Source organism: Lissotriton helveticus, chromosome 5_1 (assembly GCF_964261635.1).
Source record: "Lissotriton helveticus chromosome 5_1, aLisHel1.1, whole genome shotgun sequence".
NCBI lineage: Eukaryota > Metazoa > Chordata > Amphibia > Caudata > Salamandridae > Lissotriton > Lissotriton helveticus.
Window position 1 is genome coordinate 68,905,438 of NC_136065.1, and position 1,153,433 is coordinate 70,058,870.

The 1,153,433-nt window shown below is 45.6% G+C and overlaps 4 protein-coding genes and 1 long non-coding RNA gene across 7 annotated transcripts; all 5 read right to left on the reverse strand.

Annotated features, from left to right (window-relative positions):
• Positions 1 to 97,629: 97,629 nt before the first annotated feature.
• On the reverse strand, positions 97,630 to 684,389 carry LOC144754139 (uncharacterized). 3 transcript variants are annotated; one of them, XM_078641717.1, is made up of 7 exons: positions 683,946 to 684,389; positions 380,084 to 380,122; positions 361,541 to 361,579; positions 173,936 to 173,974; positions 155,843 to 155,884; positions 103,774 to 103,895; positions 97,630 to 98,917 (listed from the first exon to the last, which is right to left on the reverse strand). In XM_078641717.1, exons 1-7 carry the CDS (start codon positions 684,022 to 684,024, stop codon positions 98,618 to 98,620), a joined length of 660 nt encoding a protein of 219 aa, XP_078497843.1. In that variant the 5' UTR covers positions 684,025 to 684,389; the 3' UTR covers positions 97,630 to 98,617. The 3 variants fall into 3 exon arrangements, with proteins under 3 accessions (XP_078497843.1, XP_078497844.1, XP_078497842.1); XM_078641718.1 differs by lacking the exons at positions 361,541 to 361,579; positions 683,946 to 684,389 and adding an exon at positions 442,795 to 442,888; XM_078641716.1 differs by lacking the exons at positions 155,843 to 155,884; positions 173,936 to 173,974; positions 361,541 to 361,579; positions 380,084 to 380,122; positions 683,946 to 684,389 and adding an exon at positions 108,115 to 108,439.
• Positions 108,923 to 123,577, reverse strand: LOC144756281 (uncharacterized; the record flags this gene model as incomplete). Its single annotated transcript, XM_078645941.1, has 10 exons — positions 123,526 to 123,577; positions 122,507 to 122,661; positions 120,395 to 120,463; positions 119,201 to 119,248; positions 118,367 to 118,405; positions 117,914 to 118,006; positions 113,681 to 114,007; positions 111,272 to 111,655; positions 109,271 to 109,399; positions 108,923 to 109,090 (listed from the first exon to the last, which is right to left on the reverse strand). Coding segments are annotated over exons 1-10 (1,464 nt in total), but the record flags the coding sequence as incomplete, so codon positions are not given.
• Positions 684,390 to 751,231: 66,842 nt separating the features above from the next.
• On the reverse strand, positions 751,232 to 823,027 carry LOC144754140 (uncharacterized). Its single transcript, XR_013594670.1, has 3 exons — positions 822,807 to 823,027; positions 776,803 to 776,986; positions 751,232 to 751,863 (listed from the first exon to the last, which is right to left on the reverse strand). It is a non-coding gene; the product is annotated as an uncharacterized LOC144754140 (long non-coding RNA).
• Positions 823,028 to 927,262: 104,235 nt separating this feature from the next.
• LOC144752386 (uncharacterized) lies at positions 927,263 to 969,531 on the reverse strand. The gene is made up of 20 exons (XM_078640320.1): positions 969,339 to 969,531; positions 968,554 to 968,693; positions 967,726 to 968,043; positions 966,949 to 967,052; positions 965,758 to 965,876; positions 965,220 to 965,405; positions 959,923 to 960,194; positions 959,065 to 959,262; positions 958,660 to 958,827; positions 956,881 to 957,384; positions 956,310 to 956,766; positions 955,930 to 956,120; positions 955,291 to 955,425; positions 954,516 to 954,597; positions 953,773 to 954,377; positions 951,184 to 953,370; positions 950,560 to 951,111; positions 948,786 to 950,490; positions 938,623 to 938,744; positions 927,263 to 928,394 (listed from the first exon to the last, which is right to left on the reverse strand). The coding sequence occupies exons 1-20, from the start codon at positions 969,529 to 969,531 to the stop codon at positions 928,110 to 928,112; spliced, it is 8,523 nt and encodes a 2,840-aa protein (XP_078496446.1). The 3' UTR covers positions 927,263 to 928,109.
• Positions 969,532 to 1,104,946: 135,415 nt separating this feature from the next.
• On the reverse strand, positions 1,104,947 to 1,114,954 carry LOC144752387 (uncharacterized). Its single transcript, XM_078640322.1, has 4 exons — positions 1,114,903 to 1,114,954; positions 1,113,970 to 1,114,464; positions 1,113,101 to 1,113,222; positions 1,104,947 to 1,106,004 (listed from the first exon to the last, which is right to left on the reverse strand). The coding sequence occupies exons 1-4, from the start codon at positions 1,114,952 to 1,114,954 to the stop codon at positions 1,105,720 to 1,105,722; spliced, it is 954 nt and encodes a 317-aa protein (XP_078496448.1). The 3' UTR covers positions 1,104,947 to 1,105,719.
• Between the last annotated feature and the right edge of the window lie 38,479 nt (positions 1,114,955 to 1,153,433).

A 1,153,433-nucleotide genomic window follows, 5' to 3' on the forward strand; every position in this document is an offset into this window, starting at 1 on the left:
TGCTCGCTTTGTGAGGCATGTTGTAATCGAGTATGGGGTGGAAGCTCCATGGAAGCTCTGCCCACTCCTTGCACATGTTTTTAAATTGGCTCCTGTCATTGTTTTTCATAAATGCTGCCTTCTGATTGATTAGGAGGCTTGTTAGTCCCTCCTTAATGTGGCCATGTTGCATTTGTACTCTCCCATGGCTACTGGCCTTTTTACTTCGAGTGTATATTTGCATTTCTCAGGCAGTACCTGACGGCACTATATCCATGCTGCTTTTAGGGCGGTATACACATGCAGTATTTGAGCTCAGAATACCCTCACAGCTCTAGGGCGGTATACCCCCACAGCTCGAAGGTCAGTATCCCAGGGCAGTGTACCCACCCAGCTCTCAGGACAGCTCCTCGTAGCAGTTCAGCTCTCAGTGGACACTGCCCCAGAAATTACGTTGTCGAACAGGAAAGTTTGGTTTCACACCAGGCAGACATGTGAAGTGTAAAAATGATGTAAATACGTTTCAATTCGTTTCAGTCACTAGGACCATAAAAAATTAACACAAGCACAGAATAACGTACATTATTAAGAAATTCATACCATAATTATAAACACTCCATGGGATAATACAAAGTCTAATTTTAAGTCGCATCCAGAAGTTATACCAGACAGCTAGGGAGGGAGGAGGTGAGGCAGAGGATTGGAACAGCGGGGAGGGGTTGTAACAATGAATAACATTGTATAATTGTTTACCCTTTTCAATAAAAGCCCATCTCCTTCGCCACTTTGTATTTAAGTAATGAGAAACAGCAATCACAATGGGTTTAGATGTATCATATTTTAAAACCCGGAAAGCCTCCCTACAATGCTCAAAACCCTGGTTCCGACAGAGCTGTACAAGCCAGTGGTGCCTCGCTTTTTGGTAGTCAGGACAGAAGAATAAGATGTGCATTTGTGTTTCCTCTTGTGTAATGCATACAGGGCATCCCTCATCTTTCTGCCCTGCCCATTTATTAGTAACAGCACGTACAGGTAGAGTGCTGTGTCTGAACTGGACATACAATTTTCTTGCAACCTGGGGAAGGATATCATCCAGAAGAGTTTTGAGTTCGTTGTGATCCTTCACTGCAAGAAACTGTGTTGTAAGGGAGTCCAGTTTGGGGTTTTTGTGCATGGCTTCGAGCTTTAGGGTGAAATAGGTCTTCGGTAATAGAGGTCGGGGAACTAAGGGGCTAGTAATGCCTGGAGTGCTCAACAAGGATGGTTTGCCAAGCTTTTCGCACTCATGCTTCACATGGGCAAACCAAGGAACCCTTTTCAACAATAAAAAAAATAGGATAAAAGCTCATTTGTTTCTGCCTGGTATGGTGCTAGTTCAGGAGTTGCCCAGAGTCTTCGCCAAAAGACTAGAGGTTTTAGGGCGATCTCGTCTTTAATCGGCGAAATACCCAAATCTAGTTGTAGGGGAATTAGCGGAGTACCCACTGGGAGGTCCGTTATTTGTCTTAAAAATCACCACCAGACCACCACCCCCACCAATACCACCACCACCAATACCACCACCACCACCAATACCACCACCACCACAAATACCTCCACCACCAATACCACCACCAATACCACCACCACCACCAATACCACCACCACCACCACCAATACCACCACCAATACTACCAATACCACCACCAATACCGCCACCTATACCACAACCAATACCACCACCAATACCATCAATACCACCACCATCAACATCACCAATAACATTACCACCACAAATACCACCATCACCACCAACACCACCACAACCAATACAACCACCAATACCACCACCATAAATACCACCACCTCCACCATGAGTGATACCACCACAAATACCACCAACACCACCACCAATAGCATAACCACCAATACCACCACCACCAAGACCACCACCAATACCACCACCAATACCACCACCACCAATACCACCAATTTCAATACCACCGCCAATACCACTGCCAATACCACCACTACCATCAATACCACCACCACCACCAATACCACCACTTCCAATACCACCACCAATACCACTGCCAATACCACCACCACCACCAATACCACCACCACCACTAATACCACCACCACCAATACCACCACCACTACCACCCACACTACCTATACCACAAATACCACATCCATCACCAATACCACCAACACCACCAGCAGTAGGAGGTGAAGCCAGGGCCCTACTACAGCTTGAGTGTTTTTTTAGGCCAAAGATAGCAATGACATTACACAATGCCACACTGCACACTCACATCACAGGGAGGGCAGAAAATAGCCCCCCCTTCCACTCTCCCTCCTGAGCCGCAACAGTGTAATCACAGAGCGAAAGGTGTTGGAGTCGTTTGTTAGTGTTTATAGCTTGTATTATAGGAAACTCTCACTTCACACTTTGGGGTCCATTACGATGTCGGGCGGATTTCCTCCGCCAGCCTGGCGGAGGAAATCCGCCCGACATCTATTGCCCAATTCCCCCCACCATATTAGGATGGCGGAGGGGACCGTGGCGGTGTGAAACACCGCCTGCCTGTTTTTCGGCCCCGCCTGTTTTTCGCCCGGGTCGCCTTGCGGCCGGGGCGGAAAATGATTAATATGGAGGCGTGTCTGTTAGACACCGCCCGCCATATTACAATGGGCTTTTGCTGATGCTTTTCCGTGGCGGCAATGCCGCCACGGAAAGGCATGCAGAGACTCTCTGCGGGGGCCCCTTGTGGGCCCCCTGGGAGTCCGTGGCTTGGGGGGTGCACATGGGGGGTACCTATGGTACCCCCCGCCTTTCTAAGTGCAACATGGCAAGCACCATGCGGTGCCTGTCATTTTGCGCTTAGAAAAGCACAACTTACACTTTTACCATTGCGTCGGGCGGAGATTTCTGCTCCGCCCGCCGCAATGGTAAATATACAGGACGCGCCCGCCTGTGTGGCAGGTACATCCTAATGCCCTGATCGGAACCCCCGCCCTTATGGCGGGTAGTCCCGGTATAATGGCGGGCGGACTATGTCCGCCCGTCATCATAATGTCCCCCTTTGTGTCTGTGTAATTTACAACAGTTACACATCTTCATTTCACTATTCATCACTACTTTGAAGACGACACAGTCCGGTCTCTTCCTCTGATATTTACAATATAACAAGCAGTCGAGAAGGCCCTCGCATTTGTGAGAGTTTAAGCTATTAGTATTGTAAATGACAATGCCTTTTAAAGGCATTATCATTTACAATGCCAATAGCTCAAAGTGACGTGAATGTGAGACCCATTGCATTGCAAATGCTTGTGTAAATAGGCATTTTCCTCCCATGCTGCTCCTCTCCTAAGTCATGGTAATAGCTGCTTTTTTGTTTGCTAATGTCAGAGGCTTTTAAAATAGCCAACACTTTCTATACTTTTCGACATGGCTATCAGTTGCGCCCTGCAACGTACGCTTTTGTTACACCTCGTCATAGAGCACAGCATCCATCTATCAATGACGTTTTGTTATGCTCACAGAGTAACTGGCCACTGGAGTGACTTTAATAAAAATTAAGTGCGAGAGTGGGTTCTCAGTTTGGGTTTTGAGTTCTGGGCATTTCCTATATAAAAAATGGTTAGACACTTACGGGCATATGCATCAACGAAAATACCTCCCGGTAAAACAGCGAATCGGAAAAACAGGCCGATACCGAACGCAAAACCATAAATTGCAATGCATCAAACAAAAAATCGGAAAAAAATAAAGAACCGCTAAATTCCCCCGCGGTAAATTACCGATTCTTTAAACAGACATTCGGAAATACCGAACCCCAAAGCATACTTCGGAAATACCGATTAGGCAATAACGAATCGAAATGGTATGCATGAACAGTCGCTAATACCGGAAATCCCCAAAATCGCTATTTAGCATGAGCAAAATAAGGGGAATCACAATCAGGAGGTAAAGTTAACAGAAGGTCAGAAAAAAAAAAAACACCATCAGCAGGTGCTGACAATCAGTTACCCTTCATAAATGCCCTGGGAAACCCCACATGTACACCAAAATGGCTGCCCTCTACGTGCTTGCTAGGAGGTGGAGGATCAACGCCCAGGCCCAGCGCAGGAGGATGATACAGGACAGGATCTTCAGGGTGCGCATCACTTTGCTGGGGCAGACCGAGGAACAGGTGTACGCCAAGTACAGACTGAACCGTGCCATGATAATGGACCTAATAGCAGACCTGACACCATTACTGCAGCACGAGACCCGTCGGATACACATAGAGGTGGAGGGAGAGGAAGAACTGCGTGCCCAGCAACCCCCCCCACAACACCAACAGGCACATGTGCCCAACACAGCTGAAGGGCAAAGGAGACGGGCATACATCACATGGAATCATTTCTGAGACAGGTAAGAGAGTGACTTGACAACAGGAACAGTTTTGCAAGGGTTTAATGGGCATGGACACCTGACTGGTGCAGAAAAACGTAACACAAACAAGCTGCTGCCGCAGCGAAATAAAAACTAGCAATGTCCCTTCTCAGAACAGGTGGCGCGTGAGGCACTTTGGTCTGTCCATGGTTACCTCACCAAGGACAGTGTGACTTTGCCACATGTTCACTTCCGTTTGCCGCGTACCCCCAGTCTCTTGTCCTGTGACTCCTCGGGTTCTACACGATGGGAGTCAGTGGCAGTTGCACTGCGGCCACTGCGCCTCCTCACGCTGGTGTCCGGCAGGGAGACGCTGCTGACACTGGAGGCTGCCTCACTCCCCTCTTCCGCCCCCAGACTGCTGACACTGGCTGACCCTGGCTGCAGTTGCTCCACTGCAGTGGTCACCCTCTCAAGGGCCTTTGCCACATCCCCACAAAAATGACCTAGATCCACTTGCAGGGACACGGACCTGCGTGACAGCACAGCCGTGCTGTTGCACAGCTTATTGATGGCCTTGTTTGTAGTATTCACTGCCAGCATGACCTGCCTGTGACGCCGGCGCTCACTCTGTTGGCCTGCGACTATGGCACGTGTCAGTTCTTGCAGGCACAGCTTGATGTCTTTGTTGCCAGCAGATACGGCAGTGGTGTGCTCCCGCACTGCGTCAGTCATGTTGCCAAGTTTGTTGCAAAGTTTTGTCATGGTGAGTTTCATGGCACCCATGTGTCTCCCCTGCAGGCGCTGGACACGCAGCATCCGGGTCTCCACTACTCCGTACCCTCCGGACAGATCGACCGGTCTTGCAGCAGCCCGACCCGGGGACACAACCCTCTGCCTGATGCGCTGTTGGCCTGCAGTGTGGCTGGTTGGAGTGACGACAGCCTGGCGTGGAACATTTGGGTGTGATGAACATTGATCTGACTCCATCACGGACAGGGCGGCAACATCTGCTCTGTGGCTCTGCGGAGTGGGCCGCACTGGTGGTGGTGGTGTCTTGGTCCGCGAGGATGGTGGTGGTGGTGGTGGTGGTGGTGGTGTCTTGGACTGCGAGGATGGTGGTGGTGGTGGTGGTGGTTGCTTGGTCCGCGAGGATGGTGGTGGTGCTGCCTTGGACCGCGAGGACGGTGGAGGTGTTGTCCGGCGTGGTGGTGAAGGGGAGGACATGACTTCAGCTCCCTGTGAGCACTCCGCTTCTGACAACACTGGCGTCTCCGAGATGACAAGGCGGCCACTGTCGTCTGAATCGATGGGGGATGCATCTGTGTGTGAAACAGTGCATAGTTATTATCATGGTATGGTATGTGACAATAGCTGTGGCATCTCACAATACATTACTTTTGGTGACTGACATTTGACCCTTAGCAGCTGTATTCATCTCTGGGCTCAGGCATGCACCCATTCATGTATTGACTACATCTCCCATGGTGCAACACAGTGGTGAGGTGTGTGTGTAGGGCAACGCTACATGTGCACTGGGTCTGGCATGGGGGAGTGGGCAGGGACTTAGTACACGCTGCATCGTTACGCTGGCATGCCTCTTACCTTGTCCTCCTTTCGCAGCACCTGAGGTGTCCAGACTTGTGACCCCCACAACAGCTTCCCGTTCTATGGTGGCCTCCATTAGATCCTCCAGGTCAGTGTTAGGCGTCACATTGGATGGGCCCCCTCCTGTGCAAGCAGCATCCCTGACCCTCTGCACAATCTTCTCCTTGGCCCTCTTACGCAGGTCGTACCAGCGTTTTTTTTAGGTCGTCGATGCTGCGGTGGGTGACTCCGCAGGCATTCACCTTGTCCTTGATGCGCAGCCACATCTTCCTTTTTTCTGCCTCTGGCACCTTAAGCGACAACTTTCCAAATAGTCGATCATGGTTGCTGCTCACACTCTCTATTAGGATTTCCAGCTCCTTATCTGAAAACGTCCGTTTTCGCTTTCGGGGTGTGTCCTTTCCATGCCGGGGGGCCTCCTTCTCCATCTTGTCCTGCTACCTTTTTCCTGGTTGCTTCTGGTTCAGTGTGGGACCTCAGCTCCTGAGCTCTGCCTCCTCCTCTGTGCAACTCCGGACACTGTATGCAGCGTGGGTGTCCTACTTCCTGGTTGTGATGTCATTGGCCTGCTTCCGAAGCGTCGCGTAATTTTCCCGTTTTCGGTATTATCGAATCCGCAAATACCGGATCCGGTAATACTGACTCGGTATTTCCGAATTCGGTTTTTGTTACTCTCGCTGGCGTATAATCGTTATTTAATAGCGATTATTACCGACTCGGTAATTTTTACCGATTACTTTGATGCATCGCGGTTTGCATGTTCATAATAGCGGTTCGTTATTTTTCGGTATTACCGACTGGTATTTACGAACGTTGATGCATATGCCCGTTAGATGTTCTGTAGGTACCTACAGATGTTAATGTATAGGATTATTGTATTCCCTTTAAATATTAGGTTGGAACAAAGTGTGCAGTTCAATAAAATTTAAAAGACTGCCATCAGATATTTATTCTGCTTAACAGGGTGTAAGCCTGTTTATGAAGTGGGAAAATCTTCTAAGGGCAGCAGTGTAGAAGAAGGACCTTCACAGATGTGGAGAAACAAGTTAATAAGGTGCTTTTGGACACGTTAGTAGCACGTGTACATGCATGCCAGAGTCAGGAAAGCATGGATTGGGAAAGACAAGCAGGTTAACTCAGCTATTTTTGGAAACTGGCAATTACTTGCAACATATGAAGTTTGTCATTGAATATTTCATATCCAGTATGAATAAACATGCGTCATACATTCTGTGCTTCCTTATATATGACTTTATATGATGGTCCATCGTACAGCTAGTATACATATGCATATGTAACACAAATTCTCGTTTAAAATGTATTCTCAAATACATTGCTTGCTATTCTGCACACTAGACAAGCTGTACGCAGCAAAGAATAACGGAATTAGCCAGGACACAAGATATTTATTTAACATGTAATTGGCACAGTTTCCTGAGTTATAAGCAACATAAAGCATGGTTTTAATTGACAGTTTATGACATGACATCTTCCCTGGAATTTCTTTCAAATGTGATTCTTCAGACCCGGTACGGTGAAACTCATGAAAAATGTTCTATGTATTAGGCCTGGGCGGTAAATTCCGTTCCACTTGCGGAATTTGCGGTATTTGAGTAATTTTGTGTTCCGCAGAGAACACGTAATTGCCAAAAATTCCACGGCTTCGCAGACATTTTTCCTTGCTCGCGCTTTCAAAATGCATGCTCATGAAATATTTCTCCCAGAGCACTCAAACAGCGTTCGCGAACAGGAAAAAAGCATAGCGAACGGGCAGAACAAGCAATTCCGCATGTTCGCAGAACGTTTGCGTGCTCGCGGAGATTTTTTACCATTTTTCGGAGCTTTGCATAGCGCGGCTACGCAAATTCCGCCCACCCCTACTATTTATGCTGCACTGATAAGCTCTGCTGCTGGGGCCATTCTGGAATGAATACATTCCCTGAGCGAATGTCACTTCACCGTGTTGTTTACCTCATTACAAGCTTTCCCATGATTGCAGGGGCATGCACCGTACCCCTGCGATCATGGGCGTACGAGCCGTACCCCCATTGTACGATCGGTGTACGAACCGTACCCCATGTACGATCGGTGTACGAGCCGTACCCCCATTGTATGATCGGTGTACGAGCCGTACCCCATGTATCATCGGTGTACGAGCCGTACCCCCATTGTACGATCGGTGTACGAGCCGTATCCCATGTACGATGGGGGTACGGCTCATACACCGATCGTACATGGGGTACGGCTCGTACACCGATCGTACAATGGGGGTACGGCTCGTACACCCATGTTCGCGGTGGTACATGTGTACCCCTGCGATCATGGGGTGTAAGGACCGTACGGTGTGTATGTGTTTGTGTGCTTTTCCGTATGACTCGCCCTTACCTGACGTGGACCGTACGAAACGCGTCCTCATACCCCGGTCCGGATCGTACTCGTCGGGTCGTACGGCATGTGTACGAGTTGTACGGTATGTGTACGAGTCGTACGGTTCATGGTTTCAGCCTTGCAATACGTACGGATCGCGACGATTCAGACGGATTCACGGAATACGGATCGTACTTCGCGATTCGGACGAACGGGTACAATTCGTACGGAGAGGGCTCGGATACAAATCGTACGGACGTTTTTTTTCCCGAATCGGAATCGACCCCATAGTGTTGCACGAAAGGTTTGTGCACAGCAGCAAGAGCAACCACCTGCAGCACACCAGCACACCCAAACTCTAAATCTCCAGAAATTATTTTAACAACTTCGAGTTGCTTTTTTTGCCGCTGACACAATTGAACTGAGTCTGGTTTTGTTTTTTGGGTGGATTTTGTGTCTTTTTTTAGACTGTGAATTCCAGTGCTTGTCGGTACCTTAAGTATTTTATTTGGTGCTACTCATGATTATTAAGCAAGACGAACAGTGACGGATGGAATGCTTGAAGTAAGCTAAATCACTAGAAATTGCTATAATTACATCAGTAATTTATTTATTTTCAACTGTAAATTATCAGAGTGTAACCACCCCTCAAGCCCCAAATTACAGCCAGTCGCACTGCTTACTCTGCTCTAGAACATAGCTTGCACGCATTGGCAAAACCAGTAGCTCTGGCTTGCATTTGCAAAAGTTTGACTTATTGGCATTGTAAATGACAATGCCTTTTATTTATGTGTTAAGAAAACCTGCAAGTGGTGCATAAACAGGCAGTTTGTACTTAAAGTCCTTACTTACGCTTGCAGGTTATCAAAACACACAAGCATACAAGGCATTGTCATTTGCAATGCCAACAGCTCACACTCTCTCAAACGTGAGACCTATTGCATTGCAAATGCTTATTATTCCTTTTGGTCTTTCTTTTTGAAAATTAAGCCAATAATTCCTCATGAGACATTTTTTATTTTTGTAGGTTTAGAGAGTCTTGTTGGATCAGAGCTTTACAGTTTTCACAACAATGCAACTAGGTACTTGCAAGCCAATAAAACCCGACTCCAGGAGTACTATAAAAGAATGCATCAAAAATATATTTCTTTTGAATAATACCTAATTTAAGCAAATATTCACTTCTTAGCATCTTTAACTCCAATTCTACAAATACTTGAATGGTAACAGTCAAGCACTGCAGAGAAATGTCTTGGACCCTGAAGTAACTATAACCTGTGCCCTTGCCATGCACCTCTAGTTGGTCCCGTAAAAATCACTTATGAGATGTTCTATGACATCATTGATAACATCACTACAACAAATGACATCATTGATGATAACACTGTGGCTGTTGGGGTGGGCAAGTTATAGTTTCCCTAGGGCACAAGTCACAGGTACTTTAGGGCACAAGTTATAGTTACTTTAGGGCTCAAGTTATAGTTACTTTAGGGCACTAGTTATAGTTACCTTAGGGCACAAATTATAGTTACTTTAGGGCACAAGTTATAGTTACTTTAGGGCACAAGTTAGAGTTACTTTAGGGCACAAGCTATAGTTTGTTGAGATAACTATAACAAGTGAATTTCAGTGGTTTTATTTGTTTAAAATGGTATGTTTTAACTGATATTTTCACCTAACGATAATGTCTGTTTAACTTTTGTTTTTTTCATTGAATATATGTTTGAAAGTGTACGTGCATATAAACATATACATACACACACAAATATATTACACAGTGGTGGACGCCACGGTGTTGTTATAGTTAGGACCGTGTTACCACAGGAAATTATTTTTTTGTTTTGCTAATAACTTTTTTGCCATTTGACGAATCATCTTAAAACTTTTCACAAAAATTGTCCTTTCACGTCTGGTCCTCTCTGGAATGTTTCAGGGTTACCTGTCAAGCAGGGGATGAGAAAAAGGGGAGAGTCTAAAAATGCTAATTCCTCATTGAATTTCCATGGTGATTTTTTAACAGTGCTGAACGGAATTACACCAAATTTGGCTGCAAGCTGTATCTTTACCCATAAAGTGTTCATTTTGTGATTTGGTGTAAATCTGTTGAGTAGTTTTTGAGAAATGAAGGTTCGAATTGTATAGATATTTTGATAGTTGTTAAGCGTCAGTCCAGCTGGTACGCAACTTAAAATAATAGCCAATGGAGTGTTTTACCCATTGGCTGCTTTACGCACACAATCCTGGAGGACCGCGCTCTCTGATTGGCCAGCCCCAATTTGAAAGGAAATGTTGTGTCTACCATTACAGGACCAGTCCTGAAAGTTCCTGAAAATGTCCCGAAAATTAAACACATAAATCAGGTATTAGTCCAGGGTAGGAGTACATACCTGGGTCAATTTACTGCTTAAAAAATATTTTGTATGTGTTGCAGTGATCCTGTGGCACTTGTGTGGTAGCTAGTGTATCCCGCCATACTCTCTTAAGAGTCTTTCGGGCTCAAAAAACAATAACCAAAACAAGTAGAGTGGTTGTTCCTTAGTGCACGGCCATCCCCATGCTGGATTATGCACAGCGGAGGGTTGAGCACCCAATGAGGGTTTGAGGGTTGGCTGTATGCCAGGCCCTGCTTCCGACCTCATGCTGCGCATGGCCAAAGGGTTGGTTGCCTGCTCACCAGCGGGAGGTTCGACACAGGTCCTGTGGCTAACACCAAGCAGCGCACAAAACAAAAACCAACAAAGTTTAATGTGACTTGATAGTTAGGTATAGTAGAAATACTTTACATAAGAAAAGCCTTAGAAATTCTCTGAAAAAAAGAAAGCCTTAAGTGGTGTTATAGTTAGGTAAAAACGTAGGTTAAAATATTGCATTTTAATCTAAAAACAGCACTGAAAATTGTCAATTTAAGTTGAATGAAGTAACTATTTCTTGCACCCTCGCCATGGGCAGCTTATAATTACACATATGACTCACATATTGCATTACTCATGACATGATCTCCTTCCGAATATTACTTTAAGGGAATCATGCAGGAGTCCCAATCTTCACAAAAGCTGCAGGATTATGTTTTGTTTTGAACACATATCTTTCAGGTTAAACTTTGTGTATGTCTATAATGCAGAACCAGTTTATCCTTTTGTATATGCATTATTTAGCTCACTTAGGTATGGGTAGTTATTTATAGGTAGGTATTCTTTACAGTTATAGAGTGTTGCATGGGGGGATGTGTAGGGTTCTTTTGCATTGTATGCCTTGCTATTTGGGATTGGAATGTGAGAAGTGTGGGTCATGTGTACACTTGAATTGTAGAACAGTCGAAGATTCCTGCCTGTGCTGCTGGTCATGCCAGTAATTAGGAAATAAGTTAATAGTGCATCAGGTGACATTATTCTTCTCTTGAATATTTTGAGGGTGTTTAACTCTGACCTGTGCATTATAGTTTTGTGGGTACTAACTGAATCAATGTTACTGTCATAGAACTCTTCTGGAAGAGCATCGAGTCTTGATGATCTCTGACGCGGTCACCCTTCTGCTCAAATCGTCACATCCTGCCCAATGCAGGGAAGGAAGGGGAAAGATGTTGAGGTATCACAAAATTCCTATATCAGCCATTGTAGAGTCACTAGGACAAAGTAATGAGTAATACCGTACAAAGGTAGACAGAGTATCAAAAGGGGATCTTTAACCATCTCTTTGTCATCCTTCTCAGTAAGGACCGCAGCCCTCAGGCTCAGTCCTTTGACTAGAATAACCAGAGTTCGCTTTTCTTTCTCCACCAATTCAGTCTATGAAAGCTGCCAGAAAGACTTTGCATTACACTATGTTGTAAACAGTCGGCCTTGATTAATGCAAACTAATGCAAGCTATTTGAGGTGGTGAGTGCTGAACACCTGCGCGGGTGATTGATCATCATGGCATGCCTCACATCTATCTAATACAACTCATGCCTGAGAGAATGATTCACTGCCTCTCAAGCTGCAATCATACTGGCTGAGGATCAATCGGGGGCACCGCCCTTAAGGTTTCAAACATTAAGGGTGAATGAAATAAGGCAAGGAGCTTCCTAATTGTTGGATACAGACCACGTCCAGAAGCAGGAAACTGTCAAATGACCAATAATCAGCCGGGATCCCAAGGCTGCCCAGGGAAATCTCAAATAATCCCAGGGAGTGATTGAATATGATAAATTGGTACAGGGCAGAAGGAGGATTCAATTATAGACTTAAAAATCAGTTTAAGTGTATCCTGGAAAACTGGTAATGTGATGGATAGCCACCTTCTCTTATATAAGACACTGCATGCCTGATGTTTTTTCTAGTGGAGTGATGGCGCTCTAAGGCAGTACTCATATTTTATAGGGTGAACTTAGGTATAAGTGTGGTGCAAAAGGGTAGGGAGACCCACCCCTCTCTCTGGTTTGTGGTAAAGCACAAACAAAGAACTCCAAGGTCCCCTGCACACGCTAGTGGTACATAGAATTATGTTAGTACAGTAATGAGTATAGGAAAGAAAAACACTCTTCATCCACTGCTCTGTGTGGTTCCAGGATTTATTGTCCTTGAGGTGCGTTCCTTGGTACAGAGTCTTAGCCTAGCCAACACGTGTTTTATCACTACCATGAAGTACACACAACTTCTTCAGGGCTAAGAAATATATAAGATACACAAATGTTTCAAAGTGGGTATAAGACAATTAACGCCATTGGCAGACACCCATATTGACATGTAAAGTAAGAGAAAAGCAGCACGGTACACATGAATTTCATAACATGTGGAAAACCAAGTTGTTATAAACATAATGTCTAACATATTAAAGCTTTTTTTATATAAAAAGATTCTTTATCAAATGAGGAACACAACTGTGTTTGGAAAGCGCTTGTGAAATTGTGTGACTTATCATTGTGACAGCATTAATGTAGTTTTATGGTATTGTGACAAACAAAACAGTCATTAATGCCCTGTGGCTTGGTAAGTTTCACTACTAAAAATGGTGAATTTGTGGTCCTATCCCCCCTTAATGTCACCAATCCAAAGTCAATGCAAGTATTGAAAGAAAAAGGGATAGAGTTACCTAAATTCCTATGATTACGGTCCAGAGTGACAATGAAACACAGACTCAGAAAGGCCGCAACCCGATCGAGTAATAGCAACTTGACACGCACAGATGGAAAATAGCTTTCTCTACTGAGAGATACAGTAGGCTACTGTAGGTGCCTTAATAGAATGCACAAAACTTAATAATCACCCACCACTAATGACTACAAATAGTTCAGTTAATGGGCAATCGTGTCTAGGTCTGTTTGGACAAACATAGGCCAGGTGGGCAGTCCAAGATGGCCGACGTGTGGCCTTCACTACAGCCTCCAATTAACAGAGCACAAATGTCATCATTTGTCCTCTCTCAATTTTGCCTACTTTTCCTACTTATGGAGAGGAGATCATTCAGGTGGTGAACGCTGTCCCTCTCACATTCTGGCGATGTCACCGGTAAGAGATTCCTTTGAGGACCTGAACACTCATGGCCACAACCTCCTTTTCGGTTGGGTGGTTCAAGGCGCTCATTGCTATGGAGTACTCCCTACATAGGAGTTTCTCCTCAGTAACTCAACCTATTTGTTCTCGATTCCACTCTAGGATGGGGTGACCAGCGGCAACACAATCAAAGCTGGCTGACAACCATAACCCTACGAATAGGGTCTCACAATAATTAGTAGCTGCTTATTCTGAATACCCATCAGCATCATAGAATATAGGTATGTGCAACTAACATTACTATGTTAAAAAAAAATTGAAGCCTAGTTTCCTACTACAATACCAACCTTTGATTATTACTTTGTGCCTTATCCCTGTAGAGTCTGCTTCATGAAGAAACTTTAATTAAATGGAATTCTTGTCTCTGTTACCCTTGGGACCATCTACTACTATTTACCTTCGGGACAAAGGCACAACCGACAATAAAGTTGGTTTTATTACTATCCATCCACACATGTTTGTTTTCATGTCATGGTTGTATTCTGGAGTACTAATCTCTCTGATACAACCCTTTTCCCTGCTTTCCTATAGAACCGTAATCATAGGAATTTAGGTAACTCTATCAGTCTTTCAGGTTGATCCTAGCATTGCAGCGGATGTGCTGTGCGCTCTGCGAGGCTTGCAGTAGTCCAGTATGGGGACACTAGCTGCCCTACTCTCTGCCCATATTTTTTATTGGCTTATGTGTTTGTTCTTCTTAAATTCTGTCTTCTGATTGATAGTGAGGCTTGTTAATCCCGCCTTATTATGCCATGTCATCCTTCCGTGGCTACTGGTCCCTTTACTTCGAGTGTTACACTGTACCCCACGAAGCACTATTTTTCCCGCTCCCCCGCCCTCTCTCCATTGTCCTTGCCTTCTCACACCCCCTCCACCCTCCCGCTGTCCGTGCCTTCTCGCCCACCTACCCCCACTCGCACACCTGTTTGCAATGCAATAAGTCTTGTGTAAATGCGAGTCCTATTGCATTGCAAATGTTTGTTTTTGTGTAGCGTTTGTGATAATAAGAGAATGCGTTCCTCTCCAGGCCTGTTTACATGCTGCAGCCATAGCAACATGTATGGCTACGCATGTGATGTTTGTGTCACAGTTCCTGCTTCTTTTGGATACTTTGAATTAATAGTATATTTATATCCAGTAACGAAAGTAACTTTTGGAACTGAATCATGTTGTCTGCTTGGCTGGGGGAGAGCAGTTTCTATCATCACCAGTTGAGGTCTCACAGCCCGTCGCCACCCATGCAGATAATGCAGCAGCTGGACAGTTACAGCCTGTCCTGGATGTTATCAATGTTACTGTCCATGCGAGGCCAAGTGATATTCATGAGTCCTGAATCTGCTGTCATCAATGAGGAATATTAAAGACCGCACCACGTAGCTAAATAGAGCACACTCATTAGTTGCGTGACGTTGGACTGATGGTAGGATATTCAAGACAGTTACTGAAAAGGGTATACCTAGGGTTTGTCCCACTAGTTGGCATGAAAGACTCATAGCGAATGGCTTCAGGTGAACCTATTTCACGTGCTCTGAGATGGGTCAAAACTATCACTGACAAACAAGCACCCTGGCTTGTTAAAATGTTTCTGTCGCTCGTCAGTGCTTATTCTGCTTTAATTATTCTGGATGGACAATGAAAAGTCCTCTCCTTGCCGTACATATAATTTTGCCTCTCTCTAGGGGCAGACATGTTTCGACCAGCTCTACACAAGAGAGAAAAGTCTTAATTGTTGTTGCAATGTAGCTACAGTAACACTAGACATGAAAAGGGACATCATCTGGAGCGCTCAAAACTTTTTAAAAAGTGAGCACTATCCACCACGTGCTGCCCTGCTCAACGCAAGTGCCTATTAAATGTATGACGAGGGCGATTAGACATGAATAATGGAATTAAAGGGTGTCATCCCTTGACTTGTATAAACATAAAACCTGAAGGAATTGTGTTTCGTTGTGATGAAAATAAACCTGTGACACATGGCAAATGCAAGATAAAATGGAACAACCAAGGGTGTCTCAACGTAGAAAATACACCAATATAATTAAAAAGAAATATAATGAGGAATAAAATAAGCATGTTTCATATTGATTGTGTCTGTCCTTTTTCCTAAACACGTGTTTTGTAATTTACTGATCGCTTTAAGCAGGTGTGCTGTTATCATTTATCACCATGTTGCGTACTCAATATGGAACATGCCCTTGTCCTAAATATATTATTTAAAATATTATGATTGTATGTATAGTGCGAAGAAAATGGTGTCCTGTCAAAAATTTGAAAGTATTGTCATTACTCAATCACAGCTGGATGTGTAATACTAAGGACATACACATTTTTCAAACACAACTCTATTGTTGTTCATGCTTTAGCGTCTGAAGAACGAACGACTAAATGTTTCCCAGCAAGGTGTGCATATGTAAATCAGGTGCCAATGCCACAAGGCCCTACAGCAGTGAAGGTATTCTTCTTTTATTTTCAGTCGTGTTACTCGATATGCACAAAACAGAATCAGCCAACGCGTTTCGCCCACAGGATGGGCTTCTTCAGGGCTGTGAAAGGATTCAATATTTTGTTTGCGTAGCAGTATTTTGGATAAAAGTACATACCGGAATACCACATATAGGTTGCTCTGATAGATTAAGAGAGGACAGGAGAGGGAGAGAGGAGAAAGGGAAAGAGAGGGTAGTGCTAGTGTATGGAGTGAAGATGGTGAAGGCATTATTGTAGGTGACCTAGCCAAGGAGTAGTGCAACTATTCTGGAGCGTGAAAGGGTTCCAGAGATGTCCCAGCAAATGCTGAACACTCTTAGTGATTTTTATACCTGTTTTTTATATATTGTGAGAGTGAACGTGATGGCAAAAAGAACTTGATTGGGTATGCAAGAGTGTCACTCAGAGTATCGCACTCCAAAATGGCCCATTTAGGAGCCGAGCAAATAGCCCATGTCGCATGCAGAGAGTGTACGCTTAGACTAGCTTACCAAGGTTGTAGATGGTGTGCAATTCATCAAGGATTGGTCATTAACATCGGGATGAGTATAAAATCTGAAAAAGTGTATGTGAACACCAATCAGAATTCGTACTGTTGTGTATACTGAGACAAAACTTTTCTTTCTTAAGTATGAAAGACATATCTTTGTAGAAGTGCGCAAGCTCCCGTGTTGGAGAGTTATCTGCATTGGAAGAAGGGACCTGGAATAGAACAAGTCAATGATCAGGGGGTGTCCGGACTTTTGTGCGCGAAAGCCTCGCATGAACGTATGCTAGCCGTACAAAGATTGTGATCAGTGCATCACAAATAGTGTCATTCCGAAGGCTCTGCAAAATGGCAGTGACAGGCGGTATGGAAAGTGACCCATGTACGACTAGCATACGTTCATGTGATGCTTAAGCGCACAAAAGCCTGGACACCCCCGATCATTGACTTGTTCTATTCCAGGTCCCTCCAGGGGTGGGGGGTGCACATGGGGGGTAACCCCCCTGCATTTCAATGTACAACGTGGCAAGCACTGCGAAGTGCCTGTCACGGTGTGCATTGAAATGCATGATGTGCATTTTTAGCATTGCGGCGGACGGTGCTCTCAGCACCGCCTGCCTCAATGTTAAATATGCGGGATGCACCCGCCAGTGTGGAAGGCGCATCCTAATGTCACCCACTGGACACCCGCCCTTATGGCGGGTAGTCCCTTTTTGCGACAGGATGGTGGGCATACAAAGTCTGCCCGCCATCCTAATCTGCCCCTAAGACTTCAATAGAAGACAGTCCTCATACCAGTGCTTTATATAGGCCGGTACTGTCCGGTACCAGTACTTTTGTATTTTGAGAGGGAGAGTACCAATACTTATCAAGAGAAACATAATACTTTTAATTGGAGAGTACCAGCACTTCTCAGAAACAAGCAGGTACTCTGGTACATGGTACCTGCACTTCAATTTTTCCATTTCAAGCACTGTCTCACGCCAGGGGCAGGTTTAGAAGCGGACAAGCAAATTAACCTGTTCTGGCTCCTAGTCTAAAGTGGATGCCACATAATTCCATGCCACAAATCCACTCCACAAACATAATTCCACACCACACAATTACACAACTAACTAATCCAATCCAACCCACATCATTCCACTACACACCACATACATACATTCTGTAATACATAGGTAAATAACATTGGCATTTACAATGCCAATAGCTCTAACTCAAACAAATGCGATATCGATTGCATTTCCAATGCTTGTACTTTCAATACTTGCATGTACTTTGTACTGGCGATATTAAGGGGGGGAGGGGTAGGCCCACAAATTCACACTTGCACCATGCACAAGTCACCATTTTAAGTAATGAAATGTACCATGCCGCAGGGCTTTCATGAATGTTTCAGTTGTCACAATACCAAACAACCAAATTAATGCAGTCACAATGAGAAGTCACACAATTTCACTAGTGCTTTCCAAACACAGTTTTGTTCCTTATTTGATAAAGAATATTTTATATAAAAAAGTTTTGATGCGTTAGACATTTTGTTTATAACAACTTGGGTTTCCACGTGTGTTAAAAAATCATGTGTACCGTGTTGCTTTTCTCTTATTTTATATGTCACAATGGGTGTCTGCCAAAGGGGTTATTTGTCTTATACCCACTTTGATAGAATTGTGTATCTTATACATTTCTTAGACCTGAAGAAGTTGCTGTGTACTTACTTCATGGTAGCAACAAAACACATGTTAGCTAGGCTAAGACTCTGTACCAAGGAACGCACAACAAGGACAATAAATCCTGGAACCACACAGAGCAGTGGATGAACAGTGTTTTTCTTTCCTATACTCATTACTGTACTACCTTCTCTTATACACCATGCCCCAGAATGCAGTAATCACCAAGAAAGCGTATCCCTGATGGAAAACCTGTGTTATGTGTCGACAGATGTGGATTGTGCCTGAACGGTTAGATTTGTCCAATCTGTAACATAGCTAATAGTTAATCTGTCCCATGAAAAAGGTGGGCTTACAGGCGTCACCGATTTCATTACTGTGGTCTCTGTTTCAATTTATATTGAGGTGACTTCACATTACATAAGTCAGTGAAGCAGAGAAAGTTGCACTTAGGCAACATCTGTCTCACTAGTACTTGTATCCTGCACCCACTTAAAACTGTATTTTATCTATAAATCCATTACAGAGAATTATGTTTTATTGTTGAAAATGGTGCCTGGATCAGTGTTTTATTGTTGAACACTGGTGCCTGGAATGGTGCTTTATTGTTGAACAGAGGTGCTTGGAAAGGTGTTTTATAATTGAACATTGGTGCCTGAAGTTGAGTTTTATAGTTGAACATTGGTGCCTGGAGTGGAGTTTTATTATTGAACACTGGTGCCTGGATTGGAGTTTTATTGTTGAACACTGCTGCCTGGAATGATGTTTTATTGTTGAACATTGGTGCCTGGAGTGGAGTTTTATGTTGAACATTGGTGCCTGGAATTGAGTTTTATAGTTGAACAATGGGGTCAGGAATGATGCTTTATTGTTGAACTAAGGTGCTGTGAACTGTATTTTATTGTTGAAAATTGGTGCGTGCCTGGAATGGTGTTTTATTGTTGAACAGAGGTGCTTGAAATTATGTTTTATTGTTGAACATTGGTGCCAGGAATGATGTTTTTTTGTTGAACAATACTGACTGGAGTGGAGGTTTATTGTTGAAGATTGGTGCCTGGAATGATGTTTCATTGCTGAACAGTGGTGCCTGGAATGGTGTTTTATTGTTGAACAGTGGTGCCAGGAATGGTGTTTCATTGCTGAACAGTGGTGCCTGGAATGATTTTCATTGTTGAACAGTGGTGCCTGGAATGATAATTTATTGATGAAAAGTGGTGCCTGGAATGGTGATTTATTGTTGAACATTAGGGGCCAGAAAGTTGTAAGGGCATCAATTGTTTCTTAACCCTTAAAAATGTATCAGCATTTGTAGAAACAATTAGTATTCCTCAGCTCTAGTATTGTCTCGATGTTTCATCATCCCGTTCAATCGCAGATCACCTACTTGATGCCCCTACAACTTTAGCCTAAAAGGAATAAAGACAACAATCACTCATTGATTTATTGAACGAGTGGCTATATAAGAAGCTTGAAATAAAGGATTGAAGAATTAAGAGTGAAGAACTCATGGTTACTTATTGTTCCTGGTGATCACAATACACTGGAAGGGATTCATCATCCAAACAACTGGGGGAGACACCCATATGGTGTGTAGAACATATTAGAAAATGAACAACATTATGTATTTTTAAAATAAGCGTGTCCTGAAGAAGGTGGAGCCCATCAAAACAAATCCACTGAAACACAGCATCAAAAAATTGTTCATCATTGTATTGTTTTGTTAACGGTTTTAATGATTTGTTATTCACAGCTAAAGTAATTATTGGAATATTGTTGCCTATGAAAAACAATTGTATTAGGAACACAGTAATATGAAAAGATTTGCATTAGGAACGAAGTAACCAGGATTTCTGCTTTCAATGCACATCTAAATGTTAGTAGACCAAAAATCAATTGAAGACAAAGGATTATTGTGTATAGGCATTAATGACTTAGAATATTACAATAATTTTGCTGTGACCTCTTTTTAAAAGTGATTATGTCATGATGAACTTTAAATAGATTTTATTGTTGTATTTGTAAAATTGTTGTAATAAAGGAGGAGAGACATTTAAAAAACAGTACTTGGAGTTTGGAATGATTATATCTGAATGCATGTGAAACTATAGTGGGTAAAATTAAGTAAGAGATTAATAGGGGACATATTATTTTGGTTGGTTTCTGAAAACCCAGTTCCCTTTGGATTGAAGGGTTGCTCTCATATTTTATTTTGGAGTTTTTAAACCTCAACATCACCATTGTATTAGGGTTTAAAAAGCAAGGGATTCAATACCAAACATGTAGGAAATTGACTATTCCATAACAGATCAGGACAACTCAAGTTGTCCAGTGTCCAGCTCATGTTACCCTACAGAGGGTTGGTCACTTGCTGTAGAATTATGTTTAGAATGATACTACAGGGCAATATATGCTTGTGCATATGTTTCCACACATGTAACATAGTGCACCCTTTCTCTTGGTCTATAGGAGGCCTGCTTTAGTTTTGACTGACACATATTAAATACAGTGAGTGACCCTGTCCCACATGGGTTGTGACATGGTAGAACTTGAGCAGGCAAGCTGCTCGTACAAGACTGACTTGGCAGACCTGAAGCTTTTGGTTTCACTTGGATCACTCAGGGTGGCACAATAAGTTCTGCAGCCCTGGTGCCCCTTTAACATAACCGCCCTTAGTACCACTGGTAGCATATACTAAGGCCTTACAGGGGTGTAAAAGTACTTGCCAATTGGGTGTACCAGGTCACATTTACAGTTTAATGGTAAAAGCACTGATTCCGGGGCCTAGTTAGCTGGACACAGCAGACATTCAGATCAATCAACACATCATCTAGCAGCGAAAAATAAGGGGGGGTCCAAAGTCGACAATTTACAACATGTCTGGAATTGTGTTTTGCTGATGAATAGTGGTGCCTGGAATTGTGTTTATTGTTAAACATTAGAACCTAGATTCATGTTTTATTGTTGATCTGTGCAGCCTGGGACGATGTTTTATTGTTCAATAATGGTGCCTGGAATTATGTTTTATTGTTGAACAGTGGTGTCTTGAATTGTGTTTTATTGTTGAACATTGGGGCCCGGAATGTTATTTTATTGTTGAACAGTGATGCCTGGAATGATGTTTTATTGTTGATCACGGGTGCCTGGAATGGTGTTTTAATGTTGAACAGTGGTGCTTGAATGGTGTTTCGGTGATGAACAGTGGTGCCTGGAATGGTGTTTTAATGTTGAACATTTGTGCCTAGAACGGTGTTTTTTTGTTGAACATTGTTGCCTGGCATGGTGTTTTATTGTTGAACAGTGGTGCCTGGAATGATGTTTTATTGTTATAGATTTGTGCCTGGAGTACTGCTTTATTGCTGTACATTTGTGCCTGGAGTACATTTTTATTCTTGGACATTGGTGCCTGAAATGGTGTTTTATTGTTAAATATTGGTGCCTGGAATGATGTTTTATTGTTGAACACCGGTACCTGGAATTCTGTTTTATTGTAGTACATTGGTGCCTGATATGGCGTTTTATTGTTTTACATTGGTGCCTGGAATGATGTTTAATTGTTGGACTATGGTGCCTTGAAATGAATGATGTTTTATTGTTGAACTCCGGTGTTTTATTTTTTAACACTGGTGCATTGAATGGTGATTTATTGTTGAACATTGGGGCCATGAATGGTGTTTTATTGTTGAAGAGTGGTGCGTTGATTAGTGCTTTATTGTTGAATAGTGGTGCATGTAATGGTGATTTATTGTTTAACATTGGGGCCCTGAATGGTGTTTTCTTGTTGAACAGTGGTGCCTTGAAAGGTGTTTTAATGTTAAACACTGGTGCCAAGAATTATATGTTTATTGTTGAACATTGATGCCTGGAATGGTTTTTCATTGTTGAACAGTGCTGCCTGGAATGATGTTTTATTGTTTAACAGTGGTGCCTGGAATTATGTATTATTGTTGTGCACTGCTGCCTGAAATGATGTGTTATTGTTGTACATTGGTGCCCGGAATTATGTATTATTGTTTAACAGTGGTGCTTGGAATTATGTATTATTGTTGTGCACTGCTGCCTGAAATGATGTTTTATTGTTGTACATTGGTGCCTGGAATGATGTTTTCTCATTGTACATTAGTGCCTGAAATGATGTTTTATTGTTGTACATTAGTGCCTGGAATGATGTTTTCTTGTTGTACATTGGTGCCTCGAATTATGTTTTATTCTTGTACATTGGTGCCTGGAATGATGTTTTATTGTTGTACTTTGGTGCCTGGAATGATGTTTTATTGTTGTACATTGGTGCCTGGAATGATGTTTTATTGTTGTACTTTGGTGCCTGGAATGATGTTTTATTGTTGTACATTAGTGCCTCGAATGATGTTTTATTGTTGTACATTGGTGCCTCGAATGATGTTTTATTGTTGTACATTGGTGCCTGGAATGATGTTTTATTGTTGTACATTGGTGCCTCGAATGATGTTTTATTGTTGTACATTGGTGCCTGGAATGATGTTTTATTGTTGTACTTTGGTGCCTGGAATGATGTTTTATTGTTGTACATTGGTGCCTCGAATGATGTTTTATTGTTGTACATTGGTGCCTGGAATGATGTTTTATTGTTGTACTTTGGTGCCTGGAATGATGTTTTATTGTTGTACATTGGTGCCTCGAATGATGTTTTATTCTTTTACATTGGTGCCTGGAATGATGTTTTATTGTTGTACATTGGTGCCTGGAATGATGTTTTATTGTTGTACATTGGTGCCTGGAATGATGTTTTATTGTTGTACTTTGGTGCCTGGAATGATGTTTTATTGTTGTACATTAGTGCCTCGAATGATGTTTTATTGTTGTACATTGGTGCCTCGAATGATGTTTTATTGTTGTACATTGGTGCCTGGAATGATGTTTTATTGTTGTACTTTGGTGCCTGGAATGATGTTTTAATGTTGTACATTGGTGCCTGGAATGATGTTTTATTGTTGTACTTTGGTGCCTGGAATGATGTTTTAATGTTGTACATTGGTGCCTGGAATGATGTTTTATTGTTGTACTTTGGTGCCTGGAATGATGTTTTATTGTTGTACATTGGTGCCTGAAATGGTGCTTTAATTTGGAACAGTGGTGCCTAGAATGGTGTTTTATGATGTGTTGTTCCTGAAGATGAGGCCTTCCATCTTGTCTGTGTTGAGTTTGAGACAGTCGTCCATCATTTAGTCTATGATGTTTCTCATGCATCTGTGAAAGCTGGCTTTGGGGGTGCAGGTATTTTCGGACAGTAAGAGGAAGAGCGGGCTGTCATCAGCGTAGGCGATGATATTTGAGCCTGTGCGATTTGACTGTATCAGCCAGGAGACAATCATGGAGTCATGGACTCTACTGTTCACACTCTTTAGGTGGTAACCCTTCCTAAAACACACAGTAAGGGCACCTCTGGGACCCTTATGATCATCCATTGGTCTCTTCTGATGGCATTGAGCCCTAACCTCCAGATACTAGTCTCCCATCACAACCCTTCTATCTCAGCAGTCATCCACTGACTTGAGGACTTTGTCTGTAGTCACACAATAGATAATCAGGTGTTTGGCTCTCACTGGTGTGGGACTGACTGCTCTACAATAGAGATACTCTTGTATGTCTGAAGGTTCTACCCTAAACAGTGCATTCTCTAAAGATCTTTAGAGTTTCTTTCTTTCTTTGTTCTGCAGCAACTACTAAACCCTTACCCTACATCAATTCTTCTTTGGAAAGGGAAGAACTATAAATTGTAGGCCCATCTGCAGTATTCTCCTCAGGACTTAGGATGCACCAATCAACGTTGATATCTGCAGAACCCAAACTGATTTGATCAATCCTTGGTATCGAGTGTATAGAAAAATCTCTATGTAGCCCCACCTTCATCATTTATACAGTTTTCCTGGCCTGTGGTTCTTCCTTCCTTCTACTAGGAGTTCTGATATATTTCTCACTAGTCTTGCTATACTGGTTGTTTATCATCACCATCATGGCTCCGTTATACAGGAGACAACTCAAACAGTGACCTTCTTCAGAGGTCAGCTGTTGGATGCTCAGCAGCACTTTGTACAGTACTCCTCCAGGGTCTGTCTTCTTCACCTTCCAGAACTTTAAGGCAAGCTTAAAGCTCTGGTAGTCGCCAACAGCTGGTGGCATCCATAGGACAAGGAATATCTATTTCATAGAATTAAACCCAGGAGAGTTCAAGTTTCTATAGTGTTGATGACCCCACTTCAAGTAGCCATGGTGGCCTATCTTGGACTTGAGCCCACATTATATGTCTATACCCAGTGAAATGTCCCAAACCTCTAGATCTTATCACCATTTCTGAAAATTCGGAAACTTTCATCGCTGCTCTAAAAATGCTTTTTACTTTTTCATAAGGAAATAGTCCTCTAAATAAGTTAACTTTGTAGACCCTAATCTGTTTTGACCTAATCTGTTCGCCTACCACTTATCAGCATTTGCAAAGAAATACCTCAGGAAATAATTCGCGAGTCTATAAGATGCAACCACTGCTCAACCGTCTGTCGAAGGTGCTCCAGCAACAACAACTGATCTTTTGTTCCTTCTAATATGCTAGTTTTCCCCTCTTCACATATTGTTATTTTTTCCTTGCCTCAAGATCTGTTTATCTCGTGAGACTTTGCTGTGAGACCTAGAAGTACTGAAAAGGGATAAGACCAAACTTCCTAATCAATAAATCCCCAAATCCACCATAAATCCTGTTTATTTTCGTGAACTCTCATTTTTATGATTGCTTTGTTGCCCTGAAGGGATACTCTACTACTACTACTACTACTACTACTTGTATAACTACAGATAATGCTACTTTTACAACTACTGCTAAAATTACTACTACCTGTATTACTGCTACTAGTGATACTACTACTATAACTCCTGCTATTACTACTACTTGTAATACTACTACTGGCACTACTACTACTACAACTACTGCTACTTCGACTTCAAATACTAGTACTACCAATGCTGCTACCACCCAACCAGCTTCTGCAAATTGCACACGCTCACTTCAGCAAATTCAGAACCTCACCTAGCCCCTTCCTCAATGCTCTTTCAAACATTGACCAAAATTAGAAACAAGGAAACCCTTAGGGTCGAAAAGGGTCCACGGGTAGTAGTAATTATAAGACACAGCAGTATCTTTAGGTTTGATAATCTGAACAATTGTAGCCAAATTATCACAATAGTGTTTGGCTCCATTTATGTCTTAATTGACGATATCAAGATATTTATTCACATATAATGAAACACACATCAAAATCTACAAAGCGAGTGAGATGGACGTGACAGGGTAATGGGAAATCAGCTGATTTCCTTAACACAGGCAGGTGACTTTCAAAGTGACTTTTATGAAGACAAAATGTGAATATGCAAAAGTTACAATGAGAAATGCATCTTGTACTCCACATAAATAATGAAGTAAAGTATAGAGTTAAGATGCAAATGTCGACAACGTTTCGATCCCAAGAGAATTTATGGGATCATCATTAGGACTGAAATAAGGAACAAATGCCTGGGAAGTAGCCTGGGTATGTGAGGGGAGGGGAAGGAGGGAAATAGGGAAAATAAAGGAAGGAGTTTAAAATTAAAATAGAGGTATGGTCACAAACAACAATTAGAAAACTTAAATTAGAACACTGTAAGATACATATAACCCAACATCCACGTGCTTGCACCAAGGTATGAGAATACAGTAGAATGGAAAAAGTTAAGAGGAAAAGAAAATGCGAAAGAACATTCCAAGGGTGAAGGTCGAATAGTTGTGTGGTGCTATTAGCTACAGGTCAAAGGTACTATGCGCATATAAGAGCCAGGAAGGCAAGTAGCTCCAATTGTGATTGAAGGTTATATTACGGGAGCGATAAAATGGAGGGTGCGAGTTTGAGGAGAGGGAAAGATATACAGAACCTAATTAGAGAGTAATAGAGGGGGCACTGAGGTTGAAGGCTTACCCACGGTAGGTAGAAACATGCTTGCTGGGGTCAATCTCAGGATGAGGGAAACAGGCAGCCTAAGAGAAAGTGAGGTAGGTAAGTGAATGGGGATCGGCGGTAGCTGGATGTAAAAGCAAGAGGTAAATTGGCAGCACTTGCCGGCGACTATGTAGCCATGAATCAGAATTAACTGATGGTCAATGACACGGGAATCCAACCGGGGAGAGGATCCGGCGTGAAACTGTGTCCGTGTATCACGTCCCTCAATGGGCGTGATCGGTGTGATGAAAGATGACAAACGGGAGTCTGGTGTGGTGGGGAAGCCTGCGGTTGCGGAGGAAAAGTGGGAATGAGAAGGAGCGGTGAGCAGGTAAAGTCAGCGTGTGTGCCAGTGCAGAATTCAAGACTTACCGAGATAAGGCTGATGACATGCAACAACTCAGTGCAGGCGACCAGATGTCCTCAAATTGTGCCACTGTGCGAAGCGCTCGGTGTCTGAAAATCAGAAAGTATGGGAAAGCGCTTGGCTCATAAGGGGGCAAGTGCAGGAACTGACGTTGAGCTCCCAAGGCATTAGCAATATTGAGCAGATAGGAGCAAGGATCAGACGGGGCGGGTGCAGGAACTAGCATGTAGTACGCGTTAAGGACTACAACGCTCAAGGATGAGTGTGCAAGCGGAATTGGAACTAATGCTGGTCAAAAGATGTGCGCTGATTAGAAATGAGAAGTGATCATAAGCGATCCACCAAAATTGGCAAACTGCAGCAATACGACTCAGTGATGCACATACTAAACCCCAATTGTGTCACTGTAAAAGTGAATAGGGGAAAGTGAGGGGTAGAGGAGGACTGGATATAAGTAATATGTAATTGAGGAAAGAATTGAGGTTCCTTGGTACGTAGAAGGTTAAAACATTACGCCTGGAGGATGAAAAGGGGTACAATAGAGTTCCTCCAAGTCGTCTAGACAGGTGAGCCAAAAGAAACACAGAGCAGGAAAAAGGTAGCCTATAATAGTGAGTCGCTGACATAATATCGAAAGACAGATTATAGAGGTACAATTATATCGATACATAATTATCAATAAAATTAATATCGACATGACATACTTATTTAAAAACTTACCAAAATACATAACAAATATCGCCAACTTTCTTATCGAAGTTTAAAAAAATCAACCTTCATTAAAATACATTCACTAGGTAAAAAATGTTGTTCACAATTATATCAACAACACTAATATCATATTTTTTAATATATCAACTATATAAAAGTATACAAAATATCAAATTAAAACGACATAAATATAAATAAATGACTAAAAACACATTACAAAATTAATGATTACAAATAACAGTTTTACTACAATAAAAAATCTATTAACACAACACGAAAATACAAAAACATTATTAATAACATGACTAAATAAACATTAATAATATTAAATATTACTATTATAATTTAATTCTATAATATAACATATAACAAAAGCAATTTAAATATATACAAATTTATACACAACTTACTACTAATTAGCGTTTTCCTTATTTGGAAACTAACTACCCATACATTTAAAAAAGATACAAATTAACCAATAGAAACACTCGAAATTCAAACTAACCAATAAATTCGAGATTCCAACATCCAAAACACTATATAAACAATAAACTTCATGCCTATTCCACACACAAAAAAAAGAAAACTAAAGAAGGAGAAACTCTGCAGAAATTCAACTACAGACATAAGAAGATCCACATAGTCAAAATAATAAACTCTATCAAAAGTAAATAAACTAAATACAACTCAATAATACTAAATGTCAAAAACTTTAAACAATAATATACATAATCTAAAAGTTAATCAATGTCTTCTTTCTATGTTATAGTTCCACTACAGAAAACTCTAAAGAAAACTAACAAACTACAGAAAACACCAACAAAAGATACAACTAACAAAGTAAGTATTTTCCAAACTATCTTAAATAAATAGATTAAAAACCCACCCAAACTCAAAACCAATCAAAAACCCGCTACCCACCCACTATAAAAGATATAGAAACAAAAACTAAAATGAATGTACTTTTATTTTTCAGACAAAGAAAATACAGAAAGAACATTCCACAACTAAAGAGTAAACGTCATGTTAATGTTAATGTTAATGTTAATGTTAATGTTAATGTTAATGTTAATGTTATGTTATGTGGATTTATATAGCGCACGGCTGCCCCAGCCAAGGGGCGTCCCGGCGCTGCGAGCAGACAAAATGCAGAGTGAAGGTAACAGAAATGGAAGACAGATTATTGGAAAAGATGGGTTTTGACGGCCTTTCTAAAGGCTAAAAGGTCTTGAATCCCCCGTATGGTTTCAGGCAAACTGTTCCATAGCTTGGCAGCAAGGAAACTGAAGGAACGGCCACCGACTCTGGCCAGTCTAGTGCGAGGGATGGTCACCAGATGTTGTCCTTCTGAGCGGAGCGATCTTCTAGGGATGTACTCAGACAGGAGGGGACTCAGCAATGGAGGAGAGGCGGTTTTAAGAATTTTGAAGGCTAAACATAGAGCCTTGAACTGGATCCTTTTACCCACTGGAAGCCAATGCAGTTTTTTTAAGGTTCCAGAGACGGAAGAATGGCGAGGGAGGCCAACCAGAGCCCTGGCTGCCGCATTCTGGACTCTCTGCAATCTGGTGGTTTCGGCCAGGTTCGCTCCCAATAGGAGAGAACTGGCATAGTCCAGTCTAGAAAGGATCGTCGCCTGAACAATGAGCTGGCGGGTGCGGCAGTCAAAGAACTTCAGAATGGGCCTGATGTTGCGTAGAATGCCAAAGCACGTGGCAGCCACTTTCTTAGTGTGGATGGTAAACTTTAAAGCCGAATCGACCCAAACACCTAGATTTTTAACGCAGTCTTTTGGCTTGGGGGGAGGGCCTAGGATGTCAGGCCACCAGTTATCTCCCCAGGATGCGGTGTTTTTTCCTAGGAGCAGAATCTCGGTTTTTCCGGCGTTTAATTGAAGAAAATTTGCCGTCATCCAGTTGGTGATGTCAGTGAGTGTCTGTTTAAAGTGATGGGCTTCCAGACCACTGTTGTTATTCAGAGCCACCACCAACTGGGTATCGTCTGCATAGGATACCAGTGCCATTCCATTCCTTCTAGCCACCTCCGCTAAAGGGCGAACATAGACATTGAACAGGGTAGGGCTAAGGGACGAGCCCTGCGGTACTCCCTGTCCAATGCTATGCTCCTTCGAGATGTAAGGAGGGGTGGAGACTCTAAAGGACCTGTTAGACAGGAAGTCTGTGAACCATCCCAAGGCTGCCTCTGTAACTCCAATTTCCTCCAATCTCGTCAAGAGGACCTCATGTGACACCGTATCGAAGGCAGCACTAAGGTCCAATAGGACCAGTGCTGCAGTGCCGCCGGCGTCAAGAATGGAACGGAGGTCTTCAGAAACACTGAGCAAGGCTGTCTCGGTGCTGTGACCAGCTCTAAACCCGTGTTGGGAGTCATCCAGAATGTTGTTGGTGAGGAGGAAATTGGACAGGATATTGTTGACGTGTGCCTCGACAACTTTGGCAGGCCAAGGGAGCAAGGAGATCGGCCTGAAGTTCTCCGGAAGTGAGGGGTCTAAGGTGGGTTTTTTTAAAATGGGGGACACCCAGGCCTGCTTCCATTTGGAAGGAACACTGGCGGTGGAAAGTGACAGATTGATAATGTCACGGATGTGTTCTGTGATGAGTTCGTGGGCTTCACAGAAAATGTCCGGTTTTAAGGGGTCTGCCGGAGATCCGGATTTAATCTTTCTGCAGATTTTTAAGAAATTCTCTCGGTCAAGTGTAGGAAGGGAGGTGAGAGAAGGCCTGGTAGAATCAATGGTAACCGGTGACTGCGGGCATTTGGGGAAGGTGTCATATATCTTCTTGATTTTATCTGTGAAGAAATTGGCCATGTTGTTGCAAAGGTTGGGCGAGGTGGTAGTAGTGTTAACAGATTTTTTTGCAGTTAGATCTTTCAGAATTTTAAATACCGATTTTGAGGTGTTGGAGCTATTGTTGATTTCACTGGCGTAATATGCCGCTCTTGTTTTGCAGACCTTACGGTGATAGATTTTTTGGAGCAGGACATAATCTTGTTTAAGGTTGGCATCATAGTTTTTCCTCCAGCACCTCTCTGCCTTCTTACATTCCTTTTTCAAGGCAGCTAGTTCCAAGTTATACCAAGGACTGGCAGTGTGGGTGCGGGCCTTGGTCCATCTGGCAGGAACTAGGATGTCGAGTGCCTGGGTGATCCATAGGCAGAACTGATCATATCCTACATCCAGATCCTCACTTGGGAGTAGGGGCTTTAATACCAAGAGATCATGTAGGTCTTCAAGGCGAAGTTTTCTCCATGGCCGTTTCTGAACAAGGGGAGTAGGTGCTACTACCGGGCTCGAGTTACAGGGAATAGATAGAATCACTAAGTGGTGATCTGTCCAAGTCATGGGAATAGGTATGTCTGAGGAACCATCGGTGATGTTGGAAAAAATGGGATCAAGGAGATGTCCTGCTCTATGGGTAGGGCCTCTGACAAGTTGATTGAGTTCGAAAGCCGCAAGATCCGCTAAAAAAGTTGCCACTTTGGACTCAGTGTTCCTGTCGAGATGTAAATTGAGATCGCCTATAATCGTAAAGTTGGCTGAGTTAATGACATGAGAGTTCAGGTATTGTAGAAGAGAATTAGTGAAGGGGACGTCTGCACCAGGGGGTCTATAAACCAGAAGGCCAGTTGCACAGAACTGTGGATTAATTTTAATCGAAAAGCGAGCGCTTTCGCTGCCTCTAATGTCTACTTTGCTGAGTTGACAATCAAAGTGAGATTTTATTATGAGCGCTAACCCGCCCCCTCTCGTGCCCCTGTTCATGGTGTGGATAGAATAGCCTGTAGGTGTAACCAGGTTGCAGACCGAGTCCATCTCGTCAAGGAGCCACGTCTCAGTCATGAACAGGGCATCAAGAGAGTGGTCAGTTAAGAGATCATGAATTTCAGAATGATGTTTGGACATAGATCTTACGTTAAGGTGACCTAGCCTGAAGGTATGGGCAAGGGGGGCTTTGGATTTACTTTTAGTAGTAGAGCACAATTGGGAGGGATTGGCAAGGGGGTGGCGTATATGAGCCGGATTGCGTCTAACGCAGGAGCATGAAGAATGCTGAAGGCTCAACAGCTCAGATTTGGAGTAGCACATCTTACCGCCTTGAAACCAGAGTAGAGAGCAGAGTGCCTGGCGCCTAGCGCTACCTTAGCGCGGACGGGCGCAGACGGGCAGCTCTTTGGCGGGTCTTCGGCGAGGCTGCGCGCGACCGCTGTGCGCTCAAGATGTTGTGAGGGCTAAATAGCCACAGGAAGTTGGACACTAGAGCGCTAACCGCTCTGTATACTGGCCGACCGGAAGTGTCCCAACGAACAGATGCAGGGAAACGGATCCTACAATCAGTATTATGGCGTGTGGTGCAGGGGAAGTGAATTTTAATAAAAGCGCTACTCAGTAAGTACACAATTCAGAATACAACAATTTTAAAAGGACGTTTTTTAAAATCAGCGCGCTAGCTTACACTGCCCAGGTCAGGTCGCAAAGCGGGTCGGGGACACTGCCACTGTCTCCTTCCCGCGAAGCGCCGCAGCCCCTGTTCCGCCTAAATAGCCACAGGAAGTTGGACACTAGAGCGCTAACCGCTCTGTATACTGGCCGACCGGAAGTGTCCCAACGAACAGATGCAGGGAAACGGATCCTACAATCAGTATTATGGCGTGTGGTGCAGGGGAAGTGAATTTTAATAAAAGCGCTACTCAGTAAGTACACAATTCAGAATACAACAATTTTAAAAGGACGTTTTTTTAAATCAGCGCGCTGGCTTACACTGCCCAGGTCAGGTCGCAAAGCGGGTCGGGGACACTGCCACTGTCTCCTTCCCGCGAAGCGCCGCAGCCCCTGTTCCGCCTAAATAGCCACAGGAAGTTGGACACTAGAGCGCTAACCGCTCTGTATACTGGCCGACCGGAAGTGTCCCAACGAACAGATGCAGGGAAACGGATCCTACAATCAGTATTATGGCGTGTGGTGCAGGGGAAGTGAATTTTAATAAAAGCGCTACTCAGTAAGTACACAATTCAGAATACAACAATTTTAAAAGGACGTTTTTTAAAATCAGCGCGCTAGCTTACACTGCCCAGGTCAGGTCGCAAAGCGGGTCGGGGACACTGCCACTGTCTCCTTCCCGTCATCAGACTCAAATACATAAAGACCAACTTTGTAAGTATATTGTAAAATATTTTTTGTTTGTTTAAATTCAAATGCAAAGAGCAACATATTTAATAACTATAATATACATTTATCATATATTTACCTGCATTAAAACGACTGAAGGAGCAGAGTTTATTACAAGCCAGAAAGACATTGCTTTATTGTGCTATATGGTAGAAATTCTTTATTTAGATATAACACAGATATCTTTAAAAGAGGATTACATAGTTCACGTTGTATACAACTTATTAAAAATAAAAACAACAAGACAGTCAATTAGCCAGGCATGATAAAAATAGGGGTCTTCCGCATCCTCAGCCTCCTAGGTCCATAAAAAAAAAAAATTATTTTTATAAAGGATAAAAACCAGAAGAAAAAAAAAAAAAAAAAAAAAAATAGTACAAAAGTTAAAATCTAATATACTGGGAACTTCACCCCATTTTCTTTACTCTCACTGAGTTGGATATCAAACAACTAAAAAACGACCCAATTCTCCTAGGGGTACTACTCATATTCTTTTCGTTTCATCCCCCTAGAAATTTGGGATGTATCGTAAGGGTCATTAAGTAATAAAAAAGAAAAAGGAAATAAGAGGGAGGATTTAGCAGGACCTCTTTAAGTTAAAATTACGATAAGCTTGCTGGATGAACTTTGTGAGTCTGATATTCAAGTCAGTGTTTTCAGGGTTCAGAGCCACAATGATGGCTTGCCTGCAGGTTCGGGCGCCCAACCTATTCCATTCGGGTTTTAGTTTGCACCTGCGTTGGAGGTTAAAGGCTGGGCAAAGGCAAACCACGTGTAGCAATGTTTCGGCTGTTTTACCGCACCCTCTGCAGGTTAGATCTTCCACTGTCCGTCTCCAAGGAGGTAAATCTTGCAGAAAACGCCAATCACCCATTCTAATGGCTATAAGGGTTCGTTTTAGATACAGTGGATATGTGCAGGAAAAGTAAGCGGCGGGGAGTAGCCGACTGTAAGAGTTTACAAGGGCCCAAGAATGGCTGCGTTTTGAGAAGAGTGCTTTGTCTGTGATGAGTGATCTCATTCTTACACATTTTTTGATGGCGATTTTAAACGCTGTCTGACTGGGGTTAAGAGCCCATAGGTCACCTGCTGACATTTGTTGAATGTAGTCCTTAAAAAGGCGACCAAACGTTCCACCTGGATTTTTCTGGGAGATTTCCAGCCAGACTAGAGATTCTAGTGAGCCTGGGTTGGCCTGCCTCAGCTTGTGACACAGGTTTAGATATGCACCAATATTGAAAACCTCATAGTTTGGTAGCCCCATCTCCAGTCTTATCTGTGCAGCAGATGCAGAAGTTGGCAACTGGAGGACCTTTTTATAGATTTTGGTGGTATGTTGATTTAGGGCCGTATTCAATTTACCCTTGAATGACTCTATCCCGTATGATAGGGTGGGGCCGATTTTCGCTCTCAGGACTTCCAGGAGGGGCGAAAGGGTTGGACCTGAGAGGTTTTTCGAAAGCTTGGTTAAAGATACTGCAAGGGTCGTGGCTTTAACTGCAATCTCGTGACGCTGTTTTAAAAGGTTGCCCCTTGAATCCAGGTGGACACCAAGATATTTATACGATTGACCAATCGCGAGGCTTATGTTGTTGAAAGTCCACCCACCGCAGACATGTCGTTTCTTCCCAAAGGGGACTACTTGGGTTTTCTTTAGATTGACTTCTAATTGATTCGCTATTGTGTAGCGAAGCAGTGTGTCAAGGAGCCTTTGCAGCCCGACCTTGGTGAGGCTGAAAAGAACTAGGTCATCGGCATATAACAGATTGCTGAGTGCCGTGCCGCCCACCTTTGGAGGATGACTATTAGTTTCATCCAGGGTCTGTGACAGATCTGCTATAAACAGATTAAAGAGAAGGGGGGCCAGCACGCATCCCTGTTTTACACCTCTCGTTGTCATAATTTTCCGGGAGAGATGCGTGCCGGACCCTAACTTTACTCGTACCCAGGTACGAGAGTGAAGTTGAATCATGGCCTCCAGTAGTTTGTCAGGGATTCCCCACTTCCTTAGCTTTTCCCATAGGGCCGCCCTAGGAACCCTATCAAATGCTGCTTTGAAATCGACAAAGCAGCATAGCACTGTCCTGGATGTTAAGAGTGCTTTGTCGACGATGGTTGACACTGCTAGGAGATTGGTCATAGTCCCTGAGTTGGCAACAAACCCCGTTTGATTCATCGGGATCCGGTTGTGTTCCGTTGCCCAATGCTTCAGGTCCTCCAAGAGGAGGCCTGCATAGTGCTTAGCCTCAATGTCCAAAAGAGCTATGAGTCTGTAGTTGTTAGGGGCAGCGCGAGATCCTGATTTATAAATTGGATGTATTATTGCACCCCGCCATGAGTCTGGGATGGTTGCGGTTCTCAGGGCGTAGTTGAAAAGGTTTGTTAGAGTTCCTGACCAAAAAGCTACATCAGATTTGAAAAGGTTCTGTGGCAGGCCATTTGGGCCCGGTGCTCCATCTGATCTTGCTTTAGTCACAACCGTCGCTACTCTGTCTTGGGACACCTGAAGATCCATATTGAGTGAGCTTGATGGCTCATTGGGTGTGTTCCGCTGGGTGCTGGCCCCGATCGCGGTCTCTCTCAACGGTCCACATCCTATGGGTCCTAGATGTTCTGGGGAACTGAAATGGTCTGTGAGGAATGATGCCCATTCAGACTCTTGGATATTTGCTGATCCGAAGCTGGTGGTGCTCGAATTGGTGTGGTTTATTAGGGCCCAGAACTTTCTTGGGTTTTTGCTCTTACTCTCCCACACCAGCTTGCACCAAAATTGATTTTCGTGGTTCTGTTTGTCTTTGAAGGTCGCCAACCTAAATGACTTTTGGGCAGTTTGATAGAGATTTAAACATTCGCTGTTCCCAGGATTTTTTGCAAGTGACCGCAGGGCCTTATTCCTGGCTTTCTTAAGTACCTTTGACTGTAATGAAAGTTTGAAATTGTGAGGCTGAGTTGTCCTTCGGGCCTGCTGTATTACTGGAAAACAGTTGGTCAGATGGGAGCACAGCGTTGTCCATATTACGATAGGGGAGATATCTTGATCGTTTCCACCTTTTATACGTTCCATGCATACCTGTAGGATAGTTGGGCTGATATCATCGCTCCACTTAAGGCGCTTAAGATTTTCCGTATATGTTCCCAGACACGCCGAGGGTGCGGGTTTGTGCTTCACTGTGTTTGTGTTAAGGGATATGACCTGGGGTCTGTGGTCACTTTCAGAACGTGGAAGGATACAGAAGCTGGTCAAACAATGAAGCAGGTCCGCGTTACAGATGGTGTAATCCAGATAAGAGTGTTTGCTACCGTTAGACCAGGACCAATTCGGGGGGGTAACCCCCGAAGACCTGCCATTCATTACCAGGTAGCCGGCGCTGTATAGTTTCATCACACAGATCTCACCCAGACCACAATAGGCTTGATTGGTTGGTTTGATTTGTGTCAGGGCCTCAGTAATGGGGAATAAGAAGGGCCCGTCGGTGTCTGCTAAGTCCCCCTGGAATAAGTTGGTGTTAAAATCCCCCGTGACAATGCAGTCTGAGTCGGGGTGTTCCGCAGCTATGTCGCTCATTATTTCCGTTAGGCGTGCCAAGTGATCTTTTTTTGTACGTGTATTGGGGTTGATATATACATTAAAAAGAAGAAGTGGGCGCTGTTTTCGCCACGAGTTAATTTTAACCCCGAGTAGCCAGTCTTCCTTGGTACTTAGTCGTGAGATTGGGCCTTTTAGGTTATTTGATATGTATATTGAAAGGCCACCTTTGGCGTGGCCATAGCGGCTGTCCCTGAGTGCGGGTTTCCATAATTCAATATAGCCAATGACAGGAAATCCTTCTGTAGCCCAGGTTTCCTGTAGGGCTATTACGGCATGTTCGCATAGGAAAGAAAAAGTGTCAGGGTGCATAATTTTCTGGTGGAGGCCGCTGATGTTCCAAGAACATATAAGAAAAATTGGATCAGCTTCTGGAATTGGAGCGGTTGTAGATGGAACTACTGGTGGAATTGGCATTGCTTGGGGTTTGTAGTTGTCGGCAGAAAGCTCTACTTCGGAGGGTCAATCTGAGCTTTTGGTTGACAGGATTGCTGGAAGCCATTCCCAGCCTAGTCTTGTGTCGACGTTGGAGACCACCGTTGGGGGAATATTATATAGTTCCTCGGATCCTGCCGCGTTTTTTAAGATCGAATACGGTCTGAGATAGGACGCTGGTCTGGTGGTACCAGCATTTCGAGTAGGTGTCGGCTGGATTAGTAGGGAGGTGGGGTAACCTGGAGTGGAATATGGATACACTCTGATGCCCCAGTCCCGAAAGGTGGTCTTATGGTTCAAAAAGACTCCTGCCCAGCTGGCCGACTTGAGTGACACTAGCGTTACCTCGGACGGTTGGGTGCCTCTTGGTGGGAGAAATTCGATAGATTCTATGTCCTCCGATGCCAGGCCTGCGAACCCTGGGATGCCTTCCACGAGTTTTATTATGTTAGATCTGTTGAGGATATCCTGTCGACCCCTTGATTTATATTCTGGTGCCAGTAGGATATGAAAGAGTGAGGAATCATTTTTATTCTCTTCTTTGGGTATGCTTGGGGCCGACTTGTTGGTTTTATTAGTAGACTGTCCTGCATCTGTTTTCTGCACCTGTTGCATTGGACAATTAGGAACCTTCAATGAAGGATGACTGGTTTTGTGCACAGTTGTTTTTTGGATGTAAATTGTTTTTGTGAGATTCATTCCTGTTTTTACAGTGTCCAAGCGTGGAGGGGATGTGACCGACATTGGGTTAGATTTTATTAAAGTAACTGTGGGCCCTATTGGGCTTGGCTCAACAGTTTTGGTCATTAAATTTTCCACAGCTATGCTTGATTCTTCAGTTGCTGCTCCCCTAGCTGGTTCGATAAGATCTTGGATACCCCCCAAGGATGGCTGGGTGGCGCTTGCTGGTGAATCCCCTTTTAATTTGGGGGCACTGGGACTAGTTAAAGTTGGTGGGACATCCGTCTCACTTATGGCTTTCTTATCAATTGCCTTCGCAAAGAGGGGAAAGAAGTCCTGGTATGCGGCATTTGCTTTGGCTCTTGTTTTGTTTCTATGTTTGCGCTGTCGTTTGCGCTCTCTCTTGCTGCATGGTGGCGGGGGGGCTGACAACGCTTCTGATTTGGAGGGTGCCAAGGCCGCTGGGCTGGCCATTGACCTGGTCACAGGGTTATCCATGCAGGTTGTGTATCCGGTGGACGCCCCGGCGTTTTCACTCGTCACTTCAGTTCGGTCAGAACCCGTTGTTGCTGGTTGGAGGTGTCCGCTTTTTGGCTGATCGTTTAGCTGGTTTGTGCTTGGTTCTGTGCCACCACTTGGCTTTAAGCCTTTATTAGTAATGGACCATGGGTTAGTAGAGGCTTGGTCCGTTACCGATGGTCTTTGCTGTTGCATACCAGAATTTGTGGGTGAGTTACCCCCCTTCAGCGACTTAACTTCCTTTATGACACTGGATAGAAAGTCTGGAAGCGAAGAAAGTGAGTCAATGATTGGGGAGCAACAGCAGACAGACTGTACGAGCTTGGTCGAGGCTTGTGCTCCTAATATTAAGTTGTTCAATTTGTCGAGTTTGTTATCTATCCCTGCCGTGAACAGGGCTAGAGTATTCAAAAGGTCGACCTGCACGTCCAGTTTGTCCGAATGATAATTTAGTGCATTAACTGTTTGTTGAAACGTTAGGAGGAGTTGTGGCCAGACTCCGGTTACTGTTAGGTCTTCTTTGTTAGAGTTAATATTTGGCGTATAATTGGGGGAGTTTTGAGTGTTTTTAAAAAAGAATGACAGATCCGCTAAGAGCTGGTTGTTCGGATCGGTTTTCTTGGCTGTTTCTCGAGGGGATGATATTTTTGCTGCTGGTGGTGAGAATACAGAGTGCTGAGGACTTGACACGACGTTGTCTATGCGCTGGGGACTTAGCGTGACCGGGAGCTGATTTAATGTGTTTATGACTTGGGGTGAATAGGACGTTTGGAGAGTGATATTGCGCACATGGGAATTTTGCACATGAATTTGTGCAAGAGTTGATTGGCAGTGGGGGACCATTGAAGGTTCATTTGACGGGGCGCGCTCTTGTTGAGAGGTAAGTGCAGGGGACTCTGATCTCGGTTTGTAATCTGAAAAGGAACTTGGGTTAGGTTGCAACTGTGGTTGAAAAATGACTGCGGGGTTTTGTTTAGGGCTTACGTCCCCTGGCCTAGCCGAGATAGAATCGTTGAAAGTTGATCCAAAGATATACACTCCCGGGGGTTGGACAGACTTTTTGGATTTCATTGACCACTGTAATGGGGATAACAGTTGTGGAGGGGGCACGCTTATTTCGGCCAGTTGGTCCGGAACATCAAGCCTTGCTGCGTCCTGGGGCTGGGACTGTGGATGCGTATCCAACGTGGGTGGTGTTTTCTTAAAGTAGGACAACAGGTTTATGTGCTTCATGGTTTTTGGCATGTCCGAACTCTTGCCTTTCTGACTTGAGTGGCAGCAGCTGGTTGGAGAAGCTTTTACCGCTGTCACTATTTCCTCGGGACCCAGGAGGGTTGAATGGCTACCCGGATGGGGTTTCTCTTTGGGTGCCGGTTGTTTTGTAGTCCTCCGTTTGGGTGCCGCTGTGGTCCTTCTTACCTTCCCCGATCTCATTGCCTCAATTAAATGGAGGTAGGGTAAGCTACCAAGGCTGATAAGAGCCTAAAAATAGTCCAAAATAGTCAAAAAAAGGGGGTTGCTATAGCCTTAAGTCTCCGATAGCTATGCAATGGCTCTGCTGTTGAGGAGTTGGAAGGGATTTAATAGCCTTGGAGCTCTGGCGGGTGTGGTCAATGTGTTCAGTCTGAGGGTACTGCCAGTTCAACCGGTACAGATCTCTCCGTCTGGGTCCGCTATGCTTGGTAGTGCAGTATTCCTTTCCTTTCTGCTCCCTTCCTTTTTGTTCCTTTATGTTCTCCGCATCTGTTCTCCACTATCTTCCGTTTTGATTGATCTGATCTTCGGTGGCTGCCCAGCTAGATGATGGGTAGCTAGGTAGCTATTTAAGTGGCACTGTGGCCCTTCACTGGGCGCGCTCAGGTGCTTTGTCTGCGCTTGAGGTACCTTTGGATGTGGCACCCCCACGCCCTTTGCTCACTAACCAACCCCTTCCGCCTAACCCACGGCCGCCCGCCAAGCCGCACACCTCAAGACTGGGCTCAAGACTGAGCTCGGAGTCTGAACACAGATGGGAAGTTGGTGTGTGTCAGGCCGACTCAGCTTGTTAGTGTCCTGAGCTTGCTGGGCTCGCAGCTTGTCTGGCTGTCACTGGGCAGGCTGGGGGGGGGGGAAGGACGGCGTGGGGAGCAGCCCCAGAGCTGAAAAGGGCGGCCAGATACTCACACGGCCGACAGCCAGGCCAGTAGGTGAGGTTGCGCGGGAAAACCGACACAGGGCGCCGCAGGGGAGCTTGCTCGCCGGGCGGCCTTCTGGAGTAAATCAGGAGTAAATCAGGAGCAACACAAGAGAGACCTGGGAGATACCAGGGTGACTGTACAGGATGTACAGGATGTACAGGGTTGGGGATCTCTCAGCAGCAGGCAGCAGTGGCTCTATGCGACGTGCGTGCGGTTCAGGGCAGGGGGCTTGTATCGCGTTTGTTAGCAGCCCCTACTGCCGGTTATCCAGCCCAGCCCAGCCCAGCCCAGCCCTACCACAGCAGTGGCGGGGCGCCTCTCCACACCCTTACTCCCTCCCACACGCAATTAGCCGACTTACCGGCACACCGCCGCTCTGCTGGAGCCCCCAAACCGGACCTCAATCGGCTCCCGGCTCCCGGCTCCCGACTCCCTGCTCCCTGACCACACAGCTCGCAGCAGCCCAGCTGCATGGCCTCAGCCAGTCTCCGCCCACCTCACACTCACCACACCTGCCCGTCGGCACGTTCGGGTAGCAGCCTGCACCTCTCGTCAATAGGGCGCGGCCTCGGTACAAAACGCTGAATGGAAATTAGTCAAGGAGAACTGTGTGAATAGCAACAAACTCTATGGGATACACTTACACGCAGGAAAAACAATTTGGATTAAAAGTTAACTGGAAATGCTGTAAACAATATTCTAATAAATGTTACGGGCGTGCTATAACAAGGGAAGCAACAGCACTGTACACTAGAGAACACAACCACCCACCAAACATTACAGAAATAGGAGTCAGAGAAGCATTGGAAACAATAAAGGAAGCTAGCACAAAATCCCAAAAACCAACAAGTGTAATTTTAAAAGAGCAGCTGTCCAGAATTCCTAAAACAGCTACTTCACAAATGCCATTTGTATCTTCATTGAAGAGTAATATAGCACGTACTAAAAAGGCCACTACTACTTCCACCCAAATTCCTAGAACATTTAACAAAGTTATAATTCACCCTGAACAATCTATTGCTTTAAATAAAGAACCATTTGTCATTTTTGATAATCAAATCAGTGAAAAAAGATTAATAATATTCAGAACTGCAAATAATCTATTACAACTGCAACAATCTCAATACTGGATGATGGATGGATTTTTACGACATGTCCCAAGCCACTGTACACAATACATGGGCTACATCAAAATTGCAATATTCCACTCATTTACGCATTATTACCAAACAAACACAACTCAACATACATGGAACTATTAAATACATTAAAACAACAAACTAATGATTTTGATCCACAAAAAATCATTATAGATTTTTAACAGTCAATTATTAATGCTATATTAAAAACACCCCCCCTTACTTGCATTCAAGACTGTTTCTATCATTTTAATCAGTGCTTATGGAGGCACTGGAAAAAATCAGCACTAAGCATTGAATATGCAACTAATTCTTCTTTTGCATTTCAAATACAAAAACTACCAGCACTAGCTTATGTGCCTGACACAGATGTCACAGAACATTACAATATTTTAGTAGACAGCACCTTCTACAAACAACATGAAGCAAAACTAAGTCCAATATTGGACTATTTTGAGGACACATGGGTCGGCAGATTACATAGATCTGGCCACAGGAGAAACCCTAAATTTCTAATTCCCTTGTGGAACATATACAGAAGCACATTAAATGGGGAAGCCGAAACTAATAACGCTGTAGAAGGATGGCATAATGCCTTCCTTCAATAAACAACAGAGTCAAACCAACACTAGAAAAATGTATATCATGTCTACAAAAAGAACAAAGTTATCAAGAGTTCCGAATGGAACAATCTGTAACTCAACTAAGGCCAAAAACACCAAAACAAACTAAACAAATGCACAAATATCTAGAACAACAAGTAAAATTCGACCCTAGTACAAAAGACCTTGAGTACCTAAACATGATAGCCAAAAGTCTTCCTTAAAGGATTAACACAAATAAAATACAAAAGACTGATCTTTTAAACATAACATACAACTTAAATTAATTTATTTTATCACAAATATAATTACTGTGTGTAAAATATTTGTAATTTTGTAATAAAATATATGAACACACATTAATGATATTTGTAATAAAATAAAATTCAACAATAATAAATACATTTCCCAACCACAATAAAAAATAAGAAATGAACTTACCAAGTTTCTTCCAATTGCTGTAAAATCCATTTTCTTCTGATACAATCCAATTAAATAAAAAGAAAATAATCCACAAAAGATTCCACCCCAAAAATGGAAACATACAACTGTAGCAAAAAATAAATACTCATTGTAGAAAACGTCGATAGGAAAACCATAAAAAAAAAACGAAAATTTATAAAATGATAAAAACGCTCCAGGAATGCTGAAAAATATAAAGAAGTGTAAGAAATATATTACTCACTAAAACTAAAATACACTTCTTTAAAAAAAACTCCTTCCGACACGAGTAACTTCTGAAAATAGAAAGTTTCAAAACAAAAGCACATACACTCTCACCCACATAAAACAACACATAAACACTTACTAACATTACTACTAACTTTAATTTTGATAAAAGTATACATTAAACACTGTATTTCTAACTCTCTGAACAGGCCTACATAATGTTATAAATACGTAAAAACACAACACGTAACTATAACAAATTACAGTTCCGATTATAACTAATAAGGGGCTGATTCCGATTTCGGTCGGAAGAACTCCAAACGATGGTCCGAGCCCATTCGACTGATCCAGAATGTGTCGCCCGGATTCCTTTCCGACTGAGCCATTCTGATGGGCTCTGTCGGAAAGGAATCAGACTCAGATTTCTGGATTGCGGACGACAGGCTCAGAGAGCCCGTCCACCCTCCCGAAATCCCTCAGTACTCCCCCTGCTGCCTCTTTGTGACTGAGGGAGTACGATGTCAGTTTTTCACTGCCTTTTAGTGCCGGTTTCTCCGGCACAAAAAGGCAGTCAGAAACTGTCTTTGGGGGCCACCAGTAGGGCCCCATGGGTGCGAGGCTGCCAAATTGTGGCCTGGGGGTACCTATGGTGCCCCTCTGTGGATCCCTGCACCCTGTGGCAGGTGCCGGCCCCAGGGTTCAGGGATGGACTGCACCCCTACTTTTCACAATGCAAGCCTGCATTCCGCTCGGAATGCATGCTTACATTGTGAAGTATACAAGCTTGACCGAACCCTGTTTGGTTGCATTGTACTAGCCAGGCCGTACTGACGACAGCAGGTCAGTCGGTTATGGCTCCTGACTGATGTCGGTCGGACCTGAGCCCGTCGACATCGGAACTGGCTCCAAAATGTCTAAACACACTAAACACTATCTAACTAGGTTGAAAATAGATTCAAAACTTATTTAAAACAAAGAAAATAAACCTTACCTTTAGCGACGTGAAGTGTCTCCGAACCGCGAGCTTCTCTTCAACCAAAATGACACAAAACGACATTAACCGATTACAAAATACAAGGCCCAAAAACAAATACAATGTTTTACCACACAAAATGTAAAACATTTAATGCAGTAAAATTGTATTTAACATATAAAAATTATACAACTATTTAACTATTATACTAGAAATATCATTTATTTTAATAATAAATTGTTACAAACAAACATAAATATTATAATATATATCATATTTATATTATAATTATAGAAAGTAATAAATATGATAAAACAATCTATAGGAAATTGTTATACATGTTGTTCATGCATTATAAAAATAAATATGTGTTTAAAAATTGTATTAGGTTTAACAAAATGTAATAATGATTAATATTAATATGTTTAATATTAATATGAATTAAACATTCTAATATGTATATAACAAAAATATACAAATGTTAAACATTTATATTATATAAAAACTGTTTACACTTTCTTTCTATAAATATATCCAATACCTATTACTGTATAAAATATAATTTGTAACCCAATATTATGTTTTGTTAATATTTAATATGTATTACAAAATGTACAAAATAATTATTGTAAATGTACATAACATGTTTTCTGAAACATATGCACAAATATGTTTGTATTGAATTATAATGTTATAACATATTTTACTGCATTATCCTATTCAAATTAACAATTAATAAAAAATTATAACTTCTACAATAAAGATGTTTTTCCAATTATTTTTCTTATATTATTTATATTTTACATTTAGAAAGTACAAGTTATTGCTCACAAATATTATAATAAATACATATTTTCAATTTATAAGCTAGTATTATACCATTTTTAAAATCCAAAACTTTCTAATATATGTTTTTAATAAAATGTACTATATTAATAAACATATTATAATTAAAACTTACATTTCATTTATATCCTACACTATACTTAATTCATAAACTATTACAACTCCATTATATAATAATTAAATACAGGTGCTGTACACTAGACACAATTAGTTTACTATTCCCACTCCAATCTAAATTAATTATGGCAGATGCTGGACACTAAACATAATGAATTTACTATTCCCACTCCAATATAAAATAAATTAGGGTAGGTGATGGACACTAAACATAATTAATGTTTTTTTCCCACTCCAGTCTATAATAAATTAGGGTAGGTGCTGGACACTAAACATAATTAATTTACTATTCCCATTGCAGTCTAAATTAATTAGGGTAGGTGCTGGAAACTAAACATGATTAATTTACTATTCCCACTCCAGTCTAGATCAATTAAGGTAGGTGCTGGACACAAAACAATAATTAATTTACTATTCCACTCCAGTCTAAATTAATTAGTGGAGATGCTGGAACTAAACATAATTAATTTACTATTCCCACTCCAGTCTAAATTAATTAGAGGAGATGCTGAACACTAAACATAATTAATTTACTATTCCCACTTCAATATAAAGTAAACTAAGGCAGGTGCTGGACACAAAACATAATTAATTTACTATTCCCAATCCAGTCCAAATTAATTAGGGTAGGTGCTGGACACTAACATAATTAATTTACTATTCCCACTCCAGTCTATGATAAATTAGAGTAGGTGCTGGACACTAAACATTATTAATTTACTATTTCCCATTCCAATGTAAAATAAATGAAGGCAGGTGCTGGACAATGCACATAATTAATTTACTATTCCCACTCCAGTGTAAAATAAATTAGGCTATGTACTGGACACTAAACATTAACAATTTCCTCACCCAAAATATTTTTTTTTATTTTCAAACTGTATCTTCTAAATAAATTATATAAATGTTACACTATATCAAAAAATATATACACTATTTAAGAAAACACTAACATCCTTATACAATATATACAAAAGATTACACTCATAAATATTAAAATAGTAAATCCATTTTTTTTAAAACAGCATCATACATTATAAACACATCATCACACTTATAAAGAATATTTTAAACAGATATTTGAAACATATTTAAAATTTTAGAAGTTCTAAAATATTTACATATTGGCAAAATAAAACCCACACTTATCTCATAAATTACAACACATCCTCATCTATTGTAGTCAAAAACTTTACATTTGTAATTTTTATTTAATTAAAAATGTTAAATGTATTATATTTCAAAATGTATTTTTTAAAACACTCTTCGCCCTTATCCCCTATAAACCCAACATCCCCCTCCTAAAATCAAATATCTAAATTTCAATGTTTTAATTATAAAAAAGCTCTACATTTAAAAAAGAAATTGAAATAATATTTAATGTAATATATATATATGTTTAAAACATTCCCCACCCTTATCCCCTACAAACCCAACATCCCACACCTAAAATTAAATATCAAATTTAAATTATTTAATTATAAAAAATTCTACATTGAATTTTTTTTAAATAATATTTAATTTAAAATATATATTTTTAAAACACTCCCCACTCTTATCCCCTATAAACCGAACATCCCGCTCCTAAAATTAAATATCAAATTTAAAAATATGTATTCGTAATTTAATATATAAAATATAACTGACCCCAGCAAGCACCCTTCTTCCTACCGTGGGTAACCCTTCTACCTCTGTGTTCCCTCTATTCAGACCTCCAGGATATTGTGGCATGGATTGGGAAATTTAGCGGCACAAATAAGGAAATTTAGCAGCACAACCATGGAAATTTAGCAGCATTTTTGCGGCACTTTATTTTACTCATAATCATTCATTTTCAGCCTGTTATCAGTGGAAACAGTTTTAGCAGGCTATTCCACTTTGAAATAGGCATGCTTAAAGTGTCTGCAGCTCTACAGAAGCACAGTTCCTGTCTTAACCTCGTTCCACAAATCTGTGCAAGATCCTTACTGGGTGGGATGGGGCACTTGTTCAACTCTACTCTTCTGTGGTCCCAGCCCCACCAGCCTTTAACAGGTGATTATCTGATAAGAAATTCTACTAACTTCCTTACTGGCTAGTCAATACTTCTTCCCTTCCCTGCACTCCGCCAACCCTTTACGTGACAAGTGAGTTATTATGTAATATGATCTTGCTGCCTGGCAGCTGGTAATGTTAACCTGCTCTGAGTCAGTCCATGGGCAGTGACCCCATCACTAAGGGCTCATTAGAGCCCATGATTAACTCCTCCCAGAAGCTGTAGGTAGCCTGGCCAGTGTAGTAATGCCAGTGTGATGTGCTGTCAGGATTATGCAGTAATGCTGTGAGGTGATGATTCAACGATGCATGCATCTGTTTCTGCAACACGTGCAGATGTTGCTAAAGACCTGTTAAGAGTTACCAAATGCATGAATAGTCTCTCCTAAAGCACAGGTGAAGTCTGGACTCTAGATAAGTCAGTTTTTCGTGTAAGGTTAGGATTGGTAAACTGCCAGGCAGTAGCGAAATGCAATCATAGCCAGGTGACTATATAGAATATATAGGTTTGCAGATAAGCAGGACTCAACCATTGGGAAAGTTTCCTTTGATCTGTTCCTTGTGAAATCATGGGCAACAAGCGCAAGGCTTGTGTTGTGTGTGTACACAACTGCATTGTCAGGCTTGGGGAAGCAGCAGTCACACCCTAATGCCAGCTATTAGCAGTGACTGAGCTCTTTCAAAGCGCACATGATCTGGCACATATTAGCCGAAATGTATTCTGTGAGGCATATCCGGCACATCCTTGGCAGCATTTCATCACAGAGTGGTACCAGTGTGGAGCTTGCAGAGCCACTGAAACAACAATGCAATGATAAAAATAAGGAACATTTCCAAACCGAGGGGTCATGCAATTATGGTTGGCATCCTGTCTGAGGACGGGACCGTCCGCCACAGGGGCGGAGGTCCCGTCCGTGGAATTAGGATGCACCCGCCACAGCCTGCATGGCGGTGGCAATCCGTCCGCCATCCTAATTGACCCTCAAGTTGGTTATAAGAATGAGAAATGAATAAGCTGTCTGTCACAAACATTTAAAGTATGATAGGGCTCAAACGCTATAGCAAACAAATGAATTACAATGTCTGATGATGAAAGCCAGACTTCAAAAAGGAGGAAATGAAAAAATGAATTGGAGATGGCCCTCAAAACTGAAACAAGCTGGCAAGAGAGCATTTCTTTTTGGAACTGAAAGAATGATTCTAGCAGCTTCCACTTACACGTGTCATCGAATGTTCTTAAAACTCTTGATGACTAATGTGGCAATCTTCATGACTTGTTAGTACTTGTTGAGTCCTTATTTTGCAGCTACAGGGGGTCCCCACAACTCCCTTTCAGGCCCACAGTGAAACATGCAGTTCATCTAGTCCTAGGCCTTGGTGAGCAACAACACCATCCCTCTCCAGCCCTCAATTCTGCAAAAAGGTGTTTTTCCAGCAAACAGAGAAGTCGTATTTTCATTGATGAATCCAGGCAGCTCACGTCCTATAAAAAAAAATATGTCACGTTTTCCAAATTTCGCGGCAGTTTTCTAAAAATCGCTGCATTTTTACAAAACTGCCGATTTAGCAATTTTTTTGCGAATCGCAAAATCCTGGAAGGTCTGTCTATTACATGCTCTAATTAGGTTCTGTATATCATTCCCTCTCCTCACACGCACACCCTCCGTTTGATCGCACCTGTCATATTACCTTCAATCACAATTGGAGCTGCTTGCCTTCCTGGCTCTCATATGCACATAGTACCTCTGACCTGTAGCTGACAGCACCACACAATGAATTTCACCTTCACCCTTGGAATGTTCTTCCGCATTTTTCTTTTTCCTCTTAACTTTTCCCATTCTACTGCACTCTCATACCTTGGTGCAAGTGCGTGGATGTAGGGTTATATGTATGTTACAGTGTGCTAATTTTACAGTGAACATACCTCTATTTTAATTTTAAACTCCTTTCTTTATTTGCCCTATTTCCTCCTTCCCCTTCCCTCACCTACCCAGGCTACTTCCCAGACTTTTGCTCCTTATTTCAGTCCTGATGATGATATCAGAATTTCTCTTGGGATCGAAATGTCGTCGACACCTGCATCTTAACTCTATACTTTAATTCATTGTTTATGTGGAGTACAAGATGCATTTTTCATTGTGGCCTTTGCATATTCACATTTTTTCTTCATAAAAGTCACTTTGAAAGTCACCTGCCTGTGTTAAGGAAATCAGCGGCTTTCCCATTACCCTGTCACGTGTAGCTCACTCACTTTGTAGATTTTGCTGTGTGTTTCATTATATGTGAATAAATATCTTGATACCCTCAATTTAGACATAAACTGAGCCAATCTCTATTGTGATGATTTGGCTACAATGGTTCTGATTATCGAAACTAAAGGGACCGCTGTCTCTTATAATTCCGTCAAACATTGAGGCAAGGAGTGGGATGTTAGTGGGGGGTTGAACTACAGTGGGCCTCTGGTGCCTTAACCATCTGCAGCTATATCTCTTCTATTTACCGAGCTCTGTAACTCTATAAATCTTTTCTACTCTCTCATCTTACGTCTTATGTCACCCTGATCTTCCTCTCAATGTCTTGCCTTGTTTTAGCCTAGACTTCTCTAGAAGGACATCCTACCACTGCTGGATATCACCCCTGAAAGCCCCCTCTTCACCACCACCATTGTTTGCACAAATTCTCCTTTGCACAAAACCTTATCTTCTGAAGAACTCCCGATCCGCACAATATAAATCACAATCAGACACATACAGACATGCACCAATAGGGCCTGATTAGGACCTTAGGTTAATGGTACAGCCACCAAGGAACATCAACTGTCCCATCAGCCTCTGCATTCATTGACATGGGGCTAGATGTAGGTAATTCTATTTTACCGACTCATAAATACCGAATTTTACCAAGGGTAAATTCGGTAATTGAATTACCGAATCTGTAAAAATCGGTATTTACCGAATCGGTAAATACCGATTCGGTATTGCCCATTGATTCCTATGGGCCTTGAAGCCCATAGGAATCAATGGGCAATACCGAATCGGTATTTACCGAATCGGTAAATACCAATTTCAGCAAGGGTGCAGGGGGTGTCACTTTGACACCCTCTAGCACCCCAAATACAGGCATGTGTGCCATGTGACAGACAGACATGCCCTTAGGGCATAGGTGTGCATGCACACATGTGCACGCACACCTGGATTCTGTATTTTACCACCCAATTGGATTGGGTGGTAAAATACCGAATCTGTAAGGCCTTTGGGACTCAGAAGAGTCCCACCTACATCTAGAATTTTCTGAATCGGTAAAAATACCAATTCTGTATTTTACAGATTCAGTAAAGTTACCGAATCGGTAAAATTGGCCCCCTACATCACAAAAACCCATTTACCGGTCGGTAACGGCCGAAATCGGCCGTTACCGGCCGGTAAATGGCCACCTACATCTGGCCCATGGACTTATAGATGGGCATTGCTGCTGCTGGCTCTGGCCATTTTTCTAAAACAACAATGGTCCCATGCAAGGATAAAATACAGTATCAATAAACATAGACGCGAATCCAATCTATATTTTAGAGTGACATGTCCAGCCGGACAGAGGTCATTCAAGTTTACTTAATAAACGAATATCCAAAATACAACAAGAATACCTTCCACAATGCCCCTGTGAGGTACACAAGCCTGTGCCCAACACTTACGGGGTGAGTACAGTTGGAGAAAGGATAGGAAAGGTTTAAAAGGCAAAGCAACGTTTTTCTGTTTACACATTCATTGTACAGAAAATATCAAATAGCACCATTACATCAAATTAACCAATCAAATATGTTTGTATAAGGTGCATGAGCAAGTCGACGGCGTTTCGGTTCCCCTAAAGGATAATTGGAACCATCATCAGGACAAAAATAAATAATTGCCTTATAACACTAAACCTCAAATTGCCGAGGCAGTGCGTAACAGACCAAGGACGAGTCGATGCTCAGTGTGGCCCGGTCCAGCAAGCCTCGAATAAAAGGCTGCCGGGGTCCGTGTTACAGAGTCGCAACCGGACGGCGCCAGGGTAAGCCCGAATCGGCGATCATAGAGGTAATCCCTGCCTGCACTGCCTCGGCAATTTGATTATTGATACTGTATTTTATCCTTGCATGGGACCATTGTTGTTTTAGAAAATTGCTCCCCGAGGTCCCTAGCAGACTGATTTGGGGTCCCTTGTTGTTACAAAAAGCTGGCTCTGGCCATGGCATCAAGCAGAAAGGACACCAGATGGGTGCTGCCTTTATGAAGGACACCTATGTCAACTATGCAAAAATAACTATTGATGGACAGAATGCAGAACAATGTCATACATTCACTCCAGTACATTGATCTGGGCCTAAATCCTTTATTTTTTCTGCTCACCATGCCATTCCAGTTTGGATTCAGCCATATGCAAATCAGTCTTTACCGTGTACCCAATGGGAATAGTCAGCCCGAACTTCCAAGCCAGGTCCTCCCTGAACTTGAAACAAGCATCCTAGGACCGGTTTTGGGGTTTCACCCCTCTTCTGCCAGGCTAGCTTGATTTCTAGTGGCATGGAGTGTACGGGACTCACGTCTGAGCATACCTGTCCCACTCGGGGTGACAAATGCAAAAAGAACAATTGATGGGCAGAATTCAGAACAATGTCATACATTTTCCAGTACAGAGATCTGGGCCTAAATGCATAGTTTCTTTGCTCAACATGCCATTACAGTTTGGACACAGCCATATGCAAATCAGTCTTGATCATGCGCCCAATGGGAACAGTCCATCCCGAACTGCCAGCCCAGGTCCTCCCTGGACTGGAAACAAGCATCCTAGACTGGTTTCGGGCTTTCAACCATCATCAGCCAGGATAGCTTGACTCTAGTGGCATGGAGAGCATGTGACCCATGTCTGGGCATACACCTCCCACTCAGGGTGACACATTCAAAAAGAACAATTGATGGGCAGAATACAGAACAATGTCATAAATTCACCCCAGTAAAGAGATCTGGGCCTAAATCCATTGTTTCTTTGCTCAACGTGCCATTCCAGTTTGGACACAGCCATATGCAAATCAGTCTTGACCCTTCACCCAATGGGAACAGTCCATCCCAAACTGCCAGGCCAGGTCCTCCTTGGACTGGAAACAAGTATCCTAGGACCGGTTTCGGCCTTTCAGCATTTATCACCCCGAGTAGGACGAATATATGGGCGGTATTTTTGCAAACATGCCACATCAGTGACTAAAGCATGGACGTGATGCTTAAAATTCTATTTCAGAATAGGTATTTAACAGGCACATCTCATTAAGATAAATAATGACCAAACACTCTTTTGAATGTTGTTCATGGTTTAATAAATTGATGATTGCTTTACAGTCTACAGTGCTTTTTATGCACCTGGACACCAGTAAAAAGAGCATAATTTCAAATAAATGTGTGTGCTTTCACAGATTTGGTTTATGTCCGCCATGCTGCAAAATGTCATGCTCAATGCTCATAAGCACCTCAGAGGGGATAGAAAACGTGGTCCTGGTGTAGGTCGCTGATACCTTTCAGTATGAAAAGCATAGAGCAAACGGTCCCATTCATTTGAGATGTCATCAGCTACGTGATTTAACATGTCATTTGTTCTGGGGTCTCTCTCTGTCTCTCTCTTTCTATCTCTGTCTCTCTCTCTCTCTCTCTCTCTCTCTCTGTCTCCCTCTCTCTCTCTCTCTGTCTCTCTCTCTCTCTCTTTCTATCTCTGTCTCTCTCTCTCTCTCTCTCTCTCTCTCTCTCTCTCTCCCTCCCTCTCTCTCTCTCTCTCTGTCTCTCTCTCTCTCTCTCTCTCTCTGTCTCTCTCTCTCTCTCTTTCTATCTCTGTCTCTCTCTCTCTCTCTCTCTCCCTCTCTTTCTCTCCCCTCTCTCTCTCTCTCTCTCTGTCTCTCTCTCTCTCTCTCTGTCTCTCTCTCTCTCTCTTTCTATCTCTGTCTCTCTCTGTCTCTCTCTCTCTCTGCTCTCTCTCTCTCTCTCTCTCTCTCTCTCTGCTCTCTCTCTCTCTCTTTCTATCTCTGTCTCTCGCTGTCTGTCTCTGTCTCCCTCTGTCTCTCTCTGTTTGTCTCTTTCTCTTTCTCTTTCTCTCTCTCTCTCTCTCTATATGATCAAGGGAGCTTGACTCCCAAAAAAGCGTTGATGATTGTAATTTAAATAAATAAAAAGGCTAAGTTCATGATACCCGCGTACGAGTGCCGGATGATTTCCTTGACAAACAAAAATGGATTTCTTATCTTGAATATATATATATATATATATATATATATATATATATATATATATATATATATATATATATATATATATAAATATATATATATTTTTTGTTGTTTTTTTTTGTTTTAATTTTTTTTTTCAATGAAAAAAGCCAAAGGATATGGAAACGTTATAGTTACTTTAAGTTATCAGTGACAACATTCACATAAAAATACCTCATAAATTCACCAGTTACAGTTAGTAGTGCTAACTATAACTTGTGCCCCACCATGCACAGCTTATGATGTCAGATATTACAGCACTCATGGCATGCTCAAGTGATATCATTCATGACATCACTGATGGCATTGCAAATGACATCAGTAAGTAGAGGATGCAAGCATTCCAACCATACAGAGATGGTGACAGAGCTGCCTGGCCCAGGGAATGCCACACGAGCCGCTTCCCTACACTGTGAGGAAAACAAGCACATGCAAGGCAATGGGTGCTGCAAGCCGGTGCCAGACGCTCAGATGCAGCCATGAGGCATGCCGGGTGAGGCGAAGGCGTGGCTGATCAGAAGCGCCCCACCCTCTGTAAATGTGTCAGGCCACAGCAATCAGTGTGGAAATGAGCACACTAATGTTGAAAGCAGAGCTATAAATTCTAGCCAGGCTGACAGCCCTCCAAGCACACTGAAGAGAGGTTCAGTATCTCATTATCAGATCCAGTTCTTCTCTGATCTCTCTTCAGACACCGCCAGGACAGAGGCAACACTGCAAAGGGTGCATAAACACGCTGCCAGACTGGGGCGTGCCACAGAGGCAGCTAGCGCCTAGACACCTCCGGGTATTAGAGCACTTTATAGATCTTATTTTCCTTTCATTCCAAATACCTGTAGGCTGAGAAGAAATGAAAACTTTTTTGTTGGGTTAAGAAACCACTGACCAGTACCTTCCATGTACCAAGTTCAAAATGCCCTCCCTCGTAGCTGCCAAGTATTCAGATTACTAACCTGTGACATTTCCATTGCTTCAGTGCACTTATGAGTGACCTTCAACAGCAACATATGTGACACTTTGAATGACATCTTATAAAGTGTGAAAATAATGAGTTGCATATAGTCACTGTGCTTTCCTTAGAAGACTGGGATTCGAAGCGCTATGAATACACAAGTCGGTAACCAGCTGACCCCCTGCCAACCGGGATTCTGCATACGAAAAGCATACGAGGTGAGTACAGCTGAATTTCGTTCAGATATGCAGGGTCAATTGTTTATTGCATTGCAAAAGCCTTTTAAGCCAGGTACTCCAGCTACCTTAGTATGATGGGTACGTTGGCTCATGAATGAAGCAGGCATTGATGTCTCTAAGTTTGGCGCTTATTCTGCTCGAGGCGCAATGGCGTCTAAGTATTTCTCACTGGGAGTAAATCTTACTGACATCATGAACACGGCCGATTGGTCAACGGAATCTACTTTTTAAATCTTTTTATTACAAACCTACTGTGGATGTTGCATTAGTGGTGGTGGCTCAGCTTTGAACAAGCATAATCGGAGCCTCCGGTCCTGACATAGAATTAAAAATTTGTGAACATTCATGGCAAGAATTTTCAATTCCTATTAGGGACAACAGAGGCAAAGATTATCCCACCCAGTATTTATGTATTTAGCTACTTGATTCATAAATGTGAATGTACGATTACTGACTCTATAGCATTCCAATTGCATTATGTTGGATGTCTTTTCCCCCCTGTTATGAGATCTTGCTGATTGCGCATAGTGGTCGATTAGGATGGCGGACGTCCGTCCGCCACCCCCGAGGTGGAGGGACCGACCGCAGGAGCAGCGGCGGTCCCTCCGTAGCAATTAGGATGTGACCGCCACCTTGGCGGTCATCCCGTATATTTTACAATGCGGCGGGTGCTGCTTTGAGCATCCAATCCCCTTCTTGCAGTAGGTCGTGTAGCAAATGAACGCCCTCCATTTTGAAGTGGCGGTAAACTATCCATCCATTGAACTCCTTGAGATTCAGGACCAACCTGGACCCGCCCCCTTTTTACTGGACCAGGAACACATTGCTGAGAAAACCCTGAGGGTGACATTGAGTGGCCACTATTGCCCCTTTCTTCAGAAGGGATCTTATTTCTTCTGAGATAAAAGTCTGATCTTGTTGGGAAAAATGTATGGGATGGGGTTGGAAGATCTGGGAGGGTTTCTCGTACATCTCCAACTTGTACCCTTGCACCGTCTCCAAGACCCAAGGATCCCGCGAGAGAGTGCGGAAAATTTGTTGAAATAACTGAAAGCGTCCCCCCAAGATCACCTCTGAACATAGGATTAGTCTCACCTGTAGTTCCGGCGTCCTGGTGGTTTCCTTGGTTGCCACCAAACATTCCCCTGCAGAACCAGTTTCTCTCTCTCCGGGAGGGGTAGAAGTTAGGATTGCCGGAGGAGTTGTCCTGGTAACCTCCTCTGTGATGTTGTTGGCCATGTTGGGTGCCTTGATTGTTTCCTCAGCCGCACGACTGCTCTCGATTTCGTCCGGCCCTGGTAAAAACCGGTTTGAATGTGGGCCGAAGTGACTCCTGTGCCTTGTCCAGGCCACTGAAGGTGGCTATGAACTTGGTCAATTCTTTTAGGAACCGTTGACCGAAGAGGAGGCCCTGCGCCACGGGACCTGCCTCTGACGAGGACAATTCTGCTAATTTAGGATCCAGTTTGAGGAGGATAGACCTCCACCTCTCGCTCGACATGGCGCAGTTGGCGTTGCCTAACTGGCACACCACTCGATGCGCCCTTCCAATGAGGGCGTCGGGATGTATCGGGGATCCGGACTCTTTGGTATGGAATTCCATCTCAAGAATTTTTATTAAGGGGCCCAAAAGGTCAAGTTGTTTATCCTGTCATGACCGCCAGGCGCCATCTATGCCTTTCTTGGGATCCTTGCCATACTTTTTTAGGTAGGTCATCAAGGCCAGTGTGCTGGACCGCACTGCAGACAGTGCTGGGCTTGCAAGCCCAGGGCCTACCAGGCAAGGCTGCTCTTTGACCTCCTTGGTCACTGTCTCTCGCTGTTACTATATGTGCTTCTAAGCACGACCTGTAGCATGACAACACCGGGCACACTGTGAGGGTCGAGCACCAGCGCCAGACTGGGAACCCTAAGCAGTCCTGGCAGTTTTCTGGGGTCAGCCCCTGGGGGAAGCACTACCCGGACCTGGGCGGGTGGAATCACTTGCTTGCTGCTTTTGCTACTGGGAGCCAACAATGCAGCACTGCTGCAAAACCGACCACTAGTAAAAAAAACAGTCCCCAACCCTACAAAACCGCCCCCACCCTTCCAGCCTCCCGGGGAAATGCCAGAGGCCCAGTGTGGCCAGTTCGGCCCTGTTGGACAATGCAGCTTGTGTGGATGAACACAGTAACATGAGTACAAATCAAAATACAGTCACCAACTGGGACAATGATTGCAGGCTTTATGGTTCTGGATCAGAAAGTGCCGGGTCCCGCCTCGTGTTTATGTTCTGCTGTGACGCCAGTAGCCACTGGAGAATACATGCCAATAGACCCAATTCAGGCGGGAGACTTCCAATTTCTGAAGCCAAACTGGCTTAATTTTCATTGTTTCCTGTCAGTGAGATTCTAGAACTGATCCCGGAGCATTTCAGAAAAGCAGTGATTCAAGACCTGATAGTTCGGCATGGTCACCCTGTCCAGTACTCTCACCAGTGCGGGGAAGCATTCGGGTAGCCGTGCACATTACAAACCCTAAACATAAACCATAAACATATTTGATGGCTGTAGTAGTAGTTGTTGATGCTGCAGGTACTACTATGGTGGGAGTTGTTTTTCGTCCTTTAGCTAATGATGTTGGTGCTATGGAAGCAGCTTGTGTCGTGGCTGCTGTAGTTGATGATGTAGTTACTGATGTGCTCATTGTAGTGATGGAAGCAGGTGCTGCACTTATTGCATATGCTGCAACTGTCGGTGTTGTCACAGCTTTCTGGCTGGTTGGCCATTGCCGAGGTAAAATCAGTGGTAATTGCATATGGCCGGGATGCCCGCCACCCCCTCCCAACACATATCCCCAAGGATGGGAAGTCGGACAATAGTTGAACTTTTGGAAGACGGGAGGGAGTCACCCTCCCGGACGTATTTATTAAAATATGAAACAAATTTAAAACATTAAATAAAAGTTTCATCATTATGCATTATGTACAATTTGTCATTTTATTACATTTCGATGCAGTCATGTACTTTTGGCTAACATCCTGAAAATGCATATACTCCAATTCAAATTGTACATCCTAGCATTAAGGGCCAACGGCAAGGTCTTAACCGGTGTCAGATCCCTACTACCAAACTCCCGCCCTCACTGTGTGAGCGGCGCATGCGCAGAGGGCTCTACCCTCATTGCCAACTGTAACTTCCCTTGTCGTGGTGGGGGCCCCCTTTCTACTCGACGCCATCTTAAGGGTCGTCCGAGTTCCCGTATGAGGTCTCTGTAGGAAGGACAGCGTGGACTCTCCCCCCCAACCCCACACTCTCTATCCGCCGTCGCGGATATCCGGCCCCCGGGAAATTAGTAAGGAGGGGCATATAACCGCCTCCCCCCTGGGAGGGGCCCATGGCCATCTCCCCCTAGGCGCCCCATCGTTAGTGGGTGCCGCCTCCCCGTGGAAGGGGCCAATGGCCGTCTTCCCCCGGGCGCTCCCATCCATTGTGGGTGGCGCCCCACTCTAGGGACCTTGAAATTACTGCTCACCGATCATGACCTTACCGCCCGACAAATAAATACGACAGTTGTTTTACCTACGAAAAGAATTTTTTTTACATCATCTTACTGTTATCACTGATCTTTCCTGCAAGAAGACATTTCTCTAATGCAAACCAAATCTTTATTCTCAAAGTTCCTTCATTCACTGTACCAAGGAAGAAAGGCCTAAACTTTCATCACTCAGAAAAACTTTATTTTCCTCCAAACATTTGCTATCAGGGGCTGGTGGGTGGGTCAAAATTGCTGCTTGTTCCGTCGAGGGCTCACGAGCAACGAGTGGGTGCAGCCTTCCGATCCGAGGAACAAGAGGACGATCTTCTGGATTCCCGCTCCTTTATCCTTCTGCGGGAGGGCGTGTACCCGTCCCCGATACGCCTACTGGGCGTGGTCTTCCATCGAGGTGTCTAGGACAACCCCTCTTGGGCGGGGGAAGGCGCGCCCCGGCTACGCCGCTTTGGGCATACCAGCCGGGCTACGCCCACCTCGCCAAAACTGGTTTCCCGGGGGGTTCGGGGCACCCATCCATACGTTCGGGGGGACCGAGCGGTCGCCCCTTTCCATATGGCCGGGATGCCCGCCACCCCCTCCCAACACATATCCCCAAGGATGGGAAGTCGGACAATAGTTGAACTTTTGGAAGACAGGAGGGAGTCACCCTCCCGGCCGTATTTATTAAAATATGAAACAAATTTAAAACATTAAATAAAAGTTTCATCATTATGCATTATGTACAATTTGTCATTTTATTACATTTCGATGCAGTCATGTACTTTTGGCTAACATCCTGAAAATGCATATACTCCAATTCAAATTGTACATCCTAGCATTTAGGGCCAACGGCAAGGTCTTAACCGGTGTCAGATCCCTACTACCAAACTCCCGCCCTCACTGTGTGAGCGGCGCATGCGCCGAGGGCTCTACCCTCATTACCAACTGTAACTTCCCTTGTCGTGGTGGGGGCCCCCTTTCTACTCGACGCCATCTTAAGGGTCGTCCGAGTTCCCGTATGAGGTCTCTGTAGGAAGGACAGCGTGGACTCTCTCCCCCAACCCCATACTCTCTATCCGCCGTCGCGGATATCCAGCCCCCGGGAAATTAGTAAGGAGGGGCATATAACCGCCTCCCCCACTGGGAGGGGCCCATGGCCATCTCCCCCTAGGCGCCCATCCTTAGTGGGTGCCGCCTCCCCGTGGAAGGGGCCAATGGCCGTCTTCCCCCGGGCGCTCCCATCCATTGTGGGTGGCGCCCCACTCTAGGGACCTTGAAATTACTGCTCACCGATCATGACCTTACCGCCACAGACCGGATAGTTGACCGACGATCCGGTCCTCCCCAACTCCTCCTATAGGTCATGCTTCCTCAAACCTCTTAGCCATGCAACAAAGTCTCCTATGAGTAAATCATTCCCCTCCCTGGACAGGTGAACCCCATCGTTCAGATACATATGGTCACCCCGGATACACCCATGAGGAATGACATGCAACTGTGCGGAACGGAACAATCTACCAATCTTATTATTGACCCGTTTAACCGAATGGTTCAGAGCTGACACCGAAAGGCCCCCCTGCCACCTCCTTCTAGGAATCATGTGGGACCAGGCAATCGTGCACCCCGGGACTCTTTTAGCCACCCAGCTAACAGCCGACAAGACTCGTTCAAGTAACACTCGTCTACCCAGTGTCACCAAGTCGTTGCCTCCCAGGTGTACTATGACTACAGATGGCGCTGACCTATGCCGCCCTAAAAGTCCCTCGAAAAATGACTCAAATTTGTCAAAAACGAGCCCACCTTTCCCATGGAAGGCCACTCTGAACCCGTATTCCCCAGGTGCGTGAATCGCGTCACCTTCCTTGAATACGTCACCGGCGCGCCTCAGGTATGAGTGGCCCACGACCTATACCATCCTCTCTCCAGTCGGTGACCTCTGACCGCTGGTCTCTTGATGCAGGGTCGACCTCCAATTCCGCCCTGCGTGGCAGGCTCGCGAAACTGCAAAGTAAACAAAAGACAGAAAACGTGAGTGCATGTCAATTGATCACTTACAACATGTGCAAGCGCACATACCTCTTGAAGCAATTCGAGGACCAACGGCCCAATTGTTTCACTTCCTCAGCACTCTGACCCCTGGCTGTAGCCTCAGTAGCAGCCCCTATCCTAAAGGAGTGGGTCCCAAAATCGCACGGGTCCATGCCCGCGTCAGCGATTGCCAGTGCTAGCACCCTCTGAAACTGAAATCTCGTCAGTGGGGTGCCATCCTTGTGTCGGAGCAAACTCCCCCCCCATGCGGCCGCTCTCAGCGCCAAATAGTCTTCCACACCCATCAACGGGCAAACGGGGGACCCACGTCTGCGCTGCACGACAACACTATCTCCCATAACCCCTTGGTCAGTCTTGGACCTGGCTATCGTGATTACCATTGAATCACCCCTTATTTGGACGTGATCCCTGCACAAGCCTCCCTCCATATCTCTCTTGTTCCTTGCGACAAGTTCGCTCACCCTCATGGCCCCATGGAATGCCAATGTGAACGCTGCCCGGAACAGAACTGCTTCGTAATGGGAGGAACACGTCTCATCCAGCTTTGCTAAAAGCAGAGACAGTCTGTCTAAGCCAATCGGGTGCCTCGTATCTTTCTTGCAACCCTCAAGGCGCTGCCAGCCGCGAAGGGCTTTCTTCACCAAAAAAGAACCTGTAGGGTCTTTTATGCCGTGTACCTGGGCCATGAAGGAAATGGCCGCCCTATGCCTACCGGCCGTTGCCACTGATCGGCCCTCCCTGTGTAGTGCAACCAGGTACCCCAGGAAGGATTCCTCCTGACCCCAATTCTGACTCCCCGTGGGACCTAAATATGTGCAATAGGAATGAAACGCTCCTTCGTATGCTTTCCTTGTCCTGGGGGCTAGACTCGCTGCCACGAGGTCTTGTAATCCAAGGCACCGATTAGCCACATTGCTTCTGGGAATGGTGCTGCCTCTAGGTCTGCTGTGGGCAGATAACCCCTGAATGCCTGTATATGTGAACGAGAGAGTGCATCAGCCGCATGATTCAGTACACCTGGCACATGTTTCGCCCTGAACAGTACATTCAATCTCATGCAAAGCAGCACAATCTCTTTCAACAATCTCAAGATCATTTTGCAGCGTGCTGCCTGTTGGTTAATGCAATCAACAACAGTCATATTGTCGGACCAAAAAACCACTGAGCGGCCCCTGAAGTCGTCAGCCAATGTCATCAGAGCAACCCAGATGGGGAATAATTCGAGGAACCCAATGTTACCTGTGAGACCGTTGGAGTGCCACCATGTTGGCCATGTTTGTGCCGACCATCGATCACCTAAGATGGCGCCAAAACCCACGCTCCCTGCCGAGTCGGTCCATAGACCTAATTCCTCCAAAGACTCTGGCGGGGAGCTCCAGACGACTCGATCGTTGAAGTCCGCCAGAAATGCCAACCAAAAACGCATATCCTGGCGAACCTCTCCAGACAGTCTCGTACGGTGGTGAGCCTCTTTGAGACCACCCATAGCTTGCGCGATAGAGCGCGAAAACGGGCGGGCCATAGGAATCACCCTCAAGGCAAAATTAAGCTGACCCACTGTTTGTTGTAACTGGTGCAGGGTCACTTTCTCCCCACCCAGGCATTGCATCAAGGAAGCCTGGAACTTGATCACTTTGCCTACTGGTAGTCGGAAACACCCCTCCACAGAATCGAGCTCAATTCCCAGAAACTCCAGTGAAGTAGATGGTCCAACCGTCTTACCTGGTGCCAATGGGACACCAAATTCATTCATGAGGATGCAGAAATCATACAGCGCCTGTGCGCAGTTCGTATCACCGGCTGCCCCCAAAAACAGAAAGTCATCCAGATAATGCATAACATGTCTATGCCCTGTAGCCTCGGAAAATGCCCATTCCAAAAAACAGCTAAACATCTCAAAATATGCACATGAAATGGAGCAACCCATGGGCATGCATTTATCCATGTAATAACTTCCCTGAAATGCAAAACCTAGCAGGCGCTGATCCTGCGGGTGCACCGGAAGCAACCGGAATGCTGATTCGATATCACATTTCGCCATCAGCGCCCCAGGGCCTAGGTGGTTCAATATGGCCACGGCATCGTCGAACGATGCGTATCGTACCGAACAAACGTCTGGGTCAATGGCATCATTCACCGAGGAACCCCTAGGGGCAGAAAGGTTATGTATGAGTCTAAACTCCCCCGGATCTTTCTTCGGGACAACCCCTAACGGGGAACAGATGAACTCGGCCACCGGCGGGCAGGAAAAGGGGCCAGCCACTCGTCCTAAACTGACCTCTTTTGCTATTCTCTTTTCTGCCACGCCTGGGTTGTGCCGTACCGATAACTGGTTTCTACAAAAGGAGTTCCCCCGAACTTCCCCCGCCGGGATGTGGAAGCCATGTAAAAATCCCTTCCTCAACACCCCAGCGGATACATGATCAGGGTATTTGTTTAACCACAGAATCATAACCATGAGATCAACGGGTGTAGGCAATCGGTTACAAAGGTCTACCTCACTCCTGCTTAGGTCCACCTTTTCCTCCCGTCCCGCCATTTTTCGATCTACATGCACTTTCCGGATGTGAGGAATTCCCACAGCCGGCACACACATGCTTAAACTTGCATGTCCCCGGCGGTCTGTTACAATTGCCTCGATTGAAGCCCCAACAGACCCCTCCTTTTCCGCCATTCCCGCCAACTCTAGGCTGATAGCCCCCACCTGTGCCTGCTCGAAAGGGCACCCCGGGCTTTTGGTGGACCACTCCGGACCCGCTCCCGCCTGGCGAGGACGTACCTGTCGCCCCTGGCAGGAGTTGCTTGTGCCATGACACCGAGTCCAAACAATCCCAAGACAAAGAAGCATCATATTCTTTTGCTTTACGGAACTTCATGTCATAGCCTTTCCATTCTTCCCCCTCATACATTGAATAAAAATCCATAATGCGATTCTGATAGCAAACCAACTCAGTCATAACCTCAGGTTTACGTTCCCCCATAACTGCGGTAAATATAGAGAAGGCCTTAACCCAGTTCGTCACTGTCTCTTCCACCCTGAATTCGGCCATCTTTGCGCGCCAGACACTAGGGTGCCACAAATCTTTCTGCGTTTTAGCATACTCCATCTCACGATGGTCCGTTAACAATGAAAACATGTTGACATACTTGTCTCCCCATATTAACTCTTTCGTGGCCAAGGGAATGTGCTGTGCAACCTTTTCCCGCCTTGAGGGTATCGAGCCCTCCCCCACCATCGGCAATGCGAGCTTACCCGGATCGGCTGTTGTTGCCGCCGTCTTTTCTTGACCAGCTGCTGGTACTCCCGGCGCCACCTGTGGGGGAACAAGAGGAACACTCGCCTTCGCGACATCTCTCGATTGCCGCAACTGCTTTATTAACACTCTGGCTTCTTCGGCCGGATCTCCCGGGGTCGCTGTGCCCCCCACCTTTGTTTTGAGCCATGCCGTCAACTGTGCGGCCAAATCTGGGGGTATTTCATCGTCCTCGACAGAGGTGATCACCACCGGGATAGGCTGGCCTACATCTGGGTTCTGAACCGGGTTATCGACCGGTACGAGGGGGGCGATGAGAGGTACCTCTGGAACTGGGACCCCCCCCGAAACCGCCCTTTCCTTGACCCGCTTCCCTCTTTCCCCGGGGACTATTCCCGGCAAAGCCGGGCCTATAACCTTTTTCGGCTGACCTGGGTCGTTCAATGCGGCCAATTGCTTCTTTACCTCCGCTAAACCTCTCCCGAGCGATTGGACTTGTCCGAGCTTTCGGTCCATACCAGCCATCCGATTCGACAACAAGCGTAACATCCTCTCTGTCTCGGAACCCTTTCCTGCTTTCTTGCTAGGCATGGTTTCGAGTCTTCCGCCCTTGGTCGATCCACGAGGTCCTGAAGTCTGTGGGCCCTCGAAACTGAAAGAGAAAAAACAAGATTACCACATTCAAAATTGCTGCTTGTTCCGTCGAGGGCTCACGAGCAACGAGTGGGTGCAGCCTTCCGATCCGAGGAACAAGAGGACGATCTTCTGGATTCCCGCTCCTTTATCCTTCTGCGGGAGGGCGTGTACCCGTCCCCGATACGCCTACTGGGCGTGGTCTTCCATCGAGGTGTCTAGGACAACCCCTCTTGGGCGGGGGAAGGCGCGCCCCGGCTACGCCGCTTTGGGCATACCAGCCGGGCTACGCCCACCCCGCCAAAACTGGTTTCCCGGGGGGTTCGGGGCACCCATCCATACGTTCGGGGGGACCGAGCGGTCGCCCCTTTCCAGTTGTCACTGCTGTAGTAGTGGTTGATGTGGCAGCTGTAGTGGCTGCTGTGGTGACAACTTTTGTCATTGCGTGAGTTAAAACTGTTGCTGCCGCTTTACCAGCTGTAGTAGTTGTGGATGCTGTAGGTAGTGCTATGGCCCCCACTGTGGTGGCAGTTGTTGTACCTCCTGTTTTTGAATCTGTTGGTGATATGTAAGCAGCTGTTGTAGCTGCTGTAGTGGCAGCTGTAGTCACTACTTTATGGCAGCAGTGATTACTGCAGTGGTAGCAACTGGGGATGCTGCAGTTGTTAAAGCTGTTGTTCCTGATGCGGGTGCTGCAGTTTTACCTACTGTTGCCGCTGCTGTTGTGTCAGCTATGGTAGCTCATGTCGGTGCTGCCTTTGATACAACTGTTGCTGCTGTGCTTACTTTTGTTTTTGCATCTGTGGTGGCTGCCGTTGTTGCTGCTGTGGTAGCAGCTATTGTTTCTGCTGTGGGTACTGCTGTCCCTGTTATTGCTGCTGATGTTGTTGCTATGTGAGAAGCTCCTGTAGCTGCTGTTGTGGCATCTCTAGCCATGTCTGTGGATGTTACTGTTGATGCTTTGGTTGCTACTGTTGTTTCTGCTGTGATGGCAGATCTTCTTGCTGCCATAGTTACTTCTGTAGTCCCTGTCATAGAGGCAGTTGTTTTTACTGCTTTGGTGGTAACAGTTGTGCTGGTTGTTTTGTCAGTTGTTGTTGCATCTGTGGTAGCTGAACTAGTGGCTGCTACAGAGGCAGCTCTGGTCACTAATTTTGGTGTTGTGGATATAACAGTCGCTGCTCTAATGGCAGATGAAGTAGAATCCGTGGTCACTAAATTGGTTTCAACTGTGGTCTCTGGTGTGGTGGCAGCTCTATTTGCTGTTGTTGTTGCTTTTCTGGTGGCTGAAGTTATCACTACTGTTGTGAGTGCGGTTGTGGCAGGAGTGGTGGTTACTGCCGTGGATGTAACTGTTGTTTCTGCTGTGGTCACTGCTGTTTTTGCTGCTGTGGTGGCTGCAGTTGTGGTAACAGCCACTGATTCTGTGGTAGCAGTGGTGAGTGCAACTGTTGTTGCTGTTGTTGCACCTGTTGTTCCAGTGGTTGTTGCTGCTGTATTGCCTTCAGCTGTGGATACTGTTCTGGCTAGTGTAGCAGCTGTGCTATCCCCTGTGATTGCTGCTATTGAAGCAGCTGTTGTTGCTGTTGTGGTTTATTTATATTATTTTATTTATACATTTTTATATAGTGCGAACATGATCCCGGAGGATATCAGAGCGCTTTACAATTGGAGGGAAGAAAGGTAATAAATGCAGTATCAGCATCAAATAAGAACACCAAACAGAAGTTACAAAACGACAGGGGTCAATAGAGAATAATAAAAGAACTGATGCATAGCGAGTTAGGAGGGGAGCAACTGATAAGTTTGCCTCTGTTGTTGAAGCTGTGGTGACTAAAGATGTGGTTTCAACTGTTGTTCCTGCTATGGTTACTCCTGGCACTGGACGTGTTGTTGCTGCTATTTTGGCAGCTCTGGTTGCTTCTGTTGTGGCATCCATTTTAGCAGTTGTTGCTGTTTTTGCAACTGAGGTGCCAGCTCATGAACCAAATAATGCACTTTTAGGGAGCTTACTCCACCAAATATTAAATTAAAAAAGACATCTAAGGAGGGGGATCTCCAGCACACAGGCAACCTCAACGAATCCATACTGAAGGTGTTACCAAACTAGAAAAGAGCACAGCCAGCAGGAAGGATGATGGAGCATGACGATGAGAAATGTGCAGCCTCTGAGGGGTGAAGTAAAAAGGGGGAGCTAGTGTAATGCAGTGAAGGCACTGCAGCCAGCTGCAGAGAACATAGGCACCGGATGGGGTCAGCCCCTTCAGCAGTAAACAAAGAAGCAGCAGAGAGCACAGTCATCCAACTGGAGCAGTCAACTGAAGGGAGCACCACCAGCACCCAGCTAACAGCAAAGAGCATAGGAACCCAAATAGAGCAGCTCAGACAGGATGGGAGGAACATCTAGCACGAGGGAGCATGGATAACATAAAGGAGCACACACAAAATGAGGTTCACGTGGAGCAAAGGTGATTAACGCCATTAACATGGAGCACAGCCAGGAAAAGAGATCAGAACCACAGCTATCTGAAAGGAGCACAGGAGAAAAGAGCAGAAGAGAGGGTGGGCAGCAGAAGGGAGCACAGGAATCCATGAGGAGCATTGGTACCAGCCTGGACCACTGTCATATGACTGGAGCACAGCAGACTAGAGCACATCAGAGAGGGCGGACAGCAGGAGGGAGCACAGGCAGCCATGGAGACCATTGGTACTAGACTGGACCACTGCCATCTGACTGAGCACAGCAGAATAGAGCAAGGCCCCTAAAATACGCCTGTCCCGGATAGGAGGTAGATCTTTTCAGGCAGTGGCTTCATGACTTTGGAATGACCTACCCCTCTACCTAAGGCAGGTCCAGGATCTCCTCACTTTCAAGAGTCAACTAAAAACCTGGCTTTTTAGACTGTAGCTCGCTTGGTCATGTATTCTGCTCTGTGATGTTGGGGTTTTTGCTAAGCGCTGGGACACTCCATGGAGTAGCGGTGTGCTTTATAAATATAGAAGAAGCTAGCGGTCACAGTGGTCGGCAGGTCCAGTCATGGCCATTTAGAGATGAAGCTAGCGGTGACACGGGTCAGGTGGGTCCGGTCCTGGCCACTTAGAGAAGAAGCTAGCGGTAACAGAGGTCAAGCGGGTCTGGTCTTGGACATTAGAAAAGATGCTTGTGGTACCAGGGATAGGCGGTTTGGTCTTGGTCATTGGAGAAGAAGCTGGAGATGCCAGGGGTCAGGTGGGTCCGGCTCGGTCATTAGGGAAGAGGCTAGTGGTGACAGGGGTCAGATGGGTCAGTACTGGTCCTAAGAGAAGATGGCAGTGACAGGGGTCAGGCGGGTCAACTCCTGGTCATTAAAGAAGAAGCTAGCAGTGACAGGGGTCAGGCGGGTCCAGTCCTGGTCATTAGAGAAGAAGCTAGCAGTGACTGGGGTCAGGCGGGTCCATTCCTGGTCATTAAAGAAGAAGCTAGCAGTGACTGGGGTCAGGCGGTTCCAGTCCTGGAAATTAGAGAAGAAGCTAGCAGTGACTGGGGTCAGGCGGGTCCAGTCCTGGCCATTAGAGAAGAAGCTAGTGGTGACAGGGGTCAGGCGGGTCCAGTCCTGGTCATTAGAGAAGAAGCTAGCAGTGACTGGGGTCAGGCGGGTCCAGTCCTGGCCATTAGAGAAGAAGCTAGTGGTGACAGGGGTCAGGCGGGTCCAGTCCTGGTCATTAGAGAAGAAGCTAGCAGTGACAGGTGTCAGGCGGGTCCAGTCCTGGTCATTAGAGAAGAAGCTAGCGGTGACACAGGTCAGGCGGGTCCAGTCCTGGTCATTAGAGAAGAAGCTAGCGGTGACACAGGTCAGGCGGGTCCAGTCCTGGTCATTAGATAAGAGGCTAGCGGTGACACGGGTCAGGTTGGTTCAGTCCTGGAGGTTAGAAAAGAAACTAGCCATGACACGGGTCAGGCAGGTCCAGTCCTGGTCATTAGAGAAGAAGCTAGCGGTGACACGGGTCAGGTGGGTCCGGTCCTGGCCACTTAGAGAAGAAGCTAGCGGTAACAGAGGTCAAGCGGGTCTGGTCTTGGACATTAGAAAAGATGCTCGTGGTACCAGGGATAGGCGGTTTGGTCTTGGTCATTGGAGAAGAAGCTGGAGATGCCAGGGGTCAGGTGGGTCCGGCTCGGTCATTAGGGAAGAGGCTAGTGGTGACAGGGGTCAGATGGGTCAGTACTGGTCCTAAGAGAAGATGGCAGTGACAGGGGTCAGGCGGGTCAACTCCTGGTCATTAAAGAAGAAGCTAGCAGTGACAGGGGTCAGGCGGGTCCAGTCCTGGTCATTAGAGAAGAAACTAGCAGTGACTGGGGTCAGGCGGGTCCATTCCTGGTCATTAAAGAAGAAGCTAGCAGTGACTGGGGTCAGGCGGTTCCAGTCCTGGAAATTAGAGAAGAAGCTAGCAGTGACTGGGGTCAGGCGGGTCCAGTCCTGGCCATTAGAGAAGAAGCTAGTGGTGACAGGGGTCAGGCGGGTCCAGTCCTGGTCATTAGAGAAGAAGCTAGCAGTGACTGGGGTCAGGCGGGTCCAGTCCTGGCCATTAGAGAAGAAGCTAGTGGTGACAGGGGTCAGGCGGGTCCAGTCCTGGTCATTAGAGAAGAAGCTAGCAGTGACAGGTGTCAGGCGGGTCCAGTCCTGGTCATTAGAGAAGAAGCTAGCGGTGACACAGGTCAGGCGGGTCCAGTCCTGGTCATTAGATAAGAGGCTAGCGGTGACACGGGTCAGGTTGGTTCAGTCCTGGAGGTTAGAAAAGAAACTAGCCATGACACGGGTCAGGCAGGTCCAGTCCTGGTCATTAGAGAAGAAGCTAGCGGTGACAGGGGTCAGATGTGCCAGTACTGGTCCTAAGAGAAGCTGGCAATGACAGGGGTCATGAGGGTCAAGTCCTGGTCACTGGAGAGGAAAAGTGGTGCAGAGCTCAGGCCAATAGGGTCAGACTGGTCCAGGTCTCAATTTAAATGGGCAGGTTAGTCCTGGTCATTGGAGAGCGATTAGTCCGGAGCCAGAGGTTACTGGAGTTCTGTCCTGAGCATTGTAGAGGGAGGGGGTAAAGAGCAGAAGGTCACTAGTGGCGGTCGGGCATGGTCATTAGGGAGGGGCGCATAGCATTAGGTTGCAGGGATGAGGTGAGTATTGTCCTGGTCATTGTAGAGGGAGAGGCTAAAAAGCTGAAGGCCTGGTCATAGGGGAGGGGTGCAGAGCCAGGGGTTACAGGGCTGAGGTGAGCCCTGTCCTGATGTCAGGCTGTTCCACTCCTGGTCATTAGAGAGGGACGGGGTGTGAGCTCAGGTCACTAGGGTGAGGGGCACCCTGTCGAGGGAGGGGGTGTGAGCTCAATTTACTAGCATCAGGCCACCCCATCCTTGTATTTGGGGTCGGGGCAAAGCCACCAGTCTCCCTTCCATTCCACTCCTTTTGGTGGTGTGTACAGTCTCTGAAGGATATTTATTGATTATAATAAATATTTAGCAGCATTTGGAATAATATAAAAGTTATTTTAAGGCAGTGTTTGCAGGGTGCTGCTTGGCCTAGTGCAGTTCATAAATATCAGACCAAGGGGGTGGGTGATGGAGAAGCAGGAAGGTACAAGGGTCTGGAATCTGAGCACTGAGATAGGAGATACCTGGTTTGTTTCAAGGCGCTAGAAAAAAGGAAGGAAGGTGTTCTGTGAACCAGCGCCTAGGTGCGTTTGTGAAGACTTCAAGAAATGTGTCTAAAAGAAGTACAAATGTTAAGAAATGAAAGGTATGAGAGGCTTGACTCGCCCGCCTGACCCCTGTCACCACTATCTTCTACTCGCAATGTTTTCGCCATCGATAAGTGTGTATTTATTTCTTAAGTATAGGGTCACAATACTTGTACTTTCATTATTTTTTTGTGATATTAGTGTATGTCAATTTAGTTTTTTTCTATAAAGTGTCACACAATCCAATTTATATTTGTTAGCATGATATATTACATTTAGAATAGGGCAGATGCGGCCCTTGCAGGTAAGAGCGGTGGGCCAGGTGGGGGTGACTCCCACGGACGATGACGAGGGGAAATCCCCCCGATCCAGCCCCCAGCCCCACCACTGTTACCTGCATGGGCCGCGGTTGGAATAAGGGCCTCTTTTTTTCACATTTTACTCTTTTGTTGTAAGTGCTGCCAAGTGTGCTGTCTCTCCCCATCTCTTCACACTCTACACATGTCCAACCACAGTACCTGGGCTGAGGTACAGCAGGGCACACATACGTACACGAGCCATTATTTAATGCATTCTTCGGATGCTTAAGTCACAATTCAGATGTCTTCTTGACCATAGATGGGGGTGCTGGGGTACTCCATTGAAGTTATGTGCAAGATTGTTGTACACCAAAAAGGGGACACTGTTCCTAATGCAAGGTGCAAAAATTCACCCGTTTAAAAATAGGGGAAGAAAAGAGAAAGAACAGGAATCCTAGGTAACAGTCCCCACTAGTGATAGGAAAACCATGTTGTGTCCTCTGCTGCCCTCACACACCCCGAAAGGTGTCATGCTTCATCATTGGGCAGTTGCTCCTCGTAGGGCCGGTGCTGCAATTCCCAACGAGCCCCTGCCGGTTGATGCATGTGGGTGTGTGGGGTGTGCGGAATGGGTTTGTTCATGTTCAATTGAGGGTAATGAATTGACGTGCAAGCGTGATATAAAAGTAGGGTCACCATGCAGCGAAGATAAATTGGTGTACCCAGAGTAGCCTCAACTGCTAATTAAAATCTAGCCCCAATGGCATACTATGCCCGGGTATAGAACGACATAGGTCAACATGTTTCGCGCCTATATTGCCATAAGGATCGTTGGCGCTTCTTCAGGACCAGAGCTATAGTGTGTAAGGTACACGTGAAAGAAAACTAAAAAATACCCTCACATAAATCAGGGCAGCGCAGTAACCTGTATGCCCAGCTTCTGGCTACAACTGCATGGTGGACCCGCTCCTGATCAGTACCTAGAAAAGAAAAACAGTACAGGGTACGTCACATATATTAGCATCAGGAACACCTTGACGCTACATAGTGTGCCACCATTGTGTGCACATCCAATACATTAAAACAAAAAGAACAACAGATACAAGAGAACCACATACAGCTGCCTACCAACCAGTATCCGTGCCCCGACATAGCATAGTTAAGTGCAAGAGTATAGGCCCCCTAGAAAATGAGAGTAACTCCTTTAATGTCAAGGAGCAGAGTCACCCAAGGACATGCTTGCGCCTCTGCTTGCTCTGTAATCAGGCCTAAAAAGCGTTCATGAACTTGAAACACAAATGGTTCCAGCAAAGGTGGGTGCCCTTAAGGTATAATCTCATGATGCGCGCTTACCTTGTCATGTCAAGGAAACCAATGCTGGCACAAGCATTGTACACCACCAATATGCCAGGCTGTAAAAATAACAAAAGTCAGCGGGAATTTAGCTGTGGGGACCGGGACAAGTCTTGTAAAGCTTTCAGTGCGGGCGTATTGCCTGTTTCCGTTTGGTGAAAGCTACTCACGTATTCCCCGCATGTTGATGCCTCCGCACCTACCCCTACAATGCGTCTGCCGAGAGTGTGAGATGTAAAGTCACGACAAATAGTTAAAAAGTGATCACTGAGGTCAGGTGTGCTGGGCGTTACCCCTTTCCGGAGTTCCCGTCTGAACATAAATATAACCGCGCATGCTCAGGAGAACAGACTTGCTAATCATGCGCAATGTTAGAGATGGTGCTCCCCAACGCATGCGCATTAGATGCGCTTGTAATACAAGTGTGTTAAAGTCAAGAGCGCTGTCGAACCATAATTATGGTAGGTCTGGAATACTCAAAGGTGTATGGTGTACTGTTTATCAATCTGGTTAGAACAGAGGGATCACATTTAGTGAGGCCTATGCATGAAGATATTGGAAATAACAGGTTGTTCATCCAGTTTACGGTGGTAGGATATAGAAGGGCTAGGGCATGCTGCATTTTTACAGAATATTAAGTCGATGTCATCTCAGAACTTAAACTGTAGCGGAGTTGAAGCAATCTCCACTCACAAAAGAATCTAGTCCCATGTGTCTGTAAGGAAAGTAGAAAAGGGGGAGAGGCAGTACGGTCCCACGGCTGGTTCGCCGTGCTTAAATTGCTTCAACAAAAGAGGGGGGGACCAAGGAGCTTTTTAAGGTCCAGTGTCCATGCTCCTAAAATATATATGTAAACCAAAAAGGGGACACTGTTCCTAATGCAAGGTGCACAAGTCACCCGTGCAAAAGGGTGCAAAAAGTCACCCGTTTAAAAACAGGGGAAGAAAATTGAAAGAACAGGAATCCTAGGTAACAGTCCCCACTAGTGATAGGAAAACCATGTTGTTGTCCTCTGTTGCCCTCACACACCCCGAAAGGTGTCATGCTTCATCATTGGGCAGTTGCTCCTCGTAGGGCCGGCGCTGCAATTCCCTACGGGTCCCCCGAAGGGTCTCCTTATCGAAGATCTTTTTATAGGACTGCCGGTTGGTGCATGTGGGTGTGTGGGGTGTGGGGAATGGGTTTGTTCATGTTCAATTGAGGGTAATGAATTGACGTGCAAGTGTGATATAAAAGTAGTGCAGTTATAAAAGCAGTGAAGATAAATTGGTGTACCCAGAGTAGTCTCAACTGCTAATTAAAATCTAGCCCCAATGGCATACTATGCCCGGGTATAGAACGACATAGGTCAACATGTTTCGCGCCTATATTGCCATAAGGATCGTTGGCGCTTCTTCAGGACCAGAGCTATAGTGTGTAAGGTGCACGTGAAAGAAAACTAAAAAATACCCTCACATAAATCAGGGCGGCGCAGTAACCTGTATGCCCAGCTTCTGGCTACAACTGCATGCACTGAGGTACAGCAGGGCACACATACGTACACGAGCCATTATTTAATGCATTCTTCGGATGCTTAGGTCACAATTTAGATGTCTTCTTGACCATAGATGGGGGTGCTGGGGTACTCCATAGAAGTTGTGTGCAAGATTGTTGTAGCCTGTTGTGTGCTGCGCAGCATCCTCACGGGACAGGGATATGATATATAACTTAACCCTGATCTACTCTCACGTACCTGTACCCAAGGTGGGGTTCACAATACAGGGCAGGGTATTCAGGGGAAGGATCAGAAAATTTACTCATTTTTCATTTAGTGTAGAGTTAGTCAAGACCTTTTGATTTTACTAAAATTACATGCATTATTTACTCACTTAAAAGGACTTTCGGACAGTTCTCTTCTTCCATTGCCCTACTGTGGTGCGTTCAAATTTTTTTCAGAGCACTACAGCATACAGCGTGGGGCAATCCAGTCTAGCCATTGGCCACATTGAGTTTGAATGCCAGCATTCTGTCCTTTCAATAGGAAGAATACCCTCACACAATGCAGTACCGTTCAGGCTTAAGAACTTTTCTATTGTTATTTTTTTTCATTTGTAGAGCTCAGCATGTATCCTCTAGGGGATATCACAGCGCTAGGTAGATGCCCAACCCGTCCACTGAGCGAGTTTCATTGAACCAAGACAGGATTATGCCATCCATTAACAAGGAACCAGGCAAGTTTTTAATTCTTTCCTAAACCCAGTATGATTATCAATAACACATATTTCAAAGGGTAAAGAGTTCCATTGAACCGCAGCCAAATAAGAGAAGGAACGGCCTCCTGATCTGATCTTCCTTGCCCATTTAGTTTTGGCTTCAGCCAAACTGCGGGATCTCAGCAAAGCTTTGAGGGCGAAGCATACACATTTAAGATGGCCACCTTGTGCATAGGCAGTCAATGCAGAGAAGTTAAGCCGGCTGAAGCAGAGCCAACTCTATCCATATTGCAGATAGGCCTGGATGCTGCATTTTGAATTACCTGCAATTTAGAGAAGAGATGCTTTTGGTAACAAAAGCCAAGTGAACTTCAATTGCTTATTTTATTTCTACCAGAAATGTTTTAAACTTTTTGAAACTCACATACCTTTTTTTTCTCTGCAACATTAAGCATGCTGTTGAGTGCATCTAAGTGCAGCAGACCATGTGAAAGTGTGAATGTTTTATATATGGTTGTCCTCTCCACAGTCCTTATGTCATAAGCAGATCTCCTGTTGAGAAAGAAGTAACCAAGCAAAAAACATATCACCTGCTCCCGAACTCTCCCAAAATGTTTAACTTCCTTAACTAATCCTGCTACTGAGTATAAAAAAGGACGCCCACACACTCTACCTGCTGTATTAGCAATCTGTTCTACTTAACTTAAGTTATAACCAAATGAACAGGTAGGGGTGGGAAGCTTTACTTTGGAGAGGACATCTTAAGGGCCGCTTACAATGTAATTCGGAAAGGCTCCGAATGGGACACGGAATCTCAGAATCCGATTCGACACCTATGTTTCCGACCGAATCGTACACATTTCCAACCGACCGATTACAATGCATGGAAACCGTTCGGGCTGTCCAATTCAGTTCCGAGAGCCATTCGGACATATTGAGTCTTTCGGAGCAAATTCGTACAGCTCTATGGACACGGTTTTCCAGTGAGCAATTACGATGACCGATTCGGACCGCCATTCCAATTCGGTCTACCTGACATGAAATAGCTATCGGAATGTGACTTTGGCAGCCCGTAGCAGACCCCCTTCACCCTGAGGTCTCCGGTTGGGGAAGGTAGGGGGTACCCAAGGAACCCCCCTGTTAAACCATATACAGTAGGGCAGAAACCATGGTGTGCCGCCACAGGGTGGCCGCTTTTCCCCAACCACCCCTTTTTCCAATCGGAGCCTCTGTTCTTGTTCGAAACAGAAGCTCCCATCGAAGTCAATGCGAGTCTGACCAATTGATGTTGGGATGCATCATAATCGGTCGGTTCGACTCGCAGACCCTGATTTGGTTGCAAACGATTCCAAAACCGATTTGGTCGGAAGAGTTTCAAAATGACATCGTAATCAGCCCCTTAGAATTTAAGTAATGAAGAATGCTGGTAAGTAACCTGCCCTCGTCTGTCTTCGCAGTCCTAAACTCATGAGCTCATATGCAAGTATTAAGTCAAATTCATAAATGACACCTTCACTTAAATCATGTTATTATTTTTCTAAACAATATGTGGGACAGAAACAAGAATCATTATGTAAATGAACAGCTATGTTTTAATAATAAAACATAATACTATAGAACCTAAAGTACATAACGTATTTCCTCCAAGCTGCGGTCTATAGTGTTTCATCAATGTGTGAGGTGTGGACCAGGTAAATACGATACAAATGTCCAACATGTTAATCACTGTTTGTTATATGTCCATTCATATCCATACTAATATTAGAACGAGCGAGCCCAAACCTTTGAGGCGGGTAATCTCAGGAACCACAGCACCAATCAAAACACCCAAAACAGCGTTGGAAAGGGCAGTTGCAGCAGAAGGACATAGGCTATGCAGACGCCCACCATATACATTTAAAAGGTAAAAGAACCGTGCCAGCAAAGTAGTCCCTTGTGGGCGTGTCTGCGTTGTGCTGTGGGCGTGTGCTGGGGGTGTGACAAACGCTGGGGGCGTGTGGTACATTCCGGCCTTCATGCCATGTCTCATATCGTGTGCTGTGGGCGTGTGTTGGGGGCGTCGGCGTGTGCGGGAGGAGGGATTACGGGGGGAAAAAAGCGAACGTTGTGCCCAATATTGTATTGTTTTTTCTTCCCAGGTTCTGTACATTCCAGCTCCGGGTGTCCACCCTGCTCCCTTTAAATACCCCTGCACCCCATAATCATAACCCACCCTTACTCCTTAAAATACCCCAACACCCTTAAACACTAACCCATCTTAACCCTATAAATATACCCTGTACCCCAAAACTCAAACCTATCCCTAAACCCTAAAAATACCCCTGTACCCCAAAACCCAAACCTAGCCCTGACCCCTATAAATACCCCTGTACCTCAAAACCTAAACCTACCCCTGAACCCTAAATATACCCCTGTAGCCCAAAACCCAAACCCAGCACTGAACCCTAAAAATACCCCTGTACCCCAAAACCCAAACCTTCCCCTGAACGCTAAAATACCCCTGTACCCCAAAACCCAAACCTTGCCCTGAACCCTTAAAATACCCCTGTACCCCAAAACCCATACCTACCCCTGAATCCTAAAAATACCCCTGTACCCCAAAACCCAAACCTAGCCCTGAGCCATAAAATTAACCCTGTGCCCCAAAACCCAAACCTAGCCCTGAACCCTAAAATACCCCAGTAACCCAAAACCAACAACTAGCCCTGAACCCTAAAAATACCCCTGTACCCCAAAACCCAAACCTAGCCCTAAACCCTTAAAATACCCCTGTACCCCAAAACCCAAACCTACCCCTGAACCCTAAAAATACCCCTATACCCCAAAACCCAAACCTAGCCCTGAGCCCTAAAAATACCCCTGTACCCCAAAACCCGATACCTATCCCTAAACCCTAAATCTACCCCTGTACCTCATAACCAAAACTATATCTGAACCCTTAAAATATCCAAACACCCCAAATCATATACCTCTATACCCATACTTACCTTATCCAAACATTAAAAAAACATGCTTTTACCATTCATGCAATTACAACGAATTTCGTTGTAAATGTATGTGTGGTAAAAGCATATAAAATGTAATGCCATGCGTTATAATGGCATTGCGGAGTCATTGTACTTTCGTAATGAAAGTATGCAGAGTGATGGTATGCGGAAAGAAATTTGCAGAATAATGGGTGTTTATCCTCCCCCGGTAAGTACATTGGTGGCACGGAGGCCCGCATCTCCAGCAACATACTCATTTTTTTTCACCACCGATTTGAAAAATGCACAGGCCTCTCCCATTGATGGCCAGCACCGACATACACTTTTAGACACACCTCCCACCACAAGTTCTAGAATTGCGAACTTTAGAGCTGGGGAGCTACGTTCGAATCTCGGCATCAGCTCAACATCCTGTGATTCCAGGCAAATCGCTTTGTCTGCCCGTGCCTACCACAAATGAATGTGTTCTTCTGTAATGTAAATTGTGCTCATGCCATGTTGTTGAGTTTGCGCTATATAATATTGCAAGGAAAAATAAAGTAGGGAAACTCGAGTTCACACACTACTGAACGCGCACTCTTAAGTGCATCAGCAGTGCACTGTGAATCGGAGCGTTTCACAGGCCTGTCACAGACAAGAAATGCTATCAAAACGAAATTCTACAAAACAATATACTACTGGACGGCAGCAATTTATACACAGACAACGTCGGGACGGGCTGCTAGTATTTAATAAAACAATTTGGTTAAAAAAATACTCTCACATATTTTCCTGTAAATTTCAAATTAATTACAGGATTTCTTAAAAATGCATTCACAAAACATAGCCCGCACGCTTCCTCAAAAGCAGTAATTTGCCCTTACACTCTCTTCAAAAGATTTGACTTGTAGGTGTGGAACAATTAATAAAACACTGACTTGTTTTTAAATATGGGTTAGCATGTTAGTGCCCATAAAACTGAGGCTTATAAACTGAATTATTATACTATAGTCACTCTCAAGCAATATTTAAATGAATATAAACTTCATAACTCTTTTAATTTGACATATTTTCCATGTTACTAATACACATACTTTCAACATAATCTATCAACCCATAAAATGGGTTCCATTCTAACAACCCCTCATAACACACAAATCTAATTTGGTGAAAGCAATCTGTTAGTTAGAAAAATAGGTACATACCTGCTCAGAAGAAGCAAACAACAGAGGAAGGTGTTATAGGCCAGAAGATTCTATTTCATTGCGGGTTCCTTCAGTTTTCAGATTTTTGCATCTTTAAAGTGTTTTCTGCTCAGAAGTGTAAATAAAAGTTATTGCATACTGCTAGCCCCCTATCTTGTTATAAAATAAAGTATATTCTGCTGACATAGCGCGTGACTGCATACAGGGACATCTTTGTGTCAGTCGTGCTGGTCACATTCAATCTAGGAAGCAGTCATTTATAATGTTCCTGCTCCTGTGTGCTGAAGACCCTTCAGTTTGTCCCAGCTTAAAAAAGAATGTCCTCTGACTCTTGCAGTGCTTAATTTGCACAAGTGTTTCTGTTGCTCGGCACTGGCACTTAATTGTCAAGGTGTGCGTACGCCTGTCTGCCACATGATGGCGGTGTTCAGCAAATTAGAATATGAGCAAAACAGCAATTTAAATATAAAATAAGATATGGGAAACAGTTGCTGCCCAAGCCATTACCATAGCATTGGGGGCCTGGAAAAGCCTGCGTTGTCACACTTGTAGAAGTGTGAGGGTTAGTAGTTGTGTTGGTGGAATCATTGGCAATACTGGCAGGGGCATTGTGTGGCGCAAGCTAAAGTGGCCTTCTGATGAGGGCCATGGCACTTATTTCTTTACAAATTAAGCACTGGACTTGTAAAATGAAGTACACCCGAAGGCTCATTCTATATGTGGTTACTGATCTCGCCGATAACCTATGCCTGAATATCGCTAAGATGTTTTTAAATATGGCAACAACATTTTGAAATGTATACTTAGTTATTTTAACATTAAATCATTTGGCCCTAATCTTGAAGTCTTTCTGCTCAATGGCACTTCTGTCATATTTTCATTTATTTATTTTTACGTGACAATGATGCGTTTGTTGTGGAAATCTCAATTTAATTTCTCATAGTTGCACCCAAGGCCGGCTTTTGACGTAGGTGAGCTGGGATCAGCCCCCCCAATTTTCAGATGTTTCGCGGATCTCCCTGTGAAAAGTCCTGTGCTCAGCAACGACCCCCAACCTTGGATTCAGCCATTCAGTTTCAGGATGTTCCAATCATTTTTTACATCTCAGTCGCATTAACAACCTCTGTCTCCCCGTGTCTACATGGAAAACTCTCACTCATGCATTGGTACTAAGCCACCTAGACTACTATGACGCTCTCCTGGTCTCGGCCAATGAGTCCTCGCTGAGCAGACTGCAGGTAGTCCAAAACACAGTGGCGCACCTTGTCTCGAATGCCCCACCCAGAACAGCCTCACTTCCCCTTCTTCAACCGCTTCCCTCGCTCCCGGTACGCAAGCAAGTTAAGTTTAAAATCTGTTGCATCGTCCACAAGGCCATGTATGGCAAGGGCCCCACTTACCTTGCAAGGAAACTCAACCACTATATTCCTACAAGGCCTCTTCACTCAGGAACTAGATCTCTTCTCCTTGTTCCTCGATTTAAAAAAGCTACCTTTCACACCTTGCTGCCACACATCAACAACCCTCCCCCCACCCACCCAACAAGCAACTTGGCATCTGGCAGATGGAGCTAAACTGTGGGTGATTCACTAGGTCTGGGGGAGGAACAGAGATGTTTGCGTAAAAAGGAAAGACACTGCGTTGATGTAGTCAGCCAGCGCCTGACCTGTGAAGAGGACCGCCCCCTCTGCCTCATTTTATTTACCAAAAGACACACAATTGATGGAAGCAATGCAGAACAAATCAAAACATTCACCCCCAGTCAAGAGATCTGGGTTAAAACCATCAATCTTTTGCTCACCATGCCCCCCAGTATAGACGTGGCCATATGCAAATCCGTCTTGACCCTGTGCCTCATTGGAACAGTCCAGCCTGAACTGCCAAGCCAGGTCGTCCCTGGGCTAGAAACAAGCATCCTAGGACCGGTTTCACCCTCTCCAGCCAAGGTAGCTTGACTCCAGTGGCATGGAGAGCACGGTACTCACGTCTGAGCATACCTGGCACACTTAGGGCGAGAAAGCAAAAGATACACAATTGATGGACGGAATGCAGAACAAATCAAAGCATTCACCCCCAGTCAAGAGATCTGGGTTAAATCCATCATTCTTTACCAGCAGCAGTGAGGGTAGAAGATTTCTTCCCACCCAGGACACTCCCAGAGTAGGAGCCGTCTCTTAATGCAACAGATTATTTATTTATTCGTGAGATTTATAGAGCGCGAACAATTGCCCGAAGGCGTCTCGGCGCTATGGACGGAGCAGAATGAAAAGATGAGGGAAATGGAAAATTATTGGTTGAACAGCCAAGTCTTTATTTTTCTCCTAAAAATGGTCAGAGTAGCAGATGACCTAATGTCAGGATCGAGGGAATTCCAGAGCTTGGCTGTTGACACAGTGAATCTGTAGATGGCATGTAGAGACAGCTGTGCATAAGTCTGTTTCCACATGAAATTCTGATTTGTACTAAAGGTGTTGATGAGGAGTGAGCATTTAAAAGTAAGGAAAGGAGTTAAATGGAAACATATGCCTGATGTTTCAATTCTTTATTGAATTTTCTCATTACATTAACAAGAATGACACACTAAACATACACAAACCGACCGGCATGGAGGGCGAGGATATCAACAAAGTAAAATACAGTCCCACAATCTGTCCATAAACCCGATCCCCGTTAGAGCAATTTATGAGAAATAATGCAAACAAGGGGGACAGAAGAACAGAACACAATCATTGAAGAGGTGGAGGGAGAAGGTAAAGGGAGCACACACCTGTTATTAAGGGGGAGGGTGGCATGATAGAACACCCAGGCAAAAAACAAATCCTATTCCAAACACCCTGTAATGTGGGTCCGTACTGTATTGGGTTGAAGTCCTATGCATGAGCCAGCCTGGGGTCCATACCGGGACCTTCAGATGCGCAGCCAGGCAAAATACCTAAGGGCAGATTTACAAGCCCCTTGCACCACTTTTGCGTCACTTTTCCCATGTTAAAAATGACGCAAAAGTGGCGCATGGGCCTTGTAAATCTGCCCCCTATTTCTTAAGAAGCTTACGTCTAAAAAGATGTGAATGGGGGGAGTGCAGGTTGTCAAAGCTTGGGGTTCTGTGGGCGCTATAGGCTCAGTGAGCTTTAGGGGAGGCTCAGTCGGGTGCAACTCAGTGGGGAAGGTGCTTCTTGGCCTGCAGATGCCAGCTTAGAACCAGGCACAAATACATTTTCTTTACATTGAAAACAATGTAATCATATTTTTGACATTATAGTATTTTATTATACTTAACTTTCTTTTGTAACTTAACTCTATGATATCATTATTTTGAGTAAAGCTGATAATATGGTATGCTTTTTCTCAATTTTCTTACATCTGGTGTCATTCAAGAACTTTTAATTTTATTACAATTCTATGTATAATGTGCTTACATATGATGGTGTCAGCCAGTTCTCTTCTTCCATTGGTCTGTTGTTGTGTCATTCACATTTTTAGGTCTAGTTTTGTTAATGTTAATTGTTATAAACAGGGCCGGACTGGCCCTAGATGGCACCGGGCAATCCCCTGGTGGGCCGCACGGCTGAGGGTCGGTTTTGGGCCCCTGGGGGCCGTTTTTGTTACAGGGCCGTTTTTGCAGCATAATCGTCCCTGTAACAAAATCGGCTGAAAATCAGCCCTGCATCGAGCTTGGCGGCACCCCCAACCCCCCCCCCCCAGGGGGTGGGGGTGCGGATGGCGGAATACTTTGCCAGGGCCGGTTTTGGTTCCCAGTCTGGTCCTGGTTATAAAGCCCTCAAATGGCCAAGGGCATCTTGGTACTGATATCCGGCTAGACATACAACCGTATAGACTTTAAATGAAAATGTGGCACAAAAACCCAGGTTTTAAGCCGCTTTCTAAAATAAGCATGATTGGAACCCGCTCTGAGTACAGAGACCTTCTGTTCCAAAGTTCACATCTTGAGAAAACAAATCTTCTGCCACCCCAAGAAGCCCTAATTATTTTAGGTGTCTCAACTGTTCTTGAGGCGACTGATCGAAGGGATCTCCTGGGTGTGCACCATTTAAATTTCTTCCTAAGGTACCTTTGATCTACATCATGGAGGGTGAACTACGCGGATGACACCCAGATGATCCTCTCCTTTGAAGGAGAAGACTCAATTTCAATCGAGGTCTTTCATGATTGCTTGCAGGATGCGCCCCGATGGCTTCGGACCAATTCCTTACAATTCAATGCCGGCAAAACTGAGGTGGTGGTGTGCGCTGCAAATAATATCTCCCGTCCTCTCCCTCTCCCGGACAATTTTTGGCCCTCTGGCTTCTCTAATGCTGTGAAGCCGATTGAAAGTGCTCGTAACTTGGGCATTATGTTCGACTGCAGGCTCTCTTTGGAAGCTCAGGTTATAAAAACTACAGCCACCTGTTTTGCTATTATTAGGTCCCTTCATAAGATTTTTACCCTTTTACCTTATCAGGCGCGTGCTACAGTAGCAAGGTGCACAATTCTAAGTAGGCTTGACAACTGAATGCCCTCCTTTTAGATGCTCCTAATTTTCTCTTGGACAGGCTACTAAGGATCCAATCAGCGGCCGCCAAGCTGGTGTTTGGCTTATCAAGAAGGTGTTCTGCATCTGCTGCCCTTGCCAAGCTCCACTGGCTTCCTGTGAGACAGAGAGTGTATTTTAAATCACTCTGCCTGGTTTTTAAAGCCCTTCATGGGAGTGGACCAATGGCTCTGCGGAAACAGTTTGATTGGTATACTCCAGCGAGACTGCTTCGCTCGTCCTCAGCTAGACTGGTGAAGGTGCCCAACTTCAGGAGAGCCAGGTCAGGAGGCAGGTCCTTTGAAGTAGCTGCTGCTAGATTGTGGAATAAACTTCCCTGTGAAATTAGACAAATCAGAGAACTTCTCCCGTTCAGGAGACAGGTGAAAACGTGGCTGTTTCCGAAGATCTAAATGACCTGCCCGGTGGGACCCTTTCCACCCCTACCCCCCCTATTTTTTGGCTGCTCAGCGCCAGGATACCTGCCAGGTGATAGTGTGCTTAATAAGTTGAATAAATAAAAATAAATAAAATAAATAAATAAATAAATATGCAATTTATTCATTGATTGTTGATGGAAGCCCATACAAAGAGCACTGTTTTAATCCAACATGGAAAGCATCAGGGCAAGGATTACCTATTTCTGTAACTTAAATGCTATAAAGGGGAGAATCTTACTCAAGGATTTCAACAAAAATGTTCTCCCATCTAGCTAACTACTTTGGTCATGCAGTTATTAAAACATTCGGCGGTGTCCTCCACATCCATTGAAATTGACACCACGATTTGTGTGTCACCTGCATATGAGATTGTGGAAAAACTGAAGGAGCAAATCTACCTGGCAAAGAGAACAACATAAATATTAACCCGTAGCGTGCTCATGACAAGCTCAGCTCATCATGAGGCACGGTTGAGCTTCACTCACGACAAGCTGAGCTCGTCATGACCGTTGGAACGTTCACACGCGGGGATAATTTCCCCGCTGTGCTGAACGTTCCGAAACGAGTGTGGTCGTGACGAGCTCATCATGAGTGAAGCTCCACTGTGCCTCATGACGAGCTGAGCTCGTCACAAGCACGGCGGCGCCGTGTGCGCCCCCCCCCCCCCCCCCCCGCCTCCCCCCCACACAGCAGGTGAAAACGCCCCGCAGCCAAGGGTTTAAAAAGGGTGGGATTCGAGGAAGAACTCTGAGGATCACCGCACAGCAGTGTGAGAGGATTCGAGGAAAACCTAACATCTAGAGAGCAGAACCTCTGATGCCCATGGCCTCGAGTTGATCTACTAACACTGTGTTAGTAACTGTGTCAAAAGCTGCGGATAGATTCAACTGGATCACCACAGCCTTCCCTCCATTGTCTACAATTGATCTGACATCCTCAGTGGCGACTATGTGTGCGGACTCAGTACAATGGTTTCTCCTGAATCCAGGCCTACCATTTGCACCATCCTGCTTCCTCCCCATTTTTCTGAGTGCTTTCTCATGCTTTTGAATTGCTTTTTTACTTCTTTCTCCTTCCTTTTACCCCTGTTTTCTGAGTGCTTTTCCTGTTTTTGCCTAGTTTTGTATTTTGTTCTCTGTCCTTTCACCCTTTTTCTTAGTTCTTTTCCTGCCAGTGCCTCATCTTTTAGTGTTTTCTCATTCCTTTCCTCCATTTTTCAGATTGGTTTTCCTATTTTTGCCTAGTTTTTTACTGCTTTCCCTCCCCCCCAATTTTCTGAGTGCTTTCTCCTGCTTTTGCCTTGTATTACTGATTTCTCATTCCTCTCCCCCTTTTTCTGAGTACTATCTCCTGCATTTGCCTAATTTTTTACTTCTTCTAACTTCATCTCCACCTTTTTTATGAGTGCTTTCTCCTACTTTTGCTATAATTTTTCTCTGTTTTCTCTGTGAAGCAGCTAGCAACTCCAGCGCCTTGAGACCCTCACAGGTATTTTGCCGCGTTTTAAAAATCCTTATTGATTGATTGATATTGTGCTCCGTCCAATACATGGTTTGTGTTTTAACCCCTTGCATGCTCATGATGGAACCATTCCGTCACAAGCCACGGTGGCGTCTTGCTGGTGATGTAATGGTTCCGTCACTGCCCAGCCGCCGCGCCTGCGCTGCAGTGATTTTGCGCCTGTGCGGTGCGTTCTATTGAGCGGGCAGGCCGTGACGGAACCATTCTGTCACAAGCACAGCGCCACTGTGGCTCGTGATGGAGTGGTTCCGTCACGAGCATGGCGGCGCGGCTCGCCCCCCCCCCCCCAGCGCCGCGGCGGAATTACCACAGCGGCCAAGGGGTTAAAAAAGGACAATTTCGAATTAAGATGACTTTCCAGAATTTTAGCGAGCAGTGGAAGACGTGAGATGGGACAATAGCTTTTGACCTCTTTGGGGTCAAGAGAGGGATTTTTTTTTTTTTAGCGGTTGATAGATGTTTTTATCCAAGCCTTAGGAAACTGTCCTCCCAGAGTGATACCATTCAATAAATTGGTAAGGAGGCCTACTATTGTAACTGCTATCTCATGGAGGATTTTGTTTTGTGGGGCAGGGGTCAGAAGATGGACCAGCCTTGGTTATTTCAAGTAATTTCATCACTTCCTCTTCCACTAAAAGAGGGAACTTGCTAAGCAGATTGTTCCTAGTACCTAGGAATTCACATTGACACAGCAGAATGGATATTTTGGCAATCATTGAATTCTGAGGATATTTCCTCTATCTGGTTTACAAACATTTCGTCAAATTGTCACAAAGAGAGCACTGGGAGACATAGATTTGGTAAAGTTAGCATTGGAAATACTTTTAACTGTCTTCAATAGTTCATTAGTAGACATTTCTGCCGAGGTGATATTCACAGTCAAATATTTTATTTTATCTAGGATAATCACATTTTTATATTCTTGCATAACTTGCTTATATAGGTTTCTCTCCACACGATAATAATTTGGCCTCCACTTTCTCTCCTGCCTTTCGCATTTTTGCTTTCATAATCTTAACTTAGACGAGAACCATAGGACAGTGGGTTTGGTTCCATAGTTTTTAAAAGTTTTTAAAAGTTTTAACAGAGGCTAACTCTGTAGATGCTGAGTTGATACGGTCAAAATAAATGTCCGAATCTAGGTTAAGTTCAGCTTCAAAACAGGGCTGGTTTTGATGCTTCCATGGAAGCTATGAGTTCAGTTTTATTCAGTCTATTCCAAGTGTGAGTTTTAATAACCGGTGTGATTGAGGGTGAATGATCATGTGAGGTAGAAAGATTAAGGGAGAACCCAACGGCATTATGGTCAGATCAAGTAAGCTGGAGCACAGCATTCAAATTATCTTCCAAATTACTATCCACTAGCCAAGTTCTTTTGATTTTATTATTTGCTCTGGCATTAACAAAGACCATTTGATTTTGCTAAGATTAGGTCTATATTATACTTACTAATAACAACTTTGAGACAGTATTGTTCAACTGGCCTGTTGTGTCATTCACATTTTTTCCACCAACTACGACAGTAGTTGTCTTATCCTAGGGGATCTCCATTGAAGTCATAAGCATTAAATAGTTACGCCCACATGCGGGAATCCTGGGGCATTTTTCCATAGTATATCTTCTTAAGTATAGATGTTTTCCTTTCTTCAGGAACGCCTGTAGAAACACTTAGGAGAACATATTATGCACCCTATAAGAACAGGCTACAGTGGCCAAATTCTTCTGATTCTTGAAATTGGCCAATACACCCATATGTATATATATGTATAATTTAAACCCATATACCCTGTACAGTTTATATCTCTTTCAAAAACCCTATTTGCAAAGGTGAAGAGACGAAGGATAGCAGGACAGTTTAGCCCCATAGGCTGTCAATGTGTGAGTATTAAAACGCGTCAGTGCATTTAAGGACCCAGAGACCACCAGGATTCCATCATGCCCAGCAGTTGTCAGTTGCTTAAATTATTTTATCCCGCTCCTGGTGACAAGATCTTGGAGCACTGAGCTCAGCCTTTTTGTTTTTTCCTCGTCAAAATTCACTGGTGGAATTTTCTGACAGCACTCGATGCTTTTGATCTCTCCCTTACATTTTCTGTTTTTTTCTGACAGAATGTGTGGGATTTCATCGAATAAAATGCCATCTTTGTTTGACAAGTGTACTGCCTGTGGGAGAATGAAGACAAAATCAAACCCTCACAATGTCTGCATGATCTGCCTTCCAGCAACCATGTTCCTGACAAATGTCAACATCAGGAAGTGTCAAGGCAAACCCTGAGGGAAATGGATAATATTCACCTCCATGGCACTGAAGAAAGACACAGACAGGAGGCGCAGTCTGAAGGTAGGACTTCAGAGCAAGCAGAGGATCTGTCCTCTACCAGGGCTCTGTCATCTACCTCTGAGGGATGTGGAAGGTCCAAAAAAAGGGTTTCAGCCCAAAAAGGATTTCCAGATTGACGTCGAGAGGACCAACACTGAGATAAGTTACGGCACCTACTTGTTGGGCGTGGAGGGCAAGGTCAACATTGAACGCAAAGGTCAACGTCAAGACTGGGTAGGTCGACATCAAAGACACCTACGCAGATGAATCGTAGAATAAGATCAACATTGAGGATTGTGTCAATGTCGATACAGAGAGATTTATCAAAGTTGAGGAGTGTGCCATGGTCGAGACGTAGGAGAAGGTTGACGTTGAGAAGCATCTGCACGTCGAGGACATCACAACATGACAAAGGAAGAAAATGGAGACAAATTTCTACTTACCTAGACTCCAAATACTCTAGAGTATAATCCCCTTTTTCCCCAATATTGTTACCAGACACTCCTACTTCCCCACCACAGTCTCCTCCTCTGCCTCCACCACCACCACCAACTTCAGTGCCTCTTTCACCGGTGCCAATTCATCTTCCTGTGGAAAGCCTGGAACACGTTTAAGAATATGCCATAGTTTGTGCCGTTACAGATTCTTCTCATCCCAGCATTCTTCATCTCTTCCATCTTCAAGGCACTCTCACCATTGTGGTCATGCCTCTCGATCAAGATCACACACAAGATGAAGACATTACTCCCATTATACTTCTTCCACTGGAAGATACTTGCCAATGCTATCAGATTCACCACTACCATGTATCTTTTCAGTGGATGACATCACTGCTTTCCAGGAGACCCTGGTAAGAGGCACTGCAAAACTCAATATACCGTTGTGGGTTCCCACGCCTTGTTCACGGTTATATCTGAGATGGTCAGCATCACGACCGCTCCTTTCTTTAGTGTGAGGCCTGTTAGAACCAGTGATGGAATTGTTTTTGATGCCAGCCTCAGCTACATCTGCTTCATTGATGCTACAGAAAAAATATAGACCTCCCAAGAAGGATCCTTTTTTTCTCCACTCCGACCCATCTCCAGACTCTGTGGTCATATTAGCATCCAAAAGTAATCATGCTACTACTCCTTTGTATTTTGTACCACCTGACAAAGAGAGCAAGAAGCTGGACTCTGTCAGCCGCAACGTATGCAGTACAACGGCAACCACTATGAAGGTAGTGAGCGTATCTTCTCCTCTAGGCAGATATGATTGTGCATTATTGGACTCAATCCAGAAGTTTGCCGATGACCTTCCCACAGAAAAATGTGAAGACTTTCTGGAGATTGTCAATAAGGTGTTGATGGTCTCCAATCAGAACATCAGTGCTGCAGCTGAGTCCTCTTTGCTGGTGGTACACGAGTATTGTCACATTGTGACATTACACAGACATTCTTGGTTCTGTCTCACGACTCTCAAGCATGAGTCACAACAAAGGATTCTCAATCTGCCTTTCTCAGGATCCACACTCTTTGGCAGCCACACTGACAATGAGATGGCTCGGATGAAATCCGAAATGGAAACCCTCAAGACAGCTGGCCTAGTAAGTGAATAAAGGAATAAAAAAAGACCTTTCAAGCCTTTCTGGGCTTTTTTTACCCCCAGAAGGTTCAACCTCACTGGTATCAAGGTTGCCAGCAATACCTACAGCAATGTCCTTGTAAGGATTGCAGGCTGGTTCCACAGGAGCGTCAGGAATCCGAAGAGTAATCCGCAGCCTTCCCCTACGGTCTTCCGACTCTATCAAGCACTAGAGTACGAGAGACACGCCAGGGGAAAACAGGGAAACAAAACAAGGAAAGATGGGGGAAGACAATGATGATTGATGGTACTCTCCAGTAGTGAATGCGATGGTGCTTCAATGAAAGGAACCGGAACAAACAGGTAGGCTGTAATGACAAGAGGAAGTCAACAACTCTAGTTCTAATCCAATAGCTAGAATATACCAATGTGCAAATACAACCATATCACATACCCCAGGTTCTTATTATGCAGCGGAGTTAACATGTGAAGGTGAAGACAATGGCACAGCGTCTGGAGCTATAATAGGGATGACACAATAGGCTGTTGAGCACCTGCAGATGAGATGGTGTAAGGTACAAATACGGCCTATATAACTCCCTTCTTACTTCAACTATAATGGACCAGCCTTCGAAGACACTTTCACTACTGTGTGGCATATAATGAACTTTCCGCCCAACACTTCTGGAGGTGTCTTACACAGTGTATCACCATCTAGGAGAATCAAAGCCGAACATATATAATCCATACACATGTATCTATAGTACTGAAAAAAGATTGGTAGCGCATGTGCGCTCTTACCGCGATTCTTTGTAGTGTGGAATGTGCACCCACCCTGATCCACGCAAGAGTGCCACCAAATACCAAGGAAAGAGGGTTCCAGTAATCTCAGCGTTAATGGCGAGTGTTCTGGAAACAGGGGAATAAGATGGGCAAGGTGGAAACAGGATAGGGACAGGGAAAAAGGTGAGGGAGCAATCTAACTAACTAACTAAAGAAATAATAACTGGAGAATGTACTGACACCGGACAGCGGAGCCAAGCCCGGCCGCCGGGTGCAGTACACAAGTAATAGAAAATCAATAGGGAAAACTATCCCACCGGATGGCGGAGCTAAGCCCGGCCACCGGGTGGAGTATGCAGCCTGCGGACAAGTAAAGCGGAACCCTCTGAAGTGAGTCCCACCGGATGGCGGAGCAAAGCCCGGCCGCCGGGTGGAAAACACGACCAGTGAAAGTCAAGGAAATATACTCCGGCGTTGTGAACAGGCTCTCGCACAACACAGGAAAATGCTGTGCCCGGCCGGATGGCGGAGCTAAGCCCGGCCGCCGGGCGAGGCACACGGAAAGGGGGAGAGGAGGATAGGCGTTTACGAGGTACGCCTGAGGCAGCGGAACACTGCCGACAAAAACTGCGTAAGCGTCTCCCGAGATAGGAGGATGCAGGGGACGCATACGCTCTACCAGCAACGGAACAGGAAAAGCGAAACAGGAACTGCTAGGTCAGGCAACAGGGAATAGGACGGAACAGGAAACAAGGGAAGCTCGACGCTAGAACGTGAAGCGTCGTTCCCTGTTTCCTGGTTCCTTAAATATCCTGTGTCTTAAAGGGACAGCGTAGGGGAGACCCGAGGCATGACAGTCCTTACCACAGAAGGAGGCTAGAGGAAGAACCACCAAATTGCCTGCTCAAGGGGGGAAACCTACAACAGGCTCTAAGCCATGAATCTTTCCTTCCCCCTCTTCGGCTACCCACTTTGGTAGGGGGTAACATTTTGCATTTTCTGACAGGGTGGCAAAATATCACAAAAGACTCACACAGCAGGACACACACTCGACCCCCTTTATTCGCAGAAGGAAACAGCAGTGACTGCAGCCACACCACCGAACTCCTCTGGAAAGATCACCACTGCATCCACTTCTCCTTTAAATAACCCTCCAGACACAAGCATGCCTACCGCCTCACCTGTAGAAGATAGAACAAAATCACCTAAGATCCGCGCACCTCCACCCTCATCAGCAACCCACCAACGATGATGATGGATGCCAACACCGCAGCATGCGACCTCCACCGCTGGATCACAAACTGCACTGACACACTCGCCCTCCCTCAAGAAAGCCACAGGGAGACACATCAAGAAAGCAGGCTGATTCTCCCCTGCACTCCAAGAATTGAAACGCACCCACCGACAGTTTGAAAAGACATGGAGGAACAACAAAACCCCGGAAACATGCGTCGCCTACAGAGTAGCCACCACCGCACAGCACCACCTCATCAAATCCTTTCAAGACAGAATCTTCACCAACACTTACAATACCAAAGTAATCTTCTCCATCATCAAGGAATTAACCAAACCCTGCAACGAAACAACAGACATCCTACCCTCCCAAAACCTCTGCAGCAAACTCAACACCTCCTTCCACCTTAACATTAAGATGATCTACAACAACTTTGAAAACCAAGACCTCCGCACCACTCCTGCACTACCTCCAAACGACGCCAGCCAGCAGATCCTTCTCAAATAAACCCCTCTAATGACAGAAGACACTCCCAAAACCAGGAAAAGCATACACTCTGGAGCACCATCAGACCCCTGACCACCCCACTTTTTCCACAGAGTCACTTCGGCCATCGGGCCCAAACTTTGCAGGACAATCCTTCAAAACCACCACCTTCACGCAACTACTGGAAACATGGTGAAGTTAACCACCTCCTTAAGAAACCCTATGCAGACCAGACGGACCTCAAAAACTTCAGGCCCATCTCTGTGCTTCCTTTCGCAGCCAAAGTAATTGAAAAAACTGTCAACACCCACCTAGCAAACTTCATAAAAGCCAGCAACAGCCTAGACATCTCCCAATCTGGATTCTGCAGCAACCAGAGCACCAAAGTACTCGCTGCCACCAACGACATCCGTTCCCTCATTGCCCAAGGTGAAACGGCAGCGCTCATCCTTTTGGACCTCTCGGCTCTCTTCGACGCTATCTCTCACCGCACCTTAGCCACCAAACTCTATGATGCCGGCATCCACGGTAAGGCCCTCAATTGGATTTGCTCATTCCTCACTGGCAGAGCTCAGCGAGTCAGACTTCTGCCCCAAATCTCAGAACCAACAGAGACCCACTGTGGAGTGCCCCAGGCCTCCTCCCTCAGCCCCACCCTCTTCAACATCTAGATGGTCCCCCTCGCAACTATCATCAGGAACCACAGGCACAACATTGTTTCTTATGCCGATGACACCCACTTCATCCTCTCCCTCAGCAGCGAACCCAACATCACCAAACACAACTTCCAAGAAGGGATAAAAGCTGTTGCTACCTGGATGCAGAACAGCTGCCTAAAGTTCAACTCTGAGAAAAGGGAAGTTGTCATCCTTGGCTCCAGCCCTTCTGCATGGGACAACTCCTGGTGGCCCCCCATCCTCGGGAAATCTCCCCACCCCATCGGACCACGCACAAAACCTTGGAATCATACTAGACTCATTGCTCACAATAAACCGCCAGATTAACGCTGTGTCATCAACCTGCTTCAACACCCTCCGCATGCTTTGAAAAATGTTCAGATGGATCCCACCCAAATCCTGAAAAACTGTGAAGCACACTCTCATCAGACGAAAAGAAATTAATAAGGACCAGGCTATATGGACACTTATTAACCCAATACCTTCAGGCAAATATTATTCCCACTGGATTGCAAATTAAAATCGAACCTGCAATCTTTGTGGATGTACCTAAATTGCGGGAAGGATTTCGTTTCGTGGCCAATAAACGCTCCCGGTACTGGATGGTGCTGGGAGTAGAGATGGCGGCGGAGCAAATCAAAATCCTGCAAGAAGAGATCACAACTCTGACGGCTGAAATTGAAAGTGATCCCACCCTCACAAACGCAAAGAAAGCACTGAAAAAATTGGATGCAACACTCAAAGACCGCGATATCACCACACAAACTAGGAAATTAAACAAACTAGCAAGGGACATTCGACTTTATGATAAGAAGAAGACTTATCCTTATCTGCAAGAGAATTTCTACAGACAAGACACCCAAGGTCGTTTCATGAACAAAGGACGAGGGGGATATAGAGGCAGACGCAATTACACCACCTTCTCGGATTCCTCTTATAGTTCGGAAGGGGATACAGAACAGGCTGGTCCTAGTGGTAATTATCAGTATCAGGACTACCATTACCAAGCACAGCAGTCTTTTTTAGACCAAGGATCATGGAGACCGCCACGAGGGCGGGCCGCCCTTTTCCGAGAGGGACCAACAGAGGACAACAGAACAACAGTGGCGACTGGGAAGGCAATCGAGGCCGTGGCCAGAAACAGGTCAGATTCAACCTAGAAGAACACGGAGAGAGGTCGACCCGCCGCAAAAATTACAAGTGGTGAAGGAAAGTCCTGCGGTGAATCTATCAAACCACACTCTGACTGAGAGTGAAGAAAAATTGCTCAGTAGAGGCTTATCTTATGTCCCCACAGCAGTTCCTAATGCAGTTAATATCAGAACTGAGCTGTTCAAATTCTTTCGTAAAGTAAGATTAAGATATCATTTTCGGAAGTCTCCATCCACTAGTCCTCAAACACATACAGGACTAAGAATTCCTTCGAGTTATGTTCCACCAGCACATATGATGACCAAAAGAATTCTCGCATATGAATCCGTGGTAATGAGAGACGTTGAAAATATACTTTCTAAGAAAAAATATACCCAATTCAACATCAGCAGAAATGAAAAACTTGCTTTGCAGAGCCTGAGAGACAATAAAAATGTCGTCATAAAACCGGCCGACAAAGGCGGAGCTATTGTGATTCAAGACATCTGTAAATATAAAGCCGAAGTGATGAAACAACTAAATGATGGTGTAATCTACAAGAAACTCCCAGGCGATCCCACTCAAGATATGGCATCTGAAATAATGCGTGTGACCAGAGAAGGATTGGACCAAGGCTTTCTATCAGAACAAGAATTCCAATATCTTAATCAAAAGAATCCCCGGACCCCTACCATTTACACATTACCCAAAATTCACAAAGACATGAACAGCCCCCCAGGACGTCCCATAGTCTCTGGGTGTGGGTCCATATTAGAACCTTTGTGTCGATATATTGATTTCTTTTTAAAACCCATCGCGGAAACAACTGCAACATACCTACGAGACACTACACATACCATTACTATTGTTGATGGCTTACCGTTTGATCCAACCAGTCAACTATTGGTCACCAGTGACATCGTTTCACTCTATACAAGCATTCCCCAAGAAGAAGCTATTGAAGTGATTACTATGGTACTTGACCAAAGAGCAGCCCCTGTCTATGTACTCACCAAATTCATCACTTTATTGCTAAAGATCGCTATGATGCGTAATTTTTTTGTCTTCCAAAATTACTTTTACGTCCAGACAAAAGGAGTCGCAATGGGGGCGGCATTTGCCCCAAATTTAGCGATTATCTTCATGGCCACATATGAGCAACATTTTGTATTGAACAACGTTAACCCATACAGATCTATGATAATGACGTGGATGCGTTACATAGACGATATCATCATGGTTTGGGAAGGAGATAAGTCACAATTAACTGAATTCCACACATGGCTCAACGCTAGGTCTCCTGACATCCAGTTTACCATGGAGTCTAGTTCTTCTACCATACATTTCCTGGATTTAACCATCTATATACAAGAAGACAAGCTATGTACTACACTCTATAGAAAACCGGCTGAAAGAAACTCCCTTTTGCAGTATTTCAGCCACCATCCGAGGGCGTTACGTGATAACTTGCCATTTGGGCAATTTTTGCGTATAAGGCGAAACTGTTCATTGAAAAATAATTATATGGCTGAGTCTGAAGAACTAATCCAACGCTTGATAGACCGAGGATATCCCAAGCGGTTGGTCAAACGAGCAAGAAAAAGAGCATGGTTCAGCCCCGGGAATCCCTCCTGCAATGGAGTACACAAGATGAACCTGAACTAGACCGCTTAATTTGTGTGACGACCTTCTCTACAAAGAGCAATGAGATCAAAAAAGCTGTAAACAAATATTGGAATTTGATCAGTGACGATGTGGGAATAAGAAACCCGCCCATGCATTTGTTTAAAAAAGCTAAAAATATTCAAGAGCATGTGGTTTGTTCCTTCCTTGAGACACCTACACCACCATCACTCACATCGATGTGGAACCTGCAACCCATTGTTGGACACCACAGATGCGGTAACTGTAAAGCCTGTGATTACACCTTACAAATTAAGGAGTTTGTTCATAAACATCACAAAATTGCTCTAAAACACTACACAAACTGCAATACCATGGATGTCATCTACTGCATTGTGTGCCCCTGTCAGATGATATATATAGGGCAAACACAGCAAAAAGTGAAATCAAGAATTTTACAACATTGCAGTCGTATTAGATGTGAAACGGTGGGCGCCCCCCTGGTTGACCATTTCAAGACGCTAAGACATGCACCTGAAGACCTTAAATGGACCGTCCTAGAGAAAGTCAATCTCGGACCAAGAGGTGGCAACATCTGCTCCTTACTGAATTTGCGAGAAATGAAATGGATAACTCACTTCAATTCTATCAATGAAGGACTGAATGAATTAGACAGCAGTTTCATACAGATGACAACAATCTAATGTATAGGGTTCACCTTCCGTAAGGTCATTTCCTGAGTCTCCCCATTATAGACTTGAGTCCCAAGTCCTCCATAGAAGAGTGCATAACAATCTGGATCACCGTATGGACCGCTATAACACCTTGTGAGGCAGTTACGTGGTTTTTGATAAGAAGTAATACGATATAAAGATTTTACTCTAGATCATTATAGGGACCACTCTAACACCCTGTGAGGCAGTTACGTGGTCTTGGACAAAAAGCAATATACGTTTTGATCTTCATTGTTACATCATACATTGTTTAATTATTGAAAAATGCTTTTGATCGAATTAAATAGAGATGTATATATATGGAAATGCTGCCCATTCCACTCTAGACCACTTTAATACCCTGTGATGGCAATTACGTGGTCGGCAAAAATATCATATGCTGTTCCCTCTGTTTAATGATCTACGTATTCTGGGGCGCTTGTTAAGAATAATATAGACATGCTATTCCAATGTGTTTTCCATATAGACCACTTTAATACCCTGTGACGGTAATTACGTGGTCCACCTAAGGATACTTTAGAGACCCTGGCTGATATACCGATAACAGTAATGTTTATCCGCAAGTATATAACATACGGCTAACAATTAAACCTATTTTCCTTCACACTCTAAGAGACAACTAACCGTACCCCAGATAACAATTTCAAAACCTGGTGAACAACATGAACACCTGATTACTCTTCCTATTCTACCTGACTGGTCTTGTAAATACGGGCAGTTCCGTTGCAACACATCCATCTTAAATTAATTACGGGAAGGTTGTTGCACTCAATGTATTAAAATTAATAATAAACCCTATGTTTGATTTTACTAGATCGCCCTATCGCGCGTCTTAGTAACCACGGTAACAAGCTTAGGCTTTCTTTCATTGCCCTCGCGGTCACGTAGTGCGGAAGTGTTTTATTTCACTTTGCAGCGAATGCGAGCGCCACACTCCCGAGTAAATGCTGGAGGTGAATGATGCCGGGGGCGAAGAGTTCTGACTTGTTTCCTTAGGTAAGAGCGATCTAGGCCTTCCCTTCCTCATTAATTTTACGATTAGGCTGCGTGTTGCATCGAGCCTGATTGCAATTCGGTTTTTTCATTTACAGCGACCGAGTCAGAAATGGACTAGGACCCGTGCCTAGATCGGTACGCTACTATACAGGTACAAGCAGGGGTACTCATTTGTTTTCTTCCAACCTTAATTAGAATTTAAAATGCGAGAGCCGTATTCAACCACTGGCTTTATCTTATTTATTTTAATTTATTTTCCTTTAGATTGCCATTTACCTAAGGACTCTCTGCCTCAAACAAGGTACCATTCAGAGAGCCGGTATTTATGCTTTACCGGTCTTAACCGTACATGAGTGGAATTTGGAATTTAGAATTTAAAATCCTGCATTTATTTATATCCTTAGGAATGCTATTGTCAATAAAGTAAAACGTGCAACTCCAGAGCGTCCCAGCAATCCGTATATAAGGTAACCCCTAATAACCTACAATTTTTCCTACATAACCGCTGCTGTGGGTTAGATCAAGCACCCTAAATGTACACTTGAAAGATGTATTTCTGTGTCAATATAATTGAGTCAAAACCCATCTCCTTGTAATAATGCCGAGACCAGAAACCCAATTGACCTAATAGGTAAGGTATTCCCGTTTAGTGTCTTAGATCATCTTGACACTTTTCAGATATATGTTGGAACTACCTTCCGAACAGAACTAAACTGCTAATAACGTCTGCTCCAGGAGCCACCACAGACAGAAACTAGCCTGGTACTCTGCCCTATGTCCCTTTGGACTTAAGTTTAGGGTATACTAAAGTATGGTGCTAATTAATGTACCCCTGTGTAAATAGCCTTCATTAAGTGACTTTTTAGTAATCTCTTTTAAATACCTTTCCCCTATAGGAACTGCCCACCCCCCTCTCACTGTCCTGAAGAAGACCCGCCATGTAAGGGGCAGCATCCCTACAACGAGGGTCGAAACGTCGACTACCAACTAGTACACATAATCAGAGTGCGATTTGGTACACTTGTTACAATATGATGTTACAATAATGTTAACTTGATTTTGGATTAATTCCGGCAAGGCTCCTCTGAGAAGCCATCTTCAATTGTTGAAAGTAATTTACAATTGATTTGTCATTTCACCCACCCACACCTTCCTGAACACTGCACAATCCTTTCCCTTCCCTGTACAGTGGGCACTGCTAAGATGTTATTTATATGAGTATATAAACTATGAAATGAAAAATACAATGAAATACGTTTTGACACTATGTGAATAAACAATAGTGTGCTACAAATAATTCTGTCAACGAATGTTTGTTATTAAACTTAAAGTTACTCTTTGCTGCCCTATGGCCGCGCTGAAGAGGGGGGCTGCTGGCAATGCTTTCTGGGTTTGCTGCCCCGCGGCAAACTAATGTAAGACCGGGGTGAAACACTGCCGCCCCTAAAAGTTGTGCTGCCCCCCTCGCTACGCGACTTAAATGACTGGAGCCAGTTTTGCAGGGAACTCTGTCTTGTGCAGTCAACCATCCTGCCATACATGCATGCCCCTTTTCAGGGATGGCCGGCTATCATTGAAAGGAATATTGTCACATGAGGGTTGTAGAGTTGCCGTCCCTCTTCTTACCCAATTACTCAAGCACATAGGAGAGGAACAGATAGCAGTTAGATGACCTGATGACCTTGTGAATACTTAAGCAAGACTAACTCATGAGGCCTGGCACAAATAACTAACTGAACAGTGTCAAAATGATGACCCACACTCCTTGTATGTCAGACTATTGTTTACAAAAATATTTTTCCATTGGGTGTAGATTTTCTCTTATTATGTAGTTTTTTCAAACAATATTTATAGTTACCAATTTGTAAAAAAAACAAGTAATGTGGCTCAATGTTCTGCTCAGAAGCGCATAGCTGATATTATGAATATCAGGAGTGCTGAATACCAAGGCTGTGTAGCCTTATTTCCATCTCAACCACCATTATAAACTCTTGGCCTTTTTTACTCCACTCTCGCGGTTCTTTTTCAATCCTGCTTTCTCCCTTTGTCACTGTTTCCCATCTCTCTCTTCCCTCTTTTGTCTTTTTTGTTCTTACTCTTACTGGAAATCTGATGGGAAGTAATTAGTGCATTCCCTAAAAATAAGCACTGTTGGGCTCCACTTGCAACTACCGGCTCCAATGAAGCACTGTCTGTCAGACAATATTTTGGTTTTGACATTCTCGTACACACCCCAACTCTCAGCGTGCAGTGCCCCAGGGCTGAGACTAACGTCATTCGCACAAATTAACACAGACACCAGATTTTTCAAGTGAATTCATTTTAATGGTGGTACACGGGTAGGGGTACTAGACGGTCTTCACAGACAGCACCTCATTTTCCATGGTGTGAATTTATAGTAATCATTCTTTAAAAAAAAAAGATGGCAGACAGAATGCTGAACGTTGTCAAACATGCACCCTGGCTGATGAGGGGTGATAACCTGAAACCGGTCCCAGGATGCTTGTTTACAGTCGAGGCAGGACCTAGACAGACAGTTTGGACTGGACTGTTCCCATGGGGAGCAGGGTCAAGACTGATTTGCATTTGGTTTGGTCTAACTAGACTGGCATGGAGAACAAAAAAACTATGGCTTCAACTCATATCTGTGACTGTAGGTGAATGTTTGATTAATTCAGCACTCTGTCCATCATATGTTCTTTATTTTTTTCATTTCAGCCAATGAGACCATCTATCTTATCTTAATTCACGTTCACTGTCTGAATGCATCACAGATGTACAGAGAGTATTACATTCTCTGCATTATAAATATCAATAATAAATATGTAGCACTGTAAGTCAGAACACAAGATGCCTTCAGTGATAAGCAGGGGCCACTGAGCTGTAGTTCTACTCATGGTCCCAGAGATCATCTGAGTGTGAGTGGAGACTCTCACTGTAGTCTCCTACTGCTGCACAAGTGTGTGAATAGGTGCACACTTTGACTCTCTTGTTAGGTGGAGGTCTCTGCACCCTCTGCATCACCAGGAAGTGTTAGGAGTTGATCACTGGTCCAGAAAGAGATTTGTACCAGTGGAGTAGCATCCAAACCAAGGCGCTAGTAGAAAGTTACATTTACTTTAGTGAACTGGGAACAAGTGAAATTGTGACCAATTGGCGGAAGGAAGGGCGCTTAGGCTAATGTTCTTGTGTGCTGTAGGCCTCTGCTCATGGAAGCTCATGGTTGGATCACTAAAGCTCAGGAGGTACTCATAAGAGGGAGTCTAAAAGCAAATGCTTCTTTGACCACCAATACAAAGTTTCCACACTGAGAACCATCTATTGCTGCAGCCACAGTGAGAAACATGTCCACTCGGATCCAGACAGGTATTTCTTGGTACGATCCTCCTGGGTGTTTTTACTCATGGGTAATACCGTAGATTTCTGCTACTATATTCCAAATTCCCATCACGACTGTCTTGGCCGTGATGATTATGGCTATCGCCTTGTGCCCCGTGTTCATGGTGGTGCTCCAAGGTGTGGTGGAGGGGTGGTTCCCGTTGCCATTGATGGTGTTCACCCTGCTGAAGTTGAGGGCCAGATTGTTGAAAGTGGGTGTAGTATCTGGGGGCATACAACATGGCTTTTGCCATGGCAGCTGCTGGGGAATAGGAGCCCGCAGAGAATCCTCCAAGCAGCGAAGATAATCCGCTTGAGGCAAGCTGAAAGAGAAGGAAGAAGGAATGTGTAAATAACACCAACCATCAGAGGTTTAGTCAAGACAGACGGACATTCTTCAAAGAGTGATAACATCCATTGGAAGAGATTGTCTAAGACCAAAGATGGATGACACCAAAAGAGCACAACTTCCACAGAGGGGGGGGGCTTTAGCTATCCAGGATGTTCCTATCAATGAAGTGTGCTCTCATTAAACATTACCTTTCCACATAAGGACAAGCTCAAGCTGTGGAAAGATGTTTCTTTAGGAAATTCTGATATTATAGGACTTGTCTTAGAATTGTGGAAAAATATTTGTATCTGAGACATGGCTTATCATCATCATTGACTCCCTTAAAGAAGAACATCCTTAGAGCTGTGGAGAGATGTTTCTATCATGGACATGTCTTATAATAGGGAATGTTCCTGCTTACAGAAGGATATCCTGGAGCCAGGAAGAATTGTTACTATCAGGGGCAGGGCTTATCTTTAAAACAGTGCCCCTTTACAGTAGAACCAGCTGTAGCTGTGGAGAGTTGTTTCTTTATGAAATTCTGATGTTATATGAATTATTTTTTAACACCCTGGAGCTGTGAAAAGATATTTATTTTAAGGAGATATCAGATAAAGGACATATTATGCACTAATTGATGTATCCAACATTTAATTGAAACATCCCTCAATAATCCAGGGTGTGTACCCATCACAGAAGGCATAGTGATTCGTGTCAGGATGAAATGCAGCCCCTCATCCTTCCAATGACCCATAAGATCAACATGTGAAGTCTCAGTGCCTGCAAACCTTGGGCCACACTGCAGCAAATGTTGTATATTTTCTACTTTTCACCCAGCTAGCTATTGATCAAGAAATATGATGTTCAATGAATTGCACCAGCATATAACCAACATAGCTGAAACATTACACTGTATAAAGGCATATATATATAACAGTAGTCACGGTTGTCGACGGGGGCATTCATGACTATGGGATTTTAGATTTTCTATCAGCGTATCCCATATTTCTGCTACAAATCAGTTACTCAAGCCTGCACAATGGTCTCTGTGTAAGTGTACACTCTCCGTCTTGAGCCATGTAACTCAAAACTCATATATCAAAACCATCTGTAGAATTCCCCCATTTTTCGCATTATCGTTTTGATTTGAGACCTGCAAGGTTCCAGCACAACACTGTAAGGTTCTTGTAGTTTAATAGTGGTGGTTCGCTCAAATCTAGGGATTGCCCCCTCTCAGTCCTGATCTAGCAGAGGGTAGTTGGTAGATTAGCAATTTTAGATTTTTCAACGTGGACATTCACTTTAACCAACCTGTTCTACCTGGCTTGGGGTGGCATCCCTTCTCCCATCATGCCGTATAATGATCATTGCACAGAGGACTGGGTTTGTGCGGTTTGGTGTTATGCTGTCGTGTTTCCACTAGATTAGGCTTGGGCCCAGGACCCCAGACGGTCTGTGCTGATCTTATCTGAAGTAAATTGAACTCGAAATGGATCATCGACCCATTAGGGTAAGTGGGTTGGTCCAGGTTTACTAGACCTGCCCCCGAGAATCATTGATTTAGTCAAATGCTTCACTATAGTAATGCCCGTTGGCAGCTAGGATGTCAGATCTAATTATGGACCAACAGTTTCTTCTCTGTCTGATCCAATGGATCACCTTATTGATTAGCGTCTCTTTATCCTCCCATGTTTCTGGCAAAATGGGTGGAGCATTTATTATATGAATTCTCCAACTATTTCTTCCCCTTGGGGTCAAAAGGCCAGGATAAATAATTTCAGACCTATGTCCAATGTTCGTTCTGTGGGATAATTGGTCCCCCAGGGGTTAAATCTTACTCTCCCACCTCTTACCGAGTTCAGTGATACAGTCTGTAAGAGCAGAGTATTGCAATAGTCCTTACAGAGTTCAGTCACACAGTCTGTAAGAGTAGAGTATTGACAGGTTAATGAGGATTGAGGGGTTCGATAGCCTCTTTGGATTAACTTTCTGTTGGGAACCTACTATCAATCTTTGAAGGAAATGCTGAAAACTGATTCATGTGGTTCTACTGCACATCTAATACTCTGGTGTGAACTCCCCAGCTCAAGCACATTCTTTATAGTGGGCATCACCAAGCCTTTGCTATCCCTGTTGCACTACATGTGTATAAATAAAGTTGTCACCTGTTAATATTGTCCACACAAACATCATGATAAGTTACCCTTCGTGGCTCAGTAAACATCTCTTCAGTAATAACTCAGAACGAAGATTCTGAAATTGGGATGCCCAATATTGGTTCCGCCCTCATATTCAGCATGGCCATGGACTATGTAAATGATGTCTCTTAGAATGAATGTATATAGATGTATCTCACATGGTTATCCTAAAATCTACTATGGATCCAGGGGTCACAGACATGCGATGGGCACTCATCCAAAGCAAACAACACTCAGTTGATAAATTGAAATCAATGACTTCATAGCCGATGACTCACAATTTTTAACATCCTGCTTATTGATTCTTTATCAAAGTCCCTGAATTATTACAAAATGAAGACGCCTAGAAATCCGAATATCTCCTATAAAAAAATTCTCATTAGTTGACATTCAATCTGGGACTCCAAATTAATAAGCCTTCTGCCCCCAAATAATGGCTGGCAATTGATGATTACTATTGCTACCCAATCAATAATGACCAGTGAGAACTTCAAACAGAGGACTTGCACTCAACAGCCCTCAAACTTTCAACTTTTGACTTAAATTGTTGTCTCTAAACCAATGACTCTGTACAATAAATCCAACCAAGGCCTCAATTAATGGCTCTTGATCGATAACTTCTAATTGACCAATCTCGATCGACAGCTCCAAATCAGTGGATGGCAATAAAATACTTTCAATGACTCTCAACTGACTACGAATCTTTGACTTCCATTTATTTTCTCCAAATAAATGACTCCAGTTGACTTCTTATTATGAATTATCCCCATTTAATGAGTGCCATTCAAATGCTACTGATCTTCAACTCATCAGATTCATTATCAATTACTTCTAATTGATGACTTCAATTATATGAGACTCAGTGATGACATTCACTGATAGCTATCCAATGATACCTTATCAGGTTGCTCCAAAGCAGCAACTCCAAGTAAACAGCTCTGAGTCCATGAACACAATTTGATAAGTCCTAACTAATGATCTCTGATTGATACTTCTAATTGGAAGCCCAGTTGAAACACTTCAATCAATCATTGCAAATTATTGGTTCACAAACCCGAGGACCCGTCTAAGAGCCTGTAGATTAGAGAAAAGCTCCTAAAAAAACTCTCGACACAGACCTACTGTATGCTTATCTGACCCATGCTCCATTGCAGTCGGCCTAAAACTTGGACTTTGTCCCAGTTTAGTGTGACTAGATAGCGACGAGTGGCGCTTTGAGCTTTTAGGTGCTAGAATGCAATTGTTTTTTATTAATCTTTGAAAATCCCTATCTCTGGTTCCCTACATTGGATGTTTGTCGTTTGGGCTTGTTTTGGAGATAGAAATACTCTCTCTTTTTATAAATTGGCATTGGATTTTTGTTACGTTGTATTTTTTACCTATTTACTATTGGTGGTATTACATGCATTACACATACCTATCTCCTAAATTAAGCTGACTGCTCTTTTGCTGAGCTCCAAAGGAATGAGGAAAGATTAATTTACTGTGACTTGACTGGACCTATTAGTGATTGTGCTATTATTACTAGTAGAGGATGAATACCCCACCTAATAATAAACAACTTTCCTACAATCATGATTAGCAATTACTCCTAATTGATGACTGCCAGTATGTGACACATAATGATGACAGTCAAGGACAGCTATCCAGTGATACCTTATCAGGTACCACAGTTGATAGCTCCACAGCAGCAACTCTGAGTCAGCGACTCCAAGTCAATGAGAGCAGTTTGAGGACTCCTAACCAATGATCTCTAATTGATATTCCTGATTGTAAACCCAATTCAATCACTCCAATCAATCACTCCAAATTAGTGACCTATGATTAATGATGACTTACTCCTAAACTCTGGCTTCTACTAGAGCACTTATGATTAATGACTCTCAAACAATAATCCTGATTCCTGATCAATAATTTCATATAGCTGGCTCCCACTCTATGGCTGAAGGTCTCTGATTCCGAAACAAGGTTATGAAGTTTAAGACCAGATCAAACGCCTGCAGTCATAGGTTTCCAGTTGATGACTCTGATTAATAAAACCTAAAGGATCACTCCCAAATGCTACCAACCCACACCTTGCACTCAGTAGTTACCACTCAAAGAGCACCATTAACAGACTCCTGATTCAGGATCTAATTTAGGGAACTGTCTGCACTAACTCCTAGTCAGTGACATCTGGTTAGTGGCCACTAATTTATCAAAATAATCAGACTCCTAACGATCCCTGTCAATGCTATGTCTTAAACAACTCTCAATTACTGACTCTCAGTCCGTAACCTCCCTTTATGTACTCCCTTCCATGACTCACTTTCATGAACTGTAATTCAGAGACTTCCATTTAGATACTCTTATTCAGTTACATATAGTCAGCGAGTCACTCTCAGTGACTATCATTCACTGACTCCCATTCAGTGGCTTAGTTTCAGTGACTCCAATTAAGTGATTCCCATCGTTGAATATCACTAATCTCATTCTGAGGCTCTCATTCAGTGGCTGCTGCTTCAGTGGCTTGTGTTAAATAGTTTTCATTCAGTGAGTATAACTGAGTGACTACATTCAGGACAATCGTCCCCACATACTGAGCATGTCCTACTTCCACAACCCTGCCATGGCTTATTGCTGAGGACGCGGCAGCCATGTTTGTTCTTACCATGAAACAGAGGCCGAGCAGCGTGGCCAGGAGCGCGAGAGCCCCCAGGCTGATGAGGATGATCTGCCAGTCACTCAGGTCTTCGACATTTATAAAGCCTCCTCCGCTGAGTGTGGTTGTTCCTGTGGGAGATGTAAGGAAAAGGTTTAGGGGTGTTAGGTGCAACACTCAGTCTTTGGCAGTCCATACACAACTTCTATAGTACATTTCAACAGTGTTCTAGATGTGGATGCGGATGATTACATACAACCTCCAAGGGCTCCCTCAAGGCAGACCCCCGGGTGCCATGAAGCCCTTAGGCAGGCTTCAGGTATCCAGAACTGAAGTCAGTGCTATGCTGAGTCTGGCCAGTAGAGATCAGAGTACCTAAAGGCAGTCACTGCTATTAAGACTATGTGAAGACTGCAGGTGCCAGGGTTGTAACAGACACCCCTGACAGGTAAACTATCATTTTGAGCATTTGGTCTCTTATATAACTTTGCAATCTTCATTGTTTTGAGCACTGTGGGATTGGCAACCCGGGATCTGCTGTAGCACCTCATGAGCAGGGCAGGTGCATTGTCACCAAACACACTTGTCTGTTCCCTGATTGTACAAAGGCAAAACACCTAGGGGCAAATTTATGAGATTCTCATGCAGCTCCGCTTAGCATGTCACCTTGCTGCACCCCGCTGCTCCAGAGGCAGGACTGCGCCACATTTAAATGATTTGGTGCATTCCAGTCCTTTCCCCTTGCATCGGTCCCTTTTCAGCATCTGAGCGCTAACGAAGCCCTCCTTGCACCATTGTACAAAGTTTCCTGTGTTGTAGGCAGGATTGTTTATTTGCAGGAAGGGGCACCTTCATGCACAAAAACAATCCATAGAGGTGTTTTCCTCTATCTATATGCAGCACTCATAGAAAGGGGAACTAAAGATATTTCTCCTTATTATGCCCCACCTGGGCTTATTCCCATATTTACAAGTTCTTGTAATTTTGGGGGAGCATAAAAAACCACAGGATTTGCTTTGCAACACCCACCGTAACGCCCATGAACCGCTGCCTTTATTTTTTGGGGGAGTTTTTTATAGCACAAGCTAGACCCTAAGGTGTCAGAGAACTTGGCACGAGTGCCAGTTACATTACAGATGGACACATGCATTTTTTGGAAGGCACGGGAGGTTGCATGATTTCTACAGAATCGCAGGATGTTGTGTGACCCAGCCTAAGATCGAACCCAGTTCCCGTGCTACAGGTCGACCACGATACCTCTTAGGCCACATACTCTCCCGTGCACAGAGTAAGGCAACGCACTGATTTGCACTACATTGCTTTGCTCCAGCTTTATGAAGTCATTCAAAGCCACGCAATGTGGCTTTGGGTGACTTCATGAATCTGACTTGAACGCCTCCGTCAGACATGTAACAATATGAGTGGTGCAAACATGACGCAAGCCTCTCATAAATATCACCCTAAAGTAGAAGCAAAAGTGTGAAACAGAGAGGGCTGTGGCATGCTTGGCGGCTGTAACCTCTGGCCAGTTGTGTTCAAGCAGGTGCAGACTTATTCAGTATTGTCCATGCTGCTGATCACTCTGTTTTTCTAGCATGCCACATGGTTCCCTGTGGCCTGTTGTATCCATGTATCCCTGCCCATGAGTGTTATGCTTTTCTTGCATGCCATGTGTGGCCCGGAGGCCTGTTGTACCCATTCACCCATGCTTCTGAGCATTTCCCTTTTCTTGCATGATGCCAATGCCATGAACCTGTAAGACTGTTTTACTAGGAGCCTGGCCAGGCAGGGTACATGGTGCAGCTGGCCACAAAACAGTGTGTGTATGTGTGTTGTGATGTGTGTGTGTGTCTCTCTCTGAAAAAAAAAAAAACCTATATTGTGACAGTCTAGTCAGTGCCATCACAGGCAATGACAACTTTATGCAACTGCCTCTTTTAAACTACTGGCTGAACAAGGATAGTCAAGAAATAGAGGCTGAAGTGTGTAGAACCTTCCTAGACTTTTGCTTAATTCTAACAAAACTGTTCCAATATATTTGTGAAAACAGCTGGCTTAGGCTGAAAGAGAAGGGTGTATCGCCTGTACTGTGAAGGGAGGGAATGGAAACCAGGAGGATGCTACCTGCAAACATGTAAATGTGTGCAATTTGTTAATAAGCACATCTAAAGGCAGCTTAAAATCCAATATTAGCTGTAATTGATGGAGATTTAATTTATTTGAGGCTTTATGTGATTTTTACTAGTTTTTGTAAATATGTTTTTTTGTTCTTTAATTAATCCTATTACTAAAAAGCTGTAAACATATCCTTGCACTAAGTAGAGTCTTTTGGCTATTACTAAATATATACATTTTTAAAACATGACTCTTTTTGCTCACTTAACATTAGCTTATTTTACAATATGTGCAGTAATGTTGCCACCTTTCTCACACAAATATGTCCATTTGTTTACTTTTTGCTACAGTGGAAGGGTTAAGAGCTGGGAGTTGAAAAAGAAAAGCAATTATCCCTCTGTATGTTTTAAGAATCATTTAAAAAATATTTACATAACTCTCAGACACTTCGAAGTGATTTCTACACTTGTTTCCTAATTTACGTTTAGATATCAAATGGTAAAATATACTAAATGTACAAATTTTTCCAGTTTATTTACTGTTAGGCCCCTAAATATACTGGTCCAAAACCCTGTGCCTTTCCTATGTCAGGTGTAATAGATTTGTATGTCTCACCTGGACAGAGCATGCACTGTCTTTTCAAAACATTTTGTTTATAGTTAGTTTGCTTGGAGGCTACCCATAACATACCACTGGCTGTCTTCAAACCCACTCTAAATCACATGCTTCCTGATGGTTGGCACTGTGGTCGCCACTTCCCTCTTCTTGCATGTGGCCCTGCCCAGGAGCACAGCCCAAGTACTTGTGTTCTAACACTCCTTTGTGCCTTTTGTAGCTATTTATTTCTTTTTGTTGAGACACTCTACAGAGGGCCCATTTTGTAGCTGACTCTAATATCAGCTCCCTCCCAATACCCCCATTATCCGTGTTTGCTTGTTCCGTCCTACCCATTTTGCATGTCGCCCTTCCTCCCATTGCTGTGTTGATCCCATCCCAGCATAACTAAGGGTACTTAGTCAAATATTTCTGTGACTTAACTTCGGAGAAGAATTGGTGGCTCGCTTGAATGTTTTCAGTTAAAGTGTATGTTCTGTGGAGAGATGAATCCCACAGTGTAATTAAATCATTAAATGTTCCTTTCCACAGAATTATGGACAGCAAACTTTCAAATGAAAGTATTTCATTTTGGAAATGTTTTTGTAGCATCCTTTTATGCCTCTAAAGAAGATGTTCTCCAGCCCTTGTCTTCCTGGCCTGTCCCGCCTGCTTCTTCTCCAACCCATCACCCTGTCTCTGTTTTCCCTCTCCTTCCGCTCATGTGTCTTCTCCCACTCCCCTCCCATCCCTTTCCCCTTTTTTATTCACACCGCCCGAGCAGACAGAAAGAAAACAAGTGTTCTGAAGTGGCCAGCATTGGCTGCTTCATAATACTTTTTTTGCCAGTCCTGTTATCCACCCCCATACCAAGGCTTCTTTAAACTGCAGTGTAATTCTTTTTTAGTGTATTGACTCCCATAGTCACAGTGTTTTCTGTCATACAGAGAGATGCAATGGTACTGTAAATATACATGTCAATATTTCCCATTGCACCATCCAGAATTCAAATCAGTAATCCTCCTGTTTGATACACAAACATATGGAGTGATTGCATCAACCACCTGAGCATTTATAGAAGAACAAATAGTCTTTCACGGATTGGTTTTAAATGCAGTTACTTTTCATTTAAGTTGTGTGCATCATGTCTAGGTGAAAATCCAACAGACGAGCAACAAAAATGTTGTTCTTTTAAGCCATGTCCCTGATCCCACACTCAGTGATCACGCCCCCGTTGTATGACTTTGACTGTTGTCAAGAACCCTGAAGAGAGGCCTCCCTTACCACAATTGATGACTTTATTGAACTTGTGGCTCATGGAGGAACCTACTCAAACCCTCCTCTTAGCTCAGCCACCACCTCATGTTTCTTTCAATTTCTGTTTCACCGCTGCCAGGATGAATGATGCTAGGTTGCATGTGCAATCTTCTCTACTAGGTCCTGCTTGACCTGAAATATGAGGAACCTCTTCCCACAAGGCTCTGACTGACAAGACCTTTATCCAGCTCAAGCATTGAAACAGTGGATTGATTGGTGAAGCCCTGATAGGTTCCCTGTTGCTTAAGCTCTGCTGTTATGATGACCACCTAGCCAATGGTTCATGCGAAGCTTTGAACAAAGGAGGAATACAAAATGACTTGCCACTTAAACTTGTAGCTGTTGTGGCAACTGTTGTTTCTGATGTAGTGGCAGCTGTTGTGGAAACTGTTGTTTTTGATGTAGTGACAGCTGTTGTGGCAACTGTTGTTACTCCTGTAGTAGCGGCAGTGGTAATGGCTGTTGTTGTTGCTATTGTAGCAGCTTTTGTTGCTGCTGTAGTGGCAGCTGAGGTGGCTATTGTTGTTATTGCTGTTGTGGCTGCAGTGGTAGCTACTGTTGTTGGTTCTGTAGTGGCAGCTGTAGTGAGGGCTGTTGTTGCTGCAGTTGTACCAGCCATTGTAGCTGCAGTAATGGTAGTAGTTTTTGCTGTTGTAGCAGCCGTTGTTGCTGCTGTTGTAGCAGCCGTTGTTGCTACTGTAGTGGCAGCTGTAGTTTCACCTGTTGTTGGGGCTGTTGTTGTATCTGTTGTTGCTGCTGTTGTGGCTGCAGTTGTGGCTATTGTTGTTATTGCTGTTGTGGCTGCAGTGGTAGCTACTGTTGTTGGTTCTGTAGTGGCAGCTGTAGTGATGGCTGTTGTTGCTGCAGTTGTACCAGCTGTTGTAGCTGCTGTTGTGACAGCGGTTGTTGCTGTTGTATCAGCCGATATTGCTGCTGTTGTAGCAGCCGTTGTTGCTGCTGTTGTAGCAGCCGTTGTTGCTGCTGTAGTGGCAGCTGTAGTTTCACCTGTTGTTGGGGCTGTTGTTGTGTCTGTTGTTGCTGCTATTGTGGCTGCAGTTGTGGCTATTGTTGTTATTGCTGTTGTGGCTGCAGTGGTAGCTGCTGTTGTTGGTTCTGTAGTGGCAGCTGTAGTGATGGCTGTTGTTGCTGCAGTTGTACCAGCTGTTGTAGCTGCTGTAGTGACAGCAGTTGTTGCTGTTGTAGTAGCCGTTGTTGCTGCTGTTGTTCCAGTGGTTGTTTCTGCTGTTGTAGCAGCTGTTATTGCTGCTGTTGTGGCAGCTGTAGTTTCACCAGTTGTTGGGGCTGTTGTTGTATCTGTTGTTGCTGCTGTTGTGGCTGCAGTTGTTGCTATTGTTGTTATTGCTGTTGTGGTTGCAGTGGTAGCTGCTGTTGTTGGTTCTGTAGTGGCAGCTGTAGTGATGGCCGTTGTTGCTGCAGTTGTACCAGCTGTTGTAGCTGCTGTAGTGACAGCAGTTGTTGCTGTTGTATTAGCCGTTGTTGCTGCTGTTGTTCCAGTGGTTGTTTCTGCTGTTGTAGCAGCTGTTGTTGCTGCTGTTGTGGCAGCTGTAGTTTCACCAGTTGTTGAGGCTGTTGTTGTATCTGTTGTTGCTGCTGTTGTGGCTGCAGTTGTTGCTATTGTTGTTATTGCTGTTGTGGCTGCAGTGGTAGCTACTGTTGTTGGTTCTCTAGTGGCAGCTGTAGTGATGGCTGTTATTGCTACAGTTGTACCAGCTGTTGTAGCTGCTGTAGTGACAGCAGTTGTTGCTGTTGTATCAGCCGTTGTTGCTGCTTTTGTAGCAGCCGTTGTTTCTGCTGTTGTAGCAGCCGTTGTTGCTGCTGTAGTGGCAGCTGTAGTTTCACCTGTTGTCGGCGCTGTTGTTGTATCTGTTGTTGCTGCTGTTGTGGCTGCAGTTGTGGCTATTGTTGTTATTGCTGTTGTGGCTGCAGTGGTAGCTACTGTTGTTGGTTCTGTAGTGGCAGCTGTACTGATGGCTCTTGTTGCTGCAGTTGTACCAGCCATTGTAGTTGCTGTAATGGCAGCGGTTTTTGCTGTTGTAGCAGCCATTGTTGCTGCTGTTGTAGCAGCCGTTGTTGCTGCTGTAGTGGCAGCTGTAGTTTCACCTGTTGTTGGGGCTGTTGTTGTATCTGTTGTTGCTGCTGTTGTGGCTGCAGTTGTGGCTATTGTTGTTATTGCTGTTGTGGCTGCAGTGGTAGCAACTGTTGTTGGTTCTGTAGTGGCAGCTGTAGTGATGGCTGTTGTTGCTGGAGTTGTACCAGCTGTTGTAGCTGCTGTAGTGACAGCAGTTGTTGCTGTTGTAGCAGCCGTTGTTGCTGCTGTTGTAGCAGCCGTTGTTGCTGCTGTAGTGGCAGCTGTAGTTTCACCTGTTGTTGGGGCTGTTGTTGTATCTGTTGTTGCTGCTGTTGTGGCTGCAGTTGTGGCTATTGTTGTTATTGCTGTTGTGGCTGCAGTGGTAGCTACTGTTGTTGGTTCTGTAGTGGCAGCTGTAGTGATGGCTGTTGTTGCTGCAGTTGTACCAGCCATTGTAGCTGCTGTAATGGTAGTAGTTTTTACTGTTGTAGCAGCCATTGTTGCTGCTGTTGTAGCAGTCGTTGTTGCTGCTGTAGTGGCAGCTGTAGTTTCACCTGTGGTCGGGGCTGTTGTTGTATCTGTTGTTGCTGCTGTTGTGGCTGCAGTTGTGGCTATTGTTGTTATTGCTGTTGTGGCTGCAGTGGTAGCTACTGTTGTTGGTTCTGTAGTGGCAGCTGTAGTGATGGCTGTTGTTGCTGGAGTTGTACCAGCTGTTGTAGCTGCTGTAGTGACAGCAGTTGTTGCTGTTGTATCAGCAGTTGTTGCTGCTGTTGTAGCAGCCGTTGTTGCTGCTGTTGTAGCAGCCGTTGTTGCTGCTGTAGTGGCAGCTGTAGTTTCACCTGTTGTTGGGGCTGTTGTTGTATCTGTTGTTGCTGCTGTTGTGGCTGCAGTTGTGGCTATTGTTGTTATTGCTGTTGTGGCTGCAGTGGTAGCTACTGTTGTTGGTTCTGTAGTGGCAGCTGTAGTGATGGCTGTTGTTGCTGCAGTTGTACCAGCCTTTGTAGCTGCTGTGATGGTAGTAGTTTTTACTGTTGTAGCAGCCATTGTTGCTGCTGTTGTAGCAGCCGTTGTTGCTGCTGTAGTGGCAGCTGTAGTTTCACCTGTGGTCGGGGCTGTTGTTGTATCTGTTGTTGCTGCTGTTGTGGCTGCAGTTGTGGCTATTGTTGTTATTGCTGTTGTGGTTGCAGTGGTAGCTACTGTTGTTGGTTCTGTAGTGGCAGCTGTAGTGATGGCTGTTGTTGCTGCAGTTGTACCAGCTGTTGTAGCTGCTGTAGTGACAGCGGTTGTTGCTGTTGTATCAGCCGATGTTGCTGCTGTTGTAGCAGCCGTTGTTGCTGCTGTTGTAGCAGCCATTGTTGCTGCTGTAGTGGCAGCTGTAGTTTCACCTGTTGTTGGGGCTGTTGTTGATGCTGTTGTGGCTGCAGTTGTGGCTATTGTTGTTATTGTTGTTGTGGCTGCAGTGGTAGCTGCTGTTGTTGGTTCTGTAGTGGCAGCTGTAGTAATGGCTGTTGTTGCTGCAGTTGTACCGGCTGTTGTAGCTGCTGTAGTGACAGCAGTTGTTGCTGTTGTAGTAGCCGTTGTTGCTGCTGTTGTACCAGTGGTTGTTTCTGCTGTTGTAGCAGCTGTTGTTGCTGCTTTTGTGGCAGCTGTAGTTTCACCTGTTGTTGTATCTGTTGTTGCTGCTGTTGTGGCTGCAGTTGTTGCTATTGTTGTTATAGCTGTTGTGGCTGCAGTGGTAGCTACTGTTGTTGGTTCTGTAGTGGCAGCTGTACTGATGGCTGTTGTTGCTGCAGTTGTACCAGCCATTGTAGTTGCTGTAATGGCAGCGGTTTTTGCTGTTGTAGCAGCCATCGTTGCTGCTGTTGTAGCAGCCGTTGTTGCTGCTGTAGTGGCAGCTGTAGTTTCACCTGTGGTTGGGGCTGTTGTTGTATCTGTTGTTGCTGCTGTTGTGGCTGCAGTTGTGGCTATTGTTGTTATTGCTGTTGTGGCTGCAGTGGTATCTACTGTTTTTGGTTCTGTAGTGGCAGCTGTAGTGATGGCTGTTGTTGCTGCAGTTGTACCAGCTGTTGTAGCTGCTGTAGTGACAGCAGTTGTTGCTGTTGTATCAGCCGTTGTTGCTGCTGTTGTAGCAGCCGTTGTTGCTGCTGTAGTGGCAGCTGTAGTTTCACCTGTTGTTGGGGCTGTTATTGTATCTGTTGTTGCTGCTGTTGTGGCTGCAGTTGTGGCTATTTTTGTTATTGCTGTTGTGGCTGCAGTGGTAGCTACTGTTGTTGGTTCTCTAGTGGCAGCTGTAGTGATGGCTGTTATTGCTACAGTTGTACCAGCTGTTGTAGCTGCTGTAGTGACAGCAGTTGTTGCTGTTGTATCAGCCGTTGTTGCTGCTGTTGTAGCAGCCGTTGTTTCTGCTGTTGTAGCAGCCATTGTTGCTGCTGTAGTGGCAGCTGTAGTTTCACCTGTTGTCGGCGCTGTTGTTGTATCTGTTGTTGCTGCTGTTGTGGCTGCAGTTGTGGCTATTGTTGTTATTGCTGTTGTGGCTGCAGTGGTAGCTACTGTTGTTGGTTCTGTAGTGGCAGCTGTACTGATGGCTCTTGTTGCTGCAGTTGTACCAGCCATTGTAGTTGCTGTAATGGCAGCGGTTTTTGCTGTTGTAGCAGCCATTGTTGCTGCTGTTGTAGCAGCCGTTGTTGCTGCTGTAGTGGCAGCTGTAGTTTCACCTGTTGTTGGGGCTGTTGTTGTATCTGTTGTTGCTGCTGTTGTGGCTGCAGTTGTGGCTATTGTTGTTATTGCTGTTGTGGCTGCAGTGGTAGCAACTGTTGTTGGTTCTGTAGTGGCAGCTGTAGTGATGGCTGTTGTTGCTGGAGTTGTACCAGCTGTTGTAGCTGCTGTAGTGACAGCAGTTGTTGCTGTTGTATCAGCAGTTGTTGCTGCTGTTGTAGCAGCCGTTGTTGCTGCTGTTGTAGCAGCCGTTGTTGCTGCTGTAGTGGCAGCTGTAGTTTCACCTGTTGTTGGGGCTGTTGTTGTATCTGTTGTTGCTGCTGTTGTGGCTGCAATTGTGGCTATTGTTGTTATTGCTGTTGTGGCTGCAGTGGTAGCTACTGTTGTTGGTTCTGTAGTGGCAGCTGTAGTGATGGCTGTTGTTGCTGCAGTTGTACCAGCCATTGTAGCTGCTGTAATGGTAGTAGTTTTTACTGTTGTAGCAGCCATTGTTGCTGCTGTTGTAGCAGCCGTTGTTGCTGCTGTAGTGGCAGCTGTAGTTTCACCTGTGGTCGGGGCTGTTGTTGTATCTGTTGTTGCTGCTGTTGTGGCTGCAGTTGTGGCTATTGTTGTTATTGCTGTTGCGGCTGCAGTGGTAGCTACTGTTGTTGGTTCTGTAGTGGCAGCTGTAGTGATGGCTGTTGTTGCTGGAGTTGTACCAGCTGTTATAGCTGCTGTAGTGACAGCAGTTGTTGCTGTTGTATCAGCAGTTGTTGCTGCTGTTGTAGCAGCCGTTGTTGCTGCTGTTGTAGCAGCCGTTGTTGCTGCTGTAGTGGCAGCTGTAGTTTCACCTGTTGTTGGGGCTGTTGTTGTATCTGTTGTTGCTGCTGTTGTGGCTGCAGTTGTGGCTATTGTTGTTATTGCTGTTGTGGCTGCAGTGGTAGCTACTGTTGTTGGTTGTGTAGTGGCAGCTGTAGTGATGGCTGTTGTTGCTGCAGTTGTACCAGCCTTTGTAGCTGCTGTGATGGTAGTAGTTTTTACTGTTGTAGCAGCCATTGTTGCTGCTGTTGTAGCAGCCGTTGTTGCTGCTGTAGTGGCAGCTGTAGTTTCACCTGTGGTCGGGGCTGTTGTTGTATCTGTTGTTGCTGCTGTTGTGGCTGCAGTTGTGGCTATTGTTGTTATTGCTGTTGTGGTTGCAGTGGTAGCTACTGTTGTTGGTTCTGTAGTGGCAGCTTTAGTGATGGCTGTTGTTGCTGCAGTTGTACCAGCTGTTGTAGCTGCTGTAGTGACAGCGGTTGTTGCTGTTGTATCAGCCGATGTTGCTGCTGTTGTAGCAGTCGTTGTTGCTGCTGTTGTAGCAGCCGTTGTTGCTGCTGTAGTGGCAGCTGTAGTTTCACCTGTTGTTGAGGCTGTTGTTGTATCTGTTGTTGATGCTGTTGTGGCTGCAGTTGTGGCTATTGTTGTTATTGCTGTTGTGGCTGCAGTGGTAGCTGCTGTTGTTGGTTCTGTAGTGGCAGCTGTAGTAATGGCTGTTGTTGCTGCAGTTGTACCGGCTGTTGTAGCTGCTGTAGTGACAGCAGTTGTTGCTGTTGTAGTAGCCGTTGTTGCTGCTGTTGTACCAGTGGTTGTTTCTGCTGTTGTAGCAGCTGTTGTTGCTGCTTTTGTGGCAGCTGTAGTTTCACCTGTTGTTGGGGCTGTTGTTGTATCTGTTGTTGCTGCTGTTGTGGCTGCAGTTGTTGCTATTGTTGTTATTGCTGTTGTGGCTGCAGTGGTAGCTACTGTTGTTGGTTCTGTAGTGGCAGCTGTACTGATGGCTGTTGTTGCTGCAGTTGTACCAGCCATTGTAGTTGCTGTAATGGCAGCGGTTTTTGCTGTTGTAGCAGCCATCGTTGCTGCTGTTGTAGCAGCCGTTGTTGCTGCTGTAGTGGCAGCTGTAGTTTCACCTGTGGTTGGGGCTGTTGTTGTATCTGTTGTTGCTGCTGTTGTGGCTGCAGTTGTGGCTATTGTTGTTATTGTTATTGTGGCTGCAGTGGTAGCTACTGTTGTTGGTTCTGTAGTGGCAGCTGTAGTGATGGCTGTTGTTGCTGCAGTTGTACCAGCCATTGTAGCTGCTGTAATGGTAGTAGTTTTTACTGTTGTAGCAGCCATTGTTGCTGCTGTTGTAGCAGCCGTTGTTGCTGCTGTAGTGGCAGCTGTAGTTTCACCTGTGGTCGGGGCTGTTGTTGTATCTGTTGTTGCTGCTGTTGTGGCTGCAGTTGTGGCTATTGTTGTTATTGCTGTTGCGGCTGCAGTGGTAGCTACTGTTGTTGGTTCTGTAGTGGCAGCTGTACTGATGGCTGTTGTTGCTGCAGTTGTACCAGCCATTGTAGTTGCTGTAATGGCAGCGGTTTTTGCTGTTGTAGCAGCCATCGTTGCTGCTGTTGTAGCAGCCGTTGTTGCTGCTGTAGTGGCAGCTGTAGTTTCACCTGTTGTTGGGGCTGTTGTTGTATCTGTTGTTGCTGCTGTTGTGGCTGCAGTTGTGGCTATTGTTGTTATTGCTGTTGTGGCTGCAGTGGTAGCTACTGTTGTTGGTTCTGTAGTGGCAGCTGTAGTGATGGCTGTTGTTGCTGCAGTTGTACCAGCCATTGTAGCTGCTGTAATGGTAGTAGTTTTTACTGTTGTAGCAGCCATTGTTGCTGCTGTTGTAGCAGCCGTTGTTGCTGCTGTAGTGGCAGCTGTAGTTTCACCTGTGGTCGGGGCTGTTGTTGTATCTGTTGTTGCTGCTGTTGTGGCTGCAGTTGTGGCTATTGTTGTTATTGCTGTTGCGGCTGCAGTGGTAGCTACTGTTGTTGGTTCTGTAGTGGCAGCTGTAGTGATGGCTGTTGTTGCTGGAGTTGTAGCAGCTGTTGTAGCTGCTGTAGTGACAGCAGTTGTTGCTGTTGTATCAGCAGTTGTTGCTGCTGTTGTAGCAGCCGTTGTTGCTGCTGTTGTAGCAGCCGTTGTTGCTGCTGTAGTGGCAGCTGTAGTTTCACCTGTTGTTGGGGCTGTTGTTGTATCTGTTGTTGCTGCTGTTGTGGCTGCAGTTGTGGCTATTGTTGTTATTGCTGTTGTGGCTGCAGTGGTAGCTACTGTTGTTGGTTGTGTAGTGGCAGCTGTAGTGATGGCTGTTGTTGCTGCAGTTGTACCAGCCTTTGTAGCTGCTGTGATGGTAGTAGTTTTTACTGTTGTAGCAGCCATTGTTGCTGCTGTTGTAGCAGCCGTTGTTGCTGCTGTAGTGGCAGCTGTAGTTTCACCTGTGGTCGGGGCTGTTGTTGTATCTGTTGTTGCTGCTGTTGTGGCTGCAGTTGTGGCTATTGTTGTTATTGCTGTTGTGGTTGCAGTGGTAGCTACGGTTGTTGGTTCTGTAGTGGCAGCTGTAGTGATGGCTGTTGTTGCTGCAGTTGTACCAGCTGTTGTAGCTGCTTTAGTGACAGCGGTTGTTGCTGTTGTATCAGCCGATGTTGCTGCTGTTGTAGCAGCCATTGTTGCTGCTGTTGTAGCAGCCGTTGTTGCTGCTGTAGTGGCAGCTGTAGTTTCACCTGTTGTTGGGGCTGTTGTTGTATCTGTTGTTGATGCTGTTGTGGCTGCAGTTGTGGCTATTGTTGTTATTGCTGTTGTGGCTGCAGTGGTAGCTGCTGTTGTTGGTTCTGTAGTGGCAGCTGTAGTAATGGCTGTTGTTGCTGCAGTTGTACCGGCTGTTGTAGCTGCTGTAGTGACAGCAGTTGTTGCTGTTGTAGTAGCCGTTGTTGCTGCTGTTGTACCAGTGGTTGTTTCTGCTGTTGTAGCAGCTGTTGTTGCTGCTTTTGTGGCAGCTGTAGTTTCACCTGTTGTTGGGGCTGTTGTTGTATCTGTTGTTGCTGCTGTTGTGGCTGCAGTTGTTGCTATTGTTGTTATTGCTGTTGTGGCTGCAGTGGTAGCTACTGTTGTTGGTTCTGTAGTGGCAGCTGTACTGATGGCTGTTGTTGCTGCAGTTGTACCAGCCATTGTAGTTGCTGTAATGGCAGCGGTTTTTGCTGTTGTAGCAGCCATCGTTGCTGCTGTTGTAGCAGCCGTTGTTGCTGCTGTAGTGGCAGCTGTAGTTTCACCTGTGGTTGGGGCTGTTGTTGTATCTGTTGTTGCTGCTGTTGTGGCTGCAGTTGTGGCTATTGTTGTTATTGCTGTTGTGGCTGCAGTGGTATCTACTGTTTTTGGTTCTGTAGTGGCAGCTGTAGTGATGGCTGTTGTTGCTGCAGTTGTACCAGCTGTTGTAGCTGCTGTAGTGACAGCAGTTGTTGCTGTCGTATCAGCCGTTGTTGCTGCTGTTGTAGCAGCCATTGTTGCTGCTGTAGTGGCAGCTGTAGTTTCACCTGTTGTTGGGGCTGTTATTGTATCTGTTGTTGCTGCTGTTGTGGCTGCAGTTGTGGCTATTTTTGTTATTGCTGTTGTGGCTGTAGTGGTAGCTACTGTTGTTGGTTCTGTAGTGGCAGCTGTAGTGATGGCTGTTGTTGCTGCAGTTGTACCAGCCATTGTAGCTGCTGTAATGGCAGCAGTTTGTACTGTTGTAGCAGCCATTGTTGCTGCTGTTGTAGCAGCCGTTGTTTCTGCTGTAGTGGCAGCTGTAGTTTCACCTGTTGTTGGGGCTGTTGTTGTTTCTGTTGTTGCTGCTGTTGTGGCTGCAGTGGTAGCTACTGTTGTTGGTTCTGTAGTGGCAGCTGTAGTGATGGCTGTTGTTGCTGCAGTTGTACCAGCTGTTGTAGCTGCTGTAGTGACAGCAGTTGTTGCTGTTGTATCAGCCGTCTTTGCTGCTGTTGTACCAGCGGTTGTTGCTGCTGTAGTGGCAGCTGTACTGATGGCTGTTGTTGCTGCAGTTGTACCAGCCATTGTAGTTGCTGTAATGGCTGCAGTTTTTGCTGTTGTAGCAGCCATTGTTGCTGCTGTTGTAGCAGCCGTTGTTGCTGCTGTAGTGGCAGCTGTAGTTTCACCTGTGGTTGGGGCTGCTGTTGTATCTGTTGTTGCTGCTGTTGTGGCTATTGTTGTTATTGCTGTTGTGGCTGCAGTGGTAGCTACTGTTTTTGCTTCTGTAGTGGCAGCTGTAGTGATGGCTGTTGTTGCTGCAGTTGTACCAGCTGTTGTAGCTGCTGTAGTGACAGCAGTTGTTGCTGTTGTATCAGCCGTTGTTGCTGCTGTTGTAGCAGCCGTTGTTGCTGCTGTTGTAGCAGCCGTTGTTGCTGCTGTAGTGGCAGCTGTAGTTTCACCTGTTGTTGGGGTTGTTGTTGTATCTGTTGTTGCTGCTGTTCTGGCTGCTGTTGTGGCTGCAGTGGTAGCTACTGCTGTTGGTTCTGTAGTGGCAGCTGTAGTGATGGCTGTTGTTGCTGCAGTTGTACCAGCTGTTGTAGCTGCTGTAGTGACAGCAGTTGTTGTTGTTGTATCAGCCGTTGTTGCTGCTGTTGTACCAGCGGTTGTTGCTGCTGTTGTAGCAGCCGTTGTTGCTGCTGTTTTGGCAGCTGTAGTTTCACCTGTTGTTTGGGCTGTTGTGGTATCTGTTGTTGCTGCTGTTGTGGCTGCAGTTGTGGCTATTGTTGTCATTGCTGTTGTGGCTGCAGTGGTAGCTACTGTTGTTGGTTCTGTAGTGGCAGCTGTAGTGATGGCTGTTGTTGCTGCAGTTGTACCAGCTGTTGTAGCTGCTGTAGTGACAGCGGTTGTTGCTGTTGTATCAGCCGATGTTGCTGCTGTTGTAGCAGCCGTTGTTGCTGCTGTTGTAGCAGCCGTTGTTGCTGCTGTAGTGACAGCTGTAGTTTCACCTGTTGTTGGGGCTGTTGTTGTGTCTGTTGTTGCTGCTGTTGTGGCTGCAGTTGTGGCTATTGTTGTTATTGCTGTTGTGGCTGCAGTGGTAGCTGCTGTTGTTGGTTCTGTAGTGGCAGCTGTAGTGATGGCTGTTGTTGCTGCATTTGTACCAGCTGTTGTAGCTGCTGTAGTGACAGCAGTTGTTGCTGTTGTAGTAGCCGTTGTTGCTGCTGTTGTTCCAGTGGTTGTTTCTGCTGTTGTAGCAGCTGTTGTTGCTGCTGTTGTGGCAGCTGTAGTTTCACCAGTTGTTGGGGCTGTTGTTGTATCTGTTGTTGCTGCTGTTGTGGCTGCAGTTGTTGCTATTGTTGTTATTGCTGTTGTGGCTGCAGTGGTAGCTACTGTTGTTGGTTCTCTAATGGCAGCTGTAGTGATGGCTGTTGTTGCTGTAGTTGTACCAGGTGTTGTAGCTGCTGTAGTGACAGCGGTTGTTGCTGTTGTATCAGCCGATGTTGCTGCTGTTGTAGCAGCCGTTGTTGCTGCTGTTGTAGCAGCCGTTGTTGCTGCTGTAGTGGCAGCTGTAGTTTCACCTGTTGTTGGGGCTGTTGTTGTGTCTGTTGTTGCTGCTGTTGTGGCTGCAGTTGTGGCTATTGTTGTTATTGCTGTTGTGGCTGCAGTGGTAGCTGCTGTTGTTGGTTCTGTAGTGGCAGCTGTAGTGATGGCTGTTGTTGCTGCAGTTGTACCAGCTGTTGTAGCTGCTGTAGTGACAGCAGTTGTTGCTGTTGTAGTAGCCATTGTTGCTGCTGTTGTTCCAGTGGTTGTTTCTGCTGTTGTAGCAGCTGTTGTTGCTGCTGTAGTGGCAGCTGTAGTTTCACCTGTTGTCGGCGCTGTTGTTGTATCTGTTGTTGCTGCTGTTGTGGCTGCAGTTGTGGCTATTGTTGTTATTGCTGTTGTGGCTGCAGTGGTAGCTACTGTTGTTGGTTCTGTAGTGGCAGCTGTACTGATGACTCTTGTTGCTGCAGTTGTACCAGCCTTTGTAGTTGCTGTAATGGCAGCAGTTTTTGCTGTTGTAGCAGCCATTGTTGCTGCTGTTGTAGCAGCCGTTGTTGCTGCTGTAGTGGCAGCTGTAGTTTCACCTGTTGTTGGGGCTGTTGTTGTATCTGTTGTTGCTGCTGTTGTGGCTGCAGTTGTGGCTATTGTTGTTATTGATGTTGTGGCTGCAGTGGTAGCTAGTGTTGTTGGTTCTGTAGTGGCAGCTGTAGTGATGGCTGTTGTTGCTGCAGTTGTACCAGCTGTTGTAGCTGCTGTAGTGACAGCAGTTGTTGCTGTTGTATCAGCAGTTGTTGCTGCTGTTGTAGCAGCTGTTGTTGCTGCTGTTGTAGCAGCCGTTGTTGCTGCTGTAGTGGCAGCTGTAGTTTCACCTGTTGTTGGGGCTGTTGTTGTATCTGTTGTTGCTGCTGTTGTGGCTGCAGTTGTGGGTATTGTTGTTATTGCTGTTGTGGCTGCAGTGGTAGCTACTGTTGTTGGTTCTGTAGTGGCAGCTGTAGTGATGGCTGTTGTTGCTGCAGTTGTACCAGCCATTGTAGCTGCTGTAATGGTAGTAGTTTTTACTGTTGTAGCAGCCATTGTTGCTGCTGTTGTAGCAGCCGTTGTTGCTGCTGTAGTGGCAGCTGTAGTTTCACCTGTGATCGGGGCTGTTGTTGTATCCGTTGTTGCTGCTGTTGTGGCTGCAGTTGTGGCTATTGTTGTTATTGCTGTTGTGGCTGCAGTGGTAGCTACTGTTGTTGGTTCTGAAGTGGCAGCTGTAGTGATGGCTGTTGTTGCTGCAGTTGTACCAGCCATTGTAGCTGCAGTAATGGCAGCAGTTTTTGCTGTTGTAGCAGCCATTGTTGCTGCTGTTGTAGCAGCCGTTTTTGCTGCTGTTGTAGCAGCCGTTGTTGCTACTGTAGTGGCAGCTGTAGTTTCACCTGTTGTTGGGGCTGTTGTTGTATCTGTTGTTGCTGCTGTTGTGGCTGCAGTTGTGGCTATAGTTGTTATTGCTGTTGTGGTTGCAGTGGTAGCTACTGTTGTTGGTTCTGTAGTGGCAGCTGTAGTGATGGCTGTTGTTGCTGCAGTTGTACCAGCTGTTGTAGCTGCTGTAGTGACAGCGGTTGTTGCTGTTGTATCAGCCGATGTTGCTGCTGTTGTAGCAGCCGTTGTTGCTGCTGTAGTGGCAGCTGTAGTTTCACCTGTGGTTGGGGCTGTTGTTGTATCTGTTGTTGCTGCTGTTGTGGCTGCAGTTGTGGTTATTGTTGTTATTGATGTTGTGGCTGCAGTGGTAGCTACTGTTTTTGGTTCTGTAGTGGCAGCTGTAGTGATGGCTGTTGTTGCTGCAGTTGTACCAGCTGTTGTAGCTGCTGTAGTGACAGCAGTTGTTGCTGTTGTATCAGCCATTGCTGATGCTGTTGTAGCAGTCATTGTTGCTGCTGTTGTAGCAGCCGTTGTTGCTGCTGTAGTGGCAGCTGTAGTTTCACCTGTTGTTGGGGCTGTTGTTGTATCTGTTGTTGCTGCTTTTGTGGCTGCAGTTGTGGCTATTGTTGTTATTGCTGTTATGGCTGCAGTAGTAGCTACTGTTGTTGGTTCTGTAGTGGAAGCTGTAGTGATGGCTGTTGTTGCTGCAGTTGTACCAGCTGTTGTAGCTGCTGTAGTGACAGCAGTTGTTGCTGTTGTATCAGCCGTTGTTGCTGCTGTTGTACCAGTGGTTGTTGCTGCTGTTGTAGCAGCCGTTGTTGCTGCTGTTGTAGCAGCCGTTGTTTCTGCTGTAGTGGCAGCTGTAGTTTCACCTGTTGTTGGGGCTGTTGTTGTATCTGTTGTTGCTGCTGTTGTGGCTGCAGGGGTAGCTACTGTTGTTGGTTCTGTAGTGGCAGCTGTAGTGATGGCTGTTGTTGCTGCAGTTGTACCAGCTGTTGTAGCTGCTGTAGTGACAGCAGTTGTTGCTGTTGTATCAGCCATTGCTGATGCTGTTGTAGCAGTCATTGTTGCTGCTGTTGTAGCAGCCGTTGTTGCTGCTGTAGTGGCAGCTGTAGTTTCACCTGTTGTTGGGGCTGTTGTTGTATCTGTTGTTGCTGCTTTTGTGGCTGCAGTTGTGGCTATTGTTGTTATTGCTGTTATGGCTGCAGTGGTAGCTACTGTTGTTGGTTCTGTAGTGGAAGCTGTAGTGATGGCTGTTGTTGCTGCAGTTGTACCAGCTGTTGTAGCTGCTGTAGTGACTACAGTTGTTGCTGTTGTATCAGCCGTTGTTGCTGCTGTTGTACCAGTGGTTGTTGCTGCTGTTGTAGCAGCTGTTGTTGCTGCTGTTGTGGCAGCTGTAGTTTCACCTGTTGTTGGGACTGTTGTTGTATCTGTTGTTGCTGCTGTTGTGGCTGCAGTTGTGGCTATTGTTGGTATTGCTGTTGTGGCTGCAGTGGTAGCTACTGTTGTTGGTTCTGTAGTGGCAGCTGTAGTGATGGCTGTTGTTGCTGCAGTTGTACCAGCTGTTGTAGCTGCTGTAGTGACAGCGGTTGTTGCTGTTGTATCAGCCGATGTTGCTGCTGTTGTAGCAGCCGTTGTTGCTGCTGTTGTAGCAGCCGTTGTTGCTGCTGTAGTGGCAGCTGTAGTTTCACCTGTTGTTAGGGCTGTTGTAGTATCTGTTGTTGTTGCTGCTGTTGTGGCTGCAGTTGTGGCTATAGTTGTTATTGCTGTTGTGGTTGCAGTGGTAGCTACTGTTGTTGGTTCTGTAGTGGCAGCTGTAGTGATGGCTGTTGTTGCTGCAGTTGTACCAGCTGTTGTAGCTGCTGTAGTGACAGCGGTTGTTGCTGTTGTATCAGCCGATGTTGCTGCTGTTGTAGCAGCCGTTGTTGCTGCTGTAGTGGCAGCTGTAGTTTCACCTGTGGTTGGGGCTGTTGTTGTATCTGTTGTTGCTGCTGTTGTGGCTGCAGTTGTGGTTATTGTTGTTATTGATGTTGTGGCTGCAGTGGTAGCTACTGTTTTTGGTTCTGTAGTGGCAGCTGTAGTGATGGCTGTTGTTGCTGCAGTTGTACCAGCTGTTGTAGCTGCTGTAGTGACAGCAGTTGTTGCTGTTGTATCAGCCATTGCTGATGCTGTTGTAGCAGTCATTGTTGCTGCTGTTGTAGCAGCCGTTGTTGCTGCTGTAGTGGCAGCTGTAGTTTCACCTGTTGTTGGGGCTGTTGTTGTATCTGTTGTTGCTGCTTTTGTGGCTGCAGTTGTGGCTATTGTTGTTATTGCTGTTATGGCTGCAGTGGTAGCTACTGTTGTTGGTTCTGTAGTGGCAGCTGTAGTGATGGCTGTTGTTGCTGCAGTTGTACCAGCTGTTGTAGCTGCTGTAGTGACAGCAGTTGTTGCTGTTGTAGTAGCCGGTGTTGCTGCTGTTGTTCCAGTGGTTGTTTCTGCTGTTGTAGCAGCTGTTGTTGCTGCTGTTGTGGCAGCTGTAGTTTCACCAGTTGTTGGGGCTGTTGTTGTATCTGTTGTTGCTGCTGTTGTGGCTGCAGTTGTGGCTATGGTTGTTATTGATGTTGTGGCTGCAGTGGTAGCTACTGTTGTTGGTTCTGTAGTGGCAGCTGTAGTGATGGCTGTTGTTGCTGCAGTTGTACCAGCTGTTGTAGCTGCTGTAGTGACAGCAGTTGTTGCTGTTGTATCAGCAGTTGTTGCTGCTGTTGTAGCAGCCGTTGTTGCTGCTGTTGTAGCAGCCGTTGTTGCTGCTGTAGTGGCAGCTGTAGTTTCACCTGTTGTGGGGGCTGTTGTTGTATCTGTTGTTGCTGCTGTTGTGGCTGCAGTTGTGGCTATTGTTGTTATTGCTGTTGTGGCTGCAGTGGTAGCTACTGTTGTTGGTTCTGTAGTGGCAGCTGTAGTGATGGCTGTTGTTGCTGCAGTTGTACCAGCCATTGTAGCTGCTGTAATGGTAGTAGTTTTTACTGTTGTAGCAGCCATTGTTGCTGCTGTTGTAGCAGCCGTTGTTGCTGCTGTAGTGGCAGCTGTAGTTTCACCTGTGATCGGGGCTGTTGTTGTATCCGTTGTTGCTGCTGTTGTGGCTGCAGTTGTGGCTATTGTTGTTATTGCTGTTGTGGCTGCAGTGGTAGCTACTGTTGTTGGTTCTGTAGTGGCAGCTGTAGTGATGGCTGTTGTTGCTGCAGTTGTACCAGCCATTGTAGCTGCAGTAATGGCAGCAGTCTTTGCTGTTGTAGCAGCCATTGTTGCTGCTGTTGTAGCAGCCGTTGTTGCTGCTGTTGTAGCAGCCGTTGTTGCTACTGTAGTGGCAGCTGTAGTTTCACCTGTTGTTGGGGCTGTTGTTGTATCTGTTGTTGCTGCTGTTGTGGCTGCAGTTGTGGCTATAGTTGTTATTGCTGTTGTGGTTGCAGTGGTAGCTACTGTTGTTGGTTCTGTAGTGGCAGCTGTAGTGATGGCTGTTGTTGCTGCAGTTGTACCAGCTGTTGTAGCTGCTGTAGTGACAGCAGTTGTTGCTGTTGTATCAGCCATTGCTGATGCTGTTGTAGCAGTCATTGTTGCTGCTGTTGTAGCAGCCGTTGTTGCTGCTGTAGTGGCAGCTGTAGTTTCACCTGTTGTTGGGGCTGTTGTTGTATCTGTTGTTGCTGCTTTTGTGGCTGCAGTTGTGGCTATTGTTGTTATTGCTGTTATGGCTGCAGTGGTAGCTACTGTTGTTGGTTCTGTAGTGGAAGCTGTAGTGATGGCTGTTGTACCAGCTGTTGTAGCTGCTGTAGTGACAGCAGTTGTTGCTTTTGTATCAGCCGTTGTTGCTGCTGTTGTACCAGTGGTTGTTGCTGCTGTTGTAGCAGCTGTTGTGGCAGCTGTAGTTTCACCTGTTGTTGGGACTGTTGTTGTATCTGTTGTTGCTGCTGTTGTGGCTGCAGTTGTGGCTATTGTTGGTATTGCTGTTGTGGCTGCAGTGGTAGCTACTGTTGTTGGTTCTGTAGTGGCAGCTGTAGTGATGGCTGTTGTTGCTGCAGTTGTACCAGCTGTTGTAGCTGCTGTAGTGACAGCGGTTGTTGCTGTTGTATCAGCCGATGTTGCTGCTGTTGTAGCAGCCGTTGTTGCTGCTGTTGTAGCAGCTGTTGTTGCTGCTGTTGTGGCAGCTGTAGTTTCACCAGTTGTTGGGGCTGTTGTTGTATCTGTTGTTGCTGCTGTTGTGGCTGCAGTTGTGGCTATTGTTGTTATTGATGTTGTGGCTGCAGTGGTAGCTACTGTTGTTGGTTCTGTAGTGGCAGCTGTAGTGATGGCTGTTGTTGCTGCAGTTGTACCAGCTGTTGTAGCTGCTGTAGTGACAGCAGTTGTTGTATCAGCAGTTGTTGCTGCTGTTGTAGCAGCCGTTGTTGCTGCTGTTGTAGCAGCCGTTGTTGCTGCTGTAGTGGCGGCTGTAGTTTCACCTGTTGTGGGGGCTGTTGTTGTATCTGTTGTTGCTGCTGTTGTGGCTGCAGTTGTGGCTATTGTTGTTATTGCTGTTCTGGCTGCAGTGGTAGCTACTGTTGTTGGTTCTGTAGTGGCAGCTGTAGTGATGGCTGTTGTTGCTGCAGTTGTACCATCCATTGTAGCTGCTGTAATGGTAGTAGTTTTTACTGTTGTAGCAGCCATTGTTGCTGCTGTTGTAGCAGCCGTTGTTGCTGCTGTAGTGGCAGCTGTAGTGTCACCTGTGATCGGGGCTGTTGTTGTATCCGTTGTTGCTGCTGTTGTGGCTGCAGTTGTGGCTATTGTTGTTATTGCTGTTGTGGCTGCAGTGGTAGCTACTGTTGTTGGTTCTGTAGTGGCAGCTGTAGTGATGGCTGTTGTTGCTGCAGTTGTACCAGCCATTGTAGCTGCAGTAATGGCAGCAGTCTTTGCTGTTGTAGCAGCCATTGTTGCTGTTGTTGTAGCAGCCGTTGTTGCTACTGTAGTGGCAGCTGTAGTTTCACCTGTTGTTGGGGCTGTTGTTGTATCTGTTGTTGCTGCTGTTGTGGCTGCAGTTGTGGCTATAGTTGTTATTGCTGTTGTGGTTGCAGTGGTAGCTACTGTTGTTGGTTCTGTAGTGGCAGCTGTAGTGATGGCTGTTGTTGCTGCAGTTGTACCAGCTGTTGTAGCTGCTGTAGTGACAGCGGTTGTTGCTGTTGTATCAGCCGATGTTGCTGCTGTTGTAGCAGCCGTTGTTGCTGCTGTAGTGGCAGCTGTAGTTTCACCTGTGGTTGGGGCCGTTGTTGTATCTGTTGTTGCTGCTGTTGTGGCTGCAGTTGTGGTTATTGTTGTTATTGCTGTTGTGGCTGCAGTGGTAGCTACTGTTTTTGGTTCTGTAGTGGCAGCTGTAGTGATGGCTGTTGTTGCTGCAGTTGTACCAGCTGTTGTAGCTGCTGTAGTGACAGCAGTTGTTGCTGTTGTATCAGCCGTTGTTGCTGCTGTTGTAGCAGCCGTTGTTGCTGCTGTTGTAGCAGCCGTTGTTGCTGCTGTAGTGGCAGCTGTAGTTTCACCTGTTGTTGGGGCTGTTGTTGTATCTGTTGTTGCTGCTGTTGTGGCTGCAGTGGTAGCTACTGTTGTTGGTTCTGTAGTGGCAGCTGTAGTGATGGCTGTTGTTGCTGCAGTTGTACCAGCTGTTGTAGCTGCTGTAGTGACAGCAGTTGTTGCTGTTGTATCAGCCATTGCTGATGCTGTTTTAGCAGTCATTGTTGCTGCTGTTGTAGCAGCCGTTGTTGCTGCTGTAGTGGCAGCGGTAGTTTCACCTGTTGTTGGGGCTGTTGTTGTATCTGTTGTTGCTGCTTTTGTGGCTGCAGTTGTGGCTATTGTTGTTATTGCTGTTATGGCTGCAGTGGTAGCTACTGTTGTTGGTTCTGTAGTGGAAGCTGTAGTGATGGCTGTTGTTGCTGCAGTTGTACCAGCTGTTGTAGCTGCTGTAGTGACAGCAGTTGTTGCTGTTGTATCAGCCGTTGTTGCTGCTGTTGTACCAGTGGTTGTTGCTGCTGTTGTAGCAGCTGTTGTTGCTGCTGTTGTGGCAGCTGTAGTTTCACCTGTTGTTGGGACTGTTGTTGTATCTGTTGTTGCTGCTGTTGTGGCTGCAGTTGTGGCTATTGTTGGTATTGCTGTTGTGGCTGCAGTGGTAGCTACTGTTGTTGGTTCTGTAGTGGCAGCTGTAGTGATGGCTGTTGTTGCTGCAGTTGTACCAGCTGTTGTAGCTGCTGTAGTGACAGCGGTTGTTGCTGTTGTATCAGCCGATGTTGCTGCTGTTGTACCAGTGGTTGTTGCTGCTGTTGTAGCAGCTGTTGTTGCTGCTGTTGTGGCAGCTGTAGTTTCACCTGTTGTTGGGACTGTTGTTGTATCTGTTGTTGCTGCTGTTGTGGCTGCAGTTGTGGCTATTGTTGTTATTGCTGTTGTGGCTGCAGTGGTAGCTACTGTTGTTGGTTCTGTAGTGGCAGCTGTAGTGATGGCTGTTGTTGCTGCAGTTGTACCAGCCATTGTAGCTGCTGTAATGGTAGTAGTTTTTACTGTTGTAGCAGCCATTGTTGCTGCTGTTGTAGCAGCCGTTGTTGCTGCTGTAGTGGCAGCTGTAGTGTCACCTGTGATCGGGGCTGTTGTTGTATCCGTTGTTGCTGCTGTTGTGGCTGCAGTTGTGGCTATTGTTGTTATTGCTGTTGTGGCTGCTGTGGTAGCTACTGTTGTTGGTTCTGTAGTGGCAGCTGTAGTGATGGCTGTTGTTGCTGCAGTTGTACCAGCCATTGTAGCTGCAGTAATGGCAGCAGTCTTTGCTGTTGTAGCAGCCATTGTTGCTGTTGTTGTAGCAGCCGTTGTTGCTGCTGTTGTAGCAGCCGTTGTTGCTACTGTAGTGGCAGCTGTAGTTTCACCTGTTGTTGGGGCTGTTGTTGTATCTGTTGTTGCTGCTGTTGTGGCTGCAGTTGTGGCTATAGTTGTTATTGCTGTTGTGGTTGCAGTGGTAGCTACTGTTGTTGGTTCTGTAGTGGCAGCTGTAGTGATGGCTGTTGTTGCTGCAGTTGTACCAGCTGTTGTAGCTGCTGTAGTGACAGCGGTTGTTGCTGTTGTATCAGCCGATGTTGCTGCTGTTGTAGCAGCCGTTGTTGCTGCTGTAGTGGCAGCTGTAGTTTCACCTGTGGTTGGGGCCGTTGTTGTATCTGTTGTTGCTGCTGTTGTGGCTGCAGTTGTGGTTATTGTTGTTATTGCTGTTGTGGCTGCAGTGGTAGCTACTGTTTTTGGTTCTGTAGTGGCAGCTGTAGTGATGGCTGTTGTTGCTGCAGTTGTACCAGCTGTTGTAGCTGCTGTAGTGACAGCAGTTGTTGCTGTTGTATCAGCCGTTGTTGCTGCTGTTGTAGCAGCCGTTGTTGCTGCTGTTGTAGCAGCCGTTGTTGCTGCTGTAGTGGCAGCTGTAGTTTCACCTGTTGTTGGGGCTGTTGTTGTATCTGTTGTTGCTGCTGTTGTGGCTGCAGTGGTAGCTACTGTTGTTGGTTCTGTAGTGGCAGCTGTAGTGATGGCTGTTGTTGCTGCAGTTGTACCAGCTGTTGTAGCTGCTGTAGTGACAGCAGTTGTTGCTGTTGTATCAGCCATTGCTGATGCTGTTTTAGCAGTCATTGTTGCTGCTGTTGTAGCAGCCGTTGTTGCTGCTGTAGTGGCAGCGGTAGTTTCACCTGTTGTTGGGGCTGTTGTTGTATCTGTTGTTGCTGCTTTTGTGGCTGCAGTTGTGGCTATTGTTGTTATTGCTGTTATGGCTGCAGTGGTAGCTACTGTTGTTGGTTCTGTAGTGGAAGCTGTAGTGATGGCTGTTGTTGCTGCAGTTGTACCAGCTGTTGTAGCTGCTGTAGTGACAGCAGTTGTTGCTGTTGTATCAGCCGTTGCTGCTGCTGTTGTACCAGTGGTTGTTGCTGCTGTTGTAGCAGCTGTTGTTGCTGCTGTTGTGGCAGCTGTAGTTTCACCTGTTGTTGGGACTGTTGTTGTATCTGTTGTTGCTGCTGTTGTGGCTGCAGTTGTGGCTATTGTTGGTATTGCTGTTGTGGCTGCAGTGGTAGCTACTGTTGTTGGTTCTGTAGTGGCAGCTGTAGTGATGGCTGTTGTTGCTGCAGTTGTACCAGCTGTTGTAGCTGCTGTAGTGACAGCGGTTGTTGCTGTTGTATCAGCCGATGTTGCTGCTGTTGTAGCAGCCGTTGTTGCTGCTGTTGTAGCAGCCGTTGTTGCTGCTGTAGTGGCAGCTGTAGTTTCACCTGTTGTTAGGGCTGTTGTTGATGCTGTTGTGGCTGCAGTTGTGGCTATTGTTGTTATTGCTGTTGTGGCTGCAGTGGTAGCTGCTGTTGTTGGTTCTGTAGTGGCAGCTGTAGTGATGGCTGTTGTTGCTGCAGTTGTACCAGCTGTTGTAGCTGCTGTAGTGACAGCAGTTGTTGCTGTTGTAGTAGCCGGTGTTGCTGCTGTTTTTCCAGTGGTTGTTTCTGCTGTTGTAGCAGCTGTTGTTGCTGCTGTTGTGGCAGCTGTAGTTTCACCAGTTGTTGGGGCTGTTGTTGTATCTGTTGTTGCTGCTGTTGTGGCTGCAGTTGTGGCTATTGTTGTTATTGATGTTGTGGCTGCAGTGGTAGCTACTGTTGTTGGTTCTGTAGTGGCAGCTGTAGTGATGGCTGTTGTTGCTGCAGTTGTACCAGCTGTTGTAGCTGCTGTAGTGACAGCAGTTGTTGCTGTTGTATCAGCAGTTGTTGCTGCTGTTGTAGCAGCCGTTGTTGCTGCTGTTGTAGCAGCCGTTGTTGCTGCTGTAGTGGCAGCTGTAGTTTCACCTGTTGTGGGGGCTGTTGTTGTATCTGTTGTTGCTGCTGTTGTGGCTGCAGTTGTGGCTATTGTTGTTATTGCTGTTGTGGCTGCAGTGGTAGCTACTGTTGTTGGTTCTGTAGTGGCAGCTGTAGTGATGGCTGTTGTTGCTGCAGTTGTACCAGCTGTTGTAGCTGCTGTAGTGACAGCAGTTGTTGCTGTTGTATCAGCAGTTGTTGCTGCTGTTGTAGCAGCCGTTGTTGCTGCTGTTGTAGCAGCCGTTGTTGCTGCTGTAGTGGCAGCTGTAGTTTCACCTGTGATCGGGGCTGTTGTTGTATCCGTTGTTACTGCTATTGTGGCTGCAGTTGTGGCTATTGTTGTTATTGCTGTTGTGGCTGCAGTGGTAGCTACTGTTGTTGGTTCTGTAGTGGCAGCTGTAGTGATGGCTGTTGTTGCTGCAGTTGTACCAGCCATTGTAGCTGCAGTAATGGCAGCAGTCTTTGCTGTTGTAGCAGCCATTGTTGCTGCTGTTGTAGCAGCCGTTGTTGCTGCTGTTGTAGCAGCCGTTGTTGCTACTGTAGTGGCAGCTGTAGTTTCACCTGTTGTTGGGGCTGTTGTTGTATCTGTTGTTGCTGCTGTTGTGGCTGCAGTTGTGGCTATTGTTGTTATTGCTGTTGTGGCTGCAGTGGTAGCTGCTGTTGTTGGTTCTGTAGTGGCAGCTGTAGTGATGGCTGTTGTTGCTGCAGTTGTACCAGCTGTTGTAGCTGCTGTAGTGACAGCAGTTGTTGCTGTTGTAGTTGCCGGTGTTGCTGCTGTTTTTCCAGTGGTTGTTTCTGCTGTTGTAGCAGCTGTTGTTGCTGCTGTTGTGGCAGCTGTAGTTTCACCAGTTGTTGGGGCTGTTGTTGTATCTGTTGTGGCTGCAGTTGTGGCTATTGTTGTTATTGATGTTGTGGCTGCAGTGGTAGCTACTGTTGTTGGTTCTGTAGTGGCAGCTGTAGTGATGGCTGTTGTTGCTGCAGTTGTACCAGCTGTTGTAGCTGCTGTAGTTACAGCAGTTGTTGCTGTTGTATCAGCAGTTGTTGCTGCTGTTGTAGCAGCCGTTGTTGCTGCTGTTGTAGCAGCCGTTGTCGCTGCTGTAGTGGCAGCTGTAGTTTCACCTGTTGTTGGGGCTGTTGTTGTATCTGTTGTTGCTGCTGTTGTGGCTGCAGTTGTGGCTATTGTTGTTATTGCTGTTGTGGCTGCAGAGGTAGCTACTGTTGTTGGTTCTGTAGTGGCAGCTGTAGTGATGGCTGTTGTTGCTGCAGTTGTACCAGCCATTGTAGCTGCTGTAATGGTAGTAGTTTTTACTGTTGTAGCAGCCGTTGTTGCTGCTGTAGTGGCAGCTGTAGTTTCACCTGTGATCGGGGCTGTTGTCGTATCCGTTGTTGCTGCTGTTGTGGCTGCAGTTGTGGCTATTGTTGTTATTGCTGTTGTGGCTGCAGTGGTAGATACTGTTGTTGGTTCTGTAGTGGCAGCTGTAGTGATGGCTGTTGTTGCTGCAGTTGTACCAGCCATTGTAGCTGCAGTAATGGCAGCAGTTTTTGCTGTTGTAGCAGCCATTGTTGCTGCTGTTGTAGCAGCCGTTGTTGCTGCTGTTGTAGCAGCCGTTGTTGCTACTGTAGTGGCAGCTGTAGTTTCACCTGTTGTTGGGGCTGTTGTTGTATCTGTTGTTGCTGCTGTTGTGGCTGCAGTTGTGGCTATAGTTGTTATTGCTGTTGTGGTTGCAGTGGTAGCTACTGTTGTTGGTTCTGTAGTGGCAGCTGTAGTGATGGCTGTTGTTGCTGCAGTTGTACCAGCTGTTGTAGCTGCTGTAGTGACAGCGGTTGTTGCTGTTGTATCAGCCGATGTTGCTGCTGTTGTAGCAGCCGTTGTTGCTGCTGTAGTGGCAGCTGTAGTTTCACCTGTGGTTGGGGCTGTTGTTGTATCTGTTGTTGCTGCTGTTGTGGCTGCAGTTGTGGTTATTGTTGTTATTGCTGTTGTGGCTGCAGTGGTAGCTACTGTTTTTGGTTCTGCAGTGGCAGCTGTAGTGATGGCTGTTGTTGCTGCAGTTGTACCAGCTGTTGTAGCTGCTGTAGTGACAGCAGTTGTTGCTGTTGTATCAGCCGTTGTTGCTGCTGTTGTAGCAGCCGTTGTTGCTGCTGTGGTGGCAGCTGTAGTTTCACCTGTTGTTGGGGCTGTTGTTGTATCTGTTGTTGCTGCTGTTGTGGCTGCTGTTGTGGCTGCAGTGGTAGCTACTGTTGTTGGTTCTGTAGTGGCAGCTGTAGTGATGGCAGTTGTTGCTGCAGTTGTACCAGCTGTTGTAGCTGCTGTAGTGACAGCAGTTGTTGCTGTTGTATCAGCCATTGCTGATGCTATTGTAGCAGTCATTGTTGCTGCTGTTGTAGCAGCCGTTGTTGCTGCTGTAGTGGCAGCTGTAGTTTCACCTGTTGTTGGGGCTGTTGTTGTATCTGTTGCTGCTGCTGTTGTGGCTGCAGTTGTGGCTATTGTTGTTATTGCTGTTGTGGCTGCAGTGGTAGCTACTGTTGTTGGTTCTGTAGTGGCAGCTGTAGTGATGGCTGTTGTTGCTGCAGTTGTACCAGCTGCTGTAGTGACAGCAGTTGTTGCTGTTGTATCAGCTGTTGTTGCTGCTGTTGTACCAGTGGTTCTTACTGCTGTTGTAGCAGCTGTTGTTGCTGCTGTTGTGGCAGCTGTAGTTTCACCTGTTGTTGGGGCTGTTGTTGTATCTGTTGTTGCTGCTGTTGTGGCTGCAGTTGTGGCTATTGTTGGTATTGCTGTTGTGGCTGCAGTGGTAGCTACTGTTGTTGGTTCTGTAGTGGCAGCTGTAGTGATGGCTGTTGTTGCTGCAGTTGTACCAGCTGTTGTAGCTGCTGTAGTGACTGCAGTTGTTGATGTTGTATCAGCAGTTGTTGCTGCTGTTGTAGCAGCCGTTGTTGCTGCTGTTGTAGCAGCCGTTGTTGCTGCTGTAGTGGCAGCTGTAGTTTCACCTGTTGTGGGGGCTGTTGTTGCTGCTGTTGTGGCTGCAGTTGTGGCTATTGTTGTTATTGCTGTTGTGGCTGCAGTGGTAGCTACTGTTGTTGGTTCTGTAGTGGCAGCTGTAGTGATGGCTGTTGTTGCTGCAGTTGTACCAGCTGTTGTAGCTGCTGTAGTGACAGCAGTTGTTGCTGTTGTATCAGCAGTTGTTGCTGCTGTTGTAGCAGCCGTTGTTGCTGCTGTTGTAGCAGCCGTTGTTGCTGCTGTAGTGGCAGCTGTAGTTTCACCTGTGATCGGGGCTGTTGTTGTATCCGTTGTTGCTGCTGTTGTGGCTGCAGTTGTGGCTATTGTTGTTATTGCTGTTGTGGCTGCAGTGGTAGCTACTGTTGTTGGTTCTGTAGTGGCAGCTGTAGTGATGGCTGTTGTTGCTGCAGTTGTACCAGCCATTGTAGCTGCAGTAATGGCAGCAGTCTTTGCTGTTGTAGCAGCCATTGTTGCTGCTGTTGTAGCAGCCGTTGTTGCTGCTGTTGTAGCAGCCGTTGTTGCTACTGTAGTGGCAGCTGTAGTTTCACCTGTTGTTGGGGCTGTTGTTGTATCTGTTGTTGCTGCTGTTGTGGCTGCAGTTGTGGCTATTGTTGTTATTGCTGTTGTGGCTGCAGTGGTAGCTGCTGTTGTTGGTTCTGTAGTGGCAGCTGTAGTGATGGCTGTTGTTGCTGCAGTTGTACCAGCTGTTGTAGCTGCTGTAGTGACAGCAGTTGTTGCTGTTGTAGTAGCCGGTGTTGCTGCTGTTTTTCCAGTGGTTGTTTCTGCTGTTGTAGCAGCTGTTGTTGCTGCTGTTGTGGCAGCTGTAGTTTCACCAGTTGTTGGGGCTGTTGTTGTATCTGTTGTGGCTGCAGTTGTGGCTATTGTTGTTATTGATGTTGTGGCTGCAGTGGTAGCTACTGTTGTTGGTTCTGTAGTGGCAGCTGTAGTGATGGCTGTTGTTGCTGCAGTTGTACCAGCTGTTGTAGCTGCTGTAGTTACAGCAGTTGTTGCTGTTGTATCAGCAGTTGTTGCTGCTGTTGTAGCAGCCGTTGTTGCTGCTGTTGTAGCAGCCGTTGTCGCTGCTGTAGTGGCAGCTGTAGTTTCACCTGTTGTTGGGGCTGTTGTTGTATCTGTTGTTGCTGCTGTTGTGGCTGCAGTTGTGGCTATTGTTGTTATTGCTGTTGTGGCTGCAGTGGTAGCTACTGTTGTTGGTTCTGTAGTGGCAGCTGTAGTGATGGCTGTTGTTGCTGCAGTTGTACCAGCCATTGTAGCTGCTGTAATGGTAGTAGTTTTTACTGTTGTAGCAGCCGTTGTTGTTGCTGTAGTGGCAGCTGTAGTTTCACCTGTGATCGGGGCTGTTGTTGTATCCGTTGTTGCTGCTGTTGTGGCTGCAGTTGTGGCTATTGTTGTTATTGCTGTTGTGGCTGCAGTGGTAGATACTGTTGTTGGTTCTGTAGTGGCAGCTGTAGTGATGGCTGTTGTTGCTGCAGTTGTACCAGCCATTGTAGCTGCAGTAATGGCAGCAGTTTTTGCTGTTGTAGCAGCCATTGTTGCTGCTGTTGTAGCAGCCGTTGTTGCTGCTGTTGTAGCAGCCGTTGTTGCTACTGTAGTGGCAGCTGTAGTTTCACCTGTTGTTGGGGCTGTTGTTGTATCTGTTGTTGCTGCTGTTGTGGCTGCAGTTGTGGCTATAGTTGTTATTGCTGTTGTGGTTGCAGTGGTAGCTACTGTTGTTGGTTCTGTAGTGGCAGCTGTAGTGATGGCTGTTGTTGCTGCAGTTGTACCAGCTGTTGTAGCTGCTGTAGTGACAGCGGTTGTTGCTGTTGTATCAGCCGATGTTGCTGCTGTTGTAGCAGCCGTTGTTGCTGCTGTAGTGGCAGCTGTAGTTTCACCTGTGGTTGGGGCTGTTGTTGTATCTGTTGTTGCTGCTGTTGTGGCTGCAGTTGTGGTTATTGTTGTTATTGCTGTTGTGGCTGCAGTGGTAGCTACTGTTTTTGGTTCTGCAGTGGCAGCTGTAGTGATGGCTGTTGTTGCTGCAGTTGTACCAGCTGTTGTAGCTGCTGTAGTGACAGCAGTTGTTGCTGTTGTATCAGCCGTTGTTGCTGCTGTTGTAGCAGCCGTTGTTGCTGCTGTAGTGGCAGCTGTAGTTTCACCTGTTGTTGGGGCTGTTGTTGTATCTGTTGTTGCTGCTGTTGTGGCTGCTGTTGTGGCTGCAGTGGTAGCTACTGTTGTTGGTTCTGTAGTGGCAGCTGTAGTGATGGCAGTTGTTGCTGCAGTTGTACCAGCTGTTGTAGCTGCTGTAGTGACAGCAGTTGTTGCTGTTGTATCAGCCATTGCTGATGCTATTGTAGCAGTCATTGTTGCTGCTGTTGTAGCAGCCGTTGTTGCTGCTGTAGTGGCAGCTGTAGTTTTACCTGTTGTTGGGGCTGTTGTTGTATCTGTTGTTGCTGCTGTTGTGGCTGAAGTTGTGGCTATTGTTGTTATTGCTGTTGTGGCTGCATTGGTAGCTACTGTTGTTGGTTCTGTAGTGGAAGCTGTAGTGATGGCTGTTGTTGCTGCAGTTGTACCAGCTGCTGTAGTGACAGCAGTTGTTGCTGTTGTATCAGCTGTTGTTGCTGCTGTTGTACCAGTGGTTGTTGCTGCTGTTGTAGCAGCTGTTGTTGCTGCTGTTGTGGCAGCTGTAGTTTCACCTGTTGTTGGGGCTGTTGTTGTATCTGTTGTTGCTGCTGTTGTGGCTGCAGTTGTGGCTATTGTTGGTATTGCTGTTGTGACTGCAGTGGTAGCTACTGTTGTTGGTTCTGTAGTGGCAGCTGTAGTGATGGCTGTTGTTGCTGCAGTTGTACCAGCTGTTGTAGCTGCTGTAGTGACAGCGGTTGTTGCTGTTGTATCAGCCGATGTTGCTGCTGTTGTAGCAGCCGTTGTTGCTGCTGTTGTAGCAGCCGTTGTTGCTGCTGTAGTGGCAGCTGTAGTTTCACCTGTTGTTAGGGCTGTTGTTGTATCTGGTGTTGCTGCTGTTGTGGCGGCTGCAGTTGTGGCTATTGTTGTTATTGCTGTTGTGGCTGCAGTGGTAGCTGCTGTTGTTGGTTCTGTAGTGGCAGCTGTAGTGATGGCTGTTGTTGCTGCAGTTGTACCAGCTGTTGTAGCTGCTGTAGTGACAGCAGTTGTTGCTGTTGTAGTAGCCGGTGTTGCTGCTGTTGTTCCAGTGGTTGTTTCTGCTGTTGTAGCAGCTGTTGTTGCTGCTGTTGTGGCAGTTGTAGTTTCACCAGTTGTTGGGGCTGTTGTTGTATCTATTGTTGCTGCTGTTGTGGCTGCAGTTGTGGCTATTGTTGTTATTGATGTTGTGGCTGCAGTTGTAGCTACTGTTGTTGGTTCTGTAGTGGCAGCTGTAGTGATGGCTGTTGTTGCTGCAGTTGTACCAGCTGTTGTAGCTGCTGTAGTGACAGCAGTTGTTGCTGTTGTATCAGCAGTTGTTGCTGCTGTTGTAGCAGCCGTTGTTGAAGCTGTTGTAGCAGCCGTTGTTGCTGCTGTAGTGGCAGCTGTAGTTTCACCTGTTGTTGGGGCTGTTGTTGTATCTGTTGTTTCTGCTGTTGTGGCTGCAGTTGTGGCTATTGTTGTTATTGCTGTTGTGGCTGCAGTGGTAGCTACTGTTGTTGGTTCTGTAGTGGCAGCTGTAGTGATGGCTGTTGTTGCTGCAGTTGTACCAGCCATTGTAGCTGCTGTAATGGTAGTAGTTTTTACTGTTGTAGCAGCCATTGTTGCTGCTGTTGTAGCAGCCGTTGTTGCTGCTGTAGTGGCAGCTGTAGTTTCACCTGTGATCGGGGCTGTTGTTGTATCCGTTGTTGCTGCTGTTGTGGCTGCAGTTGTGGCTATTGTTGTTATTGCTGTTGTGGCTGCAGTGGTAGCTACTGTTGTTGGTTCTGTAGTGGCAGCTGTAGTGATGGCTGTTGTTGCTGCAGTTGTACCAGCCATTGTAGCTGCAGTAATGGCAGCAGTTTTTGCTGTTGTAGCAGCCATTGTTGCTGCTGTTGTAGCAGCCGTTGTTGCTGCTGTTGTAGCAGCCGTTGTTGCTACTGTAGTGGCAGCTGTAGTTTCACCTGTTGTTGGGGCTGTTGTTGTATCTGTTGTTGCTGCTGTTGTGGCTGCAGTTGTGGCTATAGTTGTTATTGCTATTGTGGTTGCAGCGGTAGCTACTTTTGTTGGTTCTGTAGTGGCAGCTGTAGTGATGGCTGTTGTTGCTGCAGTTGTACCAGCTGGTGTAGCTGCTGTAGTGACAGCAGTTGTTGCTGTTGTAGTAGCCGTTGTTGCTGCTGTTGTACCAGTGGTTGTTTCTGCTGTTGTAGCAGCTGTTGTTGCTGCTGTTGTGGCAGCTGTAGTTTCACCTGTTGTTGGGGCTGTTGTTGTATCTGTTGTTGCTGCTGTTGTGGCTGCAGTTGTGGCTATTGTTGTTATTGCTGTTGTGGCTGCAGTGGTAGCTACTGTTGTTGGTTCTGTAGTGACAGCTGTACTGATGGCTGTTGTTGCTGCAGTTGTACCAGCCATTGTAGTTGCTGTAATGGCAGCAGTTTTTGCTGTTGTAGCAGCCATTGTTGTTGCTGTTGTAGCAGCCGTTGTTGCTTCTGTAGTGGCAGCTGTAGTTTCACCTGTGGTTGGGGCTGTTGTTGTATCTGTTGTTGCTGCTGTTGTGGCTGCAGTTGTGGTTATTGTTGTTATTGCTGTTGTGGCTGCAGTGGTAGCTACTGTTTTTGGTTCTGTAGTGGCAGCTGTAGTGATGGCTGTTGTTGCTGCAGTTGTACCAGCTGTTGTAGCTGCTGTAGTGACAGCAGTTGTTGCTGTTGTATCAGCAGTTGTTGCTGCTGTTGTAGCAGACGTTGTTGCTGCTGTAGTGGCAGCTGTAGTTTCACCTGTTGTTGGGGCTGTTGTTGTATCTGTTGTTGCTGCTGTTGTGGCTGCTGTTGTGGCTGCAGTGGTAGCTACTGTTGTTGGTTCTGTAGTGGCAGCTGTAGTGATGACTGTTGTTGCTGCAGTTGTACCAGCTGTTGTAGCTGCTGTAGTGACAGCAGTTGTTGCTGTTGTATCAGCCGTTGTTGCTGCTGTTGTACCAGTGGTTGTTGCTTCTGTTGTAGCAGCTGTTGTTGCTGCTGTTGTGGCAGCTGTAGTTTCACCTGTTGTTGGGGCTGTTGTTGCATCTGTTGTTGCTGCTGTTGTGGCTGCAGTTGTGGCTATTGTTGTTATTGCTGTTGTGGCTGCAGTGGTAGCTACTGTTGTTGGTTCTGTAGTGGCAGCTGTAGTGATGGCTGTTGTTGCTGCAGTTGTACCAGCTGTTATAGCTGCTGTAGTGACAGCGGTTGTTGCTGTTGTATCAGCCGATGTTGCTGCTGTTGTAGCAGCCGTTGTTGCTGCTGTTGTAGCAGCCATTGTTGCTGCTGTAGTGGCAGCTGTAGTTTCACCTGTTGTTAGGGCTGTTGTTGTATCTGTTGTTGCTGCTGTTGTGGCTGCAGTTGTGGCTATTGTTGTTATTGCTGTTGTGGCTGCAGTGGTAGCTGCTGTTGTTGGTTCTGTAGTGGCAGCTGTAGTGATGGCTGTTGTTGCTGCAGTTGTACCAGCTGTTGTAGCTGCTGTAGTGACAGCAGTTGTTGCTGTTGTAGTAGCCGTTGTTGCTGCTGTTGTTCCAGTGGTTGTTTCTGCTGTTGTAGCAGCTGTTGTTGCTGCTGTTGCGGCAGCTGTAGTTTCACCAGTTGTTGGGGCTGTTGTTGTATCTGTTGTTGCTGCTGTTGTGGCTGCAGTTGTTGCTATTGTTGTTATTGCTGTTGTGGCTGCAGTGGTAGCTGCTGTTGTTGGTTCTGCAGTGGCAGCTGTAGTGATGGCTGTTGTTGCTGCAGTTGTACCAGCTGTTGTAGCTGCTGTAGTGACAGCAGTTGTTGCTGTTGTAGTAGCCGTTGTTGCTGATTTTGTTCCAGTGGTTGTTTCTGCTGTTGTAGCAGCTGTTGTTGCTGCTGTTGTGGCAGCTGTAGTTTCACCAGTTGTTGGGGCTGTTGTTGTATCTGTTGTTGTTATTGCTGTTGTGGCTGTAGTGGTAGCTACTGTTGTTGGTTCTCTAGTGGCAGCTGTAGTGATGGCTGTTATTGCTACAGTTGTACCAGCTGTTGTAGCTGCTGTAGTGACAGCAGTTGTTGCTGTTGTATCAGCCGTTGTTGCTGCTGTTGTAGCAGCCATTGTTGCTGCTTTTGTAGCAGCCGTTGTTGCTGCTGTAGTGGCAGCTGTAGTTTCACCTGTTGTTATATCTGTTGTTGCTGCTGTTGTGGCTGCAGTTGTGGCTATTGTTGTTATTGCTGTTGTGGCTGCAGTGGTAGCTACTGTTGTTGGTACTGTAGTGGCAGCTGTACTGATGGCTCTTGTTGCTGCAGTTGTACCAGCCATTGTAGTTGCTGTAATGGCAGCAGTTTTTGCTGTTGTAGCAGCCATTGTTGCTGCTGTTGTAGCAGCCGTTGTTCCTGCTGTAGTGGCAGCTGTAGTTTCACCTGTTGTTGGGGCTGTTGTTGTATCTGTTGTTGCTGCTGTTGTGGCTGCAGTTGTGGCTATTGTTGTTATTGCTGTTGTGGCTGCAGTGGTAGCTACTGTTGTTGGTTCTGTAGTGGCAGCTGTAGTGATGGCTGTTGTTGCTGCAGTTGTACCAGCTGTTGTAGCTGCTGTAGTGACAGCAGTTGTTGCTGTTGTATCAGCAGTTGTTGCTGCTGTTGTAGCAGCCGTTGTTGTTGCTGTTGTAGCAGCCGTTGTTGCTGCTGTAGTGGCAGCTGTAGTTTCACCTGTTGTTGGGGCTGTTGTTGTATCTGTTGTTGCTGCTGTTGTGGCTGCAGTTGTGGCTATTGTTGTTATTGCTGTTGTGGCTGCAGTGGTAGCTACCGTTGTTGGTTCTGTAGTGGCAGCTGTAGTGATGGCTGTTGTTGCTGCAGTTGTACCAGCTGTTGCAGCTGCTGTAGTGACAGCGGTTGTTGCTGTTGTATCAGCCGATGTTGCTGCTGTTGTAGCAGCCGTTGTTGCTGCTGTAGTGGCAGCTGTAGTTTCACCTGTGGTTGGGGCTGTTGTTGTATCTGTTGTTGCTGCTGTTGTGGCCGCAGTTATGGTTATTGTTGTTATTGCTGTTGTGGCTGCAGTGGTAGCTACTGTTTTTGGTTCTGTAGTGGAAGCTGTAGTGATGGCTGTTGTTGCTGCAGTTGTACCAGCTGTTGTAGCTGCTGTAGTGACAGCAGTTGTTGCTGTTGCATCAGCCGTTGTTGCTGCTGTTGTAGCAGCCGTTGTTGCTGCTGTTGTAGCAGCCGTTGTTGCTGCTGTAGTGGCAGCTGTAGTTTCACCTGTTGTTGGGGCTGTTGTTGTATCTGTTGTTGCTGCTGTTGTGGCTGCTGTTGTGGCTGCAGTGGTAGCTACTGTTGTTGGTTCTGTAGTGGCAGCTGTAGTGATGGCTGTTGTTGCTGCAGTTGTACCAGCTGTTGTAGCTGCTGTAGTGACAGCAGTTGTTGCTGTTGTATCAGCCATTGCTGATGCTGTTGTAGCAGTCATTGTTGCTGCTGTTCTAGCAGCCGTTGTTGCTGCTGTAGTGGCAGCTGTAGTTTCACCTGTTGTTGGGGCTGTTGTTGTATCTGTTGTTGCTGCTATTGTGGCTGCAGTTGTGGCTATTGTTGTTATTGCTGTTGTGGCTGCAGTGGTAGCTACTGTTGTTGGTTTTGTAGTGGAAGCTGTAGTGATGGCTGTTGTTGCTGCAGTTGTACCAGCTGTTGTAGCTGCTGTAGTGACCGCAGTTGTTGCTGTTGTATCAGCCGTTGTTGCTGCTGTTGTACCAGTGGTTGTTGCTGCTGTTGTAGCAGCTGTTGTTGCTGCTGTTGTGGCAGCTGTAGTTTCACCTGTTGTTGGGGCTGTTGTTGTATCTGTTGTTGCTGCTGTTGTGGCTGCAGTTGTGGCTATTGTTGGTATTGCTGTTGTGGCTGCAGTGGTAGCTACTGTTGTTGGTTCTGCAGTGGCAGCTGTAGTGATGGCTGTTGTTGCTGCAGTTGTACCAGCTGTAGTGACAGCTGTTGTTGCTGTTGTATCAGCCGATGTTGCTGCTGTTGTAGCAGCCGTTGTTGCTGCTGTTGTAGCAGCCGTTGTTGCTGCTGTAGTGGCAGCTGTAGTTTCACCTGTTGTAAGGGCTGTTGTTGTATCTGTTGTTGCTGCTGTTGTGGCTGCAGTTGTGGCTATTGTTGTTATTGCTGTTGTGGCTGCAGTGGTAGCTGCTGTTGTTGGTTCTGTAGTGGCAGCTGTAGTGATGGCTGTTGTTGCTGCAGTTGTACCAGCTGTTGTAGCTGCTGTAGTGACAGCAGTTGTTGCTGTTGTAGTAGCCGGTGTTGCTGCTGTTGTTCCAGTGGTTGTTCCAGTGGTTGTTTCTGCTGTTGTTGCTGCTGTTGTGGCAGCTGTAGTTTCACCAGTTGTTGGGGCTGTTGTTGTATCTGTTGTTGCTGCTGTTGTGGCTGCAGTTGTGGCTATTGTTGTTATTGATGTTGTGGCTGCAGTGGTAGCTACTGTTGTTGGTTCTGTAGTGGCAGCTGTAGTGATGGCTGTTGTTGCTGCAGTTGTAGCTACTGTAGTGACAGCAGTTGTTGCTGTTGTATCAGCAGTTGTTGCTGCTGTTGTAGCAGCCGTTGTTGCTGCTGTTGTAGCAGCCGTTGTTGCTGCTGTAGTGGCAGCTGTAGTTTCACCTGTTGTTGGGGCTGTTGTTGTATCTGTTGTTGCTGCTGTTGTGGCTGCAGTTGTGGCCATTGTTGTTATTGCTGTTGTGGCTGCAGTGGTAGCTACTGTTGTTGGTTCTGTAGTGGCAGCTGTAGTGATGGCTGTTGTTGCTGCAGTTGTACCAGCCATTGTAGCTGCTGTAATGGTAGTAGTTTTTACTGTTGTAGCAGCCATTGTTGCTGCTGTTGTAGCAGCCGTTGTTGCTGCTGTAGTGGCAGCTGTAGTTTCACCATTGATCGGGGCTGTTGTTGTATCCGTTGTTGCTGCTGTTGTGGCTGCAGTTGTGGCTATTGTTGTTATTGCTGTTGTGGCTGCAGTGGTAGCTACTGTTGTTGGTTCTGTAGTGGCAGCTGTAGTGATGGCTGTTGTTGCTGCAGTTGTACCAGCCATTGTAGCTGCAGTAATGGCAGCAGTTTTTGCTGTTGTAGCAGCCATTGTTGCTGCTGTTGTAGCAGCCGTTGTTGCTGCTGTTGTAGCAGCCGTTGTTGCTACTGTAGTGGCAGCTGTAGTTTCAACTGTTGTTGGGGCTGTTGTTGTATCTGTTTTTGCTGCTGTTTTGGCTGCAGTTCTGGCTATAGTTGTTATTGCTGTTGTGGTTGCAGTGGTAGCTGCTGTTGTTGGTTCTGTAGTGGCAGCTGTAGTGATGGCTGTTGTTGCTGCAGTTGTACCAGCTGTTGTAGCTGCTGTAGTGACAGCAGTTGTTGCTGTTGTAGTAGCCATTGTTGCTGCTGTTGTACCAGTGGTTGTTTCTGCTGTTGCAGCAGCTGTTGTTGCTGCTGTTGTGGCAGCTGTAGTTTTACCTGTTGTTGGGGCTGTTGTTGTATCTGTTGTTGCTGCTGTTGTGGCTGCAGTTGTTGCTATTGTTGTTATTGCTGTTGTGGCTGCAGTGGTAGCTACTGTTGTTGGTTCTGTAGTGGCAGCTGTACTGATGGCTGTTGTTGCTGCAGTTGTACCAGCCATTGTAGTTGCTGTAATGGCAGCAGTTTTTGCTGTTGTAGCAGCCATTGTTGCTGCTGTTGTAGCAGCCGTTGTTGCTGCTGTAGTGGCAGCTGTAGTTTCACCTGTGGTTGGGGCTGTTGTTGTATCTGTTGTTGCTGCTGTTGTGGCTGCAGTTGTGGTTATTGTTGTTATTGCTGTTGTGGCTGCAGTGGTAGCTACTGTTTTTGGTTCTGTAGTGGCAGCTGTAGTGATGGCTGTTGTTGCTGCAGTTGTACCAGCTGTTGTAGCTGCTGTAGTGACAGCAGTTGTTGCTGTTGTAGCAGCCGTTGTTGCTGCTGTTGTAGCAGCCGTTGTTGCTGCTGTAGTGGCAGCTGTAGTTTTACCTGTTGTTGGGGCTGTTTTTGTATCTGTTGTTGCTGCTGTTGTGGCTGCTGTTGTGGCTGCAGTGGTAGCTACTGTTGTTGGTTCTGTAGTGGCAGCTGTAGTGATGGCTGTTGTTGCTGCAGTTGTACCAGCTGTTGTAGCTGCTGTAGTGACAGCAGTTGTTGCTGTTGTATCAGCCATTTCTGATGCTGTTGTAGCAGTCATTGTTGCTGATGTTGTAGCAGCCGTTGTTACTGCTGTAGTGGCAGCTGTAGTTTCACCTGTTGTTGGGGCTGTTGTTGTATCTGTTGTTGCTGCTGTTGTGGCTGCAGTTGTGGCTATTGTTGTTATTGCTGTTGTGGCTGCAGTGGTAGCTACTGTTGTTGGTTCTGTAGTGGCAGCTGTAGTGATGACTGTTGTTGCTGCAGTTATACCAGCTGTTGTAGCTGCTGTAGTGACAGCAGTTGTTGCTGTTGTATCAGCCGTTGTTGCTGCTGTTGTACCAGTGGTTGTTGCTGCTGTTGTAGCAGCTGTTGTTGCTGCTGTTGTGGCAGCTGTAGTTTCACCTGTTGTTGGGGCTGTTGTTGTATCTGTTGTTGCTGCTGTTGTGGCTGCAGTTGTGGCTATTGTTGTTATTGCTGTTGTGGCTGCAGTGGTAGCTACTGTTGTTGGTTCTATAGTGGCAGCTGTAGTGATGGCTGTTGTTGCTGCAGTTGTACCAGCTGTTGTAGCTGCTGTAGTGACAGCGGTTGTTGCTGTTGTATCAGCCGATGTTGCTGCTGTTGTAGCAGCCGTTGTTGCTGCTGTTGTAGCAGTCGTTGTTGCTGCTGTAGTGGCAGCTGTAGTTTCACCTGTTGTTAGGGCTGTTGTTGTATCTGTTGTTGCTGCTGTTGTGGCTGCAGTTGTGGCTATTGTTGTTATTGCTGTTGTGGCTGCAGTGGTAGCTGCTGTTGTTGGTTCTGTAGTGGCAGCTGTAGTGATGGCTGTTGTTGCTGCAGTTGTACCCGCTGTTGTAGCTGCAGTGACAGCAGTTGTTGCTGTTGTAGTAGCCGTTGTTGCTGCTGTTGTTCCAGTGGTTGTTTCTGCTGTTGTAGCAGCTGTTGTTGCTGCTGTTGTGGCAGCTGTAGTTTCACCAGTTGTTGGGGCTGTTGTTGTATCTGTTGTTGCTGCTGTTGTGGCTGCAGTTGTTGCTATTGTTGTTATTGCTGTTGTGACTGCAGTGGTAGCTGCTGTTGTTGGTTCTGCAGTGCCAGCTGTAGTGATGGCTGTTGTTGCTGCAGTTGTACCAGCTGTTGTAGCTGCTGTAGTGACAGCAGTTGTTGCTGTTGTAGTAGCCGTTGTTGCTGCTGTTGTTCCAGTGGTTGATTCTGCTGTTGTAGCAGGCGTTGTTGCTGCTGTAGTGTCAGCTGTAGTTTCACCTGTTGTTGGGGCTGTTGTTGTATCTGTTGTTGCTGCTGTTGTGGCTGCAGTTGTGGCTATTGTTGTTATTGCTGTTGTGGCTGCAGTGGTAGCTGCTGTTGTTGGTTCTGTAGTGGCAGCTGTAGTGATGGCTGTTGTTGCTGCAGTTGTACCAGCTGTTGTAGCTGCTGTAGTGACAGCAGTTGTTGCTGTTGTAGTAGCCGTTGTTGCTGCTGTTGTACCAGTGGTTGTTTCTGCTGTTGTAGCAGCTGTTGTTGCTGCTGTTGTGGCAAATGTAGTTTCACCTGTTGTTGGGGCTGTTGTTGTATATGTTGTTGCTGCTGTTGTGGCTGCAGTTGTTGCTATTGTTGTTATTGCTGTTGTGGCTGCAGTGGTAGCTACTGTTGTTGGTTCTCTAGTGGCAGCTGTAGTGATGGCTGTTATTGCTACAGTTGTACCAGCTGTTGTAGCTGCTGTAGTGACAGCAGTTGTTGCTGTTGTATCAGACGTTGTTGCTGCTGTTGTAGCAGCAGTTGTTGCTGCTGTTGTAGCAGCCGTTGTTGCTGCTGTAGTGTCAGCTGTAGTTTCACCTGTTGTCGGCGCTGTTGTTGCTGCTGTTGTGGCTGCAGTTGTGGCTATTGTTGTTATTGCTGTTGTGGCTGCAGTAGTAGCTACTGTTGTTGCTTCTGTAGCGGCAGCTGTACTGATGGCTGTTGTTGCTGCAGTTGTACCAGCCATTGTAGTTGCTGTAATGGCAGCAGTTTTTGCTGTTGTAGCAGCCATTGTTGCTGCTGTTGTAGCAGCCGTTGTTGCTGCTGTAGTGGCAGCTGTAGTTTCACCTGTTGTTGGGGCTGTTGTTGTATCTGTTGTTGCTGCTGTTGTGGCTGCAGTTGTGGCTATTGTTGTTATTGCTGTTGTGGCTGCAGTGGTAGCTACTGTTGTCGGTTCTGTAGTGGCAGCTGTAGTGATGGCTGTTGTTGCTGCAGTTGTACCAGCTGTTGTAGCTGCTGTAGTGACAGCAGTTGTTGCTGTTGTATCAGCCGTTGTTGCTGCTGTTGTAGCAGCCGTTGTTGCTGCTGTTGTAGCAGCTGTTGTTGCTGCTGTAGTGGCAGCTGTAGTTTCACCTGTTGTTATATCTGTTGATGCTGCAGTTGTGGCTATTGTTGTTATTGCTGTTGTGGCTGCAGTGGTAGCTACTGTTGTTGGTTCTATAGTGGCAGCTGTAGTGATGGCTGTTGTTGCTGCAGTTGTACCAGCTGTTGTAGCTGCTGTAGTGACAGCGGTTGTTGCTGTTGTATCAGCCGATGTTGCTGCTGTTGTAGCAGCCGTTGTTGCTGCTGTTGTAGCAGCCGTTGTTGCTGCTGTAGTGGCAGCTGTAGTTTCACCTGTTGTTAGGGCTGTTGTTGTATCTGTTGTTGCTGCTGCTGTGGCTGCAGTTGTGGCTATTGTTGTTATTGCTGTTGTGGCTGCAGTGGTAGCTACTGTTGTTGCTTCTGTAGTGGCAGCTGTACTGATGGCTGTTGTGGCTGCAGTTGTACCAGCCATTGTAGTTGCTGTAATGGCAGCAGTTTTTGCTGTTGTAGCAGCCATTGTTGCTGCTGTTGTAGCAGCCGTTGTTGCTGCTGTAGTGGCAGCTGTAGTTTCACCTGTGGTTGGGGCTGTTGTTGTATCTGTTGTTGCTGCTGTTGTGGCTGCAGTTGTTGCTATTGTTGTTATTGCTGTTGTGGCTGCAGTGGTAGCTACTGTTGTTGGTTCTGTAGTGGCAGCTGTACTGATGGCTGTTGTTGCTGCAGTTGTACCAGCCATTGTAGTTGCTGTAATGGCAGCAGTTTTTGCTGTTGTAGCAGCCATTGTTGCTGCTGTTGTAGCAGCCGTTGTTGCTGCTGTAGTGGCAGCTGTAGTTTCACCTGTGGTTGGGGCTGTTGTTGTATCTGTTGTTGCTGCTGTTGTGGCTGCAGTTGTGGTTATTGTTGTTATTGCTGTTGTGGCTGCAGTGGTAGCTACTGTTTTTGGTTCTGTAGTGGCAGCTGTAGTGATGGCTGTTGTTGCTGCAGTTGTACCAGCTGTTGTAGCTGCTGTAGTGACAGCAGTTGTTGCTGTTGTAGCAGCCGTTGTTGCTGCTGTTGTAGCAGCCGTTGTTGCTGCTGTAGTGGCAGCTGTAGTTTCACCTGTTGTTGGGGCTGTTGTTGTATCTGTTGTTGCTGCTGTTGTGGCTGCTGTTGTGGCTGCAGTGGTAGCTACTGTTGTTGGTTCTGTAGTGGCAGCTGTAGTGATGGCTGTTGTTGCTGCAGTTGTACCAGCTGTTGTAGCTGCTGTAGTGACAGCAGTTGTTGCTGTTGTATCAGCCATTTCTGATGCTGTTGTAGCAGTCATTGTTGCTGATGTTGTAGCAGCCGTTGTTACTGCTGTAGTGGCAGCTGTAGTTTCACCTGTTGTTGGGGCTGTTGTTGTATCTGTTGTTGCTGCTGTTGTGGCTGCAGTTGTGGCTATTGTTGTTATTGCTGTTGTGGCTGCAGTGGTAGCTACTGTTGTTGGTTCTGTAGTGGCAGCTGTAGTGATGACTGTTGTTGCTGCAGTTATACCAGCTGTTGTAGCTGCTGTAGTGACAGCAGTTGTTGCTGTTGTATCAGCCGTTGTTGCTGCTGTTGTACCAGTGGTTGTTGCTGCTGTTGTAGCAGCTGTTGTTGCTGCTGTTGTGGCAGCTGTAGTTTCACCTGTTGTTGGGGCTGTTGTTGTATCTGTTGTTGCTGCTGTTGTGGCTGCAGTTGTGGCTATTGTTGTTATTGCTGTTGTGGCTGCAGTGGTAGCTACTGTTGATGGTTCTATAGTGGCAGCTGTAGTGATGGCTGTTGTTGCTGCAGTTGTACCAGCTGTTGTAGCTGCTGTAGTGACAGCGGTTGTTGCTGTTGTATCAGCCGATGTTGCTGCTGTTGTAGCAGCCGTTGTTGCTGCTGTTGTAGCAGTCGTTGTTGCTGCTGTAGTGGCAGCTGTAGTTTCACCTGTTGTTAGGGCTGTTGTTGTATCTGTTGTTGCTGCTGTTGTGGCTGCAGTTGTGGCTATTGTTGTTATTGCTGTTGTGGCTGCAGTGGTAGCTGCTGTTGTTGGTTCTGTAGTGGCAGCTGTAGTGATGGCTGTTGTTGCTGCAGTTGTACCCGCTGTTGTAGCTGCAGTGACAGCAGTTGTTGCTGTTGTAGTAGCCGTTGTTGCTGCTGTTGTTCCAGTGGTTGTTTCTGCTGTTGTAGCAGCTGTTGTTGCTGCTGTTGTGGCAGCTGTAGTTTCACCAGTTGTTGGGGCTGTTGTTGTATCTGTTGTTGCTGCTGTTGTGGCTGCAGTTGTTGCTATTGTTGTTATTGCTGTTGTGACTGCAGTGGTAGCTGCTGTTGTTGGTTCTGCAGTGCCAGCTGTAGTGATGGCTGTTGTTGCTGCAGTTGTACCAGCTGTTGTAGCTGCTGTAGTGACAGCAGTTGTTGCTGTTGTAGTAGCCGTTGTTGCTGCTGTTGTTCCAGTGGTTGATTCTGCTGTTGTAGCAGGCGTTGTTGCTGCTGTAGTGTCAGCTGTAGTTTCACCTGTTGTTGGGGCTGTTGTTGTATCTGTTGTTGCTGCTGTTGTGGCTGCAGTTGTGGCTATTGTTGTTATTGCTGTTGTGGCTGCAGTGGTAGCTGCTGTTGTTGGTTCTGTAGTGGCAGCTGTAGTGATGGCTGTTGTTGCTGCAGTTGTACCAGCTGTTGTAGCTGCTGTAGTGACAGCAGTTGTTGCTGTTGTAGTAGCCGTTGTTGCTGCTGTTGTACCAGTGGTTGTTTCTGCTGTTGTAGCAGCTGTTGTTGCTGCTGTTGTGGCAACTGTAGTTTCACCTGTTGTTGGGGCTGTTGTTGTATATGTTGTTGCTGCTGTTGTGGCTGCAGTTGTTGCTATTGTTGTTATTGCTGTTGTGGCTGCAGTGGTAGCTACTGTTGTTGGTTCTCTAGTGGCAGCTGTAGTGATGGCTGTTATTGCTACAGTTGTACCAGCTGTTGTAGCTGCTGTAGTTACAGCAGTTGTTGCTGTTGTATCAGCAGTTGTTGCTGCTGTTGTAGCAGCCGTTGTTGCTGCTGTTGTAGCAGCCGTTGTCGCTGCTGTAGTGGCAGCTGTAGTTTCACCTGTGGTTGGGGCTGTTGTTGTATCTGTTGTTGCTGCTGTTGTGGCTGCAGTTGTGGTTATTGTTGTTATTGCTGTTGTGGCTGCAGTGGTAGCTACTGTTTTTGGTTCTGTAGTGGCAGCTGTAGTGATGGCTGTTGTTGCTACAGTTGTACCAGCTGTTGTAGCTGCTGTAGTGACAGCAGTTGTTGCTGTTGTATCAGACGTTGTTGCTGCTGTTGTAGCAGCAGTTGTTGCTGCTGTTGTAGCAGCCGTTGTTGCTGCTGTAGTGTCAGCTGTAGTTTCACCTGTTGTCGGCGCTGTTGTTGCTGCTGTTGTGGCTGCAGTTGTGGCTATTGTTGTTATTGCTGTTGTGGCTGCAGTGGTAGCTACTGTTGTTGGTTCTGTAGCGGCAGCTGTACTGATGGCTGTTGTTGCTGCAGTTGTACCAGCCATTGAAGTTGCTGTAATGGCAGCAGTTTTTGCTGTTGTAGCAGCCATTGTTGCTGCTGTTGTAGCAGCCGTTGTTGCTGCTGTAGTGGCAGCTGTAGTTTCACCTGTGGTTGGGGCTGTTGTTGTATCTGTTGTTGCTGCTGTTGTGGCTGCAGTTGTGGTTATTGTTGTTATTGCTGTTGTGGCTGCAGTGGTAGCTACTGTTTTTGGTTCTGTAGTGGCAGCTGTAGTGATGGCTGTTGTTGCTGCAGTTGTACCAGCTGTTGTAGCTGCTGTAGTGACAGCAGTTGTTGCTGTTGTAGCAGCCGTTGTTGCTGCTGTTGTAGCAGCCGTTGTTGCTGCTGTAGTGGCAGCTGTAGTTTCACCTGTTGTTGGGGCTGTTGTTGTATCTGTTGTTGCTGCTGTTGTGGCTGCTGTTGTGGCTGCAGTGGTAGCTACTGTTGTTGGTTCTGTAGTGGCAGCTGTAGTGATGGCTGTTGTTGCTGCAGTTGTACCAGCTGTTGTAGCTGCTGTAGTGACAGCAGTTGTTGCTGTTGTATCAGCCATTTCTGATGCTGTTGTAGCAGTCATTGTTGCTGATGTTGTAGCAGCCGTTGTTACTGCTGTAGTGGCAGCTGTAGTTTCACCTGTTGTTGGGGCTGTTGTTGTATCTGTTGTTGCTGCTGTTGTGGCTGCAGTTGTGGCTATTGTTGTTATTGCTGTTGTGGCTGCAGTGGTAGCTACTGTTGTTGGTTCTGTAGTGGCAGCTGTAGTGATGACTGTTGTTGCTGCAGTTATACCAGCTGTTGTAGCTGCTGTAGTGACAGCAGTTGTTGCTGTTGTATCAGCCGTTGTTGCTGCTGTTGTACCAGTGGTTGTTGCTGCTGTTGTAGCAGCTGTTGTTGCTGCTGTTGTGGCAGCTGTAGTTTCACCTGTTGTTGGGGCTGTTGTTGTATCTGTTGTTGCTGCTGTTGTGGCTGCAGTTGTGGCTATTGTTGTTATTGCTGTTGTGGCTGCAGTGGTAGCTACTGTTGTTGGTTCTATAGTGGCAGCTGTAGTGATGGCTGTTGTTGCTGCAGTTGTACCAGCTGTTGTAGCTGCTGTAGTGACAGCGGTTGTTGCTGTTGTATCAGCCGATGTTGCTGCTGTTGTAGCAGCCGTTGTTGCTGCTGTTGTAGCAGCCGTTGTTGCTGCTGTAGTGGCAGCTGTAGTTTCACCTGTTGTTGGGGCAGTTGTTGTATCTGTTGTTGCTGCTGTTGTGGCTGCAGTTGTGGCTATTGTTGTTATTGCTGTTGTGGCTGCAGTGGTAGCTACTGTTGTTGGTTCTGTAGTGGCAGCTGTAGTGATGGCTGTTGTTGCTGCAGTTGTACCAGCTGTTGTAGCTGCTGTAGTGACAGCAGTTGTTGCTGTTGTATCAGCCGTTGTTGCTGCTGTTGTAGCAGCCGTTGTTGCTGCTGTTGTACCAGCCGTTGTTGCTGCTGTTGTAGCAGCCGTTGTTGCTGCAGTAGTGGCAGCTGTAGTTTCACCTGTTGTTGGGGCAGTTGTTGTATCTGTTGTTGCTGCTGTTGTGGCTGCAGTTGTGGCTATTGTTGTTATTGCTGTTGTGGCTGCAGTGGTAGCTACTGTTGTTGGTTCTGTAGTGGCAGCTGTAGTGATGGCTGTTGTTGCTGCAGTTGTACCAGCTGTTGTAGCTGCTGTAGTGACAGCAGTTGTTGCTGTTGTATCAGCCGTTGTTGCTGCTGTTGTAGCAGCCGTTGTTGCTGCTGTTGTACCAGCCGTTGTTGCTGCTGTTGTAGCAGCCGTTGTTGCTGCTGTAGTGGCAGCTGTAGTTTCACCTGTTGTTGGGGCTGTCGTTGTATCTGTTGTTGCTGCCGTTGTGGCTGCAGTTGTGGCTATTGTTGTTATTGCTGTTGTGGCTGCAGTGGTAGCTACTGTTGTTGGTTCTGTAGTTGCAGCTGTAGTGATGGCTGTTGTTGCTGCAGTTGTACCAGCTGTTGTAGCTGCTGTAGTGTCAGCTGTAGTGGTGGCTGTTGTTGCTTCGGTTGTTACTGCTGTTGTGGCAGCTGGTGTTGGTGTTGCTAATGCACAAAAATAAGACCATTTTTGGAGGTTATTTCCATCAAGTATTAAAGTTAATTCCGTTTTTAAAGGGCAAACCACCAGCATGCATAAACACAGCCCGAGTGGCAACAGGCTGGATGTGAGCTGAAATGGGCAAAGCACCAAGCAGAACGAGAGGACATGATGATGTAAGATGGACAGCATACAAATGAAATTATAAGAGACAGCTAGCTGCATGGTCTGAGGGGACAGCAGCCAGCCGAGAGAGCATAGGCAGCAGGTAGGAGCTGCTCAGCAGCAGTGAGTAAAGATGACAGAGGGAGCACAACCTGCCTGCTGAAGCAGTGACATCTAAAGGGAACCCTAACGTCTTTAAATAACCCAGTTACCAGAAGGGAGCATAGTTGCTTAAAGGGACTGGAGCCAGCTGACGGAAGCACAACCAGCAGAATGTCACTGAGGTAACATCAGTGAGCAGAGATGTCAAGATGGAACAGAGCCTCTTGCAAGGCACAGAATAAGCAGGTGGATCATCTAGCATCTGGGAGCATAGCCAGTGTGATGGAGCAGACACAAAGTTAGGCTCATGAATAGCAAGTTTGATCAAAGCCACTAACATGTTGTACAGCCAGGAAAAGAGAGCACAACCACAGCAGAATATAGCATGAGAGGGTGTACAGCAGAAGGGAGCACAGCCAAGAAACAAGAACAGAACCACAGCCATCTGACTAGAGCACAACAAATAGAGCACAATAGGTTAGGCAGCAGAAGGGAGCGCAGCCAAGGAGATAGAACTGAACCACAGCCTTCTGACTGTGGCACAGATGGCTAGAGAACAAGCAGCCAGAGTGGGTGGGCAGCAGAAGAGAGCATAGGCAACCAATGTGACCACAGGTACCAAACTGGACCACTACCATCTGGCAGGAGCAAATCTAAGAGGAGGGAGCACCACCAGAAATATGACCCTTGCAGCAGGAGAGAGCATAGGTGTCAAGCTAGACAAGAGCCAACTCAAGGGAGCATTTCTCAGCAGCTAGCATTACACAGTATATCAAGCAGAGACAGCAGTAAGATGTCTGTACACTAAACTGACTTGCATAGAGAGATACCTTTGCACTGACTCAAGTGTCTATTTCAGGTCTAGTTTGCTGAAGATAGGCTGCTCTGTCCAAGTATAAAGCTACGGGTGACACAGCCCCCCCTACAATCACCACTAAGGGCTGGTGAGTCCAGTCCTGGACATTAGATATAGAGAGAGGATGTCACAAAGGTCTAGCTTCTGGTGTTTACATGGCTCCTCGTCACCAGGCAGTGCCCTGGTCATTAGTCGATATGGAGATGCTGAGATATATATATCACTAGGGTCAAGCTGGTCCAGTGCTGGCCCTTAGACTGAGAGGGAGCCAATAGCTCCTGGCCACTGGTTGCAGGAGATTGTATTATTCCTGATCCTTAAAAGTAGGGTTATATAGCCCCAGGTTTCTAGGATTTGCATGGTCTTTATTGGTTGCTAGAAATGGAGGGATTACAGGGCTCCAGGCTAGAGACAGGTGGGGCCTTTCCTGTCCTTTAAAGAGATAGCGCAGTGCAGAGGTTGAAACGCTGGTGTCAGGTACATCCTTTACTGGTCAAAGAGAGAGGGGGTACAGAGCTTGTGCCACTAGGGACTGGTGTGTCCTTTACTGGTCAAAGAGAGAGGGTGGTGCAGAGAGTGTGCCCCTAGGGACAGATGCGTCCTTTACTGGTCAAAGAGAGAGGGTGGTGCAGAGGTCGTGCCACTAGGGTCAGGTGTGTCCTTTACTGGTCAAAGAGAGATGGTGGTGCAGAGGTCGTGCCACTAGGGACGGGTGCGTCCTTTACTGGTCAAAGAGAGAGGGTGGTGCAGAGGTCGTGCCACTAGGGACAGGTGTGTCCTTTTATGGTCAAAGAGAGAGGGTGGTGGAGAGCTCATGTCACTAGGAACAGGCGGGTCTGTTTCTTGTCATTAAAGGGAGAGGGTGGTGCAGAGTTCGTGCCACAAGGGAAAGTTGTATTTACAACAAGGGGTGGTGAGGGACAGAGTCTCTGAATTAAGCAGAATACTCTCACCCAGTCAAGAGATCAGGGCTAGATCCAACACCGTTTTTTAGCTCATTGCACCATCCCAGTTTCAGAACCTGGCTGTATGCAAATTAGTCTGTCCCTGGCCCAGTGCATCATGGGAACAGGGCAAACCAGACTACAAAAGCCAATTCTTACACTGGGAAGGAAACAAGCTTCCGGGGACCGGTTTCTGGCATTACAGCCGTCTTCGGCCCGGCTTGCCTGAATCCTGATGGTGCAATGAGCAAGGGACTCATGTCTGAGTATACACTTCCACGCTTAGGGTGGACAAAAATATTTACAACAAGGGGTGGTGAGGGACAGAGTCTCTGAATTAAGCAGAATACTCTCACCCAGTCAAGAGATCAGGGCTAGATCCAACACCGTTTTTTAGCTCATTGCACCATCCCAGTTTCAGAACCTGGCTGTATGCAAATTAGTCTGTCCCTGGCCCAGTGCATCATGGGAACAGGGCAAACCAGACTACAAAAGCCAATTCTTACACTGGGAAGGAAACAAGCTTCCGGGGACCGGTTTCTAGCATTACAGCCGTCTTCGGCCCGGCTTGCCTGAATCCTGATGGTGCAATGAGCAAGGGACTCATGTCTGAGTATACCCTTCCACGCTTAGGGTGGACAAAAATATTTACAACAAGGGGTGGTGAGGAACAGAGTCTCTGAATTAAGCAGAATACTCTCACCCAGTCAAGAGATCAGGGCTAGATCCAACACCGTTTTTTAGCTCATTGCACCATCCCAGTTTCAGAACCTGGCTGTATGCAAATTAGTCTGTCCCTGGCCCAGTGCATCATGGGAACAGGGCAAACCAGACTACAAAAGCCAATTCTTACACTGGGAAGGAAACAAGCTTCCGGGGACCGGTTTCTGGCATTACAGCCGTCTTCGGCCCGGCTTGCCTGAATCCTGATGGTGCAATGAGCAAGGGACTCATGTCTGAGTATACCCTTCCACGCTTAGGGTGGACAAAAATATTTACAACAAGGGGTGGTGAGGGACAGAGTCTCTGAATTAAGCAGAATACTCTCACCCAGTCAAGAGATCAGGGCTAGATCCAACACCGTTTTTTAGCTCATTGCACCATCCCAGTTTCAGAACCTGGCTGTATGCACAGGCGGGTCTGTTTCTTGTCATTAAAGGGAGAGGGTGGTGCAGAGTTCGTGCCACAAGGGAAAGTTGGTCCTTTCCTGGTCATTAAATACAGAGGGCAGTCCAGAGCTCAGGTTAGGAACAGGTGGGTCTTTTCCTGGTCTTTAAAGAAAGATGGCCATGCAAAGCACGTACCACTAGACATAGGCGAGTCAGTTCCTGGTCATTAAAGAGAGAGGGTGGTCTAGTGTTCTTCAACCCTGTTTTTCTTTCTCCCCCAAATATATTTATGCAGGAGTCGATTAAAGCATGCCCCATCATGTCACCGTGACAAGAATGCTTTGAGCTTCCGCCGGTCACTCTCCGGTCTGGAAGTCTGGTTTTATTGTCAGTTTTGTCGTATTGGCTTCCAGACCACCTGGTGACCATTTACTGCAAACTGACCTGTCCACAAGATGGCTTCCTCTGATTATTTTGGCCTACTCTCTTATAGGTAATTCAAAATCTGACTAGTCTGCAAGACCTTTAATGGAATTCTTTTTATGTTTTAAGGCTTTTCTTTTTGAGAGAATTGATGTAAAGTAATGTTACTATTCCCAACAGGTGTGCCTCACCACTGGCACATCTGCCTTATAATAATAAATTAGGACCCAGATCCTGTCTGTAATCATTGCAACCCTTATCCAACATTTCTCTACAGGGTCACAAATGATTTTTACCCTATATCACCATTCTTGTATCTCATTTAGCCCTGATACAGGTAAAAACAATAGACAATTGCGTATCTCCCAAAGCAGTGCCAATTTAGGGGCTTCTCTCACATACAATACTTGGACCTTCCTTCTCTTGTCTTCCCATCACCTCTATCTTTAGAAGTTTCATTGTCTCCCATATTCTTGAAAATAAAACAACATTCTAACTATATCCCCAAAGTAATATTGGCTATAGGTCTAACTAGACAACTTTCTGTGACATATCCCTAACCCCAAAACTCAACCCTCCTCCAAATCTTGCCAAACCTAGTTGGGGACCTCCAACCCCTTTATCCAAGCACCACTCACGGTTTTCCACACCCTGCCACTTACCCCAATGAATTTGATTCAAACCTGTTTTTGTATAATACTTTGTACAATATCCTGTTTTGTATAATAATTTGTGTAATAACCGCAATTACAGTCGTCCATAAACACTCCGCTATTGTTTCTGACCACTCCAATCTGAGTGTATACTTCATTTACGCACTGCCCTCATTTTAGCAGTAGATCCCCTCCAGTACTATGAGAGGGATTACTATAGAGAAACTCATTCTGGGTTCAGTACTCTGGGGGAACTCAGTTCTAGTAGAAAACTTTACTCAAGAATCTACTGCATTTTTCCTTTAGAATTTCCTTGCTCTCCATTTCTAATTATGATCAGTAAGTTTTTTTCACATTAAAATTATTTTTTTCAGCTCCAAAAATAGCTTATCTCATGCTTTATGCACTATCTCATTAATAAGACAATTATATAAGTTGATTAGCACAATTCCAGTGGCACTAGTGTGACCACTGTTTATCTTATATATGTGTTAATTATTGCTGTAACCCTGAGGAAGCCCCAAGTCTGTGTGCATTAGAAGGGCGAAACACGTGTTGGCTGTGTAGTGCACCTTTTGCCTCACCTCCAGTGGAAGTCAAGAGGAGCATTTGTTCAGACTAAGTACCATTCTACTTTTCTACCGATGAGCGTTTATGTTACTGAAGCAGGGACAATGGATACATTCATGATAGCTTAAGGTGCATAGCTTACATAATATACTATATATAACATGGACTAGCTGTTTACTTTGCCTGTTGCTTTGCACCAATGAGAGGAACAATACATAGGAGACATTATGCTAGTTTTTAATTAGTGTCAGCAGCATCCCTTCATTCCTTTGATCTAGTCATTTTTGGGCTTGAGGGCACAACCCAGGCACAAGTGGGTGCAGCAAAGAAAACAGAATACTAAACAAAAAGAATGGGCTACTACTAGGCAGACTTGGAGTAGAGACATCTTCTCTATTCCATTAAAGGGGGGAGGGGCTGCAGGTCACCAGACGTAGGCTAACTCCATTTTGGTGTTAAAGGTCAGGGGCACAGACCTGCATTCAATGGTGTGTCTTTCTTTAGATGGTGCAACCTCGGATGGATGATTCTTAAACATAATAAATATTTAGTGGCATTTGGATTAGGATAAGTGTGTTTGGAGGGTGCTGATTAGTCTAGTGGAGTACATAAATATGACAGCAAGGGGGTGGGTGATGGAGAAGCAGGAAGGTAAAAGGGTCTAAAAGCTGAGCCCTGAGAAAGGAGATGCCTGATTTGTTTCAAGGCGCTAGAAATGGAGTGAAGGTGTTCAATGAACCAGCGCCTAGGTGTGTTTGTAAAGACTTCAAGAAATAAAATAGAAATGTAAAGAAATTTAAGGCATAAGAGGCTTAACTTACTGGCAGCTGCAGCAGTTGCGGTATCTGGTGAGGTTTGTCCAACTGTGAAGACAAAAAGTTATGATTAGAACATTCAGGGGAGCTGGAACAATTTTCCTGGTGGGGTTGCCATCAGTGTTACATCACTGAAGTTCCAGGGATAATGGCAACCCCCAGCATATCAGAAAGAACAATGATAGATAAATGAGCCACTCCTACTCAGCAGCAAAGTGGTAATGGTGTGGTATATAGCTGGCAGTGCATTGTCGGGGCGGGCTGTGGGGGGACACTGACTGAAAATATATTATTAACGCATTCACCTGTTGTTGGGGCTGTTGTTGTATCTGTTGTTGCTGCTGTTGTGGCTGCAGTTGTGGCTATTGTTGTTATTGTTGTTGTAACTGCAGTGGTAGCTACTGTTGTTGGTTCTGTAGTGGCAGCTGTAGGGATGACTGGTGTTGCTGCAGTTGTACCAGCTGTTGTAGCTGCTGTAGTGACAGCAGTTGTTGCTGTTGTATCAGCCGTTGTTGCTGCTGTTGTAGCAGCTGTTGTTGCTGCTGTAGTGGCAGCTGTAGTTTCACCTGTTGTTTGGGTTATTGTTGTATCTGTTGTTGCTGCTGTTGTGGCTGCAGTTGTGGCTATTGTTGATATTGCTGTTGTGGCTGCAGTGGTAGCTACTGTTGTTGGTTCTGTAGTGGCAGCTGTAGTGATGGCTGTTGTTGCTGCAGTTGTACCAGCTGTTGTAGCTGCTGTAGTGACAGCAGTTGTTGCTGTTGTATCAGCCATTGTAGCTGCTGTTGTACCAGCGGTTGTTGCTGCTGTTGTAGCAGCCGTTGTTGCTGCTGTTGTGGCAGCTGTAGTTTCACCTGTTGTTGGGGCTGTTGTTGTATCTGTTGTTGCTGCTGTTGTGGCTGCAGTTGTGGCTATTGTTGTTATTGCTGTTGTGGCTGCAGTGGTAGCTACTGTTGTTGGTTCTGTAGTGGTAGCTATAATGATGGCTGTTGTTGCTGCAGTTGTACCAGCCATTGAAGCTGCTGTAACAGCAGCAGTTTTTGCTGTTGTAGCAGCCATTGTTGCTGCTGTTGTAGCAGCCGTTGTTGCTGCTGTTGTAGCAGCCGTTGTTGCTGCTGTTGTGGCAGCTGTAGTTTCACCTGTTGTTGGGGCTGTTGTTGTATCTGTTGTTGCTACTGTTGTGGCTGCAGTTGTGGCTATTGTTGTTCTTGATGTTGTGGCTGCAGTGGTAGCTACTGTTGTTGGTTCTGTAGTGGCAGCTGTAGTGAGGGTGGATGTTGCTGCAATTAGACCAGCTGTTGTAGCTGATGTAGTGACAGCAGTTGTTGCTGTTATATCAGCTGTTGTTGCTGCTGTTGTACCAGCAGTTGTTGCTGCTGTTGTAGCAGCCGTTGTTGCTGCTGTTGTGGCAGCCGTAGTTTCACCTGTTGTTGGGGCTGTTGTTATATCTGTTGTTGCTGCTGTTGTGGCTGCAGTTGTTGCTATTGTTGTTATTGCTGTTGTGGCGGCAGTGGTAGCTACTGTTGTTGGTTCTGTAGTGGCAGCTGTAGTGATGGCTGTTGTTGCTGCAGTTGTACCAGCCATTGTAGCTGCAGTAATGGCAGCAGTTTTTGCTGTTGTAGCAGCCATTGTTGCTGCTGTTGTAGCAGCCGTTGTTGCTGCTGTTGTAGCAGCCGTTGTTGCTACTGTAGTGGCAGCTGTAGTTTCACCTGTTGTTGGGGCTGTTGTTGTATCTGTTGTTGCTGCTGTTGTGGCTGCAGTTGTGGCTATTGTTGTTATTGCTGTTGTGGCTGCAGTGGTAGCTACTGTTGTTGGTTCTGTTTTGGCAGCTGTAGTGATCGCTGTTGTTGCTGCAGTTGTACCAGCTGTTGTAGCTGCTGCAGTGACAGCGGTTGTTGCTGTTGTATCAGCCGATGTTGCTGCTGTTGTAGCAGCCGTTGTTGCTGCTGTTGTAGCAGACGTTGTTGCTGCTGTAGTGGCAGCTGTAGTTTCACCTGTTTTTGGGGCTGTTGTTGTATCTGTTGTTGCTGCTGTTGTGGCTGCAGTTGTGGCTATCGTTGTTATTGCTGTTGTGGCTGCAGTGGTAGCTGCTGTTGTTGGTTCTCTAGTGGCAGCTGTAGTGATGGCTGTTGTTGCTGCAGTTGTACCAGCTGTTGTAGCTGCTGTAGTGACAGCAGTTGTTGCTGTTGTATCAGCCGTTGTTGCTGCTGTTGTAGCAGCCGTTGTTGCTGCTGTTGTAGCAGCCGTTGTTGCTGCTGTAGTGGCAGCTGTAGTTTCACCTGTTGTCGGCGCTGTTGTTGTATCTGTTGTTGCTGCAGTTGTGGCTATTGTTGTTATTGCTGTTGTGGCTGCAGTGGTAGCTACTGTTGTTGGTTCTGTAGTGGCAGCTGTACTGATGGCTGTTGTTTCTGCAGTTGTACCAGCCATTGTAGTTGCTGTAATGGCAGCAGTTTTTGCTGTTGTAGCAGCCATTGTTGCTGCTGTTGTAGCAGCCGTTGTTGCTGCTGTAGTGGCAGCTGTAGTTTCACCTGTTGTTGGGGCTGTTGTTGTATCTGTTGTTGCTGCTGTTGTGGCTGCAGTTGTGGCTATTGTTGTTATTGCTGTTGTGGCTGCAGTGGTAGCTAGTGTTGTTTGTTCTGTAGTGGCAGCTGTAGTGATGGCTGTTGTTGCTGCAGTTGTACCAGCTGTTGTAGCTGCTGTAGTGACAGCAGTTGTTGCTGTTGTATCAGCCGTTGTTGCTGCTGTTGTAGCAGCCGTTGTTGCTGCTGTTGTAGCAGCCGTTGTTGCTGCTGTAGTGGCAGCTGTAGTTTCACCTGTTGTTGGGGCTGTTGTTGTATCTGTTGTTGCTGCTGTTGTGGCTGCAGTTGTGGCTATTGTTGTTATTGCTGTTGTGGCTGCAGTGGTAGCTACTGTTGTTGGTTCTGTAGTGGCAGCTGTAGTGATGGCTGTTGTTGCTACAGTTGTACCAGCCATTGTAGCTGCTGTAATGGCAGCAGTTTTTGCTGTTGTAGCAGCCATTGTTGCTGCTGTTGTAGCAGCCGTTGTTGCTGTTGTAGTGGCAGCTGTAGTTTCACCTGTTGTTGTGGCTGTTGTTGTATCTGTTGTTGCTGCTGTTGTGGCTATTGTTGTTATTAGTGTTGTGGCTGCAGTGGTAGCTACTGTTGTTGGTTTTGTAGTGGCAGCTGTAGTGATGGCTGTTGTTGCTGCAGTTGTACCAGCTGTTGTAGCTGCTGTAGTGACAGCAGTTGTTGCTGTTGTATCAGCCATTGTAGCTGCTGTTGTACCAGTGGTTGTTGCTGCTGTTGTAGCAGCCGTTGTTGCTGCTGTTGTGGCAGCTGTAGTTTCACTTGTTGTTGGGGCTGTTGTTGTATCTGTTGTTGCTGCTGTTGTGGCTGCAGTTGTGGCTATTGTTGTTATTGCTGTTGTGGCTGCAGTGGTAGCTGCTGTTGTTGGTTCTCTAGTGGCAGCTGTAGTGATGGCTGTTATTGCTACAGTTGTACCAGCTGTTGTAGCTGCTGTAGTGAGAGCAGTTGTTGCTGTTGTATCAGCCGTTGTTGCTGCTGTTGTAGCAGCCGTTGTTGCTGCTGTTGTAGCAGCCGTTGTTGCTGCTGTAGTGGCAGCTGTAGTTTCACCTGTTGTCGGCGCTGTTGTTGTATCTGTTGTTGCTGCAGTTGTGGCTATTGTTGTTATTGCTGTTGTGGCTGCAGTGATAGCTACTGTTGTTGGTTCTGTAGTGGCAGCTGTACTGATGGCTGTTGTTTCTGCAGTTGTACCAGACATTGTAGTTGCTGTAATGGCAGCAGTTTTTGCTGTTGTAGCAGCCATTGTTGCTGCTGTTGTAGCAGCCGTTGTTGCTGCTGTAATGGCAGCTGTAGTTTCACCTGTTGTTGGGGCTGTTGTTGTATCTGTTGTTGCTGCTGTTGTGGCTGCAGTTGTGGCTATTGTTGTTATTGCTGTTGTGGCTGCAGTGGTAGCTACTGCTGTTGGTTCTGTAGTGGCAGCTGTAGTGATGGCTGTTGTTGCTGCAGTTGTACCAGCTGTTGTAGCTGCTGTAGTGACAGCAGTTGTTGCTGTTGTATCAGCCGTTGTTGCTGCTGTTGTAGCAGCCGTTGTTGCTGCTGTTGTAGCAGCCGTTGTTGCTGCTGTAGTGGCAGCTGTAGTTTCACCTGTTGTTGGGGCTGTTGTTGTATCTGTTGTTGCTGCTGTTGTGGCTGCAGTTGTGGCTATTGTTGTTATTGCTGTTGTGGCTGCAGTGGTAGCTACTGTTGTTGGTACTGTAGTGGCAGCTGTAGTGATGGCTGTTGTTGCTGCAGTTGTACCAGCCATTGTAGTTGCTGTAATGGCAGCAGTTTTTGCTGTTGTAGCAGCCATTGTTGCTGTTGTTGTAGCAGCCGTTGTTGCTGTTGTAGTGGCAGCTGTAGTTTCACCTGTTGTTGGGGCTGTTGTTGTATCTGTTGTTGCTGCTGTTGTGGCTGCAGTGGTTGCTATTGTTGTTATTGCTGTTGTGGCGGCAGTGGTAGCTACTGTTGTTGGTTCTGTAGTGGCAGCTGTAGTGATGGCTGCTGTTGCTGCAGTTGTACCAGCTGTTGTAGCTGCTGTAGTGACAGCAGTTGTTGCTGTTGTATCAGCCGTTGTTGCTGCTGTTGTAGCAGCCTTTGTTGCTGCTGTTGTAGCAGCCGTTGTTGCTGCTGTAGTGGCAGCTGTAGTTTCACCTGTTTTTGGGGCTGTTGTTGTATCTGTTGTTGCTGCTGTTGTGGCTGCTGTTGTGGCTGCAGTGGTAGCTACTGTTGTTGGTTCTGTAGTGGCAGCTGTAGTGATGGCTGCTGTTGCTGCAGTTGTACCAGCTGTTGTAGCTGCTGTAGTGACAGCAGTTGTTGCTGTTGTATCAGCCGTTGTTGCTGCTGTTGTAGCAGCCGTTGTTGCTGCTGTTGTAGCAGCCGTTGTTGCTGCTGTAGTGGCAGCTGTAGTTTCACCTGTTGTTGGGGCTGTTGTTGTATCTGTTGTTGCTGCTGTTGTGGCTGCAGTTGTGGCTATTGTTGTTATTGCTGTTGTGGCTGCAGTGGTAGCTACTGTTGTTGGTTCTGTAGTGGCAGATGTAGTGATGGCTGTTGTTGCTGCAGTTGTACCAGCCATTGTAGCTGCTGTAATGGCAGCAGTTTTTGCTGTTGTAGCAGCCATTGTTGCTGCTGTTGTAGCAGCCGTTGTTGCTGTTGTAGTGGCAGCTGTAGTTTCACCTGTTGTTGGGGCTGTTGTTGTATCTGTTGTTGCTGCTGTTGTGGCCGCAGTTGTGGCTATTGTTGTTATTGCTGTTGTGGCTGCAGTGGTAACTACTGTTGTTGGTTCTGTAGTGGCAGCTGTAGCTATGGCTGTTGTTGCTGCAGTTGTACCAGCTGTTGTAGCTGCTGTAATGGCAGCAGTTTTTGCTGTTGTAGCAGCCATTGTTGCTGCTGTTGTAGCAGCAGTTGTTGCTGTTGTAGTTGCAGGTGTAGTTTCACCTGTTGTTGGGGCTGTTGTTGTATCTGTTGTTGCTGCTGTTGTGGCTGCAGTTGTGGCTATTGTTGATATTGCTGTTGTGGCTGCAGTGGTACCTGCTGTTGTTGGTTCTCTAGTGGCAGCTGTAGTGATGGCTGTTATTGCTACAGTTGTACCAGCTGTTGTAGCTGCTGTAGTGACAGCAGTTGTGGCTGTTGTATCAGCCGTTGTTGCTGCTGTTGTAGCAGCCGTTGTTGCTGCTGTTGTAGCAGCCGTTGTTGCTGCTGTAGTGGCAGCTGTAGTTTCACCTGTTTTTGGGGCTGTTTTTGTATCTGTTGTTGCTGCTGTTGTGGCTGCTGTTGTGGCTGCAGTGGTAGCTACTGTTGTTGGTTCTGTAGTGGCAGCTGTAGTGATGGCTGTTGTTGCTGCAGTTGTACCAGCTGTTGTAGCTGCTGTAGTGACAGCAGTTGTTGCTGTTGTATCAGCCGTTGCTGCTGCTGTTGTAGCAGTCGTTGTTGTTACTGTTGTAGCAGCCGTTGTTGCTGCCGTAGTGGCAGCTGTAGTTTCACCTGTTGTTGGGGCTGTTGTTGTATCTGTTGTTGCTGCTGTTGTGGCTGCAGTTGTGGCTATTGTTGCTATTGCTGTTGTGGCTGCAGTGGTAGCTACTGTTGTTAGTTCTGTAGTGGCAGCTGTAGTGGTGGCTGTTGTTGCTGCAGTTGTACCAGCTGTTGTAGCTGCTGTAGTGACAGCAGTTGTTGCTGTTGTATCAGCCGTTGTTGCTGCTGTTGTACCAGTGGTTGTTGCTGCTGTTGTAGCAGCTGTTGCTGCTGTTGTGGCAGCTGTAGTTTCACCTGTTGTTGGGGCTGTTGTTGTATCTGTTGTTGCTGCTGTTGTGGCTGCAGTTGAGGCTATTGTTGTTATTGCTGTTGTGGCTGCAGTGGTAGCTACTGTTGTTGGTTCTGTAGTGGCAGCTGTAGCTATGGCTGTTGTTGCTGCAGTTGTACCAGCTGTTGTAGCTGCTGTAATGGCAGCAGTTTTTGCTGTTGTAGCAGCCATTGTTGCTGCTGTTGTAGCAGCTGTTGCTGCTGTTGTAGTGGCAGGTGTAGTTTCACCTGTTGTTGGGGCTGTTGTTGTATCTGTTGTTGCTGCTGTTGTGGCTGCAGTTGTAGCTAATGTTGATATTGCTGTTGTGGCTGCAGTGGTAGCTACTGTTGTTGGTTCTGAAGTGGCAGCTGTAGTGATGGCTGTTGTTGCTGCAGTTGTACCAGCTGTTGTAGCACCTGTAGTGACAGCAGTTGTTGCTGTTGTTTCAGCCATTGTAGCTGCTGTTGTACCAGCGGTTGTTGCTGCTGTTGTAGCAGCCGTTGTTGCTGCTGTTGTGGCAGCTGTAGTTTCACCTGTTGTTGGGGCTGTTGTTGTATCTGATGTTGCTGCTGTTGTGGCAGCAGTTGTGGCTATTGTTGTTATTGCTGTTGTGGCTGCAGTAGTAGCTACTGTTGTTGGTTCTGTAGTGGTAGCTATAGTGATGGCTGTTGTTGCTGCAGTTGTACCAGCCATTGAAGCTGCTGTAACTGCAGCAGTTTTTGCTGTTGTAGCAGCCATTGTTGCTGATGTTGTAGCAGCCGTTGTTGCTGCTGTTGTAGCAGCCGTTGTTGCTGCTGTTGTGGCAGCTGTAGTTTCACCTGTTGTTGGGGCTGTTGTTGTATCTGTTGTTGCTACTATTTTGGCTGCAGTTGTGGCTATTGTTGTTCTTGATGTTGTGGCTGCAGTGGTAGCTACTGTTGTTGGTTCTGTAGTGGCAGCTGTAGTGATGGCTGTTGTTGCTGCAGTTGTACCAGCTGTTGTAGCTGCTGTAGTGACAGCAGTTGTTGCTGTTGTATCAGCTGTTGTAGCTGCTGTTGTACCAGCGGGTGTTGCTGCTGTTGTAGCAGCCATTGTTGCTGCTGCTGTGGCAGCTGTAGTTTCACCTGTTGTTGGGGCTGTTGCTGAATCTGTTGTTGCTGCTGTTGTGGCAGCAGTTATGGCTATTGCTGCTATTGCTGTTGTGGCTGCAGTGGTAGCTACTGTTGTTGGTTCTGTAGTGGCAGCTGTAGTGATGGCTGTTGTTGCTGCAGTTGTACCAGCTGTTGTAGCTGCTGTAGTGACAGCAGTTGTTGCTGTTGTATCAGCCATTGTAGCTGCTGTTGTACCAGCGGTTGTTGCTGCTGTTGTAGCAGCCGTTATTGCTGCTGTTTTGGCAGCTGTAGTTTCACCTGTTGTTGGGGCTGTTGTTATATCTGTTGTTGCTGCTGTTGTGGCTGCAGTTGTGGCTATTGTTGTTATTGCTGTTGTGGCTGCAGTGGTAGCTACTGTTGTTGGTTCTGTAGTGGCAGCTGTAGTGATGGCTGTTGTTGCTGCAGTTGTACCAGCTGTTGTAGCTGCTGTAGTGACAGCGGTTGTTGCTGTTGTATCAGCCAATGTTGCTGCTGTTGTAGCAGCCGTTGCTGCTGCTGTTATAGCAGCCGTTGTTGCTGCTGTAGTGGCAGCTGTAGTTTCACCTGTTGTTGGGGCTGTTGTGGTATCTGTTGTTGCTGCTGTTGGGGCTGTTGTATCTGTTGTTGCTGCTGTTGTGGCTGCAGTTGTGGCTATTGTTGTTATTGCTGTTGTGGCTGCAGTGGTAGCTGCTGTTGTTGGTTCTGTAGTGGCAGCTGTAGTGATGGCTGGTGTTGCTGCAGTAGTACCAGCTGTTGTAGCTGCTGTAGTGACAGCAGTTGTTGCTGTTGTAGTAGCCGTTGCTACTGTTGTACCAGTGGTTGTTTCTGCTGTTGTAGCAGCTGTTGTTGCTGCTGTTGTGGCAACTGTAGTTTCACCTGTTGTTGGGGCTGTTGTTGTATCTGTTGTTGCTGCTGTTGTGGCTGCAGTTGTTGCTATTGTTGTTATTTCTGTTGTGGCTGCAGTGGTAGCTACTGTTGTTGGTTCTCTAGTGGCAGCTGTAGTAATGGCTGTTATTGCTACAGTTGTACCAGCTGTTGTAGCTGCTGTAGTGACAGCAGTTGTTGCTGTTGTATCAGCCGTTGTTGCTGCGGTTGTAGCAGCCATTTTTGCTGCTGTTGTAGCAACCGTAGTTGCTGCTGTAGTGGCAGCTGTAGTTTCACCTTTTGTCGGAACTGTTGTTGTATCTGTTGTTGCTGCTGTTGTGGCTGCAGTGGTAGCTACTGTTGTTGGTTCTGTAGTGGCAGCTGTAGTGATGGCTGTTGTTGCTGCAGTTGTACCAGCTGTTGTAGCTGCTGTAGTGACAGCAGTTGTTGCTGTTGTATCAGCCGTTGTTGCTGCTGTTGTACCAGCGGTTGTTGCTGCTGCTGTTGTAGCAGCCGTTGTTGCTGCTGTTGTGGCAGCTGTAGTTTCACCTTTTGTTGGGGCTGTTGTTATATCTGTTGTTGCTGCTGTTGTGGCTGCAGTTGTTGCTATTGTTGTTATTGCTGTTGTGGCTGCAGTGGTAGCTACTGTTGTTGGTTCTGTAGTGGCAGCTGTAGTGATGGCTGTTGTTGCTGCAGTTGTACCAGCCATTGTAGCTGCAGTAATGGCAGCAGTTTTTGCTGTTGTAGCAGCCATTGTTGCTGCTCTTGTAGCAGCCGTTGTTGCTGCTGTTGTAGCAGCCATTGTTGCTACTGTAGTGGCAGCTGTAGTTTCACCTGTTGTTGGGGCTGTTGTTGTATCTGTTGTTGCTGCTGTTGTGGCTGCAGTTGTGGCTATTGTTGTTATTGCTGTTGTGGTTGCAGTGGTAGCTACTGTTGTTGGTTCTGTAGTGGCAGCTGTAGTGATGGCTGTTGTTGCTGCAGTTGTACCAGCTGTTGTAGCTGCTGTAGTGACAGCAGTTGTTGCTGTTGTATCAGCTGTTGTTGCTGCTGTTGTACCAGCGGTTGTTGCTGCTGTTGTAGCTGCCGTTGTTGCTGCTGTTTTGGCAGCTGTAGTTTCACCTGTTGTTGGGGCTGTTGTTGTATCTGTTGTTGCTGCAGTTGTGGCTATTGTTGTTATTGCTGTTGTGGCTGCAGTGGTAGCTACCGTTGTTGGTTCTGTAGTGGCAACTGTAGTGATGGCTGTTTTTGCTGCAGTTGTACCAGCTGTTGTAGCTGCTGTAGTGACAGCGGTTGTTGCTGTTGTATCAGCCGATGTGGTTGCTGTTGTAGCAGCCGTTGTTGCTGCTGTTGTAGCAGCAGTTGGTGCTGCTGTAGTGGCAGCTGTAGTTTCACCTGTTGTCGGGGCTGTTGTTGTATCTGTTGTTGCTGCTGTTGTGGCTGCAGTTGTTGCTATTGTTGTTATTGCTGTTGTGGCTGCAGTGGTAGCTACTGTTGTTGGTTCTCTAGTGGCAGCTGTAGTAATGGCTGTTATTGCTACAGTTGTACCAGCTGTTGTAGCTGCTGTAGTGACAGCAGTTGTTGCTGTTGTATCAGCCGTTGTTGCTGCTGTTGTAGCAGCCATTTTTGCTGCTGTTGTAGCAAACGTAGTTGCTGCTGTAGTGGCAGCTGTAGTTTCACCTGTTGTCGGCGCTGTTGTTGTATCTGTTGTTGCTGCTGTTGTGGCTGCAGTGGTAGCTACTGTTGTTGGTTCTGTAGTGGCAGCTGTAGTGATGGCTGTTGTTGCTGCAGTTGTACCAGCTGTTGTAGCTGCTGTAGTGACAGCAGTTGTTGCTGTTGTATCAGCCGTTGTTGCTGCTGTTGTACCAGCGGTTGTTGCTGCTGTTGTAGGAGCCGTTGTTGCTGCTGTTGTGGCAGCTGTAGTTTCACCTTTTGTTGGGGCTGTTGTTATATCTGTTGTTGCTGCTGTTGTGGCTGCAGTTGTTGCTATTGTTGTTATTGCTGTTGTGGCTGCAGTGGTAGCTACTGTTGTTGGTTCTGTAGTGGCAGCTGTAGTGATGGCTGTTGTTGCTGCAGTTGTACCAGCCATTGTACCTGCAGTAATGGCAGCAGTTTTTGCTGTTGTAGCAGCCATTGTTGCTGCTCTTGTAGCAGCCGTTGTTGCTGCTGTTGTAGCAGCCATTGTTGCTACTGTAGTGGCAGCTGTAGTTTCACCTGTTGTTGGGGCTGTTGTTGTATCTGTTGTTGCTGCTGTTGTGGCTGCAGTTGTGGCTATTGTTGTTATTGCTGTTGTGGTTGCAGTGGTAGCTACTGTTGTTGGTTCTATAGTGGCAGCTGTAGTGATGGCTGGTGTTGCTGCAGTTGTACCAGCTGTTGTAGCTGCTGTAGTGACAGCAGTTGTTGCAGTTGTATCAGCTGTTGTTGCTGCTGTTGTACCAGCGGTTGTTGCTGCTGTTGTAGCTGCCGTTGTTGCTGCTGTTTTGGCAGCTGTAGTTTCACCTGTTGTTGGGGCTGTTGTTGTATCTGTTGTTGCTGCAGTTGTGGCTATTGTTGTTATTGCTGTTGTGGCTGCAGTGGTAGCTACCGTTGTTGGTTCTGTAGTGGCAACTGTAGTGATGGCTGTTTTTGCTGCAGTTGTACCAGCTGTTGTAGCTGCTGTAGTGACAGTGGTTGTTGCTGTTGTATCAGCCGATGTGGTTGCTGTTGTAGCAGCCGTTGTTGCTGCTGTTGTAGCAGCCGTTGGTGCTGCTGTAGTGGCAGCTGTAGTTTCACCTGTTGGGGCTGTTGTTGTATCTGTTGTTGCTGCAGTTGTGGCTATTGTTGTTATTGCTGTTATGGCTGCAGTGGTAGCTGCTGTTGTTGGTTCTGTAGTGGCAGCTGTAGTGATGGCTGTTGTTGCTGCAGTTGTACCAGCTGTTGTAGCTGCTGTAGTGACAGCAGTTGTTGCTGTTGTAGTAGCCGTTGTTGCTGCTGTTATACCATTGGTTGTTTCTGCTGTTGTAGCAGCTGTTGTTGCTGCTGTTGTGGCAGCTGTAGTTTCACCTGTTGTTGGGGCTGTTGTTGTATCTGTTGTTGCTGCTGTTGTGGCTGCAGTTGTTGCTATTGTTGTTATTGCTGTTGTGGCTGCAGTGGTAGCTACTGTTGTTGGTTCTCTAGTGGCAGCTGTAGTGATGGCTGTTATTGCTACAGTTGTACCAGCTGTTGTAGCTGCTGTAGTGACAGCAGTTGTTGCTGTTGTATCAGCCGTTGTTGCTGCTGTTGTAGCAGCCGTTGTTGCTGCTGTTGTAACAGCCGTTGTTGCTGCTGTAGTGGAAGCTGTAGTTTCACCTGTTGTCGGCGCTGTTGTTGTATCTGTTGTTGCTGCTGTTGTGGCTGCAGTTGTGGCTATTGTTATTATTGCTGTTGTGGCTGCAGTGGTAGCTACCGTTGTTGGTTCTGTAGTGGCAGCTGTACTGATGGCTGTTGTTGCTGCAGTTGTACCAGCCATTGTAGTTGCTGTAACGGCAGCAGGTTTTGCTGTTGTAGCAGCCATTATTGCTGCTGTTGTAGCAGCCGTTGTTGCTGCTGTAGTGGCAACTGTAGTTTCACCTGTTGTTGGGGCTGTTGTTGTATCTGTTGTTGCTGCTGTTGTGGCTATTGTTGTTATTGCTGTTGTGGCTGCAGTGGTAGCTACTGTTGTTGGTTCTGTAGTGGCAGGTGTAGTGATGGCTGTTGTTGCTGCAGTTGTACCAGCTGTTGTAGCTGCTGTAGTGACAGAAGTTGTTGCTGTTGTATCAGCCGTTGTTGCTGCTGTTGTAGCAGCCGTTGTTGCTGCTGTTGTAGCAGCAGTAGTTGCTGCTGTAGTAGCAGCTGTAGTTTCACCTGTTGTTGGGGCTGTTGTTGTATTTGTTGTTGCTGCTGTTGTGGCTGCAGTTGTGGCTATTGTTGTTATTGCTGTTGTGGCTGCAGTGGTAGCTACTGTTGTTGGTTCTGTAGTGGCAGGTGTAGTGATGGCTGTTGTTGCTGCAGTTGTACCAGCTGTTGTAGCTGCTGTAGTGACAGCAGTTGTTGCTGTTGTATCAGCCGTTGTTGCTGCTGTTGTAGCAGCCGTTGTTGCTTCTGTTGTAGCAGCAGTTGTTGCTGCTGTAGTAGCAGCTGTAGTTTCACCTGTTGTTGGGGCTGTTGTTGTATCTGTTGTTGCTGCTGTTGTGGCTGCAGTTGTGGCTATTGTTGTTATTGCTGTTGTGGCTGCAGTGGTAGCTACTGTTGTTGGTTCTGTAGTGGCAGCTGTAGTGATGGCTGTTGTTGCTGCAGTTGTACCAGCTGTTGTAGCTGCTGTAGTGACAGCAGTTGTTGCTGTTGTATCAGCCGTTGTTGCTGCTGTTGTACCAGAGGTTGTTGCTGCTGTTATAGCAGCCGTTGTTGCTGCTGTTGTGGCAGCTGTAGTTTCACCTGTTGTTGGGGTTGTTGTTATATCTGTTGTTGCTGCTGTTCTGGCTGCAGTTGTTGCTATTGTTGTCATTGCTGTTGTGGCTGCAGTGGTAGCTACTGTTGTTGGTTCTGTAGTGGCAGCTGTAGTGATGGCTGTTGTTGCTGCAGTTGTACCAGCCATTGTAGCTGCAGTAATGGCAGCAGTTTTTGCTGTTGTAGCAGCCATTGTTGCTGCTGTTGTAGCAGGCGTTGTTGCTGCTGTTGTAGCAGCCGTTGTTGCTACTGTAGTGGCAGCTGTAGTTTCACCTGTTGTTGGGGCTGTTGTTGTATCTGTTGTTTCTGCTGTTGTGGCTGCAGTTGTGGCTATTGTTGTTATTTCTGTTGTGGTTGCAGTGGTAGCTACTGTTGTTGGTTCTGTAGTGGCAGCTGTAGTGATGGCTGTTGTTACTGCTGTTGTACCAGCGGTTGTTGCTGCTGTTGTAGCAGCCGTTGTTGCTGCTGTTTTGGCAGCTGTAGTTTCACCTGTTGTTGGGGCTGTTGTTGTATCTGTTGTTGCTGCTGTTGTGGCTGCAGTTGTGGCTATTGTTGTTATTGCTGTTGTGGCTGCAGTGGTAGCTACTGTTGTTGGTTCTGTAGTGGCAGCTCTAGTGATGGCTGTTGTTGCTGCAGTTGTACCAGCTGTTGTAGCTGCTGTAGTGACAGCAGTTGTTGCTGTTGTATCAGCTGTCTTTGCTGCTGTTGTACCAGCGGCTGTTGCTGCTGTAGTGGCAGCTGATGTGGCGACTGTTGTTGGGGCTGTAGTGGCAGCTGTTGTTGCTGCAGTTGTACCAACCATTGTAGCTGCTAAAGTGGCAGCTGTTGTAGCGACTGTAGTTTTTGCTGTTGTTGTAGCCGTTGTTACTGCTTTTGTAGCTGCCGTTGTTGCTGCTGTTGTTGCAGCCATTGTTGATGCTGTTGTGGCTTCTGTAGTAGCTACTGTTGTTGGTGCTGTAGTGGCAGCTGTTGTGGCGAATGTTGTTGCTGCTGTAGTGGCAGCTGTTGTGGCAGCTGTTGTTGCTGCTGTAGTGTCAGCTGTAGTGGTGGCTGTTGTTGCTGCGGTTGTTACTGCTGTTGTGGCAGCTGGTGTTGGTGTTGCTAATGCACAAGAATTAGACAGTTTTTGGAGGTTATTTCCATCAAGTATTAAATGTAATTTCATTTTTAAAGGAAAAACCACCAGCATGCATAAACACAGCCCGAGTGGCAACAGGCTGGATGTGAGCTGAAATGGGCAAAGCACCAAGCAGAACGAGGGGACATGATGATGTAAGATGTACAGCATTCAAGTGGAATTATAAGAGACAGCTAGCTGCATGGTCTGAGGGGACAGCAGCCAGCCGAGAGAGCATAGGCAGCAGGTAGGAGCTGCTCAGCAGCAGTAAGTAAAGATGACAGAGGGAGCACAACCTGCCTGCTGAAGCAGTGACATCTAAAGGGAACCCCAATGTCTTCAAATAACCCAGTTACCAGAAGGGAGCATAGTTGCTTAAAGGGACTGGAGCCAGCGGATGGAAGCACAACCAGCAGAATGTCACTGAGGAAACAGCAGTGAGCAGAGATGCCCAGATGGAACAGAGCCTCTTGCAAGGCACAGAATAAGCAGGCAGAGAATCTAGCATCTGGGAGCATAGCCAGTATGATGGAGCAGACACAAATTTAGGCTCATGAATAGCAATTTTGATCAAAGAAACTAACATGTTGTACAGCCAGGGAAAGAGAGCACAACCACAGCAGAATATAGCATGAGAGGGTGTACAGCAGCAGGGAGCACAGCAAAGAAACAAGAACAGAACCACAGCCATCTGACTACAGCACAACAAATAGAGCACAATAGGTTAGGCAGCAGAAGGGAGCGCAGCCAAGCACATAGAACTGAACCACAGCCTTCTGACTGGGGCACAGAAGGCTAGAGAACAAGCAGCCAGAGGGGGTGGGCAGCAGTAGAGAGCATAGCCAACCAAGGTGACCACAGGTACCAGACTGGACCACTACCATCTGGCAGGAGCAAATCTAAGAGAAGGGAGCACCACCAGAAATATGACCCTTGCAGTAGGAGAGAGCACAGTGGTCAAGCTAGAAAAGAGCCAACTAAAGGGAGCATTTCTCAGCAGCTAGCAGTACACAGTATATCAAGCAGAGACAGCAGTAAGATGTCTGTACACTAAACTGACTTGCATAGAGAGATTCCTTTGCACTGACTCAAGTGTCTATTTCAGGTCTAGTTTGCTGAAGATAGGCTGCTCTGTCCAAGTATAAAGCTACGGGTGACACAGCCCCCCTACAATCACCACTAAGGGCTGGTGAGTCCAGTCCTGTACATTAGATATAGAGAGAGGGTGTCAGAAAGGTCTAGCTTCTGGTGTTTACATGGCTCCTTGTCACAAGGCAGTGCCCTGGTCATTAGTCGATAAGGAGATGCTGAGATATATATATCACTAGGGTCAAGCTGGTCCAGTGCTGGCCCTTAGACTGAGAGAGAGTCAATAGCTCCTGGCCACTGGTTGCAGGAGATTTTATTATTCCTGATCCTTAAAAGTAGGGTTATATAGCCCCAGGTTTCTAGGATTTGCATGGTCTTTACATGGTTGCTAGAAATGGAGGGATTATAGGGCTCCAGGCTAGAGACAGGTGGGGCCTTTCCTGTCCTTTTTTAAGAGATAGCGCAGTGCAGAGGTTGTGCCGCTGGTGTTAGGTACATCCTTTACTGGTCAAAGAGAGAGGGGGGTACAGAGCTCGTGCCCCTAGGGACTGGTGTGTCCTTTACTGGTCAAAGAGAGAGGGTGGTGCAGAGGTCGTGCCACTAGGGACAGGTGTGTCCTTTACTGGTCAAAGAGAGAGGGTGGTGCAGAGGTTGTGCCACTAGGGACAGGTGTGTCCTTTACTGGTCAAAGAGAGAGGGTGGTGCAGAGGTCGTGCCACTAGGGACAGGTGTGTCCTTTTATGGTCAAAGAGAGAGGGTGGTGTAGAGTTCGTGCCACAAGGGAAAGTCGGTCCTTTCCTGGTCATTAAATACAGAGGGCAGTCCAGAGCTCAGGTTAGGAACAGGTGGGTTTTTTCCTGGTCGTACCACTAGACACAGGCGAGTCAGTTCCTGGTCATTAAAGAGAGAGAGTGGTCTAGTGTTCTTCAACCCTGTTTTTCTTTCTCCCCCCAATATATTTATGCAGGAGTCGATTAAAGCATGCCCCATCATGTCACCGTGACGAGAATGCTTTGCGCTTCCGCCGGTCAATCTCCTGTCTGGAAGTATGGTTTTATTGTCAGTTTCGTCGTATTGGCTTCCAGACCACCTGGTGACCATTTACTGCAAACTGACCTGTCCACGAGATGGCTTCCTCTGATTATTTTGGCCTACTCTCTTATAGGTAATTCAAAATCTGACTAGTCTGCAAGACCTTTAATGGAATTCTTTTTATGTTTTAAGGCTTTTCTATTTGAGAGAATTAAGGTAAAGTAATTGTACTATTCCCAACAGGTGTGCCTCACCACTGGCACATCTGCCTTATAATAATAAATTAGGACCCAGATCCTGTCTGTGATCACTGCAACCCTTATCCAACATTTCTCTACAGGGGCACAAATAATTTTTACCCTATATCACCATTCTTGTATCTCATTTAGCCCTGATACAGGTAAAAATAATAGACGATTGCTTATCTCCCAAAGCAGTGCCAATTTAGGGGCTTCTCTCACAGACAATACTTGGACCTTCCTTCTCTTGTCTTCCCATCACCTCTATCTTTAGAAGTTTCATTGTCTCCCATATTCTTGAAAATAAAACAACATTCCAACTATACCCCAAAAGTAATATTGGCTATAGGTCTAACTAGACAACTTTCTGTGATATATCCCTAACCCCAAAACTCAACCCTCCTCCAAATCTTGCCAAACCTAGTTGGGGACCTCCAACCTCTTTATCCAAGCACCACTCACGGTTTTCCACGCTCTGCCACTTACCCTAATGAATTTGATTCAAACCTGTTTTTGTATAATACTTTGTACAATATCCTGTTTTGTATAATAATTTGTGTAATACCCGCAATTACAGTTGTCCATAAACACTTCGCTATTGTTACTGCCCACTCAAATCTGAGTTTATACTTCATTTACGCACTGCCCTCATTTTAGCAGTAGATCCCCTCCAGTACTATGAGAGGGATTACTATAGAGAAACTCCTTCTGGGTTTAGTACTCTGGAAGAACTCAGTTCTAGTAGAAAACTTTACTCAAGAATCTACTGCATTTTTCCTTTAGAATTCCTTGCTCTCCATTTCTAATTATGATCAGTATGTTTTTTTCACTTTAAAATTATTTTTTCAGCTCTAAAAATAGCTTATCTCATGCTTTGTGCACTATCTCATTAATGAGACAATTATATAAGTTGATTAGCACAATTCCAGTGACACTAGTGTGACCACTGTTTACCTTATATATGTGTTGATTATTGCCGTAACCCTAAGGAAGCCCCAAGTCTGTGTGCATTAGAAGGGCGAAACACGTGTTGGCTGTGTAGTGCACCTTTTGCCTCACCTCCAGGGGAAGTCAAGAGGAGCATTTGCTCAGACTAAGTACCATTCTACTTTTCTACCGATAAGCGTTTATGTTACTTAAGCAGGGACAATGTATACATTCATGATAGCTTAAGGTGCATAACTTACATAATATACAATATATAACTGGACTAGGTGTTTACTTTGCCTGTTGCTTTGCACCAATGAGAGGAACAATATATAGAAGACATTATGCTAGTTTTTAATTAGTGTCAGCAGCATCCCTTCATTCCTTTGATCTAGTCATTTCTGGGCTTGAGGGCACAACCCAGGCACAAGTGGGTGCAGCAAAGACCACAGAATACTAAACATAAAGAATGGGCTACTACTAGGCAGACTTGGAGTAGAGACATCTTCTCTTTTCCATTAAAGGGGGGAGGGGCTGCAGGTCACCAGACTTAGGCTAACTCCATCTTGGTGTTAAAGGTCAGGGGCACAGACCTGCATTCCATGGTGTGTCTTTCTTTAGATGGTGCAACCTCGGATGGATGATTCTTAAACATAAAAAATATTTAGTGGCATTTGGATTAGGATAAAGTCTGTTTGGAGGGTGCTGATTGGTCTAGTGGAGTACATAAATATGACAGCAAGGGGGTGGGTGATGGAGAAGCAGGAAGGTAAAAGGGTCTAAAAGCTGAGCCCTGAGAAAGGAGATGCCTGATTTGTTTCAAGGCGCTAGAAATGAAGGGAAGGTGTTCAATGAACCAGCGCCTAGGTGTGTTTGTAAAGACTTCAAGAAATGTGTCTAAAAGAAGTAGAAATGTAGAGAAATGAAAGGCATAAGAGGCTTAACTTACTGGCAGCTGCAGTTGTGGTATCTGGTGAGGTTTGTCCAACTGTGGAGACAAAAAGTTATGATTAGAACATTCAGGGGAGCTGGAACAATGTTCCTGGTGGGGGTTGCCATCAGTGTTACATCACTGAAGTACTAGGGATAATGGCAAACCCCAGCATATCAGAAAGAACAATGATAGATAAATGAGCCACTCCTACTCAGCAGCAAAGTGGTAATGGTGTGGTATGTAGCTGGCAGTGCATTGTGGGGGGGGCTGTGGGGGGACACTGATTGAAAATATATTATTTACGCATTGTGTTGCAGCACACTGGTGTTTACAGAGAGCACATTTTCCATTTAAATAATAACTAAAATTCCACAGGCATTCAGTTGCTGATAAATCTATAGGGTGTACCCATAAAAATGTATGGAAATTGGGTCTCTGCAAATATTTATCATGTGCCTATGACTATGAGCAAGGAAAGTCTGTTAATTTGTTTTAATCCTATTACAACATTTGTTTCCGTTATATATCAGAAGTACAAAAACTGTGCTTCATTCGTCCTTTCCTAAATGCTGATATATTTGGAAATATTAGTACAGTTAATTTACAGAGATTTAACTTGTGTTGTTTTAAAAGATGACATACTACAACCTTTCTTTTCACAGTCTCTGTACCCCAGCAATGCTGTCACTTGCTTGACTTTACAATATTCTCTCAGTTTGCAGTCAGAGAACGAGAAGTATCAACAATCTCCATTTTGAAAGAATAGGCACCGTTTTGTGAGAAGGCAGAGCCTGACCTTTGCCCTCTAGCTTTAAATGCACAGTAAATGTAACAAGATTCAAACAATATCTAAAGGCATGTTTAGTGTCACTCATCTTCTGAAATCCCACATTGTGTATTTTGAGGATGCTGCGACACCCCCCCTGTACCCCTACTTCCAGCACCTATGAGAGCAATACATCTTTATAGGTGGGCTCGAACCTGTGACCAGAGGGAGCAGATGTGCAGGCACAAACCTAATCCAACAAAACTCCTAATGTGAACAAAATTGAGGCCAAAGGGCTATGGTAAGTTGAGTAGTTTGAAGAAATTATGAAACAAAAATATCCTTTAATAGAGGAATCTGACTCACTGGTATTGTGCTTCACTTTTTTGTGCTTACAATGTCCCTCACAAACAACGTTTCACAAAATATCATCAGGAGACTGGTTCAAGCAGGAAATATCTCTCAGCATGACGTGCTACGCCATCCCATCTCCAGCTGGTGTCTCAAAAGTGTTTTGCACTTTATCCATGCATACCTAAGAAAGTGACCTAAAATCACAGAGCTTTGGGAATTCCATGAGTTTTGCCCTGGCTTCTTATGTCCTTCTGCTGCTCGGCTGTGTAAGAGCCTTCCTCCTTCCGTTACGGAGGTGATCACGTTGTATCTGTAGGGCTCCCTCTAGAGGGCAGTACCTGGCTGAGCAGCATTTCTTTCTGCTTTCTCTGCCCACAAGCCCTGCACAAAAGTTATTTTAAAAAAACTCCATTTGTGCAGTGCAGGGTGGTCCGGAGCTCTAGGGGCCCCCATCCAGCACAGTGCATGGGCGGGCCTGAGAACTCCTGACTGGGTCCCGAACTTTGGGGGAGGGCTCAATGTAATTTATAGGGGGTCCCTCTCATGTTTGTAACACCACTGTGTCTTGCCACCAGAGGGCAGAGACTGCAGTGGTTGCTTCTGTCCACTGGGGACAGGGCGGTTGTAGAACAACAGTGTTTTCTCTTTCCAATACATTACAGATAATGAAATAGCTGTGGGTCTCCGTCTAGAGTTCAGCGTGTGCCCAAGTTGCAGTTCTCCCTCCTTCCAATAGGTGACAGAGCAGTACTTGAGTGCAGTTATTTCTTCCTCTCATTAGAATGAAGAGAAGACTAGGGCTACACTTCTCCAGCCTACCTCTAGAGGGAAGAGCAAATTATTAGTGCCCTGCCTCTGGTACATCACAGCTGTAGGTACCTCTAGAAGACAGAGTGGTGTACAGTTGCAGTTCTAAGTCCTTCATAACTGCACCAGAGTGAGGCGTTTCTACTCAATATATGGAATCCTCTGACATTTTTAGTGTGTGCCAGATTTACAAGACTAGTGTGCACAGAGAAGTTGCGCGAAGAACAACTATATATTTCTGGGCTATTTGCTGCCACTGCACTGTGAATCAGATCATGGCGGAAAGTCAGAGATCTCAGCCTGCGCATGCGCAGTCTGTTTCTGGTGACCTCTTGGGCTGAGACTGGACTCCCGGTGATTCATGGACAGCAGACTACGCCCATGGACACTGGAATTACGCGGTTTTACAGCAGTGGCGTTTGCCACATAATCCATCAACTGCTGCATATTGTGCAGGTTAATACACAATAATTTGTTTCTAGCTTAAACGTATTAAACAATTTGTAGTGTCCACATTCGTACTGAAGGCAGGACACAGTGAGTTAACACAGTTGTATGTGTTTATTGTAGGTTCATCGAGCCTCCGCTGCTCTCACACCAACCGAAAGCCACCAACTGTCAAACATACAATCCCGCACGCACGAGAGCACCACAGCAGTGCATGGGGGTTCTACCAAGTACACATAACAAGCATTGCTAAGCACAACATATTACCTCTTTTTATTTTAAAAGCAAAACACAAAAAGAGAGAGCCTAAAAGAAGAAAGCAAAACCCTGAACCCCCAGAAAGAAGAACTCTAAAAGGTAAACAAGAAGTACAAAGAAGACTTACAATTGCATTGAAAGTACAAAAAAACATTGTAAACACATTAGTAGTGTAGGAAAATCATCTTATTTTCCAAGGTGCCCGTCTCTCAGAACACAACCTCCTTGGTACCACACTAGAACCATGTTCACCTGAAGAGGGAGGAAATACCTCAACCTCACACCTGGCACGGTTTGAGGGTTCAGTGACCTGATTGGTTGTTCTAGAAACCTTCACCACTTTGCTAACATTCCACCAATGCGGCCACGTACCATAACAGCACCACCATACACTTTCTCAACACACACAGGATCACCAAATGCTGCACCTCCTTTTTTAACAGAATTGGGATTTCTGATGGGAACCATTTCACCAGGGAAAAATGCAACAGGTTTTAAAGAATTTTTATGATCATAACTAATACACATTTTTTCTTTTTCTGCTTCAACCGTAAATTCCAACACAACTTGGTCCACCCAGCATGACACTTTATCATGAACAGTTCTTAAAAGACAAGCCGGGTGTAAGGCGGACGTGGGCAGAGACACAAAAGGTGCGATTTTAGTAAGGGAGTGGGGTGTAGTGCGGTAAAACAACAACATGGATCTGACAGCAGCCTCCACATTGTATCCATGTTGTTTTGTCCACTTAATGCACTCCACAACAACCCTGTTCATCCTTTCGACCAATCCATTCATTTGAGGATGTCCAACAAAGCTTCTCAAATGCTTAACACCAGATTCAAGTAGAAACACTCCCATACCTTGATTAACAAACTGCACTACATTGTCTGAGGCAAGCACTTCCAGAAATCCCTCTCTTATAAAAATCTCTTTTAAGAACATAATGGCACTATTCGCAGTAGGGGAAGCTCAAAAGAGACTTCCAACCACTTGCTGTGAAAATCCATCAGACAAACGCTAAGCGTAAGTGATGAGGAAGAACATTACATTAAATCAATACCCACCTTAAGCCAAGGCTTTTCTAAAAATGGAATAGTCTGTAAAGGTGGTGTGGCAACTTTGTATCCCTTCTCAGCTCCAGAACAGACGACACACTCTTTGACTTTGGACTCAATGTCTCTATCCATTGAAGGCCACTAATAGTGCAATATTGACACGTCTCTTCGTCATTGTGGCCCCTAAATGTCCATCATGAACACCGTCAACTAGTTTGACATGGACATTAAATCGATGTTGGACTTGGCCCTTCTGGCAGGTTCACCCCTAAACTTTTTGCTTTTAATGGTGACCAGGTGATGGTGATTTTTGGTTTCTGCGTACTTTCACTGTGTCCCAGCTTGAGAGCGCTGTATTTTACTTATAGCGCTGGGAGCGCTTTTATTTTCTGCTAGCGCTTGGGAGCGCTTTATTGTTCACAGCCGGTGCCCACCCGGCATTGCCCCACTGGATTGCTGCCTCGAGGGTGCCCACCCCTCATTAGGTCAAAGCGCCACCTGTGTGTGCTGGGGGAAGGCCGCTGCGCTGCCCGCGGCGACCCGGAAGGACTGCTGTGCAAAAGCGGAAGTCCCGCCTCACCGCTTCGCCGCCTGACAGAGGAGAAGTGCCAGAGGAAGGAGTACGGTCGGCAGCGAGGCTCCCGTCTGGAAGGGAGAGCCCCGCCCGCCGCACAGAGCCCCGCAGCAGGAGAGCCGTCCAGCGAGGTCCCGAGACGAAAGGAGCCCCTGCGCCAGATCCAGTGAGTGGGGCCGGTGCGGTGTAGAGGAGAGTTGGGCGTCGGTGCACATTGCCGGTGCCCGCCCTCCCCTCCAGTGCGAGGGCCATTCTGTTTGAGGCCCGTGTGGCCTCACTTTGAATTCGAGCCCCCCCCCCCCGAGCGGGGCTCCTCTGTTGTGGGCAGCATTGTTCTTTGGAGCTCTGAGAGGCTCCTAGGGGGCATATTGGGTAAGAGTCCCCCGAGAGGGACTCCAACGGAAAAGGCCACAGTTATCTTTGAGAGCCCACGAGAGGCTCAGGGGGCACAGTTGTGTTATCCCAAGCCCAAGAGGCTCACAGCCCACATTGCGTTTCGAGCCTGAAAGGCTCAGGGGGCATTAGTAGTTCGAGCCCAGAGAGAGGCTCCAGGGCCCCACAGTTGTTTTAGAGCCCACGAGAGGCTCAGGGGGACACGAGTGCTTTTTCCAGAGCCTGTGAGGCTCCAACGTTGTCCCCACCAGTGTTGCTACAGCTGCCCAGCACCTAGTGGGCAGCTTCTACGTGTAGGCCCACCCTGACTTTGGGATACAGGGCGTCCTAGCCCCAACAAGGCCAGTTGGCCTGGGTACAGTCACAGGTGTTGACTTATGTGAGTGCTGCGCAATTGTTCTTACACCTCTGAATGTTTTCAGGCATCATGTGTTTTCCTTCCTTGCACCTCTGAATGTGTTTTTATGTGTCATGTGCCTTGTTTTTACACCACTGAATGTGTTGTTTATGCATCATGTGTTTTCCTTCCGTACACCTCTGAATGCATCATGTGTAATTTCTAACAGTATTTCTTGTTCTAAAAGTGCTGATTCCTGACAGTGGTCCAGGTGGCCCTGTCTTGTACATATCCCCTGTAAATTCTGCCCGTGCCTGTTGGCACATTGTAATGTGTGTGTTTTTATCTAATGTGTTTTGGTGTAATACAAAGGCTATTTTTATACATAACCTTGTGTGGAGTTTCCTTTGTGGTGGCCCTTGGGTGTTGTTGCTGGGTGCGCGCGCAAACACTTAACTCACATTGCCTCCAAGTTTAGCCTTACTGCTCGTGCTACGTTACCAAAGGGGTTAGCAGGGGTTATCTTGGTGTGTAACTCCCTTGCCCTGACGTGGAAGTGGTGGTCTCTGACTGACTTTGGCGCAAGCCCTGGCCAGCCAGGGATCCCATTTCTAACAATGGAGGAATACACCTTCCATCTCTCATAATGATGCCATCTTCAATGGACAGCTCATCAGCAAGTGTGCAGAATGGTTGAAGATCAGGAGACACACATCTCTCGCTGGGCCAGCCATTCACAATAAATTCTTTAACTTTTCCCAGAGAAGGGTCCTCAGACATTGCCTTTTTCCACTCACTATCACTACAAGCTTTATTTTCCAGAGCAACTACGGAAGCGATAAAACAATCCTCCTTGTCTTCTTCCACAACAAGTACATCATCATCTTTAATGGGAAGTCTGGACAACCAATCAGCTTGGACATTTTCCTTACCCGGAATGTGTTTCCCCACCAAATCATACTGCAGAAATTTAGTGGTGAGAAGTGCAATGCGTGGCGTAGCATACGTAAATTGCTTACCCCCAGGATATATATAAGGGGCTTATGGTCTGTTGGAATGACAAATTTCCTGCCCAAACATAAGTCCTGAACTTTTCACATTCCCAATAGCAAACCAATAGCTCCTTTTCAATCACTGAGTAGTTCAATTTAGGATCATGCAGCATTCTGGAAGCATAACTGAGAGTGACTTCACTCCCTCTCAAGTGTTGAGTCAAAACTGCACCCAACCGATAGTTGCTAGCATCAACAGTTTTGGTGCAAGGTACACCCGGGTCATACGCGCTGAGGGTTTTAGCATTAATCATCTCAAACTTGATCATGTTGAACGTCTCTTGACAAGTTATATTCAACTGAAAAGTAACATTAGCCCTTAACATATTGGTGAGAACCGTCATTTTACTGGCATAGTCTGGAATAAAACATGAGTAAACCTCACACAACTCCAAAAAGGAGCGTAATTCATCCTCGTTCTTTGGACATGGATACTCGACAACTGCCTTCACCAGACCAGACCTAGGAATGACACCTTTAACAGCGACCAAATGCCCCAAAAATGCAATTTCTTACTTCCAAAATTCACACTTATTCTTTTTTTACAACAATCTCCTTTTCCACAAAAATGTGGAGCACAGTCTTCAACGTATTTTCATGTTCTTCCAAATGTTTTGAGAAAATAAGAACATCATCCTGAAAGATGTCAACACCCTTTACAATCGTCTGCATTATTCGTTGAAAAACTGAGGCTGACGAAGCAAGCCCGAAAGGCATTCTACAGTACTGAAATGAACTAAAAGAGGAATTAAAAGCTGTGTAGTGGTGAGACTCATCAGAACTCGGTGGTACGCTGAGGCAAGATTGATCTTAACCCCTTCGCTGCTAGGTGTCCCCCTGTGCTTAGCCTTTTTTTGGCTATTTGGGATTGTTTGCGCTTAGGCCTCTGTAACTTTTTGACCACATGAGGTATCCACGCCAAATTTGCGTCCTTCTTTCCCGACATCTTGGGGACTGTAAAGGTACCTAGGGTTTGTGGATTCCCCTCGAGGGGATCCATGAATTAGCCACAATACAGCTAAATGATTGTTTTTTTGGGACACATGGGAAAACAGGGCTACAGATGAAAGCATCTGTTTTTTCCCTGCAAATGGTATCAAACAAAGGGTTGTGGTGCTGAAATCACCATCTTCCCAGCTTTCAGGGACAAGTTACTTTTGTGAGAAAACCACATTTGTTTACACAGTTTGGGCATTTTGCTGGGACATAGCCTATTTTTTGCTATTTTCCGTACTTTCAACTTACTTCCATTTCAACTTACTTCCAGTTAATGGTAGAAATGGGTATGAAAGCAATAATGGATCCTGAAAAGCTAAACATTTTAGAAAAGTAGACACAATTATGAATTGAGCAAGGGGTCATTTGTGTAGATCCCTTCAAAGTTTCTTCATAGAAACTAACAGTTAAATATAGGCAAAATTGAAAATTAGTTGAAAAAAACTGCCATTTGTGTCAACGTTTTCACCTGTCACTTCTTCTAATTATGACAGCTGTTTGAAAGCAATACACCTTTACATTAGCTGAACCTTTCTGGCTTTGGGGATATATAGGACTTGTAGGTTCACCAAGAACCTGATGAACCCAGAGCCAATAACTGAGCAGCGTCTTGCAATGGTTTTTTTATTATGTACTGAGTAAATAGAAATTATTTTAGGAAAATGTATACATAGAAAAATCAGTATGAAAGACACCTATGTATTTCTGAAATGGGAACAAAATATGGAGTTTATAAACAGTAGATATGTGCACATTTCCGAAATTGAGAGTACCCATACTAGCATGAGAATTACAGGTCATTTTTCAAAATGACTTATTTTTTACACATTGTCTTTTATTTGGAAGGCAGAAATGCATCGAAAATCAATAGGTAATACAATTGCTCTACAATACTGTATATCCCTAAGTCTCCTAATAAAAATGGTACCCCACTTGTGTAGGTAGGCCTTATGCCCATGACAGGAAACGGCTCAAAACGCAACGTGGACACACCACATTTTCACAATAAAAAATTATCCTATTTTTGCAAAGTGCCTAGCTGTAGTTTTTGAACCCTAGCTCTGCCTGCACCTAGAGAAACCTAGCAAACCTATACATTTGTGAAAACTAGACACCCCGGGAAATCCAGAATGGGGTGACTTGACTGGCTCTCATCAGGTTCTGTTACCCAGAATCCCTTGCAACCTAAAAAAATGTCAAACAAAAACTCATGTTCCTCACATTTCTGTGGTGGAAAGTTCTGGAATCTGTGTGGATCCACAAAATTCCACCCACCCTGCGTCTTCCAAAGTCTTCCGAGAACAATGGTACCTCACTTGTGTGGGTAGGCCTAGTTTCTGCAACAGGAAATGGGCCAAAGCGCAACAGGGACACGCCACATTTTCACAGTGAAAATTGCGCTTGTTTTGCAAAGTGCTTAGCTGTAGTTTTTGAACCCTAGCTCTGCCAACACCTAAGGAAATCTAGCAAACCTATACAGGGGAATCCCAGATGGGGTGACTTGACTGGCTCTCACCAGGTTCTGTTACCCAGAATCCGTTGCAAACCTGACAAATGTGTCCAGAAAAACCAAATTTTCCTCACATTTCTGTGGTGGAAAGTTCTGGAATCTGCATGGATCCAAAAAATTCTACACACCCCGCGTTCCCCAAAGGCTTCTGAGAAAAATGGCACCTCACTTGTGTGGTTAGGTCTAGCGCCCGTGACAGGAAACGGTCAAAAACGCAAGGTGGACACACCACATGTTCTCATTGAAAAATGACCCTTTTTTGGCAAAGTGCCTAGCTGTAGTTTTTGAACACTAGATCTGCCGCCACCTAGGAAAACCTAGCAAACTTAACCATTTTTCAAACCTAGACACGCAGGGGAATCCAGGATGGGGTGGCTTGACTGGCTCTCACCAGGTTCTATTACCCAGAATCCCTTGCAAACCTGAAAAATTGTCAAAAAAACGAATTTTCCTCACATTTCTGTGGTGTAAATATCTGGAATCTGTGTGGATCCACAGAATTGTACCCACTCTGCGTTCCCCAAAGTCTTCAGAGAAAAATGGTACCTCACTTGATGGTTAGACCTAGTGCCCGTGCCAGGGAACGGCCCAACACGCAAGTTGGACACACCACATTTTCACAGTGAAAAATGACCCTTTTTTTGCAGAGTGCCTAGCTGTCGTTTGTGAACCCTAGCTCTGCCGGCACCTAAGGAAATCTGGAAAACCTATACATTTCTGAAAATTAGACACCGAGGGGAATCCAGGACGGGGTGACAGGACGGGGTGACTTGACTGATTCACACCAGGTTCTGTTACCCAGAATCCCTTACAAACCTGAAAAATTGTCAAAAAACCCACAATTTCCTCCCATTTCTGTGGTGGAAAGTTCTGGAATCAGCGTGGATCCACAAAATTACACCCACTCGGTGATCCCCAAAGTCTTTCGAGAAAAATTGTGCCTCACTTCTGTGGGTAGGCATAGTGCCCGCGACAGGAAACAGACCAAATCGTAAGGTGGACACTTCACGTTTTCACATGGAAAAATGACTCTTTTTTACTAACTGCCTAGCTGTAGTTTTTTAATCCTATCTCTGACGGCACCTCGGGAAACCTAGCAAACATTTTTGAAAACTAGACATACTGGGGATGCCAGGGAAGTATGGCTTGCATGGATCCCCCAATGTTTTCTTACCCAGAATCCCCTACAAACCTCAAATGTAATTGAAAAAATAACTCTTTTCAGACATTTCGGTGTGGGAAAGTTGTGGCATCACCGGGCTGACACAAATTTCCTACCACCCAGCATTTCCCCGGGTCTTCCAATAAAAATGGTGCCTCACTCGTGTGGGGGGCCCTAGTACCCACGACAGGCAAGGGTCCAAAACGTATTGAGGCGAAATCAAACCTGCCTATCACAAAACAACCTGGTTTTGCAAGGGGGGTCAACTGCATTTTTGGCCCCGTGTTCGTTAGACACCCAGGGAAACTTACCAAACCCACACTGTTATAAAAACTAGACATCCGGGGAATTCCAGTGAGGTATGGCTTCCATGGATCCACCAATGTTTTCTTATTGAGAATCCCCTGTAAATCTCAAATTTAGCTGGTAAAAACACTTTTTCCACAAATTTTTGTGTGGGAAAGTTGTGGCATCACTGGGCTGACACAAATTTCCTACCACCCAGTGTTCCTCTAGGTCTACCGATAAACATGGTGCCTCACTCGCGTGGAAGGCACAAGTATCCGTGACAGGCAAGGGCCGAAAACGAATTGAGGTGACATCAAAATTGCCTATCACAAAACGAGCTGGTTTTGCAAGACGGGGTCACCTGGGTATTTGGCCCCGTGCTCAGTGGTCAGCTAGGGAAAACTACCAAACCCACACTTTTCTGAAAACTAGACACTCGGGGTATTTCAGGGAGGTATAGCTTGCATTGATCCCCCAATGTTTTCTTACCAGAATCCCCCGCAAACGTCAAATTTAGCTGAAAAAAAATCACTTTTTCCACACATTTTTGTGTGGGAAAGTTGTGGTATCACCGGGCTGACATAACAGAACCTGGTGAGAGGCACACAAGTCACCCCATCCTGGATTCCCCTTGGTGTCTAGTTTTCAGAATTGCACAGGTTTTATAGGTTTCCCTATGTGCCGGCTGCACTAGGGCCCAAAATCCACAGGTAGGCACATCCTGAAGAAAATGTAGTGTTTAGTGGTCTTTCTGCCGCCCTGGGGCGGGGGATATAGAATGCTATTGCCCCAATGAAAGACTGTGGCTATTCTTTTGGGGGGGGGGACATTGGGATGCCCGTTCTGGGAAGCCCCCACCCCTACTAAGAGAAAAGCCAACATAATCGCTGACACCTAGTGGACTGTCTGCTGCCCTGGGAGGCAGAATAGGGGCTACTGCCCCCATATGCATCCTGGGGGGGGCATAAAGGCTGTGGCATCTTTTTTTTTGGGAGGAGGCATTGGCATGCCCATTCTTGGCCACCCCAAAATTTGGGGGGAAAAAATCCCTGGTGGGTAGTGGGCTTTCAGTCCCACCCCCAGGGAGGCAGATAGGGGGCTATTGCCCTATCTGCCTCCGAGGGGGTGGCAGAAAGACTATAATATTTTGGGGGGCAACCCCTACCTATATATAAAAAAAGAATCCCTGGTGCTTAGTGGGCTTATTGCCCTATCTTCCTCCTGGCGGGGCAGCAAGTCTTTAGTTTTCTCTGGGGGTAGGGTGGGGGCATTTGCATGCCCATTCTTGGCAGACCCTACCACGGGCCTATACAAAAAAATATAATTCCTGGTGTCTAGGGTGCTTTCTGCCCGCACGGGGTCAGAAAGACTGGAATTTTGTGGGGGGAGGGGTGGGGCCATGGCATGCCCATCTTTGGCAGCGCCCACCCCTAAATTAACTGTTAAAAATCCCTGGGGTATAGTGGGCTTTCTGCTCCCCCAGGGGGGCAGATTGGGGTCTACCGCCCCATCTGTACCCAGGGGGGTGCAGAAAGACTGATATTGTGCTGGGGTGTTGGGGCCTTTGTTGTGCCCATAATGGGCGGCCCACCCTAATTTACAAATAAAAACACATTCCTGGTTTCTAGTTGGCTTTCTGACCCCCCAGAGGGCAGAAAGTCTGGAATGTTGTGGGGGGAGGGGTGGGGGCTTTAGCATGCCCATATTGAGCAGCCCCCAACCCTAATTATGAATTTTCAAAAATATCCCTGGTATCTAGTGTGCTTTCCGCCCCTGTGGGGAGGGGGGATATAGAGGGCTAGTACCCCAACAAACCTCCAAGGGGGACAGAAAGACTGTACATTATTTTGGAGGCGTGGGAGCATAGAGAGGCCCATTCTGGGAAGCCCCAATCCCTACTAATAGAAAAGCCAGCATAATCGCTGGCCCTAAAGGAATTTCTGCCCCCCCCCGGGGGCAGAATAGGGGCTACTACCCCCATATGCCTCCTGGGAGGACATAAAGGCTGTGGCATCTTTTTTTTGGGGGTGGAGGCATTGGCATGCCCATTCTGGGCACCCCCACACCGAAATGTGGGGAAAGAAATCCCTGGTGGCTAGTGGGCTTTCTGTCCCACTCCGGGGGGAGCAGATAGAGGGCTTATTGCCCCCATCTTCTGCCTGGTGGGGCAGCAAGACTTTAGTTTTCCTTGGGGGGTAGGGTGGGGGCATTTGCATGCCCATTCTGGGAAGCCCTCACTCAAGGCCCATAAAAAAAATAATCCCTGGTGTCTAGGGTGCTTTCTGCCCCCTCAGGGGCGGGGGTGGGGTCATTGGCATGCCCATCTTTGCAGCGCCCACCCCTAAATTGATTGTAAAAAACAACCTGGGGTCTAGTGGGCTTTGTGCACCTCAGGGGGGCAGAGTCGGGGCTACCGCCTCATCTGCACCTGGGGGGCAGAAAGACTGTTATTGTGCCTGGGGGGGTTGGGGGCATTTGCATGCCCATATTGGGCAGCCCTCACCCCTAATTATAATTTTCAAAAAATCCATGGTATCTAGTGTGCTTTCTGCCCCTCTGGGGGGGAGATTGGGGGCTACTGCCCCCAATGCTCAGGGGGGTGAGCTCAGGGTGGTGAGATAGCCCCCTGAGCATGTAGAAAGTGAAACTAAAATGAGCCTCTTGGCTCATTTCAGTTTCATTTTCATTGCAATGACGCCAGCGCGCGATCGGCATTGCAATGAAAATGTAAATTGGCCTCAGGAGGCCAATAAAAAAAAGGGGAACCCCTATGCTGTCTGCAGCAGAGGGATTCGTGCCCCTGTTCTCATGACCGAATGGCACAGTCATGAGCACCGTAGCACTGGTGCTCATGACGGAACCATTCCGTCATGAGCACCGAAAGGGTTAAAGAACCACTCGCTCAATTCCTCCAAAAAATCACCAATATTTAAAAGAGGGTGTGAATCAATCCAAATTTCTTTATTCAAACTTCCAAGGTCAATGCACAAACGTATTTGGCCATTCCCTTTGTGGGCAACCACCAAAGGACTCAACGACTGACTAGATTGAATGGGTTCAATGACCCCACAACTGTGTAATCTGTCAAATTCCTTCTTAAGATCCAACCTGAGGCTAAGCGGCACAGACCTATCCTTGTGCTTCACAGGGTAGCATCTTTCTTCACTTTAATTTTGAGCTTGAAACCAACTATCTTACCAAATTGTTGGAAAACACTTTGGGAAACTCTTGTTCTAAACAAGCGGAATCAGGATTGTCCTTGATGACCAGAACTTGTTTGCTCGTACCAGGTCTTAACACCATGCTAAAAAGTCCATGGTGGTACCATCCAAGAATATTTAAACCACGAACAGCCACATACATTTTTCCCTGAATTCTTGGCTCCCTAAAATTAAGCACATCTTCAATGAAGTCCTCCAAATCAATTCTGCATCCCCCGTAAGGAACTGTTGCCCTGTCAGGTGGAAAAAGGGGCCTGTCTCCCAAGATTTCTTGAAAATATCATAGGTAATCATAGCACCAGCAACCACCAGAATCCACAAGCAGCTTCAGGCACACACCGCCTACCAGCACATCAACATAAGAGTCCACATAATCAGCCGGATCACGAGTAACAATACCATCATCTGTGACAACCACAATCATATCTTGTATATTTTGGACGAGTTTGCGTTCACACGTGGATTCCTCCTCCAATATGCAATTAACCTTGTTAGGTTTACTTATATTTGACTGACACACTTTTGCAAAGTGTCCCACTTTGCCACATTTATGACACTTAACATTCCTGAATCAACAAAAAACAAATGCCTATACTGATATTGTTTAACAAAGATTTTGCCACCAGAGCAAAGAATGTTTATCCAAGCTGGGAAGTGCTTATAAGTAGCCTTTTATTAAATTGTCTTGATCCAAAAAACACAGGGGTATATTTGTATTAGTCATATACATTTGAGAACAAAAGCAACACTTTTACATACACTAAATACAATACGGACAAAAAAGGGGGTGAATAGATTCTTTAAAAACAATTCAACAAACATACCAAAGTCAGTCGTATCACAATCATACCTTACCATTCATACATGGAAAACATACAAAAACAAATACATACACGATTAAGTAAACAGATAAACAATCATGTAATGTATTAGGTCTGCTGCAATCTATACAATTTATATACACAATAATATTTACAAGTATAATTCCAAATTACTCAAAGAAATCAAGTATCAGCTTGAGATGTAAACAGCAATTTTTTATACGCCAGTAATGTGACACTGTATTCACACTAAAGGACAGAAACCTATCGAAGGAAAGCAGACACTGAGCATGGAACGGCCTACGCGTTTCAAATCCCAGGGTTTTTAGCCGGGATTTTCGTCAGGGCCAGGTCATTCTAAAAGAAGAAGAAGAGAAAAAAGAGAATTCTATCGTGTGGATCTATAAAACTATTATAGTAGAATATCAAGAGCGCTCTTCAGCATAACCACCCAAGGAGCTTTCTGCTTACCACTATGGAAAATATCCAGGGAAGGAGTAAAACCTGTGTGATGAAAAGAACAACATGTAGAGGACTATATGAGTGAGTTGAAAAACACGCAACGAAAATGAGGTTTGCCATGTGTCAAAACAAAGTTTACCTTAGCGGTATCTTGTGTTGTTGCAAGTTCAAGTAGGGGGCCTGTAACAGAGCAACATTCGTTTTAGTGTGGCATGATCGAAGACAGGGCTCATGAACCAAACCAAAAAAGGGGGTTGTAGAGTGCTTACCAGCCAGTTATGGTCAAATGCGTCCTTGAACGAGGACAATGCGGGTACAGATTTGAATCAATTTCTTCCAAAAAAGCGGCCTCTATTTGAAAGGGAAAAACGAAGGGCTCGTTTATTCCATGTACCAGATTACTGTGGGCATATTTGACAAACAACCTAGTCCTGTTCGGGCTTACCGGCATGAAGCTCCGTTGTTCTCAATCAATCGGCGTCCCCTGTAGCACTGCTCTCTCGCGCATGCGTGGAGAGTAGAGAAACTTTGCAAGGCTACTCAATATATGTAACGCAAATGCGCATGCGTGGGACAAAGACAGGCCGAGAGGGCATTTCCTCGCGCATGCGTGGAGAGTAGGGAAACATTGCAGGTCTAATCAATATATAGCGCTAATGCGCGGAACAAAGGCAGGCCGGGGGGGCATTTCCTGGTGTAGTATAGATTGCGCATGTATAGCGTCCCATAGATTCATTGTGTGGTGTTATAACTCCTAAGTTATAGCTTATATATCTCTGAAATCTCATTAAGTCCTTTGACTGCTGTGTCAAACTTTACAATTAAGTGGGCTTCCCTTTTGGATAATTTCAGCTCCATGTCTCCTCCTCGTGCATCTTTTTCAACACGTGAGATCACAGTCCATTTAAGGTCACTGAACAGATGTTTACAACGTTTCCAATGGTTAACTAACGGGGCAGTGTCGATCCCATTTTTTATTCTGGATTTATGTTGTGTGATTCGTGTCCGAATTTCCTGATTAGTTTTTCCGATGTAAAGTAACCCACATGGACAGGTAATGCCATATATGACATATTTAGTTCTACAGTTGCTGAAACTGTCATGTTTCCATGATATCCCACGATGTTGGAAGAGGGATCCCTCGACGGTCAGTTCGCAGCACAGGCAAGTGCCACATTTGTGGTGGCCTGTGATCGGTGGTAATCCCATCATCTGTCTTAGCGATGGCTGTTTGTCTTTTTTGGTTCCTGCTCTAATCACATGATTGGCCACGCTACTCTCCTTTTTAAATGCAAATAAAGGAGGGGCTTCCATACTACTGTCCAAGTATTTTACAAGGTGCCAATTTTGCAGGATGATTCTTTTAAGATTATTGGCGTTTGGACAATAAGTAGTTACACAAACTTGCCTGTTGGAAGCAGATTTGTTTTTCCTTTCGAGGAGACTTTCCCTCGGGGTCCATCTGGCCCTTTTCATGGAGTTGCGGACAAGTTTTTTAGGGTATCCCCTGTCACACAATTTGGATACAAGGTTTTCAGCATGATGTTTATAGTCCTCCTGTAATGAGCAGTTTCTGCGAATTCGCAGAAATTGCCCATAGGGCAGATTTTCCTTTAGGCTTCGCGGATGATTACTTGAAAATAGTAATGCTTTATTCCTGTCGGTGGGTTTAGTGAAGAGGGACGTGGCTAACGTACCTCCTAACGGAAACACTTCGACATCCAGAAAAGAAATTTTTTTGTCTGAGTATGATATACTGAACTGTATGTCCGTTGTTCTATTGTTGAGCCAGTTGAAAAACGATGTTAAACTTTCTTCTCCCCCAGTCCAAATCATAAAGACATCGTCTATAAAACGCCACCATGTGGTGATGTGTTCTTTAAACGGATTGTTGTTGTGGATGTACTTTTCTTCATAGAGTGACATAAAAAGTACTGCCAACTCCGGCGCAAAGGGACACCCCATCGCCACCCCCTTTATTTGGAGGTAGAAATCATTACCGAAGCTGAAGTAGTTCTTTTTTAAGGCAAAGGATGCCAATTCAACAAGGAATTTTGTGGGTACCTGGACAGGTCTAGGTCGCAGGTCCAGGAAGTATTCCAAAACTGCCACAGCCTCATCTTGAGGTATTTGTGTATAGAGCTGGGTCACATCTAGTGTTACAAGTAAATCCTTTTCTTTCTCAAATTTGATGCCATCCAACTTGGTGATGAAATCTGTTGTGTCTTTTAAGTAAGAGACAACTAAGTCCATAAACTGTTTTAAAAAACAGTCGACATATTTGGCCACCGGTTCCAAAAGGGAGTCACACCCTGCCACAATTGGTCTCCCTGGTGGCTTTGTTTGATGTTTGTGGACCTTTGGGAGGACATAAAAAAGGGGTACTTTCGGGTGTTTATTTCGTAAATATTCCAGCTCTTTAGGCCCTAAGAAGCCCGCCTCAAATCCTTCTTGTAAAATGGGAAACAGGAGGTTTTGAAATTCTAGCGTGGGGTCTTTACTAATCTTCCGGTAGCACATTTGGTCGTTTAGCTGCCTCAATACTTCAGTATTGTAATCATTGGTGTCCCAAATGACAATCGAACCGCCCTTATCGGCTTGTTTTATGGTGATTGTATTATCGTTCTTTAACATTGAAAGTGCATTTGTTTCATCCTTTGAAATGTTAAATTTTACGAACTTTTTTTGTTTCTCCATGTCCGCAATGGCCGAGAGGACCGTTTTTTCGAAGATGACTACTTCTTTTGGTACTTTGTGACCAGGAGGACAGAATGTGGATTTTTTCCGTAATCCGGTAACTTCTGAAGATGTAGAGAAAGGGTTCTCTGCAAAAAATGTGGTGAGGCGCAATTTCCGACAAAATTCGATGAACTCGGTCTTCATCTTGACAAAATCTGTTTTTTTTGTGGGCACGAAAGATAATCCTTTGGATAAAATACTTTCTTCAGCTGTTGTTAATATCCTATTTGAGAGGTTGAAAATCGGAGAGACCGCTAGTTTTTGTATTGTTTTTGGCGGGTTGTCATCTCCCAAGGCTGATTGTAGCGTTGTCTCCCTCTGGAGCTCGTTTGGCCTCGTCCTAAAAAAGAGGAATTTGATGACTGTCCTTGGGGTTGTTGCATTTGGTTCCATTTGCGATTTTTATTATTAGATCTACTATTGTTTATATCGCTATCGTCCCCCGAGGAAGAGGTGTCCGAGAATGTAATGAATTGTTTGCGGGATCTCCCACGGTTGTCAGATAAGTATCTCCTAGAATCTCCCTTGGTGTAAAAATCCGGTTGCAAGAATGGATATACGTTTTCAATCCTGAAATTCTTTTTATCCTTCTCAAATTGGTTTGATTTTTGGATTATGCTGAAATTATCCAAAAGGGAAGCCCACTTAATTGTAAAGTTTGACACAGCAGTCAAAGGACTTAATGAGATTTCAGAGATATATAAGCTATAACTTAGGAGTTATAACACCACACAATGAATCTATGGGACGCTATACATGCGCAATCTATACTACACCAGGAAATGCCCCCCCGGCCTGCCTTTGTTCCGCGCATTAGCGCTATATATTGATTAGACCTGCAATGTTTCCCTACTCTCCACGCATGCGCGAGGAAATGCCCTCTCGGCCTGTCTTTGTCCCACGCATGCGCATTTGCGTTACATATATTGAGTAGCCTTGCAAAGTTTCTCTACTCTCCACGCATGCGCGAGAGAGCAGTGCTACAGGGGACGCCGATTGATTGAGAACAACGGAGCTTCATGCCGGTAAGCCCGAACAGGACTAGGTTGTTTGTCAAATATGCCCACAGTAATCTGGTACATGGAATAAACGAGCCCTTCGTTTTTCCCTTTCAAATAGAGGCCGCTTTTTTGGAAGAAATTGATTCAAATCTGTACCCGCATTGTCCTCGTTCAAGGACGCATTTGACCATAACTGGCTGGTAAGCACTCTACAACCCCCTTTTTTGGTTTGGTTCATGAGCCCTGTCTTCGATCATGCCACACTAAAACGAACGTTGCTCTGTTACAGGCCCCCTACTTGAACTTGCAACAACACAAGATACCGCTAAGGTAAACTTTGTTTTGACACATGGCAAACCTCATTTTCGTTGCGTGTTTTTCAACTCACTCATATAGTCCTCTACATGTTGTTCTTTTCATCACACAGGTTTTACTCCTTCCCTGGATATTTTCCATAGTGGTAAGCAGAAAGCTCCTTGGGTGGTTATGCTGAAGAGCGCTCTTGATATTCTACTATAATAGTTTTATAGATCCACACGATAGAATTCTCTTTTTTCTCTTCTTCTTCTTTTAGAATGACCTGGCCCTGACGAAAATCCCGGCTAAAAACCCTGGGATTTGAAACGCGTAGGCCGTTCCATGCTCAGTGTCTGCTTTCCTTCGATAGGTTTCTGTCCTTTAGTGTGAATACAGTGTCACATTACTGGCGTATAAAAAATTGCTGTTTACATCTCAAGCTGATACTTGATTTCTTTGAGTAATTTGGAATTATACTTGTAAATATTATTGTGTATATAAATTGTATAGATTGCAGCAGACCTAATACATTACATGATTGTTTATCTGTTTACTTAATCGTGTATGTATTTGTTTTTGTATGTTTTCCATGTATGAATGGTAAGGTATGATTGTGATACGACTGACTTTGGTATGTTTGTTGAATTGTTTTTAAAGAATCTATTCACCCCCTTTTTTGTCCGTATTGTATTTAGTGTATGTAAAAGTGTTGCTTTTGTTCTCAAATGTATATGACTAATACAAATATACCCCTGTGTTTTTTGGATCAAGACAATTTAATAAAAGGCTACTTATAAGCACTTCCCAGCTTGGATAAACATTCTTTGCTCTGGTGGCAAAATCTTTGTTAAACAATATCAGTATAGGCATTTGTTTTTTGTTGATTCATAATTTTGGCTCAGCCTTGCTGATTAAGAGCCCACCCAAAGTGTTCTTAACTTAACATTCCTGGCAGGACATATCCTGTTGTCCTTCCCATGTGGTGCGTAACCACACCTCAAACAAATATTAGTTCTTTAAAAAACAAAACGTTCTCATTCATCTTATTGTCTTTATGTGAAGTGTTGCTAGAGGCATTAGAGGAAGCAATACAATTTACAGACTACTTTTGGGTGTAATTTACATTTAGCTCTTCAATAGACAGTTGTGCCAATTCAACACATTTTGCCACCTTTATAACCTCTTCAAGACCTGGATTACCCATAGTAAGCAATTATTGTTGAATTTGATTGTCCCAACAATGTGCAATAAACTGGTCCCTGACCAACTGATCATGGAATTCTCCAAAATGGCATTCAGCACAGAGTTTTCGTAAAGCACTTATGTATGATTCAACATTCTCATCTTGTGATTGTGCATGCTTAAAAAGTGTATGTCTTAATACAACTAAGCTAGGTTGCACAGCAAATTTGATAACAAGTTTCTTAACAGCTTCATGATATTCGTCAACAACTTTACCCTTGGCCAACTCCAAATCAGGAGGATGTTTGTAGAGTTCTCGACCTTCAAAACCTAAGGTATGAAGTAGCAGACACTTCTTCCATTCTGCCCTGAAACATGAAGCTCCAATAGCCCCTAAATACGTTTCGAAAGCATCAAACCATTGTCTCCATTGTATATGAGGATTTTCTGGGCTTTCCAAAAATGGTGGTGGAGGATTACCTGACTGCATATTACCAGAAAAGTGAGACTACTTTATGACCATCCTCCGGTAAATACCTCAAAGTTCCTCAGATAGCAAAATCCCAAGAAGGCTTCAGATCCCATGCCTTTCACGTGCCACAAAGTGGAACTCTCTGCATTTTCTTTAACAAAGAAAGACCAAGCTCACAGCTTTTCGAAAGCACCTTAAAACGTGGCTGTTCTCTCAGTAGGTTGTGACACATGCTAGTTATTTGAACAATCAGAAACCCCTGCCATGCAAAAAAAGAAATCATTAAAGCAATCCTTCTCAAGAAGTGCTTCAAGTGTGTGGTAATCCACAGTATCTGATATCAGAAAATGCCATACAATAATTGATTAAACAACTGCTAAAAGCCTGCTGTTCCAGCACCATTTCAAGATATTACTGGTGCAGGTGCCTGGAATCAGAGGACTGCAGTTATCCTATAGACTTCTAAAAGAACTGCTCTGGCAGAGACATGAACAGCTCCCCAGTGATGTAATATTAGCCCCCGCAGCCTCTGTGGTGTGGGAGCCCCCTGAGCTCCATGGTCCTCTTCCAGCACTATTCATGCGCGGAGGGCCCCTGGCTTGAGATCTCCTGACTGGTTCAGTTTTGCTTCCATGCACTTTGTAGGGGGTGCCCTCTCAAGTTTTGTTACCTGATTCAAACTCCCCTAGTCCAGTCCAAAGATTGAACATTTGTTCATTGTGCTTTCTAGTCTTTACTACAGTACAATGACGCCCAACCATACGGAACCTTCCTCTGTTTTATAAGAACTTGTGTCTGAACATACTGCTACCAGATGACCTTCCTTCTTCACCATTGACTACTAATCTCAGTCAATCAATCAGGGGCTTATATATCATGGCTACTCTCCCTTGATGGTCTCAAGGAGTTGGGGTGCTGCTGGTAGCACTCGGTGGAGGATCATTCAAAGAGCCAGGTCTTGAGATCCTTCTTGAATTGGGTCAGCGACGCGGATTGCCTGAGATGGAGGGTTCCAGGTCTTGGTGGCGAGGTAGAAGAACAAACTTCTCCCGGTTCTGGTATTGTGGATTCTGGGGATACAGGCTAGGGCTTGTTGGGTGAAATTGAGTTGTCTGGCGGTTGCGTGGAATGCAAGGCAGTGGTAAAGGTATGCTGGTCCTTCGTCACTTAGAGCTTTGTAGACGTTTACTTTGTGATAGCATTTCACAGATGCTCCACACATATAAGTGTAAAGATTCCAAAAGTAAATCTATTTTACGTCTTTCACTATGTCTCAAAATTGTATTTTTAGGAGTGAAAATTCTATGGCAGAAGTACATGAACAATGCAAATTAACAGAATGTTAGCAGCTGTTGTTTACAGCCTGTTTTTTTTTACACTATTTTTTTGTATAAAATGCTCCATTGCTTCCAAAACGGTCATGAAGATGACTTCAGCACTTCCGTTTAGAGCATAATGACAGATTGAAATGTATTTGTATTTTTTTCAATTGGTGTTAATTTTGTATTACAACACAAAATGACATTAAGTGAATTTCGCACACACCTGCATTGTGAGCCCTACTGGGACCTCAGATGCAGCCAGTATTTGATCATTTTTTCAGATATTTAAATAAAGATATGATAACTGGACTCTTAGATTGTTAAGTTTGATTGTTAGAATTTACAGTTGTTGTTGGCAAGTAATGTACTACTCTATTTGTAAGGCGCATTAACCAGTTCCCCGTTCTTACCTACCACGTGAAGATATAGAACCTGCAACAGTACAATGATGCCTGCCAAGGGAATGTCTGATCTATGCCCTCCCAATGCCATGACTCCTGAAACCCTCGATGGTTGCCTAAAAAAATCCAAACTCTACAAATTGCTTGACCAGCAACTTCAGAAATGTATCCATAAGTAAGTTTGATGTTTTGTGCTACCTTTATATATGCCGGTATACACACCAGGCTATCATCCCTGACACACCCCATTGTCTCTAAGTTCATGGGAGTGGCTCCTATTGCCAGCACAGACTCCAGTCACTCATTGTCTGAAAAGTCAATTATTGAAATTGATGGCACCAAAATAGAAGATTTGGGATGTGATGAATGAGTGTAAAATGTTGTTTGAAACTGGAATGTAAGTTAGTATGTAAGTATGACCCAAAGTCAAATGAAACATGAGATTCATCTGATGCACAGATATCCAAGATCAGAACATTAAAAATGACTTAAATCTTGTGGAGTTAAAACATAATTTAATAACTCACATATATCACTATAAATTGGTATTCTAGATGCAAATTTACTTTCCCACAATTTTACAAACAATTACTTAATAATGACCACTCCCTCAGAGAAAAATATCAACAGTAAGACATATTCTACATTCAAACAAATTCTAACACAACCTCTATATAAACCCATTCCAGAATAAAAATCATGTCTACACTTCAGTAAAAAAAAACCACTCCTGATAAGTATGACAAATGAAAAGAAATATTCCATACATAAACAATTAATATCAAAACATGAGTCAAGTTGAACTTGTTTAATCATGATACAACTACATTCTAAAAGCGTACATTAGCATTCAAGCAGTTTTCTAGATAAAAACAATTACCAACAAAGCATCGTTCTAGATTTAATGTTAGAGAATAAAATGCAAGTTCAATTGCAAGCAGTCAACTGTAGATCATTTCTCTATATCACTGTCCAGCTTTAATACCATACGAGAAGCACGCAAGGACAATAGAATGTATTCTTCATAATCTGATAGCCAATAAAACAACAATCATGATACAATTGTTCAACCATAAACATATTATTACATAAACTATTGGTCAAAATCGCCCTTCATAATCAGATAACCAATAAAACAACATTCCAGATACAATTGTTCAACCATAAAAATATCATTACAGAAAATATTTGTCAAAATCGCCATTTTAAAAAAACAATAACAAATTACAGTTCATTCAATGGATGATATATGTCCATACCAATTGTAATCAGTGTGGCATTAGAGAACTAAACTAAACTATATACAACTAATCAACAATAAATACCATTCCCGACACCAATGATGAACAGTAATACATAATTCCATGAAATTGTTTTAGTGATAACATAATGTCAAATATTAAAGTCAATAATAAACATATTTCCTGACACAAGTCCTGAACAATTAAATACCATCACAGGAACAATTAACAATGAGGAAAATTCTGCAAAGAACCATTAAACAATGCAACATTCTTCTAGATAAAATGTTGGACAATAAAAGAGAATTGGGGACAGTCAAGAATGTACAAATAATTATAGAAATATATAGTTCACAACACAAAATGTTTTGGATAAATCGAACCACTAAAACCTATTATATATACATCTTCTCATCAATAAAATGTGTTAGTGGATACAGCTCTTAACCAATAAAATATCGATCAAGTTCATCAATACACACTGCTTCATGTCCAACCAGTCATATGAAGCATTACTCTGAACACACCTCTACAACTTTAAATCACTGTTCCAAACTGAACTGTTCAGTATCAAAACAACAGTCAATGTTCTGTTGTTCCAAAATAAAACACCATTGCAGACTCAACTGTTATACAGCCAAATGCCAATCTATTTAATAAATTAAAACAAACAGCAACTCAGCCATTGTTTAACTATGAAGTATGGTTAAAGACACAGATGTTCAATCATAAAAACCATTCCAGATAAGAACATTACAGCACTATCCTAGATTAAAGAAAAGAAATGAGCAATCACTCTAGATATTCTATCCAATTGTAAACAACATCCCAAATATTCTGTTAAATATTGAAATAGCTCCAAGACACCCCCGGGTATTCGCACGCTCAATAAATCTAATTAACCTAGCTTAACAAATACCATTCAATGTGAAGATCTTTTGCAATAAACCACTTTCCAGAAGCAACTGTTCACCAATAAAGTATTGTTCTAGCGTCAAATGTTCAGTAGTAAGACACAGTTCCACAAGCAACCATTCAAAATCAAAAAGTGGTTTAGAAATTGCTGTATAACAATATTGTAACATTCTCAATATAAACTTACAATAGTAAAATATAATTCTGAATTTAACAGTTCATCATTTTAGACACAATTGTACAACAATCAAAGACAGATACAACTATTCATAACAAAACACCATTCCTCATACACCTATTCATCAACAAAGCTTAATGTAACATGAAAATCTAAAAAAATAAAATACAGTTCCAAGTACAACCATTTAGCTGTATAACAATAATTCACATACTGCTTTGTATCGCATGCTAAATGTATGGAGCAGCTTCTCCTATACATTATGTGACGTTATTTCTTCTTTCCACTCAAACGAGTTCCAAACTTTCTGTCTCTGACAATAATCTCACTGAAATAGCAGATGTTCTGAGATATTACTTAGACCTTTTCCCTCTTGCCATGTGCACTGTTCCATAAACATAACTTTCAGCCTTGTCCCACCAGAATTAGTTTGTGTCTCTCCAGTGAAGAAATACATCTTCCCCTTGATTGCAATGACTTCTGTTAACCCTCCTGCAACTTTGATTGCCCCAATCACAACCTTGCATTACACTTTCCTATTTTCCTTCAACATAGATCTGAAAAAACAACGGAGAGAGCTAGGACTGGAGGTGGGCCGTCCTTGTCCCTGGTAAGGTATTATAAAAAAAAAAATTGGATGGACCTGTCTAGCACAATGTCCGACATTGCAGTGTCTGGCACTACAGGGTGTTGTTAGAAGAACCCTCACAAACCAACCTAGTTGGTGTCATGCTTCATCATCGGGTTCACAGCTGAGTAGCCAAATGCTACTCAGCTGTGCTGTGACACCTGATTATAGTGGAGCTGGTTTTTGTGATAGTGTGACGAAGTGGTGTTTCAAAAATATCTCTGGAACTGACTAGAAGCATTTTATTCCTAGTGGCCCGGGATACGTTAAAAAAAGGTGGAAAGACTGTTTGGTTGAGTCTTAGTTATCTGTTAGGTCGGCATGTTTCAGACCGTATAAAAATGAGTAGGGCTTTTTTCAGGACCGTGTTCAAAGTTCAGTAATTCTTCCTATTCACAAAACAGGGGATCGTTTGATACCGGGTAATAATAGGCCCATAAGCCTGATTGATTGCATCTAAAAAGTTTCTGCTAGGGTGGTGCTATGTAAAATTCAGGCATGGATGGAGGACTGTCATATCCAATCTGATTTGCAAGCAGGAATTTGCAATGCATTAGCGCAGTGGACCAGGTTTTAAAGTTTATTCTCATATATTGGCATACTGTAACAATGGAGAGAGGCACTATCTACGCTGCCTTTGTAGACCTAAAGTCAGCATTTGACTTTGTGCACCGACCTAAGTTGTGGCACATCCGCGGCACATCCTGCTAAAACTGGGCTTGCCGCTTGAACTCTTGGCTCTTGTGGTCAAGTTACATACACTCTAATAAAAGAGAGAGGGACCCCACACCAAAGGGATGGAGTACAACAATAGACTTTCGTCAAGTAAAAATTTCCCTTTGGGACACCTTACTAGTAGGCCATACGATCTCAAGCATACAAATATAATGACTGGAGTGTGCGGGACGCCGGTGATTTTATGCATTAAGGTGATATTTGCCCTTTACTTCTTTTTTAAAAAAGAGACAAGGTACTTGAAGCAATTGCCGTTTCGATACTGGGCGATACTACTACACATTATTGTGGTACCCGGCTTGGCAGAATTTGATATAGGAAGAAACCGCAAATACGCTGCCGTGGTACTAAACCTGTTAATGTTTATGACTATTTAGAAGCCCATTAGGAGTCTCTTTTTTAATCTACCGCGTGTCCAGGAGACATTTCATGTTGAAAACACTGAACTATTGAATTTTTATTAGCCGATTGCTACCTAGCCAGAGATATTGATCCTGGATATTAATCACTATTGCAATATCAAGCATTGCATGAGATTGCCGGTCTACAGTAGTCTACTCTCGCAGGACGAGAGGACTGGAAAAGGACATCGGAGGTATCTACCCCATGCTGGCAGTTAAGCTTGAAATAGTTCTTTATAAATTGTTGGGAAGACATTATATGTATTCCTGATGAAGGACGCTTTACTAGAAGGTCCGCCGAAACGCATTGTTGCAAAATGAAAGGAGGATTATGTTCTATGCTAATTGAAGACAATTCTGACGCTCTGCTGAATTAAATCTCTGGCTGTGACCTCCTTTTTACCAATAGGAACATATTTGTTCCCTTTTTTAATTGTCTGTCCCTGTTTTAAATTATTTTATGATGTACTGTTATATGAATAAACTGTTTAATATTTACTCATAATTTGTTTGTTTGTACATTGTGCCTCGCTAGCATAGTATCACATTAAGGTGGTTGTTTTCATTTGTGTATGCTTGAGATCGTATGGCCTACTAGTAAGTTGTCCCAAAGGGAAATTTTTACTTGACGAAAGTCAAGTTACATACAGACAACTTCGCTCAGGTCAGATGGGACACGGCAGGCGGTACTACTGAAAAATTCCCAGTTGAGAAGGGGGTAAGACAAGCGTGCGTCCTAGCACCCACCCTCTTCTCTATGTACATCAACAGGGTAGTGAATTATTTAGAAAATTTTACCACAGATGCTCCGTTTCTAGCTGGGGTCAAGACCCCGTTACTAATGTTCATCAACGACACTCTCATTCTTTCAAAGACGATACATGGACTTCAATGTGCCCTCTCAAGATTCGAAGAGTTTTGTGCAGACCACGATCTTATCGTAAATGTTGACAGAACTAAGTACGTGGTCTTGCACAATTCTAAAAAAAGTCATCGGCAACGTTAGAATTAAGCAAGGGTCTTTGGAGCAAACGGAGACCTTTTCCTATTTGGAGGTTTTAATTGACAGAAAACAGAACTGGAAGCCACAATTAGACTGCCTTTCTCTAAAACACGCCCAACCTTCTGGCGCTCTGCTCAAGGAGCACAGACGCTCACATAGTAAACCCATAGCTCCCGTGCTACAGATTTACAATGCAAAAATTGGCGCCTCAATCCTATATGGGGTGGAGTTGTGGGGATATGCCAATTTGGATACCTTAGTGGTGGGCCAGAATAAATGCCTAAGGTCCCTAATTGGCCTCCCCCAATCTACTCCATTAGTACCTCTTCTTTTGGATTTGGGATGCCATTCAATACGGGATGTGGCACATTATAGGCTCCTAGCATATTGGAGGCGGCTTTGGGTGACCCCTGAGCTTGCACATTATGCCCAGGTCCTCTTAGAAGTGAGGAATTTAGACGTTAACTGGAAAATAGTGTGGTTTAGTTGTGTTAAAAATTTATTATGTGAGCTGGGGATGAGCCGTTTGTGGACCGCCACAGCCGGAAGTGTATTTCCAAATAAACTTGAGCTAAAGGCAGCCTATTGGAACTTTATTAACACGAAACGTTTTACATCTTGTTCCAGCCGTACTCTCTCCAAAGCATTTCTCGAGATAAAACACGAGCCCTAATATGAGGGGTGTGAGACTTGGCCCTTTCCCCAAAATTTTTCGCTTTTTATCCCCTGTTAATTTAGAATGCCCTATTGAAACAACAGTGTGTAGGCCTTGTGTGGTGGAGAAGGGCCTGTGTAGTGTAAAACTAGTGTTAAAGTACAGGTACTTCCTACCCCTAACATGGCCGCCACAGACCACTGCTGCAGCAGCGTGGTTTAGTGGGCGCATTCTAGTAGCCAGAGGCTGGCTGGAACCCTCAGGCAATGTATCCATCTTAACCTGCCAGCCTGTCCACAGGTAGAATGGTGGAACCTCCTGGAAGCCTCTGGAACCTTCTGGGAGAGGTGAGGTGACACCAACTGACACCAACTGACACCAACTGACACTACCAACTGTCAACTGGCAGTATAAAAGGAAAGGGAGGGAACTTTCCTGAGAAGAGAAGCTGAAGGGAGACCTGGGGAAGAACCTACGCAGGAGTTTAGGCAGAGGGGCCTAGTCAGGGACTATGATACTGGAAGTGACAGGGCTTGGAGTGCTGCCTTACAAGTATTGAGGACTCCTGTAAATCCCCCCTGACCTAGCCCAGCGGAAGGGAACCCCCAGGGACCACTTGAAGGGATTGGCTGAGAAGAATTTGGAACACCAGCCACCAATTTACCCTCCCCTTCAAGAAATAAGAAACCAAAGGAAACAAGAAACCAACTGCTATTTACAAGGGCGCAAGAAACAGCTGCGCCAAGAAGTAACCAAGAAACTTACAAAGGCGCAAGGAACATAAAACGCCAAGAAGAGACAGAATCACCACAGGACATTTGAAGAACCACCCAGGTATTGGCGCTGTGTTGCTCCTTGTGCCCCCTGACGCCATCTGGGATCTCTCTTTCTGATTTGCCACGGACGTGTGGTCTGTCCTGCGGGTTCTACTGAACTATATGTTCTGCCTGAGCTGTGTTTAGCTATCCCTGACTAAACTACCTGTACTGCCAGGCTCTGAACTGAATTATTATTGGGACTGCTGTCCTGCTGCATTCCTAGCCAGAACCCTTATGAAGCGCTAAAGACTGCCTGTGCCTATAGAGCACTGTGACCTGTGCCTGGACGACTGTGATCGGCCTCCTTGAGAAGCGCTGTGGTGAATGTCTGCTGTGAACAGTGCTGGGAAAGCGCTTCGAAGTAAACTGGGAAAGCGCTAAAATCACTGAGTGCTGCTCTGCTTTGTACCCTGGCGTGGAGGACTGGAAGCGCTATTAAAGAAGTTGCCTTACAAGCGCTATAACTGCCCAGGCACTGGTGACACGAGCTGCTGTGTCCTGTACTGTTTGACGTCCTCCCCCACCCCTGAAGCGCTGTGTCAGCAAGCGCGCAATTTCCTCTCCAGCGCTCACCTGTGGTGTTGTGTGAAAAGCGCTGGTAATTGCTTCCCTGCTGGGCCCCCTTTGGAGCACTGTGAAGGGCTGACGAGCACGCCCTGTCAACTGGCCTGTGGAGCGGAACCGATCGCGTGCAGTGGCTGCAGCGGCCCCCGGAGTCTTGGGGAGTCCGCTCCGATTGCCTGGGGGCCTCCTGCCCTGTTTTGTGTCCTGTTGCGGCGGCCCCCGGTGTGAGAAGAGGGCCGCCGGAATTTCTCTTGGGCCGCGCTAGGCCTGACAGGCCCCGAAGCTCTTGCCTGCATCACGTGACAGGGGCGTCGCGTCTCTAGCCGCGCCCCCGTCTTCCTAATTCCGGATTTGTCCGCCGAGCCTCCCAGTTCCCGGCCCGAGTCCCGGGGAGAGACGCCCGGGCCCAGCACTCGTCGCGGAGGGGGTCGTGAAGCCTGAGAGCCCCCTCCGATTTGCCCTGCAACGCTCGGAACTGCCTCGCGACCGGCGCTGGAGTTCTGTAGCTGCTCCCTGCACCGCGCCCGGTCGTGTGAGGCTCCAGAACCTATGCAAGGGCCCGAGAAGGGCCGAAGAAGGCAGGTAAACCCCCGGGGAGGAGGGCGGAAGGTCGCATGAGACCTCGAGTTCGCCCCTCCCCTGGGGAAGATTGTTGTTGGGCCCCGTTGGCCCAGATTAACGGAGAGTCCCCTGACCTGGGCCAGGACCCCTAAACACCGTGAGGGTATCACTTGGTGGAGGGGAGGGGAAAGAAAGTGCTTACAGGCCTACTGGGCCTTTGAACTGTGCCAGGAATCTATTTTTAGCCCTGCTGAATTGCCTATGGAGACCCTTTATATTAGAAAGGCCATGGGGGGGGGCCATACCTAGTGAATTGGGGTCCAGGTTCTAATGGGATGTTTACCCAGTGAAGTGTTTACCTAAAAGGATGCCCGTACTTGCTATATAAAATGCCTATGCTTGATGTCTAGGGTAATGTTGATTCCTGATTAGGGAAGGGTTGTTCCTATTTCCCTGAAGTGTTTACTCCTGATTAAGGAGAGGTTTACCTTGGTTAACTAACTGTTCCACATAAGGAAATGTTTAGCCTTGCATATTAGGATGGAAAGCTCTATAGGAATAATTGGCACTAGGTAGTTAAATGTCTAACTCTGCCTAGTACGATGCCTTTCAGTTATCTAAGAAAACGTTATTCCTACAGGAGTGTGTTTTACAAGTAAAAGTTGATTACTTACCCCCAAGGGGGTAAACCAGAAGACCATACCTGATTCCTTATTGAGCAGCTGGTTGTCACTCATGTAAGGTGGAAGGGCCTAACTTCTAACAAAGAGTGTCACATAGAGAAATGCTCTGCCTTTAAGGGAACGTTTTATGTATACTATGTTGAAATGCCTAAATGAAATGCTGGGTTTCCCCAGGGAGGTGTTTTATTCCTAAATAAGGAGATGGTTTAACCTACACAAGAGGTCATTTATTTATAATGAAATGTTCTGCCTCTTGAGTGTTATATTTGTTGAAGCCTAAAGTTAGTTATGATACATCCTTTATGCCTTCATAAGTTTTACCCCTGATAGGGGAGGAGGAGTCTAATGCTGAGGCTAATAGGATGTTACACCTTTAGTGAAATGCTTCCTCATTACTTAACGCAGTGTTGTATTCATGACCTTATGATGTATTTCTTACAGGTGATGATGAGAAACCAGGCCAAGGACAGGCCTGTGGTTATTTAATATTTAATATTTATTAGTTATCCATCCAGAATTTAGTGCCAAGTGTTCTCACACATGTATTTTAATGGAAAGCTAATAAGCTAATTTTATGATGAATTCCTAATACCCTGATCCTGCTCTATCTTAATAAAGTTGACTTGAGTTTTTATACAAGCTCACTGGAGTGGTGTCAATAATTGCGTGCCCATGTTTCTGATTCAGTGGTTGCGTGTGCTGCATGGTCGCTTAACACAAATGCTTTCTGATGCCTACCCGCTCGTGCCATGCTACCCTAGGGGACTGGTGACCCCAGTTCCAACATATTGGTGTCGAGCGGTGGGATACAGGACCTGTGACCATGCAGCACCCTCCATTGGGACAGGGTGCACAGCAATTGGGCTGCACAATTATTGTGTGTGCAAGCCTTAGGAATTGACCCCTCCACTGTCTAGCCTGTGAGTGTATCAGGGCCTGTTGGACCTCATTCTGTCGCCACATCCTAGAACCTTTTTCCTGAATTATCTGAGTCCTCACCTGGCACTGGAGTGTTGTGTCAGGGGATGGGGGTGCCTGTTGGGCGGAGGGAAGAAGGAACTCCGTACCACTTTGGGGCACGGGTAGGAGCCCACCCAGAGGGGAGAGGGGATGGGGACAGGAGGGGCAGGTCACACCCAGGGAGGCCGTCACACCAGAGAACCTTGGAAGGGGGTGTGTGTCGTCAAAGAGGTTAGAGCAGAAAAGGGAGAGTGTGAGCCTTGCAATGAAGGAAGGGAAGCTGGTGCACAGGCTTCAGCTAACAGAGACAGAGCTGAAGACCTTAAAGACATGTGTGCCAGGTACTTCCATGGTGGCAGCGTACCCGAGGTTCGGGGTTTGGACCAGTCACGGGGTGTAGAACCTGGACTGGGGTTTCAGGTGCAGGGATTGCCTGACCTGGAGGGTGGGGTACCAGTAACTATGGACCCTACCAATGTGACTTCCAGGGGTACCTATCCGGGGAGGAGGGTGCGGAACCCTGGAAGGGGGTGCAGAGGGAGGAAGGACTCTCCTCTGGCACCGGGCCAGCCACAGGGCGCAGATCCTGGGTTGGGTGGCCAGGTTCAGGGGTTGCCTGACCTGGCGGGAGGAACCTCTGTATTCAGAGTCCCCCCAGTTGTTGTGACTTCCAGGGGTACCTATCCAGGTGGGAGGGTGCGGAACCCTGGAAGGGGGTGCAGAGGGAGGAAGGACTCTGGCACCGGTCCAGCCACGGGGTTAAAGATCCTGGGTTGGGTGGCCAGGTTCAGGGGTTGCCTGACCTGGCGGGAGGAATCTCTGTATTCAGAGTTCCCCCGGTTGTGACTCTCAGGGGTACTACTCCAGGTGGGAGGGTGCGGAACCCTGGGAGGGGGTGCAGGGAGAGGTAGGTCTCGCCCCTGTCACCAATTCAACTTAAGGGTTTAGACCCTAGGTTGAGGAGGAGAGTGGAAAAAGGTACCACGGGCCTGGGGCGACTGCCCCCCACTCTGAGAGAGAGTAAGGGCCAGAGACATCTGGATTGGAGGTCTGTCCTGGCCGCATCCCACTAGGAACACCAGTGGGGTGGTTGGATTAGCGAGGATGTCATGGTGGTATTGGGCCTGCGTCCACCTTTTTCCGCCCCAAGCAGGGAAGCCCGTCAAGGGAATGATCGGTCTACCCTGGCTTTTGGCTGGGGGGGAGATGTGTGAGACTTGGCCCTTTCCCCAAAATTTTTCGCTTTTTATCCCCTGTTAATTTAGAATGCCCTATTGAAACAACAGTGTGTAGGCCTTGTGTGGTGGAGAAGGGCCTGTGTAGTGTAAAACTAGTGTTAAAGTACAGGTACTTCCTACCCCTAACATGGCCGCCACAGACCACTGCTGCAGCAGCGTGGTTTAGTGGGCGCATTCTAGTAGCCAGAGGCTGGCTGGAACCCTCAGGCAATGTATCCATCTTAACCTGCCAGCCTGTCCACAGGTAGAATGGTGGAACCTCCTGGAAGCCTCTGGAACCTTCTGGGAGAGGTGAGGTGACACCAACTGACACCAACTGACACCAACTGACACCAACTGACACTACCAACTGTCAACTGGCAGTATAAAAGGAAAGGGAGGGAACTTTCCTGAGAAGAGAAGCTGAAGGGAGACCTGGGGAAGAACCTACGCAGGAGTTTAGGCAGAGGGGCCTAGTCAGGGACTATGATACTGGAAGTGACAAGGCTTGGAGTGCTGCCTTACAAGTATTGAGGACTCCTGTAAATCCCCCCTGACCTAGCCCAGCGGAAGGGAACCCCCAGGGACCACTTGAAGGGATTGGCTGAGAAGAATTTGGAACACCAGCCACCAATTTACCCTCCCCTTCAAGAAATAAGAAACCAAAGGAAACAAGAAACCAACTGCTATTTACAAGGGCGCAAGAAACAGCTGCGCCAAGAAGTAACCAAGAAACTTACAAAGGCGCAAGGAACATAAAACGCCAAGAAGAGACAGAATCACCACAGGACATTTGAAGAACCACCCAGGTATTGGCGCTGTGTTGCTCCTTGTGCCCCCTGACGCCATCTGGGATCTCTCTTTCTGATTTGCCACGGACGTGTGGTCTGTCCTGCGGGTTCTACTGAACTATATGTTCTGCCTGAGCTGTGTTTAGCTATCCCTGACTAAACTACCTGTACTGCCAGGCTCTGAACTGAATTATTATTGGGACTGCTGTCCTGCTGCATTCCTAGCCAGAACCCTTATGAAGCGCTAAAGACTGCCTGTGCCTATAGAGCACTGTGACCTGTGCCTGGACGACTGTGATCGGCCTCCTTGAGAAGCGCTGTGGTGAATGTCTGCTGTGAACAGTGCTGGGAAAGCGCTTCGAAGTAAACTGGGAAAGCGCTAAAATCACTGAGTGCTGCTCTGCTTTGTACCCTGGCGTGGAGGACTGGAAGCGCTATTAAAGAAGTTGCCTTACAAGCGCTATAACTGCCCAGGCACTGGTGACACGAGCTGCTGTGTCCTGTACTGTTTGACGTCCTCCCCCACCCCTGAAGCGCTGTGTCAGCAAGCGCGCAATTTCCTCTCCAGCGCTCACCTGTGGTGTTGTGTGAAAAGCGCTGGTAATTGCTTCCCTGCTGGGCCCCCTTTGGAGCACTGTGAAGGGCTGACGAGCACGCCCTGTCAACTGGCCTGTGGAGCGGAACCGATCGCGTGCAGTGGCTGCAGCGGCCCCCGGAGTCTTGGGGAGTCCGCTCCGATTGCCTGGGGGCCTCCTGCCCTGTTTTGTGTCCTGTTGCGGCGGCCCCCGGTGTGAGAAGAGGGCCGCCGGAATTTCTCTTGGGCCGCGCTAGGCCTGACAGGCCCCGAAGCTCTTGCCTGCATCACGTGACAGGGGCGCCGCGTCTCTAGCCGCGCCCCCGTCTTCCTAATTCCGGATTTGTCCGCCGAGCCTCCCAGTTCCCGGCCCGAGTCCCGGGGAGAGACGCCCGGGCCCAGCACTCGTCGCGGAGGGGGTCGTGAAGCCTGAGAGCCCCCTCCGATTTGCCCTGCAACGCTCGGAACTGCCTCGCGACCGGCGCTGGAGTTCTGTAGCTGCTCCCTGCACCGCGCCCGGTCGTGTGAGGCTCCAGAACCTATGCAAGGGCCCGAGAAGGGCCGAAGAAGGCAGGTAAACCCCCGGGGAGGAGGGCGGAAGGTCGCATGAGACCTCGAGTTCGCCCCTCCCCTGGGGAAGATTGTTGTTGGGCCCCGTTGGCCCAGATTAACGGAGAGTCCCCTGACCTGGGCCAGGACCCCTAAACACCGTGAGGGTATCACTTGGTGGAGGGGAGGGGAAAGAAAGTGCTTACAGGCCTACTGGGCCTTTGAACTGTGCCAGGAATCTATTTTTAACCCTGCTGAATTGCCTATGGAGACCCTTTATATTAGAAAGGCCATGGGGGGGGCCATACCTAGTGAATTGGGGTCCAGGTTCTAATGGGATGTTTACCCAGTGAAGTGTTTACCTAAAAGGATGCCCGTACTTGCTATATAAAATGCCTATGCTTGATGTCTAGGGTAATGTTGATTCCTGATTAGGGAAGGGTTGTTCCTATTTCCCTGAAGTGTTTACTCCTGATTAAGGAGAGGTTTACCTTGGTTAACTAACTGTTCCACATAAGGAAATGTTTAGCCTTGCATATTAGGATGGAAAGCCCTATAGGAATAATTGGCACTCGGTAGTTAAATGTCTAACTCTGCCTAGTACGATGCCTTTCAGTTATCTAAGAAAACGTTATTCCTACAGGAGTGTGTTTTACAAGTAAAAGTTGATTACTTACCCCCAAGGGGGTAAACCAGAAGACCATACCTGATTCCTTATTGAGCAGCTGGTTGTCACTCATGTAAGGTGGAAGGGCCTAACTTCTAACAAAGAGTGTCACATAGAGAAATGCTCTGCCTTTAAGGGAACGTTTTATGTATACTATGTTGAAATGCCTAAATGAAATGCTGGGTTTCCCCAGGGAGGTGTTTTATTCCTAAATAAGGAGATGGTTTAACCTACACAAGAGGTCATTTATTTATAATGAAATGTTCTGCCTCTTGAGTGTTATATTTGTTGAAGCCTAAAGTTAGTTATGATACATCCTTTATGCCTTCATAAGTTTTACCCCTGATAGGGGAGGAGGAGTCTAATGCTGAGGCTAATAGGATGTTACACCTTTAGTGAAATGCTTCCTCATTACTTAACGCAGTGTTGTATTCATGACCTTATGATGTATTTCTTACAGGTGATGATGAGAAACCAGGCCAAGGACAGGCCTGTGGTTATTTAATATTTAATATTTATTAGTTATCCATCCAGAATTTAGTGCCAAGTGTTCTCACACATGTATTTTAATGGAAAGCTAATAAGCTAATTTTATGATGAATTCCTAATACCCTGATCCTGCTCTATCTTAATAAAGTTGACTTGAGTTTTTATACAAGCTCACTGGAGTGGTGTCAATAATTGCGTGCCCATGTTTCTGATTCAGTGGTTGCGTGTGCTGCATGGTCGCTTAACACAAATGCTTTCTGATGCCTACCCGCTCGTGCCATGCTACCCTAGGGGACTGGTGACCCCAGTTCCAACAAGGGGTATTGGGACTTAATCGCTTCAACACGAGATAGGACATTTTTCCACCAGTTTAGGGTGGGATCCTTGCCCACACATACTTTTACCTCTAAATGAAGTAATGCAAACACCAGCATTTGTCCTTTCTGTACAGATACAATTGAAAAGTTGGCTCATATCCTTTTTGTATGTCAAGCCTACACCAAACCCAGAAGCACCTGGTTGAAACCCGTATGTTCTAATCTAGGCACTAGGTCCAATAGTGAGGCTTTCCGAATTTTAGAAATTTCAGTGGAAAGCCTGATTGTGGTTGCTACAGCAAAGTTCCTGGGCTGGCTGTGGGTGATTAGATGGAATAAAATGAGAAATTTGTAACTGTCCACGTTGTTTCATACCCCCGTATCTCTATTATAGCACTTTGCACTCTCTTGTACTGTGGTTCCACTCCCCTATACAAATAAATTTAAATATCAATGTCAATTTTTTTAATTAGGTTCCCAAATTATAGGTTTGTTTTAAACTCTTTTTAATGTATTTATTGTTTTATGTCGGACTTCCGGGGTGTATGTTTTACACTTATTCAATTAATAAGTCTCCTGTTTTAGAATTATGTTGTATCATTCATTTGGCCTCCATGTTTATGTTGTTCCAACTTGTGTGATTTTCTTAACAAATCGAAATAAAGTTTATAAACTGAAACTGATATTAAAATATGGTGAATAAGTGAAAGTGAGAGGCAAAAAATTGGTTGAGTCTTAGTTATCTGTTAGGTCGGCATGTTTCAGACCGTATAAAAATGAGTAGGGCTTTCTTCAGGACCGTGTTCAAAGTTCAGTAATTCTTCCTATTCACAAAACAGGGGATCGTTTGATACCGGGTAATAATAGGCCCATAAGCCTGATTGATTGCATCCAAAAAGTTTCTGCTAGGGTGGTGCTATGTAAAATTCAGGCATGGATGGAGGACTGTCATATCCAATCTGATTTGCAAGCAGGGTTTTGCAATGCATTAGCGCAGTGGACCAGGTTTTAAAGTTTATTCTCATATATTGGCATACTGTAACAATGGAGAGAGGCACTATCTACGCTGCCTTTGTAGACCTAAAGTCAGCATTTGACTTGGTGCACCGACCTAAGTTGTGGCACATCCGCGGCACATCCTGCTAAAACTGGGCTTGCCGCTTGAACTCTTGGCTCTTGTGGTCAAGTTACATACACTCTAATAAAAGAGAGAGGGACCCCACACCAAAGGGATGGAGTACAACAATAGACTTTCGTCAAGTAAAAATTACCCTTTGGGACACCTTACTAGTAGGCCATACGATCTCAAGCATACAAATATAATGACTGGAGTGTGCTGACACGCGGGACGCCGGTGATTTTATGCATTAAGGTGATATTTGCCCTTTACTTCTTTTTTAAAAAAGAGACAAGGTACTTGAAGCAATTGCCGTTTCGATACTGGGCGATACTACTACACATTATTGTGGTACCCGGCTTGGCAGAATTTGATATAGGAAGAAACCGCAAATACGCTGCCGTGGGACTAAACCTGTTAATGTTTATGACTATTTAGAAGCCCATTAGGAGTCTCTTTTTTAATCTACCGCGTGTCCAGGAGACATTTCATGTTGAAAACACTGAACTATTGAATTTTTATTAGCCGATTGCTACCTAGCCAGAGATATTGATCCTGGATATTAATCACTATTGCAATATCAAGCATTGCATGAGATTGCCGGTCTACAGTAGTCTACTCTCGCAGGACGAGAGGACTGGAAAAGGACATCGGAGGTATCTACCCCATGCTGGCAGTTAAGCTTGAAATAGTTCTTTATAAATTGTTGGGAAGACATTATATGTATTCCTGATGAAGGACGCTTTACTAGAATGTCCGCCGAAACGCGTTGTTGCAAAATGAAAGGAGGATCATGTTCTATACTAATTGAAGATAATTCTGACGCTCTGCTGAATTAAATCTCTGGCTGTGACCTCCTTTTTACCAATAGGAACATATTTGTTCCCTTTTTTAATTGTCTGTCCCTGTTTTAAATTATTTTATGATGTACTGTTATATGAATAAACTGTTTAATATTTTCTCATAATTTGTTTGTTTGTACATTGTGCCTCGCTAGCATAGTACCACATTAAGGTGGTTGTTTTCATTTGTGTATGCTTGAGATCGTATGGCCTACTAGTAAGTTGTCCCAAAGGGAAATTTTTACTTGACGAAAGTCAAGTTACATACAGACAACTTCGCTCAGGTCAGATGGGACACGGCAGGCGGTACTACTGAAAAATTCCCAGTTGAGAAGGGGGTAAGACAAGCGTGCGTCCTAGCACCCACCCTCTTCTCTATGTACATCAACAGGGTAGTGAATTATTTAGAAGATTTTACCACAGATGCTCCGTTTCTAGCTGGGGTCAAGACCCCGTTACTAATGTTCATCAACGACACTCTCATTCTTTCAAAGACGATACATGGACTTCAATGTGCCCTCTCAAGATTCGAAGAGTTTTGTGCAGACCACGATCTTATCGTAAATGTTGACAGAACTAAGTACATGGTCTTGCACAATTCTAAAAAAAGTCATCGGCAACGTTAGAATTAAGCAAGGGTCTTTGGAGCAAACGGAGACCTTTTCCTATTTGGAGGTATTAATTGACAGAAAACAGAACTGGAAGCCACAATTAGACTGCCTTTCTCTAAAACACGCCCAACCTTCTGGCGCTCTGCTCAAGGAGCACAGACGCTCACATAGTAAACCCTTAGCTCCCGTGCTACAGATTTACAATGCAAAAATTGGCGCCTCAATCCTATATGGGGTGGAGTTGTGGGGATATGAAAATTTGGATACCTTAGTGGTGGGCCAGAATAAATGCCTAAGGTCCCTAATTGGCCTCCCCCAATCTACTCCATTAGTACCTCTTCTTTTGGATTTGGGATGCCATTCAATACGGGATGTGGCACATTATAGGCTCCTAGCATATTGGAGGCGGCTTTGGGTGACCCCTGAGCTTGCACATTATGCCCAGGTCCTCTTAGAAGTGAGGAATTTAGACGTTAACTGGAAAATAGTGAGGTTTAGTTGTGTTAAAAATTTATTATGTGAGCTGGGGATGAGCCGTTTGTGGACCGCCACAGCCGGAAGTGTATTTCCAAATAAACTTGAGCTAAAGGCAGCCTATTGGAACTTTATTAACACGAAACGTTTTACATCTTGTTCCAGCCGTACTCTCTCCAAAGCATTTCTCGAGATAAAACACGAGCCCTAATATGAGGGGTATTGGGACTTAATCGCTTCAACACGAGATAGGACATTTTTCCACCAGTTTAGGGTGGGATCCTTGCCCACACATACTTTTACCTCTAAATGAAGTAATGCAAACACCAGCATTTGTCCTTTCTGTACAGATACAATTGAAAAGTTGGCTCATATCCTTTTTGTATGTCAAGCCTACACCAAACCCAGAAGCACCTGGTTGAAACCCGTATGTTCTAATCTAGGCACTAGGTCCAGTAGTGAGGCTTTCCGAATTTTAAAAATTTCAGTGGAAAGCCCGATTGTGGTTGCTACAGCAAAGTTCCTGGGCTGGCTGTGGGTGATTAGATGGAATAAAATGAGCAATTTGTAACTGTCCACGTTGTTTCATACCCCCGTATCTCTATTATAGCACTTTGCACTCTCTTGTACTGTGGTTCCACTCCCCTATACAAATAAATTTAAATATCAATGTCAATTTTTTTAATTAGGTTCCCAAATTATAGGTTTGTTTTAAACTCTTTTTAATGTATTTATTGTTTTATGTCGGACTTCCGGGGTGTATGTTTTACACTTATTCAATTAATAAGTCTCCTGTTTTAGAATTATGTTGTATCATTCATTTGGCCTCCATGTTTATGTTGTTCCAACTTGTGTGATTTTCTTAACAAATCGAAATAAAGTTTATAAACTGAAACTGATATTAAAATATGGTGAATAAGTGAAAGTGAGAGGCAAAAAATTGTTACTCCATGTGTATTTGCATTTTAAGTAGCACACGCACTAAGGTGTGCTAGCTTATGCTGTGGGGACTAACCGTATTTCGTGTCCACCTGCTGTAATTTACCTGTAAAGGAAAATAACAAGACGAACACAGTACAACATTTAACATATAAATTCCAAAACAGTCATTCATACGGAATGTGTGCTAATCTGTATAGTCATTCATATGCGGTGTGTTACTAAATTGGAAGAACACTTTGTGTCTTTTATACGTGTACAACACTTGTGCACATAGCATGCATGTTACAAAGGAGCTTTCTGGTGGTAAAACACATGCTCCTGACAGGGCTAGACATAGCGCCTCCATCGTGCTTCTAGGGGAGTACTAAATGCATGATGGCCGCAGTAAATCAGGTCAAGATAACTGCATTCATACTCAATGGTGTAGTATCGGATGGAGCGCTATATGTGAAATAGCTGTAATTTCTGTGTACAATGTGGGCCAAAAGTTTGGTCCATATCACTTTAGTAAAGTTAAAGTTAAATTATATTTACGTTGGTTACGAAAATACAATGCAAATCAGAACCCGTAGGCGGGGGACCCTTAGTCTCACTACCTATTTGGGAATGGAAAAAAAGGTTGAGCCATCTTGCTGCCTGTTACAAAAACAGAAGGAGGAAAAGTGATGCTGACAGCACGAGTCCTGCGCATTTCGATCGCTATGGCACTTACTTGTGAATGAGGGCTCACCCGGCTGCAAACCTGCTTGTGGATCTCACGGGACCTGTCTGGTGTTTGAACCGGGCCCTGCTCAGCAATTAAGTAACAGGAAAGCGCAGGGAACGAGCCGGGCCGCTGGGCGTTTCCAATGTTTGCGGGATTAGCACACAACCACTAGACTGGTAGAGTCTCTGACATGGTTGGCTACCTGCCTGTAGGAATACGGAATGACGTATTCCGTTCTTTGAGATATTGGCGCGCATGCGCTGGTAGTTCCCAATATAGCAGACAGAACATTCGAAAAGGGAATATTTGCACGCTAGATCACTGTGTATGCCCGCTGAAGTGGTGATTCTGAGGACTAAGGCTCATGGGCTAATGCGCGGTGAAATGTTTTCATTGGTGCTCATGTTAAAAGTTCATAATTACATTTACATTATGTGCACACATATTGCTGGTTATATGACGCTAAAGTGCGGTATTGAAGAATTTTTCTGCACTGTATAAAAAGGTAGTAAATAGTCTATCAATAATCCAGCAATTATTTCAATTTATGTGTATGCATGATAAGCTTTATTGAGTTTATAAGTCCACCTTATGTTTTGCACACACATTGTAACCTGCATGCTGTGTGCGCAAGTGGTGTACACATATGAAAGACACAAAGTGTTCTTACAATTTAGTAACACACCGCATATGAATGCCTATACAGATTAGCACACATTGTGTATGAATGACTCTGTTGGAATTTATATGTTAAATGTTGTACTGTGTTTGACTTGTTATTTTCCTTTACAGGTAAATTACCGCAGGTGGACACGAAATACGGTTAGTTTCCACAGCATAAGCAAGCACACCTTAGCGCGTGTGCCACTTAAAATGCGAATACACGTGGCGTAACATTTTTTTGCCACTCACTTTCACTTTTTCACCATATTTTAATAATACTTTAAACACGGTCCTGAAGAAAGCCCTACTCATTTTTATACAGGCTGAATTTTCAAGAACCAAATGATATCTTGCAAGTGTTCAAAAACTTGTATCAAGTATTAGATAAGGAAGAGCTGGTTACGGGTATAACTACAGGAGAATGTGTGGATGAAGGTCCCGAGCTGGACCATCTGGAAAGGGAGATTTTAGATAGGGATATGTCAATCAGTGAAATTTGTAAGGCAATACAGGAATTAGCAGCCAGCAAAGCCGCAGGGCCGGATAGTATCCCGTTGGAAGTTTATAAGAGCATTTTGAGCGAAATAGCCCCAATACTTCTGGATTTATTTAGTGGGGTAATATGCACTGGTTTGATTCCAGAGTCTTGGGAGGAAATAAATATTGTTGTGTTCCACAAAAAAAGGGAAACCAAAAGAAAATCCTGGATCATATAGGCCAATATCCCTCATAAATGCGGACACCAAGATCTACGCAAAGGTTCTTGCCAAATTGAATTTTATATGGCAGTATGGTAAGATCAGGTGCTCAATTCAATTCATGTCCCTTCCACAGGAAAAAGGGGGGTTAGGAATCCCTAATGTCAGGTTTTATCAGTGGGTAGGTTTACTAACCCAAATGGCAATATTATTTGATCCAGCCACTAACATGGCCGATACACCTCGGGATAATCAGAACCTCCCCTCTATCTACGAGTTGTTATTGGGCAGAGAGGCTGTGGGATTGTTATTAAGGAGGACGGACTGGCTGTACTGTAAGAAAATGTGCTACAAGGCCATAGGTAGTGTTAGGGGGTTCTGGAAACTTGTACAAAAGGTATTGGCAATTCCGAAAATTAACTGTCATATACCATTATTGAAATCCAGTATTTTTCCACAGCTTAGTAATGATGTAATGTGGAAGTGCTGGGAGCAACAAGGAATAAAATCAGTAGGAGATGTCATGAAGGGGAATACCGTGTTGAGATTTGGTATCATCCAACAGAGATATGGCATTTCTGCTAATCAAGGGTTTAAATTCGCTCAGATCTTCCAAACATTATTGGCCATGAGACCCCGGATCTCCCTAGAAGATAGAAGTAATCTGCTGGACTACTTATTAAGTGGCAGTAGCAACATTGTGACCAGAATTTGGTATTAAGGCTCGAAAGGCATTCCATCCACCAGATGATTACCTGCAAGGTGTCACGAAGGTAGGATACAGTAATTTCTGCCAGAGGTTTAAGAAAAAAGTCCACATATTTGCAGAGTGGTTTGAGGACTGAACCGCAACCAGACACAAGGGGTCGACCAGGGGTTTGCTCCATGCTCTTGTGCACTTAGGGTAGGGTGTACACAGTAGGTAGACATGGTGGCTTTTTATTAAGGTATAGAAAGTCCAAGTCAGATAGGAAGCCCATCTCCTTTCCCTTCACAGTAGTTTTCAGGATAATAGTGTTGATCTTCTTCGTGGGGTTGCTCCCCAATTTTGCATAGCTCACCCCGTCATCCAATTGGGAGTAGATTACTCTTTTATAATCATCCACAATTGCCCCACCCTTATCGGCGGGTTTGATCACTATGGAATGGTTATTCTTCAATCCATCTAGTGCCAGTCATTCTGCATATGTCACGTTATGTTTCACATACTTCCTGGATGAACTGCTCTTAATAGCCTCACGCAGGACCATACTCTCATAGGTTAGGATTCAACGAGTTACTGTCTGGGAGGTAGGGGTAAAGGTTGATGCAACACGTAGTCCTGTGTGTGATGGTTAAGCATGGGCGGCAAGTTCCTGTAGTGTTACCTCAAGCGAATCTTCCTGAAGAAGCGATGTAGTTCTGTTTGGACAGTGAACTTGTTGGAAGATATTGTCGGTACGAATGACAGACCTTTATGGAGGATCCATGTCTCATCCTTGGTGAGTTCATGCGAGGATATATTGATAATCTGATCTCTTTGGTGGATTATCATCTGTACACTCGTCGTCTCATTTGGATTTCGCCGTGTTGTTACTCTGGGAGTCTGACCTGTTTCTGTGCCTGGTTCCATCCCCATTGTCTCTCTCCATCTCAGCTTTTAGAGAGCAGCTTAATAGTTGGTTATTCACTCAGTAGTCTGTATAAACATTTGCTGGTATCCTGCCACCTCCATGGCATCTCTTGAGTATTTGCACATTTAGAAATTGTATAAATAAAGAAACCCCAGATGACATAAAAACAAATCCTTAAAGCAATCCTTCTCTGGAAGTGCTCCCAGAGTGAGGTAATCCAAAGTACCTAAAATTCAAAAACTCTATCCTATGAATCATTTAAAATGAATGTACACCCTGCTATTACAGCAGCTTTTCCAATCCTGATATTACTGGTGCAGGTGTCTGGAAGCAGAGGACTTCACTAATACTATAGACAGCTATAAGAATTGATCTTGCTATGTTAGGAGCATATCCCCTAGTCAAGCCGAAATGTTGAACATTGGTTCATTGTGCTTTCTAGTCTTTAAAACAGTTCAAGGGTGTGCGATCATACAGAACCATACTGTGTTTTATATGAACTCATCTGTACATACTGCTTACAGATTACCTTCCTTCTTACCCATTGTCGACAGATCTTTGGTTTCAGAGCTATGCCACACATAAACGTATAATGATTGGCAAAATCAATCTATGTTATTCCTTCAAGCCAAGTCATATCATTGTATAAAAAGCCACATCTCATAATTATATAAAAAGAACACCTCTTGTTAATGACACTTTTTTGCACAATTTGTTTTGAAAAATAGCTGTGAAGATGCATTTAGCAGTAACATTTGGAGCAAAATGACATATTGTCATTTTTTTTTCTTTTTGGGTAATTTTGTAGTACTGCTAAAAATGAAATCACATGCATTTTGCACACCCTTACAATCTGGACCCTACTGAGACCTCAGACACATCCTTACAGTGTTCCATCATTTCAACAGTTATTTCAATAAATATATTAATAACTGGACTCTTTGATTGTGCTGATATCAAACTCCCAAAGCATTGAAATTTCAGTGTCAGCTGTACCCAGCTCAATTGCACCTGATGTATCCACCTTGAAAGGATGATACGATAAGTTTAATTGTCATGATTTAAAATCTTTGCTGCCTAGTAATGTGTTAGTCTAGTTGTAAAGGGATATTAACCAGTTAAGCATTTTTACCTGTGGTGTGAAAATGTAGAACAAGCAGCAGGATGATGCCTGCCAAAGGGACTTCCGTTGCCTGCCCTCCCCGGGCCATGACACCCTTTGAAATTCCGTCCTTGGCTGCCTAAAAATCCACACTCCACAAATAGCTTGACCAGCAACTACAGAAATGCATCCACAAGTGAGTGTGGTGTTTGGTGCCACCTCTATTTATGCTGATATGTTTGTACACACTCCTGGTGATCATCCCTGACACACCCGCATTGTCTCTAAGTCCATGGGAGTGTCTCTCAGTGCTGGCACAGACTCCAGTCACTCATTTTCTGAAAAGTCAATTATCGAAATTGACGGCACCAAAATAGAAGATTTGGGATGTGATGAATGAGTGTAAAAATGTTGTTTGAAACTGGAATGCTGAGTAAGAAAGACCTGATGTCTGATCTAAGACGAGAATTGCTTGACGCACAAGTATCCAAAAACAGACTTTATAGTACGTGAGCTAAGGCATGGTTTATTAACTTGCATAAGTCACCATAAAAGGGTATTCCAGATACAGATCCATTAACACAATTTCACAAAAACTTGTTTAATAATAAATCACAGTTTCCAAGCAAAACATCAACAGTCAGACTCCTTATTCAACCTCTGAACTAAACAACACAATTGGAGAGACAAACAGTATTAACACAACTTCTAGCTACAGCCAATCCATCATAAACATCAGGTCTACATTAGGTGGAAAAAAGTATTCCAGAAAACTATAAACAATAATAAGAAATATTCCAGATACAGATTTTCATTAACACAATTTCACAAACACTTGTTTAATAATGAATGACTGTTGCAAAGAAAAACATCAACAGTAAGACAGATCCCAGATTCAACGTAAGAACTATAAAACGCCATTACAGAGACAAACATATAGATATAGTCAATATAGAATAAAAATGAGGTCTACACATGATTCCATTTGAAATTGATCAATCATAAAACAACATTCCAAGGGCAGGCAATTAGTAATTAAGCAGTGTTCCAGGTAAAAGCAATTACCAGCAATGCAACATTTCATGTTCAATGTTAGACAATACAGTCCTATTCCAGATGCAAACAGTCAACTTTAAATAGATCCTATATACCACTCTCCAACTATGAACTCATTCCAGAAACACGCGGTGACAATAAAATACATTCAAACACAAGGAGATGATAAGCGGTGCGCTGAAAATTTTCAGACACACCCCCAGTTACAGATCTGGGTTGAATCCATCCTCGTTCTTTAGCTCAATTCGCCAACCCAGCTCAGACCGATCTATTTGCAAGTCATTCTTGGCCCTGTGCCTCATTGGAACAGTCCAGCCCAAACTGTCAAGCCAGGTCTTCACTCGACCAGAAACAAGCATCCTGGGAATGGTTGTGAGGTAAAATATCTGCCAGGCTAGCTTAAATCCAGAGGAAAAGTGAGCAAAGTCTGGGCATACCATGCCAACTTAGGGCAAACAAAGCAAACAAAAAGAGATGATGTTCGGAGCACTGAAACTTTTCAGACACTCATCCCCAGTCACAGATCTGGGTTGAATCCATCATCATTCTTTAGCTCACTTCGCCACCCCAGTTTGGACCCAGCCTTATACAAATCAGTCTGACCCTGTGCCTCATGGGAACAGTCCAGCACAAACGGGCAGACTAGATCCACCCTGGACTGGAAACAAGCATCGTGGGACCGGTTTTGTTCATCATTAAGACACAGTTCCACAAGCAACCGTTGAAAATGAAATAGTGGTTTAGAAATTACTGTATAACAATATTGTAACATTCTCAATATAACCTTACAATAGTCAAATATAATTCTGAATTTAACAGTTCATCATTTTGGACACATTTGTACAAAAATCAAAGACAGATACAACTATTCATAACAAAACACCATTCCTCATACACCTATTCATCAACAAAGCTTAATGTTACATGCAAATCTAAAAAAAAATACAGTTCCAAGTACAACCATTCAGCTGTAAAACATGAATTCACATACTGCTTTGTATTGCATGCTAAATGTATGGAGCAGCTTCTCCTATACATTATGTGACGTTAATTCTTTCGACTCAAACGCGTTCCAAACTTTCTGTCTCTGACAACAATCTCACTGAAATAGCAGATGTTCTGAGATATTACTTGGACCTTTTCCCTCTTGCCATGTGCACTATTCTAAAAACATAACTTTCAGCCTTGTCCCACCAGAATTAGTTTGTGTCTCTCCAGTGAACTAATACATGATCTCCTTGATTGCAATGACTTCTGTAAACCCTCCTCCAACTTTGATTGCCCCAATCACGACCTTGCATTACAATTTCCTATTGTCCTTCAACATAGATTTGAAGAAACAACGGAGAGAACTAGGACTGGAGGTGGGCCATTCTTGTCCCTGGTAAGGTATTATCAAAAACAAAATTGGATGGACCTGTCTAGCACAATGTCCGACATTGCAGTGTCTGGCACCGCAGGGGTTTGTTAGAAGAACCCTCACACACCAACCTAGTTGGTATCATGCTACATCATTGGGTTCCAAGCTGTGTAGCCGAATGCTACTCAGCTGTGATGTGACACCTGATTATAGTGGAGCTGGTTTTTGTGATAGTGTGACGAAGTGGTGTATTAAAAATATCTCTGGTACTCTGACTGACTAGACGTATTTTATTCCCAGTGGCCCAGGATATGTTAAAAAAAAGGTGGATAACTCAAAAAAAACTGTTTAGTTGAGTGTTAGTTATCTGTTAGGTCAACATGTTTCAGACCGTATGAAAATGAGTAGGGCTTTCTTCAGGACCGTGTTCAAAGTGATATTAAAATATGGTGAAAAAGTGAAAGTGAGTGACAAACAATTTGGGACATGGGACATGGGACGTGTTGGCATAACCAGTCGAGAGGTCAAAACCAGAATATGTGAACATAGAAGCAATATTCAGTATAAAAGGAATACTACCAGAATGACAAATCACTTCCTTGAACTGGGCCACACCCCAAATGACATGGAATGGACCATCATTGAACACCCAGTTAACTCCCCCTCTCAACAACAACTGTTAGAAAAAGAACAAAGATGGATATATCGGCTATCCACTCCTCTACATGGATTAAACCAGAGCTTTCCAAACTCTGTGTCGCGACACAGTACTGTGTCGCCTGCCATGTGTGGGTGTGTCGCATGAGATGAATAGACCCGCTCTAATAATTGATTTTGCAGGACGGTACTTTGCATGGCAGTGACGCAATACAACTAAGCAGCAGCTCCTCTGACGAGTCTGGAAGCCGAGGCTGTGCTCTCTGAGGGGGGGGAATAAAATGGCCTGCCTTCCTCCTGTTATTTCCTGCTGGGAGGAGTGCGCAGGTGGGGGTGGGGTAGGGTCATGGTGACTGACAATGGGTTTTGCATTGTTTGCTGGGTTGCAAGAGAAGGTCAGAGATAGTCGTATTCAGATTCCAGTCTTGAGAGCGTGCACAGTTCAGCTACTGCCAGGCACCGGACACGACCACTGTCAGACTCCGGGCAGGCGAGAGCCACTGTTAGATATGATGGGAAAGGGGTTGCAACCTCATGGGACTCTAACCCTGAGAGTGCCAGAGCCACGGCAAGTATGAATGAGATGAGCGTGGGGCACAGACACTGGGCACGAGAGCGAGCAGAGCTCAGCAGCTGGCAGACACCGGTAAGAGACAGCGTGGGCACATCACCTAACAGACAGCGGATGTGAGAACCCAGGGGCTCGATCACTGTCAGATACCACGCACCAGAGCATGGGACTCAGTTATGCAAGAACACAAGAAAACGCAAGACTTGGAGACTGTGAGACACCAGCAGAAGACTACAAGATACACCCTCTGTCAGACATTGAGCAGGACATAGCACGGTGCAAAGCCACGGTCAGACACTGGGCACGTCTCACAAGTTAGGACTGTGCACGCCCACCATCAGGCACTCTGCACGGTCAGAAATGACACTCAATCAGGGTCAAACACCAGGCACACAAACCCTGTCACTCGCCAAGCGTCTGAGAGAACTAGGGACAGCTCTATGAGACACCGTTCACAAGGAAACAGGGACACAAGCTCTATCGGACATGAATGTGCAATTTCAAAATGACACCACACCGCACCGTGTACGATCAGAGTCCACTTTTATGTAATTAATTGTCCCTCCACAGACCCAGGTGTCAGCAAAGGCTGGTGCACTTTTAATGGGACTGTGACAGAACTTCTCACCAGGACTACATACTTTTAATGGTGCATGCAGCACATTCGAAGCGGGCAGGATATTTTAATTTTAAAGCGCCTGTACAGTCACTTCTTCGCAGGCGGTTCACTTTAATGTAAGAGTGACAGAACATCTGCATTGAGCACTATATGTTGGTGAGACATTCTCAAGAGATCGCAGCAGGGATTCTGTACTTTCAATAGCAGAGTACTGCACTTTTCAATCGAGTGGGTGTGCTTTTATTGTGCCACCACAGTCATTTCCCATCAAGGCTAGTTCACATTTAAGGGAGGGTGCTAGAGCTTCTAAGATGGGTGTGTATACTCTTTAACCCCTTCCATGCGCATGACGAGCTGAGCTCGTCATGAGTTGTGCCGCTCGCATGCTCATGACGAGCTCAGCTCCTCATGTAACGCGGCTTTTTGTAAATAGCCGAACAGCGCAAAAATCGCGGCCGCACGCATGCGGTTAATGGAACATTCCCAGAAGCTAGCAGCAGTTTAGCAATGTATATGTGTTATATTAAAAATCAGATTTTTCAGTGAAAGGATTTCGTGAGATATGTTGTGTCCCCATACATTTTGTTATTTACAATTTCTATGCCATATGTATTTGTCCTTATATCTTATATAAATTTATTTAACCTCCAGTTTGCTAGTAAAACTGAATTACCTTGTAGTGAAAAGATGCACGTTTAAAAATGCAGTAAATTTAACCTCTGGTTTGCTAGTAAAACTGCATTACCGTGTCGCGAAATGATGCATGTCTTAAAAAGTGTGTCACCAACAGGAAAAGTTTGGAAAGCTCTGGATTAAACAATAACATTCCATGGAACAGTTTGAATATGTAATCCAAAAATCACAATTAGTCCAAGACACTTGAATTAGTGGCATGACTCTAGCATTTCCAATCACTATTGCAAAATAAACAAAGCAATAGAATACAACTTAAATTTCCCCTGACACCTTTAGTTAATAACATCACCCACACAATTTTACATATTGTCATACAAGCGGCAATATGTGTGCAAAACATAAGGTTGATTTATAAACTCTATAAAGCTTATCATGCATACACATAACTTGAAATAATTCCTGGACTATTGTTAGACTATTTACTACCTTTTTATACAGTGCAGAAAAACTCTCCAATACCGCACTTTAGCATCATGTAACCAGCAATATGTGTGCATATAATGTAAATATAATTATGAACTTTTAACATGAGCACCAATGAAAACATTTCACCACGCATTAGCCCATGCGCCTCAGTCCTCGGAATCACTATTTCATGGGACATACAGGGTGATCTAGCACAAGCGCAGGCGCGCTAATATCCCGTTTCCGAATGTTCTGTCAGCTAGAATAATATGTGTGCAAATATAATGTTAATGTAATCATGAACTTTTAAAATGAGCACCAATGAAAACATCCCACCGCGCATTAACACATGCGCCTCAGTCCTCACAATCACCACTCCAGCGGGCATACACGGTGATCTAGAGCAAGCGCATGCGCGCTAATACCCCCTTTCCGAATGTTCTGTCAGCTAGAGCGGGAACTACCAGCGCATGTGTGCCAATATCTCAAAGAGCGGAATACGTCATTCTGTATTCCTACGGACAGGTAGCCCACCACGCCAGAGACTCTAGTAGTCTAGTGGTTGTGTGCTACTCCCGCAAACATTGGAAACACCCAGCGGCCCGGCTCGTTCTCCACGCTTCCCTGTTACTTAATTGCTGAGCAGGGCCCGGTTCAAACACCAGCCAGGTCCTGTGAGATCCACAAGCAGGTATGCAGCCGGGTGAGCCCTCATTCACAAGTAAGTGCCATAGCAATCAAAAGGCGCAGGACACACGCTGTCAGCATCACTTTTCCTCCTTCCGTTTTTGTAAGGGCTCAACCTTTTTCTCCATTCCCAAATAGGTAGTGAGACTAAGGGTCCCCCGCCCACGGGTTCTGATTTGCGTTGTATTATCGTAACCAACGTAAATATAATTTAACTTTAACTTTGCTAAAGTGATATGGACCAAACTTTTGGCCCACCCTGTACACAAAAATTACAGCTATTTTCATGTATAACGCTCCATCCAATACTACACCATGGAGTATAAATGCAGTTATCTTGACCGGACTTACTGCAGCCATCATGCATTTATTACTCTACTAGAAGCACGATTGAGGCGCTGTGTCTAGCCCTGTCACAAGCATGTGTTTTACCACCAGAAAGCTCCTTTGTAACCTGCATGCTGTGTGCGCAAGTGTTGTACATGTATGAAAGACACAAAGCGTGTTTACAATTTAGTAACACACAGCATATGAATGACTATACAGATTAGCAAACATTGCGTATGGATGACTCTGTTGGAATGTTATATGTTAAATGTTGTACTGTGTTTGACTTGTTATTTTCATTTACAGGTAAATTACCGCAGGTGGACACGAAATACCGTTAGTCCCCGCAGCATAAGCTAGCACACCTTAGCACGTGTGCTACTTAAAATGCGAATACATGTGGCGTAACAAATTTTTTGCCACTCACTTTCCCTTTTTCACCATATTTTAATATCACTTTGAATACGGTCCTGAAGAAAGCCCTACTCATTTTTATATGGGCTGAAACATGTCGACCTAACAGATAACTAAGACTCAGCTAAACCGTCTTTCTAAGTTATCGACCTGTTTTTAACGTATCCTGGGCCACTGGGAATAAAATATTTCTAGTTAGTCAGAGTACCAGAGATATATTTAATACACCACTTCATCACACTGTCACAAAAAAACAGGTCCACTGTAATAGTGTGTCGCAGCACAGCTGAGTAGCATTCGGCTACTTAGCTGGGAACCCGATGATGAAGCATGACACCAACTAGGTTGGTGTGTGAGGATTCTTCTAACAAACCCCTGTGGTGCCAAACACTTCAATGTCGCACATTGTGCTAGACAGGTCCGTCCAATTTTGTTTTTGATGATAACTTCAACATAGATCACCATGCACCATACACTCTTTAAGAAAAGTAAACCATTAAACCTTCTTTCGCATGCCACTGTAGCCTATAATTCATTACACCATTTCCCAGAGCAGCCTTTTACTCTCCCTAGTCTCCTCTCCACATCTTTGGAGCAGCAGCAAAACTCTGATCTAAAGTGGCCAAATCTGTTGCCAATCTCAACCATGAAATCTCTGGGGCAGATTTCCAAGCCCCATATGCCACATTTGCACCGCCGTTGCATCCCTTTAGTGACGCAGTGGCGGCGCAAAGCCAGCGCCATGCTGCGGGGTATTTACAATGTGACGCATCTAGGGAGATGCGTCACGTTGTAAAGCCCTGCGCCACATGTGGGCGATCCGACACAGGGGCGCGGGGGGGGGCGTTTTGGCACAGGAGCGCCTCGCAAAAGTGGCTGAGTGAAATCTACAAGATTTCACTCACTCACTTTTACGGCCATGCTGCATCGAAACCCTGCGCCTGCTTGAAGCAGGTGTAAGTATTGACGCAGCATGTTAGGCATAGGGGCACCCGAGCCTTGCTGGAGCTGCATCACACTTGCGACGCGACTCCAGCAATGCACCACCTTTCTGCCGGGGGATGCGACGCGCATCTGCTCATTTGTGCGCCAAGGTGCGCCGCATTGTAAATGCGGCGCATCAGTGCTGGCGCACGGGTGGTATGGCGTGTCGCAACTTCTCTTGTACATCCCTGCTGCCCCTTAGTCTTGAGCTCGAGTTGGAGTAACGTCCTCTTCACAAAACAGTATGGAAATGGTTCTTCTTGTGTAGTTGACTATTTCATGTGACTGTGATGGTAGGTCTGATGGAGGGTTTGCAGTTTTGGACTGGCACGTCCGGCATGTTAGCACTCTGGCAGTGCTTCAATGCCCAACAGACCAGTACTACATTGAGGGCTTGCACTTGCTTTAAAATCTTGCTTCATTGGAAACAGCTTCCTGTTGACCCCCACTCCTCTTTCGAATGATACGATCTGGATATCAAATCTTTCGATTCTCCCCATCAGATTTAACTGTGATCTACCACTTCCTTCAGCAATGATGGAACACAACTACTAATCTTTTCTTATTGCGTTGTTTTCCAATTTGATTTGAGTCTTTTCTGGGGTTATTCGAAAAGCACATCATCCAACAAAGCCACCTTTATTTTACTATGCAACTAACTTGTCCAAATTGATTTGTATGATCATTTTCATACACTTTTCGCCAGAGATTTACACAAGGTAAAACATTTGATCAAACTGAAAAATATTAAGGGCCAGATGTAGGTAGCCAAATACCGGTCGGTAACGGCCGATTTCGGCCGTTACCGACCGGTATTTGGCTTTTGAGATGTAGGGAGCATCTGATTTACAGAATCGGTAAAATACAGAATCGGTAAATTTACAGATTCTGTAAATCCATATCTAGGTGGCACTTCACAGAATGCCACAGGCCCTTTAGGAGTCGGTATTTACCACCCAATCCTAATGGGTGGTAAAATACCGATTTCAGTTGTACATGCACATCTGTGCATGTACACCTAGGCCATGTGACACACAGACATGCCCTTAGGGCATGTATGTGTGCCACATGACACACAAGCCTGCACTTTGGGTGCTACAGGGTGTCAAAGTGACACCCCGTTCCCCCTGCCAGGATTCAGTATTTACCGATTTGGTAAATACCGAATTGGTATTTCCCTTTGATTCCTATGGGCTTCAAAGCCCATAGGAATCAATGGGAAATACCGATTCGGTATTTACCGAATTGGTAAATACCGAATCATACAGATTCGGTAATTGTGTTTTAAAAATTACCTACATCTGCCTCCTTCTAATTTACCGATTCATAAATACTGAATCGGTAAAATTCGGTATTTATGAGTCGGTAAATTAGATTTACCTACATCTGGGCCATAATATTGACATCACCACCTTGGCAATAACACCCTTTAGGAATGTACGCCATATGTTGTGTAAGTACGTTTGTAAGTGAGAGTAAGAACCAACAAGTGTAAGTATGTTTGTAAGTGAGAGTAAGAACCGATAAGTGTGAGTACGTGTCTGTGTGAATAAGTGAGTGGGAATGAGCATGAGTAAGAATGAATAAGTGTGAGAGAGTGTGTTAAAGTAAGTACGGGGGAAGAGAGTGAATGAGAGAGTAAGTAAGTGTAAGTGAGGCAGTGATAGTGTGAGTGAAGCAAAGTGTGTTTGTTTACATGTTTTATCATTGTGTGCCTGCCACTGGCCATGGCATATTAAATATAATTATTTTTATGGAGGTACCGTAGAACATGCTGCCACTCAGCAATAAATATAATTCTGGGTATAAGGAAGGTCACCCATGGCAAAATGCAGATCCTGACATACTATAAGTTATTCTTGTCATGGAACATGGAAAATGCTCGAATTTTTATGCTAAAGGATATTTGTGGCATGGGCCACCCATGCCAAAATGCTAGCACTGGGATACTGGAGGTATTTCATGGCAAACTGGAGAGCTCCCAGGGCAAAATGTAGACCCAGAAATACTGGGAGTTATTCCTGACCTAAGAGGACAGCTATGGCACAAAACTGGTGCCAGCATGCAGGAGGTAATTCTTTTTCTCAGAAGGGGGCAGCCAGGAATATTGGGGCTGAGAGGGCAAACAATGATAAAATGCTGGCTCTGGAATATTGGAGGTAATTTTTGACATATGTGTCACCGGGGTATTTGAGGTGTATCAATGGAAACTTCTGGTACTGGAATATTGTGCATAATTCTTGGCTTAAGGGGAGATCCCTAAGGAAATGTTGATGTTGGCACCTGAAGGTATTTCTTAAGATATAGGGAACTCTCAAGGCAAATTGTATTTTAAAAAAAGGGATGAACTCCTGTTAGTGCTATAGCCCATAGCTATCAAAGATCAGCACCCGCAGGTGCATATAGAACTAATCTAGCTATCTCTTGTACCACGTATATTTCTGGAGTGACTTAAAATGCTGCAGGTTTCAATCACTTTCCTTTGGTCTCTGGAATTTCCTTCCTAAAGTCATTGAACGGGGTGTAGACTCACAAAATAATCATGTTTGTCACAACAACACATTTCATGACTTTTAATCCTGCTTTAGAACAGGGTGCATCACCAAGACCTCTTTGTTTCAAGATGGGCTATGTATTCTTGACAGTGTTGATGCGCTCAGGTGCCATGGTTTATCAGTAACGTCTTCCTATTTTTGTCACTTAAAATTAAGAGAAAAGTTTGGCTTTCCTCCCAGCTTTGTCCCTTTTCCCCATCAATTGAGCACTGGTGTATTCGCAGTTGAATTACGTCAATGTTTTTTTATGTGGGTCTACACTACTGTCAACTTCAAAGGCTTCAGAAGGTGCAGAACTGTGCTGCTTGTTTGTTGTCATCCACACCATGTCCATATTTCTAATCATCTGCATTAGGTCCACTGGTTTGTACTGGAGAAATATTTTCCATTCTAATGCGTTTACACAATTCAGGACCTGCATTTATCAAACAAATGTTCACTCCATGCTACTCATGGAGAACTTTACGGCAATACTCTGCTCAATTCTTCACTGTTCCCAAGATTACCAAATCACAACAATGTGGTAGAGCCTTTGCCCTACAAGTGCCACAAAGTGGAACACTTTTTTTTTTCATTTATGAAGCCAGACCAAGCAGACAGCTTTTAGAGAGATATAACAATGGGGCGACCCAAAAGCCACTGGGCCTGGGAAGATTATGCTCCGGTGGAAATCAAAATGAAACAAAAAATAGGTAAAGCATATTAATCAATTGCATCTAATCAAAGTCAAACACCACCATTTATTCCTTCCAACAATTGGTCTGCTTTAATTGAATCATAATATTTTAATAAATCAATACATACAATGGGAAACAAATCCTAAATGGATATATTCCTTAAAAACAGGTGCACAGAGGAGTGAGGTGATAGGTGTATAGGAAGGATTGTGAAAAAGGACAGTGGTGCATACATATGTACATCAATAAGATAATTCTAAACTATCCTGACAGTGTTACTGTCCAATCATTAAATGTCAAGTCATAACATATTTACAAATAAACATTGTCTGTCACATATGTCTGACATAAAAATACAGAAGTGTTGAGGTTTCGACCCCTAAATGGAACAGCCAATTTCATGCATTGGGGGCGGGGTCTTCATCGGGACAAAGGTGAGGGTGGAGAGGGGTTTTGGCATCTACGGACAATGACATGAGGTTATTTGGGTGGTGAGTGCATAAAAGTGAAAGGATTTTGATATACGAATGTCATGATGTTTTACCAGTAGAGACAGCTCTATTGCTTCGGGCTGTATTTGATAAAAGCTGAGGTCGTGGGCTCCTGAGAAAAGAGAGAGGAGAAAGGATTCTAGGACCCAGGGCTTTAAGTGTGGGGGGGGCTGTGTGGGGCTGAGCCCCCCGGTTTTTTGGGGGGGCCTCGAAAGGGGGCTCGAGGGGGCTCTATTTTCGGACCTCAATGGTCAAAGGTAGGGTAAGCAGACATCCCGGTTTTTGTTTGGTGTTACTAGTGTGGGTAACATGTCTTGATAGTGAAATACTGCCAAATTCGTTTTTCACTATTGAAAGGCTATCTTGCCCATAGGATAACATGGGGAATACTGTGTGACATGTTTATCTACAGTTGCTGTGATTGCTGAGGAAGGGACTGTCTGCTGTGAAGAGGAGCTGTGTTGTGTGCTTTGCCCCTCTGAAGCTTGCCTGTCTCCAAGGACCTAAGAAGAGCTGGGAACTCAGGGATACAAAAGTTCCAGATTCTGTGTGGGTCTCAGCGCTGTGCCTTTGTGAAGCTGCCCCCCTGTGAAATCTGCCTCGGTGTGCTCATTGGCACACAGCTGGGGCGTAAGCTCATGAGACCTGCTCTGCCTCAAACATGATCTTCCCCAGGATCGAGTCCCTCGCGCTCTTTGGGTGCGGATTAACGCACCGTTGAGGAACTTTGCTTTGCCCCCGAGCACTGTGTGCGCATTGACTCCACCGCCGCCCCTCGAGCTGTGTTGTGTGCCCGAGGTCGGGTTCGCCGCTCTGAGAAGGAGCCTTGAAAACACCCTGCCAGTATTCACCACCACCGGCCCGGGATCGTCATTTCCAAGCCGCGCTCGGATTGGTCACAGCAACGAGGATTTACCCCAGCAACGCGGAGGTTTGTCAGGCGGAGCTACGTTGCGTCTGGAGAGGCACGAGGCGTCCCCTAGCAACCGGGGTTCGCTCGCGCTCGTCATTGAGGAAAGGAGCTGCCTGAACCTGAGGCTGAGGCGCGTCCCACCGGTGAAAACAGCTTCACCGGACCGCTGAGCCCCTTCACATCCTAAGGTAACCGGTAACCGGAGTTTGCACGGCGGGGGGGTTATGATCACACACGCTACCGGCGGGCCTGCCTTCTCCTTACAGGTCGCCCTGTTGCTACTTACATGTGGCGTATTGAAACTTGAGGGGGCCCCCGTGCAAAGTACCTGGAGGGGGCCCCTTCTGACCACACTCAGGAGCCTGGGGAGCCCCACATCGTGGGGGCCGTGGGGGGCCATTGTTACACCACTGGGGGGAGATTCATATTCAAGACTTATGGACTTTAGCCCAATAGCTGCCTTCACTTTCCAGTTTATAATTCAGTTCACATCTGATTGGCAGCCCTCCCCGTTGCTCGTTGTCGTCCTCTCTATTTCTTGGGTCACCGTTAGCACCTCTCCTGCCATGCCCCTTTGTAGTGCTGCTTCTTGCCTACTTTGTTTGGTGGGTCTTACAAGTGTGTTTGCAGCAGTGCGCCGGGTCCTTCTTTCAGATTCCTGGCACGCCCTCGAGTCACTGTTGTACCACTCACTGCTGAAACCAGTACGGCTTGTTTCATAAGAAATCTATTCCTTGTTATATGCCCAGTATTATCTGTACAGCACATGCCCTCAGTCCTACAGCCTGTCAGCTTTCCTCCCCTTGTAACATCAAGACAGGGGATGCTGTCTCTTGAAACAGAGCTGTGCAAAGGAAGTGGGCTCCAGTTCACCATTGCTCTTCTGCTCCCATTCCCTGGTTCTCTAAAGACAGAGGGATTCTCTTTCTCACCTGATTTCTGGGCCTGTTGGCACTTTCCATCCTGTGCACCTGTTGGCACTGTCCATCCTGTGCCATAGTGCAGAGATTGAGGGATGGCACGGGCTTTCAGTGGATTCATGAGTCCGAAACTTGACAGCAATTCATGTTAGAATTATTCCCATCACCTTGTTGGTTGTTGCGGCTGACTCCCTAAATGCAGCGGCTACGCCCAGTTGTGGGTACCACACTCAATTGTCATAGGAACCAAGCTATACCTCTCTGATGAGACCTAAGTACGTTCTGCTGACCCCATCTCTAGTTACACAGTAGTTGCTCCAACTAATCCATTGTAGTGTAATAAGAAGGTATTTTACAGTTGTGATATATGGGAAAACGCTACTTTGGGTGATTCTGTGACTGGATGCGACTTCATGATTTTCTTAAGCAAACAATGCTAGTTATCTTGATTTAGACCACGCCCCTACTCGGATAGGCCACACACCTTTAAGAAACTTGCCATGCCCCTTTTAGAGCACCCCCAGTTTGTTATCCCACTTCAAGCTCTGCTAGGACCTCTGTTCCTAGAGCTACTGAGGGGAAACAAATATAGAATATATCAAGATTCCAAAACAACGAACATACTCAGACTTCTTAAAGGTGATCGAGGTATTTAAAAGTAAGAGCCTAAGTTGATGAGTAACCGGTGGCTGAAAAAGGTAATACCATTGTCACAAAATAGCCCTCTAAAATGGGTCGAGTTTAAGAACGACATATTATATGCCAGAGCAAGGTGGCACATTTATAAAAACAGTACCAGTGATTTGTGTCATAGCGTATAATAACTTCCTTGCCAACAAATATTATGTAAGGTGATTTTAAGCACTGTTATCAGTTTAAGGAAAACTAAACTGTCAGCTTAAGAAGACAAACCCCGGGGATCTTTATGAGACTCCGAAGGAGTCGATGGTGTGAAAGGGAAAGCACCAATTGCTTCCGAATACATGAACACATGGATGAGTATGGGTTAATCTTCAGAAGGCATATCGCACCTGACGGGGGCGGTATGACTCCTGCTCGGGTTAAATAACCTTGTGACGTTTGAGCATAAATAAAGATAACTGCGTGTGAAAGATGAGAACAATGAAAAATTAAAGCACTCGTTAAATGCAATTCACTTAAAAATATGTGCAATGTATCTCCACTCAGTTATGAGTAAGGACCCACCAAAGCGCGTTGTGTTATGTGCCCCAATTAAACTGATTCATTTGATAACTTTATTTCGGTCCGGAGGACCATAAAAGTGCAGATAAAATACATACAAAGCACAGACAATTAAAAAAAAATATATATTAGTATTTAGAATACAAATCAATTAAACACACAGTTATCAAGGACCAGGGAATGTTCAATACATGAATTAAAACACAGAGGTTATACAAAACTTTTCCTTCTGCGCCACATACCAAATAGGAAACGGGATACAGCAAACACTATTGGGGGAGAGGTGTCATACATTAAAACCCTACAGGCCTGATTACAGCTTCGAAACTAGAATAGTTTGAAGTGTTCCAAATAAACTACGCGGTGTAAGCAAAATGAAAAAAGCACTTCACTCGTGCTTCAGTGAAAGCCATTATTTATGTAAAATTAACAATGAAAAAAGGTCACAAAGCGCTCTGTGTTACGCGCCCTAATTTGACTAGAAAACTTTTCAATTAACGCAGTATGAAGCGGGTCTCGGTAATGACGCTAAAACATCCTGTGATTCTGGGCAAATCCCTTAATCTCCCGTGCCTAACAAAAATGAACGTGTGTCCTCATGTAACATAACTGGTGCTATGTAAAGCGCTCTGATACCCGATTCGGGTCAAGCTTGCACTATATAAAACTCTGCAAAAAAGAAGAGACTAAGGGGCATATTATCAAGCCCCTTATCGCCGCGTCATCGGCACGTTTCTGTCGATAATGCGGCGATATTTGCATCGCCCTATTATCAAGGCAGCGTTAAGTCAATTAAAGTGGCTTAAAGCCACTTTAATTGACTCAACGCTGCCTGGGTAATAGGGCCCCTTTCACGATAAACTCATCGTGTAAGGGGGCGTGCAGTGGGTGTTGCGGTGGGCGTTCCACCGCAACACCCATTCACTTCAATGCTGCCACCTATTATCAAGAGAGGCGATAATAGGTGGCAGCGCCAAATTTAAGAACAGGAAAGACCTGTTCTTAAGGTGGTGAAACGAAGAGAAATGCTTAATTTCTTCTCGTTTGTGCTTTTTCCATGTGTGCTGCCTTGTGCTATGAGTGATTACTCACCTCCCAGCTGCTGGCAAGAACGGTGATCAGCTAACACCGTGAACTTGTCAGCTGTGAGATTCAAGAACAAGCCGGAGACGTGCACGATCTGCATGTTGAAACATGACTTGTTATTTTACGATCCAGATGCTTGGGGGCACACATTACGATAAAAAAAGAAAGGGAATAAATAATTCCTACATGTCAAAACCAGCACTTATTTATGAAAGGATTATTGGATGTTATTTAGAAATCTATTAAACATTTCCGATATTAGTTCTCTTAGAGAGAAAACGTACCGACATAAGGGAAAAAAAAGAATTATATATACCTCTTAGTGGCAGAGGGTCGAAAGTCTGCGTTATGCAATGCCATTGAAATAGAAGTTTCAATACTGGAGCCCATCATGGGGGGTGATAACTTGGGAACAATTACTAGCTGTAATATAATGCTAGCAGCACATTAATCAGCTTCTCGTATCTGACATGTTTGACAAAAAGAGCGCTACCATTAAACCATCGCATTGTCAAGTATGTTTCTGTCTGCATGTCGAAGCGCACATTATAGGTAGAGCATCAATGGATAATCCTAACATATCAATTAATTATGAGCAAAACGGATCATAGTAGAGCAACGTAATACATGATTGGGGTTACAAATCTTAGTGTGCTAAACACTTACATTTTCGTATGATGGCAAGGATGCTAAGCCTTTATATGTTAAATGTATAGCATGTATGGGATAAAGAGCTTCATGGATGTGGAGTGAGCAAAGTTAAAGTGTACGATTTCCAAAATAAAGATCGCAGGGAGAGTACCCAAGTCTTACAAATGATATATTCATGATCATGTGTGTTCAAAATGGGGACACAATTGCATACATATTGTATTGGTGATTCCAAATATGCTACTATAGTGTTGAATGTGGTTAAACACCTAATGTGCCCTTGTATAGTATTACTCAAGGATTAAGAATAACATGTACCCACTAGGGGGTTGCAGGCCCTAGTCGTTCTTTAGAGTAGACCGTTGGGCATGGGTTGCATCCATTTTGTTCAAGCCATCATGAACTGCATTAAAACGGTCCATCCATTTGCATTCACGGATGTTCAGAATGAAACTCAAGTCGCCACCTCTTATTACTAGTTTGATTTCTTCAATAACCACCCACTTCAGGGATTCAGGACGGTGTTCAAAGGTTAGCAAATCTTCAACAAGTAGAGCCCCTGGTGTCCTATATCGTATCCTGCTGCAATGTTGCAGTATTCAGGCCTTGACCTTCTGCGTAGTTTGACCTATATAGATCTTGTCGCAGGGGCAGGGTATCGTGTAAATCACATTAAGCGTGTTGCAATTGCTATGTGTTTTGAGAGTGATAGAGCAGTCCTTATATTTGAATTGTTACGTTTCAGTAGTTAGACAGCAGGCTTTAAAACTCCCACATTTGTAGTGGCCAACTATCGAGGGTAGTTGCCACAAAGATTGAATTGTGGGTGGAGAGGGAGGTTCCAGGAATGACCAAACTACCTGATCCTTGACATTTTTACCATTTTTGAAGGAATGCATTGGGGGCGTAGTCGTTTGCAGATCATCTGCCACCAGAGGCTAATGTTTGTTAACGATGTCCCTGATTTGTGTATTAAAAATTGTTATGCAGATCAATCTATCCACCAGTTCATTTGATCTTTCGGTGTTAGGAGAGACTCCCTAGGATTGTGCCACACTCTTTTTCTGGCATGTTTCACCATCCGTTTAGGGTACCCACATTCCACCATACATTCTATGAGGTCGTCTGATTCCAAGAAGAAGTTATCCTTTAGTGTGCAATTCCTCCTGAACCTGAGGAATTGCCCAAAGGGCAATTTGTCACGTAGACCCCCTTGAGTGGTGGCTGCCGTAGCGTAGCAATGTGTTCCTTTCTGCTGGTTTTCTGTATAGTGTAGTATATAGACAGTTATTTGTTGTTTTCATCAATATGTCCAGGAAGTCAATCATTTCTCTGTCCATGTGGATGGTGGACTTGATGTCAGCAGATCGTTTGTTAAACCAACCAAAGAACAACTGGAGGTCCGACTCTTCTCCGGTCCATATCAGGAAAAAGTTGTCTATATATCCCTTCCAGTAGGTAACCTCATGTTTGTAAGGGTTACAATCATTATAAATGAACTGGTCATTGTACTTATCCATGTATAAAATTGCCAAGTCTGGGGCAAAACTTGCCCCCATTGCGACTCCCCGGGTCTGTACAAAATGATCCCCTTGGAAATAGAAGAAATTCTGTGTCATTGCTATCTCCAATAGTAGCAGGATGATGTTAGTAGGCACAAATGCTGGTTCAGGTATTCTATCCAAGGCTCTTTCCATAACCTCAAGTGCATGTTGTTGGGCAAGGCTCATATACAGAGATACGATGTACATTGTGACCAGAATTTGGTATTAAGGCTCGAAAGGCATTCCATCCACCAAATTGATTACCTGCATGGTGACACGAAGGTAGGATACAGTAATTTCTGCCAGAGGTTTCACAAAAAAGTTCACATATTTGCAGAGTGGTTCAAGGACCGAACCAGAACCAGACACAATAGGTCGGCCAGGGGTTTGCTCCATGTTCTTGTGCACTTTGGGTAGGGTGTACACAGTAGGTAGACGTGGTTTCTTTTTATTAAGGTATAGAAACTCCAAATCAGACAGGAATCCCATCTCCTTTCCCTTCTCAGTAGTTTTCAGGATAATAGTGTTGATCTTCTTCGTGGGGTTACTCCCCAGTTTTGCATAGCTCACCCCGTCATCCAATTGGGAGTAGATTACTCTTTTATAATCATCCAAATTTTGGACCACAATTGCCCCACTCTTATCAGCAGGTTTGATCACTATGGAATGGTTATTCTTCAATCCATCTAGTGCCAGTCGTTCTGCAGATTTCACTTTATGTTTCACATACTTCCTGGACTGATCTTCATAGCCTCATGTAGGACCATACTCTCATAGGTTAGTATTAAATGATTTACTATCTGGGAGGTAGGGGTAAAGGTCGATGCAGCACGTAGTCCTGTGTGTGATGATTAAGCATGGGATGCAAGTTCCTGAAGTGGTACCTCAAGCGAATCTTCCTGAAGAAGCGATGTAGTTCTAATTGGACAGTGAACTTGTTGGAAAACATTGTCGGTACGAATGACAGACCTTTATGTAGGATCCGTGTCTCATCCTTGGTGAGTTCACTTGAGGATAGATTGATAATTGGGTGGATTATCATCTGTACACTCGTCATCTCATTTGGATTTCGCAATGTTGTTCCTCTGGGAATCTGACCTGTTTCTGTGCCTGGTTCTGTCCCCATTGTCTCCCACCATCTCAGCTTTTAGAGAGCAGCTTCATAGTTGGTTATTCACTCAGTAGTCTGTATAACTATTTGCTGGTATCCTGCTACTGCCAAAGCATCTCTTGAATATTTGCACATTTAGAAATTCTATAATAAAGAAAAACCAGCTGACATAAAAACAAACCCTTAAAGCAATCCTTCCCTGGAAGTGCTCCCAGAGTGAGGTAATCAAAGTACCTAAAATTCAAAAACTCTATCCTATGAACCATTAAAAATGAATGTACAACCTGCTATTACGGCAGCATTTCCAGTCCACATATTACTGGTGCAGGTGCCTGGAAGCAGAGGACTTCATTAATACTATAGACAGCTATAAGAATTGATCTTGCTATGTTAGGAGCAGCTCCCCTAGTCTAACGAAATGTTGAACATTGGTTCATTTTGCTTTCTAGTCTTTACAACAGTTCAAGGGTGTGTGATCATACAGAACCCCTACTGTGTTTTATATGAACTCATCTGTACATGCTGCTTACAGATTACCTTCCGTCTCATCTATTGTCTACAGATCTTTAGTTTCACAGATATGCCACACATATACGTATAATGATTGGCAAAATCAATCTATGCTATGCCTTTACGCCATGTTATATAATTGTATAAAAAGCCACATCACATAATTGTGTCAAAATAACCTCTCTTGTTAATGACACTTTTTTGCATACTTTGTTTTGAAAAATAGCTGTGAAGATGCAATTATCAGTAACATTTGGAGCAAAATGACATATTGTTATTTATTTTCTATTTTTTTGTAATTTTGTGGTACTGCTAAAAATGAAATCACACGCATTTTGAACACCCTTACAATCTGGACCCTACTGGGAACCTCAGACACATCCTTACAGTGTTCCATCATTTCAAGAGTTATTTCAGTAATATATTAGTAACTGTACTCTTTAATTGTGCTGATATCAAACTCCCAAAGCATTGAAATTTCAGTGTCAGCTGTACCCAGCTCAATTGCACCTGATGTATCCACCTTGAAAGGATGATAGGATAAGTTTAATTGTCATGATTTAAAATCTTTGCTGCCTAGTAATGTGTTAGTCTAGTTGTAAAGGATATTAACCAGTTAAGCATTTTTACCTGTGGTATGAAAATGTAGAACAAGCAGCAGGATGATGCCTGCCAAAGGGACTTCCGTTGCCTGCCCTCCCCGGGCCATGACACCCTTTGAAATTCCGTCCTTGGCTGCCTAAAAATCCGCACTCCACAAATAGCTTGACCAGCAACTTCAGAAATGTATCCACAAGTGAGTGTGGTGTTTGGTGCCACCACTATATATTCTGATATGTTTGTAAACACTCCAGACAATCATCCCTGACACACCCGCATTGTCTCGAAGTCCATGGGAGTGGCTCTCAGTGCTGGCACAGACTCCAGTCACTCATTTTCTGAAAAGTCAATTATTGAAATTGACGGCACCAAAATAGAAGATTTGGGATGTGATGAATGAGTGTAAAAATGTTGTTTGAAACTGGAATGCTGAGTAAGAAGGACCCAATGTCTGATCTAAGGCGAGAATTGCTTGATGCATAAGTATCCAAAAACAGACTTTAGAGTATGTGAGCTAAAGCATGGTTTATTAACTTGCATAAGTCACCATAAAAGGGTATTACAGATAGTGATCCATTAACACAATTTCACAAATACTTGTTTAATGATAAATCACAGTTTTCAAGCAAAACATCAACAGTCAGACTCCTTATTCAACCTCTGAACTAAACAACACAATTGGAGACACAAACAGTATTAACACAACTTCTAGCTACAGCCAAACCATCATAAACATCAGGTCTACATTAGGTGGAAAAAAGTATTTCAGAAAACTACCAACAATAATAAGAAATATTACAGATACAGATTTTCATTAACACAATTTCACAAACACTTGTTTAATAATGAATGACTGTTACAAATAAAAACATCAACAGTAAGACAGATCCCAGATTCAACGTATGAACTATAAAACACCATTACAGAGACTAATGTATAGATATAGTCAATATAGAATAAAAATGAGGTCTATACATGATTCTAGTTGAAATTGATCAATCATAAAACAACATTCCAAGGGCAGGCAATTAGTAATTAGGCAGTGTTCCAGCAGTGTTCCAGGTAAAAGCAATTACCAGCAATGCATCATTTCATGTTCAATGTTAGATAATACAGTCCTATTCCAGATGCACAGTCAACTTTAAATAGATCCTATATACCACTCTCCAACTATGAACTCATTCCAGAAACACGCGGTGACAATAAAATACATTCAAACACAAGGAGATGATAAGCGGTGCGCTGAAAATTTTCAGACACTCCCCCAGTTACAGATCTGGGTTGAATCCATCCTCGTTCTTTAGCTCAATTCGCCAACCCAGTTCAGACCGAGCTATTTGCAAGTCATTCTTGGCCCTGTGCCTCATTGGAACAGTCCAGCCCAAACTGTCAAGCCAGGTCTTCACTCGACCTGAAACAAGCATCCTGGGAATGGCTGTGAGGTAAAATATCTGCCAGGCTAGCTTAAATCCAGAGGAAAAGTGAGCATAGACCCACGTCTGGGCATGCCATGCCAACTTAGGGCGAACAAAGCAAACACAAAGAGATGATGCTCGGAGCACTGAAACTTTTCAGACACTCATCCCCAGTCACAGATCTGGGTTGAATCCATCATCATTCTTTAGCTCACTTCGCCACCCCAGTTTGGACCTAGCCTTATGCAAATCAGTCTGACCCTGTGCCTCATGGGAACAGTCCAGCACGAACTGCCAGACTAGATCCACCCTGGACCAGAAACAAGCATCCTGGGACCGGTTTTGTTCATCATTAAGACACAGTTCCACAAGCAACCATTGAAAATGAAATAGTGGTTTAGAAATTACTGTATAACAATATTGTAACATTCTCAATATAACCTTACAATAGTAAAATATAATTCTGAATTTAACAGTTCATCATTTTAGACACATTTGTACAACAATCAAAGACAGATACAACTATTCATAACAAAACACCATTCCTCATACACCTATTCATCAACAAAGCTTAATGTTACATGCAAATCTAAAAAAAATACAGTTCCAAGTACAACCATTTATCTGTAAAACATGAATTCACATACTGCTTTGTATCGCATGCTAAATGTATGGAGCAGCTTCTCCTATACATTATGTGACGTTAATTCTTTCCACTCAAACGAGTTCCAAACTTTCTGTCTCTGACAATAATCTCACTGAAATAGCAGATGTTCTGAGATATTACTTGGACCTTTTCCCTCTTGCCATGTGACCTATTCCAAAAACATAACTTTCAGCCTTGTCCCACCAGAATTATTTTGTGTATCTCCAGTGAAGTAATACATGATCTCCTTGATTGCAATGACTTCTGTAAACCCTCCTCCAACTTTGATTGCCCCAATCACGACCTTGCATTACAATTCCCTATTGTCCTTCAACATAGATCTGAAAAAACAACGGAGAGAGCTAGGACTGGAGGTGGGCCGTCCTTGTCCCTGGTAAGGTATTATCAAAAACAAAATTGGATGGACCTGTCTAGCACAATGTCCGACATTGCAGTGTCTGGCACCGCAGGGGTTTGTTAGAAGAACCCTCACACACCAACCTAGTTGGTGTCATACTACATCATTGGGTTCCAAGCTGTGTAGCCGAATGCTACTCAGCTGTGATGTGACACCTGATTATAGTGGAGCTGGTTTTTGTGATTGTGTGACGAAGTGGTGTATTAAAAATATCTCTGGTACTCTGACTAACTAGACGTATTTTATTCCCAGTGGCCCAGGATATCTTAAAAAAAGGTGGATAACTGTTTAGTTGAGTGTTAGTTATCTGTTAGGTCGACATTTTTCAGACGTATAAAAATGAGTAGGGCTTTCTTCAGGACCGTGTTCAAAGTGATATTAAAATATGGTGAAAAAGTGAAAGTGAGTGGCAAACAATTTGGGACAAGGGACATGGGACGTGTTGGCATAACCAGTCGAGAGGTCAAAACCAGAATATGTGAACATAGAAGCAATATTCAGTATAAAAGGAATACTACCAGAATGACAAATCACTTCCTTGAACTGGGCCACACCCCAAATGACATGGAATGGACCATCATTGAACACCCAGTTAACTCCCCCTCTCAACAACAGCTGTTATAAAAAGAACAAAGATGGATATATCGGCTATCCACTCATCTACATGGATTAAACCAGAGCTTTCCAAACTCTGTGTCGCGACACAGTACTGTGTCGCCAGTCATGTGTGGGTGTGTCGCATGAGATGAATAGACCCGCTCTAATAATTGATTTTGCAGGACGGTACTTTGCATGTCAGTGACGCAATACAACTAAGCAGCAGCTCCTCTGACGAGTCTGGAAGACGAGGCTGTGCTCTCTGAGGTGGGGTAATAAAATGGCCTGCCTTCCTCCTGTTGTTTCCTGCTGGGAGGAGTGCGCAGGTGGGGGTGGGGAAGGGTCATGGTGACTGACAATGGGTTTTGCATTGTTTGCTGCGTTGCAAGAGAAGGTCAGAGATAGTCGCATTCAGATTCTAGTCTTGGGAGCGTGCACAGTTCAGCTACTGCCAGGCACCGAACACGACCACTGTCAGACTCCGGGCAGGCGGGAGCCACTGTTGGATATGATGGGAAGGGGGGGGGTTGCAACCTCATGGGACTTTAACCCTGAGAGTGCCAGAGCCACAGCAAGTATGAATGAGATGAGCGTGGGGCACAGGCACTGGGCACGAGAGCGCGCAGAGCTCAAGAGCTGGCAGACACCGGTAAGAGACAGCGTGGGCACATCACCTTACAGACAGCAGGTGTGAGAACCCAGGGGCACGATCACAGTCAGATACCACGCACCAGAGCATGGGACTCAGTTATGCAAGAACACAAGAAAACGCAAGACTTGGAGACTGTCAGACACCAGCAGAAGACTACAAGATACACCCTCTGTTAGACATTGAGCAGGACATAGCACGGTGCAAAGCCACGGTCAGACACTGGGCACGTCTCACAAGTTAGGACTGTGCACGCCCACCATCAGGCACTCTGCACGGTTAGAAATGACACTCAATCAGGGTCAAACACCAGGCACACAAACCCTGTCACTCGCCAAGCGTCTGAGAGAACTAGGGACAGCTCTATGAGACACCGTTCACAAGGAAACAGGGACACTGGCTCTACTGGACATTAATATGCAATTCCAAAATGACACCACACCACACCACGTACGATCAGAGTCCACTTTTATGTAATTAATTGTCCCTCCACAGACCCAGGTGTCAGCAAAGGCTGGTGCACTTTTAATGGGACTGTGACAGAACTTCTCACCAGGACTACATACTTTTAATGGTGCATGCAACACATTCGACGCGGGCAGGATATTTTAATTTTAAAGCGCCTGTACAGTCACTTCTTAGCAGGTGGTTCACTTTAATGTGAGAGTGACAGAACATCTGCATTGAGCACTATATGTTGGTGAGACATTCTCAAGAGATCGCAGCAGGGATTCTGTACTTTCAATAGCAGAGTACTGCACTTTTCAATCGAGTGGGTGTGCTTTTATTGTGCCACCACAGTCATTTCCAATCAAGGCTAGTTCACATTTAAGGGAGGTTGGTAGAACTTCTAAGATGGGTGTGTATACTCTTTAATGGAACATTCCCAGAAGCTAGCAGCAGTTTGGCAATGTATATGTGTTATATTAAAAATCATATTTTTCAATGAAAGGCTTTCGTGAGATATGTTGTGTCCCCATACATTTTGTTATTTTCAATTTCTATGCCATATGTATTTGTCCTTATATCTTATATAAAGTTAATTTAACCTCTGGTTTGCTAGTCAAACTGCATTACCGTGTCGCAAAATGATGCATGTCTTAAAAAGTGTGTCACCAACAGAAAAAGTTTGGAAAGCTCTGGATTAAACAATAACATTCCATGGAACAGTTTGAATATGTAATCCAAAAATCACAATTAGTCCAAGACACCTGAATTAGTGCTTGACTCTAGCATTTCCAATCACTATTGCATAATAAACAGAGCAATAGAATACAACTTAAATTTCCCCTGACTCCTTTAGTTAATAACATCACCCACACAATTTTACATATTGTCATACAAGCGGCAATATGTGTGGCAAAACATAAGGTTGACTTATAAACTCTATAAAGCTTATCATGCATACACATAACTTGAAATAATTGCTGGACTATTGTTAGACTATTTACTACCTTTTTATACAGTGCAGAAAAACTCTCCAATAACGCACTTTAGCATCATGTAACCAGCAATATGTGTGCATATAATGTAAATATAATTATGAACTTTTAACATGAGCACCAATGAAAACATTTCACCACGCATTAGCCCATGCACCTCTGTCCTCAGAATCACTATTTCATGGGACATACAGGGTGATCTAGCACAAGCGCATGCGCGCTAATATCCTGTTTCCGAATGTTCTGTCAGCTAGAATAATATGTGTGTAAATATAATGTTAACGTAATTATGAACTTTTAAAATGAGCACCAATGAAAACATCCCACCGCGCATTAACAAATGCGCCACAGTCCTCAGAATCACCACTCCAGCGGGCATACACGGTGATCTAGCGCATGCGCGCTAATACCCCCTTTCCGAATGTTCTGTCAGCTAGAGCGGGAACTACCAGCGCATGTGTGCCAATATCGCCAAGAGCAGAATACGTCATTCCGTATTCCTACAGACAGGTAGCCCACCACGCCAGAGACTCTAGCAGTGTAGTAGTTGTGTGAAACTCCCGCAAACATTGGAAACACCCAGCGGCCCGGCTCGTTCCCCACACTTCCCTGTTACTTAAATGCTGAGCGGGCCTGGTTCAAACACCAGCCAGGTCCCGTGAGATCCACAAGCAGGTTTGCAGCCGGGTGAGCCCTTATTCACATGCCATAGCGATCGAAATGCACAGGACACACACTGTCAGCATCACTTGTCCTCCTTCAATTTTTGTAACAGGCAGCAAGATGGCTCAACCTTTTTCTCCATTCCCAAATAGGTAGTGATACTAAGGGTCCCTCTAGGGAGATGCGTCACGTTATAAAGCCCTGCGCCACATGTGGGCGATCCGACATGGGGGGGGGGGGCGTTTCGGCACACGAGCGCCTCGGAAAAGAGGCTGAGTGAAATCTACAAGAATTCACTCACTCACTTTTACTGCCATAATGCGTCGAAACCCTGCGCCTGCTTGAAGCAGGTGTAAGTATTGACGCAGCATATTAGGCATAGGGGCACCCGAGCCTTGCTGGAGTTGCGTCACACTTGAGATGCGACTCCAGCAATGCGCCACCTCTCTGCCGGGGGATGCGACGCGCATCTGCTCATCCGTGCGCCAAGGTGCACTGCATTGTAAATGCGGCGCATCAGTGGTGGCGCACGGGTGGTTTGGCGTGTCGCAACTTCTCTGGTGCATCCCTGCTGCCCCTTAGTCTTGAGCTCGAGTTGGAGTAATGTCCTCTTCATAAAACAGTATGGAAATGGTTCTTCTGGTGTAGTTGACTATTTAATGTGACTGTGATGGTAGGTCTGATGGAGGGTTTGCAGTTTTGGACTGGCACGTCCGGCATGTTAGCACTGCTGATGGCAGTGCTTCAATTCCCAACAGACCAGTACTACATTGAGGGCTTGCACTTGCTGCAAAATCTTGCTTCATTGGAAATAGCTTCCTATTGACCCCCACTCCTCTTTCGAATGATACGATCTGGAAATGAAATATTTCGATTCTCCCCATCAGATTTAACTGTGATCTACCACTTCCTTCAGCAATGATGGAACACAACTACTAATCTTTTCTTATTGCGTTTTTTTCCAATTTGATTTGAATCTTTTCTGGGGTTATTCGAAAAGCACATCAGCCAACAAAGCCACCTTTATCTTACTATGCAACTAACTTGTCCAAATTGATTTGTATGATCATTTTCATACACTTTTCCCCTGGGATTTACACAAGGTAAAACATTTGATCAAGCTGAAAAAGATATAATATTGACATCATCACCTTGGCAATAACACCCTTCAAGAATGTACGCCATATCTTGTGTTAGTACGTTTGTAAGTGAGAGTGAGAACCGATAAGGGTGAGTACGTTTCTGTGTCAGTGAGTGAGTGAGAATAAGCATGAGTAAGAATGAGTGAGTGAGAGAGAGTGCATTAAAGTAAGTATGGGAGAAGAGATTGAATGAGAGAGTAAGTAAGTGTAAGTGAGACAGTGATAGTATGAGTGAAGCAAAGTTTGTTTGTTTACATGTTTTATCATTGTGTGCCTGCCACTGGCCATGGCATACTAAATATAATAATTTTTATGGAGGGACCGTAGAACATGCTGCCACTCAGCAATAAATATAATTCTGGGTATAAGGAAGGTGACCCATGGCAAAATGCAGATCCTGATATACTATAAGTTATTCTTGTCATGGAACATGCAAAATGCTCACATTTTTATGCTAAAGGATATTTGAGGCATGGGGCACCCATGCCAAAATGCTAGCACTGGGATACTGGAGGTATTTCATGGCAAACTGGAGAGCTCCCAAGGCAAAATGTAGACCCAGAAATACTGGGAGTTATACCTGACCTAAGAGGACAGCTATGGCAAAATACTGGTGCCAGCATGCTGGAGGTAATTTTTTTTCTCAGAAGTGGGCAGCCAGGAATATTGGGGCTGAGAGGGCAAACAATGATAACATGCTGGCTCTGGAATACTGGAGGTAATTTTTGACATATGTGTCACCGGGGTATTTGAGGTGTATCAATGGAAAATTCTGATACTGGAATATTGTGCATAATTCTTGGCTTAAGGGGAGATCCCTAAGGAAATGTTGATGTTGGCACCTGAAGGTATTTCTTAAGATATAGGGAACTCTCAAGGCAAATTGTATTTGAAAAAAAGGGATGAACTCCTGTTAGTGCTATAGCCCATAGCTTTCAAAGATCAGCACCCGCAGGTGCATATAGAACTAATCTAGCTATCTCTTGTACCACGTATATTTCTGGAGTGACTTAAAATTATCCAAGTCTCACTGCTACTGAAGAAACACTCTGAGGATGCTGCAGGTTTCAATAACGTTCCTTTGGTCTTTGGAATTTCCTTCCTAAAGTCATTGAACGGGGTGTAGACTAACAAAATAAGCATGTTTGTCACAGCAACACCTTTCATGACTTTTAGTCCTGCTTTAGAACAGGGTGCATCACCAAGACCTCTTTGTTTCAAGATGGGCTATGTATTCTTGACAGTGTTGATGCCCTCAGGTGCCTTGGTTTATCAGTAACGTCTTCCTACTTTTGTCACCTGAAATTAAGAGAAAAGTTTGGCTTTCCTTCCAGCTTTGTCCCTTTTCCCCATCATTTGAGCACTGGTGTATTCGCAGTTGAATTACGTCAATGTTTTTTTATGTGGGTCTACACTACTATCAATTCCAAGGCTTCAGAAGGTGCAGAACTGTGCTGCTTGTTTGCTGTCATCCACACCATGCCCATATTTCCAATCATCTGCATTTGGTCCACTGGTTTGCGCTGGAGAAATATTTTCCATTCTAATGCGTTTACACAATTCAGGACCTGCATTTATCAAACAAATGTTCACTCCACGCTACTCATGGAGAACTTTACGGCAATACTCTGCTCAATTCTTCACTGTTACCAAGATTACCAAATCACAACAATGTGGTAGATCCCTTCCCCTTCAAGTGCCACAGAGTGGAACACTCTTCTTTTTCATTTATGAAGCCAGACCAAGCAGACAGCTTTTAGAGAGATATAACAATGGGGCGACCCAAAAGCCACTGGGCCTGGGAAGATTGTGTTCCGGTGGAAATCAAAATGAAACAAAAAATAGGTAAAGCATATTAATCAATAGCATCTAATCAAAGTCAAACACCACCATTTATTCCTTCCAACAATTGGTCTGCTTTAATTGAATCATAATATTTGAATAAATCAATACATACAATGGAAAACAAATCCTAAATGGATATATTCTTTAAAACCAGGTGCACAGAGGAGTGAGGTGATAGGTGTATGGGAAGGATTGTGAAAAAGGACAGTGGTGCATACATATGTACATCAATAAGATAATTCTAAACTATCCCGACAGTGTTACTGTCCAATCATTAAATGTCAAGTCATAACATATTTACAAATAAACATTCTCTGTCACATATGTCAGACATAAAAATACAGAAGGGTCGACGTTTCGACCCCTAAATGGAACAGCCAATTTCATGCATTGGGGGCGGGGTCTTCATCAGGACAGAGGTGAGGGTGGACAGGGGTTTTGGCATCTACGGAAAATGACATGAGGTTATTTGGGTGGTGAGTGCATAAAATTGAAAGGATTTTGATATACAAATGTCATGATGATTTACCAGTAGAGACAGCTCTATTGCTTCGGGCTGTATTTGAGAAAAGCTGGGTTCGTGGGCTTCTGTGAAAAGAGAGAAGAGACAGGATACTAGGACCCAGGGCTTTATGTGGGGGGGCTGTGGGGGGCTGAGACCCCCCAGTTTTTCTGAGGGGACTCGAAAGGGGGCTCTAGGGGGCTCTATTTTCGGGCCTCAAAGGTCAAAGGTAGGGTAAGCAGACATCCCGGTTTTTGTTTGGTGTTACTAGTGTGGGTAACATGTCTTGATAGTGAAATACTACCAATTTCGTTTTTCACTATTGAAAGGCTATCTTGCCCATAGGATAACATGGGGAATGCTGTGTGACATGTTTACCTACAGTTGCTGTGATTGCTGAGGAAGGGACTGTCTGCTGTGTGCTGTGTCCCCCTAACTTGAAGAGGAGCTGTGCTCTGTGCTTTGCCCCTCTGAAGCCTGCCTGTCTCCAAGGGCCTAAGAAGAGCTGGGAACTCAGGGATACAAAAGTTCACCAGCACCCACCCTTCCAGCTGCTGTGCGGGTCTCAGCGTTGTGCCTTTGTGAAGCTGTCCCCCTGTGAAATCTGCCTCGGTGTGCTCATTGGCACACAGCTGGGGCGTAAGCTCATGGGGCCTGCTCTGCCTCAAACGTGATCTGCCCCAGGATCGAGTCCCTCGCGCTCTGTGGGTGCGGATTAACGTGCCGCTGAAGATCTTTGGAGCACCTACTTTGCCCCCGAGCGCTGTGTGCACATTGACTCCACCGCCGCCCCTCGAGCTGTGTTGTGTGCCCAAGGCTGGGTTCGCCGCTCTAAGAAGGAGCCTTGAAAACACCCTGCCAGTATTCACCACCACCGGCCCGGGATCGTCATTTCCAAGCCGTGCTCGGATTGGTCACAGCAACAAGGATTTCCCCCAGCAACGCGGAGGTTTGTCATGCGGATCTACGTTGTGTCTGGAGAGGCACAAGGCATCTCCTAGCAACCGGGGTTCACTCACGCTCGTCATTGAGGAAAGGAGCTGCCTGAACCCGAGGCCAAGGCGCGTCCCACCGGCGAAATCGGCTTCACCGGAGATCAGCGCAGACCGCTGAGCCCCCTTCACATCCTAAGGTAACCGGTAACCGGAGTTTGCACAGTGGGGAGGGGGTTATGATCACACACGCTACCGGCGGGCCTGCCTTCTGTTTACAGGTCGCCCTGTTGCTACTTACGTGTGGCGTAATGAAACTTGAGGGGGCCCCCGTGCAAAGTACCTGGTGGGGCCCCTTCTGACCACACTCAGGAGCTTGGGGAGCCCCACATCGTGGGGGCTGCGGGCGGCCATTGTTACACCACTGGGGGGACATTCATAATTAAGTGTTATGGACTTTAGGCCAATAGCTGCCTTCGCCTTCCAGTTTATAATTCAGTTCACATCTGGTTGGCAGCCCTCGCTGTTGCTCATTGTCGTCCTCTCTATTTCTTGGGTCACCGTTAGCACCTCTCCTGCCATGCCCCTTTGTAGTGCTGCTTCTTGCCTACTTTGTTTGGTGGGTCTTACAAGTGTGTTTGCAGCAGTGCGCCGGGTCCTTCATTCAGATTCTTGGCATGCCCCCGGGTCACTGTTGTACCACTCACTGCTGAAACCAGTACGGCTTGTTTCATAAGAAATCTATTCCTTGTTATATGCCCAGTATTATATGTATAGCACATGCCCTCAGTCCTACAGCCTGTCAGCTTTCCTCCCCTTGTAACACCAAGACAGGGGATTCTGTCTCTTGAAACAGAGCTGTGCAAAGGAGGTGGGCTCCAGTTCACCATTGCTCTTCTGCTCCCATTCCCTGGTTCTCTAAAGAAGGGAATCTCTTTCTCACCTGATTTCTGGGCCTGTTGGCACTTTCCATCCTGTGCACCTGTTGGCACTGTCCATCCTGTGCCGTAGTGCAGAGATTGAGGGATGGCACGGCTTTCAGTCGATTCGTGAGTCCGAAACTTGACAGCAATTCATGTTAGAATTATTCCCATCACCTTATTGGTTGTTGCGGCTGACTCCCTAAATGCAGCGGCTATGCCCAGTTGTGGGTACCACACTCAATTGTCATAGGAACCAAGCTATACCTCTCTGATGAGACCTAAGTAGGTTCTGCTGACCCCATCTCTAGTTACACATTAGTTGCCCCAACTAATCCATTGTAGTGTAATAAGAAGGTATTTTACAGTTGTGATACATGGGAAAACGCTACTTTGGGTGATTCTGTGACTGGATGCGACTTCATGATTTTCTTAAGCACACAATGCTAGTTGTTTTAGACCACACCCCTACTCGGATAGTCCACACCCCTTTAAGAAATTCGCCGCCCCTTTTAGAGCACCCCCAGTTTGTTACTTCAAGCTCTGCTAGGACCTCTGTTCCTAGAGCTACTGAGGGGTAACAAATATAGAATATATAAAGATTCCAAAACAACAAACATATTCAGACTTCTTAAAGGTGATCGAGGTATTTAAAAAGTAAGGACCTAGGTTGATGAGTAACCTGTGGCTGAAAAAGGTAATACCATTGCCACAAAATAGCCCTCTAAAATGGGTCGAGTTTAAGAGCGACATATTATATGCCAGAGCAAGGTGGCACATTTATAAAAACAGTACCAGTGATATGTGTCATAGCGTATAATAACTTCCTTGCCAACAAATATTATGCAAGGTACTTTTAAGCACTGTTATCAGTTTAAGGAAAAACTAAACTGTCAGCTTAAGAAGACAATCCCCGGGGATCTGTATGTGACTCCGACGGAGTCGGTGGTGTGAAAGGGAAAGCACCAATTGCTTCCGAATACATGAACACATGGATGAGTACGAGTTAATCTTCAGAAGGCATATCGCACCTGATGGTCGGGTTAAATAACCTCGTGACGCTTGAGTATAAATAAAGATAACTGCGTGCGAAAGATGAGAACAATGAAAAATCAAAGCACTCGTTAAATGCAGTTAACTGAAAAATATGTGCAATGTATCTCCACTCATTTATGAGTAAGGACCCACCAAATGTCAGGAAGCGCGTTGTGTTATGTGCCCCAATTAAACTACAACAGTTTAAAGTGTTCCAAATAAACTTAGCGGTGAGGACAAAATGAAAAAAGCACTTCACTCGTGCTTCATTGAAAGCCATTATTTATGTCAAATTAACAATGAAAAAAGGTCGCAAAGCGCTCTGTGTTACGCGCCCTAATTTGACTAGAAAAGTTGTTAATTAACGCGTTATGAAGCAGGTCTTGGTAATGACGCTAAAACATCCTGTGATTCTGGGCAAATCCCTTAATCTCCCCATGCCTAACAAAAATGAACGTGTGTCCTCATGTAACGTAACTGGTGCTATGTAAAGCGCTCTGACACCTGATTCGGGTCAAGTTTGCACTATATAAAACTCTGCAAAAAAGAAGAGACTAAGGGGCATATTATCAAGCCCCTTATCGCCGCGTCATCTGGATTTTTCTGCCGATAATGCGGCGATATTTGCATCGCCCTATTAATAAGACAGCTTTAAGTCAATTAAAGTGGCTTAAAACCTCAAAGCTGCCTTGGTAATAGGGCCCCTTTCACGATAAACCTATCGTGAAAGGGGGCATGCAGTGGGTGTTGCGGTGGGCGTTCCACCGTAACACCCATTCACTTCGACGCTGCTGCCACCTATTATCAAGAGAGGCGATAATAGGTGGCAGCACCGAATTAACGAACAGGAAAGACCTGTTCTTAAGGTGGCAAAACGAGGAGAAATGCTTCATTTCTCCTCCTTATTGCTTTTTCTATGTGTGCTGCACAGGGCAGCACACATGGAAAAAGCAAAATGCCAAGGTTTGTTTATGTACAGGAAGGTGTCCCTTCCTGTACATAAAGAAACCTCTTTTTAAAAATGCCAATTTGTAACTTACATGTGTGCTGCAAGAAGCAGCACACATATAAGTTACAAAATGGCATTTAAGCTTTGTTTAAGTCCAGGAAGGAGCACCTTCCTGTACATAAACAAACCTTCCCTAGCTGCGCTGGAGTTAAGTTGTAAAACGTATCGCCATCGCAGGGGGAAACGGTAGGCTGCACCTTATCCTTGGTACTATGGTGCAGCCTAGCATTTCCGAAGTGGCGAAGAGAGGCGTTAAGCCAAGACGGCATTCACGACTTTGAGTGATTATGAGTGATTACATACCTCCCAGCTGCTGGCAAGAACGGTGATCAGCTAACACCGTGAACTTGTCAGCTGTGAGATTTAGGAACAAGCCGGAGACGTGCACGATCTGCATGTTAAAACATGACTTGTTATTTTACGATCCAGATGCTTGGGGGCACACATTACGTTAAAAAAGAAAGGGAAAAAAGAACAAGTTACTTACCTTCGGTAACGCTTTTTCTGGGAGATACAATATCTGCCTGTGGATTCCTCACCCTGCAAATATCCCCTTGCGTCAGCAACATTCGGAAATTATTTTTGTAGCTTCGCGCCGACGTGGACTTGGACGTCATAGAGGCACGGCACCGCTCGCGACTCCGCTGACGTCACCGACACCTATAATAGGCCCACGCCGGCGTGATGACATCAGTTCCGCCCTTTTTTCCGTGCCTTCGAGGCACACGGACGGACCAATGACAGTAGATATATACACAGTATACGCAGTACAAATATCAAGGTAACACACACACAGTGTGAAGCAAATGCAACAAAACATTTGAAATAAACCAATATATAATAGAAACTCTGGCATAGAAGAGTGGACAACGGGGAGGCGGGTGGGTCAGTGAGGAATCCACAGGCAGATATTGTATCTACCAGAAAAAGCGTTACCGAAGGTAAGTAACTTGTTCTTCTGATAGATACATCTGCTGTGTGGATTCCTCACCTTGTGAATAGAGTCCCATAGCAGTCCCCACTCCCGGAGGAGGGTGTCCACTCTTCTAGACCAGGAAATCCTGGAGGACAGAGCGTGCAAAGTGACCGTCCCTCCTCACCTCGGAATCCAAGCAGTAATGCTTCGCAAAAGTGTGGAGGGAAGACCAAGTTGCCGCTCTACAAATATCTTCTACAGGCACACCTCTAGCCAATGCTGAGGTTGAAGACTTAGCTCTAGTCGAATGAGCCCTTATACCCTCTGGTGGTTCCATACCGGCCAAAGAGTAGCAGATCCTAATACAAAGGACGATCTATCTTGACAAAGTCCTCTTATGGACCGCTCTTCCTCTCTTGCAGCCAGCAAAGCCAATGAAGAGCTGGTCATCCACTCGACAGTCTTTAGTCCTGTCCAGGTAAAAAGACACCGCCCTCTTGGGGTCAAGACGGTGTAATCTCTCCTCCTCCTTGGAAGGGTGTGGGGGAGGATAAAAGGTAGGAAGGGTAATGGATTGACCAAGGTGGAAAGGAGTCACCACCTTTGGCAGAAAAGCAGCCCTGGTCCTAAGAACCATTCGATCAGCATGAATGGTCAAGAAAGGGGGCTTGTGACTAAGAGCTTGAAGCTCACTTACCCTCCTTGCCGAGGTTATTGCAACAAGGAAAACAATTTTGAAAGTCAGAAGCCTCATAGGACATTTGTGAAGAGGCTCAAAAGGAGCACCCATCAAAAATGTTGAAACAAGATTTAAGTCCCACTGAGGCACAATAAAGGGAGTAGGAGGGAACTTATTTGTGAGGCCCTTCAAAAACCTTAAAACTACAGGAGATTTAAAAAGAGAGGGCTGGTCAGGCAAATAGATAAAAGCCGACAGCGCAGAAAGATAACCCTTCACCGTGGCAACAGCAAGACCCTGCTGTGCCAGAGACAGGGCAAACTGGAGAACATCAGATAAATGGGCCCTCAAAGGGTCTAAAGACTTCTCCCTGCACCAAGTAACAAATTTCGACCACCTATAAGAATAGATGGACTTAGTGGAGTCACGCCTGGCTGACAAGATGACATCCACTACATCAGGCGGGAGAGAAAAAGAACTCAGGTTGCCCCGTTCAATCTCCAGGCATGAAGGTGCAAGGTCTGGAGGTGGGGGTGTAGAACCTGCCCCTCCATCTGGGAGAGGAGATCTGCCCTGTGAGGGAGACGGAGCGGCGGGTGAGAGGAGAGGTGGAAAAGGTCTGAGTACCACACCCTTCTTGGCCAATCCGGGGCGATCAATATAACTTGAGCCCGGTCTTGGCGAATCTTCCTCAGAACCCGAGGAATCAAAGGTATGGGAGGAAACGCGTAAAGGAGTTGCGAGTTCCAACTCAACTGAAACGCGTCCCCCAAGGCTCCTTGCATCGGATACTGGAGACTGCAGAATGACAGGCAGTGAGCAATCTCGTGAGTGGCGAACAGGTCCACCCGAGGAGTCCCCCACATCTGAAAGATGTCGTGAACTACCTCTGGATGGAGCCTCCACTCGTGGTCGGCAGAGAACTGCCGACTGAGAATATCTGCACGAACGTTCTGAACTCCGGCCAGATGATTTGCCATCAGACAAATCTGATGGTCCTGAACCCAGGACCAGAGAAGCAGAGCCTCTCTGCAGAGACACTGCGACCCCACACCTCCCTGCTTGTTGATGTACCACATCGCGGTCGTGTTGTCCGTCAGGACCCGAACCGACTGACCGCGAAGGGAAGGGAGGAAGGCCTTGAGCGCCAGACGTATCGCCCGCAATTCTAGAAGGTTGATGTGAAGCAACCTTTCCTCTGGAGACCAAAGACCCTTGACCTCCAGGTCCCCCAGATGAGCACCCCACCCGAGAGAGGACGCATTCATTATCACTGTGGCCACCGATGGAGGAAGCTGAAAAGGCTTTCCTTGTGACAGATTGCCTTCCACGCTCCACCAAGACAGATCCGCTGCAGCTACTCTGGAGATCTTCACCGACTCCCTGAGATCTCCGTTGTGCTGATACCACTGCCTGCGGAGGCACCACTGGAGTGCCCTCATGTGCCAGCGTGCATGGTTGACCAACAGAATACAAGAAGCCATCAGACCGAGCAGGCAAAGAACCTTCAGGACTGGAACGACCACTCCATTGTAGAACAGAGGAATCATTTCCTGTATGTTGCGAATCCTTTGAGGAGGAGGGAATGCACGACACACAGTAGTGTCCAGTACCGGATCTATGAACAGGTTGCGCTGTGAGGGCACCAGGTGAGACTTGGGTACATTTATCGAAAAACCCAACCTGTGCAACAACTGAGTTGTCTCTTGCAGATGATGGAGCACCTTCTCCGGCGACTCCGCTTTTATCAGCCAGTTGTCTAGATACGGAAACACATGTATCCCCGTTCTCCTGAGATGAGCTGCCACCACTGCCATCACCTTGGTGAAAACTCGAGGTGCAGTAGTAAGACCAAACGGAAGGACCACAAACTGGTAGTGTTGTGACCCAACCGTAAAACGGAGATACTTTCTGTGCGACTTCAAGATGGGAATATGAAAATACGCATCCTGCAAGTCGATCGACACCATCCAGTCTTCTTCCAGCAGCGCTTGAAGAACCTGTGCAAGAGTGAGCATCTTGAACTTTTCCTGTTTCAGGTAAAGGTTCAAAATCCTGAGGTCCAGGATTGGCCGAAGCCTGCCATCCTTCTTGGGGATCAGGAAATACCGGGAGTAGCACCCTTGACCCCTTTCCTGCTCTGGAACCACCTCTATCGCACCTTTTCGGCACAGTGCCAGGACTTCTTCCTGCAAGAGAAGCAGGTGGTCCTCCGAACAATAACCCTGACAAGGAGGGTAATTGGGAGGGAACTCCTGGAAAGGAAGTGCATACCCATTCTCTACAAGATTGAGAACCCAAAGATCCGATGTTATTAATTCCCAATCTTGTAGAAAATGTGTAAGCCGACCCCCCACTGGGACCACATGATCCGGAATGGCGGATCTAGGGCTGCTTTGCTGCGTTGGCAGGGTCTGGGAAGGGGAGGAGGAAGAGGAGGAGGAAGCTTGACGACCTCTAGGGCGGGATTTTTGCCTGCCTCTGTACGATTTGTACAGCGTATTTTGCTGTTGTTGTGGCTGTTGCTGAGATGGTCTGTAAGAACGAAAGGAAGATCTGCCAAACCCTCTGAAGCGTCTTCCAGTTGTACCCCTGGACTCAAGACCCAAAGATTTCGCAGTGGCTCTACTGTCTTTAAAAAGTTCCAAGGCAGTATCAGCCTTCTTGTCAAACAATCCTGAGCCATCAAAAGGCAAGTCCATCAAAACAGACTGAACGTCTGCAGAGAACTCCGATGTTTTAAGCCAGGCAGCCCTCCTAGTGGCCACGGAAGAGCCCATGACCCTCGCCACCGAATCAGCAGTATCCAGACCACTCTGAATCACCTGCCTCGCAGCCGCCTGAGTGTCCGATATCACCTCCTGAAAATCTTTTCTCTCCTCCTCAGGGATTTTCGGAACTAACTGCTTGACAGAATCCATCAAGGCATGAATATACCTCCCCATCAGACAAGTTGCGTTGGTTGACTTAAGCGCCATACTGGCTGAGGAGAAGACCTTCTTGGCAGTTTGATCCTGCTTCCTGGATTCTTTATCCCCAGGAACCTGCGGAAAAGCCCCAGCAGACCTCTTCGAGCAGGCAGCCTGCACAACTAAACTCTCAGGCAGGGGGTGTGTTGACAAAAATTCAGGGTCACCTGGAGCAACTCTGTACCTCCTCGCCACTGTCCTAGAAACTGCAGGAGCAGACAAAGGCTTCTTCCAGACCTCATAGATGGGCTCAGCTAATGCATCATTGAAGGGTAACATAGGTTCAATAATAGAGGAGGGTGAATGAAGAACCTCAGTTAAAATATTTGGCTTATAATCAGCAGTGGACAGAGTAATGTTCAATAAACTCGCTGCTTTTCTAATAACAGTGTGATAAGGAACCACATCTTTCGAAGGTACATTTGACAATGAAGCCAAATCCCACTCAGGGGACAGTTCAAGCCCACTGGCCTCACCCAGGTCCTCAAAAGGATCTTCAGACTCCTGTAACTCTCCTTCCTCAATATCTGCATACTGATACTGTTCTTCCTCCAGAAGTCTCTGGGTTTCTCTCCATGACCTTTCCTTCACGATAGAAGTCGAAGGATCCGGAATCGACTCCGACGGGGTCGGGGCCGGCGTCGAACCCGAAGTCGGATGAGGTCGTTTCACCCAAGGCCGAGTAGTGTCCTGCTTCGTAGTCGTAGGCACCGGCGTCGATGGAATCGGCGTCGACGGAGTCGGCGTCGTACCTTTCGGCGTCGACGGCACAGGAGGTGCTGGAAAATGCCAATGCGGTGGTATAGCCGGCATAAAAGGCATGAAGGGCGCAGGGGCATAAGCCAGGGGAACACCCAAGTTAAAAGCCATAGGACCCGTGGGACCAACAGGTGCACCAGATGGGAACATTGCCCTGGAATAAACTCCAAACATGGCGTTCAGGAACTGAGATGGATCCTGACCTGGAGCCGGAAAATCTGGATATGGTCCTCTGGGTTGTTCCCGAGGAGGCGGAGTCGACACAACGTCGACCTCTTCATCGAGTCCAGGAACCGGGGTCGACGAACCCGCAGGCAACGGAACCTCGACCTCATCAGCCCCCCGCTCCTCACCTTCATCCTCCTGACCAGAAGGATTGAATGGAACTGGAGAATGGACCTGCTTCGGAGACTCGGGCGAATTCGGATGTGAAGCCTCACCAGCAGAGTCATGATCCTCCGACTCCGAAATCTCCACTTCCTTACTAAGAAGCTTGACCTGGGACTTCGGCCTCGAGCTAGAGTCCTTTCCTGAGTGATGACGTGACTCATGGCTCCTCTTCTTGTGTTTTTTCCTCGAAGACTTTGAAGCATGAGCCGAAGACGACTCCGAGCGCGACCTTGATCGAGACCTCGACCTCGAACGTCGAGATCGAGACTTCAAAGCCTTTTTAACTTTCTTATTTTTCAGTTTTGCTACGAGGAGTTTCGTCTCCCTCTCTCGTAAGGCCTTCGGGGTCATCTTCTTACAGCAAGGGCAATCCTCGACGTCATGGTCGGAACTCAGGCACCAGACACAGCATTCATGTGGGTCGGTAATAGAAATTGTCTTGCCACATTCACCGCAAGCCTTAAAACCAGTCTTCTTCGTCGACATCTCGAAGAAAATAGAGATAGACACAGTAATAATAGAATAATAGTAACAAAGTTACTGTGAAGCTACAGTACGATCCCAGAAAACCGTTAGCGTCGACGACGCGGAAAAAAGGGAACTGATGTCATCACGCCGGCGTGGGCCTATTATAGGCGTCGCTGACGTCAGCGGAGTCGCGAGCGGTGCCGTGCCTCTATGACGTCCAAGTCCACGTCGCCGCGAAGCTACAAAAAGAATTTCCGAATGTTGCTGACGCAAGGGGATATTCACAAGGTGAGGAATCCACACGGCAGATGTATCTATCAGAATAATTCCTACACACCAAAACCAACACTTATTTATGAAAGGATTATTGGATGTTATTTAGAAATCTATTAAACATTTCCGATAATAGTTCTCCAAGAGAGAAAACGTACCGACATTAGGGGAAAAAAAGATTTATATATACCTCTTAGTGGCAGAGGGTCGAAAGTCTGCGTAGTGCAATGCCATTGAAATAGAAGTTTCAATACTGCAGCCCATCATGGGGGGTGATAACTTGGGAACAATTACTAGCTGTAATATAATGCTAGCAGCACATTAATCAGCTTCTCGCATCTGACATGTTTGACAAAAAGAGCGCTACCATTAAACCATCGCATTGTCAAGGATTTTTCTGTCTGCATGTCGAAGCGCACATTATAGGTAGAGCATCAATGGATAATCCTAACATATAAATTAATTATGAGCAAAACGGATCATAGTGGAGCAACGTAATACATGATTGGGGTTCCAAATCTTAGTGTGCTAAACACCCACATTTTCGTATGATGGCAAGGATGCTTAGCCTTTTTATGTTAAATGTATAGCATGTATGGGATAAAGAGCTTCATGGATGTGGAGTGAGCAAAGTTAAAGTGTACAATTTCCAAAATAAAGATCGCAGGGAGAGTACCCAAGTCTTACAAATGATATATTCATGATCATGTGTGTTCAAAATGGGGACACAATTGCATACATATTGTATTGGTGATTCCAAATATGCTACTATAGTGTTGAATGTGTTCAAAGACCTAATGTGCCCTCCTATGGTATTACTCAAGGATTACGAATAACATGTACCCACTGGGGGGTTGCAGGCTCTATTCGTTTTTCAGAGTAGACAGTTGGGCATAGGTTGCATACATCTTGTTCAAGCCATCAGGAACTACATTAAAACGGTCCATCCATTTGCATTCACGGATGTTCAGAATGGAACTCAAGTCGCCACCTCTTATTCCTAGTTTGATTTCCTCAATAACCACCCACTTCAGGGATTCAGGACGGTGTTCAAAGGTTAGAAAATGTTCAACAAGTGGAGCCCCTGGTGTTCAGGCCTTGACCTTCTGCGTAGTTTGACCTCAGCGCCAAGATGCTCCTTCCGGAGCGATAGGCTGCGCTTAATAAATACTCACAAATACAAATACCTATATAGATCTTGTTGCAGGGGCAGGGTATCGTGTAAATCACATTAGGCGTGTTGCAATTGGTATGTGTTTTGAGAGTGATAGAACAGTCCTTATATTTGAACTGTTTCGTTTCGATAGTTAGACAGCAGGCTTTATAACTCCCACATTTGTAGTGGCCAACTATCGAGGGTAGTTGCCACAAAGATTGAATGGTGGGTAGAGAGGGAGGTTCCAGGAATGACCCAACTACCTGATCCTTGACATTTTTACCATTTTTGAAGGAATGCATTGGGGGCGTAGTCATTTGCAGATCATCTGCCACCAGAGGCCAATGTTTGTTAACGATGTCCCTGATTTCATTGCTTGGTGTATTAAAAATTGTTATGCAGATCAATCTATCCACCAGTTAATTTGATCGATCTTTCGGTGTTAGGAGTGACTCCCTAGGATTGCGCAATGCTCTTTTTCTGGCACGTTTGCACCATCTGTTTAGGGTACCCACATTCCACCATACATTCTATGAGGTCGTCTGATTCCATGAAGAAGTCATCCTTTAGTGTCCAATTCCTCCTGAACCTGAGGAATTGCCCAAAGGGCAAATTGTCACGTAGACCCCCTTGGGTGGTGCCTGCCGTAGTGTAGCAATGTCTTCCTTTCTGCTGGTTTTCTGTATAGTGTAGTATATAGACAGTTATTTGTTGTTTTCATCAATATGTCCAGGAAGTCAATCATTTCTCTGTCCATGTAGATGGTAAACTTGATGTGAGCAGACCGTTCGTTAAACCAACCAAAGAACAACTGGAGAACCGACTCTTCTCCGGTCCATATCAGGAAAACGTTGTCTATATATCGCTTCCAGTAGGTAACCTGATGTTTGTAAGGGTTACAATCATTATAAATGAACTTGTCCTTCTACTCATCCACGTACAAAATTGCCAAGTCTGATCTAAACTTGCCCCCATTGCGACTCCCTGGGTCTGTACATAATGATCTCCTTGGAAATAGAAGAAATTCTGTGTCATTGCTATCTCCAATAGTTGCAGGATGAAGTTAGTGGGCACAAAGGCTGGTTGAGGTCTTCTATCCAAGGCTCTTTCCAAAACCTCAAGGGCATGTTGTTGGGGAATGCTCATAACAGAGATACAATGTCCATTGTTTCCAGAATTTGGTATTAAGGCTCGAAAGGCATTCCATCCACCAAATTGATTACCTGCATTGTGTCACGAAGGTAGGATACAGTAATTTCTGCCAGAGGTTTCAGAAAAAAGTCCACATATTTGGAGAGTGGTTCGAGGACCGAACCGCAACCAGACACATTAGGTCAGCCAGGGGTTTGCTCCATGTTCTTGTGCACTTTGGGTAGGGTGTACACAGTAGGTAGACGTGGTTGCTTTTTATTAAGGTATAGAAACTCTAAATCAGACAGGAATCCCATCTCCTTTCCCTTCACAGTAGTTTTCAGGCTTATAGTGTTGATCTTCTTCGTGGGGTTGCTTCTCAGTTTTGCATACCTCACCCCTTCATCCAATTGGGAGTAGATTACTCTTTTATCATCATCCAAATTTTGGACCACAATTGCCCCACCCTTATCAGCAGGTTTAATCACTATGGAATGGTGTTTCTTCAATCCATCTAGTGCCAGTTGTTCTGCAGATGTCACGTTATGTTTCACATACTTCCTGGATGAACTGATCTACATAGCCTCACGTAGGACCATATAATCATAGGTTAGTATTAAATGAGTTACTATCTGGGAGGTAGGGGTAAAGGTCAACGCAGCACGTAGTCCTGTGTGTGATGGTTAAGCATGTGCGGTAAGTTCCTGAAGTGGTACCTCAGGCGAATGTTCCTGAAGAAGCGATGTAGTTCTGTTTGGACAGTGAACTTGTTGGATAACCTTGTCGGTATGAATGACAGACCTTTATGGAGGATCCGTGTCTCATACTGCGTAAGTTCACGCAAGGATAGATTGATAATTTGGTGGATTATCATCTGTACTCTCGTCGTCTAATTTGGATTTCGCAGTGTTGTTCCTCTGGGAACCTGACCTGTTTCTGTGCCTGGTTCTGACCCCATTGTCTCCCTCCATCTCAGCTTTTAGAGAGCAGCTTAATAGTTGGTTATATGACCCCTTGTGACCCTTGGAGACGCTGCGGGTGACTGCTTGCTGCTTTACCCCCTCCCTTGCTTGCTTACTTTGACTGCTCGCCGCTCCCGCTCCGCGGGAGCCGCTTCGTGGGAGGACCCACCACCGCGTTGTGCTGCCTGGCTGCCGAGCCTTCTGTGTGTCATCTGCGGGGTGAGAGAGGCTGCAGGGGAGTAGCGCGGCAGGGACTCACTATCCCAGGAGTCCCTGCTTGACCATGCCACATCCGGTCAGCGCCCCCCTGCGTGCCCCGCCCACCACCACCCTACACATTACGGAGCTAGCCTCACCGAGCGGGACGCGAGCGGGACGCCCGGGGCGAAGCCCGGGCAAAGGGCGGGCCGTCTGTGGCCGTCCGGGGCAGGAGGAGGCAGGGCTGGGCCACCCCCCGTACACCCACTGCAACGGGTCCAAGTTCTTGGAGCTTCTCTGTGGGCCCTGATTCCAGCATGTCAACTCGCTCTGGTAAGGCCTTGAGGGGCGGCGGAGAAAGTGCCCCAGGGGGTGCAATGTTTGGCTCCATGGACAAATTCCTCACCAGGGTGGCGGCTGTTATCGACAAGGAGATTGCTATATCGGAACGGCGCCTCTCACTAGACTTCCCCCCTTCCAAATGTTCCTCTTCGGCACATGCGACGTCCTCATTGATCTCCATCTCCCCTGCACCCTTGCTTGGGGATCTACCTGGGGAGTCGCACATTGCTTCATTAGAGGTTGGAACAGATGGGGTAGAAAGTTTGTTAATTGCTCCCCATCCAGCCAGTCCTTGTATTGTGGTTGTAGAGTCCTGCCCTACCCTCCCACAGTCAGCTCCCCTGGCATTCTGTCCCAATCCAGCCCCAATGTTCCCGCACCTGATACACAACTACTGTCCCAGACTCGATCTATCCGGGTGCCAAGGAAAAGGAAAAGGGCGACCAGCATTCGGAAGGGTTGTCCCTCCACGCTCAATAAGCACCCCAGGTATCAGCCCCAAAGGGGCCGCGCACTTCCAGGTGCCGGAGGACCTGTACTACCTGGGAACCCCAACGCCCCTCAAATTGTAGCTGATACAGTGCCATCCCCCCCGCTGGTCCCAGCAGCACTTGACCTAGCTCACGAGGGCTTCTCCCTGGAGCCTATCGAGAAATTGGTTAAGTCTCTTCTGGTACCACTCATCAATCAAGTTAAAAGTCTGGGGGACAGGCTTGACCGATTTGAACAGGTCACCAGGGACAATTTCTTTTCCCTGAAAACCCTGTTTAAACTGCAGCCGAAGCCTAGCGAGGATAAGATGGATAGGAACGCTGGAAAAGAGGCTTTAGTGAGCCATCCTCCAGGAGAGCAGTCGACACTGCCGCCCAAGCCACCAGCCCCTGGGAATGCTTCTTCGGTCGCCTCCCAGGCTGGTGCGAGGCAGGCAAGGCCGAATGTCTCCACTCATGCTGCCCAAGTGCATGCCATTCCCCCCCCAGTTGCAACAACTCTTGTGCCCAATCCAGGGCATAAGAAACACCAGAAGGGAGGGACGGGACCTAACTCACAATCTGGGGCCGCTCCACACGCCAAAATTGGCGGTACAGCGATAACTCTTAAGGCTAAACCCACCACCCTTCCGCCCAAAAACCCCTCTCCAGTGGCTATTCCGCAGAAACCAACACGTAAGTGTCCCCCAGTTAACCTTCCCCCTGAGTGCCACCCGTTTGTTGTTGTCCTTATTAAAGTCCCACCTATTAAGGATACCCAGCAGGAAAATCATCAGGCGCTAAAGAATAAGGTCATCCACTGGCTGAAAATCAACAGGCCCCTCCCTCCGGGAGTGGATGGCCTAATTCTTGGCGTACGCAGGGTGGGTTGGATTGGACACGGGAAAAAATCTTTTGAAGGGGACTGTGTGGTGGTTAATTTCCAAGACGCAAGAGTTGCCCACTTGATATGCTCTCAAGGGCGACCCGCGGCTGAAACGGGTGTTGACGCAGTCGACTTAACATTCTTCTACCCACGGACTGTCCCGACCACTCCTTCCACCCATTTTGGACAACTCCCCCATAATAGCACTATTCAGGGTCAATTCTCCATAGGTAATACTGTAACGCAGGCGTGCACACGCCCCATCCCACCGTTTTGGGGCGCGGGGGTTGTTGACTTGGTGACGCTGCCCACGAGTTTTTTGCGAATAGGAGGGCCGGAGTCGCTCCCCCTGTTTCTGCTAAAATTCATAGCCCCTTGTCAGTATTAGGAGACCAGGTTGATGACGAAACTTTAGGGGAATCTGGGGAGGTGAGGGTGCCACCCGACCTCTTAGTCGGGTTATCACTCGCGGGTGCCATAGGATCACCAGCTCCTGTCGAGACCTGCGGCATTGCGGCTGTGACGGACCCACTTATCAGGGTTCTCAGTTGGAACGTAGCAGGCCTTGAGAGAAAGTTGGCACTGCCCCACTGGGACTCGCTTGTGGAGCAACACTCCATATGCCTGTTCCAGGAAACATGGAGCAAGGAGCCTCTACACAAGGCAGGATATTCTACCCATTACTCACCAGCTGTCCTCTCGGCATCTGGTAGGGGGCGCCCCTCTGGCGGGCTCCTCATCTGGGTGTCCTCTGAACTTAATTGCAGGGTGCTGGTGCGGGACACCAAATGCCCGGACTTGCTTAATATTTCCCTGAAAAACCCTCAGGGTCGAGTCATTTTAAATATTTTCAATATCTATGCCCGAGGTACAAAGGGGGGTAGAGAATCCCCAGTTATAGCTTGCCTGAAAGCCCTGCTGCGTTCGTCCCCTTATAAGCATTGCGCCCTGGTGGCAGGCGATTTTAACTGTACGTTTGAGCCCCTAGGCCTCGAAATTTCGCAAGACCAAGAGGCATATGACAATAGGTGGGGGATACCGCCCTTAGAACTCAGCCCCATTAAAAAGTGGACAGAGGTGGCCCTTCAGCTAAACTCCATAACCATGGAGTTTGGACTAAGGGCCGCTAATGGCAGGACAGGATCAGATAAAGCAGGAGCCCATACATACAACAGGCCTGGACACTCGTCTAGAATTGATTACTTCCTTCTTGACGTTAATCTGTGGAGCATGGTTAAAGACATGGTGATTTCACCTTCCGTAGAGAGTGATCACAATCTCCTCTCACTCACATTGTCTGATAGATGGCTACCTGGCACTGAGAGTAGAACTCCCTGTAATTCCATCCCGGACTCGACAGCAGTTTCCAATTGCGGTCGACGACTTAAATGGGCAAAACTGTCCCTCTCAGAGGAGAAGACTAATGCCATAAGGCAACTTCTCACCACAGCTTTAGACAACCCTGCCCCTTGCGAGGCCGGTTGTTTGTCGAATGTGACTACTAGGTTCTGTGCCCTAACGCAGGCTATCAGTGACCTCTTTATAGTCCCGGTTAATACCAATAGGAGGAATCCCCGTTTAAGGGCTAGACAGGGCTGGTTCAACGATAAGTGTAGGGAGGCGAAGTCGCTTCTTATCGAAGCAGTCAAATCCAAAAAGCCCATCAGGACCAGGGCGGCCAGAAGACACTATTCCCTCTGTCAAAAAAATGCTAAGAAGGAGTGGGAGGACAATTACTGGCAGGACCTTTTGGCAGCCAGTAAAAGGAGAGACGCCAAAGGCTTCTGGGACTCGGTGGGAAACAGGAGTCGTCCTGATGATACACTGAGGACCTGTAGCATTAATCCCCAGACCTGGCTCACCCACTTCCAAGCACTCTATTCAGCCATCGAAGGCCAGCTCAATGATCCCTTCATTCTCCCGCCATACACCCTAGACAGAGACCTGGTCTTGTTCTCTGCACGGGACGTTACAAACCAGATTAAAACCCTGGTGCCACAAAAAGCTGCTGGCCCGGACGGCCTCCCAGGAGATATCCTTCGAGCCTATGCAGATGAATGGGGGGCACTGATTTCGGACCTTCTCAATGCAATTATTATGGGAGGTGCTGTCCCAGACTCCTGGAAAGGGGCCGTGGTAGTACCAATTTTTAAAAAGGGGTGCAGGGACCTTCCTGGGAACTATAGGCCCATAAGCCTAATAGATTCGAGTCAGAAACTGGCGGGGAAAGCTATCTTGGGGAGAATTTTAGAATGGGTGGATGACAACCACATCTTGTCCGACATGCAAGCCGGTTTTCGGTCAGGTACCGGAACTATAGAACAAGTGTTTAGGCTTATGGTATTGTATTGGAAGGTGGTGGAGCTAGGCAAAGGCAGTCTTTACCTGGCCTTTATAGACCTAAAGACTGCCTTTGACCTGGTTCCGAGGGAGGAACTCTGGAGGGTGTTGCACGGCTTAGGGATGCCCCCGTACATACTTAACCTGCTCATCAAATTGCATAATGCCACCTTTGCCCAGGTTAGATGGGGCCTACATGGGGAAATGACCGATAAGATCAGGGTAGAGAGGGGAGTGCGGCAGGGCTGTGTGTTGGCTCCCACCCTATTTTCCCTTTACATTAATGGGGTGGTTGAACACCTGCTAGGCGAACCGGCAGACGCCCCCACTCTGGGAGGCGTAAAAATTCCAACACTACTGTTCGCGGACGACACCCTCCTCATCTCAAAGACGCCCCAAGGTCTTCAGAAACTCTTGGATCGCTTCCAGCACTTTTGCACCACCAGAGGCCTTGTCATCAATGTCGACAAGACTAAGTATTTAGTCATGCACCCCCCCCGCAAACTGGGCCGTCCCCCTGTTTTGAACTCAACCCCCCTCGAAAGAGTGGCTGAATTTGACTACCTGGGATTCCGTCTAAGTGATTCAATGAACTGGACCGCTCACATCAACAAAATGATAATTGGCCACAAAAGGGTTGGAGGGGCCCTCCTCAAGGAGTACAGCAGCTCTACCAAACATTGTGTTGCCCCACTGATCGACATCTATAAAGCACGAGCTGTCTACGCGTCACTCTACGGAGCTGAACTGTGGGGTCAAGGTAAACTGGACTCCTTGTGCAAGGCCGAGAACAAATTTATCAAGGATCTCCTTGCTATCCCGTCGAGCACTCCAACAGTTCCGGTGCTAATGGATGTAGGCTGCAAAGCAATTGGGGATCAGGCACGACTTCGTCCTCTCCTGCTTTGGGCCCGCCTGTGGAGGGTTCCGGATCTAAAACCCTACGCTGACGGGTTAGCAGAGGTGATGCGCTCCACTGGTTGGCGGAAGATCAAATGGCTCAGGGTTACCAACCAACTTTTAAGGGACCTAGGCTTGGAATCCTATTGGCTTACCCGCTCAGCCCCCCCAAAGGACTCTCTAAAAAAACTGTATTGGGAATGGGTCTCCGCGAAGCGCACTAGTAACCAGCAGCACTGCAAAGCCACTGCAGCCTTTCTGCTTATAAAAGATGTTGCTGCGCTCGAGCCCTACATGGACCTAATCACCATCGCCATGGACCGGTCCTTGTACATTAAATTCCGATTAGGAACTCTACCCCTTGCCGACCTTTGCTCCAGGGGGAACAAGTCAGAGCCTGCATCACGTTACTGTGCCCTATGCCCTGACAAACCAGAGACTGTGCCACATCTTCTATTTGAATGTCCGGACTATGGGCGCCCTAGATCACGATGGCTCAAACCAATTTGCAGAGAATTGGGCACCCGCCAGTACACAGTCGCCCTTCGGATACTTTTAACTAATACAGCCCCCAACATTGTTTGTGCTGTCTCTAAATTTTTTTAATGGGCTTGGTTGATTCGACTTAAAAGACTGGCCGTATCAATTTAATGCTGTTTTCGATCATTTATTCTACTTAACTGTGATCTTATTCTTTTTTAAATCTAAATGTACAGTCTCCTTTTTCGACATGCTGTTTTATCTTTTGTAATGCTTTTATGATATATGCATATCGAAATAAAGCAATCAACCAACAACCAACCAACCAAGTTGGTTATTCACTCAGTAGTCTGTATAACTATTTGCTGGTATCCTGCCACCGCCAAAGCATCTCTTCAATATTTGCACATTAAGAAATTGTATAAATAAAGAAACCCTAGCCGACATAAAAATAAATCCTTAAAGCAATCCTTCTCTTGAAGTGCTCCCAGAGTGAGGTAATCCAAAGTACCTAACATTCAAAAACTCTATCCTATGAATCATTAAAAATGAATGTAAAACCTGCTATTATAGCAGCATTTCCAGTCCAGATATTACTGGTGCAGGTGCCTGGAAGCAGAGGACTTCAGTAATACTATAGACAGCTATAAGAATTGATCTTGCTATGTTAGGAGCAGCTCCCCTGGTCTAACCGAAATGTTGAACATTAGTTCATTGTGCTTTCTAGTCTTTACAACAGTTCAAGGGTGTGTGATCATACAGAAACCCTACTGTGTTTTATATGAACTCATCTGTACATACTGCTTACAGATTACCTTCCGTCTCACCCATTGTCTACAGATCTTTAGTTTCACAGCTATGCCACACATATACGTATAATGATTGGCAAAATCAATCTATGCTATGCCTTTGCGCCATGCCATATAATTGTATAAAAAGCCACATCACATTATTATGTCAAAATAACCTGTCTTGTTAATGACACTTTTTTGCACAATTTGTTTTGAAAAATTGCTGTGAAGGTGCAATTATCAGTAACATTTGGAGCAAAATGACATATTGTCACTTATTTTTTATTTTTTGGTAATTTTGTAGTACTGCTAAAAATGAAAGAACATGCATTTCGCACACCCTTACAATCTGGACCCTATTGGGACCTCAGACACATGCTTACAGTGTTTCATCATTTCAACAGTTATTTCAGTAAATATATTAGTAACTGGACTCTTTAATTGTGCTGATATCAAACTCCCAAAGCATTAAATCTCAGTGTCAGCTGTACCCAGCTCAATTGCACCTGATGTATCCACCTTGAAAGGATGATAGGCTAAGTTTAATTGTCATGATTTAAAATCTTTGATGGCTAGTAATGCACTACTCTAGTTGTAAAGGGATATTAACCAGTTAAGCATTCTTACCTGTGGTGTGAAAACGTAGAACAAGCAGCAGGATGATGCCTGCCAAAGGGACTTCCGTTGCCTGCCCTCCCCGGGCCATGACACCCTTTGAAATTCCTTCCTTGGCTGCCTAAAAATCCGCACTCCACAAATATCTTCACCAGCAACTACAAAAATGTATCCACAAGTGAGTGTGGTGTTTGGTGCCACCTCTATTTATGCTGATATGTTTGTACACACTCCTGGTGATCATCCCTGACACACCCGCATTGTCTCGAAGTCCATGGGAGTGGCTCTCAGTGCTCGCACAGACTCCCGTCACTCATTTTCTGAAAAGTCAATTATTGAAATTGATGGCACCAAAATAGAAGATTTGGGATGTGATGAATGAGTGTAAAAATGTTGTTTGAAACTGGAATACTTGTTTAATAATAAATCACAGTTTCCAAGCAAAACAGTCAGACTCCTTATTCAACCTCTGAACTAAACAACACAATTGGAGAGACAAACAGTATTAACACAACTTCCAGCTACAGCCAATCCATCATAAACATCAGGTCTACATTAGGTGGAAAAAAGTATTTGAGAAAACTATCAACAATAACAAGAAATGTTCCAGATACAGATTTTCATTAACACAATTTCACAAACACTTGTTTAATAATGAATGACTGTTACAAAGAAAATCATCAACAGTAAGACAGATCCCAGATTCAACGTATGAACTATAAAATCCCATTACAGAGATAAATGTATAGATATAGTCAATATAGAATAAAAATGAGGTCTACACATGATTCCATTTGAAATTGATCAATCATAAAACAACATTCCAAGAGCAGCCGATTAGCAACTAAGCAGTGTTCCAGGTAAAAGCAATTACCAGCAATGCATCATTTCATGTTCAATGTTAGACAATACAGTGCTATTCCAGATGCAAACAGTCAACTTTAAATAGATCCTATACACCACTCTCCAACTATGAACTCATTCCAGAAACATGCTGTGACAAAAAAATACATTCAAACACAAGAGATGAAAAGCGGTGCGCTGAAACTTTTCAGACACTCCCTGTTACAGATCTGGGTTGAATCCATCATCGTTCGTTAGCTCAATTCCCCAACCCAGTTCAGACCGAGCTATATGCAAGTTATTCTTGGACCTGTGCCTCATTGGAACAGTCCAGCCCAAACTGCCAAGTCATGTCTTCACTGGACCAGAAACAAGCATCCTGGGAATGGTTGCGAGGTAACACCACTCATCTGCCAGGCTAGCTTGAATCCAGAGGGAAAGTGAGCAAGGGACCCACGTCTGGGTATACCATGCTAACTTAGGGCGAACAAAGCAAACACAAAGAGATGATGTTCGGAGCACTGAAACTTTTTAGACACTCATCCCCAGTCACAGATCTGGGTTGAATCCATCATCATTCTTTAGCTCACTCCGCCACCCCAGTTTGGACCTAGTCTTATGCAAATCAGTCTGACCCTGTGCTTCATGGGAACAGTCCAGCACAAACTGCCATACTAGATCAACCCTAGACCAGAAACAAGCATCCTGGGATCGGTTTTGTTAACCAGTAAGACACAGTTCCACAAGAAATCATTGAAAATGAAATAGTGGTTTAGAAATTGCTGTATAACAATGTTGTAACATTCTCAATATAACCTTACAATAGTAAAATATAATTCTGAATCTAACAGTTCATCATTTTAGACACAATTGTACAACAATCAAAGACAGATACAACTATTCATAACAAAACACCATTCCTCATTCACCTATTCATCAGCAAAGTTTAATGTTACATGCAAATCTAAAAAAAAATACAGTTCCAAGTACAACCATTCAGCTGTAAAACATGAATTCACATTCTGCCTTGTATGGCATGCTAAATGTATGGAGCAGCTTCTCCTATATATTAAGTTACGTTCATTCTTCTTTCCACTCAAACGAGTTCCAAACTTTCTGTCTCTGACAGCAATCTCACTGAATAGCAGATGTTCTGAGATATTACTTGGAACTTTTCCCTCTTGCCATGTGCACTGTTCCAAAAACATAACTTTCAGCCTTTTCCCACCAGAATGAGTTTGTGTCTCTCCAGTGAAGAAATACTTGATTGCAATGACTTCTGTAAACCCTCCTCCAACTTTGATTGCCCCAATCACGACCTTGCATTACACTTTCCGATTGTCCTTCAACATAGATCTGAAAAAACAACGGAGAGAGCTAGGACTGGATGTGGCCGTCCTTGTCCCTGATAAGGTATTATCAAAAACAAAATTGGATGGACCTGTCTAGCACAATGTCCGACATTGCAGTGTCTGGCACCGCAGGGGTTTGTTAGAAGAACCCTCACACACCAACCTAGTTGGTGTCATGCTACATCATCGGGTTCCCAGCTGAGTAGCCGAATGCTACTCAGCTGTGGTGTGACACCTGATTATAGTGGAGCTGGTTTTTGTGATAGTGTGACGAAGTGGCGTATTAAAAATATCTCTGGTACTCTGACTGACTAGATGTATTTTACTCCCAGAGGCCCAGGATATGTTAAACAAAGGTGGATAACTCAGAAAGACAGTTTAGCTGAGTCTTAGTTATCTGTTAGGTTGACATGTTTCAGACCATATAAAAATGAGTAGGGCTTTCTTCAGGACCGTGTTCAAAGTGATATTAAAATATGGTGAAAAAGTGAAAGTGAGTGGCAAACAATTTGGGACATGGGACATGTTGGCATCACCAGTCGAAAGGTCAAAACCAGAATATGTGAACATAGAAGCAATATTCAGTGTAAAAGGAATACTCCCAGAATGACAAATCACTTCCTTGAACTAGGCCACACCCCAAATGACATGGAATAGACTATCATTGAACACCCAGTTAACTCACCCTCTCAACAACAACTGTTAGAAAAAGAACAAAGATGGATATATCGGCTATCCACTCATCTACATGGATTAAATGATAACAGTTTGAATAAGTAATCCAAAAATCACAATTAGTCCAAGACACTTGGATTAGTGGTTTGACTCTACCATTTCCAATCACTATTGCATAATAAACAAAGCAATAGAATACAACTTAAATTTCCTCTGACACCTTTAGTTAATAACATCACCCACACAATTTTACATATTGTCATACAAGCGGCAATATGTGTGCAAAACATAAGTTGACTTATAAACTGTATAAAGCTTATCATGCATACACATAACTTGAAATAATTGCTGGGCTATTGATAGACTATTTACTACATTTTTTTACAGTGCAGGAAAACTCTCCAATACCGCACTTTAGCGTCATATAACCAGCAATATGTATGCATATAATGTAAATATAATTATGAACTTTTAACATGAGCACCAATGAAAAATTTCACAGCGCATTAGCCCATGCGCCTCAGTCCTCAGAATCACTATTTCATGGGACATACAGGGTGATCTAGCACAAGCGCATGCACTCTAATAACCCGTTTCCGAATGTTCTGTCAGCTAGAATAATATGTGTGCAAATATAATGTTAATGTAATTATGAACTTTTAAAATGAGCACCAATGAAAACATCCCACCGCGCATTAACACATGCGCCTCAGTCCTCACAATCACCACTCCAGAGGGCATACACGGTGATCTAGTGCAAGCGCATGCGCGCTAATACCCCCTTTCCGAATGTTCTGTCAGCTAGAGCGGGAACTACCAGCGCATGTGTGCCAATATCTCCAAGAGCGGAATACGTCATTCAGTATTCCTACAGACAGGTAGCCCACCACGCCAGAGACTCTAGCAGTCTAGTAGTTGTGTGCTACTTCCGCAAACATTGGAAACACCCAGTGGCCCGGCTCGTTCCCCACGCTTCCCTGTTACTGAATTGCTGAGCGGGGCAAGGTTCAAACACCAGCCAGGTCCCTTGAGATCCACAAGCAGATTTGCCGCCGGGTGAGCCCTCATTCACAAGTAAGTGCCATAGCGATCGAAATGCGCAGGACACACGCTGTTAGCATCACTTTTTCTCCTTCCGTTTTTGTAACAGGCAGCGGGGCGTCTCAACGTTTTTCTCCATTCCCAAATAGGTAGTGAGACTAAGGGTCCCCCGCCCACGGGTTCTAATTTGCGTTGTATTATCTTAACCAACGTAAATATAATTTAACTTTAACTTTGCTAAAGTGATATGGACCAAACTTTTGGCCCAGATGGTACACAAAAATTACAGCTATTTTTGCGTATAGCGCTCCATCCAATACTACACCATGGAGTATAAATGCAGTTATCTTGACCTGACTTACTGCAGCCATCATGCCTTTATTACTCCACAAGAAGCACGATGGAGGGCCTATATCTAGCCCTGTCACAAGCATGTGTTTTACCACCAGAACGCTCCTTTGTAACCTACATGCTGTGTGCGCAAGTGTTGTATATGTATGAAAGACAGAAAATGTTCTTACAATTTAGTAACACATGGCATATGAATGACTATACAGATTAGCACACATTCCGTATGAATGACTCTGTTGGAATTTATATGTTAAATGTTGTTCTGTGTTTGACTTGTTATGTTCCTTTACAGGTAAATTACTGCAGGTGGACACGAAATACGGTTAGTCCCCACAGCATAAGCAGCACACATTAGCGCGTGTGCCACTTAAAATGCGAATACATGTGGCGTAACAATTTTTTGCCACTCACGTTCACTTTTCAACCATATTTTAATAATACTTTGAACACGGTCCTGAAAAAAGCCCTACTCATTTTTATACGGGTTGAACTATGTCGATTTAACAGATATTTGAGACTCAACTAAACAGTCTACGGTCTACAGGAGTAAGCTTTATGAAATGGGAGAGCAGGCGGGTAGAGCATTGACACTACGGATTAGGCAATGAATTACAAAGAATGTAATTGTAAATATACAGGAAGATGGCCAGAATTTTATAGAACCAAATGATATCTTGCAAGTGTTCAAAAACTTTTATCAGGTATTATAGAAAGGAAGAGCTGGTTACGGGTATAACTACAGGAGAATGTGTGGATGAAGGTCCCCAGCTGGACGGTCTGGAAAGGCAGATTTTAGATAAGGATATGTCAATCAGTGAAATATGTAAGGCGATACAGGAATTAGCAGCCGGCAAAAGCCGCAGGGCAGGATAGTATCCCGTTGGAAGTTTATAAGAGCATTTTGAGCAAAATAGCCCCAATACTTCTGGATTTATTTAGTGGGGTAATATGCACCGGTTTGTTTCCAGAGTCTTGGAAGGAAACAAATATTATTGTGTTCCAGAAAAAAGGGAAACCAAAAGAAAATCCTGGATCATATAGGCCAATATCCCTCATAAATGCGGACACCAAGATCTACGCCAAGGTTCTTGCCAAAAGGGTGGGGAGGGTCACTGGTGGTCTGGTCTCCCCCTGGCAGCATGGATTCACCCCAGGTCATGGGACAATGACCATATTAGGCGTGCAATTGGTATATATCACAAGGGGGACACGACAGGGGTGACCCTATTCACCCATAATTTTTGCATTTTATTTTGATCCAAGGGTGCGGATGATCCAGTGATGTGTGGATATTAAGCCTGTAGCTCTTAATGGGTTTAAGACCAAACTGTTGGCGTATGCCGACGACCTGGTTGTAATTACTCCAGAAGCAGGTAGGGCTATGTTAACACTTGCCAGGATAACAAAGGCATTTGGCCGGTCATTCAGGGTACTGTTTAAATGAGGGTAAGACTCAGATAATATGCACCAATAACATCATTAAAGCCGATTAGAGATATGTGGAATAGGCAATTTATTTGGGAGTCAGGATTAATGCAACAACAGATCTAATAATCAAGGAAAATTTCATACCGCTTTTAAAAACAATAATGGCAGAACTGAAAAGAATCGATGCACTACATAGGAAGGGCCAATGTTCTGAAAATGACCATGTTTCCCAAAGTTTTATATCTTTTCCGTGCCATACCATTTATAATAGAGGAGGGTTTGTTAAAATCTATAGAAGCAATCTTCATTAATTTTATATGGCAGTATGGTAAGATCAGGCGCTCAATTAAATTCATGTCCCTTCCACAGGAAAAAGGGGGGTTAGGAATCCCTAATGTCAGGTTTTATCAGTGGGTAAGTACTAACCCAGATGGCAATATTATTTGATCCAGCCACTAACATGGCCGATACACCTTGGGGTAACCATACCCTCCCCTCTATCTACGAGTTGTTATTGGGCAGAGAGGCTGTGGGATTGTTATTAAGGTGAACGGACCTGCTGTACTATAAGAAAATGCACTACAAGGCCGTAGGTAGTGCTTGGGGGTTCTGGAAACTTATACAAAAGTTATTGGCAATTCCGAAAATTAACTGTCATATACCATTATGGAAAGCCAGTATTTTTCCAGAGCTTAGTAATGATGTAATGTGGAAGTGCTGGGAGCAACAAAGAATAAAATCAGTAGGACATGTCATGAAGGGAAATACTGTGTTGAGATTTGGGCTCATCCAACAGAGATATGGCATTTCTGCTAATCAAGGGTTTAAATTCGCTCAGATCTTCCAAACATTAATGGCCATGAGACCCCAGATCTCCCTAGAAGATAGAAGTAATCTTCTGGACTACTTATTAAGTGGCGGTAGCAACATTATGACCAGAATTCGGTACTAAGGCTCGAAAGGCATTCCATCCCCAGATTGATTACCTGCATGGTGTCACGAAGGTAGGATACAGTAATTTCTGCCAGAGGTTTAAGAAAAAAGTCCACATATTTGCAGAGTGGTTCGAGGACTGAACCGCAACCAGACACAAGGGGTCGGCCAAGGGTTTGCTCCATGTTCTTGTGCACTTAGGTAGGGTGTACCCAGTAGGTAGACATGGTTGCTTTTTATTAAGGTATAGAAACTCCAAGTCAGATAGGAATCCCATCTCCTTTCCCTTCTCAGTAGTTTTCAGGATAATAGTGTTGATCTTCTTCGTGGGGTAGCTCCCCAGTTTTGAATAGCTCACCCCGTCATCCAATTGGGAGTAGATTACTCTTTTATAACCATCCACATTTTGGACCACAATTGCCCCACCCTTATCGGTGGGTTTCATCACTATGGAATAGTTATTCTTCAATCCATCTAGTGCCAGTTGTTCTGCAGATGTCACGTTATGTTTCACATACTTCCTGGATGAACTGATCTTCATAGCCTCACGTAGGACCATACTCTCATATGTAAGGATTCAATGAGTTACTATCTGGGAGGTAGGGGTAAAGGTCGATGCAACACGTAGTCCTGTGTGTGATGGTTAAGCATGGACGGCAAGTTCCTGAAGTGGTACCTCAAGCGAATCTTCCTGAAGAAGCAATGTAGTTCTGTTTGGACAATGAACTTGTTGGAAAATATTGTCGGTACGAATGACAGACCTTTATGGAGGATCCGTGTCTCTTCCTGGGTGAGTTCATGCGAGGATAGATTGATAATCGGATCTCTTTGGTGGATTATCATCTGTACACTCGTCGTCTCATTTGGATTTCGCCGTGTTGTTCCTCTGGGAACCTGACCTGTTTCTGTGCCTGGTTCTGTCCCCAATGTCTCCCTCCATCCCAGGTTTTAGAGAGCAGCTTAATAGTTGTTTATTCACTCAGTAGTCTGTATAACTATTTACTGGTATCCTCTCACCGCCATGGCATCTCTTGAGTATTTGCACATTTAGAAATTGTATAAATAAAGAAACCAAAGCCAACATAAAAACAAATCCTTAAAGCAATCCTTCTATGGAAGTCCTCCCAGAGTGAGGTAATCCAAAGTACCTAAAATTCAAAAACTCTATCCTATGAATCATTAAAAATGAATGTAAAACCTGCTATTACAGCAGCATTTCCAGTCCAGATAATATTCGCGCTGGTGCCTGGAAGCAGAGGACTTCACTAATACTATAGACAGCTATAAGAACTGATCTTGCTATGTTAGGAGCAGCTCCCCTAGTCTAACGAAATGTTGAACATTGGTTCATTGTGCTTTCTAGTCTTTACAACAGTTCAAGGGTGTGTGATCATACAGAACCCCTACTGTGTTTTATATGAACTCATCTGTACATACTGCTTACAGATTACCTTTCTTCTCACCCATTGTCTACATATCTTTAGTTTCACTGATATGCCACACATATACGTATAATGATTGGCAAAATCAATCTATGCTATGCCTTTACGCCATGTCATATAATTGTCTAAAAAGCCATATCACATAATTATGTCAAAATAACCTGTCTTGTTAATGAAACTTTTTTGCACAATTTGTTTTGAAAAATAGCTGTGAAGATGCATTTAGCAGTAACATTTGGAGCAAAATGACATATTGTCATTTCTTTTTTCTTTTTTTGGTAATTTTGTAGTACTGCTAAAAATGAAATCACATGCATTTTGCACACACTTACAATCTGGACCCTTCTGGGACCTCAGACACATCCTTACAGTGTTCCATCATTTCAACAGTTATTTCAGTAAATATATTAGTAACTGTACTCTTTAATTCTGCTGATATCAAACTCCCAAAGCATTGAAATTTCAGTGTCAGCTGTACCCAGCTCAATTGCACCTGATGTATCCAGCTTGAAAGGATGATAAGGCTACATTTAATTGTCATGATTTAAAATCTTCGGTTGCTAGTAATGCATTACTCTAGTTGTAAAGGGATATTAACCAGTTAAGCATTTTTATCTGTGGTGTGAAAACGTAGAACCAGCAGCAGGATGATGCCTGCCAAAGGGACTTCCGTTGCCTGCCCTCCCCGGGCCATGACACCCTTTGAAATTCCTTCCTTGGCTGCCTAAAAATCCACACTCCACAAATAGCTTGACCAGCAACTACAGAAATGTATCCACAAGTGAGTGCGGTGTTTGGTGTCACCTCTATATATGCCTATATGTTTGTACACACTCCAGACAATCATCCCTGACACACCCGCATTGTCTCGAAGTCCATGGGAGTGGCTCTCAGTGCTGGCACAGACTCCAGTCACTCATTTACTGAAAAGTCAATTATTGAAATTGACGGCACCAAAATAGAAGATTTGGGATGTGATGAATGAGTGTAAAAATGTTGTTTGAAACTGGAATGCTGAGTAAGAAGGACCCGATGTCTGATCAATGGGGACAATTGCTTGACGCACAAGTATTCAAAAACAGACTTTAGAGTACGTGAGCTAAAGCATGGTTTATTAACTTGCATAAGTCACCATAAAAGGGTATTCCAGATACAGATCCATTAACACAATTTCACAAATACTTGTTTAATAATAAATCGCAGTTTCCAAGCATAACGTCAACAGTCAGACTCCTTATTCAACCTCTGAACTAAACAACACAATTGAAGAGACAAACAGTATTAACACAACTTCTAGCTACAGCCAAACCATCATAAACATCAGGTCTACATTAGGTGGAAAAAAGTATTTCAGAAAACTATAAACAATAAAAAGAAATATTCCAGGTACAGATTTTCATTACCACAATTTCACAAACACTTGTTTAATAATGAATGACTGTTACAAACAAAACATGATTCCAGTTTAAATTGATCAATCATAAAACAACATTCCAAGGGCAGGCAATCAGTAATTAAGCAGTGTTCCAGGTAAAAGCAATTACCAGCAATGCATCATTTCATGTTCAATGTTAGAAAATACAGTGCTATTCCAGATACAAACAGTCAACTTTAAATATATCCCATACTCCACTCTCCAACTATGAACTCATTCCAGAAACACGCGGTGACAATAAAATACATTCAAACACAAGGAGATGATAAGCGGTGCGCTGAAACTTTTCAGACACTCACCCCCAGTCACAGATCTGGGTTGAATCCATCATCGTTCTTTAGCTCAATTCGCCGATCCAGTTCAGACCGAGCTATATGCAAGTCAGTCTTGGCCCTGTGCCTCATTGGAACAGTCAAGCCCAAACTGCCAAGCCAGGTCTTCACTGGACCAGAAACAAGCATCCTGGGAATCGTTGCGAGGTAACACCCCTCATCTGCGAGGCTAGCTTGAATCCAGAGGAAAAGTGAGCAAGGGACCCACGTCTCGGTATACCATGCCAACTTAGGGCAAACAAAGCAAACACAGAGATGATATTCGGAGCACTGAAGCTTTTCAGACGCTCATCCCCAGTCACAGATCTGGGGTGAATCCATCATCGTTCTTTAGCTCACTCCGCCACCCCAGTTTGGACCTAGTCTTATGCAAATCAGTCTGACCCTGTGCCTCATGGGAACAGTCCAGCACGAACTGCCAGACTAGATCCACCCTGGACCGAAAACAAGCATCCTGGGATCGGTTTTGTTCAGCAGTAAAACACAGTTCCACAAGAAACCAATGAAAAAGAAATAGTGGTTTAGAAATTGCTCTATAACAATATTGTAACATTCTCAATATAACCTTACAATAGTAAAATATAATTCTGAATTTAACAGTTCATCATTTTAGACACAATTGTACAACAATCAAAGACAGAGACAACTATTCATAACAAAACACCATTCCTCATTCACCTATTCATCAGCAAAGTTTAATGGTACATGCAAATCTAAAAAAATAAATACTGTTGCAAGTACAACCATTCAGCTGTAAAATATGAATTCACATACTGCTTTGTATTGCAAGCTAAATGTATGGAGCAGCTTCTCCTATACATTAAGTGACGTTCATCCTTCTTTCCACTCAAACAAGTTCCAAACTTTCTGTCTCTGACAACAATCTCACTGAATAGCAGATGTTCTGAGATATTACTTGGACCTTTTCCCTCTTGCCACGTGCACTGTTCCAAAAACATAACTTTCAGCCTTGTCCCACCAGAATTAGTTTATGTCTCTCCAGTGAAGAAATACTTGATCTCCTTGATTGCAATGACTTCTGTAAACCCTCCTCCAACTTTGATTGCCCCAATCACGACCTTGTATTACACTTTCTTATTGTCCTTCAACATAGATCTGAAAAAACAACGGAGAGAGCTAGGACTGGAGGTGGGCCGTTCTTGTCCCTGGTAAGGTATTATCAAAAACAAAATTGGATGGACCTGTCTAGCACAATGTCCGACATTGCAGTGCCTGGCACCGCAGGGGTTTGTTAGAAGAACCCTCACACACCAACCTAGTTGGTGTCATGCTACATCATCGGGTTCCCAGCTGAGTAGCCGAATGCTACTCAGCTGTGATGTGACACCTGATTATAGTGGAGATGGTTTTTGTGATAGTGTGACGAAGTGGTGTATTAAAAATATCTCTGGTACTCTGACTGACTAGACGTATTTTATTCCCAGTGGCCCAGGATATGTTAAACAACGGTGGATAACTCAGAAAGACAGTTTAGCTGAGTCTTAGTTATCTGTTAGGTCGACATGTTTCAGACCGTATAAAAATGAGTAGGGCTTTCTTCAGGACCGTGTTCAAAGTGATATTAAAATATGGTGAAAAAGTGAAAGAGAGTGGCAAACAATTTGGGACATGGGACATGGGACATGTTGGCATGGCCAGTCGAAAGGTCAAAACCAGAATATATGAACATAGAAGCAATATTCAGTGTAAAAGGAATACTACCAGAATGACAAATCACTTCCTTAAACTAGGCCACTCCCCAAATGACATGGAATAGACTATCATTGAACATCCAGTTAACTCACCCTCTCAACAACAACTGTTAGAAAAAGAACAAAGATGGATATATCGGCTATCCACTCATCTACATGGATTAAACAATAACAGTGTGAATAAGTAATCCAAAAATCACAATTAGTCCAAGACACTTGAATTAGTGGCTTGGCTCTAGCATTTCCAATCACTATTGCATAATAAACAAAGCAATAGAATACAATTTAAATTTCCCCTGACAGATTTAGTTAATAACATCACCCACACAATTTTACATATTGTCATACAAGCGGCAATATGTGTTCAAAACATAAGGTTGACTTATAAACTCTATAAAGCTTATCATGCATACACATAACTTGAAATAATTGCTGGACTATTGATAGACTATTTACTACATTTTTTTACAGTGCAGAAAAACTCTCCAATACCGCACTTTAGCGTCATATAACCAGCAATATGTGTGCATATAATGTCAATATAATTATGAACTTTTAACATGAGCACCAATGAAAACATTTCACCGTGCATTAGCCCATGCGCCTCAGTCCTCAGAATCACTATTTCATGGAGACATACTGGGGGATCTAGCACAAGCGCATGCGCTCTAATATCCCGTTTCCGAATGTTCTGTCAGCTAGAATAATATGTGTGCAAATATAATGTTAATGTAATCATGAACTGTTAAAATGAGCACCAATGAAAACATCCCACGGCGCATTAACACATGCGCCTCAGTCCTCACAATCACCACTCCAGAGGGCATACACGGTGATCTAGCACAAGCGCATGCGCGCTAATACCCCCTTTCCCAATGTGCTGTCAGCTAGAGCGGGAACTACCAGCGCATGTGTGCCAATATCGCCAAGAGCGGAATACGTCATTCTGTATTCCTACGGACAGGCAGCCCACCACACCAGAGACTCTAGCAGTCTAGTAGTTGTGTGCTAATCCCGCAAACATTGGAAACACCCAGTGGCCCGACTCGTTCACCACGCTTCCCTGTTACTTAATTGCTGAGCGGGGCCCAGTTCAAACACCAGCCAGGTCCCGTAAGATCCACAAGCAGGTTTGCCGCCGGGTGAGACGTCATTCACAAGTAAGTTCCATAGCGATCGAAATGCGCAGGACACACGCTGTCAGCATCACTTTTCCTCCTTCCGTTTTTGTAACAGGCAGCAAGGCGGCTCAACCTTTTTCTCCATTCCCAAATAGGTAGTGAGACTAAGGGTCCCCCGCCCACGGGTTCTGATTTGCGTTGTATTATCGTAACCAACGTAAATATAATTTAACTTTAACTTTGCTAAAGTCATATGGACCAAACTTTTGGCCCACCTTGTAAACAAAAATTACAGCTATTTTTGCGTATAGCGCTCCATCCAATACTACACCATGGAGTAGAAATGCAGTTATCTTGACCTGACTTACTGCAGCCATCATGCCTTTATTCCTCCACTAGAAGCACGATGGAGGGCCTATATCTAGCCCTGTCACAAGCATGTGTTTTACCTCCAGAACGCTCCTTTGTAACATGCATGCTGTGGGTGCAAGTGTTGTACAGATATGAAAGACACAAAATGTTCTTACAATTTAGTAACACACGGCATATGAATGACTATACAGATTAGCACACATTCCGTATGAATGACTCTATTGGAATTTATACGTTAAATGTTGTACTGTGTTTGACTTGTTATTTTCCTTTACAGGTAAATTACCATAGGTGGACACGAAATACGGTTAGTCCCCACAGCATAAGCAGCACACCTTAGAGCTTGTGCCACTTAAAATGCGAATACATGTGGCGTAACAATTTTTTGCCACTCACTTTCACTTTTTCAACATATTTTAATAATACTTTGAACACGGTCCTGAAAAAAGCCCTATTCATTTCTATACGGGCTGAACTATGTCGACCTAACCGATAACTAAGATTCAACTAAACAGTCTTTCTGAGTTATCCACCTGTTTTTAATGTATCCTGGGCCACTGGGAATAAAATATTTCTAGTCTGTCAGAGTACCAGAGATGTTTTTAATACACCACTTCATCACACTATCACAAAAAACAGCTCCACTGTAATCTGGTGTCGCAGCACAACTGAGTAGCATTCGGCTACTCAGCTGGGAACCCGATGATGAAGCATGACACCAACTAGGTTGGTGTGTGAGGATTCTTCTAACAAACCCCTACGGTGCCAGAGACAGCAATGTCGCACATTGTGCTCGACAGGTCCATCCAATTTTGTTTTTGATGATAACTTCAACATAGATCACCATGCACCATTCTCTCTTTAAGAAAAGTAAATCATTAAACCTTCTTTCACATGCCACTGTAGCCTATAATTCATGACACCATTTCCCAGAGCAGCCTTTTAGTCTCCTTAGTCTCCTCTCCACATCTTTGGAGCAGCAGCAAAACCCTGATCTAAAGTGGCCAAATCTGTTGACAATCTCAACCATGAAATTTCTGGGGCAAGCAGTGCAGTGAGGCAAATATGGTGGCCGCCTAGGAGGCCAATGGCAGCACTAGTGAGCCATGCTGGGTCGATGGCAATCTAAAAATCGCTGCAAGATAGTTTACCAATGAACTAGTGAAAAGCGGTTACCTGCAGATGTATCCTCGCCCCCCACCCTTCATGCGGGTGCAAAGGACACATTACAGCAATATTAGCGTGGTTTGGTCAAAGCCCGGCACCCGACTAATCAGGCGTGCCATGTGAGAGTACCTGACCTACCTGTCAACTCGGAACCTGCGGAGCACTCGAGGCAGCACGGAGATGGCCCCGAAGACCGCAAACTCTGCCGGATCAGCCACGGCCGCCCGTAAACTTCGCAGAGATACTGTCGGGTCAAACGCCGGGGACCAGATGACTGGGAGCCCATAGACGGCACTCACGCCGGATCCTCCAAGGAGGGGGAAAGGCGGTACTTCAATGAAGAGCCGAGCGCCCGGCCCCTCAGTCGCTGACATGCTGATGCGGGGGAAAGAATCGCAGCCGGACAACAACCCCAGCCACAGCAACACTGAACGCCGAGAAGGTGCAAGAAGAAAGAAAAACTAAGAGGTGAGCCCTGTTGAGACCTCGGATTTATTGCCAGATGTCCCAGGTTTTATGGGCTTAAATGACATAAGTAATATCGATGGGCTGAGACCAGAGGTCCTGGTGGAAGGGGAGGTGGGTGACTCCCCCCTCCCCACGCCAGCACCTCGATTCTGGTGAGCAGGTGGGGGTCACCACAATAGCACCCGATGGAGAGGGCAGCAGAAGGGATACACCGACAGCCCTGGTCCCCCTAGTGATAATCCAAAGTGTCACCTCCCTAGATAAACGGTCCGAAATTAACCCAGATTAGAATCTTATGAATGAAGGATTCACGCACGGAGAGGGAGGGGGGTTCTGGGTCCCGGCTCCCAGCCTCTGAACCTGTACCCGAATCAATAAAAAATAGCAACACTACTCTGCCAACAGAGATCTCACTGGTGACGAAGACAGAATTGATATTGAAAAGGACCCCAGTGACTGCTTCTTTTCAATTTTGGAGGCAGCAGAGTGGTCAAATGAGGATCGGAGCTCATCACCATGGACCAGTAATCTAGACTCTGACCCTGAGAGTGAGCTAGACCTCCCCATTACTGCTAAAAAATCTGACTTGAACGCAGGTTGGCAAGGGCGGGGAAGAAAGGACCTTAAATGGGATTACTCATCTGCCACCCCTCTAATGGGTCATATAACAGGTAAATCCCTGGCTGAAACCAGCACTACCCCATCCCACATTGGAGGCGATACATCAGGCTATACTCTCTCATAGGGAGGAAGCGTGCCAAGACACTCGAAAGGCAAAGGCTGCAATGAGAAAACTGCAAGGAACCATCAGGAACATTTCTAAGGCATGCGTAAATGTGGGAGAGAGGGTGACAAATCTTGAGGAGAGAAAAGTTTTGGCGGAGGCGGAAGCGGCAAATGCATCAGCCCAGGTGGAGGCTCATGACTCACAAATCAAGGACATCCAGTGGAAGCTGGAGGAGTTCGAGAATAGGCAGAGGAGGAATAACCTCAGGATTTTACGAGTTCCTGAGGGGACAGAAGGGTCAGATATGAGGGCATTTGTAATCGACCTCTTCAAGTCCGCCTTCCCAGAGCTATCTGAATGTAATTGGGCTGTCGAAGTCCAGAGGGCTCACCGTACACCATTCAAACCCCGAGTCCAAGCAAAAGAGCGGGATAAACTTCAGGCAATTTTAGTGTTTTTAGGTGATTTTCTTTTGAGACAGGGAATTGCAGAGAAAACCAGACCGGAAGCAAGGAGATCAAATGGTAAAATCTCATTTTTTGTCCACCCGGACTTCTGTCATTTAACCCCTTGCGCGCTAGCGGTTTTCCCGCTGTGCGCTGACTTTTGCGGAAACCCGCGTTACATGACGAGCTCAGCTCGTCATGAGCTACGATAGGCGTAACTCATGACGAGCTGAGCTCCTCATGAGCGTAGAAGAGGTTAACAGTCGAGAGACGCTGGAGACTGAGACAGTTAATAAAACCTTTTCAAGACAAGAACATCCAGGTTTACATTATAAACCCGGCACAACTCAAGGCAATTCATGAAATACATACCTGGTATTGTTCATCAGAAATAAAAGCTTGAGAGTATCTGGACACTATTAACAAATAGACTGGTTTAGCTGTTTTAAAAAAAGGGTGAAAATGGAAGAGAACTGGAAGAAATTGTAGGTTTAAGGGTGCACGGGTAATGTGGGAGGATATTTTGAGGACATTTACAACTTTTTGTGAAATTGGTATGGTTCACGGGTGATGATATGATATGATCTGATTTACTAGGAGAATAGGGGTAGTTTGAAGCTATGGTGATGGACCCAGTCCACTAAAGCTGCATACATCCCTGCACAGACAAAGGTCTGAGCGCCTCACGAGGGTAGGGGGTGGGGAGGGCTGTCTCGAGGGTGGGGGGCTGCAGAAGGGGTAAGGGGTGGGAAGGAAGGGGAAGGGGAAAATCTAAAAAAGGAGAATTTCTGGTACTATTTTGTTTTTGTTCTGTGTGGTGCAGAATTTTCTATACATGCATGTCTATTTTAGCTGGTACAAGGGGGAGGTGAGAACCTTAAATCGAATTATGGGGAGACTTAATGTGTGTTCTATTAACATCGGGGGTCTGAATGACTGCAAGAAGAGACAAAGGCTAGCCCATTTTGTGAGTTTAAATTATATAGACGTGATATGTCTACAGGAGAAACATCTGCCCTGGGAAAAGAAACATTTGTTAAACCTCAGAGGTTTTGATTTGCTGGCCTGCTCCTCCCAGACCTATACAGTTAGAGGTGTGGCAATCTTAGGTAAATCTTTGCTGGGAGGCGCAAAGCGCCATAAAGCTGACACATTAGGTAGATGGGCATTAGCCGAGTTGGTTGTGGGCTTTACAATCTGTGGGATATATGGTTCTAATCAAGATTATCCGGTGGCGTTTGATTCTTTGGAAAGTGAATTAACTTACTGCCCAACGCCTATTGTAGTATGTGGAGACCAAAATATTTTTGATGATTTTACTAACAGGTCGGAAATTTAGGGTATTTCGGGCGTTGAGCTCTTTAATTAAGTTGCATGGACTAGTTGATGTATGGGGGAATAAGGAATTGAATAACCAAGATTTTACTTACTTCTCTTGCCCTTTTTAGAAATACACAAAATTGGATTACTTTTTAATTTCCTCAACAGAATTGAAAAATGTCAATATTAGGAAACTGCCAAAAATAATCTCCGATCACAGTCCGTTAATGTTGTATTATGATTTAGATATGTTTAATAGAAAGCAGGCAAGATGGACTTTTGATAGGAAGGTATTGGCAGTCACCGGATATGTAGAACATTTAAGGAAATTGACCCAAGAATATTTCGATTCTAATCGATTTAGTACATCCATAAATAACGTCTGGGATGCATTTAAAGCTTCACTGAGAGGCGAGACAATCAGTCTCGCCGCTCGGCTCAGTAAAAGAGGCACGGCTAGAAAATGAGAGATTGGTAGGGCAATTAGTGGCAGCAGAAGAGCAACACGGGAATAATATTTTGCAGGGGAAGGAAGGGGAACAGAGCCAGCAAAGGTTCTACATTATTAAAGCAGAGCTCCATAAGCAGATGGCGAAGAAAGCAGCCAGTGAATATCAGGTCTACAGGAGTAAGCTTTATGAAACGGGAGAGCAGGCGGGTAGAGCATTGGCACTACGGATTAGGCAAGGAATTACAAAGAATGTAATAGTAAATGTACAGGAAGATGGCTAGAATTTTACAGAACCAAATGATATCTTGCAAGTGTTCAAAAACTTTTATCAAGTATTATATAAGGAAGAGCTGGTTACGGGTATAACTACAGGAGAATGTGTGGATGAAGGTCCCCAGGGGGACGATCTGGAAAGGGAGATTTTAGATAAGGATATGTCAATCAGTGAAATATGTAAGGCATTACAGGAATTAGCAGCCGGCAAAGCCGCAGGGCCGGATAGTATCCCGTTGGAAGTTTATAAGAGCATTTGGAGCGAAATAGCTCCCATACTTCTGGATTTATTTAGTGGGGTAATATGCACCGGTTTGATTCCAGAGTCTTGGAAGGAAACAAATATTGTTGTGTTCCACAAAAAAGGCAAACCAAAAGAAAATCCTGGATCATATAGGCCAATATCCCTCATAAATGCGGACACCAAGATCTACGCCAAGGTTCTTGCCAAACGGTTTGGGAGGGTCATCGGTTGTCTGGTCTCCCCCCGGCACCATGGATTCATCCCAGGTCATGGGACAACCGACCATATTAAGCGTGCTATTGCCCTTTTTGATGTCAAGACTGCCATGGGGGGACGGATGGCCATGATCCTCCTCGACGCAGAAAAGGCCTTTGACCGCGTGAAGTGGAAGTATTTATAAGGGGTATTGGAACGCAGGGGCTCTGGCCCTAAAATCCAGAATGCACTCAAGGCCATGTATCGGGATGCAGTAGCCAGAGTCCAGTTAATGGGAAAAAGCTCAGAGAAAATATATATCACAAGGGGGACACGACATGGGCGACCCTGTTCACCCATAATTTTTGCATTTTATTTTGATCCAAGGGTACGGATGATCCAGTGATGTGTGGATATTAAGCCTGTAGCTCTTAATGAGTTTGAGACCAAACTGTTGGCGTATGCCGACGACCTGGTTGTAATAACTCCAGAACCAGGTAGGGCTATGTTAACACTTGCCAGGATAACAAAGGAATTTGGGCGTCATTCAGGGTACTGTTTAAATGAGGGTAAGACTCAGATAATATGCACCAATAACATCATTAAAGCCGATTAGAGATATGTGGAATAGGCAATTTATTTGGTAGTCAGGATTAATGCAACAACAGATGTAATAATCAAGGAAAATTTCATACCGCTTTTAAAAACAATAATGGCAGACCTGAAAAGAATCGATGCACTACATTTGTCTTGAATAGGAAGGGCCAATGTTCTGAAAATGACCATGTTTCCCAAAGTTTTATATCTTTTCCGTGCCATACCATTTATAATAGAGGAGGGTTTGTTAAAATCTATAGAAGCAATCTTCATGAATTTTAAATGGCAGTATGGTAAGATCAGGCGCTCAATTAAATTCATGTCCCTTCCACTGGAAAAAGGGGGGTTAGGAATCCCTAATGTCAGGTTTTATCAGTGGGTAAGTACTAACCCAGATGGCAATATTATTTGATCCAGCCACTAACATGGCCGATACACCTTGGGGTAACCAGAACCTCCCCTCTATCTACGAGTTGTTATTGGGCAGAGAGGCTGTGGGATTGTTATTAAGGAGAACGGACCGGCTGTACTATAAGAAAATGCGCTACAAGGTCGTAGGTAGTGCTTGGGGGTTCTGGAAACTTGTACAAAAGTTATTGGCAATTCCGAAAATTAACTGTCATATACCATTATGGAAAGCCAGTATTTTTCCAGAGCTTAGTAATGATGTAATGTGGAAGTGCTGGGAGCAACAAGGAATAAAATCAGTAGGAGATGTCATGAAGGGGAATACTGTGTTGAGATTTGGGATCATCCAACAGAGATATGGCATTTCTGCTAATCAAGGGTTTAAATTCGCTCAGATCTTCCAAACATTAATGGCGATGAGACCCCGGATCTCCCTAGAGGATAGAAGTAATCTGCTGGACTACTTATTAGGTCTTAGTAGCAACATTGTGACCAGCATTTGGTATTAAGGCTCGAAAGGCATTCCCTCCACCAGACTGATTACCTGCATGGTGTCACGAAGGTAGGATACAGTAATTTCTGCCTGGGGTTTAAGAAAAAAGTCCACATATTTGCAGAGTGGTTCGAGGAAAGAACCGCAACCAGACACAAGCGGTCGGCCAAGGTTTTGCTCCATGTTCTTGTGCACATAGGGTAGGGTGTACACAGTAGGTAGACATGGTTGCTTTTTATTAAGGTATGGAAAGTCCAAGTCAGATAGGAATCCCATCTCCTTTCCCTTCACAGTAGTTTTCAGGATAATAGTGTTGATCTTCTTCGTGGGGTTGCTCCCCAATTTTGCATAGCTCATCCCGTCATCCAATTGGGAGTAGATTACTCTTTCTATAATCATCCACATTTTGGACCACAATTGACCCACCCTTATCGGCGGGTTTCATCACTATGGAATGGTTATTCTTTAATCCATCTAGTGCCAATCGTTCTGCAGATGTCACGTTATGTTTCACATACTTCCTGGATGAACTGATCTTAATAGCCTCACGTAGGACCATACTCTCATAGGTTAGGATTCGATGAGTTACTATCTGGGAGGTAGGGGTAAAGGTCGATGCAACACGTAGTCCTGTGTGTGATGATTAAGCATGGGGGGCAAGTTCCTGAAGTGTTACCTCAAGCGAATCTTCCTGAAGAAGCGATGTAGTTCTGTTTGGACAGTGAACTTGCTGGAAGATATTGTCGGTACGAATGACAGACCTTTATGGAGGATCCGTGTCTCATCCTTGGTGAGTTCATGCGAGGATAGATTGATAATCGGATCTCTTTGGTGGATTATCATCTGTACACTCGTCGTCTCATTAGGATTTCGATGTGTTGTTCCTCTGGGAACCTTACCTGTTTCTGTGCCTGGTTCTGTCTCCATTGTCTCCCTCCGTCTCAGCTTTTAGAGAGCAGCTTAATAGTTGGGTATTCACTCAGTAGTCTGTATAACTATTTGCTGGTATCCTCTCTCCGCCATGGCATCTCTTGAGTATTTGCACATTTAGAAATTGTATAAATAAATAAAACCAAAGCAGACATAAAAACAAATCCTTAAAGCAATCCTTCTCTGGTAGTGCTCCCAGAGTGAGGTAATCCAAAGTACCTAAAATTAAAAAACTCTATCCTATGAATCATAAAAATGAATGTATAACCTGCTATTACAGCAGCATTTCCAGTCCAGATATTACTGGTGCAGGTGCCTGGAAGCAGAGGACTTCAGTAATACTATAGACAGCTATAAGAATTGATCTTGCTATGTTAGGAGCAGCTCCTCTAGTCAAGCCGAAATGTTGAACATTGGTTCATTGTGCTTTCTAGTCTTTACAACAGTTCAAGGGTGTGTGATCATACAGAACCCCTACTGTGTTTTATACTCATCTGTACATACTGCTTACAGATTACCTACCTTCTCATCTATTGTCTACAGATCTTTAGTTTCACAGATATGCCACACATATACGTATAATGATTGGCAAAATCAATCTATGCTATGTCTTTACGCCATGCCATATAATTGTATAAAAAGCCACATCACATAATTGTATCAAAATAACCCCTCTTGTTAATGACACTTTTTTGCACAATATGTTTTGAAAAATAGCTGTGAAGATGCATTTAGCAGTAACATTTGGACCAAAATGACATATTGTATTTCTTTTATGGTAATTTTGTAGTACTGCTAAAAATGAAATCACATGCATTTTGCACACCCTTACAATCTGGACCCTACTGGGACCTCAGACACATCCTTACAGTGTTCCATCATTTCAACAGTTATTTCAGTAAATATATTAGTAACTGGACTCTTTAATTGTGCTGATATCAAACTCCCAAAGCATTGAAATTACAGTGTCAGCTGTACCCAGCTCAATTGCACCTGATTTATCCACCTTGAAAGGATGAAAGGCTACATTTAATTGTCATGATTTAAAATCTTTGGTTGCTAGTAATGCATTACTCTAGTTGTAAAGGGATATTAACCAGTTAAGCATTTTTACCTGTGGTGTGAAAACATAGAACCAGCAGCAGGATGATGCCAGCCAAATGGACTTCCTTTGCCTGCCCTCCCCGGGCCATGACACCCTTTGAAATTCCTTCCTTGGCTGCCTAAAAATCCACACTCCACAAATAGCTTGACCAGCAACTACAGAAATGTATCCACAAGTGAGTGTGGTGTTTGGTGCCACCTATATTTATGCTGATATGTTTGTAAACACTCCAGGGGAACATCCCTGACACACCCGCATTGTCTCGAAGTCCATGGGAGTGGCTCTCAGTGCTCGCACAGACTCCAGTCACTCATTTACTGAAAAGTCAATTATTGAAATTGACGGCACCAAAATAGAAGATTTGGTATGTGATGAATGAGTGTAAAAATGTTGTTTGAAACTGGAATGCTGAGTAAGAAGGACCCGATGTCTGATCAATGGGGACAATTGCTTGACGCACAAGTATTCAAAAACAGACTTTAGAGTACGTGAGCTAAAGCATGGTTTATTAACTTGCATAAGTCACCATAAAAGGGTATTCCAGATGCAGATCCATTAACACAATTTCACAAATACTTGTTTAATTATAAATCGCAGTTTCCAAGCAAAACGTCAATAGTCAGACTCCTTATTCAACCTCTGAACTTAACAACACAATTGGAGAGACAAACAGTATTAACACAACTTCTAGCTACAGCCAATCCATCATAAACATCAGGTCTACATTAGGTGGAAAAAAGTATTTCAGAAAACTATCAACAATAACAAGAAATATTCCAGATACAGATTTTCATTAACACAATTTCACAAACACTTGTTTAATAATGAATGACTGTTACAAAGAAAACATGATTCCAGTTTAAATTGATCAATCATAAAACAACATTCCAAGGGCAGGCAATCAGTAATTAAGCAGTGTTCCAGGTAAAAGCAATTACCAGCAATGCATCATTTCATGTTCAATGTTAGAAAATACAGTGCTATTCCAGATACAAACAGTCAACTTTAAATATATCCCATACTCCACTCTCCAACTATGAACTCATTCCAGAAACACGCTGTGACAAAAAAATATATTCAAACACAAGGAGATGATAAGCGCTGCGCTGAAACTTTTCAGACACTCACCCCCACTCACAGATCTGGGTTGAATCCATCATCGTTCTTTAGCTCAATTCGCCAACCCAGTTCAGACCGAGCTATATGCAAGTCATTCTTGGCCCTGTGCCTCATTGGAACAGTCCAGCCCAAACTGCCAAGCCAGGTCTTCACTGGACCAGAAACAAGCATCCTGGGAATGGTTGTGAGGTAAAATATCTGCCAGGCTAGCTTATATCCAGAGGAAAAGTGAGCAAGGGACCCACGTCTGGGCATACCATGCCAACTTAGGGCGAACAAAACAAACACAAAGAGATGATGGTCAGAGCACTGATACTTTTCAGACACTCATCCCCAGTCACAGATCTGGGTTGAATCCATCATCATTCTTTAGCTCACTTCGCCACCCCGTCCATAAACACTCCGCCATTGTTACTGCCCACTCAAATCTGAGTTTATACTTCATTTACGCACTGCCCTCATTTTAGCAGTAGATCCCCTCCAGTACTATGAGAGGGATTACTATAGAGAAACTCCTTCTGGGTTCAGTACTCTGGGGGAACTCAGTTCAAGTAGAAAACTTTACTCAATAATCTACTGCATTTTTCCTTTAGAAATTCCTTGCTCTCCATTTCTAATTATGATCAGTACGTTTTTTTCACTTTAAAATTATTTTTTTCAGCTCCAAAAATAGCTTATCTCATGCTTTAAGCACTATCTCATAAATGAGACAATTATATAAGTTAATTAGCACAATTCCAGTGACACTAGTGTGACCACTGTTTATCTTATATATGTGTTGATTATTGCTGTAACCCTGAGGAAGCCCCAAGTCTGTGTGCATTAGAAGGGCGAAACACGTGTTGGCTGTGTAGTGCACCTTTTGCCTCACCTCCAGTGGAAGTCAAGAGGAGCATTTGTTCAGACTAAGTACCATTCTACTTTCTACCGATGATCATTTATGTTACTTAAGCAGGGACAATGTACACATTCATGATAGCTTTAGGTGCATAACTTACATAATATACAATATATAACTGGACTAGGTGTTTACTTTGCCTGTTGCTTTGCACCAATGAGAGGAACAATATATAGAAGACATTATGCTAGTTTTTAATTAGTGTCAACAGCATCCCTTTATTCCTGTGATCTAGTCATTTCTGGGCTTGAGGGCACAACCCAGGCACAAGTGGGTGCAGCAAAGACCACAGAATACTAAACATAAAGAATGGGCTACTACTAGGCAGACTTGGAGTAGAGACATCTTCTCTTTTCCATTAAAGGGGGAGGGGCTGCAGGTCACCAGACGTAGGCTAACTCCATCTTGGTGTTAAAGGTCAGGGGCACAGACCTGCATTCAATGGTGTGTCTTTCTTTAGATGATGCAACCTCGGATGGATGATTCTTAAACATAATAAATATTTAGTGGCATTTGGATTAAGATAAAGTGTGTTTGGAGGGTGCTGATTGGTCTAGTGGAGTACATAAATATGACAGCAAGGGGGTGGGTGATGGAGAAGCAGGAAGGTAAAAAGGTCTAAAAGCTGAGTCCTGAGAAAGGAGATGCCTGATTTGTTTCAAGGCGCTAGAAATGGAGGGAAGGTGTTCAATGAACCAGCGCCTAGGTGTGTTTGTAAAGACTTCAAGAAATGTGTCTAAAAGAAGTAGAAATGTAAAGAAATTAAAGGCATAAGAGGCTTAACTTACTGGCAGCTGCAGTTGTGGTATCTGGTGAGGTTTGTCCAACTGTGGAGATAAAAAGTTATGATTAGAACATTCAGGGGAGCTGGAACAATTTTCCTGGTGGGGGTTGCCATCAGTGTTACATCACTGTAGTTCTAGGGATAATGGCAAACCCCAGCATATCAGAAAGAACAATGATAGATAAATGTGCCACGCCTACTCAGCAGCAAAGTGGTAATGGTGTGGTATGTAGCTGGCAGTGCATTGTGGGGGCGGGCTGTGGGGGACACTGACTGAAAATATATTATTAACGCATTCACCTGTTGTTGGGGCTGTTGTTGTATCTGTTGTTGCTGCTGTTGTGGCTGCAGTTGTGGCTATTGTTGTTATTGCTGTTGTGGCTGCAGTGGTAGCTACTGTTGTTGGCTCTGTAGTGGCAGCTGTAGTGATGGCTGTTGTTGCTACGGTTGTGCCAGCCATTGTAGCTGCTGTAATGGCAGCAGTTTTTGCTGTTGTAGCAGCCATTGTTGCTGCTGTTCGAGCAATCGTTGTTGCTGCTGTAGTGGCAGCTGTAGTTTCATCTGTTGTTGGGGCGGTTGTTGTATCTGTTGTTGCTGCTGTTGTGGCTGCAGTTGTGGCTATTGTTGTTATTGCTGTTGTGGCTGCAGTGGTAGCTACTGTTGTTGGTTCTGTAGTGGCAGCTGTAGTGATGGCTGTTGTTGCTGCAGTTGTACCAGCTGTTGTAGCTGCTGTAGTGACAGCAGTTGTTGCTGTTGTATCAGCCGTTGTAGCTGCTGTTGTACCAGCGGTTGTTGCTGCTGTTGTAGCAGCCGCTGTTGCTGCTGTAGTGGTAGCTGTAGTTTCACCTGTTGTTGGGGCTGTTGTTGTATCTGTTGTTGCTGCTGTTGTGGCTGCAGTTGTGGCTATTGTTGTTATTGCTGTTGTGGCTGCAGTGGTAGCTACTGTTGTTGGTTCTGAAGTGGCAGCTGTAGTGATGGCTATTTTTGCTGCAGTTGTACCATCTGTTGTAGCTGCTGTAGTGACAGCAGTTGTTGTTGTTGTATCAGCCATTGTTGCTGCTGTTGTAGCAGCCGTTGTTGCTGCTGTTGGAGCAGCCGTTGTTGCTGCTGTAGTGGCAGCTGTAGTTTCACCTGTTGTTGGGGCTGTTGTTGTATCTGTTGTTGCTGCTGTTGTGGCTGCAGTTGTGGCTATTGTTGTTATTGCTGTTGTGGCTGCAGTGGTAGCTACTGTTGTTGGTTCTGAAGTTGCAGCTGTAGTGATGGCTGTTGTTGCTGCAGTTGTACCAGCTGTTGTAGCTGCTGTAGTGTAACCTGTAGTGGTGGCTGTTGTTGCTGCGGTTGTTACTGCTGTTGTGGCAGCTGGTGTTGGTATTGCTAATGCACAAAAATAAGACAATTTTTTGAGGTTATTTCCATCAAGTATTAAAGTTAATTCCGTTTTAAAGGAAAAACCACCAGCATGCATAAACACAGCCCGAGTGGCAACAGGCTGGATGTGAGCTGAAATGGGCAAAGCACCAAGCAGAACGAGGGGACATGATGATGTAAGATGGACAGCATACAAATAATATTATAAGAGACAGCTAGCTGCATGGTCTGAGGGGACAGCAGCCAGCCGAGAGAGCATAGGCAGCAGGTAGGAGCTGCTCAGCAGCAGTAAGTAAAGATGACAGAGGGAGCACAACATGCCTGCTGAAGCAGTGACATCTAAAGGGAACCCCAATGTCTTTAAATAACCCAGTTACCAGAAGGGAGCATAGTTGCTTAAAGGGACAGGAGCCAGCTGACGGAAGCACAACCAGCAGAATGTCACTGAGGTAACAGCAATGAGCAGAGATGCCCAGATGGAACAGAGCCTGCTGCAAGGCACAGCATAAGCAGGTGGAGCATCTAGCATCTGGGAGCATAGCCAGTGTGATGGAGCAGACACAAATTTAGGCTCATGAATAGCAAGTTTGATCAAAGCCACTAACATGTTGTACAGCCAGTAAAAGAGAGCACAACCACAGCAGAATATAGCATGAGAGGGTGTACAGCAGCAGGGAGCACAGCAAAGAAACAAGAACAGAACCACAGCCATCTGACTACAGCACAACAAATAGAGCTCAATAGGTTAGGCAGCAGAAGGGAGCGCAGCCAAGGAGATAGAACTGAACCACAGCCTTCTGACTGGGGGACAGAAGGCTAGAGAACAAGCAGCCAGAGGGGGTGGGCAGCAGAAGAGAGCATAGCCAACCAAGGTGACCACAGGTACCAGACTGGATCACTACCATCTGGCAGGAGCAAATCTAAGAGAAGGGAGCACCACCAGAAATATGACCCTTGCAGCAGGAGAGAGCATAGGTGTCAAGCTAAACAAGAGCCAACTAAAGGGAGCATTTCTCAGCAGCTAGCTTTACACAGTATATCAAGCAGAGACAGCAGTAAGATGTATGTACAGTAAACTGACTTGCATAGAGAGATACCTTTGCACTGACTCAAGTGTCTATTTCAGGTCTAGTTTGCTGAAGATAGGCTGCTCTGTCCAAGTATAAAGCTACGGGTGACACAGCCCCCCCTACAATCACCACTAAGGGCTGGTGAGTCCAGTCCTGGACATTAGATATAGAGAGAGGGTGTCAGAAAGGTCTAGCTTCTGGTGTTTACATGGCTCCTTGTCACCAGGCAGTGCCCTGGTCATTAGTCGATAAGGAGATGCTGAGATATATATGTCACTAGGGTCAAGCTGGTCCAGTGCTGGCCCTTAGACTGAGAGAGAGTCAATAGCTCCTGGCCACTGGTTGCAGGAGATTTTATTATTCCTGATCCTTAAAAGTAGGGTTATATAGCCCCTGGTTTCTAGGATTTGCATGGTCTTTACCTGGTTGCTAGAAATGGAGGGATTACAGGGCTCCAGGCTAGAGACAGGTGGGGCCCTTCCTGTCCTTTAAAGAGATAGCGCAGTGCAAAGGTTGTGCAGCAGGTGTCAGGTACATCCTTTACTGTTCAGCAAGAGAGGGGGTACAGAGCTCGTGCCCCTAGGGACAGATGCGTCCTTTACTGGTCAAAGAGAGAGGGGGTACAGAGCTCATGCCCCTAAGGACTGGGGTTTCCTTTACTGGTCAAAGAGAGAGGGTGGTGCAGAGGTCGTGCCACTAGGGACAGGTGTGTCCTTTACTGGTCAAAGAGAGAGGGTGGTGCAGAGGTCGTGCCACTAGGGACAGGTGTGTCCTTTTATGGTCAAAGAGAGAGGGTGGTGGAGAGCTCATGTCACTAGGAACAGGCGGGTCTGTTTCTTGTCATTAAAGGGAGAGGGTGATGCAGAGTTCGTGCCACAAGGGAAAGTCGGTCCTATCCTGGTCATTAAATACAGAGGGCAGTCCAGAGCTCAGGTTAGGAACAGGTGGGTCTTTTCCTGGTCTTTAAAGAAAGATGGCCATGCAAAGCACGTACCACTAGATACAGGCGAGTCAGTTCCTGGTCATTAAAGAGAGAGGGTGGTCTAGTGTTCTTCAACCCTGTTTTTCTCTCTCCCCCCAATATATTTATGCAGGAGTCGATTAAAACATGCCCCATCATGTCACCGTGACAAGAATGCTTTGCGCTTCCGCCGGTCAATCTCCTGTCTGAAAGTCTGGTTTTATTGTCAGTTTCGTCGTATTGGCTTCCAGACCACCTGGTGACCATTTACTGCAAACTGACCTGTCCACGAGATGGCTTCCTCTGATTTTTTTGGCCTACTCTCTTATAGGTAATTCAAAATCTGAGTAGTCTGCAAGACCTTTACTGGAATTCTTTTTATGTTTTAAGGCTTTTCTTTTTGAGAGAATTGATGTAAAGTAATTTTACTATTCCCAACAGGTGTGCCTCACCACTGGCACATCTGCCTTATAATAATAAATTAGGACCCAGATCCTGTCTGTAATCATTGCAACCCGTATCCAACATTTCTCTACAGGGTCACAAATGATTTTTACCCTATATCACCATTCTTGTATCTCATTTAGCCCTGATACAGGTAAAAACAATAGACGATTGCTTATCTCCCAAAGAAGTGCCAATTTAGGGGCTTCTCTCACAGACAATACTTGGACCTTCCTTCTCTTGTCTTCCCATCACCTCTATCTTTAGAAGTTTCATTGTATCCCATATTCTTGAAAATAAAACAACATTCTAACTATACCCCCAAAGTAATATTGGCTATTGGTCTAACTAGACAACTTTCTGTGATATATCCCTAACCCCAAAACTCAACCCTCCTCCAAATCTTGCCAAACCTAGTTGGGGACCTCCAACCCCTTTATCCAAGCACCACTCATGGTATTCCATGCTCTGCCACTTACCCCAATGAATTTGTTTCAAACCTGTTTTGGTATAATACTTTGTACCATATCCTGTTTTGTATAATAATTTGTGTAATACCCACAATTACATTCGTCCATAAACACTCCGCTATTGCTACTACACACTCAAATCTGAGTTTATACTTGATTTACGCACTGCCCTCATTTTAGCAGTAGATCCCCTCCAGTACTATGAGAGGGATTACTATAGAGAAACTCCTTCTGGGTTCAGTACTCTGGGGGAACTCAGTTCTAGTAGAAAACTTTACTCAAGAATCTACTGCATTTTTCCTTTAGAAATTCCTTGCTCTCCATTTCTAATCATGATCAGTAAGTTTTTTTCACTTTACAATTATTTTTTTCAGCTCCAAAAATAGCTTATCTCATGCTTTATCCACTATCTCATAAATGAGACAATTATATAAGTTGATTAGCACAATTCCAGTGACACTAGTGTGACCACTGTTTATCTTTTATATGTGTTGATTATTGCTGTAACCCTGAGGAAGCCCCAAGTCTGTGTGCATTAGAAGGGCGAAACACGTGTTGGCTGTGTAGTGCACCTTTTGCCTCACCTCCAGTGGAAGTCAAGAGGAGCATTTGTTCAGACTAAGTACCATTCTACTTTTCTACCGATAAGCGTTTATGTTACTTAAGCAGGGACAATGTACACATTCATGATAGCTTTAGGTGCATAACTTACATAATATACAATATATAACTTGACTAGGTGTTTACTTTGCCTGTTGCTTTGCCCCAATGAGAGGAACAATATATAGAAGACATTATGCTAGTTTTTAATTAGTGTCAGCAGCATCCCTTCATTCCTTTGATCTAGTCATTTCTGGGCTTGAGGGCACAACCCAGGCACAAGTGGGTGCAGCAAAGACCATAGAATACTAAACATAAAGAATGGGCTACTACTAGGCAGACTTGGAGTAGAGACATCTTCTCTTTTCCATTAAAGGGGGGAGGGGCTGCAGGTCACCAGACTTAGGCTAACTCCATCTTGGTGTTAAAGGTCAGGGGCACAGACCTGCATTCCATGGTGTGTCTTTCTTTGAATGGTGCAACCTCGGATGGATGATTCTTGAACATAATAAATATTTAGTGGCATTTGGATTAGGATAAAGTGTGTTTGGAGGGTGCTGATTGGTCTAGTGGAGTACATAAATATGACAGCAAGGGGGTGGGTGATGGAGAAGCAGGAAGGTAAAAGGGTCTAAAAGCTGAGCCCTGAGAAAGGAAATGCCTGATTTGTTTCAAGGAGCTAGAAATGGAGGGAAGGTGTTCAATGAACCAGCGCCTTGGTGTGTTTGTAAAGACTTCAAGAAATGTGTCTAAAAGAAGTAGAAATGTAAAGAAATGAAAGGCATAAGAGGCTTAACTTACTGGCAGCTGCAGTTGTGGTATCTGGTGAGGCTTGTCCAACTGTGGAGACAAAAAGTTATGATTAGAACATTCAGGGGAGCTGGAACAATTTTCCTGGTGAGGGTTGCCATCAGTGTTACATCACTGAAGTTCTAGGGATAATGGCAAACCCCAGCATATCAGAAAGAACAATGATAGATAAATGTGCCACGCCTACTCAGAAGCAAAGTGGTAATGGTGTGGTATGTAGCTGGCAGTGCATTGTGGGGGCGGGCTGTGGGGAGACACTGACTGAAAATATATTATTAACACATTCACCTGTTGTTGGGGCTGTTGTGGCTGCAGTTGTGGCTATTGTTGTTATTGTTGTTGTAACTGCAGTGGTAGCTACTGTTGTTGGTACTGTAGTGGCAGCTGTAGGGATGACTGTTGTTGCTGCAGTTGTACCAGCTGTTGTAGCTGCCGTAGTGACAGCAGTTGTTGCTGTTGTATCAGCCGTTGTTGCTGCTGTTGTAGCAGCCGTTGTTGCTGCTGTAGTGGCAGCTGTAGTTTCACCTGTTGTTGGGGCTGTTGTTGTATCTGTTGTTGCTGCTGTTGTGGCTGCAGTTGTGGCTATTGTTGTTATTGCTGTTGTGGCTGCAGTGGTAGCTACTGTTGTTGGTTCTGTAGTGGCAGCTGTAGTGATGGCTGTTGTTGCTGCAGTTGTACCAGCTGTTGTAGCTGCTGTAGTGACAGCAGTTGTTGCTGTTGTATCAGCTGTTGTTGCTGCTGTTGTACCAGTGGTTGTTGCTGCTGTTGTAGCAGCTGGTGTTGCTGCTGTTGTAGCAGCTGTTGTTGCTGCTGTTGTGGCAGCTGTAGTTTCACCTGTTGTTGGGGCTGTTGTTGAATCTGTTGTTGCTGCTGTTGTGGCTGCAGTTGTGGCTATTGTTGTTATTGCTGTTGTGGCTGCAGTGGTAGCTACTGTTGTTGGTTCTGTAGTAGCAGCTGTAGTGATGGCTGTTGTTGCTGCAGTTGTACCAGCCATTGTAGCTGTTGTAATGGCAGCAGTTTTTGCTGTTGTAGCAGCCATTGTTGCTGTTGTTGTAGCAGCCGTTGTTGCTGTTGTAGTGGCAGCTGTAGTTTCACCTGTTGTTGGGGCTGTTGTTATATCTGTTGTTGCTGCTGTTGTGGCTGCAGTTGTGGCTATTGTTGTTATTGCTGTTGTGGCTGCAGTGGAAGCTACTGTTGTTGGTTCTGTAGTGGCAGCTGTAGTGATGGCTGTTGTTGCTGCAGTTGTACCAGCTGTTGTAGCTGCTGTAGTGACAGCAGTTGTTGCTGTTGTATCAGCCATTGTAGCTGCTGTTGTACCAGCGGTTGTTGCTGCTGTTGTAGCAGCCGTTGTTGCTGCTGTTGTGGCAGCTGTAGTTTCACCTGTTGTTGGGGCTGTTATTGTATCTGTTGTTGCTGCAGTTGTGGCTATTGTTGATATTGCTGTTGTGGCTGCAGTGGTAGCTACTGTTGTTGGTTTTGTAGTGGTAGCTCTAGTGATGGCTGTTGTTGCTGCAGTTGTACCAGCCATTGAAGCTGCTGTAACTGCAGCAGTTGTTGCTGTTGTAGCAGCCATTGTTGCTGCTGTTGTAGCAGCCGTTGTTGCTGCTGTTGTAGCAGCCGTTGTTGCTGCTGTAGTGGCAGCTGTAGTTTCACCTGTTGTTGGGGCTGTTGTAGTAGCTGTTGTGGCTGCAGTTGTGGCTATTGTTGTTCTTGATGTTGTGGCTGCAGTGGTAGCTACTGTTGTTGGTTCTGTAGTGGCAGCTGTAGTGATGGCTGTTGTTGCTGCAGTTGTACCAACTGTTGTAGCTGCTGTAGTGACAGCAGTTGTTGCTGTTGTATCAGCTGTTGTAGCTGCTGTTGTACCAGCGGGTGTTGCTGCTGTTGTAGCAGCCATTGTTGCTGCTGTTGTGGCAGCTGAAGTTTCACCTGTTGTTGGGGCTGTTGTTGTATCTGTTGTTGCTGCTGCTGTGGCTGCAATTGTGGCTATTTTTGTTATTTGTGTTGTGGCTGCAGTGGTAGCTACTGTTGTTGGTTCTGTAGTGGTAGCTATAGTGATGGCTGTTGTTGCTGCAGTTGTACCAGCTGTTGTAGCTCCTGTAGTGACAGCGGTTGTTGCTGTTGTATCAGCCGATGTGGCTGCTATTGTAGCAGCCGTTGTTGCTGCTCTTGTAGCAGCCATTGTTGCTGCTGTTGTGGCAGCTGTAGTTTCACCTGTTGTTGGGGCTGTTGTTGTATCTGTTGTTGCTGCTGTTGTGGCTGCAGTTGTGGCTATTGTTGTTATTGCTGTTGTGGCTGCAGTGGTAGCTACTGTTGTTGGTTCTGTAGTGGTAGCTATAGTGATGGCTGTTGTTGCTGCAGTTGTACCCGCCATTGAAGCTGCTGTAACAGCAGCAGTTTTTGCTGTTGTAGCAGCCATTGTTGCTGCTGTTGTAGCAGCCGTTGTTGCTGCTGTTGTAGCAGCCGTTGTTGCTGCTGTTGTGGCAGCTGTAGTTTCACCTGTTGTTGGGGCTGTTGTTGTATCTGTTGTTGCTACTGTTGTGGCTGCAGTTGTGGCTATTGTTGTTCTTGATGTTGTGGCTGCAGTGGTAGCTACTGTTGTTGGTTCTGTGGTGGCAGCTGTAGTGATGGCTGTTGTTGCTGCAGTTGTACCAGCTGTTGTAGCTGCTGTAGTGACAGCAGTTGTTGCTGTTGTATCAGCTGTTGTAGCTGCTGTTGTACCAGCGGGTGTTGCTGCTGTTGTAGCAGCCATTGTTGCTGCTGTAGTGGCAGCTGTAGTTTCACCTGTTGTTGGGGCTGTTGTTGTATCTGTTGTTGCTGCTGTTGTGGCTGCAATTGTGGCTATTGTTGTTATTTGTGTTGTGGCTGCAGTGGTAGCTACTGTTGTTGGTTCTGTAGTGGTAGCTATAGTGATGGCTGTTGTTGCTGCAGTTGTACCAGCCATTGAAGCTGCTGTAACTGCAGCAGTTTTTGCTGTTGTAGCAGCCATTGTTGCTGCTGTCGTAGCAGCCGTAGTTGCTGCTGTTGTAGCAGCCGTTGTTGCTGCTGTAGTGGCAGCTGTAGTTTCACCTGTTGTTGGGGCCGTTGTTGTATCTGTTGTTGCTGCTGTTGTGGCTGCAGTTGTGGCTATTGTTGTTTTTGCTGTTGTGGCTGCAGTGGTAGCCACTGTTGTTGGTTCTGTAGTGGCAGATCTAATGATGGCTGTTGTTGCTGCAGTTGTACCAGCTGTTGTAGCTGCTGTAGTGACAGCAGTTTTTGCTGTTGTATCAGCCGTTGTTGCTGCTGTTGTAGCAGCCGTTTTTGCTGCTGTTGTAGCAGCCGTTGTTGCTGCTGTAGTGGCAGCTGTAGATGCAGCTGTAGATTCACCTGTTGTTGGGGCTGTTGTTGTATCTGTTGTTGGTGCTGTTGTGGCTGCAGTTGTGGCTATTGTTGTTATTGCTGTTGTGGCTGCAGTGGTAGCTACTGTTGTTGGTTCTGTAGTGGCAACTGTAGTGATGGCTGTTGTTGCTGCAGTTGTACCAGCTGTTGTAGCTGCTGTAGTGACAGCAGTTGTTGCTGTTGTATCAGCCATAGTAGCTGCTGTTGTACCAGCGGTTGTTGCTGGGGTTGTAGCAGCCATTGTTGCTGCTGTTGTGGCAGCTGTAGTTTTACCTGTTGTTGGGGCTGTTGTTGTATCTGTTGTTGCTGCTGTTGTGGCTGCAGTTGTGGCTATTGTTGTTATTGCTGTTGTGGCTGCAGTGGTAGCTACTGTTGTTGGTTCTGTAGTGGTAGCTATAGTGATGGCTGTTGTTGCTGCAGTTGTACCAGCCATTGAAGCTGCTGTAACAGCAGCAGTTTTTGCTGTTGTAGCAGCCATTGTTGCTGCTGTTGTAGCAGCCGTTGTTGCTGCTGTTGTAGCAGCCGTTGTTGCTGCTGTTGTTGCAGCTGTAGTTTCACCTGTTGCTGGGGCTGTTGTTGTATCTGTTGTTGCTACTGTTGTGGCTGCAGTTGTGGCTATTGTTGTTCTTGATGTTGTGGCTGCAGTGGTAGCTACTGTTGTTGGTTCTGTAGTGGCAGCTGTAGTGATGGCTGTTGTTGCTGCAGTTGTACCAGCTGTTGTAGCTGCTGTAGTGACAGCAGTTGTTGCTGTTGTATCAGCTGTTGTAGCTGCTGTTGTACCAGCGGGTGTTGCTGCTGTTGTAGCAGCCATTGTTGCTGCTGTTGTGGCAGCTGTAGTTTCACCTGTTGTTGTATCTGTTGTTGCTGCTGTTGTGGCTGCAACTGTGGCTATTGTTGTTATTTGTGTTGTGGCTGCAGTGGTAGCTACTGTTGTTGGTTCTGTAGTGGTAGCTATAGTGATGGCTGTTGTTGCTGCAGTTGTACCAGCCATTGAAGCTGCTGTAACTACAGCAGTTTTTGCTGTTGTAGCAGCCATTGTTGCTGCTGTTGTAGCAGCCGTTGTTGCTGCTGTAGTGGCAGCTGTAGTTTCACCTGTTGTTGGGGCTGTTGTTGTATCTGTTGTTTCTGCTGTTGTGGCTGCAGTTGTGGCTATTGTTGTTTTTGCTGTTGTGGCTGCAGTGGTAGCTACTGTTGTTGGTTCTGTAGTGGCAGCTCTAGTGTTGGCTGTTGTTGCTGCAGTTGTACCAGCTGTTGTAGCTGCTGTAGTGACAGCAGTTGTTGCTGTTGTATCAGCAGTTGTTGCTGCTGTTGTAGCAGCCGTTTTTGCTGCTGTTGTAGCAGCCGTTGTTGCTGCTGTAGTGGCAGCTGTAGATTCACCTGTTGTTGGGGCTGTTGTTGTATCTGTTGTTGGTGCTGTTGTGGCTGCAGTTGTGGCTATTGTTGTTATTGCTGTTGTGGCTGCAGTGGTAGCTACTGTTGTTGGTTCTGTAGTGGCAACTGTAGTGATGGCTGTTGTTCCTGCAGTTGTACCAGCTGTTGTAGCTGCTGTAGTGACAGCAGTTGTTGCTGTTGTATCAGCCATAGTAGCTGCTGTTGTTCCAGCGGTTGTTGCTGGGGTTGTAGCAGCCATTGTTGCTGCTGTTGTGGCAGCTGTAGTTTCACCTGTTGTTGGGGCTGTTGTTGTATCTGTTGTTGCTGCTGTTGTGGCTGCAGTTGTGGCTATTGTTGTTATTGCTGTTGTGGCTGCAGTGGTAGCTACTGTTGTTGGTTCTGTAGTGGTAGCTATAGTAATGGCTGCTGTTGCTGCAGTTGTACCAGCCATTGAAGCTGCTGTAACAGCAGCAGTTTTTGCTGTTGTAGCAGCCATTGTTGCTACTGTTGTAGCAGCCGTTGTTGCTGTTGTAGTGGCAGCTGTAGTTTCACCTGTTGTTGGGGCTGTTGTTATATCTGTTGTTGCTGCTGTTGTGGCTGCAGTTGTGGCTATTGTTGTTATTGCTGTTGTGGCTGCAGTGGAAGCTACTGTTGTTGGTTCTGTAGTGGCAGCTGTAGTGATGGCTGTTGTTGCTGCAGTTGTACCAGCTGTTGTAGCTGCTGTAGTGACAGCAGTTGTTGCTGTTGTATCAGCCATTGTAGCTGCTGTTGTACCAGCGGTTGTTGCTGCTGTTGTAGCAGCCGTTGTTGCTGCTGTTGTGGCAGCTGTAGTTTCACCTGTTGTTGGGGCTGTTATTGTATCTGTTGTTGCTGCAGTTGTGGCTATTGTTGATATTGCTGTTGTGGCTGCAGTGGTAGCTACTGTTGTTGGTTTTGTAGTGGTAGCTCTAGTGATGGCTGTTGTTGCTGCAGTTGTACCAGCCATTGAAGCTGCTGTAACTGCAGCAGTTGTTGCTGTTGTAGCAGCCATTGTTGCTGCTGTTGTAGCAGCCGTTGTTGCTGCTGTTGTAGCAGCCGTTGTTGCTGCTGTAGTGGCAGCTGTAGTTTCACCTGTTGTTGGGGCTGTTGTAGTAGCTGTTGTGGCTGCAGTTGTGGCTATTGTTGTTCTTGATGTTGTGGCTGCAGTGGTAGCTACTGTTGTTGGTTCTGTAGTGGCAGCTGTAGTGATGGCTGTTGTTGCTGCAGTTGTACCAACTGTTGTAGCTGCTGTAGTGACAGCAGTTGTTGCTGTTGTATCAGCTGTTGTAGCTGCTGTTGTACCAGCGGGTGTTGCTGCTGTTGTAGCAGCCATTGTTGCTGCTGTTGTGGCAGCTGAAGTTTCACCTGTTGTTGGGGCTGTTGTTGTATCTGTTGTTGCTGCTGCTGTGGCTGCAATTGTGGCTATTTTTGTTATTTGTGTTGTGGCTGCAGTGGTAGCTACTGTTGTTGGTTCTGTAGTGGTAGCTATAGTGATGGCTGTTGTTGCTGCAGTTGTACCAGCTGTTGTAGCTCCTGTAGTGACAGCGGTTGTTGCTGTTGTATCAGCCGATGTGGCTGCTATTGTAGCAGCCGTTGTTGCTGCTGTTGTAGCAGCCATTGTTGCTGCTGTTGTGGCAGCTGTAGTTTCACCTGTTGTTGGGGCTGTTGTTGTATCTGTTGTTGCTGCTGTTGTGGCTGCAGTTGTGGCTATTGTTGTTATTGCTGTTGTGGCTGCAGTGGTAGCTACTGTTGTTGGTTCTGTAGTGGTAGCTATAGTGATGGCTGTTGTTGCTGCAGTTGTACCCGCCATTGAAGCTGCTGTAACAGCAGCAGTTTTTGCTGTTGTAGCAGCCATTGTTGCTGCTGTTGTAGCAGCCGTTGTTGCTGCTGTTGTAGCAGCCGTTGTTGCTGCTGTTGTGGCAGCTGTAGTTTCACCTGTTGTTGGGGCTGTTGTTGTATCTGTTGTTGCTACTGTTGTGGCTGCAGTTGTGGCTATTGTTGTTCTTGATGTTGTGGCTGCAGTGGTAGCTACTGTTGTTGGTTCTGTGGTGGCAGCTGTAGTGATGGCTGTTGTTGCTGCAGTTGTACCAGCTGTTGTAGCTGCTGTAGTGACAGCAGTTGTTGCTGTTGTATCAGGTGTTGTAGCTGCTGTTGTACCAGCGGGTATTGCTGCTGTTGTAGCAGCCATTGTTGCTGCTGTAGTGGCAGCTGTAGTTTCACCTGTTGTTGGGGCTGTTGTTGTATCTGTTGTTGCTGCTGTTGTGGCTGCAATTGTGGCTATTGTTGTTATTTGTGTTGTGGCTGCAGTGGTAGCTACTGTTGTTGGTTCTGTAGTGGTAGCTATAGTGATGGCTGTTGTTGCTGCAGTTGTACCAGCCATTGAAGCTGCTGTAACTGCAGCAGTTTTTGCTGTTGTAGCAGCCATTGTTGCTGCTGTCGTAGCAGCCGTAGTTGCTGCTGTTGTAGCAGCCGTTGTTGCTGCTGTAGTGGCAGCTGTAGTTTCACCTGTTGTTGGGGCCGTTGTTGTATCTGTTGTTGCTGCTGTTGTGGCTGCAGTTGTGGCTATTGTTGTTTTTGCTGTTGTGGCTGCAGTGGTAGCCACTGTTGTTGGTTCTGTAGTGGCAGCTCTAATGATGGCTGTTGTTGCTGCAGTTGTACCAGCTGTTGTAGCTGCTGTAGTGACAGCAGTTTTTGCTGTTGTATCAGCCGTTGTTGCTGCTGTTGTAGCAGCCGTTTTTGCTGCTGTTGTAGCAGCCGTTGTTGCTGCTGTAGTGGCAGCTGTAGATGCAGCTGTAGATTCACCTGTTGTTGGGGCTGTTGTTGTATCTGTTGTTGGTGCTGTTGTGGCTGCAGTTGTGGCTATTGTTGTTATTGCTGTTGTGGCTGCAGTGGTAGCTACTGTTGTTGGTTCTGTAGTGGCAACTGTAGTGATGGCTGTTGTTGCTGCAGTTGTACCAGCTGTTGTAGCTGCTGTAGTGACAGCAGTTGTTGCTGTTGTATCAGCCATAGTAGCTGCTGTTGTACCAGCGGTTGTTGCTGGGGTTGTAGCAGCCATTGTTGCTGCTGTTGTGGCAGCTGTAGTTTTACCTGTTGTTGGGGCTGTTGTTGTATCTGTTGTTGCTGCTGTTGTGGCTGCAGTTGTGGCTATTGTTGTTATTGCTGTTGTGGCTGCAGTGGTAGCTACTGTTGTTGGTTCTGTAGTGGTAGCTATAGTGATGGCTGTTGTTGCTGCAGTTGTACCAGCCATTGAAGCTGCTGTAACAGCAGCAGTTTTTGCTGTTGTAGCAGCCATTGTTGCTGCTGTTGTAGCAGCCGTTGTTGCTGCTGTTGTAGCAGCCGTTGTTGCAGCTGTTGTTGCAGCTGTAGTTTCACCTGTTGCTGGGGCTGTTGTTGTATCTGTTGTTGCTACTGTTGTGGCTGCAGTTGTGGCTATTGTTGTTCTTGATGTTGTGGCTGCAGTGGTAGCTACTGTTGTTGGTTCTGTAGTGGCAGCTGTAGTGATGGCTGTTGTTGCTGCAGTTGTACCAGCTGTTGTAGCTGCTGTAGTGACAGCAGTTGTTGCTGTTGTATCAGCTGTTGTAGCTGCTGTTGTACCAGCGGGTGTTGCTGCTGTTGTAGCAGCCATTGTTGCTGCTGTTGTGGCAGCTGTAGTTTCACCTGTTGTTGTATCTGTTGTTGCTGCTGTTGTGGCTGCAACTGTGGCTATTGTTGTTATTTGTGTTGTGGCTGCAGTGGTAGCTACTGTTGTTGGTTCTGTAGTGGTAGCTATAGTGATGGCTGTTGTTGCTGCAGTTGTACCAGCCATTGAAGCTGCTGTAACTACAGCAGTTTTTGCTGTTGTAGCAGCCATTGTTGCTGCTGTTGTAGCAGCCGTTGTTGCTGCTGTAGTGGCAGCTGTAGTTTCACCTGTTGTTGGGGCTGTTGTTGTATCTGTTGTTTCTGCTGTTGTGGCTGCAGTTGTGGCTATTGTTGTTTTTGCTGTTGTGGCTGCAGTGGTAGCTACTGTTGTTGGTTCTGTAGTGGCAGCTCTAGTGTTGGCTGTTGTTGCTGCAGTTGTACCAGCTGTTGTAGCTGCTGTAGTGACAGCAGTTGTTGCTGTTGTATCAGCAGTTGTTGCTGCTGTTGTAGCAGCCGTTTTTGCTGCTGTTGTAGCAGCCGTTGTTGCTGCTGTAGTGGCAGCTGTAGATTCACCTGTTGTTGGGGCTGTTGTTGTATCTGTTGTTGGTGCTGTTGTGGCTGCAGTTGTGGCTATTGTTGTTATTGCTGTTGTGGCTGCAGTGGTAGCTACTGTTGTTGGTTCTGTAGTGGCAACTGTAGTGATGGCTGTTGTTCCTGCAGTTGTACCAGCTGTTGTAGCTGCTGTAGTGACAGCAGTTGTTGCTGTTGTATCAGCCATAGTAGCTGCTGTTGTTCCAGCGGTTGTTGCTGGGGTTGTAGCAGCCATTGTTGCTGCTGTTGTGGCAGCTGTAGTTTCACCTGTTGTTGGGGCTGTTGTTGTATCTGTTGTTGCTGCTGTTGTGGCTGCAGTTGTGGCTATTGTTGTTATTGCTGTTGTGGCTGCAGTGGTAGCTACTGTTGTTGGTTCTGTAGTGGTAGCTATAGTAATGGCTGCTGTTGCTGCAGTTGTACCAGCCATTGAAGCTGCTGTAACAGCAGCAGTTTTTGCTGTTGTAGCAGCCATTGTTGCTGCTGTTGTAGCAGCCGTTGTTGCTGCTGTTGTAGCAGCCGTTGTTGCTGCTGTTGTGGCAGCTGTAGTTTCACCTGTTGTTGGGGCTGTTGTTGTATCTGTTGTTGCTACTGTTGTGGCTGCAGTTGTGGCTATTGTTGTTCTTGATGTTGTGGCTGCAGTGGTAGCTACTGTTGTTGGTTCTGTAGTGGCAGCTGTAGTGATGGCTGTTGTTGCTGCAGTTGTACCACCTGTTGTAGCAGCTGTAGTGACAGCAGTTGTTGCTGTTGTATCAGCTGTTGTAGCTGCTGTTGTACCAGCGAGTATTGCTGCTGTTGTAGCAGCCATTGTTGCTGCTGTTGTGGCAGCTGTAGTTTCACCTGTTGTTGGGGTTGTTGTTGTATCTGTTGTTGCTGCTGTTGTGGCTGCAATTGTGGCTATTGTTGTTAGTTGTGTTGTGGCTGCAGTGGTAGCTACTGTTGTTGGTTCTGTAGTGGTAGCTATAGTGATGGCTGTTGTTGCTGCAGTTGTACCAGCCATTGAAGCTGCTGTAACTGCAGCAGTTTTTGCTTTTGTAGCAGCCATTGTTGCTGCTGTTGTAGCTGCCGTTGTTGCTGCTGTTGTAGCAGCCGTTGTTGCTGCTGTTGTGGCAGCTGTAGTTTCACCTGTTGCTGGGGCTGTTGTTGTATCTGTTTTTGCTGCTGTTGTGGCTGCAGTTGTGGCTATTGTTGTTTTTGCTGTTGTGGCTGCAGTGGTAGCTACTGTTGTTGGTTCTGTAGTGGCAGCTCTAGTGATGGCTGTTGTTGCTGCAGTTGTACCAGCTGTTGTAGCTGCTGTAGTGACAGCAGTTGTTGCTGTTGTAGCAGCCGTTGTTGCTGCTGTTGTAGCAGCCGTTGTTGCTGCTGTTGTAGCAGCCGTTGTTGCTGCTGTAGTGGCAGCTGTAGATTCACCTGTTGTTGGGGCTGTTGTTGTATCTGTTGTGGCTGCAGTTGTGGCTATTGTTGTTATTGCTGTTGTGGCTGCAGTGGTAGCTACTGTTGTTGCCTCTGTAGTGGCAGCTGTACTGATGGCTGTTGTTGCTGCAGTTGTGCCAGCCATTGTTGCTGCTGTAATGGCAGCAGTTTTTGCTGTCGTAGCAGCCATTGTTGCTGCTGTTGTAGCAGCCGTTGTTGCTGCTGTTGTAGCAGCCGTTGTTGCTGCTGTTGTGGCAGCTGTAGTTTCACCTGTTGTTGGGGCTGTTGTTGTATCTGTTGTTGCTACTGTTGTGGCTGCAGTTGTGGCTATTGTTGTTATTGCTGTTGTGGCTGCAGTGGTAGCTACTGTTGTTGGTTCTGTAGTGGCAGCTGTAGTGATGGCTGTTGTTGCTGCAGTTGTACCAGCTGTTGTAGCTGCTGTAGTGACAGCAGTTGTTGCTGTTGTATCAGCCGTTGTTGCTGCTATTGTACCAGCGGTTGTTCCTACTGTTGTAGCAGCCGTTGTTGCTGCTGTTGTGGCAGCTGTAGTTTCACCTGTTGTTGGGGCTGTTGTTATATCTGTTGTTGCTGCTGTTGTGGCTGCAGTTGTTGCTATTGTTGTTATTGCTGTTGTGGCTGCAGTGGTAGCTACTGTTGTTGGTTCTGTAGTGGCAGCTGTAGTGATGGCTGTTGTTGCTGCAGTTGTACCAGCAATTGTAGCTGCAGTAATGGCAGCAGTTTTTGCTGTTGTAGCAGCCATTGTTGCTGCTGTTGTAGCAGATGTTGTTGCTGCTGTTGTAGCAGCCGTTGTTGCTATTGTAGTGGCAGCTGTAGTTTCACCTGTTGTTGGGGCTGTTGTTGTATCTGTTGTTGCTGCTGTTGTGGCTGCAGTTGTGGCTATTGTTGTTATTGCTGTTGTGGTTGCAGTGGTAGCTACTGTTGTTGGTTCTGTAGTGGCAGCTGTAGTGATGGCTGTTGTTGCTGCAGTTGTACCAGCTGTTGTAGCTGCTGTAGTGACAGCAGTTGTTGCTGTTGTATCAGCCGTTGTTGCTGCTGTTGTACCAGCGGTTGTTGCTGCTGTTGTAGCAGCCGTTGTTGCTGCTGTTTTGGCAGCTGTAGTTTCACCTGTTGTTGGGGCTGTTGTTATATCTGTTGTTGCTGCTGTTGTGGCTGCAGTTGTTGCTATTGTTGTTATTGCTGTTGTGGCTGCAGTGGTAGCTACTGTTGTTGGTTCTGTAGTGGCAGCTGTAGTGATGGCTGTTGTTGCTGCAGTTGTACCAGCAATTGTAGCTGCAGTAATGGCAGCAGTTTTTGCTGTTGTAGCAGCCATTGTTGCTGCTGTTGTAGCAGATGTTGTTGCTGCTGTTGTAGCAGCCGTTGTTGCTATTGTAGTGGCAGCTGTAGTTTCACCTGTTGTTGGGGCTGTTGTTGTATCTGTTGTTGCTGCTGTTGTGGCTGCAGTTGTGGCTATTGTTGTTATTGCTGTTGTGGTTGCAGTGGTAGCTACTGTTGTTGGTTCTGTAGTGGCAGCTGTAGTGATGGCTGTTGTTGCTGCAGTTGTACCAGCTGTTGTAGCTGCTGTAGTGACAGCAGTTGTTGCTGTTGTATCAGCCGTTGTTGCTGCTGTTGTACCAGCGGTTGTTGCTGCTGTTGTAGCAGCCGTTGTTGCTGCTGTTTTGGCAGCTGTAGTTTCACCTGTTGTTGGGGCTGTTGTTGTATCTGTTGTTGCTGCTGTTGTGGCTGCAGTTGTGGCTATTGTTGTTATTGCTGTTGTGGCTGCAGTGGTAGCTGCTGTTGTTGGTTCTGTAGTGGCAGCTGTAGTGATGGCTGTTGTTGCTGCAGTTGTACCAGCTGTTGTAGCTGCTGTAGTGACAGCACTAGTTTTTGTTGTAGTAGCCGTTGTTGCTGCTGTTGTACCAGTGGTTGTTTCTGCTGTTGTAGCAGCTGTTGTGGCAGCTGTAGTTTCACCTGTTGTTCGGGCTGTTGTTGTATCTGTTGTTGCTGCTGTTGTGGCTGCAGTTGTTGCTATTGTTGTTATTGCTGTTGTGGCTGCAGTGGTAGCTACTGTTGTTGGTTCTCTAGTGGCAGCTGTAGTGATGGCTGTTATTGCTACAGTTGTACCAGCTGTTGTAGCTGCTGTAGTGACAGCAGTTGTTGCTGTTGTATCAGCCGTTGTTGCTGCTGTTGTAGCAGCCGTTGTTGCTGCTGTTGTAGCAGCCGTTGTTGCTGCTGTAGTGGTAGCTGTAGTTTCACCTGTTGTCGGCGCTGTTGTTGTATCTGTTGTTGCTGCTGTTGTGGCTGCAGTTGTGGCTATTGTTGTTATTGCTGTAGTGGCTGCAGTGGTAGATACTGTTGTTGCTTCTGTAGTGGCAGCTGTACTGATGGCTGTTGTTGCTGCAGTTGTACCAGCTGTTGTAGCTGCTGTAGTGACAGCAGTTGTTGCTGTTGTAGTAGCCGTTGTTGCTGCTGTTGTACCAGTGGTTGTTTCTGCTGTTGTAGCAGCTGTTGTTGCTGCTGTTGTGGCAGCTGTAGTTTCACCTGTTGTTGGGGCTGTTGTTGTATCTGTTGTTGCTACTGTTGTGGCTGCAGTTGTTGCTATTGTTGTTATTGCTGTTGTGGCTGCAGTGGTAGCTACTGTTGTTGGTTCTCTAGTGGCAGCTGAAGTGATGGCTGTTATTGCTACAGTTGTACCAGCTGTTGTAGCTGCTGTAGGGACAGCAGTTGTTGCTGTTGTATCAGCCGTTGTTGCTGCTGTTGTAGCAGCAGTAGTTGCTGATATAGTGGCAGCTGTAGTTTCACCTGTTGTTGGCGCTGTTGTTGTATCTGTTGTTGCTGCTGTTGTGGCTGCAGTTGTGGCTATTGTTGTTATTGCTGTTGTGGCTGCAGTGGTAGCTACTGTTGTTGCTTCTGTAGTGGCAGCTGTACTGATGGCTGTTGTTGCTGCAGTTGTACCAGCCATTGTAGCTGCTGTAATGGCAGCAGTTTTTGCTGTTGTAGCAGCCATTGTTGCTGCTGTTGTAGCAGCCGTTGTTGCTGCTGTTGTGGCAGATGTAGTTTCACCTGTTGTTGGGGCTGTTGTTGTATCTGTTGTTGCTACTGTTGTTGCTGCAGTTGTGGCTATTGTTGTTCTTGCTGTTGTGGCTGCAGTGGTAGCTACTGTTGTTGGTTCTGTAGTGGCAGCTGTAGTGATGGCTGTTGTTGCTGCAGTTGTACCAGCTGTTGTAGCTGCTGTAGTGACAGCAGTTGTTGCTGTTGTATCAGCGGTTGCTGCTGCTGTTGTAGCAGCCGTTGTTGCTGCTGTTGTAGCAGCCGTTGTTGCTGCTGTAGTGGCAGCTGTAGTTTCACCTGTTGTTGGGGCTGTTGTTGTATCTGTTGTTGCTGTTGTTGTGGCTGCAGTTGTGGCTATTGGTGTTATTGCTGTTGTGGCTGCATTGGTAGCTACTGTTGTTGGTTCTGTAGAGGCAGCTGTAGTGATGGCTGTTGTTGCTGCAGTTGTACCAGCTGTTGTAGCTGCTGTAGTGACAGCAGTTGTTGCTGTTGTATCAGCGGTTGCTACTGCTGTTGTAGCAGCCGTTGTTGCTGCTGTTGTAGCAGCCATTGTTGCTGCTGTTGTGACAGCCTCACCTGTGGTTGGGGCTGTTGTTGTATCTGTTGTTGCTGCTGTTGTGGCTGCAGTTGTGGCTATTGTTGTTTTTGCTTTTGTGGCTGCAGTGGTAGCTACTGTTGTTGGTTCTGTAGTGGCAGCTCTAGTGATGGCTGTTGTTGCTACAGTTGTACCAGCATTTGTAGCTGCTGTAGTGACAGCAGTTGTTGCTGTTGTATCAGCCGTTGTTGCTGCTGTTGTACCAGCGGTTGTTGCTGCTGTTGTAGCAGCCGTTGTTGCTGCTGTTGTGGCAGCTGTAGTTTCACCTGTTGTTGCGGCTGTTGTTGTATCTGTTGTTGCTGCTGTTGTGGCTGCAGTTGTGGCTATTGTTGTTATTGCTGTTGTGGTTGCAGTGGTAGCTACTGTTGTTGGTTCTGTAGTGGCAGCTGTAGTGATGGCTGTTGTTGCTGCAGTTGTACCAGCTGTTGTAGCTGCTGTAGTGACAGCAGTTGTTGCTGTTGTATCAGCCGTTGTACCAGCGGTTGTTGCTGCTGTTGTAGCAGCCGTTGTTGCTGCTGTTTTGGCAGCTGTAGTTTCACCTGTTGTTGGGGCTGTTGTTGTGTCTGTTGTTGCTGCAGTTGTGGCTATTGTTGTTATTGCTGTTGTGGCTGCAGTGGTAGCTGCTGTTGTTGGTTCTGTAGTGGCAGCTGTAGTGATGGCTGTTGTTGCTGCAGTTGTACCAGCTGTTGTAGCTGCTGTAGTGACAGCAGGTGTTGTTGTTGTAGTAGCCGTTGTTGCTGCTGTTGTACCAGTGGTTGTTTCTGCTGTTGTAGCAGCTGTTGTTGCTGCTGTTGTGGCAGCTGTAGTTTCACCTGTTGTTGGGGCTGTTGTTGTATCTGTTGTTGCTACTGTTGTGGCTGCAGTTGTTGCTATTGTTGTTATTGCTGTTGTGGCTGCAGTGGTAGCTACTGTTGTTGGTTCTCTAGTGGCAGCTGTAGTGATGGCTGTTATTGCTACAGTTGTACCAGCTGTTGTAGCTGCTGTAGTGACAGCAGTTGTTGCTGTTGTATCAGCCGTTGTTGCTGCTGTTGTAGCAGCCGTTGTTGCTGCTGTAGTGGCAGCTGTAGTTTCACCTGTTGTTGGCGCTGTTGTTGTATCTGTTGTTGCTGCTGTTGTGGCTGCAGTTGTTGCTATTGTTGTTATTGCTGTTGTGGCTGCAGTGGTAGCTACTGTTGTTGGTTCTGTAGTGGCAGCTGTAGTGATGGCTGTTGTTGCTGCAGTTGTACCAGCTGTTGTAGCTGCTGTAGTGACAGCAGTTGTTGCTGTTGTATCAGCGGTTGCTGCTGCTGTTGTAGCAGCCGTTGTTGCTGCTGTTGTAGCAGCCGTTGTTGCTGCTGTAGTGGCAGCTGTAGTTTCACCTGTTGTTGGGGCTGTTGTTGTATCTGTTGTTGCTGTTGTTGTGGCTGCAGTTGTAGCTATTGGTGTTATTGCTGTTGTGGCTGCATTGGTAGCTACTGTTGTTGGTTCTGTAGAGGCAGCTGTAGTGATGGCTGTTGTTGCTGCAGTTGTACCAGCTGTTGTAGCTGCTGTAGTGACAGCAGTTGTTGCTGTTGTATCAGCGGTTGCTGCTGCTGTTGTAGCAGCCGTTGTTGATGCTGTTGTAGCAGCCGTTGTTGCTGCTGTTGTGACAGCCTCACCTGTTGTTGGGGCTGTTGTTGTATCTGTTGTTGCTGCTGTTGTGGCTGCAGTTGTGGCTATTGTTGTTTTTGCTGTTGTGGCTGCAGTGGTAGCTACTGTTGTTGGTTCTGTAGTGGCAGCTCTAGTGATGGCTGTTGTTGCTACAGTTGTACCAGCATTTGTAGCTGCTGTAGTGACAGCAGTTGTTGCTGTTGTATCAGCCGTTGTTGCTGCTGTTGTACCAGAGGTTGTTGCTGCTGTTGTAGCAGCCGTTGTTGCTGCTGTTGTGGCAGCTGTAGTTTCACCTGTTGTTGCGGCTGTTGTTGTATCTGTTGTTGCTGCTGTTGTGGCTGCAGTTGTGGCTATTGTTGTTATTGCTGTTGTGGTTGCAGTGGTAGCTACTGTTGTTGGTTCTGTAGTGGCAGCTGTAGTGATGGCTGTTGTTGCTGCAGTTGTACCAGCTGTTGTAGCTGCTGTAGTGACAGCAGTTGTTGCTGTTGTATCAGCCGTTGTTGCTGCTGTTGTACCAGCGGTTGTTGCTGCTGTTGTAGCAGCCGTTGTTGCTGCTGTTTTGGCAGCTGTACTTTCACCTGTTGTTGGGGCTGTTGTTGTATCTGTTGTTGCTGCTGTTGTGGATGCAGTTGTGGCTAGTGTTGTTATTGCTGTTGTGGCTGCAGTGGTAGCTGCTGTTGTTGGTTCTGTAGTGGCAGCTGTAGTGATGGCTGTTGTTGCTGCAGTTGTACCAGCTGTTGTAGCTGCTGTAGTGACAGCACTTGCTGTTGTTGTAGTAGCCGTTGTTGCTGCTGTTGTACCAGTGGTTGTTTCTGCTGTTGTAGCAGCTGTTGTTGCTGCTGTTGTGGCAGCTGTAGTTTCACCTGTTGTTCGGGCTGTTGTTGTATCTGTTGTTGCTGCTGTTGTGGCTGCAGTTGTTGCTATTGTTGTTATTGCTGCTGTTGTTGGTTCTGTAGTGGCAGCTGTAGTGATGGCTGTTGTTGCTGCAGTTGTACCAGCTGTTGTAGCTGCTGTTGTGGCAGCTGTAGTTTCACCTGTTGTTCGGGCTGTTGTTGTATCTGTTGTTGCTGCTGTTGTGGCTGCAGTTGTTGCTATTGTTGTTATTGCTGTTGTGGCTGCAGTGGTAGCTACTGTTGTTGGTTCTCTAGTGGCAGCTGTAGTGATGGCTGTTATTGCTACAGTTGTACCAGCTGTTGTAGCTGCTGTAGTGACAGCAGTTGTTGCTGTTGTATCAGCCGTTGTTGCTGCTGTTGTAGCAGCCGTTGTTGCTGCTGTTGTAGCAGCCGTTGTTGCTGCTGTAGTGGCAGCTGTAGTTTCACCTGTTGTCGGCGCTGTCGTTGTATCTGTTGTTGCTGCTGTTGTGGCTGCAGTTGTGGCTATTGTTGTTATTGCTGTAGTGGCTGCAGTGGTAGATACTGTTGTTGCTTCTGTAGTGGCAGCTGTACTGATGGCTGTTGTTACTGCGGTTGTACCAGCTGTTGTTGCTGCTGTTGTGGCAGCTGTAGTTTCACCTGTTGTTGCGGCTGTTGTTGTATCTGTTGTTGCTGCTGTTGTGGCTGCAGTTGTGGCTATTGTTGTTATTGCTGTTGTGGTTGCAGTGGTAGCTACTGTTGTTGGTTCTGTAGTGGCAGCTGTAGTGATGGCTGTTGTTGCTGCAGTTGTACCAGCTGTTGTAGCTGCTGTAGTGACAGCAGTTGTTGCTGTTGTATCAGCCGTTGTACCAGCGGTTGTTGCTGCTGTTGTAGCAGCCGTTGTTGCTGCTGTTTTGGCAGCTGTAGTTTCACCTGTTGTTGGGGCTGTTGTTGTATCTGTTGTTGCTGCTGTTGTAGCTGCAGTTGTGGCTATTGTTGTTATTGCTGTTGTGGCTGCAGTGGTAGCTGCTGTTGTTGGTTCTGTAGTGGCAGCTGTAGTGATGGCTGTTGTTGCTGCAGTTGTACCAGCTGTTGTAGCTGCTGTAGTGACAGCAGGTGTTGTTGATGTAGTAGCCGTTGTTGCTGCTGTTGTACCAGTGGTTGTTTCTGCTGTTGTAGCAGCTGTTGTGGCAGCTGTAGTTTCACCTGTTGTTGGGGCTGTTGTTGTATCTGTTGTTGCTACTGTTGTGGCTGCAGTTGTTGCTATTGTTGTTATTGCTGTTGTGGCTGCAGTGGTAGCTACTGTTGTTGGTTCTCTAGTGGCAGCTGTAGTGATGGCTGTTATTGCTACAGTTGTACCAGCTGTTGTAGCTGCTGTAGTGACAGCAGTTGTTGCTGTTGTATCAGCCGTTGTTGCTGCTGTTGTAGCAGCCGTTGTTGCTGCTGTAGTGGCAGCTGTAGTTTCACCTGTTGTTGGCGCTGTTGTTGTATCTGTTGTTGCTGCTGTTGTGGCTACAGTTGTTGCTATTGTTGTTATTGCTGTTGTGGCTGCAGTGGTAGCTACTGTTGTTGGTTCTGTAGTGGCAGCTGTAGTGATGGCTGTTGTTGCTGCAGTTGTACCAGCAATTGTAGCTGCAGTAATGGCAGCAGTTTTTGCTGTTGTAGCAGCCATTGTTGCTGCTGTTGTAGCAGCCGTTGTTGCTGCTGTTGTAGCAGCCGTTGTTGCTATTGTAGTGGCAGCTGTAGTTTCACCTGTTGTTGGGGCTGTTGTTGTATCTGTTGTTGCTGCTGTTGTGGCTGCAGTTGTGGCTATTGTTGTTATTGCTGTTGTGGTTGCAGTGGTAGCTACTGTTGTTGGTTCTGTAGTGGCAGCTGTAGTGATGGCTGTTGTTGCTGCAGTTGTACCAGCTGTTGTAGCTGCTGTAGTGACAGCAGTTGTTGCTGTTGTATCAGCCGTTGTTGCTGCTGTTGTACCAGCGGTTGTTGCTGCTGTTGTAGCAGCCGTTGTTGCTGCTGTTTTGGCAGCTGTAGTTTCACCTGTTGTTGGGGCTGTTGTTGTATCTGTTGTTGCTGCTGTTGTGGCTAGTGTTGTTATTGCTGTTGTGGCTGCAGTGGTAGCTGCTGTTGTTGGTTCTGTAGTGGCAGCTGTAGTGATGGCTGTTGTTGCTGCAGTTGTACCAGCTGTTGTAGCTGCTGTAGTGACAGCACTTGTTGTTGTTGTAGTAGCCGTTGTTGCTGCTGTTGTACCAGTGGTTGTTTCTGCTGTTGTAGCAGCTGTTGTTGCTGCTGTTGTGGCAGCTGTAGTTTCACCTGTTGTTCGTGCTGTTGTTGTATCTGTTGTTGCTGCTGTTGTGGCTGCAGTTGTTGCTATTGTTGTTATTGCTGTTGTGGCTGCAGTGGTAGCTACTGTTGTTGGTTCTCTAGTGGCAGCTGTAGTGATGGCTGTTATTGCTACAGTTGTACCAGCTGTTGTAGCTGCTGTAGTGACAGCAGTTGTTGCTGTTGTATCAGCCGTTGTTGCTGCTGTTGTAGCAGCCGTTGTTGCTGCTGTTGTAGCAGCCGTTGTTGCTGCTGTAGTGGCAGCTGTAGTTTCACCTGTTGTCGGCGCTGTCGTTGTATCTGTTGTTGCTGCTGTTGTGGCTGCAGTTGTGGCTATTGTTGTTATTGCTGTAGTGGCTGCAGTGGTAGATACTGTTGTTGCTTCTGTAGTGGCAGCTGTACTGATGGCTGTTGTTGCTGCGGTTGTACCAGCTGTTGTAGCTGCTGTAGTGACAGCAGTTGTTGCTGTTGTAGTAGCCGTTGTTGCTGCTGTTGTACCAGTAGTTGTTTCTGCTGTTGTAGCAGCTGTTGTTGCTGCTGTTGTGGCAGCTGTAGTTTCACCTGTTGTTGGGGCTGTTGTTGTATCTGTTGTTGCTACTGTTGTGGCTGCAGTTGTTGCTATTGTTGTTATTGCTGTTGTGGCCGCAGTGGTAGCTACTGTTGTTGGTTCTCTAGTGGCAGCTGTAGTGATGGCTGTTATTGCTACAGTTGTACCAGCTGTTGTAGCTGCTGTAGGGACAGCAGTTGTTGCTGTTGTATCAGCCGTTGTTGCTGCTGTTGTAGCAGCCGTAGTTGCTGCTACAGTGGCAGCTGTAGTTTCACCTGTTGTTGGCGCTGTTGTTGTATCTGTTGTTGCTGCTGTTGTGGCTGCAGTTGTGGCTATTGTTGTTATTGCTGTTGTGGCTGCAGTGGTAGCTACTGTTGTTGCTTCTGTAGTGGCAGCTGTACTGATGGCTGTTGTTGCTGCAGTTGTACCAGCCATTGTAGCTGCTGTAATGGCAGCAGTTTTTGCTGTTGTAGCAGCCATTGTTGCTGCTGTTGTAGCAGCCGTTTTTGCTGCTGTTGTAGCAGCCGTTGTTGCTGCTGTAGTGGCAGCTGTAGATGCAGCTGTAGATTCACCTGTTGTTGGGGCTGTTGTTGTATCTGTTGTTGGTGCTGTTGTGGCTGAAGTTGTGGCTATTGTTGTTATTGCTGTTGTGGCTGCAGTGGTAGCTACTGTTGTTGGTTCTGTAGTGGCAACTGTAGTGATGGCTGTTGTTGCTGCAGTTGTACCAGCTGTTGCAGCTGCTGTAGTGACAGCAGTTGTTGCTGTTGTATCAGCCATAGTAGCTGCTGTTGTACCAGCGGTTGTTGCTGGGGTTGTAGCAGCCATTGTTGCTGCTGTTTTGGCAGCTGTAGTTTCACCTGTTGTTGGGGCTGTTGTTGTATCTGTTGTTGCTGCTGTTGTGGCTGCAGTTGTGGCTATTGATGTTATTGCTGTTGTGGTTGCAGTGGTAGCTACTGTTGTTGGTTCTGTAGTGGCAGCTGTAGTGATGGCTGTTGTTGCTGCAGTTGTACCAGCTGTTGTAGCTGCTGTAGTGACAGCAGTTGTTGCTGTTGTATCAGCCGTTGTTGCTGCTGTTGTACCAGCGGTTGTTGCTGCTGTTGTAGCAGCCGTTGTTGCTGCTGTTTTGGCAGCTGTAGTTTCACCTGTTGTTGGGGCAGTTGTTGTATCTGTTGTTGCTGCTGTTGTGGCTGCAGTTGTGGCTATTGTTGTTATTGCTGTTGTGGCTGCAGTGGTAGCCGCTGTTGTTGGTTCTGTAGTGGCAGCTGTAGTGATGGCTGTTGTTGCTGCAGTTGTACCAGCTGTTGTAGCTGCTGTAGTGACAGCACTTGTTGTTGTTGTAGTAGCCGTTGTTGCTGCTGTTCTACCAGTGGTTGTTTCTGCTGTTGTAGCAGCTGTTGTTGCTGCTGTTGTGGCAGCTGTAGTTTCACCTGTTGTTCGGGCTGTTGTTGTATCTGTTGTTGCTGCTGTTGTGGCTGCAGTTGTTGCTATTGTTGTTATTGCTGTTGTGGCTGTAGTGGTAGCTACTGTTGTTGGTTCTCTAGTGGCAGCTGTAGTGATGGCTGTTATTGCTACAGTTGTACCAGCTGTTGTAGCTGCTGTAGTGACAGCAGTTGTTGCTGTTGTATCAGCCGTTGTTGCTGCTGTTGTAGCAGCCGTTGTTGCTGCTGTTGAAGCAGCCGTTGTTGCTGCTGTAGTGGCTGCAGTTGTGGCTATTGTTGTTATTGCTGTAGTGGCTGCAGTGGTAGATACTGTTGTTGCTTCTGTAGTGGCAGCTGTACTGATGGCTGTTGTTGCTGCAGTTGTACCAGCTGTTGTAGCTGCTGTAGTGACAGCAGTTGTTGCTGTTGTAGTAGCCGTTGTTGCTGCTGTTGTACCAGTCGTTGTTTCTGCTGTTGTAGCAGCTGTTGTTGCTGCTGTTGTGGCAGCTGTAGTTTCACCTGTTGTTGGGGCTGTTGTTGTATCTGTTGTTGCTACTGTTGTGGCTGCAGTTGTTGCTATTGTTGTTATTGCTGTTGTGGCTGCAGTGGTAGCTACTGTTGTTGGTTCTCTAGTGGCAGCTGTAGTGATGGCTGTTATTGCTACAGTTGTACCAGCTGTTGTAGCTGCTGTAGGGACAGCAGTTGTTGCTGTTGTATCAGCTGTTGTTGCTGCTGTTGTAGCAGCCGTAGTTGCTGCTACAGTGGCAGCTGTAGTTTCACCTGTTGTTGGCGCTGTTGTTGTATTTGTTGTTGCTGCTGTTGTGGCTGCAGTTGTGGCTATTGTTGTTATTGCTGTTGTGGCTGCAGTGGTAGCTACTGTTGTTGCTTCTGTAGTGGCAGCTGTACTGATGGCTGTTGTTGCTGCAGTTGTACCAGCCATTGTAGCTGCTGTAATGGCAGCAGTTTTTGCTGTTATAGCAGCCATTGTTGCTGCTGTTGTAGCAGCCGTTGTTGCTGCTGTTGTAGCAGCCGTTGTTACTGCTGTTGTGGCTGCTGTAGTTTCACCTGTTGTTGGGGCTGTTGTTGTATCTGTTGTTGCTACTGTTGTTGCTGCAGTTGTGGCTATTGTTGTTCTTGCTGTTGTGGCTGCAGTGGTAGCTACTGTTGTTGGTTCTGTAGTGGCAGCTGTAGTGATGGCTGTTGTTGCTGCAGTTGTACCAGCTGTTGTAGCTGCTGTAGTGACAGCAGTTGTTGCTGTTGTATCAGCGGTTGCTGCTGCTGTTGTAGCAGCCGTTGTTGCTGCTGTTGTAGCAGCCGTTGTTGCTGCTGTAGTGGCAGCTGTAGTTTCACCTGTTGTTGGGGCTGTTGTTGTATCTGTTGTTGCTGTTGTTGTGGCTGCAGTTGTGGCTATTGTTGTTATTGCTGTTGTGGCTGCATTGGTAGCTACTGTTGTTGGTTCTGTAGAGGCAGCTGTAGTGATGGTTGTTGTTGCTACAGTTGTACCAGCCATTGAAGCTGCTGTAACAGCAGCACTTTTTGCTGTTGTAGCAGCCATTGTTGCTGCTGTTGTAGCAGCCGTTGTTGCTGCTGTTGTAGCAGCCATTGTTGCTACTGTAGTGGCAGCTGTAGTTTCACCTGTTGTTGGGGCTGTTGTTGTATCTGTTGTTGCTACTGTTGTGGCTGCAGTTGTGGCTATTGTTGTTCTTGATGTTGTGGCTGCAGTGGTAGCTACTGTTGTTGGTTCCGTAGTGGCAGCTGTAGTGATGGCTGTTGTTGCTGCAGTTGTACCTGCTGTTGTAGCTGCTGTAGTGACAGCAGTTGTTGCTGTTGTATCAGCTGTTGCATCTGCTGTTGTACCAACGTGTGTTGCTGCTGTTGTAGCAGCCATTGTTGCTGCTGTTGTGGCAGCTGTAGTTTCACCTGTTGTTGGGGCTATTGTTGTATCTGTTGTTGCTGCTGCTGTGGCTGCAAGTGTGGCTATTGTTAGTTGTGTTGTGGCTGCAGTGGTAGCTACTGTTGTTGGTTCTGTAGTGGTAGCTATAGTGATGGCTGTTGTTGCTGCAGTTGCACCAGCCATTGAAGCTGCTGTAACTGCAGCAGTTTTTGCTGTTGTAGCAGCCATTGTTGCTGCTGTTGTAGCAGCCGTTGTTGCTGCTGTTGTAGCAGTCGTTGTTGCTGCTGTAGTGGCAGCTGTAGTTTCACCTGTTGTTGTATCTGTTGTTGCTGCTGTTGTGGCTGCAGTTGTGGCTATTGTTGTTTTTGCTGTTGTCGCTGCAGTGGTAGCTACTGTTGTTGGTTCTGTAGTGGCAGCTCTAGTGATGGCTGTTGTTGCTGCAGTTGTACCAGCTGTTGTAGCTGCTGTAGTGACAGCAGTTGTTGCTGTTGTATCACCCGTTGTTGCTGCTGTTGTAGCAGCTGTTGTTGCTGCTGTTGTAGCAGCCGTTGTTGCTGCTGAAGTGGCAGCTGTAGATTCACCTGTTGTTGGGGCTGTTGTTGTATCTGTTGTTGGTGCTGTTGTGGCTGCAGTTGTGGCTATTGTTGTTATTGCTGTTGTGGCTGCAGTGGTAGCTACTGTTGTTGGTTCTGTAGTGGCAGCTGTAGTGATGGCTGTTGTTGCTGCAGTTGTACCAGCTGTTGTAGCTGCTGTAGTGACAGCAGTTGTTGCTGTTGTATCAGCCGTTGTTGCTGCTGTTGTACCAGCGGTTGTTGCTGCTGTTGTAGCAGCCGTTGTTGCTGCTGTTGTGGCAACTGTAGTTTCACCTGTTGTTGGGGCTGTTGTTATATCTGTTGTTGCTGCTGTTGTGGCTGCAGTTGTTGCTATTGTTGTTATTGCTGTTGTGGCTGCTGTGGTAGCTACTGTTGTTGGTTCTGTAGTGGCAGCTGTAGTGATGGCTGTTGTTGCTGCAGTTGTACCAGCAATTGTAGCTGCAGTAATGGCAGCTGTTTTTGCTTTTGTAACAGCCATTGTTGCTGCTTTTGTAGCAGCCATTGTTGCTGCTGTTGTAGCAGCCGTTGTTGCTACTGTAGTGGCAGCTGTAGTTTCACCTGCCGTTGCGGCTGTTGTTGTATCTGTTGTTGCTGCTGTTGTGGCTGCAGTTGTGGCTATTGTTGTTATTGCTGTTGTGGCTGCAGTGGTAGCTGCTGTTGTTGGTTCTGTAGTGGCAGCTGTAGTGATGGCTGTTGTTGCTGCAGTTGTACCAGCTGTTGTAGCTGCTGTAGTGACAGAAGGTGTTGTTGTTGTAGTAGCCGTTGTTGCTGCTGTTGTACCAGTGGTTGTTTCTGCTGTTGTAGCAGCTGTTGTTGCCGCTGTTGTGGCAGCTGTAGTTTCACCTGTTGTTGGGGCTGTTGTTGTATCTGTTGTTGCTACTGTTGTGGCTGCAGTTGTTGCTATTGTTGTTATTGCTGTTGTGGCTGGAGTGGTAGCTACTGTTGTTGGTTCTCTAGTGGCAGCTGTAGTGATGGCTGTTATTGCTACAGTTGTACCATCTGTTGTAGCTGCTGTAGTGACAGCAGTTGTTGCTGTTGTATCAGCCGCTGTTGCTGCTGTTGTAGCAGCCATTGTTGCTGCTGTAGTGGCAGCTGTAGTTTCACCTGTTGTTGGCGCTGCTGTTGTATCTGTTGTTGCTGCTGTTGTGGCTGCAGTTGTGGCTATTGTTGTTATTGCTGTTGTGGCTGCAGTGGTAGCTACTGTTGTTGCTTCTGTAGTGGCAGCTGTACTGATGGCTGTTGTTGCTGCAGTTGTACCAGCCATTGTAGTTGCTGTAATGGCGGCAGTTTTTGCTGTTGTAGCAGCCATTGTTGCTGCTGTTGTAGCAGCCGTTGTTGTTGCTGTAGTGGCAGCTGAAGTTTCACCTGTTGTTGGGGCTGTTGTTGTATCTGTTGTTGCTGCTGTTGTGGCTGCAGTTGTGGCTATTGTTGTTATTGGTATTGTGGCTGCAGTGGTAGCTACTGTTGTTGGTTCTGTAGTGGCAGGTGTAGTGATGGCTGTTGTTGCTGCAGTTGTACCAGCTTTTGTAGCTGCTGTAGTGACAGCAGTTGTTGCTGTTGTATCAGCGGTTGTTGCTGCTGTTGTAGCAGCTGTTGTTGCTTCTGTTGTAGCAGCCGTTGTTGCTGCTGTAGTGGCAGCTGTAGTTTCACCTGTTGTTGGGGCTGTTGTTGTATCTGTTGTTGCTGTTGTTGTGGCTGCAGTTGTGGCTATTGTTGTTATTGCTGTTGTGGCTGCAGTGGTAGCTACTGTTGTTGGTTCTGTAGTGGCAGCTGTAGTGATGGCTGTTGTTGCTGCAGTTGTACCAGCTGTTGTAGCTGCTGTAGTGACAGCAGTTGTTGCTGTTCTATCAGCCGTTGTAGCTGCTGTTGTATCAGCCGTTGTTGCTGCTGTTGTAGCAGCCGTTGTTGCTGCTGTAGTGGCAGCTGTAGTTTCACCTGTTGTTGGGGCTGTTGTTGTATCTGTTGTTGCTGCTGTTGTGGCTGCAGTTGTGGCTATTGTTGTTATTGCTGTTGTGGCTGCAGTGGTAGCTACTGTTGTTGGTTCTGTAGTGGCAGCTGTAGTGATGGATGTTGTTGCTGCAGTTGCACCAGCCATTGTAGCTGCTGTAATGGCAGCAGTTTTTACTGTTGTAGCAGCCATTGTTGCTGCTGTTGTAGCAGCCGTTGTTGCTGCTGTAGTGGCAGCTGTAGTTTCACCTGTTGTTGGGGCTGTTGTTGTATCTGTTGTTGCTGCTGTTGTGGCTGCAGTGGTAGCTACTGTTGTTGGTTCTGTAGTGGCAGCTGTAGTGATGGCTGTTGTTGCTGCAGTTGTACCAGCTGTTGTAGCTGCTGTAGTGACAGCAGTTGTTGCTGTTGTATCAGCCGTCTTTGCTGCTGTTGTACCAGCGGTTGTTGCTGCTGTAGTGGCAGCTGATGTGGCGACTGTTGTTGGGGCTGTAGTGGTAGCTGTAGTGGCAGCTGTTGTTGCTGCAGTTGTACCAACCATTGTAGCAGCTAAAGTGGCAGCTGTTGTAGCGACTGTAGTTTTTGCTGTTGTTGTAGCCGTTGTTACTGCTTTTGTAGCTGCCGTTGTTGCTGCTGTTGTTGCAGCCATTGTTGATGCTGTTGTGGCTGCTGTAGTAGCTACTGTTGTTGGTGCTGTAGTGGCAGCTGTTGTGGCAAATGTTGTTGCTGCTGTAGTGGCAGCTGTTGTGGCAGCTGTTGTTGCTGCTGTAGTGTCAGCTGTAGTGGTGGCTGTTGTTGCTGCGGTTTTTACTGCTGGTGTGGCAGCTGGTGTTGGTGTTGCTAATGCACAAAAATAAGACAATTTTTGGAGGTTATTTCCATCAAGTATTAAATGTAATTCCGTTTTTAAAGGAAAAAACACCAGCATGCATAAACACAGCCCGAGTGGCAACAGGCTGGATGTGAGCTGAAATGGGCAAAGCACCAAGCAGAACGAGGGGACATGATGATGTAAGATGTACAGCATACAAGTGGAATTATAAGAGACAGCTAGCCGCATGGTCTGAGGGGACAGCAGCCAGCCGAGAGAGCATAGGCAGCAGGTAGGAGCTGCTCAGCAGCAGTAAGTAAAGATGACAGAGGGAGCACAACATGCCTGCTGAAGCAGTGACATCTAAAGGGAACCCCAATGTCTTTAAATAACCCAGTTACCAGAAGGGAGCATAGTTGCTTAAAGGGACTGGAGCCAGCTGACGGAAGCACAACCAGCAGAATGTCACTGAGGTAACAGCAGTGAGCAGAGATGCCCAGATGGAACAGAGCCTCTTGCAAGGCACAGAATAAGCAGGCGGAGCATCTAGCATCTGGGAGCATAGCCAGAATGATAGAGCAGACACAAATTTAGGCTCATGAATAGCAATTTTGATCAAAGCCACTCTCATGTTGTACTATGTATTAGCAACAGTGGTCCCATGCATACAAGGTAAGTGAAAAATAAATATAGACAGAGTCAATCTATATTGCGAGTGACATGTCCAGCCGGACAGAGGTCTTCAAGTTTTACTCAATATACAGGTTAAAAACACAAAGGATACCTTCCACAATTCAACCAGTCTGGTACACAAGCCTGTGCCCAGTACTGACAGAACGGGTACCGAGGTGAACAGGGATAGCAAAGAAGGGCTTTTTAAGGCAAAAGAACGTTTTCTGTCAAAATACAAATTGTACAGATTTTGTAACTATAGCACCATTACATCACATAGTAATCACGTTTAGTATAAGGTGCTAATTAAGTCGACGGCGTTTCGGACCCCCTAGAAAATCATGGGGTCCATCATCAGGACATTGCAATGAAAGCCTTAACATAAATTAGCCTCTAAATGCCTAGAAAGGGAGAAAAGGAAAATTATATATTTAGGTACATAACCTACAGGAAAAATAAACAGATGACTGGTGGTGACAAGTGAAACACAGGACTAAAGGACTGTCGGGGTCCAGAATGATTGCCGTGAGTTTGTGGTTTTGAACATGCCGAAAAATTGAGAAAGTCAGCCGGTAAGTAAAACATTAGCTATCATGCACAAACGGTATCTATGGTAAATATGCATCAATATATTTACGAATTGGATAAGTAAAACATTAGCTACCATGCACAAACGGTATCTTAAGGTGAAAATGCATCAATATATTCACGAATTAGTCCCCTTTGGGCATGCTAGTACCAATTGCTCGAGTCTGGTGAGGACGTGTGGGGGCAACAGCCATGTTGTACAGCCAGGAAAAGAGAGCCCAACCACATCAGAATATAGCATGAGAGGGTGTACAGCAGCAGGGAGCACAGCCAAGAAACAAGAACAGAACCACAGCCATCTGACTACAGCACAACAAATAGAGCACAATAGGTTAGGCAGCAGAAGGGAGCACAGCCAAGGAGATAGAACTGAACCACAGCCTTCTGACTGGGGCACAGAAGGCTAGAGAACAAGCAGCCAGAGTGGGTGGGCAGCAGAAGAGAGCATAGTCAACCAAGGTGACCACAGGTACCAGACTGGACCACTACGATCTGGCAGGAGCAAATCTAAGAGAAGGGAGCACCACCAGAAATATGAACCTTGCAGCAGGAGTGAGCATAGGTGTCAAGCTAGACAAGAGCCAACTAAAGGGAGCATTTCTCAGCAGCTAGCATTACACAGTATATCAAGCAGAGACAGCAGTAAGATGTCGGTACACTAAACTGACTTGCATAGAGAGATACCTTTGCACTGACTCAAGTGTCTATTTCAGATCTAGTTTGCTGAAGATAGGCTGCTCTGTCCAAGTATAAAGCTACGGGTGACACAGCCCCCCTACAATCACCACTAAGGGCTGGTGAGTCCAGTCCTGGACATTAGATATAGAGAGAGGATGTCAGAAAGGTCTAGCTTCTGGTGTTTACATGGCTCCTTGTCACCAGGCAGTGCCCTGGTCATTAGTCGATAAGGAGATGCTGAGATATATATATCACTAGGGTCAAGCTGGTCCAGTGCTGGCCCTTAGACTGAAAGAGAGAGTCAATAGCTCCAGGCCACTGGTTGCAGGAGATTTTATTATTCCTGATCCTTAAAAGTAGAGTTATATAGCCCCAGGTTTCTAGGATTTGCATGGTCTTTACATGGTTGCTAGAAATTGAGGGATTACAGGGCTCCAGCGTGGAGACAGGTGGGGCCTTTCCTGTCCTTTAAAGAGATAGCGCTGTGCAGAGGTTGTGCCGCTGGTGTTAGGTACATCCTTTACTGGTCAAAGAGAGAGGGTGGTGCAGAGAGTGTGCCCCTACGGACAGATGCGTCCTTTACTGGTCAAAGAAAGAGGGTGGTGCAGAGGTCGTGCCACTAGGGACAGGTGTGTCCTTTACTGGTCAAAGAGAGAGGGTGGTGCAGAGGTTGTTCCACTAGAGACAGGTGCGTCCTTTACTGGTCAAAGAGAGAGGGTGGTGCAGAGGTCGTGCCACTAGGGACAGGTGTGTCCTATTATGGTCAAAGAGAGAGGGTGGTGGAGAGCTCATGTCACTAGGAACAGGCGGGTCTGTTTCTTGTCATTAAAGGGAGAGGGTGGTGCAGAGTTCGTGCCACAAGGGAAAGTCAGTCCTTTCCTGGTCATTAAATACAGAGGGCAGTCCAGAGCTCAGGTTAGGAACAGGTGGGTCTTTTCCTGGTCTTTAAAGAAAGATGGCCATGCAAAGCCCGTACCACTAGACACAGGAGAGTCAGTTCCTGCTCATTAAAGAGAGAGGGTGGTCTAGTGTTCTTCAACCCTGTTTTTCTTTCTCCCCCAATATATTTATGCAGGAGTCGATTAAAGCATGCCCCATCATGTCACCGTGACGAGAATGCTTTGCGCTTCCGCCGGTCAATCTCCTGTGTGGAAGTCTGGTTTTATTGTCAGTTTCGTCGTATTGGCTTCCAGACCACCTGGTGACCATTTACTGCAAACTGACCTGTCCACAAGATGGCTTCCTCTGATTATTTTGGCCTACTCTCTCATAGGTAATTCAAAATCTGATCTGAGTAGTCTGCAAGACCTTTAATGGAATTCTTTTTATGTTTTAAGGCTTTTCTATTTGAGAGAAATGAGGTAAAGTAATTGTACTATTCCCAACAGGTGTGCCTCACCACTGGCACATCTGCCTTATAATAATAAATTAGGACCCAGATCCTGTCTGTAATCACTGCAACCCTTATCCAACATTTCTCTACAGGGGCACAAATAATTTTTACCCTATATCACCATTCTTGTATCTCATTTAGCCCTGATACAGGTAAAAACAATAGACGATTGCTTATCTCCCAAAGAAGTGCCAATTTAGGGGCTTCTCTCACAGACAATACTTGGACCTTCCTTCTCTTGTCTTCCCATCACCTCTATCTTTAGAAGTTTCATTGTATCCCATATTCTTGAAAATAAAACAACTTTCTAACTATACCCCCAAAGTAATATTGGCTATTGGTCTAACTAGACAACTTTCTGTGATATATCCCTAACCCCAAAACTCAACCCTCCTCCAAATCTTGCCAAACCTAGTTGGGGACCTCCAACCCCTTTATCCAAGCACCACTCACGGTTTTCCACGCTCTGCCACTTACCCCAATGAATTTGATTCAAACCTGTGTTTGTTTAATACTTTGTACACTATCCTGTTTTGTATAATAATTTGTGTAATACCCGCAATTACAGTTGTCCATAAACACTCCGCTATTGCTACTACACACTCAAATCTGAGTTTATACTTCATTTACGCACTGCCCTCATTTTAGCAGTAGATCCCCTCCAGTACTATGAGAGGGATTACTATAGAGAAACTCCTTCTGCGTTCAGTACTCTTGGGGGAACTCAGTTCTAGTAGAAAACTTTACTCAAGAATCTACTGCATTTTTCCTTTAGAAATTCCTTGCTCTCCATTTCTAATTATGATCAGTACGTTTTTTTCACTTTAAAATGATTTTTTTCAGCTCTAAAAATAGCTTATCTCATGCTTTATGCACTATCTCATAAATGAGACAATTATATAAGTTGATTGGCACAATTCCAGTGACACTAGTGTGACCACTGTTTATCTTATATATGTGTTGATTATTGCCGTAACCCTGAGGAAGCCCCAAGTCTGGGTGCATTAGAAGGGCGAAACACGTGTTGGCTGTGTAGTGCACCTTTTGCCTCACCTCCAGTGGAAGTCAAGAGGAGCATTTGTTCAGACTAAGTACCATTCTACTTTTCTACCGATAAGCGTTTATGTCACGTAAGCAGGGACAATGTATACATTCATGATAGCTTAAGGTGCATAACTTACATAATATACAATATATAACTTGACTAGGGGCCAGATGTAGGTGGCCAATTACCGGCCGGTAACGGCCGAATTCGGCCGTTACCGACCGGTAATTGGAATTTGAGATGTAGGGGGCAAAAAGCAGGCATTTTCGGTAATTTTACCGAATCGGTAAATATACCGGTCGGTAAAGTTACCGAAAATGCATTTTCGGTATGTAGGTGCCAAGTTGCACATTGACACAGGGCTTTGAAAATCGGTATTTTACCATGCAATACAATTGCATGGTAAAATACCGATGCAGGTGTACATGCACATCTGTGCATGTACACCTGTGCCATGTGGCACACATACATGCACAAGCCTAAAACAGGGGTGCCAGAGGGTGTCAAAGTGACACCCCCTGCACCCTTGCTAAAATCGGTATTTACCGATTCTGTAATTACAGAATCAGTATTGCCCATTGATTCCTATGGGCTTCACAGCCCATAGGAATCAATAGGAAATACCGATTCGGTATTTCCAGATTCGGTATATACCGAATCTTAACGATTCGGTATTTGCACATCTGGAAATACCTACATCTCCCCCCTTCATATTTACCACTTCTTAAATACCGAATCGGTAAAATTCGGTATTTAAGAAGTGGTAAATTTGAATTACCTACATCTGGCCCTAGGTGTTTACTTTGCCTGTTGCTTTGCCCCAATGAGAGGAACAATATATAGAAGACATTATGCTAGTTTTTAATTAGTGTCAGCAGCATCCCTTCATTCCTTTGATCTAGTCATTTCTGGGCTTGAGGGCACAACCCAGGCACAAGTGGGTGCAGCAAAGACCACAGAATACTAAACATAAAGAATGGGCTACTACTAGGCAGACTTGGAGTAGAGACATCTTCTCTTTTCCATTAAAGGGGGAGGGGCTGCAGGTCACCAGACTTAGGCTAACTCCATCTTGGTGTTAAAGGTCAGGGGCACAGACCTGCATTCAATGGTGTGTCTTTCTTTAGATGGTGCAACCTCGGATGGATGATTCTTAAACATAATAAATATTTAGTTGCATTTGGATTAGGATAAAGTCTGTTTGGAGGGTGCTGATTGGTCTAGTGGAGTACATAAATATGACAGCAAGGGGGTGGGTGATGGAGAAGCAGGAAGGTAAAAGGGTCTAAAAGCTGAGCCCTGAGAAAGGAGATGCCTGATTTGTTTCAAGGAGCTAGAAATGGAGGGAAGGTGTTCAATGAACCAGCGCCTAGGTGTGTTTGTAAAGACTTCAAGAAATGTGTCTAAAAGAAGTAGAAATGTAAAGAAATGAAAGGCATAAGAGGCTTAACTTACTGGCAGCTGCAGTTGTGGTATCTGGTGAGGTTTGCCCAACTGTGGAGACAAAAAGTTATGATTAGAACATTCAGGGGAGCTGGAACAATTTTCCTGGTGGGGGTTGCCATCAGTGTTACATCACTGTAGTTCTAGGGATAATGGCAAACCCCAGCATATCAGAAAGAACAATGATAGATAAATGTGCCACGCCTACTCAGCAGCAAAGTGGTAATGGTGTGGTATGTAGCTGGCAGTGCATTGTGGGGGCGGGCTGTGGGGGACACTGACTGAAAATATATTATTAACGCATTCACCTGTTGTTGGGGCTGTTGTTGTATCTGTTGTTGCTGCTGTTGTGGCTGCAGTTGTGGCTATTGTTGTTGTTGCTGTTTTAGCTGCAGTGGTAGCTACTGTTGTTGGTTCTGTAGTGGCAGCTGTAGTGATGGCTGTTGTTGCTGCAGTTGTACCAGCTGTTGTAGCTGTTGTAGTGACAGCAGTTGTTGCTGTCTTATCAGCCGTTGTTGCTGCTGTTGTACCAGCGGTTGTTGCTGCTGTAGTGTCAGCTGTAGTGGTGGCTGTTGTTGCTGCGGTTGTTGCTGCAGTTGTACCAGCCATTGTAGCTGCTGTAATGGCATCAGTTTTTGCTGTTGTAGCAGCCATTGTTGCTGCTGTTGTAGCAGCCGTTGTTGCTGCTGTAGTGGCAGCTGTAGTTTCACCTGTTGTTGGGGCTGTTGTTGTATCTGTTGTTGCTGCTGTTGTGGCTGCTGTTGAAGCTATTGTTGTAATTGCTGTTGTGGCTGCAGTTGTAGCTACTGTTGTTGGTTCTGTAGTGGCAGCTGTAGTGATGGCTGTTGTTGCTGCAGTTGTACCAGCTGTTGTAGCTGTTGTAGTGACAGCAGTTGTTGCTGTCTTATCAGCCGTTGTTGCTGCTGTTGTACCAGCGGTTGTTGCTGCTGTAGTGTCAGCTGTAGTGGTGGCTGTTGTTGCTGCGGTTGTTACTGCTGTTGTGGCAGCTGGTTTTGGTGTTGCTAATGCACAAAAATAAGAAAATTTTTGGAGGTTATTTCCATCAAGTATTAAAGTTAATTCCGTTTTTAAAGGAAAAACCACCAGCATGCATAAACACAGCCCGAGTGGCAACAGGCTGGGTGTGAGCTGAATTGGGCAAAGCAACAAGCAGAACGAGGGGACATGATGATGTAAGATGGACAGCATACAAATAAAATTATAAGAGACAGCTAGCTGCATGGTCTGAGGGGACAGCAGCCAGCCGAGAGAGCATAGGCAGCAGGTAGGAGCTGCTCATCAGCAGTAAGTAAAGATGACAGAGGGAGCACAACCTGCCTGCTGAAGCAGTGACATCTAAAGGGAACCCCAATGTCTTTAAGTAACCCAGTTACCAGAAGGGAGCATAGTTGCTTAAAGGGACTGGAGCCAGCTGAAGGAAGCACAACCAGCAGAATGTCACTGAGGTAACAGCAGTGAGCAGAGATGCCCAGATGGAACAGAACCTCTTGCAAGGCACAGAATAAGCAGGCAGAGCATCTAGCATCTGGGAGCATAGCCAGTATGATGGAGCAGACACACATTTAGGCTCATGAATAGCAAGTTTGATCAAAGCCACTAACATGTTGTACAGCCAGTAAAAGAGAGCACAACCACAGCAGAATATAGCATGAGAGGGTGTACAGCAGCAGGGAGCACAGCCAAGAAACAAGAACAGAACCACAGCCATCTGACTGGAGCACAACAAATAGAGCACAATAGGTTAGGCAGCAGAAGGGAGCGCAGTCAAGCAGATAGAACTGAACCACAGCCTTCTGACTGGGGCACAGATGGCTAGAGAACAAGCAGCCAGAGGGGGTGGGCAGCAGAAGAGAGCATAGCCAACCAAGGTGACCACAGGTACCAGACTGGACCACTACCATCTGGCAGGAGCAAATCTAAGAGAAGGGAGCACCACCAGAAATATGACCCTTGCAGCAGGAGAGAGCATAGGTGTCAAGGTAGACAAGAGCCAACTAAAGGGAGCATTTCTCAGCAGCTAGCATTACACAGTATATCAAGCAGAGACAGCAGTAAGATGTCTGTACACTAAACTGACTTGCATAGAGAGATACCTTTGCACTGACTCAAGTGTCTATTTCAGGTCTAGTTTGCTGAAGATAGGCAGCTCTGTCCAAGTATAAAGCTACGGGTGACACAGCCCCCCCTACAATCACCACTAAGGGCTGGTGAGTCCAGTCCTGTACATTAGATATAGAGAGAGGGTGTCAGAAAGGTCTAGCTTCTGGTGTTTACATGGCCCCTTGTCAACAGGCAGTGCCCTGGTCATTAGTCGATAAGGAGATGCTGAGATATATATGTCACTAGGGTCAAGCTGGTCCAGTGCTGGCCCTTAGACTGAGAGAGAGTCAATAGCTCCTGACCACTGGTTGCAGGAGATTTTATTATTCCTGATCCTTAAAAGTAGGGTTATATAGCCCCAGGTTTCTAGGATTTGCATGGTCTTTACCTGATTGCTAGAAATGGAGGGATTACAGGGCTCCAGGCTACAGACAGGTGGGGCCCTTCCTGTCCTTTAAAGAGATAGCGCAGTGCAGAGGTTGTGCCGCTGGTGTCAGGTACATCCTTTGCTGGTCAAAGAGAGAGGGGGGTACAGAGCTCGTGCCCCTAGGGATGGGTGTGTCCTTTACTGGTCAAAGAGAGAGGGTGGTGCAGAGGTCGTGCCCCTAGGGACAGATAAGTCCTTTACTGGTCAAAGAGAGAGGGTGGTGCAGAGGTTGTGCCACTAGGGACAGGTGCGTCCTTTACTGGTCAAAGAGAGAGGGTGGTGCAGAGGTCGTGCCACTAGGGACAGGTGTGTCCTTTTATGGTCAAAGAGAGAGGGTGGTGGAGAGCTCATGTCACTAGGAACAGGCAGGTCTGTTTCTTGTCATTAAAGGGAGAGGGTGGTGCAGAGTTCGTGCCACAAGGGAAAGTCGGTTGTTTCCTGGTCATTAAATACAGAGGGCAGTCCAGAGCTCAGGTTAGGAACAGGTGGGTCTTTTCCTGGTCTTTAAAGAAAGATGGCCATGCAAAGCACGAACCACTAGACATAGGCGAGTCAGTTCCTGGTCATTAAAGAGAGAGGGTGGTCTAGTGTTCTTCAACCCTGTTTTTCTTTCTCCCCCAAACATATTTATGCAGGAGTTGATTAAAGCATGCCCCATCATGTCACCGTGACAAGAATGCTTTGTGCTTCCGCCGGTCAATCTCCTGTCTGGAAGTCTGGTTTTATTGTCAGTTTCGTCGTATTGGCTTCCAGACCACCTGGTGACCATTTACTGCAAACTGACCTGTCCACAAGATGGCTTCCTCTGATTATTTTGGCCTACTCTCTTATAGGTAATTCAAAATCTGACTAGTCTGCAAGACCTTTAATGGAATTCTTTTTATGTTTTAAGGCTTTTCTTTTTGAGAGAATTGAAGTAAAGTAAGGAGTAGTTTCTGTCCTGTAACTCCAGTTCTGTAGTAGGGGTATCTCTGTTATAGTCATAATCTAGTGAATAGTCCCGCCCATGTGCGTGGACCCCGGAGCAATCAAAAATAATCTCTTACAGTGTCAAAAAATGCAGAAATGCATAGACACTTAAGAGAGAATTTAAAGACAGATAATGCAGCCAAAAAGGCTACACTGTCCAGTACTTCAACTAGAAATTCCACCATAAAATCCACAAAACAGCAAAGCCTGTACAGATTTCCCTTGCTTAACAGCAAAAATCCCTCAGGAATGATAGAGAGAAGAACCTGGACAGACAAGCCCCATAGGCTGCCATTATGTGGCTTAAATAGGATACTGTGCCTTTAGGGAACCTTCCAGAACCTTCTCCCAGTATCCCAGAATGCATAGCAGGTCCAACTTAGATTCAGTTCTTTTTGAAGGCGTAACAAACGCCAGACCTGTAGCATTATGAACATGAATAACTCTCCACCGGGGAGGCGGGAGGGCGCTTATGACTATAACAGAGATACCCCTACTACAGAACTGGAGTTACAGGACAGAAACTACTCCTTCTGTAGTAGGGGATCTCTGTGTATAGTCATAATCTAGTGAATAGAATGGCAAGCCCATCCCCACACCAAGCGGCGGTGGAGAATAAAAAATTACGCCACTATTGTGCGAACAGATTCCGCAGCGAAGCCTGCCCAACCTGAGCGTCTGCCCTGGCATCAGTGTCCAGGCAGTAATGCTTAGCAAAGGTATGGACCGACTTCCAAGTGGCCGCCTTGCAGATCTCTGCAATGGGAACATTACGAAGCATAGCTGTCGTAGCAGCTTTGCCCCTGGTGGAATGAGCCTTAGGTTTGCCCCCTAAGGTCTTATTAGCTTTGTAGTAACACAACTGTATGCAGGACACAATCCACCTCGAGATGGACTGTTTAGAGGTAGCAAGACCAGTCCTGACTGAGCCATAATTGATGAACAATTGGTCTGACCTACGAATATCTTTAGTCTTATCAAGATAAAACTTCAGCACCCTCCTCACATCCAGGGAATGTAAAGACCTTTCCGCTGGAGATGAAGGATTCTGAAAGAACGTAGGCAAAGTGATAGTCTGGTTGATATGAAAATCAGAAACAACCTTGGGAAGAAACTTAGGGTGAGTACGCATAACAACCTTAGCATTATGAAAAACAGTATAAGGTTCTTGGCAACACAATGCCTGAATCTCACTCACCCTGCGGGCCGATGTAATGGCCACGAGGAACGCCGCCTTCCAGGACAGGTGCTGCAGCGAAGCCTTATGAATGGGTTCAAAAGGCTCCTTCATCAATCTGGACAGCACCACATTCAGGTCCCATGAAGGCGAAGGAAGCCTGACAGGAGGGAATACTTTCTTCAAGCCTTCCAAAAAATCTTTGATCACAGGGATCTGGAAAAAGGAAGTCTGTGAAGGGCCCTTCCTGTAGGCAGTCAAAGCAGCCAGATGAACCTTAATGGAATGGACATTAAGGCCCGACTGCGCCAGATGTAGCAGATATGGAAGGATGACATCTTCCTTGCATGTCGTAGGGTCATAGTTCTTAGACTTGCACCAGATGCAAAACCTTTTCCACTTGTAAGCATAAGAAGTCCTAGTGGAAGGTCGCTTAGCCTCCTTCAGTATGTCCATACAATCCTCTGGGAGATTCAGATGGCCATATTGCACTATTTCAGGAGCCATGCCGCCAAACTCAAAGACGAGAGGTTGGGGTGCACCATCCGCCCCCGAACTTCGTGAGAAGGTCCGGCCTGCACGGCAGCTTCATGTGAGGAAGGAGAGATCGGTGAAGTAGTTCCGTGAACCACCACTGTCTGGGCCATTCCGGGGCAATCAGAATCATTCTCGCCCTGGATTGGGACAGCTTGATGAGAACCGCCGGAATCAGGGGAATTGGTGGAAAAGCGTACAGAAAGCTGTTCGACCAGTTGATCCATAACGCGTTCCCCAGCGTCCCCGGCTGGTAGTACCTGGAGGCGAAGCCTCGGCATTTGCTGTTTTCGGCGGTGGCGAACAGGTCTACGTCTGGAGTTCCCCACCTTGCGAAGACTTCTCCTAGTACTTCGTCGTTTATGACCCATTCGTGGTTTTCCTGAATGAGTCTGCTCAGTTCGTCTGCCTGAACATTCTGCACACCTGGCAGATGGGTGGCCGTTATCGACAGTCCTCAAGCCAGAAGCCAGTGCCAGATCGCTTGCGCCTCCTGCGACAGAGTGCGCGATCTCGAGCCCCCCTGCTTGTTGAGGTAATACATCGTTGTCGTGTTGTCTGTCTGAACAAGCAGAGAGTTGGTCTGAAAGGACGGGTGAAAAGCCTTCAGTGCCAAGTGCACAGCCCTGAGTTCCAGGAAATTGATGTGGTACGTGGACTCCGTCTGGGACCACGACCCTTGAATTTGTAGGTCTCCGGAGTGCGCTCCCCAGCCCTGGAGAGAAGCATCCGTCACGACAGTCTGTGTGGGAATGTCCTTGTGGAAGGGAACCCCTCTGAGGAGATTCTCCTTCGAGCACCACCACTTCAGAGACTGAAGAGCATGCAGAGACAGTCGTATCTTGTCGTCCCAAGATCCTCTCCTCTGGTCCCATTGATCCTCCAAGCCCTCCTGCAGCGGTCTCATGTGCAGCCGCGCATGTGGCGTCAGGAAGATACACGAGGCCATCGATCCCAGCAGAGAAGACACCGTCCTCACTGTCGTGGACGGAGTAGACATGAGAGCCTGAGCCTTCCGAAGGAGTGATAAACGTCGCTCTTCCGAAGGAGACACGCTTGCTGACAGTGTATTGATGGAGGCTCCCAAGTACTGGATGCACTGGACCGGAATCGGGACCGACTTGGACATGTTGATGTGCAACCCCAGCTTGTTCAACAGAACGCACGTCTTCTGGAAGTGTGCTTGAGCTTCCGAGAAGGAGGAGGCCTTGATCAACCAATCGTCCAGGTACGGGTAGACAAACACCTTGTTCTTCCGCAGGTGTGCTGCTACCACTGCCATATATTTCGAGAATGTCCTGGGTGCAGACTTCAGCCCGAAGGGCAGCACCGTGTATTGATAGTAATTGGTGCCGACTTGAAAGCGCAGAAACTTCCTGTGTTTGCATGCAATGGGCACGTGGAAGTATGCGTCCTGTAGATCTATGGTACACATCCAATCTCCTCGTTGCAGCTGAGGGTAGATCTGATGCAACGACAGCATGCGAAACTTTTCTCTGCGAATCCACTTGTTTGCCTGTCGCAAATCCAGAATGGGCCTGAACTCGTTTTTGTCCTTCTTGCGGACAAGAAAGAACAGAGAGTAAAGACCTCTTCCTCTTTGAGACAGAGGTACGTCTTCTATCGCCCTTTTCCTTAGCAGAATGTCCGCCTCCGCCTGAAGCTCGCGCAGTTGATACTGCGAGCTGACGGGAGGAATCGATGGAGGAGGGCTGGTGAAACGCAGACTGTATCCATTGCAAACAATATTCAGCACCCACTTGTCCTGAGTAATTTTTCTCCACTCTGCCAGAAAAAATTGAACGCTTCCCCCCACCGGAGCGGGTAACGGACGAGGGGGAAGTAACAGCTCAGGGTCGAGACCCGGCCGGGCCCTTGGAAGCGGTAGAGGACTGCTGTCTACCTCTACCCCCCTGGCGTTTCTGGAAGGGCCTTCTGTACTGCTGCTGCTGTTGCTGCTGCTGATGTTGTCCGGCAGACTGCCCCCTTCCACGACCCTGCGACCCGAACCGCCGTTGGAACTGGCGGAAGGGTTTCTTCTCCTTGGGCTTCTCCAAGCCCACCGCCGTCAGGGTCTTCGCCTCGGCCTTCATCCTGGCCATCTCGTCATCCGCGTGTTTTCCGAAGAGGGTATCTCCGGAAAACGGGAGATTCGCCACGCGTTGTTGCGCCTCCGGTTTAAGCGACGTCAACCTGAGCCAAGCATGGCGTCTCTGGTTAATCCCGTGGCAGTATCCGTGCGCAGACAGCAAGGAGATATCCGCCGCGGCGCTGATGGCCTGGTTAGAGACCAGCATCCCCTCCTGGACGATCTCCATGAAGTCCTCTTTGCGGTCTCGAGGAACGAGGTCTACAAACTGCTCCATTGAGTCCCACAGTGCATGGTCGTAACGTCCCAACAACGCCGAGTCACTGGCAGCTTTCATCGACGAGGAGGACGTACCACACGCCTTCCGACCAGCAGAGTCGATCCAGCGGCTCTCATTGTCTGGAGGCACCGTGGATGCAGGGGAGGTGGCATGAAGCTTGCGGGCCGCCGTGACAATTACCGAATCCGGCACCGGGTCTTTTCTCAAGAAGGCTGGGTCCGAGTCCGGAGCTCTGTACTTTTTGAGGAGCCTGGAAGGCGCAGACTTCACCACTGCTGGTGTCAGGAAGAGCTGTTCAGCCGGCTCGAGGAGCCCCGGCACCAGAGGCAGCAGGGGGCGAGACATGTGTTTTTTGTGTAATGTCTCAAAGATCACCGAAGTCGAAGGTGTAGGCGCTTCAACCTTGATCCCCAACTTCGCCGCTCCACGTCTACGTCTGGAGTTCCCCACCTTGCGAAGACTTCTCCTAGTACTTCGTCGTTTATGACCCATTCGTGGTTTTCCTGAATGAGTCTGCTCAGTTCGTCTGCCTGAACATTCTGCACACCTGGCAGATGGGTGGCCGTTATCGACAGTCCTCAAGCCAGAAGCCAGTGCCAGATCGCTTGCGCCTCCTGCGACAGAGTGCGCGATCTCGAGCCCCCCTGCTTGTTGAGGTAATACATCGTTGTCGTGTTGTCTGTCTGAACAAGCAGAGAGTTGGTCTGAAAGGACGGGTGAAAAGCCTTCAGTGCCAAGTGCACAGCCCTGAGTTCCAGGAAATTGATGTGGTACGTGGACTCCGTCTGGGACCACGACCCTTGAATTTGTAGGTCTCCGGAGTGCGCTCCCCAGCCCTGGAGAGAAGCATCCGTCACGACAGTCTGTGTGGGAATGTCCTTGTGGAAGGGAACCCCTCTGAGGAGATTCTCCTTCGAGCACCACCACTTCAGAGACTGAAGAGCATGCAGAGACAGTCGTATCTTGTCGTCCCAAGATCCTCTCCTCTGGTCCCATTGATCCTCCAAGCCCTCCTGCAGCGGTCTCATGTGCAGCCGCGCATGTGGCGTCAGGAAGATACACGAGGCCATCGATCCCAGCAGAGAAGACACCGTCCTCACTGTCGTGGACGGAGTAGACATGAGAGCCTGAGCCTTCCGAAGGAGTGATAAACGTCGCTCTTCCGAAGGAGACACGCTTGCTGACAGTGTATTGATGGAGGCTCCCAAGTACTGGATGCACTGGACCGGAATCGGGACCGACTTGGACATGTTGATGTGCAACCCCAGCTTGTTCAACAGAACGCACGTCTTCTGGAAGTGTGCTTGAGCTTCCGAGAAGGAGGAGGCCTTGATCAACCAATCGTCCAGGTACGGGTAGACAAACACCTTGTTCTTCCGCAGGTGTGCTGCTACCACTGCCATATATTTCGAGAATGTCCTGGGTGCAGACTTCAGCCCGAAGGGCAGCACCGTGTATTGATAGTAATTGGTGCCGACTTGAAAGCGCAGAAACTTCCTGTGTTTGCATGCAATGGGCACGTGGAAGTATGCGTCCTGTAGATCTATGGCACACATCCAATCTCCTCGTTGCAGCTGAGGGTAGATCTGATGCAACGACAGCATGCGAAACTTTTCTCTGCGAATCCACTTGTTTGCCTGTCGCAAATCCAGAATGGGCCTGAACTCGTTTTTGTCCTTCTTGCGGACAAGAAAGAACAGAGAGTAAAGACCTCTTCCTCTTTGAGACAGAGGTACGTCTTCTATCGCCCTTTTCCTTAGCAGAATGTCCGCCTCCGCCTGAAGCTCGCGCAGTTGATACTGCGAGCTGACGGGAGGAATCGATGGAGGAGGGCTGGTGAAACGCAGACTGTATCCATTGCAAACAATATTCAGCACCCACTTGTCCTGAGTAATTTTTCTCCACTCTGCCAGAAAAAATTGAACGCTTCCCCCCACCGGAGCGGGTAACAGACGAGGGGGAAGTAACAGCTCAGGGTCGAGACCCGGCCGGGCCCTTGGAAGCGGTAGAGGACTGCTGTCTACCTCTACCCCCCTGGCGTTTCTGGAAGGGCCTTCTGTACTGCTGCTGCTGTTGCTGCTGCTGATGTTGTCCGGCAGACTGCCCCCTTCCACGACCCTGCGACCCGAACCGCCCTTGGAACTGGCGGAAGGGTTTCTTCTCCTTGGGCTTCTCCAAGCCCACCGCCGTCAGGGTCTTCGCCTCGGCCTTCATCCTGGCCATCTCGTCATCCGCGTGTTTTCCGAAGAGGGTATCTCCGGAAAACGGGAGATTCGCCACGCGTTGTTGCGCCTCCGGTTTAAGCGACGTCAACCTGAGCCAAGCATGGCGTCTCTGGTTAATCCCGTGGCAGTATCCGTGCGCAGACAGCAAGGAGATATCCGCCGCGGCGCTGATGGCCTGGTTAGAGACCAGCATCCCCTCCTGGACGATCTCCATGAAGTCCTCTTTGCGGTCTCGAGGAACGAGGTCTACAAACTGCTCCATTGAGTCCCACAGTGCATGGTCGTAACGTCCCAACAACGCCGAGTCACTGGCAGCTTTCATCGACGAGGAGGACGTACCACACGCCTTCCGACCAGCAGAGTCGATCCAGCGGCTCTCATTGTCTGGAGGCACCGTGGATGCAGGGGAGGTGGCATGAAGCTTGCGGGCCGCCGTGACAATTACCGAATCCGGCACCGGGTCTTTTCTCAAGAAGGCTGGGTCCGAGTCCGGAGCTCTGTACTTTTTGAGGAGCCTGGAAGGCGCAGACTTCACCACTGCTGGTGTCAGGAAGAGCTGTTCAGCCGGCTCGAGGAGCCCCGGCACCAGAGGCAGCAGGGGGCGAGACATGTGTTTTTTGTGTAATGTCTCAAAGATCACCGAAGTCGAAGGTGTAGGCGCTTCAACCTTGATCCCCAACTTCGCCGCTCCACGCAGGAGAACCTCCTGGAATGTGCCTATATCGTCTATCGGGGACACTCTGGTCTCCGGCGAATCAGACAGCGTGGGAGAGTAAGAACGGGTCCCAGATGCAGAACGTGACCTGGACCTACGCCTCCTATGGCGATGCCTGGATCTCGATGAAGACCCACGTCCACTCCTAGATCTGTCCCTTCTCCCTGAGCGAGACCTCGATCTCTTGGGTCGCGGACGTCCTGCTGGCCTCGCTGGTTCAGAAGCCTTAGGCTTCCTAGGAGTCTTCTTCGGTGGCGTCGGAAACTTGGGCATCGACACCGCCCTCGGCGGAACCGGGGGCGGGGGAGTAACCGGACGCGGGGCCTGCGGGGCCTGCGGAGCCGGCAGAGGAGGCACTGGCGGAGGGGTCGGAGCCTTCGGAGGCAGACCCTTCGGTAAAGGAGGCAGCGAAGGAGGTGCAGAAGGCTTCTTCGGGGTATAAACCTCGGAATACGCCGTTCCCGGCGAGTCATCATCCTGATCGGACTGTGGGGAGCCCCCCACCGTCCTGGGCCTGTCCTTACGACCTCCAGACGCTGAAGATCGGTGCCCAGACGACGACCGTGGATCCTTCGACATCGAGCGGCCCTTCGGCGTCGACCGTTTCTCACTCTTCGACGTCGAACGGTGTCTACGCCTCGACGGCGACCCCGACCAGATTGACGAACCACCAAACCCCGACGACGGGCGATGGTGCCTCGACGGCGACCTCGACCTCCTCGTACGTCTCAACGTCGACCTCTTGGATCGTCTCGACGTCGACCTCTTGGATCGTCTCGACGTCGATCTCTTGGACCGTCTCGACGTCGATCTATGCTTCGACGTCGACATCTTCGGCGCCGGAGACTTCTTACGTCTCGACGGCGGCCTCGACGACGAGGATCCCCTCGACGACGATGTCCTCGACGGCGAACGGCGGTGTCGCCTCGACGGCGAGCGCCGACGCCGGGCCCTCCGATGTCGACCACTCGACGCCGACAGCGACCACGAGGAGATCGACACCGGCTTCGACGGCGGTCGGAACACGTCCCTCGACGTCGACGGGCGACGTTTTCTCAACCCAGAGCCCTGGGGAGACCGGGAACTGGCCGTGGACCTTCCTCTCGACGTCGTGGTCATCGCAACTGACCCAGACGGAGATCTTGGGCGCGGGCTGGACTTCCTGCCCCTGGGGAGCCCCCCAGAGGCCTCAGCATGGGCAGAAGGAGCCCCTCCTGACCCACCTCGTGCCTTCAATCTTCTTTCTTCAAGTCCCTGAAGTCTGATTTTTCTTCTTTCCTTCAGGGTCCTTCCAGAGAAGCCTCCACAGATCACACAGTCCTCAGGGATGTGGGAAGAGGGAAGGCAGAGAATACAGACCTCATGGGGGTCTGACTTGGCCTTCTTCCTGGAGCACTCCGGGCATTTGTCAAATAATGCTGGCATTATGGACAATAAAAGAGTGCAGAAACTCAAGAAGAAAGTCACCAAAGTACTTTAAAAGCACCAAAAATCGAATTTAGTGTAAAACACCAACAAAACCCTTGAAAAGGGAGAGCTCAATGCTCCAGGGTCCTGCTTGCAGGAGCGAGAAAAAAGAACTGAATCTAAGTTGGACCTGCTATGCATTCTGGGATACTGGGAGAAGGTTCTGGAAGGTTCCTTAAAGGCACAGTATCCTATTTAAGCCACATAATGGCAGCCTATGGGGCTTGTCTGTCCAGGTTCTTCTCTCTATCATTCCTGAGGGATTTTTGCTGTTAAGCAAGGGAAATCTGTACAGGCTTTGCTGTTTTGTGGATTAATGGTGGAATTTCTAGTTGAAGTACTGGACAGTGTAGCCTTTTTGGCTGCATTATCTGTCTTTAAATTCTCTTTTAAGTGTCTATGCATTTCTGCATTTTTTGACACTGTAAGAGATTATTTTTGATTGCTCCGGGGTCCACGCACATGGGCGGGACTATTCACTAGATTATGACTATACACAGAGATCCGGAGTTAATCAAAAAATGAGGAATGGACACTAGTATCTACTGAACCATTAGTTCAAAAATTGACAACCCTCATAGGCAGCCTGATATTGCGATGCGGTATATCTTTTTTCCGCCCCATCAGGTGTCATGGCATATTCATAGGGTAGTCAAAAGAGTGTAGTATGCCTGCCTCACCCGAGGCTACCTCTGGTCCAGGTAGAAGTGTCCAGAAATAATAGGGAGGGTGAAATGATTATAAAAGCAGTGTATCTCCAAAAGTATTTTAATGAAAACGGGGATAACACTGTCAGTTAAAAATAAGTCGATATAGATGTAATCGAGTAACTAGATTACCATATATCTATGTATATATGGGTGCGTCAACATGTTTCAGCTCTCTGGGCCCAGCCGGGTCTATAGAGCTTTCGTCAGGACAATAAAACAAACAGAAAACATACAATCGGTACTCACACCATTAGTGTAGGTTCCATTCGCTATTTATAGCGTTTCTTATTTTGCCACCTGAAATATAGGAGCACAAACATATACAATCCCAAACGTTGTGGTCTTGTGGTTACGGTGATTAGGCATAGTGATTCTAAGAAACACACACACATACTAGAATTGCTAGTGAATTTATGCACTTCATTTTTAGTTACATAAACTTTTTTTGCGAGGAAAAGGTAATGGAGAACAGATATAAATTGTTTACAAGGAGCATGTAATACAAGCGCGTTTTTGATACTGCACATATAGTTGGAACAGCGTGCATTAGCTTCATCATAATTAGTTGCATAGTATGAGAAACATGCGAGCGCTGATTAAAAAGCGATACTGTCTTTGGCTACTTGAAAACTTTTTTCTACAGCAGTATGCGAATCATTTATGAAGGGAAATATTTACATTATGTACAGGCGAAAGCTGTAGATGCATGTTAGTAGTGCCCTGCCTCTAACTGGGATAGCGCGTTCTGTGATGGAGAACAGATATAAATTGTTTACAAGGAGCATGCAGTTCATGCGTGTTTTTGATACTGCACATCTAGTTGGAACAGCGTGCATTAGCTTCATCATAATTAGTTGCATAGTATGGGAAAAATGGGAGCGCTGATGAAAAAGCGATACTATCTTTGGCTTCTTGAAAACTTATTTCTACAGCAGTATGCGAATCATTTATGAAGGGAAATATTTACATTATGTACAGGCGAATGCTGTAGATGCATGTTAGTAGTGCCCCGCCTCTAATTGGGATAGCGCGTTCTGTTATAAAAATAGCGCATGCTGTTATAAAAGCGCAATCGCTAATACCTTAGTAGATTCTTTTCAAGGCTTCAGCAAGGATGCAAAAGTCGCTTAACGTGGTCTCTTCTGAAGAAATAGTATCAAAGGTTAGGGGGGTCACAGTAATCGATCTTACCCGTGTCTCTCCGCCTTGTGCACTCAATCTTACCCTCGTGGACCGCGTTCTGGGCCCTGTGCTGACTCTGCCCTTGGTTACAGGCGGGGCACAGTTTCTGGGCTTTTTTCATTAGGTTCATAGACACAAAAGTAGGACTACAAACTCTTCTCAAGATGGACACCAGTATTAAATGTACAATTCAGAGTACGAAATTATCACCAGTAGTTATCAATGTTTTAGGTTATTGCAGATACAGAAAGAGATTAATTCTCAGATAAATCCCATTGTTAGGTCTCATGTATATATATATTGAATTGCATTATTGTCCAGGAGGGGGATTATTTTATTCAATTTTGCAACTCTGTGTTATGCATGTTGGTAATGTTAATTGAACTGGCTCCATGGGATATTGTCGTTCATTCCGGAAATATGGGTGCCAAGACGGTCCACCCACCTTTGCTCTTTTTCAAAGAGAACTCGTTCTGCATTATTGTTTTTATCTTGCAAAGTCTCAAGGACTGTCCAAATTAAGTCATCGCAAGTATGACCCGCCTCCACAAAGTGTGTACACAGTTTTGTGTTGTTTTTCTTCAGTCTCACGTTACTCCTATGTTCCCCGATTCGTAACTTCACTTTCCTACATGTCATGCCTATGTATTGGCGTTTGCAAGGACATGTAATCATGTAGATAAGATGTGATGAGTTACAATTCGTATGATGTTTTTGGGTCCATTTGATGGTGTTAGTGAGTTGTAGAGTTTTAGTTGGTCTAGTAAACTTACAAACCCCACAGGTGCCACATGGGTAGTGTCCAGAGACAGGTTGCATTCTGGCATCTCTTGTGACTGTCGATGCTGGTTTTATTTTAGGTCGCGTGTGGACCAGGACGTACTTTATGTTCTTTGTTCTCCTATTTGCAAAGCGTGGTTTTGGCCAGTCCAGTTGTCCAGAATTGATTATCTGCCAGTTTTTTCTGATTAATTTTTGTACCCCATAAGTGGCGGGACAAAAAGTAGTGACACAAGTTACCAGGTCTTTTATTGGTTCCTTCACATTTGTTTGCAGGAGGCATTCACGTGGCTGATGTTTCGCTCTTTTCATAAATTTTTTAATCACCGTTGGTGTGTAATCCCTTTGTTGCAATTTTCGACTCAGTTCCATCGCTTGTTTTTGGTAATCACTGTCCTTACTACAGTTCCTTTTGTGGCGAAGGTACTGACTAAAGGGGAGATTATCCCGCAGTGGCCGTGGATGGTAGCTGTAGTACGACAGCAGACTATTTTTTGCTGTGGGCTTCGAAAAAATCTTAGTTTCAAGTTTCCCATTCTCATGAAAGATTGTTAAATCCAAGAAAGCTATGCTTTGGTTACTCGCAGTAAAAGTGAAATTCAGCCATCGATCTCTCGCATTCAGCCATATTTCCGGAATGAACGACAATATCCCATGGAGCCAGTTCAATTAACATTACCAACATGCATAACACAGAGTTGCAAAATTGAATAAAATAATCCCCCTCCTGGACAATAATGCAATTCAATTACCTACTGGCGGTCGCCAGTAGGTATATATAGTTAGGATTTTTTCTCTATGGGATTTTTGAAAATTCTATGTCTAATAACTTTGGCGTTTGTGGACGGAATTGGCTGAAATTTTCAGGAAAATGGCACATTTTGTTTCTGAGCAGCCCTTGAAAATTTGGGGGGGGTTCGTCAAGGGGGGGGCCGAGAAAAAAGGGGGGTCCCAAAACGTGTTTTTAACATTGAGTTTTCCATAGGGCGGTTGGCCTCACTTTTAGCCCGAACGGCTGAATGGATTTGCACGAAACTTGGCAAAATTGTAGGGACTGGTAGCCCGATGTGCCTTTTGTAGGTCTCAATATATGTGCTCCAGTGGATTTTGAGAAATTAACGTTTAAAAAAAGATATATATCTGTAACAGCGGACCGGGCAGCGCTCCAGTACGCGTACTTTTCGCGCAACGGAGCTTTGCGAAGCGAAGCTGATTGGCTCTCCGGTGTCTGTAAACATTCCAAACAGTCCGTAGCGGCCGCCATCTTGTCTCTCGGTAGGATAGAGAGACAAGAGGAGGCCAAAGCGAAGGGGCAAATGACCATAAGGGGGCATAGTAGATCCTCGCTGACCCCCTAGGTTTGATGTGGAGGTTTTAAAAGGGCCCCGCGGGGCAAAAAAAATAAATAATAATAATAATCGAACGGCTGAATGGATTTGCACGAAACTTGGTAAAATATTAGGGACTGGTAGCCCGATGTGCCTTTGCTAAGTCTCAATATATGTGCTTCAGTGCATTTTGAGAAATTAACGTTCAAAAACAAGATATATATCTGTAACAGCGCTCCGCTTCGCGGAGATAAAATTATATCTGTATTACCTAGCTGTTGCTAACACCAGTTAGCGACGGCTAGTAGGAGATAGCGACCATCTTGGGCCCCACTTTGCATGTGAGTGATATTTATCACTAATGACATGCAAAGTGGGCATGCCAAGATGTTAGCGACTGGAAACAGTCGCTAACATCGCTATCTCCTATTATCAACTTTTGGAAATATTCGAGATAAGCGCGAATATCTCCAAAAAGTAACAGCTGCCCTGAGCAGTTCTTAGCCATGTTATCCAATGGGAGGTGGATAACATGGCTAAGAGCATTAGCTCGGTAATGCATGAATATCGCTGAGTTTTCAGCGATATTAATGCATTGCGGTCGTTTTTTATCGTATTTGCGATAAACCTTGATAATAGCAAGGTTTATCTGCGATAATTTCTGACGGTAAAAAAATCTTTGCAATGCATCGTTAGGGATAAATATCGCTTAACTTTGGTAATATGCCCCAACGTCTGTTAACGTTCGATTCGAAGGAAATCAGGAAGTGTTGAAAAACATTGTCTGCGCCATCTTGTCTTTTTTCAAATGCCACACTTTTGTCGTGCACGGCAGCCATTTTAGATGCCTTGACCAGACCCACTCTGTGCACGCTGTCGATCCTTAGCATGGCTCCCCACCCTCGCAAGCATCTCCCCCAGGCAGTGGTCACCCCCGCTCTCTGTCTTATGCATGGGTAATAAACCTCCCCCCATCTGCGCTGCTCTTCCCTGAGAATCACACCCTGTGCCTGCCCGACACCTCCCTTTCGCCCTATTCACTACCGCACCCTCTGACACTCCTTTTCCTCTGTGTCCGATTGTCCAGGCTGGTCCTAGGGTATCAGCTAGCCCTGCAGATGTAGTTTATGGCCACAGCTGTAAAGAATCACCCCTCTTCAAAGGAGTTATAGTAGATCAAGGCCCACACTCGATGAGATCCGTCACAGCAGAAGCGTTGCTATTATCTGAAAACCATCCTGTATTGTGATTGGGGAGGGGACCGAGCCTGAAGCGGAAGATTCCAGGGATGACTCTTTGTACATCAAAGTTTTTACAATTATGTGTCACATTAAAAATATATAGCACTCCGACAAAGTAGTAAGATTATAAAACTTTAATAATTTATAAATATATACAAGAAAACAAAAATAGTAATAACATATAAACATTTTTAGGGAAAAACAACGAAGTAGCGGTCGGCTGTGCGAATAGTCCCAACGCAGCACAACGTCCAGATTTCCGGCGTGGGGCGTCGCGGGGGGTGGGTCATCAGTAGCAAACTGTTGTGCGAATAGTTCCAAGGCAGCAGAACGCGCTGAAATCTAGATGACACGAAAGTGATGTCTAGTAAGTTGCCACCCAGCAAATAACGGCGTGGGGCGTCGCGGGGGGTGGGTCATCAGTAGCAAACTGTTGTGCGAATAGTTCCAAGGCAGCAGAACGATGGCACCAAGGTGATGTCCAGTAAGTTGCCGCACTGGTTTTGGTATCCTACAATGCTGCTCCGAATAACGGCGTGGGGCGCCCCGGGGGAGGCGGCGTGAACGGGCCTCTCCAGGTGGAGTGTCATCTGTTGTAGTGGGGCGCCCCTTTACCGTTTCAGTTGCCATTCCGTCCGTTTTTGGTCCACTGTGTCAAAAGCCGCAATTCAGCTGAGTTGCGCCCACTCTTGCGGTGCAGCGATAGGCGGCTGTCACAGGACTCTCAAAATGGCGGCAGGCTCTTTCCTTTTTGGGCCTGGTCCACTGAAATGGCCCTGGGACACCTTGGAAATCGGACGCTTGTCTGCTAGGTCTTGGACCCCATTCTCGAAAGCGTCCCCTCCGCCTTGAGAATTCATCAAAAGTTTTGGGGGCCCCGACTCCTGCAGGCTTCTGGTGGGGAGCGGCTGCCATGATTGCTCGCGGAATGACCAAGACGGAGCTACGAGATGGTGGTGCTCTCATGCTGACGCCAGCTTCAGTCTGAAACATCCAGAAACAAGGTGGGGCTTTCATCGTTTGGAAAAAAAAAAAAGTTTTCATCCAATGAAAAGTGTTGTTTTTAGGTCATATGATCAAGCCTTCCATCATTAGGAAACCAAAAGTAAAATGAACCAATGAAAAGTTTTATAAACAAGTCACATGACCTGTTATGCGGCATAGGGTATAAAATGCGGAGAAAATACGTTGGCACGTGAGGCGGCGTCAGTAGCGGACCGATGTGCGAATAGGCCGAAGGCAACACAACGCGCCAAGATCCGGATGGCACCGAGGTGGTGTCCAGCAAGTTGCAGCACTGGTGTGGCCATCCTACAATGCTGAAAGTCGGCGTGGGGCGCCCCGTTGGCCTGTGAGTTTGCGTCAGTAGCGGACCGATGTGCGAATAGGCCAAAGGCAGCACAACGCGCCAAGATCCGGATGGCACCGAGGTGGTGTCTAGTAAGTTGCCGCACTGGTGTGGCCATCCTACAATGCTGAAAGTCGGCGTGGGGCGCCCCGTTGGCCTGTGAGATGGCGTCAGTAGCGGACCGATGTGTGAATGGGGCCGAAGGCAGCGCAACAATATTTTCGGAATAGAAGACACCACTAGGCGCTGAGATGTCAAGATCCGGATGGCACCGAGGTGGTGTGTAGCAAGTTGCCGCACTGGTGTGGCCATCCTACAATGCTGAAAGTCGGCGTGGGGCGCCCCGTTGGCCTGTGAGTTTGCGTCAGTAGCGGACCGATGTGCGAATAGGCCGAAGGCAGCACAACGCGCCAAGATCCGGATGGCACCGAGGTGGTGTCTAGTAAGTTGTCGCACTTCTGTGGCCATCCTACAATGTTGAAAGTCGGCGTAGGGCGCCCCGTTGGCCTGTGAGATGGCGTCAGTAGCGGACCGATGTGCGAATGGGGCCAAAGGCAGCGCAACAATATTTTCTGATTTGAAGACACCACAAGGCGCTGAGATGCCAAGATCCGGATGGCACCGAGGTGGTGTCTAGCAAGTTGTGGCACTGGTGTGGCTATCGTACAATGGTAAAAGTCAGCGTGGGGCGCCCTGTTGGCCTGTGAGATGGTGTCAGTAGCGGACTGATGTGCGAATGGGGCCAAAGGCAGCGCAACAATATTTTCTGACTGACACCACAAGGCGCTGAGATGCCAAGATCCGGATGGCACCGAGGTGATGTCTAAGTTGCGGACTGATGTGCGAATGGGGCAGCGTAACAATATTTTCTGTATGGAAGATACCACTAGGCGTTGAGATGCCAAGATTCGGATGGCACCGAGGTGATGTCTAGCAAGTTGCTGTACTGGTGTGGTCATCCTACAATGCTGAAACTCGGCGTGGGTCGCCCCATTAGCCTGTGAGATGGCGTCAGTAGCGGACCGATGTGCGAATAGGCCGAAGGCAGCACAACGCGCCAAGATCCGGATGTCACCGTGGTGGTTTCATAGTTGAGAGGCACTTTATCTGCAGTGGGGCGCCGAGATCCGGATGGCACCGAGGTGATGTCTAGCAAGTTGCTGTACTGGTGTGGTCATCCTACAATGCTGAAAGTCGGCGTGGGCGCCCCATTAGCCTGTGAGATGGCGTCAGTAGCGGACTGATGTGCGAATGGGGCCAAAGGCAGCGCAACAATATTTTCTGAAGAGAAGACACCAAAAGGCGCTGACATTCCAAGATCCGGATGGCACCGAGGTGGTGTCTAGCAAGCTATGCAGTTGAGTTGTGTGCGCACTTGCGGCGAATAGGTCGAAGGCAGCATAACAATGTTTTCTGAATAGAAGACACCACAAGGCGTTGAGATTCGGTTACCACCGAGGTGATGTCTAGCAAGTTGCCGCACTGGTGTGGCCATCCTACAATACTGCTCCGAATAACGGCGTGGGGTGCCCGAAGGGGGGGGGGGCGGCGTGAATGGGCCTTCCTAGGTGGAGGCTCGTCTGCTGTAGTGGGGCGCCCCTTTACCGTTTCAGTTGCCATTCAGCTGAGTTTCGGCTGCTCTTGATGCTACAGCGACAGGCGGCTGCAAGAGGACTCTCAAAATGGCGGCCTGTTCTTTGGATATGGGCCTGGTCCACTAAAATGGCCCTGGGACACCTTAGAACTCGGACGCTCGATTTTTTTTTCCTTTCCTGTACATGCAAAAAAAGGTAAATGCCCGGTACGTTACACGCTTCATCTGCCACGATGAACTCTCCAGAGGAACCGAAAAAAAATATAGTTGTGGTAACTATACCATGCATCGTCATATGGAGAGGTGGCACCAATTAATTATAGTACTGCATAAAAGAGAGATTTGGAGGAGAACCCCTGACCTGCTAGTACATTCATCAAAGAAGTGGCACTGAGAGCTTCAGAGGCAAGGGAAACGGTCCCAAATATTTAGAAGAACTTTGGAAAGATTAAAATGACATGTTTAGATTGTGGCAAATTAATTTCATGTGGACAGATGAGTGTTACTCTAATAAATACTGCATATGAACATCATCATAGTCGATGGTTGGTAGAGACATTTTGACTATATCCTTGTTGGACCTGGCCTTCTTGGCAGGGTCATCCCTGAACTTTTTGCCTTCCTCCAATACTCTCTCTGACCTGTTTTTGTTGGTTTAATGACTCTGGGCACTTTACCACTGCTGACCAGTGCTAAAGTGCATATGCTCTCCCTGTATAAAGTGTAACTGTGATTGGTATACCTGATTGGTTCATTGGATTTACTGTTAGTCCCTAGTAAAGTGCACCAGGAGTGCCAGGGCTTGTGAATGCCAATACTGCTAGTGGGCCTGCAGCGCTGATTGCGCCACCCACAGAAGCAGCCTTAAAATGTGTCTAGGGTCTGCCATTGCAGAACCTGCGTGCAGTCTGGTACTGTCATGCTGGCTGGGCAAGTGCACACACTTGCCAGCCCCTAAACCTTCCCTTAACTTCATATTAGTCACCCCTATGGTAGGCCTAAGGGCAGGGTGCATTGTAAGTGTAAGGTAGAACATGCCCTGATGTGTGTGGCATGTTCTAATAGTGAATTACTGCCAAATTCGTTTTTCACTATTGTAAGGCTACCAGTTCCCTTCTAGGCCAGATGGGCTGCTGGAATTATTACACTCTATAATCCCAGCAGGCTCAGGGAACATGGTAGAAATTAATGTTTAGTATGCCTGAACTCAGAATAATAAAATACTTCTTTTAGTAAAGTTTATTTTAATATCCTGTGTTTGCAAATGCTACTTTTAGAAAGCTAGCATTTGCTTGTCTAACTATTTCAGCCCGCCTCTGCTTTTGTGTGTATCTGACTGTCTGAGTTGTGTGAGTGACAGGGCTGGGAGTTGACAGGTTGTGAATAGCAGGATGACCCCTTAGTGGGTGGTGGGAGTTTCCCCTGAATGATGCATCAGGCTGTGCTCTGCCACCACAATGCTGGCTCCGCCCTCCTGGGGAGCGACTGATGACTCAGCCTGCACCTGGCCCAGGAAGGACCGAAGCTTGTCAACAGAGTGCTCAGGCTGCCCCTGTCTTCACAATGCCGGCTCCGCCCCCCTGGGGAGCGGCTGATGTGCCTGCCCTCACACTGAATGCAGAAGCAGAAGTACCCACCACAAGTGCTCAGGAGCTGAGAGCAGTTATGCAGAGGCCCCCCTGGCCAGTGAGAACAAAAGAAACTGTGTATAAAAGTAGGAGCCCTGCTCCTTGTAAATTAGAATCCTGTTTTACCACGAAGGACCTCTGCCCGCCTAGAAGGAGAAGAGACGCTGGGAGAACTGGCCTGCTGCTTGCCTTGCTGAGAAAGGAGAGGAAAAGACTTGATAAGAAAAGACTTTGCTGCTTTGTGCTTAAACATTCTCCAAGGGCTTGACTGAGCTTGCCCCCTGACCTGAGCCACAGGACCATCTGGCTCAACCTGCCTCTGCTCGTCTGCCGGTAATTAACCGGGATATCTACTACTGCCGGAGCTGTGACCTTGGTGCCCCCCAGCCCCTCCCTGAGGCCGTGACCGACTGTGTCTCCTCGTCCCCGCCGAGGAAGAGCTCCGCTCCGTTGAGCCGCTCTCCCCCCGCTGAGGAGATCGCTGTGTTGACCGCCTGGAAGGCTCGCTGCTGTGGTGCCCCCCAGCCCTCCCCTCAGGCCGTGACCGACTGTGTCCTCTCGTCCCCGCCGAGGAAGAGCTCCGCTCCGTTGAGCCGCTCTTCCCCCGCTGAGGGGATCGCTGTGTCGACCGCCTAAGAGGGCTCGCTGCGGTGCCTCACCCTCCCGCCAGAAATCCTGTGCCGGACTACAACAGACCCAGGGGACAGACCTCCGCTGGACGGACGCCTCGGGTGCCAGCCTCGCTCTGCCTGAGCCGCTGGGCACCTCGCCTCTGTCACCGGAGAAAAGCCGCCACTGAGACTGCCATCGGGCTCGTGGCCCGCAACGTTCCTTGACCCCCTTTGTTGTCTACCCTGTTCCCAAGTGCCCCCCCGGCCTGAAGATCCGCTGCGGTGCGAGCCGCCCTTTCCCGCTGACTCGCACCGCTCTCTCTGCCTGCCTTCAGCGCGGAGCTGAAGGCAGGCAGAGAGAGCGGTGCGAGTCAGCGGGAAAGGGCGGCTCGCACCGCTCTCTCTGCCTGCCTTCAGCTCCGCGCTGCGAGAGCGCTCCAGTCCCTCCCGCTGGAATCCTTTAGCTGTCGGGTCCCGCAGGCTGCAATCTAAGCCCCGGCCCGAGTGACTGGGGCTGCACTGGGTTCCTGGGCCTTCCCTCCCCCTGGATAGCCCTGAGGTCGGTGTCTCCCCCCCGTGTGGGTCTCGTAGACCAGGGGGGCCATCAGCTGTCAGAGACCCGGCCGGGCCGATCGCGCCTCACGCGGGAAGCGTGAGACTTGGCAGGGCGTCGGGATTTCACCCGTCTGAGGCGCCGCGAAGCGCGGCAGAGTGCATAACCGAACCCCATAGGACCTAGAGGGGAGGAAAAGTGCACAATCTGGGCAGAAACGAACAAAGACTCACGGGAACACTGTGGAATACAACTTGAGATAAGAACAGTGCATTTTTGAACTACAACTAAAAGAGAGCTTGCCTATTTACAACCTGTGGGCATCCAGAACCGTTATTTGATCTTGTGATAAGTCTGTTCTAAAGAGTATATTTAATTTTTACATAAAGAAGCGTATTTTTATATACTCACAGCCTGGTGTCCATTTGTGGGGGGATTGGTATATTTTACTGTGTGTGTGTCTACAAATGCTTAACTGACTAACGCCTGGAGAATCGCCTTGGCTGCTCACGCCACGCACCTAGAGGGTGAGCAAGGGTAATTCTGAAGGGTCATCCTTTGCCCTGACTTAGAGGAGAGGGTCCCTGCTTGTCACAAGTACCTACTTGCGCCAACCAGAGACCCCCAATTCTAACAATCCTGGACCTGCCCGTCCTCGCCCAAAATGGCGCCGGAATAAATGGGACTCGTAACTCCTTGTTGTGTACTGGTTGCAGAACCTTGAAATCACGAGATACGTATGCAGTTTTGAAGCACATGGCGGGCGGGGACGAGAATTGATTGAATATTTCGACATCCCTATTGATATTAAGTTCTGATGTGTTATTGATTACTGTACTGTTGAAAGTTCGAATTAACGTCACCCATGGTACTTGCCCGCAAATGTATATCTAGATAATTTTATTGTAACTGGCCCTTTCGTATTTTAATTATAAAATGTACGTCCACCGATTCCGTAACTGTTAGACACCTTAGTTCTTGCAACCTAATGGCCCGCCCGTTACGTTCCTCTACAGTGTAAATGTCTATTCATCATATACGATTACAGTTTGCTCCGTGGCAGGCCCACGTGGTTATAGGCTCGTATTTGTATAATGAAATTTTCACAATAAAGGTTTTTAAAAGAAAACATGGTAGTAGTATATACATTGGTAAAGTTTTTAATAATAGTCACTGTTTTAGAATCATTAAAAGGCAAGTGAAATAAAGCAGACCAATTACATGAAGGGTAAAAGGTATAATACGAAGGAACGCAGTAAAGATAAATGGTCAAGGGCTGTTGTGTTTTCTATTCCTGCAACATAAAGTGATCGATAAGAATCTCATATTCAGGCGTATCGGCGACTAAGACAGCAGGTCGACCCTCTTTTGCTCAACGGCTCCGTCATGGGACGAAGAAACGCTCTTTTTCTCGAAAAAAGAATATATTTTACTTGCAGGACAGTTGTAAAATTTCCGGGAAAGTACATTAGCCTGGAACATTATAACATATATTTAAGAAAAAATAATGTTCGGAAGTAATGAAAAGCGTAATTTTTAGGTCATATGACCAAGCCTTTCATCATTACAATAAGAAAAGTAAAATGAACCAATGAAAAGTTTTATTAACAAGTCACATGACTTGTTATGCTTACGTTACGCGCTGCGTGCCCCGGATGACTTCCGGATGCGCTAACGCGGCGCGTCATATGACGCATTACGCGACAACGCAGGTCCAGAATATAGTCAAAATGTCTCCACCAACCAGCGGTCGGAACACAACCCCTTTCAGCAGGCTAAATAGTTCTGTTAAATGACAACAGAAGGGACAGGCAACAAGAACCATCAGTCAAAGAGGGGAGGGCTAGTTCTTCTCTACCGGGTTACATTGGGGCGCTACCGGAACTGATCGAATTGGTAGTCTACAGTGTTTCTGGATGTTTCAGACTGAAGCTGGGGTTAGCATGAGAGCAGCATCATTTCGTAGCTCCGTCGTGGCCATTCCGCAACCAATCATGGCAGCCGCTCTTTATCGTTATTTTGGGCGGGGTGGGTGGCGGAGCCGAGCTGTTTTGCAGCCATCATTGTGTGGAGTTCAGTTCATCTCACTAGTTTTGTATTTGTCATGAGGGGTTGTTCCTAATGTTTCTATTTTAGCGAGGTCAAAAAGAGATCCCATTAGTGGCCTACTGATTTTGCTCGATTCCTTTTCTTTTTTTTTACACGATTTTTCGTTATCTGCAAAGACTAAACAGAGTATTGCGACTCTGTGTTTGTTTGTAAATAGAGAATGAACCAAAGAGAACTAATTCTAAAACAGTAAATACTTGGATAACAATCAATCAAATGGAGAGAGAAGCAGGCACGACGGATTACAACGGGGGCAAAGGCCTGCGTTAACTACCTTTCACTATCTGCAAAGAGAGAGTACTCCTAATAGAAATGAGGGGGGGGGCACCATTCAAAGCAGATCAGTGTGCATAAACACGAAAATGTTTTCACTTATCACGTACTTGACATTCGACAGCTTATGATATTTGCTATTAAAAAACCATTGAAATTCACTGAAAAAACCATAGGTTATAGACCATATATAGTTAGGAATTAGCATTTACAAAACCTTGAAAATTCACAGAAAAAACCATAGGTTATAGACCATATATAGTTAGGAATTAGCATTTAAAAAACCTTATTTTACTCACACAAAACCATTGAAATTCCATATATAGTTAGTTGCACTAACTATATATCGCGCACCCGCAATCCACTGCTGATCATGTCACATATTACATCATTCATGACATGGTCAGTGACATCACTGATGACATCACTGATGACATCTCAAATGACATCACTGATGACATCACTGATGACATCTCAAATGACATCACTGATGACATCACTGATGACATCTCAAATGACATCACTGATGACATCACTGATGACATCTCATTTGACATTACTGATCACATCACTGATGACATCATTCATGTGATAATACGATGAACCTCTTCAGACTCTAATATAACCTTAGATACACTCAGTGTAAACAGACACTCATAGACTGTCACTCATCCATGGAGTTACTCAGACACTTAGTCAGTCATGCAAAGAATCAATCACACCTCCATTTCCTCAACTATACAGTTATACACACCTTACTTATTCAAACATATACTAAAACATATTTACTCACTTATACAATCCTGGATACAAGTTCACAATGATCCATACCGCCACTCACACATTCACTGGCTCTTATGCACAGTTATTTATATATGTCAACTCTCACATGTACTGTGTTTTACATATGTACTTACTTTGACATGTAGCACTGAGATATCCATTCACTCACCAATACACTCATGCACACAGTCAACCGCCCATACAGCTGTTTCCACATGCACTTTTGAACCCATACATCTAGTCAATCAACTGCTCACACATCTATGCAGAGAGTCATACACCTCCCAGCCACCCACACACACACTCAGTCTCCCATACAAATGCTTGGGCAACCAATCAATAACCCATACAGTTAATCATATAGCTAATGATCAACACATGCAGCAGTTTACAGAACAACAGACATAATGATGCACAAATTAAGACAGTTTAGTCCCTAACCCATGCACTCAATGAGACACATTTAATCAGTCACTCATACAGTCAGCCATGCCCCTACTAAATCCTTCATCAAGACACTTATACATCCACTCATTCTTCAATATGTAAGACATATTTTAACTTTACAGAATTATACAGTCACTGGATGTAGTCATCAGTGATGTCATTTGAGATGTCATCAGTGATGTCATCAGTGATGTCATTTGAGATGTCATCAGTGATGTCATCAGTGATGTCATTTGAGATGTCATCAGTGATGTCATCAGTGATGTCACTGACCATGTCATGAATGATGTAATATGTGACATGATCAGCAGTGGATTGCGGGTGCGCGATATATAGTTAGTGCAACTAACTATATATGGAATTTCAATGGTTTTGTGTGAGTAAAATAAGGTTTTTTAAATGCTAATTCCTAACTATATATGGTCTATAACCTATGGTTTTTTCAGTGAATTTTCAAGGTTTTGTAAATGCTAATTCCTAACTATATATGGTCTATAACCTATGGTTTTTTCAGTGAATATATATATACATGAGACCTAACAATGGGATTTATCTGAAAATTAATCTCTTTCTGTATCTGCAATAACCTAAAACATTGATAACTACTGGTGATGATTGCGTACTCTGAATTGTACATTTAATACTGGTGTCCATCTTGAGAAGAGTTTGTAGTCCTACTTTTGTGTCTATGAACCTAATGAAAAAAGCCCAGAAACTGTGCCCCGCCTGTAACCAAGGGCAGAGTCAGCACAGGGCCCAGAACGCGGTCCACGAGGGTAAGATTGAGTGCACAAGGCGGAGAGACACGGGTAAGATCGATTACTGTGACCCCCCTAACCTTTGATACTATTTCTTCAGAAGAGACCACGTTAAGCGACTTTTGCATCCTTGCTGAAGCCTTGAAAAGAATCTACTAAGGTATTAGCGATTGCGCTTTTATAACAGCATGCGCTATTTTTATAACAGAACGCGCTATCCCAATTAGAGGCGGGGCACTACTAACATGCATCTACAGCATTCGCCTGTACATAATGTAAATATTTCCCTTTATAAATGATTCGCATACTGCTGTAGAAATAAGTTTTCAAGAAGCCAAAGATAGTATCGCTTTTTCATCAGCGCTCCCATTTTTCCCATACTATGCAACTAATTATGATGAAGCTAATGCACGCTGTTCCAACTAGATGTGCAGTATCAAAAACACGCATGAACTGCATGCTCCTTGTAAACAATTTATATCTGTTCTCCATCACAGAACGCGCTATCCCAGTTAGAGGCGGGGCACTACTAACATGCATCTACAGCTTTCGCCTGTACATAATGTAAATATTTCCCTTCATAAATGATTCGCATACTGCTGTAGAAAAAAGTTTTCAAGTAGCCAAAGACAGTATCGCTTTTTAATCAGCGCTCGCATGTTTCTCATACTATGCAACTAATTATGATGAAGCTAATGCACGCTGTTCCAACTATATGTGCAGTATCAAAAACGCGCTTGTATTACATGCTCCTTGTAAACAATTTATATCTGTTCTCCATTACCTTTTCCTCGCAAAAAAAGTTTATGTAACTAAAAATGAAGTGCATAAATTCACTAGCAATTCTAGTATGTGTGTGTGTTTCTTAGAATCACTATGGCTAATCACCGTAACCACAAGACCACAACGTTTGGGATTGTATATGTTTGTGCTCCTATATTTCAGGTGGCAAAATAAGAAACGCTATAAATAGCGAATGGAACCTACACTAATGGTGTGAGTACCGATTGTATGTTTTCTGTTTGTTTTATTGTCCTGACGAAAGCTCTATAGACCCGGCTGGGCCCAGAGAGCTGAAACATGTTGACGCACCCATATATACATAGATATATGGTAATCTAGTTACTCGATTACATCTATATCGACTTATTTTTAACTGACAGTGTTATCCCCGTTTTCATTAAAATACTTTTGGAGATACACTGCTTTTATAATCATTTCACCCTCCCTATTATTTCTGGACACTTCTACCTGGACCAGAGGTAGCCTCGGGTGAGGCAGGCATACTACACTCTTTTGACTACCCTATGAATATGCCATGACACCTGATGGGGCGGAAAAAAGATATACCGCATCGCAATATCAGGCTGCCTATGAGGGTTGTCAATTTTTGAACTAATGGTTCAGTAGATACTAGTGTCCATTCCTCATTTTTTGATTAACTCCGGATCTTATCAGGGGAACTGAATGGACCGCAAATCCTCTTCCCTCCTTTTCTGATAGAAGTATACACAGAGATCCCCTACTACAGAATTTTACTATTCCCAACAGGTGTGCCTCACCACAGGCACATCTGCCTTATAATAATAAATTAGGACCCAGATCCTGTCTGTAATCATTGCAACCCTTATCCAACATTTCTCTACAGGGTCACACATTATTTTTACCCTATATCACCATTCTTGTATCTCATTTAGCCCTGATACAGGTAAAAACAATAGACGATTGCTTATCTCCCAAAGCAGTGCCAATTTAGGGGCTTCTCTCACAGACAATACTTGGACCTTCCTTCTCTTATCTTCCCATCGCCTCTATCTTTAGAAGTTTCATTGTCTCCCATATTCTTGAAAATAAAACAACATTCTAACTATACCCCCAAAGTAATATTGGCTATAGGTCTAACTAGACAACTTTCTGTGATATATCCCTAACCCCAAAACTCAACCCTCCTCCAAATCTTGCCAAACCTAGTTGGGGACCTCCAACCCCTTTATCCAAGCACCACTCACGGTTTTCCACGCTCTGCCAATTACCCCAATGACATTGATTCAAACCTGTTTTTGTATAATACTTTGTACAATATCCTGTTTTGTATAATAATTTGTGTAATACCCGCAATTACAGTCGTCCATAAACACTCCGCTATTGTTACTGCCCACTCAAATCTGAGTTTATACTTCATTTACGCACTGCCCTCATTTTAGCAGTAGATCCCCTCCAGTACTATGAGAGGGATTACTATAGAGAAACTCCTTCTGGGTTCAGTACTCTGGGGGAACTCAGTTCTAGTAGAAAACTTTACTCAAGAATCTACTGCATTTTTCCTTTAGAAATTCCTTGCTCTCCATTTCTAATTATAATCAGTAATTTATTTTCTTTTTAAAATACTTTTTTCAGCTCCAAAAATAGCTTATCTCATGCTTTATGCACTATCTCATAAATGAGACAATTATATGAGTTGAATAGCACAATTCCAGTGACACTAGTGTGACCACTGTTTATCTTATATATGTGTTGAATATTGCTGTAACCCTGAGGAAGCCCCAAGTCTGTGTGCATTAGAAGGGCGAAACACGTGTTGGCTGTGTAGTGCACCTTTTGCCTCACCTCCAGGGGAAGTCAAGAGGAGCATTTGTTCAGACTAAGTACCATTCTACATTTCTACCGATGAGCGTTTATGTTACTTAAGCAGGGACAATGTATACATTCATGATAGCTTAAGGTGCATAACTTACATATTATACAATATATAACTGGACTAGGTGTTTACTTTGCCTGTTGCTTTGCACCAATGAGAGGAACAATATATAGAAGACATTATGCTAGTTTTTATTTAGTGTCAGCAGCATCCCTTCATTCCTTTGATCTAGTCATTTCTGGGCTTGAGGGCACAACCCAGGCACAAGTGGGTGCAGCAAAGACCACAGAATACTAAACATAAAGAATGAGCTACTACTAGGTAGACTTGGAGTAGAGACATCTTCTCTTTTCCATTAAAGGGGAGAGGGGATGCAGGTCACCAGACTTAGGCTAACTCCATCTTGGTGTTAAAGGTCAGGGGCACAGACCTGCATTCAATGGTGTGTCTTTCTTTAGATGGCGCAACCTTGGATGGATGATTCTTAAACATAATAAATATTTAGTGGCATTTGGATTAGGATAAAGTGTGTTTGGAGGGTGCTGATTGGTCTAGTGGAGGAAATAAATATGACAGCAAGTGGGTGGGTGATGGAGAAGCTGGAAGGTAAAAGGGTCTAAAAGCTGCGCCCTGAGAAAGGAGATGCCTGATTTGTTTCAAGGCGCTAGAAATGGAGGGAAGGTGTTCAATGAACCAGCGCCTAGGTGTGTTCGTAAAGACTTCAAGAAATGTGTCTAAAAGAAGTAGAAATGTAGAGAAATGAAAGGCATAAGAGGCTTAACTTACTGGCAGCTGCAGTTGTGGTATTTGGTGAGGTTTGTCCAACTGTGGAGACAAAAAGTTATGATTAGAACATTCAGGGGAGCTGGAACAATTTTCCTGGTGGGGGTTGCCATCAGTGTTACATCACTGAAGTACTAGGGATAATGGCAAACCCCAGCATATCAGAAAGAACAATGATAGATAAATGAGCCACGCCTACTCAGCAGCAAAGTGGTAATGGTGTGGTATGTAGCTGGCAGTGCATTGTGGGGGCGGGCTGTGGGGGGACACTGACTGAAAATATATTATTAACGCATTCACCTGTTGTTGGGGCTGTTGTTGTATCTGTTGTTGCTGCTGTTGTGGCTGCAGTTGTGGTTATTGTTGTTGGTTCTGTAGTGGCAGCTGTAGTGATGGCTGTTGTTGCTGCAGTTGTACCAGTGGTTGTTTCTGCTGTTGTAGCAGCTGTTGTTGCTGCTGTTGTGGCAGCTGAAGTTTCATCTGTTGTTGGGGCTGTTGTTGTATCTGTTGTTGCTGCTGTTGTGGCTGCAGTTGTGGCTATTGTTGTTATTGCTCTTGTGGCTGCAGTGGTAGCTACTGTTGTTGGTTCTGTAGTGGCAGCTGTAGTGATGGCTGTTGTTGCTGCAGTTGTACCAGCCATTGTAGCTGCTGTAATGGCAGCAGTTTTTGCTGTTGTAGCAGCCATTGTTGCTGCTGTTGTAGCAGCCGTTGTTGCTGCTGTAGTGGCAGCTGTAGTTTCACCTGTTGTTGGGGCTGTTGTTGTATCTGTTGTTGCTGCTGTTGTGGCTGCTGTTGTGGCTGCTGTTGTGGCTGCAGTGGTAGCTACTGTTGTTGGTTCTGTAGTGGCAGCTGTAGTGATGGCTGTTGTTGCTGCAGTTGTACCAGCTGTTGTAGCTGCTGTAGTGAAAGCAGTTGTTGCTGTTGTATCAGCCGTTGTTGCTGCTGTTGTAGCAGCCATTGTTGCTGCTGTTGTAGCAGCCATTGTTGCTGCTGTAGTGGCAGCTGTAGTTTCACCTGTGGTTGGGGCTGTTGTTGTACCTGTTGCTGCTGCTGTTGTTGCTGCAGTTGTGGCTATTGTTGTTATTGCTGTTGTGGCTGCAGTGGTAGCTACTGTTGTTGGTTCTGTAGTGGCAGCTGTAGTGATGGCTGTTGTTGCTGCAGTTGTACCAGCTGTTGTAGCTGATGTAGTGACAGCAGTTGTTGCTGTTGTATCAGCCGTTGTTGCTGCTGTTGTAGCAGCCGTTGTTGCTGCTGTTGTAGCAGCCGTTGTTGCTGCTGTAGTGGCAGCTGTAGTTTCATCTGTTGTTGTATCTGTTGTATCTGTTGTTGCTGCTGTTGTGGCTGCAGTTGTGGCTATTGTTGTTATTGCTGTTGTGGCTGCAGTGGTAGCTACTGTTGTTGGTTCTGTAGTGGCAGCTGTAGTGATGGCTGTTGTTGCTGCAGGTGTACCAGCTGTTGTAGCTGCTGTAGTGACAGCAGTTGGTGCTGTTGTATCAGCCGTTGTTGCTGCTGTTGTAGCAGCCATTGCTGCTGCTGTTGTAGCAGCCGTTGTTGCTGCCGTAGTGGCAGCTGTAGTTTCACCTGTGGTTGGGGCTGTTGTTGTATCTGTTGCTGCTGCTGTTGTTGCTGCAGTTGTGGCTATTGTTGTTATTGCTGTTGTGGCTGCAGTGGTAGCTACTGTTGTTGGTTCTGTAGTGGCAGCTGTAGTGATGGCTGTTGTTGCTGCAGTTGTACCAGCCATTGTAGCTGCTGTAATGGCAGCAGTTTTTGCTGTTGTAGCAGCCATTGTTGCTGCTGTTGTAGCAGCCGTTGTTGCTGCTGTAGTGGCAGCTGTAGTTTCACCTGTTGTTGGGGCTGTTGTTGTATCTGTTGTTGCTGCTGTTGTGGCTGCTGTTGTGGCTGCAGTGGTAGCTACTGTTGTTGGTTCTGTAGTGGCAGCTGTAGTAATGGCTGTTGTTGCTGCAGTTGTACCAGCTGTTGTAGCTGCTGTAGTGACAGCAGTTGTTGCTGTTGTATCAGCCGTTGTTGCTGCTGTTGTAGCAGTCGTTGTTGCTGCTGTTGTAGCAGCCGTTGTTGCTGACGTAGTGGCAGTTGTAGTTTCACCTGTTGTTGGGGCTGTTGTTGTATCTGTTGTTGCTGCTGTTGTGGCTGCAGTTGTGGCTATTGTTGTTATTGCTGTTGTGGCTTCAGTGGTAGCTACTGTTGTTGGTTCTGTAGTGGCAGCTGTAGTGATGGCTGTTGTTGCTGCAGTTGTACCAGCTGTTGTAGCTGCTGTAATGGCAGCAGTTTTTGCTGTTGTAGCAGCCATTGTTGCTGCTGTTGTAGCAGCCGTTGTTGCTGCTGTTGTGGCAGCTGTAGTTTCACCTGTTGTTGGGGCTGTTGTTGTATCTGTTGTTGGTACTATTGTGGCTGCAGTTGTGGCTATTGTTGTTCTTGATGTTGTGGCTGCAGTGGTAGCTACTGTTGTTGGTTCTGTAGTGGCAGCTGTAGTGATGGCTGTTGTTGCTGCAGTTGTACCAGCTGTTGTAGCTGCTGTAGTGACAGCAGTTGTTGCTGTTGTATCAGCGGTTGCTGCTGCTGTTGTAGCAGCCGTTGTTGCTGCTGTTGTAGCAGCCGTTGTTGCTGCTGTAGTGGCAGCTGTAGTTTCACCTGTTGTTGGGGCTGTTGTTGTATCTGTTGTTGCTGCTGTTGTGGCTGCAGTTGTGGCTATTGTTGTTATTGCTGTTGTGGCTGCAGTGGTAGCTGCTGTTGTTGGTTCTGTAGTGGCAGCTGTAGTGATGGCTGTTGTTGCTGCAGTTGCACCAGCTGTTGTAGCTGCTGTAGTGACAGCAGTTGTTGCTGTTGTAGTAGCCGTTGTTGCTGCTGTTGTACCATTGGTTGTTTCTGCTGTTGTAGCAGCTGTTGTTGTGGCAGCTGTAGTTTCACCTGTTGTTGGGGCTGTTTTTGTATCTGTTGTTGCTGCTGTTGTGGCTGCAGTTGTTGCTATTGTTGTTATTGCTGTTGTGGCTGCAGTGGTAGCTACTGTTGTTGGTTCTCTAGTGGCAGCTGTAGTGATGGCTGTTATTGCTACAGTTGTACCAGCTGTTGTAGCTGCTGTAGTGACAGCAGTTGTTGCTGTTGTATCAGCCGTTGTTGCTGCTGTTGTAGCAGCCGTTGTTGCTGCTGTTGTAGCAGCCATTGTTGCTGCTGTAGTGGCAGCTGTAGTTTCACCTGTTGTCGGCGCTGTTGTTGTATCTGTTGTTGCTGCTGTTGTGGCTGCAGTTGTGGCTATTGTTGTTATTGCTGTTGTGGCTGCAGTGGTAGCTACTGTTGTTGGTTCTGTAGTGGCAGCTGTACTGATGGCTGTTGTTGCTGCAGTTGTACCAGCCATTGTAGTTGCTGTAATGGCAGCAGTTTTTGCTGTTGTAGCAGCCATTGTTGCTGCTGTTGTAGCAGCCGTTGTTGCTGCTGTAGTGGCAGCTGTAGTTTCACCTGTTGTTGGGGCTGTTGTTGTATCTGTTGTTGCTGCTGTTGTGGCTGCTGTTGTGGCTGCAGTGGTAGCTACTGTTGTTGGTTCTGTAGTGGCAGCTGTAGTAATGGCTGTTGTTGCTGCAGTTGTACCAGCTGTTGTAGCTGCTGTAGTGACAGCAGTTGTTGCTGTTGTATCAGCCGTTGTTGCTGCTGTTGTAGCAGTCGTTGTTGCTGCTGTTGTAGCAGCCGTTGTTGCTGACGTAGTGGCAGTTGTAGTTTCACCTGTTGTTGGGGCTGTTGTTGTATCTGTTGTTGCTGCTGTTGTGGCTGCAGTTGTGGCTATTGTTGTTATTGCTGTTGTGGCTTCAGTGGTAGCTACTGTTGTTGGTTCTGTAGTGGCAGCTGTAGTGATGGCTGTTGTTGCTGCAGTTGTACCAGCTGTTGTAGCTGCTGTAATGGCAGCAGTTTTTGCTGTTGTAGCAGCCATTGCTGCTGCTGTTGTAGCAGCCGTTGTTGCTGCTGTTGTGGCAGCTGTAGTTTCACCTGTTGTTGGGGCTGTTGTTGTATCTGTTGTTGGTACTATTGTGGCTGCAGTTGTGGCTATTGTTGTTCTTGATGTTGTGGCTGCAGTGGTAGCTACTGTTGTTGGTTCTGTAGTGGCAGCTGTAGTGATGGCTGTTGTTGCTGCAGTTGTACCAGCTGTTGTAGCTGCTGTAGTGACAGCAGTTGTTGCTGTTGTATCAGCGGTTGCTGCTGCTGTTGTAGCAGCCGTTGTTGCTGCTGTTGCAGCAGCCGTTGTTGCTGCTGTAGTGGCAGCTGTAGTTTCACCTGTTGTTGGGGCTGTTGTTGTATCTGTTGTTGCTGCTGTTGTGGCTGCAGTTGTGGCTATTGTTGTTATTGCTGTTGTGGCTGCAGTGGTAGCTGCTGTTGTTGGTTCTGTAGTGGCAGCTGTAGTGATGGCTGTTGTTGCTGCAGTTGCACCAGCTGTTGTAGCTGCTGTAGTGACAGCAGTTGTTGCTGTTGTAGTAGCCGTTGTTGCTGCTGTTGTACCATTGGTTGTTTCTGCTGTTGTAGCAGCTGTTGTTGTGGCAGCTGTAGTTTCACCTGTTGTTGGGGCTGTTTTTGTATCTGTTGTTGCTGCTGTTGTGGCTGCAGTTGTTGCTATTGTTGTTATTGCTGTTGTGGCTGCAGTGGTAGCTACTGTTGTTGGTTCTCTAGTGGCAGCTGTAGTGATGGCTGTTATTGCTACAGTTGTACCAGCTGTTGTAGCTGCTGTAGTGACAGCAGTTGTTGCTGTTGTATCAGCCGTTGTTGCTGCTGTTGTAGCAGCCGTTGTTGCTGCTGTTGTAGCAGCCATTGTTGCTGCTGTAGTGGCAGCTGTAGTTTCACCTGTTGTCGGCGCTGTTGTTGTATCTGTTGTTGCTGCTGTTGTGGCTGCAGTTGTGGCTATTGTTGTTATTGCTGTTGTGGCTGCAGTGGTAGCTACTGTTGTTGGTTCTGTAGTGGCAGCTGTACTGATGGCTGTTGTTGCTGCAGTTGTACCAGCCATTGTAGTTGCTGTAATGGCAGCAGTTTTTGCTGTTGTAGCAGCCATTGTTGCTGCTGTTGTAGCAGCCGTTGTTGCTGCTGTAGTGGCAGCTGTAGTTTCACCTGTTGTTGGGGCTGTTGTTGTATCTGTTGTTGCTGCTGTTGTGGCTGCAGTTGTGGCTATTGTTGTTATTGCTGTTGTGGCTTCAGTGGTAGCTACTGTTGTTGGTTCTGTAGTGGCAGCTGTAGTGATGGCTGTTGTTGCTGCAGTTGTACCAGCTGTTGTAGCTGCTGTAATGGCAGCAGTTTTTGCTGTTGTAGCAGCCATTGTTGCTGCTGTTGTAGCAGCCATTGTTGCTGCTGTTGTGGCAGCTGTAGTTTCACCTGTTGTTGGGGCTGTTGTTGTATCTGTTGTTACTACTATTGTGGCTGCAGTTGTGGCTATTGTTGTTCTTGATGTTGTGGCTGCAGTGGTAGCTACTGTTGTTGGTTCTGTAGTGGCAGCTGTAGTGATGGCTGTTGTTGCTGCAGTTGTACCAGCTGTTGTAGCTGCTGTAGTGACAACAGTTGTTGCTGTTGTATCAGCGGTTGCTGCTGCTGTTGTAGCAGCCGTTGTTGCTGCTGTTGTAGCAGCCGTTGTTGCTGCTGTAGTGGCAGCTGTAGTTTCACCTGTTGTTGGGGCTGTTGTTGTATCTGTTGTTGCTGCTGTTGTGGCTGCAGTTGTGGCTATTGTTGTTATTGCTGTTGTGGCTGCAGTGGTAGCTGCTGTTGTTGGTTCTGTAGTGGCAGCTGTAGTGATGGCTGTTGTTGCTGCAGTTGCACCAGCTGTTGTAGCTGCTGTAGTGACAGCAGTTGTTGCTGTTGTAGTAGCCGTTGTTGCTGCTGTTGTACCATTGGTTGTTTCTGCTGTTGTAGCAGCTGTTGTTGTGGCATCTGTAGTTTCACCTGTTGTTGGGGCTGTTTTTGTATCTGTTGTTGCTGCTGTTGTGGCTGCAGTTGTTGCTATTGTTGTTATTGCTGTTGTGGCTGCAGTGGTAGCTACTGTTGTTGGTTCTCTAGTGGCAGCTGTAGTGATGGCTGTTATTGCTACAGTTGTACCAGCTGTTGTAGCTGCTGTAGTGACAGCAGTTGTTGCTGTTGTATCAGCCGTTGTTGCTGCTGTTGTAGCAGCCGTTGTTGCTGCTATTGTAGCAGCCATTGTTGCTGCTGTAGTGGCAGCTGTAGTTTCACCTGTTGTCGGCGCTGTTGTTGTATCTGTTGTTGCTGCTGTTGTGGCTGCAGTTGTGGCTATTGTTGTTATTGCTGTTGTGGCTGCAGTGGTAGCTACTGTTGTTGGTTCTGTAGTGGCAGCTGTACTGATGGCTGTTGTTGCTGCAGTTGTACCAGCCATTGTAGTTGCTGTAATGGCAGCAGTTTTTGCTGTTGTAGCAGCCATTGTTGCTGCTGATGTAGCAGCCGTTGTTGCTGCTGTAGTGGCAGCTGTAGTTTCACCTGTTGTTGGGGCTGTTGTTTTATCTGTTGTTGCTGCTGTTGTGGCTGCAGTTGTGGCTATTGTTGTTATTGCTGTTGTGGCTGCAGTGGTAGCTACTGTTGTTGGTTCTGTAGTGGCAGGTGTAGTGATGGCTGTTGTTGCTGCAGTTGTACCAGCTGTTGTAGCTGCTGTAGTGACAGTAGTTGTTGCTGTTGTATCAGCCGTTGTTGCTGCTGTTGTAGCAGCCGTTGTTGCTGCTGTTGTAGCAGCCGTTGTTGCTGCTGTAGTGGCAGCTGTAGTTTCACCTGTTGTTGGGGCTGTTGTTGTATCTGTTGTTGCTGCTGTTGTGGATGCAGTTGTGGCTATTGTTGTTATTGCTGTTGTGGCTGCAGTGGTAGCTACTGGTGTTGGTTCTGTAGTGGCAGCTGTAGTGATGGCTGTTGTTGCTGCAGTTGTACCAGCCATTGTAGCTGCTGTAATGGCAGCAGTTTGTACTGTTGTAGCAGCCATTGTTGCTGCTGTTGTAGCAGCCATTGTTGCTGCTGTAGTGGAAGCTGTAGTTTCACCTGTTGTTGGGGCTGTTGTTGTATCTGTTGTTGCTGCTGTTGTGGCTGCAGTTGTGGCTATTGTTGTTATTGCTGTTGTGGCTGCAGTGGTAGCTACTGTTGTTGGTTCTGTAGTGGCAGCTGTAGTGATGGCTGTTGTTGCTGCAGTTGTACCAGCTGTTGTAGCTGCTGTAGTGACAGCAGGTGTTGCTGTTGTATCAGACGTTGTTGCTGCTGTTGTAGCAGCCGTTGTTGCTGCTGTAGTGGCAGCTGTAGTTTCACCTGTTGTTGGGGCTGTTGTTGTATCTGTTGTTGCTGCTGTTGTGGCTGCAGTTGTGGCTATTGTTGTTATTGCTGTTGTGGCTGCAGTGGTAGCTACTGTTGTTGGTTCGGTAGTGGCAGCTGTAGTGATGGCTGTTGTTGCTGCAGTTGTACCAGCCATCGTAGCTGCTGTTGTAGCAGCCATTGTTGCTGCTGTTGTAGCAGCCGTTGTTGCTGCTGTAGTGGCATCTGTAGTTTCACCTGTTGTTGGGGCTGTTGTTGTATCTGTTGTTGCCTCTGTTGTGGCTGCTGTTGTGGCTGCAGTGGTAGCTACTGTTGTTGGTTCTGTAGTGGCAGCTGTAGTGATGGCTGTTGTTGCTACAGTTGTACCAGCTGTTGTAGCTGCTGTAGTGACAGCAGTTGTTGCTGTCGTATCAGCCGTTGCTGCTGCTGTTGTAGCAGCCATTGTTGCTGCTGTTGTAGCAGCCGTTGTTGCTGGTGTAGTGGCAGCTGTACTTTCATCTGTTGTTGGGGCTGTTGTTGTATCTGTTGTTGCTGCTGTTGTGGCTGCAGTTGTGGGTATTGTTGTTATTGCTGTTGTGGCTGCAGTGGTAGCTACTGTTGTTGGTTCTGTAGTGGCAGCTGTAGTGATGGCTGTTGTTGCTGCAGTTGTACCAGCTGTTGTAGCTGCTGTAGTGACAGCAGTTGTTGCTGTTGTATCAGCCGTTGTTGCTGCTGTTGTACCAGCGGTTGTTGCTGCTGTTGTAGCAGCCGTTGTTGCTGCTGTTTTGGCAGCTGTAGTTTCACCTGTTGTTGGGGCTGTTGTTGTATCTGTTGTTGCTGCTGTTGTGGCTGCAGTTGTGGCTATTGTTGTTATTGCTGTTGTGGCTGCAGTGGTAGCTACTGTTGTTTGTTCTGTAGAGCCAGCTGTAGTGATGGCTGTTGTTGCTGCAGTTGTACCAGCTGTTGTAGCTGCTGTAGTGACAGCAGTTGTTGCTGTTGTATCAGCCGTTGTTGCTGCTGTTGTAGCAGCAGTTGTTGCTGCTGTTGTAGCAGCCGTTGTTGCTGCTGTAGTGGCAGCTGTAGTTTCACCTGTTGTCGGCGCTGTTGTTGTATCTATTGTTGCTGCTGTTGTGGCTGCAGTTGTCGCTATTGTTGTTATTGCTGTTGTGGCTGCAGTGGTAGCTACTGTTGTTGCATCTGTAGTGGCAGCGTTACTGATGGCTGTTGTTGCTGCAGTTGTACCAGCCATTGTAGTTGCTGTAATGGCAGCAGTTTTTGCTGTTGTAGCAGCCATTGTTGCTGTTGTTGTATCTGCCGTTGTTGCTGCTGTAGTAGCAGCTGTAGTTTCACCTGTTGTTGGGGCTGTTGTTGTATCTGTGTCTGCTGTTGTGGCTGCAGTTGTGGCTATTGTTGTTATTGCTGTTGTGGTTGCAGTGGTAGCTACTGTTGTTGGTTCTGTAGTGGCAGCTGTAGTGATGGCTGTTGTTGCTGCAGTTGTACCAGCTGTTGTAGCTGCTGTAGTGACAGCAGTTGTTGCTATTGTATCAGCCGTTGTTGCTGCTGTTGTACCAGCGGTTGTTGCTGCTGTTGTAGCAGCCGTTGTTGCTGCTGTTTTGGCAGCTGTAGTTTCACCTGTTGTTGGGGCTGTTGTTGTATCTGTTGTTGCTGCTGTTGTGGCTGCAGTTGTGGCTATTGTTGTTATTGCTGTTGTGGCTGCAGTGGTAGCCCCTGTTGTTGGTTCTGTAGTGGCAGCTGTAGTGATGGCTGTTGTTGCTGCAGTTGTACCAGCTGTTGTAGCTGCTGTAGTGACAGCGGTTGTTGCTGTTGTATCAGCCGATGTTGCTGCTGTTGTAGCAGCCGTTGCTGCTGCTTTTGTAGCAACCGTTGTTGCTGCTGTAGTGGCAGCTGTAGTTTCACCTGTTGTTGGGGCTGTTGTTGTATCTGTTGTTGCTTCTGTTGTGGCTGCAGTTGTGGCTATTGTTGTTATTGCTGTTGTGGCTGCAGTGGTAGCTGCTGTTGTTGGTTCTGTAGTAGCAGCTGTAGTGATGGCTGTTGTTGCTGCAGTTGTACCAGCTGTTGTAGCTACTGTAGTGACAGCAGTTGTTGCTGTTGTAGTAGCCATTGTTGCTGCTGTTGTACCAGTGGTTGTTTCTGCTGTTGTAGCAGCTGTTGTTGCTGCTGTTGTGGCAACTGTAGTTTCACCTGTTGTTGGGGATGTTATTGTATCTGTTGTTGCTGCTGTTGTGGCTGCAGTTGTTGCTATTGTTGTTATTGCTGTTGTGGCTGCAGTGGTAGCTACTGTTGTTGGTTCTCTAGTGGCAGCTGTAGTGATGGCTGCTATTGCTACAGTTGTACCAGCTGTTGTAGTGACAGCAGTTGTTGCTGTTGTATCAGCCGTTGTTGCTGCTGTTGTAGCAGCCATTGTTGCTGCTGTTGTAGCAGCCGTTGTTGCTGCTGTAGTGGCAGCTGTAGTTTCACCTGTTGTCGGCGCTGTTGTTGTATCTGTTGTTGCTGCTGTTGTGGCTGCAGTTGTGACTATTGTTGTTATTGCTGTTGTGGCTGCAGTGGTAGCTACTGTTGTTGGTTCTGTAGTGGCAGCTGTAGTGATGGCTGTTGTTGCTGCAGTTGTACCAGCTGTTGTAGCTGCTGTAGTGACAGCAGTTGTTGCTGTTGTATCAGATGTTGTTGCTGCTGTTGTACCAGCGGTTGTTGCTGCTGTTGTAGCAGCCATTGTTTCTGCTGTTGTGGCAGCTGTAGTTTCACCTTTTGTTGGGGCTGTTGTTATATCTGTTGTTGCTGCTGTTGTGGCTGCAGTTGTTGCTATTTTTGTTATTGCTGTTGTGGCTGCAGTGGTAGCTACTGTTGTTGGTTCTGTAGTGGCAGCTGTAGTGATGGCTGTTGTTGCTGCAGTTGTACCAGCCATTGTAGCTGCAGTAATGGCAGCTGTTTTTGCTGTTGTAGCAGCCATTGTTGCTGCTGTTGTAGCAGCCGTTGTTGCTGCTGTTGTAGCAGCCATTGTTGCTACTGTAGTGGCAGCTGTAGTTTCACCTGTTGTTGGGGCTGTTGTTGTATCTGTTGTTGCTGCTGTTGTGGCTGCAGTTGTGGCTATTGTTGTTATTGCTGTTGTGGTTGCAGTGGTAGCTACTGTTGTTGGTTCTGTAGTGGCAGCTGTAGTGATGGCTGTTGTTGCTGCAGTTGTACCAGCTGTTGTAGCTGCTGTAGTGACAGCAGTTGTTGCTGTTGTATCAGCTGTTGTTGCTTCTGTTGTACCAGCGGTTGTTGCTGCTGTTGTAGCTGCCGTTGTTGCTGCTGTTTTGGCAGCTGTAGTTTCACCTGTTGTTGTATCTGTTGTTGCTGCTGTTGTGGCTGCAGTTGTGGCTATTGTTGTTATTGCTGTTGTGGCTGCAGTGGTAGCTACTGTTGTTGGTTCTGTAGTGGCAGCTGTAGTGATGGCTGTTGTTGCTGCAGTTGTACCAGCTGTTGTAGCTGCTGTAGTGACAGCGGTTGTTGCGGTTGTATCAGCCAATGTGGCTGCTGTTGTAGCAGCCGTTGTTGCTGCTGTTGTAGCAGCCGTTGTTGCTGCTGTAGTGACAGCTGTAGTTTCACCTGTTGTTGGGGCTGTTGTTGGGGCTGTTGTTGTATCTGTTGTTGCTGCTGTTGTGGCTGCAGTTGTGGCTATTGTTGTTATTGCTGTTGTGGCTGCAGTGGTAGCTGCTGTTGTTGGTTCTGTAGTGGCAGCTGTAGTGATGGCTGTTGTTGCTGCAGTTGCACCAGCTGTTGTAGCTGCTGTAGTGACAGCAGTTGTTGCTGTTGTAGTAGCCGTTGTTGCTGCTATTGTACCATTGGTTGTTTCTGCTGTTGTAGCAGCTGTTGTTGTGGCAGCTGTAGTTTTACCTGTTGTTGGGGCTGTTGTTGTATCTGTTGTTGCTGCTGTTGTTGCTGCTGTTGTGGCTGCAGTTGTTGCTATTGTTGTTATTGCTGTTGTGGCTGCAGTGGTAGCTACTGTTGTTGGTTCTCTAGTGGCAGCTGTAGTGATGGCTGTTGTTGCTGCAGTTGTACCAGCCATTGTAGTTGCTGTAATGGCAGCAGTTTTTGCTGTTGTAGCAGCCATTGTTGCTGCTGTTGTAGCAGCCGTTGTTGCTGCTGTAGTGGCAGCTGTAGTTTCACCTGTTGTTGGGGCTGTTGTTGTATCTGTTGTTGCTGCTGTTGTGGCTGCAGTTGTGGCTATTGTTGTTATTGCTGTTGTGGCTGCAGTGGTAGCTACTGTTGTTGGTTCTGTAGTGGCAGGTGTAGTGATGGCTGTTGTTGCTGCAGTTGTACCAGCTGTTGTAGCAGCTGTAGTGACAGTAGTTGCTGCTGTTGTATCAGCCGTTGTTGCTGCTGTTGTAGCAGCCGTTGTTGCTGCTGTTGTAGCAGCCGTTGTTGCTGCTGTAGTGGCAGCTGTAGTTTCACCTGTTGTTGGGGCTGTTGTTGTATCTGTTGTTGCTGCTGTTGTGGCTGCAGTTGTGGCTATTGTTGTTATTGCTGTTGTGGCTGCAGTGGTAGCTACTGGTGTTGGTTCTGTAGTGGCAGCTGTAGTGATGGCTGTTGTTGCTGCAGTTGTACCAGCCATTGTAGCTGCTGTAATGGCAGCAGTTTTTACTGTTGTAGCAGCCATTGTTGCTGCTGTTGTAGCAGCCATTGTTGCTGCTGTAGTGGCAGCTGTAGTTTCACCTGTTGTTGGGGCTGTTGTTGTATCTGTTGTTGCTGCTGTTGTGGCTGCAGTTGTGGCTATTATTGTTATTGCTGTTGTGGCTGCAGTGGTAGCTACTGTTGTTGGTTCTGTAGTGGCAGCTGTAGTGATGGCTGTTGTTGCTGCAGTTGTACCAGCTGTTGTAGCTGCTGTAGTGACAGCAGGTGTTGCTGTTGTATCAGACGTTGTTGCTGCTGTTGTAGCAGCCGTTGTTGCTGCTGTAGGGGCAGCTGTAGTTTCACCTGTTGTTGGGGCTGTTGTTGTATCTGTTGTTGCTGCTGTTGTGGCTGCAGTTGTGGCTATTGTTGTTATTGCTGTTGTGGCTGCAGTGGTAGCTACTGTTGTTGGTTCGGTAGTGGCAGCTGTAGTGATGGCTGTTGTTGCTGCAGTTGTACCAGCCATCGTAGCTGCTGTAATGGCAGCAGTTTTTGCTGTTGTAGCAGCCATTGTTGCTGCTGTTGTAGCAGCCGTTGTTGCTGCTGTAGTGGCAGCTGTAGTTTCACCTGTTGTTGGGGCTGTTGTTGTATCTGTTGTTGCCTCTGTTGTGGCTGCTGTTGTGGCTGCAGTGGTAGCTACTGTTGTTGGTTCTGTAGTGGCAGCTGTAGTGATGGCTGTTGTTGCTGCAGTTGTACCAGCTGTTGTAGCTGCTGTAGTGACATCAGTTGTTGCTGTTGTATCAGCCGTTGCTGCTGCTGTTGTAGCAGCCATTGTTGCTGCTGTTGTAGCAGCTGTTGTTGCTGGTGTAGTGGCAGCTGTACTTTCATCTGTTGTTGCTGCTGTTGTGGCTGCAGTTGTGGGTATTGTTGTTATTGCTGTTGTGGCTGCAGTGGTAGCTACTGTTGTTGGTTCTGTAGTGGCAGCTGTAGTGATGGCTGTTGTTGCTGCAGTTGTACCAGCTGTTGTAGCTGCTGTAGTGACAGCAGTTGTTGCTGTTGTATCAGCCGTTGTTGCTGCTGTTGTACCAGCGGTTGTTGCTGCTGTTGTAGCAGCCGTTGTTGCTGCTGTTTTGGCAGCTGTAGTTTCACCTGTTGTTGGGGCTGTTGTTGTATCTGTTGTTGCTGCTGTTGTGGCTGCAGTTGTGGCTATTGTTGTTATTGCTGTTGTGGCTGCAGTGGTAGCTACTGTTGTTTGTTCTGTAGAGCCAGCTGTAGTGATGGCTGTTGTTGCTGCAGTTGTACCAGTTGTTGTAGCTGCTGTAGTGACAGCAGTTGTTGCTGTCGTATCAGCCGTTGCTGCTGCTGTTGTAGCAGCCATTGTTGCTGCTGTTGTAGCAGCCGTTGTTGCTGGTGTAGTGGCAGCTGTACTTTCATCTGTTGTTGGGGCTGTTGTTGTATCTGTTGTTGCTGCTGTTGTGGCTGCAGTTGTGGGTATTGTTGTTATTGCTGTTGTGGCTGCAGTGGTAGCTACTGTTGTTGGTTCTGTAGTGGCAGCTGTAGTGATGGCTGTTGTTGCTGCAGTTGTACCAGCCATTGTAGCTGCTGTAATGGCAGCAGTTTTTACTGTTGTAGCAGCCATTGTTGCTGCTGTTGTAGCAGCCGTTGATGCTGCTGTAGTGGCAGCTGTAGTTTCACCTGTTGTTGGGGCTGTTGTTGTATCTGTTGTTGCTGCTGTTGTGGCTGCAGTGGTAGCTACTGTTGTTGGTTCTGTAGTGGCAGCTGTAGTGATGGCTGTTTTTGCTCCAGTTGTACCAGCTGTTGTAGCTGCTGTAGTGACAGCAGTTGTTGCTGTTGTATCAGCTGTCTTTGCTGCTGTTGTACCAGCGGTTGTTGCTGCTGTAGTGGCAGCTGATGTGGCGACGTTTGTTGGGGCTGTAGTGGCAGCTGTAGTGGCAGCTGTTGCTGCTGCAGTTGTACCAACCATTGTAACTGCTAAAGTGGCAGCAGTTGTAGCGACTGTAGTTTTTGCTGTTGTTGTAGCCGTTGTTACTGCTTTTGTAGCTGCCGTTGTTGCTGCTGTTGTTGCAGCCATTGTTGATGCTGTTGTGGCTGCTGTAGTAGCTATTGTTGTTGGTGCTGTAGTGGCAGCTGTTGTGGCGAATGTTGTTGCTGCTGTAGTGGCAGCTGTTGTGGCAGCTGTTGTTGCTGCTGTAGTGTCAGCTGTAGTGGTGGCTGTTGTTGCTGCGGTTGTTACTGCTGTTGTGGCAGCTGCTGTTGGTGTTGCTAATACACAAAAATTAGACAGTTTTTGGAGGTTATTTCCATCAAGTATTAAATGTAATTCCGTTTTTAAAGGGAAAACCACCAGCATGCATAAACACAGCCAGAGTGGCAACAGGCTGTATGTGAGCTGAAATGGGCAAAGCACCAAGCAGAACGAGGGGACATGATGATGTAAGATGTACAGCATTCAAGTGGAATTATAAGAGACAGCTAGCTGCATGGTCTGAGGGGACAGCAGCCAGCCGAGAGAGCATAGGCAGCAGGTAGGAGCTGCTCAGCAGCAGTAAGTAAAGATGACAGAGGGAGCACAGCCTGCCTGCTGAAGCAGTGACATCTAAAGGGAACCCCAATGTCTTTAAATAACCCAGTTACCAGAAGGGAGCATAGTTGCTTAAAGGGACTGGAGCCAGCGGACGGAAGCACAATCAGCAGAAGGTCACTGAGGAAACAGCAGTGAGCGGAGATGCCCAGATGGAACAGAGCCTCTTGCAAGGCACAGAATAAGCAGGCAGAGCATCTAGCATCTGGGAGCATAGCCAGTATGATGGAGCAGTCACAAATTTAGGCTCATGAATAGCAATTTTGATAAAAGAAACTAACATGTTGTACAGCCAGGAAAAGAGAGCACAACCACAGCAGAATAGAGCATGAGAGGGTGTACAGCAGCAGGGAGCACAGCCAAGAAACAAGAACAGAACCACAGCCATCTGACTAGAGCACAACAAATAGAGCACAATAGGTTAGGCAGCAGAAGGGAGCACAGCCAAGGAGATAGAACTGAACCACAGCCTTCTGACTGGGGCACAGAAGGCTAGAGAACAAGCAGCCAGAGGGGGTGGGCAGCAGAAGAGAGCATAGCCAACCAAGGTGACCACAGTTACCAGACTGGACCACTACCATCTGGCAGGAGCAAATCTAAGAGAAGGGAGCACCACCAGAAATATGACCCTTGCAGCAGGAGAGAGCATAGGTGTCAAGCTAGACAAGAGCCAACTAAAGGGAGCATTTCTCAGCAGCTAGCATTACACAGTATATCAAGCAGAGACAGCAGTAAGATGTCTGTACACTAAACTGACTTGCATAGAGAGATTCCTTTGCACTGACTCAAGTGTCTATTTCAGGTCTAGTTTGCTGAAGATAGGCTGCTCTGTCCAATTTTAAAGCTACGGGTGACACAGACCCCCCTACAATCAACACTAAGGGCTGGTGAGTCCAGTCCTGTACATTAGATATAGAGAAAGGGTGTAAGAAAGGTCTAGCTTCTGGTGTTTACATGGCTCCTTGTCACAAGGCAGTGCCCTGGTCATTAGTCGATAAGGAGATGCTGAGATATATATATCACTAGGGTAAAGCTGGTCCAGTGCTGGCCCTTAGACTGAGAGAGAGTCAATAGCTCCTGGCCACTGGTTGCAGGAGAATTTATTACTCCTGATCCTTAAAAGTAGGGTTATATAGCCCCAGGTTTCTAGGATTTGCATGGTCTTTACATGGTTGCTAGAAATGGAGGGATTACAGGGCTCCAGGCTAGAGACAGGTGGGGCCTTTCCTGTCCTTTAAAGAGATAGCGCAGTGCAGAGGTTGTGCCGCTGGTGTTAGGTACATCCTTTACTGGTCAAAGAGAGAGGGGGGTGCATAGCTCGTGCCCCTAGGGACTGGTGTGTCCTTTACTGGTCAAAGAGAGAGGGTGGTGCAGAGAGTGTGCCCCTATGGACAGATGCGTCCTTTACTGGTCAAAGAAAGAGGGTGGTGCAGAGGTCGTGCCACTAGGGACAGGTGTGTCCTTTACTGGTCAAAGAGAGAGGGTGGTGCAGAGGTTGTGCCACTAGGGACAGGTGCGTCCTTTACTGGTCAAAGAGAGAGGGTGGTGCAGAGGTCGTGCCACTAGGGACAGGTGTGTCCTTTTATGGTCAAGGAGAGAGGGTGGTGGAGAGCTCATGTCACTAGGAACAGGCGGGTCTGTTTTGTTTCATTAAAGGGAGAGGGTGGTGCAGAGTTCGTGCCACAAGGGAAAGTCGGTCCTTTCCTGGTCATTAAATGCAGAGGGCAGTCCAGAGCTCAGGTTAGGAACAGGTGGGTTTTTTCCTGGTCTTTAAAGAAAGATGGCCATGCAAAGCACGTACCACTAGACACAGGCGAGTCAGTTCCTGGTCATTAAAGAGAGAGGGTGGTCTAGTGTTCTTCAACCCTGTTTTTCTTTCTCCCCCAATATATTTATGCAGGAGTCGATTAAAGCATGCCCCATCATGTCACCGTGACGAGAATGCGTTGCGCTTCCGCCGGTCAATCTCCAGTCTGGAAGTCTGGTTTTATTGTCAGTTTCGTCGTATTGGCTTCCAGACCACCTGGTGACCATTTACTGCAAACTGACCTGTCCACGAGATGGCTTCCTCTGATTATTTTGGCCTACTCTCTTATAGGTAATTCAAAATCTGACTAGTCTGCAAGACCTTTAATGGAATTCTTTTTATGTTTTAAGGCTTTTCTATTTGAGAGAATTGAGGTAAAGTAATTGTACTATTCCCAACAGGTGTGCCTCACCACTGGCACATCTGCCTTATAATAATTAGGACCCAGATCCTGTCTGTGATCACTGCAACCCTTATCCAACATTTCTCTACAGGGTCACAAATAATTTTTACCCTATATCACCATTCTTGTATCTCATTTAGCCCTGATACAGGTAAAAAAAATAGACGATTGCTTATCTCCCAAAGCAGTGCCAATTTAGGGGCTTCTCTCACAGACAATACTTGGACCTTCCTTCTCTTGTCTTCCCATCACCTCTATCTTTAGAAGTTTCATTGTCTGCCATATTCTTGAAAATAAAACAACATTCTAACTATACCCCCAAAGTAATATTGGCTATAGGTCTAACTAGACAACTTTCTGTGATATATCCCTAACCCCAAAACTCAACCCTCCTCCAAATCTTGCCAAACCTAGTTGGGAACCTCCAACCCCTTTATCCAAGCACCACTCAAGGTATTCCATGCTCTGCCACTTACCCCAATGAATTTGATTCAAACCTGTTTTTGTATAATACTTTGTACAATATCCTGTTTTGTATAATAATTTGTGTAATACCCGCAATTACAGTCGTCCATAAACACTCCGCTATTGTTACTGCCCACTCAAATCTGAGTTTATACTTCATTTACGCACTGCCCTCATTTTAGCAGTAGATCCCCTCCAGTACTATGAGAGAGATTACTATAGAGAGACTCCTTCTGGGTTCAGTACTCTGGGGGAACTCAGTTCTAGTAGAAAACTTTACTCAAGAATCTACTGCATTTTTCCTTTAGAAATTCCTTGCTCTCCATTTCTAATTATGATCAGTACGTTTTTTTCACTTTAAAATTATTTTTTTCAGCTCTAAAAATAGCTTATCTCATGCTTTATGCACTATCTCATAAATGAGACAATTATATAAGTTGATTGGCACAATTCCAGTGACACTAGTGTGACCACTGTTTATCTTATATATGTGTTGATTATTGCCGTAACCCTGAGGAAGCCCCAAGTCTGTGTGCATTAGAAGGGCGAAACACGTGTTGGCTGTGTAGTGCACCTTTTGCCTCACCTCCAGTGGAAGTCAAGAGGAGCATTTGTTCAGACTAAGTACCATTCTACTTTTCTACCGATGAGCGTTTATGTTACTTAAGCAGGGACAATGGATACATTCATGATAGCTTAAGGTGCATAACTTACATAATATACTATATATAACATGGACTAGCTGTTTACTTTGCCTGTTGCTTTGCACCAATGAGAGGAACAATATATAGAAGACATTATGCTAGTTTTTATTTAGTGTCAGCAGCATCCCTTCATTCCTTTGATCTAGTCATTTCTGGGCTTGTGGGCACAACCAAGGCACAAGTGGGTGCAGCAAAGACCACAGAATACTAAACATAAAGAATGGGCTACTACTAGGCAGACTTGGAGTAGAGACATCTTCTCTTTTCCATTAAAGGGGGGAGGGGCTGCAGGTCACCAGACTTAGGCTAACTCCATCTTGGTGTTAAAGGTCAGGGGCACAGACCTGCATTCCATGGTGTGTCTTTCTTTAGATGGTGCAACCTCGGATGGATGATTCTTAAACATAATAAATATTTAGTGGCATTTGGATTAGGATAAAGTCTGTTTGGAGGGTGCTGATTGGTCTAGTGGAGTACATAAATATGACAGCAAGGGGGTGGGTGATGGAGAAGCAGGAAGGTAAAAGGGTCTAAAAGCTGAGCCCTGAGAAAGGAGAAGCCTGATTTGTTTCAAGGCGCTAGAAATGATGGGAAGGTGTTCAATGAACCAGCGCCTAGGTGTGTTTGTAAAGACTTCAAGAAATGTGTCTAAAAGAAGTAGAAATGTAGAGAAATGAAAGGCATAAGAGGCTTAACTTACTGGCAGCTGCAGTTGTGGTATCTGGTGAGGTTTGTCCAACTGTGGAGACAAAAAGTTATGATTAGAACATTCAGGGGAGCTGGAACAATGTTCCTGGTGGGGGTTGCCATCAGTGTTACATCACTGAAGTACTAGGGATAATGGCAAACCCCAGCATATCAGAAAGAACAATGATAGATAAATGAGCCACGCCTACTCAGCAGCAAAGTGGTAATGGTGTGGTATGTAGCTGGCAGTGCATTGTGGGGGGGGGCTGTGGGGGGACACTGATTGAAAATATATTATTTACGCATTGTGTTGCAGCACACTGGTGTTTACAGAGAGCACATTTTCCATTTAAATAATAACTAAAATTCCACAGGCATTCAGTTGCTGATAAATCTATAGGGTGTACCCATAAAAATGTATGGAAATTGGGTCTCTGCAAATATTTATCATGTGCCTATGACTATGAGCAAGGAAAGTCTGTTAATTTGTTTTAATCCTATTACAACATTTGTTTCCGTTATATATCAGAAGTACAAAAACTGTGCTTCATTCGTCCTTTCCTAAATGCTGATATATTTGGAAATATTAATACAGTTAATTTACAGAGATTTAACTTGTGTTGTTTTAAAAGATGACATACTACAACCTTTCTTTTCACAGTCCCTGTACCCCAGCAATGCTGTCACTTGCTTGACTTTACAATATTCTCTCAGTTTGCAGTCAGAGAACGGGAAGTATAAACAATCTCCATTTTGAAAGAATAGGCACCGTTTTGTTAGAAGGCAGGGCCTGACCTTTGCCCTCTAGCTTTAAATGCACAGTAAATGTAACAAGATTCAAACAATATCTAAAGGCATGTTTAGTGTCACTCATCTTCTGAAATCCCACATTGTGTATTTTGAGGATGCTGCGACACCCCCCCTGTACCCCTACTTCCAGCACCTATGAGAGCAATACATCTTTATAGGTGGGCTCGAACCTGTGACCAGAGGGAGCAGATGTGCAGGCACAAACCTAATCCAACAAAACTCCTAATGTGAACAAAATTGAGTCCGGCCATTTTTGTTCTTACAATGTCCCTCACAAAAAACGTTTCACAAAATACCATCAGGAGGCTGGTCTAGCATGAAATATCTCTCAGCGAGACATGTGCTACGCCAACCCATCTCCAGCTGGTATTGCACATTATCCATGCATGCCTAAAAAAGTGACCTGAAATCACAGAGTTTGTGGAATTCCATGAGTTTTGCCCTGGCTTCTTATGTCCTTCTGCTCGGCTCTTTGCACAAGAGAGGCTGAGAGCATTGGAGGTGGAGGAAGCCTCAGAGGCAGTCTGTAAAGAGGACTCCACATGAATCTGTATTACCAGTCCCTATTTATTGTAAGTTCATGCTCCATCACACTGCGAGAGGGTGACAAGGCCCCCCTTGAGTCAACCCCCTCGTGTGTCAGTCCCAGCGAATGACCTGTCAACATCCCAGAACGCACAGCTGATGACAATAACAGATGGAAGTCCTTCATAACTGCACCAGAGTGAGGCGTTTCTACTCAATATATGGAATCCTCTGACATTTTTAGTGTGTGCCAGATTTACAAGACTAGTGTGCACAGAGAAGTTGCGCGAAGAACAACTATATATTTCTGGGCTATTTGCTGCCACTGCACTGTGAATCATTTCATTTCATTTCATGAAGCTTTATTCGGTTCATATAGATGACCATAAAAGCACAGGCAAAATACAATATTATAAAACAGTTATGACACATCACATCATATCACAACAAAAGTAACATTAAAACAAACATGCATACATACCTGTCCTGATCAATAAATGTTACAGTTAAAAAATCATACTTTTCCTAGCGTTGATGCACTGATTTAGGAACGTTGCAGTATAAAAACAAATGTCTGCCGTCTCCATGTTAAAAATTAAGTTCATAGCATGTGTAACTGTACATACACCATATTTAACAAATAAAGGTTTCAGAAAAGCAATACGGAAATGTTTGTACAGCTTACATAGCAACAGAAAGTGCACAGTGCTCTGGGTGGATACATCATCACATCTACAGGGCCCAAACGGGTGTTGTTTAATGTTAGGATGGGCAACTAGATGATGAACCATTCCAAACCGGAGCCTAGTTAATACAAATTTGTGCGAGTTCCTTGTTACCAGGGTTAAATATGAAGGGAAACCTTCCACTCTAATGTATCTATTATAAAAAATGACCGTGGACAAAGATCCGGCTGCAATTGCCCGCTTTCTCCCCATGTAGATCAAAAAGTGTTTTTCATTTCGAGTTTGGTGATCATAGACGCAGCACCAGGGTTATTTAAAAGGTTAAGGTTGAATATGTCTGAAAAACATGTAACAACATATCTCAACCAGGGGATATTTTGGAATTTGTCCAGGCGTAGACAGTCCCCGATGATAGATCTATTAAACTGCTTGTCTTCCTCTAGCCAAATAGACCGCCAGGTCATTAATGGCCTGAGACATAATAGATCAGCCAGATGGTTGACTGCTAGCTCTCGATGAATTAACTCATTCGAGGCTGACATAGGTAAAAAAAAAAGGAGTCTTTTTAGGAATAGATTTTCCTCCAGCTGTAGTTCAGAAACCCAGCTGTAGCCCCAGACTCCTGCCCCATATAGAGCTATAGTAGCACATCTAGCCTGGTAAATCTTCAACATATCCCTTGATCGACGATCCCCTACCTTGGCAGCAAATCTATAAATACCATGGGCATTTTTAGTCATTTTATTCCGTATGTTAATAAATTCATTTTTCCACTTCCTATTGTTTGAAAAAGTTATACCTAAGTAACAGAATTTCGCTACCTGTTGCACCTTCTCACTATCTATAAAAAAGGAATTTAAAACTCTAGCTTTGGCTCCACAGGTCATGGTGTAAGTTTTCCCTTTGTTAATTAACAGCTTTCTGTCTTTGATAAAAGAGGAAAAACTATCCATTAACCGCTGTAAACCCACCGGGGTCCTAGAAAGTAAAACAGCGTCATCGGCGTATAACAACACCGGCACTGGTACACCATTAATCTGAGGGGCATCGGCATTGACCTTTTTTAAAATGGCATCGATTGCATTAATGAATAAAATAAATAACAGGGGAGCCAAAACACACCCCTGTCTGATTCCTCTTCTAACATTAAATTTAGGGGTACATTCTCCTCTAGTTCCAAAGCGCACACTAGTTTTCAATTTCTCATATAATCTGGCGAGGAAAAAGATTATACCTTCTGGTGCGCCTTGATTCAGCAGCGTCTGCCACAAGAGTGCGTGGTCAACCATATCAAAGGCACTACTCAGGTCTGCAAAACAGAGGTACATAGAGCCAAGTTTGGCCTCTGTGTACTTCCCAATCAATAAGTCAAGATTAACGCATTGATCAAGTGTACCTCGACCTTTTCTAAAGCCAAACTGACTATCAGCCAAAATACCGTTCTGCTCAGCCCAGTCCTGTAATCTCACAAGCATAACTCGGCTCATCACCTTTACTGATGAGTCAAGAAGAGAAATCGGGCGGTAATTTTTTGCATCTGACTTGCTACCCTTTTTATAAATAGGTACTATGATTGACTCGCACCAAGTTGTTGGGGGTTCAGTGCATACAGCTGCATTAAAAACAGTCTTAAGGAGCGGTCCCCATACCTCTGGGGCTACCCTATAGACATCTATAGGTACCCCATCAGGGCCCTGGGCCTTCCCTCCCTTGCTATTACGTATACCGCTTTTAACCTCCTCAACAGAGATATCAAGCGGCAAGACAGCCCATTGATTTGGACAAGTATCTAAAACTTTTTTCGTATCAAAAATATTAGAGAAGTGGGCAATCCACCCTTCACTAGATACGTTAGATGTGAACACTGGGGTATTTTCGTCTCTTAGGAAGGGGGAATTAACTGTGGCCCAGAATAGGGTGCAATTTGAAAGTTCTGCAGCTTGGTTAAGGGAATCCCAAGCTAATTGTTGCAGTTCGCACTTCCTCTGTTTTAGCACACGCTTATACTCCACCCTCAAGTTAATTATTAAACTTTTGTCCCTGGGCTTAACTACCAATGCCTGTTTAAGTTTGTTTAGGGTGGCAGTGCAGTGGTGGTTAAACCAACCAGGTCCACTCCTGCGCTGCCCATTATTACGTCCTGTAAATTTGGCATCAACCGCTTTATTAATTACATTAAAAAGAAATAAAACTTTCCCAAAATCAAATTTGTTTTCTAATATAAAAACTATGTCCAACAAGCTCTCCTTGATTATAGAAGTGGATAGTTCATTTGCCTTTTCTCCTGTCCATCTAAGCCTGATGCCGTTGGTCCTATGGGGTTCCACATTTGCAATTATGTTACCTACATCAGTTAAACAACCTGCCCAAAGGTTGGTATCCAAAATGATTTGATTATGATCACTTATTGAAGTAACTTCGATTCTAGGGGGGACACAGTAGGGGATGATGTTTGACGAAACTATCACATGGTCAATGATAGAAGTGGCGTGATGGTTTTTAAAAGTAGGAATGGGCAATCCATCAACACCTTTGCCACACTCCAAAATTTCCAAATTATAACAACACATTAGCTTGTGCAGTGCTTTGCCGTACCCATTGTGACCGAAATGCAAAATGTCACACACCTCATTATTAGTAACCCCACATACCTTCTGTTCTGACATTTCGCACAGTCCAATGTTAAAATCCCCCACCCATAAAAAGTCAAAAACAACATTCGCCTCCTGGCACAAATTGTCAATTGCAATGGACAAATCAATAACTAATTTAGCCCTGCTCCCGTCGAAAATGTTGTTATAATAATTAATCAATAAAATATTGTGCTTTTTACCCTCTACTAACCAGAGGATCTGGACAAGGTCACCTACTGATATATACCTATTAACCACAATAGGGCGTGAAATGGTTACAAGTGTAAGAAGACTCCCTTTGGGTCTGCCTAGACCCCCGCCGGTCGCTAGTAAATTATAGGAAACAAAACCATCATAGTTAGCTTCCTTCAGACTCCAAGTTTCCTGAAAACATAATATGTCATAAGTATTAATAAACCTCATCCAGCCCGGGTCTGTCTCCTTTGATTTTAATCCTGCCACATTCTAGCAGACGATTATTGCCCCTTTGTCCCTAACAATAACACCATCGGACACCAATTTATTGTTACTTCCCCCATTCTCATTCTGATTCGTTTTGTCTGTGTCCTCACATACAAGCAGGGCATTTTCACACAACCCATGATCTATATTTGTGCTCATACCAGTATCAGGGGACACATCAATGCCCTCGTCAACGGCCACTAAAGAATTTATAGGCTCCTGGATTCGAGGATTCCCTGTCGAGTCGAGTCAATCATTAGTATCCAAGGAATTTAACCCCTTCCATGCTCATGACGAGCTCAGCTAGTCATGCAGTACACTGCTCGTGTGCTCATGACGAGCTGAGCTTGTCATGCACAATGGGGATCTGCAGAGTTCAGCACAAGGGGGGAATTGCTGTAGCATTGAAGGTGTTAAGATCTGGTATCGATTTTGTATCACAAGATCAGGTTGTGGCCTCTGGCTGACCAAACCAAGGTTACCCCTCCTACCAGTACATGTGGAAATACTAGGAGGACTATAGAAAAAACCTAACGAGCGAGCACATACATTTCCATCAGTGATTGATAGAGATGCAGCTCTCAGTAATACAGTAGCTGCGTGTTGTGGGTACTTAAAATTAATTATAACACAGTTCCCCCTGAAACATTTCCTGGAGCTCCCAATCCAATTCACCCTTCTGGTAGTCAAAACCTGATCTGAGAAAGCAGTAGGGAAACCACAATATCTAGTCAACCAGGACACCGTTTTGTTTTTTAAAATCTGATGGGTTTCCTGGTATTTGCCATTCTCAGCTGGGGGAACATTAGTTAATACTACCACATACGGAGCACAATCTGGGGGGAGATTGGTGGTAGCTCGCCTAGGTCTTACTTCAGTCCAGTCTTCACTCCTGTCAACCCTTGCTACGGTCTGCTTATTACAGACAGGAGGAGGCAGGGGGACTGGTAGATTATTAGTAAAAATTTCACTAGCACCCACATCTCTCTGCAGAGTAGCATCCTGATTATCTCGGTCACTTGATGGTGTTATCGTAGTGCTGCCCTCTGTTTCCATTGATTTTTTAAGTAGTCCACCCAGCCTATTCACTTCAGCAGTTAGCTGGTCAATTTTGGTCATAAGGGGTTTTACAATGGCCTTGATCTTGGAGTCAATAATACCCACTAAGTTCTTAAGTAAGTCCACATCCATCGTGACAGTATCACCTTTATCCTGGCTGTTATCCTCCTTATCGGGGATATTAGGGGGGCTAGCAGCTCTTTTCCCTGCAGGGCGAGATCCTCCCCGCTTAGCTTGTACTTTACGACATGCCCTCACCACTCTAGGAACTGGGGTACGTGGGTGCTGGACTGTGGTATTAATTGAATCATCCAGATCAACTAAAGTAGGGATATCCCGCCCAGATGTATCTTTAACAGAGGTATCATGAGTATTAGTACTACTGCTTACATCCAGTGCAGGGACGTCCGGCACTATTTCTAATATAGGTGGCGGAGGAGGACTAGCTAAACCCAGCGACTGGCGCCTTTCATTATTAATCTTACTGACAACCTTCACTAGATAGTTGTCCAGTGTATTCGGTGTCTGGGTAACCTTTAACTTAGACATTGTTCACGCTTCAATGAACCGTTAAGTAGCTTCAGAATCGTAAAACTGAAATGAAACCAATAAAGGAACACACCGATGGTGTGTCCCCAATTAAAAATAGAGTTAAAATATACAAAAACTCAGCATATACAATAGATGCCGGTAATCAACAGACAAAGGTTATGGCCCAGTCCAGTCTCTTACTGTCTCGGACTGTCTTAGACTGTCCGCCCTTTGTCCGGGCTTCGTCCCGCGCTGCGTCCCGCGCTGCGTGACTCTCGGTCTGATTGAAATAGCCGGTGATTGGGGGCGGAGCTCGTCACAGGTGTGCTCGTGCACGGGCTCCTGGTCCACAGAGTCTGTGCGCCATCCTCAGCAGGCCCCCACAAACACGATGTCACTCGGGACACCCAGCAAGCCAGCAAGTCTCCCCGCTGTGCAGACTAACAGGAGCGCTGTCTCCCCACACCACAGCGAAGCGGGACCCGCGCAAGCGGGTCCGGCAAGAGGTATTAAAGGCCGGTGATTGGGGGCGGAGCTCGTCACAGGTGTGCTCGCGCACGGGCTCCTGGTCCACAGAGTCCGTGCGCCGTCCTCAGCAGGCCCCCACAAACACGATGTCACTCGGGACACCCAGCAAGCCAGCAAGTCTCCCCGCTGTGCAGACTAACAGGAGGGCTGTCTCCCCACACCACAGCGAAGCGGGACCCGCGCCAGCGGGTCCGGCAAGAGGTATTAAAGGCCGGTGATTGGGGGCGGAGCTCGTCACAGGTGTGCTCGCGCACGGGCTCCTGGTCCACAGAGTCCGTGCGCCGTCCTCAGCCGGCCCCCACAAACACGATGTCACTCGGGACACCCAGCAAGCCAGCAAGTCTCCCCGCTGTGCAGACTAACAGGAGCGATGTCTCCCCACACCACAGCGAAGCGGGACCTGCGCCAGCGGGTCTGGCAAGAGGTATTAAAGGCCGGTGATTGGGGGCGGAGCTCGTCACAGGTGTGCTCGCGCACGGGCTCCTGGTCCACAGAGTCCGTGCGCCGTCCTCAGCAGGCCCCCACAAACACGATGTCACTCGGGACACCCAGCAAGCCAGCAAGTCTCCCCGCTGTGCAGACTGACAGGAGCTCTGTCTACCCACACCACTGTGAATCAGATCATGGTGGAAAGTCAGAGATCTCTGCCTGCGCATGCGCAGTCTGTTTCTGGTGAGCTCTTGGGCTCAGATTGGACTCCTGGTGATTCCTGGACAGCAGACTACGCCCATGGACACTGGAATCAAGCGGTTTTAGAGCAGTGGCGTTTGCCACATAATCCATCAACTGCTGCATATTGTGCAGGTTAATACACAATAATTTGTTTCTAGCTTAAACGTATTAAACAATTTGTAGTGTCCACATTCGTACTGAAGGCAGGACACAGTGAGTTAACACAGTTGTATGTGTTTATTGTAGGTTCATCGAGCCACCGCTGCTCTCACACCAACCGAAAGCCACCAACTGTCAAACATAGAATCCCGCACGCACGAGAGCACCACAGCAGTGCATGGGGGTTCTAACAAGTACACATAACAAGCATTGCTAAGCACAACATGTTACCTCTTTTTATTTTAAAAGCAAAACACAAAAAGAGAGAGCCTAAAAGAAGAAAGCAAAACCCTGAACCCCCAGAAAGAAGAACTCTAAAAGGTAAACAAGAAGTACAAAGAAGACTTACAATTACATTGAAAGTACAAAAAAACATTTTAAACACATTAGGAGTACAATATTGTAGTGTAGGAAAATCATCTTATTTTCCAAGGTGCCCGTCTCACAGAACACGACCTCCTTGGTACCACACTAGAAGAACCATGTTCACCTGAAGAGGGAGGAAATACCTCAACCTCACACCTGGCACGGTTTGAGGGTTCAGTGACCTGATTGGATGCTCTAGAAACCTTCACCACTTTGCTAACATTCCACCAATGCCGTCCACGTACCATAACAGCACCACCATACACTTTCTCAACACACACAGGATCACCAAATGCTGCACTTCCTTCTTTAACAAAATTGGGATTTCTGATGCGAACCATTTCACCAGGGAAAAATGCAACAGGTTTTAAAGAATTTTTGTGATCATAACTAATACACATTTTTTCTTGTTCTGCTTCAACCGTGAATTCCAACACAACTTGGTCCACCCAGCATGACACTTTATCATGAACAGTTCTTAAAAGACAAGCCGGGTGTAAGGCGGACGTGGGCAGAGACACAAAAGGTGCGATTTTAGTAAGGGAGTGGGTTGTAGTGCGGTAAAACGACAACATGGATCTGACAGCAGCCTCCACATTGTATCCATTTTGTTTTGTCCACTTAATGCACTCCACAACAACGCTGTTCATCCTTTCCACCAATCCATTCATTTGAGGATGTACAACAAAGCTTCTCAAATGCTTAACTCCAGATTCAAGTAGAAACACTCCCATATCTTGATTAACAAACTGCACTCCATTGTCTGAGGCAAGCCCTTCCAGAAATCCCTCTCTTATAAAAATCTCTTTTAAGAACATAATGGCACTATTCGCAGTAGGGGAAGCACAAAAGAGACTTCCGGCCACTTGCTGTGAAAATCCATCAGACAAACGCTAAGCATAAGTGATGAGGAAGAACATTAAATTAAATCAATACTGTTAGACCTGTCTGGATTTTTTGCGCAGTCCCTCCTCATTATTCTTTATTTTGTCCCCTTTTTGCCCCTCATACCCTTACTATTTTTTGTGTCTACTATTTTTATAGGTGTTGGTCAAGGGGATAGGTGTTCTTTCTTCCCCCCATAGTCTTTTACCTCAGGCCCAGAGGCCTGTTCTGACAGAAAAGTTGGCACCACCTAAAATGGTGGCCACCAACTGCCCCAACTGTCGCACCCAGAACTTGGCGATAGCTTAACATAGGGCATTCCAGAACCTTCTGGTCCATGCTGGACCATTGAAGGGCAGCCTATAAAAGGCGGAATGCGGGGCAGCCATTTTGTCTACCTGTGGAAGTCAGCTGGAGGACAGGTGGTAGCTGAGGGTGGGAAGAGGATAGACTTAGGGTTGACCTCCTGGACTGGGAAGCTGCCTTATTGGTCTAACCCACTATTCCCCTGTTGGTTACTTGTCTTGGCCCCGCTGTGGGAAGTTACTGGAGACCCTGGGCGCCTAGCTTGCCCCTTTTCTAAAGAATAGATGGGAAGTCTATAGGAGAAGGAGACTGCAGCGCTGCGGAGCGCAGTCCTCTGCCCAGTTGGAGGGACTTGTGAAAAGTGTGCTTATCTTCAGCCTCTGTCCAGAGACTGGTAATTGTGCTAGACTGTCCCCCCTTGTCCCTGATTCCCTGGAGCGTCACCTCTCACCTGCTGTGGTGGAGCGCCACTGAGGAGAGCAGAAGCCAGGAGAAAACGGGCTGTTCCGCCTTCCACAACCCCAATCTGGTACTGGTCGAGCGACGCCGTTCTGAAGGTGTAATTGAGTGCCCTGAGGTGAGGAGCGGACCAGGGGAAGCCCCTAACAATTGCCGAGTGGGAGAGCAGCGTCGGATAAACAGCGCGGTCTCAGGCGGTGAGACACTGATCCCTCGCGCATGCCCAGTGGCGCTGTCAGGCTCCGTGAGGCGGAGCTGGATCATTGAAGGCGGGAGCGGCAGCTAAGGAGCGAGGAGCGCTTCGCGCATGTCCCTAGGATCAGCGCGACCCTGCCAGAGTGAGAAGGAGCCCTTGCGCATGACCGGAGGATCAGCGCGACCCCTGGCAGTGTGAGGAGAGGCGGCGGGAGTCCCTCGGCGGTAGCCGTGCAGAAGAGCTTCTCTCCCCCCTGCTCAAGCGCCCTATGGAGAGGTGAGCGCGAGCGGGAAGGGAGAGCTAAGGAGCCCAAAAGCGGCTGAGGAGTTCTGAGGCGTTCTGCCTCTTTAGTGCTGGTGTAACCCGGAGGAGAGCTGAGGGGCCCCAGAGGCTAATGTAACTCGCCAGCACGAGTCTCTCTCTGGTCTTAACCACTGTCCCTCCCTCATCCTCTGGTACAACAGGAACATCACCGCCTGATAAACAAGTAAGGAGGTATTTTTGGAAGGGGAGAGAAACACTAGAACTTAACCAGGAAATAACTCAGCCAATGAGCATTATTCCACAGTGGTACAGCCTTTAGTGCAGAGGAACTTTAGGAAACCCTCAATAACTGTGTGCTGGAAGGAGGAGGTTAAAGGCACTGTGGGAAATAAGTATAGTGCGCTAGATGTTAGCCCCTGCAACTACTTCTGGGGCTTATTTAGATGCTGAGATAAGTGGGTTTACCCCCATTTCATTCAAGTAAACAGTAGAAGATCTGTAATGTTTCCCTGCAAATGTAAGTGTTGCTTTGATCTGATTATGAGCTGTTAATGCCAAATCTTAAAGTAATACTGTGCTCAAAGGTAATATAAAGTAAGTTGAATACAGTAATTGCATAATTGAGTTGTAGAAGAGTAAGGGTTATCTACCAAATGTCTAAGTGAATTAGCTATTTTACAAATGTTGGTTGTTTTTATGTCCTAGAATTGAAAAGTATTCTTGCTATATTCCACACAACCTGAATGGTAATTTAACTGTGTATTCTAAAAGTGAAAAGAGCCAAGATAAATATATATATTATTTTTATAAAGCAGTGCTTATTTTCATAAATTTTTTGTGTAGCGTTTTCTTTTGTGTGCTATTGCGTGGTCTTACTTCTGGGTGGTCTGCAACCTTAACACTGTGCCTCTGAAGTATATGTCTTGCCCTAGGCCAGGCTACCCCAGGTTCTAACATTTGGTGCCTAGCGGTGGGATTACTGACTTGGTTGCAGCTACTCACTAGTAATTCAACGCAATACACTAACCTGCACCAGGAGTTTTCTCCCTGCGGCCCTCCTAATTTAAATTTTGTTTTTTCTAAATTTATTTCTGGTGGTGGGTGGAGGTTGACCCCAGGACACTTTTGGTTACCTCCTGTGTGAAAAGTTTATACTCTAGTAAAAATGGAGATAAATGTGGAAGAGCTGGATAACTATACTGTGACCCAACTAAAGGACTGGTGTCAGCAGCAAAATGTGTTTTTTAAAAAGGGTGCCAGGAAAGGCGAGCTGCTGACAAGCATACGGGCATGGGTGGAGGCTCATTCCGGGGAGGTACCAGAATCAGAAGGGAGTGACAGGGACACTGTCATTGAGACTGCCATGCTGTACCAAGCGGGAGGGGGGAATCTACCGACAGGTACCAGGTCACCTCGCAGGGTGGGCAGCAGCGTCTCGGAGAAGGGTTTAACTGAAGCCGAGCTAGAAGATAGGAGGGAGGAGAGGAGAATGAAGCTGGAATTAGCTAGGATGGATATGGAAAGGGAGGAAAGGAGGTTAGCTCATGAGCGAACCATCAAGGAGATGGACTTACAAGCTCTCAACCATAGGTCTCCCAATCCAGACAATGGTGGCAGCGAAAAGAAAGTGGACACCAGGGAATCCAGACCCTATTTACCTAAAGATGTCATCGCTAGTTACACCCCAGGTGATGACATTGCCAAATGGTTGGCCGCCTACGAAGTTTCTTTAAGGGCTCACGGGATCCTAGAAACTCACTGGGGAGGTGGGCTGTACAAATACATGCCACCTGCTGGCAGAGACACTTTGTTGGCTCTGGAGCAGGATGAGCAAACCCACTACCCTGCCATGAAGGTGGCACTGGTGAAAAAGTTTGGACTTACCCCTGAAAGGTACAGACAAAAATTCAGGGGAAGTCACAAAATGAGTACCCAGAATAGGGTAGACTTTCTAGACTACGCCAAGAAAGCTTTGGAGGGCTGGGTCAAGGGCAGCGAGGTAAAAGACTATGAGGGGCTGTACAATCTATTTTTGAAAGAACACCTCCTCGAGAAATGTTTTCCCGAGTTGCGCCAACACCTGGTGGACAGCAAGCTGACCGATCCCCGGAAGCTTGCAGAGGAGGCGGACACGTGGGCAAGTACCCGGGTGTCCTCCAAGGGGACTGGAGGGGATTCACAAAAAGCCGGACAGGGCGCCCCCCTGAAGAAAGAGGGAGGAGATAAAAAGAAGGAGTTCTCCAAAGGTCCCCAAAATAATTTCCAAGGTAAGGGAGCAGGTTTCACCCCTAGGGCAAACCCGCCCAGAAACCCTAATCCTGGCCAAAGCCAGCAGCCAAGGGTTCTCCACTGTTTTGAATGCGGTGGTGTTGGACATTATAAGGGAGATGTCAGATGCCCAAAGAGACCACCCCTTCCCACCGGAGGAAAGTCACCGGGAGTAGCTAGTGTAGCGCTCGGGGAGGAGTTGCCCTTAGATAAGGGGGGTGAGTGGGCGGGTGTCACCTTAGTGTCCCTGGGAGAGCGGGAGATGGTGCCAAAGATCCAGGTGCCCCCAAATACTACAAAGTATGGGCAATGGGTTACCATCAATGGCCAAAGAGGGGAGGCTCTGAGAGATACAGGAGCCAGTATGACTATGGTGAGAAGTCAACTGGTGTCTCCAGAGCAGGTTGTTCCTAATGTACTCCACCCCGCCGCGATGGCTGACGGCAGAATGGGCCACTATCCAGTGGCTGAGGTTCCCTTTGAGTGGGAAGGGGTTGCAGGTTCACTTCGAGTTGCCGTAAGCCCTGCCGTGCCAGTTGATTGTCTGTTGGGGAATGACATGGAGCACAACACTTGGAGAGAGGTGGAATACCGGACGCATTCTGCGATGCTGGGTACACCTGACTGGGCCTGTGTAAGCACACGGTCTGCGACTGCCCGGAGAGGGAGTTCGCCTGGGTTGGAGCCTGGAACAATGGCCCAACCCGCTGCCAAAAAGGGACAGAAACAGAGACAGGGACAGCCTGCTCCGGCTTCCACGCCCCATGTGACAGATCGGCCACCTGCGGTGGTAGGCCAGGAGTCCGTGGAGGGGGGAGTAGACTCTCTGGAGGATTTACCCTCCCTGCTGAATGGCACGTGGAGGGAGGTCCTACCAGAGAAGAATTCTGTAAGGGGCAGAGGGAGTGCCCTACCCTTGAGGGACTGAGGCGTCAGGCTGAAGCCCAGGCAGCAGGTGATGCTACGGGACACCACCATATTTACTGGGAGGATGGCCTCCTCTACAGTGAACCCAAGGTACCTCTACCTGGCTCATCAAGGGCATTGGTGGTCCCGCAGCAATACCGAGCCTTTCTGCTGGAATTGGCTCATGCGATACCACTGGCAGGACACTTAGGCCAGGACAAGACCTTTGCACGGCTTGTTCTCCACTTTTACTGGCCTCAGATGAAAGCGGCGTCCAACACATACTGTAGGACATGTGTATCCTGCCAGGCCAGTGGGAAGACAGGGGTGAAGCTAAAGGCTCCCCTGGAACCACTTCCTGTCGTTAGCACCCCCTTTGAAAGGGTGGGCATCGACATTGTAGGGCCATTGGATCCACCAACAACAGCTGGTCACAGGTTTATCCTGGTTCTGGTGGATCATGCCACACGGTACCCAGAGGCCATTCCTCTGAGGACTGTTACTGCACCTGTGGTGGCTAGGGCCCTGATGGGAATCTTTACTAGGGTAGGATTTCCGAAGGAGGTTGTGTCTGACAGGGGGACTAACTTCCTGTCCGCTTACATGCGGACCATGTGGAAGGAGTGTGGGGTGACCTACCGGTTCACCACTCCTTATCACCCCCAGTCCAATGGACTGGTTGAGAGATTTAATAAGACCCTGAAGGGCATGATAAGAAGTCTGCCAGAGAGCTTACGGAGGAAGTGGGACGTCCTCCTACCTTGCTTGCTGTTCTCCTACCGAGAGGTGCCGCAGAAAGGAGTGGGCTTCAGCCCTTTCGAATTGTTATATGGGCACCCTGTGCGTGGGCCTCTCAGCCTGGTGAAGGAAGGATGGGAGAAGTCTCCCAGAAAACCTCCCCAGGATGTGGTGAGCTACATGTTGGCCTTCAGAAGCCAGATGGCCAAGTTGTGGAAGCAGGCTGCTGACAACTTGGAGGCCAGTCAGGCAGTCATGAAGGAATGGTACGACCAAAATGCTCACCCGGTGGAGTTGGAGCCTGGCCAGAAAGTTTGGGTGATGGAACCTGGAGAGCTAAGTGCCCTTCAGGATCGTTGGACAGGTCCATTTGAGGTGTTGGAGAAAAAGGGTAAGGCCACTTACTTGGTGGATCTTAAGACCCCGCGGCAGCCCCTACGGGTGCTGCATGCCAATCGCCTCAAACCCCACCATGAGAGGCCAGAGGTCATCCTGATGATGGTGACTGATGGTGCTGAGGAAGCAGAAAGCGAGCCTCTCCCAGACCTCTTTTCATGTCAAGAGAAGGATGGGTCGGTGGAGGGAGTGATTCTCTCCCCGTCTCTCACTCCTGAGCAACGAGAGGACTGCCGACAGGTATTGGGGCAGTACTCTTCACTGTTTTCCCTTGTCCCAGGAAGAACCCACCTGTGTACCCATGATGTGGACACAGGAGACAGCCCCCCAGTGAAATCCAAGACCTATAGGCTGTCGGACAAGGTGAAGGCTAGCATCCATGGCGAAGTTGCCAAGATGTTGGAGCTAGGAGTGATAGAACCGTCCAGCAGCCCTTGGTCCAGTCCGGTGGTGCTAGTCCCAAAAGCCGCCCCACCGGGCACCACACCCGAACTGAGGTTCTGTGTGGATTACCGAGGACTGAACTCAGTTACCAAAACTGATGCTCATCCCATCCCCAGGGCGGATGAGTTAATTGACCGGCTAGGAGCTGCCCAATACCTCAGTACCTTTGACCTCACTTCAGGGTACTGGCAGATCTCCTTGACAGATGGAGCAAGGGAAAGGTCAGCCTTTTCCACGCCCGAGGGACACTTCCAGTTCTGTGTGATGCCCTTTGGTCTCAAGAACGCTCCTGCCACATTTCAGCGACTGGTGAACCAGGTCCTCTCTGGAATGGAGGGTTTCTCGGCTGCTTACCTGGATGACATTGCTGTCTTCAGTAGCAGTTGGGAGGACCACTTGCAACATTTGCAAGCAGTTCTCCAGGCGCTGAAACAAGCTGGATTGACCATCAAAGCCAGCAAATGCCAGATTGGGCAGGGGTCGGTTGTGTACCTTGGACACTTGGTGGGTAGGGGGTCAGTGCAGCCCCTGCAGGCAAAAATTGAGGCAATCATGGCCTGGGAACCCCCCAAGACACAAACTGAGGTCCGAGCTTTTCTGGGCCTCACAGGTTACTACCGTCGCTTTGTGAAGGGGTATGGCACTATTGTAGCGCCCCTCACAGAGCTCACCTCTAGGAAACAACCTCGACGGGTAGTTTGGACAAAGGCTTGTCAGCAAGCCTTTGAAAAGTTGAAGCAGGCAATGTGTGAAGCACCGGTCCTGAAGGCTCCCGATTTCTCCAAGGAGTTCATTGTTCAAACAGATGCATCCGAACATGGCATTGGGGCAGTGTTATCGCAACTAAATGAAGAGGGCCTGGATCAGCCTGTAGTCTTCTTATCCAGGAGACTGCTTCCCCGGGAACAGAAGTGGAGTGCAATTGAGAGGGAAGCTTTTGCGGTGGTGTGGGCTCTGAAGAAGCTGCGGCCATACCTCTTTGGCTCGCACTTCCTGGTTCAGACTGACCACCGCCCCCTTCGTTGGCTGATGCAAATGAAGGGGGAAAATCCCAAGCTGTTGAGGTGGTCCATTTCCCTACAGGGAATGGACTTCCGGGTGGAACATCGGCCTGGAGTGGACCACGCCAATGCAGACGGTCTCTCCAGGTATTTCCGCCTTAGTGAAGAGGACTCCCAAGGGGTTGGGTAGTTCTCCCCACTTTCAGCTGGGGGGGACGCGTGTTAGACCTGTCTGGATTTTTTGCGCAGTCCCTCCTCATTATTCTTTATTTTGTCCCCTTTTTGCCCCTCATAACCTTACTATTTTTTGTGTCTACTATTTTTATAGGTGTTGGTCAAGGGGATAGGTGTTCTTTCTTCCCCCCATAGTCTTTTACCTCAGGCCCAGGGGCCTGTTCTGACAGAAAAGTTGGCACCACCTAAAATGGTGGCCACCAACTGCCCCAACTGTCGCACCCAGAACTTGGCCATAGCTTAACATAGGGCATTCCAGAACCTTCTGGTCCATGCTGGACCATTGAAGGGCAGCCTATAAAAGGCGGAATGCGGGGCAGCCATTTTGTCTACCTGTGGAAGTCAGCTGGAGGACAGGTGGTAGCTGAGGGTGGGAAGAGGATAGACTTAGGGTTGACCTCCTGTACTGGGAAGCTGCCTTATTGGTCTAACCCACTATTCCCCTGTTGGTTACTTGTCTTGGCCCCGCTGTGGGAAGTTACTGGAGACCCTGGGCGCCTAGCTTGCCCCTTTTCTAAAGAATAGAGGGGAAGTCTATAGGAGAAGGAGACTGCAGCGCTGCGGAGCGCAGTCCTCTGCCCAGTTGGAGGGACTTGTGAAAAGTGTGCTTATCTTCAGCCTCTGTCCAGAGACTGGTAATTGTGCTAGACTGTCCCCCCTTGTCCCTGATTCCCTGGAGCGTCACCTCTCACCTGCTGTGGTGGAGCGCCACTGAGGAGAGCAGAAGCCAGGAGAAAACGGGCTGTTCCGCCTTCCACAACCCCAATCTGGTACTGGGCGAGCGACGCCGTTCTGAAGGTGTAATTGAGTGCCCTGAGGTGAGGAGCGGACCAGGGGAAGCCCCTAACAATTGCCGAGTGGGAGAATAGCGTCAGATAAACAGCGCGGTCTCAGGCGGTGAGACACTGATCCCTCGCGCATGCCCAGTGGCGCTGTCAGGCTCCGTGAGGCGGAGCTGGATCATTGAAGGCGGGAGCGGCAGCTAAGGAGCGAGGAGCGCTTCGCGCATGTCCCTAGGATCAGCGCGACCCTGCCAGAGTGAGAAGGAGCCCTTGCGCATGACCGGAGGATCAGCGCGACCCCTGGCAGTGTGAGGAGAGGTGCCGGGAGTCCCTCGGCGGTAGCCGTGCAGAAGAGCTTCTCTCCCCCCTGCTCAAGCGCCCTATGGTGAGGTGAGCGCGAGCGGGAAGGGAGAGCTAAGGAGCCCAAAAGCGGCTGAGGAGTTCTGAGGCGTTCTGCCTCTTTAGTGCTGGTGTAACCCGGAGGAGAGCTGAGGGGCCCCAGAGGCTAATGTAACTCGCCAGCACGAGTCTCTCTCTGGTCTTAACCACTGTCCCTCCCTCATCCTCTGGTACAACAGGAACATCACCGCCTGATAAACAAGTAAGGAGGTATTTTTTGAAGGGGAGAGAAACACTAGAACTTAACCAGGAAATAACTCAGCCAATGAGCATTATTCCACAGTGGTACAGCCTTTAGTGCAGAGGAACTTTAGGAAACCCTCAATAACTGTGTGCTGGAAGGAGGAGGTTAAAGGCACTGTGGGAAATAAGTATAGTGCGCTAGATGTTAGCCCCTGCAACTACTTCTGGGGCTTATTTAGATGCTGAGATAAGTGGTTTACCCCCATTTCATTCAAGTAAACAGTAGAAGATCTGTAATGTTTCCCTGCAAATGTAAGTGTTGCTTTGATCTGATTAAGAGCTGTTAATGCCAAATCTTAAAGTAATACTGTGCTCAAAGGTAATATAAAGTAAGTTGAATACAGTAATTGCATAATTGAGTTGTAGAAGAGTAAGGGTTATCTACCAAATGTCTAAGTGAATTATCTATTTTACAAATGTTGGTTGTTTTTATGTCCTAGAATTGAAAAGTATTCTTGCTATATTCCACACAACCTGAATGGTAATTTAACTGTGTATTCTAAAAGTGAAAAGAGCCAAGATAAATATATATATTATTTTTATAAAGCAGTGCTTATTTTCATACATTTTTGGTGTAGCGTTTTCTTTTGTGTGCTATTGCGTGGTCTTACTTCTGGGTGGTCTGCAACCTTAACACTGTGCCTCTGAAGTATATGTCTTGCCCTAGGCCAGGCTACCCCAGGTTCTAACAAATACCCACCTTAAGCCAAGGCTTTTCTAAAAATGGAATAGTCTGTAAAGGTGGTGTGGCAACTTTGTATCCCTTCTCAGCTCCAGAACAGACGACACACTCTTTGACTTTGGACTCAATGTCTCTATCCATTGAAGGCCACTAATAGTGCAATATTGACACGTCTCTTCGTCATTGTGGCCCCTTAATGTCCATCATGAACACAGTCAACCAGTTTGACATGGACATTAAATGGATGTTGGACTTGGCCCTTCTGGCAGGTTCTCCCCTAAACTTTTTGCTTTTAATGGTGACCTGGTGATGGTGGTTTTTGGTTTCTGCGTACTTTCACTGTGTCCCAGTGGAAAGTGCGTTCGCACTCTGAGTGCATGTGGTGAGATAGGCCTGCCCTCCCATAGGAATGCATGGGGAATGTATGTGTCCCTGGTAGTTCCTGATGCGTGGGGTATGCAGGCTCAAGTCTGGTATGTGCGGACTCGTGTGATTAAATGCTGCGCAATGATGCGTGCAGCATGTTTGTGTCTAATATGGAAGTGCCACTTCTAGAAGGGTGCCTATCTGTACAGTGAATGTGCTAGCGTGTGATTGTCTGGAGCTGGCTGGGGTGCCAGGCCCCATGAGTCATGATGGGTCTGCCCGGTGGTGAGTGTTGAGATTAGCATGTGTGAAGTGAGGGAGTTGTGCACCTGGGTCCTGAATAGGGCTTTCCCCACACAATGCTGGCTCCGTCCACCAGTGAATAGAGTGAGGGGCTGAGCACATCAAAAGTGCTCACAAACCAGCTGCGACTAGTTTTTCCCCTCACCCTGAGCAAAGACAAAGGAATACTGGGTATAAAATGGGGCTGTGTCCCCTTACAAACTGTTCTCTTCCAGGATCCTTTTGCTGGGGGGGGGCTGTTGCTGCTGGGCACCAGGAGGACTGCCACTTGGACTGCCTCCCTGCCTGGAGGCCCAGTGAGCTGGCTCTGGGCCCAGTCTTGCCCCCTTGCCTGCCTAGAAGAACTTTGCTAAAGCTCTACTTGCTTATAGCGCCTGGGAGCGCTTTATTTTGTCCTTCAGCACTGTGGAGCGCTGTGATCCCCTGCCTAGCGCTGAGAGCGCTTTATTTCCCTTATAGCACTTGAGAGCGCTGTATTTTACTTATAGCGCTGGGAGCGCTTTTATTTTCTGCTAGCGCTTGGGAGCGCTTTATTGTTCACAGCCGGTGCCCACCCGGCATTGCCCCGCTGGATTGCTGCCTTGAGGGTGCCCACCCCTTATTAGGTTGAAGCGCCACCTGTGTGTCCTGGGGGAAGGCCGCCGCGCTGCCCGTGGCGACCCGGAAGGACTGCTGTGCAAAAGCGGAAGTCCCGCCCCGCCGCCTGACAGAGGAGAAGTGCCAGAGGAAGGAGTATGGTCGGCAGCGAGGCTCCCGTCTGGAAGGGAGAACCCCGCCCGCCGCACAGAGCCCCGCAGCAGGAGAGCCGCCCAGCGAGGTCCCGAGACAAAAGGAGCCCCCGTGCCAGATCCGGTGAGTGGGGCCGGTGCGGTGTAGAGGAGAGTTGGGCGTCGGCGCACATTGCCGGTGCCCGCCCCTCCCCTCCAGTGCGAGGGCCATTGTGTTTGAGGCCCGTGGGGCCTCACTTTGAATTCGAGCCCCGCCCCCGAGCGGGGCTCCTCCGTTGTGGGCAGCATTGTTCTTTGGAGCTCTGAGAGGCTCCTAGGGGGCATATTGGCTAAGAGTCCCCCGAGAGGGACTCCAACGGAAAAGGCCACAGTTATCTTTGAGAGCCCACGAGAGGCTCAGGGGGCACAGTTGCGTTATCCCGAGCCCAAGAGGCTCACAGCCCACATTGCGTTTCGAGCCTGAAAGGCTCAGGGGGCATTAGTAGTTCGAGCCCAGTGAGAGGCTCCAGGGCCCCACAGTTGTTTTAGAGCCCAAGAGAGGCTCAGGGGGACACAAGTGCTTTCGCCAGAGCCTGTGAGGCTCCAACGTTGTCCCCACCAGTGTTGCTACAGGTGCCCAGCACCTAGTGGGCAGCTTCTACGTGTAGGCCCCCCTGACTTTGGGACACAGGGCGTCCTAGCCCCAACAAGGCCAGTTGGCCTGGGTACAGTCACAGGTGGTGACTTATGTGAGTGCTGCGCAATTGTTCTTACACCTCTGAATGTTTTCAGGCATCATGTGTTTTCCTTCCTTGCACCTCTGAATGTGTTTTTATGCGTCATGTGCCTTGTTTTTACACCTCTGAATGTGTTGTTTATGCATCATGTGTTTTCCTTCCCTACACCTCTGAATGTTGATGCATCATGTATAATGTTCCTATGCTTATACCCCTAAATGTATGGTGATACTTAGGTGGTTGTTCTTGCTAGTACAGGTGTTGCTAGTGAGGTCCTGGTTCCCTGCGCAATATGCTCCTAAGGTGGGGAGGGGTGCGTAGGTGGTACTTACCTGGTACCAGTAGTTACTGGTTGTGTGCTAAAGTGATTATTATTCTATGATCTACAACGTGCTATTTCTAACAGTATTTCTAGTTCTAAAAGTGCTGATTCCTGACAGTGGTCCAGGTGGCCCTGTCTTGTACATATCCCCTGTAAATTCTGCCCGTGCCCTTTGGCACATTGTAAAGTGTGTGTTTTTATCTAATGTGTTTTGGTGTAATACAAAGGCTATTTTTATACATAACCTTGTGTGGAGTTTCCTTTGTGGTGGGCCTTGGGTGTTGTAGCTGGGTGCGCGCGCAAACACTTAACTCACATTGCCTCCAAGTTTAGCCTTACTGCTCGTGCTACGTTACCAAAGGGGTTAGCAGGGGTTATCTTGGCGTGTAACTCCCTTGCCCTGACGTGGAAGTGGTGGTCTCTGACTGACTTTGGCGCAAGCCATGGCCAGTGTCGTGATTGAAAGCAGTGCAAGAACACGCACGCGCCACTAACCTGACTCCGATGCCCAGCAGAGACGAGAAGATGATAGTCCTCACAACCTCCCTCCGTACAATACCCAACAATGGGACTACCACCACTATTGGAGTAAGCACAGCCAGAGGCCGCGAGGTGAAATGGCGAAGGGATGCGGTGTACGTCAGGTATCTTCAAGTCAAGGTATACCCCCAACGGATCACTGGTAAGACCTCCCTGTAGACGGATGAAAAGATAGAGAGAGTAATATAGATCCGTACTGTCAAAGATATTCTCCCTTCCCCTATGTTCCTAGACTCACCACTTCCTCTACTCTGGACTCCGTGAATGAATCCGAATACTGTACTTGGTGAGGGGAGAGTCTTGCCCACTAGTCAAAAAGTTACTTCCACTTCTCGAACACTGACCGCCAAGAGAATCAGTTAAGTGGGTTTTTACGCGATAAGCGTTAGGTAAGATAACGTTTCTAGAAAGACCCACAATACTCCTTGTGAGTACAAATAGCCATATATACCAGCAAGCTTCTGATATAAGGAGAAGGTTATGTTCGAATCCCAAGGTTCAACAAACAAGGAAAGGTGCAATCTGCACAATGTACTTAACGTTTCTCAAAACTAATAAAGATAACGTGAAAAGGAAGAGAGCGAGCCCGCTCTCTTCAAGGATTCCTACCCGACAATATTCAGCTTCACTCACTGCAACAGAAACTGACCGCGCTGGCTCTTCGTCGTCGCGGTGAGGCACTGAGGTAACTGACCACGCAGGCTCTTCGTCGTCGTGGCGGATCACAGGTAAACTGACCACGCAGGCTCTTCGTCGTCGTTGGCAAGTCACGGACGCTCCATGGAAGAAACTCCAAACAAACATGAGGAAAACCAGGAACGAGATTGACAAGCCCAGTTTCATTCCAGGGGCGGAGTTTATATAAGATCCTCCCATTGTGCCAAACTCCAGTGCCGTCTGGCCTTCTGGGACTGGTAGTTTTTCCGTAGGGGGTGTGTAACACGATGTCTGTTGCATCCGGCTGCCCTACCATGGGCGATCGCTACAGAACCCCCTCTCGAGGACAGCCGTCCCGGCGGTCGTCCCGGCTTACCGGGGTTCAGTTCATGGAAACGTTCAACCAAATCGGGGCAATGAAGATGGTCTACAGGTTCCCATGTGCGGTCTTCGGGGCCGTAACCCTTCCAATCGACTAAATACTGGACTCTGCCACGCACCATACGAGAATCCAGTATAGACCCTACTTCATATTCTTCATGACCCTCCACTTCCTCAGGGCCAGGGCGCATTGGTAACCGGACACTCGGTAGACAAGGCCGCAGAAGCGACACATGAAACACGGGATGTATAGACCATGTCGCGGGCAAGGAGAGTTTTATGGCCACCGCGTTTATCACCTCACAGATACCATAAGGACCAACATACTTAGGTTTCAATCTGTTCATCCCCTTCAGGTGCAGATGTCGTGTGGAAAGCCAGACTTTATCGCCCACCTTATACTCGGGTTCCTGGGACCTTCTTTTGTCAGCGTAAAGTTTTTGGGCGTCTTGAGCCTTTTTTAGACTGTTCCGAGCCTCAATCAGGATGGCCCGAAGATGAGCGTGGTGTTCATGAATGGCAGGAACTGGGGATTCAGCAGGCCACTCAAAGGGAAGCATATTGGGGTGGAATCCGTATAGGCAGAAGAAGGGAGAACATCCCAGAGTGGTATGTACCGCGTTATTGTAGGCAAATTCCGCCAACCACAAAAGGGTGGGCCATTCAGTGGTGTTTTGCAAAGTGAAACAGCGAAGATATTGTTCTAGGGTTTGGTTCAACCGTTCCGTTTTACCATCCGTTTGCGGATGGTAGCTGGATGATAGACGAGCGTCGATCTGTAAGATGGTACATAGAGCCTTCCAAAACCTAGAAGTGAATTGCGTTCCACGGTCTGTTATCACCACACTCGGTAAACCATGGGGACGCACAATGTTTTGAAGGAATATTTTCGCGAATTCCCCAGAGGTAGGCAAGCCTGGTAAAGATATAAAATGTCCCATCTTGGTGAGATGGTCTACCACAACTAGAATAACTGTCTGTTTCTCGCAGGATGGCATTTCAACAATAAAATCCATGGACAGGGTATGCCAAGGCTTAGGTGGAATCGGTAAAGGGTGCAACAATCCCGCGGGTTTAGCATGACAAGACTTCCCTTGAGCACAAACCGCACAGTTCTTGACGTACTCTTTGACATCGGTTCGGACACTAGGCCACCAAAATGACCGCTCCACATTAGCGGTGGTCTTGTAAATACCCATGTGTCCTCCCAGTACAGAATCATGAGCCCATTCCAACACTTTGTTTTGCAGCTCAGTTCGGGGAATGTACAAAGCATTGTAATGATATGCTAGCTGATCCTTTACACAGCGATGAGTGGGTTCTTCGCTGACCCATGACGGTATATCAAGATCAGTGAGGGCGATTTTGACGTCCTCTAGGAAGTCGTCTGAGGTGATCAAGGCAATAGATGCCTCTGAGTTCTCAATTCCCTGAAGTATAGAAGGGGGATCGACGGGCCTTAATGTTTCTTCCTCCCCCAACCGGGAGAGAGCATCTGCTTTACCATTCCGTGAACCAGGTCTATACTTGATTACAAAGTCATAGTCAGAAAAGAAAAGAGTCCACCTCAATTGACGAGGCGTCAAAGCCTTAGCTGTTTTAAAAAAAAGCAGGTTACGATGATCCGTAATGATTTCCACAGTATGCACTGCCCCTAGGAGGTAATGTCTCCACTCCTCACATGCTCTTTTAATCGCCAGGAGTTCCTTGTCCGTGATAGTGTAGTAGACTTCACAGGGTGTGAGCTTTTTTGAATAAAACGCCACTGGATGGAGTTGCCCTGTGGAAGGATGACGCTGTGACAGAACCCCACCAAGAGCGTATTGGGAGGCATCTGTTTCAAGAATAAAAGGTAGCTGTGGGTCAGGGTGCCGAAGGATAGGTGCTTGGGTGAACCTCTCCTTGAGGAGTTGGAATGCTTTGTCTGCTTCTTCTCCCCATCTGAACAAAACGTTTTTTCTCAAGAGGGACGTGATAGGATGTATAATCCTGGAAAAATCCTGAATAAAGCGCCAATAGTAATTGGCAAAGCCAAGAAAGCTCTGAACGGATTTGACGTTCTGTGGTGTTTTCCAGGTAAGTATGGCCTCGACCTTCCTCATGTCCATCCTAAACCCTTGTGCATCGATCACATATCCCAGAAAAGCCACCTGTTGGACATGGAAAAGGCATTTCTCGAGCTTGGCATACAGGGAGTTTCGTTGTAGCCTCTCCAACACTCTTTACATGTGTGATGTGTTCTGGGAGCGTGGCCGAATAAATGTAGAATATCGTCGATGTAGACGATGCAAAAGGATTCCAAACACCCCCGCAACACCTCATACATAAAATACTGGAAGGCGGCAGGGGCGTTGCAAAGGCCAAAAGGCATCACTCGGTATTCGTAGAGGCCGAATTTGGTTCTAAAAGCGGTCTTCCACTCATCCCCGGTTTTTACTCGTACAAGATGGTATGCCCCGCGGAGGTCGAGTTTGGTGAAATAACGTGCCCCCTTTAGTTGATCCATTAAAACGGGAATCAAGGGCAGAGGATAACGATTCTTGATCGTCACTCTGTTAATGGCTCTGTAGTCTATACATGGTTGCAACTCATCGCAATCCTTCTTTGGTATGAAGAACATAGGTGATGAGACAGGGGAAGTGGAGTGTCTTATAAACCCGGTAGCCAAATTGTCGTCTATGTAGGTTTTAAGATACTGTGTTTCTTTTTCAGTCAAGGCATACACTCTACTGCAAGGGAGATCCGCACCCGGGACAAGGTCCACACGGCAATCGTATGCCCGATGTGGAGGCAGATGGGTGGCCTTTTTCTTATCGAACAAGGAAGTAAATTCATGGTACTCAACCGGTAATGCCGTGGCACAGCAACCCCTGTCAACATCACAGGACCCAGCCAAGTAAGTGGCGGGTGAGGGTTCAGGAGAAATGTTGAGAATTGCCTTGTTTTGACAATGTTCTTTGCAATAATTTGATGTCATACTGACCGTGCGTGTTGACCAGCATACTGAAGGATCATGCAAAGTGAGCCAAGGCATACCTAGGATAAGACGGAATTGAGGGGCATCTATGAGATCAAACTGGATGTATTCATAGTGATTCACTCCGTATTCCATTAACAACGCGAGGGTGTGATGTACCACAGGCCCTGACGAAAGGACTGTGCCATCCACTGCTTTGACGGTTTCGGGCGTCTGTTTCTTTTCACAGGGGATACCCATTCTGAATGCATATGATTGATCGATATAGTTCCCTGTAGCCCCCGAGTCCAATAGGGCGTCGACTCGAAATGGTTCCTGATTCATCGCTTGTAGAGACACGCTGATATTCATGTGTGCAACTGCTGGGTGAAGGGTGTTTGCTACAAAAGGGGAGACCGAAGTATGCGGGAGTCTTGAATCGGAGGTCTCATTCTGATCCAAGACCTTCAGTTTTCCGACGGCTCCTCCATCTTCATGGTGGCCTGTGCTCTGGAAAAAGTGTTCTTTCCAGGAGCAGAATTCCGAGCTCTACATTCATTAATAAAATGTCCGCCTTTGCCACAATACAGGCATAGTTTGAGTCTCCGTCTCCGGTCCCTTTCTTCCCTGGTGAGAGGACCCCGGATTCCTCCAATTTGCATGGGTTCAGGCCCTTCTTGGGCTTTGGTTTTCTCTTCACCCCCTTGCCGGGGTCTGACCAGGGGATAGGAGAATCTAGTGTCCCCTCTGTTTCTATCCCCTTTCCATTCCAACAACCTGTGATCCAGTTGTACTGTCAAATCGATGAGTTCTTCACAAGTAGAAGGCAATTGCACCACCTGTGCTAACACATCCTTCAATTCTCCCCGGAGGCCCTGATAGAACAACGAAATCCGTTTCTGAGCAGGCCAGTCCGTTTCAACTATAAGCCGATTAAATGTTGTAATGTATGACAATAGATCCTGTGATCCTTGGCGTAAAGTCATCAACTCACGGTCTAAGGACATCATGTGGGACTTTCTATCGAATAGTTTTCGTAATTCAAGACAAAAGACGGAAAAATCGTGTAATGCTGGATCATTCCGTTCTAACAAAGGAATGGTCCAACTGGACGCATTACCTCCCATATAGGACATTACGAAGGCTGTCTTGGATGATTCATCCTGGAAGACTTAAGGCTTGCATAGGAAGTGAAGACGACATTGGTTCAGGAATGTCTCAAACTTTTTGGGGTCTCCGTAAAATCTTTCGGGAGGGGCTAGAGGTATGCCATGGGTTTGAAGTATGTGTACCGTTGGAGCTGTGTCAGACGAAGTGGAAGGAGCTGCAAACGAACCTCCAGGTTGGAAAGAAGGAGGCGGGGGCAAGGTAGCAGGCCTAATCAAAGGTTTGACACTCGGCTCCTTGTTGGCAAGATCGGACATCTCTCTGCGCAAGTCAGACACCTCCTTGTATAAGGCTTGATTCTCTGCACGAGATGTCTGGACTTCGTTTTGTAATTCAGAGAAACTCTCCAATAAGGAGGTAAGTATGGTATTGGTATCCATCGTCTGGGCTGGGTGTTGTTCTTGGGCTTGTCAATCTGTCGTGATTGAAAGCAGCGCAAGAACACGCACGCGCCACTAACCTGACTCCGATGCCCAGCAGAGACGAGGAGATGATAGTCCTCACAACCTCCCTCAGTACAATACCCAACAATGGGACTACCACCACTATTGGAGTAAGCACAGCCGCGAGGTGAAATGGCGAAGGGATGCGGTGTACGTCAGGTATCTTCAAGTCAAGGTATACCCCCAACGGATCACTGGTAAGACCTCCCTGTAGACGGATGAAAAGATAGAGAGAGTAATATAGATCCGTACTGTCAAAGATATTCTCCCTTCCCCTATGTTCCTAGACTCACCACTTCCTCTACTCTGGACTCCGTGAATGAATCCGAATACTGTACTTGGTGAGGGGAGAGTCTTTCCCACTAGTCGAAAAGTTACTTCCACTTCTCGAACACTGACCGCCAAGAGAATCAGTTAAGTGGGTTTTTACGCGATAAGCGTTAGGTAAGATAACGTTTCTAGAAAGACCCACAATACTCCTTGTGAGTACAAATAGCCATATATACCAGCAAGCTTCTGATATAAGGAGAAGGTTATGTTCGAATCCCAAACAAGGAAAGGTGCAATCTGCACAATGTACTTAACGTTTCTCAAAACTAATAAAGATAACGTGAAAAGGAAGAGAGCGAGCCCGCTCTCTTCAAGGATTCCTACCCGACAATATTCAGCTTCACTCACTGCAACAGAAACTGACCGTGCTGGCTCTTCGTCGTCGCGGTGAGGCACTGAGGTAACTGACCACGCAGGCTCTTCGTCGTCGTGGCGGATCACAGGTAAACTGACCACGCAGGCTCTTCGTCGTCGTTGGCAAGTCACGGACGATCCATGGAAGAAACTCCAAACAAACATGAGGAAAACCAGGAACGAGATTGACAAGCCCCGTTTCATTCCAGGGGCGGAGTTTATATAAGATCCTCCCATTGTGCCAAACTCCAGTGCCGTCTGGCCTTCTGGGACTGGTAGTTTTTCCGTAGGGGGTGTGTAACACTATGTCTGTTGCATCCGGCTGCCCTACCATGGGCGATCGCTACAGCCAGCCAGGAATCCCATTTCTAACAATGGAGGAATACACCTTCCATCTCTCAGAATGATGCCATCTTCAATGGACAACTCATCAGCAAGTGTGCAGAACGGTTGAAGATCAGGAGGCACACATCTCTCGCTGGGCCAGCCATTCACAATAAATTCTTTAACTTTTCCCAGAGCAGAGCAGGGTCCTCAGACATTGCCTTTTTCCACTCACTATCACCACAAGCTTTTTTTCTAGAGCATCTACGGAAGCGATAAAACAATCCTCCTTGTCTTCTTCCACATCAAGTACATCATCATCTTTAATGGGAAGTCTGGACAACCAATCAGCTCGGACATTTTCCTTACCCGGAATGTGTTTCCCCACCAAATCATACTGCAGCAATTTAGTGGTGAGAAGTGCAATGCGTGGCGTAGCATACGTAAATTGCTTACCCCCAGGCTGTATATAAGGGGCTCATGGTCCGTTGGAATGACAAATTTCCTGCCCAAACATAAGTCCTGAACTTTTCACATGCCCAATAGCACACCAATAGCTCCTTTTCAATCACTGAGTAGTTCAATTTAGGATCATGCAGCATTCTGGAAGCATAACTGAGAGTGACTTCACTCCCTCTCAAATGTTGAGTCAAAACTGCACCCAACCAATAGTTACTAGCATCAACAGTTTTGGTGCAAGGTACACCCGGGTCATATGCGCTGAGGGTTTTAGCATTAATCATCTCAAACTTGATCATGTTGAACGTCTCTTTACAAGTTATATTCCACTGAAAAGTAACATTAGCCCTTAACATATTGGTGAGAACCGTCATTTTACTGGCCTAGTCTGGAATAAAACGTGAGTAAACCTCACACAACTCCAAAAAGGAGCGTAATTCATCCTTGTTCTTTGGACATGGACACTCAACAACTTCCTTCACCAGACCAGACCTAGGAATGACACCTTTAACAGCGACTAAATGCCCCAAAAATGCAATTTCTTTCTTCCAAAATTCACACTTATTCTTTTTTTACAACAATCCCCTTTTCCTCAAAAATGTGGAGCACAGTCTTCAACGTATTTTCATGTTCTTCCAAATGTTTTGAGAAAATAAGAACATCATCCTGAAAGATGCCAACACCCTTTACAATCGTCTGCATTATTCGTTGAAAAACCGAGGCTGACGAAGCAAGCCTGAAAGGCATTCTTCAGTACTGAAATGAACTAAAAGATGAATTAAAAGCTGTGTAGTGGTGACACTCATCAGAACTTGGTGGTACGCTGAGGCAAGATTGATCTTAACCCCTTTGCTGCTAGGCGTCCCCATGTGCTTAGCCTTTTTTTGGCTATTTGGGATAGTTTGCGCTTAGGCCTCTGTAACTTTTTGACCACACGAGGTATCCACTCCAAATTTGTGTCCTTCTTTCCCGACATTTTGGGGACTGTAAAGGTACCTAGGGTTTGTGGATTCCCCTCGAGGGGATCCATGAATTAGCCACAATACAGCTAAATGTTGTTTTTTTGGGACACATGGGAAAAAAGGGCTACAGATGAAAGCATCTGTTTTTTCCCTGCAAATGGTATCAAACAAAGGGTTGTGGTGCTGAAATCACCATCTTCCCAGCTTTCAGGGACAAGCTACTTTTGTCAGAAAAGCAAATTTTTTTACACAGTTTTGGAATTTTGCTGGGACATAGCCTATTTTTCGCTATTTTCCGTACTTTCAACTTACTTCCAGTTAATGGTAGAAATGGGTATGAAAGGAATAATGGATCCTGAAAAGCTAAACATTTTAGAAAAGTAGACACAATTATAAATTCAGCAAGGGGTCATTTGTGTAGATCCCTTCAAGGTTTCTTCATAGAAACTAACAGTTAAATATAGGAAAAATTGAAAATTAGTTGAAAAAAACTGCCATTTGTGTCAACGTTTTAACCTGTCACTTCTTCTAATTATGACAGCTGTTTGAAAGCAATACACCTTTACATTAGCTGGACCTTTCTGGCTTTGGGGATATATAGGACTTGTAGGTTCACCAAGAACCTGATGAACCCAGAGCCAATAACTGAGCAGCGTCTTGCAATGTTTTTTTTATTATGTACTGAGTAAATAGAAATTATTTTAGGAAAATGTATACATAGAAAAATCGGTATGAAAGACACCTATGTATTTCTGAAATGGGAACAAAATATAGAGTTTATAAACAGTAGATATTTGCACATTTCCGAAATTGAGAGTACCCATACTAGCATGAGAATTACAGGTCATTTTTTAAAATGACTTATTTTTTACACATTGTCTTTTATTTGGAAGGCAGAAATGCATCGAAAATCAAAAGGTAATACAATTGCTCCACAATACTGTATTACCCTAAGTCTCCTAATAAAAATGGTACCTCACTAGTGTAGGTAGGCCTTATACCCATGACAGGAAACGGCTCAAAACGCAACGTGGACACACCACATTTTCACAATGAAAAATTATCCTATTTTTGCAAAGTGCCTAGCTGTAGTTTTTTAACCCTAGCTCTGCCTGCACCTAGAGAAACCTAGCAAACCTATACATTTGTGAAAACTAGACACCCCGGGAAATCCAGAATGGGGTGACTTGACTGGCTCTCATCAGGTTCTGTTACCCAGAATCCCTTGCAAACCTAAAGAAATGTTAAACAAAAACTCATGCTCCTCACATTTCTGTGGTGGAAAGTTCTGGAATCTGTTTGGATCCACAAAATTCCACCCACCCCGGGTTTTCCAAAGTCTTCCGAGAACAATGGTACCTCACTTGTGTGGGTAGGCCTAGTTCCTGCAACAGGAAATGGGCCAAAACGCAACAGGGACACGCCACATTTTCACAGTGAAAATTGCGCTTTTTTTGCAAAGTGCTTAGCTGTAGTTTTTGAACCCTAGCTCTACCAACACCTAAGGAAATCTAGCAAACCTATACAGGGGAATCCCGGATGGGGTGATTTGACTGGCTCTCACCAGGTTCTGTTACCCAGAATCCCGTGCAAACCTGAAAAATGTGTCCAGAAAAAACACATTTTCCTCACATTTCTGTGGTGGAAAGTTCTGGAATCTGCATGGATCCAAAAAAATCTACACATCCCGCGTTCCCCAAAGGCTTTTGAGAAAAATGGCACCTCACTTGTGTGGTTAGGCCTAGCGCCCGTGACAGGAAACGGTCAAAAACGCAAGGTGGACACACCACATTTTCTCAGTGAAAAATGACACTTTTTTGGCAAAGTGCCTAGCTGTAGTTTTTGAACACTAGCTCTGCCGCCACCTAGGAAAACCTAGTAAACTTACACATTTTTAAAAACTAGACACGCAGGGGAATCCAGGATGGGGTGACTTGACTGGCTCTCACCAGGTTCTATTACCCAGAATCCCTTGCAAACCTGAAAAATTGTCAAAAAAATAAATTTTCCTCACATTTCTGTGGTGTAAATATCTGGAATCTGTGTGGATCCACAGAATTGTACCCACTCTGCGTTCCCCAAAGTCTTCAGAGAAAAATGGTACCTCACTTGATGGTTAGACCTAGTGCCCGTGCCAGGAAACGGCCCAACACGCAAGTTGGACACACCACATTTTCACAGTGAAAAATGACCCTTTTTTTGCAGAGTGCCTAGCTGTCGTTTGTGAACCCTAGCTCTGCCGGCACCTAAGGAAATCTTGAAAACCTATACATTTCTGAAAATTAGACACCCAGGGGAATCCAGGACAGGGTGACTTGACTGATTCACACCAGGTTTTGTTACCCAGAATCCCTTGCAAACCTGAAAACCCACAATTTCCTCCCATTTCTGTGGTGGAAAGTTCTGGAATCAGCGTGGAGACACAAAATTACACCCACTCGGTGATCCCCAAAGTCTTTCGAGAAAAATTGTGCCTCACTTCTGTGGGTAGGCATAGTGCCCGCGAGAGGAAACAGACCAAATCGTAAGGTGGACACTTCACGTTTTCACATGGAAAAATGACTCTTTTTTTACAAACTGCCTAGCTGTAGTTTTTTAATCCTATCTCTGACGGCACCTCGGGAAACCTAGCAAACATTTTTGAAAACTAGACATACTGGGGATGCCAGGGAAGTATGGCTTGCATGGATCCCCCAATGTTTTCTTACCCAGAATCCCCTGCAAACCTCAAATGTAGCTGAAAAAATCCCTCTTTTCAGACATTTCGGTGTGGGAAAGTTGTGGCATCACTGGGCTGACACTAATTTCCTACCACCCAGCATTCCCCCGGGTCTTCCAATAGAAAAATGGTGCCTCACTCGTTTGGGAGGCCCAAGTACCCACGACAGGCAAGGGTCCTAAACGTATTTATATTAAATTTCCTACCACCCATGGAGGAACATGGCGGCTGCAGGCTAACGGCTGCTGCGGGGCGCCTCGCCTGGACACCACAATTTGTCTCACGATGGATTTTCCCCAGTTCAGAGGCTGATTTTTAGAGCTGTAAACGGTGAGGTCAGATAACATTTTGTTTGTTTTTTTCATCCCGCAAACACTGAGTTTGTTCTCCTTCGATCTTGTGTCTCCCGGCAAAAAGAAAAAAAAAACGCTCCAGGGCACTAGGACCCGGACCGGGACCTTGAGGGATGCGGCTACGGCATCAAGTTCTGCGCTACGCTCGGCTGGAGACAGGAGAGCAGAGTCGCGCTGGAAGCAGCTGCTGTTCGTTGAATGCTGTTGTGTGTCCATCATCTGACGATTCCAAAAGCACACAAGGAGGGATATTTTATAGCAGGGATCACTGGCAGCGTTCGAGAGGAGCACTCATCTTTCGAGTGAAAGGTCCTGTCTGTTGGGGCCATTATTCATTTTTGAAAACACAGAAGAGTGAAGCTGCCAGTAAGGAGGTTTCAGGAGGGGGTGCCTGCATGGAGGCAGATGCTCTGAAAGAAGCTGAAAGTCGATCCTGCCGAACTGGTGCTAGCTTGGTAGCTTCTGTTGCAGAGAACACACAGGGGGGTCCTACTGTTGGGTCAAAACAGCCCGAGGGGCCAGCATCCGGTGTTAGAGCGGTGGGCACTAGAAATCGGTATCAGTTAAGGTCAAAACAGGACCTTAGGAGGCAGGGGGTCTGGGACTCAGGGGAGACAGCTGTAAGAGAGGGGCCAATGCCGTTATCCCCTTATAAACAAAAGAAGAAGGGGGGAGCTAAGAGAGGGGGACTGTTAAGAGCAATAAGCAGCTTCTAGCTCAGAGAAGCACCCCCTCGCTCAAAAGTTTCTTCAAGATTATGGAGCAGGCAGTCAACTCGAAGGAAGGCCCTTGTGAAAAATCAGGTGGAGGGGCAGGAGTAATAGCGTTAGATACCAACATAGAGCCAGCTGAAGAAGAGGGTGAAGTTTTAGATGGGGTGGTGGAGGTAGGAGTGGGGTCTAACCAATTGGACATGGTGTATGTCCCCCCCACCCTGGCTATTTTACCTTTGAAAAATAGGTATGCAGTATTGGAGCTGACTACAAATATGGAAGGATTAAAATCTACTTTATCCACTGCCCCAGAACGTGATCCTGTATCGAACATTGTTTCGTTGGGCAGGCAAGGGTCTCCCATCCCAAACACAACATTAGTCTCAGCAAATTTGGCCCCTGTTCCGCCTACAGTATTATCCATAGTTCAGACTTTATCGGATTCAGGGAGCCGTACTACCTCTCAAACCCCTCATTCAGCCCCACCTGATCCTCTATCTTACCCCCTTCTTTCCTCTATTAGTACTACTAGTACTAATAGTATTGCACATGACTCCATCCTAAACACCAGAGGTAGTCTCGAGGAAGCTGTAGGTGGGGAGGAGAGGGACCGACTCGGTTGCTTATTTCAATCTCTCAGGGAGGACTTGATGGATAAGTTTGCAACCTCTGAGAGTAACCAGAGAGGGCTGTACGATAGATTTGATAATCTAGAGGCCAAATGGAGGGGATAGCAGCTCGAACCAGTGTGTTAGAAAGTAAAGTTACCTCGCTTTCAGAAACATCGCTGGAAAATTCTAAGGACATTGATGTTTTAAAGGCGCAGAACCGTAAACTCACAATGGACATAGAGAGATTGGAAATGCAGTCGGCGAAACAATTTAAGAATACTCAAGATCCCAGAAGGGGCAGAAGTGGAGGATATTAAGGGGTTTGTGTGCAGGTTACTACGGGAGGACATATTAAAGGACCGTCCAGATATAGACTTAGAAGCAGAGATCCCAGAGACCCTTTTAGGTTACATCCGGACCGTTAAGCCCCCCGAAAGATTTTGGTTTATTTCCAGACATATACGGTTAAAGAACTAATCCTTAGTAGGTGTCTCGCACAATCTTCTCTTCATTACCGTTCCAATCCCTATCAAATTAGATCTGACATAGGGGGGAAAACGGCTCAGAGGCAATGGGAGTTGGGCTCCAGGATGCCTGAACTTCGTTCCCTGGGAGCTCAAGTTCAAATGAAATTTCCTGCCCTATTAAAAATAATGTGGAACAATAAGATGCATAACTGTAACTACCCTGAGGAAGTAGATGAATTATTAGATAAAATGAGAAAATAGTTAAGAGGTATTAACTTGGGCACACAGTTATCAGCTGTATATAATTAGTAAAACAGGGTTGGTACACTTTCTTTCTTTTTTTTTTATACATGGTAAAGCACGAAACTAGAGGGAGTAAAGAAAAAGAGGGGGAAGGGAAAAAGAAGGGGAAAAAAAAAATTAAAAAAAAGGAAAAAAAAAAAATAATAATATAAATAAATAAACAAATAAGTAAAAGGAAAAAAAGGAACTGAAGGGGAAAAGAGGGGGAAGAAAAGAAGGAGAAGAAGAAGGGAGAAAAAATGGAGGAAAAAAAATGAAGCTGCATACGGGTGGTTGGGGGATCTAAATAATTAAGGTTAAATATATAGAGCACGGGAAAGTAAACGTTTTCAGTTAGGTGTGGTGTTTCAAAGGCGGGGGGGCTCTTTAGGGCGTGGACACGCCGAATAAGAACAAGGAGGGAGGGTTCCTCGGGGGTGGGGTGGGAGGGGTTTTAGGGGGGAGGGGGTAAAACATTTAAAAATGTCCTCAGATGCCAGAAGTTTTTATTTTGATAGGTTAGAAAGCCAACGCAGGCCACAACGAGCTATAGCTACACTAGATAACAGGTTTCGCTATGGCAGCTAGTAATATAATATTATCCTGGAATTTAAATGGGATAGGGAATCGGAAGAAACAGCAAAGAGTTTGCGAATTCTTAAAAAACACTGATGCGCATATATATCTCTTACAAGAAACCCACCTTGAAGCAGAAGCGTGTGGTCAAGTTTTCTCTAAACTTAGGTGGGTTCAGGAAATTCTGTGTTCTAAGCAGAAGGGTTCTACGAGAGGAGTAGCCATTATTGTGCGGGCAAATAAGGGTATCAGGGTGCAAAGCTGGGGAACTGATCAGTCTGGGCGATGGCTGGTGGCAGTCCTCTCTATTGGCAGTTTCACCTTCCTAAGTGCTGTTTACTATGGTCCCAATGAAGACAACCCCGTGTTTCTTCAAAAACTAGAAGAGTATATGATCCAGTACACAGCTCCAGTTATTTTGGGAGGCGACTTTAACCTCATATTAGATCTCCTTCTGGACCGTACTTCCAAGGCAAAATACAATTCCCCTAACAAATCCCTGTTAGCCCTGAAGAATATTATGAAAAACTTTAACCTACAGGATGTTTGGAGAGTTAAGCAAGGGAATCTCAGAGAATACTCGTTCTACAGTAAGAAATATAAACAATACTCTAGAATTGATTTCTTTCTTTTAGATCAAGCCTTTCTGTCAGATATTGTTTCAGTATCCTACATTCCTGTAGGTCTGTCTGATCATTCGGTCGTGGAGCTAAAAATCAATCTTAAAGTCATATCCTCATCATATAGATGGACTTTGGATAGAATGGTCCTTTTAGATGACGAAATCAAAAGTAAAATTAAGGGAAACCTGCTGGAATTCTTCTTATTCAACGCGAGTACAGCTCCAGAACCAATAGTCTGGGATTCGCTTAAGGCCTTTTTAAGGGGCATTCTTGGGTCGAACATGGCTCTAAAGAGAAAACTTATGAAAGAAAAAGATAGATTTGACCTTGAATTGATTAAAACAAAAGAACAACAACTACAGTTAGCTGTATTGGAAGATAGATGTAGGATCCCACAACTCGAAAAAGAGCTGTTTGAGTTACAGATAGGCTTTAGGGCACGTGCTGATAAAATAACCAAGGATAGGTGGGAAGTGAGTAAACTCCGAAATTTTGAATATGGAGAGAAGTGCGGCTCTCTTCTCGCCTGGAAAGTTAGAACGGAGCGGAGTAGGAATAATATTAGTACACTAATTCAGCGGGGTTCAGGTTTGCCCTCAATAGAAGATGCTGAGATCAGGAGAGAGGCCAGAGGGTTTATGGAAGAATTATACCAGGAGCAGAATAGTCTGGGGGCGGATGAGCTAGAACATTGGTGGGCCATGAGAGAGTTACTCCAGTTGAGTGAATCGGATAAAGAATATTTAGTTACAGAGATTACTGAGGGAGAGGTACGGGCCCAATTGAAAAAGATGGCTAGGAATAAGGACCCGGGCCCGGATGGATTGCCAACGGAGCTGTATAAGGACAACGTGGAAGAAATCCTAGCTCCATTATTGTCACTACTTAATAAAATGTTTATACAGGGGGAGGGCACCCCGGCTTCTTGGTCAGAAGCAACTATCACTCTGATAGCAGAGCCCAATAAAGACCCCAAAAATATAGAATCGTACAGGCCCATTTCACTTCTTAATTCGGATTTAAAAATCTATTCAGGTATCCTAACGTCTAGACTGGCAAAAATAATTAAGTCTATCATTCACCCTGATCAGCGGGGGTTTATACCAGGGCGTCAACTAAACGAAGTTACTTTTCAAGTTGTAGGAGCAATGGATATGGCAGCGGAGAGGGGACTGCCGCTGGCCATTGTTGCGATTGATGCTGCAAAAACATTCGATCAGGTTAATCGGCTCTTTTTATGGAAAACCATGGCAAAGTTTGGATTTCCAGATATATTTATTAGAGGGATTGAGACGTTGTATAGGGGCAGCCGAGCCAAGGTATTAGTCAATGGTAGCCTGACTGAATGGTTGGATATTTCAAGGGGAACGAGGCAGGGATGTCCCCTGTCCCCTCTCCTTTTCGATATTCATATCGAGCCCTTTGTTTGCTCCCTGAGATCCGACCCAGTGATCTTACCTTTCAAAATCGGAGAATTGGTTCTTAAGACAGCACTTTATGCTGACTACCTACTTCTCTACACATCTAATCCTGAGCGGGCTATCCCTAGGTTATTTGAATTGGCTGAGGACTTTGGCACGGTCTCGGGATATAGGATCAGTAAGGATAAGACAGATATAATGAGCTGGAATAACCTGGCCCCGATACCGGAAGCCAAATTAAATATCAGATACCTGGGAATTCAGCTTACTCATAATCTAGATGACGTCACTAAAACCAGTTGGCAGACGGTGGTTAAGGATATAAGGAAGCTCTTGACTAGATGGAATACTTTACCTCTTAACATCTATGGTAGAGTTAACCTAGTCAAGATGATAATTTTGCCAAAAGTTACCTTTTTATTTAACTCTATTCCCTTACACTTTAATAAAAAAGATATTTCTAAACTTCAAGGAATGATTGGTTCTTTTATTTGGGCGACCAAGTCCCCTAGAATTGCCTGGCGGAAATTAAGAAAGGGGCTGAAACTGGGCGGATTGGCTCTTCCTGATTTACTTTTTTATTGTTATGCTTTTCAATTTAAGAATTTTAGACTCCTGGCAAACAAACTAGATTCTTCCTCACATGGAAGACTTTTCCAGGCCATGTTATCAGACTTGCCACAAGGTTTCGAGTTTTTTCTTTACAAATTTGGGGACCAGAAGTTTTTTAAGAAGGTTCGCCTGAAGCTTCTTAAGACAGCACTTATCATCTGGAAGGCAATTCGTAGAATTTTGGACATACCCTATTATCATTGCAAGTCCCCATATGGGACTCTCCAGGTACACCAGACTGCTTATTAGATCGGCTGGCTCTTCCCTTGAGAGGGGGGGGACCTGTGTAATAATTCCAAACTATTAAGTTGGGAATCTCTTTTAAATTTAACAGGGGGTTCAATTTCCAGGTTCAAATTCTACCAGTTGTCTTCCTGGTGGGGTAGCCAGTGTTGGGCTAACGAGGACGAGATCCCGATTTTGGAATTTATCAATAGGGGACAGGAAGGAAAGGAGAGGTGTCACTTTGGTACAATATATTGGTGGGGGCGAAAGAGGAACTAGGCGTTGAAACCATCAAGCTTTGGGATAACCTCGTAACTCAAGACTCCGAAGAGATGCTGGAGGTTTGGACAGATTCATTCACAATCTCCCAAAAAATCATAAAACCATCTAACCTTAGAAGGAACCATTTATTCACAGCATATAGGGTTTACTGGACTCCTGCGAAATTGTCAAGGATCTCGGCAGAAGAATATGTTTGCTCAAGATGCAGGTCTCCAGGTGCAGATGATAGACATATGTTTGTTGACTGCCCTGAAATCATCAGTTACTGGGACCAGGTCTGTGGGTTCCTAAAAGAGGTTCTATCAATACCAATCACTTGTTCCCCCAGATTGATATTTTTTTGTCTCCTCCTGGACTATGATGTTAGTAACAGCATATCGCAGTTTATCTTCTATGTTATTGTTATAGCCAGAAGGGAGATCTGCAGGGAGTGGAAATCTGTAAGTCCTCCTCGATTTGCAAACTGTCTTAAGAATATTATGGCTGTTAGTCATTTAGACCTACTGTGTGGAGGGGAAAGTGCTGTTAAGATCTGGTCCCAATTAACTGCATGGTCTGAGAGATAACGGACAAGGTACACAAAATGTCCAATGATTATGCCAGCGGTTTAGTGGTCCTGTCCTCCCAAAAGGTTCGATACATCATGAATGGGAGTGGGATAAGGAAACGACCTACCTCTGGGTGGTCTCTGTTGGCTATCCACTGGATCCAGGGCGGGAACATTTAGCCCGTGTTAGTGGCCAGGAGAAAAGCCCATCTAGAGTTGACAATTTCTGGTGGCATTTATGAGGACAAAAAAAAATAAAAACATTCCTACCACCCAGCATTTCCCCGGGTCTTCCAATAAAAATGGTGCCTCACTCGTGTGGGAGGCCCAAGTACCGACAACAGGCAAGGGTCCAAACGTATTGAGGCGACATCAAACCTGCCTATCACAAAACGACCTGGTTTTGCAAGGGGGGTCACCTGCATTTTTGGCCCCGTGCTCAGTGGCCACCCAGGGAAACTTACCAAACCCACACTGTTATAAAAACTAGACATCCGGGGAATTCCAGGGAGGTATGGCTTCCATGGATCCACCAATGTTTTCTTATCGAGAATCCCCTGTATATTTCAAATTTAGCTGGTAAAAAAACTTTTTCCACAAATTTTTGTGTGGGAAAGTTGTGGCATCACTGGGCTGACACAAATTTCCTACCACCCAGTGTTCCTCTAGGTCTACCGATAAACATGGTGCCTCACTCGCGTGGAAGGCACAAGTACCCGTGACAGGCAAGGGCCGAAAACGAATTGAGGTGACATCAAAATTGCCTATCACAAAATGAGCTGGTTTTGCAAGACGGGGTCACCTGGGTATTTGGCCCCGTGCTCAGTGGTCAGCTAGGGAAAACTACCAAACCCCCATTTTTCTGAAAACCAGACACTCGGGGTATTCCAGGGAGGTATGGCTTGCATGGATCCCCCAATGTTTTCTTACCCAGAATCCCCCGCAAACTTCAAATTTAGCTGAAAAAAATCACTTTTTCCACATATTTTTGTGTGGGAAAGTTGTGGTATCACTGGGCTGACATAACAGAACCTGGTGAGAGGCACACAAGTCACCCCATCCTGGATTCCCCTTGGTGTCTAGTTTTCAGAATTTTACAGGTTTGCTAGGTTTCTCTATGTGCCGGCTGCACTAGGGCCCAAAATCCACAGGTAGGCACATCCTGAAGAAAATTCAGTGTCTAGTGGTCTTTCTGCCGCCCTGAGGCGGGGGATATAGAATGCTATTGCCCCAATATGCCCCAAGGGGGGCAGAAAGACTGTGGCTATTCTTTTTTTTGGGGGGGACATTGGGATGCCCGTTCTGGGAAGCCCTCATCCCTACTAAGAGAAAAGCCAACATAATCGCTGACGCCTAGTGGACTGTCTGCTGCCCCGGGAGGCAGAATAGGGGCTACTGCCCCCATATGCCTCCTGGGGGGGCATAAAGGCTGTGGCATCTTTTTTTTTGGGGGGGGGGGGCATTGGCATGCCCATTCTGGGCCACCCCAAACTTTTTGGGGGAAAAATCCCTGGTGGGTAGTGGGCTTTCAGTCCCACCCCAGGGAGGCAGATAGTGGGCTATTGCTCCATCTGCCTCCGAGGGGGTGGCAGAAAGACTATAATTTTTTGGGGGTTGGAGGCCTTGACATGCCCATTCTGGGCAACCCCCACCCCTACCTATATATAAAAAAAGATTCCCTGGTGCTTAGTGGGCTCATTGCCCTATCTTCCTCCTGGCGGGGCAGCAAGTCTTTAGTTTTCTCTGTGGGGGTAGGGTGGGGGCATTTGCATGCCCATTCTGGGCAGACCCTACCACGGGCCTATAAAGAAAATATAATTCCTGGTGTCTAGGGTGCTTTCTGCCCGCATGGGGGAAGAAAGACTGGAATTTAGTGGGGGGAGGGGAGGGGTGGGGCAATGGCATGCCCATCTTTGGCAGAGCCCACCCCTAAATTAACCGTTAAAAATCCCTGGGGTATAGTGGGCTTTCTGCTCCCGCGGGGGGCAGATTGGGGACTACCGCCCCATCTGTACCCAGGGGGGTGCAGAAAGACTGTTATTGTGCTGGGGTGTTGGGGGCTTTGTTGTGCCCATAATGGGCAGCCCACCCTAATTTACAAATAAAAAAAATTCTTGATTTCTAGTTGGCTTTCTGACCCCCCAAGAGGGCAGAAAGTCTGGAATGTTGTGGGTGAGGGGTGGGGGCTTTAGCATGCCCAGATTGAGCAGCCCCCAACCCTAATTATGAATTTTCAAAAAGGTCCCTGGTATCTAGTGTGCTTTCCGCCCCTGTGGGGAGGGGGGATATAGAGGGCTAGTGCCCCAACAAGCCCCCAAGGGGGACAGAAAGACTGTGTATTGTTTTGGAGGCGTGGGAGCATAGAGAGGCCCATTCTGGGAAGCCCCCATCCCTACTAATAGAAAAGCCAGCATAATCGCTGGCCCTAAAGGACTTTCTGACCCCCGGGGGCAGAATAGGGGCTACTACCCCCATATGCCTCCTGGGAGGACATAAAGGCATCTTTTTTGGGGGGTGGAGGCATTGGCATGCCAATTCTGGGCACCCCGAAATTTGGGGAAAGAAATCCCTGGTGGCTAGTGGGCTTTCTGTCCCACTCCGGGGGGAGCAGATAGAGGGCCTATTGCCCCCATCTTCCGCCTGGTGGGGCAGCAAGACTTTAGTTTTCCTTGGGGGGTAGGGTGGGGGCATTTGCATGCCAATTCTTGGCAGCCCTCACTCAAGGCCTATAAAAAAAAGAATCCCTGGTGTCTAGGGTGCTTTCTGCCCCCACAGGGGTGGGGGTGGGGTCATTGGCATGCCCATCTTTGCAGCGCCCACCCCTAAATTGATCGTAAAAAAAACCCTGGAGTCTAGTGGTCTTTGTGCCCCTCAGGGGGGCAGATTGGGGGCTACCGCCCCATCTGCACCTGGGGGCAGAAAGACTGTTATTGTGCCTGGGGGGGTTGGGGGCATTTGCATGCCCATATTGGGCAGCCCTCACCCCTAATTATAATTTTCAAAAAAATCCATGGTATCTAGTGTGCTTTCTGCCCCTCTGGGGGGAGATTGGGGGCTACTGCCCCCAATGCTCAGGGGGCTGAGCTCAGGGTGGTGAGATAGCCCCCTGAGCATGCAGAAAGTGAAACTAAAATTAGCCTCTTGGCTCATTTCAGTTTCATTTTCATTGCAATGACGCCAGCGCGCGATCAGCATTGCAATGAAAATGTAAATTGGCCTCAGGAGGTTGGGGAAGCTCTTCCCCTACCTCCCGAGGCCAATAAAAAAAGGGAAACCCCTCTTTTGTCTGCAGCAGAGGGATTAGTGCCCCTGTTCTCATGACAGAATGGTGCAGTCATGAGCACCGGAGCACTGGTGCTCATGACGGAACCATTCCGTCATGAGCACCAAAAGGGTTAAAGAACCACTCTGCATCGCTCAATTCCTCAAAAAAATCATCAATATTTAAAAGAGGGTGTGAATCAACCCAAATTTCTTTATTCAAACTTCCAAGGTCAATGCACAAACGTATTTGGCCATTCCCTTTGTGGGCAACCACCAAAGGACTCAACGACTAACGACTAACTAGATTGAATGGGTTCAATGACCCCAAAACTGTGTAATCTATCAAATTCCTTCTTAAGATCCAACCTGAGGCTAAGCGGCACAGACCTATCCTTGTGCTTCACAGGGTAGCATCTTTCTTCACTTTAATTTTGAGCTTGAAACCAACTATCTTACCAAGATTGTTGGAAAACACTTTGGGAAACTCTTGTTCTAAACAAACGGAATCAGGATTGTCCTTGCTGACCAGAACTTGTTTGCTGGTACCAGGTCTTAACACCATGCTAAAAAGTCCATGGTGGTGCCATCCAAGAATATTTAAACCACGAACAGCCACATACATTTTTCCCTGAATTCTTGGCCCCCTAAAATTAAGCACATCTTCAATGAAGTCCTCCAAATCAATTCTGCATCCCCCGTAAGGAACTGGTGCCCTGTCAGGTGGAAAAAGGGGCCTGTCTCCCCAAGATTTCTTGAAAATATCATAGGTAATCATAGCACCAGCAACCACCAGAATCCACAAGCAGCTTCAGGCACACACCACCTACCAGCACATCAACATAAGAGTCCACATAATCAGCCGGCTCACGAGTAACAATACCATCATCTGTGACGACCACAATCATATCTTGTATATTTTGGACAAGTTTGCGCTCACACGTGGATTCCTCCTCCAATATGCAATTAACCTTGTTAGGTTTATTTATATTTGACTGACACACTTTTGCAAAGTGTCCCACTTTGCCACATTTATGACACTTAACATTCCCGGCAGGACATATCCTGTTGTCCTTCCCATGTGGTGCGTAACCACACCTCAAACAAATATTAGTTCTTTAAAAAACAAAACGTTCTCATTCATCTTATTGTCTTTATGTGAAGTGTTGCTAGAGGCATTAGAGGAAGCAATAGAATTTACAGACTCCTTTTGGGTGCAATTTACATTAAGCTCTTCAATAGACAGTTGTGCCAATTCAACACTTTTTGCCACCTTTATAACCTCTTCAAGACCTGGATTACCCATAGTAAGCAATTATTGTTGAATTTGATTGTCCCAACAATGTGCAATAAACTGGTCCCTGACCAACAGATCATGGAATTCTCCAAAATGGCATTCAGCACAGAGTTTTCGTAAAGCACTTATGTATGATTCAACATTCTCATCTTGTGATTGTGCATGCTTAAAAAGTGTATGTCTTAATACAACTAAGCTAGGTTGCACATCAAATTTGATAACAAGTTTCTTAACAGCTTCATGATATTCGTCAACAACTTTACCCTCGGCCAACACCAAATCAGGAGGATGTTTGTAGAGTTCTCGACCTTCAAAACCTAAGGTATGAAGTAGCAGACACTTCTTCCATTCTGCCCTGAAACATGAAGCTCCAATAACCCCTAAATACGTTTTGAAAGCATCAAACCATTGTCTCCTTTGTATATGAGGATTTTCTGGGCTTTCCAAAAATGGTGGTGGAGGATTAACTGACTGCATATTACCAGAAAAGTGAGACTACTTTATGGCCATCCTCCGGTAAATACCTCAAAGTTCCTGAGATAGCAAAATCCCAAGAAGGCTTCAGATCCCATGCCTTTCACGTGCCACAAAGTGGAACTCTCTGCATTTTCTTTAACAAAGAAAGAACAAGCTCACAGCTTTTCGAAAGCACCTTAAAACGTGGCTGTTCTCTCAGTAGGTTGTGACACATGCTAGTTATTTGAACAATCAGAAACCCCTGCTATGCAAAAAAAGAAATCATTAAAGCAATCCTTCTCAAGAAGTGCTTCCAGTGTGTGGTAATCCACAGTATCTGATATCAGCAAATGCCATACAATAATTGATTAAACAACTGCTAAAAGCCTGCTGTTCCAGCACCATTTCAAGATATTACTGGTGCAGGTGCCTGGAATCAGAGTACTGCAGTTATCCTATAGACTTCTAAAAGAACTGCTCTGGCAGAGACATGAACAGCTCGCCAGTGGTGTAATATTAGCCCCCGCAGCCTCTGTGGTGTGGGAGCCCCCTGAGCTCCATGGTCCTCTTCCAGCACTATTCATGCGCGGAGTGCCCCTGGCTTGAGATCTCCTGACTGGTTCAGTTTTGCTTCCATGCACTTTGTAGGGGGTGCCCTCTCAAGTGTTGTTACCTGATTCAAACTCCCCTAGTCCAGTCCAAAGATTGAACATTTGTTCATTGTGCTTTCTAGTCTTTACTACAGTACAATGACGCCCAACCATACGGAACCTTCCTCTGTTTTATAAGAACTTGTGTCTGAACATACTGCTACCAGATGACCTTCCTTCTTCACCATTGACTACTAATCTCAGTCAATCAATCAGGGGCTTATATATCATGGCTACTCTCCCTTGATGGTCTCAAGGAGTTGGGGTGCTGCTGGTAGCACTCGGTGGAGGATCATTCAAAGAGCCAGGTCTTGAGATACTTCTTGAATTGGGTCAGCGACGCGGATTGCCTGAGATGGAGGGTTCCAGGTCTTGGTGGCGAGGTAGAAGAACAAACTTCTCCCGGTTCTGGTATTGTGGATTCTGGGGATAGAGGCTAGGGCTTGTTGGGTGAAATGGAGTTGTCTGGCGGTTACGTGGAATGCAAGGCAATGGTAAAGGTATGCTGGTCCTTCGTCATGTAGAGCTTTGTAGGCGTTTACTTTGTGATAGCATTTCACAGATGCTCCACACATATAAGTGTAAAGATTCCAAAAGTAAATCTATTTTACGTCTTTCACTATGTCTCATAATTGTATTTTTAGGAGTGAAAATTCTATGGCAGAAGTACATGAACAATGCAAATTAACAGAATGTTAGCAGCTGTTGTTTACAGCCTGTTTTTTGACACTATTTTTTTGTATAAAATGCTCCATTGCTTCCAAAACTGTCATGAAGATGACTTCAGCACTTCCGTTTAGAGCATAATGACAGATTGAAATGTATTTGTATTTTTTTCAATTGGTATTAATTTTGTATTACAACACAAAATGATATTAAGTGAATTTCGCACACGCCTGCATTGTGAGCCCTACTGGGACCTCAGATGCAGCCAGTATTTGATCATTTTTTCAGATATTTAAATAAAGATATGATAACTGGACTCTTTCATTGTTAAGTGTAATTGTTAGAATTTACAGTTGTTGTTGGCAAGTAATGTACTACTCTATTTGTAAGGCACATTAACCAGTTAACCGTTCTTACCTACCACGTGACGATATAGAACCTGGGACAGTACAATGATGCCTGCCAAGGGAATGTCTGATCAATGCCCTCCCAATGCCATGACTCCTGAAACCCTTGCTGGCTGCCTAAAAAAATCCAAACTCTACAAATTGCTTGACCAGCAACTTCAGAAATGTATCCATAAGTAAGTTTGATGTTTTGTGCTACCTTTATATATGCCTGTATACACACCAGGCCATCATCCCTGACACACCCCATTGTCTCTAAGTTCATGGGAGTGGCTCTTATTGCCGGCACAGACTCCAGTCACTCATTGCCTGAAAAGTCAATTATTGAAATTGATGGCACCAAAATAGAAGATATGGGATGTGATGAATGAGTGTAAAATGTTGTTTGAAACTGGAATGTAAGTTAGTATTTAAGTATGACCCAAAGTCAAATGAAACATGAGATTCAACTGATGCACAGATATCCAAGATCAGAACATTAAAAATGACTTAAATCTTGTGGAGTTAAAACATAATTTAATAACTCACATATATCACTATAAATTGGTATTCTAGATACAAATTTACTTTCACACAATTTTACAAACAATTACTTAATAATGACTACTTCCTCAGAGAAAAATATCAACAGTAAGACATATTCTACATACAAACAAATTCTAACACAACCTCTATATAAACCCATTCCAGAATAAAAATCAGGTCTACACTTCAGTAAAAAAAAACACTCCAGATAAGTATGACAAATGAAAAGAAATATTCCATACATAAACAATGAATATCAAAACATGATTCAAGTTGAACTTGTTTAATCATGATACAACTACATTCTAAAATCATACATTAGCATTGAAGCAGTTTTCTAGATAAAAACAATTACCAACAAAGCATCGTTCTAGATTTAATGTTAGACAATAAAATGCAAGTTCAGGTGCAAGCAGTCAACTGTAGATCATTTCTCTATACCACTGTCCAGCTTAAATACCATTTGAGAAGCACGCAAGGACAATAGAATGTATTCTTCATAATCTGATAGCCAATAAAACAACAATCCTGATACAATTGTTCAACCATAAACATATTATTACATAAACTATTGGTCAAAATCGCCATTCATAATCAGATAACCAATAAAACAACATTCCAAATACAATTGTTCAACCATAAAAATATCATTACAGAAAATATTTGTCAAAATCGCCATTTTAAAAAAAACAATGACAAATTACAGTTCATTCAATGAATAATATAAGTCCATACCAGTTGTAATCAGTGTGGCATTAGAGAACTAAACTAAACTATATACAACTAATCAACAATAAATACCATTCCAGACACCAATGATGAACAGTAATACATAATTACATGAAATTGTTTTAGTGATAACATAATGTCAAATATTAAAGTCAATAATAAACATATTTCCTGACACAACTCCTGAACAATTAAATACCATCACAGGAACAATTAACAATGAGGAAAATTCTGCAAAGAACCATTAAACAATGCAACATTCTTCTAGATAAAATGTTGGACAATCAAAGAGAATTGGGACAGTCAAGAATGTGCAAATAATTATAGAAATATATAGTTCACAACACAAAATGTTTTGGATAAATCGAACCACTAAAACCTATTATATATACACCTTCTCATCAATAAAATGTGTTAGTGGATACAGCTTTTAAACAATAAAATATCGATCAAGTTCATCAATAGACACTGCTTCATGTCCAACCAGTCATATGAAGCATTACTCTGAACACACCTCTACAACTCTAAATCCCTGTTCCAAACTGAACTGTTCAGTATCAAAACAACAGTCAATGTTCTGTTGTTCCAAAATAAAACACCATTGCAGACTCAACTGTTCAACAGCCAAATGCCAATCTATTTAATAAATTAAAACAAACAGCAACTCAGCCATTGTTTAACTATGAAGTATGCTTAAAGACACAGATGTTCAATCATAAAAACCATTCCAGATAAGAACATTACAGCACTATCCTAGATTAAAGAAAAGAAATGAGCAATCACTCTAGATATTCTATCCAATTGTAAACAACATCCCAAATATTCTGTTAAATATTGAAATAGCTCCAAGACACCCCCGGGTATTCGCACGCTCAATAAATCTAATTAACCTAACATAACAAATACCATTCAATGTGAAGATCTTTTGCAAAAAAAACCCTTTCCAGAAGCAACTGTTCACCAATAAAGTATTGTTCTAGCATCAAATGTTCAGTAGTAAGACACAGTTCCACATGCAACCATTCAAAATCAAATAGTGGTTTAGAAATTGCTGTATAACAATATTGTAACATTCTCAATATAAATTTACAATAGTAAAATATAATTCTGAATTTAACAGTTCATCATTTTAGACACAATTGTACAACAATCAAAGACAGATACAACTATTCATAACAAAACACCATTGCTCATACACCTATTCATCAACAAAGCTTAATGTAACATGCAAATCTAAAAAAATTAAATACAGTTCCAAGTACAACCATTTAGCTGTAAAACAATAATTCACATACTGCTTTGTATCGCATGCTAAATGTATGGAGCAGCTTCTCCTATACATTATGTGATGTTATTTCTTCTTTCCACTCAAACGAGTTCCAAACTTTCTGTCTCTGACAATAATCTCACTGAAATAGCAGATGTTCTGAGATATTACTTGGACCTTTTCCCTCTTGCCATGTGCATTGTTCCAATAACATAACGTTCAGCCTTGTCCCACCAGAATTAGTTTGTGTCTCTCCAGTGAAGAAATACATGATCTCCTTGATTGCAATGACTTCTGTAAACCCTCCTCCAACTTTGATTGCCCCAATCACGACCTAGCATTATACTTTCCTATTTTCCTTCAACATAGATCTGAAAAAACAACGGAGAGAGCTAGGACTGGATGTGGGCCGTCCTTGTCCCTGGTAAGGTATTATGAAAAAAAAATTGGATGGACCTGTCTAGCACAATGTCCGACATTGCAGTGTCTGGCACCACAGGGTGTTGTTAGAAGAACCCTCACACATCAACCTAGGTCATGCTTCATCATCGGGTTCCCAGTTGAGTAGCCGAATGCTACTTAGCTGTGCTGTGACACCTGATTATAGTGGAGCTGGTTTTTGTGATAGTGTGACAAAGTGGTGTTTCAAAAATATCTCTGGAACTGACTAGAAGCATTTTATTCCTAGTTGCCCAGGATACGTTAAAAAAAGGTGGATAACTCAGAAAGACTGTTTGGTTGAGTCTTAGTTATCTGTTAGGTCGACATGTTTCAGACCGTATAAAAATGAGTAGGGCTTTCTTCAGGACCGTGTTCAAAGTTCAGTAATTCTCCCTATTCACAAAAAAGGGGATCATTTGATACCGGGTAATTATAGGCCCATAAGCCTGATTGATTGCATCCAAAAAAATTCTGCTAGGGGGGTGCTATGTAAAATTCAGGCATGGATGGAGGACTGTCATATCCTATCTGATTTGCAAGCAGGGTTTCGCAATGCATTAGCGCAGTGGACCAGGTTTGAAAGTTTATTTTCATATATTGGCATACTGTAACAATGGAGAGAGGCACTATCGACGCTGCCTTTGTAGACCTAAAGTCAGTATTTGACTTGGTGCCCCGACCTAAGTTGTGGCACATCCGCGGCACATCTTGCTAAAACTGGGCATGCCGCTTGAACTCTTGGCTCTTGTGGTCAAGTTACATACACTCTAATAAAAGAGAGAGGGACCCCACACCAAAGGGATGGAGTACCACAATAGACTTTCGTCAAGTAAAAATGTCCCTTTGGGACACCTTACTAGTAGGCCATACGATCTCAAGCATACAAGTATAATGACTGGAGTGTGCTGACACGCGGGACGCCGGTGATTTTATGCATTAAGGTGATATTTGCCCTTTACTTCTATTTAAAAAAAGAGACAAGGTACTTGAAGCGATTGCCGTTTCGATACTGGGCGATACTACTACACATTATTGTGGTACCCGGCTTGGCAGAATTTGATATACGAAGAAATCGCAAATACGCTGCGTGGGACTAAACCAGTTAATGTTTATGACTATTTAGAAGCCCATTAGGAGTCTCTTTTTTAATCTACCGCGTGTCCAGGAGACATTTCATGTTGAAAAGACTGAACTATTGAATTTTTATTAGCCGATTGCTACCTAGCCAGAGATATTGATCCTGGATATTAATCACTATTGCAATATCAAGCATCGCATGAGATTGCCGGTCTACAGTAGTCTACTCTCGCAGGACGAGAGGACTGGAAAAGGACATCAGAGGCATCTACCCATGCTGGCAGTTGAGCTTGAAATAGTTCTTTAGAAATTATTGGGAAGACATTATATGTATTCCTGATGAAGGTGGCTTTACTAGAAGGTCCGCCGAAACGCGTCGATGCAAAATGAAAGGAAGATTATGTTCTATACTAATTGAAGATAATTCTGACGCTCTGCTGAATTAAATCTCTGGCTGTGACCTACTTTTTACCAATAGGAACATATTTGTTCCCTTTTTTAATTGTCTGTCCCTGTTTTAAATTATTTTATGATGTACTGTTATATGAATAAACTGTTTAGTATTTTCTCATAATTTGTTTGTTTGTACATTGTGCCTTGCTAGCATAGTATCACATTAAGGTTGTTGTTTTCATTTGTGTATGCTTGAGATCGTATGGCATACTAGTAAGGTGTCCCAAAGGGAAATTTTTACTTGATGAAAGTCAAGTTACATACAGACAATTTCGCTCAGGTCAGATGGGACACGGCAGGCGGTACTACTGAAAAATTCCCGGTTGAGAAGGGGGTAAGACAGGCGTGCATCCTAGCACCCACCCTCTTCTCTATGTACATCAACGGGGTAGTGAATTATTTTGAAGATTTTACCACAGATGCTCCGTTTCTAGCTGGGGTCAAGACCCCATTACTAATGTACGTCAATGACACTCTCATTCTTTCAAAGACGAGACAGGGACTTCAATGTGCCCTCTCAAGATTCGAAGAGTTTTGTGCAGACCACGATCTTATCGTAAACGTTGACCGAACTAAGTACATGGTCTTGCACAATTCTAAAAAAAGTCATCGGCAACATTAGAATTAAGCAAGGGTCTTTGGAGCAAACAGAGACCTTTTCCTATTTGGAGGTATTAATTGACAGAAAACAGAACTGGAAGCCACAATTAGACTGCCTTTCTCTAAAACACGCCCAACCTTCTGGTGCTCTGCTCAAGGAGCACAGACGCTCACATAGTAAACCCATAGCTCCCGTGCTACAGATTTACAATGCAAAAATTGGCGCCTCAATCCTATATGGGGTGGAGTTGTGGGGACATGCCAATTTGGATACCTTAGTGGTGGGCCAGAATAAATTCCTAAGGTCCCTAATTGGCCTCCCCCAATCTACTCCCTTAGTACCTCTTCTTTTGGATTTGGGATGCCATTCAATACGGGATGTGGCACAATATAGGCTCCTAGCTTATTGGAGGCGGCTTTGGGTGACCCCTGAGCTTGCACATTATGCCCAGGTCCTCTTAGAAGTGAGGAATTTAGACGTTAACTGGAAAATAGTGTGGTTTAGTTGTGTTAAAAACGTATTATGTGAGCTGGGGATGAGCCGTTTGTGGACCGCCACAGCCGGAAGTGTATTTCCAAATAAACTTGAGCTAAGGCAGCCTATTGGAACTTTATTAACTCGAAACGTTTTACATCTTGTTCCAGCCGTACTCTGTCCAAAGCATTTCTTGAGATAAAACACGAGCCCAAATATGAGGGGTATTGGGACTTCATCCCTTCAACGTGAGATAGGAAATTTTTCCACCAGTTTAGGGTGGGATCCTTGCCCACACATACTTTTACCTCTAAATGGAGTAATGCAAACACCAGCATTTGTCCTTTCTGTACAGATACAATTGAAAAGTTGGCTCATATCCTTTTTGTATGTCAAGCCTACACCAAACCCAGAAGCACCTGGTTGAAACCCGTATGTTCTAATCTAGGCACTAGGTCCAGTAGTGAGGCTTTCCGAATTTTAAAAAGTTCAGTGGAAGGCCCGATTGTGGTTGCTACAGCAAAGTTCCTGGGCTGGCTGTGGGTGATTAGATGGAATAAAATGAGAAATTTGTAACTGTCCACGTTGTTTCATACCCCCGTATCTCTATTATAGCACTTTGCACTCTCTTGTACTGTGGTTCCACTCCCCTATACATATAAATTTAAATATCAATGTCAATTTTTTTAACACACAGGATTCGTGCTGTCAGCATCACTTTTCCTCCTTCTGTTTTTGTAACAGGCAGCAAGATGGCTCAACCTTTTTCTCCATTCCCAAATAGGTAGTGAGACTAAGGGTCCCACGCCCACAGGTTCTGATTTGCGTTGTATTTTCGTAACCAAAGTAAATATAATTTAACTTTAACTTTGCTAAAGTGATATGGACCAAACTTTTGGCCCACATTGTACATAGAAATTACAGCTATTTCACATACAGCGCTCCATCCGATACTACACCATGGAGTATGAATGCAGTTATCTTGACCTGATTTACTGCGGCCATCATGCATTTAGTACTCCCCTAGAAGCACGATGGAGGCGCTATGTCTAGCCCTGTCAGGAGCATGTGTTTTACCACCAGAAAGCTCCTTTGTATGACTCTTTTGGAATTTATATGTTAAATGTTGTACTGTGTTTGTCTTGTTATTTTCCTTTACAGGTAAATTACAGCAGGTGGACACGAAATACGGTTAGTCCCCACAGCATAAGCTAGCATACTTTAGCGCGTGTGCCACTTAAAATGCGAATACACGTGGCGTAACAATTTTCTGCCACCCACTATCACTTTTTCACCATATTTTAATAATACTTTGACCATGGTCCTGAAGAAAGCCCTACTCATTTTTATACGGGTTGAAACATGTTGACCTAACAGAGAACTAAGACTCAACTAAACAGTGTTTCTGAGTTATCCACCTGTTTTTATGTATCCTGGGCCACTGGGAATAAAATATTTCTAGTCAGTCAGAGTACCAGAGATATTTTTATTACACCACCTCATCACACTATCACAAAAAACAGCTCCACTCTAATCAGGTGTCGCAGCACAGCTGAGTAGATTTCGCCTACTCAGCTGGGAACCCGATGATGAAGCATGACACCAACTAGGTTGGTGTGTGAGGATTCTTCTAACAAACCCCTGCGGTGCCAGACACTTCAATGTCGCACATTGTGCTAGACAGGTCCGTCCAATTTTGTTTTTGATGATAACTTCAACATAGATCACCATGTACCATTCTCTTTTTAAGAAAAGTAAATCATTAAACCTTCTTTCACATGCCACTGTAGCCTATAATTCATGACGCCATTTCCCAGAGCAGCCTTTTAGTCTCCTTAGTCTCCTCTCCACATCTTTGAAGCAGCAGCAAAACCCTGATCTAAAGTGGCCAAATCTGTTGCCAATCTCAATCTCTGGGGCAAGCAGTGCAGTGAGAAAAAGATGGTGGCCGCCTCGGAGGCCGATTGCAGCACTAGCGAGCCGTGCTGGGTCGATGGCAATCTAAAAATCGCTGCAAGATAGTTTACCCATGAACTAGTGAAAAGAGGTTACCTGCAGATGTATCCTCGCCCCCCACCCTTCATGCGGGTGCAACAGACACATTACAGCAATATTAGCGTGGTTTGGTCAAAGCTCGGCACCCAACTAATCAGGCATGCCATGTGGGAGTACCTGACCTACCTGTCAACTCGGAGACTGCTGAGCATTCGAGGGAGCACGGAGATGGCTCGAAGACCGCCAACTATGCCAGATCAAAGGGGGCAGCCACGGCCGCCCGTAAACTTCGCGAGATACTGTTGGGTCAAAAGCCGCAGACCAGATGACTTATGCCGGATCCGCCAAGAAGGGAGAAAGGTGGGACTTCAATGAAGAGCCGAGCACCCAGCCCCTCAGTCGCTGGCATGCTGATGCGTGGGAAAGTATAGCAGCCAGAGAACAACCCCAGCCACAGTAACACTGAACGCCGAGAAGGGGCAAGAAGAAAGAAAAACGAAGAGGTGAGCCCTGTTGAGACCTCAGATTTATTGCCATATGTCCCAGGTTTTATGGGCTTAAAAACATAAGTAATATCGATGGGCTGAGACCGGAGGTCGAGGTGGAGGGGGAGGTGGGTGACTCCCCACCACGCCAGCACCTCGATATAGGTGAGCAGGTGGGGGTCACCACAATAGCACCCGATGGATAGGGCAGCAGAAGGGGTACACCGACAGCCCTGGTCCCCCTAGTGATACTCCAAAGTGTCACCACCCTAGATAAACGGTTTGAAATTAACCCAGGTAAGAATCTTATAAATGAAGGATTCACGCACGGAGAGGGAGGGGAGTTCTGGGTCTCAGCCTCTGAACCTGTACCCGAATCAATAAAAAATAGCAACACTACTCTGCCAACAGAGACACTCACTGGTGAGAAAGACAGAATTGATATTGAAAAGGACCCCAGTGACTGCTTCTTTTCAGTTTCGGAGGGTGCAGAGTGGTCAAATGTGGATAGGAGCTCATCACCAGGGACCAGTAATCTAGACTCTGGTCCTGATCCTGAGAGCGAGCTAGACCTCCCCATTACGGCTAAAAAATCTGACTTGAAGGCAGGTCGGCAAGGGCGGGGAAGAAAGGACCTTAAATGGGATTACTCATCTGCCACCCCTCTAACGGGTCATATAACAGGTAAATCGGAATCCCCGGCTGAAACCAGCACTACCCCGCCCCACATTGGAGACAATACATCAGGTTATTATCTCTCACACGGTGGAAGTGCAACAAGATTGTCGAAAGGCACAGACTGCAATGAGAACAAGCATTGGAAATGCAATAGGTCTCGCAATAGAATAGTTAGACATTTTTCTTTTTGCAAATGGAAGAGTGGAGTTGCGTGGATGAGTAGCGTTGCGTGGATGAGTGGCGTTGCGTGGATGAGTGGCGTGTGTGAGTGGCGTTGCGTGTGTGAGTGGCGTTGCGTGTGTGAGTGGCGTTGCGTATGTGAGTGGCGTAGCGTGTGTGAGTGGCGTTGCGTGTGTGAGTGGCGTTGCGTGTGTGAGTGGCGTTGCGTGTGTGAGTGGCGTTGCGTGGATGAGTGGTGTTGGAATGCAATAAGTATCGCATTAGAAAAGTTGTAGTTATTGGTCTTGTAAATGACATAAATTTTTTTTTTTTGCGATGTTAAAATTGCTATATTGATGGCTTTGTCATTTACAATGCCAATAGTTATAACTTTTGCAAATGTGACACCTATAGCATTTGGAATGCAACATGTTTAGTATTTACGTGACTTATATGGCAGCTCTGGTCATTATGCTACATCTCTAGATAGTTTTATCTTCCGCAAATGTGACACCTATTGTAACACAATATGTGTTGTGAGGGTGAGTGAGGGTGAGGGGATGAGGGTGAGGTGTTGAGGGTGAGGGGTTGAGGGTGAGTGAGGGTGAGGGTGAGTGAGGGTGAGGTGTTGAGGGTGAGGCGTTGAGGGTGAGTGAGGGTGAGGCTGAGGTGTTGAGGGTGAGTGAGGGTGAGGAGTTGAGGGTGAGTGAGGGTGAGTGAGTGTGAGGGGTTGTGGGTGAGTGAGGGTGAGGATGAGTGAGGGTGAGGGATTGAGGGTGAGTGAGGGTGAGGGTGAGGGTGAGTGAGGGTGAGGCTGAGGGGTTGAGGGTAAGTGAGGGTGAGTGAAGGTGAGGCTGAGGGGTTGAGGGTAAGTGAGGGTGAGTGAGAGTGAGGGTGAGTGAGGGGTTGAGGGTGAACGGTTGAGGGTGAGTGAGGGTGAGGGTGAGGTGTTGAGGGTGAGTGAGGGTGAGGGGTTGAGAGTGAGTGAGGGTGAGGCGTTGAGGGTGAGTGAGGGTGAGGGTGAGTGTGGGTGAGGGTGAGTGAGGGTGAGTGAGGGTGAGTGAGGGTGAGTGAGGGTGAGGCTGAGTGAGGGTGAGTGAGGGTGAGGGGTTGAGGGTGAGTGAGGGTGAGGGGTTGAGGGTGAGTGAGGATGAGGGGTTGAGGGTGAGTGAGGGTGAGGGGTTGAGGCTGAGTGAGGGTGAGGGTGATTGAGGGTAAGGGGTTGAGGCTGATTGAGGGTGAGGGTGAGGGGTTGAGGGTGAGTGAGGGTGAGGTGTTGAGGGTGAGTGAGGGTGAGTGTGGGTGAGGGTGAGTGAGGGTGAGGGTGAGTGAGGGTGAGTGAGTGTGAGTGAGGGTGGGGGTGAGTGAGGGTGAGTGAGTGTGAGTGAGGGTGAGGGTGGGTGAGGGTGAGTGAGGGTGAGGTGTTGAGGGTGAGTGAGGGTGAGGAGTTGAGGGTGAGTGAGGGTGAGGGTGAGTGAGTGTGAGGGGTTGAGGGTGAGTGAGGGTGAGGGTGAGTGAGGGTGAGGGGTTGAGGGTGAGTGAGGGTGAGGGTGAGTGAGGGTGAGGCTGAGGGGTTGAGGGTAAGTGAGGGTGAGTGAGGGTGAGGCAGAGGGGTTGAGGGTAAGTGAGGGTGAGTGAGAGTGAGGGTGAGTGAGGGGTTGAGGGTGAACGGTTGAGGGTGAGTGAGGGTGAGGGTGAGGTGTTGAGGGTGAGTGAGGGTGAGGGGTTGAGAGTGAGTGAGGGTGAGGCGTTGAGGGTGAGTGAGGGTGAGGGTGAGTGTGGGTGAGGGTGAGTGAGGGTGAGTGAGGGTGAGTGAGGGTGGGTGAGGGTGAGTGATTGCGAGTAGCAAAAAAATCGTATGGAGCCTGGGGCGTAGCGCAGGCTCCTGCAGGGGGAGGCTGGGACAGGCTGGGGTACCCCTTGAACTCAATTTCTACGACTATCCCTGAGTTGTGAGAAACTGGTGAGGGGGGGGATTCGGAAGGACGGGGTGACATCATGTAGATTTACACCATGGCATCGTGCTCCACAGCAAGCGAACGTCTCCCACAAACGGCAACATAGCGCGGCACAAAAACTCGGACTTTTTCCCCTGAGGGAAACACGCACAGGCCTGCAGAACGGCTTATTTCCACCCTGTCAGAAATGGCACCTCAGCATGTGCCTTCCCTCGTCACTGAACAGGGCATATTGAACAGGGTCGAGGGCTGGAGGGCTGGCAGCTCGTCCTGTTCTCTTCCGTGAATGTCTAGCTGATTTGTCTTGCCAATAAAATATTATTTAACCGGGAGATGGAAACGTGCAGAGAAATGGATAGAGAGTGAGCGGAGACAAATGGAGGCGGGGGCTGGGGAGAGCGAGGGTAGGGAAACAGACAATAGGAAAAAGTAGAAACAGGAAACATGCAGCAATGGAGAGAACACATCAGAAGAGCAGCTGTAAAATGGGATTGCGAGAGGGAAAATGAAAGGACATGTGGGACAGAGGAGAAGAGCACGAGGTGACCCAACAGGAGTAGATGGGTACTGGGGAGACATGACAGAAGTTAGAGATTAAATAGGTGCGACGGGGGTAAGAGGGCTGAGATATAGGGGTGCTTAGAGCGACGGAGATGCAGGGAAGGAGAGTGACGGTCACAGAAGGGGAGAGGTGTATAGAGATGGCGGGAGGCGGAACTATCCCTGAGTTGTGAGAAACTGGTGAGGGGGGGGGATTCGGAAGGACGGGTGACATCATGTAGATTTACACCATGGCATCGTGCTCCACAGCAAGCGAACGTCTCCCACAAACGGCAACATAGCGCGGCACAAAAACTCGGACTCTTTCCCCTGAGGGAAACGCGCACAGGCCTGCAGAACGGCTTATTTCCACCCTGTCAGAAATGGCACCTCAGCATGTGCCTTCCCTCGTCACTGAACAGGGCATATTGAACAGGGTCGAGGGCTGGAGGGCTGGCAGCTCGTCCTGTTCTCTTCCGTGAATGTCTAGCTGATTTGTCTTGCCAATAAAATATTATTTAACCGGGAGATGGAAACGTGCAGAGAAATGGATAGAGAGTGAGCGGAGACAAATGGAGGCGGGGCTGGGGAGAGCGAGGTTAGGAAAACAGACAATAGGAAAAAGTAGAAAGAGGAAACATGCAGCAATGGAGAGAACACATCAGAAGAGCAGCTGTAAAATGGGATTGCGAGAGGGAAAATGAAAGGACATGTGGGACAGAGGAGAAGAGCACGAGGTGACCCAACAGGAGTAGATGGGTACTGGGGAGACATGACAGAAGTTAGAGATTAAATAGGTGCGACGGGGGTAAGAGGGCTGAGATATAGGGGTGCTTAGAGCGACGGAGATGCAGGGAAGGAGAGTGACGGTCACAGAAGGGGAGAGGTGTATAGAGATGGCGGGAGGTGGACGAGGAAAATGGTTAGAGAAGGAAAGATGAAGGAAGCACGAGGGAGAAAAGGAAGACGTAAGAGGGTGAAAATGCGTTGAAAACAGAAAAGATTAATAGGTGGGGGAGAGGGCTAGCGAGGGGAGAGCAACAGAATAGACAATCGTGATTAGAGGGTGAAAGGAAGAGAGATGAGAGATCGTGGGACGGAGGTGAAGAGAGAGATATTCGTATAACGTGTAAGAGGAGATAGCTGGAGTGATAGATGAGTTGAGATGAGGATGAGGGACATCGAGAGGTAGGCGATTAAATGGAAACGTATTGAAAGGAGATGGTCAGTTGGAGGAAATTAACAAACAAGACGGAGGGCATTGCTGTGGGGAGGGGGTGGAGGAGAAATGCACACGGCGGGCAGGGGAGGGGGCGGAGCGGGGAGAGCGGCATGTGGGTGTGAAGAAGCCGGGGCCTTTGAAGTGAAGCTAAGCTTCACTTCAAAAGGTGTCGGGAGGAATGTGGCTGAGGGAACAGACGGTGATTGCGGCTGAGGGAACTGATGTGCACGCGCTTTTAAGCTCAATGCACATGCGCATTGAGCTTAAAAGTCACGGGCACTGCAAGGAATCGCCACGATTCCTTGCTTCTTAGTTAAAGGTTGTTTAAGCCGCAATAGGCTCGCAAGCTCGATGCGCATGCGCATCGACAGGCGAGACCTAAAAATGCAAGGAACCATAAGGAAATTTCGAAGGCATGCGTAAATGTGGGAGAGAGGGTGACAAATCTTGAGGAGAGAATAGTTTTGACGGAGGCGGAAGCGGCAAATGCATCCGCCCAGGTGGAGGCTCATGACTCACAAATCAAGGACATCCAGTGGAAGCTGGAGGAGTTCGAGAATAGGCAGAGGAGGAATAACCTCAGGATTTTGGGAGTTCCTGAGGGGACTGAAGGTCAAAAGGGCATTTGTAATCGATCTCTTCAAGTCCGCCTTCCCAGAGCTATCTGAATGGAATTGGGCTGTCGAAGTCCAGAGGGCTCACCGTACACCATTCATACCCCGAGTTCAAGCAAAAGAGGGGGATAATCTTCGGGCAATTTTAGTGTTTTTAGGTAATTTTCTTTTGAGACAGGTAATTGCAGAGAAAACCAGACCAGAAGCAAGGAGATCAAATGGTAAAATCTAATTTTTTGTCCGCCCGGACTACTGTCATTTAACAGTCGAGAGATGCTGGAGACTGATACAGTTAATAAAACCTTTTCAAGACAAGAACATCCAGGTTTACTCCAGAACCAGGTAGGGCTTTGTTAACACTTGCCAGGATAACAAAGGAATTTGGCCGTCATTCAGGGTACTGTTTAAATGAGGGTAAGACTCAGATAATATGCACCAATAACATCATTAAAGCCGATTAGAGATATGTGGAATCGGCAATTTATTTGGGAGTCAGGATTAATGCAACATCAGATCAAATAATCTAGGAAAATTTCATACCGCTTTTAAAAACAATAATGGCAGACCTGAAAAGAATCGATGCACTACATTTGTCTTTAATAGGAAGGGCCAATGTTCTGAAAATGACCATGTTTCCCAAAGTTTTAGATCTTTTCCGTGCCACACCGTTTATAATTGAGGAGGGTTTGTTAAAATCTATAGAAGCAATCTTCATGAATTTTTTATGGCAGTATGGTAAGATCAGGTGCTCAATTAAATTCATGTCCCTTCCACAGGAAAAAGGGGGGTTAGGAATCCTAATGTCAGGTTTTATCAGTAGGTATGTTTACTAAACCAGATGGCAATATTATTTGATCGAGCCACTAACATGGCCGATACACCTTGGGGTAACCAGAACCTCCCCTCTATCTATGAGTTGTTATTGGGCAGAGAGGCTGAGGGATTGGTATTAAGGAGAACGGACCGGCTGTACTATAAGAAAATGCGCTACAAGGTCGTAGGTAGTGTTAGGGGGTTCTGGAAACTTGTACAAAAGTTATTGGCAATTCCGAAAATGTACTGTCATATACCATTATGGAAATCCAGTATTTTTCCACAGCTTAGTAATGATGTAATGTGGAAGTGCTGGGCGCAACAAGGAATACAGCAGGAGATGTCATGAAGGGGAATACTGTGTTGAAATTTGGGATCGTCCAACAGAGATATGGCATTTCTGCTAATCAAGGGTTTAAATTCGCTCAGATCTTCCAAAAATTAATGGCCATGAGACCCCGGATCTCCCTGGAAGATAGAAGTAATCTGCTGGACTACCCATTAAGTGGCGGTAGCAACATTGTGACCAGAATTTGGTATTAAGGCTCGAAAGGCATTCCATCCCCAGATTGATTACCTGCATGGTGTCACGAAGGTAGGATACAGTAATTTCTGCCAGAGGTTTAAGAAAAAAGTCCACATATTTGCAGAGTGGTTCGAGGACCGAACCGCAACCAGACACAAGGAGTCGGCCAGGGGTTTGCTCCATGTTCTTGTGCACTTAGGGTAGGGTGTACACAGTAGGTAGACATGGTTGCTTTTTATTAAGGTATAGAAACTCCAAGTCAGATAGGAATCCAGCCGCGGGCCGTGGAGGGAGTTACGGTGGGGCAGGGAGGCGGGGAGGGGCGGGGTGGAGGGTGATAAAAAACCAGCATAGGGATAATTGCAGGTAAGTAAACAATTTAATTAATAAAACGAATTTCGTAGCGCGCACTGCATCGCATTTTGCGATGCAAGGCGCACAACCAAATTCGTTTTATTAATTAAATTGTTTACTTACCTGCAATTATCCATATGCCGGTTTTTAGCACCCTCCACCCTGCCCCTCCCCCTCCCAGCCTCCCTGCCCCACCGTAACTCCCTCCACGGCCCGCGGCTGTAGGAATCCCATCTCCTTTCCCTTCTCAGTAGTTTTCAGGATAATAGTGTGGATCTTCTTCGTGGGGTTGCTCCCCAGTTTTGAATAGCTCACCCCATCATCCAATTGGGAGTATATTACTCTTTTATAATCATCCACATTTTGGACCACAATTGCCCCACCCTTATCAGCAGGTTTGATCACCATGGAATGGTTATTCTTCAATCCATCTAATGCCAGTTGTTCTGCAGATGTCATATTATGTTTCACATACTTCCTGGATGAACTGATCTTCATAGCCTCACGTAGGACCATACTCTCAAAGGTTAGTATTCAATGAGTTACTATCTGGGAGGTAGGGGTAAAGGTCGACGCAGCTCGTAGTCCTGTGTGTGATGGTTAAGCATGGGCGGCAAGTTCCTGAAGTGGTACCTCAAGCGAATCTTCCTGAAGAAGTGATGTAGTTCTGTTTGGACAGTGAATTTGTTGGAAAACATTGTCGGTACGAATGACAAACCTTTGTGGAGGATCCGTGTCTCATCCTGGGTGAGCTCACGCGAGGATAGATTAATAATTTGGTGGATTATCATCTGTACACTCATCGTCTAATTTGGATTTTGCCGTGTTGTTCCTCTGGGAACCTGACCTGTTTCTGTGCCTGGTTCTGTCCCCATTGTCTCCCTCCATCTCAGCTTTTAGGGAGCAGCTTAATAGTTGGTTATTCACTCAGGAGTCTGTATAACTAGTTGCTGGTATTCTGCTACCGCCAAGGCATCTCTTGAATATTTGCACATTTAGAAATTCTATAAATAAAGAAACACCAGCTGATATAAAAACAAACCCTTACAGCAATCCTTCTCTGGAAGTGCTTCCAGAGTGAGGTAATCCAAAGTACCTAAAATTCAAAAACTCTATCCTATGAATCATTAAAAATGAATGTAAAACCTGCTATTACAGCTGCATTTCCAGTCCAGATAATATTCGCGAAGGTGCCTGGAAGCAGAGGACTTCAGTAATACTATAGACAGCTATAAGAATTGATCTTGCTATGTTAGGAGCAGCTCCCCTGGTCTAAACGAAATGTTGAACATTAGTTCATTGTGCTTTCTAGTCTTTACAACAGTTCAAGGGTGTGTGATCATACAGAACCCCTACTGTGTTTTATATGAACTCATCTGTACATACTGCTTACAGATTACCTTCCTTCTCATCTATTGTCTACAGATCTTTAGTTTCACAGATATGCCACACATATACGTATAATGATTGGCAAAATCAATCTATGCTATGACTTTACGCCATGCCATATAATTGTATAAAAAGCCACATCACATAATTGTATCAAAATAACCCCTCTTGTTAATGACACTTTTTTGCACAATTTGTTTTGAAAAATAGCTGTGAAGATGAATTTAGCAGTAACATTTGGACCAAAATGACATATTGTCATTTTTTTTTCTTTTTTGGTAATTTTGTAGTACTGCTAAAAATGAAATCACATGTATTGTGCACACCCTTACAATCTGGACCCTACTGGGACCTCAGACACATCCTTACAGTGTTCCATCATTTCAACAGTTATTTCAGTAAATATTTTAGTAACTGGACTCTTTAATTCTGCTGATATCAAACTCCCAAAGCATTGAAATTTCAGTGTCAGCTGTACCCAGCTCAATTACACATGATGTATCCACCTTGAAAGGATGATAGGATAAGTTTAATTGTCATGATTTAAAATCTTTGCTGGCTAGTAATGTGTTAGTCTAGTTGTAAAGGGATATTAACCAGTTAAGCATTTTTACCTGTGGTGTGAAAACGCAGAACGAGCAGCAGGATGATGCCTGCCAAAGGGACTTCCGTTGCTCGCCCTCCCCGGGCCATGACACCCTTTGAAATTCCTTCCTTGGCTGCCTAAAAATCCACACTCCACAAATAGCTTGATCAGCATCTACAGAAATGTATCCACAAGTGAGTGTGGTGTTTGGTGTCACCTATATTTATGCTGATATGTTTGTAAACACTCCAGGCGAACATCCCTGACACACCCGCATTGTCTCCAGGTCCATGGGAGTGGCTCTCAGTGCTGGCACAGACTCAAGTCACTCATTTTCTGAAAAGTCAATTATCGAAATTGACGGCACCAAAATAGAAGATTTGGGATGTGATGAATGAGTGTAAAAATGTTGTTTGAAACTGGAATGCTGAGTAAGAAGGACCCGATGTCTGATCTAAGGCGAGAATTGCTTGAGGCACAAGTATCCAAAAACAGACTTTAGAGTACGTGAGCTAAAGCATGGTTTAATAACTTGCATAAGTCACCATAAAAGGGTATTACAGATGCAGATCCATTAACACAATTTCACAAAAACTTGTTTAATAATAAATCACAGTTTCCAAGCAAAACATCAACAGTCAGACTCCTTAATCAACCTCTGAACTAAACAACACAATTGGAGAGACAAACAGTATTAACACAACTTCTAGCTACAGCCAAACCATCATAAACATCAGGTCTACATTAGGTGGAAAAAAGTATTTCAGAATACTATAAACAATAACAAGAAATATTCCAGATACAGATTTTCATTAACACAATTTCACAAACACTTGTTTAATAATGAATGACTGTTACAAAGAAATTCATCAACAGTAAGACGGATCCCAATTTCAACGTATGAACTATAAAACACCATTACAGAGACAAATGTATAGATATAGTCAATATGGAATAAAAATGAGGTCTATACAGGATTCCAGTTGAAATTGATCAATCATAAAACAACATTCCAAGGGCAGGCAATTAGTAATTAAGCAGTGTTCCAGCAGTGTTCCAGGTAAAAGCAATTACCAGCAATGCAACATTTCATGTTCAATGTTAGACAATACAGTCCTGTTCCAGATGCAAACAGTCAACTTTAAATAGATCCTATATACCACTCTCCAACTATGAACTCATTCCAGAAACACGCGGTGACAATAAAATACATTCAAACACAAGGAGATGATAAGCGGTGCGCTGAAAATTTTCAGACACACCCCCAGTTACAGATCTGGGTTGATTCCATCCTCGTTCTTTAGCTCAATTCGCCAACCCAGTTCAGACCGAGCTATTTGCAAGTCAGTCTTGGCCCTGTGCCTCATTGGAACAGTCCAGCCCAAACTGTCAAGCCAGGTCTTCACTCGACCAGAAACAAGCATCCTGGGAATGGTTGTGAGGTAAAATATCTGCCAGGCTAGCTTAAATCCAGAGGAAAAGTGAGCAAGGGACCCACGTCTGGGCATACCATGCCAACTTAGGGCGAACAAAGCAAACACAAAGAGATGATGTTCGGAGCACTGAAACTTTTCATACACTCATCCCCAGTCACAGATCTGGGTTAAATCCATCATCATTCTTTAGCTCACTTCGCCACCCCAGTTCGGACCTAGCCTTATGCAAATCAGTCTGACCCTGTGCCTCATGGGAACAGTCCAGCACGTACTGCCAGACTAGATCCACCCTGGACGGGAAACAAGCATCCTGGGACCGGTTTTGTTCATCATTAAGACACAGTTCCACAAGCAACCGTTGAAAATGAAATAGTGGTTTAGAAATTACTGTATAACAATATTGTAACATTCTCAATATAACCTTACAATAGTAAAATATAATTCTGAATTTAACAGTTCATCATTTTAGACACATTTGTACAACAATCAAAGACAGATACAACTATTCATAACAAAACACCATTCCTCATACACCTATTCATCAACAAAGCTTAATGTTACATGCGAATCTAAAAAAAGAATACAGTTCCAAGTACAACCATTTATCTGTAAAACATGAACTCACATACTGCTTTGTATCGCATGCTAAATGTATGGAGCAGCTTCTCCTATACATTATGTGACGTTAATTCTTTCCACTCAAACGAGTTCCAAACTTTCTGTCTTTGACAACAATCTCACTGAAATAGCTTATGTTCTGAGATATTACTTGGACCTATTCCCTCTTGCCATGTGCACTATTCCAAAAACATAACTTTCAGCCTTGTCCCACCAGAATTAGTTTGTGTCTCTCCAGTAAAGTAATACATGATCCCCTTGATTGCAATGACTTCTGTAAACCCTCCTCCAACTTTGATTGCCCCAATCACGACCTTGCATTACAATTTCCTATTGTCCTTCAACATAGATCTGAAAAAACAACGGAGAGAGCTAGGACTGGAGGTGCGCCGTCCTTGTTCCTGGTAAGGTATTATCAAAAACAAAATTGGATGGACCTGTCTAGCACAATGTCCGACATTGCAGTGTCTGGCACCGCAGGGGTTTGTTAGAAGAACCCTCACACACCAACCTAGTTGGTGTCATGCTACATCTTTGGGTTCCCAGCTGTTTAGCCGAAATACTCAGCTGTGATATGACACCTGATTATAGTGGAGCTGGTTTTTGTGTTAGTGTGTTGTAGTGGTGTATTAAAAATATCTCTGGTACTCTGATTGACCCAGTGGCCCAGGATAAGTTAAAAAAAGGTGGATAACTCAGAAAAACTGTTTAGTTGAGTGTTAGTTATCTGTTAGGTCGACATGTTTCAGACCGTATAAAAATGAGTAGGGCTTTCTTCAGGACCGTGTTCAAAGTGATATTAAAATATGGTGAAAAAGTGAAAGTGAGTGGCAAACAATTTGGGACATGGGACTTGTTGGCATAACCAGTTGAGAGGTCAAAACCAGAATATGTGATCATAGAAGCAATATTCAGTAGAAAAGGAATACTACCAGAATGACAAATCACTTCCTTGAACTGGGCCACACCGCAAATGACATGGAATGGAACATCATTGAACACCCAGTTAACTCCCCCTCTCAACAACAACTGTTAGAAAAAGAACAAAGATGGATATATCGGCTATCCACTCATCTACATGGATTAAACCAGAGCTTTCCAAAATCTGTGTCGCGACACAGTACTGTGTCGCCTGCCATGTGTGGGTGTGTCGCATGAGATTAATAGACCCGCTCTAATAATTGATTTTGCAGGACGGTACTTCTCATATCAGTGACGCAATACAACTAAGCAGCAGCTCCTCTGATGAGTCTGGAAGCCGAGGCTATGCTCTCTGAGGTGGGGTAATAAAATGGCCTGCCTTCCTCCTGTTGTTTCCTGCTGGGAGGAGTGTGCATGTGGAGGTGGGGAAGGGTCATGGTGACTGACAATGGGTTTTGCATTATTTGCTGCATTGCAAGAGGAGGTCAGAGATAGTCGCATTCAGATTCCAGTCTTGAGAGCGTGCACGGTTCAGCTACTGCCAGGTACCGGACACGACCACTGTCAGACTCCGGACAGGCGAGAGCCACTGTTAGATATGATGGGAAAGGGGGGGGGGGTTACAACCTCATGGGACTCTAACCCTGAGAGTGCGAGAGCCACGGCAAGTATGAATGAGATGAGCGTGTGGCACAGACAATGGGCACGAGAGCGCGCAGAGCTCAAGAGCTGGCAGACACCGGTAAGAGACAGCGTGGGCACATCACCTAACAGACAGCAGGTGTGAGAACCCAGGGGCACGATCACTATCAGATACCACGCACCAGAGCATGGGACTCAGTTATGCAAGAACACAAGAAAACGCAAGACTTGGAGACTGTCAGACACCAGCAGTAGACTACAAGATACACCCTCTGTTAGACATTGAGCAGGACATAGCACGGTGCAAAGCCACGGTCAGACACTGGGCACGTCTCACAAGTTAGGACTGTGCAAGCCCACCATCAGGCACTCTGCACGGTTAGAAATGACACTCAATCAGGGTCAAACACAGGCACACAAACCCTGTCACTCGCCAAGCGTCTGAGAGAACTAGGGACAGCTCTATGACACACCGTTCACAAGGAAACAGGCTATATCGGACATGAATGTGCAATTGCAAAATGACACCACACCGCACCGCGTACGATCACAGTCCACTTTTATGTAATTAATTGTCCCTCCACAGACCCAGGTGTCAGCAAAGGTTGGTGCACTTTTAATGGGACTGTGACAGAACGTCTCACCAGGACTACATACTTTTAATGGTGCATGCAGCACATTCGAAGCGGGCAGGATATTTTAATTTTAAAGCGCCTGTACAGTCACTTCTTAGCAGGCGGTTCACTTTAATGTGAGAGTGACAGAACATCTGCATTGAGCACTATATGTTGGTGAGACATTCTCAAGAGATCGCAGCAGGGATTCTGTACTTTCAATAGCAGAGTACTGCACTTTTCAATCGAGTGGGTGTGCATTTAATGTGCCACCACAGTCATTTCCCATCAAGGCTAGTTCACTTTTAAGGGAGGGTGGTAGAACTTCTAAGATGGGTGTGTATACTCTTTAATGGAACATTCCCAGAAGCTAGCAGCAGTTTGGCAATGTATATGTGTTATATTAAAAATCATATTTTTCAATGAAAGGCTTTCGTGAGATATGTTGTGTCCCCATACAGTTTGTTATTTACAATTTCTATGCCATATGTATTTGTCCTTATATCTTATATAAAGTTCATTTAACCTCCGGTTTGCTAGTAAAACTGAATTACCTTGTAGTGAAAAGATGCACGTCTAAAAATGCAGTTAATTTAACCTCTGGTTTGCTAGTAAAACTGCATTACCGTGTCGCGAAATGATGCATGTCTTAAAAAGTGTGTCACCAACAGGAAAAGTTTGGAAAGCTCTGGATTAAACAATAACATTCCATGGAACAGTTTGAATATATAATCCAAAAATCACAATTAGTCCAAAACACCTGAATTAGTGGCTTGACTCTAGCATTTCCAATCACTATTGCATAATAAACAAAGCAATAGAATACAACTTAAATTTCCCCTGACACCTTTAGTTAATAACATCACCCACACAATTTTACATATTGTCATACAAGCGGCAATATGTGTGGCAAAACATAAGGTTGACTTATAAACTCTATAAAGCTTATCATGCATACACATAACTTGAAATAATTGCTGGACTATTGTTAGACTATTTACTACCTTTTTATACAGTGCAGAAAAACTCTCCAATACCGCACTTTAGCATCATGTAACCAGCAATATGTGTGCATATAATGTAAATATAATTATGAACTTTTAACATGAGCACCAATGAAAAAATTTCACTGCGCATTAGCCCATGCACTTCAGTCCTCAGAATCACTATTTCATGGGACATACAGGGTGATCTAGCACAAGCGCATGCACGCTAATATCCCGTTTCCGAATGTTCTGTCAGCTAGAATAATATGTGTGTGTTAGACCTGTCTGGTTTTTTTGTGTAGTCCCTCCGATTTATTATTTATTTTGTCCCCTTTTTGCCCCTCATACCCTTAATCATTTTTGTGTCCACTAGTTTTTAAAGTTGTTGGCCAAGGGGTATAGGTGTTCTTTTGTCCCTCATAGTCTTTCACCTCAGGCCCAGAGGCCTGTTCTGATAGGAAAAGTTGGAACCACACAAAATGGTGGTTACCAACTGCCTTAACTGCCAAACCCAGAACTTGCCCATAGACCAGTATAGGGCATTCCAGAACCTTCTGGTCCATTCTGGACCACTGAGGGGCAGCCTATATAAGGCGGAATGCGGGGCAGCCATTTTGTCTACCTGTGAGAGTCAGCTGGAGGACAGGCTATCTTGGAAGGTGGGGGGAGGCTAGTGAGAGGGTTGATCACCTGGATTGGGAAGCAGCCTAATAATTCACTTCTCTACTCCTCCTCTGGGATCCTTGTCTTGTCCCCGCTGTGGTTGTTTAGGGGAGACCCTGGGCGCCTGACTGACCCCCAGCTTCAAAATAGTGGGGTGTAAACAGGAGAAGGAGACTGTGGCGCTGCGGAGCGCAGTCCTCTGCCCAGTGAAAGGAATTCTGCTGTGATTCCCTCTAGCAGTGGAGGGTTAATTCTTGTGGCCCCCACCCTTTTATTTAGCCCTCAATACCATCCTGCCCTGGTTTCAGCGACTGTCCTCTTGTCCAATCTCCCCAAAGTGAGTCATCTCTCACCTGCTGTGAAGTGGAGCTAGCGCCTGGTGAGCTGTCCTAGCTCAGTGTTTGAGCGCCATCTGGGAGGGGCAGTGGGCGCTGAGGGAGCAGTGGCCAGGAGAAATCGGCGCTGGATTGTGACTGAGGAGGCACTTGGAAGGTGAAGGGTGCCGGTTCCCTGAAGCGGCGCTGATCTCGCCGTCTGCAGGGCCCCCGGGAGCACTGGTTGTGGCATTGTACAGAGACCCAAGGTTTCAAGTCCGTAAGCGCTACCGCGCATGCCCCCGGCGTTCCCACTCCCTTGGTGCAGGAGGGGCCTAGGACCGAGCAGGCCCGGAAGGAGTAGCGTCTCGCCAGCGGAGCCAGCGCGGAGGTAGGCGGGAGGTAGGCGGGTCTGGAAGCGAGGCGGTAGCGTGAACACCTCGCGCATGCCCAGAAGTGTGCGCGCGTAAGCCCCGAGTGAGGAGAAGCGTCTAAATTCCCTCGGCGGTTGAACGCGTGTGTGGAGACACCTCGTCTCTGCTCCAGCGCCCCTGAGAGAGCTGGCTTGAGTAGGAAGGGGGAAGCTGAGGGGCCCTGGAGATCGGTGGGCCTCCTCAGCGTTCAGCTCCTTTGCCCTGCCTCTGGTGATGCAAGATCTCAACTAAAGGAGGTATTACAAGTAAGGAGGATTAAGCAGGGGAAGTTAGAGGCTGAGAAGTGTCCCTCATAAGAGCAGAGACTGCCGATTGACTGGACTAGGACCAGGCTGGTGCTAGGGAGCGACCCTCTGGTCCTGATAAGTTACAGTGAAATTTATAACATTGAAGGTGGAGTGTTCATTCAAATGTAAACTAACATTCTGATTCAAATGTCTCTAATGTCAGCCCTAGTGCATAGTTCAACTGCAAGAAGTTAGAGCAGAGGGAGGCTAATTCATCCTTCCGTGATCTAAGGTGTGGAGAGGGTTAAGGTTTAGGTGTGTCAGGGAAGACCACATCTTCAAAGTGATGAGTTTAATGTAAAACACTGTTAATGCTGAGTATTGATTTGATTTAACAACTTCAACAGTATTTTGATTTATGACCTGACATACTGCAGTGTATTTAATTGTGAATTCTGAAGGCAAAAAGAGCAAAGATATTATTTTTATAAACCAGTACATATTTTCCTAACAAATTGGTGTAGTGTCCTTTTTAAGTGTTATTGCGTGGATTTACTGCTGGGTGGTTTGCAACCTTCACACTTGTGCCTCTAGAATTGCATGTCTTACCCCTAGGCCAGGCTACCCTAGGTGACCTGACATCCCAGGTTCTAACATTTGGTGCCTAGCGGTGGGATTCTGACTTGGTTGCAGCTACTCATTAGTAATTCAACGCAATACACTGACCTACACCAGGAGTTTTCTCCTTGCGGCCCTCCTAATTTGAATTTTGTTTTTCCAAATTTATTTCTGGTGGTGGGTGGAGGTTAACCTCAGGTCACTTCTTGGTTTTCTCCTGTGTGTTAATTTTATTCCATAAGTGAAAGATGGAGTTGAATTTTAAAGAGCTAGAATCCAATACTGTGGCCCAACTCAGAGAATGGTGTCAGCAACAAGGGGTATTCTTTAACAAAGGTGCCAAGAAAGGCGAGTTGCTGACAAGCATAAGGGCATGGGTGGAAGCTCATTTAAGGGAAGAACCAGATACCGAAGAGAGTGACGAGGACACTGTCCTTGAGATTGCAATGTTGAACCAAGCTGGAAGGGGGAATCTGCTGACAGGTCCCAGGACACCTTCGAGGGAGGGCAGCAGCGTCTCAGACAGGGGTTTAACTGACGCCGAGCTAGAAGATAGGAGGGAGGAGAGGAGAATGAAGTTGGAATTAGCTAGGATGGAGATGGAAAGGGAGGACAGGAGGTTAGCCCATGAGCGAACCATCAAAGAGATGGACCTACAAGCCTTAATACAAAGGCCTCCCAATCCAGATAATGGTGGCAGCGAAACTAAGGTGAACACCAGGGAACCCAGACCCTATCTACCCAAAGATGTCATCGCTAGTTACACCCCAGGCGATTACATTGCCAAATGGCTGGCCGCCTACGAAGTTTCTCTAAGGGCTCACGGGATCTTAGAAACTCACTGGGGAGGTGGGCTGTATAAATACATGCCCCCTGCTGGCAGAGACACCTTGTTGGCTCTGGAGCAGGATGAGCAAACCCACTACCCTACAATGAAGGTGGCACTGGTGAAAAAGTTTGGACTTACCCCTGAAAGGTACAGACAGAAATTCAGGGGAAGTCACAAACTGAGTACCCAGAATTGGGTAGACTTTTTAGACTACGCCAAGAAAGCTTTGGAGGGTTGGGTCAAGGGCAGCGAGGTCAAAGATTATGAGGAGCTGTACAATCTATTTTTGAAAGAACACCTCCTCAAGAAATGTTTTCCCGAGTTGCGCCAACACCTGGTGGATAGCAAGCTGACCAATCCCCGGAAGCTTGCAGAGGAGGCGGACACTTGGGCAAGTACCCGGGTGTCCTCAAAGGGGACAGGAGGGGATTCTCAAAAAGCCGGACAGGGCGCCCCCCAGAAGAAGGAGGGGGGAGATAAAAAGAAGGAGTTCTCCAAAGGTCCCCAAAATAATTTCCAAGGTAAGGGAGCAGGTTTCACCCCTAGGGCAAACCCGCCCAGAAACCCTAATCCTGGCCAAAGCCAGCAGCCAAGGGTTCTCCACTGTTTTGAATGCGGTGGTGTTGGACATTATAAGGGAGATGTCAGATGCCCAAAGAGACCACCCCCTCCCACCGGAGGAAAGTCACCGGGAGTAGCTAGTGTAGCGCTCGGGGAGGAGTTGCCCTTAGATAAGGGGGGTGAGTGGGCGGGTGTCACCTTAGTGTCCCTGGGAGAACGGGAGATGGTTCCAAAGATCCAGGTGCCCCCAAATACTACAAAGTATGGGCAATGGGTTACCATCAATGGCCAAAGAGGGGAGGCTCTGAGAGATACAGGAGCCAGTATGACTATGGTGAGAAGTCAACTGGTGTCTCCAGAGCAGGTTGTTCCTAATGTACTCCACCCCGCCGCGATGGCTGACGGCAGAATGGGCCACTATCCAGTGGCTGAGGTTCCCTTTGAGTGGGAAGGGGTTGCAGGTTCACTTCGAGTTGCCGTAAGCCCTGCCGTGCCAGTTGATTGTCTGTTGGGGAATGACATGGAGCACAACACTTGGAGAGAGGTGGAATACCGGACGCATTCTGCGATGCTGGGTACACCTGACTAGGCCTGTGTAAGCACACGGTCTGCGACTGCCCGGAGAGGGAGTTCGCCTGGGTTGGAGCCTGGAACAATGGCCCAACCCGCTGCTAAAAAGGGACAGACCCGGAGACAGGGAGAGCCTGCTCCGGCTTCCACACCCCATGAGACAGATCGGCCACCTGCGGTGGTGGACCAGGAGTCCGTGGAGGGGGAAGTAGACTCTCTGGAGGATTTACCCATCCCTGCCGAGTGGCATGTGGAGGGAGGTCCTACCAGAGAGGAATTCTGTAAGGGGCAGAGGGAGTGCCCCACCCTTGAGGGACTGAGGCGACAGGCTGAAGCCCAGGCAGCAGGTGATGCTACGGGACACCACCATATTTACTGGGAGGATGGACTCCTCTACAGTGAACCCAAGGTACCCCTACCTGGCTCATCAAGGGCCTTGGTGGTCCCGCAGCAATACCGAGCCTTTCTGCTGGAATTGGCTCATGCAATACCCTTGGCAGGACACTTAGGCCAGGACAAGACCTTTGCTCGGCTTGTCCTCCACTTTTACTGGCCTCAGATGAAAGTGGCGTCCAACACTTACTGTCGGACCTGTGTATCCTGCCAGGCCAGTGGGAAAACAGGAGTGAAGCTGAAAGCTCCCCTGGAACCACTTCCAGTCGTTAGCACCCCCTTCGAAAGGGTGGGCATTGACATTGTAGGGCCATTAGATCCACCAACAACAGCTGGTCACAGGTTTATCCTGGTTCTAGTGGATCATGCCACACGGTACCCAGAGGCCATCCCTCTGAGGACTGTTACTGCACCTGTGGTGGCTAGGGCCCTGATGGGAATCTTTACCCGTGTAGGATTCCCCAAGGAAGTTGTGTCCGACAGGGGGACCAACTTCCTGTCAGCTTACATGCGGACAATGTGGAAGGAGTGTGGAGTGACCTACCGGTTCACCACTCCTTATCACCCCCAGTCAAATGGACTGGTTGAGAGGTTTAATAAGACCCTGAAGGGCATGATAAGAAGTCTGCCGGAGAGCTTACGGAGGAAATGGGACGTCCTCCTGCCTTGCTTGCTGATCTCTTACAGAGAAGTGCCGCAGATGGGAGTGGGCTTCAGCCCTTTTGAATTGTTGTATGGGCGCCCTGTGCGTGGACCTCTCAGCCTGGTGAAGGATGGATGGGAAAAGTCTCCCAGGAAACCTCCTCAGGATGTGGTGAGCTACATGCTGGCCTTTAGGAGCCAGATGGCCAAGTTGTGGAAGCAGGCTTCTGATAATTTGGAGGCCAGTCAGGCAGTAATGAAGGAATGGTACGACCAAAATGCTCACCCGGTGGAGTTGGAGCCTGGCCAAAAAGTATGGGTGATGGAACCTGGAGAGCTAAGTGCCCTTCAAGATCGTTGGACAGGCCCATTTGAGGTGTTGGAGAAGAAGGGTAAGGCCACTTACTTGGTGGATCTTAAGACCCCGCGACAGCCCCTACGGGTGCTGCATGCCAATCGCCTCAAACCCCACCATGAGAGGCCAGAGGTCATCCTGATGTTGGTGACTGATGGTGCCGAGGAAGCAGAAAGCGAGCCTCTCCCGGATCTCTTTTCATCCCAAGAGAAGGATGGGTCGGTGGAGGGAGTGATTCTCTCCCCATCCCTAACTCCTGAGCAACGAGAGGATTGCCGCCAGGTATTGGAGCAGTACTCTTCGCTGTTCTCCCTTGTCCCGGGAAGAACCCACCTGTGTACCCATGATGTGGACACAGGAGACAGCCCCCCAGTGAAGTCAAAGACCTACAGGCTGTCAGACAAGGTGAAGGCTAGCATCCATGGAGAGGTTGCCAAGATGCTAGAGCTAGGAGTGATAGAACCTTCCAACAGCCCTTGGTCCAGTCCGGTGGTGCTAGTGCCAAAAGCCGCCCCACCAGGCACCACACCAGAACTGAGGTTCTGTGTGGATTACCGAGGACTGAACTCAGTTACAAAGACTGATGCTCATCCGATCCCTAGGGCGGATGAGTTAATTGACCGGCTAGGAGCTGCCCAATACCTAAGTACCTTTGACCTCACTTCAGGGTACTGGCAGATCTCCTTGACAGATGGAGCAAAGGAAAGGTCAGCCTTCTCCACGCCTGAGGGACACTTCCAGTTTTGTGTGATGCACTTTGGGCTCAAGAACGCCCCTGCCACATTTCAGCGGCTGGTGAACCAGGTCCTCTCTGGAATGGAGAGTTTCTCTGCTGCCTACCTGGATGACATTGCTGTCTTCAGTAGCAGTTGGGAGGACCATTTGCAACATTTGCAAGCAGTTCTCCAGGCCCTGAAAAAGGCTGGATTGACAATCAAGGCCAGCAAATGCCAGATTGGACAGGGGTCGGTTGTGTACCTTGGACACTTGGTGGGTAGGGGGTCAGTGCAGCCCCTGCAGGCAAAGATTGAGGCAATCATGGCCTGGGAACCCCCCAAGACACAGACTGAGGTCCGAGCTTTCCTGGGCCTCACAGGCTACTACCGTCGCTTTGTGAAGGGGTATGGCACTATAGTAGCGCCCCTCACGGAGCTCACCTCCAAGAAACAACCTCGACGGGTAGTTTGGACAAAGGCTTGTCAGCAAGCCTTTGAAAAGTTGAAGCAGGCAATGTGTGTAGCACCGGTCCTGAGGGCCCCAGACTTCTCCAAGGAGTTCATTGTCCAAACAGATGCATCAGAACATGGCATTGGGGCAGTGTTATCGCAACTAAATGAAGAGGGCCTGGATCAACCTGTGGTCTTTTTATCCAGGAGACTGCTTCCCCGGGAACAAAAGTGGAGTGCAATTGAGCGGGAAGCTTTTGCGGTGGTGTGGGCTCTGAAGAAGCTGCGGCCATACCTCTTTGGCTCGCACTTCCTGGTTCATACTGACCACCGACCCCTTCGTTGGCTGATGCAAATGAAGGGGGAAAATCCCAAGCTGTTGAGGTGGTCCATCTCCCTACAGGGAATGGACTTCCGGGAGGAACATCGGCCTGGAGTGGACCACGCCAATGCAGACGGTCTCTCCAGGTATTTCCGCCTTAGTGATGAGGACTCCCAAGGGGTTGGGTAGTTCTCCCCACTTTCAGCTGGGGGGGACGCGTGTTAGACCTGTCTGTTTTTTTTGCGTAGTCCCTCCAATTTATTATTTATTTTGTCCCCTTTTTGCCCCTCATACCCTTAATAATTTTTGTGTCCACTAGTTTTTAAAGGTGTTGGCCAAGGGGATAGGTGTTCTTTTGTCCCTCATAGTCTTTCACCTCAGGCCCAGAGGCCTGTTCTGATAGGAAAAGTTGGAACCACACAAAATGGTGGTTACCAACTGCCTTAACTGCCAAACCCAGAACTTGCCCATAGACCAGTATAGGGCATTCCAGAACCTTCTGGTCCATTCTGGACCACTGAGGGGCAGCCTATATAAGGCGGAATGCGGGGCAGCCATTTTGTCTACCTGTGAGAGTCAGCTGGAGGACAGGCTATCTTGGAAGGTGGGGGGAGGCTAGTGAGAGGGTTGATCACCTGGATTGGGAAGCAGCCTAATAATTCACTTCTCTACTCCTCCTCTGGGATCCTTGTCTTGTCCCCGCTGTGGTTGTTTAGGGGAGACCCTGGGCGTCTGACTGACCCCCAGCTTCAAAATAGTGGGGTGTAAACAGGAGAAGGAGACTGTGGCGCTGCGGAGCGCAGTCCTCTGCCCAGTGAAAGGAATTCTGCTGTGATTCCCTCTAGCAGTGGAGGGTTAATTCTTGTGGCCCCCACCCTTTTATTTAGCCCTCAATACCATCCTGCCCTGGTTTCAGCGACTGTCCTCTTGTCCAATCTCCCCAAAGTGAGTCATCTCTCACCTGCTGTGAAGTGGAGCTAGCGCCTGGTGAGCTGTCCTAGCTCAGTGTTTGAGCGCCATCTGGGAGGGGCAGTGGGCGCTGAGGGAGCAGTGGCCAGGAGAAATCGGCGCTGGATTGTGACTGAGGAGGCACTTGGAAGGTGAAGGGTGCCGGTTCCCTGAAGCGGCGCTGATCTCGCCGTCTGCAGGGCCCCCGGGAGCACTGGTTGTGGCATTGTACAGAGACCCAAGGTTTCAAGTCCGTAAGCGCTAGCGCGCATGCCCCCGGCGTTCCCACTCCCTTGGTGCAGGAGGGGCCTAGGACCGAGCAGGCCCGGAAGGAGTAGCGTCTCGCCAGCGGAGCCAGCGCGGAGGTAGGCGGGAGCGGAGGCGGGTCTGGAAGCGAGGCGGTAGCGTGAACACCTCTCGCATGCCCAGAAGTGTGCGCGCGTAAGCCCCGAGTGAGGAGAAGCGTCTGAATTCCCTCGGCGGTTGACCGCGTGTGTGGAGACACCTCGTCTCTGCTCCAGCGCCCCTGAGAGAGCTGGCTTGAGTAGGAAGGGGGAAGCTGAGGGGCCCTGGAGATCGGTGGGCCTCCTCAGCGTTCAGCTCCTTTGCCCTGCCTCTGGTGATGCAAGATCTCAACTAAAGGAGGTATTACAAGTAAGGAGGATTAAGCAGGGGAAGTTAGAGGCTGAGAAGTGTCCCTCATAAGAGCAGAGACTGCCGATTGACTGGACTAGGACCAGGCTGGTGCTAGGGAGCGACCCTCTGGTCCTGATAAGTTACAGTGAAATTTATAACATTGAAGGTGGAGTGTTCATTCAAATGTAAACTAACATTCTGATTCAAATGTCTCTAATGTCAGCCCTAGTGCATAGTTCAACTGCAAGAAGTTAGAGCAGAGGGAGGCTAATTCATCCTTCCGTGATCTAAGGTGTGGAGAGGGTTAAGGTTTAGGTGTGTCAGAGAAGACCACATCTTCAAAGTGATGAGTTTAATGTAAAACACTGTTAATGCTGAGTATTGATTTGATTTAACAACTTCAACAGTATTGTGATTTATGACCTGACATACTGCAGTGTATTTAATTGTGAATTCTGAAGGCAAAAAGAGCAAAGATATTAATTTTATAAACCAGTACATATTTTCCTAACAAATTGGTGTAGTGTCCTTTTTAAGTGTTATTGCGTAGATTTACTGCTGGGTGGTTTGCAACCTTCACACTTGTGCCTCTAGAATTGCATGTCTTACCCCTAGGCCAGGCTACCCTAGGTGACCTGACATCCCAGGTTCTAACAGTGTGCAAATATAATGTTAATGTAATCATGAACTTTTAAAATGAGCACCAATGAAAACATCCCACCGCGCATTAACACATGCGCCTCAGTCCTCAGAATCACCACTCCAGCGGGCATACACGGTGATCTAGCGCAAGCGCCTGCACGCTAATACCCCCTTTCCGAATGTTCTGTCAGCTAGAGCGGGAACTACCAGCGCATGTGTGCCAATATCTCCAAGAGCGGAATACGTCATTCCGTATTCCTACAGACAGGTAGCCACCACGCCAGAGACTCTAGCAGTCTAGTAGTTGTGTGCTACTCCCGCAAACATTGGAAACACCCAGCGGCCCGGCTCGTTCCCCACGCTTCCCTGTTACTTAAATGCTGAGCGGGGCCTGGTTCAAACACCAGCCAGGTCCCGTGAGATCCACAAGTAGTTTTGCAGCCGGGTGAGCCCTTATTCACAAGTAAGTGCCATAGCGATCGAAATGCACAGGACACACACTGTCAGCATCACTTGTCCTCCTTCCGTTTTTGTAACAGGCAGCAAGACGGCTCAACCTTTTTCTCCATTCCCAAATAGGTAGTGAGACCAAGGGTCCCCCGCCCACGGGTTCTGATTTGCGTTGTATCATGGTAACCAACGTAAATATAATTTAACTTTAACTTTGCTAAAGTGATATGGACCAAACGTTTGGCCCACCCTATACACAAAAATTACAGCTATGTTCACGTATAGCGCTCCATCCAATACTACGCCATGGAGTATGAATGCAGTTATCTTGACCTGACTTACTGCAGCCATCATGCATTCATTACTCCACTAGAAGCACGATGGAGGCGCTGTGTCTAGCCCTGTCACAAGCATTTGTTTTACCACCAGAAAGCTCCTTTGTAACCTGCATGCTGTGTGCGCAAGTGTTGTACATGTATGAAAGACACAAAGTGTGTTTACAATTTAGTAACACACCGCATATGAATGACTATACAGATTAGCACCAGAGCCGGTCCTAGGCCTTCTGAGGCCCCGGGCGAAAGGGAAGATGTGAGGCCCCTCTAAGTGCCTTACTGTCTGCGCGAGTGCGCGCAGCGCTTTTCCTGCATTTCATATCGGCCCCCCTGCTCTGTGGTCTACTCTGCGGGGCCAGCGGCGGGGCCCCCTGAGCGCGAGGCCCTGGGCAGCTGCCCATACCGCCCATGCCTAGGACCGGCCCTGATTAGCACACAATGCGTATGAATGACTCTGTTGGAATGTTATATGTTAAATGTTGTACTGTGTTTGACTTGTTATTTTCATTTACAGGTAAATTACCGCAGGTGGACAAGAAATACGGTTAATCCCCGCAGCATAAGCTAGCACACCTTAACACGTGTGCTACTTAAAATGCGAATAAACGTGGCGTAACAATTTTTTGCCACTCACTTTCCCTTTTTCACCATATTTTAATATCACTTTGAACACGGTCCTGAAGAAAGCTCTACTCATTTTTATACGGGCTGAAACATGTCGACCTAACAGATAACTAAGACTCAACTAAACAGTCTTTCTAAGTTATCCACCTGTTTTTAACGTATCCTGGGCCACTGGGAATAAATATTTCTAGTCAGTCAGAGTACCAGAGATAATTTAATACACCACTTCATCACACTATCACAAAAAACAGCTTCACTGTAATAGTGTGTCGCAGCACAGCTGAGTAGCATTCGGCTACTTAGCTGGAAACCCGATGATGAAGCATGACACCAACTAGGTTGGTGTTTGAGGTTTCTTCTAACAAACCCATGCGGTGCCAAACACTTCAATGTCACACATTGTGCTAGACAGGTCCGTCCAATTTTGTTTTTGATGATAACTTCAACATAGATCACCATGCACCATACTCTCTTTAAGAAAAATAAATCATTAAACCTTCTTTCACATGCCACTGTAGCCTATAATTCATTACACCATTTCCCAGAGCAGCCTTTTACTCTCCCTAGTCTCCTCTCCACATCTTTGGAGCAGCAGCAAAACTCTGATCTAAAGTGGCAAAATCTGTTGCCAATCACGACCATGAAATCTCTGGGGCAGATTTCCAAGCCCCATATGCCACATTTGCACCGCCGTTGCATCCCTTTAGTGACGCAGCGGCGGCGCAAAGCCAGCGCCATGCTGTGGGGTATTTACAACGTGACGATGTAAAGCCCTGCGCCACATGTGGGCGATCCGACACAGGGTGGGGGGGCGTTTCGGGACACGAGCGCCTCGGAAAAGTGGCTGAGTGAAATCTACAAGATTTCACTCACTCACTTTTACTGCCATAATGCGTCGAAACCCTGCGCCTGCTTGAAGCAGGTGTAAGTATTGACGCAGCATGTTAGGCATAGGGGCACCCGAGCCTTGCTGGAGCTGCGTCACACTTGCGACGCGACTCCAGCAATGCGCCATTGTAAATGCGGCGCATCAGTGGTGGCGCACGGGTGGTTTGGCGTGTCGCAACTTCTTTGGCGCATCTCTGCTGCCCCTTAGTCTTGAGCTCGAGTTGGAGTAATGTCCTCTTCACAAAACAATATGGTAATAGTTCTTCTTGTGTAGTTGACTATTTCATGTGAATGTGATGGTAGGTCTTATGGAGGGTTTGCAGTGTTGGACTGGCACGTCCAGCATATTAGCACACTGGCAGTGCTTCAATGCCCAACAGACCAGTACTACATTGAGGGCTTGCACTTGCTTTAAAATCTTGCTTCATTGGAAATAGCTTCCTGTTGACCCGCACTCCTCTTTCGAATGATACGATCTGGAAATCATATCTTTCGATAATCCCCATCAGTGATCTACTACCTCCTTCAGCAATGATGGAACACAACTACTAATCTTTTCTTATTGCTTTGTTTTCCAATTTGATTTGAATCTTTTCTGGGGTTATTCAAAAAGCACGTCAGCCAACAAAGCCACCTTTATCTTACTATGCAACTAACTTGTCCAAATTGATTTGTATGATCATTTTCATACACTTTTCCCCTGAGATTTACACAAGGTAAAACATATGATCAAGCTGAAAAAGATATAAAATGGACATCATCACCTTGGCAATAACACCCTTCAAGAATGTACGCCATATCTTGTGTAAGTACGTTTGTAAGTGAGAGTAAGAACCGATAAGTGTGAGTACTTTTCTGTGTCAGTATGTGAGTGAGAATGAGCATGACTAAGAATGAGTGAGTGAGAGAGAGTGCATTAAAGTAAGTATGGGAGAAGAGATTGAATGAGAGAGTAAGTAAGTGTAAGTGAGACAGTGATAGTGTAAGTGAAGCAAAGTGTGTCTGTTTACATGTTTTATCATTGTGTGCCTGCCACTTTCCATGGCATACTAAATATATTTATTTTTATGGAGCTACTGTAGCACATGCTGCCACTCAGCAATAAAGATAATTCTGGGTATAAGGAAGGTCACCCATGGAAAAATGCAGATCCTGATATACTATAAGTTATTCTTGTCATGGAACATGGAAAATGCTCAAATTTTTATGCTAAAGGATATTTGTGGCATGGGGCACCCATGCCAAAATGCTAGCACTGGGATACTGGAGGTATTTCATGGCAAACTGGAGAGCTCCCAAGGCAAAATGTAGACCCAGAAATACTGGGAGTTATACCTGACCTAAGAGGACAGCTATGGCAAAATACTGGTGCCAGCATGCCGGAGGTAATTTTTTTTCTCAGATGCGGGCAGCCCGTAATATTGGGGCTGAGAGGGCAAACAATGATAAAATGCTGGCTCTGGAATACTGGAGGTAATTTTTGACATATGTGTCACCGGGGTATTTGAGGTGTATCAATGGAAACTTCTGATACTGGAATATTGTGCATAATTCTTGGCTTAAGGGGAGATCCCTAAGGAAATGTAGATGTTGGCACTTGAAGGTATTTCTTAAGATATAGGGAACTCTCAAGGCGAATTGTATTCTAAAAAAAAGGGATGAACTCCTGTTAGTGCTATACCCTATAGCTTTCAAAGATCCGCACCCGCAGGTGCATATAGAACTAATCTAGCTATCTCTTGTACCTCGTATATTTCTGGAGTGACTTAAAATTATCCAAGTCTCACCGCTACTGAAGAAACACTCTGAGGATGCTGCAGGTTTCAATAACTTTCCTTTGGTCTCTGGAATTTCCTTCCTAAAGTCATTGAACGGGGTGTAGACTCACAAAATAATCATGTTTGTAACAACAACACCTTTCATGACTTTTAGTCCTGCTTTAGAACAGGGTGCATCACCAAGACCTCTTTGTTTCAAGATGGGCTATGTATTCTTGACAGTGTTGATGCCCTCAGGTGCCTTGGTTTATCAGTAACGTCTTCCTACTTTTGTCACTTAAAATTAAGAGAAAAGTTTGGCTTTCCTTCCAGCTTTGTCCCTTTTCCCCATCATTTGAGCACTGGTGTATTCGCAGTTGAATTACGTCAATGTTTTTTTATGTGGGTCTACACTACTATCAACTTCCAAGGCTTCAGAAGGTGCAGAACTGTGCTGCTTGTTTGCTGTCATCCACACCATGCCCATATTTCCAATCATCTGCATTTGGTCCACTGGTTTGCGCTGGAGAAATATTTTCCATTCTAATGCGTTTACACAATTCAGGACCTGCATTTATCAAACAAATGTTCACTCCACGCTACTCATGGAGAACTTTACGGCAATACTCTGCTCAATTCTTCACTGTTCCCAAGATTACCAAATCACAACAATGTGGTAGATCCCTTGCCCTTCAAGTGCCACAGAGTGGAACACTCTTCTTTTTCATTTATGAAGCCAGACCAAGCAGACAGCTTTTAGAGAGATATAACAATGGGGCGACCCAAAAGCCACTGGGCCTGGGAAGATTGTGTTCCGGTGGAAATCAAAATGAAACAAAAAATAGGTAAAGCATATTAATCAATAGCATCTAATCAAAGTCAAACACCACCATTTATTCCTTCCAACAATTGGTCTGCTTTAATTGAATCATATCATAATATTTGAATAAATCAATACATACAATTGAAAACAAATCCTAAATGGATATATTCATTAAAAACAGGTGCACAGAGGAGTGAGGTGATAGGTGTATAGAAAGGATTGTGAAAAAGGACAGTGGTGCATACATATGTACATCAATAAGATAATTCTAAACTATCCAGACAGTGTTACTGTCCAATCATTAAATGTCAAGTCATAACATATTTACAAATAAACATTCTCTGTCACATATGTCTGACATAAAAACACAGAAGTGTTGACGTTTCGACCCCTAAATGGAACAGCCAATTTCATACATTGGGGCGGGGTCTTCATCAGGACAAAGGTGAGGGTGGAGAGGGGTTTTGGCATCTACCGACAAATGCATGAGGTTATTTGGGTGGTGAGTGCATAAAAGAGAAAGGATTTTGATATACAAATGTAATGATGATTTACCAATAGAGACAGCTCTATTGCTTCGGGCTGTATTTGAGAAAAGCTGGGCTCGAAGGCTCCTGTGAAAAGAGAGAGGAGACAGGATTCTAGGACCCAGGGCTTTGAGTGGGGGGGCTGTGGGGGGATGAGCCCTCCCAGTTTTATTGGGGGTGCCTCTAAAGAGGGCTCTAGAGGGCTCTATTTTCGGGCCTCAAAGGTCAAAGGTAGGGTGAGCAGATGTCCTGGTTTTTGTTTGGTGTTACTAGTTTGGGTAACATTTCTTGATAGTGAAATACTGCCAATTCCGTTTTTCACTATTGAAAGGCTATCTTGCCCATAGGATAACATGGGGAATGCTGTGTGACATGTTTACCTACAGTTGCTGTGATTGCTGAGGAAGGGACTGTCTGCTTTGTGCTGTGTTCCCTAACTTGAAGAGGAGCTGTGCTGTGTGCTTTGCCCCTCTGAAGCCTGCCTGTCTCCAAGGGCCTAAGAAGAGCTGGGAACTCAGGGATACAAAAGTTCTCCAGCACCCACCCTTACAGTTCCTGTGTGGGTCTCAGCGCTGTGCCTTTGTGAAGCTGCCCCCCTGTGAAATCTGCCTCGGTGTGCTCATTGGCACACAGCTCGGGCGTAAGCTCATGAGTTCTCCTCTGCCTCAAACGTGATCTGCCCCAGGATAGAGTCCCTCGCGCTCTGTGGGTGTGGATTAACGCACCGCTGAGGAACTTTGGAGTACCTGCTTTGCCCCCTAGCGATGTGTGCGCATTGACTCCACCGCCGTCCCTCGAGCTGTGTTGTGTGCCCGAGGTCGGGTTCGCCACTCTGAGAAGGAGCCTTGAAAACACCCTGCCAGTATTCAACACCACCCGCCCTGGATCGTCATTTCCAGGCCGCGCTCGGATTGGTCACAGCAACGAGGATTTCCCCCAGCAATGCGGACGTTTGTCAGGCAAAGCTACGTTGCGCCTGGAGAGGCGCAAGGCGTCCCTTAGCAACCGGGGTTCACTCGCGCTCGTCATTGAGGAAAGGAGCTGCCTGAACCTTAGGCGCGTCCCACCGGCGAAAGCCGCTTCACCGGAGCTCAGCGTGGACCGCTGAGCCCCCTTCACATCCTAAGGTAACCGGTAACCGGAATTTGCACGGTGGTGGGCGTTATGATCTCACACGCTACCGGCGGGCCTGCCTTCTCTTTACAGGTCACCCTGTAGCTACTTACGTGTGGCGTAATGAAACTTGAGGGGGCCCCCCGTGCAAAGTACCTGGAGGGGGCCCCTTCTGACCACACTCAGGAGCTTAGGGAGCCCCGCATCGTGGTGGCACCGGGGGGCCATTGTTACACCACTGGGGAGAGATTCATATTCAAGACTTATGGACTTTAGCCCAATAGCTGCCTTCGCTTTCCAGTTTATAATTCAGTTCACATCTGGTTGGCAGCCCTCGCCGTTGCTCATTGTCGTCCTCTCTATTTCTTGGATCACTTTAGCACCTCTCCTGCCATGCCCCTTTGTTGTGCTGCTTCTTGCCTACTTTGTTTGGTGGGTCTTACAAGTGTGTTTGCAGCAGTGCGCCGGGACCTTCATTCAGATTCTTGGCACGCCCCCGGGTCACTGTTGTACCACTCACTGCTAAAACCAGTACGGCTTGTTTCATAAGAAATCTATTCCTTGTTATATGCCCAGTATTACCTGTACAGCACATGCCCTCAGTACTACAGCCAGTCAGCTTTCCTTCCCTTGTTATGTTATGTTATGTTATGTTATATATTGTTTTGTATAGCGCACGGCTACTCAAAAAGAGTGTCCCGGCGCTTTTATTGAGAACCTGTGGCAGAGTAACACAACACTATGATATAAAAAACAGATAAAAAGAAACAGATAAAAGGGAAAAATAACCTAAAGGGCAAACAGCCAGGTTTTAAGGCCCTTTCTAAAAGTCAGCAAATTAGTGGCCCCACGCAACGCCAACGGCAGAGTGTTCCACAACTGTGGCGCCAACAACCCAAAGGAGCGGCCTTCAATGCGGGCCCTTTTTACTCGCGGGACCACCGCAAGAAACAAAGATTCAGATCTTAAAGATCGAGCCGGGTGGTAGAAAGCAAGTCTCCTTTGGAGATACTGTGCTCCCACAGCATGAAAAGCTTTGTAGGCCAAAGTCAAGGCCTTGAAGGCAATCCGCTTCCGGATAGGCAGCCAGTGGAGCGACTGCAAGAGGCCAGCGGCACTGGCTCGCCTATTTAGGCCATAAATGGCCCTCGCGGCCGCGTTCTGGACCACCTGCAGCCGCTGCAGTAGATATTCCGGCAGGCCCAGATAGAGGACGTTGGACTAATCCAATCTCGAGCCAATCAAGGCCTGCACTGTCATCTTCCTATGCTCCTCCGAGAGTAGAGGCAGAAACTTCCGGAGCATCTTGAGAAGACCAAAACATGTTCCCGTTAAACCAAGGATCTGAGATCTCAACGTCAGACCCTTGTCCATCTTGACTCCCAAGTTCTTAGCCAGCTGGGACGAACAGGACGGAGGGAACATATTAACAGGCCACCCACCTGCCAATCCGGATCCGATGGACAACCGAAGAAGAGTACCTCAGATTTATCTGAGTTGCACTTGAGGCTGTTCAGCTGGAACCATTTAAAAACAGCCCCAAGGCATTCCCGGATACTCTCTCCATCAAAATCTCCTCCTTTCTTACACGAAAAGAGGAGCTGGGTGTCATCGGCATAAGATACGATCTGGGCCCCAAAAGACTCCGCCAATGCCGCCAAAGGGGTCATAAAGATGTTAAAAAGAGTCGGGCTCAACACAGAACCCTGCGGAACTCCGACTCCCAGATGCGGCATCACGGCCGAGTTAGGAGAGGCCCAGACCGTTTGTCGACAACCAGCCAGAAATGATCTAAACCAGCTGAGCACAGTCCCCCTCAGACCGATCTCATAGAGTCTGGCGAGAAGGCCCTCGTGGGGGACGGTGTCAAAGGCCGCCGACAGGTCCAACATGACAAGCATGGCTTTGCCCCCGGAGTCAAGTACCTCTTTTATGGCTTCAGACACCTCCAAGAGCGCCGTCTCGGTGCTTAGGTTGGGGCGGAAGCCAGATTGAGTAGCGTGCAGTATATTATGGGATTCTAAAAAATTAGAAAGCACCATATGCACATGCTTTTCCAAAATTTTCGTAAGCGCAGGGAGGAGAGAAATAGGCCTGTAGTTGGCCAGAACTTCCGGATCAAGACCAGGCTTCTTAAGCAAAGGAATGACCATTGCCTGCTTCCAGGCCTGCGGGACCACTCCCTGCCTCAGAGAGAGGTTCAAGAGTGGGTTCGCCAGCGGATTTATAACTTCTGCCATTTTTGCCAAGAATTTGGCCGGGCATGGGTCAAGAGGCGACCCAGATTTAAGATTGCTCATAAGTGCCAATGAAGCAGGGGCTGAGATCGATGGAAAACCGGCCATAGCTGGACCCAAAGGGGCCATTAAAGCTGATCCGTCTTCAGGGCTGGCCGGAACTGCAGTCGTCACCAGAGGGAAGGAGTCCTGGATCAATTTTATCTTGTTGGTAAAGAAATTTGCAAGATCAGAAGCCCAGGACTCCGAAGGAACAGCCTGAGTCGCGTTAGATCGGAGGGCCGTGAATTCCCTGAAGATTGTGAAGATCTCCTTACAGGAGTTAGAAGCGGCCTCTATCCTCCTTGCGAAATAGCCTTTTTTCTCCAGGAGGATATCCCGATGATAGGCCTTAACCACAGTCCTATAGGCATGCCTTGCCACAGGGTCATACCTTGAGCGCCAGGCTCTTTCAGCAACCTTACACTGCCGTCGAGAAGCCGACAGCGCTTCCGTAAACCAGGGGGCAGAAACCCGCTTAGGTGTTAGTCCGGGGGCCATCACAGGTGCTAGATCATTTAGCCTGTCCAATAGCCACACTTGCAGGGAATCCAAGTCCCTCTCCAGGTCTCCCGTAAGGGGGCAAGGGTGATCCAGAGCAGCCTGAGCCAGCATGTCTGGGGTCACTCGATGATACGCCCTAGGAGCACGGCCCTGCTGCTTAGGAGCGGTGCTAAAAGGTTTCATCACGCCCTGAATATAGAATTTGGCCAGTCTATGGTCTGACCAAAGCACTGGTACAAGAGCCGTCACCTCCAAGGGGGACGTAGAGAAGACCTGATCTAGGGTATGGCCCTTATCGTGCGTTGGTCCAAGGAGATAAGGGATCAGTCCAAAAGGGAACGTGACCTCCAGCAATTTGATTGTATCAGGATCTGATCGCTCATCCATGTGGAAATTAAAATCCCCGGCCAAAATACAATGCTCAGCTTTCAAGGCCAATACCGAGATTGCAGACTGGAGCTCATCAAAAAAAGTTCCAGGCGGTCCAGGTGGCCTATAAACTAGAAGGCCTTTAAAGGACTGATGAGGTGCCAATGTAATTGAAAAGGCAAGGGATTCAGATCCTAGGATGCCATCCATGGGCACAATGGAGCAAGTGGCGCATTTGTTCACCACCATTGCCACTCCACCGCCCCTCCCCTTCAATCTGTGCTGCCTGAAAATGTTATAATCAGGAGGAATAGCTATAGCTATATCAGGATTAGAAAATTCCCCCAGCCAAGTCCCAGTCAGCATCAAACAAAGTGGCTTTTCCGTAACCAAAAGGTCATAAATGTCCTGCGCATGCCTGCATGCTGATCTGGTGTTTAAAAGCAGGCAAAGATACTTCACACAATCTGTCTCTCTGATTAGGCGAGAGGGCGAGGCAGAGCTGGGACGCCATCCACAGCTAGGACATCGCGTCTTACCCCTATAGTAACCGGGAAAAACAGTATAGCAGCCGCAGGCAGACTTTTGCAAAGATCTTAGCTCAAGCGATGTGTAATATAACAAAATAGGCGCAGAGGCAGACGTACGCCAAGACAGGGGATGCTGTCTCTTAAAACAGAGCTGTGCAAAGGAGGTGGGTTCCAGTTCACCATTGCTCTTCTGCTCCCATTCCCTGGTTCTCTAAAGACAGAGGGATTTTCTTTCTCCCCTGATTTCTGGGCCTGTTGGCACTTTTCATCCTGTGCACCTGTAGGCACTGTCCATCCTGTGCCATAGTGCAGAGATTGAGGAATGGCACGGGCTTTCAGTGGATTCATGAGTCCGAAACTTGACAGCAATTCATGTTAGAATTATTCCCATCACCTTGTTGGTTGTTCCGGCTGACTCCCTAAATGCAGTGGCTACGCCCAGTTGTGGGTACCACACTCAATTGTCATAGGAACCAAGCTATACCTCTCTGATGAGACCTAAGTACGTTCTGCTGACCACATCTCTAGTTACACAGTAGTTGCTCCAACTAATCCATTGTAGTGTAATAAGAAGGTATTTTACAGTTGTGATATATGGGAAAACGCTACTTTGGGTGATTCTGTGACTGGATGCGACTTCATGATTTTCTTAAGCACACAATGCTAGTTATCTTGATTTACACCACACCCCTACTCGGATAGGCCACATCCCTGTAAGAAATTTGCCACGCCCCTTTTAGAGCACCCCCAGTTTTTTATTCCACTTAAAGCTCTGATAGGACCTCTGTTCCTAGAGCTACTGAGGGGTAACAAATATAGAATATATCAAGATTCCAAAACAACGAACATACTCAGACTTCTTAAAGGTGATCGAGGTATTTAAAAAGTAAGGACCTAGGTTGATGAGTAACCTGTGGCTGAAAAAGGTAATACCTCAGAGATCTAGTCTCGCTCCCTCGATCGACCCCATTAGTCCCGCTCCGTTATGATCTTGGGAGACACCCAATAAATGAGGTGGCAATGCTGCGCCCCCAACTGTTTTGGACACGCCTCAGAAAGACCCCGGAACTAAGTCATTATGCCTCTGCACTGAACGAGCTGATCCAACTAGATGCAGGACATAAGATAGCCTGGCTATCCAAGCTGAAGCAGTTAGTGGGGGACATTGGATTGGGAGAGGTCTGGGCGAGTCAGAACCCACCGTCCAAGCAGGTTGTAAAGAAGGCCTACTGGGACTGGGTTTCTGCAGCTGCTTCACGAAACCAGAATTATGGCACTTTGACGCAAACTTTCTTGGACGTGAAGCCTGCACCTAAACTAGAACCCTACCTGGATCTCATCGAGTCCCCGAAAGATAGGGCACTTTATGTAAAGTTTAGGTTTGGTACCCTCCCACTGAATGATTTTAGAGCTGGCTGGAGGAGGTCGAGGGAGGGGGACGCAGGGTGCCCGGGCTGTGCCTCCCCTACGGAATCTGTCGCCCACTTTCTCTTCGCCTGCCCAGCATATGGCCGGGCGAGGAGAAAGTGGCTGAAACCCGTTTGTTCCAACCTGGGTTGCCAAAACCATAGGGAGGCTCTGCGCATCCTAACATCTGAGACCTCGATCCCTAGCGTGATATGTGGGACAGCTAAGTACTTGGGCTGTGCCTGGTTGACAAGAATGAAGCTTTCTAGGGTGACACAGGGCCAGGCGGTGGTCCTGTAGACTGTTATTTCCCATTGGGCTGTACTCTGTTTTATATAATATGACACTTTTTAAATCCATGTTTCATTTTTTTTATCAGTACATATCAAATATTGAGGATTGTTACTCTCAATCAATCATGCCATTTGTATAGCGCACTACTCACCCGGGAGGGTCTCAAGGCACTTGGGGGGAGGGGTATGCTACTGCTCGAACAGCCAGGTCTTGAGTTGTTTCCTGAAGGCGAGATGGTCCTGGGTCAGCCGAAGGTGGATGGGGAGGGAGTTCCAAGTCTTGGCAGCCAGGTAAGAGAAGGATCTTCCTCCGGCGGTGGCTCTTCGGATGCGTGGTACGGCTGCGAGGGCGAGGCTGGTGGACCGTAGCTGGCAGGTGGTCGTGTAGAAGGTCAGGCGGTCGTTGAGGTACTTGGGGCCCAGGTCGTGGAGAGACTTGTGTGCGTGGGTGAGGAGCTGGAATGTGATCCTCTTGTCGCTGGGGAGCCAGTGCAGGTTCCTCAGGTGGCTGGAGATGTGGCTGCGTCGGGGGACATCCAGGATGAGTCGGGCGGAGGTGTTCTGGATGCGCTGGAGTCTTTTCTGTAGCTTGGCTGTGGTTCCGGCGTAGAGGGCGTTTCCGTAGTCCAGTCGGCTGGTGACGAGTGCCTGGGTGACAGTCTTCCTGGTCTCGGTCGGGATCCAGCGGAAGATCTTGCGAAGCATACGCAGGGTGTTGAAGCACAATGAGGAGACGGCGTTGACTTGTCTGGTCATCGAGAGGGAGGGGTCCAGGATGAAGCCCAGGTTGCGTGCGTGGTCGGTTGGCTTAGGTGCAGTGCCCAGGGCTGGGGGCCACCAGGAGTCGTCCCAGGCGGAGGGCGAAGATCCCAGGATGAGGACTTCCGTCTTGTCTGAGTTCAGTTTCAGGCGGCTGTCCTTCATCCACTCGGCGACGTCTTTCATCCCTTCGTGTAGGCAGGTTCTGGCGGTGTCCAGGTCTCTGGTGAGGGAGAGGATCAGCTGGGTGTCGTCGGCGTAAGAGATGATGTTGAGGTTGTGCTGGCGTGCGATGGCTGCGAGAGGTTTCATGTAGATGTTGAAGAGGGTGGGGCTGAGTGAAGATCCTTGCGGGACGCCGCAGATGACTTCGGTGGCCTCGGAGCGAAACAGGGGGAGCGGGACTCTTTGTGTTCTTCCGGCGAGGCTCTATATATCTTTTGTACATATTGTGTGAATGTAACATTAAGGGCAGTTTCTCTACTCCATCCCTTTTTTTTTAACTGGTTTATTAATTGCTTTTATACTTTTATGATATTGTATATCGAATAAAGTTATACATACATACGGTAATACCTATGTCACAAAATAGCCCTCTAAAATGGGTCGAGTTTAAGAGTGACATATTATATGCCAGAGCAAGGTGGCACATTTATAAAAACAGTACCAGCGATATGTGTCATAGCGTATAATAACTTCCTTGCCAACAAATATTATGCAAGGTGATTTTAAGCACTGTTATCAGTTTAAGGAAAAATTAAACTGTCAGCTTAAGAAGACAAACCCCGGGGATCTATATGTGACTCCGACTGAGTCAATTGTGTGAAAGGGAAAGCACCAATTGCTTCCGAATACATGAACACATGGATGAGTACGAGTTAATCTTCAGAAGGCATATCGCACCTGACGGGGGCCGTATGACTCCTGCTCGGGTTAAATACCCTTGTGACGCTTGAGCATAAATAAAGATAACTGCGTGCGAAAGATGAGAACAATGAAAAATCAAAGCACTCGTTAAATGCAGTTAACTTAAAAATATGTGCAATGTATCTCCACTCAGGGGCATATTACCAAGGGGGGCGATAGACAATTATCGCCGATTTAGCGGCCGCTATGCGGCGATAATTCAATCGCCCCAATAGCAAGCTGTCGCTAACTGATGTTAGCGACAGCATTTAGGCGATAGCGAGTGGTTTGGGGCCCGCTTTGCATGTCAGCGATGTTTATCGCTAATGACATGCAAAGTGGGCGTACCCAACCTGTTAGCGACTGAAAGCAGTCGATAACGTCGCTATCGCCTATTAGCAAGGCCGGCGTAGCGATGGAAATATTCCCGCTATCGCCAAAAAATAACGCCTGCTCAGACCAGTTCTTAGCCATGTTATCCAATGGGAGGTGGATAACATGGCTAAGAGCATTTTGTCACTAATGCGTGAATATCGCTGTATTCTCAGCGATATTCACGCTATCGCTTGAAAAATTATCGCTTTGGAGATAAACGTTGCTAATAGCAAGTTATCTCAGCGATAATTTCCGGCGATGCTTAGCGATAAAAAAATCGTTCCAAAGCCTAGTTAGCGATAAATATCGCTACTCGTTGGTAATATGCCCCTCAGTTATGAGTAGGGACGCACCAAATGTCAGGAAGCGTGTTGTGTTATGTACCCCAATTAAACTAGAACAGTTTAAAGTGTTCCAAATATACTTCGAGGTGTGAGCAAAATGAAAAAAGCACTTCACTCGTGCTTCATTGAAAGCCATTATTTATGTCAAATTAACAATGAAAAAAGGTCACAAAGCGCTCTGTGTTACGCACCCTAATTTGACTAGAAAAGTTATTAATTAACGCAGTATGAAGCGGGTCTCGGTAATGACGCTAAAACATCCTGTGATTCTGGGCAAATCACTTAATCTCCCCGTGCCTAACAAAAATTAACGTGTGTCCTCATGTAACGTAACTGGTGTTATGTAAAGCGCTCTGATACCCGATTCGGGTCAAGTTTGCACTATATAAACTCTGCAAAAAAGAAGAGACTAAGGAGCATATTATCAAGCCCCTTATCGCCGCGTCATCGGCACTTTTCTGCCGATAATGTGGATATATTTGCATCGCCCTATCATCAAGGCAGCGTTAAGTCAATTAACGTAGCTTAAAGCCACTTTAATAGACTCAACGCTGCCTTGGTAATAGGGCCCCTTTCACGATAAATTCATCATGTAAGGGGACGCGCAGTGGGTGGTGCAGTGGGCGTTCCACCACAACACTCATTCACTTTGACGTTGCCACCTATTATCAAGAGAGGCGATAATAGGTGGCAGCACAGAATTTAAGAACAGGTCAGACCTGTTCTTAAGGTGGCGAAACGAGGAAAAATGCTTCATTTCTTCTCGTTTTTGTTTTTTTTCATGTGTGTTGCCTTCTGCAGCACACATGGAAAAAGCAAAATGCCAAGGTTTGTTTATGTACAGGAAGGTGTCCCTTCATGTACATAAAGAAACCTCTTTTTAAAAATGCCAATTTGTAACTTACATGTGTGCTGCATGAAGCAGCACACATATAAGTTACAAAATGGCATTTAAGCTTTGTTTAAGTCCAGGAAGGAGCACCTTCCTGTACATAAACAAACCTTCCCTAGCTGCACTGGAGTTAAGTTGCAAAACCTATCGCCATCGCAGGGGGAAACGGTAGGCTGCACCTTATCCTTGGTACTATGGTGCAGCCTAGCATTTCCGAAGTGGCGAAGAGAGGCGTTAAGCCAAGGCGGCATTCAAGACTTTGAGTGACTATAAGTGATTACTCACCTCCCAGCTGCTGGCAAGAACGGTGATCAGCTAACACCGTGAACTTGTCAGCTGTGAGATTCAAGAACAAGCCGGAGACGTGCACGATCTGCATGTTAAAACATGAATGTTATTTTACGATCCAGATGCTTGGGGGTACACATTACGTTAAAAAAGAAAGGGAAAAAATAATTCCTACACATCAAAACCAACACTCATTTATGAAAGGATTCTTGGATGTTATTTAGAAATCTATTAAACATTTCCGATATTAGTTCTCCTAGAGAGAAAACGTACCGACATTAGGGGAAAAAAGAATTATATATACCTCTTAGTGGCAGAGGGTCGAAAGTCTGCGTAGTGCAATGCCATTGAAATAGAAGTTTCAATACTGGAGCCCATCATGGGGGGTGATAACTTGGGAACAATTACTAGCTGTAATATAATGCTAGCAGCACATTAATCAGCTTCTCGCATCTGACATGTTTGACAAAAAGAGCGCTACCATTAAACCATCGCATTGTCAAGTATGTTTCTGTCTGCATGTCGAAGCGCACATTATAGGTAGAGCATCAATGGATAATCCTAACATATCAATTAATTATGAGCAAAACGGATCATAGTGGAGCAACGTAATACATGATTGGGGTTTCAAATCTTAGTGTGCTAAACACCCACATTTTCGTATGATGGCAAGGATGCTTAGCCTTCTTATGTTAAATGTATAGCATGTATGGGATAAAGAGCTGCATGGATGTGGAGTGAGCAAAGTTAAAGTGTACGATTTCCAAAATAAAGATCGCAGGGAGAGTACCCAAGTCTTACAAATGATATATTCATGATCATGTGTGTTCAAAATGGGGACACAATTGCATACATATTGTATTGGTGATTCCAAATATGCTACTATAGTGTTGAATGTACCCACTAGGGGGTTGCAGGCTCTATTCGTTCTTTAGAGTAGACCGTTGGGCATGGGTTGCATCCATTTTGTTCAAGCCATCATGAACTGCATTAAAATGGTCCATTCATTTGCATTCACAGATGTTCAGAATGGAACTCAAGTCGCCACCTCTTATTCCTAGTTTGATCTCCTCAATAACCACCCACTTCAGGGATTCAGGACGGTGTTCAAAGGTTAGTAAATGTTCAACAAGTGAAGCCCCTGGTGTCCCATATCGCATCCTGCTGCAATGTTGCAGAATTCGGGCCTTGACCTTCTGCGTAGTTTGACCTATATAGATCTTGTCGCAGGGGCAGGGTATCGTGTAAATCACATTAAGCGTGTTGCAATTGGTATGTATTTTGAGAGTGATAGAGCAGTCCTTATATTTGAATTGTTACGTTTCAGTAGTTATACAGCAGGCTTTAAAACTCCCACATTTGTAGTGGCCAACTATCGAGGGTAGTTGCCACAAAGATTGAATTGTGGGTGGAGAGGGAGGTTCCAGGAATGACCAAACTACCTGATCTTTGACATTTTTACCATTTTTGAAGGAATGCATTGGGGGCGTAGTCGTTTGCAGATCATCTGCCACCAGAGGCTAATGTTTGTTAACGATGTCCCTGATTTCATTGCTTGGTGTATTAAAAATTGTTCTGCTGATCAATCTATCCACCAGTTCCTTTGATCGATCTTTCGGTGTTAGGAGAATCTCCCTAGGATTGTGCCACCCTCTTTTTCTGGCATGTTTCACCATCCGTTTAGGGTACCCTTATCCCACCATACATTCTATGAGGTCGTCTGATTCCATGAAGAAGTTCAAGTTCAAGTTCAAGTTCAGAAATTTGTATAGCGCACTACTCACCCAGAGGGTCTCAAGGCGCTTGAGGGAGGGAGGTGAATTTACGTATCGAATATCCATGTTTTTAGTTGCTTTATGAAAGAGAGGTGGTTCTAAGTGAGGCGGAGGTGGGTGTGGAGAGAATTCCAGGTTTTAGCCGCTAAGTAGGAGAAGGATCTTCCCCCCATGGTGGATCTGTGGATGCGCGGGATTGCTGCGAGGGCTTGATTGGACGATCATAGTTGGCGGGAGGGGGTGTAGAAGGATAGACGCGTGTTGAGGCATTCGGGTCCTAGGTCGTAGAGGGCTTTGTGTGCGTGGGTGAGGAGACGGAACGTTATTCTCTTGTTGACAGGGAGCCAATGGAGGTCTTTCAGGTGGTCGGAAATGTGAGCTTGCCGAGGGATGTCCAAAATGAGCCTGGCTGAGGCGTTTTGGATGCGTTGGAGTTTTTTCTGTAGTTTGGCTGTGGTTCCTGCGTAAAGGGTAATTCCGTAATCCAATCGGCTTGTGACCAGTGCGTGGGTGACTGTCTTTCTTGTTTCGGTGGGGATCCAACTGAAGATTTTTTTGAGCATTCGTAGGATGTTGAAGCAAGATGATGAGACGGCGTTGACTTGTCTGGTCATCGAGAGGGAGGAGTCTAAGATGAAGCCCAGGTTACGTGCGTGGTCCGTAGGTATGGGTGCGGTTCCGAGGGCCGGTGGCCACCATGAGTTGTCCCAGGCAGAGGGGGATGGTCCTAAGATGAGGACTTCTGTTTTGTCCGAGTTTAGTTTTAAACGGCTGTTCTTCATCCATTCGGCTACTTCTTTCATTCCTTCGTGTAGGTTGGTTTTGGCGGTGTTTGGGTCTTTTGTGAGGGAGAGGATCAACTGGGTGTCGTCTGCGTAGGAGATGATGTTGAGGTTGTGTTGGCGCGCGATGGATGCGAGGGGACTCATGTATACGTTGAAGAGGGTGGGGCTGAGTGACGATCCTTGTGGTACGCCGCAGATGACTTCGGTGGCCTCTGATTTGAAAGGGGGGAGGCGGACTCTCTGGGTTCTTCCAGTGAGGAACGATATTATTTAGTCCAATGCCTTTCCTTGTACTCCGATGTTGCTGAGGCGTTGTATTAGGGTGCTATGACAGACTGTGTCGAAGGCTGCGGAGAGGTCAAGTAAGATGAGAGCAACTGTTTCTCCGTTGTCCAGTAGTGTTCGGATGTCATCTGTTGCTGCAATGAGGGCGGTTTCGGTGCTGTGTTTGGCTCGGAAGCCTGATTGAGAGGAGTCGAGGGATTTGTTGGATTCTAGGAAGGCGGCGAGCTGACGGTTGACGGTTTTTATCGATGACTTTGGCGGGGAATGGGAGGAGCGATATGGGGCTGTAGTTCTTAAGTTCGGTTGGGTCAGCCGTGGGTTTCTTCAGAAGGGCGCTGAGTTCGGCATGTTTCCAGTTTTCTGGGAAGGTGGCGGAGTTGAGGGAGCAGTGGATTACGTCTCGGAGATGGGGTGCGATGATGGAGTCTGCTTTGTTGAAGATATGGTGGGGACAAGGGGTCGGTTGGGGTCGGTTGGCGATCCTGAGTGGATGGAATTCATCAGGAGGATGGTGTCTTCAGTGGTGATTGGGTTCCAGGCGCAAAGGTTGTTAGAGGGGGGTTTTGGATCGGAGGTGGGTGGAGTGGGCCGGTCTTCGGACTGGTTTTGAAAGCTGTTGTGTATTTCGGCGATTTTGTTGTGGAAGAATGATGATAGAGAGTCGCAGAGGTTTTGGGAGGGGGTCATGTCGTTAGTGCCTGCGATGGGGTTAGTGAATTCTTTGACGATGTTGAATAGTTCCTTGCTGTTTTGGGCATTGTTGTCAAGTCGATCCTTAAATGCTGATTTCTTGGTGGATCCATCTCTCTTCTGGGAGTTGATACGCTTATCTTTAGCCTAAATACAGATAGCGGTGCCTTAACTTTCCTTCTTCTTTACCGCCCCCCCCAACCGATGCCCTCTTTCGCGAGCACCCTTTCTGATCAGCTGATTAACCTCCTCACCTCTCATCCTAGATTCGCCCTTTTCGGCGACCTAAACTACTGGTTTAATGACATCAATGCCGGGCCCCACGCCTCGGAGGTCTTTGAGGCCCTCACCAGTCTCAACCTGTCCCAACTACCAAACCCCACATTTCGTACAGTGAAAAAATGTGAGGAGCGAGAGAGAGAACCTCACGGAAGAACCGCCACAAGGGGTTTCTGGCTGATGATTTACCAGTCTACCCACTTATCATCATCGGTAACTCTCTCTCACTCGTGAAATGAAGAAGAAAGGAAAGAAACAAAACATGTACTCTACATGCCAATTTACTCCACAGGAACAAAAATTATAATTCCCATATGTGCACACATCCACACACACACCCCTCGTGAGAAAACAAAACACAAAGTGATTCTCACAAATAAAATTGGGAAGTTCACTGAGCCACTATGACTTTATTCTGGGCTGTGAGCTTCTCAAATTAAAATTGGTTTATATTTTAACCAACCTACTAACTGATTGCCAACATGTTTCGTTGCTGTTAGATAGCGCAACTTCATCAGGGCAGTTGAGGTCTCCCAGTAGAATGTAGTTCTCGGATGGGATGGCGTGTGGACTGATGAAGTCAGCGATGTCTTCACTGAATTGTGAGCGGGGTCCTGGGGGTCTGTAGATAAGGGTGCCTCTGAGTGTGGTTTTTGGGTCGGTGTGAATCTGGAAGTGAAGGTGTTCGGCGGTAGCGAGGTTATCGTCGTAGCTGGTCGTGATGCAGATGGTGTTCTTATGGACGATGGCGATGCCTCCTCCTGTTTGGTTGATGCGGTCCTTTCGGATGATCTTTTGGTGTCCGGGATGGCTATGGCGATGTCGGGGGCTGATGAGGTGTTCATCCAAGTTTCTGTAAGGAAGGCGACGTCCGGTGATGTAGTGTCGAGTAGGTTCGACGGAGTGTCTGTGGACTGAGCGGGTGTTGAGCAGTAAGCACTTTAGGTGGGTAGTGTCGGAGCTCTGTTTGGAGTTTCTGGATTTTGTGTGGGTCCTGATGCAGTCGAACTTGCAGCAGTGGCAGGTGAAGGGTCCATGGGTGTGTCCTGGAGCGGCGTGGTAGCAGTTAGGGAGTGGGCCGGGGTTAAGTGCTGAGAGGGTTGTGGCGTCGTATGTTATGCGGGTGGAATGGGATTTGCGTGGACTAGGGGGGCTGGCGCTGGGCGCGGTCCAGGCGCGGATGGGCATAGACGGGCTTACCTTTGGCGCACCTTCGGCGCGCATAGGGCGCCACCGCTGCGCGTTAACGCTGCGCGCGTAGGCATCTGTCATATGTGGATAGTGGAAGGGGAGGGGCGAGGGAGGATCAGCTGGGAGGCGGGAGCGGGGTGGAGATCAGGGCAGGGAGGCACAACACAACAACAAAAAACAAAATGGCAGCAAGCCAATATCGCAACAGGATTGGGGCACAATTGTAAATAGCGCGATGCAAAGAAGTCATCTTTTAGTGTGCAATTCCTCCTGAACCTGAGGAATTGCCCAAAGGGCAAATTGTCACGTAGACCCCCTTGGGTGGTGGCTGCCGTAGCGTAGCAATGTGTTCCTTTCTGCTGGTTTTCTGTATAGTGTAGTATATAGACAGTTATTTGATGTTTTTATCAATATGTCCAGGAAGTCAATACTTTCTCTGTCCATGTGGATGGTAAACTTGATGTCAGCAGACCGTTCGTTAAACCAACCAAAGAACAACTGGAGGTCCGACTCTTCTCCGGTCCCTATCAGGAAAAAGTTGTCTATATATCGCTTCCAGTAGGTAACCTAATGTTTGTAAGGGTTACAATAATTATAAATCAACTGGTCCTTCTACTCATCCATGTATAAAATTGACAAGTCTGGGGCAAAACTTGCCCCCATTGCGACTCCCCGGGTTTGTACATAATGATCCCCTTGGAAATAGAAGAAATTCTGTGTCATTGCTATCTCCAATAGTTGCAGGATGAAGTTAGTGGGCACAAAGGCTGGTTGAGGTCTTCTATCCAAGGCTCTTTCCATAACCTCAAGTGCATGCTGTTGGGGAATGCTCAAATACAGAGATACAATGTTCATTGTGACCAGAATTTGGTATTAAGGCTCGAAAGGCATTCCATCCACCAAATTGATTACCTGCATGGTGACACGAAGGTAGGATACAGTAATTTCTGCCAGAGTTTTAAGAAAAAAGTCCACATATTTGCAGAGTGGTTCGAGGACCGAACCGTAAGGTCAGCCAGGGGTTTGCTCCATGTTCTTGTGCACTTTGGGTAGGGTGTACACAGTAGATAGATGTGGTTGCTTTTTATTGAGGTATAGAAACTCCAAATCAGACAGGAATCCTATCTCCTTTCCCTTCTCAGTAGTTTTCAGGCTAATAGTGTTGATCTTCTTCGTGGGGTTGCTCCTCAGTTTTGCATAGCTCACCCCGTCATCCAATTGGGAGTAGATTACTCTTTTATAATCATCCACGTTTTGGACCACAATTGCCCCACCATTATCAGCAGGTTTGATCACTATGGAATGGTTATTCTTCAATCCGTCTAATGCCAGTTGTTCTGCAGATGTCATATTATGTTTCACATACTTCCTGGATGAACTGATCTTCATAGCCTCACGTAGGACCATACTCTCAAAGGTTAGTATTCAATGAGTTACTATCTGGAAGGTAGGGGTAAAGGTCGATGCAGCTCGTAGTCCTGTGTGTGATGGTTAAGCATGGGCGGCACGTTCCTGAAGTGGTATCTCAAGCGAATCTTCCTGAAGAAGCGATGTAGTTCTAATTGGACAGTGAATTTGTTGGAAAACATTGTCGGTACGAATGACACACCTTTATGGAGGATCCGTGTCTCATCCTGGGTGAGTTCACGCGAGGATAGATTGATAATTTGGTGGATTATCATCTGTACACTCATCGTCTCATTTGGATTTTGCCGTGTTGTTCCTCTGGGAACCTGACCTGTTTCTGTGCCTGGTTCTGTCCGCATTGTCTCCCTCCATCTCAGCTTTTAGAGAGCAGCTTAATAGTTGGTTATTCACTCAGGAGTCTGTATAACTAGTTGCTGGTATTCTGCTACCGCCAAGGCATCTCTTGAATATTTGCACATTTAGAAATTCTAGAAATAAAGAAACACCAGCTGATATAAAAACAAACCCTTACAGCAATCCTTCCCTGGAAGTGCTCCCAGAGTGAGGTAATCCAAAGTACCTAAAATTCAAAAACTCTATCCTATGAATCATTAAAAATGAATGTAAAACCTGCTATTACAGCAGCATTTCCAGTCCAGATAATGTTCGCGCTGGTGCCTGGAAGCAGAGGACTTCAGTAATACTATAGACATCTATAAGAATTGATCTTGCTATGTTAGGAGCAGCTCCCCTGGTCTAAACGAAATGTTGAACATTAGTTCATTGTGCTTTCTAGTCTTTAGAACAGTTCAAGGGTGTGTGATCATACAGAAACCCTACTGTGTTTTATATGAACTCATCTGTACATACTGCTTACAGATTACCTTACTTCTCATCTATTGTCTACAGATCTTTAGCTTCACAGATATGCCACACATATACGTATAATGATTGGCAAAATCAATCTATGCTATGTCTTTACGCCATGCCATATAATTGTATAAAAAGCCACATCTCATAATTGTATAGAAAGAACCCCTCTTGTTAATGACACTTTTTTGCACAATTTGTTTTGAAAAATAGCTGTGAAGATGCAATCAGCAGTAACATTTGGAGCAAAATGACATATTGTCATTTTTTTTTCTTTTTTGGTAATTTTGTAGTATTGCTAAAAATGAAATCACATGCATTTTGCACACACTTACAATCTGGACCGTACTGGGACCTCAGACACTTCCTTACAGTGTTCCATCATTTCAACAGTTATTTCAGTAAATATATTAGTAACTGGACTCTTTAACTTGGATGCTAATGACAAGGGTAACTCGTCATGGAGTGCCCATTCATTTCAATGGAAATTACATTGAAGAGCAGCAACAAGCTTAGCATCCAAGTGGTTAATTCTGCTGATATCAAACTCCCAAAGCATTGAAATTTCAGTGTCAGCTGTACCCAGCTCAATTGCACCTGATGTATCCACCTTGAAAGGATGATAGGCTAAGTTTAATTGTCATGATTTAAAATCTTTTCTGCCTAGTAATGTATTACTCTAGTTGTAAAGGGATATTAACCGGTTAAGCATTTTTACCTGTGGTGTGAAAACGCAGAACGAGCAGCAGGATGATGCCTGCCAAAGGGACTTCCGTTGCTCGCCCTCCCCGGGCCATGACACCCTTTGAAATTCCTTCCTTGGCTGCCTAAAAATCCACACTCCACAAATATCTTGATCAGCATCTACAGAAATGTATCCACAAGTGAGTGTGGTGTTTGGTGCCACCTATATTTATGCTGATATGTTTGTAAACACTCCAGGCGAACATCCCTGACACACCCGCATTGTCTCCAGGTCCATGGGAGTGGCTCTCAGGGCTGCACAGACTCAAGTCACTCATTTTCTGAAAAGTCAATTATCGAAATTGACGGCACCAAAATAGAAGATTTGGGATGTGATGAATGAGTGTAAAAATGTTGTTTGAAACTGGAATGCTGAGTAAGAAGGACCCGATGTCTGATCTAAGGCGAGAATTGCTTGAGGCACAAGTATCCAAAAACAGACTTTAGAGTACGTGAGCTAAACCATGGTTTAATAACTTGCATAAGTCACCATAAAAGGGTATTACAGATACAGATCCATTAACACAATTTCACAAAAACTTGTTTAATAATAAATCACAGTTTCCAAGCAAAACATCAACAGTCAGACTCCTTATTCAACCTCTGAACTAAACAACACAATTGGAGACAAAAACAGTATTAACGGGGAGGAGCCAAGATGGCGACCAGGACGGACGCGTAGGCTCCCGGCTCCGTGACCCTCCGAGCCCCGCACAACTATCCTGCATATCATCCTGTTATCGCGCTATATTCTGTATTGGGGAAGGAGCGCTGAAGTTGATGGCGCGATTCCCGGCTCCCTGCCGGCCCCGAAATCGGAGAAATCCGCAGCGGTAGTTAGCGGCCCTAAAGTCTCTTGAGCCGGGACGTAGGTTGCAGAGCATGGCTGGGCGAAGAAGCAACAACAGCGGCCATCTGTACAGGGGCGGAGTCGGTCTACTGGTGCGTAGTGGCCATCGGTCAGGTTGTTGCCGCGGACGCCTTAATTGACCGGCAACGTGGCGATGTAGCACCCCCCGAAGCGCTGGCCTGTTGGATACATTCCATGTCTGCGGAGCACATACTGTGACGACCCCGACGCTGTTTAGGATTCGGCCCGGTTTTCGCGGGCCGCTCCCGAATTCTCGGCTGGCGCCGCTCGGGGCGAGGACGATCGCTGCTCCCACGGGCGCACGACCGGCTCTGCAGATCCTGCCGGAGATGAGACTGTTTCTGGGATACTGAGGTGCCCCCATTGCTGGCGCTACGTGGTTGGATCCGAAACTGAGCTGTGTGTTCCTTACACGGGCAGGATTGACTTGGCAGTGTGGAGAGAGACATTCCTCCGATATGTGACTTGCCCTGTCTTTTGTGTGGTCCATTGGTCTCCGGGAGTATTTACCTGCAGGCTGGGAACTAATGCTTGGAACGCCCAACGACCCCCCCATCCCCAAGATGGCGGTTACGATGCAAGACATCATGGTGGCCATAGCTGATGTCCGAGTCTCTCTGGATAAGCAGTTCGCAAAGCTGAACACTGCTCTGGATACAGGATTCATTGCGCTCCACCCAACAAGAGCTGTTCCCGCCGGGGCCGACGAGGGGGAAGAGCCCCAGCTAGTAATGCCCTGTGGGCTTGTTGATGACGAGGTTCAGACGCAACTGGACATGTTCCCCCCTACATCTTCCCACGGTCTTGTTCACCATGAGCACAGTAATTGTGTAAGCAGGGCTTGGCGATCTGAGGAGTGTCTCTTGGGGGTCCCCCAGGGATCACAGGGGCCGATGTCAGACTTATTGTCTTTGAACTTTGTGCAGATGCTTTGGACATCTTGTCGAACAATCTCCGTTGGATGTTGTGAACTGCTGTTGCTTACGGCTGGCTTGGGGGGACAGCCCACCGATCTGTCCTGGTTGCCCTTGTTGCCCACGTCGACTAACGCGGCGGCTGGCCGGTTGATCTCTGCTGACGTTTTGGATCGAACGGGACAGGGTTGAGGTCATGTCCTGGATTGTTAGCCATTGTGTCTTCTCCAGCGTCTGTAGGATTAACCCTTTGCCTCTTTTTGTGAGTGATCAAAACCGCTTTGCAGATTTGTCGATGGTGGGCGGTGGACCTGCTTTGACTTTTAGACTCTGTGTACGTCTATCCTGTTTTCCCTTCTTTCGAATTGACTTTGACACTCTACTGTTTTCGGTTATTTTTGTGATGCTGGCGGTTCGGATGGATAGAACCCGTGTGAAAAATCGCAACAATTCATTTGTACTGGACGGGGTCTTCGTGATGGAACTTGAGGGTTTGGGCTGAACTGGACTGGACTTTGATGCAATGTTTCTTTTGTCTTTGCTGGGTTATATCTGTGGGAGCGAGGGCCAGACGTGGTTCTGGGTGTTTGATATTTATGTGTCTGATGTGTTCGGGACGGGATTTGCTGCCTCTATGGTGCCGGGGATCGGGCGGGATGGTCCTTTTTCTGCTTGCGACTCCCCTACGAAATGTCTCTTGCTTTGCTATAACTTGCTTAACATTACGGTACGGGGTGTCTGCTCTTGGCGGGGGGATGGGAGTCCGGGAGCTCGTATTGATTTGTTATATTCTCCTCCTCCAACTTTTTCCCTTCCTTGGGGTGTAGTTTAGGGGGCGCCAGGCACGCTGCTAGTGGGGTTAGGTCCTAGCCATCTGCAGGGGTGTAGGGTGGGGGGTTGTGGGGGGGGGGTTATTTTTCCTTTGTTATTTTCTATGACCATTCTATTTCCCCTTTCCTTTCTTCACAAGAGCTGTGGCGTATTCTCCTGATTCTTGCCTAACGTATCCGGGTGTCACATGTTTGCTCCGTACATCCTGTACTCCTGGTGGGCGGGTGCTGTTGATGGGTGCCTGCGGTCATTGCTATCCAATTGTTTTGCTCCTGGTTCACGCTGCATTTGATTTTTCTGCTGCTTATGACTGTACATTATTTCGTCACTTCATTTGCCCGTCCACAGCTGTGCTGTATTTCGTTTAATGACACCCGATATGTATATTTTTCCTCTTGTGTTATAATAATAAAAAGATTTAAAAAAAAAAAAAACAGTATTAACACAACTTCTAGCTACAGCCAAACCATCATAAACATCAGGTCTACATTAGGTGGAAAAAAGTATTTCAGAAAACTATAAACAATAACAAGAAATATTCCAGATACAGATTTTCATTAACACAATTTCACAAACACTTGTTTAATAATGAATGACTGTTACAAAGAAAATCATCAACAGAAACCATGGATCCCAATTTCAACGTATGAACTATAAAACACCATTACAGAGACAAATGTATAGATATAGTCAATATAGAATAAAAATGAGGTCTATACAGGATTCCAGTTGAAATTGATCAATCATAAAACAACATTCCAAGGGCAGGCAATTAGTAATTAGGCAGTGTTCCAGCAGTGTTCCAGGTAAAAGCAATTACCAGCAATGCAACATTTCATGTTCACTGTTAGATAATACAGTCCTATTCCAGATGCAAACAGTCAACTTTAAATAGATCCTATATACCACTCTCCAACTATGAACTCATTCCAGAAACACGCGGTGACAATAAAATACATTCAAACACAAGGAGATGATAAGCGGTGCGCTGGAAATTTTCAGACACACCCCCAGTTACAGATCTGGGTTGAATCCATCCTCGTTCTTTAGCTCAATTCGCCAACCCAGTTCAGACCGAGCTATTTGCAAGTCAGTCTTGGCCCTGTGCCTCATTGGAACAGTCCAGCCCAAACTGTCAAGCCAGGTCTTCACTCGACCAGAAACAAGCATCCTGGGAATGGTTGTGAGGTAAAATATCTGCCAGGCTAGCTTAAATCCAGTGGAAAAGTGAGCAAGGGACCCACGTCTGGGCATACCATGCCAACTTAGGGCGAACAAAGCAAACACAAAGAGATGATATTCGGAGCACTGAAACTTTTCAGACACTCATCCCCAGTCACAGATCTGGGTTAAATCCATCATCATTCTTTAGCTCACTTCGCCACCCCAGTTCGGACCTAGCCTTATGCAAATCTGTCTGACCCTGTGCCTCATGGGAACAGTCCAGCACGTACTGCCAGACTAGATCCACCCTGGACCGGAAACAAGCATCCTGGGACCGGTTTTGTTCATCATTAAGACACAGTTCCACATGCAACCGTTGAAAATGAAATAGTGGTTTAAAAATTGCTGTATAACAATATTGTAACATTCTCAATATAACCTTACAATAGTAAAATATAATTCTGAATTTAACAGTTCATCATTTTAGACACATTTGTACAACAATCAAAGACAGATACAACTATTCATAACAAAACACCATTCCTCATACACCTATTCATCAACAAAGCTTAATGTTACATGCAAATCTAAAAAAAAATACAGTTCCAAGTACAACCATTTATCTGTAAAACATTAACTCACATACTGCTTTGTATCTCATTCTAAATGTATGGAGCAGCTTCTCCTATACATTATGTGACGTTAATTCTTTCCACTCAAACGAGTTCCAAACTTTCTGTCTCTGACAACAATCTCACTGAAATAGCAGATGTTCTGAGATATTACTTGGACCTTTTCCCTCTTGCCATGTGCACTATTCCAAAAACATAACTTTCAGCCTTGTCCCACCAGAATTAGTTTGTGTCTCTCCAGTAAAGTAATACATGATCCCCTTGATTGCAATGACTTCTGTAAACCCTCCTCCAACTTTGATTGCCCCAATCACGACCTTGCATTACACTTTCCTATTGTCCTTCAACATAGATCTGAAAAAACAACGGAGAGAGCTAGGACTGGATGTGACCGTCCATGTTCCTGGTAAGGTATTATCAAAAACAAAATTGGATGGACCTGTCTAGCACAATGTCCGACATTGCAGTGTCTGGCACCGCAGGGGTTTGTTAGAAGAACCCTCACACACCAACCTAGTTGGTGTCATCCTACATCATCGGGTTCCCAGCTGTGTAGCCGAATGCTACTCAGCTGTGATGTGACACCTGATTATAGTGGAGCTGGTTTTTGTGTTAGTGTGTTGTAGTGGTGTATTAAAAATATCTCTGGTACTCTGATTGACCCAGTGGCCCAGGATATGTTAAAAAAAAGGTGGATAACTCAGAAAAACTGTTTAGTTGAGTGTTAGTTATCTGTTAGGTCGACATGTTTCAGACCGTATAAAAATGAGTAGGTCTTTCTTCAGGACCGTGTTCAAAGTGATATTAAAATATGGTGAAAAAGTGAAAGTGAGTGGCAAACAATTTTGGACATGGGACATGGGACGTGTTGGCATAACCAGTTGAGAGGTCAAAACCAGAATATGTGATCATAGAAGCAATATTCAGTATAAAAGGAATACTACCAGAACGACAAATCACTTCCTTGAACTGGGCCACACCTCAAATGACATGGAATGGAACATCATTGAACACCCAGTTAACTCCACCTCTCAACAACAACTGTTAGAAAAAGAACAAAGATGGATATATCGGCTATCCACTCATCTACATAGATTAAACCACAGCTTTCCAAACTCTGTGTCGCGACACAGTACTGTGTCCCCTGCCATGTGTGGGTGTGTCGCATGAGATGAATAGACCCGCTCTAATAATTGATTTTGCAGGACGGTACTTTGCATGTCAGTGACGCAATACAACTAAGCAGCAGCTCCTCTGACGAGTCTGGAAGCTGAGGCTATGCTCTCTGAGGTGGGGTAATAAAATGGCCTGCCTTCCTCCTGTTGTTTCCTGCTGAGAGGAGTGCGCAGGTGGGGGTGGGGAAGGGTCATGGTGACTGACAATGGGTTTTGCATTGTTTGCTGCGTTGCAAGAGAAGGTCAGAGATAGTCGCATTCAGATTCGAGTCTTGAGAGCATGCACAGTTCAGCTACTGCCAGGCACCGGACACGACCACTGTCAGACTCCGGGCAGGCGAGAGCCACTGTTAGATATGATGGAAAAGGGGGGGTTGCAACCTCATGGAACTCTAACCCTGAGAGTGCGAGAGCCACGGCAAGTATGAATGAGATGAGCGTGGGGCACAGACACTGGGCACGAGAGCGCGCAGAGCTCAAGAGCTGGCAGACACCAGTAAGAGACAGCGTGGGCACATCACCTAACAGACAGCAGGTGTGAGACCCCAGGGGCACGATCACTATCAGATACCACGCACCAGAGCATGGGACTCAGTTATGCAAGAACACAAGAAAACGCAAGACTTGGAGACTGTCAGACACCAGCAGAAGACTACAAGATACACCCTCTGTCAGACATTGAGCAGGACATAGCACGGTGCAAAGCCACGGTCAGACACTGGGCACGTCTCACAAGTTAGGACTGTGCACGCCCACCATCAGGCACTCTGCACGGTTAGAAATGACACTCAATCAGGGTCAAACACCAGGCACACAAACCCTGTCACTCGCCAAGCGTCTGAGAGAACTAGGGACAGCTCTATGAGACACCGTTCACAAGGAAACAGGGACACAGGCTCTATCGGACATGAATGTGCAATTCCAAAATGACACCACACCGCACCGCGTATGATCAGAGTCCACTTTTATGTAATTAATTGTCCCTCCACAGACCCAGGGGTCAGCAAAGGTTGGTGCACTTTTAATGGGACTGTGACAGAACGTCTCACCAGGACTACATAATTTTAATGGTGCATGCAGCACATTCGAAGCGGGCAGGATATTTTAATTTTAAAGCGCCTGTACAGTCACTTCAAAGCAGGCGGTTCACTTTAATGTGAGAGTGACAGAACATCTGCATTGAGCACTATATGTTGGTGACACATTCTCAAGAGATCGCAGCAGGGATTCTGTACTTTCAATAGCAGAGTACTGCACTTTTCAATCGAGTGGGTGTGTATTTAATGTGCCATCACAGTCATTTCCCATCAAGGCTAGTTCACTTTTAAGGGAGGGTGGTAGAACTTCTAAGATGGGTGTGTATACTCTTTAATGGAACATTCCCAGAAGCTAGCAGCAGTTTGGCAATGTATATGTGTTATATTAAAAATCATATTTTTCAATGAAAGGCTTTCGTGAGATATGTTGTGTCCCCATACAGTTTGTTATTTACAATTTCTATGCCATATGTATTTGTCCTTATATCTTATATGAAGGAAATTTAACCTCCAGTTTGCTAGTAAAACTGAATTACCTTGTAGTGAAAAGATGCACGTCTAAAAATGCAGTTAATTTAACCTCTGGTTTGCTAGTAAAACTGCATTGCCGTGTCGCGAAATGATGCATGTCTTAAAAAGTGTGTCACCAACAGGAAAAGTTTGGAAAGCACTGGATTAAACAATAACATTCCTTGGAACAGTTTGAATATGTAATCCAAAAATCACAATTAGTCCAAAACACCTGAATTAGTGGCTTGACTCTAGCATTTCCAATCACTATTGCATAATAAACAAAGCAATAGAATACAACTTAAATTTCCCCTGACACCTTTAGTTAATAACATCACCCACACAATTTTACATATTGTCATACAAGCGGCAATATGTGCGGCAAAACATAAGGTTGACTTATAAACTCAATAAAGCTTATCATGCATACACATAACTTGAAATAATTGCTGGACTATTGATAGACTATTTACTACCTTTTTATACAGTACAGAAAAACTCTCCAATAACGCACTTTAGCGTCATATAACCAGCAATACGTGTGCATATAATGTAAATATAATTATGAACTTTTAACATGAGCACCAATGAAAGCATTTCACCACGCATTAGCCCATGCACCTCAGTCCTCAGAATCACAATTTCATGGGACATACAGGGTGATCTAGCACAAGCGCAGGCGCGCTAATATCCCGTTTCCGAATGTTCTGTCAGCTAGAATAATATGTGTGCAAATATAATGTTAATGTAATCATGAACTTTTAAAATGAGCACCAATGAAAACATCCCACCGCGCATTAACACATGCGCCTCAGTCCTCAGAATCACCACTCCAGCGGGCATACACGGTGATCTAGCGCAAGCGCCTGCATGCTAATACCCCCTTTCCGAATGTTCTGTCAGCTAGAGCGGGAACTACCAGCGCATGTGTGCCAATATCTCCAAGAGCGGAATACGTCATTCCGTATTCCTACAGACAGGTAGCCACCACGCCAGAGACTCTAGCAGTCTAGTAGTTGGGTGCTACTCCCGCAAACATTGGAAACACCCAGCGGCCCGGCTCGTTCCCCACGCTTCCCTGTTACTTAAATGCTGAGCGGGGCCTGGTTCAAACACCAGCCAGGTCCCGTGAGATCCACAAGCAGGTATGCAGCCGGGTGAGCCCTTATTCACAAGTAAGTGCCATAGCGATCGAAATGCACAGGACACACACTGTCAGCATCACTTGTCCTCCTTCCGTTTTTGTAACAGGCAGCAAGACGGCTCAACCTTTTTCTCCATTCCCAAATAGGTAGTGAGACTAAGGGTCCCCCGCCCACGGGTTCTGATTTGCGTTGTATCATGGTAACCAACGTAAATATAATTTAACTTTAACTTTGCTAAAGTGATATGGACCAAACTTTTGGCCCACCCTATACACAAAAATTACAGCTATGTTCACGTATAGCGCTCCATCCAATACTACACCATGGAGTATGAATGCAGTTATCTTGACCTGACTTACTGCAGCCATCATGCATTTATTACTCCACTAGAAGCACGATGGAGGCGCTGTGTCTAGCCCTGTCACAAGCATGTGTTTTACCACCAGAAAGCTCCTTTGTAACCTGCATGCTGTGTGCGCAAGTGTTGTACATGTATGAAAGACACAAAGTGTGTTTACAATTTAGTAACACACCGCATATGAATGACTATACAGATTAGCACACAATGCGTATGAATGACTCTGTTGGAATGTTATATGTTAAATGTTGTACTGTTTTGACTTGTTATTTTCATTTACAGGTAAATTACCGCAGGTGGACAAGAAATACGGTTAGTCCCCGCAGCATAAGCTAGCACACCTTAACACGTGTGCTACTTAAAATGCGAATAAACGTGGCGTAACAATTTTTTGCCACTCACTTTCCCTTTTTCACCATATTTTAATATCACTTTGAACACGGTCCTGAAGAAAGCCCTACTCATTTTTATACGGGCTGAAACATGTCGACCTAACAGATAACTAAGACTCAACTAAACAGTCTTTCTAAGTTATCCACCTGTTTTTAACGTATCCTGGGCCACTGGGAATAAAATATTTCTAGTCAGTCAGAGTACCAGAGATATTTTAATACACCACTTCATCACACTATCACAAAAAACAGCTCCACTGTAATAGTGTGTCGCAGCACAGCTGAGTAGCATTCGGCTACTTAGCTGGGAACCCGATGATGAAGCATGACACCAACTAGGTTGGTGTGTGAGGTTTCTTCTAACAAACCCATGCGGTGCCAAACACTACAATTGTCACACATTGTGCTAGACAGGTCCGTCCAATTTTGTTTTTGATGATAACTTCAACATAGATCACCATGCACCATACTCTCTTTAAGAAAAATAAATCATTAAACCTTCTTTCACATGCCACTGTAGCCTATAATTCATTACACCATTTCCCAGAGCAGCCTTTTACTCTCCCTAGTCTCCTCTCCACATCTTTGGAGCAGCAGCAAAACTCTGATCTAAAGTGGCCAAATCTGTTGCCAATCTCAACCATGAAATCTCTGGGGCAGATTTCCAAGCCCCATATGCCACATTTGCACCACCGTTGCATCCCTTTAGTGACGCAGTGGCGGCGCAAAGCCAGCGCCATGCTGTGGGGTATTTACAACGTCAAGTTGTAAAGCCCTGCGCCACATGTGGGCGATCCGACACAGGGTGGGGGGGCGTTTCGGCACACGAGCGCCTCGGAAAAGTGGCTGAGTGAAATCTACAAGATTTCACTCACTCACTTTTACGGCCATGGTGCGTCGAAACCCTGCGCCTGCTTGAAGCAGGTGTAAGTATTGACGCAGCATGTTAGGCATAGGGGCACCCGAGCCTTGCTGGAGCTGCGTCACACTTGCGACGCGACTCCAGCAATGCGCCACCTTTCTGCCGGGGGATGCGACGCGCATCTGCTCATCCGTGCGCCAAGGTGCACCGCATTGTAAATGCGGCGCATCAGTGGTGGTTTGGCGTGTTGCAACTTCTTTGGCGCATCTCTGCTGCCCCTTAGTCTTGAGCTCGAGTTGGAGTAATGTCCTCTTCACAAAACAGAATGGTAATGGTTCTTCTTGTGTAGTTGACTATTTCATGTGAATGTGATGGTAGGTCTTATGGAGGGTTTGCAGTGTTGGACTGGCACGTCCAGCATATTAGCACACTGGCAGTGATTCAATGCCCAACAGACCAGTACTACATTGAGGGCTTGCACTTGCTTTAAAATCTTGCTTCATTGGAAATAGCTTCCTGTTGACCCCCACTCCTCTTTCGAATGATACGATCTGGAAATCATATCTTTCGATAATCCCCATCAGTGATCTACTACCTCCTTCAGCAATGATGGAACACAACTACTAATCTTTTCTTATTGCGTTGTTTTCCAATTTGATTTGAGACTTTTCTGGGGTTATTCGAAAAGCACATCAGCCAACAAAGCCACCTTTATCTCACTATGCAACTAACTTGTCCAAATTGATTTGTATGATCATTTTCATACACTTTTCCCCTGAGATTTACACAAGGTAAAACATTTGATCAAGCTGAAAAAGATATAAAATGGACATCATCACCTTGGCAATAACACCCTTCAAGAATGTACGCCATATCTTGTGTAAGTACGTTTGTAAGTGAGAGTAAGAACCGATAAGTGTGAGTACGTTTCTGTGTCAGTATGTGAGTGAGAATAAGCATGAGTAAGAATGAGTGAGTGAGAGAGAGTGCATTCAAGTAAGTATGGGGAAAGAGATTCAATGAGAGAGTAAGTAAGTGTAAGTGAGACAGTGATAGTGTAAGTGAAGCAAAGTGTGTCTGTTTACATGTTTTATCATTGTGTGCCTGCCACTGGCCATGGCATACTAAATATAATTATTTTTATGGAGCTACTGTAGCACATGCTGCCCCTCAGCAATAAAGATAATTCTGGGTATAAGGAAGGTGACCCATGGAAAAATGCAGATCCTGATATACTATAAGTTATTCTTGTCATGGAACATGGAAAATGCTCAGATTTTTATGCTAAAGGATATTTGTGGCATGGGGCAAAATGCTAGCACTGGGATTCTGGAGGTATGTCATGGCAAACTGGAGAGCTCCCAAGGCAAAATGTAGACCCAGAAATACTGGGAGTTAAACCTGACCTAAGAGGACAGCTATGGCAAAATACTGGTGCCAGCATGCCGGAGGTAATTTTTTTTCTCAGAAGCGGGCAGCCCGTAATATTGGGGCTGAGAGGGCAAACAATGATAAAATGCTGGCTCTGGAATACTGGAGGTAATTTTTGACATATGTGTCACCGGGGTATTTGAGGTGTATCAATGGAAAATTCTGATACTGGAATATTGTGCATAATTCTTGGCTTAAGGGGATGGTGATGTTGGCACTTGAAGGTATTTCTTAAGATATAGGGAACTCTCAAGGCGAATTGTATTCTAAAAAAAAGGGATGAACTCCTGTTAGTGCTATACCCTATAGCTTTCAAAGATCCGCACCCGCAGGTGCATATATAACTAATCTAGCTATCTCTTGTACCACGTATATTTCTTGAGTGACTTAAAATTATCCAAGTCTCACCGCTACTGAAGAAACACTCTGAGGATGCTGCAGGTTTCAATAACTTTCCTTTGGTCTCTGGAATTTCCTTCCTAAAGTCATTGAACGGGGTGTAGACTCACAAAATAAGCATGTTTGTCACAGCAACACCTTTCATGACTTTTAGTCCTGCTTTAGAACAGGGTGCATCACCAAGACCTCTTTGTTTCAAGATGGGCTATGTATTCTTGACAGTGTTGATGCCCTCAGGTGCCATGGTTTATCAGTAACGTCTTCCTACTTTTGTCACTTAAAATTAAGAGAAAAGTTTGGCTTTCCTTCCAGCTTTGTCCCTTTTCCCCATCATTTGAGCACTGGTGTATTCGCAGTTGAATTACGTCAATGTTTTTTTTATGTGAGTCTACACTACTATCAATTCCAAGGCTTCAGAAGGTGCAGACCTGTGCTGCTTGTTTGCTGTCATCCACACCATGCCCATATTTCCAATCATCTGCATTTGGTCCACTGGTTTGCGCTGGAGAAATATTTTCCATTCTAATGCGTTTACACAATTCAGGACCTGCATTTATCAAACAAATGTTCACTCCACGCTACTCATGGAGAACTTTACGGCAATACTCTGCTCAATTCTTCACTGTTACCAAGATTACCAAATCACAACAATGTGGTAGATCCCTTGCCCTTCAAGTGCCACAGAGTGGAACACTCTTCTTTTTCATTTATGAAGCCAGACCAAGCAGACAGCTTTTAGAGAGATATAACAATGGGGCGACCCAAAAGCCACTGGGCCTGGGAAGATTGTGTTCCGGTGGAAATCAAAATGAAACAAAAAATAGGTAAAGCATATTAATCAATAGCATCTAATCAAAGTCAAACACCACCATTTATTCCTTCCAACAATTGGTCTGCTTTAATTGAATCATAATATTTGAATAAATCAATACATACAATTGAAAACAAATCCTAAATGGATATATTCATTAAAAACAGGTGCACAGAGGAGTGAGGTGATAGGTGTATAGGAAGGATTGTGAAAAAGGAAAGTGGTGCATACAGACATACATCAATAAGATAATTCTAAAATATCCCGACAGTGTTACTGTCCAATCATTAAATGTCAAGTCATAACATATTTACAAATAAACATTCTCTGTCACATATGTCTGCCATAAAAAATACAGAAGTGTCGACGTTTCGACCCCTAAATGGAACAGCCAATTTCATGCATTGGGGCGGGGTCTTCATCAGGACAAAGGTGAGGGTGGAGAGGGGATTTGGCATCTACCGACAATGGCATGAGGTTATTTGGGTGGTGAGTGCATAAAAGAGAAAGGATTTTGATATACAAATGTAATGATGATTTACCAATAGAGACAGCTCTATTGCTTCGGGCTGTATTTGAGAAAAGCTGGGCTCGAAGGCTCCTGTGAAAAGAGAGAGGAGACAGGATTCTAGGACCCAGGGCGTTAAGTGGGGGGGGCTGTAGGGGGCTGAGCCCTCCAAGTTTTATTGGGGGGGCCTCGAAAGGGGGCTCTAGAGGGCTCTATTTTCGGGCCTCAAAGGTCAAAGGTAGGGTGAGCAGACGTCCTGGTTTTTGTTTGGTGTTACTAGTTTGGGTAACATTTCTTGATAGTGAAATACTGCCAATTCCGTTTTTCACTATTGAAAGGCTATCTTGCCCATAGGATAACATGGGGAATGCTGTGTGACATGTTTACCTACAGTTGCAGTGATTGCTGAGGAAGGGACTGTCTGCTTTGTGCTGTGTTCCCTAACTTGAAGAGGAGCTGTGCTGTGTGCTTTGCCCCTCTGAAGCCTGCCTGTCTCCAAGGGCCTAAGAAGAGCTGGGAACTCAGGGATACAAAAGTTCTCCAGCACCCACCCTTCCAGTTCCTGTGTGGGTCTCAGTGCTGTGCCTTTGTGAAGCTACCCCCCTGTGAAATCTGCCTCGGTGTGCTCATTGGCACACAGCTCGGGCGTAAGCTCATGAGTTCTCCTCTGCCTCAAACGTGATCTGCCCCAGAATAGAGTCCCTCGCGCTCTGTGGGTGTGGATTAACGCACCGCTGAGGAACTTTGGAGTACCTGCTTTGCCCCCTAGTGATGTGTGCGCATTGACTCCACCGCCGTCCCTCGAGCTGTGTTGTGTGCCCGAGGCCGGGTTCGCCACTCTGAGAAGGAGCCTTGAAAACACCCTGCCGTATTCACCACCACCCGCCCTGGATCGTCGTTTCCAGGCCGCGCTCGGATTGGTCACAGCAACGAGGATTTCCCCCAGCAATGCGGACGTTTGTCAGGCAGAGCTACGTTGCGCCTGGAGAGGCGCAAGGCGTCCCCTAGCAACCGGGGTTCACTCGCGCTCGTCATTGAGGAAAGGAGCTGCCTGAACCTTAGGCGCGTCCCACCGGCGAAAGCCGCTTCACCGGAGCTCAGCGTGGACCGCTGAGCCCCTTCACATCCTAAGGTAACCGGTAACCGGAATTTGCACGGTGGTGGGCGTTATGATCACACACGCTACCGGCGGGCCTGCCTTCTCTTTACAGGTCACCCTGTAGCTACTTACGTGTGGCGTAATGAAACTTGAGGGGCCCCCCGTGCAAAGTACCTGGAGGGGGCCCCTTCTGACCACACTCAGGAGCTTAGGGAGCCCCGCATCGTGGTGGCACCGGGGGGCCATTGTTACACCACTGGGGAGAGATTCATATTCAAGACTTATGGACTTTAGCCCAATAGCTGCCTTCGCTTTCCAGTTTATAATTCAGTTCACATCTGGTTGGCAGCCCTCGCCGTTGCTCATTGTCGTCCTCTCTATTTCTTGGATCACCGTTAGCACCTCTCCTGCCATGCCCCTTTGTTGTGCTGCTTCTTGCCTACTTTGTTTGGTGGGTCTTACAGGTGTGTTTGCAGCAGTGCGCCGGGACCTTCATTCAGATTCTTGGCACGCCCCCGGGTCACTGTTGTACCACTCACTGCTGAAACCAGTACGGCTTGTTTCATAAGAAATCTATTCCTTGTTCTATGCCCAGTATTATCTGTACAGCACATGCCCTCAGTCCTACAGCCAGTCAGCTTTCCTCCCCTTGTAACACCAAGACAGGGGATGCTGTCTCTTGAAACAGAGCTGTGCAAAGGAGGTGGGTTCCAGTTCACCATTGCTCTTCTGCTCCCATTCCCTGGTTCTCTAAAGACAGAGGGATTCTCTTTCTGACCTGATTTCTGGGCCTGTTGGCACTTTCCATCCTGTGCACCTGTTGGCACTGTCCATCCTGTGCCATAGTGCAGAGATTGAGGAATGGCACGGGCTTTCAGTGGATTCATGAGTCCGAAACTTGACAGCAATTCATGTTAGAATTATTCCCATCACCTTGTTGGTTGTTGCGGCTGACTCCCTAAATGCAGCGGCTATGCCCAGTTGTGGGTACCACACTCAATTGTCATAGGAACCAAGCTATACCTCTATGATGAGACCTAAGTACGTTCTGCTGACCCCATCTCTAGTTACACAGTAGTTGCTCCAACTAATCCATTGTAGTGTAATAAGAAGGTATTTTACAGTTGTGATATATGGGAAAACGCTACTTTGGGTGATTCTGTGACTGGATGCGACTTCATGATTTTCTTAAGCACACAATGCTAGTTATCTTGATTTAGACCACACCCCTACTTAGATAGGCCACATCCCTTTAAGAAATTTGCCACGCCCCTTTTAGAGCACCCCCAGTTTTTTATCCCACTTAAAGCTCTGATAGGACCTCTGTTCCTAGAGCTACTGAGTGGTAACAAATATAGAATATATCAAGATTCCAAAACAACGAACATACTCAGACTTCTTAAAGGTGATCGAGGTATTTAAAAAGTAAGGACCTAGGTTGATGAGTAACCTGTGGCTGAAAAAGGTAATACCTCAGAGATCTGGTCTCGCTCCCTCCATCGACCCCATTAGTCCCGCTCCGTTATGATCTCGGGAGACACCCAATAAATGAGGTGGCATTGCTGCGCCCCCAATTGTTTTGGACACGCCTCAGAAAGACCCCGGAACTAAGTCATTATGCCTCTGCACTGACCGAGCTGATCCAACTAGATGCAGGACATAAGATAGCCTGGCTATCCAAGCTGAAACAGTTAGTGGGGGACATTGGATTGGGAGAGGCCAGGGCGAGTCAGAACCCACCGTCCAAGCAGGTTGTAAAGAGGGCCTACTGGGACTGGGTTTCTGCAGCTGCTTCACGAAACCAGAATTATGGCACTTTGACGGAAACTTTCTTGGATGTGAAGCCTGCACCTAATCTAGAACCCTACCTGGATCTCATCGAGACCCCGAAAGATAGGGCACTTCATGTAAAGTTTAGGTTTGGTACCCTCCCACTGAATGATTTTAGAGCTGGCTGGAGGAGGTCGAGGGAGGGGGACGCAGGGTGCCCGGGCTGTGCCTCCCCTACGGAATCTGTCACCCACTTTCTCTTCGCCTGCCCAGCGTATGGACAGGCGAGGAGAAAGTGGCTGAAACCCGTTTGTTCCAACCTGGGTTGCCAAAACCATAGGGAGGCTCTGCGCATCCTAACATCTGAGACCTCGATCCCTAGCGTGATATGTGGGACAGCTAAGTACTTGGGCTGTGCCTGGTTGACAAGAATGAAGCTTTCTAGGGTGACACAGGGCCAGGCGGTGGTCCTGTAGACTGTTATTTCCCATTGGGCTGTACTCTGTTTTATATAATATGACACTTTTTAAATCCATGTTTCATATTTTTTTATCAGTACATATCAAATATTGAGGATTGTTACTCTATATATCTTTTGTACATATTGTGTGAATGTAACATTAAGGGCAGTTTCTCTCCTCCATCCCTTTTTTTTTAACTGGTTTATTAATTGCTTTTATACTTTTATGATATTGTATATCGAATAAAGTTATACATACATACGGTAATACCTATGTCACAAAATAGCCCTCTAAAATGGGTCGAGTTTAAGAGTGACATATTATATGCCAGAGCAAGGTGGCACATTTATAAAAACAGTACAAGTGATATGTGTCATAGCGTATAATAACTTCCTTGCCAACAAATATTATGCAAGGTGATTTTAAGCACTGTTATCAGTTTAAGGAAAAATTTAACTGTCAGCTTAAGAAAACAAACCCCGGGGATCTATATGTGACTCCGACTGAGTCAATTGTGTGAAAGGGAAAGCACCAATTGCTTCCGAATACATGAACACATGGATGAGTACGAGTTAATCTTCAGAAGGCATATCGCACCTGACGGGGGCGGTATGACTCCTGCTCGGGTTAAATATCCTTGTGACGCTCGAGCATAAATAAAGATAACTGCGTGCGAAAGATGAGAACAATGAAAAATCAGAGCACTCGTTAAATGCAGTTAACTTAAAAATATGTGCAATGTATCTCCACTCAGGGGCATATTACCAAGGGGGGCGATAGACAATTATCGCCGATTTAGCGGCCGCTATGCGGCGATAATTCAATCGCCCCAATAGCAAGCTGTCGCTAACTGATGTTAGCGACAGCATTTAGGCGATAGCGAGCGGTTTGGGGCCCGCTTTGCATGTCAGCGATGTTTATCGCTAATGACATGCAAAGTGGGCGTACCCAACCTGTTAGCGACTGAAAGCAGTTGATAACGTCGCTATCGCCTATTAGCAAGGCGGGCGTAGCGATGGAAATATTCCCGCTATCGCCAAAAACTAACGCCTGTTCAGACCAGTTCTTAGCCATGTTATCCAATGGGAGGTGGATAACATGGCTAAGAGCATTTTGTCACTAATGCGTGAATATCGCTGTATTCTCAGCGATATTCATGCTATCGCTGGAAAAATTATCGCTTTGGAGATAAACGTTGCTAATAGCAAGTTATCTCAGCGATAATTTCCGGCGATGCTTAGCGATAAAAAAATCGTTGCAAAGCCTAGTTAGCGATAAATATCGCTACTCGTTGGTAATATGCCCCTCAGTTATGAGAAGGGACGCACCAAATGTCAGGAAGCGTGTTGTGTTATGTGCCCCAATTAAACTAGAACAGTTTAAAGTGTTCCAAATATACTTCGAGGTGTGAGCAAAATGAAAAAAGCACTTCACTCGTGCTTCATTGAAAGCCATTATTTATGTCAAATTAACAATGAAAAAAGGTCACAAAGCGCTCTGTGTTACGCACCCTAATTTGACTAGAAAAGTTATTAATTAACGCAGTACGAAGCGGGTCTCGGTAATGACGCTAAAACATCCTGTGATTCTGGGCAAATCACTTAATCTCCCCGTGCCTAACAAAAATGAACATGTGTCCTCATGTAACGTAACTGGTGTTATGTAAAGCGCTCTGATACCCGATTCGGGTCAAGTTTGCACTATATAAACTCTGCAAAAAAGAAGAGACTAAGGAGCATATTATCAAGCCCCTTATCGCCGCGTCATCGGCACATTTCTGCCGATAATGCGGATATATTTGCATCGCCCTATCATCAAGGCAGCGTTAAGTCAATTAACGTAGCTTAAAGCCACTTTAATAGACTCAACGCTGCCTTGGTAATAGGGCCCCTTTCACGATAAATTCATCATGTAAAGGACGCGCAGTGGGTGGTGCAGTGGGCGTTCCACCACAACACTCATTCACTTTGACGTTGCCACCTATTATCAAGAGAGGCGATAATAGGTGGCAGCACAGAATTTAAGAACAGGTCAGACCTGTTCTTAAGGTGGCGAAACGAGGAGAAATGCTTCATTTCTTCTCGTTTTTGCTTTTTCCATGTGTGTTGCCTTCTGCAGCACACATGGAAAAAGCAAAATGCCAAGGTTTGTTTATGTACAGGAAGGTGTCCCTTCATGTACATAAAGAAACCTCTTTTAAAAAATGCCAATTTGTAACTTACATGTGTGCTGCAAGAAGCAGCACACATGTAAGTCACAAAATGGCATTTAAGCTTTGTTTATGTGCAGGAAGGAGCACCTTCCTGTACATAAACAAACCTTCCCTGCCTGCGCTGGAGATCGCCATCGCAGGGGGAAACGGTAGGCTGCACCTTATCCTTGGTACTATGGTGCAGCCTAGCATTTCCGAAGTGGCGAAGAGAGGCGTTAAGCCAAGGCGGCATTCAAGACTTTGAGTGACTATAAGTGATTACTCACCTCCCAGCTGCTGGCAAGAACGGTGATCAGCTAACACCGTGAACTTGTCAGCTGTGAGATTCAAGAACAAGCCGGAGACGTGCACGATCTGCATGTTAAAACATGAATGTTATTTTACGATCCAGATGCTTGGGGGCACACATTACGTTAAAAAAGAAAGGGAAAAAATAATTCCTACACGTCAAAACCAACACTCATTCATGAAAGGATTCTTGGATGTTATTTAGAAATCTATTAAACATTTCCGATATTAGTTCTCCTAGAGAGAAAACGTACCGACATTAGGGGAAAAAAGAATTATATATACCTCTTAGTGGCAGAGGGTCGAAAGTCTGCGTAGTGCAATGCCATTGAAATAGAAGTTTCAATACTGGAGCCCATCATGGGGGGTGATAACTTGGGAACAATTACTAGCTGTAATATAATGCTAGCAGCACATTAATCAGCTTCTCGCATCTGACATGTTTGACAAAAAGAGCGCTACCATTAAACCATCGCATTGTCAAGTATGTTTCTGTCTGCATGTCGAAGCGCACATTATAGGTAGAGCATCAATGGATAATCCTAACATATAAATTAATTATGAGCAAAACGGATCATAGTGGAGCAACGTAATACATGATTGGGGTTACAAATCTTAGTGTGCTAAACACCCACATTTTCGTATGATGGCAAGGATGCTTAGCCTTTTTATGTTAAATGTATAGCATGTGTGGGATAAAGAGCTGCATGGATGTGGAGTGGGCAAAGTTAAAGTGTACGATTTCCAAAATAAAGATCGCAGGGAGAGTACCCAAGTCTTACAAATGATATATTCATGATCATGTGTGTTCAAAATGGGGACACAATTGCATACATATTGTATTGGTGATTCCAAATATGCTACTATAGTGTTGAATGTACCCACTAGGGGGTTGCAGGCTCTATTCGTTCTTTAGAGTAGACCGTTGGGCATGGGTTGCATCCATCTTGTTCAAGCCATCATGAACTGCATTAAAATGGTCCATTCATTTGCATTCACGGATGTTCAGAATGGAACTCAAGTCGCCACCTCTTATTCCTAGTTTGATCTCCTCAATAACCACCCACTTCAGGGATTCAGGACGGTGTTCAAAGGTTAGCAAATGTTCAACAAGTGGAGCCCCTGGTGTCCCATATCGCATCCTGCTGCAATGTTGCAGTATTCGGGCCTTGACCTTCTGCGTAGTTTGACCTATATAGATCTTGTCGCAGGGGCAGGGTATCGTGTAAATCACATTAAGCGTGTTGCAATTGCTATGTGTTTTGAGAGTGATAGAGCAGTCCTTATATTTGAATTGTTACGTTTCAGTAGTTATACAGCAGGCTTTAAAACTCCCACATTTGTAGTGGCCAACTATCGAGGGTAGTTGCCACAAAGATTGAATTGTGGGTGGAGAGGGAGGTTCCAGGAATGACCAAACTACCTGATCTTTGACATTTTTACCATTTTTGAAGGAATGCATTGGGGGCGTAGTCGTTTGCAGATCATCTGCCACCAGAGGCTAATGTTTGTTAACGATGTCCCTGATTTCATTGCTTGGTGTATTAAAAATTGTTCTGCAGATCAATCTATCCACCAGTTCCTTTGATCGATCTTTCGGTGTTAGGGGAGACTCCCTAGGATTGTGCCACCCTCTTTTTCTGGCATGTTTCACCATCCGTTTAGGGTACCCACATTCCACCATACATTCTATGAGGTCGTCTGATTCCATGAAGAAGTTCAAGTTCAAGTTCAAGTTCAGAAATTTGTATAGCGCACTACTCACCCAGAGGGTCTCAAGGCGCTTGAGGGAGGGAGATGAATTTACTTATCGAATATCCAGGTTTTTATTTGCTTTCTGAAAGAGAGGTGGTTCTAAGTGAGGCGGAGGTGGGTGTGGAGAGAATTCCAGGTTTTAGCCGCTAAGTAGGAGAAGGATCTTCCCCCCATGGTGGATCTGTGGATGCGCGGGATTGCTGCGAGGGCTTGATTGGACGATCGTAGTTGGCGGGAGGGGGTGTAGAAGGATAGACGCGTGTTGAGGCATTCGGGTCCTAGGTCGTAGAGGGTTTTGTGTGCGTGGGTGAGGAGACGGAACGTTATTCTCTTGTTGACAGGGAGCCAATGGAGGTCTTTCAGGTGGTCGGAAATGTGAGCTTGCCGAGGGATGTCCAAAATGAGCCTGGCTGAGGCGTTTTGGATGCGTTGGAGATTTTCTGTAGTTTGGCTGTGGTTCCGGAGTAAAGGGTGTTTCCGTAATCCAATCGGCTTGTGACCAGTGCGTGGGTGACTGTCTTTCTTGTTTCGGTGGGGATCCAACGGAAGATTTTTTTGAGCATTCGTAGGATGTTGAAGCAAGATGATGAGACGGCGTTGACTTGTCTGGTCATCGAGAGGGAGGAGTCTAAGATGAAGCCCAGGTTACGTGCGTGTTCCGTAGGTATGGGTGCGGTTCCGAGGGCCGGTGGCAACCATGAGTTGTCCCAGGCAGAGGGGGATGGTCCTAAGATGAGGACTTCTGTTTTGTCCGAGTTTAGTTTTAAACGGCTTTTCTTCATCCATTCGGCTACTTCTTTCATTCCTACGTGTAGGTTGGTTTTGGCGGTGTTTGAGTCTTTTGTGAGGGAGAGGATCAACTGGGTGTCGTCTGCGTAGGAGATGATGTTGAGGTTGTGTTGGCGCGCGATGGATGCGAGGGGACTCATGTATACGTTGAAGAGGGTGGGGCTGAGTGACGATCCTTGTGGTACGCCGCAGATGATTTCGGTGGCCTCTGATTTGAAAGGGGGGAGGCGGACTCTCTGGGTTCTTCCGGTGAGGAACGATATTATCCAGTCCAATGCCTTTCCTTGTACTCCGATGTTGCTGAGGCGTTGTATGAGGGTGCTATGACAGACTGTGTCGAAGGCTGCGGAGAGGTCAAGTAAGATGAGAGCAACTGTTTCTCGGTTGTCCAGTAGTGTTCGGATGTCATCTGTTGCTGCGATGAGGGCGGTTTCGGTGCTGTGTTTGGCTCGGAAGCCTGATTGAGAGGAGTCGAGGGATTTGTTGGATTCTAGGAAGGCGGCGAGCTGACTGTTGACGGTTTTCTCGATGACTTTGGCGGGGAATGGGAGGAGCGAGATGGGGCGGTAGTTCTTAAGTTCGGTTGGGTCAGCCGTGGGTTTCTTTAGAAGGGCGCTGAGTTCGGCATGTTTCCAGTTTTCTGGGAAGGTGGCGGAGTTGAGGGAGCAGTTGATTACGTCTCGGAGATGGGGTGCGATAATGGAGTCTGCTTTGTTGAAGATATGGTGGGGACAAGGGGTCGGTTGGCGATCCTGAGTGGATGGAATTCATCAGGCGGATGGTGTCTTCAGTGGTGATTGGGTTCCAGGCGCAAAGGTTGTTAGAGGGGGGTTTTGGTTCGGAGGTGGGTGGAGTGGGCCGGTCTTCGGACTGGTTTTGAAAGCTGTTGTGTGTTTCGGCGATTTTGTTGTGGAAGAATGATGATAGAGAGTCGCAGAGGTCTTGGGAGGGGGTGATGTCGTTAGTGCCTGCGGAGGGGTTAGTGAATTCTTTGACGATGTTGAATAGTTCCTTGCTGTTTTGGGCATTGTTGTCAAGTCGATCCTTAAATGCTGATTTCTTGGTGGATCCATCTCTCTTCTGGGAGTTGATACGCTTATCTTTAGCCTAAATACAGATAGCGGTGCCTTAACTTTCCTTCTTCTTTACCGCCCCCCCCAACCGATGCCCTCTTTCGCGAGCACCCTTTCTGATCAGCTGATTAACCTCCTCACCTCTCATCCTAGATTCGCCCTTTTCGGCGACCTAAACTACTGGTTTAATGACATCAATGCCGGGCCCCACGCCTCGGAGGTCTTTGAGGCCCTCACCAGTCTCAACCTGTCCCAACAAATCACTCTGCCCACACATATCAAGGGTCACATTTTAGACCAAATATGGCCCCAAAACCTTATTCTCTCCCCCCCCCCCTCTGTTTCACCCTGTACTTGGTCAGACCACCATTTACTAGACACCACTCTTACGATCAGTGGGAACACCCCAACCCCATTGATGGCCGGGGGACTATCCCGCAAATGGAACGCCTACGACTCTGAAGGATTTCTCGCGAACCTTTCAGACACCCGCCCTGCTCTCGTCCCGGGCACCAACGTTGATAAATTAGAAAACAACAACTGCCTCTGGCTGCAGTCAGCCAGTGATCAATTTGCTCCCCTTATCAAATTTCCCCCGACTAGACATCATAACTCCCACAGATGGTTCTCGGATGACCTCAAGAAACTTAAACTGAAGGTACGTCAATTAGAAAGGGCATGGAGACGCAACTACTCCGATTCAGCCAGATCACAATACATCTCAGCACGCAGAGACTATAAAACTGCCATAGTTTTAGCCAAATCCACTCATTTCTCTGACAGAATCTCTCTCTCGGACAACAAATCCAAATAAATCTTCAAGATCATGAATGAGTTAACATCTGACGACAGAACTCTCCCAGGTCCGACCCCCACCCAAGAAACCTGTGACACCCTTAACCTTTTCTTCGTTGAAAAAATTAATAAAATTAAGGCATCGATCTCCACCGTCCCTCAGATTACAACCGCGGAAACTCCGTTTAATAACCCTCCTGCTCTTACCGAATTTCCCCCCCATCAATCCTATCTCCCTAGCACAGCTTGCGTCCCGGATAAAATCAGGTTCCCAGAACGACGGCTGTCCACCGTTAGTCCTGCAAAGTGTATGTCATTCCTTACCCGAATGCATCTTACCTCTCTTGAACAGGTCACTTAGTTCAGGCACTGTCCCGAGACCCTTCAAAGAAGCCATCCTTGTCCCGCTACTAAAAAAACCTGGCGCGGACTCAGCGGAACTTTCCAACTATCGCCCCATATCGCTTCTGCCTTATTTTTCAAAACTCCTCGAAGCACATGTTACCAGCTGCCTCTCCAATTTTATTGAGTCCTCCTGCTACTTGGAGCCTAATCAGGCCGGCTTGAGGCCTTCATTCTCTACTGAAGCCGTCATCCTAGCTGTCCTCGACACGCTGAGGAGAAATGCCGACTCAGGGACTCCCCAGGCCCTCGTCCTCCTGGACCTCTCGGCCGCGTTTGACACGGTTGACCACAACATCTTGCTCAACCGTGTCGAACAGGCTGGCATCCAGGACCTTGCACTTAGCTGGATTCGGTCCTTCTTGTCTGACAGAACCCAAGCCGTTCGGCTGGGCCCGTACACTGCACCCAAAACCCCCACAACCTGCGGAGTCCCCCAGGGCTCCTCCCTGTCACCCTTACTGTTCAATCTGTACCTCCGGCCCCTACTCCATTCACTCCGTAACTGGGACATCACAGTTTATAACTACGCCGACGATCTGCAGATCATTTTCCCACTCAACTCCCCTAACGCAATAGACAACTTTCATTCGGCCATGCTTCACATCCAAGATTGGATGAATTCCAACCAATTGAAGCTGAACCCCGGGAAAACCGAGCTCCTTCTCCCGGGCTCCAGCCTCTGCTCCTGGGGAACTCAGTTCTGGCCTCCCGAACTGGGCCTCCCGCCAACCCCCTCCACCTCTGTAAAAAGTCTCGGCATAATTATCGACGCCGAACTTTCCCTCCATCCCCATATTAGCTCCGTGATCTCATCCTGCTCCTTCCAACTCAGAAAGATCCGGAAGGTCAGCCACCTGCTTTCTCCATCTGCCCTGATTCAAGTTATCATGTCTCTTGTGCTCTCCCGTTTGGATTTCTCCAACGGTATTTATCACGGACTTCCCAAAACCCTCCTCCACCACCTTCAGGTGGTTCAAAACCAGGCAGCTTGGATAATTTTTAAATCTCCTAAATGGCAATCTGCCAGACCCCTGATGCACAAACTTCATTGGCTAACAATTGAACAAAGGGTGGCCTTCAAGCTGGGCTGCCTCACGTTCAAAGCCCTCAATTGCCCCAGCCCTGCCTTCCTGACTTCCCTCATCACTCTCTACTGTCCAAACCGCAATCTTCGCTCCGCTCATCTTAAATCACTCATCACACCCAAAATTAGAACCAACAAATTCGGCGGACGAAGGTTTGCCTTTTTGGCTCCCAAGCTCTGGAACTCCCTTCCCCTGACCATCAAATCCAGCAGCTCCCTCCTTCACTTTAGGAAGCTGCTCAAAACTTTTCTCTTTCCCCCACCCTGCTAACCTGCACTAAACCTCAGTCTGTGAATCTCTGTCTTATAGCGTGGGGAAACTCATGGTGTCAGCGCGCTTTACAAATTCCATTTAATAATAAATAATAATGAGTTGGTGGTGTTTGCGGGTGGCGTTTTTGAAGGAGGTCAGGTTGTCAGTGGTAGGGTTTTTTCTCCAGGTTTTCTCGAGAGTCCGACAGAGCTTCTTGGATTTCTTAAGGTCATCGTTGAACCAGGGGGCTTTTTTGTTCCCTTGCTTGATTAGATGGTTTTTCAAGGGTGCTAGTTTGTCTGCGCTGTGGGTGATCCATTGTGTGAGGTTGGTGGCTGCTTGGTTTGGGTCCGATGAATTGGCAGGAGTGTTTTGTTGAAGCGACGAGAAGAGCTGGACGGTGGTGATTTTGTTCCAGTTTCTTCGGGGAATAGGTTGTGGGGGGTTATGGGACGTGGATTTTTTGTAGTGGAAGTGAATGCAGCTGTGGTCCGTCCAGTGGAGAGCTGTGGTGTGATCGAAGGAGATGTGCTTGCTGGAGGTGAAGATAGGGTCGAGCGTGTGTCCGGCGGAGTGGGTGGGGGTGTCAACGAGTTGTTTGAGTCTGAGATTGGCCATGTTGTCCAGAAGGGTGGTGGTGTTGTTGTCGTTTTTCTTGTCCAGGTGGAAGTTGAGGTCTCCCAGTAGAATGTAGTTCTCGGATGGGATGGCGTGTGGGCTGATGAAGTCAGCGATGTCTTCACTGAATTGTGAGCGGGGTCCTGGGGTCTGTAGATAAGGGTGCCTCTGAGTGTGGTTTTGGTGTCGGTGTGAATCTGGAAGTGAAGGTGTTCGGCGGTAGCGAGGTTATCGTCGGAGCTGGTCGTGATGCGGATGGTGTTCTTATGGACGATGGAGATGCCTCCTCCTGTTTGGTTGATGCGGTCCTTTTGGATGATCTTGTAGGTGTCCGGGATGGCTATGGCGATGTCGGGGGCTGATGAGGCATTCATCCAAGTTTCTGTAAGGAAGGCGACGTCCGGCGATGTAGTGTCGAGTAGGTTCCAGAGTTCGATGGAGTGTCTGTGGACTGAGCGGGTGTTGAGCAGTAAGCACTTTAGGTGGGTAGTGTCGGAGCTCTGTTTGGAGTTTGTGGATTTGGTGTGGGTCCTGATGCAGTCGAACTTGCAGGAGTGGCAGGTGAAGGGTCCATGGGTGTGTCCTGGAGCGGCGTGGTAGCAGTTAAGTGCTGAGAGGGTTGCGGCGTCGTATGTTATGCTGGTGGAATGGGATTTGCGTGGACCAGGGGGGCTGGCGCTGGGCGCGGTCCAGATGCGGACGGGCGTAGACGGGCTTACCTTTGGCGCGCCTTCGGCGCGCATAGGGCGCGACCGCTGCGCGTTAACGCTGCACGCGTAGGCATCTGTCATATGTGGATAGTGGAAGGGGAGGGGCGAGGGAGGATCAGCTGGGAGGCGGGAGCGGGGTGGAGATCAGGGCAGGGAGGCACAACACACCAACAAAAAACAAAATGGCAGCAAGCCAATATCGCAACAGGATTAGGGCACCATTGTAATCAGCGCGATGCAAAGAAGTCATCCTTTAGTGTGCAATTCCTCCTGAACCTGAGGAATTGCCCAAAGGGCAAATTGTCACGTAGACCCCCTTGGGCGGTGGCTGCCGTAGCATAGCAATGTGTTCCTTTCTGCTGGTTTTCTGTATAGTGTAGTATATAGACAGTTATTTGTTGTTTTTATCAATATGTCCAGGAAGTCAATACTTTCTCTGTCCATGTGGATGGTAAACTTTATGTCAGCAGACCGTTCGTTAAACCAACCAAAGAACAACAGGAGGTCCTACTCTTCTCCGGTCCCTATCAGGAAAAAGTTGTCAATATATCGCTTCCAGTAGGTAACCTAATGTTTGTAAGGGTTACAATATTTATAAATCAACTGGTCCTTGTACTCATCCATGTATAAAATTGACAAGTCTGGGGCAAAACTTGCCCCCATTGCGACTCCCCCGGGTTTGTACATAATGATCCCCTTGGAAATAGAAGAAATTCTGTGTCATTGCTATCTCCAATAGTTGCAGGATGAAATTAGTGGGCACAAAGGCTGGTTGAGGTCTTCTATCCAAGGCTCTTTCCATAACCTCAAGTGCATGCTGTTGGGGAATGCTCAAATACAGAGATACAATGTTCATTGTGACCAGAATTTGGTATTAAGGCTTGAAAGGCATTCCATCCACCAAATTGATTACCTGCATGGTGACACGAAGGTAGGATACAGTAATTTCTGCCAGAGTTTTAAGAAAAAAGTCCACATATTTGCAGAGTGGTTCGAGGACCGAACCGCAACCAGAAACAACAGGTCAGCCAGGGGTTTGCTCCATGTTCTTGTGCACTTTGGGTAGGGTGTACACAGTAGATAGATGTGGTTGCTTTTTATTAAGGTATAGAAACTCCAAATCAGACAGGAATCCTATCTCCTTTCCCTACTCAGTAGTTTTCAGGCTAATAGTGTTGATCTTCTTCGTGGGGTTGCTCCTCAGTTTTGCATAGCTCACCCCGTCATCCAATTGGGAGTAGATTACTCTTTTATAATCATCCACATTTTGGACCACAATTGCCCCACCCTTATCAGCAGGTTTGATCACTATGGAATGGTTATTCTTCAATCCGTCTAATGCCAGTTGTTCTGCAGATGTCATATTATGTTTCACATACTTCCTGGATGAACTGATCTTCATAGCCTCACGTAGGACCATACTCTCAATGGTTAGTATTCAATGAGTTACTATCTGGGAGGTAGGGGTAAAGGTCGATGCAGCTCGTAGTCCAGTGTGTGATGGTTAAGCATGGGCGGCAAGTTCCTGAAGTGGTACCTCAAGCAAATCTTCCTGAAGAAGCGATGTAGTTCTAATTGGACAGTGAATTTGTTGGAAAACATTGTCGGTACGAATGACAAACCTTTATGGAGGATCCGTGTCTCATCCTGGGTGAGTTCACGCGAGGATAGATTGATAATTTGGTGGATTATCATCTGTACACTCATCGTCTCATTTGGATTTTGCTGTGTTGTTCCTCTGGGAACCTGACCTGTTTCTGTGCCTGGTTCTGTCCCCATTGTCTCCCTCCATCTCAGCTTTTAGAGAGCAGCTTAATAGTTGGTTATTCAGTCAAGAGTCTGTATAACTAGTTGCTGGTATTCTGCTACCGCCAAGGCATCTCTTGAATATTTGCACATTTGAAATTCTATAAATAAAGAAACACCAGCTGATATAAAAACAAACCCTTACAGCAATCCTTCTTTGGAAGTGCTCCCAGAGTGAGGTAATCCAAAGTACCTAAAATTTAAAAACTCTATCCTATGAATCATCAAAAATGAATGTAAAACCTGCTATTACAGCAGCATTTCCTGTTCAGATAATATTTGCGCTGGTGCCTGGAAGCAGAGGACTTCAGTAATACTATAGACAGCTATAAGAATTGATCTTGCTATGTTAGGAGCAGCTCCCCTGGTCTAAACGAAATGTTGAACATTAGTTCATTGTGCTTTCTAGTCTTTACAACAGTTCAAGGGTGTGTGATCATACAGAACCGTACTTTGTTTTATATGAACTCATCTGTACATACTGCTTACAGATTACCTTCCTTCTCACCCATTGTCTACAGATCTTTAGTTTCACAGCTATGCCACACATATACGTGTAATGATTGGCAAAATCAATATATGCTATGTCTTTACGCCATGCCATATAATTGTATAAAAAGCCACATCACATAATTGTATCAAAATAACCCCTCTTGTTAATGACACTTTTTTGCACAATTTGTTTTGAAAAATAGCTGTGAAGATGCATTTAGCAGTAACATTTGGACCAAAATGACATATTGCAATTTTTTTTTCTTTTATGGTAATTTTGTAGTACTGCTAAAAATGAAATCACATGCATTTTGCACACCCTTACAATCTGGACCCTACTGGGACCTCAGACACATCCTTACAGTGTTCCATCATCTCAACAGTTATTTCAGTAAATATATTAATAACTGGACTCTTTGATTGTGCTGATATCAAACTCCCAAAGCATTGAAATTACAGTGTCAGCTGTACCCAGCTCAATTGCACCTGATGTATCCACCTTGAAAGGATGATAGGCAAGTTTAATTGTCATGATTTAAAATCTTTTCTGCCTAGTAATGTATTACTCTAGTTGTAAAGGGATATTAACCGGTTAAGCATTTTTACCTGTGGTGTGAAAACGTAGAACCAGCAGCAGGATGATGCCTGCCAAAGGGACTTCCGTTGCCTGCCCTACCGGGGCCATGACACCCTTTGAAATTCCTTCCTTGGCTGCCTAAAAATCCACACTCCACAAATATCTTGATCAGCAACTACAGAAATGTATCCACAAGTGAGTGTGGTGTTTGGTGCCACCTCTATTTATGCTGATATGTTTGTAAACACTCCAGGCGAACATCCCTGACACACCCGCATTGTCTCCAGGTCCATGGGAGTGGCTCTCAGTGCTGGCACAGACTCAAGTCACTCATTTACTGAAAAGTCAATTATCGAAATTGACGGCACCATAATAGAAGATTTGGGATGTGATGAATGAGTGTAAAAATGTTGTTTGAAACTGGAATGCTGAGTAAGAAGGACCCGATGGCTGATCTAAGGCGAGAATTGCTTGAGGCACAAGTATCCAAAAACAGACTTTAGAGTACGTGAGCTAAAGCATGGTTTAATAACTTGCATAAGTCACCATAAAAGGGTATTACAGATACAGATCCATTAACACAATTTCACAAAAACGTGTTTAATATTAAATCACAGTTTCCAAGCAAAACATCAACAATCAGACTCCTTATTCAACCTCTGAACTAAACAACACAATTGGAGAGACAAACAGTATTAACACAACTTCCAGCTACAGCCAATCCATCATAAACATCAGGTCTACATTAGGTGGAAAAAAGTATTTCAGAAAACTATCAACAATAACAAGAAATGTTCCAGATACAGATTTTCATTAACACAATTTCACAAACACTTGTTTAATAATGAATGACTGTTACAAAGAAAATCATCAACAGTAAGACGGATCCCAATTTCAACGTATGAACTATAAAACACCATTACAGAGACAAATGTATAGATATAGTCAATATGGAATACAAATGAGGTCTACACAGGATTCCAGTTGAAATTGATCAATCATAAAACAACATTCCAAGGGCAGGCAATTAGTAACTAAGCAGTGTTCCAGCAGTGTTCCAGGTAAAAGCAATTACCAGCAATGCAACATTTCATGTTCAATGTTAGACAATACAGTCCTATTCCAGATGCAAACAGTCAACTTTAAATAGATCCTATATACCACTCTCCAACTATGAACTCATTCCAGAAACACGTGGTGACAATAAAATACATTCAAACACAAGGAGATGATAAGCGGTGCGCTGAAAATTTTCAGACACACCCCCAGTTACAGATCTGGGTTGAATCCATCCTCGTTCTTTAGCTCAATTCGCCAACCCAGTTCAGACCGAGCTATTTGCAAGTCATTCTTGGCCCTGTGCATCATTGGAACAGTACAGCCCAAACTGTCAAGCCAGGTCTTCACTCGACCAGAAACAAGCATCCTGGGAATGGTTGTCAGTTAAAATATCTGCCAGGCTAGCTTAAATCCAGAGGAAAAGTGAGCAAGGGACCCACGTCTGGGCATACCATGCCAACTTAGGGCGAACAAAGCAAACACAAAGAGATGATGTTCGGAGCACTGAAACTTTTCAGACACTCATCCCCAGTCACAGATCTGGTTTAAATCCATCATCATTCTTTAGCTCACTTCGCCACCCCAGTTCGGACCTAGCCTTATGCAAATCAGTCTGACCCTGTGCCTCATGGGAACAGTCCAGCACGTACTGCCAGACTAGATCCACCCTGGACCGGAAACAAGCATCCTGGGACCGGTTTTGTTCATCATTAAGACACAGTTCCAAAAGCAACCGTTGAAAATGAAATAGTGGTTTAGAAATTACTGTGTAACAATTTTGTAACATTCTCAATATAACCTTACACTAGTAAAATATAATTCTGAATTTAACAGTTCATCATTTTAGACACATTTGTACAACAATCAAAGACAGATACAACTATTCATAACAAAACACCATTCCTCATACACCTATTCATCAACAAAGCTTAATGTTACATGCAAATCTAAAAAAAAATACAGTTCCAAGTACAACCATTTATCTGTAAAACATGAACTCACATACTGCTTTGTATCGCATGCTAAATGTATGGAGCAGCTTCTCCTATACATTATGTGACGTTAATTCTTTCCACTCAAACGAGTTCCAAACTTTCTGTCTCTGACAACAATCTCACTGAAATAGCAGATGTTCTGAGATATTACTTGGACCTTTTCCCTCTTGCCATGTGCACTGTTCCAAAAACATAACTTTCAGCCTTGTCCCACCAGAATTAGTTTGTGTCTCTCCAGTAAAGTAATACATGATCCCCTTGATTGCAATGACTTCTGTAAACCCTCCTCCAACTTTGATTGCCCCAATCACGACCTTGCATTACACTTTCCTATTGTCCTTCAACATAGATCTGAAAAAACAACGGAGAGAGCTAGGACTGGAGGTGGGCCGTCCTTGTTCCTGGTAAGGTATTATCAAAAACAAAATTGGATGGACCTGTCTAGCACAATGTCCGACATTGCAGTGTCTGGCACCGCAGGGGTTTGTTAGAAGAACCCTCACACACCAACCTAGTTGGTGTCATGCTACATCATCGGGTTCCCAGCTGAGTAGCCGAATGCTACTCAGCTGTGATGTGACACCTGATTATAGTGGAGATGGTTTTTGTGATAGTGTGACGAAGTGGTGTATTAAAAATATCTCTGGTACTCTGATTGACTAGACGTATTTTATTCCCAGTGGCCCAGGATATGTTAAAAAAAGGTGGATAACTCAGAAAAACTGTTTAGTTGAGTGTTAGTTATCTGTTAGGTCGACATGTTTCAGACCGTATAAAAATGAGTAGGGCTTTCTTCAGGACCGTGTTCAAAGTGATATTAAAATATGGTGAAAAAGTGAAAGTGAGTGGCAAACAATTTGGGACATGGGACATGGGACGTGTTGGCATAACCAGTCGAGAGGTCAAAAACAGAATATGTGATCATAGAAGCAATATTCAGTATAAAAGGAATACTACCAGAATGACAAATCACTTCCTTGAACTGGGCCACACCCCAAATGACATGGAATGGACCATCATTGAACACCCAGTTAACTCCCCCTCTCAACAACAACTGTTAGAAAAAGAACAAAGATGGATATATCGGCTATCCACTCATCTACATGGATTAAACCAGAGCTTTCCAAACTCTGTGTCGCGACACAGTACGTTGTCGCCTGCCATGTGTGGGTGTGTCGCATGAGATGAATAGACCCGGTCTAATAATTGATTTTGCAGGACAGTACTTCGCATGTCAGTGACGCAATACAACTAATTGTTCCAAACAATAGTTCAGGAGAAAGAATACATATTTCAACACATTGACAGAAAGAATTCAATTCAAACCGAAATTGTGTTATTTTGAAACAGAAAGAAGGGAAAAAGATAGAGAAAAAGAGAAAAGGGGTAAGAAAAGTGAAAAAAACAGGGACCAAATAATATTTTTCAAATTGACACAACAAGAAAAATTAGAAATCAACAGGTAATTTAGAAAGATATCAAAACACTTTTTTAGTATTTCTTATTAATCAAAATAATACGCTCATGAGTGAAATGTTGGTTATTAAAAATACAATACATCAAGATAAAAACCAAACATGTGGCGAACACAATTTCTGTTCAAAATAGAAGGGTATCCAAATACACATCAAATTATGAACCCTCTATCATTTTGGTGCCACCAATATGTCGACGGCGTTTCAACCGCAGTGAAAACTTGCGGTCATCATCAGGACAAGAAGAACGTAGGAGCGTGAGTAGTTCTAATAAAGTTGCCTAGAAATACGGTAAAGTAACCACATCCGATGTTGGTATTTTCATCCGTTTTAGAAGGAGAATTAATCGCTTTTATGTAACAAGTGTATACCCGAGTGTGTCCTGCTAGTGGAAGTCAGGCGTTAAGGAGCTGCAATATGGGACAGCCAACCTTGGCATATAAACGTATTCTATTCGTCCGGAAAAAATCTCGATTCAGTATCGTGTCCGGTGGAAAATTAGGAATCAGCAAGACCAACCTTTCCGCAATACAACTAAGCAGCAGCTCCTCTGACGAATCTGGAAGCCGAGGCTATGTTCTCTGAGGTGGGGGAATAAAATGGCCTGCCTTGCTCCTGTTGTTTCCTGCAGGGAGGAGTGCGCAGGTGGGGGTGGGGAAGGGTCATGGTGACTGACATTGGGTTTTGCATTGTTTGCTGCGTTGCGTGAGAAGGTCAGAGATAGTCGCATTCAGATTCCAGTCTTGAGAGCGTGCACAGTTCAGCTACTGCCAGGCACCGGACACGACCTCTGTCAGACTCCGGGCAGGCGAGAGCCACTGTTAGATATGATGGGAAAGGGGGGGGGGGTGGTTGCAACCTCATGGGACTCTAACCCTGAGAGTGCGAGAGCCATGGCAAGTATGAATGAGATGAGCGTGGGGCACAGACACTGGGCACGAGAGCGCGCAGAGCTCAAGAGCTGGCAGACACCGGTAAGAGACAGCGTGGGCACATCACCTAACAGACAACGGGTGTGAGAACCCAGGGGCACGATCACTGTCAGATACCACACACCAAAGCATGGGACTCAGTTATGCAAGAACACAAGAAAATGCAAGACTTGGAGACTGTCAGACACCAGCAGAAGACTACAAGATACACCCTCTGTCAGACATTGAGCAGGACATAGCACGGTGCAAAGCCACGGTCAGACACTGGGCACATCTCACAAGTTAGGACTGTACACGCCCACAATCAGGCACTCTGCACGGTTAGAAATGACACTCAATCAGGGTCAAACACCAGGCACACAAACCCTGTCACTCGCCAAGCGTCTGAGAGAACTAGGGACAGCTCTATGAGACACCGTTCACAAGGAAACAGGGACACTGGCTCTACCGGACATTAATATGCAATTCCAAAATGACACCACACCGCACCGCGTACGATCAGAGTCCACTTTTATGTAATTAATTGTCCCTCCACAGACCCAGGTGTCAGCAAAGGTTGGTGCACTTTTAATAGGACTGTGACAGAACGTCTCACCAGGACTACATACTTTTAATGGTGCATGCAGTACATTCGAAGCGGGCAGGATATTTTAATTTTAAAGCGCCTGTACAGTCACTTCTTGGCAGGCGGTTCACTTTAATGTGAGAGTGACAGAACATCTGCATTGAGCACTATATGTTGGTGAGACATTCTCAAGAGATCGCAGCAGGGATTCTGTACTTTCAATAGCAGAGTACTGCACTTTTCAATCGAGTGGGTGTGCATTTAATGTGCCACCACAGTCATTTCCCATCAAGGCTAGTTCACTTTTAAGGGAGGGTGGTAGAACTTCTAAGATGGGTGTGTATACTCTTTAATGGAACATTCCCAGAAGCTAGCAGCAGTTTGGCAATGTATATGAGTTATATTAAAAATCATATTTTTCAGTGAAAGGCTTTCGTGAGATATGTTGTGTCCCCATACATTTTGTTATTTACAATTTCTTTGCCATATGTATTTGTCCTTATATCTTATATAAAGTTAATTTAACCTCCGGTTTGCTAGTAAAACTGAATTACCTTGTAGTGAAAAGATGCACGTCTAAAAAGGCAGTTAATTTAACCTCTGGTTTGCTGGTAAAACTACATTACTGTGTCGCGAAATGATGCATGTCTTAAAAAGTGTGTCACCAACAGGAAAAGTTTGGAAAGCTCTGGATTAAACAATAACATTCCTTGGAACAGTTTGAATATGTAATCCAAAAATCACAATTTGTCCAAGACACCTGAACTAGTGGCTTGACTCTAGCATTTCCAATCACTATTGCATAATAAACAAAGCAATAGAATAAAACTTAAATTTCCCCTGACACCTTTAGTTAATACCATCACCCACACAATTTTACATATTGTCATACAAGCGGCAATATGTGTGCAAAACATAAGTTGACTTATTAACTGTATAAAGCTCATCATGCATACACATCGGAAGAGGTGTGGCGCCGCGGCCAGGGCGACTGACTCTGGAATCTGGGGATCACGGTTCGATCCCCAGCACCGGCGGCAGATTAGCCCAGCACCATGTGACTCCGGGCAATAGCTTGCTTAATCTTCCCGACGGCCCCCAGCGCCTAGAGACCCTTACGGGTGATTGTGCGCTTTACAAATGTGGATTTACTTTACTTACTTTACATAATTTGAAATAATTGCTGGACTATTGATAGACTATTTACTACCTTTATATACAGTGCAGAAAAACTCTCCAATAACGCACTTTAGCATCATGTAACCAGCAATATGTGTGCATATAATGTAAATATAATTATGAACTTCTAACATGAGCACCAATGAAAACATTTCACCGTGCATTAGCCCATGCACCTCTGTCCTCAGAATCACTATTTCATGGGACATACAGGGTGATCTAGCACAAGCGCATGCGCGCTAATATCCCGTTTCCGAATGTTCTGTCAGCTAGAATATTATGTGTGTAAATATAATGTTAATGTAATTATGAACTTTTAAAATGAGCACCAATGAAAACATCCCACCGCGCATTAACAAATGCGCCACAGTCCTCAGAATCACCACTCCAGCGGGCATACACAGTGATCTAGCGCAAGCGTATGCGCGCTAATATCCCCTTTCCGAAAGTTCTGTCAGCTAGAGCGGGAACTACCAGCACATGTGCGCCAATATCTCCAAGAGCGGAATACGTCATTCCGTATTCCTACAGACAGGTAGCCCACCACGCCAGAGACTCTAGCAGTCTAGTGGTTGTGTGCTACTCCCGCAAACATTGGAAACACCCAGTAGCCCGGCTCGTTCCCCACGCTTCCCTGTTACTTAATTGCTGAGCAGGGCCCGGTTCAAACACCAGCCAGGTCCCGTAAGATCCACAAGCAGGTTTGCAGCCCGGTGAGCCCTCATTCACAAGTAAGTGCCATAGCAATCAAAAGGCGCAGGACACACGCTGTCAGCATCACTTTTCCTCCTTCCATTTTTGTAAAGGCTCAACCTTTTTCTCCATTCCCAAATAGGCAGTGAGACTAAGGGTCCCCCGCCTACGGGTTCTGATTTGCGTTGTTTTATCGTAACCAACGTAAATATAATTTAACTTTAACTTTGCTAAAGTGATATGGACCAAACTTTTGGCCCACATTGTACACAAAAATGACAGCTATTTTCGCGTATAGCGCTCCATCCAATACTACACCATGGAGTATGAATGCAGTTATCTTGTCCGGACTTACTGCAGCCATCATGCATTTATTACTCCATTAGAAGCACGATGGAGGCGTTGTGTCTAGACCTGTCACAAGCATGTGTTTTACCACCAGAAAGCTCCTTTGTAACCTGCATGCTGTGTGCGCAAGTGTTGTACATGTATGAAAGACACAAAGTGTGTTTAAAATTTAGTAACACACTGCATATGAATGACTATACAGACTAGCGCACATTACGTATGAATGACTCTGTTGGAATGTTATATGTTAAATGTTGTACTGTGTTTGACTTGTTATTTTCATTTACAGGTAAATTACCGCAGGTGGACACGAAATACCGTTAGTCCCCGCAGCATAAGCTAGCACACCTTAGCACGTGTGCTACTTAAAATGTGAATACAAGTGGCGTAACAATTGTTTGCCACTCACTTTCCATTTTTCACCATATTTTAATATCACTTTGAACACGGTCCTGAAGAAAGCCCTACTCATTTTTATACGGGCTGAAACATCTCGACCTAACAGATAACTAAGACTCAACTAAACAGTCTTTCTAAGTTATCGACCTGTTTTTAACATATCCTGGGCCACTGGGAATAAAATATTTCTAGTTAGTCAGAGTACCAGAGATATATTTAATACACCACTTAATCACACAATCACAAAAAACAGCTCCACTGTAATAGTGTGTCGCAGCACAGCTGAGTAGCATTCGGCTACTTAGCTGGGAACCCGATAATGAAGCATGACACCAACTAGGTTGGTGTGTGAGGATTCTTCTACAAAAACCCATGCGGTGCCAAACACTTCAATGTCACACATTGTGCTAGACAGGTCCGTCCAATTTTGTTTTTGATGATAACTTCAACATAGATCACCATGCACCATACTCTATTTAAGAAAAGTAAATCATTAAACCTTCTTTCACATGCCACTGTAGCCTATAATTCATTACACCATTTCCCAGAGCAGCCTTTAACTCTCCCTAGTCTCCTCTCCACATCTTTTGAGCAGCAGCAAAACTCTGATCTAAAGTGGCCAAATCTGTTGCCAATCTCAACCATGAAATCTCTGGGGCAGATTTCCAAGCCCCATATGCCACATTTGCACCGCCGTTGCATCCCTTTAGTGACGCAGCGGCGGCGCAAAGCCAGCGCCATGCTGTGGGGTATTTACAACGTGACGTTGTAAAGCCCTGCGCCACATGTGGGCGATCCGACACAGGGTGGGGGGGCGTTTCGGGACACGAGCGCCTCGGAAAAGTGGCTGAGTGAAATCTACAAGATTTCAGTCACTCACTTTTACTGCCATAATGCGTCGAAACCCTGCGCCTGCTTGAAGCAGGTGTAAGTATTGACGCAGCATGTTAGGCATAGGGGCACCCGAGCCTTGCTGGAGCTGCGTCACACTTGCGACGCGACTCCAGCAATGCACCACCTTTCTGCCGGGGGATGCGACGCGCATCTGCTCATCCGTGCGCCAAGGTGCGCCGCATTGTAAATGCGGCACATCAGTGGTGGCGCACGGGTGGTTTGGCGTGTCGCAACTTCTTTGGCGCATCTCTGCTGCCCCTTAGTCTTGAGCTCGAGTTGGAGTAACGTCCTCCTCACAAAACAATATGGAAATGGTTCTTCTTGTGTAGTTGACTATTTCATGTGAATGTGATGGTAGGTCTTATGGAGGGTTTGCAGTTTTGGACTGGCACGTCCAGCATATTAGCACACTGGCATTGCTTCAATGCCCAACAGACCAGTACTACATTGAGGACTTGCACTTGCTTTAAAATCTTGCTTCATTGGAAATAGCTTCCTGTTGACCCCCACTCCTCTTTCGAATGATACGATCTGGAAATCATATCTTTCGATAATCCCCATCAGTGATCTACTACCTCCTTCAGCAATGATGGAACACAGCTACTAATCTTTTCTTATTGCTTTGTTTTCCAATTTGATTTGAATCTTTTCTGGGGTTATTCAAAAAGCACGTCAGCCAACAAAGCCACCTTTATCTTACTATGCAACTAACTTGTCCAAATTGATTTGTATGATCATTTTCATACACTTTTCCCCTGAGATTTACACAAGGTAAAACATTTGATCAAGCTGAAAAAGATATAAAATGGACATCATCACCTTGGCAATAACACCCTTCAAGAATGTACGCCATATCTTGTGTAAGTACGTTTGTAAGTGAGAGTAAGAACCGATAAGTGTGAGTACGTTTCTGTGTCAGTATGTGAGTGAGAATGAGCATGACTAAGAATGAGTGAGTGAGAGAGAGTGCATTAAAGTAAGTATGGGAGAAGAGATTGAATGAGAGAGTAAGTAAGTGTAAGTGAGACAGTGATAGTGTAAGTGAAGCAAAGTGTGTCTGTTTACATGTTTTATCATTGTGTGCCTGCCACTGTCCATGGCATACTAAATATAATTATTTTTATGGAGCTACTGTAGCACATGCTGCCACTCAGCAATAAAGATAATTCTGGGTATAAGGAAGGTGACGCATGGAAAAATGCAGATCCTGATATACTATAAGTTATTCTTGTCAAGGAACATGGAAAATGCTCAAATTTCTATGCTAAAGGATATTTGTGGCATGGGGCACCCATGCCAAAATGCTAGCACTGGGATACTGGAGGTTTTTCATGGCAAACTGGAGAGCTCCCAAGGCAAAATGTAGACCCAGAAATACTGGGAGTTAAACATGACCTAAGAGGACAGCTATGGCAAAATACTGGTGCCAGCATGCCGGAGGTAAATTTTTTTCTCAGATGCGGGCAGCCCGTAATATTGGGGCTGAGAGGGCAAACAATGATAAAATGCTGGCTCTGGAATACTGGAGGTAATTTTTAACATATGTGTCACCGGGGTACTTGAGGTGTATCAATGGAAACTTCTGGTACTGGAATATTGTGCATAATTCTTGGCTTAAGGGGAGATCCCTAAGGAAATGTTGATGTTGGCACCTGAAGGTATTTCTTAAGATATAGTGAACTCTCAAGGCGAATTGTATTCTAAAAAAAAGGGATAAACTCCTGTTAGTGCTATACCCTATAGCTTTCAAAGATCCGCACCCGCAGGTGCATATAGAACTAATCTAGCTATCTCTTGTACCTCGTATATTTCTGGAGTGACTTAAAACTATCCAAGTCTCACCGCTACTGAAGAAACACTCTGAGGATGCTGCAGGTTTCAATAACTTTCCTTTAGTCTCTGGAATTTCCTCCTAAAGTCATTGAACGGGGTGTAGACTCACAAAATAAGCATGTTTGTCACAGCAACACCTTTCATGAATTTTAATCCTGCTTTAGAACAGGGTGCATCACCAAGACCTCTTTGTTTCAAGATGGGCTATGTATTCTTGACAGTGTTGATGCCCCCAGGTGCCTTGGTTTATCAGTAACGTCTTCCTACTTTTGTCACTTAAAATTAAGAGAAAAGTTTGGCTTTCCTCCCAGCTTTGTCCCTTTTCCCCATCATTTGAGCACTGGTGTATTCGCAGTTGAATTACGTCAATGTTTTTTTATGTGGGTCTACACTACTATGAATTCCAAGGCTTCAGAAGGTGCAGACCTGTGCTGCTTGTTTGCTGTCATCCACACCATGCCCATATTTCCAATCATCTGCATTTGGTCCACTGGTTTGCGCTGGAGAAATATTTTCCATTCTAATGCGTTTACACAATTCAGGACCTGCATTTATCAAACAAATGTTCACTCCATGCTACTCATGGAGAACTTTACGGCAATACTCTGCTCAATTATTCACTGTTCCCAAGGTTACCAAATCACAACAATGTGGTAGATCCTTTGCCCTTCAAGTGCCACAGAGTGGAACACTCTTCTTTTTCATTTATGAAGCCAGACCAAGCTGACAGCTTTTAGAGAGTTATAACAATGGGGCGACCCAAAAGCCACTGGGCCTGGGAAGATTATGTTCCGGTGGAAATCAAAATGAAAAAAAAATAGGTAAAGCATATTAATCAATAGCATCTAATCAAAGTCAAACACCACCATTTATTCCTTCCAACAATTGGTCTGCTTTAATTGAATCATAATATTTGAATAAATCAATACATACAATTGAAAACAAATGCTAAATGGATATATTCATTAAAAACAGGTGCACAGAGGAGTGAGGTGATAGGTGTATAGGAAGGATTGTGAAAAAGGACAGTGGTGCATACATACGTACATCAATAAGATAATTCTAAACTATCCCGACAGTGTTACTGTCCAATCATTAAATGTCAAGTCATAATATATTTACAAATAAACATTCTCTGTCACATATGTCTGACATAAAAACACAGAAGTGTTGACGTTTCGACCCCTAAATGGAACAGCCAATTTCATACATCGGGGCGGGGTCTTCATCAGGACAAAGGTGAGGGTGGAGAGGGGTTTTGGAATCTACCGACAATGGCATGAGGTTATTTGGGTGGTGAGTGCATAAATGAGAAAGGATTTTGATATACAAATGTAATGATGATTTACCAGTAGAGACAGCTCTATTGCTGCGGGCTGTATTTGAGAAAAGCTGGGTTCGAAGGCTCCTGTGAAAAGAGAGAGGAGACAGGATTCTAGGACCCAGGGCTTTGAGTGGGGGGGCTGTGGGGGGCTGAGCCCTCCCAGTTTTATTGGGGGTGCCTCTAAAGAGGGCTCTAGAGGGCTCTATTTTCGGGCCTCAAATGTCAAAGGTAGGGTGAGCAGACGTCCTGGTTTTTGTTTGGTGTTACTAGTTTGGGTAACATTTCTTGATAGTGAAATACTGCCAATTCCGTTTTTCACTATTGAAAGGCTATCTTGCCCATAGGATAACATGGGGAATGCTGTGTGACATGTTTACCTACAGTTGCAGTGATTGCTGAGGAAGGGACTGTCTGCTTTGTGCTGTGTTCACTAACTTGAAGAGGAGCTGTGCTGTGTGCTTTGCCCCTCTGAAGCCTGCCTGTCTCCAAGGGCCTAAGAAGAGCTGGGAACTCAGGGATACAAAAGTTCTCCAGCACCCACCCTTCCAGTTCCTGTGTGGGTCTCAGTGCTGTGCCTTTGTGAAGCTGCCCCCCTGTGAAATCTGCCTCGGTGTGCTCATTGGCACACAGCTCGGGCGTAAGCTCATGAGTTCTCCTCTGCCTCAAACGTGATCTGCCCCAGGATAGAGTCCCTCGCGCTCTGTGGGTGCGGATTAACGCACCGCTGAGGAACTTTGGAGTACCTGCTTTGCCCCCTAGCGATGTGTGCGCATTGACTCCACCGCCGTCCCTCGAGCTGTGTTGTGTGCCCGAGGCCGGGTTTGCCACTCTGAGAAGGAGCCTTGAAAACACCCTGCCAGTATTCACCACCACCCGCCCTGGATCGTCATTTCCAGGCCGCGCTCGGATTGGTCACAGCAACAAGGATTTCCCCCAGCAATGCGGACGTTTGTCAGGCAGAGCTACGTTGCGCCTGGAGAGGCGCAAGGCGTCCCCTAGAAACCGGGGTTCACTCGCGCTCGTCATTGAGGAAAGGAGCTGCCTGAACCTTAGGCGCATCCTACCGGCGAAAGCCGCTTCACCGGAGCTCAGAGTGGACCGCTGAGCCCCCTTCACATCCTAAGGTAACCGGTAACCAGGATTTGCACGGTGGTGGGCGTTATGATCACACACGCTACCGGCGGGCCTGCCTTCTCTTTACAGGTCACCCTGTAGCTACTTACGTGTGGCGTAATAAAACTTGAGGGGGCCCCCGTGCAAAGTACCTGGAGGGGGCCCCTTCTGACCACACTCAGGAGCTTAGGGAGCCCCGCATCGTGGTGGAACCGGGGGGCCATTGTTACACCACTGGGGAGAGATTCATATTCAAGACTTATGGACTTTAGCCCAATAGCTGCCTTCGCTTTCCAGTTTATAATTCAGTTCACATCTGGTTGGCAGCCCTTGCCGTTGCTCATTGTCGTCCTCTCTATTTCTTGGATCACCGTTAGCACCTCTCCTGCCATGCCCCTTTGTTGTGCTGCTTCTTGCCTACTTTGTTTGGTGGGTCTTACAAGTGTGTTTGCAGCAGTGCGCCGGGACCTTCATTCAGATTCTTGGCACGCCCCCGGGTCACTGTTGTACCACTCACTGCTGAAACCAGTACGGATTGTTTCATAAGAAATCTATTCCTTGTTATATGCCCAGTATTATCGGTACAGCACATGCCCTCAGTACTACAGCCAGTCAGCTTTCCTCCCCTTGTTATGTTATGTTATATTATATATTGTTTTGTATAGCGCACGGCTACTCAAAAAGAGTGTCCCGGCGCTTTTATTGAGAACCTGTGGCAGAGTAACACAACACTATGATATAAAAAACAGATAAAAAGAAACAGATAAAAGGGAAAAATACCCTAAAGGGCAAACAGCCAGGTTTTAAGGCCCTTTCTAAAAGTCAGCAAATTAGTGGCCCCACGCAACGCCAACGGCAGAGTGTTCCACAACTGTGGCGCCAACAACCCAAAGGAGCGGCCTCCAATGCGGGCCCTTTTTACTCGCGGGACCACCGCAAAAAACAAAGATTCAGATCTTAAAGATCGAGCCGGGTGGTAGAAAGCAAGTCTCCTTTGGAGATACTGTGCTCCCACAGCATGAAAAGCTTTGTAGGCCAAAGTCAAGGCCCTGAAGGCAATCCGCTTCCGGATAGGCAGCCAGTGGAGCGACTGCAACAGGCCAGCGGCACTGGCTCGCCCATTTAGGCCATAAATGGCCCTCGCGGCCGCGTTCTGGACCACCTGCAGCCGCTGCAGTAGATATTCCGGCAGGCCCAGATAGAGGACGTTGGAATAATCCAATCTCGAGCCAATCAAGGCTTGCACTGTCATCTTCCTGTGCTCCTCCGAGAGTAGAGGCAGAAACTTCCGGAGCATTTTGAGAAGACCAAAACATGTTCCCGTTAAACCAAGGATCTGAGATCTCAACGTCAGACCCTTGTCCATCTTGACTCCCAAGTTCTTAGCCAGCTGGGACGAACAGGACGGAGGGAACATATTAACAGGCCACCATACCTGCCAATCCGGATTCGATGGACAACCGAAGAAGAGTACCTCAGATTTATCTGAGTTGCACTTGAGGCTGTTCAGCTGGAACCATTTAAAAACAGCCCCAATGCATTCCCGGATACTATCTCCATCAAAATCTCCTCCTTTCTTACACGAAAAGAGGAGCTGGGTGTCATCGGCATAAGATACGATCTGGGCCCCAAAAGACTCCGCCAATGCCGCCAAAGGGGTCATAAAGATGTTAAAAAGAGTCGGGCTCAGCACAGAACCCTGCGGAACTCCGACTCCCAGATGCGGCATCACGGCCGAGTTAGGAGAGGCCCAGACCGTTTGTCGACAACCAGCCAGAAATGATCTAAACCAGCTGAGCACCGTCCCCCTCAGACCGATCTCATAGAGTCTGGCGAGAAGGCCCTCGTGGGGGACGGTGTCAAAGGCCGCCGACAGGTCCAACATGACAAGCATGGCTTTGCCCCCGGAGTCAAGTACCTCTTTTATGGCTTTAGACACCTCCAAGAGCGCCGTCTCGGTGCTTAGGTTGGGGCGGAAGCCAGATTGAGTAGCGTGCAGTATATTATGGGATTCTAAAAAATTAGAAAGCACCATATGCACATGCTTCTCCAAAATTTTCGTAAGCGCAGGGAGGAGAGAAATAGGCCTGTAGTTGGCCAGAACTTCCGGATCAAGACCAGGCTTCTTAAGCAAAGGAATGACCATTGCCTGCTTCCAGGCCTGCGGGACCACTCCCTGACTCAGAGAGAGGTTCAAGAGTGGGTTCGCCAGCGGATTTATAACTTCCGCCATTTTTGCCAAGAATTTGGCCGGGCATGGGTCAAGAGGCGACCCAGATTTAAGATTGCCCATAAGTGCCAATGAAGCAGGGGCTGAGATTGAGGGAAAAACGGCCATAGCTGGACCCAAAGGGACCATTAAAGCTGATCCGTCTTCGGGGCTGGCCGAAACTGCAGTCGCCACCAGAGGGAAGGAGTCCTGGATCAATTTTATCTTGTTGGTAAAGAAATTTGCAAGATCAGAAGCCCAGGACTCCGAAGGAACAGCCTGAGTCGCGTTAGATCGGAGGGCCGTGAATTCCCTGACGATTGTGAAGATCTCCTTACAGGACTTAGAAGCGGCCTCCGTCCTCCTTGCGAAATAGCCTTTTTTCTCCAGGAGGATATCCCGATGATAGGCCGTAACCACAGTCCTATAGGCATGCCTTGCCACAGGGTCATACCTTGAGCGCCAGGCTCTTTCAGCAACCTTACACTGCCGTCGAGAAGCCGACAGCGCTTCCGTAATCCAGGGGGCAGAAACCCGCTTAGGTGTTAGTCGGGGGCCATCACAGGTGCTAGATCATTTAGCCTGTCCAATAGCCACACTTGCAGGGAATCCAAGTCCCTCTCCATATCTCCCATAAGGGGGCAAGGGTGATCCAGAGCAGCCTGAGCCAGCATGTCTGGGGTCACTCGATGATACGCCCTAGGAGCACGGCCCTGCTGCTTAGGAGCGGTGCTAAAAGGTTTCATCACGCCCTGAATATAGAATTTGGCCAGTCTATGGTCTGACCAAAGCACTGGTACAAGAGCCGTCACCTCCAAGGGGGACGTAGAGAAGACCTGATCTAGGGTATGGCCCTTATCGTGCGTTGGTCCAAGGAGATAAGGGATCAGGCCAAAAGGGAACGTGACCTCAAGCAATTTGATTGTATCAGGATCTGATCGCTCATCCATGTGGAAATTAAAATCCCCGGCCAAAATACAATGCTCAGCTTTCAAGGCCAATACCGAGATTGCAGACTGGAGCTCATCAAAAAAAGTTCCAGGCGGTCCAGGTGGCCTATAAACTAGAAGGCCTTTAAAGGACTGATGAGGCGCCAATGTAATTAAAAAGGCAAGGGATTCAGATCCTAGGATGCCATCCATGGGCACAATGGAGCAAGTGGCGCATTTGTTCACCGCCATTGCCACTTCACCGCCCCTCCCCTTCAATCTTTCCTGCCTGAAAATGTTATAATCAGGAGGAATAGCTATAGCTATATCAGGATTAGAAAATTCCCCCAGCCAAGTCTCAGTCAGCATCAAACAAAGTGGCTTTTCCGTAACCAAAAGGTCATAAATGTCCTGCGCATGCCTGCATGCTGATCTGGTGTTTAAAAGCAGGCAAAGATACTTCACACAATCTGTCTCTCTGATTAGGCGAGAGGGCGAGGCAGAGCTGGGACGCCATCCACAGCTAGGACATCGCCTCTTACCCCTATAGTAACCGGGAAAAACAGTATAGCAGCCGCAGGCAGACTTTTGCAAAGATCGTAGCTCAAGGGATGTGTAACATAACAAAATAGGCGCAGAGGCAGACGTACGCCAAGACAGGGGATGCTGTCTCTTAAAACAGAGCTGTGCAAAGGAGGTGGGTTCCAGTTCACCATTGCTCTTCTGCTCCCATTCTCTGGTTCTCTAAAGACAGAGGGATTTTCTTTCTCCCCTGATTTCTGGGCCTGTTGGCACTTTTCATCCTGTGCACCTGTAGGCACTGTCCATCCTGTGAGTATATACAGCAACAAAACTTAAGCTCCTATTACAGGAAATAGCAATAAAAAGTGGCTACCAGCGCCTACCAGTGCTACATGCGAATAAATCTGCTGTGTCAAGCAAAGGAGAAATGAAGTGCAACCCAGATGAAAAGAAAAACCCTCAGGCACCCTCTGAAGATGGGTAGCCGTTTGTCTTCATTGGGTTTTCAAGTTAGTTCATGTGGAAAACATCATGCCAAAGAAAGGTGCAAATTAAAATGAGTATAGACCACTCCCTCAACCAACATTTTTAATAGAGGGGTGATTCAAACTCAATTAAAAACAATGTGCAAAAACGGACATTGAGAGTTAAGCAAGTTTGAGCTCCCTGTCCTAAAATACGGTCGACATGTTTCAGCTATCTGGTCATTTACGACCCAGCATTCCTCAGGACCAGAAATGTAAACTCACCCGACCGGGCAGTACACGCCCTAAAGTGCCTACTCACGGTGGGTGGATATTCACAAAAGACGCATTGATACCCACTTTGTGGTATATAAATAAATAATACCGGATCTATTTTTGAATGAATGAATGAATAACAGATAGCTCAATAAAATAAGAGTCAAGATTCGAGGTAGTGGGAGTTTTGCAGGTTTATTACAGCATAAAGGACAGGGACAGGACAACCTGCATAGGAACAGAATGGCAAGGACTAGCATGGCCCGGCAGCTGCCGGGAACCGGATCTGGAATGGCTAGCTCTAACATTTAATAACATTACATGAGCATATATACATAACGCAAACACATAGCATTACATTGCAATGGGCGTAGCAGTGGGTGGAGCAGTAGGTGTGACGTGTAGCAGTCGCGAAAGATAACGGTACAAAGGAGGTGTAACAGGGCGTATACATAGACATGTGATGCAAACGTAATAGAATATGTCATGAAATGGGCGGAAACATTGGAGGGGGCTACCTAAGGAGCCGGGACCTCTAACCTAATGGTGCGCGCAAACTGACAATGACGTGTTACTAGGAGAAGCTGGGGGCTATGAACTCTGTGCTAGGAGCAGAGACTAAAGTCTGGAGGGTCGGAGCGACATGTACCTAAACCCTATCTAGTATCTGATGTTTAGGGAACATGTTGATATAAACTAGAAGTCATGAGGGGAGAAGCTAACTGACTCTAAGACTGGAGCATGCATTTATTCTACATGTAGTACGTGATGAAGAATATTAAATGACCATTAAATCCAGTATTTCTCTTACATGGAGCCGCATAGGCTAGACAATGACGGAAACTATTGATGCAGTTCAGTAGCTTAGGAATGCAGAGAAGGAGGACTAAACTGATAGCTGGAATCATAACATAGTCTTGGCAGACTCGGAGGCAGAGCCAAGCTGCACCGGGCACTGCGAGGCAGGAAGTAAGTGAAGGGTCGAGGATACAGGTGGGGGCTGGATCGCTCCTCAGCGAGGCTTCAGGAGACAGGGGCTGAATCTGATGTCCGGGCCCTGTTGAGGCCTGGAAACGGGGACTTTATAATAGAATAACGTGCACACTGAGAAACGTGGCAACATTACTTTACATAGGCCTGACACTCATATTACTCATGAGGACTGGAAACTGGCATACTAGAGGTGGACACAACTGTAATTGCGTCATTAATCAGACATGGGGAGTACATATGCATATTTAATCATGCACACATAACATATGATGGATGACACGTAGGGACACAGAACATGGCAAAATTTACTTTTCCACATTCCCTCCTTGTCACTACGTTTCCATCAGGAAACATCAATATTCATGATACCATCTATCATTTCATACAGTACCATTTGTTCATCTCGAATTGTCTTGGAACGGGATTTAGAACGGGGCTTGGGACTAGGAATACAAGAGGTAGCACACATGCCGCAAATCGCAGGGCCACATTGTATACAGAGGCAGCAGCTGAATATGATCGCTACTGCGATACTTAGAAAGGACAGGACTTTCCATCCCCAGGCGGAAATTATATTCCAGAACCAACCGGACCATGTCCAGGTGCCTGGATCTTGGTGTAATAGATGGGCAATTTTATGAAGTCTGGTTATAGCTGAATAAACAGACGGCGCGTTATTTGGAATGAAAATGCAGCAACTAGATCCGAGGACTCTACAGGCCCCGCCCCTATCGGCCAGTATGACGTCAAGGACGAGACGATTCTGGAGCACAACAATTCTCATAAAGGATTGCTCTTCGGTTAAGTTACCTAGAGCGGAGGCAGTCTCATCTACTACAGCTTCAAGGGTTCTTGTTAACCTACGGATTAGCTTACTGTTTACGACTGTACCTAAATAAGGGAACACACCTTTATCAATATCAATGAATTGCTCTGCAGCAGTTTCAGTATAATCGACAATCGGGAGGTTTCTCTTGTGTCTAGTATGTACTAGGAAGGAATTCCTATGGTAGTCAGGTGGGGCTAGGAAAACAGGTGGCAGTAGGAAGGCAATGTAACAGGTTCCCTCCCAATCGAGGGGCAGACGAACATATGCAGTTTGACCACAAACAAAATAAGAATGACGTGAAGCTTTAAAAATAGATTTCCCACTGTCACTATACTGGATAATAGTAGTACAATCACTATGTCCTACGTGTACAGAACCATAATTACGGATACATAATTCGCCTTTGACTGGTAGTACTGAAATTGCAGGTGAGTCTGGAGTAGTATCAGACTGAACATTCAGGATCATGAAATTCGAAGAATAATTACCTAAATTGTACACTTCATTTTCTAGATCTAAACCTGTTCTGTGGGGGAAACCTTGCTTGTCTGGGAAACATGTGCTGTTAAGAAAAGACATATCTGTTAAGGATGACGTTAACGTGGACCATGCTCCACATGAACCATTATGTGAAAAAGGATAAGGAAAAAGTGGCAGAACTCCCTTCGGTGTCTGGAAAGGGGGGAGTCGACCACACACCCAACAATTAGTGGCATTGCTGGTCTGGTGTGAGTAATGTAACATGCGGATAAATGTATTGTTACGCATAGCGAGGCGGTATGAATATTCGTGAGGAGGCAGATCGCTAAACGTGTGCTCTACTGTAACATTAGAATGCTTATTTACATGAGGAACTGGAAAACACAGGAAAAATGCGTAACTAGTGCAGGAAATCATTATGCTGATGAATAATATGAAACTTAGAAAAACGATACATCGGTTTGAGTTTTGACTAACTCTCTCACTATGGGGGTCTATTTTATACATGTCAGAAACAGTCTAACCGTTTCACCTAGGGGAGGACTTATACAATCAAACTGACTGACTTATTTTACTAGACCGGAGTTTCTGTTTATACTCCTGTTGCGGAGTTTTCTCTAACAGGGGAGGGGTTGTATCAATGTCATTTGCGGGACAGTCCTTAGGAACAATGTTTTGACAAGTCTTGATATCCTGGGAAATGTCTTTAGAGACCGGCTTTAATCCGTAGAATTTCTTGACGTGCGAAAGATGCACCCAGCCGCGGCGTCCTTCCAATTTCACGGCTGTACGGGTGGTGAGGAGGACCTGACGGGGCTCCTTCCAACGTGGCTCCAGCGGACTTGATCTGTCGAAGTTCCGGACGAGTACCATCGAACCTGGAACGATCTCATGCGGTGCCACCTCGGTATTGTCTGGAAATGCGGCGGCAACCTGTGAACGACATGAGTTGAGGGCAGACATCAAGGAAGCTAGGTAATCTGTCAGCATATTACATGAAACATCGGTAATACTTCGGGGTCTAGGAGTACCCCACATGTTAGGGGGGCGGCCGAATACGACCTCATACGGGGACAGACCTGATCTGGAATGTGCGACCATGCGCATATAAAACAAAGCAACTGGCAGAGCTACTAGCCAGTCCACACCCTTGTCTTTACATATTTTAGCAATTCGGATTTTCAGAGTCTGATTATGTCTCTCAACGAGACCGGCTGCTTCAGGATGGCGTACACAATGGAACTTCCACTGGTACCCTAACAACAGGGAAACGTGTTTCATCAACTCAGATGAGAATGGCTGACCGTTATCAGAATATACGACTCTAGGGAGTCCATATCGAGGGAAAAACTCACGAACCAACTGCTTGGCAGTGGTCGCGGCTGTGTAATCTGGGACTGGATATGCTTCTGTCCATCTGGACAAAGCGCATACAACTACAAGGACATACTTGAAACCTCGACATCGCTCCATCTGAATATAATCCATCTGGAGGACCTCAAAAGGGTGGTCAGGGGGCTGGAATCCACCTTGTTCCACCGGGACACTTTTACCTGGATTAAACTGACAACATATCATACAGGTACGGACTTTCTGCTTGGCTGCAGCTCGTAAATGCTTGTTGAACCAAATGTTCTGGATACTGTCTAACATTGCTTTTTCTCCTAAGTGTGCTGGACTATGTGCGGTATTAATAATGACTTGAACCATAGAGTCGGGGAGAAACCATGTGGTTCTTCCCTTCGTCACCCATCCTTGATCTGTCTGGACCCCTCCTTGTTCAGACCATTTCTTGATTTCATCGGGAGTAGCATGTAACTGGATATCTATGACATCCTGAGTAGGGTCCTTAACTGTCATACATGTAGTCAGATCTGGAGTGTGTGTCATGTTAACTGGAATGTCTGGAGTCTGTGCTGTAAGCTTGGCTGTGCGATCTGCTAGATCATTACCCTGGGAAATAATGTCAGTAACTTTCGTATGTGCTTTGCATTTCATGATAGCAATGGATGTCGGTAAATGTATGGCATCTAACAGAGCTTGAATAAGGAGACCATGCTGAATCTTGGTCCCATGAGAAGTCATGAAACCTCTCTCCTGCCAGAGCACTCCAAAGTCGTGTACAACTCCAAATGCGTAGCGTGAATCTGTGTAAACATTAACTTTCAGGTTCTTGGCGTGTATGCAGGCTTGTGTCAGAGCAACTAGCTCTGCTGCTTGAGCGGACAGAGTGTCAATGCGGTGTGTCTCAATAACTTCAGTGTCAGTAGTCACTGCATACGCGGCTACTAGTTCTCCTGTACTAGTTCTCATACATGAACCATCCACATAAAGTGTCAGGTCAGGATCTGGTAACGGAATGTCTGTCAGGTCTTGTCTTGGCTTTGTCGTAATGTTGACTACTTCCACACAATCATGTGTGGCTGGATTTGAATTAACTGATGGTAACAGTGTAGCAGGATTCAGGACGTTGCAGCGTCTGATTTCTATGTGTGGCTGAAACAGTGTCAATTCATAACCTGTTAGACGTGCAATTGTCAAGTGCTGTGTTTGTGTTCTATTTAAAAGAACTTCCACGGAGTGTGGAACTTGTACTGTCAGGGAGTGTCCTAAAACTATGGAATCACTTTGTCTGATAGCTAGTGCTGTGGCTGCAACTGACTTGAGGCACGCAGGCAGAGCCTGGGCGACTGGATCTAGTGTGCTAGAAAAATAAGCACAGGGCTTGTATTGTCCTGCTTGATCTTGTGTGAGAACAGATAATGCTGTACCTTCACGTTCAGTAACGAAAAGTGTAAAAGGCTTACTGTAGTTCGGTGTAGCTAGAACTGGAGCTTGGCATAAAGCTTTCTTTAACTCGTTGAAACTAAGTGTATGTTCAGATGTCCAAGGGAGGACAGTCGATACGGCTGCCTCCTGTGTCGTTAACTGTATCAGTGGCTTGGCTAGAAATGCATACTGAGGAATCCATTGTCTGCAATAAGAAGTAAGGCCGATAAAGGCACGTACCTCCTTCTGGGTCCTGGGCTGTGGAAGATGTGCTATTAACTGGATACGGTCTGGTGTCAACTGCCTACCCCTCTTGGACAGTAAGTGTCCTAAGTAGACCACTTGCTGGACACAGAATTGAAGCTTCGAAGGGGACACCTTGTGCCCCATCTCGGCCAGGAAATACAGAACCGTTAGTGACGCTCGCTCGCAAGCACGTTCAGAACGGGCTGTGATCAATAGATCATCGACATACTGGAGCAGGGCAGTGTCAGTTGGCATATGAATATTATCTAGTTGTCTCTTAAGTGCTTGACTGTAAATACTAGGGCTTTCTGTGAAACCTTGAGGAGCTCGTGTAAACATATAGCTCCTTCCATTTAAACAAAATCCGAAAAGAAACTGGCTGTCTGGATGAATTGGAACACTAAAAAATGCGTTCTTAAGGTCGATTACTGTAAAGAACGTGGCTTCGGAATCAATGGCTGTCAATAGGGAAGAGATATCTGGGACAACTGGGTACTGAGGAATAATACATTTGTTAAGTTCTCGTAAATCAATCACTAATCGATATACTGGGGGTGCATTTGGATCAGTACGTTTCATGACTGGAATGATCGGAGAATTGCATACATTGGAGTCAGTTTCTACAACTACTCCTTGAGCCATGAGCTCGTCTATAATTTTGGATAAGGCTGCTACAGCCTCAGGTGGCAATCTATACTGCCTGATTCGTGGTAACACTACACCTGGTTTGAGAGTCACACGATGGGGTGTGATTTGCATATAACCTACATCAGTTGGACCTTGCGCCCATAAATGCTGCGGAACATTAGACAGTCTTGAATCAAAATCTCGTAATACATAGTGACCCTTAAAGTCACGTAGGAACAATCGTATTCCCTCTGGGGAACAACATATAACTGCACCTAACTCTTTCAGTGTTTTAATGCCTAATAGATTTTCTGGACATGACTTAGTAAGTAACAGATCAGTAGTACGGGACAATGGACCTACTTCTAGAGTGACTGGCTTTGAAATCTCATTAACGATAGGCTTTCCTGAAAATCCAAGGGAAACATTTCTTGAGCCTGAGAGCGGAGCCCCTGGAACTTCAGCATGACTAATTGTGGTCCTACTTGCCCCTGTATCGATCAAAAACTTTCTGTCTTTCCCTAATACTTGACTGTGAACATAGGGACCTTCTTGATCTACAGGTATCTCGATGAGAGGCAAGCCTACCTCCCTCTCTAGGCTGTTTCATGAATATGGCTGGTACTCTGGATACTCAGACTGTGCATACTGGTACATCTGCGATGTGACATGTTGTGTTGCAGCAATAGGCTGCGGTACTGTAACTGTCTGTGGTGCATTCTGTGGCTGAGGAATCTGTGAAACTTGTTCTTGTCTAGGCGGACGTGGTCTTTCTTTAGTCTTACCAGTAGCTATGTTGTGTTTCAGAACTGCACACTCATTTATAAAATGACCTGGCTGTTTACAATAATTGCAGTTCCCTTTAACGGGAGCTGCAGGATGACTGGCTTGATTCGGACCCCTCTTCTGACTGTCTTGAGGAACAGATTGTGCAACTAGTACTTTCATTTTCGTGTCTTTCATACGTTTTCTCTTGTGTTCTTGCTCTTCCCTGATTCTATTCTGGTGGTACTGGAGCATCTGGAGCATCTGGGACGGAGTATTTGCTTGCCAGGTGCTTTCGACTTTCAGAACTCGGTTTTTAACTGGTGGACTTGAATTCTCGACTAATTTGGTAACGAAAAGGTGAGGGTATGACTCACTACTTGTCTTGAGACCACTGTTGATACTAAAGCACTTTTCAAACCTCGAATAAAAATCACTAATATCTTCATCTTGTTTCTGTTTACAGGCTGAGATTGCATCCCAGTCTTCTTTTCTCGTTGTTAATAATCTGGGTAAAACTTGAATTAATAATTCTGGTAATTCTTTACATTTCTCTCCAAGACCAGTACCTGGTACACGTATCTTATCTTCTGCTTCTAGGACTGCCCAATCTATCTTTTTCTCTCCCACCTCCCATTCTTTCTCTTTGAGCTTTTCATACACCCCTGCGGGCAACAGAACCTTTAACATTTTAATGATATCCGGGTACGTGTATTCTCCCATACGGAGCATGTCTTTTAATTCTCTATGGAACCCTGCTGGATCTTTATCATGACAGGGAATTAATTTCTTCATCTCTAGAAGTTCCATCTTTGTGATCGGAGTGTATACAAACACTCGCTGCATTTCGCCACCCGCTCCTCTGACTGGGTGGACTTCTCGTAACGGATTCTGTCTGTCTATGTAGAATGATTTACTTTCTGGGGGTGAGACATGAACAAAATGCGGGTTCAAAAATGTTCTATATTTGTGGCGCTGTTCTAGAATGACACTAATTAAATCGGTACCTAGACCTCTCCATCTGTACTGGAGTAACTCGTTCAGGATATCATGTAACGGGCCTGGATCAGAATGTTGACCCTCATACAGAGTAATGAGGTGCTGAATCATATACATACCCACCAGTCGCTGCTCGGCTGGGGGCATTTTCAGAAACATTTGTGCCACTATTTCGTCTGGAAAAGTGGTAGAATCAATAATCCATCTGACTGCTGATCGGGCTATTTCTTGTTCATGCATGGTACTTAACTCACTATAACCGATTCGTGATTTCAGAATGTGATCGGTAGCTTGAAATACTTGTTCTAGGGAACCTTGTTCTGGTGCTGAATGATGGAAAATTGGCTTGTGTTCTAGGCGCAAATGGCGATCTGGAAATCTAGATTTTCCTACATACGCTATTCTGGCAGTATTCTCGTCGTCTTCCTCTTCAGGATCAGAGATACTTTCTTTCTCGCTTACTTGTGCTGCTTTACGCTGTTCGTGTATCTTTATTATCTCTCTACGGATTTTCTTGTACATACTCTCCATGGCACCAATGGTATTGTGCTTTCCTTCGGCTATATTATCACTCCACTTTGTTAGAGTTTTCATTTCTTCCGGGTCTTTAGACGGGTAATCTTGTTCTCTTATTAGACAGTTAATTAAGAACTTTAATATCATACGCTGAATCTCGGCTTTCCTTTGAGACATGGCATCACTAATACTTTGTGGGTCATCCCCTGTTCGGATGAAACGATATATCCGATCTAGATCTTCTTTCATATTCGGCAGGGTGACTAGATACTCGGTCACTCTCCTTACGCGTACGGAATATAAAACCATATTAAACTCGCCTGGGACTGGGTCATAGACACATTCGCCAAGGGTTTGCCTGATCTCTGCAACAGACTTATTACTCTTGGGAGTACGCTGTGATGCTTGAGCATGTAATTCGAGTGCTGATAAACGCTTGTATGGCGGCGGAGTTTGAGGAAGACCTCCTCCTGCGGCCCCTAAACTGGAATCATCAACTGATGCTTTTCGTCCTGGCAGGGTGGGTAATTGTAACGTGGGCTGGACTTGTATGGCGGGCTGACCCAGGGGAGCTGTTAAGGGCACCCCGGTGTCTGGAGGAGCAGGAATTACCTGATTTACAGGGACTGGCGGAGCGCGAACAGGATTTGCATATTCGGGGACTGTATCGTCCAGATAGGACGAAATAAAAATATCAGCTGCGGTCGGTTTGTGACGTAGCTTGGTCGGAACTAATGGTGGCGGGAAATTACTGGATGCCTCTGGGGTTGCTTTTGGCAAGCCCTCAGCAAGAAGAGGATACATACCCTTAATGAGGGCATTCCTCTGTCTGTCTAATTGCTCAGTTCTAACTCGTTCACCTATCTCGATTAATTCTCTTTCTTGGGCTCGTTCTTGGGATTCTCTACTTAGTTCTGACTTTCTGATTTCTTTTTCGGTTCTCTTATGAGCTTCTTTGCGCCATAACTCGATGGCATCTTTCTGCGACTGTCTGGCTTTCTTTTTCCATAATGCCTCCTCTACTCGCATGATGCATTCAGCATCCCATGTACCCGATACGGGCCATCTATACTTTTCTTCTAACTGTTTGGTATACTCTACCCATAAATCTAGATACAATATGGCACTTATGCCATGTTTCTGATACATAAAGTGACCTGGACTGTCCCTGGGCGGGACGGGAACTGCTGCTTCCAGCAGACCCTTTCTAGTTTTTAACTGACGTAACTTGGAAAATATGGGCATGACTGAACTGTAATCTAGACACAATACAATACACAATAAACACGATACTTATTTCCCATTCATACCACGACATTAGAATACATGAAAAACATTTAAAATAACAGTTCGGACAGAATACTACCTGGAAATACTGAGAACAGAACACATGAATTTTCTCGAGAACAGAAACTGACTAGAACAGAAACTAGATGCACTGCTGAAACAGTACGAAACTTACCGGTCTCTTAAAGAGACACGTCAGGACCCGTATCCACCGAAGTGAACACTTCGTTTGTGGGACTGTGTACCACCAACCCACAGACCAGAGTCAATGAAATTGACCCTGTCTAGATACCACCCCAGTAACGGTACTCACCGGGCAGCAAGAACGGAAGGCCTCGGACTGGACTGGACTGCTACGACGACGAACTTCGGACTTCAGTTACGGGTGGACCTCCGGATACCTCGGACCTTGGACTCTTGGCTTGGGCTCTGGTCGGGACTCGCCGCGTTCCTCCACCGTCTCGTCTGGATGCTGGACCGCCTCCTCCGTCTCCTCCGTGGGCCTGAGGGATACTTGAGCAGAAATATCTGCCACTGCGCAGAAGAGTTCCGTCACGACTGCAGAGGGTCAGGGGGTCGGCGTGGCTTCACCGACGCGTGGGGAAAGGGCAAGTCCCTATTCGGGCGCCATTATGTGGTATATAAATAAATAATACCGGATCTATTTTTGAATGAATGAATGAATAACAGATAGCTCAATAAAATAAGAGTCAAGATTCGAGGTAGTGGGAGTTTTGCAGGTTTATTACAGCATAAAGGACAGGGACAGGACAACCTGCATAGGAACAGAATGGCAAGGACTAGCATGGCCCGGCAGCTGCCGGGAACCGGATCTGGAATGGCTAGCTCTAACATTTAATAACATTACATGAGCATATATACATAACGCAAACACATAGCATTACATTGCAATGGGCGTAGCAGTGGGTGGAGCAGTAGGTGTGACGTGTAGCAGTCGCGAAAGATAACGGTACAAAGGAGGTGTAACAGGGCGTATACATAGACATGTGATGCAAACGTAATAGAATATGTCATGAAATGGGCGGAAACATTGGAGGGGGCTACCTAAGGAGCCGGGACCTCTAACCTAATGGTGCGCGCAAACTGACAATGACGTGTTACTAGGAGAAGCTGGGGGCTATGAACTCTGTGCTAGGAGCAGAGACTAAAGTCTGGAGGGTCGGAGCGACATGTACCTAAACCCTATCTAGTATCTGATGTTTAGGGAACATGTTGATATAAACTAGAAGTCATGAGGGGAGAAGCTAACTGACTCTAAGACTGGAGCATGCATTTATTCTACATGTAGTACGTGATGAAGAATATTAAATGACCATTAAATCCAGTATTTCTCTTACATGGAGCCGCATAGGCTAGACAATGACGGAAACTATTGATGCAGTTCAGTAGCTTAGGAATGCAGAGAAGGAGGACTAAACTGATAGCTGGAATCATAACATAGTCTTGGCAGACTCGGAGGCAGAGCCAAGCTGCACCGGGCACTGCGAGGCAGGAAGTAAGTGAAGGGTCGAGGATACAGGTGGGGGCTGGATCGCTCCTCAGCGAGGCTTCAGGAGACAGGGGCTGAATCTGATGTCCGGGCCCTGTTGAGGCCTGGAAACGGGGACTTTATAATAGAATAACGTGCACACTGAGAAACGTGGCAACATTACTTTACATAGGCCTGACACTCATATTACTCATGAGGACTGGAAACTGGCATACTAGAGGTGGACACAACTGTAATTGCGTCATTAATCAGACATGGGGAGTACATATGCATATTTAATCATGCACACATAACATATGATGGATGACACGTAGGGACACAGAACATGGCAAAATTTACTTTTCCACAACTTGAGGATCTATGTCTTGTGCAAACCTCAATTCAACGAGGTGTACGGAATTTGGTTATAACCCCATATTGGTCTTACGTGTAATAAGGTCTGAAACTTTTCTTTATGGGTTCAAATCTCCCCAAATAAAGACTCCATAAGACCGTGGTGATGGATATCTTCACGGCAGCACTATTAGGCTGACGACTCCCCGTATTTCCACCTAGGTTCGGCTCATCCACGTATCAATGCGTCTTTTGTGAATATCCACCCACCGGAGGGTGCCTGAGGGTTCTTCTTTTCATCTGGGTTGCACTTCATTTCTCCTTTGCTTGACACAGCAGATTTATTCACATGTAGCACTGGTAGGCGCCGGTAGCCACTTTTTATTGCTATTTCCTGTAATAGGAGCTTAATTTTTGTTGCTGTATATACTCTCTTGTTGTTTATTTCTGTTCTACCCCGGGGGCGGGAGAGTATTTGTACTAGCCCTCTCTCTCTAGTTGTTGATACATAACTGTCCATCCTGTGCCATAGTGCAGAGATTGAGGAATGGCACGGGCTTTCAGTGGATTCATGAGTCCGAAACTTGACAGCAATTCATGTTAGAATTATTCCCATCACCTTGTTGGTTGTTGCGGCTGACTCCCTAAATGCAGCGGCTATGCCCAGTTGTGGGTACCACACTCAATTGTCATAGGAACCAAGCTATACCTCTCTGATGAGACCTAAGTACGTTCTGCTGACCCCATCTCTAGTTACACAGTAGTTGCTCCAACTAATCCATTGTAGTGTAATAAGAAGGTATTTTACAGTTGTGATATATGGGAAAACGTTACTTTGGGTGATTCTGTGACTGGATGCGACTTCATGATTTTCTTAAGCACACAATGCTAGTTATCTTGATTTAGACCACACCCCTACTCGGATAGGCCACATCCCTTTAAGAAATTTGCCACGCCCCTTTTAGAGCACCCCCAGTTTTTTATCCCACTTAAAGCTCTGATAGGACCTCTGTTCCTAGAGCTACTGAGGGGTAACAAATATAGAATATATCAAGATTCCAAAACAACGAACATACTCAGACTTCTTAAAGGTGATCGAGGTATTTAAAAAGTAAGGACCTAGGTTGATGAGTAACCTGTGGCTGAAAAAAGTAATACCTCAGAGATCTGGTCTCGCTCCCTCCATCGACCCCATTAGTCCCGCTCCGTTATGATCTTGGGAGACACCCAATAAATGAGGTGGCAATGCTGCGCCCCCAACTGTTTTGGACACGCCTCAGAAAGACCCCGGAAGTAAGTCATTATGCCTCTGCACTGACCGAGCTGATCCAACTAGATGCAGGACATAAGATAGCCTGGCTATCCAAGCTGAAACAGTTAGTGGGGGACATTGGATTGGGAGAGGCCTGGGCGAGTCAGAACCCACCGTCCAAGCAGGTTGTAAAGAAGGCCTACTGGGACTGGGTTTCTGCAGCTGCTGAACGAAACCAGAATTATGGCACTTTGACGGAAACTTTCTTGGACGTGAAGCCTGCACCTAAACTAGAACCCTACCTGGATCTCATCGAGTCCCCGAAAGATAGGGCACTTTATGTAAAGTTTAGGTTTGGTACCCTCCCACTGAATGATTTTAGAGCTGGCTGGAGGAGGTCGAGGGAGGGGGACGCAGGGTGCCCGGGCTGTGCCTCCCCTACGGAATCTGTCGCCCACTTTCTCTTCGCCTGCCCAGCGTATGGCCAGGCGAGGAGAAAGTGGCTGAAACCCGTTTGTTCCAACCTGGGTTGCCAAAACCAGAGGGAGGCTCTGCGCATCCTAACATCTGAGACCTCGATCCCCAGCGTGATATGTGGGACAGCTAAGTACTTGGGCTGTGCCTGGTTGACAAGAATGAAGCTTTCTAGGGTGACACAGGGCCAGGCGGTGGTCCTGTGGACTGTTATTTTCCATTGGGATGTACTCTGTTTTATATAATATGACACTTTTTAAATCCATGTTTCATATTTTTTTTATCAGTACATATCAAATATTGAGGATTGTTACTCTATATATCTTTTGTACATATTGTGTGAATGTAACATTAAGGGCAGTTTCTTTCCTCCATCCCTTTTTTTTTTAACTGGTTTATTAATTGCTTTTATACTTTTATGATATTGTATATCGAATGAAGTTATACATACATACTGTAATACCTATGTCACAAAATAGCCCTCTGAAATGGGTCGAGTTTAAGAGTGACATATTATATGCCAGAGCAAGGTGGCACATTTATAAAAACAGTACCAGCGATATGTGTCATAGCGTTTAATACCTTCCTTGCCAACAAATATTATGCAAGGTGATTTTAAGCACTGTTATCAGATTAAGGAAAAATTAAACTGTCAGCTTAAGAAGACAAACCCCGGGGATCTATATGTGACTCCGACTGAGTCAATTGTGTGAAAGGGAAAGCACCAATTGCTTCCGAATACATGAACACATGGATGAGTACGAGTTAATCTTCAGAAGGTATATCGCACCTGACGGGGGCCGTATGACTCCTGCTCGGGTTAAATACCCTTGTGTCGCTTGAGCATAAATAAAGATAACTGCGTGCGAAAGATGAGAACAATGAAAAATCAAAGCACTCGTTAAATGCAGTTAACTCAAAAATATGTGCAATGTATCTCCACTCAGGGGCATATTACCAAGGGGGGCGATAGACAATTATCGCCGATTTAGCGGCCGCTATGCGGCGATAATTCAATCGCCCCAATAGCAAGCTGTCGCTAACTGATGTTAGCGACAGCATTTAGGCGATAGCGAGCGGTTTGGGACCCGCTTTGCATGTCAGCGATGTTTATCGCTAATGACATGCAAAGTGGGCATACCCAACCTGTTAGCGACTGAAAGCAGTCGATAACGTCGCTATCGCCTATTAGCAAGGCGGGCGTAGCGATGGAAATATTCCCGCTATCGCCAAAAACTAACGCCTGCTCAGACCAGTTCTTAGCCATGTTATCCAATGGGAGGTGGATAACATGGCTAAGAGCATTTTGTCACTAATGCGTGAATATCGCTGTATTCTCAGCGATATTCACGCTATCGCTGGAAAAATTATCGCTTTGGAGATAAACGTTGCTAATAGCAAGTTATCTCAGCGATAATTTCCGGCCATGCTTAGCGATAAAAAAATCGTTGCAAAGCCTAGTTAGCGATAAATATCGCTACTCGTTGGTAATATGCCCCTCAGTTATGAGTAGGGACGCACCAAATGTCAGGAAGCGTGTTGTGTTATGTGCCCCAATTAAACTAGAACAGTTTAAAGTGTTCCAAATATACTTCGAGGTGTGAGCAAAATGAAACAAGCATTTACAATGCAACGGTTTCGCCCTTGGAAAAGTTTGAGCTATTGGCATTGTGAATGACAAACTTTTTATTTATGTGTTGGTTTTGAAAACAGATAAATAAATGGCATTGTCATTTACAATGGCAATAGCTTAATCTCTCGCAAATGCGATTTCAACGTTCCAAGCACATCAGCCAGCGTAGTGAGGCCAAGCTGTGATAGAAGACTGTCCCGGGAAATATGGACCCCTCAGGACTAAAGGCCTGCAATATTAACTGGACTCTTCCCAGGAGCGACTCGGAAAATAGTTGTTCTTGTTGAAAGAGATAACAACTACAGCACTAATACTCTGAAAAGTGGTCACCATGGAGAGAAAGCAGACAGAAAAAGTGGTAAACAGAGATTAAGCACCGCACCGAGTCTTGTCCAAAGACACCGCTTGTTTTTTTCCTTTCATTTTAAAAAAAAAAAGTGAATTTATTATCCATGCTTTCTTTTACAAAGTAGAAAAAAGAGCGATGCAAGAAGGGTCTGGAGAAATTTGGAGCAAATATACTGGCATCTGACCAATAATATATTGTATACATAAAACTGTCAGCTAGCCAGAGATATTTCCTCAAGCCTTATGAAGCATACTCGACTTTCTTTGGAAATCAAGGACCTGCCTGCAAATGAACAACTGGTCTGGCAACACTGATCAACCAAACCAGACCACCTTCCAAGTAGATAAACGCTTTTGGGTGAGGCACAGAGAACAGAAAATGGGAAACTGCTTGAGGACATAAGGCTGGTCCAGACCCTATACTCTTAAATGAGCTGTGTGACAGAGATGCTGCGGATTCCTTCTAAGGCGCAAAAAATCCAGATGATTGTTATAGATGTGAATATTAGCTCCTGAAAGGCTACGTAGACGATGATGTAAACTCATAAACCATTAAATGAAAATGCTGTCAGGCTCTCTAACCCCTTCTTCATGCTGATATGAGATATTAACAGAATATACATATTTAGTTCAGTAATATTTCTCTATTGCAAGTAAAAGTGAGCAGTAGAAATAGAAAGCTTGTGGAAAGGTTAATATAGAAAAAAGGGATATGGGGATATGAAAAACAGTAAATAGGACAAAGTGATATAAATGTGACTTTAGAAATAGATGAAAGAGAGAGGGCGAAAGAAAGGGGTAGTGTGCTGGGGAGCATACATTTAGGAGTAGCAAAAGATAATGAGTTTGAGGAAATTAGAGACAAGAAATAGATGTAATAGTGATATAAAGAACAGAGGGAGTGTTGCAAAGGATTAATAGGAAAAGTGATGGAAGATAAACAGACGAGAGGGTGCAGGGAAAAGTGCAAAGGAGTGAGTGGCAGAAAGAGGGATCTAACAAGAAAGACAGGAAGAGGATTTGTGAAGAGGCTGATAGCCGGAGTGGGATGTCTGGAGGACTGCGCTACGCCTTTGCCCTTGATGAATGAAGCTTACTTACTTGAGTTTTACATTTAAAATATACATTTATTTTCTCTTATTGATTTTGAATAAATTCTCCTGACGGAGACAAGGAAGTGGATCTATTATTCTGCAAGTAGATGGTATAAATAAGACATAGATCAAGGGCAAGTTCTAATCTCCAAGCGCTACTCAGGTCCACCAACAGCAGGCAACAGAAACTGCAAATGTCACACAATTAACATCACGTTGACTCGTGGCAACACTGTCAAACACACACATGAAGCTACACACCCATTCGTCGCACATGCAACCATACACACACATTGCTGCATGTTAACTCTCACACATACACATACAGCAAACACCAGCAATCTCATGCCCACCTGTCATTAAACTATCAATCACACACACATGGTCACACGTCCATTCATTAGACACCTGTCCCTCACACACAGTCACATATTCACTCTCAGACATACAGATTTCCATATAGGGTGACCTAAAGTCGTCTATGGAGGCATGGTACTTTCAGATGGATACATTTTAGGGAAATGAGTGTAACTCGATTCGTATGTTAGTTATTCCTGTCACTTTTTCTGAAGGAATCCATACTTTTTTGCACACTGTAAACCATTTATTTTAACATACCGAACTTGTCTTTCCTTAATGTACGAGGCCCATAATTTCCCACCCATACACTTTGTATTAGTCAGCGACTGCCAGGCAGGGTGTCCCCTCGTGCGATGCGCTCGCCGCAGGCCTTGCAGACGGAGATCCAAAAGCCTTTAAAGTCTGGGTAATAAAAAAAGGTCAACACTTAAAGGAAAACCATAAAAGCACGCATGTCAGAGCATAAAAATAGAAATTTGGGAAACGAGAGCAGGTCATGGGATGAACAGGAGCGAAATGCAGCTGGAGGAGAGCAAGGGAAGGAGGGACGAAAGGAGGAGGAGAGGGTGAAAGGAGAAGGAGGAGAGGGTGAAAGGAGGAGGGGAAGAGAGGGTGAAAGGAGGAGTGGAAGAGAGGGTGAAAGGAAGAAGGAAGGTGGGACGAAAGGAAGAGGGGAGGAGAGGACGAAAGGAAGAGGGGAGGGACGAAATGAGGAGAGGGCCAAAGGAAGAGAGAAGGAGCGGGCAAAAGGAGGAGGGAAAGTGGGCGAAAGGAGGGGAGGAGAGGGCGCAAGAAAGAGGGTGAAAGGAGGAGGGGAAGAGGGCGAAAGGAAGAGGGGCGGGGAGGGACGAAAGGAGGAGGAGAGGGCAAAAGGAAGAGGGAAAATGAGGACGAAAGGAAGAGGGAAAGAGGGCGAAAGGAGGAGGGTGAAAAGAGGAGGGGAGGAGAGGGCAAAAGGAGGAGGGTAGGAGAGGAAGAGGGAAGGAGAGGAAAAGAGAAGAGGGCGAAAGGAGGGGGGAGGGTGAGAGGAAGCGAGAGGAGAGGAGAAGAAGGGACACAGCGTCCAGCAGCGGGGTGTGTTTAGTCCGAGCAGAGAAGACCCTGGATTGTCCCGAAGCTTATTCTCCGCTTCCACAACCAGCCTGAGGAGTTTGCTGGGTACAGTTGGCGGTTTGATGTGGCACCGTCAGGGAGAAGCTGGCACTGGCGGGCAGTGTGGAAAGAGTGGGGCTGGCAGGCAGAGGCACTCTGAGGAAGGAGAGCCGCTGAGGGCAGAGGGAGAAGCCCGCAGCGCTTCGTTTGTGAAATAACAAGTGCTGGGGACTAAAGCGCTGCTCAGACACCTGTGTTTGGCGCTATAAAATGTCAGCCTGTCGAATACCAAGGGTGCGGAGCCTTAAATCCACCGCTGCCCTCTTTAATTCGCTGCCAGTCACTCCCTGCTCCCTTATCTCAGTTTTACAGGTTCCTGCTTTCTCCGTTTATGGCGGGGTTTCCGTCTTTCTCTTCCCCCGTCTTTCTGTTTTGTGTTCGTTTCCTTCTCTTGCTCTCGGAAAAAGTCAAATGAGGAGAATTAATTGTTGGTGCCCACACAGGCTCAAATTAAGCACTAGAAGCATGTACCAGTGATCAGTGCTTTAAGTGGCACCAGCGGACAGTGTAAGAAGCATCTACTAGTGAACAAGCGCATAACTGGGGGGGGGAAGGCTTCCTCCGTTGGCAGTGGGGGGGGGGGCAGCGGGAGGGGGGTCAGGAAGGCTTCCTCCGTTGGCGGTGGAGGGGGGGGGGGGGCGGGAGCGGGATGTAAACAAAAGCAGACAGAAAAAATACATGAAGAGCGAAAACGTGCGGGAGCGGGATGTAAATTCCTCCGTTACCTTCTTCATGTTCTGTGCCATGTCATCGTATCTCTCGGCCTGTTCTGCCAGTTTGGCTTTCTGCACCAGCTCGTTTTTAGCCATGACTGCACTAGCTAAGTAAGACAAGCACTCACCTGGGCTCGTGGTCGGCATGAAATGACACAAAAACAACCCCCCTCCACAGAGGAAAACATTAGATTTTGCTGGCGCATGCGTACTTCGTACGCATTGCCGAGGCAAAACCTAACAAGTCAGGTCCCGGGCCGCGCTGTGATTGGCTGACGTCACGGGGGTGTCCCGGCCGGCAGCCAATCACAGCGCGGCCCGGGAATGACGTCACGGGGGTGTCCCGGACCGGCAGCCAATCGCAGAACGGCCCAGGACAAAGGGGCGGGGCTTAAAAAAAGCACCAGAAACGCCCCCGAATCGCGTTTTCAAGAGAAAGCGCGATTGACAGCCTCTGTCTCCCAATGGCTAGTCTCCATTTATGGAGCTAGCCAATTGGAAACAGAGGCGGTCCGAACATCCCTACTGTAGACAATAGTTTTCGATCTGGGAGGGGCTTTGCCCCTCGCCAGGTCGAAACCTAAAAAGCACTTCACTCGTGCTTCATTGAAAGCCATTATTTATGTCAAATTAACAATGAAAAAAGGTCACAAAGCGCTCTGTGTTATACACCCTAATTTGACTAGAAAAGTTATTAATTAACGCAGTATGAAGCGGGTCTCGGTAATGACGCTAAAACATCCTGTGATTCTGGGCAAATCACTTAATCTCCCCGTGCCTAACAAAAATGAACGTGTGTCCTCATGTAACGTAACTGGTGTTATGTAAAGCGCTCTGATACCCGATTCGGGTCAAGTTTGCACTATATAAACTCTGCAAAAAAGAAGAGACTAAGGAGCATATTATCAAGCCCCTTATCGCCGCGTCATCGGCACTTTTCTGCCGATAATGTGGATATATTTGCATCGCCCTATCATCAAGGCAGTGTTAAGTCAATTAACGTAGCTTAAAGCCACTTTAATAGACTCAACGCTGCCTTGGTAATAGGGCCCCTTTCACGATAAATTCATCATGTAAGGGGACGCGCAGTGGGTGGTGCAGTGGGCGTTCCACCACAACACTCATTCACTTTGACGTTGCCACCTATTATCAAGAGAGGCGATAATAGGTGGCAGCACAGAATTTAAGAACAGGTCAGACCTGTTCTTAAGGTGGCGAAACGAGGAAAAATGCTTCATTTCTTCTCGTTTTTGGTTTTTTTCATGTGTGTTGCCTTCTGCAGCACACATGGAAAAAGCAAAATGCCAAGGTTTGTTTATGTACAGGAAGGTGTCCCTTCATGTACATAAAGAAACCTCTTTTTAAAAATGCCAATTTGCAACTTACATGTGTGCTGCAAGAAGCAGCACACATGTAAGTCACAAAATGGCATTTAAGCTTTGTTTATGTGCAGGAAGGAACACCTTCCTGTACATAAACAAACCTTCCCTGCCTGCGCTGGAGTTAAGTTGTAAAACTTATCGCCATCGCAGGGGGAAACGGTAGGCTGCACCTTATCCTTGGTACTATGGTGCAGCCTAGCATTTCCGAAGTGGCGAAGAGAGGCGTTAAGCCAAGGCGGCATTCAAGACTTTGAGTGACTATAAGTGATTACTCACCTCCCAGCTGCTGGCAAGAACGGTGATCAGCTAACACCGTGAACTTGTCAGCTGTGAGATTCAAGAACAAGCCGGAGACGTGCACGATCTGCATGTTAAAACATGAATGTTATTTTACGATCCAGATGCTTGGGGGCACACATTAAGTTAAAAAAGAAAGGGAAAAAATAATTCCTACACATCAAAACCAACACTCATTTATGAAAGGATTCTTGGATGTTATTTAGAAATCTATTAAACATTTCCGATAATAGTTCTCCAAGAGAGAAAACGTACCGACATTAGGGGAAAAAAGAATTATATATACCTCTTAGTGGCAGAGGGTCGAAAGTCTGCGGAGTGCAATGCCATTGAAATAGAAGTTTCAATACTGGAGCCCATCATGGGGGGTGATAACTTGGGAACAATTACTAGCTGTAATATAATGCTAGCAGCACATTAATCAGCTTCTCGCATCTGCCATGTTTGACAAAAAGAGCGCTACCATTAAACCATCGCATTGTCAAGTATGTTTCTGTCTGCATGTCGAAGCGCACATTATAGGTAGAGCATCAATGGATAATCCTAACATATCAATTAATTATGAGCAAAACGGATCATAGTGGAGCAACGTAATACATGATTGGGGTTACAAATCTTAGTGTGCTAAACACCCACATTTTCGTATGATGGCAAGGATGCTTAGCCTTTTTATGTTAAATGTATAGCATGTATGGGATAAAGAGCTTGATGGATGTGGAGTGAGCAAAGTTAAAGTGTACGATTTCCAAAATAAAGATCGCAGGGAGAGTACCCAAGTCTTACAAATGATATATTCATGGTCATGTGTGTTCAAAATGGGGACACAATTGCATACATATTGTATTGGTGATTCCAAATATGCTACTATAGTGTTTAATGTGTTCAAAGACCTAATGTGCCCTCGTATGGTATTACTCAAGGATTACGAATAACATGTACCCACTGGGGGGTTGCAGGCTCTATTCGTTTTTCAGAGTAGACCGTTGGGCATAGGTTGCATACATCTTGTTCAAGCCATCATGAACTGCATTAAAATGGTCCATCCATTTGCATTCACGGATGTTCAGAATGGAACTCAAGTCGCCACCTCTTATTCCTAGTTTGATTTCCTCAATAACCACCCACTTCAGGGATTCAGGACGGTGTTCAAAGGTTAGAAAATGTTCAACAAGTGGAGCCCCTGGTGTTCAGGCCTTGACCTTCTGCGTAGTTTGACCTCAGCGCCAAGATGCTCCTTCCGGAGCGATAGGCTGCGCTTAATAAATACTCACAAATACAAATACCTATATAGATCTTGTTGCAGGGGCAGGGTATCGTGTAAATCACATTAAGCGTGTTGCAATTGCTATGTGTTTTGAGAGTGATAGAGCAGTCCTTATATTTGAATTGTTACGTTTCAGTAGTTAGACAGCAGGCTTTAAAACTCCCACATTTGTAGTGGCCAACTATCGAGGGTAGTTGCCACAAAGATTGAATTGTGGGTGGAGAGGGAGGTTCCAGGAATGACCAAACTACCTGATCTTTGACATTTTTACCATTTTTGAAGGAATGCATTGGGGGCGTAGTCGTTTGCAGATCATCTGCCACCAGAGGCTAATGTTTGTTAACGATGTCCCTGATTTCATTGCTTGGTGTATTAAAAATTGTTCTGCTGATCAATCTATCCACCAGTTCCTTTGATCGATCTTTCGGTGTTAGGAGAGACTCCCTAGGATTGTGCCACACTCTTTTTCTGGCATGTTTCACCATCCGTTTAGGGTACCCTTATCCCACCATACATTCTATGAGGTCGTCTGATTCCATGAAGAAGTTCAAGTTCAAGTTCAAGTTCAAGTTCAGAAATTTGTATAGCGCACTACTCACCCAGAGGGTCTCAAGGCGCTTGAGGGAGGGAGGTGAATTTACGTATCGAATATCCATGTTTTTAGTTGCTTTCTGAAAGAGAGGTGGTTCTAAGTGAGGCGGAGGTGGGTGTGGAGAGAATTCCAGGTTTTAGCCGCTAAGTAGGAGAAGGATCTTCCCCCCATGGTGGATCTGTGGATGCGCGGGATTGCTGCGAGGGCTTGATTGGACGATCATAGTTGGCGGGAGGGGGTGTAGAAGGATAGACGCGTGTTGAGGCATTCGGGTCCTAGGTCGTAGAGGGCTTTGTGTGCGTGGGTGAGGAGACGGAACGTTATTCTCTTGTTGACAGGGAGCCAATGGAGGTCTTTCAGGTGGTCGGAAATGTGAGCTTGCCGAGGGATGTCCAAAATGAGCCTGGCTGAGGCGTTTTGGATGCGTTGGAGTTTTTTCTGTAGTTTGGCTGTGGTTCCTGCGTAAAGGGTAATTCCGTAATCCAATCGGCTTGTGACCAGTGCGTGGGTGACTGTCTTTCTTGTTTCGGTGGGGATCCAACTGAAGATTTTTTTGAGCATTCGTAGGATGTTGAAGCAAGATGATGAGACGGCGTTGACTTGTCTGGTCATCGAGAGGGAGGAGTCTAAGATGAAGCCCAGGTTACGTGCGTGGTCCGTAGGTATGGGTGCGGTTCCGAGGGCCGGTGGCCACCATGAGTTGTCCCAGGCAGAGGGGGATGGTCCTAAGATGAGGACTTCTGTTTTGTCCGAGTTTAGTTTTAAACGGCTGTTCTTCATCCATTCGGCTACTTCTTTCATTCCTTCGTGTAGGTTGGTTTTGGCGGTGTTTGGGTCTTTTGTGAGGGAGAGGATCAACTGGGTGTCGTCTGCGTAGGAGATGATGTTGAGGTTGTGTTGGCGCGCGATGGATGCGAGGGGACTCATGTATACGTTGAAGAGGGTGGGGCTGAGTGACGATCCTTGTGGTACGCCGCAGATGACTTCGGTGGCCTCTGATTTGAAAGGGGGGAGGCGGACTCTCTGGGTTCTTCCAGTGAGGAACGATATTATTTAGTCCAATGCCTTTCCTTGTACTCCGATGTTGCTGAGGCGTTGTATGAGGGTGCTATGACAGACTGTGTCGAAGGCTGCGGAGAGGTCAAGTAAGATGAGAGCAACTGTTTCTCCGTTGTCCAGTAGTGTTCGGATGTCATCTGTTGCTGCAATGAGGGCGGTTTCGGTGCTGTGTTTGGCTCGGAAGCCTGATTGAGAGGAGTCGAGGGATTTGTTGGATTCTAGGAAGGCGGCGAGCTGACGGTTGACGGTTTTTATCGATGACTTTGGCGGGGAATGGGAGGAGCGATATGGGGCTGTAGTTCTTAAGTTCGGTTGGGTCAGCCGTGGGTTTCTTCAGAAGGGCGCTGAGTTCGGCATGTTTCCAGTTTTCTGGGAAGGTGGCGGAGTTGAGGGAGCAGTGGATTACGTCTCGGAGATGGGGTGCGATGATGGAGTCTGCTTTGTTGAAGATATGGTGGGGACAAGGGGTCGGTTGGCGATCCTGAGTGGATGGAATTCATCAGGAGGATGGTGTCTTCAGTGGTGATTGGGTTCCAGGCGCAAAGGTTGTTAGAGGGGGGTTTTGGATCGGAGGTGGGTGGAGTGGGCCGGTCTTCGGACTGGTTTTGAAAGCTGTTGTGTATTTCGGCGATTTTGTTGTGGAAGAATGATGATAGAGAGTCGCAGAGGTTTTGGGAGGGGGTCATGTCGTTAGTGCCTGCGATGGGGTTAGTGAATTCTTTGACGATGTTGAATATTTCCTTGCTGTTTAGGGCATTGTTGTCAAGTCGATCCTTAAATGCTGATTTCTTGGTGGATCGGATGAGTTGGTGGTGTTTGCGGGTGGCGTTTTTGAAGGAGGCCAGGTTGTCAGTGGTAGGGTTTTTTCTCCAGGTTTTCTCGAGAGTCCGACAGAGCTTCTTGGATTTCTTAAAGTCATCATTGAACCAGGGGGCTTTTTTGTTCCCTTGCTTGATTAGATGGTTTTTCAAGGGTGCTAGTTCGTCTGCGCTGTGGGTGATCCATTGTGTGAGGTTGGTGGCTGCTTGGTTTGGGTCCGATGAATTGGCAGGAGTGTTTTGTTGAAGCGACGAGAAGAGCTGGACGGTGGTGATTTTGTTCCAGTTTCTTCGGGGAATAGGTTGTGGGGGTTATGGGACGTGGATTTTTTGTAGTGGAAGTGAACGCAGCTGTGGTCCGTCCAGTGGAGAGCTGTGGTGTGATCGAAGGAGATGTGCTTGCTGGAGGTGAAGATAGCGTCTTGCGTGTGTCCGGCGGAGTGGGTGGGGGTGTCAACGAGTTGTTTGAGTCCGAGATTGGCCATGTTGTCCAGAAGGGTGGTGGTGTTGTTGTCGTTTTTCTTGTCCAGGTGGAAGTTGAGGTCTCACTTAACTAGGAGCACAGGGGGGAAAAAACGGAAGGAGACTGCCCCCCACTCAAAGCCTATTTCAACCACAAGAGGCTCCTTCCACTGGGCTTACCACCTATGTAAGTAACTTTCAGGGAACAGCAATTCTCCTTGTTTCCCTTTTCTAAGGACTTAATTTATCCCAAGAGTGTCACTGTGGCTATTTTATAAAAACTCACACATTGTCTGTCAATCACAACTACCAAACCCCACATTTCGTACAGTGAAAAAATGTGAGGAGCGAGAGAGAGAACCTCACGGAAGAACCGCCACAAGGGGTTTCTGGCTGATGATTTACCAGTCTACCCACTTATCATCATCGGTAACTCTCTCTCACTCGTGAAATGAAGAAGAAAGGAAAGAAACAAAATATGTACTCTACATGCCAATTTACTCCACAGGAACAAAAATTATAATTCCCATATGTGCACACATCCACACACACACCCCTCGTGAGAAAACAAAACAAAAAGTGATTCTCACAAATAAAATTGGGAAGTTCACTGAGCCACTATGACTTTATTCTGGGCTGTGAGCTTCTCAAATTAAAATTGGTTTATATTTTAACCAACCTACTAACTGATTGCCAACATGTTTCGTTGCTGTTAGATAGCGCAACTTCATCAGGGCAGTTGAGGTCTCCCAGTAGAATGTAGTTCTCGGATGGGATGGCGTGTGGACTGATGAAGTCAGCGATGTCTTCACTGAATTGTGAGCGGGGTCCTGGGGGTCTGTAGATAAGGGTGCCTCTGAGTGTGGTTTTTGGGTCGGTGTGAATCTGGAAGTGAAGGTGTTCGGCGGTAGCGAGGTTATCGTCGTAGCTGGTCGTGATGCAGATGGTGTTCTTATGGACGATGGCGATGCCTCCTCCTGTTTGGTTGATGCGATCCTTTCGGATGATCTTTTGGTGTCTGGGATGGCTATGGCGATGTCGGGGGCTGATGAGGTGTTCATCCAAGTTTCTGTAAGGAAGGCGACGTCCGGTGATGTAGTGTCGAGTAGGTTCGACGGAGTGTCTGTGGACTGAGCGGGTGTTGAGCAGTAAGCACTTTAGGTGGGTAGTGTCGGAGCTCTGTTTGGAGTTTCTGGATTTTGTGTGGGTCCTGATGCAGTCGAACTTGCAGCAGTGGCAGGTGAAGGGTCCATGGGTGTGTCCTGGAGCGGCGTGGTAGCAGTTAGGGAGTGGGCCGGGGTTAAGTGCTGAGAGGGTTGTGGCGTCGTATGTTATGCGGGTGGAATGGGATTTGCGTGGACTAGGGGGGCTGGCGCTGGGCGCGGTCCAGGCGCGGATGGGCATAGACGGGCTTACCTTTGGCGCACCTTCGGCGCGCATAGGGCGCCACCGCTGCGCGTTAACGCTGCGCGCGTAGGCATCTGTCATATGTGGATAGTGGAAGGGGAGGGGCGAGGGAGGATCAGCTGGGAGGCGGGAGCGGGGTGGAGATCAGGGCAGGGAGGCACAACACAACAACAAAAAACAAAATGGCAGCAAGCCAATATCGCAACAGGATTGGGGCACAATTGTAAATAGCGCGATGCAAAGAAGTCATCTTTTAGTGTGCAATTCCTCCTGAACCTGAGGAATTGCCCAAAGGGCAAATTGTCACGTAGACCCCCTTGGGTGGTGGCTGCCGTAGCGTAGCAATGTGTTCCTTTCTGCTGGTTTTCTGTATAGTGTAGTATATAGACAGTTATTTGATGTTTTTATCAATATGTCCAGGAAGTCAATACTTTCTCTGTCCATGTGGATGGTAAACTTGATGTCAGCAGACCGTTCGTTAAACCAACCAAAGAACAACTGGAGGTCCGACTCTTCTCTGGTCCCTATCAGGAAAAAGTTGTCTATATATCGCTTCCAGTAGGTAACCTAATGTTTGTAAGGGTTACAATAATTATAAATCAACTGGTCCTTCTACTCATCCATGTATAAAATTGACAAGTCTGGGGCAAAACTTGCCCCCATTGCGACTCCCCGGGTTTGTACATAATGATCCCCTTGGAAATAGAAGAAATTCTGTGTCATTGCTATCTCCAATAGTTGCAGGATGAAGTTAGTGGGCACAAAGGCTGGTTGAGGTCTTCTATCCAAGGCTCTTTCCATAACCTCAAGTGCATGCTGTTGGGGAATGCTCAAATACAGAGATACAATGTTCATTGTGACCAGAATTTGGTATTAAGGCTCGAAAGGCATTCCATCCACCAAATTGATTACCTGCATGGTGACACGAAGGTAGGATACAGTAATTTCTGCCAGAGTTTTAAGAAAAAAGTCCACATATTTGCAGAGTGGTTCGAGGACCGAACCGCAACCAGAAACAATAGGTCAGCCAGGGGTTTGCTCCATGTTCTTGTGCACTTTGGGTAGGGTGTACACAGTAGATAGATGTGGTTGCTTTTTATTGAGGTATAGAAACTCCAAATCAGACAGGAATCCTATCTCCTTTCCCTTCTCAGTAGTTTTCAGGCTAATAGTGTTGATCTTCTTCGTGGGGTTGCTCCTCAGTTTTGCATAGCTCACCCCGTCATCCAATTGGGAGTAGATTACTCTTTTATAATCATCCACGTTTTGGACCACAATTGCCCCACCCTTATCAGCAGGTTTGATCACTATGGAATGGTTATTCTTCAATCCGTCTAATGCCAGTTGTTCTGCAGATGTCATATTATGTTTCACATACTTCCTGGATGAACTGATCTTCATAGCCTCACGTAGGACCATACTCTCAAAGGTTAGTATTCAATGAGTTGCTATCTGGAAGGTAGGGGTAAAGGTCGATGCAGCTCGTAGTCCTGTGTGTGATGGTTAAGCATGGGCGGCACGTTCCTGAAGTGGTATCTCAAGCGAATCTTCCTGAAGAAGCGATGTAGTTCTAATTGGACAGTGAATTTGTTGGAAAACATTGTCGGTACGAATGACACACCTTTATGGAGGATCCGTGTCTCATCCTGGGTGAGTTCACGCGAGGATAGATTGATAATTTGGTGGATTATCATCTGTACACTCATCGTCTCATTTGGATTTTGCCGTGTTGTTCCTCTGGGAACCTGACCTGTTTCTGTGCCTGGTTCTGTCCGCATTGTCTCCCTCCATCTCAGCTTTTAGAGAGCAGCTTAATAGTTGGTTATTCACTCAGGAGTCTGTATAACTAGTTGCTGGTATTCTGCTACCGCCAAGGCATCTCTTGAATATTTGCACAATTTAGAAATTCTAGAAATAAAGAAACACCAGCTGATATAAAAATAAACCCTTACAGCAATCCTTCCCTGGAAGTGCTCCCAGAGTGAGGTAATCCAAAGTACCTAAAATTCAAAAACTCTATCCTATGAATCATTAAAAATGAATGTAAAACCTGCTATTACAGCAGCATTTCCAGTCCAGATAATGTTCGCGCTGGTGCCTGGAAGCAGAGGACTTCAGTAATACTATAGACATCTATAAGAATTGATCTTGCTATGTTAGGAGCAGCTCCCCTGGTCTAAACGAAATGTTGAACATTAGTTCATTGTGCTTTCTAGTCTTTAGAACAGTTCAAGGGTGTGTGATCATACAGAAACCCTACTGTGTTTTATATGAACTCATCTGTACATACTGCTTACAGATTACCTTACTTCTCATCTATTGTCTACAGATCTTTAGCTTCACAGATATGCCACACATATACGTATAATGATTGGCAAAATCAATCTATGCTATGTCTTTACGCCATGCCATATAATTGTATAAAAAGCCACATCTCATAATTGTATAGAAAGAACCCCTCTTGTTAATGACACTTTTTTGCACAATTTGTTTTGAAAAATAGCTGTGAAGATGCAATCAGCAGTAACATTTGGAGCAAAATGACATATTGTCATTTTTTTTCTTTTTTGGTAATTTTGTAGTATTGCTAAAAATGAAATCACATGCATTTTGCACACCCTTACAATCTGGACCCTACTGGGACCTCAGACACTTCCTTACAGTGTTCCATCATTTCAACAGTTATTTCAGTAAATATATTAGTAACTGGACTCTTTAACTTGGATGCTAATGACAAGGGTAACTCGTCATGGAGTGCCCATTCATTTCAATGGAAATTACATTGAAGAGCAGCAACAAGCTTAGCATCCAAGTGGTTAATTCTGCTGATATCAAACTCCCAAAGCATTGAAATTTCAGTGTCAGCTGTACCCAGCTCAATTGCACCTGATGTATCCACCTTGAAAGGATGATAGGCTAAGTTTAATTGTCATGATTTAAAATCTTTTCTGCCTAGTAATGTATTACTCTAGTTGTAAAGGGATATTAACCGGTTAAGCATTTTTACCTGTGGTGTGAAAACGCAGAACGAGCAGCAGGATGATGCCTGCCAAAGGGACTTCCGTTGCTCGCCCTCCCCGGGCCATGACACCCTTTGAAATTCCTTCCTTGGCTGCCTAAAAATCCACACTCCACAAATATCTTGATCAGCATCTACAGAAATGTATCCACAAGTGAGTGTGGTGTTTGGTGCCACCTATATTTATGCTGATATGTTTGTAAACACTCCAGGCGAACATCCCTGACACACCCGCATTGTCTCCAGGTCCATGGGAGTGGCTCTCAGGGCTGCACAGACTCAAGTCACTCATTTTCTGAAAAGTCAATTATCGAAATTGACGGCACCAAAATAGAAGATTTGGGATGTGCTGAATGAGACTAAAAATGTTGTTTGAAACTGGAATGCTGAGTAAGAAGGACCCGATGTCTGATCTAAGGCGAGAATTGCTTGAGGCACAAGTATCCAAAAACAGACTTTAGAGTACGTGAGCTAAAGCATGGTTTAATAACTTGCATAAGTCACCATAAAAGGGTATTACAGATACAGATCCATTAACACAATTTCACAAAAACTTGTTTAATAATAAATCACAGTTTCCAAGCAAAACATCAACAGTCAGACTCCTTATTCAACCTCTGAACTAAACAACACAATTGGAGACAAAAACAGTATTAACGGGGAGGAGCCAAGATGGCGACCAGGACGGACGCGTAGGCTCCCGGCTCCGTGACCCTCCGAGCCCCGCACAACTATCCTGCATATCATCCTGTTATCGCGCTATATTCTGTATTGGGGAAGGAGCGCTGAAGTTGATGGCGCGATTCCCGGCTCCCTGCCGGCCCCGAAATCGGAGAAATCCGCAGCGGTAGTTAGCGGCCCTAAAGTCTCTTGAGCCGGGACGTAGGTTGCAGAGCATGGCTGGGCGAAGAAGCAACAACAGCGGCCATCTGTACAGGGGCGGAGTCGGTCTACTGGTGCGTAGTGGCCATCGGTCAGGTTGTTGCCGCGGACGCCTTAATTGACCGGCAACGTGGCGATGTAGCACCCCCCGAAGCGCTGGCCTGTTGGATACATTCCATGTCTGCGGAGCACATACTGTGACGACCCCGACGCTGTTTAGGATTCGGCCCGGTTTTCGCGGGCCGCTCCCGAATTCTCGGCTGGCGCCGCTCGGGGCGAGGACGATCGCTGCTCCCACGGGCGCACGACCGGCTCTGCAGATCCTGCCGGAGATGAGACTGTTTCTGGGATACTGAGGTGCCCCCATTGCTGGCGCTACGTGGTTGGATCCGAAACTGAGCTGTGTGTTCCTTACACGGGCAGGATTGACTTGGCAGTGTGGAGAGAGACATTCCTCCGATATGTGACTTGCCCTGTCTTTTGTGTGGTCCATTGGTCTCCGGGAGTATTTACCTGCAGGCTGGGAACTAATGCTTGGAACGCCCAACGACCCCCCCAACCCCAAGATGGCGGTTACGATGCAAGACATCATGGTGGCCATAGCTGATGTCCGAGTCTCTCTGGATAAGCAGTTCGCAAAGCTGAACACTGCTCTGGATACAGGATTCATTGCGCTCCACCCGACAAGAGCTGTTCCCGCCGGGGCCGACGAGGGGGAAGAGCCCCAGCTAGTAATGCCCTGTGGGCTTGTTGATGACGAGGTTCAGACGCAACTGGACATGTTCCCCCCTACATCTTCCCACGGTCTTGCTCACCATGAGCACAGTAATTGTGTAAGCAGGGCTTGGCGATCTGAGGAGTGTCTCTTGGGGGTCCCCCAGGGATCACAGGGGCCGATGTCAGACTTATTGTCTTTGAACTTTGTGCAGATGCTTTGGACATCTTGTCGAACAATCTCCGTTGGATGTTGTGAACTGCTGTTGCTTATGGCTGGCTTGGGGGGACAGCCCACCGATCTGTCCTGGTTGCCCTTGTTGCCCACGTCGACTAACGCGGCGGCTGGCCGGTTGATCTCTGCTGACGTTTTGGATCGAACGGGACAGGGTTGAGGTCATGTCCTGGATTGTTAGCCATTGTGTCTTCTCCAGCGTCTGTAGGATTAACCCTTTGCCTCTTTTTGTGAGTGATCAAAACCGCTTTGCAGATTTGTCGATGGTGGGCGGTGGACCTGCTTTGACTTTTAGACTCTGTGTACGTCTATCCTGTTTTCCCTTCTTTCGAATTGACTTTGACACTCTACTGTTTTCGGTTATTTTTGTGATGCTGGCGGTTCGGATGGATAGAACCCGTGTGAAAAATCGCAACAATTCATTTGTACTGGACGGGGTCTTTGTGATGGAACTTGAGGGTTTGGGCTGAACTGGACTGGACTTTGATGCAATGTTTCTTTTGTCTTTGCTGGGTTATATCTGTGGGAGCGAGGGCCAGACGTGGTTCTGAGTGTTTGATATTTATGTGTCTGATGTGTTCGGGACGGGATTTGCTGCCTCTATGGTGCCGGGGATCGGCGGGATGGTCCTTTTTCTGCTTGCGACTCCCCTACGAAATGTCTCTTGCTTTGCTATAACTTGCTTAACATTACGGTACGGGGTGTCTGCTCTTGGCGGGGGGATGGGAGTCCGGGAGCTCGTATTGATTTGTTATATTCTCCTCCTCCAACTTTTTCCCTTCCTTGGGGTGTAGTTTAGGGGGCGACAGGCACGCTGCTAGTGGGGTTAGGTCCTAGCCATCTGCAGGGGTGTAGGGTGGGGGGTTGTGGGGGGGGGGGTTATTTTTCCTTTGTTATTTTCTATGACCATTCTATTTCCCCTTTCCTTTCTTCACAAGAGCTGTGGCGTATTCTCCTGATTCTTGCCTAACGTATCCGGGTGTCACATGTTTGCTCCGTACATCCTGTACTCCTGGTGGGCGGGTGCTGTTGATGGGTGCCTGCGGTCATTGCTATCCAATTGTTTTGCTTCTGGTTCACGCTGCATTTGATTTTTCTGCTGCTTATGACTGTACATTATTTCGTCACTTCATTTGCCCGTCCACAGCTGTGCTGTATTTCGTTTAATGACACCCGATATGTATATTTTTCCTCTTGTGTTATAATAATAAAAAGATTTAAAAAAAAAAAAAACAGTATTAACACAACTTCTAGCTACAGCCAAACCATCATAAACATCAGGTCTACATTAGGTGGAAAAAAGTATTTCAGAAAACTATAAACAATAACAAGAAATATTCCAGATACAGATTTTCATTAACACAATTTCACAAACACTTGTTTAATAATGAATGACTGTTACAAAGAAAATCATCAACAGAAACCATGGATCCCAATTTCAACGTATGAACTATAAAACACCATTACAGAGACAAATGTATAGATATAGTCAATATAGAATAAAAATGAGGTCTATACAGGATTCCAGTTGAAATTGATCAATCATAAAACAACATTCCAAGGGCAGGCAATTAGTAATTAGGCAGTGTTCCAGCAGTGTTCCAGGTAAAAGCAATTACCAGCAATGCAACATTTCATGTTCACTGTTAGATAATACAGTCCTATTCCAGATGCAAACAGTCAACTTTAAATAGATCCTATATACCACTCTCCAACTATGAACTCATTCCAGAAACACGCGGTGACAATAAAATACATTCACACACAAGGAGATGATAAGCGGTGCGCTGGAAATTTTCAGACACACCCCCAGTTACAGATCTGGGTTGAATCCATCCTCGTTCTTTAGCTCAATTCGCCAACCCAGTTCAGACCGAGCTATTTGCAAGTCAGTCTTGGCCCTGTGCCTCATTGGAACAGTCCAGCCCAAACTGTCAAGCCAGGTCTTCACTCGACCAGAAACAAGCATCCTGGGAATGGTTGTGAGGTAAAATATCTGCCAGGCTAGCTTAAATCCAGTGGAAAAGTGAGCAAGGGACCCACGTCTGGGCATACCATGCCAACTTAGGGCGAACAAAGCAAACACAAAGAGATGATATTCGGAGCACTGAAACTTTTCAGACACTCATCCCCAGTCACAGATCTGGGTTAAATCCATCATCATTCTTTAGCTCACTTCGCCACCCCAGTTCGGACCTAGCCGTATGCAAATCTGTCTGACCCTGTGCCTCATGGGAACAGTCCAGCACGTACTGCCAGACTAGATCCACCCTGGACCGGAAACAAGCATCCTGGGACCGGTTTTGTTCATCATTAAGACACAGTTCCACATGCAACCGTTGAAAATGAAATAGTGGTTTAAAAATTGCTGTATAACAATATTGTAACATTCTCAATATAACCTTACAATAGTAAAATATAATTCTGAATTTAACAGTTCATCATTTTAGACACATTTGTACAACAATCAAAGACAGATACAACTATTCATAACAAAACACCATTCCTCATACACCTATTCATCAACAAAGCTTAATGTTACATGCAAATCTAAAAAAAAATACAGTTCCAAGTACAACCATTTATCTGTAAAACATTAACTCACATACTGCTTTGTATCTCATGCTAAATGTATGGAGCAGCTTCTCCTATACATTATGTGACGTTAATTCTTTCCACTCAAACGAGTTCCAAACTTTCTGTCTCTGACAACAATCTCACTGAAATAGCAGATGTTCTGAGATATTACTTGGACCTTTTCCCTCTTGCCATGTGCACTATTCCAAAAACATAACTTTCAGCCTTGTCCCACCAGAATTAGTTTGTGTCTCTCCAGTAAAGTAATACATGATCCCCTTGATTGCAATGACTTCTGTAAACCCTCCTCCAACTTTGATTGCCCCAATCACGACCTTGCATTACACTTTCCTATTGTCCTTCAACATAGATCTGAAAAAACAACGGAGAGAGCTAGGACTGGATGTGACCGTCCATGTTCCTGGTAAGGTATTATCAAAAACAAAATTGGATGGACCTGTCTAGCACAATGTCCGACATTGCAGTGTCTGGCACCGCAGGGGTTTGTTAGAAGAACCCTCACACACCAACCTAGTTGGTGTCATGCTACATCATCGGGTTCCCAGCTGTGTAGCCGAATGCTACTCAGCTGTGATGTGACACCTGATTATAGTGGAGCTGGTTTTTGTGTTAGTGTGTTGTAGTGGTGTATTAAAAATATCTCTGGTACTCTGATTGACCCAGTGGCCCAGGATATGTTAAAAAAAAGGTGGATAACTCAGAAAAACTGTTTAGTTGAGTGTTAGTTATCTGTTAGGTCGACATGTTTCAGACCGTATATAAATGAGTAGGTCTTTCTTCAGGACCGTGTTCAAAGTGATATTAAAATATGGTGAAAAAGTGAAAGTGAGTGGCAAACAATTTTGGACATGGGACATGGGACGTGTTGGCATAACCAGTTGAGAGGTCAAAACCAGAATATGTGATCATAGAAGCAATATTCAGTATAAAAGGAATACTACCAGAACGACAAATCACTTCCTTGAACTGGGCCACACCTCAAATGACATGGAATGGAACATCATTGAACACCCAGTTAACTCCACCTCTCAACAACAACTGTTAGAAAAAGAACAAAGATGGATATATCGGCTATCCACTCATCTACATAGATTAAACCACAGCTTTCCAAACTCTGTGTCGCGACACAGTACTGTGTCCCTTGCCATGTGTGGGTGTGTCGCATGAGATGAATAGACCCGCTCTAATAATTGATTTTGCAGGACGGTACTTCTCATATCAGTGACGCAATACAACTAAGCAGCAGCTCCTCTGACGAGTCTGGAAGCCGAGGCTATGCTCTCTGAGGTGGGGGAATAAAATGGCCTGCCTTCCTCCTGTTGTTTCCTGCTGGGAGGAGTGCGCAGGTGGGGGTGGGGAAGGGTCATGGTGACTGACAATGGGTTTTGCATTATTTGCTGCATTGCAAGAGGAGGTCAGAGATAGTCGCATTCAGATTCCAGTCTTGAGAGCGTGCACGGTTCAGCTACTGCCAGGCACCGGACACGACCACTGTCAGACTCCGGGCAGGCGAGAGCCACTGTTAGATATGATGGAAAAGGGGGGGTTGCAACCTCATGGAACTCTAACCCTGAGAGTGCGAGAGCCACGGCAAGTATGAATGAGATGAGCGTGGGGCACAGGCACTGGGCACGAGAGCGCGCAGAGCTCAAGAGCTGGCAGACACCGGTAAGAGACAGCGTGGGCACATCACCTAACAGACAGCAGGTGTGAGACCCCAGGGGCACGATCACTATCAGATACCACGCACCAGAGCATGGGACTCAGTTATGCAAGAACACAAGAAAACGCAAGACTTGGAGACTGTCAGACACCAGCAGAAGACTACAAGATACACCCTCTGTCAGACATTGAGCAGGACATAGCACGGTGCAAAGCCACGGTCAGACACTGGGCACGTCTCACAAGTTAGGACTGTGCACGCCCACCATCAGACACTCTGCACGGTTAGAAATGACACTCAATCAGGGTCAAACACCAGGCACACAAACCCTGTCACTCGCCAAGCGTCTGAGAGAACTAGGGACAGCTCTATGAGACACCGTTCACAAGGAAACAGGGACACAGGCTCTATCGGACATGAATGTGCAATTCCAAAATGACACCACACCGCACCGCGTATGATCAGAGTCCACTTTTATGTAATTAATTGTCCCTCCACAGACCCAGGGGTCAGCAAAGGTTGGTGCACTTTTAATGGGACTGTGACAGAACGTCTCACCAGGACTACATAATTTTAATGGTGCATGCAGCACATTCGAAGCGGGCAGGATATTTTAATTTTAAAGCGCCTGTACAGTCACTTTAAAGCAGGCGGTTCACTTTAATGTGAGAGTGACAGAACATCTGCATTGAGCACTATATGTTGGTGACACATTCTCAAGAGATCGCAGCAGGGATTCTGTACTTTCAATAGCAGAGTACTGCACTTTTCAATCGAGTGGGTGTGCATTTAATGTGCCACCACAGTCATTTCCCATCAAGGCTAGTTCACTTTTAAGGGAGGGTGGTAGAACTTCTAAGATGGGTGTGTATACTCTTTAATGGAACATTCCCAGAAGCTAGCAGCAGTTTGGCAATGTATATGTGTTATATTAAAAATCATATTTTTCAATGAAAGGCTTTCGTGAGATATGTTGTGTCCCCATACAGTTTGTTATTTACAATTTCTATGCCATATGTATTTGTCCTTATATCTTATATGAAGGAAATTTAACCTCCAGTTTGCTAGTAAAACTGAATTACCTTGTAGTGAAAAGATGCACGTCTAAAAATGCAGTTAATTTAACCTCTGCTTTGCTAGTAAAACTGCATTGCCGTGTCGCGAAATGATGCATGTCTTAAAAAGTGTGTCACCAACAGGAAAAGTTTGGAAAGCACTGGATTAAACAATAACATTCCTTGGAACAGTTTGAATATGTAATCCAAAAATCACAATTAGTCCAAAACACCTGAATTAGTGGCTTGACTCTAGCATTTCCAATCACTATTGCATAATAAACAAAGCAATAGAATACAACTTAAATTTCCCCTGACACCTTTAGTTAATAACATCACCCACACAATTTTACATATTGTCATACAAGCGGCAATATGTGCGGCAAAACATAAGGTTGACTTATAAACTCAATAAAGCTTATCATGCATACACATAACTTGAAATAATTGCTGGACTATTGATAGACTATTTACTACCTTTTTATACAGTACAGAAAAACTCTCCAATAACGCACTTTAGCGTCATATAACCAGCAATACGTGTGCATATAATGTAAATATAATTATGAACTTTTAACATGAGCACCAATGAAAGCATTTCACCACGCATTAGCCCATGCACCTCAGTCCTCAGAATCACAATTTCATGGGACATACAGGGTGATCTAGCACAAGCGCAGGCGCGCTAATATCCCGTTTCCGAATGTTCTGTCAGCTAGAATAATATGTGTGCAAATATAATGTTAATGTAATCATGAACTTTTAAAATGAGCACCAATGAAAACATCCCACCGCGCATTAACACATGTGCCTCAGTCCTCAGAATCACCACTCCAGCGGGCATACACGGTGATCTAGCGCAAGCGCCTGCATGCTAATACCCCCTTTCCGAATGTTCTGTCAGCTAGAGCGGGAACTACCAGCGCATGTGTGCCAATATCTCCAAGAGCGGAATACGTCATTCCGTATTCCTACAGACAGGTAGCCACCACGCCAGAGACTCTAGCAGTCTAGTAGTTGGGTGCTACTCCCGCAAACATTGGAAACACCCAGCGGCCCGGCTCGTTCCCCACGCTTCCCTGTTACTTAAATGCTGAGCGGGGCCTGGTTCAAACACCAGCCAGGTCCCGTGAGATCCACAAGCAGGTATGCAGCCGGGTGAGCCCTTATTCACAAGTAAGTGCCATAGCGATCGAAATGCACAGGACACACACTGTCAGCATCACTTGTCCTCCTTCCGTTTTTGTAACAGGCAGCAAGACGGCTCAACCTTTTTCTCCATTCTCAAATAGGTAGTGAGACTAAGGGTCCCCCGCCCACGGGTTCTGATTTGCGTTGTATCATGGTAACCAACGTAAATATAATTTAACTTTAACTTTGCTAAAGTGATATGGACCAAACTTTTGGCCCACCCTATACACAAAAATTACAGCTATGTTCACGTATAGCGCTCCATCCAATACTACACCATGGAGTATGAATGCAGTTATCTTGACCTGACTTACTGCAGCCATCATGCATTTATTACTCCACTAGAAGCACGATGGAGGCGCTGTGTCTAGCCCTGTCACAAGCATGTGTTTTACCACCAGAAAGCTCCTTTGTAACCTGCATGCTGTGTGCGCAAGTGTTGTACATGTATGAAAGACACAAAGTGTGTTTACAATTTAGTAACACACCGCATATGAATGACTATACAGATTAGCACACAATGCGTATGAATGACTCTGTTGGAATGTTATATGTTAAATGTTGTACTGTTTTGACTTGTTATTTTCATTTACAGGTAAATTACCGCAGGTGGACAAGAAATACGGTTAGTCCCCGCAGCATAAGCTAGCACACCTTAACACGTGTGCTACTTAAAATGCGAATAAACGTGGCGTAACAATTTTTTGCCACTCACTTTCCCTTTTTCACCATATTTTAATATCACTTTGAACACGGTCCTGAAGAAAGCCCTACTCATTTTTATACGGGCTGAAACATGTCGACCTAACAGATAACTAAGACTCAACTAAACAGTCTTTCTAAGTTATCCACCTGTTTTTAACGTATCCTGGGCCACTGGGAATAAAATATTTCTAGTCAGTCAGAGTACCAGAGATATTTTAATACACCACTTCATCACACTATCACAAAAAACAGCTCCACTGTAATAGTGTGTCGCAGCACAGCTGAGTAGCATTCGGCTACTTAGCTGGGAACCCGATGATGAAGCATGACACCAACTAGGTTGGTGTGTGAGGTTTCTTCTAACAAACCCATGCGGTGCCAAACACTACAATTGTCACACATTGTGCTAGACAGGTCCGTCCAATTTTGTTTTTGATGATAACTTCAACATAGATCACCATGCACCATACTCTCTTTAAGAAAAATAAATCATTAAACCTTCTTTCACATGCCACTGTAGCCTATAATTCATTACACCATTTCCCAGAGCAGCCTTTTACTCTCCCTAGTCTCCTTTCCACATCTTTGGAGCAGCAGCAAAACTCTGATCTAAAGTGGCCAAATCTGTTGCCAATCTCAACCATGAAATCTCTGGGGCAGATTTCCAAGCCCCATATGCCACATTTGCACCACCGTTGCATCCCTTTAGTGACGCAGTGGCGGCGCAAAGCCAGCGCCATGCTGTGGGGTATTTACAACGTCAAGTTGTAAAGCCCTGCGCCACATGTGGGCGATCCGACACAGGGTGGGGGGGCGTTTCGGCACACGAGCGCCTCGGAAAAGTGGCTGAGTGAAATCTACAAGATTTCACTCACTCACTTTTACGGCCATGGTGCGTCGAAACCCTGCGCCTGCTTGAAGCAGGTGTAAGTATTGACGCAGCATGTTAGGCATAGGGGCACCCGAGCCTTGCTGGAGCTGCGTCACACTTGCGACGCGACTCCAGCAATGCGCCACCTTTCTGCCGGGGGATGCGACGCGCATCTGCTCATCCGTGCGCCAAGGTGCACCGCATTGTAAATGCGGCGCATCAGTGGTGGTTTGGCGTGTTGCAACTTCTTTGGCGCATCTCTGCTGCCCCTTAGTCTTGAGCTCGAGTTGGAGTAATGTCCTCTTCACAAAACAGAATGGTAATGGTTCTTCTTGTGTAGTTGACTATTTCATGTGAATGTGATGGTAGGTCTTATGGAGGGTTTGCAGTGTTGGACTGGCACGTCCAGCATATTAGCACACTGGCAGTGCTTCAATGCCCAACAGACCAGTACTACATTGAGGGCTTGCACTTGCTTTAAAATCTTGCTTCATTGGAAATAGCTTCCTGTTGACCCCCACTCCTCTTTCGAATGATACGATCTGGAAATCATATCTTTCGATAATCCCCATCAGTGATCTACTACCTCCTTTAGCAATGATGGAACACAACTACTAATCTTTCTTATTGCGTTGTTTTCCAATTTGATTTGAGACTTTTCTGGGGTTATTCGAAAAGCACATCAGCCAACAAAGCCACCTTTATCTCACTATGCAACTAACTTGTCCAAATTGATTTGTATGATCATTTTCATACACTTTTCCCCTGAGATTTACACAAGGTAAAACATTTGATCAAGCTTAAAAAGATATAAAATGGACATCATCACCTTGGCAATAACACCCTTCAAGAATGTACGCCATATCTTGTGTAAGTACGTTTGTAAGTGAGAGTGAGAACCGATAAGTGTGAGTACGTTTCTGTGTCAGTAAGTGATTGAGAATAAGCATGACTAAGAATGAGTGAGGGAGAGAGAGTGCATTCAAGTAAGTATGGGGAAAGAGATTCAATGAGAGAGTAAGTAAGTGTAAGTGAGACAGTGATAGTGTAAGTGAAGCAAAGTGTGTCTGTTTACATGTTTTATCATTGTGTGCCTGCCACTGGCCATGGCATACTAAATATAATTATTTTTATGGAGCTACTGTAGCACATGCTGCCCCTCAGCAATAAAGATAATTCTGGGTATAAGGAAGGTGACCCATGGAAAAATGCAGATCCTGATATACTATAAGTTATTCTTGTCATGGAACATGGAAAATGCTCAGATTTTTATGCTAAAGGATATTTGTGGCATGGGGCAAAATGCTAGCACTGGGATTCTGGAGGTATGTCATGGCAAACTGGAGAGCTCCCAAGGCAAAATGTAGACCCAGAAATACTGGGAGTTAAACCTGACCTAAGAGGACAGCTATGGCAAAATACTGGTGCCAGCATGCCGGAGGTAATTTTTTTTCTCAGAAGCGGGCAGCCCGTAATATTGGGGCTGAGAGGGCAAACAATGATAAAATGCTGGCTCTGGAATACTGGAGGTAATTTTTGACATATGTGTCACCGGGGTATTTGAGGTGTATCAATGGAAAATTCTGATACTGGAATATTGTGCATAATTCTTGGCTTAAGGGGATGGTGATGTTGGCACTTGAAGGTATTTCTTAAGATATAGGGAACTCTCAAGGCGAATTGTATTCTAAAAAAAAGGGATAAACTCCTGTTAGTGCTATACCCTATAGCTTTCAAAGATCCGCACCCGCAGGTGCATATAGAACTAATCTAGCTATCTCTTGTACCTCGTATATTTCTGGAGTGACTTAAAATTATCCAAGTCTCACCGCTACTGAAGAAACACTCTGAGGATGCTGCAGGTTTCAATAACTTTCCTTTGGTCTCTGGAATTTCCTTCCTAAAGTCATTGAACGGGGTGTAGACTCACAAAATAAGCATGTTTGTCACAGCAACACCTTTCATGAATTTTAATCCTGCTTTAGAACAGGGTGCGTCACCAAGACCTCTTTGTTTCAAGATGGGCTATGTATTCTTGACAGTGTTGATGCCCTCAGGTGCCATGGTTTATCAGTAACGTCTTCCTACTTTTGTCCCTTAAAATTAAGAGAAAAGTTTGGCTTTCCTTCCAGCTTTGTCCCTTTTCCCCATCATTTGAGCACTGGTGTATTCGCAGTTGAATTACGTCAATGTTTTTTTATGTGGGTCTACACTACTATCAACTTCCAAGGCTTCAGAAGGTGCAGACCTGTGCTGCTTGTTTGCTGTCATGCACACCATGCCCATATTTCCAATCATCTGCATTTGGTCCACTGGTTTGTGCTGGAGAAATATTTTCCATTCTAATGCGTTTACACAATTCAGGACCTGCATTTATCAAACAAATGTTCACTCCATGCTACTCATGGAGAACTTTACGGCAATACTCTGCTCAATTATTCACTGTTCCCAAGGTTACCAAATCACAACAATGTGGTAGATCCTTTGCCCTTCAAGTGCCACAAAGTAGAACACTCTTCTTTTTCATTTATGAAGCCAGACCAAGCAGACAGCTTTTAGAGAGATATAACAATGGGGCGACCCAAAAGCCACTGGGCCTGGGAAGATTATGTTCCGGTGGAAATCAAAATGAAACAAAAAATAGGTAAAGCATATTAATCAATAGCATCTAATCAAAGTCAAACACCACCATTTATTCCTTCCAACAATTGGTCTGCTTTAATTGAATCATAATATTTGAATTAATCAATACATACAATTGAAAACAAATCCTAAATGGATATATTCATTAAAAACAGGTGCACAGAGGAGTGAGGTGATAGGTGTATAGGAAGGATTGTGAAAAAGGACAGTGGTGCATACAGACATACATCAATAAGATAATTCTAAAATATCCCGACAGTGTTACTGTCCAATCATTAAATGTCAAGTCATAACATATTTACAAATAAACATTCTCTGTCACATATGTCTGCCATAAAAAATACAGAAGTGTCGACGTTTCGACCCCTAAATGGAACAGCCAATTTCATGCATTGGGGCGGGGTCTTCATCAGGACAAAGGTGAGGGTGGAGAGGGGATTTGGCATCTACCGACAATGGCATGAGGTTATTTGGGTGGTGAGTGCATAAAAGAGAAAGGATTTTGATATACAAATGTAATGATGATTTACCAATAGAGACAGCTCTATTGCTTCGGGCTGTATTTGAGAAAAGCTGGGCTCGAAGGCTCCTGTGAAAAGAGAGAGGAGACAGGATTCTAGGACCCAGGGCGTTAAGTGGGGGGGGCTGTAGGGGGCTGAGCCCTCCAAGTTTTATTGGGGGGGCCTCGAAAGGGGGCTCTAGAGGGCTCTATTTTCGGGCCTCAAAGGTCAAAGGTAGGGTGAGCAGACGTCCTGGTTTTTGTTTGGTGTTACTAGTTTGGGTAACATTTCTTGATAGTGAAATACTGCCAATTCCGTTTTTCACTATTGAAAGGCTATCTTGCCCATAGGATAACATGGGGAATGCTGTGTGACATGTTTACCTACAGTTGCAGTGATTGCTGAGGAAGGGACTGTCTGCTTTGTGCTGTGTTCCCTAACTTGAAGAGGAGCTGTGCTGTGTGCTTTGCCCCTCTGAAGCCTGCCTGTCTCCAAGGGCCTAAGAAGAGCTGGGAACTCAGGGATACAAAAGTTCTCCAGCACCCACCCTTCCAGTTCCTGTGTGGGTCTCAGTGCTGTGCCTTTGTGAAGCTGCCCCCCTGTGAAATCTGCCTCGGTGTGCTCATTGGCACACAGCTCGGGCGTAAGCTCATGAGTTCTCCTCTGCCTCAAACGTGATCTGCCCCAGAATAGAGTCCCTCGCGCTCCGTGGGTATGGATTAACGCACCGCTGAGGAACTTTGGAGTACCTGCTTTGCCCCCTAGCGATGTGTGCGCATTGACTCCACCGCCGTCCCTCGAGCTGTGTTGTGTGCCCGAGGCCGGGTTCGCCACTCTGAGAAGGAGCCTTGAAAACACCCTGCCGTATTCACCACCACCCGCCCTGGATCGTCGTTTCCAGGCCGCGCTCGGATTGGTCACAGCAACGAGGATTTCCCCCAGCAATGCGGACGTTTGTCAGGCAGAGCTACGTTGCGCCTGAAGAGGCGCAAGGCGTCCCCTAGCAACCGGGGTTCACTCGCGCTCGTCATTGAGGAAAGGAGCTGCCTGAACCTTAGGCGCGTCCCACCGGCGAAAGCCGCTTCACCGGAGCTCAGCGTGGACCGCTGAGCCCCTTCACATCCTAAGGTAACCGGTAACCGGAATTTGCACGGTGGTGGGCGTTATGATCACACACGCTACCGGCGGGCCTGCCTTCTCTTTACAGGTCACCCTGTAGCTACTTACGTGTGGCGTAATGAAACTTGAGGGGCCCCCCGTGCAAAGTACCTGGAGGGGGCCCCTTCTGACCACACTCAGGAGCTTAGGGAGCCCCGCATCGTGGTGGCACCGGGGGGCCATTGTTACACCACTGGGGAGAGATTCATATTCAAGACTTATGGACTTTAGCCCAATAGCTGCCTTCGCTTTCCAGTTTATAATTCAGTTCACATCTGGTTGGCAGCCCTCGCCGTTGCTCATTGTCGTCCTCTCTATTTCTTGGATCACCGTTAGCACCTCTCCTGCCATGCCCCTTTGTTGTGCTGCTTCTTGCCTACTTTGTTTGGTGGGTCTTACAGGTGTGTTTGCAGCAGTGCGCCGGGACCTTCATTCAGATTCTTGGCACGCCCCCGGGTCACTGTTGTACCACTCACTGCTGAAACCAGTACGGCTTGTTTCATAAGGAATCTATTCCTTGTTCTATGCCCAGTATTATCTGTACAGCACATGCCCTCAGTCCTACAGCCAGTCAGCTTTCCTCCCCTTGTAACACCAAGACAGGGGATGCTGTCTCTTGAAACAGAGCTGTGCAAAGGAGGTGGGTTCCAGTTCACCATTGCTCTTCTGCTCCCATTCCCTGGTTCTCTAAAGACAGAGGGATTCTCTTTCTGACCTGATTTCTGGGCCTGTTGGCACTTTCCATCCTGTGCACCTGTTGGCACTGTCCATCCTGTGCCATAGTGCAGAGATTGAGGAATGGCACGGGCTTTCAGTGGATTCATGAGTCCGAAACTTGACAGCAATTCATGTTAGAATTATTCCCATCACCTTGTTGGTTGTTGCGGCTGACTCCCTAAATGCAGCGGCTATGCCCAGTTGTGGGTACCACACTCAATTGTCATAGGAACCAAGCTATACCTCTATGATGAGACCTAAGTACGTTCTGCTGACCCCATCTCTAGTTACACAGTAGTTGCTCCAACTAATCCATTGTAGTGTAATAAGAAGGTATTTTACAGTTGTGATATATGGGAAAACGCTACTTTGGGTGATTCTGTGACTGGATGCGACTTCATGATTTTCTTAAGCACACAATGCTAGTTATCTTGATTTAGACCACACCCCTACTTAGATAGGCCACATCCCTTTAAGAAATTTGCCACGCCCCTTTTAGAGCACCCCCAGTTTTTTATCCCACTTAAAGCTCTGATAGGACCTCTGTTCCTAGAGCTACTGAGTGGTAACAAATATAGAATATATCAAGATTCCAAAACAACGAACATACTCAGACTTCTTAAAGGTGATCGAGGTATTTAAAAAGTAAGGACCTAGGTTGATGAGTAACCTGTGGCTGAAAAAGGTAATACCTCAGAGATCTGGTCTCGCTCCCTCCATCGACCCCATTAGTCCCGCTCCGTTATGATCTCGGGAGACACCCAATAAATGAGGTGGCATTGCTGCGCCCCCAATTGTTTTGGACACGCCTCAGAAAGACCCCGGAACTAAGTCATTATGCCTCTGCACTGACCGAGCTGATCCAACTAGATGCAGGACATAAGATAGCCTGGCTATCCAAGCTGAAACAGTTAGTGGGGGACATTGGATTGGGAGAGGCCAGGGCGAGTCAGAACCCACCGTCCAAGCAGGTTGTAAAGAGGGCCTACTGGGACTGGGTTTCTGCAGCTGCTTCACGAAACCAGAATTATGGCACTTTGACGGAAACTTTCTTGGATGTGAAGCCTGCACCTAATCTAGAACCCTACCTGGATCTCATCGAGACCCCGAAAGATAGGGCACTTCATGTAAAGTTTAGGTTTGGTACCCTCCCACTGAATGATTTTAGAGCTGGCTGGAGGAGGTCGAGGGAGGGGGACGCAGGGTGCCCGGGCTGTGCCTCCCCTACGGAATCTGTCACCCACTTTCTCTTCGCCTGCCCAGCGTATGGACAGGCGAGGAGAAAGTGGCTGAAACCCGTTTGTTCCAACCTGGGTTGCCAAAACCATAGGGAGGCTCTGCGCATCCTAACATCTGAGACCTCGATCCCTAGCGTGATATGTGGGACAGCTAAGTACGTGGGCTGTGCCTGGTTGACAAGAATGAAGCTTTCTAGGGTGACACAGGGCCAGGCGGTGGTCCTGTAGACTGTTATTTCCCATTGGGCTGTACTCTGTTTTATATAATATGACACTTTTTAAATCCATGTTTCATATTTTTTTATCAGTACATATCAAATATTGAGGATTGTTACTCTATATATCTTTTGTACATATTGTGTGAATGTAACATTAAGGGCAGTTTCTCTCCTCCATCCCTTTTTTTTTAACTGGTTTATTAATTGCTTTTATACTTTTATGATATTGTATATCGAATAAAGTTATACATACATACGGTAATACCTATGTCACAAAATAGCCCTCTAAAATGGGTCGAGTTTAAGAGTGACATATTATATGCCAGAGCAAGGTGGCACATTTATAAAAACAGTACAAGTGATATGTGTCATAGCGTATAATAACTTCCTTGCCAACAAATATTATGCAAGGTGATTTTAAGCACTGTTATCAGTTTAAGGAAAAATGTAACTGTCAGCTTAAGAAAACAAACCCCGGGGATCTATATGTGACTCCGACTGAGTCAATTGTGTGAAAGGGAAAGCACCAATTGCTTCCGAATACATGAACACATGGATGAGTACGAGTTAATCTTCAGAAGGCATATCGCACCTGACGGGGGCGGTATGACTCCTGCTCGGGTTAAATATCCTTGTGACGCTCGAGCATAAATAAAGATAACTGCGTGCGAAAGATGAGAACAATGAAAAATCAGAGCACTCGTTAAATGCAGTTAACTTAAAAATATGTGCAATGTATCTCCACTCAGGGGCATATTACCAAGGGGGGCGATAGACAATTATCGCCGATTTAGCGGCCGCTATGCGGCGATAATTCAATCGCCCCAATAGCAAGCTGTCGCTAACTGATGTTAGCGACAGCATTTAGGCGATAGCGAGCGGTTTGGGGCCCGCTTTGCATGTCAGCGATGTTTATCGCTAATGACATGCAAAGTGGGCGTACCCAACCTGTTAGCGACTGAAAGCAGTCGATAACGTCGCTATCGCCTATTAGCAAGGCGGGCGTAGCGATGGAAATATTCCCGCTATCGCCAAAAAATAACGCCTGCTCAGACCAGTTCTTAGCCATGTTATCCAATGGGAGGTGGATAACATGGCTAAGAGCATCTTGTCACTAATGCGTGAATATCGCTGTATTCTCAGCGATATTCACGCTATCGCTGGAAAAATTATCGCTTTGGAGATAAACGTTGCTAATAGCAAGTTATCTCAGCGATAATTTCCGGCGATGCTTAGCGATAAAAAAATCGTTCCAAAGCCTAGTTAGCGATAAATATCGCTACTCGTTGGTAATATGCCCCTCAGTTATGAGTAGGGACGCACCAAATGTCAGGAAGCGTGTTGTGTTATGTACCCCAATTAAACTAGAACATTTTAAAGTGTTCCAAATATACTTCGAGGTGTGAGCAAAATGAAAAAAGCACTTCACTCGTGCTTCATTGAAAGCCATTATTTATGTCAAATTAACAATGAAAAAAGGTCACAAAGCGCTCTGTGTTACGCACCCTAATTTGACTAGAAAAGTTATTAATTAACGCAGTATGAAGCGGGTCTCGGTAATGACGCTAAAACATCCTGTGATTCTGGGCAAATCACTTAATCTCCCCGTGCCTAACAAAAATTAACGTGTGTCCTCATGTAACGTAACTGGTGTTATGTAAAGCGCTCTGATACCCGATTCGGGTCAAGTTTGCACTATATAAACTCTGCAAAAAAGAAGAGACTAAGGAGCATATTATCAAGCGCCTTATCGCCGCGTCATTGGCACTTTTCTGCCGATAATGTGGATATATTTGCATCGCCCTATCATCAAGGCAGCGTTAAGTCAATTAACGTAGCTTAAAGCCACTTTAATAGACTCAACGCTGCCTTGGTAATAGGGCCCCTTTCACGATAAATTCATCATGTAAGGGGACGCGCAGTGGGTGGTGCAGTGGGCGTTCCACCACAACACTCATTCACTTTGACGTTGCCACCTATTATCAAGAGAGGCGATAATAGGTGGCAGCACAGAATTTAAGAACAGGTCAGACCTGTTCTTAAGGTGGCGAAACGAGGAAAAATGCTTCATTTCTTCTCGTTTTTGGTTTTTTTCATGTGTGTTGCCTTCTGCAGCACACATGGAAAAAGCAAAATGCCAAGGTTTGTTTATGTACAGGAAGGTGTCCCTTCATGTACATAAAGAAACCTCTTTTTAAAAATGCCAATTTGTAACTTACATGTGTGCTGCATGAAGCAGCACACATGTAAGTCACAAAATGGCATTTAAGCTTTGTTTATGTGCAGGAAGGAACACCTTCCTGTACATAAACAAACCTTCCCTGCCTGCGCTGGAGTTAAGTTGCAAAACCTATCGCCATCGCAGGGGGAAACGGTAGGCTGCACCTTATCCTTGGTACTATGGTGCAGCCTAGCATTTCCGAAGTGGAGAAGAGAGGTGTTAAGCCAAGGCGGCATTCAAGACTTTGAGTGACTATAAGTGATTACTCACCTCCCAGCTGCTGGCAAGAACGGTGATCAGCTAACACCGTGAACTTGTCAGCTGTGAGATTCAAGAACAAGCCGGAGACGTGCACGATCTGCATGTTAAAACATGAATGTTATTTTACGATCCAGATGCTTGGGGGCACACATTACGTTAAAAAAGAAAGGGAAAAAATAATTCCTACACATCAAAACCAACACTCATTTATGAAAGGATTCTTGGATGTTATTTAGAAATCTATTAAACATTTCCGATAATAGTTCTCCAAGAGAGAAAACGTACCGACATTAGGGGAAAAAAGAATTATATATACCTCTTAGTGGCAGAGGGTCGAAAGTCTGCGGAGTGCAATGCCATTGAAATAGAAGTTTCAATACTGGAGCCCATCATGGGGGGTGATAACTTGGGAACAATTACTAGCTGTAATATAATGCTAGCAGCACATTAATCAGCTTCTCGCATCTGACATGTTTGACAAAAAGAGCGCTACCATTAAACCATCGCATTGTCAAGTATGTTTCTGTCTGCATGTCGAAGCGCACATTATAGGTAGAGCATCAATGGATAATCCTAACATATCAATTAATTATGAGCAAAACGGATCATAGTAGAGCAACGTAATACATGATTGGGGTTTCAAATCTTAGTGTGCTAAACACCCACATTTTCGTATGATGGCAAGGATGCTTAGCCTTTTTATGTTAAATGTATAGCATGTATGGGATAAAGAGCTGCATGGATGTGGAGTGGGCAAAGTTAAAGTGTACGATTTCCAAAATAAAGATCGCAGGGAGAGTACCCAAGTCTTACAAATGATATATTCATGGTCATGTGTGTTCAAAATGGGGACACAATTGCATACATATTGTATTGGTGATTCCAAATATGCTACTATAGTGTCGAATGTACCCACTAGGGGGTTGCAGGCTCTATTCGTTTTTCAGAGTAGACCGTTGGGCATGGGTTGCATCCATCTTGTTCAAGCCATCATGAACTGCATTAAAATGGTCCATTCATTTGCATTCACGGATGTTCAGAATGGAACTCAAGTCGCCACCTCTTATTCCTAGTTTGATTTCCTCAATAACCACCCACTTCAGGGATTCAGGACGGTGTACAAAGGTTAGCAAATGTTCAACAAGTGGAGCCCCTGGTGTTCAGGCCTTGACCTTCTGCGTAGTTTGACCTCAGCGCCAAGATGCTCCTTCCGGAGCGATAGGCTGCGCTTAATAAATACTCACAAATACAAATACCTATATAGATCTTGTTGCAGGGGCAGGGTATCGCGTAAATCACATTAAGCGTGTTGCAATTGCTATGTGTTTTGAGAGTGATAGAGCAGTCCTTATATTTGAATTGTTACGTTTCAGTAGTTATACAGCAGGCTTTAAAACTCCCACATTTGTAGTGGCCAACTATCGAGGGTAGTTGCCACAAAGATTGAATTGTGGGTGGAGAGGGAGGTTCCAGGAATGACCAAACTACCTGATCTTTGACATTTTTACCATTTTTGAAGGAATGCATTGGGGGCGTAGTCGTTTGCAGATCATCTGCCACCAGAGGCTAATGTTTGTTAACGATGTCCCTGATTTCATTGCTTGGTGTATTAAAAATTGTTATGCAGATCAATCTATCCACCAGTTCCTTTGATCGATCTTTCGGTGTTAGGGGAGACTCCCTAGGATTGTGCCACCCTCTTTTTCTGGCATGTTTCACCATCCGTTTAGGGTACCCACATTCCACCATACATTCTATGAGGTCGACTGATTCCATGAAGAAGTTCAAGTTCAAGTTCAAGTTCAGAAATTTGTATAGCGCACTACTCACCCAGAGGGTCTCAAGGCGCTTGAGGGAGGGAGGTGAATTTACTTATCGAATATCCAGGTTTTTATTTGCTTTCTGAAAGAGAGGTGGTTCTAAGTGAGGCGGAGGTGGGTGTGGAGAGAATTCCAGGTTTTAGCCGCTAAGTAGGAGAAGGATCTTCCCCCCATGGTGGATCTGTGGATGCGCGGGATCGCTGCGAGGGCTTGATTGGACGATCGTAGTTGGCGGGAGGGGGTGTAGAAGGATAGACGCGTGTTGAGGCATTCGGGTCCTAGGTCGTAGAGGGTTTTGTGTGCGTGGGTGAGGAGACGGAACGTTATTTTCTTGTTGACAGGGAGCCAATGGAGGTCTTTCAGGTGGTCGGAAATGTGAGCTTGCCGAGGGATGTCCAAAATGAGCCTGGCTGAGGCGTTTTGGATGCGTTGGAGATTTTCTGTAGTTTGGCTGTGGTTCCGGAGTAAAGGGTGTTTCCGTAATCCAATCGGCTTGTGACCAGTGCGTGGGTGACTGTCTTTCTGGTTTCGGTGGGGATCCAACGGAAGATTTTTTTGAGCATTCGTAGGATGTTGAAGCAAGATGATGAGACGGCGTTGACTTGTCTGGTCATCGAGAGGGAGGAGTCTAAGATGAAGCCCAGGTTACGTGCGTGTTCCGTAGGTATGGGTGCGGTTCCGAGGGCCGGTGGCAACCATGAGTTGTCCCAGGCAGAGGGGGATGGTCCTAAGATGAGGACTTCTGTTTTGTCCGAGTTTAGTTTTAAACGGCTGTTCTTCATCCATTCGGCTACTTCTTTCATTCCGACGTGTAGGTTGGTTTTGGCGGTGTTTGAGTCTTTTGTGAGGGAGAGGATCAACTGGGTGTCGTCTGCGTAGGAGATGATGTTGAGGTTGTGTTGGCGCGCGATGGATGCGAGGGGACTCATGTATACGTTGAAGAGGGTGGGGCTGAGTGACGATCCTTGTGGTACGCCGCAGATGATTTCGGTGGCCTCTGATTTGAAAGGGGGGAGGCGGACTCTCTGGGTTCTTCCGGTGAGGAACGATATTATCCAGTCCAATGCCTTTCCTTGTACTCCGATGTTGCTGAGGCGTTGTATGAGGGTGCTATGACAGACTGTGTCGAAGGCTGCGGAGAGGTCAAGTAAGATGAGAGCAACTGTTTCTCGGTTGTCCAGTAGTGTTCGGATGTCATCTGTTGCTGCGATGAGGGCGGTTTCGGTGCTGTGTTTGGCTCGGAAGCCTGATTGAGAGGAGTCGAGGGATTTGTTGGATTCTAGGAAGGCGGCGAGCTGACTGTTGACGGTTTTCTCGATGACTTTGGCGGGGAATGGGAGGAGCGAGATGGGGCGGTAGTTCTTAAGTTCGGTTGGGTCAGCCGTGGGTTTCTTTAGAAGGGCGCTGAGTTCGGCATGTTTCCAGTTTTCTGGGAAGGTGGCGGAGTTGAGGGAGCAGTTGATTACGTCTCGGAGATGGGGTGCGATGATGGAGTCTGCTTTGTTGAAGATATGGTGGGGACAAGGGGTCGGTTGGCGATCCTGAGTGGATGGAATTCATCAGGCGGATGGTGTCTTCAGTGGTGATTGGGTTCCAGGCGCAAAGGTTGTTAGAGGGGGGTTTTGGTTCGGAGGTGGGTGGAGTGGGCCGGTCTTCGGACTGGTTTTGAAAGCTGTTGTGTGTTTCGGCGATTTTGTTGTGGAAGAATGATGATAGAGAGTCGCAGAGGTCTTGGGAGGGGGTGATGTCGTTAGTGCCTGCGGAGGGGTTAGTGAATTCTTTGACGATGTTGAATAGTTCCTTGCTGTTTTGGGCATTGTTGTCAAGTCGATCCTTAAATGCTGATTTCTTGGTGGATCCATCTCTCTTCTGGGAGTTGATACGCTTATCTTTAGCCTAAATACAGATAGCGGTGCCTTAACTTTCCTTCTTCTTTACCGCCCCCCCAACCGATGCCCTCTTTCGCGAGCACCCTTTCTGATCAGCTGATTAACCTCCTCACCTCTCATCCTAGATTCGCCCTTTTCGGCGACCTAAACTACTGGTTTAATGACATCAATGCCGGGCCCCACGCCTCGGAGGTCTTTGAGGCCCTCACCAGTCTCAACCTGTCCCAACAAATCACTCTGCCCACACATATCAAGGGTCACATTTTAGACCAAATATGGCCCCAAAACCTTATTCTCTCCCCCCCCTCTGTTTCACCCTGTACTTGGTCAGACCACCATTTACTAGACACCACTCTTACGATCAGTGGGAACACCCCAACCCCATTGATGGCCGGGGGACTATCCCACAAATGGAACGCCTACGACTCTGAAGGATTTCTCGCGAACCTTTCAGACACCCGCCCTGCTCTCGTCCCGGGCACCAACGTTGATAAATTAGAAAACAACAACTGCCTCTGGCTGCAGTCAGCCAGTGATCAATTTGCTCCCCTTATCAAATTTCCCCCGACTAGACATCATAACTCCCACAGATGGTTCTCGGATGACCTCAAGAAACTTAAACTGAAGGTACGTCAATTAGAAAGGGCATGGAGACGCAACTACTCCGATTCAGCCAGATCACAATACATCTCAGCACGCAGAGACTATAAAACTGCCATAGTTTTAGCCAAATCCACTCATTTCTCTGACAGAATCTCTCTCTCAGACAACAAATCCAAATAAATCTTCAAGATCATGAATGAATTAACATCTGACGACAGAACTCTCCCAGGTCCGACCCCCACCCAAGAAACCTGTGACACCCTTAACCTTTTCTTCGTTGAAAAAATTAATAAAATTAAGGCATCGATCTCCACCGTCCCTCAGATTACCACCGCGGAAACTCCGTTTAATAACCCTCCTGCTCTTACCGAATTTCCCCCCCATCAATCCTATCTCCCTAGCACAGCTTGCGTCCCGGATAAAATCAGGTTCCCCGAACGACGGCTGTCCACCGTTAGTCCTGCAAAGTGTATGTCATTCCTTACCCGAATGCATCTTACCTCTCTTGAACAGGTCACTTAGTTCAGGCACTGTCCCGAGACCCTTCAAAGAAGCCATCCTTGTCCCGCTACTAAAAAAACCTGGCGCGGACTCAGCGGAACTTTTCAACTATCGCCCCATATCGCTTCTGCCTTATTTTTCAAAACTCCTCGAAGCACATGTTACCAGCTGCCTCTCCAATTTTATCGAGTCCTCCTGCTACTTGGAGCCTAATCAGGCCGGCTTGAGGCCTTCATTCTCTACTGAAGCCGTCATCCTAGCTGTCCTCGACACGCTGAGGAGAAATGCCGACTCAGGGACTCCCCAGGCCCTCGTCCTCCTGGACCTCTCGGCCGCGTTTGACACGGTTGACCACAACATCTTGCTCAACCGTGTCGAACAGGCTGGCATCCAGGACCTTGCACTTAGCTGGATTCGGTCCTTCTTGTCTGACAGAACCCAAGCCGTTCGGCTGGGCCCGTACACTGCACCCAAAACCCCCACAACCTGCGGAGTCCCCCAGGGCTCCTCCCTGTCACCCTTACTGTTCAATCTGTACCTCCGGCCCCTACTCCATTCACTCCGTAACTGGGACATCACAGTTTATAACTACGCCGACGATCTGCAGATCATTTTCCCACTCAACTCCCCTAACGCAATAGACAACTTTCATTCGGCCATGCTTCACATCCAAGATTGGATGAATTCCAACCAATTGAAGCTGAACCCCGGGAAAACCGAGCTCCTTCTCCCGGGCTCCAGCCTCTGCTCCTGGGGAACTCAGTTCTGGCCTCCCGAACTGGGCCTCCCGCCAACCCCCTCCACCTCTGTAAAAAGTCTCGGCATAATTATCGACGCCGAACTTTCCCTCCATCCCCATATTAGCTCCGTGATCTCATCCTGCTCCTTCCAACTCAGAAAGATCCGGAAGGTCAGCCACCTGCTTTCTCCATCTGCCCTGATTCAAGTTATCATGTCTCTTGTGCTCTCCCGTTTGGATTTCTCCAACGGTATTTATCACGGACTTCCCAAAACCCTCCTCCACCACCTTCAGGTGGTTCAAAACCAGGCAGCTTGGATAATTTTTAAATCTTCTAAATGGCAATCTGCCAGACCCCTGATGCACAAACTTCATTGGCTAACAATTGAACAAAGGGTGGCCTTCAAGCTGGGCTGCCTCACGTTCAAAGCCCTCAATTGCCCCAGCCCTGCCTTCCTGACTTCCCTCATCACTCTCTACTGTCCAAACCGCAATCTTCGCTCCGCTCATCTTAAATCACTCATCACACCCAAAATTAGAACCAACAAATTCGGCGGACGAAGGTTTGCCTTTTTGGCTCCCAAGCTCTGGAACTCCCTTCCCCTGACCATCAAATCCAGCAGCTCCCTCCTTCACTTTAGGAAGCTGCTCAAAACTTTTCTCTTTCCCCCACCCTGCTAACCTGCACTAAACCTCAGTCTGTGAATCTCTGTCTTATAGCGTGGGGAAACTCATGGTGTCAGCGCGCTTTACAAATTCCATTTAATAATAAATAATAATGAGTTGGTGGTGTTTGCGGGTGGCGTTTTTGAAGGAGGTCAGGTTGTCAGTGGTAGGGTTTTTTCTCCAGGTTTTCTCGAGAGTCCGACAGAGCTTCTTGGATTTCTTAAGGTCATCGTTGAACCAGGGGGCTTTTTTGTTCCCTTGCTTGATTAGATGGTTTTTCAAGGGTGCTAGTTCGTCTGCGCTGTGGGTGATCCATTGTGTGAGGTTGGTGGCTGCTTGGTTTGGGTCCGATGAATTGGCAGGAGTGTTTTGTTGAAGCGACGAGAAGAGCTGGACGGTGGTGATTTTGTTCCAGTTTCTTCGGGGAATAGGTTGTGGGGGGTTATGGGACGTGGATTTTTTGTAGTGGAAGTGAACGCAGCTGTGGTCCGTCCAGTGGAGAGCTGTGGTGTGATCGAAGGAGATGTGCTTGCTGGAGGTGAAGATAGGGTCGAGCGTGTGTCCGGCGGAGTGGGTGGGGGTGTCAACGAGTTGTTTGAGTCTGAGATTGGCCATGTTGTCCAGAAGGGTGGTGGTGTTGTTGTCGTTTTTCTTGTCCAGGTGGAAGTTGAGGTCTCCCAGTAGAATGTAGTTCTCGGATGGGATGGCGTGTGGGCTGATGAAGTCAGCGATGTCTTCACTGAATTGTGAGCGGGGTCCTGGGGTCTGTAGATAAGGGTGCCTCTGAGTGTGGTTTTGGTGTCGGTGTGAATCTGGAAGTGAAGGTGTTCGGCGGTAGCGAGGTTATCGTCGGAGCTGGTCGTGATGCGGATGGTGTTCTTATGGACGATGGAGATGCCTCCTCCTGTTTGGTTGATGCGGTCCTTTTGGATGATCTTGTAGGTGTCCGGGATGGCTATGGCGATGTCGGGGGCTGATGAGGCATTCATCCAAGTTTCTGTTACGAAGGTGACGTCCGGCGATGTAGTGTCGAGTAGGTTCCAGAGTTCGATGGAGTGTCTGTGGACTGAGCGGGTGTTGAGCAGTAAGCACTTTAGGTGGGTAGTGTCGGAGCTCTGTTTGGAGTTTGTGGATTTGGTGTGGGTCCTGATGCAGTCGAACTTGCAGGAGTGGCAGGTGAAGGGTCCATGGGTGTGTCCTGGAGCGGCGTGGTAGCAGTTAAGTGCTGAGAGGGTTGCGGCGTCGTATGTTATGCTGGTGGAATGGGATTTGCGTGGACCAGGGGGGCTGGCGCTGGGCGCGGTCCAGATGCGGACGGGCGTAGACGGGCTTACCTTTGGCGCGCCTTCGGCAAGCATAGGGCGCGACCGCTGCGCGTTAACGCTGCGCGCGTAGGCATCTGTCATATGTGGATAGTGGAAGGGGAGGGGCGAGGGAGGATCAGCTGGGAGGCGGGAGCGGGGTGGAGATCAGGGCAGGGAGGCACAACACACCAACAAAAAACAAAATGGCAGCAAGCCAATATCGCAACAGGATTAGGGCACCATTGTAATCAGCGCGATGCAAAGAAGTCATCCTTTAGTGTGCAATTCCTCCTGAACCTGAGGAATTGCCCAAAGGGCAAATTGTCACGTAGACCCCCGTGGGCGGTGGCTGCCGTAGCATAGCAATGTGTTCCTTTCTGCTGGTTTTCTGTATAGTGTAGTATATAGACAGTTATTTGTTGTTTTTATCAATATGTCCAGGAAGTCAATACTTTCTCTGTCCATGTGGATGGTAAACTTTATGTCAGCAGACCGTTCGTTAAACCAACCAAAGAACAACAGGAGGTCCTACTCTTCTCCGGTCCCTATCAGGAAAAAGTTGTCAATATATCGCTTCCAGTAGGTAACCTAATGTTTGTAAGGGTTACAATATTTATAAATCAACTGGTCCTTGTACTCATCCATGTATAAAATTGACACGTCTGGGGCAAAACTTGCCCCCATTGCGAGTCCCCCGGGTTTGTACATAATGATCCCCTTGGAAATAGAAGAAATTCTGTGTCATTGCTATCTCCAATAGTTGCAGGATGAAGTTAGTGGGCACAAAGGCTGGTTGAGGTCTTCTATCCAAGGCTCTTTCCATAACCTCAAGTGCATGCTGTTGGGGAATGCTCAAATACAGAGATACAATGTTCATTGTGACCAGAATTTGGTATTAAGGCTCGAAAGGCATTCCATCCACCAAATTGATTACCTGCATGGTGACACGAAGGTAGGATACAGTAATTTCTGCCAGAGTTTTAAGAAAAAAGTCCACATATTTGCAGAGTGGTTCGAGGACCGAACCGCAACCAGAAACAACAGGTCAGCCAGGGGTTTGCTCCATGTTCTTGTGCACTTTGGGTAGGGTGTACACAGTAGATAGATGTGGTTGCTTTTTATTAAGGTATAGAAGCTCCAAATCAGACAGGAATCCTATCTCCTTTCCCTACTCAGTAGTTTTCAGGCTAATAGTGTTGATCTTCTTCGTGGGGTTGCTCCTCAGTTTTGCATAGCTCACCCCGTCATCCAATTGGGAGTAGATTACTCTTTTATAATCATCCACATTTTGGACCACAATTGCCCCACCCTTATCAGCAGGTTTGATCACTATGGAATGGTTATTCTTCAATCCGTCTAATGCCAGTTGTTCTGCAGATGTCATATTATGTTTCACATACTTCCTGGATGAACTGATCTTCATAGCCTCACGTAGGACCATACTCTCAATGGTTAGTATTCAATGAGTTACTATCTGGGAGGTAGGGGTAAAGGTCGATGCAGCTCGTAGTCCTGTGTGTGATGGTTAAGCATGGGCGGCAAGTTCCTGAAGTGGTACCTCAAGCAAATCTTCCTGAAGAAGCGATGTAGTTCTAATTGGACAGTGAATTTGTTGGAAAACATTGTCGGTACGAATGACAAACCTTTATGGAGGATCCGTGTCTCATCCTGGGTGAGTTCACGCGAGGATAGATTGATAATTTGGTGGATTATCATCTGTACACTCATCGTCTCATTTGGATTTTGCTGTGTTGTTCCTCTGGGAACCTGACCTGTTTCTGTGCCTGGTTCTGTCCCCATTGTCTCCCTCCATCTCAGCTTTTAGAGAGCAGCTTAATAGTTGGTTATTCAGTCAAGAGTCTGTATAACTAGTTGCTGGTATTCTGCTACCGCCAAGGCATCTCTTGAATATTTGCACATTTGAAATTCTATAAATAAAGAAACACCAGCTGATATAAAAACAAACCCTTACAGCAATCCTTCTCTGGAAGTGCTCCCAGAGTGAGGTAATCCAAAGTACCTAAAATTTAAAAACTCTATCCTATGAATCATCAAAAATGAATGTAAAACCTGCTATTACAGCAGCATTTCCTGTTCAGATAATATTTGCGCTGGTGCCTGGAAGCAGAGGACTTCAGTAATACTATAGACAGCTATAAGAATTGATCTTGCTATGTTAGGAGCAGCTCCCCTGGTCTAAACGAAATGTTGAACATTAGTTCATTGTGCTTTCTAGTCTTTACAACAGTTCAAGGGTGTGTGATCATACAGAACCGTACTTTGTTTTATATGAACTCATCTGTACATACTGCTTACAGATTACCTTCCTTCTCACCCATTGTCTACAGATCTTTAGTTTCACAGCTATGCCACACATATACGTGTAATGATTGGCAAAATCAATATATGCTATGTCTTTACGCCATGCCATATAATTGTATAAAAAGCCACATCACATAATTGTATCAAAATAACCCCTCTTGTTAATGACACTTTTTTGCACAATTTGTTTTGAAAAATAGCTGTGAAGATGCAATTAGCAGTAACATTTGGACCAAAATGACATATTGCAATTTTTTTTTCTTTTATGGTAATTTTGTAGTACTGCTAAAAATGAAATCACATGCATTTTGCACACCCTTACAATCTGGACCCTACTGGGACCTCAGACACATCCTTACAGTGTTCCATCATCTCAACAGTTATTTCAGTAAATATATTAGTAACTGGACTCTTTAATTCTGCTGATATCAAACTCCCAAAGCATTGAAATTTCAGTGTCAGCTGTACCCAGCTCAATTGCACCTGATGTATCCACCTTGAAAGGATGATAGGCTAAGTTTAATTGTCATGATTTAAAATCTTTGCTGCCTAGTAATGTATTACTCTAGTTGTAAAGGGATATTAACCAGTTAAGCATTTTTACCTGTGGTGTGAAAACGCAGAACGAGCAGCAGGATGATGCCTGCCAAAGGGACTTCCGTTGCTCGCCCTCCCCGGGCCATGACACCCTTTTGAAATTCCTTCCTTGGCTGCCTAAAAATCCACACTCCACAAATGTCTTGATCAGCATCTACAGAAATGTATCCACAAGTGAGTGTGGTGTTTGGTGCCACCTATATTTATGCTGATATGTTTGTACACACTCCAGACAATCATCCCTGACACACCCGCATTGTCTCCAGGTCCATGAGAGTGGCTCTCAGGGCTGGCACAGACTCAAGTCACTCATTTACTGAAAAGTCAATTATCGAAATTGACGGCACCATTATAGAAGATTTGGGATGTGATGAATGAGTGTAAAAATGTTGTTTGAAACTGGAATGCTGAGTAAGAAGGACCCGATGGCTGATCTAAGGCGAGAATTGCTTGAGGCACAAGTATCCAAAAACAGACTTTAGAGTACGTGAGCTAAAGCATGGTTTAATAACTTGCATAAGTCACCATAAAAGGGTATTACAGATACAGATCCATTAACACAATTTCACAAAAACTTGTTTAATATTAAATCACAGTTTCCAAGCAAAACATCAACAGTCAGACTCCTTATTCAACCTCTGAACTAAACAACACAATTGGAGAGACAAACAGTATTAACACAACTTCCAGCTACAGCCAATCCATCATAAACATCAGGTCTACATTAGGTGGAAAAAAGTATTTCAGAAAACTATCAACAATAACAAGAAATGTTCCAGATACAGATTTTCATTAACATAATTTCACAAACACTTGTTTAATAATGAATGACTGTTACAAAGAAAATCATCAACAGTAAGACGGATCCCAATTTCAACGTATGAACTATAAAGCACCATTACAGAGACAAATGTATAGATATAGTCAATATGGAATACAAATGAGGTCTACACAGGATTCCAGTTGAAATTGATCAATCATAAAACAACATTCCAAGGGCAGGCAATTAGTAACTAAGCAGTGTTCCAGCAGTGTTCCAGGTAAAAGCAATTACCAGCAATGCAACATTTCATGTTCAATGTTAGACACTACAGTCCTATTCCAGATGCAAACAGTCAACTTTAAATAGATCCTATATACCACTCTCCAACTATGAACTCATTCCAGAAACACGTGGTGACAATAAAATACATTCAAACACAAGGAGATGATAAGCGGTGCGCTGAAAATTTTCAGACACACCCCCAGTTACAGATCTGGGTTGAATCCATCCTCGTTCTTTAGCTCAATTCGCCAACCCAGTTCAGACCGAGCTATTTGCAAGTCAGTCTTGGCCCTGTGCATCATTGGAACAGTACAGCCCAAACTGTCAAGCCAGGTCTTCACTCGACCAGAAACAAGCATCCTGGGAATGGTTGTCAGTTAAAATATCTGCCAGGCTAGCTTAAATCCAGAGGAAAAGTGAGCAAGGGACCCACGTCTGGGCATACCATGCCAACTTAGGGCGAACAAAGCAAACACAAAGAGATGATGTTCGGAGCACTGAAACTTTTCAGACACTCATCCCCAGTCACAGATCTGGTTTAAATCCATCATCATTCTTTAGCTCACTTCGCCACCCCAGTTCGGACCTAGCCTTATGCAAATCAGTCTGACCCTGTGCCTCATGGGAACAGTCCAGCACGTACTGCCAGACTAGATCCACCCTGGACCGGAAACAAGCATCCTGGGACCGGTTTTGTTCATCATTAAGACACAGTTCCAAAAGCAACCGTTGAAAATGAAATAGTGGTTTAGAAATTACTGTATAACAATTTTGTAACATTCTCAATATAACCTTACACTAGTAAAATATAATTCTGAATTTAACAGTTCATCATTTTAGACACATTTGTACAACAATCAAAGACAGATACAACTATTCATAACAAAACACCATTCCTCATACACCTATTCATCAACAAAGCTTAATGTTACATGCAAATCTAAAAAAAAATACAGTTCCAAGTACAACCATTTATCTGTAAAACATGAACTCACATACTGCTTTGTATCGCATGCTAAATGTATGGAGCAGCTTCTCCTATACATTATGTGACGTTAATTCTTTCCACTCAAACGAGTTCCAAACTTTCTGTCTCTGACAACAATCTCACTGAAATAGCAGATGTTCTGAGATATTACTTGGACCTTTTCCCTCTTGCCATGTGCACTGTTCCAAAAACATAACTTTCAGCCTTGTCCCACCAGAATTAGTTTGTGTCTCTCCAGTAAAGTAATACATGATCCCCTTGATTGCAATGACTTCTGTGGATCACTGACAGAATATCGACTGAAAGAATATCGACTACCCAAAATATCGTTGAGAAAATATCGACAGTCAAAATATCGAGTTCCAATCTACAAACAGGTAAGTACAAAAATATCGAGTACAAAATATCGTTTACAAAAATATCGTTGTAAAAAATATCGACTTTACTAAAAACAATGTTTAATTACATTAATATAAAAAATTAATTACTAAAATATAATTAACAATACTTAAAATAACTTTTAATAATTAAATAATTAATGAAAGTAAAAAAATAAAAAAAATTCATCATATTTCTTAAAACATATATATATAGTAACAAAATTTAATTAAATAATAGGCAATATTGTATATGTACCCCAAAAACCCAAAACTGACCCTGAACCCTAAAAATACCCCTTTACCCAAAAACTGAAAACTGACCCTGAACCCTAAAAATACCCCTTTACCCAAAAACTGAAAACTGACCCTGAACCCTAAAAATACCCCTTTACCCAAAAACTGAAAACTGACCCTGAACCCTAAAAATACCCCTTTGCCCAAAAACTGAAAACTGACCCTGAACCCTAAAAATACCCCTTTACCCAAAAACTGAAAACTGACCCTGAACCCTAAAAATACCCCTTTGCCCAAAAACTGAAAACTGACCCTGAACCCTAAAAATACCCCTTTGCCCAAAAACTGAAAACTGACCCTGAACCCTAAAAATACCCCTTTGCCCAAAAACTGAAAACTGACCCTGAACCCTAAAAATACCCCTTTACCCAAAAACTGAAAACTGACCCTGAACCCTAAAAATACCCCTTTACCCAAAAACTGAAAACTGACCCTGAACCCTAAAAATACCCCTTTGCCCAAAAACTGAAAACTGACCCTGAACCCTAAAAATACCCCTTTAATTTAACATAATTAGCAATTAATCAATTAAATTAAAGTGATTACCAATTACATTTTAATTAATTAAAAAATATTTTTTAATTTACAATTATTTAAATATTACTACCAATTATTAAATTTACATATTTAATTAATTATAATTAAATTACTTCCCACCCTATTCCCCTATAAACCCACAACCCGCTACAGAAAATACATTATTTTAATTTACATAATTAGCAATTAATCAATTAAATTAAATTAATTACCAATTTAATTGTAAATAATTAACATATATTATTTAATTACCAATTAATTAATTATTACTACCAATTAATAAATTTACATATTTAATTTATTATAATTAAATTACTTCCCACCCTATTCCCCTATAAACCCACAACCCGCTACAGAATAAAATTACACAATAATTTAAAAAAATTATTAATTAAAAATAATAATTAAAAAAAATGACACTTTTCACATATAATATAACATAAAACACTATAAATAATTAAATATTATTTAAAAAACTATATTTTTTACTATCTAGATTATATACTTGGATATTTTCACTGTCTATATTATTTACAGTCGATATTACTTCACTTACCTTAAAAACGATATTTTGACTGTCGATATTCTGTCTAGTCGATATTTTCTCCAAACGATATTTACAACTCGATATTCTTTCCAGTCGATATTTTGGAGTCGTTATTATGTCTGTGCACCGACTTCTGTAAACCCTCCTCCAACTTTGATTGCCCCAATCATGACCTTGCATTACACTTTCCTATTGTCCTTCAACATAGATCTGAAAAAACAACGGAGAGAGCTAGGACTGGAGGTGGGCCATCCTTGTTCCTGGTAAGGTATTATCAAAAACAAAATTGGATGGACCTGTCTAGCACAATGTCCGTCATTGCAGTGTCTGGCACCGCAGGGGTTTGTTACAAGAACCCTCACACACCAACCTAGTTGGTGTCATGCTACATCATCGGGTTCCCAGCTGTGTAGCCGAATGCTACTCAGCTGTGATGTGACACCTGATTATAGTGGAGCTGGTTTTTGTGTTCGTGTGTTGTAGTGGTGTATTAAAAATATCTCTGGTACTCTGATTGACTAGACGTATTTTATTCCCAGTGGCCCAGGATATGTTAAAAAAAGGTGGATAACTCAGAAAAACTGTTTAGTTGAGTGTTAGTTATCTGTTAGGTCGACATGTTTCAGACCGTATAAAAATGAGTAGGGCTTTCTTCAGGACCGTGTTCAAAGTGATATTAAAATATGGTGAAAAAGTGAAAGTGAGTGGCAAACAATTTGGGACATGGGACATGGGACGTGTTGGCATAACCAGTCGAGAGGTCAAAAACAGAATATGTGATCATAGAAGCAATATTCAGAATAAAAGGAATACTACCAGAATGACAAATCACTTCCTTGAACTGGGCCACACCCCAAATGACATGGAATGGACCATCATTGAACACCCAGTTAACTCCCCCTCTCAACAACAACTGTTAGAAAAAGAACAAAGATGGATATATCGGCTATCCACTCATCTACATGGATTAAACCAGAGCTTTCCAAACTCTGTGTCGCGACACAGTACGTTGTCGCCTGCCATGTGTGGGTGTGTCGCATGAGATGAATAGAGCCGGTCTAATAATTGATTTTGCAGGACAGTACTTCGCATGTCAGTGACGCAATACAACTAATTGTTCCAAACAATAGTTCAGGAGAAAGAATACATATTTCAACACATTGACAGAAAGAATTCAATTCAAACCGAAATGGTGTTATTTTGAAACAGAAAGAAGGGAAAAAGATAGAGAAAAAGAGAAAAGGGGTAAGAAAAAGTGAAAAAAACAGGGACCAAATAATATTTTTCAAATTGACACAACAAGAAAAATTAGAAATCAACAGGTAATTTAGAAAGATATCAAAAAACTTTTTTAGTATTTCTTATTAATCAAAATAATACGCTCATGAGTGAAATGTTGGTTATTAAAAATACAATACATCAAGATAAAAACCAAACATGTGGCGAACACAATTTCTGTTCAAAATAGAAGGGTATCCAAATACACATGAACCCTCTATCATTTTGGTGCCACCAATATGTCGACGGCGTTTCAACCGCAGTGAAAACTTGCAGTCATCATCAGGACAAGAAGAACGTAGGAGCGTGAGTAGTTCTAATAAAGTTGCCTAGAAATACGGTAAAGTAACCACATCCGATGTTGGTATTTTCATCCGTTTTAGAAGGAGAATTAATCGCTTTTATGTAACAAGTGTATACCCGAGTGTGTCCTGCTAGTGGAAGTCAGGCGTTAAGGAGCTGCAATATGGGACAGCCAACCTTGGCATATAAACGTATTCTATTCGTCCGGAAAAAATCTCGATTCAGTATCGTGTCCGGTGGAAAATTAGGAATCAGCAAGACCAACCTTTCCGCAATACAACTAAGCAGCAGCTCCTCTGACGAATCTGGAAGCCGAGGCTATGCTCTCTGAGGTGGGGGAATAAAATGGCCTGCCTTGCTCCTGTTGTTTCCTGCAGGGAGGAGTGCGCAGGTGGGGGTGGGGAAGGGTCATGGTGACTGACATTGGGTTTTGGATTGTTTGCTGCGTTGCGTGAGAAGGTCAGAGATAGTCGCATTCAGATTCCAGTCTTGAGAGCGTGCACAGTTCAGCTACTGCCAGGCACCGGACACGACCTCTGTCAGACTCCGGGCAGGCGAGAGCCACTGTTAGATATGATGGGAAAGGGGGGGGGGTGGTTGCAACCTCATGGGACTCTAACCCTGAGAGTGCGAGAGCCACGGCAAGTATGAATGAGATGAGCGTGGGGCACAGACACTGGGCACGAGAGCGCGCAGAGCTCAAGAGCTGGCAGACACCGGTAAGAGACAGCGTGGGCACATCACCTAACAGACAACGGGTGTGTGAACCCAGGGGCACGATCACTGTCAGATACCACACACCAAAGCATGGGACTCAGTTATGCAAGAACACAAGAAAATGCAAGACTTGGAGACTGTCAGACACCAGCAGAAGACTACAAGATACACCCTCTGTCAGACATTGAGCAGGACATAGCACGGTGCAAAGCCAGGTCAGACACTGGGCACATCTCACAAGTTAGGACTGTACACGCCCACAATCAGGCACTCTGCACGGTTAGAAATGACACTCAATCAGGGTCAAACACCAGGCACACAAACCCTGTCACTCGCCAAGCGTCTGAGAGAACTAGGGACAGCTCTATGAGACACCGTTCACAAGGAAACAGGGACACTGGCTCTACCGGACATTAATATGCAATTCCAAAATGACACCACACCACACCGCGTACGATCAGAGTCCACTTTTATGTAATTAATTGTCCCTCCACAGACCCAGGTGTCAGCAAAGGTTGGTGCACTTTTAATAGGACTGTGACAGAACGTCTCACCAGGACTACATACTTTTAATGGTGCATGCAGTACATTCGAAGCGGGCAGGATATTTTAATTTTAAAGCGCCTGTACAGTCACTTCTTGGCAGGCGGTTCACTTTAATGTGAGAGTGACAGAACATCTGCATTGAGCACTATATGTTGGTGAGACAGTCTCAAGAGATCGCAGCAGGGATTCTGTACTTTCAATAGCAGAGTACTGCACTTTTCAATCGAGTGGGTGTGCATTTAATGTGCCACCACAGTCATTTCCCATCAAGGCTAGTTCACTTTTAAGGGAGGGTGGTAGAACTTCTAAGATGGGTGTGTATACTCTTTAATGGAACATTCCCAGAAGCTAGCAGCAGTTTGGCAATGTATATGTGTTATATTAAAAATCATATTTTTCAGTGAAAGGCTTTCGTGAGATATGTTGTGTCCCCATACAGTTTGTTATTTACAATTTCTATGCCATATGTATTTGTCCTTATATCTTATATAAAGTTAATTTAACCTCCGGTTTGCTAGTAAAACTGAATTACCTTGTAGTGAAAAGATGCACGTCTAAAAAGGCAGTTAATTTAACCTCTGGTTTGCTAGTAAAACTACATTACTGTGTCGCGAAATGATGCATGTCTTAAAAAGTGTGTCACCAACAGGAAAAGTTTGGAAAGCTCTGGATTAAACAATAACATTCCTTGGAACAGTTTGAATATGTAATCCAAAAATCACAATTTGTCCAAGACACCTGAACTAGTGGCTTGACTCTAGCATTTCCAATCACTATTGCATAATAAACAAAGCAATAGAATAAAACTTAAATTTCCCCTGACACCTTTAGTTAATAACATCACCCACACAATTTTACATATTGTCATACAAGCGGCAATATGTGCGGCAAAACATAAGGTTGACTTATAAACTCAATAAAGCTTATCATGCATACACATAACTTGAAATAATTGCTGGACTATTGATAGACTATTTACTACCTTTATATACAGTGCAGAAAAACTCTCCAATAACGCACTTTAGCATCATGTAACCAGCAATATGTGTGCATATAATGTAAATATAATTATGAACTTCTAACATGAGCACCAATGAAAACATTTCACCGTGCATTAGCCCATGCACCTCTGTCCTCAGAATCACTATTTCATGGGACATACAGGGTGATCTAGCACAAGCGCATGCGCGCTAATATCCCGTTTCCGAATGTTCTGTCAGCTAGAATATTATGTGTGTAAATATAATGTTAATGTAATTATGAACTTTTAAAATGAGCACCAATGAAAACATCCCACCGCGCATTAACAAATGCGCCACAGTCCTCAGAATCACCACTCCAGCGGGCATACACAGTGATCTAGCGCAAGCGTATGCGCGCTAATATCCCCTTTCCGAAAGTTCTGTCAGCTAGAGCGGGAACTACCAGCGCATGTGCGCCAATATCTCCAAGAGCGGAATACGTCATTCCGTATTCCTACAGACAGGTAGCCCACCACGCCAGAGACTCTAGCAGTCTAGTGGTTGTGTGCTACTCCCGCAAACATTGGAAACACCCAGTAGCCCAGCTCGTTCCCCACGCTTCCCTGTTACTTAATTGCTGAGCGGGGCCCGGTTCAAACACCAGCCAGGTCCCGTAAGATCCACAAGCAGGTTTGCAGCCCGGTGAGCCCTCATTCACAAGTAAGTGCCATAGCAATCAAAAGGCGCAGGACACACGCTGTCAGCATCACTTTTCCTCCTTCCATTTTTGTAAAGGCTCAACCTTTTTCTCCATTCCCAAATAGGCAGTGAGACTAAGGGTCCCCCGCCTACGGGTTCTGATTTGCGTTGTTTTATCGTAACCAACGTAAATATAATTTAACTTTAACTTTGCTAAAGTGATATGGACCAAACTTTTGGCCCACATTGTACACAAAAATGACAGCTATTTTCGTGTATAGCGCTCCATCCAATACTACACCATGGAGTATGAATGCAGTTATCTTGTCCGGACTTACTGCAGCCATCATGCATTTATTACTCCACTAGAAGCACGATGGAGGCGTTGTGTCTAGACCTGTCACAAGCATGTGTTTTACCACCAGAAAGCTCCTTTGTAACCTGCATGCTGTGTGCGCAAGTGTTGTACATGTATGAAAGACACAAAGTGTGTTTACAATTTAGTAACACACTGCATATGAATGACTATACAGACTAGCGCACATTACGTATGAATGACTCTGTTGGAATGTTATATGTTAAATGTTGTACTGTGTTTGACTTGTTATTTTCATTTACAGGTAAATTACCGCAGGTGCACACGAAATACCGTTAGTCCCCGCAGCATAAGCTAGCACACCTTAGCACGTGTGCTACTTAAAATGTGAATACAAGTGGCGTAACAATTGTTTGCCACTCACTTTCCATTTTTCACCATATTTTAATATCACTTTGAACACGGTCCTGAAGAAAGCCCTACTCATTTTTATACGGGCTGAAACATCTCGACCTAACAGATAACTAAGACTCAACTAAACAGTCTTTCTAAGTTATCGACCTGTTTTTAACATATCCTGGGCCACTGGGAATAAAATATTTCTAGTTAGTCAGAGTACCAGAGATATATTTAATACACCACTTAATCACACAATCACAAAAAACAGCTCCACTGTAATAGTGTGTCGCAGCACAGCTGAGTAGCATTCGGCTACTTAGCTGGGAACCCGATGATGAAGCATGACACCAACTAGGTTGGTGTGTGAGGTTTCTTCTAACAAACCCATGCGGTGCCAAACACTACAATTGTCACACATTGTGCTAGACAGGTCCGTCCAATTTTGTTTTTGATGATAACTTCAACATAGATCACCATGCACCATACTCTCTTTAAGAAAAATAAATCATTAAACCTTCTTTCACATGCCACTGTAGCCTATAATTCATTACACCATTTCCCAGAGCAGCCTTTAACTCTCCCTAGTCTCCTCTCCACATCTTTTGAGCAGCAGCAAAACTCTGATCTAAAGTGGCCAAATCTGTTGCCAATCTCAACCATGAAATCTCTGGGGCAGATTTCCAAGCCCCATATGCCACATTTGCACCGCCGTTGCATCCCTTTAGTGACGCAGCGGCGGCGCAAAGCCAGCGCCATGCTGTGGGGTATTTACAACGTGACGTTGTAAAGCCCTGCGCCACATGTGGGCGATCCGACACAGGGTGGGGGGGCGTTTCGGGACACGAGCGCCTCGGAAAAGTGGCTGAGTGAAATCTACAAGATTTCACTCACTCACTTTTACTGCCATAATGCGTCGAAACCCTGCGCCTGCTTGAAGCAGGTGTAAGTATTGACGCAGCATGTTAGGCATAGGGGCACCCGAGCCTTGCTGGAGCTGCGTCACACTTGCGACGCGACTCCAGCAATGCACCACCTTTCTGCCGGGGGATGCGACGCGCATCTGCTCATCCGTGCGCCAAGGTGCGCCGCATTGTAAATGCGGCACATCAGTGGTGGCGCACGGGTGGTTTGGCGTGTCGCAACTTCTTTGGCGCATCTCTGCTGCCCCTTAGTCTTGAGCTCGAGTTGGAGTAACGTCCTCCTCACAAAACAATATGGAAATGGTTCTTCTTGTGTAGTTGACTATTTCATGTGAATGTGATGGTAGGTCTTATGGAGGGTTTGCAGTTTTGGACTGGCACGTCCAGCATATTAGCACACTGGCATTGCTTCAATGCCCAACAGACCACTACTACATTGAGGACTTGCACTTGCTTTAAAATCTTGCTTCATTGGAAATAGCTTCCTGTTGACCCCCACTCCTCTTTCGAATGATACGATCTGGAAATCATATCTTTCGATAATCCCCATCAGTGATCTACTACCTCCTTCAGCAATGATGGAACACAGCTACTAATCTTTTCTTATTGCTTTGTTTTCCAATTTGATTTGAATCTTTTCTGGGGTTATTCAAAAAGCACGTCAGCCAACAAAGCCACCTTTATCTTACTATGCAACTAACTTGTCCAAATTGATTTGTATGATCATTTTCATACACTTTTCCCCTGAGATTTACACAAGGTAAAACATTTGATCAAGCTGAAAAAGATATAAAATGGACATCATCACCTTGGCAATAACACCCTTCAAGAATGTACGCCATATCTTGTGTAAGTACGTTTGTAAGTGAGAGTAAGAACCGATAAGTGTGAGTACGTTTCTGTGTCAGTATGTGAGTGAGAATGAGCATGACTAAGAATGAGTGAGTGAGAGAGAGTGCATTAAAGTAAGTATGGGAGAAGAGATTGAATGAGAGAGTAAGTAAGTGTAAGTGAGACAGTGATAGTGTAAGTGAAGCAAAGTGTGTCTGTTTACATGTTTTATCATTGTGTGCCTGCCACTGTCCATGGCATACTAAATATAATTATTTTTATGGAGCTACTGTAGCACATGCTGCCACTCAGCAATAAAGATAATTCTGGGTATAAGGAAGGTGACGCATGGAAAAATGCAGATCCTGATATACTATAAGTTATTCTTGTCATGGAACATGGAAAATGCTCAAATTTTTATGCTAAAGGATATTTGTGGCATGGGGCACCCATGCCAAAATGCTAGCACTGGGATACTGGAGGTTTTTCATGGCAAACTGGAGAGCTCCCAAGGCAAAATGTAGACCCAGAAATACTGGGAGTTAAACATGACCTAAGAGGACAGCTATGGCAACATACTGTGAAATTTTTTTCTCAGATGCGGGCAGCCCGTAATATTGGGGCTGAGAGGGCAAACAATGATAAAATGCTGGCTCTGGAATACTGGAGGTAATTTTTGACATATGTGTCACCGGGGTACTTGAGGTGTATCAATGGAAACTTCTGGTACTGGAATATTGTGCATAATTCTTGGCTTAAGGGGAGATCCCTAAGGAAATGTTGATGTTGGCACCTGAAGGTATTTCTTAAGATATAGTGAACTCTCAAGGCGAATTGTATTCTAAAAAAAAGGGATAAACTCCTGTTAGTGCTATACCCTATAGCTTTCAAAGATCCGCACCCGCAGGTGCATATAGAACTAATCTAGCTATCTCTTGTACCTCGTATATTTCTGGAGTGACTTAAAATTATCCAAGTCTCACCGCTACTGAAGAAACACTCTGAGGATGCTGCAGGTTTCAATAACTTTCCTTTGGTCTCTGGAATTTCCTCCTAAAGTCATTGAACGGGGTGTAGACTCACAAAATAAGCATGTTTGTAACAACAACACATTTCATGAATTTTAAACCTGCTTTAGAACAGGGTGCATCACCAAGACCTCTTTGTTTCAAGATGGGCTATGTATTCTTGACAGTGTTGATGCCCTCAGGTGCCATGGTTTATCAGTAACGTCTTCCTACTTTTGTCACTTAAAATTAAGAGAAAAGTTTGGCTTTCCTTCCAGCTTTGTCCCTTTTCCCCATCATTTGAGCACTGGTGTATTCGCAGTTGAATTACGTCAATGTTTTTTTTAATGTGAGTCTACACTACTATCAACTTCCAAGGCTTCAGAAGGTGCAGACCTGTGCTGCTTGTTTGCTGTCATCCACACCATGCCCATATTTCCAATCATCTGCATTTGGTCCACTGGTTTGCGCTGGAGAAATATTTTCCATTCTAATGCGTTTACACAATTCAGGACCTGCATTTATCAAACAAATGTTCACTCCACGCTACTCATGGAGAACTTTACGGCAATACTCTGCTCAATTCTTCACTGTTCCCAAGATTACCAAATCACAACAATGTGGTAGATCCCTTGCCCTTCAAGTGCCACAAAGTGGAACACTCTTCTTTTTCATTTATGAAGCCAGACCAAGCAGACAGCTTTTAGAGAGATATAACAATGGGGCGACCCAAAAGCCACTGGGCCTGGGAAGATTATGTTCCGGTGGAAATCAAAATGAAACAAAAAATAGGTAAAGCATATTAATCAATAGCATCTAATCAAAGTCAAACACCACCATTTATTCCTTCCAACAATTGGTCTGCTTTAATTGAATCATAATATTTGAATAAATCAATAAATACAATTGAAAACAAATGCTAAATGGATATATTCATTAAAAACAGGTGCACAGAGGAGTGAGGTGATAGGTGTATCGGAAGGATTGTGAAAAAGGACAGTGGTGCATACATACGTACATCAATAAGATAATTCTAAACTATCCCGACAGTGTTACTGTCCAATCATTAAATGTCAAGTCATAATATATTTACAAATAAACATTCTCTGTCACATATGTCTGACATAAAAACACAGAAGTGTTGACGTTTCGACCCCTAAATGGAACAGCCAATTTCATACATTGGGGCGGGGTCTTCATCAGGACAAAGGTGAGGGTGGAGAGGGGTTTTGGAATCTACCGACAATGGCATGAGGTTATTTGGGTGGTGAGTGCATAAAAGAGAAAGGATTTTGATATACAAATGTAATGATGATTTACCAATAGAGACAGCTCTATTGCTGCGGGCTGTATTTGAGAAAAGCTGGGTTCGAAGGCTCCTGTGAAAAGAGAGAGGAGACAGGATTCTAGGACCCAGGGCTTTGAGTGGGGGGGCTGTGGGGGGCTGAGCCCTCCCAGTTTTATTGGGGGTGCCTCTAAAGAGGGCTCTAGAGGGCTCTATTTTCGGGCCTCAAATGTCAAAGGTAGGGTGAGCAGACGTCCTGGGTTTTTTTGGTGTTACTAGTTTGGGTAACATTTCTTGATAGTGAAATACTGCCAATTCCGTTTTTCACTATTGAAAGGCGATCTTGCCCATAGGATAACATGGGGAATGCTGTGTGACATGTTTACCTACAGTTGCAGTGATTGCTGAGGAAGGGACTGTCTGCTTTGTGCTGTGTTCACTAACTTGAAGAGGAGCTGTGCTGTGTGCTTTGCCCCTCTGAAGCCTGCCTGTCTCCAAGGGCCTAAGAAGAGCTGGGAACTCAGGGATACAAAAGTTCTCCAGCACCCACCCTTCCAGTTCCTGTGTGGGTCTCAGTGCTGTGCCTTTGTGAAGCTGCCCCCCTGTGAAATCTGCCTCGGTGTGCTCATTGGCACACAGCTCGGGCGTAAGCTCATGAGTTCTCCTCTGCCTCAAACGTGATCTGCCCCAGGATAGAGTCCCTCGCGCTCTGTGGGTGCGGATTAACGCACCGCTGAGGAACTTTGGAGTACCTGCTTTGCCCCCTAGCGATGTGTGCGCATTGACTCCACCGCCGTCCCTCGAGCTGTGTTGTGTGCACGAGGCCGGGTTTGCCACTCTGAGAAGGAGCCTTGAAAACACCCTGCCAGTATTCACCACCACCCGCCCTGGATCGTCATTTCCAGGCCGCGCTCGGATTGGTCACAGCAACAAGGATTTCCCCCAGCAATGCGGACGTTTGTCAGGCAGAGCTACGTTGCGCCTGGAGAGGCGCAAGGCATCCCCTAGCAACCGGGGTTCACTCGCGCTCGTCATTGAGGAAAGGAGCTGCCTGAACCTTAGGCGCATCCTACCGGCGAAAGCCGCTTCACCGGAGCTCAGAGTGGACCGCTGAGCCCCCTTCACATCCTAAGGTAACCGGTAACCAGGATTTGCACGGTGGTGGGCGTTATGATCACACACGCTACCGGCGGGCCTGCCTTCTCTTTACAGGTCACCCTGTAGCTACTTACGTGTGGCGTAATAAAACTTGAGGGGGCCCCCGTGCAAAGTACCTGGAGGGGGCCCCTTCTGACCACACTCAGGAGCTTAGGGAGCCCCGCATCGTGGTGGAACCGGGGGGCCATTGTTACACCACTGGGGAGAGATTCATATTCAAGACTTATGGACTTTAGCCCAATAGCTGCCTTCGCTTTCCAGTTTATAATTCAGTTCACATCTGGTTGGCAGCCCTTGCCGTTGCTCATTGTCGTCCTCTCTATTTCTTGGATCACCGTTAGCACCTCTCCTGCCATGCCCCTTTGTTGTGCTGCTTCTTGCCTACTTTGTTTGGTGGGTCTTACAAGTGTGTTTGCAGCAGTGCGCCGGGACCTTCATTCAGATTCTTGGCACGCCCCCGGGTCACTGTTGTACCACTCACTGCTGAAACCAGTACGGCTTGTTTCATAAGAAATCTATTCCTTGTTATATGCCCAGTATTATCGGTACAGCACATGCCCTCAGTACTACAGCCAGTCAGCTTTCCTCCCCTTGTTATGTTATGTTATATTATATATTGTTTTGTATAGCGCACGGCTACTCAAAAAGAGTGTCCCGGCGCTTTTATTGAGAACCTGTGGCAGAGTAACACAACACTATGATATAAAAAACAGATAAAAAGAAACAGATAAAAGGGAAAAATACCCTAAAGGGCAAACAGCCAGGTTTTAAGGCCCTTTCTAAAAGTCAGCAAATTAGTGGCCCCACGCAACGCCAACGGCAGAGTGTTCCACAACTGTGGCGCCAACAACCCAAAGGAGCGGCCTCCAATGCGGGCCCTTTTTACTCGCGGGACCACTGCAAGAAACAAAGATTCCGATCTTAAAGATCGAGCCGGGTGGTAGAAAGCAAGTCTCCTTTGGAGATACTGTGCTCCCACAGCATGAAAAGCTTTGTAGGCCAAAGTCAAGGCCCTGAAGGCAATCCGCTTCCGGATAGGCAGCCAGTGGAGCGACTGCAACAGGCCAGCGGCACTGGCTCGCCTATTTAGGCCATAAATGGCCCTCGCGGCCGCGTTCTGGACCACCTGCAGCCGCTGCAGTAGATATTCCGGCAGGCCCAGATAGAGGACGTTGGAATAATCCAATCTCGAGCCAATCAAGGCCTGCACTGTCATCTTCCTATGCTCCTCCGAGAGTAGAGGCAGAAACTTCCGGAGCATCTTGAGAAGACCAAAACATGTTCCCGTTAAACCAAGGATCTGAGATCTCAACATCAGACCCTTGTCCATCTTGACTCCCAAGTTCTTAGCCAGCTGGGACGAACAGGACGGAGGGAACATATTAACAGGCCACCCACCTGCCAATCCGGATCCGATGGACAACCGAAGAAGAGTACCTCAGATTTATCTGAGTTGCACTTGAGGCTGTTCAGCTGGAACCATTTAAAAACAGCCCCAAGGCATTCCCGGATACTCTCTCCATCAAAATCTCCTCCTTTCTTACACGAAAAGAGGAGCTGGGTGTCATCGGCATAAGATACGATCTGGGCCCCAAAAGACTCCGCCAATGCCGCCAAATGGGTCATAAAGATGTTAAAAAGAGTCGGGCTCAACACAGAACCCTGCGGAACTCCGACTCCCAGATGCGGCATCACGGCCGAGTTAGGAGAGGCCCAGACCGTTTGTCGACAACCAGCCAGAAATGATCTAAACCAGCTGAGCACCGTCCCCCTCAGACCGATCTCATAGAGTCTGGCGAGAAGGCCCTCGTGACAGGTCCAACATGACAAGCATGGCTTTGCCCCCGGAGTCAAGTACCTCTTTTATGGCTTTAGACACCTCCAAGAGCGCCGTCTCGGTGCTTAGGTTGGGGCGGAAGCCAGATTGAGTAGCGTGCAGTATATTATGGGATTCTAAAAAATTAGAAAGCACCATATGCACATGCTTCTCCAAAATTTTCGTAAGCGCAGGGAGGAGAGAAATAGGCCTGTAGTTGGCCAGAACTTCCGGATCAAGACCAGGCTTCTTAAGCAAAGGAATGACCATTGCCTGCTTCCAGGCCTGCGGGACCACTCCCTGACTCAGAGAGAGGTTCAAGAGTCGGTTCGCCAGCGGATTTATAACTTCCGCCATTTTTGCCAAGAATTTGGCCGGACATGGGTCAAGAGGCGACCCAGATTTAAGATTGCCCATAAGTGCCAATGAAGCAGGGGCTGAGATTGAGGGAAAAACGGCCATAGCTGGACCCAAAGGGACCATTAAAGCTGATCCGTCTTCGGGGCTGGCCGAAACTGCAGTCGCCACCAGAGGGAAGGAGTCCTGGATCAATTTTATCTTGTTGGTAAAGAAATTTGCAAGATCAGAAGCCCAGGACTCCGAAGGAACAGCCTGAGTCGCGTTAGATCGGAGGGCCGTGAATTCCCTGACGATTGTGAAGATCTCCTTACAGGACTTAGAAGCGGCCTCCGTCCTCCTTGCGAAATAGCCTTTTTTCTCCAGGAGGATATCCCGATGATAGGCCGTAACCACAGTCCTATAGGCATGCCTTGCCACAGGGTCATACCTTGAGCGCCAGGCTCTTTCAGCAACCTTACACTGCCGTCGAGAAGCCGACAGCGCTTCCGTAAACCAGGGGGCAGAAACCCGCTTAGGTGTTAGTCGGGGGCCATCACAGGTGCTAGATCATTTAGCCTGTCCAATAGCCACACTTGCAGGGAATCCAAGTCCCTCTCCAGATCTCCCATAAGGGGGCAAGGGTGATCCAGAGCAGCCTGAGCCAGCATGTCTGGGGTCACTCGATGATACGCCCTAGGAGCACGGCCCTGCTGCTTAGGAGCGGTGCTAAAAGGTTTCATCACGCCCTGAATATAGAATTTGGCCAGTCTATGGTCTGACCAAAGCACTGGTACAAGAGCCGTCACCTCCAAGGGGGACGTAGAGAAGACCTGATCTAGGGTATGGCCCTTATCGTGCGTTGGTCCAAGGAGATAAGGGATCAGGCCAAAAGGGAACGTGACCTCAAGCAATTTGATTGTATCAGGATCTGATCGCTCATCCATGTGGAAATTAAAATCCCCGGACAAAATACAATGCTCAGCTTTCAAGGCCAATACCGAGATTGCAGACTGGAGCTCATCAAAAAAAGTTCCAGGCGGTCCAGGTGGCCTATAAACTAGAAGGCCTTTAAAGGACTGATGAGGCGCCAATGTAATTAAAAAGGCAAGGGATTCAGATCCTAGGATGCCATCCATGGGCACAATGGAGCAAGTGGCGCATTTGTTCACCGCCATTGCCACTTCACCGCCCCTCCCCTTCAATCTTTCCTGCCTGAAAATGTTATAATCAGGAGGAATAGCTATAGCTATATCAGGATTAGAAAATTCCCCCAGCCAAGTCTCAGTCAGCATCAAACAAAGTGGCTTTTCCGTAACCAAAAGGTCATAAATGTCCTGCGCATGCCTGCATGCTGATCTGGTGTTTAAAAGCAGGCAAAGATACTTCACACAATCTGTCTCTCTGATTAGGCGAGAGGGCGAGGCAGAGCTGGGACGCCATCCACAGCTAGGACATCGCCTCTTACCCCTATAGTAACCGGGAAAAACAGTATAGCAGCCGCAGGCAGACTTTTGCAAAGATCGTAGCTCAAGGGATGTGTAACATAACAAAATAGGCGCAGAGGCAGACGTACGCCAAGACAGGGGATGCTGTCTCTTAAAACAGAGCTGTGCAAAGGAGGTGGGTTCCAGTTCACCATTGCTCTTCTGCTCCCATTCTCTGGTTCTCTAAAGACAGAGGGATTTTCTTTCTCCCCTGATTTCTGGGCCTGTTGGCACTTTTCATCCTGTGCACCTGTAGGCACTGTCCATCCTGTGAGTATATACAGCAACAAAACTTAAGCTCCTATTACAGGAAATAGCAATAAAAAGTGGCTACCAGCGCCTACCAGTGCTACATGCGAATAAATCTGCTGTGTCAAGCAAAGGAGAAATGAAGTGCAACCCAGATGAAAAGAAAAACCCTCAGGCACCCTCTGAAGATGGGTAGCCGTTTGTCTTCATTGGGTTTTCAAGTTAGTTCATGTGGAAAACATCATGCCAAAGAAAGGTGCAAATTAAAATGAGTATAGACCACTCCCTCAACCAACATTTTTAATAGAGGGGTGATTCAAACTCAATTAAAAACAATGTGCAAAAACGGACATTGAGAGTTAAGCAAGTTTGAGCTCCCTGTCCTAAAATACGGTCGACATGTTTCAGCTATCTGGTCATTTACGACCCAGCATTCCTCAGGACCAGAAATGTAAACTCACCCGACCGGGCAGTACACGCCCTAAAGTGCCTACTCACGGTGGGTGGATATTCACAAAAGACGCATTGATACCCACTTGAGGATCTATGTCTTGTGCAAACCTCAATTCAACGAGGTGTACGGAATTTGGTTATAACCCCATATTGGTCTTACGTGTAATAAGGTCTGAAACTTTTCTTTATGGGTTCAAATCTCCCCAAATAAAGACTCCATAAGACCGTGGTGATGGATATCTTCACGGCAGCACTATTAGGCTGACGACTCCCCGTATTTCCACCTAGGTTCGGCTCATCCACGTATCAATGCGTCTTTTGTGAATATCCACCCACCGGAGGGTGCCTGAGGGTTCTTCTTTTCATCTGGGTTGCACTTCATTTCTCCTTTGCTTGACACAGCAGATTTATTCACATGTAGCACTGGTAGGCGCTGGTAGCCACTTTTTATTGCTATTTCCTGTAATAGGAGCTTAATTTTTGTTGCTGTATATACTCTCTTGTTGTTTATTTCTGTTCTACCCCGGAGGCGGGAGAGTATTTGTACTAGCCCTCTCTCTCTAGTTGTTGATACATAACTGTCCATCCTGTGCCATAGTGCAGAGATTGAGGAATGGCACGGGCTTTCAGTGGATTCATGAGTCCGAAACTTGACAGCAATTCATGTTAGAATTATTCCCATCACCTTGTTGGTTGTTGCGGCTGACTCCCTAAATGCAGCGGCTATGCCCAGTTGTGGGTACCACACTCAATTGTCATAGGAACCAAGCTATACCTCTCTGATGAGACCTAAGTACGTTCTGCTGACCCCATCTCTAGTTACACAGTAGTTGCTCCAACTAATCCATTGTAGTGTAATAAGAAGGTATTTTACAGTTGTGATATATGGGAAAACGTTACTTTGGGTGATTCTGTGACTGGATGCGACTTCATGATTTTCTTAAGCACACAATGCTAGTTATCTTGATTTAGACCACACCCCTACTCGGATAGGCCACATCCCTTTAAGAAATTTGCCACGCCCCTTTTAGAGCACCCCCAGTTTTTTATCCCACTTAAAGCTCTGATAGGACCTCTGTTCCTAGAGCTACTGAGGGGTAACAAATATAGAATATATCAAGATTCCAAAACAACGAACATACTCAGACTTCTTAAAGGTGATCGAGGTATTTAAAAAGTAAGGACCTAGGTTGATGAGTAACCTGTGGCTGAAAAAAGTAATACCTCAGAGATCTGGTCTCGCTCCCTCCATCGACCCCATTAGTCCCGCTCCGTTATGATCTTGGGAGACACCCAATAAATGAGGTGGCAATGCTGCGCCTCCAACTGTTTTGGACACACCTCAGAAAGACCCCGGAAGTAAGTCATTATGCCTCTGCACTGACCGAGCTGATCCAACTAGATGCAGGACATAAGATAGCCTGGCTATCCAAGCTGAAACAGTTAGTGGGGGACATTGGATTGGGAGAGGCCTGGGCGAGTCAGAACCCACCGTCCAAGCAGGTTGTACAGAAGGCCTACTGGGACTGGGTTTCTGCAGCTGCTGAACGAAACCTGAATTATGGCACTTTGACGGAAACTTTCTTGGACGTGAAGCCTGCACCTAAACTAGAACCCTACCTGGATCTCATCGAGTCCCCGAAAGATAGGGCACTTTATGTAAAGTTTAGGTTTGGTACCCTCCCACTGAATGATTTTAGAGCTGGCTGGAGGAGGTCGAGGGAGGGGGACGCAGGGTGCCCGGGCCGTGCCTCCCCTACGGAATCTGTCGATCACTTTCTCTTCGCCTGCCCAGCGTATGGCCAGGCGAGGAGAAAGTGGCTGAAACCCGGTTGTTCCAACCTGGGTTGCCAAAACCATAGGGAGGCTCTGCGCATCCTAACATCTGAGACCTCGATCCCTAGCGTGATATGTGGGACAGCTAAGTACTTGGGCTGTGCCTGGTTGACAAGAATGAAGCTTTCTAGGGTGACACAGGGCCAGGCGGTGGTCCTGTAGACTGTTATTTTCCATTGGGCTGTACTCTGTTTTATATAATATGACACTTTTTAAATCCATGTTTCATATTTTTTTTATCAGTACATATCAAATATTGAGGATTGTTACTCTATATATCTTTTGTACATATTGTGTGAATGTAACATTAAGGGCAGTTTCTTTCCTCCATCCCTTTTTTTTAACTGGTTTATTAATTGCTTTTATACTTTTATGATATTGTATATCGAATGAAGTTATACATACATACGGTAATACCTATGTCACAAAATAGCCCTCTGAAATGGGTCGAGTTTAAGAGTGACATATTATATGCCAGAGCAAGGTGGCACATTTATAAAAACAGTACCAGCGATATGTGTCATAGCGTTTAATACCTTCCTTGCCAACAAATATTATGCAAGGTGATTTTAAGCACTGTTATCAGATTAAGGAAAAATTAAACTGTCAGCTTAAGAAGACAAACCCCGGGGATCTATATGTGACTCCGACTGAGTCAATTGTGTGAAAGGGAAAGCACCAATTGCTTCCGAATACATGAACACATGGATGAGTACGAGTTAATCTTCAGAAGGTATATCGCACCTGACGGGGGCCGTATGACTCCTGCTCGGGTTAAATACCCTTGTGACGCTTGAGCATAAATAAAGATAACTGCGTGCGAAAGATGAGAACAATGAAAAATCAAAGCACTCGTTAAATGCAGTTAACTCAAAAATATGTGCAATGTATCTCCACTCAGGGGCATATTACCAAGGGGGGCGATAGACAATTATCGCCGATTTAGCGGCCGCTATGCGGCGATAATTCAATCGCCCCAATAGCAAGCTGTCGCTAACTGATGTTAGCGACAGCATTTAGGCGATAGCGAGCGGTTTGGGACCCGCTTTGCATGTCAGCGATGTTTATCGCTAATGACATGCAAAGTGGGCATACCCAACCTGTTAGCGACTGAAAGCAGTCGATAACGCCGCTATCGCCTATTAGCAAGGCGGGCGTAGCGATGGAAATATTCCCGCTATCGCCAAAAACTAACGCCTGCTCAGACCAGTTCTTAGCCATGTTATCCAATGGGAGGTGGATAACATGGCTAAGAGCATTTTGTCACTAATGCGTGAATATCGCTGTATTCTCAGCGATATTCACGCTATCGCTGGAAAAATTATCGCTTTGGAGATAAACGTTGCTAATAGCAAGTTATCTCAGCGATAATTTACGGCCATGCTTAGCGATAAAAAAATCGTTGCAAAGCCTAGTTAGCGATAAATATCACTACTCGTTGGTAATATGCCCCTCAGTTATGAGTAGGGACGCACCAAATGTCAGGAAGCGTGTTGTGTTATGTGCCCCAATTAAACTAGAACAGTTTAAAGTGTTCCAAATATACTTCGAGGTGTGAGCAAAATGAAAAAAGCACTTCACTCGTGCTTCATTGAAAGCCATTATTTATGTCAAATTAACAATGAAAAAAGGTCACAAAGCGCTCTGTGTTACACACCCTAATTTGACTAGAAAAGTTATTAATTAACGCAGTATGAAGCGGGTCTCGGTAATGACGCTAAAACATCCTGTGATTCTGGGCAAATCACTTAATCTCCCCGTGCCTAACAAAAATGAACGTGTGTCCTCATGTAACGTAACTGGTGTTATGTAAAGCGCTCTGATACCCGATTCGGGTCAAGTTTGCACTATATAAACTCTGCAAAAAAGAAGAGACTAAGGAGCATATTATCAAGCGCCTTATCGCCGCGTCATTGGCACTTTTCTGCCGATAATGTGGATATATTTGCATCGCCCTATCATCAAGGCAGCGTTAAGTCAATTAACGTAGCTTAAAGCCACTTTAATAGACTCAACGCTGCCTTGGTAATAGGGCCCCTTTCACGATAAATTCATCATGTAAGGGGACGCGCAGTGGGTGGTGCAGTGGGCGTTCCACCACAACACTCATTCACTTTGACGTTGCCACCTATTATCAAGAGAGGCGATAATAGGTGGCAGCACAGAATTTAAGAACAGGTCAGACCTGTTCTTAAGGTGGCGAAACGAGGAGAAATGCTTCATTTCTTCTCGTTTTTGCTTTTTCCATGTGTGTTGCCTTCTGCAGCACACATGGAAAAAACAAAATGCCAAGGTTTGTTTATGTACAGGAAGGTGTCCCTTCATGTACATAAAGAAACCTCTTTTTAAAAATGCCAATTTGTAACTTACATGAGCAGCACACATGTAAGTCACAAAATGGCATTTAAGCTTTGTTTATGTGCAGGAAGGAACACCTTCCTGTACATAAACAAACCTTCCCTGCCTGCGCTGGAGTTAAGTTGTAAAACTTATCGCCATCGCAGGGGGAAACGGTAGGCTGCACCTTATCCTTGGTACTATGGTGCAGCCTAGCATTTCTGAAGTGGCGAAGAGAGGCGTTAAGCCAAGGCGGCATTCAAGACTTTGAGTGACTATAAGTGATTACTCACCTCCCAGCTGCTGGCAAGAACGGTGATCAGCTAACACCGTGAACTTGTCAGCTGTGAGATTTAAGAACAAGCCGGAGACGTGCACGATCTGCATGTTAAAATATGACTTGTTATTTTACGATCCAGATGCTTGGGGGCACACATTACGTTAAAAAAGAAAGGGAAAAAATAATTCCTACACATCAAAACCAACACTCATTTATGAAAGGATTCTTGGATGTTATTTAGAAATCTATTAAACATTTCCGATATTAGTTCTCCTAGAGAGAAAACGTACCGACATTAGGGGAAATATATACCTCCTAGTGGCAGAGGGTCGAAAGTCTGCGTAGTGCAATGCCATTGAAATAGAAGTTTCAATACTGGAGCCCATCATGGGGGGTGATAACTTGGGAACAATTATAAGCTGTAATATAATGCTAGCAGCACATTAATCAGCTTCTCGCATCTGCCATGTTTGACAAAAAGAGCGCTACCATTAAACCATCGCATTGTCAAGGATTTTTCTGTCTGCATGTCGAAGCGCACATTATAGGTAGAGCATCAATGGATAATCCTAACATATAAATTAATTATGAGCCAAACGGATCATAGTGGAGCAACGTAATACATGATTGGGGTTACAAATCTTAGTGTGCTACACACGTACATTTTCGTATGATGGCAAGGATGCTTAGCCTTTTTATGTTAAATGTATAGCATGTATGGGATAAAGAGCTTGATGGATGTGGAGTGGGCAAAGTTAAAGTGTACGATTTCCAAAATAAAGATCGCAGGGAGAGTACCCAAGTCTTACAAATGATATATTCATGATCATGTGTGTTCAAAATGGGGACACAATTGCATACATATTGTATTGGTGATTCCAAATATGCTACTATAGTGTTGAATGTGTTCAAAGACCTAATGTGCCCTCGTATGGTATTACTCAAGGATTACGAATAACATGTACCCACTGGGGGGTTGCAGGCTCTATTCGTTTTTCAGAGTAGACAGTTGGGCATAGGTTGCATACATCTTGTTCAAGCCATCATGAACTGCATTAAAATGGTCCATCCATTTGCATTCACGGATGTTCAGAATGGAACTCAAGTCGCCACCTCTTATTCCTAGTTTGATTTCCTCAATAACCACCCACTTCAGGGATTCAGGACGGTGTTCAAAGGTTAGCAAATGTTCAACAAGTGGAGCCCCTGGTGTTCGGGCCTTGACCTTCTGCGTAGTTTGACCAATATAGATCTTGTTGCAGGGGTAGGGTATCGCGTAAATCACATTAGGCGTGTTGCAATTGGTATGTGTTTTGAGAGTGATTGAACAGTCCTTTTATTTGAACTGTTTCGTTTCGATAGTTAGACAGCAGGCTTTACAACTCCCACATTTGTAGTGGCAAACTATCGAGGGTAGTTGCTACAAAGATTGAATGGTGGGTAGAGAGGGAGGTTCCAGGAATGACCCAACTACCTGATCCTTGACATTTTTACCATTTTTGAAAGAATGCTTTGGGGGCGTAGTCGTTTGCAGATCATCTGCCACCAGAGGCCAATGTTTGTTAACCGCATGCGTGCGGGCGGAATTCCGCTCGTACGCTGAGATTTTTCAAAGCGCATGTTACGTGACGAGCTGGGCTCGTCATCAGCGTGCCAGGAGGCTACCTCATGACGAGCCCAGCTCGTCATCAGCGTGGAAGGGGTTAAAGATGTCCCGGATTTCATTGCTTGGTGTATTAAAAATTGTTATGCAGATCAATCTATCCACCAGTTCATTTGATCGATCTTTCGGTGTTAGGAGTGACTCCCTAGGATTTTGCCATGCTCTTTTTCTGGCACGTTTGCACCATCTGTTTAGGGTACCCAAATTCCACCATACATTCTATGAGGTCGTCTGATTCCATGAAGAAGTCATCCTTTAGTGTCCAATTCCTCCTGAACCTGAGGAATTGCCCAAAGGGCAAATTGTCACGTAGATCCCCTTGAGTGGTGGCTGCCGTAGCGTAGCAATGTGTTCCTTTCTGCTGGTTTCCTGTATAGTGTAGTATATAGACAGTTATTTGTTGTTTTCATCAATATGTCCAGGAAGTCAATCATTTCTCTGTCCATGTGGATGGTAAACTTGATGTCAGCAGACCGTTCGTTAAACCAACCAAAGAACAACTGGAGAACCGACTCTTCTCCGGTCCATATCAGGAAAACGTTGTCTATATATCGCTTCCAGTAGGTAACCTAATGTTTGTAAGGGTTACAATCATTATAAATGAACTTGTCCTTCTACTCATCCACGTACAAATATGCCAAGTCTGGGACGAAACTTGCCCCCATTGCGACTCCCCGGGTCTGTACATAATGATCCCCTTGGAAGTAGAAGAAATTCTGTGTCATTGCTATCTCCAATAGTTGCAGATGAAGTTAGTAGGCACAAAGGCTGGTTTAAGGTCTTCTATCCAAGGCTCTTTCCAAAACCTCAAGGGCATGTTGTTGGGGAATGCTCATAACAGAGATACAATGTCCATTGTTTCCAGAATTTGGTATTAAGGCTCAAAAGGCATTCCATCCACCAAATTGATTACCTGCATGGTGTCACGAAGGTAGGATACAGTAATTTCTGCCAGAGGTTTCAGAAAAAAGTCCACTAATTTGCAGAGTGGTTCGAGGACCGAACCGCAATCAGACACAATAGGTCAGCCAGGGGTTTGCTCCATGTTCTTGTGCACTTTGGGTAGGGTGTACACAGTAGGTAGACGTGGTTGCTTTTTATTAAGGTATAGAAACTCCAAATCAGACAGGAATCCCATCTCCTTTCCCTTCTCAGTAGTTTTCAGGATAATAGTGTTGATCTTCTTCGTGGGGTTGCTACTCAGTTTTGCATAGCTCACCCCTTCATCCAATTGAGAGTAGATTACTCTTTTATAATCATCCAAATTTTGGACCATAATTGCCCCACCCTTATCAGCAGGTTTGATCACTATGGAATGGTGTTTCTTCAATCCATCTAGTGCCAGTTGTTCTGCAGATGTCACGTTATGTTTCACATACTTCCTGGATGAACTGATCTACATAGCCTCACGTAGGACCATACTCTCATAGGTTAGTATTCAATGAGTTACTATCTGGGAGGTAGGGGTAAAGGTCGACGCAGCACGTAGTCCTGTGTGTGATGGTTAAGCATGTGCGGTAAGTTCCTGAAGTGGTACCTCAGGCGAATGTTCCTGAAGAAGCGATGTAGTTCTGTTTGGACAGTGAACTTGTTGGATAACATTGTCGGTATGAATGACTGACCTTTATGGAGGTTCCGTGTCTCATACTGCGTAAGTTCACGCGAGGATAGATTGATAATTTGGTGGATTATCATCTGTACACTCGTCGTCTCATTTGGATTTCGCAGTGTTGTTCCTCTGGGAACCTGACCTGTTTCTGTGCCTGGTTCTGTCCCCATTGTCTCCCTCCATCCCAGCTTTTAGGGAGCAGCTTAATAGTTGGTTATTCACTCAGTAGTGTGTATACCTAATTACTGGTAACCTGCCACCACCATGGCATCTCTTGAGTATTTGCACATTTCAAAATTTTATAAATAAAGAAACCCCAGCCGACATAAAAACAAATCCTTAAAGCAATCCTTCTCTGGAAGTGCTCCCAGAGTGAGGTAATCCAAAGTACCTAAAATTCGAAAACTCTATCCTATGAATCATTAAAAATAAATGTAAAACCTGCTATTACAGCAGCATTTCCAGTCCAGATATTACTGGTGCAGGTGCCTGGAAGCAGAGGACTTCACTAATACTATAGACAGCTATAAGAATTGATCTTGCTATGTTAGGAGCAGCTCCCCTAGTCTAACCGAAATGTTGAACATTGGTTCATGGTGCTTTCTAGTCTTTACAACAGTTCAAGGGTGTGTGATCATACAGAACCGTACTGTGTTTTATATGAACTCATCTGTACATACTGCTTACCGATTACCTTCCTTCTCACCCATTGTCTACAGATCTTTAGTTTCACAGGTATGCCACACATATACGTGTAATGATTGGCAAAATCAATCTATGCTATGCCTTTAAGCCACGTCATATAATTGTATAAAAAGCCACATCACATAATTGTATAGAAAGAACCCCTCTTGTTAATGACACTTTTTTTTGCACAGTTTCTTTTGAAAAATAGCTGTAAAGATGCAATTAGCAGTAACATTTGGAGCAAAATGACATATTGTCATTTATTTTTTATTTTTTGGTAATTTTGTAGTACTGCTAAAAATGAAATCACATGCATTTTGCACACCCTTACAATCTGGACCCTACTGGGACCTCAGACACATCCTTACAGTGTTCCATCATTTCATCAGTTATTTCAGTAAATATATTAATAACTGGACTCTTTAATTCTGCTGATATCAAACTCCCAAAGCATTAAATCTCAGTGTCAGCTGTACCCAGCTCAATTTCACCTGATGTATCCACCTTGAAAGGATGATAGGATAAGTTTAATGATTTAAAATCTTTGCTGGCTAGTAATGGTTTACTCTATTTGTAAAGGGATATTAACCAGTTAAGCATTTTTACCTGCGGTGTGAAAACTTAGAACCAGCAGCAGGATGATGCCTGCCAAAGGGACTTCCGTTGCCTGCCCTCCCCGGGCCATGACACCCTTTGAAATTCCTTCCTTAGCTGCCCAAAAATCCACACTCCACAAATAGCTTGAGCAGCAACTACAGAAATGTATCCACAAGTGAGTGTGGTGTTTGGTGCCACCTCCATATATGCTGATATGTTTGTACACACTCCAGGCAATCATCCCTGACACACCCGCATTGTCTCCAAGTTTTTCGGGGTGGCTCTCAGGGCTGGCACAGACTCCAGTCACTCATTTACTGAAAAGTCAATTATTGAAATTGACGGCACCAAAATAGAAGATTTGGGCTGTGATGAAGGAGTGTAAAAATGTTGTTTGAAACTGGAATGCTGAGTAAGAAGGACCCGATGTCTGATCTAAGACGAGAATTGCTTGACACACCAGTATCCAAAAACAGACTTTATAGTAGGTGAGCTAAAGCATGGTTTATTAACTTGCATAAGTCACCATAAAAGGGTATTACAGATACAAATCCACTAACACAATTTCCCAAATACTTGTTTAATAATAAATCACAGTTTCCAAGCAAAACATCAACTGTCAGACTCCTTATTCTACCTCTGAACTAAACAAAACAATTGGAGAGACAAGCAGTATTAACACAACTTCTAGCTACAGCCAATCCATCATACACATCAGGACTACATTAGGTGGAAAAAAGTATTTCAGAAAACTATCAACAATAACAAGAAATGTTCCAGATACAGATTTTCATTAACACAATTTCAGAAACACTTGGTTAATAATCAATGACTGTTACAAAGAAAAACATCAACAGTAAGACAGATCCCAGATTCAATGTATGAACTATAAAACACAATTACAGAGACAAATGTATAGATCTAGTCAATATAGAATAAAAATGAGGTCTATACAGGATTCCAGTTGAAATTGATCAATCATAAAACAACATTCCAAGAGCAGTCAATTAGTAATTAAGCACTGTTCCACGTAATAGCAATTACCAGCAATGCTTCATTTCATGTTCAATGTTAGACAATACAGTGCTATTACAGATGCAAACAATCAACTTTAAATAGATCCTATATGCCACTCTACAACTATGAACTCATTCCAGAAACACGCTGTGGCAATAAAATACATTCAAACACAAGGAGATGAAAAGCGGAGCGCTGAAACTTTTCAGACACTTACCCCCAGTTACAGATCTGGGTTGAATCCATCATCGTTCTTTAGCTTAATTCGTCAACCCAGTTCAGACCAAGCTATATGCAAATCAGTCTTGACCCCGTGCCTCATTGGAACTGTCCAGCTCAAACTGCCAAGCCAGGTCTTCACTGGACCAGAAACAAGCATCCTGGGAACGGTTTTGGGTAACACCATTCATCTGCCAGGCTAGCTTGAATCCAGAGGAAAAGTGAGCGAGGGACCCACGTCTGGGCATACCATGCCAACTTAGGGCAAACAAAGCAAACACAAAGAGATGATGTTCGGAACACTGATACTTTTCAGACAATCCCCAGTCACAGACCTGAATTGAATCCTTCATCATTCTTTAGCTCACTTCGCCACCCCAGTTTGGACACAGTCTTATGCAAATCATTCTTGACCCTGTGCCTCATGGGAACAGTCTAGCCAGAACTGCCAGACTAGATCCACCCTGGACCAGAAACAAGCATCCTAGGACCGGTTTTGGGGTAACACCGAAACTTACTGATATGTTAGATGTTCTGAGACATAGAGTCTGATTTAGGCTCCCAATATCTTTTTTCAGGATAGCCCACATGCAATTGTTACAAAGATTGCAAACAACTTCCCGTGAATGGTTTTGATGCATTGCATTTTAAACCACACATTTCTTTTGGGGTCCTCATCAGGTCCTGACTGGTTGATTCTTAAGCTCCCTGTCGCTCTTTATATTGGCTGATCAAGCTAATACTCTTGGTGGTTCCACTCAAATCCCTTTTTTTGTGATAGTAATACTATATGGCTTCTCCTTTGAGTTGAAAAGGTGTTCTGCTGCTCGAAGAAATCATTGGTGTCCTCTGTTGTGGTGACTAACGGTGGGCAGTAAATTTGTTCGGTCGCGGAACTTGCGATATTATGGGAATTTTGCGTTGCGCGAGAATGGGGAAATGTCAAAATTTCCGCGGTGTAGCAGACACTTTTTTTCATGTTTGCGCCTTAAAAATGCGTTTTCGCACACGCGGTCGACTTACCGGTATCCCTACGTTGGGCGACGAGTTTTCCGATCCGTTCGCGTGCGCCACGAGATGTTGGTAGCCGGTTACGCTATCCTGCAAGAGTTTGCGATCGCAAACACGTCATTCACCACCGCGGGAGTGAGCGTGAGATCGCGAACATTGCATTTGGACGCGCCATCTGACAACCTGCGGTAGTGTGGTAAAGCTTGTGATAACGATTACACAACATTTTCAATGTGGAGAACAATAATATCTCGAGCAGCATAAAACCCTCTGTAAATGATGATTTGGATGAAAAAAAATCCTCAGACTGAATGTGGCTGTCTTTTTTTGTGCAAGGAGTCCTTTTTTTGGAAAAACGTTTTGGGGGGAGAGGTTGGAAGTGCCACAGAGTCTCCAACTTCCTGTTCCTGTCCAGCAGGTTCCTCCCAGTGCTTTGTCCATCTCCTGTTCATTCTGCGTTTGGATTTTGGGCTGGAAGTATCACTCTTTGTGTCTGCTGCATCATTGGATTTGAGGACTTTTGAATTTGATATTTTACAAGTTAATTGGTGTTGTTGTTTGTTTGGTTGGGGCATTGCAGTTGCTGCAACTACAATTTTGGTTCTTATCATTATATATTTTTTTAATTGTTGTGGATAGCCAGTAGGCCCAGAGCTAGTCATGGGTGGGTGCAGGATGAAGCAACTGTTCCTTTGGTGTGTGTTGATTAATTTATTTCAAACATCATTTAGGGCAGGGATGGCTTTGGATTGAATTGCAAACTGTGTTTTTTGGTGGTGTTTCTGTTCTTGGGTGTGTATTCAATGAATGCCTTTGTTGTGTGTGGTGTGTTGTTGTGTACCCTGCAGACCTTGTTTAGTCCTGTGGATTTTTGCTTTTGCATTTTATTGCATTAAAAAGCAAAGCAGTGTGATTTAGCATGCATCCTTTGCCTAGCTATTATAGGCCTTTTGTCAGTACATTGTTTTTCAGGCCTCCTGCTTGTTGCTTGTGATTTATGCCTGTCCATGTGGGTGGTGGCCATTTCTGGTGGGAATTATTAGTGTGCTGCTTTTGCCATATAGGCCTGCATGTTATTCCTTTGTGGCCTAGACTTCCTTTTGTTGTGGGCCTGGCCATGAGGCTGGTGGGCATTTTGAAAACAGGCAGTGTGCTTTTTGCAATAGGCCTGCATTGTCTGTCTTCAGTTTCTTGTAGTTGTGGTGGGCTTGGCCATGTGGCTGGTGGCCATTTTGAAGCCCCGTAGTGTGCTTTTGCCATAGGCCTGCAAGCTTGTGATCTAGTCTGCCAACAGGCCTTTCATCCAGTAGACTCAGGGGAAGTCACAGGTTCTGTTTCTTTGTGTTCTGTTGAACTTAAACATCATTTATGGCATGGATGGCATTGGATTGAATTGGAAAATGTGTTTTTTTGGTGGTATTTCTGTTTTTGGATGTGTGTTAAATAAATGCCTTTGTTGTGTGTGGTGTGCTGTTGTGTACCTTGCAGAACTTGTTTAGCCCTGTGGATTTTCGTGTTTGTATTTTATTGCATTCAAACGCAAAGCAGTGTGGTTTATCATGCATTCTTTGCCTGGCTATTATAGGCCTATTGTCAGGACATTGTTTTCCAGGCCTCCTGCTTGTTGCTTGTGATTTTTGAGTGTCCATGTGACTGGTGGCCATTTCTGGTGGGAGTTATTAGTGTGCTGCTTTTGCCATATAGGCCTGCATGGTTTTCCTCTTGGCTTACTGCTTCCATCCATTCCCTTTGCCAGCAGCAGCACCCTGAATGATGTGATGAGCAAAGAATTTAATGCCAAACAGGGTCCATTTCCATTATATTTGTATTTTTGTAGTTGTTCTTTTTCTTTCCTATCCTTCCTGAGAGTGTAGTGTACACAGTATACCATGAAAGCCCTTGTTGACAAAGTCTCACAAATGGCTACACTATATCTTTTAGTTGTTTGTTTGTACTAGTAGCATTTGAACCACAACAATAAATGCAACATTTCACTGATGTTCTTCTCCTAGCATCTTTGCATTTAGGTGCACAAAAAGACAGATGATGAGGTGTCATCATCATCATCACCCGTTGTACTGCCAGATAGAAGTCCTGCTGTGTACCACATCACGTCCACGTGTGACCACAGACATCTTTGCAACTTGTGGACCTGCGTCCTGCTGACAGCTGAAGATGGGCCCAAATAAAGGTAACAGGTCCTCCAGGACCAAGAAAGTTCAAAGTAACTATAGAATGCCAGTCAAAGCACTCATCCAGGAGGTGTCAACATGTTGGTACTCAACTTATTATATGATTGACCCTCTGTTTGAGGAGTACAGACCGGTCAATGAATATGAGATGCGAAGAGGGGATGCTACTGTGAAAGGCATGACCCTTCGGATGGACCAATGGTGCCTAGTTAAATGTCTGACTGAGATGCTTCTTCCTTTCGAGGTCTTCACACTTGAAGTCAGCAAGGAGGACTGTACTATAGGCCATGCTATCTGTAGTGTCTTAGGCTTGTTTTGGAATGTTAGTACTGTGCAAACACTATGACTCTAAGATTACGACTGTGTGTTCTTTGGAAGGCAGTTGACAGTCCTTCTTAAAGGCTGTAGCCGCCCTGCTTTGATGGTCCAGCTGAATGAGCAATAAAACACAGACTGACCTGATATACAGCATGTTTCTTCATCATCACAACACACTTTTGATGGTGACGAGGGCTGGGCCATCAACAAGAACCCACAAAGTCTACATCATCCGATTTGATGAGAGAAGAGCGTGATTTTTCCTGAGCTGCAATAAAATCCCTCTCCACGACGGAATAAGTAAAGAGACGCGGTTTAGTGCATGCGCCACGCATTAAGTGACAGAGAGCAGGGCAGGAAGCTAAATAAACAAAAATCGGGGCCTTGGAACGCATGACTAAAGTCTGCGTTCCAGCAACCGTCGGAACCACACGCTTGACGTTAGAAGCGTGTTGATGCAAGGACGTAGGAGGCGTATTTTGCGTTCCACCGGTGAAACGCATGTCAATTTCAGAAGACGTCACAATCTATCCCTGACAAGTGGGGATTAGCGAACGTCTGCATTCCACAGAGTCACGTCACAATTGGATAAAGGGAGCGGAAAATAAAGAGAGCGGCAAAGCACCCTTTAACTATTTATGCGAAAGCAGTGAAGAAGATTTTCTTAAAATTTTTTTAAAAAAACATACAGAGCGGCAAATCGGATTTAAAGTGCATATCCATATTGAAGCTTAGCGCTGATGTGCACAGCATATGATTAGCAAATCGGATTTAAAGTGTATATTCATATTGGAGCCTAGCGCTGATGTGCACAGCATATGAAGAATTTTATGTGTAAGAAAGACAAAGAGAGCGACAAATTACATTCACATTCCATTTGTGCATTCTATTTTATTGCTGATGTGCACAGCTTTGTAGAAAGAATAAACACTTAAGTATTTTTTTCCTTCATCTCTAGTACTAGACATTTCCACTCAGATATAGCCACGCTTTTGATGTTGATATTCACAGGGAAATTGGACTAGTAGTATAATACATCTGTGTAATTCCCACATTTCAATCAACATTATTATTTTCTTTTCCCATTTTTTTTACTACTATACTACCATCTTGTGGATCATTTCATTAGTGCATCTTATAATTACTATTTTGAATCTTTATATTTATTCTTGAATACATATTTTTTATAATAACTATGCAGAGTATAACTCCTCCTTCATCTTTCTTAGAAACACCTGGTGATCCACCCATCAAGTGGAGGCAGTGGTATGATGGATTCGAGACTTATCTTGGCGCAATTGGTGCGGCAAGATTTAGGCCTGAAAGGAGAAAATACCTTCTCTTGTACTCTTTAAGTTATGAGGGTAGAGAAATTCTAAAACATCTCCCTGCCATTCCTGTTGATGAGGACAATCCTCTTGATGAGTACCAAGATACTTTAAAAAAATTGCAAACTAGGTTTGATGTTCAGCCCGGGCCTGGTTATGCTCCGTCACAAATTCTTTCTGAGAAAACAACAGTCTGGTGAAGATGTGGATACGTATATTACAGCACATAGACGATTAATGGCTGATAGCCAGTTTGAAAACTTTTCTGAACAACTGGTACGTGAACAGTTTATTTGCCATTGTTCTGATAAGAATATAAAACAGAAACTTTTGTCACTAGGTAATCTGACTTTGGAAGAGTCTATTAAGGATGCTAAAAGTATCGAGACGTCCCAACTGTCAGCTGAGGAATTAGAGGAGAAGAAGAATGAAACGGTGTCTGCTATTAAATTAAAAGATACTAAAAGTGTTGAAAACAAAAGTTATAAAAGGAAAAACTCATGGAATAATCAAAATCCATTTTTCTCAAGAAGCAATATTTGTTTCTGTTGTGGTTACAAGCCACATTATGGAGGAGCTAAGTGTCCAGCAAAGTTTGTAACATGTAAAAATTGTAACAAAGTAGGGCACTTTGCTAAAGTTTGTCAAACTGGTAAAAATAACATACGTTAGAAACCTGTACAAGTAAAATGTGTCACAGAACAAGCTATCCATGATGAAGAGGAGGATTGTGTAACAAAGGATTTAAACAATATGGTGGTTGTAGTAAGGGATTATGGTGTCATTGTGGGAAATCCAGAATTGTGTGTGGATCCTTATGTTAATATTTTAGATGGAGATCGTACACTACGTCTTCTTGTTGATTCTGGTGCTCGGATTTCCATGATCACTTTGGAGTTATATCAAGCAACTTGGCCTTGTAGACCTTTGTTACCTCCCGATCGAAAAGCTGTATCATATGAAGGACGTGAAATTGATTTGTCTGGGTATATTGAATACATTCTTGAGTACAAAGGTAGGAGAATTGCTGGGAAAATATACGTAGCTCACAAAGGTTTAAACATTTTAGGATGGTTCCATCAAGGTTTATTTGGGATGGTACTTAGACCGGGAACTAAAGATCAAGTTTTGGCCATAAGATAACATCCTGATCTTGAAGGTCTTGTGAGCGAGTTTCCCCATGTGTTTTCAGGGGAGTTGGGAAAAATAAAAGATTTCCAACAAGAGATCATTGTGAAGGAAGGGGCATGTCCAATAAAACACAAATTGAGAAATTGACCTTTCAGTATCAGACAAGACTTAGAGAAAGAATTAGACTCTTTATGCACCAAAGGGATAATTGAAACTGTAGAATCTTCCTTATGGTTATCTGCTTTAGTGGTTGCGCGCAAGCAAAATGGTGAAGTGAGAGTATGTGTTGACCTTCGTTGCCTGAACAAGGAAATATGGGTGGATTCTCATCCCCTCCCTAACACCAACGAAATGTTAGCTACTCTTAAAGATGCAAACATTTTTACTAAACTAGACCTAGCGTCAGCTTATCATCAGGTTGAACTAGCTCCACAATCAAGATGTCTTACTGCTTTTGTTTCACCCTTTGGTACGTTTCAGTATGTACGAATGCACTTCGGGCTTGCCTCAGCGGCGTCAGTGTTTCAGCGTTTGATGTCTAAGATCTTGAAGGGAATTGGTGGTTTGTCTGTTTTTCAAGAAGATGTCCTTATTTTTGCCCCCGACAATGATACATATGACAACATCCTAAAAGAAGTACTTTCCAGATTCCAAACAAATAGTGTTGTGTAACGCAGAGACAAGTGTGTTTTTAGAGCAAGAGAAGTTGAATATTTGGGACATTTAGTGAATGAAAAAGGCATCTTTCGAAAAACGAGTCTAGTTGACTCCATTGTCAAATCTAAAGTTCCCTCTGATAAGGCGGCGTTGAAGTCTTTTCTAGGGATGTGCGAGTTTTATTCACGTTTTATCCTTGATTTTGCGGGCAAGCTAAGACCATTGTCCCAAATGTTGATGAAAGGAGTAATGTTTGAATGGAACAGAAATTGTCAGGGAGTGTTTGAGTGGGTTAAGCAACAGCTAATCTCTCCAAAGGTTCTCAAACATTTTGACCCGTCTCTCACTTGCACACTTACAGTAGATGCATGCAATGTGGGGTTAGGGGCAGTCCTTTCTCAAAAGAAAGGGAATGAAGTTAGGACCATAGGTTATGCATCCAGAGTTCTATCTACATCTGAAGTTAAGTACTCTGTAATCGAAAAAGAGTTGTTGGCATGCCGGTGGGCTGTCATGAAATTTAGGAACTTCATTTGGGGGAAAAAGTTTTGTCTTTAAACGGATCACAAACCTTTAGTTTTTATTCTAAGTGGAAAAAATGTTAGGTCTTCTACTCCAAGAATTTCACGTTTATCCTCTAAACTTCTTCAGTTTGATTTTTCAACAGAATATATTCCTGGGTCCAAAAATGGTTGTGCAGGTTATTTATCTCGTTCTTCTGACACTATGGAAATTCAGCCAGATATCAGACAAGAGGATAAGGAAGATTTTATTGTAGCGGCTGTGGATGTTTCACATTTGTGTGCTGTGTCAGAGGAGAAATGGCGTAGAGCTCTTAAAGATGACGTTTCGTTAGTTTAAGTGATGAATTTTATTGAAAAAGGTTGGCCTAAAGAGTGGAATTTGGCTTTTGATTTTAAAACTTTCTTGCAGGTAGCAGATAAACTGACAATTGAGGATGACCTTTTACTTAGAGGGGACAAACTCGTACCTCCTCTTACCTTGAGAGCAGGTCTGATTAAGAATGCACATGAAGGCCATCTTGGTACAACATTAACTAAAAAAAGGATACGATTGTCGTTTTGGTGGCCGTAGATGAATATGTCAAACCCTGTGTAATATGCTCAAGATGTGACAAAGCTGTTATATTACGTACTCCTCTCTTACCCCCATTGAAATGCCATCTGCACCATGGGTAAAGTTAGGACTGGATGTTATAGGTCCTTTTCATGCTCTTGACTCATCTTCCAGGTTAGGGTTGGTCCTCATGGATTATTACTCTAAGTGGCCTGAGATTAAGTTTGTAAAAGAAGTGACTACTAAGACTGGAATCGAGTTTTTGAATGATGTTTTCTTATAAGAAGGATATCCAGAATTTTTGATAACAGACAATGGTACACAGTTTGTGAGTTCCGAATTTGAAAAGTTTCTAGAAAATTGTTGCATCAAACATCTTAAAAGTTCACTTTACCACCCTCAAACCAACGGTTTACTTGAACGTATGAATAGAGTATTAGGTCAATGTATCCAATGGGCCATTGCCAACAAATGTCTAGTTGCAAATTCTGTGAGGAGTATGTTGTGGTTTTACCGCACTACGCCTCACTCAACTACGGGCGTGTCACCCTTTGAGTTGTTACGGGGACGAAGGGCTGCCACTATCTCTTGTCCTGCGTGGATGAACAAATGGGTCAAAGGAACGGAATGGTCTGATGAAAGTGTTAGGAAACAAGTTAAATCAGTTCAGAACAAACAAAAGTCTTATTATGATGGGAAAATGAGGGTTAAGGATGTCGATTTAAAACCTGGTGATTTTGCTTGTATTAAAAAGCCTGTTCATGTACAGAGGGGCTCATCTAACGTTAGTTCACCAGTCAAGGTGGTGAATGTGAGAGGTAGTTCCGTCAAGCTCAGCAATGGGCAGTGGTGGAATAAATCTCTCTTAGTAAAGAGAACAGTTCAACCTTCTCTATTTAATGATGATACCATGGATGTGGAGGAAGACTGTCCAAATAGATCTGCCTCTAAGTATTGTGTTAACAATGCTCTCAATTCAGATTGTACCGGGGAATTTTCCCTGAGGCGCAGTGTACGAGTTAAGCAAATTCCTTTTAGATATAGGAAGTAACGTTCTTTCTTTTCTTTGTTTCTCTTTTCTGTTTATTTTCCTTGTTTCTCTTTTCACTTTTTCTTTTCCTTCTTTTTCTTTTTGTTTCTTCTGTTTTCTCGAATGTATTAGTTTAGTACTGTTAGAATTGGGGGTCCCTGGTTGGCGCAATAATTCACTTGTGACAAGCAGGGACCCTCTCCTCTAAGTCAGGGCGAAGGATGACCCCTTAGAATTACCCTTGCTCACCCTCTAGGTGCGTTGCGTGAGCAGCCAAAGCTATTGTCCAGGCGTTTCTTAGTTAAGCATTTGTAATCACACACACAGTAAATTTACCAATCCCCCCACAAATGGACACCAGGCTTTGAATATGTAAAAATACGTCTCCTTTATATAAAAATATCTCTAGGCAGGCAAGTATTTATCACAAGACCATTGATAAAGTTTTGCTAAGCCACAAGGTTGTAAATAGGCAAGTGTTCTCTTTGCTTATAGTTCAAATATTGCTTCTTAGTCTCTTTTACTTCAAAAACGGTTCTCTTAGTTCTTTTAGACTGTTTTTAGTCCCTGAGGCCTCTTTAGGACTCCCTGGCCGCTTCTGTGCGCTTTCCCCGGTGAAAATGAGCGAGACCCTACCGCGACTCACGCATCTCGCGGTGCGGGTTGAATGGAGACCAGAGAGGAACCTCGAGAAACCCAGGCCTTTTCCGGAGGTGGGGGCTCTCAGCTGCAGTGAGGAGCAGGGAGGCGATGAGAGGAGCCTCGAGGAACCCAGGGCCTAACACAGGGCCTTTTCCAGAGGTGGTGGCTTTTGAGCCTCGAGGAACCCAGGGCCTAACCCAGGGCCTTTTCAGAGGTAGGCACGTACCTTTGTGATCAGCGTATGGGGAAATAAAACGTTGCGGGCCACGAGCCTGGTGAAGATCCTTGGGAGGAGGCGTCCGGACTTCGGGGGATCTGTTCTCTGGGTCTTTGGGGTCCGGTGGGGGCTTCAGTCGGGAACCTGGGGGGCACACCAGCGAGCCTCCAAAGGTGAGGTGATACAGTTATTTCCCTCAGCGGGGGGAGGCCGGCTCGGCGGAGCAGGGCTCTCTCTCGGCGGGGACGGGGAAACACAGTCGATCACGGCCTCGAGGAGGGGCTGGGGGGCACCAGGGTCACGGCTCCGGCGGGGCAGAAATCCTCACAGATACCGGCAGACGGGCAGAGAGCAGGTTGAGCCAGATGGTCCTGTGGCTCAGGTCAGGGGACAAGCTCAGTCAAGCTCTTGGAGAAAGTTTCTAGCACAAGTCAGCAAAGCCTTTTCAGCAAGTCTTTTCCTCTCCTTCCTCAGCAAGGCAAGCAGCACGCCAGTCCTTCCAGTGTCTTCTTCTCCTTCTAGTTGGGCAGAGGTTCTTTGTGGGAAACAGGATTCTGATTTACAAGGATCAGGGCTCCTACTTTTATACAGCATTTTCTTTGATCTCACAGGCCAGGGGGGCCTCTGCATAACTTCATTCAGTCTCTGAGCACTTTGTTGGGTGTACTCTGGTGTCTTCTTTCAGTGCGAGGGGCAGGCACATCAGACGCTCCACAGGAGGTGGAGCCAGCATTGTGTGGACAGGGGCAGCCAGGAGTACCTTGTTGACAGTGCTTCACCTCTCCTGGGCCAGGTGTCGGGCTGAGTCATCAGTCGCTCCCCAGGGGGTGGAGCCAGTATTGTGGTGGCACAGCACAGCCCTATTCAGAGTCCAGGGGCACTCCCACCTCCCACCAAGGTGTAATCCTTGCATTCACCACCTGTCATCCCCCAGCCCTGTCACTCACATATCCCAGACAGTCAGATACACATCTTACCAGAGGTGGGCTGAAATGGTTAGGCAAGCAAATGCTAGCTTTCTAAAAGTAGCATTTGCAAACACAGGATATTAAAATAAACTTTACTATAAGAAGTATTTTATTATTCTGAGTTCAGGCATACTAGACTTGACTGTCTACCATGTTCCCTGAGCCTGCTGGGATTATACAGTGTAATAATTCCAGCAGCCCATCTTGGCCTAAAAGAACAGGTAGCATTACAATAGTGAAAAACGAATTTGGCTGTAATTCACTATTAGGACATGCCACATACATCAGAGCATGTCCTACCTTACACTTACAATGCACCCTGCCCTTGGGCCTACCATAGGGGTGACTAATATGAAGTTAAGGGAAGGTTTAGGGGCTGGCAAGTGTGTGCACTTGTCGAGCCAGCATGACAGTACCAGACTGCACGTAGGTTCTGCAATGGCAGACACTAGACACATTTTAAAAGGCTGCTTCTGTGGGTGGTGCAACCAGCGCTGCAGGCCAACTAGCAGTATTGGCATTTACAAGCCCTGGCACTCCTGGTGCACTTTACTGGGGACTGATAGTAAATCCAATTACCAATCATGGAAATCAATCACATATACATTTTGCACAGGGAGAGCATATGCACTTTAGCACTGGTCAGCAGTGGTAAATCGCCCAGAGTCATTAAACCAACAAAAACAGGTCAGAGAGAGTATGTGAGGAAGGCAAAAAGTTTAGGGGTGACCCTGCCAAGAGGGCCAAGTCCAACAAGTACTGTTTGGTCTATTATTAAGGGAAGACACATGTAGTGTCTTAGGCTTGTTTTGGAATGTTAGTACTGTGAAAACACTATGACTCTAAGATTACGACTGTGTGTTCTTTGGAAGGCAGTTGACAGTCCTTCTTAGAGGCTGTAGCCGCTCTGCTTTGATGGTCCAGCTGAATGAGCAATAAAACACAGACTGACCTGATTTACCGCGTGTTTCTTCATCATTACAACACTATCCCATTGTTGCACATGCTAGAGCAACAGCTGAACGAGGTGTCAATACAAGGGTGCAAAATAAGATTGCAGATCAATCTATCCACTGGTTCATTTGATTGATCTTTCCGTGTTAGGAGTGACTTCCTGGGATTGTGCCATGCTCTTTTTCTGGCACGTTTCACCATCTGTTTAGGGTACCCACATTCCACCATACATTGTATGAGGTTGTCTGATTCCATGAAGAAGTCATCCTTTAGTGTGAAATTCCTCCTGATCCTGAGGAATTCCCCAAAGGGCAAATTGTCATTTAGACCACTTCGGTGGTGGCTGCCGTAGCTTAGCAATGTGTTCTTTTCTGCTTTCTGTATAGTGTAGTATATAGACAGTTATATGTTGTGTTCATCAATATGTCCAGGAAGTCAATGCTTTCTCTGTCCACGTGGATGGTAAACTTGATGTCAGAAGACTGTTAAACCAACCATAGAACAACTGGAGGTCTGCCTCTTCTCCAGTCCATATCAGAAAAACGTTGTCTATATATCACTTCCAGTAGGTAACATGATGTTTGTATGGGTTACAATCATTATAATTTAACTGATCCTTGTAGTCATCCATGTACAAAATTGCCAAGTCTGATCTAAACTTGCCCCCATTGCAACTCCCCGGGTCTGTACATAAATATCCCCTTGGAAATAGAAGAAATTCTGTGTCATTGCTATCTCCAATAGTTGCAGGATGAAGTTAGTAGGCACAAAGGCTGGTTGAGGTCTTCTATCCGAGGCTCTTTCCATAACCTCAAGGGAATGTTGTTGGGCAAGGCTCATATACAGAGATACGATGTCCATTGTGACCAGAATTTGGTATTAAGGCTCGAAAGGAATTCCACCCACCAAATTGATTACCTGCATGGTGACACGAAGGTAGGATACAGTAATTTCTGCCAGTGGTTTGAGGACCGAACCACAACCAGACAAAATAGGTCACCCAGGGGTTTGCTCCATGTTCTTGTGCACTTTGGGTAGGTAGATGTAGTTGCTTTTTATTAAGGTATAGAAACTCCAAATCAGACAGGAATACCATCTCCTTTCCATTCTCAGTAGTTTTCAGGCTAATAGTGTTGATCTTCTTCATGGGGTTGCTCCTAAGTTTTGCATAGCTCATCCAGTCATCCAATTGGGAGTAGATTTCTCTTTTATAATCATCCACATTCTGATCTGAGGCGAGAATTGCTTGACGCACGAGTATCCAGAAATAGACTTTAGAGTACGTGAGCTAAATAATGGTTTAACCCCTTCAGCGCTGGTGACAAGGTCAGCTCGTCATGGGCGTTACCTGCGCTACGCGGATGACGAGCTGACCTTGTCATGTAACGAGGGATTTTGCAAATCGCAGCGCGCAGCGGGAAAACCGCTAGCGCGCATGCGGTTAATAACTTGCATAAGTCACCATAAAAGGGTATTCCAGATACAGATCCATTAACAAAATTTCACGAATACTTGTTTAATAATAAATCACAGTTTGCAAGCAAAACATCAACAGTCAGACTCCTTATTCTACCTCTGAACTAAACAACACAATTGGAGAGACAAACAGTATTAACACAACTTCCAGCTACAGCCAATCCATCATAAACATCAGGTCTACATTAGGTGGAAAAAAGTATTTCAGAAAACTATCAACAATAACAAGAAATGTTCCAGATACAGATTTTCATTAACACAATTTCACAAACACTTGTTTAATAATCAATGACTGTCACAAAGAAAAACATCAACAGTAAGACAGATCCCAGATTCAACGTATGAACTATAAAACACCATTACAGAGATAAATGTATAGATATAGTCAATATAGAATAAAAATGAGGTCTATACATGATTCCAGTTGAAATTGATCAATCATAAAACAACATTCCAAGAGCAGGCAATTAGTAATTAAGCCCTGTTCCAGGTAAAAGCAATTACCAACAATGCTTCATTTCATGTTCAATGTTAGACAATACAGTGCTATTCCAGATGCAAACAGTCAACTGTAAATAGATCCTATATGACACTCTACAACTATGAACTCATTCCAGAAATACGCTGTGACAATAAAATACATTAAAACACAAAGAGATGAAAAGCGGAGCGCTGAAACCTTTCAGACACTCACCCCCAGTTACAGATCTGGGTTGAATCTATGATCGTTCTTTAGCTCAATTTGTCAATCCAGTTCTGACCCAGCTATATGCAAATCAGTCTTGACCCTGTGCCTTATTGGAACAGTCCAGCTCAAACTGCCAAGCCAGGTCTTCACTGAACCAGAAAAAAGCATCCTGGGAACGGTTTCGGGGTAACACCATTCATCTGCCAGGCTAGCTTGAATCCAGAGGAAAAGTGAGCAAGGGACCCACGTCTGGGCATACCATGCCTACTTAGGGCGAACAAAGCAAACACAAAGAGATGATGTTCGGAGCACTGATACTTTTCAAACAATCCCCAGTCACAGATCTGGGTTGAATCCATCATCATTCTTTAGCTCACTTTATCACCCCAGTTTGGACACAGCCTTATGCAAATCAGTCTTGACCCTGTGCCTCATGGGAACAGTCCAGCCCGAACTGCCAGACTAGATCCACCCTGGACCGGAAACAAGCATCCTGGGACCGGTTTTGGGGTAACACCAAAACTTTCTGATATGTTAGATGTTGTGAGACATAGAGTCTTGTTGGACCCGGCCTCATGGCATGGTCCTACCACTCCCGCATGGCGGGCTCCGGATGACATCGGCCCTCCGCCGAGCCTCGGGCGGCCCCTTTTGCCCGACCCGGCACGCCCCAACACTGCCGGTCCGGTTACCATCCCGGACCACCACTACCGGCCTGGCTCCATCTTGGGCCCATCCCGCCCTGAGCACGAGGCCTCGCCCGACTCCATCTTGGGCCCACCACGTCACGAACACGTGGCCTCGGCCCCGGCCCAGGCCCCAGCGAAGCCCCGACATCGAGGCACCAAGATCCACCCAGGTGGTCGAGTGGCCACTCGACAGATCCAGGAGGAGGGGGAGTTTCGATGGCCCTCCAGCTGTCCCCGGACGCCTGGTATCGATCGCCCTCCGGCCTCCCTGGGCGCTGGCTCCACCCCCCTGCGGGGTGTCTGGACACCATCATCCTGGCCCCTCTGGCCCCCAGGCGCGGGGGTCCGGACATCAAAGGACTCCAGTCCTATATCTGGGCCAGCCCCGGAGTAGGACGCCAGTTGTATCCTGGACTGGAAAGCCCTGCTGACGCTGTCGCGGCCAACACCAGAAGAACTCATTTTCCGGTAACCTGAAGCTACCCTGAGAGCCTGCTGGCGCTGCCGCGGCCTACCCTTGCTGAACCATCTTGAGAGCCTGCTGGCGCTGCCGCGGCCCACCGTTGCTGAACCATCTTGAGAGCCTGCTGGCGCTGCCGTGGCCTACCCTTGCTGAACCATCCTGAGAGCCTGCTGGCGCTGCCGCGGCCCACCGTTGCTGAACCATCTTGAGAGCCTGCTGGCGCTGCCGCGGCCCATCTGCGCCGAAACCACCTCGAGGCCTGCTGGCGCTGCCGCGGCCTCCTCTCCGTTAAAGACCACCTGTCGAGTCCTGCTGGCGCTGCCGCGGCTCGACCTCTCGGAAACCCCGGCTCGAGGATTGAGAGCTGTGCGCAGGGTATCCCTTCCTGCACCCGTACTGAGACTGTCCCGCTACCCTGTCCCTTTTATGAGACTCTACAGATCCCTCGATCTGCCTGTACATACCGCTGAGAACCAGCAACCTTTATTCTTGATAAAGCTTAAGAACTTAACCTCTTGTGTGGTGTCCGTTTGTAGTGGGGTGGTTACTCTGCTGTACGATCCTAGGAGAGGACCCCCACCCAGGAGGCCTCTCGATAACGCTCGGCTACTTCTCGACGGAGAGGTGGACCTAGGGGTGGTCAGTCAGACATCTTCTGCCTCCCCCGGGACCGCCTTTCTAACAGTGGTGGCAAGCGACGGGATCCGAGCCGACGCAGATCGTACAGAGGGTGATTCACTCACTACCGAGAAAAACACACTACGACCATGACTACGCAAGAAACGAGACCGACTACGGAATTCCAGAAAGAGAAAATGGAAGATTACAGTCACAAGGAATTAAAACAATTCTGCAAAGACCTGGGCATCGCTACCACTGGCCTAAGCACCAAGGAAGACTTTAAATCGGCCCTACAAGCATGGGTGGACGCCGGTGACACGCCACCCCAGAATGAAGACAACCCGGGCCCGAACGGAAGCCCGGAGACCGACACGACCCCAGTGGGGGAGAGACCTGCAAACCTAGGCACGGGCCCCCATGAAGACGCCCGAGAACGAGAGAGGAACCGGCTCCACGAATTAGAGCTCGCCCGTCTCCGGCTGGACGGAGAACTGCAGCTGGCGGAAAGAAAAATAGCCCTCGAGCAACTACGGCTAGAAGGAGACCTGGAGGAGAAACGAAGACAAAGAGACCTCGAGGAAAAGAGACTTATGCTCGAGCATGAGCGCGGCTTAAAGGAACTAGAAATCAAGGCCAAGACAAACGAGACCAGCACCTCCGGGGGCAAGACCTCGCCCCCACCGTTAGACACGAAGGTGCACATACCCAAGGATGTCGTCAAGGAGTATTATAAGAACGACGACATCCAACAGTGGTTCAAAGCCTATGAAGTAGCCATGACCGCCCATCGAGTACCCCTCAAGGACTGGGGCGCCGGCCTGTGGGGGAAGTTCGTCAACGAGGGAAGAGACGCCCTCCTAGAGCTTCCCGACGCCGAGATGACCTCGTACGAACACATGAAAACCGCTCTCCTCACTCGCTACGGACTCACCCCCCGAAATGTACCGGCAGCGATTCCGAGACTGTAAAAAAATCCCCGGTACCACTTGGGTCGAGTACGTGAACTTTTACAGCCGAGCCTTCGAAGGGTGGATCAAAGGCAGCCAGGTCACCACCTACCAGCAGCTGGTCGACCTCATTATATGGGAACATCTTTCCAACAACTGCTTCATCGAACTCCGGCAGTATCTCCTCGACAGCAAATTGACAGAGCCACGAAAGCTCGCTGTCGAGGCTGATAGATGGGTGAGCACCCGGGTCCCCCGGAGCCCGAAGGGAGACTACGGCCGGGGATCCCCGGGGAACCACCGACCACGAGGCGGCGGAGGAGGCCAGAGCAGGGGCCGAGACGCCTCCACGGGGTCCTCCCCTACCTCCACGTCGCCATCCCTGGGCTGAAGGGGGGTTCCCCCAGCAAGACCGGGGCCCCGCCCGAATGTTACGTGCCACAGATGCCAGCGACAGGGTCATTATGCGAATGACCCCCTCTGCCCGATGAACCAGCGACCCGGTACCACCGTTCCCCCGAACCGCCAGATCGCGGCCGCCGTCCTGGGTATAGAAGGAGGCGAGGAAGAAGACAACGACCCCGCGCAGGCCGAGTGGGAGCCCGCCGCTATGATCTTGGCATGCCTGGGTAATCGAGATATGATCCCCCGAGACCCGATCCCAGGCAACACACAGAAATACCGCCAATGGGTCTCCATCAATGGACGCTGGGCCGAAGCCCTCCGTGACACTGGAGCCAGCGTGACGGCGGTCCGCTGCCACTTAGTGACCCCTGAACAAATCCTGCCCAACGTCCTGTGCCCAGTACGGTCGGCGGACAACTCCGAGAGCTTGTGCCAGATGGCACGTATCCCCTTCGAATGGGGAGGGGTGTCGGGCATGCTGAAAGTGACTGTCCGGGACGATGCCCCTGTGGACTGACTCCTCGGGAACGACCTGGAAAGTTCCCCCTGGGCCCACGTTGAGCGGAGAGAGCATCTGGGGATGCTAGGCCTTCCCGAGTGGGTCTGTGCGACCACCCGATCCATGACCGCCCGGGCCTCCGCCCCGAACGAAGATGCCCTGCCGGAAGAACCGGAGTGGCCCGCAGCTCCACCGCCCGCCGCCCCCGAGGACGCCGACCCTGAACCCGGCCCCCAGGGGCTCAGCCATGAAGACCTCACCGAGCTCGGCCACCTTCCAGAACTAGCTCAATGGCGCCAAGAAGGTGGCCCCCCCTCGAACAATTCCGGCAGGAACAGAAAACCTGTCCCTCCCTCGAGGGAATCCGACAACAAGCCGCCACTCAAGCCGCTGGAAACCCCTCGGGGTCCCACTGGGTCTATTGGGACCACGACCTACTCTACAGCGAGCAGAAGATCGCCGAGCTAGGGGCCAGCCGGGTGCTGGTCGTTCCCCTCCGATTCAGAGACTTCCTCTTGAACTTGGCACATGACGTGCCCCTCGCCGGACACCTGGGGCAGGACAAAACTTACAGCCGCCTGGTGACCCATTTCTACTGGCCGAAAATGCGCAACGATGTGCATAATCACTGCCGATCCTGTCCGACTTGTCAAGCCAGCGGGAAGAGCGGGGGAAAAGTCAAGGCTCCACTCCAGCCCTTTCCCGTGGTCACCACCCCCTTCGAGCGAGTGGGGATCGACATCGTGGGAACCTTGGACCCCCGCACCTCTCAGGGGCACCCCTTCATCCTCGTTCTGGTGGACCATGCCACCCGCTATCCTGAAGCCATCCCCCTCCGAACCATCACGGCCCCAGTAGTAGGCCGAGCCCTAATGGGGATCTTCTCCAGAGTTGGCTTCCCCCGAGAAGTCGTGAGTGATCGGGGCACCAACTTTATATCTAAATATATGCGGTCCCTGTGGCAACAGTGCGGGGTCACATATAAGTTCACCACCACGTATCACCCCCAAGGAAATGGACTTGTGGAGCGGTATAACCGAACACTGAAGGGAATGATCAAGGGCCTAGAGGAGCCGCTACGACGCAAATGGGATGTCCTGCTGCCCTGCCTCCTGTTTGCGTATCGCGAGGTACCCCAGAAATCCCTGGGGTTCAGCCCCTTTGAACTATTGTATGGGCACCCGGTCCGAGGCCCCCTCAGCCTGGTCAAAGAAGGCTGGGAGACGGCTGTCCGAGGTGCTCCACCCGATGTCTACCAGTACCTCCTGACACTCCGCAACCAGACTCGGAAGTTCCGGGAACTTGCCGAGGCCAACCTGGAGGCCAGTCAGGAGGAGATGAAACGCTGGTATGACCAGAACGCCTCGTCCATCGAATTCGAGCTGGGCCAGCAGGTCTGGGTCATGTCCCCGGTTGAACCTTGTGCCCTCCAGGACAATTGGACGGGGCTCTTCAAAGTGATGGAGCGCAAGAGCCCCGTCAACTATCTGGTAGACATGGAGTCCCCCAGGAACCCCCTCCGGGTTCTACACGCTAACCGGCTCAAGCCGCACTTTGCCCGCACTGAACGAAGTCTGCTGCTGGCGACCGATGACGGAGCTGAGGACGACTCCGAGCCTCTGCCGGATCTCATGAGCACCACCGAGAAAGACGGCTCCATGGAAGGGGTCACGCTCTCCCCTACCCTGACCCCAGAACAGCACCAAGACTGCCGGAAGCTGCTGGGGAAATTTGCAGATCTATTTTCCCTCACTCCGGGGGTCACCCGGTGGTGTGTCCACGATGTGGACACTGGAGACAGCCCGCCTGTAAGACACCGAGCTTTCCGAGTGCCCGACCGAGTTCAAGCCTGCATTCAATCCGAAGTGGCCAAGATGCTAGCTCTGGGGGTAGTCGAACCCTCCGACAGTCCCTGGGCCAGTCCCGTTGTCCTGGTCCCTAAAGCTGCCGCCCCCGGTGCACCCCCGGAGCTCCGGTTCTGTGTCGACTACCGGGGGCTGAATGCCGTCACCAGGACCGACCCCCATCCCCCGGGCGGATGAACTGATCGATCGCCTGGGGGCCGCAAGGTATCTCAGCACCTTCGACCTCACGGCTGGGTATTGGCGGATCGGCCTCACCCCTGGAGCGCAAGAGCGTTCGGCCTTCTCGACCCCTGACGGCCACTACCACTTCAAAGTGATGCCCTTCGGCATGAAAAACGCCCCGTCCACCTTCCAGAGACTCGTGAATAGGGTGCTGGCCGGGCTAGAAGAGTTCAGCACCGCCTATCTAGACGACATTGCGGTGTACAGCCTCCACTGGGATGAGCACCTGACCCACCTCTGGGAGGTCCTGACGGCACTCCGACGGGCCGGACTGACAATAAAGGCCAGCAAGTGCCAGATAGGCCAAGGGTCCGTGACCTATCTGGGGCACCAAGTAGGGAGCGGCCAGGTGGCTCCCCTCCAGCCAAAGATTGACGCCATCCGGGCCTGGGAGCCCCCGGTCACCCAGACAGCAGTCCGAGCCTTCCTGGGGCTCACAGGATATTATCGGCGCTTCATAAAAGACTATGGAAGCATTGTGGGGCCCCTCACAGAACTAACCTCCAAGAGACTACCACAAAAGGTGCACTGGACCCCCGAGTGCCAGGTCGCCTTCGACACACTGAAGACCGCCATGTGCACCGCCCCTGTGCTCCAAGCCCCCGACTACAGCCGAGAGTTTGTGGTCCAAACAGATGCCTCGGAGCATGGCATTGGGGCGGTCCTCTCCCAAGTAAACCCTGAGGGAGCCGACCTTCCCGTTGCCTTCATCAGCCGGCGGCTGCTGGCCAGAGAACAACGATGGAGCACCATCGAGAGGGAAGCCTTCGCCGTCGTGTGGGCCCTAAAGAAGCTCCGGCCCTACCTCTTCGGCACCCACTTCCGGGTCCAGACCGACCACCGGCCCCTGCGGTGGTTGATGCAGATGCGGGGAGAAAACCCGAAACTGTTGCGATGGTCCATCTCCCTGCAGGGGATGGACTTCACTGTGGAGCATCGCCCCGGCAACGACCACGCCAATGCTGACGGCCTGTCCTGATTCTTCCGCCTCGGCGAGGAGAACCCCCAAGAAGATGGGTGACTCTCCCCTGCCTTCAGCTGGGGGGGACGCGTGTTGGACCCGGCCTCATGGCGTGGTCCTACCCCTCCCGCATGGCGGGCCCCGGACGACATCGGCCCTCCGCCGAGCCTCGGGCGGCCCCTTTTGCCCGACCCGGCACGCCCCAACACTGCCGGTCCGGTTACCATCCCGGACCACCACTACCGGCCTGGCTCCATCTTGGGCCCATCCCGCCCTGAGCATGAGGCCTCGCCCGACTCCATCTTGGGCCCACCACGTCACGAACACGTGGCCTCGGCCCCGGCCCAGGCCCCAGCGAAGCCCCGACATCGAGGCACCAAGATCCACCCAGGTGGTCGAGTGGCCACTCGACAGATCCAGGAGGAGGGGGAGTTTCGATGGCCCTCCAGCTGTCCCCGGATGCCTGGTATTGATCGCCCTCCGGCCTCCCTGGGCGCTGGCTCCACCCCCCTGCGGTGTGTCTGGACACCATCATCCCGGCCCCTCTGGCCCCCAGGCGCGGGGGTCCGGACATCAAAGGACTCCCGTACTATATCTGGCCCAGCCCCGGAGTAGGACGCCAGTTGTATCCTGGACTGGAAAGCCCTGCTGACGCTGTCGCGGCCAACACCAGAAGAACTCATTTTCTGGTAACCTGAAGCTACCCTGAGAGCCTGCTGGCGCTGCCGCGGCCTACCCTTGCTGAACCATCTTGAGAGCCTGCTGGCGCTGCCGCGGCCCACCGTTGCTGAACCATCTTGAGAGCCTGCTGGCACTGCCGCGGCCCATCTGCGCCGAAACCACCTCGAGGCCTGCTGGCGCTGCCGCGGCCTCCTCTCCGTTAAAGACCACCTGTCGAGTCCTGCTGGCGCTGCCGCAGCTCGACCTCTCGGAAACCCCGGCTCGAGGATTGAGAGCTGTGCGCAGGGTATCCCTTCCTGCACTGTTGGACCGGGCCTCATGGCGTGGTCCTACCCCTCCCGCATGGCAGGCCCAGGACGATATCCGCCCTCCACCAGACCTCGGGCGGCCCCTTCGGCCCGATCCTGCACGCCCCAACACCACAGGGCCGGCTACCATCCCGGTCCACCAGCGCAGGCCTGACCCCAGCGTAGGCCCATCACGACCTCAGCACGAGGCCGTGCCCGACTCCATCTTGGGCCCGCCACGTCACAACCATGTGGCCTCGGCCCCAGCCCAGGCCCCAGCGAAGCCCCGACATCGAGGCACCAAGATCCACCCAGGTGGTCGAGTGGCCACCCGACAGATCCCGGAGGGAGGGGAGTTTCGATGGGCCTCCAGCCGTCCCCGGACGCCTGGTATCGATCGCCCTCCAGCCTCCCTGGGTGCTGGCACCACCCCCCTGCTGGGTGTCTGGACACCATCATCCCGGCCCCTCTGACCCCCAGGCGCGAGGGTCCGGACTTCAAAGACCTCCAGACCTATATCTGGGCCAGCCCTGGATTAGGACGGCAGTTGTATCCTGGACTGGAAGCCCTGCTGACGCTGTCACAGCCGACACCAGACGAACTCATTCTCCCTGTAACCCGACGACCTTCCGAGAGCCTGCTGGCGCTGCCGCGGCCTACCTTGCTGAAACATCCGAGAGCCTGCTGGCGCTGGCGCGGCCTACCTTGCGGAACCTTTTGAGAGCCTGCTGGCGCTGCCGCGGCCTACCTTGCTGAAACATCCGAGAGCCTGCTGGCGCTGCCGCGGCCTACCTTGCTGAACCTTTTGAGAGCCTGCTGGCGCTGCCGCGGCCTACCTTGCTGAACCTTCCGAGAGCCTGCTGGCACTGCCGCGGCCTATCTTGCTAAACCTTCTGAGAGCCTGCTGGCGCTGCCGCGGCCTACCTTGCTGAATCACCTGAGAGCCTGCTGGCGCTGCCGCTGCCTACCTCGCTGAACCCATCCTGCAAGCCTGCTGGCGCTGCCGCGGCTCGACCTCTCGGAACCCCCCGGCTCGAGGATTGAGAGCTGTGCGTAGGGTATCCCGTCCTCCGCCCAGAGTAAGACTGTCCCGCTACCTTACCCCCCTTTACGAGACTTTACAGATCCCTCGATCTGCTTGTACATACTACCAAAAACCCGCAACCTTTTACTAGCTATAAAAGCTTAAGAACTTGACCTCTTGTGTGGTGTCCATCTGTAGTGTTGTGATTACTCTGCTGTACGATCCTAGGAGAGGACCCTCATTCAGGAGGCCTCTCAGTAAACGCTCGGCTACTTCTCGACGGAGAGGTGGACCTAGGGGTTGTCAGTCAGACATCTTCTGCCTCCCCCGGGGACGCCTTTCTAACATGCACCCATACTGAGACTGTCCCGCTACCCTGTCCCTTTTACGAGACTCTACAGATCCCTCGATCTGCCTGTACATACCGCTGAGAACCAGCAACCTTTATTCTTGATAAAGCTTAAGAACTTAACCTCTTGTGTGGTGTCCGTTTGTAGTGGGGTGGTTACTCTGCTGTACGATCCTAGGAGAGGACCCCCACCCAGGAGGCCTCTCGATAACGCTCGGCTACTTCTCGACGGAGAGGTGGTCCTAGGGGTGGTCAGTCAGACATCTTCTGCCTCCCCCGGGACCGCCTTTCTAACAAGTCTGGTTTAGGCTCCCAATATCTCCTTTCAAGATAGCCCATATGCAATTGTTGCAAAGATTGCAAACAACTTCCCATAAATGGTTTTGATGCATTGCGTTTTGAACCACACATTTGTTTTCGGGTCCTCATCAGGGCCTGACTGGTTGATTCTTAAGCTCCCTGTCGCTCCTTATATTGGCTGATAAAGCTAATACTCTTGGTGGTTCCACTCAAATCCCTTTTTTTTATAGTAATACTATATGGCTTCTCCTTTGAGTTGAAAAGGTTTTCTGCTGCTCGAAGAAATCATTGGTGTCCTCTGTTGTGGTGACTAACGTTGGGCAGTAAATTCGTCCCGGTTGTGGAATTTGCGAAATTTTGGGAATTTTGCGTTGCGCGAGAATGCGGAAATGTCAAAATTTCCACGGTGTAGCAGAGACAAACACGTAATTCACCACCGTGGGAGTGAGCGTGAGATCGCAAACATGTCATTTGGACGTTCCATCCGACATCAGGCGGAAGTGTGGTGAAGCTTGTGATCACGAGCACGCAAAATGTTCAATCTGGAGAACAATAATATCTCGAGCAGCATAAAACCTTCTGTAACTGATGATTTGGATGAAAAAAACTCCTCAGATTGACTTTGGATGTCCTTTTTTGTGCAAGGAGTCCTTTTTTTGGAAATAACTTTTGGGGGGGAAGAGGTTGGAAGTGCCACAGAGTCTCCAACTTCCTGCTCCTGTCCAGCAGGTTCCTCCAAGTGCTTTGTCCATCTCCTGTTCATTCTGCCTTTGGAGTTTGGGCTGGAAGGATCACTGTTTGTGTCTGCTGCATCATTATTATTGGATTTGAGGACTTTTGAATTTGATATTTTACAAGTAAGTTGGCGTTGTTGTTTGTTTGATTGGGGCATTGCAGTTGCTGCAACTACAATTTTGGTTTTTATCATTATATATTTTTTTAATTGTTGTGGATAGCCAGTAGGCCCAGAGCTAGTCATGGGTGGGTGCAGGATGAAGCAACTGTTCCTTTGGTGTGTGTTGATTCATTTATTTCATACATCATTTAGGGCATGGATGGCATTGGATTGAATTGCAAACTGTGTTTTTTTGGTGGTGTTTCTGTTCTTGGGTGTGTGTTCAATAAATGCCTTTGTTGTGTGTGGTGTGTTGTTGTGTACCCTGCAGACCTTGTTTAGCCCTGTGGATTTTTGCTTTTGCATTTTATTGCATTAAAAAGCAAAGCAGTGTGATTTAGCATGCATCCTTTGCCTAGCTATTATAGTCCTTTTGTCAGTACATTGTATTTTAGGCCTCCTGCTTGTTGCTTGTGATTTATGCCTGTCCATGTGGTTGGTGGTCATTTCTGGTGGGAGTTATTAGTGTGCTGCTTTTGCCATATAGGCCTGCAAGTTATTCCTTTGTGGCCTAGACTTCCTTTTGTTGTGGGCCTGGCCATGAGGCTGGTGGGCATTTTGAAAACAGGCAGTGTGCCTTTTGCAATAGGCCTGCATTTTCTGTCTTCGGTTTCTTGTAGTTGTGTGGACTTGGCCATGTGGCTGGTGGCCATTTTGAAGCCCGGTAGTGTGCTTTTGCCATAGGCCTGCAAGCTTGTGATCTAGTCTGCCAACAGGCCTTTCATCCAGTAGGCTCAGAGGAAGTCACAGGTGCATGACACAACTGTTTCTTTGTGTTCTGTTGAATTTAAACATAATTTATGGCATGGATGGCACTAGATTGAATTGGAAAATGTGTTTTTTTGGTGGTATTTCTGTTTATGGATGTGTGTTAAATAAATGCCTTTGTTGTGTGTGTACCTTGCAGAACTTGTTTAGCCCTGTGGATTTTCGTGTTTGTATTTTATTGCATTCAAAGGCAAAGCAGTGTGGTTTATCATGCATCCTTTGCCTGGCTATTATAGGCCTATTGTCAGTACATTGTTTTCCAGGCCTCCTGCTTGTTGCTTGTGATTTGTGAGTGTCCATGTGACTGGTTGCCATTTCTGGTGGGAGTTATTAGTGTGCTGCTTTTGCCATATAGGCCTGCATGGTTTTCCTCTTGGCTTACTGCTTCCATCCATCCCCTTTGCCAGCAGCAGAACCCTGAATGATGTGATGAGCAAAGAATTTAATGCCAAACAGGGTCCATTTCCCTTACATTTGTATTTTTGTAGTTGTTTTTTTTTCTTTCCTATCCTTCCTGAGAGTGTAGTGTACACAGTATACCATGAAAGCCCTTGTTGACAAAGTCTCACAAATGGCTAGACTATATCTTTTAGTTGTTTGATTGTACTAGTAGCAATTGAACCACAACAATAAATGCAACATTTCACTGATGTTCTTCTCCTGGCATCTTTGCTTTTAGGTGCACAAAAAGACAGAGGATGAGGTGTCATCATCATCATCATCATCATCACCCGTTGTACTGCCAGACAGAAGTACTGCTGTGTACCATGTCACGTCCACGTGTGACCACAGACATCTTTGCAACTTGTGGACCTGCATCCTGCTGACAGATGAAGATGGGCCCAAAGAAAGGTAACAGGTCCTCCAGGACCAAGAAAGTTGTCAATGAGAAGAAGGAACCGAAAAAGGAAGTGCCACTTACCAAGACTGGTGTGCCGCCCCATTGTGTTTTTTGTGGAAAAAATATTACGCCTGCAGCAGCGTTGTCTGGGGACCAAGCTTGGAGCAGAACCTCTGCATCAGTGGGCCAGCCCCACCAACCTAGGTCCAAGCCTATGAGTGTCGCAGAGTTAGCCAGTCTACTAACAAGCAGAGATGCTGAAATGTCATTATCGCAAAGTAGTACACAATCAATGCAGGCGGAAACTCAGCAGATAAGTGGGCTGCAGAAGGCGCAGCAGCAGCCACAAGAACAGCAGCAGCCGCAAGAACAGCAGCAGCCACAAGAACAGCAGCAGCTGAAAAAACAGCAGCAGCCGCAAGAACAGCAGCAGCTCCAAGAGCAGCAGCAGCCGCAAGAACAGCAGCAAGAACAGCCACAACAACAGCCCACAAAAGTAGTTGTTCGTCCTGAAGTAGGGGCATTTCAGGAAATCGAGCTTCCTGCAAACAAAGTGAAATAAGCAACTGTTTTAGAATATCCATTGTCTTCCAGACCCCCAGCAATGAAATGGAGGGTTAGTCCATCATATTTTGCTTCAAGCCCCGCTTCTGATAATTGAGATGGCACTTGGGAGCCTCCAGCTCAGTCTGAGAGTGATGCAGGCCACAAGAAGACAGGGCTAATGAAAAGGAAGGTTCCAGAAAGCCTTCGAATTATGGCTGTAGATGTACAAGAGGGGGATGATGATGATGACGAGCCAGTCATTATTGACATCACTCCCGGCCCAAAGGAGATGGAGACCAACATTATTACCCTTTCCAACATGGCTGCGAGGGATGTAGCACGGATACCACCAACACAGGTAACACCAACACTACCTCCAGCATCCATATTTGCATTTGCAATGGCCCTGCAGGGACCTTCATCCAACTCAGCTGCCACCTCAGTAGGTAGTGGTAGTGTAGCTGCACATTCCAAGCCCACCCTCCAGTTCATCTGGTTTTGAAAGTGGCACATCTATCAGCACCAGAAAGTTTTTCTCCCCAGTTTGGGACCTCTTTTCGGTTAGCAGTAAGGAGGAGAACATTGCTATATGCTGAGCTGAATCTGTCAAATTGATTTTAGGGGGGTGATCTTGGTACAAACTATGGTACCGGAGGCCAATAAGTCATCTCAAAACACACCACAGTATCCAGTGGGAGGCCCACCTACTTCTCTTAGAAAAAAGTAAAACTCAACCCGTTGCTGTTGTTGGGGATGAAGAATTAGGGGAAGATATGATCACAGTGGAAGGTAAACAAGTGGGAGACATTTCTAGACCTGTTCCCAGCAGTGTTGTGGTACCGCCCACATCCTCAGCACGGCAGTAAGAGCCATACTCAGAGTCAGACTGAGACACCAAAAACACCAAGTAGTAGTACTGCAATGAAAAAAAAGTGTGTTGTTCAGCCTAATTGGGTTCAAAAAAACAGCTGCACCACAAAGGACAATAATCCAGACTACCATTGACAGCATGCTTAGGTTGGAGGGCAGTACCAACGCAACCACCAAACGGCACGGTTGTACAATGCAAAGCTGGCTGAAATGTTAGTGCTGGACCTTCCCCCTTTTCCATTTGTGGAAGGGGTGAGTTTCCTTGAATTTGTGTCAGCCATCTGCCCTAAATTGAAGGTTCCCAGACTGTCCTATTTCACCGAAGTTGCTGTTCACGCACTACGTCACGATGTGTTGGAATTGGTTGGCTAAGCTTTGCAGCAGAATGCTGTTCACAGTATCCCTCTGACAACAGACATGTGGACCAGTTGCAAAGCCACTGATTACATGTGCATCACTGCACACTAGGTCTCTTTTGTGGGGTTTAGATATAAGCTATCTGAAGTAGGTGCTGTTGACACAGCTGAGATTTTTAATGCTACTCGGAAACATGCAACTATAGCCATGGTCGCCATGGAGAAATCTAATACTGCTGTAAACATTTTGGAAGAGTTTCTTTGAATGGCTGCGCCCAAGAGGGCTTAAGTTTGTTTTTGTTTTCACAGATGATGGCAGTAATGTACTTAAGACCATGGCGCTTGGGTCCTATTTCAGGGTCCCAGGTTTGACGCACTGCATTAACAGTATAGTTCTAGACTTTCTGAAAAAAATCAGCAACTTACTGACCACCTGCCGAAGAATGTGCACTCATTTCAGCCATTCTTTTAAAGCTCGAAGCAGCTGAGGATCATTCAACGTAACTATAGAATGCCAGTTAATCACTCATCCAGGAGGTGGCAACTCGTTGGTACTCAACTTATTATATGCTTGGCCCTCTGTTTGAGCAGTACAGACCAGTCAATGAATATGAGATGCGAAGAGGGGATGCTACTGTGAAAGGCATGACCCTTCAGATGGACCAATGTGCCTAGTTAAATGCCTGACTGAGATGCTTCTTCCTTTCGAAGTCTTCACACTTGAAGTCAGCAAGGAGGACTGTACTATAAGCCAAGCTATCTGTGGTGTCTTAGGCTTGTTTTGGAATATTAGTACTGTGAAAACACTATGACTCTAAGATTACGACTGTGTGTTCTTTCGAAGGCAGTTGACAGTCCTTCTTAGAGGCTGTAGCCGCCCTGCTTTGATGGTCGAGCTGAATGAGCAATAAAACACAGACTGACCTGATTTACAGCGTGTTTCTTCATCATCACAACACACTTTTGATGGCGACAAGGGCTGGGCCATCAACAAGAACCCACTAAGTCTACATCATCCGATTTGAGGAGAAGAGCGTGATTTTTCAAGAGCTGCAAGAAAATCCCTCTCCATGACGGAATAAGTAAGGAGACGCGGTTTAGTGAATGCGCCACGCATTAAGTGACAGAGAGCACGGTGGGAAGCTAAATAAACAAAAATCTGGACTTTGGAACGCATGAATAGTCTGCGTTCCAGCAACCGTCGGAACCACACGCTTGACGTTAGAAGCGTGTTGATGCAAGGACGTAGGAGGCGTTTTTGCGTTCCACCGGTGAAACGCATGTCAAATTCAGAAGACGTCACAATCTATCCCTGACATGTGGGGATTAGCGAACGTCTGCATTCCACTGAGTCACGTCACAATTGAATAAAGGGAGCGGAAAATAAAGAGAGCGGCAAAGCACACTTTAACTATTTATGCGAAAGCAGTGAAGATTTTCTTTAAATTTTTTTTAAAAACATGCAGAGCGGCAAATCGGATTTAAAGTGCATATCCATATTGAAGCTTAGCGCTGATGTTCACAGCATATGATTGGCAAATCGGATTTAAAGTGTATATTCATATTGGAGCCTAGCGCTGATGTGCACAGCATATGAAGAATTTTATGTGTAAGAAAGATAAAGAGAGCGACAAATTACATTCACATTCCATTTGTGCATTCTATTTTAGCGCTGATGTGCACAGCTTTGTAGAAAGAATAAACACTTAAGTATTTTTTTCCTTTATCTCTACTACTAGACATTACCACTCAGATATACCAATGCTTTTGATGTTGATATTCACGGGGAAATTGGACTAGTAGTATAATACATCTGTGTAATTCCCACATTTCAATCAACATTAATATTTCCTTTTCCCATTTTTTCACTACTATACTACCATCTTGTGGACCATTTTATTAGTGCATTGAAAACCTGGTGATTTTGCTTGTATGAAAAAACCTGTCCATGTACAGAAGGGCTCATCTAAAGTTAGTTCACCAGTCAAGGTGGTGGATGTGAGAGGTAGTTCCGTCAAACTCAGCAATGGGCAGTGGTGGAATAAATCTCTTTTAGTAAAGAGAACTGTTCAACCTTCTCTACTAAAATATGATACCATGGATGTGGAGGAAGACTGTCCAAATAGGTCTACCTCTAAGTATTGTGTTAACAATGCTCTCAATTCAGATTGTACCGGGGAATTTTCCCTGAGGCGCAGTGTACAAGTTAAGCAAATTCCTTTTAGATATAGGAAGTAATGTTCTTTCTTTTCTTTCTTTCTCTTTTCTCTTTCTTGTTTCTCTTTTCTCTTTTTTTTCCCTTCTTTTTCTTTTTGTTTCTTCAGTTCTTTGAATTTATTACTTTAGTACTGTTTGTTCTCCACTTTTATTTGTATTATGGGAAGACCCATGTAGTGTCTTAGGCTTGTTTTGGAATGTTAGTACTGTGAAAACACTATGAATCTAAAATTACGACTGTGTGTTCTTTGAAAGGCATTTGACAGTCATTCTTAGAGGCTGTAGCCGCCCTGCTTTGATGGTCCAGCTGAATGAGCAATAAAACACAGACGGACCTGATTTGCAGCGTGTTTCTTCATCATTACAACACTATCCCATTGTTGCACATGCTAGAGCAACAGCTGAACGAGGTGTCTGAAGTGTACAAATGTGTAGAGGAAAAAACAGAAGCATATGAGACGGTGGAGAGCTTATCCAGTCGCTTAGCTGACAATACAAGGGTGCAAAATAAGACTACAAATCAATCTATCCACTGGTTCATTTGATTGATCTTTCGGTGTTAGGAGTGACTCCCTGGGATTGTGCCACACTCTTTTTCTGGCACGTTTCACCATCCGTTTAGGGTACCCACATTCCACCATACATTCTATGAGGTCATGTGATTCCATGAAGAAGTCATCCTTTAGTGTGAAATTCCTCCCGACCCTGAGGAATTGCCCAAAGGGCAAATTGTCACGTAGACCCCCTTGAGTGGTGGCTGCTGTATCGTAGCAATTTGTTCTTTTCTGCTATTTTTCTGTATAGTGTAGTATATAGACAGTTATATGTTGTTTTCATCAATATCTCCAGGAAGTCAATGCTTTCCCTGTCCATGTGGATGGTAAACTTGATGTCAGCAGACCGTTAAACCAACCATAGAACAACTGGAGGTCTGACTCTTCTCCAGTCCATATCAGAAAAATTTTGTCTATAAGGGTGGGCGTAAAATCCATTTCGCGGGCAAATTTGCGGATTTTCCGCAATTTCGCCGTCTGCAAATCTCGCGAAATCGCAGTAAAATCCGCGAATCAGCGGGGACGATTTTTCAGCCAAGCAAGGGTTACAGCAGCAGGTGCAAAAGTTGAACCTAATTTCTTTGTAACCTTTTACAAAAGGGTTACAAAGAAATTAACTTCAACTTGGGCACCTGCTGCTAAGTGCTTCCTGGCGCCTCGTTGCCTACTTGCAGCTATTCTCTGACCCTGCTCTGACCCTTAAAGCAGGGTCAGAGAATAGTTACAAGTAGGCAACAAGGCACCTGTTCCAAGAATTAAACCTCATCAGGAAGCACTTACAGATATAAAAAAACAGGAAGAAGGGAGAGGATGGCAAATACACCCATTTTGAGTTGTCATGAGGGGTTAAACTAAAAGAGACCTTTACAGCACAATTTTCATATGCATTTTGCTAAAAATAAAAAGCTGTATGTTCTGTAGGGGCAACTCAGGAATCTGGCCCTTCAGAGATCCGGCCTCTCTTTCTTTCTCTCGTTCTCTCTCTCCCTATCTTTCTCTCTCTTTCTCTCTATCTATCTATCTCTTCCTCTCCTTTCTTGCTCTATTCATCTCTTTCTCTCTCTCTTTCAAGTTATTCCTCTTTCTCTTTCTTTCTCCGTTTTTCTCTCTCTCTTTCTCTCTATCTCCCTCTCTTTCTTTCTCTCTCTCACATCCTCTCTTTCTAGCTCTCTCTTTCTCTCTCTTTCTTTCTCTCTCACTCTCCCTCTTTCTCTTTCTCTCTCTCATACTCTCTTTCTCTCTTCCTTTCTGTGTGTCTTTCTCTTTTTCTCTCTCTCTTTCCATGTCTTTCTCTCTCTTTCTCTCTTTCCATGTCTTTCTCTCTCTTTTACTTTCTTGCTCTTTCTTTGTCTCTTTCTTTCTTTCTTTCTCTCTCCTCTTCTCCCTCCCTCTCTTTCTCTCCCTTTCTCTCTCACATCCTCTCTTTCTCGCTCTCTCTTTCTTTCTCTCTCACTCTCCCTCTTTCTCTCTCTCTTTCTATTTCTCTCTCTCATCCTCTCTCTCTCCCTCTCTGTGTGTCTTTCTCTTTCTCTCTGTCTCTCTCTCTTTCCATGTCTCTCTCTCTTTCACTTTCATGCTCTTTCGCTGTGTCTCTCTTTCTTTCTCTCTCATTCAATCCATCAATCAAAGCATGTATATAGCGCACTACTCACCCGGGGGGTCTCAAGGCGCTAGGGGGGGGGGGGGGGTCCGCTACTGCTCGAACAGCCAGGTCTTGAGCTGCTTCTTGAAGGCGAGGTGGTCCTGGGTCAGGCTGTCGCGGCCAACACCAGAAGAACTCATTTTCTGGTAACCTGAAGCTACCCTGAGAGCCTGCTGGCGCTGCTGCGGCCTACCCTTGCTGAACCATCTTGAGAGCCTGCTGGCGCTGCCACGGCCCACCGTTGCTGAACCATCTTGAGAGCCTGCTGGCGCTGCCGCGGCCTACCCTTGCTGAACCATCCTGAGAGCCTGCTGGCGCTGCCACGGCCCACCGTTGCTGAACCATCTTGAGAGCCTGCTGGCGCTGCTGCGGCCCATCTGCGCCAAAACCACCTCGAGGCCTGCTGGCGCTGCCGCGGCCTCCTCTCCGTTAAAGACCACCTGTCGAGTCCTGCTGGCGCTGCCGCAGCTCGACCTCTCGGAAACCCCGGCTCGAGGATTGAGAGCTGTGCGCAGGGTATCCCTTCCTGCACCCATACTGAGACTGTCCCGCTACCCTGTCCCTTTTACGAGACTCTACAGATCCCTCGATCTGCCTGTACATACCGCTGAGAACCAGCAACCTTTATTCTTGATAAAGCTTAAGAACTTAACCTCTTGTGTGGTGTCCGTTTGTAGTGGGGTGGTTACTCTGCTGTACGATCCTAGGAGAGGACCCCCACCCAGGAGGCCTATCGATAACGCTCGGCTACTTCTCGACGGAGAGGTGGACCTAGGGGTGGTCAGTCAGACATCTTCTACCTCCCCCGGGACCGCCTTTCTAACAAGTCTGGTTTAGGCTCCCAATATCTCCTTTAAGGATAGCCAACATGCAATTGTTACAAAGATTGCAAACAACTTTCCATAAATGGTTTTGATGCATTGCGTTTTGAACCACACATTTGTTTTCGGGTCCTAATCAGGGCCTGACTGGTTGATTCTTAAGCTCCCTGTCGCTCCTTATATTGGCTGATAAAGCTAATACTCTTGGTGGTTCCACTCAAATCCCTTTTTTTTATAGTAATACTATATGGCTTCTCCTTTGAGTTGAAAAGGTTTTCTGCTGCTTGAAGAAATCATTGGTGTCCTCTGTTGTGGTGACTAACGTTGGGCAGTAAATTCGTCCCGGTTGCGAAATTTGCGAAATTTTGGGAATTTTGCGTTGCGCGAGAATGCGGAAATGTCAAAATTTCCACGGTGTAGCAGAGACTTACAAACACTTAATTCACCACCGTGGGAGTGAGCGTGAGATCGCAAACACGTCATTTGGACGTTCCATCCGACATCAGGCGGAAGTGTGGTGAAGCTTGTGATCACGAGCATGCAAAATGTTCAATCTGAAGAACAATAATATCTCGAGCAGCATAAAACCTTCTGTAACTGATGATTTGGATGAAAAAAACTCCTCAGATTGACTTTGGATGTCCTTTTTTGTGCAAGGAGTCCTTTTTTTGGAAATAACTTTTGGGGGGGAAGAGGTTGGAAGTGCCACAGAGTCTCCAACTTCCTGCTCCTGTCCAGCAGGTTCCTCCAAGTGCTTTTTCCATCTCCTGTTCATTCTGCCTTTGGAGTTTGGGCTGGAAGGATCCCTCTTTGTGTCTGCTGCATCATTATTATTGGATTTGAGGACTTTTGAATTTGATATTTTACAAGTAAGTTGGCGTTGTTGTTTGTTTGATTGGGGCATTGCAGTTGCTGCAACTACAATTTTGGTTTTTATCATTATATATTTTTTTAATTGTTGTGGATAGCCAGTAGGCCCAGAGCTAGTCATGGGTGGGTGCAGGATGAAGCAACTGTTCCTTTGGTGTGTGTTGATTCATTTATTTCATACATCATTTAGGGCATGGATGGCATTGGATTGAATTGCAAACTGTGTTTTTTTGGTGGTGTTTCTGTTCTTGGGTGTGTGTTCAATAAATGCCTTTGTTGTGTGTGGTGTGTTGTTGTGTACCCTGCAGACCTTGTTTAGCCCGGTGGATTTTTGCTTTTGCATTTTATTGCATTAAAAAGCAAAGCAGTGTGATTTAGCATGCATCCTTTGCCTAGCTATTATAGTCCTTTTGTCAGTACATTGTATTTTAGGCCTCCTGCTTGTTGCTTGTGATTTATGCCTGTCCATGTGGTTGGTGGTCATTTCTGGTGGGAGTTATTAGTGTGCTGCTTTTGCCATATAGGCCTGCAAGTTATTCCTTTCTGGCCTAGACTTCCTTTTGTTGTGGGCCTGGCCATGAGGCTGGTGGGCATTTTGAAAACAGGCAGTGTGCTTTTTGCAATAGGCCTGCATTGTCTGTCTTCGGTTTCTTATAGTTGTGTGGACTTTTCCATGTGGCTGGTGGCCATTTTGAAGCCCGGTAGTGTGCTTTTGCCATAGGCCTGCAAGCTTGTGATCTAGTCTGCCAACAGGCCTTTCATCCAGTAGGCTCAGAGGAAGTCACAGGTGCATGAAACAACTGTTTCTTTGTGTTCTGTTGAATTTAAACATCATTTATGGCATGGATGGCATTAGATTGAATTGGAAAATTTGTTTTTTGGTGGTATTTCTGTTTATGGATGTGTGTTAAATAAATGCCTTTGTTGTGTGTGTACCTTGCAGAACTTGTTTAGCCCTGTGGATTTTCGTGTTTGTATTTTATTGCATTCAAAGGCAAAGCAGTGTGGTTTATCATGCATCCTTTGCCTGGCTATTATAGGCCTATTGTCAGTACATTGTTTTCCAGGCCTCCTGCTTGTTGCTTGTGATTTGTGAGTGTCCATGTGACTGGTGGCCATTTCTGGTGGGAGTTATTAGTGTGCTGCTTTTGCCATATAGGCCTGCATGGTTTTCCTCTTGGCTTACTGCTTCCATCCATCCCCTTTGCCAGCAGCAGCACCCTGAATGATGTGATGAGCAAAGAATTTAATGCCAAACAGGGTCCATTTCCCTTACATTTGTATTTTTGTAGTTGTTCTTTTTCTTTCCTATCCTTCCTGAGAGTGTAGTGTACACAGTATACCATGAAAGCCCTTGTTAACAAAGTCTCACAAATGGCTAGACTATATCTTTTAGTTGTTTGTTTGTACTAGTAGCAATTGAACCACAACAATAAATGCAACATTTCACTGATGTTCTTCTCCTGGCATCTTTGCTTTTAGGTGTACAAAAAGACAGAGGATGAGGTGTCATCATCATCATCATTATCATCACCCGTTGTACTGCCAGACAGAAGTACTGCTGTGTACCATGTCACGTCCACGTGTGACCACAGACATTTTTGCAACTCTTGGACCTGCATCCTGCTGGCAGCTGAAGATGGGCCCAAAGAAAGGTAACAGGTCCTCCAGGACCAAGAAAGTTGTCAATGAGAAGAAGGAACCGAAAAAGGAAGTGCCACTTACCAAGACTGGTGTGCCGCCCCATTGTGTTTTTTGTGGAAAAAATATTACGCCTGCAGCAAAGTTGTCTGGGGACCAAGCTTGGAGCAGAACCTCTGCATCAGTGGGCCAGCCCCACCAACCTAGGTCCAAGCCTATGAGTGTCGCAGAGTTAGCCAGTCTACTAACAAGCAGAGATGCTGAAATGTCATTATCGCAAAGTAGTACACAATCAATGCAGGCAGAAACTCAGCAGATAAGTGGGCTGCAGAAGGCGTAGCAGCAGGCGCAGCAGCAGCCACAAGAACAGCAGCAGCCGCAAGAACAGCAGCAGCCACAAGAACAGCAGCAGCTGAAAAAACAGCAGCAGCCGCAAGAACAGCAGCAGCTCCAAGAGCAGCAGCAGCCGCAAGAACAGCAGCAAGAACAGCCACAACAACAGCCCACAAATGTAGTTGTTCCTCCTGAAGTAGGGGCATTTCAGGAAATCGAGCTTCCTGCAAACAAAGTGAAATAAGCAACTGTTTCAGAATATCCATTGTCTTCCAGACCCCCAGCAATGAAATGGAGGGTTAGTCCATCATATTTTTCTTCAAGCCCCGCTTCTGATAATTGAGATGGCACTTGGGAGCCTCCAGCTCAGTCTGAGAGTGATGCAGGCCACTAGAAGACAAGGCTAGTGAAAAGGAAGGTTCCAGGAAGCCTTCTAATTATGGCTGTAGATGTACAAGAGGGGGATGATGATGATGATGAGCCAGTCATTATTGACATCACTCCCGGCCCAAAGGAGATGGAGACCAACATTATTACCCTTTCCAACATGGCTGCGAGGGATGTAGCACGGATACCACCAATACAGGTAACACCAACACTACCTCCAGCATCCATATTTGCATTTGCAATGGCCCTGCAGGGACCTTCATCCAACTCAGCTGCCACCTCAGTAGGTAGTGGTAGTGTAGCTGCACATTCCAAGCCCACCCTCCAGTTCATCTGGTTTTGAAAGTGGCACATCTAGCAGCACCAGAAAGTTTTTCTCCCAAGTTTGGGACCTCTTTTCGGTTAGCAGTAAGGAGGAGAACATTGCTATATGCTGAGCTGAATCTGTCAAATTGATGTTAGGGGGGTGATCTTGGTACAAACTATGGTACCGGAGGCCAATAAGTCATCTCAAAACACACCACAGTATCCAGTGGGAGGCCCACCTACTTCTCTTAGAAAAAAGTAAAACTCAAACCGTTGCTGTTGTTGGGGGATGAAGAATTAGGGGAAGATATGATCACAGTGGAAGGTAAACAAGTGGGAGACATTTCTAGACCTGTCCCCAGCAGTGTTGTGGTACCGCCCACATCCTCAGCACGGCAGTAAGAGCCATACTCAGAGTCAGACTGAGACACCAAAAACACCAAGTAGTAGTACTGCAATGAAAAAAAGTGTGTTGTTCAGCCTAATTGGGTTAAAAAAAACAGCTGCACCACAAAGGACAATAATCCAGCCTACCATTGACAGCATGCTTAGGTTGGAGGGCAGTACCAACGCAACCACCAAACGGCACGGTTGTACAATGCAAAGCTGGCTGAAATGTTAGTGCTGGACCTTCCCCCTTTTCCATTTGTGGAAGAGGTGAGTTTCCTTGAATTTGTGTCAGCCATCTGCCCTAAATTGAAGGTTCCCAGACTGTCCTATTTCACCATAGTTGCTGTTCACGCACTACGTCACGATGTGTTGGAATTGGTTGGACAAGCTTTGCAGCAGAATGCTGTTCACAGTATCCCTCTGACAACAGACATGTGGACCAGTTGCAAAGCCACTGATTACATGTGCATCACTGCACACTAGGTCTCTTTGGTGGGGTTTAGATATAAGCTATCTGAAGTAGGTGCTGTTGACACAGCTGAGATTTTTAATGCTACTCGGAAACATGCAACTATAGCCATGTTCGCCATGGAGAAATCTAATACTGCTGTAAACATTTTGGAAGAGTTTCTTTGAATGGCTGCGCCCAAGAGGGCTTAAGATTGGTTTTGTTTTCACAGATAATGGCAGTAATGTACTTAAGACCATGGCGCTTGGTTCCTATTTCAGGGTCCCAGGTTTGACGCACTGCATTAACATTATAGTTCTAGACTTTCTGAAAAAAATCAGCAACTTACTGACCACCTGCCGAAGAATGTGCACTCATTTCAGCCATTCTTTTAAAGCTCGAAGCAGCTGAGGATCATTCAACGTAACTATAGAATGCCAGTTAACCACTCATCCAGGAGGTGGCAACTCGTTGGTACTCAACTTATTATATGCTTGGCCCTCTGTTTGAGCAGTACAGACCAGTCAATGAATATAAGATGTGAAGAGGGGATGCTACTGTGAAAGGCATGACCCTTCAGATGGACCAATGTGCCTAGTTAAATGCCTGACTGAGATGCTTCTTCCTTTCGAGGTCTTCACACTTGAAGTCAGCAAGGAGGACTGTACTATAAGCCAAGCTATCTGTAGTGTCTTAGGCTTGTTTTGGAATATTAGTACTGTGAAAACACTATGACTCTAAGATTACGACTGTGTGTTCTTTCGAAGGCAGTTGACAGTCCTTCTTAGAGGCTGTAGCCGCCCTGCTTTGATGGTCGAGCTGAATGAGCAATAAAACACAGACTGACCTGATTTACAGCGTGTTTCTTCATCATCACAACACACTTTTGATGGTGACGAGGGCTGGGCCATCAACAAGAACCCACGAAGTCTACATCATCCGATTTGAGGAGAAGAGCGTGATTTTTCCTGAGCTGCAAGAAAATCCCTCTCCATGACGGAATAAGTAAGGAGACGCGGTTTAGTGCATGTGCCACGCATTAAGTGACAGAGAGCACGGTGGGAAGCTAAATAAACAAACATCTGGACTTTGGAACGCATGAATAAAGTCTGCGTTCCAGCAACCGTCGGAACCACACGCTTGACGTTAGAAGCGTGTTGATGCAAGGACGTAGGAGGCGTTTTTGCGTTCCACCGGTGAAACGCATGTCAAATTCAGAAGACGTCACAATCTATCCCTGACATGTGGGGATTAGCGAACGTCTGCATTCCACTGAGTCACGTCACAATTGAATAAAGGGAGCAGAAAATAAAGAGAGCGGCAAAGCACACTTTAACTATTTATGCGAAAGCAGTGAAGATTTTCTTAAAAATTTTTTTTAAAAACATACAGAGCGGCAAATCGGATTTAAAGTGCATATCCATATTGAAGCTTAGCGCTGATGTTCACAGCATATGATTGGCAAATCGGATTTAAAGTGTATATTCATATTGGAGCCTAGCGCTGATGTGCACAGCATATGAAGAATGTTATGTGTAAGAAAGATAAAGAGAGCGACAAATTACATTCACATTCCATTTGTGCATTCTATTTTATCGCTGATGTGCACAGCTTTGTAGAAAGAATAAACACTTAAGTATTTTTTTTCCTTTATCTCTTCTACTAGACATTACCACTCAGATATACCAATGCTTTTGATGTTGATATTCACGGGGAAATTGGACTAGTAGTATAATACATTTGTGTAATTCCCACATTTCAATGAACATTAACATTTCCTTTTCCCATTTTTTTACTACTATACTACCATTTTGTGGACCATTTTATTAGTGCATCTTATAATTACTATTTTGAATCTTTATTCGTTAATATTTTTTTTTTTTTATAATAACTATGCAGAGTGTAACTTCTCCCTCACCTTTCTTAGAAACACCTGGTGTCCACCCATCAAGTGGAGGCAGTGGTACGATGGATTCGAGACTTATCTTGGCGCAATTGGTGCGGCAAGATTGAGGCCTGAAAGGAGAAAATACATTCTCTTGTACTCTTTAGGTTATGAGGGTAGAGAAATTCTAAAACATCTCCCTGCCATTCCTGTTGATGAGGACAATCCTCTTGATGAGTACCAAGATACTTTAAGAAAATTGCAAACTAGGTTTGATGTTCAGCCCAGCCTGGTTATGCTCCGTCACAAATTCTTTCTGAGAAAACAACAGTCTGGTGAAGATGTGGATACGTATATTACAGCACTTAGACGATTAATGGCTGATTGCCAGTTTGAAAACTTTTCTGTACAACTAGTACGTGTCCAGTTTATTTGTCATTGTTCTGATAGGAATATAAAACAGAAACTTTTGTCACTAGGTAATCCGACTTTGGAAGAGTCTATTAAGGTTGCTAAAAGTATCGAGACGTCCCAACTGTCAGCTAAGGAATTAGAGGAGAAGAAGAAAAGCCCGGTGTCTGCTATTAAATTAAAAGATATTAAAAGTGTTGAAAATAAAAGTTATGAAAGGCAAAACTCATGGAATAATCAAAATCCATTTTTCTCAAGAAGCAATATTTGTTTCTGTTGTGGTTACAAGCCACATTATTGAGGAGCTAAGTGTCCAGCAAAGTTTGTAACATGTAAAAATTGTAACAAAGTAGGGCACTTTGCTAAAGTTTGTCAAACTGGTAAAAATACCATACGTTCGAAACCTGTACAAGTAAAATATGTCACAGAACAAGCTATCCATGATGAAGAGGAGGGTTGTGTAACACAGGATTTAAGCAATATGGTGGTTGTTGTAAGGGATGATGGTGTCATTGTGGGAAATCCAGAATTGTGTGTGGATCCTTATGTTAATATTTTAGTTGGAGATCGTGCACTACGTCTTCTTGCTGATTCTGGTGCTCGGATTTCCATGATCACTTTGCAGTTGTATCAAGTAACTTGGCCTTGTAGACCTTTGTTACCTCCCGATCGCAAAGCTGTATCATACGAAGGACGTGAAATTGATTTGTCTGGGTATATTGAAGACATTATTGAGTACAAAGGTAGGAGAATTGCTGGGAAAATTTACGTAGCACACAAAGGTTTAAACATTTTAGGATGGTTCCAGCAAGGTTTATTTGGGATGGTACTTAGACCGGGAACTAAAGATCAAGTTTTGGACATAAAAGAACATCCTGCTCTTGAAGGTCTTGTGAGCGAGTTTCCCCATGTGTTTTCAGGGGAGTTGGGAAAAATAAAAGATTTCCAACATGAGATCATTGTGAAGGAAGGGGCATGTCCTATAAAATACAAACTGAGAAATTTACTGTTACATTTATATATGCTTGTTCATTGAGAGTGTTATCTTTCACTCTGTGTTCTGATTCTGTAAGAATGTTCCTGTAGAACATCAAACTGCATCTTAGGAGTGGCCTGAGATTAAGTTTGTAAAATAAGTGAAGACTAAGACTGTGATAGAGTTTATGAATGATGTTTTCTTGAAAGAAGGATATCCAGAATTTTTGATAACAGACAATAGTACAGTTTGTGAGTTCCGAATTTGAAGTTTCTAGAAAATTGTTGCATCAAACATCTCAAAAGTTCACTTTACCACCCTCAAACCAATGGTTTAGTTGAACGTATGAATAGAGTATTAGTGAAAGTATGCAATGGGCCATTGCCAACAAATGTCTAGTTGCAAATTCTGTGAGGAGTATGTTGTGGTTTTACCGCACTATGCCTCACTCAACTACGGGCGTGTCACCCTTTGAGTTGTTACGGGGGCGAACGGCAGCTACTATCTCTTGTCCTGCGTGGATGAACAAATGGGTCAAAGGAATCGAATGGTCTGATGAAAGTGTTAGGAAACAAGTTAAATCAGTTCAGAACAAACAAAAATCTTATTAAAATGGAAAAATGAGGGTGAAGGATGTCGATTGAAAACCTGGTGATTTTGCTTGTATAAAAAAACCTGTCCATGTACAGAAGGGCTCATCTAAAGTTAGTTCACCAGTCAAGGTGGTGGATGTGAGAGGTAGTTCCGTCAAACTCAGCAATGGGCAGTGGTGGAATAAATCTCTTTTAGTAAAGAGAACTGTTCAACCTTCTCTACTAAAAGATGATACCATGGATGTGGAGGAAGACTGTCCAAATAGGTCTACCTCTAAGTATTGTGTTAACAATGCTCTCAATTCAGATTGTACCGGGGAATTTTCCCTGAGGTGCAGTGTACAAGTTAAGCAAATTCCTTTTAGATATAGGAAGTAATGTTCTTTCTTTTCTTTGTTTCTCTTTTCTCTTTCTTTTCCTTGTTTCTCTTTTCTCTTTTTATTCCCTTCTTTTTCTTTTTGTTTCTTCAGTTCTTTGAATTTATTACTTTAGTACTGTTTGTTCTCCACTTTTATTTGTATTATGGGAAGACCCATGTAGTGTCTTAGGCTTGTTTTGGAATGTTAGTACAGTGAAAACACTATGAATCTAAGATTACGACTGTGTGTTCTTTGGAAGGCAGTTGACAGTCATTCTTAGAGGCTGTAGCCGCCCTGCTTTGATGGTCCAGCTGAATGAGCAATAAAACACAGACTGACCTGATTTGCAGCGTGTTTCTTCATCATTACAACACTATCCCATTGTTGCACATGCTAGAGCAACAGCTGAACGAGGTGTCTGAAGTGTACAAATGTGTAGAGGAAAAAACAGAAGCATATGAGTCGGTGGATAGCTTATCCAGTCGCTTAGCTGACAATACAAGGGTGCAAAATAAGACTACAGATCAATCTATCCACTGGTTCATTTGATTGATCTTTCGGTGTTAGGAGTGACTCCCCGGGATTGTGCCACGCTCTTTTTCTGGCACGTTTCACCATCCGTTTAGGGTACCCACATTCCACCATACATTCTATGAGGTCATCTGATTCCATGAAGAAATCATCCTTTAGTGTGAAATTCCTCCCGACCCTGAGGAATTGCCCAAAGGGCAAATTGTCACGTAGACCCCCTTGAGTGGTGGCTGCTGTATCGTAGCAATTTGTTCTTTTCTGCTATTTTTCTGTATAGTGTAGTATATAGACAGTTATATGTTGTTTTCATCAATATCTCCAGGAAGTCAATGCTTTCCCTGTCCATGTGGATGGTAAACTTGATGTCAGCAGACCCTTAAACCAACCATAGAACAACTGGAGGTCTGATTCTTCTCCAGTCCATATCAGAAAAATTTTGTCTATAAGGGTGGGCGTAAAATCCATTTCGCGGGCAAATTTGCGGATTTTCCGCAATTTCGCGATCTGCAAATCTCGCGAAATCGCAGTAAAATCCGCGGAACAGCGGGGACGAATTTTCAGCCAAGCAAGGGTTACAGCAGCAGGTGCAAAAGTTGAACCTAATTTCTTTGTAACCTTTTACAAAAGGGTTACAAAGAAATTAACTTCAACTTGGGCACCTGCTGCTAAGTGCTTCCTGGCGCCTCGTTGCCTACTTGCAACTATTCTCTGACCCTGCTCTGACCCTTAAAGCAGGGTCAGAGAAAAGTTACAAGTAGGCAACAAGGCACCTGTTCCAGGAATTAAACCTCATCAGGAAGCACTTACAGATATAAAAAAACAGGAAGAAGGGAGAGGATGGCAAATACACCCATTTTGAGTTGTCAGGAGGGGTTAAACTAAAAGAGACCTTTACAGCACAATTTTCATATGCATTTTGCTAAAAATAAAAAGCTGTATGTTCTGTAGGGGCAACTTAGGAATCTGGCCCTTCAGAGATCCGGCCTCTCTTTCTTTCTCTCGTTCTCTCTCTCCCTATCTTTCTCTCTCTTTCTCTCTATCTATCTCTCTCTTCCGCTCCTTTCTTGCTCTATTTATCTCTTTCAAGTTATTCCTCTTTCTCTTTCTTTCTCTGTTTTTCTCTCTCTCTTTCTCTCTATCTCCCTCTCTTTCTTTCTCTCTCTCACATCCTCTCTTTCTCGCTCTCTCTTTCGTTCTCTCTCACTCTCCCTCTTTCTCTCTTTCTCTTTCTCTCTCTCATACTCTCTCTCTCTCTCCCTTTCTGTGTGTCTTTCTCTTTTTCTCTCTCTCTTTCCATGTCTTTCTCTCTCTTTCCATGTCTTTCTCTCTCTTTTACTTTCTTGCTCTTTCTTTGTCTCTTTCTTTCTTTCTCTCTCCTCTTCTCTCTCCCTCTCTCTCTCACATCCTCTCTTTCTCGCTCTCTCTTTCTCTCTTTCTTTCTCTCTCACTCTCCCTCTTTCTCTCTCTCTTTCTATTTCTCTCTCTCATCCTCTCTCTCTCTCTCCCTCTCTGTGTGTCTTTCTCTTTCTCTCTGTCTCTCTCTCTTTCCATGTCTCTCTCTCTCTTTCACTTTCTTGCTCTTTCGCTGTGTCTCTCTTTCTTTCTCTCTCATTCAATCAAAGCATTTATATAGCGCACTACTCACCCGGGGGGTCTCAAGGCGCTAGGGGGGGGGGGGTCCGCTACTGCTCGAACAGCCAGGTCTTGAGCTGCTTCCTGAAGGCGAGGTGGTCCTGGGTCAGGCGGAGTTGGGTCGGGAGGGAGTTCTAGGTCTTGGCGGCGAGGTAGGAGAAGGACCTTCCCACTGTGGTGGCTCTTTGGATGTGGGGGACTGTGGCGAGGGCGTGGCCGGTCGATCGAAGCTGGCGTTTGGGAGCGTAGAAGTTGAGGCGGTTGTTGAGGTATCCTGGGCCTTCGTTGTGTAGGGCTTTGTGTGCGTGGGTGAGGAGGCGGAAGGTGATTCTCTTGTTGACCGTGAGCCAGTGCAGGTCTTTCAGGTGTCTGGAGATGTGGTTGCGACGGGGGATGTCCAGGATGAGTCGGGCTGAGGCGTTCTGGATCCGCTGGAGTCTCTTCTGGAGTTTGGCGGTGGTTCCGGCGTAGAGGGCGTTGCCGTAGTCCAGACGGCTGGTGACGAGGGCCTGGGTGACCGTCTTCCTTGTCTCGGTGGGGATCCACCGGAAGATCTTACGTAGCATACGCAGGATGTTGAAGCACGATGAGGAGACGGCGTTGACTTGTCCGGTCATGGAGAGGGAGGAGTCCAGGATGAAGCCCAGGTTGCGTGCGTGGTCTGTTGGTTTGGGTGCGTTGCCTAGGGCGGAGGGCCACCAGGAGTCGTCCCAGGCGGAGGGTGAAGATCCCAGGATGAGGACTTACGTCTTGTCCGAGTCAGTTTCAGGCGGCTGTTCTTCATCCATTCGGCTGCTTCGTGAAGGTTGGCTCTGGCGGTGGCGGGTTCGTTGGTGAGGGAGAGGATCAGCTGGGTGTCGTCGGCGTAGGAGATGATGTTGAGGTTGTGCTGGCGTGCGATGGCTGCGAGAGGGCTCATGTAGACGTTGAAGAGGGTTGGGCTGAGCGAGGAGCCTTGAGGGACGCCGCAGATGACTTCGGTGGCTTCTGATCTGAACGGGGGGAGGCGGACACTCTGTGCACTTCCGGCGAGGAAGGAGATGATCCACTCCAGTGCCTTCTCCTGGATTCCGACGTTGCTGAGGCGCTGCACTAGGGTGCGGTGGCAGACAGTGTCGAAGGCCACGGAGAGGTCTAGGAGGATGAGGGCCGCTGTTTCTCCGTTGTCGAGCAGGGCTCGGATGTCATCGGTCACTGCGATCAGGGCGGTCTCGGTGCTGTGGTTGGTCCGGAAGCCAGACTGCGAGGAGTCGAGGGATCCGTTCGTCTCGAGGAAGGCGGCCAGCTGCTTGTTGACGGTCTTCTCGATGACTTTAGCTGGAAACGGGAGCAGCGAGATGGGGCGGTAATTCTTGAGGTCGGTGGGGTCGGCTGATGGCTTCTTTAGTAGAGCGCTGAGTTCGGCGTGCTTCCAGCTCTCCGGGAAGGTGGCGGTGTCGAAGGAGGTGTTGTTGATGTCCCGTAGGTTGGGTGCGATGACAGCGTGGGCCTTGATGAAGACGTGGTGAGGGCAGGGGTCGGCCAGAGATCCGGAGTGGATGGAGTTCATCGTGCGGACGGTCTCTTCGGTGCTGACCGGGGTCCAGGCGTGGAGGGTGGTGGTGGGGGGCGGTGGTTCGATCGTGGCGTGCGTCGGTTGAGTGCAGAAGCTGTTGTGTATGTCCGTGATCTTGTTGTGGAAGTAGGAGGCGAGGGAGTTGCAGAGGTCTTGCGAAGGGGTGATGTCGTTGTTTCCGGCGTTGGGGTTGGAGAGCTCTTTAACGATGTTGAAGAGCTCCTTGCTATTGTGTGCGTTGTTGTCCAGTCGTTCCTTGAATGCGGTTTTCTTGGTGGCGTGGATCAGTTGGTGGTGTTTTCTGGTGGCGAGCTTGAGGGCAGTCATGTTGTCCGGTGTTGGGTCTCTGCGCCAGCTTTTCTCGAGTGCTCTGCAGTTCTTCTTGGAGCTCTTGAGTTCGTCGTTAAACCATGGGGCTTTCTTGCTGCTGGGTCGGCTCGGCGGGGCCTTCAGAGGGGCGAGGTCGTCTGCGCAGTCGCTGATCCATTTCGTGAGGTTGGTGGCCGCTTGGCTGGGGTTCGTTGTGCTGGTGGGAGGGTTCTTGCTCAGGGAAGTAGCGAGCTGGTCGGCAGTGATCTTGTTCCAGCTTCTGCGTGCAGCCTGTTGCTGGTGATGGTGGATCGTGGTCCTTCTGAAGCTGAAGTGGACGCAGCTGTGGTCCGTCCAGTGGAGTCCGGTGGCGTGGCTGAAGGCGATGTCCTTGCTGGATGAGAAGACCGGGTCGAGTGTGTGTCCGGCGTAGTGGGTGGGGGTGGTCACCAGTTGCTTGAGTCCGAGGTTGTCCAGCAGGGTGGTGGTGTTGCGGTCGTTGTTGTTCTCCAGGTGGAAGTTGAGGTCCCCGAGGAGGATGTAGTCAGCGGAGGAGAGGGCGTGCGGGCTGACGAAGTCGGCGATATCCTCGCTGAATTGTGTGCGTGGTCCCGGGGGTCTGTAGATGAGGGTGCCTCTGAGGGTGGTCTTGGGGTCGGTGTGGATCTGGAAGTGCAGGTGCTCGGCGGGTGTGAGGGTGTCGTCGGTGTTGGTCGTGATGCGGATGGTGTTCCTGTGGATGATGGCGATGCCTCCTCCAGTCTGGTTGATGCGGTCCCTCTGGATGATCTTGTAGCCGTCTGGGATGGCGATGTCGGGCGCTGAGGAGGCGTTCATCCAGGTTTCCGTGAGGAAAGCGATGTCTGGGGCTGTGGTGTCGAGCAGGTTCCAGAGCTCGACGGCGTGTCTGTGGACGGAGCGGGTGTTGAGCAGGATGCACTTGAGGTGGTTGCTGCAGGAGTTCGGCTTGGTCGGTGCTGGTGTGGTGCAGGTCCGAGTGCAGGTGAACTTGCAGGAGTGGCAGCAGAAGGGTCCGTGAGTGCGTCTCGGGCGGCTCGATAGCAGCCCGGGATTCTACCGGCGTTGAGTGCGTTGAGTTCGGTGGCGTCGTAGGTCCGTCGGGTCGGCTTCCGTCGGTGGAGGCCAGGGGCCATGGGACTGGGCACGGGCCAGGCGCGGACGAGCGCAGAGAGGCTTACCTTTGGCGCACCTTCGGCGCTCATTCGGTGCTCCCGCTGCGCGCGTCCGCTGCGCGGTCGCTCAGGGGGCGTCATAAGAAGGGAGCCAGGAGGGAGGGTTCGCTGGGAGGCGGGAGCGTGTGAGCCAATCGGCTCGCGGGGGCGGGGCCGCAGGCAGGTAGCGGCGGGAAAGTCTGTGCGGGCTTGGTGGGCGGCCCTGCGGCGGCTGGGGCGCCGGGAACGGCGAGCAGGCAGCAGGAGGCTCTGGCGCAGGCAGCAGGAGGCTCAGGGCAGGAGAAGCGAGGAGCGTGGGGGCGACCAGGCCGAAGGCGCAGTGGTCGCTCCCGAGGAGGAATCAAGGTCCCCTTAAGAAGGGAGCCGGGAGGGAGGGTTCGCTGGGAGCGTGTGAGCCAATCGGCTCGCGGGGGGCGGGGCCGCAGGCAGGTAGCGGCGGGAAAGTCTGTGCGGGCTTGGCGGGCGGCCCTGCGGCGGCTGGGGCGCCGGGAACGGCGAGCAGGCAGCTGGAGGCTCAGGCGCAGGCAGCAGGAGGCTCAGGGCAGGAGAAGCGAGGAGCGTGGTTTCTTTCTTTCTTTCTTTCTCTCCCCTCTCTCTCTTTCTCTTTCTCTCCCTCTCTTTCCCACTCTCCCTTTCACTTTCACTTTCTTGCTCTTTCTCTGTCTGTCTCTCTCTTTCTTTCTCTCTTTTCTTTCTTTTTTCTTTCTTTCTTTCATTCTTTCTTTCTTTCTTTCACTCTCTCTCTCGCTCCCTCTCTATCTCTCTCTCTTTCTCTTTTTTGAAACATTGCAAAGATCTCGTAGATGACAAAGTACAAACAAGCATTTGCAATGCAATAGGTCTCGCATGTTTTGTATTTACGTGACTTAGCTGTATTGATATTACAAATTACAATGGCTTTTAATTTTTAAATAATTAACACTTAAATAAAAGTGATTTTAATTTATAATGGCAATAGCTTAAACTTTTGTAAATAACTTTTGTGAATATTATGTTCAGTGTATTTTATTGTGACGAAAATCCAAGAACAGAAGTGAAATATTAACATCTTTTTGTGACATTTGTAATAAAGTTTGAAACATTGAGAGAACATATTTGAATCAGTTGTTGTTGAATTTTTGCGCAGATTGATGCTGGGGTGGTGCTGAGTGGTGCTGTGGTGGTGCTGGGTGGTGCTGTGGTGATGCAGAGTGGTGCTGTGGTGGTGCTGAGTGATACTGGGATGGTGCTGAGTGATGCTGGGGTGGTGCTGAGTGGTGCTGTGGTGGTGTTGAGTGATGCTTTGGTGGTGCTGAATGATGCTGTGGTGGTGCTGAGCGGTGCTGCTGAGTGATAATGTGGTGGTGCTGAGTGATGCTGTGGTCTTGCTGAGTGATGCTGTGGTGGCACTGAGGGGTGCTGTGGTGGTGCCGATTGGTGCTGTGGTGGTGCTGAGTGATAATGTGGTGGCGCTGAGTGATGCTGTGGTGGCGCTGAGTGATGCTGTGGTGGCGCTGAGTGATGCTGTGGTGGCGCTGAGTGGTGCTGTGGTGGTGCTGAGTGGTGGTGTGGTGTTGCTGAGTGATGCTGTGGTGGTGCTGAATGGTGCTGTCGCGGTGCTGAGTGATGCTGTGGTGGTGCTGAGTGATGCTGTGGTGGTGCTGAGTGATGCTGAGTGATGCTGTGATGGTGCTGAGTGGTGCTGTGGTGGTGCTGAGTGTTAATGTGGTGGTGCTGAGTGATAATGTGGTGGAGCTGAGTGATGCTGGGGTAGCGCTGAGTGATGATGTGGTGATGCAGAGGGCAGAAAGGCACAAAAAGCAGTCTAACAAAGGGCAGAAGGGCAGAAAAACAAGGGAAAAACGAGTCTAACAGAGGGCAGAAGGGCACAAAAAAACAGTCTAACAGAGGACAGAAGGGCAGAAAAACAAGGGAAAAACGAGTCTAACAGAGGGCAGAAGGGCACAAAAAACGAGTCCAACGGGGCAGAAAGGCACAAAAACGAGTCTAACAGAGGGCAGAAGGGCACAAAAAACGAGTCTAACAGAGCGCAGAAGGGTACAAAAACAAGGGAATAACAGAGGGCATAAGGGCACAAAAAAACGAGTCTAACAGGGGGCAGAATGAATCCCGCCCTGCATGTTTGTCCACGAAGATGCCACCTTTTTGTGCAATACCTCTACTCAACTGGAGTACTTTCTACTGTCTAATCAGTAAGTGCTCCCTCGTTGGCTAAATGTAAAGGGGCAGATTTACAATAACTGACGCATCCCCAGGGATGCGCCAGTTATTGTGCGCCGCAGCTCCGCCACCCATGGTGCGCCGCTTTAAAATGCGGCACACCATGTGGCAAAAACGGCACAGATGCGTCACGCATCTGTGCCGTAAAAGCAGCGAATTGCTGGAGCAGCGTCGCGCTTGCGACGCAGCTCCAGCAATGCTCTGGGGGTGCCCTATCTCCCCAATGCTGCATCAAGCCTTGCGCCTGCTTCAAGCAGGCGAAGGGTTTTGACGCAGCATTGGCCTAAAAGTGACTGAGTGAAATCTTGTAGATTTCACTCAGCCACTTTTAGGAGGCTGAGTCGGAACGCTTCCTGATGGCGCAGGGCTTTACAACGTGACGCATCTCACAGAGATAATACCCAGCACCATTGCGCATCTTTTGTGCTGCCGCTGCGTCACAAAAGGTCTCGGTAGAGGGTGGCAGTGGTGAACCAGAGGGTGGCAGTGATGAACCAGAGGGTGACAGTGATGAACCAGAGGGTGGCAGGGGTAAACCAGAGGGTGACAATGCTGAACCAGAGGGTGGCAGTGCTGAACCAGAGGGTAGCAGGGGTGAACCAGAGGGTGGCAGGGGTGAATCAGAGGGTGACAGTGCTGAACCAGAGGGTGGCAGTGCTGAACCAGAGGGTGGCAGTGCTGAACCAGAGGGTGGCAGGGGTGAACCAGAGGGTGGCAGTGATGAACTAAATGGTGGCAGGGGTGAACCAGAGGGTGGCAGTGGGGAACCAGAGGGTGGAATGGGTGAACCAGAGGGTGGCAGTGGTGAACCAGTGAGTGGCAGTGGTGAACCAGAGGGTGGCAGTGCTGAACCAGAGGGTGACAGTGGTTAACCAGAGTGTGGCAGTGGTGACCCAAAGGTGCTGTGATGTACCAGAGGGTGGCAGTTGTGAACCAGAGGGTGGCAGTTGTGAACCAGAGGGTGGCAGTGGTGAACCAGAGGGTGACAGTGCTGAACCAGAGGGTGGCAGGGGTGAACCAGAGGGTGCTGTGATGAACCAGAGGGTGGCAGTGGTGAACCAGAGGGCGGCAGGGGGAACCAGAGGGTGGCAGGGGTGAACCAGAGGTTGGCAGTGGGGAACCAGAGGGTGGCATGGGTGAACCAGAGGTTGGCAGTGGTAAACCTGAGAATGGCAGTGGTGAACCAGAGGGTGGCAGTGCTGAACCAGAGGGTGACAGTGATGAACCAGAGGGTGGCAGTGCTGAACCAGAGGGTGATAGTGGTTAAGCAGAGGGTGGCAGGGGTGAACCAGAGGGTGCTGTGATGAACCAGTGGGTGGCTGTGGTGAACCAGAGGATGGCAGGAGTGAATCAGAGGGTGGCAGTGCTGAACCAGAGGGTGACAGTCATGAACCAGAGGGTGACAGTGCTGAACCAGAGGGTGACAGTGCTGAACCAGAAGGTGGCAGGGGTGAACCAGAGAGTGGCAGTGCTGAACCAGAGGGTGGCAGTGGGGAACCAGAGGGTGGCATGGGTGAACCAGAGTGTGGCAGTGGTGAACCAGAGAATGGCAGTGGTAAACCAGAGGGTGGCAGTGCTGAACCAGAGGGCGACAGTGGTTAACCAGAGGGTGGCAGTGGTGAACCAGAGGTGCTGTGATGAACCAGAGGGTGGCAGTCGTGAACCAGAGGGTGGCAGTGGTGAACCATAGGGTGACAGTGCTGAACCAGAGGGTGCTGCGATGAACCAGAGGGTGGCAGTGATGAACCAGAGGGTGGCAGGGGTGAACCAGAGGGTGGCAGTGGTGAACCAGAGGGTGGCAGTGGAGAACCAGAGGTGCTGTGATGAACCAGAGGGTGGCAGTCGTGAACCAGAGGGTGGCAGTGGTGAACCAGAGGGTGACAGTGTTGAACCAGAGGGTGGCAGGGTTGAACCAGAGAGTGGCAGTGCTGAACCAGAGGGTGGCAGTGGTGAACCAGAGGGTGGCAGTGGTGAACCAAAGGGTGGCAGTGGTGAACCAGAGGGTGGCAGTGGTGAACCAGAGGGTGGCAGTGATGAACCAGAGGGTGGCAGTGGTGAACCAGAGGGTGCTGTGCCCATACACGACTGCATGGGTAACTTCGCCATGCAAGCGGCCCGTGAACACGCAAAAAGCCCCGCGAACACGCAAAAAAAACGCAAATTCACACGAATTCGCGGATTTTGCGGATTGCGAATTCGTTTTCGCGCGAATTCGAAAATTTCGTCCATACCTAGTTGTCTATATATCCCTTCCAGTAGGTAACCTTATGTTTGTATGGGTTACAATCATTATAAATTAACTGGTCCTTGTAGTCATCCATGTACAAAATTGCCAAGTCTGATCTAAACGTGCCCCATTGCAACTCCCCGGGTCTGTACATAATGATCCCCATCGAAATAGAATAAATGATGTGTCATTGCTATCTCCAATAGTTGCAGGATGAAGTTAGAAGGCACAAAGGCTGGTTGAGGTCTTCTATCCAAGGCTCTTTCCATAACCTCAAGGGCATGTTGTGGGGCAAGGCTCATATACAGAGATACGATTTCCATTGTGACCAGAATTTGGTATTAAGGCTCAAAAGGCATTCCATCCACCAAATTGATTACCTGCATGGTGACACGAAGGTAGGATACAGTAATTTCTGCCAGAGGTTTAAGAAAAAAGTCCACATATTTGCAGAGGGGTTCGAGGACCGAACCGCAACCAGACACAATAGGTCAGCAAGGGGTTTGCTCCATGTTCTTGTGCACTTTGGGTAGGGTGTACACAGTAGGTAGATGTGGTTGCTTTTTATTAAGGTATAGAAACTCCAAATCAGACAGGAATCCCATCTCCTTTCCCTTCTCAGTAGTTTTCAGGCTTATAGTGTTGAACTTCTTCATGGGATTGCTCCTAAGTTTTGCATAGCTCACCCAGTCATCCAATTGGGAATAGATTTCTCTTTTATAATCATCCACATTTTGGACCACAATTGCCCCACCCTTATCGGCGGGTTTGATCACTATGGAATGGTTATTCTTCAATCCATCTAGTGCCAGTCTTTCTGCAGATGTCACGTTATGTTTCACATACTTCCTAGATTAACTGATCTTCATAGTCTCATGTAGGACCATACTCTCATAGATTAGGATTCGATCTGGGAAGTAGGGGTAACGGTCGATGCAACATGTAGTCCTGTGTGTGATGGTTAAGCATGGGCGGCAAGTTCCTGAAGTTGTACCTAAAGCTAATCTTCCTGAAAAAGCGATGCAGTTATGTTGGGACAGTGAACTTGTTGGGATACATTCGGTACGAATGACAGACCATTATGGAGGATCTGTGTCTCATACTGGGCGAGTTTATGCGAGGATAGATTGATAATCGGATCTCTTCGGTGGCTTATCATCTGTACACTCGTCGTCTCATTTGGGTTTCGCCGTGTTGTTCCTCTGGGAACCTAACCTGTTTTTGTGCCTGGTTCTGTCCCCAATGTCTCCCTCCATCCAAGCTTTTAGAGAGCAGCTTAACATTTGGTTATTCACTCAGTAGTCTGTATAACTATTTGCTGGTATCCTGCTACCATCAAGGCATCTCTTGGGTATTTGCACATTTAGAAATTCTATAAATAAAGAAACCCCAGACGACATAAAAACAAATCTTAAAAAAATCCTTCTCTGGAAATGCTCCCAGAGTGAGGTAATCCAAAGTACCTAAAATTCAAAAACTCTATCCTATGAATCATTAAAAATGAATGTAAAACCTGCTATTACAGCAGCATTTCCAATCCAGATATTACTGGTGCAGGTGTCTGGAAGCAGAGGACTTCAGTAATACTATAGACAGCTATAAGAATTGATCTAGCTACGTTAGGAGCAGCTCCCCTAGTCTAACCGAAATGTTGAACATTGGTTCATTGTGCTTTCTAGTCTTTACAACAGTTCAAGGGTGTGTGATCATACAGAACCATACTGTGTTTTATATGAACTCATCCGTACATACTGCTTACAGATTACCTTCCTTCTCACCCATTGTCTACAGATCTATAGTTTCACAGATGTGCCACATATATACATATAATGATTGGCAAAATCAATCTATGCTATGCCTTTATGCCACGTCATATAATTGTATAAAAAGCAACATCACATAATTGTATAAAAAGAACCCCTCTTGTTAATGACACTTTTTTGCACAATTTGTTTTAAAAAATATCTGTGAAGATGCATTTAGCAGTAACATTTGGAGCAAAATGACATATTGTCATTTACTTTTTTATTTTTGGGTAATTTTGTAGTACTACTAAAAATGAAATCACATGCATTTTGCACACCCTTGAAATTAGGACCCTAGTGGGACCTCAGACCCATCCTTACAGTGTTTCAACATTTCAGCAGTTATTCGTAACTGGACTCTTTAATTGTGCTAATATCAAACTCCCAAAGCATTTGAAATTACAGTGTCAGCTGTACCCAGCTCAATTGCACCTGATGTATCCACCTTGAAAGGATGATAGGCTAAGTTTAATTGTCATGATTTAAAATCTTTGATGGCTAGTAATGCACTACTCTAGTTGTAAAGGGATATTAACCAGTTAAGCATTCTTACCTGTGGTGTGAAAACATAGAACCAGCAGCAGGATGATGCCTGCCAAAGGGACTTCCGTTGCCTGCCCTCCCTGGGCCATGACACCCTTTGAAATTCCTTCCTTGGCTGACTAAAAATCCACACTCCGCAAATAGTTTGACCAGCAACTACAGAAATGTATCCACAAGTGAGTGTGGTGTTTGGTGCCACCTATATTTATGCTGATATGTTTGTGAACACTCCAGGTGAATATCCCTGACACACCCGCATTGTCTCTAAGTCCATGGGAGTGGCTCTCAGTGCTGGTACAAAGCCCAATCACTCATTGTCTGAAAAGTCAATTATTGAAATTGACGGCACCAAAATAGAAGATCTGGTATATGATAAATGAGTGTAAAAATGTTGTTTGAAACTGGATTGCTGAGTAAGAAGGACCCGAGGTCTGATCAATGGGGAGAATAGCTTCATGCACCAGTATCCAGAAACAGACTTTAGAGTATGTGAGCTAAAGCATGGTTTAATAACTTGCATTAGTCACCATAAAAGGGTATTCCAGATACAGATCCACTAACACAATTTCACAAATACTTGTTTAATATTGAATCACAGTTTCCAAGCAAAACATCAACAGTAAGACTCCTGATTCAACCTCTGAACTAAACAACACAATTGGAGAGACAAACAGTATTAACACAACTTCTAGCTACAGACAATCCACCATAAACATCAGGTCTACATTAGGTGAAAAAAAGAATTTCAGAAAACTATCAACAATAACAAGAAATATTCCAGATACAGATTTTCATTAACACAATTTCACAATGACTTGTTTAATAATGAATGACTGTTACAAAGAAAAACATCAACAGTAAGACAGATCCCAGATTCAACGTATGAACTATAAAACGCCATTACAGAGACAAACCTGTAGATATAGTCATTATAGAATAAAAATGAGGTCTATACATGATTCCAGTTGAAATTGATCAATCATAAAACAACATTCCAAGAGCAGGCAATAAGTAATTAAGCAGTGTTCCAGGTAAAAGCAATTACCAGCAATGCTTCATTTCATGTTCAATGTTAGACAATACAGTGCTATTACAGATGCAAACAGTCAACTTTAAATAGATCCTATATGCCACTCTACAACTATGAACTCATTACAGAAACACGCTGTGACCATAAAATGCATTCAAACGCAAGGAGATAAGCGGTGGGCTGAAACTTTTCAGACACTCACCCCCAGTTACAGATCTGGGTTGAATTCATCATCGTTCTTTATCTCAATTCGCCAACCCAGTTCAGACCGAGCTATATGCAAATCAGTCTTGACCCCGAGCCTCATTGTAACAGTCCAGCCCAAACTGCCAAGCCAGGTTTTCACTGGACCAGAAACAGGCATCCTGGGAACGGTTTCGGGGTAACACCATTCATCTGCCAGGCTAGCTTGAATCCAGAGGAAAAGTGAGCAAGAAACCCACGTCTGGGCATACCATGCCAACTTAGAGCGAACAAAGCAAACACAAAGAGATGATATTCAGAGCACTGATACTTTTCAGACTCTCATCCCCAGTCACAGATCTGGGTTGAATCCATCATCATTATTTAGCTCACTTCGCCACCCCAGTTTGGACACAGACTTATGCAAATCAGTCTTGACCCTGTGCCTCATGGGAACAGTCCAGCCCGAAAAGCCAGGCTAGATCCACCCTGGACTGGAAACAAGCATCCTGGGACCGGTTTTGGGGTAACACCAAACTTTACTGATATGTTAGATGTTCTGAGACATAGAATCTGATTTAGACTCCCAATACATTTTTTCAGGATAGCCCACATGCAATTGTTACAAAGATTGCAAACAACTCCCCATGAATGGTATTGCTGCGTTGCGTTTTGAACCACACATTTCCTTTGGGGTCTTCATCAGGAGCTGATCCTTATATTGTCGATCCTGTCGATCCTTATATTGGCTGATAAATCTAATACTCTTGTCGGTTCCGCTCAAATCCCTTTCTTTGTGATATTAATACTACATGGCTTCTCCTTTGAGTTGAAAAGGTTTTCTGCTGCTCAAAGAAATCATTGGTGTCCTCTGTTGTGGTGACAGACATCAGTCAAGTCCTGATGAGAACCAAAGAAGAAATGTAAGGTTCAAAACATGACATATGTGGGCTATCCTGAAAACAAAAGATATTGGGAGACTACACCAACAAAGTGTGCTATATAATCCCTATAGTTGAATTTAAAAAAAGAGGTCACAAAGGAGATTAACAATAGAGATCTCACTATTGATATAATCAGTTCACTGGTATAAATGTAATATGAATACGTGAATCTATGTTCATATTGGATATATATATATATATATATTATTTGTTGTGTTGTCATTCTTTATTAATAGTTTAAAAAAAAAATATATCTTGAGAGCAACAGCTTCAGCCACACATTTACAATGAAAGGAGGAAACAGTTTAATGAAAACCTGTGTGGCGTGGCCTCTTGGGAACTGAATGTGGTATCTAAAGGGTGAGGGGGTATGGTGGGGGAGGAAGGGGGTATCATGTGCGTGACATGGGAGGTATGGCAGCTTTAGTGTTTCAGGTCATAACTACGCTCTGCCTGGGTGTGGGGGGAGCCCTGAATTATTGGTGGTAGCATAAGAAACCCCGAGGTCTGTAGTTTCTGGCTGGGGACGGGACAGTCCCTAACTGCAGGGGGATATTATTCAAGAGATGCAAGCTGATAAGGAGTAGGGCAGGTCATAGGGTGCTCCCCATCTCTGTGTCGGCTCGTAGAATGGGAGGCACTCATACTACTCTAGAGTGGTGTAGGCAGTACCTAAGGGGGGTGGGGAAGAGGTGTGGGGGGAGGTGTTGTACATGTCCTTCTGAGGGTTCCCATTCCGGTACCTGGATGGAGCTTGGGTATTGTTTGCCTGCAGGGCCGCGGTGCAAGTAGGGTAAAGGTGGTGACAGGGTTACAGGAGGGGTATGGTCACAGGGGAGAGTAAGGGTGGGGGAGGGTTTAAGGGGGGTGGAAGATAGGGAGGGGGGTTGGTGAGAAAGATAGAGATAGTAGCATCTGGACATCAAGGGGGTGCAGGGTAGTTGAAGATGAAGAGTGGGTGGCACAGGGCAGTCTTTATATGTCTGGAATGTATGAGGCACATGCAGGAGAAATAGGGGGATTGGTGCTGTGTATGTCTGCAGGAGTGCTGATGGGGTGGTTGGGGAGTCAATCTAGTGCTGGGGCGGTCGCACATATTGCAGTTTACAAGTCATCACTGGCGTCGTTGCTGTTGCCTGATGCAAGTTCTCTGCTGTAGGGCTCTTCTCATTGCTGCTCTCCATTCGTAGGAAGGGTGCACATACCTGAAGGAACAGGTCAGATTGGTTATGGAGATTGTAAATGACTCGCTCGTGGGAGGCTGTGTGGATCATGGCCACTACACAGGCCTCCTGTGATTGTGGGGTCGGCTACCTTCATTGTCGCAGGATACATATTTTGGCTATGGCCAGTGCTTTGTGGAAGAGACAGTGTTGTGGATTCTAAAGCTCTGGGGAGTGCCGCAGATCATGCAGGATAGCGGTGGGGTTAAGTAGTAGGTGAACGAACATAGTGGTGCTCAGGACCCGGCCCACGTAGGCCCAGAAGGGTTGCACCGATGTGCATTTGCATATAATATGGGTAATGTTGCAGCTTATGTCCATGCATCTCCAGCAGTTTACATGCGGGAGCGGGTTTGCGCTGTGCAATTTCATTGGTGACCAGTGCCAATCATGTGGGGTCTTAAATATACAGAATTTCAATCTTACCTCCCATGTGCCTCTATTCAGGCCACTCGTCTTCCTCATAGGGGACAGATAGTCAGGTCAGATAGCCGTCTGGTGCAAAGGGTTCACAATAGGGATTATGAGAAGAGATGGGAGGTGAGTACCCCATCTAGGCCGATCAACACTCTTTTGTGTTTCCCCCATGTGTGCAGCTACGATACCACTGGCGAGGCTGGTAGTGACCACAGGCACGGTCCTAGGCATTTTCTCAGACAGTGCTGTAGTTGCATGAATTTCCAGGACTGTGGCGCAGGAAGTCCAAATTCCTCTCTTAATTGTGCGAATGTCTTGAGGTCGCCATTATATAGGAGCTGGTAGAGGCTGTGTACTCCTGCTGCCTTCCACAGGGGCCAGGACAGTTTCTGCCCGTCAATGTGTATGCCTGTATTCCACCATAGGGGGGCTTAATCATGGAATCGTAGGTTCACACCCAACAGACAGTGTGCCCAATGCCAGGACTTTTGTATGGCTGATAGGGCCGGGTTGGCGGGGTCCTGATGGCTTATCCCTGGCCCATATAGAGCAGAGAGGCCTATCTCTGTAGACAGCAGGAGCCCTTCTATTTGTACCCAATGTGGCACATCAGGGACTTCTGGTAGCATATAGGCCATTTGGGAGAGCTGTAGTGTGAGGGCAAAGTGTTCTACCATTGGGAGGCTCAGTCCTCCACAGGAGAGGCAGGCTTTTAGTTTCAGCGCTGACAAATGGTTCCACGAGGAACCCCACATGAAGGCTTTTATCTTGTAATCGATCAAGCAAAGAATGGCAAGAGGTACCCAGAGGGGAAGCATACCGAGGGTATATATGAAGCTTGGGAGGGTGACCGTGCATACAGTTTGTACTCTACCCCACATGTAAAGCCCCACCGCCATCTATTTTTTAAAGTCGCATTGCATCTGAGTGAGCAGAGGGTTTAGGTTATCTGCAACCATCCCCTCCATCCCTTTGTTCACCAAGACACTCAGATATTTGAGGCATGAGGGTTGCCACTGAAAGGGAAATCCATGTATGGCCGTCTTTGTGGTGCTGTCTGAGATAGGCAGCACTTCGCTTTTGTCCCAATTTATTTTGTAGCCAGAGAGGATGAGAAGTAATTTATAATTTGAAGCAGAGACAACAGGGAGTGGTGTAGGTCCATGAGAGTTAGCAGAATGTCGCCTGCATACAGATAGAGTTTGGATTTTCTAGTGGGGAGGCGTATGCCCGTAACGTTGGCCGATTGGCATATGGCGGCTGCTAGGGGTTCCATGGCCAATAGAAAGAGGAGTAGGGAGTGGGGGCATCCTTGACGTGTAGATGGGTAATGGATCTGATAGAAAGCCGTTCAATGGGTTTGTCACACAACAGTGGCACTTTGTGGATGAATTTGTCACCTTGTCCAAAGCGTTCTATTACTTTGAAAAGATAATCCTACTCTTTGTGATCAAACATTTTTTCAGCATAGAGTGAGAGTGCTATTGCATCTGTCCTTAGACTTTTCGCGGACTATAACTTGTGGACTAGAGTGCGCAGGTGGTTCCTGGAGGAGCGGCCGGGTACAAATCTGACTTGTGTGTGGTGAACCAGGGAGGGGAGGACTTTACGGACGCAAGAGGCCAGGATTTTGATATTGCAGTTCAGCAGTGAGATTGGGCGATAGCAGTCGCACAGTAGGGGGTCTTTCCCAGGGTTGGGTAGGATGGCAATCACTGCTCTATTAGAGAGTGGACCTAGAGAGGACGTGCACTCTGCCTCTTGGAATGCAGCATGCAGCATGTCAGTTAACCCCTCTCCTGCCCAGTGATAAAACTCAGCTGGAGTGTGCAATCTCCCCTTTACTAATCTCTCCCTCAAAGAGTACCCTGTCCTTGTCTAAGAGGCGAAGGAGAGTTGCCTATGTAAGGAAGGTGGCCTGTTTGTCCTCATCAGCTTGCGTCCCAGGAGTATAGAGAGACTTGAAAAAAAGAGCAAATTTCTTCACAATATCCTGGGGATGGGTAACTGTTGCCCCCAGTTCACTGTATAGCCGGTATGGCCATGGCAGCTTCCCATTGGCGGAGCTGTGCTGCCAATAGTCTCCCTGCTTTTTCCTCTGCTCATTATGTCTCCCTTTCATCCTTTGTAGGGTGTATTCTAAATTGGAAGTGAAAACGCCGTTCAGCGCCATGCGGGCCTGCTCCAAGGACCTACAGTGCTGTAGGGTTGGTTTTGCTGTGTATAAGCGGGTTTAGGAAGCAATGTCCTTTTCCAGCTCCTTCTGCCAGGCAGCTGTTTGCCTATTGGCCTAGACCGTGTCCCGTATACGCAGGCCCTGAATGGTAGTTTTGGCTGCTGCCCAGAGTCCTTTGCCCAAATCCACGAGCCTTAGTTGGTGGAGAGGTACCACTGGAGGTGCGCTCATAATTGAGATTTGCCCTTAGGAGTTCGGTGGCGCTGTATATTCATGTGCCAGGGCTTGCAGCCCGGTCTGGCCAGTATTACCTCCTGTGATAGGAGGACTGGAAAGTGGTCAGAGAGTACTGCCTCTAGATTGTTGGATTCTTGGACAAGCTTCACCGTTCTCTGAGAGACCAGGAAGTAGTCCAAGTGGGAGAGCGTGCAGCGGGACGGGGAGGTAAAGGGGAATTCTGGAACGACCGGGTGACAAATGTGCCAGTAGTCCACCAGTCCATTGTCTGCCAGTATGTCATCCATCAGAGCTCTATCTGAGGCATTGCCCGTGTCAATGAGTCCTGTTTTATCCAGAACTGGGCCTCTCACCAGGTTCCAGTCCTCGCCAATAAAGTACTGTGAGGTACACCAGTAGACAATTCAGGTGTAGAAGGAACAATTTTTTCGCTCCAGTCGGGGCGCAGACAGATCCTACATAGATATGGGTATCCCCTATTCCCAGCTTGGAAAACGTGTAGTGTCCTTCTGGATCCATCCACGTCCTTGACACTGGGAGAGATTTGCGTGTGAAGATCGCTACCCCACATTTGTGGGTAGGTCCCCCGTCCAGGGCGTCCCCCCCTGTACAATGCTGTAGATCACCTTCCCCACTCAGTCCCTGCACAGCTTATTAGACTCTAGGGCATTCCCTGCAATAGTGCTACATCCACCTATTCAGATTGAAGGTAAGAGAGTACTTTTTTTTCGATATAGTGCATGAGTCCATGAATGTTCAGTGTTACTGCGCAGAGACGGTGAATGGGGTCCATGCTGAGGAGGCAGGGAGGGACGGGCGAAGGCAAATGGTCCCTAAATGTATGTTAAGGGTCCTCAGTGGTGTGGAGAACGTGTTAGAGGGCAGTAGGGCAGTTCTCGACTACTGTGTGTGTATAGAAAGCGGGGTGTCCAGGATGGTGCACAGGAAAGGGGGAAGGGAGTCAAATATAGAGAGACCCGAATGTAGATATAGTGAGAAGAGGGGAGGAGAAGGGTTGGAAAAAAAGAGCAGGTATTAGGTGAAGGGGCGAGTGAGGCAGGTTAGGTGGGAGGGGTGTGTGAGGTCTCGCTGGCACAGTGAGGAAAGAAGGGGAGGAAGAAGAGGGTGAGGAAGGGGGTTTGGGTGATGAGGGCCCCTGGCTGGCAGCAGAAGGGTTACCGTCTGGTGGGGCAGCGGGGGGCAGCGGTGGCAGAGATGTGGACCTGAATGTAGGTCATGTGAGGAGTGGTGTGACTTTGTAGGAGATTCAGGGGGTAGGGTGGGAGTAATCAGAAGGAAGGGTCTTTCGGCTGCTTTGCAGCAGTGGGGATCCTAAACTTTCAATCATGAGTCTAAGCTTGCTGGAACGCCGCTACGAGGTGGGGGCCCCATCAGGAGGGTGGAGCAATGTGTAGGGCAAAATGGAAGAGTGTCTGTGATATGCTGGCTGGGGTGTATGCAGTGTAGGCAAGAGGGGGAGGAGAGTGTTTGGTGGCCAGGGGGAGTACCCTGATACAGCATGGTATTGTGTTGGTCACTCTTGGGGGCACAAGGAGGGTTAAATGCATACAACAGATGGCATTGAGCTAGAGGCAGTGACGCCAATTATGTTACAAGTAGCAAGAGTCATGTGAACCACATCTGCAGGTAACATATACTGCATATACCACTATTCAAACAGCTAACACAATGAGAGTGATTCTCAGCTGTCGGATGTCTGGAAGTCTTCTTTCTTCTTGTCATAGCGTCCACACCCAGTTCTGTTGCGTCCACACCCAGTTCGGTTTCTTATGGGAAGCTCTAACTAGGCACTCTTCAGTAGTAGTCTGCATCCAAAATGGGTTTTAAAGGAGAGCAGGACCTGTCTCTGTGTTGCTCCTGGATGACGGTAGCTATAGTTTGAAGTGCCAAATCCTTTTCCTCATGTGTACGGGTGGACCTCTCAAGTTCCCTGCCACAGTGCCCTGAGCCACTGGTGTTCTGTATTCTGTTGCCTGGCATCTGAAGGGATGGACCAAGTTGTGCCTGCTCTAGGGGAGTATGATGGGTGTCAGTCAGTCAGTCAATAAAACTTTATTTGGTTAGTTACAACCATAAAAGTGTACACTTTACATGTTATCCTCCGGTTAAAAACATATGCAAACGATTCATAAACAATATGACACATGGAGAAGCTACGCTGGCAACCAAGACGGCCGCATAAGCTCCCGGCTCCGCCGACCTCCGCCGGATGCTCATGAATCCTGACTTCCATCCTGATTTCCCACCGGACTCCCGTGCAGCTGAAGTGCGCCTGACTCTAAAGATGCAATCCCGGAATCTCCAGCTGCTCAAATGATGAAGATACGCCGTGCGCCATTCTCGGCCTAACCCAGAGGTGAAGCCGGGGCCTCGAGTTCTAACCCAGCCGGGTTGGAATTGAACAACATCGGGGCGTCTTTCTTTTCTTTTTGGATGGTGATCCGGTGGCAGCTTTATACCGTAACCGCGGCGGATTGACATACCGACTGCTTTGGTCGGGGATCCGCTGTCCGGAGGCCCCGTTGAGCTCCCGGGGTCGATGGGTTTGGTTCCTCGCTGGCGTCGACGGTGCTGAGATAGCGCTTTTGAAGTGCCCGCAGTCGTAATCTGCATTGCCTTTGCCTGGTGCCCCGGAGAAGTTGACCTCCGGGATTCAGATACCCGCCCGGTCGCTCACTGAGGGGCGATGGAGCGGGCTGAAAGTACACCGTCGCTACACACTATAATGGCCGCCATTGGGGAGCTCCACATACGAGTCACCGCCACCGTCCAGAGGATGGTCATAACGGTTGATAACATCTGCCGGAGACCGGACTCCGACCCTTTGTTGGTCGTGAACCAAGATGCCTCACCCGCGGAGCAAACTCCGATTGCTGCCGAGGACCCTGTGCGGAAGTCGGACTTTGAAATTGTTTGCGACCCCCAGATGGCAGCGAGCGAGCCCGGTACTATCGGATGTATGCTTTGCCCTATATCGATATCGCCCGAGATAGATGCGACTATTCCTGTACTCCAGTGTGAGTTTTCCAATGAATGTCGGATTCCTACCTCGCCCTTTTTCTCTCAGAGTGATCAAAACGCTTTACTGACTTATTGCTGATGGGCAGTGAACTTTGTTTGACTTTTGGACTTCGTAAACGTCTATCCTGGTGTCACTCCTTTCGTGTGGACTTTGAAACTTCTCTATTTCTGGATATCCATTCTGTGCTGGTGGTTCGCATGGACAGGGCTCGCAGGAAGGATCGTAGCGGCCAGGGTTGACTTTGACCGTATGGGTTTGGAAAAAGACTCCATGTGACATGGGACTGCGCCTCATGATTGCACGGGAGGGGGGGGGGGTTTACACGCTTCGCCCCTGTTGGATTTTACTAGTTGCGTTTTCTTATCCTGGAAACTTATGGGGTGGGTTGCGGCTGGCGGGGGCAAGGGGGGCCGGGGGGGCATGTACGATATTCCCTCCTCCACTTTCTTCTTTCCTTCTTTTAGGTACACGTTACGGGGCGACAGGCACGCTGCTAGTGGGGATGGGACGTAGCCATTGCAGAGGTGTAGGGTGGGGGGATAGGGGAGGGGTTTATTGTTTTATATTAGTTTAGTTCTATGGCCTTTTTTTTCTTCTTTCTTTCTTCCTTCACAAGAGACGGGTTGATCATCCTGGGTCGATTTTCCTATTGGTCGAGTGTCTGCTTTGGCTCTTAATATCCTGTGTCATGGGTGGGCGGGCTTTGTCGGATTGCTGTTAATTTTTCCCTTGAAGTACATATCGTTGCCGTAAATTGCATCCGTCGGTAAAATTGTTTTCTATGCATTGTGTCCTTGCTCACCTATTGATGCATCGTTTTATGAATATGACACCCGATTTATGTATATTCTCTTGTTTTTCTTCAATAAAAACCTTAAAAAAAAAAATTGGAAATACAATCCAGCATGCTAGACCTATTGACAAAGTTAATAATATATCTTACATCGTCTCCATGATTACTCCTAGACTCTGTATTTGCTCTCCCTACTGAGAGATGACTGTTTCTCATGTAATCACAAATTCCTTGAATATCAATGAACCTATCAATATGAAAGGGGATGCACAAGTATTTAGGGTGTAAGAAACCCTACTACACATATCTTCCAGGTTAAGTTCCACAGAGGTAGTTGCTTTCACTTCGCGTTATCTGAGAGTGAGGTCTGAAATGGAAGGCCAGTCCCTACCCACTCACTACTATGCACACCTGTCATGTGAGAGAAAGGTCTCAAAGGAAAGGCTAATTCTGTAACAGTGGAAGCAAATTCAGAAATGTATCATATAGAAAATATCATAGGTCACACCTGTAATGCTGCTACAGCACTGTGTACATGTAAAGGGACACAAGAAGTATAGTACGACATTAATAGAATGCTCAGCTGTTTTTGTTATATATGTTCGAATCTGTTGCAAAATCTCTAACCACCAGTCCTAACAAATACAGACAGATAGTGCCTAGCACTACTGACCGGCAAGCTCATTGAAGTAATACATAATGTGTACAGTGGGTAAACAAGAACTGATTAGTACGATTGTGAGTAATGTTTGAACAACAAAACTGCTTAAAACCTTGTACAAATATGCAAATTTCATTTATATAATATGTAAGCAGATGTTTATTAACAAACTTCAATAAACAGAGGTTTAACAAAAAAAAAACAAAAAAAAAAAACAATATGACATTTTCAATATGCATAAAAACACCCGTTTCCTTTAAAATCCAAGATACATATTATTGTTAAAAGGTAAAAACCAAATAATTCATACGTGACATAAATTATTTCCTTTAGGTCTGCTACCGTGCTGTTATCCTTTAAATGCACAGCCTTGTAATAACCTCAGTGAACACATACGTTATTTACTCAGTGCACTTGAGAAACACTTTGACCTTACACATAAAGTTCCCCATGGCACAGGCTATGTCTAAGTTCTCCATTCCTACTACTAGGTCAACAGCTTGCATCCTATTTCTAATCCTATATATTAAAAAAATTGGACATAAAATCTCCTTTCGGATATCTAAAAATTCCATACAATCAAGTAAGACATGTAAAATATCACATGGGGTTCCCAAAGTGCAAGTGCATTTCCCATTATAACCAATCATAAAGTTTTTGACCCCATTATTCATGTAGCAGGGATTTATCCCATTTCGTGCTTTTAATACCTTGCGTCGTAAGCGGTAGCTAGGTAACCTATCAACGTAAGGATATGATGGGTGTCCATTAAGTATGGGCGAAATGTGCGAATTTCCGGTCCGTGAAATTGCACGAAAGCGAATTCGCGATCCGCAGAATTCGCGAATTCATGCAAATTTGCGATTTTTTTGGCGTGTTCACGGGGTTTTTTGCTTATTCGTGGACCGCTTGCAGCGCACCGACCGCGAGGTTGCCCCTGCGGTCGTACATGGGCGCGGCCATCTTGTGGGCATTGCGTATTTCCGTTTCCGGGCGCTATTGGCAATGTTGCGCTGTGTGCGGCGTGCTATTACAAGTTCGCATGTGTTTTTGCGTGCTCGCGGGGGAAATATCGCGCAAACTTACCCACGCGGTCCTCAATGGGCGCGGCCATCTTGTTTTTCATTCATTGCTATGGCCCTGTACATGCTTTTTGAATCCTGCTTGAATCTTTGCCATCCTTTCTTTCTTTGAACTTTTTTTGCTCTTTTTTGCTCATTATCTATCTCTCTATTTGTCTAGATCTATATTTTGTGTTTTTTTCAACTTTTTGTTACTTTATAACTCCTTTTTTGGTTTAGCTCTCTCTTTCATTTTTCTTTTCTTTCTTCCCCCTATTCTTTTCTTCTTTCGGCCAGGACCATGGCAAAGGGAGCCAGAAAATCAAAGGGGAAGGGTACCGCACCCCGTAGCCGGCTCCCTTGCGGGCGATTGAGGGGAGTTGATATAGTGGCCAGGGAGATTTCTTCTGCGGTGGAGGTGGCCGCCCTGATTTTTTTTTGTTCCCCGCCACCTCCCTAAGACCGTGGCAGCAGGGGGCAGGCCTGGTCAAGGGTATGGCCTCCGGGAGCGTCGGCAGCGGTAGAATAAGGTGTGCCGGGCCATGCGGAGGGAGTCGGGGGTCCGGCGCACCTATGACCAGGCGACGCACCGGTGGGCTGACCTCCTCGACCGGGAGCGGGACCTGCGAGGCGTGGATATTCTTGGCCTTGGTGAGTAGCTATTTAATAACTACTTTGTTTTCTTCTGCTCTGTGTTATATTGCTAATATATGTTTTTCCCGAAGGGCAAGAATGCTGCAGATTCGATTACATTGCAGGTAAAATAATGTTTAAATAGCTTCTGCGATTGCAGGTGCTCACCTCCTCAGTGGCGTTGCAACTATGCTTACTTGTTTGCAACTTTGTGCTCACTTGGCCTGAATATGTATGAGTGTAGTACTTTTCAGAACTGCGTAATGCTAGAGAGACTAGAGACTCAAGTCTAGTCCTTCCTTTGTACTCCTGCTGCCACTAAGAAGAAGAGATAGTGATGGATTGATAGGTTGAGTACATTATGCCTTGTTACTAGTAGTAGTAGGACATTTTTTAGTGCTCTGCAATCATGATGACGGACTGTGTCTATCACGTCGCGTGCTGCTGAGTGCTGACAGTCGTAGTAGAACCTTTTTGTTGTTGGTTTAGTTGGTGATTTACATAACTTTCCAAGTAGACGGTCTGCAAATCCAGCAATACTGTACTAGTAGTATCCTCCTAGTTGATCAATCAGATAGGTTAATACATGTAGTGCAATTGTTGCTAATTTGTTTCCCCGAGATAATTTTAGATCGTGGTCAAAGAAATCAAATATTTCAAAAAAACAATCATCCACGTTGTGTTTCTTTATTTCATGATCATCAGCACCTCCCAGGGGCAATGCGACTAGCAGCACCATTGAGACTCCGGTGGAAGAAGGTTGACAGTCACAGCAGTCCCTTGCAGGCTCTTCTGCTGGCCTCAGTAAGTTGTTCTATTGTTATATTAATACTTATACATCCCTAACCTTTACAGCTCCTATTCATTACCAACTGTTTCCTAATTCTATTTTTTACAAAATATTCTTTGATCTTCTTCTAATCTAGACTACTTTCTACATTCTTATCCTGCCTCTACCATCACTCTCTATGCTACTACTATTTACGATTATGAGTCGGTCTGTGTAGGTAGTTAAGCTTGCCTAGTCGGCAAACGGTGTTAAACAAAACTCTGATCCAGCAATAGCTCTAGGCACCGAGTGCAGTAATCTGGGTTGCCGTTGCTGTCTATTCCAGTCTTCTTAATGTAAGTGCTTTGACAATTTCCAACAACAAAATGTCAATGTTTAGACCAAGAAAAAGTAGCAGTTGCCTTTTTGATTTGCTAGGATCACATAACATACTGCTAGTGTTTCAGGGAATATTCTGCACATAAAGAAGTATGGACAAGAGAAATAGGACATTATTGATGATAGGTGAAGTTTGACTTTCAACATACCTCAGTCTAAACAGAAGTTGAACCTCCAATCCCCTGACCGACTATCTAGTGTGTCTGACCAATGATTTTACGACCCAGAAGAACAGAAGAAGACTACGGCCGAGTCCCGGCCTATCTGAGTCACAGAAACATGACTACCAAGTGCAGTAGTTCAAACCCTTCCGCTCACTCACTCGTGAACAAAAACCACACAGTGTTTGTTAGTTTTCAAGTTTTATTTTCAATTAAGAAATGAAAAAAAAAATCTTTATTTTTAATAGCGTAGTATTCGGAGCGAGCACTGCTGATAGATGACGTAAAAGTTTAAACAACATTCCCATGAATTAAATTACTTTAACGTAATAGTTAACAGACACATGAAATTATTAGAAAAACTGTGCGGGAGCCACCACCTTTCTTCAAAGTACTTAAAGTACTGCTGGTGATGACTTACTAGTAGTTGGTGAATCGTCCTGTTGGGAGAAGGGCAATGTAATATTCTTTCTGTAATTAGAAAAATGTGCACGTTAAGCAAGCATTCATCAGTTGTCCGAAGAAGTGTAGCATTTAATGGAATAAGCATAAAAAAAGTTAACGCCCTCCCCTAAATCGTTACTATTTTTCAATCCCAGTAATAAAAAATGTGTTATGTAACATTTCCTTCCATTTCGAGATGAAATAGGGGGTTGTGTATGGCATCTGGACATATTACATGTTTTTTCTAGACGTCACAACATCTGATGCGGCACAGATGACCACCAGTGCCGGGGCCAGCACTGCGGAGGGCTCCACTCTAGGGGCGGATGCGGCGGCGCCACCAGGAGGAGATGGGGGTGAAGGCTCAGCAGCGGCGGACGGTGGTAAGTTATTATACTCCTTACTTATTGACATTTTTTAGTAGGCTCGCAAAGGAGTGTATGATGTACTGTGCAGTACACTAGTACAAGTACACTGTACTGTTAAGAACAGTTACTAATTTAGAACTACTTTTTTGGCTATCACGTAGAAGACAGTCAACATTGACTAGTAATAGCATTAGCGGCGGTACTTCTCGGGTAAGCAATGGACCCCTCTAATTGACTTCAACTCAGCTGGCAAACTTTTATCGTGAAGCCATATCAGATGTACTTCAGGGATGTGAAGAACGAAAAGTGAAAGAAGGGTGAAACGAAGGACGAGCGAGTCTTAACATTTATGACTGTAAAGAATGGTGTTTTTGAATGCAAGTCAAGAGAAGAAGACGGTGGTTTTCCAAAATATAATGAAAAGGGTGTTAGTTGGTTGTTAAGAAAAAGAAAACTTGGGACATTTGAGACATTATGAAGAATGATAGACATACTTTGGAAGCCTGGATGTTATCTTCTTTTTCCTCATCGATAGCAGAGGTGTATGATGTAGTAGAGCAGACGCTGAGTGGATAAAGATTGTTACTTTGAACAGCATGTCCGTGCCAGAGTAGCAAAGCTGAGGAAATCCAAATACTAGAATTTGTGATTGATCACAAATATTCCCTGCCTTGACTAACAGTACAGTACTTTACTTTGCAAGTGCAGCATCTATTGTGTATGGATTGTATAGTTGACAACATTATATCAAGTCAAATCCCTTCCTCCGCCAATTAGGGTTCCACACTGACTCCCTATGTAATCATTTTATTTCAGCTGTGCCATGGGTGGACTATCGCTGTAGCTTACTCAATCTATCAAAACAAAGCACCTAAAGGCATCCATCATATAACCAAAGATCATGTGATCGGCAGGATAATGATATATGATCAGAATTGAATAATCTTCATTCTTCTTTTGTTGTAGTAAAGGCCCACGGGGGGCAGTGCGAAAAATATCATTACATTGAGCAGTAGCCCTTGATGTAAGCAAGTATGGCCAGTGGCAGAGCCACCACTATAGAAAAGTAAGAGCTTCCTATCCCCACCTGCATGTACTGCTTAAAGTACTGCGAGTCTGCGTCATCATGGCTTGTGTCTGTTTTTCTTGGGAGCAAGCTGAGTGAGCTACCACAAGTTCACGTACCACTAATTTCTTTTGCAAAACAAGAGAAAAAAACAGAAGACTTTTTTTAGTACTCTCTGACTATGTATGTAATGTATTAGTGAGTCCATCCATAGTCCTGCTAGTGGAATTCCTGAAACTCCCAGTAATGTCACAGGCCTACAAAGACGGCGGAAAGATACATGGCAAAATGTTATACTGTGTTTGCTACTTGCTGGTGTTACTGAGAGTCAACTTTCAGTAAAATTATTTTGACTTTATATTAAAGACTATTGGCTACAGTATTTTTCTTTCGTTCTTCATATAGATACTACTCCAACAAAGCTCACCAGAAAGGAGATGGCTGTCCGGGCCAGGGCCCGTAAGCTGGAGGCTATTTGTGCCGAGTATTGGCGGCTGTGGGCTCGGGAGCAGGAGGACGAGACAGCAACCACTGCATCCTCCTCCAGTGCCCCCGTGTCCACCAGCCAGAAGCCTCCAGCCAAACGGAGCCGTGGCCGGACAGCCTCCCGCCGCCGCCGCACAGCAGCAACACGATCAGCTGCCCCCCCCAGATCCTGGATGGTCATCAGCGCCGCCTCCGTAAGAGAGTGGAGTACCTGGAGCGGATGGCCAAAAAACGTCAGCGCCAGCTCCGGGACCTCCGCAAAGAGCTGCGGAACGTGCAGCAACAGCTGTCCACACTATGCCACCGCAGGAAGTGACTGTCCCTTGCCTCTTTTTTAAAGACTGTTGGGGGGTGGGAATTGGGTGTTTGGGAAAGGGGACTTTTGGACTTTTGGACATTCGTTGGGGTTAGGGAGGGGGGTGAGTTGGATTAATTTATTTTATTGTATGACTTAATAATTATTTTTCATACCAAAACATAGTATACACGTTCATATTATTTTGTGTGGGGGTGGGCAGTGGTTACTGGACGTTTGGTTTCTTCCAACTTACCAGCATGAATGAAACATCTAGTCCTGAAATGTACCAAAGTGCCAGTAACCGAGTTAGTGAAATCAATAGCCCTACTAGTACTTTACTAGTAGTACTGCCAGTCTCTGCTCTCCTCCCAGTCCTAGCACATTATTCCACCTTTCCAAAATGCTTATCTTACCTGTGATTCGTGTTTCAGAATAGGGGTAGCCACAGGGCTGCCTGAATGGCAAATGTTGATTAAGGTTGGTTGTTGACATGTATCCTCGACGGATGAAATATCGTTGTTGTGCTGGTACACACTGGCAGTAGCAGCATATGAAAAAAAAGGAAATGAAACATTGAGTGGCCTGAGCGTAGCATTAGAAACAGCATGATAGATAGTACGCTACAGAACAGTGCCATAAATTGTAGCCCAAGCAGTGCTAAAGTATTCTAAATATAACTTTACTAGCTTCGTGGACTATGGCTACTATAAGAAATATTATGAAGGCAAGGGATACTTAAACATAAGAATTAACCATTTGATTCGTCATGTGTACGATGTTTGATGCTCAATTCACGATGTCGCACATGAAATTCCATTTTCCAACATGTTTCTGGTGCTGCTTAGACCTTATCCTCCCCTGCAAGTGTGTGGAATTTCTTGTTGTCATAGTCATACCTCAATGAAAAACCACACAGCCCGGGGAAGAGGGTTAGGGTTTTTGAAGATTGGATGGGAATGGGTTTTTTGGGGAAAAGTTTTGTGGAGAGAAGAAAAAAAAAACACTGCATGGACAAACAACAAATGAAGAGAAACAAATTTTTGGATTCAAAGATATCCATAAATCTTTTACGGGACATAAAGGAAGTGCACTACCGCATAAAAATAGCAAAGAACTGTATGAAATAGCTGGAGAGATGACTTTGAAGCCGAGAACAAAGAAACGCAACTAGTCACATTCGTAGAAGTTCTAGTTTTTTACAACAATAACATTTAAAAGATAAGGAGAAGTTAAGAGAGAATACTGTAACTTTATGTTGTAGTTGTCCTGTTGAATTGGTGAAGTTGCATGCATCCTGCCATTCCTCTTATTCGCGATATACTCCTCCATTCTGTCTTACGCTCCGTCGATGAATATTGGTGACCAGACACAATGTCCACTGGCTGCTTGATGAGTAATTGCGGATTGCGTCTAAGTTCAGCGTTTGTTCCATGGCACATAGCACAAGCCGTCCTGTAATTTTTGATGGGAAAAAACAGTAAGTGAACCAGTTAAAAAAATATAAGGTACGCTGTGTAGTGCAAAAATAACACTTTCAGTTTCAGAGTCAACAACATTACAAAACATACAAGCATCATTTCAAAAGTGCGTACTCTGAGTCTCCTTTTCACTGATAAATAAGTGTGGGCGAAATTTGCGGATCTATCCCCTCAAGCTAGGTGTAAAGTGTAAACTGCGATTTTAGTACCCTAACCCTAACCCTAGGCCCTAACCCCCCCTTTTTCACCATGGATTTAGTCCAAACCACTTGATTCCGATATTAGACCTTCCCAGCAATGCCCCAAGACCCGCCAACCCACCCGCAAAAAAGCAGAACCCCTCCAAACAGGCAAAAAGCAAAAATGCAAAGACTCATACTTAAATTATTTTCAGCCTAGTTCCCAAATCACTCCATGCGCGCTCTGCCGCAAGGCCCTAACTCCCCATTCCAACCATGGATTTTCTTCAAACAACTTCCAACCAAAATTAGGCATGCCCAGCATTGCTCAAAGACCCCCATCACCCAAACACCAGGAACCCCCCCAAACAGCCCCAAAAAACAGACAAGTGAGCAAAAACGGAAACACTTTTTCACCATGGATTTCGTCCAAACCACTTGATTCCGATATTAGACCTTCCCAGCAATGCCCCAAGACCCGCCAACCCACCTGCAAAAAAGCAGAACCCCCCAAACAGGCAAAAAGTAAAAATGCAAAAATTCATACTTAGAATATTTTCGGCCTAGTTCCCAAATCACCCCATGCGCGCTCTGCAGCTAGGCCATAACTCCCCTTTTCCACCATGGATTTCCTTAAAAACAAATGCAATCAAAATAAGACTGTGCCAGCAGTGCTCCCAGACTCCAAAACCCACCTCCAAACACCAGGAACCCCCCCAAACAGCCCCCCAAAAACAGGCAAGTGAGCAAAAACTGAAAAACGTTTCCACCATCGATTTTGGCCAAACCACTTGATTCCGATATTAGACCTTCCCAGCAATGCCCCAAGACCCGCCAACCCACCCGCAAAAAAGCAGAACCCCTCCAAACAGGCAAAAAGCAAAAATGCAAAAACTCATACTTTGAATATTTTCGGCAAGTTCACAAATCACTCCACGCGCGCTCTGCAGCTATGCCCTAACTCCCCTTTCCAACCATGGATTTTCTTCAAACCACTTGCAACCAAAATTAGGCATGCCCAGCATTGGTCAAAGACCCTTCAACCCCCCCAAACACCAGGTACCCCCCAAATAGCCCCCCAAAAACGGGCAAGTGAGCAAAAACTGAAAAACTTTTTCACCATGGATTTTGTCCAAACCGCTTGATTCTGATATTAGACCTTCCCAGCAATACCCCAAGACCCGCCAACCCACCCGCAAAAAAGCAGAAACCCTCCAAACAGGCAAAAACAAAAATGCAAAAACTCATACTAAGAATATTTTCGGCCTAGTTCCCAAATCACTCCATGCGCTCTCTGCAGCTAGGCCCTAACTCCCCTTTTCCACCATGGATTTCCTTAAAAACATATGCCATCAAAATTAGACTGTGCCAGCATTGCTCAAAGACCCCCCAACTCCCCCAAACACCAGGAACCCCCAAACAGCCCCACAAAAACAGGCAAGTGAGCAAAAACTGAAACACTTTTTCACCATGGATTTCGTCCAAACCACTTGATTCCGATATTAGACCTTCCCAGCAATGCCCCAAGAACCGCCAACCCACCCGCAAAAAAGCAGAACCCCCTCAAACAGGCAAAAAGCAAAAATTCAAAAACTCATACTTAGAATATTTTCGGCCTAGTTCCCAAATCACTCCATGCGCTCTCTGCAGCTAGGCCCTAACTCCCCATTCCAACCATGGATTTTCTTCAAACCACTTGCAATCAAAATCAGACCTTCCCAGCAGTGCTCCAAGACCCCCTGACCCAGCACCGTAAATCTAGAACACCCCGAAAGAGCCCCCAAAAACCTGCAATACTGGTATATTCAAAACATGGCAAATTCCGCTGTTCACAAAAAACACAAAAAAACAAACAGCAATTAGTTTCAACAGAGACAGACAGCCATTGCTGTCCACTGCATGCCATCTTCTCATTATTCATTACCTGTTCTACTTTTTGTCAGCATCTTCTTCGGAAAGTGAGGGCCCACAGGGCAGCATCTCCTGTCAATTTCAGAAGTAAGTCTGTCAACAATCAGCAAGCATGTAGTCAGTCAGTAATTTCAGTCCAACTTGAGGGGACTCGTCTACGAAGACATAGTTTCTTTATTCTCCATAATCCATCCATCTGCCTTGAGGGAAATGGATAGGGGGAGTATGGAGGAGGAGGATAGAGGAGCATGATTGAGTTGTGAACTTGTGAACCTCAGGAATGCAGACTGCGGCACCTTCAAATCAATAAGGAAAATAAGATGAAGACAGTGCTGATGATGGACTTGTTGTGTTTAGGTGATTAGAGTTTTGTTGTGGTAAAAGTTGCAAAACAAAGAAAGACACACAGGAATAAAAGTGAATAAGGATGAAAAAAAGGAAGTAATTTTCAGGCCTCAGTGTCAGGGAAGTAGAGCTCATCCTCAAAGTCTATGAATTGAGACGGGAGTAGGTCAGGTAACAGAGAAGAACTTCCGTCGGCGTCACCTAAGTCGGTGTCCTCTTCTTCCTGCACGCATTCACGTATTTTGTAATCGGTTGGTATGAAGTGCTGATTCATCTTGATTATTGTTAACCTCTCCACATTTTTGGGCGGGAGGCAGGTCCTTTTTGAAGTTACAATGTCACCAGCAGCACTGAAAACACGTTCAGAAGACAGGCTTGCGAGTGGGCAAGACAAATAATTTAGAGCCAGGTTGGTGATGAGTTGCCATACAGGCCTTTTCCTATACCAATACAGCAATGGGTTCTCATTAAGACAGACCTCTGTTGGGTCATCCAGATAGGCCTGCACAATCGACTCAATGTTCTCCTGGGTTGCTCCACTTTGCGTACCATCTGTGGCCTTTGCAGCAGTGGACTAAGCAAACCCTTGCTGAGTTAGCCAATCCGCTTCCGACAATATTTTTTTGGGGCCTGGTGCAGGTGAGGATGATGACACGGTTGCTGGTGTCGTTAACGGCTGTGAGGGAAAATGACTCCCTTCGGCCACGGATTCAGAAGTGGAACTTGACGCCGGATGGCCTGCTGATTCAGTTGTACTTGTGCTGCCTCCTTGAAATTTCTGCCGCTCTTTTTCGAACCGAGTGGCTGACACAGCGAGCCAATGTTTGTACTTTGAAACATCTGCTTCATCAAAAGGAATGAATGCTTTGCTGGCCACTGCCTTTTTGTACCGTGGATCCAGAATAGTGGCACGAATGTAATGTTGTTCCTTATGTATGTTTTTAAGCCTTTCATTGTGAAGTAGGCGCCTTAATAACTTCTCCGCCAAATCATATGCTTCTTGCTTTTCAGCATCATCTCTGAACATTGAAGACACGTCCTTCAGTTGGTGCTCTAGCATGACCAACAACGGGATAGCTTTGCCCAAAGAACAGTCCTCCCTGCTGACTTCACGCGTGAAGATCTCAAAAGGACGAAGCATGTCTGTCAGGCTTGCAATTAGCTTCCATTCCACCAACTCTAGCCTCATGTCTTTCTGAGTAGAACCCAGTTTATAGACAAACTCATTTATTACCCCCAACTGCTCAGACAGACGCTCAAGCATGTAAAACGTTGAGTTCCAACGTGTTGCCACCTCCTGGATTAGTCCTTTGACTGGCAGTTTACGTTCATGTCGAATGCTCCTCAGCTGCTTCCGGGCCTTAAAAGAATGGCTGAAATGTGTGCAGATTCTTCGCGAGATGGTCAGTGATTTCATGACTGTCTCTTCTTTTTTCAAGAATTCTTGCACCACGATGTTAATACTGTGCGCCAAACACGGCACTCTGAAATATTCACCATCAGACATGGCCCTAACTATATTACTGCCATTATCCGTGGAAACATTACCAACTATGCGATTTCTTGGATGCAGCCATTCATTGACCTTCCTGTTAAACTCCTCCAAAAGGTTAGCTGCAGTGTGAGATTTCTCCATGGCAAACATGCCTACTGTTGCATGTTTGCGAGTAGCTTGAAAAACTGTGTCCGTTTCAACACCTGCTTGTTTTAACTGTTGTTTGACCCCTGCAAAAGAGACCCAGTGTGCAGTGATGCACATGTAATCATGGGCTTGGCAACTGGTCCACATGTCTGTTGTCATGTGGATAGTGTGAACAGCACTCTTCAGCATAGCTGCGCCAATCACCTCCAGCACATCTTGGTGTAGTGCTGGAACAGCAACCCTGGCAAAATAGGATCGGCTAGGAACCTTCCATTTAGGGCAGACTGTTGCCACAAATTCAAGAAAACCCACCCCTTCCACGAAAGAGAAAGGGAGAAGGTCCAGCGCTAGCACTTTATCCAGCTTTGCGTTATACAGACGTACCGTTGGGTGGTTGCGTTCAAATGGCGCATCCGACCAAAACATGCTGCTAATGGTGGGCTGGACCGTTTTACGTGATGATGATGATGCAGACTTCACACCAGTTAGGCTCATTGATTTAGTTTTTTGCATTGGTGTCTGTCCCAGACTCTTAGTGTGCCTCATACATGTTGCAGGGGTAGAGGGTGTGGGCGCTACCACTGCAGTGCTGCTGCCAGGGGTACTGGGTGTACCAGAAAAAATGTTGGTCGGTTCTTGACTTCCCCCCTGCACAATCAGCCCCTCATCAGCACCAGATGCCATGTGAATGGATGCATTTGGATCAGTTCCACTTTGGACTTCCTGGATCTTACTTAGGTGCGCATACCACTGGATAGGGTGGTATTTTTTTAGATGACCTCTCTGGCCTCCGGTACCATAGTTGGTACCAAGCTTACCCCGACTAACTGATACTTTACAAATCGAACAAATGACCATGTTTTCCGCCTTTTGGCTAACAGTAAAGAAGTCCCAAACTGGGGACTGGAGATGTCTGCTGTTGGTGGAGGTGCTACTTTGACTTTCAATGCCAGATGAAGTGGATGATGGGTGTGGCTGAATTTGTTTCTGTTGTTCACTTACAGCACCACTACTTGAGGTAATGGAGGTTGAGCTGGATGGAGGTCCCTGCCGGCCCTTCTGACTAAACAAAATGGAAGCTCTAGGTCGTGTTGGTGTTGTAGTTAACTGCGTTGGTGGTGGTACCAGTGCCACGCCGCCCACATCCCGCTCAGCAGCCATTCGAGATAGGGTGAAAATGTCAGTCTTCTGCATGCCCGCTGGGGTTGGAGTGACGTCTCTGATGACTGGGTCGTCGTCAGACTGTTCATCAGCAGCAGAAGACACCACTTCTTGTTCGTCGTCATCACACATAAGTCGAAGCCTTGCGGGAACCTTCCTTTTAGGCTTAGCTACCTTTGTCGGCTCATGGCGTGCCTCACTCTCAGACTACATTTGTGGGTTCCAATCAGGATCAAGGTCATCAGAATGAAGGGGGCTTGAAGAAGAACTTGTAGTAGTAGTAGCCCTCCTTGACCTTTTTCTTGCTGGGGATCTGGAAGACAATGGATTATCCTCAGGAGGAGTGGGTTCCTCGGATGATACCTCCGCTTGAATATCAATTTCCTGATGTGCCCCTACTTCTGGAGGAACAAGCATTGCAGGCGGTTGTGCCGCTCCATGAACCTATAGTTGCACCTCTCCATGCACCTCTCCATGCGCCTCTCCTTGCGCCTCTCCTTGCGCCTCTCCTTGCACCTCTCCTTGCGCATGTACTTGCGCTTGTATTAGTTGCACGTGTTGTTGTTGTTGCGGCTGTGGTTGTTGAACACTCGTCAGCTGTGTTACACCCGGCGTTGATTGGATGGTACTTTCTTGTGATGAGCCAACATCACTGGTCGATGGTGATTGAACAACCAAAGTGGCTGCCGCAGCAGCACTCATGGTCTTGGACCTAACTTGGCGTGGTGGCACTGAGCCCAATGAAGCGGAGTTGCTGCTTCCAGCTTGGTCCCCGTCGGAAACCGCTGCTGCAGGTGTAGTTTTTTTTCTTCCAAAAAAGGTGTCGGTGGGCACACCAGTCTCCTTGGTTGGTGGTTCCACTTGCTTCTTCTGCTCCTTCTTACTGGCAGTGACACTGGCAACTTTGTTCGCTGAGGCGCTACGGCCACCTTTCTTTGGGCCCATCTTCTTCAGATGTCAGAACAGCAGGCTGCAGTTGCAAAAGTTGCAGAGTTGTGATGTTGTGCTGCACACACCACTGCAGGACTTCTTCCTGGCACTGGTGGTTGTCTTGTGCACCTAAAAACAATGGAAGCCAGAGGAACATCAGTTAAACACCCCACAAAGTCGAAAAACACACAGAAATCACCACAATCCAATGCCATCCATGCCTTCAATGATGTTTAAATTCAAGAAACCCCACAGAAAGACTTGGTCCATGCACCACTGTGTACCCCTGGGCCTAATAGAAGAAAGCAAGGCAAACTGCGTGCAGGCCTGAGCACACTGCCTGGCTTCAAAATGGCCCCTTGTCCCCCAGCCACATGGCCAGGCCCTGCTTGGACCAGGCCTCAAAATGGCCCCCACACACATGGCCAGGCCCCAACACCACACCAAAAAGACGAAAAACTTACAAATCACCACAATCCAATGCCATCCATGCCCTCAATGATGTTTAAATTCAAGACACCCCAGAGAAAGACTTGGTCCATGCACTACTCACTACCCTTGGGCCTACTGGCTAGTGTGGCTTTACAGGCATCCCAAAATAAAATAGAAAAATCCACATATAGTGAGCTAAAATTCAACGACATAAATGAGATTTAAGTTCAACAAAACTCACAGAAACAGTTGTATCATGCACCCATGACTAACACTGGGCCTACTGGATACTGTGGCTACCCACATATATTTTTTTTAAAGTTGTGAAAAAGTTTTAAAATTGTAGTTGCAGCAACTGCAATGACCCAAACAAACAACACCTACTTACTTGTAAAATCTCAAATCCAAAAGTGATCCAAAAGCTCCAAAGTCCAAAAAGTCCTCAAATACAAATACCCAGCAGCAGCCACAAAAAGTAATCCTTCCAGCTCTAGATCCAAATGAAAAGTGACCAGGAGATGGACAAAGCACTAGGAGGAGCCTGCAGGACAGCAACAGGAAGTTGGAGACTCTGGGGCACTTCCGTCCTCCCACCCCCCAAAAAAATGGACTCCTTCCACAAAAAAGTGCAGCCAAATCTCAATCTGAGGAGTTTTTCTGATCAAAATCATGATTTTCAGAAGGTTTATGCTGCCTGCGGTGGATTTCTTGTGCAGAATTGCAATGTTTGCAATTTCGGGAAAGCGAGCTGTTCAAATCTCCCGCCGGATGTCAGTGGCGAGCCGCATCTACGTGTTTATAATAAACAAACAAATTGCCAGTACTGTGCAACAATTCAACGGATAGCAAGGAAAATGAGCTAGAAATGACTCATTCCCATAGACCACTCTTTCAGTCAAGATTCAAGTAAAAAATGAATTTATTTTAAATCATTGGAACGAGAATATTTTATTATTTTACCAAAAATCAAGTTTGAGCATTGACTTTAGTTAAACATAGTTAATTTTTATGACATAGGGGAGGAATGAAAGATCTTGAAATTTAGGGAGTTCACCATAAGGATTGTATATCCAATATAGGAGCCATTGACATCAATGCAATTAAACCATTGATATGGACTGACCATTCTATGATTTTGTTCACTATTAAAGTACCTACCAAACTCTCTAAATCCATGCCCCCAGCAACAGCATCAGCTAGGAGCTGGAAAAAAATTTCTGTGGAAAAATTCCAGAATCATTTTTCACAGGTATCCATAGGAAACACCAATATTAATAATGAAATAGAAGAGCTCCAGAATAACATCAAGTGTGCGCTGGAACACTGCTCTGCTCCGCTCTCTAAACATAAACGGAGAGGCACAGTTTCACAGAAGTGGTATGGACTTGAATTAAAATCTTTAAAAAGGAAATGTACATCTTGCAAACACAATTGGAGGCTCAATAAAACCCTAGAAACGAGAGCCATATACAAAAGGGAACTTGCGCTCTACAACAAAGCTATTAGGAAAGCAAAGAAAGACTATTTCTCACGGAGGATAACAGAAAGCAAAAATTCTTCAAAAGAACTATTCAAAATAGTCAAAGAGTTATGCAGCCCAGTTAATTTATCAGGGGATCTTACCCCCTCGCAAGAAGGCTGCAATAAAATTAATGATTATTTTTGTGAAAAAATTGATACGATCTATGCCTCTTTTTCCAACATCGAATCAAAGCAACCACAACCTTGTGTATCATCCCCAGTTCTGGCTAGCTGTCCTAGATTCGGCCCTTTCTCAGAGGAGGAAGTGGGCAAAGCTATGTTGGAAGTAAAATCAGCCTCCCCACTGGACCCATGCCCGCATCATATTTTCTCACAACTAACATCAACAATCTGCCCAGCTGTAACCAAAGTCTTTAATCTATCATTGAATTCTGCTGAATTCCCGAAGTATTGGAAAAACGCCATAGTTACTCCCTTACTAAAAAAAGCAGGATCTGATATTCATAACCCGGCAAACTATCGGTCCATTTCCCAACTTCCTTATTTGTCTAAGGTGATGGAGAAATTGGTCAACAGGCAGCTCTCCAAATTCTTAGAGACCTATGATCTATTGGATAGTTCCCAGACAGGGTTCCGGGCCAACAATTGCACTGAGACAACACTCCTGGCAGTGTCGAACAAGTTACTTACCTTCGGTAACGCTTTTTCTGGTAGATACTATATCTGCCTGTGGATTCCTCACCTTGTGAATATCCCCTTGCGTCAGCAACATTCGGAAATTCTTTTTGTAGCTTCGCGCCGACGTGGATCCGGACGTCACAGAGGCACGGCATCGCACGCGACCTCGCTGACGTCACCGGCGCCTATAACAGGCCCACGCCGGCGTGATGACATCAGTTCCGCCCTTTTTTCCGTGCCATCGAGGCACACGGACGGACCGATGATAGTAGAAATATACACAGTATACGTAGTATAGAAACAAGGTAACACACACAGTGTGAAGCAAATGCAATAACAACATTTGAAATAAACATTTCCATGACAATAAAATAACACATCATAGAAACTCTGGCATAGAAGAGTGGACAACGGGGAGGCGGGTGGGTCAGTGAGGAATCCACAGGCAGATATAGTATCTACCAGAAAAAGCGTTACCGAAGGTAAGTAACTTGTTCTTCTGATAGATACATCTGCCGTGTGGATTCCTCACCTTGTGAATAGAGTCCCACAGCAGTCCCCACTCCCGGAGGAGGGTGTCCACTCTGCTATACCAAGAAATCTTGGAGGACAGAGCGAGCGAAATGGCCGTCCCTCCTCACCTCGGTATCCAAGCAGTAGTGCTTCGCGAAAGTGTGGAGGGAGGCCCAAGTCGCGGCTCTGCAAATGTCCTCAACAGGTACACCTCTAGACAAAGCAGATGATGCAGACTTTGCTCTAGTCGAATGTGCTCTAATACCCTCTGGAGGGTCCTTACCAGCCAAAGAGTAGCAGATCTTAATGCAGAGCACGATCCACCTCGACAGAGTCCTCTTATGGACCGCTCTTCCTTTCTTGCAGCCAGCAAAGCCAACGAAGAGCTGGTTGTCCACTCGACAGTCTTTTGTCCTGTCCAAGTAAAAAGACACCGCCCTCTTGGGGTCAAGACGGTGTAATCTCTCCTCCTCCTTGGAAGGGTGAGGGGGAGGATAAAAGGTAGGAAGGGTAATGGATTGACCAAGGTGGAAAGGAGTCACCACCTTAGGCAGAAAAGCAGCCCTGGTCCTAAGAACCATTCGTTCAGCATGAATGGTCAGGAATGGGGGCTTGGAACTAAGAGCTTGAAGCTCACTTACCCTCCTTGCTGAGGTTATTGCAACGAGAAAAACCGTTTTCAAAGTCAGAAGCCTCATGGGACACTTGTGAAGAGGCTCAAAGGGAGCACCCATCAAAAATGTCAAAACCAGGTTCAAATCCCACTGAGGCACAACAAAGGGTGTAGGAGGGAACCTATTAGTAAGGCCCTTCAGAAACCTTAAAACAATGGGAGACTTAAAAAGAGAAGGCTGGTCAGGCATACAGATAAATGCCGACAGCGCAGACAGATATCCCTTCACCGTGGCAACAGCAAGCCCCTGCTGGGCCAGGGAAAGGGCAAACTGGAGCACATCAGATAAATGGGACCTCAAAGGGTCTATAGACTTCTCCCTGCACCAAACAACAAATTTAGACCACCTATAAGAATAGATGGACTTAGTGGAGTCACGCCTGGCCGACAAAATGACATCCACCACATCGTGAGGGAGAGAAAAAGAAATCAGGTTGCCCCGCTCAATCTCCAGGCATGAAGGTGTAAGGTCTGGAGGTGGGGGTGTAGAACCTGCCCCTCCATCTGAGAGAGGAGATCTGCCCTGTAAGGGAGACGGAGCGGCGGGTGAGAGGAGAGGTGGAGAAGGTCTGAATACCACACCCTTCTTGGCCAATCCGGGGCGATCAATATGACTTGGGCCCGGTCTTGGCGAATCTTCCTCAGAACCCGAGGAATCAAGGGTATGGGAGGAAACGCGTAAAGGAGCTGTGAGTCCCAACTCAACTGAAACGCGTCCCCCAAGGCTCCTTGCATCGGATACTGGAGACTGCAGAATGACAGGCAGTGAGCATTCTCGTGAGTGGCGAACAGGTCCACCCGAGGTGTCCCCCACATCTGAAAGATGTCGTGAACCACCTCCGGGTGAAGCCTCCACTCGTGATCGGCAGAGAACTGCCGACTGAGAATATCTGCACGAACGTTCAGAACCCCGGCCAGATGATTTGCCATCAGACAAATTTGATGGTCCTGAACCCAGGACCAGAGACGCAGAGCCTCTCTGCAGAGACACTGCGACCCCACTCCTCCCTGCTTGTTGATGTACCACATCGCGGTCGTGTTGTCCGTCAGGACCTGGACTGACTGACCGCGAAGGGAAGGGAGGAAGGCCTTGAGCGCCAAACGTATCGCCCGCAATTCTAGAAGGTTGATGTGAAGCAACCTTTCCTCTGGAGACCAAAGACCCTTGACCTCCAGGTCTCCCAGATGAGCACCCCACCCGAGAGTGGATGCATCCGTTATCACTGTGGCCACCGCTGGAGGAAGTTGAAAGGCTTTCCTTGTGACAGATTGCCTTCCACGCTCCACCAAGACAGATCCGCTGCAGCTTCCCTGGAGATCCTCCCTGACTCCCCGAGATCTCCGTTGTGCTGATACCACTGCCTGCGGAGGCACCACTGGAGTGCCCTCATGCGCCAGAGTGCATGGTTGACCAACAGAATGCATGAAGCCATCAGACCGAGTAGGCGAAGGACCTTCAGGACTGGAACGACCGCTCCATTGTAAAATAAAGGAATCATCTCCCGTAAGTCGCGAATTCTTTGAGGGGGAGGGAATGCACGACATACGGTTGTGTCCAGTACCGCACCTATGAACAGGTTGCGCTGTGAGGGCACCAGGTGAGACTTGGGTACATTTATCGAAAAACCCAACCTGTGCAACAACTGAGTTGTCTCTTGCAGATGATGGAGCACCTTCTCTGGCGACTCCGCTTTGATCAGCCAGTCGTCTAGATACGGAAATACATGAATCCCCGTTCTCCTGAGATGAGCTGCCACCACTGCCATCACCTTGGTGAAGACTCGAGGTGCAGTAGTAAGGCCAAACGGAAGGACCACAAACTGGTAATGCTGTGACCCAACCGTGAAACGGAGATACTTTCTGTGAGACTTCAAGATGGGAATATGAAAATACGCATCTTGCAAGTCGATCGACACCATCCAGTCCTCTTCCAACAGCGCCTGAAGAACCTGTGCAAGAGTGAGCATTTTGAACTTTTCCTGCTTCAGGTAAAGGTTCAAAATCCTGAGGTCCAGGATTGGCCGAAGTCTGCCATCTTTCTTGGGGATCAGGAAATACCGGGAGTAGCACCCCTGACCCCTTTCCTGCTCTGGAACCACCTCTATTGCACCCTTTCGAAATAATGCCAGGACTTCTTCCTGCAAGAGAAGCAGGTGGTCTTCTGAACAATAACCCTGGCAAGGAGGGTAATTGGGAGGGAATTCCTGGAAAGGAAGAGCATACCCATTCTCTACAAGATTGAGAACCCAAAGATCCGATGTTATAAATTCCCAATCTTGTAGAAAATGAGTAAGCCGACCCCCTACTGGGCCCACATGATCCGGAATGGCGGATCTAGGGCTGCTTTGCTGCGTTGGCCGGGGGTTGGGAAGGAGAGGAGGAGGAGCAGGAGGAAGCTTGACGACCTCTAGGACGGGGTCTTTGTCTGCCTCTGTACGACTTGTACAGCGTGTTCTGCTGCTGCTGCTGAGGCTGCTGCTGCTGGAATGATCTGTAAGATCGAAAGGAAGATCGGCCAAATCCTCTGAAGCGTCTTCCGGTAGTACCTCTGGATTGAAGGCCTAAAGATTTTGCAGTGGCCCTACTGTCCTTAAAACGTTCCAAGGCAGTATCAGCTTTCTTTCCAAACAGACCTGAACCATCAAAGGGTAAGTCCATTAAAGCAGACTGGACATCAGCAGAAAACTCTGAAGATTTGAGCCAAGCAGCTCTCCTAGTAGCCACAGAGGAACCCATGACTCTTGCCACCGAGTCTGCAGTGTCCAAACCACTCTGGATGACCTGTCTCGCAGCTGCTTGGGTGTCCGAGATTACTTCTTGAAAATCCTTCCTGTCATCCTCAGGAACCTTTGGAATGAGTTGTTTGACAGAGTCCATCAAAGCATGGATATATCTCCCCATCAAACACGTAGCATTGGTTGATTTCAATGCCATGCTGGCTGATGAAAAAACCTTTTTAGCATTTTGGTCCTGTTTCCTGGATTCCTTGTCTCCAGGAACCTGTGGAAATGCCCCAGCAGATTTTTTAGAACAGGCAGCCTGCACTACCAAACTCTCAGGAAGAGGATGCGTTGTTAAAAATGCAGGATCATCCGGTGCAGCTCTATACCTTCTCGCCACCGTTCTAGAAACCGCTGGAGCAGACAAGGGTTTCTTCCAGACCTCATAGACAGGTTCAGACAACGCCTCATTGAATGGTAACATAGGCTCGATCACAGATGAGGGTGAATGAAGTACCTCAGTTAAAATATTGGGTTTATAATCAGCTGTAGGCAGAGTTATGTTTAGTAAACTCGCTGCCTTCTTAATCACAGTGTGGTAAGGCACCACATCCTTAGATGGAGCATTCGATACAGAAGCCAACTCCCATTCAGGTGACAGTTCAAGACCACTGGCTTCACATAAGTCATCAAAAGGATCTTCAGAATCCTGCAATTCTCCTTCCTCAGTGTCAGAATACCCAGTCGATACGACGTCGACCTCTTCTTCGGGCGCCGGAACCGGAGTCGATGAACCATCGGGTGCCGGAACTTCGGCTCCACCAGCCCCCTGCTCCTCACCTTCATCCTCCTGACCAGAAGGATTCGATAGAATCGGAGATTGGACCTGTTCCTGAGGCTCGGGTGAAACCGGATGCACAGCCTCTTCATGTTCTGACTCCGAAACCTCCACTTCTTTACACACGAGCTTGATCTGGGACTTCGGTTTCGAGCTAGAGTCCTTCCCAGAGTGATGACGTGACTCATGGACTTCCTTCTGTGTTTCTTCTTCGATGACTTCGAAGCGTGTGCTGACGATGACTCCGAGTGTGACCTCGAACGAGACCTCGACCTCGACCGACGAGATCGAGATTTTGACGACTTCTTAGCTTTTTTGCTCTTGAGTTTCGCCATAAGGAGCTTTGTCTCCCTCTCTCTTAAGGCTTTTGGAGTCATCTTCTTGCAGCAGGAACAGTCCTCGACATCATGGTCTGAGCTCAAACACCATACACAGCATTCGTGGGGGTCGGTGATTGACATGGTCTTGCCACATTCACCGCAGGCTTTAAATCCCGTCTTCTTCGACGACATCTCGAAGAGAATGTAAGAAAGACACAAATACGAAGAAATAGTAACAAAGTTACTGTAAGCTACTACACGATCCCTGAAAACCGTTAGCGTCGACGACGCGGAAAAAAGGGAACTGATGTCATCACGCCGGCGTGGGCCTGTTATAGGCGCCGGTGACGTCAGCGAGGTCGCGTGCGATGCCGTGCCTCTGTGACGTCCGGATCCACGTCGGCGCGAAGCTACAAAAAGAATTTCCGAATGTTGCTGACGCAAGGGGATATTCACAAGGTGAGGAATCCACACGGCAGATGTATCTATCAGAAAGACAATATCAGAAACCAAGGTAGATCAGGGAAAGACAGTCGCCTTGATTTTACTAGACCTCTCAGCGGCATTTGACACCGTCCCACACCACCGACTCCTGGAAATCCTAGCAGCCAAGGGTATCCGGGATAAGGCATTAGGGTGGTTGCAGTCTTTCATGCAAGACAGAACACAGTCAGTACGAATGGGTGATTTTGTTTCCCCTCCCCTGAACATCAAGTATGGGGTCCCACAAGGGGCCTCATTGAGCCCAACCCTATTTAATGTGTTTGTCTCATCACTGGCCGATATAGGGAGAAAGTGGGGTGTTGGGATCTGCTCTTATGCAGACGACACCCAACTAATGATTTCATTAGATGAAGAAGACGACCCTAAGAATAGGCTACTGAACTGCCTGACCGAACTAGCCAATTGGATGCATTCTGCTGTTTGGTAGGCATACACACCTATGGGATAACAGCTGGTGGCCCACAACTCTGGGCACCGCTCCTATCCCAGCATCAACGGCCAAAAATTTAGGTGTGACTCTAGATAATACCCTGAGTATGAAAACCCATGTATCCACAATCTGTGGCAAAGGCTTTGCAATACTCAAGATGCTCCGGCGAGTTTTTCCATGGATCCCCACTGAATGTAGGAAGATACTGGTCCAGTCTTTCTTAATGAGTAGGCTGGATTACGGAAATTCCCTGTTTGTGGGAATGGCGGACTATCTGTTCACGAAACTACAAGTCGTACAGAACACTGCAGCAAAGGCAATTTGCAATAAAAGAAAGTACGACCCAGCCAAAAGCTGCCTGCGTGAGCTTCACTGGCTACCAATGAGACAGAGAGCTATCTTCAAGCTAATGTGCATAACGCATAAAGCATTGCACAATACGGGCTCTCGCATCAAAAAAAATAAAATCAGATTCTATGCTCCAACGAGGAACCTGCGTTCCTGTACGGCTGCTAGAGCAAGCAACACTCGTGTGAAAACAGCTAGGATGGGTGGACGGGCGTTCTCCCACCTGGCGCCAAACAACTGGAACAAGCTGCCGCAGGAACTCTAACAGATTGTTATTTGTCCTTCAGGAAGCAACTAAAAACATTTCTTTTTCCAAATTCTGACTAAACATAATCCCCACTCTGTTATCTGTTAACTACTCACTACTGTCAGGACAGCGCCGTGATATCCCATTGGGGATGATTGTTTGCGCTCTATAAATACCATAAACATAAACAAACATATGGTTCAGAGGTAAAGACAATTGGGGGAGACGTACTTTTTACACTCTAGACATTTTGTTCATAAACATGAATTGACGACAGACAACAAAGGATGGTGATGGGGAGGGATTAGGTGGGGAATGTTGTTGTTTTTTATATATATTAGGACCTGCGTGATTCCTATTTATATTGGCAGGTGAAACCTAGTCCACTAAATGGAAGAATACAACAATACAATTACATTCATCGACTAGACCATCGACAGTTTGTTATTTTCAACACAAATTCAAAATCGATTGGTCTATACACTCAAAAAATAAACCAAGGTCGACGCGTTTCGAATCCTTTTCAAATATAAGGATTCTCTACAGGACCACACACAATAAACCTGAAAGACATAAATCAAATAACATACTGTCAGTCATCACATTGAGAAACTCTCAACTTTTACTCGGTTCAGCACACACTCAGGTCCTACCTGTGTCACTTTTTGAGGTCTTTTCTTTCAATATGCTGAAAATAGAGATGATGAACAGGTCTAAATGACTACAACTCAGATATAATCTGCTTTCACAAGAAGCCTCTTGTGTTTGTTTTACTCACTTGGATGCTTATTCGAGCATTCCCAACTGAAGCCGTTGAAGTCCGACTGTTTAAAGTCCGTCAAGTCGTTTTTGAAACCTTGCAGTGTCTCATAATTATTTTTGAAAAAGATTTTTTGGGGCATATGAGGATCAAAATTACCCAGTGAATTTAAAAAAAAAAAGAATTCTACCGTTAACCAAGGATGCCAAAACGTTTAACCGCGGGGTATTAATAATAATAGAACGACGCGCTGCACGTAGTTTAAAGCAGTGCCTCGTACAAGTCGGCCATGAGCGGTCGCGTTCAAAAAACCATAATGTGTTTGATTTTAACTATAAAGAATAAATATTTAAAATGCAGTTTCCGGACTTTGTTGGCAAATTTTAGTTCCGACTGACATTCGAGCTAAACAGTGGGTTTAATGCCACACGCAACGCTTGTTACCTTGGATGAAAACAAGTATCCTTCAATATGCGTCGCCTCCGTGAATGAGAGCGCCGTCATCTTCGTGTTTGGCATTGTTTACTCCCGCGATGCCTAATCGCGGGACCTTATGACGTACTCGCGTTGTCAAACTCTCGCTGTGCAGGACGACGGACCACGATGACGTAATTGCGGTCGAAAAACTCACGCGCGATCAAGCAGCAAGATCCAAAATGGCGCAGCACACGCAAACCGGGAGAAAAACAACTCGGCGGACTAAGAATCACGGTAAGTCAACGCCGCGCGCGCGATATTGTATTTTTTAAGCGCGACCAAGCAAAGAAATCCGCAGCTTGCGAATTTGCGGATTTTTGGGCAAATTCGCGCGATTGGCAGAATGCAAATTCGCCAAAAATCCGCAAATTCCGCGAACAAAACGGATTTTACGCCCTCGCTTAGTGTCCATATCCTGTGGCCCAATGCTGTTCAAGACGAGGCACAGGCAGGTCCTCTGGGTCATAGAAATCCTTGGAGTCCCCATCTTTGGCGCTGTGGAAGCTGGCAGGCTCAAAGAGGCCTTATTTGACGTTCATTTGGTGAAGTTGGGGCCTCATGGAAAGGAATGCCTTGCGGAGATCGTTGGTCTCCCTAGAAAAGTCGGCTTCCATCAGGATGACATGCCCTTCGTATCTGAATGGGCCTTGGGTGTGCGCTGTGGCCAACAGCTGCCTCGTCTGCTTATGTCTTAGAAAGCAGACAATAAGGGGCCTTGGGTGTGCTGCAGAGTCCTTGCTTGGAGGGCCGATGTGATGGGTGTGTTGTATTTCCAGTGGTGGGTCACATAGGTGATGCCAACCAGGTTCTGAAGGCTGAGGAACGCTCTGGTGTTCGGGCCTTCGTTTTTATCTGGGAATTCAAAGAAGTGAACGTTGTCCCTCCTGCTGTGATCTTCCAAGTCGATCAGTTTGCTGTAGAGAAATAGTAGTTCTTGGTCTTGGCCTTGTATGGATTTGAGGCACCTCTCTACCACTGTCAACCTTTGGTCCAGCCCCTCTGCTCGTGTGTGGAACCCCGCTATCTCTGCCCTTATCTACTTTGCTTCCGCCGACACTGAGGAAATATTACTTTCAATCCCTTCTGGTCGCCGGCTGTCGGCTGAGATTTCCAGCAGGATGCGGTCAATGGACTCACCTTTTGTAGAGGCTGGAGTGGCCCGGGAGGTGCTTCTTGTAGGGGGGTGGCGCACTTCGTGGACTTATTTCGTGGCTGTTTGAGCGCTTCCTTGAAAAGGAGTTGCCTGGAGGACTTGCTCCTGTGCTCGTTAGTGGACATTCACCTCTAGTCCCAGGACGATGCATTATGGCAGTGTAGAGGCACAGCGAAGATCTGTGGGGTCAGTTCTCTGGTGTCCCAGTAGTGGGCTAGATGCGGCTATTCTCTGCGGGTAATCCAAGCATGGGTGGCAGCCCCCTGTGTAGTCCAGCCTTCTGCCAATATGTCTGTGTTAGCCGGTATCCGTGCGAGAGCCTTTCCGGCTTTGGCGCCGGGGGTGCAGGTGGAGGGGGGAACTACCCACATGTGCTTGAGTATAGTGCAGGACACAATGGTGGGTTGTATGAGCTTCAGCATTGGCTCCTTCTGCACCTGGAATCTCACTCTGCACCAGGCTGTGATTTCCCTGGTGTCAGCCCGTGGGGTTGTAGAGTCCAGGGGTATCCAGGTGGTGGGCAGGGGACATTACCATTCTGCACTGTTTTCCTACAACGGAGGTGCCCTGTAGAGGGAGACTTGGCATCTCAGCTGGTCCTGCTGTGGGCCGTCACCTCATGCAATGCTCAGCGAGATGAGGCTTGCCTGGCTGTGGTAAGGAGCCTGGTGTTGTTGAGCGAGCAGCGTGTTGGGATGCAAGTGTGGGTGCCTGGCTGGAGCAAAGCACTAGAGGTCTCTCTCTCAGGTGGGGGGTCACATACAGGGCCCCTGGGTGCATTTGCCACATCACTGGGTCAGTCATTACTCAGGGTGCCTCAGTAGGGGCCAGCCTTGTCTCTGTAGGCTGTTCAATGCCTTCAGGCCAGAGGCTGAATGTTGGGGCTCAGGTCCAGGTGCCGTGTTGCAGCGTATCAGGAACCAATCTGGGAAGATGAACGTTGGAACGCGTTCTTCTCTCTGCTGGACATGCAGAGGCAGCTGGACCCCAACAATTCCCAGAAATGATCCGACAAACACTTAACCAGAGACACCAGTGCTCATGCAATAATCTCAAGGGAAGGGGGTTTGGGAACAAACAATGAACTAAAATAAATAGTTAACACAAAAAGATATAACAAAGAAAGAAACAACTGGTGCACGTTCATGCCTGTGGAGAAGCAAACTCTTGGTCACAAAACAATCTGGGACATCTGTCCTAAAGCTGGGAATGAGTATGGAGATCAGCTCCTGCAGCAGTAGTAAAAGAAATCAATAAGAACACAAATAATCAATGACATATATCATGCATAAACTTCTGCATTGGGTCACGATAAAAGAGGTCTTTTAGAATGATTAGAATTCATCAGAACTGCACTCACATCATATGGCAACAAAGATAAATACACACTCGCACAATATTGCGCCAAAGATAAACACAAACTCACACAATATTGTGCCAATGAAGATTACACATAAGCACACCATACATTTGTATTTCAAATATGGGTAGGCGGAATTTGCAAAGTTGCCCTAAGCAAAATTCCAGAATTCTGCGTGCTCCCTGAGATTTCTTGTTGTGCCTGTGATAATCCATGCAGGGTCTCAGCACTCTCAGGGGCAGAAGAGCATCATGTCAGAATGAATACTGCCCTGCATATTTATCCAAGAAGATGCCACCATTTTGTGCAATTCCTCTACTCCGCTGGAGTACTTTCCACTGGCTAATCATTGACTGCTACCTCGTTGGGTAAATGTATAGCCCTTTTCCTACATGACAGCTGCCTAAAGGGCCAGTGACCATGTGGGTCTGTTACTTTGCCACCGCGCTGAAAGGCGCTGGGGTCCCTTGAGTGAGCTGTCCATCATAGTGGTAAAAGGGCGGGAACACTTTGCATACCACTACCATATGCCATATTCACATGCCTCTTGTTTATAAAGGGTCAGAGAGCGATCAGAGCAGCAGATGAGATTGGAGAAAGAAAGAACCTCCTGGTCACAAGAACTACACGGCGATTGCGCTCGAGAAACCCATGGATGCAAAGACCTCCATCAAGGATCACAGTTCAGTTTTTACTGTATATGTGGGGATAAAGCACACCTTCCCAGCCTGGACAGTGCTCACAAACTTTTTGGGCTGATTAATACGTTACTGAATTTGAGCTGCAACTTGGGCACCTGCTTTATTTATATCTGTTTTGTGACAGCCAGGAGCATCGTGCCAGAATGATTCCTGCCCTGCCTGCATATTCATCCAAGAAGATGCCACCGTTTTGTGCAATACCTCTACAACTCATTCCGTTCCGCCGCGGATTGTAGAATTTTCGGCAATTCCGCGTTCTGTGCGGAACGCGGAATTGCCGAAATTTCACAAATTCCTCGAGCGGAACGGAATTCGCCACCCACCCTTAATTTCATTGAGATAAGACATATTCTGTATCCTTCAGCTGAAGTATGTCCAAGGCTTGAGAGCATTACCAAGACCTTCTTTCAGCGAGAAAAAACAGAGATGTAACAGGATAACAATAAACACTGCAATAATAACATACACTTCTAGCAGCAAGAACTTTGCACAAATTACATAAATGATATGAGGAGTAAATGACAAAAATCCAGGCAAGTAGCGTAAAGTAAGCTGAGTGGGAACAAGGAGAAACTGTGATAAAGGAAACGAAGTCAGGAAGTCTCTGACTGCAAAGAGTTTTGTGCGCAGTTACCCAAGATATCCCCGATAACCAGAAATGAGCCAGGAATCAAAACAATGGAATTCCACTGAGCACAAGAGTTAAATGTAGCCCAAAAAGGATTTAGACTTATCTGCGAATAGCAGCAGCAATGATGGAACAGAACTCATCCGACCAGCACCTGCAGAGAAGAGCCATCACGGAGTTGAGTCATTGAGTCACGGAGGCTGCTGAGTCGTGGAGGTTGCTGAGTCGTGGAGGATGCTGAGTCACGGAGGCTGCTGTGTTATGGAGGCTTGTTGAGTCATGGAGGTTGCTGAGTCATGGAGGCTGATGAGTCATGGGGTTTGCTGAGTCATGGAGGCTTGTTGAGTCACGGAGCTAATGAGTCATGGAGGTTGCTGTTTCGTGCTCTGGCGTGGCCTGGAAACAAAGATAAGGAAAACACCACCACATACTGCGTCAGAGAATTAAAAAACATAAGTGAGTGTTTCTTCCTCAGGGAACACAGGGAGTAAAAGAGGGGATGAGCCGAGGGCGAGAGGCATGCGTTGAGAACCTTCTAGGAGACCCTACCCGACAGGCAGTCTTCCTAGGTAGGATGTGAGTGAAATGTGCCTAGCACCCTGGGGTTCACCCTGAATAGTTCCCCCACTACTGCTGGAATGCGGAAGGTGGTGGGCAGTCCTATGGATCCTGACACAGCGGACTCCCTCTTGGGGGGGTTGTGTTCTGAACTTCCCCCACCGTATTTGTGCTGTCGCCTTAGTGCATCTGACGTACTTTGCGTGTTGCTGGCTTGCAGATGCTTGGCGGGCGGCTGTGGTGGTGTGCATTCTTTTAGGCCTCTTGCCAGGACGCGGGCCAGTCATTTCTCGTGGGTCTTGGTGTGGGCCTGCCTGGCCTTCAAAGGCTGCCCTTTCCCGTGGATCGCGTGTTGGGGCCCTTGACAACTCCTACTTGAGGGAGGTTCATGTACGTTAATCCCCCCGCTATGTGCATGTCCTTACTTTAATGTGATGCGCTTGCCACGTCACGTGCCTGCATATTCTGAAGGAGCTGGGGGGCTGAGTGATGATTGGGAAGCATGGAGGGTCGGGGCATCTAACTACGCAAGGACCAAGGCTGCCTTTCAATGTACAACTCTCATATTGCCTCTTTTCCCAGGAGGTACTGAATTTCGAACTCTTAGGGACCGATTACTATGTCATTCGGAAACTGTTCCAAATGAATCTGTCTCTGACTCGTTTTTGAACGAATTGAGGTATGCGAGTCTGGACAACCAATTAGGATGCTTCACAACATCGTTCAGTCTGACTCACATTGACTTCAATGGGAGTCTATGTTCCAAACTAGAGAACACAGGCTCCCATTGAAAAAAGGGGTGGCTGGGGAAAACCTTGCACCCAATGGCGGGCCCCACTTGGTCCTGCTATATTGTGCATGGTTGGGAAGAGGAGTAACTTGGGAACCCCCATGAGTCCCATTCCGATGCCTCAGGTTGAAAGGGTGCCAGCAATGGGCCCCAAAGACAGTTTCCAACAGCTGTTTCATTTCGGGTAAACCAAATTGGAACGACTGTCCGAATCGGTCATCGTAATCGCTCGTCCGGAAACTGTGTCCGTAGAACTGTACGATTGAACTCCGAAAGCCTCGGGCTATCCAAATTGCATTTGGAACGAATTTGGACTGCCCAAACGGTATTCGGGCATCATAATTGGTCTTTGGCAAATGTGTACGATTCGTATGAAAACAAGGGTACCATATAACTGTGTGTGTTTGTATTATTAGGATCGCCTGTGTAGGTCTGGAGTGGAAAGCATAAGTGCGCGCCCTCTGTGGGTGGGGTTAGATTAGGAATTGTTCCCACATACATACTGTTGATATCATAATCCTACTAGTGGGCCTAGTACTGAAAGTAATGAAATGTCTGATGTTCATGTTATTAAAACTGAACATGTGTTTAACACAAATGTTTTACATGCATCCTGTGTAAAGTCTATTTTGTGGCGCTCAGTGTACTTGTTTGAGTGTCTGCTGTGCCTTTGCTTTACACTTTGCCTCTGGATTAAGCCTAACTGCTCAGTGCCAAGCTACCCAAGGGTGAGCACAGGTCATACAGCGCAAGTAATCACCCACCCATGATGGGAGCAGTAGGTTCTACTTGGCTGGGGGCATTCCTTCAGCTAATCAGAAAGTGACGGTTTCCAACAATGTCGGTTATTTTCTACTGCATATTTTCACTATGTATGTTTAACTTTCAATGTTGCAAGTGTTGTTAATATATAATTTAAATGACTACAACTACCATGATGCCTTGTTTTGTTTTTTGAACATGAACATGCTATGTTAGTGTGAACAGTCTCTCTTTTCTACCACATTTTCACATACGTTAACGTGTAATGCATTTATCTATCAATAGTCTATGCTGTTTTTAAATGTTGTAAGTTTCAAATTTCTATCTTGTCCTATCCGTGACATGCTAATGAATTATTGTCAGATGTATCACAAAGCAGTTTGTTGACTTCAAAATCGCAAGATATGTACATTTGTATGATGAGTATAAGTGGTGCTTTTTAAAATGTAATCTGCAATATTTATGTGATGGCTAATGCTATATATTATTCTGGATTGTGTAATAGTAACATTTTTAGAATTTCAAATATCTCATCTTTACTGTGTTGTTTTGAATGTTTGGTATATTGCATGTATACTTTCTAATCTATTATTGCTTTTCAATTCAGGGTACTTATTTACTTGCTTTTCAGTGGAAAGGAAATAGTAAATTTGGTACCTCCTCTATCCAACACTTCCCCTACTTTTGCACTCACTGGAGTGGGAATAGTACGTTTTACCCCTCTGCTATCCAACACTTTCCCTTCTGTTGCACTCATTGGATTGGATGTAGTAATTTGTACCCCTCTGCTATCCAACAATTTCCCTACTGTTTTTATTATTGTAAACATTTTATATAATTTTAACCGCTTAACCGCGGCTGCAATTTCGACACAGTGCGGAGGTTCAGCCAAGTTGGCGGGGCCGCGTCGGCCAACGGACGTTCACAGCACTACGGAGGTAGTGCTCGCGACGGCTGTTGGCTGAAGAATGCACGCAAAGGGTTAACATTTTAAGCTACATCAAAATTATTAGTTTAATAATTGTTTACGCATCCCACCCAAGCCGTTACCACATCTCAGGCCATGGATACCTCTGCTTTCTTTGTCCTAAACAACATCACCCAATCTAGTGCCCACAGTCATAACTGCTGGTCATCCAGCACCACCACCTCAAATTCAGCCCTGGAACCAGTGTGATGGGGCACACTGGGTCATGGTCAGAGGGTAGTGAGGGTAGGAGTTGTGTGAGGGAACATGTGTGCCAGCAAAGTAAAACCACTAGGTTAGCTGTCACCCAGGCCACCATCAACCAAGTCTTTGAATTCCTCCATCAGTCCCAAGACATGATGGGCCCGGTCCTTACAGAGCTCCGGCAGATGAAGCAATTTCAGAGGGAGGTCAATGTTCTGATGGAAAATCGCATCTCTACTAAGGGCTCCCCAATTGAGGTGCTGCATGACATATTGAATCATATCTGCGGAGTTTTTCCAGCAACATCTTTCCCTTTCTGTGGTCCAACAACATCTGGGCCAAATACAACTGCCTCAGCCACAGAAAGGGAGGCCCTACAACAAGAGGAAACACCTGGACCCACCTCAGTGCTCCAACTGTGGATCCACCAGCCCTCCACAGGAGTACACGTTCATTCGGACAACCAGGAGAGGATGGCAAGACCACCACCCCCAGCAAGAGATGCCAAACCTTTTTTCTTCCAGTGTGTGTTACTACCATTCACTCTGTGGACTATTTTCTGGACATATTTACCTTTCTGAGGCCAGTTATATCTTGTACATTGGACTTCAAACAAATCTGGCTCTTCAATAATAGTTTATTTCACCATGACTGACTTTTTTGTGTGTGCTTTATTATTTTCATCCAAATTACGTTTTACGTTTATTTTTAATAAATGGGAAAGTAGCAAAGTCAAAGACTTGTGTTGTATTACTTTTCTCAATTATTTTATTTTTTTGCTTCCCTCACACAGTTTTGAATGTAAGCAAAAAAAATAGAATGTTCATTCATAAATAGTCTCCATGTAGGCAATGTTCCTCACATCTGTCAGAAATTACATTAAAAATCAGAAACAACAAACCAACAACTAGTATTTAATGAAAATGTAATGAGTATTTGTTTGTCTTAGTTTACCAAATACATTACAACACACAAATAACCCTAATTCTCAGTGCCATTTTATAATTATAGTTGTGTTAAATATTGGAGGGATTTGTTAGCATGAGCTGAAAGCCATTTTGTATTTCTGACAGCCATCTTGTTTGCCATGTGCTGCCACATGCTCGCCATGTGCTCTGTCCCCCCTTAGTGTTGACTGCTCTTGTAATCTGCCTAGAAACAAACTATATTTAGCATCTTCAACCTTCGCACATGCTCAGAAGGGCCTAGCTAGTAGAATGCACCTGCTTCTCTAGTATAACTGTCAGGCTATGTTTGCTGCTGAATGGAGAAGTAACTCTCCTCCCACTTTGTTGAGCAAGCAGATCTTGCATACCTATATCAGGTATTTTGCATGCTTACATGAGCCAGGACTGCCCCTTGGTCTTATGCTGACTATGTAACCCTGAGCATATATATAAGGCCCCAGTTTTCTGTACTCCTTAGACTGCCTCATTTGTTGCTAAGACTTCTGTGTGACGTAGTCCCCCTCATTTAAGGTTATTAAAGATGTTCTTTTTATATTTCAGCTTCTGTGCCAATTTCCTCTTTGTTGGTTTAAAAGAACCAAGTATCAGTGAGATCCTTGAGAATGTTTCTATTTTCTACAGTTCCAGACCCTGCCATCATGGAATAACGGGATATAATAAAACAAATCAGGTTCAGCTGGCAAACAATTATTGTTTTATGTCATCAGCTGGAGCCAGCTCTTGTGGTTCACAATAGGAATTCCACATTGGTTACACCACTACTCTAAATCATGCCATTACTGCATTTTGAGACTACAGCATTATCCCTATACACAGTTTCGGTACCAGGTGCAATGTCACAACCAATGTTCAGTGGTGTGCTAGAAGAGGCACATTGATAGCATCATACACTTACCACAAAAAGAGGTTTTTGCCAATGTAAAGGGAGATTAGAATGCTTTGGCTGGACTACTACATGTGATTAGAGCACTTTAACCAGCACATATTGTCTAAGTGGCAACAATCAACACAAAACAAGTCTAATGCAATATTCAAACTTCTATTCAATCACTGCGTAAGTTGGCTCTCTGCAAGATATGTACACCCAAAGTCTGTGTGTGTCTTCCAAAGTATCAACCCATGCTGCTGTTTGTACTTTGCATGTAACTACAAATGTCACAACTATGAAATGTCCAAAAGAAGATGACATGGAGAAGGGTCCTAAAACAGAGAAAAACAAAAATGTTTATTGACTCAAAATTAAAAATTTATACCTTAAAAATAAATATATTTCAGGGCACATTTTCTAGGAACATTCAGATTATTCAGAGCCCAGCCTTCATTAATTCAGCAGAGCAGCTCGGAGGCGAAGCTTGCTTGCGAGGAGCCACGGACTGCCACTGCCTGCCAAGCCAAGCACTGTGACCGCTGTGGGCGCTGCGGTTTCGTCTGGCTTGCGTGGCATCTCCTCCCCCCGACACAGAGGTGAGGCGTGGTAGGGGAAGGGCGACCCCTTCAATCAAATTAACTGGCCTGCCTGCAGTCTGCTGTTTGTACCCCCCCCCACTTGGCTCTTTGACTACATTCTACAGGCTGCACCGGGCAAGACAGGAGTAAGGAGGACGTTGTTCCTCTGCTTCCTCCACCTCAAGCCCGATTTCAAGCCCCCGCTGCTGCAGTAACTGACAGCCAGGAGCGGGGAAAGAGGGGGGTGGGCCGTGGCTGCGCCGAGACAGGAGAAGTGCCAGGAAGCTGGGAGCGGGCAGCGGGGGCCGCGATCAGCAGCGGTTCCTGTTCTCTGGGTGGCTCGGAGAGAGCTGGGGAGTGGGGAGCCACGAATGAGAGCGGTCCTGCAGACATCTTCTCCCCTACTCTGGCCCACAACAGGAGCTGGATGTATGACATTACAACTTGTGCTTTTACATCGCATGCTTTTACAATGCGGTTTTTACAACGCATACCATTACAACGCATAGTGCTTTTAGGCGCTGGATAGTGAATTGTTTAATTTACTATTCCAAATCCACTCCCCGTGGATAGTAGGGAAGGTGTTGGATAGTACATTAAACATATTCCCTATCCTAGAGCGCCCCCCAGCGCAATGCGTTGTAATGGTTTGATTGTAAAAGTTGCGTTGTAAAGGCACTGCATGGTAAAAGTTGCGTTGTAAAGGTTGTTTACCACAGGAGCTGCATGGACCACTCTGTACCTCACACTTGCTCCTCTTTTTGCGTGGTGTGAATTGTTCCTGCTATAAGCTGCTGTGTCCACCGTTCCCGCCAGCTCTCCCATTGCGGCTAATGAGGAGACAGAGTGTGGACAGAGTGTGGAGGAGCTGCGAAAAGCGCCACGCCCTGAGAAGAGGAGGAGAGGGGGAGAGGTTAGGTGAGCAGCTGCGGGTACCCACCCCCTCTCTCTGAGCATAGAATTGAATAAGGCCCACCAATAATCAGTGATTCAGCCCCCAAAAAGGAAATAAGATCTGGCAGGGTTAGGGGGTGCCCGTCAAGAACAAAAAAGGAGACAAAAACGAGCAAGCATAAAAGAGAGCTTCCAACTCTCAAAGACAGCATGGTTGAACCACTCAGCAAAACCAAACTTAGAGATGGCACTTCATCCCCAGGCATTGCGTCCCGGGATATGGGCCCAACTATAAGAGACACCAAACTGGAAACAGGTATAACACAGACGTGCTACAAATGGTCACAGCCCAAGATCTATACAAAGTTTCAGTTCCTGGAAAACCCAGGGGACGCCGTTTTATCAAGCTGGATTGCAGCAAAAAGCCTTAAAAATCCGATCTTAATACTCAAACTATCGGATAATGGGGAGAACAGAACTCTAGCTAATGACCAAAGCATAACAATCAGCATAAAAAGCATCCCTGAGCCAAATGAACTCTAACACCAATCACATAGTATTTTTGCTTCAACTTTAGTTGCGCAATATAAAACTTAACCACTACCATAAGGGCCATAGGATCATCAAGCAGCCGAAATATCAAAAGCAATTTCACTAAGCAATTTAGAAACAACATATAAGTTGGCAGAGCCTCCTGGACAAGTTAGAAGAAACAAGGACAAACAGGTTGAGAGAAGCTGTAGTAGGGTAACAGGGAATAACTGTACTACTAATAACGAATTGTCCATAATAGAGATGGGTACACCACCAGTCGCTATAAAAAATATCAAGGATCAGTTTGACCCCATCGCCAAAGTCGCATCATTTATTGTCATCAACGCCCCACACCACTGAATTGGCACTCGGACAAGAGTTGGAAAACATAAAGGAACTACATAAGTCGGACGAAGAAGATTGGAATAACTTATCAATAAACCATACACAACCAACTCCGGTGAAACTTAGGCTGAATTCCCTAAACTCCCCTTCATCAGAGAACATTTCATCAGAGAACATAGAGTTGAAAGGGACCCAGGGCAGTGAGGCCCTTTTACCGACATCCGACTTAGGAATCTCAACCAACGTTCATCAACAGCTGAACTCTGAAAATGCCTGGGCCAGTTTACTCAAGACAGTGCAACTCTTAGTGGAAGCACTCCCGTATCAGTCAGATAAAATGGATGCCCAGTTAACCTTATTATATACATTGGCAGTGTTTGTGGTGGCAATCGATGAAAACCTTGGCGCCCTGAACCTGCTCTTTCAGAGCTCACATGGGAGACAACAGGACTGGGAGTTAAATTGTGGCTGTGGCCCAATAGTCAATAAACTCGCCTCTCTCCCTTTGATTCTGGAGGACTTGTGCGCCCAAATTAAAGAGTCAGCACGGAAGAAAATTGAGCCTAGTCAAGAGGCTATCTACTCCGCTGAGGTCAAGCACAGATCAATTACAAATAACATGAGAGATCCAGGGCTGACAAATTTTACCTCAAACCTTATTAGCACAGGTTATGGAAAAAAAGACGAGAGCTCTAAGAAACAGGAACCACTAACAGGACTCTCTCAGGGCACGGATCAAGAGCTGTCAGAACCAGGAGTAACTTCTAATGCCAAACAAAGGTGAGCGCAAAGGAGAAAGGGCAGAAACCAAAAAAGCAACACAAATAAGGAGGATTTCTCCCATCTCTTCAGGCAGTTATCACTTGCAAAACCTGGCATATCTAATCAGACTACCCCAGAGGGAAAGGGCAAAATACAATCAGGTGCACTGTGTGCCGGGCAAATGTTGGTTTCAAACTCCAATCAAGAGCCGGCTCCCAGGGGTTCCTTGCAACAAAAACTATCAGGTGAAGAAGGAGGAACACAAACTCCAAAGGATTACAATCTACAATCTGGGGAAGAAGCAGAACATCCATTACTGCAATGCGGAACAAAACCAGAAGGAACCCTCATACAGCATCCCACCCCCAAACATTCATCTGTAGGATCTATGGTCAAAGAAATTAAATCCTCCAGACATTGCAATTGTGGTACCGGATGGATATCGCATTCTAAAACTAGATAGGCCACATAAAACCGATGGTGAGGTTGCTATTATTTATAAAGATCCGATTAAAGCGATATTATTAGATCAATACTGCAGTGATAATATAGAAATTCTCATATTCAGACTAGATCTTCACTCACAATAAAGCTGGAAGGGAGCTCTTGTTTATCGCCCCCCCCCCGGACCTCATGCTAACTCTATCTTACTCCTTCAAGATCTGATTGCTCTCCATGTGATTTCTACTAATACATTTTTATTACTAGGCGACTTCAATGTTCATAGCGAAAACCCTGATGATCCGTAGGCCACTACTTTCCGAAGGGAATTGTCTGCCCTCGGACACATAAAAAGAAACTATATTCCGACACACACCGCTGATCATGTTTTAGACCAAATTCTTTCCAATTCACTTGATATCTCTTATAAAGTTACTACCCCTCTAATCTGGTCGGATCACTCGTGTATATCTTTTGACATAACTGGTATTCGTGAACATGTAACTAAAAGAGCCCCAATAACCCGTACCTATAGACAGTGGCACAAACTCTCCTTCAGCGATTTACGTGCTGCTTACACCCCTGATTACTCTTCCGCTTCAGAAACAGTCGACAATCACCTGTCGTCCTTTCATAACACAATTAAGCTCACTCTAGATGTCATACTCCCTGACAAGAAATCTTGTGTGGCCCCTACTCGCACACCAACACCATGGTATACAGTAAATCTGCGCCTAGAGAAAAGTAAGTGCAAAAGGCTAGAGCGATAATGGCGCCGAAATAAAGTTCCCACAGCCAAGGAACATTATAAACTGCCCTAGACATTTATCACACAAACTTAAAATCTGCACGAAAAAATCACATAGCCAGCCAGCTGGAGCAAGCAGGCAATACCTCAAAAACACTCTTCCACATCCTTAACTCTCTCATCAATCCGAAAGCATGCAACTCAGATGAGGAAGCAACTCAAATACTGTGTGACAATATAGCCCTCCATTTCTCTAAAAAAATAGAGAACATTTATAATAAGATACTAGCTTCTCCCATTAACACCAATCACATTCTTCCAACCGACCATGACCTGGCTCCAAAAAATCAGCCTACTCTAAATGAATTTCCCTTGCTTACCACTCAGGACACGGAATCTTTACTGAACTCCGCTAAATCGGGCTCGCACAAAGATTTACTACCCACCAAAGAAGCTAAAAAACTAGCAGCAGAATTAGCAGAGCCCCTCTGCTCTATTCTTAATTGCTCCATCAAACAGGGCCGTCTCCCCAAAGAATGAAAGGATGCGCACATCATGCCCATTAGCAAAAATCTAAAACTACCCCCTAATGAGGTGTCCAACTATCACCCAATCTCTTTACTCCCTCTGTATAGCAAAATTCTGGAAAAGCATATTAATACTCATCTTTCTGCTTTCATAGAAGCCTCCAACTGCCTTGACCAATCTCAGTCAGGTTTTCGTCCCATGCATAGTACTGAACTAGCATTGGTGAACGTAACCGATGACATTCGTATGCTGGCGGACGACGGTCAAGCAGTGATTCTTATACTGCTTGACCTGTCCGCCGCTTTTGAAACCATCTCTCATTGAATCCTGCTGGACAGATTGCGCTCTATAGGCATCCAGAATTCCGCTCTGGCCTGGCTCCAAAATTTCCTCAGCAACAGAACGCAAACTGTGAACTTTGGCCCTTTCTTCTCCAAAACTACCCAAGTCACCAAAGGGGTACCATAAGGGTCCTGCCTGAGCCCATCCTTGTTTAACATATATATTGCCCCTCTCTCGGCGCTGCTCAGGAAGTTAGGGTTCATCCCGATCTCTTACGCGGATGACACCCAACTTATCCTATCTTACAAGAAAGACACCCCTGACATCCAAATTATGTTCAAGGAAGGGATGAGGGCCATAACATCTTGGATGAGCAGTAACTTCCTACAGCTGAATGCAGGAAAGACCGAAGTAATGCTCTTCAAAGATGCAATCAACAGCTGGTCCCCTAGTTGGTGGCCTGATGATTTGGGGCCATCACCACTGCAAAAACAGTTGTTAAAAACTTAGGGGTGCTAATGGACAAAGATCTTAACATGGATGAAAACATAGCTGCAACCAAAAGAGCTTGCTTCTATGCACTTATCCTCCTTCGCAAGGTCTTTCACTTTTTACCCGTATCTACACGTAAAACTCTGGTTCATGCCCTGGTACTCAGCCACCTAGACTTTAGCAATGTTCTGCTGATCGCCGCTAAGGAATCAGCACTGCAAGGTCTTCAGGTGGCCCAGAACACAGCCGCACGCCTGGTAACAAGTGCCCCTTACCGTGCCCCCTCACTCCCCCTGTTGCGTAAGCTTCACTGGCTGCCTGTTCGTAAAAGAATACATTTTAAAGTCTGTTGCATTGTTTTCAAAGGCATAAACCAGATGGGCCCTGCCTATCTTGCAGACAAGCTAATGCGATACATACCACCCCGCTCCCTTCGTTCCGTAGGGAAGGGCCTGCTCATTGTTCCGAGCATAAGGCGAGCCAGGTTGGGAGGAAAATCTTTCTCCTACCTGGCCCTCGCACTGTGGAATCAACTGCCTCTCGAGATTCGTCTCACCACTAATTACCTAGGCTTCAGAAAGAAGCTCAAAACGCTAACTTTCTAACTCTGTTACTCATACCAACTGCTGCCATCAGTGCGGAGAAACCCCATTCGGGGTGATTCAGGCGCTTTATAAATTATGTAAATAAAAAAATAAAAAAAAATAAAATCATACCGGTTAGCCAGCCTGACCAGCAAATCGAGAGGGCTTTAAACTATTCACCAATCCTTGTATCCAAAATTGGAGGAGTTGAACATATTGAACTTAAACATGGAAATTCAAGAACTAAGCTCACCTGCGCAGAATCTTTGGGGCAGCATTGTGCTGGGCCAGTTACAAATTTAACTCTAGATGCCCAGAGTAGGCCGCAACTAATTACAAAGCCACCCAAAGCAAGCACAAGCACCCATGAGCCCACTAACCGACCACAAGCAGATAACCTTGGAAATGATACAAATAGGAATGTGAAAACACTAGAATTTGCACCAGAGGGGCTTACGACATACTAAATCATGGGAACATACTCCGCTTATTCACACATATACCCTCATTAATGGAGGTAAACTCAACGGACCTGCATTCAGTAGAGTTCATCAAAGTTCATCAGCCATGGGGACCCTAGAAAGGGTGAGACTACACGGACAACATGGAGGTCGGAATGTACTGCACAAAGAATTTTATTGGAAGCCTCGACATTTAAAAACTGCAGCATAAAAAGAAAACCCATTATATCACCTGGTTATCCAGCACCATTATTACAGAGCCAAAGGGATAGTCGGCTAACAGAACAATACAACCCTAAGTCAATATTGAGAGGGGCAAGGGGACCCTCGCCGGTCAGCATGAGGCAGTCACAGGACAAAGGTAGATATCATCCGATACATCTACATCAAGGCTTCTGCCAAGAAGACTCAGGATGGCACATGAGGGTAATTTCCAACCAAGGAACAAGCAAATGACAGAATAGCAGGTATAATATCTCAGAAGGTGAAACAAACTTATTACGGATATGCTCCTGGAACATCAACGGGTTAGATAGCAAGTCTTCGGACAATGCCTTCATGAATTATCTAATGTCATTCCACATCATTGCTTTCCAGGAGACATGGATGACGGATCCACCACATCTACAAGGATATTTACGGTTCTATGTTCCAGCTCTCAAAAAAGCAAATTTGGCCATCTGCAGGGAGGCCTGGTGACCTACGCAAGTAACACCTGGGCAAATTCTGTCCATCTAGTGGCCTTAACTACACCGGAATCTATTGCTATCAACATTTCCTCTATAAAGGGGCAACTAGGGAATAGGCACAAGGCGATAGTAATAATAAACACATATATACATCCTAACAGGAAACCTAACAACGCAAAGCAATTAGTCAACTTTGTAGAGTCTTGCATGAGCGAAGTCAACACACCAGACATGATACTGACAGGAGACTTTAATTTACATCTACTTGGGCCATCAAAAGCGGAGGAAGTCTCTCTACTTAACCAGTTATGGTACATCCCACAACAGAGAACTAACTCAACAATAGTTCCATCAAAAGTTGGTCAACTTCTTATAGAGGATCTTGAACATCTTATGCTGCAAGCAGCAAATGGCAGAACCACAGGTGATACACCTCCTGCATTCACCCATCAATCTCTAAAAAAGAGTTCAACGTTGGACCACACTTTTGTATCCCTAACTCTCTTTAAAGAAATCTTCTCATTCAGTATGTGCTACAAAGTAGATAGCGATCATCGGCCCCAGGAACTTATATTGCGCACAAATATCTTAAGATCAAGAAAATGGAAAGGGGGGGCGGAGCCAGGCCGGCGGCCAAGATGGTCGCCCGGGCTCCCGGCTCCGTCGACCCTCTCCCCTTGCTGTTGTATCTGGCTGTCGGGGCAGTGCTGCTGCCACTTTTCTGGATGCTTGAAAAGGACCTGTCCCGCTGAGAGTTACTCCGGAGGCTCTACGAGCTTCGGGGACGGAGATATGCTTCCCGGTCGGTGTGGCCTACGCGGGTCCTGGAGCTGGGACCTCACGTGATACTGTAGCCTGCCATGAGTGGAACAACAACGGCCGTGAAGACCCGGAAATGACCGGCTACCCACCGAAGCGCTCAAACCCGCCCTGGACTGCAACCTAGCATCCGTCGCTGAATGCCGACCCCTCCTATCGTACGGCGGCCCCCCCCCCACCCGAATGCCGCCTTCCTAAATGTGGACGTGTGACGCAGCACTTTATCTCTCTGCTGGGGATTGATACGTCCCGTTTGCTACTGTCGGTGTCCCGCGCATCGGTTGACCGGGCCGATTGCTGCATGGCGATTTGGAGCCACTCGTATACATTGGGTGGCACAGATGAGACTTTCGGTGTGGCGGCTGAGAGGGCTGTTGCACCGTGAGCGACTGGGGGGTCGCTCGGTTGGTGCGAATAATGGCGGCTCTGATGTGAACTCCGGTGGCATTTATGCTGTGCGCCCCGTTTGGTGGTGATAATCTCTTGGACCCCTACCCATCAGAGGCGATGGCGATGCGCATTTCAACAGGGTCACGGAGTTTCGGCGACACGGTGTGTGGGTCGGGTTCGTGTGGTGTACAGACCCTGCCGTGCGTGGAGGTACGAGAGAGCCTGACGTCGATGTTTTCATTGTGTGCCTTCGTCCGGTGCCTCCCTCTACAATCTGTGGTAAGGCCCAGATGGGTGTCTCTACTGGACCCTACACGTTGCTGATGAGTGGACGCTGTGGTGTGGGGTATCCTCGATCCTTACAAGGGGCATCGTTGGCATGGGACTTGGTTCATGGACTCATGGAGTGTTCGGGGATTCCATCGGATATGCGACGTGTGGTGACTTCTTTGTTGCCCGTTCCCTTGTGGCGGACATCGTCGTGTAACCCAGATAAATTGAACTGCCTACTCATCCTAAACTGGACTTTGTCTTGCTGCATGGGATACGGTCGTGGGCTGTGAACGGCTGTGCAATGTGTCGTGTCCCGGTGTATGGCAAGATTTCCTGCCTTTCTTCGGATATCCTTCTTTATTGTACTTTTGATGTTTTGTTGACTACACGTTGTGGGAACTGGGACACGTCTCTGATTGGGGCCGGATGGGGCTGGGTTACGAAGTGGTGATCAATCCTTTAGATGCGGACTGGGGGGCCCTTATTGAGATTTTGTGACTGGGCGAACTGGCGGGGCGATTATTGTTCTGACTCGATGGGTGCCTTGAAATTTTGCGCAGCGCTGATGTACATGTAGGCTATGCGGGGGGAGGGGGGGCCGGGGGCCTGTACTGGGGAACCCCCAATACCCCCTTTTTTTTTCTTTCCCTTCTATTTCCTTTTTTATATTTCTTCTTTCTTCTATATTTCGGGTTCCGTACACCGGGCGACAGGCACGCTGTTAAGGGGGGGGCCGTAGCTATTAGCAGTGGTGCAGGGTGGGGGGTTAGGGGAGGGGTACTATTGTTAATTCCTTTTTATGTTTCTAGGGCCTCTTTCTTCTCCTTTGTCTCTCTTGGCTTTCTTTCATTTTTCCTCCTTTTTCTTTCTTTTGGGAACGGTGTGATGGGCTGTTCTCCGTGCGTCCTAGTGGTACAGATTACAGGGGTGAATGTTTTTATAACGTTTCTATGTTGCAGCGGGCATATACTGTATTGGTGGGCGAATTGTATTACTTATTGTTTATCCTGTTAAAGGTGCGTCGACGCCAACGTCCTGCATGCGGTGGTCCTGACTGTAAATATCCTGAGTTGTGATGCCCCATGCTTTTGAGTTACTGGATTGTGCGGCATCTGATCCTGTTCCTTTCTAAAAACTTTAAAAATGAAACCTCTTTTATCCTGGTGCTAAGATGGCACATAGGCTATCCTGAGTTCCAACGTGACGTTCGGGAGGCGGGTTGATACACTTTTATGGCTTGATTGATTTGCTCTGCCCGACTCTGTATTATTGGTTTTTGGCCTGATTTGTAACTGTTTTCTCTATCAATAAAGGTTTTGGAAAAAAAAAAAAAAAAAAGAAAATGGAAAGGTTTACCAGGCACACAAGCAATGCAAGATAACTTTCAGGAAGCTGCTAAACTTTTTATTTTATCACGGGACGGGGACAACAAAATAGAGAAATTGATAAATTATACGCATGCCTTGGTATCATCTTTCTCCGCCCCAATTAAATCTAAACCAAAGCAGGGTCTCACCAATTTCACCATGCTGCAAAAGAGCAAGATAAAATCAATTAAAAAGAACATCAACTACTCTTTACGGCAAGTGTGTCAGTATCCAACCAACATTATAAAACTAGCTGAATTGCGACAGCAGAAAATATACATAAAGCAAGTAATTTGGGAAGCTAGGCATGACAACGAGGATACCTTATGGGCGAAATTGCATGCGGACTGTAAGTTGAAAAACAGTGTTAGATTCTGGGAAACGATAAAAAGATTTACCCATCCGATGCATGAGGGTCTGTCTTCAAATACATCTGAGGAAGACTGGGCCACTTTCCTTGGAAATCATTTTCATCAAGGGAAATAACGTACCACAAGCTGAAACTAGCATGGGCTACGCACTGCGGTCTAGGATTCATAATCATCAACCGAATAAGGAAAATGTAACCCCTGAGGAATTGCACGAAGGAGAACTACTGGGATTTACTTCTTTAAATGATCACATAAAATCAATCAACAAATACATTAAGAAGGGAAGGCAAGAAGGAGCATCGGGGCCAAATGGACTTCCACCCGTGCATTACAAACAAGATACAGAATACTGGGCGAAGGCACTCAGTCCTCTGTTCCGGGAGATAAGAACAACAGGCCGTCTTCCTCCATCATGGCGGACCTCGATATTTTCACCAATCTTTAAATCAGGTGACAAGACTCAACCCAAGAACTACCGGTTAGTTGCCCTTTTGGACAACGAGGCAAAATACTTTGCCAGGACGCTGCTGGACGAACTGCAGCTCTAGGCGGAAGACAATTCAATCATCCCCCTAAACCAAACTGGCTTTTCTAAATCTGTTGGGACCACAACAAACATAACAACAATGGCTCTGTTAATCGATAAGGCTGAGATCACAAGAACACCATTGCATTTGTGCTTCATCGATTATCGGACAACTTTTGATCATGTAAACCGACACAAACTTTGGTTGAAACTGGCAGACTGGGGCATTTTCCATGCTCTACTGAACCTGTTAATTAATATGCACACTGAAACCTGGGTGCAAATAAAGCTCGGTGACGGGTCAACACTATCGAGGAAAATCCCAACAACAAAAGGCCTCAAGCAAGGCTGCGTACTGGCCCCAACGCTATTTAATATGTTTTTAGCAGATTTGATTCCGTTACTAAATGCAAGCAACTCACATACTCCAAAGATTGGGAATCTAACATTATCATGCCTACTCTATGCTGACAACCTAGTATTGATCAGCCAAACGAAGGTGGGTCTACAGCGCCTTCTTGACATCATGTTTCAACACTCTGAAGCTAATGACCTAAATATCAACTTGGAAAAAACAAAAACCATGACAATTAAAAAGAATTTTAGGAAAACACCTGTCTGGTTTTGGGATAAGATTCAAATAGATTTAGCCAAAGAGCATAAATATTTGGGGGTGATCATTGATAAAGGTGGGCACTTTGTAACCCAGAGAGACACAATTAAAAGGAAAGGCATAGCCGTAGCAGCCTCGATGAGAAACCTCAACTCCAGATTGACCGGCCCCTCACTCCCTCCTTTGGTTGAAGTTATACGGGCACAACTTCTACCCACAATAACCTATGGGAGCGAGGCACAGAGGGGGAGGGACTCGAAGCTCTTGGATGCTGTTGTTGCAAAAGTATATAGAGTAATTTTTGGTTTACCAACACGAGTCTCTCCAGCACAAATTAGGCTCGAGTTTGGTGTGCAAAAACAGACCATTGCAAGGAAAGGTGCGATAGTCATCTTTTGGGACAAAGTAAGGAAATCTGAACCTGGTACCCTAAATTGGCACTTGTGGACTGAGCTACAACAGAAACAGTCATCACCAGCGGCAAAATATTTAGCAACAAGCGTGTCAACACTGGGCCTTACCGAAGTTTGGGCAATGCCCACAAGTCACTATCTTCTTAAAAAACTAACAAAGAAAATAGTACGAAATGAATCTTGGATTGAAGACGAGACAACCCTAACAAGGAGGTCGCATGGCTGGATGATTCTGGGTACCTATTCCTCTTTGTGGGCACAAAAGTATCTAGTTTTGGGTTTTGCCAAGCACACAAAAATTCTATTTTTAAAATATAGATTAGGCTTGTTGCCATGCACAAAGCACTTTCCACATTGGCTGAAAAAACAATCTGATTCTAACTGCCGCTTATGTGGGACAATGCAAGAAGATATGCTGCATCTCCTCTGCACATGTAAAGATCTAACAGAGGAAAGGAGACGGCTTCTAAAACCACTTTTTAACCAGAGAGGTATTCACACACGGAGACAAGCTGTGCTGGCATGTTTTGCACCTGAGGACATGCAGCTTAACTGTCGGTTTGTAAAATTTTTAAGACAAGTGGAGAAGAAAATGCTAAAGTCTGAACAGCCATACAGCAGATAAGGAAAAAGACTGACACTGCTATAATAATTGTTTACTTTTTTATTGTATTGTAAATATCATTTGGTTATAATGTCTTTTAACCGGTTTTAATCTGAAATGAGATATTTTATAGCAACGGTTTTAAGTATCTATGCTAAATAAAATAAACTTGAAACTAAGAACAATCAAAAATGAAGAATGCAAATGAACACAGTGGTCAATGTATCAATACTTGTATCAACAAACATTTTTGCCCTGGATGTCACTTTACTTGGACTTTCAAACAAAATGCCTAGCATAGACTATTATCCTCATTGCATTTTGGGCCCGATTACGATACGGTCTGAAACGGCTCCGACCATCTGTCGGAGCCCTTCAGCCCCCATCGTAATCAGCTGGTCGAATTCCTTTCTGACCGACCTATTTTGATGGAGTCGGTCAGAAGGGAGTCCAAATTGGATTTCCAAATGGCCCCCAACTGTCTCAGAGAGCCCGTCCACCATTCGGAAAGCCTTCAGTAATCCCTCAGCCGGCTCTTTCTGGCTGAGGGATTACGATGGCAGATTCCCAAAGGCTTTTTGTGCTGGCCTTTCCGACACAGAAAGGCTTTGGGAACCTGTCTTTGGGGGCCCCAGCAAGGAACGCATGGTTGCAAGGCCAACGAATGATATCCTAAGGGCCACCGTGACTCGCTCCTCCTCACGGTCTGAGTGGTCGCTCCCTGGCAGACACCTGGTATCGTAGTGCTGCTCCGTTTCAGAAGCTCTTAAAAACTTGCATTTATTTTCGCCTGCTTTGTGCCTTGTATAGCGCTTTGACTAATTAGCGCTGTAGCTATTCAATCTGCTTGTTTCCTAACATTGATTGCGCATTTGTCAATAGCGCTCCGCTCTGCTCCTCCCCCCGCCTCCATTTTGCCTGTTTGTTGTCGTCCTCGTGTGCCCGACCCGCCTCCCAGCTGAGCCGCCCTCGCCCCTCCCCCTCCACCATCCATTTATGACAGTTTCTCCCGTGCGCAGCGTTCACGCGCAGCGACCACGCCCAACCCGCGCCGAAGGTGCGCCAAAGGTAAGCCCGTCTACGCCCGTCCGCGCCTGGACCGCGCCCAGCGCCAGACCCCCTGCCCCTCGCGCTGCCCAGCCCTCCCGCATTACCTACGATGCCGCCACCCTCCTAGCCCTTAACCCCGGTCGCGCCCCCACCTGCGTCCAAGCCGCTCCTGGACACACCCATGGACCATTCTCTTGCTACTCCTGCAAATTCAGCGGCACCGACAACATCTCCGCTACGACCACACCACAGATTCCCGACCCCAACCACCTACAATGCATCCTTCTCAACACCCGCTCGGTGCACAGGCACGCCATTGACCTATGGAACCTACTAGACACCATCTCTCCAGACGTCGCCTTCCTAACGGAAACATGGATGAACGCTTCCTCCGCCCCAGACATCACCATTGCCATCCCTGAAGACTATAAGATCATACGCAAGGACCGTACCGGCCACACAGGAGGAGGCATCGCTATCGTCCATAAGAAATCAATCCGCATCTCAACCAGCTCTGACACCAACCTCGCCAACTCCGAACACCTCCACTTCCAAATACACATCGACCCCAAGACCACACTCAGAGGCACCCTCCTCTACAGACCACCAGGACCCCGCGCTAAATTCAGTGAAGACATCACGGACTTCATCACTCCACACGCGCTCCCCTCCAAAGAATACACCCTTCTGGGAGACCTCAACTTTCACCTTGAAAAGAACAACGACCGCAACACCTCCACCCTCTTGGACAACCTCGCCAACCTCGGACTTAAACAACTAGTCACTTCCCCCACCCACATCGCAGGTCACACACTCGACCCCATCTTCACCTCCAGCAATCATGTCTCCTTCAGCCACACTACGGATCTCCTCTGGACTGACCACAGCTGCGTTCACTTCACCTACAACAAGCCAAAACCCACCAACCACCTCCAACCAACTCTGCAAAGAAACTGGAACAAGATCACCATCGACCAGATCTCCGCATCGCTCCTTCGAAACACCCCAGCCCACTCTTCTAACCCAGACCAAGCCGCCGCCAACTTCACCCTATGGTTATCCAACACCGCCGACACCTTAGCACCACTGAAAAAACGTCAAAGCAAACCTGGCAACAAGAAGGCCTCATGGTTCAACGATGATCTTAAGAAGTCCAAGAAATTCTGCCGCTCCCTTGAAAAGGCCTGGAAAAAAGACCCAACCACTAGCACCAAGGACGCCTTCAAAAACGCCGCCCGCACTCACCACCAACTAATCCGAAAGGCCAAGAAAACAGCATTCAAGGATCGACTTGACAACAACGCCCACAACAGCAAGGAACTCTTCAACATCGTCAAGGAATTTACCAACCCCTCAGCCAACTCCAACGACATCACCCCCTCTCAAGCCCTCTGCGACTCCCTAGCCTCATTCTTCCACAACAAAATTGCCGACATCCACAACAGCTTCGACAACCAACCCGGAGACCAACCCACCCAACCATTTGCTGAACACTCTCCCCCCGTAAACACCCTCAACGACTGGACCCCAATGTCTACTGAGGACACAATCCGCCTGATGAATTCCATCCACTCAGGCTCCCCCACAGACCCATGTCCTCATCACATCTTCAACAAAGCAGGCTCCGTCATAGCACCGCACCTACGAGACGTCATCAACTGCTCCTTCAACTCCGTCACCTTCCCGGAAAGCTGGAAACACGCTGAACTCACCGCCCTTCTAAAAAAACCCACAGCGGACCCCACCGAACTCAAAAATTACCGCCCCATTTCGCTCCTTCCATTCCCGGCCAAAGTCATCGAGAAAGCCGTCAACAACCAGCTCGCCGCTTTCCTCGAAGCCAACAAATCCCTCGACTCCTCACAATCTGGCTTCCGAGCAAAACACAGCACTGAGACCGCCCTCATCGCAGCAACAGACGACATTCGAACTCTATTGGACAATGGAGACACAGTCGCCCTCATCCTCCTCGACCTCTCGGCAGCTTTCGACACAGTTTGTCACAGCACCCTGTTACAACGCCTCAATAACATCGGAATACAAGGAAAAGCACTTGAATGGATCACCTCGTTCCTCACCGGAAGAACCCAGAGAGTCCGCCTCCCACCATTCAAGTCCGAAGCCACTGAAGTCATCTGTGGCGTACCACAAGGATCCTCACTCAGCCCCACCCTCTTCAACGTTTACATGAGCCCCCTCGCGGCCATCGCCCGCCAACACAACCTCAACATCATCTCTTACGCGGATGACACTCAACTAATCCTTTCTCTCACCAATGACCCCAGCACCGCCCAAACTAACCTACACGAAGGAATGAAAGAAGTTGCCGAATGGATGAAACAAAGCCGTCTGAAACTGAACTCAGACAAAACAGAAGTCCTCATCTTAGGTACATCCCCCTCTGCATGGGACGACTCTTGGTGGCCGGAAGCCCTTGGAAAAGCACCCATCCCGACAGACCACGCACGGAACCTAGGCGTCATCCTGGATTCTTCACTCTCAATGAACAGACAAGTCAGCGCCGTTACCTCATCCTGCTTCAACATTCTTCGAATGCTCAGAAAAACATTTCGCTGGATCCCCACCGAAACAAGGAAAACAGTCACCCATGCTCTAGTCACGAGCCGTCTAGACTACGGAAACACCCTCTACGCAGGTACGTCCGCTAAACTTCAGAAGAAACTCCAACGAATCCAAAACACCTCAGCCAGGATCATATTAGACATCCCGCGCAACGAACACATCTCTGGTCACCTGAAAGACCTCCACTGGCTACCCGTCAATAAGAGAATCACCTTCCGACTGCTAACCCACGCACACAAATCACTCTACGACATCGGACCAGAATGCCTCAACTCACGACTATCCTTCTACACCCCCTCCCGCCAACTTCGCTCTTCCAGCCAAGCCCTCGCCACTGTACCTCGCATCTACAAAACCACCATGGGAGGCAGATCATTCTCTTACCTGGCTGCTAAAACATGGAACTCACTCCCCGCTTACCTTCGCCTCACCCAGAACCACCTAGCATTCAGAAAGCAACTTAAAACGTGGATATTTGACAAGTAATCCTCCTCCCATTTCTAAGCGCCTTGAGACCCTCTGGGTAGGTAGTGCGCTATATAAATTCTCTGACTTGACTTGACTATATGCCCCTCTGTTGATTCCTGCACCCAGTGCCAGGCACCTTGAGGTACCTGCCACAGGGTGCAGGGATGAACTGCACCCCTGCTATTTACAATGCTGGGCTGGAACCAATGGCGGGAGGTTGTTTGGCTCCAGTTGCCAACCAATGTCGGACGGACTCCGGTCCATCCGATATTGGAATCGGCCCCTAAAAGGTAGTTTAACATTTCATTATATAAAATGCAATGATATACATATACTCATATGAAGAAGTTGTCAGTGAGATATTGATGCACATCAATTCCTACTATCATCTTCATTTAGCATTTCAGCATCCTCACCCGGTGGCTCTTAATAGTCTTCTTCATCTGCGATGTGTGAGATGTTCCGTTGCAGGGCTAGTCTGTCTAAGGTGCAGCTTGCCATCAGGTGAGTAGAGGGGGGCTCCACCAGTCTTGTCCACACATTGAAATCTGGCCTTTAGGAGCCCAATAGCCCGCTCCACTGGCCTCCCTGTTGTCCCATGGGCCTCATCAAAGCACACATTCCCTTGCGTTGTTGAAATCAACAGTGATTTTAACAACCATGGTCAGTTAGGATAAGCTGTGCCTCCAGAATGAGAAAAATAAATTAGCAAAAAATTGTAGATCATTACGCTTTCAAAAACCAAACAATATAATGTCAGATAGTATTTATCAACAAGTCAGGTCCTCTCAGGTCCAAATTGTGACATTTTGCAGGGGTATGCTGCTGTTTCATAGTACAAAGGTCCGTAGTACAAAGAAATCACGGGTTGATCCAGAAAAACGCACACACACCCTTTGATGGACAAATCTGGTAAGCAGACAAATTGCACATTGATTGAATGCAAGTTTGTTTTGATTGTGGTACACTTGTTCTCTGGAGTGTGGTGGCACTAAAGCATGTTTACAATCTGTTGCTCCAACCACATGTAGTAGGTGGCTTATGGCATATAAATCCCTCTTTACATTGGCACAATTCTGGTTTGTAGGAAACTGAATAAAGCTACTGATGTGTCTCATCATTGAAGAAAGAACTTCTTGTAGCACACCACTGAAACACATTCCACCAGATAATGCAACAGTGTATTGTAATGATCATATGGCCACAAAATAAAGTACTGCCATTATTCTGACTAATGGTGGTATTGATGTGTGATTAATATTGTGAGGCACAATATCTGGCTGCAGCTGATGACATAAATGAAGAATTGTTGTCCCATTCAATATGAATTGTTTAATGTAGTTTTCCAGGTGGCAAGGTCTGAAAATGGTCAAAACACTTGAGGCTGTCGTCTCTTCACTCTCCCTGGGTTCATACATCTGCATTGAAAAAAACTAAATTGTTGTAAATGTTTGCTAACATATTTTCAACTTAAACCACACTATACATCTTGTTTTCAATATGTATACATTTTTAATACATAATTATACAGAACCTTTTAATGTTTTTGTTAAATTCACATTTATTACATGGTTAATTCTTAATTTTTTTAAATGTGTAAATAATACATTGCTAATGTATTATTTACACATCCTTATTTTTTATTTTATTTTTTCTGTAAAAATACTGTCAAAGGGGGTATAAACCCCACCACGCAAATCTTCATTCGAACCACATTAAGGCACTACATTAAACTATTTTGTACCAGCAAATGAATAACATTAGCATTTTTGACATGTAAACAAAGTAGCAACCATTTTAATTATGATGACGCACTTAACAGTCATGAACACACTATTCGACAATCTAAAATGACCTCAGCACTCTTGGAATTAGTTGACTGCGACAGAAGTTGACCGCCTAGTGAATATGAAACTTTACAACAGACCCAGCCAAAGGCTAACATGTGTGAAAGCAACATAGGACAGCCAGTGGATGTGTCTGTCACCATTTATGATTGTCTACCTCGTGTACATGCTATGTTTCTAGAAAAGCTCACTTGCCTTCTAACACAACAGTCAACAAGAACTACCTTTGCTGCTGTTTCCTACCTCTAGGGGCCACAATGACGAGGAATAGCTGGTGTCAAGGCCCCATCCTTCTCACCGAAGAAGCTGGAGTTGCTGGCAACTAAGGCTTCGTCCCTGTACAGCCAGCTGTATGGATCACCAGAGGAAGAGGTACATGGAAATCTGTCTCACTGTTTTTTTAATATACAGTTTAGAATGTCCCTTTGAGTTCCTGGGTGAGGTGTAGTGATTGAAGTGAAGTGTCATTGATTTTTGACATGACATTAAACAATGAAAGTGTTAATTTTTAAGCACCTTATGAGTAAAGAAAACAACATTAATATGTGTTGTGTGTTTGGAGCCCTATGTTTTATTTGGTGTGTGTTTTGAGATATATCTGTGTATTTTTATATATATTTATATATGATTTCCAAGTGAAATGTAGAACATTCACATCATTTAAAAATAGAAAACAAATGATATCTTATTCACCACTGTACATAGATATAAGTTTTTACATACCAAATAAAGATGAAGTTTGCATTGTGTACTATCCCACATATCACTCAGCCTAGATCAGGTGTCTCCAACCAGTCATTTGGGAGCTACCAGTAGCTCCCAGACACGTCCAGAGTAGCTCACGGCCCTGAGATCTGTTCTCAAAGGAGCATAAGGTACTTTTTTCATTTCAAAGTTAAGGGAAGGCTGTGTTCATGTTCATCAGACTTCAGATAGCAGGGCAGTGCTCAGTCAGATTTTTGGGCCAAGCTAGGGCCGAGTCACAGAGGTGAAGAACTGAGGCACTGAGGTATTGGACTCTTAGAAAAAGTTCCTTGTCAACTCTAAATTGACTTTGTGAACAACATTTTGCTTCTGAAGGCTTTTCAAATAGAGGAAAAATGAAATAGAGCGTATTATTCACACAAACACTTTAAATGTCACAAGTTTTCAGTCATCCATACAAATATATCCCCTATATACGCACACATGTTCATAAGACCCTGAGAGCACGCTCTCACTGATACCCATGGCAGCCCTTCCATAGTGGCCTTAGTCTTGGTATTTAGGTCAAACCATAGTATCTGACTCTATGAACATTAGATTTCAAGTCAATGTAGCTGGGCTTGGGTGTGTCTGGTTCCAATGCACAAGTTGGTTGGCCTTCAGTATTTCACAATGATATTCACAGAGGAGAAGTATCTTGTGACTGATGCAGTAGAATTGTGTTACATCAATACAGACAAACAACACGTCTACCCCAAAATCAAAGGGAATAGTCACTGTATTTTGATGCAGTGTAGTAGCAAGGGGCTCCAGTGCTATTGCAAATAAATATAAGATTTTAGGAAGTAAACTAGGATTCTATCTGGGTGCATAGTGTGTTTCCTGTAAGAAAATGATATCAATATCAGGTCTCTGTAAAAAAGAAGCGATTTATCTTAACTTTTTATGATTACTGAGACCACGCACGATCCAGCTAAGACAGGAGTATGTTCACCCTCGGTGAATAATACTGGCTGGGTGAGTCATCAGGTAAGAAAAAATTACGTTGTGCTACCATGAATGCGCTTTTTTGTAAACAAAATAGAGAGTAAGGACTATCAGACAGCCGTCCGTGTCCCAAATAATATACTAATAAACAAAGTAGAACGGCCAGGAACTGAAGTTGTCTGACGTATGTGGAGTACCGGCACCTCTAAAGGTTATTAATAAAACCCTCACACACCAACCTGGTTGGTGTCATGCTTCATCATCGGGTCCCAGCCAGATGGCCGAATGCCACCTGGCTGTTCTACAACACCTGAATTACAGTGGAGCTGGTTCTTTTGAGGTGATGTGATGTGTGACTAAGTGAGTGAATTAACAATTAAAAATACCTCCAGAATGCTGCCTGTTACTTTATTCTTGGAGTCCTGGGGTATGATTAAAAAAACAAACAAAGAGTAGATGATATCAGCAAGATCTATGTGTGATTGTGTATATCATCAGAGGGTCGACATGTTTCAGCCCAAGGAAAAAATAGGAAGGGCTTTCTTAGAACCTCTCAAAACTAAGTGAATATAAAGTGAGTGATAAAAATATATCACGTGAATTGCATTTTTACACTCGCGCTAAGGAGTGTGTGTCATGCTTCCAGGACTGACCGCTTGGTAGTCCTCCATAAAAATGTAGAATACCTGTAAAGAAAAACGCAAGTCAAATAAACCTGGTCGGTTGATGCTTATGGGTTGTTGGAACTGGGGTCACCAGTCCCCTAGGGTAGCATGGCACGAGCGGGTAGGCATCCGAAAACACATGTGTTAAGCGATCATGCAGCACACACTCACACTGAGACAGAAACCTGGGCACGCAATAAATGACTCCACTCCAGAGCTTGTATAAAAACAAGTGATTTGTATTAAGATAAATAATCAGATAGATAGAGCAGGATCAGGGAAATCATAAATTCATTTAAAATACATGTGTCTCAAAACTTGCGATCAATATTAGATGAATAAATATCCGTTCTGCAATAAATATTAAATATTGGATCAATAAATAGTTAAATACATTTTTAGTGGGACACAGGCCCAACCTACGCCTTGCTTCTTGGTCAGTACCTGAAAGGAATACATCTCAAAGTCATAAGAACAACACTGCATTAAGCATCAATATCCATTTCCTCAGGTAAACAAAGGGACAGTTCCATAACAGAAACATCTCCCCGCTGTAGGAATAAACAATTCGTTAAGTGTAGTTCAAACATTTCCTTAAATATGAAACATTTCATTGGCCACAAAAGTATGTGGACGTAACTCTCCTCCTGTAATAGGAATTAAACATCTCATTAAGAATAATTATTCCATATAACAAGGTTGGGCATCCCTTTGGGAGAACTTCTCATTGGGCCCAGCTAACCATTGCATTAGCCAGCACTAACTAGGAGAAAACATTGCAAACTAGGTAACCATCCCCTTGTGCAGGTTTAACTGTATCAGGGCTACACCAACATTCCATCAGGGAAGTAGAAATCCCTACATTGAGCAGGTGTAAGTAGATCTCTGTTATAGCAGGGGTATGAGACCCTTCCCTGGGCATGAGTAAACATTGCCTCAAATGAGGTCAACACCTTTCATTAGGCATAAAGTATTTCTTTAGGCATCACACACCATCCTATTACCTGATGCCTGAACAGGCAGGGCCTTCCCCCTATTAATCAGGAGCTTACAGGTAAAACATTTCCTGCAATAGAGATAATCAGTTTAGCAGAAGTAAAACACTTCATTGAGGGTAAAACATTTCATTAACCATTTCCTTAGGCAGGAATTAAACTCCTATGGCAGGAATAAAAACACGCCACTGCGGATAAAACATCTCATTAAGTAAGCACAGGCCTTGCTTTAGATTAGTAAAACATTTCTGTTAATTAAGGTGAACATTTCAATAAGCAATTCAGTAAAGCATTCTCAATGAGCATTTTACTATGCCTTGGACTCCCCTATGCAGGGCTAAGCCATCGCAGATGAACTCAGTATGTCTTTAGGCCTACGCCGGAACCAGGGCCCAAACAGTTCATGAATGGCAAGCCTGTCCTCAGGCATAAACAGTAACTTAATGGCCTCCACGTCACTAGAGGCACATAGGGGCCAACAGGTGGGCACTTAAGGTCAAAAATACAGCGTTTCTCTGGGGCCTACAAGAGAGCGCTTGGAGGCACAATCACAGCGCTTCTATGGGACATTCAAGAAAGCGCTTGGAGTGAAATTACAGCGCTTCCCTGGGCACTACCTCAGTTCCTCACATGACAGCGCTTGGCCACAGGCAATTCTGGGGACAGCGCTTCAGCAGGCAATCCGGTTTAGATAATAGCACCCTGCAGGTACAGCACTTCACAAGGCAGCAACCCCCTTCAGTACCTCAGCACTCTTCACAGGGACAGCAAAGGAGCGTTGGGGGAGCAGGGAGTCAGCGCTTCAGAAGGCAGCAACTTCTAGAGCCACAGAAGTTCTTGGTGACACAGCGCTTCAGGGGGATAGCGCTTTTTAGGATTCACAGCGCTACGATATAGCAGGCAATTCACAGCAGAGGTAGCGCTCGGCAGACAGTTCATTCCAGGTAGCGCTGCTGAAGGGCACCACAGAATATAGCGCTTCAGGCAGGAATCACGCCCAGGATTCTAGCGCTTCACAGACAGCAGGGTGCAGGGCTATAGCGCTTTGGCCCACACGAGGTGGGGGCAAGACCAGCAGGTCTAATAACATTCAGTTCAGGGTGCTGCAGTTCAGGCAAATATAGCGCTTCAGAAGGCAGCAACCCCCTCCATTACTTCAGCGCTCTTCACAGGGTCAGCAAGGGCAGCGCTAGATATACAGGACAGGTGACACCCCAGTAGCAGGTTAGCAAGGGAGACCCCAGGTGACATCAGGAAACGCAGGGTCCGTACCGCGCCAATACCTGTTTGCTTCTTCAAAAGTCCTGTGATGATTTAATTTCTTCTTAGCGCTTTAGGTTTCTTGCGCCCTTGTAAATAGAGGCTTAGTTTCTTGTTGGCGTGATGTTTCTTGCGCCCTTGTAAATAGAAGCTTAGTTTCTTGTTGGCGTGATGTTCCTTACGCCCTTAGTTTTGTTGCTTGGTTTCTTGTTCCTTGAAGGGGGGAATAGTTTGTTGGCTGGTGTTCCAAGTTCTTCTCAGCCAATCCCTTCAAGTGGTCCCTGGGGGTTCCCTGCCGCGGGGTTAGGTCAGTGGGGGGGTACAGGATGCCTCAATACTTGTAAAGCAGCACACTAGGCCCTGTCATTCCAGCATCATAAGACCCTGCCCTGACCCCCACTGCCTATCCTCCTGCGTAGGTACTTCCCCAGGTCCCCCCTTAGTCCCTCTGACAGGAAAGTTTACCTTCCTTTCCTTATACAGTGCCAGTTGACAGTTGGCAGTGGCAGTTGGTGTCACCTCACCTGTTCCAGAAGGTTCCAGGGGGTTCTAGGAGGTTCCACCATTCTACCTGTGGACAGGCTGGCAGGCTAAGTTGATACATTGTTTGGAGGGTTCCAGCCAGGCCCTGGCCACTAGAATGCGCCCACTAAACCCCGCTGCAGCAGCAGTGGTCAGTGGCAGCCATATTAGGGGTATAAGGCACCTGCATTTTAACACTAGTTTTAAACTACACAGGGCTTTCCTCACTACACAAGGCCTATACATTGTTGTTACCATGAGGGCATTCTGATTTAAAAGGGAAATAAAAAGGCGAAAAATTTTGGGGAAAGGGCCAAGTCTCACACATCTCCCCCCCAGCCAAAAGCCAGGGTAGACCGATCATTCCCTTGATGGGCTTCCCTGCTTGGGGCGGAAAAAGGTGGACGCAGGCCCAATACCACCATGACATTCTCGCTAATCCAACCACCCCACTGGTGTTCCTAGTGGGATGCGGCCAGGACAGACCTCCAATCCAGATGTCTCTGGCCCTTACTCTCTCTCAGAGTGGGGGGCAGTCGCCCCAGGCCCGTGGTACCTTTTTCCACTCTCCTCCTCAACCTAGGGTCTAAACCCTTAAGTTGACCTGGTGACAGGGGCGAGACCTACCTCTCCCTGCACCCCCTCCCAGGGTTCCGCACCCTCCCTCCTGGATGACACATCGGGACAGCCTAGTCTCCCAACCTGGGGTTCTCTTAAAGAACACTCCAGGCCCAGTGACCACAGCTGGGGCACCCCTGAGAGTCACAACCGGGGGAACTCTGAATACAGAGATTCCTCCCGCCAGGTCAGGCAACCCCTGAACCTGGCCACCCAACCCAGGATCTTTAACCCCGTGGCTGGACCGGTGCCAGAGGAGAGTCCTTCCTCCCTCTGCACCCCCTTCCAGGGTTCCGCACCCTCCTCCCCGGATAGGTACCCCTGGAAGTCACAACCGGGGGAACTCTGAATACAGAGATTCCTCCCGCCAGGTCAGGCAACCCCTGAACCTGGCCACCCAACCCAGGATCTTTAACCCCGTGGCTGGACCAGTGCCAGAGGAGAGTCCTTCCTCCCTCTGCACCCCCTTCCAGGGTTCTGCACCCTCCTCCCCGGATAGGTGCCCCTGGAAGTCACACTGGTAGGGTCCATAGTTACTGGTACCCCACCCTCCAGGTCAGGCAATCCCTGCACCTGAAACCCCAGTCCAGGTTCTACACCCCGTGACTGGTCGAAACCCCGAACCTCGGGTACGCTGCCACCATGGAAGTACCTGGCACACATGATTTCAAGGTCTTCAGCTCTGTCTCTGTTAGCTGAAGCCTGTGCACCAGCTTCCCTTCCTTCATTGCAAGGCTCACACTCTCCCTTTTCTGCTCTAACCTCTTTGACGACACACCCCCCCTTCCAAGGTTCTCTGGTGTGACCGCCTCCCTGGGTGTGACCTGCCCCTCCTGTCCCCATCCCCTCTCCCCTCTGGGTGGGCTCCTACCCGTGCCCCCAAAGTGGTACGGAGTTCCTTCTTCCCTCCGCCCAACAGGCACCCCCATCCCCTGACACAACACTCCAGTGCCAGGTGAGGACTCAGATAATTCAGGAAAAAGGTTCTAGGATGTGGCGACAGAATGAGGTCCAACAGGCCCTGATACACTCACAGGCTAGACAGTGGAGGGGTCAATTCCTAAGGCTTGCACACACAATAATTGTGCAGCCCAATTGCTGTGCACCCTGTCCCAATGGAGGGTGCTGCATGGTCACAGGTCCTGGATCCCACCGCTCGACACCAATATGTTGGAACTGGGGTCACCAGTCCCCTAGGGTAGCATGGCACGAGCGGGTAGGCATCCGAAAGCACATGTGTTAAGCGATCATGCAGCACACACTCACACTGAGACAGAAACCTGGGCACGCAATAAATGACTCCACTCCAGAGCTTGTATAAAAACAAGTGATTTGTATAAGATAAATAATCAGATAGATAGAGCAGGATCAGGGAAATCATAAATTCATTTAAAATACATGTGTCTCAAAACTTGCGATCAATATTAGATGAATAAATATCCGTTCTGCAATAAATATTAAATATTGGATCAATAAATAGTTAAATAAATTTTTAGTGGGACACAGGCCCAACCTACGCCTTGCTTCTTGGTCAGTACCTGAAAGGAATACATCTCAAAGTCATAAGAACAACACTGCATTAAGCATCAATATCCATTTCCTCAGGTAAACAAAGGGACAGTTCCATAACAGAAACATCTCCCCACTGTAGGAATAAACAATTCGTTAAGTGTAGTTCAAACATTTCCTTAAATATGAAACATTTCATTTGCCACAAAAGTATGTGGACGTAACTCTCCTCCTGTAATAGGAATTAAACATTTCATTAAGAATAATTATTCCATATAACAAGGTTGGGCATCCCTTTGGGAGAACTTCTCATTGGGCCCAGCTAACCATTGCATTAGCCAGCACTAACTAGGAGAAAACATTGCAAACTAGGTAACCATCCCCTTGTGCAGATTTAACTGTATCAGGGCTACACCAACATTCCATCAGGGAAGTAGAAATCCCTACATTGAGCAGGTGTAAGTAGATCTCTGTTATAGCAGGGGTATGAGACCCTTCCCTGGGCAGGAGTAAACATTGCCTCAAATGAGGTCAACACCTTTCATTAGGCATAAAGTATTTCTTTAGGCATCACACACCATCCTATTACCTGATGCCTGAACAGGCAGGGCCTCCCCCCTATTAATCAGGAGCTTACAGGTAAAACATTTCCTGCAATAGAGATAATCAGTTTAGCAGAAGTAAAACACTTCACTGAGGGTAAAACATTTCATTAACCATTTCCTTAGGCAGGAATGAAACTCCTATGGCAGGAATAAAAACACGCCACTGCGGATAAAACATCTCATTAAGTAAGCACAGGCCTTGCTTTAGATTAGTAAAACATTTCTGTTAATTAAGGTGAACATTTCAATAAGCAATTCAGTAAAGCATTCTCAATGAGCATTTTACTATGCCTTGGACTCCCCTATGCAGGGCTAAGCCATCGCAGATGAACTCAGTATGTCTTTAGGCCTACGCCGGAACCAGGGCCCAAACAGTTCATGAATGGCAAGCCTGTCCTCAGGCATAAACAGTAACTTAATGGCCTCCACGTCACTAGAGGCACATAGGGGCCAACAGGTGGGCACTTAAGGTCAAAAATACAGCGTTTCTCTGGGGCCTACAAGAGAGCGCTTGGAGGCACAATTACAGCGCTTCTATGGGACATTCAAGAAAGCGCTTGGAGTGAAATTACAGCGCTTCCCTGGGCACTACCTCAGTTCCTCACATGACAGCGCTTGGCCACAGGCAATGCTGGGGACAGCGCTTCAGCAGGCAATCAGGTTTAGATAATAGCACCCTGCAGGTACAGCACTTCACAAGGCAGCAACCCCCTTCAGTACCTCAGCACTCTTCACAGGGACAGCAAAGGAGCGTTGGGGGAGCAGGGAGTCAGCGCTTCAGAAGGCAGCAACTTCTAGAGCCACAGAAGTTCTTGGTGACACAGCGCTTCAGGGGGATAGCGCTTTTCAGGATTCACAGCGCTATGATATAGCAGGCAATTCACAGCAGAGGTAGCGCTCGGCAGACAGTTCATTCCAGGTAGCGCTGCTGAAGGGCACCACATAATATAGCGCTTCAGGCAGGAATCACGCCCAGGATTCTTGCGCTTCACAGACAGCAGGGTGCAGGGCTATAGCGCTTTGGCCCACACGAGGTGGGGGCAAGACCAGCAGGTCTAATAACATTCAGTTCAGGGTGCTGCAGTTCAGGCAAATATAGCGCTTCAGAAGGCAGCAACCCCCTCCATTACTTCAGCGCTCTTCACAGGGTCAGCAAGGGCAGCGCTAGATATACAGGACAGGTGACACCCCAGTAGCAGGTTAGCAAGGGAGACCCCAGGTGACATCAGGAAACGCAGGGTCAGTACCGCGCCAATACCTGTTTGCTTCTTCAAAAGTCCTGTGATGATTTAATTTCTTCTTAGCGCTTTAGGTTTCTTGCGCCCTTGTAAATAGAGGCTTAGTTTCTTGTTGGCGTGATGTTTCTTGCGCCCTTGTAAATAGAAGCTTAGTTTCTTGTTGGCGTGATGTTCCTTACGCCCTTAGTTTTGTTGCTTGGTTTCTTGTTCCTTGAAGGGGGGAATAGTTTGGTGGCTGGTGTTCCAAGTTCTTCTCAGCCAATCCCTTCAAGTGGTCCCTGGGGGTTCCCTGCCGCGGGGTTAGGTCAGTGGGGGGGGTACAGGATGCCTTAATACTTGTAAAGCAGCACACTAGGCCCTGTCATTCCAGCATCATAAGACCCTGCCCTGACCCCCACTGCCTATCCTCCTGCGTAGGTACTTCCCCAGGTCTCCAGTGTAGCTCCTATTTTCCCAATAGGCTCTGCGCATTGGAATAGTACCTACAGCAGTAACGGCCTAGGCCAGACGTTAACTAGGTCTACTACTGTCGATACTAGACTTAATTTTTGGGTTTGCCAGCTAAGCTCAGAGTTCGCTAAAAACTTTCTCGAATGTTCAAGGAAGGATTAACTTCCCTGATTAGACAAGAAGGGATTTAGTTTCTGACAACCATAGAACATGACAACTTTGCTCTCCCCTAATCAAGAGTCAATCTCGAGAGTCGTGTGAGCACAAGGCAATTATTTTACTCAGTCAGTACGTGCATTCTTAGTCTCATCAGAATGTAGAGAAAAGGAAGAGACGGGCGTGTTCAATAAAAAGGTGTTATTTATTGATCAGTCTCTTTTCTCGTACAAGAGAAATGGATCGATAGTATTGAAATACTTATAGTTAAGTAAAGTGCATACATTAAAAGCAATAGTATAAAATAATACTGTAAAAACATTGATATGGTTTCTGAGCCATATGATGTTTTAAAATGATTAAAATATATTTACATACACATATACATTTGACTAAACGTACTCAACTGGTGTTTCTAAATACGCCTACCCCGTGTACCTGACCTAAGTCTAATGCGTGGGCGGGAATAGAAAGTTACAGTTTAAGTTAAGTTTGTTTTTGCCAAGTGAATAACTAAAGAATTCTCTGTGAGGGGTTATTCAGTTCTGTACCTGGAAGTTAGGATGAATGAGGAATGGTATCTCTTTCTCTGCTCTCGATATTCCAGGCTGCCTGCGAGGGCTGCCCAGAAACGCCGGTGCTGGGTCTCTCGGCTTGAGATAGCAGCGCGTCTCTCAGCGCGTCAGGAAGGCGGGGCTGCTGCCAGCGGGGTCTGCTTCTGCTCTCGGCTTCGGCAAGTATGGCTGCTCCGTCTTGTCACCACGCGTGTGTTTGCATAGGGCAAGGTCGGCAATATTTATACCTTAAAGGTGCCGAGATTGACGTAAGGATGGACATAGATACGTCAATAAAGATGTCATACGACTTGCTCGTTAGCACATTCTTTACTAAAGTTCTCTGTGAAATCAAAACAATGGCCGCACGGATTTTCCAGGTTGTCATAGGTTTGATTTGTTATGAGAACGTCGTATGCCTTATCAGGGGCTGGAGGAATGTCGCTTGTCTAATTAGATCTCAAGCGTTATGACCTAATCAGATAACACGTTCCTGTGCCGGAGTGTGACTGCGTCAGATAACGGTATCTGCATCATGGGGGTTTTCTTGCCTCATGGGCTGACTGTTAGTTAACTTGATAGTTAGTTTAACCAGAATAGGGTCAGGAATAGGGGGACTGATTCAGAACCTATAGAAATACACGACACCCACTCCACGCTAACTATGGTCATATCTACTAATCTATGCATAGTATAACATAGTACAACATACTATAGAGTATAGTGTATACCTTACCACCCCAAAATACATAAATGCATTTCGAAATTTTCAAATATACTGAAAAATTGCAGTCATATATATTGTATGCACTTAAGCTATGAATTAAATGCAAAAGTAAACACGCATTTTTATGCATTATTGCTTATCGGTATATGAGAAATACACATGAAATGGCTCTTAATATGGCTATACAGAAAGGAAGTCCGAGACCATTTCATCACATAATAAAATATTTGTGAACCAACCAGCGGGCAGCTAAAGTCTATAAAGTATCTAAAAATAGAAATTTTAGTTCTCTAGGAATAGTTTCTTACTTTAAGCAGAAGATCAGTGTCCCGGGAAAAAATATGTAGAAAAATATTTTAAGGGGCATGCTGAAAAAATTGCTGTCCGTGAACTGGAGTGAAATTGTTCATGTGACTTTATTTTTAAAGTTGAAGGCCGAATTCAGGGAACGCCGTGTGCGAGTTTTACTCAAAAGTCTCTATTTCTGTTCTGGAGAGAACATCATATCATTCAGGCTTTCGAAAAAACTGTCAACAGCTTCATGGGAAAGTTCCACTAAGTCGGAAATAGGTGTAACCATGCATTCGTGCGCATGATTGTCTCCATTGACATTCTGATTCGCATTGCTGACAGAAGGTCGTACCTGTTCGATGCTGCTTTCATCTTGAACTTCACTACTCTTCAATCGCAGTGGTGAAGATTCCAGGAATGCCGTCATCAGGATTGGCAGCCTTTGAGGGCAGCACAAAGCGTGAACCTTGGTAGGAACCAACAGTGTATCTGCATCCACCGGCGCATCCGATTGTAGCGTCAGACAGGTGTCTAACACGCATTCTTCTCCGCATAGCAGACACCTTAGTACAGGTAAAACACACCTTTGCCACATTGGTCGAAATGATAGAAACCAAGTCATGTTCAGGTCTCTAAGCCGGGAGAGTCCCAGGATTTTTGATATCCGGTCCTGGTATCCAATGGCTAGGATCGTATCTTCCATTGTCGCGAGAGTTTGATCTGTGACATGGGTTGCCATAACGAAAAATAAGGACTAGGAATAGGATTCCTGCAATTAGTCCCAGGATCAGGGGAAGTCCGCCAAAAATCGAAGGGACGAAATCTGGAAAAATACCCAGTATGGCTTTGAATGGTGTTAATGCCATCGAAAATACTGTCTTAAATACCTTTGAGACCCCAGTGGTATCAGAAATATTTAAGATTTCGCTTAGGATTTCCGCGAAATGTACGGGGGAATTAGTTGATAATAATGTATGTATCTCTGCAGTCGTCCTTGCGACTTGTAGATCATACGTTTCTTTTGATGACGTGAGCCTTGTAGGCGTCTGAAGAAGCACTGTTTTCATTCTGCTTAAAGTGTCTATTCGAATAGAAGTAATTTTCAAACTGGGCCATGCCCTTGCCTCCCTGTCTGGAAAGGAGCTGGGGAATAAAGAGCGTCCACAGCACTTGACCTTCGCCGTTGTAGTTACTAGATAAGGAGTCCCGGGCATAAGACTGCAACATATGCGGTCTACAATAAGAATGTAACTCCCATTATAGAGTCTTTGAAAGAATGGTTCTATTTCAGTTGCAGGTGCGCCTTGCTGGTGACATGAAAGGTTGTATGAATTCCCTTCACAGGCTCCATGCAAACTAATTCCGTTACACAGAAGCGTGCCGCTTAGTGACATAGCACAATTGTTGCCACTAAGAAACACTTTCTGTCCTTTATTACTGACACATGCATGTGAATAGGGCAGGTTCCAAGTTGTTTTAAGGTACCCCTTTCCCAATTTCTCGTACATGCCAGCCTGTATATATTTTTGGCAGTATTGAAACCTGAAGGTTGAGATTGGAATATTTATGATTCCGTGTATTATCCATTCACTGACAGGTCGTTCTGACATTGTCATTGGTAATCTTTCTAGTTTTTCAATGCTCAAGATTGTATAATCAGCACCCTTTTGCGCCATACCGATTTGTCTATCAGTAAGGTTAAAGATTTGGAATAGTGACGTTGTGTTGATTAAACGCCAAGGCACATAGCCTGAACGCAGATTTTGTAACGTCCAGCCAAGCTGTACAATGGAACGCAATTGTGACTGACCATGTTGTAATAACAGTAAGTCTTGCGATAATATATCGATTGCTGAAGACACAATGCTGTCCAATGAAAAAATTCTGGAGGACAGAGTCATTAACCCATTGTCCACTACAGAAAGTGATTTTTCCAAATTAATACGGTCAATTTCCCGTATTCTTTCTGCTGTCTCAATTTGAGTAACCTTCCAGGCCTCATTGTATGCTGCATATACAGAGGCTGCTATGAAACGCTTTTGACGCTGTTTGCGTGGTCCCATTATGAAATCACGCAAGTCAGCACCATCAGTAAGTAAAGTTAGGTGTTGCTTAATTTCAGGCAGTGTGGAAGTCTGTAGCCATTGAAGGCATAATTTGCCCACACTGTAGGTTGTTATTATCCCTGGGTGATGTCTTTGGGGATATCTAGGGTCTGGCCTGGTCATTTTAAAACCCTGTGTTTTATTCAGGAATCTATCTTGACAGTTATTTGTATCTGTGGGCCAGATCAACCATTGTTTCCAATCAGGATGTGTTCTGTTTTGGTTTAATATATGGTTTACGTCTATCTCTTCATCCGTATCAGAGCTATTGCTAAACATTGTTGGCTTTGGAATAGACGGTTTAATTAAATCTTTGATTTTGGCTAAGCCAAGACAGGTGATTTGTTGAACAGTGTCATTTAAAAATATCATTTGTTCTGGGATCATGCAGGCTCTAAACAAAGCTTCTATACCCTGTACTTGCCATTCTTTTGTACCCCAAACACTTTTCAAATCAACATTTTTGTCCCAATAATCAAATCCAAATGTATTCATTTTTTCAAAGAATGAATCTGAATATATCAATTTTGTGTTGGTTATCATGGTTTTCATCCCTGTCTTGTTTGACAATTTAAAATAAAATGTTTCAGCATTACTTATGTTAAAACCTGAAAAATATGAATATTTGTCATACACGGTTCTAGAGCTCCCTTTTGGGGTTTAGCACAATGTTCCCATTGATTATAATTTAAAACATTTCTAGGTTGTGCAGATTTATGCAAAAAATGGTTACCATAATGGTTATAGCAATACATACTATCATAATTTGTAGAACCTTGCAAATAATCATGTTTTGTAAATTTAGCAGACATTACTAAGTCAGACATCATGTTGTTAATACTCTCGAAGTCCCAATCATCAGCAAATGAGTTTGGTTTTGCAAAGTCACTCAAAGAGATCTTGATTTGGTGTGGATATTTCAGGATCTCGACCGGACCATAAATTTCATAGTCAGTGTTGTCCCAGGCTACCCCACCAGGTATAGGATTGGCTGTGAAGTTGGCTGAAGAAAGTTCTCTTTTCTCGACGTGTGAAAATGTGTGTGGTTTGAGGATCAAGTTGATGTTCTGATTTGCTGTGTCCATTTTAGCATATTTTCCCTCAATGAAGCGTCCCAAAGTAAATACCATGATGAGCCAAAGTATGAGGATAAATGCACCAAAACCCACCCAAAATTCAATCCATGGAGAAACCAGATATGTTTCTTTCAGTTGTTTCAAAAGTTCCTTAGCTTTGTCTTTAAAGGATTTTGATGATGGCTGTGTCTTTGATTCACTGAAGCCGTCAGAGGAATCATCGAAGTTGATGAAGTAACCGGATGCAGTTCTGTCAATTGTTCCAATTGCTTCAGGATTTTTGTTCCTTGCATTTTCACTTGGTACTTCAGTATAGATTGGTGTGTCTCTGCTAAATGTCTTTATTTGGGTTTTAAGAGGTCTGAGTTCTATTGCATTGTTGCATAGTCCTTCTTGTTCTTCTGCAGGCGTTTCGAATGTGATGAGCCTTTTTGATAGGACCTCTGTACTGGTAGCAAACCTTGGTGTTCTGCTACTTATTGGGAGTCCACTTGGCCTACTGTTTGTTATCGGCCACATGTTGTGGTTTTACCAGGTCGATGGATACAACTCTGTTCTCCTTTTTTCCAGCAAGTGGCGGTAGTACAACTGATCTTGTCCCGTTGACAGACAAGACAGGAACTGCTTTTCTGTAAGAAGGCCCAAATTCCTTCTTTACCGCGATCTTCTCCCTGACTAGATCCCCGACTTTTGGAATCCAGACAGGTCTTGCTGGGACAGGTGGTGATTCTTCAGTGGTTGTTGGCTGTTGTTTCAACTGTATGTTGCTCAGGTCTTTTCTTGTTTTGTTTAAGTCCTGCAAAATAGCCAAACGGTCTTTGACATCAAAACTTTTTTCTATTACCACTGAAGTCTGACTATCAAGGTCAGAGATCAACATCCTAGTTCCGAATAATAATTCGTACGGACTGAATCCCTTCAGAGAATTTCTTGGCAAGTTATTTAGCCTACGTTGGACACTTATTAGATGTTTGACCCACCCAGCTCCCGAACCTAATATCCTTTCCATTATAGATTGCTTTCTGCCTTGGTTTTTTCTTTACACCATCCCGTACCCTCAGGAAGGAAGTGAGAAGATTCCCGCTGGGCTGTGCTCATTTGGCCATGTTTCCCCCCCAGGCTGGATTGCCTGAGTGAAAACAATGGTCGAACGTAGCATGCTCTTAGCGTATATGCCATTTAGACTCGCAAATCTTGTATAATAGTCCGGACGTCAGCCGAGTGCTGGTGGTCTACATTATAAGTGGAAACTAGCCTGTATATGTTAATCGCAAGCCATTCTTTTTGCTGGTAATATTATCTGCCTTGATACGACGAGGTATTAAACTGCTTCTCTCCCCACTGCGATCTCTGTTGCAGTTTGGGCAGTTTTTTACAAACATGGTGTAGTGCAGGCTCATGCCTGGCCACCAGTACAGTGATTGTAATTCTTCCAGAGAATCTTTTAATTTAAGGTGTCTGTGACCCTCGCCCATGTGTGCGTCTGCGATTAACAAGTTTCTCCTGTCCATGTTTGGAATCACTCTATCCCCCACTCCAGGGATTCGAGCAAAAGGGACGGAGTTTGCATCGATTATGTATGTATAATTGAGTGGATAGTTGATCGGTAACGCTGAGCAGTCGCCTTTTGATGACGTTTTCACCGCCAGCATTGTTTCACCGTCAATGTATTTTAATGTACGCTTTTTTCGATCTACGGGAGCCGATTTAGTGGCTGCCGCTGCGGCTGTTTCAGCCAATGAATTCCCTACAACATGAACGCCATCACGTTGATGACTCAGTGAGTGAGTCACGTGAGTCTTTGGTAGTTCTTTTTTCAAAAGAGCTACTTGTTCCCAGAGCAGTCTCTGCTTTATTGATGCATCTGTGTCATCTTTGTAACCGTTCTGAATCCATGTCTGCAAATCCTTGTTATATGCTTTGACGCAGTAATATGAATCTGACACTATAAGCGTCGGGAATTCGCGATCCGCATTATCTAGCGCCATTTTCAAAGCTATTATTTCAGTTTGTAGTTCTGAATTAGTTTCTACTGAGTGTGATTTTGTTAATAGAGGTCTTAGTTTACCTCCGCGCCACACTTCTTTTGTAATCTCACATGTGGGGTTGTATGCATGTTCTCCCCAAACGGAGGGTTGAGCATGTCCGTCTGTATAGATTACACAGGCGTAACGTCATAGAGGCAGAATGTCGATTGGCAGAGGATACGTCTTTTCATATTTTAGATTTTTTAATTCTTCTAGTTCTTAAAAAATTGTCAACCAGGCTATACTTGATAATTCATATCCTTCGTATAGAATTTTTAGATGGGCAATTCTGGATTTTTTGAAGTTGAATTTGTAACCCTCTGCAGCGAACCCAAGTATTATGGTGTTCACTCTTTTCAAGTGAGTCTCCAAGTCATCATCTGTTAGGTAAATGTCATCAACATAAGATAATGCTTCATCATCATATAGTTGTAGTAATTCTGTTACTCTCGCTGAGAATACCCCCGGGCTGTTCTTGTACCCCTGGGCTAACCAACAGAATTGTTTTTGAGTGCCATTTACTGAGAATGCAGTTAAATATCTGCTCTCCGGTGCCATGTTTTGACAAAAGAATCCATTGGAAATGTCCAAGGTAGTTTTGTATTTTTTGCGCACTATGTTATTCATTAGTGCAGCACTGTGTGAGTTTTGCACTGCAAAGGTTTTGCAACATGTGTTAAGGTGTCGGTAATCCAAAACTAGACGGTACGAATTGTCTGGTTTGGAGACCGGAAACAAAGGATTGTTCATTTGTGAGGTGCAAGTTTCAATCACCCCCTGGTATTCTAGCTGATCTAGTATTTCATTTACTTGTTTTTTAGCTTCTTGCTTAATTGGGTACTGCCTTTGTGCAGTAGGTTGTGATTTTAACTGGATTTTGTGAGGAGGAGAATCCTCATCCCATCCTACATGATTTTTATATAAAGCAGGTGCTAAGGCCACTGCCCACTTTCTAGCAAGTGTGTATTTTTTATGAATCGGTATTTGATTCGAGAAGGCAGGCATAATTACTTCTTCGCCATGAGGGCACTCCCTGACAAACTCTGGTGGCCAGTCTTTTTCAGCTAGAAGGATGTCATAGCCTTTGGAGAGGTTATCCCAAAATAGTCCCCTTATTTTCCTAGTCTTATCTCCCTCTATACGTAATGTTATCTCGTATATCTTGTGGGGCTTGCTAACTCTGGTGTCTGCAGTTTCCACTTGAAGGTATTCATTCGTGTCCACTGTCTCCAGATGATTCATAAGGACTTTGCGAGCTATGCTCACCTCTGCTGCGCTGTCTAGCATTGTCTGAGCCCACTCTCCGTTTTTCAGTTGTGTCCTCAGTATTCTCGGCATTGTTAACTACCTTGATACTGGCTACTTTCTTTTTTGGAAATTGTAATTTCTTTTTTAGCTGAGCAGGTTCCTTGTCTTTGGACTTGGCGTGCTCTTCTGATCGTCCTCTTCTTTCCGATTTCTGCGAGGAATTCTGAAAAGATTGAGAGGGACGTGTATCAATGTCTTGATATCTATCAGGTTTTTTAATATTATCCCTATTTCTAAGGTTATATCTATTCCCAGAGGGGTCACTCTGTGGTGACCTCTGTCTTTGGTTTGGAGATTTCTCTCTTCGCCTCGGAGACCTTCCTCTGGACTGGAATTTCTTTTCTTTAGGATTGGATTGTTTATTTCCATCCCAGTTCTTTTTTGGTGAATTATTATTATTAAAAAATATTTTTTCTGGACTTGTAGTCAGTTGCGGTTTTACTGGTATTCCACCTAGACTATCTCTGCCTAGTTCTTCATAGGATTTTTCTATGATTCTGGCAATTTCAGCTGGTTGGTCTGCTATATCTGTCTCTTTTAACCTCTGGCGGATCGCCACGTTTGCTGCTTCACCTTTTATGTTGGCTAATAATATAGCCGAGACCTGCTTGAAGTCTTTTAGTAATTTCATACCAAGAGTTAAAGCAGGTTCTGGACCGTATTCATCTTGAATTTATTTTAGCACATCTGGTATTACCGAAATGGATGGAACACCGTGCGTTTTTGTGTAGATGGAAGCAAAGACTGTACCCCAAGTGTCACAGTCCTCAATGTGTGGTGCGATTCCCATTGGGAGACATATAGTCAGAATCCTGTGTTTTTCCAGCGGGGTGGTGTCAGGAAACACCGCCTCTATTTGGGTGATTTTCTGTGCCAACCAGAATGGTATTTGTTCCCGTTTAGCTGGAACTTTACCTAGGCAGGATTGGATGTTCTGTGGTGTAATTTTATTTGTGTTCCCCTGGTGAGGGGTCAGCTGTGGAAGTTTAATCGCTGGCTGAATTGTTGAAGTCCGCATTACATACTGAACTAATTGTCTATGAATTTTTAGTAGTTGTTTTAGCTGTATTAACAGCTCTGCTGCAGGCATTCTTTCGATGTCTGGATGTGGTGTGTATCCGGCTAAGACCGGCCACGTTGCTCCTGGTCTTCCTAAAGGACCAAGCCTTGTAATGTGATTGTTATGTTTTAGGGCGCCATCAAATAAGAGCAAATGCTCTTGGAATTTGAGTGGTACTTCCACCTCCTCGAAAGGAGTGTACGTTTCAGGAGGTTCCTCTACTTTGTAATAGTGGAAGTACTTTGTTACAGCATTTGCTGCTGGAAAATGTATCCATAAATAGTATACCTCTGTCTGCCGATATTCGTGTGCCTCGATTACGAATATGACTGTGCCACCTCTAGGTGTCAGTCCATTTTCTATAAGTTTTAAGGTTATAGATCTCCTTTTAATGACCGGAATGAGTATTATATCCGCGTCTGCTGCTTGCATGGTAGCATCAGCATCTGCGAGTTCAGTTGCTAATCTAACTGCCTCTCTTTCATCATCACTCTCTGCCATTTTACAGACAGGATGGTATTATGTTTGTTTGCAGATCAGGTTTCTTTATGGAAACAGAGATTAGATGCACAATATTTTGGAACTGTTTATCCTTCAACGTTGACTATACCAAGAACCTTACATAGGAGTTCCCTCCTGCGAGGTTTTGGAGGATATTACCTTTCACCCACTCCAGACGTCTTTGGAGTATTTGGGAAAAGGGGTCTGAGTGAGAAAGCACGACTGAGTTACTCTAAATGTCTTACGTTAGTTTTATCGCCCTTTCCAAACGCGTTGGGCGCCATGTAGTGTAGCTCCTATTTTCCCAATAGGCTCTGCGCATTGGAATAGTACCTACAGCAGTAAAGGCCTAGGCCAGACGTTAAGTAGGTCTACTACTGTCGATACTAGACTTAATTTTTGGGTTTGCCAGCTAAGCTCAGAGTTCGCTAGAAACTTTCTCGAATGTTCAAGGAAGGATTAACTTCCCTGATTAGACAAGAAGGGATTTAGTTTCTGACAACCATAGAACATGACAACTTTGCTCTCCCCTAATCAAGAGTCAATCTCGAGAGTCGTGTGAGCACAAGGCAATTATTTTACTCAGTCAGTACGTGCATTCTTAGTCTCATCAGAATGTAGAGAAAAGGAAGAGACGGGCGTGTTCAATAAAAAGGTGTTATTTATTGATCAGTCTCTTTTCTCGTACAAGAGAAATGGATCGATATTATTGCAATACTTATAGTTAAGTAAAGTGCATACATTAAAAGCAATAGTATAAAATAATACTGTAAAAACATTGATATGGTTTCTGAGCCATATGATGTTTTAAAATGATTAAAATATATTTACATACACATATACATTTGACTAAACGTACTCAACTGGTGTTTCTAAATACGCCTACCCCGTGTACCTGACCTAAGTCTAATGCGTGGGCGGGAATAGAAAGTTACAGTTTAAGTTAAGTTTGTTTTTGCCAAGTGAATAACTAAAGAATTCTCTGTGAGGGGTTATTCAGTTCTGTACCTGGAAGTTAGGATGAATGAGGAATGGTATCTCTTTCTCTGCTCTCGATATTCCAGGCTGCCTGCGAGGGCTGCCCAGAAACGCCGGTGCTGGGTCTCTCGGCTTGAGATAGCAGCGCGTCTCTCAGCGCGTCAGGAAGGCGGGGCTGCTGCCAGCGGGGTCTGCTTCTGCTCTCGGCTTCGGCAAGTATGGCTGCTCCGTCTTGTCACCACGCGTGTGTTTGCATAGGGAAAGGTCGGCAATATTTATACCTTAAAGGTGCCGAGATTGACGTAAGGATGGACATAGATACGTCAATAAAGATGTCATACGACTTGCTCGTTAGCACATTCTTTACTAAAGTTCTCTGTGAAATCAAAACAATGGCCGCACGGATTTTCCAGGTTGTCATAGGTTTGATTTGTTATGAGAACGTCGTATGCCTTATCAGGGGCTGGAGGAATGTCGCTTGTCTAATTAGATCTCAAGCGTTATGACCTAATCAGATAACACGTTCCTGTGCCGGAGTGTGACTGCGTCAGATAACGGTATCTGCATCATGGGGGTTTTCTTGCCTCATGGGCTGACTGTTAGTTAACTTGATAGTTAGTTTAACCAGAATAGGGTCAGGAATAGGGGGACTGATTCAGAACCTATAGAAATACACGACACCTTAGTCCCTCTGACAGGAAAGTTTACCTTCCTTTCCTTATACAGTGCCAGTTGACAGTTGGCAGTGGCAGTTGGTGTCACCTCACCTGTTCCAGAAGGTTCCAGGGGGTTCTAGGAGGTTCCACCATTCTACCTGTGGGCAGGCTGGCAGGCTAAGTTGATATATTGTTTGGAGGGTTCCAGCCAGGCCCTAGCCACTAGAATGCGCCCACTAAACCCCGCTGCAGCAGCAGTGGTCAGTGGCAGCCATGTTAGGGGTATAAGACACCTGCATCTTAACATCAGTTTCACAGTACACAGGGCTTTCCTCACTACACAAGGCCTATACATTGTTGTTACCATGAGGGCATTCTGATTTAAAAGGGAAATAAAAAGGCGAAAAATTTTGGGGAAAGGGCCAAGTCTCACATGGGTTAAGCAGTATTTAACCATATTATTCCCAGTGCTGACTTGTGATATCCAGTGCGCATACTCATTCAGGCCGTGGATAACGACAGTACCGGTGAATAATAAGTGGTGCTAGGTACTTGTCCATGTGTCAGGTTAACACGCATAATGTTTATATTACCTTCTCATACATAAAGGCCATCAATAACATACAAATGCCACGTGTTATTCAATATACAAACGTGCTCGTGTTGCTATTGAGAACCTTATAGCGTGGAGAACAATGTGTGCCTTATTTATTGTCATGACATGTAAGATCATCTGCTTCATTCACAGTATAAACCCCTTGGTTATTGGTATTTATGTAAATACAGAAAATTCTCACTGTGCACGCATTCCACAAAGTGCATTTCCCTTGGACATGCCATGCATACAAAACGTGCGTATTTACATTTTGCCAGATTGCCCGAATTAGGGTTTAATTAATAACCTTTAGAGGTGCCGGTACTCCACATACGTCAGACAACTTCAGTTCCTGGCCGTTCTACTTTGTTTATTACCATGAAAAGCGCGTCATGTATATAACTCAGGCCCCTCCATCTGCCGTCGCTAATTTAACAGAGCAAATTTAAACATTGCCACACTGATTCCCCAAGAACACCCTCCCCCCACCCACTTTAGGCCCAAAACATTTTTGATGAATTGCACCACTTCACAAACTAGCCAACAAATAGAACCAATAATCCCTTGATACAGCAATCCAACAGATCAATGTGATAGGATTCCCCACTCTGTAGTTTACCATTGGAGTGTGCCAAATTCTGAGGTCTCCACCATGACGACCACCGCCTCATAAATGTCATAACATTATCAGCCAATAGCTAATTAAAGTACTCTTGAGTTAGTCCCTTATCAGACTAGTGAGGCAGTTAAATGTCATGAAGTGCCCAGCACCACTCCATCATACGTGAGTCAATGGGACCCCCTAAATCCTTATGAGGACCAGGTCTCCATGTCCATTTCAGAAGCAGTTGGAGAGCGATTGGTCACCCCGTTGTGCGACCTGGCCCTGGATTTTGTGGAGCTTCTTAATGTAGGCAGCTGCCTGCTGTGGTTCAGTGAAGTGCTTGGTAGTTCCTTGGTGAGAAATGCACAGCCTCGCTGGTTATGACATAGTGCACTGTATGTGGAGGCCTTGGAGTTTCCTCTTGACTGGCAGAAACGTGCAACATGCCTCCTGAATTGTCCAGGGAAAAATTGAAATAGAAGCATAGCAGATCATCATGTTTTCATTATTGTGTGTTGCAATTCTTTATTAAGAAGTAGCAAAGATGCATAGCATGGACAATCATCCTCCTCCAAACAGGTACAGTAATCACATTGCAATGATAACATGAATGGAGGGTTCATCATATTTAATGGTGAGAGGTGAAGAGTGGGGGTGGAGAGGGGAGGACAAGAGCATCTGCATGGGAGGGGGAAGGAGCAGACAGAAGAGGTATGAGCCCAGTGCTCCTTGAGGTGGTGCCCGCATACATATATTCCTGGACGCTATTAATGATCATTGTGGGTGGAAAAGAGGGGGATATTTTTACTGAGGGTCTGCAGGTCTGCATGATCAGGGGCCAGTGTGGCAGGGGGAAGGGAAATGAAGGGAGTGGGGTGAGAGCAGGAAAGGTTCTGACACACACAAGGCCCTCCACGACCTGGGCCCCAGGTACCTCAACAACCGCATGACCTTCTACACTCCCACCCGCCAGCTACGATCGACCAACCACACCCTCGCCGCCGTTCCACGCATTCGAAGAGCCACCGCGGGAGGAAGATCCTTCTCCTACCTGGCAGCCAAGACTTGGAACTCCCTCCCCATCCACCTACGTCTGACCCAAGACCACCTCTCCTTCAGGAAGCAGCTCAAGACCTGGCTGTTCGAGCAGTAGCGGCCCAAGCGCCTTGAGACCCTCCGGGTGAATAGCGCGCTATACAAATACCTTGATTGTTTGATTGATAGGGGAGAGGATTGATCACATTTGGGGTTATAGGAGAGGGGTGAAAAAAGTGAAGAAAAGAAGACAAAGACTGTGTAACACTAGGAGGGACACGGCGGCAGAGAGGAGATGATGGGTGGGTAGACAGAGGAGAGTTTGATTGCCAGAACGATGCGGGTGCGCAATGGAGGGGGGCATGTGGAAGTGTGTGAACTAGCTGTGTCACTGGGGCGTAGGATGTTGTATACAGTAGTATTGCACATTACGGTCCATACATCTGTGACAATTGGTGTAAAGGGGGTATGGGGCAGGTGAGAGAGGGGAGGCCTAGACCATCTGATGTAGGGCTTCCACTGCCACATTCTGCATGCAAGAAGGGTATATATAAAGCATGGGTGGGTTACCATTCACACAGCTTGTACTCTGCCCCACACGGAAAGCCCCAACAGAGCCTATCACTCTAAGTCATGTTTCATCTGGGCAAGCAATGGGTTCAGATTGTCCAGGGACATCCCCATCATGCCTTTATTCACCAGGATCCCTGGGTACTTAAGAATAGAGGAGTGCAGTGTCTCTACCTTGGTAACAATTTAGCTATAAAGGGGTGAGCAGGTGGATAAGGTGGAGGTCAGGCAGCCAATGATCTATGTGCTCACTTGACAAAAGACGTCTTAGCATCGGCATTCACTTCGAATAGAGTTGTAAGTATGGTCTACACAAAGGCCTCCATCTTCCATGTGTTGGTGTTACAACCCCCACTTAACTGACCAACAGGAATTGCAGGAACAAAGAGAGCCTCCTCTCTCACCTCTGGACCAGTCCTCCACACATATGATGATGGTATTGGCGATTGGTCCCAAAGGGGAAGGGAAAGAGGTATATACCACCCTTGGTGTGTTGGGACACGAAGGAGAGGTAGCAGGAGGGATGTCAGATAGGGCAGGATCAGACGGTAGGTTTACAGACAGCGTCTGCAGGGTAGCTTTGGAGACCAGAGGAATGAGCGGGTGGTCTGCAAGACAAAAGGGTGGGGATGGCAATAAGAGGGGAAGGAAAAGTTGCAGGAACTAGACTCTAGTTAAAGTCATTGTCTGATACAATAATGGGAAAAAAGAAAAAGGCACACACACTCACCATGAACGACTCAGCATGGTGGTATATGGCACAATCTTGTTGGGCGTCGAGTAACAGATCCAGTGTTACTAAAGAAACTTTTTGAGGCAGCTCAGAAGGAATGGTTCAGGCGTATTGGTGCCTACAGTACAAAAGAAAGCGCTGGCTTCTCCTGATGGCATTTTTTCAGAAGGGGTACAAAGAAAACAAAGGTGAAAGCCAAACTAGTGCTCGCATTGGAGGCGGTGCTGCCAGCACCTGCCGTGCACCTCAAGTATAGGAGAGAGGTAAGGTGACCTCACTCACGGTCAGCGTTGATTATAAGTCTCTTGCGGCTCCTGCCTTTGTAGTAAAAAGGCTTCACGGTCCTTGCCACACCAGAAGCCAACTTGCAGCTTCTGCTTTAGGGAAATAATATTTCGCTGCTTCTGACGCCTTGGAAAACTGGGGAGCGGCACCTGCCACCGTAATGAAGGAAGTGTTTGGCGGCTCCTGCCGCAATCAATAAGCACTCACGGCTGTGTAAAGAAAATGTTTAGCGGCTCCGGCCGCAGCGGCTGTGCACTCGCGGCCTCTGCCGCATGAAGAACAAAGGTGAAGCGGCTCCAGTCGCAGCTGTGAGGCACTTGCGGCTTTTACAGCGCAGAGAAAATGTTTAGCGGCTCTGGCCACAGCTGTTGAGCACTTGCCGCTTCTGCCGCGGGAAAAACAAAGATGGAGTGGCTCTGGCCGCAACTGAAATGGACTTGCATCTCCTGCCGCGCTTGCGAAGTACTCGCAACTTCGGGACACTTACTAGGGGAGTTCTTCGGTATGGAGAGGCACGCACCAGCACCCTCTCAGGATAGGAGATTGAAAGCGAAGAAAAGGCGAGGCAGGCTCCTGCGGCCTCTCAGGGTCGGGATTGCAATTCAGTTAAACCAACCACCGTTGTCGGGTAAGGGAGGTTCTCAAATTGCAAGCTTCCTTCACCACCTGACGTGCTGCACCCAATACCACGGGACAAGGAAGAAGAAACAGATAGAGGACAGAATAATTATGGCAGGATGTGGACGGGATGCGGGAAAGTGGTAACATTACCTCCCCCTTAAGGCTCTTTTTACAGGGCGAGGTGTTGTGTGGTTACAGGCATGAAATATCCGAACCAATAGGGGTACATTTACAAATGTGGCTAGTTCCCATGTTTGCTCCTCTGGAGGGTATCCCTTCCAATCCAATAGGTAATACAGTTTCCCGTTTTGCCTACGTGAATCCATAATACCATTCACTTCATACTCTTCTTGGTTTACAACCATTAAAGGAGGGGGTGGAATCATGGGACGTGTGGAGGGAACAAAGGCTTTAAGAATGGACGTATGGAACACAGGATGGATGCAATACTCCTCCGGTAATTCCAGTTTCATGGCCACTGGATTAATAATTTGTCTTATTGCAAATGGACCTACAAAATGTTGTTATAATTTCTTTGGCCCTGCTCATTTCAGGGTTTTTGTGGCCAGCCAGACTTTATCTACTAGGGCATAACAAGGAGCAGGGCGTCGATGTTTATCAGCAGCTTTCTTCATTATTTCTTTGGTGGCTTGTAACTGAGGATGAGCAGGTTTCCATATTTCCTTCAGATTATTACATAGGCAATCCACAGTAGGGACCTTATGAGTGGGTTGTAGGGACACAGTTCTGGGATGAAAGCCCACAGCACAATAGAAGGGTGACATACCGAAGGCAGATTGGACACTGTTATTATACGCAAAATCTGCTAATGGCAATGGTTTGACCCAAATACTGGTTAAGGTACCCAACAGGCAGCGCAAATACTGTTCCATGATTTGATTCACCCTCTCCGTCTGTAAATATGTTTGGGGATGATACGCGGAGGACAGCCGGAGTTCCATTTGTAAAACAGAGCCTATCTCACGCCAGAATTTAGAAAAAACTTCAGTCCCTATTGGATACCAAGACCAAAGGAATTCTGTGCAGACGGATCACATTCTGTATGAAGATGGACACCATCTCACTAGCAGTGGGGACCTTGGGAAGGGGGACAAAATGTGCTACTTTAGTAAAGGAGTCTACTATGACAAGTATTGTGGTGAGCCCTTCTTCTGGGGGGAGACCCATGATAAAATCCAAACTTACTGTATGCCAAGGATAAGGGGGAACTGGAAGAGGCTGTAATAACCCCTATGGTGTGGTGCATGGTGTTTTCTGTGTGGCGCATATGGTAAAAGAGTAAACATACAGATATATATCCTTCACCATGTTTTCCCACCAAAACCATCTAATACAAATATTTGTTGTTTTCCAGAATGCCCGGGTGACTCACTAAAGCGGAGGAGTGAACCCACTGGATTACTTGATCCCGCAATTTCTCCGGTATATACAACTGTTCACCGTGATAAAGCAAGCCCCCTGTCATATGGCATTGAGGCTGTTCTAACCAGGGGGACATGTCGGCCTCTGTTAGTGTTTTTTTCAAGTCACTACTGAATTGATCAAAAGAAACATACCCTAGAATTCGACCCGGTTGTATGAATGCTTCCAGGTCAGGTTCTGTTCTTTTATGAGGCAGTGACACACATAAACGGGATAAAGCGTCAGCTTTTAATTGTTGTGCAGCTGGCCGGTAGGTAATCACAAAATCAAACTCATTGAAGAAAGATACCCAACCCATATGTCTAGGGGTCAGGGCCCTGGCAGTACGGAAGAATTCCAGATTCTTATGGTCTGAATAGATAGTGATGAGATGTCTGGCTCCCCAGAGGTAGTGCCTCCATTCTTGGAATGCCTTCCGTATCTCCAACAGCTCCCTTTCCACCACGGTATAATTTTGTTCGGCGGGCACTAGCTTGTTGGAAAAAAAAGCGATAGGATGCATCTGGCCATTAGAATCTCTCTGTGATAGAACCCCTCCTACTGTAGATTGTGATGTGTCCGTGTCCACAAAGAAAGGGAAAGCAGGATCAGGATGTATTAGGGCAGAAGTAAACTAGGCCTGGGCCGTAAATTCCGTTCCGCTCGCGGAATTTGGGTAATTTTGCGTTACGCGGGGAACTCGGAATTGCCCCAAATTCCGCGAACCACAGCTTCGCAGAATTTTTTGCTTGTTCACGCTGTCAAAATGTGTGTTCGCAGGATATTTCTCTCCGAGCACACAAACAGCGTTCCTTAACACGAATAAAGCATCGCGAAAGGGTGGAACAAGCAATTCCGCGTGTTCGCTGAACTTTTGCGTGCTCGAGGAGATGTTAGCGTTTCGCTGAGCTTTGCGTAGTGCGACTACGCAAATTCCACCCACCCCTAAAGTAACCTCTTTCTTCAAAGCATCAAAGACTTTTTGAGCTTCTGTGTACCAAATAAACTGCACTCTCTTTTTACCGAGTCTTGTTATTGGGGTTACCAGTTCTGAAAAATGCGAGATAAAACGCATGTAAAAATTAGCGACTCCTTACACTGATTGTATGCCCTTGACACAGGTGGGGGTAGGCCAAGACAAGATGGCCTCTACCATCTTTTTGTCCATCTGTATCCCGTTTTCGGATATTACAATCTCCAAGAAATCTACCCTGGAGGCATGGAATGAGCATTTCTCAAGTTTAGAAAAGAGATGATGTTCTCTTAACCTTTGCAATACTCATTTCACATGTTCTTTTGGTTCACTATGGTTTTTCGAGAATACCAGGATGTCGTCTATATAGACTATTAAAAAGTGATCTAGAAAATCTCTGAAAATGTTGTTAATGAAGAACTGAAATGCCGCAGGGGCATTGTACAGCCCGAACGGCATGACCCAGTATTCAAATAAGCCAAACTTAGTCCTAAACGTCGTTTTCCACTCGTCACCATCACAAACTCAGATGAGATGGTACGCTCCTCGCAAGTCGATATTAGTGAACACAGTGGCATCCGTGATTTGATCTAATAATATAGGGATGAGTGGTAACAGGTATTTCTTTTTTACTGAGAACTGTAATCTATACAGCGGCGAAGGCCTCCTTCACGCTTAGATATAAAAAAAAAAGAGGGGATGAAATAGGAGAAGAGGAATGCCGGATAAACCCACATTTTAACATGTTATCCAAGTACTCGTTTAGATAGACAGTTTCAGGTTTGGATAGGGCATAGATCCGACTGCAAGGTAAGACACTCCCAGGTTCTAGGTCTATACGACAATCAAAGGTGCGATGAGGAGGCAATGCTGTGGCTTTTACCTTATTGAATACATCTGGGTACTGTTTTTAGACGTTGGGTAGGGATTCAGGCTCCGCACCACTACAGGACGCACATACCAAAGGAGAAGCCCAGTCTATAGCTTCTTTATAGCATTGTTGGATGCAGAAACTAGAATCTAAGGTCAAAGTTCTCTGCACCCAATCTATTCTTGAGTTATGCGTTTGCAACCAGGGTACTCCAAGAATCACTCCAGAGGCTGGAGTATCTATGAGATCGAAGGAGATTTCTTCAGAATGTCCATTGTCACACACCAGTGCTAAAGGGGCGGTATGTCTCGTAATGAGTCCTGAGGATAATGCTGTTCCATCCACAGCTCTCACTGATTTAGGCTCTTTCTTCTGTATAGACGTAATGCCAAGGAAAGAGGCTAACTGATTGTCCCAGAAGTTCCCTGTAGCCCCGGAATCTATCAACACTGATAAGGACACCTGATTTCTATTTGTCAATATTAGTGTTACACATATGGTGAAGTGTCTCGGCACCCTGGCTACCGAGGCACTCTGGATATTCCGAGCAAGCGCCACGGTCTTTCTTGGCCCTAAGGTCTTAGGGCGAACAGGGCATTCTCGGGCAAAATGGCATCCCTTCCCACAAAACAGGCAAAGGTTGAGACTGCGTCTTTCTTCCTTATCCTCATGAGTCAAAGGACCCCAAACCCCTCCTATTTGCATGGGTTCATCTGATACTGGGCAATGATCCTCTTTCTTATTGCTTTTGTAGAGCAATACGTGAGGAGTTTCAGACCTCCCTTTCTCTCCATGGCGTTCACGAAGTCGGTGGTCCATCTTGATTACCAAGTCAATGAATTCAGTACACTCCTCTGGGGGTTCTACTATTTGAGACAGAACATCCTTTAATTCCTCACTCAGCCCCCGGTAAAACAAAGATGTTCTCTTTTCAATGAGCCATTGGGTTTCGACCACTAACCTATTAAAGTCCGTAATATATGATAGCAGTAGGTTCCTACCCTGTCAGAGATTCAGCAGTTCTGTGTTGCTTGCCTGCATAAATGTGTGTTTGTCGAACAGCCTTCTCATCTGTTCCTTGAAAACAGGAAAGTAATGCAAAAGAGGGTCATCTGTCTCTACCAAGGGTATGGACCAATTGGCTGCGGTACCCATAAGATATGATATAACAAAAGCTACTTTGGCTGTGTCATCCGGAAAGGCAGAGGGCCGACACACAAATTGTAAATAACATTGGTTCATGAAGCTGCAATATTTGCCGCTATCTCCACTAAACCTTTCGGGATTAGGTAAGGGAATGGGAACAGGTGTAACTACAGTATTGCTAGTAGGTGGGGCTCCACTATCAGGTTGTGTTTTGTCAAAATGGAAGGTGGCCGACTTTATTACGTGTTGATGTGTCCTAGGGATAGTTCCGGGCGAAAGACCTCATGCTGTGTTTGCCTGTCTACTGTGAAGCTGGGATTTCAAGGACTGATTCTCCTGTCTAAGGGCCCATCTTCACTCGGGCGGTCTGTATATCGTAGGCTTGGTTTTTTGTTACAACCCCCACTCACCTGACCAACAGGGACCGCAGGAATGAAAGAGCCTCCCCTCTCACCTCTGGACCAGTCCTCCACACAGATGATGATGGTATGGGCGATTGGTCTCGAAGGAGAAAGGGAAGAGGAATACACCACCCTTGGAGTGCTGGGACAAGAAGGAGCGGTAGTAGGAGGGATGTCAGATAAGGCGGCCTCAGACCGGAGGAATATAGACAGCCTCTACAGGGTAGCAGCAGATACGGGAAGATTGAGCGGGTGGTCTGCAAGACAAAAGGGAGGGGATGACTATAAGAGGGGAAGGAAAAGATGTAGGAACTAGACTCTAGTTAAAGTCATTGTCTGATGTAATAAAGGGGGAAAAGAAATAGGCACACACACACTCACCATGAACGACTCAGCATGGTGGTATATAGCACAATCTTGTTGGGCGTCTAGTAACAGATCCAGGGTTACTAGAGAAACTTTCTTGAGGCAGCTCAGAAGGAATGGATCAGGGGTATTGGTTCCTACAGAACAAAAAAAAGCGCTGGCTTCTCCTGATGGCCCTTTTTCCTGAAGGGGTACAAAGAAAACAAAGGTGAAAGCCAAACTCGTTCTCACGTTGGAGGTGGTGCTGCCAGCACCTGCCGTGCACCTCAAGGATAGAAGAGAGGTCAGGTGACCTCACTTGCGGTCAGCGTTGATTATAACTCTCTTGCGGCTCCTGCCGTTGTAGTAAAAAGGCTTCACGGTCCTTGCCACACCAGAAGCCAACTTGCAGCTTCTGCTTTAGGGAAATAATATTTAGCTGCTTCTGCTGCCTTGGAAAACTGGGGAGCGGCACCTGCCACCGTAATGAAAGATTTGCGGCCTCTGCCTCTTGAAGGAAATGTTTAGCAGCTCCTGCCACAATCAATAAGCACTTGCGTCTGTTACCCCATAAAGAACATGTTTAGCGGCTTCGGCCGCAACGGTTGTGCAGTAGCCAGGCCCGGACTGGCAATGCCGGGCACCGGGCAATCCCCCGGTCAGCTGGACGGGGTGGGGGCCGGTTGGGTGACAGGGGGCCGGTTTTGTGTTGCTGGGGCCGATTTGGAGCCCGAGACGTCACCGAGCAAACAACATGCAGCTGCTGGAGTTGCACACACCGTCCGGGACTGTTTCCGACATGTCACTCCCCCGATTTTATTTTATTAATAAAAAATGCACCTGTGACCTCTGACCTGGGTCGGGTGGGTGCACCGTGATGCGCGGCGCGCAGTGACGTCTACTCTAAGTCTGCGCGCCGCGCTCCAGTCAATCACCTTTAGGGTGGAGTCTGGAGACCGACAGCGCAAGCGCAATACAGACAGGCTGGCATGGAGCGGAGCCGGAGCCTGTCCCCGTGTCTGCCGCCCGGCGCGGCGCAGCGCGCCCGCAGCCGAAGGCGAATGAGAGGCCGTCGGCGTCCCCTGCATCATGCATGAGTTTCCTGGCGGGGGGGGGGGGGGTTGTGAGTTAGGCTGAGCGTGATAATTGCGACCGGGCCAGGGCCCGGGCTGCACTTTAGTGCAAAAGCCATTAGGCCCGGACCTACCCATGATGATCGGCAATATGAGCAGCGCTGGGTAAAGGAGCAGGTTGGATTGTAAATAATGAAGGTCCGATCTGTGAACTCAGTACAGTCCAGATCCCAGTCTTTCAAAAATGCTGGGGCGCTTTACTTTTGGATGGACAGGCAGCTTCATAATGGATCGCAGAGGCCTCTCTGACCCCTTCTCGGTCTCTTCTGTTCTCAGGTCGAGTATATATAACATCTTAAAAAAGAAAGAACCCTCTCATCAACGTCATTGGACGGGATTTTTACTGTAACGTCTGGTCTCTCTATATATATTTAGGCACAACGGGAAGACACCTGCGCTCAAGGTCACACAGCATGCCTTTGAAAAACAGGACCCAAACAATCCCCAGGTGACTTCGAGCATGGGACACTGCATTGGTTCGATAGCTGCAGAGCCATGCAGTGCTCCCACCTCGTGTGCTGGTGCACTACTCCTTGACCACCACCCCCCCCTAGACTGGGTATAGCACAGAGAGTTGTGTATTTAAATGTAATCCACAGAAGAAGCACAGTGTCAGAAGATTCAGCACCAACTAGAAAGGCAATCACCCCTCCTTCCCCTGATTGAGTACAGTAATAACTATTTATAAACTGTGCGCGTTACAAGACCTCAAAAAAGGCAATATACGTGCCTGTCACATTAGAAGGTAGTTTCTACAACTAGACCCAGAGACCACTCTACGTTTTGCAGCACCACACTTAATGCACAAACCAAAGCACCCTCTCTCCTCACGACAACTCTTCAGCCACACTGCCCAAGACCCTTGTTTACTTCAGGTAGAGTTACCCGAATAATCCGTTTTATAGACCTTCCAGAATGCAACCTACTCTAGACTCTAGTCCGTAATGGTATGTTGTATCATCACACCGGCACCAGGATAGCGCATTTCAACCAGCTGTGTGAACCTGTAGTGCTTTTGGAGTATGTATAAGCATCTTCCAAGGTTCTGGGATTCTTATTGACTGGAGCCAGGTGGTTTGTTGTCACTGTGTTGGGGAAGATTTTTGGGTCTAGTAAAGAGAAGCGGAGAGTGTTTGTGTGTGTTTTTCTTCAATAGCTTGTCCAAAGGAAACTGTTCTGTTGAGCGCAATCATTGGCTGATTGAATTGCTTTGATGAAATGCCAGGTAGGTGTTGTCTCCCTCCTACTCTTACCACTCCCTCTATTCCAAAATTCATTTCTGGACATACTTGAAATGGGTGTGTCTCAACCACAAGACCATCCACACATGAAAAGCCAAACAATTAGCTAGAAAATGAATCTACTTTGTTAATAACTAAGGAGAACTTCCACATCAAAGCTACTCTCAGTGGGACCTCTCCTTCACACTACGTTACCCAATACTTGGAAGGCAGTGTCCCTGCACGTTAGGACCACAACATACCGACATAATGATCACGAGCGATGGTGTTGGGCCCTTTCTGATGTTCATGCAATGAGGGCAAAATGAAGGTTTTGGGCCCTAGTCACCCACTTTGATTTAGAGAATCATTGTGTTTGCGTTGTAGCGACACCTTCGATTCTGGAGAAGGCACTGTGGTAGTGAGGGACGTGATTGCTTTATCATATATTGAGCCACCATTAAAGCACAAACACAACATGGAGCAGCAGCAGCGCCCAGACTGAACAACGCTCCCTCTCGCTTCCACTTATGGAGCTAACCTCACCCCCCTTTCTCTCTCCCATCGGGTCACTCTGCACATGGGACTCAGATTCCCTTCCTTACTTCCTGATCAGGCTCCACCGAGTATTTGTAAACAGAGCAACATTCTAGTCTTATTTAGGCATATCCAAGAGAGGTTTATGTAGGGCGCGCATCCAGAACTGAGTTACGTAGGCGCTTTCAAACGCAATTATTAGTGAAAGGAGGCGCACTGAAGTAGCTTAACTGTCTACTCCAGTTATTTACCCGGCTGCATTACTTGCGCCACCCAAATGTACCATTGTTATGCACACTGCCTACATTGACAACTCGAGAGCAGCCAAAATCAAAAATAAAATACTCCCTGAGAATTACGACAATGATTATAACAGTCCACTTATTTCACCACAGCATTCATTTAAACAAAATGCATTTGAATGAGGGAAATTATTATATCTATCAAAAATGACAATGCTAGAGCAGAAACTCAGTGCCTTCACTATGAATTGAAGTCTTGTGTTCTATCAACTTCACTATGCATCAAATCTATATGGTAATCTCTGTGAAGCGCCTACAGGCACTTAAGTTCTGCAGTGAGCGCTATGGAGAGAGGTATCCATTAATACATAAACATTGAGTTAGGGGGTGGTACGAGGAAACAGATGAAAGAACACCTCTAAGTTCAACAAACTTTTTCTGGGTAGAATCAAGTAAGTGTGAAAGTGTGCATTGTTTTATGGAGGTGCTGGCTCGATGTGGATGGCGTAGAACACCCACACTTCACTAAAATGAGGTAGAAGTGCGTTTTAAAACTATGTGTATGGCCTCTTTCTAACTCGGGAATAAACCTCTGATCTATCATTTGCGGGCTCACACAAATTACTTTTTCCATTCTACTTATGTTGTTATTGACAACATATGGTTCATGTCATGCTGACAATAATTGTAAAGCAGTAAAACATGGAATAATTGTGTAAGCAGGTTATCAAGCAAACTCAACTTCCAATCCCGGCTTTCTCTGTTAACAAAAATGTGTGTTCCTGGGCAAATTGTTTTCATGTGCGGAGCTTTATGATCTGCTACAATGAAGAGGAGTTTTTAGAAACAAAGATGGGTAGACTGTTAAGTGCTATATGTAACATAAGCAAACCATTCAGTTCAGCGCATAGAAGCATTTTACTTTATAATGTTTTTGTGTGAACGTATGGCTTTCAAACATTAAAGGTATCCAGGCACTGGACTGTCCAGTGGGGATTAAACAGTCCACCTAACGACTTTTTTGTTTATTTTGTAGTGAATTTATGAGCGTTTGTGTAGCACATGGACACTATTATTTTGCTCCCAGGATGTACGTTTTGTCTGCCTTCCTTTTTCGTTCTGCAATCCACAGAAGCCCTACATATGCACACATTGCCGTGTTGTTGACAAATTTAGTTCATCCTCTTAAAAGTTTGTGTGTTTAATAAAGAGCAATTTTCCAGCAAGGTTGCTTCCGAGCACTAAAATGCCCTGAAACAGCGAGGACAACACACACACAAGGTGTGCATGGTGCAATGCCACTTGGTAGGCATACACCTTTTGGTGCAAGAGCTTTAAATTCTTTAGATGTATTAGTTTGCAAGAGTAGTCCACTTTCAAGTGAGTGCGCCCAGCACCAGCCAAAGACTTTAATGCCTCTGGGCACAGGCCGGAAGCAGAAGCGAAGCTGAAATTTTCACCTGAGTTTTAATTCCAGTTCCCTAACTTGCCTTTATGGTGTGATCATAACCATCAGCTAGCCTCTCAAGTGCTAAAGGAGTGCTTAGAAAACCGTTAATGACCAAAACGAAGCACTGTGCACTCACTACAAACTTGACAACCCTGGAGCTTTAAACTTCTTTATGTGACGAGGGCAGAAGACAGACGAATATATGATGTTACCACGAATACAAGTTCCACGCATGGCAATACCACGCGAATTTTAGTTCGCAAGTGGCTTTACCACGCTGGAATTTGCAACGAAGGATTATACCACGCATTTTAACCTTCGTTTAAACACAAATAATAAAGAATATTTTCTTACCTGACACCTTCCCGTCTTTCACGAGCAGCCCGTACTTCCATCCACCATCGAAACAAGCGTCAAAACACGTCTGCCAAAATTAAAAAAGGACTACTATTTTGACGTAACGGCACGTCTTTGGGGGAGGCACTTTCCTTTTACCTCGGTGGTACTGAAGTGCGTTTTTTTTAAATTTATTTAACCCGCTCCTTTGTTTATTTTTGGGGGGGAGACCCCCCCAGGCCCCCCCAGCCCCTCCCCCAGCCGACCCCCGCCAACCCCCCAATCCCACGCTGAACGACTGGAAGGAATTCCACGCCTCCCCCTAGCCAGAACGTATATGCGTGGTAAAGACTGTCGTTGAAGGCATACGCGTGGAAAAGACGTTTGCGAGGTAAGTGCCTCGTAGTAAACGTCACGCGTAGAAAAGCCTTCGTTGAAAATGATGTTTCCCAAGACAGACACGAACAGAATTCTGACTGAGGCAGCACACAAACCCATCTTTGACAAGGAGGAAGGCTGCACCCCTTTAGCGGGCTCTCCCTTGATTTAGTGGACTAGGATGGTTGGAGGTCATAGGTTGCTTTATTCCTAATCGGTAAAGTGGAAATGTCAAACGTAACATTTTCCGTAGTTCGATCTCTTCAGCATCACACAGACCGATCCATCCCATTCTGCGGTCATTGAGACTGCATGATGCAGAACTTGCACAGATGCTTATGCTCAGTAGAGGCAGACACTTTAAGGGACTGTGTGCGTTAAGAAAGGACCACAGTCCTGAAAAGTAACACATGCATCATGCCTGCACAATTCATGTGCATCTTGCCTGAATCATCGAGGGCTAGGCTGTAAAGACATATCAGGCAGTCATTCAGCAGGCATAGTCATTTTGAAAAGTTATAAGGAATTCTGAGTGCAGGAGAAGAGATTTATAGTCCCGGCCTTCTAAAATAAGTGCAGGTGCTGAGCACAGGAAAGCACTGGCACATATTAAGCACTGGAGGAGGGTAACTGCAATAGGCGCAGGTCACATGTCACCGACTCGACCCCGGCTCCTCTGACCTGTTAAAAGCAGCGTCTGGTCTGAATATCCCTATTACAGCCTTATAAGCCGTCCGGTGCTCATCCACCTACATCAGTGTGGCATCTGGCTCGCTCTTGTCCAGCTGGTGCAGGTTGCCAATGAAGGGCCAGGGCGGCGGCACGGGGGTAGGTTGGGGTCCCTCTTCTTCCAGGCCAGAATCAGGAAGAGCACCAGGGCGCCCTCCACCAGCAGGGAGAGCAGCGCTACACACCATGTGGGGGCTGGTCTCACTTTTACTTTGTTCTCTCCGATTCACTACTTCTGTTTATTTTCGGTGCTCTGTGAAAGAATTTCTATGGGTGGATAACCTGGTGTTCTTTAAGGTCACCATCTGCTATTTACTGTGATTTGAAAGTTGATATAATTAAATATGGAATGAAAAATGTGCTGTAAAATTCACAATTTTGGTCTGTTGTTTTCCAAAATATTCTTGTTGGAAGAACCCCCCACCCCCCCCCAACCCCCTTAGTAGCGGTTGGGCGCGCACACTGCTCTCGCGCGCTAGGCGCGGGTGGGGGCTGGTCTGGCAAAATTGGCCAGGGCTGCTTTTAGTTCCCAGTCCGGCCCTGGCAGTAGCGGCTTCTGCCGCATGAAGAACAAAACAACTGAAATAGTTTTGCGGCTCCTGACGCGTTTGCAAAGCACTCGCAACTTTTGGGAAACTTACTAAGGGAGTTCTTCGGTATGGAGAGGCACGCTCCAGCACCCTCTCAGCATAGAAGATTGAAAGAGAAGAAAAGGAGAGGCAAGCTCCTGCACCCTCTCGGGGTAGGGATTGCAATTTGGTTAAACCAATCACCTGTGTCAGATAGGGGAGGTTCTTAGATAGCAACTTTTCCCCAACACCTGATGTGCTGCACCCAATACCATGGGACAAGGAAGAAGAAACAGATAGAGGGCAGAATAATTATGTCAGGATGTGGACGGGATATGGTAAAGTGGTAACAGTTGGTCGACTCAACTGTTCTCAGAATGCACAGGTTATTGAATCTGGATCTGGCCTTTAGGTCCTCATTTTTTCCTTTAACCACTTTCAGGACTTTATCTTTTTAGTGTAGCTGCTCTTCATCCATCTGCTGTGAATCCTCCATAGTAGAGATGCAAAGATCCGTTTTCATGAGACAACCTTCTTGCTTCTCCAACTTGGCAGCAATGGTGTCCATCCTGAAATTAAACTTGACATTTTTGTATCAATTGCAGTGAGTCTTGACTGCAGATTTTGTAATAATTGCTCTACCTCCAGGGAGTCTGATTCAGGGGTTATCTTTGAGGAGGGATCTTCAACATCCATCTGCTTATGTATCTTGCACTTTTTGAGCTGCAGTTTAAACTGCCTGGAGTCAGAGGAGTCACAGGTATTCCCTATGGCTCACAAATCTTCAGAAACCTCTCCCTACTCCTGGGCTCTCACTTACCGTATCCACTGCCATCACCCACACCCTCAGGTACCAAGGACCAGATCCACTACACACTCCTCAGAATCCCAGACACCTGTACTGCAGCAGCACTGTTCCACAAAGGTAATCAGCAAATGATACCAGGAATATAGATGAGGCCTCCGCTCTTGCAACACAGGATCACATCTAGAGCACCCAGACAACCACCAGGCCCAGACAGGCGCCACCAGCCACTTCTTACAGCATCAAGTGACCTTCATCACCGGCAACCCTCTAGACACTTGTGGCCCCAGGCAGCCCCCATCCATCCCCGTGTCGCTGATTCAGATCCACAGTAGGGAAGTCCTTAGTACGTAGGCCGTAGCTGCCGCCGAAAGCCCCTTTCCACTGCGGCTGCCGTTTTGGTAGGGCAGCCACGGCTTCATTGCTCAAACTTCTCCAGAGTATGTTTAAGCCTCACTGCAGCTCTGCTAGAGCACCCCAAGGGTTAGAGGCAGTCATAGAGCCCAAGGGCTCTGAGCCACAACATCCATAAGGCGGCAACAGCAGCAATTAAATTGCAGCTGCCATTTTGTCAATCCTGCCACAGGTTCACCACACATCTCTCGCTGAGTCCGCTGATGAGTGGCCAGCACTTTGAGGCCCCATTTAGTAGACGGTAAGAACAGAGCAGTTTGAGGGTCCGGGGAATTAGTTTCCGACTAGGCAGCCTGACCCTATGCATCAGAAACAAGCGGCAGAGGCCCAGATCACCAGAGCACTCGAATGATGCATCCCTTTTGACTCCAGGCAGGCCACGGCCCTATTAACGCTGTTCTTAGTAGATACCTTTTTAATACTCTGTAGTGTATTTCTGATGAGACTTTCACAAACAGTATGGTACTGAGTAAACTCCCAACATAGAGTAAACAATGTTTACAATACCCACTTTCTACTCATATCCACGACATTTCTCACTGTAGGTTGGGTGACTGTGAACAGTTTGATACAGGTAATGGTTGTCTATAGTAGGGCATTAATTATGTAACAGAAGGTTAATATCCGGAGGTACTTGGTTTTATCTGAGCATTACAGTTAGGGTTACCAATATATCTGTGGTTAATTGTTAATATGAACTCAGCTACCGATGAAATCAATGGCATACCTCTTGTTTTTAGAGTAATGTATACAAATGCAGCTTGGATTATATAATCTGTGTTGTCATCAGTGATGTCATAAATGGTGTCATTGAATTTGTAATGAGGGATGCAGTATGTGAGGTTGTAAGCAGTGCATGGTGGGGTGCAAGTTATAACACTGTAACGGCCAAGTCACTCCTCTTCTGAAAAAGCCAGGCCTAGACACAACCAACCTGAATAATTTCAGACCCATCTCCAATCTCCCTTTCCTTGCCAAAGTCCTCGAAAAATGTGTCCTTTGTCAACTGAACAAACATATTGACAACATAAACTTGCTCGACCAGCACCAATCTGGGTTCATGAAATGATACAGAACCGAAACTGCAATCCTCAACATGATGAACGACATCTTCAACTCCCTCGACGCTGGCCATTGCTGTCTCCTCATCCTCCTAGACTTGTCTGCCGCTTTTGACACTGTAGACCACAGTCTTCTCATCAAAGCTCTCAAAGAACAGGCAGGCGCTGAGAAAGTGGTCCTTCAGTGGTTCTCCTCCTTCTTCCAAAACTGCTCACAAAGAGTAAAAATCAAATCCTCTGCCTCCGATCTCGTTCCCGTTAACAGAGGCATTCCTCAAGGCTCCATTCTCTCCCATCTACTGTTCAACATATATATGGAGCCTCTCACCTCCATTCTGAAAAAAGCGACTATCCCCTTTCATCTCTATGCAGATGATATTCTGATCTACTTGGAAACCTCCTCCTTTAACGACATTCAAAGACTCAACAATACACTCAATGAAGTCCAAGAATGGCTATCAACGAACCACCTCAAACTCAATCAGGGCAAAAGCGAGATCCTCCTCATCTCCAACAAGGACGAAAACCCGCAAATCGTGGAATGGCTAAAAGCTATTGGTGCCCTCAATGGAAATCTCACCTTGGCAACCTCGGTCAAATCACTGGGAATCACCCTTGACCACAAACTCTCCATGTCCAATCACATCAAGAACTCCGCCAAGAGCGCCTTCCTCAATCTGAAGCTCCTTAACAAAATCAAACCCCAGATCCCCACCTCTGACCTCAAGGAAGCCACCCAAGCCCTGGTATTATCCAGACTCGACTATGGAAACACAGTTCTTTCCGGGACAGCTCACTCTCACCTAGCCCCCCTTAAAACCACCCTCAATGCTGCAGCCAGAATGGTCACCGGAATCAAGAAATTTGACCACATTTCTCTTGCGCTCAGAGATCTAAAGTGGCTCCCCGTCTAAATGCGGGCCAGTTTCAGAACTGCCTGCCTCACACACAAAACCCTGCACACAGAGAAACCAGAACACTTAGCCTCCAAGCTCAAGAAAGCCGGACAAGCGAGAAGCCTCAGGAGTTCCAACTCTCTCCTACTCATTCCCTTAAAAACGTGTGAACATAATACTGCTGCCCGCTCTTTTGCAGAAAACGCCCCGAAAATCTGGAATGCCATCCCAGTCAACATCAGAACCACTCCCTTCTTTTCAAAATTCAAAAGCCTCCCTAAATCTCTCTACCTCAACCGCACCTTCCCGAACGCAATTACGTGATGCTCTCATCTCCACCAGGCGGCAGCTCTAGTCGTGCCTCCCCTAGGACTTAAAACTACCTCATGACCCCTCCCCCGCAATGCCTCGCCTCGTCCCCCTCGACCTCTCTACCCCAACGGCTCACCGGGAACACTCAGCAGAACTGTAAAGCCTCCTTTCTGAACATTTTCTCCCTCAACAGCTTACCTCGGACACTCAGCATAATCTGTAAAGCCTCCTTTATTTTTTTACTTTTTCTGTATTTGTCCTTCAATGCCTTTGCCCTGTTTTTTGTCTCCTTTTTCATCATGTTGTAAAGTGCTCCGATACACTCGGGTCTGTCTAGCACTATAGAAGACTTCCAAATAAATAAATTTAAAAAAATGATGGATTTCTGTAATTTTTTTAGTTCAAAGCATTATGTTGGTGCTGATATATTCAACCAACTGCAACATCACTTTAACCTTTGTTTTTTCCAATGAATTGTCCAAACAATATCAGATCTTTTTATCACGCCTAACTATAATGTCAGTTTAACCTTTGTTTTTTTTCAGTGACTGTATTACCTACTTGCTATCACTAGTAGATAGTTATAGATAGGCCACAGTCTCCATAGGAAGAACATTTTTGTTTTGACAATAACTTTGGTGGCATTGATGAATTCTCACAGAATTTTTGCTGACTTCAGCTGCTGTCTCGAAAGTTTTGGGGTGATTCGTCAAGTGAGCCCGAGATAAATGGGGCATCCCGAAACCTATTTCCCTGGTGAAAATGTCCATACGAATTTAAGACCCCACTAGAGCCCGAACAGCTGAAAGGAATTACTCCAAATGTGTAACCCTAGGCATAAAACTCCATTCTGCTTGCGGCATTTGCGGAGTTTTGGCAACTCCACGTTCCGTGTAGAATGCAGAGTTGCTGAAAAACTCTGCACTCCGCAACGGAGTGGAGTTTCTTTTGTGTTGGCATACCAAAAATGAGTGCTCGTGATTGCTGTCGAGATTTTCGAGCGCCACGAGATTTACTAGGCAGCCAGATGGTCCCGCAAGAGTTTGCAGTCACTAACACATCATTCGAGCGTGCCAGCGGACTTCTGGTGGGGGTTTTGTGAGGAACACGATCCTGAACGCGCACGACCTACCGCAACTGCAGTTTGGCGAAGGTTCTCTCCCTGAGCAGCTTCAAAACCTTCTTGAAATGATGATTTAGAGTAAAACAACTCCTCAAATTGACATTTGGCTATTCTGTTTTGTGCAAGAAGTACATTTTCTTTTTTTACTTTTGTTTTCAAGAGGAAGGAAGTGCCCTGGACCCTCCAACTTCCTGTCCCTGTCCAGCAGGCTACTCCTGGTGCTTTCTCCATCTCCTGGTCACTTTTCATTTGGATCTGGAGCTGGAAGTGTCACTGGAAGCGTCCGACTGCTAGGATGTGGTATCCGGGTGGTGGATCCACCACCCAGATAACCCATCCTAGCAGTCGGACGCACAAACTCGGTGCGCTCTTCTCTCACCGAGCCGCTTTTTTAGGACGCCATTGACCCTATTATCTTTGCCTCTACCCGGCAAACAAACCCGGCAAAATTCACCATACGTTTCCTCGCCGCTTGTTCAAGGCGGACGAAACGTTTTCACCGTAACTCCTCCAGCCTTATGATACCTCCTCATTGTAGCCCTACAGCCCTGATGAGTCACATCTCCATCACGGTGTGACGAAACACGTGTCGGCTGGCTACCTCTTCACTGTACTGTCCATTGTTTGACTTATAAAAAAACTTTTTCACAAGAAATTTGAATCTTGAGCTTCTTTTTCGACCTTTTACTCTGCACAAGTAGACAACGTAGTCCGCACAAACGGACCATCAACCAAACGTGCGTGTGCACAGGAACCACTCTCAAGCTCTATCACATAGATGCTTCCTTACAGATAGCTGTCTGGAGGAGTTTATGGGTCTTAACAGAAAATGGGGTGTGTCCCAAGGATGGAGACATGGGATCTCCACTCCCTTACCACCTGATCAAGTTACTTTCCACACAGTTTCCTCATTCATCTTTTCATTAACAGTATTAAGGGTGAATATCCAAAAGGCCTCTCTTTGTTTGCATATCTCTGTGTCGTTACTACCTGGTTTGGATTTCACCTTTTCCAAAATCTGCCATTGGAGATCTTTCTCTTTGTGTTTATTTTCATGGCAATGTTGCACCATGGGAGATGCAAGTCTTTGTGTCCTGATTGCAGATTTGTGCTCGACGTATCGTACCCTGAACTCCCTGACAGTTTCTCCAATGTAAGCCAGCTTACACGGACAGGTGATCAGGTAGACTATGTTTTGACTCCTGTAGTAAGTCATATCCTTTATGATGCCAGAGCAACCTCTATATTCCCATTGGCATGTCACAACCGCCGTTTCACAGGTAGCACATGCGCCGCATCTGTGGTTGCCTTTAATCACTGAAAAACCCATGATGGACCTCTGAGTAGGAGTGTTTTTGGGTAGGTCCCTAGTACACACCAATCTTTAAGAGTCGCATTTCTGCGGTATGCTAGTATGGGTCTCAGAAGATTGTCCTGATCTTATTGGCATTAAGTATGTTCCAATTTTTATCCAATATTCTTTAAAGCACAAAGGAGAGTGATTGATGGCACATACTAGCTTGTTTGTCTTCCTTTGATGTATCCGTGAAAGAAGGGCATCTCAATTGAAATATCAGGCTCTTATAAAACGAATTTCGTTGCATGCACTGCATCGCAGTTAGGGATGCAGTGCGCACAACGAAATTTGTTTTATTTATTTATATGTTTACTTACCTGTAAACCTCCGTAATCCATAGTTACTACCCCCCACCCTCTCCCCCTCTCCACGTCACCGCCCAGCAGCTACTCCCTCTACCGACCGCGGCTGAGTCCAGTAGGTCTCTCCCCCCCTAGACAAAGAAGATGTCATCTATAAACGTAAGCCAAAATCTCACACTTCCAAAGAACGGAGCTACTTCATTAAAAATGTGTTTATGCTCAGACTCTTTGTAGCATTATTCCAATCGTGGTAACGTCCCCAAAAGCACACGAGAAGAAGAAAAGTTCCAGAAATGTGCCATTTGTTTGTATCGATAAAGTTTTATTTGAATGTTCCTTGAATTTATTCAATGTTCATTGACATTACTTTCACATCAATAATTCGTTTCAAGCATCCATTTTCATTGCCCAATGCATTTCGATCACTTGGCCCTTCATCAGGGGCTCTATATATTGCAGAAAAAGGATTGTACACAACTATTAATTCTTGTATAAAAGTCTGTGCACACGGGTGGAAAACAGGGTTGTTTTCTGCCCGTGTGCACAGACTTCTTGTTTGACAATTTGGTTATACACAGTGAGGGATATAAGGTCTAAAAAGTCTAAATGCTGGACTCTGATATCATGGTTAATTATTTTTTGAATTATGTCTTTTATACATGAATTAATAGTTGTGTACAATCCTTTTTCTGCAGTATATAGAGCCCCTGATGAAGGGCCAAGTGCCCGTTTTTTGAATATATGCTCAGACTCTCCCATGTAGATATTAGCAATCCTGGAGCACAATAAGCTTCCATGCTCGTCCCCTCTATTTGCTGCTACGTGTTTCCTTTAACTCAGAGTAGTTGTTACATAGCAATAGCTGTAGGCACTCTAAAAAAAACTATCTGGTCTTTCTCCTGCAGTTCTACTGAGCAGTGCTGCTACAGATTCTTTGGATTTTTGTTGTGGTATATTAGTGTACAGCGCCTCAATATGTAATGTTACTAGAAATTCTCTCTCAGGGTTGGAAGGCATGTTTTCTATTTTGATTATTATGTCCCCCGTATATGTAATGTAAGATTGATAATTACAAGTCAGGGGGCATAGAAAGGCATCAACATATTTTGAGATAGGTTCTGTGCTGGAATTTATAGAGCAGATGATGGGTACAGTGGTGGATTGTTGATGTCTTGGGTACCTGGTATGATGCTGGAATCACATGGTTTGTTTTTGGGCAAGATGGCATCAGACTAGAGACCACCTTCACCTCTCTCCTGCCTGGCAATCAGCGATCGGAGCGGCCTGCGAGGGGTTGCGAGTAGTGGCTGGACTCCGGGGGCCATATTATCAAGAAAGGGCGATACATTATCGCCGCTTTTATCGACGGCCCCCAGCGCCTAGAGACCCTTACGGGTGATTGTGCGCTTTAGAAATGTGGATTATTATTATTATTATTATCGGCAGGAAACTGCTGCTAAAGCGGCGATAATGGGCCGGATAATATGCCCTTGTGAATTCCCATAGAAGCCCAGGTTAACACCAGAACATGGGCTTCTATGGGAATTTACAAGGGCATATTATCAAGCCCATTATCGCCGCTTTAGCGGCAGTTTCCTGCCGATAAAAGTGGCGATAATGTATCGCCTTTTCTTGATAATATGGCCCGTGGTGCTCTGGTGTGCCCCGGACCGACTTTGTGGTGGGGCAGACATAAGGCCTGCACCTGCGGGGGATCGGGCGCCAGTGAAGGGCGCTGAGAGTCTCTAGTGCGGCTCCTGCTTACGGCTTCTGCTGGGGGCGGATGTGCCTAGGCTTCTGCTTGGTCACTGGGGACACTCCACGCCATCCCGTAAGAAGCACTGACTTCAAAGGCAGCTCGAGTAAGACCCAAGCTGCGAAGAACTACAGCAGCTATGGGGCCACGAGAGAGGTCTGACCCCAAAGTGGACAGCAAGAAAAGTGACCCACGCCCCCTCCCCCCGCCCCCAGAGCTGATAAACAGGCTATAACACTATCGGAGAAAAATGAACCCCCGGTGAAAGTAAAAAACACAACCTGCTATAACAACTTTATTTTTACCCCTAAGTGATGGCAAAAGTGACACAAAAAATGAAAGCCAAACGGAAACAAGCAATTACAATGCAATGGTTTCGCCTTTGGAAAAGTTAGAGCTATTGGCATTATGACAAAATTTGTATTTATGTGTTGGTTTTGAAAACAGATAAATAAATGGCATTGTCATTTATATTGCCATTAGCTTAATCTCTCGCAAATGTGAGACCTATTGTACCCTACGGACGAGCTCAGCAGACAGCAATTACTACCACACACACACACCCCCAGAGCCAGCCACACACACCCAGATCCAGCCACACACACACCCAGAGCCACACACACCCAGAGCCACACACACACCCAGAGCCACACACACACCCAGAGCCACACACACACCCAGAGCCAGCCACACACACCCAGAGCCAGCCACACACACACCCAGAGCCACACACACACACACCCAGAGCCACACACACACACACAGAACCACACACACACACACACACACCCAGAGCCACACACACACACACACACCCAGAGCCACACACACACCCAGAGCCACACACACACACCCAGAGCCACACACACACCCAGAGCCACACACACACACCCAGAGCCACACATCAGAGCCACACAGCAGAGCCACACACACACACCCACCCAGAGCCACACACACCCACCCAGAGCCACACACACCCACCCAGAGCCACAAACACACTCAGGAGAGCAAGCACAGCTAGGGGGCAGGGAAGCAAGCAGTGACAAACAGCCTGTCTAGCGTTTTCCAATATGGTTGGCTCGCGCGGCGTGAAATTTATTTCTTACTTCATCATGATTGGCTGGAGCTCGGCTAAAATTAAGCAATTGGTCTTCCTAATGCAAATCAGCACTGACTCTGGTCCTCTTGGAAGCAGTCCATCCTCACTAATGGTCATGCCACCCTGCAGCCCACTGCATTTTTAGTTGGGAAATTTGAGATTCACACCTTGTGAATCTCACAGACTAAGCTACACCCCTGCCTAATCTTGTCCTCGCCGTCCCCACACTCACCAATGATGATCAATGGCATATTGTGGCATATTACCCTCTGCGCATCTATATATAAAGATATGTATATATACATAACTAGAAATATTTTCAATCAGTAACTGTAGTTAAAGGATCTAATCCCGTTTTATTTTATTTTTATTTCTGAATAAAAAAGTGCTTGGAACTTCCAGAGGTAAACTGTATGTAAATACCTCAAGTAATAGGCTTGTGGGGCAAATCGCATCGTTTTATCTTCCATTCTGCATTCGTTTCTCCGGGTGCGCCGGAGATATGCATTTTTAAGCATATTCAGAACGCGGGGCGTGAAATTAAATGTATGACAGAGTGAGAAAAATATACAGAGTTTTTGGAGATGCCGTTTTTTAAAGAGAAAAAATATTAATGCTATGCAGATCTGGAGAGTGGGGGGCGCAGCCGCTCGGTGGTGGAGTGACCCCTCTCTCCAGGAATTTGTGGCTCACTGTTCCCTCCCCCTGTATCTGCCGCCTCCATTGAAGTCGCCGGGTTGCTGCCAGGTCGCCTTATACATAAGAGGAGGGGGAGAGCATGGGAGCTCAGTGGGGCCCCCCCGAGCCGCACTCTCACCCAAGGCAACGGGCAGAATGGAACGGATTCCTTCCAACATATGTTTTCGCCAGATAAGTAAACAGTGTGTGACGGAGAGAAGAAAAAAACGTAAAGGAAAGACGAAGAGGGGGAAAAAAGCATTTGCAATTTAATGAAATTACAGCTCTCAGCTTAGGGGGTCGCGTCACATGTGAACCCTAACCAGGTGGCACAGCGGGCTACTGTGTCCACACTTCAGGGTTTTCTGTGTAACAATGGGGCCACTGGTCTGGGCTAACACATTCATCCTTTGAATTCAGTAAAATTAGAACCATGGAGATGGGCAATATTAAACATCAATCATCAACGTAAGGAAATGTGGTTTTCTGTGAACTATCACTCTGTGGAACAGTCTCTGTGTCTGTCCAAACCCTAGAGGAGTGTCAACACAAAAACACTGCCATCTGGACCTCTGGAGACCCATTCTCACCTTATTGGCTAGCAGGATGCAGGGCACCGGAGCGCCATTAGGCAGCGTGGTCTTGCTGTCCAGATCCTCTTTCCATTTCTGGCTGCTCAGGAATGAGGCCCGATTGGTGACGTCAAACATGATCACTCAGGCTGCGGCTTCCCTGTAGTACAGGCGGGTCATCGAAGTAAAGCGTGTTCTTGGCCTTCGGAAAAGAGCACAACACAATCAAGCATGCATCATGGGTTCACCGTGCCCACCCAAAACACGCCGACACGCCCCTGCATCCAGAATTCAATACAAATGCCATTTTAATTGATGAAGTTCTGTTAAGTACCTCCTCCAATATCAGTAACTCATAAGGTAGCACACAACTCACACTAATATTCTCATATAAGCATTAAAGCGTTTCATATAAACTGCACAAATGTCTAAAAATCAGTCAAACTGCGTTGGTCAGTGGTCTAGTCCTTTTGCTGAAAAATCACTTGAGGGCATTATAAAAACAAAAATCAGACTCTGCCATGCAAGTCACAACGAAATAAAGCACAGACCAAAAAACACAGATAAGGATACAATACAATAGAAAAACACAATATGACAAAATACCATACCAAGCATGGGCATGCAATAGGTGTGGCTTTAATGTGCACAAAAGCATGCAGCTAGCTCACTCTGCCATCACAAGGGAGCATCTCACAGCCTGCACTTATACAGATATAGTGCGCACCATACATTTGTGCAGGCATTCCCGCTCGCCGCGCCAAACAAACTGCCCACCCAGCACTCCTACGCCTCCCTTCTACAATACACCCAGCTCTTACTCTGTACTCACACTTCACGTACCCTGCACTCTTACACCACACACCCATCACTCACTCATAACATACTCTCTCATCACTAAAACACCACTTCCACCAATCCTTCAATCACCCGCCGGTCACCCTCCATACTCACACATCTGTCACCATGCCCTCCCACTCGATGGGTGACTAATAGAATAGGAGAGGATGGAGTTTCCTATGTCACGTCTTTGGAAATTGCAAACTAGCTCGCACAATACTATGCCGCCTTCTGTAAGGCTCGGCCATAGGCCGACACCACTCAAATAGAAAACTACCAGGGAGAATGGACAATCCCAACCCTGTCGGTGGAAGAACGACAGGCCCTGGAGCAGGACATAGGACTCTCGGAGTTACTGACTGCCATTTTCAGTCTAAAGACAGGAAAACCCAGGATCCTAATGACATACGTGCCAAACCTTTAAAGACAAGCATTTACAATGCCGGAGACACGGACAGCGGGAGGGCGGGGGGTGGGAACGGGCACACGGACAGCGGGAGGGGGGCGGGAACGGGCGGAGGGGGGGGCGGGAACGGGCACACGGACAGCGGGAGGGGGGCGGGAACGGGCACACATGGACAGCGGGAGGGTGGCGGGGGAAGACAGGACAGCAAGCACTCACCAAGGATGACTTCTTCCGGCGGCGGTCAGCGGAATGAAAAAAAAAACCTTCCCAAAAAAAAAAAAACACGCCCACAGCCGCATGACGTAGCGAAAAGCCTAAAAATCGCCGGAACGCCCACGAATCTGCTCCCAGAATGACGAGCAGATCTCTCTTCCAATGGCTAGCCTCCATTTATGGAGCTAGCCAATGGAAAGAGAGGGCGGGCCAACACACACATACTGTAAATATTAGATTTCGCCAGCGCCGAAAAGCTGCACGGTGCGCAGCTTTCGACAGGCGAAACCTAAAAAAGTAATGGGACCCTAGAGAGTGATTCAATGATTATAACAGATGGTAGCCACTGCCCGGGGACGCACAAACGATGTTAGGAATTACTGATTTGGCTGAAAGCGCAGCGGTAATTAAGTTGATAATTGACCCAATTACAATGTTGAAAGATAAGAAATAAGAACAAGTATCTGCTTTATGTAATCAGGCCAATAAGGATGGCATCCCAGAGGTATCAGATGTATATGGCAATGTATTACCCTCCCGTACTGGGCTGACTGAACAAAGTGAACAGTATCATGACGGGACAGGAGAAAAGTTCTTCTCCCTTACTGAAGAATCGGAGGCGTCAGGTATTAATGCATCTAGTAGCAGTAAGGAGGAGGAGGGCTCATCCTCAGATGGCAGCACCACAGTGGAAAAACATACTACGCCTAAGAAAAAAATCCAAACTGACATCAGGGAGAATTTCCAGACGAACAACCGATCAAGAACGAGAATTAGGTGAAGAGTTGGGTTGGGATTACTCCACATCATCAATACTGTCCCCAGAGACATGAGATGAAGAAAGGAAGCTCTTAATTTCCCAAGGAGGAGAATCGGAGCAAAGGAAGGGGGTTAGCTCTGATTTACAATCTTTGAGATCTTTCTAAGATGACGTCAAAGTGGATAACCGACACGCAAAGACAAGCTACAAAAAATTTGCAAGGATCTGTACGGAAAGTGGAAAAGATTTGTTCAGATATTGCAGAGCAGATGAGTATGGTAGAATCGAGGACAGAGGTATTAGAAAAAACTGTAGAAACCATCCAGGTACAGTCTAAATTCACGACAAAAATCTCAAAGATGTTATGTGGAAAATGGAGGACTATGGAACCGATGTCCACTAAATCCATCTAAACATGCTGTTGCTGCAAAAAAACCATATTGATATGCTTTGGCAACTTTCTGCTCCATCAGGCTGTCTATGATCTAGCTAGACCCAATGCCAAGAGACAATTCTAAGGGTTTGATTTCTTTGCCAAGCCTGACTTTGCCCATGCGACGGTGGAGCGAAGATGGCGGTTAGCCAATTAATGACCCCATTTCAAGAGGCTGGAGCTTTGGTATTCTTGCAAAACCCTGCCGGACTCAAGGTGGTTTATAAGGGTCAAAATGTCAGTTTTAATTCTGAAATACAAGCGTGAAATATGTTGGATGACATTGTAACGGGGTCTAGGGGGTCTAAAATGTGAAATACAAAAGTAAAAAAAAAGATCCTATAAGCGAGTAAAGAAATGCAACAGATAGCACCGAGGATAAACACGGGATGATGTAGTTTGTGGTGTAGCTATAATAGTAGGATGGAGGGAAGAGAGGTGGGAGTATTCGGACGTCCTCACACAGGCTCATGTTTGAGCCTGGTTGCCTAGATAGTGCTGGGGTAGGAGGGGTGGGGGAGGGAGTTCAGACAGGCAAAAAGAAGCCTACACAGAGTGTTAGAGATTTGAAACTGGGGTATAATCATCTATACAAAAAAGTCTATGGACAAAAGAATTATATTAATTGTTGGAGGCCTATTTGTGTCAGGTGCATGGCATCTACAAAACGGGGGTTGTGAAAATTACCTCTATCTGTGGCTTGAATGATGTAAAAAAAGACAAAATGTGGCAGTAGGTTTACAGTCAATGGGTGTCAATGTTGTATGTCTTCAAGAGACACATATAGAGGGTGCACAAACACATGTTTTGAAAACACTAGGGTTTAGGGTGATAAGTGCAACGACACAGGGTGCCAGGGTGTGAGGGGTTGCAATTTTAGCTAAAGGCAGTGGGCTGTTGTTTAATCAAGCTAAATCTGATAAATTTGGTTTCTGGGCAACTACTGAATGCCAATATGGGGTTGGGCAGAAATTAACACTCTGCTCTATAAATGGAATCAACTGTGACAATCCGGTGGTGTTGGAAGATGTCTCAAGTGAACTTACCCATTAGACTCTGATGGTCTGTGGGGATTTTAATATTACCTCCTAGTGACAGGTCTATCAAGGAGGGGTGACAATATGTGGGTAGGAAACCTAGAGTATTTATGGCACTGACAAATATGTCAGATACATGGATTAGTAGATGGCTGGCAGCTGGGAAAATCAACAGACCCGGGGTACACATATTTTTCTAATCCACACCATACCCTCACTAGATTATATTATTTGTTCATCTCTAATTCTTTAAAAACAAGTTGTCTAATAGAGAAATTGCCTCATGTCTTGTCGGATCACAATCTACTAATATTTAGCCTAGAAGTAAAGATGGTAAATCCTATAATGAGACCGTAGACATTTGAAAGATCCCTGCTTGTAAATATAGGTTATTGTACATATATGAGGAAATGGATTCTGAATTTCTTGGAAGACAACCTAGAGAGTTCCACAATTGAAGTAGTGTGGGATACCTTAAAGGCTGGAATCAGGGGTGAAACATTGTGATACTCCCTAAATGCGAATAAACAAGACAGGCAATCTATGAAGACATTACAGGATAATTTGAGGATGGCAGAAAAAGAATTGGTAAGGGCTGTGATAACAAATGAGGATCTAGAGAGAATACAAAGACAGGTTGCAATCGCCATGGCTGCTATTATTAACGTATTTACTCATAAGGCTCGAAAAAAAACGTTAGCACTAAAAGAGGTAGGTTATGAAATGAATGAGCAAATTGGTCATCAACTTGAGGTACGCACAAGACAGAAGACCTCTCTAAATTTGATCCGAGAGATTAAAGACCTTATTTTGGGCCAAATAACTAACCATGAACACATACGAGAGGCTATCAGGAGGTTTTATCAAGATCTTTCTGCAGCAGATGTGGTGTGTGGGCAGCGAGATATTGAAGAGTATCTGGATTATATTCCATGCAAAAAATTTGAGGTGGAGGATCAGGAGAGTTTTGATTGCTCACCTGATGAAGAGGAAATGTTAATGCCGATTAAAGGCTTATCAAGTTCTAAAGTGACTGGAATGGATTGTATTCTGACCAAATTCTATGTCATCTTTATAGATCAATTAAAAACTGTTGTGTCTGACCTAATGGTACATATTTTTAATGGCGGTCAACCTCAGAGTTCTTGGTCAAGGGCGAAAATTGTAATCTTTCCAAAAAAGAACAAACGTTCAGATCAAATGGGCTTATATTGGCCGATAACACTCATTAATGCTGACTCAAAAATATACTCAAAAATGCTATCCAATAGAATAGCACCTATCATAAAGTGATTTCCAAACAACAACATGGATTTGTTCCATGGAGGTCCACCATAAATCATATTGAAAGAGTCATTGCTTTATTTGATGCTACCAATGTGGCAGGAGACCCTACAGCTCTAGTTTTACTAGATACTGAAAAAGCTTTTGATAGGGTCTTGTGGAAATATTTGTGGGTTATTATGTCTAGGTTAGGTATTAGGGATGTGGGTCTAGAAAAAGGGTTTTTAGTCAGGTAGAGAAAGGGCGCACAGCTAATGATTAGCACTCTGTGTAAGTCCGTTCAAGTGTGCTGTGAGGTGCAAAAAGGTGGAGGGGATAAGCCCTATAACCCCCCAATTTCGGTAGTGGCCACAGCCACCACTGTGTAAAGTACAAAACAAATCACCTATGCACACTCTCGTATATACATTAGTTATGTCAAGTGGACATGGAAAGCAAAGGACACAAAGCCTATTACACAAACAATTTGAAATAAAAGATCTTGTCCTTGGAGTGAGTTGTTCCAACAATCGTGTCATTAATGTTCGACAGAAGCCAGCCGACACGTGTTTCGTCGCACAGGGGAAAGTATCCCGCGACTCCTCAGGGCTCAAAAAACAAAGAGTGTCGGGTAATCATGGTACGAGGAACCGGCTTCAGATGCACCCGTCTGCTTTTCCGAGACTTACTAAATAGAAAACCTTCTTTATCGTCATCATCATCTTTTTACTACAGCTGTTCGAACTTACTGGGAGCTTTAATAATACATCCCGGAATTTCCATACTTCATTTTGGAGTGTCCTGGATTACCTGTCCGATACCCTTTCTCCAGCATCTTCTGATTCTGGAAGATTGAAATTTCTGGAACGACTTCCTTTGCCTACCTTCAAGTCCTGGGCCCTGTCGGGTCGCAATTATCACCGACAGAGCAACTTCCGTTGCGACACTCTTTGTTTTTTGAGCCCTGAGGAGTCGCGGGATACTTTCCCCTGTGCGACGAAACACGTGTCGGCTGGCTTCTGTCGAAAATTATAGACACGATTGTTGGAACAACTCACTCCAAGGACAAGATCTTTTATTTCAAATTGTTTGTGTAATAGGCTTTGTGTCCTTTGCTATCCATGTCCACTTGACATAACTAATGTATATACAAGAGTGTGCATAGGTGATTTGTCTTGTAAGTATTAGTGATGGGTTTATTCAGGCAGTGCAGAGACTCTACGTTAATTCATCAGCGTCAGTAAAGGTTAATGGTGTGTTATCTAAAGCATTCGCAATATCCCGAGGCAAGAGGCAGGGGTGACCCTGCTCTCCACTTTTATTTGCGGTCTATATCAATCCATTTATCTGTAGATTGGAAGATAATGCTTAAATATCTCCTGTATGGTCACAAAATTATCCAGCAAGACCCTAGCCGATGACATAGCTTTGGTAATCGCTGACCCAAATACCACCATGAGAGCTATTGAAGATGAGGCCAGGCGCTTTTGACAAATCCCAGGTTATGCACTCAACCTAAGTAAGACACAGATTGTTCTGACCGACAAAGCAAAAATTAATGATAAACGCATATTAAAAACAGCCACTTATTTAGGTGTCTGTATATCTTCTAATCTAGATAATGTGGTTAAGCTTAGCATGGAGCCTCCTATAGATACGATGCAAAAAGGTCTCCAACGCCTTAATAATTTGCATTTATCTATTATAGGTAGAACCAACGTTATCAAGATGGTGTTTTTCCCAAAGATTTTATACTTGTTTAGAGCAGTATGCATATAATTCATTACACAGTGGTTTAAAGTAATAGAGCGATTGTGCTCTAGATTCATCTGGGCTTATTCAAAACCACAGCGTGCCTACAAATCTCTTATCCTATCTAGAGACAGATGCGAGTTGGCACATCCCAATTTTAAGGTATAATATTGGGCCCCGTTATCACTCTATGCTATAGTAGGGAGCTACTACAGAATGAAAGGGAGGATGTACGGCTTGATGCAACGCAATCTATTTTTGAACTGGTGTTGGGCAGAATGTGTAGTGGCTGTCTATGGCATCAACTACTTGACAGCTACTACAAAAAAGTTTGATTCAAATCTCTCTTTAGTGTGTTTACAGTATGGAGTGCATAGAATTTCTTTGTATACACCGTAAGCGGACAATCAAACTCTCCCAGAGATATTTAGAGAATCTTGTATGAGCAAATGGAAGAATGTGGGAATTGTCCAGATTGGCTGCTTTTTCACCACCATAGGGATACAATCCTTTGAAGAACTGAAAAAGGATTTTAATCTAGGCTGGCGGGACATTTTTTAGAGATGTTCTGTGGTGGAAGGTGGGGGGAAAGGTGCACTTTGAGAAAGTTAAAATATGCACTATTGGGGAGATATATACATTTATTAATTAAGTACTACCAGATGATCTGGATATATTCTCACAGAAGTGGCAGGAGAAAGTAGGAATCACCAATGAGGAATTTATTCATGCATATGAAATGTCACAAACATGTTAATGTCCATGAGATTACAGGCACAGTTTTTTTAGACTTTTTTTGTATTACACCCCTGAAATAATCGCTAAATGGGGGAGTGGTATGGGAACATTCTGCCCGAGATGTGCAACTTTTAAAGCAGATAGTGTAAATATATTTGCATCTTGTGATGAGTTAACAAAATTGAAGAAAGATATTGGAAAATGTCTGACTGAGGTGTTACAAATGGAAATAATTTTGACCAATGATTTATTTATTTATTTATTTAAAAGGTTTTATATAGCGCTGCTGGACCCAAGAGTATCAGAGCGCTTTACATGGTAAATATACATGATAAGATACAATAAACAATTGACACAGAGCAAAAGATTCAACAAGATAAAAAATATTGTGTTAAATGAGTGAAGGGGCAAAGGAACAGGGGGATAGTAGAAGGGATAGGGGGAGTGGAGGTTGGAGAGAGAGAGGGGGTGAAGTGAGGGAGAGTGATTCGAAAGGGGGAGAGGGGTTGGGTAAAGAGCGAGTCAGAGCAGAGAGATAGTGAACAGGGTCAGAGTCAGTAACATTAGGAACCCCAATATTTATTGAGGAGGAGTACTTTGAGTCTTTTTTTGAAGAGAGGGTAAGAGGGGTTGCAGCGAAGATCCTTGGGGAGTGAATTCCAAATCGTAGGAGCATTACCAGAGAACGCACGTGATTGGGTCTTTTTGCATTTAAGTCTAGGAGGTATAAGGACAAGAGAGTTAGTGCTCCTCAGGGACCTGGAGCACCCTGCCTTTTGTAGTTTGCTAGAAAGGTAAGAGGGGGTGTTTTGGTGGAGAGCTTTGTGCGTGAAGCAAGCAATCTTGTAAGTGGATCGACCTTCAATTGGGAGCCAGTTTAGGTTTTTGAGGACAGGAGAGATATGGTCAAATTTTTTACAGTCAGAAATAAGTCTGGCAGCTAGGTTGAGAACAGATTTAATCGGAGCTAGGTGGACTTTAGGAGTGCCGGCAAGAGTGGCGTTACCATAGTCAATCCTGGAAAGGACAAGAGATTGGACAACGATTTTGAAATCATCAGCTGGAATGAAGGGTTTAATTTTTTTGAGGTGGTGAAGGGTGAAAAGAGCACTTTTGGCTGCATTTTTAATGTGGGGGATGAGATTTAGATTCTGATCGATGTTGATGCCTAGGGATTTGACAGAATTAGAGGTGGAGAGGGAGCAATTAAGTGCTTTGATATCATTGATCCAGAGTTGAATGGGAAGGGAACTGTTTTTGGGAGTGAAAAGGATGAGTTTGTTTTTTTTAGGATTAAGTTTGAGATGATTGAGATGGAACCAAGTTTGGATTTTAATCAGCGTGTCATTGATGTGAAGGATGTCATTGTGGGATTTGATTCTGTAGTATAGTTGAGTATCGTCTGCGTAGAGGTGGTAACTGATTTTGGCTTATTTGAGAATGAGTTTGAGATTGAGATGAGATTGGGGAGAGGAGTTGGCCTAACGGCTAGGGCGCTCGATCTCGGACCTGGGGATATGGGTTCGAGTCTCGGTAACGACGCCAAAAACAAAAGAAAAAGAAAAAAAACTCCTGTGATTCTGGGCAAATCACTTAATCTCCCCGTGCCTAAAATGAATTTGTGTCCTCATGTAATATAACTGGTGATATGTAAAGCGCTCTGATACCTGATTCAGTTCGGGTCTAGTTCGCGCTACATAAAACTGCCAAAAAAAATAAAAAATGAGGGTGAGTGGTGCCATAAAGAGATTAAATAGGGTTGGTGAGAGGATAGACCCTTGAGGGACTCCGAGTGAGACAGGTTGAGGTTTGGAGAGGCAATGACTAAGCTTAATTTGTTGTGATCTATTTTGGAGGAATGAGTTGAACCATTTGAGTACAGTGCCTTCAATGCCAAAGCGATCTTTGAGGGTGTTAAGAAGGGTGGGATGGTGGACAGTATCGAAAGCAGCTGAGAGATGAAGGAGGATTAGTAGTGAGGATTCGCCTTTGTCTAACGAGTGATGTATGTCATCTGTAACATTGAGTATAGCAGTTTCAGTACTGCATCCCTTTCTGAAACCAGATTGGAAAACGTCAAGGAGATTGAAGGAGAAGATATGGTTGTCTAATTGAGACAAGACACATTTTTCAAGGGCTTTAGAGAGGAAGGGAAGGTTCGAGATAGAGCGTAGATTGTTCAGGTCATTTGGATCAGCGGTGGGGTTTTTAAGAATGAGGGAGATTTGACCTAGCTGAAGGGAGGCAGGAACACAGCCAGTGGACAGTGAGGAGTTGATGATATCGGACTATAATGGGGCAATGATGTATTTGAGTTCTTGAACTAAATGGGCGGGGAGAGGATCTTTGGAGTGAGAGGATGGTTTGAGTTTAGAGATGATGTTGATGATAGTGGTTTCTGAGATTAGACTAAATTCGCTCCATGATGCCTTATTTTTGGAAAAGAGAGTGGGAGGGGAAGAGATGGGACGAGATGTGGGGGAGAGGAGGGCAAAAGTGATTTAGGAATGTTCGGGAGGGTGTGTTGGTTGAGGGGAGGTTGGAGAGAGAGAGGAGGGGAAGAGAAAGATAGTTCGATGTTGTTGACTTTATTCGCAAAGAAGCTGGCAATTTCTTCGCATCTTTCCACAGAGGCTGCTAATTTAGGAGGGCCAAAGGAAGTTTGTTTTTTAACGATGTTAAATAGTTCTCTGGGGCGGTTTCTGGCCTGGTCAAGTTGTGATCGGAAAAAGGAGGCCTTTTCGTTGAAGATATGTTTTTTGTAATGTGATCTGGTGGTTCTTAGGAGAGTCAAGTTGTCAGAGGAGGGATGACTCCTTAAAGTACGTTCTGATTGTCTGAGGGCCCGTCTTTCATTATTGAGTTCGGCATTTAACCAGGACTTGGGAGGGATGTTTTTCTGTTTTTTGAGTTTAATTGGGGCAATTAGGTTGAGGGCATCAAGAATAGATTTATTGTAATGGTCAGTAAGGTCGTTGGTGCTATGAGAGGGAGGGGGGAGAAGTAGGCGAGTTTTAATTGTGGACTCCAATTCGCCAGGAGGAATAAGGTGCAGGTTGCGAGTGGGTTTCATGGGTTCAACAAGAAATGGTAACAGTTACACAGGAGCGCACAGCGTGTATAAGTAAGTCTCACAAACAAAGTCCAGTTGGTGCTCTAGGTAGGCAAGAGTCGGTTACCACGACTCTAGTGTAAAGCGAACAAGTGACTTAAACCAATCCCAAAATCTCCACCAAGCACTCAAGGTTATTAAATCAAAGTCCACAGTAATAAAGTCAATTTCTTCCAATTTTTCTTCTCTTTATTCCATCATCCAACGTAATTCTCACAACACAGCCAACACGTGTTTCGTCTTGTCAGTCTCTGACATACAGACTTCTTCAGGGCTGCAAACAATACAATAACCATTGTTTAGACCATAATTTTATATTTTACAATATTTACAGTAAAGTCAAATTACACCGAATTTTATGTAGAAAAGAAAGTAAACACAAGAAGGTACCTGTCACCAAGAAAAAGCCAAAAACACCCAATTGTGACAAAAAAATTGCCAAGTAGGCAGTACCAAAGTTTGAATCCAATAAACAAGAAAGATAGTCAGGTATAAGAGGAGTAACAACACATACCCCTCAAGCTTCCAATTCTTCTTAATAGCCACAGTAAATAATTCTTCAAGTTTTGCTAAAATTTAAGGATACCCCGATCACAACCAATCCTTCGTAATAAAAGTAAATATGGAAATCCATGCAGGGTTAAGTAACTCACCAACAAACAATACTGTGAGTCTTGTAGCACGAGTAAACAATCTCTTCGTCGTTATATCAACAAATCACTTGACATGTAACCTTCACATGACTATCAGCAAGTAATCAATCCACTCTGTAAATATAAAATATTTAAAGCCTTAAAGTACCATCTATTCTCTACAGTGTCCGTGAAAACGCGACACTCCACAATATGCGGTGAGTCTTACCCCAGTGTGGAGTGCAGTTCGTAAAAAAACGAGCACAAATTACTAATTTTGAGTTATCGTTTAATTTAAGTACATGGCTGAATACTGAGCGGTGGCTGCTCTCTTTTCCAGTATACGGATAAGATTACTTATTGATTCCCTGTACGTGGACGAATATACTTATCACCATTCACAGGTAAGACTGTGGCTGTGAATTGTGTGTTGTGGAGTGTCGCGTTTTCACGGACACTGTAGAGAATAGATGGTACTTTAAGGCTTTAAATATTTTATATTTACAGAGTGGATTGATTACTTCCTGATAGTCATGTGAAGGTTACATGTCAAGTGATTTGTTGATATAACGATGAAGAGATTGTTTGCTCGTGCTACAAGACTCACAGTATTGTTTGTTGGTGAGTTACTTAACCCTGCATGGATTTCCATATTTACTTTTATTACGACGGATTGGTTGTGATCGGGGTATCCTTAAATTTTAGAAAAACTTGAAGAATTATTTACTGTGGCTATTAAGAAGAATTGGAAGCTTGAGGGGTATGTGTTGTTACTCCTCTTATACCTGACTATCTTTCTTGTTTATGGGATTCAAACTTTGGTACTGCCTACTTGGCAATTTTTCTGTCACAATTGGGTGTTTTTGGCTTTTTCTTGGTGACAGGTACCTTCTTGTGTTTACTTTCTTTTCTACATAAAATTCGGTGTAATTTGACTTTAGTGTAAATATAGTAAAATATAAAATTATGGTCTGAACAATGGTTATTGTATTGTTTGCAGCCCTGAAGAAGTCTTTATGTCAGAGACTGACAAGACGAAACACGTGTTGGCTGTGTTGTGAGAATTACGTTGGATGATGGAATAAAGAGAAGAAAAATTGGAAGAAATTGACTTTATTACTGTGGACTTTGATTTAATAACCTTGAGTGCTTGGTGGAGATTTTGGGATGGGTTTCATGGGTAGAGTGCTCGTAGGGGCGGGGCGAGTAAAGGGGCTATTCAAGGTGAAGAGGATGAGGTGGTGATCAGACCAGTCTACAGGGAGTATATTAGAGAGAGAGGCCAAGTCCTTGTTCATCAAAATAGCACCGAGGGTGGCACCTTTGGTGTGAGTAGGGGCATGGCAGAGTTCGGTCAGGTCAGTGATGTCTAAGGTTTCTTTAAATAGGATGACCGAAGGGTCATCGTTTTGTTCCAGTGGATGTTGTAGTCACCAAGGAAGAGATTCTTGGCGTGGGAGAGCGATGCTTGAATAATAAGATCAGTCATCTCTTCAGTGAAGGAGAGACAATTACCATGGGGGTGGTAAATGGTATGCAGCCGAGTGGAGGGAGAGCCAGGAAAGGAGAGGTCGGCGCAAAGGTATTCAAAGGACGACGGGTCTTGGAGTCGCACACGTGAGATGTCGAGTTCATCTTTAAAAATAAGGGCAATGCCTCCTCCTATTTGATCAATTCTATCTTTCTTAATGATAGAGTAGCCTGGTGGGATGAGCAACTCGAGGATAGGAGTAGAGTGGGTGGTGGGCCAAGTTTCAGTTAGGAATGCGATGTCTATGTTTTCACTGAGGATGGTTTCCGCAATCTCAGTTGCGTGGCAGGAGGCGGACCTGCAGTTTATCAACATGCAGCAGAGGGGAGAGGGGACAGGTGATGGGGTGGGGGGGCAGGGGGGGACAGATCTAAGTAGTTGGGGAGGTCTAGGTGAAGTCAGGTGAGGGTAGAGTCTGTTCAATCCTAAGACAACTGGGATAGAGGAATGACAGATAGGGGGGGTAGTGGGTAGGGCTACAGAGGGAGAGACAGGGGAGTTTTTGGAAAAGTTAGCTCCTGACGTTATCGGGCAAGTATCAAGATGATGAGGGGAGGTCGTGCTGGTACTGCAGGGCGGGATGCTTAAGGAGGGTTCAGTGTGTTTGGATCGGGTAGCATAATTAGAGGGGAGGGGAGGGATGTCAGTTTTTGTAACAACAATAGGTGGTCTGTTTGAGGGTGGGTTGAGATGGGTGTCAATGTGCGACGGTAAGGTGCGTTGTGAGGCGGTTGATGTGTGGTCCAACTCTGAGGGATGGGCTTTTAAAAGGTGTGAGATGTCGCTTCTGAGTGAGGAGAGTTCTAAAACGAGGGGTGAAAGGAGAAGTTCGACTTTAAGGAGTGATTGGGTAGGAATAGAGGAGTAAAGTGCATCAGTTGTTTTAAGGAAATTGGTAGGGTTAGAGTTATCGAGAGGGGGGATAGCCAGGGGCGGAAGGGGGGGAAAGCCTGGAGGGGGGAGTTATAATGAGGGGGAGGAAGGTCTTTGGGGGTAGGGGGTATACTGGAGGTTGTCATAGGAGTGGCATTCAATTTCGGAGGCCCGATAGGTGAAAGAGGAGGAAAGTCAGTAAGGGTTGGTATACCTAGAGTATTGTGGATTGTTAGAGGGAACAAGTGAGAGTGAAAGGGGGTATTGGTGGGGGGAAAGGTGGAGCTGCTGGGGAGGTGTGCGAGATGGTTAAGCGAGGTGGGGAGGATGAAGAGCATCAGAGGGTGAGGCGGTGTGGGAGTCAGAGGGAGGGCTGAGGATAGGAGAGAGAGAATTATTGGATAGGGGGATATAAGGGGGTAAGTAGTGAGGCTGGAAGAGTCGCTGAGGCGTTGAATAGGGTGGAGGATGAGGGGGGATTATACAAGAGGTGATCAAAAGGAGGGGAGTGTGTAGCCGAGTATCGGGAATTTGGGGTTGGAGAGGGAGCCTGAGTTGGCGTGCGGGTTACAGGGGAATTATGCAGTTTGGGGGAATCGTGAGGAGGGGGGTGGGAGGGTCACATGTAGAGGGAGAAGATAGGGGGACAAGTACATTGGAGGATTAAGAGACACTAGGGCACTGGGAGATATTAGGGGACAAGGAGACAAGGGTGTCATAACAAGTTAACGTTGAGGGCGAGGGTGGTAAGTAGAGATTGGGAATACTCAGCTTGATTGGGGGAAGAGGAGTGTGATATGGTGTGAGGGGATAAAGGTGGAAGGAGGGGAAGGGACTCGTTATTTCTAAAAGTGATGGAGGCAGTGGAGGTCGGATGCTGTTGGGAAAGGGTAGCGATGTTGGGTGTAATAGAGGAGGAGGGTGAGTCGGGGGGAAGGAATAGGGGGGTAGGAGAAATGATGGGAGAAAGGGGAACTGAGAGTTGGGGTAAGTCCAAGAGAGGAGATAGGGGGGCCGGGGACAGGATGGGGGTAATTGGGTCTAGGGGTTGAAGGGGTAAGAGGGAAGGGTTCAAGGATTGTGTTAGAGATTGGGATAGAGAGCTGAAGTGGCATTCGAAGATGTGGAGGTGGTTTTCAGAGGATTGGATGAGAATGTTTCCCGATTGACGATAGAGATATCAATTTCTCCCGGAAAGGAAGGGGAGGGAGTGGTGGAAAGTTTCAGGCCGTATGGGATATTGCGAGAATTAGTGATAGGGAGGTGTCGGAGAAAAAGGCTTTTCCATTTAGAAATGCGTTTGGTAAAGAAGATGTAGTTGGTGATAATGGAAGAATTAAGGTTATTATGATGATCGGCAAATAAGGTTTCTGGGTGGAGACAGAGAAGTTTGTGCTTGAAGTTTTTCTTACCATGCTTGGAGAGATGGGAGGGGAAGGGGATAGACCAAGAGTCAGGGCCGAGTTTAGAGATGGGTGAAGCTGAGATAGTGGGGGTAAGCAAGAGGGGGGCATGATTAGGAGAATATGGAGAGAAGGTAGGAGCAAGAAGGTTTAGACCATATAAACTCCAACAAGACTGTGAAAGGAGGGGGTGGGGGGGTCAAGTAGCGTTTAGCTAAAACTGACTCAGACAGTGATGGGATGACAACAAATCATAACGAAGAATTAAAAAAGTGCATAAAATTATATAATACAGTATAGGTATGGACTAATTACACTTTACAAATTATAAAGTTTTACATAGTTAGGCCACAAGGTGGAGCTCCAGGCTAAGGCAATGCAGTGAAGGTGAGCGGCCGAGGATTCAGGGCTCCGACAAAGGTCCTCAGGGAGCACAGAGGTTAGCAATGAGAGGGGTAGAAAGTGTCAGGTTGGTCCCTGTACAGTTCTTAAACAAAAACAAATCAGGGCCGTGAGGAAACCAGGAGGCTGATTACGTAACAGTAATAAACAATTAAGCATCGAAGGAGGTTGCTGGCAAAAATCGCCTATCAGTTCTCACAAACCAAAAAAAACAAAAAAAAACAAATCAAGTCAAGTCAAGTCAAAATTTGAATAGCGCACTACATACCCAGAGGGTCTCAAGGCGCTTGAGGAAGGGGGGGAGGTTTACTTATCGAATATCCAGGTTTTAAGCTGTTTTCTGAAGGCTAGGTGGTTTTGAGTGAGGCGAAGGTGGATGGGAAGGGAATTCCAGGTTTTGGCCGCTAAGTAGGAGAAGGATCTTCCTCCCATGGTTGCTTTGTGGATGCGCGGGATGGCGGCGAGGTTAACCATTTGAACATCGGTGGAAGTTGCTGCCAAAAATAGAATAGACAATGAAGGGCATGCCAAGAGAAAGACCATCCAGGCAGCAGGGACACCTTAATATGGCGGATTGGGGGGATGAGCAAGTGATCTAAGGAGAAGATCACAAAATGGCGGGGGATTACCCAACTCTTTGTCTCTTCCCCTCATCGACGTGGAGTCAGTGGCATAGGCGGCGCAATAACACAGCCGGCCACAGCATAACACAAACAATCATACCGGTCACAGCAGATGAAGCAGGAAGAATCTCCTGCATCATGACTCTTCCTGCAATGCTCCCGATGAGGTGGCGAAGCAGCTCAGCAGAGCTGGCGTTGTGTCGGATCCGTATTGTCAGATTGGATGGGGGCAGAAGCAATCAGCTCCAAGGCCCCCTCCCGCCTCGTCCCATAGGTAGCAGCGGGGCAGGTGGAGCACAAAGCAGTGGTGGCCTCATTGGGGATCAGCAGCAGCCCAGTGGACGTGGGGGGGTACAAATCAAATCTGAGGAACTCAACCTCCGGCCGGGGTCCGCCGCGGAGGGAGCACAATGGAGGCAATGAGCCCTCACCACCAGCGCGAAAGGCAAAGGGAGAGAAAGGCGCCTCCGGTGCTGGATCGCACCATCCCCCAACGCGGGCTCCTCCAGGTCACGATCGGAGGGCCAAAGCCGCAATCATCATTGAGGCGGTTTGCTCTCTTGTCAAGAGGGCAGAGAGCAGACTCCAGGGCCTCCAACGTTCCCCTCCTCACAGGTATCGCAGAGTTGCTGGGCGTCTGCTGTGATCCTAAGACGCCAGCTCTCCACTGACTTTCTAAAGCCCGTCAACACTCAGGAGAAGGGGCTCCGGTCCCAGCATGGGGTCTTGCCACCAGACAGAACACTCAACCATCCCTTGGAAACCAGATGGCGGTCCGACGATCAATCCCTGTCACTCTGCAGTTCCTCACGGCTCGGGAGGGAGACTCCGGTACAGGCAGATACCAATTGCGACTCTCGCCTCACCGCGCTCAGCCAGGGTTGTCGGTCCAATTGTCCGGGGAACGAGTCCTGCAAACAGCCTTGCCAGGCCACGTTTCAATCCTTCATCCGTCGTGGCAGTGGAGGCAAGCTCAACGGTGGTGAATCTTTGGACCTCGGGAAAGCTATGAGAAAGGTCATTCCAGGGAGAAATAATTTGAGGTTGGATGGCAGGGTAACTCGGGGATTTACACAGATAGTGATCCCGACCCTCAGAAGCTCATAGTGAGCATTCCCGTTCCGACGCCATTTTGCTATCTGTGATGTCATTTTATTAAGAGCTGCGGATCCAAATGATTAAAAAATAGGATGTGAATTGATCTTTATTGCTATGGCAGTATTAAGAATGTTATTGCATCAGTCTGGCTGGATTCTAATGCTCTATCCTTTTGACAATGGCTAGCCAGGATGCTCGCAATTTCTTTAATCTGAAAATAGCTATATATAAACGAAAGGGCAGTAAACTACGCAGAAGAGGTGGGGGAAATATGGACTCCATTGCTTGAGTGGAGTCAAGTACTGAGTAGGTAAAGGGGGTTTATCCTCCTCATCAAAAGTAGTTATGTATAGAAGAGGAAGATTTTGTAATTGTTCTCTGATTTTTATTTGATGAAATCATTGTTTAATACCCTATGTAAATATGTAATGAATTTGTGTAATCACACCTATTTGATGGCGGAGGGTGGAGGAGGGCTGGGGGGGGTTTCTTGGAAGGGTTTGGATCTTGGTGGTATATTCATGTGTGTCCATTACCACTATCCCTCCCACTTTATCGCAGGGTTTGATAGTCATGGCCATACTCTCGTATAGATTTTTGAGTGCCATAATCTCTTGTTTTGTCAAATTAGAGTTGCCATTGTAGATGTATTTGGTAACTCTTTGCAAGTCTTTTAGTACTGTTTTTTCAAATATGGCCACCTCTTGGCCTGCCATTTCTATGGTGGGAGTGAATGTAGATTTAGGTTTACAACCTGAATGATTTGTTTCAGGATCTTCTCCATTGTTTTGACTGAATTATTTTTTGTAACCTTATTTTTCTAAAAAAGGAAAATATTTCCTGGTTTAGTTGGAATTTATTACATGATGTACTTAGTACAAACGACAAGCCTTTACTAAGTAATACTGATTCTTCTTTGCTAAGTTGATGTTTAGATACATTTGAAAATAGGAATGGTATCCTGGGGGGACCTGACACTTCACTCATCATCTCCAGTACTGTTGATTCCTGGTGCTCATGTATGGTTTTGGAGGTAGAGGGTCTGTTTGTGATAGCTGCCCTTTTCCGGTCTCTGATTCCTGTTTCAGCCTCTGTTGCGGCCTGTCCCCAAAAAAGGAGGCTGTAGCTGATAGTAGTAATGTTGCTCACCTTGTCTACCACTTTGGGGTCTATAGTTGGCATGTGCCCCCTCAGATGTATTGGAACTGTCTCCTTCACAGTCTGGCGAGTATGTATCTTCTTCAAGGCCTGTACATATTTTGACTTGCTGGGTCTTGCTGCCATTCTTGGTAATAGTTTGGGTTCAGATACAGATATGTTTTTTTCCTGTGAGTACCATCTAGTTCCTTCTTCAATTGATCAATTTTCTTTTTTAACAGGTACTCATCGAAATCATGTAATTCACTGTTCAGGTATTCTAGCTCGATCTTTGCTTCCTCTAGCGCCGTCATACTTTTTAATTTGTCTTCTAGATCTAGGATTTCCTCATTTAATACAACTACTACTTCTCTGGCTGTTTCCACGATCAGGATCATGCAGTTCCTTGACCATCTCTTAGCTATGTGTGACAATTTTTCCAGGAACTTTCGTATTTCTATAAACAAGGCTGGGATGTTACAAACTCTGAGACCAGAAGGGATCACTCCTGCTCGGAGATATTCCAACATAAATAGAGCATGTGATTCTGCTCTTTTTTCTTTTTTCTTTAAATAAATATGTTTAGTCCATTCACTGTTATCCACATTGGATAACACTACTTTTGTGTTGGTAGTTCATCTATTAGGGCAGAGAAGTCTTCATCAGAGAAACAGAACGTCTTAAGCACTTCCATGGTGTATTCTATGTGGCCCTACACGTTAAAAAGTAGCTAAAGATGGCAATACTGAAATCTAATTCTTTCTGCTTAAAATGCTTAAGGGAAAGGGTCAATTTATCAGTCCTTGTTTAAGCGGTCATGCAAAATAGCGGCACAAATTAGATCAAGAGATAAAGTATAGAGGAAAAGAAGATAATAAAGAAAATAATCAAGTAATCAGAATACATTGTGACTTACTCGCAAAGATCCTAATGTCTTTGTCTATGATAAAGTGTAGTAATAAACCCAACTCACTAAATGTGAAACAAACCGACCTGTGGTTAAAGAACCACCAAAACTCATTCAAAGGGAAGAGGTACCCCCTAGAAGTAATTTGAAGCTCTGGGAGCAGGGGGAGGGGGGGAACAACAATATGAACTGCAGCGAAACTCCCACCTGACAAATGCCTATTTACTGATGGCTACTGCTAGCTCTTTGGGCTACACATTGCTATACAGATGAATAGATTAAAAAGTTATGTTTTACATTTTTCTATTCCTTTTTTTCCAATCAATTTTTTTTCAACTATGTGTACAAAATAGCTTAGATTTAATACAAAGTTGCATAATTCATTAATTATACAAAGGTTGAAAAAAAGACATGAAGATAGAATGACATTACAAATGGTTTGGTCAATTACACACACAGACATAATTAAGCGATTTCTACATGTGTATCATGCGTGAAGCAAATCTTTACTAACGCCATATATGTACATATGAAATCATGTCCCCATACTATCACCACACTCACATCCCAACCTTACATACCAGTGCCATACTAACACACTCTCACATCACATACATACACTGCCCAGCTTTAACCGGCATATACTAATGAAATCGCGGGGAGGACCCTTCATTAATATCCATGATTGTGTTGCCAGCTGGGGTCCAAGGAATTATGGTTGATGTACATTTCAGTGGAGATAGCTGTTTGTGGCCACCTTCTTCGGGACCACTCTTTCTCAATATTTTTGTAGAGGTGAGTGGAAGGGGATCTAAGAACAAGAAGTATAGCATCATTAAGGGTGTCCTAGTTTAAAATGATTTATAATGTTCCTGTAAGTGGTGAATACTACTCCAACATCTTAGTGATGAGAAAGGAGAGAAAGAAACCTTCACCATTACTTCTGTTGAGTGAAAAAGGAGAGAGAGAAATATCTCTTAGTATTAGACAAGATACGCAGAGTGACCAGCGTGATTGTAAGATCCTTTTGAAGAGTAGCTATGCGTGAAGCTTATTGCCCACTCATTTTGAGTATTAGCCTCATATGTGGTAAAATGTAAACCCATCAGCACATATCAACAACTGACCATAAACTACGATATGTAGCATCTACATATTCAGTCTTGTGCACATACAGTTACATGGTTCTAAGATGCCATCTTGGTAATATATTCATGTACCTGGATCCAGAGACAACTTTACTTCCTGCCTGGCTGGGAGAGCAAAACGTGATGTCTAGTAAAGAGATGGAGGTGTTATGTATTAATTAAATGATATAGTGATTTAAATTACCATGAAACTGTCCATACAGCCTTCACTATTATCAAGTAGTAGAAAGATTGTTGTTCCAATGAATGCTTGCTGATGTCCAATTGGTTCTGATGGGACCGCTCATAAGTAGAGGTTGTAATGACTGGAAGTCTATCACCTTCAATAGGCATTCCTCCCTGCATGGACAGTATCTCACTACTGCAAGTAAGTGAGAAAAGGAAAGTGGCGCACACTTTACACATGTCTATTAAGTATATGTGTTGTGCTCAATCGACACATGCTGTTGCGCTCAAATGACACATGCTATGATGCTATTTCCCTGTTACCCACGTTGTGCCAACATTCAAAGGTGGCTAAAGTTAAAAGAATTCAGCAAACCATGGGCACCTCACAGGGAACAATGCAAAAAGACCCAGCAATTTTAAAAACTAAATAAAGTTGAAAAATAATTGAAAAGAAAAGGAATTAACCCATTCCCTGCGCCGCGAATTCCACCGCGGCACTGGGGGGATAGGGGTTGGGCGTGGTGCTTCGGTGCTCGTAATGGCTCCACGCCATCATGAGTCACGGGCGACGTGTGCTCATGACGACGTGGTGCCATCATGACCCTGCCTGCTCATTAATTCACCCGCTCAGGCAGGGCATTAATGCCCCTTGCGAGGAACGACAGCTGCATGACGGCTCCACGCCGTCATGAGACCACGCCGCCTATGACTCATCAAGTCAAGTCAAGTTGGAATTTGTATAGCGCACTCCTCACCCAGAGGGTCTCAAGGCGCTTGAGGGAGGGGGGTACGCTATCTATCGAATATCCAAGTTTTCAGTTGTTTTCTGAAGGAGAGGTGGTTCTGTGTAAGGCGGAGGTGGGTGGGGAGAGAATTCCAAGTCTTGCCCGCTAAGTAGGAGAAGGATGTTCCCCCCATGGTGGATCTTTGGATGCGTGGAATTACGGCGAGGGCTTGATTGGACGATCGTAGTTGGCGGGTGGGGGTGTAAAAGGTCAGGCGCGTGTTGAGGTATTCGAGTCCTAGGTCGTAAAGGGCTTTGTGTGCGTGGGTGAGGAGACGGAACGTTATTCTTTTGTTGACGGGGAGCCAATGGAGGTCTTTCAGGTGACCGGAGATGTGAGCTTGGCGGGGGATGTCTAGGATGAGTCTGGCTGAGGCGTTCTAGATGCGTTGGAGTTTTTTCTGTAGTTTGGCTGTGGTTCCGGCGTAAAGGGTGTTTCCGTAGTCCAGTCGGCTTGTGACCAGTGCATGGGTGACCGTCTTTCTTGTTTCGGTGGGGATCCAACGGAAGATTTTTTTGAGCATACGTAGGCTGTTGAAGCATGATGATGAGACGGCGTTGACTTGTCTGGTCATCGAGAGGGAGGAGTCCAGGATGAAACCCAGGTTACGTGCATGGTCCGTTGGTTTGGGTGCGTTTCCCAGGGCCGGTGGCCACCATGAGTCGTCCCAAGTGGAGGGGGATGATCCTAAGATGAGGACTTCCGTTTTGTCCGAGTTCAGTTTTAAACGGCTATTCTTCATCCACTCGGCCACTTCTTTCATCCCATCGTGTAGGTTGTTTTTGGCGGTGTTAGGGTCTTTGGTGAGGGAGAGGATCAGCTGGGTGTCGTCTGCGTAGGAGATGATGTTGAGGTTGTGTTGGCGCGCGATGGATGCGAGGGGACTCATGTATACGTTGAAGAGGGTGGGACTGAGTGATGATCCTTGTGGTACGCCGCAGATGACTTAGGTGGCTTCTGATTTGAAAGGGGGGAGGCGGACTCTCTGGGTTCTTCCGGCGAGGAACGAGATGATCCAGTTAAATGCTTTTCCTTGTATTCCGACGTTGCTGAGGCGTTGTATAAGGGTGCTATGACAGACTGTGTCGAAGGCTGCGGAGAGATCAAGTAGGATGAGGGCTGCTGTTTCTCCGTTGTCCAGTAGCGTTCAAATGTCGTCGGTTGCTGCGATGAGGGCGGTCTCGGTGCTGTGTTTGGCTCGGAAGCCGGACTGTGATGGGTCGAGGGAGCCGTTGGAATCGAGGAAGGCGGCGAGTTGACTGTTGACGGTTTTCTCAATGAATTTGGCAGGGAATGGGAGGAGCGAAATGGGGCGGTAGTTCTTGAGTTCAGTGGGGTCTGCTGTGGGTTTCTTCAGGAGGGCGCTGAGTTCGGCATGTTTCAAGCTTTCCGGGAAGGTAGCGGAGTTGAGGGAGCAGTTGATGACATCTCTGAGATGGGGTGCGATAATGGAGTCTGCTTTGTTGAAAATGTGGTGGGGACATGGGTCGGTTGGCGATCCTGAGTGGATGGAGTTCATCAAGCGGATGGTGTCTTCAGTGGTGATTGGGTTCCAGGCGCAGAGGTTGTTGGAGGGGGGTTTTGGTTCAGAGGTGGGTGGGGTGGACTGGTTGCCAAAGCTGTTATGTATGTCAGCGATTTTGTTGTGGAAGAACGAGGCTAGGGAGTCGCAGAGGTCTTCAGAGGGAGTGATGTCGTTGGTGCCCGCGGTGGGGTTGGTAAACTCTTTGACGATGTTGAATAGTTCCTTGCTGTTGTGGGCGTTGTTGTCTAGTCGATCCTTGAATGCAGATTTCTTGGTGGATCGGATGAGTTGGTGGTGTTTGCGGGTGGCGTTCTTGAAGGTGGTTAGGTTGTCAGTGGTTGGGTTTTTTCGCCAGGCTTTCTCGAGGGTGCGACAGATCTTCTTGGAATTCTTACGGTCATCATTGAACCAGGGGGCTTTTTTGCTACCTTGCTTGATTTGATGGTTTTTCAAGGGTGCTAGATCGTCAGCGCTGTGGGTGATCCATTGTGTGAGGTTGATGGCTGCTTGGTTAGGGTCCGACGATTTGGCAGGAGGATTTTGGTGAAGTGATGTGAAGAGCTGGTCGGTGGTAATTTTGTTCCAGTTTCTGCGAGGAATTGGTTGTGGGTGGTTGTGGGCACTGTTCCCTCTAGGCCGCGCGCGCGCGCGCACCTTCAATGACGTCAGCGCGCACCACCTATCGTGGAGCGCGCACACAGGCCGTCGCAAGAGATTCGCGCCGCCCGCCGCTTTTAGAAAGCGAGCGGCGCGACCATGTCATGCAGCACATTTCCAGTGGTGGTGGCGGCGGTTGGCGGCGGTGCGGGCGTGAGAAGTTGCAGGTAAGGAGAATGTATTTACCGAGGCGGGAGGCGGGAGGCGGGAGGCGGGAGGCGAATGTATTTACTACGGCGGGAGGCGGGAGGGGAATGTATTTACCATGGCGGGAGGCGGGAGGCGAATGTATTCACCACGGCGGGAGGCGGGAAGCCGGAGGCGAATGTATTCTCCACGGCGGGAGGCGGGAATGCTGTTATCGGGTGAGGAGCCTCTCTGGCAGCATTTGTATTTCGGTATAGGAGAGGGCAGTGAATGGACCTGGGGCAGCGAGGGCAGTGAATGGACTTGGGGCACGGAGATTCATAGACCGATGCCATCGTACAAGTCATTTTGAAGGTGCTGCCGCCACGAGTGCGCACCACTTTCTCCTGGTTTCAGGCTTTTGGCAAATTTAAACACGGAGGTTTGTTTCTGCCTGTAACGCCAAGCTAAAACTAAAATAGGTTGACTGCCACATACATTTTACCGTCAATCTTTCTCCCCTCAAACTTAGTGGTAGAGGATATAATCTCCATGGTGTTATTAGACTCCCCGAGATAATCAACCGGATTGTTGTCTTTGTGTAGTAACACAACATCAGGTCAGTGTCAGTAAAATATACTTTGCGAAATAATGGTGTATGCAACCCGAATTTATTACCAATTTGTTCATTCATCACAAAATCAGCTTTTGACCTGAATGTTCTCCCTTTCTCTTGTTGGTCACACATAACACACAAGATCCTTCCAGTCCACCCTTCCAAGCTACTTTCATCATTCACAAATGCTACTTTGAATTTGCTGTGCAGCGAGGGCAGTGAATGGACGTGGGGCAGGAAGGGCAGTGAATGGACTTGGGGCAGGGACAGGAGGGTAGTGAATGGACCAGGGACATGAAGGGCAGTGAATGGACAGGGAGGCGGAAGGAGAATGTATTTACCGAGGCGGGAGGCGGGAGGAGAATGTATTTACCACGGCGGGAGGCGGGAGTGCTCATATCGGGTGAGGAGCCTCTCTGGCAGCATTTGGTTTTCGGTATAGGAGAGGAAGAGAGACCTGAAGAGAGAGACATAAAGCGCACTGACTGTTTAAGCACATTTAAGATTTCCATGAATTGCGTTTTATAAGTATATAGTGATTAGTGAATGGACCTGGGGCAGGGATGGCATCAAACGGACATTGGTGAGTGGACAGGGTAGTGCACTTGGAGGCAGGGATGGTACTGTATGTAGATGAGGCAGGGCGAGCAGCTGGGGGGTGGGACAGGAGCGCCCTCATGCATCATGGTACAGGGAGGGCAGCGAATGCACATGGGAGGAAGAGAGGCCTGGGGGGGTGCGGGGGGCACGAATGAAACACTGGGGCATAAAGCGCACTGAATAGACACAGGGTCTCCAGGGCAGGACTTGACTGGACGTGGGCAGGGAGAATATTGAAGGAATTCGACTTTAAGGACAGTAGACAGGGGCAGGGAGGGCTCTGCGTGAAATGAATGAAATGCAACATTCCTTTCTCTGTTAACTGAATCAGTTTAGAGTGTCAAGCAATCTTTGCTGCTAAAGGACAAGGCTGAGCTGAGGTCAGCTTTTCAAACATGCACGTCCTTACACTTTTATTAAAGTCATTATTTTAGCAAGTTGTTTAAGCACATTTAAGATTTCCATGAATTGCGTTTTATAAGTATATAGTGATTAGTGAATGGACCTGGGGCAGGGATGGCATCAAACGGACATTGGTGAGTGGACAGGGTAGTGCACTTGGAGGCAGGGATGGTACTGTATGTAGATGAGGCAGGGCGAGCAGCTGGGGGGTGGGACAGGAGCGCCCTCATGCATCATGGTACAGGGAGGGCAGCGAATGCACATGGGAGGAAGAGAGGCCTGGGGGGATTCGGGGGGCACGAATGAAACACTGGGGCATAAAGCGCACTGAATAGACACAGGGTCTCCAGGGCAGGACTTGACTGGACGTGGGCAGGGAGAATATTGAAGGAATTCGACTTTAAGGACAGTAGACAGGGGCAGGGAGGGCTCTGCGTGAAATGAATGAAATGCAACATTCCTTTCTCTGTTAACTGAATCAGTTTAGAGTGTCAAGCAATCTTTGCTGCTAAAGGACAAGGCTGAGCTGAGGTCAGCTTTTCAAACATGCACGTCCTTACACTTTTATTAAAGTCATTATTTTAGCAAGTTGTTTAAGCACATTTAAGATTTCCATGAATTGCGTTTTATAAGTATATAGTGATTAGTGAATGGACCTGGGGCAGGGATGGCATCAAACGGACATTGGTGAGTGGACAGGGTAGTGCACTTGGAGGCAGGGAGGGTACTGTATGTAGATGAGGCAGGGCGAGCAGCTGGGGGGTGGGACAGGAGCGCCCTCATGCATCATGGTACAGGGAGGGCAGCGAATGCACATGGGAGGAAGAGAGGCCTGGGGGGGTGCGGGGGGCACGAATGAAACACTGGGGCATAAAGCGCACTGAATAGACACAGGGTCTCCAGGGCAGGACTTGTCTGGACGTGGGCAGGGAGATTATTGAAGGAATTCGACTTTAAGGACAGTAGACAGGGGCAGGGAGGGCTCTGCGTGAAATGAATGAAATGCAACATTCCTTTCTCTGTATAGTGTCGTGTCTCAGCTTGTTGATGTCTGCGCAACATTTCAAGCATCTAGTGCAGACTGTGAACGAGGATTCAGCCTCATGAATACTATCAAGAGCAAATTGAGGAATAGACTAGAGCAGAAGCATTTGGACATGCTGATGAGGACAAAGGCCTACCTCCTGAACGGGAAAGTTGACCTAGACCGAGTTTATCAGCACTGGAAAAATGGCAAGGATCGCCGTGAGAAGCAACCCTGTCACCCATCTAGTGACGCCACTTGACGTGTCTGAACAGTCCTCTACCTTCTTGTGTATATGATATTGTATAGGCTCGCAGCATTTCCCCACCCAATGAACTGTGCTCCAGTTAAGAATATTTATTAAAATCTAATGATGGTACCACCATTGAAGTCTTGTGCTTTTCTAAACTTGAAGTGTACTTGCTAGTGTAACCAGTTCATGTCATGGCGTGCTTATCCAATATTGCAAACTGCCCTTAAGACCCTTATTGTGGCGCTGTATGTGTGAAAATGCACTATCTTTTAGCTTTTTAAAGACAAATTTTGGAGTGCCATTTGGCGCCGCAGACACGCGCGGTTTGGTTCCTGGCGCACATAGCCATGGTTGCAGCGCACAGAGACCCTCCACTGCCGCACACAGAGGAAAAAAATTAGAGGGAACATTGGTTGTGGGTCGTGGTCTTTTTGTAGGTGAAGTGAACGCAGCTGTGGTCCGTCCAATGGAGTCCTGTGGCGTCATTGAAGGAGATGTGCTTGCTGGAGGAGAAGATTGGGTCGAGCATGTGCCCGGCATAGTGGGTGGGGGTGTCTACAAGTTGTTTGAGTCCGAGATTGGCGAGGTTGTCCAGAAGGGTGGTGGTGTTGCTGTCGTTGTTCTTTTCCAGGTGGAAGTTGAGGTCTCCCAGTAGAATGTAGTCCTCGCAGGGGAGGGCGTGTGGGCTAATGAAGTCAGTGATGTCTTCGCTGAATTGTGTGCGGGGTCCTGGTGGCCTGTATATGAGGGTGCCTCGGAGTGTGGTCTTGGGGTCGGTGTGGATCTGGAAGTGAAGGTGTTCGGCTGCTTTGAGGGTGTCGTCGGAACTGGTCGTGATGCGGATGGTGTTCTTACGGACGATGGCGATGCCTCCTCCTGTTTGGTTGATGCGGTCCTTTCGGATGATCTTGTAACCGTCCGGGATGGCTATGGCGATGTCGGGCGCTGATGAGGCGTTCATCCAGGTTTCTGTAAGAAAGGCGACGTCCGGTGTTGTGGTGTCTAGTAGGTTCCATAGTTCAGTTGCGTGTTTGTGGATCGAGCGGGTATTGAGCAGGATACACTTCAAGTGGTTAGTTATGGAGCTCTGTTTGGAGTTTGTGGATTTGGTGTGGGTCCTGATGCAGTCGAACTTGCAGGAGTGGCAGGTGAAGGGTCCATGGGTGTGTCCTGGGGCGTCTTGGTAGCAGTCTGGGAGACTGCCGGAGTTGAGTGCTGAGAGGGTTGCGGCGTCGTACGTTATGCGGGTGGAGTGGATTTTGCAGGGGCCAGGGGGTCTGGCGCTGAGCGCGGTCCAGGCGCGGACGGGCGTAGACGGGCTTACCTTTGGCGCGCATAGGGCGCGCATAGGGCGCGTCTGCTGCGCGTAAGCTGTTCTGACATAAGTGGATAGTGGGGGGGGGGGGCGGAGCGAGGGAGGGGCAGCTGGGAGACGGGAGCGGGGTGGAGAGACGGGCTGGGAGGCAGAACAACAAAAATGGCAGCAAAACAAAAGTGAAACAGGACGAGATTGGGGCACAAGCAGGGATATCACAATGATGTGGGTAGAGGCACCGGCACAATCAGGCACAGATTATATCAACAGGCAATGCGAGGGGAGGAGCCAAGATGGCGATCGGAACGGTCGCATAACCGCCTCGCTCCGTGATCTCTTCCTCCCCGCCACCTATCCTGTATTTCATCCTGTTCGGGGTGTTCCGAATTTGGTCACTGAGGAAGAGCCGTCACTTACCGTCCTTTTCCGGGGCTCTGGCGTGCAGTGGTTCCGGCGTTCTGCCCTGGTCGCTTTGTTGGCCTTCCCGGCCCTGGCGCCGGGGCCTCGAGTGCTGTGCCTGCCCGGGGATGGTCGGGGTGCCGGCGGTCCGGGGCCGGTGGAGGGGCCCGGTGGTGGGGGCCTGGGAGCCGCAGGCCGGGCCCGCCCCCGCTGGTGGGCCTCCCCGCGTGTCCGTTCACCTGCCGGCCCGGGGGGGAGAGGCCGCGCTGTCCGGCGCCCCTCGGGTGGGAGTCCCGCTCCTGTTGTTGGTCCCGCCCGGGGTCCGGTGCTGGGCTCCCCCCGGGTGCTGTGGGGAGCGCGCCCGTTCTTCTGGTGGCTCTCCTTTCTCCGCCGGGCGCCGTCCGCCGCGGTTTGGCGGTGGGCCCTGGGGCCGCCGGTGCTCCTGGTGGACTTGGAGGGGCCTGCGGCGGTGGCGGAGGGTGCTGTGCTTGGGGTGGCGGGTGGCCCCTCGGGGTGTCTTTCTCCTGGGGACGGGGAGGTTGCCGCGTTTGCTTTCTCCGGCCCTCGTTTGGTTTGGGCGGCCCCTGCTCGGAGTGCTGTCTGGTTTGTCCTGTCTGCTCTGCGGATCGACCTGTCCTTGGGGTGTCGGGCCTTGGAGTTGCGGGTGGCTGCCGTGGTGGCTCCGCCATTTTGTGGCGAGGTGTCGTCTCCCCGAATTGTACTGCCTGAAACTTCGCCGGCGGCTGTGCTGGGATCTCCGGCTGGGTGCTCGATTCTATGGGATCTAGCGGACCCGGTGCCGATGCTGCAGTGCTTTCTACATCCTGTTTTCTTTGCTTCGTGCTGGACGGCCCAGATACTGTGCTTGACCACGTTGATCTTTGAGGAACTTTTGCATTCTGACTGTTGCCGAGTTCTCCTGGTTGCTTCTAGTTTGCCGGGATGTTATTTTGCGGAGATCCCACCGGCTTTTCCTGACTGGTATGGACCCACTGTGTTCTGCTGTTTGTTGGCTGTGGCGGGGTTGGGAAGCTCGACTCTTCATAAAAGTGGACAGGGGTGATCGTGCCCGGATGCCTGTGGGACCCTTTTTTACATGGCATCTCCGGGCCTCGTTATTCTGGATGGTTCCTGTTTACATCCTGGTGTAGGCTTTTCTTGACTCTCCTTTTCGACCTCGATTAGTGAATTATTGTTGCGGGGGGGTAGTGTTTTATGTCTCGGTCGCTGGCTCCTCTCCTCTCTCTTTCTTCCTTTTCCTCTCCTTCCTTTTCTTATTCCCCTCTCTTTCTTCGTTATAATTCCCTTTCTCTTTTTCTATATTTCGGGTGACTCTGGGCGACAGGCACGCTGTTTAGTGGGGTAGGCCGTAGCCATTACAGTGATGTAGGGTGGGGGGGGTGTTTGTTATTTTAGTTTGTTTTATTCTATGGTCCCTTTTTTGCCTTTTCCAGGAGGTGGGCTATGTCCCTTGGTGTTTACTCCTCTGTTTCGCTAGCGTCTGCACTTTCTCCTTTTTCGGGGCGGGTGGGCTGTACGTGTGGCGTCCACTTTATTTGTTTGCTGGTATTCTTCCTCTATTCTGCACCTGGTATGGGCGTGTGAGGTCTTTGGGCTTTGCCCTACTGTGGTCGTCTGCTTGCGTGGGGGGCTATTTCCCTCCCGCCCCCCCCCTTCTTTTCTGTATATGTTGCATGACGCGCTGGTAGATATGGTTGCTGCCTCCTTTATATAATGTAAAATGAAACCTCTTTTATCCTGGCGCTGGCGATGTAACGACTTTATTTGCATCCATCCTGTATTTACTCTATCGTATACATTGCTTTGTTATTTTGATTCTCCTGACTTTGCGGCCGGCCCCTGTGGTTGTAGGCCAGCGCTTGTACTTATACGTGTCTTTCAATAAAGGTTTTTTAAAAAAAAAAAAAAAAACAGGCAATGCGAACTTTACAATATAGCGCTACAGGATCAAACAAGCACTAATGATAATGCGCGCAATGTGGACTATATGCAATATAGCGTTACGCTATTAATCAGGCACTACAATAATTCCAATCAATGAGAGCAGAGCACAAGGTATTGGCAGCAATGTGCAGTAAAGCGCTACGATACCAGGTGACCAGGGAGCGTGGGGAGCGACCGCTTCTGTACGAGTCAGGACGGTCACAGCGCTGGAGCAGACGGGTCAGACCTTTACTTTCAGTGGGAGGGAGGGGCAGCTGGGAGGCGGGAGCTGGGTGGAGAGACGGGCTGGGAGGCACAACAACAAAAATGGCAGCAAAACAAAAGTGAAACAGGATGAGATTGCGGCACAAGCAGGGATATCGCAATGATGTGGGTAGAGGCACAGGCACAATCAGGCACAGATTATATCAACAGGCAATGCGAACTTTACAATATAGCGCTACAGGATCAAACAAGCACTAATGATAATGCGCGCAATGTGGACTATATGCAATATAGCGTTACGCTATTAATCAGGCACTACAATAATTCCAATCAATGAGAGCAGAGCACAAGGTATTGGCAGCAATGAGCAGTAAAGCGCTACGATACCAGGTGACCAGGGACCGTGGGGAGCGACCGCTTCTGCACGAGTCAGGACGGTCACCTGGCGTGGAGCCGTCACGAGCACCGAAGGGGTTAAAAACGGGTTAAAAATAAACACAAATGTTGAACTTATTCATCTGTATAGCAATGGAAAGCCAAAAGAGCTAGCAGTAGCCATGAGTAAATAGGCATAGGTCAGGTGGGAGTTTCTCTGCAGTTCAACCAGTGTGTTTTTGCCATAGTCTTGCATGCCTTATTTGTGGTTGGCATATCTTCTTGGTGGTTGTTGTTTTGCAAAGCATGCCATTTTTTATTCTTTTATTCAACCAAAATATCACACAGATCACTCCAATTTCTCCATGTTTTTAATACATTTGCAATATTTATTTGAATTGATTCACTATGTGGCCTTGTCTGCTAATGGGGTTTCCAGCCATTAGACCGAGAGCTTCTCTTGCATGAAACAACTGTCTCTGTGGTGTCTGTTGAATTAAGCATATTTTTGACCATAGATGGCTTTGGATTAAAACAGAAAACATGTTTTTTGTGGTATTTCACTTTATGTTCATGTGTGTAAAACTAATTGAATGCCTTTGTTGGATGTGTGTGGTTGTAACTAGCAAACCTTTTTAGCCCTGTGGATTTTTGTATTTGACATTGTTGCATTAAAGATGTGTTGTTTAGAAAGCATGCCTCCTTTATCTGGCCAGTGTGTATGTGTTTGCAGTAGGCCAGCAATGCATTTTCCTTGGTTTACCATGTGGCGCGGGCCATTCGGTAAAGTCTGTGTCCTCCATAGGCCTGCTTGTGATCATAATTTTCCAGTCCTCCTGCTTGTTGTTGTTGTGAACATATGGCTGGTGGCCATTTTGTGAAGGCAGTCAGTGTGCTTTTGCCATAGGCCTGTTGTCTTCCCTTTCTTCCCGTTGGCTTCTTGCTTCTTGTTGTTGCCTGGCCATGTGGCTGGAAGCCATTTTGTGCATTTAACCAGTGTACCCCTTTACTATATGCTTGCAAAGATGGTTGATCAATGAGATAATATAACAGCTTAATAAACATATCATTAGACGCTTGAGGGTAATTTTTAACCTATTTATATTTATTTATTTATTTTAATTTTTGCTTTTGTTTATTTTCATTTATTTTTTATTTTCATGTTTTAATTCTTCTAATTTATTTAATGTTTTCTGTTTTATATTCTCCATTTTTTATGTTTTTTCAATTTTTAAAAGTTTTTTTCCTCCAATTATTTTTAGTTTCTTTTTCTAATTATTTTTTTCCAGCTTCAAAGTAACATCAATGAACCATTAACATTAACCCCAAGTTTGCTATATGATGTGCACAACACACATGATGCACAATGCCAAACCATGACATTTGTTATTTTGTTGTTGTACTTCTTCTTTCCTATCCTTCCTGAGTGTAATGTACTGTACAGTATACCATGAAAGTCCTTGTTGTTGTCAAACTCTAACAAATGGTTACACTGTATTGCTCATTTTTTTTAATAACTGAACAAGTGTGATCACACACTAAATGATATATATTTTATTGAACTACAAAAATGCCACATTTCACTGATGGTCATCTTGCTTCTTTGCTTTCAGGTGTACAAGAGTAGGAGGCAACATCACCCATTGTACTGCCAAACAGAAGGCCTGCATACGTCACGTGATGTCTGATCACAGACATCTCTTCAACTTGTGAATCTAAGACAAGTGCTGCTGCGTGCTAACTAACAGCTTCAAGATGGCCCCAAAGAAAGGTGCCAGTACCAAGAAAGTCAAAGTTGCCAGTGAGAAGATGAAGGCACTAGAAAAATGGGACACCCTGCAATCCTGAATATGTCTAAATTTGAACACTCTAAATTTTATTTGAATCAGTGAAAAGATGGTGCTGCCACTCAAACTGACTGGCTCTGGTCAGTGACAAACTATGCAAACAAACAGCTACTGTTTGAGAATGGCGCACTTTTCACACGCCCCTACTGGGTGCATATTTTTGAAATCGAATCCTCCTAGTACACGTTTGCTGTTTACAAAGTTAAACTCAAACTTTCAAATTAATAGTCCATGCTGAAGTTTGAAAATAAATCAAAAGGTTCTGTTTCTTGAAGACGTAAGGAGGCTTTTTTAGAGGTAGGCAGGACATCCAACCATCCCCCCACGGAACAACCACTCACAAAACAAAGCGAACAAAGAGGGGACAGGGCTCTAAAAATGTTAAGAAACAGGAAGAACTAGTGATGAACATTTCAGATTATGAACTTAACAAACAAGAGTTAAGTGTGTTGAATAAAGGTATGTCGTTCGTACCCACTTATTCTACTAATAAGTTGGAAAGAGGTTTCACTTTTCAAGTTCATGAGAAAACTTTGTTTAAGGTGGTTCTTTCACACAATAGCACAAGAACCTACGTCTTCATTCACCACACAAGACACGCAACACATCTTTAGACCTAAGAGTACATTCACAGCTCCGTTCTCTCACAAAACTTTAGATCTATTTGAGACTCTAGTTAAAAAAGATTTAGAAAAAATTCCCAACATCCTCAAATGTAGGAGCAATCTCACCAAGCAGGAGAGAATTACATTGAACAAATTAGCAGAGAATGACACTCTTAAAATAGTACCTGCGGACAAAGGGGGAGCCCTGGTGGTCTTAAACAATTCTAATTACCAGGCCAATGTAGATCAGCATGTAACCAATGAGGACACATACATCAGACTGGACGCGGATCCAACTGTTCGATTTCCAACCACATTGAGGACCATTCTTGATAAGGCTAAAGAGATGGGATGGATTGATGACCAGACATACAGATTTTTGACAGTGCAACATCCGAAGAGACCACACATATACATGGTGCCCAAGATGCACAAGAATCCGGTTGATCCGCCATTCAGGCCAATTGTGGCAGGATGCGGGTCACTGCATGAGCAATTAGGAAAGTTTTTAGATCATTTCTTGCAGCCACTGGTTCAGCAGTGGAGCACGTACATACAGGACACAACAGATTGTTTGAAAAGAATCAGTGAAGTTATTGTGACACCGGAGGAACAAATTTGGCTGTGTATTATTGACATAGCAGCCTTGTACACCTCTATTCCCCATCAGGAGGGGATAGAGGCAGTGGAGTGGATGTTGTTGAGTCATGACTATGAGGAGGGCATCAATGTGTTTCTTTTAGAGTTATTACATTTTTGCCTTTACCATGGATATTTTAGGTGGCAAGACACCTTTTATCTACAAAGGACAGGGACCAGCATGGGTTTTTACGGGGGCACCAACTTTTGCCAATATCTTCATGGCAAAGTATGAGGAGACACACATTTTGCAAAACCAGTATTGGACACAACACCTAAAACTATACGTCAGGTACATTGACAATATTTTAATAGTGTGGAATAGTCCTCATGATGATTTGGTAAGCCTCTTGACCGTTCTGAACGAATGCCATGACCATATTAAGATCACATACTCCATTCATGCCAGCACCATGAATTACCTAGACATCCTGATAGAAAAGCAGGGTCAAGAATTACACACAAGGGTGTACATGAAAGAAACTAACCGTAATAGTGCACTTCACTACAGCAGCTTTCACACGATGTCACTTAAGAACCATTTACCCTTTTCTCAATTTTTACAAGCACGTAGAATTTGCTCACAAGAGACACAAGGCTTCCAAGAGATGGAAATTATGGCACAGGCATATAGAGACAGAGGGTATCCGGATGGTGTGCTAGAGCAAGCCATGCAGAAAGCTCGTCTCAAGAGAGGCAAGAATTACTGGTTAAAACTAGCAAGGAACCTATGAAAAGGGAGGTGTTTGTTATCAAACACTCAACAGCAGCAAGAGCAATTAAGAAGAGTATCCTTAATAGATGGGAAGTTATTGAACAGGAGTCTGATTTCAAAACAGTATACACAGGCAAACCCATGTTTGCCCACACAAGATCGAAGAACCTAAAAGAAATATTCAAACAACAACACAAAAAACAAGGTGCAGTTCAACACAGAGTGAAATGCCATAATTGTAGCCATTGCGGTAATGGTAGGGGACGTATTCCCACATCCGCACACAGGCAAACAAATTAGATTAAGACACACGGCAGATTGCAATACAAGCATGGTAGTGTATGCCATCAAATGCCCCTGTGGGCTGGTGTACGTGGGGAAAACTACAAGGAAGGTGAAAGTCCGTATCACGGAACACAAGAGCATGATTAGGAACTGCAACCCCAAGTCTAATTTAGCCATGCATTGGAAAGACAGACAACATTCTATACCACAATTGAGATTTACAGTGTTGGAAAAGTATTGATGAAAGGTTACATGTTGACACCAACCGCCAATTGTATCAACAAGGGGGAATCATAAAAATAGGACAATTTTTAACGGGGTCCAATGTATGTGTCCCAGAAAGTACCAACAACAAAGAATTTACAGAGTTCCCCGGACAGAGTCAACTAAATGACTAACGTGAACCTCTCTCTCATATTGAGTTCAACAGAAAAAAGTGAATGTTGTGAACCCTTTACGGAATTTGGGGATGCCTCACACAGGTCACCGGTTGGACGACTATTGTCATCCCACCCGGCGATCGTCCAGCGTCATCATCGGTATCCTGCCCCTGCGACAGACTGGCGGTGCAATGCCTGTCGGGCAGCACCGGATGCTGCACTTTGGCGGGGTTCTTTTATTCCTTAGCCAAAGGGTGTGTGAGTGTGAGGGGCCTAAAAAAGTGCAATAGTGAGCGTGAATGTGGTCTAAAAAAAGTCAGTGGAGTCCATGGGGAAAAGAATTTAATGGTATGGCTCACTGCTTTATTAAAAGGAACGATAAGGGGTATTGAGGCGGGATAAATAAAGTAATCGTGCCTCATTCAACCCTTAGTGAACGTGTGGTCAACATGTTTCTTGCCACTCAGGCAATTCATCAGGACCAAAAAGAAGCTCATATAATTGCTAACAGATCCCTCAGTAATCAGAGGAATCAAGTATACGACCTGGAGTGTGTCGTAGGGACAATCCTTCGTCCAGTCCCTCCCAAGAGCTAGGCAAGGAAAAGGAGAAAGAGTGTTATTAGAGATATAATTGGAACTGTGTCTGTGTTCCCCTAGCTATTGTTGAGTTAAGACCAATAACATGCTGGTGATGCATATCGGGGTGTAGATGGGTTTGTGAAGACCCCATCCTGGAGACACTTTTGAGTGAGAGAGACGGTCCAAATCCCTCGTGGAAGAGGAATCACCACATTGTATATGTGTAAACAGTGCTCATTAAGCCGGCATGTGATATGTGTACACTGAAAATGACTCGTACAGTGGTCTATACTCATATCGTCTATCGTGACATGCCATGCCTACATTTCATTTGAGCGAGCAACTGTAAGTGTGCGCATTCACACACGTGAAATTCAAATTAAAATTATTTCCAGACAATCAGAAGAAAGAGAACCACATCGACACTCTAGCTCAACAAGTCAATGGCCACCGCTAGTCGGCGCCTGTGTGGTGAACAAGCCTTAATGTGAGATATTCAACACACTGGTGACGGTCGCCATGCAAGCCTTACCCGTGATCCCAGGGTCGGACAGCTCTCACGCGCTGACCTAGTGGGGCCAGAAATAGGTTACGGAACCTGAAACGAATCAACAGTGCCGCCAAGTCAGGGCGTTGTTACTTAGCGGGACGGCTCATCGTTAATTGTGGTCCCGCTGAGGGTCCGCCACGGCGATCGGAAAGGACCGCTCGCGGGGGTCCTAGCATGAATCAGTGCGCCTTACCTGATTATCGCTGGCAGAAGGCGTCTAGTCACCTACCCCTCCCACGTCGGAATTACCGCAGGTCAGCCGGTGGAGTCGCGACCAGCCGCTGCCTCAGATAAGCCCTGGAAGCGCGGGCGCCGTAGGGGCGTGTCCTCAGCCTGTTGCTAGGCAACGTGACGCCGGTGCAGACAGTGATGATTCCCCCTGGTTGTAGTAAGGAGTGAAACGCGGGAGCCATATTGGAACGGGGAAGTGGTTTAACTCAATGGCTCAAAATCAATGTTGGTGAAGGGGCAATGGGTTCGTGTAGAGAGCTTCTCTCACCCCGTTTCGAGAAAGTGTGGCAACAAGTCTCAGCCAGAACTCGAAGTGACTTAGGGGAGGACAATCAGTCCCTAGAGTGAACTATCTAGCCAGCATTGTCCACGGCACCGCATCATTGAGCCCGAGTTCGTCGGTGCGAAGACGATGCACCCATCTCTGCTCCAATCTGAAGAGGGCTTGTTGGTTCATACCAGGTTGGCACTCGAGGACAGTCCAGCGCATATTCTCAGTGGAGTGGTTATATTCTTTGCAGTGGTCATAAAGCCTTGTATGTGTTTTTGCTTTTGCTTCTGCCAGCGATAATCAGGTAAGGCGCACTGATTCATGCTAGGACCCCCGCGAGCGGTCCTTTCCGATCGCCGTGGCGGACCCTCAGCGGGACCACAATTAACGATGAGCCGTCCCGCTAAGTAACAACGCCCTGACTTGGCGGCACTGTTGATTCGTTTCAGGTTCCGTAACCTATTTCTGGCCCCACTAGGTCAGCGCGTGAGAGCTGTCCGACCCTGGGATCACGGGTAAGGCTTGCATGGCGACCGTCACCAGTGTGTTGAATATCTCACATTAAGGCTTGTTCACCACACAGGCGCCGACTAGCGGTGGCCATTGACTTGTTGAGCTAGAGTGTCGATGTGGTTCTCTTTCTTCTGATTGTCTGGAAATAATTTTAATTTGAATTTCACGTGTGTGAATGCGCACACTTACAGTTGCTCGCTCAAATGAAATGTAGGCATGGCATGTCACGATAGACGATATGAGTATAGACCACTGTACGAGTCATTTTCAGTGTACACATATCACATGCCGGCTTAATGAGCACTGTTTACACATATACAATGTGGTGATTCCTCTTCCACGAGGGATTTGGACCGTCTCTCTCACTCAAAAGTGTCTCCAGGATGGGGTCTTCACAAACCCATCTACACCCCGATATGCATCACCAGCATGTTATTGGTCTTAACTCAACAATAGCTAGGGGAACACAGACACAGTTCCAATTATATCTCTAATAACACTCTTTCTCCTTTTCCTTGCCTAGCTCTTGGGAGGGACGGGACGAAGGATTGTCCCTACGACACACTCCAGGTCGTATACTTGATTCCTCTGATTACTGAGGGATCTGTTAGCAATTATATGAGCTTCTTTTTGGTCCTGATGAATTGCCTGAGTGGCAAGAAACATGTTGACCACACGTTCACTAAGGGTTGAATGAGGCACGATTACTTTATTTATCCCGCCTCAATACCCCTTATCGTTCCTTTTAATAAAGCAGTGAGCCATACCATTAAATTCTTTTCCCCATGGACTCCACTGACTTTTTTTAGACCACATTCACGCTCACTATTGCACTTTTTTAGGCCCCTCACACTCACACACCCTTTGGCTAAGGAATAAAAGAACCCCGCCAAAGTGCAGCATCCGGTGCTGCCCGACAGGCATTGCACCGCCAGTCTGTCGCAGGGGCAGGATACCGATGATGACGCTGGACGATCGCCGGGTGGGATGACAATAGTCGTCCAACCGGTGACCTGTGTGAGGCATCCCCAAATTCCGTAAAGGGTTCACAACATTCACTTTTTTCTGTTGAACTCAATATGAGAGAGAGGTTCACGTTAGTCATTTAGTTGACTCTGTCCGGGGAACTCTGTAAATTCTTTGTTGTTGGTACCAACCGCCAATTGTCACAACGAGAAACCTACTGGATCCGCAATTTGAATACGCTTGAACCATGTGGTCTTAATGATAAATTAGAAATGATGTGTTTTTTATGATTTACTGTGTTTTTTATGATTTACTGTGTACTAATGAGCTGCTATGTATAGTACTCTGTAATGTGATTTCGTCAATTTATGAATCAATTCAACTGTGTAATTGACACGCGCTACCATGAGCAACAGTACCAATTGTAGTAGTAACATTAGGACAACATGTATTAGTTCAAGGCACCGGTGTAGACTTTGATACACTTTATGATTTTTTATGGACCTTCACTAGGCTAGTATGGGTATCCATTCATCAATGATCGTGGTAATTCAAGGGGTACTTACAGTACATATCAGGCTGTAATTCAGATGAAGAAAGAGTAGCATCAGATTGTAGATTGGATGTTTCATGTTTTCAAAATATGGGCATCGTAGAAGTTTTACTTTGCATTTTAAAACCTGATTTACCCTCTCCAATATGGCGACTTTAGACACGTTTCATAGTCCGTTTTCAGTTTCAATGACAAGGGAGGTGACTGCAAACAGGTGGGAGAAAGTCTTATAGTCTGTTTTCAGTCTTTACGACAATGGAGATCACTGCCCACATGTGGTAGGAAGTTTGGAGCACAGCAGTGGAGACGTATGGATGCCGGTTCGATTGCATCAGAGGTTGGTAAGCGAAAGTAGTTGCACGGTGGCAGAGGGGGATATGTGGCGCATAGAGCGGAGTGTCATTCGATTTCACCATTGTTCACAGAGCTGGAAGACAAGTGGACACGAGGGCGCGTAGCGTTTTAAGCAGTGAAGCATCAGATGGCTTTTTCGCGGATCAGAAAGGTAGGCAGACATCTGAAGGCAAGGTATCCTTGCGAGTAAGTTTGGTTCGGTACTGATACAATTTCGTTCCCTTATACAGTGATTCTAGCACAGTGAACCAAGTGGTATGCACACGTTTCAACAGTCCAGGTATGATGATTTAGTGTTTTAGGGTGAACACGGAATGTTGGGTCATCACGGCAAGCAGGCGTGTAATTGACACTGGGCGTATTGGCATGTAGGTTGCACATAATTTTGGTTACATGGCAAGAGCACAGACATGGTAACATCGGTTTTTTGGTTTCTTGATCCTTATTTGATTCTTTTTTGACAAAATCACAAAATGATAGCATGTACACGGGGTTGGTCGTGGAAATCCCGTTATACAGGTTTAAGATTGGACAACTTAAGCTTTTATTGGTTTAAATTACAGTATTCCCCCGACGAAGGTATTCAATACCGAAATGCATTGGGATTGACTGGATAAGATGCTGTAACGAATATATGTACATGACGTAATGTGCAGAAAAATCAAGCAAGAAGCGCGTTATTAAAGGATTACGTCTTCGAGAAACAGAACCTTTTGATTTATTTTCTGGATGAAACAAACTTCAGCATGGACTATTAATTTGAAAGTTTGAGTTTAACTTTGTAAACAGCAAACGTGTACTAGGAGGATTAGATTTAAAAAATAAGCACCCAGTAGGGGCGTGTGAAAAGTGCGCCATTCTCAAACAGTAGCTGTTTGTTTGCATAGAAGAAGAAGGCACTGCCACTAACCACCACTGGTTTGTCTCCCAAGACAATTTTTGGGAAAACAAAAATTGCACCTGCAGCAGCGGTGTCCTGGGAGCAAGCTGGGAGCAACAGCCTTGCATCAGCGGACCCACCCTACAAACATAGGCCCAAGACCATGTCTGTTGTAGAGGCAGCCAGTCAAATTACGACAAAGCTGATGAGCAGTGATGTTGAAATTGACATATAGTTATTGCAAAGAAGTACTCAATCAATGCAGGAAACTCAGATAAGTAGGCAACAACAGCTGCAACCACCACCAATAGTAGTAGTTCCTCACAAGGTAGGGGCAGTTCAGGAGATCGAGCAATCCATTCTTTCAGAAGATCCATTGTCTTCCAGATCCCCAGCAAGCAAAAGGAGGATTAGTCCATTAACTTCTTCTCCAAGCCCCCTTCTGAAAATCTATTCTAGACACCACTTGGATCAACTCAGTCTGAGAGTGAGACACGCCATGTCCATGACACAAGGTTGGGGAAAAGGAAGGTTTCGGAAAGCCTTAGAGTTATGGAGGTAGATGTAGAAGAGGAGGATGATGACGAGCCAGTCATCATGGATGTTAGCCTCGCCCCAGTAAACAGACTGACTTTACCCCATCCCAAATTGCTGTGAAGGATGTGGCACAGATACAATCAACACAGATACCACCAACACCACCTCCAGCTGCCATATTTACAAAGTTCCGGCAGCGACCTACATCCACCACAATACCTCAGTAGCAGTAGGAACTGTAGAGAGTCAAATGTCACACCCACCTACCAGTTCAACCGACATTGCAAGTAGAACCAGCAGCGTCAGAAAATTGACCTCCCCACTTTAGGACTTCTTTTCGGTTAGCCAGAAGGAGTTGAACATTATTAAATGCTCCATTTGTGGAGTAGGTGTTAGTCGGGGTAAGCTTGGCACAAACTACAGTACCGGAGGTCAAACAACCCATCTGAGAAAACACCACTTGGTCCAGTGGGAGAAGCACCTGAGCGAAAAAAACTGCAAGTGTTGTTGGTGGAGGGGATGAAGATCTGATCACCGTGGAAGGTAAAGAAGAGGGAGCCATTTTCTCCAGTACACAAAGCAGCCCTGTCCTCAGCAGTGCAGCGGTATCGCCCACATCATCATCAGCAACATCACAAGGGCACAAGAGTCAGGTCGAGACACCAAGGGGTCCAAGGTAAGGGAGTACCGCAATGAAATAAAGCAAATTGAGCCCAACAATATCTGGTCTCAAGAGGTCACCTACATCAGTGGCACCAAAAAAGAAAAAAATCCAGGCTACCATTCTCAGAACGTTTAGGCCGGATTTGCAGGACGAACACAATCACCCAGTGGCACGTTTGTACAATACAAGCTGGCTAAAATATCAGCGCTGGAACTCCTCCCTTCTTCTTTTGTGGAATGGGGTGTTTTTTTGAGGGGGGAATTTGTGGCATCCATCTGCTCTAAATGGAAGGCCTCAAACCCTGGGTGCTAACTGCCAATCTATCTTTTCCTAGCTAAGATGGACTGCCCCAGAAGAACAGGTACATGATGACATGCATTGCATGCTGAGTTTTTTGTGAATTATGTCTACTATTCTATGCACAGAAAAGTGACTCGAGTCAATCTTTCCTATATTGTTGATAAATAACAAAATTGTACTACTACAGGCCGATCCATTGCATTTTGAGTTTGGACGAGTCTGGACTCACTCAGGACACTGTTGGTACGGAGTTGGACACCTTACTCGGAGTCAGAGTCAGGAGGATAAGAGATGATTGATGGAATGACTTAGGGCTAGAGCGTGACTACTTCAAGAAATGCCACCAGAAGAAGATGGAAGTTTTCAAATTCACTGAAACCAACCGATTTGGATGATGATGACTTTGAAGTGGCCTAAAGGTAAATAACAACACCAGAACAGGCCTACATGTCTGTCTAGTGGTGGTGGTGATGATGAGTGTGGTGTGACTGACAGTGGTGCATTGATTTTTTACTTCATTTGGAAAATGTTATTGTAACAATTAAAAGTCCTTGAATCCAGTATATGAAAATAGGTTTGATTTATTGAAGCTTAGTTCCAGGTTAAGTTAATAATACAGAGATATGTAGATGTAATTGTAACCCCACCAGGAGCAGTTCTCCTGTCGCTCAGCCTGCCTGCCATCAACTGCCATTCCATTCCACACACACATCAGGCACCAAACATTCTATGATGTCATCAGGCATTCTACCACTTACACTAGCTAAGCAACAGGGAAGCCTAAGCAAGTGAAATGAAAGACATGAGCCAGATGTAACATATTCCCCTTCCTTAGAAAAACAACAAACTGAAGTTAAGAATATAAACATACACATCAATAAACACAATGCAATATGAAAGAAACACATTACATTGCATTCTCAAATATATGACAAATGCATTCTCAATCTATACTAATATAATAAAGAGAGAGCCCAAACCTTTGAGGCGGGTAATCTCAGGAACAACAGCACCAATCACAACACCCAACACAGCGTTGGAAAGGGCAGTTGCAGCAGAAGGACATAGGCTATGCTGAATGCCAGTCGGGCTTCAGGGCAGGACATAGTACTGAAACAGCGATCTTACAGATAGCTGATGATGCGTTACAAGCCCTAGACCAAAATAGATCATGTCTAATCATCCTTCTAGACCTATCAGCGGCATTCGACACGGTGAACCACGTGAAGCTACTAAACAGGCTATAGGATAGGATGGGAATATCCGGTACGGTGTTGAAATGGTTTGAATCTTTCCTTCAGGACAGAACACAAAGATTCTCAGTCAATCGCTTTCAACATCACGTCCTAACACGATTGGAGTACCACAAGGATCCACTCTATCTCCTTCACTGTTCAAGGACTTAATTTACCAAAATCAGATTATCACAGGCCTTGGAAAGAATAATGTAGATATTGTAATTAATTGTCTTTTATTGTCATATATTCTTTTATTCTATATAAGCTGCTATCTCCTTACTACCTCATAATATGTAAAGCGTTCTGATACCCACGGGTCCTGTTAGCGCTATATAAAACTCTTAAATAAATAAATAAATAAATATACATTTAAAAGGTAAAAGAACTGTGCCAGCAAAGTAGTCCCTTGTGGGCGTGTCTGCGTTATGCTGTGGGCGTGACAAACGCTGGGGGCGTGTGGTACGTTCTGCCCTTCATGCCATGTCTCATTGTGTGCTGTGGGCGTGTGCTGGGGGCGTGGGCGGGTGCGGGACGCGAGATTACGGGAAAAAAAAGCCCAATATTTCATTCTTTTTTCTTCCCAGGTTCTGTACATTCCAGCTCTGGGTGTCCACCCTGCTCCCTTTAAATACCCCTGCATTCCATAATCATAACCCACCCTTACTCCTTAAAATACCCCAACACCCTTAAACACTAACCCATCTTAACCCTATGAATATACCCTGTACCCCAAAACCCAAACCTATCCCTAAACCCTAAAAATACCCCTGTACCCCGAAACCCAACATAGCCCTGAACCCTATAAATACCCCTGTACCACAAAAACCCAAACTTACCCCTGAACCCTAAAAATACCCCTGTACCCCAAAACCCAAACCTAGCCCTGAACCCTAAAAATACCCCTGCACCCCAAAACCCAAACCTACCCCTGAACCCTAAAAAACCCCTGTACCCCAAAACCCAAACCTAGCCCTGAACCCTATAAATACCCCTGTACCCCAAAACCCAAACCTAGCCCTGAACCCTTACAATACCCCTGTACCCCAAACCTACCCCTGAACCCTAAAAATACCCCTATACCCCAAAACCTAAACCTAGCCCTGAACCCTAAAAATACCCCTGTACCCCAAAACCCATACCTATCCCTAAACCCTAAAACTACCCCTGTACCCCATAACCCAAAACTATATCAGAACCCTTAAAATACCCAAACACCCCAAAACATATACCTCAGTACCCCAAAACATATACCCCTATACCCATACTTACCTTATCCAAACATAAAAAACATGCTTTTACCATTCACGCATTTACAGCGAATTTCATTGTAAATGTATGCGTGGTAAAAGCATATAAAATGTAATGCCATGCGTTATAATGGCATTGCGGAGTCATGGTGCTTTCGTAATGAAAGTATCCGGAGTGATGGTATGCGGAAAGAAAGTTGCAGAATAATGAGTGTTTACCCTCCCCCAGGAAGTACATTGGTGGCACTGCGACCCACATCTCCAGCAACATACTCATATTTTTTCACCACGGATTTGAAAAATGCACAGGTCTCTCTCATTGATGGCCAGCACCGACATACACTTTTAGACACACCTCCCGCCACAAGTTCTAGAATTGCGACCTTTAGAGCTGGGGAGCTACGTTCGAATCTCGGCATCAGCTCAACATCGTGTGATTCCAGGCAAATTGCTTTGTCTCCTCGTGCCTACCACAAATGAATGTGTTCTTCTGTAATGTATATTGTGCTCTTGCCATGTTGTCGATTTCGCGCTATATAAAATTGCAAGGAAAAATAAAGTAGGGAAACTCGAGTTCACACACTACTGAACGCGCACTCTTAAGTGCATCAGCAGTGCACTGTGAATCGGAGCGTTTCACAGGCCTGTCACAGATAAGAATTGCTATCAAAACGAAATCCTACAAAACAATATACTGCTGGCCGGCAGCAATTCATAGCCGGACAACGTCGGGACGGGCTGCTAGTTATAACAATATAATGACAATTACGTTCTCAAATATTACAACAAATGCATTCTCCAATATAACGACCCCATCCCCCTCCCTGGGGAAAATTAAATTAAACCTTGCTGACCCACATTGGCATATCACTAAACACTTGAAAAATTCCATGAAATACGAAACACATGTTCCTGTAATACAGCACTGGGACACACCGGTCCTTAAACCTCTTGAATAGAATTGGAGAACACTGCTCCCACAACCAATAATAAATAAAATATGAACACCTTTAAAACATTAGAGCACTTGCGTGGTTCATATCAACCAAATTGAGCAATCTGCGGCTCTTCACAACATTAAACAACTTGAAAAGAATGGAGCGCCTCAAAAATGAGCACCGAAGTGGCTCCCCCAAAAGTACACATCCAATGTGGAGCGCCTCAAAAATGAGCACCGAAGTGGCTCCACCAAAAGTACACATCCAATAAGTCCAAACACAGGAACAACTGATCTACAATTAAAGTTCGAGCACGCCTGGCAGTATTAAATACTACTGCAATTAATCATGAGAGTTAAATAAAGTTGAGCACCTCAACATAAGTTGAGCACGTGAGTGACTCAATCCATTAAAAGTAAACAAACTCAACGCATCGCTTAGTTCCAAAACTGATTAAGATCCTAAATCATTCAGGAATAACACTACAATACATCAGTAACAAGTAGAAATACATAAAAGTAGCATTAACATCCCCAAAATTGTGTATCATGTCAACATTAAAATAGAAAAGTTGGTCAAGTCAATAATCTTTATTTCGTTGCAATAGCAGTATAAAAGATATACAATTAAAATTCATTCAAATACAATTTTATAGTAATCAGACACAGGTGAGATATGGGGTGTCTACTCAGAGTTGCATTTCATTATCAGTTCAGTTCAGGTGATCCCTGTATACTTCATCATATTTAAATCATGGTATTACGGCCAGTAAAATCATCACACATTTAATAAATATGAAGTTAAAATTAGTCAACATATTTACAAGCTAAAAAAACGATTACATTTGTAACCACCATGGCATAATAATTAAAAATTACAGTGAGATGATAAAAAATAGTAATACATGGTTGGTATACTCAACCCTAAGTTTAAGTTGGTAAATATAAATAGCAAAGCATATTACACAGTTTTAAAACTAAGAAATTAAAACAAGAAAAGTAGTCACCGCCGTAGTCTGGATGTTGAAATTCCAACAGTGCGATCTCTCACCCGAGCTCATCATCAAAGTCCTCACAGCCAAAACTCTGACAGCTTTTAACTTCTTCCATGAATGTTTCCCACTCAGAAGAAGCCTGCGCGTCGACACGCTTTGAATCTGATAGCCCCAATCTCTAAAATGGCTGCACGTAAGCCACGCAACGCCGGGTGGCTCCAGGATGCCGACGTCGTTCCACAACAGACTCTTCATAGAGAAGACGTCATAGCCTCTGGAGACGCACCAACGTACCACCAATGACAGTGACGTGGCGGTAGGCTGCACGCGCTGGGTGTGAGCGCGCGGCAGGCAGCGCGTGCCGAGTTTGAAAATGGACGGTTCAACGAACAGGTACAGATTCATTTTGAATAATCCTTCCGTTCCCACACAGATGTCCATGCTATGCTCGTAGTCTGTAATAGCTTTAAATGAACAATTATTCGGCTCACACCGGTGCCCCGCAGGTAAATTGATGATCGTGTGACTTGAAAAACTGTGTGGTGCTGACAAAATAGTATCTCGTAGGTGGCAGCAAACAACCAAAGGATCTGCTGGGTTTCCTCCTTTTGTCCCGTCTCTTTGACGTAGATCACAAATCTGCTAGGTATTTCTTATTCGTGTTATAATTATCTTCCCTCGTTCCGTTTTTTAAAGCATATCCTCACTTCTCATACATTGTAACAGGCTCGGTGAGTGAATGAATAACTTGGGCCGCATGCAGTAAATGACTTGGGTTGTATGTAGTTCTCCTTAAATCCGATTTTCACAGAAGTTAAATAAAAGACTTCACAGCAGCTGTTTATGCACTAGGACACGACAACCAGCGCGAGCAGGCAATGAACCAATGTTAAGCCATCTAGAGTTTACTCTTTGGCACAGCTGTCATCATAAATCTGATACCTCCAGATTAGATTACACACGCAGGGTCACAAACAGAGCTCCCTCTCAAAAGGCACAGAGGCAAAAATGTAATAGTACTCAGCACAGCCCAAGCACATTGTAAAATCTTGAAAACACAGGCCAAAACTGTCCCAATTCTGCAGCAAGAACTCAAACACCCTGGGGTAGCAGGCTGTCCAGATGCATAGCTGCCAAGGTTTCAGATTGCCATGTGTGACATTTTCATAATTTCAGCGAAATTATAAGTGACATTTCAGCGCCTATGAGTGACACTTTTTCACAAGCAAAAATCATGCAATGAAGACGAGGGAAACCTAATAATATCAGAAATTACAGCCATTTGAGCAAAAAGAAACTCCAAGAAGGTCTTGAAACTGCTACAGAGCACCAGAAATGGAAGGGTGCTAACCCTAGTGCTCCCTCCTGTAACCTCATATTAAATGGCAAAATTACAGGAAGCTAAAAATAATGACATTCACAGCTGAAACACTTAGCACTGAAAACTTGCTACAATGCATGAGATACATAAATTCACTACATGGAATTCAGTTGTGCACGTTTATTTTAAGGTTAGACTACTGCAGTGCTGTTATTGTATGCAGCTTTCAGAGATCCCCCGGTCTTTTGACCAATTTTTAATTAAAAGTCTCACCTTGCTCTGGGGACTAACGGCGAAAAGGAACAGAAGCAGTGGCAGCAGGAAAGTGATGACAACGGACATTAAGCTGCCACAGCCGCTTGCAGACAGCCAGGGCCATGTGGGCTATTACGGACAAAAGGATGAGGCAGTCAGACGGTGGCAGCAGACAATAAAGCTCGGAGTCTGCAACATGGGGGCCCTCACAGCCGCAGTGCACGCTCTGTGCAGCTACAGCCCACCAGCGGCTTTCCGTGATCAAGCTCCCGCCGAGGTTCAGGTTCGGTGAGGCGTACCTAGTCCCCTCACCTCCTCGGCATGATGTTGAATTAGACCTAAGGCTCGGTTCAGGCTGGTAGATGGCCATGGGCGGCGCAGCGGACGGGCCGGTCGGGGACGACATGATCGCTGTGAGACACACTGCAGGCAGCACACAAGAAGTCGCCTCAATGTCCCCGCCCGCCGCTTCGGACTCGAGCCTCACTTCCTGTGTGCAACAGGACTTCACATGGGGCTAGGCCGCGCCGCTGCACAAACCAGTTAAGGAAAATGCACGACCACTTGAGGGCAGGCCGGCCGCCCCGCCTCTGAGTCTTAAGGGCAGGAGTCAGACAAGTGGGATCACGTCGTCAGTGCGTCGCGTGTGCCGTGAAATCATTCAGCCTGCTGCCTGCCCGGCGCCCGCTGCCCATTAATTTTGCAACATTGTAGGCTTACCAGCACAGTCCGAGATAATGACTGAGAGCAGCAACATTGTCAATTACGGAGTTGAGCAGCCGCCGCAATGCCACAGTGGTCAGAGGCACCACCAGACAGGACCCTGGGCATTATTTTTTTTTGCGTTTCTGCGCTGTCAGCAGAGTTTTCCAAAATGCGTGACAATGCATTTCAGTGCGGTGATGCGGATCACTGCACTGAAATACGTGAGCATCACGGCTGTTGCGTGATACTTGGCAGGGCTGCAGATGACCAGGGACACTGGTGGGGCTAACCAGGGCGTTTCTGTTAATGTACCTTTTCCTTTCAGGCTTTAAGTAGTTCCTTAGTTGCAGTAGTCCATTAAATCAGTCTTCTTTCCACGCATAGGTTCTGTACCTCGTCGCCAAATGTAACAATTAAAAGTCCTTGAATCCAGTATATGAAAATAGGTTTGATTTATTGAAGCTTAGTTCCAGGTTAAGTTAATAATACAGAGATATGTAGATGTAATTGTAACCTCACCAGGAGCATTTCTCCTGTCGCTCAGCCTGCCTCCCATCAACTGCCATTCCACACACACCTCAGGCACCAAACATTCTAGGATGTCATCAGGCATTCTACCACTTACACTAGCTAAGCAACAGGGAAGCCTAAGCAAGGGAAATGAAAGACATAAACCAGATGTAACAGTTATGTTACAGTGTGTGTGTGTGTGTGTGTGTGCTCAGTGCTGTCTAGCTGAAACTTGAAGCTAAGTGAAGGTTAGGTGCGGGGCCTGTTTTTGGCGGTAACTTCCACAAACAGACATGTTTTAGCCATGCTGCCTCTGAAAGTTTTCCTGTTGCACTCTGATAAAAAGACAAAAGCTTCATCCGGTAAAATTCTTCTTTATTCACAACTCCTCTCTCCACCAGTAGTCAGCAACTCCAATAGCAAGAACCTCCCTCACTCAACATTCTAAGGTAGCCTCCAGGGATAAAGGAATGTACAAACTGGGACCAGGGGATGGAAGGAGGAAGATACCATAAGTGAATTACATCATATAAGTGGAAATTGATAAAAAGGAGAGAAATACATGTTAGGGAGAAAATAAACATTGTAACACACTCCTTATGCAGATTAACCTTGATTTTTGATTATCCTTTTAGTTTTTCCATCTACAGGCACTTACCTCTGTGCCATACTGGAAAAAAACTCACACTTACCTCACAATACTGCATCTACCAGGCACACAGGATCGACGGATGGACAGTCCAAGAGGTTGCATACAGGCGACTCCCAATTTGACAACACAGTATCATTTCTTTCTCTTCAATCATTATGACTGTCTTTATTGTTTATGTTTGCTTATTTGACTCCTACAGATATTTTAATTGTGTTTGCTATCTCTCAAAGCCTGGTACAATAGGACATAATGTATATAACTTGGGTCTCTCTGGGAGCAGACAGACAATTGGATAATTAATATACTGCCCTGTACTAGTGTAGTACTACTCATCATCATGAATGCATTTCCTTTTCCTCCCATAAGAGATGTATGATGGTCGGCTGCCAAGATGAATGTGTTGTCCATGTGTAGTATTTGTCTTTGTCAAACTTTTCCCTCAAATCCCCTTCCCATCCATTCATTGAACCCCTAAGTTAACCCTCTTTCCCCAGGCTGTGTGATTTATTGAGGTGTGAATAAATTACATTTATACAATTAATTGATCACACACTTGCTGGGGCGGATATAGTGAAAGCAACACTAACTCAAGGCAGGGCATGGATCTTCATCTGCTCTAAGTATACAGCCCACACTTGCAATTGCAATATATATATAAAATATATATTACCTTCTGCCGGTCGCCTGTAGGTAGTTATAGTTAGGACCTAGTTTCCATAGGAAATCCGCAACAATCTATTTGGAATAACTTTGGCGCCGGTTGATGAATCTTCATGAAATTCTCAAAGAAGATTGGGCGCTCCGCTCCTTCCCTGAAAGTTTCGGGGTGATTCGTGAAGCAGAGGCCAAGAAAAAAGGGGTGTCCCAAAACGTGTTTTCCCCATGCAATTTTGCATAGGACCTCTAGCCACAGCTACAGCCCGAAAAGCTGAACAGAATTACTCCAAATTTGGCAAAGAGGTAGTCCTCAGTTCAGACTTGTGCCTTTTGCTTATATGGTGTCAATCTGGTCAGTAGTTCCTGAGAAAATTACAGTTAGTCATTTATATATCTATGTGCCTGGTGGATCTGCGTAGTGTGTGAGGATTGTGATCAAACCATAAGCGCACCCTTCCGATCAAGCGCCGAATGCTAATTGGCTGTCAAGTGGTTGTCAACATTCGAAACCCGGAATTGTTGGCAGCCATTTTGTGTCTCAGTAGAAGCGAGGCTGAGGAAGTCAGTGAAATATGTGTTCAAAACGGAGAAAGGGGGCAGGGTAGAAATAATTTTACTCTCTAGGCCTGCTTATGGGGTCCCAGAAGGATCCCCAGGGCCCACAATTTTTGAAACCCGGCAGGTGCATGTAGGGTGCGTGGACTGTGCCGTAAAATAATTAAAATAAAACAGAGGTTTTTTTTCTAATTAGTCCCCGGGGGGTTAAATACTGGGGGCAACATTATTAAATGTTATGTGGGGACCAGAGGGGCCCCCCTTCCTCGGGGATTGTGACCCCCGGAGCTTTATGCATTGTGAGAGGGGGACTAGGTGGCCCCCCTCCTGGAGCACTCGAGGGCCCATTACCCCCCGGGCTACAAAAAAAATAGTTGGGGGGCTGCAAGGTCTCCAAAGCCTCAGGGACCACCACTCCCCAGGGCTTTATGTATTGTGGGAGGGCCGGCACCTGCAGTGTGCCGGGGTGTCCATCCCGCCCTCCCACAGCAAGGAAATAGGTTCTCTCTTTCAAAATCGAATTGAGATTGCTTTTCCACATGGGGAGCTGCATGTTAGTATCTCCCCATCTGGAAAAGCAATGTCGGCTCCCAAACGCGTAGAAGTTGTGCACCAAAAGCGCTGGAGTTGTGCACCCTACAGATTATGAGTCTGGGAGGTCGTTAAGTCACCATTTTTATTAGATACAAGGGCTAACCCCAGTATTGACGTTGCGATTGATGAACAACTTTGGGTTGATTATTTTGAGCGGATATTCGGCCTCCCATCAACCGCAACGCAAACGACCTCAGTTTTGACTATTTCTAGACCAAAGGTAAACCCCTTCTCGTTAGCTATTCACATATCTCACGAGGAGTTGGAGCTCGCACTGTTGGCCAGCAGGAATGGAAAGGCGCCTGGCCCTGACGGGGTTCCAATTGATCTTTTTAAATTTAATATGGACCTATGGTCCCCATTTTAACTAGGGTCCTTCAAGCATCTTGTGCCTTGGGGCTTGTTGATCTTTGTCCCAATCAATTCTTGTACCCATTTTTAAAAAAGTGTACCGTCAATCACCATGGTGCTACCGGCCTATTTCCCTGTTGGATTTGCTGGGGAAAGTGGCTGGACGCGTCATCTTAGAGCGCCTCCAGCAGTGGGCGTCTGACAACAAAGCCCTATTCGACCTGCAATTTGGGTTTCGTGAGGGCCTGGGGACGACAGAGCAAGCCCTTAATCTATCTCTACTAATTGGTAAATATGTAAATGCGAAAGGGGGGGCTCTATACATGGCGTATGTCGACCTTTCGGCAGCTTTCGACTGCGTCAGCCACATTAAGTTGTGGACCATTTTAGCGGACATGGGAGTAGAGGAGTCCCTTGTAAATTTTTTACGGGAGTTATATTCAGACGCCACAGCCAGAGTTAGGTACGGTGTGGGGGGCGAGTTAACAAAGTCGTTCAGAGCAGAGAGGGAAGTAAGGCAGGGCTGCGTCCTGGCCCCATTTTTATTCAATCTATATACCAATGGCCTGGAACAAGCTATGGTAACAGGGTGCCAGGACCTCCCCACCATAAACAAGCGCCCAATACTGGTGTTACTCTACGCGGATGACGCTGTGATCCTAGCCCGTACCCCCATGGAATTACAGCGTGCTCTCGTGAGATATTGCACCTTTATGGCCAACCTGGACCTGAAGATCAACATTAAAAAAAATTTGGTTATGTCCGCTGGTTCCAGGATTAAGAATATTAAGGCCATTCTTATTGATAAGCAAAAACTTGAGAGCACAACTACGTACCCGTACCTGGGCATTGTGTTCGACCACAAATGCTCCTGGAAGTACGCTATTGAATCCAGGAAGCTCCTTTTTACGAGGGCGACAGTCGCCTTGGTTAATTTTGCAAACAAACTGGGCAGACGACCTACGGTCAAACTTATAGAGATCTATATATAGGGCAAAATGTTTAGCCACTGCAATATACGGGGCTGGTGTGTGTGGATATGCGAAGGTCGAGGCGCTGCAAAGGTTGAAAACAGTTTCTTAAGATTCCTTCTCGCAGTTCCGCGGGGCACGTCGACCTATGCATGTCATCTGGAAGTGGGCCTGTCTTATTTAACAGACTTAATCAAAATCCAACCCCTTCTCTTATGGCATTGCATTTGGTCTTCTAGTGAAACTACTCTCTTCCAAAGGTTTATAGAGGACTGTACTTCTTTAGACAACGCACATAAGATCGGATGGATTGCATACATTAGAAAATTCCTCAACGACTTGGGCATGTCACAATATTATCATTCCCCCACCTTAATCGCTGTGTTACCGAGAAAACTGTTTAAAAAAGTTTGTCTGGCCTATTTAGAATCTCTGAGGCTGTCCAGCGAGGTTGCCAAAGTTACAGTGCAACACTCGCTACTAATTCAAACAACTTTGACGGTTCAGCCGTACCTAACTTTCAACCTTTCAGGTTACGAAATATTTCTGCTAACTAGGTTCAGACTAGATATTTTCCACCACTTGGTCACTTTTCCTAAAATTAACAACTGGGCAAAGTCCTTACAACCTTGTCCTTGTGACAAGATCTCCCCCCAATCAACGATTCACACAACATTGTTTTGTAAATTCTACCAACCAAGTGCTGGTTAATTGTGCACCCTCCAGTTTAGTGATCTGAAAGCTACTGAATTTTGAAACATTTTACATTTGCTAGACTTTAAGGTCAAACCACTTTTCCTCAACTTCCCACAACATCTCGCAAATGATGTATATTTTCTTCATTGTTACTAGAATAAATTAAAATATCATCATGAAAACACTTCACAGATTTGTCAACGTCTCTGTATATATTGAACATGATTCTTTGAAAAATCGATGCCGTAGAGGCTAAACCAAACAGCATTCTGGTGTACTGGTACAAGCCTTGCGGAGTGATAAAAGCTGTGAGACATTTGGAATCTTCTGTAAGAGGAATCTGATGGTAGGCCGACCTAAGGTCGAGTGTGGAAAACACCTTAGCCCCTTCCAACATGGAAACAACTTCATTAATATTGGGAAGAGGATGACAGCCTACATTAATTCCAGAATTAAGAGATCAACACACATTCTTAAATTTGTATCTGGCTTCCTCACCAAAACAATTAGAGAAACCCATTCTGCAGAATCAATAGGCTCAATAATCTTCTCAGCAACCAAATCATCTAATATTTTTTTAAGCTCTTCTCTCACACCTCTTAAACGTTGTTTGACAGGAATAACGCCGCTTTTAGGTTTTATTTTGTGTGAATAATCCTTAATCATGCCCAACTTGTCTGAAAACCATCTTTGAATTCTGATTTAATTAAAATTTCCTTCTCTTCAGGTTTAACCAACGCAATATTATCAAAACAAATAGTTTCATCCAACATCACAGGTTCTACAGCACGAGGATTAAGAATAATCCCAAGCTTCCACTGATCTCTCCAACCCAATACGTTCACACCCTTGACTGCTATGTACAATTTGACTGCTATGCACCTGGTTTTAAAAGTAAGATCCACTTAAAAAAACAACATGTCAATTCTCGACCCATCAAAGCTTTCTGCAATGATATCAGACGGTAATATATTAGAAATATCTAAAGTGACACTTAACAACCTGTCAAAATATTCTTTTGAAATGATCGTCCAGGGAGATCCGGAACAGCCATAAGGTGTAGTTTGACATCCAACACAGCCACTTTGCATAAAGTTTTTTTTCGTGTTGACACCCAGTAGAGTCATTAACATTAGAAATTCCTTCTGTGAGGCAAACCACACACCCTTTTTTTCCCCACTGCACTCTCCACCACATTCACAATTGCACACCGTAGGATTCTCCTCTGCAATAGATGTTATTTTGCCACGAAAATTTGGGATACATTTCCTAACATCACTAGTTACTGTCGAAAATTGTCCCAACCTGCCACACTTCCTAGATTCTTTATTAATTGCAGGACATCCACCATACGAAGCCAAATGTGTCCTGCTACCACATTTATGACACATAAAGGATTTATCAAATTTCCTAATATTGCCATAATTATTGAACCTAGTGGAACTTGAAGCAGCATGTAAATTATCATTTGCAAGTGTATTTGTCCGTTTGACAACACAAACCTCATCACTAGATTCTGTTTTTGCTTGTTGTGTTTCTTTACCGTGAGCATCCATTCTCCTCTTTCTTTCCGCTCCCATGCGCTCACCGTCGATTGCCTTCATGTAATTGATAAATACTTCCTTCCATCGTGTCCATTGGATGGGAAGATCGCCCTTGTTTTGCAGAAATGTATTCGGCGGATCAAATTGCAAGTAATATAATGATGTGGACTTAAATTGTATTATTGAAAACCAGGCTGAATCAAAAACACTTTTTTTTATCTTTTCTAAACTATAATTGCTTAACTAGAACATTTAGATCTTATGACAAGCAGTTCATAATATTTACGTATGTTCTGTGTGAAGGCTCACAGGGTGGTATTCTTATTCCATAGTGTTGTAGAAATGCAAAAGAGGTTGTTGTCTCTTAAAATGTATGTTATGACTACTTTGTGAAATGTCAGGAACAAAAGCATTTTTACTGTAAGTCTTATTTGCCTGGAAATGCTGGAAGAAATAGTAAAATAGCTTTCCTACGCTCGTTGAATTGCAGTCGGTAAATAAGTTGCTATGGAAACCGCAAACCACAAAGATGGCCATCACGTCGTGCGTACAGCGTGCGTGATGACGGCTTTAACAACTAACAGATTTCCACTCGGTGTCCGTCTTCTGTGGTGTGTCACCCATTCATATGTCGAGTCTTGCAGTGCGTGTTGCTTCCGACTCGCGTGCCCTGTCTCGGTCCTCAGCTATCTCGCTTCTCGGCTGGTCTCGCTCCTCAGCTGGAGGATGTCACGTTACACCGGTAAGGTTTGAAAGACAACATTCACAATAATAAGTGTAGGTTTTAAAAAAATAAAAAAAATAAAAATTCAATCTCTCCACTCCTGAAAGAGATCTTTCTTCTGAAATAGTTGTAAAATAAAGGTGGTGCTAGCAAGCAAAAATAACCACACTCACGAACAATTTTTTCAGCACTAACCATAGAATTTCTTAACCTCATGGCTGCTGGAGCGATTCCCCTGCAATGCTGGGCCGTAATAAAAACGGGTGTGGTCATGACGAGCTCAGCTCGTCATGAGCACCTGAGAGGTATATGCCATGAAGAGCTGAGCTCGTCATGAGCACCGAAGGGGTTAAATAAACCGAACACTCCACTCCTGTGCCGCTTCTAAGTTGGTAGGGTGTCCTGGATACTTGTTTTCTCCTCGTCTTCAATTTTTGTAGTATTTTGTAGTAAAAGATGATACTGGAACAGATGGTATTTGAAAATGTATTTCAATAATGCGGCACAGCAACAAACTGCAGCTTCTTGGCAGGCAGGAACAGTGCAACTGACGTGGGTGCCTAGCAGCAAACAGGATTATATTTGGAACTATAATAAGCAAAGGAAAAGTGCACTAAACTGAAAGGAACAGGGAAAACAACCAAGAATGTGGAAGTTGTACCAATACTATATAGAGTTAGTAATAGCATAGTTCATACAACTGTACACCTATATTTTTGGTTTATTTATTTGAACAATCCGGATACTGTATTACAACAAGTTCCACTGTAAGGAGGTGTCTGTGCGCTGTTTCTTTCCAAAGTAGTATATCCCATGCATTTCCACTGCATAGCGGTGAGTTCTCAATATTGAGTATCTAGACTGTTCCACCCGATTGACTCTCAGAGTCCAGAGGTGAGTGTTTTTCTTGGGAAGTCAGAGGCAGATTTAGAAGCTCCTTGCGCAACTTTTCCCATGTTAAAAGTGACACAAAAATGGTGCAAGGCGCTCGTACATCTGCCCCTCAAACTGTTGTAACCTATCTATTCTCACAGCTCGGAAGTAATTGTACATTCCTGTGCAGTGAAGCTGCTGCACACTACCCACTCTCTCCTTTCACTGATGACTTTTCGTTGTTTCGGAAACGAGCTTCTTTGCTCACCTTGTGCTATTGGCCTTATTCAAAGAGGGTGCACTAAGTGTCGAAGCAGTCTTCTCAGAAGTTGTTACGATGGCCATGCATCATCGCAGAATCCTTGAACGTTGAGCTTTACATTGAACATTGTGTGTCATTTTTTTAACAAAGGAGAGAGGAAGTGAGAGAGTGATTGCAAAGAATATTTGCAGCTCACCTTTCTGTCACCGGTGAGTTTTTCACCACGTGCCGGGACATAATGCACCCTGAAGCTCCACATATAAAAGATAGTAAAAGAAAGCTGTTATGATTGGTATTTGTTACTATCTTAATGTAGAGTTGAATAACATGGCCCTTTCACACACCTTCCCTCTTCGCAATTAAAAACAACTATTTGTATAGTTTATATTCCGGACGTTTGACCTATTATAAAAACGTTCCTGCTATTGAAAAAAAAGATATACATGCAATAAGATACGCTATATTGGACTGCGTACGCCTAAATCGATGCGTCGCTTTTTTGTATCCAGTCTGCTGCACCCCATCGACTCCCTCTGATGCGCACCTAGGCCTCATTGCTCACCTTTTTGTGGACAGGACACCTTCTACATCATGCAGTCCGCTCTGCCACTAAGAAATCTGACCTATGCAGAGTCTTCACCCGCTCAGTCCTTCCGGTACAACTAACTCAGTGACCAAGGAGGCCACACACGTAGTGTTGGACCGTTGTACACGGTGGTTCGGGCCTATATGAGGCGTCCGAACAACCAGGACGGGCCATCACAGTGCTTGCGATGGGAGCAACTCTAAAATGGCGTACAGCACGTGCGCCCCGTCTTTTTTATTGGTACAGTCACGTGTGTAGTGACGGATGCGCTGGATGGGTGTGGTGTGGGTGTATACCAGCCATGAGGGAGTGTGTGTGTGCCGTCTGACAACTAGACCTGGAACTAAGAAATCATTACAATGGAAATCTGGGCAATGTTTCATTGTTGTGTTTTCCTGGAAGCGTAAGTGGAGTGGGCTGGTCTGATGTATGCCAGTGCTGCCCACGGCGCTATTGAGTACCGGTACGATTCTTGGAGTTCCATTGCGAACCTGAGGAGCCCTATTACAGGCTTCGTTGTTCCGCGCCAAACGCTCTATTGGAGTCCCATTGTTGACTTCACCGCCTCCGCTGTTGGTGCTATTATTGCTAATCGGCAGGTAATTTTGCCCACTACTCGAACGCGCCTTGCTGCAGTAACTGTGTCTACTACCCTACGTTGAACCCCTTCTGGGAACGTGCCCCTTGTTGCAGCTCCACATCAGGAGCTTGTACTATCAGTCTGCAGGCACCCTCTGGGACGTTTTCTGGTCCTCGACGATCCCTAATTAATCTCCATGTGGTTAACGTCAGCCCCTGGACCCCCGTGACCGGGTGCAAGGTTACACCAAACCGGTTGGCTATACCCTCATCTACTTCACCCTCGGTATAAAATTACCTCATCGAAAATTGGTAATCCCTTGAGGCACCACTCCACTTGATTGCTGACGCCGGTCCATTGGCCCGTAGTTCGAGTATTACACGCCGGTTCATGCCCCAACCAGGCCCATCCAGCGCTTTTTGCATTCAGGCTAACAATGAATGTCCTGATGATGATCCTTTAATGCTAGTAGGATCGAAACGCCGTCGACATGATATGTGGTTAAACAGTAGTGTATTATTATGTGCCTAAATTCCTTACGTTTCCACATATGTGAAGCAAATGCACTTTAAATTTTCTCTTTGCTCCCAATTTTTATATGCCTGAAATACCCCAAGTATTTGTATTGTTTGATTGTAAGTGTAGCATTGTGGATGCAGGACTGTGTCCCACTGTCTAAATGTTGGTTCGTCTAATTTAACATATTCAAACATTAAATAAATTTCAAGTCCGGCTGGATTTTTTTTCATTATAGTGCTTATTGTGGCCTATAATTATTGATACGTTGAACTTTATTTGGTACTGCATTTTATACATAATGAATGAAGAATCAGTTTAATTCTGCATTAATACGGCCATGTGGCGATGAATTATGGTGCACTGAGTTAGTAGTACCTTTGGGACTGAACGTGTACGTAACCAGTGATGATGCATGGTCCGGATAGGCCGCACTGGGGATAATGTTTTTCGACTACAGAATTTTGCCTTTATAAAGTCTTGTGGTGATTATTTATGGTGTACTGAGTTAGTGGTACGTCTGATGTTTAGCGTGTGCTCACCCTGTGATGATGTGTGGTCTGAACGGGCTGCACTCAAAGCATTGACTGTTGCATACTGGACTGTATGTACCTTGAGGGGGGGGGGGAAAAGTGCCATTGATAGTTATGAATTCTTCAGCAACAAAATTATCAGAATCAGATGATTCTTCCAGTGGTGTAGCCATTTTTGTCTCCAAAAAAGAAATTCAGCTTTCCAATGAAGAAAAAGTGAGGTACAAATTGTGAACTATGCTATCCACAGTGTGGAATATCATTAAGTGTACCTTTGCACTTGCCGAGTGAAATTTTATTATTCAAGTAAATGTATACGTGGTATAAAAAAAGTTGTTAAAGGAAGCATAATAAAGGGATATCATATAGGTTTTGATAAATGGTATACTTAGTTTGGTATGGTAGTCTGCAAGTAATAAATCAACAGTGTAATTAATTGTGAGCTCTGATGACCGCAGTTTAGGCAGGAGGCAGCGGTTAGCAAGAGCCCACGACCACATGGCATTGATTAGGGCTGTACAGTATTGGTAATTTAGTGTGTGTGCAGGTAGCGATGATCAGTGGTGCAAAGAGTTAGTGGCACCTAAAGCAACAAAGTTCTGGGGAGCCGGCGATGATGCATGCTCCGAGCAGGACGCACTGGTATCAAAGCCTTTAAAATCAAGTTTTCTACTCATTTAAGGCTGTGCTGCGAAGTAAATGCATCACGCTCAACACAGCCCTGAACAGACAGAACGCTAGGGAGAGGGAACAACTTGAGGCGGAACTATCGACCCTTGAACAAGCCCATAAACTTAACCCCACTAGACAGACCTTGCGCAAACTCACTGCGACCAGAGGTAGACTCCGGGCAATCTATACTAATAGGGCGGAACTCACGCTTCTTAAACTTCGCAATTTGTCCTATACACAAGGTAATAAAATTGGGAGGCACCTCGCTAGGCAATTAAAAGACAAGCGGGAGAGGGAGTATATAGGGGGTATTCAGGATCCTTCGGGAGACATTGCTTATAGAGACGAGGATAAAGCAGAGCTTTTTGGAGCTTTTTATAAAACTTTATACTCTGGGGATTCCCTAGATTCAGACATGCAGCAAGAATTCCTTTGAACGCTGCCCATCCCTCAGGTCTCCCCTGCATGGAATGAGGCACTCACAGCTCCAAACACTTTAGACGAGGTCACTTTGGCTATTAAGGCCTTGAAACCCTATAAGGTGCCGGGCAATGATGGGTATACCGCTATTTTTTATAAGACATTTTCCTCTGACATCAGCCCTCACCTAGTTAGGCTTTTTAATAGAATGGCTACTGACGGGGAAACTGCTGGCTCTATGTCCGAAGCCGTGATCTCGGTGATTCTCAAACCAGGGAAAGACCCTCTACGCTGCGCCTCCTATAGACCTATTGCCCTCCTGAACCTAGACGCGAAACTGTATTCCTCTATTCTCGCTAGGAGGTTGAAAGACCTCATGCCGATCCTTATTCACCCGGATCAATCTGGCTTCATTGCGGGTCGCCAGACACACAACAACACCCGCCGCATTATACACCTGATAGAGAAGGCTAACAGATTTAAGATTCCAGCAGTTTTAATTGGGTTAGACGCCGAAAAGGCGTTTGACCGAGTCACTTGGTCATTTCTATTCCACACGCTCACGGCATTTGGCTTTTCACCTCAATTTCTGAACATGATTCAGGCCAACTACCAGCACCCCCGATTCAGAGTCTTGGTGAATGGAGTGCAAACCTCCACCTTTATTCACTCCAGGGGTACTAGGCAGGGATGCCCTTTATCTGCCCTGCTATTCGCTCTCAGTATTAAACCATTAGCACATAGTGGTCAGAGAAAACCCTAGTATTAAGGGCCTGCCCTTCACAGGGGAATCCCATAAGATCTCTCTTTTTGCGGACGATGTCCTCTTGTCCCTTTCTGACCCGGCTGTGTCTCTCCCGCACCTTCAAAGGGAACTGGAAAGCTTTGAGGCTGTGGCGGGCTTCAAAATTAATTTGGATAAATCCTACATACTTAACCTAACCCTCTCACTGAAGGAGGTACTCCGGCTTCAGTTCCTTACATCCTAGTCTTGGGCCACCTCCTCCATCCAATACTTAGGTGTCCATTTGACACCAACAGTGGAAAAATTATATTCGGCCAACTTTCCACCCATCCTCACTTGCATTCAAAAGGATCTTACAAGATGGAAGCCTCTCTTTTTGTCAGGGCTGGGTCGCGTACATGCAGTCAAAATGACTCTTCTCCACAAATTACTATATTTATTTCAGGCTCTACCGATAGAACTAGAGGGGGACTTTTTTAGACGTGTGAAAGCTATGATCCTATGCTTTATTTGGCAGGGGGGACGTGCCCGCTTCTCATTTTTTCTGTTGCACCGCTCCCACCGGGAGGGGGGAGTTGGTTTACCTGATATTCATCTATACTACTACAGTTAGTTCCGTTGATCCCTTTGTGTGGTTTTTAGTCTTTTTTTTTCTTCTGTCCCCTACGGGGAGGGTCAAGCTATACCAACACCTGCCATGGATTCGACTCAACGGTGGGGATGTCAAGAGGATTGAGACCGACAGAGAAGAAGATGGATTTGCCATGAGCTACTACTGAGATTCCTTCTCTATCCATCTGTATTAGGAACCCATACGCATTAGAAACTGTACCCCTCAGTTGAGCTACTTATTATAATCGGGTTTGTCAATATGCAAGACAGTGTTCTTTTGACATGTATTAGTGTCCTTGCTATTTGATGCTTCTCCCCTGCTTGGGATATTGTGTGGACTTTGCCTTGAGTTCTTGTTGGAAAATCAATAAAAATATCTTCGACAACAAAAATATCAAGTTTTCTAATAAATATTGGTTGTCCTTTCACGGAAGTAAGATGCAGTAGATCTTCAAAAACTATGATATATTTTCTTCCAAATAAGACATCTGACCCAATACGGTCATGTGGCGATGATTTATGGTGCACTGAGTTAGTAGTACCTTTGGCGCTGAGCTTGTACGTACCCTGCGATAATGAGTGGTAATGGGGGGCCGCATTTGGACCAATGTCTTTTCTTTATTGAATTCAATATTTAGATCCAAAGCTGAATTCAAGTTGTAAACTCTGCTGTCCGCAGTGTCGATTGAAAGCACTAGTTGATACAGACATAAGTCTGCAGTGCTGTGGTGCTTAGTTCGAAATGGGCCTGTATCGACGAGGCACGCAGTCATGGTAGCAGCCACGTAGCAGGGTGTGGCCCTTCGCTGCGGCGCAGTCTCTTCTCTTTGCAGACGTGAACCACGCCCAAGGCGTAGTCTAATTATATGTAGTCTTACATTGACGTTGTTAAGGTTGGACTAGCCAACTCCGCTTCTGTTTCAAAGGGGGGGTGAACACAACTACATGACCGAAATATTCTCCAGTGACTGAGGTAATATGTTTGGGCCCACTATTCAGTACACTACACATATCAATGGTATATTTACACATTGAAAAGGTTTCGATTTCTATAGTGAATTGTATATAGTATTTCACCTGTAGTCTAAGCGTTGTGTACATTATTGTTGATGTTAAAGTTCTTTCACTTATACATACTTGGTTGCCACATCTCTGTAGATTGAGCTAGTATACTGTTGAGGGGATATATTATTTAGGAAAGGTCCGTTGTCCTGTTTTGCGTTGCCTCTGAGGTAGTAGAGGGGAGGGGTCTGTGGGGGTGGTTGTGGTGGTCGTGGCACTGGGTATTGTGATTTTGTTGGGTGTTGGAAGTGTGTAATTAGAACCTCTATCACATATTGCTCTTTAAACATGGGTGTAAGTTAGAGGTAATTCACTCAGTACATATTCGACGTTCTTACAGTAGTTAAATGTTGATGTTAATTTGTTAGTGTAAGTGGAACTATTTTCTGATTTTTTTAGGTAGCATTGCAGATTTGATTTCTTGTTGAAAATATGGGGAAGTGGTCAACATTATAAGTAGGAATTGTCGTTTAAAAAACCTTTAAAATTCACTGAAAAAACCATAGGTTTCAGGCAGGTTATAGTAAGGAATTATCATTTAAAAAACCTTTGAACTTTACTGAAAGAAACATAGGTTTCAAGCAGGTTATAGTTAGGAATTAGCATTTAAAAAACCTTAGAAATTCATTGAAAAAATTTAGCTAGTAACCAAATGGTGCAGCAGTTTACACAACAACTGAGAACGTAATACAGATATTCACACAGTTTAGTCACTATTCAATATATTTAGTGAGACACTATAAATTAGTCAAGTTAACGATCAATCACACTGCTACTAAATCGTCCATCCAGACACTTATACATCCACTCATTATTTAATGCAGATTGCTATATATATATAATACAAATTTAAATATAGAACCAAACCACATTCACTGGATGATATCATCAGTGATGTCATCAATTATGTAATTTATTTTATTTATTTTTATTTATTTTATATTCTTCTATAGCGCCTGAATAGACCCCCGGAGGGGTATCTCCGCGCTTTGCCAGTGAGAATATCCTCAGATGATTATGGGTAGATGAATGGTACATATTGACAGAGAGGGATCAGTTACTGGGGAATAGGTGCGTTTTTAAGACCTTACGGAAGGTCAGATGGTTGGTAAGTATTCTCATCTCGAGAGGTAGGGAATTCCAAAGCTTTGGTCCAAGATGGGCCAAAGCTCGCCCTCCTTGTCTGGACTTTTTTATTCTAGGCACCTGCAAAAGCTGCTGGTTGCCAGAGCGAAGGGTTCGTCCAGGGACATAGGGCAGGAAGATGTTGGCCAGATATTTTGGGCCTTTGCCTATCACACTTTTATGGATAGTGCATAGGGTCTTAAAATGCACTCGCATCCTCACTGGTAACCAGTGGAGCCTGATCAGCAGAGGGAGGGAGGGAGTCCTGGGGGGAGCATTAAGGACTACCCTTGCTGCCGTATTTTGGATCACTTGCAACTTTTTGAACTGCCCTTCATTTGCTCCTAAAAGAAGGCCGTTGCAGTAATCCACTCTGCTGATGACTAATGCCTGCACGAGTGTTTTCCTATGGCAGTCTGGCAGATAGGGAAACACTCTTCTTAGCATTCCGATGGCTCGGAAACAGGTACTAGCCACCTGATTTACGTGGTCCTTGTAAGTGAGTGTCTGTTCTAATAACACTCCAAGGTTTCTCACCATGCTTTTGGGGCTGGGAACAGGGCCTAATTCCAGGGGCCACCAATCCGGTGTCCAGTGTGTTGCTGCTTGTCCAAACAGCATGACCTCAGTTTTTCCTATATTGCATTGGAGACAATTTAATGACATCTATGCAGATATTGCTCTCATTCCCTCTGCAAAAGATCTTTTTATTGCAGGTTTAAGGTCTTTAAAGGGAAAGAGGAGTTGGGTGTCGTCAGCGTACGACACCGGTATAAACCCAAATGATCTTGCTAGATTGGCCAGGGGAGCCACGTACACGTTGAAAAGTGTAGGGCTTAAGCAGGAACCCTGTGGCACTCCCTTATTGAGCTCCCTGTAGATGGATTTGTGGGAGCCCAGCCTGACCTCTTGAGAACGGCCTGATAGAAAGCTTTCCATCCATGCCAATTTGAGATGTCATCAGTGATGTCACTGACCATGTCATGAATGATGTAATATGTGACATCATCACCAGTGGATTGCGGGCGCGATAGTTAGTTAGTACAGCTAACTATAACAGAGGAATTTCAATGGTTTTGTATGAGTGAAATGTCCATCTAACTATATATATATATATATATATATATATATATATATATATATATATATATATATATATATATATATAATATATATATATATATATATATATATATATATATATATATATATATATATATGGCGCTAGGTGGCGCACGTGTGGAATGGCCGCATCTTCGTGAGGCTCCCATAGTCCGGAGCTTCATTCTGTATTGATCCTGTGTTATCGGTTCACCCAAATGTTTTAAACCACTGCCGCTGACTGGTGGGACGCTGGTGACAGGAGCGGAGCGGCTGTTTCTTCTTGCCCGATTGAGATGTGAGCTTGCTGGCTGGCGGCAGGTTCCTGCGGGGAGTGCTGCAGTGTGGTGTGGAGCCCGAGGACGGATACGGGAGCAGCGCGAGTGCAGCGGCTCCCACGTGGTGGACGGGCCGTGTGACTCTGCTCGCCTGCGTTGCTGCGCAGTCACCCGCCGTGAGTGCCTAAGGGGCGACGCGTGTCGGACCATCGGCACTTTGCTGGATCGAGCCGTGCTCTGCCAACTTTCTTGCCACTTGGAGGGCTGACGGCTAAGAAGGGGCTCTGAAGGAAGGTCCGTCTCGGCTGACAAGATGGCGGCAGCCATGTTGTTTCTATGACTGCTCTGGACACTGTATCGTGGCCCACATCACCAGGGGGCTTGCTATGGGGGTGACATCACTACATTTGCTTTGGCAGCGATAGTGGAGTTGTGCCGTGCGCATATAGTGGTTGGGAGCGCACTTGCTGGCCTAAAATAAATTGTGAAACGGAGGGCATAGCCCCCTACATTGACTGCTTTGGGCAGTGCAGACTGCCTGCCCCCTATGAACGCCTGTTTTACCCCAGTGTCAGTACTCCCTCACACCGGTGTGGTGAGCAAGATTATTGAGGGCTTGCAGCAGGATGCATGGCTTGAGAATTGTGTGAGGTGCCGCTGCTGCTCTACTTGCTTGTTTTCCCTGCCGATCTCCTGCTAGCATCCTACAGTGAGGGACATTATCGAGGCCCCTATCCTTGGCGCTGGTATATCGCCGAGCGAGATATTCTGTAGTACCACTTATACTTGGCTCGCTGTAATACCCTTGGCTGCGGAGCATTGCTTCAATTGGTTTACTTACGTGATATTAGTAATAGCACGTTGTTGGATTAATCTACGTGCGGCCCTCAGGTGCTTCCTCTGTGGACCAGGGTAATACAATATGGGCAAAGTGGATGCACAACAGCCATGTCACACCTTTGAGGCAAGGAGAGGCGCGAAAAAATCGTCAGCAAAGTGGGAGAAGGTAGAGACGCATGCAAAGCTTATTGACAGAAATGCGCCAGGGATTCGCCACTATAGCTGATAAGGTGGACACGCTTACCACGCGTATGGATACTATCGCCGTAAGTTGGATGCTCATGACTCTCGGCTTAAGGAAGCAGAACAAAGAATCTCTGATGTGAAGGACGTTACGGAACAACTTAAAACAACTGTGACGCAAATGGATAAACTCATGCGCATTATAGATGCTAAGAACGAGAACATTGAAGCTCGTAGTAGAAGGAACAATGTGCGCATTTTAGGTGTACCAGAGAGTACCAACAAGCGCCGGCTGGAGCAATATGTCGAGCGGATGCTGACTGCGGTAACTGGCGAGGATCTGCTGTCTTCCCAATTCATTGTTGAAAGGGCGCACAGGTCGCTTGGCCCGAGGCCCCCCCCCTGGGGCCACACCTAGGCCCATTATAGCCTGTTTACCTAACTACAGGGAAAGGGATGTGGTTTTGAAGGTGGCTAGAGAGAAGAAACAACTTGCGTACGAAGGAGTCACGTTCACCGTCTTCCATGACTTCACTGTGCGGGTGCAAGAGGAGAGGAAGAAATTCAACCGTGTCAAGCAGAAGCTGCAGCAGGAACAGGTGGACTATGCATTACTATATCCCGCACAGCTTCGAGAGAGGCACCAAGGGAAGCAGACCATCCATACCACACCTCAATCTGTTGAAACATTTCTGAAGACAATGCGGTGAAGGAAGACACAGGCTACGACACGAGAGGATATGGAGGAGCCGCCACTCTTGGATGTGGAGTGAGGTGGTGAAGAGTGGCGCAGTAGGACTTGCTCAAGTGTGTGAGTTCGTCTCCTCAGCAGAGACATGTTGTGTTTGTTGTTATGTCGGATATCTGCTTAAATGGTTTGCTTCTGTTGTTCTGGATTGAGATGCAGGGCAAGGGCTGATAGTTCATCATCTATATCCTGGGCTGGTATAACGCACTAACGATTTCCACCGGACACCCTTGTCGATTGTTGGGCACTGACGATTGTGTTCGGTCTTCTACATAGGGGCAAGGGATGGCGATATACTGGCATAGTTGGGATGCTTCAGTGGGTGGGGGAGGGGGGCAGGGGACTGTTATGGCAAGCAATGCGGGGATGCAAGATTTGTGATGGCAATGTGAGGGGCAAAATAGTAAATATTGGGTCCTCGCACATCATATGGTGGGGGATTTCAATATGGCAATGATACTGGTTCAGGATAGAGCGGACAGAGTGGCACTTTACAATAGTAGGGCGAGAGAGGTGTTGCAAGGTATCGTGGAGGAGGGGGGACTTGTAGATAGCTGGAGACACATTTATCCTGAACGTAAAGAAGGTACTCATTTCACCTCTTACACTGGTACTTGGGCGAGATTGTATTACTGCTTGCTGACCTCTGGGCTTGCTACCGGGCTGCTTGAGGCAACACATTTGGCCAGAACCTACTCTGATCATTGTCCTGCCCGTGTCAAATTACAAATCCCTGGGTATGATAGGCCTCGACCGGCTTGGTGCCTTCAGCCCACCGCCCTCCTGGACATGGTTTTTCAGGAAGAACTTAGGGAGGAAATCAAAGATTTTTTTAAACGCAATAAAGGGTCAGTGGACAGTGTTGAAGCTATGTCGGAGGCCTTTAAGGTCGAGGTTGTTGTATGGCCAAGAGTTTTCGGGTATTAAGGGATATACAATGAAAACTACGTACACTGGAAAGGGATTTGAAGGGGCTGGAGAACAAAATGCACAGCGAGAACAAGGGGCACAAACAGAAAGCCTTCAGGGTTAAACTGTCTGAATATGAGGAGGAAGCTGCTCGAGTAACCAAATTCTGGGGACGCTAAGGTGAAAGACCCGGGAAGGCTCTTTCTGAGATCACACGGAATGCCAGAGGTAGCACTAACATACTGGAAATTACTAGTCCAGAGGGAGGGCTGTGCCGAGATAGCACCAGTATCCTAGATGTCTTCACTGCACACTACAAGCACCTCTACACCACGCGCACCACTGGGGGGGAAGACCTAGAAGGGTTCATGGGAGAGCTTGCTCTCTGCTGGCTGAGTGATGTCCATGGATCCTTTTTGAGCGCTCCTCTGGAGCTTGATGAGATCCGAGAAGCAATAATGTCCCTTAAAAATGGTAAAGCGCCGGGAAGTGACTGGCAGAGTTTTATAGATGCTACACAGACATTATGGCTCTGGTGTTAAGAGAGGTCTTCGAGGAATCTTTAGAGATAGGGATACTCCCTCAGTCCATGCGTGAAGTAGTGATCACTTCTTTGTTGAAGCCCGGTAAAGATCCTGGGGTCTGTGATTCATATCGCCCTCTATCACTGCTGAATTGTGACACGAAAAGTTTAGCTAAAGTATTGGCGAGTAGATTGTCTCTCCTAATGACGAAAATAATACTCCCGGATCAATCAGGCTTTGTTCCGGGTAGAGCTACCACTCACAATTTGAGAACCCTTTTTTCCTTAATACAGACTGTGGCGCCGGAATTTCCGGTCGCTGCATTGTCTCTCGACGCTTCAAAGGCGTTCGACTCCGTAGAATGGAGGTATTTGTTCACTGTCCAACAGAAATTGGGGTTTCCGGCTAGATTTCTTTCCTGGGTGCAATTACTGTATTACACACCTACTGCTAAAGTGCTTATAAACGGATATCTTTCTTTGACATTGTCAATAACGCGTGGCACTCGTCAGGGGTGTCCTTTATCCACCTTCCTTTTTGCTATTGCGATAGAACCGTTAGCGTGCAGAATACGACAGATTCATCGAGATAGCGCGTTTAAATGCTTCGAGCTGCAACTTTCTATATCCCTATACGCTGATGATGTAACGCTGTATGTTACAGATCCTCAACAAAACTTGAATGCCCTGTTGCGGGAGTTTAGGGTTTTTTGGTGGGCTTTCAGGGGTGTCCATTAAATGGGGGAAATCCCAATGCATTCCGCTTACGCCTGCAGTCACAAGGTTTCCACTGGATTTCCCATTGGAGTGGGGTGAGTTTGATTTGCGATATTTAGGTGTTCAGGTATCCAAATATAGGGAAGAAATGCTAAGGTTAAACCATGGTACTGCTATCACGAAACTGGCTGCGAATATTACCCGCTGAATATCCTTACCTCTGTCGCTGGCTGGTAGGGTCTCGCTCATTAAAATTTTGATACTGCCTCATTTTTTTTACCTTTTTTTGAATATTCCGTACTGCCCAGGTGCCTTTTTCTTTAAAACGCTACGATCTGAACTGATCCGTTTGGTATAGGCGGACGGGAATCGCGGCTCAAGTGGGCTGTCATAGTGCAACCTTACGACAAGGGGGGATTTGATATTCCCAATTTCGAGGCATATTATATCAGTGCGCAAGCACATTACGAATTTCATTGGATGGCACCCACGTTCATGTCCCAACTTGCTGTGGAAGACTGGATAGCTCGACCATACCCCCTAAGAGGTGTTGTACATGGGCCTGCTCGAATATTGGAAACATCACCCACGACAGTGTCGTGCACGATCGATGCTTGGCGGCACATGGCAAAGATCTTACAGGTCACACTGCTTTATGCACCACGCATGCCCCTCACTTATCATCCACACATCGCACTCCTCCAGTAAACTGGGTCCCAGGTCATGTGCCGGCGTGTTAATATTGCCACGTGGGGTGATTTGTTTTTGGAGGGAGTGTTTCGCACTATGGCCTTGTTTTTTAAGGAGATCACACCCACACCACTGGAGGTTTTTTATCACGTGCGGTTAAGGCAGGGTATGAGGAACGTCTTGCCGGACTTCCCTAGGGAACCTGACAGTGTTGCTCCACTGAACTTTATACTGCACTCCGCTGATGGGACACACTTGGTGTCCGGTATATATAGTAGTCTCCGGGCACAGCGCCAAGGGATGGCAGGCTCAGCTCGCGTACACTGGAGCACAGATTTGGGGAAAGAAATTACTGATGAGCAGGGGGGCTATTGTTGTGGACTCACGGGGAACATATCAGCAAGCTGTAGATTTAAGGTTATTCACAATAAATTTCTGCAACAGATATATTACACTCCTGCACGGAAGTATAGGTTTCAACATGCAGATAATAATTGTTGTGAGCGCTGTAAACGCCCTGGAGCTGGCTTCTTGCATTTGGCATGGGATTGCCCGGTTATCGGCCAGTACTGGATACAGGTGCATGAGGCCCTTGAAAATATGCTAGAAATAACATTTGATAAGGACCCCCTGATTATGTTACTGGGCTACACTGCGCACATACCCACAGGATGTCGAAAATTGCTGGACACTGGTCTGCTTCTAGCCAAGCGCAGACTTGCGTGTCGATGGGGGCAAGGGAGAGCTCCGAAATTTAAGGAATGGGTGCAGGACATGATATATTGCCAAGAACAGACTATCATCTATGCAGGGACCCAGCCACTAGCATCCAGGCCTAAAGATATTTGGGGACCCTTACATAATTAACTACTACGCACTGATGATGTCAATGACGAGGATGGATCTCAGCCCCCTGCCCAGACTGCGGAGGAAAGGGCGTAGCTGATTACTATTGCTGGATCTGTGTGTGTTCACTATTTTACTTTATGACGCTGATCACTTCTGCGACCCTCTGTACCTCTTTTACATATGATGCTATAGTGTATTATCCCCTCATGCTTCTAAATGTCATGCTTACATCTTAGATGCAGAAGTTTCTTTACTCTTGCCTTGGCCTGTTTCAGGAAAATGATATTATGTACTTATGCTCCATGCTGCTGTCACATAATTGTCTCAATAATCGATGTCTTCTTAAACATGGACTGGCACTGGCATTGCTTGTACTATTTTCTGTTGGTTTCTTCTTTATATCACAAAATACCAAAAAATAAAGATTTCAAAAAGAAAATCAGAATAAAGAATAAAATCCTATATATATATATATATATATATATATATATATATATATATATATATATATATATATATACACACTCCACGGCTGTTCTCCTTTTGTGAAAAACAGCAGTCACGGACACTTCACGAGTTTTAGTGCAGCAAACCAATATTTTATTTCCAGCACTAGGTTAGGCAAGAAAAATACTCAACGTGTTTCAGGATCACTCCCTTGTTCACGAGTGTCTGATCCTGCCTGATGAGCGTTCATCGTTATGCACAAAGCATGAAAACCCTTGAGGTTTAAATTACATATTGGTCACACTCTGTGTTTACGCTTACTAAGCAATGATATTTGAAGGCTACTGTCACTTTAAGTGATAACTTTATTGCTCAATGAGAAGACAGACGAAAGTATCAATGTTAAACACCATAATGTGAAATATAAAAACAGTGTTGTTTGTTTTAACATAAATACGATTCTTCATGTGTGTATCTATATATTATTTTCATATAGTGTTTAATTTGTGTTTACATATTAACAAGCTAGTCTGTTTTCACTGACTCTGGTGAAAGGGTGTCACAAGTATGTGTTTTTTATAAAATTGAAAGCAACGCGGGATCAGGCACTCGTGAACAAGGGAGTGATCCTGAAACGCGTTGAGTATTTTTCTTGCCTAACCTAGTGCTTGAAATAAAATATTGGTTTGCTGCACTAAAACTCGTGAAGTGTCCGTGACTGCTGTTTTTCACGAAAGGAAACAGCCGTGGAGTATGTGTTGAGAGGCTGCCTGCCTCGTCGCGGACTGCCGTCACAGAGAGGCTGGGAGAGGCGTTGCGAGCGAGCAAGCTTGCATTTTGGATTGATTTCATGTAAATCACCCAGCCCGCTGGACGCATACCGAAGCAGTGGTGAAAAGACGAGGAACGGATTTGAAGGTGATGATTGCCTAACATATATCCGGACTTTTATACACTAGGAAGAACTGCTTAAAATCTCACTATTACTTTAAGTATAGCCCAGCTGACAGCAAGCGCTTACTGACTCAGACGATGAGGGAGGCGTGCGAGAGTTAAAGCAAACAAACAAGTAAATCGCGTCTGCACATTGACAGGATGGCTATGGCAAGAAATGATAAGCGCTCGGAAGCGGCAACTAAATTATTTGATGAATGTCGAACTGATGACACATCAAATACAACAAAGGGTGATGCAGTTAATACGATGCCCCCAAATAATAAGATCGTTTTGGACAAATTATGGAAGGCTTACAAGAAAGAACAAAATAAATGGTGGGAAGCCACCACTTTGAATAAATACGTAGAGGTCGGGAGAGTGCCAAGAGGCCTACGTATCTTTATCACCCCCACATTTGAGGATCCGGATCCAGAATTAGTTGAAGAATGGATTGAAAATAATCACCAATGCTCCACAAATATGCTAAAAATGCTGGTGAAATACGCACGTAAAGATTGTGATGAATTAAGTGCAATGATTGAAAATTTAACTGCCGAATTGAAAGGATTGTGCAGTGAAGATGATTTTCAAAAGGAAATGGTCAAAATGGAGAAAGGACTTGATAATCAAAGGTGAAATTAAAATAAAGAAACAACGTAAATTTCAACGTGATCTGGTTGATTACCAGAAAGGACAGATTTTGACATTTTCCAAGAAGTATGATCATTTAAGAAAAAAGACAACATCCAAGATCCAACAAACCGTGTCATTAACCGGCAATGCTGACGCACAATTGGAAGGGGAGTGCACAGAAGAGAGTGGCACAAGTGTGGCAAGTGGAAGTGGCATTACAAGTGGTAGTGACTTCTCTGTTATACAAGATCACACCACACTGGTAAAAACCAGCATTTTAGCAGAATTCGATCTAGTAGCCAAGGGACGTCAGTCAAGCAACAGATCGGAAGGGTTTCAAAGGCGAGGAAGAGGAGGCAAAGGAAAAGAGGCTCCAACAAACCGTCTGGAAATCAAAGCAGCCCTGTGGGAAGTCGAACAAGGGGCCAAACAAAAATAAAATAATGGAAGAAAAAACGGTGATTAATCTATCGTCAAGGACAATAAGTAAGACTGAAATTGATTTATTGTCTTGGGGCCTTTCTTTTTGCCCGACTAATGATTTTAACTACACACAAAGCCGTATTGATTTGTTTTTCTTTACACGGAAGTCAAGGTTAAAAAAATGGCATGCGACTAAAGTTAACTCCCATAACGTTAATCCAACTAATGTAATAAGTGATGTACAGATAAATGATTTGGGTCTCTTGCACACTTTGAATGTATTGGCTGAAGTTAACTCCAGTAACCTTGATCCGACTACAAGCCTCGACCTCGAGAATATAGCTTTTGACCTGAGCGCCAAAAGTGGGTTCAGACCAAAATCAATATTTATGCCCCAAATTAGAAACAAGGCTATCGAGGTTTTTGAAAAAGGTGTAAGTAATGAGCTATGGAAAATAGCTAAGCGTAAAAGCAATAACAAATGGAACAATGTGTGTAAAGCTGAAAGAATAGCCCTTGACAACTTGAAAAACGACAACACTATAGTAATAAAAAAGTCCGATAAGGGCGGGAATGTTGTCGTAATGTCCAAAGTCAATTACATCAATGAAGGTCTTAGACAGCTAGCAGAAGTTGACAAATATGAAAGAAGCAACAGGATGGAATATGAACATGCCATCAGACAATTTCATACCCAGTTATATGAATGGAAGAGGCAGGGGTTATTAGAAGAAAATGAGTATAAATTCTTAGAATGCAAATTCCCTAAACTTCCTGCCCTGTGTCTTTTGCCAAAAATCCATAAAGAGCACTCAATCCACCAGGGAGACCTATTGTGTCATCACGAGGGAGTTTTCTGGAAAATGTTTCTAGATATGTAGATTTTTTTCTGCAGAGTTTTGTACAACCACTCCCCTCGTACACTAGAGACACGAGTGACTTCTTATGTAAACTGAAAAGAATAGAGTGGAAAGATGAGTACTCTTTACTCACGATGGATGTGTCGAGTCTCTACACCTCTATTCCACATGACAAAGGAGTAGAGGCATGTAGATACTATTTAAGCAATAGATCAGCTTCTTACCTTGCCCGCACAGATATGCTACTTGAGATGATCACTGTCTGTCTCAAACAAAACTATTTCTTATTTGACAATAAAATCTTTCACCAAACCCTCGGTACATCTATGGGGACCTGCTTTGCGCCATCTTTTGCAGGTCTCTATATGGGGTATTGGGAGAATGAAATAGTAAGCAAATCTGACCAGTTTAAGGACAAAGTCTCAATGCACATCAGGTACATTGACGACATCTTTTGTATATGGGGAGGAACCGAAGAAGAAGCAAATGATTTTGTCACAGCATTAAACATCAATTGTTTCAATCTTCACTTAACGTCACAATGGTCTAAGACATCATTGGAATTTTTGGATCTGAGATTATCCATTGAGAATAACAAAATTGAGAGCTGTCTTTTTAGAAAAAGCACTGCGGGAAACAGTCTTCTCCACGCGGAGAGCTGTCACCCGGCTGCACTTATTCAGAGCATACCATTAGGGGAGCTCTTAAGAGCAAAACGTAATTGTAGCACTGTTCAGAAATATGAAACTGAATCAAAAATCATGACAGAACTTTTTCTACAACGTGGATACACTCAGAGAACAGTCAATAAAGCTCTGACTGAAGTGTCCAAACGTTCAAGAGATTCCCTGCTAGTGGACAAAACACTTACTAAAGAAAATACCAGTAAGGAAGACACAAGCCAAACTGTTAGATTCATAACAACGTATAACAAACAAACACATGCTGTGAGGAAATGTTTGAATAAATTCTGGCCTGCATTAGGAACTGATAAAGATCTAGTAGATTGCATAGGGTCATGCCCACAAATCACATATAAAAGAGCGAGATGGGGGCGTGGTTTGGGCGCCGATGGAGCGGGCGGCGTGAGCCGATAGCTCCGCGCTCGATCTCACATTAATCCTGTGAACTGGGGTCCTTAGTGGCTGCTACTGACCAAGGCTAGATCGGAACAACTGGTCCACACTCCGCGCCTGACGTTGCCTCGAGGAAGGGCCAGGGGAGCGAGTATTGCCCACCGGAATCGGGCCGAGTGTGCGGAAGACGGAGCCTACAAAATGGCGGCGCTCACGGAGTGACGAAGACGATCTGCCTGCTGCGATCCCGGGCAGAACAGACAATTTATGGCAGGAGGGGCGCTGCGGTGACCGAGCACCTGGGTTCGGGAGGCTCGACGGAGAGCGCCAGAAGGAGAGCCGCGGACCAGCTGCTGGCGGAACCCACCGAGTGAAACAAAATGGAGGCATCCTAAACGGACAAGGAGAGGAGACGGCGTAATTGGCTCCGCGGCAGAGGCTCGGTAGGGTAAGGAGCCCGGGCGCTTGCAGAGCGGTACCTGTGCATAGCGCCTTGAAGCGATCACTGAGGCAGACCCTGGGGCTCCCTGTGGGGGTGACGCGGCGGCGCACGGGATCCTGGTGACTGCGGGACCTCGGCGGAAGGGCTGGAAGTCACCATAGCGGTGGGCGATCGTGGGAGCCCATGTCCGATATTACAGTGCGGAGACCGCTTTGGGTGCACTGTCCAGGGAGCGAACACAGAGGCAACGCCACAGCGACGTAAGGACGGTCCCCCTGCTGATGCAATACCCGATCGGCTAGAAGCTAGCGTGTGGCTGCAATAGTCGAACGCCTCACCCAGCACACTTCGGGGGGGGCACAGAGGAGAGCACTGGAGACCTGTTGCCCCTGAGACACGCTGAGGTCACATTTACAGCCGCCTGCAGGGAAGGCGAGGGGTCGCGGCACACCTCGCTCGGAAGCTAAGAATCGGAGGCGCAAAAACTGGTGCCGGTGGCAATATAGCACCTGTGACTGGAGGTCCCATTTAAGCCACGGGGCAGGTTCTGGAACCATCGAGAGCATTGTGCTGCCCCGGGTATGACCGGGATGAGCTGCCCATAATGGAGCTGGATGTTGCCGCAGTGACCACCGTAGTCGGAGCCCACTCCTAGCGTAGCGGTCCGAAGAGCGATTCGGTGGCGCTATTCCCGAGATCGCAGCAGTGACGACTCTGTACCAACGGAAGGCCTGCAGCCCTGCTGGTGCGAAGCATGACCTGTTTTGGCGACCCTTTGCTAGTATAGGACGGAGAGATCGGTGCCACCCGACTGCAAAGGATTGCGGCAGAAGGTATTCACGGGCGGCTCTGTGGGAGGAATACCCGCCAAGATGAAACCGAGGACCGCAGACTGTTTCCGGCCAAGCTGCGAATTATCCTGGATGGCACAACACAGTTCTTTTCGTCACCTGACGACGCTTGGTCTTGGCTTGAGTCCTACAGGGCGGGAACTGACCGAAGGGGCAAGAATGCGGATGGTCGGCCCAAACAGGTGAGGGTGCGCCAATCACAACGCATCCGCAAGAGGCATAGAACCCAACAGGCCCTATTGCTGGCGCAATTGGCGGCGGACAAACAGGGAGCACTAGCAGCGACGGCGGCAATCACTGGGTCGCAGGTGGAAGACCTGACCGGAAGATCGGCGTCAGAAGACGACAAAGGACAATCTGGGACTGAATTGTCTGATGTGGATAGTACTGTGGCACCGGAGGTGACACCTCGCACTGCGGACGATCTGTGATTGGCATGGCCCTTGAAGTGCACTATGGCCTGGAGTCGTTTATTGACGGGGCAGGAGTGTATGGTAACCTTTTGATTGCTGTTGTTATCACATGTCACTGGGCGGGATCAAGGAGCGGGGGGCAGAGGCGGGAGCTGCCGCCTATCGGCGCGTTACCACGTTCCTATTGCCCTTAAGGCAACCTGTGGTGGCTACTACAGGGTAGATTTGTTTACAAACTTATTGAGGTTTGGATGGGGACTGATGCGCGACTATTGGTTCCTGTTCTGGGGGTTTGGGCGTTGGGAGTTTTGTGGGGTGTTGGGAGGGTGGGTACGTTTGAAGCTTGTGTGAATTGGAGAGACATGAAGGAGGTGACATTGAGGGGAGATAAAAATGGAGACTTTACCTGAACTGAAGTGCATCACTTGGAATGTACGTGGGCTGCATACTATGTCCCGACGCTATAAAGTACATGCATATTTGATAAGACGTGGGATTCAGATTGCAATGCTCCAGGAGACCCATCTTACCAAATCGGAATGCGCGGCGCTGCAGCGACGCTGGAGGGGGCAGGTCTTTGGTACAGCGTACTCCGCGTATGCGAGGGGGGTGTTGATTTGGGTGAGGGCTGGAATCCATTTCAGGTTACGAATCAAATAATTGATCCGGAGGGTAGATATGTAGGAGTGCGGGGGAGACTGTATGGCAGAGAGGTGGTGCTTTGCAGCATTTACGTGCCAAATGTGGAACAACCTCAATTTTTTGATGCCCTATCAGGTGTCCTAGCACAATATTTAGCGGGACCGATAATACTGGGAGGCGATTTTAACTCCATTACAGATACCACCTTGGACAGGTCCCATCCGCCACTGGCTGACTCTTTGGTACGTAGGGTGGCGCGGAGGAGAGTGGAATGGCAGACTGAGTGGGGGCTGATAGATGTGTGGCGAGGGCAGCACCCAGATGGCAGGGATTATTCCTTCTTCTCCGCGCTCCATGAACTGCATGTCCGGATCGATACGATCCTATGTGATCCCGCTATCGCTAACTTAGCATCCAGTACAGAATACCTAGCTAGGACCATATCTGATCATAATCCCCAGTTGCTCTCTCTCAAATGGCAGCAAGCGAGAACAGCGATTCCCAATTGGCGATTGAACCCGGACACACTGGAAGATCAGGTATTTCGGACTGAGGTACAAGAGGGAGTGGAGACGTACTTTGCAGTTAACGAGGGGTCGGCATCTTCTAGAGGGCTTGAATGGGACGCATTTAAAGTGGTGGCGAGAGGCTTGTGTATTGGTAAACATAGTGGGGTCAGGAGAGTGATATTGGGAGAGGTCATGAAGGCGGAGGAGGAACTGAGGAAAATAGAGCAGCTAAGACCAGAGCAGGGAGCGTTGCAGGCACAGCTTATGGAGGCTAAGGAGTTAGTCGCGGCGGAAACTGAAAGGCTACGCTGCTATGACTATAAACAGTATACGGCAAGGGTCCATGATGAGGGTGACAAAGTGGGAACGCTGCTGGCGAGGCTGGCGAACCCAGAACCGAAGGGGTACTCGATCCTGAGCATAAGGATGGAATCAGGGGACACGGTCTATTCCCAGATGGCGATCTTCACGTGCTTTGCGGAGTATTATGAGACGCTGTACCGGAGTCGATTGATAGCGGGGGCTGAAGATATAGAGGGTTACCTAGCGGATATTCGATTTCCGCAGTTAGAGGAAGAAGATGCTAAGATCCTGGGCGCTGCGATTACGCTGGCTGAGATTAGGGGAGCTATTAAACAGATGGCGAGGAGGAACACTCCTGGGGTGGATGGCTTCCCAATAGAATTTTATGCCAAATACGTTGATACCTTGGCACCCCGGTTGCTGGTAGTCTATAATGAAGCACTGGAGCAAGGCTGCCTACCCGGTTCTATGCGGGAGGCTTTAGTTGTGCCCCTGCTGAAGCCGGGTAGGGATGGCACGGACGTGACTGCATACAGGCCACTGTCCATGCTGACGGTGGATTATAAAATCTTGAGCCGTATCCTGGCTACCAGATTGCTTCCATATATGACGACATTAATTCACGAGATCCAAGCTGGTTTTATCCCCACCCGGAACACTTCGGCTAATATCCGCCGCTTGATACGTGTCTTGGGGAGCGATCTGGAACCATGGCCGGCGGTATTATCTATTGATATAGAGAAGGAATTCGATAGCTTGGAATGGGCTTATCTGGATAAAGTACTAGAGAGGTTTGGCATGGGTACCAAGTTCCGGCGCTGGACGAGAGTGTTATACACCTCGGCCACTGCTAGGGTACGACTGGGTTCAGTGATATCGGCTGCCTACCCGGTACAGCGGGGTACGCGTCAGGGATGTTCCTTATCGCCTCTGTTGTTCGCTCTGGCGATCGAACCCTTGGCGATTCGCGCTCGGACTGGAGCGGCGTATAGAGGGATCGTCTACCGAGGTGAGCATCATTATATCTCGCTTTATGCGGATGATCTCTTGATGTTCCTGGAGGACACGGCGGGGGCATTGAAGAATGCGGTGGATATGCTAGATTCATTTGGAGCTGTGTCGGGCCTCTGGGTAAACTGGCGCAAAACTTGTGTTTTCCCACTGAGAGCAGACACGCCCCAGCCGCCGCTGCCTGCGGATGTGGTTTGGGAAGGATCCTGCTTTACCTACCTTGGAGTGAGGATCTACCGTGGGGCTGAAGACCTACTGGAGGGCAACATTGGATGCTGCGTTAGAGCCCTGAGGGGCTCGGTGGCATTTTGGGCCACACTCCCGTTGTCGGTGGTCGGCAGAGTAGCACTGCTCAAGATGGTGGCCTTACCGCGCCTTTTGTATTATTTCAGGACGTTGCCGGTGTGGGTTCCGCCCAGGTTCTTTAAGGACCTACGAACCCTTACTATTGGGTTCCTATGGGGGAGCGGAAGGAGGAGGGTGGCGTTGGACACACTACATCGGCCGAAATCAGATGGGGGAATGGCAGTGCCGGATTTCGAATTATATTATTTTGCGGCGCAGCTGCAGATCCTTACGCAACACGTAGCTAGGGAAGTCAGGGGCCCTGACCTGTGCCTAGGGACAGGGATACAGAGGCATGTATTGTCCTATATTGTCCTGCAACAACACCTTGATGCAGGAGATCTGACGCTTGAGGAAAAAACGTTGAGGTTGTGCTGGAAAAGGAGTCAAAAGCGAGCAGGAGTGGTACATCCGTATGCCCCGGAAATACCCCTGGGCATGCTGACGGCCCTACCACATGGAGGGGATTGGTCGCCCCTTATGGAATGGGAAGAGATGGGGCTCCACATGGTGGATGACCTGTACACCGACGGCGAGTTGCTTCCCTTCCGAGTGGTGCAGGACCAATTTGGAATCCCGGCTGGGAGTTTCCTATTATATATGGCAGTGACTACGGCAATTAAGAAACATTGGAAGGTGGGGCTCTCAGAGCCAACGACCACGATGGCGTGCCAATACGTGATGATGTCGGCGGGGACGTTCAAAGCGGTGACATGTTTGCATTCCCGAATGCTTCATGAAGGCCTAACCCCCCTGACGGCGTTGAAAATGAAATGGGAGGAGAGTGTGGGGAAACCCATACCAGATGCAACATGGGGACAAATTTTGAGGAGGGCATGGAAGGGTTGTAGGAATGCCCGCTTCCAACAAGTACACTTCTTTGTAATACATAGGGCCTACTTAACACCTGGCAAGATACAAAGGCATTTCCATGCGCAGGGGGCGGCATGGCCGAGGTGCTTCTTAGCAGGGGCGGAACTAGATCACATGATGTGGGATTGCCCGAAGCTGGGCTTGTATTGGACAGAAGTAGGAGAACTATTGAAAGGGGTGACAGATAGACAGATGACTTTTGATAAGGCAGTCTGCCTGTTACTTTGGTTCCCGCACACGAAGAAAACGAAGATTACCAGTAAATTCATGGACCTAGGACTTATTTTAGCCCAGAGAGAGATCACCTGGCACTGGAAGTCATCGGAGGGCCCGTCCAGCAGGCGCTGGCCAACGGAATTGGAAAAGTGGGCAAGAAGTGAAAGTATGGTCCGGCTTAGACAGGCGACCCGCACAGATAATGAGAAGGGCTTGGAGGCGGCACGGGTGTGGGAAGGTCTAGTAGTTGCCCTGCATGAGTACCGATCACGGGAGGGAGACCAGGAAGAAGAGGGCTAATGGAGAACTCCGGGTGATGCACGATTGTATGAGTGTTGTTCCCTCAGCTCCTGATTGACGAGGTTAAATCCGGAATTTGGCTCACACCAGCGAAAGACCAGGGGGTGGGTGGGAGGTGGGGGGATGGAAGGCCACTAACGAAAGCGTGACATTGACTGCTGAGAGTAATTCAAGAGCTAGTGGCAGAATGATGGGCTCGCTGGCTAGGTTCCACTAGGTGGGACAAAGGACATGTGTCTTGCTCACTACTCTTTATTGTGACGGGGGGAAACGAGTTATTTGTTGGGGTTAGGGGTTGAGTAGGTAGGGAAAAAAGCGGATCCTTTAAACAAGCCTAACTATACTGCTGTCAAGTGAATATTGTTGCTGTGGTATTGTCACCTGGTTTCTGTACGGATTCTTAGATGTCGCCGCCCTGCCTCCGGGATGTGGGCTGAATGGCTGTGTGCAAAACTGTTCACGAATGGAAACCAGCGATAAGTGGAGACGGATGGGATTGTCCAAATGATTGTGCATTTCTGATTCTGCAATAAAAATTGTTTAAAAATAAATAAATAAATAAAAGAGCGAGATCCCTAAGAGATACTTTGTGTAAAGCTGTTGAAACAACTAAATCATGATGTTTGGGAATTCAGGGTTTCTACACCTGTAGAAGCTGCAAGGCTTGCAAAAACAGTAGAAATAGGAAAGAATGTTTTTAATCTGCAGAATGCGAGCTGTATGTAATTTGAAAGCATACCTCATGTAACACAGAGTATGCAGTTTATGCTTTGTTCTGTCCCTGTGGTTTGGCCTACATTGGCAGTACAATCCATAAAGCTAAAATACGAATTCTAGAGCATTTACGTGCAATAAAAAACTTGGACAAAGCATACCCTATGGCACGCCACTTTCACAGCTTTCATGAACAGAATACCAAGTTATTGAGTTTTGCAGTATTGGACTTTGTGAAGGCAGATATGAGAGGAGGGGATAGATTAAAAGAACTCCGAAGATTGGAGTCGAAGCTCATTATACAATATAAGACCCTCACTCCATCAGGCCATAATTTCGATGAGGAGTTAGCTGCACATTTGGGTTAATGTACAGATTACAGATCCCGATCCTGAGTACGTATATTGATGAGTCTCTGCAATTTGTTCAGTACTATCCAAAACCGCCGAGCTGATATTTTATTGTTTTATTGATTTTTTTATTTAGTTTAGTCCTGATTTTTGTGTTGTTTTCATTTATAGGTGACAAATTGTTTTGTTTTGTTTATTTTAGACTTGACTTATTTAGTTGAAGAATCAGTGATGAAATACAATCAAGAACTGGTGGTTTCGGTTGTATGTTGATTTAGAAGTGTCCCCCACTTGGGAATTATGTCTTCTTTAATACTAACTGCACATTGCTTACCCACTTGGGTTTTAACTACTTCGCTCACTTGAGCGTTCATCGTTATGCACAAAGCATGAAAACCCTTGAGATTTAAATTACATATTGGTCACACTGTGTGCTTACGCTTACTAAGCAATGATATTTGAAGGCTACTGTCACTTTAAGTGATAACTTTATTGCTCAATGAGAAGACAGACGAAAGTATCAATGTTAAACACGATAATGTGAAATATAAAAACAGTGTTGTTTGTATTAACATAAATACGATTCTTCATGTGTGTATCTATATATTATTTTCATATATTGTTTAATTTGTGTTTACATATTAACAAGCTAGTCTGTTTTCACTGACTCTGATGAAAGGGCGTCACAAGTATGTGTTTTTTATAAAATTGAAAGCAACGCGGGATCAGGCACTCGTGAACAAGGGAGTGATCCTGAAACGCGTTGAGTATTTTTGTTGCTTAACCTAGTGCTTCAAATAAAATATTGGTTTGCTGCACTAAAACTCGAGAAGTGTCCGTGACTGCTGTTTTACACGAAAGGAGAACAGCCGTGGAGTATGTGTTGAGAGGCTGCCTGCCTCGTCGCGGACCGCCGTCACAGAGAGGCTGGGAGAGGGGTTGCGAGCGAGCAAGCTTGCATTTTGGATTGATATATATATATATATATTCACTGAAAAAAACCATAGGTTATAGACCATATATAGTTAGGAATTAGCATTTACAAAACCTTGAAAATTCACTGAAAAAACCATAGGTTATACACCATATATAGTTAGGAATTAGCATTTAAAAAACCTTATTTTACTCACACAAAACCATTGAAATTCCATATATAGTTAGTTGCACTAACTATATATCGCGCACCCGCAATCCACTGCTGATCATGTCACATATTACATCATTCATGACATGGTCAGTGACATCACTGATGACATCACTGATGACATCTCAAATGACATCACTGATGAGATCACTGATGACATCATCCAGTGACTGTGTGTTTCTGTAAAGTTTAAATATGTTTTACATATTGAAGAATGAGTAGATGTATAAGTGTCTGGACGAAGGATTTAGTAGGTGCATGACTGAATGTATGAGTGAGTGATTAAATGTGTCTCACTGAGTGCATGGGTTAGTGAGTAAACTGTCTTAATTTGTGCATCATTATGTCTGTTGTTCTGTAAACTGCTGCATGTGTTGATCAGTAGCTATATGATTAACTATATGGGTTATTGATTGATTGTCCAAGTATTTGTATAGGAGACTGAGTGTGTGTGTGGCTGGCTGGGAGGTGTGTGACTCTGTGCAGATCAATGTGTACTTGTATCAATGATTGTATAAGAAAGTAAGTATGTGTTAGTATATGTTTGAAAATGTAAGGTGCTCTATGTTTAACTGTATAGACAAGAAAATGGAAGTGTGATTGATTCTTTACAGGACTGACTAGGTGTGTGAGTAACTCCATGGATGAGTGGCAGAGTGTAAGTGTCTGTATAGGTGTATGAGTGCATATGATAGTGTTGTAAAGATGAGTGATTGTATGTATGAATGATTGTATGGGTGAATGAGTGAATGTGTGTGTAGACGTAGGAATCAGTGAGTACGTATGTAGTAACTAGTATTGGTGTGTCAATGGTTTCAAAAATTATACTCTGTATTTAACACTGGGTGAAACAGAGGTTATATTAAAACGTGAGGAGATGCATTGTATTGTCACATGATGAATGATATCATCAGTGATGTGGTCATTGATGTCAAATGAGATGTCATCAGTGATCTCATCAGTGATGTCATTTGAGATGTCATCAGTGATGTCATCAGTGATGTCACTGACCATGTCATGAATGATGTAATATGTGACATGATCAGCAGTGGATTGCGGGTGCGCGATATATAGTTAGTGCAACTAACTATATATGGAATTTCAATGGTTTTGTGTGAGTAAAATAAGGTTTTTTAAATGCTAATTCCTAACTATATATGGTGTATAACCTATGGTTTTTTCAGTGAATTTTCAAGGTTTTTTAAATGCTAATTCCTAACTATATATGGTCTATAACCTATGGTTTTTTCAGTGAATTTCAATGGTTTTTTAATAGCAAATATCATAAGCTGTCGAATGTCAAGTACGTGGTAAGTGAAAACATTTTCGTGTTTATGCACACTGATCTGCTTTGAATGGTGCCCCCCCCCCCTCATTTCTATTAGGAGTACTCTCTCTTTGCAGATAGTGAAAGGTAGTTAACGCAGGCCTTTGCCCCCGTTGTAATCCGTCGTGCCTGCTTCTCTCTCCATTTGATTGATTGTTATCCAAGTATTTACTGTTTTAGAATTAGTTCTCTTTGGTTCATTCTCTATTTACAAACAAACACACAGTCGCAATACTCTGTTTAGTCTTTGCAGATAACGAAAAATCGTGTAAAAAAAAAGAAAAGGAATCGAGCAAAATCAGTAGGCCACTAATGGGATCTCTTTTTGACCTCGCTAAAATAGAAACATTAGGAACAACCCCTCATGACAAATACAAAACTAGTGAGATGAACTGAACTCCACACAATGATGGCTGCAAAACAGCTCGGCTCCGCCACCCACCCCGCCCAAAATAACGATAAAGAGCGGCTGCCATGATTGGTTGCGGAATGGCCACAACGGAGCTACGAAATGGTGCTGCTCTCATGCTAACCCCAGCTTCGGTCTGAAACATCCAGAAACACTGTAGACTACCAATTCGATCAGTTCCGGTAGCGCCCCAATGTAACCCGGTAGAGAAGAACTAGCCCTCCCCTCTTTGACTGATGGTTCTTGTTGCCTGTCCTTTCTGTTGTCATTTAACAGAACTATTTAGCCTGCTGAAAGGGGTTGTGTTTCGACCGCTGGTTGGTGGAGACATTTTGACTATATTCTGGACCTGCGTTGTCGCGTAATGCGTCATATGACGCGCCGCGTTAGCGCATCCGGAAGTCATCCGGGGCGCGCAGCGCGTAACGTAAGCATAACAAGTCATGTGACTTGTTAATAAAACTTTTCATTGGTTCATTTTACTTTTCTTATTCTAATGATGAAAGCCTTGGTCATATCACCTAAAAATTACGCTTTTAATTACTTCCGAACATTATTTTCTCTTAAATATATGTTATAATGTTCCAGGCTAATGTACTTTCCCGGAAATTTTACAACTGTCCTGCAAGTAAAATATATTCTTTTTTCGAGAAAAAGAGCGTTTCTTCGTCCCATGACGGAGCCGTTGAGCAAAAGAGGGTCGACCTGCTGTCTTAGTCGCCGATACGCCTGAATATGAGATTCTTATCGATCACTTTATGTTGCAGGAATAGAAAACACAACAGCCCTTGACCATTTATCTTTACTGCGTTCCTTCGTATTATACCTTTTACCCTTCATGTAATTGGTCTGCTTTATTTCACTTGCCTTTTAATGATTCTAAAACAGTGACTATTATTAAAAACTTTACCAATGTATACACTACTACCATGTTTTCTTTTAAAAACCTTTATTGTGAAAATTTCATTATACAAATACGAGCCTATAACCACGTGGGCCTGCCACGGAGCAAACTGTAATCGTATATGATGAATAGACATTTACACTGTAGAGGAACGTAACGGGCGGGCCATTAGGTTGCAAAAACTAAGGTGTCTAACAGTTACGGAATCGGTGGACGTACATTTTATAATTAAAATACGACAGGGCCAGTTACAATAAAATTATCTAGATATACATTTGCGGGCAAGTACCATGGGTGACGTTAATTCGAATTTTCAACAGTACAGTAATCAATAACACATCAGAACTTAATATCAATAGGGATGTCGAAATATTCAATCAATTCTCGTCCCCGCCCACCATGTGCTTCAAAACTGCATACGTATCTCGTGATTTCAAGGTTCTGCAACCAGTACACAACAAGGAGTTACGAGTCCCATTTATTCCGGCGCCATTTTGGGCGAGGACGGGCAGGTCCAGGATATAGTCAAAATGTCTCTACCAACCATCGACTATGATGATGTTCATATGCTGTATTTATTAGAGTAACACTCATCTGCCCACATGAAATTAATTTACCACAATCTAAACATGTCATTTTAATCTTTCCAAAGTTCTTCTAAATATTTGGGACCGTTTCCCTTGCCTCTGAAGCTCTCAGTGCCACTACTTTGATGAATGTACTAGCAGGTCAGGGGTTCTCCTCCAAATCTCTCTTTTATGCAGCACTATAATTAATTGGTGCCACCTCTCCATATGACGATGCATGGTATAGTTACCACAACTATATATTTTTTCGGTTCCTCTGGAGAGTTCATCGTGGCAGATGAAGCGTGTAACATACCGGGCATTTACCTTTTTTTGCATGTACAGGAAAGGAAAAAAAAATCGAGCGTTCGAGTTCTTAGGTGTCCCAGGGCCATTTTAGTGGACCAGGCCCAAATCCAAAGAACAGCTATCTCACAGGCTAATGGGGCGACCCACGCCGAGTTTCAGCATTGTAGGATGACCACACAAGTACAGCAACTTGCTAGACATCACCTCGGTGCCATCCGGATCTCGGCGCCCCACTGCAGATGAAGTGCCTCTCAACTATGAAACCACCACGGTGACATCCGGATCTTGGCGCGTTGTGCTGCCTTCGGCCTATTCGCACATCGGTCCGCTACTGACGCCATCTCACAGGCTAATGGGGTGACCCACGCCGAGTTTCAGCATTGTAGGATGACCACACCAACTTGCTAGACATCACCTCGATGCCATCCGGATCTTGGCATCTCAGCGCCTTGTGGTGTCAGTCAGAAAATATTGTTGCGCTGCCTTTGGCCCCATTCGCACATCAGTCCGCTACTGACACCATCTCACAGGCCAATAGGGCGCCCCACGCCGACTTTTACCATTGTACGATGGCCACACCAGTGGCACAACTTCCTAGACATCACCTCGGTGCCATCCGAATCTTGGCATCTCAACGCCTAGTGGTATCTTCCATACAGAAAATCTTGTTACGCTACCTTTGGCCCCATTCGCACATCGGTCCGCAACTTAGACATCACCTCGGTGCCATCCGGATCTTGGCATCTCAGCGCCTTGTGGTGTATTCTCTTCAGAAAATATTGTTGAGCTGCCTTTGGCCCCATTCGCACATCCGTCCGCAACTTACACATCACCTCGGTGCCATCCGGATCTTGGCATCTCAGCGCCTTGTGGTGTCTTCTACTCCGAAAATATAGTAGAAAATATTGTTGCGCTGCCTTTGGCCCCATTCACACATCAGTCCGCTACTGACATCATCTCACAGGCCAACAGGGCGCCCCACGCCGACTTTTACCATTGTACGATGGCCACACCAGTGCCACAACTTGCTAGACACCACCTCGGTGCCATCCGGATCTTGGCATCTCAGCGCCTTGTGGTGTCTTCAAATCAGAAAATATTGTTGCGCTGCCTTTGGCCCCATTCGCACATCGGTCCGCTACTGACGCCATCTCACAGGCCAACGGGGCGCCCCACGCCGACTTTCAACATTGTAGGATGGCCACAGAAGTGCGACAACTTACTAGACACCACCTCGGTGCCATCCGGATCTTGGCGCGTTGTGCTGCCTTCGACCTATTCGCACATCGGTCCGCTACTGACGCAAACTCACAGGCCAACGGGGCGCCCCACGCCGACTTTCAGCATTGTAGGATGGCCACACCAGTGCGGCAACTTACTAGACACCACCTCGGTGCCATCCGGATCTTGGCGCGTTGTGCTGCCTTCGGCCTATTCGCACATCGGTCCGCTACTGACGCAAACTCACAGGCCAACGGGGCGCCCCACGCCGACTTTCAGCATTGTTGGATGGCCACACCAGTGCGACAACTTACTAGACACCACCTCGGTGCCATCCGGATCTTGGCGCGTTGTGCTGCCTTCGGCCTATTCGCACATCGGTCCGCTACTGACGCCGCCTCACGTGCCAACGTATTTTCTCCTAATTTTACACCCTATGCCGCATAACAGGTCATGTGACTTGTTTATAAAACTTTTCATTGGTTCATTTTACTTTTGGTTTCCTAATGATGGAAGGCTTGATCATGTGACCTAAAAACAACACTTTTCATAGGATGAAAACTTTTTTTTTTCCCCAAACGATGAAAGCCCCACCTTGTTTCTGGATGTTTCAGACTGAAGCTGGCGTCAGCATGAAAGCACCACCATCTCGTAGCTCAGTCGTGGTCATTCCGCGAGCAATCATGGCAGCCGCTCCCCACCAGAAGCCTGCAGGAGTCGGAGCCCCCAAAACTTTTGATGAATTCTCAAGGCGGAGGGGACGCTTTCGAGAATGAGGTCCAAGACCTAGCAGACAAGCGTCCGATTTCCAAGGTGTCCCAGGGCCATTTCAGTGGACCAGGCCCAAAAAGGAAACAGCCTGCCGCCATTTTGAGAGTCCTGTGACAGCCGCCTATCGCTGCACCGCAAGAGTGGGCGCAACTCAGCTGAATTGCGGCTTTTGACACAGTGGACCAAAAACGGACGGAATGGCAACTGAAACGGTAAAGGGGCGCCCCACTACAACAGATGACACTCCACCTGGAGAGGCCCGTTCACGCCGCCTCCCCCGGGGCGCTCCACGCCGTTATTCGGAGCAGCATTGTAGGATACCAAAACCAGTGCGGCAACTTACTGGACATCACCTTGGTGCCATCGTTCTGCTGCCTTGGAACTATTCGCGCAACAGTTTGCTACTGATGACCCACCCCCCGCGACGCCCCATGCCGTTATTTGCTGGGTGGCAACTTACTAGACATCACTTTCGTGTCATCTAGATTTCAACGCGTTCTGCTGCCTTGGAACTATTCGCACAACAGTTTGCTACTGATGACCCACCCCCCGCGACGCCCCACGCCGGAAATCTGGACGTTGTGCTGCGTTGGGACTATTCGCACAGCCGACCGCTACTTCGTTGTTTTTCCCTAAAAATGTTTATATGTTATTACTATTTTTGTTTTCTTGTATATATTTATAAATTATTAAAGTTTTATAATCTTACTACTTTGTCGGAGTGCTATATATTTTTAATGTGACACATAATTGTAAAAACTTTGATGTACAAACAGTCATCCCTGGAATCTTCCGCTTCAGGCTCGGTCCCCTCCCCAATCACAATACAGGATGGTTTTCAGATAATAGCAACGCTTCTGCTGTGACGCATCTCATCGAGTGTGGGCCTTGATCTACTATAACTCCTTTGAAGAGGGGTGATTCTTTACAGCTGTGGCCATAAACTACATCTGCAGGGCTAGCTGATACCCTAGGACCAGCCTGGACAATCGGACACAGAGGAAAAGGAGTGTCGGAGGGTGCGGTAGTGAATAGGGCGAAAGGGAGGTGTCGGGCGGGCACAGGGTGTGATTCTCAGGGAACAGCAGCGCAGATGGGGGAGGTTTATTACCCATGCATAAGACAGAGAGCGGGGGTGACCACTGCCTGGGGGAGATGTTTGCGAGGGTGGGGAGCCATGCTAAGGATCGACAGCGTGCACAGAGTGGGTCTGGTCAAGGCATCTAAAATGGCTGCCGTGCACGACAAAAGTGTGGCATTTGAAAAAAGACAAGATGGCGCAGACAATGTTTTTCAACACTTCCTGATTTCCTTCGAATCGAACGTTAACAGACGTTGGGGCATATTACCAAAGTTAAGCGATATTTATCCCTAACGATGCTTAGCAACGATTTTTTTACCGTCAGAAATTATCGCAGATAAACCTTGCTATTATCAAGGTTTATCGGAAATACGATAAAAAACGACCGCAATGCATTAATATCGCTGAAAACTCAGCGATATTCATGCATTACCGAGCTAATGCTCTTAGCCATGTTATCCACCTCCCATTGGATAACATGGCTAAGAACTGCTCAGGGCAGGTGGTAGCTTTTAGAGATATTCGCCCTTATCTCGAATATTTCCAAAAGTTGATAATAGGAGATAGCGATGTTAGCGACTGTTTCCAGTCGCTAACATCTTGGCATGCCCACTTTGCATGTCATTAGTGATAAATATCACTCACATGCAAAGTGGGGCCCAAGATGGTCGCTATCTTCTACTAGCCGTCGCTAACTGGTGTTAGCAACAGCTAGGTAATACACATATAATTTTATCTCCACGAAGCGGAGCGCTGTTACAGATATATATCTTGTTTCTGAACGTTAATTTCTGAAAATGCACTGAAGCACATATATTGAGACCTAGCAAAGGCACATCGGGCTACCAGTCCCTACAATTTTGCCAAGTTTCGTGCAAATCCATTCAGCTGTTCGATCCTACCGAGAGACAAGATGGCGGCCGCTACGGACTGTTTGGAATGTTTACAGACACCGGAGAGCCAATCGGCTTCGCTTCGCAAAGCTCCGTAACGCGAAAAGTACGCGAAGCGGTGCGCTGTTACAGATATATACCTTTTTTTGAACGTTAATTTCTCAAAATCCACTGGAGCACATATATTGAGATCTAGCAAAGGCACATCGGGCTACCAGTCCCTACAATTTTGCCAAGTTTCGTGCAAATCCATTCAGCTGTTCGATTATTATTATTTTTATTTTTTTTTGGCCCGCGGGGCCCTTTTAAAACCTCCACATCAAACCTAGGGGGTGAGCGACAATGTACTATGCCCCCTTATGGTCATTTGCCCCTTCGCTTCGGCCTCCTCTTGTCTCTCGATCCTACCGAGAGACAAGATGGCGGCCGCTACGGACTGTTTCGAATGTTGACAGACGCCGGAGAACCAATCAGCTTCGCTTCACAAAGCTCCGTTGCGCGAAAAGTCCGCGAACCAGAGCGCTGCCCGGTCCGCTGTTACAGATATATATCTTTTTTTAAACGTTAATTTCTCAAAATCCACTGGAGCACATTTATTGAGACCTACAAAAGGCACATCGGGCTACCAGTCCCTACAATTTTGCCAAGTTTCGTGCAAATCCATTCAGCCGTTCGGGCTAAAAGTGAGGCCAACCGCCCTATGGAAAACTCAATGTTAAAAACACGTTTTGGGACCCCCCTTTTTTCTCGGCCCCCACTGGACGAACCCCCCCCCCCAATTTTCAAGGGCTGCTCAGAAACAAAATGTGCCATTTTCCTGAAAATTTCAGCCAATTCCGTCCACAAACGCCAAAGTTATTAGACATAGAATTTTCAAAAAACCCATAGAGAAAAAATCCTAACTATATATACCTACTGGCGACCGCCAGTAGGTAATATACATATATATATATATATATATATATATATATATATTTTTTTTTCTGTCTGTCGAGGGTGAAGGGGGTTTGTAATAAAGGATTTAGAAACTGGATACCTGTGTGCTTGCCGTTTTATCGACTGGATTTGTTGATAAGTGCTGCTGTGTTTAAGCGTCTCACCAACGCTGGCTGAGAGCACCCGGGACCCTGTGGAGCGACGGCGATGGAGAACCTGTGCTGCAATTAATTTTGGCCGTTAGCCCCGAGGCAAGGAGAGCGGATGTATTGACAGGAGAGATGGACGTCGGTCTCCTACGAGTAAAGACTGCGTGGTGGAAGAGCGAACTGTTCACCCACAACACGGGATAGGACGCGAGGAGGACGTCTGCTGACTTCTGACAAGCGCCGACATCGTTTGTGGTGAGTGAACCTAGTTTCATTTTCCTAAACGCTAATTATTAAACACGCTCAGCCTTTGTCCCGAGAGGTACCGAACAACTTTTACAAACCCCCGCTAAGTGAGTGAAACGCCACCACCTCGAAGTACGAATACAATAGAAAAAAAGTGCACACTGTAAAAAGCTGCAATGTCCAACATGGGAGAAATCACAGGAGAAAGGGAGGTGGCGGCAAATGTAATGTTTATGTCGGTAACTGATAGACCAACAAGTACGACCAACACCGCCATATTGACAACTACAACCAGCAACTTAAAAAAAAATTTGTTTAAAAAATTTGAGAAGTTGCAAGAACGTGTAGTCAGGACAGGAAGTGGTTGGAGGCCACCTCTCTAGAACGATATATAGACTGCAATAGAATCCCCAGGGGACTCCGCATATATACAATACCGTCTTATGAAAATCCCGACCCAGCCCTTTTAAAAGACTGGGCTGAATACAGGGCAGAGTCATCTAAAGGGATGGTCCGGATGCTCATTAAATATGCATGGAGTGACCGGGACAAATGCATCAAAGACATAGCGGACATGGAGGAAATAATTGCTAAGAACCGCCATAGCGAAAAGATTAAAGGAATATGAAATGGGCATTCGGAAAAGAAAACAAACGAAATTTCAAAGGGACGAACAAGACTATCTATCTGGCAGAATTTTAACGTTTGCACGGAACTTCAATGCCACAAGAAAAAGACTTGCTCAAGGCAATGGGGGGGACAACTGCTGTTGACACCGAAGAGTCGGAGGTGGAGACATCGGATGGGGAACAACCTGTTGCCCCCTTAACAAAAGAGAAGGAAGTAGCAAAACCTTTCTTCGACGAGTATCAAGTAATGAAAGAAACTCGCCAGCGTCCACAATTAAGAAACCATCCCCCCAACAAAGCCGAAGAGGAGGAGAAGGCGGGTGAAGAGGCACAAGGGGAGGTTCACAGGCAACAACTACCCCGATGGTGACACGGAGTGTTTCCAATCGAAGGAGAAGATAACTCAGGTGGAAGACAACAACATCATCAACTTGTCAAAAAGAACTCTGACAGGAGATGAAATTAAGGTACTGAAGAAAGGTTTAAGCTTCTGCCCCGCAAGTGAATTCAGTCTTGTGGACACAAAGATAGACTTGTTCAGATACATAAGAAAACTGAAATTTAAAAAAATATTTCTCCAACATCCGAAAAATGTGGAAGTGGGAACACATTTAGATTCAATCATGGTAGAATCCTCGGAGGAAACATCAGAAGATACTCTATTGAATGTTTTAATGACCCCTACACAAGAAATTCTAAATCAGGCGCCACAAATGGAGAAGGTTAACTGTGTATCTGCAACGCAAGTGAGAGCCCAAGCAATCTGAAAAATAAATCTAAAAAACTGCCTAATGCGTCCCATGATGCAATCGATGTTTTTAATGAAGCTGTAATTGCAGACTTGGAAAAAATGGCAAGTGACAAAATGGATATGAGGACTTCCAATATAACAAGAAGGGAATGGGAAGCAATTAAATCCCTAAAAAACGATAAGAAAATTGAGATAAAGCCTTCGGATAAAGGTGGGAATATTGTGATTTTCAGCAAGGAGAATTACGATCAAGAAGCACTAAGACAATTAAAAGACACTGAGTGCTATATCACTGTAAAGAAAGAACAATATGTAAAGAGCATCATAGAATATCAGACATTACTGAATGGATGGAAAGAAGAAGGTATGCTCAGTACAGATGAATATACTTTTCTCCAATGTGAATCACCAGTGTTGCCCACCTTTTATCACTTGCCAAAGATTCACAAGAATGCCAAAAGACCACCAGGGAGGCCGATTGTATCGGCAATCGGAAGCCTCTTAGAGAATACTTCCAGCTTCATTGATTTTTATCTTGCCCCTATCGTGAAGGACCTACCCTCATATGTGAGGGAAACACAAGACTTCCTTGGCATAATGGACAGTATCTCATGGGAACAAAACATGCTTCTAATAACACTAGATGTTGTCAATTTATATACGTGTATTGATCACGAAAGTGGATTGAGAGCGACAAAGTGATTCCTGGATAGGAAACCTGATAAATTCCAGACACACAGTGGCATGTTATTAAGTATGATGAGATTCTGTTTATATAACAATTTCTTCCTTTTTTCTGGCCAACTGTATAAACAAATAAGGGGCACTTCTATGGGCTCGTGCTTCTCCCCCAGCTACGCGAACTTGTTCGTGGGCTGGTGGGAGAGGCATGGGGTGACACTAATGAAATGTGGAGTGAAAGGATCTTGATGTGGACAAGATATATAGATGATCTTTTTATTGTATGGCTTGGTGATCGAACCTCGGCGGAGGAGTACATCGCCACCCTGAACAATAATGATCTTAATCTAAGGTTCACCAGTACCATCAGTGAAACAAGCGTATGTTATCTTGATTTGGAGGTATTTGTGGAGAATGAGATTCTCCAAACTCGACTCTATAGAAAGCCGACGGCGGGCAATGCTGTGTTACACGCGGCAAGCCACCATCCTAGGAGTCTTATCAAGAACGTACCATATGGTGAATATCTACGCCTTAAAAGAAATTGTTCAGCTGAAAAAGATTTTCAAAATGCAAAAAATGATGTAAGCAATAGATTCCTAGCTAGGGGCTATTCCAACAACAACCTAAAACAGGCAGCTGTGAAAGCATCAGTAATCAATAGGAGGGATCTCCTTGTGGTGAAAGAGGCGCAGACAACACATGACCAAGCAAGAATGATCACCACCTTTAATATGAAATCGGGTGATCTAGTCCACACTTTCAAGAAAAACTGGCATATCCTACATATGGACAACATCTTGAAAAAACATCTGTCAGATAGGCCGATGATAACATATCGACGATGCCAGTCCTTATCAGATCATCTAATCCACAGCCATTTCTCCCCTCACATTGAATCCCCGGCCATAAACAGTATAAAGGGGTTCTTTCCATGCCTTCGCAGCAAAGCTTGTAAGTATAGTAAAAAAGTCAAAGAATATCCAGGAAGAACGGGAGAAGGAAAACAGAATAGGAAAATCACTAAACATCTCAACTGTAACTCCGATTATACGGTCTACTGTTTAGAGTGCCCGTGTAAGAAACGTTACATAGGCAGTACCATTAACCCCACAAAACTGAGGATCCTGGAGCATATGAGAGCTATCGCAAACAAGGATAAATCTTATCCGGTAGCTCGTCATTTTGCCGACCATCACCGAAGCAATAGGGATCTCCTTAGTTTTTATTGTATAGACCAAGTCAAGCGTTTAGAACGAGGTGGGGACAGGGAAAAGGCACTCCGCATCGCAGAATCTAGGTACATTATTGACCTCAAAACAAGGACACCGTGGGGTCTTAACAATGATGAGGAGATGTGGGTGCACCTTTAGTTGAGGAAGAAATACTCTCCAACGGTTCGAAACTGAGAAACCGAAAAATAGACCACCAAGACTATACTTAGAAACTCCAATAATCTGACATTGCAAGTTATGATGAAAGTATGAGTTGGATTCGAGCCCATACAGGGTGAGATAACGACTTAAAACTAAAATAATCAACAAGTTAAGAAGTCCCTATAACTTAAAGAAATATACCAGGGGGATACACCCCCGTATAACAAATACAAAAGCTAGGAAAAATTTATATTTGAATATATATTTTGTGATTGGGTTCTTACAACTTGACTAATTCAATGAAATGATGTGTGCCCGACAATAATGAAATGTTTGTTGCTGTTAATGTTTTTAAATTTGCACTAGAGCACTTTATATTCGCCATGATAACCAATGCATTATATGTAGAATACTACACTTCAAAATGGCCACCACTTTCATCTAGATTTACCATCTTCTATGTTGTTGGAAAATGAAATGTCCGGTGGGGTTTAAAATGGCGATCATTCCTATGCACAAACTGACACTGACGAAGCTTTTACTGCAAAACGCGTCTGTCGAGGGTGAAGGGGGTTTGTAATAAAGGATTTAGAAACTGGATACCTGTGTGCTGTTTTATCGACTGGATTTGTTGATAAGTTCTGCTATATATATATATATATTACCTACTGGTGGTCGCCAGTAGGTAGTTATAGTTAGGACCTAGTTTCCATAGGAAATACGCAACATTCTATTGGGAATAACTTTGGTGTCGGTGGACGAATCTTTGCGAATTTCTAAAAGAAGATGGCCCGCTCCGCTCCTTCCCTGAAAGTTTGGGGGGATTCGTCAAGTGGGGGCTGAGATAAAAGGGGGGTCCCAAACTGTGTTTTCCCCATGTTATTTTCCATAGGACGATTAGACACGGCTACAGCCCAAACGGCTGAATGGAATTATAAGAAATTTGGCAAAAAGGTAGAGTTCGTTTTGCAGATTTTCTAAAAAGTTGCGAGGAGCGTGCACCCGGTCACGCACCTCGATTTACAAGAGTGTGAAAAAGTATAATGGAGATGTTGGAAAGGGGGCAAGGTAGAGACTCCCTGACCCCCTAGGTTTTCTCAGGGGGTCCATTAAAGACCCTCAAGCCCCAAATCTTTTTTTTTTTTTTTTATATCGCGAGGTGCGCGCACCCGGTCGCGCACCTCACTTCAAAATGGCGTTTTACCCGATTTACATAAAAGTTTCAAAATGTGAAAAGGAGACAAGGTAGACACTCCTTGACCCCCTAGAGCTTGTCAGGGGGGTTCCTAAAGAACTCCGACAGGCACCTCGCATTTTTTTTTTTAAAAGGTTTTTTTTGCCCGTCGGGGTTCTTTAGGGACCCCTGAGAAGCTCTAGGGGGTCAGGGAGTGTCTACCTTGCCTCCTTTTCACTTTTTGAAACTTTGATGTAAATCGGGTAAAATGCCATTTTGAAGCGACGTGCGCGCACGTCAAGTCATATAACTCAAAAACAACACTTTTCATTGGTTCATAGTAGTTTCAGATCTAGAATCTTCAAAAACCCCACCCATTTCCCTCACTATTTGCTTTATTCTCCTGTAAGAAGGACCCTTTTTGGAGCTGGAAGCAGAAAAAACAGCAGGATGGCAGAAACACCGGAAACAACATCTTCTTCTTCTGACTCCCACCTAGTATATCGCCAGCGAGCCAAGAAGGGGAAATCTTCTTTTATTTGGAAGTTTTTTACTTTTCCCGAGATACTAAAAAAGGTAAATGCCCCTAAAGTAACGTGTACCCTTTGTGGTACTGTTCTTTCAAGGGGAAACCCTAAAAAAAAATACTCCTTTTCAATCCATACCATGATCAGACATGTAAAAAATGTGCACCCTGTGAAATATGCCCAAGCAGCCACAAGAGCTCTGGCCCAGAAGATTCCACCAGCTGTGGCCAGCACATCTACAGCTCCACCTCCATCGCCAGCAACAGCAGGAATTGACCTTAGGCCATATTTGGCGCATGTGCATATGCGGTGCAACAAATGTTTTGATATTATTGTTTATGGAGAACAGAGCCTGAATCTAATTGAACGCAGCATTCAGAATCATAAATGCTCTGAAAGGAGATCATTTTTTTCTATTTTTCATTTATTTTGTTCTTGTTGAAAAGTTTTCATGTTGCAGTTCCTGAATTTTCTTTAAAAAAATATATAAAACTTTAAAAAAAGGAAATAAAAATATAAAACAACAAAAGAAAAAAAAAGTTAGTTTCAGAACTCATTCAATTCTCTAAAACGAGTTATATTCCTAATACACTGTGTCGTTCATTTTTTTGAATGAAAGCGTAGTGCATAAATGAGTGATTGAAATGACTGAGTGAAGGGAAGGAAGGGACTGAGGGAAAGAGTGAGAAAAGGGGAGTATGGTGAGTGACAAAAGAGGAGTCGAAGAGTGACTGAAAGAAGGGGACTACGGGTAGGAGAGTGAGTTAAGGGGAGTGAAAATGTAAGGGAAGGGCTATGAAGAAAGGAGAAAAAAAACTAGTTTCAGTGTTTTGATGTTGTTTTTATATTCATAATAAAAAACAATGATTTTCACACATATTTTATTTAGGGGTTAGCATTTAAAAAACCTTTCAAATTCAATAAAAAAAATATAGGTTTCACACACGTTATAGTTAGGAATTAGCATTTAAAAAACCTTGCAAATTCACAGAAAAAACCTTAGGTTTCACACACGTTATAGTTAGGAATTAGCATTTAAAAAACCTAGCAAATTCATTGAAAAAACCATAGGTTTCATATCAGTTATAGTTAGCTGGACAATTTACTCATACAAAACCATTGAAATTTCCACGTAATAGTTAGTTGTACTCACTATAACTGGCGCGCCCGCAATGCACTGCTAATGACGTCACATATTACATCACTCATGACATAGTCAGTGGCATCACTCATGACATCACTGATGACATCTCAAATGACATCACTGATGACATCATCCTTGTGAAAGAGTGGTAGACCCTCTCTCAGTGTAATATAAGTTTTGATACACACATTGAAAAATAGAATCAAAAAATTTCAAAACAATGGAGAAACTAATTCCAGTTACAACAACCTATTCAGAAATTGCAAAATCTACATACACATTCACTCATTCACCAACATTTCTATATAGTTACTCATACACATACTCAATCATCATATGTACTCATTCACCCATACATTTTGTTACACACCGACACTCATCCTTAGTTACTCACACACATACTCACACATGCAAATACATTATAAAACAACCATTCACTTGCTTATACAGCTATACATACACCACTACTATTACTTCCACAGAAACGTACACATACCTTTTTACTAAAACAATCAATTATAGGAACCAAAACGTATTTATACAGAAACTCTTACAATCTCTCACTCTCGCACATACTTACCTATATGCATCAATTCTCACTTATACTAATTTAAAACATATGTAGTTACTCATAAAGATATGATTGAGACGGGCATTCACTCACTAACACACCCCTACACACACTCATACACCCATAAAGTCCTGCACACATGCTGTCTGCAAAACATATACAAACAGTAAGCCACTCATTCATTCATCTATGCACAAAGCAATACCCCCCACCAAACCAAACAGACACTCATACTAATACTAAAAAAACTAACTAATAACCCATATAGACAATCATGTAGCTACTCACCAACCCAAGGAGCCGTCTATAGATAAAGGGATACAGATATTTACAAATTTAAACAATAATTGCTAATACATGTATTTAGTAAGATACACTTAATAAGTCCGTTATACAATCAATTAAAAAAAAAACATCCATTTAAACACTTATTTAACCGTTTGTTCTTCCATCGACGTTTAGGTACACATATATAAAACATATTTTTGTTCCAGTTAGCTGGACATTTCACTCATACAAAACCATTGAAATTCCCCCGTTATAGTTAGTTCAGCTAACTAAAACACGCGTGCCCGCTATACACTGCTGATGACGTTACATATTACATCACTCATGACATGGTCAGTGACATCAATTCAATTATTCAATTATTTATTATGTTTTGGCTCTCAAAGAGGGCCACATAAAATGTACAGAATTAAAACACAGAACAAATACATTGCAACAATATGCCATATAAGAAACCTAAGTTAAATACAAAACTGACATGCAAAACAAAACTACAGGAAGTCAAAAAGTCAAAACATCTCCAGGAACATATTAATAAATAGCTCAAAAACCTTTAAAAAAGTTAAAAATATGGAAGCAGAACATTTCATTAGGAGGGCAGTAAAGTGCATGAAGAAAGCCATTCAAAGTGATGATACCAAGGCGAAGACAAATAACTTTTAACCATCTGGAGCGCAATTTACGGAGCGCCGGGCAAATCAGTAAAACATGCATACAGTCCTGGATATTCAATTTACATAGATTACACAAAGAAGAGGAGCCATACCATTTGGATAACAGTAGATTTAAGGGTATTAAATTGTAACGTAGAAGAAACCAAAATCTACGAATACCATGCGGTAGGTTCCATAAAACATAGGGTTGTGGGAGTTTCATCAGATAGGATTCAAGGAGAAGATCTACATTCCTTTTTTCACAGATTAACTTTTTATCTGATTGAAAGCATAAGTCCCACGAGGCAGCTTTTAAAATGAGTTTTAACTGTACAGGGGAGTACAGAAAAAGAGCAGTTTCATCTAATTTTAGAAGGGTTACAGCTTTTCTAAAATTTCGTACAAGTTGAGAAAACTCGTTAAAGTTACCCAATAATTCACTTCTGAGGAGAGCTCTCATTGTCCCTACTTCCGCTCTCGCAAGGCAGGCCACCCATCTTACTAGGGCACATAATCCCTGTACCCAGCTACTCCTAAGACCAAAGTCAAGCCTGCAAGCAGCCAAAGAGCACGCAGTGTTTAGGGAAGAGAGAGATCTTAGAAGTTTCCCCTCAATCTTATGGCAAAAGTCCCAATTTTTCACCTCTATAAGTTCAATACCATACAATATTGTTGCGGGGATTTTAGATCTATACACTTCCAGTAAGCTCGGAAAGTGCCGTTTCCCCGTTGCGTGGTATAGGGAATTTAAACCTTTACCATGGGCAAGAGCTTTGCGTGAACAATGCTCTATATGGAGCTTCTCACTCAAGTTAGCCGTGATAATTTTTCCCAAAAAAGTATAGGACTTTACAACCTCCAGTTTTTGACCCCCGATAAACCAACCAAAATCTACAGATCGGCACTTCTTCTTACCAGCTATACACATAACTTTACTTTTGGTAATATTGATCTTCATGCAATGAGCCACGGCGAAAGCATGGAGAGCTTCTAGCCGATTTGCAAGTCCTTTAGGGGTTAAGTCAAGGATAAGGACATCATCGGCATACATCAGGCAGAATATAGGGGACCCCCCCACCACCGGGGCAATGCCCTCTCTGGCAGACAAGGCGGCAGGTAGGTCTGCCGTGTATAGGGAGAACAAAAGGGGAGCCAATAAACACCCTTGTTTAAGGCCATTCAAAGATGGAATTGGATCAGATAACCCCCTTTCGCCCCCCAACAGTACCCTACACCAGGTCTCTGTATGGAGAGCTCGCACCATCTCCAACAAATAAGATGGGAGACCAAGTGCAGCCAATTTTCTCCACAGCGTTCCACGGTCAACTTTGTCGAACGCTGTGGAGAAATCAATAAAAGCGGCATACACCACCCCTCCTCTCACCTGAACATATTTATCTGTGACCACATGAAGGGCGGTGAGGTTATCTAACGTACCGTGGCCCCTACGGAAGCCAGTCTGTTCAAACGGCAAGATATTATTCTCCTCTACCCAAACGGAAAGGGATTTTAAAAGACATTTCGCAAAGACCTTTCCGATGGAGTCGAGGAGAGCAATCAGACGATAATTACAGGCACTATCCCTGGTTCCCTTCTTAAAAATAGGGACCAAGATACTTCCCTTCCAAGAGGCAGGTACTATTTTAGACAAAAAACAGGCTCTATACAAAGGATACAGGATTTTACTCCACCTTGCAGGTTCCTGTTTCAGGACCGTCATGGGGAGTTCATCAGGGCCCATTGCCCCAGAGACACGCATGTTTTTTATAGCCATCTCAATTTCTTTTTCTGCGGGGTAATTAATAAGACCCTCGGAAGTGGACCCGAAGGCAGTATCATCACCTGGAATAGCACCGATGGCAGTGTCATCGCCTGAAGTCCCGTTCCCTGCATAAAGATCCCGAATATAAGTAATCCATACCTCTTCCGCTATAGGGATAGGAGAGGGGCTTAGTCTAGAACCGCACCCCTTACCGATTATTGCCCAAAATTCTCTGATCCTGCCATAAACAACAGATTCCCTCAAGTTGATCCAAACATTGTCCTCCCTTACCTTTTTTATTTTTAGCTTGAGTCTGCCTCTCTTTCTCTTTAGCCTGGAAATTTCTTTCCCACGTTCCGTAACTCTATCTAGATATTGTTCACGGACTAGTTTATTTATTTCCCTGTTCAGGTTACGCAATATACTGGGGGCCACTACCCCTTTTCTGGGACGAGAAGTTTTATTAGCATAAGAAATGATGTTTCGCATAAATACTTCAAAATATACTATTTCATTCCCGCGCCACTCATTTAAAACTAGTAGGGTATCGGATAGAAAATCCTGTACCCCATTAATGGCTGAAGGATTCCAAAAGCACCTTCCCGAAGAAGCGTGGAAGGCAACATCACTGCCATTGAGAGACCAAGGAGCAGTGGTCATGGGATTTAAAGAAATAGTTATAAACAATATGCTATGGTCACTCAGAGGAGTAGCTATGACCTTAAGGTCCTGAATAAAAGGAAACAAACCATAATCTGCGATTGCATAATCTAAAATAGAGGACCCAAAAGGAGACTTGTGAGTAAATTTTGCAGGCACGTCAGACGGAAATCTCCCGTTTAATATAAGTCCGTCGACGGCCGCTAATTCTTTTAGCAAAATCTTCCCTCTTTTATTAGTCACTGACTTATATGGGAAGAGTGCTTGAGGGACAAAGTACGCCTCTTCCTTAGATTTATTCCTAAAAAGTTCCAAACTAACATTGGAGATTTTGCAATTCAAGTCTCCCACAAGTATAATTTCCGGAGGGGATGGGACATTTTTAATTTGATCAATATATCGAAATACCTGCTTCAATATCACGTTAAAACACTCTTCTGGAGGAATATACACATTTATGATTACAATAGGTGCCTTTATGCCATTATTAAACAGGTTTTCAATCGTTATAGCATGGAAAAATTTACTAGAATCGATATAATGGGAGAATTTCCATTGCAATTTATTTGATAATAAACAAGCAATTCCCCCCCTAGCATGACCTTTCTTGGAAGGGGCAGCAGGCACTTCCATGGCGTAATAATCCTTAGAAACATTCAGCATATTGATACACCAAGTTTCCTGTAAACAAATCACATTAGCTCCTAGAGAAAATAGGAGATCAAATTTCTCTGGGCTACTGTGGATCCCTGCCGCGTTCCAAGAAATAATTTGTAGTAAAGTGTTAAAGATGATGAAACAATCTGGGATTATCTTTTGTTTTTGTAGATAAGGCACTATGCAGCCAGTTCCACCGATTATTATCCTCTGTAAGGGAGGAATTCTGGGTTAGCGAAAGTGGCTTCACTTGCGAAACCGACCGTTTTCCCTTAGAGACCCAAATCTTCAGGTCTCTAAGAGGAGAGGCTACCCCATTTTGCTCATCCCTTCTAAATGCCTCCCCAAAGGGAGGATTTATGTTACCAAGGTTGAAAATCGGGAGAATATCAATACCTGTACGTTGAAAAATCTCAACATGCTGCAATATCAAATTTACAATAATAGGTGAATAAAATTTAACCCTTATACTCGATACCTTGACTTCACCAAACAGGGAGACTAACTCAATGTCCCTAGTTTGAATGTGATGGAGACTTTCAATCTCGCTAAAGCGCTTAAGTAGCCATGCTCTGTTTAAGGGTAGGTCAACATCAAATAAAGGTAAAAAGTCTAACACAAGAGTGTCCACTGGAGCCTTTGGAGTTGTTAAAGGGCGAACCGAGAGATGGCAGTCTCCAGTCTCTGAGGCTGCAAGGAAAGGAGGGGCCAAAGGATTAAGGGGCCCAGATGGATATTGAATTGAAACTCCATTCGCAGTCGGTAGAGAAAGACTTGGAAGAGGACCCCCCATTTGTGGCATAACTTCCAAAGACGTTAGCGGACACAGTTCACTTTCGGCCTTTAAAGATGTAAAGATGGGTGAGATCAATTCAATTTCCGCCTTTGCGGATATAGGGGAGGGATCCAAATCGATTTCTTCAGTCTCCAGTGCAGCCAAAGAATTTTGAAAGATTATCCGACGCTGCCTTTTCTTCCTATATTTTCGAATTGATTTCCTTTTATTCCCTTTATTGTTTCTATGTTTACCATTTTTTACCTTTACCTCATGTTTATAATCAGCAGGTTCTTTTTTGTTTTCAGACATGAAGATGGGGAATAAGTCTTGAATCACTTTAGGGCCAGAAATGGATTTGTTTTCCTCCTCAATCTCTAGAACTGAGTTCTTGATACAGTTAGGCACTGCGGTTGAGGGTAAAGCTATAGTGTGTGATTTCAAAACTACTCTCGCAGCCTTCATGTCAGAGTCCACTGAAGGCACGTTTATTTCCCCCGTTGGCAAGCTGTGTTCGGTCAAGGGGGGGGGGGACATTCCTCACATCAGGCGACTTTTGTAGCAATGACTTCAATATTTGAGTCACCGAATCCAAAAAACAATCCGAGCTGCCTACAAATTTCCCCAAAAGAGAAAGAATGGAGGCTAATAATTGTTCCAAAGCAATCATGGATTCAGAGATTGGTTTTTCACACACTTCCACTGGACGGCAGATACCAGATAGGTTGAGGCCCGGAGTCCCAGAAGCATCTAGCAAATCGGACATGTCCTGACCATTTAGCGAAGGGGTACTACTATACAACATTAGCCCAGATGGGGTAGCACCCCCCGAAGGTTTGATAGGGGCCTGAGTCTCCACATTAGCTGTATTTACATATCGGCCGCAGAGGTCGAGGTCAATGGATAGTGATGACAAATCACCATCCAACCTATCATTCGGCGGAGATTGAGGGAAAGATGGGTGATTCGTGAGTTCCCTTTCAGGTACCGGAAGATCGGGATTACTCTCTCCCTTCCCTTCAGAGTGAACAAGGGAAGAGGACACCACTGGCACAGATTGTTGTAATGCGGGCTGCGCAAAAGGAGGCGGAGGGTATGTAATAGCTTGAATATGGACCTCCTGGGCCATTGCACATGGAGCTTTTTTAGTAGACAAATTAGCTTTCTTATGGGAGGGCAAGTCCCAAAGCTCAAAAAGTTGGCATTGACCCTTCAACGGGGGATTGTTTACCGATTTGTTCCTTGTGCGGATAATGTCTATTTTTGCACCAGGTGTACCTCCCACTTCCCTTCCTGAACGTAGTTTTTTTAGACATCTTCTGTAGGGATAGTCCACAAAATTGTGTTATAAGAGTGGTTTGCCTTCGGAAGAGTGATGACAAAAAATAATACACTACTCCTAAATGATAAATATAGTCCTGGAGATGCAACAATGACTGAGCGGTAGTAGAGTCCGAGGAAGCAACGAATCAGTTTCAATTGATTGTTTTTTCCTCCAGCAGTCAGGCGTATTTCAGATAGGCAGAAGGATAAAATAAATTGAAGAAGCAATATCAATGACAATAACCGGGCCCAGCCCAGCCTACCTCGGCCACTGAGGGCCACAGAGGGCCCGCCCTTTGCCCGGGCTTCGCTCCGTGCGCCGACCCGCGCGCGTCGCGGTAGGGTTGATGATGTTAATATACGTATCGCCGGTGGGCGTGTCCGTGAGCGTGTCGCCTGGGGGAAGAGGAACCAGCTGGACAGTGTAGGGGTTGCTGGTCCTCGCAGTCCCCCAGGTTATGCAGGTAGTTCTTTCCTTGCCTCAGACCCTGTGGACTCCAGCTGGGAGCGCTTAACAGAGCATGCCGAACGCAGCTCTCGCTCACACCAGCGAGTCCTCAGGAAGGCAGCGCCTGGCAGCAAACAGAGCGAGTCGGTCCGTCCTCTCACAACAGCGGTGACACCGTGGAAGCAAACAGCCAAGGAAAGTGAGCGGCGCCCGCGAAGCGGGTGTCACGAAATAAATTTCCAAATCGCTGGTGGGCGTGTCTGTGGGCGTGTCGCCTGGGGGAAGAGGAACCAGCTGGTCAGTGTAGGGGTTGCTGGTCCTCGCAGTCCCCCAGGTTATGCAGGTAGTTCTTTCCTTGCCTCAGACCCTGTGGACTCCAGCTGGGAGCGCTTAACAGAGCGTGCCGAACGCAGCTCTCGCTCACACCAGCGAGTCCTCAGGAAGGCAGCGCCTGGCAGCAAACAGAGCGAGTCGGTCCGTCCTCTCACAACAGCGGTGACACCGTGGAAGCAAACAGCCAAGGAAAGTGAGTGGCTCATGATATCACTGATGACATCTCAAATTACATCACTGATTACATCACTAATGACATCATCCTTGTGAAAGAGTGGCAGACCTCCTCTCAGCGTAATATAACCTTTGATACACACATTCAAAAATAGGAACAAAAAATTTCAAAACAATGGAGATAACAATACCAGTTACAACAACCTATTCAGAAATTCCAAAATCTACAAACACATCCGCTCATTCACCAACAGTTCTAAGTAGTCACTCATACATCTACTCACTCATCATATGTACTCTTACACCTATACATCCTGTTACACACTGATACTCATCCATAGAGTTACTCAGACACATACTCACACATGCAAATAAACTATCAAACATCCATTTAGTGCATATACAGCTATACACACACCACTACACTTACTTCTACAGAAACGTACACATATTTACTCTCTTAAACAATCACTTATAGAAACACATACTTATTTATACAGGAAGTCTTCCAATCTCTCACTCACATATATTCACCTATATACATCAATACTCACATATACTAGTTTAAAACATGTACTTACTCATAAAGACACAATTGAGACAGTCATTCACACATTAACACACCCATACACACACTTATCCACCCATACAGTCCTGCACACATGCTGTCTTCGAAAAACATACAGTGAGTCACTCATTCATGCATCTATACACTAAGTAATATCCCCCACCAAACCATACCGACACTCATACTGATACTCAAAAAACAAACTAATAACCTATATACACACTCATGTAGCTACTCACCAACCCATGCAGCCACTTATACACAAAGTGAGACACTGATACAGATATTTAAATATTTAAACATTACTCGTTATTACATGTATTCACTAAGATACAATTAATAAGTCAGTTATACAATCAATTTTACAAAAAAAAACATTCATTTAGACACTTATTTACCCATTTATTCTTCCGTCGACCTTTAGATATACATATATAAAAAATATTTATTTTTCAGAAAGACACACATTCACTGGATGATGTCATCAGTGATGTCATCTGTGATGTCATTTGAGATGTCATCAGTGATGTCATGAGTGATGTCACTGACCATGTCATGAGTGATGTAATATGTGACGTCATCATCAGCGCATTGCGGGTGCGCGAGTTATAGTTAGCTTAACTAACTATAACGGGGTAATTTCAATGGTTTAGTATGAGTGAAATGTCCAGCTAACTATAACATGTGTGAAACCTATGGTTTTTCCAGTGAATTTCTAAAGTTTTTTAAATGCTAATTCCTACCTATAACGGGGCTGAAACCTATGGTTTTTTCAGTGAATTTCAAAGGGTTTGTAAATGATAATTTTTAAATGTATTACATTATTATATTTCTTTCTTTTTATACTAAATTCCTAAACTTCTATTATAATTATGTATAGTTATTTTATTAATTAAGATATATTCCTTATTTTTAATGTAAAATAATAACAAAACAAATTTCAAAATAATTTTTTTTATTAATTATTTTTTTTCTCAATATATTAAAATGTAATTCTATATATTTTCTTTTTCCATTTTTTTTTGTATAATCTTATGGTACGAGTACGGTGATCGTTACGCGGCGCATCGACGCTTCCGCGTGACGTCATGTACACTTGTACGGCGCCCCGCACGCATACCCCACGAAAGTTTTATAATGTTTAAAACGATATATCTATGTATTTAATGTAAATTTTAAGGGTAGGCATTATCTGGGATAATCATGAAAATATTTATTTTAACTTTAACTTTTAAGTGTTAGGGGCAGATTTACAACCTCCTTCTGCCTCTTTTACACTGCTATTGCATCACTTTTCTGATGCAGCGGTGATACAAAAGATGCGTCATGGTGTGTGTTATTTACAATATGATGCATCTGGGAGGAGCGTTACATTGTAAATTCCTGTTCCAGAAGGAGACATTCCGACACAGGGGGCGTTCCGGCGCAGGAACACCTCCTAAAAGTGGCTGAGTGAAATGTACAAGATTTCACTTTGTCACTTTTGAACTCATGCTGCGTCAAAACCCTGCACTTGCTCGAAGCAGGTGAAAGGATTGACTCAGCATTGTGAGCATAGAGCCCCCGAGCATTGCTAGAGATGCGTTGCACTTGCAACGCAACTTAAGCACTGCGCCGCCTTCACGGCACAGATACATCATATATCTGTACCGTTTTTGCCCCATAGTGCACCACATTCTAAATACGGCGCATCCATAGTGATGATGTCACAGTGCACAATAACTGGCATATCCCTGGGGATGCCAGTTATTGTACATTTACCCATTAGTGTTTTAATATAGTGAATGTATTACTACACACTGATCAATGAGTCACTACAAAACTATAACAGGAGTGACATAGTGTTTGCTGGAAGTGTAAGGATAGAGACTGGGGAATTGAACATATAAAAGGCAAGCTTGCAGGTGCATAGAAGACTGCAAACATAGTCTATAAGAGTTTAAAACAGTCCATGGCCTAAGGCCTACTTTGCTCCATGACTACTTGGGTACTGACTGGATGATTACAGTTCTGCAAGGAGAGTGCCTGACTGAATTTATAAGAGCTTCAGTTTTAGCACAGCGCATAGATAAGGACATTCTGCTGAATGGCTCAGTACAATACTAAATCAGTAGTGGCAGAGTGTTTGGAGGGAGTGTAAGGATAGAGACTGGGAGATTAAAGGGTTAAAAGCCAAGTTTACAGATGCATAGAAAAGTGCATTTGTTATCTATAGGTGTTTGAAGCAGTCCATGCCCTTAGGCCTACTTTGCTGCATGACTACTTGGGTAGTGACTGAATGATTACAGTTGTCCTAGGAGAGTGTTGAGCTGAATGTATAGCATCTTCCATTTTTAAGTCCATACCACATGCTTAATAAAAGAGGTGAAAACTGTGCCCGTCTTTGTAAATAAGTATAATGAAACATTAGCTGCTAGTTAAGTGTTCGAAAATGTGGATTTTTTAATTCTGTGTACTTTTGGATTAAATGTTTAAAAAAAGAAATATAGCCATGTATAATATAATGTTTCTTCTTCTAGAACCCTGTCCTGATGAAGGTTACATCTTAGATACCGAAACGCTGCGTCGACAACTTGTGTTCATGTTTTAAATACACTTCTGTGTACCTATGTACATTTTAAAGTACATTTTTAAATTGTATTTAACCGGCACTATATATTAATTTTTGTAATCTGTGAATTAAAAATTGTACAATTTTCTAAATCTTGTGTTATGAATTGTTTTATGTACTTTTCCCTCAAATATTGTGAATTATTTTTCATGTGGTTATGGCGTTTATAGGCTAATTGCCTTCCCCCCTTTTTTATCTTGTGAAAGGAAGACACTCCTTGTTCTGCCAAAACTATAGGCCAGCTAGGGACCTCTCCTTTGTTTTTACCGTTGTTTTCTCCTCGTCCCTGATTGGATTCGATAGGAGACCTCCCTTCTACTTATTTACTTAATACGGTTTGTAAACCGGGGAGGTGTTTCATAACATACCTCAGAGCAAATTTGCTCGTAGGCCACTATGGAAGGCCTAAAAACACTTAGCTACAGTGAGGATCAATTCAACAAGATCATCAATAGCACTATAAAAAATGTAACGACAGTCAATGTCAATAATAGTGACGAGGAAGAATGGCGCAATCTGTGGAATAATAAAAAGAGGATAATAAGAACAGAACTGCATTCCGATTTCTTAATAGATTATTGTAGGAATGGGACAATCCCTAAAGGTCTCCAGGTGACCAACGAGCCAGGGATCTTTATTAATAATCAAAAATTCATTAAGAATTGGACACTAGTAGCAAACAGATGCAGTCGTGACTGGATGCTTTTAATAATAGAAACAGCAACTGACATCCTGATCATAGAGAGAGAGGAATTAAAAGACCTAGAGAAAAAACTGGAAGAATGTACTGGACTGGATGAAGCCAGAAAAAAACTAGAGGATATCCAAAATGATGTTAATGGTTACAGGGACTATCTTATAAATATAAAGAGCAATAAGTTGAAGAAGGATATAGAAAAATATAACCCAGAACATGTTTATCCTTACCTCCAGAAAGACTACTACGAGCGACCCCGGGAATATCCCCAGTATCGTAAACCAGGGCAACAAAACCAAAGACAGAACTTCCAACGTAAAAAAGTGAGGTTCTTTGACACCTCGTATACTAGTTCCGATTCCGAAACAGAAACAACTGAGAACGGACATAACTCAATCCCAAAAGATAAAGAAATGACAGGAGCCCAACATAGAGATTCACTTTCTTTTTTAGAGCAGCGACAACATTTTGCTCACAATCGAGGGAGGGCGAGAGGGAAGAGCAACTATACCCCTCGACCTCAATACAACCACCGATACCAGACAAGGAGCCAAAAAACCTGGGATATATAAAAAAAAGCACCTGTAATTAATCTCTCAGATGTCCATCGGACAGAGATAGAAACAAATTTGTTGGAAAAAGGATTAGGCTTTGCCATTGCATCCCCCGTAGATAGGTTTAATCTGGAAAGAGATCTTCAGGCTTTTTTCAGGAAAGTAAGGTTATTAACTTTATTTGACGGTAAAGACCAGATACCTTCTTCAAATAAGTCTGGTCTGAAACCCAAATCCTCATGGACCCCCAACATAGGTCAAATGAATAAGGATATAGAAGCATTTGAGATAGTAGTAGAGAAGGGTATTTCTGATTTGTTAGATCAAAAGAATTGGACTAACTTTAATTTGAAAATAGAAGAGAAACAGGCCCTCCAAAAACTACAGAATTGTCATACGCTAACTATCAAACCCGCAGACAAAGGCGGTAGCATTGTGATTATGTCGACACAACAGTATAATGATAAAATGCATGTGCTATTAAATAATCAGGATCACTATAAACAAGTCAAAAGAGAAGATTGGCTACAACTAAAAGAAACAGTTAAAAGAACATTAGATCTAGCATTAGAAGATGAGGTGATATGCAACGAAGAATACAAATTCCTTGTGAATGAAAATCCAGTGGTACCTGCTTTGTACGGATTACCAAAAGTACACAAAGATATACACAATCCACCAATGAGGCCTATAGTTTCTAGTATCGGTTCTCTTACAGAACCTTTAAGCAAATACGCTGATATCTTCCTTCAACCCCATGTCATCAACCAAAAAGCCTATGTCAGATACACGGGAGATATTATTCAGAAATTAGAGGGAATCCCTTTTAATCGTGATACTCAAATCTTAGTAACCCTCGATATAGAGGCTTTGTATACTAATATACCACAAGACAGCACTATTGAAATGGTAGAAAGTCTCCTGACCAGTCATAATAGAGATCTTAATGCACAAGAAATTTTTATATTAGACTGTGTCACTTTAGTATTGAAAAACAACATTTTTATGTTCCAAAACGATTTTTTAAAACAAATTAAGGGCACGAGCATGGGAGCTACCTGTGCGCCGAGCCTAGCGTGTTTATACGTCGCTAGGTTCGAAGATAATCACATATTTAACCCCATGGCACCTTTTTATGAGAATATATCGAATTGGTCTCGATATATAGACGACGTTTTCTTTATTTGGACAGGCACAGTAGAAACGTTGGATGAATTCATTTCATGGCTGAATCTAGGGGACAGTAATTTAAAATTTACCTCAAACCATGACACACAACAATGTGAATTTCTAGACATCTTGATTAAAAGTGATGAGAACAAATTACAAGTGGAGCTGTTCACAAAAAAAACAGATCGTAACACTATGTTGCATTACGACAGTTTTCATCCACCGTGCCAGAAAGATAATATACCTTTCGGTCAATTTCTCAGACTCAGACGCAATTGTACAAAAATGCGGGATTTTGAAAAACATGCGAATATACTTACTGAGAAATTCATTACTCGAGGTTATCCTAAACGAATGATTAAGCACGCTTATAAAAGAGCGAAATACTATAATAGGGACAATCTTTTCCAGGACAAACAAAATAAAACAGAAGCAACTAAACCACTCATTTTTGTGACCAATTATAGCTCTGTGAGCAACAAAATAAAGAATATAATAAACAAAAACTGGCACTTGATAACTAATAAAAAGAAAGAAAAAATACCCAAGCCAATGTTTGCGTTTAGACGCAACAGAACGATAAGGAACAGTTTAGTACACACCTACAGGGAAGTTAAAAGCAACTTGCAACCTAGTATTAATAATGCCCCCCTCCCAACAGGGACTTTTCCATGTGGTAACTGTGGTAATTGTAAATCAATAATAAAGGGTGCCTGTATAGAAGTAAACCAAAATTCTCACAAAATCCAGTCTATGATGAATTGCAGGTCCAAAAATGTAATATACCTTATTAAATGCCCATGCAATTTGCCATACATAGGCGAAACCTCAAGAGAGATCCGACTCAGACTAAATGAACATAGGTCAGCAATAAGGACCAAGAAGAAAGGAGCACCCCTGACCGAACACTGGCAGGAGGCCAACCACTCACTTGATGACTTATCGTGGTGTGTGTTGGAACAGACACATATGAACGCCAGAGGTGGCGATATGGAAACCAAACGGAGAAAAAGAGAACAATTCTTTATGTCAAAATTTAATACAGTGAAAAAGGGATTAAATAACAGAGGACTGGGAACGAATTCTGGTATAACTGATCATCATAGACATCTACTTTCCCGGTTTCCTACGAGTAATATAACTTCTGAAAAACCTTCAGTATAAACAAGACTATAGCAACCACTATGAAACGTCCCCGTGGCACTGTTAGTTAGAAATAAACGTCCCCTGGGTACTGTTAGTTGGTAATAACCTTTAATGTCTCGCCTACTAGGATTAAAAAAGTTTTCTCAAAAGCGGAGAGATAAATTTTATTTAATTCTCACCTTTTCAATCTTCAGAAAAAGCAGACCGTTTATGTCTGGAGACACCTACAAAGAAATATATAGAATTGTTCCAGTCTAATATCGCTCAACTGAATTAGCGGTATTAGACTTGTCATATAAGTTAACTTTATCAGTACGCTCGTATAAAAGCAAAAAATGAGCCATCTACGAACTACCAGAGTAGTTTTTTTCTCTTATTGGTAAGGATTCACGTTAGGAAAGTAAACAGGAAGTGACGAGTAAATAGGGAAGTGCCAAGGGCAAAACTACACGCGTAGTCTTTTTCCAAGGAACTACCCGAGTAGTTCAAGGCGCCTGAGAAAACGCGCGCAAACTAATTAATAACAACAGGCGCCAGCTGAATCAATTGACTGGGCGGCTTATAAACACGGTCTTCAGCCACCCCGCCTCATTGACGAACAGAGAGAGGCGAGGTAGCAGGGAGGCCGGAGTACTCACGAAAGGTAAGAGAAACCACCAGGGGGATACTATTAGGAAACCCACTGCAACCTAACCCATTCTGCTGAATTGGTTGTTCCGTGATAGAGCCATATGCACTGATAGACCATTGTACTAAGACTGGGTTCTAAAGGACCACGGTAGTCAGAGTTATTAGCTTTGTCAATAGCAGTGTGAAAGAACAGCACGCTTTAATATTACTAGCAAGGGTGGCAGTCTAAGGATATAAGAATTCGATCACCCATAGTACACCTGCAAATAATAGTAAGCCCTAAACAGCAAACAGAAAAAGTGTGTAATAATAGCCAGAGATGTTGAGTATATATAACTGTCAGTAGCAGGCTGAACATAAATAGCATAAAAATGATACTATGTAACTCTCTCCCTAGCCTGGTGATGAAATATACCTAGTTTGGAGACAAAAGAGAACGTCGCACCAATTTGACTATGCGATGAGCCAGTACAAAAGGGACTAGAATATCCCGATAACTAGGAAATACACCTAAGCCTATATCATTTGGTAAGTATCGAGTCACCAGGACTTTATTTAGGAATAATATAACACACTTAATGTATGTCCACCACTTTTCATTTTAGACCCTAACACTAATCAACTTATCAACGGTGGCTACCTCCACTCTCCATCTCTGTTCCCTAAATATGAGGTAACTTGAATACTACTTTAGGCGCCTTAACAAATAAGTGCTTGTATTAAGTAGAAACACTACATGCTCTATATACTGTTTTTCTACAATTTAGGACGGAACAGTAGCACTCTTGAAAATTACCAATTGATTAAGGTAACATCGTAAAGAATAAACTGAACCATCTCAGCGGTGTAGATAAGTCAATAACACACCAAGAGCCCCTTTTTTCAAGGTAAATCATTGCCTTTATTTTGCAACTATGTTGAAGCGATAATTAAATAACTGCTCAATATTAACGATTACAACATTTTTCAATTGCTTAGAACCATCCTAGCACCCAAAGGAATGTGCCACCACATGGTGTGACGTTACGAAAGTAACGTAGAATCATATAGAGAGGATCTGTACTTCTCCGTTTTAAGGTATTTTTTGAAATCTGTCAACTGGTTTCTTGCCTTTATTTTTTGCATTGGATTATGAACCCCCACAAGAACCAGTGCTAAAAGGACTGGTTCGCATGGCAAAGTATAGATATATCATGTCTTGAGAACTATCGCCAAGTACCTACCTGAGTTCTTTTTTGCTATCTTCCATATGTAAAAGATAGACAAGCCCAAGCCAACCTGCCCCCATTTTTAAGTCCATACCACGTGCTTAATAAAAGAGGTGAAAACTGTGCCCGTCTTTGTAAATAAGTATAATGAAACATTAGCTGCTAGTTAAGTGTTCGAAAATGTGGATTTTTTAATTCTGTGTACTTTTGGATTAAATGTTTAAAAAAAGAAATATAGCCATGTTTAATATAATGTTTCTTCTTCTAGAACCCTGTCCTGATGAAGGTTACATCTTTGATACCGAAACGCTGCGTCGACAACTTGTGTTCATGTTTTTAATACACTTCTGTGTACCTATTTACATTTTAAAGTACATTTTTAAATTGTATTTAACCGGCACTATATATTAATTTTTGTAATCTGTGAATTAAAAATTGTACAATTTTCTAAATCTTGTGTTATGAATTGTTTTATGTACTTTTCCCTCAAATATTGTGAATTATTTTTCATGTGGTTATGGCGTTTATAGGCTAATTGCCTTCCCCCCCCCCTTCCCCCCTTTTTTATCTTGTGAAAGGAAGACACTCCTTGTTCTGCCAAAACTATAGGCCAGCTAGGGACCACTCCTTTGTTTTTATCACTACAATATTGAACAGTAGTGGCAGAGTGTTTGGAGGGAGTGTAAGGATAGAAACTGGGTAATGAAAGGTTTAAAAGACGTTTTCAGGTGCATAGAAGAATACATGCATAGTAAATAGGAGTTTGAAGCAGTCCATATTCTAAGGCCTACTTTTCAGCATGAAAACATGGGTACTGACTGAATGATAACAGTTCTGCAAGCAGTGTCAAGCTGAATGTATAACTACTTCACTTTTAGAACAGTGTATAGATAAGCACATACTGTTGTATGGATCACTACAATACTGAAACAGTAGTGTGATAGTGTTTAGTGAAAGTGTAACAATACAGACTGGGAAATTGAAGGTATAAAAGACAAGTTTTCCGGTGCATAGAACAGTGCATGTATAGTCTATAGAGGTTTGAAGCAGTCCATACCCTAAGACCAACTTTGCTCCATGAGTACTTGGGTACTGGCTGAATGATTACAATTCTCCAAGAAGAGTGTCTGGATGAATGTATAGCAGCTTCACATTTAGAACAGTGTATAGATAAACCCATAGTGCTGTATGGCTCACTACAATATTGAAACAGAAGTGTGGAAGTGTTTATTGGAACTGTAAGGATACAGACTAGGCAATTGAACGTTTAACCCCCTTGGACGCTCATGACGAGCTGAGCTCGTCATGAGCCACGGCGCTCCGGTGCTCATGACGCGCTCAACTCGTCATGGCCCGTGGAACGCTCAGGTGCGGGGAGAATTCCCCTGCTGTGCTGAGCGTTCCACGGGAGTCAATACACCTGTGACGAGTTGAGCTCGTCATGAGCACAGGAGCGCCGTAGCTCGAGCATGGGGGCGCTGTGCGCGCCCCCCTCACCCCAGCACAGCGGGGGAATAACCCCCGCAGCGAAGGGGTTAAAAGGCAAGTTTGCAGGTGCATACAAAAGTGCATGCATAGTCTATGCAGATTTGAAGCAGTTCATGCCCTAAGGCCTACTTTCGTGCATGACCACTTGGGAACAGACTGAATGCTTACAGTTCTGCAAGGAGAGTATCTGGCTGAATATATATCAGCTTCACTTTTAAAACAGTGTATAGATAAACACATACTGCTGTATGGATCGCTACAATACTAAAATAGCAGTAGCATAATCTTTTGAGGAAGTGTAAAGATACAGACTGGGCAATTGAAAGTTTAAAAGTCAAGTTTACAGATGCGTAGAAAAGTGCATTTATTATCTATAGGTGTTTGAAGCAGTCCATGCCCTTAGGCCTACTTTGCTGCATGACTACTTGGGTAGTGGCTGAATGATTACCGTTGTCCAAGGAGAGTGTTGAGCTGAATGTATAATTGCTTCACTTTTAAAAGAGTGTATAGATAAACACATACTGCTGTATGGCTCACTACAATACTAAAATAAAAAGATACAGACTGGGCAATTGATAGTTTAAAAGCCAAGTTTATAGTTGCATAGAAAAGGGCATTTAATTTTCATTAATCTTCCCAACGCTCCAAGCGCCAGCACACCTTTCTGAGGATAGGTTTACGATTTACAAATGCTAGCATTTTTTAAATTAAGAAGCATAATAATAAATATTAATTCTTTTTTTTTCTTCTAATGATAACAATATTTTTTTAATGTCTTCTATTTAGATGTTTTTAATCATGAAAATGCAAAGAACACAGTTTACCGAGTAACACTTTTTAACCCCTTCACTGCGGCGGCTATTCCGCCGCAGTGCTAAGGGTGCGGGGCGGCCGCATGCTGGTGACGGAACCGCTCCGTCACCAGCCGCGGTTGAGCTGTGCTCATGACGGAGCGGTTCCATCATGGCCCCGCCCGCTCAATGGAACGCTCAGCGCAGACGCGGAATCCGCAACGCGCAGTCGCTCCGAGCGGGCTATGACGGAACCGCTCCGTCATCAGCACAGCGCCCCCACAGCTGATGACGGAGCGGTTCCGTCATCAGCAGGGGAGGGGTTAAACTCTCCAACGTATGGAGATAGTAATACCTTATACGTGTTATGATCGAAATTGAAACCTTTACAGCTTCACAGTTTGTAACTTTTCCGAACACGTGCAGAAGAAAAACAGTTAAAACGTGAGCATGTGTAAACTGCAAAACGTGCCATCTAAATAGGCGGACGCACAGCTTCCTTCCGTAGACTGCTAAACAACCAAAAACTATATAAACCACACCTACTGTGCAATTAGTTTAGTTTTTGCAAGTTATTTCTGAGTCGCAAATCTATGTTGCAGGTTCCGTTTTCTGGAAAGCAGGAATGATGGGACCCCCTCAAAAAAGTGGATTAAGGCCAAGGAACGGAGGGGAGACAAGAACCAAAGAGAAAAGTGTTCCCTCAACGGCCACAATTATTCAAAATCTGTATACATCGTATTCTTCACATAAACGGTGATAAATGTGCAACAACCATATTTTTTCAATTTTTTTCAAAAAATATATATCATTTATTTTTATTTTTTTAAATATATTGGCATTGCTCTCAAAGGTACATTATTGCATTCATTATAAAAAGATACAAAACGACATTAAATCACAAAATCAATATGTCGAAGAAAATTACATAATTCATACAGAAAAGGACAATATTTTTATAACATCATGTAGAAAATGTTAATCTGAAAGAAGAAAAAAAAAAAAAAATGTATATATAAAAATAACAATTCATGTGTCCCTGGAGGTTCACACCAAAACCACATCCACACTCATACATACACATACACTACAAAAGCAAAAAGGAATCTGGGTACTAGTAGACAGGGAGCACCCTGTCACTAGGGCGGTCTCAAAAAGATATGTGAGACCCCGCACTCTGGTAGTCGACGCGCGTTTCGGCGGCTCTCGGCCACCTTCCTCAGGACCTTTTTCCAGAAAAACAGCAACCCAAAGGGACCCCAGGAGACCTAAAAAATACAAAGAGTGGTTGTAGGTACAGTACCACCAAGCAAAGAAATACTAGAACCCCATGAAAATTTATACAACCTATTTACAAGATAAAAGTTTGGCGTTAACACTTAACCCAACACTGTGACGCAATACTGTCAAGCACTGCAACGAATAAATACATATAATGATAAACAAGATTCTAAATGGGCAAGAATCCTACATAAGTACAATTAATCAGATAGGCTGGCTCTTATTTTCCAATAATACTTCGTATACCTGTATTTCCAAACCATGAAGCATGTATATCGATACTAAGCTACAAGAGAAGACATCTAATGCATATAAAATTACTCATTCTGAGAGGCTTTTGCTTATGGTCTAGATAGTAAAATGAGATGTGGATACTAAGCTACAAAAGAAGACGCATGGTAAGTATACAGTTACTCACACTGAGAGGCCTTTCCTTGTATTCTAAATCGTGGTAACAAACCAATATACCACGGGTAGGATGATTCTCGCTCTAATCAATCCCTACATCAAAGAGAGAACCAGGTACGCATGGTAAGTATCTCGAACAAACATCACCACAACTTCAGTGTGGTCTAGAAATTGCAATACTTTACCTCTATTAGAATTGAAAGATGTCTCTATGATAATGCCGAATTGGTGGATGAATGATGTCACACGTATTCTTAGGGCTAAGTCCATTTATTATATTTCACTAGGGTGAACTACAAAGAAGAAAAGAAGAATATAAATAGTCCATTAAGGTTCCTCCATGTAAACAAACCAAACCGGGCTGAGAAATACATAATTTGATTTAGAATCGGTACCCACCTAAAGTTATGAATGAAGATGCATACATTCCATAACAGGGAAATCCTTGTGTTTCTCAATATTCAAAGGGAACGAATCAGTCAGGTTCCAAACGAAGACCCACTAATGAGGATTCTATGAAAATGATAAAGACCAAAATTAAGGACACAGTCTCACTAAAACCAAATTGTGGGCCACCTGCCTGTAAATACAACCAGTTACCCACTAAAGGTAATTATCAATTCATGCAGGTTAAATAACGACCTGTCTGGCAAGCCAGTGTCAGCTATGTAAAGACGTAACCCCATGCAATGTAAAAATACTTGCACGTTCTATAAATAGAGCCCTTTTTCCAAAAGATAATTTTATCACTAAGACGTACAATACCAAAATGAAGTGGGAGCTTGCTGTAGTAAACTGTATACTTAACTCTACATCCTTAAGGTGACTACAAAATAACGTCACCATTACAAGGATGAATACTTAGTATTCTGTGTACATTCGGGAGATTCAATTCCTGATAACATCAACTATGCACGAGTTTGCAGAACGATAATCTAATAGCAGTTCGAAACTGCTACTGCCTCTAGGCTCAGTGTGACCAAGAATATCCTTACCGTATGTATGCACTGCGTGCAGGGTCAAACGGGAACTCCACAAGAACCGGCGACATCAAACACGGCCAAAAGGGAACCGGATATATATATAGTTGAGACTATGTGTCCTATCTCGCGATATCTCGGAAGTAATGTCCGCAAGATGAAAGACGGACTAAATCTAGCGTATGGCTCAAACCGTGTGTCCCATCTTGCGATGTATCGAGAATAAGATCATAAAGGAAAAAGACGGACTAGACCTCGCTTGTAGGTGATGCAGGGACACGCGATGTTAATTTAATCCCGTAATAGAAAGAAAGGACAGACTCCTCCATATATTATTTCTCGGCGTCCAAAGGGGTATAGAATCTCAAAAAACCCCACGCCATATTGGAAGAAAGTAGTAATGTGAAGGGAATGAAATGATATTAAATCAACCGGTAAGAATATGGTCATATTCCCTAAGTGATACGATATATCATGACAATATATAGTTAATAATATCTGCCAATACAAGCAGTTTTCTTTAATTAAAGAATTACATAAAAAGGGAATTACAAAAACAATATACTACATAAAAATGAAAATGAATTTCAAAAGAAAACTAGCATGGGAGGTATAAAAGAAAAAATTGGAACAAACTACTGCGCGTATGCTACCCTATTTACCATATTTTGCAACGGAGAAAACAACCCGGCAGAAGCACTGCCGATTGTCATGAACGCAGACAGACTCTCTAATATGCACAGTAATGGTAGACAACCATAAGCACTGTATAAGACTAAGACTAAATTGCTGTAACATAAGCCATATAAGACCAGAGGTAAACTACTGGGTGATATACCAAGAGATTTCCTCATTAAGGCCACGCCTAACACAGTCCAGATGGTATATGCAAAAGGTTTCACGTTTCTTACGTGTAATTTCCGTCAATTGACCCACTTTGGGTTGCACTTTTTCCAAAATGGACCATTTGAGATCATGTTCATTATGGTTCATTTCATGGAAGTGTTCGACCAATGGTGCTGCCATTCTCTTTGTTCTAATCGCAGATTTATGCTCAATGAAGCGTATACGAAATTCTCGGCCGGTCTCTCCTACGTAGGCCAGCCCACAACTGCAGAATAGGATATAGATGATATTTTTACTGCGACAGTTTGTCAAATAACGCAGTTTGATTTTCTTTTCATTGTATTCCACAGTTTCTGAAACAATAGCAGAGTCACATGCGTGACATGAACCACACCTGTGATTGCCCAATATGATGGGAAGCCCCGTGATGGAGCGTAGACCATCTGATGGAGATTTTTTGTTTTGGCGGGTGTTGGAACTGGGGTCACCAGTCCCCTAGGGTAGCATGGCACGAGCGGGTAGGCATCACACACCATCCTATTACCTGATGCCTGAACAGGCAGGGCCTTCCCCCTATTAATCAGGAGCTTACAGGTAAAACATTTCCTGCAATAGAGATAATCAGTTTAGCAGAAGTAAAACACTTCACTGTGGCAGGAATAAAAACACGCCACTGCGGATAAAACATCTCATTAGGCAGTGTAACTATATCCTTATAGCATTAACGTTCCCCTACTCAGCAATCAACAGTTAACAACTCTTCAAGGCAGAGATAACCATTTTTAACAGGCAAGCCTGAGCTTAGAAGACTTGGTTTATGCATGCAAAGCCTTTTAGTAAATGTAAACATTTCTTTAAAGCAAGGAGCACCTCACTCCATAACTGTGGGCATGTGCTCCACCTTTCAACCAACATGAATAAATGTTTCATTAGTCAGCAGACACAGTTCATTATGCAGCTGTTGTTGTTTCCACCCCCAGGCCAGGATCAACATTCTAATTCCTACATTAAGCAGGCATAAACCTTTCAGCACCCAAGAGTAATCCTGTAAATAAGTAGAGGTTATAACACTGGGGCAGGGGTGTAATAAAGCTTCTATAGTTCAGAATAATCCTGGTTCCAAGCAGGAATAACCACCTCAAAACTCTTCCCCAATCATAGGTAACATCCCCCTAATCAGGAGTAAACATTACAGGGAAGGAATCAGGCATAGGCATTTCATTAAGTAACTTATAAATAGAACATTACTCATTGCTAGAGAGCAACATCTCATTAAGCAAGCACAGGCCTTGCTTTAGACTAGTAAAACATTTCTGTTAATTAAGGTGAACATTTCAATAAGCAATTCAGTAAAGCATTCTCAATGAGCATTTTACTATGCCTTGGACTCCCCTATGCAGGGCTAAGCCATCGCAGGTGAACTCAGTATGTCTTTAGGCCTACACCGGAACCAGGGCCCAAACAGTTAATGAATGGCAAGCCTGTCCTCAGGCATAAACAGTAACTTAATGGCCTCCACGTCACTAGAGGCACATAGGGGCCAACAGGTGAGCACTTAAGGTAAAAAATACAGCGTTTCTCTGGGGCCTACAAGAGAGCGCTTGGAGGCACAATCACAGCGCTTCTATGGGACATTCAAGAAAGCGCTTGGAGTGAAATTACAGCGCTTCCCTGGGCACTACCTCAGTTCCTCACATGACAGCGCTTGGCCACAGGCAATTCTGGGGACAGCGCTTCAGCAGGCAATCCGGTTTAGATAATAGCACCCTGCAGGTACAGCACTTCACAAGGCAGCAACCCCCTTCAGTACCTCAGCACTCTTCACAGGGACAGCAAAGGAGCGTTGGGGGAGCAGGGAGTCAGCGCTTCAGAAGGCAGCAACTTCTAGAGCCACAGAAGTTCTTGGTGACACAGCGCTTCAGGGGGATAGCGCTTTTCAGGATTCACAGCGCTACGATATAGCAGGCAATTCACAGCAGAGGTAGCGCTCGGCAGACAGTTCATTCCAGGTAGCGCTGCTGAAGGGCACCACAGAATATAGCGCTTCAGGCAGGAATCACGCCCAGGATTCTAGCGCTTCACAGACAGCAGGGTGCAGGGCTATAGCGCTTTGGCCCACACGAGGTGGGGGCAAGACCAGCAGGTCTAATAACATTCAGTTCAGGGTGCTGCAGTTCAGGCAAATATAGCGCTTTCAGAGGCACAGCAGATGACAGCCTTAGCGCTGGGGCCAAATTCAGGCAGTTCTGGAGGCTAGCGCTTCAGCAGTAGCTGGTTTTAAATAAAGGCAGTTCACAGGTCAAGCCACACAGCAGTGGCAGGTTAGCGCAGGGACCCCAGGTGGCGTCAGGGGGGCACAGGGAGCGACAAAGCGCCAATACCTGGGTAGTTCCTCAAAAGTCCTGTGGTTGCTTAGTTTCTTCTTGGCATGATGTTTCTTGCGCCCTTGTAAATAGAAGCTTAATTTCTTGTTGGCGTGATGTTTCTGGCGCCCTTAGTTTAGTTGCTTGGTTTCTTGTTCCTTGAAGGGGGGAATAGATTGGTGGCTGGTGTTCCAAGTTCTTCTCAGCCAATCCCTTCAAGTGGTCCCTGGGGGGTTCCCTTCCGCGGGGTTAGGTCAGTGGGGGGGGAACAGGATACCTCAATACTTGTAAAGCAGCACACTAGGCCCTGTCATTCCAGCATCATAAGACCCTGCCCTGACCCCCACTGCCTATCCTCCTGCGTAGGTACTTCCCCAGGTCTTCCCTCAGTCACTCTGACAGGAAAGTTTTCCTTCCTTTCCTTATACAGTGCCAGTTGACAGTTGGCAGTGGCAGTTGGTGTCACCTCACCTGTTCCAGAAGGTTCCAGGGGGTTCCAGGAGGTTCCACCATTCTACCTGTGGACAGGCTGGCAGGCTAAGTTGATACATTGTTTGGAGGGGTTCCAGCCAGGCCCTGGCCACTAGAATGCGCCCACTAAACCACGCTGCAGCAGCAGTGGTCAGTGGCAGCCATATTAGGGGTATAAGGCACCTGCATTTTAACACTAGTTTTAAACTACACAGGGCATTCTCCACCACCCAAGGCCTATACATTGTTGTTACCATGAGGGCATTCTGATTTAAAAGGGAAATAAAAGGCGAAAAATTTTGGGGAAGGGCCAAGTCTCACACATCTCCCCCCCAGCCAAAAGCCAGGGTAGACCGATCATTCCCTTGATGGGCTTCCCTGCTTGGGGCGGAAAAAGGTGGACGCAGGCCCAATACCACCATGACATTCTCGCTAAACCAACCACCCCACTGGTGTTCCTAGTGGGATGCGGCCAGGACAGACCTCAAATCCAGATGTCTCTGGCCCTTGCTCTCTCTCAGAGTGGGGGGCAGTCGCCCCAGGCCCGTGGTACCTTTTTCCACTCTCCTCCTCAACCTAGGGTCTAAACCCTTAAGTTGACCTGGTGACAGGGGCGAGACCTACCTCTCCCTGCACCCCCTCCCAGGGTTCCGCACCCTCCCACCTGGAGTAGTACCCCTGAGAGTCACAACCGGGGGAACTCTGAATACAGAGATTCCTCCCGCCAGGTCAGGCAACCCCTGAACCTGGCCACCCAACCCAGGATCTGAACCCCGTGGCTGGACCGGTGCCAGAGGAGAGTCCTTCCTCCCTCTGCACCCCCTTCCAGGGTTCCGCACCCTCCTCCCCGGATAGGTACCCCTGGAAGTCACATTGGTAGGGTCCATAGTTACTGGTACCCCACCCTCCAGGTCAGGCAATCCCTGCACCTGAAACCCCAGTCCAGGTTCTACACCCCGTGACTGGTCCAAACCCCGAACCTCGGGTACGCTGCCACCATGGAAGTACCTGGCACACATGATTTCAAGGTCTTCAGCTCTGTCTCTGTTTAGCTGAAGCCTGTGCACCAGCTTCCCTTCCTTCATTGCAAGGCTCACACTCTCCCTTTTCTGCTCTAACTTTTTTGACGACACCCCCCCCCTTCCAAGGTTCTCTGGTGTGACTGCCTCCCTGGGTGTGACCTGCCCCTCCTGTCCCCATCCCCTCTCCCCTCTGGGTGGGCTCCTACCCGTGCCCCAAAGTGGTACGGAGTTCCTTCTTCCCTCCGCCCAACAGGCACCCCCATCCCCTGACACAACACTCCAGTGCCAGGTGAGGACTCAGATAATTCAGGAAAAAGGTTCTAGGATGTGGCGACAGAATGAGGTCCAACAGGCCCTGATACACTCACAGGCTAGACAGTGGAGGGGTCAATTCCTAAGGCTTGCACACACAATAATTGTGCAGCCCAATTGCTGTGCACCCTGTCCCAATGGAGGGTGCTGCATGGTCACAGGTCCTGGATCCCACCGCTCGACACCAATATGTTGGAAATGGGGTCACCAGTCCCCTAGGGTAGCATGGCACGAGCGGGTAGGCATCGCACACCATCCTATTACCTGATGCCTGAACAGGCAGGGCCTTCCCCCTATTAATCAGGAGCTTACAGGTAAAACATTTCCTGCAATAGAGATAATCAGTTTAGCAGAAGTAAAACACTTCACTGAGGGTAAAACATTTCATTAACCATTTCCTTAGGCAGGAATGAAACTCCTATGGCAGGAATAAAAACACGCCACTGCGGATAAAACATCTCATTAGGCAGTGTAACTATATCCTTATAGCATTAACGTTCCCCTACTCAGCAATCAACAGTTAACAACTCTTCAAGGCAGAGAACCATTTTTAACAGGCAAGCCTGAGCTTAGAAGACTTGGTTTATGCATGTAAAGCCTTTTAGTAAATGTAAACATTTCTTTAAAGCAAGGAGCACCTCACTCCATAACTGTGGGCATGTGCTCCACCTTTCAACCAACATGAATAAATGTTTCATTAGTCAGCAGACACAGTTCATTATGCAGCTGTTGTTGTTTCCACCCCCAGGCCAGGATCAACATTCTAATTCCTACATTAAGCAGGCATAAACCTTTCAGCACCCAAGAGTAATCCTGTAAATAAGTAGAGGTTATAACACTGGGGCAGGGGTGTAATAAAACTTCTATAGTTCAGAATAATCCTGGTTCCAAGCAGGAATAACCACCTCAAAACTCTTCCCCAATCATAGGTAACATCCCCCTAATCAGGAGTAAACATTACAGGGAAGGAATCAGGCATAGGCATTTCATTAAGTAACTTATAAATAGAACATTACTCATTGCTAGAGAGCAACATCTCATTAAGCAAGCACAGGCCTTGCTTTAGACTAGTAAAACATTTCTGTTAATTAAGGTGAACATTTCAATAAGCAATTCAGTAAAGCATTCTCAATGAGCATTTTACTATGCCTTGGACTCCCCTACATACAGCGACAGTTTCTGAAGAACGTTTATTTTGTATTTGGTTAATAAAAACTGTTTCAAACCTTGACTGAATTTTTTTGCTGCGCAACCACACCTCCCCACCAGGAAAGTAAACACCACATTATAAGTAAATAGTACTCCTAAGAAGTATGTCACCCAAAAACTTGATTAAAAAAAAAAACAGCACCAGACACTGTCATTTTTCCGCCGTGATTTATACACCGCACAGCAATTATATAAATGGCCCTTGACACATATAAAAACAATTGTTTGGCTCATAATCCCTCTCCACCATCTTATGGGCACTGTACAGAGTTAATAATGTTCCTAACCTGCCCTCTACTACTTTCTTTTCCCATACTCCTTTGGAAAATGCATCACAATATCACTGACAACAGTGAACCGTTCACGCCCAATAAGTAGCAAACTTGGGCTCGGAACACTTTTGCAAATAAAATGTCCATGCTGTTCCACAGATGAGCAAGGAATGACTGCCAAACCTTCTACTTTTACTAATTCACAGCCAATGAACATTAAGCTTCGTAAAGTCCCGCTTGGAGCACTTTACCCTAATACTCCCCGAACAGGAAGGAATTCCTAACAAACCTTTTCCACTGACTTCTTGTATGACTAACGGTTCCTATGAAAAAAATATAAATCTCCAGCTCAGTAACTATTTCAATTAGCAACATATTGTGTTGAACTTCTAACCTCTGTGCTCACGCAAGTGGTCCATGAACTGTTACTATGGTAACAGGCAGAAAGGTACTGGCTGTACAAAAAACGTTATATTTACCAGATCCAGTCCTCTACAAGACAGAAAGGAAAGCAAAGTAAAACAAATCACTGTACCAAAATTACAACCTCCTTGCGCCACTTGCGCGTCCACGCCCCCCCTAAAAAATTAAAAGTGTGTGGACCTCAAACCCCGGGAACAACCACCCCCCGGAGATTACTGTATTGTGTGACACGGGCTTGGTGGCCCTCCGCCTGGTGCCCTCGAGAGCCCTCGAGACCGCCACGCCCAGAACCAGTTCCTGCAGTGTCCCAGGGTTTCCTATCCCGGGATACTGCTGTTTGTTATGAGAAGGCGAAAGTCTTGCGGCTCCCACCCTCCCATAGCAAACTCAGTTTGAACTTCAGAAGACACAACAGTGAAATCTGTTCTCACTTTCAAAATCCAAACAAGATTGCATTTCCACATGCAACTTAGCGTCTCCCCATGTGTAAAAGCAATGCCGGTTTTCTATAGAGGAGTGGACCCCATTGAGCTATGTACACCTTTCACTCAGCGCATGTGTATTAATGGTGCGCATGCACACAATACCCCCCACCATGCCCACCATCAGTCCGTGTACCCCTAATGTTTCTCATTTCATTTGCGCATTCTCTATTCGAACATGACGGTCACGCGAAGTCGGCGGGACCGTGGGGGCATTGTACGCTCCGTCTTTTTTGTAGATAGGGTCACGTGTGTAGTGACGTATGTACTGGATGGGCTGGTGTGGGTGTGTATCAGACATGAGGGAGTGTATGTGCCGATCTGACAACTAGACCTGGAACGAAGACATCACTACAATGGAAATCTTGGCCATGTACTGTTGTTTTGTTTTCCTGGTAGCGTAAGCACAGTAGACTGTACTAACGTAATCAGTCTCGATTAATTTACCACCTCCCCCAGGGAAATGACGCCACGCGGCACAGAGACACTGCACTGCGTGGCAGTCTCCAGAGCCCTTGAGGGCTGTGGGTATAGGGTGACGCAGTCTGCCACACACAATACACTAAAAAGAAGAGAAAGTGATGAGAGATGATTTCTGACGTATTTAGGCTTGAGAGCCTGGATAATCATTAAATGGGGTCTGGCAGTGAAGTGCTTACTTATTCTGGAAGAAGCCTTTCGGGGTCTTGCAAAAGCAAGTCATCTTTAATAGATGGCTCTCGCTGCATGTACATGCAAAGATATCTAATTTGCTTGCACGGCTCCCCTCCCAACATTAAAGAATCCCGGGGGTTGGTGGTTCCCGGCGCTGGGGTGACCGTCAAAAAACCCCCTATTTTCTATATTAGAGCCCCAAGGAGATGGCGGTCCCCGGGGCGTGTGGGGGGGGCTTGAGTCCATCACACAGTTTTTTTTATAACAAGAGGCCCCGGGGGGGGGGGCGGTCTCTGGAACTCCGAGGGGCCATGAGCTCCCCCACGTACATATAGTTAAATCCCCAGGGAGTAGGGATCCATGCGCAGGGGGACCCTCCTGATATTTGGCCTCACGATCCATGTGGGACCCCCTGACCAGGCCTAGGGGGTCAAGATTTTTCTACCCTGCCCCATTCGTGTGTTTTTTACAATTCTTTCTTTCGAGGTAGCAACAAGGGCCAGGAGGGTCTAAGAGTGGTGCAGCCTGGGTTTCTTAACCTGTGACCTACCAATTGTGTTGCAAGCTTAAAACAGTGACGACAGGAGTGCCTTACTTTGACTCCCCCCATTACGTTGTCAATTAGGGATGGAGGGAGGGAAAGGAAAGGAGTAAACTACATGTCTACAGATGTACTGCTATGTTTACGACACTGGATCAAGCACTAAATAAACAAAGTCAGATACAAAAGAAGGCTGCACAAAAGATACACAAAAGATACACAAAGGAAAGCTACACAAATAGGACAGTGAATCTTCAACACAAACTGGTAAGTCAGCAAAAGAACAAGAAAACTAAGAACACTGCAATGGATGCTTCGCTGTAAAACTCATTGTGATGAGAGGTAGAAAGATACTGGAAATAAAGCGGAATCCAAATAAAGAAAAAGTAAAAAAGATACATGGATGACAAAGTCACTGGGGTAATACTCTGTTGCCCAACTCAAAAAAGATTTTGCAGAAATTATATGTTTGAATGTTTAAGGAGCTGCAAAGGGGGTACACAAACACCATCACACACTGCCAACCTAGAATCGGCCTGTATAAGCTCCCTTTAGACTTAGGGGGTACACAAAACCACGGGGAGAAGAAATACTATCTGTTCCCCATCAACGGCAGCTGAACCCTAGTCAACACACACTGCCAACATACATTCAAAGATTCAACATAAATAGTAAAAAAAAAAAAATTCCCTCTATCACTAATTTTTTATAAGCCCCGGGGACCCCATCCCCCGGGGCTCAAATATAACATTGGGGACCGTGGGGGGAACCGCAATGCCCCCACGGTCCCAGCCGGCTCTCCGCGTCCTTCGAGAGCCGGCATTGCTTTTGTCAGAGAGAGCAGCTTATATGCTGCTCTCTCTGACAAAAAGCAATCTGCTTTCCTACTTGAAAGAGAGAGCAGATTAACTTGCTCTCTCTTTCAAATAGGAAAGCGGTTTGCTGTGGTAAAGTGGGAGCCGCGACGCTCCTGCCCTACTATAGCAAACAGCAGTGTACCGGTGGTAGGCACCCTGGGACACGGCAGGAGCTGGCCCTGGGAGGCGGTGGGCCATCAAGGGCTCCAGGAGGGAGGCCGCGCGATCCCCTCCCAACATTAAAAAGCCCCGGGAGGTGGTGGTCCCCGGGGCAAGGGGGGGTCTGTCACGGATCCCCCTATTTTAAATATTACTGCCCCAGGAAGGTGGCGGTCCCCGGGGCGTGTTTTAAAAACATACTTTAAAATATTTTTTTTTTAAAAAGCCCCGAGGGTGTGGCAGTCCCCGGGGCTATGGGGGGACCGTGAGCCCCCCCGCATACTTCAAATAAAACCCCGGCGGTGGCGTTCCCTGAGGCTCGAAAGCCCTTCAAGCCCCCCATTATGGAAAAAAAATTCCCCCGGGGGCTAATTAAGAATAAAACAGACTTCTATTTTTTTTTTCCTTTTTCACCGCGTGTGCTTACCATACGCATACCCTGCAATTTGTTTATTTAAAAAAAAATTGTGGGCCTAAAGATCCATGTGGGACCACCTGAGCAGGCCTAGAGGGTCAGGATGTTTCTACCCTGCCCCCTTTTCTTTTTTTTCCAACTTTGTTTTACTGTTTTCTTGTTACTCAGTTCTACCGAGGCACAAGATGGCTGCCAACACTTCCTGGTTTGGAGTGTTGACAGACAGTTGACATCCAATCAGCAGGCAGCTCGTGCTCGTAATTGTACGGTTTTCGATACAGTTACTGTGTGCGTACAGAAATTCGTCTCTAGATATATCTATGATTTTACTTTTGATTTTCTCAGGAACTACTGAACAGATTTACACCATTTAACAAAAAGCACAATCTGCGATCCGAACTCTACCTTTTTGCCAAATTTGGTGTAATTCCATTCAGCCATTCAGGCTGTAGCCCTGGCTAAAGGTCCTATGGAAAATTGCATGGGGAAAACATGTTTTGGGATCCCCCTTTGTTCTCGGCCCCCACTTGACGAATCACCCCCCAAACTTTCAGGGAAGTAGCGGAGCGGAGCAGGCCATTTTCTTGGAGAATTTTGTGACGATTTGTCCACCTGCACCAAAGTTATTCCAAATAGAATGTTGTGGATTTCCTATGGAAATTAGGTCCTAACTATAACTACCTACTGGCGACTGCCAGTAGGTAATATATATATATATACTATATGTATATTAGATTGCTCACTATTCAATATTCACATTCTTTCCAGAGGAACATAGTTCATCATAATTAATTTCCAGCATCATCAGCTCATCTTTCCAGTACTAAAGGCTATGCTTGCCCACTTCATAACTCAAGTCGATTTCAGTTTGTAACTTGTACTAGGCTAGCCCACCATTCTGTTTTATTTCACTTTACCATTGCTTTTCATGGTTTGTCTTTTCTCAGTCTTCTTCTTGTGTACTGTACTCGTACTACCCCTTCTGTAATCTTCCTCTGATGACTGTCTTATTTTCTTTGTTTATATCTGCTACTGTCTACTGCTACCGCCACCATGACACCAGGGAAACCAAACCATCACCATGCAGCCATCACTTCACCTAATCAATCACAGGTAAGAAAAGAAGTGTGGGGGATTCCTTGAATGTGCAATAATCTATATACTATGGAAATTAATTAATTCACACACCCACACCCCTTCTCACTCCATGGGGTTAATATATAGTTACAGACTGCATAGACTAGGATGAGAGAGTAGCAGGACAATTGAGGGTACCCCATCTGTCTGACGGTGTGTTACATTGTATCAGCAGATTTCAAAAACTGGAAACAGTGCAAAGTAAAAGAATAAACCCCCTGAATTTTTTTTAAATCATATTTATTGTAAAGCATAAAATGTATTCCCCTAACAAATATCAAAGTCAAGTCAAAAGTAACTTTATTTCGGCCAACATGGCCTAGAAAGTACAGAATTTACAGCATTCATTTACGAAAACATATCAGAGAAATTTGAGTAAAAACTCGCAATATTTACAAAATTTAAAAGGAGGTTTAAAAAAGCAATCTATAAATACCTAAAATCCAGATTTTTTTACTATTACTTTTTTTTTTTATATAGAGGGTGGCTAGTATGCAATAAGGGCATGTCATAAATCTATCGAAAATTTCATATATAGTGCATTGTGCTTTTTAAAATTAAACTGGTACTGCTAAGACGTTGGTATAGTGAAGGAGCAAAACCCTACAATTAAATTATATGTGGCATTATAAGGAGGGGTGTTGTCAATTAGTAAATTTGGACCTGTCAATACTAGTTCTAATCTGGTGGCTCATTCAGTGTTTTAAGGAAGACCCTTCTTGCACACCACATGGAAAACAAAAACCCCGCAACTGAGTAGACAATTGGGGTGTTAAGATCATATTTCAATATCCTAAACACTTCAATGCAGCGTCTACTTCCCAGGTTCCTGCAGATCTGTAGCAACCATATTTTTCTCATTTTACTGTAACCCGGGCATTCAAATAAAACATGAAGCTCAGATTCCCCAGGATGGTTACAAGCAGTACACCTGTCCTCGTTTTGCGTTTTCCATTTTATTCTAAAACAGCGAAGAGGCAGACCCCTGAATCTAAATTGCAGATAACGTTTTCTGGCTGCCGGGGGTTTAATAAGGTCAAGAACCCTTTCAAAAACGGAGTTGTCCTTAATTTCCAAAAAAGTTGCGGTTAATTTACCTATGTTAGAGTTGGAATGTAACAGGGCCATTCTATAGTTTTCATATTTGGCCTTAATGAGTTTTTGGGAAATTTGAGGGCAAGCTACCTCTGGATCAAACCAACATTCCCCCAGACCCATGTCAATTAACAGATGTTTAATATGGGAAAACCAGGGAAGTATAGCAGCACCCCTAATTTCCAGAACTTCGGACAATTCCTCTCTGTATGAAAGGAGTACAGGTGTCGACCATAGTCGGCGCCATTATAAAAAGGGTCTGAGACATAGCACTACCTCCAATTCCATTAGTCCCAGGTCTAGGTGGAGTGGAACTAGAGGGGTACTACATGGCAATCTAAAGAGATTCCTAATATATTGGTTCTCAATCTGCAATAATGATTTAGGCTTACAGTGGCCCCATAGTTCTGCACCATACAGTGCACCCCCAAATGCCTGTACCTTATACATTTCCAGCGCCGGGCTAACGGCGCTCATGTCTGATTTTTTAAAGACCTTCAAAATTCCCCCTGTTGACTGGGCTAATTTTAGGGTTGACTTTGCTATGTGTGTCCCCCAGTCCATGGTCTCAGTGATTGTAATGCCGAGATACATAAACGAACTTACTCTTTCCAAGGGATCACAATTAAGTAAGGGGTTTGGGCGAGTACTCTTTGGTTTATTGAAAACCTTAAATTTCGTTTTCTCGAGATTGATCTCAAGCCCTCTTTCTTCACAGAACAACTGAAATCTGTCCAACACCCTTTGAATCCCCATGGGAGATTTAGACACCAGGAGTGTGTCATCGGCAAACATCATAGCTGAGATCTTTCGTGTAGCTAATTTGGGGGCATCAAGGTCTCTTTATTGCGACAATGTGTTGATGAGACCGTAATATAAAGGCTGAGACCTCGCACAATCCACCTAAGAAGTAAGAATCTTTGCCCTCGCTGAATAATACTTGCTGGGTAAGTCATCAGGTAGGAAAATAGTATGTTGTGCTACCACCAGTTGGGCATCATGTATAGAACTCAAGCACCACCATCTGCCCTTGCTAATTTAACAGAGCAAATTAAAAAATGTTCACACTGATTCCCCAAGAATACCCTCCTCCCACCCACTGCCGCCTCAAAAGATTGCTAACTAATTGCACCCCTCCTCAAATTAACCAACAAATAGAACCAATTGATCTGATAACACCTTGAAACAGAAATCCAACAGATCAATGTGATAGGATGCCCCACACTGTAGTTTACCATTGGAGTGTGCCGAATTCTGAGGTCTCCACCATGATGACCTCTGCCTCATAAATGTCATAACATTATCAGCCAATAGCTAATTAAAGTACTCTTGAGTTAGTCCCTTATCACATCAGGGAGGCAGTTAACCGTTGTGCAGTGCCCAGCACCATGCCATCATATGTGAGTAAATGGGGCCCCCCTAAATCCTCATGGGGACTAGGACCACATGTCCATTCCAGAAGCAGCCAGAGAGTGATTGGTCACCCCGTTGTGCCACCTGGCACAGGACATGTGGAGGTTCTTAATGTGGGCAGACGCCTGCTGTGGTTCAGCGAGGAGCTTGGTTGTTCCTTGACGAGAAATGCACAGCCTCGCTGGGTTTAATGTAGCGTACTTTAAGTGAAGATCTAAGAGTTTCATCTTGACTGGCAGAAACACACAACATGCCTCCTGAACTGTCCAGGGAGAAATTGGGGTAGAAGGATAGCCGGTCACCTTGATGTTGCAGATCACCATGGTCTCTTGCCAGCATGAGTGCAGTGTACCTATCACTGTAACAGGTTTGCTGTAATGGGATAAGCAAGCAAGGAGAAGGTCAGACAACTAATGATCTATTCGCTCATTTGACAAGAAACATCTTGGAGATAGCGTCCACTCTGAAAGGAGTTGTAAGTATGGTCTCCACAAAGGCCTCCATCTTCCCTGTTTTGGTTGATTTAGCTATTCTCAGAATATGCAGGTTAATGCATCTGGATCTGGCCTCTGGGTCCTCATGCTTTGCTTTAAAGACTTTCAGGACTTTATCTGTTTAGTTTAGCAGCTCTTTATCCATGTACATGTGAATTCTCCAGAGTAAAGATGCAAAGATCCTTTTCCATGAGAAAACCTTCCTGCTTCTACAACTTCGCAGCAACGGTGTTGATCGTGAAATTACACTTGTCTATTTTTTTAAATCAATTGCAATGAGTTTTGATTGCAGATTTTGTGGTATTCGCTTGACCTCCAGGAAGTCTGATTCAGAGGTTGTCTCTGAGGAGGGGTCTTCAGCCTCCACCTGCTTATGCACCTTGCACCTTTCGAACTTCAGTTGGAGTTAGAGGTCTTCCCCATGGCTCACAAAGCTTTAAAGGCAATGCCTCGTAATAAAGGTTATGAAACATCCACAGCAACTGCTCCTTACTCCTGGGCTCTCAACGAACATATATCACTGCCATCATTCACAACCTCAGGTACCATGGACCACAACCGCTAAACATTCCTCAGAATCAAAGGCACCTGCGCCGCAGCTGACTGTCCCACAAAGGTAATCAGCAGATCATACCAGGAATATAGATGAGGCCTCCACTCTTCCAACACAGGATCACATCTAGTGCACCCATATAACTACAAGGCCCAGACAGGTGACACACGCCACTTCTTACAGCATCAAGTAGCCTTTATCGCCGGTGACCCTCTGGACACTTGTGGCTCCAAGCAGCCCCTATCCATTCCAGTGTCGCTGATTTAGATCAGTGGCAGGGCATGAGCCTAAGCACATAGGCCAAAGCTGCTGCTGAGAGGTCACTTCAGCCTTTTCACTACGCCTGCCATTTTGTAAGGGCAGACGCAGCTTTGTTTTTCCAACTCCTCCAGAGTATGTTCAAGCCTCACCGCAGCCCTGCTCCAGCACCCCAAGGGTTATCGGCAGTCACAGAGCCTGAGGGCTGTGAATCACGACATCCATAAGGCTGCAACAGTGGCAATTAAACCACAGCCACCATTTTGACAACCCAGCCACAGGTTTAATGCAAATCTCCATCTGACTCCGCTGACGAGTGGCAGCCACTTTATAGCCCCCGATCAGTAAACAGTAAGCACAGATTTGTTTGGAGGTTCCAGGAAGATTGTTTCTGACTAGGCAGCTTGACCTCATGCCATCAGAAATGAGCGGCGGAGGCCCAGGTCACCATAGCAGTCGGATGATGCAGTCATTTTGACTCCAGGCAGGCCACGCCCCATATATGCTGTTGTTATTGGATACTTTTTAATACTCTGTGGTGTATTTCTGATGAGAGTTTTACTGCTTGCAAACAGTGTGGTACAGAGTAAATTCTCTCTATTGAGTAAACACTGTTTACAATACACACTTTTTTACTCATATCCACTACATTTCTCACTGTAGTTTGGGTTACTGTGAACAGTTTGATACAGGTAATGGCTGTCTATAGTAGGGCATTAATAATGTAACAGAAGTTGAGTATCTGAAGGACCTTTGTTTTCTCTGAACTATGGTACACAGATTGAACACCATGTGCAGTAGGGGTTCCCCTTCTATCTGTGGTTAAATGTTAATAAGAACTCAGCTACCGATGAAGTGTATGGCATAGCTCTATCGCCACATTCTTTTATAGAGTAATGCATACAAAAGCAGCTTGGATTATGTCATCAATGATCTCATCAGTGATGTCAGAAATGATGTCATAGAACATGCAATGAGGAATGTAGTATGTAAGGTTGTAAGCAGTGTATGGCAGGTGTGCAAGTTATAGTTAGCTCTGCTAACTGTAACTGATGAATTTCTGTCATTTGTTTTTCAAGGCATTATGATGGCACTGACATACTCAACTAAATGTAACATCACTTTAACCTTTGTTTTTTTCAATGAATTTCAAAGGTTTTTTCCAAATATTATCTGATCTTTTTTATCAAACAATAATGTCACTTTAACCTTTATTTTTTTCAGTGAATGCGTCACCTACTGGCGGTCACCAGTAGATACTTATAGATAGGATGTTGTTTCCATAGGAAGAACTTTTTTGTTTTGACAATAGCTTTAGTAGCATTTGACAAATCCTCACAAAATTTTCAAAACTAGTATGTCGCTCACTTCAGCTGCTGTCTTGAGAGTTTCGGGATGAATCGTTATTTGAGGATGAGATACAGGGAGCGTCCCAAAACAGGTTATCCTAGTGCCATTTTCTATAGGGATATAAGACACTACTACAGCCCGAACTGCTGAACGGAAATACACCAAATTTGGCAGAAATGTAGCTGTTGGTCTATAACACAACCTTCTTGTAAATTGATGTGAATGTTTAGTTTCTGAGATATCAACAAAAAAAAAACAATTTGTATTTATAGGGATGTGAAGGCTCCATGGTCCCTCTTTACCTAGTGCTGAGATGTGATTGGCAGCAAACACCTAGGAAGTGTTTACAGCCATCTTGGGAGACTGTTTCAGCCAAGTCCCACAAAAAAGAAAAGGGGGCAGGGTAGTAACACCCTGACTCCCAAGACCTCTTGGGAGGGGCCTACAAGTACCCAGAGCGAAACGAAATATATTCTGGAGGGATTTGTCCTGTGGAAGTTACACCGGATACCTGGGTCCCTCCTAAAAAATTTTAAGGTGAGGCACTGGCTCCAGCCCTTCTGTAATATTTAGACTCAGTGGGCCATGTCCCAGGGTCATTAAAAAGGAGAGGGGTGCACAGGGCCACTCTCCTTGGGCTTATAAATGCCCCTGGGGCTGCAACCTTCCTGCGGCAAGGACTGACCAACTAAAACGGTATTGCTGATTTCAGCTTTCGGGCATTACTTAGCCCTGGGAATTCCCTTCTGTATCCAGCGTACTACACTGGAACACTCACACAGGACCACATTGACTTCTGGTTATTATATATACCCTTGTATCGCTTGACTTAAGCCCTGATTAAGTTTTCGGTGAGAGAACAAAATGCGTTGGCTGAACCTATTGTGTCATTAACTATTGGAAAATATTAATTGAAAACAAAGACTTTACAAACTACAAGGATATCTTGGACTTCTTTGCCTGGCGCACACCCACTTGTAGCTACATTTTCGGGATCTGTGATACAGTGGCATCATGTAACCTCTGGTGCCAGGGTTTTATTGCACAGGACCTTTGAACTTGAGGAACTGGTGTGAGGTGCAGCAGAACCCCTAGTCCACAGGTAAAGCTTTCTCTTTGTATAGCATTTAAAACTCCCTTCTACAACATACAAGTCATCCATGTAGTAAGCTGTAGGTAGGCCATAGGGCTATATGCTTAGAAGGTAAGACATGTGCTTTGAAGTTTCAGTGAGTTACATGCACAATGCCAGACCCATATGCTCAGTTAAACATCCAGTGTCCCATTCATACTGTAACTCATAAAGCTATTTACAAAAGCCTAAAGGCATTCTCACACCCAGCCAGAGACAGAGAGGCACGTACACATCCACTCAGTCACATATAGAGCAGATATTATACATTCATCAATAAAAGAGGCAGTTTACACACACCAAGAGTCAACTAATACAGCCAGTAATGAATCTAAACAGCTACTAATATACTAATTTAGAAACTATAGAGTTTGTAAGAGAGCCAGTCATATAGCAAAATCGTAACTTGCATATGTAGTGAGACACGCAGAGAGAACATGGTACACTCATTTGGATATGTATTTGAATCCTGGCTCAACCAAGTGAGCCATCCAGACAAGATGCCCTTTAAACATGTCTCAGCCCTGCTACTGCAAAGCCTGTGTGTGCAGTTTTACTGCTAGGTTCAGTTGGCCTTTAAAACTCCTTGTCAAGCTTTAAATGTCCATTCTACTTCATATAAGTCATCTGTAAGGTAGGCTGTAGGTAGTCCATAGGGCAGCGTACTATGCGCTTTGAAGGAAAAACATATGCTTGTAAGTTTCTTTGAGTCACATGTGCACTTCCAGACCCATATCTTCAGTTAAGCATGCAGTCTCCCACCTATACTGCAACACATAAACCTATTTATGAAAGCATAGAGCTACTCCCACACCCAGTCAGACAGTGACAGTGGCACCTAGACATTCACTCACACAGCCCTTACGTATGCAGCAGTTACAGAGCCAGTTACACACAAAGTTACACACCCTAACACTAACAGAGCCTGTAAGCTACCCATATAGCCACTTGCATTCAGTTTTATACGCCAATTGCATCACTAAGAGAGCCACTCATGTACCAATAAAGTTACTTACACATACAGTGACACACCTAAAGAGAAACAGAAACACTCACTCAGATATGTAGTCAAGTACTGATTCTCATAGTCACCCATCAACACAAGTAGTCCTTTAAAAATGTGTTGAGCCTGCCACTTTAGAGCCTGTGTGTGTAGTTTTACTGGCAGGTCAACTTGCAATTTAAAAACCCTAGCCAAGCCTTAATTTTCTTTTCTACTACATATAACTCACCCCTAAGGTAGGCTGTAGGTAGGTCATAGGGTAGGGTGGTATGTGTTTACAAGGCAAGACATATACTTTGTCAGGGAATAGAAGTGTTACATTTAATAGCTTTGGGACAGTATGAAAAACTAATATCATTAATTATGTAGGTATTTTGTTGCTTGAAGTATGGAACGTGAAATATATACTGTATTTGTTTTCAGAAATCTACTTGTGTTCAAAGAGAAGTAATGAAGGTTGTAAAAAAGGAACAGATGAGAAAAGCTCACAAGAAACAGTACTAAAAGGAGATAATGGATAGAATGTACTGGGAAAACCATTTGCTGGTCAGAGAATTAAGGGCTTTCTTAAAATAGCCTTACGAACAATGAAAAACATGGAAAATTATGTGACAAAAAGAAGTTTTACAAAGAACTCGGAAACAAAAAGCAGTAACTTATGTTCAAAGTGGAAAAAGTTCTTAAAAAACAACTCATCTGAAAGTAAGGCAGAAACACTACAAAGACCTAAGAAGAAAAATGTTTAAAGGTAGGGTAATATAAAATGTGGAAAGTAGTATATAAGAGAATAACAGCAGCTTACATGCAAAAAGAGCACATAGAAAGTGTAGTTGATAAAGCATTTGTCTTGAAGCATAAACTATTTATCTTATTAGTAGAGAGAATGAGAACACTGGTAAAACAATGTTCAGTATGAAGAGGAAAGACTGGAAAAAAAATATGTTAATAAAGCAAATTTTTGTAAAATCTTCAGACGAGATTGGAAGCGTACATCTAATTAGGGGTGGACGGAATTTGCGTAATCGCGTTACGCAAATCTCTGTGAAATTGTCAAAATCTCCTCGAACACGCAGAAATTCCACGAACACGCGGAATCGCTTGTTCGGGATGCTTTTTGCATGCTCGGGGGGAAATATCTTGCGAACATGCATTTTGAGAACGCGAACAAGCCAAAAATGTTGCGAAGTCACGGAACGCAGCATTTTGGGCAATTTTGCATTCTCTGCGGAACACGAAATTACCCAAATTCTGCAAATTCCGCGACGGGGCGAAATTTACCACCCAGGCCTACATCTAAAACATGAGCCTCTTTAATGAAGAAAGCTACATTCAAGAGAACACATAAGTACATAGAGTTGAAACAACTCCCATTGCAAAAGAGGAGATTGTTCATAGAATGTTAAAGAAATTATAGCAGAAGATGTACAGGGAAGACCTAGGCAGGTTCCTGTATAGAAATGGAACTGTAGCAGCATTTGCAGTGTTTGGCAGGAATCAATTGATATACTGAGAGCGCTTTTATGTAAGTTTCCATGCAGAAATCTGAAACTGAAAATTGGGATTTTGATGAGATCAAAGTCATGCAAAGTATTGAAGTATACTAGTTTACAGGGACATTGACTAGCATGTTAATCAAAGAAAGTGTTCCAAAACACACTTTCATCACTAAAGAATGTTGGCCGTCATTGTAAAAGGTGGAAGTTAGTTAAGAGTCTTTACTATGTTCAAGGTCCTGCCCTATGAATGGGAGAAATGAATAGAGCTCTTTTGTATAGTACAGTAGCAGACATAGAAAAGGTTTGTGAAGATGTTCAGTTTCGTGTCTTTGGTCCTTAACAGGAGTCAATTGAAAATGAGGAGTTTGCAGGCACAGGTGTAGAGGAACAAAACACAGGTATTACTCTTCAAATCTTTTCACAATAGATTGCAAAGTTTAACGCAGTTTCTTTTGAGAAACCAAATTGCGTTTGTATTTGTTGTCGATGCACTCACTGCAAAAGCCAAACTGGCAATGTGCTTGTATTCTCAAAAACTGAACAGGAAAACAGAGATAAGTGGCAAGAATTTGGTGCATATTGACTTGTTGAGGGACGCTTCGATTTGTCACCACAGAAAATTATAGGTAAGGATTGCTATAATAATAAGTTAGAGGATAATAAAATGCCATCAAGAGCAATACATAGCAATTGATATCAATTCCAGAAGAACTTCGAGACTTAAATGTTCATGAATTAATTCTCATACAAAATATATACCCATTTCAGGCTATCGTACATATGGAACCGAAGACAGGGAAGTTTCCACCAACTGAGCTTGAGAAAGGCCTTAAATGGAGTATTGAAACTGTTGGTGTAGACTGAGATGTTTAAGAACAACTTATTATTCTTGTAAATAGTGCCCCTACCAGGAGCAAAAAAATCTGGCAAGGGTTATCGGATGTTATTAAACAAAAAAAAACAACATTACACCTGGTACAAAATAATATGCATTATAAAAATGTTGATGTTGTTCAAGATATAACATATATGGAGAGAATGAAAGATTATCATCAAGAGGACAGATTGAAAAGGTGGATCGATACAGATCAGAAGAAATTTATGAACACTACATCATCCATCTCCTGCATTCTAAAGAAGGCATCTGTGATGCTATTGATCACTTTCAAATGAAACAAACAAAAGAAGCTCCCATGAGTGTGTGGGAGACAGCTTTAGCGGCTCGCTGTGTTCTATAACTGTTTCCCACTGGAGCAGTTGGCCACGGTAATTACCGCCACTTACAGATACCAGCAGCTGAATACCAGTCAACCAGATTATATTCAGAGGATCCATGATTTTGCCAGTGCATTACATACATTTTACATCTTCTGTTTGAGAGTGACATCTCTGGGCTTTCATATGCTGTAAACCACATACTAAAGACAGGAGTTAACCTTAAAAATATCTCTACAAAGGGAATTTGTAGACAGAAATCACGGAAAAGAGGAAAACTTAGACTAAAACTTGATTAAATTGATGACGTAGCAAATTGGCGGCAAGGTATATTGGTATTGTTGTCATGGAGAACTGAAATGTATGTTGAGAAACCAAGGTGTATCTACTTTGTTTCTGACACTCGGTTGTGCTGTGTATACATGGGATGACCTGCTTGAATTTTTGAGAGAAGCAAACTCAAAGATTAAGGACATTATTGTGAAGACAGCAGGAGAACTTTTCTCTTTGGAGCTTGCTAATGTTTTTAGATATTTTAACCACAGATTCCAATCCATGCTGTCTTTCATCTGCAATAAAAAAAATACTCCCCTGCGCAAAGTAACTGATTTCTTTTGGCGTAAAGGGTAACTAGCAAAATGTGCACATCATATTCACATGCTGTCATGAATAAAAGATGCACCAAAATTTGCAACAGACAGTGATGAGTCTGCACTCTTTTTCATAGAACAGTATGTGACATGCGCCATTCCGACAGCCAGTTTTTAGAAAGCTTCTAAACACATAGATGTGGGAAGTACCACCATTAAAAATACAGATGCAAAGGAGATTTTAACAAACGATGTCAATTTGGATTCAAACAACGTGTCATTTCTCAAGGGAGAGTGAACATTTTATTGTCTGCATTCAGACATACACAGTGACGCAGAATCACCAAAAGGCACATACAACTTGAGAAGAGAGGCTTCCAAGTATATTAATGACTATAATCCTGTTATTCTCAAAATGCAGAATGCAAATATGGATATACAATTTGTTGCAGAAAACTTTATTGCTGTTACTTGGTATGTCACTTCATACATTACAAAATCAGAGAAAACAGAGATGCGATGTGGGAGGAGATTTCTGCAGACAAAGCTCTAACCAAGCAATTATACAGCTTCAGCTTGAAAATGCTTTCCCATAGAAAGATGGGGTCCTATGAGTGCTGTGTTCATTTGAGCTCAACCAGTTTTTTCTTGAAGTCAAGGGGAATCATTTGGATAACTCTTGGCCTAGCAAGTATGCAAAAAGTAGTGTTACATTATTCTTCAGAAATTCACTACCTTGTAGAGTTTGAGCCGGAAAGTACAGGCATTGTGAAACCGAATATGCTGGACACATACTATCCAAGAACGAATCCAAATCTAGAAAACATGTGCCTTTATGAGGTACTTGAACACAACAAACACAAAAGCAATGTTTCAGAAAACATAGAAGAAGGGAAATATGCAGTGCTTGGATGTAATGGTTGTTTGGTGTGACAAGCAAAAGGAAATCTAATTATCCATAGAAAAGGTAGTTGCCAAACCATAGACTGAAAAGAGTTTTTCTATTTGGCACTTCTACATCTCTTCAAGCCTTGTCGTGCTGAATTGGAATTACAAATCAGTGTTCCAAAACTATTTGAAAATGTTAATTGATTAAATTGAGCAGGACAAAACAGTTCCTGCTGAGGTCGCTAAAGAGAGTTCACCAAGCAGCCAAAGTTCAGGACCACTAAGTCAAGATCCTCTTGTTAAACCAATTATTGAAAACAAAGCTGAAATAGCAATGAATGAGGTGGTAACTTCAATGGAACAAGCTAGACAGGAAACTGTTGATTTTGAGCAATTAGATGAACAACTGAATGACGTACAGAAAACAATTTATATGGAAGTAAAAGAGAAAAAAGAGCATGGATTCCTCCATGAGAAGAAAGAATGCAAATGCTTATCATTGAAGCCTAAACTATTTACATCAGTGGTCAAGCTGGCACTGGAAACATATTTTTAATTAAAGTTCTCACCACTTACCTACAGAGGACTACAGAATAAAATGTATTGTGTGTAATATTAGCACCAACTGAGCTGGCTGCACAAAACATTAAAGGGATTACTTTCCATCGACAGCTCATGCTACCTGATGAACATGGCAATAAACTTGAATAACATAAGTTATCCAGTGAAGCTTGTCATGAATTCTCAAGATTCATGAAGAAAATTAAGCCTTTAATAATTGATGAGGTGAGCATGGTCTCAAGCATAATGCTTGCCTTTGTTAACTTAAGAATGCAACAGATTTTAAAAACAGAGTATGATGTTCTGTTTGAAGAAAAGCATTCAATTGTCTTCGAAGACCTACTGCAACTTAACCCCATCAAAGGACAGCCTGTTTTCAATATGCTTCTCCATGAGTAAACTCTAAGGGCCAGATGTACAACCCTTTTTTGTGCCGTAAACGGAGGATCCTCCCGTTTGCGGCCACAAAAAAGGGTAACAGCATGTACAAATGCTATTTTGCGAGTCAATGACTCGCAAAATAGCATTTGCGACTCTCACTATTAGTAAAGGGCGCCCCTTTCTATTTGCGAGTCAACATGCTATGTAATAATGTTTTGCAGCTGCATTTGCAGTGCAAAACACTTGCACTTTACCACCTACTTCAAGTAGATGTTAAACCGCTTTCAATTGTGAATATGTGGGAAAATACTTTTTAAGAGCAGGCAGAGGTCCCAGAGGCAACTGCCTGCCCTTAAAAAAATGAAACTAAAAAGTTTCATATATTTTTTTTAAATACATCCCGTTTTCCTCTATGGAAAATGGGCTGCATTTAAAAAAAACCTGCTTTATTAAAAAAGCAGTCCCAGGCAAGAAATCCACAGAGGGACACACTTCTTGATGTAACTCCCAGGACCCAAAATACAGAAGTTCCACTCACTTGTGTAACAACATATAATCCACTATCCAATGCGGTTAGCAGGAGCATTTCCAAGCACTGGAAAATAATAAACAGTAACAGACACAAGTGGGAAAAACCACTCTTTTCGTACAAAAGAGCCACCAGCCTAAAATATTCCTTGGTCCATACTCGCCCCAGGGACTTGAAACTGACTAAACCGGGTGCCACAGTGCTGAATGCCTGGGGCTTACCGGCTGTCACTGGTCATTTTCCCTGTGGGAATTGCAATATATGTCATCTCACTGCCCACACAAAAACATTAAATCTATTGAATGGTGAATTCTGGGAACAACGTGGCCATACGAATTGTAACACAGCCAATGTGATTTATTTAATAACTTGCCCTTGTGGCCTACAGTACATTGGCATGACGTCAAGACGCATCAAACTGAGAATAGGGGAACACCGCAGCAATATCCGCTGCCGAAAATCAACAACTAAGATGACTGCCCACTTTTTGGAGAAACAACATACTCCTAACGATATGCGCTGGACAATTCTGGAACACCTGGCAATGGGATCGGAAGCGAAGTTGTTTGAAAAAGAACAACAATGGATTTACCGTCTGTCCACTAATACGTTTGGACTTAATGACGATATCCCGTGGGGGTCAGTGTTGAGACGCTGCTGAAACTGACTCGTTTTTCATCCATTTTTCCGGTCCCTTTCTCGTCATGGCAGCCATCAGTTTGTAATTCTAGCCCTGTTGGTTTTTTTCTGCATTATGTCACTCTAACACCTACTGTGCGTGAGAGTGGGTTATCTTCACCACCTGTTAACCCCCAAACATTGGTTTCCTTCTGCTTTATGGATTATGTCATCTCTCATAATGGTTGACACTGCTACGGTCGGGTTCTTTTTGAATCCCTGAGACAACAACAGCGGCTTCCCGCAGGTTGGGCCTTCTTATAGATTTCATGTACACACAAGCCGCTCCAACCGTTTCTGGGTACATCAGATAGCCGAGTATTGTTCACACTTACTTATGATCTACATGGACCCACACGATGTTGACCCGGTTATGCTGTGTTTAGTTTCTCAATAACAGGGATTTATACTACGTTGGCGCAGGTGACAAGACTTATTGCCTGTTGTTCTTACTTATGATCAACATGGATTCATACGATGTTGACCGTGTTATGCTGCGGTTGGTTTCTCAACAACAAGGATTTACACCATGTTGGCACAGGCTATAAGATTTGTCCACTGTTGTTCTACAAATTTATTGTTTTGAATTTTTCCCTCCCAGAATATTTAAATCGTAACCTCTGAGCAATTTCCGAGGAGCTACGGGGTCTCGAACTATGATTCCTCGCATTCTTTTTACGGACTTGGCCCCTTTAAAAAAACAAATCCTAGCGCCCTTGGCTGGTCCACGCGTTGTACGTTCGGGCATGTTGGTCACGTGACCGGCTTGACACTGAATACGTAAAGTGCCCGACTCAGGGGCCTGTTTACTTTCGGGCAGACGGCAGTCCTTGAGTATAGGTGCTGGGCGGGGAGTCGCGAGCGTAGAAGTAAGTGCGGGAACAATGTTTCTACCTGATGGCTCGCTCTTGCGGGTGAGACTGTAGTTTCACGGAGGGATTTGTAACTCTTTACCTTCCTCCTTACTCATTTAGAGTGACCGCCGCTTGAACATTTCCCGCACTGCTCTGACCCAGGAAGTCATTTTTCTTCCTCGAATCTGTAAGTGCACCCCTCCACTTGCTCGTCACTTTTAACCCTGCTGTAGTTATGCATGTTACCACGGGAGGTTCCCCTCACTGTGGTCCTTAGTATTTTTCATAAGTCTTTGTTTTTTGTAAAACGATTTTCTTGCCCTACCCAGCTTTAATATAAGTTTGGTAGTAGTAAGGAGTTCCCAGCCACTCAATTGGTATAGACTTGGATACGCTGGTTTAATAATGTCTGCTACATCCTTGGGAACTCATGTTCTTACAGTCCTTTCTTTCTCACTAATCGCAACAAGGCACTGTATACTAATCCTTCATTCAAAAGGTATCATAACATTACTATTATACCATGGGATTAAGGACACAGAGGCGTTGTCAACCTATTAATGTTGTCTCACTACATGTGACTCATATGGTTTACATGTTTTTTGTTGTGTGTGTTTTAAGTGTCAGTTTGTTCTCTTTCCTTCCTCTACAGGTATCTTTGGCTGCTGTAATCCACAGTGTGCCGGCACGGGTAATATCCGTGAGTAACTACACTTTCACTAACAAATTTTTTAATTTTTTCACATTAAGTACCTCACGGGAGGGTGTACCTTATCGCGTACATACCACCGGAGTGCCATTTAGTTGTGGTCCTGACGAATGCTGTGCGATCCCGCTTTTTGACAGCAGAAACATGTTGACCAGATATCGTAATTAAGGACACAGGTCTCCTAATATAGAACCTAGGTGGTCCGGCTTTCACGTTTTTAAACCCTAATACAGGTTGGCCCGCATTAAATATTTGGTTTGGGTTCCAACCGAGTATTTTTTAACCTTGGAGTCACTTATTTTGCACATCCTTTTGAGGTTTAATCACTATTACACTCACCATCATCCCGCTCCGCTGTAACTCAGGCGTTGTAGCACGCTGGGAGGGCATTCGGCCACCCCAGCGGGGACCCGATGATGAAGCATGTCACCAACTAGTGGTGAGTGAGGGTCCTTCTAAACAAGAGGTTACCTGTCTTTCCCTGGTGGATGCAGTCATTCCTGTCCACTGGGTTTTGGCCTCCTGGCTATTAGGATTGGAAATGCCAAATCCTAGAGTTGCTTTAACCAGGTAGGGGTTTTTGAATATCCTGTCACTTTATGTTTTTCACGTACACTATAATTAGTGGTCAGCATATACCAGGACAACTTCACAGAGTGACCCTATTGGGAATCACAAAACAGTGTAATAACACTGTTGTACATTTCATTTAGCCCTGTGCAATTTGTGACCCGCAATGAGTCGCAAATTGCGAGTTGCTAAATGAAAGGGTTGTACATTGAGATGTCAAGATGTGGCTAAATTTCTAATACAAGTAACTACTTAAGAATATGCGTTCAGCATCTGAAGTGGAATAAGGAAATATTCTGAAGGATATTCGAGTAGGAGTTCTGACAAAGGAGGAGAAACGTACCTTAGAAAGCCGAATTATCAAGAAACTATTTTCCCCTAACAACACAGCAGCACAGCTAAAGTTCGATTTCTTTGAAGAGGGGAAATCCATAGTCTCTTTAATACCTACACTTCAAGAGTGGTCCACTTTTAACAAACAGTTACAAAACCTGGAGAAAGAATTCATTTTGGAAATTACATCTGTCAACAAATAGAACAGGAGGGAGTGGCAATACTGCTAAGTGGAAAACTACAAGCAACATTGGATTCAATAGAGAAATCTGTATCCACGACTGCAGGATTAGAAAAGTCCTTATGGGTGTGCAAAATCTGTAGAGTAATTTTGCAACATAATTTTAAATGTTGAGGAAGGATTTGTAAATGGTGCGATGGGTAGAGGTATTGATTTCATTCATTTTCTAAATAGGGATGAGGTTGACTATTTAGCTATAAAATGTGAGCAGATTGATGGTGTGAAGCAGATTGGCCGATGTGTTGTACGCTTTTTGTTGTGAAAGACTTATATGTCCAGTGGCACAGGTCCCACTCTCGCTAGAGTATGCTGTAACGATCCATAAATTACATGGTTTAAGTGTAGATGCATCCGTTAATCTAACTGGAAGTACTGTGTTTAAAGCAGGTATGTCATACGTAGCATTGTTTTAAGTTATAACATTGTCCGGTTTGCTTCTGATTGATTTTGATGATAGAAAAGTCAGTGCTGATGCATGTTGTGTCAGAGAGTTCAATCTGTTCAGAAGTGTATCCACTCCTCATTTAGAACATTATCCTATTTATCGGAAACAGATCATTTGTCCTAACCGGAATAACCTTTTTTTAAACTTTTTTTTATTGTTTTCTCTAAATATTTTTTTTTGCTTCTTCAAGAAATATCTAAAACACAGTGCGTGTGAGCAAAAAGAACTCAGGGCCATATGTAGGAAGCCTAATTGCGCTCGCAAATGCTGAAATTCGCAGAATTTCAGCATTTGCGATCACAATTAGGGCAGTGTGCTATGTAGCACACAAAAACCCACATGCAAATTAAGGAATCGCAAAATTTGCGATTCCTTATTTTGCTATTCCATTTAAGGAATCGCAAATTGCGATTCCTTAAATGCAATGTAGGAAGCACCCAAGTTGTGCAAATTTTAGCTTAAGGAATCGCAAAATACCACCAACTTCAGGTTGGTGGTATTTTGCGATTTCTTAGAAAAATTCACTTTTAGGAATTTTTCAAAGTGCCATGTGGGTCACATACATGCCCTTAGGGCATGTATGTGGGCCACATGTGCACACATGTTAATTTCAGGGGTGCAAAAGGGTGTCCTATTGACACCCTTACAACCCTGAAATTGCATTCTCAATTTGCGATTCTCTAATTGAGAATCGCAAATTGAGAATGTCTTCCCATTCATTCCTATGGGCCTTCTAGCCCATGGGAATGAATGAGAAGGTATTCCTTATTTGCGAATCTCAATTTCCGATTCGCAAATAAGGAATAAGTGGGATTCGCTAAAAAATTTGCTAATCCTACCCACATTTCGTTTTGCGGTTCTCTAATTGCAATTCCCTAAAAATCGTAATTTGAGAATCGCAAAACTAAAATTACCTACATTTGGCCCAAAATCATCTCCTGTAATGGTAGAAAAAATCTAACATTTGTGTGTGTTGATGATCTAAGCTAGAACAGGGTTTGATTGTTCACCTATGCTCAACCGTTTTTTGTACATCAAGAAAAATTGACCCACATATGCAAATTTAGGAACTGTTCTTAGAATATCTGGAATGTCTTGATCAATTGATGAGGTGCCTGATTGTGCTTCAGCACAAGCAGATATTGCTTGCTGACTCTGCTCAATTTCTCTCTCTGCTTGTGCCAGATGATTGGAATTGGCCTAACAGCTTGGGCGTTCGACCTAAAATCTGGGGAACTGGGTTTTAGTCTCAGCAATGACGCTGAACATCCTGTGAATCTGGGCAAATCACTTAATCTCCCCGTGCCTAACAAAAGAATTAATGTGTCCTCATGTAACTCTGAAAAATAATTAAAAAATTGTCGAGGTGCTTCATCACACAAAAAGTACCAAGAGTACTTCTTATCTATTCTTCTTGAGAATGTCTTCTTGCAGACAATGTAATTTACTTTATTATCATTAACTTTTTGTCTTCTCGCTGGTAAATGTAAATGTGCTGGACTTGTAAAGCGCACAGCTGCCCGTAAGCGTCCCGGCGCTTGCTTAGGGAACCCGTCCTGGTATTCCCCTGTGAGAAACCCTGGCAGGGTATCAACAAGGTGAAAGCCAGGCATCCCGCCACGAGGGGCCGTAGTGGAGATTAAGCAAGCTATTGCCCAGAGTCGCAGAGTGTGACCCCGTGAGTTGAGTAGGCACCAGAGCGAGAATTGTCGAGTCCGTGGAATTTTGAGCCCGAGACCCGCCGAGGCGGGGAATCGAACCCTGGTCCACGGTCGATCTCAGCTTCCGGGTTTGCCGCCTCTAACCACTGAGCCACGCTTCTACACACGCTTCTCTACTCAGAAGATTTGCCACACAATACTTCCTTTCTTGGACCTAACCTCCAGTGAAGAGTTATTAGGTTCCTCTGGGTGGTCTTGAGGAGCAGATTTCATCTTTGTCCAAAAAAAACAAAGTAAAACTCCAAAGTGAAACAAAATTATCAGGGGAGATAGGTAAGAGTGAAAAATCACAGCCACTCATAAAATATGGAGAAAAGGGGTTTAAGCTCTCTATTAATAATTAAAAGACGTTTCTACATATCAAATCGATTTGTTCCTCTGGGCATAGAATTTGCAATGCTGTCATGATGATGTTGTGACGCCATCGCAAATTCCGAAAATTTATTTAAATTAGCTTTAAAATTATATTTCCCTACAGTAATACTACTTTTAATACTTTATTAGTAAATCTCTCACCTTAAACAATACCTTTAGACTGTCTATATATGTGTTTAAATGCTATCAAAAAAACACGCTGGAGCTGTGACTCTTCGGTGGCACCAGATATATATGCCAGAAAGCGTCACCATGGAATTGCGATTCCCCCCAAATTATTATTTTTTAAATAAAACTTTGAAACACACCATGGGAGGTGCCTTGTGTGAAAGGCTTGTCTCCAAAACTAAATTCACAATGGAACACAGCACAGGCCATGGCCTCAGACAGTGTGGGTGTGAGAACTGGCAGCAGCCCCTCAGAAAGTTACTCTTCTTTTCCACTTCTGCGAGGTATCCTGAGTCACCTGAAAGCCTGGAGCATGACCAGAGCAGCCAATGGAATATGGGTGTTATGAAGATATTCATCAAATTCATGATACTTACAACGAACAACTGTCCTGCACCAATGATCCTGGACTGCCATCCCTGTCAAGGGCCTCTGCACCATTCTAGAGGCAACACCACTATACTAAAGTGCAGAACCTGGAATTCAATCTAAAAATGAACTCTGATCATCCACTACAACACAAACCTTTTCAATGTGACTGAACTGTACAAGAGTCTCTAATCAAAATGATCACAAAGGTAGACTTAATGTGCACACATGTGCCAATAAACATGTCTTTTCTATAAAATCACATAAGTTAAAGAATACCCACACTGTAAGACAAACTACCTTTTACCAGACAGGTCAAAAGTATCATGCAGCACTAAGTTCAGCATCAAGTCACTGTATAAAGTGTTGCCATATGAATAATTTCACTTTGCAGATAGAGACTGCCACTGACAGTTATAGTGCCAATGATAGCTGTAGTGCAATGAAGGCAAAGCTTTAGAGCGCACAAAATTACTCATACAACCAAACAGACACTAACAACCCCAGCAACAGACACAAAACCTCCAATATTTCCAATAACAGAGCCATACAGCCACTTACACGCTCAAAGACCCATACAACAGATTACCACTCTTAGACCCATACAGGCAAATACATAGTCAGTGACACATGCACAAAATCACTCACACATGCCCTCACAGACCAATACAGCCACTAACACACACAGTCTCAAATGTCTAAAGTTATACTCAGGAGAAAAAAAAAGACTTTCAAAATTCTCCCAAAAAAACAATGATTATGGGGACGATTTAATTACAAATCAACCTTAACAAAGCCTTTGAAATTCATTGAAAAAAACGTAAGGTTTCAGGGACGTTATAGTTAGGACATTTTATTATAGGTGCATAGGCTGGGTTTCTAGACAGTCCTCACAGGCAGACCTTCTTTATCCATAGAGTGCAATTATGGAGTTCTTTCATTTAAGCCAATGAGACCATCCAGCTTACCTTAATTCACATACACTCAGAATGTCTGAATGCCTTACAAATATACAGAGAGAATAAATTAGTTTTCTGCATTATAAATATCAATAATAAATATGTTGCACTGTACGTCAGTACACAAGATGCCTTTTAAGCTTTACAGGAGCCGCATCGATGTAGGTAACTAGCAATGGCTACTCATAGTCCTAGGGTTCATCTGAGTATGACTGAAAAACTCTCCACGTAGCCTACTTGTCCCACGCAAGAGTGTGTCAATGGGTGCCCCTCTTTGTTAGGTTGAGGGAACAAGTGTAGACTCCACACCATCTTCTCCACTAGGAAGTGTTAGGGCTGGATCACAGGAGCACTAGATTGACAACGAGGGTGCTTGTAGAAAGTTGCATTTTCTTTAGGAAACTGGGAACCTGAGAAATGTGGACTGGTTTGCTTGAAAGAATGGCAATTGGACCTTTGATCTTGTAAGTGTTCGTTCATAGTCGGATTGCTAGGGATTAGGATGTAATCATCAGAGGGAGTCAAAAGGTCGGTGTTATTATGAACAGACAGTAAAACGTTTCCACAATGAGGACCAGCTTTTCCTGCAGTCATAGCAATGCACACATGCACTCAGTGAGACTCCAGACTGGTAGAGTCTTCCTGGGTGTTTTCCTCAAGGGTAAAACCGATGTGTTCGTCTGTCATGTTCCCAGTTATCATCAGTTCTCTCTTGGCGGTGATTATCCTGGTTATTGGCTTGAGTCCAGTGTTCCTGGTGGTGCTCCAGGGTGTGGTGGTGGGATGGTTCCCACTGACCCTGAATCTGAGGACCACTTTGATTATAGTGAGTGTTGTATCTTGGTATGCTTGATGTCAATTCTGTTATGTTGTTTGCAGCGCTGGCAGCTGTTGGCGAATAGGAGCCTCCAAATAGCCCGGACAATCCTCCTGAGAAAACCTGAAAGAGAAGGCAGGAGAAATGTGTAAATAACAAGACCAGACCATCAGAGATGTAGTCAAAACAGAATGACTGATGCACAAAGGAAAGACATTCACTGAAAGAGATTCCTCAACACCAAAGATAGGCAACACCAGAAGACTGTTCTCATTACTAGAGATCCTGAAACAGCCGCTGCTGTAGGGAGAGTTTCACACCAAAAGGACGCTCTGGTGAACAACAACTTCCACAGTGGGGGGGAAGTAGGTGAGCGAGATGCTCCTCATCAGACATTATCTCCCCACTGAAGGATGGGCTCAAGCTGTTCAGAGATGTTTATTTACAAAATTGTTATATTATAGAAATTACCGCCATACAGAAGAACATCATGGAGCTGAGGAGAGATCTTTCTAACAGGGGCATGGCTTATCATAAAAAATGAATCTTTATGAAATTTCCATTTTACATGAATTATTGCCTACATCCTGGAGCTGTGAAAACATGATACTTTCAAGGAGATATCACATACAGGCGCGATCATGCACCAGTTGTACAACACTGGGGTATGTTCTAGGTTGAATGCGGCCACTAGACATAAGGGCCCAGCACATGACTTTTTAAAACAATTGTTATCAGGACTGTTAGATGTTCAGGAGGACAGAGTGCCCACAGATTGATAATGATGTGCTTCCAGGGCATCAACAGTTCTGCATTGCTGAAGGCCTTTGGCATAATGTATTGCAGGAGACTGGGGAAGAGGAAACATTGATTGGTCTGTTAGTGCATCCAACACACACTTGAAATTGCCCCCAATAATCTAGGGTGTATGTACCCAGTCAACAAGGCAGTATGATGTATGGTGCCAATATTCAGCTTGGTCATACTTGTGGCAGAGATATAACCAGAGATATAACCAGGCTCGAGCGGCTTCCCATCTTGCCTATCTTTATGTAGTACATGTACACATTCAACATCTAAGGGAAAGCCAGGCCTAATCCCAAATAAAGCTCCCCTCACATACGCCAAGTACCTTGAACTTTATAGCTGGACTTACCATCGGAACATGCAAGACAAGCCTCTTGCCAAAAAAAGAACCTGAGAATTCCACCATGGTGAACTTTGTAACATTTCTACATAGAATTTATGACCCTACTATTCCACGTAATTAGTTTATATGGGATGGTGAATTGTGAGGCATAGATAATGTGAAATGAGGAATTACTGACCAAAGATCCAACTGGGAAACGAGCACCTTCGCAGACCAAGCATCCCATTGCAAGATAAGGATATTAATCAACATGAACAGTTACCACCCAAAGGAGAAACCCCTGAACTTTTTAGTCTTAGATAGAAACTTAAACATAAAAAAAATTATCAATTACTTTGCTAACACTAGAACAAGGAGCAAAAGGTGGGGTGTGTACAGCAGACCAGTAGAGACATTTGTACCTACTTATATGTATGAATAGTCGGATAAGTTCTCTGCCATTCAATCTAAGCATAGATGCAAGTACGAGCAGCAACAAGCATACTGTTATTGTGACCCACCTGAAAATAACAGGTATAAGAAGAATCACAGATCAGAGACTTTTGTGTAGTACTACCAAGAGGTCATGGGGATGTAAATAGATGACATATTTCATATTAGAGTATTATTTAAAAAAAAGGATGTAGTTTCAGATAAGTTCATCAGCAGTTTGTGGAGTAACCAATAGTGTGGGAGTGGAGTCCATTTTCTCTGTCTCCATCTGGGGGTCATCACCAAATTTTCTTGATTCAGTGGATATAAATGTTGTGGTGTTTGATGGACCATACAAAGCCGAAGCCAGTTTATGCTGTTCTCGCCCTATCTGGGATGAAGAGAGGCTTCATCGGCTGTGTCTGTGCAATCAGTTTCTCTGTGCCACCACACAGCTTCGTTCATGTATTGAGGTGGCTGAGGAATGTGTAGGGAGTGAGTCATGTTCTCCTTTGTCGTAGGACTCAGCCCAGTTCCAGGCTACTTCTGGTTCTGTATCAGATGTGTATGATGACCATCTGATATTGACAGCTTCTCTGGAAAATGATAGTGTATGTTTCAGACTCAATTTTTTTAGCTTCTTTTTAACTTGCATAAATAAACAACTCTTATTTGTACATCAATAGAATAATCAGGGAAAATCATTACCCTTGCATTTTCAACTTTGATAAATCCTTTTTTTCTGGATAGCATCTCTGTCTTGATGATATAAGATTCTGGCTAAAATTGGCCTTGATGGTGATCCTGGAGGTCGGCCTCTCACGGCGTCTCAGTGAGCATGTTCCAATACGAACTGAGGAAATAGTGATGCAGAAGCTATTTCGATTTTTTAGCAGAGCTCAATATAAAGAGTAGCACCAATGTCTACAACGCCTTCAGGCAGGCCTATTATGTGGATATTATTGTGGTGGGAGCAGCACTCCATATCTTCAAGTCTGTCTTCTGTCTTCTAAAAGCCGCACACACGTAGCAAGATTGTGCACCTGCTGAGCTAAATCATCTGTGCGAGAGTGCAATTCGGGGAGGGCAGAAGCGTTGTTGCAAGTTTACATTTATTTTCATGTAGTAAACAAAAATCAAAGCTGTGTGGGTCTCGGCTATTGTGATAAAATCAGGTCCAGGTTATCACGTGATTTTTCAGAGCCCTGAAAGGTGCCTGAAACAGCCAAAGCATCTGACATGTCTGTGCTTGAAGCTGAAGCAGTCAGTTGTGTATCGCTATTTAAAATTGGTTTACGTAAACTATGTAATCTTCCCATTCACAACTAGAAGTGTCAGTAATATGAATGTGGCTCTATATATAAAAGGTTAAATACATGCATGTTATGATAGTTGCTGGTAAGTATTGTGTAGGGGCCAATAAAGAGACTGTGATTTTTGGGCGGTGGTTAAGTGAAGCAGAAGTAGGCCTGACAAGGCTAGAGCTGCATAGTGATGACTAACAGGGATGGTGGTAGCAGACTCGGGGGAAGGTGCAGCCCTTCCATGCACAGGAAAATAGATAAGATGTTCAATTAGTGACAAGATGCAGAATTACCGAGCAGAAGGCGGCACCCCACGTTCCCACTTAGGGATGCACAAAGAAAGGTAATCACTGATTAGGATGCAAAGTGTGTAATCCATCCAAAATGTTCCTTTGTAATCACATAAATAATTATCAGGTTGCTGAGTATATGAGAGAGCATGCAGCACCAGACAGTGCGTATAACACGCAGAAGTCTAAGCGCCCAGGCTCCGGGACGGCCGCACACTGGCAATGACTGTGATGGAACTATGCACTCCCCCCTCAGGCTTCCAAACCGCAGGAACAGGTCCACAAAACAAGTCCTGAACTCTGGGGTTCTACCCTCCCATAATTATGGTGGGATGTTGTCTGGCCCTGCATATAGCTATTTTTTGTCAACAATGAATAATAATAATGCTTCTTTTTAAGACGTGCTCGGTCGCAGGATGATTTTAGGAAATCATAGGTCTGTTCAATAAAGTTTTGGAACGGATTAGGGAAACTGGGAGCCGCTGTCCTGTGATTAGGGCTCACACTGTTGGTATTGAGAGATTCATTGTGGCCCAGGGCTCCCTGAGCTCTGAAAGTGCAAAGAGAGTTGTTCTTTCAAATCCAGCTTTGGCCTCTGGATTATTAAATGTCAGATTTATATTTTATTCATCTGTCTCCGCAACAATTTAAATCCCTTACGCTTCCTAGTTAGGCTGAGAACAGACTGCCAACCCTGGAGTTTTTCCAACTGTTACTGGGAATCAAAGGTTTCTTGAGCGAGGGCCTGGGGCCAATTTCTGAAATATCCATTACATTTACAACAGACATCAGAGCCCAATACAGTACTAACTGCAATCTCCCAGGATTTCCCTTTCAGACATGAAAGTCAATCAATAAATTAATCAGTCAATCAATAGGTCCATTTGTATAGTGCAGCTTATCACCCAAGAGGGTATCCAGGCGCTTGCAGTGTCTGAGGGACTCAGTCTAATTGCCAGGTCTTGAGTTCCTTTTGATTTTCTGATAGATGTGGGGAAGTCCGGAGCTGCAGGGAGTGGACATTCCTTGTCTCCACTGCGAGGCAGGAGAAGTATGTGCGAGTGAAAGGGATGCATAGTGTAGATGTCTGACTGGTTGTTGGAAGCTCAGGTCGTGGTTGACTTAGGCAGGTCCCCTTGGTTGCCCATCTATAACACCTGGAGGTGAGTGATGGTTAAATGGATCCAGCTGCCCCACTGATGTGCTTAGGGCAGACAAGATGATGCCCATTCATCCACTATCTTCTAAGCTCAGACATTGAAATGAGTTTATCAACTTTATATCTAATATAACATTTTGGGAATATAGCAACAAGTGTGAGATTCCATTCTTTCTGACATCCCTGCCTCTTAGACATTTGAGTCAACATTGAAACTAAAATTGATTATTCCTTCATAGAAACACTACATTGGCTAAAATAATTGATGGTGATGGCCACGATGAAAGAAGGCCCGGATGAAATTTTATTTATGTCGGTGTAATCTTGCGTAATTTCTAGAATTTCATTTTATGATTGTTAAGTGAAATGATTGAGATTACACCATTACACTAGACTGTGTAATTGAGCATTTGTTTGGGTAAAAGTCCTATTGTGGGAGAACAGGAGCAATTCAAACTAACAAAAAGAGAGTGTCTGTTGTTCATGTCGCACATAATCTTCATTATTTCTTTTAGCATGAACTGCATTCTCTGTCCAAAATAGACACAAGGTATTTTATGTAAGTATTTCACAGAATTTCTGCAACAGAAAAAAAACATAACCCTCTGATCATCCCAACTGGTGCATTGATTGACTCCACTTGATTCTACATCTCAGACAGAGTGGGTAATTCAACATTGAGGTAGATGGAGAGTCATGTTGGATTAAGATCTAATGAATTTTAATTTGCGTGGAACTATTAATGTGATCCTCTTCTCGACGTGGAGCCAGTGGAGGCCTCGTACATGTTGGCTCATGTGCTCCTGGCGTGGTGTTCCGAAGACAAGACTGGCGGTGGCGTTCTGGATGGTCTGGAGTCTACACAGGAGGGTTTTGTTGATTCCGACGTAAAGGGCGTTGCCATTGTCCAGTCTGCTGGTGATGAGTGTGTGGGTGACGGTCCTTGTGCAGTTGGAGGGGATCCACTTGCAGGTCTAACGGAGGATGCAGAGGCAGGTGAAGCTGGTGGAGGCCTCGGTCTTGATCTGGTGGTTCATGCAGAGGGAGGCGTCAAGGATGATGCTGAGGTTCCAAGCGTGGTCTGTGGGGGTGGGTGGACTCTGGAGGGCGGAGGGACACCAGGTATTGTCCCAGGTGGAGGTGCAGGGACCGAGGAAGAGGATCTCAGTCTTTTCTGAGTTTAGTTTCGGACAGCTGTCCTTCAGCCAGGCTACCACAATCTTCAGGCCTTCCTGGAAACAGAGTCGGGTGACTTCGGGATTCTTTGTGAGACAGAGGATGAGCTGGGTGTCGTCAGCATAGGATACGATGCTGAGTCCATGCTGTCTGACGATGGCAACGAGGGGGGCCATCTAGATGTTTAAGAGCATGGGGCTGAGTGAAGATCCCTGGGGTGCTCCACAGTTGATTTATGTGGGTTCGGAGAGAAAAGGAGGGAGTTGGATCCTCTGGTTTCTGCTGGAGAGGAAGTATTGGATCCAGCCGAGGGCAGCTCCTTGAATTCCTGTGTTGTGCAGTCTGGCTGCTAGAATGCGATGTGAAACGGTGTCGAAGGCTGCAGAGAGGTCTAGAAGGATGAGGCTGTGGTCCCCTTCTTAAAGGCTCTGTAAATGGTTCATAAGAGGGAATCATTCTTTTTTTGAGAGGCTGTTTGGATCTCTTGCAGATCATCTTTCATGCCCTAACGGTGAGAGGGGAGAGGACATTGTTCCATCTTTGAGAAGATGTTGGGGTCTTTTGCAGATGATCTTTCCTATTAGGGAAAGGGAGAGGACATAGTTCTATCTTTGAGAGACGGTTGATGTCTCTTTAAGATGATCTGTTATACCTTATTGAGAAATCATAGAAAAGGGAGCTAAGCTCTATTACAGCCATGCCCTATAGGGCTGACAGAGATGTTAAAGATATAGCGCAGAGAGGTATTGTCACTACTGCCTCAGGGAGCTATATAGACATCCATTGAAAGACAGAATTTGGATTAACCTCCTCCCCCCTGCACACAAGCAGCTCAGTGGCATTCCATATTAAAGACCAGCAGCATTGATACTGTCCCAAAAAAGACCTATGGTCAGATCCATCCACAACAATTCAGAAAGGAGGCAACTTTGCCATCCTGATAGAAAAACACTACCTGGTGAATTACCTATAGCTCTGAATCTGCTCTCTTTGAAAAAGGTTAAAATCTCACCACTTTAAACATACAGGATGCAATGTACTTCTAGTTCTTCAAAACCATTGACTAGGCAGGCACTTTTTAAATACATTGCTATGAATGTGAGCTGTGGGTATTTTTTATTAACAATAAATGTATTAATAATACATAATAAATGTATTAACAATAACTAACTCCTTCCTAGAGGGCACCGTGGGGGTGTGGAGAGATGATCTCTTATAATTTATATTGTGTTAACGAAAAACTACTACAGAGAGCATTGTGTAATAAACAAATAATATTTCTTAATAAGTAGTAGCCACTTGAGCAGTGATAAGAGTATAAATGTGCTGGATAAAGATTGCTAAGCATGACCTTTCCACAGACTTTAATAGCTAATGTATGGGAGGAGTATTACCCACCCAGAGCATCCATTTAGCGCTTAGTATTACAATAGTCCCTAAAGTGTCCAATGGAGATTGATTAATTCAAACCCTGCAGCACACTCAGAGAGGTTGGAGTGTTACAATAGTCTCTAAAAATGTGTATTGATGGTGGAGTACTACAGCAGCATCCAAAGCAGCCGTTCTGGGTAATGGGTTTGAGTAGTCCCTAAAACGATCAGTGTGAATGCAGTACTACAGTAGTCCATGAAGTGGTTAATGATTGTGGAATATTGCAATAATGCTTAATGCGACTAGCATCCCTTGCTGCTTTTCAGTTGCCTCCTCCCCCATTTGCCTACTCCCACTGGACTGTTGCAAGGCTGAGCCTGCCCTGTGCAGATTATCCCTGGTAGCCAGCCTTGTCAGCCAGCTTTTTAAGCTTGTTTTACTCTTCAGGTAGGTTTACAGCTCATTTCCAGCCCATTTAGGGTCAGACCTACTGTGCCCACTTGGTGTAGTTTTTTCTTACTTCCCGCCTCCTGCCATCCTCTTCCTTCGGCCTGCCTCCCCAGCGTCCCTCCCAGGACCTACTAAATGGATGAATCGGCACAGCGACGCTGCCTGTGCACCAAAAGGCTGCCAAAAGGCAAGCCTGTCTGCACCCATCTGGGCCACGCTCGAGGCCAGGAACCCTTGCCCTCCGGGCACCCAAAAGTGCTCCATCGCAGATCTTTGAACCATGGGCCCTGGACAGCACAGCAACTGCTGTCTTGCATCTCCTCACTCCACTGCAGGATCATTCACCTGCCAAAGCTGTCTGTTCGATACAACTAGTGAACTAAAGAATGGTGAGGGATTAAACCCAGATCAGTTGACTGGGGGTGAGTGTTTGATTTGTTTAAACGCTCCGTCCATCATCCCCTTTTGTATCGCTTTGTTCGCCCTAAGTGTGGCAGGGTATGCTCAGACGTGAGTCCCTTGTTCACTCTGCCACTGGATTCAAGATAGCCTGGCTGATAAGGATTATGAATCCGAAACCGGTCCCAGGATGCTTGTTTCCAGGCCAGCGAAGACATGGCTTGGCAGTTCGGGCTGCACTGTTCCCATGAGGCACAGGGTCAGACTGATTTGCATATAGCCTTGTCTGAACTGGGGTGGCTGAGTGAACTAAAGAATGGTGATGGATTAAACCCAGATCAGTTGACTGGGGGTGAGTGTTTGATTTGTTTAAACGCTCCGTCCATCATCCCCTTTTGTATCGCTTTGTTCGCCCTAAGTGTGGCAGGGTATGCTCAGACGTGAATCCCTTGTTCACTTGGCCACTGGATTCAAGATAGCCTGGCTGATGAGCATTATGAATCCGAAACAGGTCCCAGGATGCTTGTTTCCAGGCCAGCGAAGACATGGCTTGGCAGTTCGGGCTGCACTGTTCCCATGAGGCACAGGGTCAGACTGATTTGCATATAGCCTTGTCTGAACTGGGGTGGCTGAGTGAACTAAAGAATGGTGATGGATTAAACCCAGATCAGTTGACTGGGGGTGAGTGTTTGATTTGTTTAAACGGTCCGTCCATCATCCCCTTTTGTATCGCTTTGTTTGCCCTAAGTGTGGCAGGGTATGCTCAGACGTGAATCCCTTGTTCACTTGGCCACTGGATTCAAGATAGCCTGGCTGATGAGCATTATGAATCCGAAACCGGTCCCAGGATGCTTGTTTCCGGTCCAGCGAAGACGTGGCTTGGCAGTTCGGGCTGCACTGTTCCCATGAGGCACAGGGTCAGACTGATTTGCATATAGCCTTGTCTGAACTGGGGTGGCTGAGTGAACTAAAGAATGGTGATGGATTAAACCCAGATAGTTGACTGGGGGTGAGTGTTTGATTTGTTTAAACGCTCCGTCCATCATCCCCTTTTGTATCGCTTTGTTCGCCCTAAGTGTGGCAGGGTATGCTCAGACGTGAGTCCCTTGTTCACTTGGCCACTGGATTCAAGATAGCCTGGCTGATGAGGATTATGAATCCGAAACCGGTCCCAGGATGCTTGCTTCCGGTCCAGCGAAGACATGGCTTGGCAGTTCGGGCTGCACTGTTCCCAGGAGGCACAGGGTCAGACTGATTTGCATATAGCCTTGTCTGAACTGGGGTGGCTGAGTGAACTAAAGAATGGTGATGGATTAAACCCAGATCAGTTGACTGGGGGTGAGTGTTGATTTGTTTAAACGCTCCGTCCATCATCCCCTTTTGTAAAGCTGTCTGTTCAGCTGCAACATAGGACCTCCCGCGCCATGCCCACTCTGCTGACGAAGACCATCCGAGAACCGCCCTGATGCCTCCCGATCATTGCCAGATCCCTCTGCAAACTCGCCTCCGAAGTCTGGGACACCATCACCACCCTGGCCCCCGGCTTGATCTTCACCACAGAGACCTCGCTCAACCCCTCTGATGCTCTGAGGAATCTTCAAATGGCTCTCCATAAGCATAATAAAAACAGTCACACAAACCCTGCTCACCAGCCAGCTGCACTACTTCAAGGCACTGTATGCACCAACCACCACCAAACTCATGAAAATACTCCAGACGATACAGACTGATCCTCAACCTACCCAAACAGACCCACATCACCCAACACTTGAAGAACCTCCACTGGCTTCCTGTCAAGAAATGATGGCAATTAAATGTACTAACACACACCTACAAAGACCACCATGGCTAAGGACCAGAATACATCACAAACGCCTGAATGAACCCCAAAATAAACATAAAATTCTCAAATTATTGCAGAAACCTATACACCCATAGGTCGAGATAATTTGGGGGCCAGCTATTGGTTTCTGATTGATGACTCTTATCAATGGTACTCAAATGGTCACTCCCAAATGCTACCAATCAGTACTTCCACTCCATAGTTACCACTCAAAGAGCATCATTAACAGACTCCTGAATCAGGATCTCATTTAGTGAAGTGCCTGCAATTACTCCCAGTGACATCTGGTTAGTGGCCAGTAATTGATCAAAACTATCCCACTCCTAAAGATCTCAGCCAATGCTTCATCCTAAACGACTCTCAGTTAAAAACTCCCAGTCAGTAACCTCTCTTTACGTACTCCAATCCCATGACTCACCTTCATGAACTGTAATTCAGAGACGTCCATTTTGATATTCCTAGTTAGTGAGTTATATTCTGTGAGTCACTCTCAGTGACTTTCAATCACTGACTCCCATTCAATGGCTAAAGTTCAATGATTCCAATTAAGCAGTTTCCATTCTTTGCTTTCTATTTTATCTGTAACTCTCAATCATTTACTCTTCTTTAGTGGTTACTGCTGAGTGATTGCCATTTAGTGGCTCACTGTCAGTGACTAATATTAAATGGCTTCCGTTCAGTGATTCCAATTCAGTGACTTTCCTTCAAGAGGTCCTGGCCCATGTATTGAGTATCTTCTACTTCCACCATCCTGCCATGGCTCAGTGCTGGGGACACAACAGCCATGTTTGTTCTTACCATGAAACAGAGGCCGAGCAGTGTGGCCGTGAGCGCGAGAGCCCCCAGGCTGATGAGGATGATCTGCCAGACATTCAGGTCTTCGACACCTACAAAGCCTCCTCCGCTGAGTGTGGTTGTCCCTGTGGGAGATGTAAGAAAAAGGGTTAGGGGTGTTAGGTGCAACACTCAGTCATTGGCAGTCCATACACAACTTCCATAATACATTTCAACAGTGCTCTAAATGTGGATGAGACTGATTGCAGACCACCTCCATGGGCTCCCTTAAGGCGGACCCCCGGGTGCCATCAAGCCCTTAGGAAGACTGCAGGTGTCCAGGACTGAAGTCAGTGCTATATTGAGTCTGGCCAGTAGAGACCAGTGTACCTAAAGGCAATCACTGCTATTAAGACTATCTGAAGACTGCAGGAGCCAGGGTTTTAACAGACACCCCTCACAGGTAAACTATTATCTTGAGCATTTGATCTCCTATATAACTCTGCCGTCTTCATTGTTTTTAGCAATGTGGGATTGGCAACCCGGGATCTGTTGTAGCACCTCATGAGCAGGGCAGACTCATTGTCAACAAACACACCTGTACAAAGGCAAAACACCTAGGGGCAAATTTGGGCGATTCTCATGCAGCTCCGCACAGCGAGTCACCTCGCTGCGCAGCATTGCTCCAGAGCCATGAATGCACCACATTTAAAGAATTTGATGCATTCTAGTCCTTTCCCCTTGCGGTCGATCGCTAACAAGGCCATCCTTGCACCATGGTGCAAAGTTTCCTGTGTTGTAGGCAGAATTGTTTATTTACAGGAAGAATCACCTTCATGCACAAAAACAATCCATAGAGGCGTTCTTTCTACAGAATCATAGGATGTTGAGCATCCTTGCCAAGGATCGAGCCCATTTCCCCTGCTCCGAGCGCACATCCTCTCCCTTGTGCAAAGTAAGGCAACGCACTGATCTGCACTACATTGCTTTTCTCCAGCTTTATGAAGCCATTCAAAGCCACGCAATGTGGCTTTGCGTGACTTCATGAATCTGACTTGAACGCCTCCATCAGACATGTACCAATATGAGGGTTGCCTCGTACTAGCCTCTCATAAATATCCCCCCTAAAGTAGAAGCAAAAGTGTGAGACGGAGAGGGCTGTGGCATGCTTGGCAGCTTTAAACTCTGGCCAGTTGTGTTCAAGCAGGTGCAGACTTATTAAGTATTGTCCACGCTGCTGCCACCTGTGTCACTGTGGCCTGTTATATCTCATGTATCACTGCCCATGAGTGTTGTGATTTTCTTGCATTCCACGTAAGACTGTTTTACCAGGAGCATGGTCAGGCAGAGTACATGGTGCAGCTGGCCACAAAGCAGTGTGTGTGTATGTGTTGTGATGTGTGTGCATGTCTCTCTCTGAAAAAAACCAACCTATACTGTGACAGTCTAGTCAGTGCCATCACAGGCAATGGAAGCTTTATGCGACTGACTTTTTTAAACTACTGGTTGAACAGGGATAATCCAGAACTAGAGGCTGAAGTGTGTATAACCTTCCAGGAGGAATGTTCCAAGGCTTTTGGTTAATTCTAACAAAACAGTTCCTATATATTTGTGAAAACAGTTGGCTCAGGCTGAAAGAGAAGGATGTATCTCCTGTACTGTGAATGGAGGGAATGGAGAGACATCTAAAGAAACCAGGTGCCTGCTACCTACAAACATGTAAATGTGTGCAATTTGTTAATAGGCACATCTACAGGCTGCTTGAAATCCAATATTATCTTTAATTGATGATGATTTAATTTATTTGAGGGTTTATGTTATTTTTACTAGTTTTTGAAAATGTGTTTTGTTGTTCTTTAATTAATCCTATTAGTAAAAAGCTGTAAACATATCCTTGCACTAATAAGAAAGTTTGGCTATTACTAAATATATGCATTTTTAAAACATTAATCTTTTTGCTCATTTAACATTAGCCTATATTACAATATGTGCAGTAATGTTGACACCGTTCTCACAAAAATAGGTCCATGTGTTTACTTGTTGCTACAATGGAAGGGTTAAGAGCTGGGAGTTGAAAATGAAAAGCAAGTATCCCTCTGTATGGTTTAAGAAACATTTAAAAAATATTTCCAATGACAACCTGTGCCTTGCGGCCATCTTTTGATGTCTCCTCCCGATGAGAGGCAATGGCTTGGAGCACCGTGTCCATAACTGTATTCGGACTAGCCGCAGAGGTTTCAGGATGGTTCTCAGAATGATCTAATGACACAGGTCGTATGACACGATGAGAGTGGCTCGGATTTTGATTTAAGGTCTGGGTTGAAGGTGAATAATCCCAGGTTAGCTCTGGTGTTCCATGATTTTTTTATTTTTTTTTAGAACGGTTCTACGAGAAGTCTTAGGATCATTGATTTTTGAGACCTGATCACTATCTGTAGTAGTATTGGATTCTGTGTCTCCCTCAGGGTCTTCCTCAATTTCATTTGACCAGGCAGCATCCTCAGAAAAAGAATAAAAGTCAGTGGGGTCCCTGTCAGTTTCTACTGCCTCTGCAGATGTCTCTGCACCCGATATCCCAGAGGAGTTTGTAGTTATGAGTGGCTCGGATTCATTCTCCTCGAGACTCGCTTCGGGTGTGGTTTTGATGTTGGTAGAAGTCCAGGGGGTTGTACGCAAGCTAACTAAAACAGTGAGCTCCTTCAATGATCGAATGACGGAGATGGAAACTTGTATTTTGTCTAATGAGACAGAAGCCGCAACAACTCGGGAACGTGTTGAATCTCATGAGGCCGAGTTAGCGGATATCAGATGGAAACTTGAAAACTCCGAAAATCGGCTACGCCGAAACAACCTGCGCGTGTTAGGCATCCCGGAGAAAGCCGAAGTTGCAGATATCCGTGCCTTCATCATTCAACTCTTCCGTGATACACTTCCAGAACTTTCCACCTGGAACTGGGACCTTGAGGTTCAACGTGTCCATAGAGTACCACTGACCCTGAAACCATCAACTAAACAGGGGGGCTATCCTCGAGCAGTTTTAGTTTTCTTTGGAAATTTTCTGTTAAGACAGGCTATCTCAGATAAAGCAAGGCCTGAAGCACGGCTCAATAGAGATACCGTCACATATTTTGTACGGCCAGACTTTTGCCACATAACAGTTGGGAGAAGATGGCGCTTACGCCAACTGATTAAACCATTTCTGGACAAAAAAGCACAGGCTTATCTTAACAACCCTGCTAAATTAAAAATTATAATTGGGGGGCAAACAAGATTTTTTACGTCAGAAATCAAAGCAAAAGAATTTCTTGATAGCCTGAATTACCTTGATATGTGACTAAGGGTTTAATAAGGGAACGTTGAGATTATTTTTCTTATTAGTATTAATTCTTAGTATTATATTTTCTCTCTTCTTTCTCTCTACCTTGTGCTACATTTGGGTTTAGTCTATAACTATGATATGAATTCATATTGGCTATCAAAATAAAAGAATAAAAGTACCACAATTATTATTTTGTTAGAAAGACTGTTCCCCAGACTACCTGGAAAAGAATGAGTATTTTTATGATGCATATTCTCTGGCACACTGTCCCTAAAATGTATTCGGTTAAGAGTTCTCTTGTTTCTTTTTCTTTTTTGCCCTCTTTTTCCTTATCGTTTTACTTTTGAATATACTCTTCTCTGTATCTATTATTAGTTTGTTGTTTTTTCTTCTGGCTTCTTCTGGCCTACCCGGTTGTATCTACTACTGCTTCTTGTGACTCTTTCTTCGTTCCCTTTCTCCACTGATACGATTCCTTTTTATTTCCTCACTTTATTGTTCAATTATGTGGTCAGATCTGTACGGCACAGGTCAGGAAACATCTCACCATCGCTAGAGACTCTTTCTAGAGTCTAATTGCCTTTTTTGGGGGGGGTTTAGGGGGGGTAAGGTGGGAGGGGGAGGGAGGGTGGCTGTGTTTAAAAAAAAATAAAAAGAGCAAGTTTATATATTTAAATATTGTATTGTTTACCACTAGTCACACTATTCTCTTATGCATCAAGGTTTTGGAACATTTGCTATTATGCCCACAAATAATGAACTTTTTAAGGATGATCAGGATATATATTGATTCGTTAAAATGGGGAAGTTAAAGCTTTGTTGTTGGAATATTGCTGGCCTCAACGATAGGGGTAAAAGGGCCCAACTGTATCAGGCAATCTATCAAGATTCATATGATTTCGTATGTCTACAAGAGACCCATATTGCTGTGGGGAATAAAGAGCTGCTAAGGATACCTGGCTATAACATCTTAGCCATGACATCCCAAACCTCTAAAACGCGAGGCGTTGCCATTCTGGCAAAGAAATCCTTTGGACTACCAATACGGCAGTTAGCAGACCCACATGGTAGATGGGCCATAATACATCTTGATTTCGGCCTCACCATCTGTTCGATTTACGGGTCAAATTTAGATGACCCCCAGTTATTTCTGGATCTAGAACTAGAATTTGCTTCATGGATTGGCCCACTAATTTTTTGTGGAGACTTCAATGTAGTACTTGGTGCTGCATCAAATACTCAACTACAACAGACCTACAGCGGGCGCAAACCTAAGGTTTATAAAGCCATAAAACAACTTATGACTAGTTATAACCTAACTGATATTTGGGGTCTGAAGAATGCAAACGATCCTGGTTACACCTATTTTTCTTTCCCCCACACCAAATACGTTAGGATAGATTATGTACTAATATCCAATGTACTCATATCTAATTCCAAGATAGTTAAATTGCCCAAAACCATATCTGATCACAATGCCCTAACCCTTATCTTCGATGCTGCCAGCTATAGGAAACCACCTTCTCAATGGACATTCGACCGTAAGCTCCTTTTCAACAGGGATTATATAGCATATATAGCGATCTGGGCTCAGGAATTCTTTGATCACAATCAATACAGTGCCCCTAGATTTGTGGTCTGGGATTGTTTTAAGGCGGCCCTCCGTGGAGAGACGCTAGTGTTTGTAGCTAAACAAAAAAAGAATCAAAACAACTTAAATCAACAACTTAATTCAGATTTAGCAAACCTAGAAACCCTCCACGCCACCCAGATACATCTTGGAGAACAAAGCCAGAACACCCTCCAACAAATACTAGTTATTAAGACAGAAATTAATGCTGGTCTTACACAAAAAGCGGCCGAGACCTTTCAGGCAAATCAAATAAATATCTATGAGCATGGAGAAAAAATTGGTAAACAACTTGCCCTACGAACACGCCAAAAACAATCCCATAGAGCGATCCAAATCATTGAGTTCGAGGGGCAGGAATATACATCTCCTGTTGATATTGCGGGCGCTTTTCAACGCTATTACCAAAAACTCTACCAAAATGAAGATCAAGTGCATACAATAGATACTAAGAGTTTCTTACATCACTGGCTGTCTCAGACCGAAATTAATACAATTGACCCCTAGTCAGAGAAGATCTTGACAAAGAAATCTCGAAAATAGAGCTCGAATTAGCATTATCAGAACTGGCTAATGGCAAAGCAGCAGGTCCCGATAAAATCCCTCTGGACCTCTATAAAATCCTTGGGAAACAGATCATCCTCTATTTATTAGATTTGTTTCTGGGAGTTCAATATAGTGGTACTCCACCCGAATCTTGAAAAAAATACAAAGATTGTCATGTTTGCTAAAAAAGGGAAGCCTCCTAAATCACCATCTTCATATCGCCCCATCTCATTGATAAACTCTGATTCGAAACTCTATGCCAAGATACTCGCTAACCGGCTGAGCAGGGTTGTTGAGCGTCTTTGTCTCCCCGTGGCAACATGGCTTTATTTCCGGAAAGGGAACAACAGATCACACCCGGAGAGCTATTTCCCTTTTTGACATCATGGGAGCCACGGGGGGCCAGATGTCAATGATCTTGCTCGATGCCGAGAAGGCGTTTGATTGCGTCTCTTGGCAGTTTCTGTGGGAGATATTAGAATTAAATAACTTCGGAAAGGTCTATATTAAAGCTATTAAGGCTCTATACGTAGAACGTAGAGCTAAACTCTTCATAGATAGTTTCGAATCAGAATTTATTAATATCCAAAGGGGCACGAGGCAGGGATGTCCATGCTCCCCAATTCTATTTGCTCTGTACATCAACCCCTTAATATTAAAATTACTTATATCTCCAGTAATAGAACCCATAATTACAATAACATCTAGTACAAAAATTCTAGCCTACGCTGATGACATGGCGGTATTAACTTCTAACCCCACCGAGGCCATTCAAGAAATAGAGCAAATTACTCAGACGTTCGGGTCTTATTCAGGATACTCCCTGAATAGGGATAAAACCATGGTTCTATGTACGGAAAACACTGTTTTTGAGAGCCCCTATAGAACTAGCCAGGCTACATATCTAGGCGTGGTCCTATCCCATACAATTAAAGAAATTACACAGATCAATTATGATCCTCTGATTAAGAAAATAAAAGCAGATCTTTTCAGAGTTAACAATCTTCGGTTGTCAATAATAGGCAAAGGGAATTATCTCAAAATGAATATTTTCCCCAAAATTTTATACCTATTTCGAGCAATTCCCCTGTTTGTTGAGGACAATATCATCAAGGCTCTTGACGCTAGTATGTCAAAGTTTATGTGGAACTTTGGCAAAATCAGGAGAGCATTACCACTCTTATCGTTACCTCAACATAGGGGAGGCTTAGCCATTCCTAATATGACATTATACCTTTGGGCAACCCTTATTCAGCAAATGGCCCCCTTATTTAACACTAAACCTTTAGTCACTTCCACAATACATCAATCTATACCGTCAATCTATGAACTAATATTGGGAGAAACCGCTATAGGGCTATTACTAAGACAGGTAGAGCCTTCATACTTTAATAAAACCAAATTCAAGATAATAGCGGACGCGTGGAAGGTGTGGAGACAGGTTTCAAAGCATCTAGCCATACCAAAGTACACCAAATACACCCCTCTTTGGCATAGCTCTATGATACCATCGTATCTTAACGACAATATCTCTAGAAGGTGGCAACAATCAGGTATTATTACCTTGGGTAACTTTATTGGACATGGACCTACACCATCATTTGAGAACCTACAACAAAATTTTCAGCTACCTCCAACTGACTTTTTAAAATACATTCAAATTCACTCAACTATTCGATTCAACTTACCACAGATCAAATTAGATAATATTCTTGTTTTTGAAATTTTAGACAGATGAACGACTAGGATAGGTACCATTTATGAAATGCTAATGAAAAATCTTGGTGACGATATGGGGCGAGTTGAGACATTATGGGCTACTTAACTGACCAACCCAAATATAGATATCGATACCTCATTGGTTCTATCATCTAAACTATTTCTAGCCTCCAATTTAAAAGCCCAGCACTATAGAACACTTTACGATCTTTATTTTACACCTTCCAAATTATTCGCATGGGGTCTCCGGACAAACGACAACTGTCCAAGGTGCGGTCAATCTCCGGCGAATTAAATTCACATGTTTGCCGAATGCCTCAAGTTAGATATAATTAAAACAATGATCTCAAAATTCTCGACTGAAATTTTCGGACATGAATTAAGAGTCTCAACGACGATATATGTTCTGGGTCACGATGAATCTATGGGATATAGTAGGGAAGAAGTACCCTCAGTATTTCTGGGTATGGCTGTGCTTCGAATTATTCTGGCTGCCCGCTGGAAAGACTCAGAAGCCCCTACTTTCCAAATGTGGTTATGTCGGTTTTTGGGAATTTATAAGTATGAGTTAGCAATCTACAAAACTAGAGGAAGGAATTCTAGAGCATTAGGGACCCATATTTGGGCTCCGATTACCAGATGGTATAACAACAAAATGAATTCATAGAAATGATAATGTTCTGAATGTGATTTGTATTTATTTATTTCTGTCTCATCCTTACCAATATTTGAATTGATTCTCTTCACTTTTTGTCAAAAATTTATTAATTCCTTAATTTTGTGATCACGTTATTATTCCTCCTGTTTTCTTTTTTTCTTCTTTGTGATGTATACCTGTATGATTCAGTTGTCTAGATGGTTTATATTTGATATATGTATTTTTTTACTTGCTCAATAAAATATATAAAAAAAAATATTTCCATATCTCTCAAACACTTCGAAGTGATTTCAACACTTGTTTCCTATTTTATGTTTAGATATCAAATGGTAAAAAATACTAAATGTACAACTTTTTCCAGTTTTATTTACTGTTATGCCCCTAAATATACTGACACAACACCCTGTGCCTTTCCTATGCCGTGTGTAATAGATTTTTATGTCTCACCTGGACAGAGCATGCGCTGTCTTTTCAAGACATTTTGTTTATAGTTAGTTTGCTTGGAGGCTACACACGACTTAACACTGGCTGTCTTCAAATCCACTCTAAATCACATGCTTCCTGCAGGTTAGCACTGTGGTCGCCACTTCCCTCTTCTTGCATATGGCCCTACCCAGGAGCATAGCCCAAGTACTTGTGTTCTAACACTGTTTGTGCCTTTTGAAGCTATTTATTTCTTTTTGTTCAGACACTCTACAGAGGGCGTCTTTTGTAGCTGGCTCTAATATCAGCTCCCTCCCAATACCCCCATTATCCGTGTTTGCTTGTTCCGTCCTGCCCATTTTTAATGTTGTCCCTTCCTCCCATTGCTGTGTTGATCCCCTCCCAGCATAACTAAGGGTACTTAGTCAAATATTTCTGTGACTTAACTTCAGAGAAGCATTGGTGGCTCACTTGAATGTTTTCTGTTAAATTGTATGTTCTGTGGAGAGATGAATCCCACAGTGCAATTAAATAATTAAATGTTCCTTTCCACAGATTTATGGATAGCAAACATTCAAATGAAAGTATTTCCCTTTGGAAATGTTTTTGTAGCATTCTTTTATGCATCTAAAGAAGATGTTCTCCAGCCCTTGTCTTCCTGGTCTGTCCCTCTGGTCTGTCCCTCTTGCTTCTTCTCCCAGCAGACAGAAGGAAAGAAGTGTTCTGAAGTGGCCAGCACTGGCTGCTTCATAATACTATTTTTGCCAGTCCTGTTATTCACCCTCATACCAAGGCTTCTTTAATTCTTTTTTAGTGTATTGACTCCCATAGTCACAGTGTTTTCTGTCATACCGAGAGATGCAATGGTACTGTAAATATACATGTAACTATTTCCCATTGCACCATCCAGAATTAAAAACAGTAATCCTCATGTTTGACACACAAACATATGAAGTGATTGCATCAACCACCTGAGCATTTCTAAAAGAACAAAGAATCTTCACGTATTGGTTTTATATACAGTTACTTTTCACTTAAGTTGTGTGCATCATGTCTAGGTGAAAATCCAACAGACTAGCAACAAAAATGTAGTTCTTGTTATCCAAGTCCCTGATCCTGATGCCACACTCAGTGATCACGCCCCCGTTGTATGACTTTGACTGCTGTCAAAAACCCTGAAGAGAGGCCTCCTTTGCGACAATGGATGACTTTATTGAACATGTGCCTCAGGGAGGCAACTGCTCAAACCTGTTGCAAAAGGGGATGATGGACTAAGCGCTTGAACAAATCAAACACTCACCCCCAGTCAACTGATCTGGGTTTAATCCATCACCATTCTTTAGTTCACTCAGCCACCCCAGTTCAGACATGGCTATATGCAAATCAGTCTGACCCTGTGCCTTGTGGGAACAGTCCAGCCCGAACTGCCAAGCCATGTCTTCCCTGGACCGGAAACAAACATCCTGGGACCGGTTTCGGATTCATAATCCTCATCAGCCAGGCTATCTTGAATCCAGTGGCTAAGTGAACAAGGGACTCACGTCTGAGCATACCCTGCCACACTTAGGGCGAACAAAGCGATACAAACCCTCCTCTTAGCTCAGCCTCCACTTATGTTTCTTTCAATTTCTGTTTCACCGCTTTCAGGATGAATAATACCAGGTTGCTTGTGCAACCTTGTCCAGTAGGTCCTGGTTAACCTGAAACATGAGGAACCTCTTCCCACTAGGCTCTGACTGACAAGACCTTTATCCAGCTGAAGAACTGAAACTGAGGAAAGATTGGTAAAGCCCTGCTAGGTTCCCTGTTGCTTAAGCTCTGCTGTTATGATGACCACCTAGTCAATCGTTAATGTGAAGCTTTGAACAAAGGAGGAATACAAAATGACTTACCACCTGAACTTGTAGCTGTTGTGGCAACTGTTGTTTCTGAAGTAGTGGCAGCTGTAGTGGCAACTGTTGTTCCTGCTGTGGAAGCAGCTGTTGTGGCAACTGTTGTTGCTGCTGTAGTGGCAGCTGTTGTGGCAACTGTTGTTGCTGCTGTAGTGGCAGCTATTGTGACAACTGTTGTTGCTGCTGTAGTGGCAGCTGATGTAGCAACTGTTGTTGCTGCTGTGGAGGCAGCTGCCGTGGCAACTGTTGTTGCTGCTGTAGTGGCAGCTGTTGCGGCAACTGTTGTTGCTGCTGTAGAGGCAGCTGTTGTGGCAACTGTTCTTTCTGATGTAGTAGCATCTGTTGTGGCAACTGCTGTTTCTGATGTAGTGGCAGCTGCTGTGGCAACTTTTGTTGCTGTTATGGCTGAAGTGGTGGCTATTTTTGTTGGTGTGGTAGTGGCAGCTGTTGAGGCAACTGTTGTTGCTCCTGTAGTGGTGGCAGTAGTAGTTGCTGTTGTTGCTGTTGTAGCAGGTGTTGTTGCTCCTGTAGTGGCAGCTGAAGTAGCACCTGTTGTTGGTGATGTTGTTGTTTCTGTTGTTGCTGCTGTAGTGGCTGCAGTTGTGGCTATTGTTGTTACTGCTGTTGTAGCTGCAGTGGTGTATGCTGTTGTTGGTGATGTAGTGGCAGCTGTTGTGGTGGCTGTTGCTGCTGTAGAGGCAGCTGTTGTGGCAACTGTTGTGGCTGCTGGGGAGGCAGCTGCGGTGGCAACTGTTGTTGCTGCTGTGGAGGCAGCTGCTGTGACAACATTTGTTGCTGCGGTAGTGGCAGCTGTTGTGGCGACTGTTGTTGCGGCTGTAGTGGCCGCTCTCTTGGCGGCTGTTGTGGCAACTGTTGTTGGGGCTGTTGTTGTATCTGTTGTTGCTGGTGTTGTGGCTGCAGTTGTGGCTATTGTTGTTATTACTGTTGTAGCTGCAGTTGTGGGTACTGTTGTTAGTGCTGTAGTGGCAGCTATTGTGGCGACTGTTGTTGCGGCTGTAGTGGCAGCTGTAGTGGTGGAAGTAGTTGCTGTTGTAGCAGTCATTGTTGCTGCTGTAGTGGCAGCTGTTTTTGGGGCTATTGTTGTATCTGTTGTTGCTTGTGTTGTGGCTGCAATTGTGGCTATTGTTGTTATTGCTGTTGTGGCTGCAGTGGTAGCTACTGTTGTTGGTTCTGTAGTAGCAGATGTCATGGCAACTTTTGTTGCTGCTGTAGTGGCAGCTGTCAGTGGGGCTGTTGTATCTGTTGTTGCTGGTGTTGTGGCTGCAGTTGTGGCTATTGTTGTTATTGATGTTGTGGCTGCTGTGGTGGATACTGTTAGAGCTGTTGAGGCAACTGCTGCAGCTGTAGTGGCAGCTGTAGTGATGGCTGTTGTTGCTGTTGTAGCAGCCGTTGTGGATGCTGTTGTAGCAGCTGTTGTTGCTGTTGTAGTGGCAGCTGTAGTGTCACCTGTTGTTGGGGCTGTTGTTGTATCTGCTGTTGCTGGTGTTGTGGCTGCAGTTGTGGCTATTGTTGTTATTGCTGTTGCTGGTGTTGTGGCTGCAGTTGTGGCTATTGTTGTTATTGCTGTTGTGGCTGCAGTGGTTGCTACTGTTGTTGGTGCTATAGTGGCAGCTGTAATAGCAGCTGTTGTTGCTGTTGTAGTAGCTGTTGTTGCTGTTGTAGTGGCAGCTGTAGTGTCACCTGTTGTTGGGGCTGTTGTTGTATCTGCTGTTGCTGGTGTTGTGGCTGCAGTTGTGGCTATTGTTGTTATTGCTGTTGCTGGTGTTGTGGCTGCCGTTGTGGCTATTGTTGTTATTGCTGTTGTGGCTGCAGTGGTTTCTACTGTTGTTGGTGCTATAGTGGCAGCTGTAATAGCAGCTGTTGTTGCTGTTGTAGTAGCTGTTGTTGCTGCTGTTGTAGCCACTGTTGTTGCTGCTGTTGTGGCTGCAGTTGTGGCAACTGTTGTTGCTGCTGTAGTGGCAGCTGTTGTGGGGACTGTTGTTGCAGCTGTAGTGGCAGCTGTTGTGGTGGCTGTTGTGGCAACTGTTGTTGTGGCCGTTGTTGTATCTGTTGTTGCTGGTGTTGTGGCTGCAGTTGTGGCTATTGTTATTGTTGCTGGTGTGGCTGCAGTGCTGGGTACTGTTGTTAGTGTTGTAGTGGCAGCTGTTGTGGTGACTGTTGTTGTGGTTGTAGTGGCAGCTGTAGTGGCGACAGTTGTTGCTGTTGTAGCAGCCGTTGTTGCTGCTGTTGTAGCAGCCGTTGTTGCTACTGTAGTGGCAGCTGTAGTATCACCTGTTGTTGGGGCTGTTGTTGTATCTGTTATTGCTGCTGTTGTGGCTGCAGTGGTAGCTACTGTTGTTGGTTCTGTAGTGGCAGCTGTTGTGGCAACTGTTGTTGCTGCTGTAGTGGCAGCTGTCGTGGTGGCTGTTGTGGCAACTGGTGTTGGAGCTGTTGTATCTGTTTTTGCTGGTGTTGTGGCTGCAGTTGTGGCTATTGTTGTTATTGCTGTTGTGGCTGAAGTGGTTGCTACTGTTGTTGGTGCTGTAGTGGCAGCTGTAGTGGCAGCTGTTGTTGTTGTAGTAGAAGCTGTTCTTGCTGCTGTTGTAGCCGCTGTTGTTGCTGCAGTTGTGGCAACTGTTGTTGCGGCTGTAGTGGCAGCTGTCGTGGTGGCTTTTGTGGCAACTGTTGTTGTGGCTGTTGTATCTGTTGTTGGTGTTGTGGCTGCAGTTGTGGCTATTGTTGTTGTTGATTGTGTGGCTGCAGTGGTGGGAACTGTTCTTAGTGCTGTAGCGGCAGCTGTAGTGGCAGCTGTTGTTGTTGTAGTAGCAGCTGTTCTTGCTCCTGTTGTAGCCGCTGTTGTTGCTGCTGCTGTGGCTGCAGTTGTGGCAACTGTTGTTGCGGTTGTAGTGGCAGCTGTCGTTGGTGTTGTGGCTGCAGTTGTGGCTATTGTTGTTGTTGATTGTGTGGCTGCAGTGGTGGGTACTGTTGTTAGTGCTGTAGTGGCACCTGTTGTGGCGACTGTTGCGACTGTAGTGGCAGCTGTAGGGGTGGCTGTTGTTGCTGCAGTTGTACCAGGTGTTTTAGCTTCTGTAGTGGCAACTGTATTGGCGGCAGTTGTTTTCGTTGTAGCAGCCGTTGTGGATGCTGTTGTAGCAGCCGTTGTTGCTGCTGTAGTGGCAGCTGTAGTGTCACCTGTTGTTGGGGCTTTTGTTGTATCTGCTGTCGCTGGTGTTGTGGCTGCAGTTGTGGCTATTGTTGTTATTGCTGTAGTGGCTGCAGTTGTCGCTGCAATGGTTTCTACTGTTGTTGGTACTGTAGTGGCAGGTGTAGTGGCAGCTGTTGTTGTTGTAGTAGCAGCCGTTCTTGCTGCTGTTGTAGCCGCTGTTGTTGCTGCTGCTGTGGCTGCAGTTGTGGCAACTGTTGTTGCGGTTGTAGTGGCAGCTGTTGCGGTGACTGTTGTTGCGGCTGTAGTGGCAGCTGTTGTGGCGGCTGTTAAGGCAACTGTTGTTGCGGCTGTTGTTGTATCTGTTGTTGCTGGTGTTGTGGCTGCAGTTGTCACTATTGTTGTTGCTTTTGTGGCTGAAGTGGTGGGTACTGTTATTAATGCTGTATTGGCAGTTGTTGTGGTGACTGTTGTTGCTGTTGTAGCAGCAGTTATTGCTGTTGTTGTAGCAGCCGTTGTTGCTGCTGTAGTGGCAGCTGTAGTGTCACTTGTTGTTGGGGCTATTTTTGTTATTGCTGTTGTGCCTGCAGTGGTAGTTACCGTTGTTGGTACTGTAGTGGCAGCTGTTGTGGCAACTGTTGTTGCTGCTGTACTGGCAACTGTTGTTGGGGCTTTTGTTGTATCTGTTGTTGCTAGTGTTGTGGCTGCAGTTTTGGCTATTGTTGTTATTGCTGTTGTGGCTGCAGTGGTGGGTACTGTTGTTAGTGCTGTAGTGACAACTGTTGTGGCGACTGTTGTTGCGGCTGTAGTGGCAGCTGTAGTGGCGGATGTTGTTGCTGCAGTTGTACCAGCCGTTGTAGCTTCTGTAGTGGCAACTGTAGTGGCGGCAGTTGTTGCCGTTGTAGCAGCCGTTGTTGCTTCTGTTGTAGCACCCGTTGTTGCTGCTGTAGTGGCAGCCGTAGGAACACTTCTTGTTGGGGCTGTTGTTGTATCGGCTGTTACTGGTGTTGTGGCTGCAGTTGTAGCTATTGTGGGTATTGCAGGTATGCCTGCAGTGGTAGCTACTGTTGGTACTGTAGTGGCAGCTGCTGTGGCATTTGTTGTTGCTGCTGTAGTGGCAGCTGTTATGACGGCTGTTGTGGCAACAGTTGTTGGGGCTGTTGTTGTATCTGTGGCTGCTAGTGTTGGGACTGCAGTTGTGGCTATTGTTGTTATTGCTGTTGAGGCTGCAGTGGTGGGTACTGTTGTAAGTGGTGTTGTGGCAGCTGTTGTGGGGACTGTTGTTGGCGCTGTAGAGGCAGCTGTAGTGGCAGCAGTTGTCGCTGTTGTAGCAGCCGTTGTTGCTGATGTTGTGGCAGCCGTTGTTGCTACTGTATTGGCAGCTGTAGTTTCACCTGTTGTTGGGGATTTTGTTGTATCTGTTGTTGCGGCTGTTGTGGCTGCAGTTGTGGCTATTTTTGTTATTGCTGTTGTGGCTGCAGTGGTTGCTACTGTTGTTGGTGCTGTAGTAGCAGCTGTAGTGGCAGCTGTTGTGGTGGCTGTTGTGGCAACTGTTGTTGTTGCTGTTGTTGTATCTGTTGTTGCTGGTGTTGTGGCTATTGTTGTTCTTGCTGTTGTGGCTGTTGTGGTGGGTACTGTTGTTAGTGCTGTAGTCGCAGCTGTTGTGGCGACTGTTATTGCGGCTGTAGTGGCAGCTGTAGTGGCAGCTGTTGTTGCTGCAGTTGTACCAGCCGTTGTAGCTTCTGTAGTGGCAACTGTAGTGGCGGCAGTTGCTGCAGTTGTAGCTATTGTGGTTATTGCTGTTGTGCCTGCAGTGGTAGCTACTGTTGTTGGAACTGTGGTGGCAGCTGTTGTGGCATTTGTTGTTGCTGCTGTAGTGGCAGCTGTTGTGGCGGCTGTTGTGGCAACAGTTGTTGGGGATGTTGTTGTATCTGTGGTTGCTAGTGTTGGGGCTGCAGTTGTGGCTATTGTTGTTATTGCTGTTGAGGCTGCAGTGGTGGGAACTGTTTTTGGTGCTGTAGTGACAGCTGTTGTTGCTGTTGTAGCAGCTGTTGTTGCTGCTGTTGTAGCAACTGTTGTTGCTGCTGTTGTAGCCACTGTTGTTGCTGCTGTTGTGGCTGCAGTTGTGGCAACTGTTGTTGCTGCTGTAGTGACAGCTGTTGCGGTGACTGTGGTTTCGGCTGTATTGGCAGGTGTTGTGGTGGCTATTGTGGCTGTTGTTGTATCTGTTGTTGATGGTGTTGTGGCTGCAGTTGTGGCTATTGTTGTTGTTGCTGTTGTGGTTGCAGTGGTGGGTACTGTTGTTAGTGCTGTAGTGGCAGCTGTTGTGGCGACTGTTGTTGCGTCTGTAGTGGCAGCTGTAGTGACGGCAGTTGTTGCTGATGTTGTAGCTGCCGTTGTTGCTACTGCGGTGGCAGCTGTAGTTTCACCTGTTGTTGGGGCTTTTGTTGTATCTGTTGTTGTGGCTGTTGTGGCTGCAGTTGTGGCTATTGTTGTTATTGCTGTTGTGGCTGCAGTGGTAGCTACTGTTGTTGTTTCTGTGGTGGCAACTGTTGTTGCTGCTATACTGGCAGCTGTTGTGGCGGCTGTTGTGGGAACTGTTGTTGGGGCTGTTGTTGTATCTGTTGTTGCTGATGTTGTGGCTGCAGTTGTGGCTATTGTTGTTATTGCTGTTGTGGCTGCAGTGGTTGCTACTGTTGGTGCTGTAGTAGCAGCTGTAGTGACAGATGTTGTGGCGGCTGTTGTGGCAACTGTTGTTGGGGCTGTTGTTGCTGATGTTGGGGCTGCAGTTGTGGCTATTGTTGTTATTGCTGTTGTGGCTGCAGTGGTTGCTACTGTTGTTGGTGCTGTAGTAGCAGCTGTAGTGGCAGCTGTTGTGGCGGCTGTTGTGGCAACTGTTGTTGGGGCTGTTGTTGTACCTGTTGTTGCTGCTGTTGTGGCTGCAGTTGTGGCAACTGTTGTTGCTGCTGTAGTGGCAGCTGTTGCGGTGACTGTTGTTTCGGCTGTAGTGGCAGCTGTCGTGGCGGCTATTGTGGCTGTTGTTGTATCTGTTGTTGATGGTGTTGTGGCTGCAGTTGTGGCTATTGTTTTTGTTGCAGTTGTGGTTGCAGTGGTGGGTACTGTTGTTAGTGCTGTAGTGGCAGCTGTAGTGGCGGCAGTTGTCACTGTTGTAGCAGCCATTGTTGCTGATGTTGTAGTAGCCGTTGTTGCTACTGCAGTGGCAGCTGTAGTTTCACCTGTTGTTGGGGCTTTTGTTGTATCTGTTGTTGCGGCTGTTGTGGCTGCATTTGTGGCTATTGTTGTTATTGCTGTTGTGGCTGCAGTGGTAGCTACTGTTGTTGCTTCTGTAGTGGCAGCTGTTGTTGCAACTGTTGTTGCTGCTATACTGGCAGCTGTTGTGGCGGCTGTTGTGGCAAATATTGTTGGGGCTGTTGTTGTATCTGCTGTTGCTGATGTTGTGGCTGCAGTTGTGGCTATTGTTGTTATTGCTGTTGTGGCTGCAGTGGTTGCTACTGTTGTTGGTGCTGTAGAAGCAGCTGTAGTGGCAGCTGTTGTGGCAACTGTTGCTGTGGCTGTTGTTGTATCTGTTGTTGCCCGTGTTGTGGCTGCAGTTGTGGCTGCAGTTGTGGCTATTGTTGTTGTTGCTGTTGTGACTGAAGTGGTGGGTACTGTTATTAGTGCGGTAGTGGCAGCTGTTTTGGCGACTGTTGTTGCGGCTGTAGTGTCACTTGTTGAGGCGGCTGTTGTGGCAACTGTTGTTGGGGCTGTTGTTGTATCTGTTGTTGCTGATGTTGTGGCTGCAGTTGTGGCTATTGTTGTTATTGCTGCTGTGGCTGCATTGGTTGCTACTGTTGTTGGTGCTGTAGTAGCAGCTGTAGTGACAGCTGTTGTGGCAACTGTTGTTGGGGCTGTTGTTGCTGATGTTGGGGCTGCAGTTGTGGCTATTGTTGTTATTGCTGTTGTGGCTGCAGTGGTTGCTACTGTTGTTGGTGCTGTAGTAGCAGCTGTAGTGGCGGCTGTTGTGGCAACTGTTGTTGGGGCTGTTGTTGTATCTGTTGTTGCTGATGTTGGGGCTGCAGTTGTGACTATTGTTGTTATTGCTGTTGTGGCTGCAGTGGTTGCTACTGTTGTTGGTGCTGTAGTAGCAGCTGTAGTGGCAGCTGTTGTGGCGGCTGTTGTGGCAACTGTTGTTGTTGCTGTTGTTGTATCTGTTGTTGCAGGTGTAGTGGCTGCAGTTGTGGCTATTGTTGTTGTTGCTGTTGTGGCTGTTGTGGTGGGTACTGTTGTTAGTGATGTAGTCGCAGCTGTTGTGGCGACTGTTATTGCGGCTGTAGTGGCGGCTGTTGTTGCTGCAGTTGTACCAGCCGTTGTAGCTTCTGTAGTGGCAACTGTAGTGGAGGCAGTTGCTGCAGTTGTAGCTATTGTGGTTATTGCTGTTGTGCCTGCAGTGGTAGCTACTGTTGTTGGTACTCTAGTGGCAGCTGTTGTGGCATTTGTTGTTGCTGCTGTAGTGGCAGCTGTTGTGGCGGCTATTGTGGCAACAGTTGTTGGGGCTGTTGTTGTATCTGTGGTTGCTATTGTTGGGGCTGCAGTTGTGGCTATTGTTGTTATTGCTGTTGAGGCTGCAGTGGTGGGAACTGTTGTTGGTGCTGTAGTGGCAGCTGTTGTTGCTGTTGTAGCAGCTGTTGTTTCTGCTGTTGTAGCAACTGTTGTTGCTGCTGTTGTAGCCACTGTTGTTGCTGCTGTTGTGGCTGCAGTTGTGGCAACTGTTGTTGCTGCTGTAGTGACAGCTGTTGCGGTGACTGTTGTTTCGGCTGTATTGGCAGGTGTTGTGGCGGCTATTGTGGCTGTTGTTGTATCTGTTGTTGATGGTGTTGTGGCTGCAGTTGTGGCTATTGTTGTTGTTGCTGTTGTGGTTGCAGTGGTGGGTACTGTTGTTAGTGCTGTAGTGGCAGCTGTTGTGGCGACTGTTGTTGCGTCTGTAGTGGCAGCTGTAGTGACGGCAGTTGTTGCTGATGTTGTAGCTGCCGTTGTTGCTACTGCAGTGGCAGCTGTAGTTTCACTTGTTGTTGGGGCTTTTGTTGTATCTGTTGTTGTGGCTGTTGTGGCTGCAGTTGTGGCTATTGTTGTTATTGCTGTTGTGGCTGCAGTGGTAGCTACTGTTGTTGTTTCTGTAGTGGCAGCTGTTGTGGCAACTGTTGTTGCTGCTATACTGGCAGCTGTTGTGGCAACTGTTGTTGGGGCTGTTGTTGTATCTGTTGTTGCTGATGTTGTGGCTGCAGTTGTGGCTATTGTTGTTATTGCTGTTGTGGCTGCAGTGGTTGCTACTTTTGTTGGTGCTGTAGTAGCAGCTGTAGTGACAGCTGTTGTGGCGGCTGTTGTGGCAACTGTTGTTGGGGCTGTTGTTGCTGATGTTGGGGCTGCAGTTGTGGCTATTGTTGTTATTGCTGTTGTGGCTGCAGTGGTTGCTACTGTTGTTGGTGCTGTAGTAGCAGCTGTATTGGCAGCTGTTGTGGCGGCTGTTGTGGCAACTGTTGTTGGGGCTGTTGTTGTATCTGTTGTTGCTGATGTTGGGGCTGCAGTTGTGGCTATTGTTGTTATTGCTGTTGTGGCTGCAGTGTTTGCTACTGTTGTTGGTGCTGTAGTAGCAGCTGTAGTGGCAGCTGTTGTGGCGGCTGTTGTGGCAACTGTTGTTGTTGCTGTTGTTCTATCTGTTGTTGCTGGTGTTGTGGCTGCAGTTGTGGCTATTGTTGTTCTTGCTGTTGTGGCTGTTGTGGTGGGTACTGTTGTTAGTGCTGTAGTCGCAGCTGTTGTGGCGACTGTTATTGCGGCTGTAGTGGCAGCTGTAGTGGCGGCTGTTGTTGCTGCAGTTGTACCAGCCGTTGTAGCTTCTGTAGTGGCAACTGTAGTGGCGGCAGTTGCTGCAGTTGTAGCTATTGTGGTTATTGCTGTTGTGCCTGCAGTGGTAGCTACTGTTGTTGGAACTGTGGTGGCAGCTGTTGTGGCATTTGTTGTTGCTGCTGTAGTGGCAGCTGTTGTGGCGGCTGTTGTGGCAACAGTTGTTGGGGCTCTTGTTGTATCTGTGGTTGCTAGTGTTGGGCCTGCAGTTGTGGCTATTGTTGTTATTGCTGTTGAGGCTGCAGTGGTGGGAACTGTTGTTGGTGCTGTAGTGGCAGCTGTTGTTGCTGTTGTAGCAGCTGTTGTTGCTGCTGTTGTAGCAACTGTTGTTGCTGCTGTTGTAGCCACTGTTGTTGCTGCTGTTGTGGCTGCAGTTGTGGCAACTGTTGTTGCTGCTGTAGTGACAGCTGTTGCTGTGACTGTTGTTTCGGCTGTATTGGCAGGTTTTGTGGCAGCTATTGTGGCTGTTGTTGTATCTGTTGTTGATGGTGTTGTGGCTGCAGTTGTGGCTATTGTTGTTGTTGCTGTTGTGGTTGCAGTGGTGGGTACTGTTGTTAGTGCTGTAGTGGCAGCTGTTGTGGCGACTGTTGTTGCGTCTGTAGTGGCAGCTGTAGTGACGGCAGTTTTTGCTGATGTTGTAGCTGCCGTTGTTGCTACTGCAAAGGCAGCTGTAGTTTCACCTGTTGTTGGGGCTTTTGTTGTATCTGTTGTTGTATCTGTTGTGGCTGCAGTTGTGGCTATTGTTGTTATTGCTGTTGTGGCTGCAGTGGTAGCTACTGTTGTTGTTTCTGTAGTGGCAGCTGTTGTGGCAACTGTTGTTGCTGCTATACTGGCAGCTGTTGTGGCGGCTGTTGTGGCAACTGTTGTTGGGGCTGTTGTTGTATCTGTTGTTGCTGATGTTGTGGCTGCAGTTGTGGCTATTGTTGTTATTGCTGTTGTGGCTGCAGTGGTTGCTACTGTTTTTGGTGCTGTAGAAGCAGCTGTAGTGACAGCTGTTGTGGCAACTGTTGTTGGGGCTGTTGTTGCTGATGTTGGGGCTGCAGTTGTGGCTATTGTTGTTATTGCTGTTGTGGCTGCAGTGGTTGCTACTGTTGTTGGTGCTGTAGTAGCAGCTGTAGTGGCAGCTGTTGTGGCGGCTGTTGTGGCAACTGTTGTTGGGGCTGTTGTTGTATCCGTTGTTGCTGCTGTTGTGGCTGCAGTTGTGGCAACTGTTGTTGCTGCTGTAGTGGCAGCTGTTGCGGTGACTGTTGTTTTGGCTGTAGTGGCAGCTGTCGTGGCGGCTATTGTGGCTGTTGTTGTATCTGTTGTTGATGGTGTTGTGGCTGCAGTTGTGGCTATTGTTTTTGTTGCAGTTGTGGTTGCAGTGGTGGGTACTGTTGTTAGTGCTGTAGTGGCAGCTGTAGTGGCGGCAGTTGTCGCTGTTGTAGCAGCCATTTTTGCTGATGTTGTAGTAGCCGTTGTTGCTACTGCAGTGGCAGCTGTAGTTTCACCTGTTGTTGGGGCTTTTGTTGTATCTGTTGTTGCGGCTGTTGTGGCTGCAGTTGTGGCTATTGTTGTTATTGCTGTTGTGGCTGCAGTGGTAGCTACTGTTGTTGTTTCTGTAGTGGCAGCTGTTGTTGCAACTGTTGTTGCTGCTATACTGGCAGCTGTTGTGGCGGCTGTTGTGGCAACTATTGTTGGGGCTGTTGTTGTATCTGCTGTTGCTGATGTTGTGGCTACAGTTGTGTCTATTGTTGTTATTGCTGTTGTGGCTGCAGTGGTTGCTACTGTTGGTTCTGTAGAAGCAGCTGTAGTGGCAACTGTTGCTGTGGCTGTTGTTGTATCTGTTGTTGCTGGTGTTGTGGCTGCAGTTGTGGCTATTGTTGTTGTTGCTGTTGTGACTGAAGTGGTGGGTACTGTTATTAGTGCGGTAGTGGCAGCTGCTGTGGCGACTGTTGTTGCGGCTGTAGTATCAGCTGTTGTGGCGGCTGTTGTGGCAACTGTTGTTGGGGCTGTTGTTGTATCTGTTGTTGCTGATGTTGTGGCTGCAGTTGTGAATATTGTTGTTATTGCTGTTGTGGCTGCAGTGGTTGCTACTGTTGTTGGTGCTGTAGTAGCAGCTGTTGTGGCAGCTGTTGTGGCAACTGTTGTTGGGGCTGTTGTTGCTGATGTTGGGGCTGCAGTTGTGGTTATTGTTGTTATTGCTGTTGTGGCTGCAGTGGTTGCTACTGTTGTTGGTGCTGTAGTAGCAGCTGTAGTGGCAGCTGTTGTGGCGGCTGTTGTGGCAACTGTTGTTGTTGCTGTTGTTGTATCTGTTGTTGCAGGTGTTGTGGCTGCAGTTGTGGCTATTGTTGTTGTTGCTGTTGTGGCTGTTGTGGTGGGTACTGTTGTTAGTGCTGTAGTCGCAGCTGTTGTGGCGACTTTTATTGCGGCTGTAGTGGCAGCTGTAGTGGCGGCTGTTGTTGCTGCAGTTGTACCAGCCGTTGTAGCTTCTGTAGTGGCAACTGTAGTGGCGGCAGTTGCTGCAGTTGTAGCTATTGTGGTTATTGCTGTTGTGCCTGCAGTGGTAGCTACTGTTGTTATTACTGTAGTGGCAGCTGTTGTGGCATTTGTTGTTGCTGCTGTAGTGGCAGCTGTTGTGGCGGCTGTTGTGGCAACAGTTGTTGGGGCTGTTGTTGTATCTGTGGTTGCTAGTGTTGGGGCTGCAGTTGTGGCTATTGTTGTTATTGCTGTTGAGGCTGCAGTGGTGGGAACTGTTGTTGGTCCTGTAGTGGCAGCTGTTGTTGCTGTTGTAGCAGCTGTTGTTGCTGCTGTTGTAGCAACTGTTGTTGCTGCTGTTGTAGCCACTGTTGTTGCTGCTGTTGTGGCTGCAGTTGTGGCAACTGTTGTTGCTGCTGTAGTGACAGCTGTTGCGGTGACTGTTGTTTCGGCTGTATTGGCAGATGTTGTGGCGGATATTGTGACTGTTGTTGTATCTGTTGTTGATGGTGTTGTGGCTGCAGTTGTGGCTATTGTTGTTGCTGTTGTGGTTGCAGTGGTGGGTACTGTTGTTAGTGCTGTAGTGGCAGCTGTTGTGGCGACTGTTGTTGCGTCTGTAGTGGCAGCTGTAATGATGGCAGTTGTTGCAGATGTTGTAGCTGCCGTTGTTGCTACTGCAGTGGCAGCTGTAGTTTCACCTGTTGTTGGGGCTTTTGTTGTATCTGTTGTTGTGGCTGTTGTGGCTGCAGTTGTGGCTATTGTTGTTATTGCTGTTGTGGCTGCAGTGGTAGCTACTGTTGTTGTTTCTGTAGTGGCAGCTGTTGTGGCAACTGTTGTTGCTGCTATACTGGCAGCTGTTGTGGCGGCTGTTGTGGCAACTGTTGTTGGAGCTGTTGTTGTATCTGTTGTTGCTGATGTTGTGGCTGCAGTTGTGGCTATTGTTGTTATTGCTGTTGTGGCTGCAGTGGTTGCTACTGTTGTTGGTGCTGTAGTCGCAGCTGTAGTGACAGCTGTTGTGGCGGCTGTTGTGGCAACTGTTGTTGGGGCTGTTGTTGCTGATGTTGGGGCTGCAGTTGTGGCTGTTGTGGCTATTGTTGTTACTGCTGTTGTGGCTGCAGTGGTTGCTACTGTTGTTGGTGCTGTAGTAGCAGCTGTAGTGGCAGCTGTTGTGGCGGCTGTTGTTGGGGCTGTTGTTGTATCTGTTGTTGCTGATGTTGGGGCTGCAGTTGTGGCTATTGTTGTTATTGCTGTTGTGGCTGCAGTGGTTGCTACTGTTGTTGGTGCTGTAGTAGCAGCCGTAGTGGCAGCTGTTGTGGCAGGTGTTATGGCAACTGTTGTTGTTGCTGTTGTTGTATCTGTTGTTGCTGGTGTTGTGGCTGCAGTTGTGGCTATTGTTGTTCTTGCTGTTGTGGCTGTTGTGGTGGGTACTGTTGTTAGTGCTGTAGTCGCAGCTGTTGTGGCGACTGTTATTGCGGCTGTAGTGGCAGCTGTAGTGGCGGCTGTTGTTGCTGCAGTTGTTCCAGCCGTTGTAGCTTCTGTAGTGGCAACTGTAATGGCGGCAGTTGCTGCAGTTGTAGCTATTGTGGTTATTGCTGTTGTGCCTGCAGTGGTAGCTACTGTTGTTGGAACTGTAGTGGCAGCTGTTGTGGCATTTGTTGTTGCTGCTGTAGTGGCAGCTGTTGTGGCGGCTGTTGTGGCAACAGTTGTTGGGGCTGTTGTTGTATCTGTGGTTGCTAGCGTTGGGGCTGCAGTTGTGGCTATTGTTGTTATTGCTGTTGAGGCTGCAGTGGTGGGAACTGTTGTGTGTGCTGTAGTGGCAGCTGTTGTTGCTGTTGTAGCAGCTGTTGTTGCTGCTGTTGTAGCAACTGTTGTTGCTGCTGTTGTAGCCACTGTTGTTGCTGCTGTTGTGGCTGCAGTTGTGGCAACTGTTGTTGCTGCTGTAGTGACAGCTGTTGCGGTGACTGTTGTTTCGGCTGTATTGGCAGGTGTTGTGGCGGCTATTGTGGCTGTTGTTGTATCTGTTGTTGATGGTGTTGTGGCTGCAGTTGTGGCTATTGTTGTTGTTGCTGTTGTGGTTGCAGTGGTGGGTACTGTTGTTAGTGCTGTAGTGGCTGCTGTCGTGGCGACTGTTGTTGCGTCTGTAGTGGCAGCTGTAGTGATGGCAGTTGTTGCTGATGTTGTAGCTGCTGTTGTTGCTACTGCAGTGGCAGCTGTAGTTTCACCTGTTTTTGGGGCTTTTGTTGTATCTGTTGTTGTGGCTGTTGTGGCTGCAGTTGTGGCTATTGTTGTTATTGCTGTTGTGGCTGCAGTGGTAGCTACTGTTGTTGTTTCTGTAGTGGCAGCTGTTGTGGCAACTGTTGTTGCTGCTATACTGGCAGCTGTTGTGGCGGCTGTTGTGGCAACTGTTGTTGGGGCTGTTGTTGTATCTGTTGTTGCTGATTTTGTGGCTGCAGTTGTGGCTATTGTTGTTATTGCTGTTGTGGCTGCAGTGGTTGCTACTGTTGTTGGTGCTGTAGTAGCAGCTGTAGTGACAGCTGTTGTGGCGGCTGTTGTGGCAACTGTTGTTGGGGCTGTTGTTGCTGATGTTGGGGCTGCAGTTGTGGCTATTGTTGTTATTGCTGTTGTGGCTGCAGTGGTTGCTACTGTTGTTGGCGCTGTAGTAGCAGCTGTAGTGGCAGCTGTTGTGGCGGCTGTTGTGGCAACTGTTGTTGGGGCTGTTGTTGTATCTGTTGTTGCTGCTGTTGTGGCTGCAGTTGTGGCAACTGTTGTTGCTGCTGTAGTGGCAGCTGTTGCGGTGACTGTTGTTTCGGCTGTAGTGGCAGCTGTCGTGGCGGCTATTGTGGCTGTTGTTGTATCTGTTGTTGATGGTGTTGTGGCTGCAGTTGTGGCTATTGTTGTTGTTGCAGTTGTGGTTGCTGTGGTGGGTACTGTTGTTAGTGCTGTAGTGGCAGCTGTTGTGGCGACTGTTGTGTCTGTAGTGGCAGCTGTAGTGGCGGCAGTTGTCGCTGTTGTAGCAGCCATTGTTGCTGATGTTGTAGTAGCCGTTGTTGCTACTGCAGTGGCAGCTGTAGTTTCACCTGTTGTTGGGGCTTTTGTTGTATCTGTTGTTGCGGCTGTTGTGGCTGCAGTTGTGGCTATTGTTGTTATTGCTGTTGTGGCTGCAGTGGTAGCTACTGTTGTTGTTTCTGTACTGGCAGCTGTTGTTGCAACTGTTGTTGCTGCTATACTGGCAGCTGTTGTGGCGGCTGTTGTGGCAACTATTGTTGGGGCTGTTGTTGTATCTGCTGTTGCTGATGTTGTGGCTGCAGTTGTGGCTATTGTTGTTATTGCTGTTGTGGCTGCAGTGGTTGCTACTGTTGTTGGTGCTGTAGAATCAGCTGTAGTGGCAGCTGTTGTGGCGGCTGTTGTGGCAACTGTTGCTGTGGCTGTTGTTGTATCTGTTGTTGCTGGTGTTGTGGCTGCAGTTGTGGCTATTGTTGTTGTTGCTGTTGTGACTGAAGTGGTGGGTACTGTTATTAGTGCGGTATTGGCAGCTGTTGTGGCGACTGTTGTTGCGGCTGTAGTGTCAGCTGTTGTGGCAACTGTTGTTGGGGCTGTTGTTGTATCTGTTGTTGCTGATGTTGTGGCTGCAGTTGTGGCTATTGTTATTGCTGTTGTGGCTGCAGTGGTTGCTACTGTTGTTGGTGCTGTAGTAGCAGCTGTAGTGACAGCTGTTGTGGCGGCTGTTGTGGCAACTGTTGTTGTGGCTGTTGTTGCTGATGTTGGGGCTGCAGTTGTGGCTATTGTTGTTATTGCTGTTGTGGCTGCAGTGGTTGCTACTGTTGTTGGTGCTGTAGTAGCAGCTGTAGTGGCAGCTGTTGTGGCGGCTGTTGTGGCAACTGTTGTTGCTGTTGTTGTATCTGTTGTTGCAGGTGTTGTGGCTGCAGTTGTGGCTATTGTTGTTGTTGCTGTTGTGGCTGTTGTGGTGGGTACTGTTGTTAGTGCTGTAGTCGCAGCTGTTGTGGCGACTGTTATTGCGGCTGTAGTGGCAGCTGTAGTGGCGGCTGTTGTTGCTGCAGTTGTACCAGCCGTTGTAGCTTCTGTAGTGGCAACTGTAGTGGCGGCAGTTGCTGCAGTTGTAGCTATTGTGGTTATTGCTGTTGTGCCTGCAGTGGTAGCTACTGTTGTTGGTACTGTAGTGGCAGCTGTTGTGGCATTTGTTGTTGCTGCTGTAGTGGCAGCTGTTGTGGCGGCTGTTGTGGCAACAGTTGTTGGGGCTATTGTTGTATCTGTGGTTGCTAGTGTTGGGGCTGCAGTTGTGCCTTTTGTTGTTATTGCTGTTGAGGCTGCAGTGGTGGGAACTGTTGTTGGTGCTGTAGTGGCAGCTGTTGTTGCTGTTGTAGCAGCTGTTGTTGCTGCTGTTGTAGCAACTGTTGTTGCTGCTGTTGTAGCCACTGTTGTTGCTGCTGTTGTGGCTGCAGTTGTGGCAACTGTTGTTGCTGCTGTAGTGACAGCTGTTGCGGTGACTGTTGTTTCGGCTGTATTGGCAGATGTTGTGGCGGCTATTGTGGCTGTTGTTGTATCTGTTGTTGATGGTGTTGTGGCTGCAGTTGTGGCTATTGTTGTTGTTGCTGTTGTGGTTGCAGTGGTGGGTACTGTTGTTAGTGCTGTAGTGGCAGCTGTTGTGGTGACTGTTGTTGCGTCTGTAGTGGCAGCTGTAGTGACGGCAGTTGTTGCTGATGTTGTAGCTGCCGTTGTTGCTACTGCAGTGGCAGCTGTAGTTTCACCTGTTGTTTGGGCTTTTGTTGTATCTGTTATTGTGGCTGTTGTGGCTGCAGTTGTGGGTATTGTTGTTATTGCTGTTGTGGCTGCAGTGGTAGCTACTGTTGTTGTTTCTGTAGTGGCAGCTGTTGTGGCAACTGTTGTTGCTGCTATACTGGCAGCTGTTGTGGCGGCTGTTGTGGCAACTGTTGTTGTATCTGTTGTTGCTGATGTTGTGGCTGCAGTTGTGGCTATTGTTGTTATTGCTGTTGTGGCTGCAGTGGTTGCTACTGTTGTTGGTGCTGTAGTAGCAGCTGTAGTGACAGCTGTTGTGGCGGCTGTTGTGGCAACTGTTGTTGGGGCTGCAGTTGTGGCTATTGTTGTTATTGCTGTTGTGGCTGCAGTGGTTGCTACTGTTGTTGGTGCTGTAGTAGCAGCTGTAGTGGCAGCTGTTGTGGCGGCTGTTGTGGCAACTGTTGTTGGGGCTGTTGTTGTATCTGTTGTTGCTGATGTTGGGGCTGCAGTTGTGGCTATTGTTGTTATTGCTGTTGTGGCTGCACTGGTTGCTACTGTTGTTGGTGCTGTAGTAGCAGCTGTAGTGGCAGCTGTTGTGGCAACTGTTGTTGTTGCTGTTGTTGTATCTGTTGCTGCTGGTGTTGTGGCTGCAGTTGTGGCTATTGTTGTTCTTGCTGTTGTGGCTGTTGTGGTGGGTACTGTTGTTAGTGCTGTAGTCGCAGCTGTTGTGGCAACTGTTATTGCGGCTGTAGTGGTAGCTGTAGTGGTGGCTGTTGTTGCTGCAGTTGTACCAGCCGTTGTAGCTTCTGTAGTGGCAACTGTAGTGGCGGCAGTTGCTGCAGTTGTAGCTATTGTGGTTATTGCTGTTGTGCCTGCAGTGGTAGCTACTGTTGTTGGAACTGTAGTGGCAGCTGTTGTGGCATTTGTTGTTGCTGCTGTAGTGGCAGCTGTTGTGGCGGCTGTTGTGGCAACAATTGTTGGGGCTGTTGTTGTATCTGTGGTTGCTAGTGTTGGGGCTGCAGTTGTGGCTATTGTTGTTATTGCTGTTGAGGCTGCAGTGGTGGGAACTGTTGTTGGTGCTGTAGTGGCAGCTGTTGTTGCTGTGGTAGCAGCTGTTGTTGCTGCTGTTGTAGCAACTGTTGTTGCTGCTGTTGTAGCCACTGTTGATGCTGCTGTTGTGGCTGCAGTTGTGGCAACTGTTGTTGCTACTGTAGTGACAGCTGTTGCGGTGACTGTTGTTTCGGCTGTATTGGCAGGTGTTGTGGCGGCTATTGTGGCTGTTGTTGTATCTGTTGTTGATGGTGTTGTGGCTGCAGTTGTGGCTATTGTTGTTGTTGCTGTTGTGGTTGCAGTGGTGGGTACTGTTAGTGCTGTAGTGGCAGCTGTTGTGGCGACTGTTGTTGTGTCTGTAGTGGCAGCTGTAGTGACGGCAGTTGTTGCTGATGTTGTAGCTGCCGTTGTTGCTACTGCAGTGGCAGCTGTAGTTTCACCTGTTGTTGGGGCTTTTGTTGTATCTGTAGTTGTGGCTGTTGTGGCTGCAGTTGTGGGTATTGTTGTTATTGCTGTTGTGGCTGCAGTGGTAGCTACTGTTGTTGTTTCTGTAGTGGCAGCTGTTGTGGCAACTGTTGTTGCTGCTATACTGGCAGCTGTTGTGGCGGCTGTTGTGGCAACTGTTGTTGGGGCTGTTGTTGTATCTGTTGTTGCTGATGTTGTGGCTGCAGTTGTGGCTATTGTTGTTATTGCTGTTGTGGCTGCAGTGGTTGCTACTGTTGTTGGTGCTGTAGTAGCAGCTGTAGTGACAGCTGTTGTGGCGGCTGTTGTGGCAACTGTTGTTGGGGCTGCAGTTGTGGCTATTGTTGTTATTGCTGTTGTGGCTGCAGTGGTTGCTACTGTTGTTGGTGCTGTAGTAGCAGCTGTAGTGGCAGCTGTTGTGGCGGCTGTTGTGGCAACTGTTGTTGGGGCTGTTGTTGTATCTGTTGTTGCTGATGTTGGGGCTGCAGTTGTGGTTATTGTTGTTATTGCTGTTGTGGCTGCACTGGTTGCTACTGTTGTTGGTGCTGTAGTAGCAGCTGTAGTGGCAGCTGTTGTGGCGGCTGTTGTGGCAACTGTTGTTGTTGCTGTTGTTGTATCTGTTGCTGCTGGTGTTGTGGCTGCAGTTGTGGCTATTGTTGTTCTTGCTGTTGTGGCTGTTGTGGTGGGTACTGTTGTTAGTGCTGTAGTCGCAGCTGTTGTGGCAACTGTTATTGCGGCTGTAGTGGTAGCTGTAGTGGTGGCTGTTGTTGCTGCAGTTGTACTAGCCGTTGTAGCTTCTGTAGTGGCAACTGTAGTGGCGGCAGTTGCTGCAGTTGTAGCTATTGTGGTTATTGCTGTTGTGCCTGCAGTGGTAGCTACTGTTGTTGGAACTGTAGTGGCAGCTGTTGTGGCATTTGTTGTTGCTGCTGTAGTGGCAGCTGTTGTGGCGGCTGTTGTGGCAACAATTGTTGGGGCTGTTGTTGTATCTGTGGTTGCTAGTGTTGGGGCTGCAGTTGTGGCTATTGTTGTTATTGCTGTTGAGGCTGCAGTGGTGGGAACTGTTGTTGGTGCTGTAGTGGCAGCTGTTGTTGCTGTGGTAGCAGCTGTTGTTGCTGCTGTTGTAGCAACTGTTGTTGCTGCTGTTGTAGCCACTGTTGTTGCTGCTGTTGTGGCTGCAGTTGTGGCAACTGTTGTTGCTGCTGTAGTGACAGCTGTTGCGGTGACTGTTGTTTCGGCTGTATTGGCAGGTGTTGTGGCGGCTATTGTGGCTGTTGTTGTATCTGTTGTTGATGGTGTTGTGGCTGCAGTTGTGGCTATTGTTGTTGTTGCTGTTGTGGTTGCAGTGGTGGGTACTGTTAGTGCTGTAGTGGCAGCTGTTGTGGCGACTGTTGTTGTGTCTGTAGTGGCAGCTGTAGTGACGGCAGTTGTTGCTGATGTTGTAGCTGCCGTTGTTGCTACTGCAGTGGCAGCTGTAGTTTCACCTGTTGTTGGGGCTTTTGTTGTATCTGTTGTTGTGGCTGTTGTGGCTGCAGTTGTGGCTATTGTTGTTATTGCTGTTGTGGCTGCAGTGGTAGCTACTGTTGTTGTTTCTGTAGTGGCAGCTGTTGTGGCAACTGTTGTTGGGGCTGTTGTTGCTGATGTTGTGGCTGCAGTTGTGGCTATTGTTGTTATTGCTGTTGTGGCTGCAGTGGTTGCTACTGTTGTTGGTGCTGTAGTAGCAGCTGTAGTGGCAGCTGTTGTGGCGGCTGTTGTGGCAACTGTTGTTGGGGCTGTTGTTGTATCTGTTGTTGCTGCTGTTGTGGCTTCAGTTGTGGCAACTGTTGTTGCTGCTGTAGTGGCAGCTGTTGCGGTGACTGTTGTTTCGGCTGTAGTGGCAGCTGTTGTGGCGGTTATTGTGGCTGTTTTTGTATCTGTTGTTGATGGTGTTGTGGTTGCAGTTGTGGCTATTGTTGTTGTTGCAGTTGTGGTTGCAGTGGTGGGTACTGTTGTTAGTGCTGTAGTGGCAGCTGTTGTGGCGACTGTTGTTGTGTCTGTAGTGGCGGCAGTTGTCGCTGTTGTAGCAGCCATTGTTGCTGATGTTGTAGTAGCCGTTGTTGCTACTGCAGTGGCAGCTGTAGTTTCACCTGTTGTTGGGGCTTTTGGGTTATCTGTTGTTGCGGCTGTTGTGGCTGCAGTTGTGGCTATTGTTGTTATTGCTGTTGTGGCTGCAGTGGTAGCTACTGTTGTTGTTTCTGTAGTGGCAGCTGTTGTGGCAACTGTTGTTGCTGCTATACTGGCAGCTGTTGTGGCGGCTGTTGTGGCAACTATTGTTGGGGCTGTTGTTGTATCTGCTGTTGCTGATGTTGTGGCTGCAGTTGTGGCTATTGTTGTTATTGCTGTTGTGCCTGCAGTCGTAGCTACTGTTGTTGGTGCTGTAGTGGCAGCTGTGGTGGCAGCTGTTGTGGCGGCTGTTGTGGCAACTGTTGCTGTGGCTGTTGTTGTATCTGTTGTTGCTTGTGTTGTGGCTGCAGTTGTGGCTATTGTTTTTGTTGCTGTTGTGACTGAAGTGGTGGGTACTGTTATTAGTGCGGTAGTGGCAGCTGTTGTCTCGACTGTTGTTGCGGCTGTAGTGTCAGCTGTAGGGGCGGCTGTTGTTGCTGCAGTTGTACCAGCCGTTGTAGCTCCTGTAGTGGCAACTGTAGTGGCGGCAGTTGTTGCTGTTGTAGCAGCCGTTGTTGCTGCTGTTGTAGCAGCTTTTGTTGCTGCTGTAGTGGCAGCTGTAGTGTCACTTGTTGTTGGGGCTGTTGTATCTGCTGTTGCTGGTGTTGTGGCTGAAGTTGTGGCTGTTGTTGTTGTTGCTGTTGTGGCTGCAGTGATGGGTACTGTTGTTAGTGCTGTAGTGGCAGCTGTTGTGGCGACTGTTGTTGCGGCTGTAGTGGCAGTTGTTGGGGTGGCTGTTGTTGCAGCAGTTGTACCAGCCATTGTAGCTTCTGTAGTGGCAACTGTAGTGGCAGCAGTTGTTGCTTTTGTAGCAGATGTTGTTGCTGCTGTTGTAGCAGCTGTTGTTCCTGCTGTAGTGGCAGCTGTAGTGTCACTTGTTGTTGGGGTTGTTGTATCTGCTGTTGCTGGTGTTGTGGCTGCAGTTGTAGCTATTGTTGTTATTGCTGTTGTGCCTGCAGTCGTAGCTACTGTTGTTGGTGCTGTAGTGGCAGCTGTAGAAGCAGCTGTTGTTGCTGTTGTAGCAGCTGTTGTTGCTGCTGTTGTAGCCGCTGTTGTTGCTGCTTTTGTGGCTGCAGTTGTGGCAACTGTTGGTGCTTCTGTAGTGGCAGCTATTGTGCCGGCTGTTGTGGCAACTGTTGCTGTTGCTGTTGTTCTATCTGTTGTTGCTGGTGTTGTGGCTGCGGTTGAGGCTATTGTTGTTGTTGCTGTTGTGGCTGCAGTGGTGGGTACTGTTGTTAGTGCTGTAGGGGCAGCTGTTGTGGCGACAGTTGTTGTGGCTGTAGTGGCGGCTGTTGTTGCTACTGTTGTACCAGTCATTGTAGTTGCTGTAGTGGCAGCTGTTGTTGCTGTTGTAGCAGCCGTTGTTGCTGCTGTTGTAGCTGCCGTTGTTGCTGCTGTAGTGGCAGCCGTATTGTCACCTGTTGTTGGGGCTGTTGTTGTATCTGTTGTTACTGCTGTTGTTGCGCCAGTGGTGGCTGCAGTTGTGGCTGCTGTACTGGCATCTGTAGTGGCGGCTGTTGTTGCTGCGGTTGTTACTGCTGTTGTGGCAGCTGGGGTTGCTGTTGCTAATGCACAAAAATAAGACACATTTTGGAGGTTATTTCCATCAAGTATCAAAGTTAATCCACTTTTTAAAGGAAAAGCCACCAGCATGCATAAACACAGCCCCCGTGGCAGCAGGCTGGATGTGAGCTGAAATGGGCAAAGCACCAAGAAGAACAATTGGACAAGATGATGGGAGATCGACAGCATTCAAGTGATGTTGTAAGAGACAGATAGCGGCATGGTCTGAGGGGACTGCAGCCAGCCAGAGAGAGCATAGGCACCAGGTAGGGGCTGCTCAGCAGCAGTAAGTAAAGATGAAAGAGGGAGCACAGCCTGCCTGCTAAAGCAGTGACATCTGAAGGAAACACTAAGATCTGTAAATCTGAAGGGAGCATAGATGTTTAAATGGAGTGCAGCCCGCTAAAGGAAGCACAACCAGCTGAATGTCCCTGAGGTAACAACAGGGACAGAGATGTTGATATGGAACAGAGCCCGCTGCAAGGCACACAGGCAGCGGGAGGAGGAGGAGCATATCACAACTGGGAGCATAGACAGTGTGATGGAGCAGACACACATTTAGGCTCATGAATAGCAAGTTTGATCAAAGCTACATTTTGTACAGCCAGGAAAAATGTGCACAACCACAGCCATCTGACTAGAACACAGCAGAATAGAGCATGAGAGGGTGGACAGTAGAAGGGAGCACAGCTAAGGAGAGAGAGCACAACCACAGAAATCAGACTGGAACACAGCAGAATAGAGCATGAGAGGGTGAACAGCAGAAGGCAGCACAGCCAAGGAGAGAGAAAAAAACACAGGTGTCTGACTCGATCACAGCAAAATAAAGCATGAGAGGGTGGACAGCAGAAGGGAGCACAGCCAAGGAGAGAGAGCAAAACCACAGCCTTCTGACTGGGGCACAGCAGAATAGAGAACAAGCAGCCAGAGGGTGTGGGCAGCAGAATGGAGCACAGCCAGCCAACGTGAGCACAGGTGCCAGACTGGACGCCTGCCATTCGGCAGGAGCAAATCTACTAGAAGGGAGCAACACCAGCAATATGACCCTTGCAGCAGGAGAGAGCAAAGGTGTCAAGCTAGAGAAGAGCCACCTGAAGGGAGAATTTTTCAGGAGGTAGCAGTACACAGTATATCAAGCAGAGACAGCAGTGAGATGTCTGTACACTAAACTGACTTGCATAGAGAGATTCCTTTGCACTGACTCAAGTGTCTATTTTAGGTCTAGTTTGCTGAAGATAGGCAGCTCTGTCCAAGTGTTAGACCTGGCACCTTGGCGTGAGTTTCCCTTCCACTTTTTGCTGTTGTGCCTCAGATGTTTTTGCTGGTGTCCGCTACTCAGGGCACTGCGCCACGGCCAACCCGTGCCGCAGTGCAAGTGCTCCCTACTGTAAAGTGTACATGTGATTGATATACCTGATTGGTTCATTGGATTTACTGTCAGTCCCCAGTAAAGTGCACCAGGAGTGCCAGGGCTTGTGAATGCCAATACTGCTAGTGGGCCTGCAGCGCTGGTTGCGCCACCCACAGAAGCAGCCTTAAAATGTGTCTAGGGTCTGCCATTGCAGAACCTGCGTGCAGTCTGGTACTGTCATGCTGGCTGGGCAAGTGCACACACTTGCCAGCCCCTAAACCTTCCCTTAACTTCATATTAGTCACCCCTATGGTAGGCCTGAGGGCAGGGTGCATTGTAAGTGTAAGGTAGGACATGCCCTGATGTGTGTGGCAAGTCCTAATAGTGAATTACTGCCAAATTCATTTTTCACTATTGTAAGGCTACCAGTTCCCTTCTAGGCCAGATGGGCTGCTGGAATTATTACACTCTATAATCCCAGCAGGCTCAGGGAACATGGTAGAAATTAATGTTTAGTATGCCTGAACTCAGAATAATAAAATACTTCTTTTAGTAAAGTTTATTTTAATATCCTGGGTTTGCAAATGCTACTTTTAGAAAGTTAGCATTTGCTTGTCTAACCATTTCAGCCCGCCTCTGCTCTTGTGTGTATCTGACTGTCTGAGTGGGTGAGGGACAGGGCTGGGAGTTGACAGGTTGTGAATAGCAGGATGACACCTTAGTGGGTGGTGGGAGTTTCCCCTGAATGATGCATCAGGCTGTGCTCTGCCCCCACAATGCTGGCTCCGCCCTCCTGGGGAGCGACTGATGACTCAGCCTGCACCTGGCCCAGGAAGGACCGAAGCTTGTCAACAAAGTGCTCAGGCTGCCCCTGTCTTCACAATGCCGGCTCCGCCCCCCTGGGGAGCGGCTGATGTGCCTGCCCTCACACTGAATGCAGAAGCAGAAGTACCCACCACAAGTGCTCAGGGACTGGAGCAGTTATGCAAAGGCCCCCCTGGCCTGTAAGAACTAAAGAAACTGTGTATAAAAGTAGGAGCCCTGCTCCTTGTAAATTAGAATCCTGTTTCACCACGAAGGACCTCTGCCCGACTAGAAGGAGAAGAGACGCTGGGAGGACTGGCCTGCTGCTTGCCTTGCTGAGAAAGGAGAGGAAAAGACTTAATGAGAAAAGACTTTGCTACTTTGTGCTTAAACATTCTCCAAGGGCTTGATTGAGCTTGCCCCCTGACCTGAGCCACAGGACCATCTGGCTCAACCTGCCCTCTGCTCGTCTGCCGGTATTTATCTGGGATTTCTACCACTGCCGGAGCTGTGACTTTGGTGCCCCCCAGCCCCTCCCTGAGGCCGTGACCGACTGTGTCTCCTCGTCCCCGCCGAGGAAGAGCTCCGCTCCGTTGAGCCGCTCTTCCCCCGCTGAGGAGATCGCTGTGTTGACCGCCTGGGAAGGCTCGCTGCTGTGGTGCCCCCCAGCCCCTCCTCGAGGCCGTGCTCGCCGGTTTCCCCGTCCCTGCCGAGGGAGAGCTCCGCTCTGCTGAGCCGCTCCCCCTCCGCCGAGGGAAACCACTGAATTCACCGCCCACGGAGGCTCGCTGTTGTGCCTCACCCTCCCGCCAGAAATCCCCACCGGACGCAAACAGACCCAGGGGACAGACCTCGGCTGGACGGACGCCTCGGGTGCCAGCCTCGCTCTGCCTGAGCCGCTGGGCACCTCGCCTCTGTCCCCGGAGAAAAGCCGCCACCGAGACCGTCAACGGGCTCGGGGCCCGCAACGTTTGTTTCTGCCCTTTTTGTTGTGCCAGCCGCCCTACCTACGAGTGCCCCCGGCCTCCAGATCAGCTGTGGTGCGAGCCGCCCTTCCGCAGCTGACTCGCACCGCTCTCTGTCCCTGCTCGCGGCGCCGCTCCGCTCTGTGCGAGCGCTCCAGCCCCTCCCGCTGGAATCCAATCCAGGCGGGCAGGAGAAACCCCAGGCTGCATCCAGCGCCCCGGCCGCAGTGACAGGAGCGGCCCCAGGTCCTTTGGCCCTTGCCTCCCGTGGGCCGCCCCGAGGCCAACACTCACCCCCGCCTGAGCCCCCCAGACCCGTGGGGGCCGCACGCATCGACAGCCCCGGCAGGGCCGAACGCGTCCCACGCGGGAAGCGTGAGCTTTGGGCGGTCGGGCCCCGATCTCGGCCCCGAGCGGGCAGAAAGTATCCAGGAGCCCCTGGGCTGGCTGCAACAAGTGGGAAAGGAGCAGTGTGACCCCCAATATTCCCCAGGACTAAAGAGAACCCTCCTGAAAGGTACACTGCAGGGAAACATCCGTTTTTAAGACTAAAAGTACATTTTGAACTGCAACAAAAGAAGCTTGCCTATTTACAACCTGTGGGCGCCCCAAAAACGTTATTTGATCTTGTGATAAGTCTGTTCTAAAGAGTATATTTAATTTTTACATAAAGAAGCGTATTTTTATATACTCACAGCCTGGTGTCCATTTGTGGGGGGATTGGTATATTTTACTGTGTGTGTGACTACAAATGCTTAACTGACTAACGCCTGAAGAATAGCCTTGGCTGCTCACGCCACGCACCTAGAGGGTGAGCAAGGGTAATTCTGAAGGGTCATCCTTTGCCCTGACTTAGAGGAGAGGGTCCCTGCTTGTCACAAGTACCTACTTGCGCCAACCAGAGACCCCCAATTCTAACATTGGACGCAGCGGTGAGGATTTGCGAATTTGCATTTGTAGTTTACATACAGTGAATTACTGATCACCACATAGTGAGAGCAGATCTATAACGCAGCCACAGGTTTCCAGTTCCTATTTGTTAATTTTGCTGAGACATCTGCCATTACTGAAGCCATGCCTGGCTCGCTCCCTGCTGGAAGAGCGCTCTCTACCTTCTCTGGAGCAGATGACATAGATTGGAGGGAGGAAGCCTTGAGGGGCTTAACCAATGACCAGCTGAGAGATCTCTGCACAAAATGCAGAATTGCCAAAAGTGGATTGAGCAACAAGACCCAACTCGTGACGGCGCTGAGAGCCTGGAGGGAGTCAAGAGATCCCCAGACCCCGGTGGATATCATTCCACCAGATGGTGCTGCAGAGCCCCCCAGAGGCCTGTCACCAGAGGAGCTGGCAGACAGGGCAGCAGACAGGGCACATGCAATGGAGATGGCAAGATTAGCTGGGCAACTGGAAATGGAAAAACAAAAAATGGAAATGGACAAGCAAAGATTGGCCATGGAGGCACAGCAACGCCAGCTGGACCATGACCTGAGAATGAAGGAGTTGGAGCAAAGAGGTTTGGGAACAACTCCTTCTGGTGGCAGCACAACGCCGGTGCAGGTAGAGTCCAAGGTGTACATCCCCAAAGATGTAGTTAAGGAATTCTTTAGGGGGGATGACATAGGACAGTGGTTTAGGGCATATGAGGTAGCCATGTCCTCCCACCGGGTCCCTGAAAAGGATTGGGGAGCGGGGTTGTGGGGAAGGTTCCTTAGCGAAGGGCGGGACACCCTGCTAGATTTGCCCACTGCAGAACAGATTTCCTATCCCCACATGAAAGAGGCCTTAATGACCAGGTATGGGCTTACCCCTGAATTATATAGACAGAGGTTCAGGGGGTGTGCAAAGCGTCCTGGGACTACGTATGTGGAGTATGTGAATTTTTTTTGCAGAGCCCTGGATGGTTGGGTGAAGGGTAACAAGGTGAATGATTTTCAAAGTCTCTTTGATTTAATTGCATGGGAGCACTTGTCTGATAACTGTTTTCCTGAGTTACGCCAGCACCTGATTGATAGCAAGCTGTCCAACCCGAGGAAGCTTGCTGAGGAGGCGGACCGCTGGCTCAGCACCAGGGTCCACAAGGGTCCAGTGGGAGACTCCGCCAAGGGTGGGCAGGGTCCCCAGCAGAAGAGTGGGGGGGACAGGGGTAAACAGAAAGGGTTCCCTAAAGGCCCCCAAAGTAATCCCCAAGGGAACCAGCAGAAGGGTTCTCAGCCTCCCCCACCCCCAAAGCAGAATGGGGCCCCGACAGGTAGACCTGTTCCAAAGGGGCCCTTCAATTGTTTCAGATGTGGTGACCCGGGGCACATAGCCAGTGACCCCAAGTGTCGCCTGTTTGGAAAGCCAGCACCCACTGGTGCTCCCCCCCGGCAAGTGACTAGTGTTCACTTAGGAGAAGAAGTAATGGTCCCAGGGGGTGGAGATCCTGTTCAGATGACCCTAGTCTCATTAGGAGACAGTGAAATGGTCCCTACAAACTACCTGCCCTCTAACACTAAGAAATATGGGCAGGTGGTGACCATCAATGGTAGGAAAGCTGAGGCTCTTAGGGATACAGGAGCCAGTGTGACTGCAGTGAGGCAGCACCTGGTGTCTCAAGAGCAGGTTGTACCCCATGCCTACTGTAGGGTTGTCAACGCTGACAATTCTGAGAGCCAGTGTCCGATGGCTCAAGTTCCCTTCGAGTGGGGGGGGGGGGTCTCTGGTACTCTGCAGGTCTGTGTGAGGAAAACCATGCCTGTTGACTGTTTGCTAGGGAATGACTTGGAGGACTCCCCTTGGGAAAAGGTGGAGAAAACGACTCACCTGAAGATGGTGGGTCTACCTGACTGGGCGTGCGTGACCACCCGGTCAATGGCAGCCAGTAGGGGTGATCAAGAGGTCCTGGGACCTGAAGGAGAGGCCCAGGAACCGGCCTTAGAGAGAAGGCGCGGGGGGCGCGGGAAACCGGCCCCTGCTGTTCCCACGGTCCAGGAGGAAGCAGACCTTGAGGGGGATGCCCTGGAGCCTACAGGGGAACAGATTGCTGAACTGGGGGACCTGCCTGAGCTGACCCATTGGCAGCAAGAAGGAGGCCCCTCCAGGGAGGAATTCTGCAGGGAGCAGAAAGAATGCCCTTCTCTCGTGGGTATGCGGCAGCAGGCTGCAGACCAGGCCAATGGTGTTCAGGCCAAAACACATGATGTGTACTGGGAGAATGACCTCCTGTATTCAGAGCCTAAGGCTGCTGAACCTGGGTCAGCCCGTGTTCTGGTGGTACCCCAGAAGTTCAGAGCCTTCCTACTGGGACTGGCTCATGATGTGCCATTAGCAGGGCATTTGGGGATGGACAAGACCTATGACAGGCTTGTCACCCACTTTTACTGGCCCCAAATGCACAAGAGCTCAGATGCTCATTGTAGGACCTGTCCAAATTGCCAGGCAAGTGGGAAGAGTGGAGGGAAGAACAAGGCTCCCCTCCAACCATTCCCTGTGGTCAGTACTCCATTCCAACGAGTGGGTATTGACATTGTTGGGCCTCTGGACCCCAAGACAGCCATGGGCAACAGGTTCATCCTGGTCTTGGTGGATCATGCCACCCGGTACCCTGAAGCCATCCCTCTGAGGACAGTGACGGCCCCCGTGGTGGGACGTGCACTGATGGGAATTTTCTCACGAGTGGGATTCCCTCTAGAGGTGGTGAGCGACAGGGGGACCAACTTCATATCCAAATATATGAAGTCCCTTTGGCAAGAGTGTGGTGTAACTTACAAGTTCACCACCCCTTACCATCCCCAAGGAAATGGGTTGGTTGAGAGATTCAACCGAACCCTGAAGGGCATGATCATGGGCCTGGAAGGTCCAATGAGGCGTAAGTGGGACGTCCTCTTGCCATGCCTGCTCTTTGCATACCGTGAGGTGCCACAGAAGTCCCTAGGGTTCAGCCCCTTTGAACTGCTGTATGGTCACCCAGTGAGAGGACCACTGAGTTTGGTAAAGGAAGGCTGGGAGCAATCTCCCAGGAAACCTCCCCAGAATGTATACAGTTACATGCTGGCCTTCAGAAACCAGACCAGGCGCTTCAGACAACTTGCTGAGGCAAATCTGGAAGCCAGCCAGGAAGAGATGAAGCGGTGGTACGACCAGAATGCCACTCTGGTAGAGCTTCAGCCTGGACAAGAGGTGTATGTCTTGGCCCCAGTGGAACCCTGTGCACTTCAGGATAAGTGGACAGGTCCATTTGAGGTTGTGGAGCGCAAGAGCCCAGTGACATACTTGGTGGACATGAAGACGCCCAGGAATCCTTTAAGGGTCCTACATGTTAACCGCCTCAAGCCCCACTTGAAAAGGTCCGAAGTGGGCATGTTGTTGGCAACTGATGATGGAATGGAAGAGGAGTCTGAGCCTCTCCCTGACCTCTTAGTGGCCTGTGAGAAAGATGGGTCAGTGGATGGAGTTAACCTCTCACCCACCCTGTCCCCTAAACAACAGGAAGACTGCCGCCAATTGCTGGGGCAGTTTCCAGATCTATTCTCCCTGGTTCCTGGTGTCACAGATTGGTGCGTCCATGATGTGGACACAGGAGACAGCTTACCTGTGAAGCATAAAGCTTACAGAGTGACTGACAGGGTCAGGGCCTGCATCAAGGAGGAGGTCTCCAAGATGCTTGCTCTTAGGGTGGTTGAGTCCTCCAGCAGTCCTTGGTCCAGCCCCGTGGTCTTGGTCCCAAAGGCTGCTGCGCCGGGAGCCACACCTGAACTCCGGTTCTGTGTGGACTACAGAGGACTCAATTCAGTCACCAAGACTGACGCGCACCCTATCCCCAGAGCTGATGAGCTCATTGATCGGCTAGGGGCTGCCCGGTTCCTCAGCACGTTTGATTTAACGTCTGGGTACTGGCAGATCGCCTTGACCGATGGGGCAAAGGAGAGGTCAGCATTCTCCACACCAGATGGGCATTTCCAGTTCCGGGTTATGCCATTTGGGATGAAGAATGCCCCTGCCACCTTTCAGAGGTTGGTCAACCAGGTGTTGGTTGGGCTGGATGAGTTCAGTGCCGCCTACCTGGATGACATCGCAGTGTTCAGTGGTACCTGGCCAGAACACCTGCGACACCTCTGGGAAGTGTTGATGGCCCTGCGCAAGGCAGGCCTCACAATCAAGGCGAGCAAGTGCCAGATTGGGCAGGGTTCCGTGGTGTACTTGGGACACCAAGTGGGGAGTGGCAAGGTGGCACCCTTGCAACCCAAAATTGAGACCATCCTGGCTTGGGAACCCCCCAAGACCCAGACTGCAGTGAGAGCCTTCCTGGGGCTCACTGGGTATTACAGGAGGTTTGTCAAGGGCTATGGCACTATTGTGACCCCCTTGACAGAGCTGACTTCTAAGAAGCAGCCCAGGAATGTGATTTGGACTGACACCTGTCAGAAGGCTTTTGACACCCTGAAGACTGCCATGTGCACGGCGCCCGTGCTCCTGGCTCCTGATTTCTCCAAGGAATTCATAGTGCAAACAGACGCTTCAGAGCATGGTGTAGGGGCTGTTCTCTCACAGATGACTGAGGAGGGCTGGGACCAACCGGTAGCCTTCATCAGTAGGAGGTTACTTCCACGGGAAAGTAGGTGGAGTGCAATAGAGCGTGAAGCATTTGCTGTGGTCTGGGCACTGAAGAAGCTAAGACCCTACTTGTTTGGGTCTCACTTCCGGGTTCAGACAGACCACAGGCCCCTCAGATGGTTGATGCAAATGAGGGGTGAGAACCCAAAACTGTTGAGGTGGTCCATCTCCCTACAGGGAATGGACTTTACGGTGGAACACCGCCCTGGCACAGATCACGCCAACGCTGACGGTCTGTCCAGGTTTTTCCGCCTTAGTGATGTGGAACTCCCTGGGGAAGGGTAGTTCCCCCCACATTTCAGCTGGAGGGGACACGTGTTAGACCTGGCACCTTGCCGTGAGTTTCCCTTCCACTTTTTGCTGTTGTGCCTCAGATGTTTTTGCTGGTGTCCGCTACTCAGGGCACTGCGCCACGGCCAACCCGTGCCGCAGTGCAAGTGCTCCCTACTGTAAAGTGTACATGTGATTGATATACCTGATTGGTTCATTGGATTTACTGTCAGTCCCCAGTAAAGTGCACCAGGAGTGCCAGGGCTTGTGAATGCCAATACTGCTAGTGGGCCTGCAGCGCTGGTTGCGCCACCCACAGAAGCAGCCTTAAAATGTGTCTAGGGTCTGCCATTGCAGAACCTGCGTGCAGTCTGGTACTGTCATGCTGGCTGGGCAAGTGCACACACTTGCCAGCCCCTAAACCTTCCCTTAACTTCATATTAGTCACCCCTATGGTAGGCCTGAGGGCAGGGTGCATTGTAAGTGTAAGGTAGGACATGCCCTGATGTGTGTGGCAAGTCCTAATAGTGAATTACTGCCAAATTCATTTTTCACTATTGTAAGGCTACCAGTTCCCTTCTAGGCCAGATGGGCTGCTGGAATTATTACACTCTATAATCCCAGCAGGCTCAGGGAACATGGTAGAAATTAATGTTTAGTATGCCTGAACTCAGAATAATAAAATACTTCTTTTAGTAAAGTTTATTTTAATATCCTGGGTTTGCAAATGCTACTTTTAGAAAGTTAGCATTTGCTTGTCTAACCATTTCAGCCCGCCTCTGCTCTTGTGTGTATCTGACTGTCTGAGTGGGTGAGTGACAGGGCTGGGAGTTGACAGGTTGTGAATAGCAGGATGACACCTTAGTGGGTGGAGGGAGTTTCCCCTGAATGATGCATCAGGCTGTGCTCTGCCCCCACAATGCTGGCTCCGCCCTCCTGGGGAGCGACTGATGACTCAGCCTGCACCTGGCCCAGGAAGGACCGAAGCTTGTCAACAAAGTGCTCAGGCTGCCCCTGTCTTCACAATGCCGGCTCCGCCCCCCTGGGGAGCGGCTGATGTGCCTGCCCTCACACTGAATGCAGAAGCAGAAGTACCCACCACAAGTGCTCAGGGACTGGAGCAGTTATGCAAAGGCCCCCCTGGCCTGTAAGAACAAAAGAAACTGTGTATAAAAGTAGGAGCCCTGTTCCTTGTAAATTAGAATCCTGTTTCACCACGAAGGACCTCTGCCCGACTAGAAGGAGAAGAGACGCTGGGAGGACTGGCCTGCTGCTTGCCTTGCTGAGAAAGGAGAGGAAAAGACTTAATGAGAAAAGACTCTGCTACTTTGTGCTTAAACATTCTCCAAGGGCTTGATGCTTGATTGAGCTTGCCCCCTGACCTGAGCCACAGGACCATCTGGCTCAACCTGCCCTCTGCTCGTCTGCCGGTATTTATCTGGGATTTCTACCACTGCCGGAGCTGTGACTTTGGTGCCCCCCAGCCCCTCCCTGAGGCCGTGACCGACTGTGTCTCCTCGTCCCCGCCGAGGAAGAGCTCCGCTCCGTTGAGCCGCTCTTCCCCCGCTGAGGAGATCGCTGTGTTGACCGCCTGGGAAGGCTCGCTGCTGTGGTGCCCCCCAGCCCCTCCTCGAGGCCGTGCTCGCCGGTTTCCCCGTCCCTGCCGAGGGAGAGCTCCGCTCTGCTGAGCCGCTCCCCCTCCGCCGAGGGAAACCACTGAATTCACCGCCCACGGAGGCTCGCTGTTGTGCCTCACCCTCCCGCCAGAAATCCCCACCGGACGCAAACAGACCCAGGGGACAGACCTCGGCTGGACGGACGCCTCGGGTGCCAGCCTCGCTCTGCCTGAGCCGCTGGGCACCTCGCCTCTGTCCCCGGAGAAAAGCCGCCACCGAGACCGTCAACGGGCTCGGGGCCCGCAAAGTTTGTTTCTGCCCTTTTTGTTGTGCCAGCCGCCCTACCTACGAGTGCCCCCGGCCTCCAGATCAGCTGTGGTGCGAGCCGCCCTTCCGCAGCTGACTCGCACCGCTCTCTGTCCCTGCTCGCGGCGCCGCTCCGCTCTGTGCGAGCGCTCCAGCCCCTCCCGCTGGAATCCAATCCAGGCGGGCAGGAGAAACCCCAGGCTGCATCCAGCGCCCCGGCCGCAGTGACAGGAGCGGCCCCAGGTCCTTTGGCCCTTGCCTCCCGTGGGCCGCCCCGAGGCCAACACTCACCCCCGCCTGAGCCCCCCAGACCCGTGGGGGCCGCACGCATCGACAGCCCCGGCAGGGCCGAATGCGTCCCACGCGGGAAGCGTGAGCTTTGGGCGGTCGGGCCCCGATCTCGGCCCCGAGCGGGCAGAAAGTATCCAGGAGCCCCTGGGCTGGCTGCAACAAGTGGGAAAGGAGCAGTGTGACCCCCAATATTCCCCAGGACTAAAGAGAACCCTCCTGAAAGGTACACTGCAGGGAAACATCCGTTTTTAAGACTAAAAGTACATTTTGAACTGCAACGAAAGAAGCTTGCCTATTTACAACCTGTGGGCGCCCCAAAAACGTTATTTGATCTTGTGATAAGTCTGTTCTAAAGAGTATATTTAATTTTTACATAAAGAAGCGTATTTTTATATACTCACAGCCTGGTGTCCATTTGTGGGGGGATTGGTATATTTTACTGTGTGTGTGACTACAAATGCTTAACTGACTAACGCCTGAAGAATAGCCTTGGCTGCTCACGCCACGCACCTAGAGGGTGAGCAAGGGTAATTCTGAAGGGTCATCCTTTGCCCTGACTTAGAGGAGAGGGTCCCTGCTTGTCACAAGTACCTACTTGCACCAACCAGAGACCCCCAATTCTAACACCAAGTAATAAAGCTACAGGTGACACAGCCCCTCCCCCTACCATCACCACTCAGGACTAGTGAGTCCAGTCCTGGACATTAGCTATAGAGAGAGGGTGTCAGAAAGGTCTACCTTCTGGTGTTTATATGGCTCCTTGTCACCGGGCAGTGCCCTGGTTAATGGGTTGATAAGGAGATGCTGAGATATATATGTCACTAGGGTCAGGCTGGTCCAGTGCTGACCCTTAGACAGGGAGGGAGTCAAGAGCTCCTGGCCACTGGGTGCAGGAGAGTTTATTATTCCTGATCCTTAAAAGCAGGGGTATGCAGCCCCAGGTTTCTAGGATTTGGAGGGTCTTTACCTGGTTGCTAGAAATGGAGGGATTACAGGGCTCCAGGCTAGAGACAGGGGTAGCCTTTCCTGTCCTTTAAAGAGAGAGCACAGTGCAGATGTTGTGCCGCTGTGGACTGGTGTGTCGTTTACTAGGGAAAGAGAGAGGGTGGTGCAGAGGTCGTACACCTAGGGACAGATGTGTCCTTTACTGGTCAAAGAGAGAGGGGGTGCAGAGGTTGCACCCGTAGGGACAGATGTGTCCTTTACTGGTCAAAGAGAGAGGGAGTGCAGAGGTTGCACCCGTAGGGACAGATGTGTCCTTTACTGGTTAAAGAGAGAGGATGGTGCAGAGGTCATGCCACTAGGGACTTGTGTGTCCTTTACTGGATAAAGAGAGAGGGGGTGCAGAGGTAGTACCCCTAGAGACTGACGTGTCCTTGTAAGAAATGGGGTGACCAAATCTCCAGGGGGTAGCACGGACCAAGCGGGCAGGCCAAACTTCGAAGGACATGTGAAACACTCACGCAGTACCCACAGTCAACACACTCGGCATACCACAAAAGAGGCAGGACACCAGTTTGAGTTGGAAAATTAAGAAGTTTAGTATCTCCAACCTGCAAGGCAAAAATGCATCAACAGTGGTATCATAACACGGCGCAAACTGGCACCAGAGCCAAGTGTATCAAGGGGGGATTATTTACATGGGAAGTAAGGGCTGAGTCTGTAAGTCCATTGCTGAAAATAAAGAAGAATGTTTACAATGTCATTAAACCTGGGGTCACAATGGCGGGGCCAACTCAGGCTCTCATCCTTAGCAGTTGAACTCCAACCCAACCCCTGTAAAGGAAAACTTCAGGGCATCACAGTAAATCCCAACAGACAGGAACACCTGTAATAAATCAGCAATGGGATATAACCAGGGACCTGGAATGACACGTCAGGCCAGCACCGGGGCAGGACACCTGCAGTAAAAGGGCACATCAACATTAGATATCGGTCTCATCACCTTAGGCCAGGGAGATGACCATCTCATCAGGGTAGTAGGCACCTTCTATGCAAATGAACCTTAGGCATACACATTAAGCTGTGACATTAGGCATTTAACCATAAGCATATCAACACTGGTGCATTATTCCTGAGCAATACCCTGGAATCTAACACATTGCACACCTCACCAGTGCGTACATTAGGCTCACTTAGGCAGGTAAATACCATCTGAAGGGGCCCACAACTGTAGTTGTCTAACAGCCTGGAATCAGCGTAGGATCACCTAACAGGCGGGAAACATTAATATGCATTGGCATCAGTAACATTAACAACAGGGGGTACCCTTAAACACTTCCTTCACCAGGTTTCCGTAATAACTGGGGGACCTCAGGGCAACCCCTACAGTAGGGACCTATATCTTCAATAGGGGGGGGGGGGGGGAAATGATGCTCTCCACCCCAAAAAAATTCCATGAGGGCAATCTCGAGTTATCTGGTGGGGCAGTTAAGTGCAGGAAAGTCAGGACAGTTCAATCCTTCTGGAGCCCAAGTTGCAGATGCCCTCTGCCAGACGGGGCACCTGACAAGGCAAAGCAGTCCCCGGGGGCGGGCACCGGCAATGTACCCCGTTGCCCCCCTCCACCAACTTAAGACAGGCCCCACTCACCGGCTGCACTTGATGCTCCCTGTGGGGCTCAGCTCCTCAATCCTGCGCAGGCCACTCGGGGCCCGCAAGGCCTCACTCAGGCCTATGCTGCCCAACCGGGGCTCCCTCTCCACTACGGGGGCCCCGCGAAACACCTCCGGCTGGCTTCAGGCCTCCCCGGGCCCCTCCCCTTTCTCGGGGACCCGGGGCTCTCCACAATAGGAAGCAGGGCTCTTTTCCGAGGAGGGGAGAGGCACGGGCAATGTGCCTCGAGGCCCCCCCTTTCCGCGGCGTCACCCGGGCCCCTCTTCCTCATGGGGGCCCGGGGGGTTCAACACGGCCTCTGGGCGGCACAATCGGGGCTCCCTCGTCCTCATGGGAGCCCCGCAGGCACTCTGCTCCTCCGGCCGCTTCGGGACGGGAGGCGGGGCTGGCACCGACAGTGTGCCCCGGCCCTGCCTATCTCACCGGCCCCTCACTCGGGGGCACAGACCGGCGGGGTGGCCTCTCGCTCCGGTCGCTCCCAATCGGGGCTCCCCCTTGACCACGGGGACCCCGCAATGGCACTTCACCTGGGTCCCCCTCCCTCACGGGGACTCAGGGCTTCGCGTCGCTCCTCTTCCTGGGCTGCCGGCCGGCAGCCAATCCCTGCGCGGCCTTCCAAGGGCACGGCCACGCAGGCCAATCCGTGCGCGGCGTTGGTGGGGGCGGGCGGATGACGAGGCCGGGCACCCCCGTCACGTGAAGGGTGACCTGATGGCTTCAGGGCCTGGCGCGGCCCTCACCTCACATCGGCGGCCCTCTCCTGGCACCGGGGGCCGCCGCGACAACGCCCAGCACAGCGGGGATCCCCTCCACAGCGCCGGGCTGCGGCGGTGATTTCGCCTATTTACAACCGGCGCAAGGCAGCGCCAACACTCCTCGGCGGCAGTAAGGGGTAGGCTCCCTTTTAATTAATTATTTATATGGCAAACAGCGCGGCAAAACGAATGTAGACTCCTCCTGCTCGATTCCCCTCACAGTGCCCTCAGGCCACACGGCGCGATTCTCCTCAGCAGATGGCGCTATTCACAGCGCACTGCTCCTCCCTCTGCCCACAACCTCAGCTCCATTCTCAGGCCACGCAGATGGGGCAGGAATTTAGCACTTCTCCAGCGCTTCCACAGGGGGCCACAGCTCCCCAGAACAGCGCTATTGCAGCACAGCACCTGGCAGCACACCTCACAGGGGGCAAACAGCTCCACAGCCAACCTCAGGGGCACACTCCTCACCTCCTGGGCGCTTCTTCACGCAGTGCTGGCGTGGTACTCGGTCCAAACAGCGTCAGCAACCTGGGTAGGGGCCGTCCCTTGTCAGGGGCCCAGGGGACAGCAGAGGGGGGGGGTTTAGGGGTGCAGGGCCCAGCTCACAGGCCCATGTGGCGGTAGCACCTCGCAGCAGGTCCCCTCTCTTTCTTGTCCCAGCTCTGTCTGACTCTCTGGTGGCACATCCCCCTTACTTATACCCTCCTCCCAGGCAGTGCCAGAACCTTCTATAATGTTGGCAAAGCTGGCCTAAACTGGCTCAAGGGGAGGGGTTGAGCACCCTGGGTGCCAGGCTTTCCTTCCAAAAGCTAGGGGTGGCTGGGTAATATTATCTAGACCGCTGACCTATGGCAGTCCAGTGGCAAAACCCATGGCCATGGCATCCATTTTAAACACAGAACATTTCAGTCAGGTGCATTTTACAATGGGGAAATTTACAAGTGCTCACACCATTACATGACATTACATTTTAACAAGGTGTCTCACACCACACATGGCCTATACAGGTTTATTCCCATGGGGGAGACATCCTAGACAAGGGGGTCAAAAGCGAAAGATTTCAGGGGAAAGGCCCAGTCCAACACAACTCCCCCCAGCCAAAAGCCAGGGTAGACCGATCAATACCTTGATGGGCTTCCCTGCTTGGGGCGGAAAAAGGTGGACGCAGGCCTGCAACTACAGGAGCACCTGCAGTCTCTTCTCCACTCTGGAACCCTATGGTTCTCTCTCGCAACCCTCCCTTCACCAACAAAACCACCCCACTGGTGTTCCCTAGTGGGATGTGGCCAGGACTGGCCTCTAGGCCATCCAGAAGTCTCTGGCCCGTGTTTCTTCATAGAGTGGGAGGCTCTAGCCTCAGGCTTGTAATACTCTTGGACCACTCTTCTCTTTCCAAATTGCCACTGGTCCACCCACCTGGGGTCTACACCCTCAGGCTGACCAGCCCTCAGGGGCGAGGCTCTCCTCCCCCTACCTCTCCTCCTAGGGTTCCACCATCTCCTTCTCCCGGGGACACCCTCACACAACCACTCTCCCCCCAACCTGGAGTCGAAACCCTCAGGCTGAACCGGTGACAGGGGCGAGTCCTCCCTCCCCCTGCACCCCCTCCCAGAGTTCCGCACCCTCCTAACTGGAGTAGTACCCCTGAGAGTAAAATTCGGGGGGACTCTGAACACAGATGTCCCACCCGCCAGGTCCGGCAAACCCTCAACCTGGCCACCCAACCCGGGATCTGCGCCCTGTGGCTGAGCCGGTGACAGAGGAGAGACCTTCCTCCCTCTGCACCCCCTCCCAGAGTTCCGCACCCTCCCACCGGGAGAAGTACCCCTGGGAGTCAAACTGGTAGGGACCTTAAATACAGGTACCCCACCCTCCAGGTCAGGCAACCCCTGAACCTGGAACCCCAGTCCAGGATCTAAACCCTGTGACTGGTCAGACCCCCGAACCACTGGAGCTCTGATTACTGATGCTCCGGGTTCTCCTGACACTAGGGGATTCCCTTCACGAGAAGGCACATCAGGACAGCCTAGGCTCCCAACCTGGGGTTCCCTTAAAGATCTCTCCAGGCCCAGTGACTGCGGTTGGGGCACCTCGGGACACCTCCCCGTCTCACTCCCTCCTGTAGATGGGATGAGGCCCTACAACCCTCTCACTATCCTGGGACCTAGCTGGTCCATTCCTCACCTCTCCCGCCACGCTGGGTCAGAAGATCCCTGCACCACTCCCTTCTGGATCACTCCCCAATGTCCTCTCAGACTCTCTGGCATTACCCAAAGGTCTGCCTCCCGTGCAAGTTCCCTGGGGTCTAAGAACCTACAGTGCAACAGATGGTGACGCAGACTTGGGAAACAACTCCTCAGCATGTGCTCCCAGATAACGGCATGGCACAGCCCTTCCCAATCCTCCACTGCTCTCCTCACCACCCAATCCTCCAATGCAGTCCAACACTCCTCCTCAAACTCTCCCCAGGACTGGTGGGACAGTTTTCCCCTGCCCCTGAACACTAACCCGTCCCCCTCTTCCTGGGAATCAGGCACCGTCTCCTGGGCTTCGGAAGTGGGACTCCTTGCACTGGACCTACACTCGCTGCCACCACTGGATCCCACCCTCACCGGTGTATCCAGGCTCTTAAAACCGCTCTCAGGGGATAACCTACCCACCTGAGCTACTCTCTCCCTGGCAAAGGCCCTCTCTGCCTCCGCCATCCTCTCCTGGGCTAGGACAATTTCTGTCTCTAGCCTCTGCTCCTGAATCCTCAGCTGCGCTAACTCCGTGGCCTGCTCAAACCTGAGCTTCTCCAGCACTAGCTGATGCTCCCTTTCTTCCCTCCGATCTACCCACTCTTCTGGGGACAGGGAAAGGGATGGGGCAGTGCCCCCGGGACAGGACCCAGTGCGGGACTCCCTCTCTACGGTGTCCTCATCAGCTACTGGCGTCTCTGCCCTGCCAAACTCTTCCTCCTCTTCGTCGGGGTAATTACCCTCCAGGGTTGCAGATGGGGAGCCCTGCCACTGGCTTCTACTGAATCCACCCTTTAAATACTCGGGGGGTAATCAGACAGGTCCCCTCCGATCTTTAAGGGCTCTCCCCTCTTGAGGGCCTCATAAAGAAACAACTTTCTCCTAATGTTTCCTACTGGGGGTATCCCTCTCTCCAGGAGGAAGTCTATCACTTCCTGTTCGGTGTACTCCATCAGTTCCACCTCCTCATAAACCAACCCCATCGTGGCGAGGTACTCTCGGGACACACCCACAGTGGAACAAGGGGACACAATTGAACAAAAACACTTTCAGGAGGAAGCAATACAGCAAACGATATTCAGCCAACAATAATCCCCACAACAAGGCTATGAATACTCTCAAAGCTCTACTTGTGGTGTAACCCGTGGCCGCTGTGGTACTGCGCAAGCGCAAGTCCCATCCCACCGCTTGCCACCAATGTAAGAATTGGGGTTACCAAATATCCAAGGGGGTAGCACGGACCAAGCGGGCAGGCCAAACTTCGAAGGACATGCGAAGCACTCACGCAGTACCCACAGTCAACACACCCGGTATACCACAAAAGAGGCAGGACACCAGTTTGAGTTGGAAAATTAAGAAGTTTAGTATCTCCAACCTGCAATGCAAAAATGCATCAACAGTGCTATCATAACACGGCGCCAACTGGCACCAGAGCCAAGTGTATCAAGGGGGGATTATTTACATGGGAAGTAAGGGCTGAGTCTGTAAGTCCATAGCTGAAAATAAAGAAGAATGTTTACATTGTCATTAAACCTGGGGTCACAATGGCGGGGCCAACTCAGGCTCTCATTCTTAGCAGTTGAACTCCAACCCAACCCCTGTAAAGGAAAACTTCAGGGCATCACAGTAAATCCCAACAGACAGGAACACCTGTAATAAATCAGCAATGGGATATAACCAGGGGCCTGGAATGACACGTCAGGCCAGCACCGGGGCAGGACACCTGCAGTAAAAGGGCACATCAACATTAGATATCGGTCTCATCACCTTAGGCCAGGGAGATGACCATCTCAACAGGGTAGTAGGCACCTTCTATGCAATTGAACCTTAGGCATACACTGTGACATTAGGCATTTAACCATAAGCATATCAACACTGGCGCATTATTCCTGAGCAATACCCTGGCATTTAACACATTGCGCACCACACCAGTGCGTACATTAGGCTCACTTAGGCAGGTAAATAACATCTGAAGGGGCCCACAACCTTAGTTGTCTAACAGCCTGGAATCAGCGTAGGATCACCTAACAGGCGGGAAACATTAATATGCATTGGCATCAGTAACATTAACAACAGGGGGTACCCTTAAACATTTCCTTCACCAGGTTTCCGTAATAACTGAGGGACCTCAGGGCAACCCCTACAGTAGGGACCTATATCTTCAATAGGGGGGGGGAATGATGCTCTCCACCCCAAAAATATTCCATGAGGGCAATCCCGAGTTATCTGGTGGGGCAGTTAAGTGCAGGAAAGTCAGGACAGTTCAATCTTTCTGGAGCCCAAGTTGCAGATGCCCTCTGCCAGACGGGGCACCTGATAAGGCAAAACAGTCCCCGGGGGCGGGCACTGGCAATGTACCCCGTTGCCCCCCCTCCACCAACGTAAGACAGGCCCCACTCACCGGCTGCACTTGATGCTCCCTGTGGGGCTCAGCTCCTCAATCCTGCGCAGGCCACTCGGGCCCGCAAGGCCTCACTCAGGCCTATGCAGCCCAACCGGGGCTCCCTCTCCACTACGGGGGCCCCGCGAAACACCTCCGACTGGCTTCAGTCCTCCCCCGGGCCCCTCCCCTTTCTCATGGACCCGGGGCTCTCCACAATAGGAAGCAGGGCTCTTTTCCGAGGAGGGGGCAGGCACGGGCAATGTGCCTCGAGGCCCCCCCCTTTCCGCGGCGTCACCCGGGCCCCTCTTCCTCAAGGGGGCCCGGGGGGGTTCAACACGGCCTCTGGGCAGCACAATCGGGGCTCCCTCGTCCTCACGGGAGCCCCGCAGGCACTCTGCTCCTCCGGCCGCTTCGGGACGGGAGGCGGGGCTGGCACCGACAGTGTGCCCCAGCCCCGCCTATCTCACCGGCCCCTCACTCAGGGGCACAGACCGGCGGGGTGGCCTCCCGCTCCGGTCGCTCCCAATCGGGGCTCCCCCTTGACCACGGGGGCCCGGCAACGGCACTTTACCTGGGTCCCCCTCCCTCACGGGGACCCAGGGCTTCGCGTCGCTCCTCTTCCTGGGCTGCCGGCCGGCAGCCAATCCCTGCGCGGCCTTCCAAGGGCACGGCCGCGCAGTCCAATCCGTGCGCGGCATTGGCGGGGGGCGGGCCAATGACGCGGCCGGGCGCCCCGCCACGTGATGGGGGACCTGACGGCTTCAGGGCCTGGCGCGGCCCTCACCTCACATCGGCGGCCCTCTCCTGGCACCGGGGGCCGCTGCGACAACGCCCAACACAGCGGGGGTCCCCTCCACAGCGCCGGGCCGCGGCGGTGATTTCGCCTATTTATAAACGGCGCAAGGCAGCGCCAACACTCCTCGGCAGCAGTAAGGGGTAGGCTCCCTTTTAAATAATTATTTATATGGCAAACAGCGCGCCAAAACGAGGGTAGGCTCCTCCAGCTCAATTCCCCTCACAGTGCCCCCAGGCCACACGGCGCGATTCTCCTCAGCAGATGGCGGTATTCACAGCGCACTGCTCCTCCCTCTGCCCACAACCTCAGCTCCATTCTCAGGCCACGCAGAGGGGGCAGGAATTTAGCACTTCTCCAGTGCTTCCACAGGGGGCCACAGCTTCCTTGGGGGCATCAACCTCCCCAGAACAGCGCTATTGCAGCACAGCACCTGGCAGCACACCTCACAGGGGGGCGAACAGCTCCACAGCCAAACTCAGGGGCACACTCCTCACCTCCTGGGTGCTTCTTCACGCAGTGCTGGCGTGGTACCCGGTCCAAACAGCGTCAGCGACCTGGGTAGGGGCCCTCCCTTGTCAGGGGCCCAGGGGACAGCAGAGGGGGGGGGTTTAGGGGTGCAGGGCCCAGCTCACAGGCCCATGTGGCGGTAGCACCTCACAGCAGGTCCCCTCTCTTTCTTGTCCCAGCTCAGACTGACTCTCTGGTGGCACATCCCCCTTACGTATACCCTCCTCCCAGGCAGTGCCAGAACCTTCTAGAATTTTGGCAAAGCTGGCCTAAACTGGCTCAAGGGGAGGGGTTGAGCACCCTGGTTGCCAGGCTTTCCCTCCAAAAGCTAGGCGTAGCTGGGTAATATTATCTAGACCGCTGACCTATGGCAGTCCAGAGGCAAAACCCATGGCCATGGAATCCATTTTAAACACAGAACATTTCAGTCAGGTGCATTTTACAATGGGGGAAATGTACAAGTGCTCACACCATTACATGACATTACATTTTAACAAGGTGTCTCACACCACACATGGCCTATACAGGTTTATTCCCATGGGGGAGACATCCTAGACAAGGGGGTCAAAAGCGAAAAATTTCAGGGGAAAGGCCCAGTCCAACAGTCCTTTACTGGTCAAAAAGAGAGGGTGGTGCAGAGGTCGTGTCCCTAGGGACTGGTGTGCCCTTTACTGGTCAAAGAGAGAGGGAGTTGCAGAGGTCGTGCCCCTAGGGACAGGTGTGTTGTTTACTGGTCAAAGAGAGAGGGTGGTGCAGAGGTCGTGCCCCTAGGGACTTGTGTGTCCTTTGCTGGTCAAAGAGAGAGGGGGTGCAGAGGTCGTACACCTAGAGACTGGTGTGTCCTTTACTGGTCAAAAAGAGAGGGTGGTGATGAGGTAGTGCCCCTAGGGACTGGTGTGTACTTTACTGGTCAAAGAGAGAGAGTGGTACAGAGCTCATGCCCCTAGGGACTGGTGTGTCCTTTACTGGTCAAAGAGAGAGGGTTGTGCAGAGCTCATTCCCTAGGGACTGGTGTGACCTTTACTTGTCTGAGAGAGAGGGTGGTGCAGAGCTCCTGCCCCTAGGGACTGGTGTGTCCTTTACTGGTCAAAGAGAGAGGGTGGTGCAGAGGTTATGTCCCTAGGGACTGGTGCGTCCTTTACTGGTCAAAGAGAGAGGGTGGTGCAGAGGTCGTGCCCCTAGGGACAGGTGTGTCCTTTACTGGTCAAAGAGAGAGGGTGGTGCAGAGGTTGTGTCCCTAGGGACAGGCGTGTCATTTACTGGTCAAATAGAGAGGGTGGTGCAGAGCTTGTGCCCCTAGGGACTGGTGCTTCCTTTACTGGTCAAAGAGAGAGGGTGGTGCAGAGAGTGTGCCAATAGTGACAGGTGCATCCTTTACTGGTCAAAGAGAGAGGGTGGTGCAAAGTTCATGCCATTAGGGACAGGTGCATCCTTTAGTGGTCAAAGAGAGAGGAGGGTGCAGTGCTCGTGCCACTAGGGACAGGTGCATCCTTTACTTGTCAAGAGGTCGTACCCCTAGGCACAGGTGCATCCTTTACTAGTCAAAGAGAGAGGGTGGTGCAGAGGTCGTACCCCTAGGGACTGGGGTGTCCTTTACTTGTCAAAGAGAGAGGGTGGTGCAGAGGTCGTACCCCTAGGGACTGGGGTGTCCTTTACTGGTCTGGTCAAAGAGAGAGGGTGGTGCAGAGCTCATCTCACTAGGGACAGGTGCATCCTTTACTGGTCAAAGAGAGATGGTGGTGCATAGGTCGTGCCAATAGTGACAGGTGCATCCTTTACTGGTCAAAGAGAGAGGGTGGTGCAGAGGTCGTGCCACTAGGGACAGGTGCGTCCTTTACTGGTCAATGAGAGAGGGTGGTGGAGAGCTCATGTCACTAGGAACAGGCGGGTCTGTTTCTTGTCATTAAAGGGAGAGGGTGGTGCAGAGTTTGTGCCACAAGGGAAAGTCGGTTCTTTCCTGGTCATTAAATACAGAGGGCAGTCCAGAGCTCAGGTTAGGAACAGGTGGGTCTTTTCCTGGTCTTTAAAGAAAGATGGCCATGCAAAGCACGTACCACTAGGCACAGGCGAGTGAGTTCCTGGTCATTAAAGAGAGACGGCGGTCTAGTGTTCTTTAACCCTGTTTTTTTTTCTACCCCCAATATACTTATACAGGAGTCGATTAAAGCATGCCCCATCATGTCACCGTGACAAGTATGCTCTGCACTTCTGCCGGGCAATCTCCAGTCTGGAAGTCTGCGTTTATTGTCAGTTTCATCGTGTTGGCTTCCAGACCACATGGTGACCATTTACGGCAAACTGACATGTCCACAACATGGCTTCCTCTGATTATTCTGGCCTTAAGTCTCTACTCACATATAGTATCTCAAAATCTGAGTAGTCTGCAAGACCTTTAATGGAATTCTTTTTATGTTTTAAGGCTTTTCTTTTTGAGAGAATTGAGGTAAATTAATTTTACTATTCCCAACAGGTGTGCCTCACCACTGGCACATCTGCCTTATAATAATAAATTAGGACCCAGATCCTGTCTGTAATCATTGCAGCCCTAGTCCAACATTTCTCTACAGGGTCACAAATGATTTTTACCCTATATCACCATTCTTGTATCTCATTTAGCCCTGATACAGGTAAAAACAATAGACGATTGCTAATCTCCCAAAGCGGTGTCAATTTAGGCGCTTCTCTCACATACTTTACTTGGACCTTCCTTTGCTTGTCCCCATCCACTGGCCTGTGGTAGAGAAATGCTTTTATTCCAAAGCCTTGTATTGATTTTAAAGATCTGCACAATTTGGGCCTCGCAGCTATCAAACCATTGTTCACTTCCTGCTCCTCTTCAGGAACTTTACGACCATCCTCTAGTCAATTTCACACAGTTCCTCAGATATCAAAGTCACAACAAGACTTCAGATCCCTTGCCTTTCTTGTACCACACAGTGGAACTCTCAATTTTCTTTAATGAAGCCAGACCAAGCTGACAGCTTTTATAAAGCAGCTATAAAACTGACAGCTTTTAGAAAGAAGCTATAAAACTTGGTTGTTCTCCCAGTAGTTTTAATAATAATAAAATAATAATCCACATTTGTAAAGCGCACAATCACCCGTAAGGGTCTCTAGGCGCTGGGGGCCGTCAGGAAGATTAAGCGAGCTATTGCCCAGAGTCACATGGTGCTGGGCTAACCTGCCGCCGGAGCCGGGGATCGAACCCTGATCCTCAGATTCCAGCGTCAGTCGCCCTGGCCGCGGCGCCACACCTCTCATGAGGATGACACATGTTTGGTATTTGAACACTCAGAAACCCCTGCCTTGCAGCAAAACAAACCCTTAAAGCAATACTTCTCAAGAAGTGCTTCCAGAGTGTGGTAATCCACAGTATCTGACATCAGAAAATGCCACACTATAATTCATTAAAAAACTGCTAAAAGCCTGCTGTTCCAGCACCATTTGCAGATATTACTGGTGCAGATGCCTGGAAGCAGAGGACTGCAATAATCCTATACACTGCTATAAGAACTGCTCTGGCAGAGACATGAACAGCTCCCCAGTGGTGTAACATTAGCCCCCGCAGCCCCTGAGGTGTGGAAGCCGTTGAGCTCCATGGTCGTCTTCCGGCACTCTGCATGGGTGGAGGGCCCCTGGCTTGAGAGGTCCTGACTGGGTCGGCTGGACTTCCATGTACTTTGCAGGGGTCCCCCTCAAGTTTTGTTACAACACTGCAGCTCCCCTAGTCCAGCCCTAAGACTGAACATTTGTTCATTGTGCTTTCTAGTCTTTACTACAGTTCAATGACTCCCGACCATACGGAACCTTCCTCTGTTTTATAAGAACTTGAGTCTGAACATACTGCTACCAGATGATCTTCCTTCTCAACAGTTGACTTCTAATCTCAATCAATCAATCAGGGGCTTGCATAGCGCTGCTACTCACCCGTGGGGGTCTCAAGGCACTGGGGTAGGGGGGCTGCTGGTCGCACTAGGTGGAGGATCATTCAAAGAGCCCGGTCTATATTTTATTTTTGGATTGGGTAAGCAACACGGATTACCTGAGGTGGAAGGGCAGGGAGTTCCAGGTCTTGGTAGCGAGGTAGGAGAACTAACTTCCACCAGTTCTGGTCTTGTGGATCCTGGGGATGGAGGTGAGGGTGAGTTGGGCAGAGCGGAGTTGTCTGGCAGGTACGTGGATTGCGAGGAGAGGGTCCAGGTTGCTAGAGCTTTGAGGGTGTTTACTTTGTGATAGCATTTCACAGATGCTCCACACAATTAAGTATAAAGATTCCCAAAGTATATCTATGTTATGACTTTATAATACGTCTCGTAATTGAATTTTTTGGGGATAACAATTCTATTGCAGAAGCACATGAGCAATGCAAATGAACAGAACGTTAGCAGCAGCTGTTGTTTACAGCCTGTTTTTAACACTATTTTCTTAGTATGAAATGCTCCCTTACATCCAAAATGGTCAAGATGATGCATTCATCACTATAATTTAGAGCAAAATTACAGATGGACATTTCTTTTATTTTGTTTTCAATTTGTGGCAATATTGTATCACTACACAAAACTGTATAAATTGATTTTCTCAAATCTCTTCAATCTGAACCCTACTGAGGCCTCAGATGCAGCCTTACAGTGTTTGATCATTTCTTCAGTTATTTAAATAAAGATATGATAGGTGGACTCTTTGATTGTGCTGACATCATCAAACTGTCAAAGCCCTGAAATCACAGGTGTTGGCTCTACACAGTTCAATTGCGCCAATTGCATTCAACTTCAAAGTATAGGAGGCTAAGTTTAATTGTCAGAATTTACAGTTGTTGTTGGCAAGTAATGTACAACTCTAGTTGTAAAGGAGCATTAACCAGTTAACCATTCTTCATTGCCATGTGAAGGAGTAGAACCAGCAGCAGGATGAGGTCTGCAAAGGGAATTTCTGATCCTCGCCCTTCCGACACCATGACTCCTGAAACCCTTGCTTAGCTGCCGAAAAATGCACACTTCACAAATAGCTGGACGTGCAACTTCAGAAGTGTATCCACAAGTAAGTTGGGTCTTTTGTGCTACCTTTATATATGCTTCTGTAGGTCTGTATATACTCCAGGCGATCATCCCTGACACACCCGCATTGTCTCCAAGTCCATGGGAGTGACTCTCAGGGCTGGCACAAATCCCAATCACTCATTGTCTGAAAAGTCAATTATTGAAATTGACGGCACCAAAATACAAGCTTTGGGATGTGATGAATGAGTGTAAAATGTTGTTTGAAACTGGAATGCTGAGCAAGAAGGACCCGATGTCTGATGAAATGTAAGAATCATCTGACGCACAAATATCCAAGAATAGAACATTAAATCACGTGGAGTTCAAACATAATTTAATAACATTTTCATAAATCACTATAAATTGGGATCCTAGATACAGATTTACTTTAACATAATTTCACAAACAACTGCTTACTAATGACCATTGTCTTAAAAAAAAACACCAAGGGGGCTTGGCTGGGCAAGATTGCTCCTGCTATGCCCCATCGATCCCTGTATTGGTAACGGGGGCGTGGGGACTCTGGGGGCCACCTGAGGATGCTGACAGCGGCGTATGGCTGCAGGGCTTCAACAGAGGAACTTGGCACCATCAGCACCTGGTTGCGCGGTGAGTCACGCGAGCTGCGCAGGGGAACCACGTTTTTGCAGCACCACCAATGCACCAAGGTCCACGACCTACGGCAGAGAGCCACAATGGGAAACTGCCTCTTTGACTCCCATGGGGGTAGTGCTTCTTAACACAATCAGGTCGTTTTCAGCACTTAACAACCCCACACCTGAGCCCCCGGCTGATTCTAAGGTGGCGCCTCATGAGTGCTGACGGGGGGGAAAGCCTGTCCCTGCAACTACCGGTAGGAGACTGCATCTCTCCAATGCGGCGATCTATTTCTGTGGTCATCCCCCGGGGAAGAGCGCGCACACTGCTGTGGTACCACACCATTGATGCTCTCCTTGTAGGGGCCTCATATTGGCTGCATGCTGCTGAAACTGAACTGAGGATTCTGGAGCCCACGTTGTCACCTCCTACTATTGAAGGTGTCCACTACAATTGGCACAAAGTCCCCTGCTCTTCATAATGCCCTTCAACACCCACCACATAGAGGGCACATTTATGCCACCTAAGAAGCCACCGCTGCAACCCAAGGTCACCAGCTATTTCCACCCTTTGGACAAACGGCAACCCTCTGAACAGGGAGACCCTCCGGCCGATATGGCCCTCACCAAGGACGATTTGCTGTCCTCCCTGCCAGACTTTAAGGCTGAGCTTCACGCTGAGTTGAACCAGGACATGAAAGCTTCTATCGACCAGCTGCGAACAGACTTATCCACATGTATGACTTCGCTCCAGCAAGATGTTGATTCAATTGGTACTAGAGTGGTAGATCTGGAAACACAAACCCAGGGGCTGGAAAAACATACGTTGGAGGCACGCGCACAGCTACAAGACCTTCACTATCAACTCCATCTTGCCCAGCTAAAAACTGAACACCTCGAAAACAGGGCTCAGCGAGAAAATGTGCGGATTCGAGGCTTGGAGGAGGGAGGGGAAGGGCTGGAACGTGAAGGCCTCTTCGCCGACATTGTTGGCCCACGCCAGCTCAAGATTAAATTTGAACGCGCCCATCAAGTTGGGGGAACGGCTGGTGGAGAGAGAAGACGGACATGGGACATTGTGGTTAAATTCCACTCCTTCAAGGTCACAGAAATAATTCAGCAGGAAGCCAGGAGGAAGGAAGACTTCCCATTCCAAGGCCACATATGCACCCTCTACCAGGATCTAGCGCCGGCATCATTGCAACGAAGACTCCAATTTCGACCCCACACAGCAAAACTCTGGGAGGCACATGTGCTATCAATCAATCATTTGTAAAGCGCACTAAATACCGGTGAGGGTCTCAAGGCCCTGGGGGGCGCTACTGATCAAACAGCCAGGTCTTGAGGCTCCTCCTTAAGGTCAGCAGGTCTTGGGACTGTCGTAGGCTCAGTGGGAGGGTGTTCCATCTCTTGGCAGTGAGGTGAGAGAAGGATCTCCCACCAGTGGTTGTTCTTTGGATGCGTGGGATGGTGGCCAGTGAGAGGTCTGCAGAGCGGAGCTGGCGGTTGGGGATGTAGAAGGAGAGCCATCTGTTGAGGTAGGCTGGGCCGGTCTTGTGGAGTGCCTTTTGTGTGTGGGTGAGGAGCTTGAAGGATATCCTCTTGATGAAAGGGAGCCAGTGCAGGTTTCTCAGGTGGGGGGTGATGTGGCCGTGGCGTGGTATGTTGACGATCAGTTGTGCCAAGGCGTTTTGGATGTGTTGTAGTCGTTTGATGAGCAAGGTCGGGGCTCCCACGTAGAGGGCATTTCCATAGTCGAGTCTGCTGCTGACGAGGGCCTGGGTGACGGTCTTTCTTGTATCTGTCTGGATCCATCTGTAGATCTTGCAGAGCATGCAGAGGGTGCTGAAGCAGGAGGAGGAGACGGCGTTGACTTGCTTGGTCATTGAGAGCGTTGAGTCGAGGATGATTCCCAGGTTGCGTGCATGGTTGGTGGGTGGCGGGGCTGCACCCAGTGCCGTCGGCCACCAGGAGTCGTCCCAGGCTGAAGGGTTGGAGCCGAGGATGAGGACCTCTGTCTTGTCCGAGTTCAGCTTCAGACGGGTGGTCTTCATCCAGTCGGCGACGGCCTTCATTCCTTCGTGGAGGTTGGCTTTGGCTGTGATGGGGTCCTTGGTGAGGGAGAGGATAAGCTGAGTGTCGTTGGCGTAGGAGATTATGTTGAGGTTGTGCGGTCGGGCTACGTGTGCGAGCGGGGCCATGTAAATGTTGAACAGCGTCGGGCTGAGGGAGGATCCCTGGGGTACACCCCAGATGATCTCGGAGGCTTTGGAACGTAATGGGGGAGGCGGACGCTCTGAGTTCTGCCGGAGAGGAAGGAGGTGGTCCAATCCAAAGCCTTGTCTCGGATTCCTGCGGCGTGGAGGCTTGCACGTAGTGTGCGGTGGTAGACCGTGTCGAAGGTGGCAGAGAGGTCTAGGAGGATGAGTGCTGCGGTCTCGCCGTTGTCCAGCAGGGTCCTGATGTCGTCGGTGGCAGTGATGAGGGCAGTCTCGGTCTGTGGGTGCTGCAGAACCCTGACTGGGAAGGGTCCAGGATTCTGTTTTCCTCGAGGTATCGGGTTAGCTGTCTGTTGACGGCTTTCTCGATGACCTTGGCCGGGAAGGGGAACAGAGAGATGGGCCAGAAGTTCCTGAGGTCTCTTGGGTCTGCCTTAGGTTTTTTGAGTAGGGAGTTGATCTCGGCGTGTTTCCAGATGTCTGGGAAGGTCGCGGTCTCGAGGGAGAGATTGATGACGTTGCAACGATGGGGTGCGGTGGTGCTGCTTGCTCTGTTGAAGACGTGGTGCGGGAATGGGTCCGATGGAGAACCGGAGAGGATTGAGCGCATGGTCTTGATGGTGTAATTGATGGTCACGCTGGCCCAGGCTAGCAGGGTGTTGTGGTCGATGGTGTACAGAGGGTCTGTTGTGTTGCTGTCTGTTAGGGCTGTCTGGGTGTTAAAGCTGTCGTGGACGTCTGCTATCTTGCGGTAGAAGAAGGTGGCGAGGGAGTCGCACAGAGCTTGCGATGGTGGGATATTGTTGGTGTTGGGGCTGGAGAGTTCCTTCACGATGTTGAAGAGCTCCTTGCTATTGTGTGCGTTGTTGTTGAGGTGGTCTTTGAAGGAGGCCCTCTTGGCTGCACTGATGAGGTGGTGGTGGTTGCGGATGGCGTCCTTGTGTGCTGCGTGGCTGTCCGGAGTTTGTTCACTGTCCTATTTCTTCTCTAGTTCCGGCAGGCTTTCTTGAAGGCTAGGAGTTCTGGGGTGAACCACCTGGCCTTCTTGCTGGTGTTTCTGTGGGGGGGTTCTTCAGCGGGGCGAGGGTGTTGGCGCAGTCCTCGATCCAGCGTCTGAGGCTGTGGGCAGCGTCGTCGGTGTTGTAGGGTTCGGTGGGTGGGCTGAGAGTGAGGTTTGCGTGTAGTTGGTCTTCGGTGGCGAGGTTATCGATCAGGGTTGTAGAGCTGTTGTCGTTGTTCTCAAGGTGAAAGTTCAGGTCTTCGAGGAGGATGTAGTCAGTGGAGGTCAGGGCGTCTGTGCTGATCAAGTCGGCGATGGAGTCGCTTAACTGGGGGTGTGGTCCGGGGGGTTAGTAGACGAGGGTGCCTCTGAGGGTGGAATTAGGGTCTCCCTAATACCCGTTAGGCCTATGCTTTGAACATGACAATAAACACCACCATGTAATTGAGCTCAATGAGGGCATTCACCTATTGGGCCTTCCCTCAGTAGAGGAATAGGTCCTGCCGGGGCCATTGAGAGGAAATAATGGCGGCACCGCAATAAGGTCTCAATGGTCTGCAAGCGGAGCTAAAAAATGACTAGGGGGAAGCTGGTCTCCGTTCTCACCATGGCCTGACCACTGAGGGAGTGCACTCCCATACCACAAGGACAGAACACACCCTTCCTGAACACTGCGGATTGAAGGTCAGGGTCTGTAAACTCTAGGGTAAGGAGCACCTGCACAATCCATACATTTTATGAGAAGATTGTGCACTTCTTCTTTTGGACACTTAGGGGGAGTGTGGAGGGGGAATTTGGCTCGACCTCCACTGACAAGCCCAAAGCGGCAATATTGTTTGTAGTCAGAGCTTAACAGCTATCTGACTGTCATTGATGTTACTATTGTTGTTTTTTGAGGGGGGGTTTTGGAGGGGAGGGGGGAAGGGAGTTACTTGGGTGGTGGATGGTGCAGGTTAGACATTGCACTTAGATAGCCATATATATCTGGTGCGATCTTATACACGGGCTGTTGTATAGGCTAGGGCGTTGGGGCGCAGACTGTAGTGGCACTTGGAATCTTGGGGATGCGCCGCCAAGGTGCAGATCTGAGGGAGAGGGGTGACGGCCACATAGTCATGGTACTCACAGAAACTTCCTGAAACATTAGAGTCTGAACTCGCCACTTAAGCACCAAAAAGTATGGAAATCTATCACTGACCACCACTTTGACGTTGTGGCACTTCAAGAGACACATTTGAAAAGGGATGAGAAATTGAGGTTGCGACACAAACAATACCCCCTCCTAACAATACCCCCTCATTTACAGATCCTCCGCGCAGACAAAGCAATGTGGGGTCAACCTGCTTTTTCACACAACAACTAGATTCCAACCAGAGGCAGTTTATGCCGATAGAGATGGTCGCCTGGTTATGGTAAAGGGAAACCTGACAGGGAAATTATGCACATTTGTGACGGCATACGCCCCCAACACAGGCCACCCTGGGTAAACAACCTTTACAACGCAACTTTTACCACGCAGTGCCTTTAAAACGCAACTTTTACAACGCAAGCCATTACAACGCATTGCGCTGGGGGGCGCTCTAGGATAGGGAATGGGTTTAATGTACTATCCAACACCTTCCCTACTATCCACGGGGACTGGAGTTGGAATAGTAAATTAAACAATTCACTATCCAGCGCCTAAAAGCACTATGCATTGTAATGGTATGCGTTGTAAAAACCGCGTTGTAAAAGCATGCGATGTAAAAGCATGCGTTGTAATGTCATACATCCGCCACCCTGCCTTCTTAACCACCCTCCTAAACAAAATAGGGGAATTTGCAGAATGTCCAACACTGCTAATGGGGGACTTTAATCTCACCTGACCGGCAGACCTCAATAGTACACACACTCATAGAACCATGACAAGTTCCTTCCCTGTAGCAATCAAACAAAGATACATTGACCTAGGTCTCAGGTAAGCTTGGTGCACACTCTTTCCCATGACTAAAGACTACACCTTCTTTTCTCACGTGCATCGCACCTTCTCCAGGCTGGACTATATCTTTACTAGTCAAAGTCTGTTGGGCTCCGTTCAGGAAGCAAACATTTTCACACTTTTTATCTCAGACCACTGCCCAGTCTCTATATGCCTCAGATGGGGCAGACCAACACCCACAGCTCCTAAATGGTACTTCCTGGCTTCCCTCACTAGAGACAAGTTGATGAGGGATGACCTGAGAAGCTCAATTACAGAATTGTTTACTCTTAACTCCCCACAAGACCCCTCCATGTTTAATAATTGGGATGCATTCAATGCGAATATAAGAGGCAAATGCTTGGAACATAATGCTACCCTGAACAGACAGAGAACGAAGGAGCAGGTAAATCTGGAAACAGAGTTAGACGTAGAGGAGAAGGCCCAGAAGAGTACCCCAACCAGAGTAACACAGTGCCACCTCACTGCCTTGAGAGGGAAGCTTAAAGCAATTTATAATAATAGAGCAGATTATACCCTGTTGCGTCTCCATCAAACTTCCTACACACTGGGAAATACAATTGGCACCCACTTAGCTAGGCAACTACTGGAAAAGCTGGATCAGGAGTTTATTGGGAATATACAAAACACCAAGGATGGGTTAGAGTCGTCTGATGCAGGGAAGGCCACAACTTTCAGAAAATTCTACGAACATTTATATTCGGGGGGACAGTCTAAACCCCATAGCTCAACATAACTATTTGCAGGCGTTGACCTTCCCAAGGGTAACCCAGACCCATAATAATACTCTTACTTCCCAATCACTCGGGAGGAGGTGTGTAAAGTGATTAAATTGCTTAAGCCCAACAAAGCTCCAAGGCCCAATGGCCTGATAGCCCTTTTCTATAAACCCTTCTTAGCCGAACTCATTCCCCACCTTATGCAACTCTTTAATAAAATGGCGGAGGAGGCCCAGGTCGCCTCCACGATGGCAGAAGCAGTTATCACAGTACTCCCTAAACCCCGCGAAAAGACCCATCTATGTGCTTCTTATTACCCTATAGCTCTTCTCAATCTAGACACAAAACTCTACTCAGCCATATTGGCCGAATTCCTGAACAACCTTCTGCCAGACCTCATTCACCCGGATCAATCCGGTTTTATAAAAGGCAGGTAGACCCACGACAACATCCGTCGAACGGTCCATCTGATCGAGAAGGCATCCAAACGTAACATACCGGCGGTGGTAATGGGCCTAGATGCCGAAAAGGGAGGTTGCCTCATGTTACAAGACCTATACCACAATTACGATATTTTAACCTTCGAGACTTGTAAGAGAGAATTCCACTTAGGGCCGGAAGAACAGTATCACTACCTTCAACTTAAACACTGGGCCCTCACACCTTGAGTACATGACCCTGCCACACGAGGGAAGACTACCTTTGAAAAATTCGTCCAAATAGCTGTCTCTATGAAAGGGGCAACATCCCCTATATAAGATCCTCCTAGCATCTACTCGCTCACTGAGGCCTAGATGTATGGCCATGTGGAAAGGGGATATCTTAGAGGGACATAACCAAGAAAGAATGGGCCGGGGTGTGGTCTGATACAGCGAAATTCAATCACTCACTACAATTTCGAGAGGCCCACATGAAAACCATGATGATTGGTACCTTTACCCAGCCAAGCTTAAAGGAATATTCCCAAATGCATCCGATATGTGCTGGAGAGGCTGTAGCCTCCTTGGTGATTTTCAACACTTTTGGTTGGACTGCCCCGTGCTGCGGCCCTTCTGGGAGGAGATATTAGCCCATATCAAAACTATGTTGGGCTACCCAATTCCATCTAATATCGAGGGAGTGCTCCTGGGCATCAGGGACCCATCCTTGACACACCACACCAAGGCGGACAAGGCTAAGTTTTGGACATGTCTAGGGGCGGCCAAAATCGCTATTGCGGCGGCTTGGAAGAAGACAGCGGCTCCCACCCTCTCGATGTGCCAAGTTCGGCTCTGGCGACTACTCTCTCTGGAGAGGATGTCTTCATGGACGACTACAAACATTTTGAGTATAAATGGGGTCTGCTAGTTTCCTATTTCTCAGGGGTTGCCTCTGGCGGTGTGTACACCCTCCATCAGTGATATGCATCTTTCAGTTCTAGTCTTCATAGAGTCAACCCTGTGATGATGCTCTAAGGGGCACAGTCGGATGGCTCTCTAGCTAAAATAGCCCGTATACACACTGAGATTTGTATTGTTTTTTAAATTACACATACTGGTTCAATGTCCCCACTATAGTTTCTTTGTTACAGGGGAGGGTTCAGGTTTTCTTAATTTAAGATTCTGTTACTCTTCATGTAGGCAGAGTTTAAAATGCTGATTGTCACAGGCAGAGAAGTGGGCTGAATGCTTGTGCTAATGTTCTGTGCTATATACTGTATCCTTTCTTTATTTAGAAACTGTACATACACTATTCCATCTCAATAAGAGAAAGACGCAGGATGTCACGAGGAATAGCAAAACATGCTAAGACAATAGAATATATTCTTCATAATTTGATAACCAATAAAACACCATTCCAGATACAATTGTTCAACTGTAAAAATATTATTATAGAATTATTTGTCAAAATCACCATTTTCAAAACAATGACAAATTATAGTTTATTCTGTGAACAATAAAATTCTATTCCAGTTACATTCATTGTGGCATTAGTGAACTAAACTATGTAAAACTAATCAACAATAAGTACCATTCCAGACACCAGTGGAGAACAATAATACATCATTCCATGAAATTGTTTTAGTAATACAATTCTGTCACATAATAAAGTCAATAATAAATGTTGTTCTTGATACAAGTCCTAAACAATAAAATACCACTGAAGAAACAATTAACAATGGGAAAAATTCTGCAAAGAACCATTTAACAATAAAGAATTCATCTAGATAACATTTTGGACAATAAAAGCGAATTGGGGACACAGTCATCAATGTACAAACAGTTATAGAAAGCTATAGTTCACAACACAAAAAGTTTTGGATAAATCCAACTACTAAAACCCATTATATATACACCTTCTCATCAATAAAATGTGTTTGTAGATACAGCTTTTCCTCAATAAAAAATCGTTCAAGTTCATCTGCTTAATAATAAACACGCCTTCAATTACAACCAGTCATATGAAGCATTACTCTGAACACACAAAATCACCATTCCAAAATGAATTGTTCAGTATTAACCGCATGCGCGCTAGCGGTTTTCCCGCTGCGCGCTGCGATTTTAAAAATCCCGCGTTACGTGACAAGGTCAGCTCGTCATCCGCGTAGCGCAGGTTACGCCCATGACGAGCTGACCTTGTCATGAGCGTCGAATGTTCCGTTCTTAAATAAAACACCATTGCAGAATCAACTGTTCAACAACCAAATGCCATTCTAGGTTATCAATTCAATCAAACAGAAACTCAGACATTGTTTAACTATGAAGCATATTTTAACACACAGATTTTCAATCATAAAAAGAATTCCAGATAAGAACATTAAAGCACTATTCTAGATAAAAAGAATACAAATGAGCCATCACTCCAGATATTCTCTCCAACTGTAAACAACATCCCAAATACACTGTTAAATATTGAAATAACTTTCAAGATGAAGATCTTTCACAATAAACGACCATTCCATATACAAATATTCAACATTAAAATACTGTTCTAGAGTTAAATGTTCAGCAGTAAGACACATTTCCAGAAGCAACCATTCCAAATGAAATAGGGGTTTGGATATATCTGTCCAAAAATAATGTAACATTCTAGATATAACCTTTCAATAATAAAATATAATTCTGAATTTAACAGTTCATCATTCCAGATACAGTTGAACAACAATCAAAGACAGATACACCTATTCATAACAAAACACCATTCCTCATGCACCTTCATGTTCATCAACAAAGCTTAATGTAACAAACAACTCTAAAAAAAGTAAAATACAGTTCCTAGTACAACCATACTGCGTATCTCATACTAAATGTATAGAACAGCTTCTCCTATACATTTTGTGACCTAATTTCTTCTTTCCACTCAGACGAGTCCCAACCTTTGTGTCTCTGACACCAATATCACTGAAATAGCAGATGTTCTGAGACATTACTTGGACCTTTTCCTTCTCACCATGTGCACTGTTCCAAAAAGCAACTTTCAGACTTGTCCCATCAGAATTAATTTGTGTCTCTCAAGTGAAGAGATATGTGATCTCCTTGATTGTGATGACTTCCGTAAACCCTCCTCCACCTTTTATCACCCCAATCATGACCTTGCATTACACTTTCCTATTGTCCTTCAACATAGATCACCATGTGCCATTCTCCCCTTAAAAAAAGTCTTGTCTACAACTTTGGACCAATAGCAAAACTCTGACCCAAAGTGGCGGCTAAAATAATTGTTAATCTTATCCATGAAATCTTAGTCCTGACCGTGAGTTGTGTCAATGTCTTCTTCACAAAACATTATGGTTATAGTACTTTTTCTTATATAGTTGACTATTTAATGTAATTGTGATGGTAGGTCTAGTGGAAAGGGTGCAGTGTTGGATCAGCATGTTGGGCATGTTAGCACTCTGGCAGTGCTTCAGTGTCCAACAGACCAGTATTACAATGAGGGCCTGCACTTGCTGCAAAATCTTCCTTCATTGGAAATGGCTTCCTGTTGACCCCACCTCCTCTTTCGAATGATAGAATCTGGAAATTAAATCTTCTGATTCTCTCCATCAGAATAGCTGTGATCTTACACTTCCTTCAGCAATGATGTAACATTTTATGACGCAGCTAATCTTTTTTTATAGCGTTGTGTTCCAATTTGATTTGAACCTTTTCTGCGGTTATTCGAAAAGCACATCTGCCAACATAGTCACCTTTCTCTTAGTATGCAACTAACTTGTCCAACAGTACGCACTCTCCGCAAGACCTTAGACGTTCTCCCAATGTCAGCGAGAAAGGTGATGGTCCATGCCTTAGTGACATCCCGACTGGACTATGGGAATGTTTTGTACCTGGGGGCTACCGCCAAGTGCGTTCAGAGACTCCAGCATATTCAGAACGCGGCTGCGTGACTGGCTCTAATGCTCCCTAAGAGAGCGTCATCCAGCAAGGCTCTTGAATCTCTACACTGGCTCCCGATGAGGAAACGTGTTCTGTTTAAGGCCGTGTGCATTAGTCATCGGATTTTGCAGAAGAAAGGCCTTTCTTACCTACACATTCTCCTCACCCTGTATGTTCACACGAGAGGTCTAAGATCCAGTGGTAGGGGGCAATTACGCATACCTGCTATCAGAAGAGCCAGGATGGGCGGGCGCTCTTTCAGGTTCTTTGCAGCGGGAGGTCTATCGATTTACTTGAACACCAATATCCCATGGTCACTTAAGTTAATTGAGTCAGGTCAAACATGGATCCAATGCATTAAAATCACTCTCCCCTCGAGCCCAGTTCAGGACAACAGGATACGCAAGAGGGTTGGTCACTGGTCATATGCAATATTTATATACATCTGGCATCAAAGAGCAAATTAGAGAAAATTCTGACCCTCAAAGCACTTCTCAAATCCTTGCAAGCCATTTACCCACAGGCTGGCCTGGTGGTTTCTGGTGACCTGAATATGTTCCTACTACAAACAGATCCCGCATATGACATCCAACAAACCAAGCTGTACGGGAAATCAATCCCCCCCAACAATAACAGACCATCGTAAAAAAGGCAAATATGGCAAGATGTGCACCCATATGTTAGCTGAAATCGGACTGATTACCTTGAACGGCCGATTTTCGCAGTACCAGCCGGCATCCTCGATCAGAATAGCCAAAAAGGCTCAATCAATCCTGGATTATTCCTTGGTGGACTTTGAGGTATTACAAACAGTAGTCACCTATAGAATAATCCATAAACTGGAGAGTGATCACAGTCCACAAGCAATAGAGATCAGATCACAACATTTAAGGGCACCAGCAACCAAAGATCTGACCGTAACCCCGACCCTATACAATCTTAACCGGTTAGCTTGGAACGGAAAGAATGTAGGTGAAATCATTGTTCACGTGAAAATCACGTCGGCAGAAGACGACGAAAAAACTCGACTAGCACACCAGGATAACTGGGAAAAAATTATTGCAACCCTGACTGACAAATTTGGTCAACAAAATCAGACTAATAAAAGAAAACCCTCTAAGACACATCAAGCGCACCTAGGAGCAATAGGGAGCAAAAAAAGGATTTTCAATCAGGAAATCAGAAAACTTAAAGGGAAAGACACAAAGAGGGGTGACGACACCAAGAGGCAAATACACATTCTAAGGCAAACATACAAAAAAGAAGTATGGACCGTAAAGAAAAAACACCAAACACAAATCTGGCTACAATTATTAGAAGGCAGCAAATCGAATAACAACAGGAAATTCTGGGCAGAAATTATCAAAGTGGCCAATGGAGTAGGTCTCGATTTAAGAGAAGATTGGATCCACCATCTAGAGCAAACTCAAATGACCTATGTGCATGAAAGGAACCAACATCTCCTCACCCACCCGCTGAATGAAAAGCATGAAGAAGATCAAATCTTCGGTGCAAACTGGATCAAGCAATGCCAAGTCCAAATGGTCTTGAAAAAACTGAGGTCAAAAGGAGCGCCGGGTCCGAACGGCTTGCCTAATGGACTTTTTAAAGAACGATCAACCGTTTTGGGCAGAATACCTCACACCATTGTACAATCACGCATTTCAATCAGGAAGTATTCCCCCTTCATGGAGAGGGAGCATCTTGCACCCAATCTTCAAAGCAGGCGCGCGAACAGATCCAGCGAATTACAGACTGATTGCGCTCATTGACGTAGAGGTCAAGGCATACGCATCAAATCTCCTGAAAGCACTGGAAGATTGGGTTAGCCGCAATAACATCCTCCCAATCACCCAGACAGGGTTTAGGCCTGGAACCAAAACGTCATGTAACCTGACAGCGCTGAATCTTCTTGTCGACAAAGCAATGGCCAAATCTACAAAACTGTACACCTGTTTTGTCGATCTAAAAGCGGCATTCGACACAGTACCAAGGGAGATCCTATGGGAAAAGATGAGCAGCTGGGGCATACCTCTGAAGTTGCTACGGGCCATCATAAATTTGTACTCATCCACCTGGGTTAAGATAAAACTTGGTAACGGGGACAGAACAACACCAAAAATCCCCACCCACATTGGCCTCAAGCAGGGATGTGTATTGGCCCCCACCCTCTTTAGCATCTTCACTGCGGACTTCGACAAGAGCATTTCAGAGATCCAAGCAGACCCTCCAAATCTAGCCCAACACAAAATAAGGAGTATGCAGTATGCCGACGACATAGTCCTTTGCAGCCAGACCCCGCTGGGTCTCCAACGTGCTATAACAAGGCTGCACAAATACATCTGTATGCATGGGCTGCAATTCAACTACAAAAAAATGAAAGTGGTCTGCTTTGCGTCTCAGCCAGGGCAGCAAACATTCAGATGGTACATCGCTGGAAACAACATAGAGCAAAGTAGCAACTATAAGTATCTGGGAGTACTGGTCGACTCAAGATGGTCATTAAGAGAACACACAATGCACAGAAAAGCCCAGGCCAACAAATTGCGGTTCGCCTTAAATATACTAAAAACAAAACTAAAATGTCCATCCAATGAACATCTGCTGAAAGTGATTGCTGCCAAATTCTTACCCTCCCTCACGTATGGCTCCGAGCTATACAGAGGCAAAGACGCTAATTTCCTGAACCTCCAACAGTCAGTGTTGTTTAAACATCTTTATCAAATCCCGCAGTTTGCATCTCAGGCGCAGGTACGCCTTGAATTTGGGTTACTAAACCAGCACCAAGCTAGACAAGCCGCCTTAATAAAAACGTGCTGGAAACTAAGAGCAGCTCAGGAGGACACACTGATGGGTCACTGTTGGTCTGAAATTAACAAACAAACAAAAGGAAAAAAGACATGGAAAACAACACTGGGAGAAGCATTGAAAAACTTAGATATGCAAGAGACGTGGAACATTAAACACACCTTCGGAGCCTTCAAAAAAGCAGCCAATGGTGCGGCAAAACACTAATCATGGTTTGCTGACCAATCAGCATTGGTCAAGAAAAAACACAGCTGGATGGTACTGGCCACGTATGAGAGATGCGATCCGCAACCGTATCTAGTTAATCACATAACATCATCCACGCAACAAATGCTACTACGACTACGGCTAGGAACCTATATCTCAAAAGATCAGATCCCGGCATGGCGGCAAACATGGCCAACAGCACTGTGCAGGCTTTGTGGTCTCTCTGAAGGTTCCTTGCAGCATCTTACTGAAATAAGCTTCCAGTGGAGCTCCGTCTGGAAGCGTCTGAGACGGTTTTTCGGAAAAAGCTGAAGACGTGGCTCTTTCCATCGGATAATTCCATTGTCTGATTCCTTCCCTGTTTTCTCCTTTTCACTGGTTTATGGGACCTTATCGCAGCGCGGGACGCACAGGTTTGTGCAACCAGGCGCTTTATAAGTTTAAATTGATTGATTGATTGAATGATTGAAGAGTATTTTAAACATCCATATTAAACTCTTCATTCTTGATTTAATTATCTCTAAAAATTCTTTCTCCTCTTCAATTTCCTAATCAACGTTTATTCGAATGAATATTTTCATACGCTTTCTCCCATGAGATTTGCATAAGGCAAAACATTTGTTCAAACTGAATCTGAAACTGATATAATATTGACATGGTCAGATCATTTTGCAGTCTATTTTAACGTTAACTCAGCCCCCCCTGGGAGGCCATTTAGAGCCAGACTCGCTCCAAGGCAGACTAGGAAATGGAATACCATAAAACGAGAGGAGCTGGAAGGTGTACTAAAGTCAACCCTGGAACCCCTTTCAGGAAACACGGAAGACGCGACCCAGGCCTACACTAGATGGCTAGAGGCAGCGTGTCTTCAACTGGCTCCCCCTAAAACCTCTTTCTCCGCACGCTCAAACCCTTCCGCCCCTTGGTTCACCGAAGAGATTAGGGACCACAAAATCGTTTGTAAAAAAAGGGAGAAAATATGGCGGACAACATTCAGTGAGTCAGACAAAAAAATTCTCAACATCGAGCAAAGAGCTTACAAAGAGAGAATACAGCAGGCAAAACGAGTCTTCTTTACGAAGAAGATTAACCGCATGCGTGCGGGCGGAATTCCGCCCGTACGCTGGGTTTTGCGGAAACGCATGTTACGTGACGAGCTGGGCTCGTCATGAGCGTGCGAGGAGGCTACGCCATGACGAGCCCAGCTCGTCATGAGCGTCGAAGGGGTTAAAGAAGCCAGCAATACCCCGAAGGAGCTCTTTCGAACAGTGTCTGCCTTGGCTGTCCCCAAAACCATAGATATACCCCCCAGTCTCCTACTTTGTGAGAATCTGGCCACATTTTTTCGTGAAAAAGTTGAAAACATCTTTTCCCCCCTAGACAGTCAAATAATAATTTCTTCGGAACCCTCCACTCTTAAATCGGAGCTAGACAGCAGTCCGGATAAACTCCTACAGTTCACCCAAATCAGTGAGAAAGAGGTAGTGAGCCGGCTGCTAAAGATAAAATCGGGCTCCCCTCACGATCCCTGTCCTGCTGCCATTGCTAAACTAGCTCCGGTTACCATCGCAGCTGGACTCACTCCTCTCTTCAACCTCTTGTTGGACAGGGGGGAATTTCCCGCAAAATGGAAAAAGGCCTCCATTTTACCTCTCCTAAAGAAAACCAATCTGGATACAGCCGAATTGAACAACTACCGGCCTATTGCCAGACTGCCCCTTCCAGCCAAAATTATGGAAGGTTTCTTAAACACGCAGCTAAGCACTTTCTTGAGAATAGGAGAACATCTAGACCCATGTCAACATGGATTCCGTGCAGAACACAGCACGGAATCCGCCCTAATCAAGTCTGTGGAAGACATTAGAAGAGTGTTGGACGGAGGAGGAAGAGCCGCCTTGATCCTGTTGGATCTATCCGCGGCCTTCGACACGGTCCATCACAAACTGTTGGTGGACCGGTTGAGGGCCTGCGGAGTTCAAGGAAAGGCCTTGAAGATCCTGCAGGCCTTCCTCTCCAAAAGGACTCAGACGGTGGCACTGGGGGACTTTGAATCACACCCATTCGAGCTCCCGTGTGGAGTGCCCCAGGGTTCCTCCTTAAGCCCGACCCTTTTTAAAGTCTATGTCTCTACCCTAGCCCCGATAATTCGATCCTTTGGTTTTAACCTCACAGCATACGCTGATGATACACAAATAGTGGTGTCATTGCTGCCGGGTGAAATAGATAGCACAGCGGATAGGTTTAAAGGCTGTATGCAAGAAGTGGGCAATTGGATGGCACAAAACTGTCTGAAGCTAAACTCGTCAAAGACAGAAGTACTTCTCTTTGGCTCCAAAGACAACTTCTGGTCCCCAAGATGGTGGCCTGAAGAAATGGGAACTCTCCCCTCCCCTGTGACCAAGGTGAAAAATCTAGGTATCCTGTTTGATGATTCATTATCCTTCAAACCTCAGATCAACGCTCTTGCCTCTTCCACGTACTTTATCCTTAAAACCATTAGGAAAATACTACCTTTTTTAGAGGTAGAGCATAGAAAAACAGTGGTCACCGGTCTAGTGCTGTCTCGGCTAGACTACTGTAACAGCCTCATGCTGAACGCTCAACAGGGCATACTAAATAAGCTCCAGATCCCACAGAACGCAGCCGCACACCTGATAACAGACACCCCTAAGTTCGTATCGGTGGCCCAGGACTTGGCCAAACTGCACTGGTTGCCAGTGCGGAAACGAATAACCTTTAAGGCACTCTGTGTGGTTTTTAAAGCATTACATGATCTCGGCCCTAGATGTATGAAGCTATTATTCCACTGGTATAAGCCGGCAAGAACCCTAAGATCAGGGCAGCAGGCACTGGTCTTAGTCCCCAGAGTTAAGAAAGCAAGATGGGGGGGCAGGAGCTTTTCCTTAGGTGCAGCAGTCGCTTGGAACAAACTTCCCCTCGACATCAGACAGCTACCCAACCTGCTATCCTTCAGAAGAGCACTGAAGACCTGGCTCTTCTCCCATTAAGGCTTCTCACTCATGCACACCAGTTCAACCAGGTCAGCGCCAGGACACCTCTGGGTAACAGTGCGCTCTAGAAATGTCGAAAATAAATAAATAAATCATCGCCTAGGCACTAACACCTTTTAAGGAGGTACACCATATCTTGTGTAAGTATGTTTGTAAGTGAGAGTAAGAAGCAAAAAGTGTGAGTATGTTTCTGTGTCTGTAAGTGAGTGGGAATGAGCATGAATAAGAATTAGTAAGCGAGAGAGTGTGCATTAGAGTAAGAGAGGGGAAGTGAGCAAATGAGAGAGGAAGTAAGTCTGAGTGAGACAGTGATAATGCGAGTGAAGCAGGTCAATCAATCACTCAAAAAACATTAGTAAAGCGCGCTACATACCCGTGAGGGTCTCAAGGGGCTGGGGGAGGGGGAGGCTGCTACTGATCGAAGAGCCAGGTCTTGAGAAGTCTTCTGAAGGCCAGCAGGTCCTGGGTCTGTCATAGGTCGGTAGGGAGAGTGTTTCAGGTCTTGGCGGCGAGGTAGGAGAAGGATCTGCCACCGGCGGTGGTTTTCCGGATGCGTCGAACTGTGGCGAGGGCGAGGTTGGCAAAGCGGAGGCTGCGGGTGGGGGTGTAGAAGCTGAGTCGGTCGTTGAGGTATGCTGGTCCGGCATTGTGTAGGGCTTTGTGTGCATGGATGAGGAGTTTGAAGGTGATCCTCTTGTTGACGGGGAGCCAATGCAGGCCTCTCAGGTGGAGTGTGATGTGGCTGCGTCGGGGGACGTCGAGGATCAGTCGTGCCGAGGCGTTCTGGATGTGCTGCAGCCGTCTCAGGAGCTTAGTTGTTGTTCCTGCGTAGAGGGCATTCCCGTAGTCCAGTCTGCTGGTGACGAGGGCCTGGGTGACGTTTTTTCTCGTGTCGGGGGATCCATTTGAAGATCCTGCGGAGTATTCGGAGGGTGTTGAAGCAGGATGCGGAGACGGCGTTGACTTGCTTGGTCATGGAGAAGGCAGAGTCGAGGATGACTCCCAGGTTGTGTGCGTGGTTGGTGGGTTCTGGGGCTGTTCCTAGCGATGGTGGCCACCAGGAGTCATCCCAGGGTGATGGAGTGAGGCCGAGGATGAGGACCTCCGTCTTGTCTGAGTTCAGCTTCAGCCTGCTGTCCCTCATCCATTCGGCGACGGCCTTCATTCCTCTGTGGAGGTTGGATTTGGCGGTGTGGGGGTCTTTGGTGAGGGATATGATCAGGTGGGTGTTGTCGGCGTAGGAGATGATGTTGAGGCTATGCTGTCGTATGACGTGGGCGAGTGGTGACATGTAGATATTGAACAGCGTCGGGCTGAGGGAAGATCCCTGTGGGACGCCGCAGATGATCTCGGTGGTCTTGGAGCGGAAGGGTGGGAGGCAGACCCTCTGGGGTCTGCCGGAGAGGAAGGATGTGGTCCAGGCCAGGGCCTTCTCTTGGATTCCGGCATCATGGAGGTGGCAGCCTTAAATTTACTCATCTCTCCATCACTGTTAACACTTTTTGTGACCCGTTGCTGAAATTACCAGTAGGAGCAAAACAGTAATCATGCCACCTCTCAGATAACCCACTGCAACATTAGTTTGTGAGGTTCCTTGGGGTTGTCTTTCAGTCCAGCTCTTTTTAATTTGTATGTGACCCCTCTTGCTGAACTTATCAGATCCACCAATTCTCTCATGTATGTGCTGTGGAGATATTACTTGATTGTATTAGGAACTGATGGTAATGGAGATTTTGTGCTTGCAAAATGTGTTTTAGGGTGGAAAGAAGTGGGAATATGAAGGTGGTTTAGCTGCTTAAAGCAAAGCTCAGACATGATGAGGTGCTTATTCTTGGTGGATCCTCTTTCGACTGATAGTTGGTGGCCTACTGAACTCAGCACAAGCTCTGGCCTGTCCATTCTATTAAAAATCTAGGAATCTCCTTGGAGAACACCCTGTCATCTAATCCACCATTTGATAAAGTAAGAAGTTCTTACTTTTGTGAATTAAAATAAAGAGAAAAGTTTGGCTTTCCTCATAACTTTGGCCCATTTCCCCATCATTTGGGCACTGGTGTATTCCCAGTTGGACTGCGTCAAGTTTTGTATGTGGGTCTACACTTCTATGAACTTCCAAGGCTTTAGAAGGTGCAGAACTGTGCTGCTTCTTTGCTATCATCCACCCCATGTCGATATATCCAATCACCTGCGTTTGCTCCTCTAGGTTCTGGTGGAGAAATATTTTTCATTTAAAAACATTTACACAATGTTCACTCCATGCTTCTCATGGAGAACTTTAGGGATATCATCTGCTCAATTCTTCACTGTTCCTAAGATTACAAAATCACTACAATGTGGTAGATCCTTTGCCCTTCAAGTGCCACAAAGTGGAAATCTCTTCTTTTTCATTTAGGAAGCCAGACCAAGCTGACAGCTTTTAGAGAGCAGCTTAAAAGTTGGTTATTCACTTAGTAGTCTGTGTAACTATTTGTTGGTATCCTGCTACCGCCAAGACACCTCTTGGGTATTTGCACAATTAGAAATTCTAAAAACCAAGAAATAAAAAAAACAGCTGTACATAAAAACAAATCCTTAAAGCTAGTGAGGTAATCCAAAGTACTTGAAATGCAAAAACTCTATCCTATGAATCAAAAATTCATTAAAAATGAATGTAAAACCTGCCATTACAGCAGCATTTCCGGTCCAGATATTACTGGTGCAGGTGCCTGGAAGCAAAGGACTTCAGTAATACTATAGACAGCTATAAGAACTGATCTTCCTATGGCAGGAGCAGCTACCCCAGTCCAGCCTAAATATTGAACATTTCTTCATTGTGCTTTAAGTCTTTACAACAGTTCAAAGGTGCCTGATCATACAGAACCTTCCTCTATTTTATAGGAACACGTCTGTACATACTTCTTACAGATGGCCATCATTCTCGCCCGTCGTCTACAGATGTTTAATTTGTGTTAAAATTTCTCAGATATGCCACCTACATGTTTAATGATTCTCAAAATAAATCTATGTTATGCCTCTATACCACGTCATATAATTGTATAAAAAAACACAATGCTCTCTTGTTCATGACATTACACAATTTGTTTTGAAAAATGGCTGTGAATACACATTTAGCAGTGAAATTTGGAGCAAAATAACAGATTGGCATTTCTTTTTTATTATTTGGTAATTCTGTAGTACTGCTCAAAAATAAATGATGTGAATTTTGCACACCCTTACAATCTGGACACTAGTGGGACCTCAGACCCATTCTTAGAGTGTTCCACCATTTCATCAGATATGTAAATATATTAGTAACTGGACTCTTTGATTGTGCTGACATCTTCAAACTCTCAAAGCACCTAAATAACAGTGTCAATTGCACCTGATGTATCCACCTTGAAAGGATGATAGGCTAAGTTTAATTGTCTGGATTTACATTTGTTGTTGGCTAGTAATATACTGCTCTAGTTGCACATGAGTGTTAACCAGTTAAGCGTTCTTACCTGTGGTGTGAAGATGTAGAACCAGCAGCAGGATGATGCAAGCTAAGGGGACCTTTGACCCTCTTTGTCCCCGGGTCATGGCTCCTTAATCCTTTCCTCAGATGTATAAAAATCCTCACTCCACAAGTTACAGGACCAGGAGCTTCAAAAATGTATCCACAAGTGAGTGTGGTGTTTGGTGCCACCTCTATATATGCTGATATGTTTGTACACACTCCAGGCGATCCTCCCTGACACACCCGCATTGTCTCGAAGTCCATGGGAGTGGCTCTCAGTGCTGGCACAGACTCCAGTCACTCGTTTTCTGAAAAGTCAATTATTGAAATTGACGGCACCAAAATAGAAGATTTGGGATGTGATGAATGAGTGTAAAAATGTTGTTTGAAACTGGAATGCTGACTAACAAGGACCCAATGTCTGATCTAAGACGAGAATTGCTTGACGCACAAGTATCCAAAAACAGACTTTAAAGTACGTGAGCTAAAACATGGTTTAATAACTTGCATAAGTCATCATAAAAGGGTGACTTATCCATTAACACAAGTTCACAAATACTTTTTTATTTTATTTATTTATTTATTTATTTATTTATTAAGTGTTTTCTATAGCGCGAACATGACCCAGTGTAGGGTATCAGAGCGCTTTACAGTAGCGTTACATCAGTCGTTTAATGTTTCATACTTCAGTTTAGCATATAGACATATATACATTCAATTATACAGTTGCCATGACACAGTTAAAATACATGATCAACTATGACCATGACCCCGTGTGGTGTGGCATAGCTCTTTAAAATAGTGTTTCATCCGTCATAATGTTTTACACTTCAGTTTAGCATATAGACATATATACATTCAGTAATAAAGTTGGGCATTTTATGGATAGCAGGCCTCCCATATAGTCCTTATGGAAGAAATTTGCTCATATAGTACGATTCTGCTTCCTTTTTAGGTCGAGCTGGTACAGCTGGAGACCTAATGTTGCCCGTCACGAGGGAAGGAGGACAAGAGGGTGTTACTAGCATTTTCCCTGGATTTGTGTGCGCGAACGCGCACATTCCGTCCTGCGCCGCGCACTTCCCTCCCATACTCCCAGCCAGTCAGCCTAACGCGCATGCATGCACACAGACACACACACGTGCGCACACGCACTTACACAGACACGCAGGCACCCAGGCAGGCAACCCCCTCCGCCCCCCACAGTCACACACACACACACACACACACACACGCATACACACAGACTCCGAGACACATACACACACACACGCTCACACACATACACAGCCCGCCGCCACGCGCGCGGGCACACACATGCCCCCCGCCCTCGCAGCCCAGCAAAACACAAAGCGAAGCCCCACTCACCGGCTTCCTTGGTGCAGCGGCTCTCACCAGCAGCAGGACTCTTCCTCCCTTCTTCGGCACCGGGGCGCAGGGTAGGCTCCTGCCTGCTCCGGTGCTCCAAACAATCGCGGCTCTTCCGTGGGAGGCGGGGTAGGCTCCCGCCCTCCTACTTCCTGTTTCCGGTTGTCCCGCCCGGCCTGCCTGACTTCCTGGTCGCAGGCCGGCGGCGCGAGCTTTTTTATTTATTTATTTATTTATGTATGCATTTTTATATAGCGCGGACTTACAAAAGAGCAGATTACAAAAGCATACATTACGTTACATAAGGTAATAGTGACATTTGTGAGCAAACAAAATACATGAGGTAGTAAAAATTGTGAGCAACCAAAAATACATGAGGTAGTAAAGGTAATAGTGACAATTGTGAGCAAACAAAATACATGAGGTAGTAAAAATTGTGAGCAGCCAAAAATACATGAGGTAGTAAAAAGTGCACAGGAGGAAAAAGTGACAAGTGTCAACAAGTGACAACTGCAGCACGCGCTCTCGCGAAGATTTCCCTGCCCTCGCAGTTGTTGTAAGGTAAGAGAAAACTGCAACGAATGCTTCACTTGGCTCCCTAATGCTTCTAAGCACTGTTCTGTTTTTGTGAAATACATTGTCTGGAAGGACGTTGTCTTTCCTCACAGAATCAATCTGTGCAACCATTCAACAACAACTGGTTCAAATATACGCTATCAATGTTTCAAGCTTTATTGCAAATGTCACAAAAAAATGTTAATATTTCACTTCTGTTCTTGGATTTTCGTCACAATAAAATACACTGAACATAATTTCACAAAAGTTCTCTAGAAAAGTTTAAGCTATTGCCATTATAAATTACAATAACTTTTATTTAAGTATTAGTTATTTTAAAAAATTAAACGCCATTGTTATTTGTAATATCAATACATCTAAGTCATGTAAATACAAAACATATTGCATTACAAATGCTATAGGTATCACATTTGCGAAAGTTACAACTATTAGCATTGTAAATGACAAAGCTATTAATTTAGCTATTTAAAAAAAAAAAAAAACATAAATAAAAACTTTGCCATTTACAATACCAATAGCTCAAACTTTCCTAATGCGAGACCTATTGCATTGCAAATGCTTGTTGAAGGTTGCAATGCATGTAATTCTTCTGATGTTTGGTGGGAGTGCATTCCAAATTCTCGGTGCTGCTCCTGAGAATGCTCGGTCATATGTCTTTTTCTTGCACAATCGAGCTGGTTTCAAAAGAAAGTCTGATTTGCTCCTAGAAATTCTGTTAGCTCCGGATGGCGTAAGTTTCTGGGCCAGGTAACCTGGAGTTTTGTGGTGGATTGCATTATGAGTGATGCATGCCAATTCGAATTGAATTCTTGCTTCTAACGGCAGCCAGTTTAGCATTTTCAGGTGAGGTGAGATGTGGTCGAATTTTTTTGATCCCGCTATCAGCCTTGTGGCTGCATTAAGACAAGCTTTCAATGGGGCACTTGAGATCCTAGGGAGTCCAGCCAGGGTAGTGCACCCATATTCGATCCTTGATATGACCAGCGCTTGTACTGCGTTTTTAAGATCTGTTTTGGTCAGGAAAGGTTTACGTTTTTTGGAAATAGCTCAAGTGGAACCTGGCGTTTTTTGCCATTGTATTAATATGTGCTAACATATTCAGGTTTTTGTCTAGGGTAATTCCCAGTGACTTGGTGGAATCTACAATCTTTGGAGTACAGTTTAGAGCAGTGATAAGGTTGGTCCATTCTGTTGAGTTTAGTTTGCTTTTATGTGGTGTAATCAGTAGGAATTCGGTTTTCTGTGGGTTTAGTTTCAGGTGATTCTTGGTTAGCCATTGGAGGGTTCTTGATAGTACCTGGTTCATGGTCTTAATCTCTTTGTTGATGCGACCTTGATGTACAACTGGTTGTCCTCTGCATACATGTGGAAAGCTATGTTTGCTTTTTGTAGTATTTCTGTTAGTGGTTCCATGTAAAGATTAAATATCGCCAGTGAGAGCGTTGATCCCTGTGGAACTCCTATTGCATTATTTGTTGGGACAGAAAGGGTTTGGTCGACCATGATTTTTTGTGATCTGTTCTTAAGAAAGGAGCTGAACCAGTTAAGGACTGTACCCTCTAGGCCCATTCTGTTTTTCATCCGGTCTATCATTTTTTCATGGTTCACTGTGTCGAACGCGGATGACAGGTCCAGCAAGATTAGTAGGCAAGTTTCATTGTGATCAAGAGCCAGCAGTGCATCATCTACGATGTGTAACATAGCGGTTTCTGTGCTATGGTTTAGACGGAAGCCCGATTGGCAGACATTTAGCAGGTTGAACTCAGAAATGTGTAGACTCAATTGTTGTTGGACACATTTTTCCAGGACTTTGGCTAACATGGGGATGTTAGTTACAGGTCTGAAATTTCAAAAGAACATATACAGATAATTACACTGTAGCAATTGATGACACAATACCAGTTTGTACGATTAGAGTGGTGGGAGATATCGACAATAAATTAGATTATATTTACAGTCAGACAAACTCTTGATAGGAATAAATCAGGTAAGTAATGTGGCAGCATAGCATTACAGTACATTAATGATATGAGCAATTAGACATCAGTTATAGTCAATAGGTATGTAGTGAGAGGGCCCCAAATATCACAAGGTTTGGAGGCACTAGGCAATTCCTCAGCATAACATTTGAATTGATCTCAACAGTATACCAGTTTGTAGTTGTTGGTGCTGGTCTGCCACCCCAGCATATGGAAACTCTACGTTTGGCTATCAGTAGTGCCACTGCCACCAACTTTCTATGCGAGGCTTTAATATCATTAACTTTTCCCAGTAAATATACCTGTGGTGTACAAGATATAGGGAATCCCACCATCAATTGTATAGTGTTTGTGACTGCTTCCCAGAATGAATGCACCTTTGGGCAGGCCCTGGCTAGATGGTAGAAGTCTGCATCAGGCGATGACAGCGATTACAATTGGCTGTGGTTTGTAAACCATACTTACAGATTTGAGCTGGTGTATAATACATTTGATGTATATATATTTAAAATGCACCAGTCTCAAGTTCCCATTGGCTGTGAGTTGTCCTGTTTTCTGGCAGCAGCTGAATCAATCATCTGCCGAAAGAGGATCAGGGAAAGATTGTATTCCACTTGTCCCATGCCATTGTCCCCACAGTAGCCACATCTTTTTGTGAAGCCTGTTATAGACGCATGACCAGTTTGGCTCGCAAGGTGGTCGAATATAGGAGTCGCAGCGCTTGTGTTGATGGTTCAGCTGGGAATTGAGGATAGAACGCATGGAGAGGAGAATGTAACCGTGTATATATAAACATGCGCATTGCAATAATAGTCCTTTCAGTAAGTATGGTTGATGCTTCTACATATTTGCCCCCGGGAAAAACATCACCCATGGTGGACATCCCCATCTCTTTAAGAGTTTTCAATGCACCCGGATCCCTGGTGACTGAGATGTCGGTATGGTGTAATAGTGGCATACTAGGTGCATAAAGTGGCAGTTTTTGCGCGCGCTTCCCAAGCTCCTGCCATGCCCTGGCGGTTGTTTGTACTGTATCTATCTCTCCTTTTTCAAAAACAGTATGTTTATTTAATATCATTGCCTGTAGTGGTATTGGATGTACTGCCCCTGCTTCTACCTTCACGTGGGGGATGAAGGTCAGTTTTTGTTGCCAATAATAGGCATAATGGACCTGCGCACGAATATAGTATAAGTGAAAGTCAGGGGCTGTGAAGCTCCCTTGTTCATACAGCAGCGTTAACTTTTCCCAAGTCTTGGCTTCTTCCCTCCCCATGCAAGCGTGATCAGCAGAGACCGAAGCGTGTCAAAGAAGTGTTGTGTTAAGCTTACATAGATGTTCAGAAATAAATATAAAAATCTTGGAAGGACCACCATTTTCATTAGTGCTATCCTATCTGCGAATGACAACGGCAATTTTATCCAGCGGGCTATTTGTGTTTCGAGATGTGTGAGGGCTGTACCATGATTTGATTGGACCACCACTTGTGGGTCTGATGGATCCATACTCCCAGGTATTTTACAGAGTCTGTGCACCATGTTAGTGGGTAATCCAAGGTTACCTCGGGTGTGTTATCCGTAAGGGGCAGGATAACACATTTTGACCAGTTTATCCCAAGTCCCGTGAACCATTCAAACCTGATATATTCTCTAATGAGCTGCGCTAAAAAATAGTGGAGTTTCGGACATACAACACCATGTCGTCAGCATACATGGAGACTGCCAGGGAGGGGTCATTGATAAATTCATAGTGCAGCCTGCGCATGGCGCTGTCGCAGAATGCATGTTAGTGGTTCAAGTACTAAGCAAATAATAAGGGTGACAATGGGCACCCTTGGCGTGTACCCCGCAGTATCCGGAAGACATCCAACATTTTACCATTTATTCTCACACGTGCTACCGGCTCCGTATAAACAGACCCCCCAGGATATAGCGGCATGGATTAGCAAATTTAGCGGCACAAAAATGGAAATTTAGCTGCACAAATATGGAAATTTAGCGGCAATTTTGCGGCATTTTATGTGGCCATTTTTCCTACAACAAACACAGATATCTTAGTTTTTTTAGTTATTTAACAACATGAAGCTATGTATATTTGGTTTCTTTACAATGTAGACACTTTGGGGCAGATTTACAAGCCCCTTGCGCTGCTTTTACGCCGCCGTTGCGTCACTTTTGTGACGCAGCGGCGGCGCAAAAGATCCACCCTTCCCCTCTTCATCCATCCTTTCACCCACCCCCTCATCAACCATCCATCCATCCCCTCATCATCCATCCTTCCCCTCATCATCTATCCATCCATCCTTTCACCCACCCATCCATCCTTCCCCTCTATCCATCCCCTCATCCATCCATCCTTCCTCTCATCCATCCTTCCCCTCATCCATCCATCCTTCCCCTCATCCATCCTTCCTTTCATCCATCATCCATCCTTCCCCTCACCCATCCATCCATCCATCCTTCTCCTCATCCATCCATCCTTCCTCTCCATCCATCCATCCATCCTTCCCCTCCATCCATCCATCCTTCCCCTCCATCCATCCATCCATCTCCTCATCCATCATCCTTCCCCTCATCCATCTTTCCCCTCATCCATCATCCAGCTACCCTTCCACCCATACATCCAGCTATTTACATTTTCTCTCCATGCTTCCCCTCTCATCAATCCATCCATCCTCTCTCATTATCCATTTATTCAATCTTTCATTCATCCATTCACCCTTTCACTAATTCATCCAGCCATTCACCAATCCCTTCACTTACTTACTCGCCGACCTTTCCATATTAAGTTTGAGCTGAGCCCTTTTGAGAAGAGGCCCATCAAGAACTTCACCCTCGCTGCAGGGGCCGTTCCAGGACTCAGGACAGAAGCCACCCAGGGCGGAGACAGGATCCACCACAGGGGGGGACAGGAGCCATCACAGGCGGGGGTGGACTGGAGCCACAACATGGGGGGACAGGAGCCATCACAGGCGGGGGTGGACAGGAGCCATCACTGAGGGGAGGGCAGTAGCCATCACAGGAGAGGGAACAGGATTCACCAGGGTGGGCACAGGGGTGGTCATGCAGTATTCTAGTATCATCTTGGGCTCCTCACTCCCTCCTGCACAAGACAACGAGAAGAGAGGCTCTCTGTCCAAAATGCCATCCCCCACTGTGATGTACAGTACTTACAGGAGATACTCTAAGAGAACTGATTGAACTGATTGTCCTCCATACTTTGTTAAGCAGTGTGGGTGCGATTGTGCCATTTCTTTATTTTCTTACATTATAGACTGCATGTTTGAAGAACAGAGGTTCTGTGAAGAGAACGACGTGCTGCCTCGGTGTAATCAGGGGTGTAATCTGTCCGAGTCTCGGATGTTTGGGGCCCTGGGTAGAAATGGAATGTGTGAGCCCGCCTGTAAATAGCAGAGACATGACGCATTCAGGGCCGTTTGCATGTGAACAGATGTCGCTGCTCCTGAACCTGCAGCCCCTCCCTCTCAGTCACCTTCGAAGCACCTCTTAACAGCTCATTAAGGGCTGGAGGTGTGAGGGTCGCCATCCCGCTGTGCCTCTCCAATGCTGCTGAGTATCTGAGGAGCTTTGGTGCAGCATCTGAGTGAAGAAGGGAGGTGGGGCGATAGCCACATAAAGCAGACCCCCCAGGATATAGCGAAAAATGCCGCGATTTCTACAAAAATGCCGATTTCGCTGGCATTTTTGTAAAAATCGCGGCATTTTTAAAAAAGTGCCGATTTCGCGGCAAATCTCGAAATCGCGAAATCGCGATATCCTGGAGGGTCTGTATAAAGCAATTTGATCCAGTTAGTGAAAATAAAAGGCACACCCATGCAATGTAGGATGGCCAAAATGCACGTCCATGAAATAGAGTCAAAGGCCTTGGCGGCATCAAGTAGGACTGCCACTGCAGAGAGGTTAGGTTTGAGGACATGCAGTACTGCAAATAACTTGCGCAGGTTGTGGGATGTGGAGTGGGTGGAACAAACCCTGATTGGTCAGGGAGACTCATAACTGGAAGGAGCAGTTTCAGTCTGTTTGCTAGCACTTTCGCCAATATTTTCACGTCAGTATGTATTAAGGACAGCGGTTTATATGAATCACATCGATCATGAGCTTTATCAGGTTTTAAAAGAGCTATTACAAGGGCTTCCCGCAGAGTGGGAGGTAATTTCTGGGCCTCGTATGCCTCCATGTACATCTCAAGAAGATGTGGGGCCAGGATGTCAACATACTCTTTATAAAATTCATCCAGGAGGCTGTCTGTCCCTGCAGCTTTCCCATATGGCAATGCCGCAATAGCTTCACCTATTTCATCTAAGGTTAATGAATGCATAAAAAATTCTTGTTGAGGACGTGAAAGCCAGACTAATGCAATGTCGTTGAGATATTTTGCTATTTCTGTCTGATCTGCTGACTGACGGTGACCATAAATTTTGGTGTAATATTGTGCAAATGTCTTTAATCTGTCAGGTGTATCGCAGTGCGTGGTGTCCTCATCAATTGTGCTTTTAACCACTTAGTCTTCCCCCATGGGTCCTCTATTCTGCCAGCCAGTGATCTTCCAGGCCTGCCGCCCTCCCCGTAGTACCTAGCTACGCTTCTACGTGACATGTGGCGTATTTCCTGGTCCGCTATTTCATTGTATTCCGTAATCTTTATTTTAATATTGGCTAGTGTTGCGGGGTCAGCAGTGGTGCTATATTCACGCTCAAGATCACCCAGCTCCTGTTCCAATCGAGTCATAGTACCATGCAAAGATTTAATTACCCCGAATAGTCACTTTGAAGGCTTCCCAAAGTGTCCCCACAGATTGCACTAAACCATTATTATGCAGAAAATATTCCAATATTGCCTCACGAATCCCTTCACGAAACACTAGATCCAGCAGGGTCGAGGGCTGCAGGCGCCACTGAAATGGAGAGGAGTAATGCGTGGGTAGTATTATGCTCAAAATTACCGGGGCATGATCAGATAGGGTTCTGGGTAGGTGCTTTACTTGTACAGACCATGTATTGACATCCACTGTGACTAGCCAATAGTCAATGAGGGTCCAGGATTGACATGCATATGAGTGGCATGTACCCTCCCGTGTGTCAGGGTGTCGTAGCCACCAAATATCTAGTAGCCCTATGTTCAACATACCCTGATGTATAAAGGTTGAAGCTTTTTTCAATGTGGGTTCAGCCAAGGAACATCTATCCAGTTTTGGGTCCAACACAACATTAAAATCCCCATCACATATAATGGTGGACGGGGGCAGTTGGCATATTCCCACCCTAGTGTTTCGTAGAAGCTAGGTTTGTCAATATTGGGGCCATATATATTGACGATGAGTATGGTTTTACCATCAGTGTACCTTGCACTAATATATATCGGCCCATCTTATCTTCCTCTACATGAATCGCTTGAAAAGGGGTGCCTTTCTTTGTCAGTATCATAGCTCCTTGTGCATAACAGTAGTATAAAGCAGCTAGACGCACTCCCGCCCATCTGGTGGCCACTACAGAGGATGTCCGCTCAGTAAGGTGGGTATCCTGCAACAGAGCTATGTGGATATTGTGTCTGTACAGATAAGCAAGCACTTGTCTCACTTTTTTGGGATTGTTTAGGCTCCTAATATTCCAAGTCACCAATGAGATTGTGGTTCCTTTAGCCCTTGTCATGCTGCGTGTTATCAAACATTTCAATGCACCACCGCACAATATCTGTCAGTGATAGTGTCATGGTGTGTTGATGTTGTGTCATCATCACTACGTTAATGAAACATAAGTCCCCAACATGTCCCTCAACCCACTTCAGCATTTGAAACTCTCCAAAGATCACATCCCACAAAACAAACTTTCCAACATGCAACTGCATGCCGTGGTTAGAAACAGTCCAAGCACCTGGAGGCGCTTGGGTACAATAGAACAACTTTTTGGGGTATTTCCTGTCTGAGGGTTACCAGTAGCCATAGGCACCCGGTTGTGACCGGGGGGGGGGGTCGAAGAGGCAATTAACAGATGTACCATCTGCTGGTATAATCAGGCTAGCACAAGACATCAAAGCGTAGGTTTACACATTCCCAACATTATATAGATACTACTGTATGAGTACAGGTAATAGTCAAAATTGGTCATTATACATTGCAACGTATAGGGTAGATTTTAAATTACAACCTGTGTAGCTTAATACATAGAGCCTGGTCAGTGCCAGCAACACATTAATAATGGATAGTGTTCATACCAGCAGTATGTACCAAGTTTTCATCATACATACGCTATTCGGTACAGGCATCGTTTGTTCAGCTCTCAGCATCAGCATCTACATCCACTTCTGTCTCTCGTGCCAATTCCTTCCACTCAATCTGCCGCACATATTGTAGTGCTCCTTTGGGCGTTGAGAAGATGTGGGCTTTCCCTGCGTGCTGTATTCTCAATCATGCAGGGTATAACATTGCATACTGTACATGTGGTGCTTGTAGTTTTTTCTTTACGGAGTCAAATTCTTGGCGTGCCTGCAGTACTGCCACCATTAAATCAGGGAACAACTCTATTTTCATTCCTTGATAGGTTGTGGTCCCTGTCTCCCTAACTAGGCGGAACGCCATGTCTCTGTCTCTGTAGTTCAGAAGTTGAGCTATAATGGAGCGTGGAAGTGGCCCTGGTATAGGTCTAGGTGCAAGGGATCGATGATCTCGCTCCATAATTAGCACATTAGAGAAATGTTCCCCTCCCAACATGTCTTTGAGCAGGGTTTCAACATATGTTTCCACGGCTCTTGTGTTGGTTGATTCAGGGATGCCCGTAATTTGTAGGTTGTTCCTGCATTAGCGGGCTTTGAGGTCTTAATTCTTCGCCTGGATCACTTCAAGTATTTTTTCCATGCTGGAGCATGATGCGCTAACAAACTCTATATTTTGTCTTCTGTTGTAGAGATATGCTGTTCCGCCTCAGCTATCCTTGCGCCATGTTTGTCGATTTTCGCCACCATGTTATCCATATGCAAGTTGAGAGGGTCAATTTTCACGTCAATAGTGTGCAGGATTTGTTGCATACTGAGCATCAGAAGTTCTAGTATGGTGTTTGCGCCCGCTTCTGGCTCCGGCTCGGTGTCTGAAGCAGCTGGGGTTTGTGATTTCGTCAGGCGTTGTGTCTCGAAGCTCAACTTGGATTGTTGCTTATCTGTTCTACCCATGCTTGGGCTGGGTTGCGGTGGGACGACATGCACAGTGGCACCAAATAGGTACTCATACAGAAGCAGCGCGGTGGGAAGTCTCCTGGTAGTGAGTGAGTGATCACTTTTGCATGTAGCGGTAATGACGTTGTTAGTACTGTGGTGACAAGATAGCTGCCAGTTATCAGGTATAGACAGTACAGCAGGGTTGTGACACTCTAGGTGCCTGCATCAGTCACTGCAGCAGCCACACTCAGTTTGCTCAAATCAGTGATATCAGCTCCCAAGTACTGCAGTGCATCACGGCTGTGTCCCGGCCGCAGCCTCCACTATAACTTGTAAAGTGGGTCAAAGGCAGGATCCTGTACTTATGAGATGGCAATGCAGTAGATTCAACACTGTCTCGCTATCTCCACGCGATCTCCGGGCAGAGCGCAGCTAAGTTTCCAGGCCGTCTGTCCAGAGAAATCAAACGGGCACCATTCTTTAGTCTTGTCCGGTGCTAGCAGTACTCTGCCCCCGGAACTAGGCTACTTGGCAGCACCCTTCAGCCACAGCTGATCAACTTCCTGTGGTCAGAATCTTGGCAGCAGCTGCAGCGGTGAGTGTCTGAATACCCTCACGGGCTTCAGGCAAAGTTCCTATCTGTGGGGCCCAGTCCCACCACGCTAAGGCACCCCGTGGTGCAGAAGGGAATTATGGCGTTGTTCACGAGTTGCACGGAAGCGCTATGAAGTCTGGCACTCGCGGTATAATGAAGGTGTCGTGCAGGCAGACGATACGCCTCACGGACAGCTCATATTGCTCCCAGTGGGTGTTATGATGCTGAAATGGGTCGAGACCTGCAGCCCCACCACTGTGCACTGGCAGGAATGGGTGCACGGTCACAACCGGGATGCTTCCGCACTCACCCCGGGATCATCCGCAAGCGGCAGATGGCGGGTGTTGATGTGTCTTGTGAAGCACTAGTGGTACACTCGGGAGTTTCCCTCGGATGTCGATTATGGTGTACACGGAGTGTGTGTTGCAATGCTGTGGCCTTACCGCTGTATACAAGTTGGAGCAGGCGCCCGGTCACACCAAGGATCTTGCCGCTGTCGCTCCAGGAGTATCCTCGGCCCCCAAGTAGCAGGTGGCGGGTGGCGGGCACCGTTATACTCGTGGACAGCTGGTGGTGCCCCAGGGAGAGCAAATCTCAATGCCGCTCCTTCACCACTGCATACCAGCAGGGGCGGCGTACTGTCACAGCCAGGACACTGCTGCAGGCGCTTCGGGGCTATCACTAGCCACCGAGCGGCAGGCAGCGGGCTTTGGGGGGTCCGATTCAGCTCAGTTCGGACACCATCGCCGCCATTTTGCTGGGAGATGAGGCAATGCTGTTTTTGGCTGATGTAGGCACGGAGTGGCAATACAAACAGCACTACTGCAAACCTCACTTGTCAAGGTTTCAGAAAAGGCGCATGTTGACCAGGCATGTCGTCGTAATTACCGGATATTTGTCGGATTGTGTCCTCAACCAGCAGAGCAGCACTAGAAGGCAGCCATCTTGCTCCGGGCTCTGTAGCGCCACCCCCAATTTCACAAGTACTTGTTTAATAATAAATCAAAAGGTCAAAGCAAAACATCAACAGTAAGACTCCTTATTCAACCTCTGAACTAAACAACACCATTGGAGAGACAAATAGTATTAACACAACTTCTAGCTACAGCCAATCCACCATAAACATCAGGTCTTCACTTAGGTGGAAAAAAGCTTTTCAGAAAACTATTAACAATACCAAGGAAATACTCCAGATACAGATTTCCATTAACATAATGTCACAAACACGTGTTTAATAACAAATTACTGTTTCAAAGCATAACATCAACAGTAAGACAGATCACAGATTCAGCCTACAAACTATAAAACACCATTACAGAGACAGCCTTACTGATACAGCCACTCCAGAAAAAAAGGAGGTCTATATATTACAGGGGGGAGGGGGGTGTTGTTGAAAAGCTATCAACAAAAAAAGAAATATTTCTAAAGTAAACGATGAGCAGCAAAACATGATTCCAGTTGAAATTGTTCAGTTATAAAACAACATTCATTCCAAGAGCAGACAATTAGCAAATAAGAAGTGTTCCAGGTATTAGCAATTACCAACAATGCACCATTCCAGGTTCAATGTTAGACAATAAAGTGCAATTCAAGGTGCAAACAGTCAACTGTAAACAGTTTGCATATATCTCTGTCCAACTATGAACCCATTCCAAAAACAAGCTGTGACAATAAAATACATTCTTCATAATCTGATAACCAATAAGACACCATTCCAGATACAATTGTGCAACAGTAAAAATACTTTGAGACTATTGATCAAAATACCATTGTAAACACATCAAAACATTATAGTTTATTCAGTGAAATATAAAATCCCATTCCAGTTACAACTGCTACAGCATTCAAGAACTAAACTATATGCAAATAATCAACATACCTCACCACTCCAGGCACAGATGTTGACCAATGATACGTCATTCCATGAAATGGTTTTGATAATACACTTGTACCCCAGATTCAGCTTGAAAATAAACATGTTTCCAGATACAACTTTTCAATAAAAAAACTACCATCCAAGAAACAACGAACAATAAGAAACACTCTCCAAACAACCGCTAAACAATAAAATACCCTTCTAGATATGACAGCGAGACAATAAAAGGCAATTCCAGACAACGCCACTAATAGCAAACAAAAAATTATAGAAAGAAACAGTGCACAACACAAAACATTTTGAATAAACTCATCTCATAAATCCCATTATTAATATACCTCTTCACCAATAAAATATGTTTTCAGTTACAGCTCTTCAACAGTGAAACACTACTTAAGATCCAACAGCTTTACAATAAAACATTGCTGCAAAACAGCCAATCAAATCAAACATTACTCTGAACACAGCTCTGCAACTCTAAACCACCATTCTGAACTGAGCTGTTCAGCATTAAAACACCAGTCAATGTTCAACTATTTCAAAATAAAATACCATTGCAGACTCAACTGTTCAACAACAAAATGTGTTGATGTCATCAATCAAATGAAACATAAAACCAGACATATTGTTACCTCTGAAGCATACTTTCAGACACAGGTGTTCAATCATAAAAACAGTTCCAGATGTGAGCAATAAAACACTGTTCTAGATTCAACCAATTAAAATGAGCCATCACTCCAGCTATTTTGTTGATCTGATTGCCACCACCAGAAATATACTAGACAATATTGAAACACTATTCAAAATGCTGCTTGTCCACAAAAACCCATCATTCCAAATGTAATTGTTCAACAATAAAGTACTGTTTCAGAAGCAAACGTTCTACATTAAGACTCTTGGAAATTGTCTTAAAGGTAGAGGGGGTAGTACCCTACTCAAAAAGCAGCCATGATTCTTGTAAGGTTGAATAAAAAGCAAATGCCAAATTAGTCTGTGCTTAACCCTCTGGTAGCTTGGCACGAAAGCAGTCAGGCTTAACTTAGGGACAATGCATATATTATTTTTGCAGCACTTCAAACAGTAATAAAGTGAAAACACAAAACATTAAAAATCCCACACCAATTTTGAAAAACAGACAAAAAATGTATAAATTAGTAAGACAAAAAGAAACAAAATGTTGAAGAGCCGGAGATTTGCAATTTCAAAGATTTAAATATAGCGTCTAAAAGCACAAAGAGCCACTTGTGGTTATCTGGTTATCTGGTTGTGTGAGATAGGGTGAAAGTCACAAGCTCAGGCCAAGCGCAATGGAGTGTGGGCCAAATTGAGGGAGTATGTTAGTCCCGTTGAAAGAGTTACCTTCGGAAGTCCAGCGTGAAGAGTTCAATTCGCAGAGGAGGAGGACACAAGGAGCAGTTCGTCCCTGTAGTGCTTGGAGCCGGTAGGGCATTGTGGATGGTTGTCTTTGTAGCGTAAAGATCTTGCCAGGCATTTTGGATCCTGTCGGAGATTTACATTGGCGGTCACCACGGGCTGTTGATGGTGTGGCATAAAATGCAGATTTTGCATTGTCGAGCAACACTGGTGGTCACTCAGTTGTGAAGAGTCGGTTTCATCAGAGCTTTATATTGGACTGGCCACAAGATCGTGACACTAACAGGCCTGTTAGTGTTCGCAAAGAGCTCAAACTTCAGGATTTTTCCTTTTCTTGGGGCGAGAGCTCAACTGATGTCACATCAAGCTACCAGGACCTAAAGGGGACCTCTTAGGGATAAGGAACTCACTCCAGCAGAGGCCAGAAGGGCTCAGACAGGACCGGTTGCAATTGCCAGCAGAATTTCAGCTGGGCTGATGCAGGGAGGCCTCTGGACCTTGTCTAGAGGGCTGAACACTACCGCAGTACCCAGCTGAGTGGTGGGTTTGGTTTTAATGCTGATATTTAATCTGCCTTTAGCGCGGGACGCGCTTCTTGAGAATTTTGTTTTTTATAAATAAATTGTTTTCAGCGCACCACGCGCTCTATTAAAAAATTAACGCGGTATCTATCATTAGACCCGCCTGAAGAGTAGCGCTGGGGCTGTAGATGCTATAGTTCTTTGGCAGCGTCAGCGTCGAGGTCCCCTCCCTCCCTCCCTCACTTCCTATATTAGGCAGCATGCCTAGTCAGCGCAGAGTGCGCGCCGGCGGCGCGCCGAAGGCGTTCCAAAGGCGAGCCCGTCTGCGCCCGTCCGCGCCCAACCGGGACCAGGGGCCACCCCTCCTGGTTCCCAGAACAGTTACTCATCTACATTTTTTAAATATTTGGCATCGGGGTATTACCACCTGGATGGGCGGACTACTGAGAGGCTCCAGGAACACCGGATACTGAGCGATGAGGTGGCTTTCAAGCTGGAAACCGCCTCTGGGTTAGTGCCCCCCCCTCTGGTAAATCATGCGGACTCAATATAAGAGTCCTGAATACACGCTCTCTGCAAAAACAGGTGGCGGCTAAACTATAAGTTAGAGGACCTCAACTCATACAAATCTGTATTCTCCTCCTATAAATATGCTATTACAGAAAGGAAGGCAGAATACTACGAGGGCAGTATCCAGCTTGCTACTAATAAGCAAAAAGAAACTTTTAAAATCTTGAAAGAACTCAGCCACAATTTGGAGGCAAAGTCATCAGCTACTCCTATTGACTGTGATGCTTTCCAGGCTTTTTTCCTTCAAAAAGTTGATGACATCCTCTTAGAAACAGAAAATTCCCCACTTAGCCGTGGCTCCCCCCTTCAATCTATAGCCCCCCCTCCTCCTGAAATTCGTCTTGCCAAATTTCCTCTCTTGGATGCTCAATCTCTATTCCCCCTTGTAAACTGGGTGAAATCAGGCTCACCAGCAGATCCGTGCCCACCAAGAATTTTCCAACTGGCTTTGCTGAGTTTAGATGGCCCCATTCTCAAATTATTGAACACCTCCTTGGATACAGGTTCCCTCCCTCCTGCGCTGAAAGAGGCCAGAGTTACTCTCTTACTTAAAAAGTCAGGCGCGGATACTTCCATCCTCAAAAACTACAGGCCTATCTCCCAGCTCCCGTACTTAGCCAAAGTACTTGAACAACATGTCCTCAAGATATTGTCCACCTTTCTTGAGGAACATAGATTGTTCCATCCTAGACAAGCTGGCTTCAGAGCTCACCATAGTACGGAACTGGTGATGATATCTGTCTTGGATAAGCTGAGAGGAATGGCTGACAAGAAAGTATCGAGTGCCCTGATTTTATTAGATCTATCAGCGGCATTCGATATGGTCAGCCATAAAATCCTCCTGTCCCGCCTGGCTAATGTGGGTGTAGAGGGACCTGCCTATCAATGGCTTAAATCCTTCTTGACTAACCGGACGCAGAGGGTACAGTTAGGTGATCAGGTATCGATCACCAGTTCCCTGACATGCGGTGTCCCGCAGGGTTCGGCGTTGTCGCCCCTGCTCTTTAATCTATATCTTCAACCGCTGGTAGAGAGTCTGGCTCAATTGGACTGCCAGGTCTTCAATTATGCAGACGACACCCAGCTACTTGTACGGATGAAGAATTCTAGAGCGAATCAGGACCAGGTACAAGAGGTGCTGCGTTTTACAGCGAGCTGGATGACTGGCAATTCACTTAAAATAAATCCAGATAAGACGGAAATCTTGGCTGTTCCATACATCAACAGCCCCTGGTGTGACCTGTTTTGGCCGCGGGAACTAGGAGTCATCCCTACCCCAGTCCCAGTGGTTAAAAGTCTGGGCATCAAAATCGACGCCGACATTTCTATGAGCAATCAAGTGTCGGCAGTGGTTGGTACCTGTACAGGGATATTGAGGTGCCTGCGTAAACTTGTCCCTCTTCTCACTACTGTTTCTCTCCAGGTTCTTGTTTCTGCCACAATATTGTCCAGGTTGGACTATGGGAATGCCCTTTACATCGGCCTCCCCTGGAAATTAATAAGAAGACTACAGGTTGTGCAGAACGATGCGGCACGCCTCATTTTCGATCTACCTAGACGCTCTCATGCCTCCCCACTGCTTTCCAAATTACACTGGCTACCTTTCAGACAGCAAGCATCCTTCAAGGGCCTCTGAATTGCCCACAAGGCCATCTATGGTCAGGCCCCAGCATACATCAGTGACCGCCTGATGAGTTACACTCCTGCGCGGACTCTTCGCTCCTCTGCAGCCTGCCATTTGGTCATGCCCTGGTTTCACTCGGCTCGCAACGGTGGGATAGCCTTTTCCACTTTGATTCCACAGCTCTGGAACAATCTTCCCCGAAATCTGCGCAAAGAACCTGCCCTTCTTTTGTTCAGGAAAAAACTTAAGACTATCTTGTTTTTGGAGGCGTTGACCACAAAATAAGCCTACCCACAATGGCTCACACGCTCACACTGTCTGTTGTAATTTTCTTCTCTAGAAGCCCGAAGAGACCTGATGGTGAACCAGCACTATATCAGAACCAATTAACATTAACATTAACATTAACATTCTGTCCCAGTAGTTAAGAACAGAAGGCCAGTCAGCTGACTCTTTGAGTCATTTCAGCCTGGGTGAAGGGTGCCCGGCCAGTCTTCCTTCTCAGCAAGTAGACAGCAGGGCAGGAGTGTAACCGGGCAGCAGAGTGGCAGTCCTTCTTGCAGCAAAGTAACTCAGCAGAGCTTCTTCTGATGTAGCCACAGGTCCAGGATTGTACGTAGGAGTTGAGTTTGAGGATTCACTATTTATCCTTGGTGTTAGCATTGAAGTAGGAGATGTGTTTTGAGGGTTCCACCCCCAGAGGGAATTGGAATTTCCTGCCTTCCTTCTCTGGCACCAGCTTGTTTGAGGCTGCAAAAGACTATTGTCAAATCCTTTGTGAGTGTGCTTAGACAGAGCCTATGTGATGTGCAAGAATGGTAGATGACAGCTCCGCCTCCTATCAAATTAGAGATGTCCTATCCTGCCAACACCTATTCCGCCTTTGTCTCATTATCTGAGAGCAATCCACAAAGGTTTATTTTGCCAGTTCAGAAATGACTACTTAAAACTGCACACACGTTGCAATGGCAGTCCTGAGGCATGTTGAAAGGGCTACTGATGTGGGTGACCCTCTAGGAGCATTTAATCCCTGGGTACATGTAGTACCACTTTACTAGGGATTACAAGTACTTTAAATGTGCTAGTGGGTGTATGCAAATTTTATCATATTTAAAGGAGAGACCACAGGCATTTTAGCACTGGTTAGCAGTGGTAAAGTGTGCAGATTCCTAAAGCCAGTGAAAAACTTAAGTCAGCAAAAACATTGAGGATGAAAGGAAAAAGCTGGAGGAAAATCATGCCAGGGATGTTGGGTCCAACAGACACATTTTCAGATGCAGTTGTTCAAATGTGACAGAAGTTTAGATATTAAAAAAAACTAACATTCTAGATATAACTGTCCAATAATAAAATATAATTTTGAATGTAACTGTTCTGAATTCCATTTGTACCATAATAAAATACAGATCCAACCATTCATTATTACACCGCCATTCTTCAAATACAACTCTAGAAAAATAAAGCATGATTCCCAGAACAACCGTTCTATTGTAAAATACCAATTTACATACTGCTGTGGATCTCATATTTAATATATTGAAATGAAATGAAATCCAGTATTTATCAAGCACGCACAATTACCTGAGGAAGTCATGGCAATGGGGGCCTTCAGGAAGATTAAGCGAGCCATTGCCCAGAGTCACATGGTGCTGAGCTAACCTGCCACCGGCCTCAGGGATCAAACCGTGAGCACCCGTGTTCCGGAGTAAGGGGCTCTGGTTACTGCACCTCACCTCTTCTATTCAGCTGCTTTTCCCATAACTCTGACCTCTAATATACTCTCCAATCAAACAAGTTCCCCGTTCTCCCCCAAGCATCAAACTTACTGATATGTTAGATGTTCTGAGACATAGGACCTGATTATCTCTTGGCAGGACTACCATCATCACTCCACAGGAGAATTTCCAATTACTCTTCAAGATGACAACATGCTTCCCGGCCTATTCAGAAGTATGCCGACTGAATTCCTGTCTGTGTCAACAGAGTGTTGACCGTTGCATACATGGCTCACCACTGCGGAGGACACCTATGCTGGTGAATAGTACTCCATCGCCATAAGAGTGGCAGAGTTGCTCCAAGCCTTTTTGGATTTCACAGTCGGTCTAATGGTGTCCTAGCAGCAGTTTCCCAAAGGAGGAATCCCGTTGAGGGAAGCGGTCAACAATGTACCATTCCTGTGGCTTTTGGATAAATGCTATACCACCCACCTGATGTGTTTTGGCTAATTCATAACAACTGCATATCAAACAAGAAAACTCACTCAATTTAGAGTCTTGTGTGCTGTGGTGCCTGGCTCCAGTAGGAACCAGGGATCGGAAAAGCACTTCTCTGTATTTCCCAGCTTCAGCCATTTACCATAGGCTTACAATGGGAATGACAGACCACTGCCATTCGAGGGTCAGATAGAATAGATAGGAGGGCAAGGTTTCTACACGTGCCCTCTAGGGGCTGAATCGGGCCCCGATACAGATTAAGATCTACATTCCATGGCAGGCCTACAATTTAGGGGAGACATCTGTAGTTCAAAGGGAAAAACCCTACACCTCCCCTTAACTTCAAAAGGCACGCAATAGTACAACTATGGATGCCATCCTTCAGCAAGGGGTAATATACGCTTTTGGGGAAATGGGACCAGAGAATCGGACTGAGTGGTTCATGTGGCTGGAGGACTCTGTTGTGCACTTGTAGAACAACTACCCTCAAAGCGGACAGTGTGCTCTTTCCGACTAGTTGCTGGGCTGAGACCTGCTGAAGTGTGGTGCCCTGAAGTGCGCTCTCAAAGGGTCCATCGGCGGGCCTCCTGTTATCTCAGGGATCTCAGGGATATCAAAGATCTCCCTCAATGGAATTTCACAATCTATTTTACATCTGGAGAGCAGTGTCTTCTCAAGTGCACACATCGTCGGCTAAATCCAAATGGGTTGCGTGGAGTGAGCGTGGAACTAAAGACTTATGCCTGGAGATCAGACTGTCTAGTGCAGAGCCCTGAAATCTTGTCTGCATCTAAGGTGTGTGGTTCCCAGATCACAAGAACTCTGAAACTCATAAGCAATTTTTTTTAGTGGTGAATGAATACACTTGTATGGGGATCGAAGATGGCCTGCTTCGTCGTTTGTGCTGCATCTCTCTCATGCGAAACGTCGACTGCATGCTCATTTCATATTGTGTCCAAATCACAAGATGCAACCCTCGAAGGTGGAGGTGTACCCATAGTAGTGCTGCATTCTACCTCAAGTGGATCTGCTGACCTTGTGCCTGTGTGTATGACCGGACTGGTCAGGTGCAACCTGATAATCGTGCACTGGACTTGGTGCCTTTTGTCCAGGGAGGTACAGAATTTGTAACTCTTCATTGTGTGTGACCTTATTTGCTAGATGCAACCGATTTTAATGTGCACCGTCATAGTGCCTCATTTTCACGGAGGTACATAATTTACAACTGATCGTTTTTGAGAGCGGAAGTGTATGGTGCAACTCATATCAACGCGCACCAGACACTTTGCCTGGATTACCTGCGCATGACCCTGATCATCGTAAACCTGTTGAGTTGATACATTCTTTCGAGAAGTTACCCTGTGTTACTCCCATTCATCGGTTGTCCCCTTTTTGACCCTCATCGCAGTAGACCAACAGCCCTCTCCCCACTTGGCCCCTCCCGAAGACATCTTGGCACCAGGTAATAGCGAGACAGATTGACAGGATTGAAGGAATGCTTCTGAGACAGTTAGGAAGCAGGTCAAGAGACTGCGTGACTCCATTCTGTTTTTAGACCTATGTCTATCACCTATGGGTGAAAACTTCCCGAATGGCTGCTAAACTTCCCTTGTTTACTTCTGCCTCTTAAAAACGTGCTACATATTCCCACCTGCCACCCGAGGACACAGACTAAGTGACTTCGGCCACATGTGTCCTGGTATCTGAGAAGTGGGTTGGTTATTTGCAAGCTCGTTGTATAGGACCATCGGGGTGACCTTGAGGGTGGAGGGAGGCTCGGACCACGGAGTCTGCAGAGTGTGTTATCCATTGACCTGCTAGGTACAAGTAGCACCTCATTTGGGTGTGTCAGGTTCCTGCGGGTGGTGGAGAATTCTACACCAAGAGTTCGTTATAAGATCAAGACAGGTTCCAATCACACGCTTTCTGTCTGTTTTTGGAGGCAACGAGTAGCGCAATCTAGAGGCAAAGAGACATTTCCTGATTGTGCCACTGACTAGTTGCTTTAACGTTCTAGTCTTTCTGTGGCGGCCATTTTGTGCGCTCGAGCCTTTTGCTCTGCGCACTTCAACGGTCAAATTCCTGAGGATAAGACGCTTCTGTGTTAGCGCGTCTTTTTGAGTAAATCCAGTCCGTTCAATTTTAAGTTGAGCAAGCCCTTGTCCCTGAGTATTACCTAGCGCTAAGTCTTCAGTTAGTCTTTTAGTGCTTTTCGTTCCAGTTCCTGATTTTCGCTCTTCAGCGGCTGAGCAGTTATCTTGCCTCACTCTCCTGGTAGGACTCTTCTTCTTTTTGTGGGTGTCAAAGTCTACTAGAGCGAGGTAAGAGTTTCAGTCCTACTCAGTTCCAGTTCTGAATCCAGTATTCTCCTGTGAAGCTTCATAGCGAGTGTTCTCCTAACACTCAGTACCTGCATTTGGATTTGAATTTCGTCTGAGTAAGAAGAACTATAGCGTATGTGTATTCGCTATCAGCCTTGGGCAGACTATAAACAGCATTTGAGAAATACTATAACTTTCGAGAGCTAGAGACTCATTTGTGGAGTATGATCAAGCAGCAATTGTTCTTCATCCTTCCTGAGCCTAGATGACTTCAAGTATAGTAGTGTATATTCTGATGTGCATATTAATTATACAGTATTATACCAACCGTGAATTTAGCAGCAGACGTTTATTCTCCAAGAACTGTCAGAACTCAACTCTAATCTGGATTTAATACTTCTATCTGGACTTCCACTTTCCAGATTCATTTATAGAGAGGGGCTAAAGTCCGCACACATTCAGGTACTTGAAAGTAGAGTATTAATAGAGAGTAGGAGATAGTGCCAGAATATAGTGGGGAACTGTAGTAATGTTTTGCTTACTTTTACAGGAGATGATCTACCTGAACGAACAGTAAGAAGATTATATGTGTGGCAGTCTCTCTGTTTGTTATCCACTTCCCCTTTCCCTTTCATTCCTGGGCTCAGAGTTCTCTGGGTACAGGGGTGTAGGGGAGTTGGGAAATTCTCACCTAGCAAGAACCTTCTGGTCATCTGCTCCCACGGATTCAAAGGAATTCAGGTACGCTCTCTGACAGATTGAAGTGCCGAACATTTCTTTCCGTCTGGGCAGAATGGCAGAAGGCTTAGATGTGAAGGCTTTGGCAACTATTCTAGAGGATTTGCAAAAGCAGCTTAGTGAAACCAGGGAAGAGGTTAGGAAGTCCAATCAGGAGGCTAGTTACCTTAGGCAGCGGGTAGAAGAACTTTCTGTGAGCCCCAGTCCTAATTTTGGAGGGCTTAAGGCTCCCACTTTTGCCCCTACCTCTTCGTCCTCATCTGCGTTAACTACGCAAGTTGTCCATGCAATGTCCCCTACCATACCTTTGGCCCCTCCCGAAAGATTTCAAGGAGATCCGCATAAGGCTCAAATCTTTTTGACCCAGTGTTCCCTGCATTTCCTCTGTAAGCCCATTTTATTTAAAGAGGATCAGTCTAAAGTGGCGTTTGTGCTGTCCTATCTTAGTGGTGACGCTGCAGCGTGGTCTATGCCTCTGGTCTCCTCTAATGATCCGGTCTTGTATAAATTTGAAGATTTCAAGGCGGAGTTTCTTCGAATCTTTGATCGTCGTACAATATCTCAGACCACTGATAATGAGCTATTGGATCTAAAACAGGGAAACAGAGAACTAGTTGCGTATTTGGCACAATACAACAAGCTAATTGTGGAAACTAATTGGCCTGCAGCAAAAAGAGCGGCAATTTTCTACAGAGGCCTAAGGGATGAGTTAAAAGATGGGTTGTCCCAAATTCCTAGAAGACCTACTGATGTCTCTGAATTAATCGACTTGGTCCTTCAAATTGATCAAAGGCAAGCGGAACGTCGGAGTGAGAAACGAAGAGATGTCAAACCCTTTCCACCACGTTTCGATCGAGTTCGCTCAGAGCCCATTAAGAATAGTGAAGTTCATACCAGTGAGGAACCCATGCAGATTGGTGCGGTTCGTGGCCCTTTGTCTCAGGAGGAGAGAGAAAAGCGACGCCTAGGAAAATTATGCATGTACTGTGGTCAGTCAGGTCACTTTGTCAAAGAATGCCCGAAGAAACCAAAGACCAATTCATGGGTAAAAGACAAGCTCCACCAGTAGACGGAGTTGCACTGGTGGGAGCAGCCCCTGAGACAACTCCCAAGACTCAGTTACTAGCAAATGAATGGCAGGCTGTGGCTCCACATTTGATCTTGGCATGTACAGTATGGTTCGGTAAGGGTCGGAAGGAAAAGGTATCTATATTGTTGGATTCTGGTGCCACTGGAAACTTTTGTGATCTTCAATTTGCTAAACTGGTGGGAATCCAGTTTGAAAAGAAGCTAAAGCCCGAACCAGTGCGAGCAGTGGATGGAACTGAGTTATCTTCTGGCCCAATAGTTTTTGATACCGAGGTTATTACTGTCGTTGGTCCAGAGGAACATCGGAGTTTTATCAGTTTTACCCTCATTGACGCTCCACAGTTTCAAATGATTTTGGGGCTGCCCTGGCTCACCGAGCATAACCCAAGGATCGATTGGGCAAAACGTACTGTGGAGATGACTTCCGAATTTTGTACCGAGCATTGTTTTCATCCACCTGCAGAGGCTTCGCCGACGACAATGTCTTCCCATTTGGCAAATCAAATGCCCATGGTTTGCGTTGTGGAAGTTCCAGAGATTCCTGAAGTTTATCTTGATTTGAAGGAGGTCTTCAATGAAAAAAAAGCCAAAAGATTACCTCCTCATCGGGAATATGATTGTCGTATCGAGTTGGAGCCTGGAGCTACTTTACCATGTAGTCGCATCTATGCACTATCGGAACCCGAGAACCAGCATCTTAAAGAGTATATTGAACAGAATTTAGAGAGTGGTTTCATCCGACCCTCTCAGTCGCCAGTTTCTTCCCCCCTCTTTTTCATTCCTAAGAAGGATGGGACCTTGAGAACTTGCATAGACTATCGTGCGTTAAACCTGGTCACCAAAAAGAACCGTTATCCTTTGCCTCTCATTTCGGAGCTCCTAGATCAAGTTAAGAGTGCAAGAATCCACACAAAATTGGATTTGAGGGGAGCGTACCATTTAGTGCGAATGGCGGAGGGTGAGGAATGGAAGACGGCATTTCGCACACGATTGGGTCTGTTTGAGTATCAGGTCATGCCTTTTGGGTTATGCAACGCTCCAGCAGCCTTTCAGCATTTTGTAAATGACCTTCTAAGAGATTTTTTGGATCGCTTTGCCGTTGTCTATATTGATGACATTCTCATTTTTTCAAACAACATGGAAGAACATGTTCAACATGTTCGTGTCATTTTAGAACGCCTGCTTAAGAACCAGTTGTATGTGAAATTGGAGAAATGTGTCTTTCATTCAGCCAAGGTGGAATTTTTGGGTTTCATCCTTTCTTCCGAAGGTGTCAACATGGATAATTCTAAACTGGAAGCCATAAGGTCCTGGCCTGCTCCCCGCTCCATCAAGGAAATACAGAGTTTTTTGGGATTCGCCAATTTGTATCGGCGGTTTATTCAGAATTTCTCTGAGAAGGTCAGCCCAATTACTCGACTTCTAAAGAAGAATGAGCGTTTTGTCTGGGGAAGAGAACCTGAAGAGGCCTTTCAACAGTTAAAAGAAGCTTTTGTATCAGCACCCATTTTGCAACACCCCGATTTGAAGGAACCTTTTTTTGTGGAAGCGGACGCTTCCAATTTTGCTATTGGAGGCATTCTATCTCAGCGACAGAAACAAACGGGACAATTACATCCTGTGGCCTATCATTCTCGGAAGCTTTCGACTGCTGAAATAAATTACCCCATTTCTGACAAAGAACTTCTGGTAGTCAAAGAAGCTTTTAAGGTCTGGAGGCATTATCTGCTTGGAGCTCAACATGTCATTACAGTGTTCACAGATCATCGCAATTTGCAGTTCTTAAAGTCTGTCAGAACCCTCTCCCCTCGTCAGTTGAGATGGTCCCTTTTCTTCGCGGACTATGACTTTGTTTTGACATACAAACCTGGATCGGCTAATGGGAAAGCTGATGCCCTTTCTCGCCTAAGCCTGGGAGATGTTACAGACAAGAAGGAGGAAGGCTATATCATTCCACAGAATAAGATTGTAGCTGCTATTGGGGAGGATGAGCTGGAAAGCGGGTGCGTGAAGCCTTCCAAGGGGAAAAATTCAAGAATTGGATTTCCGAAGGTCCTGAAAGAGAACTAAAGGATGGGAAACCATACTTTCAAGGGAAACTGTTTGTTCCAGTTGAAGAATTACAGTCAGTAATCATCCAACAGTTTCATGATCATCCATTGGCCGGTCATAAAGGAGCAGTCAAGACGTTGGAACTGGTGAAGAGGATTTATTTTTGGCCAGGCATGGAAGCACAGGTTAGGCAGCACATCGCCACTTGTGAACAGTGTATTAAGGGGAAGAGTTCTAGACAGCCACCCCAAGGGTTACTTAGGCCTTTGCCCGTAGCGCCTTCTCCTTGGCATACCATTTCCATGGATTTTATTGTAGAGTTACCCTCTAGTCAAGGTTATTCTGTAATTTGGGTGGTGGTTGATCAGTTCACAAAAATGAGTCACTTTGTTCCCCTAAAAGGCCTCCCAACAGCTTCTCAATTGGCAGACTTGTTGGTTCAACATATTGTGCGATTGCATGGAATCCCTAAGATCGTGATCTCCGATCGAGGTCCCCAGTTTGTTTCTCGATTTTGGAGATCTTTTTTGAGAGGTCTGGGGGTGGATTCTCGTCTGTCCACCAGCTTCCATCCAGAGACGGATGGACAGACGGAGAGGGTGAACCAGGATTTGGAACAGTACCTTCGTTTGTATTTGATGGATCAAGAGGGAGAATGGCCCTCTCTATTGAGTACTGCGGAGTTTGCTTACAATAATTCAGTCCCTTCTGCCACCGGCTACTCCCCATTTTTCCTTAATTTAGGTAGACATCCAAATATGTTAGTGGGTAGAGTAGAAGTAGAGGTCCCTGCAGCAGAAGAGGTAATTCAAGACTTACATAAGGCTTTTCAGTCAGCATCTGAGAATCTAGCCAAGGCAAAACAGAACTATAAAAAGCAGGCAGACAAGAAACGAAGGGAGAGTCCAGAATTTGAGGCAGGGGATTTGGTTTGGGTTTCCACTCGCCATATGAGGTTGATGGGGAACAGAAAGTTTCAGCCTCGATTTGTGGGTCCCTATCCAGTAGTGGACATGGTCAATCCTGTTAGTGTTAGGTTGGCTCTTCCCAAGTCTATGAAGATTCATCCTACTTTCCATGTTTCTTTGATTAAACGCAATCCTCCAAATTTTCAACGTTCTCATCCCCCAGCTCCAGTTCAAGTCCAATCCGCAGAGGAGTTTGAGGTTAAGAGAATTCTGGACTCTAAATGGAGAAGAAACACCTTGTTCTACCTAGTAGATTGGAAGGGTTTCGGTCCTGAAGACCGATCATGGGAGCCTAGTAAGAATGTTCACGCCCCGCGGCTGGTAGCTGATTTTCACAAGACATATCCTCAAAAGCCTAGAGAGGGGGCTTTGGTGGGGGGTACTGTCAGGTTCCTGCGGGTGGTGGAGAATTCTACACCAAGAGTTCGTTATAAGATCAAGACAGGTTCCAATCACACGCTTTCTGTCTGTTTTTGGAGGCAACGAGTAGCGCAATCTAGAGGCAAAGAGACATTTCCTGATTGTGCCACTGACTAGTTGCTTTAACGTTCTAGTCTTTCTGTGGCGGCCATTTTGTGCGCTCGAGCCTTTTGCTCTGCGCACTTCAACGGTCAAATTCCTGAGGATAAGACGCTTCTGTGTTAGCGCGTCTTTTTGAGTAAATCCAGTCCGTTCAATTTTAAGTTGAGCAAGCCCTTGTCCCTGAGTATTACCTAGCGCTAAGTCTTCAGTTAGTCTTTTAGTGCTTTTCGTTCCAGTTCCTGATTTTCGCTCTTCAGCGGCTGAGCAGTTATCTTGCCTCACTCTCCTGGTAGGACTCTTCTTCTTTTTGTGGGTGTCAAAGTCTACTAGAGCGAGGTAAGAGTTTCAGTCCTACTCAGTTCCAGTTCTGAATCCAGTATTCTCCTGTGAAGCTTCATAGTGAGTGTTCTCCTAACACTCAGTACCTGCATTTGGATTTGAATTTCGTCTGAGTAAGAAGAACTATAGCGTATGTGTATTCGCTATCAGCCTTGGGCAGACTATAAACAGCATTTGAGAAATACTATAACTTTCGAGAGCTAGAGACTCATTTGTGGAGTATGATCAAGCAGCAATTGTTCTTCATCCTTCCTGAGCCTAGATGACTTCAAGTATAGTAGTGTATATTCTGATATGCATATTAATTATACAGTATTATACCAACCGTGAATTTAGCAGCAGACGTTTATTCTCCAAGAACTGTCAGAACTCAACTCTAATCTGGATTTAATACTTCTATCTGGACTTCCACTTTCCAGATTCATTTATAGAGAGGGGCTAAAGTCCGCACACATTCAGGTACTTGAAAGTAGAGTATTAATAGAGAGTAGGAGATAGTGCCAGAATATAGTGGGGAACTGTAGTAATGTTTTGCTTACTTTTACAGGAGATGATCTACCTGAACGAACAGTAAGAAGATTATATGTGTGGCAGTCTCTCTGTTTGTTATCCACTTCCCCTTTCTTTCCTGGGCTCAGAGTTCTCTGGGTACAGGGGTGTAGGGGAGTTGGGAAATTCTCACCTAGCAAGAACCTTCTGGTCATCTGCTCCCACGGATTCAAAGGAATTCAGGTACGCTCTCTGACAGGGTGCTGAGTGCATATGTGTGCAAGAGCATTCCATACAGACTGTGCTGGATAACTGTCACACCATAGAGTAGTGCGGAGGGTGTGAGCCCTGGAGTGATAGTGTGTGGACTGCCTGGGATTTGCATACAAAAGGCACAATATATCTGATGTTTGGTTTTCCCATGTGGCTCCTGTCTGCGGTGCTGCTAAACAGTGTTCATGTTTCATGTATTTACATATTGTTGATATTGGTGCGACCCGGGGTGTACCATATAACTGTGGGTCTGTATCATCAGGATTGCCAGTGTGGTTCTGGGGTGGACAGCATGTTGCACCGTATAAGGGTGCTTCCTCTGCGGGGATATAGATTAGGAATTGTCCCTGTATGCATATTGATTTTTTTGTATTACTCTTTTATTGAAAAAAAGGCATGTTACATATTTTAGGCAATAGTATGCAATGTGGCAATGAAGGCGATACAGTAAATGGTTCCTTGAAAGATACACAACAATAATGAAGTTGACAATGCTCATCGTACAGTGTCATGACCCATCGGTCATTATGCTCCCTGGCTCTAGGAGGTTCAAAGATCTCCCCTCTGTAAACGTTCCACTGCCCCTATATTTGCAACCATTTATTTGGGCACCCCCTGGCTTCATAAATGAATTTTTCAGTCACCATACACCAATCCATATCATTGACCCAGTCTACTATATTTGGTGGGTTCAGAGCCCTCCTCACCTGTGCAATATTCCTTTTAGCAACCATCAGCCCCAATTCGACCCATATTTGCTCCCTGGAGTTCAGGTCTGTAGGGTCACAGATATGCAACAATGGCAACTTAATATTACAGTGGATCTGTTGCCACAGTGCTTCCTCCATTTGGCGCTCCACCCTTTCCCAACACCTCTGTGTCACTGGGCATTCGCAGAGAGTGTGACTAAAGTTTTCTGCATGCCCAAATTGTCACACACAACTGCCATCCAAGGTGTAACCCATGCTAACCATCATAGGCCCTGACACGTAGGATCTGGGGAGAAGCTTTAATTGGACCAGGCGGAGCCAAGAGGAGATGGCCACCTCACGAGGGGAGGCCACCGCTGCCCGCCACTCCTCATCATCCAGACATGCAACATCGTGATCCCACTTGGCTCTAAGGTGGGTCAGAGGATCCGCCATATTTTTGATTAGCTTTTTAGAAGATGAGGGATATGGCTTTCTCCGGTAAGTCGCCGTCCAGAATCCTATCTTCAAGTGGGGAGGACTCAGGGAGAGTGCCACCCCTGGGAAGAACCGCCAGCAGGGCATACCTAATTTGGAAATATCTGAAATATTTGGGCTGGGCTAGTTGGTACTCTTGCTGCAATCGGGGAAAGGGAACCACCTCACCCGATTTCCAGAGATCACTCACCTTAGAAATACCTATAAGATCCCATCTGTTAAAGCCCTTTGAACAAATCAGCCTACCCAATGTTTCACAGTGCCGGAGTGGCGTGGCCTGTGTGAGTTTTCCCTCCCAGGCCAGACTCCTGTTAACCACCCTCCACATATGCACAGCATGTCTGATCGGGCCGGTCAAAGCTGGCTGCAAAGATCAGGCGTATAACGTACCCTCGAAGCCATCCCCCGGGAGAAGCCACCTGTTGATCCAAAAGGCCGGGTCACCCTGTAGTCCATACATACATTCGTTAATTGCTGCGAGTTGCAAAGCCCAGTAGCACCTCCTAATATCCTGGAGCCCAATGCCCCCATCAAAGCATCCTAGCGTAAGTTTGAGTTTGTGTGTTGCAATGCCGGGTGGGTTACCCTCCCACAGCAGATCTCGAACGATGCAGACGAGTTCCTTGAAATACGGGGTGGGGACTGGGAGTGAGATGTTCTGCAGTTAATATAAAAGTCTAGGAAGGGACATCATCTTGAATAGGTCCAGGCACCCCAAAAGAGTCAACAGGAGCGACTTCCAGTGTTGGACGTCTAATTTAAGATGTACCAGAGATGGCAGGAGATTATTATCGTAACAACTAGATAGATCTTTAGTAACCCAGATCCCCAGGTATTAGAAGCCTTCAGCTACCTCCGCTAATTGGCAACCCAGAGGGAGTGAGGGACGTTTGCCGCAAAGGACATAGAACACAGACTTCGACCAGTATAATGTATATCCTTAAAACCTACCAAACACTCGGAAAATGTCCAGGACCACATTTAGGGATAATGCCGCTGAGGCCAAGTAAAGCAAGATGTCATCCGCATATAGCAAGATGCAGTCCTCCCAGCCTGATGTCCATGTCACCAAAGGCTCCAGGGCCAAGGCAAAGAGGTGACAAGAGGCAGCCCTGTCTGGTGCCCCTGCTGAGAACGAAAAGGGAGATTTCCTATTGTTGACAATTACTTGGGCAAGTGGTTGGAGGAACAGTAGCCACACCCAATTAATAAATACAGGCCCAAAACCCAGTTTGCGGAGCACAGCGAACATGTAGGGCCACTCGATAATGTCAAATGCCAATGCTGCACCCATGGATACCACGACAGCATCATCACTGATTGCGCCAACCCGGCCCAGCACTCCATGGAGCCTGCGCAGGTTGAGGGAATCATAAATCCCGATTGGTCCGGATGGACCAGGCATGTTAGGACCCTGAGCAAGCAAGTGGCAAGAACCTTCGCCAGAATTTTTGCTTCCCAAATTAAGCAATGAAATGGGCCTACAGGATGAACACTTGTTGGCTGGCTTGCACGCTTTATGAATGACAACAATGTTGGCCAGTCTTTGATCCTCTGGAAGGATATCCCTTCTTTTACATTCTTGGCACATTTTGGTGAGAAAGGGTGCAGTCTTGCTCGCCATGAGCTTGAACAATTATTTGGGCAGACTGTTGGGGCCCGACGCTTTCCCTCCACTCAGATCGTGAATGGGTTTTTCAACCTCCGCTACTGTAATGTCGAGATCGAGATTGGAGCACTCCTCATCAGCAAGGAATGGCATTGAGATATCACGTAAAAGAGACAGGAAGCCTCTTCCTCCGTATGCGTCATGTGGGACGTATAAAGTGACTGGTAGTACTGGCCAAATGAGTCTGTCACATCTTGTGGTACCGTAAGGCGGGACTTAGAGTCCTTTTCAATCCCAACCACGATGTGATGAGCCCTGTCCCTGCGATCAAGCCAGGCCAGTAACTTGCCCGCCTTATTGCCTACGTCATAGATTCTGCTGAGCGTGACTCTCTGATGTGTCTTGGCGGCCTCTGTAGCTAGATCACAGAATTCCTTAATTTTTATGCACAGCTTCTGACGCACTTTCACCGAGTCTTGTGTCTGGACTGCATTTTCTGAATCTAATATTTCCCCCTCCATATCAGCTCCCCTCTCCTTATGCTGTCTGGCGATCTGGTCCAAGACCACCCCGTATAACAGCCTTATAGGCCTCCCAGAGTACATTCATCGAGTCAACTGATCCTACATTTCCCTGAAAGTAAAGATCTGTCTCACTCAAGACCTTGTCTCTGATGGAGGGAGTCGTGAGGTACCAGGAAATGATCGGTGCCACCCGACCAGCCGTGGGCTCACCTACCTCAAACAACACTGTATGGGCGAATGGTCAGAGATCCCCCTAGCCAGATGTTGTATGTCTCCGACGGTATGGACGTGGTGCGCTAGCGTCAGCACATAATCTATGTGGGACATACTACGATGTGGCCCAGAAAGAAAAGGGTATTGGAGCTCAGTCGGAAGCAGATTCCTCCAGATATCTACTAGGCCCATTGTGCTTGGAAATCTATAGATCCGCCTGTGGGAAGGTGGCAGGGCCCTCTGGGGCCACCCCTTGACTGAGTGACAGGCAATAGAATTAAAATCACCCCTGATCAACAACCCACATGCATACTGTTGATATAATCTTACGAGTGGACCTAGTCCTGCTAGTAATAATTCCAAATGTGTTCTAAGCCCAAAAGTATCTTATGTTCATGTTATTAAAATTAAATATGTGTTTTTAATACAAACGATTTTACATACATCCAGTGTGAAGTCTTTTTTGTGACAATCAGTGTATTTATTGCGAGGGTCTGCTGCACCTTTGCTTTACACATTGCCTATGGATTAAGCCTGACTGCTCAGTGCCAAGCTACCCAAGGGTGAGCACAGGCTATACAGCACATGTAATCACCCAAACTTGAAGGGAGATGTAGATTCTGCCTAGCTAGGTGCATGCCTTCAGACAACTAGAAAGTGCTGGTTTCCAAGAATGTTTGACTTTTTATCTGCATACTTTCACTATCTATGTCTAACTTTCAATGTTGCTAAAATATCATTGAAATTACTACAGCTACTGTGATGCTTGGTTTTGGTTTTTGAAAAGAAGACTGCTATGTTATTTTACTCTTTCTCTCTTTTCAACAACATTTTCACACATATTAACGTGCAATGTATTTATCAATCAATAGTCCATGCTAAGTTTGGAACGTTGTAAGGTTTACATTTCTATGTTGTCCTACACTTGTCATGCTATTGAATTGATGTCATGTGTTTCACAAAGCAAAGTTTTGTTGAGGGATATAGGTTTGTATGCTGAAAATATGTGGCTCAACCTCAACACTAACCAGGAACCAGTGGGATGGGGTACACTGGGTCAAGGGTACAGGGTAGTGGGTGCAGGAGTTTGTTTGAGGTAACCTATAGGCCAGCAAATTAAGGCTACTGGGTTAACCATCAATTAAGTCTTGGGATCCCTCTATCAGTCCCAAGACATGATGGGCCAGGTCAAACAATTTCAGAGGAAGGTTAATGTTCAGATGGAAAATCACAACTTCAATACGGGCTCCCTGATTGAGGTCCTATATGACATATTCAACCACATGTGCTGGGCTTTTCCAACACCATCCTGCCCTTTCTGTGATCCAACAACATCTGGGCCAAATACGTCTGCCTCAGCCATAGAAAGAGAGGCCTTCCCACAAGAGGACACACCTGCTGCCACCCACATCCCTGCAACTGTGGATCCACCAACCCTCCACAGGAGTATATGTTCACCTGGACCTCCAGGAGAGGATGGCACGAGCACCACCACCAGTAAGAGACGCCAAACTGAATTTACTCGAGTGTGTAACCACTATTCACTCTGTGGACTATTTTGTTGAACACCTTTAACTTTCTGATGGCAGTTGTATCTTGTACATTGGACTTTATACAAATCTAGCTCTTCAGTAATAGTTTAATTTACCATGTCTGACTTTTTATTTTGTTGTGTGCTTTATTGTTCATCCAGTTTAGTGCATTTGGCTTTGTTTAATAAATGCAAAACGAACAGAGTCAAAGACTGGTCTTGTATTACTTTTCTTAATTACTACATTTTTTTTGCTTCCATCGTGCATGCATGGGGTGTTCCGTCACAGGGCAATGTTGTGTAACATGCAGCAGGCCATGATTATTTTACGCAGCTTATCAGGTGAATAGAGGAGGGCTCCCCCAGTCTTGTCTAGACATTGAAATCTGTCCTTTTAGAGCCCAAGACCCACTCCACTGGCCTCCGTGTTGTTCCATGGGCCTCATTGAAGCAGACTTCCCCTGGCATTGTTGGATTCCTAAGCGGTGCTAAGAAGCATGGTCAGTTAGGATAAGCTGAGCCCCCTATAAGATTTGCCTATTTAACAAAGTTGGTGTTCTTTCAAAAAAAATTGTTGTAGATGCCCTAGGCATTTCAGGAAGGAGATGCCTTCTTCAGGGGTCACTGTGAACATAATCAATGAAAATACTTATTAAATTACACCATTAAATACAAGGAGGCAATGATCTTGCACATGCAATATCTAAGTTTGAATTTGTGTGAACAAGATGTTGAAAAAGTGCTCACTAAGGAGTATCTTGGTTTGTTAATCAGAACTGTAAGCTAACTCTGAGCTAGCCCGAGTGTTTTTTAGTATCCCGGCCAAAGATGAAGGACAGTGCCATCACCTAGTGAGTAGAAAAAATACATTGGTGGTTAAGTTGGGAAAAAAGATTGGAAGATCAGAAGGGATTCACCAACTTGATGAACTCAGAGGAATGGCTGACAGTAAAAAACCGAGTGCCCTGGTATTAGATCTGTCAGCGGCATTCGACACTGTCAGCCATACCTTGCTTCTAGACAGACTAGCTGCATTTGGGATTCAAGACGTAGCCTACAAATGGCTCAAATCCTTTCTTTCTGGAAGATCTCAACGGATTCAACTGGAGGACTGTGTTTCAAACTTGGGTATTTTGGAGTGTGGAGTCCCTCAGGGATCTGCCTTGTCCCCTCTCCTTTTTAATCTTTATTTGCAGCCCTTAATTGACTCCTTGGTAAGAATGGGCTGTAAAATTTGTAACTATGCTGACGATACCCAGCTGCTACTTAGTATTGATAATACAGTATCTGCACAGACCCACGCTCAAGAAATACTTAAGCATACAGTGAGCTGGATGACAGCAAATTCATTGAAGATCAACCCGGAAAAGACTGAGGTCTTGGTGGTCTCAACCGAGGCGTCCCCTTGGGGGGATCTGTTTTGGCCTCAAGATCTTGGCCCGACCCCTAAGCCTTGTTCCAACGTAAAAAGCCTAGGCATAAAGATCGATCATGAGTTGTCAATGGTCAGCCAGATCTCGTCAGTGGTCGGGACCTGCACTAACTTAATTAGACAGCTACGTAAGTTAGTCCCTCTGCTTTCCTCCACCACGCTCCGTACTATTGTCACTGCTACCATAGTCTCAAGATTAGATTATGGGAATGCCCTGTACTTGGGCCTCCCAAAAACACTGACAAATAGGCTGCAAGTGGTCTTGAATGATGCAGCGAGGCTAATCTTTAGGCTACCCAGACGCACTAATGCATCTCCACTGCTTTGTAAGCTACATTGGCTCCCTATAAAACAACGGGTGGAGTTCAAAAGTTTGTGCATTGCCCACAAGGCAATTTATGGTCAAGCACCTGCTTACATTAAAGAACGCCTTGAGTCTATAAACCTACATGATCACTAAAGTCTTCAAACACTGTGGAAAAGTAAATTTTGCCATGTTCTGTGTCCCTACTCATCCATCATATGTTATGTGTGCATGACCAATATGCATATGTTATTCCCCATGTCCGATTAAAGACGCAATTACAGTTGTGTCCACCTCTGATATGTCAGTTTCCAGTCCTCGTGAATACTACGAATATCAGGCCTATGTAAAGTAATGTTGCCACGTTTCCCAGTGTGCACGTTATTTCATCATAAAGTCCCCGTTTCCAGGCCTCAAAAGGGCCCGGACATCAGATTCAGCTCCTGTCTCCTGAAAGCCTCGCTGAGGAGCGATACAGCCCCCACCTGTATCCTCGACCCTTCACTTACTTCCTGCCTCGCAGTGCCCGGTGCAGCCCGGCTCTGCCTCTGAGTCTGCCAAAAGTATGTTATAGTTCCAGCTATCAGTTCAGTCCTCCTTCTCTGCATTCCTAAGCTACTGAACTGCATCAATAGTTTCCGTCATTGTCTAGCCTATTCGGCTCCACGTTAGAGAAATACTGTATTAATGGTCATTTAATATTCTTCATCACGCACTACATGTAGAATAATGCATGGTCCAGTCTTAGAATCAAGTTAGCTTTTCCCCTCATGACTTCTAGTTTACATCAACATGTTCCCTAAACATCAGATACCAGATAGGGTTTAGGTACATGTCGCTCCGACCCTCCAGACTCTAGTCTCTGCTCCTAGCACAGAGTTCGTAGCCCCCAGCTTCTCCTAGTAATACGTCATTGCCAGTTTTCGCGCACCATTAGGTTAGAGGTCCCGGCTCCTTAGGTAGCCCCCTCCAAAGTTTCCGCCCATTCATGACATATTCTGTTACGTTTGCATCACATGTCTATGTATACTCCCAGTTACACCTCTTTTTACTGTTATCTTTCGCGACTGCTACGCGTCACGCCTTCTGCTCCACCCACTGTTACGCCTACTGCAATGTAATGCTATGTGTTTGCGCTATGTATATAAGTCCATGTATTGTTATTAAAAGTTAGCGCGCTCATTCCTGACCCAGCCCCGGCAGCTGCCGGGCCCTGTTACCCCTGTTCTATGCAGGTTGTCCTGATCCTGTCCTTATGCTGTAATAAACCTGCAGAAACTCCTACTACCTCGAATCTTGACTCTTATTTTATTGAGCTATCTGTTATTCATTCATTCATTCAAAAATAGATCCGGTATTATTTATTTATATACCACATAATGGCGCCCGAATAGGGACTTGCCCTTTCCCCACGCGTCGGTGAAGCCACGCCGACCCCCTGACCCTCTGCAGTCGTGACGGAACTCTTCTGCGCAGTGGCAGATATTTCTGCTCAAGTATCCCTCAGGCCCACGGAGGAGACGGAGGAGGCGGTCCAGCATCCAAACGAGACGGTGGAGGAACGCGGCGAGTCCCGACCAGAGCCCAAGCCGAGAGTCCAAGGTCCGAGGTATCCGGAGGCCCACCCGTAACTGAAGTCCGAAGTCCGAAGTTCGTCGTCGTAGCAGTCCAGTCCCGTCCGAGGCCTTCCGTTCCGTGCTGCCCGGTGAGTACCATTGCTGGGGTAGTATCTAGACAGGACCAATCTAAATTGACTCCTGGTCCGTGGGTTGGTGGTGCCCAGACTCACAAACGAAGTGTTCACCTAGGTGGATACGGGTCTTGATGCGTCCCTTTATGGGACCGGTATGTTCCGTACTGTTACAGCAGTGCATCCAGTAACTCTAGTCTGTTCCGTTCTCGAGAAAATTCTTGTATTTCTGTTCTCAGTATTCCAGGTAATATTCTGTTCGAACTGTTATTTATAATGTTGTTTAATGTCTTTCCAATGTCGTGGTATGCCTGAATTGTTTTTCCCAAATGTTATTGTTTTTCGTGTATTGTATTGTGTTCCGATTCAAGTTTACAATGCCGTTCTTTTCCAAGTTACGTCAGTTAAAAACTAGAAAGGGTTTATTAGAAGAAGCAGTTCCTGTCCCGCCGAGGGACAGTCCAGGTCACTTTATGTATCAGAAACATGGCATAAGCGCCATATTGTATCTAGATTTATGGGTAGAGTATACCAAACAGTTAGAAGAAAAGTATAGATGGCCCGTATCGGGTACATGGGATGCCGAATGTATCATGCGAGTAGAAGAAGCATTATGGAAAAAGAAAGCCAGACAGTCACAGAAAGATGCCATCGAGTTATGGCGTAAAGAAGCGCATAGAAGAACCGAAAAGGAAGTCAGAAAGTCAGAGTTAAGTAGAGAATCCCAAGAACGAGCCCAAGAAAGAGAATTAATCGAGATAGGTGAACAAGTCAAAACCGAACAGTCGGACAGACAGAGGCATGCCCTCATTAAGGGTATGTATCCTCTCCTTGCCGAGGGCTTGCCAAAAGCGACCCCAGAGGCATCCAGTAATTTCCCGCCACCATTAGTTCCGACTAAGCTACGTCACAAACAGACCGCAGCTGATATTTTTATTTCGTCCTATTTGGACGACACAGTCCCAGAATATGCGAATCCTGTTCGCGCTCCGCCAGTCCCTGCAAATCAGGCACTTCCCGCTCCTCCAGACACCGGAGTACCTGTTACGGTACCCCCGGTCCAGCCTACAGTTCCATTTCCCACTCTGCCAGGACGTAGAGCCTCAGTAGACGACTCCAGTCTAGGGGCCGCAGGAGGAGCTACTCCTCAAACCCCGCCGCCACACAAGCGTTTATCAGCACTCGAATTACATGCTCAAGCATCACAGCGTACTCCTAAAAGTAATAAGTCTGTCACAGAAATCAGACAAGCCCTTGGCGAATGTGTCTATGATCCAGTCCCAGGCGAGTATAATATGGTTTTATATTCCTTACGTGTAAGGAGAGTGACCGAGTATCTAGTCACCTTGCCGAATATGAAAGAAGATCTAGACAGAATATATCGTTTCATCCGTACAGGGGATGATCCAGAAAGTATTGGCGAGATTATGTCTCAAAGGAAAGCCGAGATCCAGCTCATGATATTAAAGTTCCTGATCAATTGTCTAATAAGAGAACAAGATTATCCGTCTAAAGATCCCGCCGAAATGAGAATCCTGACAAGGTGGAGTGATAATATAGCCGAGGGTAAGCACAAGACCATTAGTGCTATGGAGAGTATGTACAAGAAAATTCGTAAAGAAATAATAAGGTTACACGACCAGCGTAAAGCAGCACAAGTAAGCGAGAAAGAAAGTATCTCTGATCCCGAAGAAGAGGAAGACGAGAATCCCGCCAGAATAGCGTATGTAGGAAAATCCAGATTTCCAGATCGCCATTTACGTCTAGAACACAAGTCTATTTTCCATCATCAAGCACCAGAACAAGGTTCTCTAGAACAAGTATTTCAAGCTACCGATCACATTTTGAAATCACGAGTCGGTTACAGTGAATTAAGTACTATGCATGAACAAGAACTAGCCCGATCAGCAGTCCGATGGATTACTGATTCTACCACTTTTCCAGACGAAATAGTGGCACAAATGTTCCTGAAATTGCCCCCAGCCGAGCAACGACTGGTGGGTATGTATATGATCCAACACCTTATTACTCTGTATGAGGGTCAACATTCTGATCCAGGCCCGTTACACGATGTCCTGAACGAGTTACTCCAGTATAGATGGAGAGGTCTAGGTACCGATTTAATTAGTGTCATTCTAGAACAGCGCCACAAATATAGAACGTTCCTGAACCCGCATTTTGTTCATGTCTCACCCCCAGAAAGTAAATCATTTTACATAGACAGACAGAATCCGTTACAAGAAGTCCACCCAGTCAGAGGGACGGGTGGCGAAATGCAACGAGTGTTTGTATACACTCCGATTTCAAAGATGGAACTTCTTGAAATGAAGAAATTAATTCCCTGTCATGACAAAGATCCAGCAGGGTTCCATAGAGAATTAAAAGACATGCTCCGTATGGGAGAATACACTTACCCAGATATCATTAAAATGTTAAAGGTCCTGTTACCCGCAGGGGTGTATGAAAAGCTAAAGGAAAAGGAATGGGAGGTGGGAGAGAAAAAGATCGATTGGGCAGTTCTAGAAGCTGAAGACAAGGCACGAGTACCAGGTACCGGTCTTGGAGATAGATGTAAAGAATTACCAGAATTATTGATTCAAGTTTTACCCAGATTATTGACAACTAGGAAGGAAGACTGGGATGCAATCTCAGCCTGTAAACAGAAACAAGATGAAGATATTAGTGATTTTTATTCTAGATTTGAGAAATGTTTCAGTATCAATAGTGGTCTCAAGACAAGTAGTGAGTCATACCCTCACCTTTTCGTTACCAAATTAGTCGAGAATTCAAGTCCACAAATTAAAAATCGAGTTTTGAAAGTCGAAAGCACCTGGCAAGCAAATACTCCGTCCCAGATGCTCCAGATGCTCCAGTATCACCAGAATAGAATCAGGGAAGAGCAAGAACACGAGAGAAAACGTATGAAAGACACGAAAATGAAAGTGCTAGTTGCACAATCTGTTCCTCAAGACAGTCAGAAGAGGGGTCCGAATCAAGCCAGTCATCCTGCAGCTCCCGTTAAAGGGAACTGCAATTATTGTAAACAACCAGGTCATTTTATAAACGAGTGTGCAGTTCTGAAACATAATATAGCTACTGGTAAGACTAAAGAAAGACCACGTCCGCCGAGACAAGAACAAGTTTCACAGATTCCTCAGTCACAGAATGCACAACAGACAGTTCCCGCACCGCAGCCTATCGCTGCAACACAGCATGTCACATCACAGATGTACCAGTATGCACAGTCTGAGTATCCAGAGTACCAGCCATATTCATGAAACAGCCTAGAGAGGGAGGTAGGCTTGCCTCTCATCGAGATACCTGTAGATCAAGAAGGTCCCTATGTTCACAGTCAAGTATTAGGGAAAGACAGAAAGTTTTTGATCGATACAGGGGCAAGTAGGACCACAATTAGTCACGCCGAAGTTCCAGGGGCTCCGCTCTCAGGCTCAAGAAATGTTTCCCTTGGATTTTCAGGAAAGCCAATAGTTAATGAGATATCAAAGCCAGTCACTCTAGAAGTAGGTCCATTGTCCCGCACTACTGATCTGTTACTTACTAAGTCATGTCCAGAAAACCTATTAGGCATTAAGACACTGAAAGAGTTAGGTGCAGTTATTTGCTGTTCCCCAGAGGGAATACGTCTGTTCCTACGTGACTTTAAGGGTCACTATGTATTACGAGATTTTGATTCCAGACTGTCTAATGTCCCGCAGCATTTATGGGCGCAAGGTCCAACTGATGTAGGTTACATGCAAATCACACCCCATCGTGTGACTCTCAAACCAGGCGTAGTGTTACCCCGAATCAGACAGTACAGATTGCCACCTGAGGCTGTAGCAGCCTTATCCAAAATTATTGACGAGCTCATGGCTCAAGGAGTAGTTGTAGAAACTGACTCCAATGTATGTAATTCTCCGATCATTCCAGTCATGAAACGTACTGATCCAAATGCACCCCCAGTATATCGATTAGTGATTGATTTACGAGAGCTTAATAAATGTATTATTCCTCAATACCCAGTTGTCCCAGATATCTCTTCCCTGTTAACAGCCATTGATTCCGAAGCCATGTTCTTCACTGTCATAGACCTCAAGAATGCATTTTTTAGTGTTCCAATTCATCCAGACAGCCAGTTTCTTTTCGGATTTTGTTTAAATGGAAGGAGCTATATGTTTACACGCGCTCCTCAAGGTTTCACAGAAAGCCCTAGTATTTACAGTCAAGCACTTAAGAGACAACTAGACAATATTCACATGCCAACTGACACTGCCCTGCTCCAGTATGTCGATGATCTCCTGATCACAGCCCGTTCTGAACGTGCTTGCGAGCGAGCATCACTTACAGTCCTGTATTTTCTAGCCGAGATGGGGCACAAGGTGTCACCTTCGAAGCTTCAATTCTGTGTCCAGCAAGTGGTATACTTAGGACACTTGCTGTCCAAGAGGGGTAGGCAGTTGACACCAGACCGTATCCAGTTAATAGCGAGTCTTCCCCAGCCCAGAACCCAGAAGGAGGTACGTGCCTTTATCGGCCTTACTTCTTATTGTAGACAATGGATTCCCCAGTATGCATTTCTAGCCAAGCCACTGATACAGTTAACGACACAGGAGGCAGCCGTATCGACTGTCCTCCCTTGGACATCTGACCATACACTTAGTTTCAATGAGTTAAAGAAAGCCCTATGTCAAGCTCCAGTTCTAGCCACACCGAACTACAGTAAGCCTTTTACACTTTTCGTTACTGAACGCGAAGGTACAGCATTATCTGTTCTCACACAAGATCAAGCAGGACAATACAAGCCCTGTGCTTATTTTTCGAGCACATTAGATCCAGTCGCCCAGGCGTTGCCTGCGTGCCTCAAGTCAGTTGCAGCCACAGCACTAGCTATCAGACAAAGTGATTCCATAGTTTTAGGACATTCCCTGACAGTACAAGTCCCACATTCAGTAGAAGTTCTTTTAAACCGAACACAAACACAGCACTTGACAATTGCACGTTTAACAGGTTATGAATTGACACTGTTCCAGCCACACATAGAAATTAGACGCTGCAACGTCCTGAATCCTGCTACACTGTTACCATCAGTTAATTCAAATCCAGACACACATGACTGTGTGGAAGTAGTCAACATTATGACAAAGCCAAGACAAGACCTGACAGACATTCCGTTACCAGATCCCGACCTGACACTTTATGTGGATGGTTCATGTATGAGAACTAGTACAGGAGAACTAGTCGCAGCATATGCAGTAACTACTGACACCGACGTTATTGAAACACACCGTATTGATACCCTGTCTGCTCAAGCAGCAGAGCTGGTTGCTCTGACACAAGCCTGTATACATGCCAAGAACCTGAAAGTTAATGTTTACACAGATTCACGTTACGCATTTGGAGTTGTACACGACTTCGGAGTGCTCTGGCAGGAGAGAGGTTTCATGACTTCTCATGGAACCAAGATTCAGCATGGTCTCCTTATTCAAGCTCTGTTAGATGCCATACATTTACCGACATCTATTGCTATCATGAAATGCAAAGCACATACGAAAGTTACTGACGTTATTTCCCAAGGTAATGATCTAGCAGATCGCACAGCCAAGCTTACAGCACAGACTCCAGACATTCCAGTTAACCTGACACACACTCCAGATCCGACTATATGCATGACAGTTAAGGACCCTACTCAAGATGTCATAGATATCCAGTTACATGCTACCCCCGATGAAATCAAGAAATGGTCTGAACAAGGAGGGGTCCAGACAGATCAAGGATGGTTAACGAAGGGTAGAGCCACATGGTTTCTCCCCGATTCTATGGTTCAAGTCATTATCAATACCGCACATAGTCCAGCACATTTAGGAGAAAAAGCTATGTTAGACAGTATCCAGAACATTTGGTTCAATAAGCATTTACGAGCTGCAGCCAAGCAGAAAGTCCGTACCTGTATGATATGTTGTCAGTTTAATCCAGGTAAAAGTGTCCCGGTGGAACAAGGTGGTTTCCAGCCCCCTGACCACCCTTTTGAGGTCCTCCAGATGGATTATATTCAGATGGAGCGATGTCGAGGTTTCAAGTATGTCCTTGTAGTTGTATGCGCTTTGTCCAGATGGACAGAAGCATATCCAGTCCCAGATTACACAGCCGCGACCACTGCCAAGCAGTTGGTTCGTGAATTCTTCCCTAGATACGGACTCCCTAGAGTCGTATATTCTGATAACGGTCAGCCATTCTCCTCAGAGTTAATGAAGCACGTTTCCCTTTTGTTAGGGTACCAGTGGAAGTTCCATTGTGTACGCCATCCTGAAGCAGCCGGTCTAGTCGAGAGACATAATCAGACCCTGAAAATCCGTATTGCCAAAGTTTGTAAAGAAAAAGGTGTGGACTGGCTAGTAGCTCTGCCAGTCGCTTTGTTTTATATGCGCATGGTTGCACATTCCAGATCAGGTCTGTCCCCGTATGAGGTCGTTTTCGGCCGCCCCCCTAACATGTGGGGTACTCCTAGACCCCGAAGTATTACCGATGTTTCATGTAATATGCTGACAGATTACCTAGCTTCCTTGATGTCTGCCCTCAACTCATGTCGTTCACAGGTTGCCGCCGCATTTCCAGACAATACCGAGGTGGCACCGCACAAGATCGTTCCAGGCTCCTTGGTGATGATCAGAAATTTTGACAGATCAAGTCCGCTGGAACCACGTTGGAAGGAGCCACGTCAGGTCCTCTTGACCACCCGTACTGCCGTCAAGTTGGAAGGCAGGAAGGGGTGGGTCCATCTTTCTCATGTAAAACTTTTCAATGGATTGAAACCAGTCTCCAAGAACATTTCCCAGGATTCCCAGGATTTTAAAAACTGTCAAGACATTGTTTTAAAGGACTGTCCCGCAAAAGACATTACTACAACCCCTCCCTGGTTAGAGAAAACTCCGCAGCAGGAGTATAAGTTAAAGCTCAGGTCTAGTAAAATAAGTCAGTCAGTTTGATTGTATAAGTCCTCCCCTAGGTGAAACGGTTAGACTGTTTCTGACATGTATAAAATAGACCCCCATAGTGAGAGAGTCAGTAATAACTCAATTCAATGTATTGTTTTTCTGAGTTTCATATTATTCATCAGCATTTTGATTTCCTGCACCAGCTATGCGTTCTATCTGTATTTTCCAGTTCCTCATGTAAATATGTCTGCTAATGCTACAGTAGAGCACACGTTTAGTGATCTGCCTCCTCACGAATATTCATACCGCCTCGCTATGCGCAACAACTCATTTATTCGTATGTTACATTATTCACACCAGACCAGCAATGCCACTAATTGTTGGGTGTGTGGTCGACTCCCCCCTTTCCAGACACCGAAGGGAGTTCTGCCACTCTTTCCTTATCCATTCTCACACAATGGTTCGTGTGGAGCATGGTCCACGTTAATGTCATCCTCAACAGATATGTCTTTTCTTAACAGTACATGTTTCTCAGACAAGCAAGGTTTCCCCCACAGAACAGGTTTAGATCTAGAAAATGAAGTATATAATTTAGGTAATTATTCGTCGAATTTCATGGTCCTGAATGTTCAGTCTGATACTACTCCAGACTTACCTGCTATTTCAGTACTACCTGTCAAAGGCGAATTATGTGTCCGTAGTTATGGTTCCATACATGTAGGTCATAGTGAATGTACTACTGTTATCCAGTATAGTGACAGTGGGAAATCTGTTTTCAAAACTTCACGTCATTCTTATTTTATTTGTGGTCAAACCGCATATGTCCGTCTGCCCCTCGATTGGGAGGGAACCTGTTACATTGCTTTCCTACTGCCACCTGTTTTCCTAGCCCCATCTGGTTATCACAGAAACACACATCTAGTACACATTAGACATAGAAGGGAGTCCCCAATTGTCGATTATACTGAAACTACTCTAGAACAGTATACAGATTTCAATAAAGGTTTCTTCTTCTTCGTAGGACCTGTTCAGAACAGTAAACTGATCCGTAGGTTAACAAGAACCCTTGAAGCTGTAGTAAATGAGACTGCCTCTGCTCTAGGTAACCTAACCGAAGAACAATCTGCTATGAGATTTGTCGTTTTGCAAAATCGTCTCGTCCTTGACGTCATACTGGCCGATAGGGGCGGGGCCTGTAGAGTCATCGGATCTAGTTGCTGTATTTTCATTCCAAATAACGCGCCGTCTGTTTATTCAGCTATAACCAGACTCCATAAAATTGCCCATCTGTTACACCAAGATCCAGGCACCTGGACATGGTCCGGTTGGTTCTGGAATATAATTTCCGCATGGGGATGGAAAGTCCTGTCCTTTCTAGGTATTGCAGTAGCGATCATATTTAGCTGCTGCCTCTGTATACAATGTGGCCCTGCGATTTGCAGCATGTGTGCTACCTCTTGTATTCCTAGTCCCAAGCCCCGTTCTAAATCCCGTTCCAAGACAATTCGAGACGAACAAATGGTACTGTATGAAATGATAGATGGTATCATGAAAATTGATGTTTCCTGATGGAAACGTAGTGACAAGGAGGGAATGTGGAAAAGTAAATTTTGCCATGTTCTGTGTCCCTACTCATCCATCATATGTTATGTGTGCATGACCAATATGCATATGTTATTCTCCATGTCCGATTAAAGACGCAATTACAGTTGTGTCCACCTCTGATATGTCAGTTTCCAGTCCTCGTGAATACTACGAATATCAGGCCTATGTAAAGTAATGTTGCCACGTTTCCCAGTGTGCACGTTATTTCATCATAAAGTCCCCGTTTCCAGGCCTCAAAAGGGCCCGGACATCAGATTCAGCTCCTGTCTCCTGAAAGCCTCGCTGAGGAGCGATACAGCCCCCACCTGTATCCTCGACCCTTCACTTACTTCCTGCCTCGCAGTGCCCGGTGCAGCCCGGCTCTGCCTCTGAGTCTGCCAAAAGTATGTTATAGTTCCAGCTATCAGTTCAGTCCTCCTTCTCTGCATTCCTAAGCTACTGAACTGCATCAATAGTTTCCGTCATTGTCTAGCCTATTCGGCTCCACGTTAGAGAAATACTGTATTAATGGTCATTTAATATTCTTCATCACGCACTACATGTAGAATAATGCATGGTCCAGTCTTAGAATCAAGTTAGCTTTTCCCCTCATGACTTCTAGTTTACATCAACATGTTCCCTAAACATCAGATACCAGATAGGGTTTAGGTACATGTCGCTCCGACCCTCCAGACTCTAGTCTCTGCTCCTAGCACAGAGTTCGTAGCCCCCAGCTTCTCCTAGTAATACGTCATTGCCAGTTTTCGCGCACCATTAGGTTAGAGGTCCCGGCTCCTTAGGTAGCCCCCTCCAAAGTTTCCGCCCATTCATGACATATTCTGTTACGTTTGCATCACATGTCTATGTATACTCCCAGTTACACCTCTTTTTACTGTTATCTTTCGCGACTGCTACGCGTCACGCCTTCTGCTCCACCCACTGTTACGCCTACTGCAATGTAATGCTATGTGTTTGCGCTATGTATATAAGTCCATGTATTGTTATTAAAAGTTAGCGCGCTCATCCCAGACCAAGCCCCAGCAGCTGCTGGGTCATCCTATGCAGGTTGTCCTGATCCTGTCCTTATGCTGTAATAAACCTGCAGAAACTCCTACTACCTCGAATCTTGACTCTTATTTTATTGAGCTATCTGTTATTCATTCATTCATTCAAAAATAGATCCGGTATTATTTATTTATATACCACAACACTCAACTGATTCCCTACCCCCGCTATAAATTAGCAACGAAGGGCGGCAGATCCTTTTCAGTGGTAGTTCCACAGGTTCGGAATAGGCTCCCGGAGTCTCTTCGTAAGGAACCCAACCTGTTGCAGTTTAGGAAATCACTAAAAACACTCTTGTTTAGGGAGGCCCTAAGCTCTTCTTAGTGCCAGGACTTTATGTATCTGCCTTTCTGTTAGCATAGCTTTTCTTCTGTCAATAGCGCCTTGAGACCTGACAGTGATTTGGCGCTATATAAGCTGTAGTTAACAATAACAATAACAATAACTTAGACGATGCTCCCGGCATGAAAATGGTGCAAGCCGCGTGATTATGCCTAAGACTTAACGGTAGTGATAACAAAATTGACACTCGCAATAGGAAACTGTGTCAACTATTGGGAAAATATTCTCAAGTGTTTATAGACGAGAACGTAGCTTGCAAGCTGATCAAAGTACAAAAAATGACTGCTAATAAATGAACCTGGAGCAACCAGAGTGATATAAAATGCTTGAAATTAGAGGTACGTTTAAAGTCTTTCCTCTAGAGAAAGCTGTTGTATCCCGAGGTGGTTAAAAACATATTGGTACCTTCACACTGACTCTGCAGAAAAATAAATGACAACTAACAAACTGCAAATGCTGGGTGTTTATGTCAAGACTTTTTACAGTGACACATGTAGTGTATGTGTATGCTCAGGGCGTTGCGTGTTCAATAGATTGCGGTGTTTAACCAAAGAATTGCGATGTTAAAAAACAAATGAAAATGAAAACAGGACTATCCTAGAAAATGATGTTGTTTCAATAAAAAACACGTTTCCTATATTTGAAGTGACACTAAATGTATAAACTACATTGCTAAACTGGTGATTCAAAGTAATTCAGAATGTGCGATGTAAAACTAGTGTATGTACAAAGCTGTCCAGTATAGATGAATGTGGTAATGGACCGAGGAATGCAAATTTTCAAACAATGCACTATCAATCAAAACTGGTCAGTAAGACAATAGTGAAATAGTGTTCTCTTACAAAACGAAATGTGTATAGAAAAGATTTGAAAGTTAAAAACTTTCGTACCCTGATACCGAAGAATGGACTGCCATGCATTGCAAAGCTCCCTGTTGCAGGTCAATAAGTGAAAAAAGAAGAATAAGAGAACGACGATTTAATGAAATCAAGATTCTCTCTGTATGATAATTGGAGAATCGTCATTTCATTAAAAGATCGGAGGCTATATTATGCAAGTTTAAAGCTTTGCAATGCTACATTGCTTACATGTTCTACTGGCTTATGGTAAAATTTAACAAAAGTGGAAGCATTTGACCAGTCTGCAGCTTTAAGGATATTTGAAAGTGAACCTCCACCCCACTAAACCTTGCTGCCCATACCCCCCCCCCCGGGAAGATTGAGAGGCAAATTTGGATAGGTCTATATCTGCTTCCAGCATCACTGTTGTAACCCATCTAGAGATAGTGGCAGAAGTGACTGCCTTGACGGGTTTAACAAAGGAAATCAGTAACTGGTTTTCATTCATAAGTCTAAAAACACTATTTTTTTAGGTCTCTACTACGGCATTGCTTAAGCAATGCTTGTTTGTCGAGATTATAGTAAGGCTTTCAAAAGTCTACCCAAACTGCAGATCGGGTACAGTTCATGTGAGCCAGGCGCGTGCACATCGACAGCCACATCCCACACCATTTGTCTGAGCCTCTGCATCAGACTGCAAAGGAAGCCGTTCCCCCACGCCCCTCCGCGCAATGCCAGAGCTTGCTTTGCTGAGCAGTGCTCCCTCACAAAAGAGTCTATGCCGCTCCCCCTCCAGGCTATGCTGAGAGCTTGTTATGCTTTAATCCTTGTTAAACAAGTGTGAGGTATTCCTGTGCGAGGTTTGAATTAACTTTAAGTGCATGGAAGCGACTTTTCTTGCTTTCTTTTTGGTCGTCGCAGGGACGTTCTTTCCACTCATTTACGTCTTTATCTGCTCCTTGAGTCCCGCCTCAGGGTTCCAGAAACCCTCTGGGTTGAATCTGCTGCCACATCAATGGGAAGCCATGTGAGATATTTACCGCTCTGTCAGCCCGCATGCATGGAGACAGACGATAATGCCGAGAGCTTTTTATATTTTAATCCTTGTTTCCATACCTTACTCATCCTCTTCCTCTCGATTGTTTATCCATTTCCTTATGTCTGCCCACACTCTCAGGTGAGGAGCTATCTATCAACTTACTCAAGATTTTTTACTTGAAATATTTTGAGTGCAAAAATGAAGGTTGTTGGCTCAACTCAACAAATCTGCAAAGTGTCTTTACTCGTGTGTCTAGTGACAAGGCGTGTCCAGCTGAGGGATCGTGACCTACCAGTGCCTCATTGCATGTCTTGGAGTAGCTGTCTGCCTCTCACTTGAGTTTGGGAGTATACTGCAGCCTCCCACTGGTGCTGCATTTTGAAAACTCTGTGGACCCCTCTTGTGAGGAAGGGAGAGGTGGCAGGACCATCCTCTTCTTAAATAACCAATACCATGCAGCTGCCTGTGAAGAGGACTGGCCATAAAAAAATGTCTCCGATAATAGCACACGTTTAACATTTTTTTCCTCTCGTGAACTTCTCTTTCATTAAGATCGGTGTTAAAACACTTAGAGGGTTATTTTCAAACTGCACTGTTACTGGTTTCATTCCTTTCTCGCTCCTTTCTTTCTTTTTTCCTTTCTTCTCCTTCCCTTTTTATTTCTCTTGCCTGCTTTTATTCCCTCTTCTTCCCGTGTTTCTTTCTCTCATCTTTTTTTTCTCTCCTCCTTTCTTCCATTATTTTCTCCTTTATCCTTTGTCTCTTCCTCTGTCTATTTGTCAGCACTTTTTCATGGTTGTTTCCTTCTTTCTGTCCTTCGTACCCTCTTTCTTCGTTTCTTTTTCCTTCTCCTCCATCCAATTAGGGTATATGTAGTTTATGGTTCCATCATAGCTAATAACTCTTCCATTTCCTCTATTACGTCATCAGACTTGGCTGAACAGGAATGATGGGTTTCTCAGTTTAATGAAGTGTTACAGTGTTCTGGTAGTCTGAGATAATTAAGAAAATTTAGTTGCTTGCTACTCGACACTTACTGTTATTTCCTGACCACCTACTTTCTCTTCCATAGCCGTATCCTGCAAAGAAGGCCAATAACTTGGGAGTGTTTTCAGTGCTTAATTGAGTGTTTAACTACTACCAAATTATCCATTTTACAGCACTTTTGTCCAAAACTATGAATGAAACAGCTATGTTTTTACGGGCTGTTCTTTAAATTAATTGTCTGAAATGTTCCAATAATACACGTACTTACATAGTTACACCAGAGATGTATTCCTTCAAAAGCAAATCTTGTACATACCTTTAAGAAAGTGGTGTCTCTCTCACACGTGGCAGCGGTTCTGGTTGGCTTCTCTGATGGCTACAGCCCAATCCAAAATGCAACCTACTGTTCACCTCTCTCCCACCCAACCAATATGTTTTTCCTGTATCCCACTTGTGCCGTAAAGCCCTGCAGGGTCCTGTGGGCTATTTTGGGGGTTTGTCATGTTTCCAGGCTTCTTGTTTTTGTACATTTCAAGTATGATTCATATTGTGGTGCAGGTTTTGGGAATTACAATTGTTTATGGTCTAGAGTTGTGGTATGTTAGAAAGTGTAATAACCTCAAATTCATTGGCATGAAGATGGTGACCATGTGGAATAACAAAGATGGAGGATGGTTGACAAGTGAGATCAGAGAGTGGCAGCAGCAACTGGCAGCAAACCGCCTCACCATCACACCCACGTCCACCACCACCACGTCCACCACCACCATGTTCACCACCACCACATCCACCACCATCACCATGTCCACCACGAGGCCACCTCACTCTATCTATCTATCGCCCTCCCTCTATCTATCTATCGCCCTCCCTCTATCTATCTATGGCCCTCACTCTATTTATAGGTCGCACTCACTCTTCTGTCTTTCTATCTATCGCCCTCACTCTATCTATCTATCGCCCTCACTCTATCTATCGCCCTCACTCCATATATCTATCGCCCTCACTCTATCTATCTATCGCCCTCACTCTATTACCCTCACTCTATCTATCTATCGCCCTCACTCTATCTATCTATCGCCCTCACTCGATCTATCTATCTCCCTCACTCTATCTATCGCCCTCTTTCGCCCTCACTCTATCTATCTATCACCCTCAGTCTATCTATCACCCTCACTCTATCTATCTATCGCCCTCACTCTATCTATCGCCCCTCACTCTATCTATCTATCGCCCTCACTCTATCTATCTATCGCCCTCACTCTATCACCCTCACTCTATCTATCTATCACCCTCACTCTATCTATCTATCGCCCTCACTCGATCTATCTATCTCCCTCACTCTATCTATCGCCCTCACTCTGTCTATCTGTTGCCCTCACTCTGTCTATCTTTTGCCCTGACTCTGTCTATCTATCGCCCTCACTCTATCTATCTATTGCCCTCACTCTATCTATCTATCGCCCTCACTCTATCTGTCTATCTATTGCCCTCATTCTATCTGTCTATCTATCACACTCACTCTATCGCCCTCACTCTATCTGTCTATCTATATATCGCCCTCACTCTATCTATCGCCCTCCCTCTATCTATCTATCACCCTCCCTCTATCTATCTATCTCCCTCCCTCTATCTATCTATCTATTTATCTATCTATCGCTCTCACTCTATCTATCTGTCTATCACCCTCACTCTATCTGTCTATCTATTGCACTCACTCTATTGCCATCACTCTATCTATCTATCTATTGATCGCCCTCACTCTATCTATCTGTCTATCTATATATCACCCTCACTCTATCTATCTATCGCCCTCACTCTGTCTATCGCCCTCCCTCTATCTATCACCCTCACTCTATCTATCTATCGCCCTCACTCTATCTATCTATCGCATCACCACAGCATCACTCAGCACCACCACAGCATCACTCAGGGGCACCACAACATCACTATGCGCCACCACAGCATCACTGAATGCCACGGCATCACTCGTCGCCACCACAACATCACTCAGCGCCATCACAGCATCAATCTGTGCAACCATTCAACAACAACTGGTTCAAATATGTTCTCTCAATGTTTCAAGCTTCCATTTCCTCCATTAGGTCATCAGACTTGGCTGAACAGGAATGATGGGTTTCTCAGTTTAATGAAGTGTTACAGTGTTCTGGTAGTCTGAGATAATTGAGAAAATTTAGTTGCTTGCTACTCGACACCTACTGTTATTTCCTGGCCACCTACTTTCTCTTCCATAGCCCTATCCTGCAAGAAGGCCAATAACTTGGGAGTGTTTTCAGTGCTTAATTGACTGTTTAACTACTACCAAATGATCCATTTTACAGCACTTTTGTCCAAAACTATGAATGAAACAGCTATGTTTTTACGGGCTGTTCTTTAAATTAATTGTCTGAAATGTTCCAATAATACACGTACTTACATAGTTACACCAGAGATGTATTCCTTCAAAAGCAAATCTTGTACATACCTTTAAGAAAGTGGTGTCTCTCTCACACGTGGCAGCGGTTCTGGTTGGCTTCTCTGATGACTACAGCCCAATCCAAAAGGCAACCTACTGTTCACCTCTCTCCCACCCAACCAATATGTTTTTCCTGTATCCCACTTGTGCCGTAAAGCCCTGCAGGGTCCTGTGGGCTATTTTGGGGGTTTGTCATGTTTCCAGGCTTCTTGTTTTTGTACATTTCAAGTGTGATTCATATTGTGGTGCAGGTTTTGGGAATTACAATTGTTTATGGTCTAGAGTTGTGGTATGTTAGAAAGTGTAATAACCTCAAATTCATTGGCATGAAGATGGTGGCCATGTGCAATAACAAAGATGGAGGATGGTTGACAAGTGAGATCAGAGAGTGGCAGCAGCAACTGGAAGCAAACCGCCTCACCATCACACCCACGTCCACCACCACCACGTCCACCACCACCTCGTCCACCACCACCATGTTCACCACCACCACATCCACCACGTCCACCACGAGGCCACCTCACTCCATCTATCTATCGCCCTCCCTCTATCTATCTATTGCCCTCACTCTATCTATCTATCGCCCTCACTCTATCTATAGGTCGCACTCACTCTTCTGTCTGTTTATCTATCTATTGCCCTCACTCCATATATCTATTGCCCTCTCTATATCTATCTCTCGCCCTCAGTCTATCTATCACCCTCACTCTATCTATCTATCGCCCTCACTCTATCTATCGCCCGTCACTCTATCTATCTATCGCCCTCACTATATCTATCTATCGCCCTCACTCTATCACCCTCACTCTATCTATCTATCACCCTCACTCTATCTATCTATCGCCCTCACTCGATCTATCTATCTCCCTCACTCTATCGCCCTCACTCTGTCTATCTGTTGCCCTCACTCTGTCTATCTTTTGCCCTCACTCTGTCTATCTATCGCCCTCACTCTATCTATCTATTGCCCTCACTCTATCTATCTATCGCCCTCACTCTATCTATCTATCTATCTATCGCCCTCACTCTATCTGTCTATCTATCGCCCTCATTCTATCTGTCTATCTATCACCCTCACTCTATCTGTCTATCTATCGCCCTCACTCTATCTGTCTATCTATATATCGCCCTCACTCTATCTATCTATCGCCCTCACTCTATCTATCTATCCATCGCCCTCACTCTATCTATCGCCCTCCCTTTATCTATCTATCGCCCTCCCTCTATCTATCGCCCTCCCTCTATCTATCTATCTATCGCTCTCACTCGATCTATCACCCTCACTCTATCTATCACCCTCACTCTATCTATCTATCACCCTCACTCTATCTATCTATCACCCTCACTCTATCTATCTATCGCCCTCACTCGATCTATCTATCTCCCTCACTCTATCTATCGCCCTCACTCTGTCTATCCATCGCCCTCACTCTATCTATCGCCCTACCTTTATCTATCTATCGCCCTCCCTCTATCTATCTATCTATCGCTCTCACTCGATCTGTCTATCACCCTCACTCTGTCTATCTATTGCACTCACTCTATTGCCATCACTCTATCTATCTATCTATTGATCGCCCTCACTCTATCTATCTGTCTATCTATATATCGCCCTCACTCTATCTATCTATCGCCCTCACTCTATCTATCTATCTATCTATCTATCTATCTATCTATCTATCTATCTATCTATCTATCTATCTATCTATCTATCTATCTATCTATCTATCTATCTATCTATCTATCTTTCTATCTTTCTATCTATCTATCGCCCTCCCTCTATCTATCTATCACCCTCACTCTATCTATCTATCTATCGCCCTCTCTCTATCTATCTATCGCCCTCACTCTATCTATCTATCTTCTATCTATCTATCTATCTATCTATCTATCTATCTATCTATCTATCGCCCTCACTCTGTCACCCTCACTCTATCTATCGCCCTCACTCTATCTGTCTATCGCCCTCACTCTATCTATCTGTCTCCCTCACTCTATCTATTGCCCTCACTCTGTCTATCTGTTGCCCTCACTCTGTCTATCTTGCGCCCTCACCCTGTCTATCTTTCGCCCTCACTCTATCTATCTATTGCCCTCACTCTATCTATCTATCGCCCTCACTCTATCTGTCTATCTATCGCCCTCACTCTATCTGTCTATCTATCGCCCTCATTCTATCTGTCTATCTATCACACTCACTCTATCTGTTTATCTATCGCCCTCATTCTATCTGTCTATCTATCACACTCAGTCTATCGCCTTCACTCTATCTGTCTGTCTATATATCGCCCTCACTCTATCAACCTATCGCCCTCACTCTATCTATCTATCCATCGTCCTCACTCTATCTATTGCCCTCCCTCTATCTATCTATCACCCTCCCTCTATCTATCTATCGCCCTCCCTCCCTCTATCTATCTATCTATCTATTGATCGCCCTCACTCTATCTACCTGTCTATCTATATATCACCCTCACTCTATCTATCTATCGCCCTCACTCTGTCTATCGCCCTCCCTCTATCTATCTATCACCCTCACTCTATCTATCTATCGCCCTCACTCTATCTATCTATCGCATCCCCACAGCATCACTCAGCACCACCACAGCATCACTCAGGGGCACCACAACATCACTATGCGCTACCACAGCATCACTGAATGCCACAGCATCACTCGTCGCCACCACAACATCACTCAGCGCCACCACAGCATCAATCTGTGCAACCATTCAACAACAACTGGTTCAAATATGTTCTCTCAATGTTTCAAGCTTTATTACAAATGTCACAAAAAGATGTTAATATTTCACTTCTGTTCTTGTATTTTCGTCACAATAAAATACCCTGAACATAATTTTCACAAAAGTTATTTACACAAGTTTAAGCTATTGCCATTATAAATTACAATAGCTTTTATTTAGGTATTAATTATTGAAAAAAAATAAAAGCCATTGTTATTCGTAATATCAATACATCTAAGTCACGTAAATACAACACATATTGCATTACAAATCCTATAGGTGTCACATTTGCAAAAGTTAAAACTATTGGCATTGTAAATGACAAAGCTATTAATTTTGCTATTTTCAAAAACTACACATAAATAAAAAATGTGTCATTTACAATACCAATAGCTCAAACGTTCCTAATGCGAGACCTATTGCATTGCAAATGCTTGTTGTTCATAGATCTTCATGCAACTTACCACACAAAGTTTGGGACTGTCAAAAAAGAATTGATAGAAAATTTTCTCAGGCATTGTTTTGGTTCTTTTCCAAATATCAAATACTACACCATCAGGAGAATACATTCTATTAGATACTTCCAACGCTTTTACATCTGACACCTGTCTGAAAGATATAAGGCAAAGTAAGGTAGCTAACTTAATGGAAAGTTGTTTCCTTAATAGGGAAAAGTTATCAGGCCAAGAGGAAAAATGCTCGCATTCCATAATGAATCATATTTGGCCTTAGGTGGACATTTGAGTCTTATTCCTTTCATCACTCTACGAATTAAGGGGTCAGTACCAATAGAGAAGTCATTTAACAAGGAAGGCCCTGCAGAAATTGCTGATCTGTAACAATTAACTGTTCTATAGCAAAGACCGGACTTAAAAAGATCCGCTAAGTAGTTTGCTACTTCAACTACAGGTGCGTCCACGGGATCGAATTTTCCAGCCCATGCACCAACTACACCATTTTTCACATGCCCCGGTGTATCTTCTCCTTGTTCCTGGAGCCCAAGATTTGTCCAAAAGGTTTTTAGCCTCTCCAGAAAGGCCTGAGAATCTTCTTGAACCCCTGAAATCTTCCAGGCAAGAAGGTTCATTTTTCCTTCTGAGAGAAGAGTGTGTACCTCTCCCTCTGGGCCTTGAAGGCGGTCTAAATTCCCTGTGATAAGGTGTGGAGATTCTATTGCCAACTCCATCACGCTTGGGAACCATATCTGGGAGTTCCAAAAGGGAGTAATTAGAACAATGCGGCAACGCTCCATTCGAGTTTTCAAGAGAATACTCTCGAGTATTACGACGAAAGGAGGGAAAGCATAACAATTTGGTATGTCCCTTGTTGCAGAAGAGAATCCACTGCAGATGCTAGAGGGTCTGGTCTCCAACTGAAAAAGCGATCTATCTGAAAAGGCAGTCTGCTGGCAAACAGATCTATCTCAAAAGGGCCCCAAAGATCTTGAACTCTCTTGAAGATCAAAGGGTTCAGTTTCCAGTCGTTCGAGTCTTTTAGGAACCTTGAGTTCCAATCTGCTCTTGTGTTTAGATGACCTGGGATGAATTCTGCTCTCAGAATAATATTCTTATTCCAGCAGAAATACCAGATCTTCTTGGCTTCATCTGCTAGAAGCTTTGACCTGGCTCCCCCTAAGCAGGGGATGTAGGATACTGCTGTAAAGTTGTCTAATTTGATAAGAACTGCACTGTTTTTCAGGATTGACTTGAAGCTCATCAGGACGTTTAAGTTGGCCAACATATCCAGGCAATTTATATGTAAGGAGAGTTCCTCTAGGAACCTTTTCCCCCCAGTTTCTAACTTCCAAGTCTGGCACCCCAGCCTAGGTTGCTCGCATCGGATTCCAGTGTGTGATCGGGCGTGTTCCCGAAAATTGCTTTCCCATTCCAACTGCCTAAGTTGTTGCGCCGCCAAAGTAGGTCCTCTCAAGCTTCCAAGGATAGGGGAACAACGTCTGAATACCAAAGACCCGTCTTCAGACCTGAAGATTTTAGTCTCTGTAAGGCCCTGTAGTGTAGTGGTCCTGGTGAAATTGCCTGAATGGATGAAGATAAAAGACCTACAACCCGTGCTAGTTCTCTCAGACTGACTGAATCTTTGGATAGGACTAAGAAACTTCTTTTTTTAGCTTTGATACTTTCTTTGGGGAAAGTTGTAACTGAGCTAAAGGTGTGTTCACCTGGAAACCTAGAAACTCTAGGTTCTGAGAAGGGGTCATAATGGATTTCTCTACATTGATGATGAAACCCAGACTCTCTAGGAGATACACAGTCCATTTCATGTGAATCAGTAATTCCTCTATGCTTTGGGACATCAGTAAGATGTCAACTAAGTAGATTATAAGGCAAACTCCTCTTCTCCTCAGGGAGGAGACCACTGGTCTCAGGACTTTGGTGAAACACCAAGGAGCTGAGGATAGTCCAAAGGGAAGACAACGAAATTGATAAGTTATGTTTCTCCATACAAACCTTAGGTATTTCTGAGAGTCTGGATCCATAGAAATTGTAAAGTATGCGTCCTTGTGGTCTAGTTTTATGAGCCAGTCTTTCTCTCGGAGGATATCTCTCAGAAGGTGAATGCCCTCCATTTTGAAGTGTCTGTATACAAGGAAGGTATACTTTAGATTTATAACGGGACATCATCCCTTGTCTATTTTTTCTATAAGGAAGATTGTGCTCACAAAGCCAGGGCCGGTGTTCGAGACGAAGAGAATTGCCCCTTTGGCTAACATTTGGCTCACTTCTGCGTCTATCAAAGAGGATTGTTCCTGGTCTAGGGTAAGTTCCCTGGGAAGTTTAGTTTGGTAAGGAGTAGTAATTGAATCTATTTTGAAACCCTTTACAGTCTCTAGGACCCAGACATCGTTTGTTATGGTCGACCAATTTGGACTGAAAAGGGAAAGTCTTCCTTCTACCTTTGGGAGGGAAGAACCAGGAAGAGAGGGTCTTACCTTGATGTCCTTGGCCTTGGAATCTTCCACGGTTGTTTCCCCCTCGTGCTCGAGTGTTGCAGCCTCTCTGGGGGTAGAAGTTGTTCTTACCCGGTAGTATCTTGAGTAACCGCGTTGGTTTTGATTGTAAGAGGACCTGTTGAATCCACGGCTGGCAGCCGGTCCTGCCCTGTCAGCCCTTCTAAAAATTCTGCCTCCGAACATTCGTCTCATATTGGATTGTGCTTTGTTGAAAGCTGACAATGTTGAGACGTATTTACCCAAAGTCTTGATAGAGGTTTCTCCAAAGAGAAGGCCGTTTGGGTCTCCTTGAACATCTTTGTTAGCTACATCCCCAAATTTGGGATGGCCCTATGTCTTTCAGAGGTCAGGTTAGCGTTGGCGTTACCGAGGAGGCAAATGGCGCGCTGGCTCAATCCATGAAGCAGTTCGGTATCAACCGGCATGCCACTCATGGAGGATTCTTTGGCAAGATCTAGGATTCTAGCAAGGGGTCCAAGTGTGTCAAGGAGCTTATCCTGGCACTGCTTAAGGCAGCGTTCCAGGCCCTTACGTGGGTCTCTCCCAGTTTTAAATAGCAAAGTGAGTAATTTGGGGTCGAGGTTGGGGGTTAAACCAGCTTTGTTGTCCAGAAAAGGACTTGGACACTCGGACCTCATTAGGTTCCGAGAATATCTTTGAAGAGGCTTTATTATCCAAGCTTTAATAAAATTTGGCCACATGATCTAGGGGCCACCAATCGGAGCCTCTAGGATGGGTGATCTTGGAAGGGTTAAACATTTCGGACCCAGATGGGTCTTTAATAATGTTAGAGTTGGTAGATTGCCCCAGTCCCTCATCGAGGTCATCCTCAAATTTTTCTTGAGGGTCAAAGATGTATTCATCGGCCTCATCATTTATATAATTTGGGGACAGGTAATCATCGTCATCTTCAATGAGGTCTACTGTGCCGTGAGGTGCACCTGATCTCTTTGTGCTGTGAAGCACACCCGTTCTTTTTGCGCAAGGCGCTCACTCTTTGTGTGCCGCTCGGGGTACCTAGGTCTTTTGTGACGCATAGGCTACCAATGGATAAAACCCTGTCATCTGTAGTAGCGTGTAGGCTACCGTGAGGCTCAATGTGTTTACCCTTTTCAATGGCCTTACCGCTTTTCCTGGGAACAGCCTCGAGTTCTTCATCTGAAGATAGAGCTTGGTCTTTGCCATGAATACTCTTTTGCCTTTTGGCGAGTGCTGCATCTACAGCTTCTTTTAAGGATGTCTTTAATTGCCTCTCAAAGAGGTTCATCAATGAGGTCTCGGTATGAGGAGATTCATTAAACGGTTGTGACTCACCTTGAGACATAGTTCCCCCTTTTATTTTTATTTTTTTGTGAAGTTTTACTTTAAGCCCAAAAAAACGAGGTGAAAGCCTTCTATAAAGCGTATTGCTTAAAATAGAACAGAGCGTTATAAGTAAGGTGAGTACGATGATTAAAATATGTAACCAAGGTCATATAGTTATGCCTCTGCAAAAAACAGCTGATCGGCGAGGGAAACAGCTGATCCGGTGATTAAAATGGCGTAGTTCGCGAAGTAGCGCTACGCGAAGTGCACTTCGCACTACGCGAACTTCACGTAGCACTACGCGAGCTGCGTAGTAGCATGTTCGCACTGTGCAAGATGCGTTTTCAATGATTGCACAGTGCAGACAAGCATCCAGCACTGTGCAATCTTTAAAAACGGCATCTTGCACAGTGCGAGCTGTAGTTTTCTGCTGCTCGAGTAGATTTTTACTCGAGCGGCAGCTTTCTCAACGCGAACTGGTAGTTTCTCATTGCAAGCAGTCGCGAGCATGCGCAACCACTCGCAATGAGAAACCTGACCTCCCCGCGTTGAGAATCTCGCCGGGATGTCATTTTGCTTGCTCGCGGTCGCGAACATGACATTGAGGACCGTGAACAAGCAAAAAATTACCGCTGCACTACGCGTGTTCGCACTGTGCTACGTGCAGCTCGCGTAGTGCAAAGTTGCGCAAACTTCGCAAACTACGCGAGCGTAGCGTAGTGCTTCGTCCAGGGTTAATCAGCAGGGGAAACAGCTGATCCGGTACGTTAGCTCCGCGCTGTGCGTCTCTATTGAGATGTGCAGCGCGAGTCAAGAGCGGGCCGTATTTTGTGCATTAGGGCTCGCATTCTTCTCAAATTTGTATGAGCGGTCTCCGTAAAGGACGTGACCCGGAGAGGAAGAGCGGTAATGGTTTGATTGCAAAACGGGGAAAAATAGAAGAAATACAAGCACCCGAGCCGAATTCCTGGTTTAAAAATAAACATCGGGGCTTTTGATCGGGTATGTTGGTAGGCTTGCTCTGCTTATTAGATTGATTACAAGCTCGAATACAAGTACTAAAATGTCATGTTGAAAAGGGCAGTTTATTAATGAATTGCTTGTTTTGTACCGGGTGGGCTTAGATTCGAGGAGAAAATTAAAGCGTGAATGGGGTTGTAAATGAAGGTAACGTGAAGGACCCAACCATAATTTGGAAGGGAATCCTTAAAATATAGAAAGACTTACCTGTTAAGGAGTTGATCAAAACAAGGATGTAGTAAAATGTATTGAAAACAGAGTAGGCAAAGAACTACATTCATTAATAAAACTGACTCGAAAATTTTTAAGTTATAAATGTATTATGATATAACTATAATATAACTGCTGATGTTAAACAGGCATACATAGAGTTTAAAATATCAGAGTCATAGGAGCTAAGAAGAAGTTGTACTTAACTGTACAGGAGCAGCGAATAAAAGAGGATGATAGTTGGTTGCTATGGTACTTTGTTATGTTACTTGGAATGTTTTCCTTATGATGTAATGGTTACACTTTAAAGGGATGCATGTCTAGGCAGTAATTAATGTTGGATCATTTAATTGAATCATGATAATTCCTTAGATGATTTTCAAATGAAATCTAATACTACATTATTTCCTGTGAATAATACATCATGTGATACTCAAATTCCAGAATGTGAATCGTCATTTAAATAATCGGAGTGCTGCTTTGAGTACTATACAATGACATGGTCAAGACATTTTTTGTGTCAGGCATGTACTATAAAAAACAAATCAAGTCAATCTTGTCAGTCAAACCAAAAGGGGTCATTGTATTGAATTTTTTAATCCACCAAATTGCCCTCTGGGACAACAATTTAGAGTTATCCTTATCTGGACTAATTGATGTTGTTTCTAGAAAGAGAAACCTCAGTTGCGCAATGCTGTGTTTGTTTTCTAACCAGTGTACCACTAGGTTTGAGTTAGTGTTTTGATTTCGCATCATGCTTTGATATTCTGTTATTCTAATTTTAATTTTCTGTTCTGTTTTCCTATATACATTAGGCTGCAAGGGCATTTAATGCAGTAGATTACAAATGTTGAGTTACAGTCTGCTGAATGCCAGAGTTTCACTCGTTTTCCCGTCATTAGATGTGTAATGGAGTGCCCTGTAATTATGTTATTGCACTGTATGCAATTGTAGCATTTCTTTGTACCCATTGCAGAAATTATTTGTTCCGTTTTGGGATTGGTGAAAATATATTTTATGTTCTGACTTCTTGTGTATGCAAATAAAGACTTTTCATCAAATAGATTTTTGAAGTCTGGTTCATGCTGTAGGAGTTCCCAAAGTCTGTTGATGATCTTTTTTTATTGTAAATGTGGGATACTTGTAAAGCGCACTGTTACTCTACCCAAGTGTCCTGGCGCTGTAGACTGCTGGGGAACCCGTCCTGGTTTTCCCTGTGAGATGGTCCCTTTCTGGGTATCTCCAGGGTGAAACCAGGCATCCCTGGGGGCCGTTGTAGAGATGAGGCAAGCTTAATGCCCAGAGTTACCGAGTGTGTTCCCTGGTTAGAGTAGGCACTGAGGCGAGAATTATCAAATCCGTTGACCCTGGTCCAAGACCCTGCCGCGTCGGGAATTGAACCCTGGTCCCGGACCGTTCTCTGCTTACAGGTCTGCTGCCTCTAACCAGTGAGCCACACCTCTCCGTGTTTTGTTGAATATTTGGATACAAAAACAATGCGATCCTTTGAATTTTTTACTTTAGTCAACAGCAAGTTGCATCTTGCGATTGAAGATGTTCTGCATTCTGCTTTGCCTAATATGTGCTGAGGATACCCTCCATGTTTGAAGTTACATTTTTGTTCTGAAAGTGCTGTCGTAAAGGCATCCTGTGTAGACAATATTCTTTTTATTCATAACATTTGTGAGAAAGGTACCTTTCGAATAGGATTAGGAGGATGAAAATTATGGAACAGTAATACATTTTTCCGATCTGTTCTTTTCATGTAAACCATAGTTTCCAAACTTGTCTTTGTTTTTGTGACTTCTACATCAAAAAAAAGGTATGCTCTTAGTGCTGATATCATGGGTGAATTCATTCTAGCATTTTTTTTTATTCAACTCCTCAATTTAAGTCTCCTCTTGTTCTCGAGTATTATTCCATATCAAAAAAATATTGTCAAAGAAATGCCGCTCACTTTGATTCCTGCAAACGGACTGCTGCTATCCCTGATTTGGAGGCGAGTGTAGCTCACAGAGGTTCCGAGACTTTTACCTCGCTGTGGCTTGCGGTCCCCGGGTGCCGCCTTGCGGATTCCTGACTTTTGCTGCTAGGGGTAATCACCGGGGGACTGAGAGGACCAGCAGGCTTTACATCCCACAGCTGGTGCCTCTTCCCTCGGTGGACACGCCCCCCGCCAGGCTCCTACTTCAACCTTTCGCGGCCCCCGCTCTGCGGGAGCCGCTCACTTTGATTCCTGCAAACGGACTGCTGCTATCCCTGATTTGGAGGCGAGTGTAGCTCACAGAGGTTCCGAGACTTTTACCTCGCTGTGGCTTGCGGTCATCGGGTGCCGCCTTGCGAATTCCTGACTTTTGCTGCTAGGGGTAATCACCGGGGGACTGAGAGGACCAGCAGGCTTTACATCCCACAGCTGGTGCCTCTTCCCTCGGTGGACACGCCCCCAGCCAGGTAGGACATAATCGATCTCATTGTCCCACGACGCGGGACGTGCGCGGGTGTGCGCCGGGCCCGTTTAAGCCCGTTCAAGACCGGCCAAGGACGGGACGGGTCACCCCCTTAATAGCCACAACTCCAAAGGTCAGTGAGTCCATTGCATGTTTGGCAGCTACTAACTATTGCGTAGTTTGGATTAACACCCATTGACCCACTAGGATTGTGTGAACCATGGCTACATCCCTACCTGAAGCGGAAAACTGTGGGAAAAGTTCTGGTGGGTCTCTTATGGGCACTCTAGACAATTTTCTGATAAGAGTGTCTACAGCCCTGGCAAAAGATATCGAACTCACTGAGAAGAGGTTATCATTAGATCCACTTTTTGATAAGCGGTCTTCACTGGGCAGTCTGGCGAGAGCAAGATCACCTACTCCCCTTGAAACTAATTTACATGATACGGGGTCAGTCACTGAGGGGAGGGATGGTAGTGATATTATACTGCAGGAAGTAAGCCCCGACGCTGGATCAAATTCATGTAATCAGGCCAAGAAGCAGCTTTCCCCCAATATGAAAACTAGATCAGCCAGATGGGCAAAAGTTGGAGTGGCGCAACAGGCACAGGGCCCAAAAGCCAAAAGGAAATGCCCAGGACTTCAACATCAAGTGGCAGATGGAAAAGGGAAAAAAAAACAAGGAGGTCGTGACCAAAGAGAACTTGTTAATAAGTGCCTCAAACTTATCATTCCCGGTAAAGGAAGGGCCAACCGTATTGCGATCTAGGGAAGGAGATGTCACACTTGTTTCGGATGTCGTCTTTTGGAAAAAAATGGAAAACACTGTACATAAGTTTACCCTTTCTATATACGAAAGACTGGACCGAATTGAAAATAGACTGGTGTGTTTGGAACTTTTTCTGTCATCAGCACACGCAAGGGGGTTTCAGGGAAGAGACCCAATTGGCAGGCAGTCAAATGGGGGAGGGGCAGGTACTCTAGACGTTAGCTCTGATGCTCTGACCAATCCTAATGTACCTACTAAAGGAGCTCAAAGCCTTGTAGCTAAGAATATATCAGCTTCTAGTGCCATGATCCCACAGAGAACTACAGAGGGGCCACCCCTTACAGAACGGGCAAGTAAGGATAAAGTTGTGAGGGGTACTAGCCCTTCAAAAAAAAAATCAAAAACAACATTCAAACCCCCTACAACTCATGTTGTGCAGAAGCAACAAACAATTGATCTCCCCCCGGATTAGGCCCCCATATGTGATAGTTTTGACAGGGGTACCACCACTAGAATATGGCAAGAGGGAGTCTTACAGGGAACTAAAAAATAAGTGTATTTTTTGGTTAAATGTCAATCGGCCATTGCCTAGCTATGTCTGTCCAGATATATTATTTGCTAGGAGAGTAAACTGGGTGGGAAGAAGGGTAAAATCAACTGAAGGTGACTGTATTATTGTTAACTTCCGGGACAGAAGATGTGCCAAATTTATTTGTAATGAGGGACAATTTCGCCCATATACCCGAATCCAATCACTTCCCCTAAGGTATTTTTACGCCCCTGAACAAAATATAGAATGGGGTATTCCTCTAGGAGGTGTGGCTCCAAACTATCACAAACCAGACAACATCAGATTACAAAATAGGTTTGGGGTTCTGTCAGGGTTAGAAGATTGTGACTGACAGTTAAACACACTAGAAGGGGAAACTAGAAGTAGCTCACCAAAAGAAATAATAACTGTGGGTAAATCTAATGAGGGATGTCCGCCTGCCAGGAGATCTGTAAAGCTGAATGAGTGGAACACCGTAGATTTGCTCTCTTGGAATGTGGCGGGACTTTCATCTAAATTTCAAAACAAGGATCAGGAAACATGGGAAGTTGACCCAACTAACTTTAATCTTGAGGGATATAAGTTGTTTGGGATTCCGGCTGTAAGATCAAGGGCAGGTAGAGCGAAAGGAGGTCTTGCTCTGTGGGTGCATCTGACTCTAGATCGGACTTGGACAGATCTCAACTGGAAATCAGATTGTATGCTCGCAGTTCAGTTTAAAACCAGGGATCTCAATCTGAGCATAGTAAATTTTTATAATATTGGAGGTTCTAAAGGGGAGGAGTTGGAGGTTCAACAGGGAATCCAGATTGAAAAGACGGAAAATGCCCAAGCTCCCTTCTTTTTAATTGCAGGTGATTTTAACTGCCATTTATGTCCTCGGCTGATTCCATTTAAGGAAAATTGGGCATCGTGTAATCTAGTGGAGGGCGCTCATTTTGACCACACAATAGATGGAGCTAATCTCAACGGGACTATGAATAATTTTGATTTGTCCCATTCAATGGATCTTTTATCCTGTAACCCTAAAAGTGGGGTCAACCCAATCTTTAAAGGTAGAGGATATAGCTCATATATTGACTTTGTCATTGTTTCCCGCTTACTTAAAGAGAGAGTTCTACGATTTAACATTGATTGCAGAGGCTTTAGCGATCATAACCCTCTTACAGTGAGCATTGCAGTAGCAAAAGTGAATAGAGGGAAAAAGATGAGACCCCAAGACGTTAGGGAGACGGTTACAGACCAAGGTAGAAGGCTAACATGGGCTAAAATGGATAGTGTATGTTTTTATAAATCCCTAGTCTGCAAAGGGAAACAGCAGTTGGAGGTATGCCTAAACCTAGAGTACAAAGGGCCACAGGTGGTTGAGGCATTTGAGGAGATGGGCAGGCTAGTGGATTGCTTAATGCATGTGACAGGGAAAGGGAAGGAAAAGAACAACCAGAGATGGTTTGATAGGGGATGCTCTCTGGCACAGAGAAAGCTTAGAGCCGCCCTTAAACAGAAACTAAGAGTTGGTGTAAGAGTTGCACTTTGTAGAATATACTGCAAGCAAGAAGTAAGGCGTCGTAAGCTAGCTCTCCAAACTGAAACATGGGAAGATCTACGTGAGGCTGTGGAAAAACGAGATCTCACCAGGTTCTGGCAAATAATTAATCAACGTTGTTTTCAAGATGGGGATAGCCCCAGCATTGCAACAAATGTACTCCCAGCACAATGGGTGGAACATTTCAGTGCTCTATACAACAAAGGGACCATGCTGGAAGATGAGCAAGATGAACATAGGGATATCGTAGCTGAGAGGATTGAATTTACCCTAAAAGAGATCGAGGGGGGCATAAAGGGCCTTACACGAAATAAAGCCCCTGGCCCCAATGTGATCCCGCCAGACCTTTACCTAAGTAATATAGAATTATGGGGCCCGGTAGTTACAAGAGTCATAAATGAGGCCATAGTATCGGGTTTACCCCGCTCATGGTCAACTGCGACCATAGTATCAATCTTTAAGAAGGGTAGCAGAGATAGCCTTAAATGCTATAGACCCATTTCCTTAATTGATGTAACAGCCAAAGTAAAGGGTAGGGCTATCCTGAACCGCTTAATGGAATGGGAAGAAGAAAATAGTATCCTTACAGAAGCCCAGTATGGCTTCCGGGCAGGGAGGTCCACGACAGATCAGTGTCTAAACTTATATCTACTGGTCACGAAATACACAGTTGCTAGACAGGAGAAAGTTTACTTAGCTTTTATGGACCTGGCAGCAGCTTTCGACTGTGTAAATCGATCGAAGCTGTGGGGAATATTATCCGACCTGGGGGTTGATGCTGGCCTTATTTCTATTCTGAGGAACCTTCACCAGAACACATCCGCATCAGTGAGGTATAATCTGAAGGGCGACCAGACAGACCGTTTTAAATGTACAAGCGGGGTGAGGCAAGGGTGCATACTTGCACCCTTCTTATTTTCCATTTACATTAATGGGCTAGAAAGTTTTTTATTAAATCTGAAAGCAGATACGCCCAGAATAGGAAGCAGATCCGTACCAGTTCTGCTTTATGCGGACGATACGGTCCTGCTGGCCCGAACGCCAATAGGACTGCAACGTCTGATTGACGGATTTGTGGAGTTCATGTCTAGCCTTGACCTATCTGCCAACTTGACAAAATCATATATAATGGAGTTAGGCCCAAAACATATAGGTAAACATTTTAATTATAAAATTGGCACTACAAGTCTGGTAAAAGTGCAGACTATTTTATACTTGGGCATTTTATTCGATAGAAATTTGAATTTTAAACCGCTGATAGACGAACATGGCAGTAAGCTGGCAGCGAGCTCAGGAGCGGTTATGAATTTTGGCGCAGACTGGGTCGTTGGGCTCCCGAACAAATGCTGACCATGTACAACTCGATCACTGTTGCAAAGGTTGTGTACGGGGCAGAGTTATGGGGAATGGGTAATGTAACCAGCTTACAGACCAAGGAAAACAAATACATAAGGAGGTTGCTTAAAGTACCCCAATCTGTACCATCATATATAGTACATGAGGAACTTGGCTGTAAGTACCTGAAGGACAGGGTGAGGAACAGACCCCTCATGGCCTGGCTAAAATTATGGATTAATCAGGAAGCCAATCTGTCGCGGTTGATTATTACAGATTGCTTGAAGAGTGAGAAAGGCACATCTATTCCCTGGTTAAAATATGTTAAAGGGGTTTTGGAAAGCATTGGATTTGGAAATTTGTTTTCAAACCCACAGAGTATCACAAAACAAGATCAAGTAAGAGTATTTGATAAGCTCTCCAAACTTACCACCCGGTCACGAGAAATGAGGGACAGTAGTAAGCATACCGTACAGGCCTACATGACAGTGAAATCCTCTAGGGGGTTGGAGCCCTCTCTCTCCCTTGTATACAACCCCATGACAGGTTTTTACTAACGCGTTTTAGACTCAACTTGCTACATCATATGTTATCTGAACCTGCGGGATTCAGTAATGCGGTTGAGTCAAAGGGTCCCTGCGGCTGCGATCACCGATCTCCACAGGACACTCTTCATTTTGTATTATTATGCCCATTTTATCAAACACCCAGGCGCTGTTTGTTAATACATCTTTTTAAAAAAGCTAATCTAAGATCAGCAAGAGATGCCCTTGTTTTTTTAAAGGAGTCAAAAGACCCCCTGACATTATTTTGTGTGATTAATTTTTTGAGGGTTGCAGAAAGATTAAGGTCTACTAAATGAATTTTATCTTTGTCATTGCAAATGGAGAAAATATGGATGTGGCCGAATACTGTATATTTGATTAGTTTATTTCTGCTTCTTCATAATGAAATGTTTTTATAGTGTGAATTATGTACTTTTATGGTGTTGTTGAAATACCGAATAAAGAAATCTTATGGGACATTAGAAGGTCAAATTAGCATTCCATTCCGGGGCAGTGAAAATTATGATCTTGCTCAAACTTTGACATGAAGATATTGGCATACACGGGTGCCCCTGCAAAGCCCATTGAAGTGCTGCTTAACTGTAAATGAAACTTGTTGTTTCAAATGAAGTAGCTATGTTGTAAACAATTTTGGAGAATTTCCAGGATGAAAACTTTGTTGGCTTCAATGACTGGCTGATGTAATAGAACCAATTCACAAGCGTCAATGCCTTTTTCTAAGGTAATAGACTGGTATAAAGATGTAACTTCGATTCTACAAAGTAACCATTGTTCATGTGTTGTGCAGTGCAGATCTTGCAAAAGTAGTAATAAGTGTGTGGTGTCTTTTATGTAGAATTTCCAATTTTGTACGAATAGTTGCAACAAGTAATCTGCATATTTCCCCAGTGGTTCAAACTGAAAATTGCACCCTGAAACAATTGGTCTGAATGGGGAGTCCTCGGGATTTGTATGGACATTTGGAAGCATGTACAATGGAGGACATGTAGGATGTTGTGCTGTGCGAAAGTTTTGTGTGTTTGGTGAAATCCATTCCATTTCTGTGGCTCTTTCCAAAACCAAAATCAAAGTCTTCTTGATTTCTGATGTTGGGTTATTCTTCAGTCGTAGATATGTTCAAGAGTTCTGAGAATCAACAGATAATTATTCAACCTGCCGATAAAGGTGGAGCTTTAGTAGTTATGGACAAGAGTTTTTATTTGAAGAAAGTACAAGAACACATCATGGAGTCTTCAACATATCTACGAACAGAATTGATGCCAGATATAGGTTTTTAAATACCAAATAAAAAATATTTTTGCTATGTGTGTTATCCCACATACCACTCAGCCAAGATCAGATGTCTCCAACCAGTTGCTTGGAAGCTACTAGAAGCTCAAAGATACCTTCAGAGTAGCTCTCAGCCTCCTTGAGTTCTATTCTCAAATGAGCACAAGGTCCTTTTTCCATTTCAAAGTTAAGGGAAGCCTGTGTTCATGTGACATCATGATCATCAGACTACAGATAGCAGGGCAGTGCTCAGTCAGATTTGTGGGCCAGGTTGGGGCTGAGTCACAGAGGTGAAGAACTGAAGCACTGAGGTATTGGACTCTAAGAAAAAAGTTCCTTGTCAACTCAAAATTGGCGTTCTGAACAAAATTATGCTTCTGAATGCTTTTAAATGGAAGAAACATGAAATGTAGTGTTATTATTTAAACAAACAGTTTAAATGTCACAGCCTCTCAGTCACCCATACAAATATATCCCCTTCAAATGCATGTATGTTCATACATCCCCTAAGAGCACGCTCTCACTGACACACATGGCAGCCCTTTCATTGTGACCTTAGTCTTGGTATTTAAATCAATCCATAGTATCTGGCTTTATGGACCTTTGATTTCAAGTCAATGTAGCTGGGTGTGGGTGTGTCTGGTTCCAATGCACAAGCTGTTTAGCCTTCAGTATGTCACAATGATATTCACAGAGGAGGAGTATCTTTTGATTGATGCAGTAAAATAGTGTTAAATCAATACAGACAAAAAAGTTTACCCCAAATCACAGAGAATAGTCACTGTGTCGGTAAAAGCATTTGACCTAGTCTCACAAAGTAGCGGGGAATGAATACCCATTCAATGTAGCGTAGAATTATTAATCTCTCCTTGGGATCTGCAACAGTGTACACCGGCTAAAATGCTGTGCCCTGTTTAATAAGAATAGCAACCCTTCTCGTTAGGAGTAGTAGGATGTGGTATAGCTCCAGGCTTCCCATTTAGGAGTAAACTAGGATTCTGTCCTGGTGCCAAGTGTGTTTCCAGTAAGAAAACTATATCAATATCATGTCTCTGGAAAAAGGAAACAATTTGGCTAAACTTTTTATGATTACTGAGACCCTGCACGATGCAGATAAGTAAGGTATATGTTTGCCATCGCTGATTAATACTGGATGGGTGAGTCATCAGAAAGGAGCACATTGTTCTACCACCAGTTGGGCATCGTGTATAGAACTTAAGCCCCCCATCTGCCCACGCTAATTTAACAGAGCAAATTTAAACATTGCCACACTGATTCCCCAAGACTACCCTCCTCCCAACCTCTCCAGCCTCAAAACATTGCTGACGAATTGCACCCCTCCTCAAATTAACCAACAAATAGAACCAAATGATCTGATAAAACATTGATACAGCAACCCAACACATCAATTTGATAGAATTTCCCACACTGGAGTTTACCAATGGAGTGTGGCCAAATTCTGAGGTCCCCACCATGATGACCTCCGCATCATGAATGCCAGAATCGTAGGATCATAACATTATTAGGCAATCACTTAAGTACTCTTGAGTTAGTCCCTTATAAGACCAGGGAGGCAGTTAAACGTCATGTAGTGCCCAGCACCATTCCATAAAATGTGAGTAAATGGGGCCCCCTAAATCCTCATGAGGACCAGATCCCCATGTACATTTCAGAAGCTGCCAGAGAGTGATCGGACACCCCATTTTCACCCGGCATTGGACATGTGGAGATTCTTATGGTAGGCAGCCGCCTGCTTTAGTTCAGTGTAGCGCTTTGTAGTTCCCTGTTGAGAAATGCACAGCCTTGCTGGGTATAATGTAGCATACTGTAATTGGAGGTCTCAGAGTTTCCTCTTGACTGGCAGAAAAGCGAAACATGCCTCCTGAACTGTCCAGGGAGAAATTGGGATAGAAGGGTAGCCGTCACCTTTCTGTTGCAGATCACCATGGTCTCTTGCCAGCATGAGTGCAGTGCCTCTACCTTGGTAACAGTTTTGCTATAATGGGATGAGCAGGTAGTCAAGGAGAAGGTCAGGCAGCTAACGATCTATTCAGTCACTTGACAAGAAACATCTTGGAGATAGCGTCCACTCCAAATAGAATTATAAGTAGGGTCTCCACAAAGGCCTCCCTTTTTTGGTTGATTCAGCTATTCTCAGAATGTGCAGGTTATTGCATCTGAATCTGGCCTCTAGGTCCTAATTTCTTGCTTTACCACTTTTAGGACTTTATCTATTTAGTGTAGATGCTCTTTATCCATTTACTGTGAATGCTCCAGAGTAGAGATGCAAAGATCCTTTTCCATGTGACAACCTTCCTGATTTTCCAACTTCGCAGCAATGGTGTCTTTCCTGAAATTAAACTTGCCTATTTTTTTATCAATCACAGTGAGTTTTGACTGCAGATTTTGTAGTAATTGCTTGACCTCCAGGGAGTCTGATTCAGAGGTTATCTTTGAGGAGGGGTCTTGACCCTGCACCTGCTTATGCACCTTGCACCCTTCGAACTGCAGTTGGAGTTAGAGGTCACCCCCATGGCTCACAAAGCTTCGACGGCAGCAACAGTGGCAAATAACCCTGAGCCGTCATTTTGCCAACCCAGCCACAGGTTCAATGCACATCATCACCTGACTCCGCTGACGAGTGACAGCCACTTAACGGCCCCAGATCATTGAAAAGTAAGCACAGATCAGTTTGGAGGCTCTAGGGAGTTTGATTCTGACTAGGCAGCTTGACCCTATGCCATCAGAAATGAGCGGCGGAGGTCTAGATCACCAGAGCCCTCGGATAATGCAGCCATTTTGACTCCAAGCAGGCCACGCCCCCGTAAATGCTGTTCTTAGTGGATACTTTTTAATACTCTGTGATGTATTTCTGATGAGAGTTTTACTGTTTGCAAACAGTGTGGTACAGAGTAAATTCTCTCTATTGAGTAAACACTGTTTACAATACACAATTTTCTACTCATATCCACTACATTTCACACTGTAGGTCGGGTTACTGTGAACGGTTTGATACAGGCAAAGGCTGTCTATAAGAGTGCATTAATTATGTAACAGAAGTTGAGTATCTGGAGGAACTTTGTTTTCTCTGAACTATGGTACACAGATTGAACACCATGTGCAGTAGGGGTTCCCCATCTATCTGTGGTTAAATGTTAATATGAACTCAGCTACCGATGAAGTGTATGGCATAGCTATATCGCCACACTCTTTTATAGAGCAATGCATACAAAAGCAGCTTGGATTATATCATCTGTGTTGTCATCAAGGTGTCATCAGTGATGTCAGAAATTATGTCATAGTACATGCAATGAGGGATGTAGTATGTGAGGTTGTAAGCAGTGTATGGCGGGTCGCAAGTAATAGTTAGCTCTGCTAACTAACTGAGGAATTTCTGTCATTTATTTTCTCAAAAGCATGGCACTGACTTATTCAACTAACTGTAACATCACTTTAACCTTTTTTTTTTCAAGAATTTCCAAGCTTTTTTCCAAACAATATCAGATCTTCTTATCAAACTAAAATGTCACTTTAACCTTTATGTTTTTCAGTGAATTTATTACCTACTGACGGTCACCAGTAGATACTTATAGATAGGATGTAGTTTCCATAGGTAGAAAGTTTTTGTTTTGACAATAACTTTGGTAGCATTCGACCAATCTGAACAAAATTTTCCAAACTAGTATGACGCTCACTTCAGCTGCTTACTTGAAAGTTTCGGGGTGATTCGTTAAGTGAGGATAAGATAAAGGGAGCATCCCAAAACACATTATCCTAGTGCCATTATCTATAGGGATTTAAGACACCACTACATCCCGAACTGTTGAATACAATTACACCAAATTTGGCAGAAATTTAGCTCTTGGTCCATAATGCAACCTTCTTGTAAATTTGTGTGAATGTTTAGTTTATGAGATATTAAGAGAAAAATCTATTTTGTATATATAGGGATGCGAAGGCTACATGGCCTCTCTTTATTTCGTGCTGAGATCAGATTGGCTGCAAACACCTAGGAAGTGCTTGAAGCCATCGTGGGAGTCTGTTTCAGCCAAATCCCACAAAAAAAGAAAAGGGGGCAGAGTAGTAATACCCTGACTCCCTAGAGTTCTTGGGGGTGTCCTGCAGGCACCCCGAGAGAAATAAAAATATATTCTGGGGGGATTTTTCTTTTGAAGTCATTCTGGATACATGGCTCCCACTGAAAATATTAAAAAGTGAGGCACTGGCTCCAGCGCTTCTGTAATTATTGGACTCGTTGGACCATGTTCCAGGGGCATTTTAAAAGGAGAGGGGTACACAGGGCACCCCTACTTGGGCTTCTAAAAACCGCTGGGCCTGCCACCTCTCTGGGGCACGGACTGACCACCTTGAACGTTATTGCGGATTTCAGCTTTCGGGCATTACTTGGCCCTGGAAATTCCCCCGTGTATCCAGCGTACTTCACTGGAACACTCACACTGGACCACATCGACTTCTGGGTATTATAAATACCTTCGCCTCGCTTGACTTAAGCCCTGATGAATTTCTCGGTGAGAGAACGAAATGCATTGGCTGAACCTAATGTGTCATTAACGTTTGGAATACACTAATTAAAAATAAAGACTTTACAAACTAGAAGGATATCTTGGCCGCTGTTAAATCTTTCTCTTCATATAGCATTTAAAACTTCCTTCTACTACATAAAAGTCATCCGTGAAGTAAGCTGTAGGTAGGACATCGGGTTATATGCTTAGAAGGTAATACATGTCCTTTGAAGTATCAGTAAGTCACATGCACAATGCCAGATCCATGTACTAAGTTAAACATCCGGTGTCCCATACACTGCAACTCATAAAGCTATTTACAAAAGCCTAAATGCACTCACACACACATCCATTCAGTAACATATAGAGAAGATATTTATCCATCACTAAGAGTGACAGTTTATACACCCCAAGAGTCAACTAATAAAGCAGTAATTATTCGAAACAGCGACTAACATACATATTTAGAGACCTACACAGTTTGTAAGAGAGCCAGTCATAAAGCGATATAGTAACTTGCAAATCTAGTGACACATGCATGGAGAACATGGCACACTCATTTGCATATGTATTTGAATCCTGGCTCAATCAAGTGAGCCATCCGGACAAGTTGCCCTTTAAACATGTCTCAGGCCTGCTACTGCAAAGCCTGTGTGTGCAGTTTTACTGCTAGGTTGAGTTGGCATTTAAAACTCATTGTCAAGCTTTAAATGTCCCTTCTACTTCATATAAGTCATCTGTAATGTAGGCTGTAGGTGGGCCATAGGGCAAAGTGATATGCACTTAGAAGGAAAAGCATGTGCTTGTAAGTTTCTTTGAGTCACTTGTGCACTTCCAGAGCCATATCTTCAGTTAAACATACAGTCCCCCACCTATACTGCAACACATAAACCTATTTATGAAAGACTAGAGCTACTCCCACACCCAGTCAGACAGTGACAGAGGTACTTAGACATTCACTCACACAGCACTTATGTATACAGCAGTTACAGAGCCAGTTACACACACAGTCACACACTAACACTTACAGAGCCAGTACGCTACCCATATAGCCACTTGCATACATATTTATACACCCACTGTGTCACTAAGAGAACCACTCATGTAACAATTAAGTTACTTACACATACAATCACACTCCTAAAGAGAAACAGAAACACTCACTCAGATATGTAGTCAAGTACTGATAATCGTAGTCACCCATCAACACAAGTAGTCCTTTAAACATGTGTTGAGCCTGCTACTTTAGAGCCTCTCTGTGTAGTTTTACTGCCAGGTCAACTTGCAATTTAAAACCCCTTGCCAAACCTTAATTTTCTTTTCTACTACATATAACCCACCCCTAAGGTAGGCTGTAGGTAGGTCATAGAGCAGGGTGGTATCTGCTTACAAGGCAAGACATATACTTTGTTAGGGAGTAGACGTGTTACATGTTATAGCTCTGGGAGGGTATGAAATACTAATATTATTAATTATGTAGGTATTTTGGTGCTTGAAGTATGGAACATGAAATATATACTGTATTTGTTTATGCTGTATTTGTTTTCAGGAATCTACTTGTGTTCAAAGAGAAGAAATTAAGGTTGTAATAAATTAACAGAAGAGAAAAGCTCAAAAGAAACAGTACTACCAGCAAAAAAGCTGAAAATTAACAGAATGTACTGGGAAAAACATTTCCTGGTAAGAGAACTAAGGACTTTCTTAAAACAGTCTTAAGAAAAATGAAAAACACAGAACATTACGTGAATAAAAAGGAAGTTTTACAAAGAACTCAGAAATGAAAAGCAGTAACTTATGTTCAAAGTGGAAAACGTTCTTAAAAACAACTCATCTGAATGTAAGGCAGAAACACCACAAAGACCTAAGAAGAACAATGTTTAAAAGTAGGGTAATATAAAATTTGGAAAGTAGTATATAAGAGAAGAACAGCAGCTTAAATGTAAAAAGAGCACGTAGAAAGTGTAGTCGATAATCATTCGTCTTGATGCATAAACTATTTATCGTATTAGTAAAGAGAATGAGAACACTGCATAAAACAATGTTCAACATGAAGAGGAAAAGCCAAAAAAACTTGATAATAGATCTAAATTTTGTAAAGTCTTCAAAGAATAATGGAAGCATACATCTAATACTGAGCCTCTTTAACCCCTTGCGTGCTGATGACGGCTCCCGTCCATCATGCAGTACAGTGCTCCTGTGCTGATGACGGCCCCCGTCCGTCATGCAGTACAGTGCTCCTGTGCTGATGACGGCCGGGAGCCGTCATGACCACGCCCGTGATCGGAATGTCCAGCACCGGTGCGGAATTCCGGCCGCGGGCAAGGGGTTAATGAAGAAAGCTACATTCAAGAGTACATACAGTTGAAACAACTCCCATTGCAAAAGAGGAGATTGTTTGTAGGAATGTTAAAGAAAGGATAGCTGAAGATGTACAGGGAAGGCATAGACAGGCTCCTCTATACAAATAGAACTGTAGCAGTATTTACAGTGTTTGGCATTAATTAATTGATATATTGAGAGCTTTTCTAAGCAAGTTTCCATGCAGAAGTCTGAAACTGAAAATGTTGATTTTGCTGAGATCAGATTCATACAAAGTAGGGAAGTATACTAATTTATAGGGACATTCACTAGCATGTCTATCAAAGAAAATGTGCCAAAGCACCTTCCATCACTAAATAATGTTAGTCGTTTAACCTTCTAAATTGCAAAATTATTTAGGAGTCTTTACTATGTTAAAGGTCCAGCCTTATGAATGGGAGAAATTAATAGAGCACTTTTGCATAGTACAGTAGCAGACATAGAAAAGGTTTGTGAAGATGTTCAGTTTTGTTTCTTCGGTCCTGACCAGGAGTCAATTGAAAATAAAGATTTGGTGTGCAAAGATGTAGAGGAACAAGACACAGGTATCACTCTTGAGAACTTTGCACAGGAAATTGCAAACGTTAATATAGTTCCTTCTGAGAAACCAAATTGTGTTTGTATTTGTTCGCGATGCACTCACTGCAAAAACCAAACTGACAATGTAGTTGTATTCTCAAAAACTAAACAGGAGAAACGAGATACGTGGCAAGAATTTGGTGCATATTTGCTTGTTGAGGAAGGCTTTGATTTGTCACCACGAAAAATTATAGGTAAATATTGCTATAATAAGTTAGTGGATAATAAAATGCCCGCAAGAGCAATACATAACAATTTAGTATTGATATTATTTCCAGAACACATTCAAGAATTAAATGTTTATGAATCAATTCTCATACAATATATACACCAATTTCAGGCTATCGTACGTATGGAACCGAAGACAGGGAAGTTGCCACCAACGTAGCTTTAGAAAGGCTCTAAAGGAAGAGTTGTCCACTAACCTTTAGATTTTAAGCGGAATATTGAAACTGTTGATGTAGACTGAGATGTTTATGAACCACTTATTTTTCTTGTAAACGGTGCTCCTATCATGAGCAAAAACACCTAGCAAGAGTTAATGGATGTTATTAAACTAAAAAAGCAACATTATACCTGGTACAAAATAATATTTATTATAAATATGATGATGTTATTCAAGATATATCATATAAGGAGAATGAAACATTACCATCAAGAGGACAGATTGAAAAGGTGGATCGATCCAGATCAGAAGAAATTTATGAATACTACAGCATCCTTCTCCTGCATTCTAAAGAAGTCATTGGTGATGCTATTGATCGTTTTAAAATGAAACAAACAAAAGTAGCTCTCATGAGTGTGTGGGAGACAGGTTTGGAGGCTCGCTGTGTTCTACAACTATTTCCCACTGGAGCAGGTGGTCACCATGATGACCGACCCGTACAGATACCAGCAGCTGAATACCAGTCAACCAGATTATATTCAGAGGACCCGTGATTTTGCCAGTGCTTTACATACATTTTACATCTTCTGTTTGAGAGTGACATCTCTGGAATTTCATATGCTGTAAACCACATACTAAAGACAGGAGTTGACCTTCAAAATCTCTCTGCAAAGGAATTTGTAGACAAAGTTTACCGAAAGGATGAAAACTTTGACTAAAACTTGATTAAATTGATGACGTGGCAAATTGGCAGCAATGAATATTGGTATTGTTGTCATGGAGAACTAAAATGGATGTTGAGAAACCTAGGTGTATCTACTTTGTTTCTGACACTCAATTGTTCGGATTAAATGTGGAATGACCTACTTGAATTTTTGAGAGAAGTAAACTCAAAGATTAAGGACATTATTGTGAAGACAGTGGGAGAACTTTTCTCTTTCACGCCTGCTCATTCTTTTAGATATTTTAACCACAGATTGCAAGCCTTGCTGTCTTTCATCTGCAACAGAAGAAATACTCCTCTGGGTGAAGTAACTGATTTCTTTTGGCGTACCAAAAAGGAGGTGCACCTAATATGCACGTGCTGTTATGGATAAAAGATGCACCAAAATTTGCAATAGGCAGCCATGAGTCTGTACTCTCTTTCATAGAACAGTATGTGACATGCGCCCCAAAAGACAGGTTTGAGAAAGGCCTGAGACAACAAATTCTGTGCTTTCAAACACATGGTTGTGAGAAGTACTACCATCGAAAATACAGATGCAAAGGAAATTTTACACAAGATGTAAATTTGGATTCCCACAATTTGTCATTTCTCAAGGAAGAGTGAACATTGTTTGTCTGCAGTCAGACAAACACTGACAGAGAATCCCCGAAAAACACATAGCACTTGAGAAGAAGAGAAGCCTCCAAGTGTATTAATGACTATAACCCTGTTTTTCTCAAAATGCAGAATGCAAATATGGATGTACAATTTATTGCAGCAAACTATATTAATGTTACTTGGTTTGTTACTTCATACATTACAAAATCAGAGAAGACAGAGATGCAGATGTGGGAAGAAGTTTCTGCAGACAAGACTGTAACCAAACAATTATACAGCTTCAGCTTGAAAATCCTTTCAAAAGATAGATGGGGTCCTCTGAGTGCTGTGTCCTTTTGAGCTTGACCAGTTTGTTCTCGAAGTCATGGGGAATCGTTTGGATTTGTTTAGGTGTAGCAAGTTTGCAATAAATAGTGTTAAAGTCTTTCTCAGAAATTACGTATCTAGCAGAGTTCAAACCAGAAAGTACAGGGTGTTTCCTTGACGACTCCCCGCAGCGACCCCCCCTTTCTTCCTGACCAGGAACAAGGTGGATAAACAATGCGGGGGACTCCCATACCATGGAATCTCCGGCAAGAGCAAAATGTACCCCACTAGCAGTGAGGCTTTCTAATCCTGATCCACCTGGCTAGCTGCAGAAGCCACGTCTACAAGACGCTCAGGATCCAAGAAGACCCAAGGGCCCCCGCAAGCTGTGAGGCCACCATTCCATGTTGCACGCAATCAGCCCCGGACCTAAGATTCAGGGGTAATCAGCTCCAACCCCTTGTGGGCTCCCGGCCGCGATCTCCCTTCCCGCATTCCCCCTTCCCTCAAGACAGTAACCAGGGGCCTTGCTGCCCCCCGGCTCATGGACTTTCCATACCTGGGTATATTTGCATGTATGATAGAGAGCTCCTGACGGATGAGGCCTTAGATCCCCCTGTATACTGGAGGGTTGGAGCAGACGTGCTCGGTTCCGGTGCACATAGTTCCAGGCATCACGCTGGTTTGGCGCCCCCCACCCCTCACATTGGTGGCCTAGAACAGCACAACAAGCGAATCAAGACGAGGCTCTTGTACGCTTAGAGAAATTGATGCACTGATTAGCACGGAGCCAGGAGCTCTATAATTGCACTATAAAGGCGGACTTTAACTGCCTCCACACATTTCTCAAAATGGCAGCACTAGATATAATTAGAGAAAAGGGACTAATCAGGCCTGGAAAGAAACAAAGAGAAATATAGGACTTCACAACATTATGCACTCACTTGAAAACATAGATAAGACCACTCCCCCCTTGGTAGATAAAAACGGTAATAGCAATACCACACTAGAGGAACAACTAATGGAAAGTGAAAGAGGACCAATTAAGGGAAAGCAAAAGTGGACTACATCAAAAGAACAGATCTATGTAGCATACACGGTCGCCATCTTGAAATGACTCATTCTAAAGGAATAGGTCCCACAGAAATCATACAGCATCCGCATTTCCGCATTCTATAATCTCAAATGTACGAATTATACCCCACAGACCTAGAACCACCTAAACCCCATAGTGCACTCATCCTCATCTAGTCCCCGACCCCTTTCCTCCCACTACTAAAGCCCCAACCCTACTATAGAGCACTGTGGTCTACACACCTATTCCATTAAATAGCCCCCCAACCTTACAAAAATAGCAGCTAAAGCCTTTAAACACAATTTTTTAAAATATCACCCTGAAACCCCAATCTCTGATCCTTACTTCTCATCTAACAAAGGAAACATATCTAATGAAATTATCTTCTACACAAAAAGAAGAGCACAATGGAGGAAAGCCTTTCTCACCCTACTCTCGATCACCTCCACAAGGAAAACAGCACATGGACTCATGCTATCTCTCACCCCCTCCCCAATCTGTAAAGCCGAAGCTACTATCACCATCTATAATAACGGGATCATCCTCATGCAATCATCGGACCGTAACCTAGACCTACTAGATAACATCTTTCCCCGAATCAAGGAAAAAGTGACAAGACCTCTATCCCACCTCGCCAGGCAATAACGGCTTACTTACCATCTCCCGACCTGACCCCTTGTTTATTCATTCTCCCCGATCGCCCCTCTACATGCTCACTTACACCAGACCTAACCTTCACCCCTAGTGATAACACACAGCTCCATGAATCCTACCCGGTCCCCAACACCATAGCTGACACCACGGTTCCACTCATACCCCTCACCCCTATATCCCCCATACTGACTTTCCACCCCCTCTCGCCCCTCACCAACTCTCCCACTGTCCCTCACACATTCCACTTACATACCACCTTAAATCCTCCTGATAACATACATTTCCCTAACTCCTTCCCATCCTCTAACAAAACTCGCACTGTCCAATTACACCCTACACCCCTAAATCATCACAACCTATTGCCCCTCCCATCCCCTCTCTCCTCACCACAGCTCCAACTGTCCCATGCACAGCCCACACCCATTTACCCATACCTTCTCACGCCCACCTTCTACAGACATCCACACAGGGAGACTGCAACACATTTTACCAGATTACGATTCCTCCTCAACCCACTTACATAGGTCAACCTCACTTCCCTCACCCACAGTCCACACACCAAACATGGCACCACCCACTCCAGATCACGAACTAGATGAGATATTACTATCTCTGCAACAAGTCAAAAATGATATCCAAAAGATACATGACCTGATTCTACAACAACCCAAGCTAACCCGTCCTGAACTAGAGACTAGCCCATACCTACACACCAAAAATTTGAAATGCACCCCACAATTACACACAAGCTCCCATAATCTGGAACCGCCAAGATGGAGAAAAATACCCTACCCCAAAGCCTCATCCCGTCCGGTCTGGAGAAAAAAACATCTATCTACTAAACACTTTAGCTCACTACTCCTTTCCTATGCGCCACTGCATCTCCCTCCCAATTCGGGACTCTCAGATAACGTACATAAACATTCATTAATCCAATCCATTTCTACCAATACCCACAGAGTTATAAGACACAATGCAAGAGGCATAGTTGAAAACAACCTCACATGAATACCCCTCATCCCTGAACCAAACTCAACACCTACCATAAGTTGGCTAAAATGTATACTCCTAAACTGTAGGTCGGCATCACGACACGCAACTAATGTAGCTGACCTCATACTCACTAATGAACCTGACCTACTAATCCTGACTGAAACATGGCTAAACGAATCATCTTCACCCATTTTGGACATATTGGTTCCCCCAAATTATGACATAACAAGACTAGATAGATTTGATCTGCCAGGTGGTGGTATCGCTTGCATTCATCGGAGCAATCTATTTGTGAACAAATCCATCTCTCTGTATTATCCTCCAGTGAATACCTCTGTGTAGAGATTTCTAGCAATAACAAATCAATATGCTCACTACACACATTCTGCCACCCCCAGGGGATAACCTCCCCTTCATTCAACACATAATGGACATTCTAGCTACTAATGATGGACTACATAATATTCAAATATTCCTTGGTGACTTCAACCTCCACTGGGAGGACATGAATGACCCAGGGGTCAACAGCCTCAAAGCTTTCCTATCAGACCTTAACCATACCCAAATCTGTAATAGCCCCACACACGACAAACGGGCTTCCCTCGATCTAGGAATGTCAAAAGCTACCTCCACTCAACTTGAATCGATCCTCCCCCATGACTGGTCAGACTACCACATAATTACATTTCACATCAATAAATCTGTTTAACTTCTCGCTGCACAACCCTTGAGAACAAAAACTTGGAAGAGGAATCTAAAAAACGTAGGCTCAGACCTTCTCTCAACATCTAATCCTAACTTCTTCCTGCCCCCTGAAAGGCCTAGCCGATGTAAAAGGCCTTACTAACCATTATTTCCAATCCATGAACATGGTACTAGATAAAATAGCTCCACTACAGCTGAAAAGAGTCACCACTAAGGACTCAAAACCCTGGTATGATGGTAGTTTAAATGAAGACAGATGAGTCCTAAGATCAATGGAACGACAATGGAGATCTCCACCCTCCTCTGACCACCTCAAGCTACTAAGAACTACAAGTAACACCTACTATAGAAAGATCAGACAAGCTTAATCTAACTTCTTCAGTAATCAACTATACCAAGCCAAGAACCATCCCAAAAAGCTATTCGAACTAATCAAAACCAAAACTAAGGGTGGACCCCTCCATCACCATGCTAATCCCGACACACTACTCAATTGTGAGGAATTTACCTCCTTCTTCACTGTGAAGACTGAAACCATGAAGAATGACCTGTTCAATGACCTAATATGCCTTTCTAACACTCAGTTGGGCACTTCTTTACCTCCACCAGGAGCCCCACTCATTTGCCCCACAAAGTGTGTCCTAAAAAACAACGTATCATGTTCCTCCTTCAAAACATACAGTGAAGAAACTATACTAAAAACGCTAACAACCTTGAATCCCTCCAGCCACTTCACAGACCTTCTAACTGCAAACTACTTAAAAGACTTCATACCACTGTTACTGCCCCAATGAACCAGGATTATAAACAGCTCCCTCCTTCAAGGAATTATCCCAGAAATCCTTAAAACAGGACAGGTGTCCCCTATCTTAAAGAAACCAACGGTGGACCCAGCAGACTTAAATAACTATCGCCCGATATCCAACATCCCCACTCTTGCCAAACTCTTGGAAAAATGTGTCACCATGCAGCTTAGCAATCACATTGATCGATTCCAACTGCTCAACCAATATCAATCAGGTTTCTGTGCAGGTCACAGTACAGAATCTGCCATGACCCACATAATTGACGACGCACTAAAAATCCTTGACCAAAACAAAGCCTGTTTACTGGTCTTACTTGACCTATCATCGGCATTGAACATCGTCAAACACGAAAACCTGCTCAAGCTCCTGAAACAAAGAATGGGATTATCTGGACCTGTGCTTACTTGGTTCACCTCCTTCCCCCAAAACAGATCACAAAGATTCAACGTTAATAAATCCCTATCCAAACCCGTCCCAGTCACCTTAGGAGTACCTCAGGGATCATCCCTCTCATCCACACTTTTCAACCTTTTCGGAAACCTCTCACCTCACTGCTAAGCTTCTCCAATGTGCACTATCACACGTCACAGATGATACTCAACTACACATAAGGATCCACTCACTTGAGGACATTAAATCTCTCAACTCAACACTTCAAAAAACACAGACCTGGTTGGCCGAAAACCACTTGAAACTAAACACCCTGAAAAACGGAATTCCTCCTAATCGCCTACCCCAACAAATCGACCACCATCCTCGATTGGATGAATCACCTAACAGGACTCAAAGGCCAACCTCTACTTATCGACTCAGCGAAATCTCTGGGAGTGACTCTGGACAGAAATCTAAACATGCAGAACGATATCAGCACTTCTACTGAAGGAGCACATTTCTAGATGAACACTTTTTAGAAAACTGAATCCTTTCCTGCCCACAAATGACTTCAAACAGGCAGTTCAAGCTCTAGTAATCCCAAGAGTGGAATACGGGAGGGTCGCCCTTTACGACCTGTCCAGATCTACTACGGCTCCTCTTAGAGCCTCAATCAACACTGCTGCTAGACTCATCACAGGCTCCAAAATAAACACATATCACCAGGCCTTAGACCCCTGAACTGGCTGCAATTCAAGGCTAGAATTCACCTCAAAATTGCTTGCATTACGCACAAGGCCATACATCACAATACTCTGAGTTATCTAGCTTAGAAACTGGTACTCTCTTGTGGCAATAGATCATCCAGGAGCTTCAGGAATCTTCTTCTGAAACCACAACGATTTTCCAAGAAGAGAACTTACAACTGGACCTTCTCATGAATGGCCCCTAGAATCTGAAATGCTTTGCCCCCAGAAATAAAACTGAACCCATCTACTGCTTCCTTCAAAAGAGAAGTGAAATCGATTTTCATGGCCAAATTTACCTGATCAACTCACATCTCAGTATGTTTATTCGCTAGTTGTACTATCGATCACTATGTATAGGTATCACTTATATTTTTTCGATCTTTGGTATTTGTTCTTACATCTGCCCTGTATAGCGCTCTGATACCCGCCAGGGTCTCGTCCGCGCTATATAAAACCTTCAAAACATTTAAACAGGCATTGTGAAATAGAATACATTGGACACATACTATCCAAGAATGAATTCACATCTAGATAACATGTGCCTTTATGAAGTACTTCAACACTACAAACATAAAAAGCAATGTAACAGAAAATATAGAAGGGAAATATGCAGTGCTTGGATGTAACGGTTGTTTGGCGGGACAAGCAAAGGGAAATCTAATTAACCATTGAAAACGTAGTTGCCAAACTATAGACTGAAAAGAGTTTTTCTATTTGGTACTTCTACACCGCTTCACGCCTTGTTGTGCTGAATTGGAATTACAATTCAATTAAACATATCTAGGAGAAGGGCACGCCTTATTGTCCATCTCTTGCAGGGCTGTGGTCCTAGAGCCTTTAAAGTGACAATGACTGCTGAATGGTCCGAGATGTGGGCTGAAAGATGCTCAATCTTTTTAATATTAGTTGCAAAGCATCTATCAACCAGAAAGTAATCTAATCTTGAAAAGGGATGGTATTTTTACTATGGTAAGTATACCCTCTCGCCTTCCCTCTCAAATGCCTCCAAACATCTACTAAGTCTAAATCCTGTATCAGACTTTTAAATGCATACCTCATTCTGGGTACAGGGGCACTTTCCCTTTGCATTGAGCAATCCAATATAGGGCCCAACAGTTCATTAAAATCCCCACCCACAATCGCAGGAGCTGTAATATCCACCAGTCTCAGTTCCAATTCTATAATGTGCTGTGGGTCATCCACATTGTGTCCATAAAACCCAGCACATATGAAATCACTATCTGCCAATCTCATACAAGCTCTGACCCATCTACCAGAACTGTCCGTACTCAATGACTTAAGCTCGATCCCACTACCACTTCTAATTAGGATTGCAACCCCCTTACAGCATTGTGCTTGATCAGAGGTTATAAGATTTTGGAACCAGCCACACCGGCCAAACAGATCCTTACTTTTGTTTGCTAACAAGTGTGTCTCCTGTGAAATCATAACTTGCGCCTGCCTGACTGTCTTCCAAATACTTCAGCACTTTCCTCTGTCTGGGTTTGGACCTAAGACTATTCACATTCCATGTGTGTATGTCAATACTTGAAATTCTAGCCAGAGTACTACCTCTCGTAGTCCACCTCCTGCTTCATTACAAGCTGAGTAAGACTCTCCCGCATAAGAGGTTCTGAGGACTTTTTTTGTTTTTTAAACCCACTGCTCCCTACCCGTACCCATACCACCCCACCACCATCCCAACCCTCATCCCTTAGCCAACCCCAGGGAACCCTCCCTCTCTTTTAAGGCATAGCAATGCCTGTGGGCGCACCATTGGGGGAATATAAACGAATTTGACAATATACAAGAGAGCAAACTGACCCAATAGTCCAAAGTTGGTCACTTAGCGATATCTCTCTTCTTTTTAGTTGTATCAATTAATGACTCAACATCTTCTACTGACCGAAAATTGTACTTTTGATTATCCCACATGTTGCGCAGCATTGCAGAGAATTTTAACTGAACCGTAACTCCCAAATTTAGGTAGCTCCTCCATCCTATTTCCTAGCTCCCACTGCCTCTGTTCTGTAGATTTACATAGGTCCGACCTAACTAGCAGTGAAACACCATCTACTAAGTATGGACCATTTTTTAGGGCCCCACTAAGAATCTCCTCTTTGATGGTACAGGATAGAAAATTCACAAGGATCTTCCTAGGTTTGACCCTTTGGGGGTTGCGATGAAAAGGCTCTCTATGCGCCCTTTGAACTTCGTACTCAAGATTAATATCTTCCTTGCCCTTTAACATCATGTTCAGTAGCAGCTTGATGATGAAAGCCTTCATATCCTAGTGCTTAATTTTGTGCCGGTGCTGTCCAGTGCTCAGCACCTGCACTTAATTGTCAGCATCGGGGCTTATGACTGTCTGCCACATGATAGTGGTGTCTACCAATTTAGGTACGAGTACAACAACTTCTGTTTATTATCTCAATTTACATTTCCAAGTATTAGTATTTGCTTAAAGGCCATTCTTATTGTTTTGGGGGCCTGTAATAGTATGAATTGTCACATTTTTAAGAGTGTGAAGACTAGAAGTGTGTTGGTGCTGTCATTGGCAGTGCTGCCAGGGGCAACCGATGGTGCAAGATCTAGTGTCCTCCTGTCAAGGGCCCCGGCACTACGTTTTTTTTAAACAAATTAAGCACTGTAAATATCCAACCCTTCTTTGGCTTCCAGGACGTCCAGAAATCTAAAATTATTACTTTGAGAATAATTTTCCACTCTCTCAAGATCTTCCCTTGAGGTTTGATTTTGTCTGGTTAACTTAGATATCTCAGAAGCATTCTTCACCACATCCTGCTTTATTATGACCACCTCTTTCTATAACATCTTTGTACAGAAGGTTACGTCATCCAATTTTTGGGTTAACTCCAGGCAGGATGCTTGTATGCCTGACTGATTTGGTTCTGAGACCTCAAATTGGTGCTGGATTTCACTTTACTCAGACTCAGTAGAATGCTCGCCAGCGAATCTTCTGAGTTTCCCTGGGTCACTTCATCGAAATGCTCTGTCTATTATCGTTCTGAGCTTGAACATGAGCTTTGCTCCTGTACCACATAGAATTCGCAATGCCGTCGTGATGATGTTGAGACACCAACACGAATCCCGAAAATGTATTTAAATTAGCTTTAAAATGATTTTTCCCTACAACAATACTACTTTTAATACTTTATTAGTAAATCGCTAACCTTAAACAATACCTTTAAACTGTCTAAATATGTGTTTAAGTGTTATCCAAAAAACACACTGGAGTCGTAACTATCCTGCGGTACCAGATATACATGCCAGAAAGGGTCACGATGGAATCATGACTCGCCTCAATTTTTAAAAATAAATTAACTTTGAAACACACCAGAAGAGGGGCCTTGTGGGACAAGACCACCTCCAAAACTGAATTCACAATGGAACACAGCACAGGCCATGGCTCCAGACAGTGTTGGTGTGAGAACTGGCAGCAGCCTCTGAGGAAGTTACTCTTGTTCTTCCACTTCTGCGAGGTATCCCAAGTCACCTGTAAGCCCGCAGCCTGACGAGAGCAGCCAATGAAATATGGGTGTAAGAAAGATATTTATTTAATTCATGATACTTACAATAAACATCTGTCGTGCACCAATATTCCTAATCTGCCACCCCTGTCAAGGGCCTCTGCACCATTCTTGAGGCAACAGCACTATACTTAAGTGCAGTAACTGGTATTATATCTAAACATGAACTCTGAACATCCACTACAACACAAACCTTTTCAATGTGACTGCCTGTACAAGTGTCTCTTATCTAGACCTGGGTGGTGGTGAACTTCGCTCCGTTTGTGGTGTTTGCAGAGTGTTCTGCACTCTGCTCTCAGCGGAGCTTGCGGAGTGCTGAATACTCCACTTTGTGATGTGCAGTTGAGTTTTTTCCCCTCTTGCGATCACGAACGGTAAGTTCACGATCGCGAATGGTAAGTTCGCAAGCGCGAGCTGCTGCTTGGGTATAATTTCTACCTGTGCGGCAGAAATACCAGCACAAACTGCAGTTCGCACTGCCATCCACCACTTGCAGTTTTTTTTTAACTTCATGGAGTTCTACGTAGCAAAACTCCGCGAACTACGCCCAGGCCTACTCTTATCAAAATGACCATGAAGGTAGACTTAATGTAAACACATGCACCAGTAAACATGTCGTTTCTATAAAATCACATAAGTTAAAAACTACCCACACTGTAAGACAAACTACCATATTACCAGACAGGTAAAAAATATCATGCAGCACTAAGTTCAGCATCAAGTCACTGCCATATGAATAAATTCGCTTCGAAAATAGACAATGCCACTGACAGATATAGTGCAATGATAGCTGTAGAGTAATGAAGGTAAAGCTTTGGAGCACACAAAATTACTCATACAACCAAACAAACACTAAACAAACCCAGCAACAGACACACAACCTCCAATATTTCCAATAACAGAGCCATACAGCCACTTACACGCTCAGTCAAAGACACATACAGCAAATTGCCACTCTTACACCCATACAGGCAATTGCATAGTCAGTGACACATGCACAAAATCACTCGCAATGCACTCACTGACCTATACAGCCACTAACACACCCACTCTCAAATGTCTAAAGTTATACTCCGGAGAAAAAAAAAAGACTTTCAAAATTCTCAAAAAACCCCAAAGATTACGGGAATGATTTTGTTACAAAACAATCTTAAAAAGAGCCTTCAAAATTCATTGAAAAAAACCTAACGTTACAGGGACGTTATAGTTAGGACATTTTATTATAGGTGCATAGGCTGGGTTTCTAGACGGTCCTCACAGGCAGTCCTTCTTTATCCATAGAGTGCATTTATGGAGTTCTTTTATTTAAGCCAATTAGACCATCCAGCTTACCTTAATTCACATACACTCAGAATGTCTGAATGCTTCACAAATATACAGAGAGAATAAATTAGTTTTCTGCATTATAAATATCAATAATAAATATGTTGCACTGTAGGTCAGTACATTAGACACCATTTAATGGCTACTCATAGTCCTAGGGTTCATCTGAGTATGACTGAAAAACTCTCCACGTGGCCTACTTCTACCATGCAAGAGTGTGTCAATGGTGCCCCTCTTTGTTAGGTTGAGGGAACGAGTGTAGACTCCACATCATCTTCTCCAGCAAGAAGTGTTAGGGCTGGATCACTAAAGCACCAAGCTTAACGAGGAAGGTGCCAGTAGTAAGTTGCATTTTCTTTCGTAAACTGGGAACCTGAGAAATGTGGACTGGTTTGCTTGAAAGAATGGCAAATGGGCTCATATTTTTGTGTGCTGTAGGCCTTTGATCTTGTAAGTGTTAGTTCATAGCCGGATTGCTAGAGATTATAATGTAATCATCATAGGGAGTCAAAAGGCCAGTGTTATTTTTAACAGACAGAAAAACATTTCCACACTGAGAACCAGCTTTTCCTGGAGCCACAGCACTGCACACATGCACACAGTTAGACTCCAGAGTGGTATCTCTAGGTAGAGTCTCCCTGGCTGTTTTCCTCAAGGGTTAAACCGATGTGTTCTACTGTCATGCTCCGAGTTATCATCAGTTCTGTCTTGGCGGTGATTATCCTGGTTATTGGCTTGAGCCCTGTGTTCCTGGTGGTGCTCCAGGGTGTGGTGGTTGGATGGTTCCCACTGACCCTGAATCTGAGGACCACTTTGATTATAGTGAGTGTTGTATCTTGGTATGCTTGATGTCAATTCTGTCATGTTGTTTGCAGAGCTGGCAGCTGTTGGCGAATAGGAGCCTCCAAACAGCCCGGACAATCCTCCTGAGAAAAGCTGAAAGAGAAGACAGGAGGAATGTGTAAATAGCAACACCAAACCATCAGAGATGTAGTCAAAACTGAATGACTTGTGCACAAAGTAAAGACATTCACTGAAAGAGATTCCTCAACACCAAAGGTAGGCAACACCAGTAGACGGTACTCATTACTAGAAATCCTGAAACAGCCGCTGCTGTGGGGAGAGCTTCACACCAAAAGGACGCTCTGGGGGGGCGGAAGTAGGTGAGCAAGATTCTCCTTTCAGGGATGTGTTCTCATCAGGCATTATCTCCCCACCGAAGGATTTGCTGAAGCTGTGCAGAGATGTTTATTTACAACATTCTTATATTATAGAAATTACCGCCATGCAGCTGTGGAGAGATGTTTCTAACAGGGGCATTGCTTATCATAAAACAATTATCTTTATGAGGTTTTCATTTTATATGATTTTTTTTTTAATCATTTTCCTACATCCTGGAGTTGTGAAAATATATTACTTTCAAGGAGATATCACATAAAGAAGCGATCATGCACCAGTTGTAAAACAATGGGATATGTTCTAGGTTGAATATGGCCACCAGACATAAGGCCCCAGCACATGAATTTTAAAACAATTTTTATCAGCACTGTTACAAGTTCAGGATGACAGAATGCCCACAGTTTGGTACTGGTGTGCTTCCAGGGCATCAACAGTTCTGCATTGCCGAAGGCCCTTGGCATAATGTATCACAGGAGATTGGGGAAGAGAAGGAAATGATTGGCCTATTGTATCCAAAATACACTTGAATTTACCCCTAATAGTATAGGGTGTATGTATCCAGTCGACAAGGCAGGATGATATATGGCGTCAATATTCAGCTTGGTAATATTTGGGGCACAGATATAACCAGGCACTAGCGGCATCCCATCTAGCCGACCTTTACGTTGTACATGAGGACCCTCAACAATAACATGTATACATCCAACATCGAAGGGAACACCAGACTTAATCCCACTTAAACTCTCCTCACATACACCAAATACCTTGTGCTGTATAGCTGGCCTTACCATCGGCACATACAAGACAGTCCTCTTGCCACAAAAAGAACCTGAGTTTTCCACCACAGTGAACCATAGTGAACTTGTAACATTTCTGCATAAAAAAAATAATTCCCCTGTCATTCCAAGTTATTAGTTGATATGGGATTGTGAATTGTGTGGCATAGATAATGTACATTGAAGAATTACTGACCAAAGATATAACTGGGGATCAAGCACGCTCGCAGACGAAGCACCCTTTGCAAGGTAAGGGCATTTATCAACATGAACAGTTAACACTCAAAGGAGAATCCCTTGAACTTGTTAGTCTTAGATAGAAACTTAAACATAAAAACAATTATCCATTCCTTTGCCAACACTAGGACAAGGAACAAAAGGTGGGGCGTGTACAGCAGACCACTAGAGACACTTGAACCTACTGATATGCGTGAATAGTGGGATGAGTTCTCTGCCTTTCAAACTAAGCTCAGATGCAAGTACGAGCAGCAACAATCATAATCTTATCGTGACCCACCTGAAAATAACAGGTATAAGAAGAATGACAGATCAGAGACTTATGTGAAGTACTATGAAGAAGTCATATGTGATGTAAATTAATTACATATTTTGTATTAGAGTATTATAAAAAAGGGTGTTGTTTCAGATAAGTTCATCAGCAGTTTGTGGAGTAACCAATGGTGTGGACGTGGTGTCCGGTTCCTCTGTGTCCATCTGGGGGTCACTGCCCAATTTTCTTTATTCAGTGAATATAACTGTTGTGGTATTTGATGGATAATACAAAGGCAAAGCCACTGCAACCATGCCATGCTGTTTTTGTCAAATCGATTCATAAAGGGGGTGGTGACGGACAGAGTATCTGAATTAAGCAGAACACTCCTACCCAGTCAAAAGATCAGGGCTTGATCCATCACCGTTTTTTAGCTCACTGCACCATCCCAGCTCAGAACCTGGCTACATGCAAATTAGTCTGACCCTGGCCCAGTGCATCATGGGAACAGGGCAGACCAAACTACCAAGCCAATTCTTTACTGGAAAGGAAACAAGCTTCCGGGGACCGGTTTATGGCATTACAGCCGTCTTCGGCCCGGCTTGCTTGAAGCCTGATGGTGCAGTGAGCAAGGGACTCACGTCTGAGCATACCCTTCCACACTTGGTGTTTTTGTCAAACCTAGGACGTAGAGGAGCATCATCGCCTGTGTCTGTGCAATCAGTTTCTCTGTGCCACCACACAGCTTTGTCCAGGTAGTGAGGTGGCTGATGATTGTTTAGGGAGGGAGTAATGTTCTCCTTTGTCATTGGACTCAGACCCTGTCCCAGGCTACTTCTGGTTCTGAGAAGATGTGTATGATGACCATCTGATATGGACAGCTTCTCTGGGAAATGATAGTTATGTTTCAGACAAAGATTTTGTAGGTCCTTTTTAACTTGCATAAATAAACAGTGCCTATGTTGTACATCAATGGTATATTCAGGGAACATCATTACCCTTGCATTTTCAACTTTGAAGAATCCTTTTTTTCTGGCGCCCATCAGGAGTGCATCTCTGTCTTGATAATTTAGGATTCTGGTTAAATTTGGCCTTGGTGGTGACCCTGGAGGTCAGCATTTCACTAGGTTTCTGTGAACATGTTCCACTATGAACTGAGGAAATAGTTATACAGAAGCTATTTCCATTTTTAAGCAGAGTTTAATATCACAAGCAGCACCATTGTCTACAAGGCCTTCAGGCAGGCCTAATATGCGGATATTATTGTGGTGGGAGCAGCACTCCACATCTTCAAGTCTGTCTTCTGTAAACCGCACCCACTTAGCAAGATCATGCACCCGCTGAGCTAAATCATCTGTGCAAGAGTGCAATTCGGCAAAACTGCTACTGGAAATTGAATGGTTGTTGAGCAAGGGCCTTGCGCTAATTTATGAATGACCCATTACATGTACAAAAGACATCAGAGCCCAATATTGTACTAACTGCAATCTCCCAGGATTTCCCTTTCAGACATGTAAGTCATTCAATCAATTAATCAGTCAATCAATAAGTCGATTTGTATAGTGCAGCTTATCACCCAAGAGTAATCTCCAGGCTTTTGCAGTGTCTGAGGGACTCAGTCGAATTGCCAGGTCTTGAATCCCTTTTGATTTTCTGATAGAGATGGGAAGTCCAAAGCTGCATGGAGTGCACATTCAATGTCTCCACTGTAAGGTAGGAGAAGGCGCTCCCTCTGCTCATGCTTCTGTTGATGTGGTAAGTATGTACGAGTGAGAGGGATCCATAGTGTAGATGTCTGACTGGTTGTTGGATGTTCAGGTGGTGGTTGACGAAGGCAAGTCCTTGGCTGCCAATCTGTAACACCTGGAGGTGAGTGATGGTTAAATGGATCCAGCTGACCCGCTGATGTCCTTAGGGCAGACAAGATGATGCCCACTCATCCACTATCTTCTAAGCTCATTCATTGAAAGTAGTTTATCAACTTTATATCTAATGTTACATTTTGGAAATGCAGCAACAAATGTGAGGTTCCATTCTGATATCAATGCCTCTTAGACTTTTGAGTCAATGTTTAAACTAAAATGGATTATTCCTTCATAGAAACACTACATTGGCTAAAAGGATAGATCTGGTGATGGCCACGATGAAAGAAGGCCCAGATAAAAATTAGTTTATGCCGGTGCATTCTTGCATGATTTCTAGCCTATCATTTTATGATTGTTAAGTGAAATGATTGAGATTATGCCATTACACCACACTGCGTAATTGAGAATTTGTTTGGGTACAAATCCTATTGTGGAAGAACATGAACAATTCACACCTATAGAAAGAGAGTGTCTGTTGTTCATATCACACATAATCTTCATTATTTCTTTTAGCATGAACTGCATTCTCTGCCCAAAATAGACACAAGATATTTTATGTAATAATATGTAATTTTGCATAGTTATTAAGTAGTTCACACAATTTCGGCAATGGAAGTCACACAAATTTCATCAAGCCTGGTTGAAAGAAACCATAACCGTTTGATGATCAGAAATGGTGCATTGATTGACTCCACTTGATTCCACATCTCAGACTGAGTGGGTAATTCAACAGCGAAGTAGATGGGGAATCATGCTGGAAGAAGGTCTAATGAGTTCTAATTTGCGTGGAAATATTAAAATAAGGTCCCCTTCTTAAAGGCTCTGTAAATGGTTCATAAGAGGGGATCATTCTTTTTTGAGAGGCTGTTTGCAGATCATCTTTCATACCCTAACGGTGAGAGGGGAGAGGGCATTGTTCCATCTTTGAGAAGATGTTGGGGTCTTTTGCAGATGTTCTTTCATACCCTAATAGGGAAAGGGAGAGGACATTGTTCTATCTTTGAGAGTTGGTTGGTGTCTCTTTAAGATGACCTTATTGAGAAATCATAGAAAAGGGAGCTAAGCTCTATTACAACCATGCCCTATAGGGCTGACAGAGATGTTAAAGATATCCATTGAAAGATAGAATTTGGATTAACATCCTTCCCCCTGCGCACAAGCAGCTCAGTGGCATTCCATATTAAAGACTAGCAGCATTTATACCGTCCCAAAAAAGACCTATGGTCAGATCCATCCACAACAATCTAGAAAGAAAGCAAATTTGCCACCCTGAAAGAAACACGCTACCTGGTGAATTACCTCTAGCTCTGAATCTGCTCTCTTTGAAAAAGGTTAAAATCTCACCACTTTAAACATACAGGATGCAAAGTACTTCTAGTTCTTCAAAACCATTGACTAGGCAGGCACATTTTAAATACACTGCTATGAATGTGAGCTGTGGGTATTTTTTATTAACAATACATTTATTAACAATAACTACCTCCTTCCTAGAGGGCACCGTGGGGGTGCGGAGAGATGATCTCTTATAATTTATATTGTGTTAACGAAAAACTACTGCAGAGAGCATTGTGTAATAAATAAATAATATTTCTTAATAGGTAGTGGCCACTTGGGCAATGATAAGAATATAAATCTGCTGGATAAAGATTGCTAAGTATGAACTTTCTTCAGACCTTCATAGCTAATGTGAGGGAATATTACCCCTTTCCAGCGTCTAGTACTACAATAGTCTCTAAAGCGTCCTGTGGAAAACTGATTAATTCAGTACCCTGCAGCACACTCAGAGAGGTTGGAGTATTACAATAGTCTCTAAAAATGTGTATTAATGATGGAGTACTGCAGCCGCATCCAAAGCAGCCATTCTGGGTAATGGGTTTGAATTGTCGCTAAAAGGGTCAGTGTGATTGCAGTATTACAGTAGTCCATGAAGTGGTTAATGATTGTGGAGTATTGCAATAATGCTTAATGTGTTTAGCAAAACTTGCTGCTTTTCAGTTGTCTCCCCCCGTTTGCCTACTCCCACTGGACTACTGCAAGGCTGACCCTGTGCGGGTTAGCCCTGGTAGCCAGCCTTGTCAGCCAACCTTTTAAGCTTGTTTTACTCTTTAGGTAGGTTTCCAGCCCATTGCCAGCCCATTCAGGGTCAGCCTTCCTGTGCCCACTTGGTGCAGTTTTTTACTACTTCCCACCTCCTGCCATCCATTTCCTTCTGCCTGCCTCCCCAGTGTCCCTCCCAGGACCTACTAAATGGATGCGACAGAACAGCAATGCTGCTAGTGCTCCAAAATCTCCCAAAAGGCAAGCCTGTCTGCACCCATCTTGACCACGCTCGGCGTCAGGAACCCTGACCCTCCAGGCACCCAAAAATACTCCATCGCAGATCTTTAAGCCATGGTCCCTGGACAGCACAGCAACTGCTGTCTCGCATCTCCTCACACAACGGCAGGACAGTTCACCTGCGAAAGTTGTCTCTACAACTGCAACATAGGACCTCCCGCGCCATGCCCACTCTGCCGAACAAGACCACCCGAGAACTGCTCTGATGCCTCCTGATCAATGCCAGATCACTCTGCAAACTCGCCACTGAAGTCTGGGACACCATCACCACCCTCGCCCCTGGCTAGACCTTCATAACAGAGACCTGGCTCAACCCCTCTGATGCTCTGAAAAATCATCAAATGGCTCTCCATAAGCAAAATAAAAACAGTCACACAAACCCTGCTCACCAGCCAGCTGGACTACGGCAAGGCACTGTAAGCAGGAACCACCACCAAACTCATGAAAATACTCCAGACGATACAGAACTCAGCAGCCAGACTGATCCTCCACCTACCCAAACAGACCCACATCACCCAACACCTGAGGAACGTCCACTGGCTTCCTGTCAAGAAAAGATGGTAATTAAATGTACTACAAAGACCACCATGGCTAAGTACCAGCATACATGAACCACGCCTGAACAAACCCCAAGATAAACATAAAATTCTCACATTATTGCAGAAACCTATTCACCCATAGGTCGAGATAATTTGGGGACCAGCTATTGGTTTCTGATTGATGACTCTTATCGATGGTACCTAAATGATCACTCCCAAATGCTACCAATCAGTACTTCCACTCTGTAGTTACCACTCAAAGAGTGTCATTAACAGATTCCGGATTCAGGATCCCATTTAGTGAAGTGCCTGCAATTACTCCCAGTGACATCTGGTTAGTGGCCAGTAATTGATCAAAACTATCCCACACCTAAAGATCCCAGCCAATGCTTCATCCTAAACGACACTCAGTTAATAACTCCCAGTCAGTATCCTCTGTTGACGTACTCCCATCCCATGTCTCATTTTCTAGGAACTGTAATTCAGAGGCTTCCATTTTGATATTCCAATTTAGTGAGTTATATTCTGTGAGTCACTCTCAGTGAATTTCATTCACTGACTCCCATTCAATGGCTAAAGTTCAATGATTTCAATTAAGCAGTTTCCATTCTTTTCTTTCTATTTTATCTGTAACTCTCAATCATTGACTCTTCTTTAGTGCTTCCTGCTGAGTGATTCCCCTTCAGTGGCTTACAGTCAGTGACTAATATTAACTGGCTTTCGTTCAGTGATTCCTACTCAGTGACTTTCACACAGGAGGAGCTGCCCCATGTATTGAGTACCTCCTGCTTCCACCACCCTGCCATGGCTCACTGCTGAGGACGCGGCAGCCATGTTTGTTCTTACCATGAAACAGAGGCTGAGCAGCGTGGCCGTGAGCGCGAGAGCCCCCAGGCTGATGAGGATGATCTGCCAGACATTCAGGTCTTCGACACCTACAAATCCTCCTCCGCTGAGTGTGGTTGTACCTGTGGGAGATTTAAGACAAAGTGTTAGGGATGTTAGGTGTAACACTCAGTCATTGGCAGTCCATACACAACTTCTATAGTACATTTCAACAGTCCTCTAGATGTTTATGAGGCTGATTGCAGACCGCTTCGAAGGGCACCCTCAAGGAGGGCCCCCGGGTGCCAAGAAGCCCTTAGGTAGGCTTTAGGTGTCCAGGACTGAAGTCTGTGCTATACTGAGTCTGGCCAGTAGAGATCAGAGTACCTAAAGACAGTCACTGCTATTAAGACTATGTGAAGACTGCAGGAGCCAGAGTTGTAACACCCCTCACAGGTAAACTATAATTTTTAGCATTTGTTCTGTTATATAACTCTGCAGTCTTCATTGTTTTTAGCATTTAGCAATGTGGGATTGGCAAACCAGGATCTGTTGTAGCACTTCATGAGCAGGGCAGACTCAATGTCGCCAAACTCACCTGTCTGATCCCTGATTGCACAAAGGAAAAACAGCTAGGGGCAAATTTATAAGATTCTCATGCAGCTCTGCAAAGCAAGGAACCTTGCTCTGGTGTGCTGCTTCAGAGGCAGGAATGCGCCACATTTAAAGAATGACTGAAAAGACCTTTATCCAGCTATAGAAATGAAACTGAGGATAGATTGGTAAAGCCCTGCTAGGTTCCCTGTTGCTTTAGCTCTGCTGTTATGATGACCACCTAGCCAATGGTTAATGTGAAGCTTTGAAAAATGGAGGAATACAAAATGACTTACCACCTAAACTTGTAGCTGTTGTGGCAAATGTTGTTTCTGATGTAGTTGCAGTTGTTGTGGCAACTGTTGTTTTTGCTGTAGAGGCAGCTGGTGTGGTTACTGTTGTTGCTACTGTAGAGGCAGCTGTTGTGGCAACTGTTGTTGCTGCTGTAGAGGCAGCTATTGTGGCAACTGTTGGTGCTGCTGTAGAGGCAGCTGTTGTGGCATCTGTTGTTGCTGCTGTATTTACAGCTGTTGTTGCAACTGTTGTAGCTGCTGTAGTTGCAGCTGTCGTGGCGACTGTTGTTTTTGCTGTTCTAGCAGCTGTTGTTGCTGCTTTTGTAGCAGCCGTTGTTGCTGCTGTAGTGGCAGCTGTAGTGTCACCTGTTGTTGGGGCTGTTGTTGTATCTGTTGTTGATGCTGTTGTGGCTGCAGTTGTGGCTATTGTTGTTTTAGCTGTTGTGGCAGATGTCGTGGTGGCTGTTGTTGCTGCTGTAGTGGCAGCTGTAGTTTCACCTGTTGTTGGGGCTGTTGTTGTATCTGTTGTTGCTGCTGTTGTGGCTGCAGTTGTGGCTATTGTTGTTATTGCTGTTGTGGCTGCAGTGGTAGCTACTGTTGTTGGTTCTGTAGTGGCAGCTGTAGTGATGGCTGTTGTTGCTGCAGTTGTACCAGCCGTTCCAGCTGTTGTAGTAACAGCATTTGTTGCTGTTGTAGCAGCCGTTGTTGCTGCTGTTGTATGAGTGGCTGTTGCTGCTGTAGTGGCAGCTGTTGTTGCTACTGTTGTGGCAGCTAAAGTTTCACCTGTTGTTGGGGCTGTTGTTGTATCTGTTGTTGCTGCTGTTGTGGCTGCAGTTGTGGCTATTGTTGTTATTGCTGTTGTGGCTGCAGTGGTAGCTACTGTTGTTGGTTCTGTGGTGGCAGCTGTAGTGATGGATGTTGTTGCTGCAGTTGTACCAGCCATTGTAGCTGCTGTAATGGCTGCAGTTTTTGCTGTTGTAGCAGCCATTGTTGCTGCTGTTGTAGCAGCCATTGTTGCTGCTGTAGTGGCAGCTGTAGTTTCACCTGTTGTTCGGGCTGTTGTTGTATCTGTTGTTGCTGCTGTTGTGGCTGCAGTTGTGGCTATTGTTGTTATTGCTGTTGTGGCTGCAGTGGTAGCTGCTGTTGTTGGTTCTGTAGTGGCAGCTGTAGTGATGGCTGTTGTTGCTGCAGTTATACCAGCCATTGTAGCTGCTGTAATGGCAGCAGTTGTTGCTGTTGTATCAGCCGTTGTTGCTGCTGTTGTACCAGCGGTTGTTGCTGCTGATGTAGCAGCTGTTGTTGCTGCTGTAGTGGCAGCTGTTGTTGGGGCTGTTGTTGTATCCACTGCTGCAGTTGTGGCTGCAGTTGTTGCTATTGTTGATATTGTTGTTGTGGCTGCAGAGGTAGCTACTGTTGTTGGTTCTGTAGTGGCAGCTCTAGTGATGGCTGTTGTTGCTGCAGTTGTACCAGCTGTTGTAGCTGCTGTAGTGACAGCAGTTGTTGCTGTTGTATCAGCCGTTTTTGCTGCTGTTGTACCAGCGGTTGTTGCTGCTGTTGTAGCAGCCGTTGTTGCTGCTGTTGTGGCAGCTGTAGTTTCACCTGTTGTTGAGGCTGTTGTTTTTTCTGTTGTTGCTGCTGTTGTGGCTGAAGTTGTGGCTATTGTTGTTATTGCTGTTGTGGCTGCAGTGGTAGCTACTGTTGTTGGTTCTGTAGAGGCAGCTGTAGTGATGGCTGTTGTTGCTGCAGTTGTACCAGCTGTTGTAGCTGCTGTAGTGACAGCAGTTGTTGCTGTTGTATCAGCCGTTGTTGCTGCTGTTGTAGCAGCTGTTGTTGCTGCTGTTGTAGCAGCCGTTGTTGCTGCTGTAGTGGCAGCTGTAGTTTCACCTGTTGTTGGGGCTGTTGTTGTATCTGTTGTTGCTGCTGTTGTGGCTGCAGTTGTGGCTATTGTTGTTATTGCTGTTGTGGCTGCAGTGGTAGCTACTGTTGTTGGTTCTGTAGTGGCAGCTGTAGTGATGGCTGTTGTTGCTGCAGTTGTACCAGCTGTTGTAGCTGCTGTAGTGACAGCAGTTGTTGCTGTTGTATCAGCCGTTGTTGCTGCTGTTGTACCAGCGGTTGTTGCTGCTGTTGTAGCAGCTGTTGTTGCTGCTGTTGTGGCAGCTGTAGTTTCACCTGTTGTTGGGGCTGTTGTTGTATCTGTTGTTGCTGCTGTTGTGGCTGCAGTTGTGGCTATTGTTGTTATTGCTGTTGTGGCTGCAGTGGTAGCTACTGTTGTTGGTTCTGTAGTGGCAGCTGTAGTGATGGCTGTTGTTGCTGCAGTTGTACCAGCCATTGTAGCTGCTGTAATGGCAGCAGTTTTTGCTGTTGTAGCAGCCATTGTTACTGCTGTTGTAGCAGCCGTTGTTGCTGCTGTAGTGGCAGCTGTAGTTTCACCTGTTGTTGGGGCTGTTGTTGTATCTGTTGTTGCTGCTGTTGTGGCTGCAGTTGTGGCTATTGTTGTTATTGCTGTTGTGGCTGCAGTGGTAGCTACTGTTGTTGGTTCTGTAGTGGCAGCTGTAGTGATGGCTGTTGTTGCTGCAGTTGTACCAGCTGTTGTAGCTGCTGTAGTGACAGCAGTTGTTGCTGTTGTATCAGTCGTTGTAGCTGCTGGTGTACCAGCGGTTGTTGCTGCTGTTGTAGCAGCCGTTGTTGCTGCTGTTGTGGCAGCTGTAGTTTCACCTGTTGTTGGGGCTGTTGTTGTATCTGTTGTTGCTGCTGTTGTGGCTGCAGTTGTGGCTATTGTTGTTATTGCTGTTGTGGCTGCAGTGGTAGCTACTGTTGTTGGTTCTGTAGTGGTAGCTATAGTGATGGCTGTTGTTGCTGCAGTTGTACCAGCCATTGAAGCTGCTGTAACAGCAGCAGTTTTTGCTGTTGTAGCAGCCATTGTTGCTGCTGTTGTAGCAGCCGTTGTTGCTGCTGTTGTAGCAGCCGTTGTTTCTGCTGTAGTGGCAGCTGTAGTTTCACCTGTTGTTGGGGCTGTTGTTGTATCTGTTGTTGCTGCTGTTGTGGCTGCAGTTGTGGCTATTGTTGTTTTTGCTGTTGTGGCTGCAGTGGTAGCTACTGTTGTTGGTTCTGTAGTGGCAGCTGTAGTGATGGCTGTTATTGCTGCAGTTGTACCAGCTGTTGTAGCTGCTGTAGTGACAGCAGTTGTTGCTGTTGTATCAGCCGTTGTTGCTGCTGTTGTAGCAGCCGTTGTTGCTGCTGTGGTAGCAGCCGTTGTTGCTGCTGTAGTGGCAGCTGTAGATTCACCTGTTGTTGGGGCTTTTGTTGTATCTGTTGTTGGTGCTGTTGTGACTGCAGTTGTGGCTATTGTTGTTATTGCTGTTGTGGCTGCAGTGGTAGCTACTGTTGTTGGTTCTGTAGTGGCAGCTGTAGTGATGGCTGTTGTTGCTGCAGTTGTACCAGCTGTTGTAGCTGCTGTAGTGACAGCAGTTGTTGCTGTTGTATCAGCCGTTGTTGCTGCTGTTGTGCCAGCGGTTGTTGCTGCTGTTGTAGCAGCCGTGGTTGCTGCTGTTGTGGCAGCTGTAGTTTCACCTGTTGTTGGGGCTGTTGTTGTATCTGTTGTTGCTGCTGTTGTGGCTGCCGTTGTTGCTATTGTTGTTATTGCTGTTGTGGCTGCAGTGGTAGCTACTGTTGTTGGTTCTGTAGTGGCAGCTATAGTGATGGCTGTTGTTGCTGCAGTTGAACCAGCCATTGTAGCTGCAGTAATGGCAGCAGTTTTTGCTGTTGTAGCAGCCATTGTTGCTGCTGTTGTAGCAGCTGTTGTTGCTGCTGTTGTACCAGCCGTTGTTGCTACTGTAGTGGCAGCTGTAGTTTCACCTGTTGTTGGGGCAGTTGCTGTATCTGTTGTTGCTGCTGTTGTAGCTGCAGTTGTGGCTATTGTTGTTATTGCTGTTGTGGTTGCAGTGGTAGCTACTGTTGTTGGTTCTGTAGTGGCAGCTGTAGTGATGACTGTTGTTGCTGCAGTTGTACCAGCTGTTGTAGCTGCTGTAGTGACAGCAGTTGTTGCTGTTGTATCAGCCGTTGTTGCTGCTGTTGTACCAGCGGTTGTTGCTGCTGTTGTAGCAGCCGTTGTTGCTGCTGTTGTGGCAGCTGTAGTTTTACCTGTTGTTGGGGCTGTTGTTGTATCTGTTGTTGCTGCTGTTGTGGCTGCAGTTGTAGCTATTGTTGTTATTGCTGTTGTGGCTGCAGTGGTAGCTGCTGTTGTTGGTTCTGTAGTGGCAGCTGTACTGATGGCTGTTGTTGCTGCAGTTGTACCAGCCATTGTAGTTGCTGTAATGGCAGCAGTTTTTGCTGTTGTAGCAGCCATTGTTGCTGCTGTTGTAGCAGCCGTTGTTGCTGCTGTAGTGGCAGCTGTAGTTTCACCTGTTGTTGGGGCTGTTGCTGCTGCTGTTGTGGCTGCAGTTGTGGCTATTGTTGTTATTGCTGTTGTGGCTGCAGTGGTAGCTACTGTTGTTGGTTCTGTAGTGGCAGCTGTAGTGATGGCTGTTGTTGCTGCAGTTGTACCAGCTGTTGTAGCTGCTGTAGTGACAGCAGTTGTTGCTGTGGTATTAGCTGTTGTTGCTGCTGTCGTACCAGCGGTTGTTGCTGCTGTAGTGGCAGCTGATATGGCAACTGTTGTTGGAGCTGTAGTGGCAGCTGTAGTGGCAGCTGTTGTTGCTGCAGTTGTACCAACCGTTGTAGCTGCTAAAGTGGCAGCTATTGTAGCGACTGTAGTTTTTGCTGTTGTAGTAGCCGTTGTTACTGCTGTTGTAGCTGCCGTTGTTGCTGCTGTTGTAGCAGCCGTTGTTGCTGCTGTTGTGGCAGCTGTAGTTTCACCTGTTGTTGGGGCTGTTGTTGTATCTGTTGTTGCTGCTGTTGTGGCTGCAGTTGTGGCTATTGTTGTTTTTACTGTTGTGGCTGCAGTGGTAGCTACTGTTGTTGGTTCTGTAGTGGCAGCTGTAGTGATGGCTGTTGTTGCTGCAGTTGTACCAGCTGTTGTAGCTGCTGTAGTGACAGCAGTTGTTGCTGTTGTATCAGCCGTTGTTGCTGCTGTTGTAGCAGCCGTTGTTGCTGCTGTTGTACCAGCCGTTGTTGCTGCTGTAGTGGCAGCTGTAGATTCACCTGTTGTTGGAGCTGTTGTTGTATCTGTTGTTGGTGCTGTTGTGGCTGCAGTTGTGGCTATTGTTATTGCTGTTGTGGCTGCAGTGGTAGCTACTGTTGCTGGTTCTGTAGTGGCAGCTGTAGTGATGGCTGTTGTTGCTGCAGTTGTACCAGCTGTTGTAGCTGCTGTAGTGACAGCAGTTGTTGCTGTTGTATCAGCCGTTGTTGCTGCTGTTGTACCAGCGGTTGTTGCTGCTGTTGTAGCAGCCGTTATTGCTGCTGTTGTGGCAGCTGTAGTTTCACCTGTTGTTGGGGCTGTTGTTGTATCTGTTGTTGCTGCTGTTGTGGCTGCAGTTGTGGCTATTGTTGTTATTGCTGTTGTGGTTGCAGTGGTAGCTACTGTTGTTGGTTCTGTTGTGGCAGCTGTAGTGATGGCTGTTGTTGCTGCAGTTGTACCAGCTGTTGTAGCTGCTGTAGTGACAGCAGTTGTTGCTGTTGTATCAGCCGTTGTTGCTGCTGTTGTACCAGCGGTTGTTGCTGCTGTTGTAGCAGCCGTGGTTGCTGCTGTTGTGGCAGCTGTAGTTTCACCTGTTGTTGGGGCTGTTGTTGTATCTGTTGTTGCTGCTGTTGTGGCTGCCGTTGTTGCTATTGTTGTTATTGCTGTTGTGGCTGCAGTGGTAGCTACTGTTGTTGGTTCTGTAGTGGCAGCTATAGTGATGGCTGTTGTTGCTGCAGTTGAACCAGCCATTGTAGCTGCAGTAATGGCAGCAGTTTTTGCTGTTGTAGCAGCCATTGTTGCTGCTGTTGTAGCAGCTGTTGTTGCTGCTGTTGTACCAGCCGTTGTTGCTACTGTAGTGGCAGCTGTAGTTTCACCTGTTGTTGGGGCAGTTGTTGTATCTGTTGTTGCTGCTGTTGTAGCTGCAGTTGTGGCTATTGTTGTTATTGCTGTTGTGGTTGCAGTGGTAGCTACTGTTGTTGGTTCTGTAGTGGCAGCTGTAGTGATGACTGTTGTTGCTGCAGTTGTACCAGCTGTTGTAGCTGCTGTAGTGACAGCAGTTGTTGCTGTTGTATCAGCCGTTGTTGCTGCTGTTGTACCAGCGGTTGTTGCTGCTGTTGTAGCAGCCGTTGTTGCTGCTGTTGTGGCAGCTGTAGTTTTACCTGTTGTTGGGGCTGTTGTTGTATCTGTTGTTGCTGCTGTTGTGGCTGCAGTTGTGGCTATTGTTGTTATTGCTGTTGTGGCTGCAGTGGTAGCTGCTGTTGTTGGTTCTGTAGTGGCAGCTGTACTGATGGCTGTTGTTGCTGCAGTTGTACCAGCCATTGTAGTTGCTGTAATGGCAGCAGTTTTTGCTGTTGTAGCAGCCATTGTTGCTGCTGTTGTAGCAGCCGTTGTTGCTGCTGTAGTGGCAGCTGTAGTTTCACCTGTTGTTGGGGCTGTTGCTGCTGCTGTTGTGGCTGCAGTTGTGGCTATTGTTGTTGTTGCTGTTGTGGCTGCAGTGGTAGCTACTGTTGTTGGTTCTGTAGTGGCAGCTGTAGTGATGGCTGTTGTTGCTGCAGTTGTACCAGCTGTTGTAGCTGCTGTAGTGACAGCAGTTGTTGCTGTGGTATTAGCTGTTGTTGCTGCTGTCGTACCAGCGGTTGTTGCTGCTGTAGTGGCAGCTGATATGGCAACTGTTGTTGGAGCTGTAGTGGCAGCTGTAGTGGCAGCTGTTGTTGCTGCAGTTGTACCAACTGTTGTAGCTGCTAAAGTGGCAGCTATTGTAGCGACTGTAGTTTTTGCTGTTGTAGTAGCCGTTGTTACTGCTGTTGTAGCTGCCGTTGTTGCTGCTGTTGTAGCAGCCGTTGTTGCTGCTGTTGTGGCAGCTGTAGTTTCACCTGTTGTTGGGGCTGTTGTTGTATCTGTTGTTGCTGCTGTTGTGGCTGCAGTTGTGGCTATTGTTGTTTTTGCTGTTGTGGCTGCAGTGGTAGCTACTGTTGTTGGTTCTGTAGTGGCAGCTGTAGTGATGGCTGTTGTTGCTGCAGTTGTACTAGCTGTTGTAGCTGCTGTAGTGACAGCAGTTGTTGCTGTTGTATCAGCCGTTGTTGCTGCTGTTGTAGCAGCCGTTGTTGCTGCTGTTGTACCAGCCGTTGTTGCTGCTGTAGTGGCAGCTGTAGATTCACCTGTTGTTGGAGCTGTTGTTGTATCTGTTGTTGGTGCTGTTGTGGCTGCAGTTGTGGCTATTGTTATTGCTGTTGTGGCTGCAGTGGTAGCTACTGTTGTTGGTTCTGTAGTGGCAACTGTAGTGGTGGCTGTTGTTGCTGCAGTTGTACCAGCTGTTGTAGCTGCTGTAGTGACAGCAGTTGTTGCTGTTGTATCAGCCGTTGTTGCTGCTGTTGTACCAGCGGTTGTTGCTGCTGTTGTAGCAGCCGTTATTGCTGCTGTTGTGGCAGCTGTAGTTTCACCTGTTGTTGGGGCTGTTGTTGTATCTGTTGTTGCTGCTGTTGTGGCTGCAGTTGTGGCTATTGTTGTTATTGCTGTTGTGGTTGCAGTGGTAGCTACTGTTGTTGGTTCTGTTGTGGCAGCTGTAGTGATGGCTGTTGTTGCTGCAGTTGTACCAGCTGTTGTAGCTGCTGTAGTGACAGCAGTTGTTGCTGTTGTATCAGCCGTTGTTGCTGCTGTTGTACCAGCGGTTGTTGCTGCTGTTGTAGCAGCCGTTGTTGCTGCTGTTGTGGCAGCTGTAGTTTCACCTGTTGTTGGGGCTGTTGTTGTATCTGTTGTTGTTGCTGTTGTGGCTGCAGTTGTGGCTATTGTTATTGCTGTTGTGGTTGCAGTGGTAGCTACTGTTGTTGGTTCTGTAGTGGCAGCTGTAGTGATGGCTGTTGTTGCTGCAGTTGTACCAGCTGTTGTAGCTGCTGTAGTGACAGCAGTTGTTGCTGTTGTATCAGCCGTTGTTGCTGCTGTTGTACCAGCGGTTGTTGCTGCTGTTGTAGCAGCCCTTGTTCCTGCTGTTGTGGCAGCTGTAGTTTCACCTGTTGTTGGGGCTGTTGTTGTATCTGTTGTTGCTGCTGTTGTGGCTGCAGTTGTGGCTATTGTTGTTATTGCTGTTGTGGCTGCAGTGGTAGCTGCTGTTGTTTGTTCTGTAGTGGCAGCTGTACTGATGGCTGTTGTTGCTGCAGTTGTACCAGCCATTGTAGTTGCTGTAATGGCAGCAGTTTTTGCTGTTGTAGCAGCCATTGTTGCTGCTGTTGTAGCAGCCGTTGTTGCTGCTGTAGTGGCAGCTGTAGTTTCACCTGTTGTTGGGGCTGTTGTTGTATCTGTTGTTGCTGCTGTTGTGGCTGCAGTTGTGGCTATTGTTGTTATTGCTGTTGTGGCTGCAGTGGTAGCTACTGTTGTTGGTTCTGTAGTGGCAGCTGTAGTGATGGCTATTGTTGCTGCAGTTGTACCAGCTGTTGTAGCTGCTGTAGTGACAGCATTTGCTGCTGTTGTAGCAGCCGTTGTTGCTGCTGTTGTAGCAGCCATTGTTGCTGCTGTTGTAGCAGCCGTTGTTGCTTCTGTAGTGGCAGCTGTATTTTCACCTGTTGTTGGGGCTGTTGGTGTATCTGTTTTTGCTGCTGTTGTGGCTGCAGTTGTGGCTATTGTTGTTATTGCTGTTGTGGTTGCAGTGGTAGCTACTGTTGTTGGTTCTGTTGTGGCAGCTGTAGTGATGGCTGTTGTTGCTGCAGTTGTACCAGCTGTTGTAGCTGCTGTAGTGACAGCAGTTGTTGCTGGTGTATCAGCCGTTGTTGCTGCTGTTGTACCAGCGGTTGTTGCTGCTGTTGTAGCAGCCGTTGTTGCTGCTGTTGTGGCAGCTGTAGTTTCACCTGTTGTTGGGGCTGTTGTTGTATCTGTTGTTGCTGCTGTTGTGGCTGCAGTTGTGGCTATTGTTGTTATTGCTGTTGTGGCTGCAGTGGTAGCTGCTGTTGTTGGTTTTGTAGTGGCAGCTGTACTGATGGCTGTTGTTGCTGCAGTTGTACCAGCCATTGTAGTTGCTGTAATGGCAGCAGTTCTTGCTGTTGTAGCAGCCATTGTTTCTGCTGTTGTAGCAGCCGTTGTTGCTGCTGTAGTGGCAGCTGTAGTTTCACCTGTTGTTGGGGCTGTTGCTGCTGCTGTTGTGGCTGCAGTTGTGGCTATTGTTGTTATTGCTGTTGTGGCTGCAGTGGTAGCTACTGTTGTTGGTTCTGTATTGGCAGCTGTAGTGATGGCTGTTGTTGCTGCAGTTGTACCAGCTGTTGTAGCTGCTATAGTGGCAGCTGATGTGGCAACTGTTGTTGGAGCTGTAGTGGCAGCTGTAGTGGCAGCTGTTGTTGCTGCAGTTGTACCAACCGTTGTAGCTGCTAAAGTGGCAGCTGTTGTAGCGACTGTAGTTTTTGCTGTTGTAGTAGCCGTTGTTACTGCTGTTGTAGCTGCCGTTGTTGCTGCTGTTGTAGCTGCCGTTGTTGATGCTGTTGTGGCTGCTGTAGTAGCTACTGTTGTTGGTGCTGTAGTGGCAGCTGTTGTGGCGAATGTTGTTGCTGCTGTAGCGGCAGCTGTTGTGGCAGCTGTTGTTGCTACTGTAGAGTCAGCTGTAGTGGTGGTTGTTGTTGCTGTGGTTGTTACTGCTGTTGTGGCAGCTGGTGTTGGTGTTGCTAATGCACAAAAATAAGACAATTTTTGGAGGTTATTTCCATCAAGTATTAAATGTAATTCTGTTTTTAAAGTAAAAACCACCAGCATGCATAAACACAGCCCGAGTGGCAACAGGCTGGATGTGAGCTGAAATGGGCACATCACCAAGCAGAACGAGGGGACATGATGATGTAAGATGGACAGCATACTAGTGGAATTATAAGAGACAGCTAGCTGCATGGTCTGAGTGGACAGCAGCCAGCCGAGAGAGCATAGGCAGCAGGTAGGAGCTGCTCAGCAGCAGTAAGTAAAGATGACAGAGGGAGCACAACCTGCCTGCTGAAGCAGGGACATCTAAAGGGAAACCTAACGTCTTTAAATAACCCAGTTACCAGAAGGGAGCATAGTTGCTTAAAGGGACTGGAGCCAGCTGACGGAAGCACAACCAGCAGAATGTCACTGAGGTAACAGCAGTGAGCAGAGATGTCCAGATGAAACAGAGCCTGCTGCAAGGCACAAAATCAGCAGGCTGAGCATCTAGCATCTGGCAGCATAGCCAGTATGATGGAGCAGACACAAATTTAGGCTCATGAATAGCAAGTTTGATCAAAGCCACTAACATGTTGTACAACCAGGAATAGAGAGCACAACCACACCAGAATATTGCATGAGAGGGTGTACAGCAGAAGGGAGCACAGCCAAGAAACAAGAACAGAACCACAGCCATCTGACTAGAGCACAACAAATAGAGCACAATAGGTTAGGCAGCAGAAGGGAGCACAGCCAAGGAGATAGAACTGAACCACAGCCTTCTGACTGGGGCACAGAAGGCTAGAGAACAAGCAGCCAGAGGGGGTGGCAGCAGAAGAGAGCATTGCCAACCAATGTGACAACAGGTACCAGACTGGACCACTACCATCTGGCAGGAGCAAATCTAAGAGAAGGGAGCACCACCAGAAATATGACCCTTGCAGCAGGAGAGAGCATAGGTGTCAAGCTAGACAAGAGCCAACTAAAGGGAGCATTTCTCAGCAGCTAGCATTAAACAGTATATCAAGCAGAGACAGCAGTAAGATGTATGTACACTAAACTGACTTGCATAGAGAGATACCTTTGCACTGACTCAAGTGTCTATTTTAGGTCTAGTTTGCTGAAGATAGTCTGCTCTGTCCAAGTATAAAGCTACGGGTGACACAGCCCCCCCTACAATAACCACTAAGGGCTGGTGAGTCCAGTCCTGGACATTAGATATAGATAGAGGATGTCAGAAATGTGTAGCTTCTGGTGTTTACATGGCTCCTTGTCACCAGGCAGTGCCCTGGTCATTAGTCGATAAGGAGATGCTGAGATATATATATCACTAGGGTCAAGCTGGTCCAGTGCTGGCCCTTAGACTGAGAGAGAGTCAATAGCTCCTGACCACTGGTTGCAGGAGATTTTATTATTCCTGATCCTTAAAAGTAGGGTTATATAGCCCCAGGTTTCTAGGATTTGCATGGTCTTTACCTGGTTGCTAGAAATGGAGGGATTACAGGGCTCCAGGATAGAGACAGGTGGTGCCCTTCCTGTCCTTTAAAGAGATAGCGCAGTGCAGAGGTTGTGCCGCTGGTGTCAGGTGCATCCTTTACTGGTCAAAGAGAGAGGGGGGTACAGAGCTCGTGCCCCTAGGGACTGGTGTGTCCTTTACTGGTCAAAGAAAGAGGGTGGTGCAGAGAGTGTGCCCCTAGGGACAGATGCGTCCTTTACTGGTCAAAGAAAGAGGGTGGTGCAGAGGTCGTGCCACTAGGGACAGGTGTGTCCTTTACTGGTCAAAGAGAGAGGGTGGTGCAGAGGTTGTGCCACTAGGGACAGGTGCGTCCTTTACTGGTCAAAGAGAGAGGGTGGTGCAGAGGTCGTGCCACTAGAGACAGGTGCATCCATTAGTGGTCAAAGAGAGAGGGTGGTGGAGAGCTCATGTCACTAGGAACAGGCGGGTCTGTTTTGTTTCATTAAAGGGAGAGGGTGGTGCAGAGTTCGTGCCACAAGGGAAAGTCGGTCCTTTCCTGGTCATTAAATACAGAGGGCAGTCCAGAGCTCAGGTTAGGAACAGGTGGGTCTTTTCCTGGTCTTTAAAGAAAGATGGCCATGCAAAGCACGTACCACTAGACACAGGCGAGTCAGTTCCTGGTCATTAAAGAGAGAGGGTGGTCTAGTGTTTTTCAACCCTGTTTTTCTTTCTCCCCCCAATATATTTATGCAGGAGTCGATTAAAGCATGCCCCATCATGTCACCGTGACGAGAATGCTTTGCGCTTCCGCCGGTCAATCTCCTGTCTGGAAGTCTGGTTTTATTGTCAGTTTCGTTGTATTGGCTTCCAGACCACCTGGTGACCATTTACTGCAAACTGACCTGTCCACAAGATGGCTTCCTCTGATTATTTTGGCCTACTCTCTTATAGGTAATTCATAATCTGAGTAGTCTGCAAGACCTTTAATGGAATTCTTTTTATGTTTTAAGGCTTTTCTATTTGAGAGAATTGAGGTAAAGTAATTGTACTATTCCCAACAGGTGTGCCTCACCACTGGCACATCTGCCTTATAATAATAAATTAGGACCCAGATCCTGTCTGTAATCATTGCAACCCTTATCCAACATTTCTCTACAGGGTCACAAATGATTTTTACCCTATATCACCATTCTTGTATCTCATTTAGCCCTGATACAGGTAAAAACAATACACGATTGCTTATCTCCCAAAGCAGTGCCAATTTAGGGGCTTCTCTCACAGACAATACTTGGACATTCCTTCTCTTGTATTCCCATCACCTCTATCTTTAGAAGTTTCATTGTATCCCATATTCTTGAAAATAAAACAACATTCTAACTATACCCCCAAAGTAATATTGGCTATAGGTCTAACTGGACAACTTTCTGTGATATATCCCTAACCCCAAAACTCAACCCTCCTCCAAATCTTGCCAAACATGGTTGGGGACCTCCAACCCCTTTATCCAAGCACCACTCACTGTTTTCCACACCCTGCCACTTACCCCAATGAATTTGATTCAAACCTGTTTTTTTATAATACTTTGTACAAAATCCTGTTTTGTATAATAATTTGTGTAATACCCGCAATTACAGTCGACCATAAACACTCCGCTATTGTTACTGCCCACTCAAATCTGAGTTTATACTTCATTTACGCACTGCCCTCATTTTAGCAGTAGATCCCCTCCAGTACTGTGAGAGGGATTACTATAGATAAACTCCTTCTGGGTTCAGTACTCTGGGGGAACTCAGTTCTAGTAGAAAACTTTACTCAAGAATCTACTGCATTTTTCCTTTAGAAATTCCTTGCTCTCCATTTCTAACTATGATCAGTAAGTTCTTTTTCACTTTAAAATCATTTTTTTCAGCTCCAAAAATAGTTTATCTCATGCTTTATGCACTATCTCATAAATGAGACAGTTATATAAGTTGATTAGCACAATTCCAGTGGCACTAGTGTGACCACTGTTTATCTTATATTTGTGTTGATTATTGCTGTAACCCTGAGGAAGTCCCAAGTCTGTGTGCATTAGAAGGACGAAACACGTGTTGGCTGTGTAGTGCACCTTTTGCCTCACCTCCAGTGGAAGTCAAGAGGTGCATTTATTCAGACTAAGTACCATTCTACTTTTCTATTGATGTGCGTTTATGTTACTTAAGCAGGGACAATGTATACATTCATGATAGCTTAAGGTGCATAACTTACATAATATACAACATATAACTGGACTAGGTGTTTACTTTGCCTGTTGCTTTGCACCAATGAGAGGAACAATATATAGAAGACATTATGCTAGTTTTTAATTAGTGTCAACAGCATCCCTTTATTCCTGTGATCTAGTCATTTCTGGGCTTGAGGGCACAACCCAGGCACAAGTGGGTGCAGCAAAGACCACAGAATACTAAACATAAAGAATGGGCTACTACTAGGCAGACTTGGAGTAGAGACATCTTCTCTTTTCCATTAAAGGGGGGAGGGGCTGCAGGTCATCAGACTTAGGCTAACTCCATCTTGGTTTTAAAGGTCAGGGGCACAGACCTGCATTCCATGGTGTGTCTTTCTTTAGATGCTGCAACCTCGGATGGATGATTCTTAAACATAATAAATATTTAGTGGCATTTGGATTAGGATAAAGTGTGTTTGGAGGGTGCTGATTGGTCTTGTGGAGTACATAAATATGACAGCAAGGGGGTGGGTGATGGAGAAGCAGGAAGGTAAAGGGGTCTAAAAGCTGAGCCCTGAGAAAGGAGATGCCTGATTTGTTTCAAGGCGCTAGAAATGGAGGGAAGGTGTTCAATGAACCAGCGCCTAGGTGTGTTTGTAAAGACTTCAAGAAATGTGTCTAAAAGAAGTAGAAATGTAAAGAAATGAAAGGCATAAGAGGCTTAACTTACTGGCAGCTGCAGTTGTGGTATCTGGTGAGATTTGTCCAACTGTGGAGACAAAAAGTTATGATTAGAACATTCAGGGGAGCTGGAACAATTTTCCTGGTGGGGGTTGCCATCAGTGTTACATCACTGAAGTTCTAGGGATAATGGCAAACCCCAGCATATCAGAAAGAACAATGATAGATAAATGAGCCACGCCTACTCAGCAGCAAAGTGGTAATGGTGTGGTATGTAGCTGGCAGTGCATTGTGGGGGCAGGCTGTGGGGGGACACTGACTAAAAATATATTATTAAAGCATTGTGAGGCAGCACAATTGTATTTACAGAGACATTTTCCATTGAAATGGCCACTACAATTCCACAGGCATACAGCTGTACTGATAAAACTATACAGCACACCCATGACACTGTGTGGAAATTGGTTCTCAGCAAATTATTCTCCTGTGTCCATGACCAAGGAAATGACCAATGAAAAGTGTGCTAATTTGTTTTAATCCTAATCAAATATTTGTTTCTGTCATACATCTTCAAACTGTGCTTCATTCGTCCTTTCCTAAATGCTGACATATTTTGTAATATTTGTACAGTTAATTTACAGAGATTTAATTTGTGTTGTTTTAAAATAATGGTGCAAAAGGGGGTGGTGATGGACGGAGCATCTGAACCAATCAAACACTCACACCCAGTCAAAAGATCTGGGTCCCTTGCTCACGTTGCCACTGGATTCAAGCAAGCCGGGCTGAAGAAGGCTGTAATGCCAGAAACCGGTTCTCGGAAGCTTGTTTCCGGTCCAGGGAAGGCATGGCTTGGCAGTTCGGGCTGGACTGTTCCCATGAGGCACAGGGTCAGACTGATTTGCATATAGCCATGTCTGAACTGGGGTGGCAGAGTGGGCTAAAGAACGGTGATGGATTAAACCCAGATCTTTTGACTGGGTGTGAGTGTTTGATTGATTCAGATGCTCCTTCCATCACCACCCTCTTTTGTACCGCTTTGTTCGCCATAAGTTGGCAGGGTATGCTCAGACGTGAGTCCCTTGCTCACTTTGCCACTGGATTCAAGCAAGCCGGGCTGAAGACGGCTGGAATGCCAGAAACCGGTCCTCGGAAGCTTGTTTCCGGTCCAGGGAAGGCATGGCTTGGCAGTTCGGGCTGGACTGTTCCCATGAGGCACAGGGTCAGACTGATTTGCATATAGCCATGTCTGAACTGGGGTGGCAGAGTGGGCTAAAGAACGGTGATGGATTAAACCCAGATCTTTTGACTGGGTGTGAGTGTTTGATTGATTCAGATGCTCCGTCCATCACCACCCTCTTTTGTACCGCTTTGTTCGCCATAAGTGTGGCAGGGTATGCTCAGACGTGAGTCCCTTGCTCACTTTGCCACTGGATTCAAGCAAGCCGGGCTGAAGACGGCTGGAATGCCAGAAACCGGTCCTCAGAAGCTTGTTTCCGGTCCAGGGAAGGCATGGCTTGGCAGTTCGGGCTGGACTGTTCCCATGAGGCACAGGGTCAGACTGATTTGCATATAGCCATGTCTGAACTGGGGTGGCAGAGTGGGCTAAAGAACAGTGATGGATCAAACCCAGATCTTTTGACTGGGTGTGAGTGTTTGATTGATTCAGATGCTCCGTCCATCACCACCCCCTTTTGTACCGCTTTAAAATAATGGCTTCCTGCAACGTTTCCGTCCACAGTCCCTGTACCCCAGCAATGTTGACACATACTTCACTTTACAATATTCTCTGTTTGCAGTCAGAGGAAGAAAAGTAAAAAACAATCTCCATTTTGAAAGAATAAGCACCATTTTGTGAGAAGGCAGGGCCTGACATTTGACCTGTAGCTTGAAAAACACAGTAAATGTTACAAAATTCAAACAATATGTAAAGGCATGTTTAGTGTCACTCATCTTCTGAAATCCCACATTGTGTATTTTGGGGATGCTGTGACACCCCCCCTGTATCCCTACTTTCAGCACCTATGAGAGCATTACATCTGTGTAGGTGGGCTCGAACCTGTGACCAGAGGGAGCAGATGTGAAGGCACAAACCTAATCCAACAAAACTCCTAATGTGAACAAAATAGAGGCCAAAGGGCTATGGTAAGTTGAGTAGCTTGAAGAAATTATGAAACAAAAATATCCTTTAATAGAGGAATCTGACTCACTGGTATTGTGCTTCACTTTTTTGTGCTTACAATGTCCCTCACAAACAACGTTTCACAAAATATCATCAGGAGACTGGTTCAAGCAGGAAATATCTCTCAGCGAGACATGTTCTATGCCAACCCATCTCCAGCTGGTTTATCAAGAGTGTTTTGCACTTTATCCATGCATGCCTAAAAAAGTGACCTGAAATCACAGAGTTTGTGGAATTCCATGAGTTTTGCCCTGGCTTCTTATGTCCTTCTGCTCGGCTCTTCGCACAAGAGAGGCTGAGAGCATTGGAGGTGGAGGAAGCCTCAGAGGCAGTCTGTAAAGAGGACTCCACATGAATCAATATTACGAGTCGCTCTTTATTGTAAGTTCATGCTCCATCACACTGCGAGAGGGTGACAAGGCCCCCCTTGAGTGAACCCCCTCGTGTGTCAGCCCCAGCGAACGACCTGTCAACATTCCAGAACGCACAGCTGATGACAATAACAGATGGAAGATGCACAGTTTTCGTAGAGACGGCGAGAAAGAGGAGGAGGGGAGCCGGGGACGCCGCAGTCCAGGTAAGTTGTTTTTCTTTACTTTTATCTCATTTATAAATATTTGTTTATATCGGGGTGGAGGCGGCTGCTAGCCAGCTCCGCTTCGCCATGGAGTGTGCAGACATTTGCCTTCTCCGCGGACCTCGGTGGAGGCAAATCTCTGCACATTCCGCGGGCGGAGCGGAGGCTCCCTCCGGGCTTACCAACGACTTCACTGCTTGAGCAGTGAAAAGCAGAGATATGTGGGGAAAAATGCTGCACTGCATTAGGTAGCCGGGAGGGAGCATGAAAGAACGATATTCACAGAGATATGGCCCTCTCCTCTCATCTCCCTAGTGCGGGGGCAGATGTCAGGTGCTGAACACCACGCACATACTCACATTCATTAGCGCCACAGCACAAAGGTGTGTGTCTGGCATAGGTTTTGTGCAGGAAGCGTACCCCTCAAGTACAAAGTACTATGCCTAGACACGCTTAAAAGCTTGTCCTGCTTTGTACATGCAAAGTCGGAAAAGCAAGGAGAAATTAACCGTGGGCAGAGAACTCCGCTCTGCTGGCGGAGCTTGCGGATTTTTGCATACTCCACGTTACGCTTAGAACGCGAAGTTTATCCAAACTCTGACTATGTTCAGTGAGGATTATTTAAATTGTCCATCTGAGTGACCGCTCAGCAGGCCAAAGGCAAGCCTGCCTGCTCGAGTCCGCAGCCCAGGAAACTGCCTTGACATCGTCCATTCTGGGTTGGCTCTCAGCACAGGGTCTTATTCCCAAAAATGTCTTCCAAGGCTGGCCTACTCACATACCATTCCCTCCTTGTCTGTCTTCCCTGACCCAGTCCTTACACGTGTGATGTTATCTTAAAACTGCAGAACATATTCCCTGGCCAACAAAACAATTCCCCCAAGATGGCCGCCATTACCCAGCTATCGCATAAAGGGGAAACATTAAAAACACAACAGAAAGAAAAATATCATGAATTCCGCCTCTGTGAGGGAGGACGGCAACCAGGACTGTGTCAGCGATGACGATGACTCTGAGTAATGAAGATGGCCGGTAAGTACAAAGGGCATTCTTCTGGGTAAGCTGTGCCATTCTTTTACTCACAATACTGCCAACCACTGGAATTTAAATTGAAATGGCTGCAGCTCTTCTGACGCCTGAACGCCCACTTGTTTAAAAACTAAGCTGGTCCACCTGCCTTCTGGGTCTAGCACATGGACACTCTAGTAGTAGCTGTGTGCTTCATAAGTCCCTCGATTCATTCATTCAACATATATCTCCTGTGAAACACTCTAAATACACACATTTTTTATTAGAAAATATGATTTTAGTGTTTTGTTTTATCACTGGAACTTTGAACAAAGTCATCTCAGTCAGTGCTTAATTTGTAAATAACATATGTGGCAGGGGCTTGGTCAGGCGATCACTGCAGCTTGAGTCACCCATTGCCCCTGCTTCCTCTGTGAATCGCAGTATCAACACAACTATTAACATCACACTCCTACAAGTGTGGCAATGCCATCTACTCCTAAAAAGTCATAATAAAGGCTTGGGTGACAGGCATTAGTTATTTTTTAGGTTAGTTGAATAATTAAACAACTGTTGCTGTCCTCATCTCTAAATTAGACAACAGTGCCAGCATTTAGCAGACTGTCACAAGTGTTGGTGTTGACAATTAAATGCCAGTGCCTAGCATCGGAAAGCACTGGCTCAAATTAAGCACTGATCACTGGTGTACCTGTAGGTTACAGAATACTTTGTTATGTAATTGTTATCATTTTCTGTTACATTGTGGAACCTAATGTAAAGCGCTCTGATACCCTCGGGTCTAGCCAGCGCTATATAAAACTCTTTAAATAAATAAATAACCCAATAAAGTGAACTTTAGGAAGCCAGTCAATAATATGTCTCTGACCCTGATGAATTCTCGCAGGTTGAGATGTTATCTTTTTCCTTTTCCCTCACAGTCTTCTCTACAATTTCCAGGGTGTTGGTTTATCACCCACCTGACTGTCCACCGTCATCCTCGCACGCTTTTGTACACTATATGTCTGACTTTATTCTTGACTCCTGTAAGTTCTTACTACTGGGTGATTTTAAGATATGGATGGAATCTAATCCTTGGCCTCTATCTATGTACCTAACTTAAGTCTCACAAAGACCATTTTGCATCCATCCATCTTGCTTATGCCCAGCATCAGCCTTGTGTTTGCCTTCAGCAGATGTCTTTTTACTGTTTCTAATAACACATCACTTATGTTCACAACATATAAGAGTGGAGACTTTGGTATGGCCTCTATATTTTGCCCATGCAAAATTAAAGGGATACTGGGCAACCTCTTGCTGCCAAAGCGATCTCTGTGGTCATAGAAAAGGATGACATTATAGGTAAGATGTGATATATTATAATTGGAACTACCTATGCATTCGATGCAGTTGCACCTGAAGTTACTTCTACCCCTGAACACGGGATCCTCTCCGCTTCCACATTTACTTTGGAATTAGCCATGCCTGCAAGGTCTTACAAAACACTTGGCTCAAGGGATATTCCTCAGATAATAGGAATAAATATGAATTTGAGTTACAAATCTATAGAGCTCAACTTAGGACGGCCAGCTAAAATATTCTGCAAGATGCATTTTACCAAGCCTATGGAGATCCAAATAATCCTCTTGAGCACCATCAGCGGTGGCTCAGCAGCTCCTGCTGGCTGTCTTTCATCATTCCATTCCATCACACCAGATGCATCGGATCCGCGGATACATCTGGATCTCCAAATGTACCCTGTTCAGCCAGCTTGAACCACGAGAAAGACCCACATACAGGAAAGGCCCTTTGTCAGCATCTTAGTGCATCCTTTGACAATGCCTCTGGTCCTCTTAACCGCATGCGCGCTAGCGAAATTCCGCTCCTGTGCTGAGATTTTTAAAACCGCATGTTTCATGACGAGCTGGGCTCGTCATGAGCGTGCGAGGAGGCTACCTCATGACGAGCCCAGCTCGTCATGAGCGTCGAAGGGGTTAATTGGAAAGCCATGTTTCTAGTTAATTGCTGGAAAAAGAACATTGCTAGATCCTTCTATTCCATCTACTTCTCATTCAGACTCAGTCCCATTAGGATCTAAAGTTGCAGAAAACATTGTTAACAATCCGCTCTTGACTTTATTTCTGATACAGGCGTAGCCAGTACAGGTAAGAGCGGTGGAGGGATTCGACAGACAACGACGAGGGAAAATTAATGATCTATATAATTTTCCCTCGCAGTTAAAATGTCGAATCCCCCCAACCCTGCCCTACCGTCCCACTGCTCCTACCTGCACAGGCCGCGCCTGTTCGGATTAGTCTCTTCTCCATGTTTTCCTGAACTGGGTTTGGACCACAGCATGGCACGGAAGCTGCCCTCGTTGCTTTGATCTGTGGATGTTGCAGGGCTGTGCTCCTCATTTGCTCCTCTTCCACACCATGGCTATATATCTTAGATCATCTGTGTTTGCCCCACCGGCTTCTGGTGGAGAAATGTTTTTTTATTCAAAAGCCTTTGTAATCGTTTTTATGGATTTACACAATTTGGGTCAGGCAGATATCAAACAATTGCTCACTTCCTGCTCCTCTTCAGGAACTTTATGGCCATCCTCTGCTCAATTCCTCACAGTTCCTCAGATAACAAAAATCCCTACAAGGCTTTAGACACCTTGCCTTTCAGGGGCCACCAAGTGGAACTCTCTTATTTTTCTTTAACAAAGCCAGAACAAGCTGACCGCTTTTAGAGAGCAGCTTAAAACTTGGTTGCTTTCTTATTAACACCTTCGCTGCGGCAGCAATTCCGCCGCAGCGCTAGGGGCGATGGGGGGCCACGCGGCACTCCCATGCTCATGACGGAACCACTCTGTCACGAGCCTCGGGCGTGCTGTGCTTGTGATGGAGCGGTTCCGTCACCGCCCGCCCGCTCAATAGAACGCGCCGCACAGGCAAGAAATCAGCGCCACGCAGGTGCGCCGAGCGGGCCGTGACGGAACTGCTTCGTCACCAGCACAGCGCGACCGAGGCTGTTGACGGAGCGGTTCCGTCGCCAGCATGGAAGGTGTTAATTTGTGGCAATTGTTGAGTATTTGAAGAATCAAAAACCCCAGCCCAGCAGAAACACAAATTCTTAAAGCAATCCTTCTTAGGAAGTGCTCCCAGAGTGTGGTAATTCCACAGTATCTGACATGGCAAACTATGATTCATTAAAAATCAGCTAAAAGCCTGCTGTTCCAGCACCATTTCCAGGTATTACTGGTGCAGCTGCCTGGAACCAGAGGACTGTATAGACTGCTATAAGAAGGGTTGTATGATGGAACAACAACCACTTGAACAACAAGAACTGCTCTGGCTGAGGCATGAAGAGCTCCCCAGTGGAGTAACATGAACCCCCGCAGCCCCTGTGGTGTGGGAGCCCTTGAGCTCCATGGGCCTCTTCCGGCACTCTGCATGGGCGGAGGGCCCCCGGCTTGAGAGGTCCAGACTGGGTCGGCGGGGCTTCCATGTACTTTGCAGGGGGGCCCCCTCAAGTTTCATTACACCACTGCGGCTCCACTGCTCTAGTCTAAAGATGCATCGTTTGTTCATCGTGCTCTCTAGTATGTACTACAGTTTGATGGAGCCTGACCATACGGAACCGTCCTCTATTTTATAGGAACATAGGGGCATATTACCAAGCAATAGCGATAATTATCGCTATCGCTTGGTTAGAGAGAAAATTTTACCGCTAAGCAGCGGCGATTTGTACCGCAGATAAACCTTGGTATTACCAAGGTTTATCGCAAATGTGATAAAAAACTGTCGCAATGCATGAATATCGCTGAAAAGTCAGTGATATTCATGCATTACTGAGCTAATGCTCTTAGCCATGTTATCCACCTCCCATTGGATAACATGGCTAAGAACTGCTCAGGGCAGGTGTTAGCTTTTGGAGATATTCGCGCTTAGCGCGAATATCTCCAAAAGTTGGTAATAGGAGATAGCGATGTTAGCGACTGTTTCCAGTCGCTAACATCTTGGCACGCCCACTTTGCATGTCATTAGTGATAAATATCACTGACATGCAAAGCGGGGCCCAAGATGGTCGCTATCTCCTACTAGCTGTCGCTAACTGGTGTTAGCGACAGCTAGGTAATAGGGAGATAATTTTATCTCTGCTTTCTTGGCTTTTAAAGCCAAAAAAGCAGAGATAAACCCCCTTGATAATATGCCCCATAGTCTGAACTTACTCCTACCAGATGACCTTTCTCCTCGAGCATCAACTTCTAATCTTTACATGGTGCTGCAATTTCACAGACGCTCCACACATATAAGTGTAAAGTTTCACAAAGTAAATCTATGTCACGCCTTTAGACAACATTGAATAATTTTATTTTTAGAGATAAAAATTCTATTTCAGTAGCATGGAAACAATGCAAATGAACAGAACGTGAGCAGCTGCTGTTCACAGATGTTTTTTAACAGTATTTATTTAGTGTGAAATGCATCCCTGTGTCCAAAATAGTCTTGAAGTTGCATTCAGCACTACAATTTAGAGAAAAATGACATATTGGCATCTCTTTAAGTTTTTTTTCAATTTCTTGTAATTTTGTAATATTACACAAAATGATATCAGATGAATTTCGCACACCCCTCCTATCTGAGGCCTACTAGGACCTCAGATGAAGCCTTCCAGAGTTTGATCATTTCTTCATGTATTGAAATAAAGATATGATAGGTGGACCCTTTGATTGTGCTGACCTCATCAGACTCCCAGAGCACTGAAATCACAGGTGTTGGCTGCACACAGCTCAATGGCACTCCATGGGTCAACCTTGAAAGGATGGGAGGCTGAGTGTAATTGTCAGGATTACAGTGGTTGTTGGCAAGTAATGTACTACTCAAATTGCCAAGGCGTGTTACAAAGTTAACCTTTTCTTACCTGCCAGAAGAGGTAAAACCAGCAGCAGGATGACACCCACTAAAGAGACTACTCATCCTCGCCCTCAAAGCGCCTTGAGACCCCACACCCTTCCTAGCTGCCTCAAAACATCCACCCTCCACAAATAGCTGGAACAGCAACTTCAGAAATGTATCCACAAGTGGTGTGTCTTGTACTATCTTTGTATATGCTTCTATATGCTTCTATATGTCTGTATATACTCCAGGCCATCATCCCTGACACACCCGCATTGTCTCTAAGTCCATGGGAGTGGCCCTCAGGGCTGGCACAAAGCCCAATCACTCATTGTCTGAAAAGTCAATTATTGAAATTGACGGCACCAAAATAGAACCTTTGGTATATGATGAATGAGTGTAAAAATGTTGTTTGAAACTGGAATGCTGAGTAAGAAGGACCCGATGTCTGATGAAATGTAAGAATCATCTGACGCACAAGTATCTCAAATCAGAACATTATATCACGTGGAATTAAAACAACCTTTAATAACTTACACACATCTCCATAACATGATATTCCAGATACAGCTTTCAATTAACACAATTTCACAAACAATTGTTTATCAATTATCGAGTGTCTCAAAGAAAAATAGCAACAGTAAAACATATCATATTCTACAGTGTATATATGGCTTATAAAATACAAAAACAGAAAAAAACAAATACTAACACACCTTCTGCATAAAACCAATCGAGAATAAAAACAAGCCTAAAATTAAGTGGAAAAAAAACCTCCAGAAAACTATGAACAATAAAAAGAAATATTCTAGATGTAAACAATGAATAACAAAACATGATTCAGGTTGAAATTGTTCAATCATAAAGAGCATACCATTAGCAACTAAGCAGGTTTCCAGGTAAAAACAATTACCAACAAAGCATCCTTCCAGACTCAGTGTTAGAAAATAAAATGGCAGTTTAGATGCAAACAGTCAACAGTAAATAGTTTCTCTATAGCACTATCCAACTTTCAAACCATTCCAGAAACACACTAGCAGAATAGAATATATTATTCGCAATCGGAAAACCAATAAAACACCATTCCAAATACCAGTGTTCAACCATAAAAACAATCATATAGAGACGATTGGTCAAATCGCCATTTTCTACTCAATGAAACGTCATAGATTATTTAGTGAACAATACAATTCCATCCCAGTTGCAATCCTTGTCACAATAAAGCACTAAACTATATACCCATAACCAATAATAAACACCACTCCGGACACCAATCTTGAACGATGATCCACCCTTCTATAAAATTGTTTTAGTAATAACATGATGTTGTATATCTAAGTCAATAATAAATGGCTATCCTGATACAAGTCCTGAGCAAAACAATACCCAAGAAACAATTTAACAATCAGAAACATTGTACAAAGAACCCTTGTACAATAAAACACTCTGCTACATACAACTGGTGAACAATAAAAGAAAACTGGGGACACCAGCATCAATATAAAAAAAATTATAGAATGAAATAGTGCACATCACAAAATATTCAGGATATAGCCAACTACTCAAACTCTTTATATATGCACCTGATCATCAATAAAATGTGTTCACAGACACAGCTTTTCAGCAATAATACAATAATACACCATTCAAGTACAACTGCTTAACAATAAACACTGCTTCATATACAAGCAGTCAGATAAAGCCTCACTCTGAACACCCCTCTACAACTCTAAAGCACCACCCAAACTGAACTGTTCAGTATCAAAACAACAGTCACTGTTCCGTTGTTCCAAAATAAAACACCACTGCAGACTCCACTGTTCAACAGTCAAATGCAACTCTAGGTTATCAATCAAAATAAACAGCAAGTAAGACATTGCTTAACTGTGAAGCATGGTGTAAGACACAGATGTTCAAATATAAATAACATTCCATATAAAACATTAAAGCACTATTCTTGATAGAAACAAATTAAAATGAGCCATCACTGGGAATATTGTAACTGTAGAAATCATTCCACATATGCTGTTCAATATTGAAATACTAATCGAGAGGAAGTTATTTCACAATAAACCAGCATTCCAGACTCAAGTGTTCCAAAATAAAACACTGTCTAGAGTCAAACAAACGTTCAGCAGTAAGACACAGCCCCAGAAGCAACCCTTCAAAATGAAATAGTGCTTTAGACAAAGCTGTTCACCAATAAAGGAACAATCTATAGATCACCTTTCGATAGTGCATAATCATTCTAAATGCAGCTGTTCGTCATTCCAGACACAGAGGCCCAAGAAACAAAGGTAAATAAACTTTCAACCAAACCTTCTCTGAAAGTGCGGTCATCTAAAACATCTGACACCCCAAAACTCTATCCTATCCGGCATTAAAAGAAAGGAAACCCTATTATTCCAGCCCCATTTCAGATTGAGTGGTGCAGCGCCTGGCAGCAAAGGACTGCACTCACAATCCAGGTGCTACAGGAAGTGACGTCACCGTGGCACGAGCAGCTCCCCTCCTCCAGTCCACAGGCTGGTGTGCTCGCCCTGCTGGTCGGTGGAGGGGTCCCAGGCGCCCACCCACAGGGAGCCTTCCTCTGCTGTAGGATCTGGTGTCTGTACACACCGCTCACAGGTGACCGTTCACCCCTCCCACCCTCCACAGCTCTCCAGTGTCAGTCATTCCACAGAAACTCCCCGAAAGTAGGTGCAAAATACACCTGTACGCAATGTCACATAACACATTTTTTTGGGGTTAAATGACATGGCAGGTGCAGGGAACAAAGCGCCTCAACAGACCACGAGCGCCTGCTCGACGAGGCACTTTTACTACTGTGAACTCATTTAGCAAAACAATTTAGAGCAAAAAGACAGACTGGCATTTCTTTTCATTTTGTATATTTTTTAGGTATCACTGCACAAAATGAAATGACGCGAAATTCGTACACACTTACAATCTTCCTGCTGGGACCTCAGACGCATCCTAAAGTGTACCACCTTTCCTCAGTTATTTAAGTAAATATATTAATAACTGCGCTCTTTGCTTGCTCTGTCATTATCAAACTCCCAGAGCACTGAAATCACAGTGTCAGCTGTGCCCAGCTCAATGGCACTCAGTGTATCGACCTTGAAGGATGAGAGGCTAAGTTTAATTGTCAGGATTTACAGTTGTTGCTGGCTAGTTATGCACTACTCTAGTTGTGAAGACGCGTTACCAGTTAAGGGTCTTACCTGTGGTGTGAAGACATATAACCAGCAGCAGGAGGAGGCCCCCTAAGGGGACCTTTGACCCTCTCCGACCCCGGGTCATGGCTCCTGAATCCTTTCCTTGGCTGCCTGAAAATCCACACTCCACAAGGTACAGGTCCGCAGCCTCAGGTATGTATCCAGGAGTGAATGAGGTGCTACGTGTGTACGTATATATATAGCTGTGTATGGATCTATATATATAGATATCTGCCTGTGTGCACGCGCCGTGCAATCATCCCTGCCACACCCCATTGTCCCAGGTCCATGGGAGCGGCTCTCAGGGCAGACACAGACTCCAGTCACTCGTTTTCTGAAAACCCAATTATTGAAATTGACAGCACCAAAATAGAAGCTTTAGGATGTGATGAATGATCAAAAAAATGTTGATTTGTTATCGGAATGCTGTGAGTCATTGCACCTGAAGTTGGATGGGAGGTGAGAATCACGTGACGCACAAGTACCCGAAAAAGAGCAATGCGTGCACAACTGCCAGGCACAGCCCATTCACAAGAGAAATCAGGTCTACACATCAGCAAAAAACACCACTCCAGGGAACTGTCACAATAAAAAAGATTACAGATGTAAAGGATGAACTACAAAACGTGATTCCAGTTGAAATTCTTCAATCATAAAAATGCATTCCAGAGCAGACAATTGCCAATTAAGCAGGGTTCCAGGTGAAACCAATTACCGACAATTCCAGGCTCAATGTTAGTTTACAAAATGCTATTCCAGATGCAAGCAGTCAACTGTAATAGTAAAGAAACCATTCCAGAAACACCCTGGGACAATAAAATACATGCTTCCAAATCTAATAACCAATAAAACCCATTCCAGATACAATTGTTCAACCATTAAAAAAAACATTGTTGAGACGACTGATCAAAAATGCATTTTCAAAACAGTGAATCATTGTTATTTATTCAGTGTATCCCGTTCCAGCTGCAACTGTTGTGATTTTAAAGAAGTAAACTACACACAAATCATCAATCACCATTCCAGACACAAAAGTTGAACAATAATACATCATTCCATGGAATGGTTTTATTAATACAATTCTATCCCAGATTAAGCTCAACAATATACGTCTTTCCTGATACAACTGCTCAGCAGTACAACACCATCCAAGAAACAATGAGAAACATTCGGCAAAGAACTATTATAGCCGTCCGTAGTGGGGTCTACCGGCTATTAAAGGCCCGCTCCAGCATTAAAGGTCCTAGCCGAAGGAGAAGCATTTAACAAGGGAGCCGTACTTTAATGGCTGGTAGTGCTCAGCTATGGAGGGCTCTAAGGCTATAAGAACATTCAGCCACTAAAGGACAGAACATTCTCATTTGTAAAACAAAGGCCTCACAGAGCCCGAGGCGGGTTGAAACCCCCTCGGTCTCCTGAGGTCTATCTTCAAACCAACAGCCGAGAACAAACACTGAAATGCGCCTGCTGCACCCTGGCCAGCTGGTCCCCGAAACCTTCTTGTCTGCCCCTGTCACCTGCCACCACCAGTGGGTGTTGAAGAGGGCCCACCACGTGCCGGTGCAAGCTCCAGGCCCGAGGCCCACGACCTTGGCAGCCTCCTCGGACCATCACAGCCTTCGCGACTCAGGCTTGCAGAACTCCATTCTCGTTGACGAACTCCACAGGCATACACAGAGGACAAGTAGGAAACACAATTGGAACTGAGTCTTGAATACACCTTGGGAGGGAACATCATGAAAGGCTGAGGTTAGCTCACTATACTCCCTTCGATGTGGTGCCACCAAGGCTGTGCATAGTACTCACACCAAACGTGTTTGCGGTGCCGCAGGGATTCCGTTCTCCTACAGAACTGTGCGTAGAGACTTGGAACCTCAGTGCATTAGGGTGTGCCAAAACTCACCTTAGTACCCAAAATCCCCTACCAGACTAGCTACAGTGTCCCATTGGTTATTACAAACTCCCAATGCTTAGACAAACCAGAACATGGACTTAGATTACCTCAGGTAACGTGGAGCACATGAACACTCTTTCGTTATACAATCATTTCAATTCAGAACAAGGAGTAAATGAGGACGCGTGCATATTTGAAATGTTTATTTACTAATGCAGTGTTCTCAAGAGCAGTATCTTACATAATACAAGCAAATATATTATAAGAAGCAAAGTAATCAGCATAGTTACTAGTCCATAGAATGCAAAAGGTGACAACATGCTAAAATGCTGAAATGAATAGGGTTAAACAACACCTAATTCTCACCCTCCCCTGCTAGTATATTATATTATAGCTAAGAAGGTCTCATTGGGTTTTAGCAGGGCGGCCCCATACCTCAAGATCCTAGTGGCTAGGGATCACATCATCTTCCACCAGCTCTCTGCATGCGAAGCACCATCAAGTGTGTCAGTGTGCTCTTTGTGAAGCAATATAAAATGTGGCTAAAGCCAGAATTTGGCTGCCGCTGCATGTATGTTATGTCTAGGAAGGTGCGAAGATCAGACCTCACAACAACCACTGTGTCGAGTTATCCTTGAAGGCTTCAGCACTCACTGTACAGACACAGCTCACTAAGCAAAGCTGATATCAGAGTAATAACATATTACCGCACTCTACCTTAATGCTCGTTCTATACCCAAGCATGTCATGGAGGTATGGAGCCTACTTGAGGCAGACAAGCCGGAACTCTGCTTCTTTACAGAAACCTGGCTCCATAGCATGGCGGCTTCAGATGTAGTGGCTGCCTTTCCGTCTGAATATTCTGTTACAAGGCAGGACAGGGTGGGGAAAAGGGGGGGTGGCTTAGCAATAGCAGCCAGATCCCCCACTAAGATCAAGCTACTAGAATCTCTGTCCAGTCCCACCCTTGAAATCATGATCGTGAACATACAGTTTTCCAGTGTGGATAATTGGCGCGTTGCACTAGTATATAGGCCCCCGGGCGCTAAAATAGGTTTTGTTAATAAACTGTTAGAGATAATAGTCACCCACGCCCTAACCACAGAGAATTTTATTTTATTAGGCGATTTTAATTATCATGCAGAGCTTTCCGGAGACCCAGAGACATGTCTCCTAATAAGGACTATGGAAAGCCTGGGCCTGTCTCAGCGAGTTAGCGGCCCCACTCATTGTGCGGGCCACACTCTCGATTTAATTTTTACTAGTTCCCCTAGATTGAGCATTGTTGAGCCCCTCCCAATGATCTGGATGGATCATTATCTTTTAATGTTTAATCTTCCAAGTAAAATTCCGGCCATTCCTGTGAGTGGCACAAGAGTGCGGATCCGCCCATGGCGGAAACTCACCCCGGAAGCATTTTTAGTTCATTTTAACTACGAAAATAATTTGGCTCTCTCATTAGAGCAAAGGGTAGACAATCTGGAGTCTTCCATTTTACAAGCTTTAGATCATGTCATTCCGGAAACTACAGTCAAAACCAAACTGGTGGCTTCTCCCTGGTTTACCACCAATCTTAAGATAGATAAATTGGCTAGTAGAGCTGCAGAGCGAATATGGCGGAAAACCAGAACCGAGGAGGACAGAGTTAAATATAAGTTACTTCATTCAGACTACATGAAAAAAATAAAATTGGCAAAGAAGGAGTATTTAACTCAGCGGATAAAAATCTCAGCTAATTCAAACAGAGAACTATTTAAAATACTGAAGGAATTTACGTCCCCTCGTGCTGAACAATCCCTGTTTGCCCCTCCCAAAAATGGGTTGAGTCAATGGCAGAATTCTTTGAGGATAAAATCAAGTTAATATATTCTGCTTTCCCTACTTCAGATTCGGACCAACCAATCCCAGATGGTGGCTTGGTGACGCCGCCATCTGAGACGATTGATAATCAAGAACGCTACTTGACAAAATTCACGCCGATCACGGTTAAGGAGACTCTTGAAGGTCTTAGCAGAATAAAGTCAGGCTCCCCTATGGACCCTTTCCCGCCACGACATTGCATGAAAATCATGCCCCTGCTAGCCGAGCCCCTTACAGCTATTTTTAACGCCTCTCTGGAGCAAGCTGAGGTCCTTTCTAAGTGGAAGCAGGCCCAAGTAAAGCCTATCTTGAAGAAGCCATCTGATGACCCTGCTTTACCTTCCCACTACCGGCCAATATCACTGCTGCCTTTTTTTGGTAAGGTGTTGGAACTCCTTGTGAACAACCGACTGACGGCCTATATAGAAGCCAGTGGAGCTCTTGATCCCTCCCAGTCTGGCTTTCGGGCCGCGCACAGCACTGAGACCGCTGTAGTGGAGATTGTGGATAACATCAGGCTCACGGTGGATAGGGGCGATTCAGCTGTACTCATCCTCCTAGACCTCTCCGCAGCATTTGACACCATCTCCCACGGTATTTTGAAACATCGGCTGTGGGAGATTGGTGTCCGAGGAGGGGCACTGGGTTGGATTGAGGATTATCTTACTGGCCGCTTCACCACCGTTAGAGTCGACTCCCTGGCTGCCCGTAGTCGCCCGGTCGCGGTGGGCGTGCCTCAAGGCTCGATTTTGAGCCCGCTGCTTTTTAATCTGTACTTGACACCTTTGGCTAAAATAATCAAATCTTTTGGCTTTGGAACGGTGTCATATGCAGATGATACGCAGCTGCTGATCACATGTGGCTTTGATCCTGCCGACACCTGCGTACGCTTTAAAAAATGTATGGTTGAGATCAGTAGATGGATGAGGGCGAATAAACTCCAACTCAATGCGGGCAAGACCGAAATCATTCTGTTTGGAAAAGCAGACAGATGTTGGACGCCAGAGTGGTGGCCATCCGAGTTGGGAGCCTGCCCGACCCCTACACCGGTAGTCCGGAACCTTGGAATTATAATGGACAGTGCTCTGTCCTTGAAAAATCATGTAGCCAAGATGACTGGCACCCGCTATGGTATAATGCGTGGCCTCAGAAAGATCTTCAGATGGCTTCCGCTTGAAGCCAGGAAGCCGTTGGTCCAGGGCCTGATCAATAGCCATCTTGATTATGGTAACGCCATGTACCACGGCCTAAATGAGGACCTGCTGACAAAACTCCAAACTCTGCAGAATACGGCGGCTAGATTGGTGCTGGATTTGCCGCCTAGAACGGCATCCGCCCCAAGCTTGAAACAACTACACTGGCTTCCCATACGGCAAAGAAGTCAATTTAAGATCCTATGTTTGACCCACAATGCATTGCATAATAAGGGGCCCCGGTATCTTAAAAAAAACTGAACTGGTATGTCCCTAAGAGGTCCTTACGATCTAGCCACAAGTCTTTGCTCATGCAACCTCGAGTGCGAACCTCTAGGCACGGGCAGCGCGCCTTTTCATTTCTCGCACCTGCACTCTGGAATAAGTTACCCCGTCACCTTCTTTCTATTAATGAGCAGCAGCAATTTCGTAAAGCCTTGAAAACATGGCTTTTTCCCTAGTATGGGACCCCCGTTCTTTGCTGTGATGCCCGTTCTGTTGTCTGTTTCCTCCTACCCGGGTCTTATGCTGCAAGCGCCTTGAGACCTTGCGGTGATAATGGCGCTCTATAAAAACCTATGACATTGACATTGACATATTATTCTCGTGTGAATCAAAACGCTCTACTAGGCTCAAAGCTAAAACAACAGTTATGTGTCGTGTGCAGAAGCAGCAGAAAGGTAAAATGGCGTTTAAACTTCTAATAAGCTCATGCTAACTTAACACAGCATATAGGCGAAGCGAATGTATATGACAGTGGGCACTTGCTGACTGCAGCCTTTGGCCCACACTGAGGTCCTGCAGGCCTCACACTAATCCAATGCACTCCGTCACCAGCAGGACATGGCATTGTCGCTGGATAAAAACACGCTCAGCTCTGGTGCTACTACGTATGTCTCTGTTTGTACGTCGGTGGCGTCTGGGTCCATGGGCTGGAGGTTGTCGTCCTCTACATGTAGCTGACACTGACAAGGTGAAAAAGTGGAGTCTGTAGCATTCAACTCCATCATTTGCCTGTGTCTGCTTGCTCCTGCCCACAGCATCATGCCTTGGATGGACACCTTCCACTGTCCTCCGCAATACTCGCCGACATTCCCTTTGGACATTGAAAAGTACACGCACAGCTCGCCCGGGCCTACCTCAGAGCACCACAAATCACCATCCGTGGTGTGGCGGTGTGCCTGGGGCCGCCGCTGTGCATCTGGGGCCGCAAACTCTGTGCTGCTCAAGTCTGGGACACATAATGTCTGTACCTTGTACTGCTAATTGCCTGCTCACTGTTGTGGTTGTTGTCAGCACCACCCAACCCCTGAGTGGTGGCTTACACTACCCAACACCCATCCAGCACAGGCGTCACTGGAAATGCGACCCTGGCAATAAAAGTTGCCGGACGCACTTGCCCGTAGCCAGTCCCACAAAGTCACTCAGTGTGTCATTATGTATGCATGTGGGCACGGGGCCATTCCACATTACATTGTGCTGTGTACTGCGTGCGCAACTATCTCACTGCAGACAGTGGTGTAGACCTGGGACATGTAACCGTGTTGTATTATCATGTGAGCGTAAGCGGGGTGGACAGGCATATGACAGTACTACGTAGCGGTGTGGCCCCTCCACACGTTGACTTGGGTCTGGTTCAGCGTGGGCCTTGACAAGGATGTGGCAGATGTGTGTGTCTCTATTGTAGTATCTTCGCCACCCATCCCGCAATGGACGCTGTTGCTATGTGGCATACCCCCGGTGTGCGTGGTCGGCCGGAGTGGTACATGGGGAGGGCATGCCCACTCTGGGTCAGGGATCACACAGGCCAACTGTTGTGTGTGTCGCTATTAGTACAGCATGAGCCAAATATGTACCCTCAACTTCATGTCAAGTGCAGCCATGCATGTGCTCTACATCTGTCTCAGCCCAGTCCTTGCAATGGGCAAAAGCACACGTGGCCGGTCATATTCTGCACTTCACCCTCACTGTGTCATACTCAGGCTTGTAGACAAGCAGAGACCGGCATGTCAATTGTGTGTCATAGGGGTGCGTTTGATGTAATTGCGCTGCACACACTAGTGAATGTGCTCCGGGGGGAGGTGCAGTACTGTGGCTACGTAGTACACAGTGTTGCAGCTCATGTGCAACACGCAGTACATGTCATACAGGAATCACTAGGTCACAAATTTCACACACCAATGAAACAGTGAGCCTGCCAACACATCATGCAGTACGTAGTCTTGACGTATGTCTCTCTGCACTCTGCGCTTGGATGATGACACCCCTCCGAGCCGCGAACACACAGGCCCAAAGGCAGTTCAATCTGACCCACAAACGAACCAGGAGCATGGTGGAGCGCACATTTGGTGTGTTGAAGTCACATTTCAGGTGCCTGGACATCACAGGTGGTAAGGTCTTGTACAGCCCAGACTTTGTGTGCAAGATGAACATTGCATGTTGTGTGTTGCACAACATATGTGTATGTAGCAAAGCCCCATGCATAGGAGTGCCAGATGCACCGGACGATGATGATGAAGATGAGAGGACGGGGTCCCAGTGTAAGAACAATAAATATACAATTTCTTAAAGAAAATTATTCAAAAACAACGAATGAAACCGCATTGTTTTAATTCACAATGAGGATGGGTATAGCAAATATACTAACAAATAATTACAAAGTATAGTAGGTTGTACAGTGCCCCAAGGGGAGGAGGAAGTGATTGAGTGAGGATAGTGTGGTACAGGAATTGTGACAGTAAAATCAACGTAGTATCAAAAATGCATTTGTATTGTGATTCAAATACAAACAACAAAGGACCAATAGTTCAGTGTAACAATATATACATGTCATACTCCAAAGGTGCAAACAATGTCAATATATAGATATGGAGTTGACAGAATTGGGACAGTTGTCGACGTTTCGACCCTCAATATGTCGCAGGGATTAGTGGAGCCCTTGCAGCGGGGTCTTCATCAGGACTGAGATCACCCAGGTCCCAGTGACTACGTTTGGGTAAACCCCCTATATATACCCGATGATGAAGATGAGGCAGGTGGACCACACCCCACTGCAGCCGTAGCAGGAATGAAAGACGCGGGTAAGAATATAAACGCAACACCGCATTTGGTTCGTTTGAGACTAGCGGTATATAATAACCGCCTCCATATCGTGTGTCAGCTGACACGTTTTCTCTTACACCCGACAGGAATTCACCTTCCCCAGCCGTACCCCATATCTCTTGTTGGACGATTCTGACGCCAACGATAAAGTAAGATCTGTGGTGTGTTAACTAATGATTTAACGTTTTGGCAAAATTAGGGGAGCTTGACACTTACACATGGCTCTCTTCCCACTTAGACTGCACACTCCACCTTCTGACACGAAACAAAGTGCAGAGTGAAAGCGGCGAATGTGAGTACTTGATATTGGAACATTGTTTGAAATATTGACTTTCTCTTGCCTGATAGTTATGGTAGTGGTTAAAGTTTGACACCAGGCTATTTTGTGTGTTTCAGAGCCAACACCAAAATAAGTTGAGCACCTTTGGGAGGTAGGATTAGGTTCCCCACTTTTTTCCTTTAATTTGAAGTGACACAGGGGTGGTCGTTCTAACAGACTGACACATGCCAGTTGTTTTTCTCATTCACAGCTACGTGGTCCTGATGAGATCTCCCTTCAACTAAGGGATTTCGAAACGCGTAGACCTTGCTTTTCTTATAGCATTAGGAGTATAATTGTGAAATCAAAAAATAGACAGAATTTGAGATGATTCCCAATGCTTTTGTTTGAAATTATGTTTGTAAATAATGTTTTGTATTAACTGATGAAAACTTTATGTCGTGTATGTCGTGGATGTTTGATTGAATGGTTGTAGTGGTTGTAAATTCATGATTGTGAGTATTTGTAGAGTGAAGTAAGCAATGTTCATTTCATCATGTAAATCTTCTTAAAATGTGCTGTTGAAATATTAAATTAAAAAGATTTGATTCATTCAGGTAAAATATAGTCCTGTGACTCACTGTTCAATTTCAGTTGGTTGCGAGGGAAAATTGAACCCCTTGTTTAAATAAGTCGGCAATATTGGTGCTTGTTTTTGGTTTGTTCTTCTGTAGCAGGGGTAAACGGCGTTTACAACCAAAACGTTATCTCCGCACATGCGCAGTTTACAAAAATGAAGCCGGGATCGGAAAGATGCGGCGCAATAAGGTAAGTTTGCTTTAAACTTTTATTTAACCTTTTAAGTTAATTTATTAATGCGGGCGGGAGGCAGGCGGTAGCGGGAGGCAGGCGGGCGAGAAGCGCGAGGCAGGCGGCGGAAGGCCTCGCGAAACCAAAATAGCGCGAAGAGGCTCGGAGATTGCATCAATTTCCGTGCCTCTCTGCGATAGTCCCTTCCGCGACTTCTGCCTACACCCCTACTAAAAGCAAAACTCCCTTTCCTAGTTCTGGCAGTTCATCTTGCTGAGATGGGCTGATCATGAAAGAAGAGGGTAGATGTGAGGTGGGGAGTCCACATCGTCCCCACGGAGCCGCATCACAGACTTAAACAGGTGAGTGTCTGCGCTGTCTGAGTTGTGTCAGGAGCGTGCTGTCAAACTAAAGAAGAGCATGTTGTCACACTGAAGAGGAGCATCCTGTTACACTAAGGAAGAGTGTGATATCAAACGAAAGGAGGGCGTGCTGTCACACTAAAGAAGGGCATGCTGTCAAACGAAAGAAGAAGAAGAGCGTGCTGTCACACTGAAGAGGAGCGTGCTGTCACACTGAAGAGGAGTGTGCTGTCACACTGAAGAGGAGCGTGCTGTCACACTGAAGAAGAGCGTGCTGTCACACTGAAGAGGAGCGTGCTGTCACACTGAAGAGGAGTGTGCTGTCACACTGAAGAGGAGTGTGCTGTCACACTGAAGAGTAATCTAAAGACAGTGGTCCCTAGACAAGGATTAATAAGAGCAAACAATAAATATAGACCCAATCATACTATATTTTACAGCTGTCCAGCCCGACAGGTATTTTGAATGTATACAGGCATATGCATCAAAGTAAATACCGAGAGCAAAGGGTCAGATTCTCAGAATCTGCCCCTTGCTCCCGGTATTTTTGCATTTGGGATGCATCATCCCAAATGCAAAAATCGCAATTTAAGGAATCTCTAAATTGAGATTCCTTAAATTGCGATTGCATTTAAGGAATCCCAAATTGAGATTCCTTAAATGCAATGCATGAAAGTCAAAAAAATTGCGAATTCGCTAATAGGAGTAGCAAATTACCATGAAGTTGAACTTCATGGTACTTTGCTAAAACTTTGAAAAAAAAGAACTTTTGTGCAGTTTTTCAAAGTTTCATGTTGCTCACACACAGGGCATGTGTGTGTGCAACATATGTGCACAGATAAATTTCAGGGGTGCAACAGGGTGTCATTTTGACACCTTTGCACTCTTGAACTTGCATGAGCAATTTGCGAGTACCTACTGGTACTCGCAAATTGCTCATGCAATCTCCAATTCATTCCTATGGGCCAATGGTACAGCATTCCTTAATTGCGACTAGCAATTTGCGTGTCGCAATTAAGGAATGTTTAGGAATCGCTATTTTAATAGCGATTCCTACATGCATAGGCTTTTGCTATTCCTAAATAGCGATTCCTTAAAAAACGCTATTTAGGAATAGCAAAAGGCTACGTTGATGCATCTGCCAGATAGTTGCCTAAATATTCACAAAATTCAGCAAGAAACAAATAATGTGGGACACAAGCCTGTATCTAACTTAGTGGGAAGGACATACAACATGAACCAAACAGGCTCAGGCAGAGTACATTGTTTGGATGAGACACATTCTGGTAGGACAAACAAATTATAGTGGAGACACCATCACACATTATAAGTATTAAATAAAGAGGTGTATATGGCGTACAACAAGTCAACTGCGTTTCAATCCTTAAAAAAGATATAGGATTATCATCAGGACATTTAAAAAATGGTATGCCTGTATACGTTTTGCCTGTAATAAAAAAAAACGTAGGAGGGAAGAAAGGATGAAAAAAGAAAAAGAAACACATGAAAGTTAGCTCTGGTGGAAAATAATTTGTAAACAACTTGGGTGCTGGTGAGGGCAGTGTTTGTCAGACCAGCGTAAGAGGATCGCATGTGAGTACAATGATACCGGAGAAGTGAGCAGAACGTATAAAATTGCTAAGCAAGAGTAAAAGAATTACGCAATACCGGGCAATGTTTGCTAAAAACCATAGTCATATGCATGCAGTGATAGAACGCGCAATACAGTAGAGAGCTTGGTGAGTGGTGAAAAACCAGCGAAACTAGCGGAGTGCCAGTAAAGCGCCGGTGTTGAAAGTAAAATAGGCATGGGATTGCATAAGAGAAACAAGAAATAATTTTAAAAGTGTCAAACGCATACCCTGGTGAAGCGCATGTCAAAACATTGCCAGTGGGTAGAGTGCTAGAGGGCAGCGAGCGAAAGATAGTGAAAGTAATACCTAGATTCAGGTCAGAGTCTTGGAGGAGATTTGTTTCAGGCGAAGACCGAGTAGAAGTCTAGACCAAGTACAAGGAGAGTAAAGAGTGCAGACAGCCACGTCCACGGTGTGTGCAGTTGGAGGCTGGGTCGGAGTCGACCTACATGAAAAATGACAAGTGATGTGGATCTAAGAGAAGATCGTAGAGATTGGTGTGCTGCCGAAGGAGGAAAGGAGCTTATCTAATAAAGGCTGCAACAGCTTAAGGGAGGCATTTGAAATATTCGTGGCGCGGAGTGGTCTCAAAATCAGAGTGGCCTAAAAGAAGGGGAGTGGCCAATTAAGAAGGGTGAAGAGGGGCATGCTGTCACACTGAAGAGGAGTGTGCTGTCACACTGAAGAGGAGTGCGCTGTCACACTGAAGAGCAGAGCGCTGTCACAATGAAAAGGAGCATGCTGTCACCCTGAAGAGGAGTGTGCTTCCACACTAAAGAGGAGTGTGCAGTCATCCTGAAGAGGAGTGTGCAGTCACACTGAAGAGTAGTAAGCTGTCACACTGAAGAGGAGTGTGCTGACACAATGAAGAGGAATCTACCATCACTCCTGAAGAGGATCGTACTGTCACCCTGAAGAGGAGTGTGCTGTCACCCTGAAGAGTAGTGTTCCGTCACACTGAAAAGGAGTGTGCTGTCATAATAAAGAAGACTGTGCTGTCACACTAAAGAGGAGCTTGTTGCTTCCCTGAAGAGGAGTGTGCTGTCACACTGAAGAGGAGTGTGCTGTCACACTGAAGAGGAGTGTGCTGTCAACCTGAAGAGGAGTGTGCTGTCACCCTGAAGAGTAGTGTTCCGTCACACTGAAAAGGAGTGTGCTGTCATAATAAAGAAGACTGTGCTGTCACACTAAAGAGGAGCTTGTTGCTTCCCTGAAGAGGAGTGTGCTGTCACACTGAAGAGGAGTGTGCTGTCAACCTGAAGAGGAGTGTGTTGTCACCCTGAGGACTAGTGTGTTGTCACCCTGAGGACTAGTGTGTTGTCACCCTGAAAAGAAGTGTGCTGTCACACTAAAGAGAAGTGTACCATCAAACTGAAGAGGTGTGTGTTGTCACCCTAAGGACTAGTGTGTTGTCACCTTGAAGAGAAGTGTGCTGTAATACTGAAGTGGAGACTCCTGTCACACTAAAGAGGAGTGTGCTGTCACTATAAAGAAGAGTGTGCAGTCACAATAAGAAGAGGGTGCTATCATACTGTAGAGGAGTGTGTTGCCAAAGTGATGCAGAGTGTGCTGTCATACTAAAGAGGAGTGTGCCGTCACCCTGAAGAGAGAGTTATGTCACACTAGTTAGAAGGGTGCTGTCACACTGAAGAGGAGAGTGCTGTCACACTACAAAGGAGTGTGCTGTAACACTAAATAGGAGTGTGCTGTCACACTGAAGAGGAGCACACTATCACACTGAAGAGGAGTGTGCTGTCACCCTAAGGTGGAATGTGTTGTCAGCTTGAAGAGGAGTGTGCCGTCACCCTGAAGAGACAGTTATGTCACACTAGTTAGAAGCGTAATGCCACACTGAAAGGGAGTGTGCTGTCACACTGAACAGGAGTGTGCTGTCACACTAAAGAGGAGTGTGCTATCACACTGAAGAGGAGTGTGCTGTTACACTGAAGAGGAGTGTGTTGTCACCCTTAGGATGAGTGTGTTGTCACCCTGAAGAGCAGTGAGCTGAACTACTGAAGAGGAGTGTGCTGACACACTGAGAGGAGTGTGCTGGCACACTGAAGAGGACTGTGCCATCACCCTGAAGAGGAGTGTGCCAGCATACTGAAGAGAAGTTTGCTGTCACACTAAAGAGGAGTGTGCCATCATACTGAAGAGGAGTGTGCCATCACACTAAAGAGGAGTGTGCTGTCAAATGAAAGAGAAGTGTACCGTCACATTTACAGGGAGTGTGCTGTTATACTGAAGAAGAGACTCCCGTCACAATAAAGAAGAGTGTGCTGTCACACTGAAGAGGAATGTGTTGCCTAACTGATGAGGAGTGTTCTGTCATACTAAAGAGGAGTGTGCTGTCACCCTCAAAAGAGATCATTA

Bases quoted from the DNA above. Each gene is read 5' to 3' on its own strand.
- LOC144754139 (XM_078641716.1), bottom strand. From the start codon at position 108,409: ATGGCTGGTACAACTGCAGCAACAACAGCCCTCACTACAGCTGCCACT. The intron at 103,896-108,114 runs GCAAGTCATTTT...CATCTCCCACAG, and splicing joins AACAGCTACAAGTTTAAGTG to GAACAACCACACTCAGCGGA. The intron at 98,918-103,773 runs GTAAGAACAAAC...CTTCTCTTTCAG, and splicing joins TGCTCGGCCTCTGTTTCATG to CTTGCCTCAAGCGGATTATC.
- LOC144752386 (XM_078640320.1), bottom strand. From the start codon at position 969,531: ATGGCTGGTACAACTGCTGCAACAACAGCCACCCCAACAACTGCCACT. The intron at 965,406-965,757 runs GTACCCACCACA...CCACAACTGCAG, and splicing joins CGACTACAGCACTAACAACA to CCCCAACAACAGTTGCCACA. The intron at 960,195-965,219 runs GTATAGCAGCAA...CCACCACAACAG, and splicing joins AGCCGCCACAACAGCTGCCA to CCACAACAGCAACAACAACA.
- LOC144752387 (XM_078640322.1), bottom strand. From the start codon at position 1,114,954: ATGGCTGCTACAACAGCAAAAACTGCAGCCATTACAGCAGCTACAATG. The intron at 1,114,465-1,114,902 runs GTACAACTGCAG...CCCCAACAACAG, and splicing joins TACAGCAGCTACAATGGCTG to GTGAAACTACAGCTGCCACT. The intron at 1,113,223-1,113,969 runs GTAAGTCATTTT...AATCTCCCACAG, and splicing joins AACAGCTACAAGTTTAGGTG to GTACAACCACACTCAGCGGA.